The sequence below is a fragment of the Typopeltis vanoorti genome, chromosome 19 (assembly GCF_054136105.1).
Source record: "Typopeltis vanoorti isolate ZY-2024b chromosome 19, IOZ_Tvanoo_1.0, whole genome shotgun sequence".
Taxonomy (NCBI): domain Eukaryota; kingdom Metazoa; phylum Arthropoda; class Arachnida; order Uropygi; family Thelyphonidae; genus Typopeltis; species Typopeltis vanoorti.
In genome coordinates, this window is record NC_143567.1 from 62,984,947 (window position 1) to 64,102,258 (window position 1,117,312).

The window sequence follows — 1,117,312 nt, forward strand, 5'->3', positions numbered from 1 at the left end:
AGCAATCGATAATTTGCAATGTTCCGTTTCCTCTCTTCAACCAATACTTACTGTAGGGTTGAGGAAACCCCACAGCAAGTATGGCGAGCAGCTCATTGGCGAGAGTGCGCGCGAGCTTTAAGAAAACGCCGGCTAGTGGCGGCACGCACAGTGTGGGACGCGAACATAGCAAAGTGCAGTTCTGTGCCTCTCGGTGTGCGGCGATGTCGCCTTGCGTGGTCATTCTAGGCACCCTTCCGAGGGTTGTACCGCAGACACGTGGAAGACAGCATCTTGAACAACGCGCGCGAGATGGCGGTTAGGGAACCGACCACCCCCAGTGCGACTGCGTCAGTTTGGTGGTTTTGATTTTTCCGTTTGTGTTTCATGTACGTGATTGGGGTAATATTTTCTGAAAAACTAAGATGAGAGGGCCACACTTCTTTCTTGCTGACCCATTCATAATTCTGACACTCCGCTGTGATCCTACAGGTGAGAAGAGGATGCTCCAAGCAAGAGAAGAACAAAAGATGGAAATGTATCCGATTCATCACTGAAAAAATCTATTTAACTTTGACTTATTTCATTTTCCGCAACATCCCCCTCATCCGTTTACGTACGCAACTGAGGATATGGGTGAGAACTCCGCTAGAGAAGCGGTCGACGGGATTCCGACACCAAGTTCAAGCCACGGAGATTTTCTGAGGCCTTCAAGAGAGAACGAATCTCAACCCCAAACTCGACCTCTTAGCGGACCATCCGGGCAATTTTCCTTCGATGACAACCTATTGAACAGAGAAAAGGATGCACTGCAGTTATCCGATAACACCGACACCCCTGAACTCGAGAGGAGATGCGTGAGAACGGCTCCCCCAAGCCCATCAAGAAGACATGATCATCAATCTCTTAGGCCCTCTCTTCAAAAATATGCCGATCCAAAGGTTTCTACCATTAGACAACATTACTATCCCGAAGGAGGATGGGGATGGTTGATCTGCACCTGCGGATTTATAGTGCATATGATGACCACAGGGTTACAGCTGTCGTATGGCGTATTGTACGTGGAAGTCCTCAGGGAGTTTGGTAAAGAATATACAATAGAAGCGAGTAAGTGAAATATGCTGCTGTTATATATTGTTATATGCCACTATAAGTTGTACATGGTTTTGTACTTTAAACTGATTTTTTTGTTTTAGTGAATTTCTACGAAAACTATTTCTAACTCTTATGTGCTAACATCTATGTAATGTCTGTCTCTTATCGTTCAAATACTTATCAAAAATGGCAGTGGACATAGTTTACGATGCCGTATAAACCCATTGGTGTGCATTGTAACTTAATGATACAATTAATGGCTGTCTGCGTACTTGTATTAGAACTACAAGCGAAGCTACTACACATCAACTATTAAGTAGCTCCACTGAACCATATGGTCTAATGGTAAGCCATCGATCTGTCTATACAAAAGCTTCAGAGCTGTATCGCTGAAAACTGAAAATTATGACCAAAGCAGCATTGATGGAAAACAACCGAAATATATCTTGATGAAAGAAAGTATTTACTATTATTATGTAGTAGTTTTTTTAGTTTACTAGGGTTTATAGATAAACTAGAATTACTTTATAGATTTACAGAGCTGTTTAAATTCTATTTACACGTATAATTATTTATTAACATAGCTGCACACTGAGCATAATAGATCCTGTATTCTAGTTATTAAGCGATAAGTGGTGAAGTAAAGTTATTTCCTGCATGTTTATCTGCAAAGCTTCTTAATTTTAAAGAAGACTTTCTGTCTTTGTATAGCTGGCAAGCCAGGCTGATGTATTTATTGCCACATGTAAGGGGTAGTTAGAAAGGAACTCTTGATAAGAATATCAGGAATGCTCAGAAACAAGAGCGGATCAATAGTTTCCTGAGGTGCCATTTGAATGCGCTCTTTAAGAAACATAAATGAAAGTGTTCAAGAAAACAAACGATTTTCTGTCTCTGAGTTTAAAAAAGAACCTTTGTTTTAAAGAAAATGATTAGGTAGAGTTTTTAAATATATACAAACTGAATCGAGACTTTCACACATTTTTCAGTTTTAATGGTTCCCGATGTGGACGAAATGAACTGATTTTCTTTTACTTACATTTTGAACTATAAGTTATTCGCCCTACAGAAAGTACAAACGTCTTCGAAAAGTGAATATATTTTCCACTAAAAAAGAAGAAACAAAACTGTGTCGATCTCTTGAATAAATAACGTCTCTAAACCACAATAAGAACGTAACGTCTGAAAGTAATTCGAATATATCCTTTAGAATATTAAATCAAAGACTAATATGCTACTTATGTATAACAAATGCTTATATTCATCCTCACTTCATCTCACTAGAACTCCTCGACTCTGGTCGTTGACTGATAAGAGCAGTCAAGGAAGCTAAACTCGGCATCCAGCGCTCGCTAGACTAATTTCATTATTACCTAATCAATAACCAAATGGATGATACTACTCACTCTCGCTTAGCTTCGAGAAATACTAGAAAATATTTGGCTTTTGTTTAATACAATTGCTAGTGAGGAAACCGATTGACACCTGTTCATCTCAATTAGTCTGGTAACAGTACATGATTTGCGAATTAAATTGTAAAATTAACCGGAATTATTCGTAAAATTTTCAGAACATTTAGGCGTTGAAAACAAGTCAATCTGTGTTCTGATAATGAGTAAATGTTTGCACGAGAACACTGCATAAAGATGCCTTCGGAACATCGTAAAGCACATTGTAAGCAAATCATGTATTTGCTTACAAACTCCGTAAATAAACGTAGGACGTTATCAAAATGTAGCTGTAGTTTGCAAAAGTGTTTGCATATGTTTTTTTTTTTATTTCTTGAGTTTTATTATTCTTCACGAATGATGGCACGACGTTGATGCAATGACTTATTCGAGTTATTTGTTTTTAATTTATGAGCAAGAAAATTAATTCCTTATAACAGCAGAACTTTTTTTTTTTTTAAAATTAAAGTAAAGAAAAAACGAACCGAAATTTAATGAAAGCACACTGACAGGGTAAAAATTCCCAGACAGTCATTAGGATATCCGCTTCTGCAATAGCACCATTTAAGCAGCCTTTTAAAAGACTCGATAACTCCTTTGCGAACTATCAAGGTCCATTCTCTCAAATCAAAGACCTATTGTTGTAAATAAAGAATGGTACGACGGCATCGTATTGAAAACGACATTCGCCGTATGTACTGACCATTTCTCATATGACTTTCTATTTCTTTTGTTCGCTTAATGCCTCTTCAGTTTTAAATGAGACTCGAGAGATGATCTGTTGAAGAAAGTAAATAACGATGCGATTTCCTATTTTTTTGTTAACGGTCGTTGCCTTTTATATGATCATAGATGCCATCTTGTTTCGAGGAAGTGTTTGATGTGTTCCTTCCTTTTGTATTGACGCGATTTTTCCTCTACATGATGATCTAAACGTCCTAATACTCCTTGAATGATTCCTCTTTTAACTCAGTAACGCTGGTCAGTGTTTATCCTATGACATGAGCGGTGACTTTGAAGTGGGGGGAAGGGAGGGTTGTTATCCTAGGTCTGACTGGAATTCGTTTTGGCCTGAATGCCATCATGTTTGAGTGATGCACTAAAATGAAGCGTTTTGTTATCAAACAGCTCCCAGACATGTCTGCATTTATTCACAAACAATTACACAAATTGACAGAATGTGGAAACCAATTTAGCACACGGTTTGAATGTTAATAGGATTCTTAAAGTGTTTTTCTACAATTGTCTTAACAGTTTTATAGAGTTAAGAACTGTGCACTATCATGGGTATTTGCCTGCTTCGGGTGAAATCACGTGATTTCAATTCTCTTCGTTACTCGAATGTCTTCTGTTCTCATACTTCTTATCGCTTGTCTTGATTTATGAAATAATGCAAAGTCTCAGTCCAAGGTTAATTATCTTTGCACTGATCGTGCAAAGTTAAGAGCCCAAATGGAGTCTTTCGAAGGAATTTTTCTTTCTTTATCTATGAAAGTATTTCTTTGATAGTTTGAGCAAGATGACAACACGAATGTTATTCTTCATAGTTTAAAAATGAAATTACATTATTTTATTCTGAAATATATATGTAACTTATATTTATATTTAAAATAGGATAAAATAATTTAGTAATTTTAAAATGTTTCTTTAATTTCTAGAAATCTATTATACACCTTTAATCGTTTTACATCAAAGCATTACAAATAACCGTCAAATTTGAGTGTTAATTTTACATAAAAGTTACCTTTCACCAAATAAAAAAAATGGTAAATAAAATATTGAGATATTGGGATCGATAAACTAAAGCCGATTGCGTTAAATTTAAAGATGAGTTAAACAGAACTTATTTCAACTACTATAAGTGGGCGCAAAATTTGTTGGAGGTCATCTTGATTTTAGTTTCATTCGGACCATTTTTAATACAAAATGTGTCAAAACGATTCTAAATGAAACAAAATTGTGTTATAATAAGTAGATTATCCAAAGCACATTTTCTAACAGCTGCATGATCATTGATGATGTTACTATGGAAAAATGTGTTTGCAAAGCATACCTTTTATGGTAATGTACGATCGTTTTCATACCTGTTATGGTATAATATATATTCCAGACAAGTTGTTGCATTGCAAAATATCGCAGAGAAATATGAATTAGTGTTATTATACTGCATACTATATTTACTAACTAAAATTCTCAAGTTTTATACAATTACTTTTTTTTTGCATCAACCCTCGCTAAATGTAGCACGGATTAAAAATAACTTTTTATTGATTTATGCAACTTCTTAAATCTAAGGTGAGCATTGCGGGATTTAATCTGATTGGCTGTTTGTTGTTTTGCGTCATTATATACCGAAACAAGTAAAGATGTTTTATTTCAAAATATTATTATTATGTTTCTTCCTATCAAAATGTGCAAATTCTTCCTATACTTTAGGAAGAATTTGCACATTTTCGTTTAAAGTTTGCTTATTTTATGGTATATGGGAAAAATATATCGAAGATACTAACTTAAGTTAAATCTTAGATATAGAACACCAAGTATATAAACAAATTACCTTTTGAAAAACTAGCAAAATGAGCCCATTACGAAAAAAGATCCCTCGAATTAAGTTTCCCGGGATTCTAGAAAAATTGCAAAGGCAAATTCTTTTATTATCAATAAACACATACCGAATAGATGGTGATATTAATGTCCATAAAAAGTGAATATTGATATCACCATCTTTTCGGTATGTTTGCTTTTAGGTTATCGTACTTTTTTTTAAGAGATGGAAGGGCTCTAAACTAGCAATGCTTATTAATGTAACTGATCTAATTATCTTCAAATCTTCTCCAGCTATATTCACTTATATTATCTATTTCCGTCGATTAAAAGAATAGAATAAGAAAATTATATGTGTAAGGAAGGGGTATTGAATATTATTATTATTATTATTATTATTTACTTTAACCGGTAAATGAACTGGTGAAATTAATTGCTTACGGTCTGCTGTGATAGAAACGAATTTTCTAGTTACTTTTAGTAAAATCCAAATCATCTTTTAAGTTTCGTTGACGAAGAGTAGCGCCTATAAATTACATTCACTCTTCAATTAACAACTGACTTTCTGACTAAACTGACTTTATCCAAAGTCGCCAGTGTTTCCAACTTCGACATTCCTAGGTTAGTGCTTTATAATGACAATGTGCGTTATGGTCCACACCTCATCAGAAGCAAGAACCTTACAAGAATCTTTTCGTATATCAAACGTTTAGCACCCAACAGCATTTCTTTCATTTTAATTGGTCGAATATTACTAGTTTTGAAAAATGTACCTTAAAACAGGAAGAGTAATGGGAGGTCTCTTTCATTACATCTCATCTTCCTCTTAATGTGTTAGGCTCAATGGCCTGTCACGACCACCAAACAACACCACTTTATAGGGAGGTTAATCATATCCGCTTTGTCGGATATGATGGTTTATTTTCTATCTGGTTTGCCCGTTGACTGCCTGTTTTAATCTGAAAAACCCAAGGTTCTGGGAGGAAGACCCTGCATCTTGTATGAAATCAGCTAATTTGCCTTTAGGTAAATAAATAAAAAGTTCATCTAAACTTTTCCCATGTATCCTGTACTGGATTTCAACCCGTATTTCCAGTTTATGACTAAGTTACGAAAGTCTGTCTTCTTTTATTTTGATTATACCTTTTTTGTTTCAGTTATTCTCTCTCTTCAGCTTCAGTAGTGCTCTCTATTGCTTTCATGATTTTATAATTTATATTTATGATGTTTTCTAGCAACAGTAGGTGCTTGATTCCTTTGTAAAATTATAGCATTTTAGATCAGTGACCGTGTACTTGTATTAAATTTTTGTGGAGGAGTTCTGAATTATGAATTGTTTCTGTTCAAGAAATAAAAAAAATAGGAACTCCACTTTTAAGTTTGGAAACATTTCGCACGGGGCACAATGAATTTTGACTCGATAAATGGACTCTGCCTTCCTATACTTCTTATTTTATAGCTATTTTGTAAGAAATTTTATTTAAAAGAAAACTTATTTTGGAAGATCACTATATTTAGATGATTTTGTCAAAGCAATGTACGTTCATTGCTATTTTGGAATTCAGGAATTGGTAAATGTGTGCGCATATTCATGGTAATTGTGTGGTGAGAGAGAGGGAGAGAGAGAGAGAGAGGGAATATGAATGGTAAATGACAGCGAAGCTCCTGATGTCCTGCCTTATTTTGGCCGAGCTGTTATAGTTTTTATGCGTTATCACTAACAAGAATTAAGTCATCATAAACTCCTCCCTGTTTTTGAATTCTACCTATCACTTATCTTCCCTTTCCCTGGGACCTCCAATATTCCTCTTGCTGGTGCTGACGTTTAGGTGGAGTTCAGGTAGCAATCGATCTTCATCCTGTCGAGAATTTTCTGTTTTTCTTCCTTCATTAATTACTATTCAATGGCTCTAATGCAGTGCTGAAAATATGGAGGCTTTAATATGTTTAATTACATATACCTCTACCAAACGTACATCACTTTATTCCAGTTTGGTTTTACTTATCTGTATGATAGTCTCTCTTTTTCCTTTTCATAATTCTGATTTCCCAACCTAAAGAGGTGCATTTATAACAATAACTTTCAAAAAGTTGGGATGAATTACTTAATTAGGATGAATACATGACATTTCTTCGGAAATATTATTCCGATATAATACTTACAAGATATAGCGAGATACAATATCTACAGCGAGGTTGAGAATTCGGAAGGTCATTTCTTAAAATACATACCAGAATCAGTCTAAAATTTAAAACTTTTTTTTAAAATTCCCGTTTAGTTGAAACGGATTGTTCGGAAAGACATGAAGACTTAAACCTGAAGGAATTCACTATGATATAAATAGAATAGTCTTAAAATAAAGGATTGCATGTGCATTGTATTTATTTTGTGCACTTATTGTTTTTCCATTAGTGCTTTATATCGCCTTTGTACGACTTTCCACCATCACTTATCCTACTTGGATATTATCCCTCTTCAACTCATTCCAAAAAAAGGAAGACAAATTATTACCAACAAATTACTTCACTATTACTTAATTCCCTCTTAAGGTAATAGATAAATTCATAATATACGTAGACATTTTGATCATAAGAGATGCAGCTTACGTCGTTCACCTTTGAAGAAATATCTTGGGAAAAATTAAACTGAAAAGGTTGCTCTTGATATCCCTTAAAGCATATGATCAGATTTGGCAAGAAAAATTTTAATGTGACTCCTATCTACGTTGAAACTGATTCGAAAAATAATAAATAAACTTTGTACAACTTCCATCTCATAGAAGTGATTTTAAATCAGTGACATTCGAAAAAAGATCTTGAGAAGAAACGTATCAATATGAACGAAACCCAGTTTCTTCTCTCTCATTACTTGTTCATATGAACTATTTATGAATCGCCTTCATACTTTGTTGATCATCTTTCAAGGTTCTTAGTTCTTGAGTACCATTTAAACCCTACATATTGTATGTTTATAAATTTGGCTTAATAATGTGTTCTGATAATACCATGGTAATTTCATGATCCACGAAACACTGGAAACCTTTAGCAGTTTAGTTATGTATGTGGACAAAGAATTAAATGAACTAGGAACTTGTTCTTGAGAATGGTACTTTTTTAAGCTACTTCAGGGCTCCGGTGAGCAGAGTCGTGGTTGGTTCACACTGGGAATGAAACGATCTACCTCAAAAAAACATCTAGAAACATACTGATTCAAACCAAGCCTAAAATACTAATTGATCGCTGATGCTCTCTGAAAAGGCTGACTGTCTCATCTCGCTGTCGGAGCCTAGAGAATCTTAGCTTTAGGAAACGTAGTCAATCACAAACGATATCGTAAAGTGTTTCCACAACACGTGTGCTAGCGTGATAATGCGAGACTACTTTGGTAAAGATTTGGCTCATTGGCGCAACTAATCATGACTTCTGGATTCTAAATAATGGTAAAATTTATGGTAGCTTCCTTTACATCCTACAACACGTTCTTTGCCACAAACAATTATTGCAAAGATGTAGTTTGAAAGGAATAACATTGCGCGATCAGTATAGTTTCTGTATAGGATAAAATATCTCTGGACTAAACCGAATTCATAATAAGAACACACGGCTCAATTCCGCCCTCTGCGTTAGGTAAACTTGCTAACAGATTTAACTTGTTAATTAAATAACAGGATATTGCCCATAAACTTATTATTCACAATAGAAGGTAGGTTTCATTCTTCTTAAGAATGAAATCCTTAATATAATTCTATATCCAACTTTTATCATTATTTTTCAGGGTTTTTTTAATATGAAAATCGACTATTGACAAGTTGAAGTTATTTGCAGTTGTCCATGTTTTGTTCATTTCTGCATATCCATTTATTTAAGAAGTTTTCTTCATCTCTTCTTAATTCTGTTTATTTTATGAAATCACTGTGTGCATGAATATTTTTGATTTAAGTAAGCGTCATAAATCCTCAAGAAATCTGATCGACTGCCGTTTTAAGAGACAGGCATGTGGAGCCAAAATTCCATTTTGGCTCCACATGCCTGTTCAATTCTGGAAGGAAAAAATAAACGTAAATTACTGAAAGCTATTAAGCATAAATTAGTTCTGTTTTACTGAATTAATCAAATGATTTGCTTCTATTAGGGAAATTTTAAAGAAGTTTTAAGTACTGCTGTTCTTTTGCAAAATGACTTTCATATTATAATTTAAATAACAGTTTAAAGACTTAGTGTTGCCATTAACTTTTAAAGTATTTTATTCTCTAAATGTGTTTAAAAATAACTGATTTGGATTTTAATAAATATATTATACGAAATCATGACATTGCCCTTTTTTTGTATAGTTAGTATGTGCAAAGTTTCTAATATTTCTTTATACTCCCTCTCCCTCCCCAGTTCGGTAGTACTTTTGTAACGGTTTACCAACAATGCTGAAATTTGATGCAACCATTAACTCGAATAACAGTCATTGATTATAATAAAATTATTTTTTGGCCTGCTAGTTCCATTCTAATGTTTTGGCATCGTCTGCTTTCTTTAGTATTCATTCTGTTTAGTTTAATAATGACTGCTTGTAAGATCATTTGATTAAATAATAAACTACTAGACTTGCAAACCGTGCTTTGATTCTTGTTGCATATATTTTGCTAGCGCAAATCCACAATTACGATTTTAAAATTTATATAAATATGAAAATCACTAGTGTTTTTATTTCTACATTTCGTTTCTTTTTTATATTTCCTTGTTTGAATACTGGTAACTTTCTTTCATTATCCACGCTTCAATGATAAAAATAGTTTTTCTTATGTGCTTGTATTTGTTTAAAATGTTAACATATCTCTCTGTGTAAGAAAATTACATTTTTGTTTGACTAAGACAGATGTGAGGTTATATTATACTTCCGTTTTCATGACAATAGTTCTGATCACGTGTATTAGCTGAAAGAGCATATTATATATCTCGTCAGTACGAAATAGCCAAAATATCAGCGCTATTCGCGCTCTAGTTTGGTTACAAAAATTACAGTTGCGATTTTGGAGACGTTTCGAAATTATGGAGGAAAGCCTGTAACTAAATCCTGGACAGGAAAATTTCTGTTTCGATAAAAACCAATTCCAAGCCACATTTACGTCTCTGAATCTCCTGCTTTTTGTCCTTATGCTGTAGTTAATATGAACATTTCTTTTCATATTATTATTGCTGTTTTAATGGGTGTGGGACAAAGGAAACAAAATAATACCATGCTAAATGTAATTAAACTATGCTCCGCCTCTTTCCTGCTTAATTACTTAATACTGACCGCCTTTGGGGGTGTTGCCAACCACTGAAATTTCTTATTTAAACACTGCCGCAGTCATCAATCACAGATGTAAGGACGCGTTCTAATTTTGGAACCCTTTTCTTATTAGTTAATGTCGGCAAGGTGTAGGAATCACTAAAAGGAACAAGTCTCATGCATTTCCTCTTCCTAAAATGTCAGCTATTATAAAAATAGGCTGAAAACCATTTGTTCTTTTAATGTGGCAGGGTCTTCTTTGAGTAAACAGATTTATTATCCGATACTAAAAACAGTATATGTATTCTGATTTCTATGCAGTTATGCAAGAAAGAAAAGTTACAAGGAATAAAATTTACATTTCGTGTCATTTACATACACTTAAGGAGAATTAACTTCATAAGGGGTTGTGCGATTTTGCGCTGTACTCGATTTTTTTCTTTTTTCCATTAGGAGTTCTGTCATATTGGCATGATGTTGATTACTTCTCAGAAACATCAAAAAATCAATGAAAATTCGTTTCTACTGAGAAAGCTAACTGTATAAATCTTAACCTTTAAACGTTTCAAGTTCCTCCGAATAACAAATGACTTTAGCAATTAAGGTAACCTTTGCTGCTCATAGGAATATGAGTAATATTTCTAGTATTTCCAGACGATCTCGTTCGTAGTCTTTTGGAAGAGCATCTAAAATTATTGCAGCATACAAAGCTTACCTAAGAAGAACTTGCTCATTGTTGTTGTTGTTGTTTGAATTACGGCAAAAACAACTACCGCTTCTGACAGGTGTATTATTCCTCCTAATTGCTTGTATTCTCTGCTGGTTTGCCCGTTAAAAAAAAAAAAAAAAAAAAAAAAAAAACTCCAGCTGACGGGAACAAAATCCCCGCCACCCCATCTCCATATGAGACCGACTAACTTTCTTTCAGTTAAAATCCTTATAGTTCTTCGCGTCCTACATGGAATTCGAATCCGCGTCTTTTCAACCGAAGAGCATCATCATTAGCAACTGAGGTACCGAGGGTCCATTTGCTGCTTGAATCAACAATAAAGAATGAATGGCATGTAACGCTCAATAAATTAGTTTTTCCCTTTAAGGATACTAGAAATATCGTAAAATCGTAAAAATTTGGTCTATATATATAATATATGAATATTAGTTATGAATGTATTTGGTGGCTTAGCTAGTCATATGCGGAAAGGGAAGAATTTTTCATATTTATGACCAAAAATTATAAAATACGCAGCTTGGTTAGAAATAACGATGGAATATTCTGCATAAATTCTAGACTGTCAAAATGTTTACAGACTAATATCTACGATATGAAATATGCTTTTCGAGGTTTGATGTTCTCCAAAATAATTAAAACATCTCAATGCTCATAATATCCTTTCACATTATAATGGTAATAGGATAAAGAACTACTTATTAGACTTAAAAAACAGCGTTGATGACTTTCTGCTATATTTCAACAGAAATCGTGGTATGTGCGTTGGAAATATTAGTTTTTATAGCAATATTCCTTGTATTTGCATTACAAGGAATAGTTTTTCTGTCTTAAAGCTCTGGCCCGAACTTAAAATCAGCAAAAATATGAATCTGCTAGTCTATGCATTTTTATGGTTATTTAGTTTTATTAATTTCTTTCATTTTTTTACCATCAGTTTTTATTATTCAACACATCAACTCATTAAATATATATATATATATTGGAATCCCTGCTCTAATGATTAAACCGAAACTTTTTCCACTTCAGGCCAATAAGTGGGGTAATACACTGAACACTAGGAGACTAAATTCATCTACCATCTAAAGGTATTCATAAAACATGCATGCTTACATTGAGATTCGAATTATAGTCTGTTGATTACAGAGCCGCTAACCACTTAGCAAACCAGGCCGTCATCTTCTTAACATCTTAGTTTCCCTCTTGTGTCCATTATAATGAATCGCTGGAATTAGTGAAATAATATCCCATTATTTAAATGTGCATTTGCTTAAACTGAATTTAGAATTATTTAAATTTTCGATGAATTAAAACTTAAATAGAGAAAGCTGGAAATCACTTTCTTGTTGTTATTTGAAGCTGTTTTATTGTCTGATGTCATCCGTAGTTCTCTTTATAAAGTGTGCGTAACTGTTACCTTGCAAATGGTTACTAATAATTCAGTCTCCAGTTACACCGAGAACTCAGAGGGGTGACAAATATCCACGATTGTAACATATCGCTTCGTCTATCTTTCAATGGTGCACTTTCATCTGTCAAAATATTTCCATTTAGCTGTGGCCAGGAAAAAAAAGAAAAAGAAAAAAACTTCTATTACCAATGTTTGCAGTACGAAGGGGAAGCTTAGCTGGTAGTACAAGCTATTGCGTGAAAGGAATAATAAGGTAGGACCATGTAAACAGAAATGTCATCCACTTTATGATAACAACGAAATGACAAGTAATAGATCATAATGAAAGATCGCCCTTACTTCCCATCATCTTCTCTGTAGGTCTTCTGTGCGTTAGAAAAACATAGATTTTTACTTGTGTATAGATTATGTACCTCTGTCTTTTCGGTGTATGTGAGTGTGCTTTACAGAGTCTTATCTTGTCTCGTAAATCTACAGTTAGTGAAGGGAAAAAATAACCATCAGAAGAAAGCCGACACATGTATCGTCTCCATCGAGTTTAATACTTATTTATTTTTCGGTCTGGGAAAACTAGCTGAGCTACTCGTATTACATTCCTGTCTCCTCCTCAGCTCTGTATTTCGCGAACCACCCTCAAACGTTTTTGCTTGTATGAAAAATAATAGTAATGATGTCTGTTTTGCATTTGAAAATCTTATTTGATTATTGGAAATTACTTTCTTAAAAGACGTAAGGAACTGAACGAATGTCTCTTATTCGTATTTGTATAGTAAAAATTAGGAATCTCAGAACCATCATTAGGACTTGTATAACAGACAGAATTTACATAACACAATCAAAAATGGTACAGGAATACCAGCAAACATTGTTAGACGAACTTAAATCATATTTCTGTTATATAAAATTATTTCATATAAAATTATTATTAATGGTAAAATAATCAGTTATTGAATAGAGTGAATTAAATATTTTATTTATATAAAACATTTAATCGACTCTACTGCATAAATGATTATAGGAGTGGAGTGGATTAAATTAACCGAATTATCTCTCTTTTTTTTTTTTCAATATTATGATTATTATTTTTTTTTTTGTGATTCTCGCTGACGAAAGGTTGTAAGCCTATAATACATTAATAGCATGATGGGCTGAGTTTTCCATTTTTTTAATTAATTATTATTATTTTTTGGTATTTTTTATTTATTTTTTACATATTTCGAAACCCTGCTCTAGAGATCAAACGTGGAACTTTTTCAAGCCACTTCAGACCTCCAATAAGCAGGGTGGTGGTCTCGCATCAGGCGATGAATTTCATCTGTCACCTAAAGACAATCACAAACGTCCACGCTCACTACTGTATTGGAACCCGCTACCTGTTGGTTAGAGAACGGATACGCTAACCACTCGGCAAACCAGTCGGGCAATTATGATTATAAAATTGCTGAGAATACATCTCCTGCGAGGTAGAATTACCACTTAAATAAGGTAGACGATATTTCTTCTCAAAACGCGTATTCGTGAAAGGTAATAATTTTTAGTTGAAATTGCATTCTTGATTATAATTTTGAAACTACATGAAGCGAGAGTGCAAAGAGAATACAAAAACAATTGTATTGTATTGTTTTATGTGGAGCGCCCTCTCACGATAAGTTCTAGAACTCCAGGGAAGCATCATGTAAAAATAATAATATAATTGCCGTCTTTGAAGATATACACGATCAATAGATTCATTACCACATGCAAACGCTTTGATGACACATAGATTCTGATGAAATAATAGTTAAATAGTTAATAAAACAGTTCAAATTATGATTATTAATTTTTAAAATAATGTATTGTAAAATTTAATTTTATTAATGTCACATTTAATTTTTTTTTAAATAACAAATGCTTAATTGTGTATATTAGTCTTTATTTCTTTGGATATATTTTGGGAATGAATTTATTTTAATTATTTCTTTTAACTTTTAACGAAGATGTTATTTTGTTTGAAAGTTTGAAATAACCAAAAGCATGTTTTGATCTTTCTGATTGGCGGAAATGGGTGAAATTCAAATTCTAGTTATTGAGCTATCAAAGTTTTATGATTGGTCAGTAACTTTATCCTCCGATTCTCCGGATATCAAATAAAACTGTGGAATGCCATGAATTTTTTAATGCGACTTTTAAAACTAAGAAACCGTGCAGTATCCATTTCGACATTGCACTTCTTGGCGTCTATCTAAGGATACCAGATAAGTCAAATAGCAGAGAAGAAATCTCTCTCTCTCTCTCTCTTGCTTTTTCTTTCCAAGAATAGCAAGCCTTCCTTGGATAATTAACTTTTTCCCGCTTGCAGTGAAAAACTCCCGTTATCTCCAAGCCTAACTGAATCTCATGTTTATTCCTGTTTTCAACAGTTTTGAACAGCGTCCGTTGTCATACTAACGGAAACGCACTGTTACGCCTCCTTTCTGTCTATCTGATAATCTTCTATTAATATACATGCTTGCGCTCTCCAACTGTGTGGCTTTATTTTTCCATTTAATGGTGGTTTTTACGCCTTTTTCATCCAAAGTGTGTATCATAAAGAAGTTTATGGTGGACTTCAATGATGCAAGGCAGACGCTATTGAGAATCAACAAACGCTGTTTACTACAAACACACGGAAGAAAATATGCACAGCACTTCAATTTATTGAACTAATTCCGCATTCAGGTTTCAGATCTGAACTTAAAAACAGTTTCTCTTACGTACTGTTTCTTGATCAAAACTAATGGATGGATGCGTTTAATACTGCGATAAATGTCAAAATCGCGTGAATGATCTTTATCAACAGCGGTGTTTTCTGGTATTAAAATGTTATTCAAGAAAGCAACAGAGTATTTTATGAAGTGAATAGTTGTTTATTATTTCATTGAACCATTAATCCAGTGTCGTTTGGTATTATGCTAAGTTTAATTCTCCTCGAGTTAAAAGTGGAGCAGCAGTCAGTCACAAACTAGGCTTAATCTTCTTTCAACCTGATTTGAAGTTGAACTGAGTTCGATTAACTTATCTTTATTCATCACAGCTACTTTTGTCCTATGTAATAAGTTTATGCAGTCAGTTTATCTTAAAACAAACAATAATATGCAATTCATAACAAATGTGAGTAATCTGGTCTTTAGTATCAGACCGACTGGTACTGATGTACCATATTTTTAATCCATAGTAGGTAGGATCGCTTGTAAAAAATAAGTAAATAGTATATTTGTTCTGAAACAAATATTATATTTTGAAAACGTGCGCATATATTGTATTGTCATGTATAACGTATCTGCATGGACATTTCAAAAGACGTTTTAGCTTTACTGCTAATGTGTTTGCAGAAACGTTCTGAAAGAAGATGGGTTGGTCATAAGAGTTACTTCACCCATCTAGCGAATGATAGGTGACCACCTATCATTCGCTATAATCGTGATAGTCGGGAGGATGTAGAGGTTTCTGGAGGATGATACCTGGTTAATTATTAGCACCAACAAGGTCTAATTTTTTATGTAGTTCAACTTAGACAAGGTCTATGTTTTTATGTCGATGTTACCGACAAAATATTGACAAGCTATGGCTCATTTAACATAGATTGGTTAAGGATTAAACGGAGAATCCAGTTCTAGTGACTAAACATGGTACTTTCTAACCCGCCTGATGGCACCAGAAAAAAAAAAAAAAAAAAAAGAAAGAAAAAAAAAAATGCTGGCGTCACACTAGGAGACTCACATTTTCTATCTTCAGAATTTCCTAAACATCCATGGACAATGGAATCCACAACCCGAAACACTTTCCACTCGGACAACCAAATTGACAATTTCAGTGCATTTGCTTTTCTTCAAGTAGACATCCATTCACTTGTACCTGATTTCTTCCAGCACTAAACGAAGAATATTTTAGTTCTTATCTTAAGTCGTTTTGTGTTCGTGCATGCCTGCACACATATCTTTTGGAAAAAAAAGGAAGAATTTAACTTTTATTCTTCTTCAGCTATCGTCCGATATAAATTTCTTTTCTATAAATGAAAGACAACATATACGGAATAATATGTTAACAAGAATATAGACCAAAATGAAAGCATCATCGTGTCTTCCAAAAAACGAATTAAAGTGGTGGAACACACACGTGTCGGGAAAAGAATATTCAAGAATTTACGGATCTTAAAAAAATCTTTCATCCAATTGTAACATCCAATTTCATCAAATTTAAAGAAACAAAGGAAAGTAATCTGGAAAGACAGCAACTTGATGGCAGCAGTCTCTGTAAAAGAAAATTTGACTTGCATTATTAGACAACTGTTGTTAATTCTTGTGGCTGAAGAATTAAATGGCCAACAGGTTCTAACCAGGAAGATCTCCAACCTAGAAAGAATTTTCTGTCTAGGTTCCAGAAATTTATTAATCTAGAACTACCCAAACTTCACTTCCGCCTTCTTCATTTTTTATAAATAAGTAATTAAAAGAAAAAGCAAGTAGGAAACAAAGAAGGTATATCCGATGAAAGTCATTTAATAATTTCCGTCTTCGGACCAAAATTGTTTATAATTAAATAACTTAACCCTTAGCCTACTCAGGGTATTAAATGTACTGTATGGTTTACAATCTTTATTGCCTGGTTGGCTGAATGGATAGCATTTCCGCTCTCCAATCAAAAAAGCCATGGATTCGGATCCCACGATAAGCATTGGTGTTTATGAATGCCTTTAAGAAGGAGATGTTTAACATTCCACAGTTTAACACTATCACCTAGTAAAAATGGTTTGAAAAATTTCCATATTTGTTCTCTACACCAATGTTTCTGGATTATTAACCCATATCTCACCCACTGTACTAATATGCTATAATTTTACTTCTCATAGGTGACATTCACAGAAAAATGACAGGGGCCGATATAAGAAAAAAAACTGGAGATGTACATTAAAAGATCCATAGATTCCTATTAGACCGATTTGTTGAGTTAGATGTTCAAGTAATTATGACTATAAGTCCTTAAAAGGGCGTGTCTTCTGTGGCCAGTTTGTCTATATTGCCGTAGTCAAAACGAGATTCTCGGGGAAAGAGAGAGAGAGAGAGAGAGAGAGAGAGAGAAAGCGAAAACAAAAGCATGTAATCTCCGTAGGAGATTAGATCAGTCACCTTAATTTAAAAAAGCCTTTAAATATAAATATTGTAATCTCTAAATTTTACATTAATCCTTAAAAACACTAAAAGGTGAATAATTTTCATTGGGTTTAGGTTCATTCCGTAACAGGATACCAACGCTTCGTATATCTGGATATGATCTCAAAAGTTTTGTATTTTCTCTTCATATAATCGTTCTCCAACCGACAGGCTGCGGATTTGAATCCTGTCGTGGGCATGGATATCTGTAACTGTCTTTAGGTGTATGATGAATCTCAGTGTGTGTTGTGAGACCACCGCTCCTATTATTTTGGAGGCTGAAGTAGCTTGAAAACGTTTCCTGTTTGTTCTATAGAGAAGGGTTTCCAAACCAAGTAAAATGAATAAAAAAATACAAAGAAATTATAAATTAAAAAAAAAAATCCTTAGAGCCCCCTCACGCCTAATGAACTATATAAAGTTCCTGCAAGATTCTGCATTAAAAAAATCGTGCATATAAAATAGTCATAGCTTTATTTGTTTTCCCTCTTTTAGAAGTGGAGATTTATGTTGCACTTTCAGCGAAGGAACATATTATTCTGCAGATTTTATAGATATGTTGATCGAGTTGCTGTATTTTTAAAAAAAAATATTCCCAGATTAGGTAATTTCTGGTAATCTCATAAAAGGAATAACTGATGAAATAAATGACATTTTTGTTGATTTTTACCGTCTTGGTATATGGAACAGAATTAAACTCCGATGTTACCAAATAGTAAACCACATGGATTCCAGCTCCTTATTCTTAATGTTTGGTGTTCTTCTCTTCTGCATTGTATTATGTAGAAACGTCAACAGTCCGTAAGGTTGTCTTGCATAGAAGAAAACCATTATTCACAGCTGAGGGCTGTCAGCTGTCTTATAGTGCAGCTCCACCTGCACGATCTTTTAAAGCATCAGACAGAAAAAGAGAGGGGGAAATAATAAGATTGATCTATTGAAGCCTTTAGCCTGTCAGCAGGCGGACAGATGCCCACGGCTTCTTGAACAGTGCTTTAGATTACCCTTGTACAAAATATTGGCTGATGGTTAATAATTCATCTTTATCTTCCACAAAATCTAGTGTATGGAAGCCTGACAGGACCCTGTGTTTATTCAATTAAAACAGCAGTTTGTAATTTTATCACATTCGACAAAATGCAAGGGATGCATTGAACTTTCATCAATCTTTGGCATGAATGGTATTGTTTGTACTACTTTTCACCTAATTTAAAACCCCGAATGATTAAAGGAAAAATCAACTACTATGACTTCTGCAATGAAGCTCAGATTGTATTTTTGTTTATGAGATAATGGATTCACCTGTGAACTGTATTGAAAATCAATCACCAGACTGGTATTGAAATCATTTTCTTTTAGTGGAGTTTTTCCAGTAATTAGTATTATGATGGTGGTTTTAATTACTCAGGATGAGAGAATTATCTATCTATCTATCTATCTATCTATATATATATATATAGTTTTGTTTGTTTGTTGTATTCTTTACTTTAAAAGTTTGATGTGGCGTCATTATACTTTTATATTGATACAAATGGAATTTATTTTATCTTGAATAAAATAAATTAATAATATTAATTCAAATTTTTATAGAGATATTTACTAAGATTCTAAAAATATAAATTTCAGTTCTTGCCAAAGCAGTACTTTTATGTCTGCTTCCTTTAACAAGTGGAATGATGAAATTCACCATTAGTTACCTTATCCAGTCAATTGTTTTATGAGTTATTCCTTTTTCTCAGAGAGTGTTGCTTGGCCACGTATGATGATATTCCAACAAAAATGTCACATCTAGCAGATTAGATTTTTCAGAAAATATTACGATGGAAAAATGGACTGAAATTGAAAAAAAAAACCCTTTAAACTTAAAGTATCACAGAAATTCCTATTAACATCTATTTATTTAGAAGTTACTGAATCTACTCCTTCCCCTCATACATCAGGAAATAGTATTTTCTTCAAATGGATGGATGATCAACTTTTTATGCTGATATTGAAAAAATTTCAACCATAATCGATAACAAGTTCACTTGTATATAAACGATATTGCCACTCACTTGTATTTAAAGATATCACTTAGTTAAATATATTAGTGGTTGTTCTTTCTGGAATCTGCTGATGGTACATGAAAGTGGTGTTTAACTTATTCAGGCATAGGGACTTGAGTTCAGGTGAAAACAGCAGGAGTGAATAGTTTTCTTGTATATAACAACTGGAAAAAAAAGAAGAATGTCCGAAGAAAACTGGCCATTGCCAAAAAAATATAGAAAAGAATAACAATTGTAAACATATTATACATTAAAGTCCATTTCCCTATTCTAGAGACCAAACATAGTACTTTTTTTTTCAAGCCACTTCAAGCTTTCATTAAACAGAATGATGGTGTCACACCAGGTAATGAAATTCGACTACCCGCTAACGACATTCACAAGAAAATATCCATGCCTACAGTATGATTCAGACTCATACACCGGATATGCTAATCCACTTATCCAATCAGGATATCCGAATTATTGAAATATTTGCGACGTTTTTTTTTTTTTTGTTAATCTCTGATTCCAGTGATGTATCACTGGAATCAGAGATTAAGGAATCGAGAAAAAGCGTTCAATTTTCATACCAGAAAAAGGTGTTCATGAAAATGTATGAAGACGGAAGAAATATGAGCTAAAATAGAAGTAACAATTCGATAATGGGCCGATGCGCGTTTAATTCTTCTCTCTCTCTCTCTCTCTCTCTCTCTCTCTCTCTCTCTGTGTGTGTGTGTGTGTGTGTGTGTGTGTGTGTGTGTGTGTGTGTGTGTGTGTGTGTGTGTGTGTGTGTGTGTGTGTGTGTGTGTGTGTGTGTGTTGGAAACTCATGGATATATAGAATGTGCCATAAAAATATATATTACACAGTTCAACTCTCCAGACGTCACATACACAACACTACTGATACATGGACGTGTCTAACAATGCACTGACTCGCATGTATTCCACAGATATGACTATGTAAAACGACTTGCTTATTTTAATTATTCAGATATCGTGGAACTGTGGCACTTTTGAGAGCTCATATATTATTCGACCAGCCAAAAGCTCCTACCAGCTGGATATCATTCCAAAATATATCATTTATAATGTTTATCACCAAATAATTTAGTGATTTTGGTTTGTTGGTATAAATTCGTTACGAAAAAGAATATTTCAAACATTGTTTCCATGCTATTTATATATTCAACTATTTTAAAGTTTTATTCAGCAACCCAAATTTTATCTGGCTCACATCACCAAGTTGGAATCCCCCCATCCCCTCTTTGGCTCCCTATGTTCTGCTCATTATTTTTTATTTGCACCGTTTATTTTAAACAGCTTCCGGATTATCTATGTATTAGCATATCGACATGCTAACCATGCTACAGGTTACCAACCTTTAATAGTGGGGAATATTATTAAAAATATATGAAGATCACTTTAAATGATAAGCACTGTCTTGTTAATTCTCAACAGGCTTCTCACTTGATAAATTTGTAATGATACATAACAAATAAAATTTCAGTTTCTTCTCATTCAGATAATACCATCATTCCTAATTTCTTATAAAATGATATATGGAAAGGGAGAAATTCCTATTATTAGCCGCTATAGCAAAGCTAGTTCTCCAACCTTGCTACTAGACTACTCTACCAGAATGATTTTCTTTTCTTTCCATTTTTCTAGTTAACCTGTCTTTCCGATACTACGAGACATTGTTACATTCATTCAATACATAAAAAGTATTTCCTCTCTATAAAAAATGCACTATTTTTTGTTTAAACAAATATGATTTTGAATACCAGTTGTTCTTCCTTCTCCCACGGCAATAGTATGTTATCATTGGATCAAGAAGAAAGAAAGAAAGTAGTTTGAAAATCTTAATGTTATTTCTAGAAAACGGGATAACTACAAACTAAAAAGTACTCTTTTCCTGTTTAAAAACATCCGTTTTTTTTGATATTCTGCCGATTTCCGTGATATTTTTATTTCTTTTTTCCCTTTCAGTTACGTACTTCCATCACTAGTAGTTAAAATAATTAAAGGATATTGATGCCTTTCGTGGTCCTTACCCACTAATAGCAATGGCAAAGCATGTACACCAAGACGAGTTTTGACTGCCGATGCGAAATCATTCTACTTAATGAAGCCATACAAAAAATGACTTATCTAAATCCGTTGTAATGTAGTAAATGATAACTCTGGCACCGATTTCAAATTAACATCATTATGTGATACCTTAAATTACCGGAATAAAACTCAAGATTTGTAGCTGCCACTCTACGCAGAGCGAAGGACTGTCACACTTAAAGATTGCAACATCCGGTTTATGTTTCAAAAGATTGAAAACTTCCTGACACGCCATAGTATCATTAGACGACTCAGCTGTACCGTGTAATGAGGTTAACGACTATACACATAACGCTCTTCCCGCCCAGGAAACCCGGGTCGGCCCCTTACCAAATGCCTCCACCCGGGAGGGCTCCGTAGCAGTTTGGTATATGTTGTTGCCATAAATTATCCTTTCCTTGCTACACCTCAGCGATTAAGTTCACCGCATGCCGGTCTGTAGGACGCCGCTTATCCCCTTACACTCAGGCGCGCCGAAAAACATTTATGTACTGTCTTCGGGGATGACGATCTCAGATTTGATCAAGTTTCTCTTTAGTCTGGCTCGTAGACCTACAGATAGGAAGTGAAAAATGGAAGCTCCAGCCCGGATCTATCCATCACCCCGAAATATCAACAAGAAGTGAACCACGATCTCACTTCAGAAAACTGAAGGGCGCACATGACTTTAATCCGTCTTTTCTGTTGTCTAACAACATTGTGACTGGTTTTGGACCTCGTGAGTAATTCAAGGAACTGCTCTCGAAGTACATTCTCCATGCGCACAGAATGTTTCACGAGATATTGTTCCATATGCATGCAAATGCATATTTTATGTATATCGAAGGATAAATGAGGTTCCTCTGTTTGGTAAGCAACTTGCAAATCACGATTGAGTATCAATAGGTAGTTTCGGGTATAATTCCAGAAAATCGTGAAATAAGTTGTCGTTTAAGAGATCATTCCGTGTGCTTCTAATGATTGGTTAGTTTTGTTGAATAGGCTAAAGGTCTTCGACATTGTTCGGTCTTTGGTGAAGAAGATGATAAATGGGATGATAGCGAATTTGATTTAAAAAAAAGTGGACGAGTTGTGAAATCTTAGTTTGTATGTCGATAGTAGTTCCAGAGAGCTTTGTAATGACCACAGCTGAGATAAAATCAACAAGGATAAATGAAGAATGAATTTAGTATTAGGAAAGAAGTTTCGGATTAAAACATATTAACGTTACTGCGTTCATATTCTATCGTTTAATTTTCCATTTCTGTTCTCTCTCTTGATTTCTCTGTACCTCTATATAATAAACTATTTTAGTTACTTTTTATTTGATCGACTAAGACGGATGTGACATCATGTTTTCAGAAACAATAGATTCTGCTTGAATAGCAGAGGTCAGTATATGTTTCTATAATAACCACAAATCCTTAATAAATAAATGATGTCACTTCTTTAGGAATTAATAGGTAATATTTTAGCACGCCAACGCGCTAAATATCACCTAGTCATAACTGATTGATTGTTAACAAAATCTTTTATTGCGTTTGATCTCTAGAGCGGACGTTCTGGACCATAGGTTTACAACCCTTTATCCTAGCTATTAGGAAATTCAAATATTCCTGTACGCCATATTTCTATAATAAGAAAAATAAATAGCTTATATCATTCCCCTTATTATATCAGCCGGTAACAATTTTTGGTATCTTCTCCCACATCGTATTCGATTGGCTTATCTAGAACTAACATCCCTGGCGATTTTGTATTCCCACAAATCATAATTGTTTAATAGAAATTAAAGGCCCTATATTTTGCTATTAGTACTATTACTTTTACTCCACTGCAGTTTCACATCGATTTTTAAATATATTCTAAATTTCGTGAACGAACTGTGACAACCTGGAACTTATAACTCAATTGAGAATCTCTGAGAAGAGTCCAGAAAATAAAATTATCATCAGTTTTCTTAAGTTACTAGATAATTAGAATAGTATTAACCATTCTATCCAACTTAAAAATGTCTCCCGATGTGTGACTCCTTAGAAACTGTGTGAATATTATTATCATTATAATAATATCCGAATTGTCACTGTCTCCATCATTAGATATACATATCGCAACCCTTTAGACCAGGGGTCGCCAAACTTCTTTGACCGTCGATCCCCTTCAAGAGTTTCTTGACTTTTTATCGACCCCCTCTATTTTACTATTACGTAATTATAATAGGACCAACAGAAAAGACGCTTATGTGAGTTTTTAGATTGTTTATTTTATAGTTACAGTATTTATTGTATGTATAACATAGTATATATTATTATATTACTATTACTACTACTATCACTACTACTACTACTACTACTACTATTACTATTACTCTCACTACTACTACTCATTACTACTACTATTACTCTCACTAGTAATATCATTGGTATTACTAGTGATATTAATAAACTAATGGTATTAATATCACTGGTATTACTACCAGCGCTGCTCAACTCTTCAACATAGAGAAGTTTAGTTCGTGAATAAATAACGATTCAATTATAATATGTATGCTGATGAATTTTAGGACATTAACGCTCACTTGTATGTCGATGCGCAAAAATGAGACTGGGATCGAATACGTGTAAGTATAAGTAAATAAGAACCGCGCACGTGTTGCAATCTCGCTCCCACCGAGCCGGCCGGGCAGAAACCACACATCCGTTTATTGGTAAATACGTCATTTTGGCCTACTTGATTGGCCTCAGTAACTATTTTCATGACCTTGCTCCATCTTACAGGTCCTATTCATGTCACTGTTCCCACGATTCACTCTTAATTGCGTTGTCATTCAGGATGGAGGTAATCCAAGTTAACCGAATTAAATATTACCTGTACAATGATGTCTTATATTTTTCTATCGACCACTGAGCCCGAATAAACCCCCTAACAATGTTATATCGATCCCTGGGAGTCGAAATCGACCACTTTGGCGACCACTGCTTTAGACGGTTGCATGGATCACATGCAAGCATTAACTGTGCATACAAAATATTAAAGGCATTTAAGCCTATCGAGGAACTGTTGACACTGCAGACCACGTTAGTTGAGCAACCAACAATAGAGCACATGATTACGTCGAACACACGTAAATACATCCAGCTAAATAAAAGTCAGGCATTTTGAGAAGTATTACAAGGGCTTTATCGATGTTCATTTTTAAAGTAATTGATTCTTTTAATAAGAGTAATATATATATATATATATATATATATATATATATATATATATATATATATATATATATATATATATATATATATATATATATATATATATATATATATATATATATATATATATATATATACAGTAGCACCGTTAATTAATATTAAAAAAAAATAAAACCTCCTTTACAAGGATGGCTGACGTGAGATCTAGAGATTAACAAAATCTTGAATACCGATATGAACTTAAGTCTGTTCCGCTTTATTCTGAGTGAAATTCAGATGTGTATCATTTCCTGCTAATCAAACTAAAATGTTTACGTGATGCAGAACGTTTCCTTCAAACAAAATACACGCTTTCTACATCTAAGCGATTTGTAATTAGTCTTTCTTCAGATTATAACTTGGCTACGATCATGATAGTTCACAAGGGTGAATGAACTTCACTTCTGTGTCTTTAGCAGCTACTGGAGATCATTCATTTCCGTCCAGACAGAGCTGGACGGATATGCTACTGGTAGACAACCCATCTGAAGGTATTTGACTACAGCGAAGGATCGCTTCGTTTCCGTGTCCTACTTTTTAAGTTTACAGTTATCTCCGCAAATATTTCATTTACAACATTGACTGTGTCGAGATTGTCGGAAATTTCGTACTTGTTCTTTTTCAGACGAGAGGTGATAATCGTAATTTAGTTGTAAAGATGCGAGTAACGCTAGCATTTTCAGTTGCAACTAAATTACGATTTAGTTGCAACTGAATCGCATGAATTGGAGTCATGGCATTCCTATATATATAAAAATTTTGTGTGATAATTTCAATTTTTATATATTTATATAAAATAATAATGTCACTTATATTTGTTTAAAAATTTTAATTTAATATCTTAAATAATTTAATTATTCTTAATAAAAAAAGTTATATATAGTAGACTCCTTTAAATATTTCATATCACAATATTACAATTAAATTATGACAGATCTGTAAATAACATATAATATTATATTTTATAACATTTGACAGATAATTTTATTTACAAATATTTAAAATTTTTAAATATTTATAAAATAATTTTAAATTTTAAATAAAATAATATATAATAAATAATAATAATATTATATTATATTATTTAAAAATAATATAATAAATAATAATAATATTATATTATTTAAAAATAATACATATAACAAATCTGTCATAATTAGTTGTTATGATATTAGCTATGCTTAAGGTATAATGAGATGTAATAGGAAATAAATATTTTACGAAAAGAAATACTAATTTTCTTTAGTAGTATTTCTTGTAGAATACTAAAATGTAATTTATGAATATTTTTCACGAAATTCTCAAAGTTCTAAGACGTTCGTAAAAAAAAAAAAAAAAAAGACAAGCCATTAGATTTTTAAGAAATTTATTCAAACGAATGATAACTAGATTCGTCAGTAGCTTTGCATCTCGGGAGTGATTTATAAATCTCATGATCGGCTATTTAGTAATGGGAGGGTGGGGAAGGAATTCTAGTCGCGAAATAAATCATCGAAAATGATGCATGCTGTTCTGTTGATGGCATCGCTTAATCTCTGCAAATTTGGATGACATTTTTGTGAAATGCTCGCTTTCTCAGGTAGAAGATTATTTCAGAATATTTGCAATGATTTAAGTCCCTGTCACGTCAACTGTTTCCATTCCCCATTCCTAATAGCTTTTTAATGGAATGTCTAGTGCATGTTTAAACTTGTTGGCATGAATTATCATTCAACATTATTAACTCCGCCTCTGGGTTTGGAACTTCCGTGTATCCATTAGTGTGTGATTTTATTATTATTATTATTAATAACTGTAAATTATTACAACAATGGGTGCTAGTTTACTTCGCAATTTTCAAATAAAATTTTGAACTCACTAATTTAAACATATAATGAGAACAATGAAATAATTTCTAGCGTTGTCAAACCGGATGTTTTATATTTTCTGATGAATAACGTTGTACAAGAAGCATCTAAAGTGATCGTCGATATAATGTTGCAAACTATTTACACAAAGACTGTGGCTGTGACGCATAAAAATATCTAGGGGAAAAAAATGTAAAAATTTGCGAATTATTAGAAAGACTTAAATTTAAAAACTTCAACAATCTGTGCAGATTTTTATTTATATCAATTAAGCAATAATAGTTTTTCTAAATCCATTAGGTTATTGTAAAGTTTTTGCAATAACCTAATGGATTGTATTAGGTTATTGCAAAAATTACAAATTGTCTAACTCAAAAATTTACACCCTCGTTAAATTTTTTGAAGTCTTTATCAAAGCTTAAATTCATATGAGTAAGTTTTGGGAGTTTTAACTTGGTGTTTATTAAGATTTTTTTTAAATTTTGAATTTATTTAATACTGTTTAAATTTTTTTCATTTATCGCTATTTTTGATATTAATTCTAGGTCTATTTCTAACTCTTCTCCCACTATCACTACATTCGTATAACAAGTCAACGATTGAACGCCATACTCAAAAGTATCAAGTCAATTACTAAATCTATGTGAAAAGAAAGTATAAGTATCACTAAGTGTTCTTCGAATCACTCATTTATTTTTTTTAAATAAAAAAAAAATGCATAACAGGCAACAGTCATCATGAGATTTTACACAAACGTGTTTGTGTAAAATCTCAGGATGACTAAAAAAAAAAAAAAAAAAAAGCGATAAGGAATGGAAAGAGTCATAAAGTGCTTAGTTTTGATATTCTGTAGTAGCATATACCTCAATATTTAAGAAGGAAATTTGGTTTTCGTGATCTGCAAGAGAGCAGATCCATTTTATTTGGTTTTATTGGAATACGGCTGATATACTCATACTACTTACAACAGAATTTTTTTTTATAATTTCAAAGAAAGTCTGACTATATCAGCTTTATTAATAAGACAGGTCTATAGTATTTCTTTGTTGACTAAAATACCTTAATTAGTAGGTAACTACTGAGTTCTAACAAATAATGTTAATTAATAAAGGCATGTTTCACTTTGAACAGGCACATTGTATATAAGCAATTAAAACAGAAGAATTCGTTGTATAAAAATAATTAACATTAATGTATAAACTATTTTATTCACAGTGAAAACTATATTGCTTGACAGAAGAATGGAGTAGAAGAAATGGCGAAGACAATCGCACATCGGTGAATTATGGGTATTGTCGCGTAGGTCTTTTGACAAGACTGTCATGAAGTAAAAGTTTGGTATCGCCAAGAACTTTTCATTTTTACATGAGAAAACTTGTTACTTCAGTCAGACGTCTTCTTGAACTGTGGATGAGAGAAAATATGGTATTACAAAGGAGACAGGAGTCGGGAGGGGGGAGGGGGAGGAAGGGAAGAAAAGAGAGAGAGAGAGATAATAAGGTAACAGTGGACACGCTCTAGTTCGTGCGTGTGAGAAGGAGGGGAAGGGATGAGGTTCACAGTTTTTAAATTTCACCATGGATACACATGAAAGCTCGCTGGTGGTGGAAAAGAAATTATACTTGAGACATGGGTCCTTGCTTACTGATGCCATTAATCATGTCATTCATCGGAGAGGATACAGAAACAAGAGTATTCGTGCGCCTACATGATCACGAATAGTGGCTGTCAAGTGCGGCACTAGTCGACTGTGAATAATAAAGTTCAAAACAGCCACTAGATCATCGACTCCGAAGGAAGATATTCAACGATTAGTACTTTTCACATTTTAACTTTTCCATTCTACTTTTAGCTTTCTAACGCAAGTGCACAAATATTTTAGTGGTTTATTTTGTAGTTTAAAAGTGATAAGTGATTTAATATTTCATTTCATTTAAAATTTTTGTGATATATATATATCACTAAAATTTTAGTGAGAGGTGATTTTAAGTAAAATTGAGTTATTTTAAGTAAAAAAAATCTTATTTCTAACTGACAACAGCAATTGTAGGAAATAATTAAAATACAATATTAAAGGCTTATTTTCAAATTAGCAGTTATAAAATGTTTCAATGATATCTTGAATCTTTCTTGATTATAAAAATCAATTATTTTAAGAAATGAACATCAAGTAAAGGGTATGATAATTGCTCGTAATGACTACGTTGTGCGTGTGTGTGTATATATATATATATATATATATATATATACCTATATATACCTATATATATATATATATATATATATATATATATATATATATATTACCCAAGGTAAAAAACTTTATATATATATATATATATATATATATATATATATATATATATATATATATATATATATATATATATATATATATATAAAGTTTTTTACCTTGGGTATATATTACGTAAAGATACCAAGCAATTTTATAAGCTAGGTTTTTAATCCTTTTTCCCAAGTAAGCAGACAAGTAAGTCAAGTTTGGGGCTGCACGTAGTGCAACACTAGGCAACTCGTGGTAAAGGTAGAGTAAGCTCTGACACACACACACACACACACACACATATATATATATATATATACATTGTCGTCCGAATAGCATCCTCTAGCAAGAGGGTTGCAGCAGATGATCAGCTCTTCTCCATTTCTCTCTGTCTGTCGCCTCCGTCATTATTAAACCAGTCCATTCCACGATGTCATTGAATCACTCTCTAGTTGGTCTTTCACGTCTTCTCTTCCCCTCAACTTCCCCCTGTAATATAGTTCTTGTCAGGTGTCCCGAAGAACCTCTCAGAAGATTTCCTGCAAATCTGGTCTTTCTTTGCATAATATTCTTGAGCAGTGCTCTTTCCATCCCAATTCTTCTTAAAACTTCTTAATTTGGTATTCTCTCTGTATAGCTAATCTTTTCCATCTTTCTATAACATCACATTTCCAATGCATTAATTCTTTCCATATCTCTCTTTCTGAGTGTCCATAACTCACTTCCATAACTTGCAATACTCCAAACTGTTGCTTTAACTATTCCAATTCTAACACCTATTTTAATATTCTTGTTTATTAAAATTCTCTTCATTTTGTAAATGTCGATTTAGCTTTGCCTATTCTATTTCTAATGTCCAACTCTGAAGTTCCATTCTCTGAGATCCAGCTACTTAAATATTGAAATCTTTCCACTTCTAAAATCTTTCCTCCACATCTTATCTTTACATTATCATCTATTTTTCTGCCCATTATCGTTATCTTGGCCTCCTTTGTGTATTCTTAGTCCGTACTCTTTACAAGGGTTTTCAATTCTTTGAACAATTTGTTGTAATCCATTTTCCCTTTCCATATCTCCACTACATCATCCGCATATCTTAAGTTATTAATGATTCTTCCATTTATTTTTATTCCTTCTTCTACATCCTCAAGTGCCTCTCTAAGCATCTGTTCACTATAAAGGTTAAGCAATAATGGTGATAACTTGCATCCTTGGCTAACTCCTCTCTCCACCGGGAATTCTCCTATTTCCTCTCCATTTACACACACACACACACACACACACACACACACACACACACACACACACACACACACACACACACACACACACACACACACACACACACACACACACAAACTTGGTCGACACTTTCAGCTCATTAACACAAGATCCGAGAACTTGAGAAGTTTTTATTTAAATAGATCATGGCGTTTGTAATCAGGAGGCTTTACAATTACTGACAGTCGAACGTAATATGATAATATCTCTCCCCACACCTCCGGAATCTGATCCATATTATTGTAAACTGTTTTGCTTAAAATCACTCAAGCAATCAGCCGCTGAAATTCGGCGGATTTCTCTTGTGGACCTTTCGGTATGACTAAAATATAATAATCACATTGCTATTTCCGAGAGAAATAAAATTGATTACATCGATAAGCCCTATATAAGCACGCGTGATGTCACACACAACGCATACGCAATCAATACACTGGATGGGGGGGGGGGGGGATTAGATAAGAAACCATCATGTTAGATTACCGTAATCCAACCATTCTTAATCGAAATGTAGACTGATTTTCGTAAAGGAAAATCATGAATTGTCCAGTATTTATTTAAAATTATTAACATAAGCATAGAAATATTCCATATTAATCGGAAATAACTTTGCTGAAGAAACAAAAGAAAAATATACATCTAAGAATTAGTAATAAATACTAATCAGTCTTCAACTGAAATCAGAATCCTTTCTTCGTTTTAGTAAAACAGCAATAGATATTACGCAGTATTCTATCGGTACTGATGGATTAGGAGCAAAAATGGCTTGAACAAAGCTGTAATGGCAGTCTTATTTAATCAACAATGTAACTTGATAGCATTAATAATGTCTCTCAAAGGACTATGGCGCCCTCTTTCAACATCAGAAGTTAACGGATTAAAAAAAAAATGCATAAATCACATAGTTTTTTGAATATTTTCTAGAATTCAAAGTTTTATTCTTTCGCTTTTTTCTTTTCTTTTTTTAAAATCTATTTTAACCATGTAGTAATTCTGTTAAGTTTTCAGTATGCAGGAGAGACACCATCTATAATGGGGGAAAAAAAAAAGAAAGAAAGAAAGAAATACGCCTCTGTTTTTAGGTTTCTATACCAGTTGATCGAAGTTTCACAAAATACGGAGAAGATTACTAATGACAGAACGTGACACCCTTAAATTTATGTTTTTTTTTAAAAAAAAGGGGAATTAACCTTAAAGGCTCGTGCTGTAGAGGCCAAACCGGAAACAGTGAAAGTGTAGAAGTCAAAGTGAACCTAAGCAGTCACGCTGTGACATTAGAGATCTGTCTTAGCGCGCTATTAGCATTCTGGGTCGACCGTGGTCAGAAGCCGCAAAGAACCCCTGCCGCAGTATGCACACACCTTGCCAGGGAGTCCCCTGCTCTTTGACAACCCCGACATCGATAACCGCCCTAGCACGGGCTGTAATTGTTGGTAACGTCAAACAAACCGGAATCCGAAGTTGGCAACGATGCCGGCCGTCAACCTGAAGACCTCCAGGCACGAGGTGAGTTAGGGCTTCGCGTTGGCGACTAGAATGAACGCCGTGTAGTCTGAAGTGGTTGACTCATCTTTAGAACCTTCTCTTGAAATGGTAATCAAACCATCCTTGTTGCGTGCTGCCTTTTGATTTCCAACCGTTTTACCTTTATTAAGAGAAAAATATTAGAAAGTTTAAATTATTCTCTCCCTTTCTCCCCCCCCCCTTCCTTACAACTTTCCACATTCTTAGCAAATTAGAGATATATTCTTTATGCCCACATTTTACGCTGCTCGTCATGGCTATCCGCTTGTTTGAGCTCCTATTCGCTTTTCGTTGGTGATCAAACATCCGGGTCCCAAATAGTTTGATAAACGTTAATGGAATTTCTTATATGGGAATATTTGCTAGAATTCATAAGCAAACACACATTTTACATACAGACTCTGTCTACATCTCTATATCAGTGATCCTATACCAGTGGCGCACCCAGAAGGGGGAGGGGGAGCAAGGGGCCCCATCTCCCCCAAAGAAAAAAGGAAAAAAACACTTGAAAATTTTCCAAAAATCTTTTCCTAATTAATAAAATTCTTTTTTTTTTTTTCATTTATGTTGTATCGTGTCTATTTCTATACTACTTATGAATTAGCGATCATTGCAGATGCTCAGTCATAGGTCGTATGCGATGCGTAGTGTGTATTCTCAAATCGTCTACTCAACTCGGATCCCCCCCCCCCCAAGATTAAATCCTGAGTGCGCTACTGTCCTATATCACATCCTAAACAGTTTGATAAATTTTAATAAAATTTTGTTAAGGAATAGTTACTATCGTTCATTATGAAGATAATGGCTGGAGCTAATGCTCCAGCCATATATCTGTTTATAATCTTGGATATATAACTTTAGTTTAGATTACATTATGAAGAATGCCAGATGGCAAACTAAATGGCTTTAATGTAAAAAAAATAATAATTATTATTATTAAATTTAAAAAATTACTCTAGCGGACTGGATAAATCGAAATTTTTATTTACTGCATAGTCATGGATTAACAACTAAAACGATTGTTTTGCTTTACGGCCGAAGGAAGCAAACTAAAGCTATGAGGCCAGTGTGTATGCCTGTAAATTGCGTTTGTTCTTTTGATTGTTTTGTGTTTTGGGAAAGGGAAAAACCTTTCACCCGTTGATGAGACCTGATAACTCATCTTAAGATGAAAAAAAGCTGTTACAGATGGACAGGGCCGCCGCCTAGAGGGGATGACATCTGAGACCTTTGTCACGGGTCCGGCATCGAAAAGGGTCCGACGTGTCACATAACTGTGTTTATAATGCATGTTTTTTTTAAATTTTAGCTTCTATTGACGAACGAAATAAAATATTGCAATCTAATACCATATCAATTGATATTGCAACAGTAAGTCTCTTCTGAAAGAACTCGAACATTTTAGAAATAAGTGTCAAGATGTTCTCTCTGAAGCTACACTTGTTGCGATTGAATTGGGTATAACCCCAAATAATTTAATAAATAAATATTCGAAAGACTTAACAACATCTTTGAATGACGAAATCTATCACATAAAAAAGATTTATAACGCCACGTTTAAAGATGTTATAGACGAGGTGATTAAAGATTTCGCTAACCATAAATTGAGGAAGTGGATGAGGCAATAAAAATTTAAAAATTCTCTTTTTATTTAATGTTTGTATTTTGTATGGTATGTAATGTAAAGAGTGTACAATAAATTTTGAATTTATTGTACACTTTTTAAATAAATGTGTACATTTATTTAAAAAGTGTAGACGGGATAGACGGGACTCGAACCTAGGTCTTTCCAAGCGAAGGACAACTGAGGTACGAAGACACTATATATTCTTGATTATTTAAAAAAGAAAAAAAATTTCTTTCCACTCCCAATGCCCGGCACATCTTTGCGATAACTCCTCACTCACTTTTCTAATGTTTCCTAAATACTCCCCTGCTACAGTTATTCAATTTTACTTTGTGAAGTACGCCTTCTATCTAAATATTCTTTTACAGATGACCTTATAGTTCTCTTCCTATCCATTCAATGTGTCGCAAACGAATTTCATGAAAACGTAGCAGTCTCTGTCACCTTTAGTTATAAATGGAGGAATTCAATAATCTTTGATTTCGATTTAGTTTTGTATTTTAGTATTTTGACAAGATAATTTTCTGTTTTATAATTCTGTTCTGTAATTTTAAAAATTAATAATTAAATACGAGTTTTAGGTACTTAAACTTTGAAGGAGTTTTGGCTATTCGCTGCTATTCTGTGTAAACGTCGTTTTGTACTGATTCGGTAATTATTGCTATTAGTCCTAAAATGCAGCCTGACTTTTATTCTATTTGTCAAATTTAATACATTATTATTCTACTTTGTAGATACCTCAATCAATGAGGTTACCATCGCAGTTTGTCACGGTTTGATATTTTTTTAAACTTCGTATAATGTACGCACGAGCTAAGGTTAAGTGTGACATGAAACGTGACTATCCTTACGACTGAGGCGTACAGACTTCAATCATTGACACCTGACACACAGGCGGGCCACTTGTATGCCCTTTGTCAGTTAATGCGTTTTTGCTCCTGTAAGAGACAGTTACACATGAATACCTTTGTTATGGTAATGATCGTAACTTTAGTACAAACCCCAACACTCCCTGTGTAAATGTACCCGAGCAGACATACAATTGTCAGGTGTGAACACAGTCCTGTTTAGCAACGTGTCGGTCGTGTTAGATTATCCCCTCAGAAAGGAATTCCACAAGGACGATCGATGGTTCTGCCTACTTGGAATAATTACTCAGAGCAGCAGGTGCTTGGAATGAAATGAATTTCAACCTTTCTGTTTTAAATAAATATCATATTTCCTTCCTTATTTTTAACTGCTTTTTTGGGGAATAATAACCAATGCTTATTATTATTATTCGTGACACCTCCAAGGAGTTCGAAGACTCATCGCCGGAGGACACCCACTGTACAACTCTCCGTCTCCACTACTACACAGAACCTCTACCACCAATCATCCACATCAACGCCATCTACCGCCAACCTCCAACACCACCACAACTAGTATTTTTTGTCTGTAAATTGCGTGTGTTCTGAAGGGCCGATTTCTCTGTATGCGGGAGAAAAACCCTGCTACCCCCGCATGAGATCAGCTAACTCACCTTCAGTTGAAAAAATCCATATAATGATTCCTCCCGTCATGACGAGAATCGAACTTAGGCCTTTTCTAATCGAAGGACTCAACGTACCGCCGTTCTTCCAATTGCACTACGGAGGCGCTTATGTAAAGCAAGATTTAAAAAAAAGTATATATTTACGCTCTGTCTGCTATATTATATGTTTTTATTAAATTAATATTTAATTAACTATTAAATATTTATATTTAATTAATTATTCAATATTTATTTAAATTCACATTGCAGATATCAATTTGGAAAAACACCGTTTTAAAATGCGTATCTTATGTTTAAGTAAAAAGTATTTTTAGAAGTTGTCATACATTTTAAGCTGTTAGAAAGAAGTCAATGGACACTGGCATAGGCAAGGTGCATCAGGCTGTGTTCCGAGTCGTGTTTGTAGCGAGTATAAATTGGAGGAATATGATGCTTCTAAGTCAGTGAAACTGTGTCCATGTGAAATGGTTGCAAGAAGGGAACTGAAGGAGTTTGAAAGGAGGCGTTGTGATAGGATGTCGTGTTGCAGGCCTATCTGTTCGATAAATTGTTAACAAATTGGCTATCTTCTTTCCACCACACTCAATGAATGTGACCGTAGGATGCTACGAAAGATAATATGTAAAATCCACCATTCGTCTGCTGACACGTTCAATGCCGAGTTCCGGGCATCTACTGTAAGAAAAAACTTTCTTACATTCAGAACCGAGGATCACAACATGGATTTCCATGGCAGGACCACAATATGCAAATCCCACAATTCCCGAACCAACAGGCAGCGTCGTTCTTCAGTGGTGGAAATAGCGTGTACAGTGAGACGTGGGTGTCCTGGGAATGTCGGGGGTTTCGCCCCGGATCTCTGTTTGAAGCCGTGAACATTGAACTCCCAGAGGTATTTGAACATGCTGGACAATGCAATGCTTCCTACTTTGTGGCGTTTCTACTGAACTGACCATTGCCTCTTTCACCAAGAGAATGCACTGTCATAAGGCCGCTGTCTTATGACACAATGCATGAACGTCACCCCATTTCACTGGCCTCCACAGAGCCCTGATCTCAACTCTATTGAACATCTGTGGGATGAACTAGCGCGTCGGATGAAGTCAAGGGACGTCCGCCCCACAACAGTCCAGGACATAACTACAGGATGGTCCAAAATTCCCATTGATCGCCGTACGCTTGTGGAGGGTATGCCCCGTAGGATTACCGTAGTCATCACAGCGAAAGGAGGTCCTACATCTTGTTAAGGTGGACGCCATGGCTGTTTGTTCTCCCCGCTGTGGTGTCCGTTGACTTCTTTCCAAGCAGTGTGTGTGTGTGTGTGTGTGCGCGCGCACACACACACACACACACACACACATATATATATATATAGCTGTTTTTTTTTGAACAAATTGTGCATTGCTTTCAATTACGGAAAGTAAGTGAATGCAATGCACAAATTTATTCTTCTTTTATTTAAACTGAGTAATCTATATTTTTTGACTAAAGACATATAAGTATAATGGCCTTCGTATTTACCAGAATGAAGTTAGTAATTACCGATTTTTTTTTTTTTTTATTATTATACCTAAGGTTTAAGAAAGAAAGTAATTTTGTGCGATAGAGACCATTAAACCAAATTCGTTCGCAGAGCTTATGAGTGATCGAAAAAGTCATTATGAAAGATATTTTAAAAGCTAGTAACGACGTGTAAAAAAAAAAAAAAAAAAAGGGACGTACTACATTAGGCCTTAAATTCTAAAGCTGTGATCCCCCCCCCCAATTACGTTACTCCGAATATTTTGCGTATCAGACCGTATATGAATTATAAATTTCCATATAAATAACAAATACGAATACAGTATGGAATTCTTCAATGTAAAGGAACACGAACAGTAGAGGTGCTATCAAGAACACATTTCTTTATGTCTGAAATAGTGGGAAAAGAAATCTTTAGTGCCTTTATTTTCCTTTTATATAAACTTATTTCTCTGTGCAGTATATTATTATTAGTATTACTTTATTCACATAATTAAGACACAGTCAAAACAAGATATCATTGAAACAACAATTTGACTGGTGATTCAGAACAATTCAGATTCTACCCAAGAATCTAAGAATGGTCTGTCAGGTAGCGTCGTAAAACACGGCTCGTTCAGAGTAGTTCCGTTTTTTTGTAGATCATATGGGGTCACTTCGTTGATGTTTAATTGCTGTATATAGTTGGATAGCTTTTTTGAAATTGCACTTGGTGCAGCTTCAAAGACTATTTCAATGATTATTGGGATGACTTTGGTGTGTTTAAGCCACAGTCGGTCAACTTCGAGTACCAGATCTCGATATTTAGTAATTTTTTCCAGTTCTTTGTTGTTAATGTTGTTATCACTGGGTACTGCGATATCGATAATCCAAACCTGTCGATGTTCGATAATTGTGATGTGAGGTCTATTGTGTTCCAAATGCCGATCAGTTTGTATTCTAAAGTCCCAGAGAATTTTTGCTGTTTCGTTTTCCAGTACTGTCTCTATTTTATGCTGCCACCAGTTATCAGAAGTAGGAAAGCCATATTTTTTGCATACATGCCAATGAATTATTTTAGCCACTTGATCATAGCGGTATTTATAGTCAGTTTGAGCTATCTTGCTGCAGGCGCTGATTAGATGTTCTACAGTTTTCATCTTTTTGATCGCAAAATCTGCATTTCCTATTTCCTGTTATTAATGCTCAAAATTTTTGTTTTCTTTGCATTAGTTTGTAATGCCTGTTCTTGAGTTGCTAGAATAAATCCTTCTGTTTCTTTTTTGATATGTGCATATTATAGCAATTGCCAGATCTTGTTCACGTCAATTTTGTCCTCAGTATCTGTAAGAAATTGGTCATGCAAAGGTTTATTTTTCCAGCGCACATATCGGTTATTTTGCTGTTCCTTTTTGTAATCGGATTTGTTTCCTGTTGCTTTTAGAAGGCCCTCTTGAATAATTGCTTGAAGCATTGGCTCAGAGCTGTTGTCGATGTAACTTTTTAAGCTATTTCTTCTTCTTCTCTCACTTGTCTGTCTCACTTGCACCAGACCCCGTTCACCTTTCTCCTCGATAGGTAAAACAGGTCAACATCACTTCGTGGATGTAATGCATGATGCATGGTCATTAATTTTCTATTTTTGCGGTCCAATTTGTCCAGGTCTTCTTTTGTTCAATATATTATGTCAGCTGTATCAAATCACTGGTATAGCTCAAGAATCCATTGCTCTAATTGTGTTTAATCCATTTAGTTATGTTTTCAGAATATTTCTAACTCTTTTGTTGTATTCTGCTACCTGTTTAACTTTCAAGTGGAAAATATCACTGGCTTCTAATATTCCTAGGTATTTATAATTTTTATCAGCTGGGGATTGCTTGGGGGAGACCACACTCCTACCAGGCGCTTCCCCCGGGTGGCGGATGGGGGGAAACCCAAATGGGTTGCTCTGAATAAAGAATAAAGAGCTGTGGACCAAAGGATATAGCAAAGGAATGCAAGCTGGCTACATTATTATGCCAGTAACTTTCATGAGCAGGAGAAAGTCTACAAACCGAGATAGTGCTACTGCGTATGGGACAACCGACGCGCCTACTCGAAGACCACATAGAGTAGGTGAGAAATCAGCAATGTGGTCAGCCAAGAATGTGAAACATGTAGCCACCCTCACTATACCGACCTGGAAATTTGCAATTAGTCCAGGAAAATTTAAAAAGACTGAAATGGAGTAGTTTAGGTTTATCAGAGACACATTGGTGCGGAGATGGATTAATGGATTTACCAGAAGGAAGACTGTACTTCTCAGGAAAAAAAGATAACATACACAGAGGAGTTGCATTATTAATTGAAAATAAACTTACACACTCAATAATTGAAATAAACCCAGTTTCTCCTAGAATAATAACAGCCAAACTTCAAGCAAAAGAAAAAGGTCAAACAATTAAAATAATCCAAATATATGCACCAGACAGTAACCATTCAGAAGAAGAAATAGAAAATTTCTATGAAGAACTACAACAGGAAACAGATAATCCCAAAAATAGAGAACTCATGATAGTGATGGGAGATTTTAATGCTAAAATAGGGCAGTTCACAGCAGACAAAAAAGATGTGATGGGGAAATTTGGATACGGAGAGCTTAACGACAGAGGAGAACAATTACTCCACTTCTGTAAAGCAAACGATCTAATGATTACAAACACATTGTTCTATCAACGCCCTAATAATAAATATACATGGACATCCCCAGATGGTAATATAAAGAACTGCATAGACTATATCATCATAAACAAACAATGGAAAAGATCAGTAAATAATGTACCAACATTAAGAAGTTTTGATTTTGACACTGACCACGAAATATTAACTGCCAAAGTGAAAATAAAATTCAACAGGAAAAATAATATCAGAAAAGAAGAAACATCAACTTATCAAAACTAAAAGATAGCTCAAGCAGAAGTAGATTTTTAGAACAGATGTGCTTGAAATTACCCCCCCCCCCACCCATCTTCCAGAACAGCGGAAAATACTGGGACGAAGGAATAGAAAGAGTGTTATCAATTGCAAAAGACACTCTAGGTTCCAAACCCAAAATAAACAAACAGTGGATAACCAAAGAAATTCTAGCTACCATAGAAGAGAAAAGAGAGGCCAAGATACTTGTAAGCCAACAAAACAATGAAGAGAATAGAGAAAAATACAGAGCACTAAAAAATAAAGTTGATAACCTATGCAAAAAAGCTAAAGAAAAATAGTTAGAAGAAAAAGCTAAGAAATTCCAAGAAGCATACCAACAAAACAACCTAAAAGTCTTTCATGATACTGTAAGAGAAATTACAAAGGAATTCTCAGCAAAAGCAGTAACAATGATAAACAACAAGATGACTGAAACCAGGAATATTGAATATATAATAAAAATCTGGTCAAACCATTTTAAGACTATCTTCCACCAAGGAAACAAAACTACAATGCCAACAATAGAAGAAAATAATGATCACCCAAAAATTTTACAAGACGAAGTTAGATACGCAATAAAACAGATGAAAAACAATAAAGCACCAGGCATTGAGACTATCAATACTGAACTATGGTCATATGGAGGCAGCATATCAATAGAATATTTAACAACCCTATTCAATAAAATACTACAAACAGGAGAGATCTCAGATGACTAGAGAACTGGAAATATCATCCCAATATACAAGAAAGGAGACAAAAGAGACTGCAGAAATTACAGACCAATCAATTTACTCCCTCACACCTATAAAATATTCATAAGAATTATACAAAATAGATTAAAAAACACCTATGAAGAAATGATAGGCATAGAACAGCTGGTTTCCGAGGAAATTATTCAACAACAGACCAAATTTTCACATTGCACCAACTAGCAGAGCTCAGCTGGGAAGACCATAAAGAACTATATTATTGTTTTGTGGACTTTAAACAAGCTTTCGATAACATCAACAGAGAAATCCTTCTTAAAATTCTACTAGAAAAAGCAATAGACAAATATATAATACAGTTTCTGATAAAATATTACTCTAAGACAAATGCAATGATTAAAAAGGACACACTCACAACAGAACCCATAGAGATCCAAAAAGGAGTAATGCAAGGATGCCCATTATCCCCATGCCTATTCAACATATATCTAGAAGAAGTTGTAAAGAAGGCAATAGACAATGAGCCTGGAATCATTGTCAATGGTTTAAACATAAATAATATCAAATATGCAGATGATCTCGTCCTTCTTGCAAGAACCCCAAATGAACCACAAAAGTTGATCAACAAGCTAAACGAAACCTGTAAAACATATGACATGACAATAAATATACAAAAGACAAAAGTGATGAAAATAGGGAGGAACGGAACTACCATCTCAGCCACCCTAAACGGAGAACAAATAGAACAAGTAGACAACTTCATATACCTTAGATCAAAACTAACAGAAACAATAGATGAACTCAAAACAATCAAACACAGAATAGCGATAGAATGGACCACCATAGGAAAATTACAGAAAATATGGAAAACAAACAAGATATCTAAGCAAGCCAAAAAGAAATTATATGAAGCAATAATTATACCAACAGTCATCTATGGAGCAGAAGCGTGGACAGTTATAAAAAGAGAGGAGAAAAAACTGCTGGCATTTGAAATGAAATGCTTAAGAAAAATAAATAGAACAAGTTGGATAGGAAAGAAAACAAACATCACAGTCAGACAAGAACTATTGTATAAAAAGACAATAATAGAAAAAATTAGAAAACAACTGAGATGGTTTGGACGCAGGCAAACTTCCTAACGTCCTAATCAATACTTTTCCAACTGAAGAAAGAAGACCCGGAAGACCAAGAATCACCTGGCTGAAATTAACAAAGAACATCTCGGGATGCAGAACATATAAGGAACGTTTTCGAACAGCAAGGAATAGAAAAGACTGGAAGATCCTGCTCAAAAGAAGACTCAACCCGTCTTAGACGGAAGAGAAGAAGAAGAAGAAGAAGATATTTCTCTTGATCAAAATTAAAATTGCTAGTGTCATTAACTTTTCCTCGTTTAATAGATAAAAGTGCACATTTATCTAAACCAAATTTCATTTTGATGTCCTGACTGAAAATACGAACTGTATTCAGTAAAGAGTATATTTTCTGGGCCGATTTCCCATATAACTTCAAGTCATCCATATACAACTCCATTGGTTGGATACATTGGCCTTTGCACCACACTTGAGTAATAGGATTTCATACATTCTTTCCATTCCTGCAGAATCTTCATTGTTCTGAGACTCAAACTATATAGCCTGTTCAAAGGAATAGCCAGTTCAGCTGAACAGACTTTTAGTACCCGTACTGATATTCCATCAGTCCTTACTGCCGAATTCTTATTCAGTTTGTGCAACAGCTCTAATACCTCCTGTTCATGCACCTGAGTTTCTTCAGAAGAGGTAGCAGTGAATTCAATGCTGCATACACCAGGTTGGTAGCTTTTAGCAAAATTGGCATTCATTAGTTGAACAACCTCTTCTGCATCTGTCACCTTCACATCATCGGCATTCAGAAGAGTTATTCTTTCATATTCATTCTTTCTTTTACTTGCAGCATACCGATGGAATTCTTGTGGGTTGTCTTTTGCTTTCAGAGCCAGTTTCTTTTCATACTCAGACTTGACTTTCCGTACATGAGTTGTGACTATTCTAGCCTGCTGTTTATAAATTTCATAACGGACATCATCCTTTTATGCAAGCAGTATTCCTTTCATCAGTTTCTTACGAACCCCTTGCTTAATAAGCTTACACATCCATTTGACTCTTACTCTATTTATTCTTCGGACTCTCGGGACACATTCTGATATCGTATCATTTAAATATTGTTTAAATGCTTCTCACACTGTCGATATCCTTTCCATCCAGCAACCGATCCCATTCCACTGAACTCAGTATACTCCTCAGTTGGTCATAATTTCCTGCTTTGTAGTTTAACATTTTCTTGTGAATGGAACATTCATAAACTTAGTCACTTCCCAAGTGAGTACTGTATGATCACCGTCACCAGCCGAAGGCAGAATAGTTGTCTTTAACTGAAACACTCTCTGACACTATATTCAAATCTAACACTCTTTGACCCTAAGTTCCTTCTGTCTCATGCTTCTTGAGAAAGTTGTCTCGCAACAGCTCAATAAATTCAGTTTCATTCTTCTCGTGAGATTTTACTGCTACCCAATCAATATTTGGATAATTAAACTTACCTCATTATGATTACTCTTTTCGCGCCCATCGCCTCTATTTGATGATGCATTTCTTCATCACTAGCAACAGATCCTCCGTGTCTATAAGAACACCCCACTATGTAATTGATTTGTTAGATTCCACTTCACACCAGATGACTTCAAACTCACTGCCACATGAAATACTGTTACTAGTACTACGATCATAGGTTAACTGGACTTTCAACCAACTAACTAATTAACTTTCAACACTACCAATTAGTGTTCTCAGCATGTCCTCTCCTCTCTTATCCTTTCTAAAAATAGTGTACCCTTTATACTCGATGCCAATTAGTGTGCTTGATTCTGATAGCCAGTTATCACTAATGCCTACAATCTGAGGTCCTTTTTTTTTCAACCCTCCTGATACCAAACGCATTCAGGTAGGCAGTCATTGTTATACAAATCTAGTTTTTTCCCTCAAACTCCTTCCACACATCCATTCCTTCTACTCAACCTACACATCGAATCGTTAGACATCATAGCCCTTCTTAATTCATTTTTATCATATCGAGGTAATATACTTACTATTTTCACTTTCTCACTCTTCACTTTGGCCTCTTCCAACAACCCTTTCATATGCTCTTATACTGAACTCATCGCTAATTCGTTTTAGTTTACTTTTCTTTTGTTTTGAATTGCTTGCGTTATATTTTAATTTTTTGCTCCTTCCTGAAAAACTCGAAGTTATAACCCGCTCCTCATCAACAGCTTGTTTTATGATAGAGTCGCATACCAAAAAACTTCTTTCTTTTTACAAACAACGTTATTTACCTGATTTTCGTTACTTACTAACTTACCTGATTTGTTGTTTCTTATTTTGCTGCTTAATTTTTTTCCCCTATGTTCATTCAAACGCCTCTCGACTTGTTGTAATTCCCCAGTCATCTCTCTGATAATCTGCTTTAATTTCGCTATTTTGGAGGTTAATCCATTTTCAGTAACCTCGTCTTTCAATAACGTCCTTAGCGGGGCAAGCCTTCTTGTTCTCGACTTATTATATAATAAATGGTTGTTTGTACCTAGTCAACTAAAACGTATGAGACGTTTTGCTGCAATGAAAAAAACTGTTTGTCTTTTCTAACACTGGAATAACTTTCATTTCTTCAAATTCGCGAAACGGATGGAATGATTTTTTTCTTTGTTTATTACTTTATGAAATGCAAATAGAACATCGAACTTCTTTAACTCCTCCAGGTTCGTTTTGTACAGCGAAGGACCCACAAGCAGTACATAACTGTTACATTTTATGAAAGTATCTCAACTCACCAGTGACGTCACATCCAGGTGAAAATCCATGAAGTGGCTCGCCCATTATTTAAGGGAGGATTGAATACCAAATAAAAAACTGCAGGAACTCTCTATGAGAAACGTGAGTAGTAGGATTTTCCCAGTGGTAGGATAATGAATGGTGTTGCTTGGTAGCTAGCAATTGGATCGGCGTGTTCATTGTTCACTTCGCCTTTTATTTCCCCAACATTCAGAGCTTTATTTGGATGTATTTTTCCTCAAGCATTGGCTGAAGAAGGACACCTGGCTAATGTCACGGTATGTAAAAATCAAAGAAGCGGGTGCATTGCGTGCGCAGAAAATTTTTCCACCCACACTTTTGAAATGTTAAGTAATACTGCTCTGGTAACCTTTTTCGCCTCGAGTTGAGCATATGTCCACATGGGTGGTCTGCTCTGCTTCTACGGTTACCGATGTCAACAGCCTCTACCTGACACGTACTGACAGAATATCAAATTCTTCTGCTAACGAACTTGAAAAACCGAAACTTTATCTTTAACATGGGAGTTTCTTTTCTGTATATTTTAGTTTTGTTTTTGTAGAAATGTTTTGTTTTTTGACCACTAGCGGTATGTACTACGGAAACTGAATACTGTGTAAGAATGCAAGAAAAAAAGAAGAAAAAAAGACATTTTCGGTTGGCAAGTTGGGCTAAAAGAATGCTACCTTTCCATTATAAAAGAAAAGTAAAACTGTTTTCCTCCCCCCTTTTTTTTTAACGAATTCATGAAGATTACTTTAGGTAATCTTCATAGAATACCATTTATATTTTTATTTCTCTAATTTTTTTTGTCTTTTTTAAAACCTTTTTGTTTGATAGTTTCCTAGTTTTAAACGGAAGTGATATTATGTATACTGATCTTAGAGGATTCGCTGATGTAATTTAATATATACGCTCTCTGTCCAAAAAGAAACCGAACTTTTGATAGAAAATAAAACACAGGCCAATTATAATTATTCAAATCATTTATTTCAATCAATATACTCTTCCTCAGATTCGATACAACGTTTGGCATGGTCAATTAATTCGTTAAATTAGTTTTTTATATCGGTTTTTGGGATACTCTTGAGGGTCGTGGTTACTGCCGCTTGAATGTTTTCAATGGTGTCGTATCGCTTTCCTTTCATCGGCAAATGAAGTCGGGGGGAAGAGAAAGAAGTCACAGAATGCTAAATCAGGTGAACACAGTGAGTGATCGGACACACAAACTTGGTTTTTGCTCAAAAACTGTCTCACAATGTTCGAATGATGAGATGGTGCATTATCGCGCAAAAGTGACCAGCTGCCTGCATCACGATATTCATGCCGCGGCGAATTCTCGCTATCAATCGCTTCAAAACTTCGAGATAAAACTCACCATTGACCGTTTGGCCAGGAGGAACGAATTCTTTGTGGATAATGCCCTTGGAATCGTAGAAACAAATCAAACTTCTCCAAGCGACTTTTTTTCGGATGCCCCTCTTCTGGTGGTCTCCACTCAGCACTTTGGCGCTTTGTTTCGGGCTCATACTCAAAACACCACGTTTCGTCATCAGTAACGATCGTTTCAAGGAAGTTTGAGTCCTTACGAGCGGTTTTAATGCGGTCCTTGCAGTGTTCAATTCGATACATTTTTGGTCGTCGGTCAACTTGTGTGGGGAACAAATCGCGAATTCAGTTTATGAAGGCTCAAATTCTCGGTCAAAATGTTGTGCACAATTGATTTTGGAAATCCCAATTCATCTTCAATCAATCACACGGACGATTTCGAGTTTTCTTTGATGAAATCACGCACTTTTTGGATGTTAACTTCGCTCGGTCCAGTTTTTGGACTGACCAGCTTTTCGTCGTCCTCAAGCGTTTCACGACTACTTTGAAATCGCTTACACCACTCGTAAACTTGAGTACGGGATAAGCATTCATCACCGTACACTTTTTGAAGCATTTGATGCGTTTTGGTAAAACTTTTACCAAGTTTAACACAAAAGTCAATCGTAGCGCTCTGTTTGAAACTCATTTTCCGACCGTTGGTCAAAACATACTGTCATTCTTGGCACTATAACTCGGCTTCTAATGAAACAAATGTCATAAACAGTTGACACAACACTAAAGAAGCTTGCCGCTTTCGACAACAAAAAGATACAACAGGTGGCGCCACTAGTTTCTTCTGTTTTTCGAAAAGTTCGGTTTCTTTTTGGACAGAGGGTGTATAACTGGGAAATAATATTATAAATTATTATTATTATTATTATTATTATTATTATTATTATTATTATTATTATTATTATTATTATTATTATTATTAACAGGGTATAGCTCGATGGAGTCAAGACTCATCGTGAGAGGTCCTTATTGTGTATGTAATGTCTTCATACTTCTCCCTAAACTCATTCACTGACAATGCACTCACAATAACCAGCGGCAGTTCATGGTTAGTAGTTAGAAGGGGAACAATCGTTCGATGGTGTTGGCACATTCTCCCTCGATGAGTCTTTGGACTCCCTGGAGGTGTCACATAATAATAATAATAATAATAACAATAATAATAATAATAATTCCACTTGTTCACTGCACTCCAGCAAAAAATCTGTTCCTCACGTCCCTGTTGACCATACTTTTACTCAACCTTCAAGAGTGAATCCTTAATATTCGCCAACCCTGTCTATTAAAAATGTCTCCTTCATTTGTTCTATAAAATATCTTTAGAAAAACTATTCTACCCATTCTTTTCCATCTATTAATCAACATTTGAAAACCATAAATATTCAGATTTTATGAGAATAGGAAGCATTCCCCATACCACCTTGGTTGCCCTACTGCGATTCCCAGGGCTTGAAAATATTTTGTTGGCTCACTATTCAGACAAATATTTCACTCGTCAGGTGTTAGCCTCAATGAAATCTGCCATGATTGCTTATTATATTAGAGAGTCACGTGTTAATTCTTGGATTTGGTTAATTTATAGACTTTTATCAATGTTATGGCTAATTTTAGCCTGTATAACTACGTTATACAGGCTAAAATACAGGCTCCGTAGTTCAGTCGGTATAGACGAAACCTACTAGTTGGAAAGACCTGTTTCGATTCCCGTCTATGACGTGAAGAATCTTTATCAGGTGCATTCGACCAAAGGTGAATTAACCATGAAGTTGGAGAATTTTTCTCCCGAAACTCGGTTTTTTCATTCCTCAAAACGTCTAAACCTTGAACATAGATACATAGATCTATAGACATAGAACACTTCATTACGGTAGCCTGTAATGGTCCCTGGCTAGGAAGTAGTAACCTCATCTTGGATCCAAATGCCAATAATGGAATGTTGGATACTTTCGTACTCTGTATAATTACCAATTTTGAATCAGATACGTGAATTGCTTAGTATTAGTGTGTTTGTGGTCCGCGCGGTTGGCCTATGCGCTTCGCAACCATATGCCTAGGGAAGGAGTGTCCTAGGTTCGATTCCCGTCGACGACGTGAGGAACTTAAGGATATTCCTCAGTCATAGCCAAGTTAGCCAGTCTTGGGCGTGGACAGCAGGGTTTTTCCGCCTGTTTATCTGGGGTTTTTCATCCCGCAAGTAGGCAAACCGGCATAGCCTGCCTCGTCAGCCTATGCCGGTTCCAGAGCCCGGATAAAATTTTTTTGGGGGGGGGACTCAGATGGTGCTGTACATTCCCGCAAAAAAAAGGGGGGGATTACTGTACCATCACACGGAAAGGAAGCTTATTTATGAGTCTGTGGGGAAAAAAAAATGAATGCATTTTAAGTGATACAATGTCATTTATTATTATTTTTATTTTATTAATAATACCATGTATGATATGTTTTCACTTCTAAAAATTCTAAAATTAAAAAAAAAAAAAAACAATTTCATCATAAAGAAACTTTGAAAACATTCGTAAAAACTCTCAATAAAATGAAACTCTTAGGTCTCCGCATAACTATACTGTATTTGTGAGTTTCTGAATTCTGATTGGTTCAGGAACATTGTCGAATTTACTGGTCCAATAATGTCATATGACACGGCTATAACTTAAAAACAATGGGGGGAAAAAATTAGGCAGGACTATTGTTAAGATATATGCCGTCCCTAAATTCAAGAAAATATGTAAAAATTAAAACAATAAATAAATAAAACGATTTTTTTATGATTGAGATACAGTTTTGCCGGGTTTTGCAGCCCTCCAAATTTGCCGCTTGCTTTAATTGCTTAGTACAACGATCCCGCATTTAGGTTAGAATCAATATAATGAAATATTTTGAAAAAATAAATACTTATTTCAGCTTTCCAAGTTTTAATATCCATTATTAACGTCATATTCTTCATATACCATCACCAAGAAAGAAATAAACTAATTCCCGAAGTCTGCCGCTTATCATTTTAAGTTGGCGTGTTGCGATTAACTGATTACCTTGCGATACACCAGATGCACTTTCTAAAGATAAAATGATGCGAGCGTGGCCTGTCCTCTCACTGGGCATATTCTATTATGACAAAATCTGTGATAATCGACAAAACAGGTATTTATAATGACCAACATTCCTCAATAGATGCGATAAGTAAACATACAAAAAAAAAAAAAAAAAACCCTCTGTCAACTAAATCTGAGTAGATTAATTCAGATGTGGTAGGCTTTGCGATGTCTAGTAATTTCACCCAATTATTAGAAGTCTCTACCATTTCTTTTTTCCAACTCAACTGTCACCCTTTTATGAAAAGTGGGCATATCACTAAAGCCACATCGCCCCTTTCCAAAGACATGCTGTCCTCATATACTATCATGTTCTCTATCTGCCCATCCCGAAGTCTTGCCTTAACTAACTTTTTTATAACCTTAACCAACACTCCTGATATTCTGTCTGGTCTATAATTTGCTACCTCTGTCTTGGAGCTTCCGTTGTATAACTTCATGAGCTTTATACTTCAGAGAAAATAAGAAGTGTCTGTAAGTCCTTGTGGCATCAGTAAGTACATTATCTTCACCTGAATCATAAACGTATGCTTCCATAATAATTCATAATTTTACTTTTACTCCCAATAGGAAAGAAACATTTGCAGTTCATTTAGCTTGCTTGGTTAGTTTCCTTCATAATCAGATTTTGCTTTTCTTACCATGCTCATTACTGTTCTTTCCTGTGTTTTATACTGTTCAGGGGCTTACGGTAATTCATGTTAAGGTCCTTCCACACTATTTTATTTATTTATTTTGCAGTCCCTGCTTAAGGATTTACTCATTCATTTTAACTCTGACCTGATATTCTTCCGATGCTGAATATGAGGTCTGTCATCGCTTACCTCAAACATTCCTCAATGTTTTCCATACACTGCTAATAACTGCATGATCTCTCTCTCTCTCTCTCTCTCTCTCTCTCTCTCTCTCTCTCTAGTCGGAAGCAAGGGGTTATGGCCAAATCCTCCGATGTAAACAAATCCAGCACTTGCGAACCATTAGTTTCTTCCAGCACTGTTTTAGGATTATTTCTCAACAGGTTCATAAATCCCATTTCTTTTCCCATATAATATATACAGTGTGTGTGTGTGTGTGTGTGTGTGTGTGTGTGTGTGTGTGTGTGTGTGTGTGTGTGTGTGTGTGTGTGTGTGTGTGTGTGTGTGTGTGTGTGTGTGTGTGTGTGTTTTCCTCCTTCCAATATATATCCTTATAGCAGCAACAGCTATATGTGTTGCCTTGCTGACTTTTATCATTATCTCGTATTGCATCTATGATCTTGCATTCGCCTTATTCAAAAATATGCCTCAATCTTCTTATTCGTTCTTCCTTTCTGAAAATGGAATACCCTTTACATTCTGCCCTTTACTTTCTATGCCATTCTTTGTTAACGAAGTCTCACTAATGCCTATAATTTTTTGCCTAAGTTGAATTAAGAAATTTCAAAAGTCTTCACTCTTATTCCTAATTGCTTCTAGTATTAGTATATATGAATTGTCATATTCCCTTGACCACAGGTACTTTTTCTTTTTTCGGTGACGTCCTCGTTGAGATTTGAAAACTGAGAAACTACATTCATAATTCTTTGATCGTTCCCAATCTCTCACTCATTCACCTCAATATGTCTGGACATATACTCTCATCTGCGTGCACTCTAATATCCGTAGTCTCCTTAACACATTCTCAAAAACGTCCAAGATACATTTAAACTCAGGCTGTAATTAATGTCTTTTCTTCCATAAAATTCATTTAGATTTTCTTGCATAATCTTTGCGTAAACTTATTTGTTATCATGACCATTTTTTAAGTTCATTCCAATCGCATCGTGTCAACAAAATTGCAGTCTGTACTTTCTCATTCTTCGTTTTTATTATTTTCAAAGTGTTCGTAAGTATTATCGACACTTTTCTTCCTTGCATTCTGGTAGCATCGCTTATATCTTTAATCATCTTCAAGCATATTCCTTCCTGTAGCACACTACTAGTAACTACTCTTGATCTTTTTTGATTTAATAAATTATTATCTCAACTCACTCTTCCCTCTTCAGTCCTCATGTTTTCCACCTCCTTTATGACCTTTTTTTTTGACTCTTCAAACAGTGAAGCCTAAATAGGGCTGTGCCAGAAACCTTTGGTAACCATCTTCTTAGGATTCTAGACCTATAAAATTTTGATAATGAGCATAATGAGAAATAGATGAACGTGTGCAGGTCAAAGGAATGCAGACCATAGTTTTGATGATGAAGGGCCGATACTGTTTCTTTTATTTACTTGAATCTGATTCTTTCTCAGTCATTTGCTTATTGAATTGATAAATACTTGCACTAGGAATAGATATACCCACTTACATCATCATAGAACTAGTATCTTGATGTAAAGGAGCAATAAATTAAATTATACTAGAACACTTAATTTGAAATCTTGTGTAATTATGGCTGAAGGTGAATTACTCAGATAGCATAGAACAAGGAACAAATGTTTGAATATCTCCACGAAGTCCTGTTGTTATGAGGTGAGGGTTAGTATCGAACTAATTTAACAAGAAAAAGGAATAAGTGTCTGATTGGTGTTTACTTCGGACTTTAGGTGGGCATCGTAAAATTCTAGCGCATTATCCATTGCAAAAGATTCTGCTCCCATACTGTGTATTTTCGCACAATTGAGTTCTGTATGGATGGTGGTGATTTCTGAGTCACACTGAGATATAGAGTTGTTTGAGAAAAGAATGAGGAATTCATGCTTATATTTGTTTTTGCTTCGCTAGAGTCCGTCATGATCAAGAGACACATGGACTTTTCCATGATATATAAAATCTATAAGCACGATTAAATCAATATATCAGTTATCATTCTTAATTGCGATAGGATGGATGCCCAAATGGATTTTGAATAAATAGGCTCTTGAGGGGGGGGGATGAACTGCAAGCCGGACAGTTCAGTTTTATCAGGTTTTAAATTTATCCTGTCACCGGCCAAAGTTACGTCAGTATGAGCTTCACTAGACACACCTCAAACACAGTTAACATACAAGAAGGGTAATATAATCATTCCACTTTATCTATTTCATAAATCATTCATAGAAAATGCTGTTTATTTTTTCGTATAATTTATAAAGTATCCCTTGAATTACTCTATGTATTAAGGTTAAAAAAAGTTAGTAGGTAGCAATTTCACAAACTCGAAGTAACTCAGATAATAAAAAAAAAATTGGGCACATCTGATGTACCATAATTTTACAGACAATGTGTATCGCGCATTTGTTTTTAACTGAGAGTTTTACAGTACTACAAAGCATTGATTGCATCTAGCATCCTGCGAGGACGTTGCACCTTAAAATATGCTTGGAGCAACATTCTTTGAATTACTATCTTTAACAAATACTTCCTTTTCACCATAAGACGTGGAACAGTTTATATTTATGGAGAGTTTCTGAGAAGGAGAAAAAAACCTCAAATTAAAGAATACTTGGTATATTGTTAGTGTAATAAAAATTTATCACTCTCAAAAAGTCAGTTCTTAGTGGACACAGGCATTCATCTCAGTCCATAAGAGTTTGGATTGATATTAATTGGTATATATATATATATAATTTCCACACAGTAGAAGGAACGATTACTGTGTGACACTTCAAATGTCATTCTGAAGCATCAATCGGTAACAAATGCTCGTGGAATCGTATCTAAGGTCCTACGGCTGTTATCAATATTTATATAATTTATTATAACACCCATAAGAATAATAAATTATAAAATTGTTGTCCATTGATTGTTATTGACTTTAATTCCTACAGTAACTTTAATAGTTTCCTCTTCTTTTTTTGATTTATAATTAAATATGTGCTTAGTGAATTAGTAATAGTGTAAAAAAGTGATGCCTGAAGACGATGCAACAAAAAAAAAATAATAAAAGCTTGGGATCATAACTTGCATCTGTTAATTTTTATAGCACAGTATTTAATGGAGGTATATTAAAAGACCACGATTCTAATGGTGACAGAAAATCCAGATAATCTAATCCTTTGCCCACACATACTAAATTTTCTATAGATGTACGATCTTCATGTGTCAACAGTTTATTAATAATTTAGAATCAAATGCAGTTAATTCCCTTAAACCAATGATGAAAAACTTAAAAATCTAACTTAAGCCTTAAATTAAAGTCTACTATATTTATAGTTGGTAGCTACGAGTGAACTCCAGTAAACAATTCTGCAGAACTGCGTATTTGCTCAATTTGGTGAATGTGTACTTTCTATGACTTTAAAATATACTTAAAAATGTCACTGTTTTGTGAATTTGGTCACTGAGTTAACTGCCAAGATTAAGAAATACATATGCCTATTAATTATTTATTTTGATTCACACTGTCTTCTCCTTGTCATAAAATACATAAAAAAAAACAACAGACAATACTTGTATGAAAGTGTTATTGGAGGTTGTTGATAGAATTATGTGCAGTGTAAAAAACGAACCGGTTGGCAGACATGTAGACTACAACGAAATCGGCATACAAATTAAGGTAAATTGTCCCTACATGCTTTGCATCGTTATCTATCGAATAATTGAGCATTCAAAACGTGGTTAAAATATAAGCTGACAAAGATAATCAGTCTCCAGAGAATATTGGATGATATGGTAAGTGGCTTTTTAGGTACAAGAAATTCAACGATTTAGTAAAACAGTTGAATTGGTGGTTTACTAATCATACTACTCATACCGGCCACTGAATTAAAAACTGTGCATAAGCGTCACTTACTTGGTCAGTGCGTTACCACGTGTTCTATGCAACTATTTAAGAATGCCACTGTTCAGTAATCGTCAATACTATTGATCAGAATGGTGTAAAACAAAAGATCTTTCGGGGTTCGATAAAGGGCTTATTGTGGGTGCCCATCTGGCTGGAGCCACGATTTTGAAAACAGCGCTAGTTTCTGAAAAGGTGAGATATCTCGAGTGTTTAATCAGTGGGAAAATAACCACATTTACTTGTCTAAGAGGCGTAACTGTGGTCCTAAGGAATTGAAGAGAATCGCTGTTGGCAGTTGCTAAAGGAGAGCCAACACAGTATTAACTAAAAGTTTATAACACGCTGAAAAATGCAACACACTCCGGTACTTTTGAATTTTATTTGTTCAAATCACATCTAGTCTTCATAAGAGCATTTCGTTTAAAGTGAGTTATTTGGTCTCAAAACAAGTTCGCCTTTTTTCTCTCCTTGAAATCTTGGATTTTTTTTGTCTTCCTGGAAACGAAGTAATCCGTCAGAATTGCATTTTTTAGGACCGGATTTAGTCGTCTCATAGCCTCAGTTTTTCGGTATGATTCCCAACAAAAAATGCACCATTATGAGAGCTTTTGCAACTTTGATTTTTTTTCAACTTAAAGATAAATAAAAGTATCAAATTCAAGTCAAAGTTTCTTGCAACTTGAATTTGATATTTTTAACTCTCCTTGAGTTAATACAAACATTCGAAGTACATAAGCATTATCAAAAATGTTATACTTACCTCAAACCTTTGCTTCAGCATAATCTTGAACAACAACAACATCACACTAAGCTAATTTCATTGCTACACTAGCGAATGAAAAATATGAACTTGATACTGAAAAATTGCTCATTTTATGTCTTTAAATGAGGACTTGGAGAATTCACAAACAATCTGCAGTTTAATTCATTGTAAATCCATAATCCTATACATACATACATACTGAATATCTATTGTAAATATATTTAGTATTCGGTTTTAAATTTGTTAATCTTGTGCACAACGGCATGACCTTACATTTCGCTAGAAACATATGGAAAATGATTTTGCCTCTTTCCCATGAATATACTCATTGATAAATTTCCGATTATGCTAAGATGAGTAGGAACAGTACAAGAAATAAAAAACTTAACTGAAACACAATAATAGTCTTGTGAAATCAATCGCTTTAACAATCACCGACAACGAATGACTTTATTAGCTAGTGAATAATATGTTCAAGAGCTTTCAAAACTTGAGAATTTCTCCAAAAGGCCGATGAACAACCATTACATATATTGGAGACCACAACAGCATGAAAAATTATCCATATATTTGTCACTCCTCATTTGAAATGGTGATCTTTTCGTGTCACCACTTTTAAATAAAATTGAAAAATGGGTTTATTGTTTCGTCCAGATAGATCTCTCTTCAGATAATCACTAACCGTACATAAGGTTGAATGTCGAGAAAACGGGTTGGAAGCAGGATGTACAGACAAAAATTCATCGCTTAAAAGCACCCAAGATTTTATCGTTATTCGCGTCATCTATCTTTCTCTGTTTTGACGTGATCGGTGGTCTTATGACATTGCCACACAGCAAGCAGTAAGATGGTGTTAATGACATTTTCCGGGCAGTCTGCCAGGACGAGCTATAAATGAACTTGAACTATGTCGTAATTTATTTAACTTGATAAATGAAGTGAGGCAGGCTTTCAAAACAAGCCTTTTTTGCATAGCAAGATCACACAGTTTTGGAAATAAGGAATTTTGTATTTTTGGAAGTTATCCGCTTATGTGTTGCTTGCTGTCACTGTTCTCCCACCTACCCCCCCCCCCCTTAAGAAAACGAATTGCTCTTGTGCAAAACTGCCAACTTTTCATAATATCTTTCTCCACTGTTGTAAAATATCAAAATACAAAAACATTTCTAATGTAATTTATTGTCCGACTCAATGACTGAATGTGTCAAATGTCTCTTTTCGTAAAGTTTAGCTATTTCCATAAATCTCGGTTTTATATTAAGTCTCGCCCTTCCTTCAAGTAGTAGGTTTTACACCACCATTAATAATATCAACAGTCATTCAAAAATGGCCAAAATATGAATACTGAGTAGCACCTTATTGTTAAACTGAATATCTAAATAGAATATTTTCGATCGATGTGAAATGTCCATAATATTCTATTATTTTTCCCTAGGAAAACTAATATCACTAGATGGAATTTTTATGGTGTTACATGCATCTACTGTGAGTCATCGATACAAAGCAGCTGTGCAACGAAAGTCTTCAGGATTAAGTTTCAAAGAACTTCGTAATTATGAGTTGGAAAATTTTTGTTTATCATGCTGTCTCCTCCCAAATGGGTTTAACATGCTTTTCGGGCAGCCATTTTGTCTATTGCAGAATAGCTGCTCGTAGCTATGAGGAAGTTTGCAATGTCTTCGGAGATCTTTAGATGAGAATTATTGTCTTATGGAAGAGTGGAGGGATGCGTTTTCAGCGTGATATGCAGGATAATCAAATTGCAGGCTCCGCCATTCTGGACGAGCAAATGCAGCTCATAAATATCACTACTGGAAGTTGCCAGGCCATGTATGACGCACCATTCGTTGTGGAGGTTAAAGATCGCATTCATATCGCTAAAGGCATCATCGTAATTCACAAATTGAATGAAGTTGGGATCCTTCCTCATCTGAAATGAGAGTTTGCTGTCTCAAACCACCATCTTGAACAGTAGGAAAAGCACCATAACGAACAGTGCGTATTTCTTTGTGGCAGCAATAGGCACTCTTTGTTGTAACACTGTAAGAAACTTTGGTGTGGTTTTACGAGCCAACAATTTTTTTCCACGTCCGAAGATACGTCTTCACGGTCCCAGTAACTTCAAAATAATATTGACTGGTAACCTACTGAGAGTGTCATCCTCCATCCTGAGGAACTAAAGGACTAAACTCCCAATGCATAATCTAGCATTCGTTTCTGGGCCGAAAGCGTCTCCGTTTCATCATCAGTGTTTCACAGCTTGACAGTGAAGCTTATATTTCTCTTTCTATACGCGAATCCTTGTGAGAGATCTATTTTCAAAGATGAAGGAAATATACGAATGCAAATTGTTTCACTAATAGTTAATTTGGAAGATGTAATACACACAGTAGGATAGTCTCTTGCAACTATTAAAGAGAATTGATCTATCGATATCATCCATCACCTCGTAAACCTTTGAGAAGATATAGATCACCTTGGCGAATGAATATATATTGAATACATGCGATACTATATTTCGTTAAAATCACGCTTGTTTTGATGTTCTGCACATGTTATTATTACTACTATTTTCATCCCACCTTATAATTTCTTCTTATTGTAATAAGACGAGCGATACTTATTCTTGCAGAAACCTTCGCACACGCGCAGTGCTAATACTAATGTATTATAGGCTAATAATCTTTGGTGGATATGAGAAAAAAAAATAGTGCGCAATTTGGATAAGGCCATCTTTTAAAATTCCTATATTCATTTGATCATTCAACTGACTTTTTTATTTGTACGAACATAATTCTAATAGTTGATTTCAGCGTCTAATGTTGTTATTTATTGTTGTTTTATCGCGTTTTCATACATTGATGTATTTTTCAGTCAAATCAGCGTCATTACAATCACATCCTCAACAGCTGATCCCCGTTCCAGCTGCCCAGTTGTCGTTTTAACATTTCGATTTTTCTGATATTTTCGAAGCATTTTGTTACCTAAAAAAAACTCCTCTGAAACAAATGCGAAACAAAAATACTTGAACATCAACTACACGCGCTCGCACACACACACACACACACACCGCTTGGAAAGAAATCAACGGATATCATAGTGAGAGGAACACACAGCCATGGCGCCCACCTTAATAAGATGTAGGACCTCCTTTCGCTGCGATGATTGCAGCAATCTTACGGAACATACTTGCATACGATAACGATCAATGGGAAATTTTGGACGATTCTTCCTGTAGTCATGTAATGCGATCCTGGACTATTGTGGAGCGCACGTCCCTTGTCCTCAAAGCTCCAATTTATCTCACAGATGTTCAATAGAGTCGACATCAGGGCTCTATGGAGCCAGTTAAGTCTGATGATGTTTATGTCCACAAACACGCAGTTACAGCAGTAGCATTATGACGTGGTGCATGAAAGAGACAATGGTCAGTTCTGTAGAAACACCGTAAAGTAAGAAGCACTGTAGTATACAGAATGTTCAGATACCTCTCGGAATTCAATGTTCGCGGAACCACAAACAGATGTCTGGGGCCAAACCAGGAAAAACAGGACCATACCATAACATCACCCTTCCCCCTCCCCGAATTTCATAGTTGGGGTGACGCACTCTGATAAGAGAAGAGCATCTGCCACACCCACACCAGTCCATCTGCTCGGTAGAGGGTGTAGCATGATTGCACCACTGAAGACGTTGCTGCATGTGAGACTTGCTGCATGTTCGGATAATGTGGGACTTGCATATTGCGGCCCTACCATGGAAACCCATGTTGTTGAGCCTCGGTCGGTTCTGAATGTTTTGTGCAGATTCGTGTTCTAGTCGATGCCCGGAACTGCGCATTCAACGTGTAGGCCGACGAACAGCCGCTTTTATATGTAATCCTTTGTAGCACCCTAAGGTCACGTTTGGTGAGTGTGGTTGGTCGTCCACTGCGTATAGCACTTGCAAATCATTCCTTACGCTTCCATCTAAGTATGGTATCACCTATTATTGTTGGCCTGGGATGGCCAAATTTGTCAACAATTTGACAAACAGATAGGCCTGCAACATGGCATCCTATCCAGCGGCTCTTTCAAACTTCGTCAGTTCCCTTATCGCAGGCATTTCACCCGGACACAGTTGCACTGACTTGGGAGCATCGTATTACTACAATTTACACCGGCTATAAACACGTAACTGGATACACGGTACGATGCACCTTGCCAATGGGGTTTCCGTGGACTTCTTTCAAAGAAGTATATAAATCACCAAGAAATCGCTTATTAATTGTAATTACTTGTGCTGCGCGTATATGCACAAAAATATTGTTGTAGTATATTTTCTATCATTATCGGATATTATTTTATATAATTTCTAATTAAATGCAATTTTCATTGCATTTAATATTGGATATGTTTTTCCTTTATTCTTTGTTCTATATATATAATAACAGCCTCGAATTTTAATGGCTGGATGAATTTTAATAAAACTTTTATTTCGGATCTCCGCTAAACTTTGTAAATTTTCCTTTATATTGGACCATTTTATTAGTTAAACTATTAAGCCTTAGAAAAGCGTGCGTCATGATTGAGAATAAATAAGTTATTTGCATGTGCTGCTGTTGATAATGCTATCTTTATACGAGAGAGAGAGAGAGAGAGAGAGAAATAAGTAGGAAAATATATGATAGTTCATGATTTGTTCAATAGGTAGCGCCATTAGTTTCGCGTTATATTTAGTAGTACATAAATCCTTTATGGATTGTTTAGTATTTTTTATAAATTAATCAGCTAGGGTGGTTGTTATATTTATACTAAATATCTTCAAATATTTCGTTTTGTTGGTAGAACATTTGAAGTTAATTTTTTTCAGACATTTGTTTCAGTGGCAGGCAAAGACTGTGTATCATTTGTCAAACTCGCGGTTTATAGTTTTGTTTTTAAAGTTTTTAATTATAGTTTTGTGACTCACTGATCATTAGATAACTGATTATACAATTAATCTATCATTGAATATCAATTTACCAGGTTTAATTTCCATTCTGACAGTTCTGGTTTGGGAGTGCTATCCTGCTGGATCAGCCAATATGCAGTCTAGTCCTGGGAATGGTATAACTTCCAAATTATTAATACTTGTCATATTTTATCCCTAAAAATCGTCTTCGATTAGTAAAAATCTAATCTTAGCATTATGGAACTCTAGAAATCTGATTTCTATGGAGAGAACAGCTCGTATTACTAAGAATTGTCACAACACTTAATCTGAAAAACTACTGCTTAGTAACAAATAACAATGGCTTAAATAAATGGAATAAAGGGATGAATTTTTATTTACAACTGCAGCTATATAATTAACATTTTATATTAATTTGAGCATTAGAATTTTTCTCAGTCACCGTTGTTTGTATGAAAATTTTATAAAAGTTGATGAAATTATATTCTACTATTCACCTATTTATGCTTATCTATGAACTGGCGAATCAGTAGAGTTGGAAGTCCAGGAAAAATTGAACCAACTTAATCTTAAATGATAGATTTTTAAAATACAGAGTAATTGTTTATTTATACACGTATTGGCTGGAGGCAATTTTCTTTATATGTGGAATACGACTGCCGAGATGATGAGATTGCCTTTATGATATTATTTATGGTAATTTATAGTCAGGTAAATTACCCCAAAAAAGGTGTATGCGTGTGTGATTCAAACATGATATCCCAAACTGTATTTATTGTACACTTAAATATAAATAGCCCAATTAAAACCTGAAATGAACTAAAGCAAGCCTTAACTGCATACCAAGATGCCTAGAGCACCGTCTGTAATCCAGCCTCTTATCTAGATAGGACAATTTCGAACCAATCAGTTTTCTTTATGCTGTGTAGGATAAGACTGTAGTCTATTCAAACCTTCCTCATTACGTCCAGACTTAAACCCCACCCCTTTTACACCTCCACCCATTAAACGTAGTGTTTGGGACTTGTTTGTATTCTTGCCAGGACGTTGCGACCTTCGAAAGGGTAGTGCATGTTGATTTCCTTCATTTATTAAGATTCTGCAACGATGACCTCCACAAAAGAGTAATTATTATCATCATTATTTCCATCAAATCCCAGGAATCATTTTGACTCGCGCCGTTAAAATAACGGATCGGGTCGTGTGTATGGATTGTAGTGACATAGGAAGAAGCAATCTTGCCTTTTTTGAAACACTTATAGAAACCTTATGTTGCTCTAAATATTTCAAAATCGCATAAGATCAGCTTTTGTCTTTTCCTCTTTATAAACGTTTTACAATGAAGATAAATTAGTCAGTTGAATTCATGTAGAGGTGGCAGAGTTTTCTCCCCATTAACTGAGTGTTTCACCCACAAAACAGATACGCGCAACTAACAGATATAAATACGCTGGCTTTAGTTTCTCGGGCCTTACTTCTGACTAAACCAAACCAAACCCTGCATTTCGCTGACATATCACTCAGTCTCAAACTGAGTACTGCCCAATAATCTGAGAAATTAAAGTACTCTTGTTATAAGTCAGACTGGCTGGAAGTTGGGAATGGGTCTTAAGTAGAAAGTTCTGTCTAGTACCTTAGCCACCTTAAATTATTCTCCCGATAAATGCTGACATGGAGACGTGAGTGGTGTTGTGCATGACAGATTGGCAACGCGCAAGCCAATTATTCAACAAAGCAACGGGTGCTTTAGCAGCCACATCAAAAGTACAATACAGCAGAGCCTGGATAATTGTGGGCGGGTCTGGCTCTAGGGACGGGAGTAGAACGAGCACTCTCTCTCTCTCTCTCTCTCCCGGGTTTTCCTCAAATTTGATTCAAACAAAGATAAGTGGAAAGCTGAAGATTGAAAGCAAGCCGACCGGACGCGCGTGTCTGTGTGTGTGTGTGTGTGTATGTGTAGGTGGGTGGTTAGATATAAGGGTGAGGGTGAAGGGGGTGTACTGCAGACTATTTATACAGCCTCTTACTCGACCTTGCGTGATAGCGTGACTCAACTTTTCCATCACATCCAAAGTATCAATTACCTTCTTGTAGGTAGCATGAATTGGAGATCTTAGATACGATTCGTTTCTTTCAAGCAGTAAAGACATTTTACATACAATTGAAACCCCATACTTACATGTAGTAGGATTTCAACACCTTTATAAGTAGACATTAAACATAAATGACACCTTCTAAATATTCCTTTGGTTATATCATTGTGCATTCCAACAAACTCTGTGAAGTATGAAACTCCCTCAATATGAGAAACCGCTATTCTAACACCTCCCCACAACTAAGGAATGGTTACCTACTGTTCTGGGTGTGACTGTGTGTGAAGCCTGGAAATATTCCCCCCCCCCCCCCCATCATATCTGTTCTTCTGGAATGTCAAAACAAGGAATATCAGAGTTCTTTTGTTAATTATACTTCTTCTTCAATGAAACATTGTGCTCAAGTCCTAATATTGATATAATTCGTAAGTAAATAATATAATGGGGCTGAGCATGTAGATATTTGTTGGCGTGGGTTGGATCTTTTAGCATTATATTTACACGAGTTAATTGATACAATTCACCAAACTGACGTTTGGACAACACTATTCATAGGAGAATAAGCTAATAAATCAATCTATGACTGAGTTTTATTTTTTTCATGAATTCTGACGCGTGTTGGGTAAATTATTGTTATACTTCTGTTTTCGTGTAACTGTTTTTATTCTTGAATAAATGTGGGTATAAAGTAATTGTTTCATTTTATACTCATAATTTTCTTTAGATACTTCTAGACACTGATACTTCCGGCCTTCCTCATAATTTATAATAGTATAAAAATACGGATGCTTGAAAACTTTTCCTTGATAAAATAATGTTATCTCATTTTTCCCTTTTCGTCAAAAAAAAAAAAAAAAACATGAAAATAAGTCTTAAAATTCCTTTCCACAAAGAAGAAAAAACTTTTGAACTAAATTGTGTTCGATGTTATCCACAAGGCAAAACAGCTACTAAGCTTGGGGAATTCCCTAGATAAGTAGCTGTTTAGCCTTGTGGATAATCCATCATAGCACGTATCTAGAGAGATTAGGATTAATCCTGTTTCTATGTATTGTTCCGAAAAGATTGCCAAAGCTCATAGTTGTATCTTATTGGAGTGAATCGACAGCGCCAGCTGAAAAAAAAAAAAAAAAAAACCTTTCCGCTGCAACACTTGTAATAGAAGTTTCAGAACTTTCCTCAAAATAGCCACAAATTAATCTCCCGTTTTGTTCTTCATTTGGAAAGATCTGAGTTCGAATTCTTGTTTAGAACGCGAGGAACTTTATAAGGACTTTTTTCATCTGAAAGCGAGTTGGTTCATCTGAAAACTATTTTGCTGAAAACTCGAATTTTCCATACGGCAAAAGAGGCAAACCAACAAGAAGAACAAATGCAAATCAGCATATATAAACGGGTTTCATAATCTGAGTTGATTCTGTTGTAATTCAAAACCAAACCATAATGAACAACTAGTAGAGCAATGAGGAGCCAATTGAATATACTCGTATATACCACGGAGTCAGTTCTTCAATGCTCAATAAAGATGTGGTGCAAAGTTTTAGTGAAGAGTTCTTCTAAACGAATATTGTAGCTAGGAGAGATGCAGAAGAAGGGATTTATAAAATTAAAAATTTACATTTTTAATTTTATGAAATCAGTTGGCTTCATTGGCATTTTAATATTTTATTCCAATATGAAACGTCAAATTTTATAAAGAAAAAAATTTTTTTCCTTTCCCAAAACTACGGCTTACATTTTAAAATCCACGATAGATTTTAAATAAGTATATATAAATTTTTATCTTTGGTTGGTTTCAGTCTTTTCAATACTACTTCATTGTCCTCAGATCTCTCCCTCAGTATTCTTAGAAATCAGTATAAATCACTCGAGTCAAGTAATCTAATATTCTTGGATAAAAATACCGTTCAATACAATAGAATGCTCAGGATGTTTCTGTTTAAGGATCGTCTTCTTTTTAACAAATGTAAACTTGGACGTAAACGTCTCTTAGAATAATATTTATGGTTCTGAGACACATAAGCTTACTCAATGAATAAAAGTTATGCTGGAAACCAAAGCGAATGCTAATCGCACTTCGACCAATTCATTTCCACGATTCCGAAATTGTTTCTGAACATGTGCGACCCTTAAGCGAAATTTCATTGGTGTTATAAGTACGCTTCTGTTCCTAGAAACTCATACGAACAGATACAATGGAAAAGAAGTATGACTATGGCTCCGCAAAGTAGTTCTCAGCAATGTCTTCCAAAGAAAAGATGCTCTACGTAATGATGATGATGTTTGTGTTAAAAGAATCTATGAGGGAAAACGATACTCTGTCATATTTTGCCGTGCAGAGCGCCATCTATCATGTGTCAAAACAGTGGCGCCAACTAGACAGCTGGAGTTAGCACAATTCCTTGCGTCGGATCGGACAGACCAAACTGCACAATCGTTAGAGTACTTAATTCCGTTATCTGGCACTCTGTTCAAAATTCGTCGACTCTACCCCCGCTCTTATAGCAACGCTATAACTGTTATTCTACAGAACTGTTTAAATGGAAGTATTTCCCCCAAAAAGAAATCTGCTGTTAAAAAATAAAAAAAATAAAAAAAATAAAAAAAAAAATATCAGCTGTCATCCGCTGCTCAAATTACTTGGTGCTTTCGACAAGGGCGACTGTAAGTCTCCTCGCGTTATTAGGTACCTTTAAGAAAAGTGAAGACTTATCAACGTAAACACTAAGAACAACAGAGTTCAATCCAATCGTCTTCAGAGACCAATCGTTCCCGAGTAATGAAGTTACCGCATTTTATAGAAAGAGCACAACCCCATCACCCAACACAAGATAATTGAATTGATTCCCGTCTCTGTTTCGATGCATTAGAATGGATTTTTCGGGGAGTTAATTCTTGCTCTGTTTTCCGATCTCCGCAGACACCGCTGGGATGTTACAGTAACGTGACGTCCCTTGCGAAGCAACATAACCTAGTCCTTGACCCCACACGAAAGTCTCTCGTTAGGCGACGATGTATCCGGAGCTTTGGGAACTTTCACCTCCATCTGATTAGGAAGGAGGCAGTCGGAATGCTACAGTGTGTCAGAGGCTGATAGTTTACGATCACAAGCCATCCTGCTTATCAGTACCCTCTCGCAAACTGACATCAATCTAAATAAAGATTAAACACTCGTTCTTTCCCAGCCATACCGCGACAGAACTGGTCTATTGGCCCAGGGACAGTAAAATGAAAGTTCTTAGTCTTCTACCAAATTCGGATAGCATAGAACACAACGTTAATGTTTAGCGAGCTGTTAGAATTGATTAGCTCCTGCAGTAACCTTGTCGTTGTAATAACCAATGCACTTTGGCACACGATCTTTAGACGACTGCTAGCCTCATTGAATGTCTAATATAGTTGCTCTGTACCCCTTTCGTTTTAGCACGCATGCATGCATGCATTTCACGTACTTGTGTTCGAACATACGAGGCAATTCTGATTTTATAACTTCTACTGGTGCATGCGCAGGAATTATTATGTGATCACTTGGAGAAAGACTTTTTTTAGAACAGCTTTTGATGTATTGAAAACTAGTAGAGCTTCGACGTATTAAATTAACTAATAAATTAATAGATTTTTTTTTGTCTTGAGGGTTGGTTAATATCGAAGCGGATCCTTTTGAATTCTGCTTAATTATTCAATATTAATATCGCTTTCGTTTTAAATTTTCATAAGATAATATTACAATCATTTTATGCCACCGAGAATGTGCCATGAGCTACTGAAGAGTTTAGAATAGTCCATGTTAGTCTTCTTCTCTTTGCTTAGCTCATTCTGTCCAGTACAGTAATCTGACGTACTGGTGAAGGATAAGAGAGAGAGAGAGAGAGAGAGAGAGCAGACATCCTCTTATGCGTTCAGTAGTCAGATTTATTGATGATTATTTTTGCTACCTAAATTGAAGACGTTAAAGTTCTTACTAAAGATTTTTATTGGAATGAATATCTCAAATTATTCGATATTTATTTCGTATTATTTGTAACAGAAAGATGTTCCAGTTACTACATATTTACCACTTTTCTTACAGCCCCAATTATCTATTGAAACACATTTCCACTTGAGCAGCAGGAATAAATGATTTCTCTCGTGTGCCAGAAGCAGTTGAACATTTTTACGTCTTCCCCCACGTAGCTACTAGATCTCTGATTTGCTAAGATTATCAGTTCGAGTCCCTTATATGTGTTAAGAAGTTCTCCAAGTGTCTTTTACTTTCGTTTGCTCCGCACGCGTCTTCCGACTTCCTTCTACTTCTCACATGACGAGTTTTCTATTCTGAGAGGCCTCGCGTAACGTGACTGATCAATGCTGCTGTCGGATCACGTGATTCTCCCTCCGTGACAAGTGTCATTAGATAAGGAGAGAGAGAGAAAGAGAGAACGAAAAAAAAAAAAAAGTGCATCACGCCGGCACAAGTGGAAAGGAGGATCAGACTCGGCAAGTGATTTATTAGTGCTGTGATTTTTCCCACTCCGACGTGCCCCTGCGCTAAACCCTTTACGGTGTCCCGTACGAAGGGATGTCTGTCACTGCAACGACCCATTTGTCACTTTTCCGTCACTCAAGCATGCTACTCACGGAGTGGCTTAAGCATTTTGTAATGGGAAGCATTTTTATGCGTGGACAGTAGCTCTAAGATCGTCCTGCTGTTAGGGAGGTTTCTGTTGTCAAACATACCCTACAGTTTACGACTATCCTTCCTTACCCCCTCTCCCAAAACATGTACAGACAATATAATTCAACAAGATAACAGAAATGTCGGCAATAAAATGACCTACTACGTTTATTTTTTTAACCCTTTCTTTCCTAAATTTCTTTTAGTCATCATGCACTACAGGTCATATACTGTACTATATATATACAGGATGTATAACGAGAAAATTGCAATCATAATGTAACGATTTAAATTACATTTATTTCAGCTGTAAAGAATACTAAGAATAAAAACTACACTGTGAGCAATTTTACTTGTCAAACAGGCGACATTATTCGCAGCAATGTGCTATTTTCATCGCAAGTATTTCTGTCTGTTGGGAAAAATAATAAAATCTTACAGTTATGTCGTTTAGACAGTTGAAATGTTGTAGATGTTTATTTTGTTATCTATTTATATATTATGCATCTGAATTGCATTCAATCAAGTAAATAAATGTTTATATCATTCCCAAACGAGAAATGTCGTTCAATGTTAGGTTATTTTTGATTTAAACTATACTTTAAACTGAAATTTTTCTGTATTCACTGAATATCGTTCAAACAATGAAAACAACACATGCGCAGAAAGCTCTCAGTGCTTATAGTTGCAGTATATTATATCAGAGTTCATATCGCTATAGTTTATTATGCAACCCTATAATAACTGGGTGGTGTGTGTGTGTGGGAGGGGGGGATTCTTATCGAATATCCCCACACTAACAACTTTGGGAGCCGTTGTTCTACAGTATAATTGGCGCTAATATCGATGCTATGACTGTACCGAAACCCTTAGCACGTTTTGTTATCCCAAGTGCTCAATATCCATCGTGATGAATGTTAGCAATTACAAATTAATTTGGGATTGAATATTTTCGTGCAGTCGTTGGAGTTAACAAGGGCATTCAAACAACCATCCCATTGCACGGGAACTAAACTCACTTCTGGATACCTTCAATGTCTGACATGGGCCCGATGTTTCATATTCGTGTTTGCCTTTCTGTACGGTTCATTGTCGTACATGAAAAAGTCATGTGAGGATTGCGATGTGGTCTAATACGCTCTTTGTTTGTCGACAGTGGTGCGTGATTGGGGTAAGCGTTTCCTCACGAAGTGAGAAACTTTGGTTCACGCAACGGTGGCCTGCTTGATTATACCAGCAAGTAATTACGTATTAATTTATTCAGGTAACACCAGGTGTCGACCTACCTCATTTGTTTCTCTAGAATCAGACGGGAAGATAGAAAGAAGGGGAAACGCTGAAGGAATTTTAAATTCAGCCTCCATGGTGTACGAGGTTAATAAAGTTCACGAGTGACAATGTATCCCCGTAACGCGATGAGAAATAGATGGCAAACAATTTAACCTGCCTCTCGTGCTGCTAGGGGACCACGGGTAGGAAGACCATTTAAAAGCCTAATTGCTCCGAGAAAGTTTATAAATTACATCGCTCGCGCTCACCCCGAGATGAACTGGAGGTCCCGAAGGGTTAAACTTAGTTTACGCGGTGATGAAACTTATTGCTATGTTGCTTACAAGGCAGCATTACGTGGAGAAAGAATAAGAAATGGAAAGAGAGAGAGAAAGATAGATAGATAGATAGATAGAGAGAGAGAGAGAGAGAGAGAGAGAGAGAGAGAGGACCAAGATCTGATTAATTCAAATTTCCCTGTAAACCCTTAAAGATTATTTCAGCCACTTTTGGCATAAAAAGCATGCAACTCGACTAGACCAATATTTGCGTTAGTATTCAGCATTTATCTCAAAACGAAAAATTCAGCCATTATTCCAAATAGCATTTTCGCTTCGAATGATTGTCAAAAAATTATCAAATACATTTCGGTAAGCCTATACTGAAACAGCCAATTACATAAACTATCAGTAGCATCGAAGGGTCACATTTGTCAAATCTTCTTATCTACAAACTTTAGCTATAGGCAGTACTCGGAGTGAGGTCACATCAATCACAGCTTTCAACTACTCGCCATTTACATCTCTGTTCATCACTCTTTCCACGAAGCCAAACGGAGCCCAACTAATTAATCAGAGTTCCTTGTGTGAGCTATGAAAAGTCTTCCATCTTATTTCATGCTTGGTCTTCAACACCCTTTTATTCTGAGTAATTATTAATTGCACCAACCCACATATTACTATCCCTTTTTCGTCCCCCTAATCACTCCCCTTTACCTGTAGATCCTTTAATCAAGCAAACAGTTTGGAATAGATCGCTTCATCACTTTAATAAAGTAAGTAATTGGTACGTTGTCTTAATGTGCTTATTTTGGTCTTAAGTAAACTAAAAAATCCCTCTGATTTCTTCACCTAAAGTGGATGATAATTAAATTCCTATTTCTAATTCTTTCTTTCTTTCATTTCTAGTGTGGCTCGGAGCTTTATCGTTGTCGTCCGGATTTTTCATGGCTCCGGTGGTCGTTGCATTTTGCCGTCGCAAGAGTACGAGATTAACAGCTGTGTTCGGAGGATTAGCATCGGCTTTAGGTTGTCTTTTCACTTCCTTTGCCTCCCAGCTTCATCAAATATTTCTCAGCTACGGGATTTTCATGGCCTTAGGACTGGGCGTGGCCAGAGAGACCTCTAACCTTATGGTCGGGCAGTACTTCAAGAGGAAACGCGAAACTGTCGAACTGATAATCCAGTCAGGAACAGGAGTTGGAATAATAGTGTTCTCCGTCTTTCTGAAAGAAGTTCTTAGGTAAGTAAGTAAGCAAATTGGTAAGAATGAAGTTCTCTGGGTAGAGATTTTAAAGATTTTAAACTGTGTTAAATGAGTTACCCTACTAAAGCAAAACTCCCAATTTTATATCTCCATCAGTATTATTTATATAATTCAAAGTTAAATACTCGTATATAAATACTGGTGATTGTAGCGCCATCTGTTCGACTTCTTGTATTCGAAGTCGAATAGATGGCGCTACAATCACGAATGGTGCTTTATCAATAAGAGCATAGTATGGTGGCCAAAGTGGGGTCTCTCTCTCTCTCACTCACCCCCCCCCTTACCCACACACACAAATATACTCACAAATGCCCAAGACATTTGTGAGTATATTTTAGTGGAAATGAATTTCATCGCCCGGTGTGAAACCACTCAGTCCTTAAAAAAGTACCATGTTTGGTCTCATGTCGTCTAGTCCCACGAAATTAATACTAATAGACTATAGCTGCTCTAAGTTTTCGGTGGGTGGGATTAACATAAAAAAAATATGAACCCTCAGCGATTTGAAACACACATGCATACATGCGTGTTCAAAAATTCCACAGCCATGAATCTTATGTAACTGATGCCCAACGTAAACATACACATTGTTCCGCCAACGAAGTATTGGCTTTTATTTTTCCTTCAGATTTTATTTCAAATCTATTGATCACGCTGTGACAATGCTCACAGGAATGCGTCGACAAGCATTCAACCAATCAGCTAAAAAGTTTCATTCTTAAATTAAAACTACAGAAATCATAAAATAAGAAAGAATTTATCAGACAATCATTTTCACTATTTGTTGTGAATTGTGAATCATTTTTAGAACATCAGTTTAAAATAAGTAAAAAAAAAAAATCTTGCAAATATGATAACGTCAAACGTTCCACTGTTATATGGGTTGTGTGAATTATTACATTTTTGTATTAATAGTAGTATATATCATAGTTGCTGTACAGCTGTAATTTATATATTTTAATAACTAAATCAATTCAATATACTATGACATTTTTTCTGTATCTTTGTACATTTCGTTGCCAGTTTATTCTTTATTTTATTTTTATTATTTATTTTTCCCTAGTGATCTGGTCCAGGAACGCACTTTTACTTGAAACCGACCCATGTCTGAAACGGTTGTCCGAATACTAAAGTGGTGCCAGCAAAATGTCAAGATATGGTGGAAGTTGAAGCAGTTAAATATTAATGAGTGAAGAATTTAAAGTGAAGATCATTATCATGCAAATACTGACTATTTTACCACTTAGTCACGCCTTTATCTACACCTTTCTCTAACTACATCTGGCATGCGCTTTATGCAACATCACAGTACAAAAACTACTTGTGGCGAAAGTCAAAACTTAGACGCCATTCGTTAATGATTTTTCCATGACTTCTTATTCAGCCCATAAATTAAAATGAGGCATTTTTGTCCTATTTTGGATACCCCACAAATCATGCAAACGATAATAAAGTGTATGATAATGAATAAAATATTTATTTATTGAGACAGATTCATCATGCCTATTTAGCAGGATAAAAATGTCCGTTTGCTGGCCTGGTTGTCCTGTTCGCTCTCCAACCAACAGGCTGCTGGTTAGAATCCCACTGTGGGCATGTTTGTGAATGTCTTCAGCGAATGGTAACTGAATTTCATTGCCTGGTGTGATGCCACTGTTCTGCTTATTGCAGGCTTGAAGTTCCTTAAAAAAAGTCCCATGTAATCTCAACGATCGCACATTAACATTGGAAGATCTCAAGGCTATCTCAGTCAATTAATAGGTGTTAGATTTGTTAACCTATCATTTGAGCAAACTTTACATTCCAAGAAGGCCTGTTTTAATTTATTATCTCACTATTGCCATGAACCATCTGTATAGAACTCCGAGAGTTCCTCAATAAATTACGTGAAGCTTTGGAGTGGAGAGAATTCAGTCTGACAATCGACTGCGAATCCATTATATTATATACGACACTTTTGGATAGTATTAATAAAGGTGTATAACTCCAAAAAATAGCGATATATTACTTAAATATATAAAGAGCCAATAGGCTCTTTATATATTTAATTAGCCAATAGGCCAATGGGTGCACCTTTTTGAAACTCGTATAGCAGAGTATATAAGTTCTTTTCGCTATACCCTTAGTATTAATTTGGTGTACCTACTCACTGATGAGACCTCAATAAAGGTCGAAACCGATCTGGGTAGCCTTCCACCATAATGTATAACATCATACATCTCCTAGGAGATGGGTTTTACATTATGGGAAATACTAAGAATAACGATAAGAACTTTCTCCACCTTTGCAACGAGTTGCCCTAGTGTTGGACTACGTGCTTTGGCTTACGTTAGTATTCGCCGATACTTTTATAGTTTACTATATTCGGCATGAAACTCTTTGATTCCGATCTTTGAGTTTCTTATCCGGTTTTGAAACAATATGGGATTTAATATCTCCTTAATTGAAATAATAGCGATATATGATTTATAGATACAGTTGAAATTTCACCTACGGATCCGTTAAAAAATTGAAAGCGAGCCCCATGGAAACGCTTATTCAGTAAAAAATAAAAATTCAGTAAACCGAAAATAAAAATCGTTGTTGTTGTTGTTGTGAAGAATAATATTTTTCGCAACAGAAAAATCCATTGTTAGATTCGCTTTTCGAAAAAAAAAAAAAAAAATCCTATATCATTGTTTACATTAAAATATCAAAATTCCAATTAAAAATGAACAAGCAGTTCTTTTTTAATTAGAATTTCTTTTAGCTAATGCACATCGTGATGGATTCTTATTGTAGAAATACAATTATTGACAACTGGCTCACGTGGAGTACTGGTTCGCAGATCACGTTCGCTAGATAAAAAGGCGTGATACACTTGCTATTCAACAACAATCGTGACCCAACATGCCTCTTTCCCCTCTCACTCTCTCTCTTTCTACGAGCATCGATAATAATCGCAGATTTGGTACATTACTCTGGGCGCGCGCTCTCGCACCCTAAACAGCCGCCTTTAATCATAAGATTTGAAGCATTTGGGTTGGAATTATAGCGCGTGATATATGACTGGCATTTCTCTTTCTCTCTCTCTCCCCGCAGGATTCTCGGCTGGCGCCTTGGTCTGCATGCTGCTACAGGTGTAGTCTTCCTCATCTTCTTCATAGGCATTTGCTACCGATCAGCGACTCTCTACCACCCCCAGCGAAGGGCTATTTTACATCTTAAAAATCAAAGAAAAAAGGTCAAGGACAAGATTCCACAAGAGAAGCCTCCTTTCTTCGATGTATCTTGTCTTAAAGCCAAGGCAGTGCAGATCATTATGGTATCGTCTGCGTTGTGTTCGTTCGCCGTCTACACTCCGTGTTTTTATTTTGTAAGTACACTTTTTTTTTTCGTTCTTTTGATTTGTGACTTACTTTTTTTTCGTTTTCTTTTTTACAGCTTAGGCTTACAGTGATGGGTGGAGGAGATACGTTCAAAGAGAAGAATGACTGTTTACAAATACGTTGTATCAACATGTTCTCATTCAGATTTCTATTTGGAGGCTTGTCACGCAGCCCCTGACACTCTTCAACGAAGTAAAAAAGAGAAAAGTGTCACCGTTTCTCTCTCTCTCTCTCTCCCATATTTTTTGTAGACTTGAAAAGAAAGAATTTTTAACCTCTTCATTTCAAATGTTACATTTGCATTTCATTTTTCTTATACATTTGTTCATTATTTTATGCTACTCCAGCCCACGAAACGTAAAACGCGCATTAGTATCACTGGAGACTAAAAATGTATTATTTAATTTTTTTTTGTACTTATTAATTTTTGCATAATTAGGAAACCCTGCTCCGAGAGACCAAACGGGGAACTTTTTCGATTCACTTTAGGCCTCCATTAAGCAGGATCACATCGGGAGATGAAAATCATCCAGCCTAATGATAATTACAAATATCCATGCTCTCGCCGATTCGAACCTGTTGGTTGAAGACTGGTCAATTAACCACTCGAACATCCAGCTGAGGTTGAATTATATGCTTGACTTTAAGAAGCCAAATAATAAAGTGATGGAATGGATCGTATGGCCCGATTACCCCCTATTTTCTGTGATCATTTTCTTCTCTCTATTCATTCCTGCTTGTAGTATTGGATAGTTATTTGGATTACTGATCACGCTACGTAAGCCATCGAGGGTTTGTTTATCAGTCTGTTAACTACATACTCTTTCATACTTGTATGGTCTGAAAACAGGAAATGGCTAAACGCATATGGCGAACAACAAATATGGAGATTCGTTTGCACTGAATGCACGTCACCGTCTATGCTACGTCATGAAATATAACCAGCTAAAGCCCCAAACTTCCTGCATGGCTTAGCTTATCTAAATATCTTATAGTTTATACATATTATATTTCTTGCACATCTGTATGTTTTGGTTCTCAGTAAAGAGTGTGGAGAAGTTATTTCAGAAAACAGATGAATGAAATGAAAGAGAAAGAAAAGTGACTTATCGAGTGTGTGTGCAGTTAACTATGAACGGAGGTTGGCGATTTGTATAGAGCTAGCAGACGTACATGTAAGAGTTGCAATGGACGTGTAACATCTAGTGGGTATAAACTGACAGCAAAATGCTTCACCATGTTCAACTGTCCCTTAGGAGTGGTTGAGCCCTCCTAGCGAGGGATTAAATATGTATTTATGACTGTAAATCCATGTGTGTGTTCCTGGGCCGGTTTGCCCGTCCTGAGATACAGTATACTTCTCCGAAGAAAAGTATACTGTATATATGCTCTCATTTTGCATCTTTACCCAGGACAGGCAGTAAATGAGAAAGAGGAAAAGATCGGAGTTAAAAAATGCAATGTTTGTTTTGCCTTTAAATAATATATTGGATGTCACTTTTCTAGGTGCTCTTCAGTCTGTTAGATTCAAGAGCATCTAGAAATGGACTTGCTGTAGCGGGAGCTCCCGAACACACACAAAAAGCAGGCACTAGTATGTCTCTCCATCGTTTTAGTGCTTGCTGTTTAAGAGATGTTTTAAATACTTCCCCCCCCCCCTTGTATCCTAGAGAGCTTAATTAGATTGTTAGCTATCTTGCTGTCACCCAGCCTACCGAAGAAGACGGAACCCATTGTGCTAACATTCAAAATCGACCTTGGAATCATTAAATTATATCTGTCTTACTTGTTTCAACTTTTTTTTTTCTTTTCTCTGCCTATTCTCATCATCTAACTTGATAAACTCCACTTGGGTACTTATAGTGTCAAATAAATCAGATCTGCTGATAAAATGGATGGTCGGTGCTAGAATAATGTAATGGTTACTGTTGATCAAAGAAGTTGTCTGTTATTTTTCTCTTTGCTGAACATTATGATTAATCGGGTAAAGGCGGAACCCCCTTATGTAGCTCTAGTCACGTCCCTGATTCGGTCACTTTAATAAGCACACCCTGGTCACAGGCATCTCAGATAAGGAAGCGCAAGCTCTGTTGAAGTCACTTTTATCGATAAGCGTAATCTGCAGGTTATGATCTCCATACAATTAGCAGCAAACAATGGAAAGAGTCAGCACATGGTTGTCGGCTGTAGAACTTCACGCCCTCTAGTAATCACTCCATAAAACAGCCAAACCTCTGTCTATCCATTAACACGTTTCTGCCATGTCTTTTGATGGATAATGGCTTTTGACGGTTGAATTTAATTGAACAAAATTACAAAAAGAGAAAGCAATTAATTTTTGTTGGTTTGCTCCCGAATATTTCGTTCTAGTGCTAGAATTCTTGGACTCTAAAATAAGTTTTATTTCAAATACAAAACTTTAATAAGTTTTTCAATGTCTTAATTTCTCTTTCAGGTATATATCGCTGAAGAGGAAGGTCTTGGGAGCATCTCGGTTATTTTATTGCAGACCTTTCTTGGACTTGCCTTCGTCCTCGGTTGCTGTGTGTTCGGGTTTCTGGTACTGAAGAAGAATGCCCAGTGCTTAATCGCCCGCCAGTATCTCTGTCAAGCGGCAATGTTCGGTGTTGGTGTTGCCATCTTGTCTTTCTGTGCCGTTCATGGTTACCATGGATATGTCCTGTCAGTGTGGCTTTACGGGATTTTTTGCGGTGGCTTCCACTACTCGCTCAAAATGTTTGTATTTGAGAAGGTGAGACCTAGAAATTTTGGCCGAGCATGGGGATTTGTTCAGTGGTCTCAATTTCTTCCTGCCTTAGTAGGGATTCCAGTTACAGGTAAGAAGTGCTGATCCTTATAGGTACTATCTAGTAAAAAGTGTATAAGTGAATAGTGTGTATATTCAGTCCTTAGTTCCATAAAATACAAAATTTTACTCAGATAATATTGGAATTAATAGGACGTGAATTATTTCATGTGCAAAAATTGTTTACCTTAGGCAAATGATTAATCAAGTATATAATTTCTTGTTATCTTTAATATAAATATACATACTAATTTTTAGAAATGAATTTTCTTTTTTATTCAAACAGAAATAAGATTTTTTTTTCAGACACTTTTTAAAAAATATAACGTTACGTAAACATATTATGCAATGGCAAATATATAAATCTGTAGGCGATGAGTGGTCAATCGACCGTGAGATGCGGTGATTGATTCGTTCAATCCAATACCCTTGGAGGGTAATGGATGGCAATGCTGTAGCCAATGAAGTTTTAACTGAGGCTCGGCTATTGCTGTTACCCTCCTGCCATGATCAGAGCTTTAATTGCTCAATAACACCTTATCTCTACACTGTCCTCTACAGATAACGGGGAAGATGAAAAGCATTCTTGCTTCGCCCCTTTAAGCCAGTCCTTATAAGGATAAGGATATAAATCTGTAGATCTATAGAATCAATACATATCGGAGAAGGATGAAACCCTGGGAGAGTAATGGATGGCAATGCTGTAGCCAATGAAGTTCTAACTGAGGCTCGGCTATTGCTGTTACTCTGCTTCGCCCCTTTAAGCCAGTCCTTATAAGGACTATATAAATCTGTAGGAGGTTTGCAGATCACCCAGTCCTTTTTAGGACTTCCAGAGTAGCGGTTTGTAATGCTGTAGCCAATGAAGTTTTAACTGAGGCTCGGCTATTGCTGTTACTCTGCTTCGCCCCTTTAAGCCAGTCCTTATAAGGACTATATAAATCTGTAGGAGGTTTGCAGATCACCCAGTCCTTTTTAGGACTTCCAGAGTAGCGGTTTGTAATGCTGTAGCCAATGAAGTTTTAACTGAGGCTCGGTTAATGCCGTTACTCAGCCATGACTAGAGCTTTTAGCTCAATAACACCCCATCCACACAGATTCTCTTCATTCAGATGACGGGATAAAGAGTCAAGGACTCGGTCCATCTCCCAGTTCTTTTTAGTTTTAGTTTTTTTTTTTTATATAAATCTGTATTTGTATTCTTTGGACATTACCTTGCATTACGTTGAGCTGTTTGGATTTTGATGTTTACGAGAGCTAGAAATTGAAATTTGGAGTTTTTTTACAACAATTTATTTAATGTGAAACCCATCGAACATTTCAGTATCGTGAGTGAGTTAAGGATTGGAATGCTGCTTTAGAGGTGAAACATAGACATCAATCTGAAACATTTATATAAATCTGTATTTGTATTCTTTGGACAATACCTTTAGAGGTGAAAGATGGTGAAAATACTGCTTTAGAGGCATTTTCACCATCATTGAAACATAGACCAATTTGCATTTTTCTCTCTTTCTATGATGGTTCCACATTAAGAATTCCTACTTTTTTGATAAACACTCACAGATCAGAAGAAAGTTAAAGCTTTCTTCTGATCTGTGAAAAGATTGTCCACTTAAAACTGCGAAAGAAAAAACTGTCCACTTAAAAACTCGCAAACTTAAATGGTTAAATAGAGGGTAGGGGGAATTTACTTCTACAAATACCTTCGATTAAGCTGTCTCTGGACATTCCTATCTGAGTAATAGTAAACGAATGGGTTTTCTTTCTTTCTTTTTTGAGTTCAGCTGGACTTAGAATAAAAAAAAATTAAAAAAATAGCAAAAAGAACAACTGTTGTTAAATGAAGGGTTTATTCTTGCTGGGTGGTCCTGTCGTTAAGTAGTCTCGTGAAGAGCATGCTTGTTTCACATCCAAGTGCAGATTTGGGTTGTGAGACGTAGCTGGAGGGCGACCACACAAAAAAAGACCTTGCTCGAGGCTAGTGCCATTCATAGGGATTCTTGATCACTCGTCGGGGATGTCGTAGGCAGCTCTAGCACGCCACTCTTTAATCAGAGAGTGATCTCTTCTTAAGACTTGCAGAAAGAGAAAAAATGGGCTTAATTAGCAGCTACAAATCGAACTTAAGGTTTAATTACTCTACGGCCTGAAAAATAGAAAAATCTCGCTCTTTTCACACGCCCCCTTTTCGTCTGAAACGATTTGTGCTGTAAGTCAATCTTAAAATCTGTTTTCCTACAGTAATGTACATTGATTGGGCTTTATTATTAGAATAACGAATCTTGTCTGTTGCTCGCACATTGAACGGTGAAAAGTTTTGAGGCTCAAAACATGTCTTATGGAGGAAATGCATTGATAGGCTGCTAGCAGATGTTGACTCGGAGTAGGTTTTGGCTTTCGAATGTATAAAAAAAAAAAAAAAAAAAAAAAAAAAAAAAATCCATATAGTAATAAATCGAAGTTACATTATTGCAACAAGTTGCCAAGGGAACATAATCTAATAACTTCAAAATTTTTCCCAATATGCATAAACCATGCATATTGGGAAAATCTTAGCCACTTTAAGGTCCGAGACTGAGTTTGTAAACTCTGCCAGCCAAGTCGTGCACAGCAAAAATATGATGAAAGAGGATTGTCACTAATGAGAAGCTCGTTTGAAGATCTTTTCTAGTAATTTTAATAATCGTACATACACAGAAAATGTACTTGTTTGTGTCGTGTGGAATCTCCTAAAACTTTTGGTAGCCCAACTTAAATATTCAAATAGTTTGAAATATTTTCTGCTCACAGATTAACTTTAAGTATTATTATCCACCCAAAGCAAAACAGCAATATGTTTTTATTTTTTCGTTATAACCACCAGTTTTCGTAGTTGATTAACAGTTAAAAACAAGAAATAATCATTCCTAGTCAGTCCCTTATTTTTACTTGCAACAGTCACTTTTAATATATTACTGCTTGTGTTTTTTTCAACAAGAATTACAGAATTAATGTACAGTAGTTTTAAAGGTTGCGTTTCTTTATGCATGATACAGAAACAGTCACTTTTCTAACAATGTTTAGTTTCCATATTTGTTCCCCATCTAACGCATTTGTGAAGAATGAATTCTCATGTGATTAAACTTTCTTAATTGATTCATGCAATTTGAAACATCGCAATATTGTCCAGTCCACGTCTAATTCTGTTTAGATTCTGTAGCATTGAGAGCAGTCCAAATGCATTGACTAAGCACACGCTCATTAAACATCTCTTCTAAATACACTCCGCCAATTATTCGTGTTCATCTTGTCAAATATATTGTCTAGATAACGAATACATGTAGTCTATTAGACGACCATTTATCTCCACTGCAAACAGACTATTAAGACAGTAGTGTTTATCTCCTTAAAGGCTAATTGACTCATTACAATAATGACATCCTGCATTTTGAACACGCTAAATACGAGAAGTTGCTCTTTAAGCAGGAATCTTATTCATCATTGCTATTACCACACCTGTACGAAGCAGTCCTCTCGCGAGGCATCACAAGACGTCCTCGGGTCCCACCATAGCCATTTATATCTGTAAATACTGTCGAGAACTGAATCTTTGCAGTTACGTTCCACTATCATTTACTTAAAATGATTTTTCAATAATTTAAAAACATACTTTATTTGAAAATGAAGATTTTTAAGTTAACATTTTTGAAAGTATAAATGATTTTAAAAGCTGTTTATTTATTTATTTTTCTAGGATATATAAATGATAGCCGAGGACCAAAAATGGGATTTTTCTTCTCATCAGCATGTGCCTTTATAGGGGCAGTTGTTCTTTTCCTAATTGGCCTTTGCCACCAAGATTCCGGTGGAGAAACAGGAAGAACCACCTGCTCCTCGTGCGACGTCGCTGTATCGCCCACACCTCCGCCAGCAGAGGACATCATCGATGGTAATTTGTGCAGATGCGGTAATCCGTTAACCCCAGAAAGATCTCCCGTTTTGACGAGATGTTCCAAACCGACAACCGTTCCATCCGCCGCTAACATGCCCGACGGTGATAAACGACCAGAGTTCCTGACCTGCATTTCGGAAGAAGGTTTGATGGATATGACGGATCTCCGGGTGTTGGAAGAGTGGTGCGATTTGGACTGTATAACCTCGTGCAATAAAGAAGAGAAATTCTTGATGATTAGCGAATTCGAAAATAATCTGCGAGAGAACCTTGCCAGAGCTAGCAATAGGTTTTATCAACCCCGCCATCCTCATTATGCAGAGGAAGAGAGCCATTGTGACGATTATGATCCGGGTATTTTTAAAATCCCAAAGAGAACAATGACTGTGATTGAAGAAGTCACAAGTACTGTTTAGCGTTGCAAATCTACTCTCTGTAGAACGAATACTGCGCGAAAATGTCATATTTCAGAATGCGTGATATTTATTTCATTTTATAAATCTAGTTGATATTATATGGATGCAATATTCTGTTCTCGAATTGCTACTGAAATAAGAAAAAAACACTGATGGGTTGTTTTATGAAATTTATTTGCGTTTTAAACAGGGATGGTTTCATCCCAGAATTTTTAAAGGGGTATTGAACGTAGACTGGTTTATTTATTGCTTGATATGTTTATTTTACGAGAAAATATAATATTTGGAGTTTATAAGATTTAAGAGGGGGGGAGGGGAACTATAGAGAACTAAGTTTCTTTCCTTTCATGATTTTAATATAAAATATGGAAGTATCCGATAATTTATTAACTCGGAGTCTCACGATGCTACATTTACAGATATCAACATTATCGAATTATATTTACCACCAGAAAAATTGCTGTGTTATGTTATCTGGAGTGTACAGTCAAGATTGGGCTTAAAACATCAAAGATCTTAAATGATAAGTGGATGAAAACCAACCGACAAAGTTGCTAATTTTGATATCTTATATATAAAGATTAGTTGTAAGTGTAAAACACTGGTTTGACTGCAGCTTTCCTTTCTCCAAAAATACGTATCCAACAAATGGTCATCACCAAAGCTTAAACTTCTGAAAAACCAACAACTGTAAACTGATCTGCGACCATTATTGGCATTAAATAGTAAAATTGTCCATGGGATGATGGAATTCGATGCTGGTCCTTGTTAATAAATGCCTCATAAAAGTATTAGCACTAAGATTACTAAGATTGTAGGTATATAACTACAATTAGGCGTCCAATAGATTCTTTATCATTCAAATTACCTAAAATCATTGGAGTAATTTATCCTGAGAGATTTTTTAAATTACTGATAGAGGTGGATCATCAAGATTAAATAAAATCAAACACCTAGGTTGGGTATTGCATGTTATAAACAAAACTCATACTTTTTTTTAAGTGTAGATGGAAAGATGCAAGAAAAAAAATAGGAACTCGAGGGGAAACATCAAAGACTATTGTTATCTATTGTTATGATTTTTGTACTTATTTTTAAAGAGAAGTAGATAAAGGAAGAGTAGCACAAAATGTTAGAATGCCACCAATCATGCTGCCAATCTCGGTTTTGTATATTTTTAGTCCACCCAGCCGGAGCTACAATCTGTACAGATGTCATGATAATAAACTCTAAAAATATTATTTACGTTGTTTTCTTTCTTGATAATAACACAACTTCCTTCATTCATTTCCGGATTAGAATAAGCTGGTATAGAGAGATTTCTATGATAATTCCAAACATAAACAGCAATTGAATCTACTTTCCATTCCGATTTCTCCAAGAAGATTTTGTTGTCATAGTAACGAGGAATATATTAATGTTTTAGACGCTGAAGACGCACAGGATACGTATAGAATAATTTATAGTGCTACATTCATAGATTATAACTTTTAGCAGACAATCTAAACGCGTCGCTATAGCTATGCAGTCACTAACCTGTTCGTTACCATGGCAACCAGCAACCATTGATTTCCATTTCCATTAGACTCTAGAGTTCGTTCTAATTATTATTTCTTCCAGAACTGTTATATCCCATTTTATCTTTGTAAAACAGTTTGCGATTTAAATTTCAACTGCAAATGAGAAAAGAATGTGCATTGTACAATACTCTTCCGCAGTCATTTTTTTTTATATAATTGATAACCATTGATGACAGGACTCTCACACAGTATTACAAAATTATCAATTAGCCTGGCGTTCTAACAAACCTATTTTGTTTCGGTCCAGTGCCTAAAAATCATTGTTTCGATTCATTTGCTGAATCGAAACGATTAAAAAAAATAAGCACTGTCTGAGGAGGAGGATGAGAAATCTCAGTGCGGAATTCAAGCTGTTAAGAGATCAGTAAACGTTTGTGATCATGCTATGATATTTATTTTTGATCCACCGTTTCTCTTCGAATCCTCATACATGCTTAATTCAAATAAAGAAGCTGTTACTTGTTACTCAGTAGGTATAGACGATGCACTTTGGCCAGAAAGACCCTGGTTCGATTCCCGTCCATGGCGTGAAGAACCTTTATCTGGTTTCTGTCCGCGCGATTAGCCTAGTGGCTTTGCGCTTCGCAACCATATGCCTGGGGAAGGAGGTCCTGGGTTCGATTCCCGTCAGCTACGTGAGGAGCTTAAGGATCTTCCTCAGCCATAGCCAAGTTAGCCGGTCTTGGGCGTGGGCAGCAGGGTTTTTTCCTCCAGTTTATCTGGGGTTTTTCATCCCGCAAGCAGGCAAACCGGTCTGAGGACCCACGGAAAAACAGTCAGGAATACTGACCCAGCCATAGGTCTGATTCGTCAGCCTATGCCGGTTCCGGAGCTCGGATAAAATTTGGGGGGAACTAGATGGTACTGTGAACTCCCCTAAAAAAGGGGAACCGGCATAGGCTGACGAATCACACGAAATTTATTTATTTTTTATCTGGTTACTTTCGACTAAAGGTGAGTTAGCCGGTCTCATACGGAGGGAGAAGGTTTTTTCTACCGGAAACTCGGGTTTTTCGTTCCTCAGAACAGGCAAACCGGCCTCATGAACACATGCTACGAGAATCAAAAATACATGCTTAATCCGTCATTAGGAGGGCTCAATCAGTCCTAAGGGGCGGTCAAAACACGGGGGGAACCACACACGAATAAATAAATGCAAGTTGTTTAAGAAAACGAAATCTACATATATTTCTAAATAACTATTTTACATTTCTGTGAGAGGGGAGAGGACTCTGATATTTTCCATTACTTCACTGGGTATGCTAATCTCTTCAGGTTCCTAATCTTTTATACATGGCATTGTCATAATATAAATACCAAATGCATTACGTCACACTGGTCGTTTCACCGAATAGGAAATAACCGGCAACTACTGAAGATATCCATTAGCAGAAAGTACAGTCATACATCAAAAATTATAACACCAAACGAGAATGTTTCGTATCCATGGACATCATCACTGGATAACCGTTATGTCTGACATCAAATCTAACTGAAAATGAATGGAATAATTATGAAACGGATGCACAATAAGATGCATTTTCATGTTATTTTTCAAGAGAAAATCGAAATCTGCCACTTACACGCAATAAACTGCATTCCTAACATGAAAGCAACTTCGCTGTTGGCTGATGATACCAAATTTCCTGCTCAAGTCGGTTCATCAGCATGAATAGGAATAGCGTGTGTATTCACCAAATGATAGGACGGAACTAGGGCGATTAAATTTTGATTTCTTAGATCAGCGCGTGACTTTTATTTCTTAAGTCACTATTGCCATGCAACATGAATGATCAATGATAAGAAAGGGAAATTCTTCTGCCTTAGATTTACGAACACAAAAACTGATGCCAAAATACATCTAAAGAAACACCAAAAATGTACATATATAAAAACATTATTGAATTATTTGTAAAGAAACTAAATGAATATAAATTTATTTAAAATAAGAGGAATTAGGAAATATTCAACCGAATAGTAACCTATTTTGTCAGTTTTCTTCATCTTCTTTAGACTTAATCTGAAGCCATATACAAACTGACCTTCGAAGTACATTAAAATACTTTTCAAGAATATATTTTATTCCCAACTTGAACCTTTTTGCATACTTTACTCAAGATTATCTAACTGAAACACAACTGGAGGGTTATTCAGTTGCCTCTCGTATTGTGCAAATTCTTTCTGTAATTTTTATGGGTTTATTATATTAGAAGATTCTAAATATGAATATCGAAATATACTCGAGTACAGGAACAATTTCTGACTGTACATCTGGAATATTGCTTAACATCTGTAAAAAATAACTAAACTTTAAGTCCTCCCACGCTACTAATGTACTATTATTGTAGGGAGTAATCACATTATATAATAATAATAATAATAATAATAATAATAATAATAATAATAATAATAATAATAATCTACTAGCAGTGACGTTTTCAGTGTTGTACCAGTAAACTGTTTTTCAGGATCTGTGTGAATGTGAGCACTATTTTAATGTAACTGTTCGAAATGAAGATAAATAATAAACATCGTGAATGGATGGGTAAGTAGTCTTGAAACAATTTTCTGTAAACTTCGAAGTACAAGGTCGTCTTTCGAATTCGGACCTCACGCACAGAGATTAGAAGGTGGAAGATCTTTACAAATAGTGAAGAATTCATGGACACTGCGTAAGCAACGGATTTGTGTATAGATACATGTTGATATCGACAAAAAAAGCAATCTATTGCCATATCAGAACTTATCTCGTTAATCCGGGTGCGGTTTATCCGTACATGAGTCTTTGGAAAGAGGACACAACCTTGTGTGACTCATCTCCAAGTGCTTGCGCTAGCAAGGAATGGAAAGCAAGAAATACTCGGACAGCTGAAGAGTATTAATTAGTTAAGTAATTTTAGAGACTCAATTTCTAGGTATATGTAGTTTTACACAGTATACATATGTCAGAAAAATGTCCTCAAAACAAGTTAGAATAAGCAGTTATATTTGTAAATCGCAATAAAACATAAAACTGTGTTTTTTAATCCGAGCATCCCCACTCTATAATAAAAGCCCATCTAATCAATGTGCATCATCTAGTTTCCAGCCAACAGAGCGATTTTAAAGTTACAGAAACCAACAAATGTTATTTTAAAAGAAGCAAATAAAGCTGATCTTAGATGCTATCTCTTAATGCAACAACAACTTCGGGAATCAAGCAGATGAAACTGATGGTACCACCTGCACTACTCCCAAGTGCGCTGACCATTGACCGTGAAGGAAAGGAATCTTAAGTAGAGTGACGAATCGAACCCGGCTAAGGAAATAAGACGAAGTGGCTCACGCTTGAGGGATGAAAAGCAAGCTCATTTAGTCCTTTATTGCTAATTACAATATTAGACGGGAACCTATCTTCGGCACCAACGTTCGTGAACGATCTTTGCGTGGATTAATGTTCAGAATTAATTATTTCTCGGAGCTTATGGGCATTTAACGAGTGTAAAGTATGCATTTGGTGTGATGCTCGTTAAAAAAGAGTTTCAGAATGTAAGGATTATTGTTGACTTTTATAACCATAGGTAATTAGAGTGTAATCTGTATTACGTGAAACTTAACATCCCTTCCCACAAATCATTAAGATGTTTTAATTAGTTTTATCGCAACAAAGGCCTGGAATGATCGCAAAGTGTAAATACAAGTACAGTATCCATAGAATGCTATTAACGTTGTTTTCTTTAGAATTTTGGGTCATTCCCAATGGCCAAGTAGTCTTATTAGAGGTGAAATCCTATCCTTACATAATACACTGGCTTCGGCCTTATTTGTTTCGGAACAAAGTTCATCAAAGGTTTGGCCCACAGGTGGGCATGTGGTGTCATCTCCTGTACACTTGCTTCACAAAAAAAGCAATTTCTTCGCAGTCGTCAGAATCTTCCCCCCCTCCCCCCACACACACTACCTATGCGTGCCTCAACACATTTCCCTCCCCACCACAAAGCACGTGCGTGTAAACGAGCTGAAACGCTTCTCGGTTTTACTGTATACATTGTGGTGCGTTGGAGGCATCCAACTAGACGGAACTTCCGCAGTCACAGAACATTAACATCCTCCCTCTATCCCCTTTTTTTTACCCCCAAGACGTCTTTCCAAAGAGGGGTGTGGTGACCGAGAAAAGTAGGAAATTGCTGTAATTACTGGTAACGTCGGTTCTGCCATGCGGAACTGTAGGAGTGTCGTTTAACTGGTGGGTAATTTAATTTTGTACTTCGAGACGAGTGATATGTTAAAATAAAACTATGCGCTGTTATGCACTAGCAGAAGAGGAAGCTTAAAATAAAACGGGGGTTATTACAGGGGGGGAACGTTATTATATATGTAAAAAAGTTTTAGTGTGATGCAAGCTGCAATTTAGTGGAGATAAATATTCATTGTGGTTTGTTAGATTACTTTAACAATAATCGATCACCACGCCATCTATATCCAAACAGCCAAATCTGTTTTCTGATTTTATTCAATTGAAATTCTCCTATTGTAAAACAAATGAAGTCTGGTTGATGTGCGTGTACGAAAAGTGCATATTGATATATTAGAGCTTGCAAGAATAAAGTCCTTTTAAAAATATACACACACAGTGTTTTTTAATTCCATTAACTAAAAATTCACATTCACTATTGAACTGGCTAAGATGTTCTACTACATATGAAAAAAATGAAATTCGGAACAGACAGGTAAGATAGAAAAAGGTGTGAATAAGATAATCCGCTACTATCGCTCCACTATTAAAGTGCATCTGATAATTTTGCATAAACAACTCTTCTCCCTTCTCTATCAGCAATATTTTATACAATTTTTTTAATTTTTATATTAAAATGAAATTAAAATCTAATAAGCATTTATAAACTGAATATAGCACGTCATTAGATAATCAACATAGCTAGGTTGATTGTCTACAACCACAAGCGACATCTAGTGTTAATGATATGAATTTGGGATCTACGAATGTATGTATTTGTACGGCTGACTCATTCTTCTTAGAGCTACAAATCGTGACCGAACAAATCAATTTACATACAGTCGACTAACTACTGTTACTAATATGAACCAATTCGAGGTCAGAATGTTATTATTGAATCATAATAATTGTTCATATCAGCTCAGGATAACCGGATTTATCTTGAGCTGATATGAACAACGTCTTAACCAAAGAAGGTTATTGGGAATTTACGTATTGCTGACAAAAGGGCATCGACCTCCCTCCCACCTAAAGGGGATAAAAAAAAGCCTAAAATTTTTTGGTACGGTAATCACCAACAAGTCTTTTCGTGATACATCTTATGGCCCACTAATAGCTATTTCATGAAGGTAGATCCATACAAAGGGCAGCCATCATTTCAGACGTACAGAAGCTGCATATTACTTAGCGGCTAATTCCTATTTGTTGTTGCCAAGCGTGCGATACTCCAACCAATAGAAGTGTCTTTTCAAAGAGGCTATACCATCGAGAGGATTTTTAATTGAACTTTAATTTCTATGAGACACCAATTATGGGAACACCAAATTATACATTGCAGTGACCTGGGTAAGAGGCGGAGACCTTCTTAGCTTCATTCGTGGTACGATCAAAATGACCGATACAGGGATACACGATGACCTATCGCATCCTCGAACACCCTACCTGTCATGAGTATCTGTTGGAGGCGTATTATTGATGACTTTGCATCTCCATAGCAGTAGAATAAAATGCAGAAACCCCTTTATTATAGCAATGATTATATTATGTGTCACAGCATAAAAAGAACGATGGATTTAGTCTGCTGCCACCTTTGCATTCACACAAGATGGACGACATGGTGATCGCATCGGGATGTTAGATTTTCACTGCAGCCCACGTTTTTCTGTAATTTCCATTCTTGCAATGAGGAAAAGACTTACTAGACGATGTTTGTCAGTAATTCACTAACACATGCGAAAAAGAAACGTTCTCGTCTAATGGGATTCAGTCGTGTCATGTCAGTCGCTTGCCTTTGACAATAGTAAGCATCTGATAAAGCCTTTTGGGATGATAAATGAAGCTAGCAGTGATGGTAGTCACTAACGAGCCCCAGATGTAGCCCACCGTACTTGATAATACCTAAAAGGCCTTCCATCTAACACGATCGCTGCTTACTTATTGCCCCCGGGGAGACAGGGAGTAACCCCTTATCTCTTCAGCTGTCATTACATTCAATGAAATCATCTGGAAACGTGGCTCTGATGAAAAAATCTTAATTATCCACTGAGAACGGTTGGCATGGATGCTGAAGCTACAGTAAGTCACCGCTAGTTCTAGGATAATGTTAAATGATGGTCTTTGCTAAAGTACAAAATATTCTTAACGTTAGATAGAAAAAAATTGCGTTTACTTCCTTTTCTAATTATGAGTCTAATAGTTGCAATTTCTATAGAGACTGAAACCAGCTTAATTCCACCCCCCTTTTTTTTGACAGCATTTAGATGATTTTTATTATTGATAGATCAATTTGAATACATCGTTAATAAACTTTGCCTATTGCGTTTTATTTTTATTCCATAAAAAATTTTTAAATTATGCTATTTTTTATTAAAATAGATAATAATTAAATTGTAGAAAAGTTTTTATGTTTATAATCTTTTATTATTATCTTTATTCCAGAGTATTCTAATAAAATATTAATACACCCTTTTTTATATATAAAAAAATTATATATATATATTTACTTTTATTCTATTTATATTTCGGAAGGGGGGGATCAATCGACCGTGAGATGCGGTGATTGATTCATTCAATCCAATACCCTTGGAGGGTAATGGATGGCAATGCTGTAGCTAATGAAGTTCTAACTGAGGCTCGGCTATTGCTGTTACCCTCCTGCCATGATCAGAGCTTTAATAATTTAATAGCTCATTAACACCTTATCCATACACTGTCCTCTACAGATAACGGGGAATATGAAAAGCATTCTTGCTTCGCCCCTTTAAGCCAGTCCTTATAAGGATATAAGGATATTTATATTTCGTTTAGATGTAAGTTCTATTATATCTATATTTCGTTTCGAAAGACTGAAAGCTATTCTTCTCTCAACCGATCATAGCTAACACTACTGCCCTCAGAGGGCGAGCTTAATTGCTCACAAATCTCCCATTCCCAAATAACTCTCGTTACAGATAAAGGGGAATATGAAAAGCACTTGTGCTTCACCCATCCTGTCAGTAACGTCAATGGTCAATTTATGTTTCGTGTGGAACTGAAAGCGGTGTTGGAAGGTAGTGAGTAGAATACCCTTGGAGGGTAATGGATGGCAATGCTGTAGCCAATGAAGTTCTAACTGAGGCTCGGCCATTGCTGTTACCTTCTTGCCATGATCAGAGCTTTAATAGCTCAATAACACCTTATCCCTACACTGTCATACTCACAGATAACGGGGAAGATAAAAAGCATTCTTGTTTCGCCCCTTTAAGCCAGTCCTTATATAAGGATTAAGCATTTGGAGTTTCAACCTGTTATTAGTGTTGCTGAAAGTTATTATTCATGTTATATATTTAGTGGATTCAAATCCTTAAAGAATGTTATATTTACTGGTATCTAAGAGCCACAGTGTTAGCGTCAAGTTTAGACAACTTATAGAGAGGCGCAAATCCAGTTTTCGGCAAGAAAAGACTACGCCATCGTCATAGGAGATTGACTAATTTACCTTCAGACGAAGCCTTTATTCATGTTTTCTAACCTAAGTTCACGTAACCAAAGGACACGCATCTGTAAACACTATGTTTGTTCGCTAGTGAAAGATAAAGAGTGTGTAATACGCATTTTCCATTTTTAAAAATCTGGACCTGCCTATCATGAACCTAAAAATTATCAAAATGTTTTACTCTTCAAGAAAACTCGGATTAAAAGACGCAAGCGATTCTAGGATACTTCTGATTATCTAGCAACCAAGCAACACCCTTTTATGGGAGAATTAGGCGTAGAAGCAATGTATTTGACAAAACCAGTATGATTTTTCATGCCTTCATCTCCTAACTAGCTCCGCTATTCAAGCCGCACCTGGCGATTGTTAATATTAAATGTTTGTATTGTTCCAGCAACATTATTTATCACGATGTTATCGTAATATTTTCCGCTTGATTTTTCTCTTAGAAAATTAATTATTCTACTTTTTAGAAGTACTTCATTCATCACTTTGGGGGTCATTTCTCTGGACATAAGCGGAACATTGCCTCCTGTTTTCTGTGGAACAAGTGGGATGGTGGACAACGATTAAAGGTAGTTCATTATAGTAATGAATACTTGCGATTCTCGTGGCAATTCTCTGCCAGATGATGGGTGAGAGCAGATTGTGTAATACAACTAAACATGGTCGTTGTCATCAATCTTCACTAACCTGGCATCGCACTATACAGAGGCCAAACGTATCTAATCTTGACCTGTCATTAACTGCTCACTCGCTTCTATTATCAAGCAGTGTAACTGACGGGCCATTTTGTAGCCAAATAATAGCCACACGACGTCTAGGGAATGGTCGATTGCACACACACACACACACACACACGTACACCAGCCAGTCGAAGTTAACGCTTATAACAGATTGCTTAGAATTACAGGTGGAAGAGAGTTTGCTTGTAGGATCTTATCTAAATCTTCATCCTGGAATGCCATTTTTATTTTGTTCGGCTGGAGTAATGACAAGCATAATCCCACTAATTAGGGGAATGCCATCACCTGCACACAAACACAGGGCAGTGACACATAGGAGGGGATGGGGGGGGGAGTTGAATCGGGGGCTTTGAGAGGTGTCATCTAATAAATCGTTTTAATTCGGCGATTTTAGTAAATCGTTCGCTTGTTTCTTTGGTACGTGTGAAGAATTCGGGAAAGTTCGGCATTCGTTTTATCTCCGTATCTGATCGACCTGAGCGAGAGACATTGAATTTTGATCTTAAAGATATGTAACGTACTGCACTGGTTGAGACTGCCAGCTATTTCAACCTCAGAACAATACTGGAAACTAAAGAGCAGTGCAATACCGATGCACGATCTATAACCGTGCTACAAAGGGAGAGATGTTTTGTTAATTTTGTATTGCTTTTACACACACGCATTACGTTTTTCTTTTAAAAAAAATTCGACGGAGCTTCCTTTGAAATATAATGTTTTTGTTCTTTTTCTTTGTGCGTGTTGTGCTCTGAAGTTTTGTATCCGATTCCCGTTTCTATATTAAAGTAGCTTATTATACCACCAATAACAATGTTTGAATACAAGTAAAGTCGTTAGGAAACTAAGAAATCTTATATGTTTATTCTTTGGTTCAAGGATACTCTCCAAATATCATTTATTTGAGGAAGAGCCACTGCCATTTTGGTAAAAGCGATTTTAATGTATCACTTAAATTCACCATACTTATTATTATTATTATTATTATTACGTTACAGCGTACGACTTCTTTTGAATTCATACAACGAATCAGCACATACGTGTTACATGCGAGGTTATTTTGACAATTATGTGGGAGAAATACAGCACAAATCAACGTAATAAAGAGAAACAATGGAGAGAACATTATAAGAATTTATGATATATGATCCAAATTTAATAACAGAAAACAGTAATGAATAAAAGAAGCAATAAAGGCATAAAAAAATAGAAAAATAAACTGGAATAGGATGGAGAATATTTATATCACAGATTCTTAAAATTAATAAATAACTGTTGGAGAAACGCGAGGTTCCTTCAGATTGGTTAAGAGCTAAGGCTATATCTGTATTTAAGAAAGCAGACAGAGATGATTTGTGGAAATTATAGAAGAATAAATTTATTAAATACAGGTTATAAAATTTACAGTAGAATCCTAAATAAAAGACCAAAAAATATTGCAAACTTAGAAGAACAAAATAGTTTCAAATCATCCATGTCTGAATCATATGATCATCCATCATAGAGACAATATTTATGTGCTAAAAGACGAGAATTTAATTTAGAGATTCATATGGCCTTTAGAGATTAGAAGAAAGCTTTTGATAAAGAGAACAACTATAGGATATAATGAAAACACGATGATATCATTACATTTGATACAAGCTATGCAAAGTTTATACAGGGTGTCCCAGAATTCACGCAAGGTTTAAATTTAGCGCCATTTGTGCGGTAAAGTGTTGCACGAGAAAAAAAAGACAGCGTGACAGCTGACAGTTCAGGGTTATTAAAAATAACCACACACACATCGAAGAGAGTTCGTTGAATGGATTATGGAACAACAACAAGTGGATGCTTATTTTTCGAACAAAATCATCTTCAGCGATGAGGCTCATTTTCATCTTGATGGCTTCGTTAATCGACAAAATTGTCGCATTTGGGGTTCAGAAAATCCATGAGTGATTGTTGAGAAACAAATGCATCCACAACGTGTCACTGTTTGGTGCGGAATTTGGGCTGGAGGCATCATCGGTCCATTCTTCTTCGAAAATGCGGCTGGTAAGGCAATATCAGTTAATGGTGCTCGCTATCGCGACATGATAATCCAGTTTTTTGTGCCTAAATTGCAAGATATGGATGTGGACGACATGTGGTTTCAACAAGACGGTGCCACATGCCATACAGCCCGATAAACAATTCAATTACTGCATGAGTCATTTCCTGGTCGTGTAATTTCCCGTTTTGGTGATCAGAATTGGCCGCCCAGATCATGTGACTTAACGCCGTTGGACTTTTTTTCTTTGGGGTTTTTTGAAGTCTAAGGTTTATGCCAACAAGCTCACGACCACCCACGCCTTGTAGGAGAAAATTGAGCGCTGTATCAACGAAATTCAGCCACATTTATGCAAAACGGTCATGGAAAATTTCGACAAAAGAGTGCGTATGTGCCAGCAAAGCTGTGTAGGCCATTTACCCGATATGCTATTCCATGCATAACCCTATACTGTATACTTTATGAATCAATAAGAAATTACAATTTTTAATTAAAAATCTGTGTTTTCTATCAAAATTACTTCTTGCGTGAATTTTGGGACACCCTGTATTAAGATACAGTTACAGTTAGGTAAAAAATTAACAGAAGGAACTGAAATAAATCAGGATGTCAGACAGGGATGTAGCTTATCTCGAACTCTATTCAATATATCTCATCTCATCTTCCTTTTCCCCTTTTTTACCTTGCGATGTCTAGGGTTTATTAATCATCGGACCTCAAACCGTTCACAGGATAAGTTTGTCAGCCCTAAGTCCCGATGTATCTTATGTCCGTGTCATTGAGTTCTCAAGGGCGGTTAGCCTGCTTTGTGGGATGAAAACCCCCATAATAAACTGGGGAAAAAAATCCTACTGTCCACGCCCAAGACCGGGCGTGGAGAGTAGGGAAATCTAAAATCAAATTATAATCTTCGGTAAGAGAGCGTATTGGACATTATATTCTTATATAGTTGATGACTGTCTTAATGGAATATGCCATAAAAAAAAATACGCGATAATTCAATTTTTATGAAAAACACATCTTAAGTGAGGATAACAAGTATTGACTACTCCAGACATCCAATGAAGAACGCTTCAGTCTGAAATATCTAAAAGAGGATCCACATGATTAATCAAAACAACTAATCAGTAAATTCAAAGTTGTAAAGACACACTTTCCGAACCAGTTTTAGTCCTTAAAGCATTTCAGTTGTTACAGGACTGAAGCTAGTCGTATATGAAACCAAACCTGAAGATGTACAATGTTAAACAGAGTAAATTGATTATCAGAAACTGCCGATTGAAACTCCCGCGCTGATTCACTTTGAATATTTTTCAGTCAATAATCAGACAGCTGCAGGATTGTCGCAGGTGATGCGCAATCAAGTTGACATTAGCGCGTATTATGCTTTATGCTCTGATCACAGCTATGAATGATTTTGTACATGCGTGTAAATAAAATAAATTTTTGTGATTCTTTAATAATAAATAATAATAAAAAAAAAGATTTTAAACAACAGGTAATAATATAAATTTGTTAATTTATCACTAAAATAATTAAAATTAATTAATGCAGTATTTATTCAAAATGATATTTAATATATTAAATTCAAGTGTAAAACATTACAGTTAATTGTATATTGTATACAATTATATGCCGTGTTCTGTAGAAATGGGGTACGCCCTCTAGAGGGACCTGGACAACTAATAACTACAAATACAAAGTAACAACTAACTGCTTTAGTTACGTTACATGACTCAGTATAGTAATACCACGATCATTACATTAATCTTGAATCACAAAATGGGAAACTGGGCACAGCTACTGGACCAGCGCTACATTAAAGAAAAAAAAATCATAATGTAGAATCAATATTCATTATTTTTGTTTCAACTAGAAGACTAAAATATATATAAATTAATTAAAAACATATTTAAATCTATTTAAAACAATTCTTATTTTTTAAATATATTTTAAAAAGAAATTAAATTTCTTATTTTTTGAAGAAATATGAATAAGAATGAAAATTTTTTATTAAAATCAATAATTTATAAAACACCTTTACATTTTAAACTTACTTCTATTTGAAATTGGAATGTGACAGAGGTATTGTCTTAATATGCATGAAGATAATTTTAATGCAAATTAAGACAACTGTTATTTAGAAACGTATATTCTTTTATGAAATATGTTTTCATTTTTATTTTCCGCGGCAAATATGCGAAATATTTGCCTCGGAAGGCTGTTACCATTTTTCTTACGTAGATAATACATAGCATCACGGACAACTTGTTGCAGTACAAAGTTAACCCACTGAATTTAATCGATTCTAATTATGTTCAAAACACGACAAACACTCGTTTCTAATGTGAATAAAATAGAAAAGTCAGAAGTGGTCAAAAATCGTGCTTTCATTAATAAAGTGTTTGATGGATGACGAACTGCCTTTGGGTAAAGAATCACGTAGCTGAACAAAGAAAAAATATCGTTAAGGAGAGAACGTTTTTAGATAAGAAAGAGAGAGTGAGAGAGAGAGATGATCCAGAATTGAACGTCGAACAAATTACGATTATTGTCTTTGTTAAGAATATTCGCGTCTTTCCCCACTTGATATCTTTCGAAGGAAAGATATCTAGTCAGATATCTTTCCTTCGACATCTATAAACTTACTGTATAGCTGAAGTTTATTCTGAACCGGACCTTCGCTTCAATACTCAAGGAAAGCCGTAAATCACTCTTTCGGGTGTACGTGGTTGGAATGTGCTAAGACGTCACAATGCAGATCACTGTGTGCCACGATATCCTTCGCGTCACAGCATTACGTTATAAATCTTTCTCCCGTCAGACTTTAAATGGATGTATCATCTATCGCAATCTGCTTTAAAAAAAAAAGTCCTGATTATTGAAATCCCGATACGGATGCAGTTTTCACTTATACATTGGTAAAATAGGTGTTCTTTATTGAACTGCTGAGTTCGTGTATCTGAGATGTTTTCTGTTTGTTTATAACAATGAAAATTGCAATATTGAATTCCTTTTGAAATGTTGTTTTTAAGTTACAGTATTATTATAATTTCGACTAGTGCTGCCACCTACTGGTTAATATGGAAAAATGTAAGTTCTGAAAAAATATGGCAATTAAAATAAAAAATCAACAATACAAATCTGAAATATAGCAGTTAAAACAAAAATTCAACAAATACAAGATATGTGATTTAACTTATATTAAATATAAGTTAAATCACATTATATTTAACTATTATATTTAACGTATACGCCTTGTGATTTTTTCACAAGGCATATACGTTAAATATAACATGAATACTAAAATAATAAATTTTATTGAATATGATGTTTAAATAAGACATTATTATCTATAAATGAAAAATATTTAAATTAGAAATAGTTATTTGCAAATCAAAATAAAGACGTGCAGAAATAGTACCTGTTAGCGCCAAAAAAGTGAATCCTAGCCAGTTTTGAATCTACAAAACGTTATCATGAAAATAACGATGGAATCGAAACTTTTATTAACAGAGTACATGTAAATATTACAGATAGCCTGCAGCAATTTTTGTAAACAAAATCGCAAAAAAATTGTCAGAAAAATTTCGTTTTTGAAAAAATAAGGTCGATTATTTTCTTACTCTTAAATCCATTGGAACGAAGAGACAATATTTAAGTTCACAAATACAATTTTTCATTTAATTTATTTTACTTTTTTTATTTTAGTATAAGAGCGTTGAATATTTAGTGTCTAAACTTCGCGACAATAGTTGAGAAAGATTTACTACTTAATGATAAGTTAGATGTCATTTTACATGTCAAATGTGTTATTTTGTCAGGGACAAAAATTATAACGACACTGCATCACCAAAAAAAATAAAAATAAAATAAAAAAAAAATATATATATATATATATATATTAAAAAATAAAATAAATAAATAAAATAAAATGAAAAAATTCATTTATTTAAAGAGCCAATAGGCTTCATTTCGGCTATGTAAAACGTTATTTAAATTAAGGGGGCTATTAAATCCCACATTGTTTTAATATCGAATAAGAAACTCAAAGATTGGAATCAAAGAGTTTCATGCCGAATATAGTAAACCATAAACTTATCGGCGACTACTAGCGTAAGCTAAAGCACGTAGTTCAAGTACGTAGTACGCTAGTAGTCGCCGATACGTTTATAGTTACTATATTCGGCATGAAACTCTTTGATTCCGACTTTGAGTTTCTTATTCGGTTTTAAAACAATGTGGGATTTAATATCCCCTTAATTTAAATAATGTTTTACATCGCCGAAATGAAGCCTATTGGCTCTTTACTTTAAATAATTCATGGGTGCACCTTTTTGACAACTCGTATAGCAGAGTTTATAAGTTATTTTCGCTATACTCTTACCTCAAGAAAACCTTCTAAAGCTGGAGGGTTGGTTCTCCAAGTGGAGATAGGAAGTCAATCCCCTGAAAAGCTCAGTCGTTGTTTTCTCAAAAAGACCAATGCCTCCTGCAGGAGATGTGTTACTATTCAATACTAAAATTCCCTGACAGACAGAAACAAATTACCTGGATGTGATTCTCGACAAAAAGCTATCTTTCAACCAACACATCAAGTCTGCGTGCACAAAGGCATCTAAAACCATAGCTCAGATCTATCCGCTAATTAATGGAAATAGTAAGCTCAGCAACAGAATCAAATTGCAGCTATACCAGATGACGATTCGTCCTATAATCACCTATGCCTCTCCAGCCTGGAGCCACACCTCTAATACTAACATTATCAAGATACAACGAGTGCAGAACAAGTGCTTGAGAATGATTCTGAAACGCCTTGTGGTATGTTAGAAACAATCAACTCCACAGAGACACAAATATTCCCTATATTCTCTCTTTTCTACAATCCTTAGCATCCAAGTTTTTCCTAAAGACGTCCACACATCCCAACGATTTGGTTCAGCAAACTGCAGCATACGATCCAACGGACATATTCAAATATAGAAGACCAAAAGCTATATTAGTCTCCTATAACGATGCATAATCTCCATGCCCATTCAGGGCGAGCAAACTGCTCGTAAATTTTACCCTCACTGTAACCACAACAGATAGCGGGGAATATGAAAAGCATCTTGCTTCACCCCTAAAGACATAAATGTCAATTGTCCTTAGTATTATATTATATTGGTCTAGCTACTCACTGATGAAGCCTAAAAAAAAAAGACTGAAACCGGTGTTTGGGGGGGGGGGGCTATTATGCGTTTGCTCTCTTAAGGTTTTTGCCTTAAGGGAGCAATTTGAGTCTCCGGGGAAAGTGTTCTCCGGCACGGCCCACCGAGGGGCTTTCGGTGAATGCTTTTCTTTAGAATTTGAGCGGTTCTGCTCGGTGGTGGTGGTGTGTGGGTGGAAGGCCATCACTGAGTGGAGCCAACGCTGAGATGGACGGTCTTTCGCTCACGATTGAGTGGCCTAGGGCCGCTCCGAATTTTTAGAGACGGCTTTACTTATTCATAAGGCTGGAACCGGTGGGGGGGGGCTATTATGAGTTCCCTCTCTTAAGGGAGCAATTTGAGTCTCCGGGGAAAGTGTTTTCCGGCACGGCCCGGTGAGGGGCTTTGTCGATGAATGCTTTTCTTCGGAATATGAGCGGTTTTGCTCTGTGGTGGTGGTGATGGGTGGAAAGCCATCACTGAGTGGAGAAAACGCTGAGATGGACGGTCTTTTGCCTATTATTGAGTGGTCTAGAGATCGTCCGAATTTTTAGAGACGGTTTTACTTACACATAAGGCTACTCACTGATGAGATCTCAATAAAGATTGAAACCGGTCTGGGTAGTGACCTCCCACCATAATGTATAACATCATACATCTCCTAGGAGATGGATTTTACATTATGGAAAATACTAAGAATAGCGATATCAGAACTTTCTCCACCTTTGCATTGAGTTGCCCTAGTTTGTACTACGTGCTTTAGCTTACGCTAGTAGTCGCCGATACGTTTATAGTTTACTATACTATATTCGGCATGAAACTCTTTGATTCCGATCTTTGAGTTTCTTATTCGGTTTTAAAACAATGTGGGATTTAATATCCCCTTAATTTAAATAATATTTATATTTATTTATTTTAAAATATTTATTTCATATGTAATCATACAACCTAGATAGTTAAATGAATTCACCTGTTCTAAAATCTTGTTATCTATTACTATTTTAGTTCTTCCTGGATCCTGTCCTTTAAATGCCAGAGTTCTTGATTTTTTCTGTTGATATTATCATTCCATAATGTTTGGCTATCTCATTTAGATTTAAAATAGCTTTCTGTAATTTATCTTCAGAATTTGTAATTATTATTTGGTCGTCTCTGTAAAGAGGAGAGTGTTTAAGTTAACTGTAGGCGAAAGTTTAATTCCTTGATGTAAATTTTTATTCTATTTTATTATTATTTCATTTATGTAAATATTAGAAAGAGTTGCTGAGAGGGGACATCCCTGTCGGCCCCTTGGTTTATCTCTCTCGTATATGATAGCTCGTGATTTAAGCTTATTTGTATTTGATTATTTTCCTATATACTTGTGATAGCTTTTAGGATATTATTTGGTATTTGTCTTTCTTTTAATATGGTAAATAAAATGCATCTTTTAACTTTGTCAAATGCTTTTTCAAAGTCAATAAATGCAATATGTGTTTCTAAATTGTATTTTTTCTTTTCTCTATTATGATTTTAGGCAAAAGGCCGGGTCTATACATGATCTTCCTTTCCTAAATCCATTTTGTACTTCTGAAAATAAGGCTTTCAGAATATTTTGAAATGTTTGTTATTTAAAATTCTGGTATGTGTTTTGTAACAGGAATTTAGAATATTTAAACTTCTATAATTTTTAGGGTCACCTCTACTACCTTTCTTAAAGATAGGGATTACTATATTTTTTTCATTCTATTGGTGGGTTGCTTGTTGAATAGATTTTATTTAAAAATAACAATATTCTTCATTTGAACGTTATTCCTGCATATTTATACAATTCTGAATCTAACTTATCTTCTCCAGGTGATTTTCCGTTTCTTGTTTCTTTCAGGCTGATTTCTAATTCTTCTTTAGTTATTTCCTTTTCATTAAATGTTTACCAGTTATTTTTTTTTAAATATTTATCTGTCCACAATTCTGTATAGAAATTCTTCTAATTTCAATTCGCGTTTAATTTTACTCTTTCTTTAGTATCTCTACTTAAATGTTTCAAAATCTCATATACATTGGGCCTTATTTTATATAAATCATGTTTTAAATTAGAAACAAATTTGTTCCATGATTCTCTATGTCTTTTTCTGATTTCTCTTTTAGCTATGGTTTTTATTCTTTCATATTCTTCTATATATATTATAGAAATAGCTATAAAAATGTGGAATTAGAAATCCTAGATACAGTAATGCTTTTCATGTTCCGTGGACTGCAACAAAATAATTTAATTTGTAGCTTTACATTGAAAGTGGCTCTCATTAATCACCAGTATGGCAATCCAAGTTACGTTTCGTCAAAAAAACAAACAAACAAAAAAGTCAGATTTCGTTCTTGTCTTGTGTGCTCAATCCTCTTCGCTTCTGTAAAATATTAATATTAAGAGAGCTGTGTTGAATTGAAATAAAATATTAAGATTAAGAGAGCTTTGTTGAATTGAAATATCCATTGTTTCGGTAATTTTAAATAGCATTAAAAGTAACCTAAGCATCATCCTTATCCCTATAAGGACTGTCTTAAAGGGGCGAAGCAAGAATGCTTTTCATCTTCCCCGTTATCTGTAGAGGACAGTGTAGGGATAAGGTGTTATTGAGCAATTAAAGCTCTGATCATGGTGAGAAGGTAACAGCAATAGCCGAGCCTCAGTTAGAACTTCATTGGCTACAGCATTGCCATCCATTACCCTCCAAGGGTATTGAATTGAATGGAATGAATCAATCACCGCATCTTCCTTATCCTTATAAGGACTGGCTTAAAGGGGCGAAGCAAGAATGCTTTTCATCTTCCCCGTTATCTGTAGAGGACAGTGTAGGGATAAGGTGTTATTGAGCAATTAAAGCTCTGATCATGGCAGGAGGGTAACAGCATTAGCCGAGCCTCAGTTACAACTTCATTGGCTACAGCATTGCCATCCATTACCCACCAAGGGTATTGGATTGAATGAATCAATCACCGCATCTCACGGTCGATTGTTCGAGTTTCCTCTAAGCATCTTCAATTAACAGAGCCTTTATAAATAAGTATGTTATAACAGCTAAACATCGGAATATCTTAAATCTCTTTTAGAGATAAAGTATCCCTGATATGAATTTTGTCAATATAACTTTTAAAAAAGATATATTTTTAATTTTCTCTTATTTATTTTATTAAATCACGAAATTTAAATTATATTTATATTTATTTTAGTAATTTTGTAAATAATTTAATCATATTAACTGTTTTATCAAAGTCAACATTTTTGCATTGCACAAAGCAAGTTATTGTTTTTAACCGGTTTATAACATAATTATAAAATAATTTATTATTCAGATGGTGGATAATTATGAATCCATTCATTTTTTATAGATAAATATAAAAAGAAATTTCAAAATTTACCAGAGCTCAGGAGAACGTAATCTTTGGCATCGGAGTTGCCTTTGATTGCACTATTTACACATCAATTCTGCTCAGGAGCCCGTATGTTCGCCATTTATAAATTTCAAAATTTTTAAGTTTATTTCGAAACGTTTAGGTTATTTTTATATTCGTCTATAAAATATGAATGGATTCATATCATTCACTATTATAATATCTTATTTATTCCAAATGGAAGCCTTTTAGCTCTATACTTTAGTATTTGAATATGATTGTTTGCTTACAGTTCAAACATCATGATAACGAAAATAAGAGCCGCTCTCTATACATTTTGGTAATTAATAATTACCAAATAACGTACGAGTGAATTCTACCACGACAACTATTTTAGTGGTGTGTGGACAATTTCGAGCAATTTCATATGGAAATATGCCTCTCTCGCTGTGATATGTGATATCGTATAGTTGAATGCTAGTTACATATGAGATAACTCCACAACACCAGTCAGTGAACTACATTATACAGTAATATGTAATTTTCTACCATAAGACTATTTATTTATATTTATAAGACTATTTCTGCCATAAGAATTGCTAAGGTTTCCATTCATAGGGCGTGATAATCTTTCGCCTTTTACTGGCTAAGAGCAAGTTGTAGTATCTGTTCGTAACCGTAGATATCGGTACGAGTCCCATCGGGGCTGACGATATTTATCGGAAATTTACAGATCTTCCTAAACCCAGGACCGGGGCAATAATAAACACTTGGTGGTGGGAATAGTTAGGCCCTCTCGCCAGCTATGGCCAATATGGCCAATGTTTTGCCGCGCACGCGGACTCTCGGCATCGAAACTGACACCGATCTGAGACCCCGAATTTTGGCCAAGGCCCTCATTGACAGCGTCGGGGCGGAACCAGATTTTTGGATTCACTCCCTTCGGTGGCGGCAGATACCAAGTTGTAGTAAGGTGCGCCGAGACTAGAGACAAATTGCTCAAAGGCTTTCAATGTAATGGAAAGGAAATTTTTCCGTTCATGATGGGGAGCATTATCAAACTGCTCAAAATCCCCAGATTCCCCTTGGAGTATATACAATGTGATGAAAAAGTCATCCACGAGGTGTTCGGAAAATGGGGTGTTGTACGAAACATACAAGTCTTAAACGATGCAGACAACCCCCAATGGAAGTCGGGGGAAGTAAACATCTCACTCTAGATGAAAACAGCAGTTCCAAACTTCGTCAGCATCGGGTCCGCTAGAGTAATGGTAAACTACCCTGGCGTAAAGAAACAAGGCTTCCGATGTGGATCCTTTGACCATCTAGGAGGAACTGCCCAAAACTGGCATGCAAAAACTGCCTAACAACAAGTCATTCACTGGACAAATGTCGCATGGCTTGCCTCAAGTGCGGGTCCAAAGACCACAAAGTTAACACCTGCCCATCAAGAACGCATGCAGAAAGGATGGGAGGTGCTATTATACCAGTCACAGTCTCCTCAGTAGAGAAGCCTACAGCTACTATAGAACAAGAGTCGGGAAACCCGGTTTTTCCAACTCCAAACGTGGCATACGGCAAAATAACGGCCGCAAAAGAGAAGGCAGTCGCCACAGAAACCATAGCCTTCACACCCAAGAAAGAGAAGAAACAAGAAATTAATGCAGAAGAAACAGCCAATAAACAAGCTGCCTCACATGATGAAATGGAGGCAAACAGCGGCCCCCTCAAACGACCACTAAGCCCAGAGGAAAAGGAGATGAAAAAAATAAAACCAGCAGAAACAGAAGAATTGGAGACTCCTCATGCTAAAGCAGGGGAGACTCTAAAGCATCTAGTTAAAGGTATCCCTGGGGTGGCAGAAAAATTTCAAGATGCAATAGCGAGAATAGGGAACCTGAGCTTCTCCTAACAGGGAAGTATGGTCCCAACGTAGTTAGTGCAAAATGAGGTGACTTATTTGTTGAAGACATCAGCCAAATCACCCCTGAGCATGTACACGTAGCCATGGACATAGATGAGGAAGCGGCATCTGCGTTCTTCATAGCTCTCTCCAAATTAGACATGGCCAAGGGAAGTGAGGTGGCTAAAAGAATAATGACTGCCCATAAAAAGCGACAGTCACAATAACCATCCCATGGTTTCCTGTCCACAGCTATACTGTTCTCTAGTTCCCACAGATGGGGGAGGGCCTGAGAACATGAGCGGCGAAGGCTTACAGCGAGGCGGTGCAGCTCCTTGAGAGCTGCATCACTCAGGCCAGACCCTTCTCCTTACCTTTCTAATTTGGTTTCCAGTCCTATCTTTTTCTCTGTACTTCATGCTTTTGTTTTTGTTACGTTTCCTTTTTAGGATTTTTATTTTTCCTTTTTTTTCTAAAGTAAAAAATCAACGACCGTTTTAGTATCGCCCCTGGGGGGCAAACAGCTAAAACAGGTCAACTGAGGCCTCTTTCACCTACTCTACACTATGCACTCTATCTTTATTTCCTCTCCTACTATCTGCTGACTCTCAGCCTATCTTACTCTATAGGCCGATGATGAAGATTTGTTGAACTCACAAATTATTTAGTAACGGGGAATCGACCGTGAGATGCGGTGATCAATACCCTTGGAGGGTAATGGATGGCAATGCTGTAGCCGAAGTTCTAACTGAGGCTCGGCTATTGCTGTTACCCTCTTGCCATGATCAGAGCTTTAATAGCTCAATAACACCCTATCCCTACACTGTCCTCTACAGATAACGGGGGAAATCAAAGCATTCTTGCTTCACCCCTTTAAGCCAGTCCTTATAAGGACTATTTACGGACCTCTTCCAGCCAGCTCACGAGGAATATATAAACAGAAATTCCCTATTTCTACGTACAAAGTTCCACATAAGTGCAAAAATCCACATAAGTCATCAACGTGCAAAAATCCACATAAGTAAACAAATAAGCAAACAAACCTTTTAAGTACTATATTTCTGATAGTTGTATTAAATACATAAAATATAAGTTTTGCTATATAAAATTTGAGACGCAAAAAACTTGTACTTTCTTAAATTACAAAAAAGAGCTTTTAATTTTTTAACTCTAATTATAAATCCAAAATTATTGTATAGATTATTTTTAATAACTATTTTAATAACTTCGTTTCGGGCTGATGATGTGCGATACATGAAGACAATATTAGAGAACCAGACCTCGGTAGTTAACAACCAACAAAGTACAGCAATCCTTCGATTAGTGCGCCTAATGCGTTCTTTAAAACAGGCGCATTAATCGAAAACGCACTAATCGTATATAAAAACCTATGGGAAAAAGTATAATTCATCCCTCAAATTTCTGTTTTGAGCCTTAATTTTTTTTATAAAAGGATTAAGGTATGTCTCAGGGCCTAGTTAAAGGAAAACCATGAAGCTGAAAGACAATAAAACATATTCAGAATATAAATTTAATTATTCTGCTTCTTAACAAAGAATTGAGCTAACGTAGTTTTCAAATTGTTTCTGTGAAATCTCTTTTGGCTGACTATCAGTGGTTAAATTTTCTGCATATTCTTCGGGATCTTCTCGCTGTGCATCTAAATTTAGCAGGTCGGAATGAGATTTAATTAACTCTTGGATATCATTATTATCATTGAAGGGGAGAAAGAAATGAAGAACGTACAAATTAGTCGAAATTTTATAGATAAAATTTCCCAACTGTTATACAAGCAAAATAGTTACCACTTTAAAAACTACAATGATCATAAAAGAGAAGTTAATTTTCCGACGTGTAATAAACAACTCATCCCAGAAGACGGATTGATTACCCTGTTATCGGAATGGATTCTCCTTTTTGTGCTTGCGCAGAAGTGTCGAAGGGTTTTGAATCTGTGAGCATTCAGTACTATAGCAGACGACATAAATTTTGGCGGTAAAAATTTGGAACATAGTGTACATGGAACTATTGTAGTATGCCATTGAAAATAACTTTGTAAAATGTTTTAAATCGGTAACTAAATTATTTCAATATGGTGAGTGATTTTTTAAAATAGTTAGCCATAAAAATGTATAGATAGAAAATTTTTAAAATCTGTAACGTTTATTTTTAAGATGTATATAGGCGCACTAATCGAATTTGGGTATCGAAAAAAAATGACGCACTAATCTGGGGCGCATTAATCGAGGGATTACTGTACTTTTATTTATTATTGATTTTGAAAGAAGCAAATGTATAGCTATTTAGCAAGCAATAACTTATATTACATTAGTTTGGAGCGAAAATTTACCAAAACTTTCCGTTTATCTAAATATTTGCAAGTTAGATAAAAATCGTTAGTTTTAACAGAGAAAAAAGCTTTCGATAATGTACGTACACGAAAAATACTGTTCTCTAGTTGTTTATAATGTTTTACTTTTTAATTGAAGATGATTTAGCAGGTCTCATACAGGGATAATAGGATTTTCTTCTAGCAAAACAAGGAAAATAGGCATTTACATAGTAAAATACTTTTAACTGCTGTATCTTTGTGTGATGATCACTATGGGTCTATGCGGTAGTCCGTAACAATAATGACTTTGATACGTTTCAAAATTTATTCCGTGTGAGAACGATAGATGGCAGCACATGCAAAGTTATTTATTTATTTGCAGTTTTAAGTATTCTGAACGGCCTTCCTGTGTATGCAAAACGATGACATTCGATTAGTGTGATAGAAAATTAGTGTGCATTAGTCAGAGAACTCATTTTGTAAATTAAAAAAAAAAGCTAACTTCTTTAAAGAGAACTCCTTTTGTAGGAGGTGGGATCCCCTTTTTCCTTCCTCTTCAGACATGCATTGAAAAATCTTTTTCTGGATCTAATGTTATAACATTGCTTTCAACTTATATGCGTGAAGCTATCTTTAGAGGCAAAAGTTCATAGATGATCTGATTTTATCTCTTTAATCCGTTTTCCTTCATTTCTACACCACCACCGAATATTCATCTCTCATAAATTATTTCACAAACCTAAAACAAACGAAGCTTGCGTATCCCTGTGGAAATAACGTTTGCATCCATAGCTAACCCGTCAGAAGAAATTTTTAAATTCGTTCTAAGTTTTATTCTAATTGCTGACAAGAGAAACTTGTTCAGACCCTTTCTTCGACCGGTTCCCGAGTTAGTGGATCTCTGAGACGGGCAAGCAGTTTTTTCTCCCAGAAAATCGAGGCATGGTTTCCTTAAACTCAACAAAATCGATCATAGAACCAACACTATTTTAGACTAATATATTTGGTTAGGGACCGTGAGATGGCGGCACTTGTCTTCCTCTCTTCACCAAACGCCTTTTAAAATTAGTGCTAGTCTTGGGCCACCTATTTCTGATTGACTAATGGTGGAAACTGACTGTTGATCACTCTCCAAAAGTTACAAAGGGCTTAAATCTCCTCATCTACACCCTATAGGGAATAAAAGGCGTTAGCATATTTTTTCAACTAAAATAAGCAAACAGTATTGAAAATTATTATTATTTGACACTTTCAGGGAGTCCAAAACTAATCGAGGGAGCTTACCTACTCTACAACTCTCTCAATCTTATTCACCCTGTCATCCACCAACCGCATCATCTACACCAACGCCATTTACCGCCCACCACCACTAGTATTTTCACAGACAATCGCAAACATTCATGTCCACGGTGGGATTCGACCCCGCAACTAGGCCACGTTATAAAAAAAAAACTAAACGAAACATGAAACTATAATCAGAGACCACAGTTTCGGTTCATTATTATTCTTTACTTATGCTATCTAGAGTTTGATTTGAAAGAATGGTTCAAAGAATTGTAGTATATTCTCTCGAACTACCCCCTGGCATCTCCCATTGTGCCTTCTATTCGTTTCGTGAAAAATATGATTTTTTTTTGGTTTAGGATATTTTTTATTTTTTATTTTATTTTATTTATTTTTTTTTTTTTGTGAGCCTGTGTATATCAGTGGAAGTGGCGTTTGCACTCCTCAGCGTTAAACTGTCCGAAGATTAGTTCAAGTCTAGTCGCCGACTAGAGGAACTTTTTCTAACCTAATAATATACTGATATATTCAATTGATATACTGAAAGGGGAAAAAAATATTGGGTTGATCCAATCCAAGATGAAGTTTCCTAAGTAAGAAATAAACTACTAGTTTTTACACGATAATAGCATTTCCAGTTTGACTTGATGTATACACCATAGCCTTCGCTCTACTATCAAAAATATGCAAAATCCGTGTGTAGCAAAAATGCAAAAATATGCGAAACCTAAGTATTTTTAAAAAGGATCACCATTAGGAAACGATATTAACTTTCTTGAGTAAAACACATTATCATATTTACACCATTAAAGCTGAATCACCGCTGAAGGAAAACTGTATTTTAAATTTCCGCTGTAAATAAGGATAGAGTCTTCTTTAAGTGAATTCTATTTGAGGTCCTAAAGATCTACGAACATATTTAGCTTTTAGTTTCACTTTCTGTAACTTCCCACTCGTAACAATATAACTTTTAATGAAAAAGAGAGAAAAGTTAAAATAAACAAATTATAAAATATAAAAATATTTCAAAAACAATAATTTCTGTATAATAAAAACCATAAAGACAACTTTATGGTTTTTCAGCGGAAATGTATGCAATATTATGCTTTCGGATAATGAGAAATATCAATTATTTTTCCTCCTTCCTGCTCAAATGCATGAGATACTGATGACGTCATACTCGTAAAACGACAACAATATTCTCAGTTACCAAGGAAACGTAGCCTTGTTAAATAAAGTTACTATCTATACGCGTTTTGAGTCTTATTGTAAAAATGGAGAAAACTTGCTGGAAAATGGCCAAAGCTTTTTATTTTTATTTTAAGTTGTTTACAGATTAAATTCCACTACTTTTTTTTAAATGTTTAAACAATGTCTGTGTTTTCAGTTCTGTAAAAATAGAAGTAAATAACGCAAATTCTTCCAAAATTCAAATTGGCAAACAAAGAGAATTATTAAGTAATTATTTAATTAATCAAATTATACAACGAATGAAAGATATTACACAATTGTACTGAATGATTATGAATATTTCATCTTTTTCTGAATTCATTCACAAAGGCATTCTGAACGTGACAGTTCTTTCTGTCTATAAAATATAATAATATTATATAATAATATAATAATAATAAAATATAATAATATAAATATATGCAAAAAATTAACATTACTTTTAATTTTTTTACATATATTTATTTTATATTTTACTTATAATATAATACTTATAATATTAAATACTGCACTTTGCTAAAATTATTTATAAACCCACCAACACAAATACAAGAATTTATCCGGTGGCTCCTCTGATTTGATTGGTTCTGCCATTTATTTTCCCGTAATGTTGGAGGAAGTTCTCAAAGCGTTTACTTTGTCTATCATTTCTTTAACCTGTAGAAATAAAACAAATAATTAACATATTAATAAACAAAGTTAAGAGTAAGAGAAAAATGTATATGTTTTCATGAAGACCTTTTATAACATTGATTTAGCAGCAAAGTAGTATTCGTTTTGGTGCTGTAATATCGATGCTAATGTTGCAATTTTTTAACTTGACGAAGTACAGGATGACAACGCTATTTAAAAAAAAAAAAAAAAAAAAAAAAAAAAAAAAAAAAAAAATTGGTACGCTGTTATGTTATGTAAAGTTTCAGAAAACTACCAATGGCAATTTATTAATGATATTACAAAATATAGCACCTTAAAGGTAATAGAACTTATGACTAAACAAACACACGTAATAACCACAGTAATAAGTTTTAATAAGTAAATATTTCATCCTAAACATCTTAGGACATCGTCAGTACGGTTAATTCAAACAATACTACGAATAACATACAGTCAGGGCGCATGATTACAATGGAATCCCACTATATGTGCAGTAGAGTGTTATAGAATTAAATTAAAATATATCTGGAGGGGAAAAAAAAGATTACATTAAAATAAGATAACATATATAAAAATTATTTTATATAAACCGTCTTATTCCTTCACGGGGAACTGACAGTACAGAAGACGGACTTACTAGGCAAACTTCGATTAAAGCTGGGTAAGCTACGTGCCAGAATCTCTTTTTTAAAAAAGTGCAGACGCGATAAACTGATTCCGAAGTTTGCTCAACTAAAGGAAGTTATCAAATCACCAGGTGCTCATAAAATCTATCAGAAAGCAAGCCATTTCTTACTGCTTAATCAGTTACGAGTTTCTAAACATGAATTGGCAACAAATAATTTTAAAATTACAGAATTAGAAGCAGAATTGTCAAATACGTTACATCAAGAATTGCTACAAGTGATCATTAGTGTCTCAAAAAATTTGGGGATCAAAGCATTTGATAAAAGTAATATTAATCTGCATAAAAATACCTTAATTTGTTAAATCGATCTAAGAATAATACCAACAAATTACCGACCGAAAAATGGGTAGTCAAGTTATTTAACAAATAATGTTAGATAACTTGACTACCCGAAGATGAATTAAATGTTCTAGCAAGAGGTCATAAGTTTGTCATTTCACCTAAATGCTTTTCATATTTAGATTTTATACGCAACATTGAAAGAAACATCGGCCATCTTTCCAGTATTGAAGCAGCCAACAGACTTCGTTTCGAAATAACCAAAATAATCCATGATGCAAAACCTTCGGACTTGAATATCCAACCATCAGAATTGAAAGCTCTTACCTCCTTAACACGTAATAAAAACATAATCATCACCAGAACAGACAAGGGAAATACCATTGTTGTTCTAGATACCATATCATATGACCGAAAAATGAATTTGCTACTTCGAGATCGAAATACACACGCCAAACTTGATTATGATCCTACAAAAAGACAGCTCAAGAAACTCAACAAGTTACTTGATGAAACCACTTTGTTTATTCATCTAACTTCCTTAGATGAACAAACAATAGAAAAAACTCAGGACATACCATGATAGGCCTCCTAGAATATACGGCTTACCTAAGCTTCACAAGAATAACGTTCCACTCAGACCCGTCGTGGATTCTATTAGCCCGATTTATAAATTATCAAGATTTTTATCTAACTTTTCCGTCCTCACATAGGCCACTCAGCTTCATCAATTAAAAATTTAACAGAGTTTCACGCAAAAATAAAAGACATTCAACTGTTGAAACGATATGTTGATGACATCTTTGCTGTCTGGGGTCATTCCGAACAAGAACTACACCTGTTTCTAGATAAAATAAACCTTCTTCATCCTCGCATCAAATTCACGTTAGAAAAAGAATCTCCACAGGGTATCTCCTTTCTGGATTTACACATCCGAAGAAAAGAAGATGGTTCTATCTCCACTTCTGTCTATCGCAAGCCTACATTCTCAGGTCGCTACATTCACAATTCTTCCGCTCATCATCCATCTCAGAAATCTGGCATTATTAAATCACTAGTTTCCAGAACACACAGATTCTGCTCCTCTGAATAATCTCTAAACCAAGAATTGGAAATAATCAAAAATACAGCCATACTAAATGGATATAATCTTAAAACAACTCAAAAAATCATCAGTCACTTACCCACACATCAACAATGACAAGCCCGTGGGATTCCCATACCTTATGTCAAGGCATCTCCGAACGTCTTTCAAAAATTATGAAGAAATACAAACTTGCTACTACCTACAAACCAATTAACCAGATCCATAATTTGTTACCTTCTCCAAAACACAAACTCTCATCTCTGATGTTATCTGGCGTGTACGAGGTTCCATGCTCATGCAAATTGTCTTACTATGGACAGACAGGTAGATTTGTTCATAAACGCATTTCGGAACATCAAGGACCATATCCGTCTCATCAAACCGCAGAAATCTGACCTCGCACAACACGGAGTTGAAAATCCAAACCATAGGATCCATTGGGAAAAGACCAAACTCCTACATAGATCTTTATATAAACATGAACGTTTATAAGAAGAAAGTGCTGAAGCCCTACTTCACAGACCAAATCTAAACGGTAATGACCTTCTTGTTATTCCTAAAGTAAAATTGTCATACAAAATTGTGTAAAACAATTTTTAAATATATTATCTTATTTTGATGTAATCTATTTTTGCCCCTCCTCCAGATATATTTTAACCACCTAACCGGCCATTATGGATAAAATACGCATACTCATGCGCTTCGTATCCATCATATATTTCAATGTAATATCAATGGTATTACACTTTTAATATGCACTTCGCATCCATGATAACCTTGATGATAACAACGATTGAAGTTTGCATGGAGGAACATTTTATAGAAGACTTTCTTCGAACTACTGATTTCCGAGTTAGTCGTCGTCGATCTATAGCATGGGCAAGCGGGTTTTTTATCCCGTAAACTCAAGAAAATCGACCATAAAGCCCACACTATCGCAGACAATAAATATATAATGTTAGAATTATGGACCACGAGATGGCGGCACATGTCACCCCCCCCCCCCTCTCTTCACCTGATTCCGGATATTGTTAGTGACAGCATCGGGCCAGGCCAGCTATTTCTAACTGGCTTCCAGTGGATATTGAACTGCTCCCCCCTCAGTCTCCATAAAGTTAAATAGGGCTAAAACGGCCTTTCCTACTCCCTGTAAAGGAATCAAAGACATTAGCGGTATTTTTTTTAATTCTTAATACAGTGCGACCATCATATTAATTATGTAATTTATGAATCCTGTGTATACGCACAGCCTTAGAAACGTGTAAAAACCATTTCGATTTTATAACAAACGTTCTCTGATTGGGTTCAAGATCGACATGGAATCTTACCTCGTTCTGCATTTGCGAAGGAATTTGTATGTTACTCCTCATTAGCTGGGTAATACTTGAAATTAGAGATGTCAAGACTGAGAACGGTCCATTTGATGTTTGATTTTTTGATTGCCTGCAAAAAAGATATATTCCATATTTTATAATTTTCTATATTAAACGTTTTGAAAGATTTTAGAAGCGATAAAAATTTAGATAATTATCATATCTGAATCAAAATAATTATCATGTATCTAATAATTTATTAGGACACCCCTCAGCAATACTCATAGAAGGGTTGTAAGTTCTGTTCGCTACAAACTTGATATTAATTAGGTCTACCTACTCACTGATGAGACCCCAATGAGGGTGGAAACCGGTGCTGGGTGGATCTAGCTTTGAGAGGCTCCACTTAGAGGTAGGTTTTTGCCTGTCTCTGAGTGGGGCCCCCGCTGAGATTATGGCTCTGCTTGGTGGTGGGGTGAGCCTGCCTGCCACTGGGTAGAGCCAATGCTGAGAAGTTCTTCTCGGTGACGGGGTGAGCCTGTCATCGAGTGGAACAACGCTGAGTTGGGCGATCTTTTGGGATCGTCTTATTTTTAGAACCCGCTTCACCTATACATAAGGTTGAAACCGGTCTGGGTAGTGACCTTCTCTCGTAATGTAGAACAGAAATACAGCTCCTAGGAGCTAAGTTCACATTATGGGTAAATATCAAGAATAGTGATCGGAGCTTGCTCCACCTTAGACATGAGTTGCCTCAGCTTGCACTTCCTTTAGGGTCTGTTGCTGCAGTATCCAGGTATTTGCTTACGCTTGGAATCGCCGAACTTTATATAGTTTCTACTATATTCGGCATGAAACTTTTTGAGTTTCTTATTCGGCTAAGAAACGATATGGGATGTAATATCCCTTAACTTAAACAAGTCATATCTGAATTACAATTTGCATGATATTTGGAAGCATTCGTAGAACAACTGATTATCGTTCTACGAATTGACTGTAGGGAATTGCAGAGAAAATAAGAATTACAAAAAATTACACAGAAATGAGTACTCGTCATCCACAAGTATCGGACAGTGACGTAACGAGGATTGAAGCGCCTGTGGCAAGTGTCTAATTGGTGTCCCTCCCCCAACACAAAAATGACAAAAATGTTATACATTTTGCACCCCAAATCTAGTTGCGCCCGTGGCGGAAGCCTCTTTCGCCACACCCTCGTTACTGCACTGGTATTGGATAACATGAAATTATATTAAATGACTTATCTTAACATGAACATAGAAGAGGCCATTATTTTTTTAAAATTTGATCCACATAAAAGAGTAGAATAAGACCAGAACATATCAGTAAAACTATTTAGTTACTTATGGTAGAATTAAGAAGAGCCACATAAATATACGAGTTTAGTATATTGCATCTTATTAAAGCTTGTCATATTGAGATAAAAATGAGCAAATATTCAGGAAGTAGAAGGTCAGCTGCTTTTCAAGTGTTATTTAATTACACTAATTGTATTCTATTTTCTGATTTTATTATCTGCTAATTAATTCTATTTCCCATAATGAGTAGGAGACCCTGTTTTTAGCCCTAAAAATATTGGGAGACAGATGTTGTCAACGTTAGCCAATCAGACATATTCAGCCCAAGATTAGTACTAGGTTTAAACGATATACGGTGAAGAAAGAACTAGTTTTAATTGTCTGAAATAGTGTGAGTTCTATAGTCGATTTTCTTGAGTTTACGGGAAGAAGCACCCGAGTTTCTCTCAGGAAAATCCTCTTACCCACGCCATAGATCGAATAACTCGTGAACCTGTGGAAGAAAGGTTTGGGAAAAGTTCCTAGTCGACTATTAGAATCGAAATTAGAATGTGTTTCTTCAAGCAGCATAGCGCTATGGCTACTTGGATGTAACTATTCTACTATGGATGCAAGTTTTATTTCCTTGTGGAAATGGCATTCAAACAATCACCAGTAAGATTATTATCAACTTCTCCTCTGAAATTCAATCAATCATCATACCGATGATTGATTTAATTTATTGAAGGAAACACAGCCTTGTTACAATTAATAAAAGTACTACCTAAAAATGGAGAACACTTACTGGAAAATGTTCAAAGTTTTTTATTTTATTTTGTTTCATTGGCACGTGGGAAAGAGAGGCTAGCACACTCTCTTTCCTGGGTGCCAATTAATATCACTGATAGTCATGGGCCAGCTATTATGATTGGCTAAAAGTGTAGAGAGGTGCTTGTCTTCAAAGTGATGGGGCTAAATAGCCTCGCCTACTCCATTTGCAGAATAAAACCCTAAATGAGTGACCCTAGATTTATAAGCTTAGAGTTCGAGCATTCATTCATAGAATTTAGAAGTTTTTATGAATTCCTGCAGACAAAATATTCCAACCGACTACAGGTTGAGCGTTAGAGATCAACATCCACTCTAGAACTGACAATAGACCAGCATTCCAGACTTTGTACTCACAAAAAGGAAAAACTGAAAAACTACTTCAGATTTAACTTAAATCTGAAGTAGTTTTTCAGTTTTTCCTGGGTTAAATCATTTAACTCAGGAAACAGCTGAGGTACGCGAACTAAATACGAAAAACCACGAAAGAAGCCAACAATTATCAAAACTCCAACCTCCATGTAAGCAAAAACCTTAAGGATCCAATTTCTACTGTTAGCGAAGGAACAATGGGTGACAGTAGCCACACCCCTCAACACCTACTAAAATGTTTACATTCGCCAGAAACGCAAACGAGGGGGGGGGAGAAGAAAGCCACAGTCTGTTACTGACCACCGCGATAATAATGTCTAGTACCACACATAATAGAATCCGGAACCACCTGGAAATCACTCCAAAATTGCATAGCAAATTCTGTTAATATTAGCCGTATGCTCTGAGCAGATAAATAGCCAATGTCTCTTGTCCTGGTAGAAGTCAGTTAACAATATCGACAGAGCTATGACCTAAAAACTGTCTGTGACTTGTCTACAATACTAGAACCATTATAACGAAAGGCGAAAACGTGGACAATGCCACTGTTTTCAAAAATTTAGCTACTTGCAAAGTTAGTGGAAGGCTGATTTCTGCCACATTAAATGTGTAGAAAAACAGGCAACGGTTTCCTACAAAAAATCGAAAACAGAGTCAACTAAATACACCAACTGTGGCTGACTCCATCCAACCAATTAAAGCAAGTGTAAGCAACACTTACCTGGCCACCCAAAACCAACAAAAAGAAAACCATATAGCCCATTAACAATTGCACTAGATCTACAACAAATCCAATATCCCAATGGTACGTCATTAGGATAAGAGCCAGCTAAGAACGCGCCTCGCATGCAGAGACTGTGGCGTCAAAACAACCAGGAAATTTTGAATCACAGTGGCTCGTGCTATGTTAATTTTACTTTACTAATCGAGCTCAGCAAAGCAAATCCCAGTCAGTCCGCGAACAAGTTTGTGAGATATGTACAAACAGTCCTTAATATACTGTACTATTCGATGGTTAACAAACGTAGCAGGTCAGATCATCCACTGATTGTGTTCTGGTTCCTAATGGTCTCGGAAATTAAACAATATTCCAGATGAGCTTTCAACTGTCAATAGAACAAAACCAACAAGCGCTCTGCACGAATCTGTTAATCAAGTTTTCATTATCAACTCGAAGAAGAAAAAAAATCGACGACTCAATTGCGAGCTTGGAAAAACAGATAACTGCAATAACAACAGCTGTTATTGCAGTTTATATCTGTTTACCACGGATGTTCCACGCACAAACTCCGACTGACTTCTGGAAGAGATTGAAAACCTCATCCACGAAAAGGAAAGAGCTATGTAGGTGCCAATAGCACAGAACTCCAGGACGCTGACAATCACTCAATAGGGCTACGAACGAAGTTCGATATGTTGTTATAATTATCGAAATCAACAGTAAGAAACAAAAGTTTAGTCATTAAATGCATGCGATCAAGCGTGGGAAAATAAATGACCAAAGTTCTGCACACAGACCGAAAACCCCTCCCACCATTCCATAGTGAACGTGGTCTGGTTTACTGCGATGCAGACAAAGTTGAAGTTTTTGCCCGCAACTTAAAGAAACAGGATAATCCAAAGCCCATATCTTGACTCTAGACTTTACTTATAAAGTACACAGTCTGGTACGCTATACGTTAAAATGCACAGAATACGAAAACCTCATCCAACCGATATTCCCCGCTGAGGTATATGATATCATCACCAAACTTAATAATAGGAAAGCTCCAGAATCAAGTGGGATTTGAAGAAAATCATCAAATGCCTGTCTCATAAAACCGTATTTAAGTTATCACGAACCAGCACGATGGAAAGTAGCTGATGTAATCTCAGTCCTCAAACCAGTAAAAGTAGAAAATTCTCTGAAAAACTTTCGCTCAATCAGTGCCTGCACTTCTGCCTAAGAAAATAGCCGAGAGAGTTATACGAACAGACTAAATAAAGTCACTAAAGAATCAAATTTCATCCCCGAGGAGCATAGCAACCTCCGAGTGAAGTTGAAGGGAATCAGATCATCTGAAAACAAGTCAAAACAGGTGACTCTTCCGTCCAGTCTCTCTCTCTGTTATTTCTTCTGCTCTTCACCATCTATTTGGCTAATATCCCATATACATTTACCACTATAATGGTCATATATACAGACGATGCTGTAATGACGGTATACTCCTTCCTATCTAAATTAACAGCTATCCTATTACTCAAGTCGGTTGAGTAACAGGATGGCTGTTCCTATTACTCAACCGACTAGGCATGGAACTTAAACTACTTCTATAAGATGCTGTTCAGGACAGTCTTGACATATGACTCACCTGCCTGGCGCCACATGGCTGATTCAAACATTAACAAATTACAGATAATCCAAAACAGATGTTTACGAATAGCGTTCAACTCACCATGGTTCAAAAGTACAGCTTCACGAGAATGTGGGATCCCTGTGATCAAAACTTTCCTATGCGAAAGAGCTGAAACATTCTTTGTAAATGCCATCATCCACTATAATTCATTAATTATATATAGAGAGTATAACTCTGCAAAACACACATATCCCAATATATTAAAGAGATAAGTGAATTAAACCCACTGCCAGAAGTCAAAAATGGGAGAACCAAAGGCTCAGTAATATGTCAAATCCATTGTGCCTTTGGTTCTCCCATTTTTGACTTCTGGCAGTGGGTTTAATCCACTTATCTCTTTAATATATTGGGATATATGTGTTTTGTATTTCTCCCTATATATAATTAATGGATTATAGTGGATGATGGCATTTACAAAGAATTTTTCAGCTCTTTCGCATAGGAAAGTTCCACTATCTACTGAGAGACAATACAAATAGCTTGAGGCAAATGTTCAAAAAATAGTACCAAATAGGTAAAGTTTTTATTTATTTTTTACTACCAATAGCCCACAATGGGCGAATCAATTGCTCAATAGCCACCCTTAATACAACAATTTCGTGTAAATCTGACAAAGGGATAACGACCACAGGTCAAATCAATCCATCGTGTTGGAACAGTTATCAGTTATTTATAGATTTTTTTTTATATATTTCAGAGTTTCTCCAAACCCTTTAATCCCTTTTCTACTTTCATATTTTGCAGGTCTAGTTCTGTTGCATATTCACGTGGAATAAACGTAGCCAATGGATCATATTCATGTGAACTATTCGACATTTGTTAATTAACATCCAAGTAACAACAGGTCGCTGCCATGACTCCTGATCTTTAAATTGCAATTGCGTCTCTTCTCCGTTTTTTAAGGGTGAAATTCGTGTTTGCGAAAAAAAAAACAAAAAAACTTACAATTTCTGGGTGGTACTGCCTAATTCACCTTGATTTTGAACAGCCAGCTTATAAGGTTGTTCCTTGCGTGCCTGACTATGGCTAAACAAGAACAATGTCCATTTTGCGTGGCTGGTACAACTATATTACAAAGGGCACCGAACTGCTGTAAAATGAACTGTAATTAGCCATGGTCCCTCATCAAAACAGTCATCGCAGTCTGCCATTTACCATTCTCATTGTGTTGCCTTTGGCCTACGATTTGTACTGATTACCTTATTTATATTTATTTTCTAGTTGAGAAGTCAACCTGGTTTTTATCACTTCATCTCCTCAGCGTATCAAAGTGGTTCTTGCAAATTAGGTTATCTTCATCTTACCGCCTATGTATTGACCTAATATACTAAATTCAAAGTTATCACAATGTATACCCAGTTTTCCACGTTAAAGTGCATTAATTAAATTAAATATATATATATATATATATATATATATATAAATATTGTAAGCAATCACACCACAACAAAATTAATCATAAATGATCATACCTCTTTTGGAAAGGAGCATCTTCTGTTGAATTTGCCCACCTAGTGGTAATCGTGGGATAGTCAAGATTCCCATCTAAACGGATGTCTGAAATTCAAAATAGTACTACAAAAAATTCATAAATAATGTCAAATGTTTAACACAAGGTCAGAGTAAAAATATTTTACGAGGAAAATGAGGAAGGAAAAGAGTATATGAGACACTTTTTTCTTATTTTATTTATTTATTTATTTATTAATTATTGTTATTGTGAACAAAGACCATCAAGCAGACGTAATCATCCCGAATATGACAGTTGCCACATTCTAAACTCGATAACAGAATGTGGCAACTGTCGTATTCTAAAGGAAGATATAGACAATATGGATATTTTAATGGTAGTATCCACAACAACCGAAGAGGCAACCAAATGCCAAACTTTCAACAACATAAACACTGCAGATAAACTAAAGGAGAAGGTGACGCAGATAGCATCTTCAGACTCTGCTGATGCTGTATATACTAATCTTAAACTTAGATTTAATAAAATATAAACAAAGCATTAACAAAAATAAAAATAGACTCCAGAACCAGACAGAATCCATGGATAACAGACAGCACATTAATAGACATACGAAGAAAAGATGCCTTATGGAAACAACTTAAGAAGTTGCCGAACAATATCGCTTTAAAAGCTGAATACAGAAGAAAACGAAATCTCTTAACAACACAGATTAGAGCTGCAAAAATAAACTACAACAGAAACAAATTAACAACAGCTCAGCACGATATAAAGGAAACCTGGCACCATCAATGAAATGCCTGGACAATTCACCCAAAATTCCTTCAGAAACAAAATGATTGCTTCGGAAACAAACAAACAAAAACAAAAAAACAAATAAACAAAAAACAAAACAAAACACAGCTTTGCTTGCGAGCCCCCCCCCCCCCCCCTCAAAAAAAAAAAACACTTATCCTAACCTATGTTCAGTATACTTCTTCTTCTATTACGCGTGCGTTATTCTCGCTTCCAATGCAGGGTCCGCGTACTTTAGATGCGACTTCTTGTTAGTACTACTCCCAACCGACCCGTCGCCTGGTCTGCCGCTGGGGGGATATATTTTTGACTGTAGAGGCGTATGTTCATGGGGCCGGTTTGCCTGTTTGCGGGATGAAAAACGCCAGATAAACTGGCGGAAAAAACCCTACTGACCGCGCCCAACCGGCTAACTTGGCTATGTCTGAGGAAGATCCTCAAATTCCACATGTCTACAACGGGAATCGAACCTGGGTCACTCCTTCCCCAGGCATATGGTTGCGAAGCGCAAAGCCACTAAGCTAACACCGCGCGGTTTATGTTCAGTATACTAAAACTGTTAAATAAAATCTTCGAAGCGGGGCACATACCCGAAACACCAAAGACTGCGTTAATCACCCGCATACATAAACATGGAAAAAGAAACATTATAAGTAATTACAGACCCATCGTCACATTGCCTGTAATCAACCAAATCGTAGAGCGTGTTGTCGCAAACTCTCACATCACTGAAAAATTCCCGAATCATCCCAAAAACATAATATGGCTTTCAAAAAAAAAAAAAAAAAAAAAACGAACAGCAATATTCTTGGAAGATTTCACAGACCTAATAAACGTTGCGTTAGATAAAAACAGAAAATAGTATTAGTCGTTTTCATTGACATTAACAAAAGCGTTTGACACACTAACACACAAAACCTTGTTGAACAAACTAACACATATCGGAATCGGAGGTCGTTTACTCCAGTGGTTCAAAGCATACATGAAAAACAGAAAGCACATCACACGTATGGGATCAGCGCACAACAAAGCGGTACCAGTAACCTGTGGGGTGCCACAAGGAGCTGTTCTATCTCCCAATCCGTTTATCATATATGCACACACACAATATTAGCCATCTTCCACTAAAAAGTAAAATCTTCCAATATGCAGATGACACGGCCATAGTAACTTCACAACAACGCAAATATAGCTTACACATCTGATCACTAACTGGCTAACTGAAAATGGCATATATTATTATTATTATTATTATTATGTGACACCTCCAAGGAATCCAAAGACTCATCGAGGGAGAGTGTGTCAACAGCATTGAACGATTTGTCTCCTTCCAACTACTAACCGCGCTCAAACTTGCTTAACGTTTTTGCGAGCCATTAGTAGCAGAGGCGCTACCTGAAAAAACAAAACTAATGATATTTATAAACCCCCAGACCCTACCCATAGAAATTAAATATCTCACTGTCCGACATCCATCCTCCTATACACAAAACACTGATTCTAAAACTACAACCATCACACAGGTGAAAACAACACGCTATCTCAGACTACACTTCGATGGTGATCCAAGTTCAAATAGCCATACTAATTATCTACGCAACAAACTCAGGATAATAGCAAGCAAACTGTATCGATTAAAAGGTATTGAGCCGATACATACATAACTATTAATCTATAAAGCATTATGTGAAAACATTTTAAAATACGCAATTACATCATACATTTTGCGCAGACTACAAACTTATTACAAACAGATTACAATCGTTGCAAAATTCATATGGAAACTGATATTCTGGGAACAAAGAGAACAGCCTACAGTTATACGGGCAGCAAGGACAGAGCACAAAATTACGGTGAAACATTTATGTCGCCTGCACAGCCATGTTAAAACATTACTTCAGTCCAACCTACAGAGTAACCAGAACAACATATCACATAAACAGACCACAGTCAATAAACTGCATAAAGTATAATTACAATAATCACTACGGAAAAGCCACCCGAAGCGTCTGCATACCTGACATGATCAACAATATATATATATATATATATAACCACCGTCATCTATTATCTTCCTCCGATAAGCTCAGTAGAAGCTTTGAGGAAGAAAGCAGAAATTCCACCCAAACAACAAACAAGTACTGTATATCAAAAAGAATGTACTAAGCAACTTATATACTGAATTTTGTGGAGAAGTAAAATATCTGTATCAAATACAGAATCTAGAAAAAATACTGAAAGAATTATTATTATTGAGATTCATTACTTTAATAATTTGACGCTTTAGGGAAAAATACTTGACTTTTTTTCCACCACTGTCACCAGCCCTCATTAAATATCATGCATCATACTAAAAGCAAAAAACAACAACAACAACAAAAAAAAAACATAATCATTAAATGCAATTTTACCTGAAAAAACTAAGGTAGTAATCACGCAAATATGACAAAAAGTTATCATTAACCTCATGGCTTGAAAAAACTTTCCAGTACTGGAAAATAATGAGAGTGTCTCATAAATATTTTACAAAAAGTTGTTGAAAAAGTGTCTAAACTTCTTTCGTTGTTGTCTCATATAGATGGATATATAAGCTGTTACAAGCCATCTGCTAGATTCTGACATGTGCAAATATCGTGCCAAAGGTCAACGACCCTTTGGGTATTGACTTTTTTATATAGTTAAAAGTCAATACCCAAAGAGCATTGAACCCTTTAACCCTACAACAGCTATTTTTAACATGACCGAGAAACATCTGCTAATAATAATAATAATAATAATAATAATAATAAAAATTCGTATCAATTTCAATTGTTTTACAAATTTAATTTCGTCAAGTTTGCGGCATTATCGCTACATTTCCTACCAGGAAATATAATGATTTCTGTTATGATTTTTTTTTTTTTTTTGGTGTGCGGCGGGGGGGGGGGGGAGGATTACAGAGCTTATTGTTTCAATTTACGTTAAAAGATGCTTCATCTGGAAGAGTAATAAAGCATCGACATTGATACATTCATGTATTTACGTAATCTGTTTTTTTTTTCTAATTAAAAAAACAAGTAATTTACGTTTATGTAACTCAACAGACATAAAAAAAAACCTAGATTTTAAAACGAATATATATATATATATATATATATATATTCTGGCTACCGAATAAAAAACCTTTGTAAACTCAAGAAAATTAACCGAAAATATCGTATTAGGGTTAAGGACCATCAAATGCAACAGTTTTCTAAACTATTTCCTTCACCGGATGCCGTTTTACCGTTGATAGTTTGGTCCATCTATCTCTGATTGTCTATAGCTGGAGATTGATTGCTCCTGAGTCTTCAAAAGTTTGAATGAAGACATTAAGAAGGAAATTGACATTTTTTCATTCAAGAATGTGTGCACAAGGCTAATCTAAGCTGATATGGTCACTCAAACAGAATGGAAGACGGAAGGTTAGCAAAACAGCATTTGATGCCAAGATAGCAGGAAAAAAAGCCCAGAGGAAGACAAAGGTCCAGGAGCATTGATTCAGGCAGAATCTCCATGTAGCTTCCTCAGAGAGGGTGCAGCAGCATGTCTTCCAGTTCTCTCTGTTGGTGGCTTTCCTTTTTGTTTCTACATAGTCATGTGATCCTGTCCGTGATCTTATATCTTCAAGCCATGTCCTTCGTTTATTGCCTCTTGATCCTTTTCCCGTAATTTTTCCTTCTAAAACTGTTAGTATCCTCTGTCCTGTTGAACCTCTCAGCACATGTCCCACCAATCTCATCTTTCTCTGGATCATTTCATGTAATAAAGACCTCTGTGTTCTCATTCTCTGTAGGACATCTGCATTTGTTCTGTCCATGAGATTTTCAGAGCTCTTCTATAGCACCACATTTCAAAGGCCATTTTCTGTTAACTTACTCTCTTCTTGAATATCCAGATCTCACTTTCATATGTGAAAACTGGCTATACTAATGTTCTTATCATTCTTTTCTTTGTCTCGATACCCACAGAACTTTTGAGTAGATCTTTATTTTTCCAGAATGCATCTTTAGCTATGGTTGTTCTTATTTTTATTCCTTTATCTTGCTTTCCATCTGCAGTAAAGTAGGTACCTAAATATTTGTATTCTGTTGCTTGTTTAATTTTCATATTGTTTATGAATATATCTGGCTCTGATCTATTTTTTTTTTTTTTGGAGATTTTCATAAATTTGGCCTTTTTTTGCATTTATATCTAATCCAAATTCTTTATCTTCTTCAATTAGTAGCTGAATAATTTGATTCATTTATTTCGGTTTTCTGCTATTAGGATGGTATCATGCATATCTAAGATTGTTGTATTTTATACCATTGAGATTAATTCCTATTTTTTGTTTTTCATGTCTTTTTCATCACTGTCTCACTATAGATATTAAATAGATTTGGTGAAAGGATAGAACCTTGCCTAACTCCTCTTTTTATTTTATACAGAAGCATCATAGTTAAACAGCTGCATTTTCTGTTTGGTGTAAATCATTTTTATAATCTTAAGTACATGATCTTCTATGTTTAAGTTATCTAATATAGTAAACATTTTATTATGTTTTACCCTGTCAAAAGACTTCTAAAAGTCTATGAAGCATATGTAACTGTTCCTATTTCTTTCAAGTGATCTTTCTATTAGTATTTTTAGTTCCAGGATAGCATTAATGGTTCTCATTCCTCTTCTGAAGCTATAACAAGTTTAGTTTAATCATTTATCCAAGTGTGAGCAAACAAAGTTTGCGCCTGAAAATATCTTCAGGACTGGGGTAAGGTAGTGCAACACCAGGCAACTCGTTGCAAAGGTGGAGAAAGTTCTCATCACTCCTATCTCAGTATCTCCCATAATGCAAAGCACATCTCCTTGCAGATATGTGTAATGCTATGCATTAAGGCAAGGGCCACTACCCATACCGGTTTCGACCTTTATTGAGGTCTCATCAGTGGGAGCCAGGCCCAGAGTGGAGATACAAAGGCAGAAGCAATGAGAGGTCATCCTAACCTATAGGAGTTGCCAAAGGGTGTGCAACCTTATTATTAAATTACTCCTGATTCAGAGAAAGATGTTGAGAGTTTATTTTTCACTTGGTTAGACTATAACAAGTTTAGTTTAATCTTTTATGTTTGCTCACACTTGGATAAAGGATTAAACTAAACTTGTTATAGTCTAACCAAGTGAAAAATAAACTCTCAACCTCTTCTGAAGCCTTTCTGTTGTTCACTCAATTCACCTATTAAGGCTCTTTCAATTTCCTTGTTAACAATGGTTAAAATAATTTTAAGATGCATGGGATATTAGGCTCACAGTTCTGTAATCGTCTCAATTTTGTACATTATTTTTCTTTGGAATTAGTTTGCAGATAGATGTAAAAACTTCAGGTAATCGTGTTTCAGATAATAATTTTAAAAAAACTTCAGTTAATAATTGTAAAAACTTCAGGACATCTATTGTTTTATAGATGTCCTCAATGGATTCCACTGAATAGTTGTTATTATTGCCAGTCAACGCTTTCAGCAGCTCAGACTGAATATTATCGCACCCAGAGAATTTATTATTAGGAAGATTCTTAATTACATGTTCTATCTCCTTTCTTTTCAGAAGAGTGGTGTCTGTTGTTAAGTTTAACTTAAGGTGTCGTGAATCATCTATCATGTTACCATTATCTTCATCATCATAGAGATCTGATAAATACTCCACCCATCTTCCATTTATCTTTTCTTTATTAATGATTATGTTTCCATCTTTGTTGTTGATGTTATTAGAGTGTGTACTTGTTGCTTTTCCATTAAGTTCTTTCACTTTCAGGAATGCTTCTCTAGTTTTGTTCCTATTTTGTAATTCTATCTGGGTGCTCTGCCTGTTTATCCAGTTTTCTTTCAATCTTCTGCATAACTGTTAGATTCTTTTATCCACTGTTTTATATCTTAATATTTCTTCTTCATTTGCTCCTATTTTCCATGTTCTTCTTTCATCGATAAGGTTGATTACTTCTTGTATTATCCATGGTTTTCACCTTCTTTCTTCTTGTTTATTGATGTGGTTTTTAGCAGATGTTATAATAGCTGCTTGAAGTCTATTCCACTGAGAGAGTTCATTTTCGTTTTACAACTGTGCAAACAGCAGTTGTGAAACATTTTCATTAAATTTTGATTTTACTATTGGATTATGTATCATTTGCAGATCCCATTTTAGGGGTTGACTTATTTTAGTTTTCATTGTTTTCAGGCGAATATTCATCTTCATTAAGACCAGTCTATGATCAGATCCACAGTCAGCATTTTCCATCACCTTTGAGCTCCGTATTCCATTGAAGTAATGTTTACTGACCGCAATATAGTCTAATTGATTTTTGTATCTTCCATTTGGACTTTCCCATGTGCATCTTGCTGTTGGTTTTTGCTCAAAATAAGTGTTAGTTATGATGAGACTGTGCTTGTTACAGAAATCATACAGTTTTTGTCCTCTCTGTTTCCGGATACCAAGTCCAAATGGATCCATGTGTGTAGATGTTCTATCTGATCCAAATTTTGCATTCCAGTCATCCATAGCACAAATAACTCGGCATATCTCTAGGTTTAGACTTCACTAGAATTGCCATTACTCTATCTGATTTTTTGTTAGTTAATATTTTTATTAGTTTTCTTCTCTACAATGAACGCCACACCTCTCCTTGATATTTCACCACCTGACGTATATACTTTATATGTCTTGCCATTTGGAAATTTCGACTCAAAATCTGATGATCCTTTCGAAAAGGTTTCACTTATTCCTAGTATACTAATATTCAATCTCTCCATCTCTCTCATCACATTAGCCAATTTCTCACATCTATTCAATCCTCTTACATTCCAAGTAGCAATATTCAATTGAAACTCAACGCAGAAATTCAAGCAATTTCTGCGTTGAGTTTCTTTATAACAGTCACTGACTGACGATACCGCAGGGCCTGCTACATTACGTCCTGATGACGACTCATTTGCAACTAATGAAATCGAGTCAGTATTTAGATGAATGGATCCAAGTAAAACTCCAGGAGAAGACGGAATAAGCAGCGATATACTCCTAAGAGCGTTTCTCAAATTCCCCGGATTCATAACAACAGTTTACAACAAATGCCTAAAAAGAGGACGATTTCCTTCAATATGGAAACACTTAAAAAATATACCTATAATCAAACCAGGAAAAGAAACATCCGACGAAATTAACAAATGCAGACCAATCAGTCTCATAAACGTTGCTGGTAAGGTACTAGAAAAACTTCTAATAAACCGAGTAATTATTATTATTATTATTCCTGATACCTCCAAGGAGTCCGAAGACTCATCGCGGGAGGACACCTACAACTGTCTCTACACCTAACCTCTACTACGAATCATCTCCATCAACGCCATCTACCGCCCACCTCCAACACCACCACAACTAGTAATTTTTGTCTGTAAATTGCGTGTGTTCTGAAGGGCCGATTTGTATGTATGCGGGATGAAAAACCTGAGTTTCCGGGAGAAAAAACCCTGCTACCTCCGTAGGAGATCGGCTAACTCACCTTCGATTGAAATCGACCAGATAAAGATTCCTCCCGTCGCGACGAGAATCGAACTTAGGCCTATTCCAATCGAAGGGCGCAATGTACCGTCGTTCTTCCAATTGTGCTACGGAGGCGTAATGTACTATGTCTACTCAAGAAACGTATTAATCAGCAATCAATATGCATTTAGACCTCAGTCCAGCACAGTAGACGCAATTATGGAGGTTAAAGACTTCACAGAAGACATTCTACAGCAAAAAAAAAAAAAATAATAATAATAATAATAAAAATAAAAATAAAATAAAAAAGATGTACTACTGATCTCACTCGATGTGCAAGGCCTTCGGTACTGCGTGGTGGCCAGCCATAATCAATCAGTTAATAGATTTAAAATCTATTAACTGACTATTAGATCCAAAAAACTTACTCTACCTTACAAATAATTATTTTACAGACAGAAGAGCAACCATGACATTAAAAAAACCACAACTGTAGCGAAAGAAGTCAAACGAGGCTGCATGCAAGGGTCCTGCTGTGGGCCAAGTTTCTAGAACATCCGGTACTCGCTTTTACGACTTCCTTTCACTACTGAAACAAAAGTCTTAGCCTTCGCCGATGATAATAATTCGGGAATTCGACGGCTTACAATTAGAAGTAACAGCCAACGAAGAACTCTTTGAAATGGCAGAGTAGGCACGCGAGAAAAAAAGTTACCTTCAATAGCACCAAGTCTAAAGTGCTCCACATCTCACGCAAAAAATCAAAACAATCTGTAACGGTCTCCTAAACGGAGAAGTTCTCGAGGTAGCCAGTGAGTTAAAATACCTAGGAATGATAATAGATGAAAAATTTACCTTCAAAAAGCATATCTCATATGATGCCGAAAAAAGCTTACAAGTAGTAAACCTCCTAGCTAAGTCGGCAAGGATTAAGTGGGGATTAGGCCAACGAGCACTGAAACAATATATACTGGTGCTATACTACCACTGATATCTTATTCTGCACCTGACTGGAAACATACACTAAAATCAAAGATAAACCGACAAAAACTACACAGAGTTCAACGCCTTATAGCCAATATCTTTCGAAGCAGCTTGCGTTATTGCAGCACTAACACCAATCTGCCTGAAAATACAAGAATTATCTCTTGTATTAAGGAGAAGGAAAGCACCGAAAGCGACGATTTTCAAATATACGCTGACGGAAGCAAAACCGAAGGGAACGTCGGTTGTTTTTTGATTGCATACAGCAGACAGTCCATTATACAAGAGCGCTGCATCCTCTCTGTTCCAACCCAAGCAGAACAACTTGCTATAGTTCAGTCACTTACACATCTCCGGGAATTAGAACTCAACACCTCTCATCCAAAGATAGCAACAATTTACAGTGACAGTAGAAGCAACTATAGAGGGAATAAAAACCAAAACAACCATATGGCATTAATAGAACAGACAAGAAATCTGGTTCGGAATCTCGCTCTAGAAGGATGGGAAATCAAGTTCTGCTGGGTGAACGCACATACTGGGGTAGCAGGAAACAAGAGAGAGGATCAGCTGGCTAAAGAAGCAACTAGAAAAGAATGGCTAGAAACAAGTTACCAAAAATACTCAAAATCTACTATAAAAACACTTGCAGAAGAGAAAACCATAGACTTGCGGGAAAAAGACATCGATAAACGGATCAACAACAAAAGAAATCTTGCCAAGCATCAGAAGCAGACTCCGGCTGCTCACGCCAAAAAAAACACGCCATTTCTCCAGGTTTAACCACGCTACTAACGGGACATGGAAAATTAAGACACTACTTACACAGATTCCATATCCTGGAATCGCCATCATGCATTTGTAGTTCACACCTTCAACAGACTGTTGACCACATACTCTACGACTGTCAGCTGCTGGACTTCATCCAGATGCCCCTAATACAACACGTCATCACTTCCGAAGATAAATGGCCAGTGTCAAAACAGAGATTTATCGAAAAGTATTATTGAGAATTAATTAAATTTGTCAATAAGATCAACTTCCAGTGCTTGTAATCTAATATAAATTACTGATATTGTGTGAATTATATGGTGTTAATATACGGATATATAAAATAAGCTACATGTAATATAAGCATTGTATGCAATGAAGCATATAGGAATAAATTACCTCCTGGTAGGGTTACTATTGGGAGGAAAACACACACACACACACACACACACACACACACACACACACACACACACACACACACACACACACACACACACACACACACACACACACACACACACACACACACACACACACACACATTGCATATGTTCTCATGGCTGAGAACATATGCAATTTGTTCCATATGCTCTCATTGCTTGTATGCGTGATGAAGACCTCGAGTTTCTCGAAAAGAAAGCCCTATTACTGCCATATGAGATCGATTAATTCACCTTCAATTGAAAAAACCCATATAAAAATTCCCCTTGTCATGACAAGAATGAAGCTTAGTTCTTTTCTAATCGAAGGGCAAAATGTACTGTCGCTCTTCGAATTGTGTTATGGAGGCGTTTATTATATGTACATAATTTTTTTTTTTAAATACAAAAAAGAAAACTTGGATACTGTGCATGCCGCAATGCACCCAGGAGGATGTTATTTTAGAGTTCTTCTTCTTCTGTAGCTTGGGCTGTAGCCACATCCAAGTTCTTCATCCTCAAGTCTTCCTCCACCATCTCCCTCCTCATCACATGACCAAATCATCTCAACCTTGCCTCCGGTATCTTTGCTCCTAAGTTCGTAACTTTCACCGTTCTTCTTACATAGTCATTTCTCAGACGATCCTTTCTGGTCACATTGCACATCCACCTAAGCACTCTCATCTCCGCTACCTCCATCCTGCTGATGTTATTTTTCCTCAGGGCCACAGTTTCCATAGCATATGTCATAGCTAGTCTCACTACTGTGTTGTAGATTTTGCCTTTTAGATTGATTGGCACCCTCTTATCGCATAGCACTCCAGCCATCTCTCTCCAGTTCCTCCATTCTGCTTGCATCCGGCATCCCACTTCTTTCTCAGCCTCGCCATCTTCTTCCATTGTTGAATCTATGTATCTAAAGTCACTGACCTTCTGATGACATTTCCTTCCAGCTCGATATCTGTCTCCTGGCTGCATTCCACTTTGCAACACATATACTGTATCTTACTTTTACTGAGTCTCATACCTCTCTCTCTCTTCCAGTACTTTCCTCCAACTTTCCAGTTTAGTGGTCACTTCTTTTCTTGATTCTGCATACAGCACTATATCATCTATATACAACATTGTCCAAGATGTGTCTTCTCTCACCTCCTCCGTCATCACCTCCATCACAATATTAAATAGAAACGGACTTAATGCTAATGCTGACTCTTGATGCAAGCCAACTGTCACTGGAAAACTTTCTGTCTCTCCCAGGCAGGTCCAAACTTTTGTCTTCACATTTCAGTACATCTCCTGCACCAGCCTAACATATTTCTCTGGTACCTTCTTTTCCCTCAGACACTTCCAGACCTCTTGCCTTGGCACTTTATCATACATTTTCGCCAGATCAACAAATACCAGATGTAACTCCCGTTGCTTCTCTTGAAACTTTTTCATCATCTGTCGTCGATCGACCAAGCATTAAATCAAATTGCTCCTTTGCAATCTCCACCTCCTTCCTCAGTCTTCCATCAAGAATCCTTTCTAGGATTTTTTATTGTGTGGGACATCAACTTTATTCCTCTGAAATTCTTACAATCTTGGGCATTCCCTTTACTCTTGTAGCTGGGGACAAGAGCGCTTTCCATCCATTCCTCGGGTATATTTTTCTGTTGACAAACTTTCATTAACAGGTCGCACAGCAAGTAATTCCCTCTTCCTGCAGTGCTTTCCATGCTTCCACTGGGATCCTGTCAGGGCCCATCGATTTTCCATTCTTCGTCCTCTTTATGGCCTCCTTAACTTCCACTCTATTAATGTTCTGCACCATCCCCTCATAAGGCTCCCCATCTTTGTGAGTCCTTGCATTTTCTTCATTCAAAAGCTCTTCAAAGTATATTCTCTATCTGTTTCTTATATCCACATCTCTCCTTAATACCCTTCCTCCAGAGTCTTTGATCTGCCTCACATATACGATGTCGTTTGATGCCTTCTTTCTACATTTTGCCAATCGATAAATCTTTCTCTCTCCTTCCTTTGTTCTAATTGATCATAAAGATCTTGATATGCCATGGCCTTCGCCTGTGCAACAACTTTCTTGGCTTCTCGCTTTTTCTCTCTGTACACCTCTCTGTCCTCGTCCACTCTGGACTCACCCCACTTCTGCTTTGTCTTTCTCTTAGCCGTCACTGCTTCTTGCGACACCACCAACCCTCCTTTTGCTCTCTAATCTTTCCGAAAGTTTCACAAAGCACCTCGATTGCACAGCTTAGAATTGCTTTTGAATTATGTCTCCACTAATATTCTACACTTTCTAGTCCTCATGGACTCACTGTTTTAGAGTTACATGTATATAGCTCAGAGTTACACATATAAATAGGTACAAATCCATGTGCTCTTTCTTTAATGAATAGTTTTCTTTGTAACGATGAAGATACTTTTAGGGATTTTTGGCCATGGAAGGGAAGCTGTTAGAAACTCATAGGGAAATAAGATGAACACAATCACATGGACCCGTTTATTCGCGAAGGTATCTCAATTCTGTTGTTGATATGAAACTGAGTAACGTTGTTTTATTAGTAGTAGTAACGTTTCGGCAAAGTAAATAATATGAATATTGCTTAATTTCATGAATAAAGTTTAAAGTAAGTAATGATTATAGCAGGGAAGCGCGCGAAATGAAAATCCTTATGAAACATTTTATGATTTGGTGCTTAATGGTATTTCATCATCCGTAAATCGGTCCATGTGCTCAGCTAAAATGGGAATTATTAGAAACCTTACTTTTCTGTTTAATACTTTATATTTTCGAAATCAGTACTTGAACAGCGTTCTGTAGTTTGGAACGCCATTTAAGTAATTTTGTTTTTTTTTATGGTGTTTTTGTTTTATTTTTATTTTAATTGGTGTCGTTTAGTAATAGGAATGTGTGCTGCTTAAGTGAATAGATGCTTTTTGTAAATGGACGATAATTAAGTGCTTCGTTGCCCTTCGTTTTTGAGCAAATCGTTTTAGATTTGCTCAAAATGTGAATCGGGAACTTTTGTTGACATTATTGAATATAATGTTTGTGTAATGCAATCTCTGTAATTCCTGGTATTGTATTGAATTTTGCTGCATCTAGCTCCATAAACGTGTCGAATTCTCATATTTTAGAATAAAATTAATTAATGTATAATAACCAGTAAGATTATTCTAGCTTCAGTTGTTAAAGTAGTTCAGTTGGTATAGACGAAGCTCTTTGGCTAGAAAGACCCAGGTTCGATTTCAATCAATGATGTGAGACTATCTGGTCTCTTTCAACTAAAGGTGAGGTAGCCAGTCTCATATGGAGGTAGAGGGTTTTTCATCCCTCAGAACATGCAAACTGCCTCGTGAACTCACACACACACACACACCTACAGACATAAGATACTTCTGAAATAAGGATTAACCAACCTATTCTGCAGGGTTTTGGTTTCAAATGCCTACACAGTGAAGTGTGGGTCTACGCATGAGCATAAATCGTGATCATTAACAACAACAATTATGCTACACCTTTCTTTCATTGTTTTTGGGCTATATGAATGAGTGGTCTAGATATCAGAAATGTTAAGAGCTGAGGTTGCATATAGCATGATGAGTTATGTTAAAGATAAATGTTTTGTACATAGATGCATTAAATGACTTGATGGGCAGAATTTGTGAAGGAGATGTTGTGTATTTGCAGGGATTTGGAATTAAGCATTTAGAGTCGTTAATATATGAAGCAATGGATGTACAGAATGCAAGGTTATTGTGACTGAAGAGAAGTTTTGTGTAATTAATGCAGTTGAATGGTTAAATGCAAGATTAACATTGGGATGCTCTGAAGAGGGGAAACAGGATGGCAATATGTATGGAAATGAAAGGAGATGAGTGGAAGCTATTAGCAAATATTGATTGGTGCAGTTGATTCACAGCATCACTGATATACAGTTTGTTTTACAGAGAGATTATATACACCTATGGAAAAAGAATATTTCTAGCATTCTCCAATGAAATATAAAATTTCATTGGAGAATGCTAGAAAGATTAAAAAAAAAGAGAAAGTGATAAAGGACTATTATTGATAATAATAGAGTTTTTTCTAATCTAGATTGCTAAGAGCATTCATACGGTGTTGATGTAGATCAGAGAGAATAGAAGAGGATATTAACATACAGATAGATTAGTTTATTGAATTTTATGTGTACTGCACTGATTTTTTTTAATGGATTTAAAAATAGAAAATATCATATGAGAATGAAGGAAAGAATTTGTTGTATTCATGGGCAGTTATTACCCTGAATATCATTGAAAGAACTTGAGAATTGAAAGTTTTTGCATTTAGTTGTAGGTTTAAATTCCACTGTGGCATTGGTATTTGTGAAAGTCTTAAGGTAGTAGATCATTTTTGAGTTAATTGGTGTGAGTTCACTGCTTATTGGAGGCCTGAAATGGCTTATAAAAAAGATCTATGTTTATTTATATTTCATGTCTGTAGTTTCTGCATATGATAATTCATTAATGGGATTGAAATAAAAAACAAATAAAGGTAATAGCATCTAAGCATGCAACTGTAAGATAATTTTTATTTTCATTTGGAGGGAGCATGATATGCAATTCTGATATATTGAGTGATTAAACACTTTTAGTGAGAAATGGTATACACTAGGTAGAAATAAGTATTGGGGCTTTCTCTATTAAAGAATTGTGTCATCATGCTTTTTTATTTACTTGAAAAGAACAAAGTGCAAGTAAAGAAATATGACATAAAATATGTGTAATTCTCTTGAAAGCAGATGTATTTTTGCATTCAATTGTACATATCTGCATATTGTTAGTGTTACATGAAGGCTATAACTTAACAAATCCAGCTTCCTCTAAAATTGGGAGAAAATTATGAATTTCTTCCCTTTTCTTGTTTAATTAAAAAAGAACAAGGTGTAAGTAAAGAAATATGACATAAAAATGTTTAATTTCTCATGAAATAAGCATTATGAAATAATGTTTTTTTTACTTACCCAAGCTATGTAATGACACTAGCATCCATAATGAGGTGAAACCTTACTTTTCATACTCTGGTAACAGAGAAGTATGATATCAAATCACACTTTGGAAAATGTGATATGAAATGAAATGTGGTATGTTTCCTTTGCTATAGTAAAATCTTATGTGCTTTGTTTTCCCATATTTCTAGTACTGGCTTTTATCATGTGCTTCATTTACTTTAAATGACATCATTAACTTTAAATGGTCAGGGTCACTTTCGAGGCTGCAGGCCAGATATGTTTGCTTCTAGGTGTGCACATTTTGGTGCACATAAAAGCAAACAAAACATATCACTAAAGCTAATACCAGCAGTGTGAGCATCCAGAAGCGTGAGCATCTAGAAGCAAGCACCTCTCGTCTGTGGCTCTAGTGAGCTAACCTGACCATTTAGTCATTGAAGTCAAATAAATATACAAACACCCTAATTGCTCTTATGATTTTCTTCATTGAATTCATAAAAGTCAGTAACAACAACGTATGCACTCAGAGGGAAAAGACAGTAATATACGCAACTATACCAACGAAACACACCTCACATTTTATTCCATATCACATTTTCTCACATGTGGTATTCTACACCGAGAGTATGAAACTAAGGTGTCACTTTTGCCATCCTATCAGTACCATTATATAGCTTGGGTAAGTAAAAATGTCATTTCATAATACTTTTGTTTTTTTTTAACTGGAAATTACATTCTTTTTATATCATATCTGTTTATTTAAACCTTGTTCTTTTTAAGTGAACAAAAAGCAACAAAAATGTTGTGATTTTTTTTTTTTGCTCAATTTTAAAGATAGCCAGGTTTGTTAAGTTATATTGGAAAATGCTGCTTCATCTAAATCAGCCAGTGGAAATCTATGAATACCATCTCAGCAGAGAATATGCATGTGAAGACCCAGAAAACTTAACACCATGGAATAAAAGATAGTAAGGGAGTCAATCAACGAGACGTTCAAAGAACCTGCATGTAAATTATACCTGACAAGAAATTATGTTCTTGTTTTCCCTTTATCTAAGCATAAGCAAACAAAGTTTACACATGAAGTATCTTCACAAACAGGCGACTTGTATATACACTAGTAGCCAAAATTGTGGAAACCTTTTGGAAAAAGTGTATTTTTGAGGTTTGATGGCTCATAACATCACTTTTGTATGGTGTAATACCATAAAATTATATATCAATGTAAAGATAATTTAATCAAGAATGTAAGGCAACAAAATTTGTTCAGTTATCTGTATTCTATGAAAAGTTATAGCTAAATAACCAGAAAAAAGAAGCACAACTTGCTTAGGTTGATATGCAGTAGCTTTCCTTCATTTGAATGTAGCCAATGAGTATGAGTGTTTAGAGAGCCAATCAGGTGTCATCTTGTTTTGGCAATGAGCCAATCAGGTCGCAGTAGGATACAGTTATTGATGTCATGTATTGGAGCTGAGAGGAGGACATTTGTCAGTGTGTTATGCGATTGCTAACAAGTTGGTTGTTTTTTTTGGTGTTCTTTCATTTAGTGAGCTTGTAAAATGTAATAATTTTACAGAAATGGTGCAAAGAGTTGACTGGTTACCCAGAAAGCGATGTAAAATAGTAATATTAAGTGAACAAGGCTACAGTTATGAAGAAATTAGAAGAAAAATTGGTGGAAACTTAACCAAAGGTTCCATTTCTAAATTTTTGAAGAGGTACAAGGAGACTCATTCACTACAAAACCAGACTGGTGAATGCAGGAAAAGGTGCACAACAGCAAGTGATGATAGAAGAATTGAGAGACTGTGCCTACGTGACAGAAGGGTGTGGTGTGGTGCAATACAATGTGAAGTTGAGTGTAAGGACTGTTCGGCACAGACTGCAGGAATTTAGTCAAAATGCTATAATTTCACAAAAAAATCCATTTTATCTCTCAAACAAAGGCTAAAAATATTAAACTGGGCTAAAACTGGACAGCGAAACAATGGGACAGTGTTATTTGGAGTGATGAGACCAAAATCTCCCTGTTTGGTAGTGATGGCATAAAATACATAAGGAGAAGAATCAGAGAAGATTTGCATCCTGATTGCATTACACCTACTGTGAAACATCCACTTAGTGTTATGATCTGAGGTTGTATGACATCAAAAGGTGTGGGCAAAATTTGTGTGATTAATGGGAATATAAATGCCCCAAAATACATAAATGAAATATTTGAGCCCAAACTGAAGCCTTCTGCATATGATCTTTTCCAAGATAATGAAGCATTTATATTTCAACAGGATTCAGCTCCATATCATGTTGCTGCTGTGTGCAAAAAGTGGTTTCAAGATAATCATAGTCCACTGCTAGAATGGCCTGGGAATAGCCCAGACCTTAACCCCAATCGAAAATCTATGGAGCTGACTAAAGAAACTTGTTAGTCAGAAGCAACCCACCAATAAAACCCAATTAATAGAAGCAATAATTCAATCTTGGTTTCACATTATAATAGCTGCAGATCTAAAAAACTTGGTTCACACCATGGGAAGGCGTTGTAAGGCCGTAATTAATGCTAAAGATTACCCAACTAAGTATTAACTCACATTGTGAGAATTTATGTACATCTAATTTTTTTCTATGCGTTTTACTTTTCTTCTTTATAACTGCTGTTCTAATAAAAAATCCGTCATAAAAGTTATTGCATTACATTCATGATTAAATCATCTTTCCATTGATATAAAATTTTATGGTATTACTCCAAAAAAAAAAGTGGTGTTATGAGCCATCAAACCTCAGAAATACACTTTTTCCAAAAGGTTTCCACAATTTTTGCCACTAATGTAGATGCTTTCGACTTTACATCAGTATTGCCATTATGGGAAGGCTCAGTACCCAGACCACTTTTGACTGCTATTGAGGTCTCATCGGTGGGAGACAGATCCAGGAAGATAAGCAGAAAGATAATAAGATGATGCCCTTTTGTTACTTGCATATGGAAAATGTGACTTCTGAATTAATTCAGCCTTTGTATCTCCAAATGAATAGAACTACCAACTTTTCAAGAAATCCATTAACACATTCTTTTCTCTCTCAAATCACTTTCCCTCACACACAACACTGTCACAGTAAGGTCTTGAAATGTCTCAATGTGTGATTGATAGAAAAAAAACAGTACTGTATAGGCACACCTTTGAAAACTAAAGGTAAAACACATTCTCTCTATACCCAGATAAATCAAGCATCTCAAAGATTGCTGTATGAGTTATCTTTTCACAGGACCAATTTCTTTGCTCCATAATTCAGAATTTGCACCCTTGCTGTAGTGAATATTGTCAATGGAAGTGGTAAGTGTATGTGGGGGGGGGGGTTAAGAAAAAGAGAGAGAGAGAGAGAAATGAATATAAGCAACACTGTGATTATCATACTGGCAGGTAAACCTCCTGAAATAAGCTCTGTGATTTCATGGCCGTTTGTCTAATAATAATTTAAATACTACCATATTTTATACAATAATGTTTGACACTTTTCAACATTATTATTATTATGTAACACCTCCAGGGAATCTAAAGACTCATCGAGGGATGGCACCTACTCTACAACTCTCCATCTCCACCATCCACCACCTGCAACTACCTTCATCTACACCAACGGCATCTACCGCCGACCACCACCCCTAGTATTTTCACAGACAACCAAAAACATCCATGCCCACAGCAGGATTCGAACTCAAACCTTTTGGATGGATAGCGGATATGCTAACCACTCAGCCAACCAGGCCAGCACATGACTCATGAATGGTTAATGAATTTTCAGTATATTAAAACTGTTGAATTACCTCTTATCTCCTTCCTTAGCAAACAAATATTCTTGCAGGGAACTGCGAGTAAAATTATTTTTTATTTTATTATTATTTTTTAATGTTGAGTTCATACACGAGAAGTTGGTTGATCACCCTCTAGTACATTAGTACCGTGTATGGGTAGTGGATTGGGAAAGGAGGTACTTGTTCACATTTGATTTAAATGACTGTATATTGTATTCCACAATGGGAACACAACGTGGGGGGGGGGAGACTTCCACAGTACAGCAGTTGCAGGGATGAAGGAGGAGGAAAAGAAACTATTGTTCTGTGGGTTTCAAGGTGCACTGTGAAGGGATGTTGAGCAGCAGCTGCATGTGTTCCAATGAGCTTAGTACTAAGTGGGGGAATTACCAATGCTATTTCAGATGAACATTTTCCATGGAAATATTTGTAGAATACACATATTGCAGAGACCAATCCTCTGTGTGAAAATGGGGGGAAGTGAGTTGGTAAGAGATGGATCATTAATAAGTCTAATTGTTCTCCTCTGTATTGCGTCAAGCATTTTGAGGGAGCTTTTGGGGGTCCCACCCCATATGTGAGAGCAGTATTCAATAACTGGGCAGATTTGTATAATGTTAATTAACAGCTGTTCAAGGGTGAAGTAATGTCTTGAGTGAAAGAAATCCTAGTTTTTTAGAAGCTGAGGATGCAGTGGTTGTGATTTGTTTATGCCAGGAGAGGCTTGATGTCAGAGTAATTCCAAGAAGAGAAATCTCAAATTGTCTGGAAATTTGGGTGTTGTCAGAAATGATGCTGGGAAAAATGGTTCTTTTTTTATGACAAATAAAACAGTACTGGGTTTTATTAGCATTGAAATTGACTAGGTTATCTGAATCCTTTTTGAGGATGGCTTGGAGATTAGAATTGAGGGTGATGGTGGTTGTTGCACTGTAGGTTGAGGTGAGTTGTGTAGAGTATGATTAATCAAATTAAAGGGAGGAGTGCAATGTGTTGTCATCTGCAAAATTGTGTATTGGGTTGGAGGTCAGCTGAAGTAGGTCATTGATATATAGCAGGAAGATGGTTGGTGAGAGAACAGAACCTTGTGGAACCCTGGCATTAGTTGAATGGTGAGAGGATAAGGAACCATCCACCACCACACATAGTGTGCTTCCAGACAGAAAGATGGCAATTCAACTACAGAAGTCTTGAGAAAGACCAAATGATGGCATCTTGTTTAGTAAGCCCTTGGGCCAGATCTGATCAAATGCCTATGCAACCACTTGTGATTCGTCACACTTCTCATGGCATTTGTCCAGAGGTGGGTGACATGTGAGCAAATCTCCTGTTGATCGGCAGCGATGGAATCCATACTGGTGGTCGTTTAGAATTATGAATGTAAATTTGAAAGCCATACTTCTTTATATGCATGCAGTAGCATAACCATGATTCCCCCCCCCCCCCCCTTTTCTTCAGGACTTAAGCTTGGAGTGCTCCTTCATTGGATTTACTAACACATCCCTCCTTTGCATTGCAGTCTTTTGCGACATGGTACAAAAGCTTGCATTTGCAAAGACAGGCTTTTGTTGTATGGCAGTTAATGCCACTGGTGCATTACATGAAATGTGAATCAGCACAGGTGCAGTTTCTTTCCAGAAAGTTTAGGAAATAAAAAAAAAAAACTTTTACACCAGTTTACAAAATTATATATATATATATATATATTGTTTTTAATATAAATATTATGCATTGCCTGAGAGGAGTGGTAAAAGTGCAAATGGTGGATGAGTTTAAGGAGTGGTATGATAGATTTGTGCTGTCTGGCATTGAGTCTTGTGACAATGGAGGTCAGGAAAATAATAATAATAAATATATAAATAAAACTGTAATAGCAATTGTTTTGTGATATTCTGCAAGTATGTCTTAGTCTTTATCACTGCCACAATGATCACAGACACTTGCTTTTGTAGCTCCTTTCTTAGAAAAATTTCTTTATAATATCATTAGAGTACTGACAAAATACATGGCTTTTGCATCACATTTATTTTTTCTAGTTGAAATAATTTTTAAACTAACAACTAGTGAACTATATCCTATCATACCATGTATATTGTTGCTTGAAATGCCATTAGTAAATGCAGTTAGGTCCATTTAAGTTTTAACCCATGGTTGGTAAGGCATTTTGTATTTTTGTTTTTAATATGATTATAAACACGGGATTGTTCACCCTATATGTTTAGTTGAATGGGCAGAAAATGGAGAAAGAAAGTAAAAAAATAACTTAACATTGGGTTTGAAGATCAGTGGATTGCATGCTCTAAAAATGTGAAGGTTATTCCAGAGGGCAACAGGAGAAGAATGAACTGCAGGTCATAATAAAAGTACAGAGAAATATATGTTTCATTCAGTATTTCTGTTTTTCTTAAGTGTTTATGTAAATTGTATTAAATATAATAAAAGGCTTATTAAAGCTGTACAGTGCAATTTGATTATTGTGCCTTCCTTTCGAGAATGCATCTTTCATTTAATATGAAAAGTAAAGTTGTAAAGATAAGAAAATTAATTGTTTTCAAAGTTCCATTGGAAAATTAAATGTTTTTAAACTTACTCTTATTTAATTTCATTATTTTCTATATTTAGTATTTCACAATATTCATGAATTTTTTATTATATATATACAGGCACCTCCCAATTCTCCTAAAATGGACCTCCCACATTGAGTCCATAGACTCATTGTGGGAGGTCTATTTTAAAAATATTAATCAACAATTGTCAATATATGTCAAAAGAATGTACTGCAGTACTAAATATAGAATAGATGCTTGCAAGCATACATCTTAAAACAAGATAATGCTGAACATATATAAATTAATAAGCTGTATTTTCTTACCTTAATTATTGCATAAACTATGAAAAAGATAGTGCCTGAAAATGGATGTCTTAAGCTAGTTAAATATTACTAAATATTTCATTTGGGCGAAAAATTCTTATCATGCTTAAGGGAGAAATTATCATCATTATTATTACTATTCAATCCTCATGCATTCCCAGAATTCATTGTGAAGTTTCACTCAAGCTTTCCCCTGTGCTTATTATATCTTTCCATAAATTTATTGAGATGCCGTGTGCTTACCATGCACGCTGCTATCTTCACTGATCACATGCTGGTTTAACTTTCACATCAGAGGTTAACCAATGGTGTGCTCAGCCCTATGGAACCTGTGTCTCAAATTTGGATAGGGAGATTTTTACTTCATTTAATTTAAGAATATTTGTAATGACCAAAAACAAGCATTCCATTCATCCACCCAGCTGTTGAGCAGGATTCCATAATTGAATGAATCTGGGATTAGAAACTAAACAAAGATGCTGATGAAAAGTGACATCCAGACCAGAAGAGAAACTGCAGCTTTCAAATGGTGTTGAATAGTTATTGTTTTGGTATGTTTTTTATTCCAACAAGAAAATCTTTTCTTCATTGTGGACCTGAGAATCATTGCTATAGTCTCTTGTTCAGTGTTTGAGTTTGTTAAAAATGATATAATTACATCTTCACTTCTCAGGATTTTCTCAGAAAAAAAAATGGAATGGCTCAGTATATTGAGCCATTCCATCTCTTTTTGAGAAAATCCATTATCATATAAATTAAAATACACCAGTTGTATTATTAGATTAAGTGTGCAGGTAGCCTTCAAGATTAATTCATTTAATCTTTTTAAAATATATCATTTTTAAAATCTGTCCCAAAAATGGAAGATAAAAGCAATCCACTGAACTGTCATCCCATTGTCGTCATCCCGTGTTCTTTTGAAAATAATGGAGAAAATTATTGACAGCCATCTTCTTTACCACTTGGAGACCTGCTGCTAGTTAATTACCAATTGCCAGTATGGATTATGCTACTCTTGATTCACAACATATTTAGTCAATGCCTATCTTTGGTTACAGCCATGGGAAGGTTTAGAGAAACTCACCCAACATTTCCAGGACACCTGATTAGATCTGGCATAAATGTTTACCTAGAAAATTACCTTAGGTCTGCCATCTTCCCTTTCATTTTGGTAGTCAGTTTCTTTTCTGATCATTCATTGTGTGTTGTGGGCTTGTAAGGAAGATAGAGTGGATTACGAGAGGAAATTATTTGATCAAACTAATTTCCTTTCATAATCAGAAGGAAATCGAAGATGTCTTTGCACTACATGGCAAATTAAAAAATGAGCAGTGGTGGATATGGAAAGAAAACTTTAATGAATGCAGATTATAGGAAGGCTGCATGAACAAGAAATAGTTGAATTACTGAGTGATCACTTTCTGAGAATGTATCATTAGTGGAGATAATACATTGACTGGCGTGAGAATAGATAATACATAAAGTAGTTGGTGGAAATTGAATAGACTTTTAGCTTGGACAGGTAAGTGCTGTAGTTTTAATATTAATAAATGCAAGGTACCACACTTTGGGGAGCAGAGATATAAGCCTACATACTGTATTGGGGACTTGGGGTGATGGTACACACAGACCAAGGTTTTGAGGGCACATTTATAATTTTTGCAGAGACTGCACATTGTATTGCTGCTATGATAAGAAGTACATTGACATGTAGGGATAAAGAGATAGTAGTGCCTTTGTATAAGGTATTGGTCAGACTGCACATGGACTATTGTGCCTCAGATTTGGTTGCCTAATTTTCATTGTGATTTGGAAACACTAGAGAGGATTCAAAGATTAATGACGAAAATGATATCAGGCCTCTGGAGTGTTTTACTTAGTTATGCAGAACAGTCGAAGTTATGTAGATTGTAGTTGGTGGATAGGAGGGAGGAAAAAAAGAAGATTTGACAGAGACCTTCAAGTTGGATAAAGGATTTTACCAGATTAATATAGAAGAAATGATTAAAGGAGTGGATGGGAAGAATGAGAGGCCATCCCTGGAAGTTGTATAATGATGTGGTGAAGAAGAAGAGTGCAAGGAATAAATATGATAGACATGTTGCTGGTTGAGCAAGCCTCTCATGATGAGTCTACTGACTCCATGAAGGTTACTTTAATAATAATAATAAAATACAACTCTGAAATTAGATAAGATATTGGCCCATATATCACAAATCAGTGCAAGATAATTGGCAGTGATTCTTACCAGAATGTTTAATGGAAACATTGTGATAAGAAGAAATAAAACATTCTGTTTACAGGAAATCCACAGATACTGTGGATTTCTTATGTGAGTACTTTCCAGATCTGAAAAGTACTCACATAAGTGGTCACACCATCATCCATTATAACAATATAATTTTTTCAAAACACTCATACACAGAGCCAGGTCTGTTTGATCAAATGATACAATTTTTGGCACTGAACTTGGGTATCTTTGCATCACTTCTTTTTTTTTTTGTTTTTTTATCAACTAATCGTGATCCCTCTAAATAGACAAAGTACTACATGCTCCCTATACTCTCCCACAACCAACACACGAGATCATAGAAAAGTATTCTTGTTTCCTGTATCCAGGATATATCTGACAAGGTAGATATTCTCTACAAATCTCCATGTCACTTAGAAACAATTCATCACATTGAAACAACCACACATCCAGCTAGCAACCTTTGTCCATTCTGCAAAATGATTAGTTTTATATACTACAGGATATACAAGAGGCCTGGAGTAACCCAAGCCTCTTGCATATCCTTGAGTGTATAGTTCCTTGTCCCTACCTGCTGATGCTTTAGATAGACCAGTAGATCTGTTAACATCGACCTTGAAGTACATAAATGCTACATTCCTGATCATCTGCATTGCAAGTTAGGACTGGTAGACCATGCTCTGGATATTCCTTCACACAAGATTAAATGGAAGAAGATAACAGTGCTGCATGGAAGTTTACTATAGGTCTGAGAGACTTTTGGAATTAGCATCAGCTATTGAAACACTTGTCTAACCTCAAGTATATCTGCATTAATGGTGTCTGATTGTAACCCTTCTCCCATTCATTCCAGCAACTTCATATCCATTTCTATTTGCTTCAACATATTTTAATAATTTTTCATGCTGTATTCTGTCAAATGGCTTTGCAAAGTTCAGGTATCATGGTATAGCCATTTCCCTTATCTAATCCTGGTGTTACTATTATAAAATGTAAATTACTAAGGCAAACATACCTTTTACAAATCTGTGATTTGTAAAAGGTATGTTTGCCTTAGTAATTTACTTGAAGGCTATTCATCATGATCTGGCACAAATCATTCACACACCCCTAGAATATCAGATAATTGTCCTTATTCTTCCAACATCCTGTACCCTTTCCTATCCAGCTGGAATAGGAAATTTTGCTTTCTTCTCTGCAACTCTGACCATAACCTAATCTTATCTGTTTTATACTTCTACAGATTGACCTTCTCTCAACCAACCTCCATCTTGTACCATATAGCACTACAATGTACCAGTTGGGATAACCTCTTTGGATTTCTGTTGCATCAATACAAGTTCTGCTCTAATAAACAAGTAACTGAAATGGGATCTTCATTCCTGACTCCACTGCGAAATTCCAACCTCTATCTGGTGCACTAAAAATCTGACAAAACAATCCAAGATAAAAATCAGCATATATTCAGTGGTTTAAGTAACACTCTAGCTTCTCACTCAACATAGACTACAGATCAAAACAAGAGTCAGGAAATCATCTAAAATCCAAAGCAGTTTTGTAAGGGACGAATGTCAAAAGCCTTACCTCCTGCTTGAATGATAGTTGAGCCTTCTGTTCCTTCTTCAAGACTTTTGGGTGCAACTTCTGCTCTTCCTTTGTGTCCACATCAGGCACTCTGTGCTTCATATGACAGTAAAGAACATGAAACCAAAGACTGCACTGACAATAAACTTAAATGCTTCAAATTGTGAGGAAGAATATTCAGCTCAAGGTGGATGTTGTTCCAGTTGAAGCATTTAGGGTTCTCAAAAGTGTAAGGATGGGAAAGAAATTGAAAAGATCAGGACAGTGGAAAAACCTTATACTAAAAAAAAAAAAATGTTACTTTTTGGTAGATTTCAAAGTCTAATGAATATGGCCCTGCTCCAGAAGATACACCAAAAATGATCCTATCACATAAAAGTCCATTAGTCATGATGATGATGATTATGGTAAAAGCAACCAGACATCCTAGCACTATAGATGATTATGGAAGGCTTCCATCAATATCATGGGATGATGAGCTGTGAGTAAAAGAGGTTGTTAGAGTAGGGAAATAGCTGAGGACACTGACAGGAAAAGTTCAGCTGTATATTAGGAGTTGGTGAATGAATGCAATGGAGTGAAATGTATGAACAACAAAATTAGGTACTAAGTGTGAAAAAGATTTTTGGATCAGGTATAACAGACAATGATGAATGTATGTATCTAAGGAGTATAAAACATAGACTAGAAAAGTGACAAATATGATCAAGAAAGAAAAAGTGTAGTATGAGAGGAGATTGGCCCATTCCAAAAAAAAAAAAAAAAAAAGAAGTTCTTGCACTGTATAACAAGGAATAGAAGGAATAATTATGTGATGGTGGCAAAGTGAACCCTGCACTTTTTTGCATTGGAGTTTTGTAATGATTATTTTGCTAATGTATTTCATGCTGGTGTGAACAGTACTGTTCAGTGACCAGAAAGAGAGGCAAATATACGAACTAAAGGTGCACATTGTGTTGAGCATAATGTAAACTTAATCACATAGTACCGTCATAGTAGCCTGAAGATCCTGTGAGGGCACATATCAGGAAATTGGTGGTGATGATGATGATTTAAAAACATTTTTTTTTATTAGACATTTTCTTGCATCTTATTAAGCAGTAATAGTTGCATTGGATTAGGAATGGACTCATATGGTGATATTTATTGACTTTGCTGAGTTATTTGATAGATTGCAGCAATTATTTTTACGACTGTATAAGTCAAATGTAGAGGAATGTAGAATGGATTTATTTGAGATGGATAGATAGGAGGGCAGTTGTCTGAAAGATGTATCATTTTCAAAAGTCGTATAAGGGTACATGCAGTAAACGAGAGTGAGGGACAGATTTTTACATGGGGATATAGTGGGTGAGCAGAATGTGTGAATGAATTGAAGGTTCAGTATGATGGATTTCAAAAACATTTTCAAAAGTTGTATAAGGGTGTGGTAAATGAGAGTGAGGACAGATTTTTACATGGGGATATAGTGGATGAGCAGAATGTGTGAATGAATTGCAGGTTCAGTATGATGGATATATTGCTGGGTGAGCATGACTGCATGCCACCCCCACGGTGATATGTTAATAATAATATTAATATACACATACCAGTCACTGTATTAGAAACCTTTATGCAGATATGCATAAATTTCAACGCGTAGATGCAAAATACTTGGTCATGTGTGTCACCATATGTTCTAGGCAACTATTTAAAAATGCTGCTGGTCAATAATTGTCAGTAGTGCTGATCACAATGGAAGAAAACAAAGGATCTTCAGAATTTCATAAAGGACTTATTATGGGTACCTGGTTGGAGCCATGATTTAGAAAACTGCAGAGCTTTTGGTTTCTCAAAAGATGAGGTGGAAAAATAACCCACATTGCTTGTGTAAGAGGCGTAACTGTGGTCCTAAGACAGTCTGTCAGGAACGATTGTTGTTTGAGAAGACTCGTACCAAAAAACAACTTCCTGTGTGCTGCAATTGACTGAAGCATTTCATGAAGACTAATCCTGATCCACATCTCACTGAACTCTGTGCAGGGAATTGAAGTGGATTGGTATTGGCATTCACATGCCTATAGAGAATGAGAGAACAGGTATGCAAGACAGAAAGAGAAATGGGGGGGTTCAGGGTGGACAGAGGAACAGCATGAGAAAGGCAGATGCTCCAAGAGGACGTGAATGCACATGTAGACAAAAAGGGAAGGAGGATGATGTAGGATCAAGGGAAAACAGATTTGAAGAAGGTTCTAAGATGAATAAGGAGAAAAAGAAATGGCTTGAGTTAAGCATGGAGAAGTAGTATCATTGGAACTAGCTATGGATCCAGGAATAAGCTACTGTGTTTGTATACAAATGCTAGAAGTGTTAGAAACAAGGCAAATGAAATGGTTGCATTAATTGAGTCTGTTCACCCAAAAATTGTTGGAATAAGCGAGACATGGTTGGAGGAGGATGACATGCTGACAGGAATAGAGATGGAAGGGTATGATGTGTTTTTCGTGAGGATAGAAAGGATAAAAAGAGAGGGAGAGTGCTGTTGATGATAGAGAAAGAGTTATGTTCATACAAAGTAGAGATGCAAGAGGGAAATAGTGCTAGTGATTATGAGGAGCTCAGGAGACAGCTTGCAGGTGTAACATGGAATGAGGAGTTAGCTGGAAAAGAGATTAATGCAGCTTGGGGATATTCAAGAACTGTCTAGTAGAAGCCATGTCTAAATGTATTCCAGCGGTCAGAAGGTTAAGTAAGGTAGGTGCGAAACAGATTAGTGTAGAGATTAAGCATGTGACAGAGGAAAAGGGCATTATGGAGGCAGTATAAGAGAAGTGGTAATAACCAATTCCGAAGGATTACAAAGACCAGGCAAGGAGGGTGACTTGGTTGGTAAGATTAGCAAATGTGAAGTATGAGTAGCAGTTACTAATGAAGCCGAAAAGAATCCTAAGGAATTCTTTCGATATGTAGCAAGCAAAAAAAAAAAATGATTATGGAAGGATGACATTGATTGGAGAAAATGGTATAAGGACATCTGCTGAGACAGAAGATATAGTATGGAGATATTTAATGAGCAGTTCATAAATGTCTTTCATTCTTTGTGAATGTGACATCATAGAGAGTTTGAGAGTTGTTGAAGATGGGGAGGAGACTGACTGTAAGTGATCAAGAGGCATATGGGGAATTGAGCAAACTTGACGTTAATAAGGTTGTGGGACTACGTATTTTGAAGGAATATGCCAGAGAGTTGGCATCTGCCATGATATATTTTTTTAATTTCTTGCACTGGGTCAAGTTCCAAGGAAGTGGAAAGAGAGCAAGATTGTGCTTCTTCATAAGAGAGGTGATAGAACTCAAGCATAACTTAAGCAAATATAGGCATAAATTATATGCTTATTTGTGTCAGGTTTTGTGGTTAAGTTGATGAAGTGGGTGAGAACTGGGATCCAGAATTGGGTTGACAACAATGGTATATATATTATCTTTGATGGACAGCATGGATTTACTAAAGGGAGGACATGTTTTAGTAATCTACTTACTTATTACAGTAAGGTGACGGCTTCCTTGGATACACAGTAGTATACTTAGATTTTGCAAAGGCTTTTGATAGATTACTGTATGATAAGTTGATAGTCAAACTAGAGCAGATTGTTGTTGGAAATTAGAGTAGTGTATTGGATCGTAGATTGACTATTTGATAGATGTCAGCAAGTTGTGTATTGAGGGTGAGGAGGCGATAACTCAGAGGTGGAAAGTCACTAGCAGTGTGCCTCAGGGATTTGTTTTAAGGCCATTGCAGTTTAACCTGTATGCTAATGATATTGGAAAAGATTTGAATGGGGATATTCAGTCGTCTGCAAATGATGTAAGGTTGTGACGAACTGTGAAGAATAGAGCAGATCCTGTGGCCTTACAAAAACTTGAATAGACTGAATGAATGGGCATGGGAGTGGTGATGCCAGTTCAACATTGCAAAATGTAAGGTTTTAAAATTTAGAAAACAAAGATGGATGAAGAATTTACTCTTGGTGGGGATATATTGTTGGAGGCAGATGAAATAAGAGATCTTAGATGATGGTAGATAAGGATCTGAAATTTAGGGGACTGCCCAAATTGTGAGGACAACACAAAGAATTCTGGGAATGATGCGGAGGACACCGACTTGTAGAAGTAAGGAGATTCCTGTTCCATTTGATAAGGGTCTGATTAGGCCACACATGGACTACTGTGTGCAAATTTGGTCATCTAGTTTTCAAAAGGATGAAGAGATGTTGGAAAGGGTCCAGAGGTGACTGACTAAGGTAGTTTCTGATCTCTGGAATGTCGAATATTAAGAAAGGTTGAGAAGATGCAATTTACAGTGTAGTGGATAGGAGGAGAAGGGGTGATATGATAGAGACCTACAAGTTAGTAAGGGGTTATTATAGGATCAATGTTGAGGAGGTTTTACAGAAAACGGTGGGATATTAGGGGAGAACCAGAAGTCATCCCTGGAAGCTGTATAAGGAGGGTGTGAGGAGGGGAGTGAGAAGGGTTTTTTTTGCATGAAGAGTTGTGAATGATTGGAATGCATTGCCTGAGAGGGTGTTGTCTGCAGAAAATTTGAGTGTGTTTCAGGTGCGGTATGATGAACTTTATGTATAACAGAAGGACCTCCTAGATGAGTCTTTGACTCTATGGGGGTCCTGGGATAATAATAATTTGGAAACCACTGATTTCTGCAAAGAACTGAAAAGTTCATTTACAGTGGAGTCGGGACCACTGTGACTGGACACTGGAAGACTCGAAAAATATTACATATCTGATGAGTCATGGTACACCTTTTTTGTACTGATAGTAGGCAGAGAGTTTGGGACTCCATGAAACAATGAACCTAACTTGCCTTGTACACAATTCAAGGTTCTGGAGATGGTATCGTGGTGTAGAGCACATTCTGTTGGTATGGAGCAGGTCCCCTGATATTGCTATAAGGTCGGGCATTCTCCAAGGAATATTTGAACCTTGTTGATTATCTAGCCCATCCTGCAGTGTTCACTTTTTATCCAGCAGGTGATGGTTGTTTCATGGATAACGTTACTACTGTCCATCACATGATAATTGTTCAGAAGTGGTTCAGCAAGCATGACAGTAATTTCTACCATCTTCACTGGCCACCACAAAGCGTGGGTCTGAAATGGGACTTGTTAGAAAAACAGATCTGGAAGCAGAGTCCTCTTCAGTCAAATCTCAGCCAATTAAAGGATGTTGTGAACACCTGATATATTGTAGATGCAGTTCAACAACTTGTTTAATCTATGCCAAAATGCATAGATTCCATAAAAGTTTCTAATTCAGTGGCCAGTTATATGTTGTATCATCCTATTGCATAATCAGATTTTATCATCTTATATCTGTGGTTTCAGTGTGATACCACAGTGATAGCTATGGTTTTACTTAAAGTGTTACTTTGCATGACGACTGTTTACTAGATAATACAGATAGTTTTTTTTTTTTTTTTTTGCATTTGTATATATAAATACATCATGAGTGTAAAGACTTAACAGTTAAAAAAAAGCAGCAACCAAGCTGCATAATTGATTGCTGTTTCAGGCATGTGCTGTGGTAAAGTGATAGGACTATTGGAAATCTTTTGAAAGAATAAATAGTGATGTAAAAAAAAAATACAGACACCACTTGTCTGGCAGGCCATACATGATTCATACAGTCAGTAACATGTTGGGCCACCCTTTGTAGCAAAAACTGCTGCAACATGTCATGGAAGACTGTCTACAACTTGCTACACTGTTCTGGTGGGATACATTGCCATTCATCCTTCAAATGCTCCAACAATTGATGGTGGTTGGTGACAGGTGGCTTGCTGGTGTATACAGCACTCCAGAAAATCCCACATCACTTCGGTTGGGTTCAAATTGGGATTCAGGACCGGCCAAGGCAACAGGTTAATGCCAACCTCTGTGAACTACCTTTGTGTTGTTGAGAGTTTATTTTTCACTTGGTTAGACTATAATAAGTTTAGTTTAATCCTTTATCCAAGTGTGAGCAAACAAAGTTTGTGTCTGAAAGTATCTTCAGGACTGAGCTAAGGTGGTGCAACACCAAGGCAACTCGTGGCAAAGATGGAGAAAGCTATCATTACTCCTATCTCAGTATCTCCCATAATGCAAAGCACATCTCCTTGTGGATATGTATAATGCTGTGCATTAAGGCAAGGGCCACTACCCAGACTGGCTTCGACCTTTATTGAGGTCTCGTCAGTGGGAGCCAGGCCCAGTAGTGGAGACACCAAGGCAGAAGTAATGAGAGGTCATCCCCCACCTATAGGAGTTGCCAAAAGGTGTACAACCTTATTATTAAATTACTCCGAATTCAGAGAATGATGTATAATAAGGTTAGTTTAATCCTTTAATCAAGTGTGAGCAAACAAAGTTTACACCTGAAAGTATCTTCACGACTGAGCTAAGGTGGTGTAACACCAAGGCATCTTTCTCTGAAGCTGGAGTAATTTAATAATAAGGTTGTACACCTTTTGGTAACTCCTATAGGTGGGGAATGACCTCTCATTGCTTCTGCCTTGGTGTCTCCACTATTAGACCTGGCTTCCACTGACGAGACCTCAATAAAGGTCGAAACCAGTCTGGGTAGTGGCCCTTGCCTTAATGCATAGCATTATACATATCCACAAGGAGATGTGCTTTGCATTATGGGAGATACTGAGATAGGAGTGATGATAGCTTTCTCCACCTTTGCCACAAGTTGCCTTGGTGTTGCACCACCTTAGCTCAGTCCTGAAGATACTTTCAGGTGCAAACTTTGTTTGCTCACACTTGGATAAAAGATTAAACTAAACTTATTATACCTTTGTGTTGTATGTACAGCATGGCATATTGTCCTGATGGCAGAGTTCTATGGGAATGCAACCTATTGTTTCTTCCAGCAGGACAATATGCCATGCTGCACATACAACACAAAGGTATAATAAGTTTAGTTTAATCAGCAAGATGGTTAACCAGCATCTCCTGGTATCTAGAGGCATTGTCTTGGGCCCCATACCTGCAGAACAGAACATTGCTTATACCACAATTCCACCACCACCACCACAATCCTTCACTTTGGGCACATGGCAGTTTTGGTCATATCCCTCATGAGAGTGTCTCCAGACCCACACACTTCCAAATATTGGTTGAGAGTAAAGCAACTCTCATTATTCCACATCACTTTCATCCATTGGACACTGGTCCAGTGCTGATGCTCTTGGTTCCCATGCAGATGCCCCTGAGAATTCACCTCCAAGATGAAAGGCTTCCTCTTCACAACACCTGCCTGAAAAAAACCCCATCTCATGAAGAGCACACTACACTATTTGTGTTGATGGGCCACACTGGGAGGTGGAAGGAGAACCTGCTGAGTCCACTGATACAGCAGCTGTGATGGCCTTGAAGAGTGGTCCTATGAGTCTTCGTGACTTCTTGGGCAGTGGTCCATTTGTCGTGATCCAAAAGGATACGGGGTTTTCCTGAGCATGGTGTGACTGTTGTAACACCTTGCTTCTCGTATTTCTGTACAAGTTCTTGTACAGTGGATTATGAATGTCTGGTCAGAACACTGATCTCATGGATTAGACTTGCCATTTATATGGCACCCAATGATCATGTCTCGTTCAAAATCACTTAACTGATATGTCTTGGACATGCTGGCCAGTTATGTTCTGCAAAACTGCTGCCTTAGATGTTTGTTATCTTCCTTTTATATCAGATTCCATGCAGTGCTTTCTGGAAGACCAGTACATTATATCTAGGGAATGTCTGGATACCTTTGGCAGGGTAGCATGTGTGTGTGTATATATATGTGTATTTATATATCTATATATGATTGGCATTGCATGCCCATTTCGGTTTGGTGTGCTGTCATGGCTTATGCAATCCACACTACGAATTTAATGTCAGTTTGACTGTATGATTCCATTTTTATCAATGTATGAAAGTTTTATCAGTGCTCATCTTTATTGTCTAATGCAATTAATTGTAGGATAATTTTGAATACTTTTTCAATTAAAGTAACCAAATCTACATAGAGTGGGGGACAATGTGTTTGTTTTAAGATAATATTGTATATTAGAAAACTAACGAAGGAGAATGCTATATTGCTATATTTGGTTGGTATATTTGAATATACCAACCAAAGTTTCTCATTGTAAATATGGGCAAAAAGGTTATTAATTTATCGAAAATTATATATTAAAAACTTGCCTACCACGTCAGTTCATCACACTTCATGCACACAAAACAGATGAAACTCAGAAAACAAAACTCGACTCATGACAAATGACAACGTTCAATTGGATTGGTTGACATAATAACCAGTCACATCCTCTAGGTGCTATTGTCTCAGAGCTCACTCTGCCTTGCCTTCTGAGCAGTTTAAAACTACTATAACGCTAAGAATTTGACATGCTGCACCATCTGTATCTTTTCAAAGGGCTCAAAGGTGTATGCATTTTGAATGCACGCCCAAGCTATTAACGCGAATGTGATGCAATGTTTACACGTCCAAAAGTGTCCTCTTCATGAAGCATTAGTATGTTGTGTTTACTTTTAGGAATCACGTGAAGTCTGGAAACAATTAAGGGAGTAAATGCAAATGGGAATAAATGCAAAAATATAATATCGGTGATATTACTATTTGGTGGATGAACACCACACACCTGGAATATTCACCCCGAATTATATATGTGTGTGTGTGTGTGTGTGTCTACGAGGGTGGTCTGAAAAGTTCTCCTTCTCAACCATAGACAGCAACAGTATCGGCAAGATTTTTTTTTTCTAAATTGGTACATCTGCCATAAGCATCCATGAGAAATTCCAAGTCATTCTAACAAGTAGTTACCTTTGATTGGAATATACAGCTGTCTGAAATGGATGTAATTGTTGTCTGTGTTGTCTGTCTGAAATGGATAAAATTGAGTATTGTGTGGGTATAAAATTCTTTGTAAAAGAAGGTTTAACGTCAAAAGAAATTCATTTGAAATTCATAAAAGTTTAAGTGTGCTCTTCTCCTTCGTTTTCAACAATTAAGAAATGGTATCGCCAAGTTTGAGTTTGAACTTGGCCATACCAGCCGTGAAGAGATGATCCGTGTGAACGATGTCCAAAAAGTGTAACAACACCAGAAAGCATTGATCAAGTGCACGATATGGTATTGGATGACCGGTGAGTCAAAGTGCACGAAATTGCTGAGGCTATAGGCATTTCAAAAGAACGTGTAGGATGTATTTTGCATGAAGAAATGCAAATGAAAAAGCTTTGCGCAAGATGGGTGCCACACTTGTTCACAGCAGATCAAAAACGCACTCGCATGAAAATCTCTAAACAGTGCTTGGAGCTTTTTAACAAGAATAAAAATAATTTTGTGCATCGATTTATTACTATGAATGAGACTATGGATTCACATTAGCTGGTTGTTCAGTGCCAAAGAAGACAAAGTCTGTTCCATCAGCAGGAAAGATCATGGCATCAGTGTTTTAGATGCTAAAGGCATTTTGTTTATTAATTATCTTGAAAAGGCTAAAACAATAACCGGGGAATATTATTCCGATCTTTTAACCAGACTAGATGAAAAAATTAGTGAGAAAAGACCAGGTTTGCAGAATAAAAAAAATCATCTTTCATCAGGACAATGCACCTGCTCACAAAGGTGTTTTGGCAATGGGAAAATTAAGGGATTTGCACTATGAATTGTTGGAAAATCCACCCTATTCCCCAGATTTGGCTCTCTTTGACTTCTTCAAGTATCTCTTCCCAAAAACTAAAACTCTTCCTTGCTGGTCACCTTTTTTCTTTGAATCAAGAGGTGTTTGCAGCTGCAGAGGGATATTTTGCAGATCTTACTGAGAACCACTATACTGACGGGATAATGGCACTGGGGCATCACTGGAATAAATGTAATAGTCTTGATGGAGATTATGTAAAAATAAAATAATTTTGAAATTATAAAAATTCGTTTTTTATTAGGCCAAGAACTTTTCAGATCAAACTCGTATGATTCCTCTTGTCTTATTAAGATAGTTCTTCCTGTTTCACTGATTTCCACATATCAGTTTTGTTAACTCCTTGGTAGGCTAACCAGGTAAAAGATCTTTGCAAGGATTGAGGTAGTTCCTAAGTTTTGAGGTAGGTGTGAAGCAATGCTGAGGTTGCACTTTTGTAGTACCTTCTGGTTATTTTTCTATTACCAAATTATAGTTAGTGTTTTTTTTTAGTGAAGTTGTTACGTAGGATTTTGTTGATAATTATTACACATTATCCATATGATGATCTTTTTTTTTGGCGATTTGGAGAATGTTTTTAAAGGCCTATTTATTGGAGTACATTAGTATTAAAATTAGACTTCCAAGAAGTCAAAAGACTCAATGTGGGTAGTCAGTTCTCTCACACCAAAGGATCATCAAACCATGCCTTAAATTCATTCGCAACTTTTGTATTCCCATGCTTTTAGGCAACACATTCCACTCACTAGCCACTCTCTGCAAAAAGAAACTGCTCATCATTCCCTTGCTTACATCTCCTTAGGGATGGCCCTTTGTTCTACCATTGTTTCCCTCTTTTTTTTTTTATTTGTAGCTTCACAAAAAATCTCCTCCACACTAATCTGGTATCAACTTCTTGCCAACTTATATATTTCAGTCATCTTCTCTCTCCTCCTCCTATTCACAAGGCTCTGCACATTGCATTCTCTCAGTCTGTTTTCATATCACAGATTCCATAGACAGGAAACCAACTTAGTAGATCTTATCTGATCTCTAAGATAATCCTCATCCTCTTTAAACCAGATGTATTCACTGCTGTTCATATGCAGCCTGATCAGAGCCTTATATAAGTGAACCATAACCTTTTTGCTTTTGCATGTTAAAGTCCTCATTTTCATAATTTTTGAGGGCATCACAAATTTAGACAAATTTTCTCCCTTAATTGTATACTTTACATCCCATCCTTGGTTACCAAATTTCAAAAGCTTACACACTTGGCAACATTGAATTAGTATCTCCACTTACCCAGCCTATTCAGATCCTACTTCGCAATGTTGGCTCTACTCCTCATAGTTCTTCCCAACTTTGCATCATCTGTAAACAGCTGCATATTTAAAGTTAAACCTGTCCCAGTATCATTAATGTACAAAAACAATAGTGATTCCAAAACCACACTACAAGCAACCTTCCTCTTTTGCCCCCTCCCCCAATACACAACCTGCTGATTCCTGTCTCTGACTGCCAGCCAGCCTCATTTGTTCCAACTTACTAGCTTTCTACTAAGTTGGAACAAATGGCAATCTATGAAAAAATCCTTCAAAAAATCCAAATATACTGCTGCTGTATATGCATCTCCCTTGTTTAATGAAGTTGTCACCTTGTTATAGTACATAATTGACTGAAACATGACCTTCCTTTAACAAATCCATGCTAAGCATCATAGAGAACACTGCTGTTAGCAGTCCATTTCTGAATCCTTTCAAACCTATCCAACACCTTAACCACAACTCTAGACACAAAGATTGACCTATAATTTGTAGCATCACGTTTCACTTTTATCATCCCCTTTATTATGAAGTGGTACAATTTTATTCTCTTCATGGACTTGGCCTGCTGCAAGACTTCTCAACCGGTGTACCAAGGGTGCCACAAAAACTCCCTGGAGCATTTCTTTAAGACAGGTGATAGTATGTTGTCAAGTCTTACTGCCTTATTAACATTGTTTACTTAAGGCAATTTGGGATTTAGCCGACCAAATTGTATTCTTATTGGTTAAACCAAAATAAAAAATGATGGTACAACATGACAAAATTTCATGCCGGCTGGGGCGTCGCCCGGTTAAACAAGGCTCTGCAGTTGTTTTCGCCAGGGAACCAGGGCGAACAGCGAAAAGTCAGCTACTGGAACAAATCTGAAAACAAACCCCAACTCAACATCACCAGAGTTAAAGATCGGTACTATCAACGTAAGAAGCCTGAATGGCAAAGAAATGGAGCTAGCTGAGGAATTAGATAAGTACCAGATCGACATAATAGGGGTGACTGAAACAAAAAAGACCAAAACTGGTGAGATCTTTCTGAGCAATAAATACAAAATGTTATATTCAGGCAATAACAATCAAGGAAAAGAAGGAATAGCCATAGTATTCAACACAAAATACGAGGCTAATCTTCTTGAATGGCAGTCAGTCTCAAGTAGAGTAATGTGGGCAAATATGAGAATGGGGAACTGGACAATGAGACTTATTTGTGCCTATGGTCCCACACAAGGTTCTACTAAGGAAGAAGTGGAGGAATTTTTTGAGGCTTTAGAAAAATCAACTGACACAATGAAAAAGGAAAAGTTGGTCCTTGTTGGGGATCTAAATAGTAGAGTAGGAAATGATTGTGAGACATACAAAAATATTTTGGGAAAATTTGGAGAAAAGAGCAAAGCTAATAATAATGGCAAATATCTGTTAGATTTCTGCTCAGGACATGGACTGGTTATTACTAACACCATGTTCCAACATAAAAATGTGCACAAATTCACATGGAGAGAAGAGGCTAGGAATAAGAAAAGTCTCATTGACTATGTTATTGTTGATAGTGATGTTTTCTCCCTGGTGCAGGACACCAGAGTGTACAGAGGATTTGAAATTGGAAGTGATCACTATTTAGTCTTGAGCAGGATAAAATTGAATTTCATATTGAAAAGAATAACATGTAAGAAAGTTTTAAAGCGAATAAAAGTTGAGCAGCTCTCAGATGTAAACTGTAGACTAAAATACAGAAATATTATTGAAAAGAAAATGAAAGAGTTTGAGAACAGGAATCAAACCTTGGAGATTCAGTGGCAAACTCTGAAGGAAACATTGATTGATTCTGCAAGAGAGGCATGTGGCGAGGTTGTGTGCAAAGATAAAAAAATCAGAACTCCCTGGTGGACACAGGAAGTTAAAGAGGCAGTGAAGGAAAAGAAGAAAGCATATCAAAAGTTCCTGGCAAATAAGTCAGCTTTTACTCTTACAGAATACAGAGACAAATGTAAGAAAGCTAAACACTGTGTAAAACTAGCTAAACAAAAGTCATGGGAGGACTTTGGGAAGAATATAGAAAATAAATATCAAGAAGGTGGCAAAATATTCTGGAGGTTGTTGAAGAAGCTTAGGAATGGAGGAAAGAGTGCTGTAAAAGGAATTAGAGATGATAAAGGTGAAATGGAAACAGGAGAAAAAGATATCCTTGAAGTATGGAGTAATTACTTTGAAAAACTGCTAAATGAAACAAGCAGTGATGACAGCACAGTGATAAAAAACACTGACCGGGCATGCAGTCAGGAATACATATCCATACTTGAAGTAGAAAAAGCCATCAAAGGCTTGAAATGTGGAAAGGCAGCAGGAGTAGATGATATTCAACCAGAAATGCTGAAGTATGGTGGTATAAGAGTCTTACAGTGGCTGCACTGCATAGTTCAGAAAGCCTGGACAGAGGGACGAATTCCCGATGATTGGAGTAGAGCTCTCATAGTACCCATATATAAAAAGGGAAATAAAACTGAATGTGAGAATTACAGAGGTATTTCCCTACTGAGTGTTCCTGGCAAGATCTATGCAAGTATACTTGAGAAACGGTTGAGAAGAATTGTGGAAGAAAAGCTTGGTGAAGAACAAGCTGGATTCAGGCCAAATAGAGGCTGTCAGGATCAGATCTTCACTTTACGACAAATAGTCGAGAAAGCATGGGAATATAACAAAGATCCGTATTTAAGTTTTGTCGATTTGGAAAAGGCATATGACAAGGTGCCAAGAGAGAAGCTATTCAATACGCTGCAGTTATATGGTGTCAATGGGGCATTATATCAAGCAATACTTAGTCTTTATTTGAGTTGTGAGTCAGCAGTTAGAATTGAAGGAAGTACAGGAAGATGGTTTAATGTTAAATCTGGTGTGAGACAAGGATGTACATTATCCCCTCTGTTATTCATTATCTATATGGATCACATTATGAAGGAATGTGGTATTAAACCTGATATCAAAATTGGAGATGTTAATGTCAGCTCTTTGCTTTATGCGGATGATGTTATACTTCTAAATAAATCCGCTACAAGTCTGCAAGATTCTCTGACTAAATTGAATAGCTGTTGTAATAGATATGGTATGAAGGTCAGCAATAAAAAGACAAAGACAATGAAAATAGGCAGAATCATTGAAAATGTCAACTGTGTTGTGAATGAAGAACCTGTGGAACAAGTAAAACATTTCAGCTACTTAGGCACAGTTTTTACTGAAGATGGTAAACTAAATATAGAAATAGACAACAGAATCAGCAAAGCTGGTATCGTGGGAAGTCATTTGAATAAATTCATATGGAATAAGAAAGAAATTAGTCGGAACACTAAATTAGCTGTATACAAGACTGTGTTCAAACCAATTTTAACTTATGGATCTGAGAGCTGGGTCAGAAGTAAAACACTTGACCAAAGACTAGAGACCGCAGATATGAGAGTCCTGAGAAAGATTATAGGCGTGAACAGATGGCATCAATGGCAATATCATATTAAAAATGAGGATATTAGGAAAGAACTTGACATTGTCAGCATCCAGGAATGCGTTAGCAGAGCTAATCTCAGATGGTATGGTCACTTAAATAGAATGGGAGAGGAAAGATTAGCAAAACAAGTGTTCTCTGCCAGGTTGGCAGGAAAACGACCCAGAGGAAGACCAAGATATAGGTGGATTGATACGGTGCAAAGTGCCTTAGACGATAGAAATATAAGATCTGATAATGTTGGAGTCTTGACAAGTAACAGCTGATTTGGAGGAAAATTGTAGATAGGAAGTTAGTAATGATGTAATTTTTTCATGTAGTACTGTCATATCCTGTACACCCCTTGAGGGTACATGGCAGGAATTTGATGATGATGATGATGATGATTATGACTTAATTCCCCACATACCTCCTCTTTACTTAGGTAAAGAGGAGGTATGTGAGGGACCATCAGTCCCTCTTCCATAACTTCTATATCCGTTATGATCTCACATTCATGAGGATGAAATACCCCCAGAAATTGCTCATTGAGTAGCTCAACTATATCCTCTGCATGTTACAATCTGCATTTTCATCCACTAATATCACCCTCCCATAATCATTCTTTCTTTTACTTGCCACATATCAGAATAACTTGAGGATTTTTCTTGTCTTGGTTCGTTAATTTCTGCATTGCACTTCTGCTGTCATTACTAACCAACTCATATGCTGTCTCAATATGTTTTTCTCAATTGCATACTTAATATCTTCATTCATCCATTTTAATTCTACACTCTAGCCTTTTCACTATTGGAATGCACCCAAGACATCATTGCTATTACATAGCTCTTGTTCACTGTCCTATCTTTCTCCTTCCCATTCAACTCTTTCCATGTTAAAGCTATCAGGTGTCTCATACTTTTTTCATAATCACTGGTCTTTAGTTCCATATATATCTTTTTCTCACAGAAGTTTTCATATGTTGGGATACAACACATTATCACCTCTTGGTTACTCTTGCCATTTGGAGGAAGATTAGACAACCCCATTAACAACTACATTCCCTGATTATAAAATGATTATAAAAAAGATGAGATAGATGCAATGAGTGAGATCGCGTGGTTAAGCAGAGTGATACATAGGGCATAGCGGCAGCTAGAGCATATGCATAAATGTCTACCGAGTGTACTAGCCAATAAAAAAAAGTATGATAAGAAAAATAAGAATATGATTGTGAATGTAAACAAAATGAAGGAGTGAGTGCTGTATAGAGATTCGTTAGTACGAGGTGTGATAGTTGAGCGTTTGACAAAATCGTACCAACCTGGTGCAACCATTAAGGACGTAAGTGAGTCTATTAGAGAGCAAAAGCAAAGGGTGAAAAAAATGATAGTGGTGGCAGGTACGAATGATTTGAAAGGAGATAAAATGGATATGATAGAGGACCTGAAAGAATTATTTGAGGTAGCAAAAGAGAAGAGTGAGAGAAAGGATGGTTAGTCTGTTGCCATGGTATGACAGTGAAGAGTTTAGAAGGAGGGCCATAATTGCTAATGACTTTATGTGCGGGTTATGCAGGATGAGTGGTGTGGAATTTGTGGACGTGTGGAGCAAGTTCGATGGGCGAAAGGATCTATATAAGATGGATGGTTTACATTTAAATGGATTTGGTGTAAGGAGACTTGAAAAAGTGTTGTTGAATGAAGTGGATGTGCAGAATCAGGGAAACTAGATTTATTAAAGGGGGGGGTAGATATGCAGACCTTAGGGTGGCAGTTGAGTGAATGAGTATAATATGCCCGAGCGAATAAGAAGGCGAACAAATCAGAATGGGATAGTTAGTATAAGGCATCAAGGTAAATATGAATTGCAGAAACCCAAGGCATCATGGGCTTCTGCAATTCATATATACTAATGCTAGGAGTATTAGGAACAAGAAGGAAGAATTTTTGGCCTTGGTTGGCACTTCCAGACCAGAGGTTATTGACATTAGTGAAACATGGCTGACTGAAGATGATATAGCTAGTGGAATTGAATGTGAGGGATATAGTATGTTCAGGAGTGACAGCGAGAATAAAATGCGGGGAGAAGTATTATTGATGATAGCTGATGAGCTGCAGCCAAGGAGAATAGAAGTTGAATTGCAGGATAGAGAAAAGAGCACGTTTGAGGCCATTTGGTGTGAGATTGAGGCTAGCAGAACAAAATATACAATTGGGTGCTGCTATAGACCAGGTGATGGAATAGATGGTGGAGATGGTATGCATAAGCAAATAGAAGAAATGAGTGGAAGGAGGGTAATTATTATGGGAGATTTCAACTATGATAACATTGATTGGAAGGAGGAGAGGACACATGGGAGGAAGGAATTGGATTTTATGCGGTTATTAAGGGATCACTATCTGCGACAGCATGTAATGGAAAATACTTGGGGTCAGAGAGTGCTTGACCTAGTAATTGCGTCTGAGGATTTGACTGTAACGAATATGACCACATTCTCACCAATTGGTGAGAGAGTGATCATAGGGTCTTGACTTGGGAGGTGGCTAAAGGTGTGGAATTATTGGGCTGGTAAGTATGACAAGCTTAGGAGTTTGATTGGTTCAGTGCCATGGCATGTAAAACTGCAAGGGCTGGATGTTGATAGTGCATGGGAGACGGTTAAGAAGTGTTTGCAGGAGGCAATGGCTGACAGTATACCTAGAGTCCGAATAATAAATCAAGTAGGGATTAAATGGATGAATAACACCATTAAGCTTGAGCTGCAAAAAAAGAAACAACTGTGGAAATTTAAGGAGAAAGGTGACCTGCAGGCACATGAATGGTATAAAGCCCAGGCCAGAAGGGTTACAAATGTAGTAAGAAAAGCAAAAGCGGATTATGAAAGAACATTAGCCATGCAGGCTAAAGAGAATCCCAAACAGTTTTTTCGATATGTTGCAAGTAAAAGAAAAAATGTATACAGCACAGTGATTTTAAAGAATGCCAATGGTAGGGAGGTAACCGAATCAGTTGATATAGTAGAATTACTGAGTGAGCACTTTGCAAGAGCATATCATCCCTTTTATGGGAATTGTGGTGAATGAAGTGGAGGTGAATAATCTATTACAAAACCTCAATGTCAATTCATCTGCAGGATTGGATGTATACCAGCTCTTGTCGTACGAGAAGCAGCTAAAGAATTGTCAGTACCTTTGACCATTTTGTTTAATTTGAGTCTCAGGTCTGGGTTAGTCCCAAGGGGGGGTGGAAAGAGGGGAAAACAATTCCACTGCATAAAGGAGGTTCCATGACTGCTGTTGAAAATTACCGGCCGATCAGCATATCAGGAATTGTTGTCAAGCAAGGTCTTGGAGAAAATAGTCAACAGGAAAATACAAGATTGGATAGATTAAAATGGGATACTGTATGGGGGACAGCATGGTTTTGTAAGGGTAGATCATGCCTCAGTAACTTGCTCACGTTCTATAACACAGTGACAGCTGAACTGGACAAGGGTAACAGGTTTACAGTGATTATACTGGACCTTGCTGAAGCCTTTGATAGGATACCACATGGAATTCTAATGAGTAAACTACAGCATATGAAAATGGATATAGGGTTGGTGAGATGGATTGGAGGGTGGTTGATGGAGAGATATCAGAGAGTGGTTTATTCAGGAGTAGAGTCCAAAAGACGGCCTGTGACTAGTGGTGTGCCGCAGGGTTCTGTTCTTGGACCACTGCTGTTTAATTTGTTCATTAACGATATAGGAAAGGATCTGAGAGGAACTGTGCATCTGTTTGCGGATGATGCAAAGTTGGGTAGAGCAATAGTGAATGCTCAAGATGTCAAAATTTTGCAGGATGATTTGGATAGTTTGGAGGACTGGGCTAAGGAGAATGGATGTCAATTTCATGTGGAAAAATGTAAGGTTTTGCATTTTGGGGTGAAAAGATTAGCAGCAGTATATCACATTGGTGGAACTGTACTCCAGGAGATTGAGGCCAGGGATTTGGGAATGTTGGTGGATAGGGAGTTGAAGTGTAGGGGACACATTGCAAAAGTGGCAAAATCAGCTCATCAAATGACTTGGTTGCTGAAAAACACTTTAACGAGCAGAGACAAACAGGTTATTGTTCCTCTGTATTGAGCCTTGATAAGACCCCATCTAGACGATTGTGCCCAGATATGGGCACTAGGGTTTCTTCTTGATGGGGAGGAGGTGGAGAGGATCCAGAGATGAGTGACCAAGATGATAGCAGAACTATGGAATGAACCTTATGAGAACAGGTTGAAGATTTGTGAGCCACAGAAATTGGTTGATAGGTGGAAAAGGGGTGATATGATTGAGACATTCAAATTACTGAAGGATTTATATAAGATTAATTCAGAAGATATTTTTGAGAATAGGACTGGTAGTGGGAGGACTAGGTGCCATCCATGGAAGCTTGGTAAGAGTGTGGTTAACAAGGGTGTTAGAGCTAGGTTTTTTACTTGGAGAGTGGTAAATGAGTGGAATAAGCTGCAAGAGTCTGTTGTAGATGCCATGACTGTAAATGAGTTCAGTGTGAAGTATGATAGATACTGTGTGAATGTTGAATAGTTGTTCTTGACATGATATTGGGCCTCCCTCGATGAGTGGGACTCCTTGGAGTTGCCTGTAATAATAATAATTATATGATGAAATCTTAGCCTTTCAACTCTTTGTGTGCTTTCTGTTACATGTTGCTTAATATAGTTGTCCCTCAAGACCAAGAAATTTGTTTTCTTTATTCCCAGATGCTATCTCTTCATTCCCAGCAATATTACCATAATTAAAATTACCTGCAATGATTACCCTTATCTTGCTCGCTAAGCTGATTTACCTATACATTTCTTTGTCTCCACCCTCTGCATTCCCTTATTCTTATAGCAACATCCAACTAAATATCTCATTCTGTCAACCTCGACCTCACCATACTGCTTCAAAATCACTGTCCCTGTTTCTCTCTGATATCTCAACCCTGTGTGGACCTAATTTTCTTGCTGTTATTAATAGTACTTTGTCTCTGTTTTTTGTCCTTCCAATTCTCACAAAAAAGATCATACTCTTCCATTTCTATTCCAGTTGGGATATCATCCTCATTTGACCATATTGAGGTCACTTATTCCAACTGTTTTGGGAAAATAAACTCAATTAATGGAAGAACTTCATCTGCCTTATTTCTGGTACTCCTGACAATTCAAAAATACGCATAACAATTTATTTTTTGGACTATCCCACCCATGCCACTCCCTTATTCATTACTTTTCCATTCCTGCTTTTGCCAGCTCACCTTTACAACCCTTACCCCACATATCTCACCAGAATCAACTACTTCTCAGCCATTTCATTCTTATGTTGACCATCTTTAAACATACATACATCCATTCATTACTACTTTCAGAATCCACTCTCATTATACTGTGTTTTCCTGTTTCCCAACCATTTTGCATTCCTGTTTTCACATTCTTATCTTTCACACTACTCACCTCTCCATTCACACTTCAATCTCACCTGTTTAACTCTCCTGCTCTTTTAACCTCACTTAGGCACATCGCTTAGTATACTTCCTTCTGGCATCGGTCTGTCCAGTTAATTCTCACCAAACCTGTTTAAGTGCTATCCATCTCTTTTTATACAATTCTATTTGTCCCTCAAATGGAAATATGGATGTTTTTAAAGAGTTTAATTATACCATGTTTATTGTATTTAGTGGGGAAGTCTATATGTTTCTTTTATGAGTTAGTTTTAGTCTTTACACTGGTGATATGTTTGAATGGCAGACAGGAAATATTTATATAGTCTATAGGCTCCCACTGAAGGTCGAAACTAGTCTGGGTAGTGGCCCTTCCCTTAACGCATAACATTATACATATCCTCAAGGAGATGTGTTTTGCATTATGGGAGATGCTGAGATAGGAGTGATGTTAGCTTACCCCACCTTTGCAATGAGTTTCCCAGTGTTGTACCACCTCACCCCAGTCCTAAAGATACTTTCAGGCACAAACTTTGTTTGCTCACACTTGAATGAAGGATTAAACTCAATTTATTATAGTCTAACCAAGTGAAAAATAAACTTTCAACATCTTTCTCTAAATCCAGAGTAATTTATTAAAAAAGGGTGGCACACCATTTGGCAACTCCTATAGGTAGAGATGACCTGCTAATGCTTCTGCCTGGTATCTCAACTTGGGCCTGGCTCCCACCGAAGAGACCTCAATAAAGGTCGAAACTAGTCTGGATAGTGGCCCTTCCCTTAATGCATAACATTAGACATATCCGCAAGGAGATGTGTTTTGCATTATAGGAGATACTGAGACAGGAGTGTTGGTAGCTTGCTCCACCTTTGCAACGAATTGCCCTGGTGTTGTACCACCTTACTCCCAATCCTGAAGATACTTTCAGGCGCAAACTTTGTTTGCTCACACTTGGATAAAGGATTAAACTAAAAATTTATTATACTCTAACCAAGTGAAAAATAAACTTTCAACATGAGGAACCTTTATCTGGGCTCTTTTGACTAAAGGTTAGTTAGCTAGTCTTCATATGGAGGTAGAATTTTTTTTTCACCAGGAAATGCAGTTTTTTTTGACCCCCAGAACAGGCATACCATGAACACATGCATTGACAGACATAGGGCACACCTGGAGGCATAGGGCCAAACCACCTTATCCTCGAGATGATCGCAGTTATGAAGATGATCGCTAAAGAACCTCACTGGTTCTTGAAAATCTTAAGACAAGACTTTATTTATTTATTTGTTTTTTACAAAGTATCCTTTTATATATCCTTTACCTTTGTCCCAAGTAGTTTTAATATTTTCATTTCAGAGACTTATATGAGGCTGATTCTACTTTCCCAGAATGGATAAGTGCAGTTTGTGTTTGCAGAAGACAGTACATATTTTGCTTCGGAAAAGGTTCCATATTTTTAAAAGATATATTCACTGTGGTCAGATTCATGACAGTAGTAGTAAGTTGGATATGTTTTTTTTTCTGTATGTAATATATATATATATATATATATATATATATATATATATATATATACAGGGTGTTCGGGATAAATTTGACAGTTTCGTAAGGAAAAAGAAAATCTTCTTTGTATCTATTAAATTTAATGAATTGACAAAAAAACATTACAGGCAGAGTTAATTACAATACTATCAACAAGATTTACTCAAAATAACCACCATTAGCATCGATCACAGCTTCAATTCTGCTTCGGAACCTCGAACAAGCTGATGCTACAGTCTCCCTGGGAAGGGCCGCAAAAACTGTTTTAATTTTATCCATTAACTGGGCTTTTGTATTACTGGAAGTGTGATTGGTGTCTTTTCAACTGCGCCCCATACAAAATAATCCATGGGGTTAAGGTCTCGGGAGTTTGGAGGCCAAACATTTGGACTGGTGAAGTCGTAGAAATTTTCAGACAACCATTTTTGACTTTTCCCAGAGGTGTGGCAAGGGGCCGAATCCTGCTGCCATACATACGGCCTACCATTGGCTACCCTTGTTATCCAGGGCTTGACTACAGTTAGCAACTCCACGAACAAAGCCCGAATTCCAATGCCAGGGTTCTTCAACACCTGTTCCTGCAGATTTGCGAGGAATTCTGCTGTACGAACGCAATCAGATCGTCTGCTAGGGATCTTTCTTCTTGCTACATCCTCGTAGTCACCATTGCAAGTCTAGTTCATGCCTGATTGTTTTTACTGTATTCAGGGAGCATTGGGCAGCAGTCGTAATATCCTTATTTTGATGGCGGGCACGAATCATCATGATACAAGTTATTCTCTTCCATGATTCAGGTGGGTTCCAGCTATCCATCCTTTCTGACATCTTGTATATGAATGAAGAAGGGTCCAAACTTTTAAATGAAGAGAAGTGTGTGTTAATACATGTAACTTACGGAAAAATATAATTAATTATAAATATGTCAAATTTATCCCGAACACCCTGTATATATATATATATATGTATGTGTGTGTGTGTAATACACACCCCCTTGAAATTACATTAGGTTAAATAGTCAATATCAAATAGAGAATATTCATAACCTACTATGATTTCAAGGATTTATAGTAATGGAATAAGCCCAATTCTATAAATTTACTTAATTTTAACATTTCTCATGATTATTATAATGTTAGTAATTTAACAAATAAATGACATAATATCTGATAATGAAATATATTCTGTATTTACTGCTTATTAGTTAGTTGAAAACTGTTGTTTTTAGTGAAAGTGAAACGTTATACACTTACAGTGTACAGAGTAATCATAAAGTTATGATATCCTCCATTCCAAAGTATCATAATATGGTTATTGGAAGATGCAAGGTATAATTCATAATGTGCAAAGGGAATAAACATTATATGCAAGTACTTTATCACATACTAGTTGTGGGGGAAGGTTATTTAAGGATCAAGAAGATCAGTATGATAGTGACAAAAATGTAGTTCTATATCTTGTAATGGTTTGTGCAGCCTAGCTTTGTCAGATGCCATCATTATGGCCTCTTGAAACTGTTCTACTGTCTAGTGTCTTTCTTTGAATACAGTTCTAAATCAAGGTCCATCACACCTTATTACAGGATTTTTGAAAGGCCAGTGAACTGGTACCTCTGAATTTGCTGATCTTTCCTTTATTCATGTATTCCAGAACACTGACAGAATGGTGGATAAGGTGATTTGGATTCTGAGTTCCGATACCAAGATTCATTCCAGAAATCCTTTTTTGGCTGGTTTAAGTCAGTCAATCTTTTTCCTTCTTTTTTTTTCTTCATTTCTTTTCTTTTTTTTTTTTCCTGCTGGATTAGAAACTTAGAAACTCGAATCTGACGGATATTTTTAAAGCACCTCTGTAGCACAATTGGACCCTTCAATTGGAAAAGGCCTAAATTCAATTCTTGGCATGATGAGAAGAATCTCTATATGGATTTTTTTTCAATTGAAGGTGAGTGCCAATCTCATATGGAGGTAACAGGGTTTTTTTCTCCTGGAAACTTGGGTTTTTCATTCCACATACAGACAAATCAGCCTTGAGGACATGCAATTTACAGACAAAAAATACTAGTGGTGGTGGGCAAGAAGGTGTTGGTGTAGATGATGGCTTCATTGTATTTGATGGATTAAGTGGTGGAGACTGAGAGTTGTAGAGTAGGTGTCCTCCCTCGATGAGTCTAGACTCCTTGGAGGTGTCACATAATAATAAAATCTCTGGAAGAACTCACTTCTTCACTCATGACTTTGCAGTATGTTTACTAAACATTGGACCTTTGTCATGACCCAATAGAATCATGACTCTTCAACAGTATCGACATTGTGGAAGAATAAATATGCTTACATATCAGCACTGGAAAATAGTATAACTGAAACAAAAAAAATAAAGATCACAAGTTGCAAATGTCGATGAAGCATGGCTTCAACGGTTCACTATACAAAAAAGGCTTGATTCTCAATTGACGGTCCAGTCTTAGACTCAAGTGGAAAAATTTGCTAAACAATTTGGATGAAATGATTTTGTATGTGAAATTGGTTGGCTGGATAACTGAAATCATGTTTATCATTAATTAATATTTTTAATTCAGGAGAAATAAACTGTGTTTTAAATTTATAGACAAATAAATTGGGTTTAATATTAAGTAAATTGTAGTTTATTTATATAAGCATGTTCATACAAATAATATCTAAGTAATGTAATTATAATGTTTTTGTAATTATATTATTTTTTTTCTCTAATGCTTCTTTTTTTTTTTTTGAATCGATTTTTTTTATCAAGTTATTGAGAATTGAAAAAAAAAAAAATAGGAAGTAGATTTCACTATCATTGATAAGGGAGTAATAGGTGTAATGAGGAACTTTTGTTGGTTCACTGGTGCTTGTTATAACCAAGTTCGAGTGTAGTATATTATAATTGATATTTTGTTGATATATATATATATATATATATATAAAAGCTTATTTACAGTTACTAAGGAAAAGACTCCCAAATTTTTGGTAATGGAATACTGTTATTCCAATTCAAATTTGGGTACTGTAATAGCACTTTAGCATCCTCTTGGAATAAGTGCTCAAATTTAGGTTTGGCTAGACCAGATTTTGGGATTTCTTATAATGGGTATAGGATTTGTGTTCCTGAAGGATCTTCTCAACAGAATGTCCTATTTGTTTCCAAAATATGAGAGACAACAGTCCCAAAGACTTAGGTAAACACCTGGGAGGGAAAGTGGAGATGGTTTGTCCTTAGTGGAAGGTAATCATTTTTTGATAATTTTATATTGGGTTTTATCTTTTATCCAAGTGTTAGCAAACAAAGTTTGTGCCTGAAGTACTTTCAGGACTGGGGCAACTCATGGTAAAGGTGGTATAAGTTCTCATCACTTGCCTTAGTATCTCCCATAATGCAAAGCACATCTCCTTACAGACATGTATAATATCTGTATAACAATTAGTTTTTGCTCTTCTGACAAGGCATTTTATAATTCCTGTTTTTTGACATGGATGATGGGCTGATTCTTTAAGAATCAGCCCATCATAGTCGTTATATAGTCGTTCTATTCTTAAAGAATCAGCTCATCATCCATGTCAAAAAACTGGAATTATAAAATGCCTCATCAGAAGAGCAAAAACTAATTGTTCTGCTTTTGATTATCTACAGAAAGAACTTTCTACTATCCAACAACACATGAAACTCAATGGCTTTTCTGAAAAAAGTACTCGACATCTTCTCAATTTTTATAATCCTCCACAAAACAACAAAGTTTCAATACGTCGAGTGCCAATTCCTTATATCTCCAATATTTCTGAACCTATCGCAAGAATTTTAAAGAAATATGATTTAACAGCTACTTATTCACCTATTAACAAATTGTCTTCTCATTTTCCTTCTCCTAAAGATAAACGCTCAACTTTATCTCTTCCTGGAGTTTATCAAATTCCGTGCAACTGTGATCTATCCTATTTTGGACAGACTGGATGTTCTCTTGAAAAAAGAATCCAAGAACATCAATCTTCCATTCTTCATAACAAATCTGAAAAGTCTGGATTGGCTCAGCACAGGATTGAAACTGACCACAACATCCTTTGGACCAAGACTCGCCTCTTACATAGATCCCGTTATAAGTTTGAACGTTTGTTCAAATAAAGCATGGAGGCCTTGCTCCATCATCCCTACCTGAATCGTAATGACTGTATATCTATATCAAAAATCTGGGAAAGTCTAATCAAGATTACTCATTAATTTTTTTTTTTTTTTTTTCAATCATGTCTACTTCAAAATATTCCGTTTCATACTTAGTGATATAACATCATGCGGCGTGTTCTATTTTAAATGATCTATTGTTAATATTCTAGCTTGTATTTTTTTATAATGTTCTTGTAATACCACTGAGGATGGTCTGTTATTTCCAGACCGAAATATTTGGTTAATTAAATATCTTTCTTGTGTTTACGTGCATTTATCATTCACCTTAATTAGATCTCTCTCTCTTTCCCTCTCCCCCCTCACTTCATAATACCAACTCAAAATGCAAAATCTGCTCATCACATGGAGAGCTTCAAGTTTAGAAGTCATATTGTTGATTTATCTGTGTTCTCTTTCTCACAGTGTTGAGAGAGAGAATGTGCATTGAGTAGTAATAAATGATGATAATTCTAGAATAATTCTAGAATGTTCAGAAACACAACATTTTTCTAATTTCTACTTTAAATGTTTTTGTCAGTTTTAAGATTTACTAATAGCTGTAGTAGCAGAAAATGATTTGATTATCCTCCTTTTTTTAGGTTACTGATTTCCTGCCAAATATTTTAGAATTTGCTATTCTGATTTTAGTCAGATAACCATTATAATGTTATGTATTACAGTGCATTGGTAATAATTTATATTTCAGATTCTGTTCGAGTGAGCATAGGAGATATATCTAAAGTTGTGAAGCCTACAAAGCATGCTGAATTAGTTGCAGTTGGTTACTGTAAGTATATTAAGAAAATCTGTTTATAGCTTTATTAATGAAATGTTGCAAAGTTTTAGAACTTATCATCTCATGATGAATCTTTGATTTCATGAATGATAATAATAGTACAATAATTAATCTTTCACACTTCACCTACTATATGAGATTAAAAGTTCATAAGATGATTTTTGGGTAGGCTACAATTCTCTGCAGTTTGCTTGATGATAGCAATTATGATGCATTATACTTCCTTACTGCATTTAACGAATGATTTATTTTATGGATTTTAATTTGCATATTGATCTAGTAGATGGGAACTCTAAGCAAGACAGTTGAAACTGTGTTCAAGGTGAACCATAGCCGCAAAATGACTGTGAAGGATTCCTCTGTTATAATCAGCAATAGTTTAAGTGGCATCACTAGTATAACTTTCAGATCCTGTTATAACTGTGCTCTGGTCCCAAAGGTTAAAAAACCAAGATGGCAGGTTCTATGGATGACCTTATTAACTACATTCCTTTGCTCATGAACTTATCATGGATATTGACTATCTAGAAAATTGTCAAAAATAACTACTTTATCAGTAATAATGTCTAATATTTATCCATATAACATGTCCATCACAAAGCAAAATCAGTAATAATGCAAACAAAACAAACAAGAGTTATTACCGTAGAAGGTAGTCTTAAGTTTTGAGAAACAGTGTTTAATATTTCTGAATAACTTCCATTATCCATTAATTTATATCAGAGCAAAAACACAGACCATAAAACTGAATTATAATTACTTGCATAATATTATTCTGTCTTTCGCATAGCTTTGATATCTGTAAGGCAATCAATAATTCCTGAATGAAGGAAGGTTAGATTGATTGGCATTAGGGTTGAAGCAATCAAGGCTATGGAGATCAATTCATTATGTCCGTTAATTGTATGTGTGAGTGTGCTCTTTAAATGCTGGTTTGCTTGTTTTGCAAAGTGGCAGGGGTGATTCTGTTTAGATCCTTAAGCAACCTTGTGTGTATGTGTCTGTTTTTCCATCTTCCTATGTGTTGTTAAGGCTAAGTAACTTACTAGAAACCTAATTAATGCCTTGATAGAGTGGTCATCCAATTTGCAATTGTGTTTTTCTGTTAAACGTATTCTTTGACTGATTTTGGCTGAGTTTCTGGGAGGAAAAACCTTGCCACCTTCACATGAGATTGGCAAAGTCATATGAGGATTAGCCCTAACTTATATGGGGAAAAGCCCATATACAAGTTCTTTGCATCCTAGACAGGATGGATTCAAACTCAGGTCTTTCTAGCTAGAAGATATCATTGATACCAATATTATACAAGATGTGACAATTAAATTTTCATAATGCACATGTAAAATCTATGCCTGCTTATCTGTAGAGTAGTGGAAGTATACTGTTACCTTTTGTAATCCCCCTCCCCCCTTGTACAGCATGTAGATCAATTCATGTTTTAAACAATGCTGCCATTGTTTAAAACATTTCTGGAACTTGTCTTCTGGAATGCTTTTTATTAGTCACCACATGATGTTGGATGTCAGAAAATCTGCATCCTGTTAAGGCCTTCTTCAGTCTTGGGAACAGTAAAAAGTCACAAAGATCCAGGCATGCTGAATATAGAGAATAATAATTTTGTACTAGATTTTTAAGCCAGACACTCACAGACAGCTATTGCATTGTGAGGGGCATTATTACGATGAGCAGTCCAGTTGTTCAGCCAAGTCTATATAAGAGACCAAATTAAGGTCTCTTCTTATGAATAGCTTTATGTAACCTTTTGAGCACTTCTGAATAACAGTGTTGATTCACTGTTTGTTTGTCCTTATTTCATGAATTTTTAATTCATGAAACAAAAGTGAATGAATTAAAAGTGAACCATGTGCTTATGAGGCATTATATGGATTTACGATTGTGACATTTGTGCCTTTTTTTTGTCTTGGTGAAGATTATGTTTTCCGTTGCATGCTTTGGGGCTTTGTTTCCAAGTTGTATTGAAAGCACTAACTTTCATCACCAGTAATAATTATTAGAAACAGGAAATTGTGAAGAAAGATCAAACATCAAGCCGCTGTTGCTTTTGATCCTCATTTAAAATTTGCAGAACCACCTTTGCAGAAATTTTTCTATTTCCCAAATCATCCATCAAAATTTCCTTGCTGTTTCTCTGTTTAAATTTATTCTACTGTTAACTGTACACTTAATTGTCTGTTGGACGGAATTAATTATCGACACACTCTTTCTACATTTTTATATGTTTCGATGAGTTTGTGGTCACCCAGTTCTTTCATCATCTCTCACACCTTCCACCATTTCCTCTTATGCCATTCAAACACATTAGATTTTTTCATGACATCATCCCATAAATTACTCTTAACATGCCTGGAGTTTCACTACCACTTTTGCCTAATTTTGCAACACTTCATGTTAATATGCTGTTATAAATTCTAATCAATCATTTTTCTGATAAAATCAACAAACATATACAGTAAAACATCAATTATCCATGGAAATTGGGTGACACTAGAGCCTGGATAATTGAAAAACATGGTTAATTCAAATTAAGTTTTATTGGGTTAAATACATAAAAAATCTTTAGAAACACAAGGTAAACGTTCTTGTAGTATGTAAATATAAAACTGAACATTTTTAAACTAGACAGAAAGTCCATTGTTTTTGTTTCTTTTCTTTGTACCATTATTTTTTGTTTTATTTTTCTTATATGTCAAAAAAGTTGTAAAACTTCAATGTGATCAACGTGATCTTGACTTTCCACCAATTTAAATAATGTTTCTGCAGCTGTTAGGGCTTCATTACAATTTATTTATGAATCCACTTATATAGAGAATTTTAAAAGAAAAAAAGAAATTTGTATGTTCTACAGAGGACTATGATAATTGAGCTCTGGGATAATCAGTGTTTTACTGTTTGTCAGAGTTCTACCACATTTTGTCAACTACCGCCATTGTTTTGATACAAAGGCAATAGCACAAATGTGTCCAAACGTGCATGCATTCTGGTAATTTTATTGTCACACCTCATATATCTCATCTTCCCTCAGTGTTTTAAGCTCAGTTGCTTGTTACAGTTAAGCGCCTGGGCTTCATAAAAAACTAATTAACCATCATACCAGCCTTGACATATATTTCCATTCACCACAATGTCGATGTGAAGCATGCAATATATCATTGGAGAAACATGGATAAGAAGTGCTAGTCATCAATTATCACCATTAAGAGGTGTGATAATCCTTTTAACTCAGGACAACCCTTAACTGGATTAATTTGCATTTGTAGCTGTGTCTCGGAGCCAGAACTACTAAGCAGCATGAAACATGTTGTTTCATGCTGCTTAGTACACTATATTACATCTACACTATATACAGTGTAAATGCAATTTTAAATATATATATATATATATATATTACTAAATATGGGTTTGCTATAGTGAGTGTGTACTGTAGTAATCTGTTTGATATGAATTCATTATTATGTCACAGGCATTATAGACATTCAAATACTTCATTATAAATGTTTATTATGTCTCATACATATATGAAGAGACTAATGTTTTCTAAACACTAGCCTCCTCATATATGTAGAATTCAATCAGTTAATTTGTGCAACTGTCATCAAGAAGGAGACCAAGCTCGAAAATTGTTATTGTTGAGTGAGGCTTGAAATTGATATCCCGCAGAAGACAAAGAATAAATAAGGAAGTTAAAAAGAGGCGTATTGTAATTTATTGTTAATACTGTTGTAAGATATTTATTATTGCAATCAGTCATAATATCAATAGAAATATTTTTATTAGTTCAGATAATTATTATAAATATAGTAATATACTGAATATCTTTCTATAATGTCTGCAGAAATATATAAAACTTTTTTGAATATAATGTTTTTAATACATGGAATGTGGAAAATGCCATTTATATGTGAATCAAAAATTATTTCAAAAATAGTTAATTTCGTATATATATATATTTTTTTATTTTTTTTTTCAGTGCCAGAATCAGTACCTCATTCAGTAATGCATCATTTTCGTTGGATGATGCAGAAGGTAAGAGATTATTGATTATGCTTTAGTAACATTTCAGTTATTTTGTTCATACCAGTTAATTGATATATTGAATGTTTAGTTTTAAGAAAGATTAGTTAAATTTAATAATTGGATTTTTTGTTTATTTTACATCTTTCTTTAAATCTGTAAATAAGTAAGAATACTTACTGTGCAAAGAGTCTCCATAGCTCAGTCAGTATAGATGAAGCCCTTTGGTTGGAAAGACCTGGGTTTGATTACCATCCATGATGTTAGGAACCTTTATCTGGTCTCTTTTGACTAGAAGTGAGTTAGCCAGTCTCATATGGAGGTAGACGATTTTTTCAACTGGAAACTTGGGTTTTTTGTCCCTCAGAACAGGCAAACTGGTCAGTAAAACACACACACAATTTACAGACAAGAATACTTAGGGCATAGGGGTAACTGCCTTATCCTCATATTATGGTTAGGATATTTCCAAGGATACTTGGAAGGCTGTGGATGCTACTTAAGTGCTTGTTAGAGTTACTGATGGATGGACTTACTGTGCAAACATTTTATCAAATATTATCCTTTATTTAAGGAAATATTTAGGCCTTTTAACTGAGCTGCCTTTTCCAGGCAGCTCAGTTAGATGCCTTAAGAGCAGAAGTAGTAGGACTCATATTATTTTTCATTTTAGACTCCTTTCCTTTAGCTTCCTTTCCTTTCCTAGAGGACTCATATTACATAGATAACAATATAATATAATACATATATAATGTATATAAGCAGCTGACAACTTCATCCAGGAAATGACTATTAATGGATTTGATTGATGCAAGTGGAAATGATAAAAAGAAAATGAAGATGCTAAAATAATTACAATACATACATTAAGGGTATAATAAATTTAGTTTAATCCTTTATCCAAGTGTAAGCAAACAAGGTTTGCGCCTGAAGTATCTTCAGGACTGGGGCAACTTGTGGTAAAGGTGGACCAAGCTCTCATCACTACTTCTCATCTCCTTGCAGACATGTATAATGCTATGCATTAAGGAAAGGTCCACTACCCAGACTGGTTTCAATCTTTATTGAGGTCTCATCAGTGGAGCCAGACCCAGAGGTGGTGATACTAAGGTGGAAGTAATGGAGAATGAAGAATGAAGTCATATTTACCTATACAAGTTGCCAAAAGATATCTCACCTTATTATTAAATTACTCTGGATTTAGAGAAAGATGTTGGAAGTTTTTTCCCACTTGGTTAGACTATAATAAATTTAGTTTAATCCTTTATCCAAGTGTAAGCAAACAAAGTTTGCGTCTGAAGTATCTTCAGGACTGAGGCAACTCGTGGTAAAGGTGGACCAAGCTCTCATCACTACTTGTCTTAGTATCTCCCATAATGCAAAGCACATCTCCTTGCAGACATGTATAATGCTATGCATTAAGGGAAGGGCCATTGCCCAGACTGTTTTGACCTTTATTGAGGTCTCGTCAGTGGGAGCCAGACCCAGAGGTGGTGATACTAAGGTGGAAGTAATGGAGAAGTCATATTTACCTATACGAGTTGCCAAAAGGTATCTCACCTTATTATTAAATTACTCTTGATTTAGAGAAAGATGTTGGAAGTTTTTTCCCACTTGGTTAGACTATAATAAATTTAGTTTAATAAATATAAAGTATTAAACTAAATATGGATAAAGGATTATGGTCTAACCAAGTGGAAAAAAACTTCCAGGACATTAAGGGTATTTTAAGTGCTTTAGTTCAGATATTAGAGAAATAGTAAATATAAACAGAATTTCTTTTAGTATATATTTCTGAATTTCTGTTTAGCATTATGGAGTGGTTATAAAAAAAAAAAAAAAAATTGCAAACAGATAATAAAAAATGATAAAATGTTAATATCAGCTCTTTGCTTTGTACGGACGATGTTATATTTCTAAATAAATCTCCTACAAGTTTGCAAGAGTCCCTGACTAAACTGAATAACTGTTGTAATAGATATGGTACGAAGGTGAGCATTAAAAAGACAAAGACAATGAAAATAGGTAGAATTGTTGAAAATGTCAACTGTGTTGTGAACGGGGAACCTGTGGAACAAGTAAAACATTTCAGCTACTTAGGCACGATTTTTAGTGAAGATGGTAAATTAAATATAGAAATAGACAACAGAATCAGCAAAGCTGGTATGGTGTGAAGTCAATTGAATAAATTCATATGGAATAAGAGAGAAATTAGTCATCATCATCATCATCAAATTCCTGCCATGTACCCTCAAGGGGTGTACAGGATATGACAGTACTACATGAAAAAATTACATCATCACTAACTTCCTATCTACAATTTTCCTCCAAATCAGTCTGTTACTTGTCAAGACTCCAACATTATCAGATCTTATATTTCTATCGTCTAAGGCACTTTGTACCGTATCAATCCACCTATATCTTGGTCTTCCTCTGGGTCGTTTTCCTGCCAACCTGGCAGAGAACACTTGTTTTGCTAATCTTTCCTCTCCCATTCTATTTAAGTGACCATACCATCTGAGATTAGCTCTGCTAACGCATTCCTGGATGCTGACAATGTCAAGTTCTTTCCTAATATCCTCATTTTTAATATGATATTGCCATTGATGCCATCTGTTCACGCCTCTAATCTTTCTCAGGACTCTCATATCTGCGGTCTCTAGTCTTTGGTCAAGTGTTTTACTTCTGACCCAGCTCTCAGATCCATAAGTTAAAATTGGTTTGAACACAGTCTTGTATACAGCTAATTTAGTGTTCCGACTAATTTCTTTCTTATTCCATATGAATTTATTCAAATGACTTCCTACCATACCAGCTTTGCTGATTCTGTTGTCTATTTCTATATTTAGTTTACCATCTTCAGTAAAAATTGTGCCTAAGTAGCTGAAATGTTTTACTTGTTCCACCGGTTTCCATTCACAACACAGTTGACATTTTCAATGATTCTGCCTATTTTCATTGTCTTTGTCATTTTATTGCTGACCTTCATACCATATCTATTACAACAGCTATTCAATTTAGTCAGAGAATCTTGCAGACTTGTAGCGGATTTATTTAGAAGTATAACATCATCCGCATAAAGCAAAGAGCTGACATTAACATCTCCAATTTTGATATCAGGTTTAATACCACATTCCTTCATAATGTGATCCATATAGATAATGAATAACAGAGGGGATAATGTACATCCTTGTCTCACACCAGATTTAACATTAAACCATCTTCCTGTACTTCCTTCAATTCTAACTGCTGACTCACAACTCAAATAAAGACTAAGTATTGCTTGATATAATACCCCATTGACACCATATAACTGCAGCGTATTGAATAGCTTCTCTCTTGGCACCTTGTCATATGCCTTTTCCAAATCGACAAAACTTAAATACAGATCTTTGTTATATTCCCATGCTTTCTCGACTATTTGTCGTAAAGTGAAGATCTGATCCTGACAGCCTCTATTTGGCCTGAATCCAGCTTGTTCTTCACCAAGCTTTTCTTCCACAATTCTTCTCAACCGTTTCTCAAGTATACTTGCATAGATCTTGCCAGGAACACTCAGTAGGGAAATACCTCTGTAATTCTCACATTCAGTTTTATTTCCCTTTTTATATATGGGTACTATGAGAGCTCTACTCCAATCATCGGGAATTCGTCCCTCTGTCCAGGCTTTCTGAACTATGCAGTGCAGCCACTGTAAGACTCTTATACCACCATACTTCAGCATTTCTGGTCGAATATCATCTACTCCTGCTGCCTTTCCACATTTCAAGCCTTTGATGGCTTTTTCTACTTCAAGTATGGATATGTATTCCTGACTGCATGCCTGGTCAGTGTTTTTTATCACTGTGCTGTCATCACTACTTGTTTCATTTAGCAGTTTTTCAAAGTAATTACTCCATACTTCAAGGATATCTTTTTCTCCTGTTTTCATTTCACCTTTATCATCTCTAATTCCTTTTACAGCACTCTTTCCTCCATTCCTAAGCTTCTTCAACAACCTCCAGAATATTTTGCCACCTTCTTGATATTTACAGGGTGTTCGGGATAAATTTGACATATTTATAATTAATTATATTTTTCCGTAAGTTACATGTATTAACACACACTTCTCTTCATTTAAAAGTTTGGACCCTTCTTCATTCATATACAAGATGTCAGAAAGGATGAATAGCTGGAACCCACCTGAATCATGGAAGAGAATAACTTGTATCATGATGATTCGTGCCCGCCATCAAAATAAGGATATTACGACTGCTGCCCAATGCTCCCTGAATACAGTAAAAACAATCAGGCATGAACTAGAGACTTGCAATGGTGACTACGAGGATATAGCAAGAAGAAAGATCCCTAGCAGACGATCTGATTGCGTTGTACAGCAGAATTCCTCGCAAATCTGCAGGAACAGGTGTTGAAGAACCCTGGCATTGGAATTCGGGCTTTGTTCGTGGAGTTGCTAACTGTAGTCAAGCCCTGGATAACAAGGGTAGCCAATGGTAGGCCGTATGTATGGCAGCAGGATTCGGCCCCTTGCCACACCTCTGGGAAAAGTCAAAAATGGTTGTCTGAAAATTTCTACGACTTAACCAGTCCAAATGTTTGGCCTCCAAACTCCCCAGACCTTAACCCCATGGATTATTTTGTATGGGGCGCAGTTGAAAAAGACACCAATCGCACTTCCAGTAATACAAAAGCCCAGTTAATGGATAAAATTAAAACAGTTTTTGCGGCCCTTCCCAGGGAGACTGTAGCATCAGCTTGTTCGAGGTTCCGAAGCAGAATTGAAGCTGTGATCGATGCTAATGGTGGTTATTTTGAGTAAATCTTGTTGATAGTATTGTAATTAACTCTGCCTGTAATGTTTTTTTGTCAATTCATTAAATTTAATAGATACAAAGAAGATTTTCTTTTTCCTTACGAAACTGTCAAATTTATCCCGAACACCCTGTATTTTCTATATTCTTGCCAAAGTCCTCCCATGACTTTTGTTTAGCTAGTTTTACACACTGTTTAGCTTTCTTACATTTGTCTCTGTATTCTGTAAGAGTAAAAGCTGACTTATTTGCCAGGAACTTTTGATATGCTTTCTTCTTTTCCTTCACTGCCTCTTTAACTTCCTGTGTCCACCAGGGAGTTCTGATTTTTTTATCCTTGCACACAACCTCACCACATGCCTCTCTGGCAGAATCAATCAATGTTTCCTTCAGAGTTTGCCACTGAATCTCCAAGGCTTGATTCCTGTTCTCAAACTCTTTCATTTTCTTTTCAATAATATTTCTGTATTTTAGTCTACAGTTCACATCTGAGAGCTGCTCAACTTTTATTCGCTTTAAAACTTTCTTACATGTTATTCTTTTCAATATGAAATTCAATTTTATCCTGCTCAAGACTAAATAGTGATCACTTCCAATTTCAAATCCTCTGTACACTCTGGTGTCCTGCACCAGGAAGAAAACATCACTATCAACAATAACATAGTCAATGAGACTTTTCTTATTCCTTGCCTCTTCTCTCCATGTGAATTTGTGCACATTTTTATGTTGGAACATGGTGTTAGTAATAACCAGTCCATGTCCTGAGCAGAAATCCAACAGATATTTGCCATTATTATTAGCTTTGCTCTTTTCTCCAAATTTTCCCAAAATATTTTTGTATGTCTCACAATCATTTCCTACTCTACTATTTAGATCCCCAACAAGGACCAACTTTTCCTTTTTCATTGTGTCAGTTGCTTTTTCTAAAGCCTCAAAAAATTCCTCCACTTCTACCTTAGTAGAACCTTCTGTGGGACCATAGGCACAAATAAGTCTCATTGTCCAGTTCCCCATTCTCATATTTGCCCACATTACTCTACTTGAGACTGACTGCCATTTAAGATTAGCCTCGTATTTTGTGTTGAATACTATGGCTACTCCTTCTTTTCCTTGATTGTCATTTCCTGAATATAACATTTTGTATTTATTGCTCAGAAATATCTCACCAGTTTTTGTTTTTTTTGTTTCAGTCATCCCTATTATGTCGATTGGTACTTATCTAATTCCTCAGCTAGCTCCATTTCTTTGCTATTCAGGCTTCTTACATTGATAGTACCGATCTTTAACTCTGGTGATGTTGAGTTGGGGTTTGTTTTCAGATTTGTTCCAGTAGCTGACTTTTCGCTGTTCGCCCTGGTTCCCTGGCGAAAACAACGGGGGCCTTGTTTAACCGGGCGACGCCCCAGCCGGCATGAAATTTTGTCATGTTGTACCATCATTTTTTATTTTGGTTTAACCAATAAGAATACAATTTGGTCGGCTAAATCCCAAATTGCCAGCCCATCCTCGTTCGTTCAGTATCAAAGTAGATACCCAACAGAGTGCACCACGAGAAGGTGAGGATTGGACATTAGGTCAGAAACCTTGGTCGGTTCTCCGCATTCCTTTAAAGGCTATGTGGAGGTCTCCTCTCAGTTATACAGCTTTGACCCTTAAGCACCCCTTTAGTCGGAATTAGTCGAAGAGAAATTAGTCGGAATACTAAATTAGTCTGTATACAAGACAGTGTTCAAACCAGTTTTAACTTATGGATCTGAGAGCTGGGTCAGAAGTAAAACACTTGACCAAAGACTAGAGACTGCAGATATGAGAGTCCTGAGAAAGATTATAGGTGTAAACAGATGGCATCAATGGCAATATCATATTAAAAACAAGGATATTAGGAAAGAACTTGACATTGTCAGCATCCAGGAATGCATTACCAGAGGTAATCTCAGGTGGTATGGTCACTTAAACAGAATGGGTGAGGAAAGATTAGCAAAATAAGTGTTCTCTGCCAGGTTGGCAGCAAAACGACCCAGAGGAAGACCAAGATATAGGTGGATTGATATGGTACAAAGTGCTTAACGATAGAAATATAAGATCTGATAATGTTGGAGTCTTGACAAGGAACAGACTGATTTGGAGGAAAATTGTAGATAGGAAGTTAGTAATGATGTAATTTTTTTCATGTAGAACTAATCCTGTACACCCCTTGAGGATACATGATAGGAATTTGATGATGATGTTGTTGTTTTGGGCACAACCAGTGATATGTAGCAGGTTCTCCAGTTAGCAGTCTTTAAGTTCACCTTGGCAAAGTGAGAGGGCTCAGCTAATAATAATAATAGTCGTGTGTAATAGAGGCCAGTGGAAGTGGTGCTTGCATCCACTGCACTAGGCTGCCCAAAGATAGACTTAAGTTTAAGTCTAGTTACTGACTTGAGTAACTTTTTCTAAACTTTTCTTTCACTGGTTCCTAAGCCAGTTGATCTCTGGCATGGGCAAGCAGATTTTTTTGTCCCGTAAACTCAAGAAAATCAGCTGTAGAGCCCACATCATTTCAGACAATAACTTTTTGTGTTAGGGTTAAGTACCAAGAGATGGTAGCATTTGTTTGCCTGTCTCTTCATCCGTTACTGCTTATAATTATTAATAGTTTTGGGCCAACAATCTCTGATTGGCTTCCATTGGAGATTGAACTGCCCACCCAGTGTCCAAAAAGCTTGATATGGTTAAAAGGCTTCACCTGCCTGTAAGGAAATAAAAAGCATTAGCTGATTTTGATGTGAAAAATTAATGAATAGAAAAAAATCATCAAGGTATAAACTATCACTCTCCTCTTTGCCTGATGATTAGGTGGTAATTACAATCTGAAGATAATCTTCAGATAGCTATTCTCAATTTAAAAGGAAATAGCCTTGAAGATTTTGGAATGATAATCTTGAGAGGGATAAAATAAAAAAAAAAAAAACAGTGACTTTTAAATGTCAGGATCCAATTAGAAATATAATAGTAATAAATAACAAAATTTTAGAACAAGTTAATTCTTTTATATATTTAGGATGTATGATTTAATATGAAAATTACAAAATACCTAAAAATAACAGGCACTAAATTTGGTGCTTAAACCCAACCTTGTACAAATGCAGACTCAACTAAAAGTTTACAGTATATTAGTTTCACCAACACTGTTATATGGAAATGAAATTTTGACAATAAAAAAAGACAAGCAGAGATTAATAGCAGCTGAAATGAAATTTATGAGGGGAACAGCAAAATATAGTCTTAATTATAAAAGAAATAATGATAGAATTAAACCAGGAACCACTAATTAATTGTTCCTAGTTTCTTTATGATAATAGAGAAAATGGAAAATTTGTTGTTGTAAAAAAAAAAAAAATTGCAAACAGAAAAACCACCCAAACAAACTCATCATTATAAACCATCAAGATTATCCTGACAGTTTATAGACCAGGTTTTCTGATGGCTTCAGAGGCCATAATAGGCTTAAGTTCTTTAAGTGCTTGATGATGATCTTTAGTTGCTAGTTGCACAAATGCTTTTTATGGGTATCTTTTCAAGAGTTAACACATATGCAGCAGTAGATACTTTAATAATGAATTATTTAAAAAAATTAGTATTAAATGAAGCTAACTGAATGTCCCAACATAACATGCTCCTAGAGCTAGATGATAGATCAGAAATTATGTTCATTTTGCTAAGCTGTGTAACTAAAAATTAACTAATATGAAGCAGAATGCATGAGATGCAAAAATACAGGCAGGTAGGAAGTTACTTAATTTACAAAGTTTTTTTTTTTTTTTTTTTGAATTTTCTGTTATAAATTATAATTTGGATTAAAAAAAACTATTTTGATACCCAGTTTTGCTCATTCTTATATGCTGTATTAAGTTAAGCATCTCACTTTATAATTTAGCCTTGGTACTTTTTATATTCTGGATGAAGAAAATCTGGCATGGAAATATATCCACCCTTATATCCTAGAGATATATCATCGTTTTTTGATATAACAAAATTAATCAAAATAGTTACTTAATAAAAGTAATTTTCTTTTTCTAAATTCAAAATCTGCATGTTTTTTTTCTGTGTGTATATATATATATATATATATATACACAAAAAAATTATTTTCTCATGCTCCTATAGTTAAATTGTAAAAGCTATGTTAATAACAAAAAAAGGTGAAAAGATGCATTTTGAAAATCTCATCAGAGGATTTCAAAATTTATTACTTCATATAAAAGTCTGAAAATATCATGTTAAGTTCTGAATTTAACTGAAAATTAATTAATTTACGTTTCCTTCAGACTTAACATGTGTTTGCAATTTTGAACATATATTGACATATCAGATGTGCTAAATTACTTGTGACTTACCAGAAATGTTACTAAATTGAGGTTATTTATCCATAACTCATGTTGTAATATAAATATTGTGAATTGTTTGTGATTTCAGCTATGTTACTTTTGTGTAAATGCTTGTAAATTTGCTGGGAGAAAAATTAATCGAATCAGGTGCAGATGGCCTGAAGGTGAACATGTGAAATAAGTACACGTGCACCAAGAAAGACAAGCACGCAGCTCCCCCCCCCTACACACACTCACATCGAGGAGCACGCTAGGGAGAGTGTGGCACTACGTACTGGGAGATGCAGGGTAACTCAGGCAAAGGGGAGGGGGAAAAGCAATGACGTAGAAAGAAAGGATGGTGCGCGATTTAAAAACGGTAGCAGCACCTAAGAGAGGGCTTTTTGGTTGCTTTTCGTTTGGTTCTGGAATCTCCTTGTGGCACCTTCTTGCCCCATGCTTCGACGAGGTCATCAAGACAAAGACTGAAGGAGCATTCCATGATGTTCATGAAAGCTTGCCGGTCAATGTTTAGCCCAGCGGAAGGTAGTTTCCGATTCCCCAGGAAATAGCTGAGCCATGTTGAACCAGTTGACGAGAAAACAACGGGCAATTACTTTCGGCGGCAGAGATATGTCCTATTCGGACCACCAGTGGAACACTACAGATTATATAGAATGAGCCAGGAATCAAGAAGAGAAAGTTCAGTCGTGATGAATGAGATGGCCTAGAATAGTCCCCCAGCAAATGGTAATGTAAACCCTGTGTTTTGTTAAGTAACTGTGTTACAGGAGAAAAGCTTGTAAATTTAGTCCTTGGCATAAATTTAATTATGTTAAGGACTTTAGAGAAAGTTAGATTTTGAAGTAGCGATAATATATGAATAAACTGAAGGAATTAGTACAGAAGCACGTGGAGGTTACTTTGTGATTTGATAAGTGAATAATCCTTAGCTTTGAAGTGCATAATAGTGCATGGCTGTTTGTAGATAGAATTGCATATTTGAATTGATGTGTGTTGCATGCTATGAGAAATTTAGAAAGTTTTGATTATTATGTTCATTCTTTGATACTAGTGAAATTATATGTCAGTGTCCATTCATAATGTGTAAATGTCTGAATTGAAATTAAATGTGCTTTTCTTTAAGTTTAACTAGTGACTTGCCTGATTTTTTATTTCTATTGCACCTTCTCTTAAAATTCGAACCAAAGCGGGAGATAAATTGTTAGGAAGGCTACACTGCAGAATAAGCTTAAGTGATTTAAGATAGTGTACTAAACTGAGTTCTGGTTCTTTGATTTTGCGCTATTCAATAATCTAGGATTCAGGGTGGGGGCAGTATAATAGAAATTTTCCCTGAATCTGAAGAAGGAATCAGAACCAGTACTGAAACAAAGGGGAATCGGCATTGCCCAGTAGTAATCCCTTTGTCTCCAAATTCCATGTGCACCATTCTTAAGAGTGAATAATGGCCCTGAGTGAATCTTAAGACATATAGAAAGATAGAGTGTTGTATCCTACTTCTTGTCAATCTATACTTTGGATCCGATATTTAGTTATTACGATGTTCTTAACTAGTTGACAGGCTGCAAGTTGATTTCTAATTCAAATATAGAGGAAATTTATATTTATAGACTGCGCCACTCTATATCTGAATTAGTTCAAGAACTGAAGAAAAACCAACTCACAACTATCTCTTCTTTTAGATGTTAATATTATATATACTGGCCGAGTATATTTAACTTACTTAATTTTCCCCCCTTGGTTCGAATATTTTTTGAATGGTGCAGTAAAAGAAATTCAGGCAAAATACAACTTTTGATTAACAAAAACAAACATTTAATTTTAGAATCACAAATTTTACACTTAACTTCAAATCACTAATTAAGTTATTAGAAACACTTCAGCCTTCCTGGCAATACAGTCATACAAACTCAGACAATGGTAATTCTGCTATCTCTATTACAGTTTTCTCACAGTTCCTTAAGTTCCAAATACAATAAAATTGCAGTAACACTTCTTCACAAACACTTTTAATTTTACACTTCAGTTAATTTTCACAATAGTTACTGTTAATATAAGGATATTCTAGGATGAAACTCGCACTTCTCTGCAAAGGAATATTAATGGTTGGAATAATCGTACCGATAATCTTCTTTCTTCATAAACTTACACACAAACATTTTTTATAACTGTAAACACTTAAACAGTATATGGCACTCATTAAAATAATTCTTCTAAGCAATAACTGAATTAATCATCGGTCACCATACACATAAACAAACGTTCTTGCATGAAATACTACTGATCACTTATGAATTAAGGCAATACACAATAATTCCTTAACTTGAGGTTTTATATGCACAGCTGTTCATTCTTCCTGCATTCATTGAATTCTTTAGGCAATATATTTCTAAGCACAGCTAACGGTAAACTTCAATTTTACAGCCTCTACTATTCGCTAATAACTTTGTACTTTGCTTCAAGGTTCTGTATGTCCTTGAAAGGTCTGCCCTGAAATTGAATCTCAACTCAAATATCGCTAGTCTATTTAGTAGTCACTCAGCTCTTCCGTAGCTATAATTGTTATTCTACAATTTATTAGCTAACTGCCTCTCGACTAGTAGACTTTATTAGCTGCTTGAGTGACTTGCCGACTTGCTATTATCGCACTATGATTCCCGAATGCTCCGATTCCAACCTAATGCCAATCCTCTCCTTTCTCTCTCTCTCTTAATCCTCTAATCTCCCCTTAATTCCTTAATAATAATTTCAGTGTTCATCGCTTATATATCTGTTCTTTTCGCCTCAATTATTCTCGTGATTTCTTTCTAAAACTCTTTTCAATAAACCTTCTCCTCACGTGGTGTTCCAAAACGTGCTCACTCACTTACATACATCTCCATGACAACAAAACAAAACATAATAAAATTGAGGTATTGCATAATGCTAAACTTCTACAAATAGGAATAAATAAAGAATATTTACATTTCAATTAATGCGCAGTTAAATTATCAAATACAAGTTCTTATAATATTAACATAATAATAATTAAAATAGCTTAATAATATTTAATACAGTCTTTTCATTATTAATACATATATCTTTGATTAAATAATTAAATATTAGACAAAATTAAGGTAGTTATATGAATATTAAATTGTAAAATAAGTTGTTTACATTAAATAATATTTACACAAGTCTTGCTTGGTATATGGTATATTATGTTAAATGTGAATGAAAAAAAAAAACATACAAAACAATTTTATTCACAGTTTAACAAGAGCATATTATTTAGATGAAACTTAGCTAGAGAGATTTAAGAAGAGAATTAAGAATTATTCAATAAAAATAAGTAAAGGTAATTAAAGTAAATAACATATATTTAAAATAAACACGTATATTTAACAATGGCGTAAATATAAACATAACAATGTTTCATTTTCTTTCTAATATCACTTTTTTTATTATTTTAATGCTTCAAGAGTATCAGTGTTTGACCAACATTTCTGTTAAGAAGAGTATAATTGAGATTATATAGTGCATGAACTATAGACTATTTTTGTATCTACTGCTGCAGAATGTAGATGCTGACACAACTCCTGGCACACAATTCAGGCTCCAACTGAAATTGTTAATTTTTCTTTGTTTTTGGTTTTAGACTATGGATATCTGTTTTGTCTTATTAAATAATTCTCCTCATCCCTTTCCACCACAAATTCACTAGGAATCAGCAAGTGGTTAGGAATTTGTGAATTGGCACAGGGGAATAGAATTTGAATTGAATTGAATAAAAGTGAACTTGATTTGAATAAAAGTGAACACAATTATTTTTAGTTTCAGATTTAAATACATTACTTCCACAAAAGTGTTTATGTGAATCCTATCTGTGGAATAGTTGAGATCAATGATGGAAATTTTTCACATCCCTTTAGGCTTCTCATGAGTTAGTTGGCAGGTCTCATGCAGAATGGGAGATGAATTTTATTACCTGTTTATTGAAGACCTGAACAGTTCCATGGCATAAGAGTTCTATGTTTGGTCTCTAGTGCAGAATGCCAGATTATCTAACCTTTAGATAATCCATGGTACACTAATACCGATGTTCTACAGGATAATAGTATTCACAAACTTGTGCATCACTTTAATCCATAAACATTCATGCCACAGTCAAATTTGAGAGCATCCCCACACTCCGAAGTGTGGAGATGCTCTCCACTTAACTGGTGCTTTAAATTTGAAATTTTCTTAAAAAAAAATTAAGGTATAGCAGTAACAAATCGTGTTAATAGGTTCTTTGTTTCTCCTTAACCATTTGATGACATGCCACTTTTGTGTTATATATTTTGTGACATCCCATGTATGGAGACAGTAAAAAAAAAATTTAAACATGACTTGATTTAAAAAAAAAACTTAATTTTTTAAAGATCCTCAAATGCCTTTTATTATCCAAAGTAGGTGATGCTTTTTTTGAAGATATGTGCAGTCCTGACTTTTTTGAAGATATGTGCAGTCCTGACTTTTTTGAAGATATGTGCAGTCTGCGTCCTTCCAGTGTTTTCACTGATATAAGCAAGCTATCAATGAACCAAAGCTTTTCAGAAGAGAGAGGGAAAGAGTATGACAGACAGCTGCTGCTATCTTTTGGCCGTTATCACTAGCACTGTATTAGTGTCTACAGATACGAGTTCTGTGATTGAAATTTTGAGATGCAGAGTTAAGAAACAGTTTCCAGCTGGACAACTCTACTTGTTCTGCATTTTTGAAATGCAGAGCAAGTAGAGTTGTCAAAAAAATTGACTAACTTGAAAACCAGCCAAAGAAAAGTTCCTCTAGTCCAGGGGTCGGCAAAGTGATTGATGTGGCTATCCAAGGGGTCGATAAATGTCTAGTGGTCAAAAGGGGATCAATAAACACCTAAAACGATTTTGAGTAATACCTAGTAAACATGCAATGCCAATGAGGGAAAAGTGCATGCTCTCCTCAATGAAGACATCTAGAACAGAGACAATCAGGACTAGTGTGCATTTATCGCCCATAGCTATCAGAGTGGTGTTGAGTGATCTGATCACTTTGAATTTACTGTGTTATTTTTTTAAAGTTATAGTGCCTATAATGGCAGTCCCTGATAGTAAGAGAACCTAGTGCTGTGGAAGAAAATACTATTTTTGCAGACCTACAAAACATTCCCAACTCTCCCTCAGTGCCAACAGTATTCACAAGAGTATTTAATATTTGGATTTTTGCCATCATTTACCAATGAAATAATGCCTATGTGCCTATTATGTGAATTATTATTTTTATTATTTTATTATTATTATGTCTATTAATGGAATTGTTATTTTTAAATTGAGAAATTTATTATTGATAACATTTATTACTTTATTTAACATGATAGGAGTTGATGAGGGATCAAGGATTCCATGAAGGGGTCAATGGTCACAAAAAGTTTGCTTGATTCCAGTGACTGGAATCAAGTCATAATGGTCTTTCTTCAGAAAACCTAGTGCTATAGAAGAAAATACTATTTTTGCAGACCTACAAAGCATTCCCTACTTTCCCTCATTGAAAAATATTCAAATTATTATTATTATTATACAAGTATCTTCATTGAGTCAGAAGACTCATCAAGGGAGATCCATTATTCATAAACTAGCCATTATTCGCACAATACTTGTCATACTCCTCCTTAAGCTCATCTGATGAAACACTCATAACCACCTCTGGAAACCCAGTCACTACCCACCAAGCAAAATATCTAGTCCTAACATCCTACCACAACTTCCACTGTTAATCTCGTTCTGTTTCATATTGCCATTTACTGAGAAAAAAAAGTCTTCAGTGTCAATCCTATAAAACCCCTTTAATAACTTAAATGCTTTTATCATGTCTCCTCTTTTTGCCTATCAGCTAATTTTTGAAACACATAGATCATCAGTCTATTTTCATAGGGAGCATTCTATAGACCAGCCACAGTCTTTGTCGCTCACTTCTGGATCCTCTCCACCACTTCTTCATCCTCATGGAATCCAGGAGTCCAGATTTTTGCCAGTAGTATCCAGATGTGGCCCTATTAAAGCCTTATAAAGGGGAACAGTAACCTCTCTATCCCTGCTTGTTAGTGTGTTCTTCAACTAGAGGCCAATATGTCCTCTAAACTTCAAATCCTTGGCTTCATCAGTTTCCTGCAATTCAGTTCCATCAATATAGTACACAGTTTGTGATCTCTTCCCAAAGTGCACACCTTACACTTGGTCACATTAAACTGGTAGCCATTTACTTTTGTCCATACTGCTAGTTTTCCTGCAGGATCTTTGCATCACCTTTATTTACCATTGCTCTTCCCAGTTTAGCATCATTAGCAAACGACTGAATATATCCTATCAAATCATTTCCTATATCATTGTACTGAGCTCTGTGGTACACCACTTGTCTTCTCTTGGAGTCGGCTCCTCCATAAACCACTCTTTTAATGCCTGTTCATCAGCCACCCCTTTAATCTAAATCACCAGATTCATATCCAGTGGTGAGCTATAAGGGGCTCGACCGAGCCCTTTGTTAAATTTGCGAGTCCCTTGTTCTTATTGTTTACTTTTTTATTTTTTCAAAAAAAAACAAAAACAAAAAAAAACAATTTTTTGAAATATATTAAGCAACAAACTCATACGGTAACCTAACAAAGTGATTTTATTAAATAAAGTATTATAGTTACTGTTATTACTATTTTACAAATAAGAATTCACTTTTGGTAATCACATATAAATAAATAGGACTATAAAATAATGCCCCTTGATTGGTACTGTTGATTATCACTTGAAGTATAAAAACAAAAGAGAAATGTAACGTATTTCAATATTATTGTATTTAGATAATATTTATTTATTATTTATAGATTGTTTGTCATAAAAACTTCTAGTGCAAACAAAATAAATTTATTTTGTTTATAAAAAATGTGGACTATTGCATATGTGCGATTATAAAAGATTTTATTCTTGTTATATTTTGATAGTTAAAAAATGTTTTTCTTAATGTAAGAGAAATTAACACAGATGATTGTGTGCAAATATTTCATGTTTAGATCATGAAATATTTGTTTAAAAATGATAGCCTTTACAGATTGATTGTCCCCTCATACTTTTTGATTGGCATTTGCACACAAGCTGTATTAATAAGTTTTTGTGTGAAATACGGTTTTTTCTCTTTTTTTTTTTGCTCGATGATGCACGCCCTTTGTTAAAATTTCCATAGCTCACCACTGTTCATATCCATCCCTATTTGCTCTGATTTATGCAATAGAGTTCTGTGTGGAAATTTGTCAAATGCTTTGCAAAGTCTTGCAATACCAACTCCACTGTCACTTGATTGTAAAAAGTAAGCAAATTGTTAAGGTAAGACCTACCCCTTCACAAAAACCATGCTTTCTTGTATAGAGTATCATATTTCTCTCCACCCAGTCCCGAATTCTCTCTTTCACCAATTTCTCCAATACCTTAACCACCACTCTTGAGATGCTGATTGTCCTGTGGGACTAATTTGTCCTCTTTCCATTAGTACCTTCCTAGTACTGAGGCTTTTATTAAACAGCTTGGCCAGGGGAGCTGATAATTCCCTTGCAAATGAATTTTATTCTATTTAATATTGTTAAATAGAATAAAATTTAATTTAAAAAATTTTTAAGATTTACATCTAATAATTCTCTAATGTAACACTAGCAGTATCTGGATTAACACGACTATAGAAACTCCTAATGAATTATACTCGAAATATATTTTTAGCATAGGTGTTCCTGTAGTCATTGTTAGAAATGATGATGATGTTAGTGCTATATTAGAGAAATATCTGATGTATATCTTTTATAAATTTAAAGATTTTTTTCCCCCAACTAATTTGCATTTCAGTTCATTTGATTAATGTTATGGTAATATATAAGCTTAAAATATCATTCTTATGAATGATAGTTTGGAGTGTAAATTTTTTTATAGGCGAATAGATTTGATGTGAGCTCAGTGTTTAGCTTGATATACATTAAACCTATAGCTCATTTCTTCCATATGTCTTTGTTCCAGTCTTTTTGGAGTAATGTACAGCATTTTATTTTTATCTTTATAAGAAACTTTTTAGAAGAATCTTCTTATGTATAGAAGAAACATCAACGGTTTTAGGTATCCTGTAGATTAAGTTTTTCAGCATTACTAGTTTTTCTTAATCAATTAATACCAGTGCTTAATATTTTATCACAAAATGGATGTTGTGCCTGATAGATTCATCTGAAATCTTGTTGCACACAAATCACTTCAAATTTTGTATTAAAAAAAATGTTAAGTCTTTTGTTTAACTGTCCTCATCTTGACACCATATTGATCTGAAGAGCTTGAAAGTGAATTCCAGGACATCCTAGCCAGCATGTCCATTTACTCTGTGTGTAATGGAACGTAAGCAGAATATTCTGGAGAGAGGTATTGAGACTGTCCGTCAGAGAGAGAGAGCAATGACATTTAGAAGTTGTTTTAATGCTAGAAGCATTCTTGTTTGTTATTGGTCACCATTTTCCTGTTTTTCTTTCCCTAAGTGTATATCAGAATAAATATGCAAACATTTCTCACCATGCGAACTACTGAAAAGTCTCACTGAAGTCCCATAGTATTACTGGTATTCTAAATGAACTTCACTATAGCAAATTTTCTGTTATAACAATCTATTTCTTTAGTCCTTCCTTATGAGTTTATTGCATGGATCGATTGTATTGTTTCAGTTATATACTTATATCAAATTCATTTTTTTTTAATATTTGATATTTCCCAGTAATTGAAAATTAAAAAAAAAAAAACTAAGTAAATGAATAATTTGTTTTGTAGGACCAGCTTCATCAAGATATTTTCCTCATTGGCATGCCTGGACCCTTAAGAAGAAGAATAGCATTTCAATATTTGGTGAGAGATATATTTATGTGTATATTTAAAAATAAATAACTATACAGAAATACCATAATATAAAACATTACTTTTTGTCATTTTGATCTCTTCTTCAGTAATCCTTTCAACTAGTGTTAATATCTCCTCTCCCCATATGCAATTTAAAATCACTACTTAGTAAGATTTTTAACCCATGGAATGACCTCTATAATTTCTATTGATTCTTTCCATGTTTAGACCAGTCCCTTCAATTTCTTTCAGCTTTGAATTCTTTCTCTATGTCAAAATATTTGTGTCCAAGGAAATGTTCCATAAAAAAAAATAAAATTTATCACAAATGACTCAGAACCAGGTCTCTAGCTTTTCTCTTTGAAGCTCATAGGAAATGCATGATGTGTCTGATAGATGATGAGAAACCAATTTTGAAAATGCTAATAACTTTTTTTGTTTGTTTTAACATTTTATCAAAAATGGCAACAGCTCACCGAAGTCCACCATTTCTTCTCATCAGACATTTAAAAGTTAAACTGATCATTTGGCATTATGCTTTTCTTTCATAACTCTTGCTTCCCTATATATACATATAAAGGAAAATCTCCTCGGATATATATCTCTTGGCACCATGCTTTTCCTCTACCTCCTGCTTTAATATTTAAGGAAAATATTTTCCTTCTATTCCACATACCTTCTTCCCTTGATCTATTTTCTGATCTCACTCTCTCTATCTTTCTCAATGCACATCTTTTTTTTTTTGGTAATCAGCAGACTGGATACTATAAGGTCTTCAAGCTTTTTGGTACCTTTTCTTGTTTCCTCCAGCTTCAAACACAATTTTCAAAATCTGTGTCTGAAAGCTTTTTTTTGTGATTTCCTGTTCTGCTGAATTTATATTGTAGTTGGGAAATGAATCCATCCATCCTATTCCAAAAGGGAGGAAAGAAATCTGCACCATCCTTTTATAGTATTATTGCTTTCATTTCAGTCCTTACCAAAATAATAGTTATTTAACAGCTATGTAATCCACAATTCAGTGTGGATTCTGACTCACAATTTTCTAGTGATGAGTTTCCTCATCACTAGAAAAACAGGTTGTTTCTCTAGTGATACTCTTGGCATCTGGAAGTCATCTCGAATGGGTATCAATGCTTTCTGAGCTAGCTCTCATTCTGTTTTCTTCTTCCTGTATTTTGCATATAGGTGAGCAGTTTCCTTCCTGATTACTTACTGTTTATAAGTGTGGACAGCACATTTTAATCCAATTTCTTTTTCAATGCAGGAATTGGGTCTGTACTTCTGTCTGCTTTTTCATATACATCAGCAGTCTTGCAAATCTCATTCATATCATAGCTATCAGCTATGATATGAATGAGATTTGGAATAATGCCTGCTATCAGCTGAATACTATTTTCCATACTGTTTCCCAATATTGAATGACAATGAATTAAATTTGTAAATAATTGCATCAATTCACTTCAATCTTAATTTGGTCTTTTTCTTCTGTTTAAGTGTATGGGCACTAAATTAGCTCTGTTTATGTGTTCTTGAATGTCAATTGTCAAGTTCCTTTCTGACATATTCATTTTTAATATAATTTTGCTATTAATGCTGTCTGTTCACTCTCCTAAATTTTCTCACAACTCTCGTATATGTGGTTTTTAGATTCTAATTGGCTCTTTAATTTCTGAATCATCCTCTCAGAACTGTAAGCAAATACTGGTTTGGAGACTAATTTGTATGTTGTTAGTTTAGTGTTTTGGCTATTTTTCTTTTACATACATTTATTTAATTAGTTTCACATCATACCAGTTATGCTTACTCTGTTATCTCTTTCCATATTTAATTTGCCATCTTCAATAATATTGGTTCCACATTTCTTGTTTGTTCTTGGTTTTGTCATTGAAAATGCAGTTGACATTTCTTTTCTCCTGCCTATTTTCATACTATTTGTCTGTTTTCATTGCTGATTTTTGTATCAAATTTATTATAGTGGTTATTCAGTTTATTTAAGGAATCATAATAGGACTTGTACTGGAATTATTTAGGAATATAATATCTGCATAAAATTATGCTGAGTGTTGATTATTTCCACTTTTGATATCAGGTTTAATGCCATTTGCATCTATCATATATCCATATAAATGATGAATAACAATAAAAGTTATGATTTTTGTTTTAAGGCAATACAGAAGACACTTTGGTCAGCAGATGCCTAATTAAAATAGGCAGGATTCTGCATTCTGAATTTCAAACCTATATATAAAACTAGTGAAATATATTTCTGTTGAAGCAAAATTTTTAGTGAAGATGGCAAACTACATATGGAAATAGACAACAGAATAAACACCTTTCCAAAATGAATTCTAGGCTGAAATACACTAACGTTGTTCAAAAGAAAATGAAAGAGTTTGAAAATAAGAATAAAGGCTTCGAGACTTGGTGGCAGACTCTGAAGAAAACATTGATTGATTCAACCAGAGAATAGGTATGTGGTGAAGTTGTTTTGCAAGAATAGAAAAATCAGTACTCCATGATGGACTCAAGAAGCTAAAAAGGCAGTGCTAGAAAAGAAGAAACATATCAAAAGTTCCTATCAAAGAGAATACAGAAAAAAATGTAAGACAGTGAAGCAGTGTATAAAAGTGGGTAAGTAAAAGTCATTGGAGAGTTCGGTAAGAATATAGAAGGTAAATATTATTATTATTATTATGGGTATTATGATTCAGTAGACTTATCGCTGGAGACCCAAACTATCAAAACAACATTTATCATATCTCTTCTTGAATTCATTTACAGATGAACTCACAACTGAGTCAGGCAATGAATTCCACTCATTCACCACTCTCCAGGCAAAAACCTCCCACATTCTTGTTAACCACACTATTCCTTAATTTCCAGGGATGACCTCTTGTTCTTCTGTCACTATCACACAGCTGAAATATTTCCCCTGCATCAATCTTATAAAAATCTTTTAGTAATTTAAATGTTTCTATCATATCCCCTATTCTCTGCCTATCAACCAACCTCTGCAATCCACAAGCTCCCAATCTATCAACGTAGAGAACATTTTTTACATCACCCACCAACTTAGTCACTCTCCTCTGAACCCTCTCCATAGCCTCCTCATCTCTAAGGAATCCAGGCAACCAGACTTGAGCACAGTAATCCAAATGTGGAAATATCAACACCTTATAAAGGGGAATAATAACCTCTTTATCTCTGGATGTTAGTGTGTTTTTCCATAACCAAGTAATCCTATGTACAATCTTGGACACCTTAGCAAGACACCCCCAAGTGCCTAGCCTCATCAATCTCTTGGAGTACTTTTCCATCAATGTAGTTCACAGCTGGTAATCTTTTAATCCCAAAATGCATAACTTTCCACTTTTCCACATTGAACTGACATCCATTACCTTTTGCTCATTAAATCATCCTGCAAACTCTAAACATCAGCTTGATTTTTTATTGCGCTACCCCCAACTTGGCATCATCAGCAAACAACTGAATACCATTTATGTACAAATTAAACAATAATGGCCCAAACACAGAGCCCTGAGCACACCACTGATCACCTGCCTCATCCTGGACTCTGCTCCTCCTACACTACTTTCTGGTATCTCTCCCTGAGTCATTCTCTTATCTATATCACCAGTTTAGTATCCATCCCCATCTGCTCCAATTTGTGCAACAGTATTCCATGGGGTATCAAAAGGCTTAGCAAAATCCAGAAGTACCACTGTGTAGCTATTTCCTTTGTCCAACTCAGTTGTCATTCTGAAATTGCTAAGGCAGGATCGACCTTTAACAAAACAATGTTGGCCCCTATAGAGTATCATATTCTGATCTACCCATTCTTGAATTCTGTCTTTAACCAATTTTTCCAATGCTTTTACTACCACACCGGAGATGGTGATTGGTCTGTAATTAACTACCGCAGTCTTAGAGCCACCTTTGTGCAAAGGAACTAATTTGCCTTCCCTCCACTCCCTAGGGACCACACCAGAGTTCAAACTTAAGTTAAATAACCAAGTAAGAGGCATTGACAATTCCTTTGCACATTCACGCAACATCCAAGCTGATATTCCATCTAAACCTACAGTAGTGTTCGCATTTAAATTTTGCAATATACTAAGTACCTCTGATTTCTTAACTTCAATTCTCACATTAGTTATTTCTACAGATACAGAGATATTCTCACTTGGGTGATAGACTTTTGAAAAGTGATCACTCAGTAACTCTACCATTACATCTGAATTGGTCATCTCAATACCACAAGGTTGTCATTCTTCCTTTTACTTGCCACATAGCGGAAGGACTCTTTGGGATTACTCTTGATCTTCTTGGCTAAGGTCTTCTCAGAATCTGATTTAGCTTTTCTTACTGTGCTGGTAACCCTCCTGATTGCCTTTCTCCTTGTAAATTCTTCATAACATTTTCTTTTTTTGCAGATCAAGCGTGATACTACTACTCATCCATCTGACGCCTACCTTGTTTGTCTTCCTGACCATGGGTAAACATTCTGATATTGCTTTCCTCAGATATCCACTGATTTTATCCCATGCACTGCTGACATCTTTCCTCTGCAATATGTTCTGCCATGGGACGGCTGTAAGCTCACTCTGAAGCTTATTATAATTACCTAACCTGTAGTTCTGTATATACCCCTTCTTAAGAGAGAGAAATCCACAAATTTTGCAACCTCCCAAGTCAATACCACATGATCGCTCTGACCAATTGGAGGTAACGAGGACACCTTACGTATGCATGCCTTCTGAACCAATGACCAGGTCCAACACTCACACTCTGATGTTGGAGGTTTAATGGATTTTTTACAACACTCAGAAAGGATTAAAAAGAATTTAATACTTCCTATATTTCGTCCTAGTCACTAGGACATTTATGGGGATTACAAAAATAACTAATGTAACATAACACAAATATCATACAATACTAAGCCCAACCACGTGGGTGACACTAAAGTCCTATCTAGGTGGAGCGCCCTCTAAGGGCGGTTGTAGGTGGCCTGGAATATAAAGTAGGATCTCTGGTGATGAGTGTTTCCCAAATTTTCGGAAGCTTAATGCAACCGTATTTATTAAGATTTGGTTGATTTCTAAGAGCTGCTGCTACTTCTAAGAATAGTCTCTCTTTCTTGAATTTGTTGTGATGGAGCATGGTGGTTTTCTTCCATGATACTCTATGGGTGGTGTCCAAGACATGGTCAGTCAAGCCTGAATGACCATAGTTGTGTTTACAGATGTAAGACGTGCTCCTCTAGGCGGATGGATGCTGATCTGCCTGTCTGTCCAAAGTACGCCAGCTTACAGGAACAGGGTACTTTGTAAACTCCAGGCAGAGAGAGAGAGAGAGAGGAGGGAGCTGATCTTTTGTAGAACGGATAAGGGTAGTAAGTTTGTGGTGGGGTTTATATGCTGTGTGTAGGTTGTACTTTTTTAGAATCTTGGCTATTTTTTCGGATGTGCCACGGATGTAGGGTATGGTGATGGCATTTTTAAATTCTTGTTGACGAGAAGGACTGGGAATGGGAAAGGAACTAATTATTTTTTTGATACTGTGATCACTGTAGCCATTGGAGAGGAAAGTGTTGTGTATGTAGTTAAGCTCAGTAGTGAGTGTGGTTCCACTGGAACAAAGATTGTGGGCTCTCTTGGTAAGAGTTTTAATAATGCAATATTGTTGAGAGGGGTGGTGGTGTGAGAGTTGGTGAATGTATCTGCCTGTGTGTGTGGGTTTTCTGTATACAGTGAAGGCAAGTGTATCATTAGGCAGGCGTGTGACTAAGGTGTCTAGGAAGGGTAAACAATTGTTCTTTTCCTTTTCCATAGTAAACTGGATTCTTGGATGTAGGCTATTGAGATGACTGAGGAAGGAGTCTAATGTGTCTGGGCATTGAGGCCAAATAGAGAACATATCATCTACATATCTTAGCCAGATAGGTTTGAGTGGGGCTGAGTCTATGGCTTGTTTTTCAAAATCTTCCATATAGAAATTAGCAAGGGGGGGAGAGGGGGGGAACCCATGGCAGTTCCCTCTATTTGCTTGTAGATTTTGTTCTTCCAAGAAAAATACCTAGAGTTAATGGCAAAGGAAAAGAGATCTAAGATGTCAGAAGGGAAAACTTTTTGTAAGAGAGATAAGGTGTCAGTTAAGGGAATATTAGTAAACAAAGAGGAGATATCAAAGCTTACCAATATGTCTCTACTTTATTCAAGGTTAGATTTTCTATGAGGGCTTTAAAGTGGGTCAAGTTTTTTATATAGGAAGTGGACCTTCCAGTGAGGGGGGTCAGAGAGTTGGCCAGCTGTTTATACAGTCTGTAGCAAGGTGCATTGGTGGCATCTACTATAGGTCTGAGTGGGGAATTGGGTGTGTGGATTTTTGGTAAGCCGTAAATTCGGGGGGGGGGGGGGACGGGAGTGGAAAGGTTTAAGTTTTTTCGTGATGTCGGGGGGCCAGGAAGATACTTTTTTTAAATAAGATTTTTAATTTTTTAACTTTGTTTTTGTGGGGTCATGTTCTAGCGGGATGTAGGTAGCGCGATCGCGGAGGATAATATTCATTTTGTGATTGTATTCACTGGTATTAAGAACGACTGTGGCATTACCCTTATCCGCTCTGGTGGTGATGATACTTTTTTCTTTCTGTAATTTCAGGAGAGCTGTGTGTTGGGCATACGATAAATTACTTTTTGGAGGCGAAGAATGAGCAAGGATGTAATATATCTATCCCAATGGCTTTAACAGGCCTTTAAGGCCAACAACCTTCCAAGCATGCTTGGATTTCGTAACCGAAATACGAGGATAGAATGGTCACTCCTATGCCTCAAGGTATTCTTGACTGTATCCCTGTGTGTTCAAGGGTCCGGTTTGCCTGCTTGCGGGATGAAAAACACCAGATAAACTGGCGGAAAAAACCCTACTGCCCGCGCTCAAGACCGGCTAACTTGGCTATGGCTGAGGAAGATCCTTCAGCTCCTCACGTCTCCGACGGGAATCGAACCTAGGACAATCCTTCCTTTGAAATATAGGAGGTATTAAATTCTTTTTAATCCTTTATGAGTGTTGTAAAAATTCCATTAAACCTCCAACATTATGTCTTCACAGCACTTAAGCCTCTATACACGAACTCACACATGAGTCCCTTCAGTTATGTGCTGTTTCAAGTAATTATCTCTTAGAAGGTGTATGAATTCCATTTCCTTTTTGCCACATGATACTTCCTCCTTCCAATTGATATCACTATAATTAAAATCCCCCATAATAATCACTAACTCTGCACTCATTGCACTAATTTGATGATGCATGAATTCAATATCACCGTATCCCCTGGAATAGCAGCAACCAACCGTATATTTGGATGCATTGGTCACTATTTCACACCAGACTGCCTCAAAAATGAACTATCATTCACATGTCTCTCCTCTTGATATACTATTTTCTTTGGCTGCAACTCATCAGCTATCATCAACGGTCCACATCTTCTGCTGACAGCCAAGTTTCACTAATGCCTACAACTTTTGGTGAGATTGCACTGACTAATGCCAAAAATTCTTCCCTCTTATTGTGAATGCTTCTTGCATTAGTATACAAAAATTGCAGATTCTCTTTAGTTCTTGTATCAGTTTTAGAACTGATATACAACTAATTTTTAGAACTAATTTCAGTAGTCCCATGTCAATTTTTATCCACTCTATTCTCAATTTATTCTGCAAATAAGGATAAACAAATATACATTCACTGCCAAAGTTTCTTCCTCTTACACTCAACCTTTTCAATTTTAGTTTCCCTGCCCAATTACTTCAACTTGTTCAGTAAACAGTAACTTCTTCAATCGCTTATGACCTTCCTATGTTCAGATGCAACCCATCTTTGCATACAGCTGTCTTTTGCCTTCAAACACACTCCAGACATCAATAAATTCCAGACCTCTTTTTTTTGCACATTCTTGCAATCATATCATTCATTATCATCGCTCATCTACTTAACTCATAATTGTCAAAATGAGGCAGCACACACACACAGTCCTTCCTTTGACACTTTTCTTCTTCACAATATCTAACAATTCTTAAATCTTTTGCTGCCTGATTAATACTACCACTCAGGTCATTTGTACCCACCATAACTGTCATAATTTCTGCATCATGCTCTCCCTTTATTGCTAAAGTCTCTCTCTCTGTATTGTTTCATAGCCAAGCACTCCTCAGGCATACCGCTCTCCATACCTACCCTTAATCATAGAATCACCATATACTTTACTACTCATAACTTCATTCAAATCCAAACAAGCATCACTCACGACCTCATTTTCTACATTATTCAGCATGACTCTCCCAGTTTCATTACATTCTCTCAATGCTCTTTTACTTACTCCCTCACTTTCACGACATCTCATTTCTTCTAGACCTCTTGTGCTTTCATTTTGTTGACTCCCAATCACTCCTATACTATTTATTACTTCATCATTCACCAAAGACTCTCCCTTACTTAATCTAGTTACTTCAGCTAAAGTAATCTCCATAGTCCTAATTTCTCTATTCAACACATTTAGCTCAGTTTTAATTTCCAGAACCTTCTTACTGAGCACTTCCAATTCCTCTTGCAGGAGATGAAGGTTACTTTTCATTTTCACGAACTCCTGCCGAAGCTCTTCCGCTATGGTCCTGATGTCTGCTTCCATTTCTAATCGCTCCAGTCTATCCCAACACTTCTCACATACTTCGATGTTTTCATTCTTCTCATTTAACCAAATAGTCCACAGATCCTTTACATTCTTCGGTGCATACATATAGCAGTTTCCTCAACACATTCACTGTGAAAAATCCAAGGCAGAGCCAGACTTTCGTATAGAAGTGCTCCGAGCTGCTGACGTACATCTTTCTTGGATGCTATCTTTAGATGCTGAAATAGTCAACAAACAGTAGCGAAAACACAATATATACAACAAAGTTTCAACAATAATACCACTGAAGGACACTTGTATCCAACCGAAGCAGAACTGCAGCACAATTTGAGACAAAAAGCCACACTATACTTTAATTTAAAAACACTTTTTCTAGCATAGCTCAACATGTTGGCCATGTTCACTGGTGATACTCATTATATGAAAATATATTGGCCTCATCCGGGATTTGAACCCGGGACCTCTCACACCCTAAGCGAGAATCATATCCCTAGACCAACGAACCGTTGGAGGATAAGCTTTTTAGCTTAAAAATGAAGGAAAGACTACCTGTGAAAGATATCAGAGATGATAAAAATGGAAATAGGATATTCTGGATATGTAGAGTAATTACTTTGAAAATTATTTAAATGAAACAAAAAAGTCACAGAATTTTAATACAAGATATTCGAGAGGAATGCAGTTAGGAGTGCCACTCTTAACTGCAATTAAATGCAAATCTTTATTGTGGGAAGACAGCTAAAGTAGATGTTATTCGACCAGAAATGTTTAAATATGAAGATAAGAAAGGTTTACACTGCTGCATAATTTAGAAGGCCTGATCTGAGGGATGAATTCTAGATAGGAGGAACAGAGCTCTCCTAGTACTCATCTGTAAAATATGAAAATAAACTTGAATACTAGAATTACAGGGAAATATCCCTACTGAAGATACTAGGTAAGATTAATCAAAGTATATTTGAAAAAAAAGAGGCTAAGAAAAATTGTGGAAGAGGAACTTAGGAAAAATAAGACAGATAGTAGAGAAATCCATTGTTTGTCTTAAATCTATATTTAAGATCCATATTTTAAGTTTTGCATGTCTGGAAAAGAAATATGACTAATATGAGAAAAAATGTGAGAAAAAATGTTCAAAATGATATATTTATGTAGTGTAAATAGTACATTATACAAAACATTACATAGTTATATTAAAGTTGTCAGTTGCCAGTAAGAAATTGAAGGAGATGCAGGAAGATGAGTTGATGTAAAATCATGCGTAAGATGATGATGATGCACGCTATCTTTCCCTGTTATTCATCATCGATATGGTCACATTATGAAAGAAAGTGGCATTAAACATGATATTAAAATTGGAGAAGTCTGCAGAATTCCTTAACTAAATTACATAACTGCCCTCATTTGACCTAAAAATTAGCCATATACAAAGACTATGAATATAGGCAAGATTATTGATAACATAAGCTGCACCTGAATTGAGAAATTATAGAACACGTAAAATATTTCAGCTATTTTTAGTGATGAACGGCAAATTAAATATGGAAATAGACAACAGAATAAGTAATTTGGTATGGTAAGGAGTCAGTTGAATGAATTTATATGAAATAAAGAGAGAGAGAGAAAAATTAGTCAAACACTAAACTAGTGATAGTGTTCAAACCAATTTTAACTTATAGTACTGAGAGTGGAATTAGAAGTAAAACACTTGGTCAAAGACCAATATCTTCTGACTGAAGATATGAGAATTTCTTAGAAAAATTGGAGGAAGTGAACACATTGCATCAGTGGTAGAATCTTATTAAAATGAAGATATTAGGAAAGAAATTGACATTGTTAGTATTCAGGAATGTGTGAGCTGAGATAATCTAAGGTAACCACGATTCGTTTTCAAACTTGCAGCAGGTGCAGTTTGGGTAGAAATAAAGATAGTATGATGTTTTAAAGAAAGCAAGTTAGGAATAACACCTACTTCAGTCTGCAAGTAGGTCAGTAATAGCATCCACTTCAGAATTAGTAACTCTCTGTGCAACCCTTATAAAGAGTCATCTGCTTTTGCATTCCTTCCACTCCAAAGTTGAATACCAAAAGAGATTGGCCATATCAAAACGGCATCTCTTTTCAGCATTCATCGCCCTAAGATCTAAGGTGGTATATGGTCACTTTAAGAATGGAAGAGCAAAAGTTAGCATAACCCTCAATGAGTCTTTGGACTCCTTGGAGGTGTCATGTATTAATAATAATAACAGGTGTTTGATGGCAGGATGTTAGGAAAAAGACCTGGAGGAAGACCAAGGTCTAGGTAGAAGAATGCAGCTATAGTGCCATAGAAGACTTAAATATAATATTTAGCAAGATTGGGGTCCTGACTGACAGTAAACTAATTTGCAGGAAATTGTTGATTAGAACCCAGTAAGAATGTAAATTTAATTATGCAGTATGATCATTTATTACCATTGCTTATCTTATTTAACAATTTTTCCAAGTATAGTTTCTGGGAAAATTCCCATGTTACTCCTCTTAAACACTATTAATATAATTATGGCTATTATAGCCTGTTTTTGTTTAGGAGTGTCCCATATTTTAATACATTGGCTAACATTACTCAAAAAAGGGGTATATATATATTTTTAGGGCATTATGGGTGAGTATAGAAGGCAATATGGCAGAATAAAAGAGGTGGAAAAAATTTTGTACATACCTTGTTTTTGGTTCTATGATGCCTTTCAATTCCAAGATCTTGCTGAAGGTTGTTTATAAACGGGGGGGTGTGCGTTTTAATGCGGGAAATAAGATTGGAAACCCGGGTTACTATTAATAATATATATATAAATATATATATATATATATATATATTCATTAGCCTTGATTAGTTGTGTGAAGAGCTAAACCATATTTATCTTTTCTTTTTGACATCTTTAAAATATTTTGAAACATGGATTTCTTCAGAATATTCTGATTGAGATGTAATGCAACCAGTGTCCCATCTGAAATGGGACATTTCAGATCTCAGAAAATTTTAAAGATGTTGAAAAGAAAAAGATAAAGTTCCTGGAAAAAGTGGAAGGGATAGACTGTCAATGAGATGGATGGATGATGTGTGTGGAGTGACTGATCTTCAGAGAGTTGAAGCCTCCAGAATAGCATACAACAGGACTACATGGCGAGGACTGGTGTGACACATCACTTCAGCATCTGAGTGATGATATAGCGTCTGTGGATGCTCAGTGAACAGATGATGGTGAAAAGAAAACAGAGATCCAGTTTAGCGTTTCATAACTTTTCCCATTTATTTTTATTTCTGTGTAACAAGTAAAAGGAAGAATGATGACCACAAAAGAGTAAACTTAATGAGTATGTATAGTAGAAAAATATCAGCTACACAAGAAATAACTGAGTTAAATGTCCATTTTAGTTTTAGTATGATATGATCTGGCAGACCATTTAGCTCTCTGAATAATGTGGAGGAATTGGATGAAAGTATACAGGAAGATGAGTTAGAAGTATCAAAGCTATTACAAGAGATTGACTCAAATACAGTAGTTGGACTGGATGGGATATCAGCATCAGTACTGAAGGCATGTGCAGAAGAGTTAACAGTGCTCCTGACCTGAGTCGAGCATTTTCGTTGTTCATCTTGAGTTTCAGCAGATGCAAGATTCCTAATGCGTGGAAGGAGAGCAAGGTAATTCATTATACAAGGGCTGAGCAAGGCTGCAGTGAATTATAGACTAATTAGTATTTGTGGTGAGGTCCACATGGTATTGGAAAGGCTGTTAAGGCATTGCATCCAAAGGTGATAGACAACACTAAGATCCTCTGTAGAGGACAGCATAGCTTTTATTAAAGATAGGTCATACTTTAGCAACTGGTTCTCGCATGTTCTGTAATAGTGACAATGCAGTTAGATATCAGGAATGGATATACTATTGTACTTCTGAAGAGCCTCCATAGCTCAATCAGCTCTGATGAAGTCTTTCAGTTGGAAAGACTTGGATTTGAATCCCGTTTAAGATGTGAAGAAACTTTATCAGTGCTTTTCAACTGAAAGTAAGTTAACCAGTCTCATATGGAGGTGACAGAATTTTTCCTCTCAGAAACTCATAAATTTTTTGTTCTGCAACCAGGCAGACTGGCCAGGATTTAATTTAAGTGAATTAATTCAGGTTGCTCACAATTTTACAGGTTATAGTGGTACAAAAAAAAATGGGGGGGACATTAATATGAGAAATTATATATTAGTGGTTTTTATTGGGTTAAACCCTCAAAATGTCAATGTCAAAATTAAAGCAGAAAAGAACTACAAATTCATTTAAATTTGAGTGACTGGGCAAGTGTTGACATCAAATGCCAACATCAAAGAACAACATACACAGTTAGTCTGAGACTGGAAACTTGCACACAAAATGTTTTTCATGTGTTCACAGACTAGCAAAGATTGGAGAGAATTGGTTGTGGGCCTTGTAAGCACTTGTAAGTGCACCACAGATTATTTATTATTATGATACTTGTGAATTTTGTCAAGGAGTTTGATAGGATTTTACATTGGAGGTTATAACAACTCAAAGTGATGACTTCAAAGTAAACTTATGACATGAATTGGAGAGTGGCTAACTGACAGGTATCAGAAAGTGATGTATGGCAGCGCTGAGTCCGTCCGTGAGGAGAATGATGACCATATCATAGGACTTTGCACTTGGATCATTGCTGTGTAACATGTATATTAAGGATATTCAAGTTGGTCTTGAGTATGATATCCAGTTATTTTCTGATGATGCTGAGTTAGGGAGAGTGATAAGGAAGCTTATAAAGAATCCCTGCAGGATGAGTTGAACAGATTGATCATATGGGCAAATGACATTAAATATCAGTTCAGTGTTGCCACGTATAAGGTTATGCATTTTGGACAGAAGACACTGTGGGCAGAGTATTATTTTAAAAAGAAATTTTTTGTTGGAAGTAGTCAATGAAACTAAAAACTTATTGCCATGGACAGTAAGTTTAGGGGGCCACCTTGCTCAGGTGGTTAAGTCATATTGAATAACAGCACTGTTAAAGCAAACACTGACTTGTAAGAATAAGGAAATTCTCTTAGTTTACAAGGCTTTTTTATATAAGACCACATCTGGACTACTGTGCAAATATGGTCACCTGGATTTTAAGAAAAAGGGGAGAAAGTTGAAAAGATTCACTGTGAGTAACCAAGATGATATCTGGTCTGTGGAACTGTGCATATGTGCATATTAAATCTAAAATTTGTTAAAGATATGTTGATATTTTTATCATCTGACCAGTACTATTACCCAATTAGAAGATTTCATCACCTACCAAATCAGCTTCACTGTTGAATTAGAAACAAACTAATTTGAGGTATCTGAACAAAGTGCACTCACTTTCTCAGTCTGTAGGAAGCCAACAAATACAGGATGCCATATCTCATCACACCTAGTGCAAAAAATACGCATCATCCGTTCCTTACATGATAGGGCCTACAGAATTTCCACCAACAAGAATTTATAGTACCTACCAAAAAATGTCTACAACATAACATTAATAAAAAAAATTTTTATTTCAACCTCCAAAACAGTCAGATGAACAAGAAAACAAAAACTCTAGAGGAGCAGTGATTCTTCCATGTATATATATATATACATATATATACACAATCAGTCACAGATAAAATAGCAAGGCTGCCAACAAAACTTAAAGATCACATTCTGCCCATTCAAAAAGATCACTAATCACCTGCAACCTTTTAAACCTCCATATCTGCCACTTAAAAAAACCAGAAGAGGTATGCATTGTAGAGCAGATATGAAGAGGTATGCAGCAGAACATTTTAAAGACGCTGAGAAAGAGAGAGAGGATCAGGGCTGGAAGCACACATACAACAGAAACAAAACATAAAGTAACATGACAGCAAACAAAAATGCTCTACATAGATTATTTTTTTTTCTCAAGAGCATTCAAAGAATCAGCTGAAATAATGACATCCTCCATGCAACAAAAAACAAGGGATGATTTTATATCAAATTTGGTCTTCATTAATTAATCACAACATACTCATATTATCTACCAGTAGTATGCAGCAACCTACATACCAGCAGGCAATATAATAGTTGAATGCATACTTTTGATTGTTTAATCATATTCAAATATTTTCAGTAGAGTTGTTAACTGGGCAATTTGGGATTTAGCCGACCAAATTGTATTCTTATTGGTTAAACCAAAATTAAAAATGATGGTACAACATGACAAAATTTCATGCCGACTGGGACGTCGCCCGGTTAAACAAGGCCCCTGTTGTTTTCGCCAGGGAACCAGGGCAAACAGCGAAAAGTCAGCTACTGGAACAAATCTGAAAACAAACCCCAACTCAACATCACCAGAGTTAAAGAGCGGTACTATCAACGTAAGAAGCCTTAATGGCAAAGAAATGGAGCTAGCTGAGGAACTAGATAAGTACCAGATCGACATAATCGGGGTGACTGAAACAAAAAAAGACCAAAACTGGTGAAATCTTTCTGAGCAATAAATACAAAATGTTATATTCAGGCATTGACAATCAAGGAAAAGGAGTAGCCATAGTATTCAACACAAAATACGAGGCTAATCTTTTTGAATGGCAGTCAGTCTCAAGTAGAGTAATGTGTGCAAATATGAGAATGGGATGGACAATGAGACTTATTTGTGCCTATGGTCCCACAGAAGGTCCTACTAAGGTAGAGGTGGAGGAATTTTTTGAGGCTTTAGAAAAAGCCACTGAAATGAAAGTTGGTCCTTGTTGGGGATCTAAATAGTAGAGTAGGAAACGATTGTGAGACATACAAAAATATTTTGGGAAAATTTGGAGAAAAGAGCAAAGCTAATAATTGCAAATATCTGTTGGATTTCTGCTCAGGACATGGACTGATTATTACTAACACCATGTTCCAACATAAAAATGTGCACAAATTCACATGGAGAGAAGAGGGAATAAGAAAAGTCTCATTGACTATGTTATTGTTGATAGTGATGTTTTCTCCCTGGTGCAGGACACCAGAGTGTACAGAGGATTTGAAATTGGAAGTGATCACTATCTAGTCTTGAGCAAGATAAAATTGAATTTCATATTGAAAAGAATAACATGTAAGAAAGTATTAAAGCAAATAAAAGTTGAGCAGCTGTCAGATGTGAACTGTAGACTAAAATACACAAAGATTATTGAAGAAAAAATGAAAGAGTTTGAGAACAGGAATCAAACCTTGGAGATTCATTGCAAACTCTGAAGAAAACATTGATTGATTCTGCCAGAGAGGCATGTGGTGAGGATGTCTGTAAGGATAAAAAAATCAGAACCCCCTGGCGGACACAGGAAGTTAAAGAGGCGCTGAAGGAAAAGAAGAAAGCATATCAAAAGTTCCCGTCAAATAAGTCAGCTTGCTCTTAGAGAATATAGAGACAAATGCAAGAATGCTAAACACTGTGTAAAACTAGCTAAACAAAAGTCATGGGAGGACTTTGGCAAGAATATAGAAAATAAATATCAAGAAGGTGGCAAAATATTCTGGAGGTTGTTGAAGAAGCTTAGGAATGGAGGAAAGTGTGCTGTAAAAGGAGTTAGAGATGATAAAGGTGACATGAAAACGGGAGAAAAAGATATCCTTGAAGTATGGAGTAATTACTTTGAAAAACTTCTAAATGAAACAAGCAGTGATGACAGCACAGTGGTAAAAAAACACTGACCAGGCATGCAGTCAGGAATACATATCCATACTTGAAGTAGAAAAAGCCATCAAAGGCTTGAAATGTGGAAAGGCAGCAGGAGTAGTTGATATTCCACCAGAAATGCTGAAGTATGGTGGTGTGAGAGTCTTTCAGTGGCTGCACTGCATAGTTCAGAAAGCCTGGACAGAGGGACGAATTCCCGATGATTGGCGTAGAGCTGTCATAGTACCCATATATAAAAAGGGAAATAAAACTGCATGTGAGAATTACAGAGGTATTTCCCTACTGAGTGTTCCTGGCAAGATCTATGCAAGTATACTTGAGAAACGGTTGAGAAGAATTGTGGAAGAAAAGCTTGGTGAAGAACAAGCTGGATTCAGGCCGAATAGAGGCTGTCAGGATCAGATCTTCACTTTACGACAAATAGTCGAGAAAGCATGGGAATATAACAAAGATCTGTATTTAAGTTTTGTCGATTTGGAAAAGGCATATGACAAGGTGCCAAGAGAGAAGCTATTCAATACGCTGCAGTTATATGGTGTCAATGGGGCATTATATCAAGCAATACTTAGTCTTTATTTGAGTTGTAAGTCAGCAGTTAGAATTGAAGGAAGTACAGGAAGATGGTTTAATGTTAAATCTGGTGTGAGACAAGGATGTACATTATCCACTCTGTTATTCATTATCTATATGGATCACATTATGAAGGAAAGTGGTATTAAACATGATATCAAAATTGGAGATGTTAATGTCAGCTCTTTGCTTTATGCGGATGATGTTATACTTCTAAATAAATCTGCTACAAGTCTGCAAGATTCTCTGACTAAATTGAATAGCTGTTGTAATAGATATGGTATGAAGGTCAGCAATACAAAGAATGAAAATAGGCAGAATCATTGAAAATGTCAACTGTGTTGTGAATGGAGAACCTGTGGAACAAGTAAAACATTTCAGCTATTTAGGCACGATTTTTACTGAAGATGGTAAATTAAATAGCGAAATAGACAACAGAATCAGCAAAGCTGGTATGGTGGGAAGTCAATTGAATAAATTCATATGGAATAAGAAAGAAATTAGTCGGAACACTAAATTAGCTGTGTACAAGACAGTGTTCAAACCAGTTTTAACTTATGGATCTGAGAGCTGGGTCAGAAGTAAAACACTTGACCAAAGACTAGAGACCACAGATATGAGAGTCCTGAGAAAGATTATAGGCGTGAACAGATGGCATCAATGGCAGTATCATATTAAAAACAAGGATATTAGGAAAGAACTTGATATTGTCAGCATCCAGGAATGCGTTAGCAGAGCTAATCTCAGGTGGCATGGTCACTTAAACAGAATGGGCGAAGAAAGATTAGCAAAACGAGTGTTCTCTCCCAGGTTTGCAGGAAAACGACCCAGAGGAAGACCAAGATATAGGTGGATTGATACGGTCCAAAGTGCCTTAGATGATAGAAATATAAGATCTGATAATGTTGGAGTCTTGACAAGTAATAGACTGATTTGGAGGAAAATTGTAGGTAGGAAATTAATAATGATGTAAATTTTTCATGTAGTACTATCATATCCTGTACACCCCTTGAGGGTACATAGCAGGAATTTGATGATGATGATGATGAGTTGTTAACTGTTATTACTTGTTTTCTAGTTTTTTAGTGTATTCATATAATTATCTTGATGATGGGAAACAAAAGAATTTTCATGCAATTGGTCGAGAAAATAAAAAATAGTTTCTATTTTATTTATTTATTTTCTGAAAAAATAACAGAAAATATATTCCTAGCATAACTGTAGGGTTCTGCCCTATGATTAAATAATTGTAGGACACTAAGTTTTTCTTTTGCTATTAATACAAACTGTACTGTAAAACAAATTTTACTATTAACAAAAATTGTACTTATATAAACATTTTTTTTTTTAATTGACTCTAACATTAAGATTACAATAAAACTGAAATTAAAATGATGAAGTAATATTAATATATTTATATACAATGGATCACTGTAAATTATTGATTGAACAACTTTATTTGTTTAATTATTTTTTTTGTCTTCTTTGTTTAAGTCATACCTATTATGTTGATCTGGAACTTATTCAATTCTTCTGCTAGTTTTCGTTCTTTCCATTGATGGAGCTTATGTTAATAGTATTAATGTTGACTAGAATGACTCACCTACATAATTCTTAAAATACTGCACATGTTGAGTTGGGATGTGTTCTGGGATTTGTTCCAGTAGCTGACTTTTTGCTGTTCACCCTGTTCCGTGACAAAAAAAAGGGCGACACTCCAGCAGGCATGAAATTCTGTCATGTTGTACCATCATTTCACATTGTGATTCAAGCCAATAAGAATACAATTTGGTATACAATAATATGTTTGTATACCTAATTATTCTTAATACATTTGTATTAAGAATACAGATTGCTGACCCATCCTTGTTCGTTCAGTATCCAGGTGCACCTTGAGAAGGTGAGGATTGGACATTGGGTCAATAGCCTTTTAAGGAATGGTTCTCTGCATTCCTTAAAAGGCTATGTAGATGTCTCCTCCCTGTTATACAGCGTTTGCCCATAAGCACCCCTACAATTAAATTAATTAATACAAGTGGCCATGTGAATTTTGCACTTGTCATAGTACTAGAGTATTGTTTTTGTCCTCACTGTCACCAATATTGGTTTATTAAGTTTGTAGCTCTAACTCCTGATGACTTTGTTGATGTGTGTGATGAAATGTTAAGTTAAATAACTGAAGTTGTATTTATTCTCTGAAAGCATTCTGAATTCTCCAGAAATTCAAGACTTAATGACATGAATTTTCTCTTTAATATCTTCCAGTTTTTATTTTGTCATTAAGTCATTATATTCATTGTATACACAATAGCATTTATTTCTCTCAGTGTTTCGTTTCTCTTTTGTGAGGCTTTTGTCAAGGGTTGTCACTTGTCGCACAAATCAGATGCAATTCACATTTGAAAATATTTTTAGCCTATTAATATTAAAACTATATATTTGCTTGGATATGTAATTTCAAATGTCACTTTAAAGTTTAGAGTTTAATGTGAAGGTATATCAGATATATTAATGATTTCAATTAGTATCACAGTAGGTGTGGAGGACTGAATACTAAAATACTGAATCATAGTTGTATTTATTTATCATCATCATCAAATTCCTGCCATGTACAATCAAGGGGTGTACAAGGTATGATAGTACTACATGAAAAAATTATATCATTACTAACTTCCTATCTACAATTTTCCTCCAAATCAGTCTGTTACTTGTCAAACTCCAACATTATCAGATCTTATATTTCTATCGTCTAAGGTACTTTGTACCGTATCAATCCACCTATATCTTGGTCTTCCTCTGGGTCATTTTGCTGCCAACCTGGCAGAGAACACTTGTTTTGCTAATCTTTCATTGCCCATTCTGTTTAAGTGACCATACCACCTGAGATTAGCTCCAAATGCATTCCTGGATGTTGACAATGTCAAGTTCTTTCCTAATATCCTCGTTTTTAATATGATATTGCCATTGATGCCATCTGTTCATGCCTATAATCTTTCTCAGGACTCTCATATCTGCGGTCTCTAGTCTTTGGTCAAGTGTTTTATTTTTGAATCAGCTCTCAGATCCATAAGTTAAAACTGGTTTGAACACTGTCTTGTATACAGCTAATTTAGTGTTCCGACTAATTTCTCTCTTATTCCATATGAATTTATTCAATTAACTTCACACCATACCAGCTTTGCTGATTCTGTTGTCTATTTCTATATTTAATTTAATTGATTGTCAACACAGTTGACATTTTCAATGATTCTGCCTATTTTCATTGTCTTTGCCTTTTTATTGCTGACCTTCACACCATATCTATTACAACAGTTATTCAATTTAGTCAGAGAATCTTGCAGACTTGTAGTGGATTTATTTAGAAGTATAACAGCATCCGCATAAAGCAAAGAGATGATGTTAACATCTCCAATTTTGATATCATGTTTAATACCACTTTCCTTCATAATGTGATCCATATAGATAATGAATAACAGAGGGGATAATGTACATCCTTGTCTCACACCAGATTTAACATTAAACCATCTTCCTGTACTTCCTTCAATTCTAACTGCTGACTTACAACTCAAATAAAGACTAAGTATTGCTTGATATAATGCCTCATTGACACCATATAACTGTAGCGTATTGAATAACTTCTCTCTTGGTACCTTGTCATATGCCTTTTCCAAATCGACAAAACTTAAATACAAATCTTTGTTATATTCCCATGCTTTCTCGACTATTTGTTGTTAAGTGAAGATCTGATCCTGACAGCCTCTATTTGGCCTGAATCCAGCTTGTTCTGCACCCAGCTTTTCTTCCACAATTCTTCTCAATCGTTTCTCAAGTATACTTGCATAGATCTTAACAGGAACACTCAATAGGGAAATACCTCTGTAATTCTCAGATTCAGTTTTATTTCCCTTTTTATATATGGGTACTATGACAGCTCTACTCCAATCATTGGGAATTCGTCCCTCTGTCCAGGCATTCTGTACTATGCAGTGCAGCCGTTGTAAGACTTTTGTACCACCATACTTCAGCATTTCTGGTCGAATATCATCTACTCCTGCTGCCTTTCCACTTTTTAAGCCTTTGATGGCTTTTTCTACTTCAAGTATGGATATGCATTCCTGACTGCATGCTTGGTCAGTGTTTTTTACATCACTGTGCTGTCATCACTGCTTGTTTCATTTAGCAGTTTTTCAAAGTAATTACTCCATACTTCAAGGATATCTTTTTCTTGCCGTTTGTCACCTTTATCATCTCTAACTCCTTTTACAGCACTCTTTCCTCCATTCCTAAACTTCTTCAACAACCGCCAGAATATTTTGCCACCTTCTTGATATTTATTTTCTATATTCTTGCCAAAGTCCTCCCATGACTTTTGTTTAGCTAGTTTTACACAATGTTTAGCATTCTTACATTTGTCTCTGTATTCTCTAAGAGCACAAGCTGACTTATTTGCCAGGAACTTTTGATATGCTTTCTTCTTTTCCTTCACTGCCTCTTTAACTTCCTGTGTCCACCATGGAGTTCTAATTTTTCTATCCTTGCAGACAACTTCACCACATTCCTCTCTAGCTGAATCAATAAGGGCTTTCTTCAAGGCTTGCCACTGAATTTCCAAGGGTTGATTCCTATTCTCAAACACTTTCATTTTGTCTTCAGTAATTTTTGTGTATTTTAGTCTACAGTTCACATCTGAGAGATGCTCAACATTTATTCGCTTTAAAACTTTCTTACATGTTATTCTTTTCAATATGAAATTCAGTTTTATCCTGCTCAAGACTAAATAGTGATCGCTTCCAATTTCAAATCCTCTGTACACTCTGGTGTCCTGCACCAGGGAGAAAACATCACTATCAACAATAACATAGCCAATGAGACTTTTCTTCTTCCTTGCCTCTTCTCTCCATGTGAATTTGTGCACATTTTTATGTTGGAACATGGTGTTAGTAATAACCAGTCCATGTCCTGAGCAGAAATCCAACAGATATTTTCCATTATTATTAGCTTTGCTCTTTTCTCCAAATTTTCCCAAATTATTTTTGTATGTCTGACAATCATTTCCTACTCTGCTATTTAAATCCCCAACAAGGACCAACTTTTCCTTTTTCATTGTGTCAGTTGCTTTTTCTAAAGCCTCAAAAAATTCCTCCTCTTCTACCTTAGTAAAACCTTCTGTGGGACCATAGGCACAAATAAGTCTCATTGTCCAGTTCCCCATTCTCATATTTGCCCACATTACTCTACTTGAGACTGACTGCCATTTAAGATTAGCCTCGTATTTTGTGTTGAATACTATGGCTACTCCTTCTTTTCCTTGATTGTCATTTCCTGAATATAACATTTTGTATTTATTGCTCAGAAATATCTCACCAGTTTTTGTTTTTTTTGTTTCAGTCATCCCTATTATGTCGATTGGTACTTATCTAATTCCTCAGCTAGCTCCATTTCTTTGCTATTCAGGCTTCTTATGTTGATAATACCGATCTTTAACTCTGGTGATGTTGATTTGGGGTGTGTTTTCAGATTTGTTCCAGTAGCTGACTTTTCGCTGTTCACCCTGGTTCCCTGGTGAAAACAACGGGGGCCTTGTTTAACCGGGCGACGCCCCAGCCGGCATGAAATTTTGTTATGTTGTACGATCATTTTTTATTTTGGTTTAACCAATAAGAATACAATTTGGTCGGCTAAATCCCAAATTGCCAGCCCATCCTCGTTCGTTCAGTATGCAGGTAGATACCTAACAGGGTGCACCACGAGATTGGATTGGACATTATGATTGGACATTAGGTCAGAAGCTCTGGTTGGTTCTCCACATTACTTTAAAGGCTATGTAGAAGTCTCCTCTCAGTTATACAGCTTTGACCCTTAAGCACCCCTTAGTTATTTATTTATTTATTATCATTATTAAGATCAGTCCTCCATGGAGTCAAAAGACTTATTGTGGGAGAGAAACACTGCTACATGCAAAGTTCATCAAGCCATACTTTAAACTCATTCAATGTATGTGCATTCACCAAAATGTCAGGAAACACGTTCCACTTGCCAATCACTCTCTATGCAAAGAATCTGCTCCTCATGCCCTTGCTCATATCTTTCTTTTACAGCTTCGAGATATTTCTTTGTTCTGCTCCTTCTCCTATAACTTGCTAACAACCCTTTATCAACTTAAACGTCTCAGTCATATCCATTTTCTTCCTCATATTCACAAACTGCATTCCCTCAATCTATTCTCATATCCACATCCCAAAGACCAGTTATGACCTTAGTCAGTCTTCACTGGACCTTTCCAATATGTCCTCATCACCATGCAAACCAGCAGGACCAAATCTGTGCACAATAATTCATATGAGGCCTGATCAAGTCCTTATATAATGGAACCAAAAATTTATTTCTGATGTGATGTCTTCAGAACTTGTTCAATGTGACCTATGAACTTCAGATCCTTGTCCACCACCACTCCAAGAACTGATATCTCCTTAACTTCATCCAAACTTTCCCTGCCAAGTGTATACTTTGCATCCCATTGTTGCCTACTAAATTTCAGAACCTTGCATTGAAACTTGAATTGACAGATCCATACTATTGCCCACTCAAAATCTATTCATTCCTCCTGTAAGGCCCCAATATTTGCTTAATTCTTCATCACTCTTCCCAGTTTTGCATCATCTGCAAACAGTTAAATCCTTGAAAATATCATTAATATACAAATTAAATAACAGTGGTTGCAAAACAGATCCTTTTTGGACACCACTAGTGACTTTCCTCTTTAGAGATAGTGAACCCTCCCCCCCCTACACAACTTGCTGATATCTATCTGATAGCCAATCACCTACCAACTCATTAGTCAATCATTCAGTTCCATCTGCTTCAGTTTAGTTACCAAATTGTGGTGTGAAAATCTGTCAAAAGCCTTTGCAAAATCTAAGTATACCTCTCTATGTGCATTGCCTTGTCCTTGTCTAATGTATTCACACTTTGTTATAGTACATAAACAAGTTATTAAAACACAACCTCAATTTTACAAACCCATGTGGACAAGCACAAAAAATACTACTGTTATCAACCCACTTTTGCATCATATCTCTTACTAACTTTTTCGTTATTATTACTATTATCCTAAGACCACATGGAGCCACAGACTCATCTAGGAGATCCCTTTTGTCATACATACATGCAACTCATCATACCATGCCTTAAACATAGATTCTCTGCAGACACCATGCTCTCAAGCAATGCATTCCAGTCATTCACAACTCTCCATGCAAAAAACTTGCTTCTCACTCCCTTGCTCACACCCTCCTTATACAACTGCCAGAGATGCCTTCTTGTTCTTTCCCAATCTCCCACCATTTTATGAAAAACTTTTTCAATGTCAGTCCCATAATAACCCCCCTCCTTACCAACCTCTACATATTTCTCATATCACCCCTCTTCCTCCTGTCCACTAGACTCTGCAACCCTTTTTTCATATTCAACATTGCAGAGATCAGAAACTACATTAGTCAATCGTCTCTGGACCTTTTCAAACATCTCTTCATCCTTTTGAAAACCAGGTGACAAAATCTGTGCAGAGAAGTCCATATGTGGTGTAATCAGAGCCTTATACAGTGGAACCAGAATCTCTTTACTTCTACAAGTCAGTGTCTTCTGCATCATTACCAGAGTTTGTTATGTTGTCCTCACAATTTTTGCAATATGTCTTCTAAATTTTAGATCCTTATCCACTATCAACCCGAGATCTCTTATTTACTCCACCTCCAACAATATATCCCCACCAAGAGTAAATTCTTCATCCATCTTTGTTTTCCAAATTTTAAAACCTTAGAGTTTGCAGTGTTGAACTCGCATCCCCACTCCAGTGCCCATTCACCCAGTTTATTCAAGTTTTTTTGTAATACCACAAGATCTGCTTTACTCCTCACACTTCATCACAACTTTACATCATCTGCAGACAACTGAATATCTCCATTCAGATCTTTCCCAATATCATTAACATACAAGTTAAACAGCAATGGTCCTAAAACAGATCCCTGAGGCACACCACTAGTGACTTTTCTGTTCTGGAATATTGTCCCCCCCCCCACATACAACTTGCTGACATCTATCAGATAGCCAATCTCCAATCCAGTGCACTACTCTAATATCCAACCCCATTCGCCCTAGTTTGACTATGCAAAGGCTTTTGATAGATTACACATGATAGGCTTTCAAAAGCCTTTGCAAAGTCTAAGTATACTACTGTGTACCATCTCCCATGTCCAATGCTGCTGTCATCTTATTGTAATAAGTAAGTAGATTACTAAAACATAACCTTCCTTTAACAAATACATGTTGTCCATTAAAGATAATACCATTTTTGTCAACCCAATTCTGGATCCTGATTCTTACCAGCACTTTAATTGCGTTTAAGCACTTTCCAACGCTTTAACGACGATACCAGACACACAGATCAGCCTGTAATTTGATGCTTGAATTCTATCACCTCTTTTATGAAGCAGTACAATCTTGCCTTCCTTCCTTCCATAATATGTCAGTATATCTTAACTATGTGACCAGATTTTATTTTGCTGAAGTCTCTCATATATAGCTCATTATTTCAGTTTTGCAGCAAAGATGCAGTAAGGCTCCACCTTACTGCTTTTCTCTTTATGACAATCTGCTCATACAATCATTTCAGTTATTACTAGTGTCCATTTATATGACATTGTGTTTGTTCATACGATGGGTTTTGAAGCATGTACTGCTGTGAATCAGCCAACACGCAATTTTTATGAACTCTAATGATGTCGTTGCTCACTTCATCTGTCTGTTTCATAGTGAATTATGAAATGTTTATAACTATTATTTTTTTCATTTAATGGTAGATAACAATCAGAATAAGAGTGCTGTTGCTTTCAGTGAAAAGAAGACTCGTAAACCTATTATTATTATATACTAAGATTCAAATGATTAAATTTCATGACGATGGTGCATCGAACATTGAGATAGGGCACAGGCTAAACTTACTTCACACTGCTAGTGCTCAATTGTTAAAAATAAAATTCTTCGTGAAGTGAAAAGACTAACAGTTAATACTACAGTTATCTGCAAACGTGACTATATTATTGCCAAAATTGGGGAAACTTAATGGTGTGGACACATACCCAAACGATTTGTGTTGTTTCTTTCTTCAGTACCTTTTTTGTTTTTCATTTGCATAACTGATGTAAATAAATGCTTTGTTTATGTCAGTTATACATATCCTGTATATGACTTATAAATGTTACTAGACCATTATATGCATCTACAAGTCGAAGAAAAGAAAAAGGGGTACTGATTCATTATATGATGAAATTTGCTATATGACAGTTGTCTGGAACTTGATGTGTCATGACTGTGGTTGCCTGTACATGCTACAGGATTGTTTCCTAATTTCTGTGACAAACTATTGCCTTTCTAGCATATTGAAGACATTCCATGAATTTGGTATGCTGGAAAGTCAATAGATATACACAAGTAAAGCATTTTTATTCACTACAGCATACTTAATTTATTAATGTTGTTAACAAAAAATTTTATTATCTGTATGCTGAATTTATGCTTAGTTTATATTTATCAAAAATGTGTAATCTTATTATATTTTAGGAACTTACTGGTAGAGAAGTGGAATATGTAGCACTATCAAGGGATGTAACAGAAAGTGATCTGAAGCAACGCCGTGAAATCAACTCAGGAAGTGCTTTTTATATCGATCAGGTATGGAAATATATCATGTAGAATTTACAATACTATATGAAAATAAAGAAATTAACTGCTATACTGGCCAAATTGGATCAAATGCACAATCTACCTTATGACTTTACAAGGATAAAAACATGAGTGGCTTTCTGTCTTATCGTGTACCTACTCCAATGTTAATCTATTAACAGTGATTGTGTCCTGTCCTGTCAAGTGTCTTCTCCCTCCAGGAGATTGACTACCATGTCCTATTCTGCACCTCTCTGCTGCATTCCTCATATGAGAGATAGGTCCAGTCTTCTATATTTTTCATCCACTCCAGTTTTTGTCTTCCTCTCTTTCTCTTTCTCTCAACAGTTCCTTCGAGAAGTGTCCTTTGCAGGCAGTTATGTCTCAGAATATGTCCAAAATAGCTGACATTTCTCTTTGATTTCTTTCATCAGGCTCCTGTTTACTCCTACCATCTCTAGTACCTCTTCATTTGTCTTTTTGTCTTTCCATGATATCCTCATAATTCTTCACAGCATCCACATTTCAAAGGCCTCCAGTTTTTTTCACACTCAGATTGGAGAGTGTCCATGTCTCTACTCCATATAATAATGTAGACCATATGTAGCATTTGGAGATTCTTAGTCTTGTTTTCAGATTTAATTCTCTAGATGTTAGTAGATTTTTCATACTGTTGAAAGTTGACCTTGCAATTTCAATCCTTTTTCTAATTTCATCTTCTGTCCTGCCATTCTCTGTGATCAAGTGTCCAAGGTATATGTATGTTTGCACCTGTTCTAATTTATTTCCTTTTATATTGATTGTGTAGGCCCATTGGATTAAGTGAAATGGAGCAACCTTTGGTTCCACGTGATTTTTAACATGTTACTTTTCAATTTTTAACAGGTTACTTTACTTTTCAACAAAATAGCATGTTATATGTTATTTTGTTTGTTTGCAAGAGTTATAAAAACAAATTTCATGGGTGTGACAATAAATAAATTACATCTATTTTCAAATATGAAATGAGATTATTCTTAGCAATTTATTTATTTACTATTAGTAATATTTGCCATATTTTATTTTTCAAATGAGTGGTGGTTTAGGATATTTTATTTATGTTCTTCCATTTTACTGGAAATGTTGCTGAAATTATTTTTGCTCCATTTTCAGATGTTGCATTAAAATATTTATGTTAAATATTTATAAGTAACATGATGTTTTTAAATAACATTTATTGAAATAAATATGATTTGGATTTTTTCTTTATTTCCTTGCAAAATTCCAATATATAAATATATATATAAATATATATATATATATATATAAAATATATTTTTAATTAAAAATATAAAAATATTTTTATTATGTTAAGACAAAAATGCAACTTTTTAATATATGATATATGTCAAAACAGGAGAAATAATATTATGATATATGTCAAAATAGGAGAAAGCTTAAGTAACAGCACATGTAAATAAACCGTTGAACCTAAAATGAACAGTACATTCTAAATCAGAAAAGAAAATAATACCAATAATAAACTTACACATAAATTATGTGATTAACGTTATACAATCTTATTTATTACAACACCTTAAACTATTATGACACTTTGAATTGCACAAGAGTCCCTTACTTTTACAACTGCATTTAGTCTTGGAACACTTTTTTTTGCAAGTACAGCGTGTATAGCGTTGCCCTCCACTTCTCGAATTAGTTTCAACTGCTTCTCTCAGTGATATTTCCTGAGAAGAAATCTCATCTATGGAAAGTAACTTTTCTTTACAAATTATGAACTGATTACAGGTATAAAGCTGCTTGAGGGCACCATTTTTGTTTGCTAATTTATAAAAGTCGGAGTCTTCTATTCCGCCAACACATTTCGGGCATCTGTACGACCACGGTCGACATCAGGGACTTGTATTCGTATGGTATCACCAATTTGAGCAGGAGGAAATTTTTTTTTCGTAACATTTTCGTTGCTTGCAGTAGAAGATTCTCTTTCGCGGCCACTCTTTTTATAGAAATAAATTCGTGTTGTTCAGTCAGGGCTTGATATGAAGACGTGGTAGGTTGCAGAGAGAACAAAGGATTTGGGTTTTTGTCGCTTCTCTCTGGCTGTGTCTTCTTGGCTTGTCATTTCGACCCCCACCAGAGCTTATCTGTGGTTGTCGACATATACTGGCGATGGTTCGAATGTATAATAATATAACCAAAAACGTCGGTCTTTCACCGACGTATTTGGTATGTGTCGACATTCTCTAATATCGGTCTTTCACAGTAACATATATATTAGATAGATATATTAGATATATGCTGTTCCCTATTTATCAGTTGCAATTGGGAAACTTTTATTTATTTTTTTAATATCACAAATTTATATCCAGTAATGCTTTAGAAGAAGCTTAGAATTGCAACAGACCAACTTTATTTTTTGTTGGATGCTCATTTTGATATCTAATGCTTAACTGCTATAAACAGATAAGATAAAAATGTCTGAAACATGTTTTGGAAAGATTATCTTTAACGGAGATTATCTTGACCAGATTTTTTATTTTAATACAGATAGTTGAAAAATTGTGAATGTAATAGGGATTTGCAAAACTTTTATATGTCTTGAAAAGGCATATGATAAGGTGTCAACCCCCCCCCCCCAAAAAAAAAATAAGTTGCAATTCAGCAGGTAGTACCAAAGGATGCACAAGATGGTTTGCTAAATCAGCTCTATAACAAGGTTGTATATTATTTCAGCTGCTACTCATCAGCTCTGTAGTTTATTATGAAGGAAAGTGATATCAAACTCAGTTGTATACTTTATTCAGATGATGCTATATTCTTAAATAAATCCATTACATCTTAGACTTTTAGACTACTTAATCAAATAACTACTGATAAGACAAATGAAAATGGGCAGAGAAATATAAGGATCAACTGCATAACCTCATTGGTGAACCAAATAAAATAAATAATTTTCTCTTTTTAATAATTTTTAGTAAAGATGATAGATTAAATATTGAACATAACAGTGGAATAAGTAAAGCTGTTAAGGTGGTAAGCCAGTCGAAAATACTTATTTAAAAGAAGAGAGAAATCAAACTAAGCACAAAATCAGCAATATATATTCCAAATGCTGGCTAAGAAATAAAATTAATTTATTTCTTAGTTCTTTAATTATTTTTTAAAACTTTTTCACATATTGTTCTTTTCAATGTGATATTGAGTTTCCTACTTAAAACTAAGTGATGGTGTTCCAATTTCAATTCTGTGTACACTTTTTGTGTGACCATAGGCACAAGTAAGTTTCATTGTTTCTGTTAGCAAGAGAGATGTTGTAGAGATACACCAAATACAAAGATGATGGAGTTATCATACTTTGAAATGGTGATGCAAGATAGGGTGGGAGAGAGCCAAGCCTGGTTTATGCATTAATAGCTTCAAAAGATTTTTTTCAATGTATGTTTAAGTATGTCAGTTTATAAAACCACTGTTTATATGTTGGTTGCAAATTATAGTAAATGAAGTATCAAATATAAATATATTTGATATATTGCACATTCATCAAATACAATTCATTTAATATATGTTGAACATGTTTTCATTAAAAAAAAAGGTGTTATAATAAAAAACCTAAATGAAAATTGTATTATGTAGATATTTAACTATAATTTTCTTCAATATTAATTATAAAATTTTCACATTAAATTATCATATTTTTAGTGTGCTGTAAGAGCTGCTGTTGAGGGCCGAGTTCTTGTTTTGGAAGGAATTGAAAAAGTAGAAAGGAATATACTCCCAGTATTAAATAATCTTCTAGAAAATAGGGAGATGCAGCTGGAAGATGGAAGATTTTTAGTAGCTGCAGAAAGATATGATAAACTTCTGAAGGTAACATAATAGTCAGCTTATCTTTCTAAATTCAGTTATTAATGAATTACCTCTTTTTTATATATTATTATTATTATTATTATTATTATTATTATTTAGGTTGCTTAAGGGTCAAAGCCAAATAATTGAGAGGAGACCTCCACATTGCCTTTCAGGAATGCAGAGAACTGACTGGGGGTTCTGACCAAATGTCCAATCCTCACCTTCATGTGGTGCACCCCATTAGTAGGTATCTGCTGTGTACTGAACAAATGATGATGAGATGGCAGTTTGGGACTTAGCTGAACAAATTGTATTCTCTATTGGCTTAAACCACAAATGCATATGATAGTGCAACATGATAAGATTTCATGCTGGCTGGGGTATTGGCCAGTTAAACAAGGCCCTTGTTGTTTTTGTTAGGGAATCAGGGCAAACAGTGAAAAGTCAGCTACTGAAACAAGCTCCAACTCAACAACCACAAAGACTAGAGTCCTGATTTTGGCGCCCTCTATCTGAGAAAAAAAAAAAAAAAACGCTATCATATATTGCTAAAGTCCTAGAAAAGTGCTAGTTTTTCCTTAATATGACTGTCTCCCAGATCTTCGGCAAGTTAATACAGCCATATTTGTTGAGGTTTGGGGTGTGTTTTAGGGCTTCTGTCGCCTCTAAGAACAATCTCTCTGATTTATATGGGTTTCTGTGTAGTACTTTTGTGTTTTTCCAGTTGATCCTTTTTTTTTTTTTTTTTTTTTTTCTCAGATAGAGGGCGCCAAAATCAGGACTCTAGTCTTTGTGTTGCTGCTACAATTTTGTTAATGTACACCATGTTGTTTTAGTCTCGCGTATTGTGACAAAGTGTTTTTGTGCTCTGAAGATGCTGGTTATAATACCAGCGAAATATCAGCATCAAGTTAATAAATTAATTATTTACTTAGTTTCTGTGTTCTATTATACCGTTAAAATAATAAACAACATGTTCGACGAACACATAAGTCTGTCCACAAATATAAGAAGTATTAATGGAAAGGAAATTGAACTTACAGAAGAATTGGAAAAGTACCACATGGATACAATTGGCATTACTGAGACAAAGAAGACAAAAACCTGGGGGATCTTATTAAATAATAAGTATATGATGTTATTTTCAGGCAATAATGATCAAGGAAAGGAAGGAGTAGCAATAGCATTCAATACCAAACTTCTCCTGGATGGAAAGCAGTTTAAATGTTTTCTTATGAAATTACTGTACTGTTGTAAATACTTACTAGTGTAAACATTCTAGAATAACCAAACATGAAATACCAAACACGAAGATAGACCTCTTGATTGGAAGGCAGTTTCAAATGTATAAGCCTAAACACCAGAGTTTCAAATAGAGTTATGTGGGCAAACTTCAGAATAGGGAGATGAACAATTAAACTTATTTGTGCATACAATCCCATAGAAGGTTCCTCTAAGGTAGAAGTGGAGGAATTTTTTTGCCTCATTAGAACAGGCAGCTGACAGAGTGGAAAAAGTGAATAATGGCAAGTATTTACTGGACTTGTGCTCAGGACATGGACTAGTCATTACTAACACTGCCTTATTTCATCATAAACATATGCACAAGTTCACATGGAGAGACGACACAAGAAGTAAGAAAAGCCTCATTGACTGTATCATTGTTGATAGTGATATCAACATGCTGATTCAGGATACATGAGTGTATAGAGGATTTGAAATTGGAAGTGACGATGATACCATATTGAAAAGAACAGTATATAAGAAAGTTTTAAAAATAATTAATATTGAGCATCTTTTACAGGTAAATTGTAGACTTGACTATACAAACATTATTGAACAAAAAAATGAAACTAATTGAAAACAAGAACCCAACCTTGGAGTTTCATTGGCAAACTCTGAAGAAGACATTGATTGATATAGCTAGGAAGGTATATGGTGAAGTTGTATGTGAGGATAGAAAAATAAGAACACCATGGTGGGCACAAGAAGTAGTCCTGAAAAAGAAGAAAGCATATCAATAGTTCTTAGCAAATAAGTTGGCAGATGCCCTAAAAGAATACAGAGAAAAATGTAAGAGAGCTAAGCTGTTTGTAAAATAGCTAAACAAAAGTCATGGGAAGACTTTGGTAAGAATATGGAAAATAAATATTAGAAAGGTGGCAAAATGTTCTGGAGGCTCCTGAAAAAGATTAGAAATGAAGGAAAGATTACTGTAAAAGAAATCAAAGATGATAAAGGTGACATGAAACTGCACATAAGGATATCCTAGATGGAGTAATTACTTTGAAGGACTGTTAAACAAACCAAGCAGTGACAGAACCATACTAGAAAATTTTCAAGAGGAATGCAAAGAGCAGTACATATCGATACTTAGGGTAGAAAACTGTCAAAAACTTGAAATATGAAAAGATAAAAGTAGATTATATTCAACCAGAAATGCTTAAGCATGGAAGTATAAAAGTTTTGCAGTTACACTGCAGAATTCATAGGGCCTAGTCAGTAGGTCAAATTCCCGATGATTTGAGCAGAGCTCTCATAGTACCTATCTATAAAAATAAAAAAAAAAAGGAATAAAGCTGAATGTGAGAATTATAGAGGAATTTCTCTATTAAGTGTTTTAGGTAAGATTTATGCAAGCATACTTGAAAAGTGGTTGAGAAAGATTGTGAAAGAGAAACTTGGAGAAGAACAAGCTGGATTCAGGCCAAATAGAGGTTGTCATAGATCAGATTTTCACTTTAAGACAAACAGTTGAGAAATTGTTGAACTATGATAAGGATCTGTACTTGTAGATCTGAAAAGGCATACGACAAGATGCCCAGCAAAGAGCTTTTCAAAATTCTTCAATGATATGGGTAGAATGGAACATTATCCAGAGCAATACATAGTTGATATTTAACTCAACTGCCCCCCCCCCCCACTCTTTCATTGCATGGGAAAAATTATCTGCAACATTACCGGAATTTATTGGTCCAGCTCCTCACATAAGAACTAAGGAAGATATTGATACAGCTGTAATAAATCTCACTAACAAATTTAAATTAATGCAGCTATAACAGCAGTCACCAAAACTAGAGCTGTCTTCAAATCCAAACATCTTCCTGAGGACATTATGAATTTAATCAGAGAAAAAAAATAAAGCCAGAAAAAGATACCAATACACGTGCTCCCCAGGACAAAAAAAAGTCCTTACTAAACTTAATTCTGCAGTCAGAAATACACTTCAAAATCATAGAAACCAATTATGGGAGAATAAGATAGCTTCCATCCCTCCCGCTGATAGCTCCATCTGGAAACTCTTAAGGAATATCAGAAATAAGAGGAAACTCTTCCCCCCCCCTCTCCAAACAGACCTTGGCCTTGCACATTCAGATGCAGAAAAAGCTGAAGCCATAGCAAGAAACTTCAAGAAGCCATGTAAACTAGCATGTGAACATTTAAACTGCAATCATATATACAAAATTCATCAACATTTTAGGTACACATTAAAACACTGACTTCAGCAATAGCCGAATCATGTCTACTTCACTAGCAAAATATACGCCATTATAAAGAATTTGAAGAATAAAAAAGCTCCTGGACCAGAGGGCATTACTGACAGTGTCATCAAATTATTGCCCCTTAAAGCGGTTGTGCATCTTACTAATTTAATCAATGCTATCATCAGAATTCAGTATTTTTCTTCCTCATGGAAACTTGCAGATATAATCCCAGTACATAAACCAGGGAAGGATCCACATCTACCTCAAAATTATCATTCCATTAGCCTGATCTCTAACCGTGGAAAAATAGCTGAGATAATTAGATAATTGGAAACAACATACTGAAGCTGTATTCCTCGATATGGCAATGGCCTTTGATAAGATCTGGTACTATGGCCTGTTGCATAAACTGATCAACACTAACATTCCATTAAAAATGGTTCAATTAATAAAATCTTATCTTCAGGACATAACCATGCAGGTCAAAATTAATGGCACCATATCTACCTAGTGTCGTGACTGGCTAGAGTGCTGCAAAGATCCTTACTAGCTCTGACTTTGTTCTCAATCTGCATGGCAGTATTAGCCAGGTCGCTATGACCACACCTAGCAACCAAAAAAACTCCAAGAAAACATTCTGAAACTAGAGCACTGGTTTGCAAAGTGGAGATTACAAGTAAACCCCCCAGAAGAATAGAGCTGTGCTCTTCACTAGAAGATTTGGCATCTCCCAAAGGGGACATCTTACTGTTTAGTACCAAAATTCCATGGCAAACAGAAGCCAAATATCTTAGAGTACTGCTAGATAAAAAAATTAAACTTCAACCACCATATCAAGATCACTTGTGCAAAGGCATCTAAAACCATTCCCCAACTCTACCCTATAATAAATAAAAACAGCAAACTAAACACAAGAATCAAATTGCTGTTATATCAGTTGTTGATTTGTCCTATAATTACACATGCCTCTCCGGCCTGGAGTCACACCTCCAATACTAATATACTTGACTATTAAATTATTTCAGTAATTTACAATGTATACTGGAATATTAATTAAAAGAAACTTTAATAAATACTTCCTATATTTCAGCAATGTCACATTGCCATCTTCATGGGAACATAAACTATGACACATGCACACAGGCACCACAAAGAACAAATGGGGCAGAAGAGAGAAAACTAGCATTGTTCCTAGAGTCCTAAAGGTGCCCCTTGGTGGGCAATATTGGGTTGTTCTGGCTGTTGGGCTGAGTTCTCAAGATACAAGCTTCCCAAATTTGGGGTAGTCTCATGCACCCAAATTTGTTGAGGTTTGGAAAGTTTTTTAGAGCTGAGGCTGATTCCATTAACAATCTTTCATATTTAAATTTTCTGCTGTGTAATAACTTGTCTTTCTTCCAGCGTATTCTGTGGCTGGTATCCAGAGCATGGTCTGCAAGCCCAGAGTGGCTGTATTGGTGAAACCGGATGTAGTCTTTGTGTTCCAATATCCTGCCATTTGCTGTCCTGCCTGTTTGGCCAAAGTAGGACAGTTTACAGCTGCAAGGACCTAGTATACTCCAGGTAGGGCTAGGGGAAGTGGCTGGTCTTTGGCGGAGTAGATAAGGGATGCCAATTTCTTATGTAAGAAAGATACGTTATTACACCGCAGCAAATTTAAATACGAAAGATTGTTAATGGAATCAGCCTCAGCTCTTAAAAACTTTCCAAACCTCAACAAATTTGGGTGCATGAGACTACCCCAAATTTGAGAAGCTTGTATCTTGAGAACTCAGCCCAACAGCCAGAACAACCCAATATAGCCCACCAAGGGGCACCTTTAGGACTCTAGGAACAACGCTAGTTTTCTCTCTTCTGCCTCATTTTCTCATTGGTGCACATGTCATAGTTTATGTTCCCATGAAGATGGCAATGTGACATTGCCGAAATATAGGAAGTATTTATTAAAGTTTCTTTTAATTAATATTTCAGTGTATGTTGTAAATTCCTGAAATAATTTAAGAGTCATGCGTTATCAATCCTCACCTATGGTCATGAGAGTTGGGTAATGACTGAAAGAATGCGGACATGAATCCAAGCGGCTGAAATGAGGTTCCTTCGAGGGGTTGCAGGGCTGACGACTCGACAGAGTCAGAAGCTCTGCAATTCAGGAAACCCTCAATACTCAACAGCTGCTTCTCCGTGTTGAGAGATCACAGTTACGTTGGTATGGGCACCTGGTCAGAATGCCACAAGAGAGGCTCCCTCAGCAGGCCATCTTTGCCATGCCAGAGGGTGGGAGGCCACATGGAAGGTCAAGGACTCGCTGGATAGATTATATCCAAAACCTTGGGTGGACACGTTTGGGAATCCCACCAGAACACCCGAGCTTGGTGGCAGAGGATCGTGACCATTGGAAGTTCCTCTTGCAGCTGTTGCCCCCACAACCCAATTAGGAGAGGTGGGCCTTGAAGATGTATGTATGTTACCAATGTATACGCCTATCTACAAGAATTACTAATGTACTTAAATTGTAGCAAGTGCAAAACAAATGTCTACGTATGATTCTCATTGCCCCATGGTTCATTAGAGACTCTCAGATACATAGGGATATAAAAATCCCATGTATCCACTCCTACTTACTCTCTTTAGCAACTAAGTCCTTCATGAAAATGACTACACGCCCTGATGAATTGATACAACAAGCAGCTAATTATGAGAATGATCCCTACAAACAAAAGGCCTAAAGCCATCAGTTTCAAGTGAGAATTCATAGCTTTCATGCACTCACAGGGCAAGCAGAAAGCTCATAAATTTTTTCCCTTCATTGTATCCATATCAGAAATAGCCTTCCGCTCCACCCTTTTGAAACAGTAGCTTTCAATGTTCAACTTAGTATGGCCTCTGGGTCTGACTCTCACTGATGGGACCTCAATAAAGGTCAAAACCGGTTTGGGTAGTGACCCTTCCCATAATGTATAGTATTATACATACCTGTAAGAATATGTGTTTTGCATTTTGAGATACTAAGACAAGTGATCTGAAGTCATTAGCTTCTATATACGAGTTGCCCCACTCCTGAAAATATTTCAGGCACCAACTTTGTTTGCTTACACTTGGATAAATATACCAAATATATAATTTCTTGTTATCTTTAATTTATAGTATAACCAAGTGGAAAAACTTCAAACAACGTGGTTTTACTTAGGCTATTGCCAGAGAGTAATGTTTTTAAGTAGGGTTTGTTGCTGAAACCAATTAAACATCACCATCATCAAATTCCTGCCATGTATCCTCAGGGGGTGTACAGGATATGATAGTACTACATGAAAAATTTACATCATTACTAAATTCCTATCTACAATTTTCCTCCAAATCAGTCTGTTACCTGTCAAGACCCCAGCATTATCAGATCTTATATTTCTATCTTCTAAGGCACTTTTTACTGTATCAGTCCACCTATATCTTGGTCTTCCTCTGGTTCTTTTTCCTGCCAACCTGCCAGAGAACACATGTTTTGCTAATCTTTCCTCTCCCATTCTGTTTAAGTGACCATACAACCTGAGATTAGCTCTACTAACACATTCCTGGATGCTGACAATGTCAAGTTCTTTCATAATATCCTCATTTTTTAATATGATGTTGCCATTGATGTCATTTGTTCCTTCCCCCTAATCTTTCTAAAAAACCTCATATCTGTGGTCTGTAGTCTTTGGTCAAGTGTTTTACTTCTGACCCAGCTCTCATATCCATAGGTTAAAATTGGTTTGAACATTATCTTGTATACAGCTAATTTAGTGTTGTTTTGACTAATTTCTCTCTTATTCCATATAAATTCAGTTGATTTCCTATCATGCCAACTTTGTTGATTCTGTTGTCTATTTTCATATTTAATTTACCATCTTCACTAAAAATCATGCCTAAGTAGATGAAATGTTTTAATTGTTCTAAGGTTCTCCATTCGCAATGCAGTTGATATTTTCAATGCTTCTGCCAATTTCATTGTCTTTGTCTTCATCCTTTTGAAACAGTAACGTTCAATGTTCAACTTAGTATGACCTCTGGGTCTGACTCTCATTGGTCTGGGTAGTGACCCTCAGACTGGGTCACTACCTATCTATTATATTCATACCTATCTATTCCAACAGTTGTTCAGTTTAGTAAGAGAATCTTGCAGACTTGTAGCGGATTTATTTAGAAGTATAACATCATCTGCATAAAGCACAGAGCTGAGATTAACATCTCCAATTTTGATATCATGTTTAATACCAGTTTCCTTCATAATGTGATCCACATAGATAATGAATAACAGAAGGGATAATGTACATCCTTGTCTGACACCAGATTTAACATTAAACCATCTTCCTGTACTTCTTTAAATTATAACTGCTGACCTTCAACTCAAATAAAGACTAAGTATTGCTTGATATAATGCCCCACTGACACCATAAAACTGTAGTGTACTGAATAGCTTCTCTCTCCTCTTGGCACCCTGTCATATGCCTTTTCCAGATGCACAAAACTTAAACACAGATTTTTGTTATATTTCCACGATTTCTCAACTGTTTGTCATAAAGTGAAAATCTGATCCTGACAGTCTCTGTTTGGCCTGAATTCAGTTTGTTCTTCATCAAACTTTTCTTACACAAACTTTTCATCTGTTTCTCAAGCATACTTGCATAAATCTTACCAGGAACACCGAGTGGAGAAATACCTCAGTAATTCTCACATTCAGTTTTATTTTCCTTTTTATATATGGGTACTATGAGAGATCTATTCTAGTCATCTGTAATTCGTCCCTCTGTCCAGGCCTTCTGAACTATGCAGTACAGCCACTATAAGACTTTTATACCTCCATACTTGAGCATTTCTGGTCGAATATCATCTATTCCTGCTGCCTTTCCACATTTCAGGCCTTTGATGGTTTTTTTCTACTTCAAATATGGATATGCATTGCTGAGTGCATGCCTGTTGAGTGTTTTTTGCCATTGCTTGTTTCATTTAGCAACTTTTCAAAGTAATTAATCCATACTTTTACCCATAATTAATCCACAACAAACCAGAGTGGGATAGTTAATATAAGGTATCAAGGTAGGGTTGGGGCTAATGGGGGTCTTAAATTCATGTACACTAATACTAGGAGTATTAGGAACAAGAAGGAAGAGTTTTTGGCCATGGTTGGCACTTCCAGACCACAGGTTATTGGTATTAGTGAAACAGGACTGACTGTAGATGATGTAGCTAGTGGGATTGAATGTGATGGGTATAGTGTGTTCAGGAATGACAGAGAGAATAAAATGGGGGGAGGAGTATTGTTGATGATAGCTGATGAGCTACAGCCAAGGAGAATAGAAGTTGTATTGCAGGATAGAGAAAAGGGCACATTTGAGGCCATTTGGTGTGAGATTGTGGCTAGCAGAACTAAATATACAATTGGGTGCTGCTATAGACCAGATGATGGAGAAGATGGTGGTGACAGTATGCACAAGCAAATAGAAGAAATGAGTGGAAGGAGGGTGATTATTATGGGAGATTTCAACTATGGTCGCATTGATTGGAGTGAGGAGAGGATATATGGGAGGAAGGAATTGGATTTTATGCGGTTATTAAGGGATAACTATCTGCGACAGCATGTAATGGAAAATACTAGGAGTCAGAGAGTGCTTGACCTAGTAATTTCATCTGAGGATTTGGCTGTAACAAATATGACCACATTGCCACCAATCGGTGAGAGTGATCATAGGGTCTTGACTTGGGAGGTGGCTAAAGGTGTAGAATTTTCAATTAAGACAGGGTACATGTGGAATTATCGGGCTGGAAAGTATGACAAGCTTATGAGTTTGATTGGCTCAGTGCCATGGCATGTACAACTGCAAGGACTAGAAGTTGATAGTGCATGGGAGGTAGTTAAGAAGTGCTTGCATGAAGCAATGGCTGACTGTATACCTAGAGTCCGAATAATAAATCAACTAGGGGTTAAATGGATGAATAACACCATTAAGCTTGAGCTGCAAAAAAAGAAACAAATATGGAGGGAATTTAAGGAGAAAGGTGACTGGCAGGCACATGAACGGTATAAAGCGCAGGCCAGAAGGGTGATGAGTGTGGTAAGAAAAGCAAAAAAGGATTACGAAAGAACATTGGCCATGAAGGCTAAAGAGAATCCTAAACAGTTTTTTAGATATGTAGCAAGTAAAAGGAAAAATGTATGTGGCAGAATGATTTTAAAGAATGCCAATGGTAGGGAGGTAACTGAATCAGTTGAGATAGTTGAGTTACTGAGTGAGCACTTTGCAAGAATATATCATCCAGGTGGTGACATTGCAGAAACGAATAAACCAGTAGATTATACGGGAATTGTGGTCAATGAAGTGGAGGTGAGTAGTCTATTGCATAACCCCACTGTCAATACATCTGTGGGATTGTATGGTATACCAGCTCGTGTAGTACGAGAAGCAGCTAAAGAATTGTCAGTACCCTTGACCATTTTGTTTAATTTGAGTCTCGGGTCTGGGTTAGTCCCGAGCGGGTGGAAGGAGGGGAAAATAGTTCCCCTGCATAAAGGTGGTTCCAAGACTGCTGTTGTAAATTACCGACCGATTAGCATATCAGGAATCATTGTCAAGGTCTTAGAGAAATTAGTCAAGAAAAGAATACAGGATTGGATAGATGAAAATGGGATATTGTATGGGGGACAACATGGTTTTGTGATGGGTAGATCATGCCTCAGTAACTTGCTCACGTTTTATAACACAGTGACGGCTGAACTGGATAGGGGTAGTGGGTTTACAGTGATACTACTGGACCTTGCCAAGGCCTTTGATAGGATACCACATGGAACCCTAATCAGTAAACTGGAGCAGATGGGGATGGATATAGGTTTGGTGAGATGGATAGGAGGGTGGTTGAAGGAGAGATACCAGAGAGTGGTTTATTCAGGAGTGGAGTCAAAGAGACGTCTTGTGACTAGTGGAGTGCCACAGGACTCTGTTCCTGGACCACTGCTTTTCAATTTATTCATCAATGATATTGGAAAGGATTTGAGAGGAAGTGTTCACTTGTTTGCTGATGATGCAAAGTTGGGTAGAGCAATTGTGAGTGCACAGGATGTCAAAATTTTACAGGATGATTTGGATAGTTTGGAGGACTGGGCTAGGAAAAATGGATGTCAGTTTAATGTGGCAAAGTGTAAGGTTATGCACTTTGGGGTGAAAAGAATAGCAGCAGTATATCGCATTGGTGGAACCGTACTCCAGGAGATTGATGAGGCCAGGGATTTGGGAGGGTTGGTGGATAGGGAGTTGAAGTTTAGGGGGCACATTGCAAAAGTGACTAAAACAGCTCACCAAATCACTTGGCTTCTGAAAAATACTTTAACATGCAGAGACAAACAAGTTGTTGTTCCTCTGTATCGAGCCTTGATAAGACCCCATCTGGACTTCTGTGCCCAGTTATAGGCACCAGGGTTTCTTCGTGATGGGGAGGAAGTGGAGAGGATCCAGAGACGAGTGACCAAGATGATAGCAGGTCTGTGGAATGAACCTTATGAGAATAGGTTGAAGATTTGTGGGTTGCAGAAATTGGACGATAGGCGAAGGAGGGGTGATATAATTGAGACATTCAAATTACTGAAGGGTTTTTATAAGATTGATCCAGAAGATATTTTTGAAAATATGACTGGTGGTGGGAGGACTAGGGGCCATGCATGGAAGCTGGGCAAGAGCGTGGTTGACAAGGGTGTTAGAGCTAGGTTTTTTACTTGGAGAGTGGGAATGAGTGGAATAGGCTTCCAGAGTCTGTTGTGGGTGCTACGACCATGAATGAGTTCAAGGCAAGATATGATAGATACTGTGTGAATGTTGAATAGTTGTTCCAGACATGATGTTAGGGCCTCCCTCGATGAGTCTGTCGACTCCTTGGAGTTTCCCGGAACAACAATAATAATACTTCAAGGATATCTTTTTCTCCAGTTTTCATATCACCTTAACTATCTCTAATTTCTTTTACAGCACTCATTCCTCAATTTCTGAGCTTTTTCAACAACCTCCAGAATATCTTGCTACCTTCTTGATATTTATTTTCTATGTTTTATATAATGTTATATATGTATATTACTTACATCATGTAATAACTAAGAAGTTTTATTGTTAACAGAGCATAAGATTTAATGATTACAAATACAAAGAGCCGACAAGTTTCACTAGCCACTCTCTAGCATTTTCAAGGCTGTACTGGTGTGAAAACAAATGCATCAAGTTACATGAAAACATACACTTTAGTAACTGCTAGGCCATTACATTTGATAATTCATGTTTGATGGCGTGCATGCGTTCGAATGCTTCAGTCAGAATCCAGTACATAACCACGTGTTGTGTAGTTTTTCGCATATTGTAGTTCTGTTGAGCTGAGAGAATTGATGAGATATTTCCATATGTCTTTAAGAATAGCACCTTGATTTCTATTTAAATTATTGCCTGTGCATAGCACCACTGCAGCTTCTTTTAAAGTTCTGTGTCCATAGTCATTCTCGATGTAAGGCATAGAACTGTTTTTCCAATCTATAACGTGATTTGATGTTGAAAAATGATGAGCTAAACCAGATGTGATGATTCTATTGTGATTGACATCCCCCACATGTTTCTTCTGTCTTATTTCAAAACTTCTAGAGGTTTCTCCAATGTAAGAAAGGCCACACGTGCATGGAATTTCATATACTCCAGGAAATTTGAAGAAAGGTACCTCATCTTTGGGTGATCTTAGGACTTCTCTGATCATGGTAGTTGGTTTAAAAACTATTCTATTGTTATGAGCTTATAACATTCTCGCCAATTTTGTGGATACTGAATTAATATATGGAATGATAGCTGTGTCCACACTGGCTTGGCTAGTGAAACTTGTTAGCTCTTTGTATTTGTAATCATTAAATCTTATGGTCTTTTAACAATAAAAGTTCTTACTTAGTTTTAACACATTAGATCAAATATGAACAGTTTAACTTTACATCATGTAATATTAAAAACTTTTGTCATAATGGTATTGTATCTCAAATCAGAGAATAATTTTTTGCAAAAGGCTTACTATAAAAAGGCATTATTTTGGTAGTGCAAAACTAATAATTTTTTTTTTTTTTGTTCTGATATATTATTAAGTATTAAATTAGTGAAATATGCATATGAATAGTTAATATAAATAGCCTGAAACAATCCTCTTTTTATCATTGAACAGTTTTATTTTTCACTTGTTGATGCTTCTGTTTCTCTTAGAATATTTTGTTGCTTTACTTTTTTATATAATTTTCTCGTTTTTATTATTTTATGTTAAAATTTGATATTTAAAGTGCTTTAATTTTTAGGTTCATTCAAAGGAGGAGCTTGATAGGTGGAAATTAGTTAGAGTTTCAGAAGATTTTAGAGTCATTGCCTTAGGATTGCCTGTACCACTCTGTCGTGGAAATCCTCTAGATCCACCCTTTCGATCCAGATTTCAATCCAGAGATATTAGACCTGTATTTCAAGTAAGTAAAAGTTTCATTATTGCAGTTTTGATTATACTTCTAGGGTATGTATCAATGCTCATATCTTTATTGAGTTAGATTTTTTTTCTGAGTCTGTTGTAATGAATCAGCTTTTTGTGCTTTTTATACTTTTTTTACTTCATTCTTTTCTCCAACATCATATAACATACATAATCCAAACTTTAATTCATATTTGCTTACAATCTTCTGAACTTTATTACTACAAAAAGTTCAGAAGATTGTAAGCAATATTCAAATACACTGCTTAGAAATATTCAAATACAGTGCTTAGAAAGAAGTCAATGGACACCATAGTGTGAGGAACACAGCCATGTATGCCCACCTTAATAAGATCCTCCTTTCACTGTAATGCTGCAGCAATCCTATGGGACATACTTTCTACAAGTGTATGATAGTGATCAATGGGAATTTTGGACCATTCTTCTTGTAGGCATATAATGAGGTCCTGGACAGTTATGGAGTGGATGTCCCTTGATCTCACCTGATGCTTAAATTCATTCCAGGTTTAGATCAGAGCTCTGTGGAGGCCAGTCAAGTGTAGTGATATTGTCCACAAACTATGCATTTACAGTAGCAGCTTTATGACATGGTGCATTGTCTTGCTTAAAGAGACAGTGGTTAGTTCTAGAAACACCACAAAGTAGGAAGCATTGCATTGTCAAAATGTTCAGTTACCACTCGGAGTTCAATTGTGGCACTACAAACAGAGGTTTGAGGCCAAACCAAGGATCACACTACCTGCCTCTTAATTTCATAGTTGGAGGTATGCACTCTGATAAGAGATGTTCCTTAGGTATCTGCCACACCTGCAGCCTCAGCTCTGAAAAACTTTCCAAACCTCAACAAATTTGGGTGCATGAGACTGCCCCAAATTTGGGAATCATACATTCTAAGATTGTCAACCCAACAGCCAAGACAACCCAATTTAGCTACTGGGGGAGGGCATCTTTTAGGACTCTAGGACCAACTTCGGTTGCCTTTCTTCTGCCTTATTTGCTTGGTATGAGTGCCTACATGCACATATCATTGTTTTGTGATCCCTGAAGATGGCAATGTAACATTGCCGAAATATAGGTAGTTATTAAAATTTTTATAATTAATAATTTAGTTTATGTTGTTATTTCCTAAAAAATTAGAAGTATCAATCAAATTATTTTGGTTTTGTGACCACATTTGTATTAAAAAAGACTGTTTTTTAAAACTAAACAAGTACTAAAAAACAAACCCGACAAGTTTCGTTAGTGTTCAGACTAACATCTTCAGGGGTAAAGATAACTAACAGTTTAAAGCACAAACTATAAGAAATTAATAAAAACAAGTTCATTTGTTGGTATTATGAACATCAAAAAAGTTCATTAAAAAACTGAATAACAGATCTATACAACCGTTAATACGTGTTAGCCGGTTTCACAAAAAAATTCAAAGAGGCAGCAAATATGATCAAAATTCCTACGCAATGCAACAGAAATCAAGGTTTGATTTTAAATCAAGTTTGATCAGTGTTTATCAAAAATTTACCCAGTTCAGACCTCGGACAGAGTGAAAGTGAACCACAGAATGCAACATCAAATAGCATTGTTTCCAGTTAACATGTATTAACGGTTGTATAGATCTGTTATGTGGTTTTTTAATGAACTTTTTTGATGTTCATGATAAATAATATGTTAGTACTTGTTTAGTTTTAATAAAAATGTGGTCACAAAACCAAAATAATTCGATTGAACTTCTTAACCACAGAAACCTCCACATGAAAATTAGAAGTATGTCTAACCAATATATAAGCTTATCTACAAAAATGTACATGTTTAATTAAATTAATGTTTTGAATTAGTAAACTGGAATGTTTCCTCTTCACTATGTAATGGTTCCTGAACTTGGGAAATATTCAAAGATCATTGCCAGGTGGCTTTCAGATGTTCAAAGTTAATGCATAATAAATAAAGTTGTAAATTACTTCATCAGGCATTTTATCTCCTTTGATGACTCTGCAGTAGCTTTTTCTGTGCAAGCAACATGTGTTAATATAAAATGTATATAATATATATAAAATATCTGTATAATATAATAAAATATATAAAAAGCCAGCCGGGTTGGCTGAGTGGTTAGCATATCCACTCTCCAGCCACGGGTTCGGGGTTCGAATCCTGCTCTGGGCATGGATGTTTGTGATTGTCTGTGGAAATGCTAGTAGTGATGATGGTGAGCATTAGATGGTGTTGGTATAGTTCCGGTTAGAATGAGCTGTAGAGTAGGTGTCCTCTCTCGATGAGTCCTTGGACTCCCTGGAGGTGTCATATTATTACACTACTACTACTAATAATAATATATTTGAAATCAGTTTAAGTCAATCCTTTAAAACAATGTTCTATGTGATGCTGTTGGAGAAAAAAGAAAGGCTCTCCCTTTTCTTTTTTCTCCAACATATTGTAAAACTTGCATGGTTAGGACACGTATGGATTGATATTGAACAATATTAGCTATCAAGTGAATACTGTTACATATAAACATAAATAAATAAGCTTTTTTATTTTAAAAAGAAAAAGGTGCATTACTATCAGCTCTTACTGCAGCAAATTCATAAGACCACAGAAATGGTTTGTTAATAATAGGGAAAATTTTGCTATAGTGAATTTGTTTTAGAATAGAATTGCGTTGCTTGTAGGCTTTGATTGGGACTTTTTTTTTTAGTTGTTTTCTATAGTTCATTAGTTTGTTGTTAGTTGACTGCATATAATTTTGCTGTTATTAATATATATCACATTATTTATGTAATAGCATATATTACTGATAAGCTAAATCAAAGAGGTGAAGTATGGAATTGAAATTCATAATTAAAACAAAACAAAACAAGCATATGTACTGTTGGATGTTTCTTGGATGAATAGATTTGCTGTGCATCACTTACCAGGGAAGGTGATCCAGGTTCATCTCATCTGTGATAGTGTTAACTTTATTAGTTCATTTTCAGAAAAGGCTAAATTAGCCAGTCTTAGATGGAGATAGGATATTTTCTCTGACAAACAGGCAGGGTATTTAGTAAATACATAAAATGCCTGCATTTAACAGACATTGCAGACTATAAGGATAACATTGACCACCTTATGCAAGCAAACATTAGGTTAATGGAAGCTGAGTTACTTTGCAAGCCATGTACGACAGGGTAACAGGAAAATGATAAGTGTTCCACGTTGTTACATTATCTATGTTACAAGTAAAATTCGTTTACAAATGCTTTAATTATAATCATCAGACTTCTGTAATGTTCTAAGACTCATTGTAAAAAGTTCACTCTAGCTGTCATTGTTCTTTTCAAGTCTCTTCTTGAATCTGTTCAACATTACTATCATAGTCTCCCTTATCTGTGGATTTACTTTCCATGGTTTCAGTTATCCGTGGTCAAACCCAGTCTGAAAATATTAAATGGAAAATTCCAGAAATAAACAATTTATAAGTTTTAAATTGTGCATCGTTCTGAGTAATGTGATAAAATCTCACACCGTCCCACCTGGGATGTGTATCACCCCTATGTCCAGTGTATCCACACTGTATTGTATATGCTACCTGCCCATTTGTCACTTAGTAGATGTTTGAAAATATTAAATGGAAAATTCCAGAAATAAACAGTTCATAAGTTTAAATTTTACCGCGATCTATGTAGTATTAAGTTATCAGATTGACTGTTGTGGTATTGCAGTACTTATGTTCAAGTAACCCTTATTTTACTTAATAATGGCCCCAAAGTGCAAGAATAGTGATGCTGGCAATTCGTATATGCCAAAGAGAAGAGAATTTTGTTTCATTCAAACCGAAACAAAATGTTTCTGTTTGAGTGAAAAGGTGAAAGTTCTTGACTTCTAAAAATAATAAATAAATAAATAATAAAAAAAAGATTCCATTCACGTTCAGATTTTATTATTGTATGTTGTTAATTGTTATATTTTATTATTAGTTATTGTTGTTAATCTCAAATTTATAAATTAAACTTTATCTTAGGTGTGTGTATATATAGGAAAAAAACATAGTATATCTAGGTTCAGTACTATTTGTGGTTTCAAGAGATCTTGGACAGTACCTCCCCACAAATAAGGAGAGGGACTACTGTATTCTCAGAACCAGTGTTCATTTTACACAAATTATGGACTCGACCTTGTTATAAATAATTATTTATAATAAATATATAAATAATAATAAAATAAAATAATTATTTATAACACGGTTGTAGAGTCCATAATTTGTGTAAAATGAATCACCATGTAACACTAAAGGAAACGATTCAGAACCAGTGCATTTCACTTGCTATGCTTGTTCATTGCTCTCAAAATTACAATGTCTTTGGTATTGCATTTTTTCTGGGAATGGCCTTTTATTTTTCCCCCTCTTAATTTTCTGTAAAAACTTTTATGTTTGTGTATCTCCCTACATTATACAGTTTAAAAATTAGAATTAAAATTTATGAGAGTGGTCTGAAAAGTTCTCGGCTTAACAGTGAAAAAATGAATTTATAATTTTTTTATTTTTCAACGTAATCTCCCTTAAGACTAATGCATTTATTCCAGCAATGCTCCAGCGTCATTATCCTGTCCTTGTAGTGGTTCTCAGTAAGATCTGCAGAATACCCCTCTACAGCTGCAATCGCCTCTTGATTTGAAAAAAAAATGCTGGGCAGTGAGGAAGAGTTTTAGTTTTGGGAAGTGATGGAAGTCAGAGGGAACCAAATCTGGGGAACAGGGTGGATGTTCCAACAATTCATAATGCAGATCCCTTAATTTTCCTATTGCCAAAACACCTTTGTGGGCATGTGCATTGTCCTGATGAAAGAGGATTTTTTCTTCTGCAAACTGGGTCTTTTCTCACGAATTTTTTACGTCTAGTCTGGTTAAAAGATTGAAATAATATTCCACGGTTATTATTTGCCCTTTTCAAGATAATAAACAAAATGCCTTTAGCATCCCAAACACCGATGCCATGACCTTTCCTGCTGATGGAACCGACTTTGTCTTCTTTGGAGCTGAACAACTGGCTTCTGTCCACTGTTTTGACTGCTGTTCGAATTCTGGTGTGTAATGGTGAATCCAAGTCTCATCCATAGTGATAAATCAATGCACAAAATCAGTTTTATTCTTGTTAAAACGCTCCAAGTACTGTGAAGAGATTTTCATTCAAGTGCATTTTTGATCTATTGTGAGCAAGCGTGACACCCATCTTGTGTAAAGCTTTTTTCATATGCAATTCTTCATGCAAAATATATCCTACATGTTATTTTGAAATTCCTGTATTCTCAGCAATTTCATGCACTTTAACTCGCCGGTCATCCAATACCATATCATGCACTTGATCAATGCTTTCTGGTGTTGTTACACTTTCTGGACATCCTTCATGTGGATCATCTCTTCAAGGCTAGTACGGCCACGTTTAAACTCGGTAGCCCATTTCTTAATTGTCGAAAACGAAGAAGAAGAAGAAGAGTGCCCATAAACTTTTATAAACTTTGAATGAATTTCTTTTGGCGTTAAACCTTCTTTTACAAAGAATTTTATAACCGCACACAATACTAAATTTTACCCATTTCGAGGGATACAGACAACATTTTTGCTTCAGATAGCTGTATAAAAAAAACTACTTGTTAGAATGACTTGCAATTTCACATGGATGCTTATGACATATACCAACTTAGAAAAAAAAAAAAAAATCTTGCCGATAGTGTTGCCATCTATGGTTGAGGCTGAGAACTTTTCAGACCACCCTCGTAGTTTCGTCTTTCTAGAAGACTTGATTGGATGCATAATGCATGAAAGAGAAAATAAGACACACACACACACACGTGTGTGTGTGTAAATTCATTTTCTTAGGTATAATTTAAAATGCTTCTCTTCAGTTCTGAAATTCTTAAAACCGAAAATATATAGATATAATTAAAGGACATTAATTAATTTTATTTTTATTTCCCTTCTTTTAATAAGGAAGAAATGGAATTGCTGTCTGCAAGTGAGAACATTTTATCAAAACAACAGTAAGTTAAATTATTTTTCAGAACAAAATCACCCATAATGTGTGATGAAATTTATTATGCATGCATACCATATTCATAACAAGATCAAAATATTAATAGCTAAAATCTATTATTATTAAAAAAAAGTTACTGTAAATTTTCAAAAAAAATTTCAAAATTTTTTTGAAATTTTTATGAAAGATTAGGTTAGAAACGTTATCTGTTGTGCATTTTTAATAAATAATCTATATTTATGTGAATGTTATTTATATATTGTATAAAGAGATAATAGAACTAACCTTTATGATGCATACTTATTAATAATAAAACTGATTATGTTCATGCATTTTTAAAGAATCTTCCCAACCCAACTTTTTTTTTTTTTTTGCCTGTCCACTTTTGCAATGCATTAAAAGTCATATTTTGCATTGCTTGTGGCACACCCATCACATTGAAAAATTTCATATATCCTGAATCTGTTTTTGCACTTTTAGAGAATGAGCAAAATTCACTAAATCAAGGATGGATTGATCTGAAGACCCATCCAGTTTATTGTAGAAATTCTGACAATTTTTCATTGATTTTTTTTTCATTTGATAATGAAATATAGTTTCTTATTGTATATTTGCACTATAAGTAGGCTAAGGGTTAGATAATCCAAGAAATCCTATTCTAGAAATGAAGCATGAGACAGCCTCAGCAGGCTCTGTGGTGGTTTTACACTAAATGATGAATACCACCTAAAGAGAAACATTAGGATTCAAATTCACAACCTGTTTGGTTGGAGACACAATATTACTACCACTTGACCACCCAAGTATTCGTAGTAGTTTCATTTACAGTTTCTTTTTTGCCCTTTTACTCCTTTCATTTTCACCATTCATGGTCAGCTGTAAGTGAACAAACTCTTTATAAGAGCCCACTCACTTTCAAACTGTGTACACTAGAAATAGTCTTCAGAAGCCAGATTTGTTCCATGATTTTCAGTTCCACATTTTTCTAACTACATACAAAATTTTACAGACCACCCTCATAGGTTTTTTTTTTTTTTTTCATTGTTCTTTGCTTGTGTGACTGTTTTTTTTTTTTGACACTTATATTCTGATTGCAGATACATAATCAAGAATGCTATATTGTAGCCATCCATCAAACAAAACAAGTTCCTTTTATTTTCAAATTGATTTGTATTTATTTCTCAGATAACAATAAATACTAAAGTTTGATGAAACTTTAATATTTGCTACCATATAGATAATTTTAATGCTGTAAAATATGAAATATTTTTCCTTGATCTGATAAGAGTTTACAGTGAAGTCTGTGAAATCTTGAAATATTATTGTATAGTTAACTTGTGCTATAGCACATGTACTCACTACATCAAATTGAAATATACCAGCCGAAATTGCATAGCATCAATGATAGTGTAAAGGAAATTCACTGTTCTAAACCTTCTGCTATAGCAAATTACTCTTTTGGTCCTGATAAGTTTAACTAGTGGGAGTTGATTGTACCGTACATGATTTAGTGGTCATCAGTTTGATATTCTTATTTAAGACAGTTCTTTATTATGTCACTCCACTTCACCCAAACCTTTTAGAGCTTTACATATATCAATTACATGTATTTGGCTTGTCAATTTTGACATAAGTTGCATGACATGTTGTGCAGTTGAGGAAAAAGCATAGCTTTCTGATGGGAGAGAGGAACTTGCTTACCTTACCTTTAACTTAATCTCCTTTAGTAGCAAGGCTTATATGTTGGTCATACATAATTGGTAATTACCTTACGGAATTAACAACGCATATAAAGGATATTAATTAAAGGCAACTTTAATGAATAACTTCAATATATTGGCAACGTCACGTTGCCATCTTCAGGAACATAAAAATATGGTATGTGCTTTCAGGCACTAACAAAAGCAAACGAAGAAAAAGGCAAGAAACTGATATTGTTCCTAAAATCCTAATAGTGCCCTCTGGTGGGCTAATTTGGTTGTCTTGGCCGTTGGGCTGAAGTTCTCATAATGGAAATCTCCCAAATTTGGGGTAGTTTCATGCACCCAAATTTGTTGAGGTTTGGAACGTTTTTTAGAGCTGCTGATGATTCCTTGAATAATCTTTCGTACTTAAACTTGCTGTGGTGTATTATTTTAGTTTCCTCCTGACCAATTCTGGTATCTAAGGCATGGTCTGCCAGCCCAGAATGGCTGTACTGGTGAAACCGGATGTAGTCTTTGTATTATGAAATCCTGATATTTGCTGTCCTGTCTGTTTGGCCAAAGTAGGACAATTTGCAGCTGCAAGGGACCTGGTATACACCAGGTAGGTCTAGGGGAAGTGGTTGGTCTTTGGTAGAGCAGATAATGGATGCCAACTTTTTATATGGTCTATAACAAGAAGTCAGGTCATAATTTTTGAGGATATTGGTTATTTTCTCAGAGTTATTTGCTCTGGATGTAGGGGATGGTAATAGATTTGGTGTATTCTTTATTGTGGAGGAGTGTGTGTGGTTTACTGGTTTTAGTATTTTTTGGATTTTTTGGGGGGTTATAGCCATTGGCTAAGAAAGTGTTGAGGATGTGGTTTAGTTCAGTGGTTAGGGCATCGTCATCTGAGCATATTAATTTTGCCCTGTTATATTAGTGTTTTTATAACCCCATATTGTTGTGGGGGGGGGATTGTTAGTGAATGTATCTGCCTGTATGGGTGGGTTTTCTGTAAACTGAGAAAACCAAAAAAGCTGGCGAGTGATTCAAGTGTCTAGGAATGGGAGGGTGTTGTTTTCCTCTTTTTCTAAGGTGAACTGGACTCTGGGGTGTTGGTTGTTTAAGTGTGTTAGGAAGGAGTGGAGTGTATCTGAGCCATGTGGCCAAATAGCGAACACATCATCCACCTATCGAAGCCAAATAGTGGGTTTTTGTGGGGCGGAGTTTAAGGCTTTCTTTTCAAAGGTCTCCATAAAGAAATTGGTAAAGGGTGGGGAAAGTGGTGAACCCATGGATGTCCTCTCTATCTGTTTGTAGAATTTTCCTTGCCAAACGAAATAGCCCGAGTTCATTGTGAACTGAAATAGGGCTGAGATATCGGGAGGAAACTTGGCTTGGATGAGCTCTAGGGTTTCTTTGAGTGGGACATTAGTGAATAGGGAGGAGACGTCAAAACTGACCATTATGTCAGTGTGTTGGAGTGAGAGGTTTTCTATACTGGCTTTAAAGTGGGCTGAGTTTTTTATGTGTGATGGTGTGTTGCCAGTATAGTGTGTGAGCATGTTGGCTAATTTATATGTGGGGGAATCAATGCCATCCACTATGGGACGTAATGGCACATTTTGTTTATGTATTTTTGGGAGTCCATATAATTGGGGGGGGGGGGTCTAGAGTAGAGCCTAGACCTACCTGGTGTATACCAGGTCCCTTGCAGCTGCAAATTGTCCTTCTTTGGCCAAACAGGCAGGACAGCAAATATCAGGATTTCAGAACACAAAGACTACATTCGATTTCACCAGTACAGCCACTCTGCGCTGGCAGACCATATCATAGATACCCACCATAGAATTTGTCAGGAGGAAACTAAAATAATACACCACAGCAAGTTTAAGTACGAAAGATTATTCAAGGAATCATCAGCAGCTCTAAAAAATGTTCCAAACCTCAACAAATTTGGGTGCATGAAACTACCCCAAATTTGGGAGACTTTCATTATGAGAAAACGGCCAAAACAACCAAATTAGCCCACCAGAGGGCACCATTAGGACTTCAGGAACAATATTAGTTTCTTGCCTTCTTCCTTATTTGCTTTTGTTAGTGCCTGCATGCACCTACCATATTTTTATGTTCCTGAAGATGGCAACGTGACGTTGCCGAAATATTGAAGTTATTCATTAAAGTTCACTTTAATTAATATCCTTTATATGCATTGTTAATTCCGTAAGGTTATGATGGGGTGATGGAGAAATTGTTGGCGAACATGGCTTAGGCACCAGAAACGACAGAGGAGATCGCCTAGTCCAGTTCTGTCAGGAAGAAGATCTAACAATAGCAAATACCTGGTTTTAACTTCCACCCAGAAGACTGTACACTTGGAAATCGCCTCAAGATAACCAAGATAATATTGTCAGAAATCAAATTGATTATATACTGATAAATAAAAGATTCCACAGTAGTATAAAGAGTGCAAAGACTTATCCTGGAGCAGATATCTCATCAGACCACAATCCCATAGTTGCAGAAGTACGTCTTAGATTAAAATCAGCTAAAAAATCACAAAAGAAGAAAAAGAAAATTGATGTAGAAAAACTGAAAGACCCGAACATAAATAAAAGTGCCAAGACACAGCTTAACCTGCGATTACAACAGATTAACATAGAAGAAAATAAAAGTGTGGAATCTCTTTGGAATAACTTAAAGAATGCCATCGTAACAACAAGTATTGAAGAAGTAGGTTATGTGAATAATATAAAACAACAGGAATGGATGACAGATGAGATTCTTTCTCTTATTGATACAAGAAGAATGTACAAAAACAAAGCCCTTGCCAGGTATATAGAAACACATAACATCATCAAGAAAAAAATAAAAGAAGCCAAGGAAAATTGGTTGAAAAATTTATGTACTGAAATTGAACTGCTTCAGAAGAAACATGATAATTTCAATCTGTATAAGAAAATCAATGAAATTTCTGGAAAACTGAGGAAAAAGCAAATAGTGTCTCTAAGAGACGAAAATGGAAAAATAGTTCTAGAAGAAGAGAATAAAGCACAGATTTGGATAAAATATGTAACAGAACTTTTCAATGATACTAGACAGAAGCCTATAAATATAAAAGATAACATTCAAGGACCAGCAATCATGAAATGCGAAATAGAGAATGCTATACGAACAAGTAAAACAGGAAAAGCCAGTATACCAGATGGTGTGCAAACAGAATTTTTAAAATTAATAGAACCAGATAACATCAAACTTCGTTAAAAAACTATTTAATGAAATATATGAAAGTGATGAATTTCCATCAGATTGGCTCAAATCTACATTTATCACTGTCCCAAAGAAACCCAAAGCGAATTCCTGTGGTGACTTCCAACTTATTAGTCTAATGAGCCAAACATTTTTGAAAGTAATTCAGAATCGTATTTATAGAAAAAGTGAAGAAACTCTAAGTGAAACACAATTCGGCTTTTGGAATGGTTTTGGTACTAGAGAGGCCCTTTTCTGTACCCAAACATTGATACAAAAATGCATAGAAAAACAGAAATCTGTCTTTATGTGTTTCATAGATTTCGAAAAAGCATTCGACAAAGTCAGACACACTAACTTAATAGAAGTCCTTCAACAAATAAGGCTAGACGAACAAGACATAAGACTAATAACAAATCTGTATTGGAATCAGTCAGCTACTGTTCAATTAGACAACATTACCACCAGTGATATTAACATCAAAAGAGGAGTGAGACAAGGATGTGTGCTCTCATCACTCCTGTTCAACATATATGCAGAGGTAATCTTTAAAAAAGCATTGGAAGAATGTTCAGAGGGAATCACAATAAATGGAAAGATTGTTAACAACCTTCGATATGCAGATGACACCGTGCTAATTGCAGATAATATTATGGATCTCCAAAAACTCATCGACAGAGTATACATAGAAAGCCAAAGAATGGGAATAAATATAAACATCAACAAGACAAAATACATGATCATTAGCAAACATCCAGCCTCATCAATGAAACTGACACTCAATGGGAAAAATATTGATCAAGTGTCAAGATATAAATATCTTGGTTGCTGGCTTAATGAATGGTGGGATCCAGAAATAGATATAAAGACAAGGATTGAAGTTGCACGGCAGTCCTTCATGAAAATGAGAACACTATTCTGCAATAAAGACCTAAACATGGAAGTCAGATGCCGAATGCTGAAATGCTACGTGTGGTCTATTCTGCTCTATGGAGTTGAAACATGGACATTAAAGGGGACAACCATCAAGAAAATCGAAGCCTTTGAGATGTGGCTATAGAGAAGAATGCTAAAGATATCATGGACAGAAAAAATTACCAATGAAGATGTCATAAAATCCATTGGCAAAGCTAAACATCTTGTACAAATAATCAAGAAACGAAAAACATCATATCTTGGCCACATCATGAGAAACAGCAAATACCAACTTCTACAAACTATTTTGATAGGAAGAATTGGTGGCAAAGGAACTAGAGGAAGAAAAAGAATATCATGGTTTGACAACATCAAGACGTGGACAGGAAAGAGCAGTGCACAACTGCTCAGATTAGCACAAGAGCACAGTTTGTTTGCCAAGATGGTCGCTGACCTTCGATAGAAGATAGCACAATAAGAAGAACAAATTCCGTAATCTAATTACCAGTTATGTATGACCAACGTATAAGCCTTGCTACTAGAATTACGATCATCCACGGAGATTCCATTTCACAAAAGGCCTGTCAGTCCGGTAAAATGCGGTTGAAGATATCGAGATAACTAAATCATGTGACCTTCCTAAAATGCTGCTGGGATAACAAGGTAATCCCAGCAGCATTTTAGATGTGTTAATTTTAAGCACCGTTTTACTTCACAGAAAGCTCTCTGTATTTATAATCGCACTAGCTTCGCCCTATTAAGAGAACAAATTATCGCGACGTGTATTGTCCTTGCCGATGAAAACAAAACCTTATGGGCTCTAGAAGAAGAGATTTCAGATACACTTGGCCATGATCTTTGGATGATTCTTTATGATGTCTTATGTGCTTCGGCAAGAAAAGAATTCGAAAAAATACATAGTCGGCACTTGAAAAAATACGAAACCTGATAAAGAATTCTACTTCCTTACCACAGCCACCATTCAACACTGTAGTTAACCTCTCATCCGTAGTTTTAAAGCCTGAAGCACTCACCGCACTTTCACGTAACTGCAATTTCACCCTAACTCCTAAAAGAATACCTGCCGAGGAAATCATGATCCAAATAGAACGTGGGATTCGCACCCTTCCTAACCATATCGCCAACAACGTCAGACTGGATGTAGCCAGTGTTCTCACCAAAGCAAAACTTCCAAAAACCAACTTATCCAAAGACGAATATGCAGCTCTACTAGAAATGAAGAAAAACAAAAAAATAGTAATCACCAAAGCAGATAAGGGAAACACCACTGTGGTGCTCAATCAAAAGGACTACAAAGGTAAGCTTAATGCTTTAGTACTAGACCGTACTACCTACCTACCAATTGAATATAATCCTACCAGCTCTCAGATTAGAACTCTCCACAGACTCCTTAAGAAAGTCACTTCTTGGCCTGTGGATGTCACCAACAAACTAAAACCTTATAACTCTAGACCCCCCCCCGATTATATGGACTCCCAAAAATACATAAACAAAATGTGCCATTACGTCCCATAGTGGATGGCATTGATTCCCCCACATATAAATTAGCCAAACATTTAGCCAAAATACTCACACACTATACTGGCAACACACCATCACACATAAAAAACTCAGCCCACTTTAAAGCCAGTATAGAAAACCTCTCACTCCAACACACTGACATAATGGTCAGTTTTGACGTCTCCTCCCTATTCACTAATGTCTCACTCAAAGAAACCCTAGAGCTCATCCAAGCCAAGTTTCCTCCCGATATCTCAGCCCTATTTCAGTTCACAATGAACTCGGGCTATTTCGTTTGGCAAGGAAAATTCTACAAACAGATAGAGGGACATCAGTGGGTTCATCACTTTCCCCACCCTTGGCCAATTTCTTTATGGAGACCTTTGAAGAGAAAGCCTTAAACTCTGCCCCACAAAAACTCAGTATTTGGTTTCGATAGGTGGATGATGTGTTCGCTATTTGGCCACATGGCTCAGATACACCCCACTCCTTCCTAACACACTTAAACAACCAACACCCCAGAGTCCAGTTCACCTTAGAAAAAGAGGAAAACAACACCCTCCCATTCTTAGACACTTGAATCACTCGCCAGCTTTTTTGGTTTTTTTGGTTTTCTCTGTTTGCAGAAAACCCACCCATACAGGCAAATACGTTCACCAGCAATCCTCTCCCCCCTTCACAACAATACGAGGTTATAAAAACCCTATATAACAGGGCAAAATTAATATGCTCAGATGACGATGCCCTAACCACTGAACTAAACTACATCCTCAACACTTTCTTAGCCAGTGGCTATGATCCCCAAAAAATCCAAAAAATACTAAAACCAGTAACCCCCCCCCCTCTACAATAAAGATTACACCAAATCTATCACCATCCCCTACATCCAGGGCAAATAACTCTGAGTAAATAATCAATATCCTCAAAAATTATGACCTGACTTCTTGTTATAGACCATATAAAAAGTTGGCATCCCTTATCCGCTCTACCAAAGACCAACCACTCCCCCTAGACCTACCTGGTGTATACCAGGTCCCTTGCAGCTGCAAATTGTCCTACTTTGGCCAAATAGGCAGGACAGCAAATATCAGGATTTCAGAACACAAAGACTACATCCGGTTTCACCAGTACAGCCACTCTGGGCTGGTAGACCATGCCTTTGATACCCGCCATAGAATTCGTTGGAAGAAAACTAAAATAATACACTGCAGCAAGTTTAAGTACGAAAGATTATTCAAGGAATCATCAGCAGCTCAAAAAAAATGTTCCATACCTCAACAAATTTGGGTGCATGAAACTACCCCAAATTTGGGTGACTTCTATTAAGAGAACTTCAGTCCAATGGCCAAGACAACCAAATTAGCCTGCCAGAGGGCACCATGAGGACTTTAGGAACAGTATTAGTTTCTTGCCTTCTTCCTCATTTGCTTTTGTTAGTGCCTGCGTGCACATACCATATTTTTATGTTCCTGAAGATGGCAACGTGATGTTGCCGAAATATTGAAGTTATTCATTAAAGTTGCCTTTAATTAATAGCCTTTATATGCGTTGTTAGTTCCGTAAGCTAATTACCAGTTAATCTCCTTTAAAAAAAAAAAAGAGAAAGTCTTAGAGAAAACAATTCTCTCATTATTAGTTTAATGGAATAAATACCTGCTTAACAATTCCTCTCATCCCAAAGACATATCAGGAAGATGTGGAAATCTGCACAGTTGATGGGGCCCCTATTTAGAAACATACATGATTGATAAAGATAATAGATGGGAAAAGAGGAGATGTGGTTTAACCTTGTTAATGTCCTGAGGCAATGGCATCACCCAAACTTTCATGATAATTTAGATTTAATCATAGAGAAAGGAAATGACAATCATCTGCTTAACTCCAAACTCAGAAAACTACTTAATTCTGTTCCTTGCCCTTCTCCTCTGCATTCTGTTACTTAATGTTATTTCTTATTCTAATTAAAAATAAGCTATTGTTAAAGATATTTTTTATCACAAATGTAATCTGTGCAGTATAAGTCTTATGTAGAAACAGTGTGTCATCTGTATTTTTTCTAAATGTTTCTCCAGTTATTTTATCACTTTTCAGTGATTAGTTGACAATTCAGGTTTGTATTCAGGTGCATTAGGTTTTTAAATGCTAATGCACCACTGTTTTTCTGGTCTTGTTAACCAAGTGATCTTTACTCCAGCCAAGGTTGTGGGTTTGAATCTTGCTATGAGCATTGATGTTTGTGAATATCTTCAAGTGGTAAAGGAATTTCATCATCCAGTGTGAGATTGCTGCCTTTTTTTTTGGAGAGGCCTGAAGTAGCTTGAAAAAGTTCCACATTGATCTCTCTACAGCCAGGTTTTCAGATCATGTAAAAATAAATAAATACAAAAAATATAAAATTAATAAAAACAAGTTGAAAAAAAAAAATACTAAGCCTACCCATGGCATGAATGTACTATTGGTTTAAGAAACTTTTCTTGGATGGGAGACAAAAAAAAATGTCATTGATATGGCTCACTGATTCATATCAATAAAAATGTCCTGATTCACTCATTAGAACACTTGTTTGGTATTTTTGAAAATAAGAAGCAACTTGTATGTACTTTGCTACAGCTAAATGTATTGTGCTGTAATTTTATGCATCTGTCTTCACTTTAAGTTCTACAAAAATTGAATCACTACATATATTTTTCACTATATTATCACAGCATTATTATAGGTAATAAGCAGAGTAGCTATGCTTATGACACAACAGAGTAATCAAGCTCAAATACCTGACTTAAATAGCATTGATGTTTCATATTTATATTTCAGTGTTCTATAATGGGATCAATAAATAAAGAAATTTACATTAAACATTTCAGTCTTGGTTTCAATTGGTTAATTTTCCTTTCACTAATCACAAGGCTTCGATAATAATACATCTGAACTACTATCCATATATATGGTTATCTGGGTTCCAAGGAGATGAGATAAAACATCTGTAAAGGTCTAGTGGCAGGTAACCAAAATAACTGACCTATTTGAGGACAGATTGTGAGGGAATGTGGTTCAAAGTCTGAGGAACAGATGGAGGAGAATAGAGATTATAGGATAGAAACATACATGTTAATAAAGGAAATCTTAAAGCTGCAAAATCTCACTAGAAACTAGTGAGATTTTGAAGCTTATGGATGGTGGAGGTCAAATTGGATCATCTGCCAGAAGCTGGCTATATATAGTTAGAAAGTATATGAGATCCAGATTCTTCTCATGGCATGTGGTGAGTGTGTGGAATGGATTACCATTAGATGTTGTGAGTGCATCTTTGCTAAATGTGTTCAAATAGAGATAATGATAGGCATTGAAGTGTATCTGAATGAATGGGCCTCCCTCAGTGATTCTTTAGATTCCCTGCAGGAGCATTAATAATAATAATTATTATTATGTGAAAATAATGAAAACACTTTACCTTAGTTATATTTTTTAATTGTACACATGTCAGTATTGGAAGTATAAAAAGCTAAATATAAAAGTTAGCCATAGATGATATTAAGCCTGAAATTCTCAAGTATGGAGGTATATAAATTTTGCCTTTGCTGCACTGCTAGATTCCTTTATCCTCAAAATTCTAGATGATTGACATAAAACCTTCAGTATCTGTCTCTGAAAAAAGGAAATAAAATGAATATGAAAATTACTGAAGAATTTGTTTACTGTGTGCTCTATAATGTTTTTGTAAGTATCCTTTAGATGAGACCAAGAAAATAGAGAAGGAACAACTTGGTATTGGTTCAAATAATGGTTGTGAAAAATCCTGGGAATATGACAAAGTTTAAACAATAAATTACACAATAACCACAGTAATTAACTTTAATGAAATGAAAGTACAGATATTTTGTACTGAAAATAACAGTACATCATCAGGAAACGAGCAAATCAAAGAAACGGGAATACAAGGTACATATAGCAGTTGTTGGTTTACCAATTAAAAACTGTTGCCGCATGCTAGAAATTAATATTAATAAATAATATTATTAAAAATATTATTAAAAACTATTTTTGATGGTTACATAAAATAAGAATCTTCCAAATTTTTGGAAGATAGAGACGATTATTCTGATTCAGATTTGGCTGATGTAAAAGGGGTTTGCAACTTTCTTTGAAAAGGCATTCATATTTAAACCTGCTTATATGAAGAAGATGAACTTCATCCCACTGGATACTGTGTTTAGTATCAATACTATGTTGTGCCAGACCAGACTTTTGAGGTTTCATGTATTTGATATGATATTGATGTTTATTAATTCTTTTTTTCCACAGAACAGCCTGTCTGCCCAAGTATGTTAGATCACATTTACAAGGTATCTGGTGAACACCAACTAATGATAGAGATGTAATTTGTCTTTTGTAGATGGCTACAGATGAGAAATTTTGTTGATAGGAAAATATGTAGGAATGAGATGATGCTTCTTCAAAATTCTACCATTTGGTTCAGAGATTCCAGAAATGTAAGGGATTGGAACCCTGCAGTCTGTTGAAAAATCCTGAGGTGTTGGAACATAGGAGTCAATTATCTGCTGGATTTGATTAGGGTTGTAACCATTAAATTCCATTAACGTTTTGATAGTGAGAAGATCTTGTCATAAGCTTGAAGGAGAGGAGCATACATTATGTGCTTTATTAATTAAAGACTTGATAACACCAATTTGTTTGAGAGGTGTGATGAGCAGACTTTTGATTATCTGCCAGTAAAGGTAGGTTTTTGATAAACACTAGTTGATAAATTACTGGAGGCTGTGTGCTTAAAGAAGGATGTCCAAGAATGGTAAACAACCAGCCTTTTCTTTTTCCATGATGAATTGAATGCATGGGTGAAGGCTATTAATCTGTTGTAGGAAAGTGGTAAGTTCATTTTCAGAATGAGGCCAAACAGCAAGGACATCATTAACAACGAAACCAATGAGAGGGTTGGGGATGAATGGATGAGAACAAGGTATCTTCTAGATGGTTCAAAAAAATAGTTTGCCAGAGGTGGAGACAGAGGCCTACCCATGGCAGTGCCTTCAACTTGTCTATAGGTCTTGTTTTTCCAGCTGAAATATCCTGATTCTATAACAAATTTAAAAATCTTTGCAATAGCAGGAGGGTAATCATCATATAGTAAATTAGCAGTGTCAGATAATGGAATATTGGTAGAGAGGGAAAAAATGTCAAAGCTGACTAACAAATCCAAGTTTTGTATTTGAATATTCTTGATTTTCTCAAGAAAATGTATGGAATTCTTGATGAATGATCTGGATTGTCCAGTCTGGGCAGTTAATGAACCTGACAAAAATTTAGCAATTCAAAAATACAATTCATGATGGGGCTTACTGGATAACCTTCTTTATGAATTTTTGGGATGCCATATAAACGAGGAATTCTTCCAAAATGAGTGTGCAACTTGTCCAAAGTATTTTGATCCCATCTAACAACTTCATAAAGCAGCTTATTCAATTGTTTAATTTGTGTTTTTGTAGGGTTATAACTAATTTCTTGATAGGTGAAGATATGCTGTAAAAGGCAGTAGTCGGCATTATCCATTACCACTACAGCTTTTCTTTTATCTGCTTTCGAAATAGATATATTGCTCTTTTGTCTTAATGAAAATAGTGCACAGGTTTCAGCACTAGATAAATTACATGGAGGTAATTTGTTTTTAAGAAGTAAAGCAGCAACTTCAAAGCATAGTTTATTAGCATCTTTGCTGGAAAGTCCTGAGAGATTGCATTCGATGTTATGCAAATAATCAAGATACGGGGATGAAAAATCAAGATTGTGTTGACAACATAGTATTGACACTAAACACAGTATCCAGTGGGATGAAGCTCATCTTCTCCATAGAAGCAGCCTTAAATAACACCTTTTCGAAGAAAGTTGTGAAACCCTTTCTTTAATATATTAATTTCTTTAATAATTGGGAAGATGGTTTGTAAAATCAGTCATAAGGTAAGGGTGTGTGTGTGCTGTATTCACCATCATCTGTATAGATTGCGTAATATAGGAAAGTTGCATTAAACCTGTTATCAGAATTGGAAATATTAAACTCAATTCTTTAATTTGGTCTTTGATGTTATACTTCTAAATAAATTCACTACAAGTCTTCAGGATTTTTTAACAAAAGTGAATAACTGCTATAAACTAATTTTGGTATGAATGGTAGAATTATATTAAAAATGAGGATGTTAGGAAGGATCATTACATTATTAGCATTTAAGATTGTGTGAGCAGGGCTATCTGATCTATTAGTATGGTTGCTTAAACAGAATGGGACAAGAAATATTTTCAGAACAGGTACTTGATAGCAGGAAAAAGATCAAGAAGGGCTTCAAATGGATAGATGCAGTGACCTTTAGTACCTAATAAATAACAGATTAATTTGAAAGAAAAAAAAAAGTTAGAAAACTAACTTTTGTGTAAGTGCTGTCATATGTCTTTTATATCAAGCATCAAATACATATCAAGAAATGATAATAATTATATTTTAAATTGCTGATTTAAAGTGCATTGTATTTCTGCTGCATTGTTTCCTTTTTTTTACCACAACTTTATTTCTTGTATAGTTGATTATAGCACATTGTAGTGACCATAGGAGTGATTTGCTTTAGTAGTTTTCTGTAGTGAATTTCTTTTAGCACAACATTGTACCTGTAAGGTTTTTCAGCATGTGAGTTGGAACAGTGTTTGCTATAAGGGAGAATCGACCACATAATTAATTTAAAATATAATGAATCCATATTATTATAGTTATCAATATAAAATATTAAATATATATGAAATAAGTACCTGTATTACAGAGTAATGGCATTTGACACATCAGTCAAAATTTATCATTTCTTGATATAATTTTTTTTATGTAAGTTAATATTTTTTCATTTGTTTGTATAATACAAACAAATGAAAAATACAAACAAACCTCTCTCTTTTTCAAGGTTGTCTAACATACTATCTTTTGCTCATTCACTTGTGAGTTTAGAATCATCAAAATTTGGCTTTCCAAGTTTTCCAGTTGACAATCTGAGTGTTGCATTAAAGATGTTGGTAAGTACTATATGATTATGATTAGGGCATATAGGAAAATTATCCCTTATATTTGGTAGATTCTATTGTTATGTTATTAACTAACAGGTAACATTTGTATTGGCAAAGCAAATAATGAAATTGTGTGTGTGTCATACAGCATATGTCATTTGTCATTTTTGAATGCTATTTTAGCATTTCCTTCTATACTGTCATAAATAATGTCCTTGTAACAGGTGGTGGAATATTCAAGGCAGTAAAGCTTTTTAACATGTGTTAACAGTTATCAACTTACAGGTGTGTCTGTGTGTTGATATTTCCTTAAAAGGGTTGATGAATTGAGGATGTTATCCTATAATCCCCACCAATTCAAGAAAAGAAAAAAAAACAAAGAGACATCTCATCTTTTTTGCATAGAACATATATTTAAATGATTATTATCCAAATTTATATGCAGTATTTTCATATTTTAAGAAAGATTTAATATTTTTGAGGTTCCAGTTTGATTATTAATATTATGTAATATTACCTTCAGCTGTTTCACACAGTTTTCTTTTTCCTTTCCTCTTCTCTTCTCTCTCTTTTTTTTTTCTTTTCTTTTCAGAAAGAGGTAAAATATGCTTTGGGAACTAAGTCTGGATTAACTTTTCCATACAATATTAAAGCATAATTTATATTTGCTTGCCTGGTTGGCTGAGCGGTTAACACATCCACTCCCCAGCCAAAAGGCTGCAGGTTCGAATCCTGCCATTGGCATGGATATTTGTGATTGTCTATGGAAATATTAATGGTGGTGGCAGGCAGTAGATGGCATTGGTGTAGTTGCAGTAAGTTGTAGTTGGTGGATTGAGTGGTGGAGACAGAGTTGTAGAGTACGTGCTTTCCCACGATGAGTCTTTGGACTCCCTGGAGGCTACATGTAATAATAATAATAATAAAAAATAACAAAAATATTTTTTAAAGAAGTAATAGAAAAATGCAATGAAAAAATTAGTTTGTGTGTAAGATTCCACACAGTTTTCAATAATTGTCTCCTTAATTTTAATGAATACTAACTTTATTAACATTTGATAAGAGATAAAGCAATTGCCATATGTTAATTTACATGAGTTTAACTCTGAGTGCACTGTACATATATGTTGCAGTACATCCATCCAGTTCTCTTAGGCATAAATACTTAGTCCCTAAGCTAAATCTGCATAAATAGCTGGTTTTTTACATTTCAAATTTGTGCTGATTTATTTATATTTCTACAGTTTCGGAATGTGATTTTTGAGATACAGGATATTCTCACTTCATAGCGAGAAAGAGAGGTTAAGTGAGACATATTAAAATCTAATATCATCTTTTAAATTAGGATAGAATAGATCCTAGCCATTAATAATGCTGATGACAGTTTTTGTTGAAGAGTTCTTTATACATACAGTTGAAAGTAAAATCTCTTCTTCTTCTTCACTGTTTTCCTTGGAATCCTTGCTACTAAACCTCATACTTGTGTTACACCTGATAACTTAAGAATGTAGAATTCTCAGCTATCATGGTGTAACATGAAGAATAAATAAATTAAAAACCCCTGCATAAAAGATAATAGATGAATTATTTAAAAGAAAAAGAAATATTTTTGCATCCAATAAAATATATAAAATATAAAGGTGTTTGTTGAACTAACTAACAAAAAGAAAGAATGTATTAATGTTGTAATATGATATAAAAGAGAAAATTTAACTAGATAAGACAGAAAAGGATTAGTCATAAGAGATGGTATGTGGGAGGCTAGAGATTAAAATATTAAGTGAATTCATAGAGAAATTTTGGAAAGGGGATTAAGTTAGAGGCTAGCACAAGAAAAAGAACAGAAAATCGCTTAGGGTCAATTCCCGGATTGAGACATCGTTACGGGCTTGCTGATCAAATGACGTTTGGCAGAAAAACGCCACCCTAATTGGTCGGTAAAGTCAAGTCAAAAAAAGGGGGGGCGGAGAAAAGAAGTTAAAGAAGGTGCTGTTAGGAGAGAGGGTATAAAAGGGGTCCCCCCCCAGAGGAGACTCTTTTTGGCTTTTGGTTCTGTTCCAGGAGAGTTCTTCGCGAGCTCTTTCGTATGGATTTCACGGTGTTTTCCTGAGTGGCGAGATAGGGGTTATATCTCCGTCGTCACAACACGGAAACGAAAGTGAGCGGGATTTCGATTCCGTACTTCCTATGTAAGAAGTGAGGAATGCCATATATTCTTTGTGTTTCAACCTCCAGTGCCAACTACGAGAAAGGGAAAGAAGTAAAGAAATCGATGTCCACGTCACGAGTTGTACAGCCGTTATATAGATGATTCAAAGTGTGTCCTAAGTTATGAGAGGTTAAGACTGCGTAAGCATAGTTCAATTCCAAAAGGAACATAGGAGAAACAGATTATTGGAGAGGTTATACCAAGATAGTTCGATCAGAAAAAGGTAGAGGCCCATATGGAAAATTCAAGAAAGAAAGGTACTGTAAAATATATCTCGTGTTAACTAAGATTCGTCTGTATTAGTTATCATTATTCTAATACTGAACTGTTGAAGTGACCAAGAAAACAATACTAGGACTTTAGTATATGACAGAATATAATGAAAGTAAGCTTACTAATGTTAATATTATATGAGTAATTAAGTGTCCTGAGAATTTTGTATGTCTAATATATTGTATAAGAAAGTTTAAATGTCATAGTTATGTGTCAGTGCAGTAAATGGTTTAGTTAATCTACTTAAGTTTGGATAATTAAATAGTGTGAATTAATCTTATATGTCCATGTCAAATGAATTTATGTGTTGAATGTGTATGGCAGCATGATCGTAATACCCATTATAGGATCATAGCTTAATTATTTATGATAAGCTAATGTCAGTTTGTAAATATTTAGTATAGCATTGAATTGAGTAATAACTAATATTTGAATTGTACCATGTTAATGAATTTAATAAACCTTCTGTCCAATGCACCACTTGAAAAATTACAAACCTAATCATGCGGGAAATTAACGTGTTAAGAAATGAGATAAAGTGTCACGACTGCAACATAGTTTCACTTTCAGACATATTTTAGTTCTTTCTCCTTGTTTTTGTATATAATATCTTAAACTAAATGTCCCAAAAGGCACAGCATAATATACATATGGGATACTAAGGGGAGAATTAACTTAAGTATTAGTAAAAATTTTGGTGATATCTCGTGCGTAGATAATAGTTGAACATAGATAAAGGGGAAATAACTAGATAGAATAAAAATCATAAATTGGGACACAACACTTGCACGTAATGGCAGCATGAGTAAATGGGAAGGATATGCATGGGTGGGGAGGGGAGGAAACAGTATATTGTGGAGTGGAACATATTCTCTGGTATCTGTTTGATAGTAGTATGTTGTGGAGTGGAATCTACAATAATGAGGGCACCAGTAATATGCCTCCAGGTGCTGCAGCCACTAAAATTTAATTTATATTTTAATGATATAGGGAATGATTTACAGGAGGATATTCAATTGTTTGTTGACAGTACAAAACTGGAGAAGACAATAGTTGATAAAGATGATATAGATAAACTGCCAGCCTGGTCAACTGAGTGGTTAGTGCATCTGCTGTCCTACAGGCTGCAGGTTCAAATACTGCTGTATGTGAATGTTTGTGATTGTCTTTAGGTGGGAGTGACCTGCGTATTTGGAGGCCTGAAGAAGTTCCATGTTTGGTCTCTAGAGCAGGGTTTTTGGACTATATAATAAATAAAATGTATATAAAATTAATAAAAATAGAAAAAATTCTTAGCTCATCCATGGTGTGAATGTATCATAGGTTTAAAAAACCTTTTGTGGGTGCACATAGAAAAAAAACAACAACATGGGCAAAACATAATGGTTGTCAGTTTAATATTGCAAAATGCATGGTTATGCAATTTGGGATGAAAAGATTACATACTCTATTTCACATTGATGGCACTAGGTTACAGGTAATTGATGGGGGGGGGGCTATGGATTTTGGGGTAATGGTGGACAATGAGTTGAAGACTAAAGGGCCTATCCTATTGCAAAAATTGTCAGAATAGCTCAGAGGATTACATGGTTGTTGAAAAAAACACTAAAAAGTAAAGATAGGGAGATTATCTATCTTTGTACAGTTGTAATTCAGCTGTACCTTGACTATTGTGCACAGATTTGGTCACTACTTGTATTTCTTGGGGATTACAGGAGGTGATGAAGAGGATCCAAAGATTGGCTGTCAGTCTGGTGATAAGTTATGAAATGCTCCCTATGAGTAGGGAACCTATCACACACTTTTAATCTATGAGAATAATTGAAGATGTGTGGGTTGCAGAATTTAGATGATAGGCAGAAAAGAGGGAGACATAATAGAAACTCATAAGTTACTAAAGGAGTTCTATAAAATTGACAAAAGAAAATTTTCATTATATGACCAATAGTGAATTAGGGAATCATCCCTAGAAGTTGTGTAAGGGTGTGCTGACTGATTTCTTGTTTGGAGAGTGGTGAATAAGTGGAATGGATTGCCAGAAGTAGTTGCAAGTGCCCCAACAGTGAATGAGTTAAAGAAGTATGATACATATTGAATATTTAAATCATAACGAGTGCCCTGATTTCATGGAGGTGCCTATATAGTAATAATGCAATGCATTAATGTGTTATACTTGGCTACTGATAATGCAGTAGTCAAATGATGAGTTATTGCATTTTTTTTTTTTTAGTTAGAAAAAAATTTTTGACTGTTTTTTGTTATCTCACTAGATACTAAGATGGCACTTTTTAAAATTTGTTATTGTTTAATTGTCATTCTATTTTTGCACTGAAGATGCCTGTTAAAGCATACATGGAAATTTTACTGAATAACATCAAGTGTTATTGATCTTGAATAACATCATGTTTTTTCATTTTTTGTAGTTTATTCTTAATAGTTTTTCTTTTTTAAATCAAGATGTAAGAGGAAGAATTCATCACAAAATATTATGACCAGAATCACTTATGCTTAATTTAAATGTCTTTATTTGTAAAATTTTTCGCTAAGTTTCATAGCCATTTTCAATACAATTAATAGGAAAAAACAATACTTCAGTTGAAAGCATATGATATCATGTGCACTATTGACTGCAGGAATAGCTCCATCTGCATCAATAGATTAAGATTTTACAAATAAAGACATTTAAATTAAGCATAAGTGATTCTGGTCATAATATTTTATGATTTATTCTTAATATGCCTATTCATGCTATTCCAATATTGAAACATAATGAAATAATAGTGAATAAACATACGTACAATGTTTTAATGTGGCACTAGTATTTTGAGTGACTATTATCTTAATCATTTTTAAGTTTAAAATTATTATGACAGTTACAGTTGATGAATTCTGTAAGCTGAAATATGCATAACATGCCTGTGCATGATTTGCAGCAGGCTCAGAAGCTAACAGAATCTTGTGGTCTTTTAATTACAAAAAAAAATGAAAAAAAAAAATTGAATTATTAGTGATGAACAGATTGAAAAGAACAACTGTCTATAACTGTTATACACTCCTTTCTGTTAAGGTGAGAAGAGTCTATTGAAGAGAGTGAAGGTCCTCGTAGCTTTCTTTAAAAAGTATTTTACCTAAAAATTTGCTTCTTTATAGATTTCCTTTCTATTAAGGTTATGTGCTAAACAATAACTTGTTCTACATTTTAGCAAATGCATTTCTGCAATTAAAAAAGACAATTTACAGTTGAAAGAATAATCAGAATCAGATTTTTACTTTGAGACAAACTGTTGAGAAATTGTAGGAACAAAACAAAGATCTGTGTAAGTTTTTGTAGATCTAGTTGATAATGTGCCAAGAGAAAAGCTATTCAAAATGCTACAATTATATGGTGTAAATGGAACAATATGCAGATCAATACATAGTCTGTATTTAAATTATGAGTCAGTTGTTAGAATTGAAGTACCAGATGATATTTTCATAAGTTGTTAATTGTTATCAGGAAGACATCAGATATAAAACAAGAGTGCACACTGTTTCTGTTATTCATCACCTTTATTGATAACATTATGAAGGAAAGTTTACTCTTGGCTATTTACTTATACTCTTAAATAAATCCTTTAGAAGTCTGCAGGATACCTAAACTGAACTGGATAATTACTGTAACATATTTGACATGAAAAAAGTGAGAATATCTCCTGTAGCAGTAACTAATGTAAGAATTGAAGTTAAGAAATCAGAGGTACTTAGTATATTACAAAATTTAAATGCAAACACTGCTGTAGGTTTAGATGGAATATCAGCCAGGGTGTTGCGTAAATGTGCAAAGGAATTGTCAAACTTCTCTTACTTGGTTATTTAACTTAAGTTTGAACTCTGGTATGATTCCTAGGGAGTGGAAGGAAGGCAAAGTAGTTTTTTTTACATAAAGGTGGCTCTAAAACTGCGGTAGTTAATTACAGACCAATCACTATCTCGGGAGTGGTAGTAAAAGTATTGGAAAAGTTGTTAAAGACAAAATTCAAGAATGGGTGGATCAGGATATGATACTCTATATTGGCCAACATGGTTTTGTTAAAGGTCGATCCTGCCTTAGCAATTTATTAACTTTTTATAATAGAATGACATCTGAGTTGGACAAAGGAAATGGCTACACAGTAGTACTTTTGGATTTTGCTAAAGCTTTTGACAGGATACCCCACACTGTTGCTCAAATTGGAGCAGATGAGGATGGATATTAAGCTGGTGATATGGATAGGAGAATTGCTCAGGGAGAGATATCAAAAGGTGGTGTATGGAGGAGCAGAGTCCAGGATGAGGCAGGTGACCAGTGGTGTGCCTCAGGGCTCTGTGCTTGGACTATTGTTGTTTAATTTGTATATAAATGATATAGGAAATGGCTTAAAAGGAGATATTAAATTGTTTGCTAATGATGCAAAGTTGGGTAGTGCAATAAAAAATCAAGCTGATGTTGAGAGTTTGCAGGATGATTTAAATAAGCTGGTAAAATGGGCAAAAGGAAATGGATGTTAGTTCAATGTGGAAAAGTGGAAGGTTATGCATTTTGTGATTAAAAGATTACCAGCTGTGCGCTACATTGATGGAACAGTACTCCAAGAGATTGATGAGACTAGGCACTTGGGGATGTTGGTAAATAGAGAGATGAAGTTCAGAGGACACATTGCTAAGGTGTCCAAGATTGCACATAGGATTACTTGGTTATTAAGGAACACACTAACATCCAGAGATAAAGAGATTATTATTCCCCTTTATAATGCGTTGATACTTCTACATTTGGATTACTGTGCTCAGGTCTGGTCACCTGGATTCCATGACCAGACCTGAGAGTGACTAAGTTGGCGAGTGATGTATAAAATGCTCCCTACATAGATAGATTGAGAGCTTGTGGATTGCAGAGGTTGATTGATAGGCAGAGGAGAGGAGATATGATAGAAACATTTAAATTACTAAAAGGTTTTTATAAGGTTGATGCAGGTGAAATGTTTCAACTGTGTGATAGTGATGGAAGAAAAAGAGGTCATTCCTGGAAATTAAGGAAAAGTGTGGTTGACAAGGATGTGAGAACGAGGTTTTTCGCCTGGAGGGTGGTGAATGAGTGGAATGCATTGCCTGATTCAGTTGTAAGTTCTTTGTCTGTAAATGAATTCAAGAAGAGATATGATAGATATTGTTTTGATAGTTTGGGTCTCCTGCGAAGAGTCTACTGACTCCATGGAGATAACCGTAATAATAATAATTATCAATAAAAAAAAAGACTTTGAAAACAGATAGGAGCTTGGAAACCATCAGCTGTGTTCTGAATGGAGATCCTATAAAAAAGTAAAAACATTTCAGTTCTTTATGTGGAATTTTTAGTAAAGATGGCAAAGTAAATGAAACGGATCTGAGAAGTAGGTTAGAAATAAGTTAATTAGAGAACAGACATGACATCTCTGAGAAAAAACAGAAGTGAACAGATCAGCGGCAGAATCTTAAAAATTAAAATAAATATTAGGAAGTAACTTTACATTGTTACCATTCAGGAATGTGTGAGCAGAACTAAGTGATATGGTCACTTAAACAGTATGGGAGTGGAAAGGTTGGCAAGACAGATGTTTAATGTCAGATGGCAGGGGGAAAAAAAGACCCTGAAGAAGATCATAGTTAAATGGATTGATGCATTTATAAGTGCCTTGGAAGTCAGAAATATAAGATCTGACAGTATTGAGGTCCTGACAAATAACAAATTTGGAGGAAATTAATAATGTAAAATTATCGTGTATACTATCATAGTATTCAGTACATTCAGGGTACATATTAGGAGTTTAATAATGATAAAGAATCAGACCTAATGATCAGCTTTAACATGTCTTTATTTAGGTAAAATTCCTATATTAGTGGGACAGCACTGCATCTTCTACATATGAATTTTCTTTCTGTCCTTGTAAAATTATTTGATTATTGTTAATTTTGGATATTTCTCCTTTAGAGACAAATTTATATGCAGATAGTAAGCTTTGTGTTGAGTATACTAATTACACCTTAGTCAACTATTTTCTTGGATATTTTGAATGTATTCTTAGCACCATGGAAACGTTTGCACTCTGGATTAAATTTTTTTTTTTTTTTACGAAACAGTTAATCTGAGATTATAATTCACCTTAAACAACTGATGGTAATCTTTCAATTTTGGCTGATATTCTTATTAAAATACATCCTCTGATGGCACTACAATTTACTGCAGACACAGCAGTGAATGAACAGAAGTCAGAAGCTATTAAAACATTTTTAGAAAGAACTTGATCTGATTAAATGTATCTATTTTTCCCCTCTAGTTGGCACAGCATATTTAAATAAGCACATAACCCTGTAACTTGGAATATTCGGCATATCTTGTTTCATTAAGTTCACAATGTCTCTGAATAAATAAATTCTGAAATTCTGAGAAATGTCAGTTTCCATGGTGCATTCCGACCAGTATTAAAATTATTTTCACTCATTGCACTTTTAAAAGAAAAAGCAAATCTGTTGCATCATCAAGGCATTTACACTTTTCCTACTTATGTAATTGACTTATTTTAGTCCCCTTGAAAAAACATGCATAAATTTACAGAAATGAGCATAAAGACTATTCCCTCTCAAGAATAAGAATATTCAGCCTTGTAAAGCATGCTATTGACAAGCACATGCAGTGTCTTAGAAAAAGGCAATCTGACATTTTTTTATATGAAAAAAAAATACAAAACAAATTTTTATATTAAAAACTTTTTAAAGAAGGCTGTGAGGCTCTTCATCACATGCCTAAACTTAACAGAAAGACATTTATAAAACTTACAGTTTTTAGAAGTTATTTTGAATACTGATCATGACTGCTACTCTCATAATAAATTTCACTTTAATAATACACATTGACTGAAGCACTCAGTCAGTATATCGGTGTTGTATTAAAATTATTTATATAAGCAAATCAGTTATTTGCATCAAGCTAATTGTCAGTTGTTGCTGAAGTTGTCTCTCAGTGAGAGTAAATCTTGACTGTGTCCTTAATTTACAGTCATGATTGTAGAATAACCATGATATTATAGGATTTTTATTAATACAGGGCTATTGATTATTGTCTTACTCTCCCATATAGGTAAATCATTTTTTTTAGCTATAGGATATAAAGAAGAAATACTGCATCTCTTAAAATGCATTTAGCTCATTTGCATTTTGATTATGAATGTTGGATGTAAAAATGAAATTGATGGAAAATAAAGAAAGTGAATATTGCATAAATATATGTTTAAATAGTCAAGTAAATTTGACTATTTAAACAACAGATCAGAAGTAAAGTGGAACATAAAGCATGCACATGTCTGAAAATAATACATGGAATATATGATTTGAGCTAATCATGATGATCCATTTCTAATTTAATATACTAATATAATGAAGAGCACAAAACATCAAAAATCCACTCATTGTTATTAAATGAAATTGGGTGGATATATATATATGTAGGTAATAAGTAAAGCAGACACAATAATATGCTACTACAAGGCTCTTTTCAAAAGCTCTTTTCTGCCCATCCACATGCATCTCCAGCTTGATTGATGTAATAGCTTCCTCTTTCACTGCAATTGTAAGCTAGACTGAGTACTTATCAGTACTCAGTTCTTTTACTTTTCTTTTATTTTTCAAAGTTCATACAGGAATAGGAAAACTTGACTAGTTATTTAGTTTATTCAACTTAAAACAATAATGAAAATGCATCTCTACTTGTAATGATTAAAACTAGTTCAGTAGTATACCAAGAGCTCAAAAGGAAGAGCCCTAAGGGATTAAAGGGAATTCAGTTCAAAAAGGTTTCACATATGTAAGGAGAATTTTTTTTTTTTTTTTTTTGTAATTATCATTTGAAATTATGATTTTTTTTTTAGATCAATCACTGCTGATTGGAATGTTTCAGGACTCTGGCATTTGGACAGATTGAGGAGAGCTCGTGTAATTGGGTCTTGCAGAACTTGGTGGGTAGGAGGAAGAGAGGTGATATTGAGACATACAAATTGGTGAGAGGTACCAGATAGATACTGGGGCATTATCACACATGTATTGGGAGAATGAGAGATTATCCCCAGAAATATATGAAGTCATATGAGTATGGAAATGAAAAAGAGATATTCTGCATGCCAGGTGATGGAGTTGGTGGTGAATGCTCCAGTGTTGAATGTCTTCGAGAAAGGTATGATAATCATTATGGTCTCAGTATTTGATCTCCTGCAATGCATCTTGCAAACTGCAATGCAAACTCCATGGAGGCTTGGAAGTAATACTGATCCAACAGCTCAAGTTATAGTAATGAAATCAAACTAATTAAAAAAAAAGTCATTGATATGCTTAGATATAAAAGCAATAATGAAATTTTTCATATATCTATATTTTCTCCCTTGAAAATTTGGTGACCTCATGTGATGGTTATCTGAGTCTTCCCTTTATCTTAATTAGGCATCATTATCATTTAATTTTAATCAATTGATTTTAATTAATCAGTTTTATTATTTAATTTTAACCAAAAAACAAAAAAGTCATTCTTTCAACTCACCTCTTGATTTGTATAAAACAAATCATAAGGTGAGTTGTAAGGTGCAACATTTTAAAGAAATATTTTACATTTTTAAAGTTTTATCATGTTTTATTTTCATTATTGCTATGACAAAAATATATAAATTATTTTTTATTATTACAGGCTCATATACCTACACTTTCTGCATCTCAAATTATTGAAAGGTTATATCCCTACAAACTCCTAATGGGGAAGGATGGCATCCAAGCAGTAGAAGAGTCACTTAAGGTAATAAAAAATTTTCAAGATGTGTGATATATTCATGCAGGTTAAATATTTGTAATTTTGTTTTAATTTTTGAACACACTTTTGTTCTCTATTTAAACATAAGTATAATAATCTACACATGAGTACAGTAATCTGCTATTTATCCATTCTCATTGGGAAATGAAGGTTTTGAATGTATAGCTGAAGAATTTGAAGTATAGCTGAAGATTGTTAGGTTGAATTAGTGTGCACTGCAAGAAAGGCTATTATCTCAGGATAAGTAATGAATATTACATGCTATTGTTGAATTAAAATATAATCTATGAAACTTCAGTTAGTTTCTTTTATATGAAAAACATAAATATTAGTAGTAAGCAGGGCTTTTTTCCAGCTGGAACGCGTTCCGGTAAATGTTTAGGACTTTAATGGTCCCTAAACGCATATTTTATAAGTATTTCAAAACTAGGACTGCCTCCATTTTAAATTCTTAATTATGGTCGTTGACAACATACATTAAGGGTCATCTTTGGTTCAAACAATCTAGTGCTGCCATCTTGTGTTGTTGACACTGAATCTCGAAGATCGAAGTTTTCAATTAGAATCGATAGTCAGCTGGAAGTTACGGTAGTTACTGGAATCGGAACTGCTATGTGAACAAGCATACAAGTAGACATTCTGTACGCAAGTAGAGTCGTACTTTTTCAACGTGGATGAGCGAGGTTAACATGTTTCATGGCAGTTTCACCAGTGAAACTGCCATGAAACATGTTTCACCACAATGAATAGTAAAATAACACAATTTTTTTCTTCTGCTCCTGCAACTAAAAAGTTATAGCTCAAACAGTAAGTGTAGTGATAGTGATGGGGCAGAAACAGAACTGATGGAGAGTGATACAAAAACTGGAGGGATAAAACACTTCACTTCTACGGATGCTACAACGAGTAAAGACGCTCAAGAAGATCTGCCTGACTGTTTTACTGTAGAACAAAAAAGCTGATTTTTGCAACAAAAATGAATGGCTGTTTGTGGAGAATAAAAACATTGGCTGTAAAATATATAAGGAAATTACAAGTGGGAGTAGAAAGGAATAAGCAAGGTATGAATATTTCAAACCCATGGACAAATATTAAAATTTCTCATTATGGTACGAATAAAAAAAGAGCAAATGACTTCACCACGTAAAAAAATGCACGATCATAAGAACAGTTCAGCTTACATTGTTGCTGCTAAAATTATAGAATCTGCAAAAGAATGAAAATGGTAGGCAGCTTATTCAAAAGCATTTGAACACGAGAAAGAAGTCACTTGACTTCTTCAGAATCTTCAGAACAGCATATAAAGTAGTAAAGAAAACACAGGCTTTCAATAACTTTGAATCAGATATTGACCTCCAAGAATTGAATGGCAGTGACATGGGTCGAATTCTACATTCTACATATGCTTGTATGAATATAACAAATCACACTGGAACTGAAATAAAAAAAATCCTTTTTAAAAAAATAATAGAGTTAAACTGTGAAATTTCCCTTTTGATTGACGAAAGCATCCCTATTAGCCAGTTGTCATCATTAATAATATATGTACGCTCAATGCTATCTGATATGGAGCAGCACACAAATATTTTTATTGACACTGTAGAGTTAGAAAATGTATCCGCACAAGGTATTTTCCATAGCTTGGTGAATACCCTTAATGAATTGGGGTTTCTTATTTGATGATTATTTGAAGAAAAATCTTGTTGCCATTGCCTGTGATGGAGCAGCTGTGATGTTGGGTATGAAAAAAGGAGTAGTGGCTTTGATTAAGGAACGTCATCTTCACATTTTAGTTTGGCATTGTGCCCACCATAGACTCGATCTCTCTGTTGGTAATGTTGTAAAAGAAGACTTTCCGGAACAAATCAACCACTTTCAAGTCATTTCTTGACAAACTTTACTGTCTCTATCACCAGTCACCCAAAAATGTCAGAGAACTAGGCAAAGTAGTTGAAGATCTTGACAAGGAAATCTTCAAAATTGGAAGACTTTTAAGTACACGTTGGGTGGCTTCTAGTTTTAGAAGTGTTTTGCTGTGTAGAAAGATTATGAAGCACTTGTGGCTCATTTTACAACAGCAAAACAAGATGAAAACAGAGACAAGTCTGAAAGAGTAATGTATGATGGCCTTTGGAAGAAAATAACAAGTGTTGATTTTTGTTTTGGATCTTTGATTGATGTGTGATGCTCTCCAAAACTTGTCAGAGCTTATTGTTGAAATGCAAGCAAGGGATATTACACTCAACAAAGCTCATAGCAGTATATCAAGGCAGGAAAGCCAATGGCAGGCCTTTTTATTGTGAAGCTGTACAAGCAGTTGAAAGGAGTGACTTTGGAGAAGATGGTAACCAGTCATCAACAAATGTGAATTATTCTCTTGATCCTACAAAATTTTATGACTGCTTGAAACAACAAATGGAAAATTACCATCTATCTGCAGAAGAGATGCAAATTCCATAATGGAATACAAAAGTGTTGTATCCAGAATGTTGGCCAGACAGTGCTGAAAGGAATGTTACTTTCAGTGAGACTGAAGTGGAGAGTTTGTGTAAGAGTCTAAGAATTCCAGAATGACAGGCTGTTAGAGATTTTTGTGAATTCCTGACAGAGAAGAAACTGCCTGCTGCACTATTGCAGTTAATAAACACTATCAACAGCATCCACATCTCTACTGCTGAATATGAGAATGGCTTTTCCCAGATGAACCTGATTATCACACCGAAAAGAGCTTCTCTACAAATGAGTACACTGATGTTCATCAAGTTGGTTAAGCCTCCTCTGCCTGTTTTTCACCCCTTACCATTTGTCAATTCCTGGTTCCTGAAAGGCAGACATCAGCAACAGACACGAAGAGTAAGGAATGAACTTGTGAAGATGGCAACACGTGTGATGAGCCCGATTTGGAAGCTATTGTGAAAATGAGTAGTTCACTCAGGATTTAATCTTGGCATGGCCAAGTTGAGTAGACGATTTGAGAATACACGCTACTCATCGCATATGACTTATGACTGAGGATCTACGATGATTGCTAATTCATAAGTAGTATAGAAATAGAAGACATGACATAACTTAAATAAAAAACATGAATTTTAATTAGGAAAGGATTTTTGGAAAATTTTCTAGAGTTTTTTCATTTTTGCTTTGGAGAGGGCCAGCCCCCCCCCCCTTTTGGGTGTGCCACTGGTGAAAATTAAAGTATTTTTTAAACTTTTTTTCACCTTTGCTTTAATGTTTTATGTTTTATTCCATATGATATATATATAATATCCATTTGTCAAAAATAAAAGAACAGGAGCTTCAAACTCCTGGTATGTTTCGATTTTCTGTGCTATGGGATGAGATTGTAGAGTTCCAGTAAACTTATATTTAGTAAAAAAGCCCTGGTAGTAAGTAACATTTTTTTAAAATGAAAATCTCACTTTTGAATTAGATAATTTGAGAGTCCCGCTCTAGAGAACAAATATAGTGCTTTTTTCCCAAGCCACTTGGAAAAAAAAAAAAAAAAAAAGCTGAAAAGCTTTATAAGGTCACCTCAATCTATAATAAACATACAATCTATAGGAGGGAGAGAGTAGTAACTTTATCCACACAGCTAACCAGGCTATCATGACAAATTAATACTAGAGGTCAATGGAGGATTACACAAATTGTGAAGCCTAACAGATGGATCACATTCAGTAAAATGGTGGCATAATACAATAGTAACTAGTTGAATTCTACTCTTGTCACTGAAAACAAGCAGCTGTTGGTAGATTGGACACAGGAATGCTTATACTGAAGATATAAGCAATTGAGTGAAGACCCATTATACTGATCACTCCTGATTTCACTTATTCTGTATTGATGATATGACCAAGGTAATATAATAATAATATGAATCAATTGACCTGTTGTGTTAGGTGTCAGCATTACAGACAGATAGTGCACATTTTCTTAACACTTAGGGATTTTCTTTATGCTGTTCATGTTGTTGTACCTATTTTATTGTGCTGCTTCTACTTTCCCTTTTTTATTATTCACTTTGTCTCTGTCTTTTTTTTCAATATTTACTATTGTTTTACAGGTAGACTTAGCAAAGAGAAGTACTGAGTCCCTTACCTTCAAAGCCTGTTGGTTATTTGTTTCCAGTACATAGCTTTGCAAGTAATGTGCAATGACTGAGTGCAGTGCAAGTATTCTTATTATACTTTGCTTGAACTTAGTCATGTGTGTGGTGCTAATTATGCAGTTTTTGTGATATATACATGGTATATCGAGAAATTATGCCATTTAAGAAATAAAGGAAAAAGAATAGCAGATACACAAAAATCACTGATAGCTACAAGTTTACGATTACTGAGATAAAAGTTGTGTTCCTTGTGATGACACTCCCATTCATAAAAAGTTGTAAGGTATACTAGATTGATCTCATACACTGCTTGGAAAGAAGTCAATGGACCCCCCCCCCCATGACAAGGTGCGTCATGTCATATAACGAGTCTTGCGCTTGTAACCAGTATAAATTAGAGGAATATGATTCTCCCAAGTCATTGCAACTGTGTTTGGGTGAAATGGCTGTGAGAAGGGAACTGGCAGAATTTGAAAATGGCATTGTGATAGGATGCCATATTGCAGGCCTAAATGTTCAGCAGATTGTTGACAAATTGGGCTCTCCCAGGTCAACAATCAGTGATACCATACTGAAATTGAAGAGCAGGGAGTCAACTTCAAGTGCTACCCGCAGTGGACAACTCACCACACTCACTGAATGTTACCATAGGATTCTGTGAAGGATAATATGTAAAAACTGCCATTCGTCGGTCAACACCTTGAATGCAGAGTTCCAGGAATGACTGGAACATGAATCTGCACAAAAGCATTCAGAACCGAGGCTCACAACATGGGTTTCCATGGGAGGACTGTAGTATGCAAGTCCCACATTACCCAAACCAACATGCAGTGTCATCTTTAAAGTCATCCTTATTTGTAAACTTTACCTGTAAGTTTGAGTACTTCGACTGGGTGCCTACTTTGGAGGCCCATCTGGAAGAGGGATATACGTTGCATTGTGGTCTGGGAAACACTTCCATTTGTCCCTTTGGTTAAATTCCATGATCAGTTGCATCAGTTTTTCACCTGTGGGTGCTTATTCACTATGAGCATCAGTGAGGTGTGGGCACCTGCCATTTACCCAGTGACTGATGTTCTTATCTGCTATTCTTCCTCTATTGGAACACCTTCAGCACTCTTCAAATAGCTTATAATATGATCAGTTTCCTGGATACTGCTACCCTTCAACTCCTACAATCATACTTTTCTTGAAGTTCATCAGATCACATCCCTGGTTCCATGTCATTCAGCAACTTCAAATTGAATAGTGCTTCTCACACCTCCAGCATAATGTATGCTGGCTTTTACCATGATAAGAATGCTATCTGGCAGGGTGGCCATTCCACCCTGCCAGATAGGATGGAATGGCCAGTTACAAAATACTGGGGGTAGTCCATAATATTTTAGTCCATAATTTGTTAGTCATAGTGAAAATTAGTCATAATTAGTCCATAATGAAAGATACTTTGTTATGGACCTACATTCACTATTGAGAAGTAAAATATATTATTTTTATTTTTTAGAAATTCATGCTTTATTCAGAAGTAACTAATCACTACAAAATAAAGAATGTTCTACCTGCAGAAAATCAAATGTTACCAGTTTTGGTAGACATTAATGGAAAAGAGTCCAACATTAAGGTAATTGTATATCTATTTTGTAATGTAATTTTGCTTGATTTCTTACTGCAGTGGAAAAAAAAAATTGAAATTCGTTAACAGTTTAGTAAATGAAAATTAAGAGTTAACCTTTTTAGTGTAATTTAATTTAGTTGATGAAAGTAATTAAACTAATAGTTTTTTTTTTTTTTTTTGCTTTTTAAACTCCACATTTTGATTGGCTTTTTTTGAGTGGTGTTAATTTTCACGTGCATTGAGCTGCTGAATTTAGTACTAACAGTTTGATGACAAGTTTGCTAGCCTGTTAACAGAGTGCTCTATAAAATAAACTTTCTGTTAAACTAGTTTTCTCTTGTTCTTACATCTTACTAACATTTTTCATTCAAGACTTCAGTTTTTCATTCATTGAAATCTTACTATTAGTATTAGGTACATGATAAGTTGACTGCTACATTTAATGCTTCTCATCTGAACATGTTTAAATCTAGGATATCCTGAAGTGGATCGACTTTTATTAATTCTCATTGCCTATGATTATTCACTGCAGCAGCATCATAGACTTTTATTAATTCTCTTTGCTTTTGATTATTCACTCAGAACTTTTCTCATCTGTTATAATTTTTTTTTTATAACTGTCTGATATTTCATAAATCTTGTAGGAAAACTGGGATTTGTAAACCAAAATAATAAAATTCTAATATAGAAAAGCAAATTGTAAAAAGTTTCATAATTCATAGTTATAAAACTTTTTTACAGTTTGCTTTTCTATATTAGAATTTTATTATTTTGGTTTTGTAACACATATGATTGACATTTATTGTCTGATTAGAAATTGAAATTTATGTTGAAATAAATGTAATGTATTTGAGTTTCATTGTAATTACCAGATATCACATAATTGTAATAATTTCAATGTTCTTTATTGTAATTCACAATTGTTACGTGTACTGTGATATCTGCTGTGCATTGTAAAGACATTCTCTTTTCGCCAATGATGATAATATGTCACTCTCAGCCATTACTGTTGAGTGTTTTCTACCACTGCATTGTCACTGCTTGTTTCATTTAGCAATCTTTCAAAGTATCCAGATATCTAGAATATCTTCAGTTTACATATCATCTTTGATTCCTTTTACAGTACTCTTTCCTCCATTTTTAAGCTTTTTCAATATCTTCCAGAACATTTTGCCACCTTCCTGATATTTATTTTCTATGTTCTTACCAAAGTCTTCCCATGACTTGTTTAGCTAGTTTTACGCATTGCTTTGCTTTCTTACATTTTTCTGTGTATTTTCTCAGAGCAAAAGGTGATGTGCTTGCCATAAACTTTCAGTGTGCTTGCTTCTTTTCCTTCAGTTCCTCTTTAACACCTGAGTCCACCATGGAGTCCTGATTTTTCTGTCCTTGCAGACTGCTTCACCATATGCTTCTCTGACTGAATTAGTCAATGTTTTCTTTGGGGTTTGCCACTGAATCTCCAAGTTTTTGTGCTTGTTTTCAGTTTCTTTCATTTTTTTCTTAAAAATGAAATCCAAACAAGCCGAATTTTTGTCATGTTTTTGGTTTGTCCATTTCAGTTTTGTTCATGTTCAATTCCTGAATTTTTTCTTTTTTCTTTCTTTTTTTTTTCCTTTTACCTGATACATATGTTTTCAAATATTGAATAACTTATTGTCAGGTAACTCTCTTTAGTCAAAATATTTACTTGGGGGAAAAAAAAATCTCCTCTACATGCTTCCATTCAACCACACTTTTTTTTTTTTTTTTTTTCAAATAAGTTACAAACTGTAACTCATTTGAAGTGCTTTAGCTCATCAAATTGCTTTCTCCATAGTTCCAAATATGACATGCAGTTGGTGTAGAATTTAAAGAACCATTCACCAAATCATTCCTTTGTATACTGGTGTTATTTAGTTTTATTTAGCAAAGAATTTAACGTTGGTGGAGCAAATGCAGAAGACATTTTTTTTCTTCTTCTAAATTATTGAAAGATCAAATCATTGTGTAGTTAATAGAAGAGCTAATCAACAAAGTGAATTTGAAAACCATGAAGTAACACTGTCGGTAACACTATTTTCATTTTGAAATAATATCGTTGCAAACAGGTGATGATGACTTAATTCAAAGGATGAATTATATTTGTATGAAAAACACAGTCATCATGAACACAGCTTCGGGTGATGCTAGCAAACTGACAAGCACATGAACTGTTTCAATTTTCTCACAAGATTTAAAAATAAATAAATAATTAAATTGCATCTTAAATATATTGACCAGCATTAATAAATGTTCAGATATTTTCTGGGAGATTTACTAATGCAGGATAGTATACAGTGTTAGAATCTGATGCAGTTGATCACTCTATATATGCTACTTCTGTTCTGCTGCCAGTCTTCCATGATAAGAAGAACTTGTTTATTTCACTCTTTCATCTATCAAAGTGCTTAATCTGAGTTTTGGAGAAGAACTGTGTAAACAAATGCTTCATCTAATTTTTATCTATGCATCTCATATAATAGACAAGTTTTTCATTTCTAATATCTGTGGAAGTATCTAGAAGAAGACTTACTATTGAAGTCTTTGATTGCCATAAAAAATTTGTGTTTAACAACATCAGCAGTAGAAACAGACACAAATTCTTTATATTTCATGTGATTTAAAATTTTTTGAAGTTATTAAATGGTTTATTGAATTTAGTTTTATAATAGGGCTGTATTGAAAAGGCAGTTCAAGTTTTCTGACCTTTTTAGAATGCATCTTTCTTTGGAAAGCAGCATATGTTTCCTGCAATTTCTGGCCAAGTCTATGTAACAGCATTTTTTTTACATAAACTGAAGTAAAGTCCTCAAAACCCTTGTAGTAATCTACAGTTTCTGTCAACAGTTCCAGGATATTATTTATACATTATACAATGAAACTTCAAAGCATAACCACTTGAATTCCTTGAGCCATTTGTTTTGAAATCATATCTTTATTGTTTCTAGTCACAACAGAACTTATTTCTTCAATGTTTTTAATATTTTCTGGTCCTTTACTTTGGCTCTCAGTTTTGCACTAAACTAAAAAGTGTAGTTTTCATTCTAATTTATTGTCCATAATGAAAGGTCAATTTATATAACTTATTCATAAAAATAATTCAGTAGGAAAGACAAATAATACAGTTTCCAAAAACAATAGAAAATGTTCAACACAAGCAGTGGAGTCAGGCTGACTTTTCACGAAAATGTCAATAATGTGATCTGGTCTATGGCTTGTCTTTGCAAGAATTTTAGCTGACACCTTTAACAAGCATTTTCGTCATGTGTGTTCAAGTATATAATTATACTACGCTAATTCATGTTGTAAATCGTTGTGAAAATAAGCCTATGCCAGTATTACTGCATATCTACTTAGGTTAAAGAGGACATTTGGAGAATTACATTTGGCAGTGAAATAAATAAAAATCCGTCTTTTTGAATTAATTTTTTAAGGGTTTCTTTGAATTTTATATGAATGGCGATGACTTGAACGTTATGCAAAATAAAATGTTGTTTTCAGACATAGGTACGCTTTACTTTATAACAGAAGGTAGAATTTGTGGATCTGTGGTCTCTGTTTGATGGAAAGAAGGATTTGCACAATGCTGATGGACTGCATCTAAATGGCTTTGGTGTTAGGTGTCTGGAGGGAGAGTTTTGTTTGCTGAGCATGCTGAAGTGCAAATTCAGAGAAACATAAGCAGGGTGGAAACAAGTGAGTTTATATGAAGCGAGAATGACTGTGAGGAATGACCAATGAGTGTGAGAATGACCAAGTGAGGAATCTAGTCTCTCAAGCAAAAATATTGAATAGGGTAGTCAATTCAGAAAGTATAGGTGTGTGTGTGGGGGGGGAATAAAGGGATACTGCAGTTTCTATATATAATGCCAGAAGTATCAGGAACAAGAGGGAGTATTTTTGGCATTGGTTAGTGCAACCTTAACAAAAGTTATAGGCATTAGTGAGACTTGGCTAATAGCAGATGATGATGTAGTTACAGGGATTGAATGTGAAGTGTTTAGTATTTTCAGGGAAGATAGGATGGAAAAAAGGAGAACTGCTGCTAATAGCAGATGAATTGGAGCCAAAAAAAAGAATATAAGACAGGCAGGAGGGTGGCTGTTCATTTGAAGCAATGTGGTGTGAGATTAAGGCCAGTAAGACAAAATATACAGGCAAGAGAGTTCCACAGATGATCTGGAAGACATGCATTGCCAAATTAGTACAATGAGTACAGGTCGAATGACTATTATGGGGAACTTCAACTATGGAGATATAGACAGGAAGGAAGAAAGATCACATGGTAGAAAAGAAATAGAATTTCTAGTCCTCTCCATCACATGCTGCTTTAAGTAATTATCTCTCAGCAGGTGTATAAAAGAGGTCCAATACTCTCCCACCACTAGTTGACCTGGTTATAAGATCAAGAACTATTCATAGCCAAGGTGACAACATTGCCTCCAATTGGTGAAAGTGACGATGTGGTCTTGCCATGGGAGATTATTAAACATGAGGAATATTCTATCAAGAAGGGATATTTGTGGAACTACAAGGCAGGTGATTATGATATGCTTAGGAAGAAGCTTAAATATGTACCATGGCTTAAAACACTGCTGGGTAAGAGTGTTAGAGCACATGGAATCTAGTTAAGGGTCATCTAGAGGCAGCAGTATTAAATTGTATACCTAGGGTAAGGAGGGTTAATTGTTAATTGGGTAGGAGTTAGATGGATGAGTAATAACATTAAGCAGAAGAAGAAAATTCTGTGGAGTGTATATAAAGAGAAAGATGACCATCAAACTCTTGAACAGTATAAGGCTCAGGCAAGAAAGGTGACTAGCATGGCAAGGAAGGCAAAATCAGATTATGAGAAGAATCTAGCCAAGCAAGAAAGGACATCCCAAAGAGTTCTTTTGTTATGTGGCAAGTAAGAGGAAGAATGACTATGGAAGATTAACCTTAATGAGTGATGATGGTCACGAGGAGACAGAAGTGGATAAAATAGTTGAGTTACTGAGTGACCACTTTGCAAGGGTATATCATCCTATTGTGGTTACTGCTTTAACTTATGTGACAGACATTAATGTGGGAACAGAGGTGGATGAATTGGAGGTTCTTAAGATATTGCATAATCTCAAGTAAATAAAGCTGTATGATTAAATGGGATATCAGCTAGGGTTTTGCAAGACTGTGCAAGGGAACTGGTAATGCCTTTGACTAGTTCTGTTTAATTTAAGTCTCAGCTTTGGTACAGTACCAAGGGAGTGGAAAGAGAACAAAATAATTCCTTTGCATAACTAAGGTTCTAAGACTGCAGTAACAAATTATAGACAATCAGTATCTCAGGCATGGTAGTAAAAGTACTAGAAATATTGGTAAAAACACAGAATTTAAGAATGGGTAGATAAAAATGATACTTTATGAGAGTCAACATGGTTTTGTGAAGGTCAGTGATGTCTTAGTAATTTACTAACTTTTTATAATAGAGTAACAGCTGAGTTGGATAAAGGAAATGACTACGCAATTATTTTTCTGGATTTTGCAAAAGCATTTGACAGAATACCACATAGAACTCAGTTATGCAAATTAGAACAAATGGGAATGGATATGACACTGGTTAAGTGGATAAGAGGGTGGCTGCTGAACAAATATTGAAAAGTGGTATATGGAATATACCACTTTTCAATATGTGGTATATGGAATATACCACTAGTGACCCTTCCCATTATGCATAGCATTTTACATGTCCTAAAGCGGGGGTATGCTTTGCATTATTGGATACATACTAAGGCAAGTGATATGAAGTCATTAGCTTCTATTTACAAGTAGCTCATACGTATATCATGTGCAAAACATTGTTTTCCTTCCTTGGATAAAGGATTAAAACCAAGTATATAATTTCTTGGCATCTTTTTAATGTATAGTAGAACCAAGGAAAATAAACTTTCAACATCTAGAATGAAAATAAATAAAAATCTCAAGATTTCTGTGTCCTCTGAAACCTCTTCATCCTCTTTTAATAAAAAGTTAAGTGTTTACAGATTCAGTGGTGTTTGTCCAGTGTATCTTATGTAGGACAAACAAGACAATGCATCAAAGATATTGAAAAGAAAACACAATCAGGACTAGGTTTTTTTTAATACAACAAATGACTGTCATCGAGTTCTTTGGTGAAGAACAGAAATGTTCTATGTTGATCACTGCAATTTTGTTCGAAAATTCAAAGAGGCTTTCAAAATATTCACTTATTCTCACTCAATATAGTAAAATCAACAAATGATCCTATGTAAAACGATCCTCCATCAAAAACTCGATCATACATATGATATACACTGTATGTTATTTAGTAAAAAAAAACCTCTTGAGTATGTTTTTATTATGCATTTAAATGTCCCCCCCCCTTTTTTTTTTTTTTTTTTTTTTTTTTTTTTTTTTTTTGTAATCCTAATTAATTTATTGCAATCTTCCTGAGGTAGTATACTACTGACTACACAAAATCTAGTCAAGAGCAGGGCTGCCACTCCTTGGGATTTTTCCCAAGATCTAGGGAATTTAGCTGCTACCTAGGGATCTAGGGATTGTTAATAAAAAAACTCCCAAATTTGAACAAAAGTTTGAATTTTAATATTTTTGTCATATTTTACTATTATATTCACGAATTTATTTATTTTTGATAAATCTGATAAACCATTTTTGCTCTGTTCTGGTTTCGTTTTCCCTTTCTTATCACACAGGTTTTACATTGTTACATACATATAGCGCAACCTCTTGCAGTGTTATCGTAAAGATCCTTGTGCTTGTACAGTGTTTGACAAATTGTTTAAATTATCAATATTTTTACTTATTTTCATATTTATGGTACTTCCAATCCAACCATATGGAGCCATCAAAGAAAAAACAGAAGTGGTATTCTCAAGCATTTAAAGAAGATTGGTTAAAATATCCGGAATTAAAAGATTGGCTGCAGCAAGACATGAACAGCAAAGATACCAGTTACTGTAGGTGTCGTAATATTACATTTAAAAACGCAAACAAATCTGCGCTAATAAAGCATAAAGATTCAGCCATACCTAAAAGTAATTATCAGTCTGCTAAGTCGACAGCTGTTATTACTCTTATTAATAACTTAATAAGTTATTAATAACTCTTATTGATAACTTAAGTTATTACTCTTTCTTATTAATAACAGCTGTTATTAATAAGAAAGCGTCAACAGAGGATAAACAGTTAACTAGGAGTGAGTTAATAATTGCTAGCTTCTTTTCTGAACAAAACATCCCATTTTCTCATGTTGATCATTTTGTAACGATGTGTAAATGCGCATTTCCAGATAGCCAAATTGCTGGAAAGTTGTCAATGAAGAAAACTAAACTTTCTTATGTTATTCAGGATGGAATATCATTCCATGAAAAGTCTCAACTTACCGAAATATCCAAGAATCAAAAATTTTCAATTATAATAGATGAAAGTACAGATATTTCTGTCACTCAAATCTTGGCTGTTGTTGTATGGTATTTTGATACAGATAAAAAAGATGTAGCTGATGCATACTAGACATAGTATGTGTAGAGAATGGAAGTGCTAAAAGTCTTTACAGTGCTGTCAAAACTCTTCTGCTGGATCATGGCATTCCCCTTAGAAATATCATTGGGTTTGGTAGTGATAACTATTCCTTCATGATGGGCGTTAACAGTGAATTTCAGAAACTGTTGAAAGATGACATCCCATCTGTTTTTGTGATGGGTTGCATTTGTCATTCATTTGCTCTATGCGAGTCATGCAGTCAGTGTTTTACCCTCATACTTAGAAGCTTTTCTAAAGGATTTAACCTCCTACTTTCTTCTGCAGTTCTAAGCAGCAAAGAGATTTTGTACTCATTCAAGAAGTTGCTGATATGGCTACACATAAAATTCCCAAACTTGCTCAAACCAGGTGGCTGTCGAGGGAAAAAATGGTATCAACTATTTTAGAACAGTATGATGCATTAGTTCTATACTTTCAAAATGAATCAAGGACAGATAAAATTGATAATGCAAAAAAAATTTGATACACTTACTGACCTTGGAACCAGACCAATGCTTTTTTCCCTTCAGTATATTCTTGAAAAAGTAAATAACTTAATATAGATTTTCGATCAGAGCATTTCAGGTTACACCAACTATTCCTAAATGTATCAACAGAATATCTCAATTTACTTAGTTGCTTCATTAAAGATGAGATTTTAAGAACAGCTGAATTATCAGAAATTGATTCAAGAAACCAAAACAACTATAAAAATGTCAATGATATTTACTTCGGTGGTAGAGCAATGGCACACTTAATTAGAAACTCTTTCGAAGATAATTCTATTTTGTTGAGATTTAAAAATGATTTTTAAAGGTTCTTGTGAAACTTTTCTTTATTTGCGATGTTGCAAATTTACGAATCTTGGACCCAAAAGTTGTTAGTGACCTTAGCCAGTCACCATCTACCATTATTCTTCTTGTTGATGATATTAGGTTAAACCAAATAGATGATGAGTGGAAAAGTTATTGTCTCGTAGCATCAGATCTGCCAATTCCTAAAGATATCGACATTCCTTGATATTGGCATTCATTGACTGACATAAAAGATGGCATGAAGAATAATAAATATGGTTTACTGTCATATTTTATGACAAATCTTACTATTCTGCCACATTCATCTGCATGCGTGGAGCGAATTTTCTCACAAGTGAATTGTATAAAAACAAAATTAGCTAATTCATTAAAAACAGAAACTGTGAGAGACAGAATCCTAGCAAAGCAGTGCTTAGTGAGACAAAATGCAACGTGTACTTCTTGGGAGCCACCGAAAACATTAATCAAGGAGTTGCAAAGTCACGCAGTTCATAATAGATATAAAAATCAACTTAATACCGCAAAGGGAATTTGATCAATTACCAGAAGATATTGGCGAAGAAGAGGGAGGAAATGTCAATTAAAGTAAGTTAAGCATGTATTCTTCGTATAATATAAACTTATAAAGAGAAAAAGAGAATTAATAAAAAAAAAAGGAGAAATTGTAAAATTTAAAGATGTAAAAGGTAAAATGAATTAAGTCTAATTATTAAATTATAGAATTATAATATAAACTTATACATATTTTTTAAAATGAAAGTATACTTTGTTACAGGAAAAGAGAAAGAGAGAATTAATAAAAAAAAATTAATAAAAAAAATGAGCAAATTTTTAAGTCATTTTTCTGGTCAGTTAGTAACTATTTAAATATCAATTTTTTATATTTTATATTATATTTTTAATTTATGTGTATTGTTTTAATTAAACCATCATCATCATCATCATCAAACTTCCGCCAAGTACCCTCAAGGGGTGTACAGGATATGATAGTACTAAATGAAAAAAATTACATCATTATTAATTTCCTGTCTACAATTTTCCTCCAAATCAGTCTGTTACTTGTCAAGACTCCAACATTATCAGATCTTATATTTCTATCGTCTAAAGCACTTTATACCGTATCAATCCACCTATATCTTGGTCTTCCTCTGGGTCGTTTTCCTCACAACCTGGCAGAGAACACTTGTTTTGCTAATCTATCTTTGCCCATTCTGTTTAAGTGACCATACCACCTGAGATTAGCTCTGTTAACACATTCCTGGATGCTGACAATGTCAAGTTCTTTCCTGATATCCTCGTTTTTAATATGATATTGCCATTGATGCCATCTGTTCATGCCTATAATCTTTCTCAGGACTCTCATATCTGTGGTCTCTAGTCTTTGGGCAAGTGTTTTACTTCTGACTCAGCTCTCAGATCTATAAGTTAAAACTGGTTTGAACACTGTCTTGTATATAGCTAATTTAGTGTTCCGACTAATTTCTCTCTTATTCCATATGAATTTATTCAATTGACTTCCCACCATACCAGCTTTGCTGATTCTGTTGTCTATTTCTATATTTAATTTACCATCTTCAGTAAAAATCGTGCCTAAATAGCTGAAATGTTTTACTTGTTCCACAGGTTCTCCATTCACAACACAGTTGACATTTTCAATGATTCTGCCTATTTTCATTGTCTTTGTCTTTTTATTGCTGACCTTCCTACCATATCTATTACAACAGCTATTCAATTTATTCAGAGAATCTTGCAGACTTGTAGCAGATTTATTTAGAAGTATAACATCATCTGCATAAAGCAAAGAGCTGACATTAACATCTCCAATTTTGATATCATGTTTAATATCACTTTCCTTCATAATGTGATCCATATAGATAATGAATAACAGAGGGGATAATGTACATCCTTTTCTCACACCAGATTTAATATTAAACCATCTTCCTGTACTTCCTTCAATTCTAACTGCTGACTTACAACTCAAATAAAGACTAAGTATTGCTTGATATAATGCCCCATTGACACCATATAACTGCAGCGTATTGAATAACTTATCTCTTGGCACCTTGTCATATGCCTTTTCCAAATCGACAAAACTTAAATACAGATGTTTGTTATATTCCCATGCTTTCTCGACTATTTGTCGTAAAGTGAAGATCTGATCCTGACATCCTCTATTTGGCCTGAATCCAGCTTGTTCTTCACCAAGCTTTTCTTCCACAATTCTTCTCAACCGTTTCTCAAGTATACTTGCATAGATCTTGCCAGGAACACTCAGTAGGGAAATACCTCTGTAATTCTCACGTGCAGTTTTATTTCTCTTTTTATATATGGGTACTATGAGAGCTCTACTCCAATCATCGGGAATTCGTCCCTCTGTTTAGGCTTTCTGAACTATGCAGTGCAGCCACTGTAAGACTCTTATACCACCATACTTCAGCATTTCTGGTCGAATATCATCTACTCCTGCTGCCTTTCCACATTTCAAGCCTTTGATGGCTTTTTCTACTTCAAGTAAGGATATGTATTCCTGACTGCATGCCTGGTCAGTGTTTTTTACCACTGTGTTGTCATCACTGCTTGTTTCATTTAGAAGTTTTTCAAAGTAATTACTCCATACTTCAAGGATATCTTTTTCTCCCGTTTTCATGTCACCTTTATCATCTCTAACTCTTTTTACAGCACTCTTTCCTCCATTTCTAAGCTTCTTCAACAACCTCCACAATATTTTGCCATCTTCTTGATATTTATTTTCTATATTCTTGCCAAAGTCCTCTCATGACTTTTGTTTAGCTAGTTTTACACAGTGTTTAGCATTCTTGCATTTGTCTCTATATTCTCTAAGAGCACAAGCTGACTTATTTGACAGGAACTTTTGATATGCTTTCTTCTTTTCCTTCACTGCCTCTTTAACTTCCTGTGTCCACCAGGGAGTTCTGATTTTTTTATCCTTACAGTCAACCTCACCACATGCCTCTCTGGCAGAATCAATCAATGTTTCTTTCAGAGTTCCACTGAATCTCCAAGGTTTGATTCCTGTTCTCAAACTCTTTCCTTTTTTCTTCAATAATCTTTGTGTATTTTAGTCTACAGTTCACATCTGAGAGCTGCTCAACTTTTATTCGCTTTAAAACTTTCTTACATGTTATTCTTTTCAATATTAAATTCAATTTTATCCTGCTCAAGACTAAATAGTGACCACTTCCAATTTCAAATCCTCTGTACACTCTGGTGTCCTACACCAGGGAGAAAACATCACTATCAACAATAACATAGTCAATGAGACTTTTCTTATTCCTAGCCTCTTCTCTCCATGTGAATTTGTGCACATTTTTATGTTGGAACATGGTGTTAGTAATAACCATTTCATGTTCTGAGCAGAAATCCAACAGATATTTGCCATTATTATTAGCTTTGCTCTTTTCTCCAAATTTTCCCAAAATATTTTTGTATGTTTCACAATCATTTCCTACTCTGCTATTTAGATCCCCAACAGGGACCAACTTTTCATTTTTCATTGTGTCTGTTGCTTTTTCTAAAGCCTCAAAAAACTCCTCCGCTTCTACCTTAGTAGAACCTTCTGTGGGACCATAGGCACAAATAAGTCTCATTGTCCAGTTCCCCATTCTCATATTTGCCCACATTACTCTACTTGAGACTGACTGCCATTCAAGAAGATTAGCCTCGTATTTTGTGTTGAAAACTATGGCTACTCCTTCTTTTCTTTGATTGTCATTGCCTGAATATAACATTTTGTATTTATTGCTCAGAAAGATCTGACCAGTTTTGGTCTTTTTTGTTTCAGTCACCCCTATTATGTCGATCTGGTACTTATCTAATTCCTCAGCTAGCTCCATTTCTTTGCCATTCAGGCTTCTTACGTTGATAGTACCGATCTTTAATTCTGGTGATGTTGAATTGGGGTTTGTTTTCAGATTTGTTCCAGTAGCTGACTTTTCGCTGTTCACCCTGGTTCCCTGGCAAAAAACAACGGGGGCCTTGTTTAACCAGGCGACGCCCGAGCCGGCATGAAATTCTGTCATTTTGTACCATCATTTTTTATTTTGGTTCAATAAGAATACAATTTGGTCGGCTAAATCCCAAATTGCCAGCTCATCCTCGTTCGTTCATTATATAAGTAGATACCCAACAGGGTGCACCACGAGAAGGTGAGGATTGGACATTAGGTCAGAAGCCCTGGTCGGTTCTCCGCATTCCGTTAAAGGCTATGTGGAGATCTCCTCTCAGTTATACAGCTTTGACCCTTAAGCACCTTGCAGAATTATAAATTAATAAAGGCATATTTAAGTGCATAGTTTGAGTTTTTTGCATTTTTAAGAGCATATTTCGAATATTTTAAATGTTTTTAGTGTATACTGGGATGCATATTTTGCATTTTTTTATAACCTAAAAATCCGAGCCCTAGTTATTACTATCTGGGGAATTTCGAAAAATGTGAGTGGCAGCCCTGGTCAATAGTTTCATTAATAAATTAATTTTTACAGTTCATAGTTCAGATGAACTGCAGAAGCATCAAAAATACACAAATGACTCTCATTATTTTCATTTAGTCCTAATATTTTTACATTTTTGCCTCTAGTTGCTATATGCATTCACTGTGATGATGATGCTGTTAGAGGAAAAAAAGTCACGACATTGGTATTTTCTTTGAACGAATTAATGAGGATATTCTCAATATCATGATATATTGTTTTTCATTATGCAGTGTTTAATTATAATGTGTGGAACATCAGTTTTGCATTATTCTTCCAGCTTACTTGAATTCCATATCCCTTGGTACATTTTTTAGATATGCTCTTTTGAAATCTTTCTGCCTACTTATTACTGTCTGTACTCAACCTAAGTTGATCAGAAGGAAGTTTAAATGCAGAAACATTTAAGAATATAGTACATCCTATTGCATTGTAAACTTTTAGCAGGATTTACTACTGAATTTTTAGATGTCATTTCTTAAAAAAGCTCATAGTGTTTCGAAAGTTTTTTCTACATTCTTTATTCAGCATCATGGAATATTCTTTCAAGAATCATTATATTTCATTTATTTTTATGATTTCAGAAGTGATAAAAAATACTTTCTTTGATTTTTGCAATGCTAAATCTTGGAAAGTTATTTCTCAAATATAAAAATCCTTTATCCTCCATGTTCATTGTTTTAACAATTTTTTTTAGAAATCTTAGCATGATATGAAGTAGTGGTAAGAAAATTTTGATGGGCTTATGAGGAATTGATTCATCACTTGTTATTCCTGGGACCAGATTTTGTTATTAAAAGTTTCTTTGACAGTATATGATTGATTTTGGCTTTGAAGTCCCATTCACACAAATGAAGAAGCAATAGTATTGAAAAATACAATGATATTGAATGTAATACTATTGCTTTTATAGTATTAAATTCAATTTTTTTGTAAATTTATCTTTTCTTTCTTTCTTAAATCTCCCCTCTTCTACCTTTTTATGGTGTCGAGGTACATGTTCATGCAAATGCAAGTACTTGAGGATAAGGTGGTTAACCCTATGCCTCCCATTGTGTCCTATGTCTGTAGATGCATGTGTTCATGGGGCCAGTTTGCCTGTTCTGAGGGATGAAAAACCTGAGTTTCCAAGTGAAAAAATCCCCTATTTCTGTATGAGTGGGTAACTCACCTTTCGTCGAAAGAGACCAGATAAAGGTTCCTCACTTCACTGACAGGAATCGAACCTAGGTTCTTTCCGACCAAAGAGCTTCATCTATACCGACTGAGCTACGGAGGCTCTTGTGAATCTATCACCAGGATTTTTTTCTTCTCTCTTAATCGGGAGTGTGTGTGTGTGTGGGGGGGGGGGGGATTATAAGAGACTTGTGTTGCCATTGTAGTGGTAATATATCAAGTCCACTTGTGGCAAAGTTCTGTGAATATATTTTAACTATTGAGTTCCAAAATCATACACTTCCAAATATGATAATTTAGAGAAATTGAGGTAAAGCTGATAATTTATTGAATCTGACAGTTCATGAACAACTTACTAGAATAAAAGAGAATGATTTTGGGTATAACTTCCATTCATAAGTAAAAACAACATCAGAAAATAGTACTTTTTGAAATCGATGTAGTCAGTTTTTGAACTTAATTTCCTCATTTCATTTTGTATTGCTTCTTAAGAATCTTTTTTATTTGAGAGGTCAGTTTCTAAGAATTTATTCAATTGAAATTCTATGATTGTGAATATATCTAGAATTTCACTTTAAATGCATAAGCATGAATTAAAAGAATAATGGTAACTGTGTAACTTTTAAGTCATGAATTGATAGATTATCACGCTTATTTTTCATTTAGCGACCCGACCAACCATGGTGAATGAAATATATCAATAATATTATACTTGATATCCATGTTATTTATATATTATCTTTAATGATGTTACATTTTTAATAGACTTTGATTTCATTTTTTGGGTGATAGTCTGTTGGGCAGCTGAGTAAAAGATGAATATATTTGTAGAAGATAGTAGAATCTCAAACAAAATACACTATTCTTATTTATTTCAGCATGAGACCTTTACCTTATACAGAATATATTGCATTTTTAGTGATATCTTTCCATAGCCACTAAAATCATCTAACTTTTGATATGCAGTTATAAGTAGCATAGCCTCTATGAAGGACATCAGAACAGTGCAGTCAGGTAATGACAGCACTGTTTTAATATATATATATATATATATATATATATATATATAGGCTCTTTTAAGTAATGTGACACTGTGGTAGATTCATGGAATATGGCCATGTTCACAGATCTCTAATGAAATAAAATATTCTTACTGATTTTAGCATGAGTTGTTAGTCCTAAATGGAATATATGTTTTTATGAATAAGATACTGTTGTTTGTGTAATCCTTGATTTATAAATAGATATTTATCTACTATTAGTCAAACATATAGTAAATGCTAAATGTAATGCCTTTATGCCCGTAATATTTTTAATATATATATATATATATATATATATATAATTTAAACTGGATTTTTTTAATGATCCATGGGTCTTTCAGAAGTATATGTATATTTTACTTCTTCAGGTTTTTAGTCAGAATTCATCTGTGACACCTGCTGATCATGGATTTGTTTCAACAGGTTATCACGATAATGTTTTAACAGAAATGCTGTGTTCACATGTAGTACATGATTTTTGTCTTATTGGAGCAAAGGTGAGCCTTATTCTGTTATTTCTAAATGCAGTATATATGTGTAACTTTGGTATGAAAAAAAAATGCATACATTTGTATGAGAGTTTATAATATTACACTTTTAATGCTCTTTGGAAATACCACTTTAAGTTCAGATGTGATCTGTAGGTTGTTTTATTTTGTTACATTTTCAGTAATCTTTGGAGTTCAATGTGGGCACAGTCCAGTTATCAGGTTTACTTAAAAGCCTAATATTTAATTTAACACATATTGACTTTTCAGTTATTTTATTTTATTTTTTTGCTTTTCACTTAGCCTGAAACACCTCAACAAAGGATTAATCACGCATAGTCTAATTGGTTCATTAATGATCTTATTGGAACCTCAAGGACTAATTAATCCATTTGATTTCCTTAGAATTTGAAGTTATTTCATTCCTAAATCATTTTAAGAGGCTGTCCATTGATTTTATTAAAGATTTTAGTTAACTTGTTTGATTAATATAGTATTCGAGATGTTCTCCAGTCAAAGAAAGGTTTAGAAAAAGTTCTAGTCAGCGACTAGAATTGAACTTAGGTTTTTCTTCGGGCTGCCTAGTACTGTGGATGCATACATCACTTCTACTGAACTGCACAGACTGATTCTTGAGTTGTTAGATTTCTGGTGTGGGCTTTTATTCCTAGAAACTCAAGTTTTTCATCTCATAGACTCAAGAAAATTGAAGGTACAACCTAATGGAGAACACTTGTTTTCTGTCTCTTCATTATCTCCCTGCAGCTTAAAATTAGTGCTAGTCTTGGGCTAGCTATCTCTGATTTGCTACCAGTGGAGATCAGACAGCTCACTCAGTCCCCAAAAGTTAGGTATTGCTAAAACAGCCTTGTCTTTTCCCTGTAAGGGAATAAAAGATGTTAGAGGAGCTAGGAAGATAGAGATCTGTTTTAATATAATACAGGTAGAATCAATGCTATTTGAAATCACAAGAGAATATTGTTATCACTGTCTCCAGAAAGGAAAAGGAAGGCCAGTGACATTTCTTATATGAGTATTCAGTAAGATAGCTTTAAACATATTGCTAAATTATTCAAATTCTCAAAATGGAAAGAAAAAAAAAAAATTGACCATTTCGTTTTTTGTGTTTGTTTCCTTTGTTATAGTATAACACAACTGTTAAAATTTTTGTCATGCCTTGCACACCATCAAAATATCTATCATGGATTGCTCTCCATATTTCAGCCAGATGTTTCATCTGTTGTCATATGAGGATAAAATCTGTTCCAACAGATTTTATCTGTTATATCTGAAATTTTATCTGTTCCAAATCCATGGGTAGTGGTGATGCTTACATGGGATCCTTTACATACTTCCATAGAAAATAATTCATCGAGTAAGTTCATTGGTATGGATGGACATTTAAATCAAGTCACTTCGTAGTTTGTAGTTCACTCAACACTGTCTTTACAAATTTGTTGCATCTGCATATAGTGCAGCTGAGCCACATTCCACTGCAATATGGCATTGTTTCCCTATCTTGTTGTAGCTGTGGCAGTAACCATTCACTCAGCATGTCAAGGTAGATTATACCTGCCATAGTGTTTTTTTGCAGAACAAGGACTGGCTATCATACCACTTTTCCAACACTTCACAGAAACTGTTGTTGTATTGATTTTCAGTCTTCCAGAAACAAATGTTATGGTGATTAACCTTGTTATAACTGGAATGTGGCTTTATCACTGCGCACAAACCAGTTGTCTTGTTTTTGTACAAAGCCACATTCCATCTATATGACAAGACACATTCAATTATTTCTTGAAGGCCACAACAGAATTCATATCTCTTGTCTTTGAACTCAAAACATGTAGCATTTACAGATATGCAGTGAGAGTCTGTTCTGTAGATTGCACCAAACACTTTTTTTTTTTTCAGTACTTTTCTGCCTCTGTTCATCAACTTATTCAGGCTTCTTAGAGGTATGTTGGCCACAGATGTTTCATGGTTGAATTTCTGTTCTGGGACATCCACTACTCTTGCCCTTACAAATACATGCCTTCTCCACAAACTGCATGTTCCACCAGCTATCCTGCTGGTGGGTTTATTTTATTGTTCTTTCATCTTGCCATGTACTGAAAAATGTCTTCAGTGTCAATCTTATAAAACCCCTATAATGACTTTTATCATGTCTCCTCTTTTTCGTCTATCAGCTAATTTCTGAAGCCTACATAACATCAATCTATTCTCATAGGGAACATTTCACAGACCTGCCACCATCTTTGCCACTTGCCTCTGGATCCTCTCCACTAGTTCATCACCACAGAATCCAGGAGTCCATATCTGTGTGCAGGAGTCAAGATGTGGCCTTATTAAAGCCTAGGGAACAATAACCTCTCTATACCTGCTTATTGGCATGTTCTTCAACAACCATGTAACCTGATGTGTTTTGGTTACTTTTTGCAGTATGCCTTCTAAACTTTAACTCCTTTGTCCACAATTACACCCAAGTCTCTGGCCTGTCATCAGTTTCCTGCAGTTCAATTCTATCAGTATAATACACAGCTTCTGATGTCTTCCTAAAGTGCATCACCTTATGCTTGGCCACATTAAACTGTTGGCCATTTACCTTTGTCCATACTGCTAGTCTGTTTAATCTTCCCTCAGGATCTCTGCATCACCTTCACTTACCACTGCTCTTCCCAATTTACCATCATCAGCAAACAGTTGAATATTTCTTGTCAAATCATTTCCTATATCATTGATATACAAATTAAACAATAAAAGAACAAGTACTGAGCCTTGGTACATCACTGGTCACTTGCCTTCTTGAATCAATTCTTCCATAAACCACTCTTTGATATCTGTATCAGCCACCCTCTAATCCAAATCACCAGATTCATATCTATCCCCCATTTGCTCCAATTTATGCAATAAAGTTCTAATGAAGAATCTTGTCAAATGCTTTTGTAAAGTGTAGCAATATCACTGAGTAGTCATTTCCCTTATCCAACTCCATTGTCACTTGATTATAAAAAGTAAGTAAATTACAAAGATAAGACCTTGTTGGAAGTTTTTCCACTTGGTTATACTATAAATTAAAGATACCAAGAAATTATATGCTTGGTTTAATCCTTTATCCAAGTGTAAGCCAACAAGTTGTGTCTGAACTATTTTCAGGACTGGGACAACTCGTATATAGAAGCTTATGACTTCACATTGCTTACCTTAGTATCCTATAATGCAAAGCACATATCCTCACGGGTATATGAAGTACTAAGGCAAGTGATGTGAAGTCACAAGCTTCTATATACGAGTTGCCACAGTCCTGAAAATAGTTCAGGCGCAAAATTGTTTGCTTACATTTGGATAAAGGATTAAACCAAGTATATAATTTCTCGGTATCTTTATTTTATAGTATAACCAAGTGGAAAAACTTCCAAGTTTACTCACACTTGGATAAGAGATGCTGCTTAGCCTATAATTTGCTACTTCTGTCTTAGAGCCTCCTTTATGCAATGGGACTATTTTGCTCTCTTTCCTCTCCATTGGCACCTTCCCACTTCTGAGGCTTAAATTGTGAACAACTTGGTCAGAGGACCTAATACTTCTCTTGCACATTCTTGTAATACACAGGCCAATATGCCATCTTGTATATAATTTCTTGATATCTTTAATTTATAGTATAACCAACTGGAAAAATTTCCAACAACTGTCTTTAAGCCAGAGTATTTTAATAATAAGGTGTAACGTCTTTTGGCAACTCGTAAATGAAAATATGACTTCTGCATTACTCCACCTTGGTATCATCTCTGGGTCTGGCTCCCACTGATGAGACCTCAATAAAGGTAGAAACCGGTCTGGATAGTGACCTTCCCTTAATGCATAGCATTATACATGTCCGTAAGGATATGTGCTTTGCATTATGGGATATTAAGGCAAGTGATGTGAAGTCATAAGTTTCTATATATATATATATATATATATGAGTTGCCCAGTCCTGAAAATAGTTCATACACAAACTTGTTTGCTTACACTTGGATAAAGTATTAAACCAAGTATATAATTTCTTGGTATCTTTAATTTATAAAGATAAGACCTACCCTTCACAATACCATGTTGAGTATACAGTATCATATTCCTATCCACTCAGTCTTGAATTCTTTTTTTCACCGATTTCTCCAATACTTTAACCACTACTCCTGAGATGCTGATTAGCCTTTAATTTGCTACTTCTGTCTTAGAGCCTCCTTTATGTGGGACTATTTTGTCCTTCTTTTCACATTGGCACCTTCCCACTAGTGAGGCTTACATTGAACAGCTTGGTCAGAGGAGCTAATACTTCCCTTGTACATTCTTGTAATATACAGGCCGATATGCCAGCTAATCACATGGCCGTATTCACATTGAGGTCTGTAATGTTTTAAGAACCTCCATTTCTTCAGCCTCTGTTCTCCTATCAGTCAATGTCACATCTGGCACTGCAGTGTCACCACCTAGATGGTATACCCCTGCAAAATTCTTGCTCAGTAATTCAGTTATTTGGTTTGGTTCTGTTACCTTCCCACCATCAGTACTTTTTAAAGTCACCCTTCCATAGTCATTCCTCCTTTTACTTGCCACATAGTAAAAGAACTCTGTGGGGTTTCTTTTTGGCATAATCAGCTGGCTTTCTCTCGTAATTAATTAGTTTTGGTCTTCCTTGCCATATTAGTCACCCCTCTTGCCTGCATCTTATACTGCTCATGGGCATGCTGATCACCTTTTTTTTTTTTTTTTTTTAATTATTCCTCTGCAAACTTTTTTTTTGTGTGCCACTCATGTTTGATGAAGCTATTCGTCAGTCGAACTCCTACCTGATTTTCCTTCTGACTCTTAAGGTATACAGGGTGTTCGGATAAATTTGACATATTTATAATTAATTATATTTTTCCGTAAGTTACATGTATTAACACACACTTCTCTTCATTTAAAAGTTTGGACCCTTCTTCATTCATATACAAGATGTCAGAAAGGATGGATAGCTGGAACCCACCTGAATCATGGAAGAGAATAACTTGTATCATGATGATTCGTGCCCGCCATCAAAATAAGGATATTACGACTGCTGCCCAATGCTCCCTGAATACAGTAAAAACAATCAGGCATGAACTAGAGACTTGCAATGGTGACTACGAGGATGTAGCAAGAAGAAAGATCCCTAGCAGACGATCTGATTGCGTTCGTACAGCAGAATTCCTCACAAATCTGCAGGAACAGGTGTTGAAGAACCCTGGCATTGGAATTCAGGCTTTGTTCGTGGAGTTGCTAACTGTAGTCAAGCCCTGGATAACAAGGGTAGCCAATGGTAGGCCGTATGTATGGCAGCAGGATTCGGCCCCTTGCCACACCTCTGGGAAAAGTCAAAAATGGTTGTCTGAAAATTTCTACGACTTCACCAGTCCAAATGTTTGGCCTCCAAACTCCCCAGACCTTAACCCCATGGATTATTTTGTATGGGGCGCAGTTGAAAAAGACACCAATCGCACTTCCAGTAATACAAAAGCCCAGTTAATGGATAAAATTAAAACAGTTTTTGCGGCCCTTCCCAGGGAGACTGTAGCATCAGCTTGTTCGAGGTTCCGAAGCAGAATTGAAGCTGTGATCGATGCTAATGGTGGTTATTTTGAGTAAATCTTGTTGATAGTATTGTAATTAACTCTGCCTGTAATGTTTTTTTGTCAATTCATTAAATTTAATAGATACAAAGAAGATTTTCTTTTTCCTTACGAAACTGTCAAATTTATCCCGAACACCCTGTATAGTCTGATACTGCTTTCTTCAAACACTCTTTGACCATCTCCCATGCATCACCACCATCTCTCATTTCCAAATTCTTATGCCATGAAACTGCCAAAAGCTGACTCCTCAGTTTGTCATAATCATTTACTTTATACATACACATATCCTTACAGAAAATTATCTTTACAGAAAATTCTGCATCTCTGCAGTTTCCCAGATCAAGACTAATTGATCACATTCTCCAAGCAGAGGCAGCATAGCTAGAATGGTTAGTGTTAAGTTCTTTGATGCAATGATCAGATCCAGCACTCTTGAATTTCATGTACCCTTCATTATGTGTTGCCTCAGATAATTATCTCTTAGCAGCTGTATAAATTCCATTTTCTTCCCTGCCTGATAAATTTTTTCCTTCCAATATGTATATAGTTGAATCCCCCACCATAATAATTACTCGACCTATACTTATCATGCTAATTTATGAGTGCATGTCATTTACATTCTCCCTTATATTCCCTGAATTATAGCAGCAGCAGCAGCCAATTATATATTTAGTCCTGTTGGCCTCTGTCTCATACAAGATAGCCTCAAATGAACCCTCCTCCTCCTCTCAATTCATATCCCCCCCCTGATGTATTTCCTCTCTTTTGACTCTAATTCCTCTGTTATCATTAGCAATGCCCCTCCAACCATCCTGTTCCTTTTGTCCTCTCTGAAGATACTATATCTTTTGCATTCTATTCTTTTGACCAAATTATCCTCAGGCAACCATTTCTCATCAATGCTTATAACTTTTAGCCAAGGTGGGCTAATGAATGCCAAACCCCTTAGTCTTATTTCTAAAACTTCTAGCATTAGTATACATAACCTGCAATACTCCCTTCATCTCACAATCTTCCTAATCTTGTGTTACTTAGTCAACTAAAGTTAACACGAGGTGCTACATTTTGCATTATGTGATCACTCTCCCACTTACTAACTTCTGTGTTGCCTGGACCCCATGCTCACCTGCAACCCCCCCCCCCCAAACATTCTAGTTTCTCTGACTTTGTATTTCTGAATCCTTACTGAACAAAACTTCAAAGACTCCTGACACCAAATCTATTTAAATGCAAGTATCCACCTTATATGAATCTTTCCTTCCATCAAACTCACTCCACAAACTCCACACCATTCCTTCTGCACAATTTGCTCACTGACTCATTTGTGATCATAAGTCTGGCTTCTATCATACTGTGGCAACAAACTCATGACTTTTACTTTCTCACTCTTCTTTTTTTTGCATGCACTAGCAACTCTTTCATGTCTTCTCGCATACCACACTTTTCACCTGCTAAATCATTTGTACCAACCAAAATACACATCTCTTTCACCTTAACTTTCTGTATCCTTATAGCATCATTGAAATCCTTTATCTTAGCTGCAGGAAAACACAGATTCACAAATCTCCTCAAGGATTCCTCATAACAATGAATCACCATGAAAATAAAGTGATCTTTATTTTCACGCTTTTTCTCTTTCATGCTCTGCTTTCTCTCCCCTTTTTTCCCCTCTTCTTTGTCTTACCATCTACCAGGCATTTCTCCAACCATTCAATCTCACGATTTGTTTTCTGAAGAACTATGCATAAGTGGGCTGTCCTTTTAATTATTATCTAGTCATTCTCTTAATGTTTCACTGTATTATTCGTACAGTCACTCATACTTTTACAATAACAAATTTGGAATAATTGCTGCATCTCAGTGGCTAAATGTGTTTCATGATTGCAGAATATATAAAATGATTTTTCCATAAGCAGTGCTATCTTATGACTACAGTACCACTTACTACCTGAAGTACACACCCGTTGATTTCTCTCAATTACATGTACCTTCATGAGTATCCCTGCTATTTTTCTATTTACTGAATGATTATATGTCATACATGACCTATATTATTGTACATTTTTAGAAATTTCATATCTGAGAGGTGTATTAGCATAGAATTATGAAATTCAAGGTTTTTTTTTTTTTACTGTGCTTTTATAAAAGTTCATTCAGTTTAGTTTATTCATGTTTTAAACACATCAGTCAACAATTTATACTTTATTTGTTTATCACTAGGTAACATCATTTACTTGAGGAACCTCAATTTTAATCTCTAATAACTCAGATCATGAAGCTCTTTAGAAAAAAATCTTAAGCAACTAAACGGATGCTGAATTTTCTGATGATCTCTGTTGATGAAGCTATTATTATTATATTATATTATATATGGTTATATATTATTATATTATATATTATATTATATTATATATTATTCTAAATGAAATATATGGTGGGGTGTTGCTACAGACCTGGCAGCTCAGTTGCAGGGGATGAAGAAATGCATCTCCAGTTTAGCCTAATGGTTACCAAGCGAATGATCATTACGGGTGACTTTAATTTTCCAAACATTGATTGGGTAGAAAAGAAATCTCATAATAGGAAAGAAGAGGAATTTATTGAATTGTTGCAAGACAACTTTCTCAAGTGGCATGTGAAAGAATGAACTCGAGGTCAAAGAGTATTGGATTTGCTCATAGTGGCAGAAGGGAGGTCTTTGTCAAGAATATGTCTATTTTATCACCAATTGGTGACAGTGATCATGCTCTACTTTCTTGGGAAGCATCTACTGTATTGAAACGGCAATTAAAACAGATTAAATGCTGAACTACAAGGCTGGAAATTATGATAAACTTAGGATAATACTATCTTTTGTCCCATGGTATCAGTTACTGAACGAGAAAAATGTCTGCAATGCATGGAAATCTTTGAAAAGTGCTTGAATGAGGTGGTAACTCAATGTATCCCTAGTGTTTGAAGAATAAATAGGTTGGGAGTGAAATGGATGTGCAACCTTATTAAGTAAGAGATCCACAAGAAGAATATGATGTGGAAAGAATATCATGAGAATAAGAGTGAGAGAAATTATGAATTATAAAGCTCAGGCCACAAAATGAGTATTGTGAGGAATGCTAAAATGGTGTATGAAAAGAAATTGGCCATGCAAGTTAAAGGCAATCCAAAAGAATTTTATCATTATGCCAAAAGCAAAAGAAAGAATGAATGTGGAAGAATAATTTTATTGAATGCAGATGGTACTTGAGTGTCAGAAGTTAAGCGGATTATTCAGCTAACGAGTGCTCACTTTGCTAAGATATATCAACCAGGTGTATGTAGCATGGTGCACAGTGCTACTGCTATGTTGGATGAAGAGTTAGAGGTTCATGAAAATGAGGTTGAAGAGCTTTTGCATAACCTGGATAAGAATTTGTCAATAGGGACAGATGGAATATCAGTCCGTTTGCTAAAGGAATGTTCAGAGGAATTGGCTAGGCCTTTCACACATTTGTATAACTTGAGTCTCAACTCAGGAATGATACCACAGGAATGGAAGGAATGTATGATAGTTCCATTCTATAAGGGTGGTGCAAAAACTGATGTGTCTGACAACTGACCTATCAGTATCTCTGGTGTGGTAGTGAAGATTTTAGAGAAGTTGGTAAGAACTTGCATACAGAAATGGGTAGACAAACAAGCTATATTTGGTAAGGAGCAGCATGGGTTTACTAAAGGAAGGTCATGTTTTAGCAATTTGATACTATTTTATAACAATGTTACAGCCGAGTTGGATTAAGGGAATGGATACACTATGATAATGTTGGATTTTTCTAAGGCATTTGATAGGATACCACACGATAGGCTGTTGCGTAAACTGGAGAATATGGAATTGGAACATAATCTCTTGACTTGGATCAGGAGATTGTTGACAGGCAGATATCAAAAGTGATATACAGTGGGTGCGAATCTGCCAGATTTAAGGTCACCAGTGGTGTACCTCAGGGTTCAGTCCTTGGGCCATTATTGTTCAATCTATACATTAATGACATCAAGCAGGATCTATCATCAGATTTGCAATTGTTTGCTGATGATGGGAAGATAGGCAGGGCAATCAGAGATGCTACTGATATTTAGCAATTACAAAATGATTTAAATAGACTGGAAACTGGGCTAACGAAAATGGCTGTCAATTTAACGTTAGTAAGTGTAACGTTATGCACTTTGGCGTGATTAGAGTTCCAGTGGCATATTATATTAGTGGGGTTATGCTACAAGACACTGAAGAGGCAAGGGATCTTGGTGTATTATTATTATTACGTGACAATTCCGGGGAGTCCAAAGACTCATTGCAGGAGGGCACCTATTCTACAACCTTCTATCTCCACCACTCAACTACCATCATCATCATCATCTACACCAACACCATCTACTGCCCACTACCACCACCACTAGATTTTCACAGACAATCACAAACATCCATGCCCATGGCAGGATTCGAACCCACAACCTTTTGGCTGGAGAGCGGATATGCTAATCACTTGGCCAACCAGGCTAGTTTTAGTGGATAAGAATATAAAGTTCAAACATCACACAGGAAAAGTTGCAAATACAAACTCAGAGGATAATTGCAATGTTGAAATGAACCTTGATATGTAAACTTGAAATCATTTTGCCTCTTCATAAGGCTTTGATAAGATCTGGATTATTGTGTGCATATTTGGTCTCCCATGTTCCAAGGGGATAAAGAAGCTGTGGAAAGGTTGCAAAGAAGAGTTAAAAAGATTATATCTGGATTATGGGATTTAGATTATGAGAACAGATTGTATTTTATTTGTGTGGATTGTAGACTCTGGTTAACAGTAGAAAGACATGATATGATATAGGTCTATAAACTTTTAAATGGGTGTTATAGGATTTCAACTGATGAAATTTTTTGTTATAAGGAAGGTGGGGAGAGAACACTGGGTATCCATGCAAGCTAAGTTTGTTCACAGCCAAGAAAGGAGTAAGAGCTAGGTTTTTCCACTCACTCACTGCTCTCCCAGAGAGCAGTGAGTGAGTGGAATAATTTGCCTTTTGGGGTAGTGAGTGCATCTAGTGTTAATGAATTTAAGAGTTGGTATGATAGCTGTTTTGGGGTGATTTATAGCCACCATCGATGAGTCCTTGACTCCATGGAGGTCTCAGATGATGATAATAATAATATAGGTACCTCCATGGAACCAAAATCTCATTGTGGGATTAACCTCCTTCCCTAAAAAGAACATACACAGTAGTATACTTAGACTTTGCAAAGGCATTTGATAGATTTCTGCATGATAATTTATAGTCAAACTAGAGTGGATGGGTTGGATATTAGACTAGTGCATTGTATTGAAGATTTGATTATCTGATAGGTATCAACAAGTTGTGTATGGGAGAGCAATATCCCAGAATAGGAACGTGAATAGTGGTGTGCTTCAGGAGTCTGTTTTAGGGCCATTGCTGTTTAACCTGTTTGTTAATGATCCTGTATGTTAGTGGGGAAGATTTGAATGGGGATATACAGTTGTTTGCAGATGATGTTTGCAGTTGGGATGAACTATGAGGAAAAGAGCAGATGTTGGTTAAAATTTGGAAAAATTTTGAGGACAACACAATGAATTCTGCCACTGATGCAGAGGACATTGACTTGTAGAAGTAAGGAGATTCTGGTTCCATTGTATAAGGCTCTGAGTATATGCACAGATTTTTGAAAACCAGGTGACCAGATCTGTGCACATTTGTGCACAGATTTGGTCACCTGGTTTTCAAAAATGAAGAGATGTTGGAAAAGATCCAGAGGTGATTGACTAAGATAGTTTCTGATCTCTGCAATGTTGAATATGAAAAAAAGTTTAGATGATGCAATTATCGGAGTCTAGAACAAATGTGGTCTGAAAAGTTCTTGGCCTAACAATGAAAAAATGAATTTATAATTTCATAATTATTTTTATTTTTCAACATAATCTCCCTTAAGACTAATACATTTATTCCAGCAATGCTCCAGTGCCATTATCCCATTGCAGATCTTACTGAGAACCACTACAAAATATTTCTCTACAGCTGCAATTACGGCTTGATTCAAAGAAAAATGCTGACCAGCAAGGAAGGGTTATAGTTTTGGGAAGAGATAGAAGTCAGATGAAGCCAAATCTCGGGGAATAGGGTGGATGTTCCAACAATTCATAGCGCAGATCCCTTAGTTTTCTCATTGCCAAAACACCTTTGTGGGCAGGTGCATTGTCCTGATTAAAGATGATTTTTTTCTTCTGCAAACCAGGTCTTTTCTCATAAATTTTTTCATCTAGTCTGGTTAAAAGATCGGAATAATATTCCCTGGTTATTGTTTTACCCTTTTCAACATAATTAATAAACAAAATGCCTTAGCATCCCAAAACACTGATGCCACGACCTTTCTTGCTGTTGGAACTGACTTTGTCTTCTTTGGCGCTAAACAACCAGCTCCTGTCCACTGTTTTCACTGCTGTTTGGATTCTGGTGTGTAATGGTGAATCCAAGTCTCATCCATAGTAACAAATCAATGCACAAAATCAGTTTTATTCTTGTTAAAACACTCCAAGCACTGTTCAGAGATTTTCATGCGAGTGCATTTTTGATCTGCTGTAAGCAAATATTATCTTGTACGTAGCATTTTCATTTACAGTTCTTCATGCAAAATATATCCTAAATGCTCTTTTGAAATGACTATAGTTTCAGCAATTTCATGCACTTTGACTTACCAGTCATTCAGTATCATATTGTGTACTTGATCGATGATTTCTGGTGTTGTTACACCTTTTGGACATCCTTCACATGGATTATCTTCATGGCTGGTACGACCACGTTTAAACTCGGCAGCCCATTTCTTAATTGTCGAAAATGAAGAAGAAGAGTGTCCATAAACTTTTCCGAACTTCGAGTGAATTTATGAATTTCTTTTGCCGTTAAACCTTCTTTTACGAAGAATTTTATAATTGCACGATACTCAATTTTATCCATTTCACGGGATACAGACAACACTTTTGCTTCAGACAGCTGTATAAAACAAACTACTTGATAGAATGACTTGCAATTTCACGTGGAATGCTTAGGACAGATGTACCGACTTGGAAAAAAAAAATCTCTTGCCATCTCTCACCGAGAACTTTTCAGATCACCATCGTAGATAGGAGGAGGAGTGATATGATAGAGACATACAAGTTGGTAAGGGGTTACTGCAGTGTTTCTCAACCTTTTTTGGATTGTGTCCCACCTCAACGCCTCAAAGATTTTGATGCCCCCTCCCTCTAGCATAATAGTCAACCAAGTTCTGAAAAAGCATAATATGAATAGGTACTTCAAATATAAAAGGAACATAGGTAAAACTGCTTTTAATTTGACTTTCTTCAATGAATATAAATTTTATATTACACTTTGTATATTATAAAAATAAATGAAACTCAACTCGGGAAAATGAAATCCAAGTTAATGTGATCCTTGAGCTTGATGTCTGCTGCAAAGAGTTTTTATTTGAGGTACTAATTTAGTCAATTTCAATCTCAAATCTCCATGGTTTGTGATATCCAGACAATTTCTTTTTTTCAGTAACAAATCATTTACAACACTAAAGCCACATTCAACTAAATATGACGAAAGGAAGGGCAACAGTAATTTTCTTGCAAAACTAGTTGAATTTGGATATATCGTTTGTCTCATCACAAAACCATGCCATTGTTCCTTTTCTGCTGAATAAAGTTCTAATAGACTCATCATTTTGCATTTCTGCGAGTTCTTCTTGATACTGCATAGCCACAACAGTTAGGTCCACTAGTATTGGCGGAATTATCCAAGATGGAAAATAAATTTCTTTTAAATCAGAAAATCTGTCATTTAAATCACAGACCATTTTGCTTAGGTGATCAACAATAACAAGTACAGCAGTATCAGTTACTTCACACTTATTTAGTCAATAAAATTGGTCATATTTTTTGGCTGAAACACTATTTTGACATAATCCCAATGAATCCCAACATCTTGGTCTTATTTGCTCCTTGCAGTTGCTTATTTAATATATTCAATTTTTCAAAGATATCTGTCAAATAACTCACAAATGCATGACTATCAACTGTTTGTATTTCATTTCAAGTTTGTTATTCAAAAACTCACTAAGAATATCAAATAGTTCCATGAATCTTCTCAAGCAATTCCCTTGCGACAGCCACCTCACCTCAGTGTGAAGCAGTAGTCTTACATGGTCAGCAGTTTTATCCTTGCAAAATTGTTTGAAGAGACACTCACATTTGGCATTAGCTTTTATAGTGTTGATACATTTTTTAACTGAATTCAATATCTCATTTAAAACAGGTGAAAGTTTTTTGGAAACTCAATTTTCTCTGTGAATGAATGACACAACGCACAAGCAACATTTCAGGATTGTCCTTCATTAATTTTAAACAGCCACATTTCTTGCCCATCATAACAGGCTCACCATCTGTAGCACAGGGTGTAATATTTTTCATTGATATTTGAGCTTCATCTAAATAATTTTTGAGTTTATTGTATATATATCAATGGCAGTAGTGGTGGTTTTCAGTGCTTCACAGAACAACATCTCTTCACTAAATTCACCATTGTCAATATATCTTACCTGGTCATCAATACAGCCTCACAGTCTCTTACAGTTGATTCATCCAACTGTATTGGGAATTTCCTTGATCTCAACTTTTCAATAAGTTGTGTTTCCACATCTTTAGCCATCTCATCTTTTCTTCTGCTAACAGTGTCATTGCTCAGTGGCATTCCTTTGATAACTTTGTCATCTTTCTCCAGAACTGTTTTGAGAAAAGTTGATATCGCTGATTTAATTAAATCCTCTCCTATAGTACAATTTTTTCCTGATTTAGCTATGAGCTGAGAAATTTCATAACTAGCTTCAAGAATACGATTTTAGGTAGTAGTTCGTTCGTACAGAGAACAGTGAATCTATTTTTGATCTTTTCTCAAACTTCTCCTTTAGAGACTTAAATGGGTTCAAATCATACTTCATATAAGCACTATGTTTCACCTTCAAATGTGCTTCAAGATGACCTTTTTTTCATTGATTCGTTGGTCAAGCAATGTTCGCACAATAGACAGAATGATGACTGTTCATCCTGAGAGGCGGGTATGAAACCGAACTTCAAATACTCATCTGAATACTGATGAACTTTTTTCTTGCTTGCATTACTCATTTTATACATGGGATTAGTAACTGAAAGGGAAAAAATAGGTCTATAAAGTATACTACGCATATGTGGATTATATAAGGAAATTAATGGTGCATAACATGTATTTATATTACGAGTTCTATAAAGAAATATAATAAATAAAAAGTTAACATAATAAAAACATAAAATTTTAAAGGTCTACCGTCAAAAGCAGAGAAAAAGAAACAATGAAATATGGGAGATTATGTTCATGTTTTCAGCTGTCAAACGAACCTAATACAATTGTGGCAATTGTATTAGGTTCGTAGCAACTTTTGGGTAACCATAAAACTAACAACATGTAAAAATGTTATAAAAATGCCTGCTAGCATAATTCATGTCAATTCGTGTCGAAGGGGAGAAAGAAATAAGGCGATGTACGAATTGGTCACCAACAGGCGAAATCATGTGCTTTATATGTAAAATTTTGCGACTGTTATACAAGCAAAATAGTTACTACTTTAAAAACTGCAATGATCGTAAAAGAGAAGTTAATTTTCCGATGTGTAATAATGAACGCTCATCCCACAATATGGATTTATTACCCTATTATCGGAATGGATTCTCATTCTTTTGACATGTGCAGAAGTTCCGAAGGGTCTTGTATCTGCGGGCATACTATACTAGTATTGGCAGCTTTTTTTCTCGGAAAGTCAGGGTTGCAACTTCAATAATTTATCACCGACAAAGTCGATTTCTTGACTATATCGGTGATGAAGTGACGAATGCAACATCATTTTCTAATTGCCCCCCAAAATATTCAAATTGCCCCCCTGTGTGGGGGATGCCCAACGTTGAGAAACACTGGTTTACAGGATTGATGTTGAAGGGGTTTTTCATAAAATGAAAAATTTTATGAAAAATGAATTTTTTCATAAAATTTTATGAAAAATGAATTTTTCATAAAATTCGTCGGAGATCAGGAAAAAACAAGAGGTCATCCCTGGAAGCTGTATAAGGAGGGCGTGAGGAAGGGAGTGAGAAGCAGGAATTTTGCATGGAGAGTTGTAAATGATTGGAATGCATTGCCTGAGAGCATAGTGTGTGAATTGTTTAAGGCACAGCAAACCTTCTTTAGTTTACTGTGCGTTAAACCAAGCTGTGTGTGTATACAAAAGGGACCTCCTAGATTGAGTGTGACTCCATGGAGTCTTAGTATAATATTAAAGATAATATGTGCATGATTTTAATCCACTGTACTGTGATTTTTTAATTGTTAGTAAAAATAAATTACCAAAGACTATTTCATTTTTATTTATTTTTTTTATTTTTATTTTGGTATAACCAATAAGAATACAATTTGGTCGGCTAAATCCCAAATTGCCAGCCCATCCTCGTTCGTTCAGTATCCAAGTAGATACCCAACAGGGTGCACCACGAGAAGGTGAGGATTGGACATTAGGTCAGAGGCCCTGGTCGGTTCTCCGCATTCCTTTAAATGCTATGTGGAGGTCTCCTCTCAGTTATACAGCATTTCATTTTTATTTTACATATTGTAGAATTGTTTCTTGTTTAAATGAAAATCATGTTTATTACATCTTTTAATTATAAAAATAATAATAATAATAGTAAGATACATATAAAAATGGTTTGACATCCCATGATTTAGACTGTTCAAGTTTAATAAAACGACACTCTTTTCAGGGTACTGGCAAATCTGCTCTGGTAAAACATCTTTCAAAATTATTAAAGTATGATGTGGAAGTAATAAGCTTGTATCAAGATATGTCTTCAAGGGACCTGCTTCAGCAGAGAGTTACACTTTTAAATGGTGATACATCATGGCAGCCATCTCCATTAGTTACAGCTGCTATAGCTGGAAAGTTGGCTGTATTGGACGGATTGCATCGTATACATCCTGGCACATTTGCTGTTTTGCACAGGTAAGGATTATTAATTGGTGCTAATAAACTGTGAAATAGAAAATTGTTATATTTGTGTTGAGGCAGCACTGCATTTAGAGAAAAACTAAACTCACACATCAGTAGAATGAGGTGACTACCTTTTATCCTGATCTCATTTTTGACCCTTTATGCTTCACCACTTGATGATAATATGAGTCACATATTTTGGACCATTCTTCCATCTGTACACCATTGCTTGATGCTAAACTGTTCATTCACCATTGTTGGCATAGCCAGTACCCAACATTCCTACTCATCCCAAAGGTGTTCCTTTAGATTTATATCCTGACTGTGCCAGTTAAATTTTTCCACATTGCTTTTTTTTTTTGCAAATTATGTTGAAATAGCATCTACAGTATTACATGGTGCTGTGCTGAAAGAGACAGGGATTCTCTTCCAGAGAGGAAGAAGTACTGCATTATAGATATCAGCATTCATCCTTCTAGGCACTATAACCAAAAGTCTGAATCTGGAGAAACAGCTCCAGATCATTACAACTCAACCACTAATATTTACAGTTCAGATGATACATTCAGACATAAAGCATTTCCAAGCATGCTGAATGGATGTCATGCTTACTCTCCAGCTTAGAATTTGTGAGATTTGAATATATGTGAGACTGTGTAAACAGAGACACTTGCAAATGTTTTTAAGTGGTGGTGAATTTCACTTCCTCTGGATTATCTAACATTCACCCCATCCATAGTTTACAACTTTTGGATATTGCAGTTTTTATGAATTCTCATAAAAACTACAACACTCATACCTGCCTCCATCTGATTGGAAAAAGGTCATAGTGTCAAATAAAGTCGACATCATATCAGTGACATGACAGTGGACTATGGATTAATCAAGTGTTCTTTCACTACTGCAGCCTGTGCTGTTGATTGGCATGATTTGTGGCTTATGCACCTGCTCTTCTGTATTAATCTCTACTGATGTCAAATATCTGCATTGTTTTGATTTTTATGCAGTTCTAATGGGAAAATGGTCAACCAGGAGGTCAAAGACAACCTTGTATGGTGGTATGGGAATCTTGGAAATTCATTGTGGAATGATTAACTAGGACAGTGATGGCAAACCTTTTTATATTCGCTTGCCAAAAGTTTACAAATCAAGTTGCTGACGTGCCAGCGCGTGCCAAAAATTTACAAATCAAATTGCTGCAACTGATTAATACAACACTAATGAATTAATTAATACAAAATAAATTGCAGAATTTTATGGAGACAAGTTTAAAAATTAACATAGAATTTCATAAAAATGAACTCATAATTTCACATATACATTGTTGTATACACACCAATATCAACTTATCAATTTATTAATGAGATTTTTGCTGTTGTACATTAGATGCCAAATGCTTTATATCAGGTTTGTATTTTCTCACTTTTAGTAATGCACACCCGGAACCAGGTTCATCAATCATTCTATTTCTTAAACTGTCTTTTATAAAATTCATTTTGGAAAATAATGACTCACAAGCATATGTAGAAGAGAAAATTGATAGTATAGCCATCGCTAGTTTTTTTAAACAACAAAAGGTTTCAGGAATGGCATTCAAATGTTCTCAATATTTCCGCTTCTGCATTCTTTTTAATTGTGCCCAATAATCGATCATTTTTCCATTATTTCCAAGTCGTTTCTCAAATCGACAAACTTTTGTTTCCATATAGAACTAGATTGAAAATCGATTAATTGTATTTATATATCTTCCAAATTCAGCCACTTGGAAATCTCCAAATTGAGTTTATCTGCTGATGTTGTGTCTGGATGCAAAACGAATTTTGGTGTCTCCGCAAATTGCCTGAACTGCGTAATCTTGAAGAAAATTCGTTGATTATCGACTGAATAACTGTAGAAAACTCTTTTGTCAATTTAACTTGATCTGTTTTTTCATGGGATTCTAGATCTGCAAAGAATGTTTTGTATTTCGAAAATATTGGAAGGTATTGGAAATAAAGTCACGATTAAAAATTGGTAATTTGACTTTGAATGCTTTGATTAAATCAAACATGATAGTAATTGTCTTGTTAACACCTTGCAGTTTAACATTTAATTCATTTAAATGTAAACACAAATCACTAACGAACATTAATTTCGAAAGCCATTCGATGTTCATTAATTGATTGTATTTTTCGATGATTTTCTCATTATGTAAAAAAAGTCTGACTTCATCTAAATACTCAACAAATCTTTGAAGAACTTTCCCACGACTTAACCATCGAACGTTGTTGTACATAAGTAAATCATTGTACACTGAGTTTACCTCACTTAATAATTCTATAAATTTTTGTTTGTTTAAAGCGTGTACCGATATAAAATTGACCAATTTTGTTACAATGCACATGATATCTTCCAGTGGCTTGAAACTAGCCTTTGCACATAAAACCTGCTGATGTATAATACAATGAAAACCCAGAATTGAATGTCTAATACGTTTGGTAAATAAATTGACAAACCCATTTTCCTCTCTACTGCAAGCACCATCAATAGTTACTGATACAATTTTGGAGGGATCTATATCTCTTTCAGCAAGTGCATTTACAACTGTGTTGTAAATACCTATCTTTTTTTTTGTTGTTGTTGTTGCTAATGATGTTAAACTTATCAATTGTTCTTTGATGTTATTCCCAACACAATAACAAATAAAAATTGCTAAACAAGCTGATCCAGTTGTGTCAAGTACATCAGGACAAAGAGAAATTAAACCAGAAGATTTTATATCTGTTTTTTGCTGATGAGTTATATTTTTAGCCATTTCTATGATTCTATCTTTCACCATGTTTCTAGCCAAAGGCATATCTTTTATTCTTTGAATAATTTTTTCCTTGTTTTCAAAATCTTCAAAGAGAACTGGTGCACATTTTAACCATGCTTCTTTTATATGTTCCCCATCACTGAAAGGTTTCCAGTGTTTGGCAATTACATTTGAGGCAAAAAAACTAGCAGCAATTATATTTGAATGACTGCCGATAAATTTCATTAGGGTTGTTGACTGGATATTCCTATTTTTAATTGCCCGAGCAATACATTTTTTCTGTTCTTCCTTGCTTTTCTCAAGGAGCGATTTATGGTTTGTCTCATAATGCCATCTTACTGAAGACATTCTGCACACAACTGTCTCTGAACATAAAACGCATATTACTTTATTGTCTTCATTAATCATGCCATATTCTTAAGTCCACCGGCTTTGTAACTCTCTGCTGCTTGACTGTGATAATTTTCATTTTTATTTTTGCCAGCCATGTTCAGTAGAACTGTAACAAAATAATTCACAACTTAAATCAAATGCATTTTTTATAGTTTCAAAAAAATCAAAATTTTATTATATACCTAAATTAAATTATCTTTATAATTCCCATTTACAGTAGCAAAAACAAAACAGTGCACATACGCAAACAGTAATGCACTTGCCACTGCTTATTTCTGCCTACTGGCTGATGCAGTGCGAAATGCATAATGAACGCACGTGTGATTAGAAAAGGGAAAAGTCGGGGATTCCTAAGGATCAGTCGTTCTCAATTCTTTTTTCTATAAGACTGTATTTTTATTTATTCTTACTGTATTAGAGGTTCCAGTCCCAACAAACTTACCTGTAAATACCGTTCCCATTTTTTTAAAGTTCATACATTAAACTAACATAAGTATTAATATTATATAAATTAAGTGGATATTAAATTCAACATTATTTCAAAGCCGACTACAGTAACTATAGAAGTTTTGTTGGAAATTTGACCAGCGAACTTACGGAAATACACTCGCCTCCATGCAACCAGTTGCTCTTACGGCGCCCAACTCGTAATATGGTGGCGAGTGTATTCCCATAAGATCTCTGGTCAAATTTTGCACGAAACATCTATAGTTTCTGTAATCGGCTTTGAAATAGTGTTGGATTTAATATCCACTTAACCACCTTACTGGCATTTATGGATCAAATACACACTCATATGTTTCGTATCCATCTCATATATTTCAATGTAATATCAATGGTATTACAGTTTTAATATATACTTCGCATCTGTGATAACGTCTTGGCTGGTAGCGTGGTTAATTGATATAATTTTGAATTGCCGATGTGAAGCCTTTTGGCTATTTATTTTAGTAAATAAGTATTAATAATTAATTATGGCATAATCATAAAGAGTATTAATAAACATATGTATACAGTGTAGCATGTTGACAAATATAAAAGTATGCATTTAAATTAGTTATCAGTCACAGGACTAATGCTACAATATTGTAGTTTCCTCAGGCCAACATCATTAAATTAACTTCTGGTAAGTTTCATTGACATATCCCATTCTGATCACGAAAAATTTATAATATTCAGTATAACATTATTGATTATTGTATTATTAAATTGATTTTAATGATGTTAGCTTGAAAAAAAAAACAGCAATGAGAAAAATATTTATGCATTGTAACTCACCATAGAAGTCAGCAGAGTATGGGAAGCAGCAGAAAGATGTTGACTTGTTGGCGAATGCTTACCGTCAAATATAACTTGCCCTCATGTATAACTGGCACCCCTGATTTCACTTTACAAAAAAAGACATTAAAAGGTTTTGCATATATACCTCCCACACAAAAAAACAACACGCCCTCCCCAACAGCCATTATATACTGTAGATGCAAGAAAAAAAAAAAGTTTTATTGTATCCCTAAATAAGGTACAGAGGCTTTTGCAGTCTGTGTAATATATTTCTCAACAAATAGTGCAATTAGAGACAGGTGGAATAAAAATGGCGCTAACTAATGAATCACGTGTACCCCTCTCACAGAAATTATCCTGTATAGGCAAGCAAAACCATATGTTGCACCGGAAACATAGTATCTAACTAAAATTATTGTCCAATTTTTCATTTACATGAAATAAGTGTTTATTTGATTGCATTTGAAATTCTCGATGTCATTATGACAGATCACAAAGGCTAACTTCAAATAAAATTCTACCACGAATTGAAACATGCCATATAATGCTTGTGTGAGTTCCCCTTCCAGCTCAAACGCAAACAAGGCAATAAAAATCAACCAAGGGTTGAAACTTTGTGCGAGTTGAGCCCACCGGTAATGAGAAGTTCTGTCGGAATGATAAATGACACCCCATCATGAATGACTTAAAACTAAGAAATATATATAGTGAATGTTGTTATGACAGTTGCAGATGTTATGGAATTCAGTTGAAAAGAATTAGCATTTCAACTCAAAAATTGTCGCTTCCATTTGTTTTTGGGTTGCATAATCTTTTGTTAATACCACACCAATCAAATTCGTGTCTTCATAGTTGCTCTCTCCTGTAAAACAAAATTTAACTTATACGTATTGTAACAATTAAAAAAAAAAGGGTGGAATAATTTATAAGCGTATAAAATGATATCATATGTAAATCGTTGACATGCCAGCAAAATTCTTGGGTGTGCCACCTCTAGCACGCATGCCATAGGTTCGCCACCACTGAACTAGGATATGGTTAATTGGAATAGTTGGACTACTAAGATTCTCGTGTCACCATTTCAAGCACCCTTTGGCTTCCTGTATTTCTTAGTCTTGCATTTCTAATGGCTAACATTGTTGTCAGTATTGGAGTCACTTGAGGGTATAACTGAGAGGAACCCTTCATATAACATTTCATGAATGTGAAGAACAGACAGAGATTCTGACCTAATGTCCAATCCTTACCTTGTCATGGTACACTCCATTACAAGGAATCTACCTCGATACTTAATTTATGAGAATGGGCTGGCAGTTGTTCATCTGTTCATCCTCTGCTGCATCCCCTAAGGTTGTGATATTCATGAGACCTCCGTATGAGATGTATGAGACTGGCTAACTCACCTTTCATTGAAAGAAACCAGATTAAGGTTTTTCACGGCACTAATGAGAATCGAACCCATGTCTTTCTAATCAAAAGGGCTTCGTCTATACTGACTGAGCTGCAGAGGCTCTTTGAGATTTAGCTGACCAAATTGTATCCTGTACTGACTTAAACAAAAATAAAATGATGGTATAACATGATGAAATTTCATACTAGCTGGAATGTTATTATTATTATTATTATTATTATTATTACGTGACACCTCCAGGGAGTACAAGGACTCATCGAGGGAGGGCACCTGCTCAACAGCTCTGTCTCCACCACTCAATCCACCAACTGACCGCGACTACTACACCAATGGCATCTACCACCAATCACTTGCCACTAGTATTTCTACAGACAATCACAAACATCCATGCCCACGGCAGAATTCAAACCTGCAGCCTTTTTGCTAGAGAGCAGATACGCTAACCACTATGTTGTAAATTATGTTGTAAACTAAGTTAAGCAAAGCCCTGGAAGGAAAGGAGTGGTTGGTTAGGTGACTCTTTTCTTTTTCTGATTTTTATTTTATTTCTTATTATTCTTCTTCTTATTGTGCTATCTTCTATCGAAGGTCAGCGACCATCTTGGCGAACAAACTGCGGTCTTGTGCTAATCTGAGCAGTTGTGCACTGCTCTTTCCTGTCCATGTCTTGATGTTGTCAAACCATGATATTCTTTTTCTTCCTCTAGTTCCTTTGCCATCAATTCTTCCTACCAAAATAGTTTGTAGAAGTTGGTATTTGCTGTTTCTCGTGATGGGGCCAAGATATGATGTTTTTCGTTTCTTGATTATTTGTACAAGATGTTTAGCTTTGCCAATGGATTTTAAGACCTCTTCATTGATAATTTTTTCTGTCCATGATATCTTTAGCATTCTTCTGTATAGCCACATCTCAAAGGCTTCGATTTTCTTGATGGTTGTCACCTTCAATGTCCATGTTTCAACTCCATAGAGCAGAATAGACCACACGTAACATTTCAGCATTCGGCATCTGACTTCCATGTTTAGGTCTTTATTGCAGAATAGTGTTCTCATTTTCATGAAGGACTGCCGTGCAACTTCAATCCTTGTCTTTATATCTATTTCTGGATCCAAGTGTTCATTAAGCCAACAACCAAGATATTTATATTTTGGCACTTGATCAATATTTTTCCCATTGAGTGTCAGTTTCATTGATGAGGCTGGATGTTTGCTGATGATCATGTATTTTGTCTTGTTGATGTTTATATTTATTCCCATTCTTTGGATTTCTATGTATACTCTGTCAATGAGTTTTTAGAGATCCATAATGTTATCTGCAATTAGCACGGTGTCATCTGCATATCGTAGATAGTTAACAATCTTTCCATTTATTGTGATTCCCTCTGGAAATTCTTCCAATGCTTTTTTAAAGATTACCTCTGCGTATATTTTGAACAGGAGTGATGAGAGCACACATCCTTGTCTCACTTCTCTTTTGATGTTAATATCACTGCTGGTAATGTTGTCTAATTGAACGGTAGCTGACTGATTCCAATACAGATTTGTTATTAGTCTTATGTCTTGTTCGTCTAGCCTTATTTGTTGAAGGACTTCTATTAAGTTAGTGTGTCTGACTTTGTCGAATGCTTTTTCAAAATCTATGAAACACATAAAGACAGATTTCTGTTTTTCTATGCATTTTTGTATCAATGTTTGGGTACAGAAAAGGGCCTCTCTAGTACCAAAACCATTCCGAAAGCTGAATTGTGTTTCACTTAGAGTTTCTTCACTTTTTCTATAAATGCGATTCTGAATTACTTTCAAAAATATTTTTAATGTTTGGCTCATTAGACTAATAAGTCGGAAGTCACCACAGGAATTCACTTTGGGTTTCTTTGGGTCAGTGATAAATGTAGATTTGAGCCAATCTGATGAAAATTCATCACTTTCATATATTTCATTAAATAGTTTTTAAAGAAGTTTGATGTTATCTGGTTCTGTTAATTTTAAAAATTCTGTTTGCACACCATCTGGTCCACTGACTTTTCCTGTTTTACTTGTTCGTATAGCATTCTCTTTTTCGCATTTCATGATTGCTGGTCCTTGAATGTTATCTTTTATATTTATAGGCTTCTGTCTAGTATCATTGAAAAGTTCTGTTACATATTTTATCCAAATCTGTGCTTTATTCTCTTCTTCCTGAGCTATTTTTCCATTTTTGTCTCTTAGAGACACTATTTGCTTTTTCCTCAGTTTTCCAGAAATTTCATTGATTTTCTTATACAGATAGAAATTATCATGTTTCTTCTGAAGCAGTTCAATTTCAGTACATAAATTTTTCAACCAATTTTCCTTGGCTTTTATTTTTTTCTTGATGATGTTATGTGTTTCTGTATACCTGGCAAGGTCTTTGTTTTTGTACATTCTTCTTGTATCAATAAGAGAAAGAATCTCATCTGTCATCCATTCCTGTTGTTTTATATTATTCACATAACCTACTTCTTCAATACTTGTTGTTACGATGGCATTCTTTAAGCTATTCCAAAGAGATTCCACACTTTAATTTTCTTCTATGTTAATCTGTTGTAATTGCAGGTTAAGCTGTGTCTTGGCACTTTTATTTATGTTCGGGTCTTTCAGTTTTTCTACATCAATTTTCTTTTTCTTCTTTTGTGATTTTTTAGCTGATTTTAATCTAAGACATACTTCTGCAACTATGGGATTGTGGTCTGATGAGATATATGCTCCAGGATAAGTCTTTGCACTCTTTATACTATTGTGGAATCTTTTATTTATCAGTATATAATCAATTTGATTTCGGACAATGTTATGTTGGTTATCTTGAGGCGATTTCCAAGTGTACAGTCTTCTGGATGGAAGTTTAAACCAGGTATTTGCTATTGTTAGCAAATACCTGGTTTAAACTTCTTCCTGACAGAACTGGACTAGGCGATCTCCTCTGTCATTTCTGGTGCCTAAGCCATGTTCGCCAACAATTTCTCCATCACCCCCTCTTCCTACTTTTGCATTGAAGTCACCCATCACTATGTTTATATCATGTTTCTTTGTTAGGTTTTTAATCTCTTTTAGGTGTTCATAAAACTCTTCAACATCTTCTTCACTTTTGTCAGCTGTAGGTGCATAAGCTTGGATGATATTTATGTTAACGAGGTTTCCCTTAAGTTGTAACAGCATTATCCTTTCAGAAAATGGAATCCAATTTAGTACTGGGTTATTGATTTCTTCATCTACTATTACAGCTACACCATGTTGATGTTTGTTCTCATCATTCCCAGAGTAATACATTGTTGTATTATCTTGTTGACACTTTCCAGATCCTGGCCATCTTGTCTCACAAATTCCCAAAATCCGGATGCCCAGCCTCTTCATTTCTCTTGTGGCATTTCCTAATTTGCCAGCTTCATACAGAGTTCTGACATTCCATGTTGCAATTTTAAAAGTGGACACCATTTTGAGCCCGGAGATTCTTCGCACCCCTGTCCCATTTAAGGGACGCCGGGAACTTGGGGCCAGTTGTAAGGGTTTGCTTGCCATGGTGGTTGTTCTGGAGATAAGGTAGAGCAGTAGTTTCTCCGTTTGCTTTCTGCTCTGCAGTATTACAGACGTACACAATATAATCATATTGCCATCTGCAAATCTCTGATCACAAGCTTTTCCGTCATCATTTGGCTTCAACCTTGTGTCAGTACTGACAATGCTGCTTCCCAATGTCAGGGGCAGTGACCCCAGCAGGACTTATTTAATGGCGGCACTACTCGCCATGTCACTGAGTTGGTATTGTGCTTTGTGAGGTTTTAAGTGAGACAGAGCTGCCACTTCTGCTCCCCCACACCCTGATAGCTCAGTCGCTGTTGGTCCACGGCTGCTTATTCACCAGATTGCTTTGCTTATATTGCAGCTAGCCTCCATATCTGAAGGCTGTTCCCCGATCCGCCACCTGGGGACGCACCTGGTAGTAGTCAGCTCTGCCCCGGCTTCTTATTATATTCAGCACTAAACATGAGAATAATGTTGAATAGCAAACATTATCAGGCAGAGTGATATGGGCAAACAAACATCAAAAAAGAAAATTAGACAATAAGACAGATTTTTGTGTATAATCCTACAGAAGGTTCCAAGAAAGAAGTGGATTAATTTTTCAAGTAACTAGAGGAGGCAGCTGATAAAAATAATAAGTTATTCCATGTTGAAGATATAAAGCAGAGTTAGGAAATTAATATCAAACATATAGAACCCTGTTGAGAAAATTGTACTAACATAATGGTAAGGGCCTGTTGGATTTATGTTCAGAATATGAATTAAGCATCACTAACATGTTCCATCACATGGAGAGAAGACACAAGAAATAAGAGAAATCTCATTGACTATCAACAATAACATAGTGATATCTTCACACTGGTTCAGGACACAAGAATGTACAGGGGATCTGAAATAGGACATTGATCACCATTTAGTTTTGAGCAGGAAAAAAAATTAACATCATAGTGAAAAGAAAAGTATGTAAAAAAAAAGGTTGTAAAAAAATCAAAGTCAAGTACCGTTTCAAAGGTGAACTGTAGATTCAAAGATATAAATAATATACAGAGAAATATGTGTTTAAAAACAAGAACCAAATGTTGGAGATTTATGGAAGATTCTGAAAAAAAACAAAAACAAAAAAAAAAGGAACTGATCAATTCAGCCAGAGAGCCACATGGTGAAGTTGTCTGCAAGGATAGAAAATCAGAACTTCATGATTGAGTCAGGAAGTTAAAGAGGCAGGTGTACAAAAGTAGAATGCTTATTGAAAGTTCCTGGTAAGTCAGCATGGTAAGAAACATAGAAAATAAATATCAGGAGGGTGGCAAAACATTTCGCCAAAATATTTGGAAGATATCATAAAAGCTTAGAAACGATGGAAAGACTCTTATAAAAGGGTGACATGAAAACTGATGATAAAGATATTCTAGATGTCTGGAGTAATTACGTTGAAGGATTGTTAAATGAAACACTAAGTGACAGAATGGTGGTAGAAAATAATCAAGAAGAATGCAATCAGGAATATATATCAATATTTCAAGTAGAAAAAGCCAACTCAAAAAACCAGAAACATGGAAAGGCAGCTGGAATTAATGATAAATAAGAAATGCTGAAATATGGCAGTATTAGTCTTACAATGGTTGCACTGCATAATTCAGAGGACATAATCGGACCATTGAGTTCTACATGACTGGAGTAATGCTCTCATAGTACCTATCAGTAAAAAAATAAATAAATAGAATAAAACTGAATGTGAAAATTGCAATAGAATTTTTCTAGCGAGTGTCCCAAATAAGATTTAATACAAGTAATTTAATACATTTAATACTTGGGAAGAGGCTAAGAAAAATTATGGAAGGGGAAATTTGGAAAAGAACAAACTGGGTTCAGGCAAAGTAGAAGTTGTCAGGAATAGATTTTCATTTTAAGACAAACAGCTGAGAAATTATGGAGATATAATAAAAATCTGTATTTAAGTTTTCTAGATCTGGAAAAGGCATATGACAGTCTCAAGAGAAAAGCTATGGTGGGAATGGGACATTATCTTACATAGTCTACATTTGATGTAAGTCAGAGGTTAGGATTGAAAGTGGTACAGGAAGAGGGTTTGATGATAAATCAGGTTTGAGACAAGGGTGCACACTATCTCCAGTGTTATCATCTATATGGATCATAGTGTGATGGAAAGTGGCATTAAACCCAATGTCAAAATTATGGAAATAATGTCAATTCTTTTCTTTGTGCAGATGATATTATACTCTTAAATAAATTTGATACAAGTCTATAGATCTCTAACTAATTTAATAACTGCTGTAACAAATTTGGCACGGAAATCAGCAAGAAAAGACAGATTATGAAAATACTCGAGAACATTGAAAATAGCAGCACCATGAATGGGAAATCTGTAGAGCAAGTAAAACATTTCAACTATTTAGGCACAATATTTAGTGAAGATGACACATTAAAATGAAAATAAACAATAGAATAAACAAAGCTGGGATGGTAAGGGATCAGCCGAATAAGTTATATGGAATAAAAGAGAAATTATCCAAAACACTCAAGTAACAGCATACAAGATAGTTTTCATTTCTTTCTTTTAAGTTTATACGGTGGTCAGCATTCATAGTGAAGAATTTATGGAGACACAATGCACATGTTAGAATGATTGCTTTACTTATCATAAAGAAAGTAACATTTGATGTGTCAATCTCTGTATTGAGGTCATCATCAGGAAAACATATGTACAGGTTTTGCTGATGTATGGGTTTTCCATTTGGATTCAAATGTTGGTTAATCGTTTACTCTAGTCTGACCTTTGATGCATCTGAGAGTTGGGTCAGAAATAAAATAGTTGTTCAAAGACTGGAGACCACAGTTATGGAAGTTCTGAGAAAAATTAGGAGTGAACAGATTGCATTAATAACAGAACCATATTAAAAATTAGGATATTAGGATGGAACTTGACAGTGTTAGCATTCACATAGAATATGTGTGAGCAGAGTTATTCTCAGATGGTCTAGTTACTTAAACAGAATGGAGAAAGGAAGGGTTATCAAAAGTAGTGTTTGTGAGGATGGCAGGAAAAAAAAAAAATGGGGATAGGCAATGATCTAGATGGATTGATGCAATTGGAAGTGCCTCACAAGACTGAAATATAAGATCTGAGAATATTGGAGTGGTGAGAATTAAGAGACTTATTTGGAAAAATATTGTTAGTAGGAAGTTAGTAGTAATGTAAACTTATCATTATCATTAAACTTACAGTGATACTATCATAGTATCCCTGTAAGCTTCTTAGGTTACATATTAGGAATTTGATGATGATATTTGTACATAAAATTATTGGCTTTTTCTTGATATATGATGAGTGTGAGATTATTCAACTTCGCTGTTTACTGATTTTTCCCAAAGCATATTTGTATTCTATGCCTGTAAATTAAACTTTAATGATCATATCTCAAGTGCTTATTGTAGCCACTGTAGTTAGCAGCACTGAGAACTGAAAATCACTAATGCTGTTTAGAGTGAGAAAATGGAATTTCTAATTCTAAACATTAGAGGTTTCTAGTAATATGGCATGCAGTACATGCATTTTAATTGCTGGTTTATGCAATTGATTTATTTCATTCAGTCTTTAGAAATGTTACAGTATTTGCTGAGAATAGATATTTTAATAATATATGAAATGTACCTTTTGATACAATCAAACTCTAACTGTAAATTTTCATGTTTAGTTTTAGTGGAAAGTTTGTTTTATTCACTGACATTATGAGACTTGGAAAAGACTTTTTTGGTAATTTGTTATAATGAGCGAGTTTACTATAGTGATTGCTGCCATAGTCAGAGTCAACTGGCCTTAAAATTTGTTACTTGTTTAGGTACATTAAAATAGATAGTTGTTCAATCCTGTTGTGTGTTGAGTTATTTCAAAGACTTGTCTTGTTTCATTTAGGCTTGTTCATGATCGTGAAGTGCAGCTGTTTGATGGTACTAGACTTTTGGGATGCAATCGTTACAATGCTGTTAAAGCTACAACTGGTCTTACAGATTCTGATCTTGCTGAAAGGTATTTTTTTTAAATCATAAAGATGGAAAAGGTCATGCAATTTAACGCTAATCAAACTCAGTAGACATAATTATTAGTATTCAGCTATTCAGTAGTAATCTGAATAAATTATAGTGGGCAAGAAATTATATTCTTGTTTTAATCTTTTACTCAAGCATAAACAAACAAGCAACAAGCAAATAAACATAAATAAACTAACACTGAAAGAAAGGATAAAAAAACACTGTTTGTGCATGTAGTATCCTAATGACTAGGCTATTTGTATATATAGTAGCCATATAATAATTTGAATGTTGATATCCCTAAACACTAAACATGTGTATGTGATAATTCCATTGTGTATGTGATTATGCAATCATTTGGAAATGCATGCTCAGTGAAACCATTGCAAATCTATCTTTTGCATCAAAATATTTTCAAGGAAATTTGTGTAAATTAGACTGTATGAGATTATCATATGCTTAATGTAACATTTCTAGTGACTGACCATTCAAAAAATAAAAATAAATGAATAAATTACTGAGATAAGAGCCCACAGGCTTCACTGTGGCAAAGTAAAATTATTCAAATTAAGTGGATATTGAAACCCACATTATTTCTCAGCCAAATAAGAAACTCAAAGATAGGAAATCTATCTAAGAGTTTCATGCTGAATATAGAAAACTATAAAAGTTCGGCAAGTCCAAGCGTAAGCCAACACCTGGTACAATGCTAGGACAACTTGTAGTAAAGATGGCGCAATCTCCGATCACTGTCCTTAGTATTTTCCCATAATGTAAAACACAACTCCTAGGAGATGTATGCTGTTATACATTATGAGAAAAGGTCACTACCCAGACCGGTTTCGCTTTTTTTTGAGGTCTCATCGATGAGTAGATAGACCATGTAAATACTGAGGTTGCAGCAGGGCATAGTTTAATACTTTTACGATATGAGTTGCCAAAAGGTGCACTAATATAATTACTGAGATAAGAGCCCACAGGCTTCACTTCAGCGAAGTAAAATTATTCAAATTAAGTGGATATTGAATCCCACATTATTTCTGAGCCGAATAAGAATCTTAGATAGATTTCCTATCTCTAAGAGTTTCATGCTGAATATAGAAAACCATAAAAGTTCAGCGAGTCCAAGTGTAAGCCAACACCTGGTACAATGCTAGGGCCACTCATAGTAAAGGTGGAGCAAGCTCCGATCACTGTTCTTAGTATGGGCTCATCTCAGTAATTGTATTAGTGTACCTTTTGGCAACTCGTACAGTAAAAGTATTAAGCTCTGCACTACTGCAACCTCAGTATTTACATGGCCTACCTACTCAATGAAGAGACCTCAAAAAAGGTCGAAACCGGTCTGGGTAGTGACCTTTTCTCATAATGTATAACAGCATACATCTCCTAGGAGTTGTGTTTTACATTATGGGAAAATACTAAGGACAGTGATCGGAGATTGCGCCATCTTTACTACAAGTTGTCCTAGCATTGTACCAGGTGTTGGCTTACGCTTGGACTTGCCGAACTTTTATAGTTTTCTATATTCAGCATGAAACTCTTAGATAGATTTCCTATCTTTGAGTTTCTTATTTGGCTGAGAAATAATGTGGGTTTCAATATCCACTTAATTTGAATAGATAAATAAATAAATCCTTACTCTTGATGTCCAGCAACTATAAGCAATTATGTTTGATTTTCATTTCAGGAAAACCATTTTCAATAGGAATAACTATATTGTCTACCACTATATAATTTACCACTAATAACTATATAATCTACCGCTGTAAAATGTTACAGAATTAAATGGAATATGAGTTATCCAATATGAGAACCGAGGCTAGACAAATTATGCAAATCCTACTCACTAATAAAAAATGTATCTCCCATTCTTTTTAAATGATATGTCTTAGTACATCAGTGGGAGTTCCATAAAATAATTAGTACTGCTGCATCTGTATCTTAAAAATACTTTGTTTGAAAGTTTTTTTTTTTTTTTTTATTAAATATTATATATATTTTGTCTAGTTTGCAGCTACTCACCATGAACAAGTGGGTAAGCATATTGGTTTAGCCTTGGAATAACTATGTCAGAAACTAGATACTACGAAAAAAGGGAACAAAGTTTTAACAGAATTTCTTTATGGCAGAATTGCCATTTTACTGTCCTGGTGTATAGACTGAAATGATGTGCAGAGAAATATGAAATTATTCTATTCACAATGATATACTGTTGATGCTAACTCATACTGGCCTTAATTTCAAAGTCAATCACACGAAGTAGTGGGGTCATACCTTATTTAGTCACCATACAGGAAATAAAATAATGATGTTGAAAATGTTTAGAATTGATAGATTGGGCTCATTAATAGCATCTAATGATAGTAGAATACAATCATGTAGAAATGCAGCATTTCAGATCCTGCAGTATTGTATTTCAACAGGTGATTTTACTTTGGAGATGATGATGTATCATAGCCTCACCAGGTTCTTCAGTGAGAAGGGAATCTAGTGCATGTGGAGTCTCCATAGCTCAGTTGGTGATGATGATATCCTCTAGTTGGAAAGACCCACATTTGAATGTTAACCAAGATGGGAAGAATCTTTTTAAGGGTTTTGATACTGAAAGTGAGGTTAGCTAGTCTCTGCACGAGACTAGCTAACCTCAAGTTTCCACTCATTCCAGAAGTGGAAACTTGGGTTTTTCCTTTCACATAATAAGAGGCATACTGGCCAGAGAACACATAATTAATGGCAACAAGTATATTTGCATGGCAGATGGTAGAGATGTCTTCCACAATGAGTCCTGGGACTTCATGGAGTTACTCTAATAATAATGTATTAGAATGTGATGTTTGTGTATCTTAGAATTTCTCAGTACATCTGACATATTTTTAAATGAGTTGAGATCTAAGGGACTTGGCTATCTTTTGACGACTTTTGATGACTGATTTCACTAGTGTTGCTATAAATTAAGGTTAGGTTAGCTCTTTTGCTCTCAGTAAGATTCTACTTTTGCTCTTGCAGTAATTTCAATCAAATAAGATTCATATAACATTAGATTCAAGCTTCTTAAAGTATAGGATATATGATGCTAAAATAGGACTGCTTTTCTTCTGAAAAGCAGACAAACTAGCCAGAGAACATTTGCAGTTTATTATTATTATTATTATGTAACACTTCCAAGGACTTATCGTGAGAAGGCAAACTACTCTACTATAACTCACCATCTCCCTTACCTCCAACACTACTACTATGTCAGAAATCTACACACACACCACTACTAGTATATATGAAATGCTTGCACGTGTGATGAAAAACCTGGGTTTCTGGGAGAAAAGAGCCTGTTACCTCCATGTGAGATTAGCTACTTACCTTCAATTGAAGGTGAGTTAGTTAAGACATAATATGATGTATTGACTACATATTCTTACTTGTGACTATTATCCTCTCCTCCTCCTCCTCCTCCTCCTCCAAAAATTTACATTGGTGACACCCATTTTTTCAGGTAAGTTTTGACATCTATTAAAGAACTTTGAACTTGCATTCCAAGACCTGGTATGCCAAGCTGCCTGGGCCGTTTTTTTGCCATGATTCATACTGGGTATCTGATTTTATAAATGGACAGTGGATGTGTTTAAAATAACTAAAAATAAATTATAAATTATTTATTAAATATACTACTCTAGGAATTCATAGCTATATTGCAGGCACTGGTGTGAGATATTTAGTTATTTGACTTTTTTTTTCTTTCATTTTAATCAGTATTTTTCTCCCCTCTTCTTGAGTTATTTATTTCATTACTGTCAGCTTGCTACAGCAGATTTGAAGGATCATCAGAATAGTTTGTTTTAATAGAAAGTTTTTTGTAGCTCTCCTCATCTACTGAAGGTTGTAAACCTGTAGTACATTAGTAGCATGGACAGGCTTATTTTGTTTTTAATTATTATGTCATTATATAGTTACTTTATAATTATTATAATTATTAAAGTGAAAATTGTTAGTATTTTACCTCGATATGATAAAAATGAATTAAGAAGAAGAGCTATAATGGCAAATGATTTGATGTATAGGCTGTACAAGGAATGGATGTGAGTTTTTGAATGTGTGGAGTGAGTTTGAGGGAAGATTGGATTTGCATAAGAGGGACGGCCTACACTTGAATGCATTTGGCATCAGGAGTCTAGAAAAACTAATAACTTCTATGAGACCTAACACACAGAGTCAGGGAAACTAAATTATAAAGGGAGGAATGGTGAGAATGTGAGTGTAAGAGTTATATATAATAATATAAGAGACAATGTTATATAACTTAATGTTGAGAATGGTCTTTGTCAGAAATGTTGACAAGGAGAGAACGATTTCGACTTTGTGTTCATCTAGTTTGGACCCATCAAACATGTGCAAAGATATCTACATGTATGAGGCACTAGAGAAGAATAGAGATCTTCAAGTTGCCCAACTGTGTCATGCAGAATGCAGACAAGAATATACAAAAGAACAAACAGGTAGATTATTATGTCTGTACATGAATGCTAGCAGTATCTGAAACAAAGCGATAGAGTTTGTTTTTTCTTAGTCAATATGTTTGGGACTTCAGATTGTAGGCATTAATGAGACCTGGTTATCAGAATCAGACATACTAACTGGTATCAAGGGTATACTATTTTTAGGAAGGTTAGAGAGGATTGGAGAGGAGGGGGACGTGCTGCTAATGATGTTGGATGATTTGAATCCGGTTAGAATTGAGACCTATCATTGTAGTACTACTACTAACAGTATTTCATGTGGCAGTGAGTTTGAAGCCATCTGGTGTGAGGTGGAATCTAACAAGATCAATTACATAGTGGAGTATTGTTACAGACCCTTTGAATCGGTTGCTAGTGATGAAGAAATGCATTGCCAAATAGACAAGATGAGCACAAAAGGAGTAATCATAATGGGAGACTTTAATTATTCAAATATTGATTGGCTAGCAGTAGAATCTCATGAGAAGAATGAAATGTTGCGGGACAACTTCCTCAAACAGCATATGATAGAAGGAACTCGAGGTAAGAGTATTAGATTTGATTATAGTGTCAGAGGGTGTTTCAGTTAAAGATGTAACTATTCTGCCTCTGGTTGGTGACAGTGATCATGCAGTGCTCACTTGGGAAGTGACTAAATTTATGAATGTTCCATTCAGAAAAGGTTACATTCTGAACTACAAAGCAGTAAATTATGCCTAACTGAAGAGTATACTAAGTTCATGTAATGGGATCGGTTCATGGAAGGGAAGAATATTGACAGTGCATGGGAAGCATTTAAACAATACTTAAATGATGACATATCAGAGTGTGCCCTGAGAGTTCTAAGAATAAATAGGGTAGGAGTCAAATGGATGTGTAATCTTATTAAGCAAGAGATTCGTAAGAAAAGAATGATGTGGAAGGAATACTGTGTGCGTAACAATGATGTACATTATGAAAATTATAAGCAATAAGCTAGAATAGTCACAATTGTACGGAAAGCAAAGTCTGAGTATGAAAAGAAACTTATTCTGTATGCTAATGACAACCCACAAGAATTCTCTCGGTATGTTGCAAGTGAAAAAAAGAATGAATGTGAAAGAATAACTTCTAAATGCAGATGGTGTGAGGGTTACAGATGTAGAAGAGGTTGTTCAACTAATGAGTGCTCATTTTGTTAAAAGCAATCAACTTGGTGTATGCAACATTGAGCCCACCGTTACCTCTTCACTGGATGAAGAAACTCAGGTATATGAGGATGAGGTATTAGAGCTGTTGCACAAACTGAATAAGAATTGAACAATAGGGACTGATGGGATACCAGCATCATGTGTGCTAAAAGAGTGTTCAGCTGAACTGGCTATTCCTTTGTTGTTTTAAGGATACTTGCGACATAAGACTGAATGATATAATCACGTAATCACAAGAAAGATATTTATTTAACCAAATATTTCGGTCTGGAAATAGCAGACCATCGTCGGTGGTATTACAAGAACAGTTTAAAAAAAAAAAATATACAAGCTAGAATACTAACAATAGATCGTTGAAATTAGAATATATTACTGAAATCTTACATTGGCAACTCGAGTTCTTTTTTAAAAAACTCCTCAGATTTCTTAGAAAAATTAAAAGATGTCTCATTACAACCTACAGATCTTATGGTTAGTTTTGATATAGAATCTTTATACACCAATGTACCTCTTAAGGAAACTTTAAAACTACTTGCTGACATCTTTCCTCAAGATATTATAAAACTATTCGATTTCGTTATACATTCTGGTTATTTCATATGTCAAAACAAATTTTATAGCCAAGTAGAAGGAACAGCCATGGGAAGTCCTCTTTCTCCAGCTTTAGCCAACTTTTATTTAGAACATTTAGAAAAAGTCCTCTTCACATCTAGTTTCCCTCTACCATCTTTTTGGGTAAGATATATAGATGACATATTTGCTATTTGGCCTCACAGTAAAAACACTTTATCTTCCTTTTTAAACAGTATTAATTCCTTACATCATCGCATAAAGTTTACTATGGAATTAGAAGAAAACAACCAGTTATCTTTTTTAGACGTTCTCCTCATCCGATCATCTTCAAATATTCTTACAACTACAGTATACAGGAAACCAACATTCACAGGTCGTTATATTCTGAAAGAATCAGCCCATCATCCATGTCAAAAACAGGAATTATAAAATGTCTCATCAAAAGAGCCAAAACTAATTGTTCTACTTTTGATTATCTACAGAAAGAACTTTCTACTATCCAGCAACACATGAAACTCAATGGCTTTTCTGAAAAAAGTATTCAACGTCTTCTTACATCTTATAATCCTCCACAAAACAACAAAGATTCAATACGTCGAGTACCTATTCCTTATATCTCCGGTATTTCAGAACCTATCGCAAGAATTTTGAAGAAATATGATTTAACAGCTACGTATTCTCCTATTAACAAATTGTCTTCTCATTTTCCTTCTCCTAAAGACAAACGCTCAACTTTATCTCTTCCTGGAGTTTATCAAATTCCTTGCAACTGTGATCTCTCTTACTTTGGACAGACTGGACGTTCTCTTGAAAAAAGAATCCAAGAACATCAATCATCCATTCTTCACAATAAACCTGAAAAGTCTGGTTTGGCTCAACACGGGATTGAAACTGACCACAGCATCCTTTGGTCCAAAACGCGCCTCTTACATAGATCCCGTTATAGGTTCGAACGTTTGTTCAAGGAAAGCGTGGAGGCCTTGCTCCATCATCCCAACCTGAATCGTAATGACTGCATATCTATATCAAAAATCTGGGAAAGCCTAATCAAGATTACTCATTAATTTTTTTTTTTTTTTTTTTTTTTTTTTTTTTTTTTTTTTTTTTTTTTATAGCAAATTCAATCATGTTTCTACTTCAAAATATTTCGTTTCATACTTAGTGATATAACATCACGCGGCATGTTCTAATTTCAACGATCTATTGTTAGTATTCTAGCTTGTATATTTTTTTTTATTTTTTTTTTTTAAACTGTTCTTGTAATACCACCGACGATGGTCTGCTATTTCCAGACCGAAATATTTGGTTAAATAAATATCTTTCTTGTGATTACGTGATTATATCATTCGGCTATTCCTTTGACTAGGATGTTTAATATGAGTCTCAGAACAGGAAAGATTCTGCAGGAATGGAAAGAATGTATGGTAATTCCATTGCACAAGGGTAGTGCAAAGACCAATGTATCCAACTATTGACCAATTAGTATCTCAAAAGTGGTGGTGAAGATTTTGGAAAAATTGATTAGGGCTCGCATTCAGAAATGGTTTGACAGTGAATCTCTACTTTGCAATGAACAACATGGATTTACTAATGGATGGTCATGTTTTAGCAACTTTCTCACATTCTATAACAATGTTACCATTGAACTGTATGTCAGCAGTATTCCTGATTACACCATATTTTCATCATCAGCAAATGGCGTATGTCGCTTGTGAAATCCTACCCAATATTAATGTACAGATTGAATAAAGTGCACTAAGGACTGATCCTTCGGTTACCACTAGTTACATTAAATTTTGCAGACTCACATCCACAATATACCACTTTTTGAAATCTGTCAGTCATCCTCTTAACCATGCTAATTTTATAATCCAAACTGATATTCTCTAATTTACGCAACAGTTTTCCATACTTTTGGATTTTGTTAAGGCTTTTGATGGAATACAGCATGGAAAACTGTTGCATAAATTAGAGAATATAAATTTGGATTATAAAATATTAGCATGGTTAAGAGGATGGCTGACTGACAGATTTCAAAAATTGGTATACTGCAGATGTGAGTCTGCAAGATTTAAGGTAACTAGTGGTGTAACCCAAGGATCAGTTCTTAGTCCACTGTTATTCAATCTGCACATTAATGATATTGGGAAGGATTTCACAAGTGACATATACTACTTGCTGATAATGCAAAGATAGGGCAATCAGGAATACTGCTGATATACAGTCCTTGCAGAATATACAGAATATGATTTGAATAGGCTTGAATTGCAGGCATAGGAAAATGGATGTCATTTCAATGTCAGTAAATGCAAAATCATGCACTTTGATGTGATTAGATATCCAGTGTCATATTATATTGGTGGGATTATTCTAGAAGAAACTGATCAGGCTAGGGATCTTGAAGGGTTAGTAGATAGGAAGTTGAAGTTCACTTTGCCATGTGCAAAGATTGCAAATACAACTCAAAAGATAATTGCAATGTTGATACGAATGTTCACATGTAAAGATAAGGATGTTAGTTTGCCTCTTTACAAAGCCTTGATAAGACTTCACTTGGACTATTGTGTGCAGGTCTGATCTCCTGGTTTTCATTGTGGTTCTGATATATTGGAGAGAGTGCTAAAAATGATATCAGGATTATGGAATACTGATTATGAAGACAGATTGAGAATTTGTGGACTGCAAACACTATCAAACAGGAGAAAGAGGGGTGATATGATTGAAATTTACAAACTTCTGAAAGAGTCATAGAAGATTTCAATTGATGGAATTTTTCAAAATATGTAGGTGGGGAAAGGACAAGAGGGCATCCTTAGAAGCTATGAATGAATGAATGAATGCTGCTAAGAAGGGTGTGAGGGCTAGATTTTTATCTCATAGGGTGGTGCATGATTGGAATGAATTGCCATTGGATGTTGTGAGTACAAGCAGTGTGAATGATTTCAAGAATAAGTATGATAGTTGGTGTGCTTGTAGTATGTGGCCTCCCTAGATGAATCCCTGACTCCCTGGAAGTCTCTCTTAATAATAATAATAATATTTTTATTTTATTTTATTTTTTTTAAATCTGGAAACCTTGATCAAGCCAGGAACTTTTCCCAAGCCAATTTAGTCTTGCAATAAAGGGGGAGTGGTGGTCTCACACCAGATGATGAAATTCATCTTCCACCCAAAGATAATTGAAGCATCCATACCTGTGGCGTGATTCAAACCCACAGCCTTTGTTGGAGTGCAGGCACACTAATCATTCAGCCAACCAGGCTGGCAATAGTGAATTTTCTTTACTGTATAATATTCATGCTTTGAGGTATTGGCCAGTACATATTGGTAGTTTACTATAGTTTGAAATGACAATTAGTATTAATAATATCAGTAATAATGTACTTGAAACAGACAAACAATGATTGTCACTGTGCCCAAAATTAACCACCCTCAAAAACTAATCCCAGATCCACTCCCATGTGACCTTTGGCAATACAAAGATATTGAGTGGAATGACATCCAGAACTACTACTCTTCCTTTCCATGATCTGACTACTGTACTACTCTTCTGACCTAGACACCTGCACTTAGCAAGTCACAGTTCAAGTCCTCACTGGTGTGAAGGATGTTATCACCCACTACTAAAATTGCTCATCCGCTTTTAACAGAAGATATATCAAAATATTTAAGAAAAAATGATGACTTGCAATGCAATAAATGTAAAATAGCCATTTGCAAATCCAACATCATGAAGTCCAATATGAGGAAACTTGTTTCCTGTCCTAATAGAAGCTGCACCTTCTGATCCCTTGCAAAGTCCATTGGATGCAATTTTTGTTCACCTGTCCTTCCATCAGGTGGCGCCAAAAGATAAAGCTGACCTCCTGGCATCACTCTTTCCCTCCACTCCATGATGAATGAAAATTGCCTCCTATCATGCACATAAGGTAGCACTGTATGTCTCCTGTGGTTTTCCAACAAAAAGAAACCTAAGAAGAAATATAACTTGGGCAGTAAGAAGTCTTCAGATCCTGATAGTGTCTTTCCAGTTGTACTCAAGTATTGTGCTCCTTAGCTAACATCTCTCTTCTATCATCTCCTCAATCTTCTGTACTCAGTTGTCACTTCTCTCAACACATGGAAACAAGCATGTATCTAACCTATTTCAAAAAATGGATATACAACTGTGCTGCTCAACTGCCTACTAGTTGCCATGACTTCAATCTCCTCCAAAATAATGCAGAAAGGTTATTTACAGTCAACTTTTCCACTGCCCAGATGCCCACCAGGTAATTAGCAATCAACAGTATGGATTCTGCCAATCTAGACCCACAGCTGATCTCTTAGCCAGCATTCACCCGCCATAGGATACATGCCATGGAAAGGTTTAGCAAAATGTGAGTTGCCCTTGCTATTTCTAGGGTTTGATTGTGTTTGTCATCAAGGCCTGCTTAGTAAACTGGTTTCCTTTAGTCTACTTGTTACCCTCTGTAATTGGATAACTTGCTTTCTGTGTGTTGTTTGCTGGATTTTTTGCATTGATTGCAAAGCCATGTCATGGCTTTGCAATCAATGCAGGTGTGCCCCATTGCTCCATCCTATCAGCTACACTCCTCTCCTTTACATAAATGACCTATTTTCAATCACTGCTAATCCTATCCACAGCTTTGCTAATGGTAATACACTCCATTCATCACCTACTCTTTCAACAAACCATGCATTCTCAGACATCTGAAGTCTTGAGGTTATCTGTAACCAATACCTTATATGAGCTCCATACAGTTCTTCTGTGGGGCAAGGATAACTTGATCACCTTCATTGCCACCAAAACATAATCCTGTAATTTCTCTCACATAAAAGATCTCAGCTCATCTTCCTTTATCCTCAGTAATACACAAATCACAAAACAAGATCAGACCTATAATAAATTTAGTTTAATCCTTTTTCCAAGTGTAAGCAAATAAAGTTTGTGCTTGAAGTATCTTCAAGACTGAAGCAACTCATGGTAAAGGTGGACCAAGCTCTCATCACTCCTGTTCTTATTATCTCCCATAATGCAAAGCACATCTCCTTGCGGGCATGTATAATGCTATGCATTAAAGGAAGGGCCACCACCCAGACTGGTTTCGACCTTTATTGAGGTCTTGTCAGTGGGAGCAAGACCCAGAGGTGGTGATACCAAGGTGGAAGCAATGGAGAAGTCATATTTACCTATATGAGTTGCCAAAAGGTATCTCACCTTATTATTAAATTACTCTGGATTTACAGAAAGATGTTGGAAGTTTTTTCTGCTTGGTTAGACTATAATAAATTTAGTTTAATCCTTTATCCAAGTGTAAGCAAACAAAGTTCGCACCTGAAGTATCTTCAGGACTGAGGCAACTTGTGGTACAGAAATTGTATATATCTTTTTTACTATTTTTTGTTTTGTATTTATCATTACCATAGTTAGTCATTTTGATAAATTCATTATGTAATTGATGTCCATCTGGTCATTCATTATACCATAGGTGAAAATTTTTTATATATTTGTTCATACTTGTTGAACCTAATTTGTGTTTCTTGATATGTGTAGTTTGAATTGGCACCATGTGGCAATGAGAGGCTCAGTAATATTGAATGATGGTCTGAGATGTTGTTAAAATAGATTGCCGAGAATATATCTAAGGTTATTCTATTTCTTATGAGTATATGGCCTCTATAACTTACAGTTATTCACTTTCTTCATATTGCCATCTATGCAAGCTAGGAACTCACGAGAGGACAGTATATTTTTACATTCCTCAGTAGTGTTATCAGTTTTGCATAGGTTCAAATTTATGTCACCTTGTGGTTTGTTGAATTTAGAATACTATTTAACTCTGTTACGAATGTGTTAGTTAGTCCATAATGGGCACAATAAATAGCTGTAATAACCTGTATATCCACCATGCATGTTTATATTAACGTTGTTAAAGTTAAATTTGTTTTTCTTAATATACGAGGTGCATTCAGAAAGTAAAGTCTGTTCAGAATTTATCACCAAATAAGATCTGGGAGAGAGTTTGTGCATGTGTGGTAGCATAGAGTGACTCATCAACTAGCTGTTGATCATTTCATTTTCATTCCATTATTGTTTGTTGTCTTCTATGAATAATTTATAATGAGTGCTGTGATAAAAAAATCCTACCAATTGTTGAAGTTTGTGTTGGTTTTTGTTGGTGGAAAACAATAGTGCTGCAGAAATTCACCGATAGCTGTGTAAGCTTTATCTAGGCAATGGTAAGGTTAGGCAACGGTGTTGTTTCCACCAAATTGTCTGTCACCACACTGTCACTTGTTACATTAGGCCTGTAAATCTTATACAGTCGGTGAATTTCTGCAGCACTATTGTTTTCCACCAAAATCGTATCACACTGTGAACCTTTCAACTGGTAGGATTTTTTATCACAGCACTCGTTATAAATTATTTGTAGAAGACAACAAACAAAAACAGAATGAAAGTAAAATGGTCCACAGCTAGCTTATTAACTACCACATATGCACAATGCTGCTCCCATATCTTATTTGGTAAATTCTAAACAGACCCTACTTTTTTGGACGTAACTCATACATAATTATTCTTCCTTCATGATTATGGTCTTGATGATCATAATATATGTTATAGTTATTTAGGGAGAGTAATTATGAATTTCAAACTGTTTTATCCATATTTCAATTAGTATATCGATATATTGTTTGATTTCTGCAAATAATAATAAAAATTATCAAAATTTGTCTTATGAGGCTAATATTTACGTGATTCAAGTTGATGCTGGTTTTCGATGGATGTAAACGATTTTCATAAAAGATTTTTATAGAGTTTAGATTGCAGAGCTGTTCACAGATGAAAGAAGTACTCTGTACCAAGTTATTTAAGTGACTTGTTATTTCAGTTAGATCACAGAATACATAGAGATCACAAAGAATGCATAGCACTTCACTTGCATTTTCTGTTATATTATTTTAGGCTTTCTGGTGTTCTTATCCATGTTACTTTCCTTAGCAAAACAAGTGTTCTCTGCCAAGTTGGCAGGAAAATGATCCATAGGAAGAGATAGGTAGATTGATACGGTACAATGTGCCTTAGACGATAAAAATATAAGATCTGATAATGATAATATTGGAGTCTTGACAGGTAATAGACTGATTTGGAGGAAAATTGTAGATAGGAAGTTAGTAATGATGTAAATTTTTCATGTAGTACTATCGTATCTGTACACCCCCCCCCCTTGTGGGTACATGTCAGGAATTTGATGATGATGATGTCTTCTTTTCTTAAGAATGTCTTCCTGACTCTTCCCACAAATATATTAAAACCCCTTTTTTACGTTCCCGCAATTTATGTTTTCCTGCCATTTACGTCATTTTCCTTTGGTCCCGTCTTAAGGCCTATTCTCACGATATATTGTTTTCCCGCCATTAAAAACTTGATGCGGATGTTATTTTCCATGATTTGCGTTTTTTTTTCTCGGGTGGCAATACTGATTTTTGAATCAATTTCTCTCATTCAAATCGATTTCTGTGGATGCATTTCTGTTCCCAGATGACATTGCTTTTGGCAGTAGTTTTGTTTCTGCCATCACGGTGAATTGCACGCTTGCAGTAGTGATGAGCGATACTGTGATTTTTCAATCACAGTGCGAATTGATATTGCAGAATTTTTGCTACGTAATTTAGCATGTGATAGTTGCTTTCAATTTGTGGTGTTGGATGATCCATGTTAGTAACATTGAGAAAAAAAGACAAAAAATGTATTTCGGTATAAGAAAAGATGCAATTCTGCGACGTGTAGATGGGCATGCCAGAACATGTGCATTTAGCAAAAGATCTTGGACTCTCCGTGTCCACTTTGAACACAATAGTAAAAACAGGTCAAGCATTGAACTCAATGCAAAGCAATCTGGTACTATGTCAAAAAAACGAAAATATATCCAGACATCGACATACGATGAATTGGATAAACTTGTGGCAGAGTGGTTTGTTTCTACAAGAGCGTTGGGTATTCCAGTCGATGGTACTATACTCCGAGCAAAAGCCCTTGAATTTGCTGCGAGGTTGGGGATTAATGGTTTTACTGCATCAAATGGATGGATTGATGGTTTCAAGACTCGTCACAACATTGTGTATAATGAAGTGTATGAAGAAAGTAATAGTGTTGCAGGGGAAACTGCAAACCAGTGGAAACATGAACTAAAGACTATTATTCAAGACTACGAACCAAAAAATATTTTCAATGTTGATGAAACTGGGCTCTTTTATAACATTCTGCCAAATAAAACATTGTGTTTTAAAGGAGAGAAGTGTCACAGTGGAAAATTCAGCAAGCAGAGGGTTTTCCTCATGGTCAATGCTGATGGATCAGAAAAATTACCTCCACTGGTAATTGGTAAATTAAAAAAGCCAAGGTGTTTTAAGAATGTGAAAAATCTGCCTACTAAGTATGATGCTAACAGCATAGCATGGATGACCAGCAGCATCTTCACATCCACCATGCATGCTCTGGATGCTAAAATCACCGCAAAATACTACTACTGCTAGACAAATGTCCTGCACACCCTGAAGATCTGCAGCTCAGAAAGATTAGATTAGGGTTCTTTCCCCCCTAATTGTACAAGTGAGCTTCAGCCATTAGATCTGGGCATCATCCATGCATTTAAATGGAAATATAGAAAAATGCTTGTTGAAAAAGCTGTGTTTATGCATGGTAATGGTATGGACCAAAAACAAATGACCATATCAATCCTTAATGGCATGCGTTATGTGGCCAAAGCATGGTTGCATGTTACTCCTGAAACCATATCCAACTGTTTCCGGAAGGCAGGAGTTACGTTTGTGGAAGAGGAACAACAACTACAGGAGGATGAAGAAGATATGTCAGAGCCTAACAACTGGTATGTGATGGAAGAGTCTTCCTCATTTCAAAACTATTTGATGTTGATGTAATCACATCAATGGCAGCAAATGTAGAAGACATCCTTTCCAACCACCTTGGTGAAGAAGAAGTGGTTGAAGAAGACTGTGATCGAGAACCTACTTTCCCTACTAGTAAAGAAGCAATGGAAGCTATCTCTGTTTTGAGGCGGCATATTGCAAGTGCATCAGGAGACGATGGGGCATTTAATGCCTTATACACTGTGGAGAGGCAGGCGGAACTTATAAGAGTGCCAAAAAAGCAAAAACAATCAACAAGATTTTTTTAAATAGATAAATGTAACTAATTGTAAATTCATTTATTTTCAGTTATTAAATTTTGTAATCTAGTATGTGGACTCACATACTTGCAGTAAGTCATCTTTTAGCCTTTTTTAAATGTTTTTTTATATTTCCTGCTATTTACACTTTTTTCCATCAGTCCCCTGGCAAGTGTAAAAAAAGAGGTTTTTCTGTACACTTTTCTTTTGTAAAGCAATTTCCTAATAAGTTCCCTCAAGGGGTGTTCAGGCTACTATGGCAGGAATACATGATTGTTTACATTATTAATTATCTCCTATCAACAATTTTCCTCCAAATTAGTCTATGAGTATTTCTTGTCAGCACTCCAATGTTACTGTATCTATCATTTTGTTCTTCTAATGCACTTCTGACTGAATCTAGACCTTGGTCTTCCTTAAGTCTTTTTCCTTTCATCATAGCATCAAACATCTGTTTTGATAACCTTTCTGCATCCATTCTATGTAAGTTGCCATACCACCTTAGCTTAGATTAACATATTCTTGAATGCTGACAATATCAAGTTTCTTTCTAATATCTCAATTAAATATGATTCTGCCATTGATGCCATCTGTTCAATTCTCTAATTTTTCTTAAAACTCTCATATATGTGTAATAAATTTAGTTGAATCCTTTATCCCAGTGAGAGCAAACAAAGTTTGTGCCTGAAAATATCTTCAGGACTGAATATAGTGTTGTACTATCTTACCTGGGTAAGTAGTGTAACACCAAGGCAACTCATAGCAAAGGTGGAGCAAGATACCAACACTCCTATCCCAGTATCTCCCATAATGCAAAACACAAATCCTTGTGGGTATGTATACTGTTATGCATTAAGGGATTGGCCACTACTCAGACTAGTTTCGACCTTTATTGTGGTCTCTTCAGTGGGAGCCAGGACCAGAGTTGGAGATACCAGGAAGAAGCAAAGTCATCTTTACCTATAGGAGTTGCCAAAAGGTTTGCCCATAAATCCAGAGTAATTTAAAAAAAGGTGGCAAACCTTTTGGCAACTCCTATAGGTAAAGATGACCTTGCTTCTGCCTAGTATCTCCAACTCTGGGCCTGGCTCCCACTGAAGAGACCTCAATAAAGGTCGAAACGTGTAGCAAAGGTCCACCTTTGCTACGAGTTGTCTTGGTGTTGCACTACTTACCCAGGTAAGATAGTACAACACTATATTCAGTCCTGAAGATATTTTCAGGCACAAACTTTGTTTGCTCTCACTGGGATAAAGGATTAAACTAAACTCATATATGTGGTCTGTAGTCCATTTTTAATCATGAAGTTCACTGTGATTTTTTCCCCTGCACTGCAGCCTGTGTTGAACAGAGATGTCTGTAATTCTGTGTGTTGCATATTTGTGCTTGAATGATCCACCATATTGCAGGTTCTTATATTTCATTGTAAATTTGCTAGTGATCATAGAGAATTACAATGATTAGTATTCTTACTAGTGGATTCTGTCCCCTACTGTGCTCACCCTTCTTTTCTTGCTTGTTCTTCAGCATATTTTGACCTGAACATAGAAGTGACAAAGATTTTTCTCCTGGAATTTTTTTTTTGTTTTGTTTTTCCATCCCTCAAAACAGGCAAAGAGGTAAGAACACATGATCTTTACAGACATAATACTCTGGACTAGTAACTTCATTTACTTCGGCAATAAATCCAACAACCACAATTTTAGTCATATTTACTCTATTCAGATATGTTGTGATGTTCATTAAACACTGTTCAATTAAGAGTATTAAAAGAATTTCCAGTATTAATATAACTTTCTCTTACATAAGGAATATAATAAACTAAATATAAGATTATTATGTTTCACTATTTTATTTTGGAATCAACAGAATTAATAAAAAAAAAAATCACATTTAAAAGCAATTTAACCAACAAATATGTCTCATTCCTAGCAAAGGAAGGTAGAATTCCATCAGCTGTTCTGTTGTTATGTAATTCTAGCTATAAGTAGCTGTTTTTAACATTTACTTATAGTTAGAATATCTTTTAATTTTCAAAGTATGAAAGTGCAAATTAACAATAAAATTGAAACATGAATACTTTATAAAATAATAAATGATTTTTATCTTTTGAAGGATGTATGATTTTGGAAGCCAGTTCATAATAACTTAATTTTTTTTTCCATACTTTAAAAAATTTATTAATTTTTGAATACTTTTTTCTTAGGAACATTTTCTGCATCCATCCTGCTTTTCGAATAATTGCTCTTGCAGAACCTCCAAAAATTGGCAGTTCACGTGAACAGTGGCTGACATCAGAACTTTTGACCATGTTTCTTTTCCATAATATTCGACCTCTCACATTTGAAGAGGAAAAAGAAGTTATTGAAAAAGTGGTATGTAAGAACTCCTTAAATATTTAAATACTATTACTGAGATAAAAAATAATAATACACATTTAATAAGAAATATTACTTTATTTCTCCCAATTTTTGCCCTTAATAGGCACTACTTTTAAGTTCTGAATATAATTGAAAATTAATTAATTTACATTTCCTTCAGACTTAACATGCGTTTGCACTTTGAAACATAGATTGGCATATCAGATGTACTAATTTACTTGTGACTTACTAGAAACATTACAAAGTTGAGGTTGTTTATCCATAATTCATGTTATAATATAAATATTGTGAATTATCTATGATTTCAGCTATGTTAATTTTGTGTAAATACTTGTATATTGCTGGGAGAAAAGTTAATCGGATTAGGTGCAGATGGCCAGAAGCTGAACATGTGAAACAAGTACGCATGCACCGAGTAAGGCAAGCGCGCAGCCCCCCCCCCACATCAAATAGCACGCTAGGGGAGAGTGTGGCGCTGAGTACTGGGAGAGACATAAGATGGCACGGGGAAAAGCGATGATGTAGAAAGGAAGGGTGGCACGCAATTTAAAAAGGGTAGCAGCGCCTAGCAGAGGACTTTTTTTTCACTTGTTTTTGGAACCTCCCTGTGGTACCTCATCCTCCTGCTTCGACGAGGTCATTGAGACAAAGACTGAGGGAGCATGCCGTAATGTCCATGAAAGTTTGCCAGTCAACGATTAGTCCAGCGGAAGGCAGTTTCTGATTTTTCAGGAAATAGCTAAGCCATGTTGAGCCAGTTGACCAGTAAACAGTGGGCACTTACATTCAGTGGCAGAGATATGTCCTGTCCGGACCATCAGTGGAACACTACAGATAAGATAGAATGAACCAGGAACCAAGAAACAAAAGTTCCGTCGTGATGAATGCGATGGCCAAATAGTTCCCCAGCAGTTGGTAATGTAAAACCTTTGTTTGTTAAGTAACTGTGTTAAAGAAGAAAGCCTGTAAATTTAGGATGAACATTAAGTTTTTTTGAGATTATTAATTATGCTAAGGACCTTAGAGATAGTTATCTTTTGAAGTAGTGAGAATACAAGATTTGAGTGAAGGAATTAGTGCAGAAGCACGTGGAGGTTACTTTTGTGATTTGATAAGTGAATAACCCTTAGCCTTGAAGTGTATAAAAGTGAATGGTTGATCATAGATAGAAATGTATACTTGAATTGATATTTACTGCATGCGAAAATTAGAAGGATTTGATTGCTATACTCACTCTTTAATATTAGTGAAATTATATGTCAGTGTTTGATTATAAAGTGTAAAATGTCTGATTTGAAATTAAATGTTTTTTTCTTTAAGTTTAACTGATGACTTGCCTGATTTTATTTTCTATTGCACCTGCTCATTAAATTTGAACCATGGCAGGAGATAAATTATTAGGGAAGCTACGGCTGTAAGATAAGTTTAAGTGATTTAAGATAGTGTACTACACTGAGTTCTGGTTCTTGATTTTGCACTGTTCAATAATCTAGGATTCAGGTTGGTGCAGCATAATAGAAATTTTCCCTGAATCCGAAGAAGGAATCAGAACCAGTACCGAAACAAAGGGATTGGCATTGCCTATTAACAACCCCTTTGTCTTCAAATAACCACGTGCACCATTCTTAATGTTCACTCAGGGCTGTTAATCACTCTTAAGAGTGATTAACAGCCCTGAGTGAACATTAAGACTGATAGAAATATAGAGCATAATACTTAGATGAATCTAAGAGAGAGAGAATTAAGGAATTAATTAAGTAAGAGTTATTTAACGTAATTAAACAAAACATAAGAAAAGAATAACATTTGACAATGGCAATGGTGAATCCACAACATTTAACACTGCCTCATGCTGTTATATTTTTGCCCATTTATGAAATAAATTTTTAAATATAAGTTTCCAAAAGAGAAATATTTCTCTTATATGGAGTTCTTCACATGACAAAATGTGAGATCAAGCAATTGGAGAAATGATTAGCATGTGGCACAGGGAAAGTATGAAAGAGTGGGAAACTAGTTGTAAGGAAAAGTTAACATATGGAATTTTGATGATAAGTATACTTAATGAGAAAGTGACAAAAAGCACATATCCCAGGTGCGAAGATTAAGGATGTTAGTGAAGTTGTTAGTTTACAGAAGGGAGAAGTAAAATAATTGATTTTTGCAGGATAATTGAAAGGTGAAAAATATTCAGTAAGAGAAGAGATGAAAAAGTTTCTGATAGAAGCAAGAAAGTAAAGATTGTGAGTTTGCTGCCTTAATATGATAGGACTGAATTGAGAAGGGCCATAATTGCTAATGAGTCAGTGTGAAGACTGTGTGGGAGGAATGGCGTGCAATTTATAGAAGAGTGAATTTGATGAACAAAAGTACTGGTATGTGCCTGGTGGACTACATTTGAATGGTTTGGAGTTAGATATTTGTAGAGTGTTGTTGAGTGAGAAGTTGGAAGTATGAAATCAAGGAACTTGGCAAGGGGGGCGGGGATGTGCAGTCAAGTGTGGGTTTACCCTTCCCTGGACAAATCACTATGCATACAGAAATCATTATGCAAGGTTGAATGCAGTTTCACAGGTTTCAAATCCGAATGGGTTTGGTAATATCATTACCCAAGGGTAACTTTGGGTCCAAGGAGGTGTTGAAATGCATATAATTAATACTAGAAGTATCAGAAATAGAGGAGAAGAGTTTTTGGCATTGGTCAGCTTGACTTGGGCACAAATTATTGATATCAGCAAGATTTTGCTTACCAGTAAATGATATAGCTACATGCATAGAATGTTAGAGATATTGTATTTTCAGGGTGGATAGAGGGAATAAGACTGAAAGAGAAGGGTATTGCTGATGATGGCGCCAAAGAACTTCAACCAACATAAATAGAAGTTGAGGATTTTAGGTTTGAGGAAGATGGTTTATTTGAGGCTGTCTTGTGTAAGGTAGAGGCCATTATGGCAAAATATATTGTTGGTCTGCTATAGTATACCAGGGGGTCCACAGAAATATGTGGATGCCATGCATTGGTTGATTAGCACAAGTATAGGCTGAGGAAATTATTAATGGGGACTTCAACTAGAGGACATGGATTAGAGAGAGGAATGGGCAAATGCAAGATGGAAACAGAATTTATACAGCTACTATGGGATAATTGCCTGAAATGGCATGTCGAGAGTGCTGAATCTGTTAATAGCATCAGAAGATGTATCCATAACCATAGTAGATAGTCTGCCTCTGATTGAGGAAAGTGACCATGCCTTCTGGGAGGTTGCTAACATATGGAATTCTCAGTCAGCAATGCTGGTGATTATGACAAACTTGGAATGCAGCTTGGGGCATTGGTATAACTTAAGAAGCTACAAGTAAGGATTGTCAGTATTGCCTGAAAAGTGGTTAGGAATTGTTTCTGAGAAGCAGTATCACCTGCATACCCAGGGTTAGGCAGATAAAATAAACCAAGCGAGTGTTACGTGGATGAGTAGTAAAAAAGCAGTAGTTACAAAAAAAAAATACAAAAAAAAAAAACATTGTTGAAGGAATATAAAGAGAAAGATGATTAGAATAGTTATGAGCAGGCAAAAAGGATGACTATTATGGTAAGTAAAGATAAATCAGATTATGGAGGAACTTAGTTAAGCAATCCAAAATAAATCCAAAAGAGTTTGGGATGGCATGTTAGCCTATGAGCTGTCAGAATGTGTAAGGAAATTGTCAATGCCTCTGATGAAGCTGCTTAATCTGTCTTAGCTCTGACAAGGTTCCAATCGAGTGTAAAGAGATTAAGATAGTTTCATTACATAAAGGTGGCTCCAGGACAAAAGTAGCAAATTACAGACTTACAACTCAAATAAAGACTAAGTATTGCTTGATATAATGTCCAATTGTCACCTGTCACACAACTGTAGTATTTTGAATAGCTTTTCTCTTGGCACCTTGTCATATGCTTTTTCCAGCTCTACAAAACTTAAATACAACATGAAATTCTGTCATTGTACCATCATTTTATATTGTTTAAGCCAGTAGGAATGCAATTTGGTCGGCTAAATCCCAAATTGCCAGCCCATCCTCGTAAGTTTTCAGTATCCAGGTAGATACCTAACAGGGTGCACCACAAGAAGTTGGGAATTGAACATTAGGTCAGAAGCCGTAGTCAGTTCTCTGCATTCCTTTAAAGGCTGTGTGGAGGTCTCCTCTGAATTATACAGCTTTGACCCTTAAGCACTTGAAGCTGTCCATATATCATTAATACACAAATTAATAGTAGTGATTCCAGTACAGACAGTAATTTAAAGAGGACTATTTAAGTATTCCTCCTTAATCTTAGAAGATTGACACAGAAAAAATTTGCAATATATGAGTAGGGTTTACACCATGAAGTAGTATAACACCGATTATTAAGGGTGATTAGACTAAATTTTTTGCTTGGAGAGTGGTGAATGAGTTGAATGGATTGACAGAGTTGTGAGTGTCCTTGACAGTAAATGAGATTAAGGAGAGTACAATAGGAATTGTGTGCTTAAAGGTTTGTGTGGTCTCCTCTGATGAGGTTCATCATTCTATGGAGATACCCATATAATAATAATAATTAGTGCTTATTTTTTTTTTTTAGAGTACACAATAGTATGGTGTTCTGGTACTTTTATTAAAGTGTTGTGTGACATATGGATGCAGTATATTTAGATATTTATAGTTTTTACACATTTATTAGTAAGCAAATAACCTTAGTTATTTAATGAAATTTACATTTTCACTATGTTTATTGTTAAGATATTTGCAACATAAATCTTTTTTTTTTATTTTCATTATATAAAATTTTTATTAAAAATTATCATATATATTTCACTTATTTTTTATATACATCATCAAATTCCTGTCATGTACCTTCAACGGGTGTACAGGATATGACAGTACTACATGAAAAAGATTACATCATTACTAACTTCCTATCTACAATTTTCCTCCAAATCAGACAGTTACTTGTCAAGACTCAAACATTATCAGATCTTATATTTCTATCATCTAAGGCACTTTGTACCGTATCAATCCACTTATATCTTGCTCTTCCTCTGGGTCGTTTTCCAGTCAACCTGGCAGAGAACACTTGTTTTGCTAATCTTTGCTCGCCCATTCTGTTTAAGTGACCATACCACCTGAGATAAGCTCCGCTAACGCATTTCAGGATGCTGACAATATCAAGTTATTTCCTAATATCCTCATTTTTAATATGATATTGCCATTGATGCCATCTGTTCACGATTCTAATATTTCTCAGGACTCTCATACGTGCTGTCTCTAGTCTTTGGTCAAGTGTTTTACTTCTGACCCAGCTCTCAGATCCATAAGTTAAAACTGGTTTGAACACTGTCTTTCATACAGCTAATTTAGTGTTCCGACTAATTTCTCTCTTATTCCATATGAATTTATTCAATTGACTTCCCACCATACCAGCTTTGCTGATTCTGTTGTCTATTTCTATATTTAATTTACCATCTTCAGTAAAAATCGTGCCTATGTAGCTGAAATGTTTTACTTGTTCCACAGGTTCTCCATTCACAACACAGTTGACATTTTCAGTGATTCTGCCTATTTTCATTGTCTTTATCTTTTTATTGCTGACCTTTATACCATATCTATTACAACAGCTATTCAATTTAGTCAGAGAATCTTGCAGACTTGTAGCGGATTTATTTAGAAATATAACATCATCCGCATAAAGCAAAGAGCTGACATTAACATCTCCAATTTTGATATCATGTTTAATACCACTTTCCTTCATAATGTGATCCATATAGATAATGAATAACAGAGGGGATAATGTACATCCTTGTCTCACACCAGATTTAACATTAAACCATCTTCCTGTACTCCCTTCAATTCTAACTGCTGACTTACAACTCAAATAAAGACTGAGTATTGCTTGATATAATGCCTCATTGACACCATATAACTGCAGCGTATTGAATAGCTTCTCTCTTGACACCTTGTCATATGCCTTTTCCAAATCGACAAAACTTAAATACAGATCTTTGTTATATTCCCATGCTTTCTCGACTATTTGTCGTAAAGTGAAGATCTGATCCTGACAGCCTCTATTTGGCCTGAATCCAGCTTGTTCTTCATCAAGCTTTTCTTCCACAATTCTTCTCAACCGTTTCTCAAGTATAAAGTGAAGATCTGATCCTGACAGCCTCTATTTGGCCTGAATCCAGCTTGTTCTTCACCAAGCTTTTCTTCCACAATTCTTCTCAACCGTTTCTCAAGTATACTTGCACAGATCTTGCCAGGAACACTCAGTAGGGAAATACCTCTGTAATTCTCACATTCAATTTTATTTCCCTTTTTATATATGGGTACTATGAGAGCTCTACTCCAATCATTGGGAATTCGTCCCTCTGTCCAGGCTTTCTGAACTATGCAGTGCAGCCACTGTAAGACTCTTATACCACCATACTTCAGCATTTCTGGTCGAATATCATCTACTCCTGCTGCCTTTCCACATTTCAAGCCTTTGATGACTTTTTCTACTTCAAGTATGGATATGTATTCCTGACTGTATGCCTGTTGTGTGTTTTTTATCATTCCACTATCACTGCTTGTTTCATTTAGCAATTTTTCAAAGTAATTACTCCATACCTCAAGGATATCTTTTTCTCCCGTTTTCATGTCACCTTTATCATCTCTAACTTCTTTTACAGCACTCTTTCCTCCATTCCTCCAGAATATTTTACCACCTTCTTGATATTTATTTTCTATATTCTTGCCAAAGTCCTCCCATGACTTTTGTTTAGCTAGTTTTACTCAGTGTTTAGCATTCTTGCATTTGTCTCTATATTCTCTAAGAGCACAAGCTGACTTATTTGATAGGAACTTTTGATATGCTTTCTTCTTTTCCTTCACTGCCTCTTTAACTTCCTGTGTCCACCAGGGAGTTCTGATTTTTTTATCCTTGCAGACAACCTCACCACATGCCTCTCTGGCAGAATCAATCAATGTTTTCTTCAGAGTTTGCCACTGAATCTCCAAGGTTTGATTCCTGTTCTCAAACTCTTTTTCAATAATCTTTGTTTATTTTAGTCTATAGTTCACATCTGAGAGCTGCTCAATTTTTATTCGCTTTAAAACTTTCTTACATGTTATTCTTTTCAATATGAAATTCAATTTTATCCTGCTCAAGACTAAATAGTGATCACTTCCAATTTCAAATCCTCTGTACGCTCTGGTGTCCTGCACCAGGGAGAAAACATCACTATCAACAATAACATAGTCAATGAGACTTTTTTTATTCATAGCCTCTTCTCTCCATGTGAATTTGTGCACATTTTTATGTTCGAACATGGTGTTAGTAATAACCAGTCCATGTCCTGAGCAGAAATCCAACAGATATTTGCCATAATTATTAGCTTTGCTCTTTTCTTCAAATTTTCCCAAAATATTTTTGTATGTCTCACAATCATTTCCTACTCTGCTATTTAGATCCCCAACAAAGACCAACTTTTCCTTTTTCATTGTGTCAGTTGCTTTTTCTAAAGCCTCAAAAAACTCCTCCACTTTTACCTTAGTAGAACCTTCTATGGGACCATAGGCACAAATAAGTCTCATTTTCCACTTCCCCATTCTCATATTTGCCCACATTACTCTACTTGAGACTGACTACCATTCAAGAAGATTAGCCTTGTATTTTGTGTTGAATACTATGGCTACTCCTTCTTTTCCTTGATTGTCATTTCCTGAATATAACATTTTGTATTTATTGCTCAGAAAGATCTCGCCAGTTTTTGTTTCAGTCACCCCTATTATGTCGATCTGGTACTTATCTAATTCCTCAGCTAGCTCCATTTCTTTGCCATTCAGGCTTCTTACGTTGATAGTACTGATCTTTAACTCTGGAGATGTTGAGTTGGAGTTTGTTTTCAGATTTGTTTCAGTAGCCGGCCTTTCGCTGTTCGCCCTGTTCCCTGGTGAAAACAACGGGGGCCTTGTTTAACCGGGCGATGCCCCAGCCAGCATGAAATTTTGTCATGTTTAACCATTATTTTTTATTTTGGTTTAACCAATAAGAATACAATTTGGTTGACTAAATCCCAAATTGCCAGCCCATCCTCGTTCGTTCAGTATCCAAGTAGATACCCAACAGGGTGCACCACGAGAAGGTGAGGATTGGACAATAGGTCAGAAGCCCTGGTCGGTTCTCCACATTCCTTTAAAGGCTATGTGGAGGTCTCCTCTCAGTTATATAGCTTTGACCCTTAAGCACCCCATTTTTTATATACTTGTACAGTAAATTTATGCTAATAAACTGTGTGATATATACTTAATTTGCTGTCCTTATTCCACAAGCATTATCACACTATAAAATAAAAATATCAGTAAATACTTTATCTGTTTTCTTTTCATTTAAAGAATGAGTACTTGTATCTGTTGTTTTACAAGCAGAGTACTGATAATAATAGAAACATGTTTTCAAATATTGCCTCAACGGTTGTCTTTACAAATACATTTTTCTGGTAAAAGTACTATTGAAATTGCATTTTAAATGGTTTACTCAGGTCTTGAAGCTTTGTGAATTAAGGAAGCTTGACGGTTTTTTGATTAAAAAAAATCAGAAACATTTTTTTTTAATATATATAGTGTATATACTTGTACAGTAAATTTATTGCTGGCCTGGTTGGCCGAATGGTTAGCATATCCGCTCTCCAGCCAAAAGGTTGCAGGTTCGAATCCCACTGTGGGCTTGTGATTGTCTGTGAAAATACTAGTGGTGGTGGTTAGCGGTAGATGGCGTTGGTGTAGATGATGAAGATAGTTGCAGGTGATGGATTAGTGGAGACAGAGAGTTGTAGAATAGGTGCCCTCCCTTGATGAGTCTTTGGACTCCCTGGAGGTGTTATGTAGTAAAAATATATTTATTTATTTACTTTACCATGGGAACTTTCAATACAGTGAAAACAGAACACCATATTCTTTCCTTGTATATATTCTCTTAAGGGAATTTGAGCCAATTTCTTCTCCTTTTACACAGCTCTATTCTTTTTTAACTTTGTATCATGTATTCTTTATTTCAAGTATCCATCAACTGTTCTTTTGTCACTATGCAGCATACTCCATATTTCAATTCTTGTATCTATGGAAATGATGTTACAATAGCCTGCTATCACAAACACTAAATAGCAGTTCAATCATAGCAGAAAGGATATATTTATCAGTAATATAATCATGATAAAACTTCTCATTTGCTTAAAGTCCACTTAATACAATCTGCAGAAAGATGTGCACTTTTTTTTTTTTTTAGTGCTGATTCTTCTTGTTGCAGTTAAATGATTCTATTGGTGACTTTTATTATGAGACTTTAGATTAGTCTGTTCCAATTCACTACCAATAGTGACTGCTACTTCATTCTCTTTACAATCAAATACTATTTTCACAAGATAGAAATGTATCAATATAATGATATTTGCATGCATATTTTCTGGGTCTAATTTAATAATTCAATGATCATCATCCAAATTCGTGATATGCACCCTCACAAAAAGGTGTATGCAGGATATTATGATAGCACTGTGTGAAACTTTACATCATTACTAACTTTCTGTTAACAATTTTTTCCAAATTAATCTGTTATCTGCCAAGATATTATCAGCATTACTCTAGTATTATCATGTATTATATTTCTATCTTCTATGAGGATGTGCTGAAAAGTTGTGATGATCACCATGAAGGAATTGTGGTAGAACCATGTAACTTACATATTATTCTACATATTCCCCACAAAGTGTTATACACTTATTACAATGCTACTGCATCGTTTGCAATCCTCTTTTCACAAACCAGGATTTAATTGTCATTAAAATATAAATATCAATCATTGCAGAAGTTGTGTACCTTCTGTGAACAAAAAAGATTTTACTTGATGCTTTAGAAAATTACATATCAGTTTGTTTTTTTATGTAATCAGAAATGGAAAGTTTATAAAGTTCATAATGTTTTATATTTATATTTTATTAAATTTTATCCTGTATATTTAGGTAGGACCTGTAAATAAGAAAATCAATACTGTTCTTCAGTTTGCCCATAGTTTGAGGAAAGCAGAAGATGAAACTGTATGTATTGAAATAATTGATATTAATGGATTGATCAAAAGCATGACATGCTTTTGATTAATACGAATACATCAAATTTAAAATTCATGTTGTATATCTGCTGCAACATAAAATTTGCATATTTTTAGAATATCTATAGTCTTTGTGACATAACAGAAAATATAATCCATATAAGTGAATGTACACCCCCCACCCCCATGAAGGTACTTGATTTCTGTACATTTTAGCTAATTTTACAAAAAAATATTTTAAAGATTTTTTTATCATGTTAGGTTATTCTGAAATATGCATATCAGTTTATTTGTTAATATTCATTTGCTAAAAAAAATCACCCTTCACTATTTTATAATATAATTTAAAAATTATTTTAATGCAATATCATAATGAAATTTATCAGAATTAACTAAAGTGGTATTCTAGTAAAATTTATGAATTTAAGTCAAATGAAAGATGACAGTTACTTGGAAAATCATTTACAATTAATCTATTTTACCTTTTTTTTTATTTGTGAGAATCTTATTCACAAAAGATAAAATTTCATATCATTAATGAAAAGAATGGTTTTCCTCAACACACTATCAGGTTGATAGCCAACTTGTATAAGGAGCAAGAAGCCACGGTAAGAACAGGTGTTGGATTGACTGACTGACTTCAAGTTGGAAAAGGAGTTAGGCAAGGATGTTTACTTTCTCCTCACTTGTTTAGTATATATGCAGAGGACATCATGCATGAAGCATTGGATGAGCTCGGGACAGGAATTAGGATAGGAGGTAGATGGATCAGTAATCTGAGGTATGCTGATGATACAGTACTCATTTGTAATGACAGGGAAGAATTAGGACTAATTCTTAACAAAGTTAACAAGATTAGTAATAACAGAGGACTTCAACTGAATCCTAGCAAGACAAAGATTATGGTTCTCAAAGGAAATACAAACAGAGAAGCTCTTGAGAAACAAGTGTACCTTAATTGAGAAAGTCAGCAAGTTTGAGTACCTGGGATCCATTATTAATGTGAAGAATTGCTGTTTAGAAGACGTCAGAAAAAGGTTAGGAATGGCTAAAACAACAGTCAGAGACCTGTCTGAAATCTGGAAGGATGGATCTATCTCCATGGGAACAAAGTTGAGGATTTTGGACGTAATTGTTTTTCCAACAGCGACTTATGGATGTGAGACTTGGAACCTAAAGAAGTCAGATAAGAAATGGATATCTGCTTTTGAGATATGGTGTTACAGAAGACTGTTGAGGATATCATATACTGAAAGGTGTACAAATGAATGGGTGTTAGAAAAAATCAGTAGAACTTTAAGGCTCCTTAAGGATATTGACAGAAGAAAGTTAAAATATTTTGGACACATAGAAAGGATGGAAGGGGGACTGTTCAGAACAGTAATAGAAGGTAAAGTTCCTGGAAAAAGAGGCAGGGGTAGGCCATCAATGAGATGGATGGATGGCGTGTGTGGAGTAACTGATCTTCAGAGAGTTGAGGCTGCCAGAAAAGCTAACAATAGGACTACATGGCAAGGCCTGGTGTGGCACATTACCGAGCATCGGAGTGACCATATGGCATCTGTAGATGCCCAGTGAACATAGTAGTAGTAGTAACAAATATTGGTGCTGTAGATAGGATAAAGGTTAGATAATCCAAATAAATTATTAAGATAAAGGTTAGATAATCCATTGTCAACTGTGAAACAACTGTGTTGTCTCACAGTTGACAATGAAAATCACTACCATCTAAAAGAAAAGATATTCACAAACATCCTTTGTAGTGGGATTTGAACCCACTGCTTGTAGATTGAAGAGTGGAGGTGTGCTGGAATAGAGGTCTATTAGCATTTTATAATATAATATAATTTAAAAATTACTTTAATACAATTACATAATAAATTTTATCAGAAACCTTTACATTCATTTTAATTTACCATGCCCTCTACGTTGACAGTGACACTGAAGTAACAATTTATTTTTTCATTTTTGTCTGTCTTCTTTATACACATAACAGTAAAACTTCCTTTTCTGAGTACTAAATTATTATCTTATGATCCCCTGCTTCTAATCCTCATAATAGCTACATATAACACTAATTGTGTGTGTGTGTGTGTGTGTGTGTGTGTGAGAGAGAGAGAGAGAGAGAGAGAGAGAGAGAGAGAGACACTTGGTTCAGTTTAAATTTGCATTGTACCCTCAGTCTGATCAGATGGATTAGAGTGATTCTAGACATCTTTTTCGGATTAGCTTATATGATCTCACTCATGTTATCTTCTCCTTATGTGTTAGGTTCAGTTGTCCACATGACTAATTAATAGCATCTCTGTCCTGTAATAGAAAACTTTTACAGGACAGTTAATTGTATTTACATAGTTGTGTCTGGCAATGGCATTCTCTGATTGTTTTGTGGGATGAAAAATCCATTTCCAGGAGGGGGAATTCTACCGGCTCCATATGAGACTGGCTAATTCACCTTCATTTGAAAAGTTGTTATAATGTTCACATCTTAGATGAGATTCTTTCTAACCAAAGGGCATTGTCCTTACCAACTGAGGTATGGAGGCTCCTTTATTCCAGTATATTTTTCTTAATTTCTTTTACTTACATAGGACCTGTCATAAAATTTTTTTACCTGCAGTTCTCAAACCAAAAGGAATGATGTATCATGTCCCACAATTATTATTATTAACATCTGACTTCCATGGAGTCGGAGACTCATCGTGGGAGGTACACACTATTGCACATGCTTAAAACTAAAATTTGATATGTCTATATTTACAACACACTCAGGCAGTGCATTCCACTCAACAACTCTCCATGCAAAGAACCTTCTCCTCATTCCTTTGCTCACACTGTCCTACCTTATATAGTTTCCAATGATAGTCTCTTGTTCTACCCTCCTCTCTCCCATTCTATGAAAAATCTCTTCCATGTCAACCTGATAACAACTCCGACTAGCTTATAGGTCTCAGTCATATCCCCACCCCCTCTTCCTCCTATCCACAAGGCTCTCAATCTTTCCTCGTGCTCCACATTCCAAAGACCACCGACCACCTTTGTGAATCTTCTATGGACCCTTTCTAATTGTTGCTTACCAAATCTCAAAACCTTACAGTTTGCAACATTGAACTAATAGATCCACTTACTTGCCCATTCATGCAGTCTATTCAAGTCCTCTTGTAAGACCATAACATCTACTTGACTCTGCATTGCCTCTCCCCCAGTGAATGGACCTTTTTTCACTTGTGCAAATTTATCTTTAATTTCATTAAAGTGAAGGAGGTTCTGCATAGAATGGGTGAAGATAGGAAGAGAACAAGAACATCCCTGGCATCTGTATAAGGAAATTGTGAGCAAGTAGGTGAAGAGCAGGTTTTTTGTATGAAAGGTGGTGTGTGATATTGGGATGCATTGCCCGATTGTGTGTTGAGTGCAGAGACAGTGAACATATTTGAGACATGGTATGATAAACTGTGTTGTGTGTGTGTGTGTGACAGTGGGACCTCCCACGATGAGTCTATTGACTCCATTGAGGTTTAAAAATAATAATAATAATTAACATAATCAGAAAGCTAATAAATTGCAAATCAATCCACCATAGTGAAATTCTTGGGAGGAATAATGAGACATTTATTATAGTGAATTTTCCTTGGAATCGGTGCTATGAGACTTGAACTCATAGAGTTAAGGTCTATGAGTTAAATAAATGAGTTAAATTCCTGATATGAGACTCAGGAATTTGTTATAAGAAGTGAATTACAATAATGATGTTTGCTATAATGTTAATTGAATGTAAAATCTGGTTTAGACATTTGTTTTTATATGTATTTATTGTCATAACTTGAGAGGTATTTGCAATATAGTGAACTAATATATGTGTTCATATATTAGTTCACTATATTGTTATCCACAAGGAAAACAAAGGTAGATTGAAACATAGCCATTGGATATTCTCTTTCACTCACCCTGACCACCTATTATTTAGAAGACTTCTTGTTCTTCTCCATTGATCCTCAGCCTTTCTTTTGGTCCAATATGTAACATCATTTTTCTCAGTTTCACTGACCCTCTTCTTAGAACAGATTAACAACTTTCGGCCTCAGAATTTCTTGTTTCATAGTAAACTTAATCTGAGGCCGAAAGTTGTTAATCTGTTCTAAGAAGAGGGTCAGTGAAACTGAGAAAAATGATGTTACATATTGGACCAAAAGAAAGGCTGAGGATCAATGGAGAAGAACAAGAAGTCTTCTAAATAATAGGTGGCCAGGGTGAGTGAAAGAGAATATCCAATGGCTATGTTTCAATCTACCTTTGTTTTCCTTGTGGATAACAATATAGTGAACTAATATATGAACACATATATTAGTTCACTATATTGCAAATATAGTGAAGGATAGAATCCTATATTCAACTGTGAAGTTGTGAGCAGCTTTCTTAGATGTTATGCTCACTTGTATTCCTTCTAGGAACCTGGTCCATCATCCACCTGAAACATTGGGTATCATTAACACCTCTCTTAACAGAGTTCCTATCGTTTGTTGTTCTGCTTCTTCATTACAAGAATTCAGCATGGTTAAATTTGTCATGCAATGCAGTGGATTTAACCACTGGAAGATTCAACTTATTATTGATACCTACAGCTTTAGTTCTCACAACTTCACAGTTGAATATAGGATTCTATCCTTTCCTTCATTGTTATATGGTGATTGATATTCATTATGCACAGTTATGAAGACTATTACTGAGGTAGAATAATAACTTAAAAAAAAATTACTCAATGTTTCAGCCTTCATAATAAGGACATGATCTGGAGTACACAGACATACTGTATATTCCAGTATAAGTTGACTTTTCAGCATTGAAAAAAAGTACTAAATTTTTTAGGTCGACTTATATGCCGGGTCCAAAATTGATTGCTTTCCAAGAAAAAACTAGTACATATCATACTCTGTTAAATTTATTAGCAATATACAAAAAGGGTAAATAAGAAAAAATATTTCAACTTATATCAGATTTATTTACAGAAAAAATTATTTACATGTTATAGAATTATTTATTTACAAAAGAAAATAGGTAGGTAACTACATAATTAAAATTTAATTTTCACTGTCTGAATGTATGAAAAGTTCATTGTACTCTGGTTCTGTAATGTCTTTCGGTGTATCGTCATATAAATTGTATTCATTTTCTCCATCAGATTTAGCATCAATTTCATCATCATTGTAAACAAAATCATCTTCTGAGCCATCTAATTTGTTAGATATAGCACATTTTTTAAAAGATTTTATTACTGTATCTGGTTTTATTTCATCTCACACTTTCGCTACCCATTCACACATAGTTACCAAAGATGCATGTCGCATTTGTCCTCCTTTTGTGTAACTTTTCTCTCCTTGTAGCATCCACGCATTCCACTGTTTTCATAAACTGTCTTTAAATGGCTTGTCTATACAAACATCCAACGGTTGCACTAGTGAAGTTAACCCACTTGGAATAACTTGGAATGCACTTTTTTTGCTTTCTTTTAGCAATTATAAATCTTTGAAAACTTAATAACTTATCATCCAAATCCTTTGCCAACTTCTGTGCAATTTTCGTTTTTAGTCAATGCACTAAATTTTTCCTGTGCATAAACCGGCTACACCAACTCACTGTAGCGTTGAAGTTTTCGCTGTCCTTTTTATTTGCTTTGCCCCACTTCAAGCAAATAAACGAATATTATTTCTCATTATAATGAGTCCATTTTGCCAATTTTCTTGAACCCAGTCTGCAACATTATTTTCCAGAATAGGCCACTTACAAATTCCTTTCCGTAATGCGCACTTATTTTTTGGCATTTTCATTATTAAAGTTTCATTTTTTCTCCAATCGCGAACTAGTTTTTCGTTTACTCCGAACTGATGTGCAGCAACACGGTTAGTATTTTCTTTTGCAAATTTAATCACTTTGCACTTAAAACTCACATCATATTTCATTCTTTTAAAAGAAGCCATTACACTTTAGTTCACTATTGGTCAACTGGTCAATATGAAATAAAATTTCTTTTGTCAACTAGGTATTTTATATCTTTTGCCAAAACAAAGACTGGAAGGACTAAAAAGGCAGTTATGATCCTAGTGGTTGACACCTGTATAAAAATTTCGCTTAAAAACTGTCATAATTTTTATTTTTAAAGAAATTTTTCGAGTCGACTTATATGACGAGTATACTATAAAAACTCAAATAAACTCAAAAAATTCCAATATCGACTTATACGCCAGGTCGACTTGTACCCCGGAATATATAGTATATATATGGAAACAAAAAAAAAGCATTGTTTCTCTCTCTCTCTCTCTCTTCTATATAATATAACGTATAGAAACAAAGAAACAAGTTAATTACAATTCATAAGATATTAGTCTACCAAATTATGCCTAACTATTTCTAATTTAGTCATCTGATGTCTGATAGCCTGACCTATGGTGAAAGAAAAAAAATACCCTTTATATATATATATATATATATATATATATATATATATATATAAAACTATACCATAGCAAGAATTTTGTTTTTCGATGCTAGCAGCATTACCATGACCTATGACATATTATTGTAAGAGTATTAAATCTAAAATAAGGACTTAGCTTATTATTGTTTGGTACCAAGAATCCTAAGTTGGAGATTGCTGGAAACTTAGTCTTATTATTTAAATTAAGAAATATTGTTGTTAGCTTCTTGAAACAAAAGTTATGTGGATAGAATGTAGGCCTTTTTTGGCCATTGTTGCTGATAATAGGGCTTACTCCTCAGCCAATTTGTAGAACTGCTTTATTGTTGTATCTTTGAAGGAAGAGGTTCTTAGTCCATACCCTACATTTGGCATAAAGGGCATTGCCTGCACTGCACTGCACAAGAAGAGGGAGACAAAAACTAGAGACCAGCCATCACTGCAGGTCTCCAGTTAGCAAGAGGATAAGGGGAAGAGCAATTCTAGTTAGCATTTCCTTGTTTCTAGGCAAGGTGATTATGAAAAGTGGAATGTAAATGTAGACCAGTGTTGCTATAAAAACTATAAAAGTGCAATCATTTTATTGTACATCAAAACTATCATAGGTACTCTGATGCTGAAACAACATGACCTTACAGTATCATTCATGCACACATGCTCATAAAAAATTTTCTTAAATACTAAATTTGCATAAATAATCTTGTCCACCACTCAAGAAACAAGGAATTACTAAAACATAGAAATCAGTTCTGGCCTTTCATACTGCAAATTGGTTTGTCTGCAATTTTAGTTATTAGATCTGGTGTTGAAGTAGAGAGCTCCTGAAAGATTTGTGATTTTCTGTTGATTTATTAAGTGTTTTCTTAGATTTAATTGTATATTTTTAGTATATTATTGTAGTTTTTTAGTGTAGTTATTGTTCTAAATCATTTTATAACATAATTTCAGAAATATTATTAGCTGTTTTAAGGATACTTGTGACATAAGACTGAATGATATATGTATGTAAACACAAGAAAGATATTTAATTAACCAAATATTTCGGTTTGGAAATAGCAGACCATCCTCAGTGGTATTACAAGAACAGTTTTAAAAAATACAAGCTAGAATACTAACAATAGATCATTAAAAATAGAACACGCCGCGTGACGTTATATCACTAAGTATTAAGTATAAAACGGAATATTTTGAAGTAGAGACATGATTGAAAAAAAAATAAAAAATTAATGAGTAATCTTGATTAGCCCTTCCCAGATTTTTGATATAGATATACAGTCATTACGATTCAGGTTCGGACAATGGAGCAAGGCCTCCACGCTTTCCTTGAACAAACATTCGAACCTATAACGGGATCTATGTAAGAGGCGAGTCCTGGACCAAAAGATGCTGTGGTCAGTTTCTATCCCGTGTTGAGCCAATTCAGACTTTTCAGGTTTGTTGTGAAGAATGGAGGATTGAAATAGAAGAAAACAACCAGTTATCATGGATGATGGGCTGATTCTTTAAGAATATAACAACCTGTGAACATTGGTTTCCTGTATACTATAGTTGTAAGAATATTTGAAGGTGACCGGATGAGGAGAACGTCTAAAAAATGATAACTGGTTGTTTTCTTCTATTTCAATCCTTCATTCTTCACAACAAACCTGAAAAGTCTGAATTGGCTCAACACAGGATTGAAACTGACCACAGCATCTTTTGGTCCAGGACTCTTGCATAGATCCCGTTATAGGTTCGAATGTTTGTTCAAGGAAAGCGTGGAGGCCTTGCTCCATTGTCCGAACCTGAATCGTAATGACTGTATATCTATATCAAAAATCTGGGAAGGGCTAATCAAGATTACTCATTAATTTTTTATTTTTTTTTCAATCATGTCTCTACTTCAAAATATTCCGTTTTATACTTAATACTTAGTGATATAACGTCACGCGGTGTGTTCTATTTTTAACGATCTATTGTTAGTATTCTAGGTTGTATTTTTTAAAACTTCTTGTAATACCACTGAGGATGGTATGCTATTTCCAGACCGAAATATTTGGTTAATTAAATATCTTTCTTGTGTTTACGTGCATATATCATTCAGAAATATTATTAGTTTTTACTACTCTTAAAAATGGTGCCAAAAAACTCGTCGTAACAAGGCAATGACTAAAGCTAAAGTGCATATATCATTCAGAAATATTATTAGTTTTTACTACTCTTAAAAATGGTGCCAAAAAACTCGTCGTAACAAGGCAATGACTAAAGCTAAAGTTGTTGCTATTCAGGAGACCGTTTGTCCTGAACAAAAGCACTGCTGCAGTGATGATAATAATTTATCTGAGGATACGTTGACATTAGAAATAGCTCGGTTAAAAGAAATTATTAGGAAATCGACAAGGGAATTGGAAAAGGTGGAAAAATGTTTGTCTAAACTTCGACAGGATGAGATAAAAAGGATGAGAACAAGAACAGGCAGGAAAATACTGAACATGGAAATCAAAATATTAATAAAATAACTTAAAATAATTATTTTTATTTTAAATAATTTAAAATAAAACATAGTAGGAGAGAAGATATGAAAGGTCTGTTGGAAGAAGTGAGAAAGAAATGTGAAATAGTAAAAATTGTAGGATTACTACCTAGATATAATAGTACTGAGTTAAGAAGGAGGACGATGATAGCAAATGATTTCATGCGCATGTTATTTAGAAGATATGGATGCGCGTTTATAGATATGTGGGGTGTGTTTGATGGCAGAAAAGATTTGTATAAGAATGATGGCCTGCACTTGAATTCATTTGGCATCAGAAACCTGGAGAAATTACTTCTTGATATGAGACCCAATGCAGAGAATCAGTGAAACTAGATCATCAAGGTAGGAATGGGAAAAATGTGTGTGAAAGTTAAGCTATGGTATACAAACGCGATAAAGATATGAATGCCTTTGAACATGGTTATGTATGTGCCGAAGGAGTGGAAAAATATGCTTTGGGTTCGGGCGTTTTAAGTATGTCTATGGGGGGAAAAGAGAAAATTCTAGCACAAGACTAAATAGATTGCATATCTAATTATAAGAATAGGCTAGGTTGTAATTTATTATGTCTATACACAAATGCCAAGAGCATTAGAAACAAAGGGGTTGAGTTTGTTGCTTTATTGAATACGATGTGGCCTAAGATTGTTGGCATTAGTGTAACCTGGCTATCAGAATCAGATATGGTAAGTGGGATCAAGTGTAATGGATATACTATTTTTAGGAAGACAGAAGAGATAGGAGAAGAGGAGGAGTGCTACTAATGATATCAGACGACCTAAGTCCAGTTAGGATAGAAATACAAAAAAACAATGATGGTAACAATGTCCCATGTAGCGATGAGTTTGAGTCTATCTGGTGCGAAGCGGAGGTTAACAGAAGTTTCCAAACATTGACTGGTATTAAATTTGCTGGGTAGAAGAGAAATCTCATGATCAGAAAGAACAGGAATTTATTGAATTGTTGCGAGATAACTTTCACAAGCAGCATTGTGAAAGAAGGAACTCGAGGCCATAAAAGCTAAAGGCAGTCCAGAAGAATTTTATCATTATGCTGCAAGCAAAAGAAAGAATGAATGTGTTGAAGAATAACTTTATTGAATGCAGATGGTACATGAGTGTCGGAAACTAACGAGATTGTTCAGTTAATGAGTGCTCACTTTGCTAAGATATATCAACCAGGTGGTGTATGTAGCATGGTGCACAGTGCTACATTGGATGAGAGGTTCATGAAAATGAGGTTGAAGAGCTGTTGCATAACCTGGATAAGAATTTGTCAATAATTGGAATATCAGTCTGTTTGCTAAAGAAATGTTCAGCTGAATTGGCTAGGCCTTTCACACATTTGTATAACTTGAGTCTCAGCTCAGGAATGATACCACATGATGGAAGAAATGTATGATAGTTCCATTGTATTATTATTATTATTATTATTATTACCACGGGCTACTCCAGGAGTCCTTAGACTCATCGAGGGAGGCCCTAAACATCATGTTCACACAGCTGTTCAACATTCTCACAGTATCTATCATACCTTGCCTTGAACTCGCTCACTGTCATAGCACCCACAACAGACTCTGGCAGCTTATTCCACTCATTTACCACTCTAAAAGTAAAGAACCCAGCTCTAACACCCCTGCTAACCACGCTCTTGCCCAGCTTCCATGGGTGTCCCCTAGTTCTCCCACCACCAGTCCTGATCTCAAAAATATCATCTGAATTAATCCTATAGAATCCTTTTAGCAATTTGAATGTCTCAATCATATCTCCCCTTTTTTGCCTATCAACTAGTTTCTGCAACCCACAAATCTTCAACCTGTTCTCATATGGTGCATTCCATAGACCTGCTATCATCTTAGTCACTCGCCTCTGGATCCTCTCAACCTCCTCCCCATCAAGAAGGAACCGAGGTGACCAAATCTGGGCACAGTAGTCGAGATGAGGTCTTATCAGGGCTCGGTACAGAGGTACAATAACTTGTTTTTCTCTGCTCGTCAAGGTATTTTTCAACAACCAAGTGAGTTGATGAGCTGATTTAGCTACTTTCGCAATGTGCCCCCTAAACTTCATCTCCCTATCCACCAACACTCCCAAGTCCCTGGCCTCATCAATCTCTTGGAGTACAGTTCCACCAATGTGGTATACTGCTGCTAATCTTTTCACTCCGAAATGCATAACCTTACATTTTGTCACATTAAATTGACATCCATTCTCCTTAGTCCAGAACTCCAATCTATCTAAATCATCTTGCAAGACTTTGACATCTTCTGCATTCACTATCGCCCTACCCAACTTTGCATCATCAGCGAACAAATGAACTGTCCCACTTAGACCATTCCCTATATCGTTAATGAACAGATTAAACAACAGTGGTCCAAGAACAGAACCCTGTGGCACACCACTAGTCACAGGCCGTTTTTTGGACTCTACTCCTGAATAAACTACTCTTTGATATCTCTCCATCAACCACCCAGCTATTCATCTCACCAACACTATATCCATTCCCATATGTTGTAGTTTACGGATTAGAATTCCATGTGGTATCCTGTCAAACGCCTTTGCCAGGTCCTGCAGTATCACTGTAAACCCATTTCCCTTATCCAGTTCAGCCGTCACCCTGTTATAAAACTTGAGCAAGTTACTGAGGCATGATCTACCTTTCACAAAGCCATGCTGTCCTCTGTACAGTATCTCATTTTCATCAATCCATTCCTGTATTTTTCCCTTGACTACTTTCTCCAAGACCTTGACAACGACTCCTGATATGCTGATCGGTCGGTAATTTGCAACCATAGTCTTGGATCCTCCTTTATGCAGTGGAACTATTTTCCCCTCTTTCCACGCCTTCGGGACTAAGCCAGACCTGAGACTCAGATTAAACAACATGGTCAAGGGCACTGATAATTCATTAGCCGCTTCATGCAAGACCCGTGCCGGTATACCATCCAATCCCACAGATGTATTCACATTAAGGTTCTGTAATAGACTATTCACCTCCACTTCATTCATCACAATTCCCATATAAACTAATGGTTCCTTCATTTTTTCAACGTCACCACCTGGATGATATACTTTTGCAAAGTGCATGCTCAGTAACTCCACTATATCGACTGGTTCAGTGAACTCTTTACCATCGTCATTCCTTAAAATCATTTTGCCATGTACAGTTTTTTTCTTGCTTGCAGCATATTGAAAGAACTGTTTGGGATTCTCTTTTGCTTGCATAGCTAGTTTCCTTTCATAATCGGCTTTTGCTGTTTTTACCACACTCGTTACCCTTCTAGCCTGTACTTTATACCGTTCGTGTGCCTGCAGGTCACCCCTTTCTTTAAATTCCCTCCATAGTTGTTTCTTTTTTTGCAGCTCAAGCATAATGGTGTTATTCATCCATTTAACCCCTCCTTGTTTCACTATTCGGACCTTAGGTATACAATCAGCCATAACCTCTTGTAAATGCTCTTTGATCACTTCCCATGCTCTATCGACGTCCAGCCCTTGCAGTTGTACATGCCATGGCACTGATCCAAGCAATCTCCTTAGCTTGTCATACTTGCCAGCACGGTAATTCCACATATACACTGTCTTAATCACAAATTTCACACCTTTAGCCACCTCCCAGGTCAAGACCTTATGATCACTCTCACCAATAGGTGGCAACATGGTCATATTCATTACAGTCAAATTCTCAGATACTATTACCAGGTCAAGCACTCTCACACCCCTAGTATTTTCAATTACATGCTGTTTCAGATAGTTATCCCTTAATAATTGAATAAAATCCATTTCCTTCCTCACGTGTCCTCTCCTCCTTCCAATCAATGTTACCATAGTTGAAATCCCCCATAATAATTACCCTCCTTCCACTCATTTCATCAATTTGTTTATGCATACCATCTCCACCATCTATTCCATCACCTGGTCTATAGCAGCACCCAACTGTATATTTTATTCTGCCAGTATCAATCTCACACCAAATAGCCTCAAATGAGCTCCTTTCACTATCCTGCAATACTTCAATTCTCCTTGGCTGCAGTTCATCAGCTATCATCAATAACACCCCTCCCCCAATTTTATTCTTTCTGTCCCTCCTAAACATACTATAACCTATACATTCTATCCCACTAACTATATCATCTTCCGTCAGCCATGTTTCACTAATGCCAATAACCTGTGGCCAGGAAGAGCCAATCAAGGTCAAAAATTCTTCTTCTTGTTCCTAACACTCCTGGCATTAGTATACATGAATTGCAGTGTTCCCTTTGTCCCACCCCTATCTTGATGCGTTATTCTAAATATCCCATTCCCATTTTTTGTCCTTATTGCTGGCTCAGGTACATTATATACATTTTTACACTCAACTGTCTCACTGATGTCTGGATATCCACTTCCCTCCCCTCCTTGGTAGTTCTAGTTTCCCTGGTTCTGCACATCCATTTTCACTTCATTCAGCAACACTTTTTCCAGTCTCCGCACACCAAGTCCATTCAAATGCAGTCCATCCATCTTGTATAAGTCCTTTCGCCCATCAAACTCATTCCACACGTCCACAAATTCCACACCACACCGTCCGCATAACCTGCGCATAATATCATTTGCGATTATGGCCCTCCTTCTAAACTCCTCTCTGTCATACCGCGGTAACAGACTCACCATTCTAACTCTGTCACTCTTTTCTTTCGCTACCTTTAACAATACTTTCAAGTCCTCTCTCATAAAAAATTTATCACCTTTCAATTCATTCGTACCAGCCACAATTGTTATTTCTTTCACCCTCTGTTTTTGCACTCTAATGCTCTCACTTACATCCTTAAATTTCGCACCCGGAAAGTACGATTTAGTTACACTCCCATCTATTACTCCTCTTAATAACGAGTCACCATACAATACTCTCTCCTTCATTTCGGAAACTCGCCCACGCTGTTTATTTCCGTTAGCCGAATCACTCTGGAAAGAGTTTTGCAGGTGCTCTAATTGCCGCTGCGCATCTTGTATCACTGCGCGCAGCCTAGCGATCTCACTTCCTACAAATAATTCCTCATTTTTTTTATCATTCAAACCATTTTCTCTTTCTGTATAATTGCTCTCACTCTTTCTTAGATCACCGCTCACATTGCCATCTTGTACACCGCAATTCCCTATCGAGCCACTATTTTCACTCGTATAATGGTGATGCAAAAACTGATGTGTCTAACTACTGACCTATCAGTATCTCTAGTGTGGTAGTGAAGATTTTATAGAAGTTGGTAAGAACTCGCATACAGAAATGGGTAGACAAGCATTCTATACTCTGCAGGGTACAGCATGGGTTTACTAAAGGAAGGTCATGTTTTAGCAATTTGCTCATATTTTATAACAATGTTATGACTGAGTTGGATTAAGGAAATGGATACACTATGATAATGTTGGATTTTTCCAAGGCATTTGATAAGATACCGCATGATAGGCTGTTGCGTAAACTGGAGAATATGGAATTGGGTATAATCTCTTGACTTGGATCACGGGGATTGTTGACAGACAGATATCAAAAGTGATATACAAAAAGTGAAAGAGGGGTGTGAATCTGCCAGATTTAAAGTAACCAGTGGTGTACCTCAGGGTTCAGTCCTTGGGCCATTATTGTTCAATCTATACATTAATGACATCAGGCAGGGTCTATAATCAGATTTGCAATTGTTTGCTGATGATGCGAAAATAGGCAGGGCAATCAGGAATGCTACTGATATTCAGCAATTACAAAATGATTTGAATAGACTGGAAATCCGGGCAAACAAAAATGGCTGTCAGTTTAATTTTAGGAAGTGTAAAGTTATGCACTTTGGAGTTCCAGCAGCATATTATATTAGTGGGGTTATGCTACAAGAAACTGAAGAGGCAAGGGATCTTGATGTATTGGTTGATAAGAATTTAAAGTTCAAAGGTCACATAGCAAAAGTTGCAAATACAACTCAGAGGAGAATTGCTATGTTGAAGTGAACCTTGACATGTAAAGGTTAAGGAAGTAATTTTGGCTCTTCGTAAGGTTTTGATAAGACCTCACTTGGATTACTGTATGCAGACTTGGTCTCCTGTGTTCCCTTGGAACACAGGAGACCAAACCACAGGGAATCTCTTGATAAACTCTTGAAGCTGTGGAAAGGTGCAAAGAAGAGTTAGAAAGATTATATCCAGATTATGGGATTTAGATTATGAGGACAGATTGCAAGTATGTGGATTGCAGACCCTGGTTAACAGGAGTAAGAGGGGTGATATGATAGAAGTCTATGAACTTTTGAATGGGTGTTATAATATTTCAACTGATGAAATTTTTTGTTATATGGAAGGTGGGTAGAGAACACTGGGGCATCCATGACAGCTAAGTTTATTCACAGTCAAGAAAGGAGTAAGAGCTAGGTTTTTCTTCCAGAGAACAGTGAGTGAATGGAATAATTTGCCTTAAGAGTAGTGAATGCATCTAGTGTAAATGAATTTAATGCTAGGTATGCTAGCTGTTTTGGGTAATTTACAGCCTCCCTCGATGAGTCCTTGACTCCCTGGAGGTCTCAGATAATAATAATAATAATAAGAAGAAGATGAAATAATCTGGGTACTAACAGAAATGCATTGCTATATTTAGAAGTTCAAAGACACTTTAAAAGAGATGTCCAACTTATGCTACATAAATCATGATCTCATGTAAAAACCAGCTTTGGTCTGCTTTTATAAGATACCTAAAATTCACAGAACTAGGTTATGATGAATGTTATGTATCACAAATCAATGATGAAGGGCATGCATACCCCAACCCTCCCCACACAATAAGTGAAACACAATATCAACAACATTAAAAGTTAAACAACATTAACAGTGATTCTCTTAATGTTATTTAACATACAAGATTTGTTCTGCATTAGTATTGTTAAGCTTCATACTCCTGAAGAAGTATATGTTAGTTCATACTAAGGCATCACTCTCTCTCACTCACACACACACAGTTAACATATATAGTACACTGGTCTCATAGCATGAGTTGTTTCAGCTGTAAATCTAAATAAATCAAACCAAACCAAACCAAACCTTAGTTCATAGGGAACTAGTTGAATAAAAAGCATTTAATATTTTAATCTCTGTGCTTCACCATGGAATAGAACTTTTCTTTCGATTTTGAGTAATGCAAGATGCTAACAGCTGTCTTGAAATCATAGTGTTAACTCTCACTATAGCAGAAACTGTTATAGCAACATCACCTGCCAAAATGTGTCATCCCAAACTATAGAACCAGTGCTGTTGTTTTAAAGCAAATTCATATCTAGCAAACATTACTGTTATAAATCATTCCTTTGATCTCTATAGGTTTGCTATATAGCGAGAGATGGTTTTAAAAACACAACTGTTATCTTTGCCTAGAAATTGCTCATAAATTTATATTTTTGAGAAACATGTAGAGGTTTTATGATTATAGTCAGGTTTGTGCAAAATACTTAAATTATTTTAACTTTGCTTATTTCCAGTTTTTAGGCCATATTTATTAATTGTATATTTACTTTGCAAGTGCTCTTTTTTGAAAAATTCTGTGGTATCATGATGATGCTGACACAAACTAAAAGTATACTTCAGAACTTAAAAGTGGGTGATTTTTTTCCCCCACCTTTCATTTTTATGTTATTCTCTCCCTTTAGTATCTTTCATAATGACATAATCTACATAATCCAATCACTGTTTTAAAATTATTATTAATTTGACAAGCTTTTAAATTTTAATTATTTAAGGAATTAGGAAAGAAAATAAATTATCAGATAAAAGAATAGGTTCAAATGAAGTACAGCACTTTCTGTAAGACTGAAACAATATTTTTCCCCTTCCTTGACCAAGTTTAATTTTCTCTCTTAAAATTATCCACATTATTTTTTGATCGATTAATTGATTATCCACATTAAAAAAAAGGAATGTTTAATGTTCCTTTTCTTTTATCTGAATATTTATTATATTTCCTAATTCCTTAAATTGACCCACTATATTTTCAATGTGTAGTGTGTATGTATATGAATTTTTTTGTTTTTTTACATCTGCTGTAGTATTGATTATTACAAATTTTATATGTGGACATTGTGTTAATTTTATAGTAGTTCATATTATAATAATTAACAATTTTCTGTTAAAAGTGTTGTTTGGTTTGCTTATCTTTTGCATCCCTACAGCTCTTAGTTTGGAAATAGTATAAATATACAGATTAAACAGGGATGAAATTTAGTTCAAAATTCAAGTTTGAAGTTTGGAAAATTGCTCTAAATACATTATTTAATCATTATAGCTGAGGTCATTGTCTTCATCTTTGTCAACAAGACAGCTATTGCGCATTTCACGGAAGCTTACAAAATATCCTGAGCAGGATGTATATGATATTGTTACAAAGTCTTGCTTAGCAAGGTATGGTCTTAACAATTTTATTTATTTTGTATTAGCATATTTTGTAATGATTAATTAATTGATATTGAAAGGATGTATTATAATGAAATATTGTAATGAAATATATCAATATATATTTCATTACAATATATATTATTGATATATTGTAATGAAATATTTTAAAAGATAATTTTGTTTACTCACCATAATATTTTAATAATTCCAGTTTGTAAGTGTATTTTTGAAACAAATCCACGATTGCAGTTTTTAACTTGAGAAATACATAAGTTGCTATATACAGATAGAATATAATTAGATAATAATATCTCTTAATGCATAATAACTTTTAAGTTTTAAAAAAACTGTGCACCACATATTTTGGTTTCTAACTATGCCACTTTTCTAATCAACTGGTAATAGCATGCTTTGGATTTGATTAATTTGATTTTGGATTATTATGATGGAATCTTTGCCCATATTCATTACTTACATCTTTGAGATTGAACAGGAATAAATCTGTGTGAGAATGAAGAGATGAGAATACTAATACACCATAGCAAAAATAAATGAAAATCGAGTTGCTCCAATGCTACTAGCCCACAATGGTAATAAATTAAATAAGTTAAAATTACTGATTCAAATTTAGAAAGAGTACCAATTAAAAAAAAAGAATATTCTTTTTTGTAAGAAGCACCGATGATCACCACTTTGTAGAAATAACTATTATTTTGCAGAAAATTACAGCATATAATGAATGTTAATTATTCATAACTTTAATTAATACTTCCAGTATTTTGGCAATCTCAACAAATTTAGGTACATCAAACTGCCCCAGATTTGGAACGCACTCATCTCATCCTCTGATCTTCAGCCAGCCAAAACCACCCAATTCAGTCTACTAGGGGATGCCATTTAGGACTCCAGGACCTACTTTCATTGCCTTTCTTCAGCCTCATTTATCCATTATTAGTGCCTGCATGCACATATCATTGTTCTGTGATCCCTGATGATGGCAATGTAATGTTGCTAAAATATTGGAAGTATTAATTAAAATTATTATAATTATCAGTATATGTTGTAATTTCTGAAAAATAATAGCTATGCATAACCACTGTATAAGCCTTTCTACCAGGATTATCATTTTGTAGAAACTTAAAAATTTGTTCAAGAATTTTTTAATATAGAACTTACGATGCAGCTGAAAATAGTGTAAGATTGAAAATAATGCAGATAGTGAAAAACAAGGAAATCTACCAAGCAATAATTTCATATAAATTAGAAACATGAAATAGTAAGCACATCATCATCATCAAATTCCCGATATGTATATAAAGAAATATTTCAAGAAGTATATAAAATTCTGTAATAGTACTATGTTGAATGCTTACATTATTACTAATGTTCTTTCTATTGATAATTTTCCTACAAATTAATCAGCTATTTGTCAGGACTTTAATATTGTCAGATCTTAAAACTCAGTAACTTGGTCTCCTAAGCCACATCTAACCATTAATCCACCTGTAACTCAGTCTTCCACTGTATGGTATCTTGGCATAAAATGTTAGATAAACATTACACTGTTTATCTAACCATTCCTCTCCATTTACATTATATTACCATCTAATGTTAGCTTTGGTCACATATTTTTGGATGATAACATTATCAAATTCCTTCTTAATATGCTGTTAAATGTCCTAATTTTTCTCAGAAGTTGCATATCTATGGTCTCTAGTCTTTGATCAACTGCTTTATTTCTAATCTGGCTCTGAGATTGGTTTGAATTTTTCATTGGTTTGAATTGTTTCAAACATTGGTTTGAATACTGTATTGTATATTGCTAGTTTAGTATTTTGACTAATTTCTCTCTTATTCCATACAAATCTATTCTATTGTGCATTGTGGAGTATCTGATGACTTTCATTCAAATACATCACATTTATTTATTTATGTTTTATTAATTAGGTGACTTCTAGGGAATCTTAAAAATAAATTGGAAAGAAATGGAGATAATTAAAAGTATATTACATTTCCCCTTCCCTCCATTTACCATAATATAATGGTTTCTTTTAATATTCTGTCACAAATTGCTAAAAAATAAATTCACTTGTCTTAGTCTGCACAAAGAGAATAAAGAATTATGTTCATACATCATTTGTAAAATGTTTTTATTAAATCATTTGCAACTTTAGTTTATGGTATGAAACTTTGGCAACATTTTATAATGACAATGGTGTTAATGCATGAAGTTGGCTATTTCCATATTCAAGAAATGCACCATGTTTTGGCCAACAGATCAAGAAACTATCATTATTTTACTTTAATAGAGTGAAACTGTGTAATAGAACAGTCTTTTTTATTTGAAAGTTTATTTTACATGTTTTTTCATCCTACCTGTACAAGGAGAGTACCATCAAGTTTGGACCAACAGTTCGAAGCAAGTGCACAGATACAGTGACTTTTGAAGCAGCAAGGCAGCTAAGAAATGTGTGTTTGTTTTTTTTCTGCAGATCAAAAGGAGAATAAGGGTTACTGTTTAGAGAGGACAAAGAGTTATAGGAATGTATTCAAAGACCTATAGATTTATCTAAAAGTATTTATTCTTTCAAATGTAGCAACCAGAAGATAAAAATCTAGAAGAAAGCCTCTGATGTTGTTTTAAAAGAATAAACACTAGCCCATATGGAAAGAGAAAATTTCAGCACTATGAGGGTGGTCTGAAAAGTTCTCGGCCTAACAATGAAAAAAACGAATTTATATTTCAAAATTATTTTTATTTTTCAACATCTTCCTTAAGACTAACACATTATTCCAGTGATGCTCCAGTGCCATTATCCGATCCCTTTAGTGGTTCTCAGTAAGATCTGCAAAATTTCTTTTGATTCAAAGAAAAATACTGACCAGCAAGGAAGAGTTTTAGTTTTGGGAAGGGATAGAAGTCAGAGGGAGCCAAATCTGGGGAATAGGATGAATGTTCCAACAATTCATAGTGCAGATCCCTTAATTTTCCCATTGCCAAAACACCTTTATGGGCATGTGCATTGTCCTAATGAAAGAGGATTTTTTTTCTGCAAACTGGGTCTTTTCTCATGAATTTTTTTCGTCTAGTCTGGTTAAAAGATTGAAATAATATTACCCGGTTATTGTTTTAGCCTTTTCAAGATAATTAATAAACAAAATGCTTTAAGCATCCCAAAACACCGGTGCCATGACCTTTCCTGCTGACGGAACCGACTTTGTCTTCTTTGGCACTAAACAAACGGCTTTTGTCCACTGTTTTGACTGCTGTTTGGATTCTGGTGTGTAATGGTGAATCCAAATTTCATCCATAATAATAAATCAATGAACAAAATCAGTTTTATTCTTGTTAAAATGCTCCAAGCACCGTTCAGAGATTTTCATGTGGGTGCGTTTTTGATCTGCTGTGAGCAAGTGTTATCTTGTGTGAAGCATTTTCATTTGCAATTCTTCATGCAAAATATATTCTAAACGTTCTTTTGAAATTCCTATAGTCTTCTCAGCAATTTCACGCACTTTGACTCGCTGGTCATCCAATACCATATCTGTACTTGATCAATGATTTCTGGTGTTGTTACACTTTTTGGACGTCCTTCATGTGGATCATCTTCATGGCTGGTATAGCCACATTTAAACTCGGCAGCCCGTTTCTTAATTGTCAAAAACGAAGGAGAAGAGTGCCCATAAACTTTTATGAACTTCAAATGAATTTCTTTTTGCGATAAACCTTCTTTTACATGACTTGTAATTTCACATGGATGCTTATGACAGATGTACCAACTTAGGAAAAAAAATTTTTTTTTGCTGATAGTGTTGCCATCTATGGTTGAGACCGAGAACTTTTCAGACCACCCTCGTGCTTCTTTCCATACTAAATTTTGTTGTTCTTAATTTCTGAATTTCCTTTGCATTAAGTGTCCATGTTTCACAGCTATATGTCAATATAGGAAAAATACATTGGTTAAAAACTTTTCTCTTCAGGCATAATGTTAGTTGGCTTTTGAGTTTTGAATGTAATTTTTACAAATTCTTTCTACCCAAGCATTGTACGTCTTTTAATTTCATCCGTGATATTTTGTTCCATTGATATCTGTTGTCCTAAGTAGATGTAATGGTCTTCTTGTTTAATTTCCTCATTATTGATTTTTATTATTTCTGGTTGGACATAGCTATTGAACATAACTTGGGTGTTCTTTAGGTTTATCTTATATCCACGACCTCTAAATTGCTAGCAATTTAGAGTTTGTGGATATGAGTTTGTAATTCATGTGCAGTTGAAGTAAAGATAACTATGTCATCTGCAAAGGGTAATTTGCTTAAATATCTTCCATTTATCTTCAGACCTTTCCCTTCCCAATCGAGAAGTCTGAATATTTCTTCTAGGCACGATGTGAATAATTTTGGAGAGATTGTATCTCCCTGTCTTATACCTTTCTGTTTTTCCACAGTGGAGATGGTTCCATTGAAATGAATTTCTGCTGTGGCATTGGTGTATGCTGATTTGATGGTTCTGATGCATTGCTGCTCCACTTGTTGGTTTCATAGTGCTTTAAATATTGCACAAGTGTTTACTGAATCAAAGACTTTCTCATAATCAATAAAACCAAGACATAATGGTAACTGATATTCATTACACTGTTCAATAATCTGCTGTACAACTTGAATATGGTCCATTGTACTGAAGCCACTTTGAAAGCCTGCTTGTTCTTTTGGTTGTACTAGGTCTAGAGTCATACAAAGCATATGAGCTAAGACTTTTATAAACACTTTGTAAACCACTGATAGTAGACTGTTGGTAGTTCGTCAAGTCTTCTACCTCACCTTTTTTATGTATAAGTATTAGGGTTTATCTTTAGGCTTCCATGTTCTTGGTACATCATTTTTCTTCAGGTATAAAGTAAAAAATTTTGGTAAGAGTTTTTTTGCTAAGTCATAACAATCTGGTCCTCCATGGAATGAGGGCCATTTTATTTCTGTTTGATTCATCTTGGAAAGTTAGGCCATAAATTCACCTTGCTGGCCTAGTGTGGGTTGGTGAATAGCAATATTTTCACATTGGATTGCCAGTCCCAAAACCACTGCGTCACAGCTCTTTATTCAATATATTCAGAGCTGCCCTGATATCCAGTGGGTGGTAGTCAGGGTTTCCCCCATCCACATATAGCTGATTTAAAAAGTACTGTCTCCCACAAAGGGAACAGACGTAGACCATTGGATCTATTTAGGTTAGGAAAGTGAAGTAAAGTTTCACATGTTTCTTTATAAAGTCATTCCATGAGGAACTGACTTTTGTGAAGGACTCTAGTCTTGTTCCAATGAACTCTGTGTCTAGTGTTGATGGCATGCTCTGAAAGTCCAGACTGTTCAGGTTCAAGGTATTGAACCTGAGGGCTTGTGCTCTTCTAGCTGAATAAAAGCTGATCTTCCTATTTGTCTGAAATAAGATAACCCAGCTTGTCCTTTGGAGAAGTGAGAAAGGTGGAGATTTTTCTGATGGAGTGAATGGAAACAAAAATATTTAGTGGTTTTAAAACTTTTGCTATGCATTCACTAATGCCTTGCACATAATGGATAGGAATATGAGTTATTTCTTCTGCATTTGAAGATGTAGAGATACCAAACTATTCAGAACTCTTTTGCTTTTGATGAAATAATTCTTATAACCATTAGATAAAAAAGTGGAAATAATATGTTGTAATTCTTTCTGTAACAGCTCATCTGAAAAGCATAAGGAGCAGGCCCCATGAACCATTGTTTTAATAGTTCAGCCTTTTGACTGGGATGGTAATGAGATTCAGCATAGTGAGAATATCTCTGTACCTGTAGCAATAACCAATGTTAGAATTGAATTTAAGAAATCAGCGGTACTTAGTATATTGCAAAATTTAAATGCAAACACTGCTGTAGGTTTAGATGGAATATCAGCTTGGGTGTTGGGTGAATGTGCAAAGGAATTATCAATGCCTCTTACTTGGTTATTTAACTTAAGTTTGAACTCTGGTATGGTCCCTAGGGAGTGGAAGGGAGGCAAAGTAGTTCCTTTGCATAAAAATGGCTCTAAAACTGCAGTAGTTAATTACAGACCAATCACCATCTCGGGAGTGGTGGTAAAAGTATTGCAAAAGTTGGTTAAAGACAAAATTCAAGAATGGGTGTATCAGGATATGATACTCTATAGGGCCAACATGGTTTTGTTAAAGGTCGATCCTGCCTTAGCAATTTATTAGCTTTTAATAATAGAATGACACTATTACAATAGAAAGTACCACTGTGTAAATGGCTACACAGTGGTACTTCTGAATTTTGCTAAGGCTTTTGACAGGATGCCCCATGGAATACTGTTGCACAAATTGGAGCAGATGGTGATGGATACTAGATTGGTGATATGGATAGGAGAATGGCTCAGGGAGAGATACCAGAAGGTGATGTATGGAGGAGCAGAGTCCAGGATGAGGCAGGTGACCAATGGTGTTCCTCAGGGCTCTGTGCTTGGGCCATTGTTGTTTAATTTGTACATAAATGATATAGGAAATGGCTTAAAAGGAGATATTCAATTATTTGCTGATGATGCAAAGTTGGTTAGCACAATAAAAATCAAGCAGATGTTGAGAGTTTGCAGGATGATTTAAATAAGGTGGTAAAATGGGCAAAAGGAAATGACAGTTCAATGTGGAAAATTGTAAAGTTATGCATTTTGGGATTAAAAGATTACCAGCTGTATACTACATTGATGGAATGGTACTCCAAGAATCAATGAGACTATGGACTTAGGGGGCGTTGATAGATAGGGAGATGAAGTTCAGGGGACACATTGCTAAGGTGTCCAAGATTGCACATAGGATTACTTGGTTATTAAGGAACACACTAACATCCAGAGATAAAGAGTTTATTATTCCCCTTTATAAAGTGTTGATACTTCAACATTTGGATTACTGTGCTCAGATCTGGTCACCTGGATTCCTTGGAGATGAGGAGGTTGTGGAAAGGGTTCAGAGGAGAGTGACTAAGTTGGTGAGTGATGTAAAAAATGCTCCCTACATTGATAGATTATAATAAATTTAGTTTAATCCTTTATCCAAGTGTAAGCAAACAAAGTTTGCACCTGAAAATATCTTCAGGACAGAGCTAAGGTGGTGCAACTCCTGGCAAAGGTGGATGAAGCTATCATCACTCCTATCTCAGTATCTCCCATAATGCAAAGCGCATCTCCTTGCGGATATATATAATGCATTAAGGTAAGGGCCACTACCCAGACCGGTTTTGACCTTTATTGAGGTCTCATTAGTGGGAGCTAGGCCCAGAAGTGGAGTTATCAAGGCAGAAGCAATGGAGAGGTCATCTTTACTTATAGGAGTTGCCAAAGGGTGTACCACCGTATTATTAAATTACTCTTGATTCAGAAAAAGATGTTGAAAGTTTATTTTGCACTTGGTTAGACGCTAATAAATTTAGTTTAATCCTTTATCCAAGTGTGAGCAAACAAAGTTTGCGCCTGAAAATATCTTCAGGACTGAGCTAAGGTGGTGCAACACTAGGCAGCTTATGACAAAGGTGGACGAAGCTATCATGCATAGCATTATACATATTCGGAAGGAGGTGTGCTTTGCATTATGGGAGATACTGAGATAGGATTGATTATAGCTTCATCCACCTTTGCCACGAGTTGCCTGGTGTTGCACCACCTTACCTGAGTCCTGAAGATATTTTCAGGTGCAAACTTCGTTTGCTCACACTTGGATAAAGGATTAAACTGAATTTATTATAGTCTAACCAAGTGCAAAATAAACTTTCAACATTGATAGGTGGAGAAAAGGGGATATGATAGAAACATTTAAACTACTAAAAGGTTTTTATAAGAACGATACAGGGGAAATATTTCAGCTGTGTGATAGTAATAATATAATAAGTTTAGTTTAATCCTTTATCCAAGTGTGAGCAAACAAAGTTTGCCTGAAAGTATCTTCAGCACTGGGGTAAGGTAGTGCAACACCAGGCAACTCGTTGCAAAAGTGGAGAAAGCTCTCATCACTCCTATCTCAGTATCTCCCATAATGCAAAACACATCTCCTTGCAGATATGTGTAATGTTATGCATTAAGGCAAGGGCCACTATCCATACCGGTTTCGACCTTTATTGAGGTCTCGTCAGTGGGAGCCAGGCCCAGTAGTGGAGATACAAAGGCAGAAACAATGAGAGGTCATCCTAATCTATAGGAGTTGCCAAAGGGTGTGCAACCTTATTATTAAATTACTCCAGATTCAGAGAAAGATGTTGAGAGTTTATTTTTCACTTGGTTTAGTTTAATAAGTTTAGTTTAATCTTTTATCCAAGTGTGAGCAAACAAAGTTTGCGCCTGAAAGTATCTTCACGACTGGGGGAAGATACTTTCAGGCTCAAACTTTGTTTGCTCACACTTGGATAAAGGATTAAACTAAACTTATTATAGTCTAACCAAGTGAAAAATAAACTCTCAACATCTTTCTCTGAATCCAGAGTAATTTAATAATAAGATTGCACACCCTTTGGCAACTCCTATAGGTTAGGATGACCTCTCATTGCTTCTGCCTTCAGATGGTAATCTACTGAGAAATGTAGATTACCATCTGAAGGCAGAAGCAATGATGGTAATCTACTGAGAAATGTAGATTACCATCTGATTAGCAAAGATTTAAAAGATCTAAAAAAGGCTAACTGCTTATTTACTTCTTCTTTTAGGGTGAATTGGATCCTTGGATGAAGTGCATTTAATTTAGAGAGAAACTGTTATAATTCATAAGAAAAGCCATTCTGGATAGCAAAAATGTCATCTACATATTTGAACAAATGAGTAAGTCCTGGTGAAATGTTGTAAAAAATATGTTGTTCAAAGTGCTCCATAAAGAAGTTGACTATTTAATAGCAGGAGAAAAAGGATTGTCCATTGCTGTTCCTTTGATTTGTTGATATAACTTGTTTTCAAAGAAAAATAACCAGAATGTATTACAAAATCAAATGTTTTTAACTTTTGAAGTAAATTCTTGTTGTAGTAATTTAATGCTGTCAGATAAAGGAACATTAGTAAATTATGAAACAACATCTAAACTAATCATAATATCTGAAAAATTTGCGAAATTTTGTAAGTGAGACAACCAATACAGTCTACAACTGGTCTCTTAATGGAATACCTGGTTTATGAACTTTTGGAAGACTATACAATCTAGGTGGATGACCAAAGAAGGTTTTATGTTTTTTCTTTTGATCTTCATTCCATGTAGTTACATTATCTATAAGAGAATGAAGTATTTTTTAATTTAAAAAAATGTTTAACTTTATTTAATTGACTACCAATAGGATCCGATGTGAGGGGCCTGTAAGTTGAATAATAGTCACAGAGTAATAGAGACTTTTTTTCTCTCATATTCTCTTCTATCTTGAATAACCACAGCCTTTCCTTTGTCAGCTTTCATAATAATTAAATTATTATTATTCTTCAGTGGTTTCAGTGCTTTAAATTCAGAGTAAGAGAGATTAGGACAAAGAAGCTTGGCATTAAAAAGAAATGACCTTTTTTTAGTTATCTTACATTAGCTATTTAGGAGTTGCTTTTTGGAATTATCATTTATTGTTCTATTAGCTTTGTACTGAAGATGCCTTTGATACTCAGGCAAAAAATATACTAATAAATAATATTTTATGTGAGTTATTTCCTGTATTATAATTTATTTAGATATGTCTACTGACAGTATTTCCTAATTGTTTATGCTGAAGTTTACCAAGTAGGACAAGATTCTTTATTTGGAAAGAATGTTGACTTCAAATTAGTGAGATGGCTCTTATATTGGAAATTGAGTGAACTTGAGTGTATTTGGAAGGTCAAAGTTGTTAAATTCTGGATTGAATTAGCAATCCAAAATTTTTTGGATTGAAGGTAAAGAAAAAAGAATTTGATAAAGGCAAAGAGAAAAGAATTTTTCTTTGCCTTTATATGGAATAAGAGAGAAATTATCCAAAATACTAAACTAGCAGTATAGAAGATAGTATTCAAACCAGTTTTAAGTTATAGATCTGAGAGTTGGGTTAGAAATAAAGCACATGATTGCAAATTAAAGACCAAAGATCTGAGAGTTCTCAGAAATATTAGGGGCCTGAACAGATGGTATCAGTGACAGAATCATATTAAAAATAAAGAAATTAGGAAGGAACTTGACATTGCTTGAATTCAAGTATATGCAAGCAGGGCTAATCTGAGGTGGTAAAGTCACTTAAACAGAATAGGAAAAAAGAGACCCAGAGGAAGACCAAGGTGTAGGTGGATTGTTTCAGTTAGAAGTGCCTTAGAAGAACATGATGTTAGATATGACAATCTTGGAGGGCTCACAAGTAATAGACTAATTCAGAGTAAAATTGTTGATAGGAGATTATTATTAATGCAAACTGAATCATGTTGTGCTATAATCTGAACACTCCTTGAAGGTACATATCAGAAATTAATGATGATGATGCTATATTTATTAAACAGTGCTTCTTTTGTATTACATTTCTCTTGTGTTATTTAAATAGTTAAGATAAGTGAATGTAATATATGAGTGGTTAAGGGTCTGTGGAAATTAGAGTTGTTTTAACGTAGATAAATATATTGAGATACTTAAATAATATACATGGTACAAGACTAACCTTTTGTAGGTGCAGGCAACAGACACACACAATAATATATATTTTCATCAGTCTGTTTTTTTAAAGATACTTGTGACGTAAAGATTATTTAATATAAGCAAGTTTACACAAGAAAAATATTTAATCAGCTAAATATTTTGGTCAGAAAATTACAGACCATCTTCAGTGGCTGTACAAGAACAGTTTTAAAATACAAGGTGGAATACTAACAATGGATCATTTATAAATAGAACAAGCCGTGTGATGTTATATCACTAAGTATTAAAAAAAATATATTAAAAAATTCAACTGAGACATGATTGAATTAAAGATATTAATTCAATAATTTTTATAAATAATTTTAAATAATATTAGATTAATATGAATTAATGAGTTATCCTAATTAGACTTTCCCAGATTTTCGATACAGATATCAGTCATTCCGATTCAGGTTAGGACAATGGAGTAAGGCCTCTACACTTTCCTTGAATAAGACTTGATTTCCTTGATTAAGAGTCATGTCTTAGACTAAAAGATGTTGTGGTTAGTTTGTACTCCGTGCTGAGCTAATCCAGATTTCTCGGGTTTGTTGTGATAAATGGAAGATTGATGTTCTTGAATTCTTTTTTCTAGAGAGCGTCCAGTTTGTCCAAAATAGGAGAGATCACAGTTACATGGAACTTGATAAACTCCAAGAAGAGACATAGTTGATCGTTTATCTTTAGAAGAAGGAAAATGAGAAGATAATTTGTTAATAGGTGAATAAGTAGCTCTTAAATCATATTTCTTCAGAATTCTTGAAATTGGTTGTGAAATTCTGGAGATGTAAGGAATTGGAACACGACGTCTTGAATCTTTGCTGTTTTTGTGATGGATTATAAGAATCAAGAAGATGTTGTGTACTCTTTTTTGGAGAAGCCATTACGTTTCATGTGATGTTGGATAGTAGAAAGTTCTTTCTGTAGAAAGTGAGAAGTTGAACAGTTAGTTTTGGCTCGTCTGATTAGAGATGTTTTAAAATGTTAAAATGTTTTTTTTTTTTTTTTTAAATACTTAGTGATATAACATCACATGGCTTGTTCTATTTATAAATGATCTATTGTTAGTATTCCACCTTGTATTTTAAAACTGTTCTTGTACAGCCACTGAAGATCATCTGTAATTTTCAGACTGAAATATTTGGCTAATTAAATATTGTTCTTGTGTAAACATGCTTATATTAAATAATTTTCATCAATCATTATACATTTTTCATGAGAAATTGTGCATTTGACAGCCTTGAATAACTGTATAAGTTCTCCATTTAAAATGCAGTTGATGTTTTCCATGTTTGTGCCTATTTATGTAGTTTTTGTCTTTTTACTGCTGAGTTTATTTATAAATTTGTTGCAGTAGTTATTCAGTTTACTTAAGGAACCTTGAAAATGTAGTGGATTTATTTAGGAGGGACATATCATCTGAATAAAGTAAAGGAATTAACATTTCAAATATTCATATCAGTCTTAAATTTTTTTTTTTTTGTGATCCATTTAGATAATGAATAACAGTGGAAATGTGAATCCTTCTCTTATACCTGATTTAACATCAAGCCACATCCTATACCTCTTCAGTTCTAACTGCTGACTTTTAAATCAAATATATATTATGTATTGTTCAATCTAATGTTCCATTTATGCCATATAATTATAGTGTTTCTTTAATAGCTTTTCTCTTAGCACCTTCCTATCTTTCTTTTCCATGTCGACAAAACTTAAATACAGATCTTATTATATTCCCATGAGTTCTCAGCTGTTTGTTTTAAAGTGAAAACCTAATTCCAATAATTGCTATTTGACCTGAAACCAACTTGTTCTCCAAGTTTCCTCTTCCACAATTTTGCTGTCATCTCAAGTATGCTTACATAAATCTTACCATGAACACTCACTAGGGAAATTCCTCTGTAATTTTTACACCCACTTTTATGTCCTTTTTTATGGTTAGGTACTATGACGGCTGTACTCCCCATCATCTGGAATTCAACCTTCTAATTATGTATTCTGAATTATGCTGTGTAGCCATAGTAAGGGTCTGATATCATCCTCCAGCTCTCTTTCCACATTCCAAGTATTTGAAGGCATTTTTCATATTAAGTATTGATATGTACTCTGTACTCCTGATTGAATTCCTTTTGATTATTTTCCACCACCATTCTACCACATCTTGTTCATTTAATAATCTTTCAAAATACTGTAATTACACCACACATTTAGAATATCTTTATCATCAATTTTCATGTTGCCTGGTTATAATAATATTTCCTCCATTTCTAAGCTTTTTCTCTCTCCTCCAAAATATTTTGTCATATTTATTTTATATTTAACTTCGATATTCTTACCAGTTTTTGTGACTTATTTAGTTACTTTAACACATTACTTTGCATTTTTGCATTTTTCTCTGTGGTCTTTCAAAGCACATGCTGACTTACCTGCCAGGAACTTTTTGATATGTGTTCTTCAACTGCCCAGTCCACCATGGTGTTTGGATTTTTTCTATCCTTGCAGACATCTTTAGCATATGCTTGTTGAATCAATGTTTTTTTTTTTTTTTTGGTTTACCACTGAGTCTCCAATGTTTTTTTTTTTTTTTTTTTTTTCCCAGTCTTTCATTTTTCTTTGCCTGTTATTTATATCTTTGAGTCTACAGTTCACTTCTAAAAGACACTTGGCTTTGATTTTTTTTTAAAGCTTACTATTTTTTTGTACATACTTTTGAGAAGAGCACCTTCTCAAAACTAATTAGTGATCACTTCCTATTTCAAATCCCCTGTATACTCTTATGTCCTGATCTAACACTTAGATATCACTATGTTGGAACATTGTGTTAGTGACGAACTAGTCTATTTCTTGAACAGAAATCCAGCATGTACTTTCCATTATTATTAGATTCTCCTTTTTCTCCAATTTTTCCCAGAATGTTTCTGCCTTCTCTAATGATTCAAAAAAGTTTCTTCTTCTTCCTTAATAGAACCTTCTATGGGGCCATAGACACAAATAAGTTATTTAGATATGTTGATAGTGCATATCATTATTTTTACTGGTGTTCTGGTAGTGACTTTTCACTACTCACCCTGATTCCCTAATGAAAACAATGGGGGGGGGGCATGTTTAACTGGGCAGTACCTCAGTTGACTTTACATTTCATCTTGTTTTACCATCATTGTCCTTTTTGGGTTAAGCCAGTACAAAATAATTTAGTTGGTTAAAACCCAAAATTGTCAATCTGTCTTTGTTTATTTGGTATCCAAGTAGATACCTAGATACCTACTAACAAAGTGCACCATGGAATTGGATATTAGGTCAGTCCATTCTGGTCTTTACATTCCTTAAAGGGTTATATGGAGTCTCCTCCCATTTAATAGCTTTGACCTTAAAGTGAATCCTTAGCTAGAATATAATGCAATGAAAGATTAAACATTGAAATGTGTGTTATCATGGTCTACTGGACATTTTGAGAAACTAATCATTAGATTAATATAATTCATTCATTAGACTATAAATGAGAAGGAGATCTTTTCTAACTCTCTTGCATTTTGTGTTTCTGATTTATATAAATTCATCTCTTTATACATTTCTTGGTTTTTCACTTTACAAATTGTTTGCAATGTTGTGTACTAACAAATGTTTTTGAAAATAGTGATCATCATTTGTGTTTCAAGAATATTAGGTATGTTTTCTTTTGGTTAGTATTCTTTTTATCTCTTCTCCCTTTCCCCAGTGGTGTCTCCACTTTGACATGGTGGGGAATGTTGGCTTGTGTATCTTTATGATTCTATGATCCATACTGGTGTTCATTGCTATCAGCATGCCACTTCCCTCAAGTTAGATAAATCAAAGGAGAGATATCAGATGAAGAGCGCCATCCTGGTTCTCAAGTTTGCAGCTGACAATCCGCCTCTTAAAAGATCTACTAGTAATGAAACCATTATCAAGTAATATTTACTGGACAGCTTAAATGGATATTGATCTAAGGCTTTGAATAATGGACTCTGAATAGTATCATAGAATGTCAGAAGTTTACATAGGGCATTTCAGGAATTCAATTCATGAATTAAATAGATGTGAAATGAATATAGCAGCAGTATAAGAGATGAGATAGCTATGGAACGGTATGAAGAAAGACAATCCTCTTACTACTTTATGGTACAGGATAAACTTGAACTAGGACAGATTTCATCATCATGAAAAAATTCTGCAATCACTGATGGAACAATAATCAAACTAGGAATACAGACAAAATGATTCAGGAATCATTCATTCATGCACCCATGGTAGCTACAGAAGAGGATAAAAAAGAATGAGCTAGCAATCCTGAAAAGGAAAAAGGTCTAACTATCCTATTAGGATATTTCATTGCAAAATTGGGAGTTAAGAAATATACAGGAGATGCTTGCTATATCAAACAAACTCCTAGGGATTAGAGAAATAGTGCAAGGTTTTCTATAGTGAATTTAGATGGGGAAAAACTGACCCACTCCACTCCCAGGAAATAAAGGAATTGGTGATGAACAAAGAAAATCAATAGAATATTCAGAGCAGGCAACAGATTAGATTATACCATGAGGAAAACAATTAAATATCGCCTTTGATGGATTATAAGACAAAAATATAAGAAAATCTCCAATTGCTATTTTGTTTTTATTACAAGAGAAACATTAATGCAAAACGATTACATAATAATATTAATTAAATGTTTGCTATATGGGGATATCGCACAATAAAACTGTTTATAAGCTTTTCTAAATTTAAATTATAAACTATGTCCGCCTCTGTCGATATAGTTGCTAGACCAGCCAATCTTTCTTGGGTCATTGCTGTTCGCAAATAATTTTTAATCAGTTTAAGCTTGGAAAAACTTCTTTCCACACTTTCTCTGATAACAGGAATTGTTAGTGTAGCAACGGCGCTAACCACAATATGGCTGAACAAGCCATCACTGTCATAGCACCCACAACAGACTCTGGTAAAAAAAGTAAAGAATCCAGCTCTAACACCCTTACTAACCACACTCTTGCCCAGCTTCCATAGATGTCCTCTAATCCTCCCACAACCAGTCCTGATCTCAAAAATATCCTCTGAATTAATCCCATAGAAACCCTTCAGCAATTTGAATGTCTCAATCATATCTCCCCTTTTCCACCTATCAACCAATTTCTGCAACCCACAAATCCTCAACCTGTTCTCATAAGTTTCACTCCATAGGCCTGCTATCATCTTGGTCACTCGTCTCTGGATCCTCTCAACCTCCTCCCCATCAAGAAGAAATCTAGGTGACCAAATCTGGGCACAGTAGTCGAGATGAGGTCTTATCAAGGCTCGATACAGAGGAACAATGACTTGCTTGTCCCTGCTCGTCAAAGTATTCTTCAGCATCCAAGTGATTTGATGAGCTGATTTAGCTACTTTTGCAATGTGCCCCCTAAACCTCATCTTCCTATCCATTAACACTCCCAAGTCCCTGGCCTCATCAATCTCCTGGAGTACAGTTCCACCAATTTGGTATACTGCTGCAAATCTTTTCGACCCATAACCTTACATTTTGTCACATTAAATCGACATCCATTCTCCTTAGCCCAGACCTCCAATCTATCCAAATCATCCTGCAAGATTTTGACATCTTCTGCATTCACTATTGCCCTACCCAACTTTGCATCATCGGAGAACAAATGAACCGTTCCTCTTAGATCCTTCCCTATATCATTAATGAACAAATTCAACAGTGGTCCAAGAACAAATCCCTGTGGCACTCCACTAGTCACAGGCCGTCTTTTGGACTCTACTCCTTAATAAACTACTCTCTGATATTTCTCCATCAACCACCCACCAATCCATCTCATTAACCCTATATCCATTCCCATATGTTGCACTTTACGGATTAGAATACCATGTGGTATCCTGTCAAAGGCCTTAGCCAGGTCCAGCAGTATCACTGTAAACCCATTACCCTTATCCAGTTCAGCCGTCACTGTGTTATAAAACTTGAGCAAGTTACTGAGGCATGATCTACCCTTCACAAAGCCATGCTGTCCCCTATACAGTATCTCATTTTCATCAATCCATTCCTGTATTTTTCCCTTGACTACTTTCTCCAAGACCTTGACAGCGACTCCTGATATGCTGATCAGTCAGTAATTTGCAACAGTAGTCTTGGATCCTCCTTTATTTGCAGTGGAACTATTTTCACCTCTTTCTACACCTTCGGGACTAAACCAGACCCGAGACTCAGATTAAACAACATGGTCAAGGGCACATGGTCAATACGCCGCAGTTATATGGTGTCAATGGGGCATTATATCAAGCAATACTTAGTCTTTATTTGAGTTGTAAGTCGGCAGTCTGAATTGAAGGAAGTACAGGAAGATAGTTTAATGTTAAATCTAGTGTGAGACATGGATGTACATTATCCCCTCTGTTATTCATTATCTATATGGATCACATTATGAAGGAAAGTGGTATTAAACATGATATCAAAATTGGAGATGTTAATGTCAGCTCTTTGCTTTATGCGGATGATGTTATACTTCTAAATAAATCTGCTACAAGTCTGCAAGATTCTCTGAATAAATTGAATAGCTGTTGTAATAGATGTGGTATGAAGGTCAGCAATAAAAAGACAAAGACAATGAAAATAGGCAGAATCATTGAAAATATCAACTGTGTTGTGAATGGAGAACCTGTGGAACAAGTAAAACATTTCAGTTATTTAGGCACGATTTTTACTGAAGATGGTAAATTAAATATAGAAATAGACAACAGAATCAGCAAAGCTGGTATGGTGGGAAGTCAATTGAATAAATTCATATGGAATAAGAGAGAAATTAGTCGGAACACTAAATTAGCTGTATTATACAAGACAGTGTTCAAACCAGTTTTAACTTATGGATCTGAGAGCTAGGTCAGAAGTAAAACACTTGACCAAAGACTAGAGACCACAGATATGAGAGTGTTCTGAGGAAGATTATAGGCATGAACAGATGGCATCAATGGCAATATCATATTAAAAACGAGGATATTAGGAAAGAACTTGACATTGTCAGCATCCAGGAATGCGTTAGCAGAGCTAATCTCAGGTGGTATGGCCACTTAAACAGAATGGGCGAGGAAAGATTACCAAAACAAGTGTTCTCTGCCAGGTTAGCAGCAAAATGACCCAGAGGAAGACCAAGATATAGGTGGATTGATACGGTACAAAGTGCCTTAGGCGATAGAAATATAAGATCTGATAATGTTGGAGGCTTGACAAGTAACAGACTGATTTGGAGGAAAATTGTAGATAGGAAATTAATAATGATGTAATTTTTTTCATGTAGTACTATCATATCTTGTACACCCCGTGAAGGTACATGGCAGGAATTTGATGATGATGGTCAAGGGCACTGATAATTCTTTAGCCGCTTCACGTAAGACCTGTGCCGGTATACCATCCAATCCCACAGATGTATTCACATTAAGGTGCTGTAATAGACTATTCACCTCCACTTCATTCATCACAATTCCCGTATAAACTAATGGTTCCTTCATTCTTTTAATGTCACCTCATGGATGATATACTCTTGCAAAGTGCTCACTCAGTATTTACAGCCTCCCTCGATGAGTCCGTGACTCCTTGGAGGTCTTAGATAATAATAATAATAATAATATATAGATTGCTTTACTTATTCAGGTATATGATTTTCTAAGTTTATTAAAAATTTTTCTTCATTCCTTCTTATTTTCATTGTTTTACTTTTGCTTAGATTGATTTTCATTCCAATGGTTTTGTACTCTTCATTTAAAATTTGTATTGTTTTTCCATTTGTACTCTTGATTCTGCAAGAATAATAATATCATCTGCATATTTAATGTGCATGATATTCATGCCATTCATTTGCAGACCTGGTTCTTTGGCTATGGTTTTGCATGTTTCTTTGGCATAAATTTGATGAAATCAGGCAATCCTTTTTTTATACTGAATTTGTCCTTTTTTATTTTTTTTTACCAAATTGTTATAAAGATACCAAATTGCTTTGGTATCTTTGTAATAATTTGTAATAAAGGTTTGCATTTCTGATTCTAACACCGTAGATGTTAAGATATTTGTCAGTTTGTTTGAATTCAATAAAACTGCAGTATATTGGTAAGTTGTGTGCCCAGTACTTTTTAGCTGGGCTGTTAACTGTAAAAATATGATCTATAATAGACCTTCCAGGTCTGAAGCCTGCTTTATCTCCTATTGTCTCATTCATTAAAGTCTGGATTCTATTTTGTATAATGCATGTGAAATTTTTGTAGCTGTGATTTAGCAGTGTTATGAGTCTGTGATTTTCACACCATCATTTCCCTTTTTCGATATTGGTATTATGATGCCTGTCTTCCAGTCATCTAGAATTTTACCAGTATGTAGTATTTAGTTAAAAAGTTCAAGCAGGAAATTGATGGTTACTATGCCACCATATTTCTACAGTTCAGTAGGAAGTTCATATCCAGGTGACTTAGACAAGTTCATTTGGTTTATTGCATTCAAAATATCCTCCTTTATTATTATAAGTGGTACATTTCTCTTTCTCTCTCTTCATTTGTGTTTTTCCAGTTTTCTTCCCTCTGGAAAAGTATCTGATAATATTCTTTACATATTTTTTTAATCTTTTGAATTGTTCCAATTTCAATATTATCTTTATCTTTCATTTTTAGTGATAATAGTGGTCTATTTTTGGAATGTTTTTGTTAATTCTTTTTATAATTTTATATATAGTCTTGCTATTATTCTTTTTATTGGTTTCTTCATACATTTGCCCCCCCCCCCCCCTTTTTTTTTTTTTTTTTTCCAAACAAGCATTTTTGGCAGATCTACTCATTCTGTCTGTTTTGTTTTTAAATCTTTTATAATGATGCATATTTTCCTCTGTATTTTTCTGTTCAAAGTATTTTTTGCATTGAGTTACAGAGATTAGAGGACAGATGGCATCATTGGCAGCATATTAAATAAAAAACATTAAAAACAAGGATATTAGGAAAGAACTTGACATTTCCAGCATCCAGGAATGTGTTAGCACACCTACTCTCAGGTGGTATGGTTATTTAAACAGAATGGAAGAGGAAAGATTAGTAAAACAAGTGTTCTCTGCCAGGTTGGTAAGAAAAAACCCAGAGGAAGTCCAAGATGTCAGTGGATTGATAAAGTAAAAAGTGTCTTAGAAGACAAATATAAAATCTGATATAAGATCTTTTTTTCTTTTTTTTTTTTCGTTTGTTGAGAGTATATTTATGAGAAATTTAATAAAGCATCTGGAATATTTTAACATTTCTGTAACAGCAGTGGAATAGCATGCAGATATGTCTACTGCTGCATGCTATTCCAATTTGCAGTTGGTCACATAACACAGACTTAAATCTTGGTAAATTTTAAAGTTATTAATAACATGGAAGTACAAAATCTGCATCTACTGTCTTTTCTGTTACCATTTGTTCACATTCACCTTCTTCATCCTGTAACCAGTAGTGTCTTGAGGGTTAGGGGAATCATTCGTATCTCTTCTTGGATAGATGAATCACTATTAAGTCTGTAAAATAGATGTAAATCTTAAGTCACTTCTTGTTGCTTTAAATATTAAAATTGCATGTAAGTTGTGGAAAATACTATACTGTGGCTTGAGATATTTGATTATTAATAAAAATGAAATTGCATATCACTCAACATCTATACATGCTATGAAAGAAATTTATTGTGAACTAGTATTATTTGATTTTCAGTAATTTTTAAAATTCTATTGGTTATGCGATTAGTCCTTCATTACTATAAATTTTGAGTAAATTATCTAATTAACATTGTCATGCAAATTTACTGAGATAATCTTGATAATACTAGATCTAGTACCATCACATTATTTACTGGTTGATGAAAGAACTGTTATTTGTATTTTTATTACTTCTTCATAGATACATTCCAGCACTATTTGCTGGAATTCATTTTAGTGTATTTCAAATTTTAATATATTTAGTAAATTCATCATTATCAAATTCCTGACACGTACCCTCAAGGGGTGTACAGGATATGATAGTATTACATGAAAAATTTACATCATTACTAACTTCCTATCTACAATTTTCCTCCAAATCAGTCTGTTACTTGTCAAGACTCCAACATTATCAGATCTTATATTTCTATCGTCTAAGGCACTTTGTACCGTATCAATCCACCTATATCTTGCTCTTCCTCTGGATCATTTTCCTGCCAACTTGGCAGAGAACACTTGTTTTGCTAATCTTTGCTCGCCCATTCTGTTTAAGTGACCATACCACCTGAGATTAGCTCTGCTAATGCATTCCTGGACGCCGACAATGTCAAGTTCTTTCCTAATATTCTCTCTTTTAATATGATATTGCCATTGATACCATATCTGTTCATGCCTCTAATCTTTCTCAGGATGCCTCATATCTGCAGTCTCTAGTCTTTGGTCCAGTGTTTTACTTCTGATCCAGCTCTCAGATCCATAAGTTAAAACTGGTTTGAACATTGTCTTGTATACAGCTAATTTAGTGTTCCGACTAATTTCTCTCTTATTCCATATGAATTTATTCAATTGACTTCCTATCATACCAGCTTTGTTGATTCTGTTGTCTATTTCCATATATAGTTTACCATCTTCACTAAAAATCGTGCCTAAGTAGCTGAAATGTTTTACTTGTTCCACAGGTTCCCCATTCACAACACAGTTGACATTTTCAACAATTCTACCTATTTTCATTGTCTTTGTCTTTTTAATGCTCACCTTCGTACCATATCTATTACAACAGTTATTCAGTTTAGTCTGGGATTCTTGCAAACTTGTGGCAGATATATTTAGAAATATAACATCGTCCGTACAAAGCAAAGAGCTGACATTAACATCTCCAATTCTAATATCATGTTTAATGCCACTTTCCTTCATAATGTGATCCATATATATATAATGAATAGCAGAGAGGATAATGTACATCCTTGTCTCACACCAGATTTAACATTAAACCATCTTCCTGTACTTCCTTCAATTCGAACTGCCGACTTACAACTCAAATAAAGACTAAGTATTGCTTGATATAATGCCCCATTGACACCATATAACTGTAATGTATTGAATAGCTTCCTTTGCACCTTGTCATGTGCCTTTTTCAGTTCGACAAAATTTAAATACAGATCTTTGTTATATTCACATGCTTTCTCAAGTATTTGTTGTAAAGTGAAGATCTGATCCTGACAGCCTCTATTTGGCCTGAATCCAGCTTGTTCTTCACCAAGCTTTTCTTCCACAATTCTTCTCAACCGTTTCTCAAGTATGCTTGCATAGATCTTGCCAGGAACACTCAGTAGGGAAATACCTCTGTAATTCTCACATTTAGTTTTATTTCTCTTTTTATATATGGGTACTATTAGAACTCTACTCCAATCATTGGGAATTTGTCCCTCTGTCCAGCCTTTCTGAACTATGTAGTGCAGCCACTGTAAGACTTTTATGCCACCATATATTCAGCATTTCTGGTCGAATATTAACTACTCCTGCTGCCTTTCCACAGGAGTAGATAATATAATAGATTTAGTTTAATCCTTTATCCCAGTGAGAGCAAACAAAGTTTGCACCTGAAAATATCTTCAGGACTAAATATAGTGTTGTACTATCTTATCCAGTAAGTAGTGCAACACCAAGGCAACTCGTGGCAAAGGTGGAGCAAGCTACCAGGCACTTCTGGTAGCTTGAGAAGTGCCTGGTAGCTTGCTCCACCTTTGCCATGAGTTGCCTTGGTGTTGCACTACTTACTGGATAAGATAGTACAACACTATATTTAATCCTGAAGATATTTTCAGGTGCAAACTTTGTTTGCTCTCACTGGGATAAAGGATTAAACTAAATCTATTATAGTCTAACCTAGTGATAAATAAATTTTCAACAGGAGTAGATAATATTCGACACTTTCAAGCCGTTGATGGCTTTTTCTACTTCAAGTATGGATATGTATTCCTGACTGTATGCTGTTGTGTATTTTTTATCCTTTTGCTATCACTGCTTATTTCATTTAGCAATTTTTCGAAGTAATTACTCCATACTTCAAGGATATCTTTTTCTCCTGTTTTTGTGACATTTATCATCTCTAACTCCTTTTACAGCACTCTTTACTCCATTTCTAAGCTTCTTCAACAACCTCCAGAATATTTTGCCACCTTCTTGATATTTATTTTCTATGTTCCTGCCAAAGTCCTCCCATGACTTTTGTTTAGCTAGTTTTACACAGTGTTTAGCTTACTTACATTTGTCTCTGTATTCTCTAAGCGCACAAGCTGACTTATTTGCCAGGAACTTTTGATAAGCTTTCTTCTTTTCCTTCACTGCCTCTTTAACTTCCTGTGTCCACCATGGAGTTCTGATTTTTCTATCCTTGCAGGCAACCTCACCACATGCCTCTCTGGCTGAATCAATCAGGGTTTTACTCAACGCTTGCTACTGAATCTACAAGGTTTGATTCCTGTTCTCAAACTCTTTCATTTTTTCTTCAATTATCTTTGTGTATTTTAGTCTACAGTTCACATCTGAGAGCTGCTCAACTTTTATTCGCTTTAAAACTTTCTTACGTGTTATTCTTTTCAATATGAAATTCAGTTTTATCCTGCTCAAGACTAAATAATGATCACTTCCAATTTCAAATCCTCTGTACACTCTGGTGTCCTGCACCAGGGAGAAAACATCACTATCAACAATATCATAGTCAATGAGACTTTTCTTGTTTCTTGCCTCTTCTCTCCATCTGAATTTGTGCACATTTTTATGTTGGAACATGGTGTTAGTAATAACCAGTCCATGTCCTGAGCAGAAATCCAATAGGTATTTGCATTATTATTGGCTTTGCTCTTTTCTCCAAATTTTCTCAAAATATTTTTGTATGTCTGACAATCACTTCCTACTCTGCTATTTAGATCCCCAACAAGGACCATCTTTTCCTTTTTCATTGTGTGAGTTGCTTTTTCTAAAGCATCAAAAAATTCCTCAACTTCTACCTTAGTAGAACCTTGTGTGGGACCATAGGCACAAATAAGTCTTATTGTCCAATTCCCCATTCTGATATTTGTCCACATCACTCTACTTGAAGATTACCCTCATATTTTGTGTTAAATACTATGGCTGCTCCTTCTTTTCCTTGATTGTCATTTCCTGAATATAATATTTTGTATTTATTGTTCAGAAATATCTCACCAGTTTTTGTCTTTTTTGTTTCAGTCATCCCTATTATGTGGATCTGGTACTTATCTAATTCCCCAGCTAGCTCCATTTCTTTGCCATTCAGGCTTCTTATGTTGATAGTACCATTCTTTAACTCTGGTGATGTTGAGTTGTGAGTGTGCGTTCAGATTTTTTCCAGTAGCTGACTTTTCGCTGTTCTCCCTGGTGAAACAACGGGGACCTTGTTTAACCAAGCGATATACCAGCCGGCATGAAATTTTGTCATGTTGTACCATCATTTTCTATATTGGTTTAAGCCAATAAGAATACAATTTGGTTGGCTAAAATCACAGATTGCCAGCCCATCCTCGTTTGTTCACTATCCAGGTAGATACCCAACAGAGTGCATCACGAGAAGGTGAGGATTGGACATTAGGTCAAATGCCCTGGTTGGTTCTCAGCATTCCTTTAAAGGCTATGTGGAGGTCTCCTCTCAGTTATACAGCTTTGACCCTTAAGCACCCCATTTAATTCATTATATGATTAAGTAATTAATTTTAGGTAATGCAAAATTTGAATTAAAGAATCAGATGTAAATAAGAATATTAAACATGCATGAAAATGATTCTGGACATGCATGGAAATGATTCTCCCAAAAAATTACTTCTCAAAATGGTTTGTGTATGGTGATAAGGAATGATATTATTCAATATCACATGATTCTAACACTGTTTTTGGCTTATGTGCATTTTAATCGTAAACATAATTCTGATTCTGTAATAAAGAAAAAAAAAGGGTCTAAGCCAAATTGAATGACATAATTAATCAAAATAGAGGCAGTCACATAAAAATACTTCATGGTCTGAATATACCAAATTCCACCATACCAGAGCAGATTTCTGAACATTTTGTTTAATTTCATTCTACCAAACAGTCCAGTTTAAAGTACAAATTGAAATTACATTACATTTTATTAGCAGTCCTAACTGTGAAACCTTAAAAAATTCTATTCACTCAGTGACATTATTGCTTTGTATCATTTCTAATTTGTTTGGTATAATTTTATCCATATACAGATTATACAGTTTTAAGATTTTGGATTTCTGGAAATTATTATCATGTAGCTCTCAGATTAACAGAAAATAAGAAAATTAATGACATACCTGCACACTTCATTTGACCCTGATAGCATAATCTTTTACCTGGATATCTCATGACTGCATATAGGAAGAGATTTCCATGTGCCTTCGTTGTTGCTTAATTTTTTGATTTCTGTTTTATACTGATGAAGATCACAATACTGAATCGAAGTATTTGTAATTCATCCATCTTAATTAAATATTTTCAACTGGGTCTACATGTATTTATTCAGAATGTGAGAAAGGATCTAAATTTTATGCACAAGGAGCTGACCTCTTTACCTACCCAGTGGCTAAAAAAAATAAATGTTTAACTTTCATAATTAAATTTGTGATTGAGAAAAAAAAAACAGCTCTAAATCTTGAATGGAAGATGATCACACATTTGTTGCACTTGAAGTTGTTTACGTGAAGGATTTTGTTAATTTTAACTTATTTTATATTGAATGCAGCATTGAAGCCCAGCTAGTATTAGATTTGAAAATGGGAAGCATGCAAAATCAATACATGTATATGCTACTATAGAAAAGCAAGAATTTATTAATCCAAAAAAGAAAGATCAAATATCAAAATGACAAGATATATAGAAAACTTATATTATGCTTGGCTAGCTAGCAGTAATGGCAGTTTCAAATAGATCATCATCAGATTAAGCATTCTAATGACCATGAGAATAAAATATATCAACCATCTTATACTTTGTATCTATATTTTCTTTGCTGTAAATATGCTTCCTTAAAAGAAAGAGGCAAATTCTCTAACTTCATTACTCTGTTTGAGAAGACTAGAAATAGAACCATTTGGAGACAGATTGTACAAAGGGACCCAACCCGTCACCAGACTGATGAGATGAAGAAGAAGAAATATACTTCATTGCTGGTCGGGTAGTTAATCAGATCATCATCAGACGTAATAAGAACCTGTGTAGCTCAGTCAGTATTGACGAAGCCCTTTGGTTGGAAAGACCTTGGTCAGATTCCTGTCCATGACATGAGGAGCCGTTATCTGGTCTCCTTTGATTAAAGGTGAGTTAGCCAGTCTCATAAGGAGATAGTTTTTTTTTTTTCACCTGGAAACAAGGGTTTTTAGTCCCTCAGAATAGGCAAACCGGTCCATGAACACACACATGGATCTACAGTCATAAAATTCACACTTAATCCCTCATTAAGAGGGCTCAACCCTATCCTCTATCATCCCTTAGGATGATAGAGGATAGGGAAATAAATAATAAAAAAAAAACAGATATAATTCAGATGAAACTGAGATGCTTAACATATTTTGTATGGATACCAAAACTGAAAATAATATGTACTATTTATGATCAGTGATTCTTAAACTGTGGTTCACGACCCCTCTGGGGGTTGGAAAAAAAGATTCAGAGGATCACAGCAAACATCGATAAAAATAAGTAAATAAATATTTATTATGGAAATATTGAAATTTTTATACATCACAACCTTTCATTCTATATTCAGTTTATTACAGAAATAAACATCAAATGTCATGATTGCATGACACTATCATGAAAAATCTAACCCAACCAGTACTGCCCGGGGTTACTAATAATTTTGTCTTATGAAAAGGAGTTGTGGATAAAAAAATAATAAAGTTCTTTTAGCCTAGCATTGATGTTTTGTTGCTCTTTAGCCCGAACTTGTCAATAGTTTGTTAAAATTTGTAAATTCTCTATATTTGTGATCATGATAGCAAAGCTCAGTGTATTTGATTCATTCATTCTGATTCAAATAAATGTTATATAAAATCTCAATAAATATTATTTATTTGATTTACTCGTGTCATTAATATTTCTTAGGTTTCTTCCACCATTAGTAAGGAAAAGTTTAGACAAGACGCTTGAGAAAGCAGGAATTGAAAACAAAATTTCAAAAAATGAATATAATTTAAATTTATCATGCCATGTTAAAGATGGTGTGGTCCATATTGGTGATTCCAAGTTTGAAATATTTCTCCCTGGCGATGGCATTGTAAAAGTTCCTGATATAATTTTCTATGATAATCCTCAGGTAAGAAAGGCTTTATTCTCCCTCATTTCACACACACACACACATGCACATGACTATCATTATGTAATAATCCTTCAGGAATGAGAGGGTAATTTTTTATAGTGGATAGTTTATTGTAGTGAATTTATTTAGCATACCTCAAATTAAAGCTGACAAGAAGTAATATTATAGAATATTACTTCTTGTCATAGAATGATGGTATAACCTGACAGAATTTCATGCCTGCTGGGATGTCACCTGGTTAAACAAGGCCCTAGTTGTTTTTGCCAGGGAACCAGGGCAAACAGCGAAAAGTCAGCTACTGGAACAAATCCTAAAACACACCCCAACTCAACATCACCAGAGTTCAAGATTAAACTTTTACTTTTTTTTTTTTTTTTAAACTTTTATCTCCTTGCTGTTCTTCAGTGGGGTGAGGCCTCTTGGACTTGAATGTTACCAAAACAGTCATGCTTTATTTCTTACAAGAAAGATCTCATATTACTTTCCCTTTTTTGATAATACTCATATCTTGAAACATGAAGAGAGAGATTTCTCCTCTTTTGCTGACTTATATCTATCTTTTCCTGGTAATAACACATCTCAGCCATTGCTTTTTCACCTTCCAAATAAAAATAGCCATACTTTTCTCTCAAGATGCTATTTTTTTTTCCTGCATAATTGTAGACACTACAAATCCCAAGTAGATGTACTCTTGGAATACTGCTCACACATTTGAGTAGTATTCATCTGAAAACTCCCTAAAATGCTTAACTAGATTTTCCTCTTCTTGATAGTATGAAGTTATGACTCATTACTCTCTCATAGACCTGTTAATGCATTATGCGTCTTCTGTAGGTATTTTTATGAACAAGGTTCTGCTGAACTGGCCACCATCATTTCTCCACTTTTTTAGATTAAGAACACAAGTAGCTGATAGTGAATATCTCTTTATTGTCCATCTTCAAGTGTTAATAAAATACATTAACTGATTTCTTCTTTCTCCTTAATCTGTTGTCTACACATGGCACTGATGTTGTTATAGGTTTTGCAGCTTTTTGCACACTTCTTCTTTTTCTCTTCCACTCATGGTGGGTTGAGTTCCTCAAAATTTTTGCCATTTCTTTTGGTCTGCTGTCTTTTTATGAAGCTCTATTACTGTTTAAGTGCTTTCTTTAATGTTGTCAATCCATTTCTTTCTTGGTCTTCCTCTGTCCTTCAATTCTACCATTTAATAATATGTTTGGTAGCCTTTCTGGATTCAGTCTTGAAACATTTCCAAAACAGCTTAATTGGCTCTTTTTTAGTGCTGTAATTATTGTTTCTGTAAAGTTAAGTTCTTCTCTAACTTTTTCATTTGTTTTTCTTTCTGTCCAGTTTGTTCTATTGATTTTTCTTAGGCATTTCATTTCGAAAGCATTGAGTTTATCAGTTTCTTTTTTTCTTAAGATCCAGCATTCTGAGCCATAGAGTACTGTGAGAATTATCTTTGTTTTATATATCTTTAATTTGAGTTCTTTGCTTAATCTTTTATTGTTCCATATTTTTTGTAGTCAGCCCATTGTTATCCATCCATTATTGATTCTGTGTTTGATGTTTCGAAATAGTCTAGATCTTCAGTGATCATTGATCCTAGGTAATTGAACTGCTTTATTTGTTCTATATTATTGTTTCCTATTTTCATTTGGATTGCTTTTCTTTTTCTTCCTATTACCATTAGTTTTGTTTTACTAAAATTGATTTCCATATCATATTTGTTACTTGTTTGATGCAGCATGGGCAGGATATTTTCGAATTTTTCTTGGCTGTCTGTAGTGCTAACTGTGTCATCAGCATACTTTAAATGTGTTATATTTCTTCCATTTATGCATGCCTTCACACATCTGTAGTCCTTCATCTACTACTTATTTTTGGTACAAGTTGAATAAATATGGTGACAATGGACAGCCTTGCATAACTCCTTTTTTAATTGCTATTTGATCTGTTTCTATGTTTTTGTAATTCACTATTGCTTGCATTTCTGAATAGTAATTCTTGATGCAATTTAATAGGTATTTGTCGAACTCTCTGTTTTCTAGAATTTTAATGAGTTTGGCTCTGTTTATCGAGTCAAAAACTTGTTTGAAGTTGATAAAACAGCAACAGAGTTTTTTTATTTTTCTCATAAGATCTGCCAATCTGTTTAATGTGAAAAGTGCATCTATTGTGCTTATACTATTTCTAAATCCCATTTGCTCTTCTTCCATCTGTTCTTTATAGGAATGTTTAACTCTGTTTTGAAGAATCCTGATGAATATTTTATAGTAATGGCTTAGAAGGGTGATAGGTCTATAGTTAGTGCAGGATCTGACATCTTTTTTGTGGATGGGCATGATCTGGCCTGGTCTCCATTCTGCTGGTAAATTTCCTTTCTTTAGTATTTCGTTGTATAGTTCTCTTAGGTAATTTATTATGCTTTCTACCCCTTTTTCTAGGTTCTTTTTGAATGTTGTCTATGCCTGGTGCTTTATTATTTGTCATTTGTTTGATTGCTCTATGTATTTCTTCATTTAGTATGTCATTTGTGTCAGAGGTTTCTTCTGGGTTGAAGAAACTTCTGACACATCTTGATCTATGTTTTTTCTTCACTGCAAATGTTTCTTTAAAATGATTATCCAAAAATTCTTTTATTGTTTCATGGCTACTTGTTGTGGTTCCATCTTTTTGCAATATTGAAACTGGGTTGGGTGAATATGTTCTAGTTATCTCTTTAACTATTTCAGAAATGGTCTTGGAGTCATGTTTTTTGTATGCTTCTTCACATATTCCTTTTTCTTCTAAATATGTGATTTTTTCTAATCTGCATTTTTTGTCTATTTTTTTTTTCAAATTTTTGTATAATATTCTATTTTCTTCATTATCTTCTTTTGAGAGGTTAGTTTTAGATATTCTTTTTTTCTCCCATAACTCCAAAATCTCTGGTGTAAGCCATTCTTTATTTACTCTTGTATGGTAGCCCGGGTGTTTTGTTACTGTTTCTTTAATAATTATCTTTACCTTTTTTCCAAGACTCCGAGACGGTATCTAAATCAGGATTATTCAACTTTTCTTTTAATGTTCTCTGATAGTTAGATCTTCTCAAGCTATCATTGAGTTTTGAGATGTCTATCTTCTTTTGTTTTTGGTGGTTTATTCTCTTTCTTTTGAAATTGGTTTTTAGTTTGGCTGATAGTAGTTCATATCTTTTTTTAATGTTTTAACATTTTGGAAGGAATGTTTCCATTTCTTATTAATGATTATATAGTCTATACAGTTTTTGATTTCATTGTTTGGTGATGTCCAGGTGTATTTATGTTGTGGCCTGTGACAGAATAAGGTATTTGCAATTAACAGTTGATTTATTTTGTAAAAATTAATCAGGTCCTCTCCTCTCTCATTCATTTCTCCATGAACAAATTTTCCCATTACTTCTGCTTTATCTTCAGAGTACTGACCGATCTTTGCATATATATAGTGTATACTGTCATTGGCAAAATTGGGATATCTTGGATTTCTTCTTGCATTAAAATCAGGATATCTTGGATTTCTTCTTGCAGTTGTTCAAGAAATTGGCTATATTCCTCCTCTTCATGTTACTGGTCTGGGACATAAACTTCTATTATTTTTATATATATTCCTTTTTCTTTTGCTTTGAATCTTACTGAGATGACTCTAGAGGAAATTGGTCTTATATCAACTATTGAGTTTAGGAGCCATTTTATAATGATTAGTGCTACACCTTCTCTGTGATGTTTATCTTTTCTTCCTGAGTAAAATATGCTTGCGTTTTTTATGTTGATTTTTCCCTCACCTGTCCAGTGGGTCTCTGCAACTCCCACTATTTCCCATTTAAACAGTTCAAGTTCTCTCTCTATAAGTTTTAATTTGCCAGGTTTGTACAACTTTCTGATGTTTATGGTTGAAATATTATCTATGCAGTTTGCTTCCCACATTGCTGTCTTCTTGCCTACTCTGTGGGCTTGAGTTAGGGTTGTCGGCTCTCCCATATGCAGTAGCATTATTTCTGCTTCTATTTGCTAGCTGATTCATCTTTAAAGATTTTAGGCAATTAATGCAGGTTTGCCATTCCTCTGCTGCATACCTGTTGGTCTGTGGGAGGTATTTCATTCCCCCCACCACCACCACCCATTTCTGGGAGGCATTCCCCGATCTGCCACCTGGGGGGACGCCGTTTCTAGGGGTTACAGGTGTCCCCCGAGAGGCTTTTTGCACATTGGTTTTTATTAAAAGAAATTTATGATTGTTATGATTTGGTGATAGAAGAATTCCTCATTGTCCTGTTCTGGATAGCATTAAGTTTTTTTGTTTAAGATTTTTGAAGTACCATCCCAAATGTGAAACAGAATTCTAAAGTTGGATGAATTTAGAAATTATATAGCATTAGGAAATATACTATAAGATAAGTCACCTGTATACAAGTGTGAGGAAGAGTTTTTAATGAAATAGGACACAGAGGTTTTGATGGCTGAGGAGGCCATAGATGTGATGTGTGTTCATGACAGGAAAGGTGAGGACTGTAATTCAGCCCAAAGAAAGAAATATATTCTTGACTGGAGATCTTTAAGATCTTTCTTATCAGAAATAAAACAGGAACTGTGTTTTGATAGCATCAAAGCTGGCTAGGTTGTCCTCAATCCACTGAAGAATGGCAAGAAGATCCATTTTTAAGACACTGTTTATGGAGGATGTTGAAGCTTGCATCATTTGAGCACTGCGAGGTTTGTGAAGAATAGGAGTGAAGTGTATACTGTCATTGGCAAAATTGGGATAGAATTTGAGAAAAGTTCATAATATATATGAAGAAGGAGCAAATGAAAGTACATAGCACTTGGTAGTGTGACTGCCTCTCTTCAGAAATCTGAAGAGAGACAGTCACATGACGTATAGTGGATCACTAATAGGTCTCCAGCTAACTAAAAAGTTGGTTGTTAACTATCTCATTGTTTTCAAGAGGATTGGGGTATTGGAAATTGGTTCAAAAATGACCAATAGGAGAAATATGGTGCTGTGAATGAGAAAAAAAAAATAGTGAATTTGGCATTCTATATGAGCCATAATACAGTATAAATGAAGGGATGAGACTGATTACACTCAGTCAACATGATGGGGCTTACTTTGCCTGAATATGTCTTGCTTGCGAAGTACACAGATGTTCAAAAGCTAAGGACAAACTACATTTTCATGTGTATATAAAAAAAATTTTCATGACTACAACCAAATGTGGATATAAATTTATTGCCAGCATACTAATAAATTATATTACACAAAATATGTGTTATAAATTTTACACAAATTGAATCGAAATACGTTTTTGGCAAAAGTTTTTTCAAATTTCCTAAGGACGTAGTTAAGAAATTAATGTAGAGTGCTTTCAGAAAACTATACGGAGAGACATTTCAGTGTGGAATATGTCCATCCCAAATTGCGATGCAGCTCTCACTACATTTTACCATGCTTAGCACCAAGTGATTCCACAGTTCTTGAGGCATTCCTCTTTCAGAGCAAGGTTTATTTTCTGGAGGAGAATTTTGAGCAGCAATGTGTCTCGCTGTTGCATCTGAAACGTATTGGGGTTGAGATCTGGGGAATGTGCTGGCCACCCGATTTGATTATTATCTTTGGTCTCCAGAAGTATCTCCACTACTCATGTACAATGTGCCGTGGCATTGTCATCTATAAGAATGAATTCTTTGCTTACAACACATGCAACAATCAAGCATGACATTGAAGAACTTCATTGTGATATTGTTCACCAGTCATAGTTCCTTTTTTTTTTCCCAGCACTTGTAGCTTGGTGCATCCATTAAGCATAATGCCTCCCCACACCATGACCCCCTCCCCCACCACTGTATCTATTATTACTATTACTATTATTACGGGCAACTCCAGGGAGTCATTAGACTCATCGAGGGAGGCCCCACATCATATTCATCACAACTATTTGACATTCATACAGTATCTATCATACCTCGCCATAAACTCATTCACTGTCACAGCATCCACCACAGACTCAGGGAGCGCATTCCACTCATTCACTACTCTAAAAGTAAAGAAACCAGCTCTAACACCTTTACTAACCACACTTTTGCCCAGATTCCATGGATGTCCCCTAGTCCTCCCACAACCAGCCCTGTTCTCAAAAATATCTTCTGAATTAATTTTATAGAAACCCTTCAGTAATTTGAATGTCTCAATCATATCTCCCCTTCTCTGCCTATGAACCAATTTTTGCAACCCACAAATCCTCAACCTGTTCTCATACAGTTCATTCCACAGACCTGCTATCATCTTGGTCACTCGCCTCTGGATCCTCTCCACCTCCTCTCCATCAAGAAGAAACCTAGGTGACCAAATCTGAGCACAGTAGTCTAGATGGGGTCTTATCAAGGCTCGATACAGAGGAACAATAACCCGCCCGTCTCTGCCTGTCAACGTATTCTTCAGCAACCAAGTGATTTGATGAGCTGTTTTGGTCACTTTTGCAATGTGTCCCCTAAATTTCAATTCCCTATCTACCAACACTCCTAAATCTCGTGCCTCATCAATTTCCTGGAGCACGGTTCCACCAATGCAGTAAACTGCCGCCAATCTTTTCACCCCAAAATGCATAACCTTACATTTTGCCACATTAAACTGACACCCATTCTCCTTAGCCCAGACCTCCAATCTATCCAAATCATCCTGCAAAATTTTGACGTCATCTGCATTCACTATTGCCCTACCCAACTTCGCATCATCCGCAAACAAATGAACTGTTCCTCTCAGATCATTTCCTATATCATTTATGAACAAATTAAACAGCAGTGGTCCAAGAACAGATCCTTGTGGCACACCACTAGTCACAGGCCGTCTTGTGGACTCTACTCCCGAGTAAACCACTCTCTGATATCTCTCCGTCAACCACCCTCCTATCCATCTTACCAACCCTATGTCCATTCCCATATGCTGCAATTTACTGATTAGAATTCCATGTGGAATCCTGTCAAAGGCCTTGGCAAGGTCCAGTAGAATCACCGTAAACCCATTACCCTCATCCAGTTCAGCCGTCACTGTGTTATAATACGTGAGCAAGTTACTGAGGCATGACCTACCCTTCACAAAACCATGCTGTCCCCGATACAGTATCCCATTTTCTTCTATCCAATCTTGTATTTTCCTCTTGACTATTTTCTCTAAGACCTTGACAATGATTCCTGATATGCTAATCGGTCGGTAATTTACAACAGCAGTCTTGGAACCACCTTTATGCAGTGGAACTATTTTCCCCTCTTTCCACCCGCTCGGGACTAACCCAGACCCAAGACTCAAATTAAACAAAATGGTCAAGGGTACTGACAATTCTTTAGCTGCTTCTTGTACAACACGGGCTGGTATACCATCCAATCCCACAGATGTATTGACATTGAGGTTATGCAATAGACTACTCACCTCCACTTCATTAACCACAATTCCCGTATAATCTACTGGTTTATTCGTTTCTGCAATGTCACCACCTGGATGATATACTTTTGCAAAGTGCTCACTCAGTAACTCAACTATCTCAGCTGATTCAGTTACCTCCCTACCATCGGCATTCTTTAAAATCAATCTGCCATGTACATTTTTCCTTTTACTTGCTACATATCTAAAAAACTGTTTAGGATTCTCTTTAGCCTGCATGGCCAATGTTCTTTCGTAATCCTTTTTTGCTTTTCTTACCACACTCGTCACCCTTCTGGCTTGTGCTTTATACCGTTCATGTGCCTGCCGGTCACCCTTCTCCTTAAATTCCCTCCATAGTTGTTTCTTTTTTTGCAACTCAAGCTTAATGGTGTTATTCATCCATTTAACCCCTACTTGATTTATTATTCGGACTCTAGGTATACAGTCAGCCATTGCTTCATGCAAGCACTTCTTAACTACCTCCCATGCACTATCAACTTCTAGTCTTTGCAGTTGTACATGCCATGGCACTGAACCAATCAAACTCCTAAGCTTGTCATACTTTCCGAACCGATAATTCCACATGTACCCTGTCTTAATTGAAAATTCTGCACCTTTAGCCACCTCCCAAGTTAAGACCCTATGATCACTCTCACCGATTGGTGGCAATGTGGTCATATTTGTTACAGCCAAATCCTCAGATGTAATTACTAGGTCAAGCACTCGCTGACCCCTAGTATTTTCCATTACATGCTGTCGCAGATAGTTATCCCTTAATAACCGCATAAAATCCAGTTCCTTCCTCCCGTGTGTCCTCTCCTCACTCCAATCAATGCGACCATAGTTGAAATCTCCCATAATAATCACCCTCCTTCCACCCATTTCTTCTATTTGCTTGTGCATACTGTCACCACCATCTTTTCCATCACCTGGTCTATAGCAGCACCCAATTGTATATTTAGTTCTGCTAGCCACAATCTCACACCAAATGGCCTCAAATGTGCTCTTTTCTCTATCCTGCAATTCAACTTCTATTCTCCTTGGCTGGAGCTCATCAGCTATCATCAACAATACTCCTCCCCCCATTTTATTCTCTCTGTCATTCCTGAACACACTATACCCATCACATTCAATCCCACTAGTTATATCATCTACAGTCAGCCATGTTTCACTAATACCTATAACCTGTGGTCTGGAAGTGCCAACCATGTCCAAAAACTCTTCCTTCTTGTTCCTAATACTCCTAGTGTACATGAATTTAAGACCCCCATTAGCCCCAACCCTACCTTGATGCCTTATATTAACTATCCCACTCAGATTTGTTGTCCTTATTTGCTCTGGCATATTATATTCATTCTTACATTCAACTGCCTCCATAAGGACTGTATCTCTACTCCCCCCCCCCTAACAAATCTAGTTTCCCTGAATTTGCACATCCACTACATTCAGCAACGCTTTCTCAAGTCTTCTTACACCGTAACCATTCAAATGCAAGCCATCCATCTTATATAGATCCTTTCGCCCATCAAACTCACTCCACACATCCACAAATTCCACACCACTCGTCATACATAACCCACGCATAAAGTCATTTGCAATTATAGCCCTCCTTTTAAACATTTCACTGTCATCCCGTGGCAAAAGACTAATCATTCTAACTCTCTCACTCTTTTCTTTTGCTACCTCAAACAATTCATTCAGGTCTTCTATCATTTCCATTTTATCTCCTTTCAAATCATTCGTACCTGCCACAACAATCATTTCTTTCACCCTTTCCTTTTGCTCTCTAATAGACGCAGTTACGTCCTTTATGGTCGCAACAGGTTGGTACGATTTTGTCAAATCCTCTACTAACACACCTCGTACTAACGAGTCTCCATACAGCACTCTATCCTTCATTTTGTTCATGTTCACATTCATACGTCTATTTTTCCTGTCATACCTTTTATTATTGGTTGGTTCATTCAGTCTACTTTTGTTCATGCACTCTAGCTGCTGTTTTGCTCTTTTGTATCGCACTATTCAACAACGCGATCTCACTCAATGCATCTATCTCATCTTTTTTGTTCTCTGAGAAACCATTTATACTATCATTCACACTTTCTACATTCACACTCTCACAATTTTCATGTACAACCTTGCCGTTTCTTGTCATATCCCTATTTCCTTCATTCTGAAGGTTGACAAAAATATCACACTCACGATCCGAAATACACTTCAATTCCGCATTCTCCCTACATTTTCTACACACATTCAATCCTTTATTATCATCTAACCACACTCCGACCGCACTCCGCAAAGCGTACATTTCACAGCTAGTACACTGACTCATTTCTTTTATGCTACCGTTCTTTGATAACAATGGCGAACCTTCATTACTGGCTGCCATTTTCCTTCTCACAGGTGCCATAGTTATCTGTAACGTGTTTTGTCAAATTATACGTTATAACACACCAAAAATAGACGCACTAAAATACGCAAGGCAAACAAAACAAAACTACACAATATTAAGTAATTTGTATCGATAACTGAAAACGATACTTATCTTATCTGGAGCTTGCACGAACATCTATCCTTTTCAAGACTTCTCATGATGGTAAGCAGTACCACTTTCATGCCAGATCAAGTGTCAAGAATTGGAAGACAGACTATTTTTACATCTGTAAAAAGTACATTAGCCCATTGTGGTTTGTCCAATTTTTATGGATACATGCTCTACATTGAGCTCTGTAAAGTGATGCTGACTTACAGGCCTTTGGGCATATAGGCATACTTGTTGCAGACATCTTGCCACAGTTTGTCAAGATATTTGTGTACCTGTGCTTGAATGGAACTGACTTACAAGCTGACTTGCTGTGGTGCATTTATTATGTTTTGCTATTATAACCAAAAATCTGTCTTCATGCTCCATGGCAGAGCAAGGGCAACCTCTTAATAAATGTCTGAAACACATTCTATTGATTTGAAACTCTGCTCAGAACCTGGATACAGTGCTCTGTGAGATTTCACTCTCTCTGGCAATATCAGTAATTCTGCGGCCGTCTTCAAGCTTTCCAATAATTCTTCCCCATGTGAAATCATCTAGATGATGTCTTTGAGGTATTCAAGACATCCAAGTTTGCAACTTTATTCCTTCACGAAAAGAGTTTTCTTCAAACATAGTTTCTTTAGCACAGAATTTTGTCTTTTATCCTGTTGAATGTGATTTGAAATTTTGACTTATATCTGCACCTGCTATCTACTCAAAATCATTGGTCATACAAATTGCCACAAACTGATTTGTCTGAATTTGTGGTTGTAATCTTCAGAAACAGTGTTCATCCTTAGGTTTTGAAAACCAGTGTATTTCTATAGGAATGAGGGTGGGGGAAGGAAATCAAAAGTTTCAGATTGGTCGTGGTATTAGAAGAGCCATAGAGACAATAAATGGTTACAAGCCTTGGTTGATTCTATGCACTCTTTACAGGCCATGTGTATTTTCTCTTAGTTATCTAGCGTTGACTATTAATTGACCCATATTTGTTTATATAAAAAAAAACTAAATTTATTTTTTTTGTTTCATAATAAGCCATTTTAATTCATTCATTATCTGCTATATACATAAATATAAAAACTGAAATATTTCCTTTATTACCTTTATTAAGTCAGGCCTTCAAAATGAATACATTATTTTTTATATTATAAATTTTCCGTGGTTTAAGTGAGATCATTTTTAACATAACTGAAATGATGATTATTAAGTGAATATTATATCATTTAGATTACTTACTGTAATTCATTACTTTTATTTTGATTTTTGATGCATAGCATGTTTCAATTTTGGAAGATATGATGAAGGATTTTCTACTTGGAGAACATTTATTATTAGTTGGCAATCAAGGTGTAGGTAAAAATAAAATTGTGGATCGCTTTTTACAACTGTTAAACCGACCTCGAGAGTACATTCAGCTACACAGGTAGGTTCATACTTCAGTTATCATTTAATGTGTCATCAAATTGTTAACTTACTTTACTTACTTATTTCTCTTTGCTCTATTGGGAGCATAAGGCCTCTACCACAGATCCTCATTTCACTCTGTTCTTAATTTGCATCCAGTTCTTTCCAGTCTTTCTAAGCTGTTCTTCTACTCCTCTCTGCTAGCTCATCTTTGATGTACTTTTCTTCCTCTTCCCTTGTAGATTCCACTCTAATGCTTGTTTGACTTTTTTTTTTTCAGATTTTCTTAGTACATGCCTAATCCCTGCCTAATCCCATCTCTGATTTCTCTGATTGATATCATACATTATTGGTTTTTGTTTAGTTTTTTGCCATAATTCTTTATTGAATATGTTTTTTGGCCATTTTATTTGTAGAATTTTGCTTAAACGTTTATTTACAAAACTAAGATGACTTAGTCGTCTTATTCACCAGAGTGAATTAGATGACTGATTAATAGCAAATTGAATAACAAATGTGCAGAATCAAACAAAGAAAGGGAATCAGGTTATTTATTTGCTGTCATGGTTGGATCAAAAGATTGGAAAAGGATAATATTTAATTTGTTCAGTTGTTATTTATAGATGGGAAATGTTTGGATATTTGTGGTGGAGATTTGATTTCAACTTTCAATAGGAAAATCTTTATAAGAATATTTGATTTGATAAATTATAATGGAAGATTAGATACAAGTGTAAGCTATATTAACTTTATACAGAACCTGCAATATCCAATGAACTACTTGTTCCAGCTGGCCAGTTATGTTTTAAGAATAGAAGATGACTGTATTCCTATGAAAATTTTAAATTATAACTTTACACTTTGACGCATTGAATTGGTGGCCATTATCCTGCCCAAATATTTCTCAAACTACTAGTCTATTTAAACTATTTTAAACTATCATACTGAATTTTTAATCATTTTTATTAACTGCTGCTCTCATCACTTCATTATCATTGGCAGACAGCTGGATATTCTCTCACGAATCATCCCCAAGTATCATTGATGTATGCAGCAGTGATCCAAATACAGAGTCCTGTGACATGCCACTGGTAACCTTTCTTCTCTTTGATTCATCTACTTCAACATATACTGTGTATTCTCTGTATGTTTGCTCACCTGTCAACCTCTTATCCATATCAACTTCATATCCATCTCCATTTGCTCCAACATATGCAATGGGGGTTCCATGCAGTGGCCTGTCAGATCCTTTTGCAAAGTCCAGCAGCATTGTAGTATAACCATTCCCTTAAGAAAATAAGAATGAGTAAATTACTAAGATAAGCCTTCCCGTCACAAAGATGTGTTGTTCTCCATAGACTACCATATTCTGTTTATTCATTCTTGGATTCTTCACTAACTAGCTTTTCTGATACTCCAGAGATACTAATTGGTCTATAATTTGCTACATCTGACTTGGAGCATCCTTTATGTAACAAGACCTCTCATTCTCTTTCCATTCATTTGGAATTGTGCCACTGCTGGGACTTGAACAGTCTTATTAGGAGTGCTGCTGTTTTTCTTGACTGTTCTTATAACACACAGACTGATATCATATCAAGCCTATGGCTGTATTCACGTTAAAATTTCTTAATATCCTAAACACCTTCTGTTCTTTAATAAATTTAGTTTAATCCTTTATCCAAGTGTGAGCAAACAAAGTTTGCGCCTGAAAGTATCTTCAGGACCGGGATAAGGTGGTACAACACTGGGAAACTCGTTGCAAAGATGGAGCAAGCTAACATCACTCCTATCTCAGTATCTCCCATAATGCAAAACACATCTCCTTGTGGATATGTATAATGTTATGCATTAAGGGAAGGGCCACTACCCAGACTAGTTTCGACCTTTATTGAGTTCTCTTCAGTGGGAGCCAGGCCCAAATGGAGATACCAGGCAGAAGCATTAGCAAGGTCATCTCTACCTATAGGAGTTGCCGAATGGTGTGCCACCTTTTTATTAAATTACTCTGGATTTAGAGAAAGATGTTGAAAGTTTATTTTTCACTTGGTTAGACTATAATAAATTGAGTTTAATCCTTTATTTTAGTGTGAGCAAACAAATTTTGTGCCTGAAAGTATTTTTAGGACTGGGGTGAGGTGATACAACACTGGGCAACTCATTGTAAAGGTGGGGTAAGCTAACATCACTCTTATCTCAGTATCTCCCATAATGCAAAACACATCTCCTTGCGGATATGTATAATGTTATGCATTAAGGGAAGAGCCACTACCCAGACTAGTTTCGACCTTTATTGAGTTCTCTTCAGTGGGAGCCAGGCCCAAGTGGAGATACCAGGCAGAAGCATTAGCAAGGTCATCTCTACCTATAGGAGTTGCCAAACGGTGTGCCACCTTTTAATTAAATTACTCTGGATTTAGAAAAAGATGTTGAAACCCCATTCCTGAAGATACTTTCAGGCGCAAACTTTGCTTGCTCACACTTGGATAAAGGATTAAACTAATTTTATTATAGTCTAACCAAGTGAAAAATAAACTTTCAACATCTTTTTCTAAATCCAGAGTAATTTAAAAAATAGGTGGCACACCGTTTGGCAACTCCTATAGGTAGAGATGACCTTGCTAATGCTTCTGCCTGGTATCTCCACTTGGGCCTGGCTCCCACTGAAGAGACCTCAATAAAGGTCAAAACTAGTCTCGGTAGTAGCCCTTCCCTTAATGCATAGCATTATACATGTCCATAAGGAGATATGCTTTGCATTATGGGGGATACTAAAACAAGTAATGGCGAGAGCTTGGTCTACATTTACCATGAGTTGTCTCAGTCCTGAAGATACTTCAGGTGCAAACTTCGTTTGCTTACACTTGAATCAAGGATTAAACTAAATTTATTATCAGATGAATTATTCAGTGATCATGCTGTGAATGTATATCATTCAGGTGGAAATAATGCAGTGACAGAGACTGATACAAGAACAGAAGGTTGAAAGTTTATTTTTCACTTGGGTAGACTATAATAAATTTAGTTTAATCCTTTATCCAAGTGTGAGCAAACAAAGTCTGCGCCTGAAAGTATCTTCAGAACTGGGGTAAGGCGGTGCAACTCATTGCAAAGGTGGAGCAAGCTAACAAGTGTGGTCTGAAACGTTCTTGGTCTTGACTATAGATGGCAACACTGTAGGCAAGGAATTTTTTTTTAAGTTGGTACATCTGACATAAGCATCCATGTGAAATTGCAAGTCATTCTATCAAGTAGTTTGTTTTATACAGCTGTCTGAAACAAAAGTGTTGTCTGTATCCCTTGAAATGGATAAAATTGAGTATTGTGCGGTTATAAAATTCTTTGTAAAAGAAGGTTTAAAGCCAAAAGAAATTCATTCAAAGTTCAAAAAAGTTTGTGGGCACTTCTCTCCTTCATTTTTAACAACTAAGAAATAGGCTGCCGAGTTTAAACATGGCCATACCTGCTTTGAAGATGATCCACGTGAAAGACTTCCAAAAAGTGTAACAACACAGAAATCATTGATCAAGTGCAAGATATGGTATTGGATGACTGGCGAGTCAAAGTGTGTGAAATTGCTGAGACTATAGGCATTTCAAAAGAACATGTAGGATATGTTTTGCATGAAGAATTGCAAATGAAAAAGCTTTGCGCAAGATGAGTACTGCACTTACTCACAGCAGATCAAAAACACTCGCATGAAAATGTCTGAACAATGCTTGGAGCGTTTTAACAAGAATAAAACTGATTTTGTGCATCGATTTATTACTGTGGATGAGACTTGGATTCACCATTACACACCAGAATCCAAACAGCAGTCAAAACAGTGGACAAAAGCCGTTTTAACAAGAATAAAACTGATTTTGTGCATCGATTTATTACTGTGGATGAGACTTGGATTCACCATTACACACCAGAATCCAAACAGCAGTCAAAACAGTGGACAAAAGTCGGTTCCATCAGCAGGAAAGGTCATGGCATCCGTGTTTTGGGATGCTAAAAGCATTTTGTTTATTAATTATCTTGAAAAGGCTAAAACAATAACTGGGTAATATTATTACAATCTTTTAACCAGACTAGACGAAAAAATTCTTGAGAAAAGACCCGGTTTGCAGAAGAAAAAAATCATCTTTCATCAGGACAATGCACCTTGCCCACAAAGGTGTTTTGGCAATGGGAAAATTAAGGGATCTGCACGATGAATTGTTGGAACATTCACTCTATTCTCCAGATTTGGCTCACTCTGACTTCTATCTCTTCCCAAAACTAAAACTCTTCCTTGCTGGTCAGCTTTTTTCTTCGAATCAAGAGTTGATTGCAGCTGCAGAGGGGTATTTTGCAGATCTTACTGAGAACCACTACAGGGACAGGATAATGGCACTGCAGCATCGCTGGAATAAATGTATTAGTCTTAAGGGAGACTGTGTTGAAAATAAAAATAATTTTAAAATTATAAATTCGTTTTTTCATTGTTATGCCAAGAACATTTCAGGCCACCCTCATATTTTGCTCTGTATTCTCTCAGAGCACAATCTGACTTACTTGACAGAAACTTTGAATATACTTTCTTGTTTTCTTTGATTTCCTCTTTAACTTCTTGAGTCCACCATGGAGTTCTGATTTTTCTTTCTTTGCAGACAACTTTACCACCTGCCTCTCTGTCTGAATCCATCATTGTTTTCTTCAGGGTCTACCATTGAATCTCCAAAGTTAGGATCTTGTTTTCAGGCTCTCATTTTTTCTTGAATAATATTTGTATATTTGAGTCTACAGTTCACATCTGATAGCTGCTCAACTCTGATTTTAAAACTTTCTTATGCAGTTTTCTTTTCAGTATAATATTCCATTTTATCCTGCTCAAGATTAAATGGTGATCACTATCAACAATCTGGAGAATTGAGAAAGATGCAAAATGCATCTTGCATCTTTCGCCATCTGAATTTGTGTGCATCCTTATTTTGGAACCTAGTATTAGTAATAATTAGTCCATATCCTGAATATAAATCCAACAGGTACTTACCATTATTATTAGCTTTGCTCTTTTCTCAAAATTTTACCAAAACATTTGTTTATATCTAGTAATCATTTCTTTCTTTGCTATTTAGATCTACAAGAATCAACTTAGAATGTTCCATTAAATTCTATCAGTTAGTTCAATATTCTGTTAAATCTTATTTAAATTAAGACCAAAATAATATTGTCATAATTTAAAGAATTCACAGGATATCTGTTGTCATAGTCATTTATCCATCAACCTGTCTGTCAGTATGGATATACATATTCTCCCTTGGTAAGCATTTTGGTGTCATGATCAAGTCCTTTTGAACAGCTTGGAATACTTTCAGAAGAAATATAAATGAGCCTCTATACCAGTTTGGTAAAGAATACCCTTTGGTAGGAATCCAGTCTACGATGGAAAGAACTTTTTTAAATAGTTTCAGGTGAAGGTGAGTTAGGCAAGTCTGGTAAGAAAGTGGTAGGCTTTCCTCCTTTTTTCATCTTGCAAGACAGATTGTTTGTCAGAAAATGTACACAGTTGACAGATACATGCAGATAGGTTTAACTGCATGGTCTAGGATCTATTAGGTTTCTAGAAAGCTAGGTAACTATTCTGCAACAGGCCATTGAGAGGAAGTAAGATATAACTAGATATAAGATTAATTAAGAAAAAATTAATTAATGAATTATTTTTGAAGAGTATAACTTTCATTTGTAATGCTGTTTAGGTAATAGAATTCAAACAGAATACTGAAAAGACATTCTAAGAATCAAAATTCTTAGAATTTTGATATCATTTAAATCATAAGAACATATATCAGAGAAAACAAACAAAAAATGAGTTAAAAAATGAATTCTAACTGAAAGGTGGAAACTAGTGAAGAAGATATTGCTGATGAAATAAGTACATTTAAGAAAGATATCCTCAAATTATAGCACAATCTGTGAAAGAATCAATGTGAGCAAATTTGTCATGGTTTATCAGGAAGTTATTGATGTGGTATGAGACCAAAACCAGTTTTGTATCAGCATTATAATGAATATTGTTGCTGATTTAGGAAATTGCTAAACCAAGACTTACCCTTAACAAATTCATTCTGGCTTGATAAAGAACCTTGTTTTCATCAACCTAATTTTGTGTATGTCCAAGATCTAATCAACTGTTCTAGCATCTTAACTGCTACTCAAGAAATACATGTTTTGTAATGCAGAATTTCTATTTTAACTTTGTAATGATACTGTCTTACTCGTTCTACTCCAGTGGGATTGTCCCTATTTCTATCCCTCATTAAGCAACCTAGACAAGAGTACTTTCACTTCTTTCATCTCAGTACTTTCTTTTATGGGCAAAGGAAATGGCTGCTAGTTTAACATGGTAAAGTGTAACATCATGCATGCACTTTGAGATGAAGAAATCACAAACTGTATACTTTATTGATGGATCTGAAGCCAGGAATTTGGGGATGATTGTGGACAGGGAGTTGAAGTTTAGGGAGATATGTATTGCAAAGGTGGCAACAATAGCATATCAGATTATGTGGTTGTTAACACATTGACTTTTAATAGGCTTCAATAAGGCCACATCTTGACTTCTGCATGCAGATCTAGTTGCTTGGATTTAATTGGGATGAAAAAACGGTGAAGAGGATCCAAAGGCAAATGATGAATATTATGATTGGCCTATGAATTTTTCTTAAGAAAAAAGATTGAAGGTCTATGGGCTTAAAAAATAAAAAACTTGTTGATAGAAAAAAAAGAGAGGACATAATAGATGCATTTAAATTATTAAACAGGATTGATACTTAATAGTTTTTTCCCAATATGTAGCAGAAAGGCAGAGAACAAGAGGGTTTTCAGTTTTCAAGTCTTTTCTTCTCCACAAATATTAAAAAAAAAAATAAATAATAATAAAAAAAAACATTTTCAGGCTTCAGATTTGAAGGCTAATCATAAATGCATATGAATAATGTTAGTATTCATTTATTAATTTATTAATTTCAGAGATACCTCTGTTCAAACTTTGACACTTCAACCAACTGTAAAAGATGGAAGAATTATATATGAAGATTCTCCTTTAGTAAGTTAATTTTACTGATATAATATTTTAAACATAATTAATTTACTTTGCCAGTAACATGAATTTATTAGTGTAGTGTAGTATCCAAAAATGTTTATCTAAATTATGTGTGTTTATGTGTGTGATGTCATCCCTTGAAAAAAATCTCAATTCAAATCTCATCCAGGATGTGAGGAGCATTTATAAGTGTTCTCATCAACTGAAAGTCTTTTGTAGAGATGGCAAGCTTTTTATCCTATAAAACAGACAAATAAAAATTAAATTAAATAAAAACAGTCATATTCAAAGTAGAAAAACTTGTGCTGGGTTTCCCACTCTTACCAAATTTATTTACTATCTATCTAGAAAAAATACCCAAAAATGGTGTGAATATCAACCATATTAAATATGCAGATGATATTATTCTTGCAGAATCTAAAGCACAGTTGGAAAAAAAAAATTTAAATGAAGTGTGCAAAACTTTTGGGATGAAAATCAATCTAAACAAAACTAAAACAATGAAAATAGGAAGAGATGAGGAAAAAATTTCAATGAACTTAGAAAACCATATATTTGAACAAGTAATGCAATGTTCATATCTTGACAATGTGATTACTTACAACCTCAATAACACAGAAACAGTAAAAGGCAGCCTTAACAAAGGAAGATTTAATATGAATAAATTAAACAAAAAATGGAAAAATTACAGAATTGCAAAAAGCCTTAAACTAAAACTTTATAAAACCATTATTATTTACCTATAGCAACATGTAGAGCCAAGACATGGAGACTCAATCAGAAAAAAATACAGAAAATTGGGCATTTGAGATGAAATGTTTAAGAAAAATAACACAAAACAATTGAGCAAGTCAAACACAAATTAAACTATGGAGAAGATATCATAGCTATAATTTTTAGACAGCAATTAGGATTGTTTGGACACTTCCAGAGTGTTCTTTCAGAGATTATCAAATATAGTTTTGAATGGAATTATTGGAGGAAGATGACCAAGATGCATACCAAAAAAGAACTTGACTACAGTTCTTGAAGGAAAGGTCACTGGTCAAACTGAACTCAATGCAAAGCAATCTGGTACTATGTCAAAAAAACGAAAATATATCCAGACATCGACATACGATGAATTGGATAAACTTGTTGCAGTATGGTTTGTTTCTACGAGAGCATCGGATATTCCCTTAGATGGTACTATACTCTGAGCGAAAGCCCTTGAATTTGCTCCAAGGTTGGGGATTAATGGTTTTACTGTGTCAAATGGATGGATTGATCATTTCAAGACTCGTTACAATATTGTGTATAATCAAGTGTGTGGAGAAAGTAATAGTATTTCAGGGAAATCTGTAAACCAGTGGAAACATGAACTAAAGACTATTATTCAGGACTACGAACCGAAAAATATTTGCAATGTTGATGAAACTTGATTCTTTTCTAACATTCTGCCAAGTAAAATGTGTTTTAAAGGAGAGGAGTGTCATGGTGTAAAACTCAGCAAGCAGAGGGTAACTGTTTTGCTCATGGTCAGTGCTGATGGATCAGAAAAATTACCTCCACTGGTAATTGGTAAATTTAAAAAGCCAAGGTGTTTTAAGAATGTGAAAAATCTGCCTACCAAGTATGATGCCAGCAGCATCTTCTCATCCAGCATGCATGCTCTGGATGGTAAAATGGGGGCAAATCACTGCAAAATACTACTACTGCGAGCTCAGAAACATTACGTTAGTGTTCTTTCCCCCTAATTGTACAAGTGAGCTTCAGCCATTAGATCTGGGCATCATCCATGTATTTAAATGGAAATATAGAAAAATGCTTGTTGAAAAAGCTGTGTTTATGCATGGTAATGGTATGGACCAAAAACAAATGACCATATCAATCCTTAATGGCATGCGTTATGTGGCCAAAGCATGGTTGCATGTTACTCCTGAAACCATATCCAACTGTTTCCGGAAGGCAGGAGTTACGTTTGTGGAAGAGGAGGAACAACTACAGGAGGATGAAGAAGATATGTCAGAGCCCAACAACTGGTATGTGATGAAAGAGTCTTCCTCATTTCAAGACTATTTGATGTTGATGTGATCACATCAACGGCAGCAAGTGTAGAAGACATCCTTTCCAACCACCTTGGTGAAGAAGAAGTGGTTGAAGAAGACTGTGATTGAGAACCTACCTTCCTTGCTAGTAAAGAAGCAATGGAAGCTATCTCTGTTTTTGAGGCGGCATATTGCAAGTGCATCAGGAGACGATGGGGCATTTAATGCCTTATATACTGTGGAGAGGCAGGCGGAACTTATAAGAGTGCCGAAAAAACAAAAACAATCAACAATTAAAGATTTTTTAAATAGATAAATATAAGTAATTGTAAATTAATTTATTTTCAGTTATTAAATTTTGTAATCTAGTATGTAGAGTCACATACTAGCAGTAAGTCATCTTTTAGCCTTTTTTAAAATTTTTTTTTTTTTTTACATTTTCTGCTATTTACACTTTCCTGCTATTTACACTTTTTTCCATCAGTCTTCAGGAAAGTGTAAAAAAGGGGTTTTACTGTATATATATTTATCATTGTACCATTTGCAATGTTATGCCATTCTTATGTATAGAATAACTCCTAACAAGTAATGGCAAATTAGAATATAGGACAGCATGAAATTTGTCCATATATTTTTGTCATTAACATGTTTATACTAGGATCTATCTTGTGTTGACTATTGTGAAATAATGCATGAGACACAGCTGTGGCATAAATGTATCAAAATAAAGTGACATTACTACTAATCACCCTTTCTAGATAAGTGATGTGTTTAATATCATTGATCATATAAATTTTCTTCTCATGTTAATAAAATGTAAATTATGGTTTTTTTAGGTAAGAGCTGTACAAAAAGGTTATGTCCTCGTGGTGGATGAAGCAGATAAAGCTCCTACACATGTTACTTGTGTATTAAAAGCCCTTGTTGAGTCAGGTGAAATGCTGCTTTCAGATGGACGACGCATTGTACATGCTTCAGGTTAGCCTTACAAATGGACATATCTGTGTGGGATTTTGCAAGGCTGCATAAACATTGTCTTTTGCTTTCCATTTTAATGCAGATATTTTTAAAATATATTTTTTCTATTGTTCTATTAACACAACCTCTATGGAGTCAGAGACTTATTGTTGAAGGCACACACTATTGCACACAGTGCTTATCCAACCGTGTCTACATTCACAACACATTCAGGCAATGCATTTCACTCACCAACCACTCTCCATGCAAAGAACCCTCTCCTCACTCCTTTGCTCGCACCCTCTTTATACAGTTTCCAGCAATGGCCTCTTGTTCTATGAAAAATCTCTTCCACATCAACCGATAACAACCTCTGACTAGCTTATATGTCTCAATCATATCCCCCCCCCCCCATCCTCCTATTCACAAGGCTTTGCAATTTACATTCTCTCAATCTATCCTCATAATCTGCATTCCAAAGACCACTGACAAACTTTGTGAATCTTTTCTGGAACCTTTCCAACATATCTTCATCAGCATGAAAACCTAGTGAAAATCTGTGCACAATAATCCATATGAGGCTTGATCAGGGTTTTATATAATGGCATCATAACCTCTTTATTTCTGCATGTCAGGGTCCTCTGCATCATTGCCATTATCTGATGTGATATCTTCACAACTTGTGCAATGTGGCCCCTGAATTTTAGGTCCTTGTCTGCCACCGCTCCTAGATCTCTCATTTCCTCTACCTCCTTTAAAGTTTCTCCACCAAGTGTATACTTTTACTTTTGATATGAAATTAAGAATTATCTATACATTAGCACAAGAAAAGTATAATTAATATACTGCCAGATATTTCAGTTTGAAAATAACAAACTATCATCAGTGACTAGACAGAAAACAGTTTTTACAAGGTAGAATACAAACAATCGATCATTCAAAAATAGAACGAGCCACGTGATATTACATTGTTAATCACAATATCATTTCACTGAAGCAAGGCAAACATAAGAGTGCAGAATAGTTATATGTATAAATTTGCAATGTCATACAAAAAACTTAATTTATAAAATCATACTCAAGATATTTTTAGACAGACAAAGTATCTAGAAGGATTTCATTAAAAAAATAAAAAATAAATAAATATAAATTTAAAAAATTATAATAAAATAAAAATAATTAATGTGTTATTCGGATCAAACTTTCCCATCTTTTTGACATAGATAGGCAGTCATTACTATTCAGGTTAGGGCGGTGAAGTAAGGCCTCAGCACTCTCTTTGAATAGGCATTCAAATTTATGCTGGCATCTGTGTAGAAGGCGAGTTTTGGACCAGAGAATGTTGTGGTTTATCTCTATTTCATGTTGTGCTAATCCAGACTTATTGGATTTATTGTGAAGAATATAAGATTGATGTTCTTGTATTCTTTTTTCTATAGAGCATCCAGTTTGTCCAACATAAGAAGGATTGCAGTCGCATGCAACTTAGTATACACCAGGAAGAGATACAGTTGAGCATTTATCTTTAGACGAGGAGAAATAGGTGGATATCTTTTAATAGAAATATAAGTAGCTGTTAGATCATATTTCTTTAAAATTCTTGAAATTGGTTCTGAAATTCCAGAGATATGTGGGATTGGATCTTGATGTATTGATTCTTTGTTGTTTTGGTTTGGCTTGTAGGAGTTGAACACGTTGTGTAGTTCATTTGGAGAAGCCATTTTAATTTCATGTATTGTTTGATAATCAGGTAGAAAGTTCTTTCTGTAAATGATGGGGAGTTGAATAATTAGTTCTAACTCGTTGAATTAAACATTTGATGATTCCTGTCTTTTGAGAAGGATGATGTGCAGATTGTTTGAGAATGTAATGTCTAGTAAAAGTTGGTTTTCTGTAGACATGTTGTTAAATTACCTGATAGTGAGCAGACGAGAATGATGTCTAAAACAGATAATTTGTTGTCTTTTTCAATTTCCATGGTGAATTTGATATGAGGGTGTAGAATATGATTTTGGCTAAAAAGGAAGGTAGGGAATCTCTGTTGTGAGGCCACACTGCAAAAATGTCATCTATATATCTAACCCAAAATGAAGGTTGAGGGTATATAGATGAAAAAAGGATGTCTTCTAAATGCTCCAAATAAAAGTTAGCTAGAGCAGGGGAAAGTGGACTTCCCATGACAGTTCCTTCTGCTTGGTTGTAGAATTTGTTTTGACACAAGAAATATCCGGAGTGCATTACGAATCAAAATAATTTTACGATATCATGTGGGAAGATGTTTACTAAGTAGTTGTAAAGTTTCTTTGAGAGGTACATTTGGAAATAAAGATTCTACACTGAAGCTCACCATAAGATCAGTAGGTTGTAAGGAGACATTTTTTAATTTGTTTAAGAAATCCAAAGAGTTTTTTTAGAAAAGAGCTAGATTTGTCTATATGTGATTTCAATAAGTTTGCCAAATATTTGGCTATGCAGTAAGTAGGTGAATCAATACAGTCTACAATAGGATGGAGAGGAATATCTGTCTTGTGAATTTTTAGTAGACCATAAAACCTAGGAAGTCATCTTGCAAAATGAGTTTTTAACCTTTCTATGGCATCTGCATCTAAACTTATAACTTCATCTAGAAGGGAATTTAGTGTCCTCGATTGTCTGTTAGTGGGGTCATGATCCAGTTCTTGATATGTTGAGTGATCTCATAGTAAAAGAGAAATTTTTCTTTTGTAATTTGAAGAAGCCATAATTACTGTAGCTTTTCCCTTGTCTGCTTTGATGATACAAGGTAACTGTTGCTTCTTAGGGAATGTAGAGCTTTCTTTTCAGATGAAGGAGGCTTGGCTTTAAGTAGGGTGGATGCAACCTATTCTAGGCATAGAGTATTAGCTTGAAATATGACTTACAGTTGATGACTGTACACAGCAACAAATGAAGAGGCCATAAAATATCCATGATATAGTGTTGAAAAACCACAAATTAAAGTGCACAATATTGATAAGTCTATGAGCATATCAAATCAATGGGTGCACCATTATCCTAACTCAAGAATTGGGTGTATCAGAGGTGTCCATAAGATGGGTTGCTGTGTTGTTAATACCAGCACAAAAACATTTGATGTCAAATTTCAAAGAGTGTTTGGATCATTCTGCAAAGTAGATCCAAAAACCATTCATTATTTCATTAGGAGTTTTTGACTGCTCATGAGGCTTGGCCCCACCATTACAAACCAGAAATAAAAGAAAACTCAAAACATTGGAAACAGTTCCATTTGCTAGCAAAGTCATAGCATCGGTCCTCTGGGTTTCCAAGGGAATAATAATGATTGATTGCTTTCCAAAGGGCCAAACTGTAAATGGAGAGTGCTGCAGTAACCTTCTATAACCTTCCTGAAAAAATTCATGAAAAAAAAGATCAGCATTGGCCAAAAAAAAGGTGCTATTTCACCACAACAGTGCACCAGCTTGCACATGTCTGCAATTGCAGTGGCCAGTCTTTATAAGTAACTTAGCTTAAAACCCTTCCTCATATTTGCCCAATATGACTCTTTCAGACTTCTTGCTGTTCCCAAAACTCAAAAATTTTTTATCCAAAAAGAAATTTTTGTTTCAAGAAGAAGATCATCAGAAGAAGGCGTTTTTGTATATCTTGATGAATCAGTTTATAAGGATGATATAACTGTATTGCAGCACTGTTGTACCAAGTGCAATAGTCTAAAAAGAGATTGTGTTGAAAAATAAAAATGAATTCAAAGTAATTTATAATTTAATAAATTTAGTTTAATTCTTTATCCAAGTGTTAGCAAACAAAGTTTGCACCTGAAGATACTTCAAGACTGAGGCAACTCGGTGCAAAGGTGGACCAAGCGTTCATCACTCCTGTCTCAGTATCTCCCATAATGCAAAGCACATCTCCTTGCAGATATGTATAATGGTATGCATTAAGGGAAGGGCCACTACCCAGACTGGTTTCGACCTTTATTGAGGTCTCATCAGTGGAAGCCATGCCCAGAGTGGAGATATCAAGGCAGAAGCAATGGAGAGGTCATTTTTACTTATACGAATTGCCAAAAGGTGTACCACCTTATTATTAAATTATTCTGGATTCAGAGAAAAATGTTGAAAGTTTAAAGTTCCTATGTCAGGCCATGAACTTTTCAGATATGTCTCTTGCATATATAAATCCAAGCAACCTGGTAGCATTTAATTATTAAGTATTTATCCATGGATCCTCAAGAATCATTGTAGGAAGTCCTCTTTGAAAGAGGGAATAATTAGTTCATAACTACACTCATGAGCCAAAACATTTTGATGTCTATCTAGTTAATCCTCCTTTGGACAAGATAATTGCTTGCACGCCTCTTAGCATTGACTTCATTTAAAAAAGGAAGATATCCTGAGATATTCTGGATTAACTAGACAGAAACTTTCCTGGAGGACATTAACTGAGTGAGACACTGCTGTTGACTGGGATGCTGTGGTTATCTCATAAATATTTGATGTGATTCAAACCAAGAGAATTAGATAGCAGGGCAGCACACAGAATGTTTGGATATGCTCTTTGAACTATTCTTCCACAATGTGAGCTTTGTGATATGGGCATTGTCTTGCTGGAAGAGCCCAGATCCATCTAGCCATATTATCACCTGTAGGGCTATTGCCCTACAGGTGATAATATGGCTATTGTCTTACAGCCAACCAGATGGCCTGGTTGTTCAGAAACAGGTTGGGTGGTCATAACATTTTGGATTAATGAGTCTATATTATATTAATGATATATTGGATAAGTATATCACATCTTATAAATATTATAAATAATAGAGTTATAAATATTGTTTATAAATATTATAATTAATGGAAATATGAGATAGAAAAACTTTATCGCTCAATTGCTGATTTAAAATTGCCGATAAACACAGCGTGCATATCCTTTCAATAATATTTAAATGAAAAAATGTTTCTGCATATATTGTGTAGATTGCACACTTCATGTAGCACAACCTTATTCTTATACAATTTAAAAAAAAAAAATTTTTTTTTCTTTCACATTATCATTGTAGATGCTGGTTGTGAGACAAGAAAGAACATATTAATAATGCATCCAGAATTTCGAATGATTGTACTTGCAAATCGACCTGGATTTCCCTTTCTTGGAAATGATTTCTTTGCAGCTCTTGGTCAGTATTTTCTTCACTGTTATTTAATTAAACTTGTTGTTTAAGAGATGCTTATGCCATGAGAAGTTTCTTTAAATTAACATGAAAAACATAAAGACTTAATACGATTTATTTAAGGACATATATTTCAACCTGAATATTACAGGTCATAATTAGTTAATTACAAAGTAGAATGTAAACAATGGATTGATTTGAAAAAGTAAGCACCACAGCTCTTACTTTTTCAAATAAATCCATTTGCATTCTACTTTGTAATTAACTATTGTTACCACTAATGATGGCCTATAATATTCAGGTTGAAATATATGTCCTTAAATAAATCAAATTACTTATTTCTTGTGTTTTTCATGTTAATTTAAGGACATCATTAAACTTTAAATTTTAATTAACCCAAACTATTGCATTCATTTTAGAAATATAATCAAAATTAACCTCTTCAACACATATCATCTCTAATAGAAATAATTCATTGAATAAGATAATTCTCAACAACACATTGTAGGCATTTTCTTTATTAATGAACAGTATATGAAACTATTTTACATTTCCACATATCTCAGAGAAGTAATGAATGTACTTTTCATGTTGTAACAGAAAACCTTGATGTCTCCTTACATAAATACTATTTAACTGTGAATAGGATCTTTCCATAGTGGCTACCAAGCTTCTATTGAATCCAGACAGTGGAGCTGAATAATGCAGTAATGTTAAATCCAGTGACATCATAAAGAAACAGTAATGTTTTGGCTGAATGTGGCTTTTTTTAAATAATTTTTATAGAAAAAAATCAGTTTTCATTTTTTTCCTGTTGAAATATATGAATTCAGAATATATGAGTATTTTTCACAAAACAGGAATACAGAACAAAGACCATCTTTGGAATCATTTTGAAAGAATTTCAGAAGTTTTCATGATGGTCTTGTTTTTACAAAAACACACTTACATGTTGTACTTTTAACTGTGTTTTTGAATAAGGGCAGTTGACTTACTGTATGCTTACTCTGCTTTCTCTATATGTTGCTTTTTATTGTAGTATTTTTAAAAGACTTACCATTCTGACATGGTTCATTCCTTATTGGGATTGATATAAATGTAGGAGGTTGCTGATGAGATGCTGAGGCTGATTCCATGAATAGTTTGTTATAGTTTCATGAATAGTCCATGAATAATGATCATCCATGGAGATTCCTTCGCATGCAAGGCCTGCCATTACGGCAAACTGAAGCTAAAGTTATCCAGACAACTTAACCGTCTGGCATTCCTAAAATGCTGCTGGGATAATCAAGTCATCCCTAACTGTGTAAAATTTAAACACTGCTTCGTCTCACAGAAAGCTCTCCATATCTACAACTGGGCGAGCCAGGCTTTACTTCGGGAGCAAATTACCGCTATACGTGGTTCCCTAGCCGACATAAACAGAGCTATTTTAACGCTAGAAAATGAGCTTTCACATATGCTTAATCATGAGCTTTGGTCAGTCCTACATGACGTCTCGTGTACCGCAGCTAATAAAGAATTCGAATGAATACAGAACCGACATATCAACAAGCTTGAAATTAATAAAGAACTCAGTGTCCAAACCTAAACTACAAACCAACACTTTAGTTAACCTTTCTTCAGTTATCTTGAAGCCTGAAGCACTCAACGCTCTGTCACGTGGTCACAACTTTGCCATTGCTCCTAAGAAATTACCGGCTGAGGAATTAATGATCCAAATTGAACGCGGGATTCGCCAACTGCCTAACCACATCGCCAACGATATCAGATTGGATGTAGCCTGTGTTCTCAACAAAGCAAAACCTCCAAAATCCAACATATCCAGTAGTGAATACAAGGCACTACAAGAATTGAAAAGAAACAAAAAAATAGTGATCAACAAAGCGGATAAGGGAAACGCCACTGTGGTACTTAATCTTAAAGATTACACAGGTAAGCTCAAGGCTTTACTATTAGATCGATCCACTTTCCTCCCCATTGAATACAATCCCACCAACTCTCAAATTAGAAAACTCCATAGGCTTCTTAAGAAGGTCACTTCTTGGCCTGTGGAGATTACCAACAGACTGAAACCCTATAACTCTAGATCCTCCCCCCCCCCCTGCATATATGGGCTCCCAAAAATACATAAAGAAAATGTGCCATTATGTCCCATAGTGGATGTCATTGATTCCCCCACTTACAAACTAGCCAAGCATTTAGCCAAAGCGCTCTCACACTATACTGGCATATAAAAATTACACCATCACACATAAAAAACTCAGCCCACTTCAAACCAATATAGAAACCCTTACACTCCAACATAATGGTCAGTTTTGATGTCTCCTCCCTATTCATGAATGTCTCCCTCAAAGAAACCTTAGATCTAATCCAAGCTAAATTTCCTCCTGATATCTCAGCCCTATTTCAGTTTACAATGAGCTCAGGCTATTTCGTTTGGCAGGAAAAATTCTACAAACAGATAGAGGGGACAGCCATGGGTTCACCACTTTCCCCACCCTTGGCCAACTTCTTTATGTAGACTTTTGAAGAGAAAGCCTTAAACTCAGGTCCACAAAAACCTACCATATGGCTTCGCTACGTTGATGATGTGTTCGCTATTTGGCCACATGGCCCAGATTCACTCCTCTCCTTCCTAACACACTTAAACAACCAACACCCCAGAATCAAGTTCACCCTGGAAAAAAGAGGAAAACAATAACCTCCCCTTCCTAGACACACTAGTCACCTGCCAACCTGATGGAACCTTGGTTTTCTCAGTTTATAAAAAACCCACCCATACAGGCAGATACATTCACCAATAATCCCATCACCCACCCCCCTCACAAAAAATGGAGTTATTAAGACACTATTCAACAGGGCAAAAATAATCTGTTCAAATGATCAAGCCCTAACCACTGAACTAAATCACATCCGTGACACTTTCTCAGCCAATGGCTACCCACCCAAAAGAATCCAAAAAATACTTAACCCAGTTATCCACAACCCACCATCCCCTCCCCTTCCCTTCACAAAAAAGATTACTCTAAATCCATCACCATTCCCTACATCTGAGGCACCTCAGAAAAAATCAACAAAATCTTAAAAAAACATGACTTGACCACGTTACAGACCACATAGAAAATTGGCATCCCTTATCCGCATCCCTTATTCTGATATTTGTGGTCCGGCCAAACAGGCAGGACAGCAAATATCAGAATCTCAGAACACAAGGATTACATCAGATTTCACCAGTACAGACACTCTGGGCTTGCAGACCACGCTCTGGATACTCGCCACAGAATAAGATGGAAGAAAGCCACAGTAATACACCGCAACAAGTTCAAATATGAAAGACTATTCATGGAATCAGCCTCAGCCCTTAGGAACATGCCAAACCTCAACAAATTTGGATGCATGAGACTGCCCCAAATTTGGGAAACATTTATCAGAAGAACTTCAGCCCAAAGGCCAAGAACTACCAATATAGCCCACCAGGGGGCACCATCAGGACTTTAGGAAAACATTAGCTTTCTAGCTTCAGTTCTCATTTGCTGTTATGTAGTACTTGTGTGCACATGTCTTTGTATTAAGTTCTCAAGAAGATGGCAATGTGACGTTTGCCGAAATATCGGAAAGTATATATTAAAATTTATTTAATTTATATTTCTAGTGCACGCTGTCAATTCCTTAATTATTAGTTATTATTTTGTCATACTTCTTATGGTCTTGAGTGTTTTCTGTCTCTCTCTCTAGTGCAACATCTAATATGTGAATTGGTAACTTTCCCAAATAGATCACTGTCCATAGATATCTGAGTATTATGGAGTAAATTGAATTAACATAAAGTACAACAAATTTTCTCATAGGATAAAGTGGATGACACTCTCCTTATACAACTTCTAGGAATGGGCTCTTGTTCCACCCCAGTTTTTCTAGTTAATGAAAAATTGCATCAGCATTAATTTTGAACAAACCATTCCCAACTCATATGTCTCCATCATATCGTCTCTCTCTCTCTCTCTCTTTCTGTCCACCCTCATCTTTACATGTGAAACAAACTTTTACATGTAAAGATAAGGACGTCATTTTTCCTCTTTACAAGGCCTTGATAGTTTCTGGTTTCTGGTGCAATTCTGATACAGTAAAGAATACAAAGGAGAGTGTCAAAAATGATATGAGGATTGTGGGATACTGATTATGAAGACAGATTGAGAATTTGTAGACTGCGGACACTAAAACAGTAGAAAGAGAGGTGATATGATGAGACTTACATAGTTCTCTGGAATTTTTCATTTTATGGAGGATGGGAAAAGGACGAGAGGACATGCTTGGAAGCTGAGAATGAATGCTGTTAAGAAGGGGGTGAGGTCTGTTTTCTTTCATAAGGTGGTGTGTGATTGGAAAATGGATTGTTGTGTATGCAAGCAGTGTGAATGAATTCAAGAATAAGTATGATAGGTGATGGGGGTGGTATGTGGCCTCTCCTGATGAGTCCCTGACTCCCTGGAGGTTTCTTTTAATAATAATAAGAATAATGCCATCTTGCCACGTAATAGGATACTATGCGCAATTAAGGGCGTTTTCCCTTAATTGCGCATGGAGTAAATGCGCATGAATACCCCATTCTGTACTTGAACAAATGATACCTCTTAGTTATACAGCAGTCTATTCACTTCTATGACTATTTATTCAAATTTTCAGTCACCTTATTAAGTTAGTCATTTGTCATATAAAATTATAACAGTTTTAAGTGTGAGGTTCAGATTTCGTTATATGGTTGGAGGAAGGTATTTTGGAAAGGGTTCAGAGAAGATCTGTAAACAGATCAAAGAAACATCATTTGCAAATCCAGGTGGATGATGTGATGTGATGTGATGTGATGTGATTGTGATTGGGATGGGATGGGATGCGACGCGACGGAGACGGAGACATAGGAGTTGTGAATGGTTTGTTACAAATTAATGTTGATGAAGTTTTTCATTGACTAGAGAGACTGGGGTAGAACAAGAACCCATTCCTGGAAGTTGTATAAAGAGAGTGTAATCCATTTTATATAAGACCTTCCTCTATCAAACTTACTCTACACCAAACCTTCTGCACACTGACTCATTTGCAAGCATATCTCTTCTTCCCTCTATCATAGCATGCCAATAGACTTACAAGTTTTATTTTCTTACTCTTCTTATTTACTTGTACCAGCAATTCTTTCGTATCCTCACACATATCACACTTGTCACTTGCTAGATCATTAGTGCCAGTGAACATTATATCATCTCTTTCACTTTCCCTCTCTGCATCCTTACAGCATTGCTAATATCCTTGATCTTGGCCCCAGGGAAACAAAATTTCATTGTGCCTTACTCAAGTACTCTTCTTAACATGGAAGATCTCCACACACCTCTCTATCATTCTGCTTCTGTTGCTCCTTTATACTCTGCTTTTTCTCCCCTTACATCTCTCCCTCTTTTTTGCTTGTATTTCATATCACTCTTCAGGTGTTCTATCTCATGCTTTGTTATGTCGAGCACTCCACGTAAACACATTTCTCTCATTACCATCTGGTCATTCTTCTTGTTTTTCACCATTTTATTCTTACTGTCACTTGTAATGATTACATCCTCATTTGTTTCCAATACTCTACTTGTAACAATAACCTTTCCAACATTCACATTTGCATTTTCTCATCTTTTGTCAAACTCTTTGCTGTCATATTGACAACAACAATAATAATTTATTGCCAAAAATAATGGATCCCAACAAATGTGTATACTGAAAAATAAAGATTATCAAGATTCATGAAAACAAAGTGTGTGATGTTAGCATGCTGCACTGAAAATGGCAGCAGTGCCAGTGAATTCTTTTGGCAAGTGATATATTACCATATGGAAAGTGCATGATGGGCAGTGATGACATGAAAGTGAGCTAGGTTATGTATATTGTAGGCTATCTTCATTATATGTGGCATTAAAAATACATAAATTAATGTGTTTTAAGCATTAAATATATAATGGAAAGCAAGTTTTTCCTAGTAGGCACCTTTTGTGTTTTATTCCTGTTATTTGCATGCCTTTATTTATGTGAATTTTCCAAGTTATATTTTTACCAGATCACTTTTCAGCATTTGAAACCACATGCTGCTGTCTTTCCCAGGTTAGTATGCCATGATCAATGTCATCACCTGGTAGCAAAACAGTTGCATTCTTAACTGAGACACCTTCTTGCACTATGATAAAATCTAACACTCTTTTTCCTTGAGTTGTGCTTTCTCATGCTGTTTGAGAAAGTTATCTCACAATGGCTTAATAAGTTCTCCTTCGTTCTTATCACGAGTTTTCTTTGCTATCCAATCAATATTTGTATAATTTAAGTCACACATAATATTTACTCATTTAATACATCATCATCAAATTCCTGCCATGTACCCTCAAGGGGTGTACAGGATATGACAGTACTACATGAAAAATTTACATCATTACTAACTTCCTATCTACAATTTTCCTCCAAATCAGTCTGTTACTTGTCAAGACTCCAACATTATCAGATCTTATATTTCTATCGTCTAACGCACTTTGTACCGTATCAATCCACCTATATCTTGGTCTTCCTCTGGGTCGTTTTCCTGCCAACCTGGCAGAGAACACTTGTTTTGCTCATCTTTCCTCTTCCATTCTATTTAAGTGACCATACCACCTGAGATTAGCTCTGCTAATGCATTCCTGGATGCTGACAATGTCAAGTTCTTTCCTAATATCCTCATTTTTAATATGATATTGCCATTGATGCCATCTGTTCACGCCTCTAATCTTTCTCAGGACTCTCATATCTGCGGTCTCTAGTCTTTGGTCAAGTGTTTTACTTCTGACCCAGCTCTCAGATCCATAAGTTAAAACTGGTTTGAACACTGTCTTGTATACAGCTAATTTAGTGCTCCGACTAATTTCTCTCTTATTCCATATGAATTTATTCAATTGACTTCCCACCATACCAGCTTTGCTGATTCTTTTGTCTATTTCTATATTTAATTTACCATCTTCAGTAAAAATCGTGCCTAAGTAACTGAAATGTTTTACTTGTTCCACAGGTTCTCCATTCACAACACAGTTGACATTTTCAATGATTCTGCCTATTTTCATTGTCTTTGTCTTTTTATTGCTGACCTTCATACCATATCTATTACAACAGCTATTCAATTTAGTCAGAGAATCTTGCAGACTTTTAGCGGATTTATTTAGAAGTATAACATCATCCGCATAAAGCAAAGAGCTGACATTAACATCTCCAATTTTGATATCAGGTTTAATACCACTTTCCTTCATAATGTGATCCATATAGATAATGAATAACAGAGGGGATAATGTACATCCTTGTCTCACACCAGATTTAATATTAAACCATCTTCCTGTACTTCCTTCAATTCTAACTGCTGACTTGCAACTCAAATAAAGACTAAGTATTGCTTGATATAATGCCCCATTGACACCATATAACTGCAGCGTATTGAATAGCTTCTCTCTTGGCACCTTGTCATATGCCTTTTCCAAATCGACAAAACTTAAATACAGATCTTTGTTATATTCCCATGCTTTCTCGACTATTTGTCGTAAAGTGAAGATCTGATCCTGACAGCCTCTATTTGGCTTGAATCCAGCTTGTTCTTCACCAAGCTTTTCTTCCACAATTCTCCTCAACCGTTTCTCAAGTATACTTGCATAGATCTTGCCAGGAACACTCAGTAGGGAAATACCTCTGTAATTCTCACATTCAGTTTTATTTCCCTTTTTATATATGGGTACTATGAGAGCTCTACTCCAATCATCTGGAATTCGTCCCTCAGTCCAGGCTTTCTGAACTATGAAGTGCAGCCACTGTAAGACTTTTATACCACCATACTTCAGCATTTCTGGTCGAATATCATCTACTCCTGCTGCCTTTCCACATTTCAAGCCTTTGATGGCTTTTTCTACTTCAAGTATGGATATGTATTCCTGACTGCATGCCTGGTCAGTGTTTTTTATCACTGTGCTGTCATCACTGCTTGTTTCATTCAACAGTTTTTCAAAATAATTACTCCATACTTCAAGGATATCTTTTTCTCCTGTTTTCATGTCACCTTTATCATCTCTAACTCCTTTTACAGCACTCTTTCCTCCATTCCTAAGCTTCTTCAACAACCTCCAGAATATTTTGCCACCTTCTTGATATTTATTTTCTATATTCTTGCCAAAGTCCTCCCATGACTTTTGTTTAGCTAGTTTTACACACTGTTTAGCTTTCTTACATTTGTCTCTATATTCTGTAAGAGTAAAAGCTGACTTATTTGCCAGGAAATTTTGATATGCTTTCTTCTTTTTCTTCACTGCCTCTTTAACTTCCTGTGTCCACCAGGGAGTTCTGATTTTTTTATCCTTGCACACAACCTCACCACATGCCTCTCTGGCAGAATCAATCAATGTTTTCTTCAGGGTTTGCCACTGAATCTCCAAGGTTTGATTCCTGTTCTCAAACTCTTTCATTTTCTTTTCAATAATCTTTCTGTATTTTAGTCTGCAGTTCACATCTGAGAGCTGCTCAACTTTTTTTCGCTTTAAAACTTTCTTACATGTTATTCTTTTCAATATGAAATTCAATTTTATCCTGCTGAAGACTAAATAGTTATCGCTTCCAATTTCAAATCCTCTGTACACTCTGGTGTCCTGCACCAGGGAGAAAACATCACTATCAACAATAACATAGTCAATGAGACTTTTCTTATTCCTAGCCTCTTCTCTCCATGTGAATTTGTGCACATTTTTATGTTGGAACATGGTGTTAGTAATAACCAGTCCATGTCCTGAGCAGAAATCCAACAGATATTTGCCATTATTATTAGCTTTGCTCTTTTCTCCAAATTTTCCCAAAATATTTCTGTATGTCTCACAATCATTTCCTACTCTGCTATTTAAATCCCCAACAAGGACCAACTTTTCCTTTTTCATTGTGTCAGTTGCTTTTTCTAAAGCCTCAAAAAATTCCTCCACTTCTACCTTAGTAGAACCTTCTGTGGGACCATAGGCACAAATAAGTCTCATTGTCCAGTTCCCCATTCTCATATTTGCCCACATTACTCTACTTGAGACTGACTGCTATTCAAGAAGATTAGCCTCGTATTTTGTGTTGAATACTATGGCTACTCCTTCTTTTCCTTGATTGTCATTGCCTGAATATAACATTTTGTATTTATTGCTCAGAAAGATCTCACCAGTTTTGGTCTTTTTTGTTTCAGTCACCCCTATTATGTCGATCTGGTACTTATCTAATTCCTCAGCTAGCTCCATTTCTTTGCCATTCAGGCTTCTTACGTTGATAGTACCGATCTTTAACTCTGGTGATGTTGAGTTGGGGTTTGTTTTCAGATTTGTTCCAGTAGCTGACTTTTCGCTGTTCGCCCTGGTTCCCTGGCGAAAACAACGGGGGCCTTGTTTAACCGGGCGACGCCCCAGCCGGCATGAAATTTTGTCATGTTGTACCATCATTTTTTATTTTGGTTTAACCAATAAGAATACAATTTGGTCTGCTAAATCCCAAATTGCCAGCCCATCCTCGTTCGTTCAGTATCAAAGTAGATACCCAACAGGGTGCACCACGAGAAGGTGAGGATTGGACATTAGGTCAGAAGCCCTGGTCGGTTCTCCACATTCGTTTAAAGGCTATGTGGAGGTCTCCTCTCAGTTATACAGCTTTGACCCTCATTTAATACTTATCAGAATAATTTGTGGTGCATTTCTTCATCCCCAGCAACTGAACCCGAAGTCTGTAGCAACACCCCCCACCATATATTTCATCCCATTAGCTTTCAGTTTACACCATATGGCCTCAAACTCAGTACTACACAGGACATTATTATTATTATTATTATTGCTTTCATATGTTTCTATCCTAACTGGACTCGAGTCATCTGATATTGTTAGTAGCACTTCCACTTCTCTCTAGTCTCTTTTGTAATTCCTAAAAATGCTAATATCCTTTGCACTTAATTTCAGGATGACATCCAACTCTGAGAGCCTGGTTTTACTAATGCCAACAATTTTAGGCTACATTGTATTCACTGAAGTAACAAACTCAACTACTTTTTATTTAATGCTATTGGAAATTGTGTATAGACATAGGTTACCTTCTCACTTATACTTAAATCTGCAGTCTGCTTGGCCCAGTTGAACAACTTTCTCCTCCCCCCCCCCCCGTCTCACTCAAAATACTCGCATCAAATTTATCTGGTTATTCCTGCATATATATATGAAACACCAAGTCAAGTAAAGTAATCTGTGATAAGAAATGATAATTTGTTTCCTATTATACTGTTGAAAATGAAAAGGATGGGGGGGGGTGCACAAATAAAGATCTACATTTATTTATGGAAATTTTCCAAGTTATATTTTTACCAGATCACTTTTCAGCATTTGAAACCACATTCTGCAGAATGATGCAGAATGTGGCTTGAAAATAAAATAAAAAAATTGAACAGTAAAACTTATTTGTACCTATACCTTTATGGAAAGTTCCAGTGATGAAGTAAAAGTAGAAAATTTTCACATTTGAAAAGCCATCTGACATTAAAGAAATTGGAGACTTAAATAAGTCAAATTTCCTTACTTATATGAATATGTTGGGAAATTTGAAAAAAAAAAAAAAAAAGGCCAATAAGAAAAAGCAGGACTAGTTGCTTCCTTATTAGCTGAGTCACTAACATGCTTGTTTACAACCAACGGCTTTGGGATCAAATTCTACCGTTGTATGGATGTTTGTGATGTTTGTTTTTAGGTGTCAGATGAATTTCATCATCTCCTGTGAGACTGCTATCCCATTTATTGGAAGCCAGAAATGGTTTGAAAAAGTTTCAAGTTTAGTCTTTGGAACAGGGCTTGGAAATTATGTAAAAAAAAAAAAATCATTAAAAATATTAATAATCAAAAATCTTTAACCTATCCATGATACTAAGATACTATGGGTTTAGAACCCTTTGTGTGTGTATAAAAGTCACATAAAAACAAGAAGAATGATAATACCTGCCATTTTCTTGTGCAGAAAATCTAGATGATATTTATCACCTTGGTTAAACAAAAAATGTTATAAATTCATATGGTAAGAACATATATGAAACAAGAAATTCTTATTGATTTTATTACTATTGATAGTGATATCTTCAGATTTGTCCAGGATACAAGAATTTTGCAGGAGATTTAAACCAGGACGTGACCATCATCAAGTTTTGAGCAGAATAAAAATGAGCATCATTACATTGAAAAGAAAAAATGTGTAAGAAAGGTTCTAAAATAATGAAAGTAAAACAACTTTCAGATGTCAGCAGAATAAAGAAATAGGCAAATATTATTGTACAGAAAGTAAAAAAAAAAAAAAATGAAGACAAGAATCCTACCTAGATATTGGCAGAAAAACCTGAAGAATGCTTTGATTAATTCAGCCAAGAAAGCAGATGATGGAGTTGTCTGCAGGATAGAAAAGTCTTCTAAATAAATCAGCATATGCTCCTAGGAAATATAAAGAAAGATGTACAAAAGCCATGTGTAAAATTAACTGAAGTCACAGGAAACTTTTAGAATATTGAAGAAAAACATCTCAAAGAGAGCAAAATATTTTGGAGGGTGCTAAGAAATTTATAAAATTAAAGGTAATGAACAATAGCACACAAAAAAAAAAAAACAATCAAAGATGATAAAGTAACATAACAGAAGATAAAGATCTTCTGGTGTAATCACTGTAAATAAAAACTACCCAGAGGAATGCAAATCATGAATATATTTTAATAGTAGAGTAGGAAAGGTCATTACAAGTCTGACATGTGGAAATACAGCCGTGAATTAGTTCAGTGGTTATTTTGAGAAATTGGCACAATACCCTGTTTATAAGCTGTAAATAGGAAGAAAATAAGTAAAATATGGCAATTTTCTTGTTTTTAGTTCTTGTTTTTTAGTTATCAATATGCAGATAACTCTTTCAAAAAATAAACTTGAAAATTTTTTTAAATTAACATTTAACAGATAAGTCCATTTATTTTATGGTTGGTTATGATAGTTGAACTTTCATGTGTAGTAAGCGCCTAAAGAAATCTTACAACATCTTGTCTTATGACAGAGTGAAAGTTAATAATAATAAAACAAATTATTATTAAACTATTATTAAACTTTATGTTGGAGGTTTAATGGATTTTTTACAACACTCAGAAAGAATTAAATTAGAATTTAATTCTCCTATATTTCGTCCTAGTCACTAGGACATCTACGAGGATTACAAAAACAATTAATGTAACACGCACACAAAAACTTACAATAATAAGCCCAACCACGTGGGTGACACTAAAGTCCTATCTAGGTGGAGTGCCCTCTATGGGCAGTAGTAGGTGGCTTGGAATGTAAGGTGGGACCTCTGGTGATGAGTGTTTCCCAAATCTTCGGAAGCTTAATGCAACCGTATTTGTTAAGATTTGGTTGGTTTCTGAGAGCTGCTGCTGCTTCTAAGAAAAGTCTCTCTTTCTTGAATTTGCTGTGGTGGAACATGGTGGTTTTCTTCCATGATACTCTGTGGGTGGTGTCCAAAACATGGTCAGCCAAGCCTGAATGGCCATAGTTGTGTTTAACGATGTACGACTTGTGTTCCTCCAGGCGGATGGATGCAAGCTTACAGGAACAGGGTACTTTGTAAACTCCAGGCAGAGAGAGAGAGGGGAGCTGATCTTTCGTAGAACGGATAAGGGTAGCAAGTTTGCGGTAGGGCTTATATGCTGTGTGCAGGTTATACTTTTTTAGTATCTTGACTATTTTTTCTGAAGTGCCTCAGATGTAGGGTATGGTGATGGCATTTTTAAATTCTTGTTGATGAGAGGGACGGGGAATGGGGGAGGAATTAATTATTTTTTTGATACTGTGTTCACTGTAGCCATTGGAGAGGAAAGTTCTGTGTATGTGGTTAAGCTCAGTAGTGAGGGCAGTTCCACTGGAACAAAGATTGTGGGCTCTCTTGGTAAGGGTTTTAATGATGCCATATTGTTGTGAGGGGTGGTGGTGGGAGAGTTTGTGAATGTATCTGCCTGTGTGTGTGGGTTTTCTGTATACAGTGAAGGCAAGTGTATCATTGGGCAGGCGCGTGACTAAGGTGTCTAGGAAGGGTAAACAATTGTTCTTTTCCTTTTCCATAGTAAACTGGATTCTTGGATGTAGGCTATTGAGATAACAGAGGAAGGAGTCTAAAGTTTCTGGGCCATGAGGCCCAGACACTTTAGACTGACTCTACGAAAGATCAGCTCCCCCCCTCTCTCTCTGCCTGGAGTTTACAAAGTACCCTGTTCCTGTAAGCTTGCGTACTTTGGACAGACAGGCAGATCAGCATCCATCCGCCTGGAGGAACACAAGTCGTACATCGTTAAACACAACTATGGCCATTCAGGCTTGGCTGACCATGTTTTGGACACCACCCACAGAGTATCATGGAAGAAAACCACTATGCTCCACCACAGAAAATTCAAGAAAGAGAGACTTTTCTTAGAAGCAGCAGCAGCTCTCAGAAACCAACCAAATCTTAACAAATACGGTTGCATTAAGCTTCCGAAGATTTGGGAAACACTCATCACCAGAGGTCCCACCTTACATTCCAGGCCACCTACTACTGCCCATAGAGGGCGCTCCACCTAGATAGGACTTTAGTGTCACCCACGTGGTTGGGCTTATTATTGTAAGTTTTTGTGTGCATGTTACATTAATTGTTTTTGTAATCCCTGTAGATGTCCTAGTGACTAGGTCGAAATATAGGAGTATTAAATTCTAATTTAATTCTTTCTGAGTGTTGTAAAAAATCCATTAAACCTCCAACATAATGCCCTCACAGCACTTAAGCCTCTACACAAGTATTATTAAACTTGGGGGGAGACCACACTCCTACCAGGCGTGTCCCCTGGGTGGCAGATGGGGGAAACCCAAATGGGTTGCTCTGAATAAAGAATAAAGAGCCATGGACCAAAGGATGTAGCAGAGGCATGGCAAGCTTGCTACATTATTATGCCAGTAACTTTCATGCGCAGGAGAAAGTCTACAAACCGAGATTGTGCTACTGCGTATGGGACAACCGACGCACCTACTCAAAGACCACATAGAGTAGGTGAGAAATCAGCAATGTGGTCAGCCAAGGATGTGAAACATGTAGCCACCCTCAACATAAGATCACTATACCGACCTGGAAAATTGCAATTAGTCCAGGAAAATTTAAAAAGACTGAAATGGAGTATTTTAGGTTTATCAGAGACAGATTGGTGCGGAGATGGATTTACCAGAAGGAAGACTGTACTTCTCAGGAAGAAAAGATAACATCCACAGAGAAGGAGTTGCATTACTAATTGAAAAGAAACTTACACACTCAGTAATTGAATAAACCCAGTGTCTCCTAGAATAATAACAGCCAAACTTCAAGCAAAAGAAAAAGGTCAAACAATTAAAATAATCCAAATATATGCACCAGACAGTAACCATTCAGAAGAAGAAATAGAAAATTTCTATGAAGAACTACAACAGGAAATAGATAATCCCAAAAATAGAGAACTCATGATAGTGATGGGAGATTTTAATGCTAAAATAGGACAGTTCATGGCAGACAAAAAAGATGTGATGGGGAAATTTGGATACGGAGAGCTTAACGACTGAGGAGAACAATTACTCCACTTCTGTAAAGCAAAAGATCTAATGATTACAAACACATTGTTCTATCAACGCCCTAATAATAAATATACATGGACATCCCCAGATGGTAATATAAAGAACTGCATAGACTATATCATCATAAACAAACAATGGAAAAGATCAGTAAATAATGTACGAACATTAAGAAGTTTTGATTTTGACACTGACCATGAAATATTAACTGCCAAAGTGAAAATAAAATTCAACAGGAAAAATAATATCAGAAAAGAAGAAAACATCAACCTATCAAAACTAAAAGATAGCTCAAGCAGAAGTCGATTTTTAGAACAGATGTGCTTGAAATTAAAACCCTCCATCTTCCAGAACAGTGGAAAATACTGGGAAGAAGGAAAAGAAACAGTGTTATCAATTGCAAAAGCCACTCTAGGTTCCAAACCCAAAATAAACAAACAGTGGATAACCCAAGAAATCATAGCTACCATAGAAGAGAAAAGAGAGGCCAAGATACTTGTAAACCAACAAAACAATGAAGAGAATAGAGAAAAATACAGAGCACTAAAAAATATAGTTGATAACCTATTCAAAAAAGCCAAAGAAAAATCTAAGAAATGCCAAGAAGCATACCAACAAAACAAACTAAAAGTCTTCCATGATACCGTAAGAGAAATTACAAAGGAATTCTCAGCAAAAGCAGTAACAATGATAAACAACAAGATGACTGAAACCGGGAATATTGAATATATAAGAAAAATCTGGTCAAACCATTTTAAGACTATCTTCCACCAAGGAAACAAAACTACAATGCCAACAATAGAAGAAAATAATGATCACCCAAAAATTTTACAAGACGAAGTTAGATACGCAATAAAACAGATGAAAAACAATAAAGCTCCAGGCATTGATACTATCCCTGCTGTGTGGTCATATGGAGGCAGCATATCAATAGAATATTTAACAACCCTATTCAATAAAATACTACAAACAGGAGAGATCCCAGATGACTGGAGAACTGGAAAGATCATCCCAATATACAAGAAAGGAGACAAAAGAAACTGTAGAAATTACAGACCAATCAATTTACTCCCTCACACCTATAAAATATTCATAAGAATTATACAAAATAGATTAAAAAACACCTACGAAGAAATGATAGGCATAGAACAAGTTTCCGAGGAAACTATTCAACAATAGACCAAATTTTCACATTGCACCAACTAGCAGAGCTCAGCTGGGAAGACCATAAAGAACTATATTGTTGTTTTGTGGACTTTAAACAAGCTTTCAATAACATCAACAGAGAAATCCTTCTTAAAATTCTACTAGAAAAAGCAATAGACAAATATATAATACAGTTTCTGATAAAATATTACTCTAAGACAAATGCAATAATTAAAAAGGACCCACTCACAACAGAACCCATAGAGATCCAAAAAGGAGTAATGCAAGGATGCCCATTATCCCTGTGCCTATTCAACATATATCTAGAAGCAGTTGTAAAGAAAGCAATAGACAATGAGCCTGGAATCAATGTCAACGGTTTAAACATAAATAATATCAAATATGCAGATGATCTTGTCCTTCTTGCAAGAACCCCAAATGAACTACAAAAGTTGATCAACAAGCTAAATGAAAGCTGTAAAATATATGACATGACAATAAATATACAAAAGACAAAAGTGATGAAAATAGGGAGGAACAGAACTACCATCTCAGCCACCCTAAACGGAGAACAAATAGAACAAGTAGACAACTTCATATACCTTGGATCAAAACTAACAGAAATAATAGATGAACTCAAAACAATCAAACACAGAATAGCGATAGGATGGACCACCATGGGAAAATTTACAGAAAATCTGGAAAACAAGATATCTAAACAAGCCAAAATCAAATTATATGAAGCAATAATTATACCAACAGTCATCTATGGAGCAGAAGCGTGGACAGTTAAAAAAAAAGAGAGGAGAAAAAACTGCTGGCATTTGAAATGAAATGCTTAAGAAAAATAAATAGAACAAGTTGGATAGAAAAGAAAACAAACATCACAGTCAGACAAGAACTATTGTATAAAAAGACAATAATAGAGAAAATTAGAAAACAACAACTGAGATGGTTTGGACACACTGTACGCATGGATGCAGACAGACTTCCTAACGTCCTAATCAATACTTTTCCAATTGAAAAAAGAAGACCTGGAAGACCAAGAATTACCTGGCTGAAATTAATAAAGAACATCTGGGGATGCAGAACATATAAGGAACTTTTTCGAACAGCAAGGAATAGAGAAGACTGGAAGATCCTGCTCAAGAGAAGACTCAACCCGTCTTAGATGGAAGAGAAGAAGAAATACATTGTATTCTTTAAGAAATCGGCATTGGGTAAATTTTCAGTTCATTTAAAATATATGAGAGCTAAAAGAGACTAACATTTTATCTTATGCAACAGGAACTACTCTGGATAAAGAGAAAACGAAAGCATTTATGGTGAAATTAACCTGTCACAATATTTATTATTAAATTAAAGTGATAAGGTTGGAATAAAAACTTACCTGAAGAGAAGAAATGTTTTAACCAAGTTATATGTCATTACTACAGTTTGTTGTTTGCTGACCATATGTTAAGTTTAGAAAGAGGAGATAATATTCACTTACCTATGCAGATAGAGGGAACTCTATATAATACAGACTTTTGTAACATATCCTCTATCATGAAAGACAGTTTAGACCAGTAATTATTACGGTATACATAAAGTAAATAAAGAACTGTTAAAAAGTGATGTATGTTGGTGCTAGGCAAGTGAACAAAAAATAAAAAGTAAATGTTTATTTATTAATTTATTTATTTATTTTAGGAGATATTTTTAGCTGTTATGCAGTTGATAATCCTACTGTTGAATCTGAACTCACTATGTTGAAACAGTATGGGCCAGATGTTCCAGAACATATTTTGAATAAGCTAGTTGAACTTTTTGGGGAGTTAAGATCAATGGCAGACCAAGGACTTATTACATATCCTTATTCAACACGAGAACTTGTGAATATTGTCAAACATCTGCAGGTAAGTAATACAACTGTATATGTTTACATAAGTTCTATATAAGCTATCTGAAAAAAAAAAATAAAAAATTCAGTGTATTTTGTCTTTCTTTGACATCTAAACATTATTTTGATATTTTTCACTGATAAACTGTTGTTTGAGTTTTGGTGCTCTCTCCTTCCTGTTACTAATTGCTTCATTGGTATAATATCAATTTGTTGATGTAGACTTACATTGGAAAATGCAAGAATTGAAAGAATGTTTTCTAAAAAATTGAATTCTTTTTAATACAATCTTTTTCTAAAAAGATTAAGTTAGCTAGTTTCAGATAGCTAGCAGGTACCAAAGTTTTTTACCCAAAGCTATTTCAAATTCATCAAAGCAGGCATTGTGTTTATCAATTCATATAGTTGACAGGCATAACTGACACCACATGGACTCCACTCCCTCTCTGCTAATTGAAAGAAATTAACTAACAAATTATTATTACTTATACTCTTAGAATATGCTTTGAAATTTATAATTTCAACGTGCATATCAACATTTTTTTATTTATAAACATCATAAATAAGAAATTTATAATCCTGGTTGGTACATTATCTTCTAAGTCACTTGAAGTTTATAAATCTTTTAAATTTATAAAATTAGGATCTAATTATAGATGATTAGATCCTACTTTAGACTGTTATACTAATCAACACAAGCAGGTATTCTGGAATATTAAGTTTATTTGAAAGTAGTTTTCTAATATTTGATGTTTTGATGGGCAGATTATTTTTGACATCTGAAAATATTAGACCTCCACTGATTGCACCTGTACCTCATTGTGGTGGTATGGAGGTGAATAGATGATGTAGGCAAAGCATACTGGAATTGTATATTTCCAGAAGGGACCACACTTGTTACTAATATAGCCTTATAATGGCTACATCTGTAACATAAAAGGCTGCATCTTTTGATACTGCTGTATCAAAAGTCACTGGGAACAGAATAAGAAAAGTGAAACTGTAAGAGAAATACTGAGAATTGGCACCTGCAATGCAAGATCACTGATGGAAAAAGAAGTATTAATTGAAGATCTTGAAATTCTTAATACTAAAATTATGCATTATCAGAAACAAACTAAAAAAAGGCAAAGGAAATAAGCAAATTGGCAATTATATGTTAATGGAATTCAAAGATGGCAGACCAAGGAGAGGAGATCTCCACATAGCCTTTAAAGGAATGCGGAGAACCGACCAGGGCTTCTGACCTAATGTCCAATCCTCACCTTCTCGTGGTGCACCCTGTTGGGTATCTACTTCGATATTGAAATTGAACGAACGAGGATGGGGCAATTTAGGATTTAGCCGACCAAATTGCATTCTTATTGGTTAAATCAAAATAAAAAATGATGGTACAACATGACAAAATTTCATGCTGGCTGGGGCGTTGCCAGGTTAAACAAGGCCCCCATTCTTTTTGCCAGGGAACCAGAGTGAACAGCGAAAAGTCAGCTACTGTAACAAATCTGAAAACAAACCCCAACTCAACATCACCAGAGTTAAAGATCGTTACTACCAACGTAAAAAGCCTGATTGGCAAAGAAATGGAGCTAGCTGAGGAATTAGATAAGTACTAGATCGACATAATAGGGGTGACTGAAACAAAAGAGACCAAAACTGGTGAGATCTTTCTGAGCAATAAATACAAAATGTTATATTTAGGCAATGACAGTCAAGGAAAAGGAGTAGCCATAGTATTCAACACAAAATACGAGGCTAATCTTCTTGAATGGCAATCAGTCTCAAGTAGAGTATTGTGGTCAAATATGAGAATGGGGAACTGGACAATGAGACTTATTTGTGCCTATGATCCCACAGAAGGTTCTACTAAGGTAGAAGTAGAGGATTTTTTGAGGCTTTAGCAAAAGCAACTGACACAATGAAAAATGAAAAGTTGGTGCTTGTTAGGGATCTAAATAGCAGAGTAGAAAATGATTGTGAGACACAAAAAAATATTTTGGAAAAATTTGGAGAAAAGAACAAAGCTAATAATAATGGCAAATGTCTGTTGGATTTCTGCTCAGGACATGGACCTGTTATTATTAACACCATGTTCCAACATAAAAATGTGCACAAATTCACATGGAGAGAAGAGGCAAGGAATAAGAAAAGTCTCATTGACTATGTTATTGTTGATAGTGATGTTTTCTCCCTGAGCAAGATAAAATTGAATTTCATATTGAAAAGAATAACATGTAAGAAAGTTTTAAAGCGAATAAAAGTTGAGCAGCTCTCAGATGTGAACTGTAGAAATACACAAAGATTATTGAAGAAAAAATGAAAGAGTTTGAGAACAGGAATCAAACCTTGGAGATTCAGTGGCAAACTCTGAAGAAAACATTGATTGAATCTGCCAGAGAGGCATGTGGTGAGGTTGTCTGTGAGGATAAAAAAATCAGAACTCCCTGGTGGACATAGGAAGTTAAAGAGGCGGTGAAAGAAAAGAAGAAAGCATATCAAAAGTTCCTGGCAAATAAGTCTGCTTGTGCTCTTAGAGAATATAGAGACAAATGCAAGAATGCTAAACACTGTGTAAAACTAACTAAACAAAAGTCATGGGAGGACTTTGGCAAGAATATAGAAAATAAATATCAAGAAGGTGGTAAAATATTCTGGAGGTTGTTGAAGAAGCTTTGGAATGGAGGAAAGAGTGTGTAAAAGGTGTTAGAGATGATAAAGGTGACATGAGAATGGGAGAAAAAGATATCCTTGAAGTATGGAGTAATTACTTTGAAAAACTGCTAAATGAAACAAGCAGTGATGACAGCACAGTGGTAAAAAACACTGACCATCAGTCAGGAATACATATCCATACTTGAAGTAGAAAAAGCCATCAAAGGCTTGAAATGTGGAAAGGCAGCAGGAGTAGATGATATTCCACCAGAAATGCTGAAGTATGGTGGTATAAGAGTCTTACAGTGGCTGCATTGCATAGTTCAGAAAGCCTGGACAGAGGGACGAATTCCCGATGATTGGAGTAGAGCTCTCATTGTACCCATATATAAAAAGAGAAATAAAACTGCATGTGAGAATTACAGAGGTATTTCCCTACTGAGTGTTCCTGGCAAGATCTATGCAAGTATACTTGAGAAACGGTTGAGAAGAATTGTGGAAGAAAAGCTTGATGAAGAACAAGCTGGATTCAGGCCAAATATAGGCTGTCAGGATCAGATCTTCACTTTACGACAAATAGTCGAGAAAGCATAGGAATATAACAAGATCTGTATTTAAGTTTTGTTGATTTGGAAAAGGCATATGACAAGGTGCCAAGAGATAAGCTATTCAATACACTGCAGTTATATGGTGTCAATGGGGCATTATATCAAGCAATACTTAGTCTTTATTTGAGTTGTAAGTCAGCAGTTAGGATTGAAGGAAGTACAGGAAGATGGTTTAATGTTAAATCTGGTGTGAGACAAGGATGTACATTATCCCCTCTGTTATTCATTATCTATATGGATCACATTATGAAGGAAAGTGGTATTAAACATGATATCAAAATTGGAGATGTTAATGTCAGCTCTTTGCTTTATGCGGATGATGTTATACTTCTAAATAAATCCACTATAAGTCTGCAAGATTCTCTGACTAAATTGAATAACTGTTGTAATAGATATGTTATGAAGGTCAGCAATAAAATGACAAAGACAACGAAAATAGGCAGAATCATTGAAAATGTCAACTGTGTTGTGAATGGAGAAATTGTGGAACAAGTAAAACATTTCAGCTATTTAGCCACGATTTTTGCTGAAGATGGTAAATTAAATATAGAAATAGACAACAGAATCAGCTAAGCTGGTATGGTGAGAAGTCAATTGAATAAATTCATATGGAATAAGAGAGAAATTAGTTGCAACACCAAATTAGCTGTATACAGGACAGTGTTCAAACAAGTTTTAACTTATGGATCTGAGAGCTGGGTCAGAAGTAAAATACTTGATCAAAGACTAGAGACCGCAGATATGAGAGTCCTGAGAAAGATTATAGGCATGAACAGATGGCATCACTGGCAATATCATATTAAAAACGAGGATATTAGGAAAGAACTTGACATTGTCAGCATCCAGGAATGCATTAACAGAGCTAATCTCAGATGGTATGGTCACTTAAACAGAATGGGCGAGGAAAGATTAGCAAAACAAGTGTTTTCTACCAGGTTGGCAACATAACGACCCAGAGAAAGACCAAGATATAGGTGGATTGATACGGTACAAAGTGCCTTAGACCAGTGCTTCCCAAACTTGTGGATGTCAGGGCCCCCTTTGCAAAGATGAAAATATTTCATGCCCCCCCCTCGGAAAAAAATCGTAATAGAGATATATTATGGTAATATTTATTGTATTTATATTCAATACAAAACATGCACAGCGAATATTGCAAAAATCAAAAGCATGTATTACATTTTTTGCCTCTTACCGTTTGGTTCTGAAAACGATGCGAGCTGTTCTTGAAAATAGAAATACTGTCCTTTTTTTTTTTTTTTGAGTCTGTTTCTGCTTCTTCTGATTGTTCGCGGGATTTTTTTTTTATTTTTTATCAGCCACTTATCCATCTCAGGGTTAAATTTTTTAACATAGAATAGATCAAATAATATCACCCCTTCCATATACTGGCACACCACAGACTGATAACATGAAATTAGTGAATATTACCTGAATAAGGGAATCCCCGTAGCAGGAATATTTTTCTGTTTTGTGACTTTTCTCCCTTTATGGTAATTAAGCCTAACGCGAAACAGACAGCAAAGACAGGTTATTAAAACGTGCATATGATTGGTGCATTATTAACAAAAGATCGCACAACCGAAAGATAAAAGCATAGCTGACATTTGAGTTGAAATGCTAACTCTCTTCAACCGAATTCCATATGTGAAACTGCCATTACTTAGTTTTAACACTTTAACGAATTTTGACACGTTCGGTTGAATTTTATTGTTGCCTTGGGAAATCGAACTCACACACATCTAATTAATAACAGTAGTTTTTAGTTAGATATCGTGTTTGCCCACGCAACATATGGTTTTGTTTCAGTCTATACAGCATAGTTTCTATATGAGGGGACATGTGATTCATTAGTTAGTGTGTTTTTATCCCAGTTGTCTCTAATTGCACTATTTGTTGAGAAATATATTACACAGACTCCTCATACCTTATTCACTGGCATAATAAAAGTACTTGTTTTTATTGCCTCTGCAGTATAGTGGCTGTTAGGGAGGGTGTTGTTTACCACTGCAAGCAAGTTACTATCTCCCCACATGAACTTGATTAAGCTTTTTTTCATGTGTGAAGTATATGCGAAACTTTTATTGGTAACAGAAAACTATCTCGGATGACAGTGATAATATAAAACGAGTTTTGATATGTATATAAAGTCAATATCAACAGTCCCTGATTACGAACACGTGATGAAAGGGACAGGAAGATATGGAGCTTCCCTGGAAAGCATTCGAAGTAAATACAATTAACCACTGCTTTGAAATGAAACATACGAATAAGCAATATTTACTAATATTCATTAAGTGCCGAAATACACAGGAAGCAAAGTTTGTGAACCAACACCAATGTGTGAATTTTTCCATTAAAATATAAAAAATAACAAAAAAGAAATAATAAATAATAAAAGTTGAATATGTTTCTTTTAAAATAAAAAAAAATCTACTTAGTCTTAAAACATTTTAAATTTGTTTTCATTATATCACGGCCCCCTCAACAAAACCTCCGGCCCCCAAGGGGGGCCGCAGCCTACAGTTTGGGACGCGCTACCTTAGATGATAGAAATATAAGATCTGATAATGTTGGAGTCTTGACAAGTAACAGACTGATTTGGAGGAAAATTGTAGATAGGAAATTAATAATGATGTAATTTTTTTCATGTAGTACTATCATATCCTGTACACCCCTTGTGGGTACCTGGCAGGAATTTGATGATGGTGGAATTCAAAGAACAAATAGGGTGGAGGTGAAACCTTATTAAGTAAGCGATCCATAAGTAGAAGATGATATGGAACAAATATCATGAGAATAAGAGTGAGAGGAAACCAGAAAAATTACAAGTATTGTGCAGAAACTAAATCAGACTACAAAAAGAAATTGGCTGTGCAGGCTAAAGGCACTTCAAAGAAATTTCATCATTATGCCGCAAGTAAAAGAAAAAATGAACGTGAAAGAATAACTTTACTGAATGCAGATAGTGCTCTTCTATCAAAAGCTCATGAGATTGTTCATTTAATGAGTGCTCACTTTTCTAAGATATATCAACCAGGTGTATATAACATGGTGTGCAGTGCTACTACTACTACATTAGATGAATAGATAAAGGTGCATGAGAATGAAGTTCAAGAGCTGTTGTATAACTTGGATATGAATTCACCAAGAGGGACAAATGGAATATCACCACATATTCTAAAGAAATGTTTGATTGTATTGGCTAGGCTCTAGACATGTTTGCGTAACTTGAATCACAGTTGTTGAAAGATCCATCCCATGGGAATGGAAGGAATATATGAGAGTTCTGTTGTACAAAGCATGTGGTGCAAACACTGATGTCTAACTACTTACCTGTCTATTTCTGGAGTGGTGGTTGTGAATATTTTAGAGAAGCTGGTAAGAACATGTCTGTCAAATCCATTTTTGTATCCAATTATACTTTACAGAGAACATCATGGGTTTACTAAAGGTGGGTCATGTTTTAGCAATTTGCTCATATTTTATAATAATGTTATGGCTGAGCTGGATAAAGGGAATGGATACATTGATACTGTTGGTCTTTGCTAAGGCATTTCACACAATAGCCTCATGAAAGGCAGTTGTATAAACTGGAGAATATGGAATTGGAATATAAACCTTTGACATGGATAAGTGGATGGTTCATGATCAAGTATCAGAAAGTGGTATATGGGGGATCTGAATCTGCCTGATTTAAGGTGACCAGTGGTGTACCTCGAGGATCAGTCCTTGGACCATTGTTGTTGCATCTATATGTTAATGATATTGGAAAGAATCTGACAGATGTTCAGTCGTTTTTGCTGGTGATGCAAAGATGGGCAGGACAATCTGGGATGTTATTGATATATAGCACTTACAGAATGATTTGAATAGGCTGGAATTATGAATAAATGATAATTCTGTCTATTCAATGTTACTGTATATAAAGTTATGCAATTTGGTGATAAGGTGGGATTATGTTACGAGAAATTGATAAGGTTAGGGATCTTTTAGTTATGGTGGATAGAAATCGAAAGGTCAAAGATCACATTGCAAAAATTGCAAATACAACTCAGTGGATAAGAGTAACAGAGATTATATCGAGATTAAGGAATGTAGATTATGAAGACAGATTGAGAGTATGTGGATTGCAGACCATGGTAAACAGGGGAAAGAGGGCATGATATGATTGGGGTTATATAAGCTTCTGAATGGGTGTCATCATTGGATATTATGTGATGAAATTTTTTGCTATATGGAAGGTAGAGAGAGAGAGAACACAGGGGTATCCATGGAAGTTAACTTTTTAGACAGCTAAGAAAGGGGGTAAGAGCTAGAATTTTCTCTCATAGAAGTGATTGGAACAGTTTGCATGTTGAATTAGTGATGAGTCTGTCTCCTGGAGGTCTCAGTGAATAATAATAATAATGATATATAGTGGAGTAGAAAAACATTTCTACTTGATATATAATTATATTATTGTATTTTTGAATAGCAAAAGCAAACAATAAGGGAAAAATAAATATTATTAATATTTATAATTTAGAGCAGTGTTTTCCCCAAGTGTGGTAAACATATCCCCAGGGATATGTGAAAGGTCTTCTGGGTGTACGATGTATTTTTTTTCAATTTTGATTGCTTTTTTAAATTTTTTTTTTATTTCACTATATTGTCACATGTAGTCTATTCTGTAATTAATTTTCCAGTAATTTTCTTACTGGAAAATTTATCATTTACTGTAAATAATATTCCAGCATGTTTTAAACAGAATGTGTCTCTTGGTATATATCAATATCCTTGGCAAATCTTATTCAAGTCTTCTCTACAGTTCATCCTCTGCCCAGCTAATCTCAGCCTCATACCCTATGGCACTATAATTGTGCCAACTGGGATAATCTGCAGAACTTTTATGCTGGAAATTATGGACTTTACAACCATGTTATAAATAACTTTTAATTTCCCAATGTTTTGACCTTCATATTAAAGTCCTCATCTGGAGTATATACAAATACACAAAGACAAGCCGAGTTACATTTCACACAGTAAGCTAAAGAAACAATGATTTGATCACTGGTTATTCTACTGGCATGACCTCTAGTAAAAAAAAAAAAAAAAAAAAAAAAATACAGATAAAATTAAAAATTAATTAAATATTTAGAAATTACATCAAAGCCTAAATTCTACATAAGATAACATGGGAGAAACATTCTTTCATATAGATAGTTTTCTTGCAGTAACAATGATGTCCTATTTTTAACATGACAATTGTTTTATTAGATTTAAGATTCTGGATTATCTACAGTCCTGTTTATAGTTAACTCTTAGGTTCTGTGGGTAGAATATGTGCCTTCCATATGCTTGGAATTTTTAGACCATCATTATTGTTTAGATTTGGGTGGTTGATAAGAATTTCTAGGCTTCCTTAAATTTGCATTCATACCATGTTTTGGTGTGATGATGTAAACAACTGGTGCTTTTCTAGTCAATCTATGTAGTGTTCAGCATGATCAGAGAGCCCAGCTTCACCATAGTTATTATATTTAATGTTTGTTCCTTTTGTCTGATAGGAATTGTGTCGTGTTTTCCCTATATATGGTAGATTACAGGTGCACTAAACATGGTATACTCCAGGGTTGGCCAGTGGAGGGAGTGGGTCTTTGGATGAGTTGAGTAAGGTTTTTAATTTTGCAGGAGGTTTAAACGTGACTTTGAGGTTGTATTTCTAGTATTCTATTTATTTTATCTGAATTTTTATGAATTTTAGAATTTTAATGCTGCTTTTCCATGGTCAGATTACTGCTTTTGCACTCATCATCAAAACACCTGTGCTGAAATAATCCTTGCTGAAATAAGAGCCTTCATTCCCCACTTCACTGCAAACTCTTGATATCTATCCAAGTCCTGGTTCTCAAAAAAAAATGTGCCTATACCATCCATAATAAAAATGCAGTTTATGTTCACTGGCTTAAAACTCCAGCTTCTCATTCAGCTTACACAACAGCTAGAAATGTGTAAAAAAGTTATCAACGATTCCAAACCAGACTTGTAAGAATGAAATACAATAAACTTGCTTCCTGCTCAACTGGTAATCAAGCTTTCTTGTCCCTTGCTAGGTTATAACTTCTGCCCTTCCATGTTGCCACCTCTCTCGCATCCTGGTGGCTCTAAGGTAACCTCACTCAAGGAAAAGGAAGATCCCTTAGCATCAGTATTTTTTTCCTCCAACTCCTGCCTGGATGACCAAGAAAAATTACCTCCTGTACTTCCACAAACCTCTCACTGCATGCTTCCTCTGAACTTTTGCCAAAAGGACATCAGAAAAACCCTCATTAATCTTGATACTAATAAGGCTCCTGGTCCAGATGGTATTCTTCCAGTTGTGTTCATACTAACATGCCCACCAACACAGATGTACAGGTAGGGGATTTGGTTGCTGCTGACCATTGCTCCAGAATTGACATCCATCCTGAATAATCTATATAAACTTGCATCTACCCAACAGCATGGAAGCAAGCCTACATTCAGCCTGTACCCAAAAAGGGAGACAAAAGTCAGTCAGTCATTTAACTATCATCTCATTGCTCTCACCTCAAGACTTTCAGAAGTGACAGAGAAGGTTATCAACAATTAGCATCTTCATTACTTGGAGACTTGTCAGTTAATTGGTGATCACCAATATGGATTCTGCCATTCTCTACAACCGACCTCCTAGCTAATCTCACCTGCTTTGGTACTCAGGCCATGGAAAGATTTGGAAAAAAAAACTCAATGCTGGAGTGCCTCAGGGTTCTGTACTCCACACTCTTATCCACACTCTTCCTTTACATCAATGACCTCTTTTCTCTAATTTCAAATCCTATTCACAGCTTCACTGATGACAGTACTCTTCATTTCTCTTCATCATTTAATAAACCCTGCAGTACCCTAATGCTAGATGCCTCAAGATCTTCCATAACCAGTGACTTGAACACTGACCTCCTCAACATCCTGAAATGGAGTAAAGATAACTTAGTAAATTTTGATGCCAAAGAAAGTCAAGCTTGCATTATTTTATTACCTACTAGAAAAATCCTTCCTTATCCCCTCTCATTTTTGATAATGTTCTGGCTTCCTTTCAAGATCAGCTTTCTTTTCTTGGATTGATTATCAAATCCAATTTTATCCTGGCATAAACATATTACTCACATAGCCCCCTTAGCCTCTAAAAAGCTTGGTGTTCTTTTCCATTCTGAACATTACTTCTCTTCCTCTCAACTCCTAACACTGTATAAATCTCAGATCCATCCAACTTTGGAGTACTGTTTCCACTTTTGGGATGAAGCACCCAAGACCGCTCTAAGAATTCTTGATGATATTCAGAAGAGGGTAATCCACTTAATAGATGATCCTTCCCTCAGAGACTCCCTTCATTCACTTTATCATAGGTGCTTGTTTCAGCACTGTCTTTTCTATAGGTACCTTCATGGGCATTGCTACTCTGAATTGGCTGCTACCATTCCTCCACTTTTTGTCTAACCATGAAAGAACTAGAGCAGCCACTGGTCAATATCCATGCACTGCCCAGCTTTGAACACACTGAACTAGCTTCTCATCAGCTTCCTTCATTCTATCCACCTCTATTCTTTGGACCAATCTCCTCCATACTGTTTTTCCCACTGAGTACAACCTCCTACTCTTTAAGAAACTTATAAGCAGGCAACACTCTTTCCATTTTTCTCTTTAATCACTTGTCCACACATGACACTGTAGTGTTATGTCTTATGACCTTTCTTGCGTGGAATCAACATAAAATTGAGCATGGCTCCATTTGGGACTATGTCTAATTAAAGGCACAATCGCATACTGAACTGGTCTCAGATAGCATTCTCAAAACTAAATATGGCAATGTACAATAATGCCATTTCAAATAAATTTTAATAATATCTAATTTTGCCAGAAAAAGTTGTGAAACAACTTCCCTAGTTTGCATCTTTGGAAAGTTGTGTTTTCTACACTTGTGGAAGTCATTACAAAGAAGAAAAGAAAATGAAACTGTCTTCTTGACATGAAGCCTCATCTACTGCTAAAAATAACAAATATAAAACTGGATTTCACCAAACTAACCTCTTTCCAATAGAAATAGTTTCATTTGTCTCATTAAATTGTTTTATGAAATTTAAATTTCACAGTTTTTGTTTCTAATTATATTGTATAATTTGTATAAATAAAAATGCATTTAATAATTAAAAAAAGTTTCACAGGTTTGAAATTTATTATAATGGAAACATTAAAGCCTTTAAAGACATTATAAAGCAGCAAAAGCATTGGGGGTGGGGGAGTTAGGATAATATCCTAAATGGATATTATGGGGAGGTAAAGAAGAGGTAAAAAAAAACTTAGTGAAAGAAAACAAATGTTTATTGATCACTGCTCAGTGTTTCATCTCTTATTGTGAGGCTTTTGTCAAGAGTTGTAACTTGTCACACAAATCAGATACAATCCACATTTGAAAAAAAATTTAGCTTATTAATATTAAAACTACATATTTGCTTGGATGTGTAATTTGAAATGTTACTTTAAATTTTAATGTTTAATTTGAAGGTATATTAGATATATTAATGATTTCAAGTAGTACACAGTTTAATATAACTGGAGGACTGATTACTAGAATACTGAATCATATTTGTATTTATTTTATTTATTACCATTATTAATGCCAGACCTCTATGGAGTCTAAAGACTCATCACAGGAGGCAAATACTCTTTCTTACACATAAAGCTCATCAAACTATGCTTTACTCATTCAGTGTATCAGTATTCACTACAATACCAGGTAAAGCATTCTGCTGACCAACCACTCTCCATGCAAAGAAATCCAAAGTTTGATGACTCATTCAGTCCCATCTTATTTAATGTAGTGAGGGATGAAATAATAAAATCAAAAAATAAAACATAGTAATGTAGAATACAAATTAAAAACTCAAAAATAAGACTCTATAAGAGTAAATGGATATGATGATGATATCTTATTATCAGAAAATGGTTATCTGCAAAAATGAAGATTTCAACAAGGAAAAAAACTAAGATCGTGACACTTGCTACAGACCCCATAAGTTGTAAATTAGAAATCAGAGGGAAAATAATTTAACATTAGTAAGATAAAATATTTAGGAATAGTGAATAACAATGGCATCACACAAAATGAAGTACAAGAACAAGCAGTAAAAGCTAGTAGAATATCTCAATGTTTCAACAGCCTCATCTGGAAGATTAAGAATATATGAAACAAAAAATAAAAATCTACAAAAGAGTAGTTAGACCACTTACAAAAAATCAAGAAAATTTATGAAATCACTGAGATTAAAACACTAAGCAAAATTAAGAGAGTAACAATATTAAACAAAAAATCAGGACCTTGCAAAGAAGTTTCTTTAAAATGGAATTGCTTCTGTGAGGCTTAGGTCAGGCCTTTTTGACAGTTTGTTACAGTGACCAAGTTACTTTTTGACAGTTTGCTGCTTCAGTGGATGTTCATCATACTGCATCAACCAGACAAGGAGAATATGAAATTATGATATAAGTCCTTTTTTCATATTGCTGTTTAATGTTAGTATAACTTTTTATACTGTACTGAAAATATGTTTTTCTGTATTATAATAATAATAATTTATCTTTACTTTAATTTTTTTTAAACTTCTTTTTGACAGAGTTATCCAGGTGATGGTCTTCCCAGTGTGCTAAAAAATGTGTTTGATTTTGATTCATACAGCCAAGAAACTCAAGAAGTGTTTAAATCTGTACTCCATAAGCATGGTATACCATTTTTTAACCAGACTTTACAGGTTGATCTTGGGAAAAGGTAATTAGTAAATTTTTATGTTGTCATCATTATAAATTATTCTGTTTTCTTGTAGCAGTACTTTCAGTTTTGTCTATAAGGTACCTTTCACTAGACAATGCATAACCTTTCAGGAAAAGAGGTTTCTATTCTTAATTGTAAAATTGAAAATGATATTTACAAAAATCCTGAAATCTGCTGAGGCATTGAGATTTCCAAACTTTAGCAGATTTTAATTACGTCAGTTATTTTCCCAGAAGGTTATCCAAATAACTTCTGGATGTGAGAATTTGGTTAGACCTGAAATAGTAGAATTATTATTTAGCAAAGAGAGCAAATTAGATATCGAAATACATGGGAGAATCAACAAATTTGTTACACTGAGAAGCAACTTTAATCATATTAAAAGAGTCTGTCCAAAAAAACTTCACTAGCAGTATATAAGACAGTGTTTGAACCAGTTTTAATATATGAATGATAGAAATAAAGAAGTAATCTAATCAAAGACTAGAGTGACTGCATATGAGTGTGCAGAGGGAATTTAAGCAGTGCATAAGGGATATCACTGTCAAATCCATATTTAAAATGAAGATATAAGAAAGAGGGTTGATATTAATTTTCAAGAATTTGTAAGCAGTCAGTCTAAAGTGGCACAGCATTTAAACAAAATGGGAAATGGAAGATTAGCAGAACAATTTGAATTGGGGAGGGAAAAAAAGACTTGTGAATGACTTTTATATAACTGATTGATGTAGAGAAGACTGTCTTAGGGATGGACTTGTCAGATTAGAAATATACCAAATAACAGACTACTTTGAAAGAAAATTGTTCATAGAAAACTGCAATCATTTCTCACTCTAGCAAAAATCATTAACAAATTACTGAAAGGTTCTTGCCAAAGTTCTGTTAAACTGCTGTTGTAAAGGAAATTCACTTGATTAACAAATCTTCATTATAACAAATTGTTTTTATGATCTCTATGGGTTCACTATATCAAGAGCTGACTGTAATAATGAAATCTTATTATTCTCTTCATCGTCTTGTCAACATATTCCAGGAAATGATAAAGACAATGAAGGATCATTATCGAAAGTTTTAAGGATTGTGTTGTATTAATAGTAATGTACGAGGATGGTCTGAAAAGTTATTGACCTAACAATTAAAAAACAAATTTATAATTTCAAAATTATTTTTATTTTTCAACATAATCTCCCTTAAGACTAATACATTTATTCCAGTGATGCTGCAGCGCCATTATCCTGTCCCTGTAGTGGTTCTCAGTAAGATCTGCAAAATACTCCTCCACAGCTGTAGTCTTCTCTTGATTTGAAGAAAAACGCTGACCAGTGAGGAAGAGTTTTAGTTTTGGGAAGAGACAGAAGTCAGAGGGAGCCAAATCTGGGGAATAGAGTGGATGATCCAACAATTCATAGTACAGATCCTTTAATTTTTCCTTGTCCTGATGAAAGATGATTTTTATCTTCTGCAAATCAGGTCTTTTCTTAAGAATTTTTTCATTTAGCCTGGTTAAAAGATTGGAATAATATTCCACAGTTATTGTTTTAGCCTTTTCAAGATAATTAATAAACAAAATGCCTTTAGCATCCCAAAACACCGATGCCATGACCATTCTTGTTGATGGAACTGACTTTGTCTTCTTTGGCAGCTGAAAAACCACTGTTTTGACTGATGTTTGGATTCTGGTGTGTAATGGTGAATCCAAGTCTCATCCATAGTAATAAATCGAGAAGAAGAGTTCCCACAAAATCAATTTTATTCTTGTTAAAACTCTCCAAGCACTGTTCAGAGATTTTCATGCGAGTGCATTTTTGATCTGCTGTGAGCAAACATGGCACCCATCTTGTGCAAAGCTTTTTCATTTGCAATTCTTCATGCAAAACATATCCTACATGTTCTTTTGAAATGCCTATAGTCTCAGCAGTTTTTTCATGCACTTTGACTTACTGGTCATCCAGTACCATATTGTGCACTTGATCAATGATTTTTGATGGTGTAACACTTTTTGGACATCCTTCACATGGATCATCTTCAAGGCTGGTATGGCCACGTTTAAACTCGGCAGCCCATTTCTTAATTGTTGAAAACGGAGGAGAAGTGTGCCCATAAACTTTTATGAACTTCAAATGAATTTCTTTTGGCATTAAACCTTCTTTTACAAAGAATTTTATAATTGTACAATACTCAATTTTATCCATTTGAAGGGATACAGACAACACTTTTGCTTCAGACAGCACTATGAAGTCATTTTTGCAAGTCATTCTATCAAGTAGTTCATAAAATGAACTACTTGATAGAATGACTTGCAATTTCACATGGATGCTTATGACAGATGTACCAACTTAGGGGGAAAAAAATCTTCCCAATAGTGTTGTCATCTATAGTCGAGGCTGAGAACTTCTCAGACCACCCTTGTAAAATTAATTGATTATAGCATTCATGAATTGCATTGGGACTTGCATGAGGTCCTAAGGAGTCCAGATAACAGGTAGGTTAATAAATGTTAGTTATTACTGAACATCAAGAACCTCGACATACCTGCTATTTGAAGATATTTTTTAATATTAAACTATTAACAGATTAATATTAATCTGTAGATAAACCTATAGTTCTAATGCCATCACCAGGCTAATGGCTGGATATAGAGAAAACAACAAGACAATAGATGACATCAGTCATTCTCTATTGCTTGCATGTGTAAAAGCAGCAGCTCTTTTTGTCTATCAGCCTCTGTAGTAGCCAATGCATGAACATAATTCCTGATCATGATCACAAAAAAGTGGACTTTTTCTTCCAGTAGCAACTTTTTGATTGAATTACTCCAGAGTCAAAAATGAAATCAGAAAATTCAGGATATTCCAATGCTCAAAGATACTCTGCACAGGACATTTTTGATGTACAGTATTCTACAATGTATCTAACGATGGTAGGAAGGCAATTTGCTGTTCTGATAATTGAAGGGTTGGGTTAGTGAAGGTACAGTTACAAGGCATCATACCAGAAATTGATTGGTATAGCAAAGTTGGTTAATTGAAGGATTGTTGCTTTGAAGGTCAGATGAATGATAGATTACTGTATATTGTTCTTTTTCATTAGTATATATGCTTAAATATCATGCAGTTGTTTGAACATGTTGGAAACTGTTACTCATCAGAATCTTACCTGCATGAAAAATTTGATTCTGTAATTTTAATTTCAGAGGCACTTCTAACATTGTTAATCCATCATCAATGATAACAATTTAGGTAAATTCAGAACAGAAAGAACATATATTTGGCTAACATTTCATGACAAGTGTTACATACCAGAAGGATGGCAGCTGACTAATTAAACCTAAATAACAAGATTAAAATATTATGTATTTCATAAACAAATAATGATTACAGTTACTAAGAATCAGAATTTCCCAAAAAACGTTTGGCTAAATGATAGACCATTATTCCAAGTTAAATTAGGACAATGCCTCAGTGCTTTCTCTCTAAACAGATGGTTCATATTTAAAACTGATTAAATTAGAGACCTGACAAATAAGAGACAGACTATGGAAAAAATGTTGTTGATTGAAAACTAGACATGAAATATTGTCTAACCTTTAAAGGTATCTGTGGCATAGCTATATCATAAACAACGAAATCACATGATAACCACAATAATAAACTTTAATTCATTAAAGTTTATTAAATATTAGACAATATTTCATGTCGAGTTTTCAATCAACAACATTTTTTTCCAAAGCTTGTCTCTATTTGTCAGGGCTCTAATTTAATTAGTTTTGTACTGAAAATAACAGCACATCATCAGTGTGTAGAAATAAGTAAATCAAAGAACAGGAATACAAGGTACATCCAGCAATTGGTTTAACAATTAAAACTGACTGTCATGAGCTAGAAATTTATATTAATAAATTATATTAATTAGTAAAATAAAGAGCCTGTTATGTCGTTGCTTTTCTCTTTAATTTTATAATTTATCCCTTTTTCTATCTTGGTTCTATTTTTTTCTTTCTTACTATACTCTACTTTAGTTTTATATCTTAGGTTACATGTACCAGAATTCAGTTCCTGCCAAATTATATTGACTGCGCCAGCCAGCAACTAGTTTCTGATACAAAAGTTTACTCTACTAATTTTCTTGACAATTTAATTGAGCATAGGGATCACGTGGTGTGCAGTCGTGGCTCCCCTCTCTACCTTGCATAAAATGTCCCCCACTTACACAGGTCTGAACTTTTCTAAGTGGTAATTCAGTCTCAAACAACAGAACTCACTAGCTTTGATTTAAAAGAATACATTTTAATTGAACTAAAAATCATATACAGAAACAATGTAATAACAATATAGAAAAACAAGTTCATGCACAAATACTCATGCTACTGCAATAAACTCACTCAATTATTCTAAGCGTTAAAATTACTCTCACATATTTCTTAATATACAGCCGCATATGATTATATTCCAAGAGCATCAGTTAATCAGTCTTATTTCTGTACTTTGCATTAAGATTAAGTGATACTCTATTGGTTATGCAGTTCCTGGCAATACAACGTTAGCAAAATGCATAGGATATATTCACTCAATTTAACAATTACTATTTTAGTTAAATACTCTTTGCTGTAAAATTTATACAAGTTATAAGGTTAATATAAAGAACAGTGCCTTCACACATTTATCACATATAATGAATCATCTCATAACTGTCCTACTATAGTGTCTCTCTTATACAAAAGTTTAAGCTACCACAGGAAGGTTCCATCACAGACGACTAGTCCAAAAACGGATCACCTAGTTGGGTCGGGCAGGGCTGTGCTTAAAGTTCTCCTTCTTTTCATCTCCTCTGGTTCTACAATACTTGATATATATATATAAGGTAAAAGATATGCACTTTACCGGCTATTTTCCTTAGTGAAGTGGTTCCTTAGCTTCAGTTCTGGGTTTTCCTCAGACATGGCAAGATTCCCTTGTCGCTCTGCTGTCTATCTCTTTCCTTTCTTCTCGAAGGATCCCCTTCGCTATCCTCAGATTGGCAGCAGATTCACCAATGGCTCTGTCTGCTGGTCTCCTGATGCTCTGTCGGACGGCTTGTATACATTGGGTCCCACAGCAAAGTGGAAAGTTGCTGGATACCGGAGACAAGCTTCCTCAGCCCTCACGGCCTTTGAACAGGAACACGGGAAAAATGCAGGAACAAGAGAGTGTTTAAAGTGCGCACTGCTCCTTATACCTCATCCACGAGTGACCTCTCTCTCTCTCTGCCTTCGTCACTCACTTAGCTATCTCTGATACGTCAGGTACCAATGATGTCATATCCTTTTCTCGACGCCTCTCTTAATGGAACTGTTATGGCAGGGGGTTACCGGATGACTATGCGGGTTTTCTGCTGTGTCACTGTGGACTATTACCTATGATCTGACCTTCTGTTGATTGGTTAACATAATTCTGAATTGTTTAACATAATTTTCCTTATATTGAGCATGATTCTAAAACAGAATTTGGACTACTTTACAACAATATTATAAATTAAGTTGATATATCTTTTGATTACAATTTATTTATTACTTCTTTACCCTTGCTCTTGAGCATATATGCATGTTTTTATCGTAATTCACTATTTTCTCATGTTGGGTCTGAAACAAATGGCTGACTGATAGTGGGCCAGTTATTTCCGACACAACAAGCCAGAAGACTTAGTTTGGGGATGTAAATTTACATAGACAAAGTGGATATTAGATCAAACATTATTTTAAAGCTGAATATAGAAACTATAAGTTTAATAAGTTGACCGGAGAGCTTATGGGAATGCATTCCTCAGTATCCCCGAGTTGCCTTAATATGGACTTCATGCCTTAATAAAGACATGAGCGCTACCTAAGTATCCATATATTCACCTTTTATTAGTCCATTTGATAAAGGTTTCACTGGCCTGACAGCTGTTTCAAACTGGTTGGTTCTCTTCAGAGATCAGGCAGAAACCTTAAGAGAGCAAAAACTCTCAGTACTAAGGAACTTGAAATGTCAGAGAAATGCATTTGCTGTAGGCGAACTCTCGGTCGGTGCATAAAAGCAAGTACTAAAATAAAGAGCAGAAAGGCTCCAGTTTGGCAATCTAAATTTACATAGGCAAAGTTCCTTAGTACTGAGAGTTCTTGCTCTCTTAAGTTTTCCGCTTGATCTCTGAAGAGAGCCAATCAGTTCGATACAGCTGTCAGGCTAGTGAAACCTTTATCAAATGGATTAATAAAAGGTGAATATATGGACATTTGGGCAGTGCTCATGTCTTTTAAGTGGTCCATACTAAAGCAATTTGGGGATACTGAGGAATGTTCCTGCAAGCTCTCTGGTTAACTTACGAAACTTACATAGCTTCTATGTTTGGCTTTGAAATAATGCTGGATCTAATATCCACTATGCCTATGTAAATTTACATCACAACTAAAGCCTTTTGGCTATCAAATGGACTAATAAAAGACAAATATGGACGCTTGGGCAGCGCTCATGTCTTTTAAGTGGTCTATACTAAGGCAACTTGGGAATAGCGAGGAATGCATTCCCACAAGCTCTCTGATCAACTTACGAAATTTTCATAGTTATTAAGTTCAGCTATGAAATAATGCATGATTTAATATCCACTTTGCCTATGCAAAAATAATATTAAAACTATTTTTGTTGTTTACATAAAATGAGAATCTCCCAAACTTTTGTGTGAGAGAGAGACAATCATTCTGATTCAGGTTAGGCCAATGCAAGAGGGTTTCACAACTTTCTTTGAAAAGGCTTTTATATTTAAAACTGCTTCTATGGAGAATATGAGCTTCATTCAAGTGAATACTGTGTTTAGTGTCATTACTATGCTGTGCCAGACAGACTTTTGAGGTTTCATGTATTCAACATAGCATTGATGTTCATTAATTCTTTTTTCCACAGAACGCCTGTTTTCTCAAAGTATGCAAATTACATTTACAAGGAATCTGCTAAACAGCAGCTAAAGATAGTAGCCACAGAAGAGAGGTTGTCTTTTGTAGCTAGTGACAGATTAATAATTTTGTGATAGGAAAATATGTGGGAATAACTCCTATGTTCTAATACCTAAGGATTCCTCAATAGACTGCAGGATTCCAATCCATTATATTTCTGGTATCTGAACGTATTGGTAGAAATTTGAAGAGGTATCACCTTATTCCCACATATTTTTCTATCAACAAAATTTATCAGCTGTTACCAGCTAAAAAAGACAAACTGTCATCTCTATCTTTAGCTGGTGTTTACCAGATTCCTTGTGAATGTAATTTGCATACCTTGGGAAGACAGGGCCATTCTATGAAAAAAAAGAATTAATGAACAAGAATACTACATTGAATACATGAAATCTCAAAAGTCTAGTCTGGCAAAGTATCAACACTAAACTATGAGCTTCATCTAAGTATCCACTGGGATGAAGCTCATATTCTCCAAAGAAGCAGTTTTAAATATGAAGAGCTTTTCAAAGAAAGTTGTGAAGCCCATTTACATTGGTCTAACCTGAATTGTAATGATTTTCTCTCTCACCCAAAAGTTTGGGAGATTCTCATTTTATGAAACCATCAAAAATGGTTTTAATATGGTTTATTAATATTAATTTCTAGCTCACAGCAGCTAGAAATAAACAACAATTGGTAAACCAATTGTTGTTTATTTGCTTGAACAAGACAATGCTCAAACCAATTTTAACTTATGGATCTAAGAGCTGGGTTAGAAATAAAACTCCTAATCAAAGACTTGAGACCTCTGGTATGAGAGTTCTGAGAAAGATCAGTGGAGTGTATAGATTGCATCAGTGGCATTATTACAATCAAAATGGGGATACTTAGAAGCTGCCATTGTTAGCATTCAGGAATGTGATTCAGTATTATTGGTAGAGCTAATCTCAGTTGGTATGGTCATTTAAACAGAATGGGAGAGGAAAGATTAGCAAAACAATTGTCCTGTGCCAGGTTGGCAGGAAAAAGACCCAGAGGAAGACCAAGACATAAATGGGTTGATACAGTAAAAAGTGCTTTAAAAGGCAGAAATATAAGATCTAATAATGTTGGAGTGTTGGAGGAAAATCAACAGTTTTCCTCCAAATTAATCAGATAACAGATTAATTTGGAGGAAAATTGTTGATTGGAAGTTAATAATGGTGTAACTTTTTCATTTAGTACTGTCATAATTATCCTGAGGTACTGTCACCCCTGAGGGGACATATCAGGAATTTGATGATGATGATAATGATATGCTGTTATTTTCAATATCAAATATCTGTACTTTCATTAAAATTTATTACTGTCTGACCACAGATCTGAGACCCTCGGCTGGCAATGTGCAAAGAAGAGTCGATTCATGTTGAAGGGGGAAAAAGGAATAAGGCAAAGTACGAATTCGTTAAATGGATGAAATCATGTGCTTTATACATAAATTTTCCAACTGTTGTACAAGCAAATTAGTGAGCACTTTAAAAACTAGAATTTCCATAAAAGAAAAGCTAATTTTCTGACATATAATAATAAACACTCATCCCAAGAAATGCATTGATTACCCTATTACTGGAATGGATTCACCTTCTGACATGCGCAGAAGTGTTGAGGGGTCTCACATCTGTGGTTGCACAATACTGTGGTTATTATGTAATTTTATTTTTTATGAAATATTGTGTTCAGTTGTCACATATCTGGTGCCATTTGAGGGTATAAACGAAAAATGATGTTACATACGTGAGATGATTCTGAGTTACATAGAGAATGTGGCTAATGATTACACACTAGTTTTGTGACAGGGATTTTTTGAAGAAGACAGATTGAGGAGATTCATTTGTAATCATATGTAATATTGTTCACAGTATTTCATGCTTTGGTCTTCAGTATCAACTTGGAATTTTATTTATGCTGTCATATATACCAGATTAGTGTAGTTTATATTACTTTAATAAATCATTATGCCATCTTGAAAAATTATTCCTATTTAACCACGCTACCGGCCAAGTCATCTATAGATGTGAAGGTTATCATGGATGCGAAGTGCATATTAAAATTGTAATACCTTTGATATTACATTGAAATATATGATGGATACGAAGCGTACGAGGATGCGTATTTGATCCATAATGGCAATAATATATTATTCATTAACAAGTTTAGAATTACAATATGAGATTCCTGCCAACTAAGACTTATTTCAAAAATATAATTGATCACTGGGGTATGATTCCACCATGATCAGAATGAAACACCCTTATTAATTGATCACTGAATATTCAACAATGTTTTCTGTCAGTTATCATTCTACTATTTTCATCCATTAACATCATCTTATCATGATCATTCTTCTTTTTACTTAGCACATATCTGAAAAACTCTCTAGGGTTTTTTTTTTCTCCTGATTTGCCAATTTCTACTGATACTGCACTTTTCTTGTCCTTACTGAGTTACTCTTCTGGCTTGTTCTTTATATTCATCATGTAACTGTTTATTACCATTATTCATCTTGTACTGCCTACAAAGTGCCTTTTTCCAGATTTCATTCCTAAGGTCCTTCATTCATCCATTTTAAACCTACCTTATTCAGCCATTTGGCCTTTGGAATATATTCACACATTGCTGTTATGTATTTCCTTGTCAGTTCTCAAGCAGCATTTATTTCCTTACTGCTCAATTCCTCTTTCTATGCTATAGCTGTGTCCTAAGCTTGTCATAATCGCCAACCTTATAATTGCACATATATATATCCTTTTCTCACAGAAGTCTGCATATGAACAACCCAGGTGATCACTTTTCCCAAATGGAGGAAGGTGTGAAACCCCATTTACAATTACATCCTCTGATGAAATGATCAGATCTAAAACTCTTGATCCTTGCATGCCTTCCTTTACTTGCTGCCTGAGATAGTTATCTCTCTCTCTCTCTCTCTCTCTCTCAAGAACTTGAGAAATTCATTTTCTTTATTCACAAATGCTATCTCTTCATTCTAATCTATATTACCATAATTAAAATCATCCATAATAATTACCCTTCCTTTGTTTACTAAATCAAGTTGTTTATACATTTCTTCATCACCACCCTCCACATTCTCAGGCCTATAGCAACATCCAACTAAATATGTCTTCCTGTCATCAACTTCCACATTACCCCATGCTGCTTCTGAACCATTGTCACCATTTCCCTCTTTCATGTTTACCTTATGTAGACATAATTCCCCTGCTATCATCAGCAGCACTCCCCCCCTCCCTTTTTTTTTAATACTGCACCTTTTGTAAGATCTTATAGAAAATGATTAGGACAAAAATGAAATACCATTGTATTGCAAATGGAAGCTATAGCTTTTTATATATGATATACATAGATTTTTATTGAATATAATCCAGTGTAGGTTGTACTGGCATCAAGGAAGGACTACTAACTGGAAAAATTTCTTCTTTATTTTGTGACATTTGCTAACTACATTCATATATATATGTATGATAAAAACTATCCTATATGAGGGGGGCTACCCAAAAATACAATCGAGAATTATTTATATTAATATTAATATTAAGTTCCATATTCCAACAACTAGGTTCTGGAACTGTTCAGCTAGAGTTGAACAGTTTCAGAACTGTTTCACTAAAATACTGTTTATGGCCTCCAGCAACTCTTCTTTCACTTCATCCACATCAATGAATCACTGCCATTTCATGGTTTTCTTTATCCATGGGAATAAAAAAAAAAGTCACATAGAGAGAGATCTGGCAAGTAGGGAAGGTGGGGAACAACTGCCATGTTGTTTTTTGTGTGGACTGGGACATTGTCATGGCACAGCAACCAATCTCTGCTATTCCACATTATTACTCAGTCTTCTCAAAATGTTGAAATAAAAATGTTGGTTTACTGTCTGTCCAGAAGGAACAAATTCTTTGTGTACAATTCCATTCACATCAATAAAAAAACCAACATTGTCTTGATGCTTCTTTTTGATGCTTCTTTTTGATTTGATGCTTCTTTTGTTTCTGGATCATAGCCATATCATCAAGACTCATTCCTCATCACAACTTTGGAAAGAAAGTTCTGGCCATTAAGAACTTGCTCCTTCAAATCACAGCAAACATTCACATGATTTTTTTTTCTTTTTTAAATCCTCTGTGAGCAGATGAGGCACAAATTTGCTGGCACAAACTTAATGACAAATTCATCTCTTCAGAAACTTGCTCAGTGGTCTTTCGACGATCTTCGTTGATTGCCTAGCAAAACTTTTCAATGTTTTCAGCATTTCTGCTTGTCGAAGATCAGCTATTTTTGATCAGCTATTTTTGATTTTTGATGAGAAAAACCACTCGTATACCTGCGTTTTACCGAAAGCATCATTCTTAAATGCTTGCTGAAGCGTAACAATAATTTCAGCTGCAGTTTTACTCAAAAGAAAACAAAATTTCACACACACACACACACACACACACACACACACACACACACACACACACACACACACACACACACACACACACACACACACACACACACACACACACTCACTCTCTGTTCCTTGTGGTCAGCCATTGCAAAATTGCCAAACCTGCTTGTAAGCACTAACAATAAAGCAGCCAGAACAATGAACTAGTTCACACAGGATGATGCCACTTGTCAGCCTAGCACAGAAAACTGCACACTCACAATGCCTAGCAGCATTATCCATCTCTAGAAAAGTGCGCTCTTGCGTGCCAAGTTCAGATTTCAGTTATTTTTGGATACCCCTTCATATACACGTTAACTTTTATCATGGTATTTAGTTATTATTATTATGAGGACAGAATATTTCAAACTATAACTTTTCATACCAGTTTCTTTTTTCTTTTTTTTTTCTAAGAATTTCTCTTTCAAATCCATCCTTAATTTCTCATTGGAAATTGAATTATCATGAAGCAAAAGGATGTGAAATATCTTCACATAGTATCCAGCTTAAGGCAAGTATTTTTCAATATGTTATTTAAAAATAACTATGCTCTATGGAATTTTTATACTGATTCTTAAGTTATTTAGAGTGGTCCAACTAAACAAGCTAAGGATAACCGAATTTTTATTGTGTCTATACATGAGTGGTGGAGCAACATATAGCACACATTGCTATAAGTGGGATGTAAGTGAGGATTGAGAAAGAAGTAATCTGCTGTCATCTTTTTGAAGATGACATCGTAATTATTGAGAAACAGATCATGAGGAAGACTTTCATCTATCTCTGTCAGAGGACAGAGAGAGATGAAAAAAAAAGATTGGATATGCTCTATAACTATATTCAAGATTTATAAGTTCATGTCGCCGATTTGAAGACTTTGGCTCTTCATATAATTAGTAATATATTCTGGATATTCTATATTTAGTCATAGAATTTTCATCTTGTTGTGTTTCTTTTTCTTCCATTTTTATTTATTTATACTCAGAAACATAGAAAACATATCTGGTTATTTTTTTCACAATGTAAAACTGCATATCTGTTATTTTAACAAAATTACAAATGGATTTGTGTAAATTTCATATGAAGAAATTGTTGCTTAAGTAAGATAACTAGGATGATACCTTCACATAACCTTTTTAACCCTTCTGGATACTGAACTGAAAACAAGGAGGGCGAAGGGGACAATTTGGGATTTAGCTGACCAAATTTGTTTTCTTATTGGCTTAAACCAAAACAAAATGATAGTGCAACATGATGGAATTTCATTATAGCTGGGACATCACCCAGTTAAACAAGCCTGCCCTTCTTCCCCCTACTGTTTTTGTCAGAGAACCAGAGCCAATGGTTGAAAAGTCAACTATCGAAACAAATTCCAAATCGTCATCAGCATAAGAAGCATAAACAAAAAAAGAAGTAGAAATGGCCGAAAGCTGACATAATTGGTGCTACCGAAATAAAAACAAAAAAAAGGTGAGATTTTTGTGTTACATAACTAAGTAACACATGTAAGTTACTCATTATTCACTCATGTCTCATTTCCATCATCGTCAAATTCATATGTATTGTTTAATAATTTTCCTCCAATAAGTAACATTAGAATGTTACTTATTAATATTTTGTTGAGAGAAAGTTAGTAATAATGTAAACTTATCGTGTAGTACTATTGCAGTATTCTGTATATTCTGAAGGTACATATCAAGAATTTTATGATAATGGTCATGAAAAGAGAGTGAACACTGAGTAATTTGCATGTCTCATGCTCATTTCCATCATCATCATCAAATTCATGATATATTCTCAAAGAGTGCACAAGATGTGGTTAGTACCGAATGATAGGTTTACACTACTACTGACTTCTTACTGAAAAATTTCCTCTAAATTAGAATGTTATTTGTTAAAAATTTGTTGAAAGAATGTTAGTAATAATGTAAACTTATCATGTACTTTTGTAGTATCCTGTACATCCCTTGAGGGTACATATCAAGAATTTCATGATAATGGTAATGAGAAGAGCATGAACAGTGAGAACTTTGCATGTGTTATGCAGAAAAAAAAATATTTTTCTAATTAACTAAACAAAATATGAACTACAGCTACTAAATTCCTCAGAAAAACTTGGGTATACCATGTGTGACCACAGAACAAATAAAGAAATTTTACATTCTCTATATAACCAAGCAGAAAAAAATGAGTTGGATGACCAAGAGAGAAATAGCATGAGACTAGAAGTTGATCTAATTCCATGATGGGGACAGAAAAATCATGCACACACGACAGAGATATATGTTTCCTTATAAACAAAAGGAAAGCAAATTGGCTACCTAAATATGAAATAATATAAAAGATGAAGAAGTTCAAAAATTCTATGTCCAATATAATATAACAGGATCCTACAGCCTACACAGTAGTGTTGTTATTATTACACCCTCCATGGAATCGGCAGACTCATAGTTGAAGGTTCATTCAATTGACAACATATTTATCATATTGAATCTTAAAATCCTAAACACTCCTTGCATTAACAACAGATTCTGGTAATGCATTCCATTCACTGACAATTCTCCATGTAAAAAATCTACTCCTCACACACACCTCTTCACCACAAACTTCCAGGGATGATCTCTGGTTTTTCCCCTCTCGCCCTCTACTCTTTTTATAATCTCATCTGGATCTGATAAAATCCTGTCACTAACTTAAATGTCTTTATCATAATCACTTCTTTTCTTCCTATCTACCAAACTGCAATCCACAATTTTTCAACATCTCTCCACAGCCAGCATTCCAAAGTCCTGATATGGTCTTCGTCACTTGCCTCTGGACCCTCTTCGATGTCTCCACATCATGCCGAAAACCAGTTGACCAGATTTGTGCTCAGTAGTCCAAGTGTGGTCTGACCAGAGCTTTATACAGTAGTACAACCACTTCCTTATTCCTACATGTTAGAGTACTCCTTATCATAGCAGCACTATGATATGCAGTCTTTGCAACACTAGCAATATGCCCTCTAAACTTCAGTGTACTGTCAACCATCACATCCAAATCTCTAATTTCATCCACTTCCTTTCATCCTCATCCACAGCACCATTGATATAGTATATAGCCTTATATTTCTGCACTCCAAAATGCAACACCTTGCACTTATTGATATTAAAACTACAACCCCACTCCTTTGTCCAAGTAAAAGGTCTACTCAAATCTTCCTGAAGGGAATTAACATCAGCAATACTACTTATAATTCTTCCCAACTTTGCATCATCAACAAACAGCTCTGCAACACCTTGACCATAACTGCAGTTATACAGACTTATCTATAATTTGAAGCTTCTGTCCTTTATATCTTCTATTCACTTTATACTCTTCATGGATCCAGTCACCACCATTTGTCTTGTACCTTCTCCATAGCATTTTCTTTTCCAGCACAGATTGTTTGATTTTACTGTTCATCCATTTACTCCTACTCTATTTACTCAATTAAGCCTTGGTATATAGTTATACATTGCTTTTGTCAGATACTGTCTTGTGAGTTTCCATGCATTGTCAACATCTTTTCCACTGAGCTCATCTACCCAACATACTGATGCTAATTGACTACAGAGCTTGATATAATCACTCGCTTTATACTTCCACATATATGCATTTTTGGCTGTAACCTTTCCTTATTTCATCCCTTCCCAAACAAGTACCTCATGATCACTGTCACCAACTAGTGGCAATGTCAACACCTCATTAACAATTACATCTTGTGAGGTTATCACCTATTCCCAAAACATTAAAGTCTCTAGTTGCCTTGGTCACATGCGTTGGATATTTATCTCTCAGAAATTCAACAAACTCACTCTCCTTGTTCCCATATACTATCTCCTCCTTCCATTCTATATTCCTGTAATTAAAGTCTCCCATCAGGATTACCTTCTTTTACATGCTAAACTAATTTGCCTAAATATTTCATCAGTATTATCTGCATTCCCTGGCCTATAACAGTGTCTTATCACCAAGATATACTAGCTTGTGTATTTCAACTTCACACCATACAGATTCAAAATCTGTTCATGCACTATCAGCTTTCACACTTTGTGGACACAATTTCTCTGCAATCATTAACAGCACTCTCCCCTTCCTCTTTTCACATTTCTATCTTTCTAGAAAGGTATATATCCTTCTATTTCTATTCCCAACATCACATCCTCCCCACACAACTAGTTTCACTTATTTCACTTATTATCTTTGAGCATAATGACTCAATCAGTGCAACAAACTCATCTCTCTTATTTCGAATACCCTTACATTTGTGTACAAACAAATAAACATAACAATCCCTGTGTGTTTGAGGCCATTCTACCAGCACGAACATTATCTATTCTAGCTGCTATAGCACACCTCTCTTTGGTCTGACCAGTCCTGTTTCCCTGATCCTGACTCTGATTTCCATTCCTACCTGTCTTATCCTCACTTTTATGTATTCCATCATCTTGTGCTGCTGCAATCACATCTTCAACCTCATATCCATCTTCCTTCTGTCATACAATCCATTTAGTTGTGCTATCCTACTTCACAAGTAGATTGATCATTTACTACTTTAACTTCTTGACTCTCTGCCTTCTCAGAAAACAAAAGCTGTTCTAATTGTCCAACCATAAACACATTCAAATGCAATCCATCAACTTTAAACCATTCCAACTTTCCTTCAAATTTGCTCAATGGATTTACAAATTGCACTCCCCTTTGCCTCAAATAACTTGGCCATCTTACTATTCATTATCTCTGCTCTCTTTCTCAATTCACTGTTGTCATATCTGGGCAATATGCCTACAACTTTTCCAACAATACTATTCTTCTTTACCTGCTGCAACAACTTCCTCAAGTCTCTATCAAGATTCTTTTTTTCCCCCAACTAAGTCATTTTGGTCCATGACTATCACTAATTTTGACACCTGGTCTTGCCTCTTCTGCATTGCATCAGTTATTTTCTTCATTGTTCCACCAGGAAAGCATGTTTTGTGCACTTTATTAGTAATCACACTTCTAATGATTGAATTCTTGTACAATGATATATGACTATCTTTTGACTCTTTCTTCATAATATTAACTTCCTCCTTCTCATTATCATCAGCCAATCTCTCCTTTAGATCTTTAATATCCTCTTGCAGTTTCATTTTGCTTTTCATTTTCACTGACTCCTGCCTAAGTTCTTCTACTGCAGTCCAGACGTTTGCTCCCACTTCTAGTTGCTCTATTCTATCATGATACTTTTCACATATGTTAATACTTTCCTTCTTCTTGTTTACCCAAACAGTCCACAAATCTTTTACATTTTTGGTGCATACAAATAGCAATTTCCGTAATGCATCCACTGCAAAAAATCCAAAGCAGAGCTAGACTTTCATACAGAAGCCTTCCATGCTGTCGACATATGTTTCTTTATGGATGCCATTCTTTGGAAATTTTAATGCACAACTGGGAAAAATAGAAATGAACTTAAAAAGTGTAAGAGAAAAAAATGCAAAATGAAATTAAAGAGGAAATATGATGTTAAACTTTATGGTTATAAAGCAGTTGGATGTTATGAACAAGTTTTACAAGAAAAGATACTGATGTGGATTAGTTCAAATGGACAAACAAGAAATGAAATGGACTATATTTTGTCTCATTTAAGAATATTTAAATATGTTTCAGTGATTAATCAACTAGGCATAGGAAATGATCCCAGAATAATTAGAGTGAAAAGAACAATATATTAAAAAATTTAGAAGGATAAATAGAATAAAACAGAATATGTAAAGATAAATAATGATACATTAGTAGCCAAAAAAAATTATTATACAATCAAAGAAACAGAGAAACAAAGAAAATTATACAAATCAGTGAAAACAGAATGGATAACATACAGGAAAATCTTAATGCAATTATAGAAAGTACACATAAGATTACAAATGATAAGCAGTCTAAAAATAAAAGCCTCTCAGTGAAAACAAAAAATCTTTTGGAGAAAACAAGACATTTAATTGGAGAAGGAAAAAGAAATACAGTAAACTTATAAAAATAAATAACACAATCAGAAAAAACTATTAAAGAAGATGAAAAGAGAAGATAAAACTATACAAGAAACAATAGATAACAACAAAAATATGTAAGTTCTATGAAACAAAATCAGAATAGATAAAAAAAAAAAGAAATAATAATACTATAAGATGAAAATGGCTGAGATATAAGAGATAAAAAAAGCATAGTAGAAAGGTCTAGACAATATTTTTCAGAATTGGAATTGTATAACACCACAATCATTAATGAAAATGCTATCACATGGAAACCAAAAGAACAGAAAGAAGAAGAAAGTACTCCAGAAATACAAAATTTTGAGATAGAACAAGCAATGAAAGATATGAAAAATAATGAAATGCCAGGGAGAAGATGGACTTTTGATAGAAATGATGAAAGCAGCAGGAGAAATATTAACAGAACCAAAAAATATCATTATTGCTGGAATAATTATCGTGATATTCTTGTTCATAAAGGGTAATAAGAAAAGATAGGAAATTACACACCTATAAGCTTGTTGTCATCACAAGCAAGCATATAATCTGTTATAAAAATAGCAGAATCACCAGATTATTAGGTGAAGCTCAGCCTAATGAATAAACTGGATTTAGAAAGGAGTTTAGCAATTGACCATCTGTAGACATTGAATCAACTATGAGAAAAATGCAGAGAATACAACTTATCATTGTACTTGGGTTTTATATTTTATTAACATGTTCACTGCCACGCTTCTTGGGAATAGTTTGTTACTGCACAGTAAGCACTTTCACTTCTACAAGGTCAGTACGAGTTATCTCGTAGCTGGCTTATCAGACAGAATTTTGTTTCATACGCCAACTATGAGTAATCTCATATCACCCCCCCCCCCCCACTTATGTCTTACATGTGCTGATGACTGTGTAACTTGAGTTCAGAGTCAGTGATGTTCAGCATTCAGTGCAATAAGGTTTATTGCTTCTAGTCTTACAATTATTTAAAATTATCTAAATATAAACCTTCAATTACACCAGCCAGTAAAAGAAAGCTTACTAATGAAGAATTAGAAGCTTACACTAATATGAGCGATGATGAATGGAATGAATTATTTCGTTCCGATTCCGAAGATGATTAGAATCCTACAGACGACTCTAGCGATGATTCAGATGATCATACATCGTATATAAATATATGTATATGTTGAAAAACTTCAAAAAATTGTTTTATTTGCATTAATAAATACACAGTTTAATCAACAATATACTATACTTTTACTGAAATTATTTTCCTCCTACTGAGCCCCCAGACGTGCTCTCTGTTTTTTTCACAAGCCAAGGGTTCAAATTAACGTGCTTATAACTACGGGTTAACTCGTTCTTGGCACAGGAGTTCGGTAATCGACATATGAGTATATTTGTAGTTGGCTTGTGAGACTCATATACCAATTACGAGTATACTCGTAGTTGGCAGCAAACATGTGTTTAAAAAAAAGCATCTGATTCGATTGAAATACCAAGTAGTCCTAATAGCAACAAAGAAACATGGAGCAAGCCAAAATTATGTACAGCTAATGAACAAAATATATGAAAAAGTAACTGCTAATTTCCTTATATATGAACATGAACATAGCAGCCCTTTCTATATAAATAGAGTATGCCATGAAGATACTATCTCACTCAAATAATTCAATGCAATATTAGAATATGTACTGAGTGAACTGGATTGGAGGGACAAATGGATTAATATGAATGGTAAAAAACTAAATCATCTATATGCTGATGATATTGTAGTAATAGCAAACAACCAAAGAGAATCAGAAGAAATGATGAATGAATTAAATACAGTATCAAATAAAGTAGAATTATGCATAAACTACAAAAAAACTAAAATAATGACAAACATTGAAGGAATCCAGATAACAGAAGAATGAACAATAAGAAATAACAAAATAGAGCATGTATTAAAATATGTATACCTTAGAACTCTTACATTAGTAAAAGACGCATGTATGGAGAAATAAAAAGAACAATTCAGCTAGGTTAGACAGCTTTTGGTAAACTGAAAAAAATTCCTGTTTAGTAAAATAAAACTGGAAAATGGAGTCAAATGTTTCAGTCAGTGTATCATCCCAGTTATGTCATATGAATCAGAGATATGGTCATTAAAAGGAAATTCTGGACAACATGAGGAAAATTTAGCATAGAATGGAGAGAGCCATGCCAAACATCAGATTACGAGACAAAATAAGAATGAAGTTATAAGGAAAAAAAAAACAAAATTGTTGGTTATAGGGAAAGAAATTTAAAAATTAAAATGAAGATGGGCAGGACATATTGCACAGATGAAAAGTGATAGATGATCACCCAAAGACAATCACCTGGTGGCATTCATATGAAGGAAGACAAATAGGATGACCAGAGAGATGATCGAACAGTGACCTAGTGGAGATGATGGAGAATATTGGCATCAGGAAGCCTTCAACAGAGAAATGTGGAAAAGGGAGTCCTATAACCAAAAATGGCTATAAAAAAAGACTTAGAAGATGACATACACCATATATATGCACACACATACATAGACATGATTATTGTAAGAGAAGTACAGCTAGCTGAGCTTATAAATAAAAGAATGATGATGCTTTATGGCTTTAATGGTGCAAGGACAGCAAAGGTCATACTGTGCCATATCAAAGGTTATAGCAGTACACAAGGTAAGACAATCACAAACATCCATGCCTATACTGAAATGGCAGAAATGAAACACACATATATATATATAACAAAAAAAATCAAAAATCTGAATTATGGAAAAAAAGAAGAAAAACAGGACATTGATAATAAAACAAGCCAACATTATGAATGACAGTGCTGGCTGTCTCAGAGAAATCCTTATCAGATAGTGGAAGGTGAAAACTCATTATGAGTTGGCTGCATGGATCATGACATAAGTATGTTAAGTGGCTGTTGGTTGGTTTGAGATTAAGGAATAGTCTTCTTCTTCTTCTTCGCGTTATTCCCGCTTCCTATGCAGGGTCCACGTGTTACTTAGATGCGACTACTTGTTAGTAATTTATCTTATTTAATTGCTATGAAGATAAGATTAGATAGGGACTTTGGTGTTTATAGCAAATTGGTCAGGTTTTATGGCAAGACATTCTGAGCAATGTAATTTGCTTTTGTTTTCTTGGAAATCAATAATGATGATCTTATCAATTTCAGGAGAGTATCTTAGTATCACATATACTAAGATACGCTCTTAGTATATGTGATAAGAATATCACACACACACACACACACACACACACACACACATATTTCAGTGGTGGGATTTTTGTTTATCTTGTTAGTGTGCTTTTGTTTGGACTTTTTCTTTGTGTGTTGTGGGGATGTATGTAGTCAGGTACAAGGATATTACAATCACAGTAATGTTCAGCTACGTGTGACTTTAAAGAACAAATGGTGGATCTGATATTGGAGGTATTGTAACCTGGTTGATAAAATTTGCAAATCACTTAATGACATAATAGTATATTAGGTGATGTTTTAGGTTTTATTTTAATAAGTTTCATAGTTTATTAATAGTGGTGAAAACAATTTTATAATCTGCATATTTGAAGATAGGTTTGATAGCTTTATAGATATTAATATATGGAAATTTTAAAACCTTTCGATATTTTGTGCCTATTTGGGGGGAGAGAGAAGGGTACATGGTTTTGGACAATGTATGTATGGCATAGTCCAATAGTCCATTAGCTGCTGTGGATATTGTCAAGGATAGAAAATGTTTTTAAGAAATATGAACTCAGTAATGGTTGAAGATTTTTTTATATTATATGGGTGATAGGAAGAAAAAAGTAAGTAATTGCTGCAGACTGCATTTCTCTAATGAATACGAGGAAGATAAATTCATAAACTTATTAAATCTAACCTTAATGAGATCTAGTTATCATATTAACAGTGAAGTGTACTGCAAACCTATCGATATTGGTGATTACTTAGATTATTTTTCTTCCTGTCAATGACACTACATAAAATTGATCAGTCATATCTTTTGGTCTTTACCCCATGGTGAATGGAAATTATATCAACAATGCATGGGAAAGTTTCAAATTGCTTAAATGAAGTAGTGTCCCTAGAGTCCGAAGAACAAATAGAGTATGAGTGAAATAGATGTGCAACCTTATCAAGCAAGAGATCCATAAGAAGAAGATTACACAGAAAGAAAACATAAGACTGAGAGAAGTTGTGAAATATATAAAGTGCAGGCCAGAAAAATTATGAGTATTATATGGAGGGCTAATTCAGAGTATGAAAAGAAATTGACTGTGCAAGTTAAAGATAACCTGAAAGAATAGTATCATTATGCTACAAGTAAAAGAAAAAAATTAATGTGTAAGAATAAGCTGATGAGATTGTTAAGTTAATGAGTTCTCACTTTGCTAAGATAAATCAACCAGGTGTATGTAACACAGTTCTACTACTACATTAGATGATGAGATAGAGGTGCATGAGAATGAGGTTCAAGAGCTGTTGCATAACCTGGATGAGAATTCAGCAATAGGAACAAATGGAATATCAGCACATATTCTAAAGAAATGTTAGACTGAATTGGCTAGGCCTTAGACATATTTGCATAACTTGAGTCACAACTGATGAACGATCCATCCCACAGGAATAGAAGAAATATATTAGTTCTGTTGTACAAAGTATGTGGTGCAGATACTGATGTCTGACTATCTACCTACCTATTTCTGAAGTGGTGGTTGTGAATATTTTAGAGAAGCTGGTAAGCACATGCATACAGAAATGTGTTTGATAGTCAAGTTATACTTTGCAGAGAAAATCGTGAGTTTACTAAAGGAAGGTCATGTTTTAGCGATTTGTTTATATTTTATAATAATGTTATGGCTGAGTTGCATAAAGGGAATGGATACATTATGATACTTTTGAACTTTGCTAAGGCATTTCATAGAATACCTTCATGATAGGCTGTTGGATAAACTGGAGAATATCGGATTGGAATATAAACTCTTGACTTGGATAGATGAGTGACTGATGGACAGGTATCAGAATGTTATTCCAGCCATATACACTGGGAAGTCCTTGGACCATTGTTGTTGTTCAATCTGTACGTTAATGATATTTGAAAGGACCTGATAGGAGATGTTTAATTCTTTGTTGATGCAAAGATAGGCAGGGCAGTCAGGATGCTACTGATATACTACTTATAGAATCATTTATTCAAATTTTTCTACAAGTACTGTATATCAGTATTTAATATACCTATATTATTTACTTTGCTGTTCCAGCTTGAACTAACTGGAACAGTGAGCAAATGATAATTGCTGTCAATTCAATGTCGGTAAGGAGTAAAGTTATGCAGTTTGGCATGATTAGATTTCCAAATGTCATATTACATTGGCTAGAGGAAACCAAAGACTAGCGATCTTGGAATTGTGGTATATAGAAATTGAAAGATGAAAGGTCACATTTCAGAAATTCTAAGTACAACTCAGAGGATAACTACAGTGTTTTAATAGGATGAATATTTGTAGATATTGTATAGACAATGTTAACAAAAAATAAGGAAGTTATGGAAATATTCCATGTGCAAATATATATTGTTTGCCTATGTTATAGTAAAATAAGAATAACATTTCTTAAACCAGTGCATATATCACAGATATATTTTATATATATATGTACATCTGATAGTAGTGACATGCACCTAGAATAATCTCATCTAGGACATAAGATACCTTAAATTAAAGACTTTTCGACTGAAGGTGAGTTAGTTGGTTTCATGCTGAAGTGTTCAAGTTTTCCTGCTAGAAACTATGGTTTTTGACCCTCGGAATATGCTAACTAGTAAGAGGTCAACAAAATATTGTGAACAGATAGAGTTGATAGGCATTGTAAGCTGTGATGCAGTTAGGATTAGCAGCTCTATCCTAGTATTAATCTGGTTTTTATGAACCCATGTTGGCTGTGATATGTCATTGAGTATAAACATATTAAAAGGAAAATTAGATGTACAGATATTTCATATTAAAGTACTCCTATTCAGAGCATCTGTAGAGAGAACCAGTAAACAATATACCCTCAAATTTAGTGGGTACCATAAACAGATCGTGGAGGGGAAGAGATTTTGACAAAAAAAAAAAAAAAAAAAAAAAAAAAAAAAAATCAGAAATGACAGAACGGGAAATATGGCACTGTGAGTGGGAGAAAATTACATTAATGTGAAGTGGATGGTATGCCTTTCTAAAATGATTTGGAGTCGGTGACAAACTAAGTTATTGGATTATGTTTATTTCTCTCATTTCATAAAATAATGTGATACAAAAATTATATCACATACAGCTGACATGCTAAAAGACAACACTGGCATCTCCCATCTGTAACTGTTGACTGTGGCTGAGTTTATACAGATAGCATTGCAACACTTTACACATATGACTGTATATGGCAAATCTAATTGTTTTACTACAGTACATTTACTGCATGAACCTACAGCATTCTCATTTGACTGCTCAACAACTGCATTTGCAACATCTTCAATCATTTCTGGAATTTCCGATTTATGCTCTCTTTCTTGTTTGACTGCCTTATGGCTTATGTGATATGCAAAATTCACTACCTTTTCTCACTCACAGCACCATATTTCCCACATAAGTAATTTTTTAACTAATTTTTTTTATTTTTTTATTGCCAAAATCTCTTCACTATGATCTGGTTAGGTTACCCACCAAGTTTGAGGATATTTCTTCTGCTTGTTCTCTACATATTTGCTCTGAATAGGATTACTTTAATTTGAAATACCGTGTGTGTGTGTGTGTGTGTGTGTGTGTGTGTGTGTGATATTATATCGATTCATTGTTGAACAGATGTTTTTCTACTGATCTTTTAATAGGAATTCAGTCAGTTACGAGAGAGAGCTCATGATTTAGAAAAATTCGATGCCAGAGTTCCAGATTTTACCGAACAGAAATTTTTTTGGTCATTGCCACTTGAGGAGGACAGTATTCCTGTGGATATGACAATATCTCATGGTAGGTGTCTCTCATTCCTTTCATACTAATAGAATTTAGAGATATAATATATGCTCACACATAGAGAATATTCATTCCTTTAAATATGTTCAGAATAAACCATCATATAATTCCATCATTCCTTCTGCATCATTGTAGAAGAAATAGATGTGAGATTTTACATATGTGGCAGAAAAGATTTGTATGAGAGGGACAGCCTACACCTGAATTCATTTGCCATCAGAAGCCTGGAAAATTTACTAATTGGCGAGACATCTAATGCAGAGAGTCAGGAAAACTAGATCATTAAGAGAGGAATGAAGAAAATGTGTGTGAAAGTTCAGCTATGGTATGCAAACATGACAAAGATATGAATGGCAAAGGGTTGGGGAAAATGTGCTTTAGATTTACACCTTAAGTATGTCTGGGGAGGGAAAAGAGAAAGTTCTACAAGGCCAAACAGACTGCATATCCAATTTTATAAGAATAGGCTAGGTGGTAATTTGTTATGTCTATACACAAATGCCAGGAGCATCAGAAACAAAGGGGTTGAGTTCGTTGCTTTATTGAATATGATGTTGTTTGAGATTGTTGGCATTAGTGAAACCTGGCTATCAGAATCAGATATGGTAACTGGGATCGAGTGTAACAGGTATACTATTTTTAGGAATGACAGAAGAGATAGGAGAGGAGGGGTAGTACTACTAATGATATCAGACAACTTAAGTCCAATTAGAGTAGAAATGCAAGAAAACAGTGATGGTAACAATGTCCTATATAGCAGCAAGTTTGAAGCTATCTGGTGTGAAGTGGAAGCTAACAAAATGAAATATGGTAAGGTGTTGCTGCACACCTGCCAGCTTAGTTGCAGGGAATGAAGAAATGCATTGCCAATTTAGCCTTATGGGTACTAAATGAGTGATCATTATGGGTGACTTTAATTATCCAAACATCAATTAGGTAGAAGAGAAATCTCTTCTACCTAAGAAGAAAAGATAAGAATGAAGAAGAATTTATTGAACTGTTGAAAGACAACTTTCTAAAGCAGCATTTGAAAGAAGTAACTTGAGGTCAAAGAGTGTTGGATTTGTTCATAGTGTCAGAAGGTGTCAATGTTAAGAATATGACCATTTTACCACCCATTTGTGATAGTAATCATGCCATTCTTTCTTGGGAAGTATCTAATTATATGGGTGCTCCCATTAGAACAGGTTACATGCTGTGAACTACAAAGCTGGAAATTATGGTCAACTTAGGAGAATGCTATCTTTGGACCCATGGTATCAGTTACTGAATGGGAAAAATGTGTTGATCTGTTGATCCACAGCGACGGAATCCATACTGGCAGTTATTTATTAGGCAGGTAGCTTCAAGGTAGTGTAGGAGTTGGGAATTGATGATTTTTTTCCCATTACTTTATACAGAACTGAAGTGAGCGAGATGGGGTGGTAGTTGGGTGGCATTGACTCATTGCCCTTCTTGGGAATGGGTTGAATATAGGCCAATTTCCAGGCTGTGGGATAGATACCAGTGGAGTAAGACAGTATATTCAGGCGACATAGGACAGGAGTCAGTTCTGGTGCACAAACCTTCAGGACAATTGGAGGAATGCCATCAGGGCCAGGAGACTTTTTTGTGTCTAATTTGGACAGTATTTTACTGATCTCTTTCTGGCAAAAGGATATGGTGGGGATTGTATGTTGGGCATTTAGAATGGTTGGGGAACATTTATCATTGTCAATTATGCATGCATTGGAAGCAAAGTGTGAGGCCAGGAGATTGGCCTTTTCTATAGGTGATGATGCAATAGAGCCATCTGGGTATGATAAGGGTGGGAATAGTGTTGGGCAGAAGTTTTGACTGATTGCTTTGGGGAGACACCAAAGGCTTGGCTGCCGTTTGGACAGGCTTCTAATTTTCTGCTTTTTGCTCTTTTGAACTCTGTTTTGGATGCATTGATTGTTTTTTTGCATTTTTTTCGGACTTGGGTATGAGCTCTAAAGGAGGATGGAATTCTTCATTTGAGTCAGGTAGGGTATGTTTGGTTTTTCATTTGAACAGCCTTAGTGTATCTTTTGGAAAAAATATACACTAATATATAAACAAAATATATTAGTGTATATTTTATAAACCTATTTTTCCCTAACTAAACCCTGTTTATATAAAAATATAAACAGGGTTTAGTTAGGGAATGGCTGGTCAGAGTACTGTGGGAAATGTATGTTTCCATGCCAGTGAGGATTACTTTGGTTATAAGTTCGGTGCATATGTTTGGGTTGGAAGGTCAGAAGCAATAGTCCAACCATGGAAACAGAGGCTGTTCCACTTGGCACTGTTATAATGCCAAACTACTCTTGTATGGGAGTGGCTGTGTAAGCATTGTTGCATGGGGGTGAGGAGATGAGTACTAGATTGTGGTCAGAATTGCCTCGGGGGGGGGACACTACATTCGCTGTGTATTTGGAAGGGTCATTGGTGAGGAAGAGATCTAGGGTGTTCGGAGAGTGGTGTGGGCTATCAGGTATTCTGGTTGGCATCTGAACAAGTTCTGTAAGGTCATTAGTTATGGCAAATGTTTCAGCATCTCTGCTTACAAGATCTGTATGGCTGGATGAGGAAAGCCGGTTGGTGTTGTGGACATTAAAATCTCCTAGGAGGATGATTTCGCTGTTAAGAAAGTGTGACTGGAGAAAATCTATTTTTAGGGAGAGGAAATTAAACAGCTCAGAGTGGTTGGTTGCATTGGGGGAGCGATAGAGGCAGCAAATGAATTTGACTGAGTGGGGAAGGGATATTTTCAACCAAAGAAGGTCAAAGTTGGGTGATTCTAGGTTGGGTGCTCTCTGCAGGGTATGTCAGAGCAGATGTATACGCAGATACCACCTTTGGGTCGAAAGGAGTTAAAGAGTGTGTAGTTTGGAAAGTTGAGATAAATAGTGCAGGGGTGGAGGTGAGATTTGAGTTTCTGCTAGAAAAATTACGGTGGGGTTTGGTAGACTGAAGATGGTAGTGGATACTATTAAGGTTGGAGTTTAGGCCACAGATGTCGATGAAGTGGATATGTAGGGTTTTGCGAATCATATGTTTGACCACAAAGGTCATGTCTTGCATGTTTCCTATGCAGTACCTGCACACTGGTCTCCATGGTGGCTGCTAGTGGCATCACTTGATTTTTGCACCAGTTTAACTTGTCTGTAATCGATGATCCAATTATTGTCACCATCTTGACATTTTTCTTCAAGTTCTCTTCGAAGCTGGCATCCTTGTTTCCTTTGTGCAAATGTTAGGTCTAATCGAGCATGCATGTGTGATTGGGGACAAGTGTCTTTGAACTTGTTGTCAGTTGCTGTTATTAGTTTTGATGTGCTTGTCAGCATGTCGCAAGTCACTTTTACTATTCTTGGAAAGTTCATTTGGTCCTTTCTTTTATTTATGGGTCTGAAACTGTGGCACCTAACAATATTTTTAGAATTGATGTTACATTATTCTGCTAATTTGATGGTCTTCCTTCTTTTAGTGCTTTTCCGTTTTCCTTTGGAAAGTTCAAAATCATGACATTGAATTTTTTGTTTTTGGCCTCCATCGAGTCATGCACTGTTGATGCAATTAGGTCACAGAGTTCATTTGCGGGGAAGGGTGAACTTGTGTTGCTGCGCTGATCATCAGTTAGTAACCAATGGCAACAGAACTTGCACATTATACCCTTTTTTTTTATCACTAACATTATTTTTACAGCTGTGGCACTTTGTGGGTTTGTTGGCAATTGATGCCACTACACTGGCAAGACACGGGGTGCTTGTTTGTCATTGGCTTTTTGGCACCATCTTTGCTTCGCATGGTAGGCAAAGCGGACGCTTGCACATGGCTGATTTTTAGATTGAAATATAACTGATTTAATGCACTAAAAGTGTTCACAGGTTGTCTGAAGTTATCGGCTGTTAAGATTTCTGTTTGATGTTTGATTTGAATGCAGTAGTGATAAATGATGAAAAAAGTTTGATGTGAAGTTAACTATCTTTATATACAAATAGCCTAATTGTGAAGATACTTCACATACTAACTTTTGTTCACCTGTGCTTGGGAAGTATGAGAACAATATAATTTCTTGTGAAGTATAATTTATTTTGTGATGTGAGACATCTTGCTACACTTGTATTAATATACATCAATCTCTCAGTTATTTGATCCTCAAGTAACCAACCTTCAGTTCATCAATCCTTGGTGTTAACTTATCTGATATTTAGAACAGCACTCTGTAACTATACAATTTAGTTAGCTGACCAGAAAGTTGATTTCCCAATGCACTGAACATTTGAGAGATCATTTTTTTTATTTTTATTATTATTATTATTTATTATTATCTTGGGCAACTCCAAGGAGTCGACAGACTCATCGAGGGAGGCCCTAACATCATGTCAAGAGCAGCTATTTGACATTCACACAGTATCTATCATACCTCGCCTTGAACTCATTCACAGTCATAGCACCCACAACATACTCTGGCAGCTTATTCCACTCATTCACCACTCTCCAAGTAAAAAACCTAGTTCTAACACCCCTGCTAACCACACTCTTTCTTTGTTATGGAACAAAGAAAAAAATCAGCTTGAAACACTATGGATATGGATACAGTTGGATAATTGATACAGTTTAACTGCTGTAAACATACATTCCATTCAGTCAAAGCAGTTAAGATTTTTTATGGATACAGTGTCATATTCAAACTAATTTTAGCATATATGGGCTTGGGTTAGAAATCAAATACTTGACCAAAGATATCATGTGTATAAGAGTTACAAAGAAAATTAAGAGATTGAACAGATGCATCATTGCAGAATCATGTTAAAGATGATGACGATATTGGAAAATAATATAGCATTATTAATATTCAAGAATTACTAAGCAGACCTAGTCTAAGGTGATATGGTCACTTAATCAGAATGAAAGATGAATGGTTATCAAAACTGAAGTTTGAAACAGAAATTGATATGAATGAAATATAGATTAATTGATGCAGTTAGGAGTACTTCCGTTGATCGCAAAATAAGCATGCTTATTAAATCAGAGACTTGACACATAATAGTTCAATTTGATAGAATGTTATTGATAGCAAACTAGTAATGATATGATAATTGCACTATCATTCTCTAGAAAATTATAATTCTGTTGTCAAAATAAGCATGCTTATTAAATCAGAGACTTGACACATAATAGTTCAATTTGATAGAATGTTATTGATAGCAAACTAGTAATGATATGATAATTGCACTATCATTCTCTAGAAAATTATAATTCTGTTGTCTTTTGATATATTAAAATATGTTGTATTTCTTTTAATGCATTTTATTATATAGGTAAAAATTCTGAAGATTCTCTGATTCATGTTGCTACATTGAACCCTGTCTGTGTGTTTAGTATGAACCCATATCGAAAACATTTATCCAGTTTTAATATCACACATCTTTTTAAACAAATAAGAGGTTATTTACCAATGATCAGTATTGCAGCATTGGGACAGTCATTATCTGGATGGTTAATTATACATGAGCAACTGGTATGTTGAATTTTGATTTGAAAATTTCACAAAAATGCTTATATATTTATATAACTTTATGCATGCATACTTGCTATATTAAATGCATTCAGTTTAATAAAGTAATGTAATCCCTCAGTTGTTGGGAAATCAGTTTGCTTGCTGGATATTCATTGAGAGTACAGTTAGCTGAAGATAGTGCTGAAGGTTTTGTTTGTATGAAAATCAGATTATTGAGAGATCACTGTAGTAAGTAATGTTTAATATTTTATGAAAATCCATCTGAAATTCAATTGTGTTTGTATGTTGTTGATAGATGAAATATACTCACATCATGAATTAAGATATAATTGAATTAAACAAGAGCTGTGAAATCTAATGGTTGTAACGAATACTTCTAAGGGCAGTTACTCTTTATTATCAGCATCTTTTTTTTTTACTCGTGCTATGTCCTATTTTTGTATAAAAATAATTTCTTTTGCAGCTCATATCTATTTGTCTATTTGTATACATACACTCATACACACCAAACTCCCACAGTACATACACATGATGTGATGTCAAATTCTTGAATGCATATTGAATCCCTCCCTCGATGAGTCTTTGGACTCCCTAGAGGTGTCTAATAATAATAATAATAATAATAATAATAATATATGCATAAACTATATTTGCTTGCCTGTTAGTTTAGTGACTACTCTCACCTTTGAAGTAATCCCCTTGTGTAAGAATGCACTTAGATTATGCTGTCTTAAGTGCCATTGTTCAAAACATTTCTGAACTCGTATTTTGGAATGCTTTTTATTACTGTCACCACATGACACTGGATGTCAGGAAATCTGCTTCTTTTCATGGCATCATTCAGTTTTGGGAACAGCTAAAAGTCACAAAGGATGAAGTTTGATGAGTATAGAGGAAGATCCAATTTTATGATTGACTTTTTAGCTAGAAACTCATGGACAGCTGTAGCATCATGTGCAGGTGCATTGTCATGATGGATGATCCAGTTTTTCAATCAAGGTTCAGGCGTGTTCTTATGAATGGCTTCATGTAACTTTGCCAGCACTTCTAAATTACAATGATGGTTCACTTTTTGTTCCTGCTTAATGAATTTAAAGTGAACTGTGCTCTTTCAGCCAAAACATGCAGTCTTGATCTGCAATCATGACATTCACACATTTTTCAGTCTTGTTGAAGATAATGTTTTCAATTGTATGTTTTGGTGTTTTCTTTCTGAGTCATACTGAAAGTACCAAGTTTCATCATCAGTAATAACTATGAAAAACAGCAAATTGTGAAAGAGAGAGAGAACAAACATGAAGCCACTACTGCATTTGATTTTCACTCAAAATTTTGCAGTACCATATTTGCAGAAATTTTTCTCATTCCCAAATTAGCTATTAATTCCTCACAGTTTCTCTATCTAAATTTAATTCTTCTATTAACCATACCCTTAATTGTCTGTCTGACTGAACTAATTGCTTCTTTCCACATTTTTAACTGTTTAGTGAGTGTGGTTGCCCAATTCTTTTATCCTCTCTCACATCTTTTCATTCCTTTTTCAAACCTTTTGTGCCCTAGACTTTTTTTATTCATGGCATCAGTTACTAGAAACCACTGTTAACATGTTCTAGAGTTTCAGTTGCACTTTTCTCTAACTTTGCACAAAATTTCATGTTAATGTACTTTTCTAAATTTGGTTTACTCAGTTTTCTACTGAAGCAGCAGAACATGTGCTAATCAGAGCTTGTCAATTACTGGCTTGATTGTTTTGATATTATTCAAGGCAATAGCATAGACATGTCCAAACATGCACAATCACATGGTTCTGCCTGACTCACCATATTCACAATAATACAAGGCCATTCCGGGAATCACACCTCATATTACGAGTTCCTTATCATATTTGGAAAAATGTGACCAACATTAATCCATAATTTCTCATGTTGTGCTCTGTTAGTAGTCATCTATTCAATTGCTGAATATCAAGACTATGAAGTTAGTATTTCACAGTCTCGATTAATAATTTAATCAAGTCTATTTTTCATGAATATCAAATTATCAACATTGATAATTTAGAAGTGGAACAACCAAATTGTATTATTGTGCAATGAAACCTGTGGAGAATTCATGACTAAACAAACACACATAATAACCACAGTAATAAGTTTTAATAAGTAAATATTTCATCCTAAGTATCTTAGGACATCATCAGTACAGTTAATTCAAACAATACTAGGAATAACATACAGTTTGGACAGATGATTACAATAGAATCCCAAAATGCGTGCAGTAGCATGTTATAGAATTAAATTAAAATATATCTATAACACGCTACTGCATGCATATTGGGATTCCATTGTAATCATGTCATGTTGCCATCATTTCATATCTTGGTTTAAGCCAATAAGAATACAATTTGGTCAGCTAAACTCCAAATTGCCAGCCCATCCGTGTTTATTCAGTATCCAGGTAGATACCCAACAGGGTGCACCATGAGAAGATGAGGATTGGACATTAGGTCAGAAGCCCTGATCGGTTCTCCGCATTCCTTTAAAGGCTATGTGGAGATCTCCTCTCAGTTATACAGCTTTGATCCTTAAGCACCCTTAGTAACGATGTAAATTTTTCATGTAGTACTATCATATCCTGTACAACCCTTGAGGGTACATGGCAGGAATTTGATGATGATTGTAATCATGTGCCTTAACTGTATGTTATTCCTAGTATTGTTTGAATTAACTGTACTGACGATGTCCTAAGATACTTGGATGAAATATTTACTTATTAAAACTTATTACTGTGGTTATTACATGTGTTTGTTTAACCAAATTGTATCCTATATTGGTAAGAACTTAAATATTCATTATAATAATATGTCATTATAATAGTCATGCACCATCTGAAGAATTATTACCTGACTGTGTTTATAGAAATGCCATTTTAACAAACTAACTCACTAAGACAAATTACTAAAATGTTCAGAGGTGCAGTGCCATACTAAATTCACCATAGAAAATTTTTTGCAACAACAAACAATTCTCAGTATCCTTAGAAGTTTTCTATAGAAAATGAGAATTCACTATATTTCGTTAAACAAGATTACAGTTGTTTGTTATTAGACACACATGTTTACAAGAATAATTTATTTATTCATATGGAGTTTCCTCCCTTTTCACCCCTGTCCCTATTGGGGCGAGTTGAACTCCCTCATGGGGGTTAAGTATTTATGGCTGTAAATCCGTGTGTGTTCATGGGGCCGGTTTGCCTGCTTGCGGGATGAAAAACATCAGATAAACTGGCGGAAAAAATCCTACTGCCCGAGCCCAAGACTGGCTAACTTGGCTGTGCCTGAGGAAGATCCTCAAAGTTCTTCACGTCTTCAGCAGGAATCGAACCTGGGACACTCCTTCCCCAGCCATATGGTTGCAAAGCACAAAGCCACTAGGCTAGCCGTGTGGACACACAAGAATAATGAATGATGATTTTTATTACTGCAAATATTTCGGACAGAAATTCTTAGGCTATCATCACTGCATCAGCTTAATAACAAAGTAAAGCTAGAACAAAGAATGTCAATTCTATTTACAGAGCTGCATCACAATGCCAGAGTGACACCATTTGAGTGGTCAAAAAATAAAATGCGGTTACTCTTAAAACTAAAATTAAAATAATTCTGAATATAATAAAATAAAATTTACATAAATAAAATGACTGAATGACAAAGTATTATATATTTTAAACAAATGGGGGATGGGGAGAAGGGAGGCCCACTATTCCTGCCATCTTGGCAGCAGATAGACTGCCAACTGATGTAAAGGCAGGTATCAGACCAGAGGATATTTTGGTCATTGTCCACTCCATGCTGCACAAAGCCAGATTTTTTGGGTTTATGGGTGTTGATATAAGATTTGTGTTCTAAGATGGTATATACAATGGTAATATCCTAATTACCATCTTTTACAGATGGTAATTAGGAGGTGATTATGTTGATAGGGAAGAATAGGGACTGAACTGTATCTTTGCAGTATCTTTGCAATTGCCTCTGAGATGCCTGTGATGTATGAGATAGAATATTGCCATATAAGCTCAGGGTTCTTCAGAATAGGTTTGTATATATCTGGGATGCATTTAAACTTCCTTTAGGTGAAGCCATTCTGTAGTATGATACACTTGATGGTGTTCAGTTCTTGTTGGCGAGCTTGGGAATCGGAGCAGATTAACATGTGTTCTGTTGAGCAAAGATTTGAAGATGCCTATTTTTTGAGATGGATGATAGCTGAATCTTGTTGTATGTAGCAGCCTAGAAGGAAGGTTTATGGTGAACAGATGTTGCAAGTATTCTAGATGGGATACTGGAAAGAAGATGTCCAGAAATGCTAATTTTCCCTCTTTTTTTTTTTTTTCTTCCACAATGTAGTTGATGCATGAGTGTAGGCTGTTAATTTTGGTTAAGAAAGTCACCCAAAATGCTTCTGAGTCTGGCAAGATGGTGAACTTAGACTTTGGTGTTGGATTAGGTTTGAGCAGTTATTTAAAGGGAGTGCTGAAGCACTTCTACACCACTCAGACTTACCATTCTCCTTATATGATGATCTTTTTTGTTCCTGAAATTTATCTGAAAAGTCCAATACATCTTATAAACCAGTGCATCTTATACACTGATGTTAGAGCTACGGTACATCATCATTTGTCGGTAATGTTTGATCAGTTTGAATGGTTGCATGGTCATTAACAGTCACACATTTAAACTAGTAATCATTATAATTAAAATTTTTTTTTATAATCCATGGATTCTGCAAAGCACAGACATAGCTATACATGATTGCATTAAGTGTAATGTGATTAAAATATTATGCAAGAAAGAATGGAAATAGGCAGCAGAGTGGTACTTCGAGCCTCTGCCTACCAAAAAAATGGCACAAACTTGGAGGAAACAAGAGCAGCAGTTAACATAAGCAAATTCTATAAAAGCATAATATCTGCAGAAAACTGGCAAAATGGCCACAAATTGAAAATAAATTAAAAACCTGGATACTGGATCAAAGAAGATCTAGTTGCTGCATATCTACAAAAATGATTATTCAATGAGCAAAATTATTGGCAATAGAAAGAAAGAAATATCATCGATTTTACAGGGTCGCCATCATGGTGCTTTAGATTTATGAAGAGAAGTGATTTATGCATGCATGCAAAAACGCATGCATAAATCATTTCATAAATCATTTGTGAAAGTATCACAAAGAATTCCAGACGAATTCGAAAATAAAATTGAGTTTCACAGATTCATCATAAATGCTAGGAAATGACAATTTTCAACTTTCACAGATAGCTAATATGGATGAAATGACTCTGACTTTTGATGTGCCCTTGAACAAGACTGTTGACTCCAAAGCTAAAAAAAAAAAAATACTGTTGTTAAAACTTCTGGTCACTAAAAAACCCACTATTACTGTTGTTTTATCATGCTGTGTGGATGGAACAAAATTGCCATTTTTTTTAATTTTTAAAAGAAAAACAATAGCCAAAGGAAAACTTCTCAAAGGAATTTATATTCATATTCATCCAAAAGGATGGATCGGTGAGGAAGGGATGAAGTTTTGGATAAAGAAGGTGTGCTCTGAATGTCCTGGCAGTTTACATCAGAAACCTGCTTTGTTAGTATGAATCAGTTTAGATGCCATAAAACTGAAGCTGTTAAGAATGAACTTCGCAAAATGAACACAAAAATAGCTGTAATCCCAGGAGGACTCATCTCTGCACTCCAACCTTTAGATGAATCAATAAACAAACAATTTAAAGGATTTATGCGGAACAAATCGTAAAATTTGGATGCAGTTTCCAAATTTTGAGGAAACATCTATAGGTAGGATATAGAAGGCCACAATTTTGCAGGTGTGCAAATGGGTAAAGAGTTCATAGAATGAAGTGAAATCTGAAATTATTATGAAATCTTTTCAAAAGTGTGACATTTAGTAATTCTCTTGGTGGTATGGAGGATTACTTATTTCAAGTAATCTTCCCTACCACCAAGACAGTGATGACTTGGTTTCTGATGAAGAATCAAGTTCAGAAAATTTAGGGCATGAAGATGAATTAAAAACAAAGACTAATGAAATTTATAAAAATTATTTTGTTTATATATATATATATATATATATATATATATACATACATACACACACAAGGGTATCCCAAAATTCACGGCAAGAAGTAATTTTGATAGAAAACACAGGTTTTTAATTAAAAATTGTAATTTCTTATTGATTCATAAAGTATACAGTATAGGGTTATGCATGGAATAGCATATCGGATAAATGGCCTCCACGGCTTTGCTGGCACATACGCACTCTTTTGTCGAAATTTTCCATGACCGTTTTGCATAAATGTGGCTGAATTTTGTTGATACAGCGCTCAATTTCCTCCTTCAAGGCGTGAGTGGTCGTGGGCTTGTTGGCATAAACCTTAGACTTCAAAAAACCCCAAAGAAGAAAGTCCAACGGCGTTAAGTCACATGATCTGGGTGGCCAATTCTGATCACCAAAACGGGAAATTACATGACCAGGAAATGACTCATGCAGCAATTGAATTGTTTCTTGGGCTGTATGGCATGTGGCACCGTCTTGTTGAAACCACATGTCGTCCACATCCATATCTTGCAATTTAGGCACAAAAAACTGGATTATCATGTTGCAATAGCGAGCAGCATTAACTGTTATTGCCTTACCAGCCGCACTTTCGAAGAAGAATGGACCAATGATGCCTCCAGCCCAAAATCCGCACCAAACAGTGACACATTGTGGATGCATTTGTTTCTCAACAATCACTCGTTGATTTTCTGAACCCCAAATGCGACAATTTTGTCGATTAACGAAGCCATCAAGATGAAAATGAGCCTCATCGCTGAAGATGATTTTGTTCAAAAAATAAGCATCCACTTGTTGTTGTTCCATCATCCATTGAACGAACCCTCTTCACTGTGTGTGGTCATTTTTAATAACCCTGAACTGTCAGCTCTCACGGTGTCTTTTTTTTCTCGTTGGCAACACTTTACCACACAAATGGCGCTAAATTTAAATCTTGCGTGAATTTTGGGACACCCTATAGATATATGTATATACACACACACACACACATGTCAGTCTACTATCAGTGATTTACAAAAGTCTTAGCTCATAGGCTTTGGACTCTGGACTTAGCACAACCAAAAGAACAGGCAGGCTTTTAAAGTAACTGTAGTACAGTGGATCATATTCATGTTGTACAACAGATTATTGAATGATATAATGAATATTAGTTACCATTACGTCTTAGTTTTATTGATTATGAGAAAGCCCTTGATTCAGTAAAAACTTGTGCAATACTTAAAGCATTACGGAACTAACAAGTGGAGGAGTCATGTCAGAACCATCAAATCAGCATACATCAGTTCCACAGCAGTAATTTCAGTGGAAACATCTCTACTGTGAAAATACAGAGAGGTATAAGACAGGGCGACACAATATCTCCAAAATCAAATCTGTATTTGATTTTGGAGATATTGTGTCGAAATAGAATGGCGAGGAAAGATTAACAAAACAAGTGTTCTCTGCCAGGTTGGCAGGAAAACAACCAAGAGGAAGACCAAAATATAGGTGGATTGATACTGTACAAAGTGCCTTAAATGATAAAAATATAAGATCTGATAATGTTGGAGTCTTGACAAGTAACAGACTGATTTGGAGGAAAATTGTAGATAGGAAGTTAATAATGATGTAAATTTTTCATGTAGTACTATCATATCCTGTACACCCCTGAGGGTACATGGCAGGAATTTGATGACGACGACTTCAACTGCTCATGAATTACAGACTTGTATCCAAGAACTCCAGATTGCTAGCAAAACAGCTGGCCTAAAGATAAACCTGAAGAATACCCAAGTTATGTTCAATAGCTATGTTCAACCAGAAATAATAAAAATCAATAATGATGAAATTAAACAAGTAGGTCACATATACTTAGGACAACAGATATCAATGGAACAAAATATCATGGACAAAATTAAAAGATGCACGATGCTTGTGTGGAAAGCATTTGGAAAACTACATTCCATATTCAAAAGCCAACTGCCATTATGCTTGAAAAGAAAAGTTTTGAACCAAAGTATTCTTCCTATATTGGCATATGGCTGTGAAACTAAATGCAAAGGAAATTTAAAAATTAAGAACAGCACAATTTAGTATGGAAAGAAGTATGCTTGGTATCACAAGACTGGATCACAAAAGGAATGCGTGGATAAGAAACCAAACCAAAGTCTCTGACATCTAGAAAGAGCAAAACATCTGAAGTGGGAATGGGCTGGGCATATTGCTCGACGACATGATCAACGATGGTCAAAAGAAGTGCTGGATTGGATTCCATGAGAGGAAAAACGACCACGATGCTGACCTAAATCACTGTGGATAGATGATATCATCAGATTTGCAGGAGTGACATGGGAAAGGAGAGCTGTGGACAGTTTTGGAGTAATCTTGGAAAGGCCTCCATCCAGCACTGGATCGACAATGGCTGATGATGATATTATATGTTAGATTTTTAATACTTTGATTTTTAAAGAATAATTGTTTTTTATCTAATAAACAGATAACACATGTATTAAAATTAAAAAAAATATATATTTGCATAAAAAATTTGATGCATAATTCATGCATCTTATACTGCAAAGAATTTTTTTCCTAAAAAATTTGACATACAAAATGTAATGCAGCTAATACAATGGTGCATCTTAAAAAGCGAAGAATATGTTAAATTGAAATGACTGTCTGTTCGTTATCAAGATTTGGGAGAGCCTCATCCTCATAAATGGCCAGCAGTGATGTGCTTACTCTCCCCCCCCCCCTTTTTTTTTTGTTTAATATATAAAGCTATGTCATTCAATAATTTTCTTTTATTTATCTAAATTTTATTGTATTCAGAATTATTTTAATTTTAGTTTTAATTGCGGTCACATTTTATTTTGTAATCACCTATATTGTGGCACTCTGGCATGTAACCCAATTCTGTAAATAGGATTAACATTCTTTGTTCTATCTTTATTTGTGATTTTTCTGATACATTGATTATGGCTTATTAATTTCTGGCTGAAATATTTGCAATAATGACAATTATTATTCATTATTCTTGTGAATATGTATGTCTAATAATCGTTACATTACCAGACTGCTGTTCATGTTAACTACTAGAACAACCTTGCAGCTAAACTGATTATGCACATATCATCAATGGGAAATAATATAGAGGCATGTAAACATAAGTACATTATTATTATTTATTCATCATTTCAACATCATATATTTTGAAAATAATAACTCGATCCATCTTCGGGGACAGAAAGACCAGTTTAAATGAGCACAATTTAATCATCAATTTAATGGTTAGCAATCAGCTAACCATTAAAATGATGTGCTGTATATTAAAGATGACATAAACAGAAATGAATCAGACAAAATGAAGTTAACATTAGAAAAGTAATGTTATCACGTAGGATCAAAATCTCCCACACTTTTGGCACGAATAAAGCATCATTCTGATTCAAATTTGGGTCAAGTAATGGTTGAGCCTTGACCTTGAAACATTTCTAGAATAAGCATTCTTGCATAAAACGAATCTGCATGTCTGTCCAAAGGATCCTACATTCAACATTAACACCTTGCTGTGCCAAATTAGACCTCTGCAGTTTACTATAATGCATATAATTTTGATATTCACTTAATCCCCTTTTAAATAGAATGGACTGTTTGTCCTGAATACAAGTAATGACACTTGTATGGGATCTGATACATTATCCTATCCTTAGCAAACAAAAGACCTTTAAGTTGGTTACATGGTTCTGAGGAAATGCCTGAAATATATGGAATCAGAAATGTACTCTCAGTGGAAGTTGAATGATGAGAAAGCCTCTAATGATTAATTCTTTGGATGTTAGAAGAGGTTTTAATCATTTAGTTGAGTGAAGTCTTTATTGTAAGTGGCTCTTATAAATTAATATCAGAGGAGCAAGTGGTGAGTTGAGTTATGTATCTGCCAGTAAATCTTGGTTAATGGTATTCAGAATAGGCAGTATTGCCTACTGAAGTTTAACTGAGTAGAATATCTAAAGAAAGGTGTCTGTTGTTCTCTTTCTCATTAGTAGATTTGATGGCTGAAGATTGTTGATTTTTTTTTATAGGAAGGTAATCAAATCTGACATTGGTCATGTTTTTGCCTAACGGTGAATAAACTCAGTATAGCAGATGCCAATGATGAGTCATAATGTTACAAACAGTACATTGTCCTAGGTTATACAGGAGAGCAGAAAAGAGGACCTTCCCATACTTACCACCTAGTCTGTTTGTAGATCTTGTTCTTCCAAATGAAATAGTTGAATATAACAAAGTTAATGATATCAAAGATATCAGGAGGAAAGTCTTGGGATAGCAGATGTAAAATGTTAGCCAGTGGATTGTTAGTAATGAGACAATATCAAAACTGACCATCAGATCTCTGAATTATAGAATAATGTCATTGACTTTATTAAGAAAACTGGCTCTTTATTATTCTTTTCCTTCATGCTTACACAGTGATCAGAATACTTCTTTAAAATTATGGAAACAACTAACATATTAGAGTAAAACTTCAGGGAGGTACAGGGGGGGGGGGATATTGAATTCATGCATCAGCAAATTAGTGCAATGAGTGCAGGTTTAGTGATTATTATTGGGAATTTTAATTATGGTGATATCAATTGGAAGGAGTAAATATCACGTGGCAAAAAGGAAATGGAATTCATACATCTTCTACGAGATAAATACTTGAAACAGCACATAACTGAAGGGACATGTGATGTAAAAGTGTTGGACCTGGTCATTTGGTTCAGAGGATATATGCATAAGTAAGGTGTCCTCGTTACCTCCAATTGATGAGAGCGATCATGTGGTATTGACTTGGGAGGTTGCAAAATTTGTGGATTTTTCTGTTAAGAAGGGGTATATACAAACTACAGGTTAGGCATTTATAACAAGCTTTGGAGTAGGCTTGCAGCCATTCCATGGCAGAACATATTGTAGTGAAAAGATGTTAGCAGTGCATGGGATAAAATCAGCAGGTATCTGAGGAAGACATTATCAGATTAAGTCCCCGTGGTCAGGAAGACAAACAAGGTAGGCGTTAGATGGATGAGCAGTAATATCAAGCTTGATCTGCAAAAAAAGAAAATGTTATAGAGAATTTACAAGGAGAAAGGTGATCAGTACACCCATGAGCAATACAAGGCTCAAGCTAGGAAGGTTACCAGCATAGTAAGAAAAGCTAAATCAAATTATGAGAAGACCTTAGCCAAGGAGATCAAGGGTAATTCCAAAGAGTTCTTCTGCTACGTAGCAAGTAAAAGGACGAATGACTTCGGAAGACTAACTTTAGTTGGCCTTCCGAAAAGTCTATCTTTTCAAAAAGCTTTTCAAAAGTCTATCATCCAAATGAGGATATCTCTGTAGCAATAGCTAATGTGAGAATTGAAGTTAAGAAATCAGAGGTACTTAGTATATTGCAAAATTTAAATGCAGAAACACTGCTGAGGTTTAGATGGAATATCAGCTCATGTGTTGCATGAATGTGCAAAGGAATTGTCAACACCTCTTACTTGGTTATTTAACTTAAGTTTGAACTCTGGTATGGTCCCTAAGGAGTGGAAGGAAAGCAAAGTAGTTCCTTTGCATAAAGGTGGCTCTAAAACTGTGGTAGTTAATTACAGACAAATCACCATCTTGGGAGTGGTGGTAAAAGTATTGGAAAAGTTGTTAAAGACAAAATTCAAGAATGGGTGGATCAGGATATGATACTCTATAGGGGGCCAACATGGTTTTGTTAAAGGTTGATCCTGCCTTAGCAATTTATTAACTTTTATATAATAGAATGACTTCTGAGTTGGACAAAGGAAATGGCTGCATAGTGGTACTTCTGGATTTTGCTAAGTCTTTTGACAGGATACCCCATGGAACACTGTTGCGCAAATTGGAGCAGATGGGGATGAATACTAAACTGGTGATATGGATAGGAGAATGGCTCAGGGAGAGATACCAGAAGATGATGTATGGAGGAGCAGAATCCAGGATAAGGTAGGTGACCAGTGGTGTGCCTCAGGGCTCTGTGCTTGCGGCATTGTTGTTTAATTTTTACATAAATGATATAGGAAATGGCTTGAGGGGAGATATTTAGTTGTTTGCTGATGATGCAAAGTTGGGTAGTGCAATAAAAAATCAAGCTGATGTTGAGAGTTTGCAGGATGATTTAAATAAGCTGGCAAAATGGGCAAAAGGTAATTAATTAATGGTTATTGATTAACACAATAACATCCAGAGATAAAAAGGTTATTATTCCCCTTTATAAAGCATTGATACTTCCACATGTGGATTACTGTGCTCAGGTCTGGTCACCTGGATTCCTTGGAGATGAGGAAGTTGTGGAGAAGGTTCAAAGGAGAGTGACTAAGTCGGTGAGTGATGTAAAAAATGCTCCCTACATTGATAAATCGAGAGCTTGTGGATTGCAGAGGTTGGTTTGATAGGCAGAGAAGAAGGGATATGATAGAAACATTTAAACTACTAAAAGGTTTTTATAAGATTGATGCAGGGGAAATGTTTCAGCTTTGTGATAGTGATGGAAGAACAAGAGATCATCCCTGAAAATTAAGGAAAAGTATGGTTAACAAGGGTGTGAGAACGAGGTTTTTCACCTGGAGGGTGGTGAATGAGTGGAATTCATTGCCTGACTCAGTTGTGAGTTCTTCGTCTGTAATGAATTCAAGAAGAGATATGATAGATATTGTTTTGCTAGTTTGGATCTCCCGCGATGAGTCTACTGACTCCATGGAGATACCCATAATAATGATAATAAACCAAAATAATCACTTGACATTTCTTCATATTAAGGTCATCATCTGGAGTACACACACACACACATATACGAAGAAACAAGCTGCACTACAATCTACGTGGTATGCTAAAGTTATATTGATTGGTCAACAGTTAAAACTACTGGCCTGACCTCTGTTGGAAAAAAAAATTAACATGTATTCTGATCATTGTATAAGAATGAAAGAAAGATTCTCGTAATCCATGGGGATGTTACTCACAACCATTGCAATCATTACAATAAGCTAATGATACGTGTTTCACTTTTGATCAATCAGCTGGCATTTTTGAAGAGGTGCAGAGACAGTAATCTTATTCCTACTGCATTAAGCTAAAAAGAAATTTACTTCTGCCAAAGCACTTTGTATCGATGCATGTACAAAGAAAGCAAAGGGAACAAATTCAAACAGCCTGCAAACACCTAGCAATGATCCAAAATCAACTCTCTAGTTATATGAATCCAGATAATTTGAATGTGCTTGAGAGAATCACTGATAATTCAGCTAAACATATTCTGGAAAGTAATAAAGAAAAAGTTGAGGCTAAATTTCATATTTTAAAACAATGGCAAAATTTGAATGCTAATCATATCAATCTAACCAATCAGGATATCTCTTCCCCATTTGAGTTGAGCAAATAGCAAAACAGCAAATAACTCTAATGGTGAACAACTAACAAGTGAGATGAGGAGTGACCTACACATGCAAGCAATGTTCATGTGGTCAACCTATCCACAATCTAAATCAGGGGTCGGCAATCGGCGGGTCGCATGCAACCCAAATGTGCATATTTGCCGGCGCATAAACGGTTGACCATACTTACATGGCATGTGGCCCGTATGTTAAATTATTTAAATAATACATTTTTAATATGAATAATAAATTAAAAATAATTTTATACTTCGTGATATCACCTATGCAACTTGGAAATACAAACAAAAGGAAACTTTTGTTGGTATTATTGAAGATTTACAAACGAAAATTTCAACAAGATTTGTTGATTTTCATAAAAATAGCATCAAAATGTGATTATTTTTGAACACTTTTAATGTCGATATTGATGACGTACCAAACCAACTACAAATGGAAGTTTTAGGATTACAGCACAATGAAACATTAAAGAACACATTTTCATTAAAAAATATCCAAAAATTTTATCGATGCTTGCCAGAAAAATTTGAAGTATTAATCAGTTTTGCAAAGAAGATAATAGTCGCATTTGGAAGCACATGCATTTGTGAATAAGCATTTTCTGCCATGAGTTTTAGAAAAAATAAATTTTCTTCTCGACTTGACTGATGAACATTTGCATGCTTCGATTCGAATTTGCACCTCAGGTTATAAAGTGGATCTAGATAATTTGGCTAAGGGGAATACAATCACAAAAGTCACATTAAGCAAGGAGACACACATATTGTGATGCATAAACTATATTACTTTGTTTTTATGTGATAATTTTTCATTGAGTTTCATTTTCATGCTTGTTTCATATCAGGTACTTTAAATATTTCTGTGTTTTTTAAGTCTGATATAATAAAATCAGATAACTTGAGTATTTTTTTCACTCACTATTTTCTCTTAATTACATGCTTGCGGCCCGATTATTAAAAATAAAAGTTGAATGTGGCCTGCGAGTCTGTAAAGGTTGCCAATCCCTGCTCTAAATAATGGTGAACTTGCATTACTTAATAAAGGCTTAAACTTCATAGCAGCACCTAGAATTGCCAATAAACTGGATGTTATATACCACATAGAAAAAAGCATTAAGTCTCTTCCAAATAATATAACTGATAAAATTCGTTTAGAAACCAACAATGTTTTGAATAATAATAATAATAAAAAAAAACATATGCAGCAATCTTACAAAAACAGAACTAGCAGTATTTAAGTCATTAAAAGCTAATCAAGATAAAATTGTAACAAAATCAGACAAAGGTAATGACACAGTTGTCCTTAACAGATCAACTTGCATTTATCAGATGAATCAGCTAATTTTCGATAACAGCACCTATAAACTTGTGAACTATAATTCAGCTAACAGGGTTAAGGAAAAAACTGTGAAATTATATAAGTCTGTCACTTCTTGGCTGTTGGCCACTGTTAAAAAACTAATATCCCATTACACCCATTCTTCCAGAATATATGGCATTCCCAAGGTACACAAACACAACGTTCTCCTTTAGCCTATAGTTGAGGGTATAGAAACCCCTAATTATCACGTAGCCAAGAAATTAGCATCAACACTCAAGGAGTTGGTAAGTCATTCCTACTCCTATCTGAAAAACACACAACACTTCATAAACAAAATTTTAAAGCATAACACTCGACAAAGATGATTCATTAGTCAGTTTGAAGTTTCTGCCCTTTTCACAAACGTCCCAATTAGTGACACAATTCTTCTCTTATAGAATGAATTCCTGTCCAACATTATGGCTCTCTTTGCCCATGTGCCACGTTCTGGTTACTTTGTATGGCAAAATAAGTTTTACCCACAAAATGAAGGTATGGCCATGGGCTCACCACTATCTGCCCCCCCCCACACACACTTGCTAACTTTTGAGCAACATGTTGTAGATTCCTTTACTTTAAAACCTACAGTTTGGCTTAGATACATTGATGTTTTCATTATCTGGCCATACGGCCACCAAATGCTCAACACATTCCTTAGCCACCTGAACAAACAACATAAGTGCATACAATCTATTATTGAAATTGAAAATCAGAACTTGCTCCTTTCCTGGATACGCTGGTCACATGCTTTTCTTCACTGTTTTCTACAAGCCTATATGTGGGCATGTATATATTGGCCAATACACGTATTGGCCAATGTATACATGTTAACTCATATCACCACCTTTTGCAAATATGTGGAATCATCGACATCCTCAAAAACAGAGCTGTAACAATTTGGTCTAACGAACAAGCTCTTAAACAAGAATTACAAATTATTAGCAATGGCTATAGCAAAAATACTATTAATAAAGTTCTTCATCAAACTTCAAAAAATAATTCAGATTACATTAAAACCATAGCTATCCTATACATTAAAGGGTTTTCAGAAAAAAATTGGTAGAATTCTATGCTACTTTTAAACCACTTATAAAATTAATAAACATATTCAATTCCTCTAAGGATTCCCCCCCCCCCCCCAATTGGCTCACTCTGGAGTTTATTGTATCTATTGCACCTGTAACTTACCTTATATTGGGGAAATTGGATGTACAATCTCTATCCGTAAAAAAAGAACACAAATAACACATTAAATTTAATAATTTTGGTGAAGCAGGCCTCTCAGATAATGCTCTCATCACCTTACACCAAACTGATTGAAAAGTACCTGTTCTTTTCATCATACAAAAACCTGGTATGAACGGAAATTTAAAGAAGCTTGTGAAATTTTTATTAACTGCCCTAATCTTAACAATAATAGTGGCTTAAAAATCCCAAGAATTTGGATGGCACACATTCAGCCCACTTAGTTCTTCAAGTTTTCCAGCAAACCCCAACTTTAGGACTCGAAGCAATTTTACAATTTTTACAATTAAACAATTAACAATTTACAATTAAACAGAGCCTGTGTAGCTCAGTGGATGTGGCGTTTGCACACCACCGCACTTGACCGCACGAAGGAAGGCTTGGTTTCGAGTCTAGTCAGCGACTAGAGGAAATTTTTCTAAGCCTTTTTTCGACCGGTTCCCGAGTTAGTCGATCTCTGGCACGGACAAGCAGGTTTTTCCTCCCAGAAACTCGGGTTTTTCGTCCTGTAAACTCAAGAAAATCGACCGTAGAACCCACATTATTTCAGACATTAAATATATTGTGTTAGGGTTAGGGACCACGAGATGGCGACACATTTGAGCCGTCTCTCTTCACTGCGCACCGCTTAATTAGTGATAGCCTTGGGCCATCTGTCTCTGATTGGGTACCAGTGGAGATTGAACTGCCCACTCAGTCTCCAAAAAGTTAGATAGGGCTAAATGGCCTCGCCTACTCCCGTATACGGGAATAAAAAGGCATTAGCTGATTTTTTTTTTTGATTTTTTTTATTATTATTACAATTAAACAAACCATCCGTACTAGTTTGTTTTAATTTATATGTATGCTTTTTTGTGTGAACATGTTGCTCTCTAGCTTAATTTAATTTTGTAGCCTAATGGATAATAATAATATGACACAGGACTCCACTTTGTTGTAGTAAGGTTTTTTCCACCAGAGATCAGGCCTGTAGTTTTAATGAATGGCCAAATCAATGTAACTTTAACATACCATGTAGATTGCATTTCAGCTTGTTTCTTTATATGTATGCGTATGCGTCAGATGATGACCTTAATGTGAAGGTCGAAACGTCGAGTGATTATTTTGGTTTATATTAAACTGAGGTTTTACTGTAACACGGTAGTTGTTTTCATAATTTTTAAGATGTAGGTTCTTTATTAATACTCGCACAGTCATTGGACTGGAAATATATTTTCTGAAATTCTTAATGCCCAACTGCTAGAAATTTTTTATTATTTTTTATTTTTTTTTATGGCTCTTTCTCTGATTATAAACAAGTCTATCATCATGTGATACAGCCTTCATAAACTTCCAAAAAGCTTTATTTTTTTTTTAATTTGGCTGCTTCCTTTAACTCTCTTATTCCTCCAGCATGTTTCTTTTCCTTTTCTGCTTCCACATACACCTTAAAAGTGGTCATAAGAAGCTTATGATCTCCATCTAAAGCAATCTGAAGGTAAAACGTTGATGTCCATGATTGCCTTGCTCCATTCTTTGGTCACCATTCCATCTATATCTTGTAATTTTGTGGCTTTGTCTTTTCTGAAACCAGCTGTTTCCAATTTTGAAATAATTTCTGATGCATAAATCTAATAACCTTTGTCCTTCCTCATTTCTTTGACCAAAGCCAAATTGGCCTAAAATTGGCCTACTCATTCAAAAATTGTAAATAATGAATTATATAATGTTCAGCAAGAACCTCGTTATTATTTTAGATCTAGATATAAGCATCAAAAGAATTGTAAGTTTTGTTAATTATAAGATAAATATAGAGGAACAGATATTTTAATAAAATTTTTGAGAGATAGATGAAACTGACGTAAAAATATTAATAATGTACAACTGCTTCTTCGTGTTAGAAGTTTTATTAGTTTTGGTTTTGAAACCACATATGATTAGCACCCACTATGTGCTCAGTTAGAAATTTATATTTGTTTAAAGAAATAATATAAAATGTTTGAGATTTCATGTACTTACCAGATATCTGATAATTGTAATATTTTCAATAGTTCTTTATTCTGTTTTGCAATTATTACGTGTACAGCAATATTTGCTCCTGGTAAAGATGTTCTTCTTTCAATAATAATGTGCCAGCAATTATTAATTTCTCACTTGCCATTTAGTTGAACAAGTGTGCATTCTCACCATGGATATTGACAGCTTGACGAAGAGATTGATGGGAGATTGACAACTGACAAGAGAGAAACAAGAAAGAGAGAGGAAGTTCGAAAATGAAGACCAAATAATTTTGTATTAGGAAGTTTCTGAAAAATTTGACATTCAGAATATATTAAATGGTCGATATGATGAATACGATATCAGCACATTAAGAAATTTGAGAGTCTAAAAAAAAAAATTAAAAAAAAAAAAAAAAAAAAAACTCAGCTTCCAAACCTCAGCCACTTCCTAACACTGCTATAAACCTATCTTCCCTCACTCTGAAGGAATTTATGTACTCGTGCATGGCCATAACTTTGCAATAGCACCCAAGAAAATTCCTGCAGAGGAAATAATGATACAAGTTGAATGAGGTATCCACATTATTCCCAACCATATTGCCAACAACATCAGATTGGATGCAGCCAGTGTTCTCACCAAAGCTAAACCACCAAACAATAGCCTAGCAAAAAAAAAAAAAAGATATCTTAGACCTAATCCCAATACCAAAGTGAATAAGAGAAATGCCACTGTTGTTTTAAACCAAGCAGACTACTCAGGTAAGCTTACCTCTTTACTATTAGATTGTTCTACCTCCCTATAGACTATGATACCACCAATGCACAAATAGAACACTCCATAGGCTCTTTAAGAAGGTTTCTTCTTGGCCTGTGGAAGTTAGAAACAGATTAAAACTGTATAATTCTACCCCCCCCCAAAAAAAATTATATATATATATATATATATATATATATGGACTACCAAAAATCCATAAACAGAATGTGCCATTATGTCCCATTGTGGATGGCATTGATTCACCCACATACAAATGTGGGTGAATAAAAAACTCGGCCCACTTTAAAGCCAGTATAGAAAACCTCCCACTCCAAAACACTGACATAAGACAGGAGAAGAAGACATCAGTTTGATGATGTCTTCTCCTTATGCACCAATGTCCCACTCAAAGATATCTTAGACCTAATCCCAATATCTCAGCCCTATTTCTGTTCACCATGCACTCAAGCTATTTCATTTGGCAAGGAAAATGTATAAACAGACAGAGGCGACTGCCATGGGTTTGTCACTTTCACCACCCATGACCAACTTCTTTATGGTCACGGGTGGTGAAAAAGCCTTCAACTCTGCCCCACAAAACCCCACTGTCTGACTTCCACTGGACGATGTGTTCTCCATTTGGCCACTTATAGCCTGGATACACTCCACAATTCTTAACAGACCTAAACAATCAGGATCCAGTTTATCTTGGAAAAGGAAAACAACAACAACAGTCTCCCATTCCTAGATACTCTGATTACTCACTAGTCTGAAGAATTCTTGAGGATTCTTGGCATTCTCCATTTATAGAAAACCTACACATACAGGCAGATACATTCACCAGCAGTCATCTTTCCCTCCCAACAATATGGGGTTATAAAAACTCTATACAACAGGGCAAAAGTAATCTGTTCAGATAACAGAGCCCTAACTACTGAACTTGACCATATCCTTAACACTTTCTTAGCCAATGGCTGTGACCCTCAAAAAATCCATAATAAAACCATGTAACAGCATCCCCTCCTCCCATCCTTCAAAGCAGAGATTACTCAAAATCTATCATCATTCCATATATCCAGGGTATATCTGAAAAATTAACAAAAATCCTAAGGAAATATGACCTTACAACCAGTTACAGACCACACAAGAAATTGGCACCTCTTATCTGCTCCACCAAAGACCAGCCACATCCCCTAGATCTACCAGGAGTATACCAGGTTCCTTGCAGTTGTGAACTGTCCTACTATGGCCAAACAGGCAGGTCAGCCAATATTAGGATATCTGAACACAAGGATTACATCCTGTTCCACCAATACAGCCACTCAGGACTTGCTGACCATGCTTCGGATACCCACCACAGGATATGCTTGAAGAAGGCCACTCTATCATACCACAGCAAATATAAGTATGAAAGACTATTCATCAACTCTGTCTCAGCTTTAAACAACTTTCCAAATCTGGGAATGTACATTTTAAGAACGTCAGCCCATTGGCCAAGCCATTGGGCTGACGTTCTTAAAATGTACATTCCCAGATTTGGAAAGTTGTAAAATGTACATTCAGTATTCAGTAAAATGTACATTCCTCACAGAGGGCTAAATGTACAATTTAGTCCTCTGTGAGGCACTGTTTAGGACTCTAGGCCTGATTTCTGTTGCCTTTATTGTCCCATTTGCTCTGTGTTAGTGTCTACATGCACATATCATTGTTTCTTGTGATCCCTGAAGATGGCATTTTAACATTGCTGAAATATAGGAAAGTATTAATTAAAGCTTTTTATAATTAATATTGTAGTAGACATTGTCAATTCCTGAAAAATTCAAAACTCTGACAAAAGCACATTTCATTCTTCTTACAAAAGGCATCATGTGATGTACTTTGGAATGTTTGTATGCTATAGTCAAGGATGCCAGTTTTTATATCAGCTCTACACACTAGAGTTCTCGAGACCTATGACATGACAGTGTCATTTGTAATTATTGGAGAAAACAATATGGGGAAGACTTACAAAGAACAGAGGTGTAGTTAATGAGGGCATAGGATGAGAAGTTGGTTTGATGGGTTTTCAATTGAGGTTGGTGATGTATATCAGATTGCATTTAGATGTCTAAGTGGTGATGCACTCCTTGATATTAAGACCCTGGTAAATCTGTATCAATATTAAGATTGGATGTTAGTAAATTTTTATCAATACTAAAACTCTGAATGTTGATAAATCTGTGTGTGCAGTGTTTTTGTTTTACATGGTGTTATGTTGAGTTTTTTCATATGGTTTTGTTGCTTTTTGAAATTTTTGTGTTTTTTGTGAGAGATTTTTTGACTGCAGTTTATCTTTTACAGGATTTTTAAACTGCTAATGTTATTAACTTATCACATATGATTTGTCTATCTCTCAATTTTGCTATGCTGTTTTAAATTATCCAAGTTAGTTATTGTATTGATTATACTTTTGATTTTAAAGTTATCAAATAATCATGAAAAAAATTTTTTTTTGTATTCTAATGTTTATGCATTTTTTGGGACAGTCAGATGAAACTTTTCTCTTGGAATCCAGTTCAGGCAAGTTGAAACAGTTGAAAAGTTCTGCATCATTTGATACATTTGGAACTAGGTTGGCTCATTCTCTTCAGGGCTATCAACCTCAAGTGATTATGTGTTCACACCTTTCTGTAAAAAATAAATTGTTATTTTATCAGCCTAATGGGTAAGTGTTAGACAAATGAATTATTTGTGTATGCATTCTCTAATTAGTGGCAATCATTTTGTTGGAGGGAAGAAGAAAAAAAAAGAGGTCTTAGAAACCTCCATAAAATATTTAAGCTTTTGGACTTTGAACAGTATTTCTATATTGCACATTAAAACTTTTATTGAAGTTCCAAAGAAAGCTGTCATTAAAAATAGGTATTGTTCACATCCATTGAACACAAGGATTTTTCTCTGATCAGATTTGATATATAATGAAAAAATTTGCTAATATTTAAACTTGAATATTTCCCCTTAAAAAATAAAAATACCTGTAAATATAACCTTTAATGTCAAGTAGTTCATCTAGCTGTAGAGAATATGCAGAAAAGAAATTTAAGTCCTGGAGTTGTTGGAAGGATTCTTAAAATGTAAAAGTTAAAGATGAGAGAATCTCATAAGGAATTTTGTTGGGATATACCATTATTACAATTGAACTTAAAGCATTTTTGGTATGTGTGTATGTATATACTGTAGACTAAATTTTGTCTGATTTGGCCACTAATATGGACTGATTGATGAGACATTTTAATAGTGACTCTGAATACCAGATTTCTTTGCATCCATTAGTTATAATGGAAAAAAAATCAGTTCATATTGCCAATAAAAATAGAAGTATAATAGTGCTATAAAAAAAAATTTCATCTTGCAGCATTGAACTTAATTTGGTGCAATGAAATGAAGCATTGCACATACATCTAGATACAAATTAAGATTGTAAGTTTGAAGTTATTCAGGACTGCTTAGTGAAATATGCATGTCAGATATGTTAGAAATATGAACAACTGGCTAACATTTGTAAACATTATGATGTGTTGTCTCTTATATTGCCACTTGTTACAAGGGTTTTGGACATTTATGAGGGTGATACACAAGACCAACTAAAATGGAAGAAACATAGATAAGCAATTCGTCCACCAGTGGACTGAAGAAAGCTGTTGATGATGGTAGTGTGCCACTTGTTAAAAGATATGTTTGTGCTAAGAAATGGTAAAATTACATTCAAAAGCTGTGATTGAGACTTGAGTTGCTTTTGAATGCAGTTAACACTGTTTCTTAGCATCCTCTTTGCAGTTGATGTCCTTTTAATATACAGTGTGAAATAAGAGCCAGTAAATCCTAATTTTTGCATGTTAAATTGGCATTCGTATTTTTATATGAAATTGTTCAGAGATGAATTATCAGTTGTGTGCATTTCTGTTGTTTTCATGAGAATTTTCTTTGACATTTGTGACCATTATTATTTATTCTATTATTTAAAGACCTCTGCCAAATGTTCATGGTACTTTTGCAAAACTGATGAATGTCATAAGTTATAGTGGTGTTTGTGACACTTGTCAGAGTCTTATGAAATTTATATTGCTGCATATGTATATATTATAAACACATAATTTTTCTTGTTTTGTGAAATTCGAAAATTTTAATGTCGATCATAAATATGATATTTCATTAATTCCTATCTAGCTAGTGCATAATTATTATCAAGTCATTTTGCAAATTTTGCTAATAAAAATGATTTGATTGAGACCAAAATTGAATTAACAACATGGACATATTCTTTTGTGCATCATATTGCAGATTTTATTAATTTTTTTATTTTATTTTATTTATTACATGACACCTCCAGGGAGTCCAAAGACTCATCGAGAGAGAGAGAGTACCTACTCTACAACTGTGTTTCCACCACTCAAATCACCAACTACAACGAACCACACCTACCATCATCAACTATACCAATGCCATCTACTACCCATCATCATCACCACTAGTATTTTCACAGACAATCACAAAAATTCATGCCCATGGTGGGATTCAAACCTTTTGGCTGGAGGTTGGATACACTAACTACTCCAAGTGGTGTAGTATACGCCATTCAAGATGTTTTTATTTTTATTTTTTGCCTATTCAACTTCTAACATGTATAAATCCCAATTTGTGGTAGTATATACATGACTACATGAAACACCATACTACTTTTGTTATCATGACCAAAAGGAGAAAAAAAAAGTGCCATTAGTCTCCAGAGCAGAAAGTTCTGGTTTCTATCTTCTCATCCTTCTCTTTGTGAGAAGAATGTTTGTGAATGTGAATGTCTTTAGGTGGTATGTGAATTTCATTGCCCATTGAAAAACTAGTGCCCTGCTTGTTGGAGGCCTGAAGTCTTTTGAAAAAGAGTTTTATGTTTGATCTCTAGAATAGAATTATGGATTTTTTGTAACCTTTAACCCATTTATGAAGCTAATATGCAATAGGTTTACTTTTTGTGGACGAAGTCTACCAAGATACAGATTTGACTTATTTCTCATAGAAAAAAATCTCACTTTTGATATTATTCAGATCTCTAGTGTAGTGAAGATGGTATTTCTCTTTTTGGGCTGACTTGCAGGCCTTAAAAAAAACTTAGCATCTTTTTCCATTCAAGATGTTTTTATTATTTTATTTTATTTTATTTTTTTGCCTATTCAACTTCTAACATGTATAAATTCCAATTCTACTTTACCCTTGGAGTACTTTTCTCATATTTGGGATGGTGTATTACAAACCTTTCTAAGAATGCTTGATGCTATCTAGAAAAAGGTCATTTCATTTAACAATATGCCCTTCTCTTGCCGACTTCATGGAAAGAAAAAATAAATGCATTTCTAGAGTTTCTTTACTTATAGGCACTTTCTGCATTAGATATGTTTTCTGTAGGTATTTTTATGGCTGTTGTTTCCCAGACTAGCCAAAACCATTCCGCAACTTTTTTCCTAACATGTAAAAATACAAGCTGCTCACTCTCAACATCTATACACTTCAGCTTCATACCATCCACACTTCTCATGCTCCTGTTTGATTCCATCTCTCTCTCTCTCTCTCTCTCTCTCTGTTCTCTAGCATCCCCCCCACCATAGCATTTTCCTGAAGGAATTTTATCTCTTCAGCTACTTTAGAAATGCATCAGTTGGCTTCTTTTTCTTCGTAAACACTTGCCCACACATGGTACTGGTGTATTATAGGTTTTGTAATATTTCATGTAGGATTGATATAAAAAAAATAAGTAAAATTCATTTATGATTCCCCCCCCCCCCAAAAAAAAAAAATTCTTTAATTTTAACTTCTCTTGATAATGTATTTAGGATATGAGCCAATTTTGTTTTATAAATTATACATTAAAAAAAAAATTAGATGTGTGTTTATGTAGTACACACACAACATACATATGTGCACATACCCCAGAATGTATTTTTTATATGGCAGTTTTATTTTTCTTTTCTTTAAGCACTAAACTGAAGATATTGGACTTGCAAACACAAGATGCTTCAATCCTTTCACTTTCCGAGCCTCTGCAATCAGTTCATCCTGTTAATGATGGCAACTGGTTACTTCTCTCACCAAATGGTCAAAGGTAATAAATTTATTGTAAATTTTTTTCATATAAGATATAACTAAATGACAATTCCTTAAAAACCTTCAATTGTTCCGAGTGCAAGTTTTTGTAATTTGAAGTCGCATTCATATAATTGCAAAAATGAATTGTTAAATTGCATTTAATATCCTGATTCAGCTGTTAACTTGATATACGAAACTTGTTTTCTACAATGTATAGCTAAATCATGATATTTAGTAGTCAAATTCCATGTAAATAAATCTAGAATGTTTTATTTCTTGGAAATAGAAAGTTGGAACTTTTTTTGTGTGGGGGGGGGTCAAAGAGTGAAAAATTACAACTTCATCTATCTTGTGGAAATATGCTGAAAATTGGCAAGTTGAAATTATAGTAACTGTATGAATATTATAATAGTAGTTTGCAGTTATTCTCATATCACTGGACCTTTATGAGACTCACTGTGGAAGATCTGTTTTAGATACTACAAAATCTGTCTTACCACTTCTTAAACTCATTCACTGTCTCTCTGAATTCTCACTGCATTCTCAAGCAATACTCTCCTGCAAAAAAACTATTTGCACTTTCATTTCATTCCATTCTCTTGTGCAACTTCAGGGATGGCCATACAAGGGGTCCCTTTCCCTTGTTCTGCCCTTTAAAAAAATTCTCTAGTATCCATCCAGCAAATGCTCTGGATCAGAGATAGTTATAGAAAGCTTTTTTTTTTTTTCACTTGTTTACAAAGTAAATTATTCTTAACAAGAAATTATATTGTTTTTTAAAACTTTATCCAAGTTTTAGCAAACAAAGTTTGTGCATCCAAGTATCTTCACAATTAAATTATTTGTGTAAAGGCCCAAACTAGTTTGGGTAATGACCTTCTCTGTAATGCATAGCAGTACACTCATCTGAAAGAAAGTGTACTTTGCATTATGGGATACTAGATGTCGACAGTCTTAGATGTGTCAATAGATGTGATGTCAACAGCTTATATACAAGTAGCATAGTTGTGATGGTACTTCATGTGCAAACTTTGTTTACACTAGGGTAAAGGATTAAACAAGAATTTAATTTCTTCAAGTATAATTTACCAGTAAATTCCTCCCAACAGCTTACAATATATGTCTGAATCATGTCTTTTCCCTCTGTCTACCAAACTCTGCAAATTATATGGCCTCAATTATCCTTGATTTTTTTTTTTTTTGATGATTTTTGTTGTCTGACTGTATCCTCTCTACAGTTTCTTTATCCCTTTGGAATCCTGTCAATTAATCCAAGTATAGTATTCCAGATGTGGACTGCTCGGATCTTCAATTCTCTTGCAGCAACTCTCTGGGCTGTCTTTACTACTCTTCGAATCTGTCATCTAAAATTCAGCTATGTATCTATCCATCATGATTCCAAGATCCCTGGCATTTTTCATTTCCTTTCAGTACTGGTCCATTAACAGAATGGCAGATTCAAAGAATTCTTCATCTATGGATCTCAAAGTTGTTCAAACCATACACTTTATTTTATGTCGCTTCCATCCACAGAATGTTGTAAACATGTAGCATATTAGTAGTGTGGGTGAGATAAAGATTTTACAGATTTATATATATATATATATATATGTGCCACCAAATTCCTCATGGGATGTACAGAATATTATGATAGTACAGTAAAATGTCAATCATCTATGGTAATTGGGAGATGCTAGAGCCTGGATATCCATGACTGTAGTTAGATTTGAACTCACAACCTGTTGGTTGTTGAGTGGGTACTCTAACCACTTGGCCAATTAGTTTAGTTTAGTTAATCAAGCTGTCATTTGTACTCATTCATCCAACTCTCCAGCTTATTTCATTCTTGAAGAGCCACAATGTCAGCACCACTGACGAGCCTATGTGGCTCAGTGGAAGTGGTGTGTGTGTGTGTGTGTGTGTGTGTGTGTGTGTGTGTGTCTACAGCACTAGGCTGCTTGAAGAATGGCGACCTAAATTTAATTTTGCTGGCCTGGTTATTTTAATACGGCTAACCACCCGGCCAGCAAAATTAGATATACTACTATCTAATTTTGCTGGCTGGGTGGTTAGCATATCCGCTCTCCAGCCAAAAGGCTGTGGGTTCAAATCCCACTGTGAGCATGGATGTTTGTGATTGTCTGTGAAAATACTAGTGGTGGTGGTGGAGGACAGTTGTAGAGTAGGTGCCCTCCCTCGATGAGTCTTTGGACTCCTTGGAAGTGTCACATAAAAATAATAATTCCTGAAATAATAATAAGCTGTTTCCAGCTTTTTTTTTTTTTCCCATAAAATTCTTTTATATTCAGTAAATGAAAAAAAATAGGAAACTTACACTATAAGTATATCCCTTTTTTACCAACAATACTTAAAACTTTAATTTATGCTCAGTATTTTATGCCAGTAATTTGGAACCTTGGATTAGGTACATGCATGAAAAAGATTTGGAGCAAAATAATTGCTATATGATTTAAGATGAGACCTTAAATATTTCTGTACATCAGGATAAAATATACTACTACTATATTCACTGGGCATCTACAGATGCCATATGGTCAATCCGATGTACCATATCACGTAGTCCTATTGTTTGCTTTTCTGGCAGCCTCAACTCTCTGAAGATCAGTCACTCCGCACATGCCATCCATCCATCTCATTGATGGTCTACCCCTGCCTCTTTTTCCAGGACCTTTACCTTCTATTACTGTTCTGAGAAGTCCCCCTTCCATCCTTTCTATGTATCCAAAAATATTTCAACTTTCTTCTGTCAGTATCCTTAAGGTGCCTTAAAGTTCTACTGATCTTTTCTAACACCCATTCATTTATATGCCTTTCAGAATATGATATCCTCAACAGCCTTCTGTAACACCATATCTCAAAAGCAGATATCTGTTTCTTATCTGACTTCTTTAGGTCCCAAGTCTCACATCCATAAGTCGCTGTTGGAAAAACAACTGCATCCAAAATCTTCGAGTTTGTTTCCATGGAGATAGATCCATCCTTCCAGATTTTAGACAGGTCTCTGACTGTTGTTTTAGTCATTCCTAATCTTTTCTGACGTCTTCTAAACAGCAATTGTTCACATTAATAATGGATCCCAGGTACTCAAACTTGCTGACTTCCTCAATTCTTTCTCCATTAAGGTACATTTGTTTCTCAAGAGCTTTTCTGTTTGTATTTCTCTTTGAGACCCATAATCTTTGTCTTGCTAAGATTCAGTTGAAGTCCTCTGTTATTACTGATCTTGTTAACTTTGTCAAGAATTAATCCAGTTCTTCCCTGTCATTACAAAGTAGTACTGTATCATCAGCATATCTCAGATTACTGATCAATCTATCTCTTATCCTAATTCCTGTCCTGAGCTCATCCAATGCTTCACACATGATTACCTCCACATATATACTAAACAAGTGAGGAGAAAGTAAACATCGTTGCCTAACTCCTTTTCCAACTTTAAGCCAGTCAGTCAATCCAACACCTGTTCTTACCATGGCTTCTTGCTCCTTATACAAGTTGGCTATCAACCTGATAGTGTGTTGAGGAAAACCCATTCTTTTCATTACTTCCCACAGTTTCACATGCTCAACACAATCAAAAGCTTTAGAGTAGTCTAAGAAACACATTACCAGAGGGAGTCTGAATTCTTTATATTTTTATATGATCTGTCTAAGGCAAAGGATCTGATCTCTGATGCCCTTACCTTTCCTAAAACCCGCTTGTTCCTCAGGCATCTCTTCCTCAACTTTGGCCTCAATCCTATTTAGCATGATCTTCAATAACATTTTGCTTGCATGAGATATCAAACTAATAGTTCTATAATTCTTGCATGCCTTCATATCACCTTTCTTATGTAGTGGTATGAAAACTGACTTCTTCCAGTCTGTAGGCCATGATCCTGTCCCCATATCCTTGTAATCAATCTATGAAACACTCTTATCCCTTCATCCCCTGTGGCCTTAATTAACTTGACCTGCACCTGGGGCCTTATTGCTGTTAAGCTACTTAACTGCTCTTTCAACTTCATGCCTAAGTGGAAGAGGTTCTAAATCAAAATTTTCCTGGTGAGAGGGCTCCACATTTTCTTTATCCATTGTGCTGTACAGTTCCTCACAGTATTCTTTCCATCTGTTTTTGATTTCCAACTCTTCTGTTAGTAATGATCCATTCCTGTCTTTGATGACATTCAATTTAAGCTTAAACTTGTAATTTAAGTCATGGACTAAATAAAACATCCTTTTATAATTGTGCCTTCTCATCTGGAACTGTATTTTTTCACATTTGTTAGTATAGAACTTTTCCTTGTCCTGCTTGATGGTTCTTCTGACTTCTCTATGTAATCTCTTGTATTCTTCAGTCCCTGTGTCTCTTTGTTTTTCCATCCACCTTCTTTTGATTAGTTCCCATGTTGAATTTGATATCCATGGTCTCTTGGTCTTCTTATTGGGCTGAGATACTTCTTGATTGTATCCAGTATTATCACCTTGACTCCTTTCCAAAGCATTTCTGGTGAGCTCTCCCCATTCTCCAAAAAACCATCCAACCAAGTTGATGTTTCTTCTGTGAATCCACTAGGAATTACTTTAACATCCAATCTAGTGGGATGTGCCTGGAAGTTTTCAGAGTCTTAGTCTTACTTTAGCTCTTACTAGCTGATTGTCTGTACCACAATCTGCTCCAGGACAAGTATGCACATCAGAGATACTTGTCTTCCACTGCTGGAGAGCCAGGATATAATCAATCTGGTGCCTTGATCTATCAATGTTAGATGTCCAAGTATAGATCTGTTGTAGATGTTTCTGGAAGCAGGTATTGGTAATAACTAATATTTTAGCATGGGCAAATTGCAGCAGTCTTTCACCATGGTGTTATGTTTGCCCTGACCAAACATGCCACACTCCAGCCTGACTCTCACACTCTTTCCCACTTTTGCATTTAAGTCCCCTAAGATGTATAGTATGTCTCTCCTTGGTAGACAGTCCAAAATTCTAAGTTTTCATAGTATTCCTCATTATCTTCTTCAGGCTTATCTGAAGATAATGAGGAATTCTATGACTGAAAACATCATGGGGCAGCTGTGATACTGAAGATAGCTCAGGCAAGAAGCCTTTTTGGTTATTATAACCCCATTAATGATAGGATACTCTCTAATTAGGGCTCAGCCTACCAATGTATCACTTAGAGAGTATCCTATCATTAATGGGGTTATAATAACCAAAAAGGCTTCTTGCCTGAGCTGTCTTCAGAATCACAGCTGCCCCCGTGATATTTTGAGTCACCACCTGAGTAAATAACTAGCTTACCATCCTGTCTTTTGAAGTGACCTTCTCCATTCCATCTGGTCTCTGTAATTCCCAGGATTTTCAATTTTATACCTATCCATCTCTTTACAGACAATCTCAAGAGTACCCATCTGTAGACCCCAAACATTCCATGTGCCTATGTGAAATTCCTTTCTAAGATTAATCTTATACCTTCTGTGTTGCTCATTCACAGTATCACTGACTTTTGATGAAGACTGTAATATGCTTCTCAAACAGGACCTTCTGCCTAAGCCCTGAACGCGGCTCTGATCATTCTGCGCGACAGCCGATGCAGCATGAGATGCGTTATAAGGCACAACCATATTAGCATTTTTGAGTGAAGTCACTGCAAGAAGAAAGCGGTAGGGTTGCAGAGGCCCTTTCCACATAAGATGAAATAGCAAAATAGGAAAGATTAATTCCTAGCCCTAGTATACTCTAATAGCATTGGGCAGAAGGAGCAAGAAGAAAAGAAAGAAGGAAAACAAAAAGGTGAGGAACCAGTCTACAGATAATATAACAGATATATATACTACATGAAGTACGGCATGGTCCAGCATCAGGTACCTCGGGTTTGCCATGCCCGTACTCACTAAAGTGAGCCCTTGAGGCTAGATAAAATAAAATTTAAAAAAATGTATATATATACACTAAAATCTCGTTTTTATACTTTCCAGGGGACTGATGAAAAAAAAAGTGTAAATAGCAGGAAATGTAAAATAACAACAAAAAAAAAAAATGCTAAAAGATGACTTACTGTTAATATGTGAGTCTACATACTAAATTACAAAATTTAATAACTGAAAATAAATGAATTTACAATTGTTGATTGTTTTTGCTTTTTCTGCACTCATATATCTCCACAGTGTATAAGGCATTAAATGCCCCATTGTCTCCTGATGCACTTGCAATATACCGCCTCAAAACAGAGATAGCTTCCATTGCTTCTTTACTAGTAGGGAAAGTAGGTTCTCGATCAAAGTCTTCTTCACCCACTTCTTCATCACCAAGGTGGTTAGAAAGGATGTCTTCTACATTTGCTGCCATTGTTGTGATCACATCAACATCAAATAGTCTTGAAATGAGGAAGACTCATCCATCACATACTAGTTGTTGGGCTCTGACATATCTTCTTCTTCTTCCTCCTGTAGTTGCTGTTCCTCTTCCACAAACGTAATTCCAGTCTTCTGGAAACAGTTGGATATGGTTTCAGGAGTAATATGCAACCATGCTTTGGCCACATAATGCATGACATCAAGGATTGATATGGTCATTTGTTTTGGGTCCATACCATTATCATGCATAAACAAAGCTTTTTCATCAAGCACTTTTCTATATTTCCATTTAAATGCATGGATGATGCCCAGATCTAATGGCTTGAAGCTCACTTGTAAAATTAGGGGGAAAGATTTGATGTTTCTGAGATGCAGATTCAGGGTGTGCAGGACATTTGTCTAGCAGTAGTATTTTACAGTGATTTTCCCCCATTTTAGCATCCAGAGCATGCATGGTGGATGTGAAGATGCTGCTGGTTGTTCATGCTGTTTTTTCACGTTCTTGAAACACCTTGGCTTTTTAAATTTACCAATTACCAGTAGAGGTAATTTTTCTGATCCATCAGCATTGACCATGAGCAAAACAGTTACCCTCTGCTTGCTGAGTTTTACACCATGACACTCCTCTCCTTTAAAACACATTTTACTTGGCAGAATGTTATAAAAGAACCAAGTTTCATCAACATTGCAAATATTTTTCAGTTCGTAGTCCTGAATAATAGTCTTTAGTTCATGTTTCCACTGGTTTACAGATTTCCCTGAAATACTATTACTTTCTCCACACACTTGATTATACACAATATTGTAACGAGTCTTGAAATGATCAATCCATCCATTTGACGCAGTAAAACATTAATCCCCAACCTCGCAGCAAATTCAATGGCTTTCACTTGGAGTATAGTACCATCGACTGGAATACCTGACGCTCTCATAGAAACAAACCACTCTGCCACAAGTTAATCCAATTCATCATGAAGGTTGTTTTCTTGATCATAAATGAGTAAATAATAATATTTGGTTAACCGATCAAGTGTTGATCAATTTTATTAATTAACTGGACCAACTAGTTTCGCCACACTTATCTGTTGGCTTCTTCAGGGCACTTACATATAGGTTTAAACACTCTCACAATTATGCGTAACTGCAAAACTGACAAGAATAAAAACTGACTAGAATAATTACAAATAAAATAGTATCGAACGTGAGTGAAACACGTATCGCGTGTACAAGATCAGCTAGCTGTTGCTGAGGAACCTTCTGTACTTTGTATTAAAGTTCATTTCTTCCGTTTTTAAGGCTCTGATTAGGGTTTTCCATATCTCTGGGAGTATTAGGCCTTGATTTCTGTTAAGGTTCACAGTAGAACGGGCGACTGTGGCTGCTTCTTTGAACATTCTTGAATGGTAATCTTCCTCTAAGTAAGGGGAACAGCTTTTGTCCCACTCGATGACATGGTTAGTTGTGGAGAAATGAGACGATAGGCCAGAAATGTCCTGTCTGTTGTTTTTGACATAGCCAATGTGCTCCTTTTGCCTGATTTCGAGGCTTCTCGAAGTCTGTCCGATGTAATTAGAGCCACATGAGCATGGAATATTATAGACTCCAGCATATTTGTAGAAAGGATGGTTGTCTTTTGGAGATCTTAGTAGTTTACGAATAGTATCTATAGGCTGAAATGCTACTCTTATTTTGTGTTGTTTGAGAAGATTGGCGAGCTTGTTGGAGATGCCACTTACATACGTAATTGCAATCGTTTTTATATATTGAATCTCTTCTTGTTCTCTTTGTGGTGGTTCAGAGAAAAGGATTTTATTGACTAGTCTTCTTGTGATACTGAACTCAAAGGACTATGAAGACAAAGTTAACAATCTACTTTCTGACTTGTCTGTTTACCGTCTTTTAACAAAAGATCCAACATTAAAAAATCACAATGATACCAACGAATTACTACGCAATTTATCTAACTGGCTAATAGACTTGATTAAAAAAATAAAATCGATGCATCCTTTAACTCCGAGACTCTATGGAGTTCCAAAAGTGCACAAAGAGGGTATTCCTTTACGCCCAATCATTGATGCAATCAACTCGCCCACCTACTTATTGTCAAAACATCTCTCGAAACTCCTACAGCAATGCATCCACAAGTCAGAGAGTTACATCAAAAACTCTGGACATTTCGTAGAAAAGCTAAAAAACATCAAGATATCGGATAATGATCTTCTAGCCAGCTTAGATGTCACCTCTCTCTTTACAAACGTTCCCGTAGTAGAGGTCATTGACATCTTAAGTACCTTGTTCCCACGAGATATAACCGTATTGTTTGCTCACTGCCTAAACACCAATTATTTTTCTTGGAAAAATAAAATCTATCAACAGTTAACAGGCTTGGCAATGGGAAGCCCACTCTCACCTTCATGTGCTGACCTCTTTATGGAAGACTTGGAAAACAAAATCCTATCACAAATTTTTCCTAGACCTAAAATTTGGTTTAGATATGTGGACGATATCTTCATCATATGGAACAATAACAAAGATGACATATATGATTTTCTCAAAAAGATCAACGCTTTCCATCATTCTATTAAATTCACTCTGGAACTTGAAAGAGAAAAACAACTTCCGTTTTTAGACATCTTAATCAAAAAACAAACTGATGGCAGTTTAAATCTATCGGTGTACAGAAAACCGACCAATACAGGTCGCTACCTACATTTTAACTCCTCTCACCACATATCACATAAACTCAGCATTATACACATGTTAAAGAAAAGAGCTATTTGGATCACAACGGACAACAAGACCCTTCAAGATGAGTTAAAATTTATTTCCAACAATCTGTACTTGAACGGCTATCCAAGAAGACTAGTCAATAAAATCCTTTTCTCTGAACCACCACAAAGAGAACAAGAAGAGATTCAATATATAAAAACGATTGCAATTCCGTATGTAAGTGGCATCTCCAACAAGCTCGCCAATCTCCTCAAACAACACAAAATAAGAGTAGCATTTCAGCCTATAGATACTATTCGTAAACTACTAAGATCTCCAAAAGACGACCATCCTTTCTACAAATATGCTGGAGTCTATAATATTCCATGCTCATGTGGCTCTAATTACATCGGACAGACTTCGAGAAGCCTCGAAATCAGGCAAAAGGAGCACATTGGCTATGTCAAAAACAACAGACAGGACATTTCTGGCCTATTGTCTCATTTCTCCACAACTAACCATGTCATCGAGTGGGACAAAAGCTGTTCCGCTGATCTTGTACACGCGATACGTGTTTCACTCATGTTCGATACTATTTTATTTGTAATTATTCTAGTCAGTTTTTATTCTTGTCAGTTTTGCAGTTACGCATAATTGTGAGAGTGTTTAAACCTATATGTAAGTGCCCTGAAGAAGCCAACAGATAAGTGTGGCGAAACTAGTTGGTCCAGTTAATTAATAAAATTGATCAACACTTGATCGGTTAACCAAATATTATTATTTAATCCAATTCATCGTATGTCGATGTCTGGATATATTTTCGTTTTTTTGACATAGCGCCAGATTGCTTTTCATTGAGTTCAATGCTTGACCTGTTTTTTACTATCATTCTCAAAGTGAACACGGAGAGTCCAAGATCTTTTGCTAAATGTATACGTGTTCTGGTATGCCAATCTACACGTTGCAGAATTGCCATCTTTTCTTCTACCGAAATACATTTTATGTCTTTTTTCACCATGTTACTAACATGGATCATCCACCGCCGCAACTTGAAAGCAACTATCATACGCTAAATTACGTAGCAGAAATTCTCAATATTAATTCATCCTGTGATTGAAAATTAATGGTATCGCTCATCACTACATCACTGCTGCAAGCGTGCAAGTCACTGTGATGGCAGAAACGAAACTACAGCCAAAAGCCATGCCATCTGGGAACAGAAATGCGCAGATTTCCATGGAAATCGATTTGAATGAGAAGAAATTGATTCGAAAATCAGTGTTGCCACCCGACGAAAAAAACACAAATCACGGGAAATAACTTCCACCTCAAGTTGTTAATGGCGGGAAAACAATATCTCATAAGAATAGGCTGCTTTGGCTCTGTGTTTCATTTACATGGTGATCAACTGTTTCTATAATAAAAAAAAATAATAATAACATTTTAAATTAAGGATAAGTTTTGTAATCATTATTATTAACTGTTTATTTATTTATTATCATTATTATTATTATCCAAAACATTACTCTGTGGTTGAAACAACACCAGAAGAATAAATAAATAATTTATTGATTTATAATAGTCCACTGGATTTCTATCCAGAATCTTCAGAGCAAATTATAGCTGTGGTAAAACAAAGAGCAACTAATTAGCTTGTAGAAACATTTTAGGTTCTAACTGAAAAGGAGCTAATATCATATCAAGGCACCACCTAGGAACTTGTTAAAAACAACATTAATTCAGAGAAGTCTGTCTAAATGTGGTGTTAAAGTGACTAGCTATCAGATCTTTGGAAATTAATGAAATCATATGTATTGAGGTTATGGAAGAGTTTCATTACTGACTGATTCCAAAAATAGTCTCTCAGACCTTTAGTAATGTCTATGCAGCATAGCTGTCTTCCATTTAATCCTGCATATAGGCATATCCAGAGGCATGGGCTGCCAATTATGACTTGCCATCAGTTTTATCTTCTTAAAAGCAGATGTTAACAGATTGTCTGAAGAAGTAGGCTAAGCTATAGATACAAAAAACTTTATGAACTCCTAAATGTGTAAGAGGATGAAGCTAATCTTTTGAAGAATGAATAAAAGTTGCTAGTTGGATGTGTGGTTTGCTAGTAGCATGGAGATCATATTTGTGAATACCTTTAACCAATTTTTTCAGATATTTCTACAAATGTCTATTGTAGAAATTGTGACCAACATTGAATGTTGCATTTGTGATCCATCATCCACATTGGCAAGTAATACTCTTTTTGATGTGGTTGGAATTCTAATAAAATCCAAACCTCCATAAAAAGCAGCATTCCATCAAAAGAAGGAGTAGTCTTTAAAAAAAAAAAAAAAAAAAATATATATATATATATACACACACACACACACAGTAATCCCTCAATTAGTGCGTCATTTTTTTTTGATACCCAAATTTGATTAGTGCACCTCTAAAATTCGATTAGTGCTCCTATATACATCTTAAAAATAAATTACGGATTTTAAAAATTTTCTATCTATCCTGGAATTTGTCATTTTAGTTTTCTTAAGCATTTTTCATGAATAAATATTTTATAGTGGAAATATTCTGAGGAGAATAATATTCAAGAATATGTCGAAAAGCTCAGACCCAGAACACCTAATAACATTTGTGTATTGTTAATTTTCACACATCGAAACCTTTCAACATTTGGGAAAGTGAATATCGCTGTTTATGATCGGTCATAAAAATTGCCTGCAAGCAGATTATAACAATTGACGGCGTATCTCTGTTCTCAAAACTGAAGGAAATGACATCTGTGTAGCAAATGTCAGTGACCAAGCGGCATATTTTTAAACATGGAAATATTCAAGAATTATTGTTAATTTTCATACATCGAAATCTTTCAACAATCGGGAAAGAGAATACCACTGTTTATGGCTGATCACAAAAATTGCCTGCAAGCCGATTACAACAAATTGTGGCGATCTTCTGCTCTCAAAACTGAATGAAATAACATCTGTAGCGCAGTTAGTGACCAATCAGCAAGGAAGTATAAAGAAAATTTTTCCACTAAAATTGAGGATCAAGGTATATACTATAATTACATAGCGTTTTGATGATCATATCTTGTGCCTCCTTTGCAATGTTATATGAGTGTGTTTACTTTTTTGCTTTGAAATGAAAGAAATGTCTGTATTGCATAACTTTGCCTATCATCGTGCTTCTTTGTGTAAAATTTATTTTTGCTGTATTATTTTTATCATACTATGATATATTTCCATTCTTTGTCAGTGTATATTCAAATATCTTGCTTTTTTCCTTTTTTTTTGCTTTAACATAAGTATATATTTTGGCTTTCATTTGGTATCATTATTGCAGGTTTCTTTTGAAGAATTCCTTTTCTGATCAAAATAAAATACCTGAAGTAATACCAATTCAGGAGCTTGCAATGGGCGAACACTCCGTTGGCCAATTTGACCATATGTTTGAAGCAAATCTTGCAAATAATGCTTTGTCGGTTGCACTGGGGAAGAAAATTGATGTTCCATATGTGTTATTTGTACCTGATGTGCATTATGCAGCATTGGCTGAAGGATTTCCACTTAAGGTTAGATTATGCTTGTGCATTTAATTTTTTGTTTAATTTGTATAATCAAATTAAAATTAAATGAAGTCATTTTGTCTGATATTATGTTGATTATCATGAAGTAATAATATCTTATTATTATCATCATCATTTGATTTCCATGGAATCAAGATTCATTGAGGGAGGTTGGCATATCACTTTGTTGCCCTTTTTATACAATGCCTTTACTTTGTTTCATGTAGGATGCATCTATTTTTACAGCAGTCATTTCACCGATTTTTTACTCTCCATGCAGAATGATTTAATTTATTTATAATTGACGTTACCTAATAACTTTTGATAAGATGTGTTTACCATCTTATACAGGCTAGGCCACAAAATAATGATATACATTTGTTTGATATTTCAAAATACATTTTATTAAAATGCTTGAGTAACGGTATTTTTTGACACCTGAGCTGCAACCAAGTTAAAAAAAAAAAAAAAAAAAAAACATTCACCATGTCTGGTTTTGAGTTTTTTCATGCTTACAAATGATGATCCAATTAGTGTGATAACTTGGCAACAATAATTTTCACTAAGGACATTGTATTTCCATGATTCCCCCCCCCCCCCCTCTAAGTTACATGATATCTTGCAGTGAGATCAAAACTTAATTCTTGAGAAATCCCCATAAACAACCTATTCACAGGGATTTAAATACCTTATTATGCACGATATTCAGTGTAGTACTGATGTTTATTTATGTTACACCACCACACACAGAATGACCTGTCTCTCCAAAGTATGTTAAGTTATATTGCCAAGGAATTTTGTAAGCACCTGTACTAGAGACAGAAGTGGAAGTTTGTCTTTTGTAAATGGGGGGATTATTAGAAACTTTGTTAATATGAAAATATATAGGTATGAGGTGAAACTAAAATTCTTCAGGATTCTTCCTATATGTTCAGAACTCTGCATTCTATTGTGGTATCCTTCACTGTACAAATTTAGGTGTGTATTATCCATTGAATGTGACTAGGGTTGTAACAATTTGATTTCAGTAAAGTTGTTTTGATATTGAGAAGCTCTTGTTGTAAGGATGAAGAACAAATATTATGTGCTCTATTATTTAAGGATTTGGCATCCTCATTTTTTTTGGAGATATGATGAGCAAAACTTTGATGTAGCAGATATATATATATATATCTGCTAGTGAAGGTAAGCTTCCATTATACACTGGCTGACAAAGTAACAGAGGCTGTGCTGGTAAGTACGATGTCCAAGTGTAAACTTCCCAAAATCTTCTTTTCCATAGTAAACCTGAATACATGGATGTAGGCTTTTGATTCAATGTAGTTAGGTGGTCAGTTCATTTTCAGAATGAGGCTAGATGGCAAATATATCATTTATCATATATCATAAATTCAGAAAGGAGGATGAGGATAAATGATTGAAAAAAAAGTATCTTCTAGATGGATTAAATAATGAATCATGAAGGTTGGAAACAGAGAGTTTCACTTTATCCTCATTCTACTTACAGATCTGATTATCTAATGTGTAATTAATTTGGGTATCTTCACAATAAGAGCCTCTGTAGCTCAGTCAGTTTAGATGAAGCCTTTGGTCAGAAAGACCTGGGTTCGATTCCCATCAGTGGTGTGAGGAACATTTATCTGGCCTCATTTGATTAAATGTGAGTTAGCCAGTCTCACATGGAGGTAGGGAGTTTTTTCACCCAGAAACTTGGGTTTTTTTTTTTGTCCCCCAGAACAGACAAACTGGTCCCATGAACACATGCTTCTACAGAATACGACACCTCCAGAAATAAGGAGTAACCAACCTATTCTGTAGGATTTCATTTTCAAATGCCTACACGGTAAAATGTGTAGGTCTATGCGTTAGTGTAAATTATGATAGGATAGGATAAGATCTTCACTTTGTAGTATGTCCTCATACAGAAGGCATAGTATCAGCCAAAAAATGTTAGTAAACTGAGAAACAATGACAAGGCTGACTAAAATATCAGAAGCTTATATTAAAATTATTATTATTTTCTTGACCTGTATGGAGTTGCAAGGCTCATCATGGAAGGTCAGCACTAGTCAATACAAAGTCTATCATACCACTACTTAAACTCATCCATCATTTGCATTTTCATCACCCTCTCAGACAATGCATTCCATATTCCTGCCACTTTCCATGCAAAAATCTTACTTCTTATCATTTTACTTACTGGCTTCTTTTTGAAATTTCCAGGGATGGCCCTCGGCCTTGCTCCTTCCCCTCATTCTACCATATGAAAATTCTCTTCAGTGTTAATACAATAATAATCTTTTAACAGCTTAAATGTCCCAATCAGACTCCTCTTTGTCTTCTATCCACTGAACTCTGCAGTCTACATGTCCTCAGTCTATGGTCACTGGAATTTGGCAATCTCTATTTTTTTTTATCCATCTCTGCACTCTTTCCAAGATTATCCCCTTCAAAAATCAGTTACCAAATCTGAGCACAAAATCCAGATGTGGTCTGATCAGAGATTTATACAATGGGTCCACCACACTTTTATCTCTTACATTCAATGTCCTCCTCCACATTGCAGCAATTCTCTGAGATGTTTCGCAACATTTACAGTATGTCTTCGGAACTTCAAGTCTCTATCCACAATCAACACAAGATCCCTTGTTTCCTTCACTTCTTCCAATATAACTCCACCAATATCCTTAATTTGTTTCAAGAAAAGGAGGGGGATCCTTGATAAATAATCTGTATTGACTGCTTAGTGCATTGAATAGAAATTTAATTGGAAAAATCACAATGTAGAAATACATTTCTTCATATAGATTGTGATTTCTACATACTTTTAAATATTCAGTTTTATTGTGGTTAATTTGTAATCTTAGTTTTTCGGCAGAAGTTTTGAGTTTTCTGAATGCTATACCAATATCTTCAGCATTTTTCCAACTATGTATATTTCACTCATATCCTAATATTACTTAAGTTCTGCTTACTATTACAAAGTTCTGCTTGTGTTATCTTTTACAGTATCTTAAATACATTTTTCTGAAGATAAATTATAAAGGATGATCAAAAGTGCATCTCCTTGTTTCAGTGCTGTCTTTATTCCATTAATTCCATTAATCAGCACCATGCTTCAGCTGTCAGTGGTGCAGAGGTTGATTAAACATGTTACCTTATGAGGTTCCCCCCCCCCCCAAGTTCATGTACTCCCCAAAGTCTTCTCTATAATATTCTAGTATCTATCAACTCTAGACCTATTTCTTTGGAATCCTGCTTCATATTCACCTATATTTTCTTCAATTTAAGGTACAATTCTTTTTAGTATAATATTAGTTAAAATTTTGTAGCTACTGACAGGAGTGATATCCCTCTGTAATTTTCTCATTTGTTTTTATTTCAATATTTTATATATTGGAATGATTAGTGATTCTTTTCATTCTGAGGGTATCTTTTCTTTTTCCCCATATTAAATTTACCAGTTTATGTATATATGTAACTAATTAACATACAAAGGAAAAGAAGAAGAGAAAGACAAAGAACAGATTGGATGGGAAATATTAAGGACTGAACCTTTTTGTCCTATGAAGAATGCAAAAGAGAAGCACAAAACCGTACATGGTGGAAGCTCATGGTAGTCAACCTCCTGGAAGGAGATGACATCTGATAGCTGACAACAGCAACAAACCATGTCAACATGGTGTGTGTTGTTGTCTTTGAGCTGCTTTATACTTTATTCTGCTTTGGCCGATGAAGGTTTTAATATTTCTCAGTGACAAATACACTAAAATATTCTGTTTTGAGGTCTCAAGCAGATTCATCACAATTTAGGAGTTTGTTAAAGTACTCCTAAATTGTTTGCTGTTTCATCTTTAGTGGCTAGTGTATTATATCCATTACTATTATTGATTATTGCTGTTTTCGTGTGTCACTACTTTAGCATTTCAAAACTGAAATGTTTTTTTTTTTCTTTCTTTGTGTATCTGTGTTTAGAACCAAGCAGAGATCTATATATTTCCTCGAAAGGAAAGTATCAGCAATCCTTCTCCAGTTGTGCTGCTCTCTGATGGGCTTCAGCTAGTGAAAACTGTTAAGTCAGATTCCATTCCTGCAGATATTAAAGACCTTGGTATCTTATCAATAAGTATTCAAATGACTAAATACATCAGAAATTGATAAATTAGATATGTGAACTCTATTTCAGCACAACTCTGAATTTTAATAATATGCTGCATTAATAATTTTTTCCAAATTTAAATTTTTTAAATTTTTTAATATTTTTTTAAATTAATTTTTTTTTTCCCAGTGCTGTGTTATTCTAAATAAAGTGCAGTATTATTGTATTTAATAAGTTGGGAATTTTTAAGTTTTGTATATTGTATAACTATGGGAAAATGCATGGAAGTCAAAGTATTTATACTGTAATTATTAATACCTGTGTAACAATGCAGAATGCACAAATACCTCTTCAACCTGTCCCCCTTCCCCAGTGGTGTGTAAAACTTGGTTAAGGCAGGAACTTTTGCTTACCTTTAGAATTTTTTTTTTATTGTTCTATGATCTTGTTATCTATTACTATTTTAGTTGTTGCTGGATCTTGTCCTTTAAAGGCCATAGTTTTTGATTTTTCTGTTGATATTATCATACCATAATCTTTGGATATCTCATTTAGATCTAAAATAGCTTTCTGTAGTTTCTCTTCAGAATTTGTAATTATTATTTGGTCGTCGGCAAAGAGGAGAGCGTTTAAGTTTACTGTAGAAGAAAGTTTAATTCCTTGATGTAAATTTTTATTCCGTTTTATTATTATTTCATTTAAGTAGATATTAAAAAGAGTTGCCGAGAGGGGACATCCCTGTTGGACCCCTTGGTTTATCTCTTTCGTATATGATAGCTCGTGATTTAATCTTATTTCTATTTGATTATTTTCATATATACTTGTGATAGCTTTTAGGATATTATTTGTTATTTGTCTTTCTTTTAATATGTTAAATAATATGTTTCTTTTAACTTTGTCAAATGCTTTTTCAAAGTCAATAAATGCAATATTTGTTTCTAAATTGTATTCTCTTCTTTTCTCTATTATTAATTTTAGGCAAAAGGCCGGGTCTATACATGATTGTCCTTTTCTAAATCCATTCTGTACTTCTAAAATAAAGTTTTCGGAATATTTCATTGGTTTGCTATTTAAGATTCTGCTATATATTTTGTAACAGGAATTTAGTATACTGATACCTCTATAGTTTTTAGGGTCATCTCTATTACCTTTTTTAAAGATAGGAATCACAATTGCTTTTTTTCATTCAATTGGGGGGGGGGGATACCAGTTGAATAAATTTTATTTAAAAATAATAAGAGTCTTTCTTTGAATCTAGTTCCTGCATATTTATATAGTTCTGAACCTAGTTTATCTTCTCCAGATGATTTTCCGTTTCTTGTTTCTTTCAGGCTGATTTCTAATTCTTCTTTAGTTATTTCCTTTTCATTTTCATTAATTGTTTGCCAATTGTCTTTTTTAAAAAGTTTGTCTGTCCACAATTCTGTGTAGCAATTTAGAAATTCTTCTAATTTCAATTCAGTGTTTAATTTTATGTTTTCTTTGGTATCTGCATTTAAGTGTTTCAAAATTTTATATACATTGGGTCTTATTTTATATAAATCATGTTCTAGATTAGAAACAAATTTGTTCCATGATTCTCTATATCTTTTTCTGACTTCTCTTTTAGCTATGACTCTTATTCTTTTATATTCTGTTTCATCTTCTAATCTTTTACTGCTTAACCATTTGTGATGGGCTTCTTTTTTCTTTTTGATTATTTCTTTCATTGTATCATCCCAGATCTTCAGTTTTTTTCCTTTTATTGAATCTTTGGTCTTTTCTAAGCTTTCATTTGCTGCTGCATTTAGTATCGTTTTTATATTAAGCCATTCTATTTCTATTTCTTCATTTTGTTTTATTTTGTCTAGATATTGGTTAATTATTTGTTCATATAGCCATTGTACATTTGTGTCATTCAATAGTCTAGTTTTATAAACAAATGTTTCAATTTTTCTTTCTGTTCTTGTTACTTGTATCCATTTAGGTGGTAATCTTAATTTTATTTTAACAAGGTAGTAGTCATTGCTTATTTCATATCCTCTGTGAACTCTAACATCTAGTGAAAATTTTGATGTCTTTTCATTTAGTATAAAGTAATCTAATATCGATTTCCATCCTCTTGCTGCCCAAGTATATTTATGTATGTCTTTATGTTTATAGAAGGAATTCATTATTTTTAGGTTATTATAAACTACCAAGTCAATCAATTTTTTACCATTCCTGTTTAGAGTATGTTCTCCATGTATTCCTATATTATTATTAATGTTCGTGTTTCCAATTCTTGCATTTAAGTTTCCTGCTAAAATTACGTAATCATTTTTATTTATTTTATTATATATGTTTTGTAGCTGATTATAAAATTCAATATTATCTTGTTCTCTTCCCTCTTCTGGGGGCATATAAACCAATTATTGTTAAATAGCCTCTATCAATTTTTATTCTAGCTTCTATTATTCTTTCATTCCATAATTTATAATGTTTTAACTGTTTTGAAAGGTAGTTATGAATCCAAATCATGACTCCTGCTTGTGCTCTTTGGTCTCTGTCGACTCCACTGTATATCACATTAAAATTTTTGGTTTTCATAGTTCCTTTTAATTTCTTTTTTTGTTTCAGTGATTACTGCTATTTTAAAATTTTTTTCATTTAGTAGTTGGTCTAATTCTATTTCTTTATATGCTATTCCTCTTACATTCCAGTTTGCTATGTGTATTATATTTTATCGTTTCCATTTTTGTTTTACCTTTTCCATTCCAGGGTCGTTTCCTATAGATTCAATCCGATTATCTTTTTCTGTCAGCTTACTAGTAGAATTATGTTCTCCATGTCAGGGGACTAGCCTGACGATGGAATAGTTCAGTGGTAGGGCTGCTACCTTAAGGCTTCTGAACTAGCCTTCTTCCGAATTTAAACCCATAGGAGGAATAGGTATATTGAAGGGGAAAAGAGTAGATTATAGAGGAATTATAGTAAGATTTATAGAGAGGGCATAGTTGTAAAAGAAGAGTTGGCTGATAAGGCTTTATAGGAAAGATTAAAGTAAGTGGATTTTCCTCAAAGTAGTAGAAGGAGAGGATAGATCCAGCTAGGGGTCCATGGGGGTGCCACTTCTCTTACAATCAAGATGATTGCCCCTTATGGCTCTGTTGGTCCACAAGTCCTTATTCAATATATTCGGACCATCCCACACACACACACACATGGTGGGCTCCCCCTATCCGCCACCCAGGGGACGTGCTCTCTAGGGGTTACAGGGTCCCCCAAGAGGGGGACAAAAGGTAGCATGCAATATTACTAAAATACTCTGGATTGAGGTCAAAACTGGTTTGGGCAGTGGCCCTTCCCATAATGCATAGCATTATACATGTCTGTTAGGATATGTGCATTTCATTATTGGTTACTAAAGCAATCGATGTGAAGTCATTATTAACCTCTATATACAAGTAGTCTAGTCATGAAATTATTTCATGTGCAAATGCTTACACATGGATAAAGGATTAAAACCAAAAATATAATTTCTTGGCATCTATAATTTATAGTATAACTAAGTTAAAAAAAAAACAAAAAAACTTTTAATGCCTGTGGACACCTTGTTTGCGATAACTTACTGATTGCAGTATTAGATTTTATTCTTTTGGTTAGGAGGATAAGTAGATTGGTTAATTTACTGATTACTAATTGATTAAACTGATACTAATTGATAAGTAGTTGATTAATCATGGAATTATACATCAGCTGCAGAGAAAGATATTATGGAAGACAAAAAAACTGGGTACATCTGATCAGCACAAGTAGTATAAGGCACAGGCTTGGAAGTTGATTAGTGCATTGAGAAAAAAGAAATTGCTATCCAAAGGGGGATTCCACTATAACTTCCATGTCCCACCAGCTGAAGTTATAGTGGAAATATTCAATGAATATTTTATCAGTATTTCATATTTGGGGGTTTGGGGTAATATTAAATAACAGTGGGAAATAAGAGATGATACTGGCAATTCAGAAATGTGAAGTGCTTGAAATTTTAAAAATGTTTAGAAATCTGTAACTAGATTTGATATTGTCATGTATATTAAGGGCATATTCATAGTCACCAACCCTATCTTGACTTGATTGTTCAACAAGAGTCTTGCAACAGCAACTCTCAGATGAATGGAAAGAAAGAAAAAATAATGCCACTTGGGGGAAACCAAGTGAACAACTTCTTGGGATAGTTTATATATCAGTTGTAGTGGTGAAGGCATTAAAAAGGCTGGTTTGAGATATAATTCAAACTTATATTGAGTAGACTAGACATATCTCTAGAGAGCAGCATGGGTTTGTTAAGGAGAGATCTACTTTCAGTAACCTGGTGACTAGATTGTCTCTGGATTTTAGAATATTGAGTATAAGGATGTAGTAAGGGAATGTAATCTGTATACTTTGGCAGATATGTGGGGAAGAGGTGATGTGATTAAGACCTAATTTGGTGAGAGGAGCCTGTCACAGAGATATTGCTTAAGGAAATAGGTGATGGGAGAATGAGAAGTCATCCCTGGACTGGAAACTATATAAGAGTCTTGTGAGTAAAGAAGTGAAAAGATTTATTTGTTTGGCAGTGAGTGGAATGCATTATCTGAAAGGTGAAGTGACTGCTTTAAAACTGTTTTTGAGATTGATATACATTGTGGTATCCCCGAGTCTTTGGCCTCTCATAGTGGGTCTTCTGACTTCACAAAGGCCTATAAATAATAATAGCTTAAAAAAAAAAAGGGAAAAGGTGGGGATACTTTTGTGTGTCAAAAAGTGATGCAGCTGCTTTGTGAGCAAGCATGTTGTTGTGCAACAGGAAAAAAAAAGGGTTATAGTCCAAATAATTATCCTTTCCTTAATTGATTAATTAATTTCCCAAATAATTATCCTTTCCTTTATCCTGAATGACTTTTATAATGAATATGAAATTTCTTCATTATCATTATGAAAACTTATTACTACTGTAGTCTAAAATATAATTTTTTTGCTTTTATTTGTTTTTTAATAATTTTTTTTTTGTTTTTATTTCCAGTAGACAAATCCATAGTGACTGATGAATTTCTTGAAATTGTTGACCTAGAGGCATTCACAGTTAATTATGTTCCTATTCCAAGGTGAGTAAAATTAACTTATACATGAAAATATTAGACATTTTTACTCATTATTATTATTATTATTATTATTATTATTATTATTACGGGCGATTCCAGCGAGTCCTTAGACTCATCGAGGGAGGCCCTAAACATCATGTCCACACAACTATACGACATTCTCACAGTATCTGTCATACCTTACCTTGAACTCGCCCACCGTCATAGCACCCACAACATACTCTGGGAGCTTATTCCACCCATTTACCATCCTAAAAGTAAAGAACCCAGCTCTAACACCCTTACTAACCACACTCTTGCCCAGCTTCCATAGATGTCCCCTAATCCTCCCACCACCAATTCTGATCTCAAAACTATCCTCTGAATTAATCCTATAGAAACCCTTTAGAAATTTGAATGTCTCAATCATATCTCCCTTTTTCCGCCTATCAACTAGTTTCTGCAACCCACAAATATTCAACCTGTTCTCATAAGGTTCATTCCATAGACCTGCTATCATCTTAGTCACTCGCCTCTGGATCCTCTCCACCTCCTCCCCATCAAGAAGAAACCAAGGTGACCAAATCTGGGCACAGTAGTCAAGATGAGGTCTTATCAAGGCTCGGTACAGAGGTACAATAACTTGCTTGTCTCTGCTCGTCAAGGTATTTTTCAACAACCAAGTGAGTTGATGAGCTGATTTAGCTACTTTTGCGATGTGTCCCCTAAACTTCATCTCCCTATCCACCAACACTCCCAAGTCCCTGGCCTCATCAATCTCCTGGAGTACAGTTCCACCAATGTGGTATACTGCTGCTAATCTTTTCACCCCAAAATGCATAACCTCACATTTTGTCACATTAAATTGACATCCATTCTCCTTATCCCAGAACTCCAATCTATCCAAGTCATCCTGCAAGATTTTGACATCGTCTGCATTCACTATCGCCCTACCCAACTTTGCATCATCAGCGAACAAATGAACTGTTCCTCTTAGATCCTTCCCTATATCGTTAATGAACAGATTAAACAGCAGTGGTCCAAGAACAGAACCCTGCGGCACACTACTAGTCACAGGCCGTCTTTTGGACTCTACTCCTGAATAAACTACTTTTTGATATCTCTCCATCAACTACCCACCTGTCCATCTCACCAACCCTATATCCATTCCCATATATCGTAGTTTACTGATTAGAATTCCATGTGGTATCCTGTCAAACACCTTTGCCAGAAACTAAAACTTTTTGAGAACTAAAACAGAAACATTTTGAGAAACTAAAGATGCTTATGCATCTTTTGTTTCTCACTTGTGTCATTTGTGTAGTTTTACTTTACACATGCTTTATATAGTCAGTATATATTGAGCTCTTACTTTAGTTATGTTTATTATAATGAATTCACATTCAGTTATGCTGGATGGTTGGCTGAGTGAATAGTATATGCGCTATCCAAGCAAAGTGCTGTAAGCTTGAATCTCATAGTGGGCATAGTTGTTTTGTGAATTCATCTCCCACATTTGTAGGTGGAAATTGAATTTTGTTGCATAGTATGAGACCACTGTTCTGCTTATTGTAGGCCTGGAGTGACTTGAAAAAGCTTGTTCTTTGGAGCAGAATTTCTATTTAAAAAAATGAAAAAAAATATATATATGGGGTGCTTAAGGGTCAAGGTTGGATAACTGGGAGGAGACGTTCACATGGCCTTAAGGGGAATGCAGAGAACCAATCTACCAGGGCTTCTGAACTGATGTCCAGTTCTCACATTCTTGTGGTACACCCTGATAGGTATCTACCTGGATACTGAACAAACAAGGATAGGATGGCAATTTTGGATTTAGCACACCAAATTGTATTCTTATTGACTTAAATCATAATGCAAAAGATGCAGCAAAAAGTTAGCTACTGGAACAGATCCCAACTTAACATCAGCAGAGATCAAGATTGGCATTATCGGCATAAGAAGCATCAATGGAAAAGAAATGGAACTAGCAGAAGAATTGGATAAGTACCAGATCAACATAATAGGTGTTATCAAAAACAGAGAAGACAAAAGCAGGCGAGATCTTTCTAAGCAACAAATACAAGACATAATAATATGTAAAATTAATAATATGAGTGATGCTGTCAGGATGCAAAAAAAAAAAAAAAAAAAGGAAAAATTGATTGTTTTGGGATTACTGCTAAGAAATTGTTGGAAGAGGCAAAACAGAAGAGTGAGAGAATGAAGATTGTAAGTCTTCTGTCTTGCTATGATAGAGGTGAATTGAGGAGAGCAGTGATGCAGAGGACCTATGGACTACACTTAAATGGATTTAGAGTTAGATGTATATATAGAAAGAGTTTTGTTCACTGATAGAAGTACAAAGTCAGGAAAGCTGACATCGTTAGGGTGATGCTTGTGATCGTGTGCGTGTGTGCAGGCACCTATGAGGTGAATGAGTGAGTGCAAATGGATCAATACAAGTGGACACTCTAGCATCCCTTTAGGGGCCTAAAGGGATGCTAGAGTGTCTATATACTAATGCTAGAAGTATCTGGGATTAGAGGAGGAATATTTGACATTGGGTAGTGTAACCTTGCCAGAAGTTGATAGGCATTAGTGGTACTGGGCTAACAGCAGGTGATGTAGTTACAGGAACAGAATATGAAGGGTTTAGTTATTGGAGAAGATAGGAATGTGAAGAAGGATACTGCTGATGATAGCAGATAAATTGCAGCCAAAAACAGAAGACAAATGTGTAGATGGCATTTCATTTGGTACAATCTGGTGTGAGATTGAGGCCAATAAAATGAAACATGCAGTTGGTTGCTGCTATAGGCTAGAAGATACAAGGATGGTGTGGAAGACATCTTCTTTCAGGCTTCCCCACTTATCAGCAGCTGCCTGTTTTCAGATTCTACTCTGTATGATTCTTCCAGTCCTCATCCAGTAAGTCCATTTTCTCCATTGCTCTCACAATGGTCACTTTCCACATAGCCCTTGGTCTTTCTCTTTTTCTCCTTCCAGACCAGTTCCGAAAGGCCATCATTCTTCTGTCATTCTCTAGACATGTCCATAACAATATCATCTTCATAACAGGTTGTTCAACTTTCATCTCTATATGAATATATGCATTTCTCAGATGATCCATATGGGTAGCACTCATACTTAATCTGAAGTAATCCATTTTCACAACTTCCACTTGTCTCTTCCACTTGACTATAAGTAATTGTCCAATACTCACATCCATAGGTCATTATACTTTTTATAATCACATGAAACAGCATCTTATAGTTTTCCTAGACCTTATGACTCCATAAAATACCATTCATGGTTCTAATAGCTGCCCATGCCTATCCTGTTCGGAACACTGTCCACTTCATGCTTGCTGGGCTTGTCCATCATGGAGTCAAGATATTTGAAAGCATCCACTGATTTTATAATTCCCACCTCTAACTCAGGATCTGTTGTACCTTCAACTATTAGGTTTTTAACTTGGTTTTTAACAATTAACTTTCAGGCCCAAACGTTTATATGTATCTAACAATTTTCTCATCTAGTATTTTGCATCCTCATCCTGTGAGAGAATCACCTGTGGGTGGAAGACATGAGACATAGATGGGAGGGTGGAAAATGACATAGAAGGAAAGAAATGGAATTTATACATACACCTACTGAGAGATAATTACTTGAAGCAGCATGCAATGGTGAGATTCTGATTGGTGAGAATGATCATGCAGTCTTGACTTGGGAGGTCGCAAAACATGAATTTTTCAGTTAAGAAGGGGAGGAGTATGTATGGAACTACAAGGCAAGCGTACGACAAGCTTAGGAGTCAGCTTGAAGCAGTGCCATGTCATAAAAATTTGCATGGGATGGTCAGTGGGTATCTAAAAGGAGCAGTATCAGATTGTATACCCAAGGTTAAGAGGATAAATCAGGTAGGAGTTAGATGGATGAGTAGTATCCATTAAATGGTAGCTGCAAAAAAAGAAAATGTTGTGGAGGGTATATACAAGAAAGGTAATCATCAAGCTCACAAACAGTACAAAGCCCAGGCAAGAAAGGTGATCAGCATGGTAAGGAAGGGAAAATCAGATTATGAAAAGAAAATAACCAAGGTCAAAGGAAATCCCAGACAGGTGTTTTGATATGTAGCAAGTAAATGGAAGAATGACTGTGGAAGGGTAATTTTAATAAGTACTGATGACCACTTTTCAAGAGTATATCATCAAGATGAGGATATTGCTGTGACAGGGACTGATAAGAGAATAGAGGTTGAATATCTCAAGTACTTAGAATGTTGCAAACTTTCAAATTAAACACAGTCATGGGATTAGGTGGGATATTAGCTCCTATTTTACAAGAATATGCAAAGGAAGCTACACCTCTGACTAGGCTGTTAAACTTAAGTCTCAGCTCTGGTAAAGTCTCGAGGACATGAGTAGGGCAAAATAATTCCTTTGACAAAGGAGTCTCCAAGACTGTGAGCAAATTATAAACCAGTATCTCGAGATTGGTGGTATAAGTATTGGAAAAGTTGGTTTTGCCACAGATAGAGAATTCAAAAATGGATAGATAAGAATATGACACTCGATAGGGGAAGCATGGCTTTGTGAAAGGTCAGTCATGTCTTGGTAATTTACTATTTATAACAGAGTGACAGCTGAATTCAGGAATGGCTTTACAGTGATACTGCTGGATTTTGTAAACAAGTTTGACAGGATACACAATGGGCCTCTGTTATGCAAACTGGAACAAATGGGAATGGACATGGTGATATGGATATTAAAGTCATTGATGAGTGACATATGCCAAAAAAGTAGTATATGGAGTTGCAGAATCCAGGAGAAAGCATGTAACTAGTGTTGTGCTGCAAGACTCTGTGCTTGTCCTACTACTGTTTAATTTTTACATAAATGATATAGGAAATAATTTGAAGAGGAATATTCACTTGTTTGCTGTTTGAATTGTGCCTTTTGATTTCAAAAGACCTGAGTTCAATTTTCATCATGATGAGATGAATCTTTATATAGGCTTTTGCAATTGATTTTGAAGATGATCTCTTACAGAGGTAGCAGGGTCTTTTCTCCCAGAAAAGACCCTGCTACAACTACTGTTTAATTTTTACATAAATGATATAGGAAATAATTTGAAGAGGAATATTCACTTGTTTGCTGTTTGAATTGTGCCTTTTGATTTCAAAAGACCTGAGTTCAATTTTCATCATGATGAGATGAATCTTTATATAGGCTTTTGCAATTGATTTTGAAGATGATCTCTTACAGAGGTAGCAGGGTCTTTTCTCCCAGAAACTGGTGTTTTCATCCAGTCCCTCATAGAAAAAAACTGGAGATCACATACAATATACAGACAAAAAATACAATTAACGGTGGTGGCAGGCAGTGGATGACATTGTTTGTTGTGCTAGTAGTAGGTGGAGGATTGAGTAAGAGAGATGGTGAGTTGGGTGTAGTGGAGTAGGGCTTCCCTCCTAAAATGAGTCCTTGGAAGTGTCACATAATAATAATAATAATTGTTAATCAAGGTGATGTAAAGAGCTTGCAGGATGATTTAAATAGGCTGACAGCGTGGACAAAAGCTAGGTGTCAGTTTAATGTGGAAAAATGTAAAGTTGTGCATTATGCATCAATTATGTCCTTAGTTTCTACTAAAACCTATTAGAACATGAGCCACTGCTATCCAGCATCCTTTTACAAACTAATACTTGTTTCATCAAACCTGCTGCTTCTATTCAGTTTTCATTCTCCTACAGTTCTGTGACACAGTCATCCCCCTAAAGTATTCCCAGAGACTACTACCTGCTGCTCATCAAAAAGAATATCAACAGATTACTTTCTCTTGACCACTACCACACATAGCATTTGTTTGCTATAGGCTTTGTGGTGTCTTATGTGTGGGAATGATAAAAAGCTGAGAATATTTTGGCGGTACTGACAAGTTGATAACTGGCTTATGGTAACGGTATTCATGTCACTCTCTTCTGGGCAGATCCCTACCCATGCAGGAATTCAAACTTTAACCAGTAATGTAATTACATAAGCTCCAAAAACTTTTTTAACACGTTCGCTGCCACACTCCTCAGGCATAGTTTGTTCCTGCATGCCAAGTGCTTTCACATCTTCAAGGTCACTATGAGTAATCTCATAGCTGGCTTATCAGACAGAATTTTGTTTCATACGCCAACTATGAGTAATCTCATATCACTCCATCTTCGAGGTCACTACGAGTAATCTCGTAGCCGGCTTATCAGACAGAATTTTGTTTCATAGGCCAACTACAAGTAATCTTGTATCACTTCCACCTATATATTACATGCACTGACGACGGTGTTTATTGCTTCTAGTCTCTAAGAACCTTCAATTTCTCCATCACCAGTAAAGGAAAACTTACTGATATAGAAATAGAAGCTTATGCTAATATGAGCAATGATAAATTTCATGAAATATTTGGTTCTGATTCTGAAGATGATCCTACAGACGACTCTCTAGCGTGACTCAGATGATGAAGAAACTTTTGAAGATGAAGTCAGCATCCAGCCAAATACATCAACATCTACTTATTGGGAAAATTTAGAACAAGAGCCCCCACAATTTGACTTTGTTGAAACTGCAGGTTTTAAAATTGACACTGGAAATTTCAGTATCTAAAGGTTAGTTGAACTTTTCTTTTTTGAAGATTTTCTCGCAATTTTAGTAGAACAAACCAATTTATATGCTTTACAAAATATTGAGCAAAGCTGAGTGCAGATCAAAAAAAAGTCAAAGAATTTCAAACTGGAAAGCAACAGACATACCTGAAATGAAATTATTTCTTGGACTTTTACTTCATATGGGTCCTTGTAATTTACCGTCTATTGAGCATTATTAGAGTACAAACCAACTTTACAATTTGCCATTATGGCGCTCTAAAATGAGCCAAAATCGATTTCAAATTTTATTCCATCATTTGCATTTTGCAGATAATTCCCAAGCAGCTAATGATAAATTGCATAAATTAAGACCAGTCCTAGATCATTTTAATAGTGTAATGCGAAATAGCTATACACCAGACAGAAACTTACCTATTGATGAGTCAATGGTGTTATGGCACGGTAGACTGCCATTTCGACAATACATAAAAAACAAAAAACATAAACATGGCATGAAATTCTATGAACTATGCGAATCAAATGGATTGGTGATAAAAGTAAAAATTTATACAGGAAAATCTGAATCCTCTTTAGTGAAAATGGGTCATGCATATGATATTGTATTCCACTTGATGGAAGAATATTTAGACAGGGGTTATGTATTGCATATGGACAATATTTATAATTCTGTAGCTCTGACGGAATCACTTACCGACAGAAAAAAACGTACGTGTGTGGAACACTGAGAAATAATAGGAAAAACAATCCACCAGATGTTATTCAGAATAAACTAAAGAAAGGGGAATTTGTCTGGCAAAGAAGAGGTCCTGTTGTAGTCAGCAAATGGAAGGATAAGAGGGAAGTTCTTTCCATTTCAAATATGCACAAATTTGAAATGGTTGAAGCATAAAATCCGAATGGTAAATTTCAGTTAAAACCAAATATCATTAGGGATTATAATTTGGGTATGTCAGGCACTGATCTTTCTGATCAAATGCTTTCTTACTATTCCACCTTACGAAAGACAGATGGCCAAAGAAATTGGCAATATGCATTTTTGAGGTATACATTCAAAATGCGCATAAATTTAATAACATGATTACTGGAAATGCAATGACTGCGTTAAAATTTAGAGACCAATTTATCTCAGTTTTAGTTGGAATGGATGAGCTTACAGCATCAGGGAATATCAGGAGGAATCGGGATTTTCATTGTTTGGAAATTTTACCACCAACAGAAAAAAAGAATTGCACAACAAAGCCATGCTGTGTGTGTACACGAAACAAACGATGATGCAAAGTATGTTATGTTATTGTCCTGTTTGTCAGGAAAAACCACCATTGTGCATGGAAAATTGTTTTAAAATGTACCTTCTTAATTTGAATAAATTGTTTTTTTATTTTATTGATTGTTTTTTATTTTTATTGATTTTATTCATTTTAAATTGATTTACAAATTACGTGTTATACTACGGACTAACTCACTCTTGGCAATAGGAGGTTGGTAATTGACATACGAGTATATTCTTAGTTGGCTTCTGAGGCACATATATAATATACTATATTTTAATTGAAATTATTTCCTTTCTATCAAGCCCCCAGATGTGCTCTCCACTTTATTCAGAATCTAAGGATCCAAATTAAGGTAATTATACTAAGGGTTAACTCGTGTTTGGCATAGGAGGTTGGTAAATCGACATACGAGTATACTCGTAGTTGGCTTGTGAAGCTCATATACGAACTACGAGTATACTCGTAGTTGGCAGCGAACGTGTTAATAAATAAGAGTGGTTAGCGGCACTGGATCCCGAGCTGAGCCTTCCATTGCTTCCGCTTACTTGTGTCAGGTTCCTTCTATATTCTTTCCTATATGGCCTCACTTGGCTGACTCTTGCTTACTTCGACCCCGAGGGTATTAGATACTCGAGGCCCGAGGGTGTCTCTCCTTTTCCCACTCCACTAGTATCCCTAGAAAATTTTAATAGCAATGAATAGAACTTATAAGGGGGAAACTACCAGCTTGGCAAACCAAGGTGGTGTCTCTTGGCACAGAGAAGAGATGAAGGTGCACACTGAAATAGATATAATATCGGGAAATAAGGATGCTTCAAGGGCTGATGTTCTTCCTGATCAAACCTCTAAAAGTGACTTAAAACAACTATAAACAAACTGAAAATGAAAGCTCATCAGAGAATCAAAATTGCAACATGGAATGTGAGAACAATGAACAGATGTGGAAAATTAGAAAATCTGAAACAAGAAATGGACAAAGGAAAAATCGATATCATAGAGCTTCGTGAAGTCAGATGGGAAGGAATAGGTGCTTCTTATAGTGACAAAGTAAGAGTAATTTACTCAGGTGAAGATAAAAAGGAAAAAAGGAGTTGCATTCGTTTTTAATAAAAGAACAGCCACGAGCATCATTAGCATAAACTGTCTGAATGACAGGATTATGGTGGTAAAATTGAAGGCTGAACCGGTGGACATAACAATAATGCAGGTATATATGCCAACAAGTGACCATTCAGATGAGGAAATAGAGGAAATGTACAAACAATTACAAGAACTAATTAAAGAATAAAAAAGAAAAGACTATATGATTATAATGGGAGATTGGAATGGAATTGTAGGAGAAGAAGAGGATGGGAGTGTAGTAGGAAGATACGGACTAGGTAATAGAAATGAAAGAGGGAAAAGGTCAGTGGAATTCTGCAAAGAAAATAAGCTAATAATTACAAATACTTGGTTTAAAAAATCTAAGAGAAGACTACATACATGGAAAAAACCAGGAGATCGGAAAGGTATCGAATTGATTACATTATAATAAAGCAAAGATACGAGAATAGTGTAAAAAATGCATGCACATTTCCTGGAGCTGATATTTACTCTGACCATAACCTACTATTCATAGAAATAAATGTGAAACTAAAGAAAATAAAAGAAGCTATGAAAAGAAAAAAATGGAACTTAGAGAAATTAAAAAATACCAAGGAATTTGGAAATAGATTGGAGAAAGAATTAAAGGAAACAAGTTTTGTCAAAACTGAAGATCCAGAAAAGAAATGGGAACAAGTTAAAGAGAAAATAAAGAAGATTGCAGAAGAAGAAATTGATATGTAAGAGCTAAAAGAATTAAAAAAAAAAAAAAAAACTTGGATAACTAATGAGATGATTTTTCTAATGGAAGAAAGAAGAAAATGGAAAAATAAAGACACCCCAGAAGGGAAAATACAATATAGAACCCTGAATGACAGATTGTGAAGGGAAGCAGAAAGAAGTACAGAAGATTGGCTTAAAAAACAATGTGAAGAAATGGAAAATTATGAGAGAGAGTGGGAAGGTATGATCTTTTATATGAAAAAGCAAGAAGCATGAATCACAAGAGAAATGGAATTCGAGCTAGAGGCATAGAAAATAAGAATGGAGAAATCATAACTGAAGAAGATAAAATCCTAATGGGATGGAAGGAATACATTGAAGATCTATATGACAAGGAAAATAGACTAAATGAGTTGCCATTAGAAGATATAAAGAAGGTAAATGAAGATAATCTAGGCCCAGAGATTTTGAAGACAGAAGTAGAAATTGCCATTAAAGAACTAAAATGTGGAAAGGCAGAAGAAATAGATGAAATACCTGCAGAATTCCTGAAACAACTTCAGAAGAAAGGAACTGAAGAAATAACCAAAATAATAAATTGAATTTATAACAAAGGAGAACATACCAAAAGATTTTATGATCTTAATATTTATACTTATACCAAAGAAAAGTAATGCAGTGAACTGCAAGGATTTTAGAACAATAAGCCTCATTTCTCATACATCAAAAATACTTAAGAGAATCTTAACACGAAGAATTGCATCTAAAGTGGAAAAATTTCTTGGAGAAGATCAGTTTGGTTTCAGGAAGGGTAGGGGAACAAGAGATGCGATTGGACTGTTAAGAATAATAAGTGAAAGAAGTCTGGAAGTGAATAAAGAACTTAACATCTGTTATATAGATTTTGAAAATGCTTTCGACTTTTGGTATAGATTGGAAAGACAGAAGGCTAATTATCTCACTATATATGGGACAAACTTCCATGGTGAGAGACATATATGGTACAGTAGAACCAGGTATCATTGGATGAGGAGTAAGACATGGCTGTTCTCAGTCACCAGTTTTGTTAAACATGTATTCCGAAGCAATATTAAAAGAAGCACTGGAGAATTCGGAAGAAGGAATAAAGATTGGAAGTAGACAGATATTTGCAATAAGATATATAGATGACAAGGCATTACTATCAAACACTGAAACAGGACTACAACATCTGTTGAACAGATTACTGGAATCCTGTCTCAATTATGGAATGAAAATTAACATCAGAAAAACAAAGGTAATGAAAATAGCAAGGAAAGAGGCAAATATGGATATCAGAATAAATGGGGAAAATTTGAATCAAGTAAAGATATTTAAATATCTAGGAAGTGTTATTAGTAGTGATGGGAGATGTAAAAGTGGCATAAAAGCAAGAATAGCGATGGGAAGAGATGCCTTTAATGAAAATGGAATTTATTCAGAAGTAAAATGGGCAGAAACCTAAAGAAAAGACTAATAAAATGTTGTGTGGAGTGTTGCCATCTATGCAACTGAAACTTGGACATTGAAGAAAGAAGAAACTAAGATTTTGGAAAGCTTTGAGGTGTGGATTTGGAGGAGGATGGAAAAAATCAAATGGACAGATAAAATAACTAATGAAGAGGTCTTAAAAAGAGTAGAAGAAGAAAGAAGTCTGTTAAGGAGGATAAAAAGAAACAAGGGAAACTGGATCGGACATATTCTGAGAGGGAACGGAATCATCAGAGATGCCATCGAAGGAAAAATAGACGGAAAAAGACTCAGAGGAAGAGTAAGGAAAACAATGCTAGATTACATGCTCAATGGAGACAGGTATACAACCTTGAAAGAGAAGGCTCAGAACAAAAGAGAGTGGAAGGAAAGTTTCTGCTACTAAAAGAAGAACCTGCTCAGTTGAAGAATACTAAAGAAGAAGAAGAATTTAAAGAGACAAAGTGAAAAATATATCTATGATTATATTTTTAAGAGATATTACTAACAACATATTGGCACTAGTGGCAAGTTCACATTAGGCCAACACAATGTCAGTCAATATGTCAAATACTGTGAAAATAATTTCCTTATTAGAGACATTTTCACAGTATATAATTTTTCACTTTTCTTTAAAATTTTAATTTTGATTTCTGAACATAAATGACTTTCATCTGCTAAATGATATTGCAGAACTATAGGCAATAAGAGCAGATGTGTACTACTGTTTTTGTAGAATGCATATCTTTACTTTTAAAAAACTTAATGGGATTCTTTCTCTCCCGTAGTCCTAAATAGATCGTTGGGTCACTCATGGCTGATAGGTGATATTCTTTGTTAGCCTCCTCTAATCATTTCAGGCTCTTGTTCTTGATGTCAGTTGAAAGGGAGGAATTTGTCCATTTTTTGATGTTATCAGTCCATTTTAAAACGTTCGTTGCCACACTCCTCACGCATAGTTTGTTACCGCACACCAAGCACTTTCACTTCTTCAAGGTCAGTACAAGATTAAGTACTGGACTTAATCGACATAAGAGTATGTTTGTAGTTGGCTTGTGAGGCTCATATACCAACTACGAGTATACACGTGTTCACTGCTCGCTCCGCACGCCAAGCATTTTAACTTCTTCAAGGTCACTGAGTAATCTCGTACCCGGTGGTAATCGACATACGAGTATACTCATAATTGGCTTGTGAGGCTCATATACCAACTACGAGTATACTCGTAGTTGGCAGCATAGGTGTTAATCGAGGTCGAGTCCTAATCCTTGATCCTGGAACGATTCCTTCTAGAAAGTGCTTGCTTTGGAATGCCATTAGCCCTCTCCACATGTCCGAACCATTTCATCTGTCTTCTTCTGATGACTGTCAGAATATTTTCTCCATCTCCATCTATTGAGTCAATCAGTTTTCGGACATTTTCATTTTCGTGAGCAGTATAGGGAATTTTCAAGTCTTCTGTAAGTTTTCATTTCAAAAGACAGGAGTCTCCTCTCATCTTCCCTCAATTAAGTCCAGGCCTCACAACCATACAAGAGGATAGAATTCACCAAGGTGTCAATTAGTCTTAGTCTGGTTGTGATTGCTATTCTGTTATCTCCGCACAATGGTTTTAACTTCTGTAGGAACACGGTTACCTTAGCACTTCGGTATTTAATATTGGTTTTTGAGCAATCACCTCGATGCAACATGCTTTCTAGATAAGTGAACTTGTTTATATTCTCAATTTCTTTATTGCCAGTTTATATATTTACGAGTTCAATGTCTGATTTTGAGGTTATCATTGTTTTTGTTTTTTGTAGGTTTATGTATAATCCATATTTTTTTAATGTTCTGAAAATGCAGCTGGTTATCTCTTGTAATTCTTCTTCACTTTCTGGCAGAAGATTGATATCGTCTGCGAAACATAAGTTGTTTATTTTGAAAGTTTATTTTTCACTTGGTCAGACTACAATAAATTTAAAAGACATATTTCAGTGATTACACCACATTTTTTATTATTCAGTTATATAAGACACTGAAATAATAGTTCCCGACAAGTTTCGTAAATCGTAGGATTTACATCTTCAGGGGTAAATAGTATAACTTAAAGTTTAAATAAGAGAATTAATAAATACAAATCATAACCGTCTGGCTATTCATAAAACTCAAATAACAGAATGCAGATATATAACGTTATTGACGTTGAACAATACTGGATGATGTCACGTGTGCTTGTTCTCATTCATACAGTCCGAGCTCAGATTGGGGTAGATTTTTTATTAGAGCTGACCACACTTGATGGAGAATTAAACCTTGATTTTTATTGCATTGGGTTGGGTTTTTTAGCATATTAGCAGCAGCTTTAAATTTTCTTGTATAACTTTTGTTTTCTATGTATGACATCGTCGTTTTTTGCCAGAGTACATCATGTCTAGTGGAAGTGGTATGGAAAGCAAGACCCGTTTTTTGTTCTCTTTTGTATTGTACGTCTTTTTGGTATTCAGCCATGTGTATTTCTCCAGATCTTCCTGTCTGTCCTACGGCAAATCCCGCAAGAGCAATGGATTTTGTAGACTCCTGGTTTTTTAAGAGGATGATGAGGTGGTTTTGGTGGATGTAGGAATCTTGAGATTTTTTCTGTAGGAAGGAAGGCTACTTTTATGTTGTGTTTGTTCATTAATTTGGCTAGCTTGTCTGTAACATTTTTGATATAAGGAAGTGAGATTGCATTTTTGTAATCCTGTTTTATTGTGTTGTTAGCTGGAGGCATTTTAAGGATTCTCTTGATGATTTTTGTTTCATATTCATTCTGTTGGAGGATTTGTGTTAAGTATTTTAGTTCTTCAATACATCTTTCTTGTGTGCTGGAGATATTGTATGCTCTGTCTCAAAGAGTTTTAATTAAGCTTATTTTTTGTGAAGGATGGTGGTGTGAGGTTGCATTTAGAAATCTTCCAGTGTTTGTCAGCTTCCTATATACTGAGAAGGAGAGTTTACTTTCTTCATTAACTTCTAATAGAATATCCAGAAAAGGAAGTTATTTATTTTTTTCTTGTTCTAAAGTGAATTTTATGGTGTTGTGCAAATTGTTGAGATAATCTTTGAAATAGATAAGTTCATCTGTTGTTCCACTGAATATGATGAAAATTTCATCCACATAGCGTAGCCATATTTTTGGTTTTTTATGGTAATTCTTAAGAGCATTGTTTTCAAATTTTTCCATAAATAGGTTTGCTAATACTGGTGATAATGATGAACTCATGGCCAGCCCTTCTTTTTGTTCCCAGATTCTATCTTTATAGGTGAAAAAAGTATTGTTTATACGATGTTTAAAAAGATTCAAGATGTCAGGAGGGAAGAGGTCTTCTAGGAGATTCAAAATTTCTTGTCTCGGGACGTTTGTAAACAAGCTGATAATGTCGAGACTTGCTAAGATGTCTGTTGGACCAATATGTATATCTTTCACTTTTTTCTATGAAATGTTTACTATTTTTTATGAAGGAAGATGTTTTTCCTATATGTTGTGAGATCATGTTGGTGAGGTATTTCGCCAAGTTGGAAGTCGGTGAATCTCTTCCATTTACTATTGGTCTTAAAGGTATATCTGTCTTATGGATCTTTGGAACACCATATATTCTTGGTATCAAAGGATATTTTGATTGTAAGCATTTTTTAAGTTCTTCTTCCATCCAGAGAGGCACTTTTTTTATTAAATAGTTTGTTTTTTGTGTGTAGGCCAAGTCGGATCTCTGTCTATGGGTTTGTAGGTGTTGGTATCTTCCAGGAGACTTTTCATTTTGTTATCGTATTCTGTAGCATTTAAAACGACAGTTGCGTTTCCTTTATCCACTTTTATTATGACAATGTTTTTGTCATCCTTAAAATTTTTAAGGCAAACGTATTCATTGTAAGGTAGGTTCCTATGAGGTAATCTGCTTTTTAATAGTAAAGCTGTACTTTCTATACGGATAAGATCTGCCGTGTTGTCCGGTAGATTTCTAATTCCTTTTTCTATTTGTGCTATGATATCAATTTTTGGAAGGAAACATGGGGTTAAGGCGAAGTTAAAACCCTTGAGTAAAAGATTATTCTCCTCTTTTTGAACTTAATAAGTTTAACGTACTCCTTCAGAAGAAGGAAATACATAAAAAACAACTAAATCATTCAAAAGTAGTTATTAATCTTTCTTCGAGAGTCCTAACAAAAGAGGAGAATAATCTTTTAATCAAGGGTTTTAACTTCGCCTTAACCCCATGTTTCCTTCCAAAAATTGATATCATAGCACAAATAGAAAAAGGAATTAGAAATCTACCGGACAACGTGTCAGATCTTATCCATATAGAAAGTACAGCTTTACTATTAAATAGCAGATTACCTCGAAAGGAACCTACCTTATAATGAATACGTTTGCCTTAAAAATATAAAGGATGACAAAAATATTGTCATAATAAAAGCAGATAAAGGCAACGCAACTGTCGTTTTAAATGCTACAGAATATGAGAACAAAATGAAAAGTCTCCTGGAAGATACCAACACTTACAAACCCATAGACAGAGATCCGACTTGGCCTACACACAAGAAAACAAACGATCAATAAAAAAAGTGCCTCTCTGGATGGAAGAACTTAAAAAATGCTTACAATCAAAATATCCTTTGATACCAAGAATATATGGTGTTCCAAAGATCCATAAGACAGATATACCTTTAAGACCAATAGTAGATGGAAGAGATTCACCAACTTCCAACTTGGCGAAATACCTCACCAACATGATCTCACAACATATAGGAAAACATCTTCCTTCATAAAAAATAGTAAACATTTCATAGAAAAAGTGAAAGATATACATATTGGTCCAACAGACATCTTAGCAAGTCTCGACATTATCAGCTTGTTTACAAACGTCCCGAGACAAGAAATTTTGAATCTTTTTAAACATTGTATAAACAATACTTTTTTCACCGATAAAGATAGAATCTGGGAACAAAAAGAAGGGCTGGCCATGGGTTCATCATTATCACCGGTATTAGCAAACCTATTTATGGAAAAATTTGAAAACAATGCCCTTAAGAATTACCATAAAAAACCAAAAATATGGCTATGCTATGTGGATGATATTTTCATCATATTCACTGGAACAACAGATGAACTTATCTATTTCAAAGATTATCTCAACAATTTGCACAACACCATAAAATTCACTTTAGAATAAGAAAAAAATAAATAACTTCCTTTTCTGGATATTCTATTAGAAGTTAATGAAGAAAGTAAACTCTCCTTCTCAGTATGTAGGAAGCCAACAAACACTGGAAGATTTCTAAATGCAACCTCACACCATCATCCTTCACAAAAAATAAACTTAATTAAAACTCTTCGAGACAGAGCATACAATATCTCCAGCACACAAGAAAGATGTATTGAAAAACTAAAATACTTAACACAAATCCTCCAACAGAATGGATATGAAACAAAAACCATCAAGAGAATCCTTAAAATGCCTCCAGCTAACAACACAATAAAACAGGATTACAAAAACGCAATCTCACTTCCTTATATCAAAAATGTTACAGACAAGCTAGCCAAATTAATGAACAAACACAACATAAAAGTAGCCTTCCTTCCTATGGAAAAAATCTCAAGATTCCTACATCCACCAAAACCACCTCATCATCCTCTTAAAAAACCAGGAGTCTACAAAATCCATTGCTCTTGTGGGATTTGCTACGTAGGATAGACAGGAAGATCTGGAGAAATACACATGGCTGAACACCAAAAAGACGTACAATACAAAAGAGAACAAAAAACGGGCCTTGCTTTCCATACCACTTCCACTAGACACGATGTACTCTGGCAAAAAACGACGATGTCATACATAGAAAACAACAGTTATATAAGAAAATTTAAAGCTGCTGCTAATATGCTAAAAAACCCAACCCAATGCAATAAAAAATCTACCCCAGTCTGAGCTTGGACTGTATGAACAAGCACATGACATCGTATTGTTCAACATCAATAACGTTATATATCTGCATTCTGTTATTTGAGTTTTATGAATAGCCAGACGGTTATGATTTGTATTTATTAATTCTCTTATTTGAAGTTATACTATTTACCCCTGAAGATGTAAATCCTACGATTTACGAAACTTGTTGGGAACTATTATTTCAGTGTTTATATAACTGAATAATAAAAAAATGTGGTGTAATCACCGAAATATGTCTTTTGAACCAATTAGCCACATAAGTTTACACCTGCTATAATAAATGTCATTTAATCCTTTATCCAAGTGTATGGAAACAACCGTTTGGCAGCTCCTATAGTTGGAGATGATCTTGCTAATGCTTCTGCCTTGTTATCTCCACTTGGGTCTGTTTCCCACTGAAGAGACCTCAATAAAGGTCGAAACTAGTCTGGGTAGTGGCCCTTCCCTTAATGTATAACATTATACATATCTGCAAGAAGATGTGTTTTGCATTATGGGAGATCCTGATTAGGGGTGTTGGTAGCTTGCTCCACCTTTGCAAGGAGTTTCCCGTTGTTGTACCACTTTACCCCAGTCCTGAAGATACTTTCATGTGCAAACTTTGTTTGCATACACTTGGATAAAGGATTAAACTAAATTTATTATAAGTTATTTATTCTTAGTCTTCCAACTACTATTCCAGTGTCATATTCATGAAGAGCTTCATCTATGACATATTCCTTAAAAAGAAGAGGGGATAAGATGCATCTCTGTTCTGGCCGGAACGGTTCACTTCTAATTTTTAATTTCAATTCTCATATCAGATGAGGAATAAAGAGTTTTTATTAAAACTCTTTATTCCTATCTGATATGCTAATGATTTTGTTGTCAATACCATAATATTCTAAAATTTTCCAAAATGTCTCATGCCATATTGAATCAAAGCTTTTTGAAGGTCTAAAAATTTGGACAGATTATTTTGTTATGTTCTATGTATTTTCCACCTAGTATGTGTATTGTAAAGATATGGTCGATTGTACTTCTGGAAACCTGCATGTTCATCAGATAGTCTGCTTTCTGTTTTCTTTTTGATTCTTGACAATAATATTTTTAACAGGATTTTGCTTGGAAGACTAATTGGACAAATTGATCAAAATTTTTAAGAAAGGATAGGATTTGGTAGGATTACAGTGGTAAGATTTTCTGAGGAAAGAAAAAAGATTAACTTCATAAGTTAATTATTTCAGTTCTGCCAAACATGATTAAGAAACATTTGGATGGTTACAGATCATTGAAGCATAATATAATAAAACTTATTAAAATATCCTGCAATGCAATAGGTTTTTTTTTTTTTTTTTTAAGCAAAGCAGGACACTGGAATGATGGAGAAATTAAAATACATTGGACTGTCAGAGTTGGTGCTTTATACAGATACTTATTACAGCTATAATTGTGACATTCAGCTTATGTGTGATTGCTTCATTAGTCATAATGTTATATATAGTAATTATATTCTAGTGATAAATATAATAATGATTTTGCTGCTACAGATTCATTATAAGCTGGAAACATTTTGCAATACACATAGCTTTTAATCATATCCATGCATTGAAAGGTAGCAAAATGTGCCACAACCACATTGTAAAATCGTGGGAATTTTACAAATTTATAGAAGGAATTTTATACAAAAACACCTTTTATACTGATTTTACTGATAAACAAAATTCCACTAAAAATACTTGTGATTTAATAGCAAAAATTTTTATGTTTAGTAAACTGGAAATAATTTGTGAATTACTGAATATTATAACTGCCAAAAGTGTCGTAAAAAGGAACAAAGAAAGTTCAATGTCAAAAACATTTGTGTCTAAAGAAATTTCCAGATGGATTATCGTATTAACGTATGACCTGGGGCAACTTCACAAAGGTCAACATTGCACAGGGGTTTCCCGCCTTAATGCAATGTCTGAAAAGAGGTGGCGGGTGCAGAACATTGAAATACCCAGGGGACTACAACGCAAGCGAACCCAAGGTCATTGGAGCCAGATAAATAGAGGGTTCCTACATCGATATGGGGGTAGGTTCTAAAAGTTCATTCTCTGGGTTCAGTTCAGTTCTAGTGGTCAAGCGAGAGGCGATGAGGTTGGCGGCAGTCAAGCAGTTAAAGGTCAAGTGAAGTTACGGGTCCCAGAAGTTAACAAGGTCTCGAAATTGAGGAGCTACCAAGGTACGAAGTACGTTACGACAACGAAGTTTCGCTAAAACATCGTGGAAGATGATTTGTAATCACAATCGGAGACCTGCATTCCAACCAGTAGATATCAGAGGAACGTAACAACTAAGTTAAATTGTCTTAAAAGAAATTAGATACCGGATTTCCATGCCGCCAAGTTCCTGACGTTCGCAACTAATGAGAGGAGATCTCACAAATCCCGGAGAAGGTACCCGAGTGCAGTGCTAAAGTCGGATGGTAATAGAAGGAAATGATTTCAGGAATCATTCAGAGAAGACTAGACATCTGTTCAAAGTAAGATCGTTCCATTGTTTAGCTAGAGAAAAAGATTGTGACAGTGTTTTAGTTAAGGGTTTTGTTTTATTATGATACTTGAGGACTTTAGGCCTTATGTTGATGTTTGAATTGTTTTGTTATATGTGAGATAAAGCCTAACTTAAATCTAAGGTGAAACATCATGTGTTTAATATTGTAGCTATTACCTAAGCCTGCAAATATTTATGTGAGAATGATCTGAGTATGACTAAGTGTTACAATATAGACACGTGGTCTTACTAGAATTGTTTACGTTGAGGGACTAAATGTAAACGTAGTTATGAGTTGTTAGAAACTAATTTACTTGGAACTTAGTATTGACCTTTCGTACATTTCTTTGATGATGAATAAATTGTTTTCTTGTTTAAATAACTTGCCTGATTTCTATTTCCAATGCACTACTCATTAAACTCGAATCTATGCGTCTTAAAGTAGAATTGCCACAACTATAGATTAGAAAATATACATTGCTAGATTTAGTGATAGATAAGAGAGGAAAGTTCCGTGTGTTTTACTGTGTGTTTTTCTTCGGAGGGTTATTCATCTCCTATCCACGAATTTTGGTGGTGCAGCTAGAAATCAAATAAATTTCCCGAAATTCAGTTTAGAAAAACACCAGTAGATCAGACAAAGAGATTGGCTCCAACCTGAGGCACTTTCTTTGTTCTGAAGGTTTTGCACACATGAGCTATAATATATGCAGCCTTAAGACAAAAGTGTAAGTAAGATTAAGAAGATAAGTTAAAAATGAGATAATGTAGATTTTACAAAGGCACAGCAGACAATAGTGGTGAAGACAGAAAGAACAAAAGTAGATAGATGGAAGAGAAGGTGGTTCAGTGAGTTTAGAGCCTGATGGTAAATGCATGTTGGCTGGTATCTGTTCTTATTAGTCTTGGAAGAAGGAAGAGAGGTAGGTGATGTAGCTAGTTCTGCAGAACATTGTCTATAAAAGTACCTCTAGACCAGTGGTTCTTAATCTGGGATGTGTGCACCCCTGGGGGTGCGAGAGAAGTTTCTAAATTTTTGATGGAAACTGCCACCTGACCACCTGTGAGAAACTAGCGAATGCTACGTCGACTTTTGGGACCCCAATCCTACCCTCTCCACCTTTGCCTTAGCGCATCGCACTTACCAGCACATGCAATACAATAAGAAACTGGTTGATATGCACACGTGTTCACATATTCTGAGTACGAACGTTAATGAGGTGGTTTGATGCAGAAACGATTCCTAATTTTCTTTAATTCACCAACATTAATCAGTGACTAAAGCCCATACTGGATATGATCAATTGATTACATAAAGGTTTTCTGCAAATTTTGAAAAATGATAATTATTTTATTGATTATAGTAACCCTCGTTATGTCAAAAATACACCAATGGAAAGACGATTATGTTGCTTATGGATTCACTTGTACAACAGATAAAGATGGTACGCAATGACCATAATGCATTTTATGTTGCAAAATATTTTCAAACTCCAATCTTAAACCATCAAAGTTGTTAGAGCATTTCAACAATCAGCATGGTGGTGAATCTGCAGGACATATTCTTACATCTTGAAGTCTAAGAAGGCACGATTTGATACCAGCAGTACTATCAAAAATTTGACGTTGTGGTAGTTCAAAAGCCCTTGTTAGAAGCTTTTTATCAAGTGGCATATCTGTATGCTAAGACAAGAAAAGGTCATACAATAGCTGAGGAATTGGTAAAACCATGTGCACTTGAAATTGCAAAAATTGTATTGGGTTCTGAAACACAAAGGAAAATTCAGCAGATTCCGTTATCGAACGATGTGATTCGATCGTGCATTCAAGATCTCAGTGTTGATATTTTACTGCAAGTAGTAGAAGATATCAGAGTGAGTATTCAAATGGAAGAGTCAACTGATGTTGATAATTGCAGTCAGTTGTTGATATTTGTGCGATAATTAAGGAAAAAGAAATGTTGGAAGAATTTTTATTTTGTGAGCCATTGGAATTGACGATAAAAGGAATTGATGTTTTCAATCATATTAAAAACTTTTTTTGAAACATCAAATACCCATTAATGTGATAGGCTCAATTTGCACTGATGGTGCCCCTGCAATGTTGTACAAATATTCTGGATTTTTTTCATACATCAAGACAGAAATACCGCAAGTTACAATAACACATTGCATATTGCACCATCATGCACTTGCATCGAAAGCTTTGCCAGAGAATTTAAAACAACACTTAACTACTGCAGTAAATGTAGTCAAGTATATCTGAGGACGAGCGTTTAATCATCGTATCTTTCGTGCTTTATGCGAAGAAATCGGTGCTGTTCATACTGTGCTTCTTTATCACACTGAAGTACAGTGGCTCTCCAAGGGTCACATGCTAAGCAGGGTTTTTGAATTGTGCGAGGAAATTATACAGTTTCTTACTAACCAAAATTGTGATTTAGTTAAAGCTTTTGAAAAAAGAGAAGCAATACTTCTACTAGCCTACTTAGCAGATATATTGAGCCACCTGAATGAATTAAACACATCAATGCAAGGATTTGGTAAGAACATAATAACAGGTAGTGAACAATTATCTTCATTTATTGAAAAACTAAAAATGTGGAAACATCGAGTTGAAAATGGGAATTTTGCAAACTTTCCTTTGCTTTGTTGGATCATCCTTCTTCCTTGTATTTGATCCGCCATCTTGTTTTAACTTAGTTTTTAAACAAGTAATTAGTTGCTGGCTGATTAATTTTAATATAGAGAAATTTATGTTTTTAGACTACGCCACTCTATATCTAGATCAGTCTATTGGAATATAGTGGAACCAATCAATAACTAATTTTTTTTATAGTAACTTTATTTCTTATACAGGCCGAGTTTATCTCTTAATTTTAAGGCTCCAATAATTTTATGAACGGTGCAATAAACAAGATTCAGGCAAACACAAATTTAAAATCAATAAAACAAACATTTAATTCAGGGTCATATAATATACACTTAAGCTCAACTCTGACAAGAAAATAATATAAATATCTTAGCATACAGGTCACAACATCTTATAGATTCAATGTATGATCACTCTGCTGTCAAACTTACAGCTTTCACAACATTGAATTAACTTTTAATAGAGTTCAATATCACAAAATCTCTTAATAACAATTTTTACTATTATCACACAGTCAGCAAAGTCTCAATACATTAATGGTGGCAACAACTGCTTCACAAGTATTCACTTTCATACTTCTTACTCCGACTGATTTCAGCAAAAAATGTTATAGTTAATGTGGGGAATAACAGGAGGAATCACACATATATTTCTGCACTGAAGTAACACATAAATGGACAGTTCTTACCGGGTAAATCCCTTGCTCATCAATTTCACTATGTGCTCACTTAATAACTGTATTTATTTCGCACACTATGGCAGCAATAATTAGAATAAATCTTCTCAATGATAACTGAACTTTTAATGGTCACACTTTACATGTATGGACATATTTGGATAAAGGAAAATGCTTATTCCTTCCTTAACACTATTTGATTAATTCAGCACTCTGTTGAAGTTCCATGAAACTAATGGAACACGCAGTAATTCTTTAACTTTAGAATTATTCATCATCATCATCAAATTCCTGCCAGTACCCTCAAGGGGTGTACAGGATATGATAGTACTACATGAAAAAAATTACGTCATTATTAATTTCCTATCTATAATTTTCCTCCAAATCAGTCTGTTACTTGTCAAGACTCCAACATTATCAGATCTTATATTTCTATCGTCTAAGGCACTTTGTACCATATCAATCCACCTATATCTTGGTCTTCCTCTGGGTCGTTTTTCTGCCAACCTGGCAGAGAACACTTGTTTTGCTAATCTTTCCTCTCCCATTCTGTTCAAGTGACCATACCACCTGAGATTAGCTCTGCTAATGCATTCCTGGATGCTGACAATGTCAAGTTCTTTCCTAATATCCTCGTTTTTTAATATGATATTGCCATTGATGCCATCTGTTCACGCCTATAATCTTTCTCAGGACTCTCATATCTGTAGTCTCTAGTCTTTGGTCAAGTGTTTTACTTCTGACCCAGCTCTCAGATCCATAAGTTAAAACTGGTTTGAACACTGTCTTGTATACAGCTAATTTAGTGTTACTACTAATTTCTCTCTTATTCCATATGAATTTATTCAATTGACTTCCCACCACTCCAGCTTTGCTGATTCTGTTGTCTATTTCCATATTTAATTTACCATCTTCAGTAAAAATCGTGCCTAAATAGCTGAAATGCTTTACTTGTTCCACAGGTTCTCCATTCACAACACAGTTGACACTTTCAATGATTCTGCCTATTTTCATTGTCTTTGTCTTTTTATTGCTGACATTCATACCATATCTATTACAACAGCTATTCAATTTAGTCAGAGAATCTTGCAAACTTGTACCGGATTTATTTAGAAGTATAACATCATCCGCATAAAGCAAAGAGCTGACATTAACATCTCCAATTTTCATATCATATTTAATACCACTTTCCTTCATAATGTGATCCATATAGATGATGAATAACAGAGGGGATAATGTACATCCCTGTCTCACACCAGATTTAACATTAAACCATCTTCCTGTACTTCTTTCAATTCTAATTGCTGACTTATAACTCAAATAAAGACTAAGTATTGCTTAATATAATGCCCCATTGACACCATATAACTGCAGCGTATTGAATAGCGTATCTCTTGGCATCTTGTCATATGCCTTTTCCAAATCGACAAAACTTAAATACAGATCTTTGTTATATTCCCATGCTTTCTCGACTGTTTGTCGTAAAGTGAAGATCTGATCGTGACAGCCTCTATTTTGCCTGAATCCAGCTTGTTCTTCACCAAGCTTTTCTTCCACAATTCTTGTCAACCATTTCTCAAGTATACTTGCATAGATCTTGCCAGGAACACTCAGTAGGGAAATATCTCTGTAATTCTCACATGCAGTTTTATTTCCCTTTTTATATATGGGTACTATGAGAGCTCTACTCCAATCATTGGGAATTCTTCCCTTTGTCCAGGCCTTCTGAACTATGCAGCGCAGCCACTGTATGACTCTCACACCACCATACTTCAGCATTTCTGGTCGAATATCACCAACTCCTGCTGCCTTTCCCCATTTCAAACCTTTGATGGCTTTTTCTACTTCAAGTATGGATATGTATTCCTGACTGCATGCCTGGTCAGTGTTTTTTACCACTATGCTGTCATCACTGCTTGTTTCATTTAGAAGTTTTTCAAAGTAATTACTCAATACTTCAAGGATATCTTTTTCTCCTATTTTCATCTCACCTTTATCATCTCTAATTCCTTTTACGGCACTCTTTCCTCCATTCCTAAGCTTCTTCAACAACCATCAGAATATTTTGCCACCTTCTTGATATTTATTTACTATATTCTTGCCAAAGTCCTCCCATGACTTTTGTTTAGCTAGTTTTACACAGTGTTTAGCATTCTTGCATTTGTCTCTATATTCTCTAAGAGCCCAAGCTGACTTATTTGACAGGAACTTTTGATATGCTTTCTTCTTTTCCTTCACTGCCTCTTTAACTTCCTGTGTCCACCAAGGAGTTCTGATTTTTTTATCCTTGCAGACAACCTCACCACATGCCTCTCTGGCAGAATCAATCAATGTTTTCTTCAGTTTGCCACTGAATCTACAAGGTTTGATTCCTGTTCTCAAACTCTTTCATTTTTTCTTCAATAGTCTTTGTGTATTTTAGTCTACAGTTCACATCTGAGAGCTGCTCAACTTTTATTCACTTTAAAACTTTCTTACATGTTATTCTTTTCAATATGAAATTCAATTTTATCCTGCTCAAGACTAAATAGTGATCACTTCCAATTTCAAATCCTCTGTACACTCTGGTGTCCTGCACCAGGGAGAAAACATCATTATCAACAATAACATAGTCAATGAGACTTTTTTTATTCCTAGCCTCTTCTCTCCATGTGAATTTGTGCACATTTTTATGTTGGAATGGTGTTAGTAATAACCAGTCCATGTCCTGAGCAGAAATCCAAAAGATATTTGCCATTATTATTAGCTTTTCTCCAAATTTTCCCAAAATATTTTTGTATGTCTCACAATCATTTACTACTCTGCTATTTAGATCCCCAACAAGGACCAACTTTTCATTTTTCATTGTGTCAGTTGCTTTTTCTAAAGCTTCAAAAAATTCCTCCACTTCTACCTTAGTAGAACCTTCTGTGGGACCATAGGCACAAATAAGTCTCATTGTCCAGTTCCCCATTCTCATATTTGCCCACATTACTCTACTTGAGACTGACTGCCATTCAAGAAGATTAGCCTCGTATTTTGTGTTGAATACTATGGCTACTCCTTCTTTTCCTAGATTATCATTGCCTGAATATAACTTTTTGTATTTATTGCTCAGAAAGAGATCACCAGTTTTGGTCTTTTTTGTTTCAGTCACCCCTATTATGTCGATCTGGTACTTATCTAATTCCTCAGCTGGCTCCATTCTTTGCCATTCAGGCTTCTTACGTTGATAGTACCGATCTTTAACTCTGGTGATGTTCAGTTGGGGTTTGTTTTCAGATTTGTTCCAGTAGCTGACTTGTCGCTGTTCGCCCTGGTTCCCCGGCAAAAACAACAGGGGCCTTGTTTAACCGGGCGACGCCACAGCCGGCATGAAATTTTGTCATGTTGTACAATCATTTTTTATTTTGGTTTAACCAATAAGAATACAATTTCGTCTGCTAAATCCCAAATTGCCAGCCCATCCTCGTTCGTTCAGTATCCAAGTAGATACCCAACAGGGTGCACCATGAGAAGGTGAGGATTGGACATTAGGTGAGAAGCCCTGGTCGGTTCTCCGCATTCTTTTAAAGGCTATGTGGAGGTCTCCTCTCAGTTATACAGCTTTGGCCCTTAAGCACCCCTAGAATTATTCTCAGTTGCCTAACACTTTCCTGGTAATTTAATAGCTTAATTAAAGCACTAAGGTTGTAGTTACAGTAATCCTTTGCATTTCTTTTCTGCTACTCCGTATTTTCCTCATCTGCCTGTGCTATACTAAAATGCTCTCCTATCCCTGGTCTGTCCTGATAAAGAAAAGAGCCACGGTTTTCTCCGCTCCTCGCTTATGTACCTCCCTTCTATTTTCCCACCAAAATGTTTCTCGTGCTCTGTTTATGTCAATTCCTTCTCTCCGTTCAATACAATATCTTGCCATTCACACATGCGCCAGCTATTTCTCGCTCGTCTCTATAGTAACAAACAAAATAAAATGAAAACAGAAGTATTGCATAACATTATACCTTTACACACTGGTAATAATAAATAAAAACTAAAATATTATATTTCACATAAGGCATATTAAATTCATATATACAGTTTCTCATAATATCAAATTAGGAATAATCAAAATAAACAGAGTGATATTTCAATACAGAGTTCTATTATTGCTAACACATATTTTAGATTAATTAATAAAACTTAATAAATAAACTCAAGGCAATTACATGAATAATAATTTATAACAAGAGATTAATATCAAATAATATTTACAAGTATAGCCTTTGGAATGGTGGATTATGTTGGATTCTGAAAGGAATATTAATAATCCAAATTTCTCTTCATTCAGAATCCAACAGCTTGATTCAGTCGTTCTGAATAATGAGAAAATAATAATTATACCTGAAATTGCAATACACCTCCAACTATTGAGAGAATCATTTCATGGATACTTTACCATGGGAAATGTTAGCAAAATTCAGAGATGGATACTGGATCCATTTCTATTTGACCCAGATTCAATGGACGGCAGCTATTTAATAAAAGATCTTATTGAAATACGAGCCAATGCACGTATTCAAATGGAATTTGAAAAACTGGACTTAGAACAATTCTGGTGTACACGGTTGGAAACCTTATCCACAGCTGGCAAAAGCAGCATTGCAAACACTTTTACCATTTGCCACCACCTACCTGTGTGAAATGGGATTTTCATCACTTTTGCACATAAAAACAAAAGCTAGAAATCGCTTAAATGCAAGTGATGACTTATGTGTGGCTCTTTCAAAAAAGGAGCCTCGCTTCAGAAGTATTATTATGAATAAACAACAACATAGCCATTAAAAACTGAGATATTGTTTTGTATGTATATGTAAATGTATGTGTTTATTTTTCAATAAATAAATTATCTTACAATAGATGTAATTTCCTAAATAAAGAAATAGAAACACATTTTTCAAGAGGGTGCGAGAACTTATTTTTAGATTCAAGGGGGTGCCAATCACTAAAAAGGTTAAGACCCACTGCTCTAGACATAGAAAAGAAGTAGTCTGTGAGTGTGTGATTGGAGTGAATGTGGTAGAGGGGTGGTGGTCATTGATTAATTGGATTGCACTCCTCCATAAAATTAGCAGTCTTCTTTTTGGGCACACTACTCCAAATGTGTGAGTAGTATTAATTATACATGAATCACTGGATTTGGGATTTATATATTATTAGAAGTCGGACAAGTTAGAAGTAGTGTTTTGAGTGGAAAAAGTACACCATGTTTCTTGGAAGCTGAAGAAGCAATGGCTGAGATGTGTTTGCACCAAGAAAGACAAAGAACAAATAAGTCAACCCCAGAAGAGAAATCTGATTGTGTTTGAAGTTCTACATATTTTCAAAGTGGAAATCTTTTTGATAATACCTTTTAATGTAAAATTTTTCTCATGAGAAATTAGATAGGACTGTGTGTTTAGGTAGGCAGTAACGTTCACAAGGTTATCTTCATCCATCTGGGGAATAACAGTGAGAGCAGAGTTCGGAACAAGATATGGAGGCTTCTAATAATTGGACACTACAAGGTTTGTCAAATGAGGAAGTGGAATAGTTTGTACAGTCATCAGCAAAACTATGAATGGGATTTAAAGTCAGAGAAGATCATTTATATACAAGAGGAAGAGAGTGTGCAAATATATAGATCCTTGGGATACTCCTGCATTATTGAAGAAATCTGAGGAAAGAAAATAATTTATTATGACATGCATTAAACACCCAGAGCAAAAGCTGGCAACCCATTTGCAAAGAGTAAATCCAATTCTGAAATTCTTAAAGTAGGGCATATAATGGCCTATTTTTAGAATTTCAGAATTGGATTTAGCTTGGTTGATGTTTTTCTTATGCAGTTGTTGTGAGTTGCATTATTATAAGCTCAGTGTCATTATGAAGTTTTGGCCTCCAGCCATGTGATATGTTGATTTTTTTTTGCAGACAGCTTTGGCACACTTATTGGAGAACCATGGCTTGGATAGTGGGCGTGTATTTCTGTTATTCTGCAGGTGTTTGGATCCAGATAATGGAACCCTGGAAATGAGTAAAAAACACAAAAGCCCCGATTTGTCACGCTTGTATTGTCAGAAAACATGGGGGTGGGGAATCAACATCTACAAGAGGTCTAAAAGAGGAAAGCCTATGGTGCTGGTAAGATGGTGGTTGTTTTGTATCTTTATGAGTAGATGGATTGTCTCTATTAAGTCAAGTTAAGCAGCTGCTTTTAGATTTACTCCTGGAAAGAAAGCAAGAGAGAAGAAATATGATGTGAACAGTATGGTTTTTTTTTTGTTTTTTTTTGGCTGGTGAATGACATTTCAAGTTATTTCCTTATTCATTTGTTCACACTAATTTGAATTATTATTCATTTGTTCGCACTAATTTGATATAATTGACTTGCCATAATTTGACATATGTTTATAGGTATTCATTGTTCATTTGTTCATTACTTTATAGGTAATATTTCATAAGTTATTGTTAATTCTTTTAGGAATTACACTAGATCATCTTATGGCAGTTGGATAACAGCAAAATCAAAAATTAATATTCTTTTGGCAGCATTGTCTTCAGATGCAATTATTACTGTAGACAATGGAGGTATGGTTCGTTTGTGGGAAATAGGACTGGCCAGATTACAGAAATCAATGTATGAATGGAAAGAAATGCTTGGCAGAAAACAAGATTCAGTGCAAGTAAATAGCATTTTTATTTATTTATTTATTTTTTTTTAACACATTAATGCTTTAAAGTTTCACAGTATCATTATACTGTGAAAGTGAAATTTAAACTGCTAAGTAAAATATTATTCTTTCTAGTGAAGAAATACACAGTCCAAATTACTACACACTTTTTTTGTTACATTTTTTCCTAATAGCCATTTAGGCATACAACCAGTATAGATTTTTTTTAAATTACTTTTATTATTATTAGACATCCTGGGAATCAAGGACTCATTGAGAAAGGCCATACATCACCCACACCAGCTTCTCTTTTCTCATACTTTCTGTTAAGCTCATTCACACTAGCTGCACTTACTGTTTCAACAGTCAAGCTGTTCTACTCATTCACTGTTTTATGAAAGAAAAAATTTAGCTCTTATCCCTTTCTTAACTGCACTTAAACTTCCACGGATGCCACATTGTCCTCTTCCAACCTTCCATATAATGAAACATTTTATCAACCGATATCATATCACCCCCTTCTTCTATCTACTAGTGTCTACAGTTTTTGTCATATGATCTTTAAACTTCAACTTTCTATCCACCATCACTCTGGGATCTCTAGCCTCATCAGTTACTCCAAACTTAATCCGACCGATGGAAATTGCATCATACCAGAGTGCATAACTTGTCAGTTACTGATATGGAATTTATAGCCATTATTGTTTGCCCACACTTTCAGCCTGTTCAAATCATTTTGTAAGTGCTGAATATCAGTAGTCTCTGATTGTCCTGCCTAGTTGTGCATAATCAGGAAACAAATCAACTCCTGTCAGCCCCCTCCCAATATCATTAATATGTGATTAAACAACAATGGTCCAAGGACTGATACTTGTGCTTCTTATCCATCTTCTATACTTACCCACTTATCCAAGCCAGTAGTTTATATTCTAATTGCATATTTTCTAGTTTATGCAACAGCCCTTCATGTGGTATCCTATCAAATGCCTTAGCAAAGCCTTGCAGTATCATAATTATTATAAAATATGAGTGAAAGCAAATAAGCAAATTGCTCAGACATGACCTTCCTTGAGTAAACCCATGCTGTTCCTTATAAAGTTCCTTGCTTGTTTTACCCCCATTTCTATATGCTAGTTCTTACCAATTTCTTTAAGATCTTTACTGTCACTCAAGAGTTACTGGTAGGTCGATAGACATATCAGTGTCTTTGCACCATCCTTGAGATTTGATTGAGATCCCATTCCTGTGGGATCTTTCCTCAGCTAAGACTCAAATTATACAAACACGTCAAGAGCCTAGCCATTTCAGCTGAATATTCCTGAAGCCTACATTCTGATATCCCATCTGTCCCAATTGTTAAATTCTTATTCAGGTTATGCAACTGCTCTAGAAACTCCTTCTCATGCATGTCTATCTCTTTATCCAATGCATGGTAGCACTGTGCACTATGTTACATACACTAGGTTGATAGATCTTGGTGAGGTGTATACTCCTTATTTTGAGGTATTGCATCTGCTTCTGATACAAGGGTACCATCTGCATCCAGTAAAGTTATTCTTCCACATTTATTCTTTCTATTACATACAGCCTGATGATAAAATTATTTTGGGTTACCTTTAGCCTGTGCACCCAATTTCTTTTCATACTCTAACTTAGCCTTCTGCAATACTCATAACTTTTCTGACTTACGCTTTATATATTTCATAACTCCTCTCATCTTATTTTCAAAAAGTTCTTTCCATATCTTCTTCTTCTCATGGATCACTTACATAATGAGATTATCCATTTCCCTTCCATTCTATTTGTTTTTCAAATTCTAGAGACGCATTCAGATGCATTCTATCCACCATCACTCTAGGATCTCTATCTTCATCAGTTACTCCAAGCTGGCCATGCACTGCATATATCCTTTGAATTCAACAACTGATACTATGGAACCAAAGGTAGTATTCTCCTGAGTTTGTCATGATTTCTAGACTTGTAGTTTAGCATATAACTTCTCCTGGTATGATCATTCATATAGTTGGCTACTTCCCAGATCAGTATGGCATGATCATTGTCATCAACTGGTGGCAAAATAGTCAACTGAAACACATGCTGATGCTATAATCAAATCTAACATTGTATGTCCTTGAGTTGCTCTTTCACATGTTGCTTGAGAAAGTTGTCTTGTAACAGCTCAATAAATTCTTTCATTTTTATCATGAATTTTCTTTGCTACCCAATCAGTATTCAGATAATTTAAATCACTCATAATAATTACTTGTGGAGTAATTTGGTGATGCATTTCTTCATACCTATGAAATGAACTGCCATGCCTCTAACAATACCCTACTGTATATTTCATCCTGTTAGCCTCAAACCAGATAGTGTCAAACTCAGTACTACATAGGACATTATTACGATTATTGCTTTCAGATGTCTATCTTAACTGCACTGAAGTTATCTGATATCATTGGTAATACTCACCTCTCTCTCTCTCTCTCATCTCTTCTGTCATTCCTGAAAATACCATATCCTTTACACTCAATTCCCGTTATCGCATTCAACTCAGAGAGCCAGGCTTCACTAATGTTAACAGTTTTAGGCCACATTGTATTTACCAAATGCAACCACTTTGTTTCTAATGCTCCTGGTATTTGTGTATATAGACATAGCAAGTTATTTCCTCACATTTTCTTATACTTAAATCTACAGTCTGCTTTGCCCAATTGGGCAACTTTCTAATTTCTCTACCAAATACATTCAGAATGCCTGAAAACAAAGCGTAGTCTATCCCTATGGCAGATTCATAACCCATTTATTGACATTCATATCATTATTATGTCTGAACTTAGATACACTTCAGTTACTCTTGCTTTCTCTCAATGTTCTCTTTCTGGCTTATGTTTCTTTTCTAGTTAGTTCCAAGAACAACGTTCTGCTGAACTGACCACCATCATTCTTCCTAAACTGTAAGAACATGAGCATCTTCTTGTCAACATTTATTTACTGACAGAAAGAAAAAGATCCTCTTACATTTTGACAATCAATCAGCAGCCTATCTCCACCATCACTGATAGTAAGCACAAGCTAACATTGAATCCAGACTATCAAGAAATAGATGTGGCAAACGTGTCACCATCTTATTTCCCAAAACCCTAACAAGTTCGTCTGAAATACATTTGCTGTCCAGCCTCAGACATATCTCATTTTCTTCTTTTGTTTCATCTCCTTCTACTTTTTGGAACAGGTTTCCTTAGTTTGTCTTTCACAAAGACTACAAACCTTCATCTATTCAAGAAGCATTTCAACATATTCCTCTTTTCTTCTCATTGTCTTACCCTTACACAGCACTGATGCACTATGGGTTTTGCAATCTTTCGGATGTGTCTTTATATATATATACATACCAGCCACTGAATTAGAAATGTTTATTAGTAATGTTCATCACAACATGTTTGAGGCAACTATAATGTTGCTGCTCAGTAATCATCAGTAATATTGATCACAATGGAAAAAATAAAGGATCTTTTGGAGTTCGATAAAGAGCTTATTATGGGTGCCTATGTGGCTGGATCCACAATTTTGAAAACAGCTTTTTGGTTTCTGAAGAAACCAGTTTCTGAAAACTGATTTCTCAAAAGTGAGATATCCATACTGTTTAAGCAGTGGAAAAATAACCCACATTACTTGTCTAAGAGGTGTAACTTCGACCCTACAACAGTCTGTCAAGAATGAAATCACCGTCATCTGAGAAGGCTTCTACGAACAAACAGAACTTCCTGTGTGCAGCAATTGACTGAAACACTTAACGAAGGCTGTTCTTGATCCATATCTCATCAAACTATGCACAGGAAATTGAAGATCATCAGTATTGGTAGTCACAGTCCTATACTTAAACCACTTATTTCTGTGAAGGACCAGAAAATCCATCTACAGTGATGACAGGAACACTGTGACTGGACGCTGGAAACAGAAATGCGATCCGATAGTCACAGTACACCTTCATCTGTGCCAATAGTAGGCAGAGAGCTTTTTGACAGCTACGTGAACTCAGCTTGTCTTGTAAACTCAACTACAACTCAAGGCTCTGGAGGTGGTGTCATGGTGTGTGGCATGTTCTGTGGATAAAGAACAGCACCCCTGATATTGCTAAAAGTTTGGGTGTCCTCCAAGGAATTATTATTATTTATACGGGTGCTCACTCCATGGAGTCAAAAGACCAATTATGGGAAGACCTACGCTATTCACTAACCTATCATATACCTCGTTAAACTTATTCACTCTTTGGGTACTCACAACCATCTTTCACAATCCATTCCACCTATTTGCCACTCTCCAAGTAAAGAACCCAGTCTGCATACACTTAGACAACTTCCAAGTGTAACCATTTTTTTAATTTGTTTTCCCTTTACTCCCCCCCCCCCCCATGTATTGAATAATTTCTTTTGTGTCAACCTTTTAGAATCCCTTCACTAACTTTTAGTTTCTATCATATTCCCCACTTCTCCACCTGCCAGATAAACTCTGCAACTTCATACCTTCAATCTTTCTTCGCAGAGAATATTCTACACACTTGTCATGAGCTTGGTCACTTGTCTGAATCCTCTCTACTACCTCCCAGTCCATAAGAAATGCAGGAATTAGGTGACTAAATCTGTGCATAGTAGTCAATATGTGTCCAAATCATAGCTTTATAAAGAGGGATAATAACCTCTCTACTTGTCAGTATGTTCTTCAATATCGAAGTAATCCTCTGAGCTATTTTGCCAACTCTTGCAATATGTACTCTGAATTTGAAGTCTCTGTTCATCAACACCTGAAATCCATAGCTTCATCAATTTCGTGTAATCTAGTACCATCAATATGATACAAAGTGTGTAATACCTTACCTTTTTGAACATTAAATTGACATCTATTTCCTTTGCCCACATTGCCAATTTATTTAAGTCATCCTGCAAGATATCTATATCACCTGTATCAACTTTTGCCCTCTGTAGCTTTGCATCATCAGCAAAGAATTGCCCCCCCCCCCCCCTCTAAATCTTCTACTATATAATCAGTGTACAAGTTAAAGATTAGATTTCCTAGTTCAGAATCCTGGGGCACTCCACCATTCTCCACCTTCTGATGACTGTTTATCAGCCATGCACCTATATGCCATCAACCTCATATCCATTCCTATTTGCTCCAACTTATCTAATAATTTTCCATGTGGTATTCTATCACATGCCATTACAAAGTTTGGCAGTAGCATAACATAGCAATTTCCTTTATCCAGTTCTGCTGTCACCTTATTATAAAATGTGACTAAATTACCTGAGGCAGGATCTACCTTTTACAAAGCCATGGTGTCCCCTATAGAGTATTATATTCCTATCCACCCATTCTCGAATTTTTCCACCATTGAACCACCATTCTAGAGATACTAATTGTCTGTAATTTGCTGCTTCTGTCTTTGAGCCATATTTATGTAATAGAACTTTCTTATCCTATTTCCACTCTCTTGGAACCTTGCTAGAAATGAGACTTAGATTAAACAAAGATCTGTCAAAGGCACTGCCAGTTTACTTGCACGTTCTTGTAGCACATCAGCTGACATACTGTCCAGGCTCACTGCTGTATTGGCATTGGTATTTTTCAATATACTGAATACTTCCAGTTCACTTACATCATTTTCTCCATCTGTCTCTGCTATGTCAGTAACTGCAAAGTTACCACCTAGATGATATACACTTGTAAAATGATCACTTTACAAGTGTATATCATCTTCTTCTGATATGAACTATTTCTTCTGAGTCACTTTCCTACCATCCGCATTGAGTAAAGTTATTTTTCCATACTTATTAGGTAGCAAAAAAACTCCTTACTTTGGCCTGCTTAGCTAATTGTCTTTCAAAAGCAATTTATGATATGGATTTAACATTTCATACCATACTGGTTACCCTTCTTGCTTGTGCTTTTTATGGCTGATGAGCATGCTGATCATTTTTGTTTATATTCCTTCCACAATAGTTTCTTTTTTTGCAGCTCCTGCTTTATATTGTTACTCATCCAGTTAATCCCTACTCAGTTTTTCTTTCTGATCCTTTGCATATAACCGCTTCCCATGCACTATTGCCATTCATTCCATGTAGCTTCTTATACCATGGCACTGCTCCAAGTTGCTTCCTAAGTTTGTTATAATTGCCAGCTTGGTGGTTACACATAAACCCTTTCTTGACTGAAAATTCTCATTGTCATTTTCTCTGATTAGAGATAGAATTGCTACTAGTTATAGACAGACCTTTGATGCTATTACCAGATCCAACACTATCAAATCCCTGGTTCCCTGTCCATCATGTGCTTCAGGTAATAATCCCTAAGTAATTGTATAAATTCCATTTCCATTTTGCCATGTGCCCTTTTCACCTTCTAGCCTGCTTACATCAAGTTAGCTTTCCATTAGAACATCCACCTAATAATGCATTGTTCCACCCACCTCTGTGCAATCACTGCTTTCAGACAGTTATGAACTGATTCCACAAGGTCTTGAACATTCTCCATGCATAACTCGACCCATGTTCACTGCAGCAACTTCCTCAATTCATGCTCAGTCTGTGCAGGAAGATCAGCAGTTCTCACACCTTGTTCTAACATATGTCACACATGTTCAATTGGGTTATAGTCAGGTGAGTTTGGGGGCCAAGGCAATATTACAAATTCATTGTTATTTTCCTCCAACCACTCAGTAGTTGTGTGAGCCTGTTGAAAGATGGAAGTCTGCCCTGTGGTCAGGGTAGACCCTGCTATGGATGGAGATGGTCAGCTAACGGGTCTCTCCTAGCATTCACCATTCAGTTTTTGTGGGATGACAAACAACAGACATAGGGCATGCCAGGAAAAGCTCCCCAGACCATAACACCATCACCACCAGCCTGTTGAACCCCCAGCTGTGCAATCAGGGGGATAGGCTTCATGCTGTTGATGCCAAATTCAAATCCGGCCATCTGCATGGTGCAGCAGAAAATGAGACTCATCACTCCAGATGACATTCTTCCATTTGTTGAGGGTCCATTGCCAACATTCCTTGGCCCATGCAAGACTCTGTTTGCGATTCCTGGCCATCATCATGGGGTACACTTGTTGGTCTCTGACTGTGGAACCACAGGTATGGTGCCTGGTGCATATGGAAATTGGTCAAACTGCCCCACTGTTGTATGGGTGGGTGAACTGTGCAACTGTTGCATGTCATTGCTGGGATACCAGTCGTGACACCCGACACTTGCCTCCAGAATCAACCATGCATGGCTGATCAAGCCCCTTCTGCTGGATGTCTGTTCATGGTTAATCCAGTCCTGGTACACCCTTGATACACTAGTACAAGAGCAACCAACAAATGCGGCTGCTTTGAAGTATTTGAAAGTATTTGGAAGTATTTGACCACAGGCAGACAGCTGTCTGCCTGTGGTCAAATTGGTTTATGTTACCACATTTTCCATTACTGGAAAACATTAACTGATTACATACAGAGGTTAGGTATGCCCATTTATAGTAGCTGCATGCGACATTGATATCACATGGTACTTTGTTATTGTACTGAATATGAAAATCAGGGGATCCTAATGGTAAGCTAATTCAGTGTATATCTCCATAGTTGAAGTCCCCCAATGTGTTGGATTGCATGAAGGTCTACAGCATACCAGGCATTCACCAGACAGTCTTTTAACTTGCTCGCATTTGACATAAGAGGACTTTGGTACTGGATCGTTTTTCTTATGTTGGAATATTGGAACATTTTGCTGATTTAGTGCGTCCTTCAACATTGACTTTTTGTCCATCAGGTCATGGTTGTTTCATGGATGATAGTACTACTCTCCATTGCACAAGAATTGTTCAGCAGTGGTTCAGCAAGTAATATTATTACTTGCTGCGAAGACCTCGAGAGTCAAGGACTCATCGAGGGAGGCTTTTATTTTTAAATTCCTATCCACCAACATGCCAAGATCCTTTGCCTCTTCAGTTTCTTGTAGCATAACCCTGCTAATATAATATGCCGCTGGAACTCTAATCATACCAGGGTGCATAAATTTACACTTACTAGCATTAAATTGATAGCCATTTTTGTTTGCCCAAATTTCCAGTGTATTCAAATCATTTTGTAGCTGAATATCAGTAGCATTCCTGACCTGCCCTGCCTATCTTCGCATCATCGGCAAGCAATTGTACATCTGATGTTATATCCTTCCTGATGTCATTAATGTATAGATTAAACAATAATGGCCCAAGAACCGAACCCTGAGGTACACCACTGATCACCTTAAATCTAGCAAATTCACACCCACCGTATACTACATTTTGATATCTTTCTGTCAATCATCCCCTGATCCAAGTCAAGAGTTTATATTCCAATCCCATATTCTCCAGTTTATACAACAGCCTTTCGTGTGGTATCCTATCTAATGCCTTAGAAAAATTCAACATTATCATAGTATGACAGCAACTTCTGCCATCTTCCCTGACCACCACAAAGCCTGGATCTGAACCCCCCTTGAGAATGTATGGGACATGTTAGAACAACAGATCCAGGAGCAAAGTTCTCTTCTGCCAAATCTGAGCCAGTTTAAGGACTGTCTGGTGAAATGCCTGGTATGTTGTAGAGCTAGATGCAATCCACCACCTTGTAGAATCTATACCAAACCGCATTTGTGCTCTAATTCGGTGGCTGATATGTGTGCACCTTATTGTTGACCAAGTGTATTGCATCTCTGCTGTGAGTTTAAACCACACTGTAGCATCGATATTTGTGAATGTGAAAGGTGGTAGATGATTTTCATTGTTCCCTGCTCATTGGAGGCCTGAAGTGCCTTGAAAAAGTATCTTGAGTTGGTCTCTAGAGCAGAATCCTGTATTGTCTTATGCTTAGCCAATTCCTGGTACTATTGTGCTATAGATGTAGATCTACTTCTTGTATAGGTGATATTCACATTTAAAGCTTTTTAATACTTTCTTTGAATGACTGATTATATTTATGACTTTGTAATTAAACCTTGTTTATTTTGTACAAGAAAAGATTTGCTTGAATTTTGACTTTCACAAAGTTTTGATTTATGTTATATTTATTCATTTCTATAGTTAACTATAGAAAAAGAAAATTGGAAAGAACTTGGTGGTCCAAAACATGGTAAAGTTGATCCAACTGGAGCACCACATGTAGGAGGTAACCAATGGGCTGGAGGAACAGGTTGGTTAGAATTAAATACTCCTTTCACTTATTATATGTTAAAATTACAACTCATAAAAAAAGAGTTTTGATGATAATTCTTTGTTGTTTTATAGAGCTAATAATGGAGTATTATTTTGATTACTATTAACTCTGTCAAAAGTGAACAGTAATAAAGACTGATGCAATCCTTAGTTTTATTCTTACTAATATCAAAATAAAGAAACTTAACTGTGAATTGTACATTAATGCTACTAATGTAATACTAATTTTAATAGTAATTTCCTACAGAATCTTTTTGAAAGAAGTTGTGGAAAGTTTTTTTCACTTGGTTGTAAATTAAATTAAAGATGCCAAGAAATCATATTCTTGGTTTAATCCTCTATCCAAGTATAGGCACTTGAGTGACTTTGTTATAGCAGTGTTTGCTATAGTGAGTCAAATTAGTCATACTTGTTCAAACTCATTTGGATCTTATATTTCAGTCTTCTAAGGCATTTTTAACTACATCAATCTGCTAAGTCTTGGTTTCTGTGGGTTGTTTTCCTGTCATCTCTGCATCAGACACCTGTTTTTTTTTTTTCAGTTGACTCACTATAGGAATGGTGTGATATACTGAAATTTCTTTCGTATGGTGTTATACTTATATCACTTTTCAGTAGTTTGTTTTAGTGAGTGAATTTACAAAAGCAGTGTTTGTTATATAAGATTTAACTCTATTAACCTTTGTTCTGACATATAGCATATCTGTGGCATGTATACATGCATCTGATATTGATAGATGGAGAGAATGACCAAGAAAAATGTCCATACCACTTTAATATCTTTCTGAGTGAAAACAATGTCCAGTTGCTTCCTAATATCTTCATTTTTAATATCGTTTCTTTCATAGTTACACAGTGATTAGCATTCTTTATTAAAAAAATTATCTAAACAACTACCGTGTTACAGTAAAACTTCAGTTTCATATAAACAAAAATATTTATATTATATTCAGTTTATTTATATACAGGGTGTCCCATAAATTTGTAAACATTTCAATAATTCATAAAAATCAGAAAAATTGGTATATTAGAATGCGATTGCACAAAATGAAATCGCAAGGAGGGGAATTTTTTTGGGGGGGGGATTTTAGTTCAAAATTCCGCTATAGAGGGTGACAGCAGTGATGACAGCCAGAATGGCATTGCAAACTTATTTATTCATATGTAGGAAACCCATTATATACATCACTATAGTAATTGTTAACATGTCCACTGACACAATCGATTACATGCTGCAAGCAAGTGAGAACGCCATTTGCAGAAGCGTGGAGCATGTGCAGGTGGATGCAAGCGACTTTGTGGTGAATGCCATCTTTTAAATCTGCTAAGGAAGATGGGCTACTCAGGTACACTTGGGACTTTAAATAGCCCCACAACCAAAAATCTACAAAAGCCCAAGAGGTCCCTCTAGCATTCACCATTTAGTGTTTGTGGGATGATAACAAACGGACCTAGGGTGTGTCAGGAAAAAGTTCCCCAGACCATCTATAAATGAGAAATTGCTTCTTGGGAGATGCGATATTAGGTGGCATCCTATTCTGCATGAACATGACTGTGTGAAGAACATTTTTTTCCTGCAAGCATGGTACCATGTTTTGCATAGAAGTTACAGGTAGCACTTTGCATTTACTGAGCACATCTTCTAGATCCTGGTTTCACGTGGCTTTTCAAAGAAAAAGGGACCCATAATGATGGATGCAGTGAAGCTGCACCAAACAGTGAGTTGTGGTGAATGCAATGGCTCCTCTGTGTAGGCATGTGGATTGTCCTGCACCCCTGGTGGCACCTTTTTTGGCATTTATGAAATTTTGCCTTACTGTCTATAAAACAGCAACTGAGTGATGAAATAGACTTCGACAATGTGATCGATTTTGTGAACAGAAAAGCAAGAAAAATAACATTTTAGAATGTTGGAATTAAACTTTTACTTCAAAAATAAAGATAGTGTTTTTAATTTATTTCCCTATACATCATTTTGACTTTTTTGTAATTTTTTTAAAAAAAACCTGTGTAGGAATTACCAACATTTTGGAAAAACTGTACCGTTTATAACATAATAAATCTAAAAGCATGATTTGAAAGATATAGCAACATAATTAAATTGGAAGTAAACGATTAAAAGTGTATCATCATTGAACAAATTTTTTATTTTTTTAAACAAATAAATAAGATGATCTAATTATGTTACTACTTACTTTTAAAGAGATGGTTGAGCTTCTCAGCCCTTGCAGAGTTGCTGGATATCTGGCTCAATATTGGTTAACTTCAGTCAAAGATCGGCACACACACACACTAAGATGATTTCGGTATTTTGTTTTTATTTGAAGGAGTGATGAAAATCCTTTCTCACAAAGATAGGTTGTAGAAAACTGCAGGACGATTTTCGATGCTTCTTCAGATAATTCGGGAAATTCACTTCTCACTGAAGACGAGATCCAAAATCGAGCAAAACCAAGATCACGGAATTGCATTTTAAGCCCACTGTCACTTGAAAGCTCAATTAACTGTTCCTTTTTCGATAACGAAGTGTCATTCTCATGACTACAAGCCTGAAATGGATCGCGAATCCACAGAAATTTCTTATAAAAGTTATTCAGAAAATATGTTTCAAAATCCGTTTCAGATTTTTGAGGTGGTCACAAACTCAGAAAGAACAAAAATATTATTTTCCACTAAAAAGGATTCCAATGTTGGAAAAGGTGCAAATTGTCTGTCTTTTACATAATTAATCCATAAAACCAGTTTTTTTCTCGAATGCCTTTATTTTGTCGTTGGCATCAAGAACAGTTAAAAAATTTCCCTGAAGGGAGAGATTTAGTTCATTTAATTTCTAAAAAATGTCTGAAAGATAGGATAGTGTTGATAACCATGCTTCGTCAACAAGGAATGATACAAAATCAGAATTACGTTCATTTACAAATAATAAAGCTTCGTGCCTAAATTGAAATAACCTTGTTAGTACTTTGCCCCTGGAAAGCCAGTGAATTTCAGAATGAAGCAAAAGTTGTGTATATTCACTGCCCATTTCATCGCAGAGTACTGAAAATAACATGTTATTTAACGATTGAGCTTTAATAAAATTAACTAGTTTGACAGCATTATATAGCACAGTTTTAAATTCTGGTGGCATTCCTTTGGAGGCTAACGCTTCTCTATGTATGAAACAATGCACCCAATTCATATCCGGAGCTACTTCTTTGACGTTAGAAACAATCCCACTATGCCTGCCTGTAAGAGCACGAGCTCCATCCGAACAGAAGCCTATACATTTTTCCCACTGGATCCCTTTGTGTATTATGTAATTATTGAGAGTGTGAAATATTTCTTCTCCATTTGTTCGGGATGACAAAGTTCTACAAAACAGCATATCATCATGAATGTTGTTATCATGTGCATATCTTATGTAGCATATTAACTGCGCATTTGTAACATCAGTAGTCTTGTCTATTTGTAATGCATAATAAGGGCTCTTCTTAACTCTTTCGATTAACTGAGATTCTATGTCACCTGCCATATCATTAATTCTGCGACCGACAGTGTCATTTGAAAGAGGAATCAAATCAACATCTTTTAGTAACTTGTTGCCAAACATTAGTTTTTACCACATCTTTTATAACTGGAAGTAGTAAATTTTCCCCGATAGAATGAGGTTTCCCTGTTTTCGTTATGCACAAACTTAAGAGATAGGATGCTTCCAGTGCTTTGCTATAAATGGAACTCATGGTTAAAATTATATCTTTTCCATGATTTAATGTCCCTAAGCATTGCTGAAAAAATTCAATTGGCTTATTTTTTACATCACAATGTTTAGTTTCTAAATGTCGTCAGAGTTTCACAGGTTTCATGCACTCATTCAACAACACTTCGTAACACAAAACACATTGAGGTATCTGTTCACTTTCATCTCCACACCAAGTAAACCCGAATTCCAAATATGAATTGTTATATTTCCTACTGGATTTTTTCTTTGAACTGCTTGTTTCTTCCACTTTAATTGTATCAGATTTACTGGCCGTTACAACACGTATTAAAATTAGGCTTAGCATTATCTGTTTCATTTGCTCTTATTTTCAAAGTCCTAGTTCTAAGCCACTTTTCCATTATTAAAAAAACATTTCTGCAAAATATATAAATATATAAATACTTGGGTTAACTCACGATACACTTTGTTCAAGTATCACTTAGCACTTCTGAAGATATACTGAGCCTTGGTTGAAGGAAACCTTCAATAATAAAAATCAATACACAACAAGCAATTGGTTGAAATGTGGATAACACATTTCAACCGATGTGTTATCCACATTTGAAGCAACACAATGATGCTTCAAATCTGACAAAACAGCAAGGGAAGACGGAAGCAATAAAACTATATTGTTTTTCACTTTACCCCTCTTTTATTATTCGTCATTCTGCAGCTACAAATTTAGTGGCAGAATGATGAATAATAAAAGAGGGGTGAAGTGAAAAACTATAGTTTTATTGCTTCTGCCTTTGAACATTCTGACACTATTTGTTGGTTTTTTTAAGGCTCCATTTGATTTCAATAATTTTTACTTACTTATTCAATTTTAATTTGTTTTGTTTGGATAATTAAAAAAAAATTATTTAATTAATTTAAGTCTGCGTGTGGACCACCTGTCCCATTGTTGCGGACCACAGGTTGAGAAACACTGATATAGATGATGAATTCATGACATACAGATGTAGAGTTGCTACACATTTTGGTTGATATAAAAAGATGTTGCTAGTGTTATGAGTCAGCATAGCAGTAGATTTGAGCTGTGCTAAAAAAATGTTTTTAATTAGTGTGTAGTGTGGCTTTTTATTGCAAATTGTGCTGCATTTTTTTCACTTTGGACACAAGTGACTTTCAGTAGTGTTGTTGGAATTTTTTGTTGTTGTTTATATTGAGTTTTGCTACTTGTTTGTTCATACTTCTGCATCTGAAAATGTCGTCCATAAAGAAATGCATGTCGGTGGCAGGTAAGGCTTCAGCTAAGATTTGTGGACCGTTTGGGTAAATGAGAAGAAGGAAAGCATTAATGTATGTGAAAAGTCTCTTGATAGATTAGAGCGATTAGAAATGGGAGCAAGTGTGAATGAAACATCTGAAGAGGATATTAAACATTTAAAGATGAGATTGGCTGATGAGAATGAGAAGGAGGAAGTTAGTATTACGAAGAAAGAGTCAAAGGATAATCGTGTATGGGGACTTGATCATTAGAGGTGTGATGACAAATAAAGTGCACAAAACATGCTTTCCAGGCAGAACAATGAAGCAAATAACCGATGCATTGCAAAAAAGGAAAGACCAGGCGTCAAAATTAGTGGTAGTCGTGAGCACAAATGACTTAGTTGTGAAAAAAAGAATGTTGATAGACTTGAGGAAATTGTTGCAGCAGGTAAAGAAGAATAGTGTTGGAAAAGTCATAGGTGTGTTGCCCAGATATGACAAACAGTGAATTGAGAAGGAGAAGAGATAATGAATAGTAAGATAGCTGAGTTTTGTAAGGCAAATGGAGTATAATTTGTAAATCCATGGAGTGAATTTGAAGGAAATTGGGAATGGTTTAAAGTTGATGGATTGCATTTGAATGAGTTTGGTGTTTGGGCATTTAGAAAGGCTATTGTTTTTTATTCAAACCACTCTCCAGCCAAAAGGCTGCTGGTTTGAATCCCACCATGGGTATGAATGTTTGTGATTATCTGTGAAAATACTAGTGGTGGTGGGCAGTAGATGGCGTTGGTGTAGTTCTGGTTCATTGTAGTTTGTGGATTGAGTGGTGGAGACAAAGAGCTGTAAGTATCTGCCCTCCCTCAATGAGTCTTTGGACTCCCTAGAGGTGTCACATAATAATAATAATAATAATAATAATAATAATAATAATAATAATAAATGATCATTGTCTGCTTATGATGCAGGTAAATGGATTGTACAACAGGAGGAAGATGGATATGAGGTTGAAATGTGGTTACAGCAGCAGCAGCACAAGGTGATGGAATGCATAAAGGTGAGGATGAGACTGGTAGGAATGGAAATCAGTCTGGATCAGGGAAACGGAGTGGTCAGACCATAGAGAAAGAGAGAGGTGTTGTGCTGGTAGAATGGCTTCAAGGACACAGGAATTGTTATGTTTTATGCAAATATAAAGAGTATTCAAATTAAGAGAGCTGAGTTGGTTGCATTTATTGAGTCATTATGCCCAAAGATAATATGTGAAATAAATGGAATAAGTGAAGCTGGGTTGTCTGAGGAGGATGTAATGTTGGGAATAGAAATAAGATATATAATTTTCCAGATGGCTAGAAATGTGAAAAGAGCGGGGGGGGGGAGTGCTGTTAATGATTGCAGAGAAATTGTGTCCACAAAGTGTGAAAGTTGATGGTGCATGCACAGATTTTGAATTTGTGTGGTGTTATAGGCCATGGAATGTGGAGAATAATGATCGTGAAATATTTAAGCAAATTAGTTTGGCATGTAAAAGAAGGTGATCCTGATGGGAGACTTTAATTACAGGAATATAGAATGGAAGGAGGAGATAGTGTATGGGAACAAGGAGAGTGAATTTGTTGAATTTCTGAGAGATAAATATCTTAAGCATGTGATTGAGGCAACTAGAGGCATTAATGTTTTGGATTTGGTGATAACTTCACAAGATGTAGTTGTTAATGAGGTGTTGACACTGCTGCCGGTTGGTGAGAGTAATCATGAGGTACTTGTTTTGGAAGTGATGAAACAAGAAAAGATTATTGCCAAAAATGGATATATGTGGAAGTATAAAGCAGGTGATTATAGGAAGCTCTGTAGTCAATTAGTATCAGTATGTTGGGTAGATGAGTTGAGTGTAAGAGATGTTGATAATGCATGGAAACTCACAAGACAGTATCTGACAAAAGCAATGTATAACTGCATACCAAGAGTTAAGCGAGTAAGTAGAGTAAGATTGAAATGGATGAATAGTGAAATCAAGCGAGCTGTGCTGGAAAAGAAAATGTTATGGAGAAGGCACAAGACAATTGGTGGTGATTGGATCCATGAAGAGTATAAAGTGCAGGCTAGAAAGGTGACATGCATGGTAAAGATAGAAAAGGTGTAGTATGAGAGGATATTGGCTAGTCAGGCTAAAGTTAACTCAAGGTAATTTTTCTGCTATATGGAAGAGAAAGATAATGACACTAGTGATAGTCATGCCAGCAGAATAATAGTTGCAAAAGGATGTAGTGTTATTATTGAATGAACATTTTATAAGCCTACTGTATATCATACTGGTGCAAATGATATAGTACAATATATAGAAGTGGGTGGCAAGTATTAGGAGAATTAGAAGTGAAAGAATCAGAGGTGTATCAGGTTGGTTGTGTTGGATGTTAATCAGGCTGTGGGTATATCATCTCATATTCTTAAGGAATGTCCACCACAGTTCTATTCCCTTAACCTGGTTATTTAATGAGTCTTGCAGTGGGTAGGTTTCCTAAGGAGTGGAAAGAAGGCAAAATAGTACCACTCTCTAAGCATAGTTCTAGGACAGACATCTCCAACTATAGACCAGCCTGTATAACTGCAGCTGTGGTCAAGGTGTTGGAGAGATTGGTTAGGAATAGAATACAGGATTGGATTGATGGACATAGCATTCTTTATGATGGTCAGCATTGAAAGGGTATGTCCTGATTTAACAATTTACTTGCATTTTATGGTAAGGTAACAAGTGTGTTAGATAAGGGAGAATCATATACAGTGATATTCTTGGACTTTGGAAAAGTGTTTGATAGATTAACACAGGATAAGTTAGTTGATGTACAAGCTGCAGAAGATGGGAAAGTATATTGGTTAGATGGATCGGAGATTGTCTCTCTGAACAATACCAGTAGGTTGTGTATGATGGAGCAGTGTCTCAAAAAAGGAGGGTAATCAGTGGCATGCCCCAGGGTTCTGTTCTTGGATCCCTTTTTAAATTGTTTATAAATGTTATGTTACGTGGATGGGGATCTTCATTTGTTTGCTAATGATGCTAAGTTGGGGAGAATTATAAGCAGCGCTATTGATTTAGACTTTTGACTTGGACAAAGGAGTGGGGTTGTAGTTTTAATATCAATAAGTTCAAGGTGTTGCATTTTGGAGTGCAGAAGTATAAGGCTGTGTACTATATTGATGGTATAGTACACTGCAGGAAATTGATGAGATTAGAGATTTGGGAGTGATGGATGACAGTATACTGAAGTTTAGCGAGCATATTTCTAGTGATGCAAAGACTGCACATCGTAGTGCTACTACGATAAGAAGTACTCTAACATGCATGGATAAGGAAGTGGTTGTGCCACTGTCTAAAGCACTGGTCAGACCACACTTGGACTGTTGTGCTCAAATCTGTTTACCTGGTTTTCAGTGTGATGTGTTGACATTGAAGAGGGTCTAGATACAAATGACTAAGACAATATCAGGACTTTGTACTGCTAGTTATGGAGAGAGAGGTTGAAAAAAATGTGGATTGCAGAGTTTGGTGGATAGGAAGAAAAGAGGTGATATGATAGAGACATTTAATTAAGTGAGAGGGGAAAAACCAGCAGTCATCCCTGGAAGGTGTGTAAGAGTGTTGTGAAGAGGGGTGTGAGGAGTAGATTTTTTACATGGAGAATTGTCAGTTATTGGAACACATTACCAGAATGTGCTGTTAATGCAAGAATGTTAAGGATTTTAAGGTTCGGTATGATAAATATCTTGTTATTTGAATGAACCACCCACAGTGAGTCTGCCAATTTCATGGAGGGTGCAATAATAATAATAATAATATGATGTCCTGTTTACAACTTATAACTGTAGTATTTTGAACAGTTTTTCTCTCGATACCTTGTCATAGGCCTTTACCAGATCAACAAAACTTAAATAGATCCACTTTTATATTCCCATGATTTCTCAACTATCTGTGTTGAAATGAAAATCTGATCCTGACAGCTTCTATTTCTTGAACACAGCTTGTTCTTCTCCATGTTTCCCTTCCACAGTTGGCCTTTGCCTCTTCTCTAGTATGCTTGCATAAATCTTACATGAAACACTCAATAGGGAAATTCCTCTGTAATTTGTACATTCATTTTTATTTTCATTTTTATAAGTGGGTACCATGAGATCTTTACTACAGTCATCTAGAATTTGACCTCCTGTCAAATTCCAGATGTAGTGCAGCTGCTGTAAAACTTAAGGCTTATAGTGGCTGTATCATTCTTGCTACATAACTGAAATTTTATGAGCATTTCTGCTCATAAAATTTCAGTTATGTAGCAACTCTTGCTTCCTTTACGAATTTCAGTGCTTAATAACTTTTTTTTTTTTTTACTCAACTAATCTACCAGTTGAGCCTCCATAACTCAACTCAGTCAGTATAGATGAAGCCCTTTCATTGGAAAGACCTGGTTCAATTCCCATCAAGATGTGAAGAACATTTATCTGGTCTCTTTTGACAAAAGACCTTCGACACATTTTCTCTATATGAGACTGGCTAGGTCTCATATAGAGATAAGGTTTTTTTTTCATCCGGAAACTCTGGTTTTTCATCTTGCAGAATAGGCAAACCGACCCTGTGAAAACACATGAATTACAGTAATGAATACATCCCAGCCACATGTTGGTTCCAAGCCTGGATAAAATTGGGGTGTGTGTGTGGGGGGGGGGAGCAATGGTGAATTATCTTGTCAAAATCTCACCAGGAACTCTTTGTGGACAATGCTTTCCAAGTCATCTAGGGTCGGAAACGACTGAAGGGGAAAACCACCACCACCATCAGTCTGCCAGTTGGTGATCTATCCCTTTGCCATATATTCTGTCAGGTCATGACTGGAGAAGTAGTCTGAGAACTGTGTGTGATGTTAATTATTAAAGTTTATTTGTTGTACTAACTAATCCTGTTATGAATTAAGCCATATTTTCCTGTTAGTTTACACTTCTTTCCTCAGGCCTGGCGTAGTGAAACACCAAATACTTATAATACATGAAAACTAAGTTTATATATGTGGGCTGTTCAATAAGTAATAAGACTAATTTTACTGTGGCGAAACCACTCATCACAATATTAATTTCTGTGGAATAAGGAAATGTTGCTGTCTGTATTAACAAAAGAGGTTGATAGATGGCGTATACATTCTGGCACATTCGAGTGTCACGAGACTAAACACAAGCTTGTTTCGGCGCACCTACGAGGCGAGACCAGTCGTCAAAATGGAAGCGTCCTTGGAATAGCGTTATGCGATTAAATTTTGTGTGTGTTTGCAAAAATCGGCGTCGGACACTTTTAACATGATACACGAAGCTTTCCGCGATGAAACAATGCTGAGGGCAAGTGTTTTTCACTGGCATAAAACTTTTAAAGAAGAAAGGCAAAATGTGGATGATCTTGAACGTTAGGGAAGACCTTCAACGTCCATCACAGAGACAATGATCAACACAGCAGTGATTATCATCAAGCACGTCAAAAGGAAGCGTTTATTGCTGAAGAATGGCTTCTTATTGCACCACGATAATGCAAGGCCACATATTGCTGGTTGTGTAGTGGACGTTTTGCAGAAGAACAACACAGATATCCTACTACACCCTCCATACAGTTCTGATCTCGCACCGTGCGATTTCTGGCTGTTTCCTCAGCTCAAGAAACCACTAAGAGGCCGCCATTTCGAAAGCAACAAAGCATGTGTAAAAGCTGTGGAGGCAGTTTTGAAAGAACTCTCAAAAAATGGACTTTCACAAAATGTGTTTAAGAAGTGGACGCAATGTTGGGACAAATGCATCGCGTCTCACAGTAGTTACTTCAAAAAAGACCATGTAAATGATGACGATTAAAGGTAATCTGTTTTCTGTATAAATATAGTGTTATTACTTATTGAACAGCCTACGTATATATATATATTTTATTAACAAAGTATATATAGTTATATAAACACAACGTATAAAATAAATTTGTATTAACACGTTCGCTGCCAACTACGAGTATACTTGTAATTCGTATATGAGCTACACAAGCCAGCTACGGTAAGCGTCATACTCATATGACGCTTACCGCCGGCAACGAGATTACCATACTGACCTTGAAGAAGTGAAAATGCTTGGCTTGTGGAGCTAGCAGCAAAACTGTGTATACTTATAGATGGTATGTGCTCTGCACAAGCCAACTACGAGTATACTCGTATGACGCTTACCGCTGGCGACGAGATTACCATACTGACCTTGAAGAAGTGAAATTGCTCGGCATACGGGAACAGACTATGCCGAAGTAGCGTGGCAGCGAACGTGTTAAAACAATAATGACCCTTTTATTCAGTCATACACGCATTCATAATCTTAAAATATTGGATCTTCTGGCATTAAACACAAGATATCTACAAAGGCAGAAATTAAGATATTTTAGTCAGAAGTTCAAACAGACATAACAGAGAACTTGACTAACTTGGTTTGGAAAATAAAAATTTATATTCCTCATCAATCCTTATGTTGCTGCAGTTTCCCTTAGTGAAATTGCAGCAACAAATTTTCTTGAACATAATCACAAAAAATGACAACTCATACCTGTGTATTCAACATTATTATCATCATTATTTATACAGGTACTCCATGCAATTAAAAGACTCATCGCAGAAAACCAACAATATCCATTAACATAATGTCTATCATACTTCTTAAACTTATTCCTTGTTAGAGCACTCACAACCACCTCTGACAATCAATTCCACTTATTCACCACTCTCCAAGTAGAGAACCTGGTAGAGAACACTCTTAGACAACTTCCAAGTGTGGCTACTTGTTTTTCACCTTCTCTCCATGTATTGAAAAATATCTTCTGTGTCAATCTTATAGAATCCCTTTAGTAACTTATAAGTTTCTATCATACCTCCTCTCTTCCACCTGTCAGCTAAACCACTCAACCCACACACTTTTAATCTGTCCTCATAGCGAACATTCCACAGCCCTGTCACCAGCTTAGTCACTCATTCTCTGAATCCTCTCCACCACCTCCCAATTCCCAAAAAAAAGGAAGGTGACCAAATCTGTGCTGCAACATATGGCTGAATCTTAGCCTTATAAAGAGGGATAACGACCTCCCTATCTTTACTTGTCAGTGTGTTCTTCAACTTCCAAGTAATCCACTGAGCTATTTTGCCAACTCTTGCAATATGTCGTCTGAATTTCAAATCTCTGTAAACTAGTACCATCAATATTTTATAAAGTATGTAATCTTTTCATTCCAAAGCACATTACCTTACATTTTACAACATTCAATTTACATTTTAAATTGACATCCATTGTCACTTTGCCCACATTGCCAATTTATTTAAATGATGCTATTAGATATCTACATCACCTTTATCAACTGTTGCCCTCCCTAGTTTTGCATCATTGGCTAACAACTGAATGCCTTCCCTCAAATCTTCTGCTATATCATTAACATGCAAAATGAGAGTAGCGGTCTTAGGAACTGTACTGAATTTTCCTACCCATTCCAGAATTTTTCTTTTAACCAGCTTTTCCAATACTTTAATCATCATTCCAGAAATATTAATTGGCCTGTAATTTGCTGCTTCTGTCTTGGAGGTACTTTAATGTAATGGAACTATTTTACCCTCTCTCCACTCGCTTGGAATCTTGCCAGAGCTGAGATTTAGATTACGCAACTTTGTCAAAGGCACCATCAGTTCACTTGCACGTTCTCACAGCACACCAGCTGATATACTGTCCAGGCCCACTATTTCCAAGTGTGACTCCTTGTTTTTCTCCTACTCCCCCATGTGTTGAAAAATTTCTTTTGTGTCAATCGTATAGAAAAATATTCACATTGATATTTTTCAATATACTGTGTACCTCCAGTTCATCCACCTCAATTCCCACATCTGTCTCTGCAATGTTTGTAAACTACAATGTCACCACCTGGATGATATACCCTTATAAAGTGATCACTTAGTTAGTAACTGAACAATTTCTTCTGCTTTTGTCACTTGACTACCATCACCACTGAGTAAAGTTATCTTTCCATAATTATTCTTTCTCTTACTTGCTAAATAGTGTTGGATTTACTTTGGCCTGCTTAGCTAATTTACTTTCAAACTCTGATTTAATCTTCCTCACCATACTGCTTAGTCTTCTTTCTTGTGCTTTATATTGCTCACGAGCATGCTGATAACATTTTTGTTTTATATTTCTTCCACAGTGGTTTCTTTTTTTTTGCAGCTCCTGCTTTATATTGATAATTATCCAGTTAATCCATTCTCAGTTTATTGTTCTGACCCTAGGTATAGTCTGATATTGCCTCGCTAAAACAATCCCAGACCACTTCCCATGCATTTATTCCTAATGACATTCATTCCATGTAGCTTTTTATACCATGGCACTGCTCCACGTTTTTCATAATCAGCAGCTTTGGAGTTCCACATTAACCCTTTGTCGATTGAAAATTCAACATGCTGCACATCCTTCCAGGACAAGTCTGCTTGGTCACTTTCCCCAATTGAAGGTAGAATTACTAGTGTAGTTATAGATAGATCTTCTGCTACTATTACCAGATCTAACACATTCAAATCCATAGCCCCCTTCCATCACATGGCATTTTAGATAATTATCCCTAAGTAACTGTATAAATTCCATTTGAAATTTTTTCATGTGACCTTTCTTCCTTCGCTCCTACGCTCATTGTGTTAATTTGCCACTGCATGCTTCCCATATTTTCTTCTGAATCCCTGGTATAGCAAGCAACCCACAATACATTTTGTCCTATTGGCTTCTATCTCACACCAGGTAGTCTCAAATGAACCATTTCCCTCAGATCTATAATCTTCCTTAACTTCTATTTTTGTTGGTTGAAGTTTTTCAATCATCATTAATAATAACCCTCTTTCTCCTGCCTTATTTCCTCTATCCTCTCTGAAATTACAATATTCATTACATTCTATCCCTGGCAATACATTATTTTCTGACAATCAGACCTCACTGATGCCAATAATTTTTGGTCAAGTCAAACTGACCAATGCCAAAAACTCCCATTCTTTAATTCTGATACTTCAGGCATTTGCATACATGCATTTCAACATCCTCTTTGGCCTGCAGCTACCCATACATAATGTCAGTACCTGCCCATTCAGATTTCAAACCTGGGGAAACTGAACCCAACTCTTCATAATCATTCTTGCAATCATAACCTATTCCAGGAGTGACTATTTCCTCACAGTAATCATTCCTGCACTCAAACTCATTTGTTACAGAGTGGCTAGACACATGCTTGAATGCTTCTTCCCTAAAATCCCTAGCTTTGCACCTTCAGACTCTCACCTAACAATACCTTCTCCAATCATATAATTCCAAAACTATTTAAGTGCAATCTATCAGACATACACAAAGTCCTTGCATCCATCAAATTCACTTTATGCATCTATGAACTGCACAGTCTTCTCATTGGCAATTATGGCCCATTCTTCTCATTTCTGTCTTGTCATGTTGTGGCAGCAGACTCACAATTTTTTACTTTCTAACTCTTCATTTTCATTTCTTTTAACAAGTCTTTCATATCTTCTCTCATTGCATATTTCTTCCCTTTCAAATCATTTGTTCCCGCCATAACAATCAGACTAACAACTTCACTATCACCTTGATTTTTGTACCTGGAAAACATTCCTTTATCACTTTCTTGTTAAGTACACCTCTTATCATTAAATCCTCATATAATACTATTTCTTTTCTACCATTCTCTTTCATTATTATGCTTTTTCCATTCACTTTTGCTTTCATTCTCCTTCCTGCTATAACAATGCCAGTCATTTCTCCAGTTGTTTGAGCTCATGTTTTGTCCTATGAAGGAATCCACATAACCGTGCAATTTCTTTCCATGCATGTCTTACTTCAAGCATGTAAAACAAGCAACAAAAATGTTAACAGTTTACTTATAAAATTCATCTATCCAGCACTAGAACAGAAAATAACTACATGGAAAAAATCCATCATTTTTACTTGACAGCTATCTGTTCCATAGTTCCATTTTTTTTTTTCTCACCAGAGGTTGTTTTACTTTTGTATAGGTCAATGATGTAGCTTGTATATTGTATATATGTATGTTTCTTGATGATGATGACCTCAATGTAGAGGTTGAAACGTCGATTGTTACTTGCTTAATGTTAAGTAAATAATTATTCTAACGTGTGTTGTGTCTCCATAAATTCTTCACTATGAATATCTGTTCCATATGCAGAAAATAGCTTTCCATCTAATCTTCACTCAAAAAACCAAAAATTACAACAGTGAAAATATGTAATCTTCTTAATAGGAACCTGAATAAACAAGGAATCCACAAATACAACTATTCATTTCTAAATCACTTAGGGAATTGAACAATGTAGATTCGAATATAAATTAAATTATACTTTAATAAATATCTCCGATATTTCGGCAACGTCACGTTGCCATTTTCAAAAGGAACTTACAAAAAAGGCACGTGCACACAGGCACTACACAGTAACTGAGAATGAAGATATGAAGCTATCGTCCTAGAAGTCCTGATAGTGCCCTCTAGCGAGCTAAGTAGGTGTTCTTGGCTGTTGGGATGAAGGTCTGCTGATGTATGCCTCCCAAATTTGGGGCAGTTGCATACAACCAAATTTGTTGAGGTTTGGGGAGTTTCTTAGGGCTGAGGCTGATTCCATGCTCTGGATACACGCTACAGAATACGGTGGAAGAAAGCTACAGTAATACACCATAGCAAATACAAATTCGAAAGACTATTTATGGAATCAGCCTCAGCATAGAGGACACCATCAGGACTTCTAGGAGAACGATAGCTTCATATCTTCATTCTCAGTTACTGTGTAGTGCCTGCGTTCATGTGCCTTTTTTTTTTTGTAAGTTCCTTTTGAAAATGGCAACGTGACGTTGCCAAAATATCGGAGATATTTATTAAAGTATAATTTAATTTATATTCCAATCTACGTTGTTCATTTCCCTAAGTGATTTAGAAATGCATAACCAACGTATAAGCCTGTCTACGAGAAACAACTATTCATTCCATATATTTTTTTTATTTCTTAAAGGGAATTCCAATTCTTCCTTTTTGCCTTCTCTTTTATCTCTCTCCCTCTCACCATCTCTCTTATGTCCATCAGCTGTTCATTTTATATCACAGTAGAGAGTACATTGTATTCTTTCAGTTGTGACTGTGTGAAATGATATGAAAGTTTTATTGCATCACAGCTGAGTATCACAAATACTGAAAAATTTTTTCAGTAATGGTGGACTGGAGAAGATTATTGCAATAAAGTTTCTTTTCCGCTTGATGATTATTTCATTGCACTCAGCATAAAAAATGTGTACATGTATTTTAATTCCAAACACACAAAAGTATGTATATCTTGCCGATTCTTTATACTGCCAAATGATAAATTCATCTCCACCAATAACACAGGAAGTGCAGTTAGACTTAATAACATTTGCTGATATCATTTAAATATCTTAACATAATAACTGAACAGCCTTGCTAATCATCCAATTCAAACACTGCTGCTATATTCTTCTTCTTACAGTAAAATATCATTTAACACATATTTTATCAACATACTGATATTTTATACATCTTTTATTTTATTTTATTTTCGATCACCCAAACTAACAATCATATTTTTCATGAAAAAAATTATATTAAGATATTTAAATATCTTCACGATTGGGTCACTCTCGAGTCTATATATATTATGACATGGTAATTGTTGTTATCTGTATGAGTCATGTTCAAAAGTCTGTCTCCTCTCACTGCAATTTCTGTACTCTATCCTTCCATCTAACCAGTAATGAAACATACAAATATTGACAGTGATCCTATGACTAAAACAAATCTCTGCCAAAATCCAACTACAACACCTGTCAGAATCCCCACAAAAAAAAAAAAAGAGGTGATTTCATGTTCACTTTAACAATATCTGTAGCGTAAACACCAACATATATGATGTTCATTATCCCTTACAGTTATGCATATCAGACATCTTACTCTTGACAGAAACTCAAGTTGCAGCTACATCCCCTATAATCCATGTCCAAATTATACACTTTTCTTTTGCTTTTGACTTCCTCTGGCTCAAGGTTTCTTTTCAGCACTTAGTAACATTCATCTGCAGCACTTAACAGTCTTTTACTGCATGAATGTGCAAGAGAATTGGCGTTGCCTATGATGAAGTTGTGCAATCTAAGTCTTAGCTCTGGCAGGATTCCAGGTGAGTGGAAAGAGAGTGAGATAGTTCCATTGCATAAACTTGGCTCCAAGACAGAAGTAGCAAATTACAGACCAATTAATATACCAGGAGTGGTTGTTAAAGTATTGGAAAAGTTGGTTAAAGGTAATATTAATATCCAAAATTGGGTGGATAGGGATGTGATACTCAATAGCGGGCAGCATGTCTTTCTAAAATGTAGGTCCTGTCTTAGTAATTTATTCACATTTTATAATAAAGTGACAGCAGAATTGGATAAAGGAAATGGCTACATCTTGATATTGCTGGATTTTGCAAAGGCATTTGATAGAATACCTACATGGAAAGCTATTACAAATGTTAGAGCAAATAGGAATGGATATGAAGCCACTAGCATTGATGGTGGGTAACGGGGGTCTAATAGACAGACACCAGAGACTGGTATATGGTGGAGTTGCATGAGGAGAATGAGAACAAAAAATGACCTATTTTCTAAAAAAATATGTTTATTAACTTGCTTATTTTGCTGAAGTTCAAATCAACATCTTCAGACTATAATACAGCATGTATACGGTGAGTAAGTGAAACAATACAAATTGTAATGGACAAAAGATTTAAACTCCTAATGAAGAGAAAAAAAATGAAGTATTACAGCTATGTTGGAGTCGCTCTTAAAATAACAGTCTCCCAAAATTTTAGCAAATTATCATCATCATGAAATTCCTGATATATACCCTCAAGGGGTGTACAGGATATGATAGTACTACATGAAAAATTTACATCATTACTAACTTCCTATCTACAATTTTCCTCCAAATCAGTCTGTTACTTGTCAAGACTCCAACATTATCAGATCTTATATTTCTATCGTATAAGGCACTTTTTACTGTATCAATCTACCTATACCTTGGTCTTCCTCTGGGTCTTTTTCCTGCCAAACTCGCAGAGAACACTTGTTTTGTTAATCTTTCCTCTCCCATTCTGCTTAATTGACCATACCACCTGAGATTAGCTCTGTTAATGCATTCCTGGATGCTGACAATATCAAGTTCTTTCCTAATATCCTCATTTTTAATATGATATTGCCATTGATGCCATCTGTTCATGCCCTTAATCTTTCTCAGGACTCTCATATCTGCAGTCTCTAGTCTTTGGTCAAGTGTTTTACTTCTAACACAGCTCTCAGATCCATAAGTTAAAACTGGTTTGAACACTGTATTGCATACAGCTAATTTAGTGTTTTGGCTAATTTCTCTCTTATTCCATTAAATTTATTCACTTGACTTCCTACCATACCAGCTTTGTTGATTCTGTTGTCTGTTTCCATATTTAACTTGCCATCTTCACTAAAAATCGTGCCTAAGTAGGCGAAATGTTTTACTTGTTCCACGGGTTCTCCCATTTGCAGCGCATTTGGTATTTTCAATGTTTCTGCCTATTTTCATTGTCTTTGTGTTTTTAATGCTGACCTTTATACCATATCTATTACAACAGTTATTCAGTTTAGTCAGGGAATCTTGCAGACTTTTAGCAGATTTATTCAGAAGTATAATATCTTCTGCATAAAACAAAGAGCTGACATTAACATCTCCAATTCTGATATCATATTTAATACCACTTTCCTTCATTATGTGATCTATGTAGATAATGAATAACAGAGGGGATGATGTACATCCTTGTCTCACACCACATTTAACATTGAGCCATCTTCCTGTACTTCCTTCAATTCTAACTGCTGACTTACAACTCAAATAAAGACTAAGTATTGCTTGATATAACCATATAACTTTCGCATTTAGAATAGCTTCTCTCTTGGCACCCTGTCATATGCCTTTTCCAGATCTACCAAACTTAAATAAGGATCTTTGTTATATTCCCATGATTTCTCAACTATTTGTCGTAAAGTGAAGATCTGATCCTGACAGCCTCTATTTGGCCTTGAATCTAGCTTGTTCTTCACCAAGCTACTCTTCCACAATCCTTCTCAACTATACTTGAATATATATAACTAGGAACACTTGGTAGAGAAATACCTCTGTAATTCTCACATTCAATTTTATTTCCCTTTTTTTATATATGGGTACTATGAGAGCTATACTCCAATCATCAGGAATTTGTCCCTCTGCCCAGGCCTTCTGAACTATGCAGTGCAGCCACTGTATGACTTTTATACCTCCATACTTGAGCATTTCTGGTCGAATACAATCTACTCCTGCTGCCTTTCCACATTTCAGGCTTTTGATGGCTTTTTCTACTTCATGTATGGGTACGTATTCCTGATGCATGCCTAGTCCATGTTTTTTACGACTGTGCTGTCATCACTACTTGTTTCATTTAGCAGTTTTTCAAAGTAATTACTCCATACTTTAAGGATATCTTTTTCTCCTGCTTTCATGTCACCTTTATCACCTCTAATTTCTTTTACAGGCACTCTTTTCTCCATTTCTGAGCTTCTTCAAAATCCTCCAGAATATCTTGCTACTTTCTTGATATTTATTTTCTCTGTTCTTGCCAAAGTCCTTCCATGACTTTTGTTTACACAATTTTTTACAGTGTTTAGCATTCTTACATTTGTTTCTATATTCTCTAAGAGCACATGCTCACCTATTTGCAGGAACTTTTGATATCCTTTCTTCTTTTCCTTCACTGCCTCTTTAACTTCCTGTGTCCACCATGGAGTTCTGATTTTTCTATCCTTGCAGACAACCTCACCACATCCCTCTCTGGCTGAATCAATCAGGGTTTCCTTCAAGGCTTGCCACTGAATCTCCAAGGTTTTGTTCCTGTTCTCAAACTCTTTCATTTTTTCTTCAATAATCTTTGTGTATTTTAGTCTACAGTTCACATCTGAAAGTTCCCTAGCACAATCTCTTAAAATTTGTGGGACTGGATGGTATTTCACCATCCAGTCCCACAGCTTTACCGTCATTCTTAAAACGTTAACATGTAAGAATAACATGTAAGAACATTCTTAAAACATTCTTACATGTTATTATTTTCAATATGAAATTCAATTTTATCTTGTTCAAAACTAGATAGTGATCACTTCCAATTTCAAATCCTCTGTACACTCTGGTGTCCTGCACCAGGGAGAAAACATCGCTATCAACAATAACATAGTCAATGAGACTTTTGTTATTCCTTGCCTCTGCTCTCCATGTGAATTTGTGCACATTTTTATTATTATTATTGAGGCCTCCATGGAGTCAAGACTCATCGAGGGGAGGTCCCCCCCCTTTAGAAACACAAAGTCTATCTTACCACTCCTTAAACTCATTGACCTTTCTCGCTCTCACCACTCCATCAGGTAATGCATTCCATGGTTCAACCACCCTTCGTGCAAAGAAACCACTCCTCACCCTCTTGCTCACAGTTTTCTTTCGCAACTTCCAGGGATGGCCTCTTGTCATCACTCCTTCCCGCTATTCAACCAAGTGAAAGAACTCTCCAGTGTCAACCCTGTAACCACCTCTCAACAGTTTGAAAGTCTCAATCATATCACCTCTCCTTCTTCTATCCACCAAACTCTGCAGTCCACATTCCTTCAGCCGATCCTCATAACTAACATTGTACAGTCATGAAACCATCTTTGTTATCTGCCTTTGTATGCTTTCCACAGTTAATTTATCCCCTTCTAATCCTGGGGACCAAATCTGAGAACAATAGTCTAAGTGTGGTCTGATCAGAGACTTATACTAGGAATGATAACCCTTGTATCTCTGCAGATCATTGTCCTTCTCATTATTGCAGCAATCCTCTGTGTTACCTTCACCACCTTTGCAATATATCCCCTAAATTTCAGGTTTCTATCAATCATCAACCCAAGATCTCTTGTCTCCCCTACTTCCTCCACTATAACTCCTCCAATAGAGTATGCAGAGTACCATCTGTTTCCCAAACCTCAAGACCTTACATTTTGCTGCATTAAACCGACACCCCCAATTCATTTGCCCATCTATCTAGCTTATTTAAATCCTCTTGCAGGGTTACCCCATCTGCACCAATACTAATAATCCTTCCCAGCTTTGCATCATCTGCAAACAACTGAATATTCCCTTGCAATCCACTGACAATGTCATTGATATAAAGGTTAATCAATATAGGTCCCAGTACTGAGCCCTGTGGGACCCCACTTGTAACTCTCTGCCTCCTTGAAACTGCCTCACCATACACAACTCTCTGATATCTATTAGACAGCCAATCCTGAATCCAGTTGACCAATCTGACATCCAGACCTACATGCTGCAACTTAAATATCAGCTTATCATGTGGCATCCTGTCAAATGCCTTCGCTAAGTCTAGGAAAATGGCAGTATATGCCTATCCCTCATCTAATGTTCTTGTAACTTTATTTTAAAAGGCGAGCATATTGCTAAAACAAGAGCACCCCTTCACAAATCCATGTTGACTCTCACAGATAACATTACCCTCATCTGCCCAATGCTGTATATACAGTCCCTCACTACTTTCTCCAAGATCTTAACAACTACTGATGACACACAAACTGGCCTATAATTAGACATTTCCAGTCTGCTACCACCCTTATGCAATGGCACTATCTTACCTTCCTTCCATTCCATGGACACCTTTTCCACAGCCAGACTTTCATTGAGAAGCTAGGTCAAAGGCACTGTCAGTTCCCTAGCACATCTCTCAAAACTTGTGGTGAAATACCATCCAGTTCCACAGCTTTACTGACATCCAGAGTACTCTGTATTTGAAACACACTCTCCTCTGTACCTCTAAACCTTGAACCTGCCCTATCCCTCTAGTATTAAAACTGACTCCTCCAGGATGAAATACTCCAATAAAGTGTTCACTGAACAATTCCAGTATGTCCTCTGCATCAGTTCTATTCCCATTTTTATCCCACAATGTTTTTCTTCCACAATCATTTCTCCTCCTACTGGCCACATAGCTGAAAAATTCCCTAGGGTTTTCTTTGGCTCTTAGGGTCAATCTCTTCTCATATTCCAATTTCACCTTCCTTACCATACTAGTCACTCTCCTAGCCTGTGTCTTATATTCTTCATGTCTGCCCTTCACCTGTCTCCTTATATCTCTTCCATAGCCTCTTTTTCACATGCAATTCCTGTTTAATATTGTTTGTCATCCACTTTACTCCAAATCGTGTCCTCTTCTTCACTCGTGGTGTACAACTTACCACTGCTGCTAACAAATATTCTTTCACAATTTCCCATGCACTAATGATATCTCGGCCTTCCAATTCTTCCCTCCATGAAACTTCCCCAAGTTGACATCTTAGACTATTATAATCACCTGCCCTATAATTCCACATACGTTCTCGTCTCTTTGATACTCCTGCATGTTGGAACATTGTGTTACTAATAAACAGTCTGTGTCCTAAGCAGAAATCCAATAGGTATTTGCCATTATTATTAGCTTTGCTCTTTTCTCCAGATTTTCCCAAAATATTTTTGTATATCTGGCACTCATTTCCTCCGCTGCCTGTTTAGATCCCCAACAAGGACCAACTTTTCCTTTTTCACTGTGTCTTGCTTTCTCTAAAGCCTCAAAAAATTCCTCCACTTCTACCTTAGTAGAACCTTCTGTGGGACCATTGGCACAAATAAGTCTCATTATCCAGTTCTCCATTCTCATATTTGCCCACATCACTCTACTTGATACTGCCTGCCATTCAAGATTAGCCTCATATTTAGTGTTGAATACTATTGCTACTTCTTCTTTTCCTTGATTGTCATTGCCTGAATATAACATTTTGTATTTGTTGCTCAGAAAGATCTCACCAGTTTTTGTCTTTTTTGTTTCAGTCATCCCTATTATGCCGATCGGGTACTTATCTAATTCCTCAGCTAGCTCCATTTCTTTGCCATTCAGGCTTATTATGTTGATAGTACCGATCTTGAACTCTAGTGATGTTGAGTTAGGGTAAGTTTTAGGATTTGTTCCAGTAGCTGACTTTTCGCTGTTTGCCCTGGTTCCCCCAGTGAAAACAATGGGGGGCCTTGTTTAACCAGGCGACACCCCAGCCAACATGAAATATTGTCATGCTGTACCATCATTTGAAATTTTGGTTGAAGCCAATACAAATACAATTTGGTTGGCTAAATCCCAAATTGCCAGTACATTCAGTATCCAGGTAGATACCTAACAGGGTGCACCATGAGAAGGTGTGGATTGGACATTAGGTCAGAAGCCCTGGTCGGTTCTCCGCATTCCTTTGAAGGCTATGTGGAGGTTTCCTCTCAGTTATATAGCTTTAATCCTTAAACACCCTCCCTTTAGCAAATTAATGCAACTGTATTTGTTCAGGTTAGGTGAATTCTTCATAACCATGGCTGACTCAAAAAACAATCTTTCTGACCTGTAATGACTTCTAAATAGTACATTTGTTTTCTTCCATTTAATCCTGTGTGAAGGGATGTTCAAAGCATGGTCTACCAGTCCTGACGTACCATAATAATGTAGCGAATGTTTTTTTTTATGTTCTTCCAGGTGGATGTTAACAGATCTTCCTCTCTGTCCATAGTAGGCCAAGTCACAGTCACACGGAACTTTATACACTCCAGGGTATGCTAGAGGGTGAAGTTTATCTTTAGGAGAGTGGATCAGAGCTGCTAATTTAACATGAGGTTCAAATGTAGCGTGAAGGCCATGTTTTTTTAGTACTTTGGCTAACTTTTCTCATCGATGCTGTATTGTGCTCTGAAGATGCCAATTTTAAATTCAGTGAAATATAAGCAAGTTAATAAGCATAGTTTTTATAAAATTGTTCATTTGGCATTGTTAATACCATTAAAAATAAGTTATGAATACCCTTTAACACCTAAGCTTATTTGTTAGACCTAGAAGAATGAGGGTGACCAGTGGAGTACCTCAGGGTTTTTTATGAGGGCCACTACTTTTTAATTTGTATATCACTGAGGAGAGTAGTAGTAGACAAAGGTGGTGTAGATGCCCTGTGAGATGATTTACATAAATTGGCATTGTGGGCAGAGGCTAATGATTGTCAATTTAAGGTTACAAAGGCTAATGAAGTTCAGAGAGCTTATTGCAGAAGTTGGTAAAATTATTCAAAGGATTTCTTGGACGTTGAAAAACATGTTAACAAGTTATTATAGTTATTAAGTTATTAATAAGGAAGTTATTATCCCTCTTTATAAGGCTGTGATTCGGCCACATCTTGGCTGCTGCGTACAGATTTGGTCATCTTGTTTTCTTGGGGACCAGGAGGTGGAAAGAAGATTCAGAAATGAGTGAGTGGAATGCTCCTGATGAGGACAGGTTGAAGGTTTGTGGGTTTCAAAGTTTAGTCAATAGGTGGAAAAGATGGGACACGATAAGAACTTTTAAGATATTAAAGAGGATTTATAAAATTGATGCAAAGGAAAATTTTCAATATATGACAAATAGTCAGCTAGCTAGGGGCCATCCGTGAAGTTGTTTAAGGATGTAGTTGGCTGGGGTGTGCGGACCACATGTTTTGCATGGAGAGTGGTAAATGAATGGATGGATTGCAAGAATTAGTTGCGAGTGCCCTGATATAGAATGCGTTTAAGGAGAGGCATGATAGGATTTGTGTGTATAATAGTTAGTTTGGGTCACCCACAATGGGTCTCCTGACTCCATGGAGATACTGTATAATAATAATAATTATTATATAATATGGGTAATTTGAACTAGGGCATTGCTTATAGCAAATACCTCACTTATCTACTAGTGCTCATTATAATTGGAAAGAGGTGATTGTGTTGGAGTTATTAACATAAGTCATCCAGAAAGATAACTTCATAGTATGTCTAGTTTGACTGTATGAAACTGAGTTTCAAGGTGTACGAAATCAAAGAAGGTCGGAGTGATTTTAAAAAATTAGGGAACAATCAAGAATGTAGGTGAATGATATACAGTAAAGTTAGGAAACCTTAAGCCAGCAAAGGCTAAAAAAATGAATTTGAGACTTGGCATCCTCTGGCAATAGATGGTGCAAATGCACGTATGCCACCCATGTAATTTGAACAATTAAGATCATTGTAGCTGGAATTTGAGATCCAGTTAAATTTTTGTGCATAAGTTGTGGCACATATTATTTGTATTTATGAGAGAAGGCAGGAGAGGAAGAACCAAAGTAAGAGAAGTGAGAGGAAGGCAAAAGAATACAAGAGCAAGGGAGGAAGGGAAAGAGATGAGAGAAAGTCAGGAAAGTGAGAAGGGAAAGAGCTAGTCAAGCTAGTGCAAGAAGGAATGAACAGAAATGTGAAGATTGTGATGTATGGAGATTTTATGATCAATGTGTGCAGAGAAGAATGTTAGAGAATGACCTGCTTTTCTGGAGGAACAATAGAAATTTATCTCTGGCAAGCTAGGTGAGAATGTGATGGTTAGTGTAAACAACCTGAGAAGCATTAAGATATTTGTAATCATTGTTAAAGACTGTGCATCAAAAAAGTGGAGAGGAATGATAGTGTATTGCTTACATACAATAATGTGGAGTTGAGAAAAGAGCAGCAATAATGAATGATATTACAAGAACGTCTTGAAAAAGAGGCCTGGCATTTGTGAATGCTTGGATGATTTAATGACAGAAAAGAGCTCCATGCGATAGAGAGGGTTTCATTTAAACATGGATGGAAGGATGCCAATATTTGGAGTGATTGTTGTTCTCTTTGGTCAAAAAAATAGTAGGTAAACTATAAATGCCATGATGGAAGGTAGTAGGTGGTAATACCATGTGGGGATAATGGCTTAGGAGGATGTATAGTATTATTGCAGAACTGGATGGAATCTTGGGGGAAGAATAATAGGTATAGAAATACTGATAATGCACTGATGTTTCTCTGTACAAATGTTACAAGCATCAGGAATAAAGAAAATAAGTTTACTGTCTTGTTAGCCTTTTCACTCTTCTAATAGCCTTGATCTGTTTTTAACCACATCTTCTTACATGTACACTATAGAGGACAATCTCCTTCCATATACTATAGAGGACAGCTCTCCTTTTAGTAGCTCAGATCACAATCTTGTGCATGTCTCTTCTCTCACAGAACACCCTTGCTCTAATCACTTCCAAACTTGTGTTCTTTTGGCAATGCAATGTTACTAAGTGGAATGATCTCCAGAACTCTGCTCTTCCTTTCCATGGTCTATGACACTCTTCCCACTCCTATTTAAAGATTTTATGTGAGTTTGACATACATCATCACACTTAGTACTCTCACCAGTTGCCACATTCATATAACTAAATCCGATGAAACTGTCACTTATATTGTGGATGGATGCTAAAGTTTTTCAAATTTTGCTGAGACAAAAATAAAAGTTCACTGTCTTTAGTTATATAATAAAAAACACATAAAAATCCATAGTGATATCTTTTAATTACTAAAAGGACAAATATTTCACACTAAAATTAATAATGCATCTTCAGTGTCAGTTACAGTAAAAAGAAATGGAATGCAAGTAAAGCATTCAGTGGATCACCTATTAAAATATAATTGTTACTGCGAGCTAGAAAATAATACCACATTACTCTTTTAAGATAAATGGTTTTTTACTTAAAATAAAGGTCTCCCAAATCTTTGAGAGAGAAAGACAGTCATTTCTATTTAAATTTGGTCGGTGTAAATAGTTTCACAGCTTTCTTTGAATAAACGTTCATACTTAAATCTGCATCTATGGAGGAGAACAGCCTTATCCCACTGGACATTGAGTAGATTCAATACTGTGCTGAGCCAGACCAGACTTCTGAGGTTTGTTATAATCAGTATAATATTGATGTTCTTTTTTTCTTTTTTCCAAAGAACAGCCAGTTTGTTCAAAATAAGAGACATCGTATTCACAAGGTATTTGGTAAACTCCAGCCAAAGATAGAGAAGACAGTTCATCCTTTGTAGAAGGTAATAAAGAAGAAATTTTGTTGATAGGAACATATGTTGAAATCGGTTGATACTTTTTTAGAATTCTACCTATATGTTCTGAGATTCCTGGAATGTACGGAATAGGGACTCTGCGCACTGTTGAAGAAACCTTGGGTATTGGAACATATGAGTCAAGTGTCTGTTGGATTTGATTAGAGTTGTAATCATTTGATTCCATTAACTTTTTTATGATGGAAAGTTCTTATTGTAAGATTGCAGGGGAAGAACATCAATATTATATTAATGTTCTTCCCCTACAATAAAATAAAAGAACATCAATATTATATTGATTATAACAAACCTCAGAAGTCTGGTCTGGCTCAGCACAGTATTGAATCTACTCATAAGTATCTACTCATATTGAATCTACATATTGAATCATATTGAATCTACTCATAGTGGGATAAGGCTGTTCTCCTCCATAGATGCAGATTTAAGTATGAACATTTATTCAAAGAAAGCTGTGAAAGACCGAATTTAAATAGAAATGATTGCCTTTCTCTCTCTCAAAGATTTAGGAGACCTTTATTTTATGTAAAAATCCATTTATCTTAAAAGAGTAATTTATTATTTTCTATTATTTTCTAGCTTGCGGTAACAACTATATTTTAATAGGTGATCCGCCGAATGCAGTGCTTTACTTGTATTCTATTTCTTTTTATTGCAACTGACACTGAAGATGCATTATTAATTTTAGTGCAAAATATTTGACATTTAACTAATTAAAAGATATCACTGCAGATTTTTACGTGATTTTTTATTATCTAATTTACTATGCCACAGGTTCCTCTTAAAATCAGTATCTTTAATTATTTTATCAGAATAGTTCTCCTCATTTATCTATTCTTATAAATATTTAAATAGCAAACTTTTTTCTCTTTTTTTATTAACAGTCTGCTTCTAGCTTTATTAATTTTATTTCATTAGTACCTTAGTTATTTTATTGAATGTTTTTAAATAATTTTAAACATTCTTCAATTTCATCTTTTCTGTTTTGGTATTGTTTTTATACTAAATCCATACCTATTCTTCATATATTATCATTTCCTGAAGTGTGCCTTCAAGACGTGTACAAGATACTGTGATAGTACTACATAATTATGTTTACATAATTATGTAGTACTATTTTAGCAATTTCTTTTCACACTGATCAGTTATTTGTTAGAGACAATTCTATCTTAAGAAGTTGGATATGACATTTCTGCACCAATCCACCTAGATCTGGGATCATCACCTGCTTGGTCTTTTTCCTAATGTTTTGACGGCAAATTCCTGTTACATAACCATCAAAGGTTATAATCCTATCATACATTAGTATTGAAGAGGCTAAACATTAAATATACCAGAAATTTTGCCTAGAGATTAAATGGGGAACTTTTTCCAGCTTCTTCAGTATGCAGGATAGTAGTCTCATAAGGGTGGAAGATGATAAATTCATCTTCCATCTAAAGACATAGCTCATTCATGGCATTTGTTTGTTATAGGGCTTGTAGCTTCTCATATGTGTGGGAAGTGATATAGAAATAAATATCTAGTGATTAAACTATGTGAGTACTGTAAATATCTTTCATTTTAAGATATTTATGTTTATTTATTATTATTCGGTTTATTTATAATTTTTTTTTTTCTATGTCGATCTGTGCCAATTGTAATTGGTGGAATCATAATATTCTATGACTTAATTTTTTTTTATCTTATTCTCTTTCCTTATGTCTACTTTACTTCTACTCATTTCAATCCTTCTGTTAAGTTTCTTCTATCTTATCTTAAGCCGATTAATTTTAGTCCCCACTTGTAATCCTTTATACTACCTACAAGTGTTAGTGCTGTTTGTAAAAGACCTCTAGAATAGGCAATTCATGGATACAGTGTTAACTATTTCCCACACGATATAATTCAAGGAAAATTTATTTGTTTTTTCAGCTGTGCCACCCTGAATTAAAGTTATGGCACAGGAAGAATAGTTATACCACTTATAGATTAGTAAACTTTTAAAATTAATACCTTAAATAGTCAGTCGTGTCAAATTCTCTAATGTTAGGCACACAGGTTTGATACTTTAATGAGACAGTGCAGTGCCAAAACAATCAGGCAAGCTATTAACACAACAAACATGTTGTTCATTCCAAGACAAATCATTTACAAAATTCAAATAGCACATATCACGTGTCTGATTTTAACTAAGACAATACAATCACGTGTCTAATTCTCCACACGATCATTTAAGCATTTTTTTCTCAAGCTTTAAGATAAAGACATTAATAATACAAATAAATTTTCAGACACTTGGATAGAATTTAACATACTTTAACTTGACTCATGTTATAAACAGAAAAAGGCAAAACTTAAACCACATTCAATTTTTTGCATTACACAACATTAGCAAATCTATATTCTACTATGGTGGTATAAGAGTCTTACAGTGGCTGCACTGCATAGTTCAGAAAACCTGGACAGAGGGACGAATTCCCGATGATTGGAGTAGAGCTCTCATAGTACCCATATATAAAAAGGGAAATAAAACTGAATGTGAGAATTACTGAGGTATTTCCCTACTGAGTGTTCCTGGCAAGATCTATGCAAGTATACTTGAGAAACGGTTGAGACAAATTGTGGAAGAAAAGCTTGGTGAAGAACAAGCTGGATTCAGGCCAAATAGAGGCTGTCAGGATCAGATCTTCACTTTACGACAACTAGTCGAGAAAGCATAGGAATATAACAGAGATCTGTATTTAAGTTTTGTCGATTTGGAAAAGGCATATGACAAGGTGCCAAGAGAGAAGCTATTCAATATGCTACAGTTATATGGTGTCGATGGGGCATTATATCAAGCAATACTTAGTCTTTATTAGAGTTGTAAGTCAGCAGTTAGTATTGAAGGAAGTACAGGAAGATGGTTTAATGTTAAATCTGGTGTGAGACAAGGATGTACATTATCCCCTCTGTTATTCATTATCTATATGGATCACATTATGAAGGAAAGTGGTATTAAACATATCAAAATTGGAGATGTTAATGTCAGCTCTTTGCTTTATGCGGATGATGTTATACTTCTAAATAAATCCGCTACAAGTCTGCAAGATTCTCTGACTAAATTGAATAACTGTTGTAATAGATATGGTATGAAGGTCAGCAATAAAAAGAAAAAAGACAATGAAAATAGGCAGAATCATTGAAAATGTTAACTGTGTTGTGAATGGAGAACCTGTGGAACAAGTGAAACATTTCAGCTACTTAGGCACGATTTTTACTGAAGATGGTAAATTAAAGATGGTAAATTAAATATAGAAATAGACAACAGAATCAGCAAAGCTGGTATGGTGGGAAGTACTATCATATCCTGTACACCCCTTGAGGGTACATGGCAGGAATTTGATGATGATGAGGGACAGCCTTCCCCATATAGTATTCCCTATGGGCTACAATCTCAGATATTTGGGGAGAATATCAACAGATTACTTTGCTCTTAACCACATCTCACACATTGCATTTATTTGTTATAGGACTTGAAGCCTCTCATGTGTGGAGTGACATAAAAAAACAATAAATACTTCCCCATAATGTACTGTAAAATCTTGTATAGAATAAAAATAGAATTTTTTTTCCTATGTTGATTTTACATGGGCAATTAAATTAAATAAAATACTTGTAATAAAACTAAGGTATAACTCACTTTACTGTATAAAATCTGGTAACAAATTGTTATAGTATTTAAATAAGAACCACTAGAATTGTAACATAAATTAAGCTCAGACAGGGTTAGGCAAATAGACCTAAGGCTAGCGACAATCGCGAAGGTCACAGATTATGAGTTTTCTGCCAAAACCCAAAAATAGTGTGGGTGACAGAAAAAAAAACCTCCAGTAAATGCGGGTAACTTAATTTGAAGAATGGCCAAGGTCGGGAGAGTGATATAAAAGACAGAGATCTCGTTTCGAAGTTTTATTCCTGTGCCAAGCCTTTTCTGAGGACAGGGAGAGTCACATTCCGCGAGCAGCAGTTCTGAGGAAGATGGGAAATTTGTTAGCAGCAAAGACAGTCCTTTCAAAATGTCCTACCATATGATTCTTCGATGATCAACATGTATGCTGAATTATCCTTGCCGTAACCTAGTGCCCGATCGGAAATTTTTTTTTTTTTGAACAAGCTGAACATGCCCGTAAGCCTTAAGGATATAGGACTGTGTAATGAACTGGCAAAGATTGTAAGTAGAATGTTTTAAGTAATATCCTAGATTGTGAAGTTCAAGCGACTGATGTTGGAACTGGTAATTAATAGCATAGAAAGTACTAGAGAGGTCAGAAAGCCGTACTTCAAGTTGAATGTGAATAGTAGAATATCATCATTATCATCAAATTCCTGCCATGTACCCTCAAGGGGTGTACAGGATATGATTGTACTACATGAAAGAATTACATCATTACTAACTTCCTATTAAAAATTTTCCTCCAAATCAGTCTGTTACTTGTCAAGATTCCAACATTATCAGATCTTATATTTCTATCGTCTAAGGCACTTTGTACCGTATCAATCCACCTATATCTTGGTCTTCCTCTGGGTCGTTTTCCTGCCAACATGCAGAGAACACTTGTTTTGCTAATCTTTTCTCTACCATTCTATTTAAGTGACCATACCACCTGAGATTAGCTCTGCTAACGCATTCCTGTATGCTGACAATGTCAAGTTTTTTCCTAATATCCTCGTTTTTAATATGATATTGCCATTGATGGCACCTGTTCACGCCTATAATCTTTCTCAGGACTCTCATATCTGCGGTCTCTAGTCTTTGGTCAAGTGTTTTACTTCTGACCCAGCTCTCAGATCCATAAGTTAAAACTGGTTTGAACACTGTCTTGTATACTGCTAATTTAGTGTGACTAATTTCTCTCTTATTCCATATGAATTTATTCAATTGACTTCCCACCATACCAGCTTTGCTGATTCTGTTGTCTATTTCTGTATTTAATTTAACATCTTCAGTAAAAATCGTGCCTAAGTAGCTGAAATGTTTTACTTGTTCCACAGGTTCTCCATTCACAACACAGTTGACATTTTCAATGATTCTGCCTATTTTCATTGTCTTTGTCTTTTTAATGCTGACCTTCATATCATATCTATTACAACAGTTATTCAATTTAGTCAGGGAATCTTGCAAACTTTTAGCAGATTTATTTAGAAGTATAACATCATCCACATAAAGCAAAGAGCTGACATTAACATCATTAACATCTCCAATTCTGATATCATGTTTAATACCACTTTCCTTCATAATGTGATCCATATAGATAATGAATAACAGAGGGGATAATGTACATCCTTTTCTCACACCAGATTTAATATTAAACCATCTTCCTGTACTTCCTTCAATTCTAACTGCTGACTTACAACTCAAATAAAGACTAAGTATTGCTTGATATAATGCCCCATTGACACCATATAACTGCAGCGTATTGAATAACTTATCTCTTGGCACTTTGTCATATGCCTTTTCCAAATCGACAAAACTTAAATACAGATCTTTGTTATATTCCCATGCTTTCTCGACTATTTGTCGTAAAGTGAAGATCTGATCCTGACAGCCTCTATTTGGCCTGAATCCAGCTTGTTCTTCACCAAGCTTTTCTTCCATAATTCTTCTCAACCGTTTCTCAAGTATACTTGCATAGATCTTGCCAGGAACGCTCAGTAGGGAAATACCTCAGTAATTCTCACATTCAGTTTTATTTCCCTTTTTATATATGGGTACTATGAGAGCTCTACTCCAATCATTGGGAATTCGTCCCTCTGTCCAGGCTTTCTGAACTATGCAGTGGAGCTTCTGTAAGACTTTTATACCATCATACTTCAGCATTTCTGGTCGAATATCATCTACTCCTGCTGCCTTTACACATTTCAAGCCTTTGATGGCTTTTTCTACTTCAAGTATGGATATGTATTCCTGACTGCATGCCAGGTAGCAGTGTTTTTTACCACTGTGCTGTCAATCACTGCTTGTTTCATTTAGCATTTTTTCAAAGTAATTACTCCATACTTCAAGGATATCTTTTTCTCCTGTTTTCAAGTCACCTTTATCATCTCTAACTCCTTTTACAGTACTCTTTCCTCCATTCCTAAGCTTCTTCAACAACCTCCAGAATATTTTGCCATCTTCTTGATATTTATTTTCTATATTCTTGCCAAAGTCCTCCCATGACTTTTGTTTAGCTAGTTTTACACAGTGTTTAGCATTCTTGCATTTGTCTCTATATTCTCTAAGAGAACAAGCTGACTTATTTGACAGGAACTTTTGATATGCTTTTTTCTTTTCCTTCACTGCCTCTTTAACTTCCTGTGTCCACCAGGGAGTTCTGATTTTTTTTTTTTTTCCTTGCAGACAATCTCACCACATGGCTCTCTGGCAGAATCAATCAATGTTTTCTTCAGAGTTTGCCACTCAATCTCCAAGTTTTGATTCCTGTTCTCAAACTCTTTCAGTTTTTTTTCAATATCCTTTCTGTATTTTAGTCTACAGTTCACATCTGAAAGCTGCTCAACTTTTATTCGCTTTAAATCTTTCTTACATGTTATTGTTTTCAATATGAAATTCAATTTTATTCTGCTCAAGACTAAATAGTGATCACTTTCAATTTCAAATCCTCTGTACACTCTGGTGTCCTGCACCAGGGAGAAAACATCACTATCAACAATAACATAGTCAATGAGACTTTTCTTATTCCTAGCCTCTTCTCTCCATGTGAATTTGTGCACATTTTTATGTTGGAACATGGTGTTAGTAATAACCAGTCCATGTCCTGAGCAGAAATCCAACAGATATTTGCCATTATTATTGGCTTTGCTCTTTTCTCCAAATTTTCCCAAAATATTTTTGTGTGTCTCACAATCGTTTCCTACTCTGCTATTTAGATCCCTAACAAGGACCAACTTTTCCTTTTTCCTTGTGTTAGTTGCTTTTTCTAAAGCCTCAAAAAAAATTCCTCCACTTCTACCTTAGTAGAACCTTCTGTGGGACCATACGCACAAATAAGTCTCATTGTCCAGTTCCCCATTCTGATATTTGCCCACATTACTCTACTTGAGACTGACTGCCATTCAAGAAGATTAGCCTCGTATTTTGTGTTGAATACTATGGCTTCCTCTTCTCTTCCTTGATTGTCATTGTCTGAATATAACATTTTGTATTTATTGCTCAGAAAGAACTCACCAGTTTTGGTCTTTTTTGATTCAGTCACATCTATTATGTCGATCTGGTACTTATCTAATTCCTCAGCTGGTTCCATTTCTTTGCCATTCAGGCTTCTTACGTTGATTGTATCGATCTTTAACTCTGGCGATGTTGAGTTGGGGTTTGTTTTCAGATTTGTTCCAGTAGCTGACTTTTCACTGTTTGCCCTGGTTCCCTGGCGAAAACAATGGGGACCTTGTTTAACCGTGTGACGCCCCAGCTGGCATGAAATTTTGTCATGTTGTACCATCATTTTTTTATTTTGGTTTAACCAATAAGAATACAATTTGGTCGGCTAAATCCGAAATTGCCAGCCCATCCTCGTTCGTTCAGTATCCAGGCTGTTCCACAGAACTGAAATAAATGGAATTTTAAAAAAATGACTGGAAGTCAGATTTCGTGAGTCAGCAATTGAACTGTAAAAGGATGCTCTTTTTGCTCCTGTAGGTTTACCAAGAATGCTGTGAGAGTCATAATGGCTGCTAATTCTGCTGAACAGTGTCCAAAGAAATATCTGTAGAATAGACCATTACATGTGACAGTAGCTGAAGAGAATCTGTGAGAGAGGAATCATCAATCAACTGCTGAACAGCATCCATCCAGATATTTAACAAGGATGGGATTGGGCATTAAATTGAGTCAGAAGCTGCATTTAGCTTTAATATTCAATTTCATGGACTAATCTTTCAGAAATATCTAAAAAAACTATGTATGCTCTTCTTACCAGACCAGACCCTTGCATCATATCTGTCATACACCACTTCAATAATATTAATATTCTTTTCTTTATATCTTGAAAAATAGCAACAATTTATTTATATTTCAGGTGGCCGTGATACTGCTGGCCTCGGAGGAAGAGGCGGACCATATCGTTTAGATGCTGGACATGATGTTTTCCAAATTCCTGATGCTAATAAAGAAGTTCCTGAACATGTATGTTTAACAACTCGCTTTATATTTGTATATAAACCTGAACATTGAATTAATATTTTTTCAGATTTTAGAAAATAGACATCTAAAAATAATTAAAACTCATTGCTTTCCAAAACCGTGCTTTGTCATTATACAAATGAAGTTTTTTTTTTTTTTCCACCTTATTTTACATGAACTTTTAAAATTGTATCATTTTGTTCATCCATATATACTTTTGGGGATGCTTAAGGGTCAAAGCTGTATAACTGAGAGGGGACCTCCATATTGCTCTTAAAGGAATGTGGAGAACCAACCAGTGCTTCCAGCCTAATGCCTAGTCCACACTTTAGGTTGGAAGCACTGGTTGGTTCATTGGAGTAAATCTCTATCAGAAACACACAACACTTTATAAACATAATCAAAGACACTACATTAGAAAAAGATGATTTATTAGACAGTTTTGACTTCTCTGCCTTCTCGAATGTCCCAATCAATGACTCAGTCTTTCTTTTATATGGAATATTTTGAGCAACGTGCTCTAAAATTCCTCTCCTTAAAACACAAAGTCTGGCTTAGATACGTTGACGATGTTTTTGCTATCTGGCCCCATGGCCACCAGACATTAGATGCTTTCCTCAGCCACCTAAACAAACAATACAAATGCATACAGTTCAGAATTGAAATTGAAAAGCTGAACACACTTCTGTTTCTAGACGCACTTGTCACACATCTTCTTTCTGGCAGTCTCTGTATCTATTGAAAATATATTTAACACAAATATAATGCGTGCAAGGTGTAACGAGCATCAAGTTAGAACCCTGAGGCTTTAAAACCATAGCTGAAGACATCTCATCTTCATCTTCCTTTAGCATATTAAGACATCTCTTATAAAGAGAACGTTTAAGCATGGAAGAACAACACAGAAATATATGTTGAATCTCTTTGCAACTGTAATGAAAATATTTTTCAGTATATTTGAAAAAATATGGGAAGTATCAGAAAAATTAGTAATTATGAACTTTCTCAAGCGATGCTAATTCGAAACAGGAAAGCACAATATCAGAAGTACATTTATATTGGCTAATATATACACATAAACTCCTACCACCACCCAATACAAAACTAGGTGTCATTAGTACTCTAAGAAACCAGTCCTGTTTCTTAAAGTACTGATGACAGTTTTGACTAATGAAGGCTTTGAAGATTTGCTGCAGTGAACAAGCGCTTAAAGATGAATTTAAAGTTATCAGCAGTACTTTCCTAAAAAATGGTTACAGCCAAAATACTATCAACAAAATTTTCTACAAGATCTCACTAAAAAACAAAGATAAACTAGACTACAATTAAGACTATAACCATTCCGTACATTAAAGGAACATCAGACAAAATAAACAGAATACTACAGAAATAGCCTTAAAGCCACCTTTAAACCTCCTGCAAAATTAAAGAGCTTACCCAACTTATCTAAAGATCCACTCCCTTTGCTGGGCCCACCCTGGAGTATACCGTATTTATTGCACCTTTAATCTATCTTATATAGGAGAAACAGGACGCACAATTCCTATCAGACAAAAGGAACATAAACGACACGTTAAATATAATAACTATACCCTTGTATAGTTTAAACAGTACCCTTGACCATTTTGTTTAATTTGAGTCTTGGGTCTGGGTTAGTCCCGAGCAGGTGGAAGGAGGGAAAAATAGTTCCACTGCATAAAGGTGGTTCCAAGACTGCTGTTGTAAATTACCGACCGATTAACATATCAGGAATCATTGTCAAGGTCTTAGAGAAATTAGTCAAGAAAAGAATACAGGATTGGATAGATGAAAATGGGATATTGTATGGGGGACAACATGGTTTTGTGAAGGGTAGATCATGCCTCAGTAACTTGCTCACATTTTATAACACAGTGACGGCTGAACTGGATAGGGGTAATGGGTTTACAGTGATACTACAAGGCCTTTGACAGGATACCACATGGAACCCTAATCAGTAAACTGGAGCAGATGGGGATAGATATAGGGTTGGTAAGATGGATAGGAGGGTGGTTGAAGGAGAGATACCAGAGAGTGGTTTATTCAGGAGTGGAGTCAAAAAGACGGCTTGTGACTAGTGGAGTGCCACAGGGCTCTGTTCTTGGACCACTGCTTTTCAATTTGTTCATCAATGATATTGGAAAGGATTTGAGAGGAAGTGTTCACTTGTTTGCTGATGATGCAAAGTTGGGTAGAGCAATTGTGAGTGCACAGGATGTCAAAATTTTACAGGATGATTTGGATAGTTTGGAGGACTGGGCTAGGAAAAATGGATATCAGTTTAATGTGGCAAAGTGTAAGGTTATGCACTTTGGGGTGAAAAGAACAGCAGCAGTATATCGCATTGGTGGAACCGTACTCCAGGAGATTGATGAGGCCAGGGATTTGGGAGTGCTGGTGGATAGGGAGTTGAAGTTTAGGGGGCACATTGCAAAAGTGACTAAAACAGCTCACCAAATCACTTGGCTTATGAAAAATACTTTAACATGCAGAGACAAACAAGTTGTTGTTCCTCTGTATCGAGCCTTGATAAGACCCCATCTGGACTTCTGTGCCCAGTTATGGGCACCAGGGTTTCTTCGTGATGGGGAGGAAGTGGAGAGGGTCCAGAGACGAGTGACCAAGATGATAGCAGGTCTGTGGAATGAACCTTATGAGAATAGGTTGAGGATTTGTGGGTTGCAGAAATTGGACGATAGGCAAATGAGTTGTGATATGATTGAGACATTCAAATTACTGAAGGGTTTTTATAAGATTGATCCAGAAGATATTTTTGAAAATATGACTGGTGGTGGGAGGACTAGGGGCCATGCATGGAAGCTGGGCAAGAGCGTGGTTGACAAGGGTGTTAGAGCTAGGTTTTTTACTTGGAGAGTGGTGAATGAGCGGAATAAGCTTCCAGAGTCTGTTGTGGGTGCTATGACCGTGAATGAGTTCAAGGCAAGATATGATAGATACTGTGTGAATGCTGAATAGTTGTTCCAGACATGATGTTTGGGCCTCCATCCATGAGTCTGTCGACTCCTTGGAGTTTCCCGGAACAGTAATAATAATAATAATAATAACTATGGTGAAGCTGGGCTTTCTGATCATGCCCTGAACATTTTACATAGAATTGACTGGAAAAGCATCAGTTGTGTAAATCATACCAAAACATGGTATAAAGTATAAACATAAATTTAAGGAAGCCTGCAAGATTCTTATCAATCACCCTAATCTTAACAATTATGGTCTAAATTTCCCAAGCATATGGAAGGCACATATTCTACCCACTTAACCTTTCTCCCTAAGATTTAACTATAAATAGGACCATAAGTAATCCAGAATCTTAAATCTAATATAACAATTATCATTTTAAATTTGGACATCATTGTTACTGTTAGAAAACTATCTATATGAAAAAATGTTTCTCTGATATTATCTTAAATAGAATATAGCTTTGATGTGGTTTTTAAATAAGTAATTAATTAATTAATTTTTTTATTTGTATTTTATTTATTTGTATTTTATTTATTTATTTATTTTTTAATATTCTATTTTCACTAGAGGTCATGCCAGTAGAATAACCGTTGATCAAATCATGGTCTCCTTAGCATACTGTGTGAAATGTAATTCACCTTGAAAGTTTATTTTTCACTTGGTTTGACTATAATAAATTTAGTTTAATCCTTTATCCAAGTGTGAGCAAACAAAGTTTGCACCTGAAAGTATCTTCATATGGGATAAGGTGGTACAACACCGGGAAACTCGTTGCAAAGGTGGAGCAAGGTAATATCACTCCTATTTCAGTATCTCCCATAATGCAAAACACATCTCCTTGTGGATATGTATAATGTTATGCATTAAGGCAAAGGCCACTACCCAGACTAGTTTCGACCTTTATTGAGGTCTCTTCAGTGGGAGCCAGGCCCAAGTGGAGATGCATTAGCAAGGTCATCTATACCTATAGGAGTTGCCAAACAGTGTGCCACCTTTTTATTAAATTACTCTAGATTTAGAGAAAGTTGTTGAAAGGCTCCCACTGAAGAGACCTCAATAAAGATCGAAACTAGTCTGGGTAGTGGCCCTTCCCTTAATGCATAACATTATACATATCCGCAAGGAGATGTGTTTTGCATTATGGGAGATACTGAGATAAGAGTGTTGTTAGCTTGCTCCACCTTTGCAGGAGGTTTCCCGGTGTTGTACCACCTTATCCCAGTTCTGAAGATACTTTCAGGCACAAACTTTGTTTGCTCACACTTGGATAAAGGATTAAACTAAATTTATTATGTAATTCACCTTGTGTCTGTATATATGTGTATACTTCAGATGATGACCATCATCACTTAATATGAAGTCGAAACGTCAGGAAATTAAAATAGTTATTTATAACATGGTTATAGAGTCCATAATTTATCTAAAACTGAATTTACAGCATTATCATTTGCCTATTGTTCCAAGTTATTTAAATCATTCTGTAAGTGCTTTATATCAGTAGTATCGCTGATTACCCTCCCTATTTTCAAATCCTCATCAGCAAAGAATTGAACATCTCCTATCAGGTCTTTACCAATATCATTAATGTATAGATCAGTGGTGTTCCACTGATCTATACATTAATAACTGATCACCTTAAATCTCTTAGATTCATATCCACCACATATACTGCTCAAAATAATTAGGGAATATTCTTGTTGTTATTCTTGTTAAAATTATTTCACACTAAATTTGTAATAAACCTTATTTATACAGTATCTTATCAATTACACCCTTTCCATAAGTAAGAAATATTTATTCATGTATAAAGTATGCAACAGTTATAATTATTTGCAGAAATTTATAATTATCCGACAGAAACTAAAATATCCCTAATTGTTTTGAGCAGTGTACTACTTTCTGATACCTGTCCATTGGCCATCCACTTATTCAGATAACCTGTTTATGCAACAGCCTTTCATGAGATAATCTATGAAATGCCTTAGCAAAGTCTAGCAGTATCATAATGTATCCATATCCTTTATCCAATACAGCAGTAACATTTTTATAAAATATGAGCAACTTGCTAAAACAAGGTCTCCAATCTATGTCCCCATAGTTGAAATAACCCATGATAATTGCTCAGCATGCACTCATTATGCTAATCTGGTAATACACTTCCTCCATATCTTTCTGAGCACATCATCCCCTCCCTCCCAGTGTATGGGCAGCAACCAACAATATATTTGTCTTATTGGTTTCTATCTCCCACCAGATAGCCTGAAATGAACTATCTCCCTCAGACCTAACATTATTAATCCTCCTTAACCTCTATTCCCTCTATGAACTAGGTCTTACCGATGCAATAATTTTTGGCCAAGATGAGCTGACCTATGCCAAAAACTCCTCTCATTTATTTCTGATATGTCCTGCATTCATGTACACACATTTCAACATCCCCGTGGGCCCATAATTACCCTTGAGTAATGTCAAATCCAGATCCAAAACTTGGGTTGGTAATGACCAATGGAAATGAAGAAAGCTGTAAACCACATGAGACGGTAACTTTGGGTGAATGTAAAGGAATTTGTTGGATTGCATGTGAGTTTTGAGTGGTTCATACCTGTCAATTGTAGGTATTCACAGCTCCGTTCAGGTGAAATTGAGCCTCATCTCCATACAAAATCATCCACAGCCATGCATTGTTCAACTCCGCAGTGAATGTCAGGAATGTTGAAGTGCATGTCAGTCGACTTTCAAAGTCCTGTGGACATAACTCCTGTGTCAGAGCTATCATAAATTCAGAATCTTCTGCAGAATTTTCCAGATAGTTGTGTAAGGCACATCCACATGTCTTGATACAGCACATGCATTGCTGGAACCAACACTGTTATCCAAGTTATTCCCAATGGCAGTACCAACTTCATTCACTTGTTGTGAACTCATGGGTTTGTGACCCCTGCTAGGTCAAACTTCAAAATGACTAATCATTTGTTGCAGAGCACATGGAGATAGTGGACTTCGTTGACATTTGTTCAGGTGATGCAATTTATGGAGTTCATCAACAGCATTGCAGTTGTTAAGTAGTACAGCTTCACAAGCAAAGCACTTTGGGGTAAGGTGGACAGTATTAACACTGTGACAGTATTAACAACCAGAATGAAGGGAAAAATCCCATGTTGTCTATCTTTTAAAGCTCTCTGGCACCCTAAGTTGATGATATGCAAATTCCATGCATTTACAATGCCTCCTGGTGGTGAATTTTTGGAACAACTTTTTATTTTTTTTCTCAAATATTGTTTCTGCATGGTGCACAATGTATTCCTGCAAAGTTTCGCAGCATTTGGATCACTGGATGGTACTCTTCATGACCTTCAATAGGGATACTTTAATTTTGATCACCCTGTGCAAATTTAGCAACAATGGCCCCGATACAGACCCCTGTAGCGCACACACACTAGAGAATAAGATATTTGCTTTAATAGAAATAACTGGGAAATCATGAGAATACAACAAGGATCTGGATTGAAGTTTTGTAGATCTGGAAAAGACACATGACAAGATACAAAGAGCAGAACCATTAAAAACATTATAATTGTGTGATATAAATGGGACATTATATCAAATAATATGTAGACTATATTTGAGTTGTAAGTCAGCAGTTAGAATTGAAAGAAATACAGGAAGATGGTTTGATGTTAAATCAGGTGTGACAAGTTTTCACATTACCACCATTTTATTAATATAAATATGGATCACATTATGAAAGAAAGTGGCCTTAAACCTGATATAGTTTTGACTTTATGTAGATGCTGTTATACTCTTAAATGAATCCAGTACATGCCTGCAGGATTCTGCAGGACTAAATTGAATAACTGCTGTAATACATCTGGTATGAAAATCAACAATAAAAAGGACAATGACTATGAAAATAGGCAAAAAAAAATTGAAACATCAACTGTATCTTGAATAACATTGTTGTAAAGTCCATAATTTCTAAAATGAATGCTGATCACCATGTAATACTAAAAGAAAGGAGTATCTTGAATAAAACCCTACAGAACCAGCAAAACACTTCAGCTATTTAGGCACAATTTTCAGTGAACATGCAAATTAAATATTGAAATAAATAGAATTAGCAAAACTGGCATGGCAGGAAGTCAACTGTATACTTTTATAGAGAGCCAAAACACTTAAACTATATACAAGACTGTGTTGAAGCCAATTTTAACTCATGGATCTGAGAGATAGGCTAGAAATAAAACACTTGATTAAAGACTGGAGTCCAATGATATAAGTTTTGAGAAAGACTAGAGGATTGAACAGATGACATCAATGGCAGAATGAATAATATTAAAAATGAGGGTATTAAGAAGAAACTGATACAGTTAGTATTCAGGAATGTGAGCAGAACTAATCTCAGGTGGTATGGCCACTAAAATAGAATGAGAGTGGAAAGGTTAGCAAACCAAGTATTTTTGCAAGGATGTCAGGAAAAGTACCCAGCAGAAAACAAAAACTAGGTAGATTCTTCTTCTTATTGTGCTATCTTCTATCGAAGGTCAGTGACCATCTTGACGAACAAACTGCAGTCTTGTGCTAATCTGAGCAGTTGTGCACTGCTCTTTCCTGTCCACGTCTTGATGTTGTCAAACCATGATATTCTTTTTCTTCCTCTAGTTCCTTTGCCATCAATTCTTCCTACCAAAATAGTTTGTAGAAGTTGGTATTTGCTGTTTCTCGTGATGTGGCCAAGATATGATGTTTTTCGTTTCTTGATTATTTGTACAAGATGTTTAGCTTTGCCAATGGATTTTAAGACCTCTTCATTAGTAATTTTTTCTGTCCATGATATCTTTAGCATTCTTCTGTATAGCCACATCTCAAAGGCTTCGATTTTCTTGATGGTTGTCACCTTCAATGTCCATGTTTCAACTCCATAGAGCAGAATAGACCACACGTAACATTTCAGCATTCGGCATTTGACTTCCATGTTTAGGTCTTTATTGCAGAATAGTGTTCTCATTTTCATGAAGGACTGCCGTGCAACTTCAATCCTTGTCTTTATATCTATTTCTGGATCCCACTGTTCATTAAGCCAACAACCAAGATATTTATATCTTGACACTTGATCAATATTTTTCCCATTGAGTGTCAGTTTCATTGATGAGGCTGGATGTTTGCTGATGATCATGTTCGGCATCTGCATCGGCATCAGCATTCGGCATCTGACTTCCATGTTTAGGTCTTTATTGCAGAATAGTGTTCTCATTTTCATGAAGGACTGCCGTGCAACTTCAATCCTTGTCTTTATATCTATTTCTGGATCCCACTGTTCATTAAGCCAACAACCAAGATATTTATATCTTGACGCTTGATCAATATTTTTCCCATTGAGTGTCAGTTTCATTGATGAGGCTGGATGTTTGCTGATGATCATGTTCGGCATCTGCATCGGCATCTGACTTCCATGTTTAGGTCTTTATTGCAGAATAGTGTTCTCATTTTCATGAAGGACTGCCGTGCAACTTCAATCCTTGTCTTTATATCTATTTCTGGATCCCACTGTTCATTAAGCCAACAACCAAGATATTTATATCTTGACACTTGATCAATGTTTTTCCCATTGAGTGTCAGTTTCATTGATGAGGCTGGATGTTTGCTGATGATCATGTATTTTGTCTTGTTGATGTTTATATTTATTCCCATTCTTTGGCTTTCTATGTATACTCTGTCAATGAGTTTTTGGAGATCCATAATGTTATCTGCAATTAGCACGGTGTCATCTGCATATCGTAGGTTGTTAACAATCTTTCCATTTATTGTGATTCCCTCTGGACATTCTTCCAATGCTTTTTTAAAGATTACCTCTGCGTATATGTTGAACAGGGGTGGTGAGAGCACACATTCTTGTCTCACTCCTCTTTTGATGTTAATATCACTGGTGGTAATGTTGTCTAATTGAACGGTAGCTGACTGATTCTGATACAGATTTGTTATTAGTCTTATGTCGTGTTCATCTAGCCTTATTTGTTGAAGGACTTCTATTAAGTTAATGTGTCTGACTTTGTCGAATGCTTTTTCAAAATCTTTGAAACACATAAAGACAGATTTCTGATTTTCTATGCATTTTTGTATCAATATTTGGGTACAGAAAAGGGCCTCTCTAGTACCAAAACCATTCCGAAAGCCAAACTGTGTTTCACTTAGAGTTTCTTCAATTTTTCTATAAATGCGATTCTGAATTACTTGCAAAAATATTTTTAATGTTTGGCTCATTAGACTAATAAGTCGGAAGTCACCACAGGAATTCGCTTTGGGTTTCTTTGGGATAGTGATAAATGTAGATTTGAGCCAATCTGATGGAAATTCATCACTTTCATATATTTCATTAAATAGTTTTTCAAGAAGTTTGATGTTATCTGGTTCTATTAATTTAAAAAATTTTGTTTGTACACCATCTGGTCCACTGGCTTTTCCTGTTTTACTTGTTCATATAGCATTCTCTATTTCGCATTTCATGATTGCTGGTCCTTGAATGTTATCTTTTATATTTATAGGCTTGTGTCTAGTATCATTGAAAAGTTCTGTTACATATTTTATCCAAATCTGTGCTTTATTCTCTTCTTCTAGAACTATTTTTCCATTTTCATCTCTTAGAGACACTATTTGCTTTTTCCTCAGTTTTCCGGAAATTTCGTTGATTTTCTTATACAGATTGAAATTATCATGTTTCTTCTGAAGCAGTTCAATTTCAGTACATAAATTTTTCATCCACTTTTCCTTGGCTTCTTTTATTTTTTTCTTGATGATGTTATGTGTTTCTGTATACCTGGCTAGGTCTTTGTTTTTGTACATTCTTCTTGTATCAATAAGAGAAAGAATCTCATCTGTCATCCATTCCTGTTGTTTTATATTATTCACATAACCTACTTCTTCAATACTTGTTGTTATGATGGCATTCTTTAAGAGATTCCGCACTTTTATTTTCTTCTATGTTAATCTGCTGTAATCGCAGGTTAAGCTGTGTCTTGGCACTTTTATTTATGTTTGGGTCTTTCAGTTTTTCTACATCAATTTTCTTTTTCTTCTTTTGTGATTTTTTAGCTGATTTTAATCTAAGACGTACTTCTGCAACTATGGGATTGTGGTCTGATTGGTAGATTGTAGGTAGGTAGATCTAGGTAGATTGATACAGTAAAAAGTGGCTTAGAAGGCCAAAATACAAGACCTGACAATATTGGAGTCCCGACAGATAACGAAATAATTTGGTGGAAATTGTCATTAAAAAGTTAGTAATGATGTAACCTTTTCTTTTTTTTTTTCATGTAGTACAATTATTTTATCCAGTAGTCCTCCCCCCCCCCCCCCCACACACACACAAATAAAAGGTACATATCAGGTATTTGATGATGAAATTTCACTATCCTCAAGCTCCAGCATCTTGATTCTTAAAATGGTATTTTCACTGGTTCTACTCCTCCTCATAACCACCATGGTGGTTATGAGCTTAAATCTTTATTTAAGCTGATAAATTAAAAATTTATCAGCTTAAATTTTTAGGTAAAAAAAAAAATTACTTATCTCATTCATTCCAGAAACAATTAAACCTTAACGTTACTTTAATGTAGAACATTAGACATTATATAGGTTGTGGTTATCTGTATAGAAAGAAACAATGTAAATTGAGCTAACAATGCACCACACCTACCCAATCTAAGGGGGAGGGGAGTCAAAACACATTTCCTTTTCTTTCCATAGTAATGATCAAGAAAGCTTTCCTACTGTCCAGCCACTTTTGATATCACCAGTTTCTTTGATTTATGCGAGTGAAATCTAGGTGATTTCCGAATTATCCTGCCTCTTTCATCAGTCAAGTTTTAACAAGAACAATAAAAAAGTATAAGTCAAGCATTAAACCAAAGGTATATATCATCATCAAATTCCTGATATGTATCCTCAAGGGGTGTACAGGATACAGTAGTACTGCATGAAAAACTTACACCATTACTAACTTCCAATCTACAATTTTCCTCCAAATCAATGTGTTACCTGTCAAGACTTCAACATTATCAGATCTTATATTTCTATCTTCTAAGGCACCTTTTACTGTATCAATCAACCTATATCTTGGTCTTCCTCTGGGTCTTTTTCCTGCCAACCTGCAAAGAACACATGTTTTGCTAATCTTTCCTCTCCCATTCTATTTAAGTGACCATACCACCTGAGATTAGCTCTGCAAACACATCTCTGAATGCTAACAATGGCAAGTTTTTCCCTAATATCCTCATTTTTAATATGATATTGCCATTGATACCATATCTGTTCATGCCTCTAAATCTTTCTCAGGACTCTCATATCTGTGGTCTCTGGTCAAGATTTTATATTCAGAACTGCACCACTTGCCTTGCTTGAATTCTGCCTGCTGATTATCACTTTAAAGTGTAATGAGGATGATTGATATAAGTGGATGAGTAAGATTAGGACCTATTTTAAGTCAGTAGTGCAGATTTGGTTTTCATATTGATGCCATTAGCTATTTAAGATTTTTTTTTTTTTTTTTTAAATCTTCCATACATGAGGAATATTGTCTGGAAACTTCCTCTTTCATATAGATGATGACATATTGGCCTTCTGCATTCTGTAGCTTCTTGGATTTCTTCTTTTATCTATCTCTTCACCCTTTGAAAGTAGTAGCCTATGATTATGTAGTCACAAACATGCATAAGAATATGAGTAGGGCTATAACTATACAGTCCTACTCAGGACTGTATGTTATCCCCTCAGGACCCAAATTGCTTGCATCATTTAGAGAAAACTGGCAGGCATTTCACTATTTTGTTGCAATAAAGTATGCAATCATAGTGGGGATTAAGTTATGTAGTCCAGCACAAAAGTTTTCAGATTCTGTTAAAACGACTATCTTAGATAATATCTCTGTTTCCGATATAAGCTCCACAATAACAAGAAAGAGACCTATAGGAAGACCACAGCATAGATGGATTTACAGTTAGGATTGCTTGCTTTGAAAGACCTAGTTTTGAATCCCATTTATGATGTGAGGAACCTTTATCAGATGTTTTCAATTGGCCAATTCAATTAAATATTGAATTAGCCAATCTCATTGTTTTTTTTTTTTGTCCCTCAAAAATGCAAGTTGGAAGTGATTAGTGCCTCACCATCCTATCTTTCTACTGCACATTATGGATTTCAGGTAGCGATCCATAATAGTCTACCTCCTGGATGGAGATAACACTTGACAGAGATGGGGAGGTTGAATTAAAGATCTAACAAATAACATACCAATATGTAAGAAAATTGAAAGAAAATTCCTGATGGAAAAATGAGTAATGAAATCATATTTTTATTGGTCTCTCATACTCTGCTGTGTACACTCTGAGGATATATTCAGCTATCATTGTACTAGTTGGAACGAACTTAAGTTTAGTATATTTTATTGTCATGTATTACTTCCAGATTAGATTCTACTTCTAATCACTTTTGTTTTTAATAGATTAAACAGGCAGCAAGAGAAATGGCACAGAAAGTATTTAAGGAAAGGTATGTATTTATAGATAATTAGTAAAACTGATTTAACATGATATTTAAAGGGAATAACTTGGGATAAATGAAAATGAGGTATGGTTGATTTAAAAGGATAATAAGAATCGGCCAGTCTACTATATTCTATTAAATAACGGGTTCAACATGCCAGCATTTTTGTGGCTCCTCTAACTAATTAAAATATGAAGCTATTTTTTTAGCATTAAAAATGTTAATATTTTACAATTTTTTAAAATTAAAATCTATCTACTTTTATTTGATTATTAATACCATCTTGAATAAATATATAGTGAATGACTATAAAATAAAGAACTTTTATTATTAAAAGACCAGAAGGTAAATGATAAAATATACAAAGAGCCAACAAGTTTCACTAGCCACTGTCTAGCATTTTCAAGGCTCAACTGGTGTGAAACAAATGCATTAAGTTACATTTAAAACATACAAATTAGTGTATGTTTTAAATGCATTTGTACTTAATTAAATGTACTTAATACATTTGTTTTCCCACCAGTTCAGCCTTGAAAATGCTAGACAGTGGCTAGTGAAACTTGTTGGCTCTTTGTATATTTTATCATTTACCTTCTGGTCTTTTAATAATAAAAGTTCTTTATTTTAATACATCAGACCAAATATGTACAATTTGACTATAAAATAATTTACATTAGTTCAAAATTATTTATTGCATAAATTACTTTCATAATGAGTATCTCATCATATCATTAGGCTAAATAAAACAAATGGACATGAATCTTAAAATATTAACTTAAAATTTGTTTGACAGTTTGTTAGCAGAAATTCTAAGCCACTTCACCTTTTCCCCAAAATGTTGACATTTTTAAACAGTCATTATTATTCAAATTTGGTTAATTTTGAAGTCGTTTGTAACATTCTGATTATCGTCTCAAATTTCAAAGTTCTAATACAATTGAGTCTCCCTATATCAAACACTACTATGATGTGGTTCACTCACCACACCCAACTACTGATAAGTCCTGGCCAAGAATGCATAGGTACAATGCTAAGAATTTCACTTGTATAAACTATCCTTGGGATCCCTATGAATTTGTTATAGTGAGTTGGCTATGGAAGGTTTTTTTTTTTTAATCGATCTTATAGGTACTGGAAATGTCATATTTTGCAGGGATGAGTTCTCAGGATGAAAAAAAAAAAAAAATCTGTCTGGCCAGTCTGGCTGTAATAGGAGATATTTTAGCAACAAGGAATTTGCTGTACTCCAGATGTATATATTATGAGAGGAAATTTATAATTGAAGGAAGAATAACAGATCTTTGTTTATGGGCTTGTAGGTCTCTAGAAATCTTTTTGTAGAAAGGCATCTCAGATTCTTTCAGTGCTGTCTCTCTGATATAGGAAGTTGCAATTCTCTTGATAATGAATGGATGATAATATTAATAGGAGAGTAATTATCAAGGATCTGCTGTATTTTGAATGGAAATTAACCAAGCACATCATGCCATTTTTAATACACTTGCCCTCATAACCTTAGTTTCTTCAGTCATAATATCTAGGAAGAGCAGATCAGATGTGACCATGAGTGACATTGTCAATTCTAAATGTCTTGGCAATTCTAAATTTTTATAATGAATTGTGCGAAAATTCATGTAAGAATGTATCTATTAGTAACTGTAGGTTCTCATATCTAGACAAGCTAAGAAAATGTCTCCATTTTACAAGTGTGTCAAGCAATGGGATCACTCTGTTATTATCCTTTGTTAACATACGAGGGTAGTCTGAAAAGTTCTCGGCCTAAAACGAATTTATAATTTCATAATTATTTTTATTTTTCAACATAATCTCACTTAAGACTAATACATTTATTCCAGCGATGCTCCAGTGCCATTATCCCATCCCTGTAGTGGTTCTCAGTAAGATCTGCAAAATATCTCTCTACAGCTGCAATTACGTCTTAATTCGAAGAAAAATGCTGGCCGGCGAGGAAGAGTTTTAGTTTTGGGAAGAGACAGAAGTCAGAGGGAGCCAAATCTGGGGAATAGGGTGGATGTGCCAACAATTCATAGTGCAGATCCCTTAATTTTCCCATTGCCAAAACACCTTCGTGGGAAGGTGCATTGTCCTGATGAAAGATGATTTTTTCCTTCTGCAAACCAGGTCTTTTCTCACAAATTTTTTCATTTAGTCTGGTTAAAAGATCAAAATAATATTCCCCAGTTATTGTTTTACCTTTTTCAAGATAATTAATAAACAAAATGCAGCATCCCAAAACACCGATGCCATGACCTTTCTTGCTGATGGAACTTACTTTACCTTCTTTGGCACTGCAAAACTGGCTTCTGTCCACTGTTTTGACTGCTGTTTGGATTCTGGTGTGTAATGGTGAATCCAAGTCTCATCCATAGTAATAAATCGATGCACAAAATCAGTTTTATTCTTGTTAAAATGCTCCGAGCGCTGTTCAGAGAATTTCATGGGAGTGTTGTTTTTGATCTGCTGTGAGTAAGCACAGCACCCATCTTACACAAAGCCTTTTTATTTGCAATTTTTCATGCAAAATATATCCTACATGTTCTTTTGAAATCCCTATAGTCTCAGCAATTTCATGCACTTTAACTCGCCAGTCATCCAATACCATGTTGTGCACTTGATCAATGATTTCTGGTGTTGTTACACTTTTTGGACATCCTTTATGTGGATCATCTTCAAGACTGGTACAGTCATGTTTAAACTTGGCAGCCCATTTCTTAATTGTCGAAAACGAAGGAGAAGAGTGTCCATAAACTTTTATCAATTTCAAATGAATTTCTTTTGGTGTTAAACCTTCTTTTACAAAGAATTTTATACTCAATTCTATCCATTTCAAGGGATACAGACAACACTTTTGCTTCAGACAGCTGTATAAAACAAACTACTAGATAAAATGACTTGCAATTTCACATGGATGCTTATGTCAGATGTGCCAACTTAGAAAAAAAATCTTGCTGATAGTGTTGCCATCAATGGTCAAGGCTGAGAACTTTTCAGACCACCCTCGTAAATTTTATCCTAAGAAAAGGTTCATCATCGTCATCATTAAATTCCTGCCATGTATCCTCAAGGGGTGTACAGGATATGATAGTACTACATGAAAAATTTACATCATTACTAACTTCCTATCTACAATTTTCCTCCAAATCAATCTGTTACTTGTCACGACTCCAGTATTACCAGATCTTATATTTCTATTGTCTAAGGCATTTTGTACCGTATCAATCCACCTATATCTTGGTCTTCCTCTGGGTTGTTTTCCTGCCAACTTCGCAGAGAACACTTGTTTTGCTAAGAGGGTGCTTAAGGGTCAAAGCTGTATAACTGAGATGAGACCTCCACATAGCCGTTAAAGGAGTGCGGAGAACCGACCAGGGCTTCTGACCTAATGTCTAGTCCTCACCTTCTCGTGGTGCACCCTGTTGGGTATCTACCTGGATACTGAACGAACTAGGATGGGCTTGCAATTTGGGATTTAGCCAACCAGATTGTATTCCTATTGGTTAAACCACAATACAAAATGATTGGGCAACATGACAAAATAAGAAAAGGTTGTTAATTGTAATTCAAAATATATCTAATTCCTTATTTGAATGTGGCTAAAAGACAATATATTATCACATAATGAAACCAAAGTGCCAAGAGTTGGGGGGGGGTGCATGGAATGATGGTAAAGAGGTATTCCATGAAGTAAATAGATACAGAGACACAGAGAAAAGTTTTTTGCCTAGTGCCATCTGCAATCAAAACTTCTGATGTCTAAGAGAGATGCTGGCAATTGTCATGCCATGCTTTTTCATTTTGTTTCCATATTATGTTGAAAGCATCAATCACGTTTGTTTCTGAAATGATATGATATTGGTTTGCTATTTCAATGTAATTTTCGCAGCAAGCAATGCAATGCTCTCTCTGCTCAGGAGTCAAAGAATGTCATATGAACTGTGAACAAATCATTCTTTTCTCCTATATTATCAGCCTGTGAAATTTTCCAGCAAAAATTCTTAGGCTGATTCCTTCCCAGTGTTTCTGTGTAATCATCCAGTTGGTTATTGATAATCACTGTTGATGAACTGACAAACTTTCTCACATTTTCATTACTTCAGACTAAGAGAGAGAGAGAGAGAGAGAGAGAGAGGTCTTCCTGGTTGTGAAGCATCTTCTGTTGAATCTCTGTCATCTTGAAATAATGTAAACCATTCAAAAAAACTCATGCATATAATAGGCAGTACTGTAGTACCTATACATCTTTTTATTGTTATTAAATATTTCTGAGATGTTTTAGCCAGTTTAAAATTTTAGTGAGACCTCAGGGCTGAGGACATTGCATGCAGAGTATTATATTAATGAAAATTTGCTGTGAGTAGTCAGTGAAGCTAGAGACTTAGTTATAGTGGGCAAAGAATAAAAGTTGAGGGCCACATTGCTAATTAAGGGATTTCCTTCAAGTAGATGGGGAAGATGGATCCACATCCCTCCAGGGATGTGGACATAAGAAACAGATGGAAAATAACCTTTGAGGGACTTTTGAATGAGGAAAATGCAAGGACTCACAGAGGAGATGGGCAGCCCTCTGAGGGGATGGTTCAGAACATCAGTAGAATGGAAGTGACGAAGGCCATGAAGAGGATGAGGAATGGAAAATCGGTGGACCCCGACAGAATTCCAGTGGAGGCATGGAAAGCACTGGGGGAAGAGGGAATTGACCTGCTGTGGGACCTGTTCATGAAAGTTTGCCAACAGGAAAATATACCCGAGGAATGGAGGGAGAGTACCCTTGTTCCCATCTACAAGGGTAAAGGGGATGCACAAGACTGTAAAAATTACAGAGGAATAAAGTTGATGTCCCACACAATGAAGATCCTAGAAAGGGTTCTTGATGGTAGATTGAGGAAGGAGGTGGAGATTGCAAAGGAACAATTTGGCTTCATGCCTGGTAGATCAACAACAGATGCTATCTTTGGATTACGACAGATGATGGAAAAATATCGAGAGAAACAAAGGGAGCTACATCTGGTATTTATTGATCTGGAGAAAGCATATGATAGAGTGCCAAGGCAAGAAGTCTGGAGGTGTCTGAGGGAGAAGAAGGTGCCGGAGAAATATGTCAGGTTGGTGTGGGAAATGTACAGAAATGTGAAGACAAGTGTTCGGACCTGTTTGGGACAGACAGAAAGTTTTCAAGTAACAGTTAGCTTGCATCAAGGGTCAGCATTAAGTCCATTTCTGTTTAATATTGTGATGGAGATGGTAACAGAGGAGGTGAGAGAAGATGCGCCTTGGACAATGTTGTATGCAGATGACATCTTGCTGTGTGTAGATTCAAGAGAAGAAGCGGGAACTAAACTACTAAACTAGAAAGATGGAGAAAAGTACTGGAAGAGAGAGGTATGAGACTGAGCAGAAGTAAGACAGAGTATATGTGTTGCGCAGTGGGCAGCGGCGGCCAGGAGACAGATCTGGAGCTGGAAGGAAATGTCATCAGGAAGGTGAGAGACTTTAGATACTTAGGTTCAACAGTGGAAGAAGATGGAGGAGCTGAGAAGGAAGTGGGATGCAGGATACAAGCGGGTTGGAGGAACTGGAGGGAGATGGCTGGAGTGTTATGCGATAAGAGGGTGCCGATCAATCTGAAAGGCAAAATTTATAGGACAGTAGTGAGGCCAGCTATGACATATGCTATAGAAACTGTGGCCCTGAAGAAAAATAACATCAGCAGGATGGAAGTAGCAGAGATGAGAATGCTCAGGTGGATGTGCGGTGTGACCAGAAAGGATCGTGTGAGAAATGACTGTGTTATTTCTTATATATACGAATACGTAATAGTTACGAACTTAGGAGCGAAAATACAGGAGGCAAGGTTGAGATGGTTTGGTCATATGATGAGGAGGGAGGACGAATATGTGGGAAGAAGGGTCATGCAGATGGATGTGCAAGGAAGGTGGAAGCATGGGCAGCCAAAGAAGAGATGGAGGGAGCTGGTAGAAGAGGACTTGAAGATGAAGAACTTGGATGTGGTGACAGCCCAAGACAGGAAGGTGTGGAGGAGACTCATTACAAACAGTGACCCCACTTAAGTGAGAGAAGCTGCAGAAGAAGAAGATGGTTGTAAAGCTTCAAGAACTGCTAAGCAAAATGATGGGATATGGACTTCTGCATATGAGGACAGAAAGAAATGTAATCTTCAAAATTTGAAAATAGCTGGAGGGGAGGAGATGTGATATGATAGAAACATACAAGTTAGTAAGGGACTTGTACAGTGTGGTAGAAGTGGGAATTTACAGCTTATAGCAAGGGGGGTAGAACTTGTCAACTGGAAACTGACTAGGAATGTAGTTGTGATTGCTTCTCTTTATTTCTATTGTGCCATTCTTATCTTTTTGTCTTTTCAGACAACTTCAATGCATCAGTATGCTTGTTTTCAGGCTCCTTCATTTTTTTACCCTTCCACTTAGTAATATATATTTGAGTCTACAGGTTACATTAAAGATGTTCAACTTTTTCAATTCAAAACTTTAGCACACATTTTCCTTTTCAAAGAGATATTCCTTTTTTTCCTGCTCAATAATAGGTAGTAAATATTTCATATTTCAAATCCTCCATATTTTGTCTTCGTTTAACGTGAAGACATTGCTAAGAACAGTAAAATAATCCATGAAGCTTTTCTTGTTTTGTGTCTTTCCTTGAAGTGAATTTCTGCACTATTTATGTTGAAACAGTGTTAGTAATAATTAATCCATGTGCTGAAAATTGTTGTTGTTCATTTCTTCAAATTTTCCCAAAACATTTCTGTATATGTTTGAGATTCACTTCTTATTCTGCTGTTTATGACTCCATCCCTCTAAAGATTCCTCTTTCCTTTATTTCTACTCTACTAAAATGTTCCACAGAACAGTCTAGTAGGGCACAAATAAATATTTATCCAATTTCCCATTCTGAAGTTCCTCTTATTAGTCTTCTTGAAATGTACTTTGAATTCAAGAAGTTTAGTTGGATGTTACATGCTGAAGACTATTTCCTTCATTCAATGATTCTTAGCGCCTTAAAACTGTCTTATACTTGTTGCTTAGAAGGAACCTAGTCTCAGTAACACCAATTTTGTCATGTTAATTCCAAGTTCTCTGGTACCTCTACTTCTTTTTTTTTTTTTCATTGATGCTTTTCATGTTGGAGATGGCTGTCTTCATGTTTTGTTGAGTTTTTTTTCTATAGCTGACTTTTTGCTGTTCTTTTGGGTTTGTCCTGACAAAAACACTTTCTGAAAACTAAGGAATAGTTTGTCATAATGGATAGATTTTTGTAGTAAATTTCCTTTAGAACAGCATTGTGCCAATTGGGGGATGGGGAAAGAAACTCTATCTGGTCAGGATTTTTCAGTAGTTGATTATAATGCTGATAATGCTGTTTGCTATAGTTGACTGTATAACTCAATAATAGCTAGTATGATATCTGATTATGTTGTACCATCATAATGTATGTAGTTTGATAATCTTAGTTTAAAAGTTCCAAACCCTTCTCATTTATTCATTATTCAAATTGATATCTTGAAATGGAGCCCACTACAGAAAGTGAGCACCGAACATGAGATTATTAACCTACTTCACATTCTTATAGGCTATGTGTAGGGTTCCTCCCAGTTATCTGTATTATTCAGTTGGTTAATGTGAATGTTACAACTAGGAAGGTTCAAAAGACATGTGAAGGTTAATGCCGAAACAGAAATATCAGTTTACTGATTTATATTTATTTTAATGGAATAGATATTCTAAATTACCACGAAATAAAATTATAATTCATATATTTATCAAGTCCTCTTTTATTTTGTATACATATTAAGAGAACTAAACACTCCCAACATGATGTTGATTTAGATGAAAATTTTGCAAGTAGTGTAATAAATAAACTCCAGTGTTAAGAATGATATTCATGAAATAAGTTATATTATCTAATTAAATATTACCATATAAATTATTTATATATTTATCCATTATATTATTCTTTCTGTCTTATTTTGATTTTGTATACAGGTTAAGAGAAATAAACATGTCCCAACATGATGCAGAATTATATGAAAATTTTGCAGGTGGTGTTCGAAAACAAATTCAGATGTTAAGAGTGATATTAGATGGATTACAGGTTTGTTTTATTTTCTATATATATATATATATATATATATATATATACACACACACATATATACTTGCGTTTTAATTTTAACAACTTTTCGTTACAAAATTGTACACAGTTCAAACTACAGTATTGCTTCTATAGTTTTCTTAATTTTAATGACATTATTTTTTGGAATTATATTATTAGTAAACAACCATTGGAACATTCTTTTGATTGTTAATAGTGTATTTTATAATAAATTGTTGTTTTGAAAACAGTGTCCCAATATAGGGACAATAATGCCTTTAGAGAGGCCTGTGTAGCTCAGTGGAAGTGGCGCTTGCATCCTCTGTGCTTGGTCGCTTGAAGTCAGACTTAAGTTCAAGTCTAGTTGCTGACTGGAGGAACTTTTTCTAAGCTTTTTTTCGACTGATTCTGGAGTTAGTCAATCTCTGGAATGGGCAAGCGGGTTTTTCCTCCTGTAAACGCGGGTTTTTTTATCCTGTAAACTCAAGAAAATCAACCGTAGTACCCACATTATTTCAAACAGTAACATCTCTTGGTATACCTAACCCTAACAAGATATGTTACTGTTTGCCAGCCTCTTCATCGCTGGCTGCTATAATTAGTGATAAACATGGGCCAGCTATCTCTGATTGGCTGCTGGTGGAGATTGAACTGCCCACTCAGTCTCCAAAAGCTCGATAGGGTATAAAGGCCTCGCCTACTCCCTATAAGGGAATAAAAGACGTTAGCTGATTTATTTTATTTATAATGCCTTTACTGCATTCTGAATATAATAATAATTTTCCATTCTATAAATTTTGTTCAGTTTTATGGTTTAGACTTTATTGTACAAGTGATTATAGGAATTTACTTGAATATTTCAGCTGCCATACCTTGAATGTGGCACTTAATCTTTTTACAGAAATATGTGAAAAATTTTAATTGTCCAGTTAATCTCTGCTTATTGTTGTCATTACTTCACCACCTTATATCTTATAACATTTTCATTTACTCCACATATATCATCACGCAAGCTGGTGTTCATTGTCCAGTATGTGGATAAGCATATTTGAACAATTTTGTATTGCAAGAGCAGCTGCATAATTTCTCTCTATTTCTTTAACACATTAACATGTAAGCATATTACCTCTGTGTTGTCCTTAGCCTCTAAAGAACTAGAACTTCCTTTTTCATTCAAGAAGTTACTTTTCACCTGTCTATCTAATAACTTTGTGTAAATCCCAAATCTGCTCACTCTGAGAATACCATTATTCTAAGGATGGCTAAATTTGGAATTTGTACAAAAAGTCTTGATGCTATCCAAAAGTGAATGGTTTAGCTATTTATGACTCGCCGCTCCTCGCAAACTATTTCTTTCAAGTGTCTCACTGACGGTCAGTTCCTGCATTATGTCATTTCTACAAATTCTTCCATGGTTGCTGTACAGTATAAATGGTATCCATCATTCTCCAATTATTAACTCATAGTTTAATCCACCAAACCTACTATTTGCTTTCATTTTTTATTCCATCTACTTTGGTTCTCTGGAAGTGCCTTCCCCATGAAGAATTCCCCAAACCCTACAACTTTCAGCTCTTCAAAAATAAAAATTAATAAACAGAAATCAACAGATTCCTTTTATCTTGATTTATGCTTAGATTCTACAACATTGATATTAAAAAACATTCAGTGTGGGATTTGAACAGCCTGCTAGTTGGAGAGTAGATATTCTGTCCACTTGGTCAACCAATCTGGCTGAATTGTTAGTTACTGACATAATGCTCCATAATGTCAATCAAAACACAAAAAAATATAAATTAAAGATGCCAAGAAATTATATTCTTGGTTTAATCCTTTATCCAAGTATAAGCAAACAAAGCTTGCACCTGAAGCAATTTCAGGACTGGGCAACTCGTATATAGAAGCTAATGACTTCTCGTCCCTTGCCTTAGTATCTCATAATGCAAAGCACACATCCTTATGGACATGTATAATGCTGTGCATTATGGGGAAGGGTCAATACCCAGGCCGGTTTTGACCTTTATTGAGGTGAAAAAGTAAAGGGGTGCTCATCATAGGCCTAGTTAGTATAGAAGTGCAAGAGAGCCTGATAGTATTAGGAGTATTTACTAATATTCTAATTCTGTTAGTTTTAGAGTATTAGTAAAAGACAAATAGATAGTATGAGAGATAGAGAAAATGCCTCAACTCTTTTATATCATCATATAGCTAAAGGCTATCAATTTTTTTTTTTTTTTTTTGCCAATCTCATATAGATGAACAACCAAAAGACCAATTGAAACTAAAGTGCAAAGATGACTGATACCTGGGTGGTTAGCCTTATCTGAGTTAACTGCCTTGAGTTGGCCTTCTCTGCCTGGGATTGCTCTCCAGTCATTCCTGTAATTGACTATAAGACCACATTGAATTAAGAGGATCGAACTATTTAAAAAATCTCTCATAGCAAGAATAGATAGAATTTTATCTCCTCCTGGTGAATATTGCATAATGTGGGTGGTCTACACCGTTTGTATTTAGATAGAAGAATGCTTCTTTCTAGATGACTGAACAATAAAATTTCCTCAATATAGAAACTATAACAGTATTGGCGGATCCAAGCATAAGCAACCTTTCAAGACAAGGGCAGCTTGTGGTAAAGGGGGAGGGAGTTCTGATCACTTTCCTTAGTATTGTTACATCGTTGCTTTCTCCAATTTTCTACCTTTACTATCTCTATAATTGCTATTATCTATTCTACTATCGCACCTAAGAAATTTCTATCTAGGGTTATCTCCTTTGCGGATACTGGCAAAATTTATATTTTGCTGCGCTAGCCAGTATCCTATAATAGAATGGATCCTTACTCAGGGAGATAATCCTTGATCTTAAGGCATATACATATCATGAAAAACTTTGTTACAGCCGTATAGATTTCAGTTAGCAGTCATGACTTGTAATCTATCTTTATATGCTTTCTAATTCCTTCCTGCCAAGGTTCAATTTTATAAGTGGTAATTTGATCTCGTAATCAGGCATAACTCAGGCATAAGTAATAAAACATGTTAATTGGGATTTCAAGACATTTACAACTAAGATGAACCATATATTCAATGATCTCAATTTCATACTAAATAAAATTCATGCTAAGGAGATCAGTACATACTAAGTTAATTCAAGAATACTAAGTTAGCTCAAAAAAATGTTAAACAAACAAGATAAGGTAAAATGCAACACAATACTACATAAACTTAAGATTCCTTTCCACAAGCCAATGTATATTAGTTATACATTATACATTCTGGTATTACTCAATTAAATGCTTTCTGCAATATTAGTTTCACTTATCAAACTCAGTCACACACAAATATGAAATCGCTTCCAGACAATTCTTTTGTTCAACGGAAGCTAGCTATTTTAAATAAGAATTTTCACTAAAGTTCTCTAACAAATTGTCCACATCTTATAACTACACACGATTATCTTTCTTCTAATACACCTGAATTATATAATAAAATTCTCTACTTTACCGACTCCTTTCTGGATATCTTGTCGCTATCATGTGTAGGTTCTGGTTAGCTTCTGATTAAGCTATCTCTGCACCTGTGGCTACGTTGTCCTTGAACTACTGCCGGACATGAATGCGTTTCTGCCACGTCTAAGGAAACTTTCTCTGCTCCTTCTGATGGGACATTCAGCGAGGGCTCGATTCTGCAAGGGCCGGTATTTCACGATCAGCTCCACGTGTAATCGCTCGGGCATCTCCAGAAAAAGGCCTGCTGTCTGACATCACTGCACCGATGCACATCTCTCTTGAACCACCAGTCAAAACTCACAAAGCAGGAACCAGGAAGAAAAAGACTTGTAATATGGTGCGCATCGCCTTATATTCTCACTTCAGGCACCCTCTTTTTTTGCTGTGTAATTTCCACATGACCCTCCTCGTTTATGCCCTGAAGTTGATCCCTTATTCTCCCTTTGCTCTTAGGTTGCTATTTTCATGGAAAACGTGCCAACGTTACCTTCCACGTATGCCATTGTCTCCGGCCCTATGCTCAACTTGTATGTTTCACGTGCAACCTTCGGACTGCTCTTACTACTTGTCTAGTGATTTACAGCATACCAAGATAGCTTAATAAAATTAATAATATACTAATAATTCTCATATACAAATTCTCTATTTTGATTTTCGGTTTAGACAGCAAATAAATTTCAGTACACTACATATAAGGAATACATATTCTCACATATAGCAAACAAGTTTTCTTTTATTTTCTGCTGGTGTGCAGGTATTTCCTTAAGTTGTTAGATTTAGCATGTTAAATCCTCAATGAATAATTTCCTTGCAAAAGTTCTCCATTCAAGATCTAGCAGTATTTTTCCTAATGCAAAGCATATCTCCTTGCGGACATGTATGATGCTATGCACTATGGGAAGGGATCACTGCCCAGACCAGTTTCGACCTTTGTTGAGGTCTCGTCAGTGGGAGCCAGACCCAGATGTAAAATACACAGGTTGAAGTGATGCAGAAGTCATTCTTTCCCAATGTGGCAACTCGTATGGGAAAGAATGACTTCTGCATCACTTCAACCTGTGTATTTTACATCTGGGTTGGTCTCCCACTGACGAGACTAAGAATTAAATAATCCTGAGATACAGAAATAATTTACATCACCAGCTACTATAAAATGGCGGCTGTGATACCATCAAAAGTAATTTCATAATGCAGATATTAACTGCACAACCAGCATTCTTAATATTTATTTAAAAAAAAAAATACAGTGCTAGTGGGGGTGAAACCATCACTAGCATCAGTAAAATAAAATCAAAGTGAAAATCAAACAAAAGAAAATCAAAGTACTTATCAGGCTGAAAACCGAGATGTCATCATATAATAAATTTAGTTTAATCCTTTATCCAAGTGTGAGCAAACAAAGTTTGCGCCTGAAAGTATCTTCAGGACTGGGTTAAGGTGATACAACACCAGGGCAACTCGTTGCAAAGGTGGAGCAAGCTACCAACACTCCTATCTTAGTATCTCCTATAATGCAAAACACATCTCCTTGCGGATATGTCTAATGTTATGCATTAAGGGAAGGGCCACTACCCAGACCGGTTTCGACTTTTATTGAGGTCTCTTCAGTGGGAGCCAGGCCCAAGTCGAGATATCAGGCAGAAGCATTAGCAGGTCATCTCCACCTATAGGAATTGCCAATTGGTGTGCCACCCTTTTTTTAATAAATTACTCTGGATTTAGAGAAAGATGTTGAAAGTTTATTTTCCACTTGGTTAGAGTATAATAAATTTAGTTTAATCCTTTATCCAAGTGTGAGCAAACAAAGTTTGCGCCTGAAAGTATCTTCAGGACTGGGTTAAGGTGATACAACACCAGGGCAACTCGTTGCAAAGGTGGAGCAAGCTACTAAATCCAGAGTAATTTATTAAAAAAAGGGTGGCACACCAATTGGCAATTCCTATAGGTGGAGATGACCTGCTAATGCTTCTGCCTGATATCTCGACTTGGGCCTGGCTCCCACTGAAGAGACCTCAATAAAGGTCGAAACCGGTCTGGGTAGTGGCCCTTCCCTTAATGCATAACATTAGACATATCCGCAAGGAGATGTGTTTTGCATTATAGGAGATACTAAGATAGGAGTGTTGGTAGCTTGCTCCACCTTTGCAACGAGTTGCCCTGGTGTTGTATCACCTTAACCCAGTCCTGAAGATACTTTCAGGCGCAAACTTTGTTTGCTCACACTTGGATAAAGGATTAAACTAAATTTATTATACTCTAACCAAGTGGAAAATAAACTTTCAACGAGATGTCATCAGTGGGAGCCAGACATATAAGTGATACCAAGGTTGAAGTAATGCAGAAGTCATATTTCCATATACAAGTAGCCAAAAGGTGTCATACCTTATTATTAAAATACTGTGGATTAGAGATATATGTTGGAAGTTTTTCCAGTTGCTTATACTATAAATGAAAGATGCCAAGAAATTATATTCTTGGTTTAATTCTTTATCCAAGTGTAAGCAAACAAAGTTTGCACCTGAAGTAATATCAGGACTGGGCACAAAAAATAAAAAAATTTTTACATTGTCGTTGCTTATTTATTTGTATTCCATCGATCACATTTATATTAATTGCTTATATTTGTGTATTGCTAAAAATTACTTTTAGCACTGGTTTTAGTTAAAAGTAACAACTGTAGTCAGTTGGATGCAGATAATTAAGACTTCCCCACCTCTTTTTCTAGTAAAAAGCCTTAAAAATCTTAATAATTTGAGGTATGCAGATGATACCACCTTGCTAGCAGAATGCAAAGAAGATTTGGAGGAACTTATTATTAGAGTTAAAGAAGAAAGTGCTAAATATGATCTTAAACTTAACCTCAAACAGACAAAAGTTATGGCAACATGTAATCTTAATGATTTTGAAGTAGATGGGGAGAAAATGGAAGCAGTTAACAATTTTGTGCTCCTAGGATTCCGAATTGACAAAGATGGTTATTGTACTGAAGAAGTTAGAATAAGATTATTACGCAGAAAGAAAGCAATGACAAATTTAAGCAAGATCTTTAAAGATATTAGCATTGTAACAAAAATCAGAATCGTGAAAGCAATGATATTCCCTGTGGTACTGTATGGATGTGAAAGTTGGACCCTGGGAAAGAGTGAAAGAAGGAAGATAGAAGAATTTGAATTAAGGGTTTGGAGATGCTTACTAAGAATATCATGGACTGCAAAGCAAACCAATAAATCAGTGATAGACAGAATAAAGCCAGATTGCTCCCTCGAAGCTATGATCATCAAGCAAAAATTGTCATATTTCGGACATATTATGCAAGCAAATGACAGTCTGGAGAAGATGATGCTTGTTAAAGTTGATGGAAGTAGGAGAAGAGGAAGGCCAAGAGTTAGATGGGTGGATGTAGTTAAAGAAGCAACTGGAGTTTGCTTGGAAATTCTGAAAGACATGTCAAGGACAGATCTGAATGGAGAATGTATGTTCATAGAATCACCAGGAGTTGGAAACGACTCGATGGAACATAACAACAAAATGTGGTTAAGTTAACTTCGGTCTTCATTTTGCTGAAGTATATATATGTGTGTGTAATAGGTTTATTATTTTAATGGCATTTGCAGTGTGATCCTCTGTATCATACTGCATGATCCTCAGTCTTAGGACAGATGTATCAACTTAGAAAAAAAATCTTGCCGATAGTGTTGCTATCTATGATTGAGGCCGAGAACTTTTTCAGACTACTCTCATATATATATGTGTGTGTGTGTGTGTGTGTGTGTGTGTGTGTGTGTGTGTGTATATATATATATATATATATATATAATATCATTGGTGTTGCGTGCCCATTTCAGTTGGGTCTGTTGCCGTGTGGCTTATGCAACCCATGCTACAAAATTCACGTCGATTTGACCATCTGATTGTATTTTTATCAATGTATGAAAATTTTAATAGTGCATCAGTGCGCATCTTAACTGTAACCAAATTGCATAGAGTAGGGGACAGTGTGTTTGTTTTAAGTTATATTAGAAAACAATAATGAAGGAGAATGCTTTATTTAGTTGGTAATTGAATTACTCAAAGGTGTAAATATAATAGTAAATTTGGTAAAGGAGGATGAGGCTTACCTCCTTCAACTACAATCATACAATCTGCAAAAGCTCTGGCAGAAAACGGGACATTCAGTAGGTTGCGAACACTGTTTCCCATTGTAAATATGAGCAAAAAGTTATTTAAAGAAAATTATATATTAAACACTTGTCTATATAATAAACATGTCAGATCATATTTCATGCTTGCAAAACAGATGAAACAAAACAAAACAAAAAAAAAATCATGACAAATGACAACATTCAGTTGGATTGGTTGACTGACACAGCACCCAATTACAGCTACTGATTTCTAGGTGCTGCTGTCTTAGCGCTCACCTGCCTTGCCTTTTGGGTGGTTAAAAACCATAGGCAAGCTAAGAATTTGACCCGCTGCACCATCTGTACACCTGCTCAAAGGACTTAAAGGTGTCCGTATTTGTGACTGCACACTTAGGCTATTAATGTGAATGTCATGCAATGTTGACATGCCAAAAAGTGTTTTCTTCATTAGGAATCACTTGAAGCCAGAAAACAATTAGGGGAGTGTTTAACAGGAATAAATGCAAAAATATAATATCAGTGATTTTGCTATTCCATGGGTGTGCACCACATACCTAGCCTGTCCGGAATACACACTCTTGATATGTATATATATATTTTGCTTCCATACGCATGAGAGGCTCCAAGGCCTATGGCAAATAAATGCTGTGTGAAAGCTGATGTGTTGTGTGTACATTAAATTTGCATTAAATGGATATTTACTTATTTTGATAAATATTCTGCACTATGAAATATTCTTTAATCATATAAATGTGATGTTATGTAATATTAATAAAAAGGCAAAAGGAAAAGAAAGACAGTGGATAAGTCACCAAACAAGTGGTGAATTTGATGATGGAAAACTGATAGAAAGCATAACAGGAGAAAGAGCTATTTATAAACGAAGAGGAGAAAAAGAGCCAGAGGTATTTATAATTCACATTGTTTCCATTACTTGATAGCTGGCATTACATATTTACTTACTTGGCAATTAGCGCTCCACATTTGCATGTTTGGCATTAACTAAATTACCTTTAGAGTTGAATGTTTTTAAGAATACAATTTTTTTTTAACAAATACAAATTTATATATATATATATATATATGAAATAGCTTAAATCACTTTAATTAGGATCAGAAACTATTAAAGGAAAGGTAAGAAAAATATCCATTACTATTTTAGAGCCAGGTGATGAAATGATTGTTTCCCTCTTAAACTTAAAAAGTTGTGAAAGTGACCAACAGTTTTTGGAAATGCAAGTTTTAGTATGAGAGTCGTTCAGCTTTTAATTAAGGTTTCACAGATCTAAAAGATGTCTCAAAATGTGGGGCCTTTTCATTAAAATCCTCAAAGGGTTTAAACAAATTGACACCATTTGATGACAAAATTCTTCTCAATACCATGAAATCTCATGTCTGAAAGTTATATTTTTCATAAGTGAACTTTTGATCAGCACATTTAATTAGCATTGCAAACTAAAGAAATTATAATAAATATCCATTATTGATTTCTAGCCAAGTAGCAAGACAAATAACGTGTTTCAAGAAATCACCAAAAAAAAAAAAAAAAAATAGACAGTTTATATATAGATATAAAGCATATAAATCATTACATCATGAAATTCCTAGTAAAAGAGATAGTGGTCTTCAAAAAAAAAAAAAAAAAAAAAAAGAAAAAGAAAGCACATCGGAAGTTTCTAGAAGTTAAGTCAGTTGGTTATCTAAGAGAATACAGAGAAAAGCAGTGGCAGCTCATGGCTTGAAATCGTGGAGGGGGGGTGCTGAAACTTTCGAAATATACATACACACTGTTAAGTACAGTGTATATGTGTTTGGATAAAATATCAAGATTATCGTAAAAATATAAAAAAAAAATAAACATGAAAAAATGTTGTTTATTATCGATAAAATTATACAGTTTGGTATAATTCAAAATTACTTTAAAATCAAGTTAAAATTGGAAATTCGTTCCTTTAATTGTAATTAAAGGAATGAATTTACAATTTTTGGACATAACAATTAAATGCACGACGGACAGTGCCACATTACGCTAATAGTTCACATCTCACTATGACGTGCATATGCTTGCACGTCATAGTGATAATGACGTGCAAGTCATCCTGATAATGACCTCAATACAGAGATCTAAACGGCAATTGTTACTTGCTTAATGTTAAATAAAGTAATTATTTTAACACGTGTGTTGTGTCTACATAAATTCTTCACTATGAATGCTGACATCTAACCTTAAAAGAAAGAAATGTAGTCACTAGATTGCATTTTTTATTGATTTTTGAAATTGGTTCAAAAACATGTGGCATTTCGATCGTCCATATTATTTCATTTTGTTTTGACACTCTATATTATTCTGTTTGCTTGAGATAGGAACCAAAAAACATGTTGCATAGTTTGTTCTGAGAAGCCATTTCATTGCATAATATGCTTGATGTCCAGAAGTTCTAGTCTGAGATCTTTTGGATTAGATCATACGATATGAACATGATGTTAAAGAGTTTTTATGATTCAGTTTTTTTGAGAAGTGATGGTGAGCAGATTGCTATTGCATGCATCTGGCAGTTGAAGGTAGGGTTCCTAATAAAGAAAATACTTAGCTCACTTGAAGAAGAGCTGAAGAGAGCAAGATATCTAGGAAAGCTAGTTTGTTGTCCCTTTTTATATTTCCATAGTGAAATTTATCTTGTGCTGTAGATTGTTTATTTTTGCTAGAAAGGCAGGTAAGGTAATGTTTTTTTTTGAGGACAGATGGCAAAGATGTCATCGACAAAGTACACCCAAAAAGAAGACCGAGGTTGTATAAATGAGAAAAGGATTTCTTCCAAGTGTTCTATATAAAAGTCTGTGAGAGCTGGCTAGAGTGTGCGCTCCCCATAGAGTGCCCTTCAATTTGTCTGCAAAGTCTGTTTTGGCAGATGAAATAACCTGATTAAAACAAAATTGAACAAATGGTCTATATCCAGAGGAAAGGCTTGTGAGAGCAGATGAAGGCAATCTCTCAGAGGAATGTTGATGAGTATGGATTCTGTGTTAAAACTGACCATGACATCAGTCAGTTGAATGGACAAATTTTTCACTTTCTCTCGAAAATCTGAAGGTTTTTAATGAAAGATCGGGGGTTGCCAATTTGGAAGTTTAATAGATGGACTAAAATTTTACTTTGCAATAAGTAGGAAAATCAATGCAATCCATGATTGGACAAAGAGTTGTCTCCTTTGTGGATCTTAGCAGATCATAGAAGCAGGAAGAGGGGTGGGAAAAATGGATCTTAAGTTTATCTATGGCATCTCCATCAAGACTGGTGACTTCATCTAACAGTGAGTTTAGCCTTCCTTCTGATTTAGCTTTTAGTTGGATTGTGGTCAAGTTCCTGGTAAGTGGATCTGTCATCTAGTATGAGCGATTTTTCTTTTGTATTCTGAGGAGCCTATGACAACAGTAGCATTCCCTTGGTTAACTTTTGTAATAATGAGATAGCTGTTGCATTGCAAAGCTTTCACTTCTGCTGGAGAAATGTTTGAATGAGGAAGTTTTACTTGCAGTGGCATGGAGAAGACTTCCTGAGACGTTGACCACCACGCAGCAGACAACGTGGTGGTCAACTCTCATAACTTAATGAGAGGGACTGTGTTTATATACAATGTTGTTAAATTTTTGATCTAGTCATCATATATTTGTTAAATGCATGGTGGAAAGAGTGTCTGGCAAGTTAAAACTATAAGTAATAGTTGTGGATCTAAAATTTGAGGTAATAGACTTTTAAAGCTCAAAAGTGAAGTGAATATCAATGGCAAGATCACATTTTGCAGTTTAAAGTTGATAATGTACTAGAAGTAAACTTACAATTAGGAGATTTGATGGCTTCTTTTAGTTTCATGAAGTTCAGGATTATCTTGAGTTTGCAGCATTTTTTAAGGAAAGAAATCTAAGTCTTCAGCTTACCTTGTAAAATGGATAATTTTCCTTGTGCCATGAGGTAAGATTGAATAACATACGAACACTAGGATCAGGATGGATGAAGTATTAAACTTTAATAGCCAAATATTTCAACCTGATAATTACAGGTCATTTATTACTGGACTCATTTAGTGGAATACGGCTAGTGGAGTACAAGGTAGAATGCAAATAATGAATTATTTAAAATAGTATGAGCCCTGCGATGGTATAAACAGAACAAGGTAAGTGGCTGACAGAAGCATTAGACAAAAAAAAAATTATTGATGATGTCTGATTAGAACGAGACTTTTCCATATCTTTGGTAAGGTGTGGCAGTCATTCAGATTAAGATGATGGAACAGGGCCTCAGCACTATCTTTAAACAATTGTTTTGACTTGAGATGGCACTGATGGAGTAAGCTGACAACATTATCCTCTGGCCTGAAACATGCTTACTCCATTGGTGCTATACTTCAAGTGTTTGTTTAAATAGAGTCCTGAAGCCTTGTTCTATCATCCTAACTGGAATCCTAATGACTGCTTCTTCTTACTGAAGATATGGGAAAGTCTCATTCTAATCGGACATCATTAATAATTAACTTTTTTTTTTTAAATCTAACGCTGCTGCTGTCAGCCACTCACATTGTATCATCACACAGCTCATACTATTTAAATAATCCATTGTGTTCACATTCCACCTTGTACTTCACTAGCCTTTATGACACTGTTGATGTAATTTTCAGGTTGAAATATCTGGCTATTAAAGTTTAATACTGTGTTCATCCTTGTGTTCATCTGTTATTCAGTCTTGCCTTATGGCACAAGTATCTAAAAAAAATCAGTTATAGTAAAATTAATTATGTATGGCTATCACAGTACACAGTACTCTGTACACTGTGTGAGAGTACATGTCAGGAATTTGGTAATGATAAACATGATATGGGCTCCTTCACAGAGTTTGTGTTCTCATATGCTCATAATCTTTTTTTTTTTTTTTTTTTTGAAATACATTATTATTTTTACATGAGCATCTCCATGGAGTTTGAAGGCATATTGTGGGAGGCTGCCCACACTAATTGTTATTCACATAGCATTTATCACAATAATTCTTTGGACTCATTCATTGACCAAACTCTCATGACCACCTGTGGCAACTCATTCCATTTATTCACACTTTCTAAGCAGATAATCTGGTCCCTATCCTTCGTAACTTAGCCACATATTTTTACACAGTATCCAGATGATGCCTTATTCTCTCTCTATCCAGTCATGTATTGAATCTGCCCTATAAAAATCTTGTAGTAACATATGATTCAATCATATCCTCTCTTTTTTTTTTTTTTACCTGCTAACCAGACTTTGTGACACACACGATTCTTTAGTCTGTCATCATAGGATGCACTCTGTAAAGGACTCACTATTCTGGATACTTTTAGATCACAGACCACTTCCTCATCTGCAAGAAACTAAGGTAATCAAACCTATGCACAGTAAATTATACTTGACAAGAAATTAATTATTGTTCAATCCTTTACTTAAGTGTAAGCAAGTTTGCATGCAAAGAATCTCGATAGCTGGATTACTTGTACATAGAGGCTATTGACTCCACATCACTTGCCTTTTCTCATAATACAAAGCACACTTCCTTTTTGGACATGTATATTGCATCCATTATGGGACAAATTACTACCCAAACTAGTTTCAACCATTATTGAGGTCTCGTCAGTTGGAGCTCATTATTATATGTAGTATTAAAATACTCATAAATATTTTCATAATAATGTGATACATCTTACTACTTGTATGTATATGAAAAATGATTTCTCCATTGCGTCAACCTTCATATTTTCCTTGGTCTTGCTCCCACTGATGAGGCCTCAAATAAAGACTGAAACTGATCTGTATAGTGATCCTTCCCAAATTGCATAGCAATATACATATCCAAAAGGAAGGTTGCATTGTATTACACTGAAGCAATTTATTTGACTTCAGCAGCTTCTGTATGTACAAGTAGCCCAGTCATGAAGATGCTTCACACATAAACTTTGTTTGCATACACTTGGGTAAAGGAGTAAACCAGAATATAATTTCTTGTCAAATGTAATTTACTTTGTAATGAAGTGAAAAACTTGATGCAACTGGGCACAGTAGTTCAGATATGGCTGTATCAAAGTTGGATTAACAACTTTCTTGTCCCTACTTGTCAATCATTATATTTTGATGCAGATTAATTCTTGGAAATAAACTCTTGGTTCATGAAAAAAAATGAACTCCCATTCAGTCTGATTAAGATTTCTTAATATCCTAAATACCTCCAATCCATCTACCTCTGTTCCTTGTATCAGTCTCTGCCACATTTGTCAATGCAGCATTACTGCACTAAGATACATCCTTGCAACTTTGTTAAGTAGTCACTTCCACACATCATTATTCTGCCATAATCATACCTTTCACTTGCAGAACAAAATAACTTTTTGGATTTCCTCTGGCCTGCTTGGCTAATTTCCTCTAATAAATTAAGAGGAAATTGTCCTTTCTTGCCTTGCTCTTTGTACTGCTCCTGAACCTACAAATCACATTTAACACTCACCTGATTTAACCTTCAGATTCCGAATCTGTAGTCGGATAATGCTTTTCTCACCCCCCCACCAGACTATTTCCAATGCACTGCTAACATTCTTACCTTGCAGCCCTCTCATGCCATGGCATAAGAAGGCTGCAAAATAAGTTATGCTTTAAGCTGCCTTATAAATTTATAATTACTAGCTATGTAATTCCATAATATATTTCTTAACTGAAAATTCTGTGCTTAGCCACCTCCTAGGTTTGGACTGCATGATTACTTTCTCCAGCCAGAGACAAAATTGTTACTTTGATTATGAACCAATTCTCTGACACTATCAGCAGGTTCAGCATGTTCCTTCTCACATGCTACTTTGTCTCTTTTAAGCTGCATATATTCTATTTCTTTTCTTCCCATGTGTGCTTTCCTCCATGTTTTCATAAAGGTCCCCATAATAGTTACTCACCCTCTGCTTAATGAGCTAATTTGTTTGTGCATATTATCTACATCACCTGTTGCAACTGACTCTGGAGAATCTGAAATGTATTTCCTCTCTTGCCTTACTTTCCTACTACACTTTTTGAGTGCATTTCCTGTCCCCTTCTATTCTATTCTATCTGTTTTTCCTGAAAATACAAATTCCTTACATTCTATTCCTGTAACTATATCCTTCTCTATCAACCAAGTCTCACAAATGCCTCTAATTTCTGGCCAAGTCAAGTTGACTCATGCCAAAAAAATCCTCATTCTTATTCCTGATTATTCTTGCATTGGCATACTTGAATTGTAATATCTTCTTGTACTCACAGTTGCTTTCATATCCATTAATGACTTTCCCACTCAGGTTTAAGACCTGCTAAACTATGCTGCATTTTTGATCTTTCTCTTCTCACACTCTCTCATCTCACTTACATCCTCACCCCATTTCCAATAACCCTAATTTCCTTTATTTTGAACTTATTCTTTTACTGAGCAAAGTTTTCCCAAGGCATCTAATACCATTAGCTTGCAGTCAGTCAGCCATTTACAAGTACTTTCTTTCATGAAATTTTTGCTCCCTGCATTTAAAAACTGCACATAGCTCCTACTACACAACCATCAGATTGACTTATTAAATCATCTTCTTCTTAGTTGCCAGTATTATACCTTGGTGACAGGCTTACAATCTTTCCTATTTCACTTTTCATTTTTGCTTATTTTACCCATTAAATGCTAATAATACATAGTTTTTTCAATTTTCTTGGCACCTGAAAAACATGATTTATCATTGACTCATCAGACACATTCTTGATCATGAAATCACTAATATTGTGCTTACCTTTTGCCAAATGCCCACTAAATGCTCTGCTTACTAAAGTTCATGCTTTGTCCTGTGAAAGATTTCCTGAGGATACTATATCATTTTAGCCACTTCACATTCTCTCATTTTCCATCACTTCTTTCATGTCATCTTTCTTCCAATTCACACTTCATTCATTCATTCATATTTTGCTCACCTTCATTTCTCTGTACATTCTTTATGATACAACACACACACAATTTCTCATTTTTTGTTGAAAGACGTTCACCACACTGCACTCTTGACATTTATTTATTTATTTATAATATTGTGATACAATAGCTAGCTGTGAGGTTCACAGCTCATCATACCATGTCTTAAACACACTCAAACTCTCTGCAGACACCACACTCTCAGGCAAGGCATTCCAATCATTTACAACTCTGCACAAAAAAAACCTGCCTCTCACTTCCCTACTCACACCCTCCTTATACAGTTTCCAGGGATGACCTCTAGTTCTCCCCTGATCTCTCACTATTTTCTGTAGAACTTCTCTAGCATTGATCCTATAACAACCCCCCTTATCAACTTGTAGGGTCTCTTCCTCCTGTCCACCAGACTCTGCAAATTACATCTTCTCAATCTTTCCTCATACATGACATTCCAGAGGTCAGAAACTACCTTAGTCAGTCGTCTTTGGACCTGTCCCAACATCTCTTCATCCTTCTGAAAACCAGGTGACCAAATCTGGGCACAATAGTCCATGTGTGGCCTAATCAAAGCCTTATACAATGGAACAAGAATCTCCCTACTTCTATAAGTCAGTGTCCTCTGCATTATTCCCAGAATCCTTTGTGTTGTCTTCACAATTTTGGCTATGTCTCCCCTAAATTTTAGATCCTTATCCACTATTACCCCAGATCTCTTATTTCCTCCACCTCCAACAATATATCCTCACCAAGCATAAATTCTGCATCTTATTGATTGTAATCTAATTTTTGTCTGCGAATTGTGTGTATTTTTCACCTAATGTGTGTGTCAAGACTTGAAAAACTGCAGTTTCTGTGAGAAATAAACAACTTTACCTCCATATGAAACTGGCTAACTTGTCACCTTTAAATCATTCTTGCTTGCAAAAAAAACTATTCATTGTTTCATTCATTGTAGTATTACTAGCAGTTTTCTTGTCACCTGAAAAACATGATTTATCATTGACTCATAGACAAATTCTTGATCATGAAATCACTAGTATTGTGCTTACCTTTTTGCCGAATGCATTCTCTGCTCACTAAAGTTCATGCTTTGTCCTATGAAAGATTTCCTGAGGGTACTATATCATTTTAACCACCTCACGTTCTCTCATTTTAGTTGAATATCTCATATAACGATTATTTACATCCTGTACAAGATCCAAACTCCATTTTCAGCCAAAGGGCAATGATATTCTAGAGGTCAGAAACTACCTTAGTCAGTTGCCTTTGGACCCTTTCCAACATCTCTTCATCCTTCCGAAAACTAGTGACCAAATCTGGGCACAATAGTCCATGTGTGGCCTAATCAAAGCCTTATACAACGGAACAAGCATCTCCCTACTTCTACAAGTCAGTGTCCTCTGCATCATTCCCAGAAGCCTTTGTGTTGTCTTCACAACTTTGGCTATGTGTCCCCTAAATTTCAGATCCTTATCCACTATCTCCCCCGGATATCTTATTTCCTTCACCTCCAACAAGCCTTACAAGAAGACTTGAATAAATTGAGTGATTGGGCACGAAATGGGGATGCAAGTTGAATGTTACAAAATGTAAGATTTTAAAATTTGGAAAACAAAGATGGGATGCAGAATTTATTTGGTGAGGATATATTGTTGGAGGTGGAGGAAATAAGAGATCTGGGGGTGATAGTGGATAAGGATCTGAAATTTAGGGGACACATAGCCAAAGTTGTGAAGAAAACACAAAGGCTTCTGGGAATGATGCATAGGACACTGACTTGTAGAAGTAAGGAGATTCTTGTTCTGTTGTATAAGGTTTTGATTAGGCCACACATGGACTATTGTGCCCAGGTTTGGTCACCTAGTTTTCAGAAGGATGAAGAGATGTTGGAAAGGGTCCAAAGGCGACTGACTAAGGCAGTTTCTGACCTCTGTGATGTCGAGTATGAGGAAAGATTGAGAAGATGTAATTTGCAGAATCTGGTGGACAGGAGGAAGAAGGGAGATATGATTGAGACCTACAAGTTGGTAAGGGGTTGTTATAGGATCAATGCTGGAAATGTTCTACAGAAAATAGTAGGAGAACCAGAGGTCATCCCTGGAAACTGTATAAAGAGGATGTGAGCAGGGGAATGAGAGGCAGGTTGAGTATTTTCTTGCAGAGTTGTAAATGATTGGAATGCCTTGCCTGTGAGTGGGCATCTGCAGGGAGTTTGAGCGTGTTTAAGATATGGTATGATGAGCTGTGTGTGTGTGTGTGTGTGATAAAAGGACCTCCGAGATGAGTCTTTGACTCCATGAGGTCTTGGGGTAATAATAATAATAATAATAATACTAACAACTGAGCTACAGAAGATCACACTTTTGACACAAATAATGCTACTGGCTTTCATATAACATTTCTTATTCATTCCCTCATCATTCCTGCTTACCTTGAATAATGAATACATCACACCTGCATGCACACACATACACACAGCAACAACTCATCCCTGTTAAATTCCTTGAATGATCACCATTTTCCTGTTTTGTTTTGGTGCCATTAGCTGTACTATACTATAATCATATAACAAAATTTCAAATAATACACATGCACCCTAGCCCACACAAACACTACACACAACAAGGGTGGGCTGAAAAGTTCTCAGCTTCGACCATAGATGGCAACACTATCAGCAAGATTTTTTTTAATAAGTTGGTACATCTGTTATAAGCATCCATGTTTAATTGTAAGTCATTCTATCTAGTACTTTGTTTTATACAGCTGTGTGAAGCAAGAATATTGTCTGCATCCCTTGAAATGGATAAAATTGAGTATTGTGCGGTTATAAAATTCGTTGTAAAAGAAGGTTTAACACCAAAAGAAATTCATTCAAAGTTCATAAAAGTTTATGAGCACCCTTCTCCTTCATTTTTGATAATTAAGAAATGGGCTGCCGAGTTTAAACGTGGCTATACCAGCCTTGAAGATGATCCACGTGAAGGACGTCCAAGAAGTGTAACAACACCAGAAATCATTGATCGAGTGCACAATATGGTATTGGATGACCGGTCAGCCAAAGTGCATGAAATTGTTGAGACTATAGGCATTTCAAAAGAACATGTAGGATGAATTTTGCATGAAGAATTGCAAATGAAAAAGCTTTGTGCAAGATGGGTGCCATGCTTGCTCACAGTAGATCAAAAATGCACTCACATGAAAATCTCTGAACAGTGCTTTGAGCGTTTCAAGAAGAATAAAAGTGATTTTGTGCATCGATTTATTACTGTGGATGAGACTTGGATTCACCATTACACACCAGAATCCAAACAGCAGTCAAAACAGTGGACATAAGCCAGTTGTTCAGCACCAAAGAAGACAAAGTCAGTTCCATCAGCAGGAAAGGTCATGGCATCGCTATTTTGGGATGCTAAAGGCATTTTGTTTATTAATTATCTTGAAAAGGGTAAAACAATAACCAGGGAATGTTATTTCGATTTTTTAACCAGCCTAGACGAAAAAATTCATGAGAAAAGACCCGGTTTGTAGAATTAAAAAAATCATCTTTCATCAGGACAATGTGCCTGCCCACAAAAGTGTTTTGGCGATAGGAAAATTAAGGGATCTGCGCTATGAATTGTTGGAACATTCACCCTATTCCAAGATTTGGCTCCCTCTGAGATCTCTTCCCAAAACTAAAAATCTTCCTCACTGGTCAGCGTTTTTCTTTGAATCAAGAGGTGAATGCAGCTGTAGAGGGATATTTTGGAGATCTTACTGAGAACCACTACAGGGACGGGATAATGGTGCTGGAGCATCTCTGGAATAAATGTATTAATCTTAAGGGAGATTATGTTAAAAAATAAAAAGAATTTTGAAATTATAAATTCTTTTTTTCATTGTTAGGCCGAGAACTTTTCAGACCACCTTCATAAGTAAAAAATTATTTTTAAACTGAATTTAACAGTTTAAATGCAGTGAACGCAGTATAACTAAATTACATAGTATTCCTAGTTATGAAACCAAATAGAAGTCTTTCCATAGGTAAATTGCAAATTTCTTCTTCCATGTGTTCTCTAATGGAGTTAAGTTTCAGAGGCAAACATTATTTTAAGACTATAAAATAGTAATATGTATTATCCTTTCCTCTACTATATTATTTAATGTCAGTTATCTTTTGCAATCATTTTTATATTTTAGGTTACTTTGTTTTTGTAACTAAATATCATATTATAGTTATGACTGTTTTAGATAATCTTATTACACTTGCTTAATATTTTCTTTTTCATATACATACATATATACATAGCTCATGGCAAAATCATGATGTTAAAAAAGATAATCATGATGTCATTATATATTAACAGAATTGAAGAATTTAAAATATTTTAAGTTAAAATCTTTGAAAGAAAACATAGATCTAATCCAAGCAGTTGGAAAATTAAAATAAGAGTTAAAGTAAAAGTCTTAATATGTTATAATAAGGAAAAAAAAAAAACATATATCATTATAAATTCAGATCTGAGTTTGTAATCCAGGTCACAGCTTCAGGAGCCACTTGTAAAAAGTCATTCCAGTCATTCTGATAAGCACGTTTTTCATATATGTGGATAGATAAGGTCTTGATAAGTACTATTCAAAAAAACAAATCATCTAATGCCTTTTATTCCCAAAGAGAGGAGACAGAGCTCCTTTAGTCTTTACTGATAGTTTTGAAGATCAGTGAGCAGCTGGTTTTCACCCTTCAGCCATTGCTGACAGGTGATCTTCGGGATATCAGTTAATCAAGACTTTCAGGGTAGAGATTGTGACAGACAAGTGCTGCCATCTCATGTTCCTATACCCTAACATTTGAGCTGTGCAGTCATACACCTGAGGTTTTTTTTAGGGAGATGGGGGGGGGGGATCTCACTTGCCTGTTCCAAATATCAGTTAACTTCAGACCTGGCCAAAGAAAGACCAAAAAAATCCTCTAGTTAACAACTAGAATTTAAGCTGTAGCAATCTTTAGGCAGTCTAGCACTATGGGGAAAAAATGCTGCTTTTCACAGGGCTTTATAAGGCATGAATGAAAATTCACAGTTATTTAATTAATTACATATTTAATTATTAATTAACGAGTCCTGTAACTTGAAAGAAAAACTATGGAATATATATTTTGGAAATTGCATTTATTATATTCTGAATAAGAATTTCTGCTCAGGACATGGACTAAGTTATTACTAATCCCATGTTCCAACATAAAAATGTGCACAAATTCACATGGAGAGAAAATTCAAGGAACAAGAAAAGTCTCATTCACTATGTTATTGTCAGCAGTGATGTTTTCTAACTGGTTCAGTACACAAGAGTATACAGAGGATTTGAAATAGGAAGTGATCACCATCTGGTATTGAGCAGGATAAAATTGAACTTCATATTGAAAAGAAGGGTGTGCAAAAAGTTTAGTTTTGAAATGAATCAAAATTGAACAGCTATCAGATGTGAACTGTAGACTCAAATAAACAAACATAATTCAAGAAAAACTAAAAGAGTTTGAAAACAAGAACCAAACCTTGAAGATTCAGTCGCAAACCTAAAGAAAACTTTGATTGATTCAGCCAGAAAGGCATGTAGTGAGGTTTTGTATCTGCAAGGATAGAAAATTCAGAACTCCATGGTGGACTCAGGAAGTTAAAGAGGAAGTCAAGGAAAAGAAAAAAGCATATCGAAAGGCATTGGCAAGTAAGCCAGCTTGTACTCATAAGAAGTACAGAATAAAATGTAAGAAAGCAAATTAGTGTGTAAAATTAGCTAAATAAAAGTCATGGGAAGACTTTGGTAAGAACATAGAAAATAAATATCAGGGGGGGGGGGCTAAAAAATATTATGGAGGCTATTGAAAAGCTCCAAAAGGGAGAAAAGAGTACTATAAAAGGAATTATAGATGATAAAGAAGACATGAAAACTGAAGATAAAGATGTTGTTGTATGGAGTAATTACTTTAAAAGATTGCTAAGTGAAACAAGCAGTGACAGCACTGTGGTAGAAAACAGTGAACAGAAATTTATTTGTACAGGAAAAAAATATATATTTGTACTTGAAGTAGAAAAAGCTTTCACAAATCTGAAATGTGAAAATGCAGCTGAAGTATATGATATTTGACCAGAAATGCTAAAATATGGAGGTATAAAAGTTTTACAGTGGCTACATTGCATAATTCAGAAGGTTTGGTCAGAGGATCAAATTCCAGATGATTGGAGCAGAGTGCTCATAATACCCATCTATAAAAAGGGAAATAAAACTGAATGTGAGAATTTCAGAAGAATTTCTCACTTTTTTTTTTTTTTTCATTTCTCACATTTTCAGAGGAATTTCTTACAAGTATTTGTAAGAAACGGCTAAGAAAAATTGTGAAGGAGAAGCTCGGAGAATAACAAGCTGGGTTCGGGTCAAACACAGGTTGTCAGGATCAGATTTTCATTTTAAGACAAATAGTTGAGAAATCATGGGAGTATAACAAGGATCTGTATTTAAGTTTTGTTGATCTGGAAAAGGCATATGATAAGGTGCCAAGAGGAAAGCTATTCAAAACACTCCATTTGTATGGTGTAAATGGAACATTATATTGAGCAATACATAGTTTCTATTTGAGTTGTAAATCAGCAGTTAGAATTGAAGGAAGTACAGGAAGATGGTTTGATGTTAAGTCAGGTGTGCAACAAGGGTGTACATTATTTCCACTTTTATTCATCATCTACATGAATCATATTATGAAGGAATGCATTATTAAATTTGATATGAAAATAGGAGATATTAATCTCAGCTCTTTACTTTATGCAAATGTTGTTATACTCCTAAATAGATCCAGGACGAGTCTGCAGGATTCTTGACCAAATTGAATAACTGCTATAATAATTTTTTATGAAAATCAGCATTAAAATGACAAAGACAATGAAAATAGACAGCAACATTGAAACATCAACTGCATCCTGAATAGAGAACACATAGAAAGTAAAATATTTCAGCTATTTAGGCATAATTTTTAGTGAAGATGAGAAATTAAATTTGGAAATAGGCAGCATAATTAGCAAAGCTGGTATGGTAGGAAGTGAACTGTATAAATTTATATGGAATAAGAGAGAGATTAGTCAAAACACTATACTAGCCATGTACAAGATGGTGTTCAAACTAATTTTAGCTTATGGATATGAAAGCTGAGTTAGAAATAAAACTCTTGATCAGAGACTGGAGACCACAGATATGAGAGCCCTGAGAAAGATTAGGGAACCGAACAGATGGCATCAGTGGAGTATCGTATTAAAAATGAAGATTAGTCAAGAACTTGACATTGTTAGTATTCAAGAATGTGTTAGCAGAGCTAATTTCGGGTAGTATTGTAGATTTTTTTTATTTAATTTGTGATGTTGACTTGCTCCATTTGTAATTGCCTTTGTTTTCTAGTTACTCTTGTCTTTAATGAACCCCCCCCCCCCCTTTACATTGATATCTGTGTCTGCTTGAGCTTATGTTAAATTCTTCCTTAAGAGACAGTAACCTCTATCTTTGCCTAAAATGTTCTAATCTTAAAACTCACGTCTGATACTATAACTTGACCTTAGTCCGCTTGTAATCCACTTAACTTACTTCCCCCCACCTCTCATCATCGTAAGGTATACTCTTATATGTGCTAGTGTCATAAAATAAGGAAAAAAACTTTTAGTTAAGGGCAAATCCTCAATTTAGATCGCTAAAGCTCATGTTTAATAGTCTTTGAAAAATTTATATTAGTTAATGACTGTGCCATCAGGAGCTATGTAAATTTTTTATTCTCTACAAACATGAGAAATTTTCTGCTAAGCACATATAAGAACCCTTTGTTCACTAATCTCAAGCAACTCTGAATTGTGCAGTCGTGGTGGTTACTTTACCTTGGTCACACAGGTCTGATTAGTTTTTGTAAGACAGTGCATCGGATAACAAAGCTCAAGCAAGCTATTAACGTGACAAAACATGTTTATTTTAACTAAAACAATTTATTTTACAAACAGCAATGGTCACATCAAGTGTTTGAATCACAATTTATGAAGTAAAGCTAATCACTTGAGATATTAACGAAAGAAATCTCACACTCAACTTATTTATTACGTGAAAGGTCCTTGGCCCATAAAGCCTTGGATTCAATTTTATAAAAATTAAGACAAATTATATGTAATACTTTCTATGCGTTAGTTAACTCAAGCAATATACAAACATACCATTCATTTATGCACATGCAGACTAATGCTCGTCTTTCTGACTTCTTTGCTACGTACTACATTTGATTAAACAGGACTAGCAATGATTATCTACACAAATAATCTTGGACATTAACATAGAGCAAATCTACTTACTAGCTCTCAGTATCTTTTAAAGTCCTAGGGTTTTCGAAGGGTATGGGTGAGTTCTGCTGGTTCCTTCCTCATTCTTGCGAAATGGCTGTGATTGGGTACTATTCGACAGTTGTCATCTTGCAAGTTCTCTCCCTTGGAAAAGTAATATAGTTCTTCGGTGATGTTAGGAATTGCTCTGGTTTCAGCACATCGACGTACACGTGGGTCAGTACTTTCGTCGAAGAACATCTCGGAAGGTTCTTTTGAATATGGCCTCTCCTGACTCCCCCCCCCCCCCTGCACTGGGGTTACCTACCAGCGAACTTTCCAAGATCTCCTGGACGACTCCTCGAGGGACTCCTTACTTTTCTACTCCCAAGACTCCAAAAAAATTTGACACCCCCCCCCAATCACGAACTTTTATATCATTCAACGTCCCTTATCTTATCATCCAAACTTCCTGGATTTTCCAGAAGCGCCCTGATGTCACCTATGCTTACTTTAGGTTTTGCGGCAAAACTCCTATATTTTAGTGACCTTTTAGAGATTATTGTTCACCTTCAACTCACGAATATAATCCTGTCTAATCCTTTTAGTTACATATACTTGTAGTTCTACATTCAGTTATTTTCACAATATAATACAAAATTTAATACATTAAAGTAGGTTATATACATTTCTAATTTTATATATTTTATAACTTATGTAAAATTGATATAGGTGAAAAAAATTTTCTTTATTTCACCATAAGGGATTTTACAGTATCGTCAATTAAACAGAACGGGAGAAAGATTGGCTAAACAAGTGACAGGTGTTCTTTGCCAGGATGGCAGAAAAAAGACCCAGAGAAAGACCAGGTGTAGGTGGATTGATACATTAAGTACCTTAGAAGACAGAAATATAAGTTCTGATAATATTGGAATGTTGACAGATAACAGGCTAATCTATAGGAAAATTATTGATAGGAAGTTAGTAATGATGTATCTTTTCATATAGTACTATCACAAGACCCTCTACACTCCCTGAGGATATTTGGTAGGAATTTGATGATGATGAATAAGGATATGGATTTTATCTACTTTTATTTATGAAAATTGAGTCCACTCTGTCACTGGTTAACATTCAGAAAACAGGATTTACATGTAACTTGACAGAATCATTACTGAAAACAGTAATATTCACTTCAGAAGAGTCTCTAGTATGAAGTCCATCTACTATAGTGTACAGCTTGGCACTTGCTTCTGCTAGCATCAGTTGTCCCAAAATTGGTTTACGAATATATGACGCCTGTTTAGCATTTTATGAAGTGATATAATAACAGCTTCGGATGAATGATCATCGATCATTCATTTGGTGTAACTACTATACATTTTACCAGCTATTGTTAATAAAATAACTTTATATCTTGTTTTCCAAATCATCTCAGTAATTGTTGTAAATGCTGTTGAAATTTCATGTGCAGAAAGTGTGAAAAATATTTGAGAACGTTAATTTTATTATCATAAAAGGTATTTTGAAAAATATAATTTTAGAAATCATTTTTTTTTTTTTTTTACTAAAATGGTAAATTGTTTAAAACTAGTCATCTTTAGGTAAACCTCCCCCTCCCCCAGTTTAATTATAAAAATGTATTGGTTCTCTGTGTCTGAGTGGTTTTTCTCACATATTCCATAAAGTTCCTGGGAAAAGAAACCTAGTAAACTTTACTAGGGCTTTTTCAAACAAGGCTGCTTAGTTAGCTGGCTTTAGATTAGAGATAGAATAATTTTTTCCCCTCCTCCACAAATGCACACATTCAGTAGATATAATCCTGAACATAAGGATGACTACTTGGTATCATTGTGATCAAGTTTATTATCACTGAACTCCTCATCTCCTTGAATAGTTATTAGAAATACTTGATGATACTGATGTGGAATAAGATAAAATAGATGATCAAAAACCATTTGTCTCAGGATTTTTTTCTTGCAAAGTTAGTATTTTGACAAAATTCTGTAGATGCATTTTGAAAGTACTACAAGCAATGCTGAGTCAGTGGATACCTAGTAAGTATGAAGTATCATTCAATGAAAGTGACAATCTTAGCAAGTGGTTGTACATAACTTGCAACTGAAAGCACGCTTCAGAGACTATTAGTTATCTTATTGTTACTTTTGTGTGACATTGAGCCATGTTTTTCACATTAATGAGACAGTTGTTTGGTCAGTTATGGACTTGCAATAAAAATGGCTTAATCATAGCAAAACCAAATGATTACATCAGCACTTATCATTCAGTGCATCTTATTAGAATAAGATGATTACCTTTATGCCTCTTAATATTTTGTCTGAATTGTATGTGTTTTTGTTGCTGATTTGTTTGTTTGCAGAATTAAAAACTAATTTTCCTGGAATAAAAATTCTTCTATATGAAACTAAAATCAGGCCTTTCCAATCAAAGTGTATTGTCAATACTGAATGAACTATGGTGCTCTACATTATTTTTATAGTGCCTAATGTTTAATTTCATAGAAAAATAAATTGAATATTTAAATTTATTTTCAAGTAATACAAAAATTGTATTAATTATTTGTAATGTTCAGATGGGTGCTCCACAAGAGAAGCCAAAATATTTGAGACTGGTTGTGGATGTGAGTGGTAGTATGTATCGCTTTAATGGATATGATAATCGCCTTCAGAGAGAACTAGAATGTGTTTTAATGGTGATGGAAGCTTTTGATGGATATAGTCATAAATTTAAGGTATGTATAAATTAATGTAAGTTAAATTAGATGTATAGTATTCCAATTGATTTAAGGTGAACATTGACTCTTCCTATAACTAACATATTGTAACAAACCCACTCACAATAACAAAGCCTTATAAGCATATTGCTATTCTAAAGCAAATTATTATTGTTATGCAGCTCTCTAGGAAAGTCGAGAACTCACTGAGAGAAGAGCTGCCCTTTCCAGATCACATTTCCTAAATACCTTTCATATCTTTTTTTTTTCTTTTTCTGAAAGCATAACTTTTGTAATCATTACAAGCATTGTCTTCTATTTGTCACCATTACTGATCTGTCATCTTATTATATAATTTTGCTTATTTTATTGAGTTACTTTATTTTTTGATTATGTGATAGATTGTTTTTTATAAAATTCATAAATGAACCAATATATATATATATATATATATATATATATATATATATATACACACCGTATTTTCCAGTGTATAAGACACACCCAAGAAATTTAATACAATTTTCTGGAAAAAACCTAAACTTTAAAGTATGATTTAAAGTATCATTTTTGTTGAAATGGCAATGCCATTTTGCCAATCTTCTTGCACTCATTTCAAAACTTCGGTCTCTTCACAATTTTTCCATGTTCCGCGTACTTTTCATTATGCAAATTGTACAAAATCTCCTTCTGACCATGCCAAGTTCTAATCATTTTTTCTGTAGGAAGAGGTCCAAAATGTCTTTCAGCTTCCCTATTCCCGTGTTCTTCTGCATATTTTGCAACCTGCAATTTGTAACTTGAAGTATATGAATGTCGCCTGTTTTTTTCCATCACTAAAATCTACGGCGGAATATCAAACTGAACACAAAATATCTCAACATGTCAACTCAATACTGATAAACATCAGTAACTGATTACTCGGATAAGATATTATGAAACTTGAATAGGGACTCCCCGTTCTTAGCCAATGACACGCTAGAAGTCACGTATCAATTTGATTGCACCATTAACCGCCTACAAAGATCTTGGAACATAAAAGGGAGTGCGTATGACTTTGAAAAAAGGAAATAATCTTTACCTTCATTATATAAGATGCACCCCATTTTTAAGATGAATTTTTAAGGTAAAAAAGTGCGTCTTATACACCGGAAAATACGGTATATATATTTTTTTTTTGAAAACATTTTCTTTCTAGTTGCTAACTTATTTTGCACAAATGAGTACCTATTTTAAAACAAAATATATCAATTAGTATTAAATTGTTTCATCACTAATTACTTGTATTTGTTGAAAATTATTATATCAAACTTTTTTTTTTTTTTTTTTAGTATGATATTGTGGGCCATTCTGGAGAAGATATGGCCATTAGCTTTGTAAAGAATAATCAACCCCCTCAAAATGATAAGGAAAGACTGAATGTATTAAAGGTAAGAAGCAGAAAAAGGTGCATCCATCTCTTCTCATCTTATCTTCCTTTCCCTCTTTTACCTTGCAGTGTCAAGGGTTTATTAATCATCAGACCTCAAACTGTTCACAGGATAAGGTGGTCAAGCCCTACGCCCAGGTGTATCCTTGTGTAGAGGCTTAAGTGCTGTGAGGACATTATGTTGAAGGTTTAATGGATTTTTTACACTACCTACATCCCGCTAGAACACGACCCCACAAAAACACAAGTTAAGAAATTAAAAATCTTATTTAAAAAAGTAACCTCCTGGCCCCCTGACGTCACGAAAAAACTTAAACCTTTCTGCTCCCGTCCCCCCCCCCCGAATATACGGTTTACCAAAAATCCACAAACCCAATTCCCAACTCAGACCTATAGTAGATGCCACCAATGCACCTTGTTACAGACTGTCTGAACAACTGGCCAACTCTCTGTCCCCCCCTCACCGAAAATTCAGCTTCCTATATAAAAAACTCGAACCACTTTAAAGCCCTCACAGAAAATTTAACCTTGAACAATACAGACATATTAGTAAGCTTTGATATCTCCTCTTTGTTTACCAATATTCCCTTAACTGACACTTTATCTCTCTTAGAAAACGTTTCCTCCTCTGGCATCTTAGATCTCTTTTCCTTTGCCATCAACTCTGGATATTTCTCTTGGAATAACAAAATCTACAAGCAGATAGAAGGAACCGCCATGGGTTCCCCCCTCTCACCCCCCCCTTGCCAATTTCTATATGGAAGATTTCGAAAAACGAGCCATAGACTCAGCCCCACTCAAACCTTCTATCTGGCTAAGATATTTAGATGATGTGTTCTCCATTTGGCCTCATGGCCCAGACACGTTAGACTCCTTCCTCGGTCATCTCAATAGCCTACATCCAAGAATCCAGTTTACTATGGAAAAGGAAAAGAACAATTGTTTACCCTTCCTAGACACCTTAGTCACGCGCCCGTCTAATGATACACTTGCCTTCACTGTATACAGAAAACCCACATACACAGGCAAATACATTCACAAACTCTCCCACCACCACCCCTCACAACAATATGGCATCATTAAAACCCTTACCAAGAGAGCCCACGATCTTTGTTCCAGTGGAACCACCCTCACTACTGAGCTTAACCACATACACAGAACTTTCCTCTCCAATGGCTACAGCGAACACAGTATCAAAAAAATAATCAATTCCTCCCCCATTCCCCGTCCCTCTCGTCAACAAGATTTTAAAAATGCCATCACCATACCCTACATCCGAGGCACTTCGGAAAAAATAGCCAAGATAATAAAAAAGTATAACCTAGTATAACCACACAGCATATAAGCCCTACCGCAAACTTGCTACCCTTATCCGTTCTACGAAAGATCAGCCCCCTCCTCTCTCTCTGCCTGGAGTTTACAAAGTACCCTGTTCTTGTAAGCTTGCATACTTTGGACAGACAGGCAGATCAGCATCCATCTGCCTGGAGGAACACAAGTCGTACATCGTTAAACACAACTATGGCCATTCAGGCTTGGCTGACCATGTTTTGGACACCACCCACAGAGTATCATGGAAGAAAACCACCATGCTCCACCACAGCAAATTCAAGAAAGAGAGACTTTTCTTAGAAGCAGCAGCTCTCAGAAACCAACCAAATATTAACAAATACGGTTGCATTAAGCTTCCGAAGATTTGGGAAACACTCATCACCAGAGGTCCCACCTTACATTCCAGGCTATCTACTACCGCCCTTAGAGGGCGCTCCACCTAGATAGGACTTTAATGTCACCCACGTGGTTGGGCTTAGTATTGTAAGTTTTTGTGTGCATGTTACATTAATTGTTTTTGTAATCTCCGTAGATGTCCTAGTGACTAGGATGAAATATAGGAAGTATTAAATTCTAATTTAATTCTTTTTGAGTGTTGTAAAAAATCCATTAAACCTCCAACATAATGCCCAGGTGTATCCTGTGTCTGTAGTGTTGAGTTCTCAAGGCCAGGTTGGCTGCTGTAAAAATAATCATAATTTAAAATTCTGAATATTTTTACGAATGACTTATGTTAGTATGTTTATTAGTTTAAGTTTCATAACACGCATTGTTGGCACTTGTGATGTGCCCTTTATTGAAATTGTTTTGTCAAAAGTGATATGTAAAGAAGTTAAAGAATTGATGTATTTGTTGGATTTAAATAGTTGTGCTATTTTAAAGGAATTTTATTGTAGTTTGGAATTATCAAGTGTTGTGTTTTTGAAGACTTCTCTTGTCGCTAACGAAGACAACGAGTTAGCCATTGTACCTAACCTCTCGCTTGCCAGTTTCATGGAGTGCGCATGCTCATTAAGATGTTTGATGAGTGATTGACAGCTGACAAGAATTCATAGTAGCAAGGCAAACAGGAGAAGGTTCAAAAGGAATTTAGAACACAGGCCGGCAGATATTTATGTTCGGAGGGACTTAAGTTTTTATGTGACATTCGGAAGAAAATTAATAGTATATTCCGAAAAAGGAATCGTGGAACTATGAAGTTTCAAAGTTGAATAAGTATTGATAAATAAAAGGAAATATTGCTATAGACGTTTTAAAAGGAATATTGGAGGAAACGCTAATTGGAAGATTAGTAGTAGATTCCGAAAAGGGAATCATAGAACTGTGAATTCTTTAAAGTGGAAGAGTTAAGACTGTCAATAAGCATTAGTGCATAAAAGAAGAAGTTGCTATTTACGTTCTAATGGAATGTTTGAGGAAACTCTGATTAGGAAGTTTCATCTGTATTAAGGACGCCGGATCTAATTATTTTGAAAGTTTATTTTTCACTTGGTTAGACTATAATAAATTTAGTTTAATCCTTTATCCAAGTGTGAGCAAACAATGGTTGCACCTGAAAGTATCTTCAGGACTGGGGTAAGGTAGTACAACACTGGGCAACTCGTTGCAAAGACTAGTTTCGACTTTTATTGAAGTCTCTTCAGTGGGAGCCAGGCCCAAGTGGAGATACCAGGCAGAAGCATTAGCAAGGTCATCTCTACTTATAGCAGTTGCCAAACGGTGTGCCACCTTTTTATTAAATTACTCTGGATTTAGAGAAAGATGTTGAAAGTTTATTTTTCACTTGGTTAGACTATAATCAATTTAGTTTAATCTTTATCCAAGTGTGAGCAAACAGTGTTTGCGCCTGAAAGTATCTTCAGGACTGGGGTAAGGTAGTACAACACCGGGCGACTCGTTGCAAAGGTGGAGCAAGATAACATCACTCCTATCTCAGTATCTCCCATAATGCAACACACATCTCCTTGCGGATATGTATAAAAAAAAAACGTTTGGCAACTCCTATAAGTAGAGATGACCTTGCTAATGCTTCTGCCTGGTATCTCCACTTGGGCCTGGCTCCCACTGAAGAGACTTCAATAAAGGTCAAAACTAGTCTGGGTAGTGGCCCCTCCCTTAATGCATAACATTATACATATCCGCAAGGAGATGTGTGTTGCATTATGGGAGATACTGAGATAGGAGTGATGTTAGCTTGCTCCACCTTTGCAACGAGTTGCCCGGTGTTGTACTACCTTACCCCAGTCCTGAAGATACTTTCAGGTGCAAACATTGTTTGCTCACACTTGGATAAAGGATTAAACTAAATTCATTATAGGATCTAATTATTATTTCTACTGGAAAGAAGACAGAATTAAGTCAGGAAGAATTAATGTGTGCTACATAAGTGATGGTAAAGGATCCTTTGAAAATGAAGAATAAAGTCATGTATCTTTGGAAAATGGAAAATGCCTTGACAGAGAAAGAAACTGGCTATGAATATTTTGTCATTGTGAAAACAAAGTGTTTAGTGTAGTCTTAAGTGTAAGTTTAATTTTAAAAGGCCTTGGATCTAGTATTTTGTAGTTATGGTGATTTTATTTGATGTATATATATTGTTTTTGCTTTATTAAATGTGTTTATTTTGTATTTTTGTCTTGAGTCAGTGATTTTGGATCCTGAAAGCAAGAGTTAAAGTCATTGCACCAATTGGAGTGAACCCTTGTGCATATATATGCACACCCAGAAAATAAAAATAATTGTTGAACAGAGATCATCTCTATGACAGGATAATATTAAATACAAAATCCTTTATATTAACAATGGCGCAGCCGGTAGGATTAATGTAAGGATTGAAGATATGATAATATATTCTATATGATAAAAATCTATTTTTATAAACACTGCTTTGCAGGATGAAAAACCCCAGGATAAACTGGGAAGAAAACCTGCTGTCCATGCCCAAGACTGGCTAACTTGGCTATGGCTGAGGAAGATCCTTCAACTCCTCACGTCATCCATCAGTGATGTGAGGAATCGAACCTATGACACTCCTTCCCCAGCATATGGTTGCGAAGCGCACAGCCACTAGGCTAATCGCTTGATTGCATCCATTATGTAATTAATTTTTTAATGCTTATTTATACTGTGCCTGCATGAATAAATGATAGTGATTATTAGTTCTAATTGTATTTGTGACTTTCTTTTACGTGCAGCCAGCACATTATCTGTCAGTTGTCTTAGTCTAGATCTTGATAAATTTGATCAGAAACCTAATTTGATTAGGTTTCTGAATCAAATTAGGTATATTTTATGGTGTATTATTATTGTATGTTCCACCACAGTACTTTAAGAGAGATAATTGCTTGCTTTGCTTTAATGGTATTCTGACAATAATACCATTCTTGACAAGAAATTGAACCCTTCTCTACATTTTCTTTGTGTTCTTTCCATTGTTATGCATTATGTAAAAGTACTGAGAACAGTGGACTGCACCATACTGCATTTCATAGTTATGCCATGAAGTAATTTCATAGTCATTTAAAGTTATTTTATGCACACATTTTAGCAAGATATATATTTTATGTCATGCTAAAATATGGATAAAGACAAGAGTATGATTCCTATACAACTGCTAAGCCAAGCAAAAAAAAAGCTTTCTACAATTATCTCAAATCCAGAGTATTAAATATGATGTTATTACCCTTGTTTTTTTTTTTTAAATGAACAGTAATTTCTATCGAGTTAACTCATGGTTTTTACCGAAAGATTTTAAGTTCCTACAGATGAGTCTTCAATAGAGATTGAAACATGACTCAAAAGTTGTATCGCAACCTTCAAGAAATGTGACCTTGAGAAACAGTGTTTCAATCTCTTACTGTAATAAAAGACAGTATACACACATTTGCTTTTTTTTCCAGTGCAGTCAAGGAGAGTCAAAGATGAAGTTGCTGCTTCTAAGGATACAAAAACATGGTTATGAAATTATTTTAATGAGTACAGTGTTGTTTGCATACGCTTGGGTGAAATATAAATGAATGAAGACAGGAATATAATTCTTTTCAAGTATATATTAGAGAGAGAAAGAGAGTAGTACACTTATGAAGAATATATTTTTCTAAAAATCTCTGAATTTTAGAAAAATATAATTCTCTTACATTATCAAATAAAACATTTTGTCCCATATATAACCTACTTATTACTTCAGGATATCACAGTTATTGGCAATTTGGGTTTAGCCGACCAAATTGTATTCTTATTGGTTAAACCAAAATAAAAAATGATGGTACAACATGACAAAATTTCATGCCGGCTGGGGCGTCGCCCGATTAAACAAGGCCCCCGTTGTTTTCACCAGGGAACCAGGACGACAGCGAAAAGTCAGCTACTGGAACAAATCTGAAAACAAAGCCCAACTGAACATCATCAGAGTTAAAGATCAGTACTATCAACTTAAGAAGCCTGAATGGCAAAGCAATAGAGCTAGCTGAGGAATTAGATAAGTACTAGATCGACATAATGTCTGAAACAAAAAAGACCAAAACTGGTGAGATCTTTCTGAGCAATAAATACAAAATGTTATATTCAGGCAATGACAATCAAGGAAAAGAAGGAGTAGCCATAGTATTCAACACAAAATACGAGGCTAATCTTCTTGAATCGAAGGCAGTCTCAAGTAGAGTAATGTGGGCAAATATGAGAATGGGGAACTGGACAATGAGACTTTTATGTGCCTATGGTCCCACAGAAGGTTCTACTAAGGTAGAAGTGGAGGAATTTTTTGAGGCTTTAGAAAAAGCAACTAACACAAGGAAAAAGGAAAAGTTGGTCCTTGTTGGGGATCTAAATAGCAGAGTAGGAAATGATTGTGAGACACATACAAAAATATTTTGGGAAAATTTGGAGAAAAGAGCAAAGCTAATAATAATGGCAAATATCTGTTAGATTTCTGCTCAGGACATGGACTGGTTATTACTAACACCATGTTCTAACATAAAAATGTGCACAAATTCACATGGAGAGAAGAGGCAAGGAATAAGAAAAGTCTCATTGACTATGTTATTGTTGATAGTGATGTTTTCTTCCTGGTGCAGGACACCAGAGTGTACAGAGGATTTGAAATTGGAAGTGATCACTATTTAGTCTTGAGCAGGATAAATTGAATTTCATATTGAAAAGAATAACATGTAAGAAAGTTTTAAAGCGAATAAAAGTTGAACAGCTCTCAGAGGTGAACTGTAGACTAAAATACACAATGATTATTGAAGAAAAAATGAAAGAGTTTGAGAACAATAATCAAACCTTGGAGATTGAGTGGCAAACTCTGAAGAAAACATTGATTGATTCTGCCAGAGAGGCATGTGGTGAGGTTGTCTGCAAGGATAAAAAAATCAGAAACTCCCTGGTGGACACAGGAAGTTAAAGAGGCAGTAAAGGAAAAGAAGAAAGCATATCAGAAGTTCCTGTCAAATAAGTCAGCTTGTGCTCTTAGAGAATACAGAGACAAATGCAAGAATGCTAAACACTGTGTAAAACTAGCTAAACAAAAGTCATGGGAGGACTTTGGCAAGAATATAGAAAATAAATATCAAGAAGGTGGCAAAATATTCTGATGGTTGTTGAAGAAGCTTAGGAATGTAGGAAAGAGTGCTGTAAAAGGAGTTAGCGATGATAAAGGTGACATGAAAACGGGAGAAAAAGATATCCTTGAAGTATGGGGTAATTACTTTGAAAAACTGCTAAATAAAACAAGCAGTGATGACAGCAGAGTGGTAAAAAAACACTGACCAGGCATAGTGTCAGGAATACATATCCATACTTGAAGTAGAAAAAAGCCATCAAAGGCTTGAAATGTGGAAAGGCAGCAGGAGTAGATGATATTCGACCAGAAATGCTGAAGTATGGTGGTATAAGAGTCTTACATTGACTGCACTTACTAGTTCATAAAGCCTGGACAGAGGGACGAATTCCTGATGATTGGAGTAGAGCTCTCATTGTACCCATATATAAAAAGGGAAATAAAACTGAATGTGATAATTACAGAGGTATTTCCCTACTGAGTGTTCCTGGCAAGCTCTATGCAAGTATACTTGAGAAACGGTTGAGAAGAATTGTGAAAGAAAAGCTTGGTGAAGAACAAGCTGGATTCAGGCCAAATAGAGGCTGTCACGATCAGATCTTCACTTTACGACAAATAGTCGAGAAAGCATGGGAATATAACAAAGATCTGTATTTAAGTTTTGTCGATTTGGAAAAGGCATATGACAAGGTGCCAAAAGAGAAGTGCCAAAAATTCAATATGCTACAGTTATTTGGTGTCAATGAGGCATTATATCAAGCAATACTTAGTCTTTATTTGAGTTATACATCAGCAGTTAAAATTGAAGGAAGTACAGGAAGATGGTTTAATGTTAAATCTGGTGTGAGACAAGGATGTGCATTATCCCCTCTGTTATTCATTATCTATATGGATCATATTATGAAGGAACGTGGTATTAAACATGATATCAAAATTGGAGGTGTTAATGTCAGCTCTTTGCTTTATGCGGATGATGTTATACTTCTAAATAAATCTGCTACAAGTCTGCATGATTCTCTGACTAAATTGAATAACTGTTGTAATAGATATGGTATGAAGGTCGGCAATAAAAAGACCAAGACAATGAAAATAGGCAGAATCATTGAAAATATCAGCTGTGTTGTGAACGGAGAACCTGTGGAACAATAAAACATTTCAGCTACTTAGGCACGATTTTTAGTGAAGATGGTAAATTAAATATAGAAATAGACAACAGAATCAGCAAAGCTGGTATGGTGGGAAGTCAACTGAATAAATTCATATGGAATAAGAGAGAAATTAGTCAGAACACTAAATTAGCTGTATACAATACAGTGTTCAAACTAGTTTTAACTTATGGATCTGAGAGCTGGGTCAGAAGTAAAACACTTGACCAAAGACTAGAGACCGCAGATATGAGAGTCGTGAGAAAGATTATAGGCGTGAACAGATGGCATCAATGGCAATATCATATTAAAAACAAGGATATTAGGAAAGAACTTGACATTGGCAGCATCCAGGTATGCGTTAGCGGAGCTAATCTCAAGTGGTATGATCACTTAAACAGAATGGCGAAGAAAGATTAGCAAAACAAGTGTTCTCTGCAGGTTGGCAGCAAAACAACCGAAAAGAAGACCAAGATATAGGTGGATTGATACAGTACAAAGTTTCTTAGATGATAGAAATATAAGATCTGATAATGTTGGAGTCTTGACAAGTAACAGACTGATTTGGAGGAAAATTGTAGATATGAAGTTAGTAATGATGTAATTTTTTTCATGTAGTACTATCATATTCTGTACACCCCTTGAGGGTACATGGCAGGAATTTGATGATGATGATGATATCACAGTTATCACCATCATGATTTATATAGTGTTATGATTATTAGAAATATCTAACTTTTACTATAAAGACTTCATTGCTCATTTTACAACATTTTAAGCACTATCCTTTTCAAAGTAGTCCTCTCTACTGGCTATACACCATTCCCAACATTTCTTCCATTGCTGGAATGCTTCCTGGAAAGCACTTTCTGTAATACTGTGCAGTTCTCTTATCGCATTTTCCTGAATCTCCTGTATGGTTTGGAAATGACATCCTCTCAAAGTGGTTTTAAGTATGGGAAGCAGGAAAAAGTCTCCTTGGGGCTAAGTCCGGAGAATATGGTGGATGAGGCACAATGGATATTTGATGTTTTGTCACACAACTGCAAGCCTCTTCCTGCACACAGCATCCCTCGAATGTGCTAAAACTGCCTGGTACAACTCTTTGTTTACCATCTGACCATGTAGTACAAATTCATAATGGACAATGCCTTTCCAATCAAGAAATACAAACAAAATCACCTTGATCTTTGACCGACTCATCTGTGCTTTTTTTGGTTGAGGAGACCCTTTCCCCACCCACTGCGACGATTGCATCTTGGTTTCAACATCATAGCCATAAACCCACTTCTTATCTCCTGTTATGATGTTCTTAAGAAAGTTTTCATTTCCATTTGCATTGACAATCAGTTCCTGACTGATTTCAACATGGTTCTCTTTCTGATCAGCAGTCAACAGATGCGACACAAATTCTGCACCGACGTGACACAGCTGAAGTTTTTCAGTCAAAATTTGATGGCAAGATCTTATCCTGATGCCCACTTCATCTGCAACTTCTTGGGCAGTTAAACAACGATTTCCATGAATCACAGCACAAACTCTCTCGATATGGTCATCATCTGTTGATGTGGAAGGTCATCCAGATGTGGGATCTTCACCGACTTTTTAAAATTTGCCCATTTTAAAATGCTTAAACCACTCTTAGCACTGCATTTGGATCATACAGTCCTCCCTGTATGCTTGGTTAAGCAATTGAAATGTCTGCAAAATTTTTACCAAGTTTGCAGCAAAATTTTACACATGCACACACACTGTTCTTCAAGTTCTTTCATTGTCACTTTGTCACTAATCTGATGAACAGCTTGTGCATGTAACTTGAAGATTAATGTTCATAGCAGAATGGGACAAATGGCAGTTTGTTGTCAAAACCTGCTGCTAGGTGCGCTCAGTAGCCGCAACATGCTGTCTATGCCCAGTTGGCACACTATTTAAAAAATTTGGTCTTTTTTTGAACATCCCTCATATATATTATATTATATTATTTATTTATACTTTATGTATATGTATTCATATGTTGATTTAGTTATTCATTTTTTTTTTTAGAAATATTTTTATATTCACTTTATGTGAATAATCTATTAATTTTATATATACTCTATATGCAATATTTTATGTAAATATCATAATTTACATTTTATTTTATTTCTCATTTAGCAAATTTTGCTTTTAAAACTTTCTCTTTACATACACTTTCACATTTCTGTAATGAGCCTTGCTGTCCATTGCTGATTTATAAGTTTGGTCATTGCTGTGTTTATGACTATGTTTACATGTTGGAATTTTTCTACTGATTATACTATAAAGTAAAGATGCCAAGAAATTATATACTTGGTCTAATCTTTTTTCCAAGTGTGAGTAAATGAAGTTCGCACCTGAAGTAATTTCAGGACTGGGCAACTTGTATATAGATGCTAATAACTTCACATCACTTGCCTTAGTATCCCATAATGCAAAGTGCATATCCTTACAGAAATGTATAATGCTATGCATTATGGGAAGGACCACTACCCAGACTAATTTCAACCTTTATTGAAGTCTCATCAGTGGGCCCAGACCTAGACTGTGACTTCTTCATTACTTCAACCTTGGTATCACCTCTGGGTCTGGGTAGTGACCCCCCTTCCCATAATGCATATCCTTGAGGATATGTGCTTTATATTATGGTAGGAGTATCAAACTCAATTGGACTGTGGACCATTTGCTTTAAAAGCATATCTCAAGTGGGCTGCAAAAATTTTTTCGACTAAAAAAACCTTCATTAATTCGAATCGGGAAGTGAAAGAATGAGTATAAATAAATTGGAAAATTAATAACAAAAATTTTATTTATTCTAAGTTACTACAAGACATAAAATAATAGTATAATGTAGTCTAATGATTGTGACAACTAAAAAAAAAATAAAGAATATTTTTATTATATTTATATTATGGGAATAAAAGGCATTAGCTGAATTCTTTTATTATTAATATTTACAGTAGATGACATTTAAACCAAATTAAATCAAAATTAATTTTATTGTTGCTTTGTGTTTGAGTTAGTGGGTGCACTCTCACACTTCTAAATAAAAACAATAGTTTTTAATTAGATGCTGTGTTTGCCAGTGGAACATATGGTTTTGCTTGAGTCTAAACAGCATGGTTAATGTGGGAGAAGACATGATTCATTAGTTAGTGTCGTATTTATCTCAGCTGTCTTTACTTGCACTAAAGAAATATATTACACAGACAGCGGATGTCTCTGTACTTTATTCAGTGATACAATAAAACTACTTGTTTTCCTTGCATCTGCAATATAGTGGCAGTTGGGGAGGGTATGTTGTTTACCGCAGAGAGCGAGTTATCGCCCCAACTTGGAAGTGGTTAAACTTTATTTTAGTGTGCGATGTACATGCAAAACTTTTATTTATTTATTTTTTTGTAAAGTAAAATCAGGTGTGAAGGCGAGTTATATTCGAGTAAATACAGTATTCCCGCCAGTTTGACACCTCTGCATTATGGGATACTAAGGCAAGTGATCTGAAGTCATTAGTTTCTATATGAGTACAAACTTTGTTTGCTTTCTTGGAAAAAGGATTAAACCAAGAATACAATTTCTTGGCATCTTTAATTTTTAGACTATGTTTCCAGTGGGTTCCTAATAGTATTTTGTGAGTCGGAGAGCTGTATGAACAAATCATTCTGTAATGTCCACTATCTTCCATTCTTGCTTTTTGTATATGTAAATTCGTGCATGGCACACGTGTGTAAGAAGAGCTCCTGATTGAGATAAGTTATTCTTTCAATAATTAAGTATATATGCGTAATTGTTTGAGCAAGAGCTGCTGTAAACATTGTGCACTACCAGTATCATTAGTGTGGGGGATTTTTTTTTGCCTAAATGTAATTAAGAAATTGTTATTATTAGACCTGGTAATGGCAGAGATAAAACTGGCGGCAGCTTTGTCATTCCATGACTTTAATTTAGATATCAGTCATTTCGTTAAGTGCGAGATCGGCTATGTATATTCTTTCGATTACATAAATGATTTGTGGATGTTTAGCGCAGAAGGAAGCAGGATATGTGCAAAGTGTGACCTGAACGAGGAATTGATGAATGCAAATATGAAATTGATGACAGAAAGTGTTAGTAGTGAGAATGGCATGGGGAAAATGAGTGCATGTTCGAAAGAGAAGGATGGTGAGAAAGAGAGGTGAAAAAATGTTAAAAAATCAGTAAAAAAAAAAAAAGAAAAAAAGAAAAAAAAAGAGCAATTTGAAAACCGTAACGGATGTTAAAAAGGCCAAAAGTGAGGTGAGAGTGGTGGAAGGAAATGAAATTGAGAGAACGAATGAAACTAGAAATGGTGTGACGCAGGAATCAAAAGAATGAATGATAGCGAAAGTTGGACGCGTGTTGGACTGAAAGTACGGAAACAAAGAAAGATGAATGGGATGAAAGTGAGAAGAATGACAGTGAATGTTGGACCGAAAGTACAGAAACAAAGAAGGATGAATGAGAATAAATGTGAGAAGAGGGGGTTGGGAGTTTGAAAGTTACAAAGATTGAATGATACAGAGAATGTGTCGTGAGATTCGGAAGTCGAATTGGATTGGATGAGGCAAGAGATGAAATGGATGCGGAATGAAATTAAGAAAATTCGGGTAAAAACTATTTAAAAATCATGATGGCATGAAAGAGTTAACGAAAGATGAGTGAGTGGCGACTCCATTATTAAAGGTGTGCTGGAGGATAGCATACACAAGGTATGTTCCAGGTGGTAAAATGAGTAGAGTGATTGAGGCATTGGATATGAGGCAGGAGTGAGCAAAAGAGTTAATAGTATTAATAGGTTTGAATGATTTGACAGAGGACAAAGAGCGTGTCAGAATGGATATCAGGAGGATAAAAGAGAATAGTGTGACAGGAAGGGTAGTCAGCATGTTGCCTAGGTATGACTGTGATGAAATGAGGCGGAGAGCAATTATTATGAATGATATGCTGGCTGAAATGTGTGAGGAGATGGGAGTACAGTTTGTTAATGTGTGGAATGAGTTTGAGGAACGAAGTGAGCTGTATGGGAGTGATGGACTGCATTTGAGTGGTTATGGTGTGAGTTGCTTGGAGAGACTGCTGCTGGAAGATAGAGAAGTGAGTAGAGAGAATGAATCTGATCAAGCGGGAAGTGATGTGGAAGAGCAGGAGAGATGAAGAGGTGGTTATGAATGGGGAAGTGAGTGGTATTAGTATAGAAAATGAGAGAATGGGTGCAAGAGGAGCAGGGAAACTGGGAGACTCAGGGTGGACAGGGGCACACAGCGTGAGAAAGGCGGATGCTCCAACGGGAGGGGGAGAGCATGTGTAGGCAGGAAATGAATGGGATGACCTGGGATCAAGAGGAAACAGTTGGAATTGAAAAGGGTTCTAAAATGAAGAAGCAGAAAAGGAAATGGCCCCAGTCGAGCATGGAGAGATCACATCGAGTGAGTGGTATCAGTGGAACTGGCCTGTAGATCCAGAAACGAGCTGTTGTGTTTGTATACAAATGCTAGAAGTATAAGAAACAAGACAGATGAAATGGTAGCATTAATTGCATCTGTTCACCCAAAGATTGTCGGAATAAGTGAGACATGGTTGGAAGAGGATGACATCCTGACAGGAATAGAGATGGAAAGGTATGATGTGTTTCGTGAGGATAGAAGGGGTAAAAAGGGAGGGGGGAAGTGCTATTGATGATAGAGAAAGAATTATGTGCATACAAAGTAGAGATTCAAGAGGGAAATAGTGCCAGTGGTTTTGAAGCAGTATGGTGTGAGATAGAGGTGACTAGAATCAAATACATGGTTGGATGTTGTTATAGACCAGGTAATGTGGATGGTGGTGATTTATAATTATATAAATATAATTATTAAATATAATTATATATTTATAATGAAATGTATAATCAAATTAGCCAAGCAAATAAGAAAAGGCTGATGATTATGGGTGATTTTAATTATTGCAATATAGACTGGAATGATGAGATAACAACTGGAAGTAAAGAAAATGAGTTTTTGAGGGATAACTTCCTCAGACAGTATGTAACAGAGGGCACACGAGGATTAAGGGGTCTTGGATTTGGTCACCTCATCAGAGGATGTAATTATAAATGAGGCGTCAAATCATCCACCAATTGGTGAGTGACCATAAGGTGATTACCTGAGTGGTTGCCAGCAGTGCGAGGACCTCTGTGAGAAAAGGGTATATGTGGAACTACAAGGGAGATAATTATGAAGAGCTCAGGAGATAGCTTGCGGGTGTAGCGTGGAATGAGGAGTTAGCTGGAAAAGAGATCAATGAAGCTTGGGGGATTTTCAAAATCTGTCTAGTAGATGCAATGTCTGAATATATTCCAAGGGTGAGAAGATTAAATAAGGTAGGTGTGAGATGGACGAATAAAGAGATCAAGTTTGCAATACAGAGAAAAGGGGCATTGTGGAGGCAGCATAAGAGAAGTGGAAATAACCAATTCCACGAGGTCTACAAAGACCAGGCAAGGAGGGTGAGTTGGTTGGTGAGGGTAGCTAAAGCGAGGTATGAACAGCAGTTAGCTAATGAAGCCAAAAAGAATCCTAAGGAGTTCTTTTGATATGTAGCCAGCAAAAGAAAGAATGATTATGGAAGGATGACATTGATTGGTTAAAATGGTATAAAGAACATGTGGAGATACTTAATGAGCAGTTCATAAAGGTCTTTCAATCTTATGAATGTGACTTCATGGAGAGATTGAGAGCAGTTGATGATGGGGAGGAGAGACTGGCTGTAAGTGAGCGAGAGGTATATGGGGAGTTGAGTAAACTAGATCTTAATAAGGCTGTGGGACTTGATAATATATCACTACGTATTCTGAAGGAATGTGCCAGGGAGTTGACACTTGCCTTGACACATTTTTTTAATACGAGTCTTGCACTCGGTCAAGTTCCTAAGGAGTGGAAGGAGGGCAGGATTGTGCCACTTCATAAAGGAGGTGATTGAACTCAAGCATCAAACTATAGGCCTATCTGTGTGCCAGGTGTTGTGGTTAAGTTGTTGGAGGTTTGTAAGAACTAGGATCCAGAGTTGGGTTGACAACAATGGTATTATCTTTGATGGACAGCATGGATTTGCTAAAGGGAGGTCATGTTTTAGTAATCTACTTACTTATTACAATAAAGCGACAGCTTCCTTGGACAGAGGAGAAGGATACACAGTAATATACTTGGATTTTGCAAAGGCTTTTGATAGAGTACCTCATGATAAGTTAACAGTCAAACTAGTGCAGATGGGGTTGGATATTAGATTAGTGTGACATGGACTATCATTTCCAGATTTGGTCATAGGTATCAACAAGTTGTGTATGGGGTGAGTGATATCCAGGAAAAGGAAAGCCACTAGTGGAGTGCCTGAGGGGTCTGTTTTAGGCCATTACTGTTTAACTTGTATGTTAATGATATTAGTGAAGATTTGGATGGAGATATTCAGTTGTTTGCAGATGATGCAAAGTTGGGACAAACCATGAAGAGTAGTGAAGATGTTGTGGCCTTACAAGAAGACTTGAATAAATTGAGTGATTGGGCATTGAAATGGGGATGTGAGTTCAATGTTGCAAAATGTAAGGTTTTAAAATTTGGAAGACAAGCATGGGATGCAGACTTTATGCTTGGTAAGGATATATTGTTGGAGGTGGAAGAAATGAGAGATCTGGGAGATGATAGTGGATAAGGATCTAAAATTTAGGGGACACATAACCAAAACTGTGAAGACAACACACTTCTGGGAATGATGCAGAGGACACTGACGTAGAAGTAGGGAGATTCTTGTTTCATTGTATAAGGCTTTGATTAGGCCACACATGGACTATCATTTCCAGATTTGGTCACCTGGTTTTCAGAACGATGAAGAGATGTTGGAGAGGGTCCAAAGGCGACTGACTAAGGTAGTTGCTGACCTCTGGAATGTCGAGTATGAGGAAAGATTGAAAAGATGTAATTTGCGGAGTCTAGTGGTGAGAAGGAAGAGGGGGAGATATGATAGAGACCTACAAGTTGGTAAGGGGTTGTTATAGGATCAATGGTGGAGAAGTTCTACAGAGAATAGTGGGAGATCAGGGGAGAACCAGAGGGTCATCCCTGGAAACTGTATAAAGAGGGTGTGAGTAGGGGAGTGAGAGGCAGGTTTTTTTTGTGCAGAGTTGTGAGTGATTGGAATGCCTTGCCTGAGAGTGTGGTGTCTGCAAGGAGTTTGAATGTGTTTAATACACGGTATGATGAGATGTGTGTGAGATAAAAGGACCTCCTAGATGAGTCTTTGACTCCATGAGGTCTTAGGGTGGTATTAATAATATAATAATAATACTTTTTGTGTATTGACTCTGATGAAAACATATTTCATGATGAGCTACTCATCATGAAATATGTTTTATGTTCAATTCATTATTTAAGTAATTTACTTGTATATTAAGTCATCATACATAATGTCTAAAATCTAAAAATAAAATGCACCATTTCACCTAACTATGGATGACATTGATTCAATCATCTACAAATTCACCAAAATTAGCAAATTCTTAATTTTGTCTTGTTTCAGTTTACTATGAATGTCGTATTTTTTTTGGGGGGGGGGGTCAGGGAAGAATCTACAGAGAAATAGAGGATACTATTATTTGCTCTCATTCCACTCCAGTTATATATGTTGCAAGAAGGCAAAAGTCTTCCACAGATTCAGTTTAAGTGTTAAAAATGTTTTCAGGAGTTAGCTTATATGAAGATCAACATTCCACATTTAAACAGAATGAATAGTTATGACTTAAGAAGATCCAGTCATGAGGATTTAATCTACTATCAAATGCAATATACCATTTTAGCATAATGTCTTTTATTCCGTATAATGCATAAGTCAGCTTTCACAGTAGGGACTAAGATGGAATGTTTCCTATAGCAAGTTTTCTTATAAACAGCATTGATGCATCAATTGTGGGACTCTTAATATTTTGTTATAGTGAATGAGTTATCATCATAATAGTAGTGTTTGCCATAGTGAGAACTAACTATACTATATTTGTTTCTTTTGTTTTGTATGTTTTTTAACCATGATATCATCAGAGTAGTAGGATTTGATTAGAGGTCTGTTAAATATGAATACCTCAAGGGCTCACTTTAGTGAGTACGGGAGTGGCGAACCCAAGGTGCCTGATACTGGACCATTCCTTATTTCATGTAATATACATCTGTTATATTATCTGTAGGATGGTCCCTACTCTTATTTCTTTCTATCCTTTTCTTCTTTCTTGTTCCTTCCCCCCCCCCCCCCCCCCAATGCTATTAGAGTAATCGAGGGTTAGGGGTGATTCTTTCTATTTTTTACTTCTTTCATTCCTTCATGCATAGAAGGCTACGGGAAACCTATGCTTCTACTTTTTCCCTAGTTTGGATGAGCAGTAAAGATCAAAATGACGAGCGATGCACAGTTCAGGGTGGGTCCCATGGGTCCGGATCTGCGCAACTAGCTACCAGGGAGGCCACTTGTTCCAGTATGGATATGGACCAGATTGCATGTCAGTCATATGAATCTTCTTTACTAAAGCCTGCGGGAGGTGGAGAAGTGGAAGATGGAATGTATATTCATGTGGAAAAGGGGCTAAAAGTAATTTTCGCATTGGATCTTGGAACGTAAATACCTTACTTCCAACTGGAAGATTGGAGATTGTAAAGATGGAGATGATAAGATTGAAAATAGATGTTCTGGGAATGGCTGAGGTGAGATGGAAAGAAAAAGGAGATTTTAGAACAGAGGATGGAATAAGAATTTACTCGGGAGGAGAAGAGCAACATCAAGCAGGTGTTGGTATAATATTGAATAAATGAATGGTAGGATGACTGGCAAATCTCAGACAGAGTTTTGGTGATAAAGATGAAAGCAAAACCAAGAAACATTCTACTTATTCAGATATATTTACTTATTTGTGATTATGAGGATGAGAAGGTAGAGAGAGTTTATGGCAATATAGAACAGGGCTTGAAATGTAAAGAAACAAAAGATATAATTATAATATAGGACGATATGAATGCAAAAATCGGAAGAGGAAGGGAGGAAGATATTGTTGGGCTATATGGATTGGGAGTGAGAAATGAAAGAGGAGATATGTTGTTGGATTTCTGTAGAAAACATGATTTAGCAATTATGAACACTTAGTTTAAGAAACATCCAAGAAAATTGTATACGTGGAAATTCCCAGGGGAGGATGTTAATAGTAGAAGAAATCAGATAGATTATATTTTGATAAACAAAAGATATAGAAACATTATAAAAGATGTGACAACTTATCCAGGAGCAGACTGTGATACAGATCACATATTGTTGTCAACTAAGATAAGGATTAATCTAAAAAAAGTAACTACAGGGAAACGGAACAAATCATGGAACATGGAGTGGCTGAAGATACCAAGTATGGCAAATGAATTTGCAAAGAAAATAGAGGAAGAAATGAATGAGAGAAATATACAAGAAAATGATGATGTAAGTGAAAAATGGAAGATTCTGAAGGAAAGCATAATTACTGCTACAGAATTACATTTAGTCAAAAAAGAAGAGTTAAGAGAGAAAAGAAAGAAACCATGGATGATGGACAATATTTTGAGGAAAATAATACAAAGAAGAAAGTTAATAATAGTAAAACAGAGGAGATAAAAAAGCAGTATAAAGATTTGAGTAGGGAGATACAAAGAGAGAGAGATAAGAAGGAAAAAGAAAGAGTGATTACATGAAATAAGTAAAGATACAACAGCAAAGGCAGAAAGAAATGACATAAAAGGTGTTTATAAAAACATTAATATGATGACAGGAAGGAGAAGGATGCAAAGGACTGAAGCAATCAAGAATGAAAGAGGTGAAATTCTGATAGAAAAAGAGAAGATATTACAGAGATGGGAAGAATATGTAAGTAAACTTTATGAAGACAGAGAAAGAGGAGAAAATCAAATGAAAGACCATAGTGGGCAGAGGCTGTGCATCACGAGGGAGGAATTGAATCTAGCAATTCAAAAGATTATTATTATTATGTAATATCCACAGGGAGTCCAAAGACTTATTGAGGGAGAGTGTGCCAACAGCATCGAACGATTGTTCCCTTTCCAACTACTAACCATGCTCAAACTTGCTTAAGCCATCAGTAGCAGAGGCAGAAAGAAGGAAAATCCCCTGGAATAGATGGTTTACAGATAGAACTCATAAGGAATATAGGTGAAAAAGGTATGGAAGTGTTATGGCAAATTATTAATGGAATTTCTGAGAGACAAGAATTATTACCAGAGGAGTTTAGAAGATCAATTTTTATACCCATTCCAAAAAAAGATGGGAGTTTTAGACTTCAATAATTTTAGAATGATAAGTCTTATAACTTGCACAGCAAAAATTCTGGTGCAAATAATTTTAGAGAGAATTAGGAATAAAATAGAAAAAGAAATGAATGAAGAAGTTTGGAATCCAAACCAACAGAGGAACTAGAGAGGCTATAACCTGTCTAAGAATTATTGGAGAGAAAACACTAAACCATGGTGGAAAGTTGTTTTGGGGATTTCTAGATTTTAAAAAAGCATTTGATACAGTGAAACATAAAAGGCTTTTTCACATTCTAGAAAATATTGATATTGACTCTTATGACTTGGAAATTTTAAAGAGATTATATTGGTCACAAACAGCATCAGTATGTGTAAATGGAGAGGAAACAGGAGAATTCCCAGCGGAGAGAGGAGTTAGACACAGATGCAAGTTATCACCATTGTTGTTTAATCTTTATAGTGAACAAAAATGCTTAGAGAGGCACTTGAGGATGTAGAAGAAGGAATAAAAATAAATGGAAGAATCATTAATAACTTAAGATATGCGGTTGATGTAGTGGTGATGGCAGAAAGTGAAAATGGGTTACAACAAATTGTTCAAAGAATTGAAAACTCTTGTAAAGAGTACGGACTAAGAATTAACACAAAAAAGACCAAGATAATGATAATGGGTAGAAAAATAGGAGATAATGTAAGGATAAGATGTGGAGGAAAGATTTTAGAAGTGGAAAGATTTCAATATTTAGGTAGCTGGATCTCAGAGAAAGGAACTTCAGGGTTGGACATTAGAAATAGAATAGGCAAAGCTAAATCGGCATTTATGGAAATGAAGAAAATTTTAATAAACAAGAATACTAAAATAGGTGTTAGAATTGTCATAGTTAAAGCAACAGTTTGGAGTGTTGCAAGTTATGGACACTCAAAAGAGAGAGATGGAAAGAATTAAAAATCAGCTAACGCCTTTTTATTCCCGTATATGGGGAGTAGGCGAGGCCATTTAGCCCTAACTTTTGGAGGCGGAGTGGGCAGTTCAATCTCCACTGGTACCATTCAGAGATAGATGGCCCAATGCTATCACTAATTAATCAGTACACAGTGAAGAAAGACTGCTCAAATGTGCCGCCATCTTGTGGTCCCTAACCCTAACACAATATATTTAATGTCTGAAATAATGTGGGTTCTACGGTCGATTTTCTTGAGTTTACAGGACGGAAAACCTGAGTTTCTGGGAGGAAAAAACCTGCTTGCCCGTGCCAGAGATCGACTAACTTGGGAACCGGTCGAAAAAAGGCTTAGAAAAATTTCCTCTAGTCACCGACTAGACTCGAAACCAAGTCTTCCTTCGTGTGGCCAAGCGCCGTGGTGTGCAAACACCACAGCGTTTGCACACCACGGCGAATGCATCGGAAATGTGGTGTTATAGAAAGATGGAAAAGATTAGTTATACAGAAAGAATATCAAATCAAACCACATAATATCAGAGTAGCATTCAAGCCAGTTAACACTATTCGGAAATTTTTAAGATCACTGAAAGACCCTCATCCATTCTACAAGTACTCTGGAGTATATAATATACCTTGCTCGTGTGGTATTAGTTACGTAGGTCAGACCTCTAGAAGCTTTGAAACGAGAAAGAAAGAACACATAGGATATGTCAGAAACAACAGACAAGACATTTCAGGCCTTTCTTGCTACTTTGCCTCTACCAACCATCACATTGAGTGGGATAAGAGCCTTATGCCCTATATAGAAGATAACTACCATTCAAGAACCTTCAAGGAAGCAGCTACAGTCGCCCGTAAAACTGAAAACCTAAACAAGAATCAAGGTCTAACCTTACCAGAAATTTGGAAAGCTTTAATCAGATCATTAAACATCAAAGAAATGAACTTTCATGACAATTACATCATGAGCCATAACGAATAAATCACGTTTCCGAGACACGCGCATTGTCTCGCACAATACTAATTTTTTGTATTAATTAGAACCATCAGTTATAACCTAGTCTGTTACCTTCATATAGCTTACTAATTTGTATTCCCTGAAGATGCTGATAGAAAAATTGGCAAAACATGTAGGACGATAAAATAAAAGCTACTTGACTAACATTATTAAAAAAAGTGTAATAGTTTATATCAAATCAGGAAGTTTTAAGATGAGTTGGGATGGAAAGAACACTGCTCGAAATATTATTCAAAGAAAGACCAGATTTGCAGGACATCTTCTGAGAGGTTCTTCAGGACACCTAGCAAGAACTATATTACAAGAGAAAGTTGAGGGGAAGGGAATACGTGGAAGACCAACTAAAGAGTGGTTTAATGACATCGTGGAATGGACTGGTTTAAGAATGATGGAAGCGACAGACAGAGAGAAATGGAGAAGATCTGTTCATCTGCTGCAACCCTCTTGCTAGAGGATGCTACCGGACGACGACAAAATATGAATACTATTCTTTGTGTGCTGAAAATATATTCAAAACTTGAATCAACCAGACTGGATTGCTGCTTAGAAGCAAATAATACTAAGTTCAGGAAATGGAGAATATAAAAGCAGAAGTGCATTTATGATTTCAAATTGAAAGTTTGTCATCCTTCTGTTTTTATATATATACTTTTTTTTAACTGACTGAAACCAAGAAAACAAACAAGTTAATTTAATGAGGCACACAACATGTTTTGTCAAAAATTACTTCGTGTGTGGGAAAACTTAAAGCAAATGAAAAAACCATAAAAACAGTGTACCATTATAATAACAGACTTGTAAACTCTGTTATTATAATGGTACAGTGTTTTTATGATTTTCACATTTGCTTTAAGTGTTCCCACACCTGAAGAAGTCATTTTTGATGAAACATGTTGTGTGCCTCATTAAATTAACTTGTCTTGTTTTATCAGTTTCACTCAGTCAAAAAAAAAATGAACATGTGTGTGTGTGTGTGTGTGTGTGTGTGTGTGTGTGTGTGTGTGTGTGTGTGTGTGTGTGTGTATATATAGTGCATAAAAAGAGCAGAGATTTATACCTCTTCTGTAATGCTAGGTATTTTATCTGCTGTACCACTCATCTACATTTTTTTTTTTTTCAATTTTCAATCCTTCAAATAAAGTTTCATAATGTTCCAAATAAATAGTTCAAAAGAGGGAAAAAAAAGATTCATGGACTCAAATTGGATTTTTCTTTTACCTCATTCCAGAATAGTGTCATCCTTCATCCTTACAATAATGTATTATGGGAATTCTGTTATGCACTGTTATTATCTGGAAATTTCTTCTGTGTGAATTTAAAAAAAAAAAAAAAAAACTTCACAACAGCCTTGATGCAATAATATTTGATTTCATAAGACATCTAGTATTGCTTTATCAGCAGCTGCTAATGAAGGAACATCTTTCTTCTCTCAGTGAAGGATATTCAATATGAAATGTTAGCAAAAAATTTGGAATGCCATCATTCAACAGTATTTCTTCTCTTCCAAAAAAAAAAAAAAAAAAAGCGTGAAGTAGATAAGATGAATAGGAAGCCTGCAAGTGAAAAGAATTAAAGGCTTTCTTCTAAGAAGCAGACTACTACTTGTAGCATTTTTTCCATAAAATTGTAAGGTTACATTGAGTGAACTTTAACACAGCAAAATGTTGGTACAGGAGTTGTAGCAGATAACACTACTGTTACATATTAGTTAGTGGACATCAGCTAAAAGGCATCTTATTTCTGGTGATGAGAGAACTTTTTGGACTGAATGCATTCATTCTGCATATTTAAAATGCAAACTGAAATTCAGATCCACGAATCACTCATTTTTCGAAATGGGTTAAAGTTCAACCTTTAACTCGGGTAGAATTCAGTACATCAGATGGACATGAAAATTTTCATAAGACTCTTTGAAATATGCAATCAATTTTCTGCATCCCCCCTGGTTTATGATTCCATTTTGAGTAAAGGAGTTGTTGGACTACTGACATCCTGAAAATAAAGTTGTTGCTGTCTGTAATAGAACACTGCATTTGAAAATATTATAATTCAGAATGATCCTGCACCATGTCATCAAGCTAAAATGGTAAGTATTTTTATATGCTGACATTTGCCATGATTTAATATCTGGAAGAAAAGTTCATTTTCATATTTTTGCTGACTTTTATGATCCCTTCCTAGTCAAAAAATGAGGAATACCTGCAGAGACCGAAAACATCAGAATACTCCCAATATCTGGTCACAGCCTAGATCTTAATCCTATTGAACATCACTGGTATTTGAGAAGTAGAACAATAGAGAAGCACCAAGAATGAAAGAAGAAATGCAGAAAACAGTAATATGTGTGGTATCTTGAATTCATCGCAAACAACATTGCATGAAGTTTGATTTCCAGTATGCTAAAGGTGGTTCATTGAAATACTGAGGAAACAACAAATAGCACTTTGGTCACATAGCATTCTACTTGGCCATATGGATGGCTTCAATTAGGAAGAGTGCCTACATTTTTTTTAAATTATTATTATTATTATTATTATTATTATCTGAGACCTCCAGGGTGTCAAGGACTCATCGATGGAAATTGTACTTTTAAAATAAAAACACTCATTCATAACTTGGTATTTGTACACTAAATAATATAGCATAACTATCAATGTTGCATTTTTTTTAGTACTGCTACTGTGTGTGTTTATTAGATAGATATAAACATATTCATACATGTTTTATGTGTTGTTTTCTAGCTTATGCAACTTCATTCTCAGTTCTGCATGAGTGGAGATAACACTCTTTCAGCAATAGATGATTCCATTAAATCAGCTCGTTCAGAAGATGCTGATGAACATTTTGTGATTCTCTTTAGTGATGCAAATCTTGAGCGCTATGGCATTTCTTCTAAATCTGTTAGCAATCTTGTACTGTCTGATCCCGAAGTAAATGTCTTTGTGATTTTTATTGGATCATTGGGAGATCAAGCATACAGGTGAGTAAATGGCTTTAATGAAACAAAAACAATTTCAAAACTTAATGAAAAAAATTGATTTGCTGCTTTTCCTAATATAATTTGTTATTGTAAATAAGACTGAATAGGCTTCCAGGAAATGTTATTTTTTTATGAAATATATCCAGTTATTGATCAAGCTTAAACTTGTCAGTAACTGGATATATTCCACACATATCGTTGTTCGCATTCTCTTGAACACATATCATTGTTCACTTTCTCAATATGCAGTTTTTTGTTAATCTTAGTTGTTACTATGGCAATACCACCTTGTTATGTGGTTGTACCATTTATGCTACAACATAACTCCCCAATTTTTTGTAAAACTTGCATAGTAATGGTTTCTATTCTCTGATAAGATTTATTGATAAACACAGAAGTCATTATTATCAAATTCCTGACATATACCCTCAGGAGGTGTATACAGGATCTTATGACAGTACTACATGAACAGTTACATCATTAAAACAGAAGTGCCTATGAATATATTAAGGCTAAGGTAGAAGAAAAGTTTTGACATTTTTTAAACTTAAATGGCTGTAATGTAGTTAGTGAGAAACACTGATCAAGCTTGTCATGCAAGAATGAGTTATGGGAAGGGGTTTATTTTAGATATATAAAGAGCCAAAGGCTTCAATTCAGCGACATATGACTTGTTTAAGTTAAGGGATATTACATCCCATATCATTTGCCGAATAAGAAACTCAAAGAGTTTCATGCCGAATATAGTAGAAACTATATAAAGTTCGGCGATTCCAAGCGTAAGCAAATACCTGGATACTGCAGCAACTGACCCTTAAGGTAGTGCAAGCTGAGGCAACTCATGTCAAAGGTGGAGCAAGCTCCGATCACTATTCTTGATATTTACCCATAATGTGAACTTAGCTCCTAGGAGCTGTATTGCTGTTCAACATTATGAGAGAAGGTCACTACCCAGACCGGTTTCAACCTTTATTGAGGTCTCATCAGTGAGTAGGTAGACCTAGTTAATATCAAGTTTGTAGTGAACAGAACTTACAACCCTTCTATGAGTATTGCCGAGAGGTGTCCTAATAAATTATTAGATATATGAAGAGCCAAAGGCTTCAATTCGGCGACATATGACTTGTTTAAGTTAAGGAATATTACATCTCATATCGTTTCTTAGCCGAATAAGAAACTCAAAGATTTTTTTATGTGATTCTCACCAGAAAAATGTGAACCTATAATACATTTGTAATGCTGGTTGGCTAAGGTTTTATGAATGTTACTTATTATTTTATATATATATATATATATATATATATATTTGGACTCCTTGGAGGTGTCATTTAATGGTAATAATAATATATATATATATATATATATATATATATATATATATATATATATATAATCCACAATGTATATAATATACAATCCACCTTGCTCTTCAGACTAAACATAGAACTTTTTTCAAGCCTGCTTTAGCCTTCCAGTAAATGAGGTGGTGGTGGTCTCACATCAAAGAATAAAAGTCCTCTCCCATGTAAAGCAAACATTCTGGCCCAATACAGGATTCAAACCTATAGCCTCTGGGTTGGAGAGTGAGTACACTTAACCTCTTGACCAATCAGGTTAGCAACATGAATTCAGAGTTAAACTGAGGATGTATACTGACTGACTGACTGTTATTCATGTTGAAAGTTTTTTTACTTAGTCATACTATAAATTAAAGATGCCAAGAAATTAGATTTTTGTTTAAATCCTTTACCCAAGTATAAACAAACACAGTTTGCATGTGAAGTGCTGCCACAACTAGACTTTTTGTACATAGAGGCTAATGACCTGACCTCACAATAATTGCCTTAGTATCCCATAATGCAAAGCACACATCCTTTTGGGTGTATATAATGCTATGCATTATGGGAAGGACCATTACCTAGACCAGTTTTGACTTTTATTGATGTTTCAGGGTGTGTATGAAGAACTAATCAACAACATAATTTCTTGGCATCTTTCATTTAACTTATAACCAAGTGAAAAAATGTTCACCAACTATTAATAATGTTCATCTTTGGGCTTGCTTCCTATGGAGTAGAGTGGCTCTACTTGGTGGCTGGTTTTTGCCTATTACTGAGTCGAGCCATCTGTGAGAGTTTGATAGGTTTAGTAGTTATCCTTTTGGGTCACTCGGTGAGATTTAGAGCGATCGTGTAGATTACTCAGAATTTTTGGAGAAGTAACACCTACTCTTTAGCTCAAGTTAAATAATCTTTGTCTTTGGACTTGATTCTTGGGGAGTAGATTAATTCTGCTTCATCACAAGTTTTTGCCTCTCACTGAGTAGATCCCCTGATGAGAGTTTAAGAGTCTAAATCTCACTGATCAACCCTTTAGGTTGCTCAGTGAGATTTAGAGTGATCATGTAGATCACTCAAGAGTTTTTTAAGAGTGAGAGGTGCACCTACACCTTAACAGTACCTCAGTATAATTCAAAACTTGTTTGGGTACTGACCCTTTCCATAATGCATAACATTATATATATAAAAGGGTAAAAGGAAGATCTCACTTGTCAGACTAATGTCTGAAGAGTGAGATATTTGCTTGATTGGTGAACCAGCACAAAATTTCCAAGATATACAGAGTGATTCTAAATTATTTTTGGGGTTTCCATCGCCTATAATTTTCAAACAGGAAAAAAAAACTAAATAAAACTGCTTACAGAATATGAAAGTGTAACTCAAAAAGTTTTATTACCTATAGAATCAGTACTGCAGAATGCTAAACAACTTCAGCATGTGTGCCTTTTGTGGCACGTAAGATGTCCAAGCAATAATAAATTTTCCTCCAAGTGTTCTCCATCATTTGTGGTATAACTGTTTCTATCACAGCGATAATTCTGGTCTTCAGTTCATGAAGAATGGTCATAGAGGTGTAGTAAACAATGTCCTCCGCATATTTCCATAGGAAGAAATCAAGTGGCATAACATTGGGTGAGCACAGAGGCAATGGAATCGGTCCAACATGCCCAATCCAGCATCCTGGAAAATGCATGTCAAGAAATTCTTGGACAATAAGAGCCCAATCTGATGGTGCTCCATCTTGCTGGAACACATTTGGCTGACGATCTTCCAACTGGGGTAACAGATAGAGCTGTAGCATGTCTAGATAGTTCACTGCTGTGATTTTTTTCTGCAAAGAAAAAGGGCTCAAAAACTTCCAAACATGACAGAGTACACCAGATTTTATCTTTGAACTATCTCTTTCGAATACTTGAATGGTGTGAAGGTTTTCTGATTCCCATATTCTGCAGTTATGATGATTTACCCTCCCTGATATGCAAAACATTGTTAATCATTAAATATCCATATCTGAAGGTAATTTTCATCAGTTTCAACATTTTCACAAAATGTCTTGGATAAATTGGATATGGCAGGGTTTATCATCTGGATTAAAAGGCCAAAAGAGTTGAGGTGGTTACGAACAACCCTGCAAACAGTTGTTTGTGGTAACCTAACTGCAAAGCTTGTCTGGTTGATTTTGTGGGCTTCAATAATATGTTTCCTGGATTCGATCAACATCTTCCTGCGAACTACTCAGTTTTCCTGCTCCTTTTTGGTGTAGAACACTACCAGTCTCTTGAAATTGCTTTAACCAGTGTCGGATAGCATTATCTGAGGATGGATGTTTTCCATACTGAGTTCTGTAACAACATTACATTGTGATAATGAATTTTGTTTTGAAAAACCAACGTATACACATTGCTTTCTCTTGAACAGTCGCCAGTTTGAAGTATGACATCATATTATCTCCCAGACATCAGTGCACCGAGTACAGCATTGTCAAATAAAATTTGAGTTACTCTTTCATATTCTGTAAGCAGTTTTGTTTTTCTCCAGTTTGAAAATTATAGGCCATTGAAACTCCGACAATAATTTAGACTTACCCTGTATATTATCTCATCTCTCCTTACATGTTAGACTCAATTTCTATGGCTGTTATGGTTATTTTATGGTTGTTAGTTATATAATTCTCTGGCATTTGTGTGCATCTTGTATGACAAAAAAAAGGAGTCTCTAGGTGGAAAAACTCTGTTAATTTGTGTGTGACTGGCTAACTCACCTTCATTTGAAAAGCTCTTACATAAAGATTCTTTGCATCCTAAATGGAATTTGAACACAGGCCTTTCCAAGCAAAAAAGCATTGTCATTACCAACTATCATAACATAGTTGTCAATTTAGTGAAACCCCTAATATAAATTGTTTCACCAGCTTTATACTTTTACTATTATTGTAATGGTTATCATAAGCTCTCAACATATGAGAACAATTTCTAATCTGTCAAAAACAAGTGTCACAGATCTTATCAAAAACATACAGTGGTAATTGTTTTTATGAACAATGCACTTACAGCTTATGTTAATAACTTTTTTCTCCTTCCAGGCTATCTCGTGGGCTTCCTTCCAATAAAGCCTTTGTATGTTTAGATACAAAACAGCTACCTGAAATTCTACAACAGATTTTTATGTCTACAATGCTTCGGCTTTGATGAAGTGCTTTACTAATTCAGTTGTAATTTATTAATATTTTTTCTTAGCTATGAGTCTGACTCAATGGAGACAGAGAAAATATTTTTTATAAGTGTCAATATCTGTATATTTGAAATTAACTAAACAAATTAAAACCATTATAATGAATGTGTAAAATAAGATTTATTAAATTTTGTCCTTTAAGGATATCTTGGATGTTAGAGATATATATATACTTAAGTTATCATAATACATCATTTTATCTCATGATTAATATTAGGACACCTGAATTATTTAATTCAGTGTATTTCAATCACTTGATTGTCATCCAGAATAGTTGGCAATCAGTGTCTGTTTTAGCTGTCTCGTCTCCCAATGATTCGACTTGCTGAACTTATGAAATCATTATAAAATGAAAAATTTCTGAGTACAGCCACACAAATGTTTCCAATGGTACATGTGTTTGGTGTTTTAGTTTAGTTGATTTGTCAGTAGCATATATATCTTTCAAACACATTTAAATTTTTTTTTTTAATCAGATGCATTTAAAACATTTATCTGTTAAAAAAAAAAAGAAACAAACAAGTGCTTTATATTAGTATATTTAATCAAAACTACCCTTTTAGTGTATGTTATTTATTGATGGTTTTGAAAGGAATATAAACCTCCACAAGAATATTAGTCACTTTGTATACGTACATGGAAAATTGGCTGATAAACTACTTGTGTGGCTATTGAGTTATTACTAATTTACCTCCTTTATTCTGGAAACAGTAACTCTTGTCTCTATCTCTTGTGACTTTAACATGCTTTAATGGTTTCTTGTCACATAAAATGTATTATTTTTATATAATCAGTCCTGGAAAGATTGAAAACCTATAAGAAATAAGTAATCTGCTCTCTGTCTCTCTCTCTCTCTCTCTCTCTCTCTCTCTGTGTGTGTGTGTGTGTGTGTGTGTGTGTGTGTGTGTGTGTGTGTGTGTGTGTGTGTGTGTGTGTGTTTTGTAGAGGGGAGACTACTGGTTAGATAATTCAGAAACTCTTCTTCTTTTTTAGACACCAGGTATGGACTTAAAGACATTCATGAACATCTGTGTAGTCAATAAAAATGCATTCATTTCTTCTTATTATTATTATCAAACAAGACCTCATGGAGTCAAAGACTCATCTAGGAGGTCCTTTTATCTCACACACATCTCATCATACCGTGTCTTAAACACATTCAAACTCCTTGCAGACACCACACTCTCAGGCAAGGCATTCCAATCACTCACAACTCTGCACAAAAAAAACCTGCCTCTCACTCCCCTACTCACACCCTCTTTATACAGTTTCCAGGGATGACCCTCTGGTTCTCCCCTGATCTCCCACTATTCTCTGTAGAACTTCTCCACCATTGATCATATAACAACCCCTTACCAACTTGTAGGTCTCTATCATATCTCCCCTCTTCCTTCTCACCACGAGACTCCGCAAATTACATCTTTTCAATCTTTCCTTATACTCGACATTCCAGAGGTCAGCAACTACCTTAGTCAGTCGCCTTTGGACCCCTTCCAACATCTCTTCATCCTGCTGAAAACCAGTGACCAAATCTGGGCACAATAGTCCATGTGTGGCCTAATCAAAGCCTTATACAATGGAACAAGAATCTCCCTACTTCTACATGGCAGTGTCCTCCGCATCATTCCCAGAAGTCTTTGTGTTGTCTTCACAATTTTGGTTATGTGTCCCCTAAATTTTAGGTCCTTATCCGCTATCACCCCCAGATCTCTTATTTCCTCTATTTCCAACAATATATTCTCACCAAACATAAATTCTGTATCCCATCTTTGTTTTCCAAATTTTAAAACCTTACATTTTGCAACATTGAACTCACAACATCTTCACTACTCCTCATGGTTTGTCCCAACTTTGCATCATCTGCAAACAACTGAATATCTCCATCCAAATCTTTGCCAATATCATTAATATACAAGTTAAATAGTAATGGCCCTAAAACAGACCCCTCAGGCACTCCACTAGTGACTTTCCTTTTTCTGGATATTGCACCCCCATACACAACTTGTTGATACCTATCAGATAGCCAGTCTCCAATCCAATGCACTAATCTAATATCCAACCCCATCTGCTCTAGTTTGACTGTCAACTTATCATGAGGTACTCTATCAAAAGCTTTTGCGAAATCCAAGTATATTACTGTGTGTTCTTCTTCTCTGTCCAAGGAAGCAGTCACTTTATTGTAATAAGTAAGTCGATTACTAAAACATGACCTCCCTTTAGCAAATCCATGCTGTCCATCAAAGATTATACCATTGTTTTCAACCCAACTCTGGATCCTAGTTCTCACAAGCCTCTCCAACAACTTAACCATAACACCTGACACACAGATAGGCCTATAGTTTGATGCTTGAGTTCGATCACCTCCTTTATGAAGTGGCACAATCCTGCCCTCCTTCAACTCTTTAGGAACTTGACCAAGTGCAAGACCTGTATTAAAAAAATATGTCAAGGCAGGTGTCAACTCTCTGGCACATTCCTTCAGAATACACGGTGATATATTATCAAGTCCCACAGCCTTATTTACATCTAGTTTACTCAACTCCCCCAAACACCTCTTGCTCACTTACAGTCAGTCTCTCCTCCCCATCATCAACTGCTCTTAATCTCTCCATGAAGTCACATTCACAAGATTGAAAGATCTTTATGAACTGCTCATTAAGTATCTCCACCACACATTCTGCAACAGCTGTCTTTATACCATTTCCTCCAATCAATGTCATCCTTCCATAATCATTCTTTCTTTTGCTGGCTACATATTGAAAGAACTCCCTAGGATTCTTTTTGGCTTCATTAGCTAACTGCTGTTCATACCTCTCTTTAGCTACTCTCATCAACCAAGTCACCCTCCTTGCCTGGTCTTTGTAGACCTCATGAAATTGGTTACTTCCACTTCTCTTATGCTGCCTCCACAATGCCCTTTTTCTCTTTATTCATCCATCTCACATCTACCTTATTTAACCTTCTCACCCATGGTATACATTTAGACATTGCATCTACTAAATAGTTTTTGAAAATCCCCCAAGCTGCATTGATCTCTTTTCCAGCTAACTCCTCATTCCATGCTACACCTGCAAGCTGTCTCCTGAGCTCTTAATAATCACCCCTCTTGTAGTTCCACATATACCCTTTTTTCACAGGGGTCCTTGCACTGCTGGCAACCACCCAGGTAATCACCTCATGGTCACTTTCACCAATTGGTGGATGATTTGACACCTCATTGATAAATACATCCTCCGATGAAATGACCAAATCCAAGACCCTTACTCTTTCTTCTTTTTTTCTTCACATGCAAAAATGCTGCATTGTGTTTAAATATAATCAAAGATTAATATACTAAGGGGATCTTTGTTTTTTTTATTGGTCATTGTATATACTTGTATGTATAAATATATATATATATGTTTGTGCCTAACATGTTGAATAATAGTAAGTGAATATGATGACCTCTTAGTAAAGACATAATGTGAAAGGTTATTGGAAAATTTGTAACGAAAATAAGAATATTTGAAAATATTGAAATCCCAGAACATTTTATCCTTCATCTCCTTTTCCCCAAAAATAGTATCTCAGGCCATTCTTGCTTGTTACTTGAACATGTTTCTTGTCACATAAAAATATTATTTTTGTATAATCTTCCCTGGATAGATTGAAAACCTATAACATATATGTATATATCATGTTTAAAAATAAACTTGATTACCTCATACCTTCCATTTTGGTGAAAAAAATTAGGTCTCTTTTGATATAACATAAGTGCAGAAATATTATTAGTTTTTTCTAATCTTAAAAATAGCACCAAAAACTTGGTGTAACAAGGCAGTGTCTAAAGTTGAAGTTGTTGCTACCAAGGAGAGCATTTGTCCTGATAAACAAAAGTACTGCTGCAATGATGATAATTTATCAGAGGATAAGTTTACGTTAAAATATCTCGATTAAAAGAAACTATTAGAAAATCAACAAGGGAATTGAAAAGGTGGAAAAATGTTTGGCTAAACTTAGACAGGATCAGAACAAGAACAGGCAGGAAAGTACTGAACTTGGTAAACAAATACTAATAATAACAAGGTAAGTCAGTTAAATTCTAAGAAAAAAAGAGGTGATATGGTTTGGTGACTCAATTTTAAAATTTGCATTTGCCAAGGGAGTCACCACTTCTAATTTCAAGGGAGCGAAAATTAAAAACATGACAAACATAATTGAAAACCAAAAAAGAAAAGTAAAAGAAATGGTAGTTCTGATAGGTACTAATAATTTAAGTGGTGACAAATATAGTATGAGAGAAGATATGAAAGGTCTGTTGGAAGAAGTGAGAGAGTAAAAATTGTAGGATTACTACCCAGATATGATAGTATTGAAAGGAGGAGGGTGTTGATAGCAAATGATTTCATGCACATGTTATGTAGAAGATATGGATGTGAGTTTTTAGATGTGTGGGGTGTGTTTGATGGTAGAAAAGATTTGTATAAGAATGATGGCCTGCACTTGAATTCATTTGGCATCAGAAACTTGGAGAAATTACTTCTTGATATGAGACCCAATGCAGAGAGTCAGGGAAACTAGATCATCAAGGGAGGAATGGGGAAAATGTGTGTGAAAGTTCAGCTGTGGTATACAAACATAATAAAGATATGAATGCCTTTGAACATGGTTATGTATGTGCTGAAGGAGTGGGAAAATATGCTTTGGGTTTGGACGTTTTAAGTATATCTGTGGAAGGAAAAGAGAAAATTCTAGCATAAGACTAATAGATTGCATATCTAATTATAAGAATAGGCTAGGTTGTAATTTATTATATCTATATACAAATGCCAGGAACACTAGAAACAAAGGACTTGAGTTTGTTGCTTTATTGAATACGATGTGGCCTAAGATTGTTGCCATTAGTGTAATCTGGCTATCAGAATCAGATATGGTAAGTGGGATCGAGTGTAATGGGTATACTATTTTTAGGAATGACAGCAGAGATAGGAGAGGAGGAGGAGTGCTACTAATGATATCAGATGATGTAAGTCCAGTTAGGGTAGAAACACAAGAAAACAATGTCACATGTAGTGGTGAGTTTGAGTCTATATGGTGGGAGTGTTGCTACAGACCTGGCAGCTTAGTTGCAGTGGGCAAAAAAAAATGCATCACCAGTTTAGACTTATGGGTACTAAACAGATGATCATTATGGGTGACTTTAATTTTCCAAACATTGATTGAGTAGAAGAGAAATTTCATGATAAGAAAGAAGAGGAATTTATTGAATTGTTGCAAGACAACTTTCTCAAGCTGCATGTGAAAGAAGGAACTTGAGGTCAAAGAGTGTTGGATTTGCTCATAGCGTCAGAAGGGGTCTTTATCAAAAATATGATTATTTTACTGCCATTTGGAGACAGTGATCATGCTGTATTTTCTTGGAACATATCTAAATTGTATTGATGCTCCAATTAAAACAGGTTACATGCTGAACTAAAAAGCTGGGAATTATGAACAACTTAGGAGAATACTATCTTTGGTCCAATGGTATCAGTTACTGAATGGAAAAAATGTTAGCTTTTTTCCCATTCAGTTATATTTACTGTTATATTTACAACTTAACTGTTATATTTACAATATAACTGTTATATTTACAAAGTGCCACCTAAGTAGCTCAGGTTAATTTCCTGAATTTAATTTAAAAAAAAAAAATTTTTTTTTTTTTTTAAATTAAATATATGTATGTGTATATAATTATACATTAGGAAAGATTTGTTGCTTTATAAAGCTATTTCCCACAAGGGGGAAAGACGTAACCCATCGGATCTGCTTAGGTTAGGGGCATGAAGTAATGTTTCACATGATTCTTTGTACAGCTATTCCATTAGAAACCGACTTTTGTGAATGACTTTTGTCTTGTCCCACTTAACTCTGTGTCTGGTGTTGATGGCATGTTCTGCAAGTCCAGACTGTTCGGGTTTAAGGTACTGGATATACGACTGGTGTTCTTCTAACTGAATCTGAGCTTTTACAAAAAGAATTACAGTACATTAATTCCTCCTTCATATCCAATGGTTATAAGAAGTCTTTCATAAAAAGATCTTTAAGTAGTCATGCTCCAGCATCCTCTTCAAATACAGAAGAACCTACGTGTATACCTATCCCCTATGTACAATGAGTTAGCGAACGCATAGCTAAGGTGTTAAAAACCTGTAAATATCTGTGTGGCTTTTCGACCCGTCAGAAAAATCTCCACATTCCTAATGTCTCCAAAAGACAAGCTCCCACATCTCAGCTATCCAGGTGTCTACCAGATTCCCTGCTCGTGTGGGTTATCATATTTCGGACAAACAGGAAGATCTGCTCAGATTTGGTTAGAAGAACACCAGTCATATATCCAGTACCTTAAACCTGAACAGTCTGGACTTGCAGAACATGCCATCAACACCAGACACAGAGTTAAGTGGGACAAGACAAATGTCATTCCTAAAAGTTGGTTTCTAATGAAACGACTATACAAAGAATCATGTGTGAAACATTACTTCATTCCCCTGACCTAAACAGATCCGATGGGCTACCTCTTTCCCCCTTATGGGAGATAGTACTTTATAAAGCAGCAAATCTTTCCTAATGTATAATTGTATACACACATATATTTAATTATAAAAAAAAAATTTTTTTTTTAATCCCCCCCCCTTTTTTTTTTAAATTAAATTCAGGAAATTAACCTGAGCTACTTAGGTGGTGCGTTGTAAATATAACAGTTATTGTTTAATTAGCCTTTGTACCTGTACTGATGATTCCTGTGATACTCAGGTGAAAATTCTACAAATAAAGAATAATTTACGTGAGTTAATTCCGTTATTATAATAGTTAGTAATATGTCTACTCAAGGTATTTCCTTACTGAAACTTATCCCTAGTGTTCAAAGAATGAATAGGTCGGGAGTGAAATGGATGTGGCAACCTTATTAAGAAAGAGATCCACAAGAAGATGATGATGTGGAAAGAATATTGTGAGAATAAGAGTGAGAGGAGTTATGAGATATATAAAGCACTGGCCAGAAAAGTAACGAGTATTGTGAGGAAAGCTAAATTGGAGTATGAAAAGAAATTGGCTATGCAAGCTAAAGGCAATCCAAAAGAATTATATTGTTATGCTGCAAGCAAAAGAAAGAATTAATGTGGAAGAATAACTTTATTGAATGCAGATGGTACTCGAGCTTTGGAAGCTAATGAGATTGTTCAGTTAATGAGTGCTTCTTCTCCCTTCTATGTGTTAGGCCTACTGGCCTGTTACAGAGCTATCTTCAGCCCTTATAAGTCATGCCCATCCTGAGGATAAGGTGACTACCCTATGCCTCCCAGTATATTCTATGGCTGTAGCTGTGTGTGTGTTCATGAGGCCAGTTTGTCTGCTTGCAGGAGGAAAACCCCCAGATAAACTGGGAAGAAAAACCCTGCTGTTCACACCCAAGACTGGCTAACATGTCTATGTCTGAGAAAGATCCTTAAGCTCCTGAAGTCGGTGATGGGAATCAAACCCACTAGGCTAACTGCACAGACCTGAATAGTGCTCACTTTGCTAAGATAGATCAATCAGGTGTCAGTATGTAATGTGGTGCACAGTGCTAATGCTACATTGGAAGAGTTAGGGGCGTTATGTCCAATTCTTGGTTTTTTATTGTACAATGGTTGTATTTTATTCTATCTTTTCTAACCTAAACCTTCTTCTATATTAACCTTATTGGCTGCGCCATTTATGTTGTAATTTTTTCTTCCTTATTATAACTATCCTACTGGCTGCGCCATTTATGTTGTATCGCTTCTTCTTATTCACATTTATTTTAAACCTTTGTTGCTTTATCTCCGTAATTCACTATTGGGTAGCACATGGTACCTCTGAGGGACAGTGGAATTTCCTCGAGATAGAGGCAGTATCAGAGTGTCTAAGATTTACCTCTCGTAAAACGCCAAGAAATTTATTTGTTTCGCTGCGCCACTTAGCGCTATTAGATTATTAAACATTAACAACCAAGAGGTAATCTCTGGACAGTACTACTAAATGATATCTATCAACTCTGCAGACATGGCCAAAATATACCCTTTTCAAATATCCCGCATAGGTTCGCATTAATATTTTATAAGCAGTGCATTGGATTCCAGAAATTACAGAAAGTCTTTGTTAGAATCAAAAGCAAGGTTTATTATACTCAAAAGTTGATACACATAATAACATAAATTAAAATCCCATCTTAAGGGAGTTTCAGACAAGGTATATAAAATTCAAACACTACTATTACACTTAACAAATATTATACAGTAGCTTCCTAAAGTATGAATTATATTAACCTTCGCTAATGCATTAATCATGTACTATTATCACAGTCAATCTAAGACTTCGTAGCTCTGTCAGACTACACAAGATAACATTCATATCTTTCACAATCTCTTTATATTATGCCAATTCTGTACTCTAAACATATCCTTAATTTCATTCAATATAAAGGCGAACATTAACACAACAACAGATAGTAAGGTAAAATCAATATTCTTCTAAAGTCTTAGCAATACAATCCTATCCTAGATCATTAATGTTCTTCCTCTATAACATATTAACGTGACACAAATCTTTCATTCCTATTCAGAGTAACACAAACAAAGTCTACTTATCTTCCCTTTTCAGTTCTTTAGTGCTTCATAGGTTCATAGGAAGCTGGCCTTCTGTGGACAGCCAGACTTGTTTCTTTTCACGGCGAATACGGCCGCCAAGACCGTAGCTGCCTATCGGGAGCCGACATCGAGGCACCCTCACCCTCCGCCACCACGAGGGACGAACACACAGGAAATCCAGGGAGAAAAAAGCCTTGTTACAGGGTTGCATGACCCTTATATTTCCCCTTTTCTTCTCGGTGATTCTCGCCCTTTTCGATGACCGGCCGACTCAGACTTGCCATTACGTCACGGTGTCCATTCTCTGCCCTGCTCATTGCACGTACGCTGACGTCACGTTGTTTACTTGGGGCGAGCCGCTTCCTCGCGTACATCTCCGTAACCTTTGGACTTGACTCCCCCCAACTGTTGAATTTGTGCTTACATTTTATAATTCTTTTATACATATTTCATAATGCTCTGCTAATGTTTTACACTTTTAATATTGAATTAACCACATTCATGAATGGCACAAAATACATACTCATTTAATCTTTTCATAACAGAACATACTTGATTTACATATACATAATACTTAATTTTCACTTAGAGGCAATTTACTGTATTTATCTCATTCTTTTGTTTGGAAAAGCATGTTAGACTGTGATAAGATAGAAATTCATAAATTTCCACTCTATCACAATCTAACAGGGGTTCATGAAAATGAGATTGAAGAGCTGTTGCATAACCTGGATAAGAATTTGTCTATAGGGACAGATGGAATATCGGCTGGTTTGCTGAATTGGCTACGCCTTTCACATATGTGTAAAACTTGAATCTCAGCTCAGGAATGATACCACAGGAATGGAAGGAATGTATGAGAGTTCCATTGCACAAGGGTGGTGCAAAATCTGATGTTTTTAACTACCAACCTATCAGTATCTCTGGTGTGGTAGTGAAGATTTTAGAGAAGTTGGTAAGAAATCACATACAGAAATAGGTAGACAAACATGCTATACTCTGCAAGGAACGGCATGGTTTTACTAAAGGAAGATCATGTTTTAGCAATTTGCTCATATTTTATAACAATGTTACAGCTGTGTTGGATACAGGGAATGAGTACACTATGATAATGTTGGATTTTTCTAAGGTATTTGATAGGATACCACACGAATGGCTGTTGCATAAACTGGAGAATATCGGATTGGAATATAAACTCTTGACTTGGATCAGGGGATGGTTGACAGACAGATATCAAAAAGTGGTATGCAGTGGGCGTGAATCTGCCAGATTTAAGGTGACCAGTGGTGTATCGCAGGGTTCAGTCCTTGGACCATTATTGTTCAATCTATACATTAATGACATCACGCAGGATCTAACATCAGATGTGCAATTGTTTGCCAATGATGTGAAGATTGGCAGGGCAATCAGGGATGCTACTGATATTCAGCAATTACATTTTTTTTTTATTATTCTTATTCGTGTGGGGTTTCCCTCGTTCCTCGACCACCCCTTAGGAATGGTTGAGCCTTCCTAATGAGGGATTAAGTACTATATTATCCTATGACTGTAACCTGTGTGTGTTCATGGGGCTGGTTTGCCTGCTTGCGGGATGAAAAACCCTAGATAAACTTGGGAAAAAACCCTGCTGTCCATTCCCAAGACTGGCTTACTTGGTTATGGCTGAGGAAGATCCTTAAGCTCCTCATATCATTGACGGGAATTGAACCAAGGACACTCCTTCCCCGGGCATATGGTTGCGAAGTGCATAGCCACTATGCAAATTACAAAATGATTTGAATAGATTGGACATTTGGGCAAACGAAAATGGCAGTCACTTTAATGTTAGTAAGTGTTAAGTTATGCACCTTGGCATGATTAGAGTTCCAGTGGCATGTTATATTAGGGGGATTATGCTACAAGAAACTGAAGAGGCAAGGTATCTCGGTATATTGGTGGATAGGAATTTAAAGTTCAACGGTCACATAGCAAAAATTGCAAATACAACTAAGAGGATAATTGTGATGCTGAAGCGAACATTGACGTGCAAGGTTAAAGAAGTTATTTAGCCTCTTTATAAGGCTTTATTATTATGATTATGTGACACCTCCAGGGAGTCCAAAGACTCATCAAGGAAGAGTGTGGCAACAGCATTGATTTCTCCTTCCAACTACTAACCATGCTCAAAATAGCTTAACTTTTTTGCGAGCCATTTGTAGCAGAGGCTTGACCAATCTTTGCTGGCCTTTATACACCAGGATTATTGTGTGCAGATTTGTTCTCCTGGGTTCCGAGGGGATTAAGAAACTGAGGAAAGGGTGCAAAGAAGATTACGAACATTATATCCAGATTATGGGATCTAGATTATGAGGACAGATTGTGAGTGTGTGGATTGCAGACTCTTGTTAACAGGAGAAAGAGGGTGATATGATAGTGGTCTATGAACTTTTGAATGGGTGTTATAGGATATCAACTGATGATATTTTTTGTTATATGGAAGGTGGGGAGAGGGGGCGTCCATGTTCAAAGTGCTCCATAAAGAAGGTGGTAATAGCATTTCTTTACATACAATGAGGAACCAGCTTCTGAAAAGCTGGTTCCTCATTGTATGGCTTTATAAAGAAATATGTGAAACTTTACTTCACTCTCCTAACTTAAACAGATCCAATGGTCTACGTGTATTCCCTTTGTGGGAGATAGTATGTTTTAAATCAGCTAAGCTATCGTAACTTTTTAATTGTATATAAACAGGTATCCCTTGATTAACGCAATTAATTAATCCTTTGATGTTACCACGTATATCAAAATCGCATTAATCAAATATAATAATCAATGCTAAAAATTACAATTCGTCCATGATCGATTACTGTATTAATGATTAGTTTTATATGGTACTCTTTTAGGAAAGATAAAAAGTGAATGCAAAGTAAATGTTTAATAAATGCTTGTACCTACATTAGTCACTGCAATTTTTTTTTATCAAAGACAGTTATCAAGAATCATTTGAACACTTTTAGTTTTTGCCTATCAGCATGAATTCTACGATAACAAGCAAAATGACTCTGTAGACCTCAGCAAAAACAAGCATTCTTCGATTAACATCTGGATCCATATCCATTACTTGCTGCTTAAGCAATTCTAAACTTCAAAATATTCCATCCAGTTCTTTGATTGTTATCTCTTTTGGAACCTCATCTTCACATTCCATTTGTTTGTTATCTTCATATGTGCGCTGAAATCTTTTCAATTTGAATCCAATAATTCTTTAACATCTTCTGCATCAACACCATCAAAACCAAGGTCTTCACCAATCGCAACGATTTCTTCAAACCACATTATTCACAGGATTTTGAAACCACCTAAATCATTACCGCATTCTGGCAAAACGTATTTCCAAACAGCTCTCATGCAGCTAGAAGACACTTGCTCCCATGAGTCATGAATGTTTTCAATTGCGTGTTTAATGTTAACATTTTTCCCAAATTCTTGGAGCGTAATCACATTTTCTCCCGTTGTTGTTTCTACCCTTTGAGAATGTCTTTTTAAGAAAATAGGCTTTGAACCTTACAATGATTCCAATGTCCATGGGTTGTAGTAACGATGTCGTATTTCATAAAAAAATATAAATAAAATAAAACTTTCACATTCTCAAACAGATCATTAAGAGAATTTGGATGAACTTCTTTTTAGAATGAAAAAATTTATGAAGAACGTTATTTGTAAATACAGCAGAACAATTGGAGCTTGTAATACACTGAATCTTAATGCTTAATGGGAGAAATGATGTCTTCATGGTCATGACTTTTTTTCTCTCAGCCAGGAAACACTCCTTGAGGTTTGCATGTTTTTGCATGGTAAATATAAAGGCACGTTAATCAAAACTCTTGCCACGTATATAAAGGGATTGTCGCAATTAATTTCGCTGCATTAATCAAATCCTGCATTAAGCAAGGGATACCTGTATATGTTATTTATTTATCTAATTTTTATTTTTTTTTAAAATAAGTTAGGAAATTTAATGACCTTTTTTTGTTATCTTATTTTAGCTATTTGGATGGTGTCTTTTGGAATTGTCAGTTATTGTTTAATTAGCCTTGTTACATGTACTGAAGAGTACTGAAGATGCCTGTGATACGCAGGCAAAAATTCTGCTAATAAATAATATTTTACGTGAGTTAATTCCGTTATTATAATTTTAAGTATTATGTCTACTCACGGTATTTCCTTACTGAAACAGAAAGCTGACTACCCAATTACAGAGGGTGGCAATCTGTACTAGTGGTCACTGATTAACTATGGGCCTCTAAGTAGTGGAGAAATTGGCCATTGATTACTTCCTTGTTTATTTTGAAAAGGACACAGGTGATGGCAGACTTCTATCACCCTTTATTGGAATAGGATGGATATTGTAGAAATGATGTAGGATGGGTGTTAGCTCTGGAGCACAATGTTCGAGAACAATTGGAGAGATGCCATCGGGACCAGAAGACTTTTTTTAGTGTCCAAGTTATTTAGTAATTTTCTGATCTTTTTTGGTAGGAAAACTACAGGAGGCATACATTGTTTGGATTTTGAGGAAAAGAGTGATGCTAGGAGGTCAGCTTGGGGTGAAGTAACAGTGGTGCAGTCAGGAAGACAGAGAGGTTGAAGTGCAGGTGAGAAGTTGCATCGAACAGCTTTATGGAACCAGAAGGTGTGGCTTCCAGTTGGACAGGAAGCATGTTTCTCCTGTTGGCCTTTATGAAATTAGATTTGGATCAGCTAATGACTGATTTTCATATTTTTTTTCTTGATTTAGTCAGAGTATGAAGCTGGAATTCTTGATGCAAGCCTCATGTGGTAAGCTGAATTGTTTTCTTCACCTACTTTGATACATTTTTAATTGAACCAGGACTTGAAAGCAGATAAGGAGTATGTGTTGAATGGAGGCTTTCATGCTTCAGAAAATAAATTCTGGGACTCATTCACAATAGATCTTATGGTCAGATGAGCAGAAGCAGTGGTCAGACCAAGGAAAGTAAATTCCAGAGGTCATCCCAGTTCCCAGTTGGCTCCTTTGTTATGCCAGAGAAATGGGAAGTTAGGAATGTTTGGAGGATTGGTGTTCTATGACAGAAGAGACTTGTATGAGATCGTGGTCTGCATTTCTGAGAGGTCATCTCTCTTCTCAGCAACTCCTTAAAGGGTTTCTAAGTAGGTTTGTCATAACTTGAATGGTATCACTCATACTGCACAGAGAAGAAAAAGGGAGAGACAAACCAGAATCCCTGCTCTGGAGACCAAACATGGCATTTGCCACTTCAGATCTCCACTAAGCCAGGTGGTGGTATTTCACCAGTTGATATAGAAATCTACACCTAGACATACTTCTATTATTCATTTGTAATTATTTTTCAATATAATATAGTTGTTTTTGCTTTTAAATGAATTTCTGGTTGGCTTCATAGTTCATTTAATTTCATTCTAAATACTATTAATTTATTATTGTGCGATCACATCACTTTCAGAAAGTTCAAGATTATTGAGTGACATAAAAGGATCCCAATAACTAAACAATAAATAACAAAAACTTATATTTCTGCTTATACATAGCGATCCTGTTAATGTGGTGTGACTCAGACACTGAAAGAGATTCCTGCTCAGCGCTTTCACCGTGCTGTATGACACATGTAAATGTTCTGTGGAGTTGGAGATTATTTTGAATCTGTAATTGACAATTCCAAATATAGTTTTTTGTTTTGATATAATAAGTGTTGTCTCATTGCTTAATGGGCACACTGTGTATATATTAATTGAAAATGCACTTTCAGCATCCAGTGGTAGCCATTAACCACCCAACTGTTGAGAATTTATTTTTCGCTTTGTTAAACTATAATAAATTTAGTTTAATCTTTTATCCAAGTGTGAGCAAACAAAGTTTGCCCCTGAAAATATCATCAGAACTGAGCTAAGATGGTGCAACACCAGGCAACTCGTTGCAAAGGTGAATGAAGCTATCATCACTCCTACTTAATATCTCCCATAATGCAAAGCACATCTCCTTTTGGACATGTATGATGCTATGCATTAGGGTAAGGGCCACTACCCAGACCGGTTTCGACCTTTATTGAGGTCTCGTCAGTGGGAGCCAGGCCCAGGAATGGAGACGCAAACTTTGTTTGCTCACACTTGGATAAAGGATTAAACTAAATTTATTATAGTCTAACCAAGTGAAAAATAAACTCTCAACGTCTTTCTCTGAATCCAGAGTAATTTAATAATAAGGTGACCTCCATTATTATTAATAATTAATAATAACGGAGGTCATTCTTACCTTTTGGCAACTCCTATAGGTAAGGATGACCTCCATTGCTTCTGCCTTGGTATCTCCATTCCTGGGCCTGGCTCCCACTATCGAGACCTCAATAAAGGTCGAAACCGGTCTGGGTAGTGGCCCTTACCCTAATGCATAGCATCATACATGTCCAAAAGGAGATGTGCTTTGCATTATGGGAGATATTAAGTAGGAGTGATGATAGCTTTGTCCACCTTTGGCAACGAGTTGCCTGTTGTTGCACCACCTTACCTCAGTCCTGAAAATATTTTCAGGTGCAAACTTTGTTTGCTCACACTTGGATAAAGGATTAAACTAAATTTATTATAACCACCCAACTAGCCACATGGATCAAATATATGCTTTGTATCCATATAATTTTTTTTCTATAATATCCAAAGATTATATTGACTTCACTGATCATGTTGCATCCATTGTCTGTTGGAGAAAATATAGATGACCTATCATCTGATAATGATACAATATTGTTTCAAATAACCAAGAAATCACATTATTTAATGACAAATTTTAGTATAATATTAACGTCATTTCAAAAAAGGATATTGAAGAGATAAGAAATAACATTCATAAAAATATCAAAACCAGTGCTATTATTTTTATGCCTCCATTCAGTAGTGCACTCAGGGTTCAATCTTTGTGGCGGCCCAAGCTGAGTGGACGATTTGAGAATACACACTATGCATCACATACGACCTGTGACTGAGCATTTTCTGCAATGATCGCTAATTTATAAGTAGTATAGAAATAGAAGACATGACACAACATAAATTAAAAAATGAATTTTATTAATTAGGAAAAGATCTTTGGAAAATTTTCTAGTGTTTTTTGCTTTTTCTTTGGGAGGGGCCAGGGCCCCATGCCTCCCCACCCCCTTGGTGCACCACTCTCTCCATTGATGTAGTGATTCCTTCCAGAAGACTGTTGTTATATTCATCATTTCTATTGGAATATTGTAATTCTACTAATAAAATCCTACCGGCTGCGCCATTGTTATATCTGTAATTCGTCGTCTGGTTTATCATTATATCCTTTGGTTTCATATAATGTTATTTCGTAAGTCGTAAGTTCAATCTTATTATACATTAATTTACTGTCTCTAGAATCTATCCTTTAGCTTACTCAAAACTTTGTACAATCAAAGTCCTACCGGTTACTCTATTGTTATGTCGCTATCTCACTATGTTATATCTTATTCTACCTCTATAATAACTCTCCTTCTAATCTATTGTCGTGCTCCTAAAATTCAGATTTTGTTTCCTCTTCGGATATTGGCAAAATTTATATTCCGCTGCGCCAGCCAATATCCTATAACAGAAGAGACTCTTATTCAGGGAAATAATTCAGAATTTAAAAGGATACACACAATAATTTATCTCTCGCTAGCGCTGTGCAGATTCAATTTGCAGTCGTAGACCGAATCTCACTTAAACAGTTATATCTAAATTCCTTCCTGCCAAAAAGGTTCAATTTCATAAGTGGTGGTTTGAATTCATAATCAGGCATAACTCAGGTATAAGGTACAAAACATGTTTATTGGAAAACACAAAACATTTACAGTTATGTAAGCTTAAATACTCAATAGATCAAAATTCACTCTAAGTTAAGGGTAATACAAAGTACAATGAATCAGAGCAAGTTAAATCCTTCGATTATGAAAGGATAAGATTAGCTTTAAGCAAAGTACTACTACTATATAATTTCCTTCACAAGTTACTCACAGAATACTTATTTAACACTTTCATTAATACTCTATCAATGATTACCTTAATTCTAAATTTCATTCAAGCAAGTCTAGCCATTCACAAATCACTGCCTATTTAACAACTCATCTTTGTTCCACAAGGGATTAATTAATTCAGTCAAATTCTCACTAAAAGTTCTCTACTAGTGTCCTTTAGTTACAACACACACAAATTTCTTGTTCTTCTAAACAAAATTTTAACATAGAATGAAAACTCTTACATTACCGGATCCTTTCAGATTTCATGCCGCCATCTCATGTAGGTCTGGGTTACCGTACTGCATATTCTTTTGGCTGTCTTTGCGCCTGGCGATGTACTACGCTTTTTCTTCTAATCGTTTCCGACTGTTGCGTGCTGTCTACCGCTCCGCAGGAAACTTTCTCCAATGGGACATTCTGCTAAGGCTCGATTCCACATGGGCCGTCATATCGCGATCAGCTCTGCTTGAAAATCTTCAAGCATTCTCGAGACAAGAACCTACCGTCCATCATTACCGTAGCCGACCCACCACTCTCTCACGAATCCTCTGACAAACTCGCCCTAAAACTCGAATCCGGCACTCGAAGATCAAAAGGTCAAAAAGCCTCCTAAAACAGTGTGCTTCGTCTTTTATTCGCCCTATTCGGGCGCCCTCTATTCAATGCAGTTTTCACCCACGAACCCCATCGTTCATGCCCCTTGGGTGATCCTACACTCTCACTAACCTGTCCGGTTACATTATTCTAGGAAGGTGCTCTGACGTCATATTTCCGCGTAGGTATAGCCTCCATTGCTACGCTCGACTCATACCGATTATACGTGATTATTCTGGATTACTATTATAAGCTTTTCTCAGAATTTCGCAACGTACTAGACAGCCTACTTGGGAATTACAAATAACCTAACAGTAACTCTCACTATATCGCACACATGGACTATACATTATTACAAAACATAAAACAACACTTTATAATTATTAGTTGATGTGCAGATATCTCCTTAATAAGTAGTAGTTTATTATGTTAAATCCTGAATGAAGAATGTGCTTGTAAAGCTCTGCATTCAGGATCTAACAAAGATCTTTGGAAAATTTTCTAGTGTTTTTTGCTTTTTCTTTGGGAGGTGCCAGGGCCCCTTGCCTCCCCACCCACTTGGTGCCCCACTCTCTTCATTGATGTAGGAGACTTCCAGAAGACTGTCTATATTTTGATATAATTGTTGATTCTTGATGTTCATTGGTAATACCAACATAAAGAGGGTATTACCAGTGATTTTCATTGATCTTTTTGGAAGTTTTATTTAAATCTGAAACTTTCAGGCATTAATGTTTAGCAGAGTAGAATAAATGTTTTCATCTACCCTTATGAAGCCAGTTTAAATTAATATAAACATGCATTGCCATTAATCATGCTTTTTTTTTTCCCTGTTGCATATAAACCCTGTTTTTAATTAATAGCAAAATAGCAAGCTTTTTATATAATACTTTACATTGGCACACAAAATCTGATAGAGGTTGAAATAAATTTCACTGTATATTCAAGTTAATTTTTCAAGTTAATCTTATTAACCACCCAAACAACCATATGGATGAAATTTATCAAATAATTTATATTCATCATCATCATCAAATTCCTGCCATGAACCCTCAAGAGGTGTACAGGATATGATAGTACAACATGAAAAAAATTACATCATTACTAACTTCCTATCTACAATTTTCCTCCAAATCAGTCTGTTACTTGTCAAGACTCCAACATTATCAGATCTTATATTTCTATTGTCTAAGGCACTTTGTACTGTATCAATCCACCTATATCTTGTTCTTGTTGAGAGGCTTATACGCTGGTTAAACATGATAACTAATATTTAAGGAATTGACAGCGTATACTAGAAATATAGATTAAATAAACTTTAATATATACTTTCCGATATTTCGGCGAACGTCACATTGCCATCTTCTTGGGAACTTACTAAAAGACACGTGCACACAAGTACTAATAACAGCAAATGAGACTGAAGCTGGGAAGCTAGCGTTTCCTAAAGTCCTGATGGTACCCCCTGGCAGGCTATATTGGTAGTTCTTGGCCTTTGGGCTGAAGTTCTTCTGATAAAAGTTTCCCAAATTTGGGGCAGTTTCATGCATCCAAATTTGTTGAGGTTTGGCATGTTCCTAAGGGCCGAGGCTGATTCTGTGAATAGTCTTTCATACTTGAACTTGCTGCGGTGTATTACTGTGGCTTTCTTCCATCTTATTTTGTGGCGAGTATCCAGAGCGTGGTCTGCAAGCCCAGAGTGGCTGTACTGGTAAAATCGGATGTAATCCTTGTGTTCTGAGATTCTGATATTAGCTGTCCTGCCTGTTTGGCCAAAGTAGGATAGTTTACAGCTGCAAGGGACCTGGTATACACCAGGTAGGTCTAGGGGAAGTGGTTGGTCTTTGGTGGAGCGGATAAGGGATGCCAGTTTTCTATGTGGTCTGTAACAAGTGGTCAAGTCATGTTTTTTTAGGATTTTATTGATTTTTTCCGAGGTGCCTCTGATGTAGGGAATTGTGATAGATTTAGAGTAATCTTTTTTGTGAATTGGAGGGGGTGGTGGGTTGTGGATAACTGGGTTAAGTATTTTTTGGAGGGGGTAGCCGTTGGCTGAGAAAGTGTCACGGATGTGATTTAGTTCAGTGGTTAGGGCTTGATCATTAGAACAGATTATTTTTGCCCTGTTGAATAATGTTTTAATAACTCCATATTGTTGTGAGGGGGGGGGGGATTGTTGGTGAATGTATCTGCCTGTATGGGTGGGTTTTCTATAAACTGAGAAAACCAAGGTTCCATCAGGTTGGCGGGTGACTAGTGTGTCTAGGAAGGGGAGGTTATTGTTTTCCTCTTTTTCCAGGGTGAATTTGATTCTAGGGTGTTGGTTGTTCAAGTGTGTTAGGAAGGAGAGGAGTGAATCCGGGCCATGTGGCCAAATAGCGAAAACATCATCAACGTAGCGAAGCCATATGGTAGGTTTTTGTGGGGCTGAGTTTAAGGCTTTCTCTTCAAACATCTCCATGAAGAAGTTGGCCAAGGGTGGGGAAAGTGGTGAACCCATGGCTGTCCCCTCTATGTGTTTGTAGAATTTTTCCTGCCAAACGAAATAGCCTGAGTTCATTGTAAACTGAAATAGGGCTGAGATATCGGGAGGAAATTTTGCTTGGATTAGCTCTAAGGTTTCTTTGAGGGGGACATTCGTGAATAGGGAGGAGACATCAAAACTGACCATTATGTCATTATGTTGGAGTGTAAGGTTTTCTATACTGGCTTTGAAGTGGGCTGAGTTTTTTATGTGTGATGGTGTATTGCCAGTATAGTGTGAGAACGCTTTGGCTAAATGCTTGGCTAGTTTGTAAGTGGGGGAAATCAATGCCATCCACTATGGGACGTAATGGCACATTTTCTTTGTGTATTTTTGGGAGCCCATATACAGGGTGTTCGGGATAAATTTGACAGTTTCGTAAGGAAAAAGAAAATCTTCTTTGTATCTATTAAATTTAATGAATTGACAAAAAAACATTACAGGCAGAGTTAATTACAATACTATCAACAAGATTTACTCAAAATAACCATCATTAGCATCGATCACAGCTTCAATTCTGCTTCGGAACCTCGAACAAGCTGATGCTACAGTCTCCCTGGGAAGGGCCGCAAAAACTGTTTTAATTTTATCCATTAACTGGGCTTTTGTATTACTGGAAGTGCGATTGGTGTCTTTTTCAACTGCGCCCCATACAAAATAATCCATGGGGTTAAGGTCTGGGGAGTTTGGAGGCCAAACATTTGGACTGGTGAAGTCGTAGAAATTTTCAGACAACCATTTTTGACTTTTCCCAGAGGTGTGGCAAGGGGTCGAATCCTGCTGCCATACATACGGCCTACCATTGGCTACCCTTGTTATCCAGGGCTTGACTACAGTTAGCAACTCCACGAACAAAGCCCGAATTCCAATGCCAGGGTTCTTCAACACCTGTTCCTGCAGATTTGCGAGGAATTCTGCTGTACGAACGCAATCAGATCGTCTGCTAGGGATCTTTCTTCTTGCTACATCCTCGTAGTCACCATTGCAAGTCTCTAGTTCATGCCTGATTGTTTTTACTGTATTCAGGGAGCATTGGGCAGCAGTCGTAATATCCTTATTTTGATGGCGGGCACGAATCATCATGATACAAGTTATTCTCTTCCATGATTCAGGTAGGTTCCAGCTATCCATCCTTTCTGACATCTTGTATATGAATGAAGAAGGGTCCAAACTTTTAAATGAAGAGAAGTGTGTGTTAATACATGTAACTTACGGAAAAATAGAATTAATTATAAATATGTCAAATTTATCCCGAACACCCTGTATGTGCGGGGGGGGGGGGTCTAGAGTTATAGGGTTTTAGTCTGTTGGTAATCTCCACAGGCCAAGAAGTGACCTTCTTAAGGAGCCTATGGAGTTTTCTAATTTGTGAGTTGGTGGGATTTTAATCAATGGGGAGGTTTAGTAAGTAAGTAAGTTCTTTTAGTAAGTTCCCAAGAAGATGGCAATGGCAATATTAAAGTTTATTTAATCTATATTTCTAGTATACGCTGTCAATTCCTTAAATATTAGTTATCATGTTTAACCAGCGTATAAGCCTCTCAACAAGAATAATGATCATCCACGGAGATCTCTTCGCACGCAAGGCCCGCCATTACGGCAAACTGAAGCTGAAATTATCCAGACAACTTAACCGTCTGGCATTCCTAAAACGCGGCCGGGATAATCATGTCATCCCGAACTGTGTCAAATTTAAACACCGCTTCATCTCACAGAAAGCTCTCCGTATTTACAACCGCGCTAGCCAGGCATTACTTCGGGAGCAAATTACCGCCACACGCGGTTCCCTAGCCGACATAAACAGCGCTATATCAACACTGGAAAATGAGCTTTTACTTACGCTGAATCACGAGCTTTGGTCGATACTACATGACATCTCGTGTACGGCAACTAAAAAAGAATTTGAACGAGTACGAAGCCGACATATCAACAAGTTTGATAAATTAACAAAGAACTCGGCACCCAAACTACAAACCAACACTTTTGTTAACCTATCGTCAGCCACCTTAAAGCCAGAAGCACTCCACGCTCTGTCACGTGGTCACAACTTCGCCATTGCTCCTAGGAAATTACCGGCCGAGGAATTAATGATTCAAATTGAACGCGGGATTCGCCAACTGCCTAACCACATCGCCAACGATATCAGATTGGATGTAGCCTGTGTTCTCAACAAAGCAAAACCTCCAAAATCCAACATATCCAGTAGTGAATACAAGGCACTACAAGAATTGAAAAGAAACAAAAAAATAGTGATCAACAAAGCGGATAAGGGAAACGCCACTGTGGTACTTAATCTTAAAGATTACACAGGTAAGCGTTCCACTTACCTCCCCATTGATTACAATCCCACCAACTCACAAATTAGAAAACTCCATAGGCTCCTTAAGAAGGTCACTTCTTGGCCTGTGGAGATTACCAACAGACTAAAACCCTATAACTCTAGACCCCCCCCGCATATATGGGCTCCCAAAAATACACAAAGAAAATGTGCCATTACGTCCCATAGTGGATGTCATTGATTCCCCCACTTACAAACTAGCCAAGCATTTAGCCAAAGCGCTCTCACACTATACTGGCAATACACCATCACACATAAAAAACTCAGCCCACTTCAAAGCCAGTATAGAAAACCTTACACTCCAACATAATGACATAATGGTCAGTTTTGATGTCTCCTCCCTATTCACGAATGTCCCCCTCAAAGAAACCTTAGAGCTAATCCAAGCAAAATTTCCTCCCGATATCTCAGCCCTATTTCAGTTTACAATGAACTCAGGCTATTTCGTTTGGCAGGAAAAATTCTACAAACACATAGAGGGGACAGCCATGGGTTCACCACTTTCCCCACCCTTGGCCAACTTCTTCATGGAGATGTTTGAAGAGAAAGCCTTAAACTCAGCCCCACAAAAACCTACCATATGGCTTCGCTACGTTGATGATGTTTTCGCTATTTGGCCACATGGCCCGGATTCACTCCTCTCCTTCCTAACACACTTGAACAACCAACACCCTAGAATCAAATTCACCCTGGAAAAAGAGAAAAACAATTACCTCCCCTTCCTAGACACACTAGTCACCCACCAACCTGATGGAACCTTGGTTTTCTCAGTTTATAGAAAACCCACCCATACAGGCAGATACATTCACCAACAATCCCCCCCCCCCCCTCACAACAATATGGAGTTATTAAAACATTATTCAACAGGGCAAAAATAATCTGTTCTAATGATCAAGCCCTAACCACTGAACTAAATCACATCCGTGACACTTTCTCAGCCAATGGCTACCCCCTCCAAAAAATCCAAAAAATACTTAACCCAGTTATCCACAACCCACCACCCCCTCCCCTTCACAAAAATGATTACTCTAAATCTATCACAATTCCCTACATCAGAGGCACCTCGGAAAAAATCAATAAAATCCTAAAAAAACATGACTTGACCACTTGTTACAGACCACATAGAAAACTGGCATCCCTTATCCGCTCCACCAAAGACCAACCACTTCCCCTAGACCTACCTGGTGTATACCAGGTCCCTTGCAGCTGTAAACTGTCCTACTTTGGCCAAACAGGCAGGACAGCTAATATCAGAATCTCAGAACACAAGGATTACATCCGATTTTACCAGTACAGCCACTCTGGGCTTGCAGACCACGCTCTGGATACTCGCCACAGAATAAGATGGAAGAAAGCCACAGTAATACACCGCAGCAAGTTCAAGTATGAAAGACTATTCACGGAATCAGCCTCTACCCTTAGGAACATGCCAAACCTCAACAAATTTGGATGCATGAAACTGCCCCAAATTTGGGAAACTTTTATCAGAAGAACTTCAGCCCAAAGGCCAGGGGGCACCATCAGGGCTTTAGGAAATGCTAGCTTCCTAGCTTCAGTCTCATTTGCTGTTATTAGTACTTGTGTGCACGTGTCTTTTAGTAAGTTCCCAAGAAGATGGCAATGTGACGTTCGCCGAAATATCGGAAAGTATATATTAAAGTTTATTTAATCTATATTTCTAGTATACGCTGTCAATTCCTTAAATATTAGTTATCACCTATATCTTGGTCTTCCTCTGGGTCATTTTGCTGCCAACCTCGCAGAGAACACTTGTTTTGCTGATCTTTCTTCGCCCATTCTGTTTAAGTGACCATACCACCTGAGATTAGCTCTGCTAATGCATTCCTGGATGTTGACAATGTCAGGTTCTTTCCTAATATCCTCGTTTTTAATATGATATTGCCAGTGATGACATCTGTTCATGCCTATAATCTTTCTCACGACTCTCATATCTGTGGTCTCTAGTCTTTGGTCAAGTGTTAAAACAATACAAGACAGTGTTAAAACTGGTTTGAACACTGTCTTGTATACAGCTAATTTAGTGTTCCGACTAATTTCTCTCTTATTCCATATGAATTTATTCAATTGACTTCCTACCATACCAGCTTTGCTGATTCTGTTGCCTATTTCTATATTTAATTTACCATCTTCAGTAAAAATCGTGCCTAAGTAGCTGAAATGTTTTACTTGTTCCACAGGTTCTCCATTCACAACACAGTTGACATTTTCAATGATTCTGCCTATTTTCATTGTCTTTGTCCTTTTATTGCTGACCTTCATACCATATCTATTACAACAGCTATTCAATTTAGTCAGAGAATCTTGTAGCGGATTTATTTAGAAGTATAACATCATCCACATAAAGCAAAGAGCTGACATTAACATCTCCAATTTTGATATCATGTTTAATATCACTTTCCTTCATAATGTGATCCATATAGATAATGAATAACAGAGTGGATAATGTACATCCTTGTCTCACACCAGATTTAACATTAAACCATCTTCCTGTATTTCCTTCGATTCTAACTGCTGACTTACAACTATAATAAAGACTAAGTATTGCTTGATATAATGTCCCATTGACACCATATAACTGTAGCATATTGAATATCTTCTCTTTTGGCACCTTGTCATATGCCTTTTCCAAATCGACAAAACTTAAAAAACAGATCTCAGTTATATTCCCATGCTTTCTCGACTATTTGTCGTAAAGTGAAGATCTGATCCTGACAGCCTCTATTTTACCTGAATCCAGCTTGTTCTTCACCAAGCTTTTCTTCCGCAATTCTTCTCAATCGTTTCTCAAGTATACTTGCATAGATCTTGCCAGGCACACTCAGTAGGGAAATACCTCTGTAATTCTCACATTCAGTTTTATTTCCCTTTTTATATATGGGTACTATGAGAGGTCTATTCCAAACATCGTGAATTCGTCTCTCTGTCCAGGCTTTCTGAACTATGCAGTGCAGCCACTGTAAGGCTCTTATACCACCATACTTCAGCATTTCTGGTTGAATATCATCTACTCCTGCTGCCTTTCCACATTTCAAGCCTTTGATGGCTTTTTCTACTTCAAGTATGGATATGTATTCCTGACTGCATGCCTGGTCAGTGTTTTTTACCACTGTGCTGTCAATCACTGCTTGTTTCATTTAGCAGTTTTTCAAAGTAATTACTCCATACTTCAAGGATATCTTTTTCTTCTGTTTTCATGTCACATTTATCATCTCTAACTCCTTTTACAGCACTCTTTCCTCCATTCCTAAGCTTCTTCAACAACCTCCAGAATATTTTGCCACCTTCTTGATATTTATTTTCTATATTCTTGCCAAAGTCCTCCCACTTTTGTTTAGCTAGTTTTACATGGTGTTTAGCATTCTTGCATTTGTCTCTGTATTTTCTAAGAGTACAAGCTGACTTATTTGACAGGAACTTTCGATATGCTTTCTTCTTTTCCTTCACTGCATTTTTAACTTCCTGTGTCCACCAGGGAGTTCTGATTTTTTTATCCTTGCAGACAACCTCACCACATGCCTCTCTGGCAGAATCAATGTTTTCTTCAGAGTTTGCCACTGAATCTCCAAAGTTTGATTCCTGTTCTCAAACTCTTTCATTTTTTTTTCAATAATCTTTGTGTATTTTAGTCTACAGTTCACATCTGAGAGCTGTTCAACTTTTATTCGCTTTAAAACTTTCTTACATGTTATTCTTTTCAATATGAAATTCAATTTTATTCTGCTCAAGACTAAATAGTGATCACTTCCAATTTCAAATCCTCTATACACTCCGGTATCCTGCACTAGGGAGAAAACATCACTATCAACAATAACATAGTGAATGAGACTTTTCTTATTCCTTGCCTCTTCTCTCCATGTGAATTTGTGCACATTTTTATGTTGGTGTTACTAATAACCAGTCCATGTCCTGAGCAGAAATCCAACAGATATTTGCCATTATTATTAGCTTTGCTCTTTTCTCCAAATTTTTCCAAAATATTTTTGTATGTCTGACAATCATTTCTTACTCTGCTATTTAGATCCCCAACAAGGACTAACTTTTCATTTTTTATTGTGTCAGTTGCTTTTTCTAAAGCCTCAAAAAATTCCTCCACTTCTCCCTTAATAGAACTTTCTGTGCGACCATAGGCACAAATAAGTCTCATTGTCCAGTTCCCCATTCTCATATTTGCCCACATTACTCTACTTGAGACTGCCTTCGATTCAAGAAGATTAGCCTCGTATTTTGTGTTGAATACTATGGCTACTCCTTCTTTTCCTTGATTGTCATTGCCTGAATATAATATTTTGTATTTTTTGCTCAGAAAGATCTCACCAGTTTTTGTCTTTTTTGTTTCAGTCACCCCTATTATATCGATCTGGTACTTATCTAATTCCTCAGCTAGCTCCATTTCTTTGCCAGTCAGTTTTCTTACGTTGGTAGTACCGATCTTTAACTCTGGTGATGTTGAGTTGGAGTTTGTTTTCAGATTTGTTCCAGTAGCTGACTTTTCGCTGTTCGCCCTGGTTCCCTGGCAAAAACAACGGGAGCGTTGTTTAACCGGGCGACACCCCAGCCGGCATGAAATTTTGTCATGTCGTACCATCATTTTTTTTTTTTATTTTGGTTTAACCAATAAGAATACAATTTGATCGGCTAAATCCCAAATTGCCAGCCCATCCTCGTTCGTTCAGTATCAAAGTAGATACCCAACAGGGTGCACCACGAGAAGGTGAGGATTGGACGTTAGGTCAGAAGTCCTGGTCGGTTCTCTGCATTCCTTTAAAGCATATGTTCAGGTCTCCTGTCAGTTATACAGCTTTGACCCTTAAGCACCCCGTAATTTATATTTTATATACATATTTCAGTGGCATCGTGTTTTAAAGGTATGTTTGGAGACAATTTTTTCAATTTGTTTATAGATATATTTCTGTTAGCAAAATCTCAAATATTAGATGCTATTACCAAAGAACAGATGATAATGAGTTAACTATTTAAAGAAAGAGTTATTTATTTTTTCATTTAGCACATGATACAGTGACATGAGGCTCATACAGTTATGTACAGCACCATATTAAGAAACTAGTATAATGCTGTTGTAATGTAATTTCTGTAAATTGTGTTCTTCTAGCTTTGCCTAATTGAGAGATGAAACAAAGTTTCTGGAAGAAAATCTCTGCCACCTACATTGTAAATCAGATAATTTAACTTCAATTGAAAAAACTTTGATAGAGATTCTTTTGATAGAGATCTTTCCAGCCAAAGAGCATTGTCGAAACTGACTGGGCTACAGTGGGATCTGAAATGACAAAGTTCCATGTTTGGGTGTTCAGATTATCTAACCCTTAATTCTTGTAGCAAGGCTTATACGTTGGTCAGACATAACTGGTAATTAACTTAGGGAATTAACAACGCATATAACGGATATTAAAGCAAACTTTACTGAATACCTTCAATATTTCGGCAACGTCACGTTGCCATTTTCAGGAACATACAAATATGGTATGTGCATGCAGGCACTAACAAAAGCAAATGAGGAAGAAGGCAAGAAACTATATTGTTCATAAAGTCCTAATGGTGCCCCTAGTGGGCTAAGGTTGTCTTGGCCTTTGGGCTGAAGTTCTCATAATGTAAGTCTCCCAAATTTGGGGTAGTTTCATGCACCCAAATTTGTTGAGGTTTGGAACGTTTTTTAGAGCTGCTGATGATTCCATGAATAATCTTTTGTACTTGAACTTGCGGTGGTGTATTATTTTAGTTTTCTTCCAACGAATTCTATGGCGGGAATCTAAGGCATGGTCTGCCAGCCCAGAGTGGCTGTACTGGTGAAACCAGATGTAGTCTTTGTGTCTGAAATTCTGATATTCGTTGTTCTGCCTGTTTGGCCAAAGTAGGACAATTTACAGCTGCAAGGGACCTGGTATGCACCAGGTGGGTCTAGGGGACGTGGTTGGTCTTTGGTAGAACGGATAAGGGATGCCAACTTTTTTATATGGTCTATAACAGGAAGTCAGGTCATATTTTTTGAGGATATTGGTTATTTTCTCAGAGGTGCCCCAGATGTAGGGGATAGTGATAAATTTAGTGTAATCAATATCGTGGAGTGGGGGGTTGTGGTTTACTGGTTTTAGTATTTTTTGGGGGGTTGTAGCCATTGGCTAAGACATGGTCTTAGCAGTGATTTAAACACATCTGTAATCAAAACATCATAGACTTTGTAGCAAACATAATTATACGTACTTATTAAAACTGTATATAATTATGAATTTCACAAATTAGTTGCAATAGATTATACTGTATTTTGTGCCTATAAAATCATTTAGAATATTTCATGTGTGCATGAACAACACTTACTTAATCCTCTTCACTCCACCAGGGAGCATAGGTCTTCCACAACCATTTATCACCGGACTCTGTTTTTTGCTTCATCTGGTATCTTTGGAAGGTTTCAGTTTGCATAGCAAAAATTTTTTTCTGAGACTGGGTTGCTAGCCCTGCGCTCATCCTTCCCCATTTATCCGGGCTTGGGACCGTCCTGTCAAGTTTTCACTAAGCATGGCTGGGTTGCATGAACAATACTTAAATAAAAATAGATAACAGAATGTGATATTTATTTATCATGTAACAGGTGCTGATTAAATGTGTTAAATCAAATATATACAGATCACTAATTTTTGATTTTCCTATAATACTAAAAAAATTATCTGCAATTTTAAAAATTTTATTTTCTTGTAATTTAACATAGAAATATGTCTTTCTGTAGAGATACAAAACCTACAAATTAAGGAAACAGTCATTCACTTGTAATTTTTATTATGAATTTTTCAATTGATCACATATGCATACAATCCTGAAACAGTTTAAGGATCTAATTTTCATACCTAATGATCTGTAGCAAAACTGTTCTAGTCTTAAAGTTTCAGCATAATTTTAAATAATAGAATAGTTCTTCAAATATGGTTCATTACAGTATTATGGCACCATAAGTTTCCTTTGTTAATTAGCAGAATACAGACAGCTTTATGATGCAAACACATAACAAAATGGTCAGTGTTCACTGTGTTTATTAAATTATCACTGAGTAATGGTTTATTTTATATAATCATGACTGACTCATACCTGCATTGGTCAAAATTAGGTTCGAAATACAGGTTACTTTTGCAGAGAGAAGTAATACAGAGATATTACTCCATTTCCATACCTGTTATTAAGGAAGGATGCAAATTTAATTTTTGAAGAAATACAAGGTATTAGAGATAAGGAGGAATCAACTCATATTTATGCAAATGATATTGTGATTGCTACAAATTGTGAGAGAGAAAAAAATCAAAACATTTCTGAACATAATGAATATAACTTGGAAATCAATGCAAAAGTATTAATAAGTCGAGGATACTGCTAATTGAAAAGAAAAGCGAAAAGCAGAAATAAAACTAAAAATGAATGAAAATTAAAATAATTTCTTTCATATTGAATCGTTAATGTAAATTTATATAAAAGTTAATCAGAAACCAGTTCGTAGGAAAAAGCTAAAACTTAATTTAGCGATTTTATTATTTCGTGCATATCTTTTGCACATTCACTTGTTTGGTCTTAGGCGCCAAGCGTTAGCAACAGCAACGTGTCACAAGTTTTTGTCAGTCAGTTTACAAATGATAGTTGTACGCTACTGAGTTATGCTTTGTTCTTCCTTTGTGAAGATTGCAGTTTTGTACTTTTTCGAAAGTACAGCCTTGTTTTTATTATTATTAGACACCTCCAGGGAGTCCAAAGACTCATCGAGGGAGGGTGTGCCAACAGCATCGAACGATTGGATCCTTTCCGACTACTAACGACGCTCAAACTTACTTAACTGAGCCATTAGTAGCAGAGGCTCTACCAATCGACCAACTACATTCAGTTACGCATCACAGTGCAAAAGAAAAACAGAAGGTAATGATAGTAAGCGTGAATTCAATGAACAGTGGGAAAATGAGTTCTTATTTGTAGCGAATCCGGCAGAAAATCTGTTGTGCATTGTTTATGAAAACAATTTCTCACATAAAAGATATCTTAATAGGCTTTATAAAACATGTCAGACTGAAATAGAAGGAAAACTGAAGCCAGTGTTTGGGTCTGAGTTACAGAGAGAGATAATCTCGTTTTTATATTAAATCAATATATCATGTCTATACAGTAAACCCTCGATTTAACTGACAAAATTTCCAGTTCGCATGTCACATGCGAAAATTAACACCCTGTTAATTTTAAAATGCTTTTAACCAAGATTTACTTATAAATAAATTAAGTTTTTTTTGTTATTAATTTCCTGTTATTTTTAACAAATTTTAGCGAATAGGCCATTATATGTTGGAAAAACACTAGTAATTTAACCGACATAAATGAGTCACCGTCATAAAACATATTCTGCGAATGATTAAGACGTGATCACACCAATCGCACTGTAATTGGTTCTTTTGTCGCGTGGCGTGACTTTCTGTGGCACCTTTTCGTAATTTTAGGGAGTTAATTATAAAAAAAAAAATAATAATAAAAAAAAAAACTTGAGCGTTTGTTCAAAGCAGGATTACCTAAACCAGGGTTTCCCCAACTGTGTTCCGCAAGAAATTCTGGAATTTGTCATTTTAGTTTTCTAAGCATTTTTCATGAATAAATATTTGATAGTGGAAACATGTTGAGTAGAATAAGATTCCTGCATATGTCGAAAAGCTCAGACTCAGAAAGCCTAATAACATCTGTGTGCATCGTTAATTTTCACATATCGAAGCCTTTCAACATTTGGGAAGGGGAATACCGCTGTTTATGACCGATCACAAAAATTGCCTGCAAGCGGATTATAACAATGGGCGGCGTATTCTCTGTTCTCAAAACTGAACGAAATAACATCTGTGCTGCAAATGTTGGTAACCAATCAGCAAGGACGTATAAAGAAAATTTTTCCACTAAAATTGAAGATCAAGGTAGTCTGTATCCAGTTCTCAAATCTAGTAAGACTGAATACTTTCTTCGCAAGTTAGTATTGTAGGGTGAAAGTTTCGAAACAGTAGTGCCGTGATTTTTTAAAAGCAATAGGCCTGCAGATTTAAATTTTAATATGAATAAGAGACAAGGGACTTTGTTTAAATTTGGTATTAAGAAATCTCTTATTGAAGGTGTTTGTGACACAACAGATAGGGAGTCATCCACCACCAGCCTACAAAGCGATCTCCAGGATGTACAAAAGAAGGGGAAAGCTACCAGCACACAGGAGAAAAAGTCTGCATTCACTCGTAAGTATAATATAAATTTTTGGTGATCAGAATGGGATATGTCAATGAAAATCAGTACAAATTAATTTAATGATATTATGTTGAATTAATTAATAATAAAAATCAGCTAAATTAACAATTAATTATTAATTAACACATTACAAAGTAACCAAGGTGTTCCGTGAAAATTTAAGGATTTGTGAAGTGCTCCGTCATAGGAAAAGTTTGGGAAACGCTGACCTAAACCAAGTGCCTCAATATCGAACATTAACTTCACGTTAACTTATCTAAAAGTGTGTGTAAAACAATTTTTTTTTTGTTATTACAGTGTTGATATTGATAAAATTGCAGTATAATGTTACAGATATTTTTATTTTAAAAAATTCGCGATTTAACAGACACTCCTTAGCCCTTATTAGTTCGTTAAATCGAGGGTTTATTGTACTGTATTAACATTTTTACTGGAGATTTTTAAGGGTACTAGAATTGTATGGTCCATCTGAACTCGTACGTGAAGAAATCAGCGCATGGGACGTAAGGTTGTTCGATTGGCAGAACCTCTGCTACTACTAGCTCACGCAAAAAAAAGTTAAGTTTGAACGCGATTAGTAGTTGGAAGGACTCAATCGTTCGATGCTGTTGGCACAATCTCCCTCGATGAGTATTTGGAATCCCTGGAGGTGTCACATAATAATAAAATGTTGGCTACCCCTGATTTAGTCAAAAGGCAGTCATAATAATTAATCTTCGAAACTTATTCAGTCAATAATGTGCCAGAAGTAGAAACGATGTTTGATCTAATGAGACAATACATCAAAAATTTTTCTGATATGCCAGTAATTTGCACGTGCATCAACCAAAGATTTATGTTTAATTGTAGAAGTTTGACTTACTTCGTTATTCAACTTTCTTTTAGGAAATGAATCGAAAAGTGTTTAACAATACTAATTTGAAAGTAATATTAATGAACTGAATACATTAAAATATTCAATAGCATTACTGATTTTTTTTCATGAACTAGGAAGTACTGAGGAGGCTTGAACTTTTTCGTATCGTTTTTAAAAATATTCCTCAATTGGACATGTTGCTAAATTTCCAGTTGTATTACACACACAACTCACCATCGATTATTTAATTTTCTCCAACCAGACACAATGGCACTAGCAACCATTTACCACCCAGTAATAGATTCCCCCCGCCCTTGTTTCTATATTCTTCTTATTATACACCTCCAGGGGAGTTCCAAAGACTCATCTACAACTCTGTCTCGACCATTCAATCTGACAGCAACTACACCAACGTCATCTACCGCAGACCACCACTGGTATTTCCACAGACAATCACAAACATCCATGCCCACGGAGGGATTCGAACCAGCAGCCTTTGGGCTGGAGAGTGGATATGCTAACCACTCGGCCAACCAGGCTGGCAGTACAGTTTAATAATGCCATCCGTTACCCTGGAAGTATTATCTTCTCATCTCATCTTGTAGGAGTTGTTCCGAACCCAGCTACCTGCATATGGGTCGGCTAACTAACCTTCTACAAAATCCCATGTAAAAAGATTACACTTTTCACAACGAGAATCGAATTCTTTTTTTTTTTTCTTTTCTTTTTTTTTTTTTTTTTTTGTTGTTAAATCGAAAGGCCCAATTCTCTCGTCGTTTTTTCCAATTGCTCTACGCAGGCACTCGTGTTCGTTTCTACGCGGGTTCATTCGCGATATTATTATTATAATTTCTGATAGGGAAACCATCCACGATATAGTTAAGGTAAAAAAGAATAATTTATTAATGACGCCCCTCCCCTTTCTACAAGGCAAATATGAATAGTGCAGAGGGCGTCACAATATTTGCACAACCAAACGAGCGAGGCGTCATTCGACTATTGGCCTAATTGTGAATTTAAATTCGTTGTGCGCGGCTTTTTAATTTAATTGATATGTAGGGATTAATTTAGTGTTATAATACTACGAAATGCTTGTATTAGGTAAGTGTGGAAAACATTTTAATTCTCATTAATAAGTGCAGAATTATCAAAACTGTGACGGTGAAAAATGCGATTGTTTTACCTGTAGCCTACCTCACTTTTCATTTGGCTATCACCTGTCATTACAAATTTTATTTGCCTACCAGTGAATGAAATTTAACACATTATTTACCATATTATACACTAGCTCAGCAATAACTGAATATTGCATAAACCCTATGTTTTTGCGCATCATATTAGCAGTAGTTTTTAAAAAAATACTATGCCTTGTCTGCTTGTAGTATGTTTCTAAAAAAAAGGGGGGGGGGAATCTCTGCTGGATACGGATATTCTGTGATTTTTAACGTCCAGAAAATTTCATTTGGTAAAATTCTCGATTACATTACAATGTGACAAGATGACTTGACACCTTTTGTATGATTGCACTCGTGTTAGGCCTCTAATAGCTTATTAGAATCATTTCACGCATAGGCTACAGCTGTTATCATTGTATGTATATATATATTTTAAATCCTTCTTTTTTAGTCCTAAATAGCGGAGAACATGCAGAAATTACATGTGCTTTTATTTATACACAGTAGGTATAAATTAATATGGAAATACGGCACAAAAATAATGAATCTCATTTAGTATATATTACATATGTTCTGTTATGCATTTAGTATATCAATACTCGACGTAGAAAAAGCCATAAAAATGAAATGTGGAAAGGTAGGTAGAGTAAGATGATGTTCAGCTTAGAAATTTCAAGTATTAGAGGGATAAAAGTTTTACAGAGGCTTCTGCATAATTTAGCAGGTTTGGTCACAGGATCGAATTCCAGATGACTGGGATACAGCTTTTACAGTTCTCATCTATAAAAAAAGGAGAATAAAACTGAATGTGAGAATTAGAGAAATTTCCCTATTGAGGGTTCCTGGTAGGATTCATGCAAACATACTTCAGAAAAGGCTAAGACAAATTGTGAAAGGGAGGCTAGGAGAAGAACAAGGTGGGTTTAGGCAGAGGCTGACAATATCAGACTACCATTGTAAGACAACTAGTTGAGAAATCATGGGAATATAACAAACTTTTTTTTTTTTTTTTTTCAGTTTTGTAGATCTGGAAAAGTCATGACAGTGTCCAGAGAAAAACTTGTTCAAAATGCTACAGTTACATGGTGTCAGTGGTACATTATATCAAGCCGTACAAAGTTTTTGAGTTTTTAAGTCAGCAGTTAGAATGACTTACTGGAAGATTGCTTGATATTAAATCAGATGTGAGATAAAGATACCCATTATATGCACTGTTAATCATCATCTACGTGGATGAAATTATGAAGGAAAGCGGCATTAAATCTGATATCAAAATTCGAGATGTTTCTCAGCTAATGTTACACTTCTAAATAAATCCAGTACAACGATGCAGAATTCTTTAACTAAATTGATGACCGCTGTAATAAGTTTGGTATGAAAATCAGCAATAAAGAAGACTTGAAATAGAAGCATTAAAAAAATCAACTGCATCCTGAATGGAGAACCTACAGAATAAGTAAAACATTTCAGCTAGCTAGACACACATTCACACCACCTCTGTTCGAGAAAACAGTTCCCGTTGTACAGTGTGATCACTGTACAACGAGATTTTCGAATAAACTTATATTAAAATTTTCCACTTGAAAATTTAGTTCAACAATACCTATGTACACAGAGAGAGAGAGTGTGTGTGTGTGTGCATCTTACCTCTCACGTCCATCGTATGAATGGCAACCTCTTAGAAGCACCAGTAGAAATTACATAGTTGCAGAACCAAGGATTTGGGAATCTCACAATTGCTGTTTTACCAAAACGTATGCATGATATCACGAGATTAGGTAAACCATTACAGATCATACACAGAAGATAGTCTCGCGTGAACTGCTAATTCATACATTTCTACTCAGCTGTAAACTTCCCACCTTTCCTTCTCCAACTAGAACTATGCACACAATCTCTCCATTCCTCACATGATGTTATCAAGTTTCTGACTCTTACATTAGGTCAAAACCCAATTAATAATTTCTCTAGTCTTCTGATGCCAAATCCATCTGCAGGCCATCCCCGTTATGTAATTTTTTTCTATCATCGGATTGATGATGATTATGGTTACTCTATATGGTGATGCATTTTTTTATCACTAGCAACCGATCCACCAGGTTTGTAACAACACCCCACTATGTAATTGATCTTGTTAGATTCCACCTCACACCAGGTGGCTTCATACTCACCGCCACTTGAAATATTGTTAGTAGTTGTACTGCAGTTATACGTCTCGACTATAACTGGATCATTATCATCATTCCCCCTCCTCTCCTATCCGCTCTATCCTTCCTAAAAATACTGTACCCATGACACTCGATACCAGTTAGTATGCCTGATTCTGATTACCAGGTATCACTAATGCACACAATCTGAGTTCACAACATATTGCCTAAGGCAACAAACTGTACCCCTTTGTTTCTGATACTCCTAACATTCGTGTACAGACACGATAATCTACCTACTTGTTCTTTTGTATATTCTTGTTTAGAGTCTGCCTGACACAGTTGGACAACTTGCAGATCTTTATTCTTCTCTAATGCCTTATACATGTAGACATCTTTGCACACGTTTGATGGGTCCGAACCGGACGAACATAAAACCGAAATCGTTCTCTCCTAGTCAACATTTTTATGACAAAGCGCATTCTCTTCATTAAACACAGTTATAGAACTTTGTAGCTCTTACACTCACACTCCTCCCTATATAATTTAGTTTCCAACCTCTGTGTTAGGTCTCAACCAGTTATCAGTTTTTCTAGACTCCTGATACCAAACGCATTCAGGTGTAGGCCATTCTTCTTATACAAATCCAATTTTCCCTCAATTTCACTCCATACATTCAAAAACTCTCATCCATTCCTTCTACACAGCTTACCCATTGAACCGTTTGCCATTATAGCTCTTCTTAATTCATTTGTATCATATCGAGGTAAAATACTGACGATTTTCACTTTCTCACTCTTCACTCTCGCCTCTTCCAATAATCGTTTCATGTCCTCTCTCATATCTCTTTATTTTTTATTCTATAGCATTCATATAATCTCCACCTCAGAATAACCCACCCCGACATTAACAGCATAATATGGATTTAGCGAGAGGCTATTTCTTAGCATACTTAACTGTAATTAATTATTTGTAGATTTAGGTTTATTTTAGAGGGAACAGTTCATTATGCTGTTTCTCTAAAATATATTATTGTATAAATATTTCACTTTTAGTAACTGATAAGATTTAAAGAAAAGAAATGCACAAAGATATTTAATATCGAAATCCATCTAGCTGTGTCATTAATCGATTGATTGTAGGAATTGTAGAATATTATCATAATAGGGTAATGGAATTTTCCTAAATTTTTTGAAGAAGCTATTATCTGTGGGAAAAGTACAAAGTTTTTTTTTTTTTTTTTGGTTGTTTTTTTTATTAGGATCAGAGAAAAGCATGGCTTAATATTTTAAGGTTGAAGGAGATAATATATGATAAATAGTTTTTAATTAGTGCCTCCATTTTTTTTTTAAATGAAACCTGTTATGCTTATATTCTTTCACTCAAGTGCCATATTTCAAATGAAAAAAAAAAAATCTACAAAAACTACGTAGATGTATAAGTACTCGATTTTATTAGAATTTGTGAATTCAAACCCTGTTGGCTGCGTGTTTTATTTTGAACAGAGAAGTGAGAAGGTTTTTTTGCATGGCTGGTAAGTGGAATGTGTTCTGAATCCTTCCACGATGAGTCTCTGACTTCATTGAGATCAGATGATGATAATAATAATAATACTGAACTTATCGCTAGTTAAGTCGTTAGTACCCATTACAACTACGATTTCGTTTACTTTTCTTTTCTGTTTTTGAATTGCTTCCTTTGTATTCTTAATTTTCGCTCCAAGAAAACTCAAAGTTATAACTCGCTTACAGGAGCACTAAATTCACCGACCAAACACAATGTATCCTTTATCCGAAATCCAATTATTTATCTAAAACATTTTAATAACGGAATGAAACATCGCATGCTTTTTTATATGATATACTAATTAAAGTGATTAGTTTTGATTGAAATAACCGTTTTTTCTTCCTTTCTTTTTTTAAATTGTGTGCGAAATGAATTATTTATTTAATTATTAAGTTTTATAATCTGTGGAAGAGGCATGTGCATTCATAGCACAATGCTGGCTGATGAAAGCCGTTCTGAGTTCGAATCTAGTCGCCGACTGGTGGAACTTTTTTTGTAACTCCTCCTTCGACCGGTTCCCGACTTAGTCGTTCTCGGGCACGGATTTCGTTCCGTAAAATCAAGAAGATCGACCATGGAGCACACTATTTCAGACATAATATACTATGTTAGGGTGATGATGGAACTTGTCTGCCTATCTCCATTGAATTCTGGTGGAGATTAAACTTTCTCCTCAGTCTATAAATGCAAGGGCTAAAACGGCCTCACCTACTTTACTCCCTTTAGGGGATAAAATATATTAGCGGATTTTGTTTTATTTTAATTTCTTAATGGCAGCTGAGATAAGTCTGTGTAATCTGTTGCAAGTATTCTGTTGTAATTTACTTATACTTCACATTATCAATCACATTATAATGAAAAAAAAAAGTGTATATAAAAGATTGAAATTTGTTGTAATTTATTGCAGAAAATAAGGAAACCCATTAACAACGCTCATTTAGTTTATTTCAGAATTTAATCATTCAGATTTCAAAAACGCAAGTTTGTCGAGAATCTTTTTCCAAAAGAGCAAGTTGTATCTAGTGAAATCCTTTATATCCGTTCTTCTTACTCTTGCACTTGGTCTTCCTCTGGCCCTTGGTCATCTGGCTCTTGGTCTTCTGCTGAAAAAAAAAACGAAAATAAGTTTAAAATACTGGTCATGGAATAGATTAATAAATTTTACATAGAAATGGTTCAGTTATTATGATGCTCTTGAATACAACTAAGAGGAACAGGTACATGGTTTGTTTATTAGAAGGAACAAACACTAATTCGAAACATAATTGGTTAGCATGATAATTTATTTGATAGTGATGATTATTATTTATTTTACAGAAAAATGTATACAATAAATTCATTTATTTCTTGAAATATTTAAAAATTAATAGTTTCCCTTTACTGAGAACTATACGGATTGCGCGTTTCTAAGCTCAGAATCCATTCCAAAGTAAATTGAAAAGCATATCTTCTTATTATTATTATTAACTAGCGCAGACTTTAAGTGCTGATGCATAAAAGCGAGAAGTTCTGTTATAGTTAAAAACGTTCTTTAATCTTTAAAGGTACCTGTGGGATAACTATAAATAATAAATTGCACGATAACCACAGTAATTAACTTTAATGAAATAAAGGTACAGATATTTGGTACTGAAATTAACAGTACATCATCAGTGTAAACAACAAGCAATTCAAAGAAATGGAGTACAAAGTACATAGCAGTCGGTGGATTACCAATTTGCCTTTCTCAAAAAGATGCCGAGACGATAGTTATTCTTACTTTTGCTAGTTGCTCTAGGCAACCAAATAGTTTCTCTAAACTATTTGGTTGCCTAGAGCTCACGCAATTTATATTCGCACTAGTTTGCGCGAAAATATGTAGCATCTAATATTCAGTTATTTTAGATATTGAAAGAATTTCATTTCTCCTGGATGACGAATTACTGGATATCGTCCTTTTGGTCGGAAAGACCTGGGTTCGATTCCCGTCAGAGACGGGAGGAACCTTTATCTGGTCGCTTTCGACTAAAAGGTGAATTAGCCGGTCTCATACGGAGGTAGGGTTTGTTTCACCCAGAAACTCGGGTTTTTCGTCGCCCAGAACAGGCAAACCGGCCCCGTGAACATACATGGATTACAGTCATGAATACGTCTCAGCCATATGCCGGTCCTGAGCCCGGATAAAATTGGGGGATAAAGCAGTGGTAAACTACCCTGTAAAAATCTCACCAGGAATACTTTGTGGTCAACGCCTACAAGGTCACCTACGGTCGGAAACGACTGAAAGGGAAAATCAGATTATGAAAGACATTCCTGTAAATTGATGCAAAAATATGAATCTTTATACCGTAAGCAAAAATTATCTCTGACAACACTCCTATTAAAATGGATTGTGAATATTTCTGAACGCCAGTTATCTGATGCTGAAACGAGTGCATTAGCTAAAGGCTTTGACTCTGCCATGGTACCTAAATGCATCCGGAATCTTGATTTTTTGCATAATATCGAACGCAATCTGTCGGGACTTTCCTGCGAAGATGCTAATAAACTACGCTTTTAAGTTGCTTCTTCACTTTTTAAAAGCAAAGCATGTTATTTATCGAGCGCTGAAACCGTGCGCTAACCTCATTAAGAAAAAATAGCAATATATTTATTTCGAAAGCCGATAAAGTGAAAACGGGTAGTGGTAATGGATAAGGCTGACTGTGAGGGAAAAGTACACTGCCTTTTGCAAGATATCTTCACCAATCAAGAAATCAATCATAACTCTACAAAAACGCAAATTAAACAATTAAATAAGCTGCTTGATGAAGTTGTCAGTTGGGATCAAAATACCGTCGACAAGTTACGCACTCATTTTGGAAGAACTCCTCGTTTATATAGCCTCCGAAAAATTTATAAAGAACGTTATCCAGTAACACCCATCGTGAATTGTATTGGCTCTCCCACTTATAGAATTGCTAAATTTCTTCGCGTTTATTAACTGCCAATACTGGACCCAGATCTTTCATCAAAAAGTTCACACATTTTCTTGAACAAATCAAGGATGTTTAAATACAAGAGTCGGACTTGTTCGTTATCCGACTCTGTTAATTTACTATATTATGATTACTCTCCCGATATTGGAAAAATTTTTGAATTTGTTATACATTCAGGATATTTCAGCTGGAAAAACAAGATCTATAACACGTTGAAGGTGCTGCCATGGGTAACCCTCTGTCTCCACCTTTGGCAAACTATTTTTTGAACCATCTGGAAGACATCTTGTTCTTATCCATTCATCCCCAACCCTCTTTTTGTTTTCTTATGTTGATGATGTCTTTGCTATTTGGCCGCATTCTGAAGAGGAACATACTACTTTTCTATAACAGATCAATAGCCCACGCATTCAGTTCACCATGGAAAAAGAAAAGGCTGGTAGTATACCATTCTTGGACATCCTTATTACACGCACAGCCTCTGGTAATTTATCAACCAGTGTTTATTGAAAAGCTACCTTTACTGACAGATACATTCATCAAAATTCTGCCCATCACACCTCTCAAAAAATTGGTGTTATCGTCTTTAATTAATAGAGCACATAAAGTGTGCTCCTCTCCCTCAAGTTTACAACAAGAACTTTTCATTATCAAAACGTTAATGGAATTAATGGTTACAACCCTAATTAAATACAGTAGATAATTGACTCATGTTCCAACACCTCAGGATTCTTCAATAGACCGCAGGGTTCCAATCCCTTATATTTCTGGCATCTCTGAACCGATTGGCAGAATTTTGGAGAAGTATCATCTAATTCCCACATGTTTTCTGATCAACAAAAATTCTCACCTGTTGCCATCTACAAACGACAAACTGGCACCCCTCTCATTAGCTGGCGTTTACCAAATACAGTGTAAATGTAATCTAACATGCTTTGGACAAACAGACCGTTCTGTGGAAAAAAAAAAGAATTAATGAACATCAATATTATAGCGAGTACAGAAAACCTCAAAAGTCTTGTCTGGCACAACATAGTATTGACACTAAACAATATCCAGTGGGGTAAAGCTCGTCTTCATAGATGCAAGTTTAAATATGAACGCCTTTTCAAAGAAGGTTGCGAAGCCCTTTTACATCGGCCAATTCTTAATCGAAACAATTGTCTCTCTCTCCCAAACGTTTAGGAGATTCTTATCTTATGTAACCATCAAAAAATAGTTTCTAAGAATAATTTTAATAATATTATTTATTAATTTTAATTTCTAGCACGTGGCAACAGTTCTTAATTGGTAATCAACCGACTGTTATGTACTTTGTATTCCTTTAAATTGCTTGTTGTCACGCTGATGATGTACTGTTAATTTCAGTACAAAATGTCTGTACCTTTATTTCATTAAAGTTAATTACTGTGGTTATCGTGTAATTTATTAGTTAAAAATGTTCTTTAGTTTGTTCAAGTGATTTTGGAAGATTGCTCATGTTCTCCCCAACACTCGTGCCTTAACAGATTTAACTATGAATTCTGTTGATGCTTCGTCGAATTTGAAATCAGTAAACCATTCGTTTCACAAGTTAATGATGGAGATCTATTTCGTAATATTTTTACCTTTTATTAAGACACCAGGAACTTACATATTATTATTAAATATCGCAGACTTTAAGTACTGATGCATAAAAGCGAGAAGTTCTATTATAGTTAAAAATGTTCTTTAGTTCATGTAATTTCGAAAGATTGTTCATGTTTTCCCCTTGTTTCAGGCTCCACAAAAGCATTTGTAAGGCTCCGTTGTTAGATCCATTACTTTGCACCTCTCTTTATTTTTCGTTTTAAGGTCACTTCCAAAGGCTCTTAAAGATTCTAAGGGAATATAATTCTTTACGCCTACAAGGTTAGTTGTGGAACGCAAAGTTATTTACTGTTTCAAATTGTCTGTGCTTTTCTTATATACTTCACAGAAAACCAGCTGATTTTGATATCGACAGTCAGGGTTTACTTTCCTTACTGTAGAAAAAAGCACTTTTATAACCAAGCTTTTGTTTACGTTTGGATTTTCTCAACATAGTAGCGAAATTAGCCGTTTTTTTTTTTTAATAAAAAAAAAGTTAAATATGGCTAAAACACCCTTGCCTACTTCCTACTCCCTTTTTTATTTTAGAAAAAAAAAATAGTGGACGATAGATTTATGACACTACCTGAGTAAAACTCCTTGTATGATATATCTCCCTTTAGATATGATTTCCAAATAATCAAAATTATATTTAGATGAAATTTAAATTGGCGAAACAAATTACACTGATTTACAAGTAAATTATTTGATCTATATCCAATTAAATAACTGCTGCGATAATGTTATTATAACAATTAACAATAAAAAGACGAAACGTATCCTAATCTGCTTTAAGTTATACAAGAGATCCCTTGTATGATAGGTCTGAGAAAAATGAAAAAAAAAAAAAAACATGACATTTATAGCAAAAGCAGATTAAAAATTGATATATATATATATATATATATATATATATATATATATATATATATATATATATATATATATATATAATGCTTACTAGACTATAACCGTATCAGATTTGTTAATGACATTTTCTTCATATAGCTAGGAAAGCAATTTTTCAATATCTACTTAAATAGTTTACACTAGAATCGATTTCGCACTTGAAATAGGGGACAAAAGAACATGAGTATTAAACCAAGGTTTGATACTCATCAGATGTGATTCATTTTATAAGAACTTTAACTGAGTTTTAGAGATAGGATATCAGTGGAAATACGTCAGCCTTATCAACAAATTACACTCACGTTTGGTAATTGTATCTTTGAAGTGTTTTATTGGAAGATGTCTGTAACTTTTGAGTAATATAGTTAATGCTGTGTATATTCATAATTTTAGTGCATATTGTATTATCTTTATCCTGAGAAAGCAGGCCACAGATCTTGGATAACCAGTAAAAACTGACACGAAACTGGGTATACTATGCGATATTTATGCAATATGGAAACGGTCATAATTTGAAGATGACATCGCTTTATGCTCTTTAGACAATTCAAATGAATTTCGCCATTAAAGTGGAATACAAATACTATCAAAATGACATTTGAAAATAAGCAGTCACGATACAATTAAAAGAACCACGAAACCCAGTGCACTATGCACTAGTTTTTGTCTCATCTTTTGTTGATGGAGGCATGAGAATTCATTTTCATACTTTGTCTACCAGTTTACGTGATCAGAAAATTTTGAGACTTGAACCTCTAATCTCATATATGACCTCATTGCAAAAATATTGTGCACACACACACACACACACACACACACACACACACACACACACATACAAATTATCACTAGATGTACTGGTAAATCGAACTGAACATCCATAAAAGGAATTATTCCAATAATTAGTATATCCAAGTATTTAATACTAGTTCTAAATCACTTACTTAGTTCAAGTTTCTTCAAAACATCATTGACTTTTTCTCTGATCTCCGGATCCAAGCTTTCTAAATAAGTTTGAATATGGACTTGTGCATCACCTCCCAAGCGCTTCATTGTTTTTACGATTCGTTGAAGCTGAACATAGCAAAAAATAAATTTCATTTAGGATTAATGCACAAAATAAATCGTCTCTCTATGACACACACACAGAATCTGCTAAATTTACATCTTTGCGTCTATTAAATCTCTCTAGTCTAGGTTAAACTTCAGATTAATAAAGACAAAGTAAAGGATTGTCATCAATTTTATCATGTCTTCCTTTCTTCAACTGTAGGAAAGGGCTGATTACTTAAACTTTGTCAAAAATAAAAACATATTTCCGGAATTATTGAAATGGCTGAATTCAAATTATTCAGAATACTTCTATTTACTTCAAAAATATCAAGTAGCAATATCTGGAAGCAAAAAAAAAAAAAAAAAGGAAAAATGCGATAGTTATGATAATTCAACAACAACAAAAAAAAAATCCATCTGAGCTCAAGCACTAAGCCTAGTAAATAAAAAAAGTATTAGATAATAGTATTATGTACATTAATTACGTTACCTTTATAGTGAGACCTTTTGGAACTTTACGGTCCTTTTCCAGTTTCTTCTTAATCTTTTCAAGATATTTCACTAACAGCCTTTCTAAAACATTTAAACGCCTGTTTGGAGTCTCTTCAGAAGTTATTGAATCCCTAGAATAAAAAAAAAGGAAAAAGAAAACAAGCTGCTAACTTTAGACTGCCACATAAGTCAAATTAGAAAAAAAAAGAATGCATAAGTAGCATGAAAAATTCCAGGGTTTTTATATGCAAGTGATTCCAAATTATCCTTAGTTCCTTATAGTTTTCATTACAGAATTGTTACTGGCATGAGATATCTACGCGTATTATGTTTTTAGCAACTTCAAAATGTATCCTTATTATCCCTAGCCGTTAAATGGTAGTGTAATGAAACTACTTCAAAACGTGAATTGCTGAAAAAAAAAGTGATAACCGGTTTTTCTTCGGATGTAGGGATATGTTTTGAACAGCTGCATGTATTCGGTACCTTCTTCCTCAAACAAAGGATTCATTTAATTCCTTTCATTAGATAACTACATTACGTAACAAAGATGGCAGTCCATTAAGGCACAAAGCACAAAATGACCATGTGCTTTTCTAAGAAGACTGCATTAAGAATAATGCTTATTATAATACGTATCTTTAAACTATAGAAATAACTTTATTTTAATTAATTTCGTGTGTAATGATTACTTTTATTCGAGAACCCAAGGAAAAGAAAATTTAAGCTGGAGTAAGAGAAAGCCGTTCTAGTACTGCATACATACTCGAGTTCGTCAATGCTCCATTGTATTAAATCAGCAGCCTCAGATTCTTTGGATTCCTCAGATTCTTTGGATTCGTCGGATTCTTTAGATTCCTTAGAATCATTTTCTATCTCTGCAGAACATAAAAAGAATGTATTATACACAGTGCAAAGATATTTATTTAGAGAATAAAATTTTATTCTCTAAATTACAAAGTCGATTACAAAATGCGACTCGAACACTTCTTCAACATAAATGATGTCAGAAAAAGAAGTAGAGTTAGAAATAAATGAATCCAAAAATTTTGACACTATAATTAAATATAGTATCTGGAAATGACATTGATTTCCGTGCGATTTTAGTAGTGAGATAAGGTTTTAAAATATATAAAATATTAATAAAGAGAAGTTTCGTTTATTATTGTAAATTGTTACTAAAACCGTTCTTACATCGCTGCAGGCAAGAATCATCCTATATTAAATTAAAATCAGAATTGCATTCTGATAATAAAAGCGAAAGAAGCTCTTCATGGGGCTTAGATTGTTTGTGCAGACACCATCTGTAACTTTTCGACGATTGTTTACATTCTTATAATTGCAAGGATGGATTTTTTTTATATAGAAGTCAAGGCGGTGATCGTAACAATACTGCGCTCTTAAGAAGTAACATTAGCAAAGTTATTAATCTGTTTAAATTTACTTTCTTTTATACTAAATAATATCTGAATAATTAACTTGCTTTTTTTCTTATTTGAAACCATTTCGGCTTACCATTTGCTCATTTAAAATGAAGTACAAATAGAAATAAAATAATATTTTGAAATTAGTGGTTATATGTCATTAAAAATACAGTTACTGAGGCATTGGAAATTTAGTGCGTTGGTTCTGTTTATTTTTGTTTTTAATGTATTGATTAAAGCACATGAATGTATGCTTTTTTCATCCTTCAATATATTGAAGAATCCCAAACCTTCGACCTTAATTTCAGTCCGATGATCGCATGAAAATTTTAAGCTTAGACATATACATTATAATCAGATATAAACAGAAATAGATATTAATAAAAGGAATCACTCCATTAACTTGTATCTATCCGCTTGCTATAGCTAATCACTTACTTTGTTTAATTTTTTCAAGAAGATCTTGGAGTTTTTGTCTGATCTCTGCATCATCCACCTTTTGTAAATATTCTTCTATACGGGCTTCTGCATCAGCTTTAAAAAATTTCAACACCTTTAGGAGTCTTCCAAGCTAAATATAACAGAAATAAATTTAATTGAAAATCAGTCAGCAAAAAATCCTCATCTACATACATATACATACCGCTTAAGAAACTTATAAACCTCAGTAATAACTTATTTTAAAAATTGCTACATAATAATATTTACTATTGTATAATAACATGCGATCCGTTGACATATCGACTTGAAACTCTCTCTCTCAAATACGAAACAGTAGTTTTCAAGTTAATTCTTATATAATTATTCATTTATTCACGTATAAATACTTGAAGAATTATTTTTGTTTCATTTTAAGAAAAATTCCAATCAACATCTAACTAAACTTTTTTCTTTGTTAAAACTCTTTGCACAAACCTTCGTTTGGCGTTGCAGTTTGTATGTCTCACTTTCACGATCATTAACCGCTCCACTAATTCTGGCTTACTTTTTCGATTACAAATCACGAAAAGTTGATTTCATATAATTCAGTTATACGAATTACGAGATTGTATTCCTATGAGACATTAACCTCTATAACAGAAATTTGATCTCCTCTCCACAGACCATGCCTGATGGAAAGCAAATCACCAGATCAATCATAAATAGATAACCTACCAAGCAGAATACCAGATAATCCTCATTATCCTATAAAAACTCTGCATCTTTTCTTAATCATCTGTCTATCGAAACACACCATAGATGTCTCGTCTCCTCTTGGCAACCATATATGTATAAGATTATGACTACTTTGACCATAATCTTATCCATTTTTTTTTTTTTTTTTTGCAGATCGTTCTCCTCTCAGTCAATCTCAACCTTGTGCCTTTTGTTGCTATATAACTTTCGTCACCAATTACTTAAATGCTGATATCGTCGCAGTTCTCAAGCGCAGAGAATATAACTTATAGATTTTCAGTGCCAGTGAGACTCATTCCCGTCTTATTAACCCCAAGAAAGGTCTTACTTCATTCCCACTTACGTTTGATAATGTTTTGACATTCTTTCGAGACCAGATTCCCCCTTGTGGGGGGAAGACGGTTTCATCTAGCTCATTTTGGCACAGACATATTAAATCAATAGATCTCCTCAGCCTCTAAAAAGCTTTCGTTCAAATACTATTTTTCTCCTACGTAAGTTATGCGGCTGACTTGCCTTAGAATACTGTGCTCATATCTGGAGTGGTGCACTGAATGCCGCCCTTAGAGTCAGGAACTGCAGAGAGATGAAATTTCATATATATTCTCTGCCAAAAGACTGATTTTTAATGTTTATCATAAAAATAAAATCCTAAATTTCAACTTGTAATTAATTTACAGTATTTCAATTTAATACTCCTCCCCCCTCATGGCTCAGTATGCACTAATGCGGTGGATATCCTTTATTATTATTATCTCATCTCGCCTTCCTTTTTCCCTCTTTTACCTTACGGTGTCGAGGGTTTTATTAATCAACGGACCTCAAACAAAATTTTTATTATTATTATTATTATTATTAATTTTTTTTTCATGAGTCTATGAGGTACAGTTCTTGGATCTCGAAAGGGAAACACTGTTTACTCTTTAATATAATACTCAGTGCATTCTTCTTTTTTTAGTAAACATTATGTTGTGACCTTGATACAACAATGACATTTACGCACTCGCAAATAAAAGTCATTCTAAACGGCTGTGCTTCTATGAAATCTGGATTGTCTATATTAAACTTCAAACTCGTTCAGAATGAATAAAGAGCTGCCAATGAACTTTAATCCATTAAAATTATTATTTGGATTTAACTGAAGGAAAAAAAAAAAGAACTGAAATTTTAAAATGCCACTAACATTACACTTATTAAGAATGCTTTTGTTATTTCCAAATTATTAAATAGCTCATCTCACTACAACCGCTAAGTCTTGTAGATTATAAAAAAAATATACAAAAGTACAAGATGCCATTATTCTCTAAATTAAATATATCACCTGTTTCGCTTGCCCTTTTGGAACTTCACGGCCTTCTCTCAGTATTCTCTCGATTATTTCTAGTCTCATCAGTAGACGACTTTCTAACCCTTCTACAATCTTTTTGCGAATCTTGTCAAGTGTGTCTGAGGTCCTGGAATAAAATATAAATATGCTGCTGACTTTCAACTAATATAACCGAAAAAAAAAATCAGAAATAGACAAATTTTACTTGATTTTTTTATATGCAAGTTAATTTTTTTTATATGCAAGTGCAAAAGTATTCTCTTGAATTACAATTATAATATACATTTCGAAATTATTGAAGGCAGTGGTATATCAAAGCGTATTTATTTACTAATTCTGTCATTCTTTTTTTATTTTTTGCAAATTCAAAGATTTTCCTAAAGAAAACTATCCATTTCCACTATCTACTATCAATCTCAAAATGTCAGAAACAACTCATTTTACCAAAACTAAAGTAATCATACGAAAAGAAACGGGGCTAGTTTCGTAATTTCAATGCTATGATCTTCCCCCCCCCCCCCCAGACATTTGCTGATATTTGATTGTTTCATTCATAGTCTATTTCAAGAAGGATGAGAAACAATATTATGGAAATATAGATTTACATAAAGCAGAAAATCTACCCGGAAAATTATGATCTGAAAAAGCACCGAGGTTGGAATTTTGCAAACGCAAACTTGGCAAGAAGGTAGAGTTATAAGCAGTGGTGAGCTATGGAAATTTTAACAAAGGGCTCACATTGTCGAGCAAAAAAAAAAAAAAGCCGTATATCACACAAAAACTTTATTAATACAGCTTGTGTACAAATTCCAATCAAAAAAGTATGAGAGGACAATCAACTTCTAAAGGCTATCATTTTTAAACAAATATTTCATGATCTAAACATGAAATATTTGCACACAATCAACTGTGTTAATTGATCTTACATAAGAAAAACCTTTTTTTAACTCTCAAAATATAATAAGAATGAAATATTTTATAAAAACATTTGACTGGCTACTGGTTTTACCATACGATTGGCTACCGGAAGGGAGAAGGGTAAAGATAGCGCATGCGCTTATTTTATTTTCAAACTTGGGCGCATTCGTTATAGAGCAGTTGAAACAATAATTCCAAATTTTATAAAATATTTTATAAAACACATAGCATAATAATATTTTATAGTTAGTTTTGCATACATTATGGACAACTGTATGCAATATTGTCTTCACTGACTTAGATGTATTCGAAAATTACTTAACAATTTAGTTTCATTTTATTGTTTCATGTGAGCACGATTCGAGTGTTTTTTATTTGAGAAGTAAAGTGTATCTCATTATTGAGAGTTCGGAAATTACTTACTCACCTTTGTATTTCAAAAGCTCTTTTCAGTAACTCTGCATTTTCAGAATATTCTTCGGATGACCAGTCTGCAAAAATTGCAAATGAAGTGAACAATATGTTGCATTGGAAAACAAGTAAAAACTAAATCCATTTCATCACAGATTTTCATAACTCTGTGATCGAATATGGGGAGAATACTAAAACAGCAGTCAGAGTAAATGAGGAAGATATGATCAACAAACGAACAAAAATCAGTGCAGAAATGATGATTGTCTTAAAGTCACTTTCATTCACTTACCGATTCCGATCTTTTTCATAATTTCTATAAATTTATCTGTCACGTCCTTCGACGTTCCTTTCAGCAGTTCTTTAAATTTTTCTTTTAATTCGAGGTGATACTTTTTCAGCTTTATTATCAAGGGTTTTATCTAGAACAAAGAAAATAAAAAGTTGTAAATCGGTAATAATGTTTTAAAGAGTAATAATGTAATAATGTTTCTCTCTCGAGTTATTTTCGAAATTTGTTACGCTGTTACTTACCACATGAAATTAATATATTCGAAATAATCCATTATACATTTAGATCCGAGCCTAGTCATATATATGAAAAAAGACAAAAGTGACTAGGAAATTGAAACATTACTCCTACTTGTCTATATGTGTGCGTCTTTAGATGGGTTTTAGGTTCGGGAGAAGCCTGTAAGTTTAACCCTCGTGTTCCTTATGTATTTTTTTTTTTTTTTTTTTTTTTTGCATGTGTGTGTGTGTGTGGTTTTAGTTTTTGTTACGAAACTTTTTGAAGATAGCAGCATATTACTGCTGTTTTCTTGTTTGCATTGGACTGCGTGCGTCCAATAACATATTTTTTGAGCAATTACAATATTAAATAGTGGAACAAAATTCATGAATAGCAGAGTTAACGAACGAGTAACGCTAACAATTATAGCGGTTGTGTCTACCGGACGGTTTGTTCCGTAGGTCTTATCCAATGGCTTTCGGTTAAAGACATGAATATTCCACCTCCGTATGGTCGCACTGTTCATGCTGTACTGATCTACCAACTGGCTAAGTATAAGGACGATCATATTCAGAAAGCAACTACAAAATAGGAAACAGTAACAAACTCAAGAGTATACACCTTTTCTTTCCGATGTTATCGATTCCTACTTACGGAGAATGTTAGCTGGGAAAAGAATTCATTGAAAAAATTAAATAATGCAAGATAGGAATATGAACCTAGAGTTTGAAAAATAAACAGGTTGGAAGAAAAAGCATTGTACAGTACTTTATAAGGAAGAGATTTTTACAAAAATAAGATGTTAAAGGAATACCACATGAACAAGGATGATGTCAGTTATGCAAATTATAAGACGAATGTCTATAGAAAGTTTTGTCTGAGAATAGAAAGAAACTTCCCCGGTATAAGGTAAATTAAAGGTGTCCAGTGTTTTATATCGGGAATCAGTGCTTGGTCTATTCTTCTTCACATTAAGGATTTTAATGAAATAGAGCTGCTTGCTCAGGATGCAAAGGCTGCCAGGGTAAACAGGAATGCAATCAACTGTTATGAAACAATTGCAATTGATTTCAATATGATGTAACTGTGCCTATGTGAAAATGGCTATCAGTGCAGTGGTAGTAAAAGTCAATTTATGCACTTTTATGTAATGAGATATGAAATTGCGTATTAGGTTGGTGGGATTATGTTAAAAGAAAGTTTTTTTTAACGATCTTGAAGTTTTAGTAGACAGCAAGATGAGGTTTTGGGACAATATAACAATGCTTGAAAGTATAATGAAGATAAAGAAACATTTTCATGTAAGGATATGATAGTCATTTTGCTCTTTTCGTGCGACCTAATCTGATCTATCTGGGTGCTATTCTGATCTGGTTTTCGGATTGAAGCAGATACTATGGAAAGATTGTGCAAAGGAGAGGTTTAAAGAAACGATCGTTTCCAAGTTGTGTAATGCTAATTATATATTGACGGATTGAGAATTTGTGATGTGTAGACGCTATCAGAAAAGCGAAAGTGGTGTAATATGTCCGAGACCTACGCTCTTCTGAAAGGTTCATTTGCTATAGCGTACATGGAATTTTGAATTTTATGGAAGGATGGCAGAGAACGAGAGGGCATACATGAAAGTTGAAAATTTAGCTACGAAAAGGGCGGAATGTTGATTTGAATGAAAACTCTTTGGAGGCTGAGTGTGTAAGCAGTGTGAATGAATCCAAGAATAGTTTTGACAGTTGTTGTGGGTGAACTGTTGCTCTTCTCATCTCATCGTGCTGGCTTTATTTAATTATAAAATATAATAGAAAACCAATAAACAGTACCTTTTCCAGAATAGCTTCACTGATTTCCAAGCCGTGATCAAGTTTTTTCTTGATTTCTTCAAGAAGTCTATTTAACAGGTTCTTGAAGAAGCTTCCATCCCCATCTTCTGAACTGAAAGCATATCAGAATACTGTTAATTTCGGAACAAAAAGCAGTAACAGCTATATTCATTTCTCTTAATACTCGGTGAATAATATTAAATGTTTTGAATAAAGACAGTTTAGTATTATAAAATGAGCAAGTTACTAAAGATTCACCAAGTGTAAAACTTGTATTTTTTATGACATAGAAACATAACTATTACGCATATTTAAACCTCGCAAGATATTTCTTGATGCTATTATTATCGTAATTTGAGAATAAATTAAATATAGTAGAATTATCTTATATTAGAAATTCCAGCTACTCATTTAGTTTACACAACTGCTGGAAACTAACATAAGTTATGAATAATTCCAAATCAGCCTTCATAAAAATGAAATGGAATATTCCTAATCCTCACCTGGTAGTCGAGCCTTCTGGTGTCGTAAGGTGAGCATAAATTAAATATTGTATGCAAATATGTCGTAAGCTCAGCTTAAATTAAAAAGCTGAATTTCTCATTCTGCTTACATAGCAATCCGAAACAAGTCTAATATATTTATGAACAATTGCAAAGCAGAGACTTCCAAGCAGGCTGTTTGGCGTAAGTTCTCTCTTTCCTGCTCCCAACTCTCTTTTACCCTAATGGCATCACGGTAACATCACCCTAGGGAAAGATAGATTTGTTTGCATCATTTTTTCCCTCTAACTCTTTCGTGGATGACCGCGGTTAATCACCTCCCTTACTTCCACAAACTGCGCATTGCATGCCTTCTCTCTGAACCTTTGCGAGAAGGACACCAGAAGAGCCTTCATTCTTGATAGTAATAAGGCTCCTGGTTCAGACGGTATTCCTCCGATGGTGCTCGTCTTGTGCTCGAGAATTCACAACCATCCTGTATCGTCTGTATAAGCTATCATATTCTTCTGCATCTACTCATGCATAAAAGCAAGCATTCATCCATCTCGTATCCAAAAAAAGGGAAAATAAAGTAATCCACGGTAATCCGTGAATGATCACGGATTACCCTGATCATCCGCGAAAGAGTTAGAGGAAAAAATCTAATGCAAAGAAATCCATCTAACTATCGTCCCATTGCTCGTACCTCAGTACATTCAGAAGTGATGGAAAATATTATCAACAAGCCCAGGGATTCTCAACCTATGGTACGCGTACCACTGGTGGTATGCGAGCCACTGCCAGGTGGTACATCAACAGAGTATAAAATAAAAGGGTAAATTAACATATTTTTTTACTCGCAACATGAATTGATAATTAAAAATGTATGCACAAATATTTAACAGTTCTACTTAAAATATTTCTTGCAACTAAATGAAAACAATTAGATTTTACATTATCATCAAAAATGTTTGTATAATATATACAAAAATAATACGGAAGTTTAATTTGAATTTTAATAAGTATTAATCAAATCACAATGACAGAAAGTAACTCGAATATATTTGTTGGATGCTTTCTTAACTGAGAATGAAATTCTTCTTCACGGTGAACTAGCAGTGAATATAAAGAAGCATCTTGGGAATCTAATCACAGATTTCAAGGAATTCTTCCCTGAAAACATGGCTTCAGAATTTTGGATTTGAGAGCCATTTTCCATTGATGACACCTTACCGGAAACGTTAACTCCTTCCGAGAAAGATGAAGTGATCGAGCTCTCCTGCGACGGAAGTCTCAGGCAAACGATCAAGAGGATGGATTTAACAAACTTCTTGTTAGCAAGAAGAAATGAATATCCAATGATCTTAGAAAAAGCTGTAAAATTTCTGTTGGCGTTTGCAACTACTTACCTTTGTGAATGTGGGTGTTCTTCTCTCATTTATATCAAAAACAAGTACTGGAATAAGTTGAATGTTGAACCCGATTATGACTCAAATTAAGTCAGTTTAAACCAGACATTAAGGAGCTGTGTTTAGCTAAACAAGCACAACCTTCTCACTGAAACAAGAATGTGAGTTCTGTAATTAAAAATATGTTACATTTATAGCTTGTACTGGCTGTAAGTTTATTTGAGAACTGGAGTACCATTATCAGGAATATGTATTTGTCAAAATTTGTTTTATTAACTCATTAATATTTTAATTTTTAAAAATTGCAGATTTTACAGAACAATCCATTGAATAGATTCAAAAGTACCTGTTTCTCCAATAAATATCTGAATAAAATAATAAATAACTAAATAAATCACTAGTATTGTAGAGAAATGCTTATTTTGCCCCTGGGACCAACAAATCACACTTTTCCAGAATAAATTTGCTTACTGGTGCATCTAATATCCTAAATTAAATATAGTGGTACGTCACTGGAAAAGGTTGAGAACCCATTACTAGCCTATTCACTATCTGAAGACTTTTAGTTAATTAGTTATCACTAATTTCGTTCCTTAGCGAACCTTCTTGCTAATCTCATAATCTTTGAAAATAGGTCGTGACAATATTTGGAAGAACCCATATTATCAATCTGATATCAAGGGCATTCGATCCTGTCTGGTATCGTGGCGCCTTTAACAAGCTACCATTCTATATCCTCCTTCCTGCTCTGTGATTAGATTGAAAGCTTCGTCACTCGTTCAGTACTTGTCACGGTGAACATCGTCCTCTCCTCAGATTTATGAATGAATGCTGCATTACCCCATGGTTCTGTTCTCTCTCGAATGTTCTTCCGCCTTTACATGAATGTCCCATTGAAATTTCTACTCAAAACTTTACTTCTCTTCCCTTAACTTGTAACACTATAAGTCTCAGATCCGACCAACTTTGGGATACTGGTTTCAGTATTCCAAAGTTGGAACACTGGTTTCAGATTTGTTCACCCAAGGCCTTCCTTAGAGTTCTTGATGATGTTCAGACTTCCCTTAAGAGGTAAACCTTTTTTCAGAGACTCCTTTCAATCACTTTCCCATAGACGCTGTCTATCTGCACTAGTACTATTAAAGAACGTTTTATAAGTTCTTTAATAGTACTGGTCTTCTATGTTGGGAACTGCCATTCAAAATGACATGAGAGAGACAATGGCCAGTTCCTTAGAAACGCCACAAAGCAGGAAATATTGTATTGTCCAGAATGTTGAGATACCTCTCGGAGTTTAATGTTCGTTGGCACCACAGAGGTCGGATGCCAAACCAGGAAAAACAAGACCATGCCATCACACCACCTGCTCCGAATTCCATACTTGGTGTTAATTATTTTGATAAGAGACATTCACCGGAAATCCCCATACCTACACCCTTCCATCTGCTCAGTAGAGGATGTAGTCTGATTTTTCGCTGCATAATGCAGCTGTCCAAGCTTACAAGTCGTCTGTACACGATCTTTGCACCCCGGAAGAAGACGCTGCAAGTTGGTTCGGGTAAAGCGGGGCTTTCATATCTTGGTCCTAAGATGTTAGAAGCCTCGTTTCTGAATATTTTTGTGTAGATTCATGTTCTAGTCGATGCCCAAAACTCCGCATGTCGGCCGATGAATGGCAGTTTTTACACATTTCCTTCTAGCACTTTATGGTTACGTTCGGTGAGTGTGGTTGGTCATTCCCTGAGGATAGTACTTGCAGTTGATTCCCTGCGCTTCAATTTCAGTATGGAATCACTGAATGTTTACCTTGGATTCCCCAACAGATATGCCTGATACATGACTTCCTATCATAACAACTCTTTTTAACCCTGCCACTTTCTTCCTCGCAGCCATTTCACATGCACATAGTTGCAATGACTAGGGAGCATCATATTCCTCCAATTTATACCGGCTACAAACATGTGACTCATTACGATGCACCTTGCCCTTGGGGTTGTCCCTATACTTCTTTCTAAGCAGTGTACATGGGAAATATTATTCTGAATGCAGATAATATATTACAGTCATTTTTGTAATTCTTGAATTAATTTTTCATGTTATGTGAAAACTTTCTTCAGAATCCGTACTAAAGTTAGATGAAATAAAATATTTGTTTATTTCTATACATATTTAATTCTTCAAATGAAAATATTTTCAGTTTAGCTTGATTATACAAGACGTGTTAAAAAAGACTGAACGTTTCCTATAAAGACCTTATTGTTCACTTTACAACATTTTAATCACTGTTTGCTTCAAAGTAGTCCCCCTCTACATCGTTCCCAACGTTTCTTCCATTGTTGGAATGCTTCCTGGAACGCACTTTCCATGATGGCGGCAGTTCTCTTATCGCATTTTCCTGAATCTCTTCTATGGTTTGGAAACGACGTCCTTTTAAAGTGGTTATAAGTTTGGGAAACAGGAAAGAATCTGCTGGGGCGAAGTCCGGTGAATACAGTGAATGGGCAACAACGCATGTCTGATGACCTTGATCTCTGACTGAATCATACGTGCTTTTTTTTGGTCGAGAAGACTGCTTTCGGTTCATACATTCCTCCCCGTATGCTCGGTTAAAAAATTGAAATGTCTCTGTAAATTTCTTACCAAATTTTCAGCAAAATTTCTCACATACACACACACGCGCTCGTTCTTCAAGCTCTTTCATTATCACTTTGTAACTAATCCGACGTAAAGCTAGTCGTCGAGTTACATCCGCTCACTTCATTGGATGTAACTCGACGACTAATGCTCATAGCAAAACGGGGCAAATGTCAGTTTGTCGTCAAAACCTGCTGCTAGGTGCGCTCAGTAGCCGCAGCGCGCGCTCTCTGTGCCGGTTGATGCGCTATTTAAAAAAATTCGGTCTTTTTTTGAACACGCCTCGTACTTCTTATTTTGATCAGCACTAAAACACAGCCACTTTTAACAGAAGCTGCATGGATAAATGTTACAGTAGTTTCAAAGATAAGCCTCGACAGAGAAAATATGAGAGAAACACAAGTAAAGAACAGGAATTTTAAACTTACAATTCAATTTGCAGATCTTCAAATTTATGCACACCATCTTCTGCATTAGGCAGTCCCTCTAAAAACAAATAAAAATAAACCGTCTTTAGTGCATTTAGAAATAAAGATTACATATCTTTCCACTATAGCAGCAGTTTTATTAATTACGGTTATGTTCCTAAAAGCGAGATAATGGGAATCAGTTAGGAATTAACGTTTAGGATTTATTAAGTGATTAGAAACCCATATCAACTGTGTCTATTATTCTACATTAGCTTTAATCCATAAGAGATGGCCCCTTAATATAATCTGGAATTTTTCTTACTGATAGTTAGTGATTGATTGATAGTAACTAATATTGTGAGACATTTAGATTTAATTCACTATGTGGAGCATTTTAAGGAAAATTCGTAACTTTATACTTGTTTTCAGTACTTTCATAAAAAGTATTGATACTCTTGTTGTTCTGGGTTAGGAACAAACATATTAAGACTGTGAGGCAGATTAATTCTCTGTGATAATTGCTCATATTTGATAGGCTTGTTTTAAGAGAAATCTTTCCACCTACATACAGGCCGGGTAACTCGCCTTTAGTTGAAAAGCTCCGGTCAATGTCTTTTTCCTTCTACACAGGATTTGAATCCATATTAAAATGGTGTAGTAACTATCGATTTCGTTACAATATGTCCTTATTTTGTTTCTGGTACCTGATTCCTAATAGTTTAACAAAGAATGCTTTAACATCTATGTAAAATGCATACGTTTCAGTTTCGACTACTTAACGGATTTTATGGTGCCAGGACTTTCATCTTCTAATAACAGAGTTTATATATAGATAACGGTATGAATAAATTCATGATTTCACAAACCTGTACAGTTACATTATATTATATGATATTATTAAAATGCTGTTAAAATTTTAACAACTCTTAAGTTTTAACTTTCAGGAGAAATTTGATGGTAGTTTTAATTTTCTTAGTAAACTGCGTAGCTAAGTGGAAGTGGCGCTTGCATCCTCTTCGATAAGCCACACGAAAATAGACATAGTTCGAGTCTAGTCGCCGACTGGAGAAACGTTTTGAGCCTTTCTTCGACCAGTTTCTCAGTTAGTAGATCTCTGGCACGGGCTAGCTTTTTTTTTTTCTCCCGTAACTCGCGTTTTTCATTCCGTAAACTCAAGAAAATCGACCGTAGAACCCACGTTATTTCCGACAGTAACATATCCTGTTAGGATTAGGTACCGGCAAACAAGTATCAGTACTTGTTTGCCGGTGTTCTACGTCGGTGGCTGCCTATGATTAGTGATAGACATGGACCAGCGATTTCCTTCCATTTAATGGAATGGAGTATGCACTGGTATTCTGCCTTTTGATTGATAAACATATTTTCTTTTTATATTTCCTTTCATCAAAAATATCACAAGAGACATTAGAAAGTGCGATGATGCTACTTACGGTGCAGGTGAGAAGCTACGGAGAGTCCAATCAGACAAAGCGCTATAAAGAACTTCATGGCTGAAAGAAAACATTTTAGAGTAATTAGGACAAATTAAATACTAATCTCTATTTGTATTTTAATTTTACAAACGTTTTATCTGAAATTAATACATTTCTGCAGGGATTATTTGTTAATCATTTATTACAAGTTTGAAAAATTTGAAAAATTAACTCGCAGTTGATTTTGTGCTTAATTAAGTTAGAGTGTTTTGTAGGTTCTAGCTTTAATAATACATCCCGTGGAACGTCCAAGGTGTCCAAGTTGTATGTGATATTTTCATTAGGTTTGGAATTTAAATTTTTTTTAGTTTATTTTAATAACGTGAAATGACAAATTAGTTAATTTAGGACGGTGGATTACCCAATTCCTAATTTATAGATGCCTATACCGAAAAGCTTGTTAGTATGTTACTACTCCTAATGTAAACATTCTAACAATATTCCCATTGTAATGAAGCGTAATTCTTCCAACATCCAATGAACACCTATATATATATATACAGGGTGTTCGGGATAAATTTGACATATTTATAATTAATTATATTTTTCCGTAAGTTACATGTATTAACACACACTTCTCTTCATTTAAAAGTTTGGACCCTTCTTCATTCATATACAAGATGTCAGAAAGGATGGATAGCTGGAACCCACCTGAATCATGGAAGAGAATAACTTGTATCATGATGATTCGTGCCCGCCATCAAAATAAGGATATTACGGCTGCTGCCCAATGCTCCCTGAATACAGTAAAAACAATCAGGCATGAACTAGAGACTTGCAATGGTGACTACGAGGATGTAGCAAGAAGAAAGATCCCTAGCAGACGATCTGATTGCGTTCGTACAGCAGAATTCCTCGCAAATCTGCAGGAACAGGTGTTGAAGAACCCTGGCATTGGAATTCGGGCTTTGTTCGTGGAGTTGCTAACTGTAGTCAAGCCCTGGATAACAAGGGTAGCCAATGGTAGGCCGTATGTATGGCAGCAGGATTCGGCCCCTTGCCACACCTCTGGGAAAAGTCAAAAATGGTTGTCTGAAAATTTCTACGACTTCACCAGTCCAAATGTTTGGCCTCCAAACTCCCCAGACCTTAACCCCATGGATTATTTTGTATGGGGCGCAGTTGATAAAGACACCAATCGCACTTCCAGTAATACAAAAGCCCAGTTAATGGATAAAATTAAAACAGTTTTTGCGGCCCTTCCCAGGGAGACTGTAGCATCAGCTTGTTCGAGGTTCCGAAGCAGAATTGAAGCTGTGATCGATGCTAATGGTGGTTATTTTGAGTAAATCTTGTTGATAGTATTGTAATTAACTCTGCCTGTAATGTTTTTTTGTCAATTCATTAAATTTAATAGATACAAAGAAGATTTTCTTTTTCCTTACGAAACTGTCAAATTTATCCCGAACACCCTGTATATATATTAAATTCACCAGTTGTTCTGAAATCCGGTCTTTAAGATATGTATAACCTCATAATGACTGACGCAAATTAGTTGGTTAATGTAGTGCTTCCATAGCTCAGTCGGTATAGACGAAACCCTTTGGTCGGAAATACCTGGGTTCGATTCCCGTCCGTGACGTGAGGAATCGTTATCTGGTCTGTTTCGATAAAGGTGAGTTAGCTGCTCTCATATGCAGAGGGTTTTTTCACCCGGAAACTTTGGTTTTTCGTCCCTCAGAACAGACAAACCGGCCCCGTGAACACACACACATCTGCAGTCATAAAATCACTTTTAATCCCTCATTAGGAGGGCTCTATCCCGTCCTAAGGGACGGAGGAGGCTTGGGGTGAACCCCATACGAAATAAATAAAATAAAAGTTGGGTAATCAGTAGGATAAATGCTAACATTTGATAGCAAGAGTAAGTAAAGTTCCTTTAATAAATAACTTCGGTTTCTTCTTCACATTAGAGTGAATTATTTATACTTAATGACTGGTGTAAAATCTCTAATTTAATGTGGAACATGAAAAACGGCATTGGAAGGGATTGTTCAACATTTATCGTTTTGTTCCGGATTCCCCCCCCCCCCGTCTACAAACGTTAAAATGGACATTCGTAGTCCTTTCCTTTGCAAGCAGCATGGGCACATTATTTGCAATAATATCGGCGGTTTATGTAACATAAATAATGCTGTTATGTATGTATTATTAAGTTGCAGCCCATCCTCGTTGTTCTTTTCTTTTTCTTTTTTTTTTTTCAGTTGAACTTTGTTGTCCTCCCACTTTATTTATTTTTTTAAATAATAATAATAAAATCACCCTGCGTAAAAGTCCCCACTAAAAATCCAGGATTACGTTTCTGTATACAGCTGTTACTGAAGAGAATAAATGCATGCAAAGGAATTGACTTTATGGGATTGATTGATTTAGTACAAATACATATCCTAATGATTAAGTTTTATAATACGAGAACTGCACATGATAGGGCGGAAAGTTAATTTATATATTGGATATGCAAACTTCGGTGAGACAGTTGAGTGTAAAAATGTATATACTGTACCCAAGCCAGCACTAAGGACAAAAAATGGGAATGGGACATTTAATATAAGAATAATAATAAATAAGAATAACGCATCAAGATAGGGGTGGGACAAAGGGATCACTGCATTTCATGTATACTAATGCCAGGAGTATTAGGAACAAGAAGGAAGAATTTTTGGCCTTGATTGGCTCTTCCTGGCCACAGGTTATTGGCATTATTGAAACATGGCTGACGGAAGATGGTATAGTTAGTGGGATAGAATGTGTAGGTTATAGTGTGTTTAGGAGGGACAGAGACAATAAAATGGGTGGAGGGGTGTTATTGATGATAGCTGATGAATTGCAGCCAAGGAGAATTGAAGTATTGCAGGATAGTGAAAGGAGCTCATTTGAGGCTATTTGGTGTGAGATTGAGACTGGCAGAATAAAATATACAGTTGGGTGCTGCTATAGACCAGGTGATGGAATAGATGGTGGAGATAGTATGCATAAACAAATTGATGAAATGAGTGGAAGGAGGGTAATTATTATGGGGTATTTCAACTATGGTAACATTGATTGGAAGGAGGAGAGGACACATGTGAGGAAGGAAATGGATTTTATTCAATTATTAAGGGATAACTATCTGAGACAGAATGTAATTGAAAATACTAGGGGTGTGAGAGTGCTTGACCTGGTAATAGCATCTCACAATTTGACTGTGACGAATATGACCATGTTGCCACCTATTGGTGAGAGTGATCATAAGGTCTTGACCTGGAAGGTGGCTAAAGGTGTGGAATTTTTGATTAAGACAGGGTATATGTGGAATTACCATGCTGGCAAGTTTGACAAGCTTAGGAGATTGCTGGGATCAGTGCCATGGCATGTACAACTGCACGGGCTGGATGTCGATAGAGCATGGGAAGTGGTCAAGGAGCATTTACAGGAGGTTATGGCTGATTGTATACCTAAGGTCCGAATAGTGAAACAAGTAGGGGTTAAATGGATGAATAACACCATTAAGCTTGAGCTGCAAAAAAAGAAACAACTATGGAGGGAATTTAAAGAAAGGGGTGACCTGCAGGCACACGAACGGTATAAAGTGCAGGCGTTAATTTGTGTTGTTTGTGCGCGTGTTGTAGAACGTATCTTGGGCTGCAATGCTACCAGCCCAAACTGCACGTAAATCTCGCGTTATCCCCACTAGGTAGCGGTTTCGTGCGGTCTGCATTGAATGCAGCTCCAGCGCTCACTATACTAGCTCGAGCCCGCACAGCATATTGACGATTGCAGAATATAACTATTTCTACAAAATGAAGTATATAAAACACTATCGAGCGGTATTGTATCACAGACAAGGAAATAACGGTTTTTAGATAAATACGAGTACTGTATATAAAATTTAAGAACGGTGATAATCAAACAGGAATTTTCATTTTACACTGGAGGGGCTGCATGGCTGCAGCCCTTATGGACGAGCCGCCACTATTAACAGGGCATCTCCATGAAGTCCAAAGACTCTACGGGAGGCGTACGCTAACCATTACTCTCACACACAATACCTCTCATACCTTTCCTTAAACTGATTCTCTGACACACCCAAAACATTTACGGCAATCTATTCAAATCGTTCATTACCCTTCAAGCAAAAACGGGAATAAAATCTATTTCTTTATCCAGTGGCGGCTCGTCCATAAGCGCTGCAGGGCTGCATTGAATGCAGCTCCAGCGTTGAGTGTATTGTACATTCATGGATTACAATCTCCTTAGAAACTTATACGTTTTTATAGCATGTCCTCTAGAAATAGGGATAGATTGAACTATCCTCATTTCGTGAGCGTGAAATGATCTCGTTCACCCACTCTGAATCCTTGCCTACACCTTCATTCATAATAAACCCAGCCGACAAAACCCGAGTACAATACTCTAGATGCACATTTATCGATGCCTTATAAAAAAGGACAATGATTTCCTTTTCTTACTTATCAACGTGTTTTTTAACATCCAAACGATATACTGTGCTATATCTGACCGTTAATGTTCTGTCGATTAGCACTCAATCCCTGGATTCATCAATTTTAAGCTAGCAGCGAAACTTCAGTATAGTTCAGAACTCGAGATTAATAACTTTATGCTTTAGCACATTGAACTGGTAACCATTATCCTTTATCCACAATACTAGCATAATTAAATCATTCCGCAGAATAACTGTTACCTTCTTAAGAGATGGAATCATCAGTTAAATGAAACAGGAAAAAAAACCCAAAAAAACTGGATATTACTTTTCAGATCATCTCTGGTATCGTTAATGTACAAAATAAACAGCTGTTGACCAAGTACAGATGCTTGAGGGACACTGCCTCTAAAATTTATTATTTCAATAATTAAGAAATACTCGTACAGTATCTCTCAGCAAATCTAATTATTGAGGCTATTATAATTAAGCGCTCCTGTTACATATTTATCACTACTTTTATATTGTTCATAATATCACTTCAAAACATAAATATACTTTCAACAAAACGCACAAATTTAGAAAAGAATGGCGATTTTAAGCAATCACAGAATATCAGTGCTACAATTTCATATGAATTATAAAGTTATCCCATCCATTTATCTCCAGGTTTAAATAAATTTAAAAATCACACACACACACACACACACACACACACACACACACACACACACACACACACACACACACACACACACACACACACACACACACACACAATTTCTTATTCAAACTTGAGCATTTTTAATAAAGTAGAACGCGCAGCTTTGTCAATACAATTAGAACCAGATATCGATTATGGCTGAATTTTCAAAGCTTAAGTGGGACTTTAATATTTATCACGTGCCGCTTGCTGAATTGTATTTGTTGCAAGGCGTTTCATTACGCGTTACAAATATTTATTCTTATGAAGAGCATGGTTGGAAGTACGTAGCATGGTAAAAGGCATTATTAAGTAGGCTTGAATAATGTTTTAACACTAATTTGTTTTTAAATTAGAACAGAAGAAGCTACATTCGGTGATTTTTGATAAATCCACTTGCTCACTCTAAACAGGTAAAGAGTTGTAGACTAAAAGGTTAAGCAAATATAGATTATGAGTAACGAAAATATTGAGAGTAGACAGATAGACATTAATGAGCAGACAGCTCAAACAAAAATAATCGCCCTATGATAACATTGATTCGGTTATTATACAGCCAAGTTACTTGGCAGCGATTGGTTATTGAGCCTACACGATAAGGTAAAGATAAACACGTTTATGTAAATGCTAAGAACGACTTGCAGCAGTCGAATCGACTTTCCGATACGAACGGGAAACTACACCTTATATCAGTGGCTGCCGTACATAGGCACTGCAGCATCCCCATGGAAAAAATTAAAAATATTAATTTTGTTTCTGTTTATAAATAATAACAATGCTTACAACATTATATAAATGCAATACAACATGTTAAAGGCGACAGATTATGTTTTGACAGTGATTTAATAGTTAATAATTGGAATTGTCGATTAACGCTTTAGATTACGAAACAAATACACTGCGATCTAACTCAGTGTCGATATTATCACGTTCGACCAATCACAGCCAGTCTCGCCGATATTCGTTTGCACTTGTGATTGCACATTACAAGTCATTCTGATACTGCTCAAACGAGTAGTGTATCGTATGCTTGCGCGTGTTATTTCTGTGAGATACGAAACTTTTATTATTGGTGCGTGTTCGTGGTGAGGGTCAACTATTTTTTTCAAATCTAATTTTATTTTGTTAAAATAACATACAATTATTTATTTATTATAGATACAAGGCTGAATCATGACGAGTGTCACTGTTGAAAATATGAACAGAATTATATTTTTCAATTATCATTACACGAAACAAATACACTGCGATCTAACGCAGTGTTAGAATTATCGCGTTTGGCCAAATGCAGCCATCTCGCCGATATTCGTTTGCGCTTGTGATTGTTACAAGTCATTCCGATACTGCTCAAACGAGCAGTGTATCGTATGCTTGCGTGCGTTATTTCTGTGAGATACGAAACTTTTATTATTGGTGTTTGTTCGTGGTGAGGGTGAAATATTTTTAATAAAGCACTTTTTAAATATGTAAATTTATTTATTAATAAATTGGTTACTGATTAGGAAAACAAGAATTTTTTTTATTTTGTATATGCAGCACCCCCACTTAAAATTTTCACTGGCCGCCACTGCCTTATATTTAAAACAGACTGTTGACAGTTTAAAATTTTATAAGTCAGCGCTTCTCTATTCTTCTAACCTAGCATAAATGATTCCTTTAGGTCCAGCAATTGCGGTTTCAATTTAACTTTTCTCAAACAAAAGCAGCTCACTTATTTTTTCAAACAGTGAATTTTTATTTTTACATATCAAATGAACTCAAATATGTTAATGTTAAAATATGACAAATAGCAAGTAAAGATCTATGGCTAAAATTCAAATAATCATACTTTTTATTATGAATAAAGTAAAAAAAAAAGGTACATATTGAAGCTAATGCTGCATACACTCTATTGCAAAACAATATACACTCACGGTGTATATTGTTTTGCAATAGTATTATTTTATATACGGAATATAAAAATAATATTATAACAAACATTAAACTCAGTTTTAATCATAATGTATTGCATTCAAGTTGTAGTAATAAAAATCTTACCTGATCCTTAAAGAGTCAGTCTAAGGTAAATCCGCCCTTTGTGTTCAGTTTTATATTCTCTTCTTATCTTTGCGAAATTTGACTTGGCTAGTATCAGAATGAACCTCCTGTTGCATTCTCATGGAGCATGACGAACATGCACAAAATTTTGAATATTATCACTGTGAATACTTCCCATGTGTAGGAAACATTTCACATACCAGTTGTTTTTTTTAGATAAACTACATCCTCGGAAACTAATACATTTCATCAGTACTCAAGTGTCCGGTTCAAAGTTCAGTTCAAAATAAAGTTTCAGATTAAAACTGTCTCTTGAATGTTTTTTGAGTATGGAAGTTCGAGAAAATAATTATTAAACTTTTTGTATCACCATCTTTACAGACATTTTTCTTGAAGGTTTTTTCTGTAATAATTTCAGTTGCGACATTTCTTTCATATCTATTTTAATACTTCTTTTCGGAAACTGTTTACTTATAGATTAAAAAAATGGATTTTCTTAAATTTCTTAATTTTCTTATTTCATGATAGAAGATTACACTGAAATATGCATTTAAAATATTTTAATTAAAAGAACGAATGAAAAATATCGATTATTATTTAGTATTAAGTAAGAAAACAATGTTGCTTTGAAACTATAGTTTCGAAAGGCCGACTCTTAAGATATATTAACCTTTGTTACTTTTTACTAAGAGTTTCATGGACCTGACTTACTCGAAATCTTGGTTCTTATTAGATACTAGCAGTCCAAGAAACTCAGAATACTTCATGGAGCTCATGTTTGAAAGTTTTGTGTTTTTCATTAAGTAGTACCAAGTTTCACCTCGGACTAACTGTAAGTTTCAAATGAAACTTTAACAGAAAACACTAACAGAAGGTGTATAAATATAAGGGATCTTGGACATAGCTTTTAAGCAATATAATATCAAGGCGACATATGTCGACTTTGTATTTTCGTATGCTCTCGATCTCTTTCGAGTCTTTTATAGTTTCGAAACCAAACATTATTTGCCTTCTTGGTATAAAAAGTATTAGATGTTTATTAAGGATTTACTGCTAGGTTGAAGCGTTTTAGATTTCGCTTCTCTTATATATTGTAGTAATGTTAATTGCAACCAGAAAGGAAACCCGCTCTAATGACCTTTTATAATTAAGTGAATTTTTGAAAGCGACTTGAGTGCTTCATAAATTACCAGGTCAGTAACGATGGTATGAAGCGCCCGTGGCAAGTGTCTAACTTGCGCCCCCTAACCGAAAAATGACAAAAATTTGGAAAAATTTAAATGTAACAAGTTAAATTTTACTAAATGCAATATGCTAAATACTTACTATTACTATTAAAAGCGGCGTATTGCCGAAATTTAAAAAGATATCTATTTATTTATTTTTATTTTTTACTTTTTGCACCCCAAACCTAGTTGCGCCCGTGGCGGGCGCCTCTTTCGCCATACCCTCGTTACGGCACTGCAAATTACTAATATTAAAATTGGCATTCCTTATTTTTTAATATCTTTCTACAATTTACTATTGTCTTTACAAGTAAGTTACCGCTGCAGATTAATGCAGCGGTAATTTAGGTAGCGAAAGATATTCTGCGAGAGAGAGGATATGAAATAGTTGTTGCTGAAAAAATGAAAAGACTGCAAGTGTGCTATCGAGATGTAACAGTCATTAATAACTGCTATGATGTCGAGGTTATGCACTAACTATCGTAGATTTATTCATTCATTGCATGAATATTTGCAATAAATTTGATAAAAAGGAAAGAATGTTTTAAAAGTGATGGTTAGCATTTGACATTTGGCTAGATGGTTAGCTTGGCATCTAAATGCCAATCGCGTTTGGCATTTAGAGTTAGGTATTTGGCATTTAGAGCATCTATTAAACAAGGACAGAGTAATTGGACAAAAACGGGGACATGGGATTTGCCAGTGGGCAGCTGTTTGGATTTTGCTGTTAATCACGTAACAGTTGGTGATCTCTGCACATGTGGGATTAATTTTTTTCAGAAAGGAAATTGTAGTGGAAGCTATGTAGAAGAAGACGTCCAGAAATGGGTTTCTCTTTTGTTATAAGGTTAGCGGTACGCGATTGTTAAGGAAAGTTGGGTTGATTACAACAGCAGAAGGCATTAGCGATAATCTTAGAACAAATCGCACGAATAATTTAAAGTCTTGAATTAAGGTTACGCGTATGTATACAAACGTTAGGAATAATCGCCAACAAACTTGAGGGAAATGGCATGAATTGATTTAAGCCTGAGATTTTTTGGAATAAGCGAGACAGACGACAGGAGCATGACATCTTGACAGGTATAGAATATGGTCGTTACAGTGTATTTTGGCAGGATAAAGAGACAGAGAAGGAGGTGGTTTTTTGATGAAGCACTCAGAACGTTGGAGTAACACTGAACGATATTTCGTTGCGAAATTAAGGTAAATGGGATAGAATATATGGTAAGATGTGTGTACAGCCCCAGAGTATATACTGTATATTGACTGAGACAAAAATGTAGCAAAAAATATAATTAGCGAGCAAGAGACGGTTTATTATTATGGGTGATTTTATTTATAGTAAGGTTGATCGGGAGAAGGAAACGTCATGACAATAGAGAAAATGCGTTTCTTAAGTTACTTAGGGACTATTATTCAACACGCCATGTGTGCTAACATTGCAGGATGTGATAGTGAATGACGTTTCTATACGGCCTCCAGTTGGTGAGAGTAATTATTTGGTACAATAATGGGAGGTGGTTAGACACATGACTGCTCTAATTAGGGCAGGGACTATGTTTCAAAAGTATATGCGTCCTCCGGTTGGTGAAAGTAATTATTCGATATTATAATGGGTGGCGGTTAGACACATGCCTACTCCAATTAGTGCAGGGACGATGAGAGACTCAGGCAACAATTAAACAACGTTTAACAACTTCGAAGTTGTTAAAAGAACATTTGATGGTAGGGTTTGTAAACTGTATTCGGAGAAATATGTTTATTTTTCTGTTTATATATGGAGGTGATTAATGCCGTCTTTAGTGTTTCAGGTATATACACCGTTTTGAAGACTTTTAATAGTTTTAGTATATAACAGAATAAGTTAGTTGAGTGTATTTTGGTCTGATTCCGTATACACGTGGTCCTTTGTTACGGTTAATTTGATGAATTGTAAGTGACAGTTCTTCCTTTGTCACTGTTGGGAACCTCATTGACCGGACTGCTCCTGGTCCTAGTGAAGAATATTTTTTGTATGATGAGAGAATGTTTCTTGCAGTTTTCGGAACAGTTGTGGTAGCAGTAGATAATAGCAGAATGTAGAACAACGCATAGGCGTATACTATACTACGCAAACTTGATGTAATAAAGAAATCGGATTGCATTAGGTGTTACCATCCATTTTAGAAAAATGCGTTTCGAATTTACCATACCGCTCGCTTGATGGTTTAATCATTATTGCAGTGGGAAAGGTCTCGGAGGTGCGAAAGAGGATGAGGAAGTTTCACTACATAATGACAGTCCCAAGAGAGAGAGAGAGAGAGAGAGAGAGAGAGAAGAGAGAGAGAGAGAGAGAGAGGACTTACTAATTTGTGTTTCTAGAGTCATAGTGAAGGCCTTTTGGAGTTGGTCAAGGTTACTATACAAAATAATGAAATAAGAAAGAAGTTCTTCTAGTCAAAATGGATTTTTTAAAGGAAGGTCTTGCTTTAGTAATTTGATTATTAAATCATTGAAAAAAAAGGTAACTACATTACTGGAAAAGGGAGAAGGTTAAACTATATTTCGCGAAGGCATTTGACAAATACTGCATGATAAATTAGTTCTTGAATTACGTCGGATAGGGATTCATAATAGATTGGTAATATGGAATTTAGATAGGCCAAGTAACAGATATCAGTGTGTGTTGCGAAAGAGGAATGCTATCGCAGAAAGGAAACAAATGTTGGAACAACCCACTTCTATAAAATTTATATGTTGATGACACAAGATTTGGTTTAACGAGAAACATTTATTTGCTTGCAGATGACGAGAGGTTGTGAGAGTTATGAAAATTGTCTTGCTATAAGATTACCTCAAGAGGATTTGGATTGGCTGGCGTTTTGGATAGAAGAGAGATTCTCGCAACCATGTTGTGGTTTTGTTTTCCAGATCAGGCGAGAACCCAATGTGCTGTGTTAATAAAAGTGCATTGCAAGAAATATTAGAAAGCATTAAGAAAGGAATAATTAAATGGATTTTAGCAAAGTGGAATGTTGACTATGAACATGCGCTATTTGGAAAGAAGTTAGCGATACCATAATGTGAGGAACAAACAGCCATGGCGTGCACCTTAATAAGAGGCAGAACCTCCTTTCACTGCGATGACTGCAGCAATCCTACGGGCATATTTTCCACAAGCGTACGATAAAACTTAATAGGAATGTTGGGCTATTCTTCCTGTAGGCATGTAATGAGGTCCTTGAGCGTTTTAGGGGTGCACGTCCTTTGACCTCACCCGACTCTCCGGTTCATCCCACGGATGTTCAGTAGGGTAGAGATCACGGCTCTGTAGAGGCTAGTCAAATGTGGTTAAGTTCATATCCACAAACGACGCAGTTACTGCAGCAACCTTACGACACGGTTCATTGTCTTGCTGATATAAATAATGGTCATTTCCGTACAAATGCCACAAAGTAGAAGGCATTGCATTGTCCAGAATCTTCAGATACCTCACGGACTTGAATGTTCGTGGCACCACAAATAGAAGTCCGATGCCAAACTAGAAAACACAGGACCATACATAACACCGCCACCTCCGAATTTCATAATTGGGGTTACGCACTCTGCTAAGAGACGTTCACCGGCCATCCGCCGTACCCACACCCGTCCATTTGCTTTTAAAGGGTGTAGCACGATTCATAACACAGTTTTTCAAGCCTCCACACACCACAGTACACGCTCTTTGCACCACTGATGATGACGCTGCATGTTGGTTCGAGTGATGTGGGGCTTGCATATTGCGGTCCTACCATGTAAACTCATGCTGTGAGCCTCACTTCTGAGTTTTTGTGCAGATTTGTGTCTTCCTGGCGATGCCTGGAACTCCGCATTCGAAGTGTCAGGCGACGACGCACGGCGGTTTTTAAAGTCCTGCGTGGCAATACTGTCGCGTTTAGTGAATGTTGTGGGGCGTTCGCTGCAGGTAGCGCTTGCAGTTGACTCCTAGTGCTTCCATCTCAGAGTGCTATCACTGATTGTTGAACTGTTGAGTGCTATCACTGATTGTTGAACTAATCAGTTGATGGACATCAACTGATTAGTAAATTGTTGAAAACAAGACACATTTAATATTGTTTTAAGGGTATCAAATTGGTTTTGTTGTGGTAAGGCAACTAGGTGCAGTATAACGCTTAGGATTTTATAAGGCAACAGTCATTACTTTACAGCCTTCCCTTTTACGAGAAGTCGTATATTGTCATTATCTGTTTGTGTATCAGTCAGTTCGTTTGTTGATATTTGTGGGTTGGCGAATAACATCAGCCAGTCCTAATAGGTACATTTTTGTTTTTATCTTATAGATAAAAATATATGTTCAGAAAATCATAGGAAAGAGGTGTTTTTTTTTTTTTTTTTTTGAAGATAGCCATACCGAAACAATGTTTCATCCCGTAAATACATTTTCTCCTTTTATTCATGTCAGTTGAACAGCAACCGGCCTAGTTGGCCGAGTGGTCAGCGTGTCCGCTCTCCACCCAAGAGGCTGCGGGTTGGAATCCCGCCTTGGGCATGGATATTTGTGATTGTCCTAGAAACTTTGTGTGAAAAGGGAATTTGCGATCCTACCATTTATTCAAGTAGAAGACTTCATTCCCAAAACCATATGAGGTGCGGGCGTGACCATACGGCGTCTACGGACGTCAAATGTGAAAAAAAAAAAAAAAAAAGGGTCTTTGAACAGCATTTCAAATTGTATACGTTTATATTTTATTATGCTTTTAGAGTATATTTTATTATGCTTCTTGTGTCTTTTAAAATATATCACTTTTACTTATTTCACATTTCAACCTTGCCTTTAGAGTTGTTTTATATTTCTTGTTATTTTAATCCACATCTTTAATTTTTGCTATATTTATCGTCGTCATAATACACATACCCTTTATTCCATTGTTTTCGTATAATTTCAATTTCGAGTTTTATGTATATTATAACCGACCCTTAACAGGTAATTGTTAAGGGTTCATTATTATTAGTAGTAATAGAAGTGTGGGATGAATTCATCCCGGTTATATGAGATGAATTTTACACCGATTTGATATTTGAACCTTTGACAAAAAATTTTCCGGACCGTTCCAGTTTCAGATCATCTATATTCGGGGCTATAAAGGGAACACATGTCGACATTTTATATTGCAATAACTCTCTGACTTGGTGGAATATGCGCAAATCGGAATTTGTAAAACACACAATAACTCTGTGTGGTTCAGTTTTAGTTCCAACAGGATCACTTTTATTAGAAAATTTTGGGTACAGAAATTTCGAAATGATATTAACAATTCCGCTCTAGCTGAATGAAAATTTTATAGTTAAGATCTATTTTAAAATTTGTCAGTTTTGATTTCAATTTGCTCATGGTTGCTGTGAAAAAATTAGGTAGAACGAACTTTTTTTGTCTAGAGATAAATCACTATCTTCACAATGAAGTAGAAGGTACACTTACAGAATAATATCGTAAAAAAACTAACTAAATAATTATAACGTCTCATTGACCACTTACATATGTCTATATCTTAGGTGACTTAGGCATTCTCAAACACTTCAAAACAATAGTTTTCAAGAAAAGTAATCTTTCGGTGAATTATGAACGATTTCATCGAAAAATTATCGGTGAATTTCGTATTTTTATTTTTTGATCAGTTGCATTCGCGACGAATTGTTATGCGATGAACTGTAGTTCCAAATTGTTTATTCCATATTAATAATTATATTAATACCGAATATTAATAATAGCTTTGTTTATCATAAGCCAAAAGGAGCTACATGAATCGCAGTTTTAGAAATACTACGAAGTCATAGTCTGCGATTTCTTCAAAATTATCCTCTTATTAACCTATCTGCTCTGATCTGATCTGCTGCATTATTAGCAAATCTCTCTCTCTCTGGCCTTTAGCAATTAATGATAGTTTTTAGTTCTACATAAATCAGGCAATTCAGAATGGTGTTATGAATTAAAAATGTCAAACTTAAAATCTGTTTCTTCACAAGTAACTAGTTTCTGATGTTCAAATTGACTGCGATGAGCAGTTGCCGTATGCAATGGATCATTTGAATCACCAGTTATATTCAAGCACTTGTTAACAAAACTAAAAACTAAGAAGAAAAGCCAAAACGGCTATTTTAAGGGGATGAAAATCCCTTATTGTTTTTCAGCCAGTAAGCGAAACTAAGATCGAAAACTACGATCTGAACGTTTCATGCCGACGAACTGTCGGCGGATCCAAGCGTAAGTGACCACTTGGTAGTGCCACACCACGGCAAAAAAAAACTAAAAACTGATATTTTTAGGAGGGTCTTCGGTTGCTTCGTGATATACTCTGGATAAATATTAATTCTTTATCATGTAATGATACGATATATTTTGAGACATTTTTTATATATATACAGTATGTCAAACAGTAATGTTTGCTTTCATTGTAAGTTTCCATTTTCCATTTCGATGATCTCTTTATTCATATTACAAGCTCTGCGTGATATAATAATATTTTTTTCTTAATAATACTATATATATATATATATATAGTATTATCATACATTTAATCGCATTACATACATTTGATTACATAAGCTACATACATTACGTGTGTTTGATTCCATATGATTCATACATTACATTACATTACATGCATTTGATTACATATGATACATACTTTCACATTTCATTAACTCTCAGAGAATTGGTATTTTTCTAACTATTATGAATTAATAATAGTAATTCCCAAAGTAAATCGCAAAGAGGGGATTTTTTTGGCTGAGAGAAAAAAAGTTTACTTCAAATTTTCACCGATAGAGGGCGTTGTACCACATGCATCATTTTCAAATACTTGTAAATGAGAGGTCTATAAAACGCAGGATGTACGCTGGAAGGTCGTAATGAATGCGTGCGAATTCCCAGTCAATGGGGTGAACCGAATTGTTTTTGTGAAAAAAAAAAATTGTTGCTGTGATGCTTACTTTGGTGGTGTGATGCTTACGCATCATGAAGGATAGGGAATACTGACGTTTTCGCTATTCTTGTGATTCTTGCAGATTCAGTGCACTGCTTGTTTATTGTGCCGCTAAGGCATTCATCTGCGATACCACAACGCTAGTACGGGCTTCGTATAACACTAGGCTGCATTTTTGAGGTCGATCTGACAAATTTCCAGTTTTCTCGAAGCATCGTATTAGAGACTGTAGTCAGCCAGGAGTGATAAAACTTGGAACGTTCTTCATTCTGTTCTGCCTTCGGCACTTTCGTAAAGTTTCCACTACCGATTTCCCACTTGCGTAAAACAACTTCACTAACACTGCCTTATCCACCAATGTCAGCATCACAGCAACAAATTTTTCTTTTCACAAAAACAATTCTGTTCGCATCAATGACTGGGAATTGGCACGCATTCATTACGAGCTGTCAGCAACACACCCTTCGTTTTATAGAACTTTCATTTGCACGTACGAGGGTGGTCTGAAACGTTTTCGGCCTAACAATAAAAAAACGAATTTAAAATTTCAAAATTATTTTTATTTTTCAACATAATCTCCATTAAAAATAATACATTTATTACAGCGATGCTCCAGCGCCATTATGTCGTCATTGTAGTGGTTCTCAGTAAGATCCGCAAAATACCCCTCTACAACTGCAATTACCTCTTGATTCGAAGAAAAAAAAGCTGACCAGCGAGGAATGTTTTTAGTTTTGGGAAGAAACAGTGGGCAGGTGCATTGTTCTGATGAAAGATGATATTTTTCTTCCGGGTCTTTTCTCACAAATTGTTTCGTCTAGTGTGGTTAAAGAATCGGAATAATATTCCCCAGTTATTGTTTTACCCTTTTCAGGATAATTAATAACCAAATGCCTTTAGCATCCCTTTTTTCCTGATACTTTTGGCATTAGTATGTAAAACTTGCAGCATCCCAATCACATTTACATCCTGAATTGAGTACCTCATTCGATATTATCCTGAGAGACTAGATTCTGCATTTTTTTGATCATTCACAGACGTACTCATTTCATGGGTGCCTTAAAATATACTCGTCTACATCCTCCCTAATGGCTTTAGTTTTCCTGACTTTGCTCTACTGCATTTTCAACGAACAAAGCTCTCTCTCCAGATACTTAACTTCGATTCCATATAAGTGCAGTCCATCAAACTCGTGCCATAATTCCACAAAACTCAAATCATTCCTTCTGCACAACCTGCGTATTAATTCATTAGCTATTATCACCCTCCTTCTCCGTTCGCCTCTATCAGAGCGTAGTTGTAGAATCACAAACTTCACTCTGTCTCCCTGCTTCTTCCAACATTTCATACAAAATGTCTTACCTCTCAGGTCATTGGTTCAAGCCATAACAATCAACTCTTTCACCTCCTTCCCTTTCTTCATTCCAAGAGCATCAATAACAGTATTTTCGTAATGTTTAGATCTTCAGCACAGCAAACACGAGAAGTGGATCGAGTACCCTGCTAGGGAATATGTCCGTATGCGTATCCATTTTCGCGTATTACTTTAACCATATGAGGGATGAGGAAAAAGTTCTGATAACGACCTCATTGATGACTAATGACTGCAATTTGAAAATAGAATAACATAATCATAAAAATAATAATTTGATAATCAGCTATCATATTGTGCTGAGTCATTTTGAATTGTGACAGGTGTAGCGGCAGCGTTTAGATAAAGGTCGAAGTTTATATCGCAAACAGAGAACTAACTCGAAAACGGTCGACTTTCTGGGGAATATTTGGAAACACCACCTCTCTACACCTATAATTTCAATGTACTGTACAGTCAAATTTATTAAGACTGAACAAGGCAAAGTACAAATGGTAACATATTGCAATAGTGATCCTTCTTTACAGCAATGCAAGTGAAAAATAAAACGACATATAATATAATATAATATAACCACTTAAAATATAATATCACCACTTGAACAGTAATGTAGAGACTGATATCTTAAGGAAACGACTTATGATAATAAACCGAAAAAGGAAATATAAGGAACTGTACAGTTTGTGTAACCAAGGTCCGTAGCCATAATGGTTATTAGAAGTATTGAATTTAGGCGATAACAGCAACTATAAAAACAGATGACTGTATCTATGAAGGCTCACATAACATGGTATATCCTTAATCATAATCTATTAATTTCATAATTAGACATAATATATAGGTTACAGCGATCTTTATGATACACGTTTAGAATAAAACTCAATATTATTTAGTCCCACGAGGTACACATACACGCCATTGAATTCGACACCTTAATGCAGATGTATGCAACCGTCACTGACGCAGCGTAATGCATAATATTGAGTCAGGTGCATCACCACGTGCTCTAAGCAATTATTTAAGAAGGCTGTTGGTCAATAATTGTCAAATTGTTTTGATCGCAATTGTAAAAACAAAGGATCTTCCGGAGTTCTACAAGGAGCTTATTGTGGTTGTCCGTCTGACTGGAGCTACGGTTTTGAAATCAGCAGAGCTGATTGCGTTCTCATAAGGTGAAATATACCGGATGTTTAATCTGCAGTTAAATAACCCACATTGCTTGTCTACGACGCCTAACTGTGGTCCTAGGACAGACTTTTCTTAGAACTTCTTGCATGCAGCAATTGACCGAAGCATTTAATGAAGGCTGTTTCCTATCCATATCTCACCGAACTATACGCAAGAAATTGAAGATGATCGGTATTGACAGGCGCATGCCAATACGGAAACCACTGGATCAAATAAGTTTCTAATTCAGTGGCCTGTGTGTGTGTGTGTGTGTGGTCTCAATCTTTTTCGGAGACCATATTCTGAGGTTACTTGCCTTCATTTCGTTTGCCCGTTTATTGTAACTGCTTGTTGTTAGGTATTCCAAAGATTTACGAAAAATTTCTTTGTTTGCCTTGGGAACATATAAGCAATTTCTGGTCATTGGTGGAATACACAAAGTCAGTAATGGTTATAGCTCTAATTATTCTGTTTTGCATTCGGAAGTAGGTTGTAGTGATCTTCAGCCCCAACATTTAATACTATATTATAGTGAAGAATTTACTCGTGTATTATATAAGCATCTTAAAAATTCTACATTTACAAATTTTTAACATATTCTGTTAATTACGTACCTCGATTTATTCGTTAAAAATGAGATATAGGATTTCATTTCATATTGCCGTCGATATGGAGGCCCAAATCCATATCTCACTTGACTTATTTAAAAAAAATTTTTTTTTGACTAAGCTACATCTACAATTTTGGATATCAATGCATTTCGTTTCATGCTATTTTATGGTTATATTGTGATCTAGTTTATCTGTTAACGTGAAATATATCTCGTTTTATTGGTGTTAATTTTTAAACCATTATTTAGTTTCCACAGATCATGGTTAATCCGATTTTTTAGATCGAGTGTATTATATTAATGCTGTGTCATCAGCGAACGATATTATTTTGACAAAACGTCTGTACTCATAGATCATATATTAAAAATAGGATAGGTCCTAACACCAAACCTTGTGGGACTCCGTATTTTATTATATTTTCTTCTATTGTTCAAGTGCCATAGATGGTATACTGCTTTCTATCATTCAAATAGGATTTTAACCAATCATTGGTAACTCCTCTAATGTCGAATCTAGACATTTTCAGAAGTAGTAAGTCACGATGCACGCAGTCGAACGTTTTAGACTTTTTACGGACCTCGATTTAACAGACTTCGTATTTAACGGACAAAATTTCCAGTCCGTATGTCACATGTGAAAATTAACCCCCTGTTAATTTTAAAATGCTTTTAACCAAGATTTGCTTATAATTAAATTAATAAGTTATTAATTTCCTGTTATTGTTAACAGAGTTTGGCGAATAGGCCATGATATGCTGGAAAAACACTGGCAGTAATTTAGCCGACATAAATGAGTCATAAAACACGTTCGGCAAATGATTAACGAATGATTCACACCAATTGCGCTGTACTTGGTTCTTTTGTCGCGTGGCGTGACTTTCTGCAGCAGTTTTAATGCGTGCCGGCCGAAGTTCCGACGTGCGCTACGCCACGCCCCGTCGTCTATTTGTTTACTTGCGGTGAATGGTTTATGTACGTACGCATTTTATAGACCTATTAAACGTTAACGTTAAATCAAAAATTAGAAGTCATACAAAAGTTGGATTCGGGAGTATCTGTGTCTCGTATATGTGAGCAATATGGCATAAAAAAGCAAACTACATCGGACATAATTTAATTTTTAAAAATAACAAAGACAAAATTTTAAAAAAAATATATGATAATATGTGATGTAGGTGAAGACATCAATCCCCGAAAACATATGAAATTGCCACTTGAAACATCAGTTGAAGAAGCATTGTTGAAGTGGTACACACAGCAACATTCTTGTGGGGTTCCATTTCGGGCAGTTGAATTGAAATCTGCCGCAATTAAATTAGCAAATCAAATGAACACACCATTCAAAGCAAGCGATGGATGGTTTTGGCACTTACGCAAAAGGCAAGGAATTATGAACAAATGAATTTACTGTGAAGCTTCAAGTGCTCCAATAGAAGACATTGAACCATTTAGGCAAAAATTAATAGAACGTATAAATAACGAAATGCTCTTACGTAACGTCTCAGATTTACAATGCTGATGAAACTGGTTTGTTCTGGCGTTCTGTGCCAGAAAACACACAAGCCTCAAAATATGAAAAATTGACGCCTTGAAGAAAAATCAGCAAGGATAGGATCTCGGCGCTGCTTTGCGTTAATGCCGATGGAGCGCATCAACTGACACCCGCACTAGTTGGCAAATCTCTTAAACCTACAGTTTAAAAAAAAAAAAATCATCTGCCCGTTTCGTATTATAACTCTAAAATGTCATGGTTCAACTCGAATATTTTTCAAGACTGTTTTTTTTAAAGAATTTGTACCTGCAGTCAGGAAATTTCAAGTCGAAGAGCTTGGAATACCACCGGAAGATGCGAAATCTTTATTGCTTTTAGACAACGCTCCTGCTCATCCATCCGAAAATATTTTTTGTTGAGGAGATGGCTAATTTAGATGTATGTTTTTGCCAAAAAATACAACACTTACCCAGCCCATGGACCATGAGATAATTCTGACAACCAAATGAATATAACACAAAAAGTTTTTAGATAAAGTAATGGTTGTATTTCAGTATGAAGATAACGAAAAAGATACAAGAGGTCTGCGTACCTTACAAAAATTAAAAAGTTACAGTTTAAAATCTGCGATTTTTAATTTTAAGGCAGCATGGAAAGAAGTGAAGTTCAAACATTGAAGAATGGTTGGAAGAATTTGGTTGACGACGAAGATGCAGACTTGGATTTAGAAAGGCTAGAGATCGGTGATTACTGCAGGACAATGCAGAATATCGATGGGGAGGAAGTAGCCGAGGAAGATGTTTTATGGTGGTTAGAAGAAGATGAAGGTGATCCTGGCTATCGTATCGTGACTGAAAATGAAATAGCAGATGAGGTTATGGCCTTGGAAGATGAGGACGCGAGGGAAGATAATGAGGAAGTAGAAAAAACACGCCCAAATTTTAAATTATCAGTGATTAGATTGCATCTCGAGGATCTAATAACATTTATTGACAATTCATCAGATAACGAAACTCAGCTTTATTACACACATTTTCGTAATTTTAGGGAGTGAATTATAAAAAAGCAGCAGAATTCAAAAGTTCAAAAAAAAACTTGACAGTTTTTTTGAAAGCAGGATTACCTATAAATTAAGCGCCTCAACATCGAACATTAACTTCACGCCAGAACGGAAGTGTCTGGTTATATCATCAGCCAAAGTCGAATCTCATCTCATCTTCCTTTTTTCCCTCTTTTACCTTTCGGTGTCGAGGGTTTATTAATCATCGGACCACAAACCGTTCACAGAATAAGGTGATCAGCCCTACACCCGGGTGTATCCTATGTTCGTAGTGTTGAGTTCTCAAGGCCGGTTTGCCTGCTTTGCAGGAGGAAAAACCCCAGGATAAATGGGGGAAAAACCCTAATATTCACACCCAAGACCGGCTAACTTGGTTATGGCTGAGGAAGATCCTTCAGCTCCTCACGTCACGGACGGGAATCGAACCTAGGACACTCATTCCCCAAGCATATGGTTGCGAAGCGCACACCCACCAGGCTAACCGCCCGGACGCCGAAGACGAATAAATAGGAAAAATAATTTGTGTTTTTATAAAATAAAAATCTTGTTTTGTTTCTGAGAACATTTTTTATTTAAATATAATTAAAGCTTATTTTCGGAAAAATGTTTGTTTATTTATTTCGATATAGATCGCAGACTTGTTTTTTAGAGTCTCAAAACCACGGTGAGGTTATAAGCAATAATACATATAGAAAACAAACTTTTCTGTGAAATTAAACTTTTCATAGATAGAGTACTTAATGTTAATTACATAAAAGTTTCTACATAAGTAAAAACATGTAAATTAGCTAATTTGTCAATTTTGTAACATACGCATTTGGAAAATCTGCTTTATTATATAACGGACTTTTGGATTTAACGGATACCCCCTCGCCAGAATTAGTCCGTTATATCGAGGTTTTGCTGTACATTCCTTTATTTATTCCACTATAAATTGTTTTATGGAACTCCAGTAGCTCTTTTGACGTATTCAATCAGGATCTGAACCGGATTGATTAGGCGCTGTACTCTAACTGTACATTAGAGTGGATAAAGAAAATGTGGAGGAGTCCTCTCACCAGAAAAATTTTGATTTGGAATCTCCTCCACTTAGGCATGAAGTTGAAAGAGCAGTTAAGCGGCTTAACAGCAATAAAGCACCAGGTGCAGATGAAATCCCAGCAGAGTTAATTAAGGCCACAGGGGTTGGAGGTATAAGAGTGTTTCATAGATTGAGTACAAGGATATGGGAGGCAGAATCATGGCCTAGAGACTGGAAGAAGTCTGTTTTCATACCACTACATAAGAAAGGTGACATAAAAGCGTGCAACAACTATAGAACTATTAGTTTAATATCTCATGCAAGCAAAATTTTACTGAAGGTCATGCTAAATAGGATTGAGGCAGAGATGCCCGGAGAAAAAGCAGGTTATAGGAAAGGTAAGGGCACCAGAGATTAGATCCTTTGCCTTAGACAAATCATAGAAAAATATAAAGAATTTAGACTTCCTCTAGTAATGTGTTTCTTAGATTACTCTAAAGCTTTTGACTGTATTGAGCATGTGAAAGTGTGGGAAGTAATGAAAAGAACGGGTTTTCTTCAACACAGTATCTGGTTGATAGCCAACTTGTACAGGGAGCAAGTAGCTACAGTAAGAACAGGTGTTGGGTTGACTGATTGGCTTCAGGTTGGAAAAGGAGTTAGGCAAGGATGTTTACTTTCTCCTTACTTGTTTAGTATATATACGGAGGACATCATGCGTGAAGCATTGGATAAGCTCAAGACAGGAATTAAGATAGGCGGTAGATTGATCAGTAATCTGAGGTATTCTGATTGATCAGTAATCTGAGGTATGCTTTGTAATGACATGGAAGAACAAGGACAAATTCACATAATGAACAAGATCAGTAATAACACAGAACTTCAACTCAATCCTAGCAAGACAAAGATTATGGTTCTCAAAGGAAATACAAAGGGAAGCTCTTGAGAAACAAGTTTCCTTCATGGAAAAAGAATTGAGGAATCAACAAGTTTGAGTATCTGGGATCCATTATTAATGTAAAGAATTAATTGCTGTTCAGAAGACATCAGAAGAAGGTTAGGAATGGTTAAAACAACAGTAAGAGACTTGTCTAAAATCTGGAAGGATGGATCTGTCTCCATGGGAACAAAGTTGAGGATATTGGATGCAGTTGTTTTTCCAACAGCGACTTACGGATGTAATTCTTGGAACCTAAAGAAGCTAGATGAGAAAAAAATAGCTGCTTTTGAGATGTGGTGTTACAGAAGGCTGTTGAGGATATCATATACTGAAAGGAATACAAATGAATGGGTGTTATAAAAGATCAGTAGAACTTTAAGGCTCCTTAAGGATATTGACAAAAGAAAGTTAAAATATTTTGGACACATTAAAAGGATGCAAGAAGGACTTCTCAAAACAGAATAGAAGGTAAAGTTCCTGGAAAGAGGAAGGGGTAGACCATCAATGAGATGAATGGATGGTGTGTGTGTGTGTGTGTGGAGCAACTAATCTTCAGAGAGTTGAAGTCTTCAGAAAAGCAAACAACAGGACTACATGCGAGGCCTGGTGTGGCACATCACTGAGCATCGGAGTGACCATACGGCATCTGTGGATGTCCAGTAAACATATAGAGAGATAAAAACTGAAGTAATCTTTAAGTGTTTTATAAAATTCCCATGTTCAAAAGATTTATTAACAACATGTGTAAAGAACCTTAACTTATGTTTATTATAAAATGTAGTTTTCGACATTCATATGATCACATCCCAATTTTTTCCTTTTTTTAATCCGATTACCACGCTCTTTATCTCATCCTCATTTAATGTGTGTGTGGGTACGTGGAATTCTTAATTCACGGAAGGTGATTCACGTACTTTATCTTGTCTCTACGATCAAAATTACAACCGCCACAGTTTGTAAAGTTGTTATTCAATTCCTACAGTTGTGAAATTATTGATTTCTGGGAATTCGCATGTTTTTTTGCTTTATCATTTATCATGTTAACCAATTTCCATTCTTTACTTTTATCGTTCATAAAATAAAGAAATTTCGTAAAGATATAATGCCCTTTTGCGCACTTTTTTTTCCCCTATAAACGTTTAGTTCGTCTGTCATCCACTTTGTGCGAAGATCCTTTATAATAGTAATTCCTTTATGATATTGCGATTTGCTGTCTGCATATGTAATAATTTTGATAATTTCCTCCTACATGGAATAATCGTTTTAAGGCTGTTCATGATTTTTAATGTAATTTTCAAACTTATTGTAATTGGTGAATTTCGAATTTTTCATGACTACCTGCACAGCTCATGTCAACGCGTTTAGGTAATGATAGATTCCACAGTATAGAGTGATGATCTGTTATTTTGCTAAAATCGATTGCAGAGGATACCTTATAGCCCATTTGGTTTCTTACTTTCTTATAGATAAGAATAATAGCAAAATTGAAGAATATAAAAATATACTATCTACTCATGGGTTTCTTGCATGCATAGATGGAAATACGAGATCAAAACAACTTACTGAGTTGTTCGCTTCTCTCGTATTTCCATCTATGCATGCAAGAAACCCATGAGTAGAGAGTATATTTTTATATTCTTCAATTTTTCTATTATTCTTATCTTCTTCAATTTTGCTATTATTCTTATCTTCTTCAATTTTGCTATTATTCTTATCTTCTTCAATTTTGCTATTATTCTTATCTTCTTCAATTTTGCTATTATTCTTATCTTCTTATTATTATTATTCTTACCCTCCTCTTTCACCTTGCGGTGTGGAAGATGTTCTCTTCACTTAACCGCTACCGTATTGAGGATAAGGTGGTTAGCCCTATGTCTCCGGGTGCATCTGTAGATGAGTGTATTCACGGGCCGCTTTGCCTGTTCTGGAGGACGAAAAACCCGAGTTTCCGGGTGAAAAAACCCTCTACCTCCGTATGAGACTGGCTATCACCTTTCGTTGAAAGAGACCAGATAAAGGTTCCTCACGTCACTGACGGGAATCGAACCCAGGTTGAGCCCAGATGGGAGATGAAACTCATCTCCCATCTAAAGAAAATCACAAATATCCATGCACACGGCGGGAGTCGAACCCGCAGACTGTTTTTTTATTTAATTTGAGCAGGACTAGAATATTTGATTCCAGTTTATGAAAATGAAAAGTATTTTTTCTAGCGTTCAGAATTAATCGCCTGACAATCATAATAGGACGTAATTAAAGAGAGAATATCGATCAGATATTCTCTCGATCAGTTTTACGTTGTTTGATCCATATTGGCAAAGGCGTTTGACAGGATACCGCATGGAATTCTAATCCGTAAACTACAACATATGGGAATGGATATAGGGTTGGTGAGATGGATAGCTGGGTGGTTGATGGAGAGATATCAAAGAGTAGTTTATTCAGGAGTAGAGTCCAAAAGACAGCCTGTGACTAGTGGTGTGCCACAGGGTTCTGTTCTTGGACCACTGCTGTTTAATCTGTTTATTAACGATATAGGGAAGGGTCTAAGTGGAACAGTTCATTTGTTCGCTGATGATACAAAGTTGGGTAGGGCGATAGTGAATGCAGATGTCAAAGTCTTGCAAGATGACTTAGATCGATTGGAGTTGTGGACTAAGGAGAATGGATGTCAATTTAATGTGACAAAATGTAAGGTCATGCATTTCGGAGTGAAAAGATTAGCAGCAGTATACCACATTGGTGGAACTGTACTCCAAGAGATTGATGAGGCCAGGGACTTGGGAGTGTTGGTGGATAGGGAGATGAAGTTTAGGGGACACATTGCGAAAGTAGCTAAATCAGCTCATCAACTCACTTGGTTGTTGAAAAATACCTTGAAGAGCGGAGACAAGCAAGTTATTGTACCTCTGTACCGAGCCCTGATAAGACCTCATCTCGACTACTGTGCCCAGATTTGGTCATCTCGGTTCCTTCTTGATGTGGAGGAGGTGGAGAGGATCCAGAGGCGAGTGACTAAGATGATAGCAAGTCTATGGAATGAACCATATGAGAACAGGTTGAAGATTTGTGGGTTGCAGAAACTAGTTGATAGGCGGAAAAGGGGAGATATGATTAAGACATTCAAATTGCTAAAAGGATTCTATAGGATAATTCAGAGGTTATTTTTGAGATCAGGACTGGTGGTGGGAGAACTAGGGGACACCTATGGAAGCTGGGCAAGAGTGTGGTTAGAAAGGGTGTTAGAGCTGGGTTCTTTACTTTTAGAGTGGTAAATGAGTGGAATAAGCTGCCAGAGTCTGTTGTGGGTGCTATGACGGTGAACGAGTTCAAGGCAAGGTATGATAGATACTGTGAGAATGTTGAACAGTTGTGTGAACATGATGTTTAGGGCCTCCCTCGATGAGTCTAAGGACTCCCTGGAGTAGCCCATAGTAATAATAATAATAATAATAATAATAATAATAATAATAATATTTCATTTAACACTGGTACCTCATGTCGTTCTATTTCTGAGAAAAGTAACATTAAATCATCAAAATTTGATCTTAACAACGTAATATTTAATGACGTAAGTTGACTTTCTTAGAAGAATTTGAAGTAGCATCAAAAACTTTTTACAAAGGTTAGATTATACAGTTTTTATAGTTGACAGTCGTACCAGGATCTAGATTATTCATGTGATCTTCATTGTTTGGTTATTCATGTAATATCATTGCCATTTGAGTCAGCATTGTTTCAGTTGTTCACAGTTAGGTAGTATTTAGATTGTACTGCTTTCTTTTTGTTCGTTGATGTTGTCAGGTGTTTCTATCCGTATCACTTTTGTGTTATTCCATTCTCATGAACAGTAAAGCCTCACGTACTTAACTGAACTACTTGCTCTGTTTTGCTTTATTTAATAAAGGAATTGCTTATTAAGTTCTGATCAAGTGGTCCTTTATAGATGGGCAGTAGCCTTTAACTGTTTATTAAACTGTTGGGCTGTAATCTTGTTTTGTTTCCTTACCTCCGCCATCCATTTACGTTTAACATTTTTGTTCACTAATTGGATGACAACTGGCTTGATATCTGTTTTCCTGCTAGTGCGCATGCACGGTGTCTTCCTTTGCATCTCCAAGTAGGTTCAGCAATTTTTCTGTTATGGTATGCATATTTTTATTACGAGCCTCTGGTAAACCGCTTATTTCAATATTGTTCAAACTGTAGTGCTGCTGATTTCATTGACTTCCCATTTCAATTCGTTCATTTGTACCTTCAATAATGTATTTTCATTTGTTAGTTCTGCCTTTTTATTAGCCAACTCCTTTATTATGTTTTCATTGCATCCAGCTTTATTCTTTAAATCCTGAATGCATGCCCAAGCTATACTTCAGCGATGACTTCAAATCATTTATTTCAGCTTTAAATAATTCTTCCAATCTCATTCTTATTTCGGAGTTATCTTCTTTAATTTCTACTTTAATGGTATTAGATCGTCCAATATCTGATCTGTGAAGTTTGTTGCGAAGACCCTTACGTCTGAATCCGCTTCCTCGTCATCTTTATTTAAAAGCTTAGTTCAATCGTTGCTGCTAGTATTTAGTGTAGGTGTAGACTTAATGTAATTTCTGGGAGAAGTTTTGTAAAAACTATGACATTTCCATTTTCATTTCTTGTCTTTTGAATTTTTCTAACATTAGGTTTTGTAATATCTAATAATATCCGCCGCATCCCAAAGAACATTGCAGTAAGTTGCGTTTGTCTATCTTACTTTTGCAGCTTTTGCAGTTTACTGCAGAATGACTTGGCAGTTGACCCTGAAGGATTATTAGTCAAGTACCGTATAGGCGAAGCTGGCCGTTGTCGCTGCACGAAGGATTATATTACGTCAGTGACGTAATATAATCTTTTGTTCTTCTGCAGTTTGATCCAAATAGTTATTTTGGAATTTTGAAACGTTAGTGTTTCAGGGAACCACTAGATCGATTTCGATTATTAAAACGTCGACTTTTTTTTTTTTTTTTTTTAGATTAGCAAGACATTTCACCTGATCACATTTTAAAAGTAGTTATAATTAGGCAGTTACTTAGATTTATGCATGAAATAAAAGTAGAAACAGAACACTGGCATCCACTGTGCGCCCTCTAACGGATAAAATGAACTTACAAAATGGATGAAATCATCAAAGTCAGTTTTTTTTTTTTTTTAAACCATTCTTTGCATGGTTCTGGGCCGTCAAAATGCAGGAAAACCTCTTCCTCCCTCTCGTTTTTTTTTTTTTTTTTTTTTTTGGGGTGGGGGGTATAATTCTGCTGTGTTGGAAATTGGAATGTCATGCTATTTCCTGCTCAGCAAGGAATTTTGCTTCCTTTTATTCCAGTGTTGTTTTCAGGGTAGTGGTGGTGATGCTCGTGGACCTGTCACATTTTCTTTAATGGTTGCAAGTAGGTGGTCAGTTGTCTCTGTAAGTTAAAGTGTCATTCTCTATACTCTTATGTGTCTGAGATAGGTATATTACTACTTTCGCAGTGATGAAGAGATAGTTGCAGACTTGGTGGTTTCTAGACTGCGTGCAGACAAGTCTGCCACTGGACTTGTCCGCACGCAGCATTGAACTGCAGTTTTTCGAGACGAACGGATTAATTTGCTGTTTATATGACATTCATGTAGAGGTGGAGAATTTTTTCAGTTCTGTTGCAGAAGAGGGAGTTCTCTGATAATTCAGAGTGAAATTTGTGTGGTATTGTAGGGATGGGAAGGACATTGTTCCACATTATGACTGTATGTCAGCATCGGATTTAATGGCTGCACTTCGGTAAGGTAGATCCCAGTTAATGGCTGTTCCAACAACAAAGACTGTGTGGTGAAGATAATTGCTATGTTTTTTCGATTAGGAATCATACACCTTGTGAGTGTTGGATAAGTTGAGTGCCACCATCGTATTACGTTGTTTACAAGAGATATCTAAGCGTCGGGTTTTCTACTATTGGTTCTTGAAGGCCAGCTTCAGATGATATATCTGAAGCGCAGATTTGATGACGTCTATCTGTTTGGCTTGGTTACCATATTCAAGGGTTGTTAGGAATCGGGGCCACATCACTTGAGATTTGGGGATAATGTTTCCCTGTGACTCTACCCTTCTCCAATTCCATGCAGAGAAGGAAAAACTGTTGGTTAGTTGTAAGTTTATTTTTCACTTAGTTAGACTATAATAAATTTAGTTTAATCCTTTATCCAAGTGTGAGCAATCACACTTGGATAAAGGATTAAACGAAATTTATGTTATTTCGTTGTAGGACTTCTTATCATGTTACTGTGGAAGAGGGGGATTGTTGAGTATTTTCGGAAGCGAATCTGCTTTCATTGAGCGTTGTAGGTTAAGGCCCCTGAGGGGAATCTTTGGAAGGTGGGTAGATGTGCTGGCACGTGCGCTGTTGTTATTCGTAGGACTCTAGAAAGGGAGAAACCTTTGGTTACAGAGGAGAAAATATATTACGCAGTCTCTTTGTGTTGTTTTTCATGATGTTGACTGTTTATGAAAAACAGGGTACGAAAGGTTGTTATTTTGTGGTCGACTGACACCAAGTCCTGCCCTCCCATATGAAGAGGAAGGCAAAGCTTGTTGAAAGAGAACCAGTTATCTATCGAAGAGAAATATTCGTTGTGGCCGGCTATAACAGTAATGACAGCATTTACAGTCAGCGTAGCCTGGTTAGAGCGATTTGAGCGAGTTGGCCTAAACTCCACGTTTAATCGACTCAGAAAAGTTTCTGTGGCAAATTATATAGAGGGGACCAGGAAGAGAATAGCCTTGTTAAATTCCTCTGTTGTATCGTATACGTGAGCGTGTTGTACCTTCATGCAGAATAGTATAGCATCTTAATAGCTAGAATTATGCCTCGGCCTGTGAGCTAGAACGACACACACACACACACACTAATTGCTTAATTGCGTGTGTTCTGGCTGGTTTGCCTATTTTGCAAGATGAAAAATCCAATTTTCTGGAAGGAAAAATCGTACCGCTGGTGTGTGAGAATGGGCAACTTGTGTTCATGAGAAAATTCCTTAAGTTTTTTAGGTTCTGGATGGGATTCGAAATCAAGTCACTGACTCTCATTTGAAGTGCTATACGATAGCACTTCAAATTAGAGTTTTAGACAGTTTAGAGTTTTAGACAATTTAGACAGTTTTTTGCAGACTTTTTTTTGTAAATTTAATGCTTGATTTTGAATATTGATAACTTATAATTTACTTCGTTTATTTTTTGTAACTGAAATCACATTTATTAAGGGACTTGTAAAACTTCCTGTTAAATTCCATGGCGATGGCTTGTCGAAGGCAGGAAGACCATTAGAAGTTTGTTATTCACCGACTAGCAGACCTTTATTTTTTATCCTGCTGAATTTGTAATTTGTCGATCTTTGTGCAGGCAAGTAGGGTATTTCCTCAAAGAATTCTAGTTCTTGATCGTTCCTTCAATTCTGCAAATTCAAAAATCTCGTGCTGTTGACGATGAAGTAGAACATAATTTTGTATGTTTGTGTACAATAGCAGAACAATGAAATGAGGAGACAGAAACGTTGGATGTTATGCAGGAGTGTAAAGAATTAGCGAAAAGTTCACATTACAGAATTGGACACAATATGCTGGTAAATATGGTCTCATAATAGCAGTACCTCGTATGTTTCTCTTTAATGACTAAACAGATCTCATAGCGGTGTATGATGCTCGATACAAGAGTGCTTATAAGATTCCGAGGAACAAATAATCATTCATCTAATGGAGTAGACTTCAGCTCACGAAGCGATCGAGGCGGTGCTCTCAGCGTGCAGTGCAATGCCAAAAGGCGTCCCACAGATGTTTTATCTAAATTAAGTCTGATGTTCGTGCAGGCCATGGTAATCCTTGGATTTTTCGGGTTCAAGATATTGCTCTACCATTTGAGTTCTGTGAGCAGTGAGATTGTCAGGCATGAAAAGAAAAGAAAATCTGGACCAACCACACCCTTACAAAGTCGCATTTAGGGTTCTAGTATCTATTCTTGATACATCTGAGAAATGAATCATCATTCAGCCCCACACTAGAACATCTTCATCACTAGAACACCTTCATCACATGTGTCGATTCCTGACGCTGGAGGTATGGTACAGCATTAATTCTCTCTCTCTCTCCCTCTCTCTCTCTCTCTCTCTCTCTACGTCTAGAATCCATTTACAAGATAAAACGGGACTCATCAGAGCAGAACTGTATCCCATTTGTTAGGGTTCTTAATCACATGTTCATGGAATCAGCTTCGACGAGCTCTGCGGTGGTTTGTGGTTAATGGGATATAAACCTATGTATTTCTCGCGTAAAGTCCCTTTGAATTGAACTTTCTTAATACATTCCAGTTAGTAGCAGCCACAATCTCAAGACATATTTGTTGACAGGATATCGTTAGGCCTCTCCTGCTGTTAGAATCGGATAGTGGTCTGTTATGGTTGGCGTAGCCCTCGATCTACCTTGGCCAGATATTCTTATAATTGTTCGTATGTTCTGAATCCGCACCCACAGCGACGAAACGACACTTCGTAATGCATGAAGCCAATATGTTACCTTCGCCTGAACTGCGCTGCTTCAAGTTTTCCAACGGTTAAAATAGTCATGACAATGTTAAAATAGTCATGAAAATAAAAAACCTTTTCATGTGTTAATTTTATTGAGCAGTATATAAATTAATTTCTTAAGCCATACAACTGACTAATGCGCCTCTGTAGTTCAATTGATTCCTTTGGTTCTGGATTCGAATGTCGTATTGGATGAAGAACTTTTTATAAGGACTTTTCAACTGAAGGTGAATAAAAACTCAGGTACCACCACCATATCGTGGTGGTGGTGGTGGTGGCGGCGGCGGCTGAGTTTTTACTCTCAGAAATGTAGATTTTTCTTCTCGCAAAACAGGCAAAACTTCCAGAAGAACACATTCCGTTAAGAGGCATAATCCACTGGCGTCATAACCTTTAATCTTCGGCAGTAATTCAAAATATTCCAAATAATAAGCTGACGCTTTTTTTCGAAACTCTGTATGTAGTTTTGAGAAGAGTATTAGTCAGTTGTAGTAATTTGGATTTTTCTAAAAATTCGAGCTCACCCTGGCTTAAGGGTCGATACACAACGTATTTATATACTTCAAATGACTTTTTCAAGGACTTTAAGTGATTTTCTTATTGTAATATGTTAGGTGTCAAATTCGAATATATATACATAGATGCGGATGCATATCAGATTTTTAAATTTTAAAGTCGAATAAAGTTACTTAGGTTTTGCAAAATATTTAAGAGGCAAATGCTAACAATTCATTTTATTTATTACACTAATTGTAGTGCCATTATAAAAACTTGTTTAACAAAATTTGTGAACTTCCTTAGACATAAATATTTTATTAGGCTTTTACTTTATCCATGACTTATTAATGTTTTCTGTGATAATATATTCCTTTACTTACATACATCATTATAAGGTATTCGTTTATATAAAAATAACTGGTGCCTGATATTAATGAACACAGAAAACAATGGCTGCCATCAATCTTACAAGTTGCTCACCGGTGTGAATATCTTCAATAGCAGGTTACAGTGAATAAATTTCGAGTTAGCTGCATTTTAACTAAAGTTAACGTTATACGATTATTACTAAAATAAATTTTTATACTGACATTATCTGCTCAACGAAAATTGTGAACTGTAACAACAAATACGACATCTATATTTATGCCATTTTTATTTTCATTTTAAATGAAATTTCAGCTGCATCCAGAGCCGATCGCGTTTTCGACTGTTTCCTCAAGTAAGTTCCAGTGCTCTCCAAGATTTTTCTTGTATGTACGAAAGAATTCAATGGCTTCACATGCCACCTTCAGGTTTACATTTTGGCTCTTCTGAATGAACTAAAGAAAGAGAAGTGCAATAAATGAGTAAATGTGCGCGCTCGCTCATTCTAGTCACAAAATATAGTAAACCTGTAACACATAAATAATACAGTACTAAGTTAAGGATTAGATATTTCGAAAACCCTTATCTGGAAACCAGATGTCTGCCACTTTTACATTTGCAAACATCCATTCCACCGATTGGATTCCAACCTGCAGTCTATTTGGAGAGCGGAGATGCTATCCACTTCGACGACAATCGCCGAAATTCCTACATAGTCAACATTACGAAGCAACTATGGGTTCCCCATGGCCGATCTCCATGCAATTGAATGTTAATTTTGGACGATGCTGTCCTAAATGTCATCTTCTTGATCTGTTTCCATTTGTAATTAAACAGCTTTATCCACTATCCCCGAAATCCAGTTTACGGCTGAAATTCATATTAAAATAATATGTAATAAATTGCATTTTATTTATCTGCTTTAATAAAACGATAATACATTTCATTTTTACACCTTATGTTATTGCATAAGCAAACTGGATATTAGATTCATTATTTCAATGCCGTTTGCTGGATCTAATATCCACTGTTCTTATGTAATTTTGCATCTCCGAGCTTGAAGAGCATTTTGGTTCTTTATTTTAGTAATTGCTTTATGGTATGTTATCCAAAAGCCTGTTCACACTAGACGCTTTCACTTCTCACGCCACCACTCGATGCAGAAAACTGGGATGGAGTCTTTATTCTCCATCAAACAGACTGTCGATTCAATTGGATGTGTTGGATAGCTTTGCGAACGGCTTTAAGCGCTAGATGATTTTCATCACTGGTATGTGAGATTATCATTCTGCTTGTAGTCATAAGTACTTTGAAAATACACCATCTTTGATCTCTCTAGCAAAGTTCTTCCAGAATTATTTAACCCTTCAGACAATTCGCCATACTACTAAAATATGTTATATGTTTCCAACTTTTCATAATAAAAAAAAAAATATTGAGATTGAAACTCTCATATGAGACATATAAGAACGTGATTTCTATCCCTTTTTCTGGGGCTGTAGGCCAGAAACACACAGGGAAAGTCCTCTGTGAACATAAAAGTCAGAGTTGAATTAATTTTCTCATAGCTCTAAGAAGTGGTCAGGAATGTACAAACTTTACTGCATATGTGGTTGGAGGCATTTCTGATAAATTGTCCGCTCCCTAAAGTCTAAACAGGGAAACACAGTGATACCACAGAAACGCCTGGTCTCATACGGTACATGATTTACTTTAAGGCAGATATGAAATGATATAGAGTGATGTCATCCTGTTCTTGAACAGTAGACGCATTTTATGAAGTTTTCGAAGCTTAGTTGAATGATCAGGTCACAAGATACTTAAATCGGAATTAGGGTACTTAAACAAGATACTTAAATCGGATGATGCTTAACATCGCATCATCAAAATGATGCGATGTTAAGTGGAAAGCCCTAAAAAGCGCTAGAACTTTGGAATTTAAAATCCATTTAAATTAGAGTTTGAACAAAATTACTTTACTAAAATTCATCATTGGGAAACTTCAGGTTAATCTGAAAACGGTCGCTACTTTTATGCCAACGAATACACACAACAGGAACGATCCTGGGTGAAGTCACACGATCCATGCACGTGTCTCATATAGCTATGCATCATTTAATTAAAAATATGCATTTTTAGATAATTTTCGACTGCTGACAAGGAAGGCAATCCTTGTCTGAGAAGAAATTCTGAGAATTTAAAGGTAATAGTAGTTTGTAGTTAAAAAAAAAAAACGATAACTAACAGTAAACCGGACCAAATAATTACCTAATTGGACCAAAATATTTTTGCGATTAATTAAAATAAACTTCAAATAACTAAGCATTTTTTAAAACACAGGGTTACATGTTAGCAGCATTGGCTTAACTAGTCAACTGAAACTGGCAGCCATGATCTGAATAGCAGAACTCTCTTCCGTTGCTGTATTGGCTGAAGTCTGCTAATCATTGGCCAATCAGTGGTACTACTAACTGACGACTAAGCTAGATATTGCAGGCGTGACCATTCGTGAAACAGTTATCATTGCATCGTAACTTGGTATTGGCTGCTGTTATGTTGAGTTAGATTTTTAACTGATAGAGTAATACCTTCAAGATAGGTCCTTTCTTATAAGTTGTACGTTCTGTTGGGAGACACCGTTGTAGATTTTTCCCCTAACTTAAGACTACAGTATTATTTACAGTATGTTTCTAAAACATTTAAGTTATTTTTAAATATACAGAAATTAAACTTTAAAAAAGTCTTTCAAAATTAATGAATTCCTACCTCTGCAGCACTGTTCTTGATAAAGAAGTACTTTCTTATCAGTTCATCCACCCCCTTGATCCAGGTATCTTTCACCCAGTAGCTAAGGTTTTTTACCTTGTCTTGCAGCTCGATTTCCCTTGGTGTGAATGACTCCTTTATATATTCCCACATCTTTGTAAAGGGGACTTCTGACCTAATTGCCAGCACCTTCTCTATAGCTTCGCCGAGTCTCTTGTCGTCGATGTTCCTAATGAATTTTTGGAATGCTTTCAGAACCTAAATATATATATACAACAGGAAAAGTGATATTGACATTCATATATGCAATATTTTACCAAACATCTGAAAAAAAATTTTTTTTTCGGGAAAGCATTGATGTATTGAAGGCTATCGATTTTAAGATCGAAGCAGAGTACTGTACTCAAGTAAATTATGATTAACCATGCGTTACTGAAAATAGGGTGTGATTAAGAATAACATTAGTAAAAAAAAAAAAGTTTTTTTTTCCTTCTTAGCTTAAATACTTAATGGACCAGAATGAAGCCATGTGAAGGCTATACAATATTTTTCGTTATTACTTATATTTCAAATAAATAAATAAATATTCTAACGCCGTGCTTCATTTCTTAGAAAAATTTTGTCTTTACTTTTGGAAACCGGTTTCTACACGTCGCCAATCGCATCTGAAACTTGTCTATGGCGAAGGCATACATTTCTATTAGACAGATGGAGAAAATGAAAACAACTGAAAGTATCACATATTCATAATCTTAACTAGTATGTGTATGTGCCTACGCTTGCGTATGTGTATACGCAAGCCCTTGTACGGTGATTGTTTTTATACGAAGTGTTTAAAAGCCGAATTTACTCTGGGACAAAAAATCCTACTAATCTCTCCCAAAAAAGGTCGATCGAACATGCTGGAATGCTCTTGGACATCGTATTGTAATCTGACAACCACTATCTCCATCACTTGGTGAGCTAAAGTCTGTAGAAAGCTTCCGGTATTGAGACCACATGTTTTTAGATAAATAACGAGTTTAATAAAAAATAAACCAATAAACAAATAAAAAAAAATAAGAATATTCCAAAAGTGAACATTAGCGCGCACTTTGAAAAGGAATACGCAATCTTCCAAGAGACTTTGCAGACCTCATATGCATTCATATTTCAGCTTTATTACTCAAAACTAAATTACCACCTAGAAACATACCGAAATTAATGTTAACAGCTCTTAAAGAATTACGACGAGATAAAAACATAGTAATAGTTAAAGCAGATAAGGAATTCATCAGTAGTTATGACCACAAATGAATACTTAAGAAAAATTAACACCCTTTTAGACGATTCTAACACCTGCTTATCCTAAGACTGGAATCCCACATGCCACACACATAATAAAACTAATGACTTGATCAGAAAGTTACCTAATTGGCCAGAAGAATTTCAAAAAAATCTTTATAATCGAAATCTATTTTTTCCAAGAATGTAAATATATTCTGTTACAGTCAATTGTAAATAGGAGAAATCGGTATCTGTCGAACCTGGTAGATAGGTAGCTTCATACATATGAAAGATAGAATGAAGAATAGCTTACAATTTGTTGGAAAGGTAAAATATTTAAATATAGAGCCTTTAGACATCTCAGCAAGTTTAGATGTCAGTCTTTTCACCAGTGTACCTAGGGATAGCACGGTGAGTCTACGTGTAAAACGCTTCCCCACCATATAGCAAGACTATTCAAAAACTGTGTGGAAAACACTTTTTTTTTCATATTTCAGAATATTAGGAACAAGAAAGACTTGCCATGGATTGCTCTCCCCCCCCCCCCCCCCTCCAGCCTTGGTCCAACTCTTTATGGAAAATTTTGAAACGAATGCTATTGAAAACTATCAAACAAACCAGAATACGTGGTTACATTACATTGATAATATTTTCGTTATTTTGTCAGGAACAATGGATGCCTTAATTCAATTCAAAGATTATCTGAACAGCCTTCATCCCAATATAAAATTCACTCTTCAGTTAGAAGTTAAAAATTACCGTTAATTGATACCCTTGTCGAAGTAAACGAAGAGAAAAAATATTGTCCTTTTTAGTATACTGAAAACCAACCGCAACAGGAAGATTTTTCGATGCTGTTTCACACCATCATCTATTACAAAAGATATGCATGATTAAAACATTACCAGTTAGAGAATGCAACATGTACAGTACGTCAATTCACAGGAATGAAGAACTACACTTCCTGTGGCATACCCTCCTGCTCAATGGTTATGAACCAAAGACGATTAACAAAATTCTTAATACATTTCCCTTCACTTAAACAAGATTTTAAGAATGCAATCACGCTACCTTACATCAAGAATGTTACAGACAAAAATGGCTGCGTTGCTCCGTGAGTACAACATCAAAGTGGCTTTTTTTATCATTGCATAAAATCTCCAGGTTCTTACATCCATCAAAACCTCCACATCATGCCATGAAAAAACGAGACGTTTATGAGATTCATTGCTCTTTTGGGATTTGCTGAGACAGACTGAAGGGTCGCGGGAGATCCGCATGCCTGAACACGTAAGAGACGTCGAGAAAAGAATACAGCATATATCAAGTTTGGCATCCCACACAACTAAAAGCCATGAAGTAATTTGGCAACAAATAAGAATGCGTTGTACTGATCACAACTATTTTACAAAAAAGTTCAAGGAAGCTTCATGCTAAAGATGCTCACACAATGTTACAAATATCAAGACTTAATCCTACACCAAGTTTGGTCTCCTTCATTAAAAATGTAGCTGCAGTGGGCCTGGGATACATCACGCGCAATGCTACAGAACGTGACAACAACTAGCATTGTTCCAACACGTATACAGTAATTAATTTAAGGATTTTATTCTGGATACTTATTTATATGTAAGGGCCTCCGTAGCTTAGTCGGTATAGACGAAGCGTTTTGGCCGGAATGGCCTCGGTTCGATTCCCGCTCATGACGTGAGAACCTTTATTTGGTCTCTTTCGACTAAAGGTGAATTAGCAGGTCTCATACGGAAGTAGAGGGTTTCTTAACCGGAAACTCTGGTTTTTCGTTTCTCAGCACATGCAAACCGGCCCGTGAGCACAGGGATTTACAGTCATAAGTAAACGTAACCTCTCATTCGTAGGATTCGACCATTCCTAAGGGACGGATGAGGAACTGGGGAACCCATACGAAAAATTAAAAAATATATATATCACTTGTGATGTTCTGATAACCTCTAATATGTATAATTAATTGTTTCTAGTCCCTTTTTTTAAATTTTTTGTATAACTTTTGCTAATACCCCCTGACGGTGTAAGTCTGACGATTACGAAACTTGTTGGGTTACATTTGTGTATTTTTATTAAATTTGGTTATTTATCTAAAAACATGTGGAAACATTCTACAGAACTGCTAAACCACAGAAACTGATCGTGTTCATGAGTTAAAGTCTGTTCTGGTGAAAAGTCTTGCTTGCCACAAAATTTTGCAGACACCGTTGTATCGAACATGGTTTAACACTCGGGAGGTCGCGGTGGTAATTTTGTCGCGTAGGAAGCGGTATATCTCAGAGATAACATTCATTACTAGTATGTGCTAAAATGCAAAAAAAAAAAAATAATAATAAAGAACAAACACTGCAAATATAATTCATGATGGTACGAATTAAGTAAATATTGAATCCAACATTATTTCATAGCCGAATATATATAAAAACTAAACGTTTCGGCGGATGGAAGCATAAGTAGTGCCATACTGGGCAACTCGTAGTAAAGGTGGAGCAAGCTCAAGGGCACTATCCTCAGTATTTTCCATAAATGTAAAGCACATCTCCTAGAGGATATGTATGATAAAAATAAGCCTTTGGCTCTGTATTTCAGTAATACACGATGGTTTGTTTATTTTCAGTTACAATCTAGAAATTATTGAACAAAGAATAAAAAAACAACAACTAAACTATACTATACTGACATCGGAGGTCGTGATATCTCTCAGATAACATTTACTGTCAAACATCATTAATATTTGCATAACATGTGTTCAATCAAACTGACAGCAAAAAGAAGTGCGGAATATCACTCGTAACATATGAATGCACACAACTCATAACCTACAACCTATACAATAGATAACTTAAAGAATATTCATGTTAACTATTAGCATTTATCTGTCAGATCAGATGCGACCTCCCGAGTTAACTGCTAAACAGGTTTCACGCTGTCTGTCTAGCCGTTAGAGCGGATCATGCACTATACAGATGATGTTAACATATGTTTGAAATTGTCATCATATTTTCAAACAACATGTGCTTACAAGGCTTAATCGTACACCAAGTTTGGTCTCCTTCATTAAAAATCTAACTGCACTGGACCTAGAACACATAGTTTTCCTAAACATGCTTGGGCTGAAGCAATCTGAATACTAGAATTTTGAATATTATTCAAATTATAGTATGATTACTATATGATAAATATAAGCATTTTTATATATTTATATATATATACGGAGCTCGAGAAATACGCTCCCCAACTCGCCCGTAGCTGTAGGTATTGCCAGCTGGCGAGTAGCTGCAGAAATCACTTTCTGAACAAAATCCTTTCTTTAACTTTTTTAGACAGAAGAATATACAGGGTGTTCGGGATAAATTTGACAGTTTCGTAAGGAAAAAGAAAATCTTCTTTGTATCTATTAAATTTAATGAATTGACAAAAAAACATTACAGGCAGAGTTAATTACAATACTATCAACAAGATTTACTCAAAATAACCACCATTAGCATCGATCACAGCTTCAATTCTGCTTCGGAACCTCGAACAAGCTGATGCTACAGTCTCCCTGGGAAGGGCCGCAAAAACTGTTTTAATTTTATCCATTAACTGGGCTTTTGTATTACTGGAAGTGCGATTGGTGTCTTTTTCAACTGCGCCCCATACAAAATAATCCATGGGGTTAAGGTCTGGGGAGTTTGGAGGCCAAACATTTGGACTGGTGAAGTCGTAGAAATTTTCAGACAACCATTTTTGACTTTTCCCAGAGGTGTGGCAAGGGGCCGAATCCTGCTGCCATACATACGGCCTACCATTGGCTACCCTTGTTATCCAGGGCTTGACTACAGTTAGCAACTCCACGAACAAAGCCCGAATTCCAATGCCAGGGTTCTTCAACACCTGTTCCTGCAGATTTGCGAGGAATTCTGCTGTACGAACGCAATCAGATCGTCTGCTAGGGATCTTTCTTCTTGCTACATCCTCGTAGTCACCATTGCAAGTCTCTAGTTCATGCCTGATTGTTTTTACTGTATTCAGGGAGCATTGGGCAGCAGTCGTAATATCCTTATTTTGATGGCGGGCACGAATCATCATGATACAAGTTATTCTCTTCCATGATTCAGGTGGGTTCCAGCTATCCATCCTTTCTGACATCTTGTATATGAATGAAGAAGGGTCCAAACTTTTAAATAAAGAGAAGTGTGTGTTAATACATGTAACTTACGGAAAAATATAATTAATTATAAATATGTCAAATTTATCCCGAACACCCTGTATATCTTATAAAGGTATTTTGTAACAAAAGTTAATTTAACAAATTATATTTCCCCCAAAAGCAATGGTGTTTTAATGTTCTTCCTATTCTTATTATTTATTGACTATTTCTTCTTGGAATGGGTCTCACATAAAGGAAATATTCTTCAAGCAACGATGCAGCACCATCGTTGCTTGAAGAATTTTTTCGATAAAGTACTAATCGCTTTATCGAAATCCTGTTGATGTTGGGACATATTAAAAAATGGGCAGGTTTTGGGCGAGTACATGTTTCTCGTGGCGAGTAGAATTTTGTATAATTTGTCGGCCCCTCTATACATGCGCGCGCACGCGCGCGCGAGCGCGTGTGTGTGTGTGTGTGTGTGTGTGTGTGTGTGTGTGTGTGTGTGTGTGTGCGTGTTTATATATATATATATATTAATCCACTTGAGAGGTCACAAAACTTATAACTCAACAATGCTGTGAATGAGTAAGTGGCTAGGGAGAAAGAAGGAATCCGTCCGTAAATGTGTTTCTTGAAGAGTTTGGGCTGTATTCCTTGGGGGGGGGGAATAATATGGAGGAAGGCTGTTTCAAAGGAGAAAAAAAAACAGATGAATGAAGGGTGGTTCGATCAAGTAGTAGCTCTGAACTGTGTATGAATTATGTACTGACCAAACACTTTGGAAATACGAAAAGTAACTACTTAAGTTTCTACAGACTTGTATCAAAAGGTGGGTAACTAAATTGTGATCTTCTTGGAACTAGAAGATCACAATTCATATTGGTGATCGCTTATTAATGGAGGGTCTCCACGTAGTAGCTCTGAACTGTGTATGAATTATGTACTGACCAAACACTTTGGAAATTCGAAAAGTAACTACTTAAGTTTCTACAGACTTGTATCAAAAGGTGGGTAACTAAATTGTGATCTTCTTGGAACTAGAAGATCACAATTCATATTGGTGATCGCTTATTAATGGAGGGTCTCCACGTAGTGAAGAATTCGGCCTTTATTGAACTTTCCATTGCTTTAGAAAATAGTGAGGTGAAGTAATGGGAAGATAGCTTGATGGTTGACTTTTATCTCCCTTTTTTAGGGAGAGGCTGGATAAAGGTTTTCTTTCATGTTGTTGGGTATATCCCACATGAATATTGTAGCTTGTATAGGCGATAAAGGATGGGTGTTTGATTTTAGAACACACGCGTTTTAGTACAGTTACAAAGATACTATCTGAATTTGAAGACGTCTCCGAGGATTATGGTATAATGGGAGATGTGCCTTAGTCAAAAAAAAAAAAAAACAGGAGCTCTGCTTGATCTTTAGGCTGGTATCATGTAGTGGTACCAGCCTAAAAAATCATGTCACCAATATTATACTGTCTGAATGTGAGAAAGTTGGAAATTAGAAAGGAGAACATTTTCATCTAACAGCTTTAGAAGGGTATCAGAGGGTTCGACTACCATTTCAGCAAGAGATAAATTTTTATGCATTTGGTCCTTACCAAGTCTGCTTTGCATTTGTAGATTTTTTTTGCGTATTATTCGCTGTGAATAATGAATGTAATAGCTGTAATTAAAACCTGATGCAGCGGCCGTTTAGTTATAATTGCAGTGATAAATTCCTTTAATTCAAAATTTGATACTGAATATAGTTTGTAGTGAATCACCGACGTACTTTCAACAGCAGGATAAAATAAGCCATTGGCCAAAATGAAGGAGCTACTTCAAAGGCTTACTGAATTAATGAACGAATGAAAACTATTTTTAACTCGATTATTTTCAGTGATCTGTTGTGACATGTAAATTAACGTGGGAATCCAAAAGTGAACGATTCCGAAACATATACCTGACCAGATGATAAATATATAATTTCAGAAAGCTCTCATTACTACAAAGCGTCAGACAAATATTATATTCAGTTTATTATTATTATTGGTGAGTTTATTTATTTATTTTTTTGTTATATCTTCTATAATTTTTAGGATGTGAACATATATGATCACCTACATATTTTTGTTTTTTTTACAAATATTTTTTGTGTCCTTCGACTGAGAAGACCCGAATTCGATTTTCGTCATGAAATGAAGAGAGGAGGAAAATTTATTTGGGCTTTTTCAGTTGAAGGTGAGTTTAGTCAATTTCATACGAGCATCAGGCTTTTTTTCACCTAAAATCTTGGGTTTTTCATCCCACATAGGCAAATCGACCAAGAGAATACACACGATTTACAGACACAATACACTAGTGTGTGTGTGTGTGTGTGTGTGTGTGTGTGTGTGTGTGTGTGTGTGTGTGTGTGTGTGTGTGTGTGTGTGTGTGTGTGTGTGTGTGTGTGTGTGTGTGTGTGTGTGTGTGTGTGTGTGTGTGTGTGTGTGTGTGTGTGTGTGTTGATGGTGTAGTAGCGTCGTTGTGTGTAGTTGGAGGATTAAGTAGGAGAGACGGTGAGATGTGTGTAGAATGCCTCCCCCACAATTAGTCTCCTTGGACTGCTAGAAGACGTAATAATAAAATGAATATTTAGAGATCACATGTACTTCTCTGTGACTGATTCATTTCAATACTTGTGAACGTTGTTTTATGTAACGTGCGTCATTCTTAAATACAGTAAGTAGACAAGAAAATAAATATATTAAATTAAACTTTTTTTTGCGAGAGAAACGTTACAAATATCTCATTCACCAAAGGAGACTTATTCTGTATCTCCGTATTATAGATGGTGTCTAAGGTCCTCTTTTCTTGCTCTGATATCAAACATGGAACTATTTTCAAACCACATGAAGCTTCCAGTAAGCAGGGGATGGAGACCCACTATGAAATACATCTCCCAGATTTGACATCTCTCCATGCTTACAGGATTCGAACTTATTGTTTGAAGATGAAAGCGCTATCCTCTCGGCCAATCGTGACGACAGGTTAAATATTAGTACAGTATTAATATGATATTATTTCTGACACACACACACACACACACACACACACACACACACACACACACACACACACACACACACACACACACACACACACACACACACACACACACACACACTTGCCCATTTTCTTTAAGTGTCATAATTATTAGTTTAATTCCTGTTGTTCTGTGTAGTGTGGTAATTTTTCATTGTAAAACAAACAACACACAAAAAGAGTCAGGCTTACTTTTTTCTTGCCCTTGATGTTCTTGATATATTCCCGTACTACGTTTATACTCAGTCCAATCTAGAATTAAAATTTTCAGCATTATAGATAAATCACACATGAAAGTAGTTTTCTGTAGAATTCAAAATTAAAAGAGTTTATTGTAGTGTTTTAAATTAGCATTTAAATTAATTAAAAAAAACTTGGCCTCTCCTGGAAGGAACACAAGAAAATTACCAGTAGAAGGATTATATTATTGATTTGTAGAAATACTAATTTTCTATACGAAGTAAACGTTTTGGATTCTGCAGAGAAATTTAAGATTTGTTTGCAAGAAATAGATAAAATGTATTATAATAATATACTTCAGACTGGATTATTCTAATCTTATGATTAGGATAATCCTCTTATCACTGCTAAAATGTTGATGAAAAAAAGAATGATCTGAAAAGTAGATGAGAAGCTACAGCGAATAATAAATGAAGCGAGTACATGCATCCTACAGGCTTGGCCTATGATCCTAAATGCTGCTAGCTATATGCCATAATAACTTGAGAAAATGCCAACCTTGCGCATATTTCTTTAGCAGCGACACTTGATTCCCTTAACAGTTATAATGATTTCCCTGTTGCGATCCACGAAAGGCTCCTTCGCTCTTGTTTTTTATTTGTATTCTCCTTTTGATATCCTTGTTCGTGAATCTGAGTCCGTAGATTTCATGCTTATCTAGGTGCATTAGCCTTCATTTAGATAATCGTCAGCGTAATTTACAAGATTTACATTCTGAAGGGAAACCAGCTTATAACTTTGTGTTTTGCCTTTCGATTTGTATTTCACCTCTATAGCATTTTCCATCCTACACATGATTTATCCACACAATTCAGCTATTGTTGTAAATGGGATTTGTATTACTATATATACATTAGAAATGAATAAGAATATAAGCCAGATTCATGGAAGTTGTTTATTTTAATGATGAGCCAGTTCCATTTAAAAGTGGAATTATGTTAAAAATCTTCTCTTGGTGGAACGATATTGCTTCAATAACGTTCTTCCCTTTTTTATACGTTATGAATCTTCCCATCACTGCTAAGACTATCTGATGATACTTTGGTGAGAATTTAAGTATTTTAATCTTTTTAGAAAATATTTTTGAAAAGCCAGTTATTCTATTAAGATATTTTCTACAGGTATAAATATTTATATCAAAACACCAACGGGTAACCATATTATAATGTTGGGCGTTTAATGGAATGAAAATAGCACAAAAAAGGAATTAAACAGCAGATATAGGTAATACAATCACTATTTTTCCGGATACATGGAAAAAAATCCAATCTCTGCACTGCCTTCAAGCCTCTACTTGAAACTGGCTTATTTTATCCATGCTCATAAGGACTAAGTCCTTCCCCTCTGAGTTTCTGATGTATATAGAGTTCCTTGTCCCTGCAAAGTTTGTCTGTTATGGATAGACTGGAAGATCGATCAACATTCGCTTGAAAGAACATAAAAAAAAAAATAGATTCACAAAATATATTGGAAACTATGAACAGTGATGTCTATAGGACCATGCCTTGGACACCATACGCAGAATAAAAAAATGATTGTGTCTGTGTTAAATTTTTCAAATGCTCAGCCGCTGCTCTTGTATTAACAGGTGCAACAGAAAGCGGAGGAATGATGGTTGCCAATCCTCTGGAGCAGTGACCATGGAAGTACCTGTAGAAGATACATAGAGCTGAAACACTGTGCCTGTGAGATAGAGGGTGAAGTGGATCTGTAAGAGAGGGATCATCTGAGCCTAATATGGACGGAGTCAAATATTTTTAGGAAAGTTTTAGGTGCACTAGCCCAAACATGTGAGCAGTATTTTAAACATGATTGGATTTAGAATCTTATTCTTAGGCATTCACACTTGCACTAGCGCCCAAAGAGGGTGCTCTTCCTAGCTTGTCTATAAATGTCTGTCCACTAAGTTTCACTTTGTGTTACTTTGTGTGTGTGTGTGTGTGTGTGTGTGTGTGTGTGTGTGTATGTGTGTGTGTGTGTGGTACAATTATATTGTACTCCCTGTAGATGGCTCCGTGATGAAGATAAAATAGTGGAAACATTAAACTTGTCTAATTCATTCCTTGTGTATTTGCATAGCACATCATGAAAATCCTGCATATCTAAATTTTGCACTGCGAACATTTTTTAATTTTATAGGAATAGTGAACAATACCCTCTCTATGGCATATTAAATAAATATATTTTACCTTTTCTTTCATTGGTATAATAATATCTTTGACATTAAAACGGGCATTTTTATCCATCACAATGTTGTAGTTGAGTTTGCCTGTGTGAAAAAAAGTACAGTAATGCATATTTGAAAATCGTTCTTTGATTTCATTAAAAAACAACAACATAAAAAAAAACTCTTGCACGTTTTATTTAAAAACACTACTACTATTAAACTTTGTTGGACAAACTAAGACACTAAGACTACGAAAACTTCCAAGTTAGGCACATTCCACTAGATTGGATATTAGAGTAATTCCTAGTGGATTCACAGAAGAAATATTAACTCGGTTGGACGATTTTTTGGAGACTAGTGAGAAGAACTCACCAGAAATTCGTTAGGAAGGAGTCAAGGCGATAATACAAGATACATTCAAGAAGTATCTCGGGCCAATAAGAAGACCAAGAGATCCATGGACGTCAGATTCAACATGGGAACCAATCAAAAGAAGGCGGTTGGAAAAACAAAGAGATACAGAGACTGAAGAATATAAGAGATTACAGCAAAAGTCAGAAGAGCTGTCAAGCAGGACAAGGAAGAGTTCTATACTAATATATATGAAGAGATAGTTCCAGATGAGGAGGCACAATTATGAAAGGATGTTTTATTTAGTTCGTGGCCTAAAGCACAAGTTTAAGCCCAAGTTGAATGTCATCAAAGACAGGAATGGAGTATTACTAACAGAAGATTGGAAATAAAAAAAAAACAGTTGGAAAGAATACTGCGAGAAACTGTTCAACAGAGTGGATAACGAAAATTTGGAGGAGCGCTCTCACAGGAAAATTCCGATTTTGAACCTCCTTAGCTTCAAAATTCCGATTTTGAACCCTCCACTTAGGCATGAAGTTGAAAGAGCAGTTAAGCAGTTTAACAGCAATAAGGCCTCAGGGACAGATGGAATCCCACAGAGTTAATTAAGACCACCGGGGAGGGAAGGATAAGAGTGTTTCATAGATTGATTACGAGGATATGCGGACAGGATCATGGCCTTGAGACTGGAAGAAGTCGGTTTTCGTACCACTACATAAGAAGGGAGATATAAAGGCTTGCTGGAACTATAGAACTATACTGTTAAACTATGGAACTATTAGTTTAATATCTCATGCAAGAAAAATTTTATTGAAGATATGCTAAATAGAATTTAGCAAATTCTATTTAGCAAATAGAATCTCTGCCAAAATTGAGGCAGAGATGTTCCTCAGGAACCTGCTTGTTCCTGAGGAACAAGCAGGTTTTAGGAAAGGTAAGGGCTCCAGAGATCAGCTCCTTTTGCCTTAGACAGATCATAGAAAAATATAAAGAATTCAGACTCCCTCTGGTAATGTGTTTCTTAGACTACTCTAAAGCTTTTGACTGCGTTCAGCATGTGAAACTGTGGGAAGTAATGAAAAGAATGGGTTTTCCTCATCGCACTGTACAAGTTGATAGCTAACTTGTACAGTGAACAAGAAGCCATGGTAAGAACAGGTGTTGGATTAACTGATAGACTTTAGGTTGGAAAGGGAGTTAGGTAACGATGTTTACCTTACGAAGGGTATCATGCGTGAGTATTGGATATGCTCAAGACAGGAATTAGGAGAGGTTGTGGATTGATCAGTAATTTGAGGTATGCTGACGATACAGTACTCGTCTGTAATGACAAGGCAGAACTAGGACAAATTCTTGACAAAGTTAACAAGATCAGTGGTATGAGAGGAGTTCAACTGAATCCTAGCAAAACAAAAATTATGGTTCTCAAAAAAAAAATAAATAAAAAAATACTAACATGGAAACGTTTGAGAAACAACTGTACCTTAATGGAGAAAGAATTGAGGAAGTCAGCAAAGTTGAGTACCTGCGATCCATTATTAGTATGAAGAATGGGTGTTCAGAAGACGTCAGAAGAAGATTAAGAATGGTTTAAATAATAGTCAGAGACTTGTCTAAAATCTCCTTGGGAACAAAGCTGAGGATTTTGGATGCAGTTGTTTTTCCAACAGCGTTGGAAAAGACTTGGAACCTAAAGAAGTCAGATAAGAAAACAATACTGCTTTTTAGATATGCTGTTACGGAAGACTGTTGAGGATATCATACACTGAAAGGCGTACAAATGAATGAGTGTTAGAAAAGATCAGAAGAACTTTAAGGCTCCTTAAGGATATTGACAGAGGAAAGTTAAAATATTTTGGACACATTGAAAGGATGTAAGGACTTCTCAGAACAGTAACAGAAGGTAAAGTTCCTGGAAAAAGTGGAATCGACAGACCGCCAATGAGATGGATGGATGATGGTTGTGTGTGTGTGTGGAGTGACTGATCTTCAGAGAGTTGAAGCATCCAGAAAGGCATACAAAGGACTATGTGGAGAGGCCTTGTGCGGCACATCAAAGAGCATCGGAGTGACCATACGGCATCTGTGGATGCCCAATGAACATCTGGATCGGCAAACTAACACACACACACACACACACACACACACACACACACACTGGAAATGGAGGATTTCTTCTCTTGTGATTCAAAACGTACGTGGAAAATAGAAAGCACATCACACATATATAGGATCAAGCTGTAGTGGAGATTTATTTCTACTCTCTCAAAACTTACTGTTCTTTCTGGAATTGTTTTATAACTTATTCACTCAGGACATTAACCATCTTCTCATAAAGATTAATATTGTCCAATTCACAGACGATACAGTCATAATGTCATCCACAATAATAAAATACAGCTCATACAAACATGCAAAACAAAAAATAATGATATTCAGAAACCTGCAGACCCATTTATACACACTACGTATCTCACTGCTCGACTTCCGTCCTCCTATACACTAACTGTATCAAAATCATGCTACTTCGGGGTTTCACCTGGATGCTGATCTAATCTGGGATAGATATAAACTATCTGCACAACAAACTCCGGATAATAGCCAGCAAATTATATTAGTTAAAATTCATAGCTTCCATATACATAAAAACATTATGGCATTATGTGAATATTAAGGTGTTTCATGTTAAAACATGAAAACACCTTAATATACGCGTTTACACTACACTCATCTGCGCCAAAAAAAAAAAAAAAAAAACTAAACTGATTAGTTCTTGTGGTATAAAATGATAAACTGTTTTTCGGATAACAAAAAGAAGATGTCACATTCATATGGTCTGGCAAAGAGAGAGAACACAAATTATTTAAAGTTAAAACACTTATGGCAATACACAGTTATGCCTAAAACAGTGTGCCATTCCTGTCTACAGAATAACTAGAACAGCATACCAGATTACAAAATCACGCAAAGTAAATTACATATAAATATGACAGTCACGAGGGAAAAGCCACTTTGAGCTTCTACATACCTGACATAATCAGCAAATTGCCATTCCATAAGAGCATTACAGTTTTTGATCATGTTCGGTATAAAAGCTAAGGTACAAGAGCCGAAATATGTACAGTATGTTGATAAAAACAACAACAACAAAGTTTTCGGAAGGAAAACTTTCCACATTTATACACGACTGGCTAATTCACCTTTCATTGAAAAGTCCTGATAAAGGTTCCTTCGCGTCATAGATCCGAATCCAAGTCTTTCCATCTAAAGAATTCCGTCGAAACCAACGCAGCTATGGAAGCTTCCGCAAACCTTGTATAATAAAAATTATTATTATTATTTAATTTCTTGTTGAATTTGAAATGTAAGCAAAATACATTGCAAAATCAAATGTATTCATAAACTAGAATAATGAAAGCTTTTATGGTAATCATTATATAATGATTACCATAAAAGCTTTTAATATTAATATACACATGGTCTTTGAATATACGATTGCTCATCTGTTATGCCTTTAAGTATCTGGAATTGGAATTGTGATCCAAAACTCTGTAGAGACATAAATAGAAAGAGAGTTAGTTCAATGAAAATTTTGAATATCTAAAACATGATATCCGTTAACAGTTCTGTAGTAGCAATTGCAGCTTGTTGTCTTTTGATTCAGACATCGAACAAGTAAAACGGCATACGGAAATCGACGGCTTCATTAACCTCTGCTAACCACTGGAGAATCATATGAATCAGACATCTAATCTTTAATGTTGCATTGCAGTGTTCTTGCTCAAACGAGCGTATGCTTTACCATTTATCCAAATAAGTTAAGTGTGTTAGCGATTCTTTACAGACTTCTCAGTATATTTGGATATACTGAGAAGTCTGTAAAGACTTCTCAGTATATCCAAATATACTGAGAAGTCTTTATATCCAAATATATCCAAAATATATCCTCAGTATATCCAAATATACTGAGAAGTCTTTACAGACTTCTCAGTATATTTGGATATACTGAGAAGTCTGTAAAGACTTCTCAGTATATCCAAGTTCACCAGCTAGCCTCGACACCAATATGGATTGGTGTCGAGGCTAGCTGGTGAACGGTCGTGCTATCGGAGAGCTCCTGAGAGATTTGTGTTTTTTGTTGATTTATTGGTGTTTTGGATTCAATTTAATGGACTTAAGTGTTTAATTTTGGTATTATTAGAGCTTTATTAACGTGGTTAGTGTACTAAAGTGTTTTATAACATAATCTATGTCGGAAGTCGCCGCTAGATGAATTCGTAATGAGTAGTGTTCGTGCAAGCTCCAGATAAGATAAGTATCATTTTCAGTTATCGATACAAATTACTTAATATTGTGTAGTTTTGTTTTGTTTGCCTTGCTTATTTTAGTGCGTCTATTTTTGGTGTGTTATAACGTTTAATTTGACAAAACACGTTACAGATAAATATGGCACCTGTGCGTAGGAAAATGGCAGCCAGTAATGAAGGTTCGCCATCGTTATCAAAGAACGGTAGCATAAAAGAAATGAGTCAGTGTACTAGCTGTGAAATGTACGCTTTGCGGAGTGCGGTCGGAGTGTGGTTAGATGATGATAAAGGATTGAATGTGTGTAGAAAATGTAGGGAGAATGCGGAATTGAAGTGTATTTCGGATCGTGAGTGTGATATTTTTGTCAACCTTCAAAATGAAGGAAATAGGGATATGACAAGAAACGGCAAGGTTGTACATGAAAATTGTGAGAGTGAGAATGTAGAAAGTGTGAATGATAGTATAAATGGTTTCTCAGAGAACAAAAAAGATGAGATAGATGCATTGAGTGAGATCGCGTTGTTGAATAGTGCGATAGAAAGAGCAAAACAGCAGCTAGAGTGCATGAACAAAAGTAGACTGAATGAACCAACCAATAATAAAAGGTATGACAGGAAAAATAGACGTATGAATGTGAACATGAACAAAATGAAGGATAGAGTGCTGTATGGAGACGCGTTAGTACGAGGTGTGTTAGTAGAGGATTTGACAAAATCGTACCAACCTGGTGCGACCATAAAGGACGTAACTGCGTCTATTAGAGAGCAAAAGGAAAGGGTGAAAGAAATGATTGTTGTGGCAGGTACGAATGATTTGAAAGGAGATAAAATGGAAATGATAGAAGACCTGAATGAATTGTTTGAGGTAGCAAAAGAAAAGAGTGAGAGAGTTAGAATGATTAGTCTTTTGCCACGGTATGACAGTGAAATGTTTAAAAGGAGGGCTATAATTGCAAATGACTTTATGCGTGGGTTATGTATGACGAGTGGTGTGGAATTTGTGGATGTGTGGAGTGAGTTTCATGGGCGAAAGGATCTATATAAGATGGATGGCTTGCATTTGAATGGTTACGGTGTAAGAAGACTTGAGAAAGTGTTGCTGAATGTAGTGGATGTGCAAATTCAGGGAAACTAGATTTGTTAGGGGGGGTAGAAATACAGTCCTTATGGAGGCAGTTGAATGTAAGAATGAATATAATATGCCAGAGCAAATAAGGACAACAAATCAGAGTGGGATAGTTAATATAAGGCATCAAGGTAGGGTTGGGGCTAATGGGGGTCTTAAATTCATGTACACTAATACTAGGAGTATTAGGAACAAGAAGGAAGAGTTTTTGGCCATGGTTGGCACTTCCAGACCACAAGTTATAGGTATTAGTGAAACATGGCTGACTGTAGAAGATATAACTAGTGGGATTGAATGTGATGGGTATAGTGTGTTCAGGAATGACAGAGAGAATAAAATGGGGGGAGGAGTATTGTTGATGATAGCTGATGATCTCCAGCCAAGGAGAATAGAAGTTGAATTGCAGGATAGAGAAAAGAGCACATTTGAGGCCATTTGGTGTGAGATTGTGGCTAGCAGAACTAAATATACAATTGGGTGCTGCTATAGACCAGGTGATGGAAAAGATGGTGGTGACAGTATGCACAAGCAAATAGAAGAAATGGGTGGAAGGAGGGTGATTATTATGGGAGATTTCAACTATGGTCGCATTGATTGGAGTGAGGAGAGGACACACGGGAGGAAGGAACTGGATTTTATGCGGTTATTAAGGGATAACTATCTGCGACAGCATGTAATGGAAAATACTAGGGGTCAGAGAGTGCTTGACCTAGTAATTACATCTGAGGATTTGGCTGTAACAAATATGACCACATTGCCACCAATCGGTGAGAGTGATCATAGGGTCTTAATTTGGGAGGTGGCTAAAGGTGTAGAATTTTCAATTAAGACAGGGTACATGTGGAATTATCGGGTGGGAAAGTATGACAAACTTAGGAGTTTGATTGGTTCAGTGCCATGGCATGTACAACTGCAAGGACTAGAAGTTGATAGTGCATGGGAGGTAGTTAAGAAGTGCTTGCATGAAGCAATGGCTGACTGTATACCTAGAGTCCGAATAATAAATCAAGTAGGGGTTAAATGGATGAATAACACCATTAAGCTTGAGTTGCAAAAAAAGAAACAACTATGGAGGGAATTTAAGGAGAAGGGTGACCGGCAGGCACATGAACGGTATAAAGCGCAGGACAGAAGGGTGACGAGTGTGGTAAGAAAAGCAAAAAAAGGATTACGAAAGAACATTGGCCATGCAGGCTAAAGAGAATCCTAAACAGTTTTTTAGATATGTAGCAAGTAAAAGGAAAAATGTACATGGCAGATTGATTTTAAAGAATGCCGATGGTAGGGAGGTAACTGAATCAGTTGAGATAGTTGAGTTACTGAGTGAGCACTTTGCAAAAGTATATCATCCAGGTGATGACATTGCAGAAACGAATAAACCAGTAGATTATACGGGAATTGTGGTTAATGAAGTGGAGGTGAGTAGTCTATTGCATAACCTCAATGTCAATACATCTGTGGGATTGGATGGTATACCAGCTCGTGTTGTACGAGAAGCAGCTAAAGAATTGTCAGTACCCTTGACCATTTTGTTTAATTTGAGTCTCGGGTCTGGGTTAGTCCCGAGCGGGTGGAAAGAGGGGAAAATAGTTCCACTGCATAAAGGTGGTTCCAAGACTGCTGTTGTAAATTACCGACCGATTAGCATATCAGGAATCATTGTCAAGGTCTTAGAGAAAATAGTCAAGAGGAAAATACAAGATTGGATAGAAGAAAATGGGATACTGTATCGGGGACAGCATGGTTTTGTGAAGGGTAGGTCATGCCTCAGTAACTTGCTCACGTATTATAACACAGTGACGGCTGAACTGGATAAGGGTAATGGGTTTACGGTGATTCTACTGGACCTTGCCAAGGCCTTTGACAGGATTCCACATGGAATTCTAATCAGTAAATTGCAGCATATGGGAATGGACATAGGGTTGGTGAGATGGATAGGGGGTGGTTGACGGAGAGATATCAGAGAGTGGTTTACTCGGGAGTAGAGTCCACAAGACGGCCTGTGACTAGTGGTGTGCCACAAGGATCTGTTCTTGGACCACTGCTGTTTAATTTGTTCATAAATGATATAGGAAATGATCTGAGAGGAACAGTTCATTTGTTTGCGGATGATGCGAAGTTGGGTAGGGCAATAGTGAATGCAGATGACGTCAAAATTTTGCAGGATGATTTGGATAGATTGGAGGTCTGGGCTAAGGAGAATGGATGTCAGTTTAATGTGGAAAAATGTAAAGTTATGCATTTTGGGGTGAAAAGATTGGCGGCAGTTTACTGCATTGGTGGAACCCTGCTCCAGGAAATTGATGAGGCACGAGATTTAGGAGTGTTGGTGGATAGGGAATTGAAATTTAGGGGACACATTGCAAAAGTGACCAAAACAGCTCATCAAATCACTTGGTTGCTGAAGAATACGTTGACAAGCAGAGACAAGCAGGTTATTGTTCCTCTCTATCGAGCCTTGATAAGACCCCATCTAGACTACTGTGCTCAGATTTGGTCATCTAGGTTTCTTCTTGATGGGGAGGAGGTGGAGAGGATCCAGAGGCGAGTGACCAAGATGATAGCAGGTCTGTGGAATGAACCGTATGAGAACAGGTTGAGGATATGTGGGTTGCAAAACTTGGTTGATAGGCGGAGGAGGGGAGATATGATTGAGACATTCAAATTACTGAAGGGTTTCTATAAAATTAATTCAGAAGATATTTTTGAGAACAGGGCTGGTTGTGGGAGGACTAGGGGACATCCATGGAAACTGGGCAAAAGTGTGGTTAGTAAAGGTGTTAGAGCTGGGTTCTTTACTTTTAGAGTAGTGAATGAGTGGAATGCGCTCCCTGAGTCTGTAGTGGATGCTGTGACAGTGAATGAGTTTAAGGCGAGGTATGATAGATACTGTATGGTTGTCAAATAGTTGTGATGAATATGATTTGGGGCCTCCCTAGATGAGTCTAATGACTCCCTGGAGTTGCCCTTAAAAATAGTAATAATAGTAATATTTCTGCATCACGTGAGCATTTCTCATGATAATGTTTAATCAAATTTTATAACAACTACAGTTATATTTAATTTAATTTAGCAAAGCATTGTGCTCTTTCTCTCGCTTCAGAAATCAAATAAATAGTTAATATATGATGAGACTAGTTTGCATCTTTCCCACATCGCTAAGTTGATTTCACGCACTTAAGAAAGGATTATAGATTACTTCCTGCATGCATCTCCACCCCCCTCCCCATTCAAATGACGCAAAGTGATTTAAATGCTATTTGTATTTATTAATATTATTTTGACACCTCCAGGGAGTCCAAAGACTCATCGAGGGAGAGTGTGCCGACAGAATCGAACGATTTTTACCCCTTCCAACTACTAACCGCGCTCAAACTTACTTAACTGAGCCATTAGTAGCAGAGGCTCTACCAATCGACCAACCTTCGCCGGATAAATTTTAATTAGGAAGTGTAAACGTATTCAACATTATTTCTAGTCAAATAATAATGAATACTTTGTTTCCAATTATTCCCTTAGAATTGTTTTGTTTTGTTTCTGTTTTACTTTGAATTCCATCGAAATGTTCAGCATCGAAGTGGTCAAACTTGTTGAGTGGAGTTGCGAACTCACTTTAGCTAGTTTGTTATTGATATTGAAACGAGTGAAAGATCTCTGTACTAAAATTAACCATTTTGAAAAATTGCCAAAAATAACATTTGAAGTTTCGAAACGATATGAATGAATATGCTGAATAGTAATGATATTCATACAAGCATCCATCACCTAGAAAACATACATGAATGCACGCGAAACTACCGTTAGTGGGCGGTAGATGGCGTAGCGGGTAAATGGCAAACACTGAGATAGCATGTAAATAGAGGATTAAGAATGAGCAGACGGTGCATTGTTTTCGAGAGTGCTCTCTGAAATGTCACAAAATGATAATAATAATAATGATAATAATAATCCACTGTGTGTAGGGGAAAACTTTTCTCTGTCTCACGAACACCAGAAACTTAATCTGTCTTAAGATATAGATTAAGATATAGTCTTTTAGATTAAGATATCTAAAATGCAGATAACCAGTTTACTTGGATATAATTAACTATTTATATTTCCTTATAAATTGTTAATTAGCAATTATTTCAAAAGTTGCAAGACTAATGTTTGAATATCATGAAGGTCATAACTTTTTTGCCTGGAAACAAGTATGAAAAAGACAGGGGGCAATCATGAAAATAGAATGTTCATGGTAGTCTCCGAATTTCGGGATATTTACAGTTTATTTATGGTTATTTTGTAATACATATATTGTATTTCTGAATCGTTTGCCTAATTTTTCCACTAAAAATGGTCCTAGTCACATTGAGATGCCTGTTCAAATCCAACAGCGATCAAAAGTATTAAATATTGTTAAACTCCATCCATTCAGAATGGAGTTATTATTATTATTTCAAATAATAATTGCAAAAACGAAGTTATTATCGCCTTACAAATAGACAACACGAAGCTAATAGATGCTTACATATTGGGAAAACACATTCCTAAAACTTAAATGCTTCACGTAATTGAACTATAAAAGACATACTTAATTTATACAGCTTTGGCATTAAATCAGTATCAAGATCCAAAAGAGACATTATTTTTTGCTTAGATATGCAACTTAAGTTATAGATAACGTTTAATTCATTTAAACAATCTTTCGTCGCTAAATATTTCATAGATTTATGAAAGCGCTTACTGTTTAAAAATGATATCGTTACCTTCTGCATAATGTTGCAAAAGTTTCTTTAAGACTTGCTTTGTTTTTTGTTTAATCTTCTTGGCCATTTCCTCTTCTTTTCCATTATTAACTTTAATATAATCTTGAATCTTATCCACCTGAAAAGAATATCACTATACGTACTGTTTGAAAAAAAATGCCGTTGATAAGGAAGATTGACTGAAAATGATAACATTTTGGTATCAACAAATATTTTAATATATCTTTCATATGGAGAAATATTAATTCGATGAATTAATAATAATTTTCCCTACATGAAATTTTGTCATAAAATTACTCCATTCGATCTAAAAACGAATATTACCTTTTCCTTAAGGATATTTGTGACCTTTGTTATTTCATTAACGTGGGCCTCTAATTTCAAAAGTATGTCATGAAAAGTTTCTTTCAGCATTCTTGATAGTGCGTCTTTAATATCTGTTTCGATTCTAAAGAAACAAATAAATACTTTAATAATTTATTAAATTTTACCTGAACTAAAAGTTAAGGTAAAATTTGAACTAAAAAAAAATGTGAACTAAAAAAAAATATAACTTAATGAGCAAATCAATCATAGTGATCATTCATTCACCTGTCTAAAACATCCAGATTATGCAAATCCATACTATTTCGCAATGATCCTGACCCTTCCATGCCTTTCACGAATGCTTGAACACAATCATCTACCGAAGTTGCACTTTCTACAAAGAAAATATAACTTTTCATGGAACAGAATTGATTTACAACTGATTTATAAGGTAAAGTGAGATTAACACTCTGAAATAAAAAATCACATCGGACTTACGCTTTAGGATGGATGCTCTGGAGAAGCTAAGAAAACACAGAACAACGAGAATCTTCATGGCTGCAACATATTGGAGGGTATGAGAATATTATTTGATAATTCAGGGAGAAAGTAAAATTAATTGCATTATATAAAATAATTACCGTTGTAGACTATAAGTACATGTAATTTCATTTATACTTTATTTCTATTATTATTGCAAGGATGTTAACCCACTGAATTATCCTATTTTTGCTGATTGCACAAATATGTTCGAGGCAAAGTTTATGATTTTGAGAGGAAAACGAAAACGGAACAATGGCAGAAAATCCAACCCGAAAATCACTGACAGAGACCGATTAACTCAGTGCTGAAAATAACAATCAGTAGTTGGTGAGCCGTATTTGACTGACACTAGTATGAACCGAACAAAACCGGTATGCATCAACACGATATTCTCTCATCTTCATCTGGACTAGGTTTGCAAGTGTTTATTCAGACCATAATTACATCTTCCTCTCTTATGTTTATTGACATCCTTTTTATTCTTTTTCTTAATTTAAAATTTTTATTTTTATATGTCTCAATAAAATATATCAGCGTGTTCAGCTGTGCAGATACGAAACGCTTAACAATCAGCTATCTTATTTGTCAATCATCAGTGGATAGTAATTGAATACAATAATCTTTAACCACTATATTTATATGAACTCATTAAAAATTAACATCCGATTAAAACTCAAACTAAGCTTAACCAATTGCTGTATATTTTAGTGCACATCTTAAATTTCTTCAACAAGAGGTGAGTTATTATCAAATATAAGTTTGACACATGTCCCTTTGCTTCCCTTGAATTACAATGACTACACTATAAATCTAATAAGTGTTTACTAATTTTGAAAAACACGCCTAAAATACAATTTGGCTTTAAATTTGAATCCTTTAACTCTAGTAGATTTTTATTTCCCCAGTAGAATTCAATCCAGACAAGTGCAATAGAATGACTGTTTACTAAATATTATCTACAATACTAGATTACGATGTCCCATATTATTTACAATATCAGTCGAATATATGAGAACCTGTTTGTTGCTCTGTAAATATAGTTTAGTTGCCTCTCTTTATATACGGAAAAAAGTTTTATAGAGGGCTTATTTTTTCCTGGTTGGATCATTATTTAAAACGTATTTTAGTCTATAAAATAAAAGAAAAACATTGTCTTACTCTGTTCTTAATGTCCGCTGTAAGCTTTTCGTACTTCCTTTGTTAACTGAACTAAACAGCTACTCAAATACGTGGTATCAAAAAATCCTTTACAATGGCCCAAAGCTACTATATCTGTTTGAGAACTCACACACCTGTTTCAATATTGACTCTCATTTTATGCCATGAAAGAATAAACTTCACTTTTTACATAAAAGAATAAGCTGGCTGATTTGTCGCGTACACATACAATATTACAGGATTTTCAGAATTTATAATTTCCTCATTTTTGGGAAGATTCAAATATAACTGACTATTTAAGACATTATTCAATTTAATCTGATGTTTTTTCTTTTTCTTCTTTTTTTTCCAGGAAAGACTAAGAAGTTATTTTCTTTACGTGCTTCAAGTGTAGTAATAATCAATAATACAATGTTTTTAAAGTACACTTAACTTCCATTTCTAGATTTATTCTAGAACTTTTAGAGAAAGTCTAGGATTCATGAGAAGGAGGGGCAGAAAAATTTTTTTTCTCCTTGCAACAGCCTACCGGCTAATAAGAATACTATCGACAAAGAGCAGAGCATAAGCAACATAGGCTTTGGGCTTGTAATTTGTATCAAATTCCCTCTATCTGGTCGGTTCCGGTTAGGTGAAAACGTTACAATTTTGCTGACCAATGAAACTAAAGGACTGTGGCTCCAATATATTATTTCTGTTAACTTTGTTGGTTCTTCTAACTATATATTTGTTTTTCTGGAAGATAAATGCGAATTTCTTAGCGAAAACAAAGTCCTATCTCCTTGTTTGTAGCTCACGCGACTTCAATTGAAAAGTTCTGATAAAGGTGTCTCACGTCTCCTAGAGGAGATTTCAATCCAGGTTTTCAATCTAGTCGAATGCAAATCCGCATCGTCCTCGGGTGTATGCTGTGAAGGCACTCTCTTAAAAGAAGTGCAGTTGACTGACTGTACTAGTCAGTCTTTATTTCAAAAAAATGGATTTATTGTCGTTATAGCTAATCAGTTCTGATATTCTACAACTTGTGGGAAAATGGTTAGTCAGCGTGTACCTATCGAAAGCAAAAGGCACGCAAAATTATCTTATGTTCATTCTTAGCAAATGTTCATTTCCAGTTGTAGCAAGATAAAGAATATAGTTATACAAGTTTATTATTATTTTTATGCCCCCCTCCCCAACACGAGAATCCGTATGTGGGTTAGTTTGGCTAATTATACGTGCATTAAAGTATCCGATTTTTTGCGATGTTAATTGTCAAACTCTAAAAACTAGTGCAGAAACATTACTACAGAATGCAACACTTATCCATTCTATAAATGTGCTTCTTTCTATGATGCGAATCAGATTTCTCTAAAATAGGGATCCAAGATGAAGAAACCAAAATTTCACACGCACAATATTTTGCACTTTTGCAAAAAAACCATTGCTTTAAACGCTGACATTCGAGACTAATATCAAAAGCGCAAACAATAGATGATTAATTACCATAAAAGCAGGTTCGTTTTGTGGCAAATAGATGTTACAGCGAAATTTTAAATGGAATGGATTCGCGTGCACTAATTTTTGTGTGCTATATAAAATCAGATCTTATAGTGTGCTTCCATTTAATTTGGGAATGGGATATTGCAGATTAAACCTTTATGTGTAATAAAATAATATGTGTAATAACTTCAATGTATCTAGATGTTCATTATGTGAGCATCTAGATACTTTGTTCTGTTGTTTCTCAGACAGCTGAAACTGTAAATATTAGTTCATGTTGTTGTGGCATTAATGTATATCATACGATAAAAATCTATACCGAAAAAAATTCTGTATTGTAGAAAAGAAGAAAAAATTAATACTTGCAGAGTTAATTGAAATTGACAGGAATAAGAAGTACTGCCTTCAATTTGTAAAAATTATTTATATATTAGATTCCAAACTGTAAAACAAACAGTATCGATGGCATTTTTCTACCACTAGATTATGGTGTTTCACGAGGATCTCTCCTAAGTCTAATACGTACCAGTGACATCTGTGGACCAAACCTAAATCACAAAATTAGGTTTTGCAGATGAATTTTCTCTTTGAAAATAGTTGAAAAAAAAAACGCAAACCATACATTTATGTACATTTTGTAAGGTTACTTTGGTTTTGATGGATTCAGAGAAATGGACGTTTGGTGCCAGTAATTTGGAGAAAATCAAAAGAGATCACATAACAGATTTTTGTTTTCTGATTTTATGATGTACTTTGATTTTCTATGTAAAAAAGTTTAATATCGTATCCAAACTTAACCTGCTTTAAGATCCGTACTCACTCTTCCAACGCCTGGAAGATCTCATCATCATCTCACGATATTGAGTTGATGGTATTGATAACTGGTGGATTCTTTCTTCAGTTATCAGCGCCATAAGTTTGCAGAATTTATTCTAATGAGCTGAAGTATATGAATTTGTAATACGGCAATGAGATTACTTCTGTCCTTCTTGTATTCGCAATAAATATGAAAGAGACTTCAGAAAATACATCCAAGTTCATGGAAGTAACAAAGGTACAAGGACCATTATTGGATTATTTTTGGCGATTGAAAACTAAATGCGTTACTTATAGGCATATGAATTTATAAATCATTACTGCTTCTGACACTTATGCGATAGCAGGGCAAGAACAGATTATTATATTAGAATTTACGCACGAGAGATGTGGACATACAACAGGTCTATCATTTACTTCATATTGCTGTCACCATTTTGTTTAAAGTAGGTCTCGTATAACTTCTATTAAAGCCTTTGACTGGAGAAAATGGACCTGCATTCCAGTCTCAAAATTTCAAAAAATTCAGAAGACATAGCTGCAAAGACTTTTCAAAAATTTCGGAAAACAAACTTAACGAAGACATATTTGTTGGACTTCAAACTGGGGAAACATTTAAAGATGAGTAATTTGAAATGGAGCCTCATTAAATATTTTAATGACAATGGAATTATACGCGTAAAAATGGAATAGTTTAGAAATGTTGTTTGGAGGATTTTTGGCAACAATAAAACGGAAAATCATAAAGAACTAATGACCTAGTTTTTTATGAACTAGATCATTAATGTAATGATCTAGCTCATAATTACTAATGATCGGTTGCACCGATTATAACAAACGGTGCTACCTATGATTCACTTAATTTTCTCCTTGACCTCTTTCTTGAAAACAATACCGGGATGAGTTACAAGAAAAATGAGTATTCCTGTCAGGACAATATGGTAATAAAACAACGAGAGTAGTATAAAATAAATGCCTTGTGATTGGAGACCTCTATTGGAAAGAACTGTAAGTTCTTTCCAACAGAGACGACACGATGCTCATAGGAGTGAACAAAGTCCTTAGTATGCTGTGTATTTATTAAATTCTTTCCCCCCTTCTTATTAACTATTACATATTTGTTTTTCCAGCTTCATTACCCTTAAGGTGTATACAGGATACTGTGATGGTGCGATATGTTTAACTTTACATTATTAGTAACTTCCTATCACCAAGATTTCCTCACAATTAATATTTTCGGTTTTCCTCTTGGTATTTTTCTTCTGTATTGACATCAAACACTTTTGCCGACCCTTTCTATTCCCATTCTTTTTTAAAGTAGTCGTATTACCTTAGATACAGTCTCGTCACACATTCTAGAATGCTAACAAGATCAAATTTCTTTCTAATATCTTCATTTTTCACATAATTGTGCCGTCTGTTTACACCTCAATTTTTTCTCATAATTCTCTTGTCTGTGGATCTATAATCTGTGATCAGCTGTTGTATTTCCAAGCCAGTTCCGAGACTTATAAAATTGGTTTGATCACTGTCTTGTATGTTGCTAGTTCAGTGTTTTGGCTAATTTCTCTCTTATATATATTTCTTATTTAGTTAACTTCCAATACTTATTTACCTCTTCCATTGTCTACCTCCTTATTACTTTTTCATCTTCACTAAAATTATGCCTAAAGAACTGGGATATTTCATTTGTTCTATAAATTGTGCATTGAGAATGGAAGTGATCCACGTCTGATACACATCTTCCATGTTCATGCCAATGTTCATAGTTTTTATCTTTTTATTGAGAATTTTCTTGCCAAATTTGTTCAGTTATATAAATCCAGCTTTATTTAGTCTAACAACGGTGGATTTATTTCGAGTATAACTTCATCTGCATAAAGTAAAAAGAACGAAGATGAATATCTCCAGTTTTTATTTCAAGTTTAATGCATCGTCTTCTTACACATGATTTTACACCAACCATCTTCATGTATTTCATCATTTCTAATCGTTGAATTACAACTCAAATATTGATTATGTACTGCTCTGTATAATATTGCATTTATATCATATACTCGTAATTGTAACGTTTTGAAAAGCTTTTCTAGTTTTATATTTCTTTTTCAAATCCACAACACGCAAGTACAGATCATTGTAATATTTCTATGACTTCTGAATTTAAAGTGAAAATATTATCCTGACAACCTTTATTTGTCCTGAACCAGCTTATTCTGTCCCATATTTCCTTGCTTTCCAAACATTTACATGCTTGCATCGATGTTACATGGAGAATACTCAATTGACAAATTTCTATATATTTTTACATATCGTCTTATTTTCCTTTTAACAATAATTATTATTCCATATATTACTTATCTCAATTATTAATCTTTCAACGTTATTATTACTTACATATCCATATGTTTCTGTACTACTTCAATAACCTCGTGAACATTTTGCTACCTTCCAAATATTTATTCTACTATTTTCTACTCATTTTGTTTTATTTTCTTTTGTTTTGTTACCCAAATATCTATTTTGTTACTAAAGTTACTTTTAAACAGAACTATCTTTTACAGGTATACACCTGGTTTGCTGGCAACGAATGGTCCGGTACCTTTAGTGTGAACAAAATGACGAAAGCGCACTTGAAATTTACTCGACTATCCGATTAATTCACTGGTGTCTGCCATTGATGGCGATGCATTTGGTACCTTTTAGCATTTTGGTATTTTTGGTATTTTTTCTTCTGTATTGACATCAAACACCTGTTTTACCGACCCTTTCTCCCATTCTTTTTAAAGTAGTCGTATATTTATGCAGACGTAAATAATTAAGCTCGCGCTTAATTATTTACATCTGCAGCTTGAATTTGAGTCATTCTTAGCTTATTTTGCATGCATTTATCTCTTAATCGAGCTTCCAAGTAAGGTGCAGTTAATGGCAGTTGTTGCATTGTCATAGCAAGTTGTGGCCTTGATACAGTATTTGATAATTCTCCAGATGAAAATGTTGGCAATGGCTTTATACGACTTAATGTATCAAAGGAGAAAGACGTTGTTTGTGAGTTGCACGAGCACGCATAAAGTATTACTTGCTGCAAAGAGTAGCAAGTAGAACTAATGAAGAATATCTAGTGGATGAACACTGACAATAAACATCTTTTTGGTCATCATAATACTGAGTCTGAAATTATAGATATTATTCTGAATCAAGAGCTAATGAATTTTCATTTGATACATGAAGAATTTCGCAGGGAAAGATCAAAGTACATTAAACAACTCTGAAATGTTCTCTTCTCCTTACACAATCAATAATCCATAATGGATCAGTTGTCTACGAAACAGACAGTAACTCGGGCTTCTCTTAACTTCCAGACTTTTGTGCTTTTGTGGTACATTCTTTGTAAGTGTAGCAGTTAACGAACCTGTTATTATGAATTATTATTACCGGTAGTGTATAACTGTATTTTTTTCTGCATTCTCTTTCGTATGTGCTTACTTACTTGCTAAAAATCTCCTGTATAGATTTTCTTTTTTTCGAGGAATAGCTATGTAATTGTTTCAGTTCATTATAAAGTCCGAAGTTTACTGTCCTTACTAACAGTTTCACCACTCGTTTTTCCTCACCGAATAATTAAATGTATTCTTTAGCGTTTGCCACTGAATCTCGAAACTTTGGTTTTATATTCAAACTCTTTCATTTTGATTGAGTAATATTTGCATATCTGAGTCTACACTTCACGTTTCAAAACTACTGTGCACTTTACTTCTTTTCAAAAACGTTTGTTGCATTTTCCCCCTTTTTGATATATTTATTTTTTTCTGCTCTAAACTAAATGTCACGTGACCACTTTCTATTTCAAGTCTCTTGTATTCTCTTGTATCCTGTACTAGCGTGAAGATATTACAATCAGCAATAACGTAATAATTTTTTAATTTTTTTTTGTGGTGCATTTGAATTTGTGCACATCTTTATATTCGAATATGGTGACAGTAATGGTGTATCATATACTGAGAGCCATTCATCGAGCAGTTTCCATTATTGTTAGCTTTGCACTTTCCAAAGTTTTCCAAAACATATCTATGTGGCTGGATACATTTCCTATTACGCTGTTTCAGATCTACAAAAATGACCAGGCATTTATGTGAGATGTCTTTTCTAATGACTCGAAAATTCTTCCATTGGTTCCTTCATTGATTTGAAGACAGTTTCAAGTAGAGTTATGTGTGCTAACTTCAAAATGCGGAAATGGACAATGAAACTTATTTGTACCTATGGTCCCACAAAAGGTTCGTCTAAGGAAGAAGTGGAGGATTTTTTTTTTTGAGTGATTAGAACAGGTAGTTGACATAACGAAAATGGAAAAAGTGGTCCTTGTTGGAGACCTCAATAGCAGAGTAGGAAATCAATCTCACAGACATATAAGAACATTTTGAAAAAAAATGAAGAAAAGGGCCAAGCTAATAATAATGGTAAGTATTCACTGGACTTCTGCTCAGGACACGGACTAGTCATTACTAACACCATGCTTCAACATAAAGATGTGCACAAGTTCACATGGAAAGAAGACAGGAAATAAGAAACTCCTCATTAACTACGACATTGTTTATAGTGATATCAACATGCTGTTTCAGGATACAGGAGTGTACAGTGGATTTGAAATTGGAAGTGACCATTACTTAGTACTAAGAAAGATAAAAATGGATATTGCATTGAAAAGAACAATATGTAAGTGAGTTTTAAAAATAAATAAAGTTGGGCAGCTTTTATAGGTAAATTGTAGACTCAACTATACGAACGTTATTGAAGAAAAAATAAAACAAATTGAAAACAAGAACCAAACCTTGGAGTCTCATTGGCAAACTCTGAAGAAGATGTTGATTGATTCAGCTAAGGAATTATGTGGTGAAGTTGTCTGCAATGATAGAAACATAATGGTGGACACAAGAAGTTAAAGAAGCGACCCTGGAAAAGAAGAAAGATATCAGTGTTTCTAGCAAATAAGTACGGCAGATGCCCTAAAAGAATACAGAGAAAAATGTAAAATGTAAAAGAGCTAAGCTATGTGTAAACATAGCTAAACAAAAGTCATGGGAAGACTTTGGTTAAAATATAGAAAATAAATATCAGGGAGGTGGCAAAATATTCTGGAGGCTGCTGAAAAAATCTTTGAAATTGAGGAAAGATTACTATAAAAGGAATCAAAGATGATATCCTAGATCAGGATTTCCCAAAGCGGACTGCGCGAAGCTCGAAAGCTCCACAACTGAAATTCTAGGGCTCCGTGAATCTTGTTTACAAACATTCACTTATTTTTTTTTCCAGTTAATGAATCGAATCGAACAACAACAACTGCGCTGTAGTCATTAAAATGAACTTTCGTTTTTAAATTAATGAGCACTGAATTGTAAAATGGTGAGTGTGTTTATTGATTTCTTCCTTTTTTTCATGTTTATTTTAAAGTTTGTGTTGGGGAGGGATCCGCAAAATGTTTGTTTGCTTCAGGGCTCCACTTTAGCAAGACGTGTGGGAAACCCAGTCCTAGATGAATGGAGTAATTATTTTGAAAAACTGTTAAACGAACCAAGCAGTGACAGAACCATACTAGAAAATTTTCAAGAGGAGTCCAGAAAGATTGTGGAAGAGAAACTTGTAGAAAAACGTGCTGGGTTCAAGCCAAATAGAGATTGTCAAGATTAGATTTTCACTTTCAGGCAAATTGTTGAACTTAAGTTTGTAGATCTGAAAAGGCATACGACTAGATATCCATAGAAAATCTTTTCAAAACACTTCAGTTTTATGGGTGAATGGAACATTATGCAAACAATACGTAGTCTGTATATAAGCTGTTAGTCAGCAGTTAGAATTGAAGGAAATACAGGAAAATGGTTTAATGTAAAATCAAGGATAAGACAACGACGCACGTTATCTCCTCTCTTATTACTCATCTATTTGGATCACATAATGAAGGAAAGTGGCATTAGGCTTGATATAAGAATTGGAAATGTCAAACTTAGTTCTTTGCTTTATGCAGATGATGAAGTACTCCTGAAAACTATAGTGCAAGTCTCCAGGATTCTCTTACTAAATTCAATAACAACTTTAAAAAATTTGGCAATAGGAAAATCAGCCATAAAAAGACCAAAACTATGAAAATAGGCAGGAGCATAGAAAGCTTCAGCTGCTTTCTGATTGGATATCTAATAGAACAAGTAAAATATTTCAGCTATTTAGGCAAAGTTTTTACTGAAGATGGCAGGTCAAATCTGGAAATGGACAACAGAATAAGCAAAAGTGGTATTGTGGGTAGCCAGCTGAATAAATGTATATGGAATAAAAGAGAAATTAGCCCAAACACCAAACTGACTAAACCAGTTTTATTTTATGAATCTGTGAGTTGGGTTAGAAATAAAGCATTTGATCAAAAACTAGAGATCACAGGCATGAAGATTTTGAGAAAAATTAGAGGAGTGAATTGATGGCATCAATGATAGAATCATATTAAAAATGAAGATATTAGAAAAGAGCTTCACATTATTAGCATTCAAGAATATGTCAGCAGAGATAATCTAAAGTCGTATGTCCACTTAAACCGAAAGGTTAGCAAAACAGTTGTTTAAAGCCAAGATGGTAGGAAAAAGACCCAAAGGAAAATCAAGGTTTAGGTGGATCGATTCGATCAGAAGTGGATTAGAAGAAGAAATGTTAGATATGACAATATTGGAGTGCTCATGAGTAATAGATTGATTTGGAGGAAAATTGCTGATACAATATTAATAATAATGTAAACTTAATGATGTAGTACTATCATGCTAACCTGAACACTCCTTAGGGATGCATATCAGGAGATTGATGATGATAATGATGATAAAATGGTTAAATATTTAAATAAGATATTATTTAAATATCATTATAGTCAATGTAAGTAGAATATTCATTATTTATACATTAATGACATTAATCAAGATCTAACTTCAGATGTGCAATTGTTAGTAGATGATGCGAAGGTAGGTAGGGAAATCAGGAATGCTACAGATATTCAGCACTTACAAAATGATATAAAGAGGCTGGAAATATGGGCAAACGAAAATGGGTTTCATGAACCCGTTAATAACTGTTTATGAATGGGTTTCAGTTTAATGTTAGTAAGTGTAAAGTTATGCACTTTGGCATGATGAGATTTCCAGCGGCATATTATATTAACGGGATTATACTACGAGAAACTGAGCAGGCAAAGGATCTTCGCATATTGGAGCATTTGAAGTTCAAAGGTCAGAAAACAAAAGTTGCAAATGCAACGTTGGATAATTGCGATGATGACGCGAACCTTGAATGTAAGGATAAAGAAGTAACTTTACTTCTTTATAAGTCTTTGATAAGACCACAACTGAATTATTGTGCGCATATTTGGTCTCCAGGATTCCAAGAGGATAAAGAAGCTGTGGAAAAGGCACAAAGAAGAGTTAGGAAGATTATATCCGGATTATGGGATTTAGATAATGAGGACAGATTGCGAGTCTTGTGGATTACAAACCCTGGTTAACAGGATAAAGAGGTGTGATATGATAGAGGTCTATAAACTTTTAAATGGGTGTTATAGGATACCGTCTGATGAAATTTTTCGTGATATGGAAGTTGGGGAGAGAACAGGGGCAACTATGGAAATTAAGTTTGTTCGCAGTCAAGAAAGGAGTAAGAGCTAGGTTTTTCTCTCACAGAGCAGTGAGTGATTGAGTGGAATAGTTTGCCTTTAGGGTAGTGAGTACATCTAGTGTGAATGAATATAAGGGAAGGTATGGCAGCTGGTTTGGGTGAAGTATAGCCTCCTTTGATGAGTTCTTGACTCCCTGGAGATTTCAGATACTACTACTACTACTACTACTACTACTACTAATACTAATAATAATAATAATAATATATTATTATTATTATTATTATTATTATTATTATTATTATTATTATTATTATTATTATTATTATTATTATTATTATTATTATTATTATTATACATACATACACCAGGTGTATGCAACATGATGTACGAGTACAGTGCTACTACTACATTGGATGAAGAGTTGGAGGTTCATGAAAATGAGATTGAAGAGCTGTTGGATAACCTGGATAAGAATTTGATAGGGATAGATGGAATATCAGCCGGTTTGCTGAATTGGTTATGCCTTTCACATGTTTGTAAAACTTGAGTCTCAGCCCAGGAATGATACCACAGGAATGGAAAGAATGTATGAGCGTTCCATTGCACAAGGGTGGTACAAAAACTGATATTTCTAACTACCAACCTATCAGTATCTCTGGTATGGTAGTGAAGATTTTAGAGAAGTTGGTAAGAACTCGCATACAGAAAATGGTCGACAAACATGCTATACTCTGCAAGGATGGCTCATGTGGTTACTAAAGGAAGGTCATGTTTTAGCAATTTGCTTATATTTTATAACAAAGTTGCAGCTGAACTTGGATAAAGGGAATGTACACACTATGATATCGTTGGATTTTTCTAAGGCATTTGATAGGATACCACACGAAAGGCTGTTGCATAAACTGGAGAATATGTGATTGGAAAAATAACTCTTTAATTGGATCAGGGGAGGATTGACAGACAGATATCAAAAAGTGGTATATGGTGAATGGGAATGTGCCAGATTTAAGGTGACTATTGGTGTACCTGAGGGTTAAATTCTTGGGCCATTATTGTTCAATGTATATATTTATGATATCAGGCAGGATCCAACATCAGATGTGCAATTGTGTGCTGCTGCTGATGATGATGTGATCAGGGATGCTATTGATATCTAGCACTTATAAAATTATTTGAATGGGCTGGAAATTTGGGCAAAGGAAAATGGCTCTTAGTTTAATATTAGTAAGTGCAAAGTTATGCACTTTGGCACGATAAGAGTTCCAGCAGCATATTGTATTAGCGAAATTATGTTACAGAAACTGAAGCGGTAAGGGATTTTGGATAAGAATTTAAAGTTAAAAAGTCACATAGCAAAAATGCAAATACAACTCAGAGGATAATTGCGATGTTGAAGCGAACCTTGACATGTAAGGATAAGGAAGTCATTTTGGCTATTTATAAGGCTTTGATAAGACCACACCAGGAATGTTGTGCGCAGATTTAGTCTCCCGGATTCAAAGCGTATAAATAAGCTGTGGAAAAGGCCCAGAGAAGAGTTAGGCAGATTATATTCGGATTATGCGATTTAGATTATGTGGACAGATTGCGAGTATCTGGATTGCAGACTCTGGTTAACAGGAGAAAGAGGGGTGATATGATAGAGGTCTATAAACTAAGGTCTATAAACTTTTGAATGGGTGTTATAGGATTTCAACTGATGAAAGTTTTTTATATGGAATGTGAGAAGAGAGAGAGAGAGAGAGAGAGAGAGAGAAAGAAAGAGAGAGAGAGAGAGAGAGAGAGAGAGAGAGAGAGAGAGAGAGAGAGAGAGAATACGGGGGAATCCATGGAAGTTAAGTTTGTTCACAGTCAAGAAAGTGGTAAGAGCTAGGTTTTTCTCTCATAGAGCAGTGAGTGATGAGTGGAATAACTGGCCCTTAAGGGTAGTGAGTGCATCTAGTGTGGATGAATTTAAGGGCAGGTATGATAGCTGGTTTTGGGTGATGTATAGCCTCCGTCGATGAGTCCTTGACTCCATGGAATTCTCAGATAATAATAATAATAATAATAATAATAATAATAATAATAATAATAATATTATTATTATTTAAAATAATAAAAATTGAAACAAATTCCGAAAGTGTCTCATATTTTTTTGTTTGACTTTATACTGTATATAATAATTTCTTGTACAGTAAGCAAATTTCAAAAAGAAATGAAAATGTCTGAAAAGGAATGTCTGAAAACATTCGAAATTTAATTAAACATGTCTTTCAGAAAAGAGAGATTACCAACGAAAATAGAGAATGAATTTTACGAATTTATATTTAATTGTTTCACTGACTTAGAGAAGGCTTTCCACAGAATCAGTCAGAATACAGGATATCCTGATAAGTATTATCATCAATTTGTGACCACTGCAAATGATTCAAACGATCAAAGATATACAAACAAAATAAATTTGTAATAAGATATCAGAGAGCCTGTGTAGCTCAGTGGATGTAGCGTTTGCACACCACCGCACTTGGCCGCACGAAGGAAGACTTCATTTCGAGTCTAGTCGGCGACTAGAGGAAATTTTTCTAAGCCTTTTTTCGACCAGTTCCCGAGTTAGTCGATCTCTGGCACGGGCAAGCAGGTTTTTCCTCCCGGAAACTCGGGTTTTTCGTCCTGTAAACTCAAGAAAATCGACCGTAGAACCCACATTATTTCAGACATTAAATATATTGTGTTAGGGTTAGGGACCACGAGATGGCGGCACATTTGAGCCGTCTCTCTTCACTGCGTACCGCTTAATTAGTGATAGCTTTGGGCCATCTGCCTCTGATTGGGTACCAGAGGAGATTGAACTGCCCACTCAGTCTCCAAAAGTTAGATAGGGCTAAATGGCCTCGCCTACTCCCGTATACGGGAATAAAAAGGCGTTAGCTGATTTTTTATTTTTTTAAGATATCAGAACAAAAGTAAACAGAAAATCCGTTTAAGAAGAGGGATTGGACAAACCGATTCTTTGAGTTCATGTTTCAGATTTCATGATGATGGACGAAATAATAACAGAATTAAAAAAAAAACAGAAATCAGATTGAGTAAAATTAAAAAAGACAGATGATGTAACATTATGAGCAAAAAATGAAGACGATCTCCGAAAGCAATTATTCAAACTCGAACAGATACGTAGCAGCTTTAATATGCAAATATCAACTAATAAATCAATAACAATGGTTATTGCAAAATAACAATCAGAACTAAATTAAAACTGAAGAGAAAATACTGGAACAAATAAAAATTTAAATATCTAACAATAACTGTGAACAGTGAAAATATAACACAGATGAAAAAGAATAAGGTGTGGAGGCTAATAAATCGTCAACGTGTTTAAATTAAATTCAAACAAATTAAATGAAATCAAAAACAAACAAATAAACAACGCCTTTATTTTTATTTAATTTTATTTAATATATGCTATTTATTGTATTCTAGTATTACAAAACGAGAAACTGTCTTTAGTCTTCTTTCTCTATTGCTTCGTCAGTGATCGTCAAAATTTTATTCCAGAGGTCTCCAAGCCTTTCTTTATACTGCTCGAAATATTATAGAGCCTGACGGGCAACATCAGCACTGACTTCTTTGGCGTGGTTAATGAACTAGACAAAGAAGAATTCACACTTGATAAATAAATCATAAAAGTAAAATCATTTTTAAAAACAAAATAGAGAAATCAACTACTTTAAAATGAATTGACATTTTTTTGTTTTTTATTTCTTTTGCATCTCTATTTTATTCTATAACTGATTGATGTGGTAATAAATTCTTACCACTTCTACAAGAGCCTTTACGACATCTTTTGTCTTTTTCAAATGGGCAAGGATTTCTTCCTTCTTGTCCAGAGCCCATTTTCCAAATATAGTAAATCTTTCTAATATTTGCAGTTTGATCATTTCGAAAAAATCTTTCACTTTTTCCCAGATTTCCTTGAGATCGCGTAGTTCCCTGTGTTGTTTAACCAACTCAACCATTGCTTGCAGCAACTTGGTATCGTGAACATCACGTTTCTCCTTGCTGTTATCCAGAACTGTAAAAAGAAATAATAACAACCTTTCGAATAATATCAGCACTAAAAGGAATTAATAATTATAATAATCTAGTACTGTCTTAAATTAGAAATATCTATATTTCGGCTTAGATCTCATACACAATATCTTATATATAGCATATTTCTTGTTTATTTATTTATTTTTTTTCGAGTTCATTTAACTGACAACGAAAGCTTATAACCAAGTCGGTTTATTGTTGTATTTGAAAATTTAGCAATGACCCACATTACTTTCACTTTAAATCAGAAAAAAAATGTGGAATGAAAGTGACTAGAACCTGTAGTTTGGTACAGGGGAGTGATGTTGATTTCCTGACAATTCCGAGGAGATCAATCCAGTTGGATACACACTCTAGAGGTGTGTTCGTGACCACACTCTAGAGGTGTGTTCGTGACCACACTCTGCTGGTGATATTGTGACTTTGTAAACCTTATTGGTTATCAACCAGGATTTCATTTCTTGCATTTCCGTTAAATAACTGGCAAATCCACTGGCCAGAAGTGATCTAAAATTCAGTACTTCATATTCCTAATAAAGCCCTCTCAAGATATATATTCTTCTACATTACGAGCGTATCTCATTTAATTCCATCTTAGGGACAGTATTTATGAAATGCCTTTTATCTACTTTCGAAGAAAGGCTGGAATTCTCTGTAATTACATCTTAATTTTGCCATACATTAAGATGTTAAAGATTCCGACTTTGGGAAGTGCATCATTATGTTGTATTCCACCATTTACCTGCAAATAAGCTTTCATATCACCCTCAGAATAGAATCAAAAAGAGTAAAACCGACATATGGATTTTCATTTGAAAATGCCTTTTTTATTTCAAGTTATGCCAGAGATCACGAAACTACCTACACATATTTGCAAGACATCTTTAATATGTATCATATAAATATTTTACTAGAAAATAGATCTTTAGATTTTGGCCAATCGGTTTTATTAATTTTTCATTGAATTGAACTTGAATTGAACATATATAGGAAAGCGTCTTGAAGTAATTCAAGTTTTATTGCTGAGTTTTATGGTCTAATATTATAGTTTTATAGTCTAATTCGGCAGATAAATGCAATACAGAAACTTATAATAGAAGGAACAGTAGTCTGTGAGTTAGTAAGGTAGCACAGCTCAGGTGGTATGAACGAAATGTCTATTGGTAGGACAGACCTGGATTATCATCTCGTCTAGGACCCGAAGAACTTTTCAGGACTTTTAAAGTGAAGATGAGTTAACCGGGTTCATACGGAGTTGTGAGAATTTTATTCTTGGCAACTTGGATTTTTTTATTGCACAAAACGGGCAAACCAGCTAAAATAACACGCAGTTAACATCCATAGGACGCAAGTAATGACAAGTTTAACCCTCCTATCTTAAGCAATATCAGGTTAAAGGTGAGATATCGTGTCCTACATGAGCTTCATCACCACAGGCAGGACAACACCTTAGACCTTTTCCACCAAGAATCCACGGAATTAACTCCTGGATGAGAACAGTTACTTCATACCAGTCCACTTTCCAACATAGACACAAAGAAGAAAGAGATTTTCGTGCTTAACAATGTGAATAATGATCAGTTGTTATTTTTATGTAAATATGTAATACTCTCTTAAAGCAACTGTTATTTTATTATAAGATATAGTATAATGTCAAAATAATCCTAATGGCAAGAAAAGTGTAATTATCTTATAACAGCTGTTATTCCTATGTAATATACCTCAACAAACAATGAACATGTAACCTCTCTGCCTGACCGCAGTGAACCAAACCGGTTAATCCTGTACATAAATTTATTATTTTTAAAATAATAAAACAATCTATCTATATATGAGTCAGCTGTACTCACAGGACCACTGATTTTGAACAGAAACATAACAAGTCTCATAACCGGCCATTGCTTTATTTTCCCTAAATGGAATTGGGCAGGAATAAGAATCATAAGGGGACCTCCTGACCTAGACCTTAAAGTGCAAACAGTCACATGCCTACCACTGAAAAACCCCAAATCTGAAACGCAATATCAACAGATGCAAGCTACTGTTATAGAAGCCTTCCCAGATATCGCTACATCTCAGAGAATCGTATTCCTCCGAGACACTGCGGGAGAGCAGCTTTCATCATCTATCATCTGAAGCCTCACTTGCAATTCTTCCTTCCAACTACAAGAAAATACACCACTTACTCATGTCAGTGCCTCCAACTTTGCCCTTTGTATTTTCATCCTTAACCCTCTCATCTACAAAGCTGCACTTTCCACCTGTAACTACACACTCAGACAAGAAACCTACTGGAATTTAGTCCATACAGAAGAGAACAGACACAGAATATGCAATTTCCTCTTCATCTGCGCTAAGGCCGTCATCTACGTCAGAGGTGTTCAACCCGTCGATTGCGATCGACTGGTCGATCGCGGAGCGATTTTTGGTCGATCTCTTGTTTATTCCTCCTTACTTACAAATTTAATTGAAACTGAAAACATAATATTTTATTTATCATTATTTTGTATTATTGTTTAATTTTCTTTAAGTGTATTGGTATTGTTTATTTATTTTTCGTTAAAACTGTCAAATTAGTAATTTTTTGATAAGTCCATTAAATGAATTAATTTGGATCAGTGGAAGTCAAACAGCGAGCCGAGTGAATACGATTATAAGCAAAGCACATCGTATGCTATTCGTTGGCTATAATTACTTGGGGTCATTCCTCTTTAAATGCGAAACGTAGCATATCAGGCAATTTCTTACCTTTCAGTAATAACAACCGACTCATGAAAATTGGCGCTCATTATTGATTTTTTCCAAAAATCCATTTCCAAAATCAGACTCTTTCCCTTCCAACGGGCGGTACGTTAACATGGCAGTCTACAGGAGACCGGTGAGGACGAATTTTTACGTGAGAGATGTTGAAAGTTTATTTTCCACTTGGTTAGAGTATAATAAATTTAGTTTAATCCTTTATCCAAGTGTGAGCAAACAAAGTTTGCGCCTGAAAGTATCTTCAGGACTGGGTTAAGGTGGTACACACCTTATAGGTGGAGATGACCTGCAAATGCTTCTGCCTGATATCTCGACTTGGGCCTGGCTCCCACTGAAGAGACCTCAATAAAGGTCGAAACCGGTCTGGGTAGTGGCCCTTCCCTTAATGCATAACAATAGACATATCCGCAAGGAGATGTGTTTTGCATTATAGGAGATACTAGGATAGGAGTGTTGGTAGCTTGCTCCACCTTTGCAACGAGTTGCCCTGGTGTGTACCACCTTAACCCAGTCCTGAAGATACTTTCAGGCGCAAACTTTGTTTGCTCACACTTGGATAAAGGATTAAACTAAATTTATTTTACGTGAGAGATATCTCATTTTCCCGCCAGCGACTGTTAGGTTAAGTTAGGCTAGGTTACGTTAGATTAGTCTAGGTTAAGTTGGTTAGGTAAGTTTTTGAATTAATTGATATTTTGATAGGCACTCTTTCCTGGTCGTTCCATTGCGGACTTACTGGAACGACCAGGAAAGAGTGCCTATCAAAATATCAATTAATTCAAAAATTCGTGAATGACTTCAAGTAAATTATAACCACAAAAGCAAAAAATTCTTTTACTGATGGATAGTTAATAAAAGAATCGTTTCTCTCAGCCGCAGAATCTTTATTTTCTGATTTTAAAAATAAAAATGAAATCATTTCGAATATTAAAGATTTACAACTTTCCAGAACAACAGTTATGAGAAGAGTTGAAATTTTAAGTGCCGATCTGAATACTCAGTTAATGTCAGACATTCACCAGTGTGTTTCGTTTTCATTACAATTTGATGAATCAAACGACTTCACTGATACTTCTCAGTTAACGGTATTTATTCGCATGGTATTTCAAGATTATTCAAGTAAAGAAGTTGAGTAGATCGCCGTGAAGAAGAGAGTAGATTGCCGAATAGTATAGAAAAGTAGCTCGCATAGTAAAAAAGATTGAACACCACTGATCTACGTCATCTGCAATTTTCAGTGGGATCTTGCATATAAATTGAAGTGTGCCAAACCAGATTCCGACATGCAGTGGAGGCTGTGGCATAACATCTTGCCAACTCCTACTAAGCTATACAAATTTAAACTTATAGAATCGGATCTGTGTCTATTCTGTGAAGTTTCGGGTACCTTGGAACAAACATATCTAACCGATCCTGGAAATAAAGCGATAATCACCTATGCCCTGAATACTGCCTCTAGCACCTGTAACTACACACCCAGCCAAGAAGACTACTGGAATTTAGTCCATACAGAAGAAAACAGACATAGAATATGCAATTTCCTCTTCATCTGCGCTAAGTCCGACATCTACAGCTTCTACCTTAAGCACACAAGAAATAACCACCACAGATCCATCACCGAATCGGCACAAACTCCCATGTGTTGCCTAGGTGGGAAACTACAACGCAGGCTTTCATTTGAACTTGATTGGTACAAAGAAGCAAGAACTGTCACGAAATTCATTGAGGAGTGGAATCCAACTGGTGCCCTGTTCTGGATTGCCGACGACTATACACTTCAACTGAAAGATAATTAAGAGGAATGCTTAATTGTAATGTTAATTTACTAAAAAGACAAATCCTCTCTACGACTCCTGTATCTTTTGCCTTCATTCTATTGTATAATATGTAAATAGTCTTTTTCTTGCCTGTCTTCCAATAAATACATTATATATATATATATATATATATATATATATGTAATTATATGCTTCAACTCGGTTGTTGTGATACATTTTTAAAAATAGATTTAATGACTTAAAAACCGAGAATCCTTAATAAAGATTTAATAAGATTAATACAACTAGTTTCGGCTTATAATAGCCTTCATCAGGTATTCTTAAAGGAAGAGAATAGTAATAAACATTGAAGTATCTAAAAACTTGAAAATACAGGTAAAAACTCGCCACACATAATTGATACATAAAAAACGTTGTATTTTTTCAACTTATTCTAACAGGCGTGCCATTGTTTATTGCGAGTATGCGTGCAGACTCACGTGAACGCCAATATTGAATAACTGCAGCACGGCTATCTGGGATGTTATAACTCAAATTGTTGTTTAAGTGGACAGGATTCAGAAGGATTTCCCTTGATTCTATAATTTTTCTCTCAAACTCATCATCAGAGCGAAAAATATTTTCTGACCTATCCCAGCAAACGGAGTGGCTTTGTTGATCATCATTAGGATTATTTGAAAAAAGAACATGACTGGATAACGCAGTTGCATGAGTTGTAAGAGATGTCTCTTTTATGCTCTTCTATACGTTGCTCAACAGATTTGTTAGTTTGTCCGAAATAAGGGATATTGCAATCACACCATAATTTATATACACCTGGATATTTTAGGTTGTGATGAGGAGGCTTTGGATAGCTGATTAGAGAACGGATTTTTGGAAGGGTGGTGAAGAACGTCTTGATGTTATATTTTTTAAGGACTTTTGCTAATTTGTTAGAGACTGTGCTAATATATGGGATGGAGATGCTGCCTTTAAAATTACTAGTTTCTGTGGTGCACTGTCTAGGAGGATCCAGAAGAAATTTCTTAATCGTTTTTTCAGAGTAACCATTTTGTTTAAAGATAAGAGAGAGTTGATTTATTTTTTTTTGTAGTTCATCTGGTTCATTCAAGAGAGAGCGTGCTCTGTGTCCTAAGGTAGATATAGTTCCAAGTTTTGTGGAAAATGATGAGAAAAAAAAACCTACTCATACCAATAGATATCTGCATAATCTTTCTCATCATTTTCCACCGAATTACAGAAGACGTTCATAATCCGTTTTCGCTGATTTTGATTATCTCATGAATATATATATATATATATAAACTGTAATGGATAAAACTTTCTATAATATAAAGCACTGCTTTTGATTTTTCAATTATATGCAATTTTTCAAATTTTAGAACTCTTTTATTTAAGTGTTCGCCGATATAAAATTAATAATATCATTACAGAGTTCAAATCATTTCACTTTGTAAATTATGCACTTTTCATTATTACTGCAGCTGGAGAGTAATCGAATATAGATTTAAGAAAACCAAATGCATGAGCTTATTAGGCGATCTAGAAACATTTCCCCCAAAACAGTGAACCATTATTTGCAGAATACCGTTAATTCTTCACTTTGAATTCATTCACTAAATACTCACAATTGATCTGACAACCCGTTCCATTCATTTACCGCTCTCTAAGCAAAAAAAAAAAAAAAATGTTATCAATCCTATAAAACAGGGGTCTTCAACACATGGTCCGCGACGCTCTTTGCCGTAGCCCTCCGGCAATTTTGAAAAAATAACTACTTAACATTAAAACGCGGTTAAATAAAAAATAATTTCAATGAAGCCAGCTGGCCATTTATTTAGTGGCCAGCAGGTATTTAGAATTCTAAGATGCTTTCCAGATTCACAAGGAACGCTGTGCATTTGATACTTTCGTAAAATCCTATAAAAATAAATATTAAATAGACATGCTTCTTCAGCCATCTACCAGCGCCAAGCGGTACTTAAGTACTAGTACTAACGTCGCAGGTAGATGGCTGAAGCAGTAGTTCGTTCGAGTGCGCTGTCTAGTGCCTTCCAGATACATCTCGACGGTTCTCGATACTTCGTTATTTTCATATAAATATAAATACAAGAGGATCTCATCCACAGTCAGTCAGACGTGAACAGTGTGATATTTGTGTACAAGTGCACGCAGATTCGTCGTGTCAACCATAACCTATTGTGGTTTTATATTGCCAGATTATTTTTATTAGTGTGAGACATATTCTGTGGATAATAACCGTTACACGCCCACTTTGGATCATTTTTTGGGTTCAGCTTCCATCACTATAACGTCTATGAGTAAAAAGCGTAAATCAAGTGATTCTTGTCGGATTTTTAATGAAATGTGGACTAATTTGTACTTTTTTGTGCCGATCGATGATACGGCAGTGTGTTTAATTTGTCGTGAGTCAGTCAGTGTCGCTATCAAAAGAATACAATATAAAACGACACTATGAGACAAAGTATACGTCCAATTTCGATCACCGTCAAGTGCGGCTTGAAGGTGATCGAACAAACTGAACCGTCTCTAAATTGATTTAGAATGCCAGCAGGGCACGTTTAAAAGGCAGAGGGAAGAGAGAGAAAAGAGCGCGCCAAAAGCAAGTTATGTGATAGCTGAAAAAAGTGCTAAAAAAACAAAAGCCCCCTTGCACGGCGAGTTTGTGAAAGAGTGTCTCATCACTGCTGGGGATATTCTGTGCCCAAATAATAAGAATGTGTTTAAAAAATCGAGTTTATCTAGGGTAACTGTAGCACGATGTGTCGAAGAACTTGCCAATGACATTGAAAGAACTTTAAAAACACGGTCGTTCGAATTTATGTTATTCACTTGCTTTAGATGAGAACACAGATGTGAACGATACAGGGTTTCGTCCTGTGCTTAACCAATCTCGGGGAAGTGGTACCTGATGGGTGCCTCTGCTATGGTCGGAAAGAACGAAGGGTTTGTTGCGCTTCTGCCGAAAGAGCCGGAACTAGAATTAAAAGATTTGGTCCATTGCCACTGTTTAATCCACCAGGAGAATTTGTGTGCAAAACCTATTGGATTTGAGAATGTCATGAAAGCTATTGTGACTGTCGTCAACATTAGTAGGGCAAGAAGATTGAATCATCGTCAATTCCAAGAGTTTTTGACCCAGGAGTGCGAAGTGGATCATGACGATCTGATTTAGTATAGTGATGTGCGCTGGCAGAGCAGAGGGAAGGTTCTTAAAATAGGCTTTCACTTAAGGAGGAAATACCGCAGTTCATGCAATCCAAGCGGAATCCGATTGCGGAATTGAACGATCAGAAGTGGGTGACAGACTTTGCATTTGTGACCGACATATCGTTGCATATGAATGACCTAAATACGCGGCTACAATTCAAAGATCAATTGGTGCACACTCTGTTTTATCACATCAAAGCTTTTGTGGTAAATCTCAATCTTTGGGAGGCACAACTCGCAAAAAAAAAAAGACTTTACTCATTTTCAGCTTCTCGCTGATTCCAACTGTTCGTCTCTTGATTAATATGCGACAAAATTAGCCATGTTGCGAAGTGAGTTCGAAGAAAGATTTAGTGATATTCGTAACCAACAGTCTTCTTTAGATTTATTTTCAATGCCATACAGTGTCAATGCTTCCGAAATGCCAGGTTCAGTACAAATGGAGTTTCTTGAATCCAAAACAACTCTACTTGGAGAGAAAAATTATTCAGTGTGCCCTTGATTACATTTTACAAAGACTACATTTCTGAGGATGCATTCCCTAATCTTCTCGGCATTCTTTGAAGATGTGCGCTTTGTTAGGAAGCACATACTTATGTAAGCAGTTCTTCTCCAGAATGAAGTATGTGAAGTCCAAAACGAGAACTCAGATTACGGACCAACATCTCGAGAATACTCTGCGCACAGCTACTTCCGACATGGATGCCAACATCGACAAGCTGGTCAAGAAAAAGCATTGCCAAGTTTCTTATTGACATTGCATAAAATGAATGTCTTCTTCATTAAATTATATTTTTCCAAGTATTGATTTTATTTACCTATCATGAACCCTACTCCTACCTACGCTCTGAAAGCTGAGTATATTTATTTTATAGGATTTTATGTAAGGTATCAAACGTACAGCGTTCTTTGTGAATCTGGAAAGCATCTTGTTCTAAATACCGCAGTATAGCTTAGTGGCCCACGGGCTGTATTGAAATTTTTAATTCGGCTTGCACTGTTTGAAAGGTTGAAGACGCCTGCTATAAAACCATCTTAGTAACTTATATATCTATATTATATCCTAGTTTCGGCCTATTAACCAATTTCTACCACTGATTAATCTTTAATCTTGTCCACATATGGAGCATTGTATTAGAACTGCCGTCATTTTGGCCATCCACCACCGGATTATTTCCATCTTTTCACATCGCCAATTAACCCAGGCCAGATCTGTGCACAATAGTTCTAATGGAATATCGAGGTCTTATAACTAGGTATAATAAGCTTTTTAACTCTGCTTGTCAGTATGTTCTTGAATATCTAGGTAATCCTGAGTCACTAGTATTGGCATCTCTAAATTTCTAGCTTCACAGATTTCTTGCAACCATTTTCCATCGCTGAGGTACACAGCTAGTAATATTTCATTCCAAACTCCCAGCCTTACACTTTGCTATTTTAAACTGATAACCATTCTTCTTTGTGCTTACTATCAAGGCTATGTAAATCATTCAAGGTGGTTCGACATCATCGTTATTGAGTTTAATTCGGTTTTGATGAATATATCTGAAGACATGTCAGAACTATTTTGAAATGAAACAAATATTTTGAAAATTAACTACAGTTATGTACAATGTTTATTTTCCCAAAGGAATTTCGGTTGATATGTGATATATAATACAATATGTAATACACAGTATCATAAGACATATACTAAGATTATTAGATACATGTATTCACACGAATAAATAATGATTTATTATTGCAAATATTTCGACCAGAAACTAACTGGCCATGATCAGTGTATTAGCATAATTACGAGGTGCACCTTGAACAAACTTAAGCTTGTAATTAAGGATTAAGCAGTGTAAACAGGTTTAAGAACGAACCTTAATCCTATATATAAAGTTCTGTAAATAGGATGAACGTTTTTTGTTCTACTTTCATCTTGTGATTATGCTAATGATGACCAATTAGCTTCTGATTTAAATATTTGAAGTAATAAAAAGTGATTTATTATTTTTATGCATGAAATATATATATACAGTATATATATACTGTATATGATTACCATGCAACAGTGCATGGTAATCATAATGCTAAACATATCAAATGAATTAAATATGCAAATAAAAGCAATGTTTATTAACAATAAAATATAATGTTTATTATATAATCTAACTCCTCAGCGAAATTATTGAGACCAACTGCTTCAGATGCTTAATTTCCAATTTGATTTTGATTTTGAAAATTCACCAAATCTTCTCAAGCGTTTATTGCTAGTCATCGGTCTCGTGATCCAAGTTTTTCTTGACTCCATTTATTTTTAATACTGATGAGTATCTATCTATGTCTTGTGCAATTCTTTGTCTCTATAAGTTCAGATGACTGCTAGTCATCCGAATGAATTCATGTATTTTGAAAAATACTTCAGCATTCCACTAAGGTACTGATGTTTGTATTATATCTTTTAAATACTTAGATATTCTGAGTATTTGGTATCAAGATTTTTTTAAACATGTTAATAGCAGAGAAATAAAGAAATCCCTGTTGTTCTTTATCGTTACACCGGATTGGGGAAATAATCTGTCATCTAAATAGTTATAAACGTCCATGCTGCCGCAGTGGGATCTGAAGGTAAAACTGACTGCCATCCATGGCTGCGTACATATCGTGTTTCTTTTTTCACGAGAAGCTTCAATATTGCAATATTGCAATTTCAATTCAAAATGAGAGGACAATTTTTCCATTCATACAAAATTTTGAGCATTCTTTAGTAACTCATTTGATGTTATAGAGAACATCATATGGACTCATTCGAACGGGAATTCGATGCCACATGTTAGATGAAGAGTGGTTACGTAAGCCGCTCTGCCAATGAGGTCTTAATATCTCATAATTACCATGCAACAGTGCATGGTAATCATAATACTAAACATATCAAATGAATTAAATATGCAAAAAAAAGCAACTCTTGTTTCTGAAATATAGCAAATATTAGAGGTTGAAGATAAAGTAAAGCAAAGGTTAAAATGACACTGAAAATTGTTAATTTAATAAAATAAATAAATATCTATGGCTACTTTACAGACGAACAAACAATTCTTGTTAAAGTTTACCTGGATAGAAAAAACAATGGACACCAATTATTTCTACATTTAAAAAAAACTAGAACTAGATTCATATTGAGTCCCTTTTTTTTCAAAAATAATTTGAACTCCGATTCAGAAATTTGAATCGAATTCAAATAAATCATTTTTTAAACACAGAATTGGGATAAAAATTAAATATGGTACCACGAAGGGCTTCCAAATTATCTCAAGAATTTTCTCTTTGAACGACATGCTAATCCTACATTTTTTCCCCTCCTACATCTTTGTTTTTGATTAAAAGAATATTTCAGTTCATTAAGCGTGAATTAATTTTACAAGTACATAAAAATAAGTAGATGTATATAATTTTTTTTTAAAATAAAATTACTAAATCTTTATTACGATCTGGGCACAATATGTCGACTTCTTTCTTTACTGTTTTTATCTATTGCTAATCAGTTGTCATGTCAAGCCGTCGTAGTGCAATTGGAAGTCAAAAAACAAAAGCAACATACTACAAACTAAGCAGAACAACCATACCACAACATAGAGAATTAAGAAGAGGACAAATCACACTCAGTCCGGTATTAAACAATATCTTCAAGCTCCCAATACATCCAAAGTATAAAACCTTCTTCTTTAAAGTACACCATGCCTGCCTACCAACCAAGATGTGGATAGTGGCTAAAGGTATACCCCTTGAAGGGAATGCAACATGTCAGTTTTGCCAGGAACCGGAAACACTATACCACCTAATGTTATATTGCAAGGAAGCAGAAGTAACTTGGAAAGCCGTTAAAAGATGGCTTCCAGAAATCAAAGTAATCAATGAAGAAATGTTATTTTGGCTAAAAGGAAAACATATAAACAGGGTGCAAACAATTGTTCTAATCCTAACGATGTACGCAATTTGGGCTCACAGGTGCGACCAAGCGTATGGAAGGGAAGACAGTCCCGGAACAATATCGAAATTACATCACTACATCCAGGAGGAGATCACCAATTCGGTCCAGTCCAGAAGAATGACTACAGAAGAATGGACACACTTAACCTCCAACCTTACATCAGATGAACCCTCCAACCAACAACAGAACGACACCTTCATCACTCCTATTGGAAATGGGAAAAATCGGAAGTAAATTCGGAAGGATGCTAACTCTCCACCTCCACCAGAGGAAACAGCACCTGAGTCACTTGGAACAGATCTCCTACCGGAGGGGAAAAAGTGCTCTCCTACTTCATTGCATGCGAATGTTATTTCGCTGTACAGATGTATATATGATTTATCTTGTAGAATATATAGATTGTTAAATATATAATAAGTGTGCTATATAATTATATATATGGTATGTAAATAGAATTAACTGTATATTTAAAAAAAAAAAGCTAAATTATACCTTAATTGATGTAATAGAGAAAATAATGTGTATGTAACTAACAGATGAGATTCCCTGTTTATAAGTAAAGGAAGTTAAGGCATTTTAAGAGAACAGTAATGTAACAACTACATTATAACATGATGATATAATATAAAATGAAACTTCGATTGAAATAATGGTATAACAAATGTATATATTGTATATAGAATTCATTATGATGTAAATAATTGCAAAAGTTTATAATAAAGTTGTTAAAAAAAAAAAAGTAGTGCAATTGGAAGAACAGCGGAATTGTGCTCTTCGATTGGAAAGGATCGGGGTTCGATTCTAGTCGTGACGAGGAGTATCATTATAGGGGCTTTTTCAGTTGACGGTGAGTTCGCCCATCTCATACTGTGGTAGCAGGTTTTTTTTATCCCGCGTACAGACAAATCGGCCTTCTGAACGTACGCTATTTAACAAAAATACTGTTGTTGGTGATTATTATTATTATTATTATTATTATTATTATTATTCCTGACACCTCCAAGGAGTCCGAAGACTCATCGCGGGAGGACACCTACAACTGTCTCAACCACTACACCGAACCACTACTACGAATCATCTCCATCAACGCCATCTACCGCCCACCTCCACCACTACCACAACTAGTATGTTTTATCTGTAAATTGTGTGTGTTCTGAAGGGCCGATTTGTCTGTATGCGGGATGAAAAACCTGAGTTTCCGGGAGAAAAAACCCTGCTACCTCCGTATGAGATCGGCTAACTCACCTTCGATTGAAATGATGATGGGCGATAGATGGCGTTGAAGATAGGAGTGTTGCGGTTGGAGAATTAAGTAGTAATGGAGATTTATTTAGCGAAGTAATGGTGGGCTATCCCACGATAAGTCCTTGAACTCCCTGTAGGTGTCACTTAATAATAATAAAATAGCTGTTGGTGCAATCGATATATTTTACTGTTCAAAGTGTGTGGACGGTATACCAACTGTTTTAACAAACAGTAACGAGGAAATTATTTTTGTCATGAACGTGGCCTGGTTGAGTTATCGATCACACACACACACACACACACACACACACACACACACACACACACACACACACACACACACACACACACACACACACACACACACACAGTGTTTAACCGTATCGCTTGATATAATTTCTCCACTGGAAAATGTCTCCCAGTCGAATGACAGTATAATTATTTTAATGATAGTTGGGTGCCTAGGTGCAGTTGCACGGATTTAATTCGATTTCTTTTGACTTATAGGTTGCTATAAGTTGCTATTACGCATTACGAACTGAACGTTAAAAAGAATTCTATGAAGATACACCGCAGTAATCGAAATTGCCATAGGCTTTGTACCATGCATTCTTTTTTTTTTTTTTTTTTTTCTTGTTTCTTACAAAGTTATATTGTAAACGAGGCCCTCAGTAATTTTTTTTTTTTCACTTCCGGAATCTTTCAACGTGCTCATTGTGAATGTTGTTTTCATTGCAGTTTGTATGGCAATTTTGCTTTTGGATTTTTAATGATTAGATTTAGGACGGAAGGAGCTATGTTTTGCATCACTGAAAATCTGAATATATGACAGAAAAAAGGACCTCACTTACGTAATAAGACCTGCTGACTCGTAGTTTGAAAATAGCTCTAAGAGTTTTGGCACTGGACGGAGTTCGAAACCAGATCTACTTAGAAAACATATTATTTGTATTTCTATTACTAAATTTATGTGTTTTACGAGTTTTTCTTGATTAGCTAGTTTTGATATTTACTTATAACTTATGTGAATTGTTCCCTATAACGTCAGAGAGAAACCAATGTTTGCCAAATTATGTAATCTTCGTGTATACAAATAATAAACACATGGAAGACTTTGAGCAAACGAGCTCTAGAGTCGGCGTGCCTAAAGCCCAAAATTTGGCTCAGATCCGTCGACGATATTTTCGCCATTTGGCCCCATGGCCGCAAATCACTTAATACATTCCTTAGCCACCTAAACAAACAACACAAACGCACCCGATTCACCATTGAAATGGAAAAAACAACTCTCTTCCGCTCCTAGACACACTCGTCACACGTCTTCCTTCAGGCTGTCTCTCCTTCTCAGTCTACCGCAAACCTGTACATACAGGAGAGTACATACACAAAACGTCTTATCACCACCCAACACAAAAACTAGGAATCATAAGCACCCTTAAACACAGAGCTCAAACTATTTGTTCAAATGAACAAGCTCTTAGCCATGAATATGAGATAATCAACCATACCTTCATAAAAAATGGATACAGTAAAAAACCATTCAATCCTTCACAGAGATACCACTAAAAAACAAATAAAAGATTTCAAGAATGCCATTGCCATACCATATATATTAGAGGCATTTCTGAAAAAATAGACAGAACACTACAAAAATATGACATCAAACCAACTTTAAACCCCCGACAAAATTACGACACCTACTCAGTTCCTCCAAGGATCATCTACTACACCTAGCCCACCCAGGAGTTTACAAAATACAATGTACATGTAACATACCATTCATAGGGGAAACAGGGCGAACCATCCCAATCAGGAAGGATGAACACAAACGACATATTAAATCCCTCCATTTTGGAAAAACCGGCCTTTCTTACCATGCACTCCAAACATACCACAGAATTGATTGGAAAGGTATCAAGTCCTTACACCGCACCAAAACCTGGTTCGAACGGAAATTCAAAAAAGCATGTGAAATGCTCAAACACAATCCGAATCTGAATAAAAATAGTGGTCTAGCCATTCCAAGAATGTGGAGGACACATCTGCAACCTTTGTAGCTACCACCAAAAAAAAAAAAATTAACAAGAAGACTTTGTGAAGTGTTTTTAATTTTTTTCATAAACATTGAAAGTAGTATACCAGGCACTTTTGACAAGATCAAGATCAAGATAAGACAAGGAATCGTGACGTGATTGGTTGATGACGTCATTGTGTGTTGTGACGTCATGGGTCTGGAATGTTTGGAATTTCCCTGTGGGCATATGTGTCAATGGCTTCAGTTGTTGTGTTTTGGTTCACGTATGGCCTTATGAGTGATGATAGAGATAAGGATTCGTGTTGTGATTGGTGGACACTTCTGACAAGATGAAGATCAAGATAAGATACCAGTCTTAATGTATGGAAGCGAAATCTGGACAATAAACAAAAAGACAAACAAAGATTAATAACAGCAGAAATGAAGTTTATGAAAAAAACTGCAAAGTATACCCTATTTGATCACAAAAGAAACGAAGATATTATGAAAGAATTAAACCAAGAACCAGTAATAGAAAAAATTAAAAAATATAAACATAAATGGATGGAACACATTCAAAGAATGAAAACAGGAAGATTACCAAAACAAGCCTTAAAGTACAAGCCATTAGGAAAAGGAAAACCAGGACGTCCTCTTAAACGATTTAACGATGACTTTTAAGGCCGAAACAGGCAATGCTAGGCCTAAATCCTTGATACGCATGGTGATGATGATGATGATGTAATGATTTTAATGATATTTGTAAATTATCTGATGTAGCTAATACTATTTGATCATTTGCAAATAGTAGTGTATCTATCTTCATTGGTGGGTTATTTTTATACCAAATGTATTATACTGTTTCCAGATTGTAATAATTTTAGTTTTATAAATATTTTATTTATAAAATAAAATATTGTAATATTTTATTTTATAGGTGTACGGATACATCCTTCTCGTATTCCTCTTGATATATGATGTGTCCTAATTTAACTGCTATTTTATTTCCTGTATACATTTCTGGAATGGATTGTAAAAGTTGGTTTGGTATGTTTAAATCAGTTAATATTTTAAACAATTTTTGTCTACTAATTTTGTCAAAGCCGTTTTCATAATCAATAAATGCCACGTGTGTTTCTTTTTGAAATTCTTTTCTCCTTTATATTAATAATTTTAAAGTGAAAATTCGATCTATGCAGGATTGGCCTTTTCGGAAACCAATTTGTTCTTCTAGTAGTTTGTCCTCTACAATACTGCGTAGCTTCTCTTTTAATATTCCTGCATATATTTTATATCCTGTATTCAGCAGACTAATTCCCCTAATAGTTATTGCAATCGTCTTTATTTATTTTTTATAGATTGGGATAACTCGTGCTTTTTTCAAGAGTTAGGAGTTTTTCCAGACATCCAAACCATATAAAAATATTTCAGAAGTTGTTCATTAAATTTTTCACCTGCATTTTTATATTATCTTCACCTGGTGTTTTCCTATTTTTCATCATTAAAGTAAAATTAAATGAAATAAAAAACAAACAAATTAACGAAGGCTTGTTTTAATATATGCTATTTATTGTATTCTAGTATTACAAAACAAGAAACTGTCTTTAGTTTTCTTTCTCTATTACATCGTTAACGACCTTCTTAATTTGTTCCCAGAGGTCTCCAAGGTGGCTTTCTTTATACTTCTCGAAAAATTCTAGAGCCTGACGGGCAACATCAGCACCGACTTCTTTGGCGTGGTTAAGGAACTAGACAAAGAAGAATTCACACTTGATAAATAAATCATAAAAGTAAAATCATTTTTAAAAATATTTGAAATAGAGAAATCAACTACATTAAAATGAACTGGCATTTTTTGCTTTTTTATTTCTTTTGTCTCTCTCTCTCTATTTTATTCTATAACTATTTGATGTGGTAATAAATTCTTACCACTTCTGCAAGAGCCTTTACGACATCTTTTGTCTTTTTCAGATGGGCAAGGATTTCTTCCTTCTTGTCCAGAGCCCATTTTCCAAATATAGCAAATCTTTCTAATATTTGCAGTTTGATCATTTCGAAAAAACCTTTCACTTTTTCCCAGAATTCCTTTATATCGCGTTGTTCCCTGTGTTGTTTAACCAACTCAACCATTGCTTGCAGCAACTCGGTATCATCAACATCAGGTTTCCCCTTGATTTTTTCGAGAACTGTATAAAGAAATAATAACAACCTTTCAAATAATATCTGCACTAAAAGAAATTAATAATTATAATAATCTAGTACTGACTTAAATTAGAAATATCTATATTTGGGCTTAGATCTCATACGCAATATCTTATATATATAGCATATTTCTTATGTTTATTTTTTATTTTTTTCGAGTTTATTTAACTGACAACGAAAGCTTATCACCAAGTCAGTTTATGTTATATTTGAAAATGTAGCAATGTCACATTACTTTCACTTTAAAACAGAAAAATGTGGAATGAAAGTGACTAGAACCTTTAGTTTGGCATAGGGGAGTGATGTTGATATCCTGACTATTCCGAGGAGATCAATCCACTTGGATACACACTCTAGAGGTGTGTTCGGGACCACACTCTGCTGGTGATATCATGACTTTGTAAACCTTATTGGTTATCAACCAGGATTTCATTTCTTGCATTTCCGTTAAATAACTGGCAAATCCACTGGCTAGAAGTGATCTAAAATTCAGTACTTCATATTCCTAATAAATCACTCTCAAGATATATATTCTTCTACATTACGAGCGTATCTCATTTAATTTCATCTTGTGGATAGCATTTATGAAATGCCTTTTATCTACTTTCGAAGAAAGGCTGGAATTCTCTGTAATTACATCTTAATTTTGCTATACATTAAGATGTTAAAGATTCCGATGTTGGGAAGTGAATCATTATGTTCTGTTCCACTATTTACCTGCAAATAAGCTTTCATATCACTTCCAGAATAGAATCAAAAAGAGGAAAACCGACATATGGATTTTCATTTGAAAATGCTTTTTTTCCCCCAAGTTATGCCAGAGATCACAAAACTACCTACACATATTTACAGGACATCTTGAATATGTATCATATAAATATTTTACTAGAAATAGATCTTTAGATTTTGGCCAATCGATTTTATTAATTTTTCATGGTGAACTTGAATTGAACATACATAGGAAAAAGAAACGTCTCGAAGTAATTCAAGTTTTATTACAGTGTTTTATAGTCTAATATTGTAGATTTAGAGTCTCTTTCGGCAATAAATGAATACAGAAACTTATAATAGAAGGAACAGTAGTCTGTGAGTTAGTAAGATAGGTCAGCTCAGGTGGTATGAACGAAATGTCTATTGGTAGGAAAGACCTGGATTAGAATCTCGTCTAGGACCTGAAGAACTTTTTAGGACTTTTAAACTGAAGACGAGTTAACCGGGTTCATACGGAGTTGTGAGAATTTTATTCTCGGCAACTAGGATTTTTTTATTCCACAAAACGGGAAAGCAGCCAAAATAACACACGCAATTAACAGCCATAGGACGCAAGTGATGACAAATTTAACCTATCTTAAGCTATATCAGGTTAAAGTGAGAAGTCGTGTTCTATATGAGCTTCATCGCCACAGGCAGAACAACACCTTAGACATTTTCCACCAAGAATTCACGGAATTAACTCCTGGATGAGAACAGTTACTGCATACCAGTCCACTTCCCAACATAGAAACAAAGAAGAAAGAGATTTTCGTGCTTAACAATGTGAATAATGATCGGTTGTTATTTTCATGTAAATATGTAATACTGTCTTATAGGAAATGTTATTTTATTATAAGATATAGTATAATGTCAAAATAATGTTAATGGCAAGAAAAGTGTAATTATCTTATAACAGCTGTTATTCCTATGTAATATATCTCAACAAACAATGAACATATAACCTCTCTGCCTGACCACAGTGAACCAAACTGGTTAATCCTGTACATAAATTTATTATTTTTAAAATAATAAAACAATCAATCTATATATGAGTCAGCTGTACTCACAGGACCACCGATTTCGAACAGAAACATAACAAGTCTCATAACCGGCTATTTCTTTCTTTTCCCTACATGGAACTGGGCAGGAATAAGAATCATAAGGGGAACTCCTGAACTAAACCCTAAAGTGAAAACAGTCACATGCCTACCACCGAAAAACCCCAAATCTGAAAAGCAATATCAACAGATTCAAGCTGCTATTACCGAAGCCTTCCCAGAGATCGCTACATCTCAGAGAATCGTATTCCTTCGAAAAACTGTGAGCAGACCACCTTTCATCGTCTATTATCTGAAGCCTCCCTTGCAATTCTTCCTTCCAACTACAAGAAAATACACCACTTCCTCATGTCAGTTCCTCCAGATTTGCCCTTTGTATATTCATCCTTATCCCTCTCATTTACAAAGCTGCACATATCTCCTGTAACTACACACCCAGACAAGAAACCTACTGGAATTTAGTCCATATAGAAGAGAACAGACCAAGAATATGTAATTTCCACTTCATCTGCGCTAAGGCCGTCATCTGCAGTTTTCAGTGGAATCTTGCATATAAATCGAAGTGTGCAAAACCAGATTCCGATATATGCTGAGGAGGCTAAGGCATAACATCTTTCCAACTCCTACTAAGCTCTACATATTTAAACTTAGAGAATCGGATGTGTCTATTCTGTGAAGTTTCGGGTACCTTGGAACACACATATCTAACCTTCCTGCAAATAAAGCGATATTCACCCATGCACTGAATACTGTCTCTAGCACCTCTAACTGCAGACCCAGCTAAGAAGCCTACTGGAATTTAGCCCATACAGAAGAGAATTATGCAATTCTCTTCTGTACACAGACACAGAATATGCAATTTCCTTTTCATCTGCGCTGAGGCCGGCATCTACAGATTCTACCTTAAGCACACAAGAAATACCCAGCACTCATCCATCACCGAATCGGCACAAACTCTCATGTGTAGCCTAGGTTGGAAAATACAAAGCAGGGTTTCTTTTGAACTTGATTAGTACAAAGAAACAAGAACTGTCATGAAATTCATAGAGGAGTAGAATCGAACTGATACCCTGTTCTGGATTGCCGACAGCGATGCACTTCAACTGAAAGATAACTAAGAGGAATGCTTAACTGTAATGTTAATTTACTAAAAAGACAAATCCTCTCTACCACTCCTGTATCGTTTGCTTTCTTTCTATTGTATATCCGAAAGGAAAATCCTTTTTTTCTCTGTAATATATATTCTTATAAAGATATTCTTATATATATATATATATATATATATATGTACACACACACACACACACACACACACACACACACACACACACACACACACACACACACACACACACACACACACATATATATATATATATATAAATTAATATATTCTTATATACGTACACATTATAATATATTATTTCAGGTTAAAAAAATGTTTTTCTATTGAAATAGTAAACAGGAACTCCAGTAACTATAACTTACGTTCTCGCAGTTTAATTACCAATTTGTTTTTTGTATCTTTTACTTTATTAAGGACAGCATCCAAAAGATTGCGGATTTTTTCATCAAATCCACCAGGGATAAGACTAAGCCACTCGAGGGGTGTTTCAAGCTATACACGAATAAAACAAACAACAAATTAAGTTATATCCAATTAACTTTGACGTATCTTTTTCAATTGAATGTTTGGTTTATGTAATTTTTGCATTGTATTTATTTTCCATATTTTAATTAGATATCGAAGTTTTAGTGACTTATTTCTGTCTGGTTTTGCATTCTGCATTGACCTGTCTGCGAATTCAGTTATTGCGTTGCACTGACACTAACTCTGTAAATGTTATGTATATATTTTTATAATTTAAAAACTTATCGAATGATCACTGAATAAAAATATTTCATGCTGTGATCATTCGATAAATAATGAGCCTTTCTAGCAGTAAAATATTTCAAGAGTATGCTTATCGGACAATTTTTTATTTTATTTTAGGTTATTTTATTTATTTTAGATTATAAAATTTATCAACTGAATATAATTGCCAAATCCTTTTCAGACAACTAAATGTTTTTGGTAGTTAATTTTAAAATATATTATGATAACCGAATTGATTTATTCGCTAGGTGGGGTTCTACGAGCATTGGTCAGACATGAACTGAGAACTGACAATCAGTCAGATTTTAAGTAGTATAATATCTTTAAATTAATAACATTATACTACTATGACATTATAGAAGGGCGGTTCCAGAGAATGTAAATAGACAGAATGAAGGAGGGGGAGGGGATGGTTTTATTTTCGAAGGTTGGGTTACATGTTTTGAATTGGTATTTATCAGCTGCTGTTGGTGTTATTAGACGACTAATAGATGAATAGCTGAGGTGTGATGTATAATATAGTTCAGTCATGGAATGATTTCTGTTGCCTTTGAGTCCATCTTAAGCAACAAACATTCTTTGAACCGGGAGGGGAAAAATCTTTTGTTCGCAGTTTAAAAAAATTAGCGCATAGACAAAATGTATTTGCCTGTATACGTTCATAAGTTATGAAACAAAGCAGTAATGGTCATAATTAATATCGCCATTTTTCTCTAAGTAGAAAAAGAATTGACAAGAGAGAGAGAGAGAGAGAGAGAGAGAGAGAGAGAGAGAGAGAGAGAGATGCCATCATTTAATCAAAATTCGTTGAATAATTGAAAGCTTTAATTGAATCGAATTAGGAAAATATGTGAAATTTTAGATGGGAATAAACTAATACAACACTTGCGCAAGCGAATTATTCTTGTAATTACTGTTTTCAATATTTCCTGCTTACTTTTTCCAGTAGGCTCATAATAAGATCTTGTCGATCTTCATCAAGTTTGTTTATGATCGTCTCTAGACCTATGAACACCTCATGTTTCCAACCATCTATCTTCTTTTTGAGATCTCTAAACATGAATACAAAACATTATCACATCAAATAATGAAGGAATTTTATAATTTTTAAATAGTGCTGAAGTTCAAAGAAATTCATGCGAGTTACGTAGGTTTGTTAATTTAAAAAAAAATTAGCTATTGAATTGATTATATCGTTATCTAGTAGTAAGGCTTGCGCACATGTCACGTCAGGTGAGGATATTATCACCATTGTAATACTTCATGCGCTCTCCTCTTGTTGAGAGACCTGCCGCTACTCTACCCGGTATTAACTGTAAGATATCTGAGCTTTGCAATAGAAATGCTATACCCTGTCGTCAAGCTCATTTCCTGTATATCTTGAGTATTTGGGATGTAGGAATGAAACACCGGCTCTCTCCCTCTCTGTCATGTGATTCTAGAGATATTCTGTGGGATTGAAATCTAGCTGGCAAGGTAAAACCTAGACGTCAATGATGTGTTCAGCGAACCACTCTCGAAAGATATTCTCGGCAACGTAGCACGGCGCATTATCTTGCTGGAACATGTTTTTTTGCTTACTGGGGAGACAATCATCACTCAGGGATATACCATCAGCCACACAATGACTAGGTATTTTGTACTAGTCATAGTACGGTCTCAGAGGACTTCCAGAAAAATACGTCCCTCAATACCAAACTGCTGCCACCTCCTGCATTCATTTGCACCATGACATCGGAATAATTCCTCTGACCATCATCTGACCTAACACTCCACCTGTTGTCTATACTGTTCAGCTGAAAACTTGATTCATGCGAAAAGGCAATTATACAATCTTCAACGATACAGTGATGTCGCTCAGATGCATAGTACTGCTCTTCATGTACTCATCGACGATTAGGCCCATGCTTACGCCTAATCTTCGATGGCCTAAGCCCATTAATATGAAGTTTCTATTTCGGAGGCCCATAAATCTGACATAAGTCGAGTAAAGTAACTGGATTTCCTTTCGACACTAAACTACAATGAATAGATCAGTTATAAATTTTTCTTGTTGATCATTTATTGATACTCACTCTAAAATTTTGTCCCAAAGATCCCAGTGAAATACTTCCCGTTTAGTTGCATGGTAATCTTCATCGAAGGTGGACGGGATCTCTACAGGGAGGAAAATTATTTATCAATTTATGTTAAAAACTGTCAATTAATTTAAATGCAAAGCAGATTTGAGTAATTGTATTCTTGTCTTACCCGGGAGGATGGATGCCGCCGAAAAACCGAGAAGACAAACTAAGATGAGAAACTTCATGGCTGAAAAAACAAATAAAAAACAAATAAAATTGTTATCAATATTTAAGTATTTATGATAATTATTTTAGAACTTATAGATAGCATGTTTTGTTTTATTAGAGAGGCCCTTTTCTGTGCCCAAATATTGATAAAAAATGAATAGAAAAACAGAAATCTGTCTTTATGTGTTTCATAGATTTTGAAAAAGCATTCGACAAAGTCAGACACACTGACTTAATAGAAGTCCTTCAAAAAGTAGGGCTAGATGAACAAAACATAAAACTAATAAGAAATCTGTATTGGAATCAGTCAGCTACCATTCAATTAGACAACATTACCACCAGTGATATTAACATCAAAAGAGGAGTGAGACAAGGATGCGTGCTCTCACCACTCTTGTTCAACGTATACGCGGAGGTAATCTTAAAGGCATTGGAAGAATGTCCAGAGGGAATCACAATAAATGGAAAGATTGTTAACCTACGATATGTATATGACACCGTGCTAATTATAGATAACATTATGGATCTCCAAAAACTCATTGACAGAGCATACATTGAAGGCCAAAGAATGGAAATAAATATAAACATCAACAAGACAAAATACATGTTCATCAGCAAACATCCAGGCGCATCAATGAAACTGACACTCAATGAGAAAAATATCGATCAAGTTTTAAGATATAAATATCTTAGTTGCTGACTTAATGAAAGTTTCGATCCTGAAATAGATATAAAGAAAAGGATTGAAGTTGCACGGCAGTCCTTCATGAAAATGAGAACATTATCTGCAATAAAGACCTAAACATGGAAGTCAGATGCCGAATGCTGAAATGCTACAGGCTGTCTATTCTGTTCTATGGAGTTGAGACATGAACATTGAAGGCAACAACCATCAAGAAAATTGAAGCCTTTGAGATGTGGCAATACAGAAGAATGCTAAAGATATCATGGACAGAAAAAATTACTAATGAAGATGTCTCAAAATCCATTGGCAACGCTAAAAATCTTGTACAAATAATCAAGAAACGAAAAACATTATATTTTGGCCACATCATGAGAAACAGCAAACATCAACTTCTACAAACTATTTTGTTAGGAATAAATGAAGGGAAAGGAACTAGAGGAAGAAAAAGAATATCGTGGTTTGACAACATCAAGACGTGGACAGGAAAGAGCAGCGCAGAACTGCTCCGATTCACACAAGAGCGCAGTTTGTTCGCCAAGATGGTCGCTGACTTTCGATAGAAGATCAGCGATCTCCCCACGGTACAAATATATTATAGGTTTAAAAACAAACCTTTCGTGGGTAAGTGCTGCATTAAGAAAATGTTAACAGATGAAGACTGTGGGAAAGGACTTGGTGGAAGCATTATTCGTTAAACTTAAATTAAAAAAATTCTCAGATTGTGTTGTTCTTTGAAAACAAAGAATGCTAGGAACTGTGCAGACTGTTTACGAAAGTTGAAACATTTTTTCCTAAGGATTATATAAATGCATTGTGTAATTTGTTCAATTCGTCTTGATAAATGGTCAAGAGTTTGTTGAATCTATAGAGTTCAAGTCTCAGTCAGCCCATTAGCCTAGATACATAAACGTTGTCCACTTTTTAGTTTCATTTCAGAACCACTTCCATGACTTCCACTATCTAGCCATTACCTCAAATTATTTTCTGAGTTGTTGTCGAGAGATTTAAAATTATCAATGTCTTCTCACAAGGTATAAACAGAAAAATCAAGAATAAGGGATAATATTTCGCTTCGATTGTTCTAAAATTACCGAAGTAAATCGTTCTTGAAATATATTAAATAAAAGCATAAAATTGTGTCAATACATAAGAAAAGCCATTGAATTCATAGAGGATACTGATTGACTGTTTTTCAAAAGTAATTTGAATAAATTCGAAAAATAATCTGTTATCATAAAGCACCCATTTTTAATATATCTTATACGAAAAGGAAGAATGATTAATGCTCGATAATGGATTGAATCCCCCCCCCTGCTTCTTGCACAGCATGTTGAATTACTCTGGGCTTTTAGAACATTCTCGATGCACTGGAATTGTATTCTTGCTCCTCTAACATGAGAAAGATGGCCAGTGGAATTGAGATCTGGTACTTATTGAGACATATCTATTGAGATCAAACCATTTTCATATCCTTCTCAGCATTCCTGTAAACAGGGGCCCTCCGATATGACAAATCTTATTGGAAGTGTTCAGCGCATGCAAAGGAAATGGTCAGCATTTTGCCTGTTGACCAGTTACTCTGGACATACTTATTATCATCACTGTATAGCCAGTTACTCTGGATATAACGTGATGATGTTAAGGAAAACTGCACAATTCTTTCCTTATTTTACTGACATAAATGGATGTGAAGAGTACTAGTTGTATTGTCAGACTGCCCGGAATAGGATAAAACAACATGAATCCATACCTAATAAATGGCGAGTTCAGATGCATTTCTTATCTAAGTGTTTATAGTGCTAAAAACGGGATTTTAAAATTTAGCTGTTGTCCACACTATTCTAGGTATAACCGAAACACTTGTAGGAGTTCATCCCAGAAGGACAAAATATTCCAAGATATTCTTAAATCATCGTCTCATTCTCTTCTTGTGAATAAGTCGCGTTTTTACTAATCAATTCCATTTTTGCATGGAGAAATGTATATTATTTTTGTCATATTATTCATTGTTCATAAGTATTATTTCCTTATTTCAACTTCTTACCAATGATAATTTTGACAAGAATCCAAAGAAAGCCTTTCTTACTTACTAAATAATTTAAATTTTAAAATAATTCAATAATTTAATTAATTTATTTCATTTATTAAACTAATTTAAAAATTCACTGAAAATACCGTATATATTCTAAAGAAAATTTCCATAATTCTTACATACAGAATGAAGTTAGTATTGTAATTTACAGAGCTACCAAAGCGAAGTAAATATTACCTGATTTGGTTCACCTACTGAATCAAGGTACAGGCTACTCGGTTTCTCTCCTATATATACTAATTTCTTATCCATTAAGATTAAAATAACTGATAATTCTTTGGAAGGGAGCCATCTGGTAAGTGCTTGCAAAAAGATATAATTTTATCTTCATGAGAATTTACTATATGCGTGTAGAATATCAAGTTTAAACGTAAGGATAATTTTTAATCTTGTTTTTTTTTTGTTTTTTAATTTCCAAATTGAGTATTAGGTGTAGCAATATCACAGAACTTTTGTTTTGTACTTTATAATTAAGATTTAGGAAATCTATTTTTTAAAATTGGAAATAATATATATATATATATATATATATATATATATATATAATTTAAAATCAGGTAACGCCTTTTTATTCTCGTATACGTGAGTATGCCAGGCCATTTAGCCCTATCTAACTTTTGGAGACTGAGTGGGCAGTTCAATCTCCACTGGTACCAATCAGAGATAAATGGCCCAAGGCTATCACAAATTAAGCAGTACACAGTGAAGAGAGATGGCTCAAATGTGCCGCCATCTCGTGGTCCCTGACCCTAACACAATATATTTAATGTCTGAAATAATGTGGGTTCTACGGTCGATTTTCTTGAGTTTACGGTACTAAAAACCCGAGTTTCCGGGAGAAAAACCAGCTTGCCCGTGCCAGAAATCGACTACCTCGGGAACCGGTCGAAAAAAGGCTTAGAAAAATTTCCTCTAGTCGCCGACTAAACTCGAAACCAAGTCTTCCTACTTGCAGCGCTTGGCCGCACGTAGGATATATACAGGGTGTTCGGGATAAATTTGACAGTTTCGTAAGGAAAAAGAAAATCTTCTTTGTATCTATTAAATTTAATGAATTGACAAAAAAACATTACAGGCAGAGTTAATTACAATACTATCAACAAGATTTACTCAAAATAACCACCATTAGCATCGATCACAGCTTCAATTCTGCTTCGGAACCTCGAACAAGCTGATGCTACAGTCTCCCTGGGAAGGGCCGCAAAAACTGTTTCAATTTTATCCATTAACTGGGCTTTTGTATTACTGGAAGTGCGATTGGTGTCTTTTTCAACTGCGCCCCATACAAAATAATCCATGGGGTTAAGGTCTGGGGAGTTTGGAGGCCAAACATTTGGACTGGTGAAGTCGTAGAAATTTTCAGACAACCATTTTTGACTTTTCCCAGAGGTGTGGCAAGGGGCTGAATCCTGCTGCCATACATACGGCCTACCATTGGCTACCCTTGTTATCCAGGGCTTGACTACAGTTAGCAACTCCACGAACAAAGCCCGAATTCCAATGCCAGCGTTCTTCAACACCTGTTCCTGCAGATTTGCGAGGAATTCTGCTGTACGAACGCAATCAGATCGTCTGCTAGGGATCTTTCTTCTTGCTACATCCTCGTAGTCACCATTGCAAGTCTCTAGTTCATGCCTGATTGTTTTTACTGTATTCAGGGAGCATTGGGCAGCAGTCGTAATATCCTTATTTTGATGGCGGGCACGAATCATCATGATACAAGTTATTCTCTTCCATGATTCAGGTGGGTTCCAGCTATCCATCCTTTCTGACATCTTGTATATGAATGAAGAAGGGTCCAAACTTTTAAATGAAGAGAAGTGTGTGTTAATACATGTAACTTACGGAAAAATATAATTAATTATAAATATGTCAAATTTATCCCGAACACCCTGTATATATATATATATATATATATATATATATATATATATATATATATATATATATATATATATATATATATATAAATGATTATTCGTTGTATTTCCCTGGTATGAAGATATGTTCATATTTTTTACTGAATTCCGAGAATTAGACAAACAATTAATTTTATTTAACACACATCATGTTTCGTCGGAACATGGTGTGACGATAATTGAAGTCAGCAACATAGATAGCTGGGTGAGGTGGAGGCCGGTACATCTGATCGGGCCAGGATTGTGATGGCGGTTTGTAGATATTGTAGATGGTGGTATTTTGAACTTTAATACCTATGGAGTATTCTGTTTCAGGAACATTTTGGGTGGAATCCATGAGAGCAGGCCGGATGTAGGTTGCCAGGCCAAGCTCGAGATGGCAAAGATAAAACAATTGGCTTCTTGGTCTCCTGGAGAGCCAAGAAGCCAATTGTTTTACCTTTGGCTGTTTTTCCGATGACTTTGGCTTTGGATTTAGATAGCTCTTCTATATTCAGGGAACATATCTTGAGGAAGTGTTGATAAGGGGACTGTAACATATTTTTCGTAGCTTGCCCTCCACCTAAACAAGCAACGCGAACCTTGTTATTCTGGGCGACGATCGAGCCAGCATGGAACTTTTTATTTTTTGTATTCATCAAAAACTGGGCCATGGGAAGGCTGTCTCAATACTCCCATATTACATAAAATCCTATAAAAATAAATATTAAGTAGACATGCTTCTTCATTCATTTACCAGTACCAAGCAGTACTTAAGTACTAGTACTAACATCACAGGTAGATGGCTGAAGCAGTAGTTCGTTCAAGTGCGGTGTCTAGTGTCTTCCACATATACCTCGAAGGTTCTCGATACTTCATTATTTTCAAATAAATACAAGAGGATCTCGTCCAAAGTCAGGCAGTCAGTTGTGAACGCAACTGACTGCCTGACTTTGAACGTGTGATATTCATGTATGAGCGCACGCAACTTCGTTGTGTCAGCCATAACCTATTGTAGTTTTATATTGTGTGACTTTTTTTATTAGTGTGAGACGTATTCAGTGGATAATATCCGGTGAACGACCACTTTGGATCAATTTTTGGGTTCACCTTCCATCACTATAATGTCTATGAGTAAAAAGCTTAAATCAAGTGATTCTTGTTGGGTTTTTAATGAAAAGTGGACCAATTTGTACTTTTTGTGCTGATCGATGATACGCCAGTGTGTTTAATTTGTCGTGAGGCAGTGTCGGTATCAAAAGAATACAATATAATACTACACTATGAGACAAAGTATACGGCCAATTTCGTCATCGTCAAGGGCGGTTTGAAGGTGGTCGAACAAAGTGAATCATCTCCAAATTGATTGAGAATGCCAGCAGGGTATGTTTAAAAGGAAGAGAGCGAAGAGCACACTAAAGCAAGTTATGTAATAGCTGAAAAAAGCACAAAAAATCAAAAGCCCTCTTGCATCGCAGTAGTAAAGTAGTCACTAGTGACAAAATCAAGATCAAGACAAGATAAGGAACGGTAAAGATAAAAAAATAAAAAATCGCATTTTTTTATTTTTTTTCCTCCAAAGTTATCAGTATCAGTTGGAGGTGACATCACTAAAAGATATCTGCAAATGATGAGCTTGCTCATCTCCACTAGGCTAAGCAGACATCTTCTGGAGGAGAGTGTGGAGAATAAGGGGGATGATAGGGTTAGGGTGTGGGGAGCATTGAAGGAAAGACCTCTGTCACCCTCTTGACAAACTTTTCCCTTCCACCACCTAATGCTATTTTTTCCCATCCCAGCAATTTCGGACATATGAGTGAGAGAAATAGTCACATGGTCTAACATCAAAAACACTTTTTGAGGATACAATACTTAACATAATAAGGACAAATAATATAGAATACCCTTCGAGCCACAGAGATAAGATTTGCCCTATGATGTCTCAAAGTAAGATAATCTCACATCAACATCATATACAACAGCATGTAGAAACATGTCCGTGAATCATCTGTGTGAAAGTTTCATTTTGGAAGGAACAGTCAGGGTTAAGGGTCAGACAAACACTACTATAAGGAAAAACAAACGAGTCAAGTGTCTTTGCAGTTACGGTAATTCGTTTATCCCATGCTGCTATCATATTGTGTTGTGGTGTTTTTCATCCAGGAAAGTAAAGTAAAATAATGGGTGAGCCACAAAAGTCATTGAAATTTTCTTTCTTCAGGAAAATAGCACGAGACAAAACTCTTCACTTAGCTCTAAAAGGATGGAAACTGATTATTATTTTTAAAGACACATACATTGTGATGTATTTATTCAGGACCACTTGGGGAAAGTTACGCAGATAGTGGTCAGATAACCTTGGCTACTTGCAAAGACAAGTTGACTACGAAATGGACCTTGGTGAGTGTTATATTCTAAGATGCCAAGATGGAGAACTAATACTTGTGATACAGGAGCTGATGGAAGTAAAGTTTTTTCTATTAGTTGTGAAGAAGCTGAGAGATTTTCACCAAAAATGTATGACATTGATAATCATTTACTATTTTTGGAAACTGAATTACCATCTATTTGTATCATGGGGAAAATTATCGCTAATCATTTAAATTCATCAATTGTGAAATTAGACTTTCAAGATTTTATCCAATTCGATAAAGATTTTTTATTTTGGGACATTTACGAACATTTTACGAAAACTGTTTGTGTATATTTGCTGACAAAAGAATGCACAGAATGTTTAGGGAGGCATGGTGTCATTTCCAGACTGACACAATATCGAATGTATGGAAGTGTGGTTACCATGGTATCTGATTTAAAAACTCTTTTGCATGACCAGCTATTTTGATGTAATCAACCAAGAAACAATGAGTAACAAAAATTTTATTCATTAACAGTAACAGTGAATTTTTTACTCAGTTATTCTGATTAGAACTTGATATTTAAATCCACAACTTTGTATCTTAATACAATTCTGTTTAATTATTTAAAAAAATTCACAACTGAAATTAATGCCAGGAATGGGGGGAAAAGTGTTGAAAACTGATAACCATGTATTGATTATTTTAGAAATTGTGTAATGCTACCTATTGACATTGTTTGAGTTATCTGAAAACAATTCGTTCACATAATCGAAAATCCGAACTGTTAGAATTGGGTTGTTTTACAGAGATATAGTAGATAATTAACCCAAAACGTGACTTTAACTCTTCTTTAAAGTTTGGCATAAAAAAATTTTTGTACTCTCCAGATAACACATATACAAATTTTACCTTTCCCCACACAAAGTAAGATAAAAACACACCAACAGTATATCCAACAGCATGCGAAACATGTTGTTGAGTCATCTGCACAAAAGGTTCATTTTTGAAGGAACAGTCAGGGTAGGGCATAGTGAATATAAACAGTACTATAAGAAAAAAACATAGTCGAGTGACTGACTTTGGACTTAAGGTAATCGTTCATCCACTGCAGCTGCTGTTTTGTTTTTGGTAATGTAAAAATAACGAGTCAGCCACAAAATTCTTGGAAAGTTTGTGAAAAGTTCTAATTGTTTAGAATTTTGTAACATTATCATAAAATATAAGATTAGAGCTAATAATCAGGGAAATAATAATAATAATAATAATAAATAACTATTTATTTGTGGTACCATATGAAGTAATCTAAGAACAAGAATGAAGTAAAACGAATATGAAAAATCGACAGCGGGTGAAAAATACGAATTTTCGGTTATCGTTGCTATAAATGATCAATTTCTTTTAAATAAGACTTCAAATTTATTTCCTAAAGAAATTTGTATTTCTGATGGAATTATTGTAAGATATGCATTGACAAAATCGCCTTATAGTTGGAAAGAATTACCTGAAAGAGTTAAAACACAGAATTCTTGGTTAATAAAATATAACCATCAGCTGAAGTGGGAAATTGGTTCACTATCTCTGGACAAACTAAGAAATTGGATGATAGAATCAACATGCAAATAGCAAATATTACTCGCCAAAGGAAGAGAAAAATCAAAAACATTAATGAGGTTAATAGAGAGGCCTGTTCTTGATTTAAATGAAATTGGATTCCCAAAACGTGAAACATAATGTGTACTTTTAAATGCTTTCGGAAACATAGCAAAAGATTCTGTGCTTGTAATAATTCTCAGAAGTATATGTATTGGTTTCAAAGAAATAAATATACAACCTTTAATTTTACTACAGTAATAAATTCCCAACATTCACCAAATGAAAATTGACTATCTGATGAGAGTCATATTGTCGAAAACCACATGATGGCAATTCCACAAGCTTGGAAGAACCTTTGAAAAACAGTGCAAATTTAACAATAAGAAGATTAAGGAACAAAAATATATATATATATATTGTATTTTTCACTTTATCTATTTATTTTCTGTATGTTAGATTCAGTAAATACAATTTGTATTTACTGAATCTGTATTTGTATTTGTATTTGTATAGAGTAAATACAAATATCAATTTGTATTTACTCTGCTGTTGTCCATGCGATTTAAATATTCCAGTATTTTTGTTTATACTGTTTTATGTAGTAATTAATTGGTTTTATTTTCAGGGATTGTAAAATTTCTTCATTAGTTTTATGATCCCACTTGGTATATTCAGCTGTTTTTCTATGAAACATCATTTCTGCTATTTGAATTAGTTTTTCATCTTTCCTTTTTATGGTTCATGTTTCGCTTCCCTATAGTGGAGTTGGTTTTGACAAGACATTATATAGTATGATTCTAGTGTGTTTTTTTCCTAGGGATGGCTTAAAGATATTATTTATTTTGCCATTTACTTTGACAAAATTTGATATTTTGGTGTCTATGTCTTTTTCTTCTTCTTATGATAAATCACATCCCAAGGGTCTCAAAGTATTTATTGTTCTAATATTTTATTATCTATCACTATTTTACTTCTTATTGGGATTTCTCCTTTGAATGTCATTATTTTCGTTTTTTCTTTAGATATTTTCATATTATATTGTTTGAGATATCGTTTAATGATTTTAATGATCTTTGTAAATCATCTTTTGACTTGGCTAATACTATTTGATCATCTGCAAATAGTAGTTATCATTATTTTCGGGGTTATTTGTATACCAAATGGGTTATACTGTTTCCAGATTGTTATAATTATATATACTGTATATATATATATATATATATATATTGAAAAGCAGAGGTGAGAGGATACACCCTTGTCGTACTCCTCTTGATATATCTTTCCATTCTGTGATGTGTCCTAATTTAACTGCTATTTTATTTCCTGTATATATTTCTGGAATGGATTGTAAAAGTTGGTTTGGTATGTTTAAATCGGTTAATATTTTAATTAAACAGTTTTTGTTTACTGTACTAATTTTGTGAAAGGCTTTTTCATAATCAGTAAAGGCCACGGTGTTTCTTTTTGAAATTCTTTTCTCCTTTCTATTAATAATATTAAAAATGGATCTATGCAGGATCGGCCTTTTCGGAAACAATTTTGTTCTTCTAGTAGTTTGTCCTCTGCAACACTGCGTAGCTTCTCTTTTAATATTTCTGCATATATTTTATAACCTGTAAAATTTCAATCTTCTTTATTTCCTGTTTTATAGATTGGGATAACCAGTGCTTTTTTCCAAGAGTTAGGAGGTTTTCCGGACATACAAACTATATAAAAAAAATTCAGAAGTTGTTTATTAAATTTTTCACCTGCATGTTTGTACAGTTCTATATTTATATTTGTCTTCTCCTGGTCTTTTCCTATTTTTCATCTTCTTTATTGTATTCTTCAGTTCTAAAATTGTGATATTTTCTATTCACTCATTCTTTGTCTTATAAAATTTTATTTCATTGTTCTCATCTGCCCAGAGATTTTGAAAATAGGTCACCTATTTTTCTAAATCTGTTGTTTGTATTTTTATCTTTTCTTTAATATCTTATTCATGCATTTTATTACTTTACAGGTTTTGGATTGTGCCTTAAATAAATCATTTTCTAGTTATATTACGAAATCGTGCCATCTCTTTCTCTCGATGTGTGTTTTTTCCTTACTTATTGTTTTGCATATAAATGAAATAATAATCGAAATTAAAAAAAAGGTTTACAATAGTTTAATGAGAAAGATCTACAGCACACAATTATGTATAATCATAGATAACATATCTAGCTGTTCTTTCTGTAAGAAAAACGTGCAAATTTTCACACGGTTCATGGGAAATATTCATATAGACCGGGAATGTCGTAACCTCTACATCCTGTTAAACGATCTCTAGAAGTTAAATAACAAATAGAAAGCCAGCTCCGATATCACAGCGATGTCATAATCTTTATGCTGATAATTATCGATATAATACTTGGCGGATAATTTTCTAAACTACCATGCGTAAAAGAAAAAAAGAAAAGATAATGACCACAAGATGTGACTAATTTCTTTAGTCTTGTATTTCTATCAGTTGCACGTTTAACTGCGGTATAGAATTCCGACCAAGAAATATCGCACATACTGCCTACAAATTCTTACAATATACTGCTATAAAAAGGAATTTTATACACTAAATAAGTACGGTCTGGGTGGCCGAGTGATTAGCGTATCTGCTCTTCAACCAACAGGATGCGAGTTAGAATTCCATGTGGGATTGAATATTTGTGGAAGATATTTAGGTTGGGAGATGAAGTTCATCTCTGGGTATGAAGCCACCGCCTCACTTATTGGAAGGATGAAGTGGCTTGATAAAGTTCCATGTTTGGCCTCTAGAGCAGGGTTTCTGGACTATGTAAAATAAAAATACCAAAAAATGTATAAAATTAATAAAGAAAAAAATCCAAATCTGATGTACTGCAGGTTAACAACCTTTCTTGGATAGGAGTCACAAAGAAAGTTATATCTTTTACAGTAATAAAGTATTAAATCAGTTTGTTTGAATACCAGATCTTTGTTTTACTAATTATGTAATTAGTGCCTTCTTGTTAGTGGTATTGGACTTTCATCCACCAAAACCAAAGAAGGTTGTATTCATTACAGTAATAATTAGAACGGTTTCAGTATCTTTCCACCACTCTAGCTATCATTTGTATCTTAATTGCTTGCCATCTTGTTTCTTGAGTACTGACATTGTCTGCTGTTTTTCAGGTTGTAATCAACTCTTACAAGAACAGGTCTGTTGCTCCTGTGGCAGGGTTGACAGTCTCTTATGAAGCTATGGCCTTAAGAGAGAAGAAGACAGGAAAGATGAAGTGAGTGGTCTGTCCTGAAGGAGATTGGGGGGTTGAATAATTATATATCATATAGGATTTTTCTATTTAATTTTACTTTTAAGGGACTCTGTCAAGTTTTGGGGGACAGTTTCCCAAAAGTAGATTCTTCAACTCAATGGACTAGACAGATATTTTGTCTTTTAATTTGTTTGGTGTTTTCTCTTACTGTTAATGTTTTTGCCTATGTTATATAATTTTATTTTAAGTTATTTTAATTTAATTTTATATTTTTAGTTTTTATTTGATTTTTTATTAATTTTTTAATTATTTAATTAATTATTTATTTAATGATTATTTAATCCTTAATTTTGGTATAAGATAATGATAACTAGCTTTTGGGAATTTTGAATAATTGTTTTCATTCCCATACCTCTGCATTAACATTGCTTATTAGGTGTATGTCAGAGGCCTGGGGAAAACACTTCTCTAAAAGTGATAGAGATATTGTTGTGCTTGTTAGCCTGGTTAACATATGCTCTGGTGGCATTATTTAAGAGTATAGTACCATAGGCTTTAAGTAAATAATGAACCTAAGAGGTTGATTAAACCTGAGCATGGGCGCCAGGCTAACATAAAGATATGTTTAGGATTAAATTATAATTAATTTTAAAAGTGAGAATTTGGGGATAAAAAAATAATAATGATAATAATAATAGTAAAAAAAAAAAAAAAAAGGTTGTTGTGGCCATTTTGTTTACTTTTCTTGGAATTGATCATGGGAGTTTCAGAATGATGCTGCCTTCAGCTAGGTAGCATAATGCAGGTGGGGAACTCCATCTTTTCCTGAAAAGATTTGGTCCCAGTTCTGCTAACTGTAGTCTCAGGTAGTTTTTGATTGATGCTCTTGAACTTCTTTTAATATCCTCTATTGTTTTCTTTTGTTTTTGATATGTTACAATATTCCTAATTTTCCAAATGTGATATTTAATTTCAATTAGTAGGTAGAGCAGTTGATTTTTCATGCTTCCTTTCCCTGGTAGGTCTTGCAGGTATAGTGCTTATTCCTTCCTGAGTGTGGGTATGTTGAAGGTGCTGCTTACATTAGCCCATATTTGTGTTGCCACTGCGCATTCATAGAACAGGTGTTCTTGGGTTTCTTGTAGGGTGCAAAAGGCACAATTTGCACTTTGAAGTATTCTCCATTTCAGGAGTTTTGCATTTACTGGTAAGATGTTGTGTAACATCTTCCAGTTAAAATTGTGTCTGGATGGGTAGGTGTACTTGAAGTAACAGTGTTTCCATTTTTCCTTTTCATGGGGGAGTGTGTCTGTTGGAATGTTGCTAATTGCCTGTAATATGTCCTCTTTTTTTAGTTCTTGAAGGTGCTGTTTGTTCTTCTTTGTGGTGATGATTCTTGCTTGTCTAGATATGGTTCTGTAGTATTCTGATGAAGTTTTTGCCTTTTCACCACTGTGGGTTTGGCCTGTGAACATTTTGTACTTTACTCCTAGCCAGTACTGGCACATTTCATGGGAAGGGTGTGCAGTTTGCATAATCTTAATTACCTGCATAATTTTCTCTACTGAAAGCATGTCTTTTATTCTTGGGATGTTCAGCCCCCCCTTGTTCCTTTCTTTGAGCCAATTTGCTTTACTGACCTTTGCCTTTTTATTGTTCCAGAAAAAGCTGTAGATGATGTCTTCCAGTCTTTTAGTTTGTAGTTTGCTGAGTGGAAATGGAGTTGTGTAGTATTTTATCAAGGGGATCATTAACTGTTTGATGATTTGTGCTTTTCCAGTGGCAGTTAAGAGTACAGATTGCCAGGTTTCTTTTATATAGATGATTTTCTTAATTAATTCTTCTTCGTTTTCAAGTTGGCCTAGGTGGTTGAAAGGAATTCCTAGTATGGTGATTGGTGCTAGATGTTGTGTTGCACCAGCTCCTAATACTTTTATTTTTGTTTTTGATATGCTAATCTGAGATCCTGTTATTCTGTTGTATACTTTTCTGTTGTCTGGAATTTTAAGGGCAGTATTGTTGGTTATGATGCAAGTGACATCATCAGCATGTAGAACACATTTTATTTCATATTTCTTTGTTGGTGTTATAAATCCTCTAATTTCTGAGTTCTGTCTGATCATTTTTGCAAGCAACTCAATTTGTGTTACATATAAAGCTGGTGAAACAGGGCAGCCTTGCCTTACACCTTGCATTATGTTGATGTCTTCAGACAGGTTACCATTGATGCATATTTTGCTAATTATATTCTTGTATAGACAGTTTATCATACGTTGGAAGTGTGGGCCATAGTTATGTGCTGTTAGGGTTGCTGTTAAGAGTTCATGGTTAACTCTGTCAAAAGCTTTGCTTTGGTCAAGGGAAACCAGTGTTGCATTTATTTTTTTCCCTTGAGTGTACTGGATGATGTCTCTGATTAAACTAGTTGTCTGGAAGGTGTGTCTGCCTGGTATAGCACAGGTTTGATTTGTGTGTATTATTGTTTTTAGTGTTGGGCTCAGTCTGTTGGTTATTATTTTGGCTAATATTTTGTAGTCAGTGTTCAGTAAGGTGATAGGCCTCCAATTGCTGACCTGCAATATGTCTGTCTTAGGCTTTGGGATTAGGGTTATAATTCCTAGTTTCTGTGAAGGTGCTAATTCACCATCTTTGATGAGTGTGTTGTAGACTTGTGTCAGGATGGGAGCTAGATTGTTTTTAAATGTTTTGTAAAATGTACTCCCAAGTCCATCTGAGCCTGGTGATTTATTTACTTTCAGTTGAAGTAATACTTTAAACTCTAAACAATACAATGCTAGACTGCCTAACATCGGGTATGCTGGGGAAATCCATCGGTCATATCGCGACCATACGTTATGGTTTCGTTATTCTTTTTACTTTTATTTTTAAATGCACTTATCGGATATCTAAAGTGGCTGTTGCCACTTTAGTTATCCAATAAGTGGATTGGTCCTAGAACGTGGTGGATGTGACTTCTATATTGCCAATCTTCCAACGTGCACTGTGAATGACTCAGAACCTGCTGTGGGAATTCAGAATCTTACCTACTTCAAGGGTAAAACAGTAAAGTGTTTCCTTAGGCAATAACAACCTAGTTAACTTCTATGCTTCCAAAGTACATGCTTTTCATCTTTTATAAAAAAGAGACCTTAGTACTTCTCTCCGTAATTTCGATAATGCTCCGATTAACACTTCGGACTAGATCTTTCTTCTTGGACTGGCACCTAGCCTTTCCTAGCATAACCACTTCTATAGCAGTCTTATCTTCCTAAAAACCTACTATTCGTTGTCACTCAAGATATCACTTTTTCTCTTTATAGCTACTTATTATTTACAAATCCCAAATCCACTCAACAACCTTGGAATAATGCTATCACATTTCGGGTGGTGTACCCAATACCTCTCTAAAAATGCTTGATTTTTTCAGTGGAGAGTAGTTCAGTCGATCGATGACTCCTTTCTCCAAACATTTCTTCAACTTTGTCTCAGAGATGGGCACTTTCGGTTCTACAGATATTTCCATGGATGATATTTAGCAGAATTAGCATCCATCTTGTCTCTTTATTTATATTACATCTACAATAACGCGAGAAACAGCTGTCCAGCTCCTTTCGGGTTGAAATGCTGGCTCACCGAACCTGCTACTCCCAATCACCTTATATTCTGTATATCACAGCTCTGTACAATAGAATATTTCATGGGGAAGGTTGTTCCGCCTTTCCCATAAAATCATCCACCAATACTACAATTTCTATCTTTTCAAAATGAATATCAACAGATTACATTGTTCTTGGTCTCAGTAAAACCTAAAGTCGATATACTTGAACACAGTGTGATCCATCTTTTAGCTGTCATCACACTTTGCAAGGGTTACTACATTTGTGCGAGTGATGATTTTAAAAAAGAATAAGAATTGACACGAGTGAACCTTCCTATATTATGTTGCATTGCTAGTTGTATGTGATTTGAATTTTGTCAAAATATTTTCTGATATGTTATGTAATAGTCAACTCTAAAAGAAGATGTCGAATGTATATGTATTTAAAGCTGCTTTAATGAATTATTTTTAAATGTATAAGGGACATAGATTCTCTCCATCAGTAGATGAAATTGGTTCACCTTAAAATTATGTTGTTTGGCAACAGGGCCAAATAAATTACCTTTTTTTATTAAATGTGCAACGATATTTTAAGGCAAATTGACATTTCTCAAAAAGGATCAGCTAGCACCCGAAGAAACAGTTTTTTGAGTCAGCTTTATACACCGGCGCTAAACCAGACATTCAGATATGAAGAACATGGAGATGGATGACTATGCAATCTCTAAAACGTACTGCTAGCAAGATTTCCTGAGATAGTCATGGGACTGTTATGCTATTCCATCATAATTTCTTGAATCTGTGTACAAGGTACGCACTTCTTTTTGAATTGATGTTCGTTGTAAGGTTTGGTGAAGTTACTGCACTATTTAAGTAAAAATCCCTTTTATCCACCTAGCAATTCATATTCCAGATAGCGTAAAATATTGGGCAAAACAGTGTATTTATATTTCTTCTAAAAATTTTTATCTTTTTTCCGTCTCCCAAAAGTATAAGGAAATGGTTAAAACAAACAACACATCCATGATATAATTATACATCCATATAATTATCTCCTATTTATGGATTTATTTCAGGTATATGCAATTTATCTTAATGCCTCCCCTATTTATTTAAAATAGTAATAAATATAGATTCGCTATTGATTTATATGATAAAAATTTATCTGTGAAATTTAAATAATCCCGAAATAAGATGTTAACTTAAAATTCTTTGCGTGAATTCAAGTAGGAAAAACCTTGAAGACGAACGAGAGAGAAAAGGAGAGTATAATTAAATTGAAAAAACATACGCTGCTTCAATTAACAACATGACTTTACATTTCCCACCCCACCGTTTCAATGAATTTACATTTAATCGTCAAACACACGCTAAATGTCTACTCATTTTTATTAGGCTGTTGTTTAGATGAATTAAAACGTACGAAGCACCACTTGAATATGAATATTTGCATTAGAGATTGAAAATTCTTCCAAACCAAAGACTTGATATCAAATAACGAAAACAAATATCGGTTTTTTTTTCCTCATTACAAAAAAATTTCGACCAAAGCTGCTTAAGAACAAGTCACACATCTTCCACCTGCCTCAATGCCAAACGACTTTTGGACCAATGTCTTTCATACGTTCCTGGGCATTAGATGATTAGAAAAGGGTTCCGTGGAGCGACGAATCACGTTTCGTAATGTTTCCCTCTGATGGTCGTGTTTGCATCTAGAGATTATCTGGTTCCTGTAGGACTGAATTCTAACCGTCAAGTTTGGTGGAGGCTCAGTAATGGTATGGGGGCATTTCGGTTGGATGAGGCTTGATCCATTGGTGGACGTGCCAAAAACCATGACCTCTGATGGCTACTTAGACATTCTAGACAATTTCATACTTCTGAAGACAACATACGATGTGGAAGTACTTCGGCAGTGACCCTTGCATGCTTCAGCACGACAACATTCCATGCCGTACTGAACTGATTTTGTGAAATCCAAGAGTGGATTTCACAAAACAACGTTGTGTGAAAACAGTTCCTTCTGTTTCTTTTTTAATGTACCCCAATTGTAGCCATTGCCACGTATTGTTCACGTCAATTTTGTCCTCAGTATTTCGAAGAAATTGGGCATGCAAGGGTTTATTTTTCCAACGCACATATCGGTTATTTTGTTGTTCCTTTTGTAGTCGGATTTGTTTCCTGTTGCTTTTAGAAGGCCCTCTTGTGTAATTGCTTGAAGCATTGGCTCAGAGCTATGTCGATGTAATTTCTTAAACCAATTTCTTCTTCTTCCACAGTCTGCCCCACTTGCAGCAGACCCCGTCCACCTATTCTCCTCGGTAGGTACAACCGGTCAGCATCACTTCATGGATGTAATTCATGATGCATGGTCATTAGTTTTGTAGTTTTGCGGTTCAGTTTGTCCAGGTCTTCTTTTGTCCAATTTATTATGCCGGTTGTGTATCGGATCACTGGTATAGCCGAAGAATTCATTACTCTAATTGTGTTTAATCCATTTAGTTTTGTTTTCAGAATATTTCTGACTCTTTTGATGTATTCTGATGCTGCCTGTTGTTTAACTTTCAAGTGGAGAATATCATTGGTTTCTAATATTCCTAGGTATTTATAGTGTTGTTCAGCTGAAATTGCTTTTATATTTTTCTCTTGTTCAAAATTAAACTGCTAATGTCATTAATGTTTCCTCGTTTAATAGATAAAATTGTGCATTTATATAAACCAAATTCCATTTTGATACCATCACTGAAAATACGAACTGTGTTCAATAAAGATTCTCTTTGCTGGGTCCATTTTCCATGTAACTTAAAGTCATCCATATACAACAGATAGGAAATTTTAATATTACATTTAGGAATTTCATATCCAAGTTTAGTTTTCTTCAGAATCATAGACAAAGGTATCAAAGAAATGTTGAAGAGCAATAGTGACAAGGAATCACCTTGGAAAATTCCACGTTTAATACTGATATCTCCAAATCGTTCATTATTCACTATTAAAGTTTTCCATGATTTTTTAGCAGCAGCCAGAAACGAGCATATGCTTTTGCTAATTCCAAATAGTTTTAGTGATTTTAGGATCCACGAGTGCGGGAGGGAATCGAATGCTTTCTTGTAGTCTATGCATGCCATGTTTAAGTTAGTTTTTCGTCTTTTTGAATTTCTGAGAATCATTTTATTAATAAGGATGTGGTCGTTTGTTCCTTTAGATTTTTGAAAATTGCCTTTTTTGTTCAATCGGATAAATCTGATTATCTGATAAGTAGTGGTATATGGAATTTGCTATAAGTGCAGTGAACAGCTTCAACCGTCCTTCTTTAAAACTCTTTAAGTTGCTTAGATCAGCTCGAAGCCTGTTGACCTTTCCTTCTAGCCGGATTTTCCGTGTTGCAGATTGTTTCGTCCTCGGCTTTTTCTCTTTCGGTTTGCAACCAAGCTTCACTGTAATGATATAGGCTGTGCTGTATAGGAGCTGATTTATTTCCTTTATACTGTTGGTTGTGATGGAGTCAATTACAGTATTTGCGTCTAAGAGGAGCTGTTTTAGCTTAGATTTTTGTAGAACTTTTAATGGTGGTAGTCTTATACAGTCATTTTTGGGGTTCATATGTTCCAATATCCCTGACTTCAATTTACACTGCATTTCTGTCAAAACGTTCTGATGTATGGCGTCAGCTTGATGTTTAATGAGTTGAATTCCAAAGTTTGATATAGCTACCTCCTGATGAGTTACTGTTACTGGAGTTGTTGGTTTATTACATGACTCTTTCAGCTCAAGTTCAGTAAATATTTTGTTATGGAAAATGAAATTCTTTTGGTCCATAAGTCTTTGTTCTGTTATTGCAGATTCTGGGAATGTTTGTTTCTAAAATAAATGCATACGCGTTCTGAAACCTCGTTTTTCTGGTGTTGATCCGCAAAAACATTTCATAACTTCTCTGTTTTCTTCTATACTCCTTCTTTTACATTTGGTTTCTTCCAGTCGCTTTTGAGCTTCCTGCCCTGAATGCCCAGCAAGGAGAGCTGGGTCCTGTAGCCCACTTGTCGCCTGATGCCCAGGATCCCCAACATCTGACGCAGTCCTTGATGACCTGGGGGGGGTCGACTGATCCGCTATGAATCTCTTCTTCCTTTTCACCTTTAAGATGGGGGATGGAACACTGTTAGTCTGGCTCCTCATTTGAGACCTGTCTAACAAGGGTGGCCGTTGGGCGCTATGCTACCGCCAGAATAGTTCTCAACATCACTGAAGCACGCAAGTCCCACCGCCACGACAAGGCCATGTTCCTTCGGGGGGGGGGGATTATTATTATTATTATTATTTTCCGTGTAATATAATGCGTGTAATCTTCATTGTTAATATTAGAAGAACACCTGGTGTAAATATATATGCAAAAGAGTATTATTATCAAAATTTTAACTGAAATGCAATGTAGAAAATGAATCACATATGCAGCACTTAGTGCTGAATTTCGTAAAAATTACAAGTTGGAATGTCACTAAAGACGATTATTGTAAATATCTTAGAAATCAATTTAAAAAATATTATTTTAAAAATTCTTCTTCTTCTTCTTCTTCTTCTTATTATTATTATTATGATAGGGGAGTTAAAATTCAAGATTCAGAAAGAAAAACTGTTTTCACCTGCTCCAAAGAGGCGGGAAAAAAAAGGTGGGGGCGTTTAGAAACAGCTTCTCTAGCCGGCGACTACAATCGAACCGTCTTTCGTCTGACAGTCTGGGGTTGTGGAAATATCACTGCAATCGTGATCTCGACATTTCCAAGGCATTTGGTTGGATTTAGCATGGATACTGACCCATCAACTTATCAAATTATAGTCTGTCTTCCACAGTTTCTCATCAGATTCTTTCTTTTTCTGTGTTAATTCGCTGCATTCATGGTGGATGATTTCTTCTCTTTAGGATCTTGATCAATGTCAGCATACTCACAGGCCTCTGTGCTTCATCTATGCTTTTATTCTTATACCTCCTTCTCTCCCACTAACTACAAATCATATCCACACTTTTCTGCTGACTTATTTTCCCTTTCAGTCGTTTCCGACCGTACGTGAATTTGAAGGCATTGCCCACAAAGTATTCCTGGTGAGAATTTTAAAGATTAGTTCACAATTGCCTTCCCCAATTCCCCCAATTTTATTCGAGCTCGGGACCGTCATATGGCTGGGACGCATTCATGACTGTAATCCATGTGTGTTCACGGGACCGATTTGCCCTTTCTCGAGGACGAAAAACCCGACTTTCCGGGTGAATAAAAAAACCCTACCTCTAGTATAAGACCGGTTAACTCACCTTTCGTCGAAAGACTAGATAAAAGTTTCTCACGTCACTGACGGGAATCAAAACACGTCTTTCCGACCAAAGGGCTTCGTCTATACTAATTGAGTTACGGAGGCGCCACTTTTCTGCGAGTACACTAAATTCTTCTAAATTGACTGATCTTGCAATTAAAAAAGTCCCATCCTTAAATATCTCTTAACTATCGTTACACTTGAGCCTCTTATAAGTCTGTACAAGGAATGAAGGCCATCTTTTGAATTAGGTAAAATGCTACCAAAACATAGTGATGAGTTTTCTCGCACCCTGATAATACTCATATTTCCTGGCAAAATTATATATTTTTTCTTATAATACTATTCTTAAATTTAAAATAGTGCCTTCCTGAAACGAAAGATGTTACGCAAAAAAGAGAAATCTGGTGAATAAATGATTCCTCTCTGTCATTGACTCTCTCAAATCACCTTCTCATGTACTTGCTGGCTTTTGCTCTGCCTTTACTTTTGGGTGAGTTCATGTAATTGAGTAACCAACCGCTTATCCATCTCATTAATGTCTTCCACACTAGTTTTAGTTTTCCAAAGGATACGACTTGTTGCTCTTCAAGAAATGTATCAACATATTTCTTCTTCGTGTTTAACAATTTTTTCACACATAGCACTTTCCTACTATGTTTAGCCTTTCGTATGTAGGGGTGATACAAGAATAAAATATGGGTTGTATATTTGATGAATGAACAGATGGAGATTGACATAAATGTATAATTACAGAAAAAACGTTATTCTGGCTAGGGCCAACTGATATTTTAGTTTATTTTCGACCACAGAATATTCTAATTTATTTGCAGTATTGATACTAGGTATTTTATGATATGCTATTCAAATTTTTTATCGAATATTCTGTATCCAGGACTTATTTCTCTTTCTGATTCCGATCTTAATATCACGTATCGTGTAATCCCAAATAACCTGTAACACTATACTGATAAAGCGCATTCCTAATTGGAGTATTTCACCTTTAATTATCACAGCAATAGCTAGCTTCATTGCTCATCGACTTTTTACGTTCAGCCGCAGAGATACTCAGAATTAAATTACGAGAATATAAAGGTGTATTCTTACAGGTATCAATTTTTACTTGTATTTTAAGAACGAAAAGTAAGCTGAGTGATTCGCTGTCATATAAGAGGAAGGCATGGTATGTCGAGTGTAGCAATTCGTTAACATTTCTTGGTATATAGGTACATTTTCTGTACATTTACTAGATCTTTATTATGAAAACACAGAAAGATTTAAACATCTGTTTATTCACAACTTACGGGTAAAACCAGTTTTGTTTATTTGTTATGTTTTATTAGAGACATAATGACTATAAATGTCGATTTTCCCCAAATAAAACCAAATGTTGGATTTGGTTTTATTTTAATTTCTAGCATCTATCACAACCCTTTCTCTACTGACATTAATAATGTGTGGATCTGACGTTTTCGATTAAAACCCTCATTAATCTGACCCTTTATGTTTCCTACTTTTAAGTAGCTAAATGATGACATGATTATTTCTGTTAAGTTTTCATCGCTTAGTAGTTGAATAAATTTTCAGTATTATAGAAAGAAAATGTGCACATTGCAGCAGGCTATCAGATAACTGTGTAATTGGAAAAATGTCAAATACAGTTAACGCAGAAAACATATGCTTAGTCACACTGTTAGATAAAAGCAGTCGAGAGAGAACTGGGAAGTTCACACGTGTGGATAACGAGAAATAGTTACTGAAATAGATTAAGGATCCAGTTTAAGGTCAACGATAATGTTATCGCTCCTGTAAGTTATAAGTAGAGGATATGCAGAGATCGTATATAGGTATATTTGAAAAGTTGCAGAGTTTGAGCACTTTTAGTTTCTTAGGCTTGAAAATTTTATACAATATGCAGGAACATCTCTTCGAAAATATTTTCAAAATAAATAAGTACACAAACACCAAAGAAGTGAAGAATAAAAAATGAAATGAAAAGCAGTTTCGAATATGTTACTATATTAAGAATGAAGTGTGTGTGTGTGTGTGTGTCGGTTTACCAGGAGGTAATTTCATGTTTAGATGATCTGTTGGTTGCAATGCATATATTATATGTATTTACACAAATGTAATTCACACACACACACACGTATATAAACCTAAAATAAGAATTACACTTTCCCTAATACATTTTAATTCGCTTTTAATTTACTTTTTAATCTTATGTTACCTCGACTGAAAAATCAATCTCATTGGCAAAATTAATTAACTTTGAATAATATTTTTAGATAAGTCTCTGTTTTGACAGCGGATACTCTTCTGATTCAGCATATCTGTCCGGATGCTGTATTAGAAGCACCTGGATAGCCCAGTAGCTAACATTCATACGGTAGGTAATTAACATTATTGGGCGTATTGAAAATAAATGCAGGATGGCGATTCCATAATGAACATTGTATAGCTATCGTCTTATTTTTCCATGTCACATTAATAGTATGGCTAATCTGACAATTAGAATTCATTTGACCCTTTGTTCGTTTTAAAAAGATAATTTCCACTCTTATTCTGCCCACAAATTTAGGCGTCTTTCTGTAAGCGTTTGTATAGCTGAATTTTAGTTCATAGCCGCTTCCTTAGCCAACTGACGCATTATTTATTTACTGCTATTCTAGAATGCACATTAACTCAAAACTGAATATTCCTCACTAGACTTATTGCTTGCTCTGTTAACACTATATAGTTGTTTTGGAGTTTTTATGCTATCTATTGTCACTGTAGTCTTTTCGTGAGAAGCATGGAGTTGTAATTCCTGAAGAAATTGCACTGAATGAACTATGACAAGGTGTTCTACTTGATTGTATGAACAGCATGAGATACTCGTATAGCATTAAATAACGTTCTTCTATAATGGATTAGCGGCCATATACTATGAAAGATCACCCTACGTGTCTTATATTTTACTCTCCTCAGTGTATATGTTATATTCTTCGCTACTTTTCACAGCTTTCCTTTTCCCTTATGACCCCTTATATTTGTAGGCGTTTAGATCGATGTTGGCATTTCCGTCGTATCTTCCAGAAGTAACTTCATATATATATATAGGTCCGAACTCTTCCACTTTTAAGCAGGTTCGTGTTAGACCTAGGCTATTACATAGCCTAGACAAGCTGCCTAGGCTATTTTCCGCTATACGTTTGACTACGAGACTTTGATCCGTTTTAAATTTAAAATTTTTGTTTTTAGACTTTTAGTGCCTCTTTCCAGGCAGGTGCAGCATATTAGTGGTAAATTAATACCTGTATCTTTTGTTTTCAGTGCTTTTTGGCTTATTCCTAAGTTTATCCTTGCCCATTTTGCTAGAATGTTTAGTATGTAAAACTTTTGTCAGTGACATGAGATGTACTTTCAAAAGTGGAATTATTAATCCTAAGTGTTTATATTGCCTGTTACTTCTAGAATTTCTTCTCTTAAAAGATAGTTATCGGTTATCTTGATCGCTTATGTGAAATGAAACACTTTTGTCTTAATGCTTGAACATAACTTTCTTTTGACGCACTCATTCTGCATTTTTAAAGGTAAGTCATGACCATTGCGCCATTCGCAGTCGTAATACTGAATCGTACCGGATGTTTGAGAATCGCGGTCCACAACACAAACTTTGTAAATAGATTCGTTTGAGCTATTTCGTTGCAGTTGTGGATACAAACCTCATGGCTGCCATTTTTATCTTTAAAGTAATTTTTCGTAAGCTTATAAATAAGCTTTTTAGGACATTCAGAATCCATTCATTGATTAATTATTGCTAAATACTGCAGCATCGAAGGTTTCGTGAATATCTAATGGACATCAGCAGCACGCTTTTTTGCGGAAGGCTGCTGTCTGTTGTGAATATTGGAACCTTCATAACAGCCTTGGAGTATTTGAATTAAATTTATATATTGCGAATTAATAGGTCTCTAGAAAACAAATTACTTTATTCCTTTAGACATTTCTTACGAATTCGGATAATTCAAGAAATATATTTTAGAGTTAATCACTAGTCATTCACGTCGTCACCTATGTTACGGGGTCTCGGATTCTTTGATTTTTTTTAATATCGATGTGCATTGATATGTCTAAGTCTGTTGCCACTTTTTGTCTTTGGATTTTGTGAATTTCTTCATATACTGATTCATCATTCTAAAGAATAAAATTGTCTAACATAATTAATTGTTATTTTAAGTATAAAGGGCACCTATATTTTAAATATTTAATAATAATGGATGTAGTTTTATTCTTTCTTGCTGCTAACTTATACGTACAATTCCAAGGATTCAATGCAGTCGAATCATTATCGACTTTTTCTCACGATTTTATTTTCGCGCTTTTAATTTTAAATTGATAACAGTATTTGGCTTTATAATAATTTGGTCTTGTAATTTGCCTGAAGTCTTGATTGTTATAAGTTCTCTGATATAATCGTCGTCGTCTGAGTGCATTTTCTTAAGAAATACCGTTAGTTCAGTATTTCACCAAGATTTTGTTTCATCGATCGTTTAAATTCTTAGGGTATTGTGTGCGTTTAGTATCAGGATTTTTCAAACATTGAAGAAAAGATAGAGATAATAGAATCCACACACACACACACACACACACACACACACACACACACACACACACACACACACACACACACACACACACACACACACACACACACACACACACACACACACACACACACACACACACACACACACACACACACACACACACATATATATATATATATATTCATGCTTTTTTATATACTGACTGAGATCCGAGAATTACAACAAATAATGAAATTCATTCATTAAAATACGCGACATGTTTCATCAGGGCAGCCGACTTCTTCAGGCGTCATAGAACATAGAAAGCCAATAAAAAACACTGTAAAGAAACATCGAGTAACTATAAAACCATTAATTATAAAACTATAAATTCGACTATAAATTACAGTTATTTTGAACTGGAACTACAGTCCGTGTTAAAGTTCTATTGCCAGAAACCTGTGCGTGTGTGGTTTCACGAGTGCGCCAATATCTCACTGCAGAGCTGAATGAGTCAGGCAAATTATAGCGGAGGTTACTGATTAAATGAAGAGGGTCCATGACAATCTATTTAGACTCGATTATGCGGCGTTCTACCTCGTCGTTGCATACGTGCAGGGTTGAAGTTGTTGTCAAGTTTTTCTCAGGTTGGCAGCGTTCATTATTTGTGTTCACCGAAACAAGACAAGGTCTGAGAGGTCACTAACTCTAGTTCTTTTGTAAGCGAAGTCTCTTTGGTGTTCCTTGAGACGTAGGAGGATGGACTTTTCCCTTTGGTCATAGTATGGTTTCCCGCAGTCACATGTGATTTTGAACACACCTTGGAAATGTAGATGGTTGTGAGCTTGTTTGTGATTGCTTAAACTTGATCTTAGTTTGGGAAGAGTAGAGAAGCACGTTTTTATGTTAAACGTCTTAAAATTCTACTCAATTTCTTGGAGAGCGTGCTAATGTATGGCAAGGAGATGTAACCTTTGGGGTTGTCCTGTATTTCTACGTTGTTCTGTTGACGGTGGTATAGTTGTCTACTGATACTTTTTGAAGAGTAACCATTGTTTCTGAAGGTCCTTTAAAGATGTTGTAGCTCATTTCTTAGTTCCTCTTCATCTGACAATATAGATCTAGCACGATGCGCTAGAGTTGAGATGATATCCATCTTCTGTGCCGGATAGTGATCTGAGGACGCATGCAGGTATCTGTCTGTGTGTATATGTTTTCTAAAGATGGAGATTTTTATGGTCTCAGTTGTCTTAGTAAGTTTAACTTCCAGGAAACATAGAGATCCATTTTCTTCAATCTCCATGGTTAATTTGATGTCTTGACGGAAATTGTTTAAGCAATCACAAACAAGCTCACAATCCCCAGGTGTGTATAAAATTACATGTAATTGTGGTAAACCATACTATGACCAAAGGGAAAAGTCCATCCTCCTACGTCTCGAGGAACACCAAAGAGACATCGCTTACAAAAGAACTAGAGCTAGTGACTTCTCATGCCGTGTCCTGTTTTCGGTTAACACAAATAATGAAGGCCGCCAACATGAGCGGCCTTATGCCACGACGAAGTAGAACGCTGCATAGTCGAATCTAAATAGATTGTCAAGGAGTCTCTTCATATAAACAGTAACCTCAGCTACGACTTGCCTGACTCATTCAGCTCTGCTGTCAGATATTGGCGCACTCGTGAAATCACACGCGCACAGGTTTCTAGCAATAGAACTTTAACACATAATATATATATATATATATATATATATATATATATATATATATATATATATATATATATATATATATATATATATATATATATATATATATATATATATATATATATATATATATATATATATAATGTGTGTGTGTGTGTGTGTGTGTAGAAAGTATTTACCTTCGGTATAATAAATATTAAAAATACCAAGCAATTTTAAACCTGGTTTTACTCCATTTCTCAAGTAAGCAAACAGACAAACAAGTCAAGTTTGCGACTGCAAGTGATGCAAGTCTAGCTGATCCTACAGGTAGTGCAAGTCCAAGGCAACTCGTGGTAAAGGTGGAATAAAAACCAGGTTTAAAATTGCTTGGTATTTAAATACTTTCTACATTTATGTCTCCACCAGAGATTTTTATTTAATAAGGTTAAAACTCCTTCTGGTAACTTGTTCTGGTAAAATACTTATAAGCTCTGTATTACTAAATCTTGATATTTCTAGCCTGGCTCCCACTGATGAGATCTCAATAAAGGTCGAAACCGGTCTGGGTAGTGGCCCCTTGCCTTTAATACAAAACATCATACATCGCCTTCTTGGAGATGTGTTTTGGCATTAAGGGTAAATATTAAGATTAGTGATCAGAGCTTATGCCACCTTTACCACGAGTTGCCTTGGTCTTGCACTACCTATAGGATCAGCTAGACTTGCATCACTTGCAGGCGCAAACTTGACTTGTTTGTCTGTTTGCTTACTTGGGAAATGGAGTAAAACCAGGTTTAAAATTGCTTGGTATTTGTATTTTTAACACACACACACACACACACACACACACACACACACACACACACACACACACACACACACATACATATATATATATATATATATATAGAAAGTTTTTTAACTTGGATATAATATGTTAAAGATACCAAGTAATTTATTAAACTTGGTTTTAATCCTTTTTTTTCCCAAGTAAGTCAAGTATTCTCCTGAACGTAGTTCAAGTCCGAGGCAACTCGGTGTAAAGGTGGATAAAGCTCTGATGACTTTCCTTAATATTTCTCTCTAATGCAAAGCACATCCCCTTGCGGAGATGCATGATGCTATGCATTAAAAGGCAAGGGCCACTACCCAGACCGGTTTCGACCTTTATTGAGGTCTCGTCAGTGGGAGCCAGGCCCAAACAATGCCAAGGCTTATAGTAATGCAGGGCTTATAGAATTTACCTAAACAAGTCGCCAAAAGGTGCTTAGAATTTATTAAATAAAAATCTCTGGGTGATGTAAGATGTAGAAAGTTTCTACATCTTACTCTCATCCGGAGATTTTTATTTCTATTTTTATTTAATAAGGTCTAAGCACCTTTTGGCGACTTGTTTAGGTAAATTCTATAAGCCCTGCATTACTTAAACCTTGGCATTATTTGGGCCTGGCTCCCACTGACGAGACCTCAATAAAAGTCGAAACCGGTCTGGGTAGTGGCCCTTGCCTTTAATGCATAGTATCATATATCTCCGCAATGGGATGTGTTTGCATTAGAGAGAAATACAGGAAAGTGATCAGAGCTTTATCCACCTTTACACCGAGTTGGCTCGGACTTGATCTACGTTTAGGCGAAAACTTGACTTACTTGTCTGTTTGTCTACTTGGGAAAAAATGATTAAAACCAAGTTTAATAAATTACTTGTTGGTATCTTTAACATATATATATATATATATATATAAATCTATATATGAATATGAATATATTCATATATAGAATATATTCATAAAAATATGAATATATTCTATATATATATATATGTTAAATATGCCAAGCTATTTTAAACCTGGTTTTACTCCATTTCCCAAGTAAGCAAACAGACAAACAAGTCAAGTTTGCACCTGCAAGTGTTGCTGACCCTGCAGGGTCAGGTAGACTTGTTAAATTAGTATTATCAAAAAAGGTTGAAACCGGTCTGGGTAGTGACCCCACCCATAATGCATTGCAGTATACATCTTCTAGTGAGATGTGCTTTACATTATAGGAAAATACTAAGAACAGTGATCAGAGCTTTACCCACCTTATATATATATATATATATATATATATATATATATATATATATATATATATATATATATATATATATATATATATATATATATATATATATATATATATATATATATAGAGAGAGAGAGAGAGAGAGAGAGAGAGAGAGAGAGAGAGAGAGAGAACACATCCTGGAAGTTATATATTCCAAGGAGTTTGATATTTCACTGTTTTATGCAAATACATAAAGTTTCCAAGTTGATTCTTATTATTGTTATACTTTAGACTGCTTCTCAGCGATATTATTAAATGAGAAAAAATAACCTCATGTAAGAATAGGCAAAAAAACAAATTGAAAACCGAAATTTTGAGAAAAAGAAAATGAGATCTGAACGTTTTTTCCACTTAAGCCTTTTAATTGAAGACCAAATCAGACGGTATTAGATAGCATATTTAAGAAGTGTATTTTTAATAAAAAATTCTCCTACGTAAGTATTATATTTCTCTTAAGACTGTAAGTGCTCAGAAGTCAATTAACCAGGAATCCTGCTCTGAAAACTACACATTTTTTTTTATGCCACATCAGGCATTCACTGGTCACACTGGAAGGTAAAAATCATGTATCATTTAAAAATTTTCCAACCTATACTGCCGCAGTAAGATTCGAATCTACAACCGATCTGCATACAAATAGTGTTTGCTTTCCCATGAGTTGTTCTAATATTGCAATAGTTAAAGTTTGCAAATTTTTTAAATTTTTTCTAGGGGATTTGATGTTAGCAGAGGGCATCATATGGACTTATTCGAATGGGGATTCATATTCCATTAGTTGGACAGCAGATACGCTGCACACTTGCCCAATATTTAGCAATATTTCACAATTATCTCGCGATAATCCATGGTAATTTTAATGCTAAACATTTCAAATGAATTCAATATGAAACTAAAAGTAACTTAAGTTTTTAAAATGCAGTAAATATTAGAGGTTGAGTATACGAATGAAAAAGATAGCTTAAAATAGAATTGGAAATTATTCAATGTAATAAGATAATAAACACATACCCCTACTTTATAAAAGTGAAAGAGACAAAGTGATTTAAAAGTCCTGGACGTGTGTGTGTAAAAACCATTGATATCCTTTATCCTTACATTTAAAAACTTGAACTGTCAGATCGGTGTCTTTTTATTACAGCTCTTTTGTTCCGGTTTATTATTTATTAGAATTAGACAGAATAGAATTGGTATAAAGGTTAAATATGGGGCCATGAGTGTGGAGTCATCTTTGAATAGGACTAGGGCATCTGCTTGCATATCATGAAGCGTTATTTTTTTATTCTGCATTCTTTGTTTTTGATTGATTCAAAAGAAATTGTTGAAAGATTCAATCTTTGGCCACTGTGAGCTCCCCATCCTGCTTATTGGATTGAAATATTTTACAGAATGACCTAATTTTTATCTGTGGATTATGGGTTTCCGATTATGCAATCCTCAATTGATTCACTATGCTGAAAATTTTACATAGTTAAGTGTAGGTTTAAAACGTTTCGGGTTTACCATAAAGAAAATGGGTCATGTTTGAGTGTGATCTCTCCATTTCCGAATGCTTTTTATGTGGTTTCTACCCACCAAATATTATTAATAAACCTATATAATTATTATTAAATAGGTTTATTAATAATATTAGTAATAATAAATAATAATAAACCATATAATATAATTATATAGGTTTATTATTAATATAACACCATTAAAAAAAATATATATATATATTAATAATAATATAAGGAAGTGCATAAAGACTGCAATTTAAAAAAAAATTGCAGTCTTTATGCACTTCCTTACTTTCATGTGGAAAACGTGTTATAGAAATCGTCTATTTAGTTTAAGTTTGATGTTGCTTCCCTTAAAGTAAACATGGAACGCATCGTGGTTTTAAAAAAAAAAACAATACATAGTTTTTGGAAGATGATATTTTCGATGCTTTTGATATTATTATTGGATAATCTTTTGGGTAACCTTAAGCATTCTTCTTAGCTAAATTTAAATAATGTTGTTTTTCTAATCATATTCGATATTTGATATTTGTGGATGAGTGGAAAATGGTTTCACTTTATTTTGCAATCAATTATTAGAAGGCAACAGCTGTTTCAACTTAAGAAATTCTTATCACCTGAGTTTTTCACACCGCTGAAGGAAGAAAAAATACAACAATCTATCGATAAACAGTATTTCAACGTACCACTAGCTATCTTATGAATGGGGGGGGGGGTTGCTTACGTTTCTCTGAACAGATTATTATCACTGTATTTTTTGTAAAAAAAAAGTGCCAATACTCATTCTTTGTTAAAAGGAAAATTTGAAAATTAAAAGAATATGACAAAAAAACTACTGATATTTGTAATTCACATTATAATAATGTTTTTTTTTGAATGAGAACAACAAATTAAGTATATAACATACAGTTTATTAAGCATAAATTTATTGTGCAATAAAAATAAGTAAAATGCCTGTCTGGTTGGCCGAATGGATATCGCATCCGCTGTCCAGCCAAAAGGCCGCGGGTTCGAATCTCGCCGTGGGCATGGATATCTGTGGAAATACTAGTGGTGGTCGGCGGTAAATGGCGTTGATGTAGTTGCGGTCTGTTGGTGATTGAATGGTGGAGACGGAGTTATAGAGTAGGTTCCTTCCCTCGATAAGGTCATTGGACTCCCTGGAGGTGTCTAATAATGTAATGGCAATGTTTTATAAAAATTTAAAATTTTTATTAAGTTCTCATCCAGGTACAATACGCCCTGTTCTTTGTTTGCTATTTGTGTCTGTTACTGGTCAATCAGTTGCTGTTGGTGCAATCGACATATTTTGCTGTTCGAAGAGTGTCAGCGGTGGTCCAACAATTTTAACAAATGTTAGCGAAAAAATTATAATTATTATTATACAACACCTCCAGGGACTCATCAACTGATCGCAAGTACACCAACGCCATCTACCGCCTACCACCACCACTACTGGTATTTCAACAGTCAATCACAAACATCCATGCCGGCAGCAGGATTCGAACCCACAGCCTTTTGGCTGGAGAGCGGATACGCTAACCACTCCGCCAGCCAGGCTGGCATTTGTTATTGTAATCAACTGTTGTTCTAGCGATCAGATAATTTGTGTAAAAAATCCTCGTTCTGAACATTTATCGAGCGCTTCAATTTTTTTCTGAAACCGTCTTTTCAATGTTATTTCCGAAATCGTGAATTGTATCTCTTTCATTTAAATGCCCAGTTGTCTAACTCACTACATGTCATTTGAGAGTTAACATCTTTAAGCTACAGGTTCCTACCAAGTACTAAATCTGACGCTGCTAAATCAGCAATGTTTTGCTATCAAATAGCCTGCAATCTTCGGAAACACGTTTGAAAATTCTGAGGAAAGCTTTTGGATCGAATGGAGAATAATATTTGTGATATCTCCTGTGTAGGGATGCTCCTTGAAATCGTAGATTTACGGAGGCTTTTGCTGCATCTCTGTATTATTGGATAATCTCTATATTATTGGATAATCTCTGTATTATTGGATAGTCCCCGAACCACGCAGTTCAAATTCAAATCTGATAACTCTCGAAGAGCATCAAACTTTAACCCTGTCTAATATAAAGTGTGCACTTGTGCTTTTTTCTGTGGTCCATCATATATGCAGCTTTCTTTTTGGTCTCGATTTGAATCATTCTTTGCTTCTTGAAAAATTATTAATTAATGCCTCATAGTTATTCCAGATGCACTGAAACAGATCCGAAACGCGACACTTTCAATTCTCTGGCTTTTTTTTTTTTTTTTGACGACACGCTACACATGACATAAAGTTTGTCAATAAAATCTTCAATTATTGATTCCTGCAACACATTTCACAGTATCATCAAGTTATATTTCTAATCAGTGATTAGAATCCTGTGATAACAGTATGTCCCGTGTAGCTAATAAAGACGAAGAATGTATGACTAAAACTATCCTAAACGACTCAGTACTTTGTATTGATATCTGTGGACATGGAAAATGTGGAACTAAATTTGGGATGAATTATTAATATATTGTCTGAGAAGGCGATTGAAAAACATATATTGCATTTATTTACGTTTTTGGTTTTATTCATAAAATTTACTACTTCGTTTTTTTATTCAAAGCATTTATTTAAATTTTTATTTATAATGTAATTTTATAAGGGCTATTATAAGTTGATATTTTTGTTATTTAATTGAAAATTCATAATGCTATTTCTGTTCGGACTGGTCGAAGGAATGGAGAGTCTCACTTTATTGCCTCACTGAATCCTTTATTCTGTGTACCATTTCTGTAAATCATAGAAATAATGAGTTAAATAAAGAACTTTTTGCCGGTAGCCAGAAGAGTTACAAATATCGTACGAAAGCTAAGTCTGAGTATGAAAAGTAATTGGTTTTGCAAGCTAAAGACAACTCAAATTAATTGGGTCATTATGCTTGCAAGTAAAAGAAGTAACGAATGCGAAAGAATAACTACCGATTGAAGATGGTGTGCAGGTGAAGGATGCCGAAGAGATTGTTCAACTAATGAGTGTTTATTGTGCTAAAATCTATCAATCTCGTATATGCAGCATAAAGCTCAATGCTACCTTACACTGGATGAAGAAACTGGGATGTATGAGGAGGAAACGGTTCTGAGCTGTTGTATGATTTGTATAAAAACGAATTCGCTATTATCGCCTTTCTGGTGTTGCTGTCCCATCATATTGGCAATGATTTTGACCACAGCATATTTTAAATCTCAGAAGCGAAAATACTCCAAACGAGTGGAAATAACGTATAATTTCATTACATATGGGTAATGCAAAGACTGATATGTCTGCCTATCAATCTATCAGAGTGTCTCTGGAGAGGTGGTGAAGATTTTTGAAAAGTTGGTAGGAACTCGCATATTGAAATAGGTTGAGATTAAATTCATACTATGCAAAGAACAGCCTGAGTTTTTTTTTTTTTTTTTTTTTGAGCAACCTGCTCACATCGTATAATAATGTTACGGTTGAGTTAGACAGGGGAATGGATACACTATCCTATTTTTGGAGTTTGCTAAGGATGGCTCTTGCCATGAAAGTTTTTTTGCATAAGTTCGACTATATGGGATTCGATTATAAATTATTCGCTTGGATAACAAGATGGCTGACTGACCAATAATCACAAATAATGGGGAAAGTGTGATCTGCAAGATTTAAGGTGATCAATAGTTTACAATAAGGATCAATCTTTAGTACATTGTTATTCAGTTTTACATTAATGATATTGGGAAGGATTTCACAGAAGGTGACACAAACCTGTTTGCAAAGATAAAAACAGGATAATCAGGAATGCGATCAACCTATTCATCCATCTGTTCATTGGACATCAGCAGATGCCGTTGATGTTCCCTCGGATGGACATGCAGCACTTAAAAAATGATTAAGATAGGAACTGTGGGCATGTGAAATTGGCCATCAGTTCAACGGCTGTAAAGCTGTTCACATTGTTGTAACGAAATGTCTAATCGCCTTTTGTATTGGCCGAATTATGCTAGAATAAACTAACCGGGTTAAGATCCTTGGAGTTTACTATATAAGATGAAGTTCAAAGGTCATATATCAAAAATTGCCACTTCAACTCAGAGGATAATTGCAATGCGCAAACGACCATTAAGATATAAGGATAAAAAAGGCATGTTCTCTTTACTTGGCTTTGATACAACGCGTTCTGAATTACTGTGCGCATATCTGGTCTACTAGTTTCCAAGGTGATGTAGTTACACTGGAGAGAGAGCAAAGGCGATTGTTAAAGATGGTGCTGGGACTGTGGAATAATAATATCAAATAGAAGAAAGAAGGATGATATGATTCAGAAAGAAGGATGATAGTCAAGGGGTGAGAGCTAGATTTTTTTCTCTTAGAGCGATTGGAATGGATTGCTGAGGTGGTAAGTATAAATAAATTCAGAAAGATGTATGACCGATGGTGTGGTTTATATGTTCCCACGATGAGTCTCTGACTGACTGTAGAAATCTCTAATAATAATAATAATAATAATAATAATAATAATTTTTAATTAATTGAATAATTTATTGATCTCTCAAATATTTACATATATACAATGATCATCTTGAGTGACATTCAGTATATTATTTTACAAGGTTACATATAATGACATTTCAACAATAATGATGATAACATAGTTTGTTGCTCTTTTTTTTTAATAATCACAGTAATAATTTACAATAGTATAGTTCAGAGTTACACAAGTTATATAATATTACATGTAGTTTATTATTTTTTTTCTTCAAAGTTTGAGAAAGAGTGATTATACAACAGTATTTACAAATATGCAATTAAAATATTATATTTCCTATTTCTCACAAATATGCAATGTAAACTCATTATTTACATAATTTTTTAATAATGAGGATTACGTGTAGATGAGTGAGGCAAGTTAATCCCACCCACTTCGAAGCTTGGGTTAGCTTTTATGAAGAGAGTGGGATTTAGCCTTCACTATTTATGTTGTTGTTACATATGTATGGGATGTAGGCATTGGATGCTGGTGATTTGTGATGTGTACATTAGTGTTAATGGTTTCTTAACTTTGTTGGTATATTTTCCAGAGTTCGTGTTTTAATGTTCTGTGGTTATCTACGTGTTTTAAATTTCTTGGTAGGTTGTTGAGTTGCGTGGGTATATGATGTGATCTGAATAATAATAATAATAATAATAATAATAATAATAATAATAATAATAATAATAATAATAATAATAATAATAATAATAATAATATAAAAAACTTAATTGTATTCTTAGTTTCATTGTGATGGACTCTATTTGGGTATAACTGATTGTGCAATTATAATCAACTGCTATTACAAGGAAAATTATAATTAATTTCCTTATAATAGCAGTTGATTATTATTAATGGCACAAGCAGATGATGATTAGACGATTAAGTACTATCTTCTCTTTTATAGCCAATAGGCTGCGAGTTCAAATTCTACTAGGCTGTTTGTACATACTGTATATCTGCTATAGAGTTTTTTTTAGCAGAAATCCGTGGTTTCCGTAAATCCTCTTCAATTCCCTGCTCATGGTTCAGTGAGATATGGATTGGGACCAGCCTTCATTAAATGCTTTGATCAATTGCTGAACAATAGCTGTTTGTTCGTAGAAGCAGACAACGGCGATCTCATATCTGACAGTCTGTCTAAATTGAATCTTTCATAACGTGAGAAAAATAACAACTAGTACTCAATTAATATTATCTTCGAACAACGATATTCAACTTTCTGAAATAACGACTTTTCGAACAATTTCGGAAGAAGAAAAAATGTCCAACGGTGATTTTTGTGCATCCTAATACCTATATACCACGGATGATACGCGTGGTTTCTTTCCATGATTTTTTAACACTGTAGGTCACAAGCAAAATCCACTCTTGGAAGACCAACACATTTTATATAACTGTTAGAAAATATTCTTAATTACGGTAATCCTTTGTGAAGATACCCAGTTGCTAAAATATTAGATGTGTTTTATTATAAATAGGATTCACCATTAACACGCGAATAACGACGTGTCATTTATTCTTAGGTAGGTAATAGGTTTCACACGATACAGTACCATTGTTCAAGTGTGTGTGTGTTTTATGAATCTCATTTAGGAAAGGTTTTAAATCTATAACAACACATTGGGTAAGGTAACGGTTGTTTTTATTTATGTTTTAGATTTTATTCTTTGCATAATACGTAAAACCTAACTAGAAACCCAACACAGGACTTTTTTGAACCACTTAGACCTCTAATAAACAGAGTGGGGCTGTGTGATGAAATTCATCTTCCATTTAAAATCATTCACAAATATCGATACCGACAGTGGGATTCCGACCCTCCACCTTGGTTGAAGAACGGTATGCTGTCTGGAACCAGCTTATCAAAGCCAGAAACCGACGAAGGACCAATAAGGTTGTAAATCTGTTAAATGTGCGCTATTGACACGGTAAAAACTTAGAATCCGATGTTGTGTGGTTTCTGTTATTTCATGCGACTGAAGGAAAATGTTATGGCAATAACTAGAGGAAGCCTTGTTCCCACAAGTATGATAGTCCATCTTCTGTTTGTTATTGCCTTCTGTTTGTTATTGCTTACGTACCTTGATAAAATTGCTACAAGGGCTGAAGTGTAGTCTACGTGAGCATGTCTTCGATCCAGTATATCTCTCCACGTTGTCCATCTACTCTACAGTGATGAACTCTTAGTTGATGCGGCATTTAATAACACGACCAGAAATGTTTACAGGAACACGAAACATGACCGGTGACTAATGAATCAATGTATTCAGATGCACTGATTCATTAGTCACTGGTAATCACTCTAATTGTGATGAATGTGACTCTTTGTTCGTAAGAAAGAGTCACTACCAGTAATTCTCTTGGAACCACAGGGATTTATTATGTCCTTCTGGGATAGAACACGAGTAAGCTTATCGAGACTGGTCTCTACGCTCACAATAATCCAGCAGTCCAATAGGTGAATATCTGTAATTAGCTGGTCATCCAGTGAATGAATGTGTTATGGGAATAAAAATTGTGCAACAAGTATAAATAGTATATAAATAGTTCTTAAAAAAAGAAAAAAAGACTCTTTTTTTCTTTTTATTAGAAAATTATTGTCAGCAGTTTTGCTTTTCATCAGTTGTGACTTTTAAATTCTGTCTTGAAACAAAAGTAGCCTCTTAGAATACATACTTCGGTCCTGGCCACTTTATGTGAAGCCCGTCACATTTTGTTTTTAAAATTCTTTGTTCCTATTAATGATTTCTAGAAATGCGTCACCAGTCCTTAGTAGTATCTCCTTATTGGATGACGTGATTTGCACTCTGTGGAAATCCGCGTTACAAAGAAATGGCAGGGTGTTTTCCTATATAACTAAATTTTATAATTCCAAAAACATTCATGTCACCCAGAAGACTCTCAGTGCAGCATATCTACAAACCAGCCTTTGAACATACCGTGAAATCAGTCTTGAACATATTATAAATGGCCTTTATTAATATGCAAAGTGTTGGTTAGTAGTAGTAGTAGAAGGAACTTCAGCTTGAGATAAGGTGTGATAAGCACCGATCTGGTAGAAATGATGGGATACATCGATTATTACTTTACTGTATCTTTCTTTCATTCAAAGATAAGTACAAACGAAAAAAGAACGAAAAAAGAGACGTACCATATGATAAGCAAGAACGACTAATGACTACCGAAATATTGCTGAAAGTGCCTTTCCTTTATGTTGAAAGGTGTCTCGGCGTGGTCTTAAAAAAAAAAAAAACCCACACACATAGTTGGGAAAGCTCTCTTTCGCGTATAAGGGCACACCAACAATTATTGTCGTCGGGGTTGGCACGTACATCCAAGAAATAAAGCTTTTTATAGACTATTTTAACAATGACAGCGCGGTTAATTTTTTATTAGTCTATTATGTTAGTCATTGTGTGTTCTTAGTGCAATGCATGCGCCATGCAATACAATCTTGTTTAATTTGCACCGCATAGCGAGGGATTCTTCATTTTCTGTTGAGAATGCCGCATCTTCTTATAAGGTTTTGGGCTAACTCATGTCTATCTTAAAAGCTCACATAAATCAGTATTTATATCCTAAATGGAATACAAACGCACGCTTTTTCTAACCAAGGACGCCGTTATGGGATTGCAGTAGTTACCCTAAGTCATCTTTAATTTGGTGATTCATACTTTGGAAGCATATGTTGTTACTTGTTACGACTGAAAAAAAAATATTTCAAAATGTTGAAATAAATGGCTACTGCAGAATTTGTTATTCATTTCTTGCTGCATAAGAGATTTTTGTATTTTATCATCCAAGAATTTCATATTTTTACTTATTTTATTCACTTCATTCTTAGACTTTCTATTATCAAATCTTTATTCTAATTGTTTCGATGCTAATTGATTTCTCGCTGCTTTAGAATTAATTTGTTTCATTTCTACTTGACTGCTCAGGTCGAATTAAAGTTTAATCCATTTAAGATTAAATGTCAACGTATGAAAAAAAAATGACGACTTCTCCTTTTAATTACGATATAGGGGTTAAATTAGAACCTACCAGATCCTATGTAAGCAGTTGTACAGGGTGTCCCCAAATTCACGCAAGATTAGCGCCATTTGTGCGGTAAAGTGTTGGCAACGAGAAAAAAAAGACAGCCTGACAGCTGACAGTTCAGGGTTATTAAAAATGACCACACACACAGCAAAGAGAGTTCGTTGAATGGATTATGGAATAACAACAATGGATGCTTATTTTTCGAACAAAATCATCTTTAGCGATGAGGCTCATTTTCATCTTGATGGCTTCGTTAATCGACAAAATTGTCGCATTTGGGGTTCAGAAAATCCACGAGTGAGTGTTGAGAAACAAATGCATCCACAACGTGTCACTGCTTGGTGCGGATTTTGGGCTGGAAGCATCATCTGTCCATTCTTCTTCTTCGAAAATGCGGCTGGTAAGGCAATAACAGTTAATGATGCTCGCTATCGCGAAATGATAATCCAGTTTTTTGTGCCTAAATTGTAAGATATGGATGTGGACGACAGGTGGTTTCAACAAGACGGTGCTACATGCCATACAGCCCGAGAAATAATTCAATTACTGCATCAGTCATTTCCTGGTCGTGTAATTTCCCGTTTTGGTGATCAAAATTGGCCGCCCAGATCATGTGACTTAACGCCGTTGGACTTTTTTGAAGTCTAAGGTTTATGCCAACAAACCCACGACCATCCACGCCTTGAAGGAGGAAAATGAGCGCTGTATCAACGAAATTCAGCCACATTTATGCAAAACGGTCATGGAAAATTTCGACAAAAGAATGCGTATGTGCCAGCAAAGCCGTGGAGGCCATTTTACCCGATATGCTATTCCATACATAACCCTATACTGTATACTTCATGAATCAATAAGAAATTACAATTTTTAATTAAAAACCTGTGTTTTCTATCAAAATTACTTCTTGCGTGAATTTTGGGACACCCTGTAATTCTACGAGATATTTTATCCCTAATGATATTGTTCATCTACCCCAATAATAAAATAATGCATAGCTCAATTGTGTGCTGTTTTTTCTTACTTGGTGATATTGGAATTAAAACGACGTGTATGAAATTGAAGTGAGTATCCTTTGTTAGGAGATTATCCATGGTCTTGCATACCCTGTAACTCAATGCTGTCAAACTGCAGTGTATTTCACAGAACTTTAAGAACTACATTTTATTTTATACAGTTTTCTCCTCCTACTCAGAAAATAACGACACGATTTTACCTTTACACTATTTTAGTGCCTAAAGCACCTGAGTAATAAATATAACCCTTCTCTCTCCTCAGCATGTTAGGCTCATCATGCAACGGATAATTTGTCTTCATCATTGAGAAGGCATTAAAAGTTTTTTCTCTCTAAAATTAAAATAGATCTCCGTCGTTTTGAACCTGTGTAGTGGAACAAAATAGTCATTATGATTTGGAAAGAACATCATTAATGTCACTGTGTCGTGTAAGTCGGTAAAACATATCTATATACGGTTTATTTATTTTTTCATAATAATCTATGTTGATAATGACACATATTTTCACATAGTTTATTTTCAACTAGTAGTTACAAATTACATCCATTCAATCGGATTTCTTATTTAATATTTTTTTGGCGGCCTTTGTAATTTCTTCCCAAATATTGCCCAGTTGATCTTTGTAATCTTCGAAGAATTCCCAGCCTTGGGCTACGATTTCTACATTCACGTCATAAATATGTAGAAGGAACTGAAACAAGAAAAAAAGATGATATATATATATATATATATATATATATATATAAGGAATCAGAATTAATAAAGTTGAGATGAAACCTGAAGATAAAACATTCTATAACTCTGCAGTAAATTTTAAAGATTACTAATTGAAACCAGAAATGACAGAGATTGGTGCATGGATTAATGAAGAATGTAGTATGGAGTAGGTATGAATATCTAGAAAAAGACTTCAACAACCTGAAATTTCTTTTATAGTATCTGCACTGCATTGCATAATTTAGCATTCGTGTTCAGAAGGATGGATTTCGGATGATTAGAGTAGCTCTCTCATAGTATGCATGCATAAAAAGGGAAACGAAGCCTGAATTGTAGAAATAGAGATAAATATCCCTACTGACTGTTGCAGGGAAAAATGATAAAAGAATATTTGAAAAGAGGACAAGAAAAATTGAGGAGAGAAACGTGGAGTAAAAACGAGTTGATTCAGATAAATAGTGATTATGAGATTGATATTATCATGTAAAGACAGTTGAGAAATCATGGAATTAAGTTTGTTAGTTCTTTAAAACGTTGCAGTTTTCTGGTTTAAACTAGAATTATATCAACGAGCAACAACTTTAAGTTCTCAGTTGTACGTAAATACTTTTAGTTTTAGAATTGAACTAGTAACAAGATGGTTCGATGTAAAATCAGCTGCGAGAAAAGGGTTCGCACTCTCTACTCTTTTTCATCAAGGATTCAAATCACACGATGAAAAAATGTGGCATGTGACCTTATATCAAATTTGAAGACATTCAACTTAGCTCTTTTCTTTGTACATGCATTTATAGAGATATACATCCAGGTCAGCAGCATTCCTTAACTAAATCGAATAACTGCTATAACAGATTTCGTAAGCAGTTTCATGCCATATTTGTTATAACTGCTATAACAAATTAGGTATGAAACTGAGCAATAAAACGAGAGAGAAAATGGAAATAGACGAGAGATTGAAAACATCAGCTACATCTCACTTGATAAACGTACAGCACAAGTGAAGTATTTCAGCTGTTTAGCACAATTTTTAATGTGGAGAGTAAATTAAATATTGAAATAATCAGCAGAGCTGGTATGGCAAAGAGCCAAATGAAAAATGTTGTACCGAATAAGAGAAATTTGTGAAAAAACTAAACTATCTGTTATATAAGCCTGTTCAAACCAATTTTAACTTATTAAAATAAATCGTTCACAACAGGAATAGCTATTCCTTTTTTCCAGTCAAGCCTAGAAAACTAAGAGCTATAGCAGTTTTACTTCTTGCTGTTTTATTGTCTTTTTTATTTTATTACCATTTTTCATGATTGTCACTTTTCAAGGAGCGATATGTGGCTCAAAGAAAATCATATTATATAATTGTCCTTTTATTCTTTATAAGTTGCATCTTTTATTCCATTGTCATAGATGTGTGTGGACTTTTATCAACATTTTAACTGGCAGTAGTACTTCTCCTCTTATGACTAGACATAGTTCTAGTTTGCTGTTTTATTTAAAGAACATATTTATTAAAAAGAAGGCACATTATTAAAGTACAGAATAAAATCCGATAATGTAGAGCAGATATTATAAACACAGTACAGTATTCAACTTCGTAAACCAAAATAAATTCACCATTAAGATAAGCTCGACAGCTAAATAGTCCGAGACGCTGAGATATCTATCTATCTATCTATCTATCTCTCCCTTCCATCTGATTGAGACGGGTTGGGTCTCCTCCTAATGAGGAGTCACGGCGAAATAATGCAGCCGGCACACCACTCCTCAGCTGCATCTCTATTGGAGGTATTCATGATTGTAGTCCATGTGTGTTCACGAGGGCCGGTTTGCCTGCTTGAGGAATGAAAAAAACCCAAGCTACACTGGGAGAAAACCCTACTGCCCGTGCCCAAGACTGGCTAACTAGGCTATGGCTGAGGAAGATCCTTGAGCTCCTTACGTCTCCGACGAGAATCGAGCCTAGGACACTCCTTCTCCAGGCATATGGTTGCGAAGCGCAAGCCACTAGGCTAACTGCGCCGACTAAGATATCTCAGAAATCTTAATTGAATGAAACTAACGAATTACTAGAAAATTTTCAACTTGTCGGATATTCAGACCAGCTTTAATCAAAACTTAATAAATCAGTGGCTTTTATATTATATATATATATATATATATATTAAAAACCAAGATTATAAAATTAAAATGTATGTGTAATTTTAATTATAAAATGTATATATATATACACACACACACATACACTATCTGATCAAAATATGATTTTCTGGAGGCTTCAACTCTCTGAAGATCAGTCACTCCACACACACACACACACACACACACACACACACACAATTGTGTAGCTAGAGCTTTTTCCCCCTGAGTTTACCGCCCCTCTCAATACACCAAAAATACTACAAAAAGTCAAAGCGACGTATAGGGAAATAAATGAAAACACTATGTTTATTTTTGAAGTACAACTTTAATTTCAATATTCTAAAATGTTATTTTTCTTTCTTTTCTGTTAGCAAAATCGTCGATGACATTGGCGAAGTCTATTTCATAGTAATGTAGGTAATTCTTAATCAATTTTATTTAGAAAAACTCCTCTCACAACTAGCAACACTTACAGCAATTGTGGGGAAAATTCGGAGTAGTATTACAATATTTGGAACTGAGTTCTCGAGACTGTATTTTAGAATTAACTGCAAAAGTTCAAAAAGGTTCAAAGTGCCGCTCGGGGAGGACTGTCCCCTCCTCCCCCCCTTTAGCCGAGCCACTGCACATACACACACTGTCCATCCATCTGATTGACCGTATACCCCTTCTTCTTTTTCCAGGAACTTTATCTTCTATTACTGTTCTGAGAAGTCCTCCTTTCATCCTTGCACAGAAATATTTCAACTTTCTTCTGTCAATAATCTTAAGATGCCTTAAAGTTCTACTGATCTTTTCTAACACTTTTATTTGTACGCATTTTAGCGTATGATATCCTCAACTTTCACAGGGAGCAAGAAGCCACTGTAAGAAAAGGTGTGGATTAACTGATTGGTTTTTCTTTCAACAGTTTTCTATACCACCACATCTCGAAAGCAGCTATACTTTCCATATCGGACTTCTTTTGGTTCTAAGTCTCACATCTATAAGTTGCTGTTGGAAAAACGACTGCATTCAAAAATCCTTAGCTTTGTTTGTCTGATAATCTTCTTCAGACATCTTCTCAACAACAATTCTTGACTTTAATAATGGATCTCAGGTACTCAAACTTCCTGAATTCCTTGTATGATCAGCATACCTCACATTAATAATCAATCTACTGTCTATCTTAATTCCTGTCGAGCTCATCCAATACTTTACGCATGATGTCTCCAGCATAGTAAACAACGGAGTAAAATGTAGACATCCTTGCCTAGCTCCTTTCCCAATCTGAAACCAATCAATTAACACCTTTTCGTACCGTGGCTTCTTGCTCTCTGTGCAAATTGGCTATCAATCTGATAGTGTGTTGAGGAAAACCCATTCTTTTCAATACGTCCTACGGTTTCACATGCTCAACACAGTCAAAAGCTTTAGAGGTCCAACAAACACATTCCCAGAGGGAGTCCGAATTCTTTATACTTTTCTATGATCTATGTAATGCAAAGGATATTTCAAACAGGAAATTATAATAGGAAATGATAATAATGGATAGTGAACCAGTGAGGATATTTCAAAAGCCACTGTCTTTCTGGGGTTAGTGACAAAGAGAAAACATTTAGTCAACTGCGAGAGGAACCAGCTTATCAAATCTGGAGATCGACGAAGGATCAGTGGGATTGCAAATCTGTTAAATGTACTAAATTTGTGGCATTGACGAGGTACAATATAGAATCTGATTGCTATATTGCTCTATTTAAATAGCAATTAATAAAAAGAGAGAGTAAATCATTCCGTGTTTTCTCTCTCTCCCTCTCTCTTGCTCTCGCGTATAAGGGCGACGCAATAGTTATTGGCATCGTGCTTGGTACGTTCATCCCAGAAATGCAGCTTTTTATTGACTGTTTTACTAATGACAGTGTGCGTTTTGAGTGCAATACATGTGCCACGCAATACAATACAAATCGTATTAGGTTGTCCCGCATGGCGGGAATTTGCTGTCATTGCTCTTTCTAACCAAACAGTTGCCGTTATTTCAAACCATTAAATTATCAGCTCATTGACACGTACAATTTGTTCTTTACAGTGTAAGATGTTTGAACGGTTTCATATTATTTTATTACGTTCAAAAGCTCAAGTCAATGTTATTTTACGTTTTTCTTAAAAAAAATGAAAATATCTTTAAGAAACTGCTTTTGTCTAACCGAGTATCATCTCTCAGTTCTAACTGAAAGTGTTCTTTCATCGTCCATCCGAACTATATTATGATAATTTATTTATTTGTGTATTCTTAAATTATTACCAACACCTTCCGACGATTCTGGAATTATATAAAAAGCGAAATCTATTCTAAATGCTAGTATTCGTTTCCTATAAAATGAGAAATTTTATTTGCAAAACTTACTTTTCTTGATAGGAATTAATATCCTTCAGCGAAACATTATGTCGTGTCATATCATGTATTTATTTTATTTCAAGAAAAAACAAAACTTTAGATGTATAAGGAAACATGCAAGAAGTAAACCATAAATGTTTTATGACATAATTTTAACAGTGAGAGCCCATCTATAAATGACGTAACATTGTTCTTTAGGGTTTCGAGATCTTCGAATTTACCCTCTCTCATGAAGTGAAATAATACTTAATACAATCTTTCTCTGTCCTCATAAAAAATCGAAATTAATCATTCTAGCCACCAATCCCTCCTCAAAAAGTTACGCAATTTGTGGATGAGCATTAATATATTCAGTTTTTAAATTATATGCTATATAACCCTCACCTCACGTGCCAGTTCTTTAATGGCATCCTTCTTGTTCTTTATTTTCTGGAACACATCATCCTTGAGGTTCAATACCCACTCTCCGAATTTGGCAAGCTTTTCCTTTATTTTCAACTTGAGTTGATCAAATTTTTCCTTTATGCCTTTCCATATCTCCTTGAGACCACGCGAGTCTCTGTGCACGCTGTATGAAGACTCATTTTCTTGTCCATCTTCTTTTCCATCTTCTTTACCATCTTCTTGTCCATCTTCCTTTTCTTCTTCTTTTTCTTGCTTACTAATAACTAAATTAAAAAAAAACAGTGATTGGAATTACTTCCCTATATATTTTACACGTTTATCAATATATATATAAGATTTTATATGTAAAATGTATTTATTTTAAACTAAGTTATACCAACTAGTTTCACCAACTGTGACTGTTGACTTCATCAGTGTTCAAATTATTTAAAATGTGAGAACATTTAAACGCTAAAACTGTTTGCACTTAAACCATAAATGGACCGAATACAATTGTATTTTTTTAAAAGCAGAAGAACGTGTACGTGAACCCTGATGAAGCCAACAGCCACAGTTGGCGAAACTAGTTGGTATAACTTAGTTTAAAATAAATACCTTTGACCAAAACACCCAAATAGTTGTCATTCTTTCCTATAGTTCGCGTGGTCAAAAATAACCGTTTTATCATCATGAAACTATGTATGCCAGCAGATATTTTCCATAATAAAAAAAAATGTGGAGGAAGTTGTATAACATCAGATTCTCGCTTTCTTGGAGAAAGAAACTTCTTCTTGGAGAAAAAGAAAAGAAAGACGTCGATAAATCGCGGTGTGCAGGAATTCATGTCTCACCCCACCCCCTATTTTACGTACTTCTTCCTTATCGATTCGGGACGATTAGTTTTGTGAACTGTAAAAAAATCGTACGCTGTGTTGAAATAAATGCAAGGACAGCACACTAATTTAGGCAACCAAACTTTCACACTCTCCACCTGCACGCGGGTCTATTGTGTCTCTGATCACACTATTAAATACTGTCATTAGACTTTGGTGATATCTCAGGAATTTTGGACCATTCTTCCTTCATTATGATAACAAGTCAATGTATCTTTGTTGAATTCGATGGTTTAGTGTTCTTCCATTTCGTTCTAAGAAGCTCTGTTGGATTGAAATCCGGGCAATGGCAGATCTTTCAAGTGTTTCCACATAATTTTCCCTGACACATAATGTATATAATCTGAAAGTGATACGAGCATATATCACTTTCAGAAACGGCTCCACAGCATTACAACTCTGTCACCAGATATCGCATTTTCTACTGTTCACTGTGGCTAAAGCATTCCCAGGAAATGGATAAATCCACATTTGCTCATTCAGTTGGGGAAAAAGAAAGAAAAAAAAAGCAATTCTTTACTCAGTGATTTTTCTACATTCTATAGACTATTCATAATTGTTCTTATTACACCAGTCTAGTCTACACCGTAGATTGCGACGGTTGATCTTTATCTTAATGCAATCGCGCTTCTGCAGTAACCGACTGTGAAGCTCCTTAGATAGCGACACTAAAATCTGATTCTTGAAAGAACTGGTATTCATATTATTGACATTAGCATTATGCACATTTATCTATAAAATAACATATATATATATATATAAACTTACGCTTCCGTATTCTTTCTATTAAGGATAACTTAAGTTCGGTGTGCTTCGCTATAAATTTTGACAAGAACTCCTTAATTCTCTTTCCAATCTGCAGACCGAGGTCCGAGGCTTTCTCAAGCAGTCCAATACTCTGTTAATAAAAACGTTTATAATCATATTTTAGTATCTTTTTTTATTTATCTTATCTTTTTTTAATAATTAGTTTATTTATTTTTTCTATCAGCAAAAATAAACAGGACATGAATCAATAAATTTATATTCTCAACTGCAATGGTACTTTCTAAGACAGTTCAATATTGTTTTATGGAATCATAAGTCTTGAAAAAATATTAAAAGAACTACAGATATCGGACACTGAATTAGAAACGTTTATGAAGAGATGTACGAAAACGTCATTTACGCAGCGTATATGCAAAATACTTCGTCATGTGCGTCGCACGTTATAGGCAACTATTTAAAGTTAAAAAAAAAAGTGTAACCAATGAAATGTAAGTTATACACAGGTCACCCTAGCGATAATAACGATGGAATTTACAGGTTTAATTATGATGAATAGAAACATGCTTCTTAAAACAAGTTTCCTATTTTTGGTTTCGTTGCATTTTTGATATATAAGAGACCATCAGGAGTGAGAATGATGAAAGAACAGAGCCATAGGTTACTCCTGCATTGGCGAGGAAATCTTAGGAAAGTGAAACGTTCACCACGACACGTAGGGAGCCACCAGTGAGAAAGTTGGCGATCGAGTTGCAGAGCAAGAAAGGCCCACTAGAGGGTGGTAGTTTGTTAGTAGAACCCTGTGACAAACCCGATTGAATGACTTTGAAATGTCGAGGGGCAACGTCATGAGTTTCTCCAAATTTCTCCATCGCTTGAATCCAGAGGTGAGTGGCGAAAGCAAGAAGATCAGTTGTAAATCGCTAGTCGCGGAATCCATACTGCTGAGTAGTGATTACTCGGCATGACTTTAGATGATTCAAGAGTTAGTGGTCGATGACCTCCGTAGCTCTAGAGAGAACAGAAGTCCACATAGGTTGGATGTGGACCTGTTTTCATGTTATAGGGTAGATGCCAGTCGAATAGGATAGATTGAAGAGGCAACACAGGATAAGTGTTAGTTCTCGGACACAATTTTTAACACAATAGGTGGGATACCATTAGGGCCAACCGGATGACATGAAGCGAGCCATTCCTAGTAGAGTGGAGGGAACTTTGCCCTGGTCATTAGTGCAGGAATTGGAAGAGAAAAGTGACGCCAGTAAGTTGACCTTGTCTTTAGGTGAAGTAACTATAGTACCATCCGGATGTGAAAGTCGTTGAAACCTGGGTGTGTGGCAGATGTTGCGTCTGATGGTCTTGGCACGGTACCAAAAGGAGCGACTGCCATATATCTAACAGTCCTGATTCAAGGGTTTGCAATCTGTGGCATTGTATGATGAATGCATAAGTGCCTCCCTTGTAGTGGAAAGAGCTGTTTAATGTGCAGTTGGGCAGTTGAGGGTGACCAGTGAATGTTGAAGTTGCTAATTGGGGTTCTGGGTAGGAATAGTACTTCAGGTTTATGGCTGTAGGTGATGGTGCTCATCGTTTATGGTACTGTTTAGGTAACAGATGTTGGTAAAGATGTGGTGACTTTGTAGTAAGAATTAATGTTGCTGGGTTACTTCATTAGATTTCCCTTGTTTTTTTATGATTCTTTTGGTTGTATTTTCGATGTTTTTATGATTAATCTTTTTTTTTTTATGGTTTTTTTAAACTATTTTTGTTGGAGAATTTTGATATCGGCTGTTGAATGGCATTTCTTTTGGTTGTGGTCCATTGTATTTGATAAAACAGGTATCTGTTTGCTCATGATTCGTAGAATCATGAGCAAACAGCTACCTGTCTCCTGTTGAATCCTTTTATTGTCATTAACATTATAGATGCAATAGACCAAGGACTGATCCCAATGGTACACCAATTGTCACGTTAAATCTTGCAGACTCATATTGCACCCGCAGACACCACATTGTAACATCTGTTAGTCAGCCACTTTCGTATCCAAGCTAATAGGTTATAATTTATTCCCATATCCTTCAACTTATGTAACAGCTTTCCAGGCTGTCGAACGTTTTCGCAAAATCCGAAAGTATCATTGCGTGACTGAAGAGAGACCATGGTATATCCATCGTCAAATTCAACAGTAGCATTTTTGTTAAATGTGAGAAATCTAGGTGGTAGATATCTTTCATTGTCCGGTGAAATAACACCACCTTGCTTATTAGAGACCTGAAGTGGCTTCAACCATGTTTGGTCGCTAGAGCACGTGGTCCGGTTTCTGTACCCCATCATTTTCCCCATATGCAGTGAGAGTGATGCACTCAATGACCATACCACATACCATTCTCACTAGGTGATCTGCTCGAATCGTAGAATCATGAGCAAACAGCTACGTGTATAAATTACATGTTGTTGAGTCAATAGCTACATGTGCATTCCTATATTCCTGCAAGTAATGCAAGTCCATCGCAAGAATTCGATAGATTGCAGTCCTGGCAGAATGATTTGGATACATTGAAGTTGTGGGCATGTGAAAATGGCTATCGATGTTACCAAATGCAAAGATATGCACTTTGGTGTGATTAGATATCCAATGTCGTATTATGATGGTGTGGGATTATGCTAGAAGAAAATTATTACGCTAGATATCTTGAAATTTTAGTAGATAGGAAGTTGAAGTTCATGGGTCAAAAAGCAAAAATTACACATATACAATTCAGAGGTATGCATTTTTTGAGAAAATGTTTCTTTTTGCGGTAGATGGAGAGAAGACGAGAAAACATGATTTGGATACATTGGAGATGATGAAAATTTCATGGATGATGAAAAAATTGGAATGAATCCATTCAAGAAAGGAGTGAGAGCTAGATTTTTCTCTCACAGAACAGTGAACGATTGGAATGGTTTGAATTTGGTAGTGGTGAGTACAAATAGTGTACTATTTGTACTCCCTGGTGGTCTCTGGTACATCCTGTACATTATCCGTGTTTGTGTTAATGGAATGAGAATGATATTAAAATATTTCCAGAAGTGGCTTTGTTTTAACAAAAATAGGAAACTGGCATAAATATATCTTCCAAAGAACAACTTTAATGCTATTGCAAGAAGATCAATAAGTAAACTTATAAAAAAAGGTTGGTGTGACCAATTTGGATTCACAATATATAGAAAAAAATACCTGAGAAATTTATTAACTGTTATTTTTCAATGTAATTCAGTATGACAATCAGATAGCAAAAATATCTTTGATTATGTGAATTATCGTCAAAAAATTCTCAAAAAGCAGAATGACATTTTGAAGACTTACCCTTTCTAACAGCTTCTGGCTCAATGCATTGCCTTTCTGAATACTCTCTTCAAGGAATTGAAGCAAGCGTTCCGCAGCATTTCTAAACATTTCGGCGACACCACTAAATAAAATAAAGAGTGATTAAAGTCTATTACTTTTCAGAACATCTTATTAATATTTCCAAAATTTTGAAAAAGATTTTTATGAAGTATGACGTGTTATGAAATATGCACACGCACAAGCATGTGTGTGCATGCTTGTTAGAGTACCACGGATGATGTAATAATACAATGTTTGTCACAAAACATATTGCGAGATTCCGATGCTTCTTTTACAACCTGCATTTATGGGTTTTGCCCATAAACATCGCTACATATTTGCTTTTAATAATAGATAGAATGTTATCAGCGTTCTCGTAGCCCAGTCGCAGAGAAAACTTGGCATTTTCTTTAGCTGGAAAAAGTTTGCTACTAATCTCTTGTTGAACACGACGTACCCTGGTGCACGAAGTACCTGTTTATGACACATTTTCCTTCCTAAAGACAAATGTGGACATACATTTTGTACAAATTAAACTACAATATGTTTTTTGGGAAAAGTTACAAATTTCTTAGGTAGTGAAGGAATTTGTACAGTGCTTAAAGAAAACTATGAGGAGAGACATTCAGTATCGAATATATCCACCCCGAACTGCGATGCAGCTCTCACAGTGTCACACCATGCTTAGTACAAAGTGAACCAGGAGTTCCTCAGACAGACCGGTCTGAGGAACTCCTAGTTCACTTTGTTTTCTGTGGAGAGGAATTTCGAGCAGCGAAGCGTCTCTCTATTACGTCCCAAACGTGATCTATGGGGTTCAGATCTAGAGGATGTGCTGGCAACTCGATTAGATTAATTGCCTCGGTTTCCAGAAGTATCTCCATTGTTCATGTACGATGTGATGTGGTGTTGTTATCCATAAAAGTGAATTCTTAGCCTAGAGCACCACGGATCAATTGAACATGATGTTGAAGAAGTTGATTGTAATATCGTTCAAGAGTTATAGTCAAGTTTTCCAGAACTTATAGCTTGCTCTGTCCATTAAGCATACTGCCTCTCTACCTCGTGGTTCTACCACTGCCGTATCTATCCTTTTCAAGAATATTCTCGCGATGGTAAGCAGGACCACTTTAACGCCAGATCAAATGTTATGTAGAATCAGAGGAAAAACTAAAACGACTTTCATCTGTAAAGAATACATTAGACCATTGGTGTCTTGTCCAATTTTTATGGATACAACACCACGGAAAACGTGTTCTAGTTTAAGCTGTGAATAACTGGAAATAGACTACAGACCATTGAGAGTATAGGCTTACTTTTCGCAGACGTCTTGCCGGAGGTTGTCCAGATATTCGCGTGTTTTTGCTTGAATGGAACTGACGTGTCGTGGAACATTGATTATTATGCCCAGAGATAGGAAACAGCGCTGTGTGAGATTCCAAAGTCTCTCTGGCAATATCAATAATTCTGCGATGTTCTTTAAGCTTTCCGATGATTTTTCCCTGCGTGAAATCATCTAGTGGTGCCTTTGATACTTGACTAAGTATCCAAGTTTGTAAGTTTATTCCTTCACCAAAAGAATTGTAATTGTAAATGAATTGTGATTCACGGAAGTTCTTAGCGCAGCCTTTAATCCTGTCGAGTGCAGCCACGTAACCTCTTTGTGCGCGATTTAAAACTTTGAACGTATACTCGCTTTCTACTCGAAATCGTCAGTTATGCAAATTACCACAAGCTGATTCTTCTGAATTTGCGGTGTAATCTTTACAAACAGTGTTCTTCCTTAGGTTGTACATTTATAAAAATTTATTAATGGACAGAGTTTTACGTAAACTCTCTAATACAATGTATTAAAGGGTTTAAAATATTTTTAGAATTCTAAGAATATATCAAAAACCTCAAATTTTCTATTTCATAACACTAGACATACGACACAGTTCTGAGGATGTGAAAAAATGTTTGGCGTGTCATACTTCAAAGAATTTTTACCCGGATGGTTATACAACCATGAATATAGAGTTTTTGTTACGGCAAAATATTATGAATGGCAAACAACTCGATGGTTGAAAGTGCGAAGTCAGTCATTGGTATAGCTTTATAGTTTTATAGCTATTTATATAACATTATATTTCTATAATGTTATATAAATAAAATAGTGCACACACTTAGGCACGATCATACCCCCCCCCCCCCAGACATTCCTTGGAAGAAAGTCAACCGATACACTCATTGGCAATGCATCGTACCAATTCACGAATCGTGTGTTTGTAGCCGGTACAAACTGGAGGAATATGATACTCCTTAGTCAGGGCAACGTAGGGGTGAAATGGCTGCGAGAAGGAAACTGACGGAGTTTGAAAGAGGCGTTTTTTTGAAATAGATAAAAATTAAAATTAGACAGTCTAACTAGGTCTTGAAATAACTTATTTAGTAATGACGATACGCTTTGTTTAGCCTGAGCATGAATTTAATTCAGGACATTTATATGACTTTTCAACTGAAGGTGTTTATAAGAGTTTTCAACCTGTCTCATAATGGAAATGAAAGATTTTGGAAGTTAGAAGGAAGATGGAAGTTCGATCTGTTCGATAAAAAGGCTTTAAAATTACAATCACACTACCCAGTTGTGTAGATTTAGCAATACAACTATGGATTAAGGTTTGTTAAATTTAATTAGGCATGAACTAATCTTGTGTAATTGTTTTAAAATTAAATGGTAAATAAAATTCAAAAGTGACTCACAAAATTGATTTAGGCAAATTTTCTTCTTCCTTCGTGACTTCGATATTCTCATCCGCTATAGTTGGAAACACAATACAGTTAAAAATGTTAAAAGTGCTTCATTGAATCTACAACTAAACAATGAATATTTTAACTTTAGCAACAGAAAATAACTGAAACCGATTTACTTACATCGGATGATATATGCCATGGAGGCACCAAGAAGGCAAGCGAGGATAAGGAGCTTCATGGCTAAAAATAAGAAATCATACTTTTAACTCCTTCATAAATTGAATTACTTTCTGGCCTAGTATAGAGTAGCTAAGGTTATAATTTTAACGTTTTTATTACCAACGAATAAAATAAGATAGCGCACTAATTACAGTAAAAAGGAGATATTCTTTAACGTTCCATAATATTCATCCATAGTAATTGATTGTGAAACCAAGAAATCTTTTGCCCCTTTTATTTGAATTGCAGTGGTTATAACCCTCCAAAATTTGATTAATTTTTGTAGAACTACGGCAGCAAATGCAAAACAATTTTTACAGCGTTAGACTAACAGAGATGCATAGAATATTTTGCGCACATTATGCGTAAATTTTAAACTCATAATGTGGAAATTACTTTCCTTTAATAGCCCAAAGTTTGAGCTGATTATTACATAACATGAAATATCTCGTAATAATAACAAAGTGTAACCAGCTCTTCCAAATAGCAGCTTCTTGGTCAACCAAGAAGCAAGAACCGAGATTCCTATGGCGATATCCCTGATAAGCAACAAGAAAAATATATACAAGGCACAACTTCAGAAGGCTTTATAGCATCGAGTAGGAGTTTTTGTCCTCAATGCTTCTTTTGTCTATATTTCGAAACCTGTCAGATTACTGAAAATGTTTATGAAACGCACTCATGAAAAGCGAGTACATGAGTGCTATGAAAAGTTGCCACATAATATTAAGACAAATATTGCTTCTCTGTTCGACTATAAACCAATTTTAATCACCTTACCGGCCATTATGGATAAAATATGCATCCTCATACGCTTCGTATCCATCATATATATCAATGTCATATCAATGGTATTACAATTTTAATATGCACTTCGCATCCATGATAACCCTGACGTCTGTAGACGTCTTAGCTGGTAGCGTGGTTAAAAATTCAACATTATTTGTATGTGATATTTTGCCTGCAGGTACTTGAACGAAATGTTCATCATGACTCTAGTATCCGCCATAGGAATCTCGATCGCTCTGTTATTCAGATGACTAGGTAAATATCGTTTACAAATTATTCGAATCATTTCTTCACAATTTCACTATTAACCTTTTATAGTTAGTAAGTATGCAGAATAAATTTCTGATTTCACACGAGCCTTGCAGGTATTTATATTGCATGCGGGCCTCTACGTCTCTGTTTGAGATTGTAATCTTGATATTTTGTATGGTATAATCCTAGTAATAGAAGTAGAAACACGTATTAAGTATTGTGTGAACGGGAATAGTAAGAAGATATAACGTTCGTGTATGGGATTCAAATATTTTTTTTAAAACTCTCCGAAACTTCTTGGGATACACGTTAAGTATTTATGACAATTTAGTTTCGAATTTGTAATCAAACAAAGTCATTAAAATCCAAATAACTAATTTTATATATATTCTATATATATTATTATAGTATATTATATACTATATACATAGTAGAATACAATATATATTTCTATCTAAGGGAATTTTACCTGTTCTTAGGAGATGCACCGAGGAACTCAAAGTATCGAATCATTTAACTTACTTCTATATATGTCGTTTTCTTATCTGTTGAGATTCACACTGCTATTGATTCTTAGTGAAACGGCCATTTGTTACTGATACTGGCATGCATGCGTATGAGCTGTCCATATGCACAGTGGACATCATTTATTGTAATCAGTTCATCCTTCGTGTGAATTAAAACCTTTACAGCTGTAGTATCTAAATTAAAACGATGTACTGATCGCTTAGTTTTCTACCAACTCTTAACATTAAGTGCTTTTCCCAAATACAGCTTTATGCTCGGCATTTCATTAGTCACATTTTAATTACTGTAGGTTGCGTGCAATCTCACCAGAAATCTTTGTTCTCTTTTCATACATTGACTAATCAAAATTATCACAAAATATCCTTCTTATATTTAAAACCAAACCAAATAATTATGACGTTTCATATACCATTGATAAATAAATGCAAACGCATATTGTTTTATGCCATGTGATGGTCATGAAATAAGTTTTGAATTCACTAGTACCACCTACCATTCTAGATTTTAATTTTTATTTGTCATGTCTGTAATTCTCTTCTTCACCTCCTTATCCTTCCCTTATGTGTTTAAGCTCAGTTGTCTGTCACATCCAAGCAACTTTGATTCATAGAACTTCTCATTATGCTCTGATAGGGTGGAAAATCTTATCAACACGGCCCTCTGTGTCTATTTTGTGTCGGTGCTTTCCTCTAGCGAGATGAAAACCTAACGAGGATTAGTTGATTAAGCAGTGCTAATCCCATCTACTTCAAAGCTAGGGTTAGCTTTTATGAAGCGAGTAGGATTAGCATACATATTTATGTTTGTTATTTTTATGGATGGAAAGTAGGCGTTGGCTGCTGGTGATTTGTGAAGTGTAAATAGTGCTATATTAATTGTATTGGTATAGTTTCCAGAGTACGTGTTTTAATGTTCTGTAGTTGTATTTTAAATTTCTTGGTAGGTTGTTGAGTATCACGGGCATCAGATGTGATCTTATTCCAGACCCATATGAGTTGTTGAAGGATCTGGTGATATACAGAGTTGTGGTTGGAAGTGTTACGCGATAAGTGTCTTTGTTGTTACAAAAATGTTTAAATAATTCCGTAGGTCCTAAAATCCTACTCTAGAGACCAAATATGGAAGCCACTCAAGCCACTTCAGGCCTCCAACAAGCAGTGCTGTGGTCTTACATCACACAATGAAATTTATCCGTCACCTAAAGGCAATTATAACCATCCATGCCAATTGCGAGTTTCAAATTCACAGTTCATTGGTGTTAGAGGGTAGGCTATCTAATCGGTTGTTAACACGATATTTCAGATTACAGTTTATTTTCAATGACAACAACAGAAGAAATTAATTACGTATTTCACTTTGCGAGCAAGCATCTCCCTCTATATATATCAGTGGCGTCGCGTGCCCTTTTTGGTTGGATGTGCTGTCATGTGTGTTATGCAACCCGCGCTACTATTTTCATTTCAATTTGACCATATGCACGGGCGTCTCCAGAAAATTTTCCAGACAAAGCCTGGAAACAAATAATTATATCAATACATTTTTATAATTATTGATGTAATTAAATAATAATAACATCAATAAACATCTTTTAGCATTTTTGATGTAATTATTTGTCGATGTAAACCACAAATACATTATTTTCATTTTTACATCGATTTTAATGTTCTTTAATTCTTGAAAACAAAATTATTCGGAAATAATACAGATTTTAGCACAATTTCATATATATAAAAATTGACCACCATATTTTATTAAAAATCAACTACTTAATACCAAAATACAAAACTAAATTATTTCAGTTTAAAAGCAAAAAATCATAAAACTAACAAGTAAAATAATATTAGCCCGGTTATTAGTTGGAAGGGGATCAATCAATCGATGCTTTTGACATACCCTCCCTCGATGAGTCTTTGGACTCCTTGGAGCCTGGAGGTGTCACATAATAATAATAATCTTTTTAAATTACATACACTTACCTTTTAAAAATGTATTTTCCTGTTTTAATCTGTTCAACTATAAATTTACAATTCACACTTCACTCAGTGATTCACTAGACACAGAGGGCAAACGAACACTGGTCGCTGTTCACAACAGTAATGAAAATTTTTTTCACAAATCAGAAAAAGATGTACCAAAAAAAGGAACACGCGCGTTATTGCTGCAATAAACCACGTGTTCTATGGCTAGCCCACTGTGGGCCGAAACAGGCCAACCCATAATAAAATTTTAAGACAGAAAAAGCGTCCCATGGTGGAGGGGGTGTAAGTTTACATGTCTCAATCACTTTTATGATTATAATTTGTGGCATTTTTTACTCGATCCCAGGGGCGGGGTTTCCCGTTGCTCTCCCTCTTCGGACAAACATGATCGTATGATTGAATTTTTATCGATGTATGAAAGTTTAGAGAGTGCATAGCGCATCAGCGCTATCTTAATTGGTCCAATGCAATTAATTGCAGGATAACTTTGAATTCTTCTATAGTTGGGGGAACGATCGGTTTGTTTTAGGATTTATTAGAAAACAACAATGAAGGAGAATGCTATAGTTGGCTGGTATATTTGGAATACTCAAAGATGAAAATATGTGACCCATCATTTATAAGACATGCAAGAATAGCAAATGAAAGGAAAGAATAAGTGTGAGTAGAAATACTTTCATTAATGTAAGAATGTTTTCAGAAAGATGTATGAGTCTTTAACTGGAATAAATGCAAAAATATAATATTGGTGATACTGATATTTCGGAGATGAGCACCGCACGTAGCACACACCCGTATATTAGCCCTGGTTATATATATATATATATATATATATATATATATATATATATATATATATATATATATATATATATATATATATATATATATATATATATATATATATATATATATATATATATATATGAAATATATATATATATGAAATATATATATATATGAAATATATATATATATGAAATATATATATATATGAAATATATATATATACATTTCACACTGCCGATCGCTTAATTTCCCATTGCCAAAACAACTTTTGTGGGTAGGTCATTGTCCTGATGGAAGATGATTTTTTCTTCTGCAAACCGGAAATTTTCTCACGAATTTTTTAGTCTAGCCTGGTTAAGAGATCGGAATGATATTCCCCGCTTATAGTTTTACCCTTTTCAAGATAATTAATAAACAAACTGCCTTTAACATCCCAAAACACTGATGCCATGCACTTTCCTGCTGATGGAACTGACTTTGTCTTCTTTGGCGCTGAACAACCGGCTTCTGTCCACTGTTTTGATTGCTGTTTGGATTCTGGTGTGTAATGGTGAATCCAAGTCTCATCCGTAGTAATAAATAAACACAAAAAATCAGTTTTATTCTTGTTAAAATGCTCCAAGCACTGTTAAGAGATTTTCATGTGAGTGCGTTTTTGATCTGGTGTAAGCAAGGACAGCACCCATCTTGTACAAAGCTTTTTCATTCGCAATTCTTCATGCAAAATTATATCCTACACATTCTTTTCAAATGCATATAGTCTCAGCACTTTGACTCACCGGTCCTCCAATACCATATCGTGGACTTGATCAATGATTTCTAGTGTTGTTACACATTTTGGACTTCCTTCACGTGGATTATCTTCAAGGCTGGTACGGCCATGTTTAAACTCGGCAGCCCATTTCTTATTTATCGAAAACGAACGAAAAGAGTGTCCATGAACGTTTATAAACTTCGAATGAATTTCTTTTCACGTAAAACCTTCTTTTACAAAGAATTTTATAATTGCATGATACTCAATGTTATCCATTTCAAGGGATCAACACTTTTGCTTCAGATAGCTATATAAAACAAACTACTTCATAGAATGCCTTGCAATTTCGCTTGGATGCTTATGACAGATGCACCAACTTAGAAAAATAAATCTTTCTACACACATATATATATATATAGAAAGTTTTTTACTTTGGGTATAATATATGTTAAAGATACCAAGCTATTTTAAACCTGTTTTTTTTTACTCCATTTCTCAAGTAAGCAAACAGACAAATAAGTCAAGTTTGCGCCTGCACGTAATGCAAGTCGTAAAGTAGAACAAGTCAAGGTAACTCGTTGGTAATGTTGGAATAAGCTCTGATCACTATTCTTAATATTTACCCTTAATGCAAAGCCCTACTTAATAGAATGACTTGCAATTTCGCTTGAATCAGAATATTATTATTTTAATAACGGCTGGTTGCAGTTGGCTTATATCATAGAAAATGTTTTAATAATATATATTGTGGATTGAAGCGTTTCACAGAATTCTGTGAACTTACAAGCTTTGCCATCGAACTACCGGCCTATCGGTATTTCTGGTGTGGTAGTGAAGATTTTAAAGAAGTTGGTAAGAACTCGTATACAGAAATGGGTAGACAAACAAGCTATACTCTGCTGGAACAGCATAGCGTTACTGAAGGAAGTTCATGTTTTAGCTATTTGCTCATATTTTATAACAATGTTACGGCCTTGTTAGTTAAAAGGAATGGATGCACTATGATAATGTTAGATTTTTCTAAGGCATTTGATAGGATACCACACGAAAAGCAATTGCATAAACTGGAGAATATGGGATTGGAATATAATCTCTTGACTTGGATCAAGGGATGGTGGAGGGACAGATATCAAATCGTGGTATCCAGGGTGTGAATCTGCCAGATTTGAGGTAACCAGTGTTCTCAGAGTTCAGTTCAAAGGGGCCATTATTGTTCAATCTATACATTAACGACATCAAGCAGGGTCTAAAATCAGATGTACTATTGTTTGCCGATGATGCAAAGAGTAGTAGGGCAATAAGGGATACTGCTGATATTCAGCAATGCAATTACAAAATGATTTCAATAGACTGGAAATTTGGCAAACGTTTGACAATTGCTATCATTTTAATGTTAGTATGTGCAAAGTTATGCACTTTGACGTGATTATAGTTCCAGTAGCATATTATAATTAACGGGGTTTTGTTACAAGAAAGTGATGATCATAAGATCTTGGCGTAATGGTGGATAGATAAGTTCAAAGATCACATAGCAAATGCCAAAACCACATGCCAAAACTACAAAGTTACAAGACAAAACCACACATGGATTATCGTGCACAGATTTGTCTCCCGGCTTCCAAGGGGATAAAGAAGCTGTGGATAAGGTGCAAATAAGAGTTACAAAGATTATATACGGATTATGGAATTTTGATTATGAGGACAGATTATGAGCATGTGGATTGAAGACTCTGGCTAAAAGGAGAAAGAGGGGTGAGAGAGGTCTATAAACGTTTGAATGGGTGTTATAGCATTTCAAATGATGAAATTTTTCGTTATATGGAAGGTATGGAGAGAAAAACGGGGCATTCTTGGAAGTTAAGTTTTTTCACAGTCAAGAAAGCGGTAAGAGCTTGGGTTTTTCTCCCATAGAGCATTGAGTGAGTGAGTGAAATAATTTCCCCTTAGGGGTACTAAGTGCATCTAGTGTGGATGAATTAAAGGGACGGTATGATAGCTGGTTAGGGTTCTTTATATCCTCTCTCGATGAGTCCTTGACTCCCTGGAAGTTTCAGATAATAATAATAATAATAATAATAATAATAATAATAATAATAATAACATAAATCTTATGAAATCAGAAATCTTATTTTTAACGTTTTCAACATTTTTCTTAACCTTCTCGTAGATATCGTCTTATTATAAAATGGGCATACTTTGCGACCTTATCAATTATGAAGGACATTTTTACTCTCCCTCATCTACTTCGGTTTGAAAATTTATTTTCGGTTTGAAAATTATCACAGGAACTCAATCATATTGAGTTCCTGTGATAATTTTAAACTTTTGTGTAAAACCATTTGCGAAATGACTAATGAGTAACTGTGAAGCTTTCGCAACATGATTAAAATAACAGCTAGTAGCCAATGAAATTGAACTTTATATTTCTATGAAATATCGACTTTTCAAACAGTTTCTGAAAATATTATGCTCAACAATGATTTGAGCATGCTGTATACCACGGATGTGACGCGTGGTTTTTTATACATTCTGGGATTTATTTTAACTCCATAGTCCACAAGCTAAATCCACTGTAGGAAGATCAACACATTTTATATAACTGTCAGAAAAGATTCTTTATTAATTCTTTGTGAAGATACCGAGTTTCTAAAATATTGGGGAGATGTTTCATTATGAATAGGATTCACCAATCACACATTTGGTTCATTAAATGACTCGATAAGGATTATTTCATTATGACGTGATCACAGTTAAAGAAATCCACTTACCAAATTTCCTAAAAAACATAATTCTTTTGCAGTACATATTTTATGTGTGTAATAATGCTTCGGTCTATCTAATACCAAATCTAATTGTTTCGATGCTAATTGATTTCGGGTTCTTCAGAATTCATTTGTATCATTTCTACTTGACTTCTCAGGTGGAGTTAAAGTTTAATCCGTTTAAGATTAAAGGTTAACTTACGGAAACAATAATGAGTATGACGACTTCCTTTTTTAATTACCACATAGGGGTTCAATTAAAACCTACCAGATCATATGTAAGCAGTTGTAATTCTACGAGAGTATTTTATCCCTAATAATATTGTTGTTCATCTACCTGAATAATAAAATAATGAACTGCTCAATTGTGTGCTGATTTTGATTACTTGCTGATATTGGAATTAAGAACGATCTGGTATGAAATCAAAGTGAGCATCCTTTGTTACGAGATTATCCATGGTCTTGCATAGCCTATCTTGCCTGGTCTTGCATAGTCAAACTACAGTGTATTTCTTAGATCTTAAAGAACTAAATTTTATTTTATGTATTGTCCCCCTCCTACTAAGAAATTATCAACATGGTTTGGCCTTTTACACTAATTAGTGTCTGCAGTACTTTAGTATTAAAAATAACCCTTCTCACCTCTCCATCTCTTTCTCTCCTCAACATGTTAAGCTGAATGGCCAGTCACAGATTATTTGTCTTTAACGCTGAGAAGGCGTTGAATAAACTTTCTATCTAAAATTAAAATAGATCTTTCATTTGCTAATAAAACAAATCTTCCTCGTTTCGCTCATGTGTAATGGAGCAAAATACGAGTAGGTATTTGAAAAGACCATACTTAATACCATTGTGTCGTGTAAATCAGTAACTCGTGGTAAATCATATATGTTTTATTTTTGTTTTTTTAGGAATAATCTGTTTAGGCAATGACGCATAATTGTTTTCACATAGTTTATTTTCAACTAGTAGTTACAAATTACATCCATTCAATTGGAATTCTTATTTATTATTTATTTGGCGGCCTATTTAATTTCTTTCCAGACATTTCCCAGTTGATCTTTGTAACCTTTAAAGAATTCCAACCTTTGGGCTATGATTTCGGCATTCACGTCATGGATATAGTGAACTGAAGGAACTGAAACAAGAAAATGATTTACACACACACACACCATCCATCCATCCATCCATCCATCCATCCATCCATCCATCCATCCATCCATCCAATCCATCCATCTCATTCACAGTCTGCCCCTTCCACTCTTTACAGGAACTGTAATTTCTATTACTGTTCTGAAAGGTCTTTCTTGAATCCTTTCAATGTATCCAAAGCATTTCGACTTTCTTCTGTCAGTACCCTTAAGCAGCCTTAAAATTCTACTGATCTTTTGTAACACCCATTTATTTGTATGCGTTTCAGCATAGGTTATCCTCAACAAACGTCTGTTAACACCACAACTCAAAAGCAGCTAACCTTTCCTTATTGGACCTATTTGGGTTCTACATCTCACATCCTTAGTCAACGTCAAGCGTCTGTCTGGAACCAGGTTGTCAACTCTAGAGACTGGCGAAGGATCAGTAGGATTACAAATCTGTTAAATGTACTAAATGTATGATTTTGACGCGGTACAACATTGAATCCGATTGCTATATTGCTCTATTTAAATAGCAATTAAAAAGAGAGAAAAGATCATTCCGTGTTCTCTCTCTCTCTCTCTCTCGCATAAGGACACGAAAATCGCAACGCAAATAGTTATTGGTGTCGCGTTTGGTACCTTCATTCCATAAATACAGCTTTTTATAGACTATTTTAGCAATGACGCGGTTAATCTTTCTTAGTCTATTATGTCAGTCAATGTGTGTGTGTGTGTGTGTGTTCTAAGCGCAATGCATGCGCCATGCAATACAATCTTGTTTAATTGTATCGCATTGCGATGGATTCATCATTTGCTGTTGAAAATGCTGCAACTTCTCATAAGGTATTGAGGTAACTCACATTCAGTTAAATAGCTCACATAAAATAGTATTATATCCTAAATAGAATGCGAACTTGGGCTCTTTCTAACCAAACAGTTGCCGTTATGGGGTTGTTTCAATTACCCTAGTCATCTTTAATTTGACTATTCATAGTTTCGAAGCGTATGTTGTTGCTTGTTACGACTGTGAAAATCAACCGTTGAAAATGTTGGAAAAAATTGGCTACGGCAGAATTTGTTATTCTTTTCTTGCTGCATAAGGGGTTTTTGACATTTTCTCATTCCAAGAACTGGCATTTCATCATTTACGTATTTTATTCACTTCATTCTTTAATAGGAAAAAGTCATCGGTGGCATTTGCTTCCTTAAATGACTAGATAATTATTATTTCATTATGACGTCCTCATAATTAAAGAAATCCGCTTACTAAATTTCACGAACAGAACGCTTTTGCAATAAATGTTTTATGTGTGTAATAATGCGTCAGATTTTCTAAGACTAAATATCAAATATTTATGTCAAATCGTTTATAATTCTGTTACGATGCTAATTGAGTTCTCGTTGCTTTTGAACTTATTTGTTTCATTTCTACTTGGCTGCTCAGATGAAATTAAAGTCTAATCCATTTAAGATTAAAGTTCAACGTATGGAAACAATAATAGCATGCGTCACTTTAAATTACGATATAGGAGTCATATTTAAACCTACTATTCCATATGTAAGCAGTTGTTCTACGAGAGTGTTTTATCCCTAATATTATTAGGGATAAAACACTCTCGTAGTGTTTTATCCCTAATAATATTAGGGATAAATTCATCTACCTGAGTAATAAAATAAAGAATAGCTCAGGTGTGTGCTGTTTTTTCTTACTTGGTGATAGGGAATTAAAAACTACCTGGCATGAAATTGAAGTGAGCATCCTTTGTTTCGAGATGATCCATTGCGTTGTGTAACCTGTAACTGAATGCTGTCAAACTACAGTGTATTTGATAACTTTGAGAACTATATTTTATGCAGTGTTCTCCTCCTATTAGAAAAAAAACAACACGATTTTATTATTACGCTGTTTTAGTGCCTGAAGCACTTGTGCATTGAAAATAATGCTTTCACCATTTTATCTCCTCTCTCCCCTCAGCATGTTAAGTTCAACGATCAGTCACAGATAATTTGTCTTCATCTTTCAGCGGCGTTGAAAAATCTTTCTAAGTAGATATGCTACTTTAAAATAGACGTCCCTCGTTTCGCTCCTGTGTAGTGGAACAAAACAGGCATCATGATTCGGAAAGAATAGGACACGATGAAATCGTGTCGCTTAATTAATGTTACTGTGTCGTGTAACTCGGTAACTCCATGTAAAGCATGTCTGCATATGGTTTATGTGTTTTCATAATACTTTTATTTGAATTATGACACATAACTACTCTGACATAGTTTATTTTCAATTAGTTACAAATTACATCCGCTCAATTGGAATTCTTGTTTTATTTTCAATTAGTTACAAATTACATCCACTCAATTCGAATTCTTATTTATTGCTTCTTTGGCGGTCTTTTTCAATTCTTCCCAGAGATTGCCCAGCTGATCTTTATAACCTTCGAAGAATTCCAAGCCTTGGGCTATGACTTCTTCGCTCAGTTTGTGGATATGGTCACGAAACTGAAACAAGAAAATGATTTATATATATACACACACGCACACATATCATGAAATTACGTTTAGTATCACAAATATCGCGAAGGTGGCAAAAAGCTTAAGAAATGAAGGAAAGAGTTTTGTTCAAAGAATTAGAAATAAAAAAGGTGAGATGAAAACTGAAGATAAAAATTGTAGAACTCTGAAATAATTGCTTTCAAATAAATCAAGAAGTGACAAAATAGTGAACATATTGAGGAAGAATGTAATAAGTAGGAGATATCAATACTTGAGCTAGAAAAAGAACTTCAAAACCTGAAAACTTTTTCGGACGAATTCGGGAGATATTGCCTTGTACTGTAGATGAAATTCCAGTTGTATTAAGGCAAAGTAAGAAGAAATGTTAGCAATACAAATTGACGGACTGAGACAAACATTCAGTTTGCTCGACAAACTTTCGGAATGATCCCAATTAATGAACACTAGTGAATTTATTTTACCCAATTCAAGGAATAACATATACCTCTGGCTGGATAACACGAATTGCATTTGAAACACTCATCCCCTAAAGACTGTCTTTCCCCTCTCATCATCCGAGAAAATCTAGATGTTTCCAGATTAACTAGATCTGTAGAAATCCATCTCAAAGAACACATCAAAGATGCTGATAAGAAACGAGCACATTAGTCAACATTTCATATAAGAACAAATCAGATACTTTTGTAACGTGGTGCTCGCCAGACCAAATAAGTATGGACATTTCAAGCCACGAAAACCTCAGATCATTGACACGTACAATTTGTTCTCAAATTGTAAGTGTAAGATGTTTGAACGGTATCATAGTATTTTATTACCTTCAAATTTTCAAGTCCATATTACTTTAAATTTTCTTTAAAAAAAAAACAAAAAAAAACCTCTAAGACATTGCTTTTGTCTAACCGAGTATCTCAGTTCTAATTGAAAGTGTTCTTTCATCGTCCATCCGAACTATATTCAGATTATTTATTTATTTTTGTATTATTAAATTATTCTCCAACACCTCTCCGAAGATTCTGGAATTATATAAAAAGGGAAATCTATTACAAATGCTGGTATTCGCTTGCTTTAACATGAGAATTTTTTTTTTGAAATTCATTTTATTTGTAAAACGCTTTATGACATGAATTAATATCCTTCAGTGAAACATTGTCTTGTCATATCATGTGTTTATTTTATCTCAAGGAAAAAAAAAACTTTAGATGTATAAGGAAACATGCAAGAAGTAAACCATAAATGTTTCATTACATAATTATAACAGTAAAGGCCCATCCATAAATGACGTAACATTGTTCTTTAGGGTTTCAGATCTTTGAATTTACCCTCTCTTATGAAGTGAAATTATACTTGATTCGCTGCTTTCATAAAAATCGAAATGAATCCTTCTTGGCTCCATTCCCTCCTCAAAACGTTACGCAATTTGTGGATGAGCATTAATATATTCAGTTCTTAAATTACTCACTATTATATAACACTCACCTCACGTGCCAGTTCTTTAACGGCATCCTTCTTGTCCTTTATTTTCTGGAACACATCATCCTTGAGGTTCACTACCCACTCTCCGAATTTGGCAAGGTGTTCCTTTATTTTCAATTTGAGTTCACCAAATTTTTCCTTCATGTGTTCCCACATTTCCTTGAGGCCACGCGATTCTCTGTGCACGCTGTATGAAGCTTCTTCTCCGCCTTCCTTTTCTAGTTCCTCTTCCTTCTTAAGCACTAGATTTAAAAAATGTTCTTTGTATTATAATCTTACATTTAATTCTACAGTTAGGTAGATCCATGATTGTCTATGAAACAGTTATACACTATAACATTTTTTCATCATTTAGAAAAGGTGAGGAACGTTGACTGAATAAGAAATTCGTTTTCGTGGAAACAGAGATACGTTTGTATTTTTTATTTTTTTTATTTAGAAAGTTTTTTTTTTAATAATTTGTGAGATATCACTCTATTTTAGGAGAAGTAAACTGCACTAATCCCAATGATAAAAGCTTTTCTGATCATACTGTTTTCAATATTATATTATCATACGTCTGGAATTCCGAAAATGTTGTTTATTCGTTGTCATTCGTAATTTTATGCATCAAACCCAAACCTCATATCAAGAGAAAGCTTTAGACTATTAGGCTTAGGTCATCAAATATCAGTTGGGATGGCAGAACCTGGTATATTGTATTTCTGACTCCTCCGTTACGCCGATATTTATGCACCCGATCGTAAAAAGGATGTAGCGAGAGACGTTGTTCCATATCACGGGTTTCCCAACGCTCTAATCAAGTGAAATCTGTGCTGTTCATTGCCTTTGTTGTCCGCGCGGTTAGCCTAGTCGCAACCATATGCCTGGGGAAGGAGTGTTCTAAGTTTCATTCCCGTTCGCGACGTAAGGAGCTTAAGAATCTTTCTCAGCCATAACCAAGTTAGCCGGTCTTGGGTGTAGACAGAGGGTTTCCCCCCCAGTTTATCTGAGGTTTTTCATCATCCCTTAAGCAGGCAAACTGGCCTCGTGAACATACAGGCTACAGTCATAGGATATAGTACTTAATTCCTTATTAGGAAGGCTCAACCAGTCCTAAGAGGCGGTCGAGGAACGGGGAGAACCCCACACGAATAAATAAATAAATAAATAAAAAATTAAATTGCCTTTGTTTAATATAGGACTTGTTGGTAGCTGTCCTTCTACCTTAGAAATAGACTATACAGCACTTTTTGTAGTGTGATATTGATAATTTGTGCGTATTCCATCTGAATGAAATATTACTATTTATATTATTGTAATGTGTGGGTGTGCGCGGGCGCTTTGAATTTCAGTTAGTATTGTTCCACAAAACACACACACACACACACACACACACACACACACACACACACACACACACACACACACACACACACACACACACACACACACACACACACACACACACACACACACACACACACACACACACACACACACACAAAAGAAACATCTATTTATACAATTTATACAAAAAACCCTAATCCATATAGATGTTTACTATTGGCTCTTTGCTGTCCATATAATCTGAAATGACTTTTTCAAGATTAGCTGGGCAGTATCTACGTAACAATTTCAAACTGTCAATTATCAGGTTAGTAATTCATAGTAGTAGATGGAATTCATTTGTTATCTAAAGACATTCGGTAACCAGGTGGGCTGCCACTATATTGTAGACACTGTTTCAGTATTCACGATATGTTTATAGTACAATATCTCATCTCATTTTCCTTTTAACCTCTTTTACCTTACGGTGTCAATTATTAATCATCGGACCTCAAACCGTTCACAGGATAAGGTGGTCAGCTCTATGCCCCGGTATATCCTATGTCCGTAGTGTTGAGTTCTCAAGGCCGGTTTGCTTGCTTTGTGGGCTGAAAAACCCCAGGATAAAACGGGGAAAACCGTACTTGTCCACGCCCAAGACCCACTAACTTGGCTATGGCCGAGGAAATTCCTTCAGCTCCTCACGTCATCGACGGTAATCGAACGTGGGATACTCCTTCACCAGGCATATGGTTGCGAGGCACACAGCCACTAGGCTAACCGCGCGGAATATAGTACAATATATGAAATGATAACCTCTAATCAATGCTACCGTCTTGAAAAGAGTAAACATGAACTTGGTCAAAATTCAATGGAAAACTATAAGTACGAAAAGACTACAACTTGGTGTAGTCTTTTCGTACTTTTGTTGATACTTTTGAACTCACAGTTTTAATGATTAAGCATGAACCTATGTTTTTTTTTTTTTTTGTATGAGCTGTATACATATTTTCGCTTATATATGTATACATATTAACCAAAATCCTGTTCGTTCGCGTATGAGACCGGCGAAGTCATCTTCATTTGAAAAGTTCCTATAAAGAGGTTCTTTGCGTCATAGACAGAATTCAAACCCAAGTCTTTCCAAACAAAAGGCATCGTCGTTTTTCACTGTGAGTGTGTATGTGTGTGTGTATGTGTGTCATGTTAATTTGATGGACACTATTTCCTGCATTTGTTCTAGGATCTGAAATGATTCCTTAAGTGCAAATTGTGTGTGTGTGTGTGTGTGTGTGTGTGTGTGTGTGTGTGTGTGTGTGTGTGTGTGTGTGTGTGTGTGTGTGTGTGTGTGTGTGTGTGTGTGTGTGTGTGTGTGTGTGTGTGTGTGTGAGAGAGAGAGAGATGTGGTTGTTTGTAATTGTATAAATGTTCTGCTAATTATTTAATATTATAAACGATCTTTTAAAAATAACTCAGTCGGAAAATATAGTACAACACGTGAGCATTTAAACGTTTCTCATCTCATATAAAGTACAAGTACAGCTGTACTTGAACTTTTCCTCCTAGCACTGCCTTCGGAATTTCATTTCCCCAGAAAGAAATATTTCCACAGAATAAAATATTTATATCTTAAAACAAAATATATAACACAATTGTGTACGCTTTATCATTTTCTAATAGCCATAAATAACTTACTTTTCTTGATTCTCTCTATTATTGAGATGGGTAGCTTTGTGCCCTTTTCAATGAGCTCTAGCAACTTATTTTTCATTGTAGTTCCCATTGCGGTATTACCTCCCAAAAATCCATCAATGAAGTCAAGAACCTGTTAATGAAATAAAAAAGAAACAAACAAAAACGATGGTACAATAATGGATTTCTATATTTTATAAACAAAACCAATGCATTATGTTTTATAACCAGTTTTAGTTAACAAATGAAATGTCTGCTCTAAACAAATTATTTATTTAATCCGACACATAATGCGCATCATAACGAAGATCTGTGTGCATCATATATTTTAAAGACGACGACTAAAGGTTGTAGGATGATGTTCTGCGTTTTATTGAACTAAAACCCAGACCATGTCTCAAGATTCTTTAAATTCTATCCGTTATGATCATGTATTTCTGTTTTCTTCCCAAATCGCAGATGACATTTATAGGGTGTAAGATAGGCTAAACTGGATTTATGTTCTCTCTCTCTCTCTCTCTCTCTCTCTCTCTCTCTCTCTCTCCCAATCGCTTGTTTTTAACAGCTTCAATATGTTTTGGCATGCGGATCGCTGCTGAATGTTGGGTTTATTCTACACAGAACACGACTAGCGGATTTTATAAACGAAGTGTCGTAGTTTCTTGAAGGATAGAAGAAGTAGTTTAGGAAAATGAAAAACCGCTGAAGAACCTGCTTAGTGGAGTTAAAGGAACTTTTATTTCAGGAGGTGAAAGTCTTTCCCCAATTTTATGCGTTACATTTTGGACATAAGACAGCGTAACCACACCCGTGTATTTTTGTTTACTTGTTGATACTTTCTCGAGAGATAGAAAAATATTTTCGATCGTCTTGTGGTTGCATCCATTTAAAGATAGTGTTCGGATGAGGTATTTAAGTTGTTGATTTTTTTGTTGATTTTTTTGATATTTTTTCCTAGGTTAATTATTCATAAAGACAGTAACGGGTGATTTTTAGATGTAGCATGGAAGTCTATCAGTGCTTGTAGGTTTTCTGTATACCGAAAAAATGAAATTTTCCCAATTCAGAGATCTCTGGCGGTAAAAAAAAGGTTGAAAAAATGAACTGTAATTCAGAGCAGAGTTGATATTGATGATGATGAAATTACGTGTGCGTTTTCAAGATTCCTATTTTGCTGCTTATTCTAGTTTTGTGTTACGTTCTTTATATTCATTTTCTGTACTTTTCCGTTTATTCTCTCTCTCTCTCTCTCTCTCTCTCTCTTTCTTTGCGTGTGTCAGTTGCTTTTATGTTATGCTATTTCCCTCAATCATGAAAGGCGTTTATTAAAAGGAAAATGCGGTTATGCAAGAGATTTTTCGTCATACGGTGCTGAAAGAAAAGAGAAAAAGTTATACATACATGCATACATACGCTGCTTGGAAAGAAGTCAATGGATACCCTCATGGGTAAGATTCATCTGCCATGTAACGAATCTTGTGTTTGCAGCAAGATTCGGTGTGATGTCATTGTCAATTGTAGGAATATCATGCTCGAAAGTCAATGTAACTGTGTCCGTGTGAAATGGCTGCTAGAAAGAAACTGAGGTAGTTTGAAAGAGGTGTTGCAATAGGATGCCATGCTACAGATCTATTTTTTCGATAAATTATTAACAAATTTGGCTATCCCAGGTCAACAATCAGTAATATCATGCTGAGATTGAAGCGCAGAGAGTCAAGTGCTACCGCCGTGAATGTTTCACAACACTGTGTTGTGAAAGTTAAGCCAAATTGCATAACTAGACAATTACTAACATTATAATGACAGCCATTTTCGTTTGCCCAAATTTGCAGCCTTGTTAAATTATTTCGTAACATCCTATCCACCGTAGGATGTTACAAAGGATATTATATAAAAACCATTCGTCCCAGGAAGTTGAAACGCAGTTCCAGTAATCGACTAGAACACGAATGTGCACAAAAATATTCAGAACCGAGGCGCACCACATCAGTTTCCATAGTAGGATCGCGATATGCAAGCTCCATATTCCTAACCAACATGCAGCGTCGTCTTCAATGGTGCAAAGACTGTGCAGAGTATGAAGTGGAGCTTAGAAAGTTGTGTTATGTAGGAACGAATCACGATACACCCTCTACCGAGCAGATGAACGGGTGTGGGTATGGCGGATTCCTGGTAAACGTCTCTTACCAGAGTGACCCAACTGCGAAATTCGGTGGTGGCAACGTGACGGTATGGTCTTGTTTTTCTTGTTTTTTTTTACCCCATAGCCCTCTATTTGTGGCGCCAGGAACATTGAACTCCGAGAGGTATCTGATCACTCTGGATAATGCAATGCGTTTTATTTTGTGGCGTTTTTACTGGACTGACCATTGTCTCTTTCAGCAAACAATGCACTATGCCATAAGTCTGCTGCTGTAACTGCGTGGGTTTTGGACATGAACGCCACCACACTTGACTGACCTTCACAGAGTCCTTATCTGAATCTGGTATGAACTGAGCCTCGAGTGAGATCAAGGGACGTTCGCTCGCAACAGTCCAGGATCTCATTACATGCCTACAAGAAGAATGGTCCAAAATTTCCATTGATCGCTATCATACGCTTGTGGAAAGTATGCCCCGTAGGATTTCTGCAGTCATCGCAGCGAAAGACCTTTCTGCATTTTATTGAAATGGACGCCGTGTCTGTTTGTTCTTCACATTATGGTTTCAGTTGACTTCTTTCGGAGCAGTGTACATCACACAAACAAAACTGTAATGTTAATATATTTTAAAAAAAGGTGAGATCAATTTTAGATTATCGATATGTCTCAAGTCCTCATAAAAAGTATTTTCATAGCGCAATGCGTCATAAAATCATGAAACAAAAGTTTATTTTTAAGCAAGGAATGACATTCTATTGAACTTACTCCGGTCACAACTCTTTCGTTAATTTCTCCTGCTTTCGTAATAGCTTGGATAACATGATCAAGCATCCGAATTATAATATTTTTTAAAAAGTCTGGAATCCTAAATAAATCGAAAAGAAAAGTATTTAACCTCGATTAAGTTTGAGTATATTGTATTTATATTTGTGTACAAATTCACGAATAAGAGCAACATGCGATATTTATAAAAATATCATTATTGGATATGGACATAATGAATGTTGAAATAATGTTTTCCGAAAGGAATACGTTACAACCATCACATTACATCACAGGTAATTTTGAAGTATATTATTATTATTATTATTATTATTATTATTATTATTATTATTATTATTATTATTATTATTATTATTATTATTATTATTACCTGAGACTCCAGGAAGTCAAGGACTCATCGAGGGAGGCCACACATCACCCACACCGGTTGTCATACATTCGCTTAAATTCATTCACACTAGCTGCTTTCATTACCCCTAAAGAGAAACTATTCCACTCACTCATTGTTCTGTGAGAGAAAAATCTAGCTCTTATCCCTCACTGCAAAGGAACTTAGCTTTCGATGGAAGCCTCTGTATTCTTTCTCTACCTTTGATATAACGAAAAATTTCATCGGACGATATTCCATAACACTCATTTAGGAATTTATGGACCCTTATCATATATCACCCCCTCTTTCTCCTGTTACCAGTCTGTAATCCACCCACTTGGAATCTGTGCTCATACTCTAAATCCCATTATCCTGATATAATCTTTGTAACTCTTCTTTGCACATCTTGCAAAGAAGAGTTACACAGCTTCTTTATCCCCTTGGAACCCAGGAAACCAAATCTGCAAACAATAATCCAGGTGCGGCTGTATCAGGGGGCCTTATAAAATGGCAACTGACGAACATCGCAATTATTTTCTGAGTTGTATTTGCAACTTTTGCTATATGAATTCCTATCCATCATTACGCTAAGATCCCTAGCATCATCAGTTTCTTGTAGCATAACTCCGCTAATATAATATTCCCTGGAAATCTCATCATGCAAATTGCATAACTAGACAATTACTAAGATTATAATGACAGCTATTTTCGTTTACCCAAATTTGCAGCCTTTTTAAATTATTTTGTAAGTGATTGATAATAGTCCGCGGTTAGCCTAGTGGCTTTGCGCTTCGCAACCATATGCCTGGGGAAGGAGTGTCCTAGGTTCGATTCCCGTCCACGACGTGAGGAGCTTAAGGATCTTCCTCAGCCATAGCCAAGTTAGCCGGTCTTGGGCGTGGGCCGCAGGGTTTTTTCCGCCAGTTTATCTGAGGTTTTTCATCCTGCAAGCAGGCAAACCGGCCCCATGAACACACAGCTTACAGTCATAAATACTTACTGCAAGGAAGGCAAGGAAACCACCTTGCTCATAATCATCTCTCCCAAGAATGGTAGCATATAGCTACCCTCCCGCGGCCGTATGGCAGATGGGAACCAGAAGAAGAAGATTGATAATAGTAGCATCCCTGTATGCCCTGCCTATCTTCTCATCATCGGCAAACAGTTCTATACATATATCCTTCGTAATGTCATTCATGTATAGATTGAACAACAATGTCCACTGATCCAAGTCAAGAGTTTATATTCCAATCCAATATTCTCCAGTTTATGCAACAGCATTTCGTGTGGTATCCTACCAAATGTCTTAGCAAAATCTGGCATATCATAGTGTATCCATTACCTTTATCCAACTCGGCCGTATCACTATTATAAAATATGAACAAATTGCTAAAACATGACCTTCCTTGAGTAAACCCATGCTGCTCCTTGCATGGGTTTTACGAGTTTATATATATATCAAACATGAAAATTTTCAAGCCATTTCTAGTCTCTAATAAATCGGCAGCAGGTGATCTCACACTACCCGAGGAAAATCACCAAATTTCCTAATGCCCTCTAGATCCATGACTGCCGCACTTAGAACATAAAACTTGTTGATTGAAGATCACTTGTGTTCACTTGGTTATCATTTAATTCAGTTTGCGATTTCTTATCCCAGTATCAATGTCAATTACTGGAATCCAAACTATACTTGAGTTATGTATGAAACATTAAAAGCAGCTAATACATCCAAAGAAATGAAAGACTACAAAATTGAAATATTGGAAATAAACGACACAAGATGGAATGGAGAGGGATTGATCCAGTTGAGTTTTGGAAAAAGAATATACTCTGGAAAAAGGATGAGGATAGTACACATGCAAAAGGAGTGGTGATAATGATGTCCAGTAAATAGAATGGGAACCAATTACAGAAAATTACATAAAAGCAAGCTTTAATTCAAGATGTATTATGAATCAACTAATAATGCAGATGAAAAAGACAAATATAAACTTTATGATATATTACAAAAATAATAAATGACACAAATCCTACAGATATAATAATACTATTTAAGGAATCTAAATGCGAAAACAGGAAATGATTGTATAGGTAGAGAAATGATAATGGAAAAAGAAGGTATAGGAAATGTAAATGAAAACGGAGAGATGTTACTGGATTTCTGAATGGTGAATGAATTAGAAATAGGAGGATCGATCTTTAAGCATAAAAATATACACAAAGTAGCAGAGAGAACACCCGATGGCAAAAAATGTATAACCAAATAGACCATTTAATGATGCAAAATGGAGATGATCTCATTTAGAAACATTTAGAGCAGCAGATGCTTATACAGACAATTTTAGTAACAGGAGAAATTAAAATAAGATTAATGAACACAAAGAAAGCAATGGGCAAAAATAAAATGTATAACATAAACGAAACATAAAAAATATGGAAACTAAAAGAAAATATACAGCAGAGTTAAAAATAAATATGATGTTTCTTACTCAGACCAAACAGAACGAACGAGGAGAGTTCAGAAGCATAGAAGAAATATGGACAGGTATTAAAACATACATAAGGAAGCCGAAGAAGAAATACTAGGAGTCGATAGAAGAAAAGTCAAAGAATGGATATCTTCTCATAGAAAACTTAAAATTGAAGAAAGAAAAGAAATTCAGAAAAAAGAATACAATATAAGAACAAAATCAGCTTACAAGAGAAATATAAAGAAATATATAAAGAGATAAAGAAGATATAAGAACAGATAAGAGAAAGTTTATTGAAAACCTACTATACGAAGCAGAAATTGCAGTTAGAGGTAATACTAAAGCATTTCTAATATTACATGAATAATCACAGGAGATATTATTAAAGACAAACAAGGAAATAAAATAAACAATAATAAAAAGAAAATAGAAACATGGAATACAATACTTCAAAGAGATAATGAATAGAGAAAAACATAAAAAGAAATTCAAATACTACAAAGAAAAGAAAAATATTGCAATAATTGGAGAGGAATATAATTATTAAACACAAGTAAAATACTAACAATAATGATATTAGATTAGAAAAAATAAAAAGAAAGACTAAAAGCTAAGAAAACACAAACAGGATTTAGAACCCACAGATCATGCATAGATCAAATACCAACACTAAGAATGATAATAGAGCAGTCGATAGAATGACAGTCAAATTTTTATATTAAGGAAAAAGTTTTTACAGCATTGACAGAGAATCAATATGGAAGTTAATACCATATTATGGTACACCATGTAAAATTATCAATATAGTTAAACATTTAAGAAAAATATATAAAATAGAGATCGTGCAAAATGGAGAACATTTAGAAAAGTTTGAAATTAAAACAGGAGTTTGACAAGGCTACGTTCCATCTCCAACAATATTTCTTATTATTGTACTTCATGAGAAATGCCATGAAAAATACAAAAGTGGAATTTAATGCCACTATAAAAAAAATTAAAAATAAATAAACACAATAAATAAAATGAAAACAAAAATAATGAAAATAAATCCTATCTTTCCCACTCATCCCTTGGGACAGGTTGCGTTCCCCCACTAATAGAGGCTTATGATGAATTAATGCTGCCGATTCGTCATTCTAATCTGCATTCCCTAAGGGCGATATTCATGACTAATCCGTGTATGTGCTCACCGGGTCGGTTTGGCTTCTAGGGGATGAAACATTCCCTATCTCGATATGAGATCAGCTAACTCACCTCTCGTCAAAAGAGACCAGATAAATAAAGGTTCCTCACTTCTAGTGTTGCCAATTTAGCTCTTTTGGAGCTAGATCTAGCTCGTTTTTTTTCTGCCCTAGCTCCGAAAAGTTTAATCTAGCACCTAGCTCCAAATCTAGCTCCTTTAGAACTAGTTTCAGCTCTTTTTAGTTGTTTTTATAACTTACTGTTAAAGAAATTGTTTTGAAAGTTTTTCAGATGTTCGCATTTCATAAGGAATTGTATTGTAGGTTTGGTGCGAGCATCGTACACGTTTCAAATGCATGATGACGTCAGTCAGTCACGTGGCCCAAACAGCCTACCATTTTGTTACCTTAAAATTGATAGCACCGCTACAAGTTAGTCTTTGCACAGTGTTCTGGTTGGTAGTTACGATAGCGAGCGGGAAGTTTACAAAGACTGATCGTAATTCGTTGCAGTAAAGAGTTGTATACCGTTCTTTAAAAATGACAAAGAGAAAAATAAAGCTTACAAGCAAAAATTTAGGAGGGAGTGGTTGCAAATAGGAATATTTAGAAAGTGGTTGTGTGAAGTTCCTGTTGACGCTACAAAAGGCTGCTCTAAGTTTTGTCGATGTGAAACTTTGCAAAACTTCCAGTGGCCTTTTGTAGCGTTAAACTAAGAAACATCTTACTGCAGTTCCATATTACAAATATGCTTGTGAAAAAGTCTGATGAGACCGCAAACTTTGAAGGTAAGTTAGCATTATTTCTTTGTTGTCACTCATCATTCAACAGTTGCAATCATCTAGTAGATCTTTGCAAAAATTTTATCCCAGACAGTCAAATTATGCCAAAGGTAAAAATGCACCGAACTAAGTGCTCGGCAATTGTAAAGAATATTCTAAGTGAGCATTTTGAGGAAGATCTAATTGTGTACATTTGAGATGGAAATTTCAGCTTGCTAATAGACAAATCAAATGAATATAACAGTGAATAAGTGAATAAGATTTTAGGAATGGCCATCATTTATTATAGCAAGAAATTCAACAAAATTATGCATACATTTCTGAGCATGATGGTTCTAGAAAAGTGTGGTATTGTGGCTGCACTGAAAAAAAGAGCTCTTGACCAAGAAACTGGACATTAAAAATCTCATTGCAATTGATACACACAATGCCAGTGTTATGGTTGGTGTCAATAATGGCGTTTATGAACTACTGAAGGCATATATTTCCTACTTAATTTTAATTAGTGTCTATGCCATTCATTACGACTGTCAATTATCTCACACTTGTGCAAAATCTCTCCCAAGAAAATAGGAATTTTTAGTTGTTGAAACGTTGAAACGTACAAGTGGTTTTCATGTTCTTCTTCAAGACAAGCAGCTGTACAAAAAGCTGTCTCAAACTATCAACGAAAATGATGCTCCTCTGAAAATTATAAGCAATTGTACAACAAAGTGGTTCTCCATTGAACCTGCAGTAGACAGAATTCTCACCCAGTGGTTGGAATTAAAAATCACTTCGAAGTCGTGAGTGTGACTGAGAAATGTTACAAAGCTCAAATTTTGTGGGAGAAGGTGAAAGGAATCTGTTGTACCTTTTATTTTTGCATCCTGTTCTAGTTCAAGTTCAGCAATTTAACAAAAGTTTCGAATCTAACAATGCAGATAAGATGAGATTATTTGAAGACCTTTCTCGTTTGATTCGTTCTATTGCTAATATGTTAGTGCTACCATCATCCACAGTCGACCCTCGACTCTCTAGAGTCAGAGATTGATGACTACTTGGATCCCAATCCAAATCTTGGTTACAGATTTGAAAGAAAAATTTCAGAGTTGATGATACAAAAGAAAATATCGCAAAATGATGAGCGAAATCTTAGAAGTAGAGCAAGACAGTTTCTTCTTGGTCTCTTCAAGCAGCTTAAGCAAAGGTTGCCTGAAAACTTGAATATTTTAAGAATGATCTCTTATTTTTCTCTTGACAATACCCTAAAACATATAAAAGAACCTGTTACTCCCATCTTAGAAATAATGCTGAAAACAGAAAAAGATATTGCTGCTGCTGAATACCAGTACAATACTATCCGCTTAAATAAATGAACAAATATAGAAAAACACTGAGCTATTCTGGACTGAAGTACGAGAATATAAAGATGCACCTGGAATGAATCCATTTAAAGAAATTGCTCAGTGTGCAACAAATTTATTAATGCTGCCAAATTCTAATGCGGAAATGGGAACGAATTTTTAGTTTCATGAATGCAGTTAAAACTAAAATAAGAAACAAGATGGAATTGCCAATGCTGACAGCTATTTTGTCAGTGAAGTATGGCCTCAGGCGTAACAACAAGTGCTGTACAGACTATCATTTACCAGCATCTACATTGAGAAATATATAATCGATGGGCACATATAATAAAGCTGAAAATCTAAGTGAAAACCTGGGTGAATGAAGCGCAGAAGACCACATGGAAGATGTATTTAGCCACTTATATGCAAGCATCACTTCAACTTGAATAAAGTAAGTAATTTAAAAGTATTAGCTACTACTTTTAAAATTTTAGCTTCAAATTTTTATTTTTAACTCCTTTTTAGCTCTTTTTTTTTTTAAAGATTTAGTGTTTTTAGTAATTTTCATTTGGCAACACTACTCACGTCACTGACGGGAATTACACCTAGGTATTTCCTACCAAAGGGCTTCGTCTATATCGACTGAGCTACGGAAGCTCATTTTATGAAAATAAATAATAAACAAAAATTAGACAGCACTGGATGGTCAAAGTTAGAAACAGTGGGGATCAATAATAAATAATCAGGGAGGAACAGAGGAAGATATAAACTCTATGATACAGAGAGCACAGATAATTTTAACATGTTAGGAAAAATATGGAAATCAAAGCAAATAGGCTTATAAAAAGGTTACTTAAGACAGATTCAGTTTTATTCTATGCATCAGAAACATGAACAACAACCAAATCAATTGGGAAAACTGCAAAGCTTTGTAAATAAATGTTTAAGAAGAATTCTAGGAATAAAATGGCCAGAAATATTGCAAAAAAATGAACAAAAACCAATAATGTATGACAAGAATCAGATAAAATGGAGATGAATAGGGCATGTACTAAGAAAACCAGAAAAGGACAAAGTCATTAGACATTGTCCTTTTCTGGTTTTTAATGTCCATTAGACATTAAACAAGCATTAGAGTGGAATCAGCAAGGAAGGAGGAAGAGAGGTAGACCAAAGACGAGCTGGCAGAGAGTAGTAGAAGAAGATCTTGGAAAGATCTGGATACAGATGAAGACAGAAGAACAAAACAGAGTCGAAAGGCGATCCGTAGTCATGGCCGATGTTTCCCAATGGAGTGAAGAGGAATAAGTAAATAAGCGAGATTACAAAAGCCGTGAACTTACAATTAATCAAGTTTTTTGCTTATTTTAAAGGCTTATCAATAAAATGATTAAGTTACGCGAGTTTAATTATTCAGAATCATGTTTGCAAAATCGTTCTAATATTTACTGTTTATATTTGGTGAAACAAATTAAAAATTGCATTAAGCTAAAAAATATTATTTTAAATAAAAAAAATAGAAGCAAGAAGAAACTTATTTTATAATTAATTAATAGAAATGAATTAAATGACATAAAAAGTAATTTACAAATTAATATTTCTAAGCTCCTCTTCTTCTTTATTCGTTACTCGGACATCGTCATCTACCGAGAATTGAAATTCTGCAACAGAATTTAAATATTAAACAATAATTCTCTGAATCTGTGCCTATTTTATTTTAATATTTAATTTCTAACAACAAAAAATAACTTAAAAAAAACAATTTACTTACCTCGGATAACAGATGCCATACAGACACCAACAAGGCAGGCGAGGATAAGGAACTTCATGGCTAGAAGATTAAAAACGATTAATAAGATAGACATACATTATTTTATTATGTGTATAGAGAAGTATAATTAAACTTCAATAAGACGTTTTTTTATTTTAAAGCTTTTTAGGAAATACGTAAGTAAAAATTTACATTTTTCAGGCTCGTTTTTTTTTCCAGTAAAATAAGCTCGTAATTAACTATTCCTGGAAATTGTCAAATTAATTTTATCATAGTTTCAATATTAATATTAGATTAAATATTAATGTTAATAGTAGTAATATCAATATTCAATATTAGTTTCAGTGTTAATCTTTTATAGGTGGATATACTTATAGCAAACATTTCTGAAATCCTGATGCATCTTAATATTTAATCCTGATAATCCTGATGCGTGTATTTATAAAGTCGTTTCTGAGATGTTTTTCTGCTAATTTTAGAAAATATTACTCTGATAATTAGATACTAAAATTAAAATTAAAATGTTAACTAGATACGAAAAGTGTCTGAAATTTTTATGGGAAAGAATATTATGTATTAAGTATTTATCTACATTCTCTGGTATAAGTGAAGACCAAAATGAGTAGATATCGTTCTGGAAATTCCTGACTCAATTTTAATATTTATTTCTAGTATTATTTATTAAACGTCCTAGTTTAAATGTTTAGATTAAGTAAATCTTTATTGTAGAACTGTATTCATGTAAAAAGTAGCAAGAAGAAAATATTCAACAGAACAGTAAAGATGTATTGTACAGCTGCCTTAAGTATTACAGAATTCTTTATAAGCGATGGAAGCTTGTTTTTGATATTAAAGAGATATTTTATATGCAGGAAGATAAATTACTCTCATTGATAATAAACTCAAAAAGAAAGGAGAGAAAGTAAAAAAAAAAAATTATACGGCCAGAGGTGTATTTCTGGATGATGTGCTTAAGCGTTCAATCAACACGAATTTCGCTATGCAAAGACGGCATTAGCGAGAATGGTAGATGATACGTGTATACACTATATGACTATTTTGGACATTAATTATTCTTTCGCTGCTTGAAAGAACATTCTATAAACTTTAAACTTTATAAAAGGTAGGTTTATTTTTGAAGTGACATTTTCCTTACTACCTAAAGCTATAACTGATCTAAGTATTAAGCAGTTTAAAAATATAAAAAATATATTTGTTTAAAAATATATTAATACAATAACGAGTATATAGTATATAAGTTAGAAAGCAAGTAATTCACAAAAAGATAATGAAAAAAAAGAAATCATACCTGGTTCTTAGGATGCACTGAGGTACCCAGAGTGTCGAAGTATTTAACTTACTTCTATATATATCGTTTTCATATCAGTTAAGATTTAAATAATTGTTGGTTTTTCGAAAAACAACCACCTGTTACTGATATGCGTTATCAACCTGAGAGCTGTCCATATGCCTACTGAATACCATTTATCAAATTCATCATTATTATAAATTAATATCATGTTAGCCGCAATATGCAAATAAAAAGAAATACAAATTACATAGCATTTTCTCTCGTTTCATAAACATATGAGATCATTGTAAAATTGGATGGTATTTTTTTTTCTGTAATCACTGTCGAAAAACAATGGAAGCATATTTCAATCGGTTTATTACATTGCTGTATTTTTCAAGTGTAACTGTAATCGATGCCGATGCAGTAATAAATGTTTTCTGAATATTAATATTAAAGAGAAGTTCTCCTAAGTTTAGGTAGTCACTGGATAGTGTTCGAATTTTGTTTATCGGCCTTCTAGAAGTCACAAATTTTAATTGTAATCCCACTCTCATTTTAAATACTTTTCCCTAATAATACGTAACATTCCAGAGCCTGTGTAGCTCAGTGGATGTGGCGTTTGCCAGCCACGGCGCATGGCCGCGCGAAGGAAGACTTGGTTTCGAGTCTAGTCAGCGACTAGAGGAAATTTTTCTAAGCCTTTTTTCGACCGGTTCCCGAGTTAGTCGATCTCTGGCACGGGCAAGCAGGTTTTTCGCGTACTGATTATTATATTGATGAGTCCAGTAACCTCAGAATAATCGTGCACAAGATTTGCAGTCCAGGAGTCTTATTGCTAATTATATAAACACAGCTCAACGTTATTAGTGTTGCACTCAAGTACAGCACTAATTTGACGTGATACGTAAACTATTCTTCTTTTGTTTTTAAAAAAATTATATTTTCACAAGTTTGGTCACCTGAGTGCAGCTATAATACAGAGACTTTATTCACTCAAGAGTAATTATTCACACAATACCTATCCTCTCTCTTCATAAATTCGTTCACTGACGAAGCACTTGCTCAAACCTACTTCTGGCAACGCATTCCACCCATTCACCACCCTTCAAGCAAAAACGCTAGTTCTACCACCCTCGTTAACCGCACATTACACAATTTCGTGTCGTAACCTAATTTTTTTGCCTTACTTGCGTTTACTGAGAAAGTCTTCTTTCTCAAACCTATAAAATTCCTTTAATTTTCTATCATATCTCATCTTTTACGATACGGTGGTGGCAGGAGTTTTCCTCATGGAAGCTCGGGTTTTCATCCTCCTCAAAAGAGAAAAACTAATCAGAAGAACACAAACGCAATTAACAGACATAATAAATTGATCTCATACAAAATATAACAAAATTATATTTTTTATGATTACCTGTTAGGTTTTGAGCTCACAGACCTCAGTCTATTCTCATACGGACCATTCCATAAATATACCACAATCGTTTTAAGTTGCGTCTGAATCCTTTCAGCCACTTCTTCATACCAATGGAATCCAGGCGATCAGACCTGTGTGCAGTATCCAGGTGACAGATGTGTCCTTATTATTGCCTGATAAAGAAAAAAAAATAACCTCTATCTGGTTTGTTCTTCAACAACCATGTAATTTAGAAAGTTGTTTTAGCCATTTTAGCAATATTCCCTCTAAATATCAGCTCCTTGTCGACAATTACCCATCCCTTCCTCAAATCCCTTGCCTCAAAGTGAATAAATAACAAGAATATTTTAAATAATTAGCATTAAGAAATTTCTTCTCAAAAAAGTTTTTGTCAACGTAGTTTTGTCCTAGCGCTAAGGACGCAATGTTACCGAAAGATCGTCGTTCGGCATTCGAAATAAGTCGCTAATTAGAAGACGGTTTTCTTATTGTCCCGAGTTAGTCGATCCCTGGCACTGGCATCCGGGGTTTTAGCTGACTTAAATTCAAAGTAATCGATCGTAAAACCCACACTCTGTCAGAGAACAATATATTAGTGATTGCGAGATGGTGGCACTTGTCTATCTCTCTTCATCAGATGGCGTTTATAATTAGTGATAATCTTTAGAAAACTATCCTTGATTGCGTAACGATTCAGCATGAACTCATTCTTCGCAAATTCCTGAAAGAATCACGGATATTTCACTACTTTAGACGATCACGTATTGTTATGATCGGAATAAATGGAAATGGTAGTCTAATCAAGAGAACAATGAGTAGAAATGATGGTCCCTTGTACATGGCACTTTTTCATCAGATTATGGTACGGGAGATTATGGATTACCAGGAATTGATTGATAGCTGCTGAATACATGAATGTTTATTGGAAATATATAAAAAGAGTAGAGTAAGTGGGGAAGCCGTGTGTGTGTGTGTGTGTGTGTGTGTGTGTGTGTGTGTGTGTGTGTGTGTGTGTGTGTGTGTGTGTGTGTGTGTGTGTGTGTGTGTGTGTGTGTGTGTGTGTGTGTGTGTGTGTGTGTGTGTGTGTGTGTGTGTGTGTGTGTGTGTGTGTGTGTGTGTGTGTGTGTGTGTGTGTGTGTGTGTGTGTGTGTGTGTGTGTGTGTGTGTGTGTGATTCTGGAGTAATTCTAATTTGGTGATTTGTAAGAAGGACTGGATTAAAATTAGTCAGGTAGCAAAATTCTGGATTTAAAAGAGAGGAGAAACCTCAGCTAGATATGCAGAAAAGCACATCTAAAGATTGCTGGCGACCTACGCTGAATTTTAATCCAGGTCTGCTTTCGGTACGAATTTTTGATTTTTATTAATACATGTTATGTGTTTTGTGAGTATTACTTTATTAGTTTTTATATATTTACTAACAACTGATGTAAAAATTTCCTGCTTTCAGTAAACGTATAATCTAAAAACATTACACCAATCACCGGAAAGCTAGTGTTTGCCAAATGAAGCAGACTTGCTGTACAAAATATAAATGAATGAATGAAATAATAATTAAAATTGAGAAGAAAGCTCTACAGTTCTCGTAATGAGAACGAAGAAAAGCCGACCACACCTGGCTCTAAGCAAAACGTGCAAATTTTCACACGGCTCAGGTAAAACGTTCAGATAATCTGGGAATGGCGTGACCTTTACATCCTGTAAAACGATCTGTAGAATTTAAGTAACAAATGAAAAGCCAGCTCTGATATCACAGGGATGCCTTAATCTTTTTAATTATCACCATCTTTCATAAGTATAACCGTAATGTGATAAATATCAGTTAATAAGACTTGTTTGATAGCTAGATAGAATTCTGACCAACAAATCATCGCGCGTATACTGCCTACAGTTCTTAAATTTTATTGCTATAATAATAGATTCTTTTATACTGAATAATATCAGCCTGGTTGGCTGAGTGTATTCTTCTCCAAACTAACAGACTGTGGGTTTGAATTGCGTGTGAGCATTGATGTTTGTTGTTGTAGGAGAAGAATTCCATCTCTCGTTATGAGATAACCTTACCGCTTATTGCAAGATTGTATTTCCTTGAAACTATTCTATGTTTGTTGTCTAGAGCAGATTTTCAGGATTATGTAAAAATACGGAGCTTAATAATAATAATAAATCTTTAGCAACCAAAGCACTAATGTACTATGGATTCACGACCTTTTGTGCGAACGTGGTGTTAGGTAGCCAAAGAATTCTGCTGTCATTTACAAAAACAGACTGTTAAAGTATTTTTGAGTTGAAGTATTTTTTTTTTTAAATTGAAAACATATCACAGCTAGGCCACATAACATCACGTATGTTGAAAAAACGTATTGGTCACATCCCAGACTACAAATTAACAATATCGTTATTATTATTTTTTTTATTGTTAAATGCACTTATTGGGGATCTGAAGTCGTTTCCGCAATGTATCTCTTATGAATAATTCCACAAATACTACATTTTCTAGCTCTTTAAGAAGAATATCAACAGATTAGTGTGTTCATAATCCCGGCCCAAACATTGCATTTATTTGTAATGGACCTTGCAGTCTCTCAAGTGTAGGAGTAATATTATTTGAAAAATTACAAAAACGACACGAAGAAACTTTGTGTTGTGTTCTGTAGCATTGCTACTTGTATTTTATTGGACTTGAGTTTTGTGATCATGCTAGATTATTTTCAAAAATAACTCTAATATCATCTTCGGAATTTAAAAGAAAATTTTGACTTTATATATATTTGGAACTACTTTATTGAATTATTTTATTAAAGTTATAAATGAACAGATTCTCCTCACGTTAGATGAAGTTAATTTGCCATAAAACTGTGTTATTTTTAACAGGAGGGCGATATAAATCTCACATTTTATTAAATGTATTTCAAGTTAAATATATACTTCGAATCAACTAGCGTTGAAAGACACTATCTCTCTAGGTTTAGTTTTAACCAGGTCATCCATGATGAACATGGAGATGAATGATTACTTTCTCTGGAACTTTTAATTACGCAAGTAAGATTTCTTTCCATACTCATAGGAGTACTATGAATTTGACTCCCAACTTCATATCCAATATTGTAAAAATATCCAATAGAATGGATTGTACAAATGTTGGTGTCGTGTGGAAGAAATTACGCACCTTCGAAAAGGTGTTATTATAGAGTGGCCTGTTAGTACACTCGTAAAATCACATATACTGTGTTTATTTCTGTCTTTACAGGTGGGTAGTACTGCTGTATATTGCAGTGATCTCACATACAGTATGAGCCACGGTTTGAAAGCAGCTAATCATATATTGTGCAGTTTAGTGCCATAACTGTAATATAGCACGTAAAACTGTAAATGACATTATTAGCCGATGGAAATGTGAGAATGATTTGTCACACAAGAGACCCACTGAGAGACTTGATGAGCCAATACCAATGGATAAAGACACTAGGTTAGGTAGTACGGCAATTTCACATTCTTCCGTTAAAAAATCCATCATTTGACAGTTCAAAGAGTCTGCAATATTGCGTAGTAGTCGTGGAACACTATTACTAACTTAAACAACGCAAAGAACTGATTGTTGTTGGTTTCTGAAAAAGGGCATCTACAGAAACAAAACGGAAACTTATGCTATCAATAATGCGAACTACAAAAATATATAAATTCTTGTATGGATTAGGACGTTTGTGTGTCGTAACAGAAAGGGAGACAACCGACGCATAATCTACTGTTCTGGTTAATGATTCCTACCCAGTGATAGTATTTCTGAAAGGGTGCTGCAGAATGTTGATGTTGTACTGCATGTGGTATTGCGTGACATGGTTTGTGGAAAATGATGTTGGAAAAATTTAACTGGATTGCAAATAGTTCTATTCTCAACCCAACTGGTCATCTTTGCAGCTAAATAGAGCATTGCGTTTGCTCTCTGCCGTACTACCAACATGGAGGCAAAACTCTCTGGATTATTGGCCATATTAAAGTAAAAATGGTTCCTAACTCCTGTCCATATTATCATAGACTGGTTGAGTATCTGTAACAGGGTATAAATGCCATGAGGATCAAAAGATGGCCGAGAATCGGTTGTTGATTGGAAAGATGTATTCAATCCCTCCTACTGGAGAGATCTATTCTATACAGCTGCTATTCTGTTTGAAGATTAATACTGTTGGAGCAGATAAAAGGGAGATATTCACTTCGTAGTCAATAGGTAGCACAAATTCCACAAAATAGGTAGCACATTACAGAAAGATTTGAATACAGTAGAAATATGGAATTATGACGATTAGAATAAACGTGTATGGAGTATGGAGTGAGGGCGATCTTTTCCGGCACCTTTGACTCTGCGTACTGATTATTATATTGATGAGTCCAGTAACCTCAGAATAATCGTGCACAAGATTTGCAGTCCAGGAGTCTTATTGCTAATTATATAAACACATCTCAACGTTATTAGTGTTGCACTCAAGTACAGCACTAATTTGACGTGATACGTAAACTATTCTTCTTTTGTTTTTAAAAAAATTATATTTTCACAAGTTTGGTCACCTGAGTGCAGCTGTAATACAGAGACTTTATTCACTCAAGAGTAATTATTCACACAATACCTATCCTCTCTCTTCATAAATTCGTTCACTGCCGAAGCACTCGCTCAAACCTACTTCTGGCAACGCATTCCACCCATTCACCACCCTTCAAGCAAAAACGCTAGTTCTACCACCCTCGTTAACCGCACATTACACAATTTCCTGTCGTAACCTAATTTTTTTGCCTCACTTGCGTTTACTGAGAAAGTCTTCCTTCTCAAACCTATAAAATTCCTTTAATTTTCTATCATATCTCATCTTTTACGATACGGTGGTGGCAGGAGTTTTCCTCATGGAAGCTCGGGTTTTCATCCTCCCCAAAAGAGAAAAACTAATCAGAAGAACACAAACGCAATTAACAGACATAATAAATTGATCTGTTACAAAATATAACAAAATTATATTTTTTACGATTACCTGTTAGTTTTTGAGCTCAGAGACCTCAGTCTATTCTCATACGGACCATTCCATAAATATACCACAATCGTTTTAAGTTGCGTCTGAATAATTTCATCCACTTCTTCATACCACTGGAATCCAGGCGATCAGACCTGTGTGCAGTATCCAGGTGACAGATGTGTCCTTATTATTGCCTGATAAAGAAAAAAAATAACCTCTAGCCGGTTTGTTCTTCAACAACCATGTAATTTAGAAAGCTGTTTTAGCCATTTTAGCAATATTCCCTCTAAATATCAGCTCCTTGTCGACAATTACCCATCCCCTCCTCAAATCCCTGGCCTCATCAACTTCCTGCAGTTCATTTCCAAAATTATGTAACACAGTATGTGATCTCTTTCTCGCCAAATGCATCACCTTACACCTTGCAACGTTATATTGACGGCCATCATTTATCATTGGACTGGCCATATTGCCAGTCTGTTTAAGTCAACTGCAGAATTTCTACATTACGTTACTGACTATCGCTCTTCCATTCTGATTTGCTCCAATTTATAATACAGAGTTCCATGTCGAATCTTAACAAATTCCTTTGCAAAGTCCGCAGTATCACCGAGCAAGGATTTCCGTTATACAACTCCATTGTCACTTTATTATAAAATTAAGTAAATTACTAAGGCAAGACCTACCCTCCACAAAACTACGTTGCTCCTTATAAAGTATTATATTCCTGTTCACTAAATTCCGAATTCTGTTTCATCAATTTCTCCAAAACTTTAATTACAACTCCTGAGATGCTGCCTGATACTATTATGTGCTACGTCTATACTTCATGCAGTGGCACTATTTTGTATTTTCCGTTCCATTTATACCTTTTTCAGCCTCAATTAAGCAGCTCGATGCTATTTCTCTTGTACATTCTGGTAATACGATATGCCACCAAACCCCAAACACTTGTTCGCATTAAGCTTCTGCAAAATCCTAAGCACTTCCATTTGTTCAACCTTTATTCTCCCATCAGTTAGTCCTATTCGGTATTGCAATATCACATAGTGAGATTTTTGTTTGCCTCATTAACTAGCTTCCTCTCATAATTAGCTTCCGCCTTCGTCATCATACAGCTATCCTTCTTGCCTGTGTCTTGTACTGATTATGGGCATGCTGTCACGTTTTTTTTTCTGTTTCTTCCACAACTTTTTCTTAATGTGCAACCCCTTCTTATGATACTATTCATCCATCTCACTCCTATCCGATTTATGTTCCTGACTGGGTGTTCAGTCTGATACTGCTTTCGTCCCCACTGATCGATTTTCCGAAGTGGCGTTTTCAGTTTTAGTTCGAAGAAATGCCATTATTTGATTTAAAAAAAATATCTTCACTTCAAAGTTGTATCAACGTTATTATCATTAATGATAAATAGGAATGTTGAGTATACATTCGACGCTGATCAGGTCATTCTATCAGCTTCACGATGTTCTAATATTTCGAAACACAAACCCAATGAGTTGTTAATTTTATAATCTTTTGCTGGCAATCCGTATGAGTTTGTTTTTCTTATAGTGTTGCATTCATATTCGAATAAAGATAAATGAATGCAAAAGCGATTATTTTTTTCTCAAAGTTAATCTCAATTATTATTCTCAAATTTAATCAGAAACAAACCGATTTTCATGGGTAACTTCTGAATAATTCGAAAATTGAAGATATTTCGAATAAGCTCTTCTACCAGAACCAAGACAATGGCAAACGAAGTCTTAGAATTCCGAAATGTGGATGTTTGGTGAAACATATTAAAAAAAAAAAAAAAAAAAAAAAAAAACAGACTAAAATTCAAAAAAAAAAAAACTTTCCTGCGGAACTCACGGTGAAATTCAAACGAGACGTATCATATGACGGAGAATTTTCACATATTGGATTCATTTTAGCCATAAATTGTCATGCACAGACGCATTGCGAACGTTCACGTTATTTAATGACATTCGAAAAAACTACTTATAGTAAAATAAATAACAAGAATATTTTAAATAATTAGCATTAAAATGTTTCTTGTCAAAAATGCTTTTGTTAACGTAGTTTTGTCATAGCGCTGACGTAATATCACCCAAAGATGTCGTTCTGCATTCGAAGTTATTCTAATTACAGTAAGTTTTTCTTATTGCCCCAAGTTAGTCGATCCCTGGCACTGGCAACGGGGGTTTTATCTGCTTTTTAGTTAAGTAATCGACCGTAGAACTAGACTCGGTCAGAGAAGAATGTATTAGTGATCGCGAGATGGCGGCACTTGTCTGTCTCTCTTCATCAGATGGCGTTTATAATTTGTGATAATTTTGAGAAAACTATCCTTGATTGGCTACCGGTGCAGACTGAACTCATTCTTCAGTCCAATTACCAGATTGCTGAAAGAATCGCGGATGTTTCACTAATTTAGACGATCAAATATTGTTATGATCGGAATAAATGGAAATAGTAGTCTAATCAAGAGAACAATGAGTAGAAATGATGGTCGTCCCTTGTACATGGCACCTTTTCATCAGATTACGGTACGGGAGATTATGGATTACCAGGAATTGATAGCTGCTGAATACATGAATGAATTGTTTATGAAAATATATAAAAAGAGTTGAGTAAGCGGCGAAGACGTGTGTATGGGGGGGGGGTGCGCACACGCTTACTGGTCAAATAGACGAATTAAATCCTATCAATAAATATTTTGGTATCACTTTAATTTGTGAGTGAAATTAGGGAAAAAAAACAACGAAAGACGATAGACATTGAAAATAACATTTAAAACTAGGACAATTTTAAAACGACACACACAATACTGTTTATCGCAACTCTTGATATAATATCTCCACCAGAAAAAGTATAGTGCTTGAATCCCAGTAATGTTATTTTAATGAATAGGTGTAGTTAGGCTATATCATAGAATACTTTTCATAGGATAATATTGCAGTTTGAAGGCGTTTCACAGAATTCTGTGAACTTAAAAGCTTGTCATATACTTTGACAATATCATAGCAATCAAAGCTCGTACATTCCACCTCCTTGCATTGTCTGTTTCTCCGTTTCTTACAAAGCTATATTGAAAATGAGGTCCTGACTAATTGATCTTTGTCATTTCTGGCATTGTTATACGTCCTCAATATGACTGGGATTTCCATTGCAGTTTGTGTGATGAACTCGAAGTAAACGTGCGCGCGCTCTTGTGTGTGTGCAATTCTGGAGTAATTCTACTTTGGTGATTTGTAATGTCTGGATTAAAATTAGTCGATAGCAAAATTCTGCATTTAAAAGAGAGGAGAAACCTCGTCTACATATGCAGAAAAGCACTTCTAAAGATTGTTGGCGACTTCGGCTGAATTTTAATCCAGGTCTGCTTTGGGTACGAATTTTTTATTTTTATTAATACATGTTATTTGTTTTATGAGTATCGCTTTTATCAGTTTTCATATATTTACTAACAACTGATATAAAAATTTCCTGCTTTCAGTAAAACTATAATCTACATATATTAAACCAATCACCGGAAAGCTAGTGTTTGCCAAATGAGCAGACTTGCTGTACAAAATATAAATGAATAAAATAGTAATTGAAATTGAAAAGAAAACTATAAAGTTCTGGTATTGAGAACGGAGTAAAGCAGACCACACCTGGCTCTGAGCAAAACATGTGTAAATTTTCACACTGCTCAGGTAAAACGTTCAGATAAACTGGGAATGTCGTGACCTCTACATCCTGTTAAACGATGTGTAGAATTTGAGTAATAAATGGTAAGCCAGTCCTGATATCACAGGGATATCTTAATCTTTATAATTATCACCATCTGTCATAAGTATAACTGTAAATGTGATAAATATCAATTAATAAGACTTGTAAGGTAATACTGTAAAATGTCACATATAAAAGCAGTGAAGAAGGATGACAAGCACAAAGTGGGACTAACTTCGTTTTGATTTCAGTCAGTCGCACATTTATTTGATAGCTAGATAGAATTCTGACCAACAAATCATCGCGTGTATACTGCCTACATTTCTTAAATTTTATTGCTATAATAATAGATTCTTATGTACTGAATAATGTCCGCCTGGTTGGCTGAGTGTATTCCTTCTCCAAACTAACAGACTGTGGGTTCGAATTGCGTGTGAGCATTGATGTTTGTTGTTGTAGGAGAAGAATTCCATCTCTCGTTATGAGATAACCTTACCGCTTATTGCAAGATTGAATTGGCTGAAACTATTCCATGTTTGTTGTCTAGAGCAGGTTTTCAAGATTATGTAAATCTACAGAGCTTAATAAAAAAAATTTAAAAAAATCTTTAGCAACCAAAGCACTAATGTACTATGGATTCACGACCTTTTGTGCGAACGTGGTGTTAGGAAGTCAAAGAATTCTGCTGTAGTTTGTAATAACAGACTGTTACATTAGTTGAAGTATTTTTCTTTTCAATTGAAAACATATCACAGTGCTAGGCTACTTAACATCACGTATATCGAAGAAACGTATCAGTCACATCCCAGACTACGATTCAACTGTATCGTTATTTTTTTATTGCTAAATGTACTTAGTGGGGACTTGAAGTAATTTTCGACATATTTTTCTTAAGAATTATTCAACAAATAGTACATTTTCTATCTCTTTAACAAGCATATCAACACATTGCTTTGCTCACGATCCCAGTCGAAACATAGCATTTATTTGTAATGGACCTTGCAGTCTCTCAAGTGTAGGAGTAATATTATTTAAAAATTACAAAACATTACACGAAGAAACTTTGTGTTGTGTTCTGTTGCATTGCCACTTGTATTTGATATGAGTTTTGTGAACATTCTGCATTATTTTCTAAAATAATTCTGATATTATCTTCGGAATTTCAAAGAAAATTTCTACTTTGTTTACAGGATGGTCATAAAATAACTTTCCCTCTTTGGAGGCATCTGTAGCTAAAACCAATAAACGGAATGAAACCAAATTTTACACTGAGACTTCTGAAAGCGTGGAGAGATGATTTCCGCCCAAAAAAGATTTAGTACCAAAAGTCGCCGACAGTGGGAATGTTGGCGCTGTCGAAGCCGAAAACAGCCGGATAATTACATTAAAGGCAGATAAAATGGAACAATAACGTTTAGACGGTGTAAGCGACAGCCGTGTCACCCATTCTAGCTGGATATGTGGCGCGTTACAATGATAATAATAATAATAATAAGTAAACTAAAACAACAACTTGCGAGAGACACAGAATTTAATGTAGTATTGACTTTCAGTAATGAGAGGGTTATCAGTCAGTTCGACTCGACGACATGGTCGCCTCGATCCCCGGAGTTCACTCGATGTCACTTTTGGCTTTGGGTGTATTTGAAATCCGTTGTGTATGTTGGTGGCGTTTCCAACTTGCATGTCTTGAAAGAGAACATAAAACGTGCTGTTATGACCATCCAATCCGACTCCTTACGTTCAGCTGTAGAGCATGTCGCACACCGGATGCAATTTGTTGTACACAAGAAAGGTCAGCACATTGAAAAATCGTGCATGTGGTCCAGAGGACCCTGATTCTAATGAATAAAATATTGTTTCCTGTGAGTTCAATCACTACATTAATTTCTGTGTTTCTCGCAAGTTGTTGTTTTAGTTAAATTATTATTATCATTACGTATCCATCTGGAATGAGTGACGCGGCTGTCGCTTACACTGTCGAAATCTCATTATTCCATTTTTTCTGCCTTTAATGTAATTATACGCTTGTTATCGACTCCACCAGCGCCAAAATTTCCCCTATGTTGACTTTTGGTACTAAATCTTTTTATAGCGGAAATCATCTCTCCATGCCTTGAAAAGTCTCAATAAAAAATTTGGTTTCATTCCGTTTATTGGTTTTAGCTACATATGTCTCCAAATAGGGAAAGTTCTTTTATGGTCACCCTGTATAAAGAAAATTATTTCGAATTTCGTTGTATGGAGCGGTGTAGTTGTCGTAAATGCTTTATATTGTGTACACTGTTTCATCTTTGCAGTTTGTCGAAGGAGCGGTAACAGTTTGCAGTTGTTTCTTCTTGTATGGATTAAGACGTTTGTTTGGCGTATCAGAAAAGAAGAGAACCGACGCATAATCTACTGTTCTGATTAATGCTTTCTACCCAGTGATAGTATTACTGAACAGGTGCTGCAGCATGTCGTGCTGCATGTGGTATTGCGTGACATGGTTTGAGGAAAAGGATGTTGGAAAATTTTAACTGGATTTCAGATAGTTCTATTCCCAATCCAACTGGTCATCTTTGCAGCTAAATGGAGAATTGCGTTCGCTCTCTACCATGCTACCAACATGGTCGCAAAACGCTCTGATAATGTTCATATTAAAGTGAAAATGGTTCCTAACTCCTGACCATATTATCATAGACTGGTTGAGTATCTGTAACAGGGTATAAATGCCATGAGGATCAAAAGATGGCCAATAATCGGTTGTTGATTGGAGGGATTTATTCGATCCCTCCGACTGGAGAGATCTATTCTGTACAGCTGCTATTCTGTTTGAAGATTAATACTGTTGGAGCATATAGAAGGGAGATATTCACTGCGTGGTCAATAGGTAGCACATTACAGAACGATTTGAATACAGTGGAAATAATCTGGAATTATGACGATTAGAATAAACGTGTATGGAGTATGGAGTGAGAGCGATCTTTTCCGGCACTTTTGACTTTGCGTACTGATTATTATATTGATGGGACCAGTAACCTGTGGTTTTGAAATTCTTAGCAAGAATTTCAAATTGCATAAATATTTCCAAGTTACCAACTCTTTAAAAAAGTAAAACAGAAGCAATGGATTTTTCCAGCGGTATTGTTTGTGACAATAAAGGCAAAGTACAATGCTTGGAAAGATGTCAACAGACACTTAGTGTGAGGAACACACAGCCAAGTTGCCTACCATAATAAGATGCCAAACCACCTTTCGCTGCGATGACTGCAACAATCCTACGAGCACGTTTTCCATAAACTTACAATAGCGATCAATGGGAATTTTGCACCATTCTTCATCGTGTAATACGTTTCTGGGCTGTTGTGGAGCGAACGTCCCTTGAACACACCCGACGCTGCCGTTCATCTCACATATGTTCAATAGGCTGAGATCAGAGCTCTGTGGAGGGCAGTCGAGTGTATCGAAAGAAGCTCTTTGACTTCTTCACAAGCAGTGCATATTGCAGAGGACTGCATGTCATCACTTCATGAACAGTAATAGTTTCATAAATACATATATGTGTTTTAGTGATTTAAATTTACAGTGTGGTTTTTTGTTTATTTAATAAGCTTGATGAGAGCATTTAACAGAATAAAGACATATGTGGTTTGTCTTACTATTTAGAATCTAGTATCCAGGTCAAAAGGGTTGCCACCGCGACCATCTTAGAAATACAATAGAATTACATATACACCTATATAAAATAAGTTAATTTTTACTTCTTGTCACTATCGAACTTGACTGCTCAATATTAAAGATTTACGAATTCACCGATTAATTCAGATTTCATAAATTATGACAATGCTTTTAATATTTCTACTATTTCGATTTTTAGATATACATTATTAACAAATTATCAAATCTGTTCGAAAATCGATTGAAATACACGCTTAAACGGTCTTGATTTTTTAGTTTAATGAAGTTGGCCAAAAAAAAGTTATCTGAGATAATTCTATAATTCTACGTATCTTTGGAAAATCCTCATGTTTGTCTTGTGCAACTCCTGATAGCAATACTGATGTGAAAGTAGAGCGTTTGGACAGCTTCATTTTTTTTCTGGAAAGACATTTTCACCGAAACGTATTTTAAAGAACGTACAGTACACACACCTCTTGGCTTCTGTTTTAATTCTTGATCTATGTTTATCATAATCTCTCTCTCTCTCTCTCTCTCTCTCTCTCTCTCTCTCTCTCTCTCTCTCTCTCTCTGTGTGTGTGTGTGTGTGTGTGTGGTGAGTAAAATGAGTAATATGGAAATATCATGTAGAGCGGGGTATTGCTTTCAATTTGATAATAAACGAAATGGAAAAAAAAATCATGATACATTGTGTCAATTCTTCTCATGATTCAAGTGATGGTTATATAAATCATAAACTATATATGAGTTGGCCGGTTTCATATTGAGAAAACAATGTTTTGTTTCCTGTCGGAAAGTCGTTTTTTTGGTTTTTGCAAAACAGGCAAACCGTAGGGAACAGAGAACAGTACATTTGCCAGGTAAATTATTATGAAATCACTGCAGGAGGTAGGTAAGAACTGCTGTATTGTGTGGGTAGGCGCAATAGCAGTAAGTTTAAGCTGTTCTCAAATTTGAATTATCTAAGTTGATCGTATAATAAAATATTAATTCTTTTAGTACGCAATTTTCTGAGTAAAGTACACTGATTGAAAAGATGTCAACGGACACCACAGTGTAAGGAACAAACACCCATGGCGCCACTTCAACAAGATGTAGGAACTCCTTTCTCTGCGAGGATTGCAGAAATCTTCCGGGACATAATTTCTGCTAGCGTACAATAGTGATCAATGGGAATTTTGAACCATTCGTTCTGCAAGCAAATAATGAGGTCCTGGACTGTTGTGAAGCAGACTTCCCTTGACTTCACCTGCAGTTCCAGTTCATTCCAAAGATGTTCAATAGGGTTGAGATCAGGGTCTGTAGAGGCCAATCAATTGTGCTGACGTTCATATTTATAAATCATGCTGTTACAGCAGGAACGTTATGCATTGTCTTGCTGAAATAGACAATAGTCATAACACCCAAAGGTCATTTTAGGTGAGTGTAGTGGGTCCACTGCGAGTAGCACTTGCAGTTTTCTCCCTGCGCTTCCATCTCAGTAGGGTATCACTGATTGTTGACTGGAATGGCCCAATGTGTCAACAATTTGCCGAACAAATAAGCCTGCAACATGGCGTTATACCAAAACGCTTCTTTCAAACTCCCCAGTTCACTTCTCGCTTCCATTGCACTCAGTCACAGATCCGCTGACTTGGGCGCATCATATTCTTCCAATTTATACCGGCTACAAACACGTGACTCGTTACATGGCATGATACACACTGCCCATAAGCGTGTTCTTTGACTTCTTTAAAGTAGCATATATAAACATTTATTTTTACATGTTAATAATTTATTCACATGAAACAACAGTCGTAAATGTTTATGCATCACTAATGTTATCAGTAACATAATACACTTCCAGTGAACGTAAGTTTGAAATCTATTTATATATATATTTAAGCTACCTTCATTCACAATCTGCAATACTAAGTTGCTGAGTGTCTGTATTCTAAGTAAAGAATTAAAGGGTTACATGAGTCTGCTCAGTTAATGAATATATGTGAATATTGAATATATATATGTGACTTTTAAAAGACAATCGTACCCATTGTCTAGTTCCTGCATACTTCGTATTATAGAAAGATATTAAATGTGGCTGAAAATTTAGTTCACTTACATTTCAGAAAGAGGCATAAATTCAAAAGCTAAACTGTTTTATATTTTTTTCTCACACAAGGCATACCTAAGCTTACTAAAATATTTATATATAATATATATAAACATGTATATAAATTCTGGCCATAAAATTATGCTAAATCTCTACTGACAAAGTTCAATTTTATCTTAGGAAATGGTTCAAGACTTAAGTCGAACGACATTTTTAAAAGGTAAAAATGAAATATCGAAAAAGAAAAATCGAAAGATCATCCCAATGAGTTGGTAATGTGTGGTTAACAAGAAATTTATGTTTAGAAGCTTTACATGTACGGTGATGTGTTTTCAGAAGGTGTTGTGAAAACTGGAAGGTTAAGATTCGAAGTGGTGTATAAGTTACTTGTTGAAAGAGACTTCTCCTCGAAATGGGTTTGATTCTATGGCAGGTTCAGAATAATAAATGAAATTATTGCACAGATGTTTACAGCGCTTTTACATCAACCTCATACAAAAGACGGAAGAATCTATTGTAAATCGATGATGTGTGTAGAGTATAGTTGACGAATGGAAAATTACTTTCGTGACATTTCTTTTGAAAAGTTGGAGGTAGTAGTAGCTAAGGAATATTTAGTGAGGAAGACTGTTCCAGAGGGAAAAAGGCACACGCAGCAAAGGTGGAAGAGGTGACGTAGCTTATTAGAAAAGACAGATCTGAAATAGCTGTAGTAGATAATCGCTCAAAAATCTCTTTCAGTTGGTTTTTGTGAGAAGTGAGTTAACTAAACTAAATCGTCAATCCACAGAATCACACTCCTCAGTACAGTAGACGAATTGTAAAGGGTATGTTTGGTGAGCGGATTCGGCATTTACAGAGTAAGGTAGAGTCAGTATTAACAGGAAGTCACTGCTGTATTTGTCGAATAAGCACGGGGATCGCGGGTATTATCACCTGAAAATTGTGGTTAGGATTATTTCTAAGTGAGAGACTATTTACAAATGAATAGTCTTGAAGCAAACTGGTCGACAGGTTCGAAGACAGAAAAATATTCTACTATGATATAGAGTGAACGACTACAGAGAAAGCTGATTAATCTGCTACAGAAAGTGGAAGACGGCGAAAGAATGAAAAGTTGCTGAGCAGGCCTTAATGCTAGACACGATCAAATAATTTGGAAAGTGCAACATCACATAGTTCAAGAAATCTTTCCATTCCACGTATCCAGTTGTGGATGACGTAGTCTAAGAGATTTGTTGTAGATCTAGAGCAGGGATGCACAAACTTGTTAAGGCCGAGGGCCACATAGTTCCACTGTTACTGATGGGAGGGCCGCCAAAAAAAACTTGAAAGTTATCTATCATATATTGTTTATTTTCTTTATACCTATCATAATGGTTACAAAAAAAGATAATAAACATTAAATGAATTTAATTTGATCCATGACATTGCATTGAGTTGACAATTGTTTTGATATTTGGTTCGAGTTTTGTAGTAGCCAACCGCAAAATTGATTCTAAATTTTCATCAGTCAAGCGGTTCCTATTTTTCGATTTGTTAATATTCATGACTGAAAAGTTTGTTCACAAATTTATGTTGAGCCAAAGAGGCTTTCACATTTTAATGCATTATCTAGCAACCATTTATAATTGTTTTTATCGACTCAACGATAGAAGTTTAATAAATTGCCTTCGTTAAATTTATTTCGCAGGCTCTCATTGTTTTGAATGTCGATGAGTTGAAGCTGTGCTGATTTGGGTGCATTTTCGGGCAAAATGGCAAAAGGATTGCTAAATAAATCTAGCAACGGTTTCACTTTTTTAAAATCAGAAAACCGATCCTTGAAGGCTGATATCAAGTTATCAATCTTTTCAACATACACAGTTTTGAAGTTGACATTGAACGTTTCAAAAACGTTCTTATAATTAGGAAAATGGATGTAATTCCCTGACTTCAGTTGGATTTGAAATAGATTTAACTTGCACTGAAAAGACAAAATGTGGCCGTACAGTTGAGTTACCAATTGATCTTTGCCCTGAAGTCGCTTATTTAATATATTTAAATGATTAGTAATGTCAACCAGAAAGGCTAAGTCACATAACCAATCCGGATTTTTTATGTCAGGGATGTTTTTATTTTTCAATCATGAAGATTTCAATTTCATCAATTAAATTAAGGAACTGCTCCAATGTTTGTTCACGACTTAGCCACCTCACTTCTGTGTAAAAAGTTAAGTCACCATATTCACTTTCAATGTCTTCAAGAAACTTTTTAAATTGTCGGTGATTAAGGCCACAGGAGTTTATAAAATTAATCGTTGAAACCACAACTTTCATGACATGTTCAAATCCAAGTTTCTTAGGGCACAAGCTCTCCTGGTGGATTATACAGTGGAATTGTAGCAACTCATCGTCTTGCCGTCCCAAATGTTGTTTCAATAATGTTACCAATCCAGAATTAGCTCCTATTATGGAAGGAGCTCTGTCAGTCGTGATACCTGATAATTTTGTGAAATAAAAAAAAAGCCCAGTGAACATGTCATTACCTTTCGTTTGATCTGACAATGAACTCATTTCAGTCAGCTCCTCACTTACCTCAAACTCTTGCGTTATTCCATATGCAAATATTAACAACTGGGCTGTGGAAGTAATGTCAGTTGATTCATCAATAGCTAATGAAAAGTAGACAAATTTCTTTGAATAAAGTTAATTGGTCCTTTACATTTTCCGACATTGCAGCAGTAATTCTTCTTTGCTCAGTCATCCTGTTTAACTGAATTTTCTCAACATTTTTGGTGATTCAGGACAAATTTTTTAGCAGCTATCTCAAGGCAATCTTTATCGAAATCTCCGTCTGTAAATGGTCAGCACCTTTTTGCTATAAGGCGAGATATTTCAAAACTTATTTTTGTTGCGATTTCCGAATCTTGAATAGGTTTTGTAAACATCACTTTCTGACCTGTCAATTCTCGTTTCATAAATGAAATCTTTTGTTTACGTAGTTCTTCGGGTAGATTTGAAAATGTAGAATGCAGACGTTCATAGTGTCTCCTTATATTGTATTCTTTTGGTATGGCTTTTGCAAATCAAGCACACGATATTATTAAACGACTGCACAAAACCATATTTTTTGGTCCAGCTATCCTGAAACTACCGTTTTTCATCCTGTAGGTTGCGTTTCCTACTTGGCGCTGTTTTATCCATTGTATAAGCTGTTTTTTACCGTTTCCTAGGGGTGATAATTAATTGTAGCAACCCACCTACGAAAACAAAATGCTCATATGACAAATAGACGAATTATAAAATTTTTTAACATTATTACTAACCGATTATCGTAAGTAGACAGGCAATCGTGACGTCACAGCTACTTTGCGCATGTACCATTTTTAAAAATTACCCATCGTGTAACTTGTTAAAGCTAAAATAATACACTGTGAGGCGGGTCGCCAGCAAATCAACGGAGGGCCGCATGTGGCCCGCGGGCCGTGGTCTGTGCATCCCTGATCTAGAGTGAGCGATATGCATACTGGCATTGACTAACCCGATAGATTTTTTAGGTAGTGAAGAAGTTTACTATTGGTAAACTTTTCCATTATTTTGCAGATGGTTGAGATAATGAGAATAATAGGCAGGCTGGTAGTTTGACGACAGAGTTTTATCTCCCCTTTTTATGGATACGTTGGTTATATACGCTTTCTCATATATATAAGTTCCAGTTGAATGTACAAGAGTGTAGACAGGATATATTACAGGTAACATTTAATGAGTATACATCTTAAGCATAGTTGGGAGAAGAGGGGATACTATCAGATGAAAGATATGCGCAATCAACAACTTGAGTAACTTACCACCATTTTATTTTGCGAAGTTCAGCACTGAAGGCATGTGTTATTGAAGTACTGTATCTTTGGAAAGTATGATGATATGTACTACGCATATTTGTATTTACGAATATGTGACATAATACGATATGGTACTGGACGTTTGAGCAATCAGAGCATTATAATATCTTTAGATGCTTTTAACGCCTAGTCCAGTATAGGGATTGATACGGTATAATGCTTCTTCTTTTTCCGTTATTATAGCTGTGAAATATTGTATTTGAGATCCACGCATTGCTAATGGGAGAGCCTACTTTTGCTTACACGGGATCTTTTTTTTGCTAACTTTGTTTGAAAGTTCTTGTTAAATTTGCTTACTGGTTAGTGTTTTGCTGCTGTCGGAAAGCTATATTTTATGGTCTTTCTAGTTGTTGGCTTTCTCGTCGCATTTCGTTGATGAGATTAGGTTTATACTAGTATTAGCCTTATACCAGTACTGTTTCACACAAACATTAGTTTGTTGTGGGACAGTTTATTTTATTGCTTTTCATAGGTGCTTATTATATGTTTGGTGCTTATTATAGGTGTTTATAATATTATATACATAGTACTTATTATATGTTTTCTTGAGTGCGGGTTTAAAGTTAGTAGTCAGAGTATAAAAAAGTAGGCCCACAGGTATGAGACCCTTAGACACGTCTGCGCATGGAGAATCCATTCCGATAATAGGGTAATCAATCCGTATTGTGGAATGAGTGTTTATTATTACACGTTGAAAAATTAACTTCTCTTTTATAATCATTGTAGTTTTTAAAGTGGTAACTATTTTGCTTATTTACCAGGCGGAAAATTTTACGTATAAAGTACGTGATTTGGCGTGTTGGTGACCAATTCGTCCATCGCCTTTTTTCTTTCTCCCCTTCAACATGAATTGACTCTTCTTGGCACCGACCCAACGACAGCTCTCTAAAGCGTGGGCGTATTATATCAACACTTTCGGTCCAGTCCTTTTTTATAATTGTTGAATTTTTCAATTTTTTACAATATAAATTTTTCCTAGTATGTTTTATGATCAGAGCAACGTGAGCGTGCTGCTTCTGCATGTAACTATACAGCGTTTAAATATATATTAGTGTGAATGTACAAGATTAATCTTAGAAAGGAATTTTACATAGTCACATGGAATCTCCGGGGTTTACAGATGGGTACTCTTGAGATTGTCTGTAAAGAGATGGATAGGTATAAAATTGACATCTTGGGAATTGCAGAGACCAGATGGAATGGAGAATGTCACTTCAAAAGACAGGATGGTAAGCTAGTTATTCACTCAGGTGGTGACTCAAAACATCATAGGGTAGCTGTGATACTGAAGACAGCTCAGGCAATAAGCCTTCTTTGTTATAACCCCATTAATGATAGGATACTCTCCGTTAGACTTAAGGCTAAGCCTACCAATGTATCAATTGCGGTAGTTTATGCACCCCAAACAGATAGGCCGGAAGAAGAGAGTGAAGAATTCTATGAAAACTTACAAACTGTTTTGGACTGCCAAGGAGAGACATACTGTACATCTGAGGAGACTTAAATGCAAAAGTGGGAAAGGGTATGAGAGTCAGGCCGGAGTGTAGCATGTTTGGTCTGGGTGAACGTAACACCCATGGTGAAAGACTGTTGGAATTTGCCCATGCTAACAGATTAGTTATTACCAATACCTGCTTCGAGAAACATCCACGACAGACCTATACTTGGACATCTAACATTAATAGGCCAAGGCACCAGACTGATTACATCCTGGCTCTCCAGCGGTGGAAGACAAGCATCTCTGATGTGCATACTTGTCCTGGAGCAGATTGTGGTACAGACCGTCAGCTGGTAAGAGCTAAAGTAAGACTGACTCCGAAAACTTCCAGGTCAGGCATGTTAGAGTAATTCCTAGTGGATTCACAGACGAAACATTAACTCGGCTGGATGATTTTTTGGAGACCAATAAGGAAATCTCACCAGAAATGCTTTGGGAAGGAGTCAAGATGATAATACAGGATACAGCGAAGACGTATCTCGGCCCAATAAGAAAACCAAGAGACCCATGGATACCAGATTCAACATGGGAACTAATCAAAAGAAGTCGGTTGGAAAAATAAAGAGACACAGGGACTGAAGAATACAAGAGATTACATAGAGAAATCAGAAGAGCCATCAAGTAGGACAAGGAAAAGTTCTATACTAATAAATGTGAAGAAATAGAGTTCCAGATGAGAAGGCATAATTATAAAAGGATGTTTTATTTAGTTCGTGACTTAAAGCACAAGTTTAAGCCTAAATTGAATGTCATCAAAGACAGGAATGGATCATTACTAACAGAAGAGTTGGAAATCAAAAACAGATGGAATGAATACTGTGAGGAACTATACAGCAGAGTGGATAAAGAAAATGTGGAGTCCTCCCACCAAGAAAATTTTGATTTGGAACCTCCTCCACTTAGGCATGAAGTTGAAAGAGCAGTTAAGCAGCTCAACAGCAATAAGGCCCCAGGTACAGATGAAATCCCAGCAGAGTTAATTAAGGCCACAGGAGATGGAGGGATAAGAGTGTTTCATAGATTGATTACAAGGATATGGGAGACAGGATCATGACCTAGAGACTGGAAGAAGTCAGTTTTCATACCACTACACAAGAAAGGTGATAAGAAGGCATGCAAGAATTATAGAACTATTAGTTTGATATCTCATGCAAGCAAAATTTCATTAAAGATCGTGCTAAATAGGATTGAGGCCAAAGTTGAGGCAGAGATGCCCGAGGAACAAGCAGGTTTTAGGAAAGGTAGGGGCACCAGAGATCAGGTCCTTTGCCTTAGACAGATCATAGAAAAATATAAAGAATTCAGACTCCCTCTGGTAATGTGTTTCTTAGACTACTCTAAAGCTTTTCACTGTGTTGAGCATGTGAAACTGTGGGAAGTAATGAAAAGAATGAGTTTTCCACAACACACTATCAGGTTGATAGCCAACTAGTATAAGGAGCAAGAAGTCACAGTAATAACAGGTGTTGGATTGACTGACTGGCTTCAAGTTGGAAAAGGAGTTAGACAAGGATGTTTACTTTGTCCTCACTTGTTTAGTATATGTGCAGAAGACATCAAGCGTGAAGCATCGGATCAGCTCAGGACAGGAATAACGATAGGAGGTAGATTGATCAGTAATCTGAGGTACGCTGATGATACAGTACTCCTTTGTAATGACATGGAAGAACTAGGATTAATTCTTGACAAAGTTAACAAGATCAGTAATAACAGAGGACTTCAACTCAATTCTAGCAAGACAAAGATCATTGTTCTCAAAGGAAAAACAAACAGAGAAGCTCTTGAGAAACACGTGTCTTAATGGAGAAAGAATTGAGGAAGTCAGCAAGTTTGAGTACCTGGGATCCGTTATTAATGTGAAGAATGGCTGTTCAGAAGATGTCAGAAAACGGTTAGGAATGGCTAAAACAACAGTCCGGAACCTGTCTAAAGTCTGGAAGGATGGATCTATCTCCATGGGAACAAGCTGAGGATTTTAGATCCAGTTGTTTTTCCAACAGCGACTTATGGATGCGAGACTTAGAATCTAAAGAAGTCAGATAAGAAACGGATATCTGCTTTTGAGATGTGGTGTTCCCGAAGGCTGTTGAGGATATCATATACTGAAAGGCGTACAAATGAATGGGTGTTAGAAAAGATTAGTAGAACTTTAAGGCTCCTTAAGGATATTGACAGAAGAAAGTTAAAATATTTTGGACACATAGAAAGGATGGAAGGAGGACTTCTCAGAACAGTAATAGAAGGTAAAGTTCCTGGAAAAGAGGCAGGGGTAGACCATCAATGATGGTCTACCCCTGGATGGATGGCGTGTGTGGAGCGACTGATTTTCAGAGAGTTGAGGCTGCCAGAAAAGCAAACAACAGGACTACATGGCAAGGACTGGTGTGGCACATCACCGAGCATCGGAGTGACCATACGGCATCTGTAGATGCCCAGTGAACATAGAAAGAGTGTGAATGTTATAATAGCTGCATCATAGTTATCTGATAGCGCTCATACTCTGCTTGGAAAGAAGTCAGTGGACACCATAGAGTCAGGAACAAATAGCCATGGCGCCAACATTAATAAGATGTAGTACCACCTTTTTCTGGGGTGACTCAACAGTCCTAGGGCCGTATTTCCCAAAAGAACACGATAGCTATCAATTGGAATTTTAGACCATTTTTCCGTGAGGCATATAATGAGGTCCTGGACTGTTGTGGGATGGACGACCCTTGAATTCACCTGACCGTCCGGTTCATTCCAAAGATGTTCAGTAGGATCGAGATCACGGCTCTGTAGAGGCCAGTCAAATGTGATGAAGTTCATGTCCACAAACCACACAGCCTTATGGCCTTGCTGAAAGAGACAGTGTTATTTTGTGAGACAGTATTTTGTAAGCTTCAGTGTTGAATGTTTTTGTGCAGATTCCTATTCTAGTCTACTCAGAATTTAACATGTCTTTGACGAATGGTGTTTTTTATATACTATTCTTCGTAGTACCCTAAGGTCATGTTCAGTGAGTGCGGTAAGTCGTTCACTGCGGTCGTCCACTTAAGTTAAGTTACTCGTATGACCGCTGATTTCTTATTGCTTGCGGTATTTAAGTGTCATACATTCCAATGTTGAGTAGATGGATGATCTGTTTATGTACGTGAAATCAAAAAATATTATTTCATATTGTAGAAGATCAAAATAATACAGCAAGTATAAGAGTAATTCTGCTTTGATGATTTGTAATGACTGGATTAAAATTAGTCGGTAGCAAAATCCTTCTGCATTTTAAAGAGAGGAAAAATCTCAGCTACATATGGAGGAAAGCACTTCTAAAGATTGTTGGCGACCTCGGCCGAATTTTAATCTGGGTCTGCTTTGGCTACGACGTTTTTATTTCTATTAATACATGCTATGTCTTTTTTTGAGTATTTCGTTATTATATTTACTCACAACTGATGTGAAAATTTCCTGCTCTCAGTGAAACTATAATCTACAAACATTACTTCAATCACCGGAAAGCTAGTGTTTGCCAAATGAAGCAGGCGTACTGTACAAAATATAAATGAATGAAATAATAATTGACATTGAGAAGAAAGCTCTACAGTTCTGGTAATGAGAACTAAGTAAAGCAGACCATTATGTATGATTATAGATAATAAATCCGGCTCTAAGTAAAACATCTGAAATTTTCACACGGCTCAGGTGAAACGTTCAGATAAACTGGGAATGTTGTGACCTCTACATCCTGTTAAATGATATGTAGAATGTGAGTAACAAATGGAAAACCAGCACTGATATTACAGAGATATCTTAATCTTTATAATTATCACCATCTGTCATAATTATAACCGTAAATGTGATAAATATCAATTAATAAGACTTGTAAGGTAATACTGTAAAATGTCACATATAAAAGCAGTGAAAAAGGATGACAAGCACAAAGTATGACTAACTTCGTTTTGATTTCAGTCAGTCTCACATCTATTTGATTGCTAAATATAATTCTGACCAACAAATCATCGCGCATATACTGCCTACAGTTCTTAAATTTTATTACTATTATAATAAATTCTTATGTACTGAATAATGTCAGCCTGGTTGGCTGAGTGTATTCTTCTCCAAACTAACAACTGTGAGTTCGAATTGCGTGTGAGCATTGATGCTTGTTGTAGGAGAAGAATTCCATTTCTCGTTATGAGATAACCTTACCGCTTATTGCAAGATTGTATTTCCTTGAAACTATTCTATGTTTGTTGTCTAGAGCAGGTTTTCAAGATTTTGTAAAAATACAGAGCTTAATAAAAAAATTAAAAAAATCTTTAGCAACTAAAGCGCTAATGTACTACATATTTACGACCTTTTGTGCGAACGTGGTGTTAGGAAGTCAAAGAATTCTGCTGTAGTTTGAAATAACAGACTGCAACATTAGTTGAAGTATTTTTTTTTTTTCAATTGAAGACATGTCACAGTGCTAGGCTACTTAACATCACGTATATCGAAGAAACGTATCGGTCACATCCCAGACTACGATTTAGCGGTATCGTTATTTTTTTTATTTTTTATTGCTAAATGTACTTAGTGGGGACCTGAAGTAGTTTACGACATGTTTTTCTTATGAATTGTTCCACAAATGCTACATTTTCTAGTTCTTTAATAAGAATATTAACACATTACTTTGCTCGCGATCTCAGCCGAAACATTGCATTTATTTGTAATGGACCTTGCAGTCTCTCAAGTGTAGGAGTAATATTATTTAAAAAAATTACAAAACATTACACGAATACACGAAGAAATTTTGTGTAATGTTCTGTTGCATTGCCACTTGTATTTGATATGAGTTTTGTGAACATTCTGCATTATTTTCTAAAATAATTCTGATATCATCTTCGGAATTTAAAAGAAAAATTCTACTTTATGTACAGGCTGGCCATTAAATAACTTAAATAAATAGTATTTATTTAATACTTATTTATATATATTTATTTAATAAATAGGAAGTATCCGTAATTTACCTCCTATTTAATAAATAGGAGGTAAATTACGGATACCAAATACCTCCAATTTAATAAATAGGAGGTATTTGGTATCCGTCTCATTCCGTATCCAAGAAACGGAATGAGACCAAATTTTATATTGAGACTTTTCAAGGCATAAGGAGATGATTTCCTCGAAAAAAAGGTTTAGCCAAAAGTCGCCGATAGGGGAAATTTTGGCGCTGGCGAAGCCGATAACAAGCGGATAATTACATTAAAGGCAGATAAAATGGAACAATAACATTTCGACGGTGTAAGCGACAGACGCGTCACTTTCCAGCTGGATATGTGGCGCGTTACAATGATGATAAGAATAATAATAATTAAACTAAAACAACAACTTGCGAGAGACACAGAATTTAATGTAGTGATTGAATTTCAGTAATGAGTGGGTTATCAGTCAGTTCTTCGACTCGACGACATGGCCGCCTCGATCCCCGGACATCACTCCATGTGACTTTTGGCTTTGGGGGTATTTGAAATCCGTTGTGTATGTTGGTGGCGTTCCCAACTTGCATGTCTTGAAAATGAAAAATGTCTTGTTTATTGGCTATAAGATCAGTATCAAGTGTAACGTTTATGTCATTTGATCAATGGACAAATACTCATTATAACATAATGAGACACAAACTATTTTCAAAACGGTTTTATAGATAACAATTTTTTTTTGTCAACCACTAAAAATGTTTAAATATTCTTTAATATTTATCCCCAGACTTTTCGTGTATTACTTAGAAGCTTCGTCACAATCTCTTCTTGAATATTTGAATAATAGTAGCTGTATCCCTTCAAACTTTATTTAAAATTTGGAGGGCTATAGAAAATGTATATTTTAAAATATTAGGCTAATAGAGATACATAAGGATATTATATGTTCACTCATGTTATTCCGAACAGTTGAATGTGAATTTGTGAATGCCCCGAATAATAATAATAATAATAATACAGGCATTAAGAAATACTTTTATTTCATACTAATAATGTATCGAATAATAAATAAATAAAAAAACTCGCATAGTAGCCAGAAGGTCTGCTATTCTGGTTTTGCCTAATCAGGCTCAGAATAGTGCATAACCTTGTAATCAAGGGGTTCATCTTGTCACGTTTTGATCAGCTATACAGTAAAGCATTGCTCATTAAAGCGACTGTATTCTCGTAAGCTTTCAGTCATTTCCCAAACATTTTAGACATACGTTGTTTTGTTATTTGACTATAAAATTATAATGAATATTTTAGTATTTTTTTATCAAATTTATGCAAGTAGAAAGACTTCTTTATTTCAGAAGATTTACGACTGTCCTCATTCTGTTGATTCAAAACCTAAGTATATATCGCTGGAAAACTGTCCATTTTCTCACAATCTCACTATTAATCATGTACATGTAGTTATGTGTTGTCATTATTATTATGCAGTTCTGATTCAACATTACTCTTTGTTTGGCTAATTCACCTTTCGACGAAAGGTGAATTAGCCGGTCTCGTACGGAAATTGGAGTTTTCGTAATCCATAACAGGCAAACCTGTCCCTTGAACACACACACACACACACACACACACACACACACACACACACACACACACACACACACACACACACACACACACACACACACACACACACACACACACACACACACACACACACACACACACACACTTGAAGAAAGCATAGCAGCCACCTGGTCACTTTACACTACCTTCCCTGGAATAGCTATCTGGATTTTTCATTACGAAAATTGACAAATTAAATTGCAGCGAAATTCCATTATGCTCTATCTGTTTCTGAACTTTTCTTTTTTTACCGTCAGAGGTGATTTTGTATACTGCTTGGAGAAATTTGTGGAATTCGAAAAAGGCCAACCAGAATATTGATCAAAGTCACAAATGAATATGAATAATATTACGCCATCATTTGGAGTCATCTTACAAGTCTGACCTCCTCTTTCAGGAACTACTGTAGCAACAAATATAAATGCGTTATAGCAATGTCATTCCAATTCCAGAAGACTGGATTTTTTATCACTTTCAGTATCTGTGGATGGTGCTCATTATTATTATTGTTTTTTAAATTTTGATCTCTTTGATGAAATTAAGTGGGTCTGCAATCACAAGTAATTTTCGGTTTTGGATTTTGATTAGTTGGAGTTAAATTACAGTCGATGCAAGTAAAGTCTAATTTGTGGAGGGAAAAATACGAATTTATAGCAAACACTGACATCGTGATTTTAATGAAAGTTTTGATTTTAATTAAAATCAAAACTGACTGTCTTGAATTTCTGTTAATATTAAAATAGGAAACATGCAGTGACTTGAAACATGTTTATGTAAAGATAGCGATTATTCTCGTATATATATATATATATATATATATATCGCAATTAGTGATTGGCTACCTTATATGATGCTCTGAGTAGTCAATGGGGAAAAATGGACTGAAATGAGAGGGAGCTACAATACTATTTTACAAATATTCTATAGTCCACAGTTGTGCATAATAGTAGATAATAAATAGAGAAAGCTGCTCTGTCACTAAGCCAGATATGTACAAATCTTCACCAAGTGTATTAGCAACATTTCAGATGAGTTGTAAATGATTTCTAGAAGTGAAGAAACAAATTGAAAGCCCAGTTCGGTATCACAGGGATGTCATAATTTTCATCATAATAAATTTTAATAATAATCGGTCAACAGTGTTTGTGAGATACTCAAAAATTACGATCACATATAAAATCAAAAGTGACTAACAGCAGAAACACTAGTGAGATAGCCTTCTCCTCGAATAAAAAGGGCGCTTATACTACCAACTAAAGATTAAAATCCTATCATAAGTGTGCTATTATACTAATTAAAATTAAGAGTTGATTATACTGCTTCACAATAATAGATTACATAATTATTTAAAGCAATAATAATAAACGTTGTTTTCCTTTGTAAACAATCTAAAAGTGATTTGAGTATTTTCCTTTGCATTGCCAGTTACTTTAACGTGAGTTTTGTGAACATGCGCATCCATTTTGATATGATCTATAGCAGTGGTCGCCAAAGGGGTCGATATGCATTGTTATGGGTCGATTCGGGCTCAGTGGTCGACAGAAAAATATAAGACATCATTGTATGGATAATATTTAATTCGGTTAACTTGGATTACCTCCAGGACAAAAGACATGGAGCTAATGACAACGCAATTAAGAGTGAATCGTGGGATCAGTACCTCCATCTTACAGGTCCATGAATAGGACCTGTAAGATGGAGTAAGGTCATGAAAATAGTTACTGAGGCCAATTAAGTAGGCCAAAATGACGTATTTACCAATAAACGGATGTTGGTGGTTCCTGCCGGCCGGCGTAGTGGGAGCGAGATTGCAACACATGCGTGGTTCTTATTTACTGATATTTACAAGTATTCGATCCCAGTCTCATTTTTGCACATCGACATACAAGTGAGCGTTAATGTTCTAAAATTCATCAACATACATAGTATAATTCAACCGTTATTCATTCACGAACTAAACTTCTCTATGTTGAAGAGTTGAGCAGCGCTGGTAGTAATACCAATGATATTAATACCAGCAGTTTATTAATATCACTAGTAATACCAATGATATTACTAGTGATAGTAATAGTAGTAGTAATAGTAATATAATAATATATACTATGTTATACATACAATAAACACTGTAACTACAAAATAAACAATCTAAAAACTCACATAAGCGTCTTTTTTTGCTTGTCCTATTATAAATTACGTAATAGTAAAATATAGGGGGTCGATAAAAAGTCAAGAAAGTCTTGAAGGGGTCGACGGGCAAATAACGTTGGCGATCCCTGATCTATAGTATTCACTGGCAACAGAAAATTCGAGTATATAATTTTAAACAACATTAAGCTATAATATTTTTTTAACAATGCATCGGACAATCTCGCTTAAAATCATGCATGACATTATTTTTGAATCGATATTGCATTCTATCTAGAAAAATTACCAAACAGAATTACTAGGATATGTTTATTCTCGTAGTTATTTTAGCTTTGAAGTAACTGCAATTTTAGTTGTGTTGTCATGTACACAGGGCATCTGAGTGGTGCAACTCAAAATATGTTGAAATATGAGATAGATTATTGAAACATATCCACCATTCTTCTGAAGAAATGGAAATAATGCTTTGAGTCGCAAAATATATAAACAGTTATGAAAAAAGCGAAGGAAGATTGCAGAAATATGTCTTACGGAAGTGAGTGAGTGAGATATGAGAATGAACAATTTGCAGTGATGGAATAAAGAAAACTATAAATGAAAAATATGACTTTTTTTCTCCCTCTTCATCTCAGAAATGCGTCTTTTTTTTCGCAAATTCCTGCTAATCCTAAACACACACAGTGAGAGACTTGGCCAACTCTGCTTGATAGCATCCATTGTCTTTTCCAAGGCCTCCTCATTTGGAAAAGTTGGTGGCTAAAATCTTATACTATTTCTGCATAATAATAATATATACACTCATTAGTAAAAATATTACCACCATTCAGATTGTATGTGGATCAGAAACAGGCCAGTATTGGTATTCTGGTATTATTGTTGTGATTTTAATGATATTCTCGTTTTAGTACTTCAAAAAATTCTCAAGCGATGGTTTAGACCAGCGGTCGGCAACCTGTTTGGAGTGAAGAGCCATTTTTTAAATTATATCTGTTAAAAAAAAATTACGGAGCCGTACGCAGTCATGAGCAACCAATGGTCTGCGAGCTGCATGCGGCCCTCTCAGGTTTTTTGTGCGGTCCAGTATTCGTTTTGTACGGCAGAATTAGTATATTTTAATTAAAAATCTATTTTATGAATGTTGATTTTTACATGTGGATTTATTTGTGCAGGTTAAAAAATTAAAATATACCTAAATAATGGAAAATAAATTAATACTTTCTTATCAAAGAAAAAGAAAATATTCTTTATGCGAATCGAATCGAGTATTTGATTTACTATTTAATTGCTCATTACTGCTTTTAATTTAGAAACTACATTGCAAAATATTATAATTAAATTATTTATTCAGTTTTTACAGTAACACGTTATCATACTTGTAAAACAGGGGTGGCATGTCACACGAAATTATATGATATTTTTAAATATAAAATAATAAAACAAAGATTTCCTCCTCCTTACAAAAAATAACATACCTTTTTCTTTAATTTTTTTTTAAAATTTAAAATATCTTCGTAGTGCGACTTTTGTTGTTGAACTTTTTGGGATAGTTTCTCAATATGCGGCGAATAAGCCGTAATTTTCATTTTCAAACATGACAAAAGAATTACGTTGTTTAGTTGGTTTCTCAACTTACTTTTAATAAAATTCATATGAGAAAATATTTGCTCACAGAAATATGTCGATCCCAAAATCGATAGAAGTCCAAATGAGTATGTTTGTAACTGAATGTAAGTGTCCGGTAAAGAATTCCACGTGTCAAATACAATCTGATCTTGCTTGTTAAGATCTTCTATTTCAGACCATTTGTGTTGTATTGCAAGGGTAGATTTTTGTCTTTCCAACCCAGGTCAGCTTCAAGATTTCTAAATTTTGAATTCCACAAATCCTTGGTTTTCAGGTCCTCTAACTCAAGTTGAAATGCAGCCTCATCAATTCCAGCAAAAGGTGAAAATTTTAATTCGGCAGGATTAATTTCAAGTGGTCGCAATAAAAATGGCAGTTGCCTTGTTCTTTCTAAATTCCTCAAATCTCCCATTAAATGCAGATCGCATATTTACCGCAATTTCTTTGAAAAAGGTTAAATTTATGGAATTATTATCAGCTTGTTCTTGTTGATATTTCTTCAGCGTAGGAAAATGTAATAATGTGCCTTTCTCTAAGTCTGTCGCAAGTATAATTTTTGTGCAACGAAATCACTCTTCTAAAAGCAAAACTGCTGTATTTCCCTTTCCCTGCAGCTTCTTATTTAGTCCGTTTAAATGGGAAGTCATATCCACGATAAAGTAGAATTTTTGCAACCAATGAGTATCTTCTCTAACTGTACATATTCAAGGTCTTTTTTGTCTTAGAAACAACTTAACCTCTCCAAGGCAGGTGGAAAATCGCATCAACACCGCACCTCTAGAAAGCCATCTTATTCTGTTATTCAAAAGAAGATCGGAATATTCGCAATTGATTTCTTTAATTAGTTCACAAAATTGCAGATGATGTAGCGCTCTTGCCATTATTTTATTAACAATTTCTACAATTAAATCCATCACTACTGTTATCTCTTTTATAACAGTTCATGCACAAAGTATCTCTTGATGGATTATGCAGTGAAAGAAAAACACGTCATGCAAAATTTGTTTTTTAAATAAAGAAACAAAACCTTTTTTTTTGTACCTTTCATGCTCGGCGCCTCATCGGTCGCAATAGATATTATTTTCTTAAGAGTTGCCTGTGACGAATCGCATGATTCGTCACAGGCATATATACTGCCTTTTTTCTTTCATCTCCCAGTGGATATGCTTTGTTAAATGTATCGTGTTTATTTTAAAAATGTCTTAGTATATTTGATTTGTTATTGTTTGAAAGCTTTTCAAGGCATATTAAACACATTGGAAATCCTGCTGTATTTGCTACAAATACGCAGGTTTCGGTCCATTCACATTTAAACTCCCAATTTTCTTGTTCTATCTTTCTCTTCTTTGCTGACATTTTAAATACTATAAAAATATTTTTTATTTTGTTAATATTTAATTTAATGTTACAATATTCACGTTACCTAACACAATCACCAGTAAATGAAACCACTGCAACGTCCACTACAAAACCTTTACTTATTTTAACAACGTGAGCAGATTTACAGACCACACCTGCACTATATGCGAAGACAATAGGCGCGTTCAGACAGGCAAGCGCTACATGTGCTAGTCTAGCGTGACGTATTTGGTTTAATAAATTAAAACAACATAAAACATAACTTAAGTAATTTTAATTGGCATGAATAATTAAAACAAATATTTGACAAATCAGTGAGTTTAGGAATTCTTGATTATCCATGATAATCCAAGACGAATGTCAAGAAGGATTATCGCGTATGATTTCAAAGAGTTCAAACATGGAAGTATTAAAATTTTCAACATCGCATGTACTATTTTCAATTGTAAAATATCCTTGACTTAATGTAAAAAGTCCTTGATTAAATGTAAAATGTCCTTAATTTATGGCAAATGCTATACTTAGGGTTTTTAGTTTCTAATTTAATAAATAACATTCATTTTATACGTGGCTTGTGCAGTATTACGCAACCAAATATATCGCTGAGTGTGAAGAGTGTACATATACAGCGTTATTAGCAGTTCAGAACGAACTTATAATGCTTCGAAATAAGTGTTATTATAGAATGTCGTTTAGGGACCTTTAGATTCCTTTATGATATTGAGAAACTACTTTTTCATTGAATGTTCTTTATTTTAGTAGCTTTTCTATTCTCATATGTATACACATGTGTACATATGAGAATAGAAGTACATACATATAGAGATCATATGAATCTTCGTTTTATTATTGTGTAGATAAGTACAATGAAATTGAAATAAAATTCTTATGTAATATTAATTTTTCACAAATTTCGTCCTAATCATGCTACTCTTTTATTACATTAAATTTGATGATACTACTCGTACATTTTATAAATAAAACGCAATAGCATTTAGTAACACTATAATAATATATTTGAATATGTTTACGTCGACGTATTATTAATTTACATATATACATTCTACTTTAAATTCAATATTCTATTAGAGGTTGCTTCCGATTTCTTATTTCTTCGCTCTACTGATCATTTGAAGATTCTTGTGCAGGGAATATGCAATGGCTCTGTAAGATACCTTTTATCTCCTGATAAAAGTAGACTATCCTTGAAACATTGAAAAGTAGACTATCTTGCTTGAGGGTACGGTGCTAGTCACTAAGCCTAATCCAATGTTTATTTCGATGTAAGAAGATAAGTATGTTGTAAAAGTATATCTGCCTGACGTTCAGGAGGATAAAGTTAGCGTTGTTAACTTCAGTAAGATTAGGAGTGAAGATTTTGTTTAATATTCTGTTGTGTAGATACTGTGTAATTTGCCAAGAACCTTTTTATAATCCTCCAGTTACAATTTCCATATCGAACTTTTGAGTATCCCAGTGCATAATAGAGAGTCTGTAAAATTTAAGGAATGCTATAAATTTAATGTGCATTCTACACAATGTGTTCCTTAGATTGCTTTAAATCGATTTGAAAGTTTTCCATTTTAAAGTATGATTCACGTATATGTCCAGACATTGGTAGATGTAAAGCCTCTGAATAGTTTTGCAACTGTAATAATTTCTGGGGTCGCAGGGAGAAGTATGATATTTAATCGGCGGGATTGATTCTCTAATCTTTTATCTAATAATTTATCTCAGCTCAAATGAGATAAATTTACTTTTCTAGAGGTTCATTTTGATTTTGTTTTCACTGAACCATGTATGCAGCTTTAATACTTCGGGTTCCATGTTCGCTATAACTAAAAACAGAGGACATTTATATAATCAAAGTAAAATAGTCCTAGAAATGAGCCTTGAGGAACTCCAGTTTTTTTTTTTTTTTGATGTGGCATTCAGGGCGTTTATTCCTTGCCATCTAATATTTTTTAATGAGTTTGAAACCATATGTGACAACTGTCTCTGATTTCGACAGTGTGCAGGTGTTTTAAAAGAATAGCATAGCATTACACATACATCGGCTCAGAAAATTTTAGACACGCTTCTTCAGTGTTACGTTTTTCAAGAATCTGTACTGATTTTTACTGAAAATGAATTTTTGAGAAAACTAGCAGAATAAAAATTTCTCTGTAGTTTGGGTAATTATGATTGTTTCTGTTTGTAGGTCTTTTATGAATTTACCAGTTGAGAAGGTTTTGCGATATGAAATATTGGATGGCAATTAGTAAAATTTGTATCATTTTTCCTGTTATTCCATAATATCCTACAGCTTTGTTGATGTTAAGTCTGCTTACCATTAATTTTCATATTTCGAGATTTAGGGCTACATATCAAGCCGTATGAAACGTTATTTGTCTGCAAAAATGTGATGTTTCATGAAAATGTGTGATGACAACAAGGAAACGTACGAGGAATCCTAAGGAGAACAATACCACCAAAGTGTGCTAAGAAGGGAGCATGGAAATTTCGGTATTCGTTTGTTGTGGGAACCATCATTCCGATAGTTCGAAAGGTCTGCATAGTTCCGATCACTAGAAGAACGCTACTAACGTGAGCGACGTAAAGAGCCAAAGTGCTGCACTGTCTTGATTTCTGTAGCAAAGCAAAGAAAACGTCAGCCATTGCTCTCACCAGTGCAGGCTATACCGATGTAAAAGACGTCGCGATCCGTCCTACGAGAGTTGGAATTTCGTAGTAGGGCGCGAAAAATCACTGTTTATTCCGTTTCGATCGGATGAGTGAGTGTGTAGACGTGATGACTGATTTAAGCCTAACTACGTCATCTCGTCTATAGTTTGGTGAAGAGGATGGCTCTTTTTCCTGGTACATCCGGGTTACTGAAAAAGTAAAGCTGCCATATTATCAACAATTATGGTGATATTACTCAACTGTCGACATGCTTTTTCATATGACAATGCACCATATCATACTACATGTGGCATTACGCTATATGATATAAGAAAAATATTTATTGGATTCAAGACAGTTCTCTCATCACAATGGAACAGTTTTTTTGGAGAATTGGCGCAATTTCTAGGATTCATACCTGTGAGCTCAACATTAAGTCCGTTCCTCTTTAACAGTGTGATGGAGGTGGTGACGGAGGAGGTGAGAGAAGATGCGCCTTGGACAATGTTGTATGCGGATGACATCGTGCTGTGTGCAGAATCAAGAGAAGAAGTGGCAGCTAAACTGGAAAGATGGAAGAAAGTACTGGAAAAGAGGTATGAAACTTAACAGAAGTAAGCAGAGTATATGTGTTACAAAGTGGATGGCAGCCAAGAGACAGATCTGGAGCTGGAAGGATATGTCATGAGGAAGTTTACAGACTTTAGATACTTAGGTTCAACAGTGAAAGAGGATGGAGAGGCTGAAAAGGAAGTGGGATGCAGGATGGAGGAACTGGAAAGAGAGAGAGAGAGAGAGATGGGTGGATGGATGGAGTGTTATGCGATAAGAAGAGGGTGCCGATCAATCTAATAGGCAAAATCTGCAGGACAGTAGTGAGACCAGGTATGGAATCTGTGGCTCTGAGGAAAAATAATATCAGCTGGAGGGAGTTAGCGGAGATGAAAATGCTCGAACACACAAGAAGCAAGGTCGAGATGGTTTGGTCATGTGATGAGGAGGGAGGACTAGTATGTGGGAAGAAAGGTCATGCATTGAATGTGCAGGGTGGGGAAGTGCTGGCGGCCAAAGAGGAGATGGAGAGAATTGATGGAGGAGGACTTGAGGATGAAAAATTTAGATGTATTTACAGCCCAAGAGAGGAGGATATCGAGGAGACTCACTAAAAGTAGCTGCCTTACTTAAGTGGGAAAAGCGGTGGAAGAAGAAAGAACAGATGACTTGAGAAGTGAATTGAATATCAGTATTTATTCACGTAATTGCTGTGACCATGGTGTAATTGTAGATAAATATTTCTGTGAAATTAGTTACACACAGAACAATTGAAAATAATTCGGTTTATTTCAGTTTTGACATTATACAACACTGGATTGAATTTATTTCAGTCGGTCTTTGATAATTCCATAGAAAGGTTTATTCCAATCATTACCACGTCTGACCTTTGAGAATTCCAGAATTCCAGCATCCAGTATAAGGGTAGATCCTCGATTTTCAGTTGAAGAGCTCCTCAGGCTTGGTTATTCCAAGAACTACAAAATGTATATATATATATATATATATATATATATGGGGCATTTAGGATGAATAGCATTGAAAATTCTATTTGTAACCAATTGTAAAATTGTAATCAATAATTTTCTGTATATACATCAAGCCTGCAGGTTTTATTAATGAAAATGAAATCAACACTTTTACGTAATTGGAGCTGGTAGCTGTTTAAATTCGATTTTTAATTTTCCACGTGTCGGAAGTGATATCTGTCAGTGAATTACTTAAGAAACTGAAAGTTATTGGTTACAATAAATAAAAGGATAGATTAATAATAAATACACAGACAGCTTTCCGTAGTCAAAGTGTAATCGTCAAACTTATAACAGATGAAAGTGCAGTTTGTTATGTTACACATGACCACTGATCCTTTGTTGCTCGTAGTATTCGAATGTCGTACAGGGTGGCCATAAAATAACTTTCCCTCTTTGGAGGTATCTGTAGCTAAAAACAATAAACGGAATGAGACCAAACTTTATATTGAGACTTTTGAAGGGATGGGGAGATGATTTCTGCGAAAAAATATTTAGTACCAAAAGTGGCCGGTAGGGGAAATTTTTGCGCTGACGGCGCCGAAAACAAGCCGATAATTACATTATAGGACTATACTTTTTTGAGCGTATTACCCCTACAGTTCCTGTAACCTGCTACATTACTGGAGAGGTTTATCGACGAATGCTGGAAAATTTTGTCATTCCTGCATTGCAGCAAAGACAATGTTTGAACTCCATAATTTATTTCTTTATGACATAATTATTTTAATTAAGTAATTATTAATTAATTAATTAATAATTTATTAATTTTTGCATGATGAGCACTGCCACACATTGAACGATCAGTACAGCTCCTTTTACGACAGCATTTAAGTAATGAGAGGGTTATCAGTCAGTTCTTTCCGACGGCACGGCAACCTCGATCCCCGGACATCATTCCTTGCGACTTTTGGCTTTGGGAGTATTTGAAATCCGTTGTGCATGTTGGTGGCGTTCCCAACTTGCATGTCTTGAAAGAGAACATAAAACGGGCTGTTCTGAACATCGAATCTGACTCCTTAGGCTCAGTTGCAGAGCATGTCGCGCACCAGATGCAATTTGTTGTAAACAAGAAAGGTCAGCACATTGAAAATCATGTGTGTAGTCCAGGGGACCCTGATTCTGATGAATAAAACATGATTTCCTGTGAGTTCAATCACTACATTAATTTCTGTGTCTCTCGCAAGTTGTTGTTTATTTTAATTATTATTATTACAGTGTTATTATTCTTATTATCATTGTAACGCGTAACATATACAGCTGGAATGAGTGACGCGACTGTCGCTTAACTGTCGAAATTTTATTATTCCATTTTATCTGCCTCTAATGTAATTATCCGCTTTTTTTCGGCTCCGCCAAGTGCCAAAAATTTCCCTATCGGCGACTTTTGGTACTAAATATATTTTTTCACAGAAATCATCTCCCATGTCTCCAGAAGTCTCAATATAAAATTTGGTCTCATTCTGTTTATTGGTTTTAGCTACAGATGCCTCCAAAGAAGGGAAAGTTATTTTATGCCCACCCTGTACATTCGGACTGCTGAGTAGAAGGGTAATGTGTCTATGTACCATCATGTAACATCGAAACGTATTATTCTATATAGTAAAAGAATAAGAAGATCAAAATACATCTACGCACAAGACCAATGTGTTCGTAATCTATATGGTCTACATTATTAAGGAAATTACATGAGGTTTCCCAAGATGGATAGTACTGGGAATGTATACGATGTTAACCTGTCAAATAGAACCTGATATGACCACGATCCAATTTACATAACGGCTACGATTAATTTGGCATGAGAAGCAGCAAAACAAAAACCAAAAACACTGAATATATTTGGCAAAATGAAAAACACGAACGTCTTTTTAAATGGTCAATGTATAAATTATGCAATTGAATTTTAAGTATCGTTTAAGTTTTGATTTTAGATAAATGGAAAGGTAAAGATAGAAAGAGAGAATGGAATAAGTAATAGTGACATAATACAGAACAGAGACTTTTTAAGAAAGTTACAAACTACCAGCATAAAACGCAATATGAAAAGGGCATATGTAAGCGAAGATAGCAGGAAAGAATTTGCTGTTATCTGCAAAAATAAGTACTCAAACTTATACAAGAATGATATGCACATTAAAAAAAAATGGTTGATAACATATTTTACGCAAAAGTAGCACAAAATAGTTCTGCTTCAGAACACAAAGTAAGTTTTGATAAAATTAGAGAAAGAAAATTGTTCACACCACATCATCACATTGGAATTATGCTAAACTGAAACCAATATTTCACAACTCAGATTCTCATTATCATAATATTGATGGTGACAGTATCAATGCAGAATAGTTCACGATATAATGAAATGAAGTGTTTAATATAATTTTAGATTAATCGCTTTTTAGAATCTAAATCGAATGTGCATGGGAATAATAACATATAAAAATTTCAGATCAATACTTGATCTGAAATTTTTATGTTTCCATATAAAAATAGAGGACAATCGTATGGGCAAGATTCATCGCACCATGCAAGGAGTCACATGTAGCGAGTACAAATTGTAGGAATATGATGCTCCCGAGTCTATACAACAGACTCCAGGTGAAATGGAAACTGAATGAGTCTGAATGGTGGTTTGTCATCGGGCGGATGTAGCATGCCATTTTCGGCAAATTGATGCAAAGTGGTCAAAAATTAGAGATATCATACTGAGATGGAAGCGCAGGTAGTTAATGGTTGACCGGTGTCAGTCTTCAACTGTTGTATATATATATATATATATATATATATACAATATATATATGCATGTGCATGTGAATATATATATATAATGTGCATGTGCATGTGAATAATAACATATAAAAATTATTATTCACATGCAAATGTGAATAAAAATTATTATTCACATTTTTCGGGCAGATAATGCGCATGAAGGTGTCTGTTGATATGCGTGGGTTTTTTACAAATAGAAGTCTTGGATTTTATGACATACGTGTGAGTTTGGTATCCAGGAACCGGAGAGAACTTTCAGTTCCAATTCCTAGGTTAATGGTATTCTTGGTTGTTGAGACGTTTTACGAACTCCTTTGATGAATCTGGTCCATGGCTCCAAATTACGAAAACATCATCGACGTACCGCTTTCATAATCCTGGCATTAATGGGACGGAAATGAATGCTTTTTTTCCTGAAAGGTTTCTGAATAAATATTTGCAAATCTAAGAGATAATAAATTTTCGATGGCAAGCCGAAGTTAACAATTGACTCCTCTTGTTTAAGCACATTGGTAAAGATGGAAATAACATCGACACTGAATAATACAATAACAATATGGCACAACTGCTAACGACAGACATTTATGAAATTCAAGAAAGGGATCCTAATCTTGAACTTCATAGTCGAACTAACAGTCTCCCAAAAACCGCTACAGAATTCCCTAAAAGTGTTATAGCGACTATATATTCTTAATTTGGAGTTCGATGATGTTTTCTTAATTTGCAATCATGGGACCATATTAAAGGAGTTTCTGAACCATTTCAACAATCAACACCCAAGAATACATTTTACCTCAGAATTGTAAGTTAGTGGTTTGCTCCTGTTATCAAGTTCATTTATAGCTTTGATTCTCTTCTGATGTACCTTTTGTTTATTCCTGTTTTCATGTTAGTTTTCAGCTTAGAAGACATCATCCGATGAAGTCTTCTAAGAAGAAGAAAGTAGTGGTGTATTTAAATAAAAAACAGTATTTTTTATTTTGGTATATCTCACTGCTCCCTTCATTAAATTTCTTTAATAATATTATATATCTGAGTAAGTTGAAGTCACTAAATAAAAGAAAGACATATTACCTTCGTTGAATTTGGCAAGTAGTTCTTTTAAACTTTCTTTGAAATCGTCTCCTTTCAACGTAGCTATATCTGCTAGCTGATTAATGCAATCGGTCAGCATTTGTCGTACATTTTCTGTCACCCTTATAGTCCATCCGTTTATTGAGTCGAGTAATAATATAATCTGTGGGTAAGAGGAAATGAAAGAATTTAAATAACAAGAAATAAACGATTGTCTTATATTATCTCGCGACATTTGAAAGGGAGATAAATAGAACTCTGTTAATACATAAATTATAAATAACTCTATATTAAGGAAAATCTGATTTCAGTAACATGCCTTCAATGCATTGAGCTAAAAGTCCTGAAAGTTGCTGCCCTAGAATGTTCTATACTACCTTAAGACCGAAAGCTCGGGATGTCAAGAGAGAATATGGCATTTACTGAGTATGCATAATAGCATCAACCCATTGATTTTTTTTTGTACTTAAGATAATTCGACAATGAGTAACTTAATTAAATTAAACTATAATTGTTATACGAGGATTGGTCGATAAGTCCGTGCAAAAATGAAGAAAAGATAATATTTTTGGGACAAACATTTTTTATTTTTCAACATAGTCTCCTTTGAGGTCCATACACATAGTCCAACGATGCTCTAGATTTTTGATCCCGTCCACATAGTATGATTTGTCCAATTTTTCAAAATAGGCAGTCATTTCGGCAATGACCTCATCATTTGATGAAAATCTCTTTCCTGCCACCCATTTTTTAATCTCTGGAAACAGATAGTAGTCCGAGGGAGCCAAATCTGGAGAGTAGGGGATGGGGGGATGCGAAAGTCGTAGCGTAATTCGAACAATATTGCAACACTTCACACGTTGACGGTTTTGATCCAGTGTGAGCAAGCGCGGCATTCATCTTGCGGATAGTTTTTTCATTTGTAAATGTACATGTAAAATATTATGTACGCGGTCATTTTAGATGCCCACAGCCTTCGCAATTTCACTTTGTTTTCTGAGCCGATTTGCCTTTCAAAAGAAAATTAATCACTACTCGAAATTCTTTCTCATCCATTCTTCACAAATCACGGTACTTCATCGATTTAAATGAATGACAAACACAGAGTAATAGATCTATCTGACCGAAACTTAGTTTGTGATCCTCCAACAGTTGCCAGCAACTGCAAATAACCTCAATACATACTAGTGGCGCGATCTCTTAGATTTTGCATGGACGTATCAAATAGCCCTCGTATAAGTTAGAAGTGAAAGTATTATGTACATTTCTATAGTGTCTTGTTATTCGTTGTTTTAATACGATGCCCAGTTATTGCAAGCTAACACGTTACAAATCTGTAACAAGAACAGTTAGAATCGGACACTTCTATGGTACAATGCCAAAGTATTACGAAATATGTTTATTCCAGGGATTTGAAGTTCTGCTTCACTTTTAATAATGACTGAAGGCCTTCTGAGTCACATCGATGTGAGCAGATGAGAATGACACCTCTGACATGCTTTCTATTTATGAATATCTAATGACTTATTTATCTGTGTTTTGCGACAAACACTAAATTTTAGTTCGTTTTAGGCAACATAATAGGCTACTAATAAAAAAATAATCACCTAACGCCTTTTTGTTCCCTTGTAGGGAGTAGGCGAGGCCGTTTAGCCCTATCTAACATACACTAAATAGTTTATTACGTTTCTTATTTTATTTATGCACACATATATACCCATAGACGTTTACCTTCTTGTACACAAGTTTAGGCATAGAAACGCCATCTACCGCCGACCACTAGTATTTCCAAAGAGAATCATAAACATCCATGCCCACGGCGGGATTCGGACCAGCAGTTTTGGCTGGAGAGCGGATACGCTAACCACTCGGCCAGCCAGGATGGCATTTATAGATATTTTACTTTTTAAACCCAATTAAGTTGATGTCTTTTTCCCTTTGTTCATATTTGTCTTCTTTCGAACACTTTCGGCCGTTTGTTTCTACATCTAATGTTAAAGGGATCTTACATGGCACAAGTATTATACAATTTAGAAACAAATGTTCAAGAATGTCCGTTAAGCAAGTCTTTAATACTTAATATTTAATTTAATATCTTTAATCTTCACTCCATATTTCAGTAACAAAGTTATAATTCTGGTATGCTTCAATGTTCGTGAAATCCTTCGAAATTTTTCTTCGGCCAGAAAACCACCCATTCGCCAATTTATAAATATATCAAGATACTTTACACACACACACACACACACACACACACACACACACACACACACACACACACACACACACACACACACACACACACACACACACACACACACACACACACACACACACACACACACACACACACACACACACACACACACACACACACACACACACACACACACACACACACACACACACACACACACACACACACACACACACACACACACACACACACACACACACACGCACGCACGGACACACGCACACACACACACAATAAACACTTACTGGTTTTATGGCAGCCGCTGCGATAAATTCAACTTTGCTTGCAACCTCAGTGAATAAATCCAGAGCCGTTTTCAAGGATTTCTCAAAGAAACTTTGAACGAAATCTATACTATAAAGAATAAGGCTTCATATAATCAAATGCATACATAATTAGTATTTTTATTATTATTTATTTATTTTTACTTCTCAGGACGACTGTTCCAAAATATCAACTGTTTAAATAACATGGTAATGATAAACGAAGCTCTGAGCATAAACTGACCTCATTATTATATCAAATTTAGGTATGTAACAACTGCGTTTCGAAAAACAAATTGTGTTGCTATTGTTACTACAGCCGGTATATCCTTCAATGCAATATCCGACTTCATCTGGAAGTATTTTTAATTTCTGGCAAAACTGAAAAAGACTTCCGTGTAGTGATGTTTAAAGTTGTTTTGTTTTAGCTCAATACTTTCAAGAAATTACTTGAAATATCTATTGTAAGGAAAGTAATCATTGAAAAGAAAAATAAATATTTGATTAGCTGCTTCATTTCAAACACAGCCACCTGTTTTTGACAACACCACGTTACTGCCACAACACCCATATAACACTTTATTTGTGCTTTTGAGCACTCTGATTTTCATTAACCGATGATCCTTAATCTTGAATCTCTACTTTTCTTGACCTTTTTCGGCGTGTCTATATTCCTCATGGACGTCTAAATAATGCTGTAACTTTTAAAATGGCACAACTAAACCTTTCCCTATAAAGTCCTGTTACTGTTAAGAAGTTACAGTTTTGCTAAAAGCAACCCGTTTGAATCTTTTTAGCTACTGTCTAATAAAGGGCCAGATTCTTCATTAGATCTCTCCAACAGATATTTCCATGGGCGCTGATCAGCAGAACTTCTGTTCATCGTGGCACTTCAACTGAACATCATTCTATTACAGATTAATTATTCACTCAACGAAATATTCCAATTCATCTTTTATTCCGTCGACATAGACTCTGAAAACCGATCTTTCCTGTAAAGTGTTCCATTGACTATCACGTGCAGGTTTTCAAAAAGAATATCAACAAGGTACTTTATCTTGGATCGCGGCACACACACACACACGCGCGCGCGCGCGCGTGTGTGTGTGTGCATTATTTTGCTGAATCTTTGTGGTCTATTGCTTTTAGTGGAATATAAAAATTCCAACGATAAATCAATTGCAAACAGCTAAAATGGTTTAAATAATTTATATTTCTGAAATAGATATAGCTTTTTATGATTTTATGGAAAGTTTAATAATTTATTTTATTACTCGAAAAGAATTCTCATCCTTGGGAATATATCTTGTTACTTGGGCGAATTTGTTATATCCGTTTTTTGGCAGTGACTGCATGTGACTCGATATATAAAGACCTTTTCGGAATGCTATAAGCATTAAGAAAAGGACTTAACTTTTAAGATAAAGTATGATTTTGTTTTATTTATTTATTTAAAAAACACTAAAGAAGTTGCGCTTTAGACATCCAAGTTAATATTACTGTTGGTGAATTACGTTTTCTTTAATATATTAGTTATTATTATGTGACACCTCCAGGGAGTCCAAAGAGTCATCGAGGGAGAGTGTGCCAACAGCATCGAACGATTGACCCCTTCCAACTACTAACCGCGCTGAAACTTGCTTAAATTTTCGCGTGAGCCATTAGTAGCAGAGGCTCTACCAATCGACCAACTTTACCAGCAGCAATATGTAGAGATTCGTATAAATTTGATATATTTACCGGCAAGCGGGTTTTTCTAAACCGGAAACTGGAAATGTTTGTGCCGTAAACTCAAGAAATTCCACCGTAGAACCCACACCATTTCAGGCAATAAATAGAGTGTTTATATTAGGGACCAGTAGATGTCGGTAGTGTTTATTAGCAGTCTCTCTTCATTGGATGCATTGTATAATTAGTGCTAGTCTTTGGCTATAAGTGGAGATTGAACTTCTCTCCAAACGTTGGGCCGTTTTAGCTTTTTGGTTAACCAGATTTGGGCAGTTGCTCATTTTATAGTACTGATAAATCACACCACGAGTAGCAGAACGAACGAATAGCCAAAAAGGCTTGTATTCTTGTTTACGTCGAATATTTGCCTACGAAAACTGGAAAATAAACCTTTTTACATTCCATTAGGTATTGGTCCTTGTGACTTCTTACCGACACTACGGAACTTGTATTATACAAAGTTCGTTTTTTATGATTAATTACATTTGTGCCTTTTTCTCCGTTCTGCTGAAAACATTTTCTGCTGTTTTCTCAAGAAACACCGTCCAACCTCTACAGGATACAAGCAAACTCATTTTCAGGTAATCAGTAACTTTCACCTTCTTTTTCAGTAAAAACAGAAGGATAAAAGCACTTTAGATGGGATTTAAATAAGCTGGATTTCTCTACTCTAGGAATTATTCAGCAAAATATACTGAAAAATTCTGCCCAATCGACATAACATGCAAAATAACAAGTTTTCTGTTTCTTAGCTTATTTGGATGATTAATTCCACTTCTTGCATTTTACAATTTCAATCTTTCGCTCTCATTTATAGATCAGTGAGTTAAGAATAAAACCACCCTAAAACCTATCGTACTTATTGATATCATTCTGCATATGAGAGACCTCAAGGCGCCGCTGGCTAATAAATTATTGTAGCTATTTCGCTGCATTACGTCTTCAATAAAATCGATAATGAATTGTAACTGGTTCATTTATCATATTGAATAATAGATAAAGCCCATGATGATCAGTATTTTGTTTCAGGAGCTTTTATCTTTTCTATCATCTCAGGAGACGTTGTAAAACCTGGAGGACATCAATCATGTGTGTGTATGTGTGTTTGTGGACAGAAAATTTAAGTAAAATCCTGTTGATGCAGTTTCTAGGATAGCTGGAGGACAGATGCAAACTTGGAAGAACACAGTTTCAGAAAAAAAAATTTCAGAAAGAACAATTGTCATATAACAGTTTAATCATACCAAATTATCGATAGCATAAAATGCAAAACTGCTGGTTGGTACTTACACGTAATTAGAATTCATCAGAAGAAGCAAATGTTTGTCCAATAGTTCGGATTGGCGGTAATTGTCAATAACTGAAAAAGAAATAAGACATCATTAACGTTAAATACTGGATTTCATTACTTTCATTGACTTCGTACTAAAATTATATATTTAATCCTTGATGAACTGTTTTATCTTTCTATGATTAATGTTTTTCTCTCCAATGTGTTGCCATCATACGAGCCGAAAAATTAAACTAGGACTGAATATTTTGTATGATCGCCATGGAAATGCGTATTATGGATTTCAGACATTAAGATTTGACGATGTAGTATAAAACATCGTCAAATCTTAACTAGTATGAAGACAGTGATACAACTGGATGTGTATACTTTTTTGGATAACACTGACACTTTTCTCACTGGAAATGGATTCCTCTGACTTTGTTTTGTCTTGAATGTCGATACCAAACACATCGCATTCTTACCGACAATCAAAGAAAGCAAAGTCAGAGGAAGCCATTTCCAGTAGGGAAAAAACATTTAAACTAGGAAGCGGAATGAAGCGTGAAGATTTGGATGAAGATAAATATGAAATGTCTGTTTATGAAATGAATAAAAATCCACAATTTTTAAATTCATTTCAGACGTATTAAAAGAATTGAATAAACCACTGTTGTACTTACTAAGATTCCGATAGTTATTTTGCAAAGGTTAATAACCAAAAGAATTAATGAAATGGCAAAATACATTCTTTCTTGACCTTGTTTTAAAGATTCTTTATTTTAATAAGTAGTACATTATTATTCTGAAGTTACGAAATTTGTTAGACAAATGTCAGGTTCTCTGAGAATAATTTCTGAATTAACATTAACACATACAGGTCGATGGTGCATGCTCATAAGTGCTAAAGAACGTAGATATAAACCTTAGTATTTTTATTACAAATCTGATTTTTAAATTTTGGTTGAGATCTATTTATATGGAGTGATTTTAGAAAAAAAAGTAGTGTTTCCTTATCATTAACCTTCTTCCTTATTACGCAGAAAACTGTAGATCTGCTGAAAGTTCAGCGAACGTAGGCTCTTGCATTTTAGACTACAACAAAGAACAGATTTTTGCAATTTGTTTTCCTCTAATTATTGCATTTTCAACTAACCTATAGTTTGATATGCTCTCTAAGTATTTGTAATATTTTTTTCCTATATTGTTGTGACATTTCTACATGTTGCTTAGCCAGATAGAAGGCGTATTCAACATGTTTCAGTAATCTAAATTGTGAGATTTAGTTTTAGTCATAAATTATAATGTATGTATAAAATTAATTATTATTTACTAAGCTTTAAAAGATTACTTCATATGGAAAATATGAAGTAATCTCTTCATATGGAAAATATTTCCTACGGAATTACATAAAATTACGTAGGAAATAGCACCAACTGTCTGTTTTTCATGTTGTGCAGCTCTTTTTCCGTCATTTTCTAGTCTTTAAACTTTTTGCTTATAAAATGGTTTGTTCCACAGCAATATTTAACTGAAGTCGATAATATTTGTCTTGGGAAAAATTTCTGTGCACGAAAACGCAAAACCGCAAGGGTTTCCCAATTCGTATTACTAAAGATAAAAGTCACTGCGCTTACTTTAAATAATGAAGTGAAATAAAAAAAAAAAAGACATTATTACCTTTACGAATTTCATCCACGATTTTCTCCACAGTTGGCTTATAATCTTCTGGTAGAAAATCTATCACTTCGTTTGCCTTATCAAACAAGTTCTTCAATGCCTTTGTCATGTTTTCTGAAATACCATAAAATGAAGCGTGACTCTTAAGGAGATCTAGCACCTGTGGAGAAAGGAAATGAACTCACGTAAACAGGAAGATAAGAGCAATTTCTCTCATCTAATAAAGTTTAAAACAATAACATTATAAATGGTTATTATAAGGACTCAATCAAAGATAAGTTATGCAACAGTTTCATTATGCATCTGCAGTGCAGTCGTTGTGCATAAAGAGATTTAATGTGCTTGACATTAAATCTCTCCAATAACATTCCACTAACTGTTATTAGAGTATTTATCTATAAAACTTCTCTATGTGCATGATTTAATTCTCTAACATGCAAACATTTCATTTCATTTCAAATGATATTCTTCTCATCATTTTGCTTTATACATTCATTATTCGAAACATTATGATGACTTAGTGTTATTATAGTGGCGTAGGTATTATAGGTGTTATTACAGTTTCGAATTATTCTCGTGGACATCACCTGGTCTTCTCATTCCCATTGAACAGTCGTTTGTAGCTAATTCTTACCTAGGAATTCTAATGCACCAGATATTAAAATCTGGCTTCTACAGCAACACAAACATGGTTCAAAAAGCACATCCAAACATTCGGTGTGTTCCACTGGTGCCGGAATTCTTCTGATTTGAATTCCATCAAATATTTGTGGTTACATGTGGATCGCAGCATCCTGTGATCCAATCAGTGGCTCTCTCGCGGACGATGATAGCCAGTATATTATTTTGAGTAATTGTTTGCCCGAATACTGCAGAATACTTTTTGCGATCTAGTTCAGTCATTGGCAAAGTGGGTGGAAGCTGCTATCGCGGCCAATCGATGTCCTTCACGCTGCAAGATAGCTGGTGAGAATGGTTGAGCTCTTGATTGTTTACTATCAGAAACCTTCTTTGTCTTCTACTTACTTCCCTTCACACCTTTTAAGTCAGTTACAACATGCACATCAATTAATAATTGCCTGCATATTCACTCCAATAAACAGAAAGAATTTTCAATGTTTTTATAAATCAACGAGAATTATATTATTTTCATTCATTTTTAGTAGCGACTTTCTTTGGAACAATATCCCTCGCTCCCTATGTTTCCGTATATGTCTCATTAAAATGTACTATGTCGACTTAAATTCCATGCTGATAAGTTTCTGTTGAGTAAAAAAGAGGAACCAAAAAAAAAAAAAAACGCACCATACTCTGTCTAACTGCACTGCACTTATTGTTGCATAGCATGAAGTTTTCTACTCCAGTAATTATTTAATTACAGTTTAAAACTTACTTTATTTAGAAGCTCCTTTGCATTTGAAAACAGAATTTCATGATCCCCTATATACAAATAATTCGTCAAAATCTTCGAGATATTTTCCAATAATTCTAAAAATAGCTTTTCCGAACTCTCTTCTAAATCGGTCCATCTGTTCCAAAATAACAAATAAATGAAGAAATAAAGAAATAAATAAAAAATCATATCAAATAAATAAATAATATATTAATTATAATAATACATTTTCCAATCGTTAACGTATCAATTACGAAACAAAAATGAGCTTATTTTATATACAGCAGTAGTTCAAACAAAACAGAACTCTGTAAATAACATCTTCATAATAGAACACTGTGGAAAATTACACTACCGTTTCCTGATTTGCAATTTCAGATCATTTCATAGAGTTATGAAACGTATGTATATTTGCGTAGCACATTTCATGTACTGTATTTCTATTCTCACTGTTTGGTTTCATAAATCTATATTTTATTATATAAGTTAACAATGAAATCTAAAACATGCAATGGTTTTTCAAAGATTGCACGTGTTAACAACAATCACTAACGCATTTAAGTCTTCGCTGTCTTCTATTATAAAGAATAAAAATGAATTTTAAATGCATTTTATACTCCACTAATATTTAATATTAGCAATTCGTGCAATTAACAATTTTATTTTATTTTCTGCAACATTTTCAAGTAGAGGAAATGAAAATATAACACAATAAATGCCACAAATATTTAGAGAAATATAGATGTTAATATTATATACTAAAAACGGAATACTACAAATGTCATGAAAAATATCCTACAATTAGTTTTCAAGCGGGATTATAGAGACTCAAAGTTTAAGAAAATAATTAGGAATAAAGTCTAGAAAATGAAAATAGACCACAAGGAACTGTATAATATATAGAACTAAGGACAGAAGCCATGCGGTTTACTATAAATATGAAATATAGGCGAAGCAGTCACTGTTTATTGTGATGGTACACGTAAACATGAATCTCATATTTGAGGCACAATACATATCATTTAAAGCAATTTCTTATAATAGGCGTTTAAAATAAAATCAACATTATTTATTCCAATGAGATGGTGTCTCAAACTTTCTCTAAATGAGTATCGTAATGTTACTGCCTTTATTTCGTTTTAGCAGTTTATTCTAGCTGCTTCTTGCTAAGTGCTCAAAAGATCTCTATAAATCGATTTTCTTTGGCTTGAGAACTGCAATCAAATTACAATACAATATTAACAATAGTCTGCATTTTATATAGAAATAAATTACAGTGTCATTTCTTACGAATTATAACAACGGTGATAGTTTGTATAATGGCAAAATATTATGAATGATAAAGAATTCGTTGATTGTGTATGTGAAGTCAGTAATGGCTACAGTAGTAATTATCTATTTTGTATTCGTATCAAAGGAAGACGATTGTTGTAGTAATGTCCACCCCAACAGTACTAGTATTATTTCAAGTTACTTCAGCGATGCCTGTTCATTCATACGAAATGTGACAATACAGAAACTACTGAAAAGTTTACAGATTTCCTTCGCTAGAGACAGAGTGTTAATGTTATCTTCTTTATAGTTTCTGTGCCATAAAATTATATACTTCAAAATACAACGAGGTTGCATCTATTTCAAACTATAGATGCTATAAACTAAAACTTTCTATGATGTATTATTGCCTTATTAAGGTGTAATTTCTCCACTGATATCTTCATACTAAAATGTCTGTTTAAGTCACATTTGCTTTTTTGCTAGAGGTTTTCTAGAATTTGACCCTGTGGTCTGGAGTGAATTCGGAATTCTAATTTGTCCAAAAAATGTTCGATGATGTTTCGGTCTGGATTGCCAGTTCAACACTGTAACGTTGTTACATTGCAAAACCACTCTCGGACACGCTGTGCAATATGGAATGGAGCAGTATCTTGTTGAAACATGCAAGAATCACCGCCAAAATACTTTCACATCATCAGAAGGATGAACTTGTCCAGAATGGGCAAATTTCCCTCAGAAGTCCAATTTTGGGACACGTCCACCAATCAACCAAGCCTCCACAATCCAGACACTTGGAATGATGCAGTCATGCTGGAACTGTTCCTAGGTTAATCTCCAAATCCAAACACGACTATCAGAATTAAACATTTGGAAGCGTGATTCGTTGCTCCGCAGAACCCTTTTCCAATCGTTTACAGTCCAGGAACGATGTGAAACGCACCAGCCGAAACGTCGATCTACGTTGAACAAGAGGGGTGATTTATAGATTCTTTGCAGTATATTCTTCCCTGGTAACCTAAGACATGAAAAACTCTCTGCGGACAATAACGGTATAGTGCTTAGAGATGCCTCTGCAGCATTTGGAGGCTGACTGCGAGGTCCATGGCTGATGACGTCGGGATTCTCGAACATTTCGAGAAAAATCCCTTTGATCTCTGTCAGTGAGTGTCGGTGGCCTCCAAAGCTTTTTCCTGCTATGGTAGTGCCACCAACCTTTCATCTACGAATGACATAAGCAACGGTGGATTTCGGTATACTGAGACGAGTAACAATGTCACGGACAAAGAGACCATTCACTCAACGATTATCGACGTTAGAAGTGTGTTAGTTCAGCTGAACGTGGCATTTTGACATCGAGCAGCGTGCATAACATGCAGCACATCCCACCTTTTATTATAAGAATTACGCAGACGCTCCCAGAATATTTGCATGTAGTAGGATCCGAAATTTGCATAGCACATAAAAGGACTGTCAAAATATCTTTGTCAATATAATATATATTTTTAGATCAACATAATAAAAATACGGCCATAAGATTATAAAAATAATGAATCGAAATTACACCACTGCTTCCTAATATCGCATTTTCTGTTGATACCATAGAGAACTGAAAATACCTTTTCATCCAACTCACATGATGTATTTCTGTTCTAGATGTTCGTTTTCATTGTTTAATATCAAAGTAAATGTAACATATTTGTGAATATGCTGATGTATAAATATGCAAATTAGTCCTTTAGTTCCCTTAAGACACATTAGCTTTCATTTAAGGCATAGCTCACAAAAGTACACGGTATAATCGAGGATTATACTCACATGCTCATTTTTCCAGAATTCCACTCGGCAAGCAAATAGTCCTCTGATACAGTTTTGTCGTCCATAACTAAACGAAAAAGAGTTTCATGTGAAATTAACGTTTTAATTGTTTATCTCAAAATACTAAGAATACTAAATCATTTTAATAAATAATGTAAACTGATAGGATTCTAACAAAGTTTCTACGAATTATTTTCTTAACTTGCTATCGTCGTCTAGTTTTGTGAATGCATGTTTATTTATTTACGTATTTAATGCAAACGTGTTTACATACAACATTAGAGTGGTGTCGGCCCAAAGCATATTTTATTAGCTTAATATGATAATAAAAATGTTTTTCCGTTTGTTTAATAAACAGATGTAACTTGTATAATGCTTATCCATTGTATGACATAAATTTGTAATTGTTGTATATCTCAAACAATGTGTATCAAAATCTATTAACAATGTGTACTAACGTGTATCAAAACCTAACACTGGTTTCTCACAGACGAATGTTATAGTTTTCCATGTGTCTTCACGTTTTAATCCCTGATTTCTGTTTAGGTAGGATGTGCAATCGGAAATCCTTTTTTTTTATGATGTTGTGTTGTGGGTAGTTGATGGATTGTGGCGTGGGGTACAGATATTCATACTGTTTGTGGTGTGCTTGCATGTAATTACATTCTTTGTGAATGGGGGTTTAATAGTGTAGACGGTGGGTTTTTTTATTGGAGAGTACTCTTGCGATCAGTCGTTGGCCTTGATTAATAAAGACGACATATATATATATATATATATATTCATCGAAGATTGATTTGCTTTCTCAGTCTTAAGAAAAGGCTGGTTACATTCCACTAATTCGCCTACCCAAGGGCCTATGAGTTGTGGAAATACTTTCTGAAAATGAAAGCTGTGCCGAACCAAGTGGCCTTTTGCAGCTGCCCAATTTTTAATCCATCTAACTCGAGTTCTTCTACATGTTTTAGGGATGGCGCCTAAAGCACCTATTATTATGGGAACAACTTTCGTTCTCTTTTGCTGGATTCGTTTAACTTCGATTTTCAAATCGCAATACTGTTTTCATTTTCTTTGTCGTCAAACCGACTATTTCATGGTACTGATATTTCGATAAACGTAACACCCGTGTTTCCACCTTTTTCAACCACTGTGATATCTTGTGTGTTACATTCCAACCGTCGAAATGTTATTAATCCATTTTATCTGCCTTTAATTATCCGCTCGTTATCGGCTCCACCAGCGCAAAAACTTCCCCTATCGGTGAATTTTGGTACTAAATCTTTTTTCAAGGAAATCTTCTCCACATGCTTTCAAAAGTCTCAATATAAAATTTGGTTTCATTCCGTTTATTAGTTTTAGCTACAGATGCCTCGAAAGAGGGAAAGTTATTTTATGCCCACCCTGTACATTCGGACTGCTGAGTAGAAGGCTGATGTGTTTATGTACGATCATGTAACATCGAAACGTATTATTCTATATAGTAAAAGAATAAGAAGATCAAAATATATCTACGCACAAGACCAATGTGTTCGTAATCTATATGGTCTACATTATTAAGGAAATTACATGAAGTTTCTGCAAAAATAAGTACTCAAACTTATACAAGAATGATATGCACATTCATAGAATGGTTGATAAAATATTTTACGCAAAAGTAGCACAAATTGGTTCTGCTTCAGAACACAAAGTAAGTTTTGATAAAATCAGAGAAATTGTCCATGTTATATCTTTAAGTCTAAGAAAATTGTTCACACCACATCATCACATTGGAATTATGCTAAATTGAAACCAATATTTCACAACTCAGATTCTCATTATCGTATTATTGATGGTGACAGTATCAATGCAGAATAGTTCACGATATAAGGAAATGAAGTGTTTAATATAATTATTCAAATTAATCGCTTTTTAGAAATCTAAATCGAATGTGCATGTGAATAATAACATATAAAAATTTCAGATCAATACTTGATACTCTAAGTATACACAGCTTGTAAAGAAGTCAGAGGACAATCGTATGGGCAAGATTCATCGCACCATGCAAGGAGTCACATGTAGCGAGTACGAATTTTAGGAATATGATGCTCCCGAGTCTATGCAACAGTCTCCAGGTGAAATGAGAAGTAAATGAGTCTGAATGATGCCTTGTCATCGGGCGCGATGTAGCATGCCATTTTCGGCAAATTGATGACAAAGTGGTCAAAAATTAGAGATATCATACTGAGATGGAAGCGAAGGGAGTTAATGGTTGACCGGTGTCAGTCGTCAACTGTTGTATATATATATATATATATATATAGACTTCATCCGGTGCTTAACATTAAAAGAGAAATACAAAAATATTGACAATGAAAGAAACACTCGCTATAAATTAACTTGCAATAGCACATTTACCTAATATGGAAGTGATGCCAAATTTTTCGGGGGGATAATGCGCATGAAGGTGTCTGTTGATATGCGTGGGTTTTTTATAAATAGAAGTCTTGGATTTTATGACATACGTGTGAGTTTGGTATCCAGGAACCGGAGAGAACTTTCAGTTCCAATTCTAGGTTAATTGTATTCCTGGTTGTTGAGACGTTTTACGAACTCCTTTGATGAATCTGGTCCATGGCTTCAAATTAGGAAAACATCATCGACCTACCTCTTTCATAATCCTGGCTTTAATGGGACGGAAATGAGTGCTTTTTTCCTGAAAGGTTTCTGAATAAATATTTGCAAATCTAAGAGATAATAAATTTTCGATGGCAAGCCGAAGTTAAGAATTGACTCCTCTTGTTTAAGCACATTGGTAAAGATGGAAATAACATCGACACTGAATAATACAATAACAATATGGTACATCTGCTAACGACAGACATTTATGCAATTCAAGAAAGGGATCCCAATCTTGAACTTCATAGTCGAACTAACAGTCTCCCGAAAACCGCTACAGAATTCACTAAAAGTGTTATAGCGACTATATATTCTTAATTTGGAATTCAATGATGTTTTCTTAATTTGCAATCTTGGGACCACATTAATGGAGTTTCTGAACCATTTCAACAACAATCAACACCCAGGAATATATTTTACCTCGGAATTGTAAGTTAGCGGTTTGCTCCTGTTATCAAACTGGATATCAAGTTCATTTAAAGCTTTGATTCTCTTGTGATGTATACTTTTTGTTTATTCCTGATTTCATGTTAGTTTTCATCTTAGAAGACATCATCCCATGAAGTTTTCTAAGAAGACGAAAGTAGTGGTGTAATTCAATAAAAAAAAACAGTATTTTCTATTTTGGTATATCTCTCTGCTCCCTTCATTAAATTTCTTTAATAATATTATATATCCGAGTAAGTTGAAGTCACTAAATAAAAGAAAGACATATTACCTTCGTGAATTTTGTCAATTAGTTCTTTTAAACTTTCTTTAAAATCATCTCCTTTCATCGAAATTATATCTGCTATCTGATTAAGGCAATCGGTCAGCATTTGTCGTACATTTTCTGTCATCCTTATAGTCCATCCGTTTATTGAGTCGAGTAATACTATAATCTGTGGGTAAGAGGAAATGAAAGAATTTAAATAACAAGAAATAAACGATTGTCTTATATTATCTCGCGACATTTGAAAGGGAAATAACTGGAACTCTGTTAATACATAAATTATAAATAACTCTATATTAAGGAAAATCTGATTTCAGTAACATGCCTTCAATGCACTGAGCTAAAAGTCCTGAACGTTGCTGCCCTAGAATGTTGTATACTACGTTAAGACCGAAAGCTCAGGATGTCAGGAGAGAATATGGCTTTTTACTGAGTATGCATAATAGCATCAACCCATTACTTTTTTTTTTGTACTTAAGATAATTCGACAATGAGTAACTTAATTAAATTAAACTATAATTGTTATACGAAGGTTGTTCGATAAGTCCGTGCAAAAATGAAGAAAACATAATATTTTTGGGGCAAACATTTTTTATTTTTCAGCATAGTCTCCTTTGAGGTCCATACACTTAGTCCAACGATGCTCCAGATTTTTGATCCCGTCCACATAGTATGATTTGTCCAACTTTTCAAAATAGGCAGTCATTTCGGCAATCACCTCATCATTTGATGAAAATCGCTTTCCTGCCACCCATTTTTTAATGTCTGGAAACAGATAGTAGTCTGAGGAAGCCAAATCTGGAGAGTAGGGGATGGGGGATGCGAAAGGACTTCGTAGCGTAACTCGAACAATATTGCAACACTTCACACGTTGACGGTTCTGATCCAGTGTGAGCAAGCGCGGCATTCATCTTGCGGATAGTTTTCTCATTTGTAAATGTACATGTAAAATATTATGTACACGGTCATTTGAGATGCCCACAGCCTTCGCAATTCCACTTTGTTTCTTGAGCCGATTTGCCTTTCAAAAGAAAATTAATCACTACACGAAATTCTTTCTCATCCATTCTTCACAAATCACGGTACTTCATCGATTTAAATGAATGACAAACACAGAGTAATAGATCTATCTGACTGAAACTTAGTTTGTGATCCTCCAACAGTTTCCAGCAACTGCAAATAACCTCAATACATACTAGTGGCGCGATCTCTTAGATTTTGCACGGACGTATCAAATAGCCCTCGTATAAGTTAGAAGTGAAAGTATTATGTACATTTCTATAGTGTCTTGTTATTCGTTGTTTTAATACGATGCCGAGTTATTGCAAGCTAACACGTTACAAACCTGTAACAAGAACAGTTAGAATCGGACACTTCTATGGTACAAAGCCAAAGTATTACGAAATATGTTTATTCCAGGGATTTGAAGTTCTGCTTTACTTTTAATAATGACTGAAGGCCTTCTGAGTCACATCGATGTGAGCAGATGAGATGACACCTCTGACATGCTTTCTATTTATGAATATCTAATGACTTATTTATCTGTGTTTTGCGATAAACACTAAATTTTAATTCGTTTTAGGCTACATAATAGGCTACTAATAAAAAAATAATCACCTAACGCCTTTTTGTTCCCTTGTAGGGAGTAGGCGAGGCCGTTTAGCCCTATCTAACATACACTAAATAGTTTATTACGTTTCTTATTTTATTTATGCACACATATATACTCATAGACGTTTACCTTCTTGTACACAAGTTTAGGCATAGAAACGCCATCTACCGCCGACCACTAGTATTTCCAAAGAGAATCATAAACATCCATGCCCACGGCGGGATTCGGACCAGTAGTTTTGGCTGGAGAGCGGATACGCTAACTACTCGGCCAGCCAGGATGGCATTTATAGATATTTTACTTTTTAAACCCAATTAAGTTGACGTCTTTTTCCCTTTGTTCATATTTGTCTTCTTTCGAACACTTTCGGCCGTTTGTTTGTACATCTAATGTTAAAGGAATCTTACATGGCACAAGTATTATACAATTAGGAAACAAATGTTCAAGAATGTCCGTTATGCACGTCTTTAATACTTAATATTTATTTTAATATCTTTAATCTTCACTCCATATTTCAGTAGCAAAGTTATAATTCTGGTATGCTTCAATGTTCGTGAAACCCTTCGAAATTTTTCTTCGGCCAGAAAACCACCCATTCGCCAATTTTATAAATATATCAAGATACTTTACACACACACACACACACACACACACACACACACACACACACACACACACACACACACACACACACACACACACACACACACACACACACACACACACACACACACACACACACACACACACACACACACACACACACACACACACACACACACACACACACACGATAAACACTTACTGGTTTTATGGCAGCCGCTGCGACATATTCAGCTTTCCTTGCAACGTCAGTGAATACATCCAGAGCCGTTTTCAAGGATTTCTCAAAGAAACTTTGAACGAAATCTATACTAATAAGAATAAGGCTTCATATAATCAAATGGATTCATAATTAGTATTAGTATTATTATTTATATATTTTTACTTCTCAGGACGACTGTTCCAAAATATCAACTGTTTAAATAACATGGTAATGATAAACGAAGCTCTGAGCATAAACTGACCTGATTATTATATCAAATTTGGGTATGTAACTACTGCGTTTCGAAAAATAAATTGTGTTGCTTTTGTTGCTATTGCCTGTATATCCTTCAATGCAATATCCGACTTCATCTGGAAGTATTTTTAATTTCAGGCAAAACTGAAAAAGACTTCCGTGTAGTGATGTTTAAAGTTGTTTTGTTTTAGCTCAATACTTTCAAGAAATTACTTGAAATTTCTGTTGTAAGGAAAGTAATCATTGAAAAGAAAAAGAAATATTTGATTAGCTGCTTCATTTCAAACACAGCCACCTGTTTTTGACAACACCATGTTACTGCCACAACACCCATATTCCTCTTTAAATTGTGCTTTTGAGTACTCTGATTTTCATTACCCTATGATTCTTAATCTTGAATCTCTACTTTTCTTGACCTTTTTTGGCGTGTCTATATTCCTCATGGACATCTAAATAATGCTGTAACTTTTAAAATGGCACAACTAAACCTTTCCCTATAAAGTCCTGTTACTGTTAAGAAGTGACAGTTTTGCTAAAAGTCAACCCGTTTGAATCTTTTAACTACTGTCTAATAAAGGGCCAGATTTTTCATTAGATCTCTCCCACAGATATTTCCATGGGCGCTGATCAGCAAAGCTTCTGTTCATCATGGCACTTCAACTGAACAGTAACACGAGAGACAACTGAACATCATTCTATTACAGATTAATTATTCACTCAACGAAATATTCCAATTCATCTTTTATTCCGTCGACATAGACTCTGAAAACCGATCTTTCCTGTAAAGTGTTCCATTGATTATCACGTGCAGGTTTTCAAAAGAATATCAACAAGGTACTTCATCTTAAATCTCGGCACACACACACACACACACGCACGCACACACACACACACACACACACACACACACACACACACACACACACACACACACACACACACACACACACACACACACACACACACACACACACACACACACACACACACACACACGCGCGCGCGCGCGCGCGCGGTCGTGTGTGTGTGTGTGCATTATTTTGCTGAATCTTTGTGGTCTATTGCTTTTAGTGGAATATAAAAATTCCAACGATAAATCAATTGCAAACAGCTAAAATGGTTTGGATTTAGAAATAATATAAATAAATTATATTTCTGAAATAAATATAACTTTTAATGATTTTATGGAAAGTTTAATAATTCATTTTATTACTCGAAAAGAATTCTCATCCTTGGGAATATATCTTGTTAATTCGGCGAATTTGTTACATCAGTTTTTTTGGGTATTGTCTGCATGCACATCGATATATAAAGACCTTTTCGGAATGCTGTAAGCATTAAGAAACGGACTTAGTTTTTAAGATAAAGTATGATTTTGTCTATTTATTTATTTATTTTTTTAAAAAAAGAAATTATGCTTTAGTCATCGAAGTTAACATTACTGTTGGTGAGTTATGTTTTCCTTTAATATATTAATTGTTATTATGTGACATCTCTAGGGTGTCCAAAGAGTCATTGAGGGGGAGTGTGCCAACAGCATCGAACGAATGACCCTTTTCAACTACTAACCGCGCTAAAACTTGCTTAAATTTTTCTGTGAGCCATTAGTAGCAGAGGTTTGACCAATCGACCAACCTTACCAGCAACACTATGTAGAGATTCGTATAAATTTGATATATTTACCGGCAAGCGGGTTTTTCTAAACCGGAAACTGGAAATGTTTGTGCCGTAAACTCAAGAATTTCGACCGTAGAACCCACACCATTTCAGGCAATAAATAGAGTGTTTATATTAAGGACCAGTAGATGTCGGTAGTGCTTATAAGCAGTCTTTCTTCATTGGATACATTGTATAATTAATGCTAACCTTCGACTATACGTGAAGATTGAACTTCCGCCTTCTCTCCAAATGTTAGGCCGTTTTAGCTTTTTGGGTAACTAAACTTGGGCAATTGCTCATTTTGTAGTACTGATAAATCACACTTTAAGTAGCAAAACGAAAGAATAACCAAAAAGGCTTGTAGTCTTGTTTACGTCAAATATTTGCCTACGATAACTGGAAAATAAACCTTTTCCCATTCCATTAGGTATTGGTCCTTGTGACTTCTTCCGACACTACGGAACTTGTATTATGCAAACTTCATTTTTTATGATTAATTATATTTCTGCATTTTTCTCCGTTCTGCTGAAAAAATGTTGTGCTGTTTTTCACAAGAAAACACCCTCCAACCTCTATAGGATGCAAGCAAATTCATTTTCAGGTACCTAGAAACTTTAACCTTCTTTTGTAGTAAAAATAGAAGGATAAAAGCACTTTAGATGGGTTTAAATAAACTGGATTTCTCTACTCTAGGAATTATTCAGCAAAATATACTGAAAAATTCTGTCCAATCAACATAACATACAAAATAGCAACTTTTCTGTTTCTTGGCTTATATCGATGATTAATTCCACTTCTTGCATTTTACAATTTCACTTCTTCGCTCTCATTTATAGATCAGTGAGTTAAGAATCAAACCATCCTAAAACGTATCGTACTTTTTGATATCATTCTGCACATGAGAGACCTCAAGGCGCAGCTTGCTAATAAATTATTGTAGCTATTTTACTGCATTATGTCTTCAATAAAATCGATCGATAATGAATTGTAACTGGTTCCTTTTAACATATTGAATAATAGATAAAGCCCATTATGATCTATATTTTGTTTCAGGAGCTTTTATCTTTTCTATCATTTTTTCTATCATCAATCATGTGTGTGTGTGTGTGTGTGTGTGTGTGTGTGTGTGTGTGTGGACAGAAAATTTAAGTAAAATCCTGTTGATGCAGTTTTTGGGATACCTGGAGGAGAGATGTAAACTTGGAAGAACACAGTTTCAGAAAAAAAAAATTCAGGAAGAATAATTATCATATAACAGTTTAATGGTACCAAATTATCGATAGCATAAAGTGCAAAACTGCCGGTTGGTACTTACACGTAATTAGAATTCATCAGAAGTAGCGAATGTTTGTCCAATAGTTGGGATGAGCCGTACTTGTCAATAACTGAAAAAGAAATAAAACATCGTCAACGTTAAATACTGGATTTCATTACTTTCATTGACTTTGTACTAAAATTATATATTTAATCCTTGATGAACTGTTTTATCTTTCTATGATTAATATGTTTTTCTCTCCAATGGGTTGCCATCATATGAGCCGAAAAATTAAACTAGGACTGAATATTTTGTATGATCGCCATGGAAATGCGTATTATGGATTTCAGACATTAAGATTTGACGATGTAGTATAAAACTAGTGTGAACACAGTGATACAACTGGATGTGTATACTTTTGGATAACACTGACACTTTTCTCACTGGAATTGGATTCCTCTTTGCTTTGTCTTCAATGTCGATACCATACACACCGCATTCTTATCGACAATCAAAGAAAGCAAAGTCAGAAGAAGCCATTTCCAGTAGGGAAAAAACATTTAAACTAGGAAGTGGAATGAAGCGTTACGATTTGGATGAAGATAAATGTGAAATAACTGTTTATGAAATGAATAAAAATCCACAGTTTTGAAATTCATTTCAGACGTATTAAAAGAAAGTGAATAAAGCACTGGTGTAGTTATTAAGATTCCGATAGTTATTTTGCAAAGGTTAATAACCAAAAGAATTAATGAAATGGCAAAATATATTCTTTCTTGTCCTTGTCTTAAAGATTCTTTATTTTAATAAGTAGTACGTTATTATTCTGAAGTTACGAAATTTGTTAGGCAAATGACAGATTCTCTGAGAATAATTTCTGAATCTAAATTAATATTAACACTTACAGTTAGATGGTGCATGCTCAGAAGTGCTTAAGAACGTAGATATAAACCTCCGTATTTTTATTATAAATTTGGTTTTTAAAATTTGGTTGAGATCTTTATTTATATGGAGTGATTTTAGAAAAAAAAGTAGATCATTAACCTTCTTCCTTATTACGCAGAAAGCTGTAGATCTGCTGAAAGTTCAGCGAACGTAGGCTCTTGCATTTTAGACTACAACAAAGAACAGATTTTTGCAATTTGTTTTCCTCTAATTATTGCATTTTCAACTATCAGATAGTTTGATATGCTCTCTAAGTATTTGTAATATTTTTTTCCTATATTGTTGTGACATTTCTACATGTTGCTTCGCCAGATAGAAGGCGAATTCAACAAGTTTCAGTAAACTTATTTGGGAGATTTAGTTTTAGTCATAAATTATCATGTATGTATGAAATTAATTATTATTTACTAAGCTTTAAGAGATTACTGCATATGGAAAATTACATAACATTACGTAGGAAATAGCATCAACCGTCTGTTTTTCATGTTGTGCAGCTCTTTTTTCCGTCATTTTCTAGTCTTTAAACTTTTTGCTTATAAAATGGTTTGTTCCACAGCAATATTTAACTGAAGTCGATAATATTTGTCTTGGGAAAAATTTCTGTGCACGAAAACGCAAAACCGTAGGGATTTCCCAAATCGTATTACTAAAGATAAAAATCACTCCGCTTACTTTAAATAATGAAGTGTAATAAAAAAAAGACATTATTACCTCTAAAAAATTCATACGCGATTTTCACCAAATCTAGCTTATAATTTTCTGGTAGAAAATCTATCACTTCGTTTGCCTTATCAAGCAAGTTCTTCAATGCCTTTGTCATTGTTCCTGAAAATTTACCAACCTGTAAAGCGTACCTCGTAACGAGATTTAGCATCTGTAAAGAAAGGAAATGAAATCACGTAAACAGGAAGATAAGAGCAATTTATCTCATCTAATAAAGTTGAAAACGATAACATTATAAATGGTTATTATAGGAATCAATCAAAGGTAAGTTATGCAACAGTTTCATTATGCATCTGCAGTGCAGTCGTTGAGCATAAAGCACACTTGGGCGTTTAATTAGTGTATAAGCTTGTCAACATCAGAGTATTACAAAGTGAATTAAATAAGATGAATTTCATCCCCCGTGTATGTATCTCCACCTGCCGTCTATTGGAGATCTGGAGTGACTTGAAAAGTTTCCATGCTTGGTCCCTAGAGCGGTGTTACAGGACTCTGTATAAGATATATAAAATGTATCATAGGGTTGCAAATAATCTTTCGTGAAATAAAAAAAAGTTTTTTTTTTCCAATTTATATGTTGACTATTGCGTTTTCTGAATGCCAAATAATCAGCAATGGTTTCCATCTTCACTGACTTAATGTAGTCAGTGAAGATGGAAACCTTCACTAACATTCCACTAACTCTCAGTAGAATGTTTATCTATAAAACTTCTCTATGTGAATGATTTAACATAAATTCAACTCTGATATTCTTTTCATCATTTTGCTTTATACATTCATGATTGAAAACATGATGACTTTATGTTATTATAGTGGTGTAGGTATTATAGGTGTTATTATAGTTTCGTATTATTGTCTTCTCATTCCCATTGGACAGTCGTTTGTAGCTAATTCTTACCTAGGAATTGTAATGCACCAGATAAGGAAAACCTGGCCTCTACAGCAAGACAAACATGGTTCAAAAAATCACATCGAAACATTCGGTGTGTACCACTGGTGCCGGGATTCTTCTGATTTGAATTCCATCGAATAGTTTTGGGAACATGTGGACCGCAGCATCCTATGAATCGATTTATTGGCTCTCTCGCGCGGACGATGAGTATATTATTTTGAGTAATTGTTTTCTCGAATACTGCAGAATACGTTTTGCGATCTAGTTCAGTCATTGCAAAGTGGGTGGAAGCTGCTATCGCCGCCAATCGATGTCCTTCACGCTGCAGGATAGCTGGTGAGAATGGTTAAGCTTTTGATTGTTTACTATCAGAAGCCTTCTTCGTCTTCTACTTACTTCCCTTCACACCTTTTAAGTCAGTTACAACATGCACATCAATTAGTAATTGCCTGCATATTCACTCCAATAAACAGAAAGAATTTTCAATGTTTTTATAAATCAACGAGAATTATATTATTCTCATTCATTTTTAGTAGCGACTTTCTTTGGAACAATATCCCTCGCTCCCTATGTTTCCGTATATGTCTCATTAAAATTTACTATGTCGACTTAATTTCCATGTTGATGAGTTTCTGTTGTACAAAACGAGGAACCAAAAAAAAAAAAAACCTGCATCATACTCTGTCTTACTGCGCTGCACTTATTATTGCATAGCTTGAAGTTTTTTACTCCACAGAACATTGAAATCAAGACGTTCAATAGCTTTTCAAAGATTGCATTGCAGAATAGTGATGGCGTTTAGAGTATTATGTAATTACAGTTTAAAACTTACTTTAGTTAGAAAATTCTTTGCAACTGTATAGAGATGTTCATGATTCCATCGATCCATACCGTTCGTCAACATCCTCGAGATATCTTCCAATAATTCTAAAAGTTCCATTTCCAAAGACTCTAAACTGTTCCCTCTGTTCCAAAATAACAAATAAATGAACAAATAAAGAAATAAATAAAAAATAAAATAAAAATAAATAAATAATATATTAATTGTAATAATAAATTTTCTAATCATTAACGCATCAATTTTTGAAACAAAAATGAGCTTATTATATATACATCAGTAGTTCATACAAACCAAAACTCTATAAATAACATCGTCATAATAGAACGCTCTGGAAATTTATACCATCGTTTCCTAATTTGCAATTTCAGATCAAGTCAGACAGTTATGAGATTTATGTATATTTGCGTAGCACATTTCACGTACTATATTTCTATTCTCACTGTTTGATTTCATAAATCTATATTTTATTATATAAGTTAACAATGAAATGTAACACATGCAATGGTTTTTCAAAGATTTCACACGTTAACAACAATCACTAACTCATATAAGTCTTCGCTGTCTTCAATTATAAAGAATAAAAATGCATTTTAGTATTTTATACTCCACTAATATTTAATATTAGCAATTCGTGCAATTAACAATTCTATTTTATTTTCTGCAAAATTTTCAAGTAGAGGAAATGAAAATATAACACAACAAATGCCACAAATATTTAGAGAAATATAGGTGTTAATATTATATACTAAAAACGGAATACTACATATGTTATGAAAAAAATCCTACAATTAGTTTTCAAGCGGGATTATAGAGACTCAAAGTTTAAGAAAATAATCAGGAATAAAGTATAAATTGAATTCGGCATGTAAAATTCGGCATTATGCATGTGAAAAGTGAATTCGAAATTCTAATTTGTCCAAAAAATGTTCGATGATGTTTCGGTCTGGATTGCCAGTTTAACACTGCAACGTTGCATTGCAAAACCACTCTCGGACACGCTGTGCAATATGGTGTGGAGCAGTATCTTGTGGAAACATGCAAGAATCACCGCTAAAATACTTAAACAGAATCAGAAGGATGAAGTCGTCCAGAATGGCCAGATTTCCCTCAGAAGTGAAATTTTGGGACACGTCCACCATTTGACCAAGCCTCCATAATCCTGACACTTGTAAATGCAGTCATTGTCAGTTATATAGCTCTAAATGAGTTCAACATTTTCCAGCAAACATATAAGACAGAAGAGATTTGCCTAAATAACATCTTAGTAATGCTAAATTTCTGTGAAATTACACCACTGCTTCCGAGTATTGCAATTTTTGTTGATACCCAGAGAACCGAAAATACCTTTTCATCCAACTCACGTGGTGTATTTCTGTTCTCACTGTTCGTTTTCAATGTTCAAAATCAAAGCAAATAACATATTTGTGAAAATGCTGATTTATAAATATGCAAATTAGTCCTTTAGTTCCGTTCAGACACATTAGCTTTCATTTAAGGCAGAGCTCACAAAATTACACGAAATAATTGAGAATTATACTCACAGGCTCATTTTATCAGAATTCCACTCGGCAAGCAAATAGTCCTCTGATACAGTTTTGTCTCCCGTAACTAAACGAAAAAGAGTTTCATGTGAAACTAACATATTAATTGTTTATCTCAAAATACTAAGAATACTAAATCATTTTAATAAATAATGTAAACTGATAGGATTCTAACAAAGTTTCAACGAATTATTTTATTAACTTTCTATCGTCGTCTAGTTTTGTGAATGCATGTTTATTCATTTACGTATTTAATACAAGCGTGTTTAGATACAACATTAGAGTGGTGTCGGCCGAAAGCATATTTATTAGCTTAATATGATAATATAAATGTTTTTCAGTTTGTTTAATAAACAGATGTAACTTATATAGTGCTTATCTATTGTATGCCATAAATTTGTAATTGTTGTATAGCTCAAACAATGTGTATCAAAATCTATTAACAATGTGTAGTAACGTGTATCAAAATCTAACACTGGTTTCTCACAGACGAATGTTATAGTTTTCCATGTGTCTTCACGTTTTTATCCCTGATTTCTGTTTAGGTAGGATGAAGTGCAATCGGAAATCCTTTTTTTATGATGTTGATGTTGTGGGTAGTTGATGGATTGTGGCGTGGGGTACAGATATTCATACTGTTTGTGGTGTGGTTGCATGTAATGACATTCTTTGTTGATGGGGGTTTAATAGTAATGACGGTGGGTTTTTTGATCGGAGATTACTCTCGCGATCAGTCGTTGGCTATCAAATGTAATAATAATAATAATCTTTATACTACTATTACTACTACTATTAATAATAATAATTTATCATTATTAACTAATACTAGAAGACTAATAATAAAAACCGCAGTTTGCAGATAATATTTATCTGGAACCCTGCTTAAGAAAGACGACTTTATGTATATATACATATATATAATATTCATCAAAGTTTGATTTGCTTCCTCAGTCTTAAGTAAAAGGCTGGTTATATTCCACTAATTCGAGCCCTACCCAAGGGCCTATGAGTTGTGGAAGTACTTTCTGAAAATGAAAGCTGTGCCGAACAAAGCGGCCTTTTGCAGCTGCCCAATTTTTAATCCATCTAACTTGAGCTTCTAGATGTTTTTTCAATGTTTTAGGGATGGCGCCTAAAGCACCTATTATTATGGGAACAACTTTCGTTTTCTTTTGCCAGATTCGTTCAACTTCGATTTGCAAATCGCGATACTTTGTAATTTTTTTCATTTTCTTTGTCGTCAACTATCTCTTAGTACTGATATTTCGATATATTTAACACCCTTGTTTTCACTTTTTTTCAACCACTGTGATATTGGGTGTATTACATTGCAAGCTTTTGTCAGTGTGGATTTTGAAATCCCAGAGTATTTTAGTTTTTTCATTCTCAGTCACTTTCTGGTGAACTTTATGCTTCCAATAGTCTTTAGATACTTCAAACCCATACTTTTACATAAATGCCAGTGGATTATCTTAGCTACGTTATCATGCCTTTTACGGTAGTACTCAATTTGTGCGATTTCGCTGCATCCACTTATAATGTGGTCTACCATTTCTTCCTTTTCTTTGCACAATCTACATTTACTGTCTTCTTGAATGTTGTGTATTTTTGCCTCCATAACTTTGGTTTTAATGGCCTGTTCTTGTGCGCCAAAAATTACCGATTCTTTTTCTTTCTTTAGTGCTCCATTTCTCAACCATTGCCAGGTCAAGTTGCTGTCAGCGCTGTCCTCTATGCTGTGAAGGTATTTTCCATGCAATGCCTTATTTTTCCATCTTTCAGTTCTCACTTTAATTTGTTGGTTTTATATTCCAATTTTGTCTCCATGCGTTTAAATAAACCCTCTTTCCTTACCTCAATTAGAAATGTTTCCGTTGTTTGCTGCAGATAATCATTTAAATTTCGTTTTTCTTCTTCAATAACTTTCTTCACTTGTAATAATCCTCTACCTCCTTTTTTGCATGATAGATATAGCCTATAAACGTCACTGCGAGGATATATATATATATATATATATATATATATCTATATATATATATATATATATATATATCTATATATATATATATATATATTACATATATAATCGTACAATACTTCAAATTCTGTAACTGCTTCATGATTTTTATTTTTCTTTTATTTTTCTTTTTTTTGTAAAAACATGGAACTGTAAATACAAATAAAGATTATATAGGAAAGGAACCATAAACAACCCATGATTTATCGAAACTGAATGTCCGTAAATAATATTTCGTACAGTATTACGTTGGAATAAACTACCGATACTACCGAAAAATAACAGCTGTGAAAATTAATTGGCAACGCCACTTGTGTCTATCTTCCTGATAAAAGGCAACTCGCTATTATCACTTAAATTATAAAGACGCGAGTATAAGAAGCGAGTATATTTTCCTTTCGCCTCGCATCAAACAGGTTAGCTGCGCACGTCAGCGAACCATGTTATATCACAAATTATCACACGTATGGTGCGATAACCATCAAAATGTGTGAAACAAAACATATTTTAAGAAAATTCTTTGAATAACCGTAAGACATTTGAGTTTTCATCTTTTATCAATGTCACCTCTTTATTGAAAAAAAAAAAGGTTGCCATAGGCAATCTTCAAAATAACGGCCTACCAGTCAGTCTGGTAGAGATCAACCAGGCAACTTATAAAAAGTTGCCTGGTTGATCTTTAGCGATGTGTTTACTGATTTTGTAAACATATAAGAAGATGAAAAAAACATTAAACGAACTGTTGCTTTTCTCATCTGATGTACTACACTTTTAAAACCGCTTGGATGAGAATCCCACGTAGAAATAATCAGAATTTGATAGTTGAGACGATCTTTTACGTCTTTGAGAGGCCCTTTTTTGAAAAGGTCACATAAATAGTGTCTACCATTCTTTGCACATGTCGACGTTTGGTCATTTTTCATATTCAGTATATTAATTTGGAGAGTAATAAAGCATTTACCGTCTAGAAGCTGTGCTATTATGTCTTTCAGAGCTGCAAGAGTGTCACCAAATGCTTCCTTCGCCAGATTTTCCAATCGTATCATGACCTTTTTCAGTATCTCATGAAAAACGCCAAACTGTGTGACTCCTATCTTCTTGAAGTACTTGAGCATTTGTAGAATCTGTAAAAGAGAAAAATGTAAATTCCACAGTTCTGCAAATCGAGACATTTGAAAAAATTATAGCCTTTGATTATTGCCTGGATTTTTTTTTTGCACAAGGAATAACATTTATTTAATACAAATACAATTTAAAATTATCAAATGTCTATAACGCCAGCGCATAAGCTTATCTAGGTTATAAATTGTATAACAATTACAGAAATTGCATATTAATTTGTATTGTAAAGAGATTAATGGTATCAGTATTGTGTGATATGATATAAGTTTAATGAAAGGAACAAAAAATATTTTTATATGTGATTTTCATATTATATTTTTTGAATAACGAGTTCACACATGATAGGAGAGAGTTCTTCTTCCTTCAGGGAGAAGGCACAAGAACTGGTAACAGTATTTGAATTCTGAATACAAGAATGAAACACGAGATGCAGCATGCATATCTCGTGTTTCAGTCGGAGCTTTACAGTAGAAGGAATCACTATTAGAGTCCAGAGGAGTGAGAATAGATGTATAATTAGTTAATTTAATGAAAGACTAGACACCATCTGACATCAGAGTGCTATAAAGATAACTGCTGTCTGATCACAAAAGTTTCTGCATGAAATGAAGATTTTTCTCTTTGATAAGAAGATCTTTCAAGGAAATTCAAGATTTTCAGCGAAATAAATAAATAATAGGAATAAAATTTGCTGCAGCCTTTTATTTTCATAGAAGCTGGGAGAAGATGTTTGATCCTAACGTTTTGGATACAAAAGGGAAGTCAAACAAACTACACTGTTAGCCAATAAGAAATCGCTGGCGAAAGGCTATCAAATATTTTTATCACATCCGAAAGAGAATTTTAAACTAGAGTAGGTTCCAAGACGATTTTTGTGGGCTTGCAGGACGAACAACCTGAATTATCGGAAGAAAAGCAGGTCTGCCTGTGCCAAATATTGGCTAAATCGGTACCCATCATAGAATGTTTTTTTTTAGTATGATCACCTCATCGCCAGTATGAGGTGATCATACTGGCGATGAGTACAGTTCAATATATCGTAATATATTGAACTGTAGTTAATTTCCATGAAATCGCATAATCATCGGATTGTGTTACAGATATGTAAAGTAGCGTTAATAGTTTTAAGATTCTAATTATAATATAAACAAAGATTGCGCTTTGGTTATAGATTGAAATAATGATTACGATTACCTGTGGCACACTGTGTATGATGTTTCAGTGATCTGTGTGTGTGTGTGTGTGTGTGTGTGTGTGTGTGTGTGTGTGTGTGTGTGTGTGTGTGTGTGTGTGTGTGTGTGTGTGTGTGTGTGTGTGTGTGTGTGTGTGTGTGTGTGTGTGTGTGTGTGTGTGTGTGTGTGTGTGTGTGTGTGTGTGTGTGTGTGTGTGTGTGTGTGTGTGTGTGTGTGTGTGTGTGTGTGTGTGTGTGTGTGTGTGTGTGTGTGTGTGTGTGTGTGTGTGTGTGTGTGTGTGTGTGTGTGTGTGTGTGTGTGTGTGTGTGTGTGTGTGTGTGTGTGTGTGTGTGTGTGTGTGTGTGTGTGTGTGTGTGTGTGTGTGTGTGTGTGTGTGTGTGTGTGTGTGTGTGTGTGTGTGTGTGTGTGTGTGTGTGTGTGTGTGTGTGTGTGTGTGTGTGTGTGTGTGTGTGTGTGTGTGTGTGTGTGTGTGTGTGTGTGTGTGTGTGTGTGTGTGTGTGTGTGTGTGTGTGTGTGTGTGTGTGTGTGTGTGTGTGTGTGTGTGTGTGTGTGTGTGTGTGTGTGTGTGTGTGTGTGTGTGTGTGTGTGTGTGTGTGTGTGTGTGTGTGTGTGTGTGTGTGTGTGTGTGTGTGTGTGTGTGTGTGTGTGTGTGTGTGTGTGTGTGTGTGTGTGTGTGTGTGTGTGTGTGTGTGTGTGTGTGTGTGTGTGTGTGTGTGTGTGTGTGTGTGTGTGTGTGTGTGTGTGTGTGTGTGTGTGTGTGTGTGTGTGTGTGTGTGTGTGTGTGTGTGTGTGTGTGTGTGTGTGTGTGTGTGTGTGTGTGTGTGTGTGTGTGTGTGTGTGTGTGTGTGTGTGTGTGTGTGTGTGTGTGTGTGTGTGTGTGTGTGTGTGTGTGTGTGTGTGTGTGTGTGTGTGTGTGTGTGTGTGTGTGTGTGTGTGTGTGTGTGTGTGTGTGTGTGTGTGTGTGTGTGTGTGTGTGTGTGTGTGTGTGTGTGTGTGTGTGTGTGTGTGTGTGTGTGTGTGTGTGTGTGTGTGTGTGTGTGTGTGTGTGTGTGTGTGTGTGTGTGTGTGTGTGTGTGTGTGTGTGTGTGTGTGTGTGTGTGTGTGTGTGTGTGTGTGTGTGTGTGTGTGTGTGTGTGTGTGTGTGTGTGTGTGTGTGTGTGTGTGTGTGTGTGTGTGTGTGTGTGTGTGTGTGTGTGTGTGTGTGTGTGTGTGTGTGTGTGTGTGTGTGTGTGTGTGTGTGTGTGTGTGTGTGTGTGTGTGTGTGTGTGTGTGTGTGTGTGTGTGTGTGTGTGTGTGTGTGTGTGTGTGTGTGTGTGTGTGTGTGTGTGTGTGTGTGTGTGTGTGTGTGTGTGTGTGTGTGTGTGTGTGTGTGTGTGTGTGTGTGTGTGTGTGTGTGTGTGTGTGTGTGTGTGTGTGTGTGTGTGTGTGTGTGTGTGTGTGTGTGTGTGTGTGTGTGTGTGTGTGTGTGTGTGTGTGTGTGTGTGTGTGTGTGTGTGTGTGTGTGTGTGTGTGTGTGTGTGTGTGTGTGTGTGTGTGTGTGTGTGTGTGTGTGTGTGTGTGTGTGTGTGTGTGTGTGTGTGTGTGTGTGTGTGTGTGTGTGTGTGTGTGTGTGTGTGTGTGTGTGTGTGTGTGTGTGTGTGTGTGTGTGTGTGTGTGTGTGTGTGTGTGTGTGTGTGTGTGTGTGTGTGTGTGTGTGTGTGTGTGTGTGTGTGTGTGTGTGTGTGTGTGTGTGTGTGTGTGTGTGTGTGTGTGTGTGTGTGTGTGTGTGTGTGTGTGTGTGTGTGTGTGTGTGTGTGTGTGTGTGTGTGTGTGTGTGTGTGTGTGTGTGTGTGTGTGTGTGTGTGTGTGTGTGTGTGTGTGTGTGTGTGTGTGTGTGTGTGTGTGTGTGTGTGTGTGTGTGTGTGTGTGTGTGTGTGTGTGTGTGTGTGTGTGTGTGTGTGTGTGTGTGTGTGTGTGTGTGTGTGTGTGTGTGTGTGTGTGTGTGTGTGTGTGTGTGTGTGTGTGTGTGTGTGTGTGTGTGTGTGTGTGTGTGTGTGTGTGTGTGTGTGTGTGTGTGTGTGTGTGTGTGTGTGTGTGTGTGTGTGTGTGTGTGTGTGTGTGTGTGTGTGTGTGTGTGTGTGTGTGTGTGTGTGTGTGTGTGTGTGTGTGTGTGTGTGTGTGTGTGTGTGTGTGTGTGTGTGTGTGTGTGTGTGTGTGTGTGTGTGTGTGTGTGTGTGTGTGTGTGTGTGTGTGTGTGTGTGTGTGTGTGTGTGTGTGTGTGTGTGTGTGTGTGTGTGTGTGTGTGTGTGTGTGTGTGTGTGTGTGTGTGTGTGTGTGTGTGTGTGTGTGTGTGTGTGTGTGTGTGTGTGTGTGTGTGTGTGTGTGTGTGTGTGTGTGTGTGTGTGTGTGTGTGTGTGTGTGTGTGTGTGTGTGTGTGTGTGTGTGTGTGTGTGTGTGTGTGTGTGTGTGTGTGTGTGTGTGTGTGTGTGTGTGTGTGTGTGTGTGTGTGTGTGTGTGTGTGTGTGTGTGTGTGTGTGTGTGTGTGTGTGTGTGTGTGTGTGTGTGTGTGTGTGTGTGTGTGTGTGTGTGTGTGTGTGTGTGTGTGTGTGTGTGTGTGTGTGTGTGTGTGTGTGTGTGTGTGTGTGTGTGTGTGTGTGTGTGTGTGTGTGTGTGTGTGTGTGTGTGTGTGTGTGTGTGTGTGTGTGTGTGTGTGTGTGTGTGTGTGTGTGTGTGTGTGTGTGTGTGTGTGTGTGTGTGTGTGTGTGTGTGTGTGTGTGTGTGTGTGTGTGTGTGTGTGTGTGTGTGTGTGTGTGTGTGTGTGTGTGTGTGTGTGTGTGTGTGTGTGTGTGTGTGTGTGTGTGTGTGTGTGTGTGTGTGTGTGTGTGTGTGTGTGTGTGTGTGTGTGTGTGTGTGTGTGTGTGTGTGTGTGTGTGTGTGTGTGTGTGTGTGTGTGTGTGTGTGTGTGTGTGTGTGTGTGTGTGTGTGTGTGTGTGTGTGTGTGTGTGTGTGTGTGTGTGTGTGTGTGTGTGTGTGTGTGTGTGTGTGTGTGTGTGTGTGTGTGTGTGTGTGTGTGTGTGTGTGTGTGTGTGTGTGTGTGTGTGTGTGTGTGTGTGTGTGTGTGTGTGTGTGTGTGTGTGTGTGTGTGTGTGTGTGTGTGTGTGTGTGTGTGTGTGTGTGTGTGTGTGTGTGTGTGTGTGTGTGTGTGTGTGTGTGTGTGTGTGTGTGTGTGTGTGTGTGTGTGTGTGTGTGTGTGTGTGTGTGTGTGTGTGTGTGTGTGTGTGTGTGTGTGTGTGTGTGTGTGTGTGTGTGTGTGTGTGTGTGTGTGTGTGTGTGTGTGTGTGTGTGTGTGTGTGTGTGTGTGTGTGTGTGTGTGTGTGTGTGTGTGTGTGTGTGTGTGTGTGTGTGTGTGTGTGTGTGTGTGTGTGTGTGTGTGTGTGTGTGTGTGTGTGTGTGTGTGTGTGTGTGTGTGTGTGTGTGTGTGTGTGTGTGTGTGTGTGTGTGTGTGTGTGTGTGTGTGTGTGTGTGTGTGTGTGTGTGTGTGTGTGTGTGTGTGAGGATGCTTATCTGGGATATTATGCATGAAACAAACCACATAGTTTACAACTTACTGTCTGAACCTTATTTGTTAATATATTTTTTCCGTGATCAATAGCGTCTCTTATCATTTTCATAAATTCATTCATCATGCCTTTAATATCGGGAAGATTTTTTGCACTGATCAAGGCTGCTTTCAAACTATAAAGAAAAAAGTGCAGTTATGGAGTAAAATATATTTTTAAGTTTTCAGATGAAGAAATAGTCTACAGACTCATTACACAATGATCAAAATATTTACATATTTACATAGCATTGAAAAATAAAGAGAAAAAGCTTTTATATTATTGCACTCATAGTTTTGTACCATTTACAAATCAATCCACACAAGAAATGACTTCATTTGCCTCATTTTAGGATTACTTTTTATTCTTTTAAGCTTATTCATAAAACTGTTTGTTCAAGTTAGAGATTTAAGCTCAATCTGGATTTCAGATTATGTGTAATCGCATATTTTTAACATTATCTGTAATCCCAGTGTCCCGCTTCATTCATTTTGTAATGGGGTTTCAGTTAAGCACGAGGAAATGCAATAAGCACTGGTTTCGAATGTGAATTAGGCTATCTTAGATAAATGCAGGCGGGGAAGGTTGTTCCACATAATGTAGAAACCGGTTTCAATACTTTTATTGAATCCCTATCCTAGCATTTATTTTTATTTTTATTTATTTATTTATTTACTAGTCTTGAATGATTACCAAAATGTTTAGAAAATAGATTTGTTTTGTACTAAAATATTACAATCAAACACTAATAGCGAACGGACAGGAGTATATGAGCGTTTCGCATTCGTGCATAGTTAGGTGTTGAACATTTCAGCCTTAAATGTCTTTAAACCTATAAAATTACTGCGTTTGTTGTCATACTCATTGTTGCAAAATATAACGCACCGTATGCAGGCGTTTTGATATTTTAATTATAGTGCTGTGATACGTTTAGGGTGGAGAAACGCTGAATTGGGTTCTTCTTTTCACATAACTCAGAAGAGGTGGTCATAAATAAACACTTATAAAGATTTATAGCACTATTTGTAAAGTACTATCTTTTAATGGTTTGCTAGTTTCTAAATCAGTCCGTACTTATAAAAATTTGGGCTCAAATTTCCGGATGTAATGCGTGAAACAGGACGTTAATCACATAAGTGAAACTTACGTGCGAAGGTCATCCTCAATTTCCTCGACGAGGAAGTCTCCATTTGGCTCTGCATCTACAAGAAATAAAGACAAAATCAACCTTCACAAGAGGTATGATTAAAAATTAATTATGTCAAAATTTTTAAACAAGTTGTAAAACACCATGTAGAATAATTGAGGATAAATGCTGTATTATCTTACTCTGCAAGACGAATGCAGTGGAGGCGCCGAGAAGGCAAAGTAGAATGAGGTACTTCATGGCTAAGGGGAAAAAGTATACGAAAATCAGTTCATTCACTATAGCTAAAATATAATTTTACTACTACTACTACTACTTCGACTTTATTCACACAATCGGAACGATAAAACTTCAAATATTATGCACAAAATTTGACTGGTGACACAGTTTTATTCGGATTCTACTCAACAATCAAGAACCATGCAAATCATATACGTGTGAATATCGTCTATGTTTAGGTGTTGTAAATACTTGACCTATTTGAAATTGTATCAACTGCATTAGTGTTGTAATATTGATGAAAAGGTGATTTGGGTTTTTTTAAGTAACACATCACGAATTTCGATTGCCAGTGTGTATCTATAAATCAAAACTCGTCGATGTTCAATAATTATAATGTCAGATTGTTATCCAAAAGCCGATTAAACTATTCAATTAAACTTGTGAATTCTAATTACCCTAATTTTGGCTTCTTGATCATGTGAATATTTGGAATCTGTTTCAGAAACTTTTCTGCCGGCACTATTCAGAATTTCTACGATTTCATCTTCCTCATCGTATTATCTCATTCTGTTATTAGGGATGTTCTCAAATATTGCTTTCGTTGCATTAATTTTTAACTCTTGTTTAGATCTGCTAAAATAAAATCTTCTGATTCTTTCTTGATATATTAAGAATAATACTAGCTAAATAAAATAATAATACTATTATTAATTAATTATATGAAGAGCCAAAGGCTTCAATTCGGCGCAATAAACTTATTTAAGTTAATTCAGGGATATTACATCCCACATTGTTTCATAGCCGAATAAGAAACTCAAAGAGTTTCATGCCGAATATAGTAAATATATAAAGTTCGGCGAGTCCAACGTAAGCAAATACCTGGATAGTATTACAACTGACCCTTTAGGGAGTGCAACACCAAGGCAACTCGTGGTAAGGGTGGAGCAAGCTCCGATATGGGATGTAATATCCCTTAACTTAAATAATAATACTATAATTATAAAAATTAAGTGGATATTAAATCCAGCATTATTTCAAAGCCGAATGTAGAAACTATGAAAGTTTCGTTCAAGTAAGTTAACCAGAGAGCTTACAGCAGTGTTTCTCAAAGTGTGGCACGCGTACCCACGGGGGAACGTGAAAGGTCTTCAGGGGGTCGTGGCAATATTCGGATATGCATCATTAACCCATGGATTAAAATTTAATGTATCCGTTTATTTATTAGTCTATAAAGTTCTGGATTGTAAAACGTTTCTACATATCGTACCATATGTTGCACCGGTAACATATGGATTTGTTTGAGTGAACGTGTTAAAACTATCATATGAACGTCTTCATGGCTACTTTATCTCTACTGGCCTACCATTGCTGCCTGTTTCGAGCTCTGCTTTCACTATCCATTTGTTGAGGGACTCTTCGCTAAATACGGTAATTTTTTTTAGCTTTCAAATTCTTAAGTATGGATCATTGGTTAAAGACTTGATTTTCAAAATGCACAGAAGAGAGGTACATAGCAGATACAAGTAGCTGTCAGCAACAAGAAAACGTTGATATTGTATCTGGATCAAGTGAAATTGATAAGGGTGTGTCGTCTGACATCTCTAAAGAACCAACTGGGAAGAAGATGAGAAAACTTCGTAAGTACGATATAAATTACTTAAAATGTGGATTTTCATGGACGGGAAATGAATAGGAATCTATTTCATTATGTGTAATTGGCGGTGAAATTTTAAAAAATGAAAGCATGAAACCATCTAATTTAAATCGCCATTTTGAATCGAAACATAATGAATACAAGGACAAACCTGACGAACGTTTTCAAACTAAACTAAAAAATTTAAACGAATCTCAAAATGTGATGTCAATCGTGTCAGGGGGTAAAATATGAAGGCTTCAGAAGCTTCATATCGTGTGTCGCTATTATCGGAAACAATTGGTGAAACTTTGGTCAAGTCTGCAGCAAAATAATAGCAGAAATTATGATCGGAGATAATGCAAAAAGATCTTTTGATCGGATTTGCCTTTCAAAGAGTACTGTTCATCGAAGAATCACTGAAATGGCTGAAAATATAAAACAAACATTGTTATCCGATATACGTAAGAGTCGTTATTATGCGTTGCAGATCGAATCCACCGGCATTACAAATTTTGCAAATCTTCTCGTGTTCGTTAGGTACGAAAAAAAATTAAAAAAAATCATGACGACCTTTTATTTTATATTGTCAACCCTTGCCAGAACATACAACAGGAGAAGAAATATTCAACCGTATAAATACCTTTATGCATGAAAACAAGCTTGATTGGAAAAGTTGTGTTGGAATAAGCATGGACGGAGCGAAATCCATGCTGGGATCTAAAAAAAGGGCTTGTTTCAAGGATTCAAGCTGCTGTCCCAGATGCAAAGTCGACACACTGCTGCATACACGGGGAGGCTTGGCCACACATGTGATGTCTACAGACTTAAGAAAAGTTCTTGATGAAGCTGTAAAAATTATAAATTATATTAAAGGCTGTCCTCTAAACGCCATATTTTTCTCACAACTTTGCAAAGAAATGGGAAGCAACTATACACAACTTCTTCTCCATACCGATGTTCGTTGGCTTTCTCTTGGAAAAAGTCCTCACTCGTTTATTTGAACTTCGGAATGAACTACAAGTTTCTCTTGATGAAAAGTTTGAATTGAAAAAGCATTTACATAACTGGAAATGGCTCAGTCAATTAGCATACCTGGCAGATATATTTAGTGTATTAAATGGTCTTAATTTATCTTTACAAGGCAAGGAAACTTCTAGATTTCATGTCCAAGATAAAGTGAACGCCACGTTGTCAAAAATAAAGTTATGGCAAAATCGGGTTGGTAATGGAGAATTTGACGCGTTTCCATCTCTTCATGAATTTCTCGCAAGTTCAAATAGGTTAATTTGATGATGATGTGAAAATTATTATCATGCATCATTTACAAAGCTTACAAATGAATCTAGAAAAGTATTTATCTGAATTGGAAATTAATATTGAGTGGATAAGATACCCTTTCAATATCAGCAAATTTATCCCAAAGGGTCTATCGTCAATAGAAGAAGAAGAAGAAGAACAACAACAACAACTGTTAGAACTAGTTACTGCTGGTTGCCTAAAAATAAATACAACGAGAATACGTTATCATTATTTTGGGTACAAATACAGAATGAATTTCCTGAATTAACAGATAAATCTCTAAGGTTAATTTTTCTATTTCCAAGTTCATATCTGTGCGAAGTTGGATTTTCAGCCCTTGTAGATATCAAGACGAAGAAGATGAATTGCATTATAGATGTCGAACCGCATCTGAGATTGAAATTAACAACTATAGAGCCAAATTTTGCTGAAATGTTATCTCGCCATAAGCAATTTCATTCCTCTCATTGATAAATTATTTCAAGTAAGTAAAAATTTATAGTATCTTTATAAAGTTTGTTCTATTAAAAATAAATCATATTTTTTTGTTTACATGTACACCTAAATTCCAATAAAATAGACATTTGCAACGAAATATATTTTATTTATTTATTTATTATTATTATTATTATTATTTTGATAAGAGGGTACTTGGTAATAATGAAAATTTAAAAAGGGGAACGCAGATGTCTGAAGTTTGAGAAACACTGCCTTACAAGAGTACGCCCGCCCGCATTTACGAGTCACCCTTGCGCTGCTGACCACTTTAGAAAACACCAACGCCAAGACGTCCATATGTTCGCTTTCTAATTTGGTCCATTTTGTTAGGTTTCACTGGCCAATGTTTCACTTATCAATATTTCTTCCGTTTCGCAAATATTGGTGTTGTAAAGAGTTTTATTTCTCATACTGTTTCTTGTAATTGAATTTATTTCCTACTGCTTTGGAAGGCATTCAACTATGGAAATGAAAAAAAAAACAATCATTATGGAAAGGACAGACACCACTCGAAGCTAATAAATCCCAGACATATTAAATAAACTACCTTTTGAATACAGGAACCTCACAGACTACAATGGCCTGAAAAGTGCCCTAAGGACATACTATGAACGAGAAATACACACCTTACAAATTTAATGAAACGATATATTAGTTCAGACTTTTCAGTTCAATCCACCTCATGACATTCCAAATTATGTGTGAATTTCTTATCCTACTGCTGTAGTGAATATATCAAACATCAGCCTTTTTCCATCACAGCAATCAAACCACATGCTGGAATGTCAAACAAAATGACCATTATAATATTTAAATACTTTAGAGATCAATCATCGTCATTGTAATCGTATGTTACTCTTTCGCGCAGGCCTACACATTTTACCGCGTAAGCTTCCGTAACCGATTGTATCCCATGATAGTATCGATAGTATCCCATGTCTGTAGATGCGTGTGTTCACGGGGCCGGTTTGCTTGCTTTGCGGGAGGAAAAACTCAAGGATAAACTGGGGGAAAACCCTGATGCCCGCGTCCAAGATCGACTAACTTGGCTATGGCTGAGGAAGATCCTTCAGCTCCTCACGTCTCCGACGAGAGCCGAACCTAGGGCTCTCCTTCCCAAGGCCTATGGTTGCGAAGCGCACACCACTAGGCTAATTAATAAAAATTTATATTCTTGTAATTTATCTGAGACATAAAGTTTAAGAGTTATATAATATTATTATTTTAAAAAATATGTTAGCAGTACGTGTAAATACCTGTGCAGATTACTGTGCAAAAATATATAGTAAATATTATGTTTCAATAATAATAAAGTTTGATTGATCGATTAAAAAATATTATTGGCCAGAGAGTATCGACTTTGTCCTTTGGATGGAAATCCTTGGTTCCAGTTCCGTGTAAGACAAAAATAATCTCCATAAGGACTTTCCAACTGAAGGCGAGTTACACGAGTTACTAATTTTCCACTCCGGAAATAGAGAAGCAGCCAATAAGAGAACACGTGTTGTTATTACAGGACAAAATATATGCTCGATAGTTATACCTATACCTATTCGTAAATTACATTTGGATACCTTACTTAAATAAAACTAGTTATTTATGAGCATAAAATTTCTCTCTCGTTTCATAGGCATCCACAGTATTTTCTTTCATGTGGCCCTTCCAGTTAATTCACAACAAAAGCCTAATGATGTGACTTCAATGTGTATTAGAGTCACAGTTATTTTTAGAGCCAAAATTCAACAACTAATAATAATAATAATGATAATAATAATAAAAGAAAGAAAGAAATATAAGTAAATTCGAGACGAGTTGAGGAGTACTATTTTCCATATGGGATTTCAACGTAGACCAATAAGAATGCCTCAATATAATAACTCTGCTCTGGTATAGTCTGGATTTGTTTCCCATGAGTTCTGTGGTTAGAGCAGATAACATCTTCCGCAAAACCTGACTGCTCACCTTCATGGGAAAAAATTGCAATTGTTATGTTTTTTGCTAAAAACAGAGACGTATCTTCCACACTAACCAGAATGTAATTAGACTGCACGATGTTCTTGCTGATGAATGTTTTATAGACAGAAAGAAACATTATGATCAATATTAAGTGGCTTGAACATTTTTGACCTGCGTTCAGCTATTTAGACGTTCAGAGCCTCACATTTGTTGTACAATGAAAGTAAATGTGAATATTTCATTTCTCACGAGGAAGTCTTTATTAAGAGAAAGTTTTGTAACTGTTCATTGCTTTGTTGATAACGCGGACTTTGAAACCTTTATCTAAGAAAATAGAAATGCTTCAAAAACAATAAGGAGAGAAGAATGAATCAGGAATTTAATAGTAGCATTTCGTTTTGAAAAAGACAAGAGTGGGACTTTGCGTGTCCTTTTTTTTAAAAAATTTAGTTTTCAAAAGTTGAAAAACGTCCGTGGTTCATGAGGTTGACGCAAAATCACGAGAATAGGTTTTTATCTTCTAAAGCGCATCGTATCTTTGAATATACTGCATTAATGTTATGAAAAATATTAGTACAGTCTATAAAGGGTTTGTCTATCTAAATCTCAAAGACATCATATATATTTATAAGAGTATGGGGAAAATATATCAGATGAAGATTAGTCCAAACATAATTCCGAATGCAAGGGAAAGAGGACTTCGCATAACACTCCTCTCTATTTATATCAACAGACAGAGGAATGCTCTGCGAAATACTCTAGGTATCAGCAATCAGAGAGGACTACAATGAGATTCGACGTTTTGTTTACTCTGTCACTGAAAATGATGAGTACACTTTTAAAAGAGTTTGAGAAAATTCATGTACAGTGATAAACACTTCAGAATAGAAAACCAATGACAGAATCTCTTAAAACGTTTTTATATTCGCATTTATAATGAATAAAAGATTTCTTCATTATATTGGCATGATAATAGCGAAATATCAGACAGTATATAAGCATGCAAAGGACTTTAGAAGATCGAAAGTTTTCTAACGCATTTAGCTTTTGTTTAAATAAAAGTATTATAGAAGTGAAATTTCTTAAATAAATAACTAATAACGTTGTTCTATCTCATCAAAAACAGTTAAACTCCCGAACACGTATCAACAGTGAATAAATCTAATATTATTCTAATAAATGAAATTATACAACCAACGAGCCGTGGTATTGTCATGCATAATGGATCGCAGTCTATTTTTGTTTTAAATTTAAAAAAAATGTTCTTTTTTTTTTCGAGTTTGTACTTTTCGATTGAAAATGGTATATCAAAACATGTTGTATACATTATTATTATCAGAGATTATAAAACTAAAAAAAAATGCAAAGGTTTTTAAAAAACAACAACAAAAAAATAACAACAACAAAAAAAACTACCGAAATTGCTTCGGTAATTTTTTTGAGCTGCAATGATCGATTATCAATGTTTATTGATTCGTAGTTCTCTTCCAGTTGCTGCAATTAATATATTATTGTTACAAGACGAGTTATTTCTACATCTAAAACAACTTTTATAGATGGCGTTTCGAAGGTTGTTTATTTCGACTGTGGCAATCGAACTAGTCCTAAGTTATACGGATATTGCATGGACATATTAATCGTAAGTATAGAGACACTATTAAATAAATAAATATATTTATTAAATATGAATTTAACTATCATTATTTAATAGTTCTAATAAACTGTTATAAATCGAAGGTTGTTTATTTCGACTATTGCAATCGAACTAGTCTTAAGTTATACGGATATTGCATGGACATATTAATCGTAAGTATAGAGGCACTATTAAATAAATAAATATATTTATTAAACATGAATTTAACTATAATTATTTAATAGTTCTAATAAAGCAATAAACATTCCTATTTTATGAATCGATATTCTGGTTTCACTGAAGTGGAATTGGTTTTTATACTGTTTTTCGCATTAAGTAAAATTGGTATATTCCACGCACCTGATTCATTCTAGACTTAGGATATTTTTTTTATCAATTTGATATCACTGAAGCTTTACTTGTATGTCACTATAGCTGGCATGGGATAAAAAATCGCAATAATTTTGGATGATACTTTTAATATCTTTTACTTCATTATTTGCACTTTGGTAGCAGTGTTTCTCTATACAATAGCCAACTACGTTATTCTACTCTTAGAGCGTGTAAGATCTCTCTTGATCTTTGAAGTGTTTCCACAGCTGACAAGTACAAAAGTATTCAGTAGGGATTCTCGGCGTTGGGGGGGGGGGGACCGCTTCTCAGTAAATTTGTGTTTCAGGTACAATTATATCTCGAAGCATTATCATGCTGAATAATGTGGTCTTTTTGCCTCGACGTAGAGAACTAAATTTCATTCTAAATGAATGGGCCTTCTTATTTTCATTAAATTTCCTGTGTAACTGTTTCTGCATGAACATTGCATAAAAGTCATCTTGTACCTTGTTTATGGATAGGGCTTTCATTAGGTACCCCTTTGAATGATTTCATTCTCTATTTTTATTTCACTAAATATGATACAACCTTTGACCTAAGTGATTATTAATGCTACTACTACCGATTTCCAGAGCTGAATGACTTCTTACAACATGGTGGGAATAAAATTTTGTTAGATGATTAATTTTAATTTGTATATTTACGTACAAATGCAAAATTCCTACTAGCTCAGCACTATTACTAAAAATGTTATCCTAGCTCAGATTATTTGAATTCTATATGTCACTTATTATCCTAAGAATAAAAATATTTCAAGGGTTCAAGGAAATCAAACTTGAAGTCTAAAAATAAATCGCTTTAGTTACAAAATCAGTATTTAAGACAGCTTCTTCGATTTCCGAATAATGTTTTTGGGAACGTTCATAATTTTCTTTTAAATTTTTTGCATTTCAGTTATCACCGAAAGCAAAAACAACCGACCAAAAATAGTAAAGCGGATACAATAATGATATAAAATTTCAAAAGAACGTATTGAACTTAGCACATTACTAACTCGCGTTCATATAAATGACATAAGTTACAACCTACCTGGTTGTAAAACCTCAGGAAGTAAGGTACAGAGAAACGAGCTCTCTGTCTATTTAAATCCAGTTTTTATCTTTACATAATATGTAGCATCTGTCGACTGTTTTGGGAAAGGACACATTTTTGTCCATCTGAGAGTTACTTGCAGTCATTGTGAGAATCCGCCACATGTATTTCAAGGCTATGCGGATGTTGTAATCGCCAATAATCATATTATCATTTTTTTTTCAGATATGAAATTAGGTCATATGTCTTTCGCAAAGAATCTGCAATGTTTAATATTTTAACCTGAATATTCTGAGATTCATATGAAATGGGAAAGGACATATATCGGTCCAGCTGAAAGATTACTAGCATTCATTGTGAGAATCCTTGAAATATATTTTATGGCCATATGGACGACGTAATTGCCAATATGCTTTTTCAGATATGTAAATAGAACTGAGTCATACTTTCCGACGCATGAGGCTTGCTGAATTTGAATAAAACATTATATAAAATTCATAACTTAACTCCCAGCTGTGATCGACAGTTAATAAATTGGAACCATTCAGATTCATCGTTTCTAAACAAACGTTTTCTATTTCTCTCTCTCTCTCTCTCTCTCTTCTCTTCTCTTCTCTTCTCTTGTAATATTCCCAATCCCTTCTGAATCTTTTGATTTTAAGAACTACTTATTAGAATGACATATGTAATTTCACATGAATGCTTATGACAGATGTACCAAATTAGAAGAAAAAAAATCTTGCCGATGGTGTTGGCATCTGTGGTTGAGAACGAGAACCTTTCAGACCATCCTCGTATAATACGCACATGTTCATCCTATCTGGTGATATTCGAGACATTTACATTAGCATCCTGTTAACCTTGTTAATGTTGCTTCTAAATAAAACGTAATGTTATCGTTCTTATCCTAAAACAAACTGTTTTCACTAAACAACTCCTGATAACAGAAATAAATAGCCTAAACCAAATGAGTTTACTTTATATTTTTAGGCTAGATTTAATTTATGAATGTTCTTGGCATTAACATACCTTTACATATTATCTCCTTTGTATTTATGCATGTGGCTTAAATTGAGTGGTCGAAGGCATGATCCACATTAAATCTAATTGATGCTTGATAAATATTACCTCCATCTGAAAATAAACTACGAAATCTCTCGATACTGTGCCCACATCTTGGGTGGCATCCCTTTAGAACTTCGTAATCGGACTGGCCATTAACAATTAAATTAATAAATGACCAGTCTGTTTCCAATTCATTCCATTTTATGATGATGTATGTTACTTTATCAGAATTGACATCAACAGTTTCTCTACTGACATGAGTTAAATCTATTTGTACACAGCTGTCGTTACCAGCAACACTTTTTTCGCAGTTCCTAACCAAACATGAAACAAAGTTTGTCTTTACTTATCCCTCTTCATTCATCCTTTCTACTTGTTTTGTATAGAACAACCTTTCTTGTGACTGCTTCCTAAAACTCAGGGATAAAAACTTGCAGGAATTCGAATCTTATTTGAACAAAGTTTTTCAATATATCTCTTGAACTCTGAAACAACAACACAGATACATTGTAGGGTTATAATTTAATATCAGTATGATGGATGAAATCCCTGGACAGCTGGGAGTTATATTCTTTAGAGAAGACAACGCGACGGAGATTTTAACGGTATTCAAATATCGAAATATTGAAGCGTAATTAATCTGTGTGATGGTCACAGTTTGGTTTTGAATTCCGTAATACAATCTACTTCATTTCTGTTGCAATCCGTTTAGCATAATTTGTGGTAAAAATCCAAGTTCACTGATATTTTAACGTGTAGATTTTATTTTACATTTTTTCTTATGTGGCCGTTATGCTCATCTGATCACCCCTTCTCTTGTGTAATTAGGTCCGCTTGCTTGTCACAGCCAAACAACATGGAATCATGGGAAAATCGCGCGCGCACGCACGCACGCACGCACGCACACACACACACACACACACACACACACACACACACACACACACACACACACACACTGTAGAGCAAACCCCTCTCAAAATCACCATTACAAGGACGCAAACCTACCATATCCAAATCCAACCGCATTTGCATAAAAGTTAAACCGTGCATAGTATAGTCTTCTAAGCACCTACCTACACACGGTAAAATCAACAGCTGACTTGCGACGGGTGTAAAAAGAAAACCACGAAGCCACCGCCATATGTTATCTTCCTCAGATAAGCCCAGCAAAGCTTCGAGGAAGAAATCAGAAATTCCACTCAAAGAAACAAGTAAATATTATAATTGATTTAATAACAAGTGAATGATTCAGTGGATCATTGTATTTCAATTTCAATGGATCATTGTAAATAGGTATGTGAAAAAATATGTAAAACATTGATAATATCATTACCTATGCAATTTAAATGAGATATTTTCCTTGCATTCTGTACAGAAAAAAAATTATATAAATGGATAGATAATCGTGTAATCTATCCTGTGTAATTGAACTATAACTGATTGTAAACTATTACAAAAATCGTTATTACTGCTAATCACACACGAATTGTTCTACTATATGGCTTACGCACTGTACAAAGTACGAGATAAATTTGAATCTGAATTGAACCACATGTGAAAAATTGTAGTATTATCTATTGACTATTGACATTAATGTCTTTATGGGTGGAGCAAGATGCTTTTCATATTACCCGCTATCTGTTACGGCTGCAGTGAAGGTAAACTTTATGAACAGTTTGCTCTCCCTGGATGGGCATGTAGATTATTCATCGCTACAGGAAATTAAACTGGCTTTTGGTCTTTTATGTTTGAATATATCCGTTGCCTCGTAGGCTACTGCTTGTTGAACTAGATCGTTAGGGTGTATGGACGTTTCTAGGAAAAACTTTGTTACGAAATATTGTAGGAAAGAGACTATATAAAGGAATATTTGTATCTCGATGAAGTTGATTGTTTCTGATGAACCATGGGACGCTTAGAATCATTCGCAAGCACTTATTTTGTACAAGTTGCAGTTTGATAATATTTGTAGTGGAGATATGGCTCCAGGCTGAAGAAGCATAAGTGACTATGGGAAGAATCGTCAGCTGGTATAAAATCAATTTGATTCTGATGTTTAGCTTGTTGTTCCTATTAATTAGGGGTAAATCTGAGCGATGGCTTTAGATGCCTTTGCATATGTAGTCTTGATGTGTTGGTTAAAAGTTAATTTTTTGTCGAGCACGACACCAAGGTATTTTGTTTCTGTCTGCCAGGGAATTTTAGTATTGAATAATAATACGTCTCCTGCAGGAGATGTCGATCTTTTCGTGGAGAGAATGGCTGAACTCTTTTGGCTGAACTGTCCTCTAAACGCCATATTTTTCTCACAACTTTGCAAAGAAATGGGAAGCAACTATACACAACTTCTTCTCCATACCGATGTTCGTTGGCTTTCTCTTGGAAAAAGTCCTCACTCGTTTATTTGAACTTCGGAATGAACTACAAGTTTCTCTTGATGAAAAGTTTGAATTGAAAAAGCATTTACATAACTGGAAATGGCTCAGTCAATTAGCATACCTGGCAGATATATTTAGTGTATTAAATGGTCTTAATTTATCTTTACAAGGCAAGGAAACTTCTAGATTTCATGTCCAAGATAAAGTGAACGCCACGTTGTCAAAAATAAAGTTATGGCAAAATCGGGTTGGTAATGGAGAATTTGACGCGTTTCCATCTCTTCATGAATTTCTCGCAAGTTCAAATAGGTTAATTTGATGATGATGTGAAAATTATTATCATGCATCATTTACAAAGCTTACAAATGAATCTAGAAAAGTATTTATCTGAATTGGAAATTAATATTGAGTGGATAAGATACCCTTTCAATATCAGCAAATTTATCCCAAAGGGTCTATCGTCAATAGAAGAAGAAGAAGAAGAACAACAACAACAACTGTTAGAACTAGTTACTGCTGGTTGCCTAAAAATAAATACAACGAGAATACGTTATCATTATTTTGGGTACAAATACAGAATGAATTTCCTGAATTAACAGATAAATCTCTAAGGTTAATTTTTCTATTTCCAAGTTCATATCTGTGCGAAGTTGGATTTTCAGCCCTTGTAGATATCAAGACGAAGAAGATGAATTGCATTATAGATGTCGAACCGCATCTGAGATTGAAATTAACAACTATAGAGCCAAATTTTGCTGAAATGTTATCTCGCCATAAGCAATTTCATTCCTCTCATTGATAAATTATTTCAAGTAAGTAAAAATTTATAGTATCTTTATAAAGTTTGTTCTATTAAAAATAAATCATATTTTTTTGTTTACATGTACACCTAAATTCCAATAAAATAGACATTTGCAACGAAATATATTTTATTTATTTATTTATTATTATTATTATTATTATTTTGATAAGAGGGTACTTGGTAATAATGAAAATTTAAAAAGGGGAACGCAGATGTCTGAAGTTTGAGAAACACTGCCTTACAAGAGTACGCCCGCCCGCATTTACGAGTCACCCTTGCGCTGCTGACCACTTTAGAAAACACCAACGCCAAGACGTCCATATGTTCGCTTTCTAATTTGGTCCATTTTGTTAGGTTTCACTGGCCAATGTTTCACTTATCAATATTTCTTCCGTTTCGCAAATATTGGTGTTGTAAAGAGTTTTATTTCTCATACTGTTTCTTGTAATTGAATTTATTTCCTACTGCTTTGGAAGGCATTCAACTATGGAAATGAAAAAAAAAACAATCATTATGGAAAGGACAGACACCACTCGAAGCTAATAAATCCCAGACATATTAAATAAACTACCTTTTGAATACAGGAACCTCACAGACTACAATGGCCTGAAAAGTGCCCTAAGGACATACTATGAACGAGAAATACACACCTTACAAATTTAATGAAACGATATATTAGTTCAGACTTTTCAGTTCAATCCACCTCATGACATTCCAAATTATGTGTGAATTTCTTATCCTACTGCTGTAGTGAATATATCAAACATCAGCCTTTTTCCATCACAGCAATCAAACCACATGCTGGAATGTCAAACAAAATGACCATTATAATATTTAAATACTTTAGAGATCAATCATCGTCATTGTAATCGTATGTTACTCTTTCGCGCAGGCCTACACATTTTACCGCGTAAGCTTCCGTAACCGATTGTATCCCATGATAGTATCGATAGTATCCCATGTCTGTAGATGCGTGTGTTCACGGGGCCGGTTTGCTTGCTTTGCGGGAGGAAAAACTCAAGGATAAACTGGGGGAAAACCCTGATGCCCGCGTCCAAGATCGACTAACTTGGCTATGGCTGAGGAAGATCCTTCAGCTCCTCACGTCTCCGACGAGAGCCGAACCTAGGGCTCTCCTTCCCAAGGCCTATGGTTGCGAAGCGCACACCACTAGGCTAATTAATAAAAATTTATATTCTTGTAATTTATCTGAGACATAAAGTTTAAGAGTTATATAATATTATTATTTTAAAAAATATGTTAGCAGTACGTGTAAATACCTGTGCAGATTACTGTGCAAAAATATATAGTAAATATTATGTTTCAATAATAATAAAGTTTGATTGATCGATTAAAAAATATTATTGGCCAGAGAGTATCGACTTTGTCCTTTGGATGGAAATCCTTGGTTCCAGTTCCGTGTAAGACAAAAATAATCTCCATAAGGACTTTCCAACTGAAGGCGAGTTACACGAGTTACTAATTTTCCACTCCGGAAATAGAGAAGCAGCCAATAAGAGAACACGTGTTGTTATTACAGGACAAAATATATGCTCGATAGTTATACCTATACCTATTCGTAAATTACATTTGGATACCTTACTTAAATAAAACTAGTTATTTATGAGCATAAAATTTCTCTCTCGTTTCATAGGCATCCACAGTATTTTCTTTCATGTGGCCCTTCCAGTTAATTCACAACAAAAGCCTAATGATGTGACTTCAATGTGTATTAGAGTCACAGTTATTTTTAGAGCCAAAATTCAACAACTAATAATAATAATAATGATAATAATAATAAAAGAAAGAAAGAAATATAAGTAAATTCGAGACGAGTTGAGGAGTACTATTTTCCATATGGGATTTCAACGTAGACCAATAAGAATGCCTCAATATAATAACTCTGCTCTGGTATAGTCTGGATTTGTTTCCCATGAGTTCTGTGGTTAGAGCAGATAACATCTTCCGCAAAACCTGACTGCTCACCTTCATGGGAAAAAATTGCAATTGTTATGTTTTTTGCTAAAAACAGAGACGTATCTTCCACACTAACCAGAATGTAATTAGACTGCACGATGTTCTTGCTGATGAATGTTTTATAGACAGAAAGAAACATTATGATCAATATTAAGTGGCTTGAACATTTTTGACCTGCGTTCAGCTATTTAGACGTTCAGAGCCTCACATTTGTTGTACAATGAAAGTAAATGTGAATATTTCATTTCTCACGAGGAAGTCTTTATTAAGAGAAAGTTTTGTAACTGTTCATTGCTTTGTTGATAACGCGGACTTTGAAACCTTTATCTAAGAAAATAGAAATGCTTCAAAAACAATAAGGAGAGAAGAATGAATCAGGAATTTAATAGTAGCATTTCGTTTTGAAAAAGACAAGAGTGGGACTTTGCGTGTCCTTTTTTTTAAAAAATTTAGTTTTCAAAAGTTGAAAAACGTCCGTGGTTCATGAGGTTGACGCAAAATCACGAGAATAGGTTTTTATCTTCTAAAGCGCATCGTATCTTTGAATATACTGCATTAATGTTATGAAAAATATTAGTACAGTCTATAAAGGGTTTGTCTATCTAAATCTCAAAGACATCATATATATTTATAAGAGTATGGGGAAAATATATCAGATGAAGATTAGTCCAAACATAATTCCGAATGCAAGGGAAAGAGGACTTCGCATAACACTCCTCTCTATTTATATCAACAGACAGAGGAATGCTCTGCGAAATACTCTAGGTATCAGCAATCAGAGAGGACTACAATGAGATTCGACGTTTTGTTTACTCTGTCACTGAAAATGATGAGTACACTTTTAAAAGAGTTTGAGAAAATTCATGTACAGTGATAAACACTTCAGAATAGAAAACCAATGACAGAATCTCTTAAAACGTTTTTATATTCGCATTTATAATGAATAAAAGATTTCTTCATTATATTGGCATGATAATAGCGAAATATCAGACAGTATATAAGCATGCAAAGGACTTTAGAAGATCGAAAGTTTTCTAACGCATTTAGCTTTTGTTTAAATAAAAGTATTATAGAAGTGAAATTTCTTAAATAAATAACTAATAACGTTGTTCTATCTCATCAAAAACAGTTAAACTCCCGAACACGTATCAACAGTGAATAAATCTAATATTATTCTAATAAATGAAATTATACAACCAACGAGCCGTGGTATTGTCATGCATAATGGATCGCAGTCTATTTTTGTTTTAAATTTAAAAAAAATGTTCTTTTTTTTTTCGAGTTTGTACTTTTCGATTGAAAATGGTATATCAAAACATGTTGTATACATTATTATTATCAGAGATTATAAAACTAAAAAAAAATGCAAAGGTTTTTAAAAAACAACAACAAAAAAATAACAACAACAAAAAAAACTACCGAAATTGCTTCGGTAATTTTTTTGAGCTGCAATGATCGATTATCAATGTTTATTGATTCGTAGTTCTCTTCCAGTTGCTGCAATTAATATATTATTGTTACAAGACGAGTTATTTCTACATCTAAAACAACTTTTATAGATGGCGTTTCGAAGGTTGTTTATTTCGACTGTGGCAATCGAACTAGTCCTAAGTTATACGGATATTGCATGGACATATTAATCGTAAGTATAGAGACACTATTAAATAAATAAATATATTTATTAAATATGAATTTAACTATCATTATTTAATAGTTCTAATAAACTGTTATAAATCGAAGGTTGTTTATTTCGACTATTGCAATCGAACTAGTCTTAAGTTATACGGATATTGCATGGACATATTAATCGTAAGTATAGAGGCACTATTAAATAAATAAATATATTTATTAAACATGAATTTAACTATAATTATTTAATAGTTCTAATAAAGCAATAAACATTCCTATTTTATGAATCGATATTCTGGTTTCACTGAAGTGGAATTGGTTTTTATACTGTTTTTCGCATTAAGTAAAATTGGTATATTCCACGCACCTGATTCATTCTAGACTTAGGATATTTTTTTTATCAATTTGATATCACTGAAGCTTTACTTGTATGTCACTATAGCTGGCATGGGATAAAAAATCGCAATAATTTTGGATGATACTTTTAATATCTTTTACTTCATTATTTGCACTTTGGTAGCAGTGTTTCTCTATACAATAGCCAACTACGTTATTCTACTCTTAGAGCGTGTAAGATCTCTCTTGATCTTTGAAGTGTTTCCACAGCTGACAAGTACAAAAGTATTCAGTAGGGATTCTCGGCGTTGGGGGGGGGGGACCGCTTCTCAGTAAATTTGTGTTTCAGGTACAATTATATCTCGAAGCATTATCATGCTGAATAATGTGGTCTTTTTGCCTCGACGTAGAGAACTAAATTTCATTCTAAATGAATGGGCCTTCTTATTTTCATTAAATTTCCTGTGTAACTGTTTCTGCATGAACATTGCATAAAAGTCATCTTGTACCTTGTTTATGGATAGGGCTTTCATTAGGTACCCCTTTGAATGATTTCATTCTCTATTTTTATTTCACTAAATATGATACAACCTTTGACCTAAGTGATTATTAATGCTACTACTACCGATTTCCAGAGCTGAATGACTTCTTACAACATGGTGGGAATAAAATTTTGTTAGATGATTAATTTTAATTTGTATATTTACGTACAAATGCAAAATTCCTACTAGCTCAGCACTATTACTAAAAATGTTATCCTAGCTCAGATTATTTGAATTCTATATGTCACTTATTATCCTAAGAATAAAAATATTTCAAGGGTTCAAGGAAATCAAACTTGAAGTCTAAAAATAAATCGCTTTAGTTACAAAATCAGTATTTAAGACAGCTTCTTCGATTTCCGAATAATGTTTTTGGGAACGTTCATAATTTTCTTTTAAATTTTTTGCATTTCAGTTATCACCGAAAGCAAAAACAACCGACCAAAAATAGTAAAGCGGATACAATAATGATATAAAATTTCAAAAGAACGTATTGAACTTAGCACATTACTAACTCGCGTTCATATAAATGACATAAGTTACAACCTACCTGGTTGTAAAACCTCAGGAAGTAAGGTACAGAGAAACGAGCTCTCTGTCTATTTAAATCCAGTTTTTATCTTTACATAATATGTAGCATCTGTCGACTGTTTTGGGAAAGGACACATTTTTGTCCATCTGAGAGTTACTTGCAGTCATTGTGAGAATCCGCCACATGTATTTCAAGGCTATGCGGATGTTGTAATCGCCAATAATCATATTATCATTTTTTTTTCAGATATGAAATTAGGTCATATGTCTTTCGCAAAGAATCTGCAATGTTTAATATTTTAACCTGAATATTCTGAGATTCATATGAAATGGGAAAGGACATATATCGGTCCAGCTGAAAGATTACTAGCATTCATTGTGAGAATCCTTGAAATATATTTTATGGCCATATGGACGACGTAATTGCCAATATGCTTTTTCAGATATGTAAATAGAACTGAGTCATACTTTCCGACGCATGAGGCTTGCTGAATTTGAATAAAACATTATATAAAATTCATAACTTAACTCCCAGCTGTGATCGACAGTTAATAAATTGGAACCATTCAGATTCATCGTTTCTAAACAAACGTTTTCTATTTCTCTCTCTCTCTCTCTCTCTCTTCTCTTCTCTTCTCTTCTCTTGTAATATTCCCAATCCCTTCTGAATCTTTTGATTTTAAGAACTACTTATTAGAATGACATATGTAATTTCACATGAATGCTTATGACAGATGTACCAAATTAGAAGAAAAAAAATCTTGCCGATGGTGTTGGCATCTGTGGTTGAGAACGAGAACCTTTCAGACCATCCTCGTATAATACGCACATGTTCATCCTATCTGGTGATATTCGAGACATTTACATTAGCATCCTGTTAACCTTGTTAATGTTGCTTCTAAATAAAACGTAATGTTATCGTTCTTATCCTAAAACAAACTGTTTTCACTAAACAACTCCTGATAACAGAAATAAATAGCCTAAACCAAATGAGTTTACTTTATATTTTTAGGCTAGATTTAATTTATGAATGTTCTTGGCATTAACATACCTTTACATATTATCTCCTTTGTATTTATGCATGTGGCTTAAATTGAGTGGTCGAAGGCATGATCCACATTAAATCTAATTGATGCTTGATAAATATTACCTCCATCTGAAAATAAACTACGAAATCTCTCGATACTGTGCCCACATCTTGGGTGGCATCCCTTTAGAACTTCGTAATCGGACTGGCCATTAACAATTAAATTAATAAATGACCAGTCTGTTTCCAATTCATTCCATTTTATGATGATGTATGTTACTTTATCAGAATTGACATCAACAGTTTCTCTACTGACATGAGTTAAATCTATTTGTACACAGCTGTGAACTTGGTAAAAATCCAAGTTCACTGATATTTTAACGTGTAGATTTTATTTTACATTTTTTCTTATGTGGCCGTTATGCTCATCTGATCACCCCTTCTCTTGTGTAATTAGGTCCGCTTGCTTGTCACAGCCAAACAACATGGAATCATGGGAAAATCGCGCGCGCACGCACGCACGCACGCACGCACACACACACACACACACACACACACACACACACACACACACACACACACACACACACACACACACACACACACACACACTGTAGAGCAAACCCCTCTCAAAATCACCATTACAAGGACGCAAACCTACCATATCCAAATCCAACCGCATTTGCATAAAAGTTAAACCGTGCATAGTATAGTCTTCTAAGCACCTACCTACACACGGTAAAATCAACAGCTGACTTGCGACGGGTGTAAAAAGAAAACCACGAAGCCACCGCCATATGTTATCTTCCTCAGATAAGCCCAGCAAAGCTTCGAGGAAGAAATCAGAAATTCCACTCAAAGAAACAAGTAAATATTATAATTGATTTAATAACAAGTGAATGATTCAGTGGATCATTGTATTTCAATTTCAATGGATCATTGTAAATAGGTATGTGAAAAAATATGTAAAACATTGATAATATCATTACCTATGCAATTTAAATGAGATATTTTCCTTGCATTCTGTACAGAAAAAAAATTATATAAATGGATAGATAATCGTGTAATCTATCCTGTGTAATTGAACTATAACTGATTGTAAACTATTACAAAAATCGTTATTACTGCTAATCACACACGAATTGTTCTACTATATGGCTTACGCACTGTACAAAGTACGAGATAAATTTGAATCTGAATTGAACCACATGTGAAAAATTGTAGTATTATCTATTGACTATTGACATTAATGTCTTTATGGGTGGAGCAAGATGCTTTTCATATTACCCGCTATCTGTTACGGCTGCAGTGAAGGTAAACTTTATGAACAGTTTGCTCTCCCTGGATGGGCATGTAGATTATTCATCGCTACAGGAAATTAAACTGGCTTTTGGTCTTTTATGTTTGAATATATCCGTTGCCTCGTAGGCTACTGCTTGTTGAACTAGATCGTTAGGGTGTATGGACGTTTCTAGGAAAAACTTTGTTACGAAATATTGTAGGAAAGAGACTATATAAAGGAATATTTGTATCTCGATGAAGTTGATTGTTTCTGATGAACCATGGGACGCTTAGAATCATTCGCAAGCACTTATTTTGTACAAGTTGCAGTTTGATAATATTTGTAGTGGAGATATGGCTCCAGGCTGAAGAAGCATAAGTGACTATGGGAAGAATCGTCAGCTGGTATAAAATCAATTTGATTCTGATGTTTAGCTTGTTGTTCCTATTAATTAGGGGTAAATCTGAGCGATGGCTTTAGATGCCTTTGCATATGTAGTCTTGATGTGTTGGTTAAAAGTTAATTTTTTGTCGAGCACGACACCAAGGTATTTTGTTTCTGTCTGCCAGGGAATTTTAGTATTGAATAATAATACGTCTCCTGCAGGAGATGTCGATCTTTTCGTGGAGAGAATGGCTGAACTCTTTTGGGGATTTACTTGTAGTTTCTATTTGGAGAACCATTTCTCTAACTTTAGAAGGTTTTCTTGAAGCTTTCTAGTAATGAGGTGTGGTCGGAGAGATCTGGTTAATAATGCTCTATCATCCGCATATAGTGTCATGATGGATGACATTGAGTTGTTCGGAATGTCTGACATGTATATAGAGAATAGCAATGGAGCCAGTAGGGATCCATGCGGTACTCCGACCAAGATATGGCGCTGGAATGAAGTAGTACCATTGATCTTGACTTGCATTGTTCTATTCTGTAGATATGATCTAACTAGGTGTGCCATTTTCAGTGAGATACCGGCTGAGATAAGTTTATGTAGCAATCCGAAGTGCCATATTTTGTCAAATGCTTTGGATAGATCAAGAAAAACAGCTCCAGTGTTTTGACACCAGTTGTAGCTGGTGGTAATATATTCCACTATTCTAACGATTTGCTGGGTAGTACTATGGTGTTTCCGAAAAACTGAATTGCTCTTTAGGAAGGATGTTTAGTTCATTTACTGAAGCTTGAAGTCATGAGAGGATGACCGTCTCAGCAATCGTACCCAAGTTGGAGATCTGGCTGATAGGGCGATAATTGTGAGGGAGATGCCGGTCCTTGCCTAGCTTATGAATTCGGATTACATCAGCCTGTTTCTAGGTGGGAGGAAAATAGTCAAACCTTAAGATTGCATTTATTATTATGGTCAGGTGCACTACAGCTTTCTGGGCAGCAGTTTGCTCACCCTATTTGTAATGATAAAGGCCTCTGGTATTCTTGTGTTAGAGGAGAAGGACTTTAGCTTTAGCTACAAAATCAGTATTTAAGACAGCCTCCTCGATTTCCAAAAAAAAAGGTTTTGGGAACGTTTATAAATTTCTTTTAAATTTGTACAATGTCAGTTATCATCGAAAGCAAAAATAACCGACGAAAATTAGTAAAGCGGATACAAGAATGATACAAACTTTCAAAATCACGTATTGAATTATTACAAATTTTCAAAAGCACATTACTGATTTATCTGCCTATAAATGATAGAAGTTACAACTTACCTGGCTGTAAAACCTCAGGAAGTAAGGTACACGAGAAATAATCTCTCTGTCTACTTATATCCAGTTTTTCTCTATATATAATATGCAATTATGAGAAACACACGTATTAATCACAGTGAAAATTATTTAATTGTAAATATTTCATCCTAAATATCTTAGGATATCATCAGTACAGTAGTTTAAACAATAATAGGAATAACATACAGTTAGGGCGCATGATTACGATAGAATCTCATTAAACGTGCGTAACTTGCTACAGAAGTAAAAAATAAATATAATAATAAAAAATAATAATAATTATTATTTTACACAATTTTGTATGACAATTTCCCATACTTCAAGAATAGTAAGAACTTCGTTGCGGTTTAAGTTTGGTCTGTGTAGTAGGGCTTCAGAACTTTCTTTATATAAATGTTCATGTTTATATAAAGATCTATGTAAAAGTTTAAACTTTTCCCAATGGATCCTATGGCTTGGATTTTCAATTCCGTGTTGAGAGAGGCCAGATTTCTGCGGTTTAAAAAGACGAATGGGGTCTTGATGTTCCGAGATGCGTTTCTGAACAAACCTACCTGTCTGTCCAAAGTGAGACAATTTGCAGGAGCATGGGATCTCATAAACGCCAGGTAACATCAAAGGTGAGAGTTTGTCCTTAGGAGAAGGTAACAAGTTTAAAATTTGGTTGATAGGTTTGTAAGTAGTGGCAAAATTGTATTTCTTCATAATTTTAGGAAGACGTTCGGAGATGCCTTTGACGTAAAGTATGGGAATCCTATGGACTTCTTCTCTGGTTTGATGTGTGGGATAGTGACTGATGATTTTTGAGTTGTTTTAGGATTATATCCATTTAGGATGGCTGTATTTTTGATTACTTCTAATTCTTAGTTTAGAGATTCTTCAGAGGAGCAGAATTTGTGTTCTCTGGAAACTAGTGATTTAATAATGCCAGATTTCTGAGATGGATGATGAGCAGAAGAATTGTGAATGTAGCGACCTGAGAATGTAGGCTTGCGAAAGACAGACGTGGTGATGGCACCGTCTTCTTTTCTTTGAATGTGTAAATCCAAAAAGCAGATACCCTGTTGGAGATTCGTTTTCTAACGTAAAGTTGATGCGATGATGAAGAAGGTTACTTTTATCTAGAAACAGGTGTAATTCATATTCTGGATGATCCCAGACTGCAAATAAATCGTCGACATATCTTAACCAAATTTTTGGTTTGGGTTCAAAAGTGAATATTTTTTTCTCAAGGTGTTCTAGAAACAAGTTTGCTAGGTTTGGTGATAAAGTAGATCCCCTTGCTGTTTCTTCTTCTTGCTTGTAATTTGACCTTTCCAGGTGAAGTAACCTGACGCAATAACAAACTTGAACAATTCAACTATATCAGACGGAAATTGTTGAGTTAGTAATTCTATTGTTTCTTTATGGGGAATGTTCGTGAAGAGGGAGACAATGTCGAAGCTGATTAAGAAGTCAGTTTTTGACAGTTGAATGTCTTTCATTCATTTTTGTGTGAAATCAAAAAGCATGCCATTCCTTACTACTGAATCAGTTGCGAGTTTCTAAGCATGAAGTAGCAACAAACAAATTAAATATTACAGAACTAGAAAGAGACTTGTCAAATACGTTAAATCAAGAATTGCTACAATTAATTATAACTGTCTCAAAGAATTCAGGAATAAATGCTTTTGATGAACGCAATAGTGCTCTACATAATAAATACCTTAATCTACTAAATCGACAAAAAAAGATCACTAACAAATTACCAACGGAAAAATGGGTAGTCAATTTATCTAACCGTCTACTAACAACAGACGAATTAAATGTTCTAGCAAGAGGCCATAAATTTGCGATTTCAACACAATTTTTCCCATATTTAGACTTCATACATAATATAGAAAGAAACGTCAACCATCTTTCCAGTATGAAAGCCAACAGACTTCGTTTTGAGATAGCTAAAGTGATCTACAATGTCAAACCTTCAGAATGAAATATTCCACCATCAGAATTGAAAGCTATTATATCTTTAAAACGTAATAAAAACATAATCATTACCAGTGCTGCTAAAGGAAATACCACTGTGGTTCTTGATACAAATTCATATTAGCGAAAAATGAATTTACTTCTTCGAGATCGTAATACTTACGCCAAATTGGATTATGATCCTACAAAACTTCAACTCAGAAAATTAAATAAGCTACTTAATGAAACTTCCTCCTTAGATGAAGAAACAATAAATAAACTTACGACATACCATGCAAGACCTCCTAGAATTTATAGCTTACCTAAGCTACACAAAACTAATGTTCCCCTCAGACCCGTCATAGACTTTATCAGCAGTCCAACTTACAAGTTATCAAGATTCTTATCAAACCTACGTCCTCACATAGGCCACTCAGCCACTTCAATCAAAAATTCTACAGAGTTTCACACAAAAATGAAAGACATTCAACTGTCAAAAACTTACTTGTTAATCAGCATCGACATTTTCTCCCTCTTCACAAACATTCCCCATAAAGAAACAATAGAATTACTAACTCAACAATTTCCGTCTGATATAGCTGAATTGTTCAAGTTTGTTATTGCGTCAGGTTACTTCACCTGGAAAGGTCAAATTTACAAGCAAGAAGAAGAAACAGCAAGGGGATCTACTTTATCACCAAACCTAGCAAACTTGTTTCTAGAACACCTTGAGAAACAAATATTCACTTTTGAACCCAAACCAAAAATTTGGTTAAGATATGTCGACGACTTATTTGCAGTCTGGGATCATCCCGAACATGAATTACAACTGTTTCTAGATAAAAGCAACCTTCATCATCGCATCAACTTTACGTTAGAAAACGAATCTCCAACAGGGTATCTGCTTTTTGGATTTACACATTCAAAGAAAAGAAGACGGTTCCATCACCACGTCTGTCTTTCGCAAACCTACATTCTCAGGTCGCTATATTTACAATTCTTCCGCTCATCATCCATCTCAGAAATCTGGCATTATTAAATCACTAGTTTCCAGAGCACACAAATTCTGCTCCTCTGAAGAATCTCTAAACTAAGAATTAGAAGTAATCAAAAACACAGCCATCCTAAATGGATATAATCCTAAAACAACTCAAAAAAAATCATCAGTCACTTTCCCACACATCAAACCAGAGAAGAAGTCCGTAGGATTCCCATACTTTAAGTCAAAGGCATCTCCGAACGTCTTTCTAACATTATGAAGGAATACAATTTGGCCAATACTTACAAACCTGTCAACCAAATTTTCAACTTGTTACCTTCTCCTAAGGACAAACTCTCACCTTTGATGTTGCCTGGCGTTTATAAGATTCCATGCTCCTGCAAATTGTCTCACTTTGGACAGACAGGTAGGTCTCTTCAGAAACGCATCTCGGAACATCAAGACCACATTCGTCTTTTTAAACCGCAGAAATCTGGCCTCTCTCAACACGGAATTGAAAATCCAAGCCACAGGATCCATTGGGAAAAGTCTAAACTTTTACATAGATTTTTATATAAACATGAACATTTATATAAAGAAAGTTCTGAAGCCCTGCTACACAGACCAAATTTAAACCGCAACAACGTTCTTACTGTTCCCCAAGTATGGGAAATTATCATACAAAATTGTGTAAAATAATTATTATTAGTTTTTTTTTTAATTTCTGTAACACTTTACACACGTTTAATGAGATTCTATTGTAATCATGCGCCCTAACTGTATGTTATTCCTATTAATTGTTTAAACTACTGTTCTGATGATGTCCTAAGATACTTAGGATGAAATATTTACAATTAAATAATTTTCACTGTGATTAATACGTGTGTTTCTTTTAATTATGATCTCACCACAGGTTTCGTTATTTAAAATATAAAAAAGTAATTTGCAATATCTATCACTGTTCTGGAAAAGTACACATTTTTTTTGTGCATCTTAGAGATTACTTGCATTCATTGTGAGAACCCGCAACATGTATTTGACGTTATACGGATGTTGTAATCACCAATAATCGTATTATCATTCTACGTCGGATATCTAAATGGAAGGAGGTTACAGTGTGTTTCGCAAGAAGCTACAGTGTTTGAGATTTTATCTCCAATATTCTGAGATTCAAATGAAATGTGAAAGGACACATATTGGTCCAGCTGAGAGATTACTTGCATTCATCGTGAGAATCCACCACATGTATTTCATGGCCATATGTAATTGCCAATATATTTATATTCATGTTTTTTTCCAGATATCTAAATAGCAATGGGGCATACTTTCCCACGCATTAGGTTTGTTCAATTTGAACATTTATGCTAAATTCGAATAAAACTTTATACAAAATTCACAACATAACTTGCAGCTGTGATCTACACTTGATAAGTTGAAACCATTCAGATTCATCTTTTCTAAACAAATTTTTATATTCTCTCTCTCTCTCTCTCTCTCTCTTTCTTTCTTTCGTGTTCTACTGTAATGTTTCCAGTCCATTCTGAATCTTTTGATTTTCAGAAAGTTAATTTATCTCTATAGGTGAGGTTTCAATCATTCTCAAACGAGTGGCGAATCCAGACTCTAAACCATGGATGGACATTTTAGATACAGTTATTGTTTTTTCATCATTAATATAATTTACTAAACTACTATAATTTCATTTTTTCAGTTGTTTAATGTATATCACGATTCAGAAAGTACGCACTCACTTTTAGTGGTTCTCATTTAAGATTTTAAATTTATTTTAATTTTATTTTTACTTCTTTTTGCATTAGTTTCATGAATGAGAGGAAGAAGCGAATTTTCCTAACGTAATTCTTTGTGGTGTTGTCACTAGTTTTAAATCATGCATTGATTTCCAATCCAGCTGCTACTTTCGCTAAGAAATTACGTGCCGCACTCCTCTTTCTTGTTTCTTATTTTATTGATATGGGTTTCGCTCAGTAGATATTCGTGACATTTTCATTAACATCCTGTTAACCTTGTTAATGTCGCTGCTAAATAAAACTTAATATTATCTTACTTATCCTAAAACAAGCTGTTTTCACTAAACAACTCCTGAAAACAGAAATAAATAGCCTAAACCAGCGTTTCCCAAATGGTGGTCGCGAAAGGGCACCGGGTCAAGAAAGCTAAATGCCGGGTCGCCTAAAAAACTCTCGAAACCCAAAAAACTCGTGAAACCCCAAAAACGAAACACCTAGATGTTTCATTTTGGGGTTTTCTTTTTTTTTCAAGAAACTCTAAAATACAAGTAAATAGCGTTTAATCGGGACTAATTGTTGTGAGGGGGGGGGTGAATTGTTGGTGAATGTATCTGCCAGTGTGGGTGGGTTTTCTGTAAACCAATGCCATAGTGGATGGCATTGATTCCCCCACATATAAATTAGCCAAACATTTAGCTAAAACGCTCACACAACACTGGCAACACACCATCACACATAAAAAACTCAGCCCACTTTAAAGCCAGTATAGAAAACCTCACACTCCAACACACTGACATAATGGTCAGTTTTGACGTCTCCTCCCTATTCACTAATGTCCCACTCAAAGAAACCCTTGAGCTCATCCAAGTCAAGTTTCCTCCCGATATCTCAGCCCTATTTCAGTTCACAATGAACTCAGGCTATTTCGTTTGGCAAGGAAAGTTCTACAAACAGATAGAGGGGACAGCCATGGGTTCACCACTTTCCCCACCCTTGGCCAATTTCTTTATGGAGACATTTGAAGAGAAAGCCTTAAACTCCGCCCCACAAAAACCCACTATTTGGCTTCGTTATGTGGATGATGTGTTTGCTATTTGGCCACATGGCTCAGACACACTCCACTCCTTCCTAACACACTTAAACAACCAACATCCCAGAATCCAGTTCACCTTAGAAAAAGAGGAAAACAACACCCTCCCCTTCCTAGACACTTTAATCACCCGCCAGCTTGATGGATCTTTGGTTTTCTCTGTTTACAGAAAACCCACCCACACTGGCAGATACATTCACCAACAATCCCCCCCCCCTCACAACAATATGGGGTGATAAAAACACTATATAACAGGGCAAAATTAATCTGCTCAGATGACAAGGCCCTGACTATGGAACTAAACCACATCCTCAACATTTTCTTAGCCAATGGCTATAACCCCAAAAAAATCCAAAAAATACTAAAACCTGTAAACCACAACCCCCCCATCCACAATAAAGACTACACCAAGTCTATCACTATCCCCTACATCCAGGGCACCTCTGAAAAAATAACCAATATCCTCAAAAAATATGACCTTACTTCTTGTTACAGACCATATAAAAAATTGGCATCCCTTATCCGCTCTACCAAAGACCAACCACTTCCCCTAGACCTACCTGGTGTATACCAGGTCCCTTGCAGCTGCAAATTGTCCTACTTTGGCCAAACAGGCAGAACAACAAATATCAGGATTTCAGAACACCAAGACTACATCCGGTTTCACCAGTACAGCCGCTCTGGGTTGGCAGACCATGCCTTAGATACCCACCATAAAATTCGTTGGAAGAAAACAAAAATAATCCATCGCAGCAAGTATAAATACGAAAGATTATTCAAAGAATCTTCAGCAGCTCTAAAAAACGTTCCTAACCTCAACAAATTTGGGTGCATGAAACTGACCCAAATTTGGGAGACTTTCATTATGAGAACTTCAGCCCAACTGCCAAGACTACCAGATTAGCCCGCAAGAGGGCACCATTAGGACTTTAGGAACAAAATTAGTTCATTACTTTCTTCCTCATTTGCTTTGTTAGTTCCTTAGTGCACATACCATATCTTTATGTTCCTGAAGATGGCAATGTGACATTGCCGAAATATAGAAGTGATTCATTAAAGTTATCTTTAATTAATATACTTCATATGCGTTGTTAATTCCGTAAATTAATTACCAGTTATGTCTAACCAACGTATAAGTCTTACTACTAGAATCATGGTCGATTGTACTTCTGGACTTCCGGAAACCTGTTTGTTCATCTAACCGGCTGCTTTCTATTTTCTATTTATTGCTATTTCCCTTTTTAGGAATAAGTACAAGGAGAGAAGTCCGCCAATCAGAAGGCCAAGTCTCTGTGTTCCATACATCCTGGAATAAATTTAGCAAGGTGTCCATGATGATGTCACCTCCTTCGCGTATCAGTTCCATTGTAACACCGTCAATTCCCGGTGATTTTCCTATTTTTTAGGAGCTAACTGCTGCAATGACTTCTTCTTTTAATATCGGATAATCTCCTTCCTCCGAACCTCCTGACAAGCTATCATCAGTCAGTTGAGGGTCCTTTTGACAAAGCATGGTTGCGTAATATTTCCATCTATCAACTATTTTCTGGTTATCCGTGAAAGGAGTTCCATCTTCTTCTTCTACATTCCAATTAATTGCAGTAAAAGGTTTGATTAACTTATTGATAATTTGAAAAGCACTTTTAGGATTATTTTTATTTAAGTCTTCTTCTATATTTTTGCATTCATCTAGTATCCATAAGTTTCTACCATGTTTGATTTCTTTTTTAGCAATCTTAGTAATATTTTTATACTGTTGTCTATTATCACCACTATTAATATGAAATTTCAAATATCTTCTTTCATCGCATATCTCCAAAATATTTTTGGTTATCTATTGTTTTGACTTTCCTTTTGTATCCAAGAATTTCTTCAGCTGTCTCTGTTATGTTTTGTGAGAAGTATTTGGTTTTAGATTTATTATGTTCGAAAGCTCAAGTCCATGTTATTTAAGTTTTTATTAAAAAAAAAAACTTTACGACACTGCTTTTGTTTAACCGAGTATCTCAGTTCTAACTGAATGTGTGCTTTCGTCGTCCATCCGAACAATATTCAGATTATTTATTTATTTTTGTATTCTTAAATGATTCCCCAGCACACTCCGAAATTATGTAAAAATTGAAATCTATTCGAAATACTGGTATTCGCTTGCCATAAAATTAGAAATTTTATTTGTAAAACTTTCCTCTCTTGACAGGAATTAATATCCTTAAGTGAAACATTGTGTCGTGTCATATGTTTATATTCTATTTCAACAGAAAAAAAAACTTTAACTGTATAAGGAAACATGCAAGAAATAAATGATAAATGAGTTATGACATAATTTTAACAACGACAGCTTGTCCATAAATGTTTGCGTTTCAGATCTTCGAATGTACCTTCTCTCAGGAAGTGATGTAATACTTGATACACTCTTTCGCTGTTCTCTTAAAAATTGAAATTAATCATTTTTCCCCCAATCCCGCCTCAAAATGTTATGCAATTTGTGGATGAGCATTAATATATTCGATTCTTGAATGATACACTATATACCCTCACCTCACGTACCAGTTCTTTAACGGCGTCCTTCTTGTCCTTTATTTTCTCGAATACATCATCCTTGACGTTCAGTACCTACTCTCCGAATTTAGCAAGCTTTCCCTTTATTTTCAACTTGAGTTGATCAAAGTGTTCCTTTATGCCTTCCCGTATCTCCTTGAGGCCACGAGATTCTCTGTGTACGCTGTATGAAGCTTCATCTTCTTGTCTTCTTTCTTCCTTAGCAATAACTAAATTTTAAAAAAAGTTATTGGAATTAATTTTCTACGCGCTTATCAATATATGAGATTTTCTATGAAGCTATGCATGGTAGCAGATATTTTCCATAATATAAAAATGTGGAGGAAGTTGCATAACATCAGATGCTCGTTTTCTTGAAGATGTTGATAAATCACGGTCTGCAGGAATTCATGTCTAATCCCGACCCTCCCTTTTACACACTTATTCCTTACCGATCCGGGACAATTAGTTTTGTGAATTGTAAAAAACCATACATAAAAAATCAAATAATTTACATTAGCCCTACCAGTCTTAATGTATGGAAGCGAAATCTGGACAATAAAACAAAAAGACAAACAAAGATTAACAACAGAGAAATGAAGTTTATGAGAAAAACTGCAAAGTATACCCTATTTGATCACAAAAGAAACGAAGAAATTATGAAAGAATTAAACCAAGAACCAGTAATAGAAAAAATTAAAAAATGTAAACATGAATGGATAGAATACGTTCAAAGAATGAAAACAGAAAGACCAAAACATGCCTTAAAGTACAAACCATTAGGAAAAAGAAAACCAGGACGTCCTCTCAAAAGATTCAACGATGACTTCTAAGGCTGGAACAGGCCATTAGGCCTAAATCCTTGATATGCATAATGATGATGACGATCCTCAATGTTTCTTGTGTACATTTCGAAAGTTATCAGACTAATGAAAATGTTAATTAAGAGCATGGAAAGAGAGTATATGAGTACAGGGAGAGTTGCCATACGATGTTAAGACGATTATTGCTTCTCTGTTCGGCTATAAAGCAATATTAAAAATTCAACATTATTTGTATGTGATATTATGCTTGTGATATATGCTAATTTAAAGAACGGAATTCAACTATATGTGCAACTGTGGAGCAAGGTATACTGCCAGTAAAATGGGTATCGCCCAGGAAGTCCTGACTCAACTGAACTACTATTTTCTACTCATATTAACTTAAAAGTTCAAAGTGTTTATTCAAGAAATTCCAACTGTAATATCCTGATACTGCAGAAATAAAAACAAAACAAAACAAAACAAAACAGATAACAGCAAAGGAAATATTGTGCAATTGTCTTTTTTTAAGTTATAGCAGTAAAAATAATATATTTTAAACCGTTCACAGATATGATATTATATATATTGCGAATAATGCATTCACAAGACTTCTTTCTTCTAAAAAGGAATTAAAAAAACAGTGATGAAAAAGAAAATTTTACGTGTTCTTAGCAGATGCACCGAGGAGTTCAAAGCATCGAGTTATTTAACTTATTTCTATATTTAACTTATTTATATATCGTTTTCTTATCTGTTAAGATTCAGAGTGCTGTTGATTCTTGGTGGAACGGCCATTTGTTACTGATAGTGGAAGGCGTATCTTGCTGAGATGAGAGCTGTCCATGTGCACCGTGGATATCATTTATTGTAATCAGTTCATCGTTCTTGCAAATTAACCATATCAGCTGCAAAATCTAAATAAAATTGATATGCAATTAGCGGAGTTTCCTTCTTTTCAATAGGAGATTTTAATCTGTTTTGAAATTCAACTGCAGGTTTTTTTCTCTTTGAAATTTTTCCGGAAAAAATTAAAAATAAAAAAAGCATTGCTGTGAATTTTCAAGGCCATAATAGATGCAGTGTACGTTTTCACTTTCTTAATAGCATTCAAACAGTAATACATTTTCTTAGCAGTATAAAGGTTTCGATAAGATACAGGAGTGAGGATTTTCTACGTATAAAAACTTCTATGATCCATATAAATCATATAATTATGATTAGATTTCAAATTCTATATATCCACATTCCAGAAAGAAATGAACACTTTTAGTTTTCTTCCGACCCTTAACTTTAAGTGCTTTTTTCATTCCCAATCTTTACACTTTTTTTCAAATATTGACTAATCAAAATTAGCACAAAATATCCTTCTTATATGTAAAACCATAAAGATTAATTATGACGTTTAACATACCATTGATAAATAAATAGTAATTGAAATGATTCGAGAAGAGTAATCATAATGGGAGACTTTAAGTATCCAAATATTGACTGGGGAGCAATAGAATCTCATGAGAAGAATGAAAATGCATTTATTGAGCTGTTGTACGACAACTTCCTCAAGTAGCATGTTACAGAAGGAACTCGAGGGCAAAGAGTGTTAGATTTAATTATAGTGTCAGAAGGTGTTTGAGTTAAAGATGTAACCATTCTACTCTGGTTGGTGAGAGTGATCATGCGGAACTCATTTGGGAAGTGACAAAATTTATGAATGTTCCATTCAGAAAAGGTTACACTGAACTCAGTAGAAAGCAGGAAAGTATGACGAACTGAGGAGTACACTGAGTTCAGTGGAATGGGATCGGTTGCTGGATGGAAATAATATCGACAGTGAATGGGAATCATTTAAACAATACTTAAACGATGCGATATCAGAATGTGCCCCGAGAGTTCGAAGAATAAATAGTGTATGAGTCAAATGAATGTGTAATCTTATTAAGCAAGAGATTCGTAAGAAAAGGACGATGTGCTAGGAACACTATTTGCATAAGGCTGACGTTCGTTATGAACATTATAAGCAGCAGGCTAGAATAGTCACAACTGTTGTAAGGAAAGCAAAGTCTGAGTATGAAAAGAAACTGGCTCTGTGTGCTAAAGACAACCCATAAGAATTCTATCGATGTGCTGCAAGCAAAGGAAAGAATGAATATGAAAGAATAACTCTTCTAATCCAGTGGTGTGAGGGGTTACAGATGTAGAAGAGGTTGTTCAGATAATGAGTACCAATTTTGTTAAAAGCTATCGACCTGGTTTACGCAACATTGAGCTCACTGTTGCCTCTTCACTAGATGAAGAAAGGCAGATATATGAGGAGAGGTATTAGAGCTGTTGCAGAAATTTAATAAGAATCAGTACGTGTGCCAAAAGAGTGTTCAGCTGAACTGGCTATTCCTTTGAAAAGGTTGTTTAATATGAGTCTCAGAACAGGAAATATTCCGCAGAAATGGAAGAAATGTATGGTAATTCCATTGCACTAGTGTGGTGAAAAGTCTGATATATATCCAGCTATCGACCAATTAATATCTCAGTATTGGTGGTGAAGATTTTGACAAAATTGGTTAGGGCTCGCATTCAAAAATGGGTTGACAGTGAATCTCAAATTTGCAATGAACAACATGGGCTAACTAAGGGAAGATCATGTTTTAGCAAATTGTTCTCATTCTATAACAATGCTACCGTTCAAATAGACATGAGGAATGGATGCAACATGATACTTTTGGATTTTACTAAGGCCTTTGATAGAATACAGCAAGGTAGATTGTTGCATAAATTGGAGAAAATGGATTTGGTTATAGAATATTAGCATGGATAATAGGGTAGCTGACTGACCGATATCAAAAAGTGTTATACGTGGAATATGACTCTCCAAGATTTAAAGTAACCAGTGGTGTACCACAAGTATCAGTGCTTGGTCCACTCTTATTCAATCTGTACATTAATGATATTGGGAAGGATTTGACAAGCGACATACAGGTATTTGCTGATGATGCAAAGATAGGTAGAGTAATCAGGAATGCTGCTGATATGCAGTACTGGCAGAATGATTTTGATATGCTGGAAATATGGGCAGGGGAAAATGGCTATCAGTTGAATGTTAGTAAATGTAAAGTCATTCGCTTCGGCGTGATTAGATATCCAATGTCGTATTACATTGGTGGGATTATGCAGGAAGAAACCGATCAGGCAAGGGATCTTATTAGTTGATAGGAAGTTGAAGTTCAGTGGTCAAGTAGGAAAGATTGAAAATACAACTTAAAAGATAATTGCAATACTGAAACGAACGTTCACATATAAAGATAAGAATGGTTTCTGCCCTATCAGAGCATCTGGACGGGTGTCCAGATGCTCTAATAGGGCAGAAAATATTATAAACACGGTCCTCTATGTATGTTTCGTGTATTCTTTGGTTGGTGTTTTTGTCTTGCTAATTGAAAAACTAACGAGGATTATTTGTTTGAGCCATGCTAATCCCATTTACTTCTAAGCTAGGATTAGCTTTTAAGAAGAGAGTGGGATTAACATACACTATTGATGTTGTTTGGTATTTTTTATGAATGGAATGTAGGCGTTGGATGCTGCTGATTTGTGAATCGTGTAGGCTTGAATGCTATATTAATTGTGTTGGTTTAGCTTCTACAGTTCGTGTTTTAATGTTCAGTAACTGACCACATATTTTAAACTTTAGGTTGTTGAGTAGCATGCGCATGAGATGTGATCTCATTGCAGAATGGTATGAGTTGTTGAAGGATGTTGTGGTGTATAGAGTGTGGCGGGAAGTGTTACGCGGTACTGTCTCTGTTGTTACGATAACCGTATTTAAGTGATTCCTCAAGATGAAAATCCTTCTCTAGAGACCAAACTCGGAAGCCACTTCATTCCTGCAATAAGCACTGCTGTAATCTCACATTAGACGACGAAATTAATCTCTCACCAAAAACAATTACAATCATCCACGCCTATTGCGAGTTTCGAATCGACAGCTCATTGGTTGGAGAGAGGACATTATCCAGTCAGTTGTTAGTGATATAATATTTCGGATTACAGTTTATTTTGGAACGTTCACAACAGAAGAAATTATGTATTTCACTTTGCCAGCATGCATCTTAATATCTCTCTCTCTCGCTTAATAATAATAATTATTATTATTAAGCGAGACCTTAGGGAGTCAGAGACTCATCGAGGGAGGCCACATACTACACCAGCTATCATACTTATTCTTGAATTCCTTCATACTACTTGCACTCACAACATCCAATGGCAATCCATTCCAATCACACAGCACCCTCTGAGATTTAAAAAAAATCTAGCCCTTACCCCTTTTTAGTGGAATTCATTCTCAGCATCCAAGGATACTCTCTCCTCCTTTCCCGGCCCTCCATAAATTGAAAAAAAACCATCATTTGAAATCCTGTATGAATATTTCAGAAGTTTGTGAGTTTCAATCATATCACCCCCTCTTTCTGCTGCTAGTGTCTGTAGTCTAAAAATTCTCAATCTGTATTCAAAATCAGTATTCCACAATTCTGATATCATTTTTTAACTCTCTCTCTCTCCAATATATCAGAATCACCCGGAAACCAAAAGACAAGACCTGAGGAAAATATCCCAAGCGAGGTCTTATCAATGCCTTGTAAATAGGCAAAATGACATCCTTATTTTTACATATGAACATTCGTATCAGCATTGCAATTTTTTTCAGATATTTTTCCAAATTGACCTTGAACTTCAACATCCTATCTATTGACACTCCAAGATCCTTAGCCTCATCAGTTTCTTCTAGCCCCTAATCCCATCAATATAATACGACATTGGATATCTAATCACACCGAAGTGAATGACTTTACATTTACTGACATTGAGCTAACACCCATTTTTCCATGGCCACAATTCCAGCCTATTGAAATCATTCTGAAAGTACTGCATATCAGAAGCATTGTGATTACCCTATCATCAGCAAATAGCCATATGTCGCTTGTCAAAACATTCCCAATATCATTAATGTACAGATTGAATAACAGTGGACGAAGCACTCATTCTTGTGTACAACACTTGTTACCTTAAATCTTGCAGATTCACCTTCCCTGTATACCACTTTTTGATATCTGTCAGTCAGCCATACTATTATCCATGCGAATCTCCTACAACACAATCCCATTTTCTGCAATTTATGCAACAGTCTACCATGCTGTATTCTGTCAAAATCCTTAGCAAAATCCAAAAGTATTATGATATACCCATTCTCTTTGTGTAGTTCAATGGGGTTATAGAATGTGAGCAATTTGCTAAAACATATCCTTCCGTTGATAAAACCCCTGTTTTTCCTTTCAATGTAGAGATTCACTGTCAACTGCCAAGTTTTTCAAAATCTTCACCACCACTACCACTCCTGAGATACTAATTGATCGATAGTTGGATACATTGGTCTTTACACCACCCTGCAGAATCTTCCCTGTTTTGAGACTCATATTAATCAGTCTGGTCAAAAGAATGGCCAATTCATAGAACATTCTTTTAGCACATGTGCTGATATCCCATCAGTCCCTATTGCTGAATTCTTATTCAAATTGTGCACAAGCTCCAATACCTCCTTCTCCTTATACATCTGATGTAACAGTGAGCTCAATGTTGCATACACCAAGTTGATAGCTTTTAACAAAATGGGCACGCAATAGCTCAAAACCTTTTCTGCATCTGTAACCCTCACGCCATCTGGATCTGAAAAGTTATTCGTTCATATTCATTCTTTCGTTTACTTGCAGCATATCGATATATTTCTTGTGGGTTGTCTTTAGCACACAGAGCCAGTTTCTTTTCATAGTCAGACTTTGCTTTCCGTACAACAGTTATGACTATTCTATCCTGCTGCTTATAATTTTAATAACTGGCCTCATTCATATGCAAACTGTATTCCTTCCATATCGTCCTTTTCTTACGTATCTCTTGCTTAATAGGATTACACATCCATTTGAAGAGGTTGACATGCTATGCATAAAGTAAAAATTCCAAGAACTCTCTCGTCTTGATACAATATTTGTATAATTTTCCTTAATACAGTAATCCATATAGATTTCGTCAGCGCTGTTAGCCAACTGGCTATGCGCTTCGCAACCATATGCCTGGGAAAGGAGTGTCATGGATTCGATTTCTGTCGCCGACGTGAGGAGCATAAGGATCTTTTTCAGACATAGCCAAGTTAGACCGTCTTATGCGTGGACTGCAGGTTTTTCTCGCCAGTTTATCTGGGTTTTTTCCTCCCGCAAGCAGGCAAACCGGTCCCGTGAACACACGCATCTGCAGACATAGGACACACCTGGAAGTATAGGGCAAGCCACCTTATCCGCGTGACAGGTATGACTTAGAAGGTCTAAGGATAGCTCGTAACAGGCCACTCGGCCTAATACGTGAAGGGAGGAACGATACTTTTTTCTATTATCATCATACAGAGTGTATAGATATGTACAATAAAGACATATTACTTTTTTCTGCTCTGTACAAAATTCTGTACATAGTTTAAAGTACATTATTTCTTTTTCATATTTTTTTTCTTTAAATATAAATAGACATTTTTTCATATCAGTATCATCATTTATTTTTATACACGGTATTGACATATACGTTAGAATAATTTGCAGTATATGATTATGAGGATTAGTTGAATGTGGCGGACTAATCCCCTCCCCTACTTCAAAGCTAGGGTTGGATTTTATGAAGAGAGTACGATTAGCCTTCATTGTTTATTTTGTTTGGTACTGTTTATTGATGGAATGTATGCGTTGGATCCTGGTGATTTGTCATGTGTGTATATAAGTGATAATGCTATATTAACTGTGTTGGTATAGTTTCCAGAGTACGTGTTTAAATGAGATGTAGTTGTCTATGTATTTTAAATTTCTTGGTAGGTTGTTGAATAACGTGGATATTAGATACGATCTCAGAAAAACATCGTATGAGTTGTTGAAGGGCCTAGGGATGTAAAGAGTTGTTGTGGGTCGTGTTATGCGACATGTGTCTCTGTTGTTATGATAGGCGATGTTGGAGTAATTTCTTCGTAAAATTATGTACTGTTTCATAGTTTTAATGCTCAGGATTCTGTGTGTCGCCATAAACTGTTCGGATATTGGCTGTTGTGCATATGGTCTCGAAATCATTGTTGACACGATTTTTTATATAATATTTCTAATTTTGTTAGGTGGCTGTTTGATGTGTTTGCATAGACTGTTATACTGTATCTGAGTAGAGATTCACAGATACCGTGATATAGGAGTTTTTTATGTTAGAGAAATCATGTCTTTTATTTGGAAGAGTTTTGCTGCGATGATGCGGAGTTTAGTATGTAGTAATCTATATGGTTTGTCCATTTAAGGTGGCAATGTATGTAAAGGCCAAGGTTTTTGCATGTGTTACAGGTTTGATTTTGGGACATTGGCAGGTATTTGTATTGTTAATGCAGTGGTATGTGTGACAGTGTAGCAATAGTGGTGCGGGGCGCGTGGTTCTGGGATTATGTATTATTAACAACTATGTCTTGGTGCCGTTGATTACAGTTGAGTTTTGGTAGAAGTGTGTTGTGAATTCATTTAGGTCTTGTTGCTTTTTGGCGAGAGCCGTGTTGATATCTGTGTGAACTGCGAGTAGCGCGGTGTTATCTGCGTACGGAAAAGTTTGACTTCGTGTGGCCAGGTTATGAACATCGTTAATGTATGTGTTGAATATTGTAGGTGATAATATGGCGCTTTGTGGGACACCGTGTTTTATTTGTATGTGATATGTGCCTATTTTTGTTACATTTGTTCGGTTTGAGAGATAGTTTCTGAACCAGGTATGTAGTGTTCCTCTTAACCCGATTGAATATAGTTTAGTCAGTAGTATGTCATGCTCAAGTATCAAACGATTTAGTTAAGTCATCAGTATAAATACAGCGTACTTGTTTTTATCGAGGGCTTTGTTTATGGCGTCGGCGATGTCTTCTAATAAAGTGATGGTGCTTTTTGTTTTCTGAAAACCAATACGGCTTTGTGAGATAATGTTTTACTTCTGTAAATAGTTCTGTAGTCTTGTGTATGTTATTTTTTCTAGAATTTTTGAAATGACTAGTAAGTTATCTATTGGTCTGTAGTTCTCTGTATCATATCCTTTACCATGTTTTGTAAATTGGCGTAATTATCGCAGTTTTTAGTTGTTGCATGATAATACCAGTGTCGAATATTATGTTCACGAGTCTCAAAAGTATTGGATTTATTTGTTCCTGGAGTTGTCTCTGGTTTTAGCTATAAGAGTGCTTCCATCAGTTTCTGTTTTGTTACAGGTGGAAAATACATAGTTTGCTGGTCACTTTGTGTTGGCGAGTTTTTGTTTATCATTGGTAGATTATCTTTTTTGTTGTGTGATATTGTTTGTGAATGCGTTGTCTTATGAGTCTGCTAGTTCCTCTTGGTTTATATCCTGACCGAAGCGTTTTGCAATAAAATCTTGTGCTGAAGTTTTCTTTTTTTCAAGTAAGTCATTCGTTAAGTATAGCCCATGTTTGCTTTATATTGTGATTATATTCTGTAAATTTGTGGAAGTAGTAGTGTCTTTTTACCCTATGAATTTTTGTTATTAGTTGATTCTTCTGTTTTTATATAATCTTGGTAGTTGAGTGTTACTGGTTGACTTTTTTAGTCTTTTCCATAGATTTTCCTTTACAATAATAGTATTCAGAATATCACCATTTATCCAAGGAATATTGTGTCTTTGTTGCCTCGTTTGTGTAGGCTTTGTTGCTTATTTGTATATTTCTGTGAACATTAGTTGGAAGTTCTCATATAAAGTTACAGGATGATTTATTCTAAGTAGGCAATTCCAGTGTGTGTTTTTGCAAGATTGTCGACAATGCTCTTTAATATGATCTAGTTTTATTTACTTTTGTGGTGGTAGGAGGGGGGTGGGAGGTAACGTAATGAAACGAAGTTGAGATAAAGGAGTGATCGGCCATTTTGACGTTAATTACTGATGATGTATATCTATGTATGGGAGCCCGTATATTGATATGGACAATGCATGATTGCGTTAGCGATTGTTTAGTATTTCTTCTCTTGTTGGGAAGCTTTTGGTAGATGTAAATTTTGGTTACATCTACCAAAATTTACGGTAGATGTAATATTTACCGTAAATGCAAGAGATATAATCCATTTTTTATCCGATAAGTGTGAGCAGTATTGTCATGTTTCCTCATGAAAATATCTATTTCTTCATGTAAATTAAAAATTAATTTTAGCGCAACCAGAGGGGGTTCATCAAACGATACCCAAAATCGTCCGTGAGATTGATTGAAGATGAATTGGCAATTCCAAAATCAACTGTGCACAACATTAAGACCGAGAGTTTGGGCCTTCGTAAATTGAATTCGCGATTTCTTCCCCACAAGTTGACCGACGACCAAAAAAAAATGTATCGAACTGAACACTGCAAGGACCTCATTAAAACAGCTAAGGACTCAAACTTCCTTGAAACGATCGTTACTGGTGACAAAACGTGATGTTCTGAGTATGAGCCCGAAACAAAGCGCCAGAGTGCTGAGTGGAGACCACCAGAAGAGGGGCATCTGAAAAAAAGGCGCTTGCAGAAATCAAAAGTAAAGACAATTTACTTACTTTTTTGACGACCGACCATTCGTCAAAACATACACTTTCACTCTTGGCACTATAACTCGGTTTCTAATGAAACAAATATCATAAACAGTTGAAACAACACTAACGAAGGTTGGCGCTTTCGACAACAAAAAGATACAACAGGTGGCGCCCGTAGTTTCTTATATTTTCGAAGAGATCGATTTCTTTTTGGACGGAGGGTGTACTTACCAATATCATTTTATGATTCTTTACTCTTGATTCTTTCAACAACACTTTCATATCCTCTCTCTTTACAGACTTTATTGCTAGTTAAATGGCTAGTTACGATCTCATTTACCTTTCGTTTCTTTTCTTTTCTGTTTTTCAATTGTATGTGCTATATTTTTAATGTTTCATCGTACAGAAATTTAGTTATATTCTGCCCATGAATGATGAATTTCAATATTTTTGAAGGGTTGACAAATTATTCATACTGTATTAATCAATAATGTTTTCCCACTCTTACGACGGACATAAATCTTAGCAAAGATTTACATTTGCAGTTACAAAGAAAATCTGCAGAAACTTCAGCTATCAGTGCTGTGTTAGTTGAAAAGTAAAAAAGTTGCTCTGACTGTACGCCGGATATAAATCTTCACAAAGTTTATTCGCAGCATTTCAAATGAGTTGTAAATGATTTCTAGAAGTGAAGAAACAAATTGAAAGCCCAGTTGGGTATCATAGGGATGTTATAATTGTTATCATATTATTTTATAATAATTATCGGTCAACAATGATTGTGAGATTCTCAAAAAGTACCATCACATATAAAATCAAACGTCTATAGTCACCAATAAATCCTTATTTCCTTATTTCCAATAAATTCTTATTTCATTCAGTCTTTAACCTGTATAAGTTGAAATACCTTTTATTAACAGCAGAAACAATAGTCGGATAGAATTCTCCTCGAAAAACAGCGCTTACACGACCAACTAAAACTTAAATTCCTGTCATAAGTATAAATGCTATCATAAGAATAAATGCTAAAAGCCTCTGTTTTAGTTAGAAAAATACACAGAAGAATTGTTTAATGTGCAGAAAAATATGATACGTAGCCTATATAATATATACATATGACGGACTCTGTAAATATATACAGAATCCGTCAAAAAAACGTATACACACTTTAACTTAAACTATAAATGAAAAACTTCATCTCAGAAACACGTCTTTTCTTTTCGCAAATTCCTGATAGGCCTAAACACACTCAGTGGCAGACCTGCCAACTATTCTGATAGCATTCCATTGTCTTTCCCAAAGACTCCTCATTTGGAAAAGTTGGTGAAGAAGATCTTATACTATTTCTGCATAATAATAATATACACTCATTAGTAAAACTATTAACACCATTCAGATTGTATGTGGGTCAGAAACAAGCCAGTATTGGTATTCTGGTATGATTGTTGTGATTTTAATGATATTCTCGTTTTAGTACTTCAAAAATTATCAAGCAATGGCTCAGACTCTTGAAAAAACTTGCAAAAGGACCCTTTCAATGTCTACGAGATGACTTCAGATATACCACTTAAGCCCTACTCCATTGTATTGTAGCCGAGGATGAAAATGACACAAAACAATAACAGAACTGGAGAGATTTCAAGGTTATTATCAATTCAAGCGTTTTACTTTGAACGCTTCTCTTAGCATACAGGAAACGGTTGCGACATCTTTTAGAATGAAACACACGGATGTGTTTGTGTCATTATACGTGGCTTGCACAGCGTAACGCAAACAAATATATCGCTGAGTGTTAACAGTGCACATGTACAGAGTTAAAAGTTGAGAACGAACTTATATGGTTTCGAAATATAGTCCGACCAAAGATGAGAGAACTGTCGACAGTTCTGTGCATATCAAAAGAAGGCGAATCCATTCCGATAATAGTGTAATCAGTGCGTTTCGCGGGATGAGTGTTTATTATCACACTTCGGAAAATTAGATTTTCTTTTATGAACATTCTAATTTTTTAAGTGATAATAATTTTTGGTGTTTAACATTTGGAAAAGTTTACGTATAGAACACGTAATTTCGCGGGTTGGTGAGGAATTAGTACATCGCCTTATTCCTTTCTCCCCTTCAACATGAATTGACTCTTCTTGGCCATCGATGACACTCTCAACTGTGGGATAGACTATAAGTGTTGTTATAAAGTATCGTTTAGTTTCTGACCTATTCGTTCATGATGTTAGTTCTATACGCATATGAGAGAAGTACATATATATTCAGGTCATATGAATCTTCGTTTTATTATTGTATAGATAAGTACAATGAAATTTAAATAAAATTCTTATATAGTATTAATTTTTCGCAAATTTTGTACTAATCATGCCACTTTTTTACATTTCATTTCATTTGATGACATCATTTGATGTTCCCTTCCAAATACAAACAAAACTCAATCAGCAATAATCCTGAAGCATGAATACTTTAAACACGATGAACGGCTTTTAAATATAATTGCATTTTAATATTTAACAAACTCAAAATATTGTTTGGTTGCTCTTTGAAATATCTCATTTAATTAAACATGTCGGTCACATGAAAAGAAATGATTCGCTAAATAATTAATACTTGTGAATGATAAGTTATAATATTTTTAAAAGTATTCATTTCATATTCAATACAATTCATTTTTATAATATAAACAGATGAGTTAATAAGTGAATTGAATCTCAGTATTTATTCATCTCCTTACTGAGACCATCGTGTAATTATAGAGATTTGTATGCAATTAATTACACACAAAACAATTTAGAATGAATCACTTTATTTCCTTTTATTATATTTGACATTATACAACACTTGATTAAATTTATTTCTGTCGATCTTTGGTGGTTCCATTGAAAGATTTATTCCAATCATTACCACGACTGTCCTTTGAGGATCAGTGCGTCGATTGAGTTGAAGAGCGACTCATTCACCTTTGCTATTATCAATAACTACAAAAATAAAATACCATTGATATATATATATATATATATATATATTAATTTAACTTAAATAATGGTTTTAAAATCTATTATTAGTATTATACATAGCGCATTTCGGATGAATAGCACTGAAAATTCAAACTTATTTTTACTGTTTGTATTACGAGCCTGCAGTTGTTATTAATGGGGCTAAAATAAACACTTTTACGTAATTGGAGATGGTATCTGTCTAAATTCATTTTTTTTAATTTATCACTTGTCTGTAATGACGTCTGTCAGGGAATTAATTAATTAATAAGAGACTGAAAGGTATTATTTAAAATAAATGAAATAATAGATTAATAAATACACAATTTCGTACTCAAAGTGTACTCGTAAACCATATGACAGATTAAATGAAGGTGCACTTTGTTATTTACAGTTATGACCACTGATTCTTTGTTGCTTGCAGTATTCGAATGCCATACATTGGCAATGCTAAGCAGAAGGCTAATTTGTTTATGTACGGGAATATAAAATCAAATGGTGTTATTTCATATAGTAAAAGATCAAAATACAGCTCCGCACAAGACCTGTGTTTCCATCCCCGTTCGTTTTAATGTGTTTTTATTAAATAATTAGCATACCTGAAAGATGAGCGAGAGTTGTACACTCTATTCCCATATGTTCGTAATTAAAGGATCACGTTATTAAGGAAAATTATGTAAATATTGTATGAAGACCGGATTAGTACTTTGAAATTTTTGAAATTTTTGCATATGATTTCAATGTATTAAACGGATCTCAATATAACATGCAGCCAAATTATGTTAGGCTGCAATTTATATGGTATTAAAATCAACACCACCAAAAAAGACACTGTAGATATATGTGGCAAAATGAAAAGCACAAAGTTCTTTCTAAATGTTAAATATGTAAATTATGAAAGATAATTTTAGGTATTCTATTGTCTTTGGTTTTAATGAAATGGAAAATTAAACGTAGAAAGAGAGAACAGAATAAGTAACATGGATAGAATAGAGAGAGAGAGAGAGAGAGAGAGAGAGAGAGAGAGAGAGAGAGAGAGAGAGAGAGAAGGGGATTATTAAGAAAGTTAGAAAATACCAGCATAAAACGTGATATGAAAACAACATATGATAAACGAAGATAGCAGGAAAGAATTTGCTGTTATGTGAAGAAATGCATAATCAAACAATTACACGAATTCTATGGACATTCAAAAAAAGAATGGTTGATAAAATATTTTATTTTAAGTAAAAGTGGCAGAAAAAGTCTGAGGATGATAACGGTATTGTAGGGTATGTGTTATTAGTATGGATTCAGAATACAAATGAAAGTGTTTGTGAATTCAGAGATCTTGTCCACGTAATACCACGCAACCAGTTTTCCTCGACTTCAGTCGAAGAAAACTGTTCGCATCAAACGTTGTTAAAAAATTTCAATTCTAGTAAACTGAAATCAATATTTCACAACTGAGATTCTCATCATCATTATATTGATGGTGACAGTATCAATCAGTATAGGTCACGATATAATGAAATAAACGGTTTGATATAATTTCAGATTAATCGCTTTTTATAAATGCGATGTTCATGTTAATAACAACGTATAAAAATTTCAAATCAATATACTCCAGTTTAATATAATTCTTCAATTTAAAATCTATAAGAAAAACTTGATGGTCTAAGTATACACTGCTTGGAAGAAAATCACCGGACACTCCTAGGGAAAAGATTCATAACTGTATTCCTGCAGTTACATCAATTGCAGGAATATGATGTTACCGGATCAGTGCAACTGTGTCCAGGTGAAGTGTCCGAGAGCAGGGAAATGATGGAGCTGAGTTTGAAATCTACGTTGTCATAGGATTCCGTGTAGCAAGCCTATCTGTTCGGCAAATTGTTGACAAAATGTGACATCCGGGGTCAACTATTAAAGATACCATATTGAAATGGAAGCGCAAGGATAGAGGATACAATATGATCTCCGTCGACTTCTTTCCAAGCAGCACACACACACACACACACACACACACACACACACACACACACACACACACACACACACACACACACACACACACACACACACACACACACACACACACACACACACACACACACACACACACACACACACACACACACACACAAATATCAGTGGTAAAACCTAAAAATATAAATACAACAATATACATTACAAAAGAAATACAGCTATAAATTAACTTGTAAACCTATTGGTCATATTTCAATGCCTTCTGGATGTCGTAGTATTGTTCGGCCCATTTAAATCGGCATGATGTTGTAAACGCTAAAGTTGAATAGCTGAAGAGTACAATCAGATTAGCTATAGCGAAGGTTAATATTAAGATGGACCGTACTGAGGACAGTTTCAGTTAATTCAAAGTTCTTCTTTCCATTTCATCATAGCAAATGTTTGATTTGTTCCACATCACTGGATGAATTACAGACTCTTCAGCATTCGTGCGCGTAAAATTAAGATCGTGATCAAATAGAGGGCTTGCTCTAGTCTTCCATACATAATGCCTCTCACATGATTATTCACACGCAACTCAATGGATTTCTCTGTCTGACCAAAGTAGAGCACATTGCAGTTACATCAAAAGACGATAAACTCCTGGATACATTAGACTATCATGTACGTGCTTACACGGTTTAGATGTACCGATTAAGAAACAGAGTTTGGAAAGAAGAGTAAAAGAAGTGCTGATTTTAAATTTTCTAGAGGATTCTAACTGTTGTTGGCGAAATGGAGTTAATATACGATAAAGATATGAAGCCTTGTTTATCAGTACTATTTTCAGTACTGATAAACAATTTTTGATCCACATACTGCGAGTATGTGGATCAAAAATAGCTTACGAACAGTCTGTTTAGGATAGCTCTTTTTCTGAAAGGTTGTAAGAAGAATAAACGGTGGTTTGGGCGATCTCTTCCTATTTAGTGAACAGATAGCCTGCACGTTTACCTAATATGTTAATGATACGAAGCTTTCCGGGTGGATAATGATGAGATTGTACATGAAGATATCTGTTGTTATGTGGGGGTTTTCTATAAATAGAAATCTTCAATTTTTGTTCTTCAATGATGTTCAATGAAGTTCAAATCTTCAATGAGTGTGATATCCAGGAACAGTAAAGAGCATTTACATTCCAATTCCTAAATTGTATTGTTGGGGGGTTGATTGTTCATATAGTTCACGAAGTCCTTTAAAGAATATGGTCCATTTCTCCAAGTTAAGAAATCATCATCGATTATGATGTTTGCTTAATTTGGGGTCATGGACCGTATTCGTTCAAGGTGTACCTGAACCATCTCAACAATCAATACTCCAAATACAATTTATCTCAGAATAAATTGTAAAGTTAGCAATTCTCTCCTGTTATTTGATAAGAAAATTACTTTTACGTCAGAAAAAAATGAAGTTCTCTATTCCAAGAAAATGCGCAGATACTAACTTCTTCCATTGCGTGGGATATGGAAGAGCACTTAAGAAACATTACTTACAGCAAATCTAGTGCCATAGCACTATGAATAACGTTCTTAATTCTGCTTGTCTTAACGATGAAGAATGCAATTCACCAGTGATCTGGAACAAATCAGAAAGCGTTTAAGATGCTAGGATGAGCTTGAGAGAATTGGAGAGTCAACAGAAATTGTCTGCAATCCGGTCCATCTAAATACTAACCTTAGCTAAACCTATTTGATTGTCAATCGTCAGCTATCCAACTTTGGTGTACTCGAGATAACGCCAACGTGATCTCTCTCTCTCTCTCTCTCTCTCTCTCTCTCTCTCTCTCTCTCTCTCTCTCTATATATATATATATATATATATATATATATATATATATATATATATAGAGAGAGAGAGAGAGAGAGAGAGAGAGAGAGAGAGAGAGATCACGTTGGCGTTATCTCGAGTACATCAAAGTTGGATATATATATATATATATATATATATATATATATATATATATATATATATATATATATATATATATATATATATATATATATATATATATATATATATATATATATATATATATATATATATATATATGCGTGTGTGTGTGTGTGTGTGTGTGTATTAAAGATACCAAGAAATTTTCTAAAGTTGGTGTTTTAATCCTTTTTCCCAAGTAAGCAAAAATTCGTTCATTACATGAACTAAACATTCCTAGGTTATATGGTTTCCCAAAGGTACGCAAAGAAAACTACCCACTGAGACCTATAGTAGATAGCATTGACTCACCCACCTATAGATTACAAAATATCCTGCATCATCCTTAAAAGCTTTTGCAGGAAAATCTTCTTCTCATATAAAAAACTCAACAGAATTTGTCTCTAAAATTAAGAACATAGCACTCAAGTCTTCTGACATCATGGGGAGCTTTGATGTAGTAGCCCTCTTTACAAACATTCCGACGGAAGAAGTTCTCCATATTTTATGTAACAAGATTTCAAAGATGTTTTCTCTGCTATCTCATTGTGTTAACTCTGGCTGCTTTGAATTTGAAGGTAAACTTTGAAGGTAAACAGGATAAAGTATTAGCAATGGGCAGCCTCCTTTCTCCAATACTAGCGAATATCTTTTTTGAAGGCTTTGAACAAAAGGCAATCTCTTCTTCTACTTTTAAGCCAAACAGTTGGCCTAGATATGTGGATGACATTTTCCTCATCTTGTAACACAGTATTAGGAATCTTCACACATTTCTCAATCACTTAAACAACTTCAATCAAGACATCAAATTAACCATGGAGATGGAATAAAATTTATCTCTGTTTCCTGGACGATAAACTTACTAAAACAGTCGAGTCCATAAAAATCTCCATCTTTAGAAAACATATACACAGAGACAGATACCTGCATGCCTCCTCACATCACTATCCGGTACAGAAGATGGATATCATATCAACTCTAGCGCATCGTGCCAGATCTGTACTCTCAGATGAAGAGGAACTAAAAATTGAGCTACAACATCTTAAAAGGACCTTCAAAAACAATGGCTCCTCTTCAAAAAGCATCACTAAACAACTATACCACCGTCAACAAAACAACGTAGTGACGCAGGATGACTGTCAACAAAACAACGTACAAATACAGGACAATCCCAAAGGCTATATCTCCCTTCAATACATCAGAACGCTCTCCAAGAAACAGTAGAATTTCAAGAAAGTTTAACCTAAAAACGTGCTTCTCTACTCTTCCCAAACTAAGATTAAGTTTCAGCAATCACAAACAAGCTCACAACCATCTACATTTCCCAGGTGTGTACAAAATCACATGTGACTGCTGGAAACCATACTATGGCCAAACGGAAAAGTCCATCCTCCTACGACTCGAGGAACACCAAAGGCACATCGCTTACAAAAGAACTAGAGCTAGTACCCTCTCAAGCCATGTCCTGTTTTCGGTTAACACAAATAATGAAGGCCATTAACATGAGATAAACTGGACAACAACTTCAAACCTGCACATATGTAACGACGAGGTAGAACGCCGCATAGTCGAATCTAAAGAGATTGTCATGGACCCTCTTCATTTAAACAATAACCTCAGCTATAATTTTCCTGATTCTTTTAGCTCTGCAGTCAGATATTGGCGCACTCGTGAAATCACACGCGCACAGGTTTCTGGCAATAACACTTTAACACGGACTGTAGTTCCAGTTGAAAATAACTGTAGTTTATAGTAGATTTTATAATTTATCGTTTTATATGTTTCTTTAGAGTGTTTTTTATTGGCTTTATATGTTCTATGACGTCCGAAGAAGTGGGCCACCCCGATTTGTCTGTGAAAACACTAGTAGTGTTGTTGGGGGGTAGATGGCGCTGGTGTGATTGCAGTTTGTTGTGATTGGTGGATTGAATGGTGGAGACAGAGTTGTGGAGTAGGTGCCCTCTCTCGATGAGTTTGAACTCCCTGGAGGTGTCAAATAATAATAATAATAATGTGTGTGTGTGTGTGTGTGTGTGTGTGTGTGTGTGTGTGTGTGTGTGTGTGTGTGTGTGTGTGTGTGTGTGTGTGTGTGTGTGTGTGTGTGTGTGTGTGTGTGTGTGAAGAAAAAGCAATCCAAAATCACAATTGAAGCTACTGAAGAAAAGAAAGACATATTACGTTTTCTAATTTGGCTGAGTAGTTCCTCTAAAGCTTCCCTGACTTGAGCTGAAGTCAGTACGTTCATATCAGCTACTTGATTAAGGAAATTCTGCAGGAATTCTCTTATCTTTTCTGTTACTGTTACATTTTTCTCGTTCAATGCCTTTACTACCTTTATGGCCTGTAGGTAAGAGGAAGTGAAAGAATTTAAATAACAAGAAATAAATACTTGTCTTATATTATTTTGCGACATTTGAAATAGAAATAACTACAATTCTGTTAATACATAAATATAAACAAATCTGTATTAAGGAAAATCTGATTTCAATAACATGCATACAATACACTCAGCTAAAATCCTGAGCGTTGAGCGCTAGATGTGTACTACGTCGATACCAAAAGCTCTGGATGTCGGAGGAGAATATTGCTATTTAATGGCTATCCATAATAGCGTCAACCCTTTACTGGAGGCCTTTAGTTTTGTACTTAAGAAGATAATTTTTCTTAACTTCTTCTTAAGAAGATAATTTTGTGGTCAGTTGGTGATTGAATGGTGAAGACGGATTTGTAGAGCAGGTGCCTGCCCTCGATGAGTCCTTGGACTTCTTGGAGGGGTCAAATAATAATAATAATAATAATAATAATAATAATAATAATAATAATAATAATAATAATAATAATTCGAGAATTTGGTAACTTAACTAAAATAAACCACAGTTGTTACCTAAGTTTAAAGCGAAAGTTTTATCTACACATACATTTCGATAGTGTTCATTTATTCACACTTATTTATTTATTGTTTTAATAAGATGTCTAAGTTACTGATAGATAACACGTGACAAATCTGCGAGAAGAACAGTTAGAATCGTACACTTCTAAGGTACAAAGCCAAAGTATTAGGAACTATGTTTATTCCCATTGAGGTGATTCTTTACTTTTAATGATGACTGAATATTCAGTTAAGAATATTTTTGTGACATACCTTCTAATTAGGTATAACTAATGGTAGAGTTATCTGTTTTTTGTGACAAATCATAATAAATAAGCTAAATAGTTTATCCGTTTCTTGTGGTATGTATGCTTGCATATATACATACAGACGTTCACCTTCTTCTGCACACATATTCGTATAGTAATTGTAATGGCTATTTTTCTTGTACTTTAAATTATAGAAATTGTACTTTTTAAATCAGATTATACACGGAGTTCAATCAATTCCTGACATCACTCTCACTTAGACTTCAAATACACGGAGCCAATTTTGTTCACGTCGTTTTCCCTTTGTTGTTATTTCCCATTTTCCAACTCTTTCGGCGATTTGATTGTAAATCTAATGTGACAGAAATCTTACTTGACAAGTATTGTACAATTAAGAAACAAATGTTCAAGAATATTTATTACGCACATCTTTAATATTGATCTTCACTCCATATTCCAGTAGCAAAATAATAAATCTGGTATTTATAAATATATTATTGTAACACCCCCCCCCACCCCCCCCCCACCCCCCCCCCCCCCACACACTAATTCTATAAACACTCACCTTTTCTATGACTATCAGTCCAAGTTCAGTTCCCTTTTTTAGTATACTTTTAATTGCATTCAACGCTGGTTTCAAAGTCCAATCAAAGATTATCTGTAGTATATTGTCGAAACTATAAAGATTAAGTCTTCATTTAATCAAATGCACACATAATTAGTATTTTTGACACTGTTTATTAATTTACTTCTCAGGATAAGTTTTCAAAAATATGAATTGTCTAAATAATACGGTAATAAAAAATGAAGCTCTGAGCATAAACTGATGTCGTCATCATATCAAATTTGGGTGTTATAACTACTGCGTTTTCAAAAAAAAGATATTTTGTGTTGCTATTGTTACTATAGTCTGTATATCCTTCAATGGGATATCCGATTTCAATTGGAAGTATTTTTAATTTCAAGCAAAACTGAAACCAGACTTCAGTACAGTGATTTATAAACTTTTTATATATATTTTTAGCACAATACGTCTAAATAATGCTGTAACTTTTAAAATGGCACAACTAAACCTTTTCCTATGAAGTCTTGTTACTGTTCAGAAGATGACAGTTTTGCTAAAAGTCAACCCCCTTTGAAAATCTGAGCTGCTGTTTTAAGCTACTCTCTAATAAAGGATCAGATTCTTCATTAGATTTCTCCCACAGATATTTCCATGAGCGCTGATCAGCAGAACTTCTGTTCATCATGCTACATCAACTGAACAGTAACACGAAAGACAACTGAACATCATTCTATTACAGATTAATTATTCACTCAACGAACTATTCCAATTCATCTTTTATTCCGTCGACATGGACTCTGTAAACCGATCTTTCCTGTAAAGTGTTCCATTGACCATCACGTGCAGTTTTTCCAAAAGATTATCAACAAGGTACTTCACCTTGTTTCCCAGCTCACAAACGGCATTACTTTGCTGAGGCTTTGTGGCCTATTGTTTGTTGGGGGATATAAAAATTACAATGATAACGCAATTGGAAACAACTAAAATGGTTTAGATTTAGAAGTAACAGTTTTTGGCAGTAACTAAATGCACATTGATATATAAAGGTATTTTTGGTATGTTGTAAGCATGTAGAAAATAATTAACCTAGATTTTAAGATAAAGTATAATTAAAAAAAAAAAAAGTTGTGCTTTAGACATCCGAATTAACATTACTGTTGGTGAGTTACGTTTTCCTTTAATATACCAGCAACAGTATGTAGAGATTAGCATATTTGATGCATTTACGGGCAAAGCGGGTTTTTCTACTGGAATTTGTACAATTTCTACAATAAATATAGAGATGGGATTCGGGATCTGTATAAGTCTGTACTTGTCAGCAGTCTCTCCTCATTGGATACAGTGTATAACTATTGCTCGCCTTTAGATACAGTTAGAGATTGAACTCCCTCTCTCTCTCTCTCTCTCTCTCTCTCTCAAAAGTCAGGCCGTTTTAGCCCTGACTTTTTGGTGAGCGGGGGGGGGTGAAGTTTCTCATTTTAGAGTATTGATAAGTCACACTTAAAGTAGCAGAATGAAAGAATAGCCAAAGAAGCTTGTATTATTGTTTATTCAAATATTTACCTGCAAAACTGGAAAATAAACCCTCTCCTATTCCACTGAGTATTGGTCCTTGCGACTTCTCACCGTCACTACGGAACTTGTATTATACAAACTTCGTTTTGTATGATTATTATATATATATATATATATATATATATATATACATTTTTCTCCGGGTGTTCTCTTTCGGTTCTGTTTTTAACAAGGAAACACCGTCCATCCTCCATGTGATAATAGCAAACTCATTTTCAGGTAATCAGAAATTTTCACTTTCTCAGTACATAATAAATAAATAAATAAATAATAAATAAATACAAACCCTACCTAGGATTTAATTAAAGGAATCTCTGCTCCACGAATTATCATCAAAATACTGAAAAATTCTGTTCAATCGATATAACATGCTAAATAGCAACTTTATTGCGTTTAGACTAATTTCGAAGATTTAGTCGACTTCTTGAATTTTGAAGTTTCACTCTCATGCTTTCATCTGTATATCGCTGAGACCTAAACTTATAAATTATATCGTATTTTTCTATATCATTCTGCACATGAGAAGCCTCAGGGCCGCTTGCAAATAAACTATAGCAGCCATTTCATTGCATTACTTCTTGAATGAATTGGATAATGAAATTGTAACCGGATCATTTATCGTACTGAATAATAAATAAAGCTCATTATGATCTGTATTTTGTTTCCGGAGCTATTATCTGTTTTTATTATCACATGAGAGGTTTTAAAACCTGGAGCACATCATTCATGTGTGTGTGTGGGGGGGGGGGGATCTGGGTGTGGACAAGAAATTTAAGTAAAATCCTGTTGATGTGTTGGTTTCCGGGATACCTGGAAGACAGACGTAACCTTGCAAGAACACAATATCAGAACAGAGGTAGATCGATTTCGAGAGGAAATTAAACAACGATAACTTGATGCAGTTAGATTTGAAGCTGGACGAGAAATGGGAGATGACATGCAACTGCTGAAGAGGATATTTCTCCGAGAGTGGAAATTGTCTTAGAAAATTGACCATGTAGATATCTTCCATTTCTATCTCTTTCTGTCTAGCCAAGAGACCATACTTTGAATCTCAGTTGTATTAATATTTGCTCTAGGCGAGCAATGAATTACAGATTGCGGACACGTAGACTGATATTGTAGAACATGGTTTCGAAAAATCTGCCTTTCATCAACAACATATTTTATATTTAAGGTATATGAAGTGTAACGAGACACAAATTTCTTGGCGCGTCATTGAACTTCTGTCACTTTATCCTTATTCCTGTAGATTCCGAATACATGTTTAGACATACGTAATATAAATATGGCCATAACATTAAAAAATTCTGATCAGAGAGAATATTGCACATAAAAGTAACGCCCAATCGGAATTTTCTTAGACTTAGGGAAGTTCACTCAAACTACATTCAAGTACATACAGTAAAAATAATTGACCCCTTGGTACTTCGAATTACAATAGATAATTCTCGTCAGTGCTATAAATCTTTATTGATAGAGCAGTTGAACATATTTGGTGTCGCAGATACCTTTATTATTTATTTATTAGAAACTACGGGCGCCAACTGTGGTATCTTTTTGTTGTAAAGCGCCAACCTTCGTTAGTGTTGTTTCAACTGTTTATGACATTTGTTTCATTAGAAGCCGAGTTATAGTGCCAAGAGTGACAGTGTATTTTGTCGAATGGTCCGTCGTCAAAACAGTAAGTAAATTGTCTTTACTTTTGATTTCTGCAAGCGCCTTTTTTTTCAGATGTCCCTCTTCTGGTGGTCTCCACTCCGCACTCTGGCGCTTTGTTTCGGGCTCATACTCAGAACACCACGTTTCGTCACCAGTAACGATCGTTTCAAGGAAGTTTGAATCATTAGCTTTGAGGTCCTTGCAGTGTTCAGTTCGATACATTTTTTTTTGGTCGTCGGTCAACTTGTGGGGAAGAAATCGCGAATTCAATTTACGAAGGCCCAAACTCTCGGTCTAAATGTTGTGCACAGTTGATTTTGGAATTGCCAATTCATCTTCAATCAATCTTACGGACGATTTTGGGTTTCCTTTGATGAACTCATGCACTTTTTGTATGTTAACTTATACAAGTAGTAAACCTTCTAGCTAAGTCGGCAAGGATTAAGCCAGTGAGCGCTGAAAGCAATATATACCAGAACTATACTACCATTGATATCTTATGTTGCACCTGTCTGGAAACACAATAAAATTCACGAAAAGCCTATATAAGAAGTCATTTCCGGAAGATATAATGAAAGTTACAACATCGATCCAAATTACTACGAACGACCTCTTTATTATAGTAGGCCTCGCCCAGCAAAGAGAACTTAAGGAGAAGAAAAGCTCTGAATAGTGACGATTTCCCAATATACACTGACGGAAGTAAAACCGAAGAATACGTCGGTTGTTCTTTCATTACATACAACAGATAGTCCATTATACAAGAACGCTGCTCTAGACTACATCCTCGCAGTTCTAACAACTAAAACAGAACAACTTGCGATAGGTCATTCACTTACATATCTGTATAAGTAAATTTTGAAATTTAAATAACATTTTCTTTTAGTAAAAATTCATTTTTCCACGTTAAACATATATTTATCTCTTTTTGTTTGGAAATTTCTGGAGGACTTTTACTAATCTCGGCTTGGGAAAGTAACAAATCTCAATCCCTGGTAATTCTGAAGCATGAACCTTTTAAACACCATTAACGTTTTTAAATAGAATTGCATTTTATCATTTAACAAGTTTAAAATATTGCTAGGTTGCTCTTTGAAATAAATCGTTTAACTAAACATTTAGGTTACATTAAAAGAAACAATTTTCGGAATAACGAATACTTGTATAATATTTATGAAAGTTTTCATTTCATATTGGTTTAGAATCTCGGTATGTATTCATTCGGAGACCATTGTGTAATTGTTAATAAATATTTATATGTAGTAATTACACAGAAAACATTTAAAAATGAATCACTTTATTTCATTTTATTATATTTGACATTATTCAACACCTGATTAAATTTATTTCATTCGATCTTTGACAGTTCCGTAGAAAGGTTTATTCCAGTCATTACCACCTCTGCCCTTTGAGGATCAGTGCGTCGATTGAGTTGATGAGCGACTCATTTACTTTTACTGTTCTCAACAACTACAAAAAAAAAAAAAAAAATATATATATATATATATTTAATGATAATGAAAAATTTAATGATAAAAAAAAACAATTGATTGTGTTGAAGAGCGACTCATTTACCTTTGCTGTTCTCAACAACTACAAAAAGAATATATATATATATATATATATATATATATATATATATATATATATATATATATATATATATATATATATATATATATATATATATATATATATATATATATATATAATAAAAGATAATAAATAAGATAATAATAAATAACAATAATAAAAGAATTCAACTGCGCTAGACTGTGTGAGATCGGTAACAAGCGTCAAACTGTGAACTACGTTGTAAGTACTGAGACTTGTGGGAATGAAGAAAGAAAGTTCTTTCTTTCAATGTATAATGCAGTATACATCTTCTAGTGAGATGTGCTTTACATTATGGTAAAATACTAAGAATAGTGATCAGAGCTTTCCCCACCTTTACAATGAGTTGCCCTGGTGTTGTACCATCTTCAGACTTCAACTATGTTTCAGGCGCAAACTTAATTGTTTGCATACTTGGGATTAGGAGTTAAAATAACCAAGTTTATAAAATACTTGGTTATCCTAATATATATATATATATATATATATATATATATATATATATATATATATATATATATATATATATATATATATATATATATATATATATATATATATATATATATACAATTTTAAACGATCCAGATGAACTTCAAAAAGAAATTAATCACCTCTCACATGTCTGTGAACAAAATGGATATCATAAAAAATCTATTAAAAATTTCTTATAGATCCTCCTGGGCACTGCAATACAGAAACTACCAATTTTAAAGATTGCATCTCAATCCCATACATCAGTTCGGTCTCCCCAAAATTGGCTAACGTCCTTAAGAAGTACAACATCAGGACGTTATTCACTACAGTTCCAAAAATCTGATCTCTTATTAGCCATCCTAAGCCTAAGCATCACAATCTGAAATATCCTGGCGTATATAAACTATGGTGTGACTCTAATGTTCCTTATTATGGTCAAACTAATGGCTATTGAACTTCGTATGGAGGAACATAAAAGAGATATCTCCTATAAAAGATCACATGCCAGTGCCATGTTCTCTTCTCTAACAATCTCATGATGATTTTCAAGGTCACTCAGTTTCCTGGGACAGATCTGAAAACATTTTCCGCTGCCATGATGAATTTGAAAGAAAGATAGTGGAATCCAGGGAGATTGTCCTTAATCCTGAACATTTAAACAATAATTTAAGCTATAACATCCCTGTTAGCCATACTGCTGTAGTTCAATACTGGCGTTCTCAAGAGTCTGCTACCACGCATACAACAAACAATGCCACGTAACATAGAACAACTTGAATGTTAATGCGACCTTTTTTATTTCAATTATGTACTGCAATTTATCTGTGCTTCTCAGTTTTTTTAGACTCTTCAGTTTTTATTATAGTTTCCTCTTCCTAAAAACATACCTGATGAAGGAGGCTGTAAAAAGCAGAAACTAGTTGTGTTTTTTATCATTAAAGTTTTTAATTAATTCTCGGTTTTATCTATACATATATATATATATAATATATATATAATGACAGAAACATATGACAGATTCAGTAAAGGTGTAGTTTATTATTTATGGTTATGACAACTGATTTATTACTGCTTGCAGTATTCAAATTCCACACATTCTCTCGCTGCTGAGTAGATGGCTGATCTGTTTATGTACGATGATATAAAATCAAAAGCTACTGTTTTACACAGTGTTATTGGAAGATCAAAATACTTACACACAAGACCTTTGTTTCGATCACCGTACACGCTAATATGTTTTCATTAACTAAATTATCATACCTGAAAGATGTAAGCAAGAATTGTACATTCTACCTCCGTTTGTTCGTAATCTATATGGAATACGTTATTACGGAAAATCATGTCAATATTGTATAAAGACGGGATTAATACTTTGAAAATTTTAATTTAATGCATATGATGTTAATATTAAACAGACTTCATATGACATCTAGCCAATTACGTTACGGCTGCGATTAATTTGGTGTGAAAATCAACAACACAAAAACAAAAAAAAATCTGTAGTATATTTGGGAAAATAAAAAACACCAGCTTCTTTCTAAATGCTAAATATGTAAATTATGAAAGAGAATTTTAGGTATCGTATAGTCTTCAATTTTAGTGAAATGGAAAATTAAATAGAAAGAGAGAATAGATTAAGTAAGATGGATAGAATAGAGAGAGAAGGGGATTATTAAGAAAGTTAGAAAACACCAGTATAAAACGGATATTAAAATAACATATGATAAAAGAAGACAGCAAGATAGAATTTGCTGTTATGTGAAGAAATGCGTAATCAAACAAGTACACGAATTCTATGGACATTCAAAAAAAGAATGGTTGATGAAATATTTTATTTTAAGTAAAAGTGGCAGAAAAAGTCTGAGGATGATAAACATAGAGTATGGGTAAGTATTATTTGTATGGCTTTAGAAGAAAAATAAAAGTGTTTATGAATTCAAAGACCTTGTCCACGTTATAGACTTGAGTCGAAGAAAACTGTTCACCTCAAACATTGTTGTTAAGAAATTTTAATTCAAATTTTAATTTAATTCAAAAATTAAAAAAAAAATGTATATATATATAATATCTATATATCTATATCTATCTATCTATCTATCTATCTATATATATATATATATAGATATATATTTAAAAAATCTCTCTCTCTCTCTCTCTCTCTCTCTATATATATATATATAGAGAGAGAGAGAGAGAGAGAGAGAGAGAAAGAGAGAGAGAGAGAGAGAGAGACATTCGACACATGAACATTCGATTAAGATTTATAAGAAAGGATTAATCTGAAATTATATTAAACAGTTTATTTCATTATATCGTGAACTATACTATATATATATATATATATATACGTGTCACGTGTTTGTAGCCGGTATAAATTGCAGGAATATGATTCTCCTGGATCAGTGCAACTGTGTCCAGATGAAATGGCTGAGAGAAGGGAACTGAATGAGTTGAGTCTGAAAGCGGCGTTGTCATAGGACGCCATGTAGCAAGCCTATCTGTACGGAAAATTGTTGACAAAATGTGACATCCGGGGACAACTATCAGAGATACCATATTGAAATGGAAGGCAATGATAACGGACACAATATGGTCTCAGTGGACTTTTTTCCAAGCATCACACACACACATGCTTTTTCCTGATTTGGTAAAGCACATTGGTAAAGAGTTAAATGACATCAGTACTAAAGAATACAATAACAACGTTACAACCACTACAAGCAGATACTTATGTAATTCTTGAACTTCATAATCGTACTTTCAATCTCCTGAGAACCACTACATTATTCCTAGAAATGTAACATTATGTGTTCGTTCACTTCAATCTTTCATCCTCCCCATTACATGGTTTGCCTAAAACACATAAGGAAATCACTGACCTCAGACATTTCGTAGAAGACGTTGATTTCTTTTCTCAACAATTCTGAACACTTTGTTTCGATTGTTAAAGACATTCATCTTTCAAAAGATGAAGTCATTGCACGTTTTTATGTTATTTCCCTCTTTAGCAAGGTGCCTACAGAAGAGGTTTTAATTCTTTGAAAAGATATGGTATCATAAAACTCACGTCACTCCTGACATATTTGGTCAAATCTGGTTACTTCCTTTGTGAAAATTCTATTTACAAACACAACGTTGGCTTGACCAAAGACAACCCATTATCTCCTATATTAGCAACTTTTATGTGAAAACTTTGAGGAAAAAGCAATCAGTTTCTTCCCATTAAAACCAAGGTTATGAAGAGGTACGTCGATCATGAATTCCTAATTTGGAGTCATGGACCATATTCTTTCAAACAGTCCCTCAACCCTATCAATAATCAATACTCACAAATACAATTTACCTCGGAACTGGAAGTAAACGATTCTCGTCCCTTCTTTGATATCAAACTTACTTTTGTGTGAGAAAACAAAATGAAGATACCTGTTTAAAGAAAATATGCACGTTCCAACTTCCATTGAGTCGCGTATGGAAGAACATGTTAGAAACATTACCCACAGCAAATCTGTAGGTAATGTTTCTCTAGTGTCAGAGCACTATGTAATCACGTTCTTAATTCTGCTGGTCTTAAATGATGAATGTAATTCATCCAGTGATCTGGAACAAATCAGAAAGCATTTAAGATGCTAGGATGAGCTGGAGAGAACTGTGAAGTGAACAGAAATTGTCCTCAGTCCGGTCTACCTTAATACTAACATTAGCCGTAACCATCTGATTGTCAATCTTCAGCTATCCAATTTTGGTGAACTCGAGATCACGCCAACGTGAACGTGCTCAACAATACTATGGCATCCAGAATAATTTCAAATGTCAGAAATACATTTGCAAGTTAATTTCACGTTATGCACCCGATGAAATCTCCCAAGAAGACGAAACTAGTTGTGGGCGCAAATAATAAATTGTATTTCTTCCCTTTTGCTATCTATATATCTATCTATAGCCTAGATTTCTATACATATATATAAAAAGACGGTTTCGACTTTTAATTGAGATCTCGTCAGTGGGAGCCAGACCTGAAAATGCCAAAGATGAAGTAATGCAGAAACCGGTCTCGGTAGCGACCATTGCCTTTAATGCATACAACCATACACCTTCGCAAGGGGATGTGCTTTACATTAGGAGAAAAATGCTAAGGAAAGTGATCAGAGCTTAATCCACCATTACCACGAGTTGCCTCAGTATGGCACTACGTTACCTCGAGTTGCCTCAGTATGGCACTATGTTACCTCGAGTTGCCTCAGACTTGCACTACGTGCAGGTGCAAGCTTGACTTACTTGTCTATTTGCTTACTTGGGAAATAGGATTAAAAACCAAGTTTATATAAAATTACTTGGTATCTTGAATACATAATATACCCAAGTTAAAAAACTTTCTACATCTATCTCTGATCCTGAGATTTTATTTAATAAGGTCAAAGCACCTTGTTTATATAATATTCATAATCTCTGCATTATATTAACTTTGGCATTTTCAGGTCTGGCTCCCACTGACGAGACCTCAATAAAGGTCGAAACCGGTTGGAAGCTTGGGTGATGAATGGCAATGCTGTAGCCCGTGAAGTTTTAACTGAGGCTCGGCTGTTGCTGTCACCCAGGGCCTGCGTGGTGGGGTAATGGATGGCGATGCTGTAGCCTGTGAAGTTACCTGAGGCACGGCTCTTGCTATTACCCTTCCAGATCTTCTAGGTGGTGGGGGAGCCTGCTACGGTGTAGAGCCAACTGAGTTTCTGATCCTACAGGCCGCTCATTACTGGGTGATCCAGGGGTTACGAGTTTTTGGAAAGGTATCCCAGCAATTAAACAAAGGGAAAACGGTGGGTAGTGACTATTGCCTTTAATGCATAGCACCACACATCTCCGCAAGGGGGATGTGCTTTACATTAAGGGAAAAATTCTAAGGAAAGTGATAGGAACTTAATCCACCTTTACCACGAGTTGCTTCGGTATGGCACTACGTTACCACGAGTTGCCTCAGACTTGCACTACGTGCAGGCGCAAACTTGACTTATTTGTCTGTTTGCTTACTTGGGAAATAGGATTAAAAACCAAGTTTACATAAAATTACTTGGTATCTTGAATACATATTTATGCCCAAGTTAAAAAAACTTTAATATATTTAAATAAATTATATATATATATATATGATGTGTGTAAAAAGCTAGCCAAAATCACAATTGAAGTTACTCCAGAAAAGAAAGACATATCACCTTTTCTAAGTTGGTTGAGTAGTTCATCTAAACTCTTATTGAAATGTTCTGAACCGATCGAATTCATATCAGCTACTTGATTAATGAAATTCTCCAGGAATGTTCTTATATTTTCTGTTAATCTAATATTTAAGCCGTTCAATTTCTTTACTGCCTCTATAGCCTGTGGGTAAGAAGAATTTAAATAACAAGAAATAAATATTTGTCTTCTATTATTTCGCGACATTTGAAAGAGAAATAACTGCAATTCTGTTAATACATAAATTATAAATAACTCTATATTAAGGAAAATCCGATTTCATTAACATGCCTACAATACACTCAGCTAAAAATCTTGAACGTTGCTGTGATAGAATGTTGTATATACTACGTTAAGAACAATAGCTCAGGATGTCAGGAGAGAATATGGCTATTTACTGAGTATGCATAATAGCGTCAAACCTTTAATGGAGGCGTTTATTTTTGTACTTAAGAAGATAATTCGACAATGGGTAACTTAACTATATTAAACTACAATTGTTATGTACGAGTATAAGTTAGAAGCTAAAGTTTTATCTATATTTCTATAGTGTCTATTTATTCGTTGTTTTAATAAAATGCCTAAGTTACTGAAAGCCAACACGTGGCAAATCTGTGACAAGAACAGTTAGAATCGGAAAGTTCTATGGTACAAAGCCAAAGTATTACGAGCTATGTTTATTCCCATGGAGTTGAAGTTTTCCTTTACTTTTAATAATGACTGAAGTCCTTTGAGTCACATTAATATGAGCAGAAAAGAATATTCTTTGCGACATACTTTCTAATTAGGAATAACTTATTATTATTATTATTATTATTATTATTATTATTATTATTATTATTATTATTATTATTATTACTTGACACATCCAGGGAGTCCACAGACTCATCAAGGGAGGGCACCTCTCCACAACTCTGTCTCCACCAACTCACCACAACTACATCAATGCCATCTACTGCCGACCACCACCACCACTGGTATTTCCACAGACTCACAAACATCCATGTCCAGAGAGGGATTTGAACCCCCAGCCTTTGGAATAGTGGTAATGGTAGAGTTATCTGTTTTTTGTGACAAATCATAATAAATGAGATAAATAGTTTATCCGTTTCTTGTCGTATGTATACTTGCATATGTGCATACAGATGTTCACCTTCTTCTGCAGACATATTTGTATAGTAATTGTAATGGCTATTTTTCTTGTACTTTAAATTATAGAAATTGTATTTTTTAAACCAGATTATACACGGAGTTCAATCAATTCCTGATATTACTCTCACTTAGACTTCAAATACACGGAGTCAATTTTGTTTACGTCGTTTTCCCTTTGTTTTTATTTCCCATTTTTCCAACTCTTTCGGTGATTTGAGTGTAAATCTAATGTGACAGAAATCTTACTTGACAAGTATTGTACAAATAAGAAACAAATGTTCAAGAATATCCATTACGCACGTCTTTAATATTGATCTTCACTCCATATTCCAGTAGCAAAGTAATAAATTTGGTATGCTTCAGGGTTCATGAAACGCGTCAAATGTTTTATTTTTTTTTATAAATATATAAACGTAATACACCCCCCCCCACACACACACAAAGAATTCTGTAAATACTCACCATTGCTATGATATTCGCTCCGATTGCACTTCCTTTTCGTAATAGATTTAGAATCGTATCCAACACTGGTTTCACAATATTCTGAAATACAGCGTCTATGATTTTGTCCAAACTGTAAAGATTAAGTCTTCATGTAATCAAATGCACACATAATTAGTATTTTTAACATCGTTTATTAATTTACTTCTCAGGATAACTTTTCAAAAATATGAATTGTCTAAATAACACGCTAATAATAAACGAAGTTCTGAGCATAAACTGACCTCATTATTATATCAAATTTGGGTATATGACTATGGAGTTTTGAAAACGATATTTGTGTTACTATAGCCTGTCTATCCTTCAATGGAATATCCGATTTCAATTGGAAGTATTTTTAATTTCAAGCAAACCTCAAATAAGACTTCGTGTACAGTGATGTTTAAACAATTGCTTTTTAATTTTTTTAGCACAATGCATTATAAGACATGACTTTCTTATAATATATATTGTATTAGTTGTAAACAAGGTAATCAATCGTAAAATAAAAGGTAATATTTGACTAACACCTTTATTTCACTCTGATGTTTATTACTCGATCATTCATTATCTTCAATTTACTTTTCTTGACGTTTTGTGGCGTATCTATGTCCTTCATACACGTCTACATAATGCTGTAACTTTTGAAATGGCACAAGTAAACCTATAAAGTCTTGTTACTGTTCAGAAGATGGCAATATTGTTAAAAGTCAACCCCCTTTGAATCTTTTTAGCTACTGTCTAATAAATGATCAGATTCTTCATTAGATCTCTCCCACAGATATTTTCATTGGGGCTGAGCAACAGAATTTTGTTCATCATGCCTCTTCAACTGAACAGTAACACAAGAGACAACTGAACATCATTCTATTACAGATTAATTATTCACTCAACGAACCAGGGGCGATGCTGGTCTTGAAATTTACTCTTGCTCCTTGTTATCATTCAGGGAGTGAGAGATGTGATTGAAGTCTGATTAGCGGAATAATGAATTACTGACCCATTAAAACTATATATTTAGAAATTTATGTACATTTAATCTTACAAATACAACATTTATTTTACAAATGATATTCTATCTTTTTCAATTTATCTACTTGAATACAAATTCTACCCTACCGTTCTTCTTTATGAACTGGTCAATAACATCGTCATAAAAAGTTGGTTGTAACTTAATTTTCCCAAGCAAAACGCACGTTTGTAAAGGCTGGCTGAAGTTCACTTGCTGGAGTTACTTTGACTGCGTATGGCCTGTGTTTAAGCAACAGAGTGAGACGACGTGAAATGGCTATGTGCGCGCATAAAATCACAGGGCTGCTGCGAGGACCTGGAAGCTCCTATAACCGAGCAAGCCAAGGCAGCTTTGACAAGACGAGCAAGCATCGGGCGTCGATACAGAACGCAAAGCTCAATTATTGCTCCGCAAGCTTAAGACGTCTTCAGTCTACAAAAATAAAAGCCTAAATGGAATGCTTATAAATGCATGCATTTATTAACAATTAAATATTACTTCTTTCTCAATTAATGAGCTTGCGCAGCAAGCATGGAGAATTCGCCACTTCAACGACCTATTCCAATTCATCTTTTATCCCGTCGACTCTATGTCGACGGGATAAAAATCTCTGTAAAAAATCTTTCCTATAAAAGTATTGCATTGACTTTCACGTGCAGTTTTTCAAAAAGATTATCAACAAGGTACTTCATCTTAGGTCCCGGCACACACACACACACACACACACACACACAAACGGTATTACTTTGCTGAGGATTTGCGGTCTATTGTTTGTAGGGGGATATAAAAATACAAACGATAATCCAATTGGAAACAGTTAAAATGTTTTAGATTTAGAAATAATACAAACAAATTATATTTTGAAATAAATATAACTTTTTATGATTTTATGGAAACTTTAATAATTGATTTTATTATTGGAAAAGAATTGTCATCCTAGGGAATATTTCTAGTTACTTAGGTGAATTTGTTACATCAGTTTTTTGGCAGTGGTGGTTGTACATCTATATATAAAGTCCTTTTCGGTATGCTGTAAGCATGTAGAAAAGAACTGACTTAGTTTTTAAGATAAAGTATGATTTTTTTTGAAACAAAAAATGTTGCCCTTTAGACATGCAGTTACGTTTTCCTTTAAAAACTACATACTATTGCTATATACCAGCAATAGTAGTATATAGAGATTCGGATATGTTTACGGGCAAGCGGGTTTTTGTATCGTAAACTAAAGAAATTCGACCGTAGAACCCACACTATTCCAGACAATAAATAGAGCATTTAGATTAGAGACCAGTAGATGTCGGTACTTATCAGCAGTCTCTCTTCACTGGATACAGTGTATAATTAGTGCTAGTCTTTGGCTATACGTGGAGATTCAACTTCCCCTTCTCTCCAAAATTAGGCCTTTTTAGCCATGACATTTGGTGAGCGGAGTGGGGGTGGGAAGTTGCTCATTTTATAGTACTGATAGATCACACTTCAAGTAGCAGAACGAAAGAAGAGCCAAAAAAAAGCTTGTATTTATCAAATATTTGCCTGCAAAAACTGGAAAATAAACCCTTTTCCATTCCATTAGGTATTGGTCCTTGTGACTTCTTACCGACACTACGGAACTTGTATTATACAAACTTCGTTTTTTATGATTAATTATATTTCTGCATTTTTCTCCATTCTGCGGAAAAAATGTTCTGCTGTTTTTCACAAGAAAACACCGCCCAACCTCTATAGGATACAAGCATATTCATTTTCATCTAATCAGAAACTTTCACCTTCTTTTTTAGTAAAAAAAGAAGGAAAAAAGCACTTTAACTAGGATTTAAATAAACGTTTTAGAAATTATCATCAAAATACTGAAAAATTCTATCTCATTACCATAACATGCGAAATAGCAACTTTTCTGTTTTTTTTTTTGTCCGTTGCTTGTATTTTGCAGTTTCACTCTTTCGCTTTCATTTATATATCGCTCAGTTAAGAATAAAACCACACCCTAAAACTTATCGTAATTTTCTATATCATTCTACACATGAGACGACTCAAGGCCGCTTGCAAATAAATTATAGTAGCCACTTCACTGCATTACTTCTTCAATAAGATCAATAATGAATTGTAACTGATTCATTTAGCGTATTGAATAATAAATAAAGATATTATGATCCGTATTTTGTTTCACCATATGCCTGGAGAAGGAGTGTCCTAGGTTCAATTCCCGTCCTTTGCGTCCAAGGTTCAATCTTGGACGCAAAGTAGGAATTTTTCCCCAGTTTATCCTGGGGTTTTCCATCCCACAAACAGGCAAACCGGACCCATGAACACACAGGCTACACTCATAGGATATAGTACGGCAAGGAGGCAACGGGAAACCACCTTGCTCATAATCATTTCCCTAGTATGGTAGCATAGCTGTTCCTACCATCCGTATGGATGAAAAGAAACTAATCATCATCATCATTTTGTTTCGGGAGCTTTTATCTTTTTTTTATCATCACATGAGAGGTTGTAAAACCTGGAGCGCATCACTCATGTGTGTGTGTGAGGACAGGAAATTTAAGTAAAATCCTGCTTAAGCAGTTTCTGGGATACTTGGAGGACAGATGTAACCTTGGAAGAACACAATATCAGAACAGAGGTACATCGAATTAACTTGATGCAGCAGGTTTGAAGCTGAATAACGAATGGGAGATGACGTACAGCTGCTGGAGAGGTAGCCACAAACGGATATTTTCAGATAGTGGTGAACTGATTTACAAAATTGACCATATAGATACCTTCCATTTCTCTCTCTCTCTCTCTCTCTCTCTCTCTCTCTCTAGCCACGAGACCCTAGTTTGAATCTCAGTTGTATTAATATTTGCTCTACGCGACCAATGACCTGTTATTGAGGGTAAGACTGCTAACCTACATACTGAAACCTCTAAATTGATTGATATATGTGTGTGTGTATATATATATATATATATATATATAAAGTCAATGAAGTGTGCAATGGAAGCAATCATTTCTTGAATTTCTGTGACTTTATTCTTATTCGAATAGGTTCCGGGTATATTTTTAGACCACCATAATATACATACTGCTATAACATTACAAAAATTAATAGAAAAAAATATTACAAAAAATAACGTGCATTCAGAATTTTCTTAATCTTCGGCAAGTACACTCAAAGTACATACAGTAAAAATAATTGAAATCTTGGTACTTTGCATTACAATAGACAATTCTCATCAGTGATGCTATTCATAGAGCGTACGTAGAGCTGCACCTTTCATTTGACAGAAGCAGATTCGAATTTCGTTTATGACACGTAGAGTATTTATAACGCTCGTGAACTGAAGATGGGTTTGCAGTTTTCATAAATAGGTGGAAGAGATTTTCTTCCCTTACTCTCGGATTTTTTATTCGACAAATAATGGCCATAAGCAATTTAGAAAAAAAAAAAAAAAAGAAAGACTCTAAGCATATTGTGGATTCTATTTTATTCTAATGCTTGGCGATATCCATAAATGTGTGTTTAACAGAAGCAATCATTATTTGTTTCGTTATAAGAAAGTTCCATTTAAATAAAATAATGGAAAATAAAGAATAATAATAGAACAATATTTTATTTAAATAGACATTGATATACCGACAATTAGAAGAAATGCATCAATCGAGAATGCAGGTGTTTCTCCAGAATGATACATTTCTTCTAATCGTCTCTATATCAATGTTTATTTGAAGAAATTAATGGAACACAAATATTTCTCTTCCTTCTAACAGTATGTCTGAAGTTGAAAATTAAGAAGTTAGTTAAAAACATTAGAACCTATTTGAAGAAAAAATTAAGAAAGAAAAATTTTCATATACCAGTTTAATCATTTTAATCATATAGAAATAGAACGGCTTAATATAAAAACAATGCTAAATGCAGCAGCAAATGAAAGTTTAGAGAAGACCCAAAAAATTCAATAAACGGAAAAAAACTGAAGATCTGGGATGATGCAATCAAAGCAATAATGAAAATGAAAAAAGAAGCCTATCACAAATGGTTAAAGCAGTAGAAGATTAGAAGATGAAATAGAATATAAAAGAATAAGAGCCATAGCTAAAGGAGAAGTCAGAAAAAGACAGGTAATCATGGAACAAATTTGTTTCTAATTTAGACCATGATTTATATAAAATAAGACCCAATGTATACAATATTTTAAAAACACTTAAATGCAGATACTATAGAAAACATAAAATTAAATATCAAATTGAAATTAGAAGAATTTCTAAATTACAACACAGAATTGTGGACAGACAAATATTTAAAAAAAGACAACTGGCAAACATTTAATGAAAATGAAAAGGAAATAACTAAAGAACAATTAGAAATCAGCCTGAAAGAAAGAAGAACGTAAAATCACATGGAGAAGATAAGCTAGGTTCAGAACTATATAAATATGCAGGAACAAGATTCAAAGAAAGATTATTATTATTTTTAAATAAAATTTATTTAACTGATAACCCCCAATAGAATGGAAAAAAGCAATTGTGATTCCTATCTTAAAAAAGGTAATAGAGATGACACTAAAAACTGTAGAGGTATCAGTATACTAAATTCCTGTTACAAAATATATAGCAGAATCTTAAATAGCAAACTAATGAAATATTCCGAAAACTTTATTTTAGAAGTACAGAATGGATTTAGGAAAGGACGATCATGTATAGATCCGGCCTTTTGCCTAAAATTAATAATAGAGAAAAGAAGAGAATACAATTTAGAAACACATATTGCATTTATTGACTTTAAAAAAAGCATTTGACAAAGTTAAAAGAAACATTTTATTTAACATATTAAATGAAAGAAAAATACCAAATAATATCCTAAAAGCTATCATAAGTATATATGAAAATAATCAAATACAAATAAGATTAAATCATGATCTATCATATACCAGAGAGATAAACCAAGGGATCCGACAGGGATGTCCCCTCTCAGCAACTCTTTTTAATATTTACTTAAATGAAATAATAATAAAATGGAATAAAATTTCCATCAAGGTATTAAAGTTTCTCGTACTGTGATCTTAAATACTCTTCTTTTTGCCGAAGACCAAATAATAATTACAAATTGTTATTTGTAATTATTATTTGGTAATATAACCTAGATAACCTACAGAAAGCTATTTTAAATATAAATGAGATAGTTGAAGATTATGGTATAATAATATCATCAGAAAATCCAAAACTACGGCCTTCAAAGGACAAGATCTAAGATAGTAATAGACAACAAGATCTTAGATCAGTTGAATTCATTTAACTACCTAGGATGTATGATCACATACGAAAATGAAAGAGATATGAACGTAAAAAGTACAAAATATTTACAAATGACAGGTGTAATTAACTCTATATTTAAACCAACCCTAGTTCAAAAACAAACCAAACTGAAAGTATACAATACATTGGCCATACCAGTCTTAATGTATGGAAGCGAAATCTGGACAATAAAACAAAAAGACAAACAAAGATTAACAACAGCAGAAATGAAGTTTATGAGAAAAACTGCAAAGTTTACCCTATTTGATCACAAAAGAAATGAAGAAATTATGAAAGAATTAAAACAAGAACCAGTAATAGAAAAAATTAAAAAATATAAACATAAATGAATGGAACACGTTCAAAGAATGAAAACAGAAAGATTACCAAAACAAGCATTGAAGTACAAGCCATTAGGAAAAAGAAAACCAGGACGTCCTCTTAAACGATTCAACGATGACTTCTAAGGCCGGAACAGGCTACGCTAGGCGTAAATACGCATGATGATGATGATGATCATACAAAATTATCGATAGCATAATGTGAAAATCTGCAGGTTGGTACTTACATGTAATTAGAATTCATCAGAAGAAGCGAATTTTTGTCCCATGGTTCGGATTGGGTGTACTTGTCAATAACTGAAAAAGAAATAAAACTTCGTCAACCGTTAAATACTGGATCTCATTACTTTCATAGACTTCGTACTAAAATTATATATTTAATCCTTGATGAAATATTTTCTTTCTCTGACTGACTTTGTGTTTCTCTCCAATGTATTGCCATAATATCAGCCGAAAAATTAAACTAGGACTGAATATTTTGTATGATCGCCAAGGAAATGCGTATTATGTATTTAAGACATTAAGATTTGACGATGTAGTATAAAAACAATATTGTAACAGTGATACAACTGGATGTGTATACTACTTTTGGATAACATTGGCACTTTGCTCACTGGAAATGGCTTCCACTGACTTTGCGTTCTCTTGAATGTCGATAAGAATGCGATGTGTTTGGCATCAGTAGGGAAAAACAGTTAAACTAGGAAGCGTAGTGAAACGTGAAGATGTCGATGAACATAAATATGAAATGGCAGTTTCTTAGATCCAAAAAAAGTTATGAAATGAATAAAAATCCGCAGTTTTTAAATTCATTTCAGTCGTATTAAAAGAAAGTGAATGATGCAATGTTGTGGTTATTAAGATTCCGATAGTTATTTTGCAAAGGTTAATAACCAAAAGAATTAATGAAATGGCAAAATATATTCTTTCTTGTCCTTGTCTGAAAGATTCTTTATTTTAATAAGTAGTACGTTGTTTTTATTCTGAAGTTATGAAATTTGTTAGACAAATGACAGGTTCTCTGAGAATAATTTTTGAATCTAAATTAACATTAACACGTACAGGTCGATGGTGCATGCTCATAAGTGCTTAAGAACGTAGATATAAACCTCCGTATTTTTATTATAAATTTGGTTTTAAAATGTTTTTTAGGTCATTATTTATATGGAGTGATTTTAGAAAAAAAAATAGTGTTTCCTTATTCTTAACCTTCTTCCTTATTATTCGTTATTATTACGCAGAAAGCTGTAGATCTGCTGAAAGTTCAGCGTATGTAGGCTCTTGCATTTTCGACTACAACAAAGAACAGATTTTTGCAATTTGTTTTCCTCTAATTATTGCATTTTCAACTATCAGATAGTTTGATATGCTCTATAAGAATTTGTAATATTTTTTCTTATATTGTTGTGATATTTCTACATGTTGCTTCACCAAATAGAAGGCGAATTCAACATGTTTGAGTAAACTCAATTGGGAGATTTAGTTTTAGTCATAAATTATCATGTATGTATGAAATTAATTATTATTTACTAAGCTTTAAGAGATTAACGCATATAGAAAATTACATACAATTACGTAGTTAATATCATCAACGTCTGTTTTTCATATGGTGCAGCTCTTTTCCCGTCATTTTCGAGTCTTTCTCCGTTTTGCTTATAAAGTGGTTTGTTGCACAGCAATATTTAACTGAAGTCGATAATATTTGTCTTGGGAAAAATTTCTGTTCACGAAAACGCAAAACCGTAGAGATTTCCCAATTCGTATTACTAAAGATAAAAGTCACTCCGCTTACTTTAAATAATGAAGTGTAATAAAAAAAAAAGGCATTATTACCTTTACGAATTTTATCGACGATTTCCTGCAAATCTGCCTTATCATCATCTCCTGGTACAAAATCTATCACTTCGTTTGCCTTATCAAGCAAGTTCTTCAATGCCTTTGTCAAGTTTGCTGAAAATTTACCAAACAATACAGCGTGACTCTTAATGAGATCTAGCGCCTGTGGACAAAGGAAATAAAATCAGGTAAACAGGAAGATAAAAGAAATTTCTCTGATCTAATAAAGTTGAAAACAATAAATTTATAAATGGTTATTATAGGAATCAATCAAAGATAAATTATGAAACAGTTTCATTATGCATCTGCAGTGCAGTTGTTGTGCGTAAAGCACACTTGGGCGTTTAATTGTCAATATCAGAGAATTACGAAGTGAATTAAATAAGATGAATTTCATCCCCAGTGTATGTATATCCACCAGCCGTCTATTGGAGATCTGGAGTGACTTGAAGTTTCCATGCTTGGTCCCTAGAACATTGTTTCCGGACTCTGTATAAGATATATCAGACAAAAAACGAATCATAGGGTTGCAAATAATCTTTTGTGAATGGGAGCAATATATAAAAAAGTTTTTTCCAATTTATATTTTGATAATTGCGTTTTCTGAATGTGAAAAAATCAGCAATAGTTTCCTTCTTCACTGACTTATTGTAGTAAGAGAGATTTATTGTGCTTGACATTAAATCTCTCCACTAACATTCCACTAACTCTTAGTGGAATGTCTATCTAAAAAACTTCTCAATGTGCATGATTTAATTCTCTAACATGCAAACATTTCATTTCAAATGATATTCTTCTCATCATTTTGCTTTATACATTCATGATTCAAAACATTATGATGACTTATTGTTATTATAGTGGCGTAGGTATTATAGGTGTTATTACAGTTTCGAATTATTCTCGTGGACATCACCTGGTCTTCTCATTCCCATTGAACAGTCGTTTGTAGCTAATTCTTACCTAGGAATTCTAATGCACCAGATAAGGAAAACCTGGCTTCTACAGCATGACAAACATGGTTCCAAAAGCACATCCAAACATTCGGTGTGTACCACTGGTGCCGTAATTCTACTGATTTGAATTCCATCAAATAGTTGTGGGATTATGTGGACCGCAGGATCCTATGATCGATTTACTGGCTCTCTCGCGGACGATGATAGCCAGTATATTATTTTGTGTAACTGTTTTCCCGAATACTGCAGAATACCTTTTGCGATCTAGTTCAGTCATTGCCAACGTGGGTGGAAGCTGCTATCGCAGCCAATCGATGTCCTTCACGCTGCAAGATAGCTGGTGAGAATGGTTGAGCTCTTGATTGTATACTATCAGAAGCCTTCTTGGTCTTCTACTTACTTCCCTTCACACCTTTTAAGTCAGTTACAACATTCACATCAATTAGTAATTGCCTGCATATTCACTCCAATAAACAGAAAGAATTTTCAATGTTTTTTTTTTATATCAACGAGAATTATATTATTCTCATTCATTTTTAGTAGCGACTTTCTTTGGAACAATATCCCTCGCTCCCTATGTTTCGTAAATGTCTCATTAAAATTTATATTGTGGACTTAAATTCCATTCTGATGAGTTTCTGTTGTGTAAAAAGAGGAACCAAAAAAAAAATGAATCATGCTCTGTCTAACTGCGCTGCACTTATTGTTGATTGGCATGAGGTTTTCTACTCCAGTAATTATGTAATTACAGTTTAAAACTTACTTTATCTAGAAAATTCTTTGCAATTGAAGACAGAAGTTCATGATCCCCTAGAACCAAACCGCTGGTCAAAATCATCGAGATATCTTCCAATAATTTTAAAAGTTGCTTTTCCAAACTCTCGTCGAAATCGTCCCATCTGTTCCAAAATAACAAATAAAGAAATAAATAAAAAATCAGAGAAAAATAAATAAATAATATATTAATTATAATAATAAATTTTCCAATCGTTAACGTATCAATTATGAAACAAAAATGAGCTTATTTTATATACAGCAGTAGTTCAAACAAAACAGAACTCTGTAAATAACATCTTCATAATAGAACACTGTGGAAAATTACACTACCGTTTCCTGATTTGCAATTTCAGATCATTTCATAGAGTTATGAAACGTATGTGTATTTGCGTAGCACATTTCATGTACTATGTTTCTATTCTCACTGTATATTTTCACTGTATACATTTCATAAATCTATATTTTATTATATAAGTTAACAATGAAATCTAAAACATGCAATGGTTTTTCAAAGATTGCACGTGTTAACAACAATCACTAACGCATTTAAGTCTTCGCTGTCTTCTATTATAAAGAATAAAAATGAATTTTAAATGCATTTTATACTCCACTAATATTTAATATTAGTCATTCCCAATTAACAATTCTATTTTATTTTATGCAAACTTTTGAAGTAGAGGAAATGAATATATAATACAATAAATGCCACAAATATTTAGAGAAATATAGGTGTTAATATTATATACTAAAAACGGAATACTACATATGTTATGAAAAAAAATCCTACGGGATTATAGAGACTCAAAGTTTAAGAAAATAATTAGGAATAAAGTATAAAAATGAAAATAGACCAGAAGGAACTGTATAATATATAGGTTTACTATAAATATGAAATATAGGCGAAGCAGTCACTGTTTATTGTGATGGTACACGTAAACATACATCTTATATTTGAGGCACAATACATATCATTTAAAGTAATTTCTTATAATAGGCGTTTAAAATAAAATCAGCATTATTTATTCCAATGAGATGGTGTCTCAAACTTTCTCTAAATAAGTATCGTAATGTTACTGCCTTTATTTCGTTTTAGCAGTTTATTCTAGCTGCTTCTTGCTAAGTGCTCAAAAGATCTGTAAAAATTGATTTTTTTTGGCTTGAACACTATAATGAAATTACAATATAATATTAACAATAGTCTGCATTATAAATAGAAATAAATTACAGTGTCATTTCTTACATATGAATTATAACAACGATGATACTTTGTGTAATAGCAAAATATAATGAATGATAAACAAGTCGTTGGTTGTGTATGTGAAGTCAGTAATGGCCACAGCAGTAATTATTCTCTTTTGTATTCGTATCAAAGGAAGACGATTGTTGTAGTAACGTCCACCCCAACAGTACCAGCATTATTTCAAGTTGCTTCAGCGATGCTTGTTCTGTTCATGCATACTAAATGTGACGATACAGAAACTACTGAAATTTTACAGATATCCTTTGCTAGAGACAGAGTTTTAATGTTATTTTCTTTAAGGTTACGGCACCATAAAATGATGTACTTCAAAGTACAACCAGGTTGTACTGTTTCAAACTATAGATGCTACAAACTAAAACTTTTGATATCCTCATACTAAAATGTCTATTTAGGTCACATTTGTTTTTTTTGCCAGAAGTTTTCTAGAATTTGACCCTGTGGTCTGGAGTGAATTCGGAATTCTAATTTGTCCAAAAAATGTTCGATGATGTTTCGGTCTGGATTGCCAGTTCAACACTGTAACGTTGCATTGCAAAACCACTCTCGGAACACGCAATGCAATATGGTGTGGAGCAGTATCTTGTTGAAACATGCAAGAATCACCGCCAAAATACTTCCACAGCATCAGAAAGATGAACTTGTCCAGAATGGCCAGAATTCCCTCAGAAGTCAAATTTTGGACACGTCCGCCAGTCGACCAAGCCTCCACAATCCAGACACTTGAAATGATGCAGTCATTGTCAGTTATATACTTCTAAATGAGTTCAAAATTTTTTCAGCAAACGTATAAGACAAAACAGGTTTGCCTAAATAAAATCTTACTAATGCTAAATTTCTGTGAAATTACACCACTGCTTCCTAATATTGCAATTTCTGTTCGTACCATAGAGAACCGAAAATATCTTTTCATCCAACTCACGTGGTGTATTTCTGTTCTAGCTGTTCGTTTTCATTGTTCAAAATCAAAGTAAACATAACATTTTTGTGAATATGCTGATATAAATATGGAAATTCGTCCTTTAGTTCGGTTCAGACACATTAGCTTTCATTTAAGGCAGAGCTCACAAAATTATACGAAATAATTGAGGATTATACTCACGTGCCCATTTTTTCAGAATTCCACTCGGCAAGCAAATAGTCCTCTGATACAGTTTTGTCTTCCATAACTAAACGAAAAAGAGTTTCATGTGAAATTAACGTTTTAATTGTTTATCTCAAAATACTAAGAATACTAAATCATTTCAATAAATAATGTAAATTCATAGGATTCTAACAAAGTTTCTACGAATTATTTTCTTAACTTCCTATCGTTGTCTTGCATGTTTATTTATTTATTTACGTATTTAATACAAACGTGTTTAGATACAACATTAGAGTCGTGACGGCCGAAAGCATATTTTATTAGCTTAATATGATAATATAAATGTTTTTCAGTTTTATTAATAAACAGATTTAACTTATATAGTACTTATCCATTGTATGACATAAGTTTGTAATTGTTGTATAACTCAAACAATGTGCAAAACGTATTTATAATGTGTATTAAAGTGTATCAAGACCTAACACTGGTTTCTCACAAACGAATGTTATAGTTTTCCGTGTGTCTTCACGTTTTTATCCCTGATTTCTGTTTAGGTAGGATGAAGTGCAATCAGAAATCCTTTTTTTTTTATGATGTTGATGTTGTGGGTAGTTAATGGATTGTGGCGTGGGGTACAGATTTTCATACTGTTTGTGGTGTGTTTGCATGTAATGACATTCTTTGTGGATGGAAGTTTAATAGTTTTGACGTTGTTTTTTGATTGGAGAGTACTCTTGCGATCAGTCGTTGGATATCAAATGTAATAATAATAATCATCTTTATACTACTACTACTACTACTACTACTACTACTAATAATAATAATAATTTATCACTATTAACTAATACTAGAAGACTAATAATAAAAACCGCAGTTTGCAGATAATATTTATTTGGAACCTTGATTAATAAAGACCACTTTCATATATATATATATATATATATATATATATATATATATATATATATATATATATATATATATATTATATTCATCAAAGCTTGATTTTCTTCCTCAGTCTTAAGAAAAGGCTGGTTATATTCCACTAATTCGAGCCCTACCCAAGGGCCTAAGAGTTGGGGAAATGCTTTCTGCAAATGAAATGTGCTGAACAAAGCGGCCTTTAGCAGCTGTCCAATTTTTAATCCATCTAACTCGAGTGCTTCTAAATGTTTTTTTAATGTTTTAGGGATGGCGCCTAAAGCACCTATTAGGGGAACAACTTTCGTTTTCTTTTGCCAGATTCGTTGAACTTCGACTTGCAAATCGCGATACTTTGTAATTTTTTCATTTTTTTTGTCGTCAAACCGACTATCTCCTGGTGATGATATTTCGATAAACGTAACACCCTTGTTTTCACTTTTTTCAACCACTGTAATATCGGGTGTATTACATTCCAAGCTTTTGTCATTCTGGACTTTGAAATCCCAGAGTATTTTAGCTTTTCATCCTCAATCACGTTTTGTCAACTTTAAGCTTCCAATAGTCTTTAGATACTTCAAACCCATACTTTTTACATAAATGCCAGTGGATTATCTTAGCTACGTTATCATGCCTTTTACTGTACTCAATTTGTGCGATTTTGCTGCATCCACTTATAATGTAGTCTACCGTTTCTTCCTTTTCTTTGCACAATCTACATTTACTGTCTTCTTGAATTTTTTGTATTTTTGCCTTCATAACGTTGGTTTTAATGGCCTGTTCTTGTGCTGAAAAAATTACCGATTCTGTTTCTTTCTTTTCTGCTCCATTTCTCAACCATTGCCAGGTCAAATTGCTGTCAGCGCTGTCTTCTATGCTGTGAAGGCATTTTCCATGCAATGCCTTAAAATCTTTTAGTTCTGACTTTTACTTGGTTGGTTTTGTATTCCAATTTTGTCTCCATGGGTTTAAATAAACCCTCTTTCCTTACCTCAATTAGAAATTGTTCCGTTGTTTGCTGCAGATAATCATTTAAATTTCGTTTTTCTTCTTCAATAACATGCTTCACTTGAAATAATCCTCTACCTCATTTTTTGCTTGATAGATATAGCCTATCAATGTGTATATATATATATATATATATATATTTTTTTTTTTTTTTATTTTTTTTTTTTTTAAATTTATTTTATTTTGTAAAAACATGGAACTGTAAATACAAATAAAGATTATATATGAAAGGAACCACAGACAACCCATGATTTATCGAAACTGAATGTCTCTAAATAATATTTCGTACAGTATTGAATAAACTTGGAATAAACTAATGATACTGCCGAAAAATAACAGCTGTGAAAAATAATTGGCAACGCCACCTGTGTCTATCTTCATGATAAAAGGCAACTCGCTATTATCACTTAAATAATTAAGATGCGAGTATATTTTACTTTCGCCTATCATCAAACAGGTTAGCTGCGCATGTCGGAGAACCATGTTATCAAAAATTATCACAAATATGGTGCGATAACCATCAAAATGTGTGAAACAAAACATATTTTAAGAAAACTCTTTGAGTAACCATAAGACATTTGAGTTTTCATCTTTTATCAATGTCGCCTATTTATTGAAAAAAAAGAAAAAAAGTTGCTATAGGCAATCTTCAAAATAACGGACTTCCGGTCCGAATCCTTTTCTTCTCATGGTTATTTGCGCATGTTTAAGTGGCCATTGAATTTCATTCACGGTGTGATCTCACTTTATTCTAATGCTTATTATGGATCTGAACTGGCTTATAAAAAGTTCCATGGTTGATCTTTAGCGATGTGTTTATTGATTTTGTAAACATATAAGAAGATGAAAAAAAACATTAAACCAACTGTTGCTTTTCTCATCTGATGTACTACACTTTTAAAACCGCTTGGTTGAGAATCCCACGTAGAAATAATCAGAATTTGATAGTTGAGACGATCTTTTACTTCTTTGAGAGGTCCTTTTTGAAAATGTCACATAAATAGTGTCTAACATTCTTTGCACATGTCGACCTTTGGTCATTTTTCATATTCAGTATATTAATTTGGAGAGTAATAAAACATTTACCGTCTAGAATCTGTTCTATTATGACTTTCAGAGCTGCAAGAGTGTCACCGAATGCTTCCTTCGCCAGATTTCTCAATCCTATCAAGACCTTGTTCAATATTTCATGAACAACTCTGACCTGTGTGACTCCTATCTCCTTGAAGAACTTGAGTATTTGTAGAATCTGTAAAAAAGAGAACTGTAAATTCCACAGTTCTGCAAATCGAGACATTCAAGTAGATTATTTGATTAAATTATACCCTTTGCTTATTGCCTTAATGTTTTTTGCACAAGGAATAACATTTATTTAATACAAATACAATTTAAGATTATCAAATGCCTATAACCCAACAGGATAAGCTCATCTAAGTTATAAATTGTATAACAATTACAGAAATTGCATATTAATTTGTATTGTAAAGAGATTAATGGTGTCAGTGTTGTGTGAAAGGAGCAAAAAAATATTTTTATAGGTGATTTTCATATTATATTTTTTGAATAACGAGTTCACACATGACAGGAGAGAGTTCTTCTTCCTTCAGGGAGAAGGCAGAAGAGCTGGTAACAGTATTTGAATTCTGAATACAAGAACGAAACACGAGATGCAGCATGCATATCTCGTGTTTCAGTCGCAGCTTTACAGTAGAAGGAAACAGTATTAGAGTTCAGAGGAGTGAGAATAGATGTATAATTAGTTAATTTAATAAAAGACTGGACACCATCTCACATCAGAATGCTATAAAGATAACTGCTGTCTGATCACAAAAGTTTCTGCATGAAATGAAGATTTTTCTCTTTGATAAGAAGATCTTTCAAGGAAATTCAAGATTTTCAGCGAAATAAATAATAAATTGGTTGTAACCTTTTGGATACAAAGGGGAAGTAAAACTCCCCCTGTTAGCTGATAAGAAATCGCTGGCTAAAGGCTATCCAAAATTTTTAACTGCATTCGAAAGAGAGTTCTGAAATAGAGTGGGTTCCAAGGATGATTTTCGTGGGCTTGCGGGACGAACAATCTGAGTTATCGGAGGAAAATCAGGTCTGCCTGTGCCAAATATTGGCTAAATCGGGAACCCATCATAGAATGGTTTTTAGTATGATTACCTTATCGTTACATGTTAAACTGTGGTTGATTTCCATGAAATCGCATAATCTTCGGATGTGTTACACATATTTTTATGATTCTAATTATAATATAAAAAATGATTATGGTTTGGCTATACATTGAGAGTACGAAATGATGATTACTGTTATCTGTTATCTGTGGCACAGTGTGCATGATGTTTCAGTGATCTGTGTGTGTGTGTATGTGAGGGATGCATATCTGGGATATTGTGCATAAAACGACTACATAGTATACAACTTACTGTCTGAACTCGATCTGTTAATATATCTTTTCCGTGATCAATAGCTGCTCTTATCATTTTCATAAATTCATCCATCATGTCTTTAAGACTGGGGATGTTTTTTGCACTGATCAAGGCTGCTTTCAAACTATAAAGAAAAAACAGTGCAGTTATGGAGTAAACTATATTTTTAAGTTTTCAGATGGAGAAATTTTCTACAAACTCATTACACAATTATCAGAATATTTACAGACATAGCATTTGAAAAATAAAGAGGAAAAGCGTTTACTTTACCGCCCTCATAGTTTTCTACAATTTACAAATCAAGAAATTTACAATTTACAAATCAATTTACAAGAAATGACTTAATTTGCTCATTTTAGGTTTACTTTTTATTCTTTTAAGAATAAAAAGAATAATAAGGTTTACTTTTTATTCTTTTATTCTTTTTATTCTTTTATATTTCAAATCAATCCACACAAGAAATGACTTAATTTGCTCATTTCAGGTTTACTTTTTATTCTTTTAAGCTTATTCATAAAATTGTTTGTTCAAATTATAGATTTAAGCTCAATCTGGATTTAAGATTATGTGTAATCGCATGTGTTTAACATTATCTGTAATCCCAGTGTCCCGGCTTCATTCATTTTGTATTGGGGTTTCAGTTAAGCACGAGGAAATGCAATAAGCACTGGTTTCGAATGTGAATTAGGCTATCTTAGATAAATGCAGGCGGAGGAGGTTGTTCCACATAATGTAGAAACCGATTTCAATACTTTTATTGAATCCCTTTCCTAGAATTTAATGTTTTTTCTTGTTTTTTTACTACTCTTGAATGATTACCAAAATATTTAAGAAACAGATTTTTTTTTCGTACTAAAATATTAAAATCAAACACTCGAAGCGAACGTGCAGCAGGAATTGTAATGAATATGAGCATTTCGCATTCGTGCATAGTTAGGTGCTGAACATATCTGCCTTAAATGTCTTTAAACCTATAAAATTACTGCGTTTGTTGTCATAATAGAAGAACTCAACAGGCTGCCACATTGAAAGGAATATTGACAACTCGTAAAGTAGGAACAGCACACCAACCAACATGAATGCAGACCATCAAGCAGGCGTAATCACCCCGGAACATGATAACTGCCACATTCTGAAATCAATAACAGAATGGAAACAAGTCACAATCCCCAAAAAAGGACTATCTGTTCTCCACATCAACATCAGAAGCATTCAAAAATACTGGCTGACCCTGCAAGCTTATCTGAAGGAAGATATAGACAACATAGACATTTTAATACTGACTGAAGTATCTACGACAAACGAAGAGGCATCCTCCTACCAAATGCCACACTTCTACCAACACAAACACTGCAGACAAACAAAACGAGGCGGTGGTATAATAATATTTACCAAACATAAACTAGAAGTAACAGAAATAAACTATAAATTATACTACGCAGAAAACATATGCATCGAAATTAAAAACATCAAACAAGAAAACTCCTTGATAAACGCAATATACAGACCACCCAACTTAAGCACCACAAAATTCCTAGAAGAACTAAACATATGGCTTTCAACCACGGAAGTAGGCGCCTCAGAATACTTGGTAATAATAGGAGACATTAATATAAACATTAGGAACATAAATAACAACACAGAACAATACCTAAACCTATTATCGGCATATAACATAACCCCATCCATACAGTCGTATACACGAGAAGAGATAGTCGGAAACACAAGAACCTCGTCCTGCATTGATCATATAAATATAAGGGGCCCCCTCCAAACAGCCACACAGCAGCTGTCATAACATGCAAACTGGCAGACCATTATTTCACAGCATTACAGTTACACACTGAACTAGAACCCATAAAAATCACCGAGATTACAAAACAGTATTATTGCATTGTAAACGAAGCAATAGTGAACGATGAAATCAGAAATACAGACTGGATGCAGATAGCATCTTTAGACTCTGCTGAAGCTGTATATAATAATCTTAAACTTGAATTTAACAAAATATATAACAAAGCATTAACAAAAATAAAAATACGCCCCCAAACGAAACAAAATCCATGGATAACAGACAACATATTAACAGACATACAAAGAGAAGATGCCCTATGGAAACAACTTAAGAAGTCGCCGAACGATATCACTTTAAAAGCTGAATACAAAAGAAAACGGAATCTCCTAACAACACAGATCAGAACGGCAAAAAGAAACTATTACAGAAACAAATTAACAAAAGCTTAGAATGACATAAAGTAAACGTGGCACCTGATTAATGAAATGCTGGACAATGTACACAGATCCACTGCCTCAGAAACAATAAAACACAGCTTTGCCTACGACCCCAAATACCTCAAACAGTTGGCAAACAACTTTAATCAGCACTTCGTGAACTCTGTCCAAAAACTACACGAAACAACCTTTCCTCACACAAACGAACATTCTCCACTAGGTCCACGAGCAATCCAGTCGATGTGGTTCCCCACAGTAACAAAAGAAGAACTATCACTGGCAATTCAACAAATTAACCCTGACAAAGGACCGGGGATAGATGGAATCAGACCAAAATACTTCAAGAAACACTCAACCAACCTACTTCCAGTTATACAAAAACTGTTAAATAATATCTTCGAAATGGGACACATACCTGAAACACTGAAGACTGCATTAATCACACCGATACACAAACAGGGAAAAAGAAACATAAGTAATTACAGACCCATCGCCACGTTGTCGGTAATCAAGCAAATCATGGAGCGCATCGTGCATCAGCAACTCTCCACATACGTTGAAAAATTTCAAATCATACCCAAAACACAATATGAGTTTCAAAAAAATAAAGGAACAGCAACACTCCTGGAAGATTTCACAGACCTAATAAACGCTGCATTGGATAAAATCAGAATAACATTAGTGGTATTCATTGACCTAACAAAAGCATTTGACACACTAACACACAAAACCTTGTTAACGAAACTAACGCATATCGGAATTGGAGGTCGTCTACTCCAGTGGTTTAAAGCATACATGAAAAACAGAAAGCATACCACACGTGTAGGATCAGCATACAGCAAAGAGGTACATGTAACCTGTGGAGTACCGCAAGGAGCTGTCCCATCTCCCATTCTATTTAACATATACACACACGACATAAGCCAACTCCCCCTAAAAAGTAAAATCTTCCAGTACGCAGACGACATGGCTATAGTATCCATTCACAACAACGCAAATATCGCATACACAAATCTGCAACACGACATCAATCAAATCACTAACTGGTTAACCGAAAACGGCATATATATAAACCCTGGAAAAACAAAGCTAATGGTATTCAAAAACCCCCAAACCCTGCCCATAGAAACTAAATATCTCACTATCCAACATTCATCCTCCTATACACAAAGCACAGAACCTAAAATCACAACCATCACATGGGTGAAAACAGCACGCTATCTCGGACTTCGATGCTGATCAAAGTTGGAATAGCCATACAAACCACCTACATACCAAGTTAAGGTTAATAGCAAGTAAACTGTACAGATTAAAAGACATTGCCCCAACCCACATAAAAATACTAATCTATAAAGCATTATGTGAAAACATTTTAAGATATGTAATCACATTATACGCATTCTGCGCAGACTACAGACTTAACAGGCTACAATTGTTGCAAGATAAAATGGTAAAATTCATATTCTGGGAACAACCCACACTTATGCAGGAAGCACGGACAAAACACAAAATATTTAAGATGAAACACTTATACCACTACACAGTCATGTTAAAACATTACTACAGCCCAACCTATAGAGTAACCAGAACAACATATAACAAGACCACAGTCAACAAACTACATAACATATAAGTACAACAATCACCACAGCAAAGCCACCCGAAACTTCTACGTACCTGACATGATAAACAAACCGCCGTTCGACAACAGAAACCTAGGAACATACAGAGAGCTGAAACAGGCGCTATATAAATATTATACCGAGAATGAAAATTAGAGCAATTCCTGTTTCTCTCTCCTATCATACATGCACACACACACACACACAAACCTATGACAAACCCCCTCTCAAAAACCATCACTACAAGAACACAAAGAAACAAGCACACCATGTCAAAATCCAACCCTATTTGAAAAAAAAAAAAAAAAAAAAAAGAAAAAAAAAGTAAACTGTGATAGCAGTCTAAGTCTGCCAATCACGTACCAACAAACAGTAAAATTAACACCTGGCTTGCGACCAGTATAGAAACATAACCAAGAAACGACCACCATCTATCATCTATTATCTTCCTCAGATAAGCTCTGCTAAGCTTCGAGGAAGAAAATTATTAACTTGCAAGTATCTGTTACTCACAGTTGTAATGTGTCATAAATATTATATATATATATATATATATATATATATATACATTTATTACAGCATCTATGCACGCAATTTATCTGAGGCAAAAAAAATATTATTATTGTTATTATTATTATGATTATTATTATGTATATTCTATATTCAAAAATTCTGTATAATCTTTATTGTTAATATTAGAAGAACATGTGTTGTAAATACATAATATAAAGGCAAAAAAGTATTTTTTAAAATTTTAATTGAAATCCAATGTAGAAAATGCAGCACTTTGTGCTGAATTTATTGTGCTGTAAAAATTATAAGTTGCAATGTCACTCAAGATATTTATTGTATGTGTAAATATTTTAGCAAATCAAAAAAAAAATATTATCATATCAGAAAAAAAACAATATATTATTTAAAAATATTAACTTGCAAGTATCTGTTATTCACAATTGTAATGTATTATAAATATCATATATATATATATATATACGTGTGTATATAATTATTACTGTATCTATGTATGTAATTTATCTGAGACATAAGAAAATGTTTAAAAAAAATAAAAAATTAAAAAAATAATCATTGTTGTAAAATATAACGCACCGTATTGATATTTTGGTTATAGCGCTGTGATACGTTTAGGGTGGAGAAACGCTGAATTGAGTTCTTCTTTTCACATAACTCAGAAGACGTGGTTATAAATAAACACTTATAAAAAACTTATAACACTATCTGTAAAGTACTATCTTTTAATGGTTTGCGAGTTTCTAAATCAGTCCGTACTTATAAACATTTGGGACTCAAATTTCCGGATGCAATGTGTGAAACAGGACGTTAATCACATAAGTGAAACTTACGTGCGAAAGTCATCCTCAATTTCTTCGACGAGGAGGTCTCCATTTGGCTCTGCATCTACAAGAAATAAAGACAAAATCAATAACCTTCAACAAGAGAAATTATTAAAATTAAATTGTATTGAATTTTTTAAACAAGTTATAAAACACAGTGTAGAATAATTGATAATAATTGTTATATTATCTTACTCTGCAAGACGAATGCAGTGGAGACTCCAAGAAAGCAAAGTAGAATGAGGTACTTCATGGCTAAAGGAAGGGGAAAAATATACGAAAATCAGTTCATTCACTACAGCTAAAATATAATTTACTACTACTGCTACTACTGGTTCGACTTTATTCACACAATCGGAACGATAAAACTTCACATATTATGCACAAAATTTGACTGGTGATGCAGTTTCATTCGGATTCTACTCAACAATCAAGGATCACGCAAACCATATACGTGTGAATATCGTCTATGTTTAGGTGTTGTAAATACTTGACCTATTTGAAATTGTATCAACTGCATTAGTGTTGTAATATTGGGGTGATTTGGATTTTTTTAAGTAACACATAACGCATTTCGATTGGCAGTGTGTATCTATGAATTAAACTCGTCGATGTTCAATAATTGTAATGTCAGATTTTTATCCAAAAGCCGATTCAACTATTTAATTAAACTTGTGAATTCTAATTACCCTAATTTTGGCTTCGTGATCATGGGAATTTTTGGAATCTGTTTCAGCAACTTTTCTGCATGCACTATTCAGAATTTCTACGATTTCATCTTCCTCATGTTATAATCTCATTCTGTTATTAGGGATGTTCTCATATTTTGCTTTCATTGCATTAGTTTTTACTTCCCGTTTAGATCTGCTAAAATAAAATCTTCTGATTCTTTCTTAATACTAACTAAATAAAATAATAATACCATAATTGTAAAAATTTAGTGGATATTAAATCTAGCATTATTTCAAAGCCGAATATAGAAACTATGAAAGTTTCGTTCAAGTAAGTTGACCAGAGCTTATGGGAATACTCCCGCCGGCATTTACGAGTCGTGCTAACGCTGCTGACCACTTTAGAAAACACAAACGCCAAAGTGTCCATATGTTTGCTTTCTAATTTGGTCTATTTTTTTTTTTTAGGTTTCACTAGCCAATGTTTCACTTATGAATATTTCTTCCGTTTCGCAAATATTGGTGTTGTAAAGAGTTTTATTTTACAATTCTCAAACTGTTTCTTGTAATTGAATTTATTTCCTACTGTTTTGGAAGGCATTCTTGTGGAAGAGCTTGAAGCATTTTCTTATTGCTAGTTTCGATGTAATTTTTAATATGTTCCTATTGTTTATTAGTTGGTCTCAACTGCATCGAATCTCGTCATCTTGTTCTTCCTGGTAGGTCCTGCTGTTTGACATCACTTTGTGGATGTATTGTCATTGTTTTTCGAGTTTGACGGTCAGTTTGTCCAGTCTTTACGGGATAACTAGTTCAAGATTTCATTGATCGAATTATGTTTGATCTACTAATTATGGATTTCACAATATTCCTGACTCTTTTAATGCATTTAGTTGCTTGGATGTTGGATGGTTATATATATATATATATATATATAAAAAACCATCCAGCATCCACTCTCCAACATAAAAACATACAGTACAGTAAAACCACTGCCATCATTCAAGTTGAAAAAATACGACACGTTGGAATCTACTTTAATGAAGATATGAATCGGAAGAGTCACTTAAGTCATCTACAAAACAAACTCCGAACAATAAATGTCAAACCCAGGTTAAAAGCCATAGATCTCACCCGCCTGAAAACAGTAATATACAAATCACCATGCATAAATATATTAAGATACGCGATAACAACATATGCTTCCTGTGAACACTACAAAAACTAAATAGATTAATATCATTACAGTACAAAATCATAAAATTGATCTTTTGGGAACAAAGAGACAATATCGACTTTATATACACTGCAATGTCAGAACACAAACTTCTAACAGCAAAACACTTATGTCACTATGCAAACTATGCTAAAATATTATTTTGATGCCAATTACAATTACAAGTACAGTCAGAAACACATACCGTATAACAGGACCTCAGACAACTAATTATTATCACATATAAATATAATAATCACTATGGAAAGGACAGACACCACTTGAAGCTAATAAATCCCAGACATGTTAAATAAACTACATTTTGAATACAGGAACCTCACAGACTACAATGGCCTGAAAAGTGCCCTAAGGACATACTATGAATGAGAAATACACACCTTACAAATTTAATGAAACGATATATTAGTTCAGACTTTTTAGTTCAGTCTGCGTCATGGCATTCCAAATTATGTGTGAATTTCTTATCCTACGGCTGTAGTGAATATATCAAACATCAACCTTTTTCTATCACAGCAATGAAACCAATAAACAATAACCAATCGATATCATCCTTAGATAAGTCTAATAAAAACCTTCCAGGATGCAAGCTGACATATTACGCCTCAACAGATGAACACAAAGGAAAAAAATCCATTTATTACAACTATAGCAGTTGAATACATTAAATCACAAATTCTAAATATAATTTATTGTTATAATATATATCCTGTAAAATTTAACCTTATTTAACTGACTACAAATTACCAACTACAGTTATTAGTATTAACTCATTATACATAAAAAAAATCGCTACGAACTTCATTGTTAATAACAGAAGAATACGAATTGTGAAATGTATAATAAATAATCATAAATAATTATTATTAAAATTTATTGAAATCTAATGTAGAAAATGAATCATAATATGCAGCACTTAGTTTTAACCAGTGTTGTCAATTCAGCTCCTTTGTAGCTAGATCTAGCCCTTTTTTTCCTCCCCTAGCTCCAAAAAGTTTAATCTAGCGCCGAGCTCCAAATCTCGCTCCCTCAGAACTAGTTTCAGCTCTTTTTAGTTGTTTTTATAACTTACTGTTAAAGAAATTGTTTTAAAAGTTTTCCAGATGTTCGCATTTGATACGTTCGGTGCGAGCATCGTGCACGTTTCAAACGCATGATGACGTCAGTCAGTCACGTGGCCCAAAGTCTGACATTTTGTCGCCTTAAAGTTGTTAACAACGCTACAAGTTAGTCTTTGCACAGTCTTCTGGTTGGTAGTTACGATAGCGAGTGGTAAGTTTTCAAAGACGGATCGTAATTCGTTGCAGTAAAGAGTTGTATACCCTTCTTCAAAATGAGCAGAGAAAAATAAAGCTTAAAAGCAAACATTTAGGAGGGAGTGGTTGCAAATGGGAATGTGTGAATTAGTAAATGGCTGTGTGAAGTTCCTGTTGACGCTACAAAAGGCCACTGTAAGTTTTGCAGATGTGCTAAATATTGTCAGGTTGTAAAGCATAGCGAAACTAAGAAACATCTTGCTGCAATTCCATATAAGGCTGTTTCTATTACAAATATGCTTGTGAAAAAGTCTGATGGGACCGCGAACTTTGAAGGTAGGTTAGCATTATATCTTTCTTGTCACTCATCATGTTATGCCAAATTATGCCAAAGGTAAAAATACACCGAAAGTGCTCTGCAATTGTAAAGAATATTCTAAGTGAGCATTTTGAAGATCTAATTGTGGACATTGGAGATGCAAATTTCAGCTTGCTAATAGACGAATCGAATAATATCACAGTGAATAATATTTTAGGAATGGCCATCATTTATTATAGCAAGAAATTCAACAAAATTATGCATACATTCCTGAGCATGGTGGCTCTAGAAAAGTGTGACGCCAGTGGTATGGTGGCTGCACTGAAAAACGAGCTCTTGACCAAAACTCTGGACATTAAAAATCTCATTGCAATTGATACACACAATGCCAGTGTTATGGTTGGTGTCAATAATGGCATTTATGAGCAACTGAAGGCATATATTCCCTCCTTAAGTTTAATTTGATGTGTATGCCATTCATTACAACTGGCAATGTCTCACACTTGTGCAGAATCTCTTCCAAAAAAATGAGAATTTTTAGTTGCCGAAACGTTATTTCATTACAACTGGCAATGTCTCACACCTGTGCAGAATCTCTCCCAAGAAATTTTTAGTTGCCGAAACCGTATACAGCATACAAAGAGCTGTATCAAACTATCAACAAAAATGATGCTCCTCTGAAAATTATAAGCAATTGTGCCACAAGGTGGCTCTCCATTGAACCTGCAGTAGACAGAATTCTCAGCCAGTGGTTGGAATTATAAACTCACTTCGAAGTCGTGAGTGTGACTGAGAAATGTTACAAAGCTCAAATTTTGTGAGAGATGTACAAAGATAAAAGGAATCTGTTGTACCTTTTATTTTTGCATCCTGTTTTCTAATTCAAGTTTAGCAATTTAACAAAATTTTAGAATCTAACAGTGCAGATAAGATGAGATTATTTAAAGACCTTTCTCGTTTGATTCGTTCTATTGCTAATATGTCAGTGCTACCATCCTCCACAGTCGACCCTCTAGAGTCAGAGATTGATGACTATTTGGATCCGAATCCAAATTTTGTTTACAGATTTGAAAGAAATATTTCAGAGTTGATGATACAAAAGAAAATAACGCAAAATGATGAGCGAAATCTTAGAGGTACAGCAAGACAGTTTCTTCTTGGTCTCTTCAAACAGCTTAAGCAAAGGATGTCTGAAAACTTGAATATTTTAAGAATTATATCTTCTTTCTCTGTTTACAATATTCTAAAACATATAAAATAACCTGTTACTCCCATCTTAGAAATAATGCTGAAAACAGAAAACGATGTTGCTGCTGCTGAATACCAGTACAATACTATCCGCTTAAATAAATGAACAAATGTAGAAAACACTGAGCTATTCTGGACTGAAGTACGAGAATATAAAGATGCATCTGAAATGAATGCATTTAAAGAAATTGGTCAGTGTGCAATACATTTATTAATACTGCCAAATTTTAATGCGGAAATTGAACCAATTTTTAGTTCCATGAATGAAGTTAAAACTAAAATAAGGAAGAAGATGGAATTGCAATTGACGATGTCGACAGCTATTTTGTCAGTCAAGTATGGCCTCAGGCGTAACAACAAGTGCTATACAGACTATCATTTACCAGTATCTACACTGCGAAATATAGGATCGATGGGCACATATAATATAGCTGAAAATCTAAGTGAAAACTGGGTGAATGAAGCGCAAAGACCTCATGGAAGATGTATTTAGCCACTTATATGCAAGTATTCACTTCATCTTGAATAAAGAAACTTAAACTATCAGCTATTTTTTTTTAAGATTTAGTTAGCTGTTTTTAGTAATTTGCATTTGGCAACATTAGTAATAACATGTTGGAATGTCAATCAAAATGACTATTCATCATCATCATCAACAACCATGGATCCAATGTCCGTAGGTGTCTGCTTCTATCTTGATATGATTCTTCCATTGCATTCTGTTTTGTGCAAGATGACTCAGTTTGTGTATAGAGTTTCCGCACCATTTGACGATGTCATCGCCCCATTCTCTGTTTGATCTTCCTCTTTTGTTCTTTCCTTCAAATCATTCGAAACAGCAACGTGTTTCATTTTCTCTCATCATTCATTCTACATATATGGCCAAATAGACGTAGTTTCCTTTTGATTATTTTCTGGATCAGGTTTTCTTTTGGTTGTATTCGTCTGTAGATTTCCTCATTGTTCACTTTCTGAATCCATCTTATTCTCAAGATCTTTCTATAGCACTTCCTGTCAAATGCCAATATCCTCCTTTCGTATTCTCTCAGGAGTACCCAGGCCTCGCATCCATAGAGCAAGGCTGCTGAAGATGCAAGTTTCTACAATGTGCAGTTTAGTTTGCATCTTTATAGCTCGGCTCTTCGACATTTTGTCCATGGCTTTTGAAAGAGTTGTTGCTCTGGCTATTCTATTTTTTATCTCTTTTTTGGGATCCAAGTCATGCGTCATGTGGCATCCAAGATAAGTGAAGTGTTCCACATTTTCCAGTTGAAATCTGTCTATCGTAACTCTGTTCAGTAACTGCTGTTGTCCGAATATCTTTGGTTTATTTTTATCAAAGTTGACATTTAGTCCATATCTTTTTCCTTCTGTGTATAGTGTTTGCAATGTCTATTCCAGCCTTGCTGCGTCTTCTTCAATCAGGACGACGTCATCTGCAAAGCAGAGGTGGTTTATTCTCATGCTATTTATTGAAATACCTCCACCTTCTTCTTTGATCTTATCTAGTGTTCTTCCCAGATGTGTGATGAAGATGATTGCTGATATTGGGTCCCCTTGTCTTGTGCCTCAAACCAATCTCCAGTCTCACCTGCTATTCTGATTTTTGCTTGCGCCTGGCTGTTTATATCTTTCAGCAGGCGGATCAATTTATTGTCCACACCATAGGATTCCAAGACAGCACATGATATATTTTGGTCAATATTATCAAATGCTTTTTGGAAATCCATGAAACAGCAATATATCTTTTTGTTCTTTCTTCGAGCTTTCTCTGCTATTAGTCTTAGTGCTAGTATTTGTGTGCACTGTACTTCGATCTTGTCGAAATCCGGCTTGCTTATCCGGAAGATGTGCCTCCATATGCCCCTTTAGGCGTTCTGTTAGTATTTTCATCAGCACTTTGCCAAAATGACCCATTAATGCAATAGTTCTGTAATTGGTGCATTCTAAAGCACTGCCTTTTTTATGAAGAACAGCCAAGACTGATTTTGTCCACTCTTTCAGGGGCATATCCTGATCACCATATTTCATTACATAGCGTATGTATTTCTTTTGCAACTGATTCTCCCCCATATTTTAACATCTCGCCTATTATGTTGTCATTTCCAGGAGTCTTATTGTTCTTGAGATGTTTTATAGCCTTATTCACCTCGTTTTCCAAGATGTCATTTTCAAAGATCTCTGCTGGTAGAGAGATTGCTTTTAGTTCTTTGATTACTTCTTTTCAGTATCATTTAGTTGATTTTTATATAGTTCGCTGCAATATCTTGTCCATCTGTATATGATTTCTGTTTTGTCCATCAATACTTTACCATTTTCATCTTTGACTGCTACTGATCTTGTTTGCCACTTCCTATTGACATTTCTTATAAGTTTGTAGACCTCTCTAGTTTTGTGTTCTCCATAGTACTGTTCAATGTCTTTGCACTGGTCCTCCAACCATTCGGATTTTATCAGATCTTGCTGCATTTGTGATGGTATAACTCATCTTCTGCCTCTGAATTATCCCTTTTAAGTTTCAGTTCTCTTTTCTCTTGTACCCATTTTAGGGTTTCCTGAGTTATCTATTTCCTGTTGATCTTTTATCTTTCAGGAATTACTTCCTCTACTTATTTTTTAGCACTGTAGTCAGTCGTTCTTCTCTTGTATTTACATTTTGTTTTTCACTTGGTGTCTTAAGCTTTGTTTCCAATATGTTCTGATATGCTGTTCTTAGCCTGTCTTCATTTAGTTTTGAGATGTCTCTAGCTTTCTGGAACTTTCCTTTGTACTTCTGTTTCAGTTTTAGTCTTATATTAACAATTATTAAGCTGCGGTCCGAATCAATATCAGATCCTTGGAATGATCTGCACAGTTGAACTGAGGTTCTCCATTTCTGATCTATTAATATAAGGTCGATCATATTCCTTTGTTTGCCATAGAAGGAGAGCCACGTCCATTTACGACAATCTTTGTGTTGGAATTTGGTATTGCAAATCATCAGGTTTTTATCAGTGAAAAATTTCAGAAGCATCTCTTCACATTCGTTTCTTTTCCGTATCCAAATTTTTCCATAACTTTTTCCCATCCTGTGTTACTTTTGCCAATCTTTGCATTCCAGTCTTCTCCAACGATGAGTATATCAGTTGTAGATCCTTGTAAAATCTCTCAATGTTTTCATCTGCACTCTCTACAGTGGACGCATATATTTGAATGGTCGTGATATTAAATGGTTGAGCACTGAATCTTGCAACCATTATTCTTTCACTAACTGGTTTGTGTCCTATCATTGCCTGAGAGGTCTTGTTACTTAGCAGGAAACTTACGCCTGCTTCATGCTTACTTTCATTTCCTGACCAGAGAACTCTTCCACCATTTGATTCTCCTGACATTGCCCATCTCATTTCTGAAATACCCAATATATCACATCTGTATTTCTTCATTTATTCTTGAAGCAACTGTAATTTTCCAGTTGCCTAGAGTGTACGGACATTCCATGTGCCAATTGATATTCCATCCTTTACAGGCCTGAGTTTGATTTTTTTGTCTTTGTTTTCAGCAACTGATTTTTCGATCCAACCCTGATTACTCGATTGGGGACGCGGACCTTGTTTGACCGGGCGACGTCCGAGCTGGCATGAGTCTTTTTTCTTGTATTTTGGCATCAGATTTCATTCGTGTTTTCTTTTTTACTGTCCGCACATCGGCACTTATCTGACAAACCCTTAGTCTTCCTTGAAGAGCTTGGTAGAGAATCAGAATGAGCATATAAAATGAATATTATATATATTTAAATACTTTAGAGATCAATCATCGTCATCGTATGTTACGCTTTCGCGCAGGCCTACACATTTTATCGCGTAAGCTTGCGTAACTGATAATCCCGCGGAATAGGTTGGTTGATCCTTATTCCCGGTAGTATCCCATGTCTGTTGGAGGAAAAACTCCAGGATAGACTGGGGAAAAAAAACCTACTGCTCGCGCCCATGACCGGCTAACTTGAATATGGCTCAGGAAGATGCTTGAGCTCCTCACGTCTCAAACGCGAACCGAACATAGGACACTCCTTCCCCTGACACATGGTTGCGAAGTTTACAGCCACTAGGCTAATCAATAAAAAAATTATATTCATGTAATTTATCTGAGACATAAAGCTTAAAAGTTATATAATATTATTGTTTTAAAAAATATGTTAGCAGTACGTGTAAATACCTGTGCAGATTACTGTGCAAAAATATATCGTAAATATTATGTTTCAATAATAATAAAGTTTGATTCATCGATTAAAAAATATTATTGGTCAGAGAGTATCGACGTTGTCCTTTGGATGGAAATCCTTGGTTCCAGTTCCGTGTAAGACAAAAATAATCTCCATAAGGACTTTTCAACTGAAGACGAGTTACACGGATTCTTAACAGAGGTGGGGTTTGTTCTCATTTTAAACTAATTTTCCACTCCGGAAACAGAGAAGCAGCCAATAAGAGAACATGTGTTGTTTTTACAGGACAAAATATATACTCGATAGTTATACCTATACCTATTCGTAAATTACATACGGATAGTTTACTTAAATAAAACTAGTTATTTATGAGCATAAAATTTCTCTCTCGTTTCATAGGCATCCACAGTATTTTCTTTCATGTGACCCTTCCAGTTAATTCACAACAAAAGCCTAATAATGCGACTTCAATGTGTTTTAGAATCACAGTTATTTTTAGAGTCCAAATTCAACAACTAATAATAATGATAATAATAAAATAAAAGAAAGAAAGAAATATAAGTAAATTCGAGCCGAGTTGAGAAGTACTATTTTCCATAAGGGATTTCAACGTAAACCAATAGGAATGCCTCAATATAATAACTCTGCTCTGGTATAGTCTGAATTTGTTTCCCATTAGTTCTGTGGTTACAGCAGATAACATCTTCTGCAAAACCTGACTGCTCACTTTTATGGAAAAAAATTGTAATTGTTATGTTCTTTGCTAAAAACAGAGACGTATCTTCCACACTAACCAGAATGTAATTAGACTGCACGATGTTCTTGCTGATGAACGTTTTATAGACAGAAAGAAACCTTAGATCAATATTAAGTGACTTGAACATTTTTGATCTACGTTCAGATATTCAGACGTTCTGAGCCTCACATGTGTCGTATAATGAATGAAAATGTGATTAATTTTTTTCTCACGGGAAAGAAGAAGTTCTGTAACTGTTTATTGCTTTGTTGATAACAGACTCTTGGAAACGATTATCTAAGAAAATAGAAATTCCTCCAAAACAATAAGGAGAGAAATGCGAATCAGGAATTTAATAGTAGCATTTCTTTTTGAAAAAGACACGAGTGGGACTTTGCGTGTCCTTGTTTTTAAAAAACTTAGTTTTCAAAAGTTGAAAACGTCCGTGGTTCATGAAGTTGACGCAAAATCACGAGAATAGGTTTTTTCCTTCTAAAGTGCATCGTATCTTTGAATATACTTCATTAATCGTATAAAAAAGATTAGTACAGTCTATAAAAGGTTTGTCTATCTAAATCTCAAAGACATCATATATATTTATAAGAATACGGGAAAAATATATCAGGTGAGGATTAGTCCAAACATAATTCCGAATGCAAGGGAAAGAGGACTTCGCATAACATTCCTCTCTATTTATATCAACAGACAGTGGAATGCTCTGCGAAATCCTCTAGATATCAGCAAACAGAGAGGACTACAATGAGATTCGACTTTTTGTTTACTCTGTCACTGAAAATAATGAGTACACTTTTAAAAGCGTATTGAGAAAATTCATGTGCAGTGATAAACTCGTCAGAATAGAAAACCAATGACAGAATCTCTTAAAAAGTTTTGTATTCGCATTTATAATGAATAAAAGATTTTCTTCATTATATTGGCATGATAATAGCGAAATATCAGACAGTATATAAGCATGCAAAGGACTTTAGAAGATCGAAAGTTTTCTAACGCATTTAGCTTTTGTTTAAATAAAAGTATTATAGAAGTGAAATTTCTTAAATAAATAACTAATAACGTTGTTCTATCTCATCAAAAACAGTTAAACTGCCGAACACGTATCAACAGTGATTAAATCTAATATTATTCTAATAAATGAAATTATACAACCAAAGAGCGTGGTATTGTCATGCATAATGGATCGCAGTATATTTTTGTTTTAAATTTAAAAAATATGTTCTTTTTTTTTTATTGAGTTTGTACTTTTCGATTGAAAATGGTATATCAGACATGTTGTACAAATTATCATTATCAGAGATTATAAAACTAAAAAAAATAATGCAAAAAGTTTTAAAAAACAACAACAAAAAAAACTACGGAAATTGCTTCGGTAGTTTTTTTTGAACTGCAATGAGTGATTATCAATGTTTATTGATTCGTAGTTCTTTTCCAGTTGCTGCAATTAATATATTATTGTTACAAGACGAGTTACTTCTACATCTAAAACAACTTTTATAGATGGCGTTTCGAAGGTTGTTTATTTCGACTGTGGCAATCGAACTAGTCCTAAGTTATATGGATATTGTATGGACATGTTAGTCGTAAGTATGGAGACATTATTAAATAAATAAATATATTTATCAAACATGAATTTGACTATCATTATTTAATAGTTCTAATTTTATGAATCGATTTCTATTTTATGAATCGATATTCAGGCTTCACTGAAGTGAAATTGGTTATTATACTGTTTTTCGTATTAAGTAAAATTGGTATATTGGACACGCCTGAATCATCCTAGACTTAAGACATTTTTTTATCAATTTGAGATCACTGAAGCTTTACTTGCATGTCACTATAGCTAGCATGGAATAAAAAATAAATCCCTAATAATTCTCGATGATCCTTTTAATGTCTTTTACCTCTATACAATACAGTAGAATAACATAGTAGACAATAGCCAACTATGTTATTCTACTCATACAGTGTATTTTCCTTGCTTGATCTTTCAAGTATTTCCACTGCTGACCAGTACAAAAGTATTCAGTAAGGAATCTCGGCGTTGGGGGACCATTTCTCAGTAAATTTGTGTTTCAGGTACAATTATATCTCGAAGCATTATCATGGTGAATAATGTGATTTTTTTTCTCGAAGTAGAGAGCCAAATTTCATTCTAAGTGAATTGACCTCCTTATTTTCATTAAATTTCTTATGTAACTGTTTCTGCATAAAAATTGCATAAACGACGTCATCTAGTACCTTGTTTATGGATAGGGTTTTCATTAGGTACCCCTTTTGAGTGATTTCATTATCTATTTGTATTTCACTAAATATGGTACAACCTTTGACCTAAGTGATTATTAATGCTGCTACTATTACCGATTTCCAGAGCTAAATGATTTCTGCTTAAAACATGGTGGGACTGAAAGGTTGCTAGATGATTAATTGTAATTTGTATATTTATGTACAAATGCAAAATTCTCACTAGCTGAGCATTATTAATAAAAATGTTATCCTAGTTCATATTATTTTAATTCTATATGTCAATTATTATCCTAAGAATAAAAATATTTCAAGGGTTCAAGGAAATCAAGCTTGAAGTCTAAAAATAAATCGCTTTAGCTACAAAATCAATATTTAAGACACCTTCCTCGATTTCCGAATAAAGTTTTTGGGAACGTTCATAATTTTCTTTTAAATTTTTTGTATTTCAGTTATCACCGAAAGCAAAAACAACCGACCAAAAATAGTAAAGCAGATACAATAATGATATAAAATTTAAAAAGAACGTATGGAACTTAGCACATTACTAACTCGCATGCATATAAATGACAGAAATTACAACCTACCTGGCTGTAAAACCTCAGGAAGTAAGGTACAGAGAAACGAGCTCTCTGTCTATTTGAATCCAGTTTTTATCTTTACATAATATGTAGCATCTGTCGACTGTTTTGGGAAAGGACACATTTTTGCCCATCTGAGAGATTATTTGCATTCATTGTGAGAATCCGCCACATGTATTTCAAGGCTATACGGATATTGTAATCGCCAATAATAGTATTATATTTTTTTTTCAGATATGAAATGAGGGTTATAGTGTCTTTCGCTAAGGATCTGCAATGTTTGATATTTTAAACTGAATATTACGAGAATCAAATGAAATGGGAAAGTACACATATTGGTCCAGCTGAGAGATTACTTGCATTCATTGTGAGAATCCTTCAAATGTATTTCATGGCCATATGGATGTCGTAATTGCAAATATGCGTATAATCATTTTGTTTTTCAGATATGTAAATAGAACTGAGTCATACTTTCCCACGCATGATGCTTGCTGAATGTGAATAAACCTTTATATAACATTCAACTTAACTCCCAGCTGTGATCGACAGTTAATAAATTGGAACATTTTCAAATTCAACCTTTTTTAAACAAACTTTCTCTCTCTCTCTCTCTCTCTCTCTCTCTTCCTCTCCTCTTGTAATGTTCCCAATCCCTTCTGGATCTTTTGATTTTCAGAACTACTTGATAGAATGACTTGCAATTTCACACGGATGCTTATGACAGATGTACCAACTTAGAAAAAAAAAATCTCTTGCCGATAGTGTTGCCATCTATGTTCGAGGCCGAGAACATTTCAGACCATCCTCGTATAATACGCACATGTTCATCCTATCTGCTGATATTCGAGACATTTACGTTAGCATCCTGTTAACCTTGTTAATGTCGCTGCTAAATAAAATTTAATGTTATCTTTCTTATCCTAAAAAAAGCTGTTTTCACTAAACAACTCCTGATAACAGAAATAAATAGCCTAAACCAAATGAGTTTACTTTATATTTTTAGGCTAGATTTAATTTACGAATGTTCTTGGAATTAACATATCATCAAATATGATCTCCTCTGAATTTATGCATATGGCCTAAATTGGGTGGTCGAATGCGCGATCCACATTTATTTAATTGATGCTTTCATAAATATTACCTGCCTGTGAAAATAAACTACGAAATCTCTCGATACTGTGCCTACATCTCGGGTGATATTCCTTTAGAACTTCGTAAACGGACTGGCCATTAACAATTAAATTAATTAATGACCAGTCTGTTTCCAATTCATTCCATTTTCTGATGATTTGTGTTAGTTTACCAGAATTGACAGAGTTTCCAGAGTTTATCAGCGTTTTTCTACTGACATGAGTTAAATCTATTTATTCATATCTGCCATTACCAGCAACAATATTTTCGCATTTCCTCTCCAAACATGGAACAAAGTTTGTCTTTACTTATCCCTCTTCATTTATCCTTTCTACTTGTTTTATATAGAACAATCTTTCTTGTGTCTGCTTCCTAAAATGCTAAAAACTGATAGGAATTCGAATCTAATTTGAACAACGTTTTTCAATATATCTCTTGCACTCTGCAACAACACAGATGCATAGTAGGGTTATAATTTAATATCATTCTGATAGAAAAACCATAACATATCAGTGGTAGGTGTGGACAAGAGGTTAACGGAAAACAGGAATCGACTGTTGAAATCCCTGGACAGCTGGGAGTTATAGTCATTAGAGAAGACAACGACAGAGACTTTAACCTATTCAAATTGGAGGATTGAGTTCGAGGTTATATCGTAGTGTGTAGTGTTCGTGCAAGCTCCTGATAAGATACAGGATGTTCGGGATAAATTTGACATATTTATAATTAATTATATTTTTCCGTACGTTACATGTATTAACACACACTTCTCTTCATTTAAAAGTTTGGACCCTTCTTCATTCATATACAAGATGTCAGAAAGGATGGATAGCTGGAACCCACCTGAATCATGGAAGAGAATAACTTGTATCATGATGATTCGTGCCCGCCATCAAAATAAGGATATTACGACTGCTGCCCAATGCTCCCTGAATACAGTAAAAACAATCAGGCATGAACTAGAGACTTGCAATGGTGACTACGAGGATGTAGCAAGAAGAAAGATCCCTAGCAGACGATCTGATTGCGTTCGTACAGCAGAATTCCTCGCAAATCTGCAGGAACAGGTGTTGAAGAACCCTGGCATTGGAATTCGGGCTTTGTTCGTGGAGTTGCTAACTGTAGTCAAGCCCTGGATAACAATGGTAGCCAATGGTAGGCCATATGTATGGCAGCAGGATTCGGCCCCTTGCCACACCTCTGGGAAAAGTCAAAAATGGTTGTCTGAAAATTTCTACGACTTCACCAGTCCAAATGTTTGGCCTCCAAACTCCCCAGACCTTAACCCCATGGATTATTTTGTATGGGGCGCAGTTGAAAAAGACACCAATCGCACTTCCAGTAATACAAAAGCCCAGTTAATGGATAAAATTAAAACAGTTTTTGCGGCCCTTCCCAGGGAGACTGTAGCATCAGCTTGTTCGAGGTTCCGAAGCAGAATTGAAGCTGTGATCGATGCTAATGGTGGTTATTTTGAGTAAATCTTGTTGATAGTATTGTAATTAACTCTGCCTGTAATGTTTTTTTGTCAATTCATTAAATTTAATAGATACAAAGAAGATTTTCTTTTTCCTTACGAAACTGTCAAATTTATCCCGAACACCCTGTAAGTATTATTTTCAGTTATTGTTGATAAAATTACTTAATATTGCGTAGTTTTCTTTGCCTTACGTATTTTAGTGCGTCTGTTTGTGTGTTTTTGTGTTATAACTTATTATTTGATAAAACACGTTGCAATAATTATGGCACCTGTACGAAGGAAAATGGCGGCCAGTAATGATGGTTCGCCATATTTATCAAAGAACGGTAGTATAAAAGAAATGAGTCAGTGTACTAGCTGTGAAATGTACGCTTTGCGGAGTGCGGTCGGAGTGTGGATAGATGATAATAAAGGATTGAATGTGTGTAGAAAATGTAGGGAGAATGAGGAATTGAAGTGTATTTCGGATCGTGAGTGTGATATTTTTGTCAAACTTCAGAATGAAGAAAATAGCGATATGACAAGAAACGGCAAGATTGTACAAGAGAATTATGAGAGTGTGAATGTAGAAAGTGTGAATGATAGTATTCATGGTTTCTCAGAGAATAAAAAAGATGAGATAGATGCATTGAGTGAGATCGCGTTGTTGAATGGTGCGATAGAAAGAGCAAAACAGCAGCTAGAGTGCATGAACAAAAGTCGACTGAATGAACCAACCAATAATAAAAGGTATGACAGGAAAAATAGGCGTATGAATGTGAACATGAACAAAATGAAGGATAGAGTGCTGTATGGAGACTCGTTAGTACGAGATGTGTTAGTAGAGGATTTGACAAAATCGTACCAACCTGGTGCGACCATAAAGGATGTAACTGAGTCTATTAGAGGGCAAAAGGAAAGGGTGAAAGAAATTATTGTTGTGGCAGGTACGAATAATTTGAAAGGAGATAAAATGGAAATGATAGAAGACCTGAATGAATTGTTTGAGGTAGCAAAAGAAAAGAGTGAGAGAGTTAGAATGATTAGTCTTTTGCCACGGTATGACAGTGAAATGTTTAAAACGAGGGCCATAATTGCGAATGACTTTATGCGTGGGTTATGTATGACGAGTGGTGTGGAATTTGTGGACGTGTGGAGTGAGTTTGATGGGCGAAAGGATCTATATAAGATGGATGGCTTGCATTTGAATGGTTACGGTGTACGAAGACTTGAGAAAGTGTTGCTGAATATAGTGGATGTGCAAATTCAGGGAAACTAGATTTGTTAAGGGGGGGGAGTGGATATACAGTCCTTAGGGAGGCAGTTGAATGTAAGAATGAATATAATATGCTAGAGCAAATAAGGACAACAAACCAGAGTGGGATAGTTAATATAAGGCGTCAAGGTAGGGTTGGGGCTAATGGGGGTCTTAAATTCATGTACACTAATACTAGGAGTATTAGGAACAAGAAGGAAGAGTTTTTGGCCATGGTTGGCACTTCCAGACCACAGGTTATTGGCATTAGTGAAACATGGCTGACTGTAGATGATATGGCTAGTGGGATTGAATGTGATGGGTATAGTGTGTTCAGGAATGACAGAGAGAATAAAATGGGGGGAGGGGTATTGTTGATTATAGCTGATGAGCTACAGCCAAGGAGAATAGAAGTTGAATTGCAGGATAGAGAAAAGAGCATATTTGAGGCCATTTGGTGTGAGATGGTGGCTAGCAGAACTAAATATACAATTGGGTGCTGCTATAGACCAGGTGATGGAAAAGATGGTGGTGACAGTATGCACAAGCAAATAGAAGAAATGAGTGGAAGGAGGGTGATTATTATGGGAGATTTCAACTATGGTCGCATTGATTGGAGTGAGGACACGGGAGGAAGGAATTGGATTTTATGCGGTTATTAAGGGATAACTATCTGCGACAGCATGTAATGGAAAATACTAGGGGTCAGAGAGTGCTTGACCTAGTAATTACATCTGAGGATTTGGCTGTAACAAATATGACCACATTGCCACCAATCGGTGAGAGTGATCATAGGGTCTTGACTTGGGAGGTGGCTAAAGGTGTAGAATTTACAACTAAGACAGGGTACATGTGGAATTATCGGGCTGGAAAGTATGACAAGCTTAGGAGTTTGATTGGCTCAGTGCCATGGCATGTACAACTGCAAGGACTAGAAGTTGATAGTGCATGGGAGGTAGTTAAGAAGTGCTTGCATGAAGCAATGGCTGACTGTATACCTAGAGTCCGAATAATAAATCAAGTAGGAGTTAAATGGATGAATAACACCATTAAGCTTGAGCTGCAAAAAAAGAAACACCTATGGAGGGAATTTAAGGAGAAAGGTGACCGGCAGGCACATGAACGGTATAAAGCGCAGGCCAGAAGGGTGACGAGTGTGGTAAGAAAAGCAAAAAAGGATTACGAAAGAACATTGGCCATGCAGGCTAAAGAGAATCCTAAACAGTTTTTTAGATATATAGCAAGTAAAAGGAAAAATGTACATGGCAGAATGATTTTAAAGAATGCCGATGATAGGGAGGTAACTGAATCAGTTGAGATAGCTTAGTTACTGAGTGAGCACTTTGCAAGAATATATCATCCAGGTGGTGACATTGCAGAAACGAATAAACCAGTAGATTATACGGGAATTGTGGTGAATGAAGTGGAGGTGAGTAGTCTATTGCATAACCTCAATGTCAATACATCTGTGGGATTGTATGGTATACCAGCTCGTGTAGTACGAGAAGCAGCTAAAGAATTGTCAGTACCCTTGACCATTTTGTTTAATTTGAGTCTCGGGTCTGGGTTAGTCCCGAGCGGGTGGAAGGAGGGGAAAATAGTTCTACTGCATAAAGGAGGTTCCAAGACTGCTGTTGTAAATTACCGACCGATTAGCATATCAGAAATCATTGTCAAGGACTTAGAGAAATTAGTCAAGAAAAGAATACAGGATTGGATAGATGAAAATGGGATATTGTATGGGGGACAACATGGTTTTGTGAAGGGTAGATCATGCCTCAGTAACTTGCTCACGTTTTATAACACAGTGACGGCTGAACTGGATAGGGGTAATGGGTTTACAGTGATACTACTGGACCCTACCAAGGCCTTTGACAGGATACCACATGGAACCCTAATCAGTAAACTGGAGCAGCAGGGGATAGATATAGGGTTGGTAAGATGGATAGGAGGGTGGTTGAAGGAGAGATACCAGAGAGTGGTTTATTCAGGAGTGGAGTCAAAAAGACGTCTTGTGACTAGTGGAGTGCCGCAGGGCTCTGTTCTTGGACCACTGCTTTTCAATTTGTTCATCAATGATATTGGAAAGGATTTGAGAGGAAGTGTTCACTTGTTTGCTGATGATGTGAAGTTGGGTAGAGCAATTGTGAGTGCACAGGATGTCAAAATTTTACAGGATGATTTGGATAGTTTGGAGGACTGGGCTAGGAAAAATGGATGTCAGTTTAATGTGGCAAAGTGTAAGGTTATGCACTTTGGGGTGAAAAGAATAGCAGCAGTATATCGCATTGGTGGAACCGTACTCCAGGAGATTGATGAGGCCAGGGATTTGGGAGTGCTGGTGGATAGGGAGTTGAAGTTTAGGGGGCATATTGCAAAAGTGACTAAAACAGCTCACCAAATCACTTGGCTTATGAAAAATACTTTAACATGCAGAGACAAACAAGTTGTTGTTCCTCTGTATCGAGCCTTGATAAGACCGATCTGGACTTCTGTGCCCAGTTATGGGCACCAGGGTTTCTTCGTGATGGGGAGGAAGTGGAGAGGGTCCAGAGACGAGTGACTAAGATTATAGCAGGTCTGTGGAATGAACCTTATGAGAATAGGTTGAGGATTTGTGGGTTGCAGAAATTGGACGATAGGCGAAGGAGGGGTGATATGATTGAGACATTCAAATTACTGAAGAGTTTTTATAAGATTGATCCAGAAGATATTTTTGAAAAGATGACTGGTGGTGGGAGGACTAGGGGCCATGCATGGAAGCTGGGCAAGAGCGTGGTTGACAAGGGTGTTAGAGCTAGGTTTTTTACTTGGAGAGTGGTGAATGAGTGGAATAAGCTTCCAGAGTCTGTTGTGGGGTGCTACGACCGTGAATGAGTTCAAGGCAAGGTATGATAGATACTGTGTGAATGTTGAATAGTTGTTCCAGACATGATGTTAGGGCCTCCCTCGAAGAGTCTGTCGACTCCTTGGAGTTTCCCGGAACAATAATAATAATAATAAAATATCGAAACCATTAAAGCTAAGTAAAAACGCATCTTGGTTTATTCTCTTTTATGGTCACAGTTTGGTTTTTTGAATTCCCTAATACAATCTACTTCATTTCTGTTGCAATCTGTTTATCATATTTTGTGATAAAAATCCAAGTTCACTCATATTTTAACGTGTAGAATTTATTTTACTTTTTTCTTATGTGGCCGTTATGCTCATCTGATCACCCTTTCTCTTATGTATTTAGGCTGGGATGCTTGTCACAGCCAAACAACATGGGTTTATGGGAAAATCCTGCTCTGATTTGACTGAAAATGCTATAAACAAATCCTCTTTGTCTGTTTCATGTATTATATGGATGGGTTGTTTATCTTGAAAAACTCTGCCATCTTCGTAGGAGACTGGTAAATTCACCCCTCAGTTTAAAAAATGTAAACGTTTTCAGTCATCTTAGATAGGATTTGAACCCAGGCCTTTTCAACATATGAGCTTTGTCGGTCGTCCTCATCTTTATTCTTATTCCCCATATATTACTTTAGTTACCCTCCTGTTTCTGAATATGTTGTAGTACGTGTGTATTTTCATCACTAATTCCTTGTGTTTGCTCCTCAGTGTGTGAGTTTGTGCCTCTATCTAATGATGATTGTTCGACATCTTGCATTTGTATACCGTGAGATTTATAACACGAAACCATTACTAAGTCTCTTTTATTTACCAATTTTGATTTCATTCCCTTTTTTATACTTTCTTTTCGGCATTAAATTAAGACCTGCATTATTAATAATAATTACCTGTAAGGAGATTCATGATTGTGTCATCTGTGTTTGAAACTAAAGATTTAAAATAGTTTTTAAATGCAAATGTTATTTTCTGTTTCCTTGCTCTTAATGCATCTTTATCTGTTGCATTTCGCTGCTAGTTATATTCCCTCATTAGTGCATTTGATCATATAAAGCACTACAAAAACAGTCCTCAAACCTTATGAAAATCGGTGGAGGAAATTACAGCGAATTCTTTGGAACTGTAAACCTTGCTGATCTCAGTTTTTCAGGTTCTTCAAACGTTGGTATTCGTAAATCTTATTTGCATTTTTTACGAAATTAATTAAAGGGCTGGCAAATGTCTTTATGATTTGTATTTTTCTGAAAAATATAACGCTCTAAACATTCAGCACATCTTCTATAAGATGAGTTGTTTATTATTGATTCCTCCCTTATAATATGGAACTTGTAAGTTGCGTTATGCCTTCCTTCGGCACACTTTTATGTTTTTGTTAATCTTCCTCATTCCACTGGAATGAGGAACGAATGCCATTCTTCCAGGAATAATTGTTTCAGTAATTTGACAAGAGCACGTGTCCTGATCAGAAGAATTGAAATAATGTATATTCTTAGCTGGTTGATTTAATTCGTAGGATGGAGAAAGTTCGTATAACTTTGGATCGGGCTGGTATTTCCGTCGTTTCTTCTGATAGCAAAATTCCCGTAGTCTGAAATCATGCGTGTGACGATAACACGTTGAGTCCTGTAAAAGTTTTGTTGATATTTTAGATTTTAGTGCATCTATCACGTTTGCATACCATACCTTGAAAATGCATGATTGCCGTCTGATATATATCATTTTACTACCTGAAGATACGACGTGGTAATCAAACGTGATAAAGATATGAATGGCTTTTAACATGGTTATGCAACTGGCGAAGGGATGGAAACGTACGCTTTGGGTTTTGAACTTTTGAGTTTGTCTGGGCAGTGAAAAGAGGAAGTTCTACAACAAGGCCAGATTGCATATCTAGTTATAAGAATAGGCCAGGTTGTCATTTGTTATGTCTATATACAAAGGCTAGGAGCATCAGAAACAAAGGGGTTGAGTTCGTTACTTTATTAAACATCTTGTGGCTTAAGATTGTTGGCGTGAGTGAAACCCGGCTAACGGAGTCAAATGTTGTAACTGGGTTCGAGTGTAAAAGATATGCTTAAGGTGTGAAGTGCAGGTAAGAGAATGAAATACATGGTGGAGTGTTGCTACAGACTTGGCGGCTCCTTTCCAGGGGACGATAAAATGCAACCCTATTTAGCTTCATGGGTACTAACGACTGATCATTATCAGTTAACTTTATTTATCCAAGCGTTGAGTAGAAGAGAACTCTACTAATAAGAATTAAGAGCCATTTATTGAATTGTTACGAGAGAACTTACTAAGGTGGCATGTGAAAGAAGGAAGTAATTCGAGGTCAACGAGTGTTAGATTTATTAATAGCATCGGAAGGGTCTCTGTTAAGAATATGACTATTTTACGCTAGCTGGTGAGTGATCATGCGGTGCTTTCTTGTGATGTATCTAATTATATTGATGTTCCAATTAGAACAGGTTACATACTATGGTATAAAGCTGGAAATTATGATCAAATTAGATTAGGATAATACTATCTTTGGTCCCATTTGATCGGCTACTGGTACAGATTTAAAGATTTAACCACCTCCTTAGTTTCCAAAAGTTCGATACGAGTAACAGGACTCGTCTACTGTCCCGTTACTGACTACTTGTTTGTAACTTAAATATAAAGAGCCAATAGGCTTCATTTCGGCGATATAAACATTAATTAGATTAAGGGGATATTAAATCCCACATTGTTTCAAAACCGAATAAGAAACTCAAAGACCGGAATCGGAGAGTTTCATGCCGAATATAGTATAGTAAACTATAAAAGCATCGGCGACTACCAGCATGAGCCAATGCACGTAGTCCAAGTACGTAGTACAAACTCGGGCAACTCGCGGCAAAGGTGGGTCAAGTTCGGATCGCTATTCTTGGTATTTTCGATAATGTAAAACACATTTCCTAGGAAATGCGAGTTGCCCGAGTTTGTACTAAATGTGTTTTACATTATTGAAAATTCCAAGAATAGCGATCCGAACTTGACCCACCTTTGCCGCGAGTTGCCCGAGTTTGTCCTACGTACTTGGACTACGTGCATTGGCTCATGCTGGTAGTCGCCGATGCTTTTATAGTTTACTATACTATATTCGGCATGAAACTCTCTGATTCCGGTCTTTGAGTTTCTTATTCGGATTTGAAAGAATGGGGATTTAATATCCCCTTAATTTAAAACTTGTTTGTAATTTTGGAGGGACATTGTATTTTGCATTACAATAACTTTTCTGTCCAGTCTGCATTAAATGTCGATTGTTGTAGGTTCTCTTACCATAGTCATCTATCTGAATTCACGCGTTTTCTTAAGAATTTCATATCATCATTCCTATTTTCTTGGAAATGAACTTAACTTGCTTTTGAGAATTTGTTTTTTTTTCGAACATGATGAAAGATCAGATACCTGGAAGTTTCTATGGATGCCCTGATGGCTAATTTGTGTGTGTGTGTGTGTGTGTGTGTGTGTGTGTGTGTGTGTGTGTGTGTGTGTGTGTGTGTGTGTGTGTGTGTGTGTGTGTGTGTGTGTGTGTGTGTGTGTGTGTGTGTGTGTGTGTGTGTGTGTGTGCGCGCGTGCGTGCGTGCGTGCGCGCGCGTGCGTATAAGAGAGAGAGAGAGAGAGGGATGGATGGACATTGAGTGGAAACAGAAACAAGTCATGCAAGTTAAATGTTCAAGGAAGTATGATATTTCAGTTTTGTATAAATGCATGAATTGAAATTGCCCTACCAGAACGGAAGAATTCATAATATAGCATATTTATAAAAATATATCTACTTTTTATATTAAAAAAATCTAGGAAAAAAATTTGTTGTCCCTTTAGAATGTGATTGCCCAGAGCTCAGACAACTTTCGACTCCTGCTTGGAAGAAAAATCGTCTTTCTTCATTCCGCTTCGGGCCGTCAATAGGTAAGGGCTACACCAGGCACCTAACATAAAACCCCTCCGTTTATTCTTGTCGTCACGAAAGAAATATTTATATGGACGTTTCTCAATAGACTAAGATTTATTAGTCTTAGTTTCATTCGGAAAGAGGCAGACCGTAGTTAACATACAAAAGACGTAAGTTTCTTACGGAAAATGCTTCACTTCTATCCGTATAAGTTCAGTCGTGTGCAAGCACTAACTACCGCACATTATGATAAGTGAATGACCTTCGCGCTAACGTTTCTTGCCCGACTTGAGGTCGACAATGACTAGCCTTGGAGAATATTGTGGGGCGAATTTTAACTGAATGGGTCGGTCAACACTCACAACTGCAGAATTTGGACATCTCAACATCCCCAGGCGATCCAGCAAGTACCACTGCATTCTCCGAAAGTAACCGTGTGGTGTATCTTGTCTTCACAGCGTATTTCATAATAGAACCATACTTTTTTTGAGCGTATTACCCCTACAGGTCCTGTAACCTGCTCCATTACATTGCAGCAAAGACAATGTTTCGACTCCATAATTTCTATGCAGGATGGAGCACGGCCACACATTGAACATTCAGTACAGCGTCTTTTACTCCAGCATTTCCGTAATGAGAGGGTTATCAGTTTTTTATTCTTATTATCATTATAACACGCCACATATCCATCTATAATGAGCGATGCGGTTGTCGCTTACACCGTCGAAATATTATTATTCCATTTTATCTGCCTCTAATGTAATTATCCGCTTTTTTCGACTCCGCCAGTGCCAAAAATTTCCCTATCGGCGACTTTTGGTACTAAATCTACTTTTTCGCGGAAATCATCTCCCCATGTCTCCTAAAGTCTCAATATAAAATTTGGTCTCATTCCGTTTATTGGTTTTAGCTACAGATGCTTCCAAAGAGGGGAAAGTTATTTTATGGCCACCCTGTACATTTGTGATTTAAATTATCATAGTATTGAGCAGCTACCGGAGATAGAAAAGGATTTGTGTAATATGCGAGTAGGCAACATGCTATGTATTACTTGAACTATTGAATTGCACATGTTTCCGGAAAAGGACTTGAAAATATGAACAGTCATTATTAATACTGGGTTTAATAGGTCGTAATGCAGATAATTAAACCAACTAGAAAATTTTAATAATTTATATTACGACCTATTAAACTCAGTATTAGTTACCATTTCTCATATTCTTTTCTTGGTCGAAACTTCTCGATACTCATCACGCTCTTAAATAATAAATATTATAAAGTAAATTATTTATTTGCAATCCAGTGCCAACGTAGTTTGTGTTCCTAAACCCTCGGCATGAATTATTTACGAAGGTAGTTAAAATACATATACAGACTTCACAAGGAAGTCATGCTTCATGTTTTGTTACTGAAAATTTTCTTACGTATAGAAAGATATCATCGATGTGGCTGAAAATTTATTTGATTTCCATTTCAAAAGGAAGCATAAATCCACAAACTAAAAGGTTTCATATTTCTTTCCTTTGCTCACATAAAACATTACATAAGATTATTAATGTAATGACATAATGCAAAAATAGTAGAATTGAACGTTTCAAAATTTCAAACATAAACTAAATGCAAAAACCCGATAAATAAAGGTAAAACTGAAATGAAGGATCTCGAAATGCATCACCCTGACGCTTTTCCATATTTTTAGAAACTGTGATGACGCACTGGATACCGTTACACAGCATCACTGATCTGCATCATGCGAAAGAGTTTTTCACATGGCCTCTTAAGTAATTTAAATTTAAACTCTAAACTTTTTTTTAGGTTTATAACGAAACCTAATATTGTTAGGTTTAAAAATGAGGACATTATCATTTCTTGAAATATCGCATTAAACGGAGAATATTTTGACACGTGACAATATTTCATGTTCTCGTGTCCTAATTTGTTTATACGGTTTTACTGAGTATTAAACAGGACCTCTCCGTAATGAAATTGCCAAAACGAAGGACCTTTTTTGCCAATTTTACTCAAACCCATGGCCTTTGTTTTGAATGACCTGGGTTTAGATATTATGTTAGAGATTGATTGTAGGTTTTCGATTGACCACGAATTAGCTGTGATCACATGCAAGAGGAAGGATTTTTCCTTGCGAAATTCTAGGCTTTCACCTAGCAAAACTGATAACGTAACTGAGGTTTCTTTGCTTGTAATTCCAACTAAAACAAATCAATAGATATGAGAATCTTCAAACAACACGAATTCATTATTTTAATTCAATTACAATTACCTTTCACTTTTATTCATTGGTTTTACATAGGCTGTGGCGAGATCAACACACCATAGTGTGAGGAACAAACAGCCATGGTGCACACCTTAAGAAGATGCAGAATCTCCTTTCGCAGCAATGAATGTAACATTTCTACAGCGAATATGTTCCAATAGGGTATCATAGAAATCAATGGGAATTTTGGACCATTCTTCCTGCGTGTTGGCATGCTGGAAGAATGGGCGTCCATCCCACTGTTGTGGGACGGACGCAATTCAGTTCATCCCATAGATGATCAATAGAGTTGAAATCAGGGCTCTGTGGAAGTTAGACAATTTTGGTTTTCACTCACGTCTACAAACTACACAGTTACAACAGCAGCCTTGTAACACAGTATATTGTCTTGCTGAAAGAGCGATCAGTTCTGTAGAAATGTCACAAATTACGAAACATTTCAGAGACAAATCAGGAAAAATAGGACCATACCATCCCTCCGCAAATGCGCATTTCATTGTTGCGGTTACCCACTCTGGCAAGAGACGTTCATCGGAATCCGCTACACCATACTCGTCCATCTGCTCGGTAGACGGTGTAGCGTGATTGATTTTTCGCTCCGTAATACAGCTTTCCAAACTTCCACGCACCTCTGTACACGGTCTTTGCACCACTGAATCTTTGCATGTTGCTTCCAGTAATGTGGAGTATGCATATTACAGTCCTATCATCGAAGTCCATATTGCGAGGGTCGGTTCTGAATCTTTCTGTGTAGATTAGTGTTCCAGTTGATGACCTGAACTCCGCATTCAACTTCTCGGCGGATGAATGGCCAATTTTACTACATAGTATCCTTCAGGGTGCCCTGCTGTTCGGTATGTGTGGTAGGTCGACCACTGCGGGTTGCACTTGCAGTTGACTCCCTACGCTTCTGCCTGAGTGTGGTGTCACTGATTGTTGATCTGGGATGTTTCTATTTATGAACAATTTGCTTTCCAAACTTCCACGCACCTCTGTACACGGTCTTTGCACCACTGAATCTTTGCATGTTGCTTCCAGTAATGTGGAGTATGCATATTACAGTCCTATCATCGAAGTCCATATTGCGAGGGTCGGTTCTGAATCTTTCTGTGTAGATTAGTGTTCCAGTTGATGACCTGAACTCCGCATTCAACTTCTCGGCGGATGAATGGCCAATTTTACTACATAGTATCCTTCAGGGTGCCCTGCTGTTCGGTATGTGTGGTAGGTCGACCACTGCGGGTTGCACTTGCAGTTGACTCCCTACGCTTCTGCCTGAGTGTGGTGTCACTGATTGTTGATCTGGGATGTTTCTATTTATGAACAATTTGCCAAATTGATACGCCTGCAACAAACCATCGAACACTACCCATCTTTCAAACACTGTCAGTTCCCAACTCGAAGCCCTTTCACTCGGTCACAGTTGTACAACATTCTGAGCATTATATTACTCCAAATCATACCAACTGCAAACAAGTGACTCGTTACATGGCGCGATGCACCTAGTTCATATGAGTATCTATTGACTTCTTTCCAAACAGTGCATTCGTAATAAAGAAATGGATATTTCAATTTCTAAATCGGTTGGTGAGTCGAAAGCTAATTACACTGATAATCATCATCATCTCTTTATATTATTATTAGTATTGTTGTTATTATTTGAAACCTCCAGGGAGTGAAGGACTCATTGAGGAATGCTATAAATCATAAAACCCCGCTTTTTTACCCTCCCTTAAATCCATTCAGACTTGATGCACTCACACCCCTAAAGGCAAACTATTTGACTCACTCACTGCTCTCTGGGAGAAAAACCTAGCTCTTACCACTTTCTTCACTGTGAACCAATGACAACCAGTGACGGACCAAGATAATTTCGGGCCCCGGGCAGCCTCCGTGTGTGATGCCCTTAAGTTTTTTTTATATATACTTAAGTACTTTCTAACTGCAAGTATACTGTTTTTTTTTTGAAATTATTAATAATTTCATTGCTTCATTATTTCTACTTATCATATTTGTTCACTCAGATTTATTAGATAAAAATGAAGCAAATAAAAATGATTACAAACAAAACTTATTGATTTTACACTGTAATTTTGATTCAATCAATTATCATACAGATATATAATATTTTCTTGATTTTAAATCTGTCAAAGCTTTTATTCCTTCACTAATGTCTACTTTCTGAGCAACAGCATTTTCAATAGATAACAAGGATCCAGAATTTAATCTCTCACTCCACATTGTCGATCGCAAATACGTTTTGATAAATTTTAATTTTCTAAAACTTCTTTCAGCTGTTGTTACTGTTATAGGAAAATTGTCAGCAAAATTCTCAAGACAGCACTTATTTGGGACTATATTCTGAAACTTTCTTGCTTTTAAAAATTGTCATTTTTGAATTTTATTTTTGCGAATCATTTATTTCATTATTTTTGGAAGGAGCGCAGGCTCTAAGGGTTTAGAGCCGGCCTTGGTTTAGGCGAGTGCCCGGTCAGCCCTGGTGTCCTCCCCTTAATCCGGCACTGATGACATCGTGTTTTCTCTCCACCTTACACATAACAAAAAATTTCATTAGGTAATATCCTATAACACCCATTCAAAAGTTTATAGATCTCTATCATATCACCCCCTATTTATTCTGTTAAGCAGAGTCTACAATCCACATACGCGCAATCTTTTCTTATAAAATAAATCCCATAATCAGGATAAAATCTCTATAACTGTTCTTTGGATCCTTTCCACGGCTTCTTTCTCTTCCTTGGAACCCGAGACACCGAATCTCGGCCGGAACATTGTTATAAAATATGGACAAAGTGTTAAAAATGACCTTGTTTTTGTAAACCCGTGCTGTTCCTTGAAGAGAATAATATTTTTCTACCCATTTCTGTATGCGAATTCTTACCAACTTCTCTAAACGCTTCACTACCAGAGCAGAGATACTGATAAGTCGGTAGTTAGACACATCAGTTTTTGCACCACATATTTACAATAAAAATATCGTACATTCCTTCCATTCCTGTGATCTTATCAAGTCTCATAAATAAGCAAAATGCTTCCTTATCCTTACATGTCAAGGTTAACTTCAACATCGCAATTATCCGCTGAATTGCATTGGCAACTTTTGCTATGTGACCTTCGAACTTCAAATTCCAATCCACCAATACGTCATGATTCATTGCCTCCTCAGTTTCTTGTAGCATAACCCCCGCTAATATAACATGACGCCGGAAATCCCATCACTCCAAAGTGCATAACTTTACATTTATTAACATTAAAATGATAGCCGTTTTCGTTTGCTCAAATTTCCAGCCAATTCAAATCATCTTGTAAGAGCTGAATGTCAGTATCATCTCTGATTGTCTTCCCTATCTTCGCATCATCGGCAAACAAATGCACATCTGATTTCGACCGTGCCTGATGTCATTAATGTATAGATAGAATAATAATGGTTCAAGAACTGAACACTGAGGTACACCAATGGTTCACCTTAAATCTAACAGATTTACACCCACCGTATACCAATTTTTGATATCTGTGTGTCAAAATTCACTTATCCAAGTCAAGAGTTTATATTCCAATCCTATATTCTCCAGTTTATGCAACAGCCTTTCTTGTGTACAACAAATGCCTTAGAAAAATCCAACATTATCATAGTGTACCCATTCCCTTTATCCAACCCGGCCGTAACGTTGTTAGAAAATATGAGCAAAGTACTGAAACATGATGTTTCTTTGGTAAGCTCATGCTGTTCTTTGCAGAATATAGGATGTTTTAATACCTCCCATAATCTCTACCCGAATTCTTACCAACTTCTCTAAAATCTTCACTACCACACCAGAGATACGGATGAGTCGGTAATTGGACACATCAGTGTTTGCACCACCCTTGTACAATGGAACTATCATACATTCCTGTGTTATCGTTCCTGAGCTGAGACTCAAGTTATACAAACATGCGAAAGGCATAGTCAGTATGGATGATCATTCCTTTAGCAAACTGGCTGATATTCCATCTATCCCTATAGACAAACTCTTATTCGGATTAATGCAACAGCTCCTTAATCTTTCTTTCATGAGCCTCTAACTCTTCATCCAACGTAGCAGTAGCACTGTGCACCATGTTACTTACGCCTGATTGACATATGTTAGCAAAGTGAGCACCCATTAACTCAGCAATCTCATTAGCTTTCAACACTCGAATACTATCTGCATTCGATAAAGTAATTCTTCCATATTCATTCTTTCTTCTGCTTGCGGCATAACAATAAATTTCTTTTAGATTGCCTTTAGCTTGCATGGCCAATTTATTTTCATACTCCGGTTTAGCTTTCCGCACAATACTCTTTACTTTTCTGGTCTGAATTTCATATATTTAATAACTCCTTTCACTCTTATTCTCATGATATTCTTTCCACATCATCTTCTTCTTTTGGATCTCTTGCTTAATAAAGTTGCACATCCATTTCACTCCCAATATATTTATTCTTCTAACACTAGGGATACATTCAGATACATTTTTCCCATTCAAAATTGATATCATGGGACCAAAGATAGCATTCTCCTAAGTTGCTCATATTTTCCAGCTTTGTAGTTCAACATATAACCTGTTTTAATTGGAGCATCAATACCATTAGATACTTTCCAGGAAAGCCCTGCATGATCATTGTCACCAGTTGGTGGTAAAATAGCCATATTCTTCACAGAGATCCCTTCTGTCGCTATGAGCAAATCCAACATTGTTTGAGCTGAAGTTCTTTCTTTCACATGGTACTTGAGAAGTTATCTCGCAACAATTCAATAAATTCTTGTTCTTTCAGATCATGAGATTTCTCTTCTACCCAATCAATGTTTGGAAAATTAAAGTCACCCATAATGATGATTTCGTTTGGTTCCCATAAGGTTAAATTGGCGATGCATTTCTTCGTCCCCTGCAACTGAGCCGCCAGGTCTACAGCAGCACCCCACCATATATTTCTTTCTGTTAACCTTCACTTCGCACCAGATGGACTCAAACTCACCGCTACATGGGACATTGTTACCGTCATTTTTTTCTTGTGTTTCTATCCTAACTGGACTTAAGTCATCTGATATCATTAGTAGTACTCCTCCTCCTCCTCTCCTTTCTCTTATGTTATTCCTAAAAATAGTATACTCATTACACTCGATCCCGCTTACCACATCTGATTCTAATAGCCAGGTTTCACGAATGCCAACAATCTTAGGCCACATCGTATTCAATAAAGCAACAAACTCAACTCCTTTGTTTCTAATGCTCCTGTGTGTACAGAAGTAATAAATTACCACCTAGCGTATTGTTATAATTAGATATGCAATCTATTTGGTCTTGTTCTAGAATTTTCTCTTTTCTCTCCCCAGACATACTTAAAAGGTTCGAACCCAAAGAATATTTTTGCAACCATTCGTCACATACATAACCATGTTCGAAGATATTATCTTAATCAAGATTGCATACCATAGCTGAATTTTCTCACATATTTTTTAGATCTAGTTTCCCTCATTCTCTGCATTAGGGCTCATACCAAGAAGTAATTTCTCCAAGCTTCTCATGCCAAATGAATTCAAGTGTAGGCTATCCTTCTTGTAGAAGTCTTTTTTTGCATCAAACACACTTTACACATCTAAAACCTCTCATCCATATCTTCTACACAGCCTGCCGTGAAATCATTTGCTATTATCGCCCTCCTTAATTCAGTACTGCCATATATGGGTAGTAATTCAACAATTTTTACTCTTTCACACATTTCTATCTTGCTTCTTCCAACAGACCTTTCATATCTTCTCTCATACTATATTTGTCACTACTTAAATTATCAGTACCTACTAAAACTACGATATCTTTTAATTTTCTGTTTGATTTTAAATTACATATGTTATATTTTTAATTTTCGCCCCGGAGAAACTAGAACTGATGTCTCCCTCGGCAAAGCGCAAATATTAATATTGAGTCACTATACCATATCACCTCTTTTGTCTTAGATTTTAGCTGACTTACCTTGTTGTTATTAATATTTCGACTATCAAGTTCAGTACTTTCTTGTCTGTTCTTGTTCTGATCTTTTCTCCTATCGTGTGTAAGTTTAGTCAAACGTTTTTCCACCTTTTCAATTCTCTGGTCGATTTTCTAATAATTTCTATTCATCGAGATATGTTTACTGTCAACTTATCTCCAGATAAATTATCATCATCACTGCAGCAGTACTACTTTTGTTCATCAGGACAAACGCTCTTCTTAGTAGCAATAACTTGAGCTTTAGACACTGCCTTGCTACGACGAGTTTTCGTATCCGTGCTTAAGAGCTGTAAAAAGTAAGTAATATACCATGTAAACAGAATGCAAATAAAGAGGGTTAAATAGCTTAAGATTCTAGATCACTACCTGAGGTGCAGTTCTAAACGCTCATAACAATACGCTCCCCCCCAGGGCCGGCGGAAGCGGGTATGAAGAGCTTGCGGTGCATGCTGGCGCCGCTACAAAGGGAGCGCTGCCGCTGGGGCCCGTTCATAAGTTCATTTTAAAGAAACAAAATTTTTATCATGAAAACAAAAAAAATCTTAGAATGATCAATATTAAAATAAATATTGGCCTGATACACCTAATAAAAATTTAAACAAATTGTATATTGGCGCCTCTTTGATCAGCCGGCTGTTTACAATTTTGCAACGAGAGGAAGCTAAATGCTTGCCTATAGAATGTTGTGTCTACTGCAGTCTATCTAAAGTGAAATGGATCGTTTGTTGCTAGTTAACCAGTCATATGGTACGCATCTCAGTAGGCTACTGACAGTAGCGCAGTGCGGACTATTATTTCGTCTCTGTGTCGTGTTGTGTAATAATTTCTTGTGGGTATAAAATAGAAATGGAATCAAAAATTAAAAAAAAAAATTATCCGATGCACAAAATCGTAAGCGTCATGCTGCGAAAGAAGCAGATGTTAAGAAACAAACTGGGGCTCTTAATAAATTTGATAAAATATTAAAATATTCTGATGCAGATTATAACCAACTCGATACATCAGAAATCAGAGTTGAAGAACTGTGTACATCATCCAGTTTTCATGAAAGTACTATTGCAACTATTGAACAAGATAACAAGATGCATGATTTAAGTGAAAAATAGTTAGCAGAAGATTTAGTTGTAGTTGACCACGAAACTAACATTGTTAGTCTCTGTAAATTTAGAAGATCCAGGTGAATGGAGAAATATTGATGAAAAATTACAGATTGTTTTAATTGAAATGGGGCCTGTTCAAAAGAAAAATATATCCCAGAAATACATATGGTCATAAATTTGGCGACACGTATTATAATTGAAAAATGGAAAACGGTGACCTCCTGCCAAGAACATGACTCATTTATTCCGAAACTTTAAATTCTGTTTTTTGCTTTTGCTTTCGGTAGGTGCGAAAGGTTTTTTGCAAACCTTTCGCACCTACCGAAACAAGTAGTCTTGTAGAAGGCTATAACGATTGGAGAAATGTAAGTACAACTTTGCATACACATGAGACTAATTTAACTGACATGAACAATTTCTTAAAATGGAAGGAAGTTGATAAAAATTTAAAAAACAAAACTACTATTGATTGAGAGACTCAATGGAAAAGAAACATTGGACGAGTGTTTTAGAACGCTTGATTGAAATTACAAAATTCCTTGGTAGCCAAAATTTAACTTTTTGCGGATCATCTGATAAATTATATGAAAGGAATAACGGCAATTTTTTAAAATTAGTCGAACTGTTTGCGAAGTTTGATCCCGTTATGGAAAATCATGTTGAATGGGCCCTGCAACGAAACAATAGAATACACTATTTGAGTAAAGACAGTCAAAATGAAATATTGGAAACTTTAAGTAACGCAATCAGGGATACAAATTTATTATCAATTCGAAAATCTAAATATTATTTCATAATTTTAGACTGCACACCTGATATAAGTAAAACAGAACAAATGACCATTATTATTCGCTTTGTTTCCTGTGGCAATGGAATTGTTAAGATCAGGGAAAACTTTTTAGGTTTTGCAGATATATCAGATTCCACAGGAGGTGATTTATGCGCAACAATAATGGAACAACTGGAAAAAAATGGAACATTCCCATTGAAGACATTCCCATGAACCACACAAGCCCGGATCGTTCCAGGGGCGCTTAGATAGAAATTGCATGCGGGCGGCAAAGACCCTAGCGCCGGCTCTGCACCCCCCCCATGTACCTTAAGTTTAAACGAAACTGATAACCCTGGAAATGCATTTAAATTTATACATCCGGACAATATCCGAGTACATATGCAGTATGATTCTGGTTTGGGATAATTCTGTTCAAAATAGTTTGGTTATTTTATGTGTAGCAGGAAATATTCATTTCTTTGTTCTTCATGCAATGAAATGGGGAAATGAAAGGAATAATTGCTAATGTCGGATCGCTTCAATGAGATTTATATAAACCTTTTTAGCAAACAGTTTACATTTTCCAAGGATACCGTTTAGTAATATATACTCTATTAGTGGTTTAATGTTAAAAGAGGTGAATGGGAGTCTGGATATGAGTCAGAAGCTGTGAGGTTCAAAAGTCATTTTGAATCTGTTTCGGACTACATGACATATTACAGCTGTGATAAGAAACATTGATAAGATGTGATAAGGTAAGATAATTTAAATTTCATTGTTGTGATAGAAGAAAGAAAGAAAAGGTGGTAATAGAGACATTTAAGTTAGTGATGAGATTTTACCAGATTAATATAGAAGGTGTTATAGTAGAGGCATGGCTGCGATGTGAGATGACATTATCACTGGAATGTTGTAAGTAATCTTGGGTGAAGAAGAAAGCGAGATTTTTACGTGGAGAATAATACCGAGTGAATGTAATGTGTTGTCGAAGCTAGTTGTGCATCCTCCGTGGTTAAGGTTATCACAACTTTTCAGCACACCCTCGTATACTGATTCTATAGAGTTTTCTTAATAACACCAAATTTTGCATTGTTTTTATACTATCCTCCCATACAGAAGGCGGGAGCATTTATAGCAAATCATTGCCTTTTGTAGACAATAGGCGACGATGGGGGAAAGAACGAATGTATTGAAACATTTCTGAAAAACCTGGGACTGTTAGTCGGAGAACATTTCGTGAGGATGACTGTTCTATAGATGGAGGAAAGAAGAGTAGATGAGAATAATCAATTTTCTTGTGGTTAAAGTTGCACTATAAATGAATGTTGGGAAGATTGTACTCGGATTTTATTAAGCACTTTAGAATTTTATTAAAATACGATTACTATGTATACCAATTTTGCAATTTGTATTATTAATAGACAGAGAATCTAAACGTCGGTTCTAATCCTGTTTCTTATTGCCGAATTTACTAACTTTTTTTTCTTCTTTCATTGTAATTTTACTCAAATCAAGTGAAGATTCCACTTTTGAACGTAACTGTAGTGACATGTAGTAATTATCTGTTAGTAAGTATGTTATAACAGATAGATTGCAATTGTTTTATAGTGCACATTAAGTGATTTAATATAGTGCATATTATAGTGTTTTATGCACGTTATAGTGCAAATTAAGTGATAATTATAGGAGAATATGATTTTATTTTCGGTTATCGTAATAGTTTCAACATGAAATAGAAATTTCTCTTTGCTTATCAGTGTAATTTTTCTTCAAAATCTTTTTATAAATAGATGCTTATTTTCTGCACATTAGGCCCAATGGATTTTTCTTTCTTCACATCAGGTCTTTCGTGGTTTCTTGCAGTGTGGATTGTAGAATATCATTTGAATAACTTTTTTCTCAAGTCCTCCTCGCATTTCAACCAAAGATGTGTTCTTCGTGTATCTGTGCCCATCCAGACCTGCATGGTGTGTTGTAAGTTAGTATCTTCTTACCATTCATTGCAACACATCGAAAGACCGTTTAGACTTCTAAATGTTAAGTGGATTCTTTAGTTTATTTGTTTTGGTGTGAAACTCACCTACGTACGATGGTAAGCCTGTATTTCATTAATATTATTAGCATGAATGGATTAGGAATTATATAATCCGGAAAAAAAATTCATGTATCACTCAAAGACGTTTAACAATATTCCTGCTAAAGGGATTCGAATTCAAAGTCTATTGGTTGGGAAGCCTGGTTTCTAGATTATGTAAATTTGTTTACCTTTTCTGGAAGGGTGATGTAAGTCGTTTTAAAAGAAAAATATGATGGGTAGCAATGATCATATCTATAACGGTATTTTCTGTATATATTTTGATTCTGATCTCTTCACTTCATATTCATAATGATTTTAAGATTAATTAGCCATGTGTTAACTAACGACGTCCAATTAAAATATTTAAGTGATCTTTTATTTCAGAAAAGATACATTTTATAGATTAAACTTATATTTATCTATTTTTGTTTGGTAATTTCTAGATTAACGACGTTAAGTTTCGCTCTAAATAGCAAAAAAATCAGCCAACACTGTGTTTTGTTGCTGTTGAGAAGCCAGCAGAGAATAATTATTTATTCTATTTTATTGCGATATGAAATCAATCGTATCCATTAAATTTGCTCTGATTATATTTTTGAATAAATCCATATAATCGTCTAAAAATATATTGTTATTAAAATATCTGAATCCAAGCGTAATAATAAAGTAATTAATTTGATTTGTATGACATTAATTATGATACTTAAAATATTGGTTTTGATGGTCTTTGGAATAATTATTTAATTAAACATGAAAATGAGTGGTGCTTTAGGGTCAAAGCACGAGACCTCCACATAATCTTAAAAGGAATGCGGAGAACCGAACAGGGCTTCTGAACCCCATTTTCATTCCTCACCTTCTCGTGGTGCATCCAGGTGCGTATCTACCTGGATACTTAACGAATGAAAATGGGCTGGAAATTTGGGATTTAGCCGACCAAATTGTATTCTTATTGGCTTAAAATAAAATATAAAATGATGGTACAACATGACAGAATTTCATGGCGGCTTGGGCGTCGCCCGGTTAAACAATGCCCCGTTGTTTTTCCCAGGGAATCAGGGCGAAAAGTAAACTATTGGAACAAATCTTACAACTCAATATCACCACAGTTCAAGATCGGTACTATCCACATAAGTGACAAAGAAATGGAGCTAGCTGAGGAATTGGATAAGTACCATGTCGGCATAATAGGAGTGACTGAAACGAAAAAGACAAAAACTGGTGAGATCTTTCTGAGCAATAGGTACAGAATGTTATACATTCAGGCAAGGACAATCAAGGAAAAGAAGTAGCCATAGTATTCAACACTAAATACGAGGCTAGTCTTCATGAATGGCAGACAGTCTCAAGTAGAGTGATATGGGCGAATATCAGAACGTGGAACTGGAAAATGAGACTTATTTGCGCCTATGGTCCCACAGAAGGTTCTGCTAAGGTAGAAGTGGAGGAATATTTTGAGACCTATAGAGAAAGCAACTTGCACAATGAAAAAGGAAAAGCTGATCCTTGTTGGGCATCTAAATAGCAGAGTAGGAAATGATTGTCAAACATACAAAAATATTTTGGTAAAATTGGGAGAAAAGAGCAAAGCTAATAATAATGGCAAATACCTGTTGGATTTCTGCTCAGGGCATGGACTGGTTATTGCTAACGCCATGTTCCGACATACAAATCTGCATAAATCACATGGAGAAAAGAGGCAAGGAATAAGAAAAGTCTCATTGACTATGTTATTGTTGATAGTGATGTTTTCTCCCTGGTGCAGGACACCAGATGTACAGATGACTTGAAATTGGAAGTGATCACCATTTAGTCATGAGTAGGAAAAAATTGAATTTCATATTGAAAAGAAGAACATGCAAGAAAGTCTTAAAACGATTTAAAAGTGGAGCAGCTCTCAGATATGAATTGTGGACTGAAATACACAAACATTCTTCAAGAAAAAAATGAAAGAGTTTGAAAACAGGAACCAAACCTTGGAGATTCAATGGCAATCCTTGAAGAAAACCTTCATTGATTCAGCCTGAGAGGCATGTTGTGAGGTTGTCTGTAAGGATAGAAAAATCAGAACTCCTAACTTTTGTAATCATATGTGTATACAATTAGAAAAGTTAGGAGAGATCTGCTGATTTATAGATAATATCTCCTACAAGGTGGAAAGACACGTTCACCATGGGTCTTCAACCCTTCAGACAGTGAGGCCCGCATTAACAATTTTAATGAAGCCAGCGGGCCACTTAGCCATAGTGCGGTATTTAGAATGGTAGGATGCTTTCCAGATTCACAAGGAACTCTGTGCATTTGATGCTTTACATAAAATTCTATAAAAATAAACAAACGCAGCTTTAAGAACGTAGGAATGAGTAGGGTTCCAGATAAGTAAATACAATCAATTCTTGAAAAAAGATAATTCAATGAAGAAAACATTAATTTTTTGCAATATCAATGGGCAACTTGGCAATGCTTTCCTTGACCAGATTGTAAATGTTGGTATCCATATTGGAAGTCGCTATGCGCAGAGTATTCTCGAGATGTTGGTCTGTAATCTGAGTTCTTGTCTTAGACTTCACATGCTTCATTCTGGAGAAGAACTGCTCACATACGTATGTGCTTCCTAACAAAGCGCACATCTTCAAAGCATGCCAGCGAAGATGAGGGAATGCGTCCTCAGAAATGTAGTTTTGTTAAAAGTAAGCAAGGGCACACTGAATAAATTTTTCTCTCAAAAGAAGAGTTGTTTTGGAGTTCAAGTAAGCTCCATTTGTACTGAGGCTGGCATTTCGGCAGCATTGACACTGTATGGCATTGAAAATAAATCTAAAGAAGACGGTTGGTTACGAAAATCACTAAATCTCTCTTCGAACTTACTTCGCAATACGGCTAATTTTGTAGCGTATTCATCAAGACACGAACAGTTGGACTCAGCGAGAAGCTGAAAATGAGTTAAATCTTTTTTTGTGAGTTGTCTCCCAAAGTTTGAGCTTGGCCATAAAGGCTTTCATGTGATCAAACTGGGTGTGCACTAGTTGATCTTTGGATTGTAGCTGCGTATTTAGGTCATTCATACGCAACGAGATGTCGGTCACAAAGTTAAAGGTTGCGATCCACTTCGGATCGTTAAATTCCGCAATCGGATTTCTCTTGGTTTCCATGAGCTGCTGTATTTCGCACCTTAAGTCAAAGACTTTTTTAAGAACCCTCCCTCTGTTCAACCAACGCACATCACAATAATAAACCACATCTCCATGAACAGATTCGCACTCTTTGGTCAAACACTCTTGGAATTGACGATAATTCAATCCCCTTGCCCTACTAATGTTCACTACAATTACAATAACTTTCTTGACATTCTAAAATGCAATAGTTTCAGCGCACAAATTCTCCTGGTGGATTAAACAGTGGTAATGGACGAAATCTTTTTCCTTCTAGTTCCGGTTCTTTCCGTATCAGCACAACAAACATATCGTTCATTTCCACCATAGCAGGGGCATCATCAGTTTCCACACCCTCGAAGTTGGATAAGCTGAGGTCGAAACGCTGGTGCGTTTTCTTGGCGGCTTCAAGAATATCAGTGCCTTTCGTCGTTCCTTACATAGGTACGAGTGCTAGCAATTCTTCTGTCACATTGAATTGCTGATCAATGCCGAGGACAAAGATAGCCAGTTGTGCTGCATTCTTCAAATCTGTGCACTTATCTAAAGCAAGTGAATATGAAGCAAATTTGGACGACAGTTGTTTTAAAGTTCCTTCAATGTCATTGGCAAGTTCTTCGACACGTGCTACAGTTACCACCAGACAAACTGAGATTTTTAAACACTTCCTTATTATTTCGGCACACATTATACCCAACAGCGATGAGACACTCTTTCAGAACTCGCCTTCAAGAAGGCTTTTGATGTTTTAGTAATTTTTTCAGCTATTACCCTGTTGATATTTTAAATTAATTTGGAGACGGTTCACTTTGTCCACACGAAGTCGCCCTTCAAGGTGATCGAAATTGGTCCCATACTTTGTCTCATTGTGTCGTTTTATATTGTATTCTTTTGATACTGACACTGACTCACGACAAATTAAACACACTGACTTATCGTCGATCGGCACAAAAAAGTACAAATTGATCCACTTTTCATTAAAAATCCGACACTAATCACTTGATTTATGCTTTTTTACTCGTAGTCGTTATAGTGATAGAAGGTGAACCCAAAAAATGATCCAAAGTGGCCTTGTAACGGTTATTATCCACTGAGTATGTCTCACACTAATGCAGAAAGTCTGGCAATATAAAAGCACAATAGGCTACGGCTGATGCAACGAGACTGAGTGCGCTTATACACGAATATCACACTGTCCACGCCTGACTGACTGATTGTGGATCAGATCCTCTTGTATTTATATCAAAAATAAGGAAGTATCGAGAACCTTCGAGATGTATCTGGAAAGCATTAGACAGCGCACTCGTACCAACTATTGCTTCAGCCATCTAACTGCGACATTAGTCCTAATATTTAACTACCGCTTCGCGCTGGTAGATGGCCGAAGAAGCATGTCTAATTAATATTTATTTTTATAGGATTTTACGAAAGTATCAAATGCACAGCGTTCCTTGTGAATCTGGAAAGCATCTTACAATTCTAAATACTGCAGTATAGCTTAGTGTCCCTTGAAACTTCATTGAAATTATTTTTTATTTAATAGCGTTTTAATCTTAGGTAGTAATTTTTTTTTCAAAATGGCCGGAGGGACACGGCAAAGAGTTCCGCTGGTCACAGGTGCTCCGCGGCAATGCGTTGAAGACCCCTGACCTAGACCATCGGATCTCTTTAGGTTAGGGGGGTGAAGTAACGTTCCATATGTTTCTTTGTAAAGCAGTTCCATGAGGAACCGACTTTTGTGAATGACTTTTGTCTTATTCCAATGAACTCTATTTCTAGTGTTGATGGCATGCTGTGCAAGTCCAGACTGTTCATATTCAAGGTACTGAATATACGACTTGTCTTCTTTTATCCAGATCAGAGCAGATTTTTCTGTTTGTCCGAAATATGATAACCCACAAGAGCAGGGAATCTATTCGACACCTGGATAGCTGAGATTTGAGAGCTTGTCCTTTGGAGATGTGAGGAATGCAGAGATTTTGTCTGATGGGTCGAAAAGGCAACACAAAGATTTAGTAGTTTTAATACTTTAGATATGGGTTCGCTAACGCCTTGCACATAGGGGATAGGCATACGCGTTGTTTCTTCTGTATTTGAAGAGGATGCTGAAGCACGACTACTTAAAGCTCTTTTTATGAAGGAATTCTTACAATCACTGGATATGATGGAGGAATTAATATATTGTAATTCTTTTGCATCAATTCTTCTGAAGAACAAAATGAGTGGGCCCTATGAACCAGTGTTTTTATAGTACCGGCCTTTTGACTGGGATGGTGATGTTATTCAGCATGGATGTACTGTCCTCTATGAGTCTCCTTCCTATAGAGTGTGAATTGGGTTACCATCTGATTGGCGAAGAATTAAGTGATCTAGAAAGGTTAACTGCTTATTTACTTCTATTTCTAGGGTGAACTGGATTCTTAAATGAAGTGCATTTAATTTTGAGAGAAACTATTGTAATTCTTCCGAATTTCCCTTCCATATGATAAAAAAGTCGTCCACATATTGCAACCAAAGGTTAGGTCTGCGTGAAATGTCGTCAAAATACGTTGTTTGAAGTGCTCCATGAAGAAATTGGAAATAGCAGGATATATTGGATTACTCATTGCTCTTCTTATAATTTGTTAGTATAACTGGTTTTTGAAGGAAAAATAACCGGAATTTATTACAAATTCATATAATTTGACTATGCCTAGAGGAAATTCTTGATGCGGTAATTATTGGTTAATAGACCCCACTCCTTTTGTTCTTCAGAAGAACTATTACAAAAAGAATTACAATATATGAATTCCTCTTTCATATCCAAAGCTTATAAGAATTCCTTCACAAAAAAGCTTTAAGTAGTGGGCCTTCAGCATCCTCTTCAAATACAGAAGAAATAACGCATACGCTTATCTCCTATGAGCAATGCGTTAGTGAACTCATAGCTGAAGTGTTACAACCACTAAATATTTGTGTTGCATTTCGACCATCAGAAAAATCTCTACATTCCTCAGGTCGCCAAAGAACAAGCTCCCACTTCTCAGCTATCCATGTGTCTACCAGATTCCCTGCTCTTGTGAGTTATGTATTTCGGAAAAACAGAATGATCTGCTCTGATCCAGTTAGAAGAACACAATTCATATATTCAGTACCTTCAACCAGAACAACCTGGACTTGCATCAACACTAGAAATAGAGTTCATTGGAATAAGACAAAAGTCATTCACAAAAGTCGGTTCCTCATGGAATGGCTTTACAAAGAAACATGTGAAACATTACTTCACTCCCCTAACCTAAACAGATCCGATAGTATATGTCTTTCTCCCTTGTGGGAGATAGTACTCTGTAATCAGCAAATCTTTCCTAACTTTTGTAATTGTAGACACACACACACACATATATATGTATATAAATTATTATTATTTATTAATATTTTTTTAAAACTAAATTTAGGAAATTTAACCTTAACTACTTAGGTGATGCTTTGTGAATATATCAGTTATTGTTTAATTAGCCTTTGTACTTGTATTGATGATACCTGTGGTACTCAGGCGAAAATTCTACTATTAAACAATATTTTACGTGAGTTAATTCCGTTATTATAATAGTAAGTAAAAACTCATTAAAGGCCTGAAATGTGAAACGATAGCAGGCGGTGATGATATTCGACCAGAAATGCTCAAGTATGGAGGTATAAAAGTCTTACAGTGGCTGCAGTGCATAGTTCAAAAGGTCTCGACAGAGGGATGAATTCCCGATGATTGGAGTAGAGCTCTCATAGTACCCATATACAAAAAGGGAAATAAAACTGAATCTCAAAATTAGAGTGGTATTTCTCTACTGAGCGTTCCTGGTAAAATGTAAGCAAGTTTACTCGAGAAACGGTTGAGAAGGATATATATATATATATAGAGAGAGAGAGAGAGAGAGAGAGAAGCTATTCAGTAAGCTAGAGTTATATGGTGTCAATGGGGCATTATATCAAGCAATACTTAGTCTTTATTTGATATGTAAGTCCGCAGTTAGAATTGAGGGAAATACAGGAAGATGGTTTAATGTTAAATCTCGTGTGAGAAAAGGATGTACATTATCCCCTCTGTTATTCATTATCTATATGGATCACATTATGAAGGAAAGTGGTATCAAACCTGATATCAAAATTGGAAATGTTAATGTTAGCTCTTTGCTTTTGCGGTCGTTCTTATACTTCTGAATAAATCTGCTGCAAGTCTTCAAGATTCCCTGACTAAACTGAATAACGTGTAATAGATATGGTTTGAAGGGCAGCAATAACAAGACAAATACATTAAAAATTAGCAGAAGCATTGAAAATATCAACTGCATTGTGAATGGAGAATCTGTAGAACAAGAGAAGCATTTCAGCTACTTAGCACGATTTTTAGTGAAGATGATAAATTAAACATGGAAACAGACAACAGAATCAACAAAGCTGGTATGATAGGAAGTCAACCAAATAAATTTATATGGAATAAGAGAGAAATTAGTCAAAACACTAAATTAGCTGTATACAAGACCGTGTTCGAACCAATTTATTTTACGTATCTGAGAGCTAGGGCAGAAGTAAAACACTTGACGAAAGAATAGAGACCGCAGATATGAGAGTCTTGAGAAAGATTAGGGGCACGAAAAGATGGCATCAAGGGCAATACCATGTTAAAAACAAGGATATTAGGAAATAACTTGACATCGTCAGCATCCTGGTGGTATGGTCACTTAAACAGAGTGGGAGAGGATAGATTAGCAAAACAAGTGTTCTCTGCACGTTGCCAGGTTGTCTTTTCCTGGCAACTTGCCAGGTTGTCTTTGCAGGTTGTCTCTGCAGTAGAGACAACCTGGCAAGACAAAATTAGCAAAACAAGTGTTCTCTGCAGGTTGCCAGGAAA

General features: G+C 35.2%; 8 protein-coding genes across 11 annotated transcripts; 2 read left to right on the forward strand and 6 right to left on the reverse strand.

Annotated features, from left to right (window-relative positions):
• Positions 1 to 292: 292 nt before the first annotated feature.
• Positions 293 to 80,306, forward strand: LOC150096176 (monocarboxylate transporter 10-like). Its single transcript, XM_090409238.1, has 5 exons — positions 293 to 1,086; positions 68,228 to 68,561; positions 71,667 to 71,940; positions 74,409 to 74,790; positions 78,496 to 80,306. The coding sequence occupies exons 1-5, from the start codon at positions 612 to 614 to the stop codon at positions 79,107 to 79,109; spliced, it is 2,079 nt and encodes a 692-aa protein (XP_090265364.1). The 5' UTR covers positions 293 to 611; the 3' UTR covers positions 79,110 to 80,306.
• A 49,584-nt stretch (positions 80,307 to 129,890) lies between these two features.
• Positions 129,891 to 680,237, forward strand: c12.2 (von Willebrand factor A domain-containing protein c12.2). 3 transcript variants are annotated; one of them, XM_090409563.1, is made up of 43 exons: positions 129,891 to 129,965; positions 164,196 to 164,337; positions 169,258 to 169,338; positions 173,339 to 173,394; positions 191,398 to 191,472; positions 218,047 to 218,157; positions 221,848 to 222,015; positions 234,814 to 234,975; positions 240,957 to 241,006; positions 255,323 to 255,431; positions 266,627 to 266,731; positions 272,359 to 272,475; positions 287,928 to 288,056; positions 304,552 to 304,790; positions 318,129 to 318,242; positions 335,898 to 336,066; positions 346,089 to 346,163; positions 363,448 to 363,563; positions 390,343 to 390,553; positions 401,801 to 401,949; positions 408,930 to 409,005; positions 411,866 to 412,007; positions 417,040 to 417,156; positions 434,667 to 434,872; positions 447,785 to 447,936; positions 459,780 to 459,876; positions 472,290 to 472,428; positions 477,762 to 477,961; positions 499,379 to 499,557; positions 502,858 to 502,983; positions 515,386 to 515,614; positions 519,584 to 519,719; positions 524,731 to 524,812; positions 554,295 to 554,496; positions 563,581 to 563,689; positions 598,850 to 598,956; positions 611,444 to 611,490; positions 619,524 to 619,632; positions 628,065 to 628,190; positions 646,181 to 646,339; positions 647,653 to 647,751; positions 671,818 to 672,056; positions 676,479 to 680,237. In XM_090409563.1, the coding sequence occupies exons 2-43, from the start codon at positions 164,229 to 164,231 to the stop codon at positions 676,582 to 676,584; spliced, it is 5,529 nt and encodes a 1,842-aa protein (XP_090265689.1). In that variant the 5' UTR covers positions 129,891 to 129,965; positions 164,196 to 164,228; the 3' UTR covers positions 676,585 to 680,237. The 3 variants fall into 3 exon arrangements, with proteins under 3 accessions (XP_090265689.1, XP_090265690.1, XP_090265691.1); XM_090409564.1 differs by having other exon boundaries at positions 524,734 to 524,812; XM_090409565.1 differs by lacking the exon at positions 628,065 to 628,190.
• Positions 680,238 to 714,692: 34,455 nt separating this feature from the next.
• Positions 714,693 to 734,821, reverse strand: LOC150096178 (uncharacterized). 2 transcript variants are annotated; one of them, XM_090409340.1, is made up of 11 exons: positions 734,762 to 734,821; positions 733,329 to 733,386; positions 728,376 to 728,487; positions 726,337 to 726,466; positions 726,061 to 726,124; positions 724,710 to 724,842; positions 722,651 to 722,783; positions 721,555 to 721,666; positions 720,787 to 720,919; positions 720,188 to 720,317; positions 714,693 to 714,869 (listed from the first exon to the last, which is right to left on the reverse strand). In XM_090409340.1, exons 1-11 carry the CDS (start codon positions 734,817 to 734,819, stop codon positions 714,817 to 714,819), a joined length of 1,116 nt encoding a protein of 371 aa, XP_090265466.1. In that variant the 5' UTR covers positions 734,820 to 734,821; the 3' UTR covers positions 714,693 to 714,816. The 2 variants fall into 2 exon arrangements, with proteins under 2 accessions (XP_090265466.1, XP_090265465.1); XM_090409339.1 differs by having other exon boundaries at positions 714,693 to 714,872.
• An 89,212-nt stretch (positions 734,822 to 824,033) lies between these two features.
• Positions 824,034 to 833,637, reverse strand: LOC150096179 (uncharacterized). The gene is made up of 7 exons (XM_090409203.1): positions 833,620 to 833,637; positions 830,625 to 830,684; positions 830,450 to 830,531; positions 829,312 to 829,426; positions 827,987 to 828,116; positions 824,415 to 824,671; positions 824,034 to 824,233 (listed from the first exon to the last, which is right to left on the reverse strand). Exons 2-7 carry the CDS (start codon positions 830,680 to 830,682, stop codon positions 824,090 to 824,092), a joined length of 786 nt encoding a protein of 261 aa, XP_090265329.1. The 5' UTR covers positions 830,683 to 830,684; positions 833,620 to 833,637; the 3' UTR covers positions 824,034 to 824,089.
• A 37,769-nt stretch (positions 833,638 to 871,406) lies between these two features.
• LOC150096180 (uncharacterized) lies at positions 871,407 to 884,521 on the reverse strand. The gene is made up of 6 exons (XM_090409480.1): positions 884,466 to 884,521; positions 884,295 to 884,349; positions 881,532 to 881,634; positions 878,186 to 878,315; positions 876,525 to 876,808; positions 871,407 to 871,604 (listed from the first exon to the last, which is right to left on the reverse strand). Exons 1-6 carry the CDS (start codon positions 884,482 to 884,484, stop codon positions 871,461 to 871,463), a joined length of 735 nt encoding a protein of 244 aa, XP_090265606.1. The 5' UTR covers positions 884,485 to 884,521; the 3' UTR covers positions 871,407 to 871,460.
• Positions 884,522 to 895,751: 11,230 nt separating this feature from the next.
• Positions 895,752 to 912,655, reverse strand: LOC150096181 (uncharacterized). Its single transcript, XM_090409397.1, has 7 exons — positions 912,617 to 912,655; positions 911,308 to 911,367; positions 911,125 to 911,197; positions 903,384 to 903,483; positions 900,481 to 900,610; positions 897,481 to 897,719; positions 895,752 to 895,989 (listed from the first exon to the last, which is right to left on the reverse strand). Exons 2-7 carry the CDS (start codon positions 911,363 to 911,365, stop codon positions 895,846 to 895,848), a joined length of 744 nt encoding a protein of 247 aa, XP_090265523.1. The 5' UTR covers positions 911,366 to 911,367; positions 912,617 to 912,655; the 3' UTR covers positions 895,752 to 895,845.
• A 36,873-nt stretch (positions 912,656 to 949,528) lies between these two features.
• LOC150096182 (uncharacterized) lies at positions 949,529 to 996,952 on the reverse strand. The gene is made up of 18 exons (XM_090409345.1): positions 996,926 to 996,952; positions 988,442 to 988,501; positions 988,260 to 988,314; positions 987,122 to 987,248; positions 982,181 to 982,343; positions 979,203 to 979,269; positions 977,653 to 977,785; positions 975,917 to 976,079; positions 974,321 to 974,390; positions 971,092 to 971,200; positions 968,681 to 968,843; positions 965,308 to 965,374; positions 962,218 to 962,353; positions 960,825 to 960,984; positions 959,165 to 959,234; positions 956,129 to 956,237; positions 953,627 to 953,789; positions 949,529 to 949,735 (listed from the first exon to the last, which is right to left on the reverse strand). The coding sequence occupies exons 2-18, from the start codon at positions 988,497 to 988,499 to the stop codon at positions 949,698 to 949,700; spliced, it is 1,851 nt and encodes a 616-aa protein (XP_090265471.1). The 5' UTR covers positions 988,500 to 988,501; positions 996,926 to 996,952; the 3' UTR covers positions 949,529 to 949,697.
• A 47,131-nt stretch (positions 996,953 to 1,044,083) lies between these two features.
• On the reverse strand, positions 1,044,084 to 1,086,404 carry LOC150096183 (uncharacterized). Its single transcript, XM_090409408.1, has 12 exons — positions 1,086,372 to 1,086,404; positions 1,074,059 to 1,074,118; positions 1,073,873 to 1,073,927; positions 1,068,655 to 1,068,781; positions 1,067,309 to 1,067,471; positions 1,064,312 to 1,064,378; positions 1,061,938 to 1,062,073; positions 1,060,219 to 1,060,384; positions 1,058,613 to 1,058,682; positions 1,051,738 to 1,051,849; positions 1,050,105 to 1,050,267; positions 1,044,084 to 1,044,276 (listed from the first exon to the last, which is right to left on the reverse strand). Exons 2-12 carry the CDS (start codon positions 1,074,114 to 1,074,116, stop codon positions 1,044,251 to 1,044,253), a joined length of 1,143 nt encoding a protein of 380 aa, XP_090265534.1. The 5' UTR covers positions 1,074,117 to 1,074,118; positions 1,086,372 to 1,086,404; the 3' UTR covers positions 1,044,084 to 1,044,250.
• Positions 1,086,405 to 1,117,312: the final 30,908 nt, after the last annotated feature.

Bases quoted from the DNA above. Each gene is read 5' to 3' on its own strand.
- LOC150096183 (XM_090409408.1), bottom strand. From the start codon at position 1,074,116: ATGAAGTACCTCATTCTACTTTGCTTTCTTGGAGTCTCCACTGCATTC. The intron at 1,073,928-1,074,058 runs GTAAGATAATAT...TATTTCTTGTAG, and splicing joins CACTGCATTCGTCTTGCAGA to ATGCAGAGCCAAATGGAGAC. The intron at 1,058,683-1,060,218 runs GTAATAATGCCT...TTTCTTTTTCAG, and splicing joins CGTCGATAAAATTCGTAAAG to TTATTGACAAGTACACCCAA.
- LOC150096181 (XM_090409397.1), bottom strand. From the start codon at position 911,365: ATGAAGTTCCTTATCCTCGCCTGCCTTGTTGGTGTCTGTATGGCATCT. The intron at 900,611-903,383 runs GTAAGTTCAATA...TTTCATTAACAG, and splicing joins ACGAAAGAGTTGTGACCGGA to GTTCTTGACTTCATTGATGG. The intron at 897,720-900,480 runs GTAAGTTATTTA...TTTTAAATCTAG, and splicing joins AATAGAGAGAATCAAGAAAA to TGCTTAAGAAGGAAGAGGAA.
- LOC150096182 (XM_090409345.1), bottom strand. From the start codon at position 988,499: ATGAAGTACCTCATTCTACTTTGCCTTCTCGGCGCCTCCACTGCATTC. The intron at 987,249-988,259 runs GTAAGTTTCACT...TTTTCTTTATAG, and splicing joins ATTGAGGATGACCTTCGCAC to TTTGAAAGCAGCCTTGATCA. The intron at 953,790-956,128 runs GTAAGTGTTTAT...TCTTACCCACAG, and splicing joins CAGCGGCTGCCATAAAACCA to ATTATATTATTACTCGACTC.
- c12.2 (XM_090409563.1), top strand. From the start codon at position 164,229: ATGGATAAGTGCAGTTTGTGTTTGCAGAAGACAGTACATATTTTGCTT. The intron at 318,243-335,897 runs GTATTTTTTTTA...CTTTTTTCTTAG, and splicing joins GATTCTGATCTTGCTGAAAG to GAACATTTTCTGCATCCATC. The intron at 554,497-563,580 runs GTAAATAGCATT...TCATTTCTATAG, and splicing joins GAAAACAAGATTCAGTGCAA to TTAACTATAGAAAAAGAAAA.
- LOC150096178 (XM_090409339.1), bottom strand. From the start codon at position 734,819: ATGAAGTTCTTTATAGCGCTTTGTCTGATTGGACTCTCCGTAGCTTCT. The intron at 721,667-722,650 runs GTAAGTGATTAG...TATGTTCTGCAG, and splicing joins TCTTGAAAAAATTAAACAAA to AGATAGAAAATGATTCTAAG. The intron at 720,318-720,786 runs GTAACGTAATTA...TGCTATGTTCAG, and splicing joins CAAAAGGTCTCACTATAAAG to CTTCAACGAATCGTAAAAAC.
- LOC150096179 (XM_090409203.1), bottom strand. From the start codon at position 830,682: ATGAAGTTTCTCATCTTAGTTTGTCTTCTCGGTTTTTCGGCGGCATCC. The intron at 824,672-827,986 runs GTAAGTTATAGT...TTCTTTATACAG, and splicing joins GGTAATTAAACTGCGAGAAC to TTCTCGAAAAAATCAAGGGG. The intron at 824,234-824,414 runs GTAAGAATTTAT...TTCTTTGTCTAG, and splicing joins TAAAGGCTCTTGCAGAAGTG to TTCCTTAACCACGCCAAAGA.
- LOC150096180 (XM_090409480.1), bottom strand. The intron at 878,316-881,531 runs GTAAGTCTTCAA...TTTTATTAACAG, and splicing joins GCCAGAAGCTGTTAGAAAGG to AGTATTGGACTGCTTGAGAA. The intron at 876,809-878,185 runs GTAAGTTTATAT...TTTTTAATTTAG, and splicing joins AATAGAAAGAATACGGAAGC to TTATTAGTAAGCAAGAAAAA.
- LOC150096176 (XM_090409238.1), top strand. From the start codon at position 612: ATGGGTGAGAACTCCGCTAGAGAAGCGGTCGACGGGATTCCGACACCA. The intron at 1,087-68,227 runs GTAAGTGAAATA...TTTCATTTCTAG, and splicing joins AGAATATACAATAGAAGCGA to TGTGGCTCGGAGCTTTATCG. The intron at 71,941-74,408 runs GTAAGTACACTT...TTTCTCTTTCAG, and splicing joins ACACTCCGTGTTTTTATTTT to GTATATATCGCTGAAGAGGA.